Here is a 1,076,862-nt window from a genome sequence, read left to right on the forward strand (position 1 = left end):
GAACGCAAGAAACATACAATTCCCACCAGCTATGAAAACAAGGATATCAGTGGAGGAGGGCAGGCTTTCAGTTCTACACTAGGACAAAATATTATTATAAGGAAATGCTGGAAGACGTCTAAGCATTTTATTAAACAGATAGTCCATGTTTTTTTTTTTACTTTCTGAGAGAACTATAATTAAATGCTATAGTATAACGCTGAAAACTACACTCAACTCCCTTATTTTTTTCTGCCTGTAGAATAGTTGCCTTGGAATTTCAGGACGGGGCAGAAATTGCGTTTCGTCCTGTCAATGTCAGAGGAATTTCAGTTGCGGGTTTTTTCGGGGTCTCGTGTTTTCTCCAAATCGAAAGTCAAAAAAGTTAAATTATTCATGGCAAAAAAGCAATTTGAAAGCGCAATTGCAGCAAAAAGCGCATGGTGGGGGGGAAAGTTTTGTAAACGCAGTCAAATTGCAATTAGCCTTTGCTGGGCGCCGTCTTGACTGTTGTTGCACTTTGATGCATGCGTGATGAGGGCCGGGAGGGCCTGCAGGGGGTCGTGGAGTGCAAGGGGGAAAAGCGGTCGAATTTCTTGGCTTCACGGGCTGACAGCAATTTTCCAGTCGTGAATTATGTGAAATTTCGCTGCCTTTTCGCGTGGCTAATGGATATGATTGCCAGCTAAAGCGCAGCCATCGGGGAGGGATCTGGGGGCGGCTCTGGGGGCTGTCAGCTGGCTTTAATTTAATTTTGCACACGAATTATAAATGAAAATCAGCAGCGAGACAGAAAAGAACACAGAGCCCAGTCAGCAGAAGGCAGAAAAATCGGAGCACCGGGGGAACAAAATTTCAAGTGAACAGCAGAACATGGCCAGCAATGATGGCCACGAGGGGCGGGGCTGCGATGCCAAACAAGCGCAAAGAAATGTAAACAATTCATTGAATTTGCAATTACACGCACATTTGGCACACACCCACACACACTGGTGTGCCAGTGTGCCGGTGTGCGGAGCGAGAGCAAGACGGACGATGCGTGTAATGTGGACGCATTCCCTGCTCATTGTTTGTATTTATATTGGAATGTATCTCGCAGATACGCGTCATATATCCCGTGTGCGAATGGCAGCCACTCCCCCAACCGCCTAGCCGCCCAGCCAGCCGCCCCTCTGCTGGGGAGTGACGCCATTTAATGTTTGCACACATCATGACTCGCCCGATACGCTTTTGTAATCACAAACCAATTGGAAATACGTTTGGCATCCGCACAAAAACAAAAAATGTTTACACGCAGATGTAAATAAATAAATAACTGCGGTTCCCCCACTCGCGGCTCTCCCTCTCGCGGATTAAACCTGTTTAAGCCGCCGCTGGTTGGCTCTGCGGGAGGCAGGTCCTTATCAGGACACAGGCGGCCTTTAAAGCGACAAAATCGAATCTCTTCCTGCCTAAAAAGTGGCTCTGCTGTTTAATTTAAACGAAGGATATGGGCCAAAAATGGAAAAGAGATAAAACAAAAAATGGCTGCCAAGCTGCAGGACTTTGTACCCAAAAGAAAGGGTTAGAAAGGGTTATCGTAGGGGGTGGAGTCCCTGGAAGCAATTAAAGTCTCCCAGTCGCCGACTCCAAATTGCATTAGAAGCGCACCCCACACGATGCTTTCGGTTGATGCAACATCGCCATGATTAATGACCAGACACTCCCTGCTCCTGCCCCTGGAGTCCTCCACCACCCTGCTGTATCAAGTGGCGAACAATTATAAGGCAAGACTGAGCAACAGACGTCAATCAGGCGGAGAACCTGACTCCCAGCACCCGAAGAAATTAAGAAAAGTTATCAAAACTTTGATGTTGAGGCGGATTATACTTCTTTCAAAGGAAGCAATACTCTGCCCACTCCTTCATCCCTTTTTTAATTTGTTTTTTAGCCCATATCACTACCATTTTTTTCAGCAGTGCATGAAATAGTTACTTCACTATTCCACGCACCAAAGGCCAAATTAATAAAATCAAAGCAGAAGCAACAAAATTTAATAAAATCCCACTCGCAGAGGATGAGGTGGGTGGGTGGGTGTCCTGCAAGTGCAGTACACGGCAGGGCAGGGCAGGGATGTTGGGCGGGTGGTCCGGCTAAGAAGATTAATGATTGCAATAAATCCTGTGACAGACAGACACAGAGGCGAGCTTGCAGAAAGGCGCACTAATAGTGCCCACCAGCAAGGACAAAAGGATACTCCGGCTGCCGCTAATAATACGCAAGTTGAGCCAAAGTTGAAGGAATCGTGGCCGGCTTCCAGGAGAGACCAGCCCGGCATGTGAGCACCCAGCACCCAGGGATTCGGATTCGGGTATGGTAGTGGAAATGGGACCATTACGCTGATTAACACACGCGCAGGGGTGGCTGCTGCTACTGCTGCGTCTCCTGTTTCCACTCCTTGCAGCTTCTGGTCCTGATTCTGCTCCCTCTCCAGCTCCTGCTCCTGCTGATAACGTCGCACAACATGCCATAAGCTGCTCGGCTGCCGATTGCCAACTAGCGACTGCTCATTTGACCGCTTCCAATCCCAGTTCCACTCCCAACGCCCCTTGGGGTGCGAAATGCCAAACAGCAACATGACTGCACTGAGAAAAATGTTTAGCTGGACTTATTAATGTTCTCTGAAAAGTTTAAGGCCGCTAAGAAGTAGAAACTATCAGTATTTAACATTACAACTTGACAGAGTTCAGTGAAGCCATCCTACCAGGAGTCTTTCCAATAAATCTGATTCAATTTATGACAAAATCCTGTAGCTTACACTGGAAAAGTCCTTCTTTTCCAGTGTACCAGTAACAACAGCAGGGGCCTGCGGAGAAATTCATCATCTTGCAGGGGCACTGGTGCCATATCCTTAAATCTAATTACGACTTAATCGACGCCACTGGCGACAGTTGCAGCGAAAATGAAGCAGCCCCGAGGATTGGAGAACCAGAACGGACCACCGGGAACCACCACCGCCGAGGATTTAACGACAGCGACTTTTCTACCACCACCACCACCACCGGCTTATGATGCTCAATTGATAAAGTCAAGCCCGGACACAGTCCCATGTGCTGGCACATCCTTCCCCCTGGACCCCCGCCGGCTCCGCCAACTGCCGCGCTTTACATGTGTTAATCACAGGCGGCACTGGCACTGGTGTCCTGCTCTCCTGGCAGTCCTCCTGCGAGTCTTTTGTCTTCTGGCCGGCAGCATCCTGGCATTGTTAGTTTTAATTGTCTAAAAAGCGCGAACAACAATGCACTTGGCAGCCCTGGCAGCCCAGCAGCCCTGCATCCCAGCAGGCGCAAAACAAAAACAGCAATAGCAGTTTCAGTAGCAGTAGCAATAGCAGTAACAACAGCCGCTGAAAGTGAGAACTAGATTGAAGAACAGATACCCTTTAGACGGATATGAAGAAAAGATCGGTCTCCTTGTACACACTTCTCATAGATCAATCAAATATCAAAGTAAGAGTTAGCCAAGTTTATAGTTTTAATTTAAAGACCAACGCAGGGATATCCTTTTAAGACTTTTCAACTGACCAGGAAAGACCCGTAAACCCATAAAGGCCTACACTTATTTAAACAAAAAGAGAACTACAGAGACCATTTGATAATGGTTTTGTTTTGCATATTGTACCCTGTTGTAGGTCTGTTGTTCTATGGAACAGAGCCGCTTTTGTTTTCTAACACCCGCAGCGACAACCACACACACGAGGGCGGCCGGAGGACGAGGGGGCACAGGACACGGGCCCAGGACGAGGGCAAGGGGAAGTGTTTGTATACGTGCGTGCAAATATCATTGCAGAACTCATGTACGTGTGGGCGTAAATGAATAAAATGGCTCGAGCCGCCGAAAAACGATAAATTCAATCGAAAATCGTTACATGTCAATGCATTAATCGGCCATAATCCCATTATGGCGCAAGGATGTGTGTCCTCTCCGTCCCACAAAGCCCGTCCGGGCTCTCCAGCCGCTCTTCCTCTCCTGTGAGCGATGCGTGAAAAATATGGCCACGCATCCTTTTGTTCTCCGTGTTTGTGGGCCTGTGTCGCATTTTATATTCATGTTTTGTTTTTGTCCGTGTTGTCGTCCTTTTTGTTTGCCCGTTTGATGTTTGTTTTGTGCTTTTCCGAAACGGTTTTATCTGCGGCTCAGCGTCGCGCATTTTCCACCTCCTGCCACATCCTTTTCCCAACACTTCCATCTATATGTACGTACGTATGGGCGGCTCTCCCGATATAGCCCCCGCGTTTGACAAATGGCTTCTGGCCTGCCAGTCCGCCAATCTGGGATTCGATTTCTGGATCCGGGATTCGCCCTGCTCCTCCACCTGCAATCCACCGGCCGCGTCTGTCGCTTTTACATTTGATAAAAATTCCATCTATTGCATTATATTTACCTTGCCGGCCTGGCCGGATTGCTCGATTGCCGATATAACCGATTGTGTGGCTGCCGCTGACCAAAGGCCACAAAATGTTGATGCCACAACAATGGCAAATGATAAATCCCGCGGAAACAGGCTCTCTTGGTTGGTCACAACTAGTAGTACTCCTCGGGCATTTAAAGTAAAACAATCTAATAACAATCCCTTAACAAAATAACATTGAACTTCAACAGTAACCATTCTCAACTCTGTGTTTTATTTCTTAACAGAAAACCTGAGTTATAGCTAAAGTTTGGACATTTCCAATAAGAGACACGGGAATTTATTAATACATTTTTGGGAAAATCTGCAGCTTGAACCGCCTCGCCGAGCCCCAGAACCCTCCGTCCGCCCGCCCGCTTCATATGTCATATTTCAGAAATCATAAGCTCGGCGCGACAACAAATAAAAAAGAGAAAAGTAGCATGAAAATTGTTATAATTCCCCGGGAAACCGACAGGCGTGGCATAGGGGTTTTCCTCGGCTAGGTCTTGGAGGGAGTTTCCGAGATGGGGTGGCAGAGCGGATGAGGCACGACGACATTCGAACGCATAAAAATGCCAGGGAGCCGGTGCGATGTTTGTGCCTTAGGGTTTCGCCCGGTATTTTATATCCACTTTATATGCTCGCAGGATGTCCCAATTATTTTGAGGCGCACACTTACACACACACCTCTGCTCCTTCGGCCGCCTTCATGTGCGTGTATCGTATTTCAAGCCAACCATGTGCGAATAGAACTTAATCTGCAACAAAATGTCGCCAAAGGTGGTTGGCCACGTTCTTTTTGCCTCGCAAGATTACTTTCTATATTTTCCAAACGTCTCTCCGCATGTGGCTGTGTATCTGTTCCAGTGTGTGTGTGTGCGCCATAACGTAGGCCACATAATTTTTTTCGCATGCCCAGGGAACGCTCGAAGGATTTGTGACGGGATTTCCTTTTCTATTATTGGCATTAGGCATGTCCTGTGTGTGTTATGCATTTAAATTGCGTATTTTTCTCAGCGATTTGTCTGCTTATCGTCGGCTCACAACCAGCCACGCCCCTGCTTGTCTCCAGCCCCCCAGCCCCACAGTCCCCCACCCTTCTACCTTCTCCACCATTATCCTGGGCAAAAATTCTTAATGTTTATGGGCCGGGCGAACGTTTTTCATTAAATTTCCCTGGCTAGGCCTAGGTCTAAGTAGTTTACGATGTCCTGCGAAATTATGGCACTAAAATGTGTTTTTCATACTCCCGGCAAGGAGTCCTTTTGCGCTTCAGTTTCCCGTTTTTTGCACAGCCATTTTTATGTAATTTTAAAACAAATACTCTCCCCGGTCGACCCCGGAGACCAGAGTCCCTCCTCCATGCTACATTACACACACACACACACACGCAGGCGAAGTGGGGCCGTGGCAGGACGAGAGCGCGGCCGAACCCGCATTATCCTTTTATCCGGCCTCTGCTGACCAGCGCTGTTGGCCGGCCCCGTTATCAGCCGGCGAGGCAGCGCCAGGATACTATTGCGAAAGCAGAAGCAAAATCTGCGGCGACCGCAGCAAATTTTCAACCCTTCTCATTAGAGGATTTCGAAGGATAAAGCGCGCTGCGATGCGCTTTGTTGTTGAGTGATACTTGGCCAAGGATTGCACAGCGAGAAATGGGAGGTTGAATGTTTGAAATCATATTCGAATTATATGCTCTTGCGATGGCCAAAAAATCTGATAAGGATATAGATTCCCAAGTAAAATAAAATAGAGCGAATATTTTTGGAGAAGTGGACTGGCGAGTAGGAGGAGTTCCGAACTAGCCTCTGGTCATTTGGCTAGCATTAGTTTAGGACCTTTCTGTCCCTGCCCCTGCCCCTGCCCATGGCGCTCCCTGCGTAGTCCTGTCGCAAGGGTTACATTTCCGTGTTTGTTTATTCAAACGGAAGCAAAGTCGTTCTGTTACAACGCCGGAGACCGAGCCCTCGGCCCAAACTCTACGCCCCATCTTCCTAGTACACAACTATGTACATCCTCTGCACCCTTTGTTGGGCACATCCTGCCCCATCCCGACTCCTGCTGATGTTGCTCGGCTATTGCTTTGCTGCTGTGCATGCAGGCGATCAAAGCTCAGGGCAATTAATCATTTTGTTTGCCCTTTACACCCATTTATTCAGCCTGAACGCCCCAAAGAGCAGCCTCAGTGCCTTTCCGGGGGTGGGAGGACGCAGAGGGTTGCTCGGGCGCCAATGGGTTATCCTCGCAACGCTCGATAGAGCAGGACCTAGTGGAAGCCTGGCAGTCATCATGGCACTTGCTTCCCGCTACGAGCATCAATCTCCCGGCTAAGCAAGAACACTTTTGGCGCTCGTTGTCGGCCCAAATGGAAAGCAAGGGAACAAGTCCCGAGAACAAGGATACGCACTCAACAAATGCACTGAAAGGTAGCCTTTATAAAGGGAGACCCTTTTCGATAACCAAATATATTTTAGAACTAGTCTTAAATATCTTAATAGTAATAATTTTAGACCCACTTTAATATCAGAAAAAAGCTAAAGCCTGAACATGATAGACTAGTATACAGATCCATCCTTCGAATCCTTTGTTCCCCTGCGGTACAGTATCTCATCTTTGACGCAATTTGAAATCGTTAGCCAGCCGTCTCTCCAGCACCACCCACATCTCTCGCCCTCCTCCATTAGAATCCCAATTTTGACCACACAGTTGACTCTTGTCCTGGGCGTGCTAGGGGCCGGCGGAGTGGGCGTGGACCTGGCCGGGGGCATGGCTTTTTACACTAATGGAGGCGTGGTCCTGGCACGGCATTCGTGATGCTGCTGATGCCGCTGTCGATGCCATAATGAGCTCAATTCCCAAAGAATGTTGTATGCCCCACCCTGACCCGGCCCATCCCGCCTCCCCATAGCTTCAGTTTCAGATTTCAGATTTCTGGCTTTCGGGGCTTGGTGTTTGAGTTCGAGCTTGGCCCTGGCATCAATGGCGTCAATTATTTCATTGTCCTGGTGCCTCTTGGCCCTCGATACTCGTCCTGTTGGCGTGTTGTAGTTCACTCGTAACTGATGACGCTGCTCTTTGCGGCGTTGAAAATTTTGTGCTGATTTGGCATGAAAATGGAGTCATCGCAGAGGCTTTAAATACCCTAACTCTGTTGTAGAAATAAATATACAACTTGTCCAGGTATCTGAAATTTAGATTCTAAAACGTACCTATTAACTATCACACATCTATAAAGCTGAGGTGATCTTATTATCGTAAGAATGTCCCTTTTCCTTCCAATATATCTTATACAAACTAATGTTTCCTTATTGAAGGCATTGAAAATTCGTTGTTGGGCCCATCTTCCCATCACTCCACAGATGTATCAAATAGCATGTGGTTTGCGTAGTATTTACTGTGGAGTTTGACAAATTCGGAAGCAGGACGAGCAAGATCCCTGAGCCATGGACGATAATTGAGCAAATTTAAGAAAATGAACAGCCAGAGGCTGACATCACTCAAATCGAAACCCATCGAGGGTGCTTCCCGAGAGCTTATCTCCAATGATGACATCACTCAACTCGTTTCCAAAACCCAGAAACAGCAGAATCCACTCCGGCTGTCAGTAATTCAGTTAATTTCGAGTCCTCAGTTAATATCGTGTGGGTGCCAGGCACTTCAGTTCACCTGCTTATTCCCATTTCATTTCTTACTCTTACAAGAAGGAGCGAGATTTTATATTCCACTCACCTCATTCAAACGAAAACTGTCACATTTCAGGTTACATTTTTATTTATTACATTTATTATGAGAAATTCTGCATGCGCGCATACTCAAGTGTTGAAATGCAATAAAAGTGAGATGCCAGAGCCCGCATCTCAGCCCCACTGCCACCCACTTTCCCGCCCGACTATGTACGTGCATGAATATTTGCTTTCACCTTTTTCTGTTCTTTTCCCCTTTCCGGGGCTTGCCCCCAGAACTTCCCTCCCCAGATACGCAATTCGCATAATTTTACACACGAAGTAATTTCGCAACACCCCTCGCACACACACTGCCGCTGCCACATAACTCACACACTCGCGCTCCTTTTGAATTTTCACACCAATTTTTCAACTCGACAAACCCGCTCTCAAAAAAGGGAAAAAAGCGCTGAAAATAAGAGAAAGAAAAAAGGACACTCCCGAAGAAGTCGGGGGGCCGAGGGGGGCGGCAGCTATCGTCAGCATTCCATAGGAAACGCACGCTGATGTGCGAGAAAAACACATCCTGCAGATGGAAAGGCTCGCAGGATGGAGATGAAGCGCGGATGGAAATGGAAATGGGCCTGGGTCTGGTCCTGGTACTGAGCCGAGACTGGGTTTGGGACTGGGACTGGGAAAATCCTCAATCGCACGGCCAGTCCGCGCCGGTTGCTGGTTCGTCTGTTAGCCCAATTTGAATGCGCTGGCGCATATATCATTCCGGTTGACAGGACAATTCTCTTATCTTCGCAAAGCCAACACAACAGCCATCCAGCCAGGCCGGCCTGGGATATTTCTGGCCAGAAGCAGACTCAGCCCGAAAACCAGACCAGAGCCCGAATCCTCTGGATCCTGGCTTCTCGCTTCTCCAGCAGAGAAAAAACCAGGGCCTGTCCTCGGGCGGCTTTGTTCGCCATACATGTTCTTAACAAAGTGACATGCCCAAATGAATTTTTAAAAGAAAAGTTTGAACGATTCCCTAATTAGAAATAGGTTATAACTCGTCCTGCTTCAAACGAGGATAAGCACAAAGATCCTCAAGCTTCAAAAGGGGCGTGATTTCAGGGTAATGGAATATCCTTATGGGCATCTTATCCTTGTGCCATTAGTGGAAGAACTTTTGATGAAGTCGCGTCACAACATCCAATCATCGTACGTGTGACCTATTTATCAGCCGGCTGCAGCCCAAAGACAGTCCACATTAACGCCACCAACAGCAACAACATTATCCCGGACCAGGACCTGGTCAATCAGGATCCCTGCACTCTCGATGTGTAACTCCTGTGTGCTGGCGTGTAATTTGTACAAGCTGCTGTTGTCGTCGTTGTCATTAAAAAGCCATTTCGCCCATATATCATCGGCCGTCGGCAGTCCGCCCCCAATCGGCCATCCTGCGTCCTTCGTCCTGCTGCCAGGCATATAAATTACTTTATGATATTGTTTTGAACCTGCGCGACAAATAATATTGTCAGCGAATCGGGGGAGGTCGCAACTCGTGGGGGGTGGGTCAGGGGTCACGATGGCAGCTGGCAGCGTCAAAAATGGCAAGTTTTCGTGGGATTCTGGGATTCGAATCGGATTCGGAATCGGGATTAAGTCGAGCGAGTGAAGCGCTTCAACCGCACTTATGGGCCATTTGAATATCCTGCCTGATCCTGTCTTGGACTACTCCCGTGTCCGGGCAATAAAAACGTCACTGGCAACTGGCGCACAGACATTTTTTCGGGGACTCAGACTCAGTCCGCCCGCACGCTCTGCCCCCCGGAGCCGGAGCCGGAGAGGAAAGCCAGGACATCAGTGTCAATTCAATTTTATTTTCATTGTGTCATAACAATAACATAAAATTAAAATAACATAAAAGGGAAATTGAGGATGCAGACACACATCGAGGGGGAGAGAGGGTCCTGCGAATCAACGCGGCGTAAAATCGTCAGGCAGTTATCCTTGGCTACATTTCATCAGCGACAAACATTTTTGAAAAAATCAAGAAACACGGACGGCCGACGGCCCAAGGAGGAGCAGAAGGAGCGGCGGGCGGACAAAAGTTGTGCATAAAACAGGAAACGGAAACACATCAGCGTAGCGGAAGTCAAAAAGTCGTCACATTCACATAACAATGATGGCAGCCATGGCATCCTTCCCTCGGCAGGACCCATTGTTTTGCCTTTTTTTAGCACACATGTGGGTGGGTGGGTTGCTGAATGGGTAGATGGGTGGCTGGGTGTAAGGATGCCTGCCATGACGTAACAACATTTATGGCGTAAAGTAAGTAACGTAATAATGTCGCCAACAGTTGCCGAAAAAAGGAGCATCAGGACAAAGGGGCATCGCTGGCAGGACACTGAAGCGGGCTGCTACTGGCCGACAATGGCTGCCCTCATTTTTTGTTGTTATCCTTTGGCGGTCAGGATAACTCGCTTCTGTCTGCTGCCGTCGCAACTGTTGTTGTCGTTGGCAGTGCCTTTTTGTCGTTGTCAGGAATTCATTTGGAAAATTAATAAAAATATATACACACCGCTCCCATACCAGACACAGCAGCCGCCAGGATCTGCGGGCTCTTTAAGGGCCCAAGCTTAAAGGGACATACTTCGCTACTGATTCCCCAATAGTTTCATTATTCAGAAGCTCTATTTCTACTCAATTAATTTTTCCGCAAGTGCTATTCATCGCCACTGCATCATTAATGTCAACAAATCCGATAACCTCCCTCCCAAACCATACAATTCAAATTTCTGGCGGCGTTATCTGCTCCTTCCAGGAGGAAATCCACCCAATTGGGGACTCAATTTTTCAATTTCCCATGCAACGCATATTTAGGAATACAATTCGATTAGGCATGCTTTGCTTTTCGAAATAATAAATTAAATTTTTCCACACCCCACGCGAATTTCCAATTGCCATTAACACCATCTAGCCCCAGGATTTTGAATTCGTTTATTTTTCTTTTCTTTTTTTTGTCGCGGAGTTTCCTGGCGGGGTGCAAAAGGTTGCGAAATTGCGACTTGTTGGGGAATTCCTGTGGCAGCGGTCTGGAGGAAAAAAGAAAAGCGGAAAGAACGCGGAGCGAGCGCGGGGTGAAATCAATTTCCTGCAAAACAGAATCCTCAGAGCCGGCGAGGGCTTTTCTTAAAATAACAAAATTACTTTCCACAGAAAGCTAAACCGGGCCGATCCGATCCGATGCGAGAGCAGAATGCCATTGACAACCATTAATCATGGACGCCTGTCAGGGCGGGGTCGCCGGCTCGGGGGGTGGAAACTGGGACGGCGAGTGGGCGGAGGTGGAGGCGGGGGCGGGCGATTGTCCTGCACTGCAATGCTGATACTTTTTTTAAAGTCGGAACATGCTAATGCCTGCCACCAGGGCTCAAGTCATGCTCCTCCGGCCGCCAGGACACGCCCAGCTGCGAAATTGACAAGCCGGCCCGAGTGCGTTGTGTGACATGACACTTGCCAAGGACCAGGACCAGGAGCAGACACAGTAGCAAGTACCAAGGACCTGGCGAGGGCGTGGGCGTGTGCCTGTGCCTGTTCTTGGGCTCAGTCTGGGGCACTCGGGGTAGTCAGGTTGTATGTATGCCGTGCCATCATTAGACGTGGTCCGTTTGCCACGCCCGTGCTGTTGCAAATTGGCAGCTCAGGCAATGGACAGGCCGGCAGGCAGGACATCATGTCATGTCACAAGATGTGCCTGGCGAAGGAGCGGGTGCCACCAGTAGATATTCAACAGAGAGAGAAATAAAGTGGTCTATCAAGGGGGTATATTTGTTGAAGGACTTCTCCCGTAGAAGGATATAGTTTACTGACATTAGGTATACCATAAGTATTATATTTTTAAAGAATTTTAAAGCATTTTTTACGAGTGCGCTCCACATGCCGATGGCAAGTCAAAGTTCAATGCGAAAGCCGAAATTCCAATTGCCAAGATGTGCTGCAACTGGCCGAAACCGGGCCGGAGGTGGAGAAGGCTGGAACATTGTCTAATTGCTCACTTCATGGGCAAGCCGGGGGTCAGGCGGCAGCAGGCGGGGCAGAGTGCGTCCAGGGGGTGGTGCCATGTCATAAAGTGTAAATGCGCCTCCTGCCAGCCCCGCCTCTGAAATTCGAGCATCGAAAATTGCGAAATGCGCGCTGAAACTGTGATTTGTGTGCGCAGCCGATGGCTTGACATGCATTTTCAATTTAAAGGCCAGCACCTCGGCCACGCCCACGCCCTCGTTCCGACTCCGACTCTGACTCCGATTCCAGGACATCTCCTGGCCAATAATGAATTCCATTCGTTTTGTCTGTAGCAGCTCCTGCTGCTCCTTGCTGTTCATTTATGCAATTGCAAATGCATTCACTCCGAGTCCTTGGAAAGGAAACGTAACGAGACGGGAGGGGGAGCTCGACCGCCTCCCTGGGAACGATAAAACTTTATGCACTACCGAACAGGGACGCGGGGAGAGGGGCAGGGGATGGGGGCACAAGGAGCAAGCCATTCTAGGACCGGCATTGACATTTCAAGTGGACCTCCTTCCTCGGAATCGCCATCAGAATAGTTTTAATAATGCACAAGACGATGGCCAAACGAGTGAGTCCGGCAACTAGGGTCTGGCAGCATAAAATCCAGGACATACGAGGAGGACACTCTTCCACTCCGGGAGAACAAGACGGGATGGGGGTAGAGGCCGAAAGGGGACCGATAAGACCGGCGCAAGTATCTGAAAGAAATAAAAGAACTGGAACTGGAGCCAACAACAGCGGCTGCGGAAGAACAAACATGAAAATTCAATGCAACTTTGTCTATTCGATGTCAAAATGAATACTCTTGCATTATTTATGTCGGCACATTTGTTTGTCCAACTACAGCCGATAACGGAGGACAGCGCAGGACGAGGACGAGGATTCAAAGTTGGGGGAATCGGATGGAGAAGTGGGGTTGTGGGGAAGCCAGTACAATAGCTGTGCCTCCATATTTCTTAAAGCTGAATAATAACACAAAGTTTGGATCTAATTTTGGAAATTTTAACAAAATACATATGTGATATATGCGTATCTGATGATTTTGAAGATCATTCAATGAAAATTTCAAACATAGGTGGCGTCTTTTGAAGGTCTCGAACGAAATAGTTGCATACTTTAAGGCATTATTTAAACGCTCGACATTAAATGAAATGTGTTGAGATGCAATCAGTTTTAAATATAAAAAAAAAACAAAAAATTAACACATAATAGTACAGGATCAGAGAACCAAAGCCAGAGACTTTGTTTGCTAAAATCCTTCACACCTCGGCGATGTGACTCGCCCTCTTAAAGCGCCACGCATTAATTTCTCTGTCGAGTGGATTGGAGCAGGACCTCTTCAGATGGCCGGCAAATGCCATCGTTATTTTGGGGACAGCCGTAAAGATACGATGGCTCAAGTGGATGTTGCTGTAGTGAGCTCAAGAGGCCACTCCAGCAGCCAGGACATGTGTACGCGGCTAGAGACACTCAATGGTCTTTATCCGGGATCGGAAACGGTATCTTCACTGGGGAAAGTCTGTGGCAGAATTTGGGACAATATCTTAACATATATAACAATATTTAAACAATAAAGTTTTTAAAAAATAAAGAATATTACTTAAATAATTAAGTTTCAAGAACTTATAACAATACTTTTTAAAAAGAAAAGAATAATAATGTTGCAGTAAGTTTTTTATTGACTTTTGATAAATAATTTACAAGCAGTTTATTTTTTAAGTTTAACAATATCAATCGTCTCGCTCCACAAATTTAAACTTGAATGGAATATTCGGCTGGACAAAGAACTGGGTCTTGAAGGCATTCTCGATGGAGTCGAATCCGATCCGGAAGTTCCTCACGAGCCGGGCAATGGCTATCTCCATCATCATGTCCACGATGCGCTTGCCGGCGCAGGAGCGCGGTCCGAAGCCGAAGGGCAGGTACATGAAGGGCGTGGCTGTTTCGCCCACCAGGTGCGAGTTAGTCTCGTCCCGCAGCCACCGCTCTGGGATGAATTCCCGCACCTGCGGGACGAACTGCTCCATATTGGCCATCTGATAGTTGGCGGCGATGCCCACGTCCGTTCCCGCCACCACTCGGTAGCCACTTAGCACCACGTCGTGGGGCATGCGCCGAAGGGTCCCAGGTCCGATGGGGTACAGCCGGATGCCCTCCTTGATGCAGGCCCTCAGATAGGGTAGGCTCTTCATGTTCTCCATAGTCAGGGGCGAGTCCTTGTCCGGCAGGATGCCCCGGATCTCCTCCAGCAATCGATCCTGCTTGCTGGGGTTCTTGGCCAAACTCAACAGCGTGCCTCCGAGGGAAACTAGGGTCTGCCGGAAAAATAGAGTTCAAAGTTCACAGTGCTGCGCAGAGTCTCAACCCACCGGATCCGCCCCAGCAGAAAGCAGGTCGATGGCAATGATGACGGCGGTCTGGCGATCAAACTTGGCCAGCTTCTCCAGTATACTCGTCTCCAAGCCAAGTGCCGCCTGCCTTCCCGCCTTGGCGTCGTCCTCGACCCTCCTAAGCGCCAGCTCGATGTGGTGGCAACAGAAGTCTGTGATGGTGTCGAGGGCTGCCATTAGTTTCTTGAAACTTGGCACAGGCAGGTACTTCCAAAGGGCCGGCATCATGTCCAGCTGGAAGCCCAGTTCCACCACATCCTTCAAGGCGCATTTCAGGGAGACGATGTCCTGGTTGTCCCTGTTTTCTCGCAGCAAGCCGAGGTGGGCGTTCAGGGCTACTGAGCATATAGATTCAATCACCAAGTTCCGAATGTCCTCGACGAAGTCATCGGGCATCTCCTGGGTGGTCGGGTCTCGGGCAGAACGGATGCTGAAAGGCATTGGAGGACAAGATTACTTTTTCAACCGCTTATGGCCACTCACCGCTCCAGAAATTCGTCACTGACCTGAAGGAGGTTGCTCATATACAGCTTGGCGTTCCGGGGCTGGAGCAGAATTGGATTCACGGCAGTTCTCATTTTTCCCCACTCTGGGCCATTTCTGCGGAGGTCGTTAGTATTATTTTCAAGGCAGAACGCAGTTGGATAAGTAGCCGATTCACCCCGAGGTCAGTCCATCGTGGCCCTCGAACACATCCCGCCTGTGCACTCTTTTGAAGTAGTCCATCACCTGGAAGCTTCTTCGGTAGGGGAACTGACCCTCGTTTCGGAAGATGATCTCGTAGTCCTGGGGGTTCATGGTGAGCACCATGTCCACCCCGGCAATACTGGGCATCCGGAAGATGCTGCCATACTGTCGGTTCAGATCGAGGAACATTTCGTGCACCGGCAGACCCCTATAGCGACCTGATCAGGAGAGTGAGTCTCTTGTGGAGAGTGGAACGCAGAGCTTTGGACCGCCCACTTACCGCCCGGCAGGAAAGCTCGTGCCAGCTGAAATTTGGTGGGACCTGGAATGTCGGCATAGGGTCTGGCCTCCCCGAGACCCACAGAAGCCTGTGGCACCGCTCAGATGTTAGGAGAACAACACACTTCACAAAACAATACCAAAAAACATACCTTTGTGGCCAAACATCTATACAGCTGGCGGATCTTAGGGGGGATCTGCCTACTCGCGTTCATCTGCGGTGACAACATATTGAAGACTGAATAATCTCTCGATTTTGATTAGAGAACTTGTACATTAATTAAGTTTGGGCGAGCTTTTTGAAGCTTTTTATGCGCGTCACTCATTTTTGGTTTGTTGTTGAATGGTTTGCGTTTTTATACCCTTGCAGAGGGTATTATAATTTTGGTCAAAAGTGTGCAACGCAGTGAAGGAGACATCTCCGACCCTATAAAGTATATATATTCTTGATCAGGATCACCTCCTGAGTCGATATGAGCATGTCCGTCTGTCCGTCTGTCCGTCTGTCCGTCTGTCCGTTTCTACGCAAACTAGTCTCTCAGTTTTGAAGCTATCGAGTTGAAACTTTGCACACACCCTTCTTTCCTTTGCAGGCAGTATATAAGTCGGAACGGCCGGGATCGGTCGACTATATCCTATAGCTGCCATATAACTGATTGATCGGAAATGCCATAACTTTGGTGTTTTTTAAGTTAGAGGGTTGGGACTTTCCACACATGTTATATTTGACCAAAATATCTTGTGTACAAAATTTCATAAGGATCGGCCGACTATATCCTATAGCTGTCATACAACGATCGGAATTGGCATAACTTTGGTGTTTTTTAAGTTAGAAAGATGGGACTTGGTACAGATTCTATTTTGGACAAAATAATCTGATTTGCCAAATTTCATAAGGATCGGCCGACTATATACGATCTTCTATATATCTAATAATATAAGATGCGTGGCGCCACCTAGCGGACTGCGACGGAACTGCAAGGGTATATCAACTTCGGCTCCGCCCGAAGTTAGCTTTCCTTTCTTGTTTTTGGTTTGTTTTGGTTTAAGTTCGCGCGATAAATAAGCGAAAGTGATAAAGACCTGAGGGCTTCATTCAGTACTATGTATAGTAGTGTGTTTCAGAGCCCATTCAATTGTTAGAAGTCACACACTCTAGTTCCCAAATACTCCACTTCATATTAATCATACGCCGTGGTGGCCGCTGACAGAATTTAATCGATTTCCCAACCAAGTCCTGATCCGCACTTTAAGCCCGTCACAGCCACGCTCCAAACACACCCGTGCAGAGACACCCAGACAAAGGCAGTATCAGCCAGTGACAGAAAATCTATATAGATGGCCCAGCCTGACGGCTATAATAAAATCGATTTTTTATGTTTTTGGCAACTGACAAGGACGCGGCCGTCTCGCCGGCCAGCGCGGACCCATAAATAAACGCTCCCTCACTCGCACACACACAGACACAACCTCGTCCTCGTGCAGACAGGACAGGAACAGCAGATGATGATGGGCACACAAAAGTTGACCTCGACTTTGAGCTGTCAGAGCCAGGCTACCTAAACTGACCTAAACCAACAAAAATCGACTTTGCAGCCTACACACAAACACCGCCCTTCCGGGGTGGGTGGGGTGTCAGGCGTTAAAATACAAAATATCAGCATGACGCAATGATTTCCGGTCCTCGTCCTGGCGGGGCGGGGGCGGGGGCGTGGATGTGAAACCTGTTGGAGCGGCGAGCTGGGCCAGCAATATAAACAAATTCAATTTGACAGCTGACAGGCGACGGCGGCGCCAAGCAGAGAGAGAGAGAGAGAGTGGCCAGAGAAAGAGAAAGCATCGCGCACACACACACACTCCCAGCAGAGAGAGTAGCAGGAACAGGAACAGTAAGAGTAACAAACAAAGCCGCAAGTAATAAAGTTTTACGATCTGTTTTACGGCAGCGCGGCACGTGCAACTAGGCCCAGGACATTTTGGGTGGGTGTGCGGGAGACGGGAGATGGGGGGGCGGGGCAAATTGCAACATAAATTTAATGAAGCCAAAAGCGAGGCGCAACACAATGCAGACGGGCGTAGTGGGGGCGGGTGCGGGTGCGGAGCCACATGTTGAAGCCACACGGAGGCTGGGCAATAAAAATAAAATAAAAGTAAATTGTTCAAGGCCAGCCATAGTTTACGTTATTATTTTACAAATAGCACTAGACGGTGGGGGGGAGGGAGCAGGGGGAGAGATGGGGAGAGGACAAGTTCTAGATACATTTCAAATTCATAAAATTGAAGCCTCATACTCAGACATTTAAAGAGACTCTGATTCGCAGAAAATAATAAACAAACTCGCCTGGAGACTCCGGCCAGAAAAAAGGAAAACAGGGGATGCTGCTCAAGTCCTGGCCCGCCCCCACACATCCTTTCGGCGCAGTTGCTGTGTCTGCGACACAAAAACGTCAAAAGCACTCACCGAGAGCATTCGGCGCTGTCCTTGCCGCAAATGCCATTGATGGATGATGCGCCTGCCCACTGGCCCACCCACCGAAACCACTCAGTCGGCCGACTCCTCCTCCTCCTGGCCACCCCACCACCCCACCGCCCCACCGAAGCATCGGTTCACCCTCGAGTTCGAGGCCAGAAACAAAAACACTAAAACCTGCAATTTGTATGGAATACATCAGAGGCAGGACGTTGGCCAGAAAGAGACCCGAGTCCTGACTCCTGGCTCCGAGTTCCGAGTTCTGAGTTATATAATGCCATAACCTGCACTCGCTCCTGCTCTCTCGCTCGCTCTTGGGACAGGGCAGCCCTCTCGCTCTGTTATGATTGCCAGACATAAATAAGCGACAAAAAGCACCCTGGATGCGTGGGTGTCCTGCGTCCAAAGTGCACTTCTCGTGTCCTTTTTCGGCGAGTGTTGCGGGCTTTCACCTGCCTTGGAAGCTGGACGGCGAGATGACGAGTGCGATTGCGAGTCCTTTGCGGCATCCTGCATTCCTTTTTTCACCCGCCCGCTGTCATCGCCGCCGACAGCTGGATAAATGTGTATCTATGCGAGCTTCCACCCCGCTACCTGGTCCTGGTCCTGGTCCTGGCTCTCGACTCGACTTCAGCTCATCCCCCAGCTCGAGCTCCACTCTACGTTCTTTTCTGCTGTCTCTGCGCATCTACTCTCTGGAAAAGTAGCAATTCATCATAGAAAATGGCGGAAGCAGCATCCCTTTTGTGGGGCGCACTTTACGGGCTCTACCATCGTGTATGAGTGAGCCCTCGCCTGGCATCAATTAGAACCGGAGAGCGCCGCATGATAATGATTAAAGCGCAGGTGGGATGATGGGGAGTGGTTACTATTTCAATAGCTGTACTTAGCGGGTTTCTCACATACTTGTAAGATATGTAGAGCAGAGCGGTAGAGTCGCTGTCTATCCCTGCGCTAATCCGTAATTGAAAGTTGAGCAATCAAACGCCACTTCGCTGCCACTCACGAAGTGGCAGCATCTCGGACGACCACATGCCCCAACTGGTACATGAAAAACGCATCTCCTTCAAGTCTGATAATGGCCCATCTAGGATGAGCCAGGACCCAAGGACCCAAGTAAACTTAAGAGGCGGCCATTTAGTTAATTTTAAATGCTGATTAGCGCACTTTACAGCGCCCGACACACTCGAGTCATGGGGCACATCCGGGGCATGTGAGGACTAAATTATAATTTTATTATCATTGCCGCCGGCGAGTGTCTTATCAGCAGGGTTTTACGAGCCGGGTCATCTAGTGCGGATGTTATCCCTTCCAAATGAAAATAAACAGGGGCTTAAAATGTTTACGATGCGTTGACGACATCGTCATTGTCATCCCGATGTCCTGTGTGTTTATGTCCTTTTTATGCGCTTTTTATGCGCCATTCTAACCTCGATTTAATTGTTTAGCCGGTGACAGTCATCGCCCCGCAACATATGTACGCTCCGACAGACAGTGGCTGAGTTTTACGACTCCAAGGAGCTGTCAATTTGATGTCCTCAATGCCCCATTGACAAGGACCTGCCGCTCTGCTCCGCTCCTCCTAATAAAAACATGAAGATTACGCTTTATGGCCCTGCCGAACGGAAGTTGTAAAACACTCAAGTGTAATGATGCCAGAGCTTTGCATCCGCTCTATTCTCTGGCTCTGGGTGTGAAAACTAACGCCGGGATTTCCAGGCACAAGGACTCGTTTTACGACCGCCCTGCCCTCTGTTTCCCGCCAGGACTTTGCAATGATAACATCTTCAATGCATCCATCGCACCGCTTATTATTTTTCTATTACATTATAATTTACAGCGCTTGATGAGTGATTTTACGATCGTTAAATGGCCAGAGTACCATGCACAGATTTGTCACTGCGCCTCGGTTAAATAAAGCGCAAAATTTACAGGTTGTCGTCCTGTTGTAATCGTAAAGGCGTCGGCCAAAGGCTCTGCCAGTGAGCTATTCTTCCCTCCGCCTTTTTTACGGCCGACAAACTGCTGTCCTTGATCCCCGGATCCCCTTTGTGGTCGTGCCGTGGAAGGTGTAAAAATGTTCCCGCCATTACTATTATTGTTTTTACTGCTTATCTTACGACCCCTGTCTGGAAAATCCTGAGTCCCGACTCGACTCGACTCGAGTTTGTGTTTTGGCTGTTTGTTCAAGCGCGAAAATGGATTTGTTTTTTACGACTTGATTATTATGACTCTGGCTGCGTTTGATTACAAATATTATCCCAGCAAGCTCCCCGTTTTTGGCTCTTTTTTTCCAACCCGAACACCCGAATGCTCAGTGGGGCTGTAAATGGCTTTGGTTTTTGATTTTGTCGAGCAATTTGTTGCTTATGTTTATTAATGAGCTGTCGTTCGAACCAGGCGAGCATCTAGAATCGCTAGAACGAACTGAGTGCAACAAAAATAGTTGTCTTGCAGCCCCAAATATTTTCTTGATTAAACTCAGACTCTGTACTCTGCAGCATAAAGAAACAATTTCCTTTGGCAGCAAGGAGGAGTGCAATAAAATAAAATTAAATCTGCAATTTTGAGGTTTCTCTATAGCCCATAAAAAGTGTCTGCATCTGCGGCGTGCTGGCCCTCGTCTGGCTCTTCTTCTGGCTTCCTTGAGACTGTCCTGTCCGAGAGCTGCACTCACCTTTGACCCACCTAAGTGCCAGCCATGCAAAAACTTGGCTTGATTAAAAAAGAAACAACTGGGGAGAGTCCTGGCACCCGCAAAGCCATTGTCTCGGTCTGTCACAGCACGTATTATGGAAGATTTCCCTCAAATTATTTTCAATTGTTTTGAAGACTTCTTGAATAGTTGGCTGATACTTGAGGGTCCAGCTTAAAGCCATTTAGTTTCATTTGGTACTATGTGGCGGAGGGAGTTCATCCTACGTAGGAAGCCAAAGTAAAGAAAGGCCAAGCTACGCAGCCCCGCATAATTCGGCGTGAAAATTTCTAATTCAAATTCCTAATTCAAATTTGTTCACGCTGATAAGGCCGAAGGTTGGAAGCGGAGAGTGGGAAGGGAGTTCCTTGGCTTATCGGAAGGGATACAACCAGCAACAAAGGCTTGGGCCTCGGATGAGTGATGGCCTCCGCCTGGAAGCCCGCGAGCTACAGCTCCGGATTGTGGTGTGCTTTCTTGGCTTTTCTTAGCCCACCTAGCAGATAAGATTACCTCGCCCCTGCCATCGCCCGCCCACGAGTCCTGCCACAGGACACCCCGCTGGCAGTGCCAATGAAAAATGAGTTAATTAAAGCCACGTTCTGAATGCCAAGGCGATCAAATTCATTTGGCAAACTTTTCGCCCTCAGATAAAATTGTAAAATGGTAAACATTGAAACGGCATTCCAGGAGGCCCTGTCTCTAGCCGCTTGCCGCTTTCCGCTGCCGTCCAAGACGCTTATTAAATCAAGTTAATAACTTTTAGAGCCGCAATAAAAGTGTCAAAGATTATAGCATAGTTATAAGGGCAGGGTCCCCTGCTCCCAGCCGGGCAGGGAGCTGGGTGAGCTGCCGAAAGCAATTAAATTCGGTTTAATTACGACGCATTTTTGTTTCGGGGCAGGACGCCAGGATACGGCCAGGATGTTTGTTAATTTCAACGCCTCATGCGACTGGGCCTCAGCTCTGATAAAATGGCAGACGAGCGCGCAGAGTCGGAAAATTTTTGTGACCAATGTCGCTGCTGTCCTGCTCGTCCGTGTGTCCTTTCTGTCCTCGACCCCGTCCACACATCCTTTGCTCGTTTTGCATGCGCAGCACTTGCTGGTGGAGATTGGCAGCAGCCAGGCCAGGCCAGGACATACATACATATGTATGTAGGTACACAGCGGAAAACTTCTAGGAGAAAGTACAATTTGTGGCAATTTGGGAAGTATCCTGGCAACAGCGATCTGTATCCCGACTGTGGAACTTGTTTTGACTTTTCCCAGTGTCTCGGAGAGGGGAATGGGTCGGGCATGTTTATCTGCACGCAGACAGATATGCCGCCTGTCGAGGATGAGCGCAAGGATGCAAGAAGCAGTGGCAGCAGCAGGATGGGAAGCAGCACCAGGACCACCAACAAGGCACGAGCAGGAGCAGGAGCAAAAGCTGGAACTGAAGGCGGAGCAGTGTGTGCAAATGTTGTGCGAGCCATTAATCACACGATTTCATGAATACATCAGCCAGTGAGGCGCAGAGTCAGCCAGACGATGTCACCAAGACCGGGACAAGTGCTCACACACACACCCCATTCCAAACACACATAAACGCAGCAAAACGAAACGACTCAAAAATCTTATTTTCAGCTCGTGTTGTGCTCGTTTGTTATTTTTTGCTCCCGTCGATGGCGCAGGCTGGGAGACTATTTGGGGGCAGCTTCGGTCGAAAAGTCGCCGCACACATGCGACCGAGTGCAGAGCAGAAATGCAAAGCATGGCTGGACAAAAGGGTTAAGACGGGTTCGGAGCCTCCAGCTGCATTAATGACATCTGGACGTCGAGGATAACCACCGAAATGGGCAACCAGGAAAAGGACCAAAATCCGAACCGCTCGTGCGGGGCTCGGACTGGGGCTCTGGCTCTGGCTCTGGCTCGGGCTCAGATGGCATGTGCAAGTCGAAGGCACAGTCAGTCACTCAAACTAACTCTGCGGCTGTGGCTGTCAGTGGATCTGTGGACGAGTCTGCTCTGGTCAGGGATGCTGATGAGTTGCCCCGCCCCCTGCCCCTGATGCTGCTCCTGCTCCTGCACTCCTTTGACTTCTATGGCCAATATCCTCCCCGCCTTGTTGTCGTTGCTGAGCCACATTTGGTTGTCAGAAGCAAACCTTTAAGCTCTTGACTTGTCGCCAGAGGATGATTTGGCTCGAAACAGCCCTTTTTCGGTATTTGCAGAGGAGGTGGGATGGGTATCCAGGATACTATTCAGGCTTGTGTGATTCTTTCTGCAAACTAATTAAGCATGCGGGTTCTGGAAACTTCTCATTTGCTTCTTGCTTTCTCCAGAAACTCTAGCCGCCTGTCACCTTCCACGCAGCAAGTTACGCCAATTTGGCAGCCCATTTGCGAAAAATCTCCCTACACACATCCCGGGGCTGATAAACATGCCAGGCAACTTTTAAACACAAAACAGGGGCACACAGGCGGCCACAATCCCTTCGCTTTATTGCCGCACACCCACACGCACCCACACTCGCACACCCACTTCCGCAGGAGACAAAGTTTCTTCGGCGGCTTTAAAATAAAGTTTTTATATTTTTAATTAGATGCACATGAGGTTTTACTTAACAAACTTTTGACATCCTGCTCCGCACACAAACACTCACTCGCACTCGCACTCGCCCAGTTATGGCATCTTTAATGCCCAGGTCGTATTCAACGAGCATTTGCACTTTGCCAGCCCCCTCGTCTCTGTTGCAACTTCCGCACTCGCTGCGCCAAAACTTTTCCCAGCACAAGCAACAAAACTGCGGCGGGGATGCAACAAAGCCGGGCTGCAATTTTTACAGACTTATACATCCTGACACATTCCAGGCCCCGGGAGCTAAGTTGCAATCCAAGTCTTTTTCGCAATTTTACTGTTAACCCTCCGAGGCTTCGATTCAACAAACACAAGATGATTCTATTTTGAAGAGTGCCCTCGTGTTAGAGGGTTAAGCAGTGCAGACCACCTTGATTGGGGATATCAACAAAAGTTTTCCGAAAAACGGCAAAAATTAAAATCAGAATTTCAGCCGAAATGAGTGGAAGCCGGCTTAGAGAGAAAGGTGCCCTGTTAGCGCAAACTGGCAACTTTCGGCTTGCCACCTCGCTGCAGGTAAATGTCAGAATTGATGCCACTCCGAATTCGCAAAACTTTTCGCCTGCTGCAAGTTGCAGTTCCTCATCTGCCGTGCCGTGCCGAGCCGTTCCTTGTTTTAGTTATTTTAGTTGCTAATTTTTGTGTATTTCCCCGAAATGTCCGAGCCAAACAACAGCCAAAGTTTTGCATTGTTTTCGAGCTGAGCCGAGCCCAAATGGTCAGAGCCCTGGCAACGGCCCGGCCAGACCGCCCCACAATTAGCCGGCGAAACAAAATAAAAACGGGCGAGTGCGGAGGAGCCCTCCAGACCAGGCACAGTTGGCAACTTGGCTTTGGGCCGGGCTTAGCCTAATTATAAAAATGAGACGTCAGCGTCACATTTTCGAAAAGGGAAAACGGAAAAGGGTTCGGGGCTGGCAGCGGGAAAAATTTTAAATTGAATCAACTTGAGTGCTCATAAATTTTTCTAGGGCTTGTGGCAAGGACTTCGCATTGTGTCGCTTGCAGGCCTCTATGCGGAAGGGGCCCAGGTGGGACAGGACTCAGAAGCAGACTCTAGCTGAGGCTGACACTGCGGGAAGTTTCGGTTACAGCTCGATTGGAAGGTACAGCAGCACTCGGGCAAAAAAGAGTATCCTTGATCTACCTCTCGAAATACCTCACTTTTGGATTTGATAATTCTAGGCACTTTTTTCGAGTGCACCTGTAGTTGCAAGCTCCTATTCTCGGCACTAGGAGGAGGCAGTTCTTGAGGCAGTATGAAGTTCAATCTTGCTAATTGCCAGTTTCGGCGAAAGATTTTCAAGAAACCCAATTAAGTTGTCTGTCAATCAGCAGCCAGTCTCATTGCTCCTGTCAGCTATTCACACAAATTAATTACACTCTCCGAATTTTTACATACTTGCAGGAGATTTGGCCAGGATCCCAGGATCCCCGGGCAGAGCCGCTGCAGCACTTTAAGGTAATCAGAAAAGGGCAACCAGCTGGGCGGAGCGAAGTGGAGTGGAGCGGAGAAACAAAGCAAACGTTGTCAGCGCTCCCGAATATACAGATACACGCGCACAGCGTGTCGCGGGGTAATTTAAATTTTAATTTTGATCTTAATCTCTTAATGCGAAATAAAATGCCGCACACTGGTGCCCCACGAACCGCATTCCTCAGGCTCCGTGCTCCCGGTACTCCAGTACTCCGGTCTCTTCACGGGCCCTCCCTCTATGTACGTGTATATGTATGCTCGTAAGTACATTCTTATCTAGACAGTCGCAGTTGGCTTCTAATTTACATTTTCCCGGCCGCCCTCGCCCTCGCCCTCGTGCTTGCCAGCTTTTTTGGCTTTTTTGTTTCCCTAAAAATTGTTATTTATGGCATTTCAGTGTGCAAATAACTTCATCAAATTAAAATCTCCGTGGAATGGAGTGGCTTGAAGAACCTAAAAGTAAGAAAAGCTTCCCATACCAGTCTATATTTGGTAAAAAATATCCCTACCTACCCATCGAACTAACAATATCATCCCATCGAGGGTGTCCTGCCGTATCCTGCTGCTATTCAGCTGATCCAGAGTTAAGCCGGAGCACTTACCCGGCTGAAAATTAAACGGCAAACATCATGCATTTTGCATTCGAATGGTCCGGTAACCACAAATAGTATCTCGTTTCCCCATAATTGCGCCGGACGGGAGTCTGGACTGGGCTGGCTATTATACAAATGGTCATATTTAATTCGTTCTGCCGACTATCGAAAAAAGGGAGTCCTCCGCATGTAGATACGCACATATGCGTGCATCTCCACCTGCGAGGGGATGTAAGGACATCGTACTAAATCCCGTGTCTAATCTGAGGCAATAATGCCGCATATAAAAGATAAAGTTCGTAGTGGACAATGTAGGCAAGGTGGCCATAAACTTGTATGATTTGTTTTATGGCCAGCAGGAGGACGTTATTATTGCTAAAAGGCACGCCCTCCGAGCAGGACTCCGGCGCTCCCGGTTCCCAGGTAGCGGGTGTCCTTGGGGTATTGAGGACATTCGAAAAAGAATTCTGCACCGCCGGGCCGGGCCGGGTCGGGTCGGGTCGGGGGAAGTCAATATAGCATAATGTGAGCACGTTTTTAATTGGCGATGCTGACCAGAAACCAATTAGCGCCAGTTCCAGGACCTCAGCCCAGTGACTGACTGGCAGGCTCTAATTACGCTTCAATTGCGCCACTTGCATTTAGATCGCTGAATTATGGAAATTTTTTGCAAGGCGCATTTCTTACGAGGGCCGATAGCCGCACACTGACAGAAACGAATGAAAACCGTGAGATTCCCTTTCCTGGATGGAGTATTCTGTCAAGAAGGAAGGCCAACTAGGCCAGCTATGCGGAATAGCAACAATTATTTTATTGAAATGAACTGTGTATTTTTGGAGAAATTTTAATTTCAAATTGGGAAAGCGCAATTAGGAAACCGTCTGTATCGCACCCAACCTCCCCTGGTCCAACCTTGGAATCCCTGAAATTGAGTCGAGTCCCAGGCCCTGGCCCTAATGTATTTTATTGACGTGGCCGAGGTTATTGCATTGGGCATAAATTAATTTCACGACGCGTAAATTGAGCAGTTTTTGACACCGTCCGCCCCCGACAAGCCAATTATGTGGAGCCGTGCTTCCTGCTATTTGGGTTCTCTCTTTTTGCGGGCTTCGGCGGGCTGTGTCCTGGTGACAATTTTGCTGCTTACCTAAGATTTGGTCGCCGTAATTGTGTCGCCACACTGCAAACCATTAATTCTCGTTAGCGTCCGAAAAGCAGAACACAACATCAGGAACCAAAGGCAATAACATCGGGGATGGTGGGTGGGTGGAAGGTCCTTGGGCGGGATGGGGTGGTCAGCTGCCTGTCAGCTTCTTGGCTTGGTTTTCATATTAATTTAGTTGATTTTTGTGTGAATTAATTAGGCAAAAGGTGAAAATGAAGATGAATGTTTTAATTAGGCGCCGGGCAGGTGGACGCCGAGAGGGTGCGGAATGAAACGACGCGGATTTGAATGTCACACAAACAACCCGGACAGCCACCCACCCAACCCAACCAGCCCCTAGCGGTCATGCAACACTTTAAGGACTTTTTAAAGGCAAAGGACATCAGTAGAAAATCCCCGGCAAAGGCTTAAGCGATGTCTGACAAAACACCTGAGACATTCAATTATATCGCCACGCGCGGCGCCCAGAACTGGCGGGGCTGACTGGAAAATGACGAGGGAGGGGAGAAGGGGCGGCAAAAAAGACGGCAAATAAGCAGGAGCTGGAAAAGCCCCGGCGGAAAAACAGCGCAAAAGTAACCAAGAAGATACAGCAGCAAAGAGTCCTCAGATTCCTGGTTTAAAAATAATTTATAAATTAAATAAAATATAGACAGATATAGGAAAATAAAAAACAATATTGGTTAGGCAGTATCTAATAGATACTGTCATAACTCAGATGAAATAATTATAATAAAGAAAATATAAATTATGAAAATAAAACAAAGAAGACTATAGACCATAAGTTAAATCAAAGATAGTAAAAGAGTTCTTTTTCAGAGTACCCACTAGTCATCACTGAGTTGAAAGGCGAAAACCCGACCAGGACACTTTCAAAAATAAAAACAATAATATTTTCCTGGGTGGTTAGCGAAAATTGTTAACTGCAGTGGCAATGGGAGCCACTTGAGGCGGGGATTTCAGTTTAATAAGCGCCAGACAAGCCCGACCAGCTGGGTCGTCAGCCTTTTCCCAGAAAAGGAAACGGGCCCAAGGGTGAGGAATTGTAGAGACCGCAATAGAATATAGAAGTATTTTTTGTAAATAAAGTAAACCCCCAAGTAGCCAAACACTAAAACACTATTCGCCTCATTTCACTCTCTATAATTCCCCGTAGCTCAACACAGTTAAGCAAAGAAAATCAATAACGATACAAAAATCTATAAAGATAAGAAACAATAGACATTGTGTCTAAAAAAATAACGAAAAAATCAATAAAGTAAATAAAGTTTAAAGTGATAAAGTACATAATTTCAAAAATCATCAAATATAGTGTATATGAATATGATATGAAATAAAATATTTAGAATAATACTGAATTAAAAGAAGTGTATGTAATATAATAAATGAAATAAAATATATTAAATGTATGACTTACCGCTCTTTCCATTCCATTTTAATTTCTTGCATTTATTTTTTTCAAAATATAACTCCAATTTAAAATTCCAACATATTTCCAAATACTTCCAAAATTCCAAATCGAGGGATGCCCTGCGTCTCAGTTTCTTTGAAATGCATTTCCCATTTTCCAATCGTTGCCAAGCGAGGGATTCCCTGCAGCTCAGTTTTCTTTAAAAAGCACTGGGAGTATATCATCATATTATATAACTTTCAAAAGATGCTTCAGCCAAAACGCAAATAATTGTTTCTAATTTTAACACTTTTCTTTCTCTAAAAAATGATTAATTATACTTTTTACTCAGAAATGAAAAATTTAACTCGACGTTATTAGAAAACTAAAATATTTTAACTTCCGAAGCTGTAAGCATATTAATTAATTTAAGTAAATAAAATTTAAATTACTTTTCACTGATTATCACTATTTTATAAAACAAATGACAGATGTATTAAAAAATTAATCTGAAAAAGTCAATATTTGTAAATTAACAAGTCAATAAGTGAAAGAAAATAAAGCCATCTTTTATACTTTATATAAATGTCTGATAAATATAAAAATAAATAGTATTTTTGGCACCCCCTAGCTAATACAATAATCTCCACAAAATGCATTATTTTTGAAATTCTTTTGCTAAAAGCTTGATAATATTGGGAGAAGAGAATACCCAGATTAAAAAACAGACAAATTTCAGGCAATGATAAATCCGAAACTGGAACACGCTCTATGGCCTTTTAATCTGTTGTTAAGTTATGTTTTCCGGCACGGCACGAATTCTAGAGAGTCCCACATAAACACGGCCAATGACTTGTCAATGTCAGGGGCGAAGCTTGGTCCAGGGGGACGGAGAGACATATTAATAGAGGAGCTGGGCAGCAAGTTTATAGCGGGCAGCTTAAAGTCCTAGTCCTGGCAAGGACTGGCAACCCCACATAACTCTGAATTCCCAGAGTGTCCCCCAAAGCTCATTCATACAACATTTAAACCGAAGCCGCACAGGCATGTCAACCTTTGGCAGTCAGCGTAATCGCTTTCAACCACTTCAACGGCCATTTTGGGTTACGTTACGCTATGAATGGCTCTGTGTGTGGTGGGGGGTGTGCTTGTGTGTGTGTGTTTGTACGGGTGTGTGTGTGGGATCCCCAAACACACTCACACACTAACACAGACCCACACAAACATAGACACAGATACACAGCAGACATACCTTTATCGCTTCAAAGCACAGAAGCCGTGCTGAAGAGTGGAAGATTTATGGCGGATGTTGGAATTTAATGAAATTGCAAAACGAAAATGTAACAAACTCGGCTCGGAGAGAAAGGGATGCCGCTCGCACACCCACACACAAGCACAGTGGCACAAAATGGCGGCAAAGGACAAACAACAGCTGCTGCTAGGATACCCCACAAAGTGCCTGCACTAAGGGAAACGCGAGCCATTAAATTAAGGATATTTGAATGGAACTACCATATACAGAATGTTTTGTTTTTCAGCTACAAACAAATATGTAAGAACTTGAATGAGAAGTTTAGACTTTGCTTCTCTCAACTGTAACCTTTTTATTTAAGTGTATGTCCTTCCATTCCCAGTCCCCATTCAAATTCCTGTTTTTTTCTCGAAGCATCAACCCCTTTCGCCGGCTCGACTCTGTTTTTTGTTTAGATTGCTGCTGTGACATTTGCCAGCTCGTTCCTCTAATTTGAATAGCCGTCCGCTTGGGGCTGAGTCAGCTTTAAGTTCCGGCCGTCCCCCGCACCCCGCCACAGGCCTCTAAGTCCCCCAAAGGAACCGCCCACACACATTGTGTGCATTAACACGCACTTGAAAAGTGCAATCTGGCCGCAATTGGAATGAATACCCGGCCGCGAAATGGCGGCGGGTGATAAAACACGTTTTAATATCAGTGGCGGGCGACCTGCACGAAGGACACTGACAATGGACTTTGGCTCGGCCCGGGATCAGGACACGCTCCTGCTGCAGCGGCCTACATGCCGGTGGAGGCTGCTCCCGCAGAATGTTGCACATAACGTTTTACAAACTTTCGGTTAACTGGGCTCCCAGGCACAAGGACATTCACAGACGCAGCACCGGCGCTGTTAAAATTCAATGAATTGAAATTGTAAAGCGCGTCGCGACGCCACAGGATATGGCGCACTCACACAGCTGCACGTATCCTTGGAAATAAACAAATACAGGCGGAGGGAAATCGAAAGGGACACTGAGCCAAAGCCTGGTCAGAGCCGAAGCTTTGTTGGCCAACTGATCGTTGGTGAATAACCAAATAAACGCAACTCTCAGCCATTGAAGAGCTGACTTTAAATGGAAAATGGATGAAAATACTATTTTGGATTTAAATTTTTCAGTGTACGAGTGTGTGGATTTCAAAGCCACCGTCGTCTGTGTCTGGCCGCGAGTCTGCATTTGGAGTTTGCATCTGTATCTGTATCGGGGCCCGGGTCTGTGTTTGTGTCTGCAACACCGGTAATTACCGCCACGTGACAATGAAAATTACCAGCCGACACCGCAGGCAGACTGGCGAGCAGTCCCAGCATCCTTAAAGCCATCTATGGCCGGACGGCGTGAATATTTAAGCGCTAGGCATCAGGGACAGGGCCCACATTGGGTGTCAAAAGCCATTGCTTTGGAAGATCTACGACCTGCGCTTAAATGACTCGACTTGCCCAAGTCGAGGACACTTTATGTAAGTCACAGCACACAGGACCCTGCACAAAGACGAAGGAGCAGCGGGGCAGGAGGGCCAGGCCATGGGCGATGGCAGTGTGTCCGAGCGAGAATTTAGCTGTAATTTGTGGGGCAGGGCTCGAAAAAGAGGGCAGAAGATCGACAAATATTTAGACACAGTGGAGCTTCTAAGCGGACCACTCCATTTGAGAATCTAAGCCTTCTTTTGCAATACAACATACACATTTTTAAAATTAGCAATTTTATTTTTGAAGTAGCTTTAAGGAGGTCCCTTTTCCGAAGCATCACTGTATGCAAAGTATCAAAAGGGAGCTGCAGCTCTTGCGCTCAGAACCAGCTGCCGGCCCATCAGTGCGGCTCGTAAATAAATCAATGAGTAGTTTGCTATTATATCCTGCGCCTTCAAGTCCTGCCAACGGCAACGAGGAGATGTCCGTTTTTTCTGGGGTATAAATTTGTGCGACTTGGCCCGGACTCTCCAGCTCCAGCTCCGGCTCGGACTCAGACTCAGGCTGGTAGCGAAGGTCGGTTCTCGTCACTGCTGACGTATGTTTAGCTTGAGTGGATTTTATTGTGACAGCGTCAGGATTTACTAGAAATTGCAACTGGAACTGGCAGCCAGTAATGAGAAACACAGGACCAAGGATCCCGCTTGGGAGTCTTTGCCGTTCCACTGTCCTATTATTGGGTTTTCGTTTAGTTTATGCACTGTCCGAGAAATATTGAAGACCAAGTACAAAGTCAGTGCTTTAAGACAGATCTCCTGAACTCCAATGCATCTCTGTTGATTAAAATTGTCCTTGTTCGCTCCAAATCAATTACAAAGGAAAAAACTTTAGCTCTAAATCTATTGCAGCACTACGCATACGACAGGGATCCCCGGGGCGCCCGGGAGGGTCCTTGCGGGTGGAGAAATCAATGCTGAAATATGCAAATTTTTATTTCCGCGACAATTTCAATTTAAGGGAAACCAAGACGACGACAGGAGCCGTTTTCTATTAACATTGACTCGCTCGTCTTTGTTTTCCGCTTTCGCCTTTTTGTCTTTCCTGCGTGGGGCGAAGTACTCTCAGCAGAGCCGTTAGCACCGCTTCCTGCTTCCACCCGCGCAGCTACTTGCAGCCGGAATGCGCCCCCAGGGTGGCCGCCAGTGGGCGGGGAGCAGAATCGCTTTCCGAAAAATAGGAATACTCAGCTGTAAGCTGTAAGTAAACTTTTCCGGGTGGAGCCAGAACACGCATTGAGCCATTCACAGGATCATTATGCGTGCGCCCGCGTTATGGGTCTCGAGTGTCGTCGGGATGGGGGTCGAATGGAGCTCGAATTGGTCCTGAAGGTGAGCGCGGTTTTGAGAGTTGCAGGATCAAGCATTGGCTCAAGTGTAGGTGTCGCAATAGAATTGGAATAATTAAATTCTGAGAGCATGCGCTCGTAATCCCCGCTATGAACACTATTCAATTAAAAAGCTTCCACAAACTGTCAACTGGGCCGGAGCGAGGAGCGTGTTCGCAGGCCGAAACGTCGGATTAATTGCTCCAACTAAATATAGAACGCATTTGTGCGATTGAATTATTTATTGTTTATTGACAGTTTCATTGAGATATGTGAGTGTCCTACTTCACTAACTCTCCGCTTAAGCCGCTCAACGAATGCAGAAGCCACAAAACTGCTCTCCCTTACAGGCCCTCCTGCTCCAAGGACCCGACCCCACTCCCCCAATCCCGGCCCGAAAGATTTATAGCAACGGACTAGAAGGAAAACTCTTGGGAGAATAACTTTGGCGCAAAAGTGCCGACAAATACAAGAAATTTCTTAACCATCCAAACGCGGAGAGCACAGGGCTCAGGGCTCAGGGCCAGGCCAATCACAACGATGCGAGCTCCAGGATACGAGTGGGACACGAGCCCCCCAAGTAGCTCCCTCCGGACTGGGGCAACTTCATGAATTTAATTACGAATTTTTTCGCTGTAATTACGAAATTCTTTTGGCCGAAAGTGGAATTTTCATTTCATTTTCATTAAAATATTTCAGCTTGTAACTGTTTACAAAATATGTTCGCTTCAGACTTGAGCATCCCACTATTCCGTCTCCAGACACAAAGTAGTGGGTCCTCGGAAAATGCTCCACAATATTATAAATTATCGTGGTGCCTGGAAAGGCAGTTGATCTCGAAAGGTCCACATTAATGAGCCGCACTCAGTGGCAAAGCAATTATTCAGTTATTGGCCCACAAAGCCGCAAAGTGTCGGCAGAGCTGCAGAGCAGCTACGAAGCAATTGCATCTGTTATCCTTTCCATTGCATTGTCTTCACCTGTGCATTATTAACATGACCACGATAAGCTCATAATGAGGCCGGGCTAATTTTCTTACGGCTGATCCGAGTTTGTCCATCCGCCCTCAAATGTGCGGCCAGACAGGTTTATGTGCGACCATTGCCATTTGCAACCTCGCTTCGTTTGAACAACATTAAACATAAATACAATTAATCACGCTTTATTCCCAGCTTCTCCCTCCCCTACTGGAGGGATTTAAATTTAGACTGCCAGGAAGTCCACGCACGAATCGATAAAGCTAATCCGCGGGTCCAGTTTTGCACGAAAATTAACAAAGAAAATTTGGATCAATGGTTTAAGTGCAGACTGATAGACTCAACAAATCTTTTAAGGTATTCCGCGACCAAGATAGAGACAACCCAGTGGTCCATATGGGCCATACCATGGATTTCCGGAGGAGTCCCATCAGGAAAATGGACAAAAAATGTAAAAAATATTTCGATCTTGGGGTTTTATGCAGATTGATAGGGAATCGCTCCATGAATCTTTTAAGGTATTCCCCGCAAGAATCGGACGGGTATTGGCCAAGATAGAGACAACCCAGTGGTCCATATGGGCCATACCATGGATTTCCGGAGGAGTCCCATCAGGAAAATGGACAAAAAATTAAAAAAATATTTCGATCTTGGGTTTCAATGCAGATTGATAGGGAATCGCTCCATGAATCTTTTAAGGTATTCCCCGCAAGAATCGGACGGGTATTGGCCAAGATAGAGACAACCCAGTGGTCCATATGGGCCAAACCATGGATTTCCGGAGGAGTCCCATCAGGAAAATGGACAAAAAATTAAAAAAATATTTCGATCTTGGGTTTCAATGCAGATTGATAGGGAATCGCTCCATGAATCTTTTAAGGTATTCCCCGCAAGAATCGGACGGGTATTGGCCAAGATAGAGACAACCCAGTGGTCCATATGGGCCATACCATGGATTTCCGGAGGAGTCCCATCAGGAAAATGGACAAAAAATGTAAAAAATATTTCGATCTTGGGGTTTTATGCAGATTGATAGGGAATCGCTCCATGAATCTTTTAAGGTATTCCCCGCAAGAATCGGACGGGTATTGGCCAAGATAGAGACAACCCAGTGGTCCATATGGGCCATACCATGGATTTCCGGAGGAGTCCCATCAGGAAAATGGACAAAAAATGTAAAAAATATTTCGATCTTGGGGTTTTATGCAGATTGATAGGGAATCGCTCCATGAATCTTTTAAGGTATTCCCCGCAAGAATCGGACGGGTATTGGCCAAGATAGAGACAACCCAGTGGTCCATATGGGCCATACCATGGATTTCCGGAGGAGTCCCATCAGGAAAATGGACAAAAAATTAAAAAAATATTTCGATCTTGGGTTTCAATGCAGATTGATAGGGAATCGCTCCATGAATCTTTTAAGGTATTCCCCGCAAGAATCGGACGGGTACTGGCCAAGATAGAGTCAACCCAGTGGTCCATATGGGCCATACCATGGATTTCCGGAGGAGTCCCATCAGGAAAATGGACAAAAAATTAAAAAAATATTTCGATCTTGGGTTTCAATGCAGATTGATAGGGAATCGCTCCATGAATCTTTTAAGGTATTCCCCGCAAGAATCGGACGGGTATTGGCCAAGATAGAGACAACCCAGTGGTCCATATGGGCCATACCATGGATTTCCGGAGGAGTCCCATCAGGAAAATGGACAAAAAATTAAAAAAATATTTCGATCTTGGGTTTCAATGCAGATTGATAGGGAATCGCTCCATGAATCTTTTAAGGTATTCCCCGCAAGAATCGGACGGGTACTGGCCAAGATAGAGTCAACCCAGTGGTCCATATGGGCCATACTATGGATTTCCGGAGGAGTCCCATCAGGAAAATGGACAAAAAATGTAAAAAATATTTCGATCTTGGGTTTCAATGCAGATTGATAGGGAATCGCTCCTTGAATCTTTTAAGGTATTCCCCGCAATAATTGGACAGGTATTGGCCAAGATAGAGGCAACCCAGTGGTCCATAGGGATAAACCATGTGGTCCAATTTTATATAAAAAATTCCTTAAAAATGTATACTAGCGCATGAATGAAATGCACTTGGTTAATTCTTAATTCTAATTAATTTAAATTTTATGTTATTAAATTAAATTCAAATGATCAATTTCCAAAATAAAAATGTTCAGGATTCAAAAAATAAATAGCTTAGAATTAAATAAATAAATGTATAAACAAAGGGAAATGGCATCGTTGCGTCAAATGAAAATGGAAACACCCTGAGTGAACCCTGATGAAAAACATCTTCTTAATCGAGTTTAAAGAACTTTTTTCGGAAATAAATCGATGGAAAATCGTGAAAAAAAAACAAAAAGTGTAGATGAACAGAAGATGAACACATCGTTAAGTCTTATTTAAGTCTGGAAAGGTCTAACCACTAATTTTTACTAAATATTTGTTTCATGTACAGGTATGTATACTGACTGAGATGGTCTGTTAAATTGAAAAAATTTGAAAATTCAGCAAAGCGCGCCCTAATTGAGAGCAGAGTTTCAAACCACTTTCACCTTTCTCCACGAAAAGGCGCGAAAAGCATTGATAACAACACTAGTTTAGCGCCCTGAGACGATACATCGATAAAAATCAGCTGTTGGGTAAACAGCTGACCGGCAGGCAGTTGCATAATTTTGAAATAAACATCCAGCCGGAATCCAGGAGCCATGAAAAGAGGCTGCCGGGCGCTGCTGCGCCAAGTGAGGCAGTGCTCCACTTCGACATCCTTGCAACAAACGCAGCCAGCTCCACCACAGGCTGGCAGGAATGGAGACCGGACTGACAGCAGACCACGTGCCAGCACATTTATGCAAAGGATTCAACAGGGGCCCGGGTTGCAGGATTTCTTTGCTGCCAAACCAGTTTCGAGGTTCAAGCCAGAGGAGGGCGAGCTCGTGGACACCAGTGTTCCCTACTTGAAGCCCATTGACTTCCATGGCCAGGGAAGGAAAGTGCACTTCGAAGTCTTCGGCTGCCAAATGAACACCAACGATACGGAAGTCGTGTGGAGTGTGTTGCGGGAAAACGGCTACGCAAGGTGCCAGGACCCGGAGGACGCTGACATCATCATGCTAGTCACCTGCGCGGTGCGGGATGGGGCTGAGCAGAGGATCTGGAACCGACTGAAGCACCTCAGAGCCATGAAGAGCAAACGGAGTCCCCGGAGGCACCCACTCCAGCTTTCGGTGCTCGGCTGCATGGCGGAGCGGTTGAAGGAGAAGCTGCTGGAGAAGGAGCAGTGCGTCGATGTGATAGCTGGCCCAGACAGCTATAAGGATTTGCCTCGCCTCCTAGCCATTTCCCGACATTACGGCAACTCCGCCATCAATGTGCTGCTCTCGCTGGACGAAACTTACGCTGATGTGATGCCGGTGCGACTGAATTCCGAATCGCCCACCGCATATGTTTCCATCATGCGTGGCTGCGACAACATGTGTACCTACTGCATTGTACCATTCACCCGAGGCCGCGAGCGATCCAGGCCCTTGGAGTCCATACTAACAGAGGTCCGAGCATTGCAGGAGCAAGGCGTGAAGGAGGTAACTCTCCTGGGGCAGAACGTGAACTCCTACAGGGACGGGGGCACCAGCCAGGAAAAAGATCCCAATTCCGTGCCGGTGCCTGGCTTCAAAACTGTTTACAAACCCAAGTCTGGAGGCATAACTTTTTCCCGTTTGCTACGGAGCGTGGCCGAAGCCGTTCCCGAAATGCGCATCCGCTTCACCTCTCCGCATCCGAAGGACTTCTCAGACGACGTCCTAAGAGTTATCAGGGACTATCCGAACGTGTGTAAGCAGCTGCATTTGCCGGCGCAATCGGGCAACACCAAAGTTCTGGAGAGGATGAGGCGCGGCTACAGTCGAGAAGCGTATCTGCACCTGGTCGACCGCATCCGATTGTTCCTGCCAAATGTCGGTCTATCCAGCGACTTCATATGCGGCTTCTGCGGCGAGACGGAGGAGGAGTTCCAGGACACCGTTTCCCTCATCCAGCAAGTCCAGTACAACGTAGCCTACCTCTTCGCTTACAGTATGCGTGAGAAAACCACCGCCCACAGAAGATTCAAAGACGACGTCCCGTTGTTAGTGAAGAACGAAAGACTCAAACGCATGGTGGAGGTGTTCCGAGCCGGTGCCACAGAACTACACAAAAAAATGGAGGGCCATGAGCAACTCATCCTAATAGAGGGCAAGAGCAAGCGCTCTGCCTCCCATTGGTTCGGACGCAACGATGCCAATATTAAGGTCATTGTCCCCGCAGGCAAGCCCCTCGGGTCAGACCAGCCTATCCAGATTGGCGACTTTGTAGTCGCGCACATTGAGGAGTCGAACTCGCAGGTGCTCAAAGGCAAGCCATTGGCAATTACCAGTATCTCGAACTACGCAAACAGCTCGAAATAGACAGACAAAAAATAAAAATCCACTGTACCTTAACAATCTGCATTTTAATCAAATAGTCTCCATACTTTCATGGTTCGCTTTAATGTCTTGACTTGCACCATGAAATTTGGCTATTTGACTCCGGTAGAACTTAAAGATTTCTTGGCTAGCCGATCGGCAAAGGCATTCAATATCGTTAAACTGTTCAATTTTGAAAGCCCCTTTGGTCTGAATCAACAACAAGTTGCCCTCCATGGAATCAAAAGCGAAAGTGAAACTAGCACGCTGGTGGGCAGTTTCACTATGATCCGGGTCCAGGACGTAATCTCCCTGCTCGTCTATAATGCAGTGCACAGCGGCAAAGCTGCACTTGAGGGGCAAGCCTCCAATAAGCATGGCCAGACAGGCCGAATTCACAGCGCAAGCATCCATCTAGGAAAGAAAGGATATTAGAGCTTTACACCAAAATACAACTTCCACTTACGCTTCCACGATCCTCAAGCTCCTGCACCTGTATCGACATCTTGGACCGTGGATACGCTTCCGACAGCACAGTCAAATCCAAAATATCCTTTATGGCCGCCTCGCGGAGGCGTTCCTTTACTTGGGGTAGGCCAGCTTTGGGCCTATAATTGCACTCCAAATAGCTGCCGTCAATGCTCAGGTTCTGCGATTTTACTTCGACGGGGCCCAAAACAGCGGATATAACCACTGAGGCTCCTGAAAGCATAAGTTGCCAAAAGTTACCAACCGTTTTTGTGGCTAAGATTCTATACTTACCCTGGCTGTACATCACAGAACCGTCGCACCGCGACAGAGGATTAAATTCGCAGTGCATTCGACGCAGCTGGTCCTTAGCGACCGCCACTTTGACGGGTAGATTCATGATCGTTGTTAAATTCCAAAAATACAAATACGGCGGAACAACGTGCCGCTCTTGTGCAATCAGTGTTGACAATCTTAAAAACTAATGGTACAGTGCTGGTAAACGTTAAAACTAGACCACCCACAGCTGGTGATGTTGCCAATCAACTCTTGGCGGGTCATTTACAATTTTTGAATATATAGAAAGACACTATATCTTAATGTATGTCATGGGTACATATTATCAGAGCTTAAATTTAAAATTGGTTAATGAAATTGATTAATGAATGATCTACTAATTTTTCTACTAAATACTTTAAACATGCAATCATGCAAAACTACAATTTAGCTACTAAAAATAAGAACAAATTTCTGTAATAATTATCCCATAACACCATTTCCTTACCCAATTTAAAAGCAATTTATTGCCCCCTCGCCAATGGCATTAGACACACTCACCGCACAAACTATGGTACTCCAATAAAAATTGGTCCTACTGGACGTGGGAGGAGACCCAGATCCAACACGTCTATCTTGGAACGCAGATTTCCCCACTAATAGGTAATCGTTGTATAGTTAGCAGTAATCTAAGCTTGGATTATTTTTTTAAATTGCAATTTCGATGTGGTGTAGTTCTCACCTTTTAGAAGCCTGTACAAAAAAAGGAGCATCTTGGTTCGATCGTTACGTTTTTATAAATGGCGTCCCACCGTGGCGTCCATTTTGGACGCAGATTGTCCTCGCGAAATTTCTTTATTTTCACACCTGGCACTGTAGTTTCACTGCAAGTAGCCGTAACCGATGATCAGATTCAGTTACTTTATTTTAATCAGACACGAAATTGCAGATTTCCCTTTATAATTTTATAATTATGAATAAATAGCGTCCCTGCAATAGATGCTTTCTTAGTGGCGTCCCGTCAAAACTAACTCGCCCATTTACGAGTGTTGCAGAGATCCCCCGCGATGGTGGAGATCAATGTGTCCCCACTAAGCGTGGGTAATTTTCAGTCTCCCACTCACCCCACTTGTGACTGTTGCGCTGCTCCTCTGCAAAACAGGTCCTACGAGAGGGGGCGGGGTGTCCAGCGAGGCGTCCACCTTGGAGCGCAGGATGTCACCGCAGAAAAACTGCAGGTGTCAGTAATATATGCATGGATTCTGGATTTATGGAACATAACAAGTCCTGGAAACAAGGAGTCCCCATAATTAAATTATGGTTCTAAAATGGCGTCACTTTAAAACTTACTCGTCATTTATGATTTCTGCGGTGCTCCTCTCAAAATTGTTTTACATCATGGGGTGGGAGGAGGTCCCGTCGTGGCGGCCATTTTGAAACGCCAACTGTCCCGGCGAAGTATACGAAATTCTCCACGTCAGTTTTACTCCAAGTAGCCGTAATCTATGATTCTTTTATTTAATTTTTATGAAGCACGAAATTCCAGATTTTACCTTTTATAATATTGGAAAAATAGCGTCCCTGCAAGAGATCGATGCTTTCTCGATGCCGTCACTTCAAGTCTAACTCGCCCCTTTTGAATGCTGCAGTGCTCCTCTTTGTAGTGGAGATCCGAGTGTGTCCCCGCTAAGTGTGGTCAATTTACGTTCGGATTTCCTACTGACGAATACTGTGGTGCTCCTCTGCCAAACATATCCTAGGGAGAGGGTGAGGTACTCCCAGCAAGGCGTCCATTTTGGAAAGCATCTACTTCCAACTAAAAATGTATAATTATCACACTTTGACAAGGTAGTTTCTCTGCATATAGCAGTAATCTATGCTAAAATTCTGTTTTAATTTTAATTGGTCCAAAAAATGAAAAGTGCACCTGTTATAATCCTGGAAAGGAAGCGTCCATACAAGTTAACGGTGCTTTCTGGACGGCGTCGCTTAAAGACACCCAACAGGAATATTACATACCTGTATATTACATGTAGCTCGCAATGAACTCGGAGTCCAACTGACACAGTCCTTATCCGACCACCTATAATTTGATAGGTAGCTTTAATTTTTTTTATAAAAATTAAATAAATATCGATCCGGAAGAGCCTACCGCCGCTCTCGTTCGATCAGAAGGTTGGAGAGATTAAGTGATATCAGTGTTGGTAAACGTTAAAACCTGTTGAAGCTAGTGGTGATAGAAAATATGGGTTTTTGGCGGGTAACTTTAAATTTTTAATTGTTACAAACTCAAATTAAAACATCTGGATTAGAATCCTATCACACCTTATTCAAAAGATTAGTGATTCTTCAAATTCTCACAATATAATCGATAGAACTTGTTAAAAATGTGGAAAAAATATGCATTAATCGCTAAATGTTGTTTTTAGATATAATGAAGATTTATTTAATGCGTTTTTGAGAAACTTTTTTTCTGAAATGCCTTTTCTATTAATTAAATATTATTTTCAATTAATTACTTAGCTGGTAGACTTAAAAATACTTTTAAGCTCGGGAATCGATTATTTTGCGGTTTGTGTTCTGCGATCAGTTTTTAGCTTTTATAAAGCTTTTTTATTTTCACTCATTTCTAGAACAGGTATTAACCGGTTGCACATGTATGAACCGGGTAGTGGAGTAGACCGTTGTGCGTGCGGGACCCACTAGCGGGACTAGTGGGCGGAAAATGGGACGAGAGCCACTGGAATATTTTAACAGGGGGGCAGCGCGTGTCCAAAGCGTCGGTTTTAAAATAGCTATTATCAGTCGAGGGTCGAGTCAATCAAAACGTTAGCCTGGTATCTAAGCCTCTATCTATCTAGGTGATAAGGTATGGAGCCCTCTTGTGAATGAAATGAGGAAAGCGAGGCGTACTCTTATGAAATGAACAAACAATTCTATTGGTTTCTAAACAAAACACTTTCTTTTTGACCCACTCAGCTATTAATAGAAACGAAACAGATTCCAAATTTGTTTCCCATAAGCAGAGGATTTTGTTTATAGGTACATATGTGCATAATATGCGATCTATATATACAAAAAAATATCTGAGATTAGGACTACCCCACTTTATAATATAACTAGAGCCATTCAATTGCTGATAAAGAACTGATCGCCTGGGGCATTACTCTTATGACGTTCCAATTTTATCAATAATTTCGTGAAACTGATTGAAATAAATGAATAAACTAGAAGCAAAGCCAACTTGGAGCGGAACCGAAGTTTATATACCCTTACATTTAAGTATAATTTTATATTATAAGATATACATCGTTTTGGATATTGAAGAATAAAAAAATGTCTTAACAAAAAATGTTGAAAAACCGAACAACCTTCTATCTTCAAAAACCAAAAACTTGTGTCATTTCCGATCGTTCGCTTATATGGTAGCTATAGGATATAGGCGATCGATGTCGGCCATTCCGGTTATATGCTTATTTTAAAGGCGATACCTTTAAATTACCGAAGGAGACTAGTTTCCATAGAAACAGACTGACTCAGGAGGTGATCCTGATCGAGTCGAAGATGTCCCTGTCGTTCTCTAAAAAGTTGAAATTTCAAATTCAAAGTCATTTTATTAAACCACTTTCAGGTCAGCTGCCCTTCTCCATTCGAGTCCTCTTGGAATCGGCAGTGCGCAACTGCGACAACTTCCACATCCTGGAGAAGGATGTCCAGAGCATCCTGGGCTGGTCTCCAGCCCTCAAACAGGGCTCTACCGATGTCGAGGTCTCCTTCAAGCCAGTTCGAGTGATTTTGCATGTGAGCCACTCCATCAGACGGGGATATCCTAACTTTACTCACGTATTTGGTACGTTTTCAGGACTACACAGGAGTTCCAGCCGTGGTGGACTTGGCAGCCATGCGGGATGCCGTGGTGGAACTGGGGGGCAACCCTGAGAGCATCAACCCCGTGTGTCCTTCCGTCTTCGTGGCGGACCACTCTGTGGCAGTGGACTTCGCCCGGTCTCCGGATGCAATGGCCAAGAACCAAGCCCTGGAGTTTGAGCGCAACAAGGAGCGTTTTACTTTCATAAAGGTAAGCCGCTCATCCTTAAAACAGCCTTTTTCATCCATTTCACCCAATTTATTCCGTTTTAGTGGGGCGCCCAGGCCTTTAATAACCTCATGGTTGTCCCACCTGGTGGGGGAATCATCCACCAAGTGAATCTGGAATACTTGGCGCATGTGGTCTTCGAGGAGGACGCTGCCGACGGTTCCAAGATCCTGTATCCGGACTTCGTCGTCGGCACTGACTCCCACAGCACCATGATCAACGGCATCGGGGTACTGGGATGGGGAGTGGGCGGAATCGAGGCGGAGGCCGTGATGCTGGGACAGTCCATTGCCATGATGTTGCCGGAGGTGATTGGGTTCAAGCTGGTGGGAAAGCTCGGGCCCCTTGTCACCTCCACGGATGTCGTGCTGACCATCACCAAGTTGCTCCGGCAGCTGGGAGTGGTGGGGAAGTTTGTGGAATTCTACGGCCCGGGAGTGGCGGAGCTCAGCATTGCCGACCGAGCCACCATCAGTAACATGTGCCCGGAGTACGGAGCCACTGTGGCGTTCTTCCCCGTCGACGAGAATACCTTGGACTACATGAGGCAGTCAAGTAAGCTTGCACAGTTCTAAATTTCCTTAACAATTCTTACTTTCATGGTAATCCTCTAAAGATCGCTCGGAGAAGAAAATAGATATTATTCGGGAGTATCTTAAGGCCACCCAGCAGCTGCGGAACTATGCAGACGAGTCCCAAGACCCGAAGTACACCCATGTGAGACCAATCATACCACTCAAACTCAAACGTTTAAACGAATACTTTAATTGCAGACCATTTCCTTGGATTTGGCCACTGTTGTGTCCTCCGTATCAGGGCCCAAGCGTCCCCACGACCATGTCCCCGTCTCCGACATGCCGCTAGACTTCAAGTCCGGTCTCTCCAAGGCAGTGAGTAATCACAGTGTGGAAATGGAAACTGTTTTCTAAAGATTCTCTCTTGTAGCTGGGCTTCAAAGGCTTTGGCATTGCCCCGGAGGCACTGAAAGCTACTGGGGAAGTGCCGTGGACGGATGGAAAAACCTATAAGCTGAGCCATGGCTCCGTAGTCCTCGCCGCCATCCCGTCCTGCACCAACACCTCGAATCCCTCGGTTATGCTAGGAGCCGGTCTGTTGGCCAAAAACGCGGTGGAAAAGGGTCTCAACGTTGCGCCTTACATCAAGTCCTCCCTTTCTCCCGGCTCCGGAGTGGTCACCTGCTACCTTAAGGAGTCTGGGGTGCTCCCCTATTTGGAGAAGATCGGCTTCAACATTGTGGGTTATGGTTGCATGAGCTGCATCGGCAACTCTGGACCTTTGGACGAGAGTGTAGTCAACGCCATTGAGAAGAACGGTCTGGTCTGTGCGGGAGTGTTGTCAGGCAACAGGAACTTTGAAGGTCGCATCCATCCCAGCACCCGGGCCAACTACTTGGCCAGCCCTCTCCTGGTTATAGCCTACGCCATCGCCGGAAGAGTGGACATTGACTTTGAGAAGGAACCCCTGGGCGTGGATGCCCAAGGAAAGAAGGTCTTCCTGCAGGACATCTGGCCCACGCGGTCTGAAATTCAGGAGGTAGAGAGCAAGCATGTTATCCCGGCCATGTTCCAGGAGGTCTACAGTGAGTAATCCAAGAAGAATTTAAAGAAAAATGTATTTGATTCACCAACCATGCAGGCAAGCTGGAACTGGGCTCCAAGGACTGGCAGTCGCTGAAGGCGCCTGAAGGCAAGATATTCTCATGGGACGCCGAGTCCACCTACATCAAGCGACCCCCTTATTTCGAGGGCATGACCCGCGATCTGCCAAAGCAGCAGAGCATCAAGCAGGCTCGCTGTTTGGCCTTCCTGGGAGACTTCGTGACCACGGACCACATCTCTCCAGCAGGAACCATTGCCAGAACATCGCCGGCAGCCCGATTCCTCGCAGAGAGGAATATCACCCCGAAGTATTTCAACTCGTACGGATCGAGACGCGGCAATGATGCCGTCATGGCGCGTGGAGCGTTTAGCAACATTCGTTTGGGCAACAAGCTGACGTCGAAGCCAGGTCCTCGGACTCTTCACATACCCAGCCTGGAGGAAATGGACGTCTTCGATGCTGCCCAGAGGTATCGGGAGGAGGGTACACCGCTAATCCTGGTGGTGGGTAAGGACTATGGCAGTGGCAGTTCCAGGGACTGGGCCGCAAAGGGCCCCTATATGCTGGGAGTAAAGGCGGTCATCGCGGAGTCGTACGAGCGCATCCACCGCTCGAACCTGGTGGGCATGGGCATTATTCCCCTGCAATTCCTGCCAGGACAGAGCGCCGAGACGTTGAAACTGAATGGACGCGAATCCTACCACATTACTCTGCCGGAGAGTGGCCTGAAACCGTGCCAGAAGATCCAAGTGAAGGTACAGTTTTACTCCCTTTACTTGGAAAAATCTTAAATACTTCATTTTTTTATTGATTTAGGCTGATGAAACCGAATTTGAAACCATTCTGCGCTTTGATACCGAGGTGGACATCACATACTACAAAAATGGCGGCATTCTGAACTACATGATCCGGAAGATGATCTCTTAGGAGGATTTCCTTTAATTTCTTTTATTATTTCCCTGAATTTTTAAATAATCTGTGACTAATTTAAGAATTCTTAGGCATTTGTGATGTTTATTTAATTGAAGAAATTAAAATTACGCAAACTTGACTTTGTTTTTACATTATACATTTTAAATCTCTCGGGTTTGAGTTACAGCTATTGCTTAATTTTTCCTAAAAGGCTTAAATAATTAATTTTTCCTAAAAGAAATCACAAAATATGAGAATGTATTAAAATAAAATGTTGAATAATCCATTTGATATCATCGAACTTTCAAATGGGGTAGTTTGGATATTCGCAAAATTTCAAAAGAGCGCGCCAAAATGTTATCGGAATACACCGCGAAAGCGACAATCGATTTCCCCAACCGATAAGGCCCCAATCCCCAAACCCACCGTTCGCCCCAATCATTTTGTGGCTTTGCTCGTCCGGAGTAAGTTCAGTAAAGTTGAGGTGAAAGCAGGTCTTGGAAGAAGCAAACATGTCAGGCAAGTGGCTGCTCCGGAGTGGTTAGATGTCCGCTAAACCCTTCTTTACATAACAGGCGCCAATCCCTTTGCCCAGTTCGAGAAGTCGTTCTCGCAGGCCGGCCAGACGTACAAGTACTTTGACCTCGCCTCCATCGACGGAAAGTATGGTGAGTCTGGGGGCAAGATCGAGTGGGGGAGCCTTAATGGGGGCGGGCTGCCGACGTGTCCAGGAACTCAAATTCAAAGTTAGTTAGGACTTAAAGGCAGGTTGTGGCTTCTGAAGCTCCTCACTTTCCACCTGGGGCACCTGTTGAAGTTGGAGTTTGACCCCGAAAAAGAGGGCGCAGCGGCGAACGGCATAACGCCTTAATTTGCAAGTCGATCAGTGTCAATTGGAAGGTGGCTCCCGAGCCGCTTAAGTGGGGCTTATATTTTTAGTGGTGTTCTTTAAAATGTGTATATATATAAGCTCGTCCCACAAGGAAAGCGAAAGCCATTGCCGCTGATTAGCCACCACAATGGGGCTCGTCTGCCGGTGATAACGAATCGTGCTACAGGTTTAATTTCCATTACGTGCCCACTTATCAATAGACGAGGAAAGCGAGCCAAATCTGATGTTTTTTGGGGTCGTGGTTCGAAGCTTCCGAAAATGAATTAAGATTCTTAATTTTAGAGGCCGGTGGAATGTTTTTGGAGGAGCGGCGCGTGTCTGAGGGCACAGGGGTCTCGCAGAGTCCGAGGTGAGGGCTACCCAGAAGCATAATGGTACTAGAACTGCTATCAGCCGGGGATCGAGTGTTGAACAAACAGGGCAGTCATTCTTCTCCGTGATAACAGAAAGTTATCTAAGCCACTACTACAGTAGACCCCACTCATGGCGACAAATTAAAAAGTGAAATATCATTTCTTTTGGCTAAATATGTTAAATAATTATGGGGTATAGACCGTTCTATACCAGTCCGTTCTATACCAGAAGCAATCTTTAGGAACAATTTCAATCTTAAAACGAACTGACTGTCATCCTAAAAACCAATATTAACGCTCTCATATAATTAACACCTTATTTCTTAATTAACATCCCAGACCAGCTTCCCTACTCCATCCGAGTGCTATTGGAATCGGCGGTGCGCAACTGCGACAACTTCCACATCCTGGAGAAGGATGTGCAGAGCATCCTGGGCTGGTCACCCGCCCTCAAGCAGGGATCCAACGATGTGGAGGTCTCCTTCAAGCCAGCCCGAGTGATCCTGCAGGTGACCATCACCATACTAACGCTATTTTTTGGGTCTTATTCCTAAAGTTATTTTTCCCATGTAGGACTTCACTGGAGTCCCTGCCGTTGTGGACTTCGCTGCTATGCGCGATGCCGTGGTGGAGCTGGGCGGAGACCCGGAGAAAATCAACCCCATCTGCCCCGCCGACCTTGTCATAGATCACTCCGTGCAGGTGGACTTCGCCCGAGCTCCTGACGCTCTGTCTAAGAACCAGACTCTTGAGTTTGAGCGCAACAAGGAGCGCTTCACCTTCCTGAAGGTAATCCCATGTCCTTGTTGAACCGAGACATACTTACATTGGATTCATTGTTCTAGTGGGGAGCCAAGGCCTTCAACAACATGCTGATCGTGCCCCCTGGCTCGGGAATCGTCCACCAAGTGAATCTGGAGTACCTGGCCCGCGTAGTCTTCGAAAACGATACCACTGACGGCTCCAAGATCCTGTATCCTGACAGTGTCGTGGGCACGGACTCCCACACCACGATGATCAACGGCCTTGGAGTTTTGGGCTGGGGAGTGGGTGGCATTGAGGCGGAGGCCGTGATGCTGGGACAGTCCATTTCCATGTTGTTGCCCGAGGTGATTGGCTACAAGCTGGTGGGCAAGCTGAGTCCCCTGGTCACATCCACCGACCTGGTGCTGACCATCACCAAGCACCTCCGGCAGCTGGGAGTGGTGGGCAAGTTCGTGGAGTTCTACGGCCCGGGAGTGGCGGAGCTCAGCATTGCCGACAGGGCCACGATCAGCAACATGTGTCCCGAATACGGCGCCACTGTGGGCTACTTCCCCATTGACGAGAACACCTTGGGCTACATGAAGCAGACGAGTGAGTCTATATTCGTACCACCTCAATGAAACGGAATAAAAAGCTATACTTCTTTCAAATTCAGATCGCTCCGAGAAGAAGATCGACATTATTCGCCAATATCTGAAGGCAACCCGGCAGCTGCGAGACTATGCGATTGAGTCCCAGGACCCCCAGTTCACCCAGGTGAGGAACTATTTTCTCCCAGCAGAGCTATAGCTTTGAGTAACACTCTTTGAACCCAACAGAGCATCACCTTGGACCTAGCTACAGTCGTGACATCCGTCTCCGGTCCGAAGCGTCCCCACGATCGTGTTTCTGTCTCCGACATGCCTCAGGACTTCAAGTCCTGCCTTTCCAGTCCAGTGAGTGTCGCCTGAAATATTAGCTGAAATTGAAATACTCAACCAAACTTCGTACAGGTCGGCTTCAAGGGCTTTGCCATTGCTCCGGAGGCTCAGGCTGCCTTTGGAGAGTTCCAGTGGGATGACGGCAAGACCTACAAACTGGGTCACGGATCCGTCGTCATTGCCGCCATTACGTCCTGCACAAACACCTCTAATCCGTCGGTGATGCTGGGAGCTGGTCTTCTGGCCAAGAAGGCGGTGGAGAAGGGCCTCAACATCCTTCCCTACATCAAGACATCTCTCTCGCCTGGTTCCGGAGTGGTCACCTACTACCTGAAGGAGTCGGGTGTGATTCCGTACTTGGAGAAGCTTGGTTTCGACATCGTGGGCTACGGCTGCATGACCTGCATCGGCAACTCGGGACCTTTGGACGAGAATGTGGTCAACACCATCGAGAAGAATGGTCTGGTCTGTGCGGGAGTTCTGTCCGGAAACCGTAACTTCGAGGGCCGCATCCACCCGAATACCCGGGCCAACTACTTGGCCAGTCCCCTGCTGGTAATTGCCTACGCCATCGCCGGAAGAGTGGACATTGACTTTGAGAAGGAGCCCCTCGGCGTGGACGCGCAAGGTAACAAGGTCTTCCTGCAGGACATCTGGCCCACGCGGTCTGAAATTCAGGAGGTGGAGAACAAGCATGTGATCCCCGCCATGTTCCAGGAGGTCTACAGTGAGTACCCTTCCGAAAAATCAGATGCTTCCAAAAAATCGTTTCTGATTTATCCGCAAATCCAGGCAAGATCGAGCAGGGCTCCCAGGATTGGCAGACGTTGCAGGTGCCAGAGGGCAAGATCTTCTCCTGGAGCGCCGACTCTACCTACATCAAGCGCCCCCCGTTCTTTGAAGGCATGACCAGCGATCTGCCCAAGCAGCAGAGCATCCAGAAGGCGCGCTGTCTGCTTTTCCTGGGCGATTCCGTGACTACGGATCATATCTCCCCTGCGGGATCTATTGCCAGGACATCGCCAGCGGCTCGTTTCCTCTCCGAGAGGAACATTACTCCGCGAGACTTCAACTCGTACGGATCTAGGCGTGGAAATGATGCCATCATGTCCCGCGGAACCTTTGCCAACATCCGTTTGGTCAACAAGCTGGTCCCGAAGACAGGCCCCCGGACTCTGCACATCCCCAGCCAGGAGGAGCTAGACATCTTCGATGCGGCCGAAAGGTATCGGGAGGAGGGCACTCCCCTGGTCCTGGTGGTGGGCAAGGACTACGGCAGTGGCAGTTCCAGGGACTGGGCCGCCAAGGGTCCATTCCTGCTCGGCGTTAAAGCGGTCATTGCGGAGTCGTACGAGCGCATCCATCGCTCCAACCTGGTGGGCATGGGCATCATTCCCCTGCAATTCCTGCCAGGACAGAGCGCTGAGACCTTGAACCTGAACGGACGGGAGATCTACAACATAGCCTTGCCGGAGAGCGGCCTGAAGCCGGGCCAGAAGATCCAAGTGGAGGTAACACGCGAGTATTTGGCCATTGGAAGGGATATTATACCTCTTATCTCTTTTCAGGCTGATGGAGCTGTCTTTGAGACCATTCTGCGCTTCGACACTGAGGTGGACATTACTTACTACAAGAACGGCGGCATCCTTAACTACATGATCCGCAAGATGCTGTCTTAGGCTGCAGTCTTAGGAGGTTAATATTTAACATGCCAGTTGCATTTTTACTCTGTAGATCGTAGTGTCCTAAGCCTCTCCTTCCTTGCGGTGGTGCTTCCCTGATCTTGGTCGAACCAATTTTAATTTTGTCTTGGTATTCAAATAAAAACAAATAAATAGATTCTGTTTCCTACAATGGAGAGTTTATAGGAGGAATAGAATGAAGCTCTATCCTTTTATGGTGGTAAGTTCACTCGCACTCGTTCTTGGGAATACTTACCTATGTAAATTTTAGGCACGTTACATATTTAATTTAAATAATCCAATTAGATAATCCAATCGAATGTAAAGTTGAACAAATTTCAGTCTTATGAGATAAACAAAGCCCAGTGATGCTCGCAAAAGTGACACAACTGAACCGTGTGTATCCCACAAATTGAAACCGGAGGACCCTGGGGAAGGAGGATGCAGGAGGCAGGATGCTTTCGACACTTGGCACTCGGATTATGGAAATCTAGGCTGCTTACAAAAGAGCTATCTAAAAGAAACAGCAACTGTGATATGGGAATGACTTCGAGGGTAAAATCACGGCTACTATTTCCTTAGATAACTCGATATAAATCTTGCTTCCTGACCGACCGCGTCGCTTGTAACTCCGGAATCAAACTAAAACCGGAGATCTGGCCATGCAGCTCTTATAAGCAGAAGGTTCGATGTCCACCGCCACTTCGCTGCCAGCGCATCAGGTTTCCTGGCCATCGATCGGTCAGCCCGAACCGATCCGATACGCTCCGAATTGCCATGGCCGAAATCGCTGATCGCTGCAGTTAGCAGTTTCTGGCTTTCTGGCGTGCTCGACATTTTTATGCCGAATTACCAAAATTTCGCAGCAAGCTTTCGACTCATTTCATTTGTTTTTAGTTGGTTATTCTGCACTTTGCACTGCACTCGGCGCACTGAACCCGGTGAGTGGCCAAGATCGGGGTGCAAGGTGCAGTGAAGTCTCCGGTGGCTTCCGCAAACGAATTGACCCACAAAGAGGGCCCTGGGGTCAATGAACACCCAGTCACGTTGCCGACTCTTAAAATGGACTTTAGATTTTAGGCCAATCCTTAAACATAGCTTTGAATGCCTCTAATATAAGTTCTTAAATGGAATAAACTAGACATTGAATATATTCTAAATAAAATTAACTCTTCTTTCAGTTAAGTATTTTATTAAATAACGAAAAATATATTTTACTGGGGGATGCCCTTCTGTCCTATGGATATATGGAATACGGATGTCCTTATAAAGAAACCGTTATTTTAATTCTCTCTTAGTATGCCCGCATTCCATCCCATCAAAATTCCCAAGTCTGGCAGCTTTCTGTCTTACAGTGTTGAAAATCGAAGAAAGGTTGAAATTTCAGTGTTGCAAAGGTATATATAAACCAAGAATATCGATATATTGATATTTTGATACTTTATCAACAACCCTACTTTAACTGCAAAATATTCGGCTTACTTATAAGGAATGCATTTGTTTTAAAGACTTTCTTTAGCCATTGAGGACACCAGAGTCCGATGAGGAGAAGAGCCGCCCCTTGCCAGCGGAGGACTGGGCGCTAGGACGTAGGGCTGCCGCTTTCTAGAGGATCCAAAGATAGAGAAGAAGTTGGGGCAGGAGGAGGAGGACCCCATACCAAACACAGTCTGATACACGAGTGCCAGGATCTGCCATGGAGACTGACTACCAGAACTATGTGGAGTCCCTGTCGGGTGTGTCCTCCGACGAGGACGACATCTCCACAGCGGACAGCTCCGACGAGTCCACGGAGGAGCCAACAACAGTGCCAGTTGCCCTCCCAAGGACACGGAACCTGGTGAAAATGCTCTACGACAGGGAGGTGTGTTTCACAGCATTGGCATTGACATGTTTCCAAACATATCAACTCCTAATTCTTCCTCCAGCGAACTGGCTTCTTTTCAGGGTCCTCCCGTGCCGGCCAAAGGCAGCAGCTTCCATTCGACAGAGTGCCAAATAGGTTAAAGTTGCACCTCAAGGACGTGCTGGCCAGCAGCGTAATGGAGGGGTAAGAACCGGCTACTGCAAGTCTGTGGACAATCTTAATCTGGCAATTCTGTGCGTTTTTCAGGCACATTTTCATGGGACTGACTTCCTGTGGCCAGTACATGCTCAGCCACCGTGTGCTGTGCAATGATAGCTCCTCGCTCAACCACTACTCCTTCAACATGGGCTACAAGTACACGTAAGTCTACTGTTCATAAAATTTAGCCCTCAACATTCTATAAAATAAACTGCTTTTATTATTGGCTACAGATTGTACTTTTGGCTGTTCCATCCCCAAAAGAAGCTGCGCTACTTTTTCTCGCGTCGCCTCTTCGACGACCACGTGGTGGACAACACCAAGACTGTTAGCATGACCCAGTGGAAAAACGCGCAGCACCAGGTCCTCGTCGTCCATGGGGCTGCCACGGAGGAGGGCGAGGACAACTACATCACATATGTCAAAGTTCCTAAGCTAGGTTGTTTAGAGTGCAAGAAACTCAACGATGACGGTCCATGTAAGTACCACAGGGATTGTCCAAAAATGACCAATTCAATGAATATCCCTTTTAGATTCCTTTTATAATGCGCACTGCCTGAATTGCAATCTGACGGTGCACACCAAATACTCTTCGACTGAAACGGACCCGAGTTTCGAGCCAAAGATCAACCTGCTCTGCCCAGAGCGAATCCTGATCATATCCAATGGTTTTATGCACATGTTGCGTATCGACCTGGACGCTCCTACCGCTGTCCCGGGCAATAGCTACTTCCCGGTGGCCATCGCCCAGCCCCAGAATCAGATTCAACCGCAGTCGTTTCTTCTGCCCTCCAGAAATCTGGTGAATAGTGAGGAGGATCGCTCTTCGGTGGCTTTCACTGGCTCTGGGTCTGAAGCCGAGTCGGGCAATGAACAGAGCCTTGTGGCGCGAATCATCGCCGACTTCAGTGACATTGAGACCGAACAGTCGCAACGATCCAACAACAACAACCACGATGTGTCACCCATGGGTCCTCTGTGCTGCTCCCCGAAGACCTATGAGCGATTGATATTCACTCCGCACAGCAGTCCGGCGCTTCCGGACACCAAGCAGGCTTCGACGGGTTCCGGGGATGCTAGTCAGTCGCGAAGGCGCACCCAGCGTATTGTAACCAAGTCGTACCGCAACGGTATTACCACTTTAGATCTTCAGGTGGGATTAACTTACCACTAAAAATATCAAAATATTTATAAGTAACTCGATCTCCATCTAGGCCACACCGAGTTCCAGCTCCATGACGGACAAGTCCAATGCCTACGAGTTCTCGGAGGACAATGAAAAATGTGAGAAAATCTCCACTTTTCGCAAGCGCCGCCTGGCAGAGAAGAAGTACGAGTTCTCGGAGGACAACTCTGAAAACATCATACCCTTTACCAAGGTGCGGTCGGCGGGCCGTGCGTTTAGTGCCACAATTGGTGCAGGATCCACCACCCGCAGTTTTCATCGCTTCTCGCCCACGGCCCATTTCTTTCACAACTCGCCCTGCGCCTCGCCGTCGTCTTCACCACATCCCTCCACGCAGCCGGCTCAGACGCCGCCTCATCTGGGCTTCCGTTCGCCACCATCCGGCTCCATGCTGATGCGATCGCCCAGCCGAAACTCCGCCAACCCGGCACAGATATTGAACCAGAAGTCACCACCGCTGTCACAGGCGACCCAGCAGATGCTGAGCTACAAGCCAGTGGGTCCCTTAGGCGCGTTATCACCCCTGCAGGTGTCCATGGCTAAGCGATTCGAAATCGGCGGCTCCATGTCGCCCAATGCGGGGCTCTCCTTTTTGTCTCCTCGAAGGGAGCAGGAGCCTCGCATCGTGGAGATGCCAGTTCAAGGCGGGGTGATGCCAGAGAAGCCCGTTTGCACCAAGAAAGTGCGGAGACGATATGTGGAGGAGGACGACGCCACATCGGTGATCACGAGCGAGGAAGACGACTGCATATCACCTGGATACCACACCTCGCTGCCCATGGAGGTCCACGGCTCGTGCTACTCCGAAATGCAGATGATCTCGCAAGCCTCTTACCAAAGTCTGCGCTGCTCCAGTGTAGTGATTACCCAGCACTCTTTCGACTTGGAGACCTTCACCTACTACGTGATAAGCCTGCTGTGTCAGAAGCACCAGAAGATCTACAACGTCTTCTACGACTGGGCCTACGAGGTCGTTAACGTCTGTCCCCTAAGTCAGACCGTCGCCTGCCTGCTGATGGCTCAGTTCTCGGCCCGGGATCAGCCATTGTCCAATTGCCTGCACTGCACTGGGCGGATGGACTGCGTGTTCCACAATCGGCAGTATGAGTGCCGGATCTTGTTTACGTGGAACATGGAGGGCGGCCAGTGGCAGGTCCTAGACTACGGGGAGCTGAGGGAGGTCCATGAGTTGTTCAATCCGCTAAAGCGCCTGGGCAAGGCCCGGCTCACGTTCACCCAGCTGGCTAGAAAGATGGGCCAAGAGATGGCGGAAAATCTGAGCCTCTGCCTGCCGGACTATACCTCGAATTTGCGGGTGCTTCACTCCGATATGCGGAAGTCTAAGGCGTACATCAGCGACCTGGACAACATGGTGGAATTCCACCTGAAGCGCACGGCCCAGGATTCGATTTAAAGGCAACTATTTTAGTTGGTGGTCCTGTAATAGTTTCGCAGATGTCAGAGCAGAATCAGATCTATCATTATTAGTTTTAGTAAGGAAACTCGCTGAGGTTGCGTGCGTATCTAGTTCAGTTCTAAACACAAACACGGTGTGCTGTATTTAGTATTTAGTTCAACCCATACCTTAAATAGTGCAACGAAACGCTTTCTCAGAAACGGTTGGAACACATCCTAATTTCGACTGAAGTCATTTAAGTAATCCCCAACTAGTTCTAGGCCTCATCATACTTACAGCGTCGTACATACACCTTTGATATTCGAGACTTCGATTTAACTATTTACCTTTAATATTAGTTAGTTAGCAACTCGGTACTGCGGTAGTTCGGTATCAGTTTAGTTAGAGGAGAAAATTATACAAATAAACTTAATCGGACAAGCTATATTTCAGAAATATTCTCAAACATGAACGTAATGGCAAATACATGAAAAGCAAAATCAATGGAATTAGTTATTCCTTACTCTAGTAGAGTCCTGGCGACTGCTGGAATCCGTGATGGATCTGTCGCGTTCCTTCCTTCGGAGACTGCAAGGAGAATGCATTGGACCTTGTTAGAATTTGGGATTAAATTGTTATGTATTGTAGTTCCCACCAATTGAAGGTCTCGAGGATAGTCTCCCTGTTGCAGATGGTTACCACGAATATGATGAACCCTTCAGCGCAGTTGATTACCTCGTTGAGGTCAACCAGAGCCGGGGCGACTTGATTTATCTGGCAGACGTAGGCAACGAATTCCAGAATCCAATTGCAGCCCATTATGATGAACAGGCGCAGGTACATCCGGTAACTGGAAGCCCATACCTTTAGTTACTAGTGAAGCTAATACTATTCACGGTCGTACCTGGCCTGGTTCCTCGAGCTCCGGTGTGCTTCGTGTCGGGTCAGGATCGACCGGATGCTTCTGTGCTCCTCGTAAATTTTTCGGGTGGTCAGGAAAAAGAAGATTCCGTTCACGGCTACCAAGACGCCCAGGGGAAGGTAAAAATAAATCAAGGCGGAATAGTCCAAAACTGCAACAGGTAGAGGAGCAGCTCTTGGGATTATACTGGAATGACGGTCTATACTGGTGGACCGAAGTCCACAGTCTACAATTCGGTTGGAACATACTATAAATCCAGCAGTCAGGTTCGCCCACTTGTGGGACCAACACATTATCGTCCATATCCTTGGGAATAAGTGTAGTTACGAGGAAAATAACTAAAGTTAGCAGGGTGGCGGTGGTCCAAACAGTGAGGTTGTAGTACCAGAAGCGCAGTTGAGCCTCTGAGGGGGATGAGGGACACCGGTGCAGGCCGAAGGTCCGCCAGATATCGAAACTGATGACCGAGAGCCACAGGAATGTGGACATCGCCATGAAGTAGCCGGCGAAGCCTGCGGAAGGATTCTACTGATTCCGAGAAGGACATGGAATGGAATTGGCCTCACCATTAATTCGACACATGGGGGTCGCTTGGTCGAACACGCCAAAAATGCTGATCACGTTCAGGACATAGGTGGTGGCCAGGCAGCCGAAGTAGAGGAGGCAGCACCTCCCATGGAGGGTGTGGAACTTGGGAAGCCACAGATACACCGCCGACGTGATGGCCAAGAACAAGGCAGAGCCCGACCTAACTGCAAATTGGGTTAAGAATAGAGCTATACGGATCTTAGAGGACTATACGGTGGAAACCTGCAAACCCACCGTAGACCATGGTGAGGGGCTCTTTACTGGCGCAGTTGTAGGCCATCAAGTACACTTGCCCTGTCTCGGAGGCGGTAGGCTGCATGCAGTACTCCATCTTCGAGAGCCATTTGGAGTCGTAGTGGCGTAATAGGGCTCCGTTCTGAAAGTCGATCGTTTAGTTTCTGGCCTTTGGATGGATTTCCAAGCACAACCAACCTCATACAGAGTCCAGGAGTATGAGGGGTCATCAGGGTTTTTCCTCGCATCTAACCTATACGAGACACACGAAAGAGGCGTGTCATGCTGGTTAACCATGTCCTTCACAAAGTCCATAATTTGTACACTTCCATCTTCCATCAGCGTTACATTCACTGAGTAGTCCCAGGGCGACTCATCTTCGGGGTCCTTGTCGATGCACTCCCCTGCCTCCCAAAACTGGGTGTGATGGCAGCAAAGTCGAACACACGTCTTCAGTTGGCAAACACATCCTCGGATGTGCTCCGGCACTGTCCAGCGACTTCCTCGGTGATCGATCTGGTAGTTGTAGGACCCCGTCAGCCTAGCGGGGATGAAGACACCTTCGTGGCTGTAGGACCCATTCGAGAACGGCACACTACCGGAAATATTAACCGTATCGAAAAAGTTACAGTTTGGAATATCCACTGCGCGAATTCCGGTCACAAAAAGGATAAGCAGTTGGAACTTTCTAAAAGAATGTTTTCCTTCCATGTCGACTTGTTCCTCCAAGTGTTCGAAACCTAATTGAGCTGAAAGGGCATGTTCCTATAAAGAAATACACATTCTCCGAACACATAATCTTAAATCAATCCCCTGGAGAACTAAAAAATCTCCAATTTATCGAGCAACTCATGGCTCGTATTTGTTCTTTTATGTTATCAATTAACTATACAGTGCAGAAGTTATTCAGCCATACAATTATTTTTAGAAACTTTAAGGAATTCGATTGAAGCTCTGGATAAATCAGTTTGTCAAGTTTAAAACTTAGCTAGCTTGGGTCATAAGCGGGAAGGCGTGGGTCCCTGATACGGTGTTGTTCTCTAGATCTGGTTGTCCTTGTCTGGTCTGGTCCTTGGCAAATGATCCTTGGCAAAAGTTCTTCTCCGGAAATGGCTGGAAAAAATCAACAAGAAAGATTACAACTGCCATAGTTACGGCTGAGGTCCAAGCGACGAGGTTGAAGGCGAGGAAGTTGAGACCAATCATTCCTCCAGGACTTGACATAATTCTGGAGAAAGTTCTCCAGTACACGAAGCAAGTTACCGAGAGCCACAAGAAGGTAGCCATGGTGGCGAAGTAGCCGAGGTAGCCTGCATTAAATCACTTTCAGACACATAATACCAACAAAAGGCTTTATATTACCAGTCAGAAAGCAATCAAATCCGGGTGCTACGGATAAAATGGAGTGAACATTCAGAAGAAAAGCCACCATGAGGCAGACCAAGTAGAGATTGCAGCACTTGTCGAGCAGGCTGTGTATCTTGGGCAGCCAAAGGTACAGTCCGACGGTTAAACCCAAAAAAATAACTGACGCCAATTTAACTGGAACGTAATTATTAGGCAATTAATAGGGGAGTGGGCAATCGGAATGCAAATACCATAGCTAGTCGCCTGTGACTTCTCGATGGCGCAGTTATAGGGCACTGCATGCTTTCAAATAAAAAAGTTTTGATTCAAATCAAACCAATATTAAACTTTCGCCAAAACCCACCATAACTAGACAGGAATATTAATATTTTGAATAAAAGTTTGCAACGCAGGGCAGAAAATATCTCCGTCCTTGATCAGGAAGTCTATATAAGCAGTATGGTCCTTTTGATTTCGAATTTTCGGAATTCGGATCGGAATACCATTTCTGAATCAAGACTTGGGGTGTATTTTGACTGCAGCAAAGGATCCAAAGACAAAAAAACCTTTACAATTTTAAGATAACAAACTAAATTATGTTTCCGTAGCAGAAGATCTGGAAAGTTGAATAAAAATATTGTCCTGCTTTCGAAAATCGAAGCAAAAGGATTCAGATTCTTTTAAATTCGCCCAACGCAGCAGTGGAACTAGTTCCTAAATTGACTCGATAGCACATGGTTAACTATCGATAGCATTCGACGATCAGCTGGAGAACCGATTTGGCAAATGTTATTTTTCGGTACAAATACCTAATAAATGATTTACCGATCATTAATAAATTTAGTATATCTTCCTATACATCAGCCAATAGATGTCTTAAACCAGGGTTATGCAGTTTTAGAAAATATATTTATTCTACATGAAATCCAGGCTGTGTTACACTATAGTTTTTAAGTCTAAGAATTCTCCGATTCTTTGAATCTGCAATTGGAAAATAAAGACTTAGTTTTGGGTAAACAATCAAATACAAATACCTACTTGCACTTAAGACAGGTAAAGAAAACAGTTTGTCCTTCATCCGCGGATCGAAGCTGCAAAGTGGCGTAAGACATCTTGTCGTGGTTGCACTTGGGGCACTTCCTCTCCACCACTGGACCATCTGCCTCGGAGGATTCCGATTCTCTTTTTGTCCGGTTGAAAACCTTGCTGGGATCGTAGGTGTTAAACTGTATGATGAAGTCGGTTTTCTCCCCGCTATAAACTGTGGCAACCAAAACAAAAACAATAATGAATCTGGGCATCACAGGAAGTAATTTTCAACTTACCATCAGGAAGGAACTCTTTCTTGCAGTTGTAGCACATCACATTTCCTTTAACTTGCAGAGTTGGCAATATTGAGCCGCAAGAAGGGCAGAACCCGGGGCAATTATTAAATGTTTCCATAACAAATATGTGGATATTTTTGAGTGAAGCCAAAAACAGCACGTGTTTAAATAGAGATGGACCTAGTCAGCTGTGGAACCAGTTCCGCACATCGCCGTCTCGCTGTTACGCGCCGATTTTGAAATAGAATTTGAAAACGAAAGCTCTTAAATTACCAGAAAGACCCAAAAAAACTAAAAATTTAAATTTATTTATAAATTGTATTTTATGATTTTGGAGGAAACAATATATTTCTCGTTTTTATTTCAATTGAAAAAAGTAACTGCTCTCACATTTTGCTGTAAATATTTAACTAAATTACTACGTACATTCATAGTTGTAATACACATTAATTTGGTTTTGGTGGTTTTGTTTTCTGTTTCGTTACTGTTTTTTGTAGTTGTGATATATTCAATGACTCGCATGCTGCATGCCTATTCTATACACACACGGGTTTATAATTCTTGTAGAAATCGATAGATTTCGTTTATATAAGCATTTATAAAAAGTTCGATACAATAATCATACATATTTGTATGGAGTTGTGGGATATTCATTTTGAATGGAAAGTATTTTCTGACAGTGCATATTCGCTGTTTTTAGTTTAGGCATCTCAGTATGTCTGCACGAGCAATTTTTTTTGTTTTAATTTAGCATTAATAATATTATGATTTTCAATTTAAGTAAAGCACACCAAGTTCTGTTGCAGTCTCTCTCTTACAAAAATTAAAACAGTTAAAGGCGGTAAAACAGAACGCATCGAACTCGTACTCCTTCTGTTAGCATCGTATAAATAAAAGTATATGGGGCATTTAAGATGCAGCAAGATCACATTCGTCTCTTTTCAGCAGCTAAGCCCAATTCACGGCGACTCCTCCTCCTCCTCCTCCTCTTTTTCTTGCCACACAGTGCTCTCGTTCTCAGTATCACTGAGAATCTCCACCACCTCTTCCAGTGCTTCCTCCTCCTTAGGGAACTTGAAGTATGTGGGCGTCCCGACCTCTTCCGGATCCGCATCTGCATCAGCATCTCCGTCTCCATCGACCTCATTCTCGTTTAGCAGGTTAAGCTCCGGAACAATTGTGTCATCCGTTCCCACCTGGACATTGGTCGTCCCACTAGCAGCTACCGGCGCTGCAGAAACATCAATGAGTGGTAGTGTGGCCACTGGATTAAAGGGTGCGTCCAAGTCCTCCAAGCCACGCGGCGGTTTCAGCTTGGCCAGTTCTTCGCGCAAGTGGCGGTAGTGGCGTCTAAGGACCATCGAGTTGAAGGATATGGTGCGACTGGCCCGTTCTGTGTACTGAGGCTTGCTCAGCTCCTCAATCCAGCCCTCGATCTGCTGGCAGATCTCCTCGCGCTTTAGCCAGAAGTGCTTGTGAATGACCTAAGACATACAAAATGATTAATTAACCATTGATTAAAGGAATCTTAATACAAAATCTTACATCTCTGAAGCAGGGACTGGGGTTGCGGATCTGCTCCAGCATCGCCCAGCGCACGCAGGCCTGGTATATATTGCTATTATACTCCCTGGACGAGTTAGTTCCACTGGGAGTGCCGCGACTGCGCTCAAACCCAGGCTCATTGAAATACGGCTCCGGAACTAGGATGAGCGACTGAATGGAGACGAGAACCTGGAGGAAGCTGGAGGTCTGAGCATTCCACTTTTCCTCTGGCCGGCCATGCCAGGTGTTTAGCACCGAGAGGCATACTTTTCCGTCATTGTAGAGGTTGGGATTGAAGCGCACCGAGTGTCGGCCCGTAGTCTCCAAGTTTATGAGCATGGGTAGGTTGGGGTAGTCCGGCGGAAAGAAGACATCAAACTCAAAACAACCGTTGGCGTACGGCGTGTCCGCCGGTCCGGTGATGAGTACCTAGTGCGGTTGAACAAAAATTTTAGGTAAAATATTAGTTCCTCCTAACGCGCAATCTATAATACCTTCATGATGTCCAATCTGTCAGTATCACAGCGCACAAACACAGAACTGCTAAAGCTCAGCGGCAAACTAGTGGATAAGGTCACCGCCTCCTGGGCCAGTCGCTTCACCCGCGACGGATGATAGCGGTCGCCGGCCAGTCGGACCATCTTCTCAAAGTGGTGCGCCACCACAAAGCGGAAGCTGTTGTTGTCCGACTCCACAATCATGTCGTATGTGTCGAACTGGCGTTTCTTCATAAGCTCAAGGTAGCGCTGCTCGATGGACTTGCTGAGCGGACGCTCCACCTGACCACTGCCGTCCTCATTGGAGTGCAGTTTGTTGACCAACGCATCGGCGTCCGTGGTCCTCTGGACGAGCACGGTTGTCTCGTGAATGTCCGGAATGAGCAGGGCTAGCCCCTCATCGTCGCCGTCGTCGATATTGAAGGTCAACTGATGGGTTTGACCTTTGATATTTGACTTTTTGTTGACTCTGTGAAAGAGTAAAAATATATATTATAAATTGATTGAGGACGTGGCTCACTTGGCCACCGATTACTCACTTCAGCCTCTTGGCGTAGGTATCCACGCAGGTCTTCATGTTGGTGAGCAACTCGGCAATGGGAGGAGTGCTGTCTCCACTGCCGCTGACTGACGGCTGGAGCAACGAGACCAGCATCTTGGACAGGGAGAGAGCTCTGAGCAACTTCAGAATGGCACGGTAGAGCGGAATGTGACGGGTGATGTCGAGCACAGAATCATTGCGCAGGTAGGAGCTCAGGGCGGGTATCAGACAGGACTGCTGCAGAAGGGTTTGGAAGATGGGCGGCAGTTCGCCCGTTACATCGCGTACATCGTGGTACGTCAGAATGTCGCTACCGCACATTTCGCTGGGAATGCAGTCACCCGGATTGATATAGCTGGCCAAAACCAGGAGCAGCACGGTTACGTGCTCCTCCTCGCTCTTCTGACGCAGCAAGGCCTGCTCCACATTCCACGACTGGGTGGTCGATCCCGTTCCAAAGCCTGTTCCCTTGGCCCAGTACATGTGACTCTTGTCATCGGAGGTGGCACTGGGCGTCGCCTCATCCGCAGCTGCACTGGGCTTTCCTCCGTTGCCGTTTCCGTTGCCACTACTTCCGCTACTTCCTCCACTGGGGGAGGGATCAACCGAACTAGAGGTTGGGGCTCCGATTCTGCTGTTGTGCGATTGGTGCGAGAAAATGCCCAGGCAGTTGAGCACCAGGTGCATGGCACCCACCTCGATAACGACGCGTCGAAGCAAAACTCCATCGTCCGTAGAGAGCGGGACACTGTCCAGAAGTTGACGGAAAACCTCAAAGGGCAATGTGGGCAGGGAGGGCGCGAGGGACAAACTGTAAATGTCATCTGTGGATGGGAGAGTGATTAGTAAACAAGTAACTCTCTTGAGTTAAAGCAGTCTTACTTCCTTCACCGTCCCCAGTAACCCCCAGAACTAGGCGAAGCAGGCACTGAGCTCGCAGCTTGTCCCTCAGCAGGACATCCGAGTAGGCGGGCAGGCGCAAAAAGAGACCAAAGGCGGCCAGCGAATGCTGCGGTACCGAGCTGACAGTTGTCTGCTTCGCTGCCGGTTCGCAAATGGTGTCCTCCAAGTCCTCGTAAATCTCATCGTTGGGCTCCAACTTGACCCAGTCCGAGAGCGGGGGGCTCTTCTCCTTTTCGCTGGTCACCGAGGTTGCCTTGCGGCCAGAATGCTCTGGGTAAACGGTGGGCAGATAATGGGCTAGCAGGGAGAGACCACCACTGCTCGAGAACCGTTGCAAGGGAGACGGCAATGGTTCCGTGCAGACGGCTTTGGTTTTCTTGACATCGATGGCTTCATCTGACCCCCGCTGTTGGGGGACCAGGTTGAACGTGATGCAAGGCGTCGACAGGGAGTGTCCAGCGTCTCGTAAGGTGGCCAAAACCTGTGAGATGGTGGCATCTCCAGCTAGCAGTATGTCCGGATACTCGGGTACCACCAGCTGATTCCCATTGGCAGCATTGGCCGTTTGCAAGAGGAACTCTTCCACGTTGAAAATGTCTGTAAAGATTGTCGAGTTTTAGAAACTATACATTTCTAAAGAAGCATCAAATCCTTACTGGGCGCCAGGTTTAGGCTATTAGTCTGCGTCTCCTTGTCCTTGTTGACCGCCGCCTGGTTTTTGGCGTCCTTGATCCGCTTGTCCTTAGCCGCCACAGCGGCTCCCACGGTAAGGAACTCCATGCTTCCCGCCTCCATGCTGTTGAAATTTATGAAGCTGTTCTTGTCGATCTTGCCGTCAGAGGATTTGGCGGCACTTCCGCCGGCAAGTCCACTGCTCGAGGCGGAAGTGGAAGAGCTGGTCTGCTCCCCAGCCCTTTGATCTGTTGGTTGTTGGTAAACTAAGTTACTAAACACTAAAAGGGAGAACCGAGGAAAACGAAATAAAAACAAGTTAATCAAAATGATCAAACATAAAATGTGATAAACAAAAACTAATTCCAACAAATAGAGGCCCAAAACTCGAACAATTAAATCAAGAAATTATCCTAGTAATACATTCCCACGACTCACCGCTAACGCAATTCTGCATAATCTCCTGGCATGTGGTGTTGGTGGTCACTGTGAAGAGCATGTGGTGGGCACTGCTCCTCTTGGCTGGGTGGTTGTTAACCGCCGCTACGGGCAAGCTGGTGCTGGCACCGCTCGTTCCCGAAGCACCGCCCATGATGGCGGAAAGGGTGTCCCGACGCTGGAGCGGCTGCATACTCCTAACGGACACGTTGATGTGTTCATTCTCTAGCAGCAGCTGCAGCACCAACTGCCGGGTGAAGCCAGAGATGGTGGGCCGGACTCCTTGCGGGGAGCGCAGTGGCTTGCAAATGATGGCCCCAATCAGCAAGGCGGTCAAAACCTCCTGGTTGCCGGGGTGGCAGGCGCTCACTCTTGTGAAGAAGTTGATGGTGGCCCGTTCCAGCCTTATGAAGGTCTGTTGCATGGGCAGGGTATTGCTGAAGTGAGCGGCATGGGTATTGCACAGCAGCTGGAGTAGAGGTTTCCAGAACACCGAGCCCTGCATCGTACCCAGCCAGTCCCGCATGGGTCCTTCGGCACAGCATTCCGCGAAAAAGTCTAGGACTTTTGGTACGTTTGTGCTGCTTAGCAGCGGAGCATTATTACTGGCGTTCGCCTCAGCTTTGTCAAAGTCCGTGAGCGAGGAATCCTCTTCACTGGGTGCTGACAAAGTAGCTTGGTCTCTTGTCGCAGCCGCGGCAGCGCTTCCCTGCTCTGACCCTGGCAGCAGATGGGTGCAGTACTCTAATATCGCGTGGGCCAGTAGTTTGGGTAAGCCGGAGTCCAACATCTGATAGACAGCTGCTGGAGACTGGCAGGCCAGAGCCAGGGTCTTGAGGAATGTGGGACGCTGCAGAAGAACTGTGAGGTTTTCACCGCCCGCGCGTCGGAACCAGGCGCTGCCGCTCTGAACTTTGCTGTCGTCTGTTTGTCCCCTCGCCGGCGGCTCAAGCTTCACCCCCAGCTTCACCAAGAGCTGATTGAACAGCTCCGGCTTTATGTAGCACAGGGCACAGAGCAGGGAATCGAAGCTGCTCTTTAGGGGCTCATCGTGCTCCAGGTTCGAGACCCATTCGAAGCACGTCTCGAACAGCGAGGAAGAGATGAGCAGCGGCAGCTCGGGCAACTGCTGCTGGGCGTGAACTCTCCACAGAATCGACGCAATGACCTTCACAAAGCCACTTTGAGGGTTGTTGCAGCGCGCCTGCTTCGAGTAGTTGTCGTGCAGCTGCATCACCCAGTCTATGAGCACACGAAGCTTGTCCACCAAGTGTTCCGCCGATCCGGTTACCACTTCATGAATCAAATCGCACACCGCGTCACTGGAGAGCTTAAATACTGTAAAGAAGGAAGGGAGGAAGAAGGACATGAGCATTTTTTTCTTCCAGTTTATAGGAGTTGGAAACATACCTTGGGGCGTGGTGTGCCATAGGAGCGTCCTTAACAGCTGCAGACTGAGCTCGTGGTTGTAGGCCCCCAGCTTTAGCAGTATAGTCTCGAGATGTTGCTGCGCCAGACTCGGGATCATCGGCATGATGTTCAGAAGCGAGCAGCAGGCCTCTAGGAACCCTGGATAGGAGGCTGGGTAGGCGGCGATCAAGTCGGAGAGCTTACTGTCCGGTTGCAGAGCGGCCACATGGAAGCAGCGCGACAAGATGCGTACCCAGCCGATGCTAGTCTTGGCAAAAGCATCGTCATCGGGCAAGGTGTCCGAGTCTATGGCTGCCAAGGCTCCTGATGGCAGCGGCGTAGAACAGGACGCGAGAGAGTCCATGAAGGGACCCTGTGACCGCAGGCCCTGCAACCGATTGCCAAAGATTGTCTGCCCAAGGACAGCGATCTGCACCAGGCCGACATTTCCACAGTCCTTGGGTCTATAAAAATGAGATTCCTATATTTCCAATCTCTCGGATTCAGTTGCTTCCACTTACTTGTACAACCGCAGGACTATGCTTGTGGCCACCTCCGCCTTCGCTAGCTTCAGCCGAATGCAGGTCAGTCCCGTGGTAGCCATAGGCGCCCCTACTGGGATGGAGCCCACTCCGTAGTCCCTAGACAGCTCCAATGCCACTGCCGAAGGACAGGACGCCAAGCTAGAGGTGTGCGGCACCAGTTGCACCTCCTTCAAGAGGATCGCAGTGGGCAGGGTAATGGTGAGATCCACATGAGTCTCATTGGGGTAGAACATGTAGCTCCAGGCTGGGGATCGCGGCCGCCGGTGCGTGGTGTTGGGATTGGAGATGAGCACCTCGGCGCTCTGGGCAGCGTCGTTCTCGGACACGATGTGAGAGAAGGGCGCAAAGTTGATCAGGCCATCGTACTGGGCTCCACTCCTCGGTGGCTGAGCTGCCGCAGCCACCGTGGTGCCGCCCGGAGTGGTAGACTTCTTGCAGACATTGCTTGCTGCTACGTGAGTGTTCAGTTTGAGGCGTGTGTTCCGCGTCATGTGTTGCATGATCATTGAGATCTGAAAACAGCGGAAGGGATTATTTCTGAGGCACAGAGGAAGTCTCCCAAAGCTCGCTCACCAATCCCGGCTGCATGTTAATGATTGTCTTATTGAGCCGCACCAAGTTGTGGCAGATAATCATGATGCCCCCCAGTTGGGTGAAAGTTTGCACGGCCGCCGTAACTTCCAGAATCTTGGAAACATACCACAGGAAGGGCTCCGACAGAGGCAACCGCGGCAAGGAGGCGTTCCGTTGAATAGTAGCTAAGAGAATATATTTAACACTTCATTCAGTGAGTTCACGCAGATCGACTTACTCTCTTCCAAGTACTGGCAAATAGGCGCCACCACCAGCCGCGGGTTGGAAGCCTTGTCGCTCAGAGTCAGCATCAGACTAAACACACTGTCCGCTATGGTCTGCGGATCGTCCAAGACCACATTGGACTTCAGGGAGAAGAAGCATCCCGATGACATAGTGAAGGTGTTTGTGGAACACTGGGACAGCGTGCCGAAAAGACGCTTCATTGTGGGAAAATGCCGCAGCACTGAAATTAGTAGAAATCTATTAGAGCCTATCCAGATCGGGTCAAAAAAACTGAGAGGACCAACCCCAATCCGCTATGCATGGCACTTTGCTGCGGTGTCCCTCGGTGTTAAGCTGCTCGGCTTTGGTTTCGTCGGTCTGACTTTGGTTGGACAGCTCCTCCTCTTCGGGAATCGTGACCTCCTAAAAAATAAGAGTATCTTCAGTATGTGGTATCATTTTTAGCCAACATGGTGCAGACTTACACTAGGTTGCCGAGGCATTTCCGTCAGCACCATGTGCCCGCACAACTTCATCAGGTTTATGATCAGCGAGTTGTCGCAAATTGTGGCATTCTGCTTGGCAGGGTTCTCCGAGCCCAGTACATTGGCGAACAAGTTGCTGAAGTTGTTGCCGATATTGTTGCTCTCGTTGCCCCGCTGACACTGCAATTTCTCGCCGTTGGATATGTTATTGTAGACCAGGAAGGCTGGAGTAAAGCAAAAAGTGAGCCACGGATATTCAAAGAGGACCCTATGAACACTCACAAACACTTTCGATGATCTTCAAGGCTATGTTGAGGTCGCCCTTGTCGTTCGGCATCAGGAGCACATCGCGCACCAGCTGGTTCTGGGCATCGATGGGCCCTTGCTGGTTGCTGATGGCGCCTCCAGGCTGAACCAACTGCAACACCACGTGCAGCAGTATGTCCTTCAGCCGTCGCTTGCAGGGAAGGCCACTGGTTTCGCTCTTGCTGTGCAGCCAAAGAAGCAGCTCGTGCAAGTGCTTGCAGATGGTTGGGCCAGCCTGAAATTCGAGGTTGAAGTGAAAAAGCGACCCATTTGAAGAAAGGGATGTGGGAACTTACGCAGCGGTTTGTGATTATGGACGAGCTCATGCCGTAGCCCGAGAAAAAGCGCAACAGCATCTTCTCGAAGTTCTCATCGTTTACTATGACTTCGTTGATCCTGGTGCTATCAACGTCCTCCCCAATGGGCTGAGAGTTGCAGGCGAGGAACAAGCACTGGAATCCCAAACACCATGTGCGCAGCTTGATGTCGTTGTGCCAGGCCAGGGCCAGCAGCAGTCCCTGAACTGCGTTGGCGCCAAATGGAATCTTTGGCACATCCGTGTGGGTAATCCCACTGGAATACGGCTTATCCGACAGTTCGCAGTTCAGCGTGAGCCACATCTGCAGTACTTGCTCGAGATGGACCCATGTGTCTTCGTAATGCAGATCCGCCAGAATGGAATCGAATACCGTTTTGAACATCACATACGTGTTGCGGCCGTTGTACTCCGTGCCCGACCACAACTGAGTTAGATATTCGGGCCAGGGTGCAGCCTCCGGTGGCGGGGAAACAAACTCGTTGGTGAGCACCTGCGGCAGCGAGGAGTAGAGATCCAACGAGGTTCGGTTCGTCAGCCGCCTCAGCTGCGTCTCGACGTGTAGCTCCAGACCGGCGTCCAAGCGGGAGTCCAGAGCTATGGAAATGGACTTGCAGAAGAAGTTGAACGTGTTCTTGCAGAGCGCGTTGCTCTCCTTCTTGGTTACTGGCTTGGTGCGCTCTATCATGTCGATGTCGTTGAGCATCTCGTCGAACTCCGTGTCGTCGCATTCGATCAGCGACGGCAGGTAGTTGTACTTGACTGCTAGAAGAGGGATGGGGAAACAATGAAGGCCACGCGAGAGTTGAAGGCAAAGTGTGGAAGGAAATTGGAATTGCAACTAAAAGCTGTTGGAGTAAGCAGTTTCCTACCAGGGTCCACAAATGGATTTGAATCGTTAGGAGTTTTTGGTAAGATAATTTTCATTTGGCAGTCGAAAGGGGGCTTTAGGACATGCGAACAGACCTTGTGACTGAAACCCCATTTCTCAATGGGGTGGGTCGAATTCGTGAATACCCATCAGCAGAAACACCACATTTATGGACCCTGGAAGCACCTGGCCATGGGATTGTGAAACAACCTGCGTATAGATACCATGCCGGGAAAGGTTCTACGGTTAAAAAATATCTATGTTTACCCTCTTGATAAAACTCTCTTGCTGTCGGCATCAGCATCTCAAATTGTGCCTCGGAGCACGAGGAAGCAGTTGCTAAAAGAGTGGAAAGTTCATTTCTTTTGTTCTTGTTCATTTGATTAAATCAAACATCAATAAAAATGGAATTTCGTGCGACAGTGCGTTGTCCCGGAACATTGCGCTCACATTAGTTATTTTGAAAACAATCGGTTACATGCATTTATCTGCCGTGTCCTACTGTGAAAACCTTCCTGAATGCCCCAAATACTTACACGTGTAATCGCTGAACAGATCCCGCGTGTCCTGCACAGCTGCCTCCATGGATCGCTGCCCATCGTTTGTGGGCGTGGCATCGCTATCCCTGAACTGCTTGTCCGCATCCAAGAGATCCTATTAGGAAACGAAATTTTAAAGCATTATCCTTCCAAAGAGCTTGTTTTACTCACCTGAAGGAGACAGGTGATGGCGTGCACTGCCCAAGGTTGCTGCTGGTCGTTCCACACGGACAGGCGAATGAGCTGCTCCAGCTGGGCTGTTGTCACAATCTTGCACAGCTGCACCGACGGCCGACAGGCGGCCACAAGGCGGGCAATGACCTTGCAGGTCAGCAGGAACTGGTCCATGTTGCAGTCGAAGTCCATCTCCAGGAGCAGAGCGAACAGCCCCCGAATCACCACCTTTATGTTGGCCATGCGCAGTGTCTTCAGTCCTTTGTCGAAGTTGCTGTCCCGTTGGCCGGCGTCGCCCACGGGAGAGTCCTGGTGCTTCGGCGAAGCGGTGGTCCCAGAGCCAACTCCCTTCGATCCGCTGCTGGCGCCTGAGCTCCCAGCGGAAACAAACAAGCCGGATGAGCCTATATTGACCTTGCCCCCAGTAGAGGTAGACTTGCTGGCTCCACTTCCCTTCGACTTGGTAGAGAGCTCCATGAAAATACCGGGGTGCTGCAATGATACGGAAGTGTTATTACCATACCCCCATTTTTCTCACGCAGTTCAACCCTACCTCGTTCTGAATCATGTAGATCTTTTTGCCCCAATCCGTGTATGGCTGCACCGAGTACTTGTTTTGCTGGATAATGCGCTTTTTGAAGCACCGAAGTTGCTTGCTGTTCGGAGTATTGTTGGGCCTTGTCTTGGTGAAGTCGCTCTCGCAGCTCATGAAGTCCCAGCGAGCGGCGGCTGCAAAGATTAGTTGACGAAAATGATGTCCTTTGATCGAGAAAAAGGGTCCTAATTGCTTCCCAAACTTACATTTGTCCTTCCGCTCGTTGTCATCCAGACACACCGAGAGGAACAGGAGCAGCCAGGTGATGAGCTGCAGATCGGAGGTAGCTCCCATGGCAGCACCGCGTTCTGCAGCACTGGCCGATGTGCTTGGCTGCTCGGACTGGAACTTGTAGTGCGGTGAAATGGGGGCCAGGAGTTTGACGAGCGTTTTCAGGACGGCATCGATCACAATGGAGCGACAGGCGCCCATGGCAATGCTGCGACGGCCCAGGTAGGTCAGCAGGAAGAAGATACTGCGAATCGGGGTAAAGGAAGGAGTTATTTTCGGTTTAAGTGGATGAGTGATGACTTACCGGTCCTGCGGGAAAGCCTTGCAGTTCTGAGCCGAGAATAGGCTGCAGAAAGTGTCGGCCAGGAAGTCGCCCCACCAAGGCTGGAAGCAGCACATCCTCACTAGAAGCGAGCAGGTGGCCAGCTGCAGCTGGGCGTCGCCGTACACAACCAGCGAGTTGAACAACGCCTTTGCAGTGGCTGCGTTGAATTTCTGGTGCACCGGCAGAATGTTCTTGATGCCCCACTCGATGGAGAAGTGGAGCAGCACCTCGACCAAGCTGAGGCTGAGCACTCGCAGCTTGTCTCGCGAAGCGGCGCGCAGAATCTCCTCGACAGAATCCCCAGGAGTGGGAGGGACTCGCAAGGCACCATTCGGTGAGAGAGCCCGCTCCAAGCGGAATACCACATTCCGGATTACATTGATCTGGTACTGGAGCAGCATGCATTCATCGTAGAGGGTGACCACCTTGCTGTTGTCCAAGCCACTCAGCTCCTCGTCCCGCTGCTTGTTGATGAACGCCTGCAGATGGGCAACGTTGGAGAGCTCGCTATTCCGCATCGGGGCCAGCAGGTCCATGAGCTTGCAGCTGGCCAAGCTGTAGCGACAGTGCACATCCTCATAGAGAGCGTTCAGGGACTTGAGCTGCGACTGAAGGCTCTGGGCCGGCTGCTTGATGTAGCGCATCAGCTGATCCCCATAGCCATCGTGCTCCAGAACAACGGGGTGGCCAAAGAAACGGCCTAGGGGGATCTTGCACTTGGTCGACGACATGCCGATCCTGCCTATGATGGTCAACTTTAGGTAGCGACATATCGGCGGAGGCTGAATGTCACTCAACACCAAGGTCTTGGTTTGGATGTCGTTGACCTGGGCCAGGCGTGTGCAGTCCGTCTCCTCATCGAAGCACCAGATGTCGATGTTCAGGGAGGTGAGCTCATCGCATGCGGGAATAACCAAGTCCGTGAGCAAAATGTGTTGGCCAAAGTCCAGGACCACGAAGCGTCGCGCCCCCGAGTGAATGCGATCGATTACAATCATCTGCTTTGGCGGCGGAGTGATCAGCTTGTGCCACGCAATGGGCGGGCAGGGATTGGCGCTCAAGTGCTCCAAGATCTTCTCACTCTCTGTGGCATCGTCCAGGACACTATCCCCGGATGAGGGGGCTTGTTGAGCCGCCTCTGGCTGCTGCTGGAGCTCTCGCGGAGTTTCGTCCAAAGCACCTACCGGAGCGGTGTCGGAAGCTATCAAATTGCTGCTCGTGGCGCCACTCTTGTTGGGTTCCCAATTGTCCAGCTTCCCGAAGTCATCAAACGAGATTTGCTCGTTGATCTTCTTGATGTAGCTGTCGAACAGAGTGAGGGTGGGCAGGAACTTGGATATCTTCTTGTTCATAATGGCAGCCTTCTCGATTTTGACCTCTTCCTTAAGGGCGTACTCCAGATCCATAAACGAGGAAACAGCTAAGGAGCATAAACTTGACTTGTAAAGTTCGTTCTTTATTCATCGCATACGAGAGTTACTTACATGTCTTGTCCTTGAAGCCGTTGACCAAGCCAAAGGTGTCGCTGTCCACCTTAGACTCCTTTTCCTTCATTTCCTCCACCAAGCACTCGACATCGTTGACCAGATCGTTAAGCTGAGAATTAAAAAGGTGTTACTTGTTATCTTCAAAGTGCAGTCGCAGTGCAATCCTACCAGTTCCTCATCCTTCTCCTTGGCCACGACCAGCTTTGGCAGCATCATTACATCTTCGATTACCACACTGGCGGCGGCACTGCCCGCCACACTGTCTATGTTGTCAATGCGAGTTGCCTCGGAGGTTTGCACGCAAGTGAAGTGGAGCTGGACGACTTCCAACAAGCCGCGCAGTTGATTGCTTATGCTCTTGCCCCGGATGAGATACGGGAAAGTGCGGAAGTCAACTCCGTCTAGAAATTACACGAAAGGAAAGGCTTAAGAAAGGAAAGCGGTGGTGTTTCATTCACCCACCTATGGAGCTCAGCCGCTTGATGTCCAATCCAGTCACAGGCAGGATTGTGGCACTGCTGCGAATAACATTTGTGAGGGCCACTGAAGAGCTGCTTCCGTGACGATTAATGTTCGGGAAATCAAAGTCGAAGATCTCCGGCTCGAAGGGATAGCCGTAGAGTCCGAACCGGGTGCTCAACAGGGCACAGTACGGATCCCAGCGCTTGTCTATCTCGCCTGCGATTTCCTTCAAGAGGCCGATGGCCTGCTCGGAGATGCTGTTGTGGGACTCGGCGGTGGAGGTGGCACATGTGAGCATCATGTACCAGCGCACCACACTGCCGCACTGAGCCCTGGGCAGCTCAGGAAACGTATTGGCAATTGCAGCTTTGAAGCTACTGTCCAACGTGGAATGCAGCTGCAGCTCCGCAGGCAGGTTGGTGGTGCCCCTGGAAGTTAAAAAGCGGGTGGTTAATACACACTTCCTATTTATCAGTAGGGATGACAATGGCTCGTACTCTGTTAGCATGATGAGCAGCTTAACACACTTGTGCGCGGTGCCCCGTTCGCTGTATATGACGCAGTTGCGCAGGAGCTGTTCAATGTGCTTCTCGCAGAGGGAGATGCACTCAAACTGCTGGGCCAGAAGGTCCTGAATGCCGGCCGCAGTCTGCTTGTTGATGTGCTCCTTCAAGCGCTCCGATTTCGGAGAACGGTAGCGATTCAGCCGGATGAAACAAATCCAATTGAGCACATCGAGAGCCAGGTTCTTGGCCAACGGGCTCGAGGCGGGATCACAAGCAATCCGGAAGAGCTGCTCCAGCAGGTTGTTGCTCTCCAGCATGGCGATTCGCTGCATGCGTCCATTGCTGATCCGGCTGTGGGACTTCACGGCCCGCACACTGATGGAAATCTCGTGCAGCCAATCGCAGCCTGCAGGAGACATGGGAGATAAAGTTCATTAGCTGGCAAGTAACTCCAGGGATTAGAATATCAAATGCTAGACGAAGCAACGACGATGTACCTTCCCTACACGATAGCAGTTGCTCCTGCTGGGCGCGTCCTACCGTCGCCGCCACCACTGAGGGAGCAACTGCAGCGGGCTGGCCCGCGGGCTTGGGTTTCATGAGCTTGCTTAAAATCATCGGGGTCTCGACAGCGACAGCGGACTTGGGCTTGTTCATGTGAATGATATTAATAGTGGCGTTTATCATGGCGGGCGCTAATTTGAGGGCCGAGCTCTTGACCACTCTGATCATGTTGGCCAGGTTAAGGGAGGTCTTAGAAGGCCTATTGTGCTGCACCAAGGCCTCTACTTGATGCGAGTGCTTGTGCCGCTGGGGTGAAGCTGCAAAATGTGGCGATTTAGAAACACAAACTTCGTGACTGGCGGCGACGGGTGGGGGACTCTACATTGGATCTCGTGGTTGCCAAGCGAACGACAGTTTAGTTATCTCTAATAGCAAACAAACATCCTATGCATGGAACCGCGCACACCAAATACTACAGACGGCAACACAAATTTCATTGACTTTTGGCCAAAAGAATGGGAACAACCACAATGGAATTATAAACATAGAAAGGAAGACCACGTAGACCGGGAAGACATTTTTTGGGTCTATTAGGATTACTCTCTACCTCCGCTATGCCAGTCCCAGGACCTTACGTACCCCTCGTCTTGTTCTGGCCCTCCTTCGATGGGTCCGATACTGTCTTGATGTGCAGCAAGAAGTTTCGAGTGCGCGTCTTGAAGAGCTTCGGCGAGGTGAGCGTGGCGGTGCCTCCTTGGTCGCAGAGGTCGATGCACGAAGAGAGCTCGATGGGCCCTGCCAGGACTTCTGCGTTGTGGGCCAGCAAGTACTCTTCGCTGAGAACGGGATTGTCATTGGCAACTGCAAAGAAAGCCGATCTCAAATCTGCGGCACTGAACAAATCAGGACTCGAGGACTACTTACTATACGAGAGATCAATGTTGTCGTCTATGACGTTGGGTTTGTAGCTGGCGTGGGGGCCCTTCATGCGGTAGCCAAATCCATTGGTGTTCTGCTTGAGCAGGGTAACTTGAATGGCTGCGGGATTTGAGCACTGCTGGAACACGGTGAACTTCAGGTCGATGTGCCCCAAGGAGACCGGCTGAGCCAGGTTCAGCTCGATGATGTGCTCGTCCCAAGTGGTACTGCGGAGAATTAACCATGAAGGGATATAGCTTTAGGATTAGCAAAGGACTTACGCATCGTTGTGCAATCTCCATGTACGGGTGAAGTCCCGATCGTCGCCTCCATGACGCATGTTCTGCGACTGCTTACGCTGCTTCTGCACCTGCCCGAGATCGTTCCAGCAACTGGGCACCTCGGCAGAATAGACAGTGAGCTTGTCGTCGAACTGGGTGAGGGCGTAGAAGACTTTAAGGTCGTCCAAGGTAAGATCAGTGGCCTTGTACGCCAGCAGATTGGCGTTTCCGGCCATCGAGGCCGACGAGGGAGATGTCTGAACGCCGTTGGGATTGCTTCCAGTGGCCGCCGCCTCATTGGCCACATCTACGCTAATAGAATCACTGGCGGCCAAGGGATTGCCCCTCTGATCTGCCACGCCTCCTCCGTTGCGGGCGCCGTCGGTGACACTCAGGTCCGCGGCGTGAGTCAGTGTGGTGCTGCAGTCGTCCTCCATTTCAAGAAGCTCGTCGCCGGAATCGTTCTCTCCCTCACTCAGCGAGTAGAACAACAGCCCTCCCTGGCGGGAGCAGCAGCACAACCTGTCCAGGTTGCGGCAGTAGACCACCGACTCGAAGTGTTCGCCCTCCTCCTCAATCAGTGTAGTGCCCTGGAAGTCGGCCAATGAGTATATCTCCACGGTGCCGTCCGCGCACACCACACAAATGGAGCCAGTGTCCTTGTGCTCCACGGAGGGGTTAAAGTGCGGCAGGATACACAACTGCTTGGGGCACTTGGCTCGACTGAAGGTCATGGCCAGCGTGTAGTCGTTTGAGATCTGCGTGTCATCATAGTCGAATACCAGGAGCTGCGCCGCCACGTTTCCGTCCGCATTGTTGTAGGTGTCCATGGCTTCGTCGTGCTGCTGCTCTAGATCCTCCATTTCCTCCTCCTCCTCCTTGGCTACTGTGGCCATGATTATTTTGCTGCCCTCCGTTTCCGGGGCCTTGGTGCGCAGCAGTTTCACCAGCAACTGATTGCACTTGGGGGTGGTGGGCAGAATCTCGGCTATCTCAATGATCTCCTGGAACGAGTGGTGGGCCACTCCGTTGGCACTGCTGCTGGAGGCACTGCCATCCATGGCATTCATTCTCTTCACGCTCGTCCAGCTCTCCACCACGCAATCGATCTCCTCGGAAGCCGACATCTTGTCGCTGCTGCTGCTCCCATTGGTGCTTCCGTTAATCATAATGTTATTGTTGTTGGATGAGTTTCCGCCGAGGGAGTTGGCCTCGTTGTTGTTGTTGTTGTTATTATTGTTGTTGTTCTGGTGCGCCATCTCGGCATCCTCCACAAGCTTATCGATCTCGTTGCTCAGTCCCAGATTGCTGACATTGACGGTGTTCGCTCCAACCATTATTCCGCTAAGCGGATCCTCCATGTTGTGGTCCAGGATTTGGGACAAGGTGCACAAATCGAAGTCGTACAGGACGGAGGCGTCGTCCGTGTTCTGGCTAACCCCGTTGTTCTTGTTGTAGGTCATGAGAGCCGAGACGAAGCCATTGCTGTCGAATCCGTCGGTAAACTTCTCATAGGGCGTCATGGCTTTGTTGTCGTCGTCCTTCGACTCCATGTTCACCTGGGTGACAGCCGCATTTGTTTCGTTGGTTGCTGAAAGAAATGAACAAGGTTACGACCACATATCACATATCACTGATTAGTTTCCCCAACTCACCGTTCACCATCGGAGACGAGGACTTCATGAGTTGACCACCCATACTCGACACGCTGCCGCTGTCGTTGCTCGCACTGGCCGAGGTCTCGCTGGTGCTCGATCGGTCCGCCTCTACCACATTGAGCACCACCATTCGCAGGGCTAGTTCGCCGCTGCTCTGGCGCACACTCACCCCGAGCACAATCTTCGAGCCGACGACGCCAGCGCGCAGTGTGGAAGTGGATGTTATGGTCTGGCCATTCACGTTGCCAAACTTTCCACCCGAGCCGGCTGTGGAGCCCGAATGAGAGCCAGGCACGCTTCCGCCCGACGGTCCTCCGTAATTCGCCGACGAGTAAACGTAGTTTACCTTGGTGCGTGCCCTGGCGTTGGGGAGCACACAAATCGCAGTCACCCGGGCCCACTCGAAGCTCTCCTCGAAGACGTCCTTGAGCAGAGTGGGCACATGGATGCTGTGCATCAGCTTCAGATGGCGTTCGATGCTCCACACGCTCAGCTCTCCGGTTTGGGAGCAACTGGTGCACAAGACATTGGCGTAGTCGCTGTTCGAAATGATATCAAATCCGAGACCCGGCGCAGGAAGGGCCGGATTGGTTGCGTAGGTGATGGAGAGTGGAACGTTTTGAGTGTACTCGCCCTTGACAAACGGGCAGAGCGGCGAGTGCCGCTCGTGCTCACTCCACGGCTCGTCGGTCTTCTCCCAGCAGACGAGGCACACGTTGCAGGTGAAGCACATGGCACGGTCCTCCCCCGAGGAGGATGGCTGATGGTAGAAACCAGCTTGGGCCATCTGATCTGGTAGCGCCCACTTGTAGTCCATGTGGGGCCACTTCTCAAAGGTCTGGCGCCGCACCGACTCGGAGTGCATCAGCACGCGCTGGAAGTTGCTGTAGCCGAAGCCGAATTCGGGCACTCGAGAGCCCATCAGCATGTCGGTGAGGCGCTCGTTGATCGCCGAGGCGATGGCCAAAACGGGTATGTGGCGCTCCAGCCGCTTCAGCAGAATAACGACATTGTTGGCCACCAGCTTCAAACTGGAGTAGGGCACCTCCAAGCAGATTGTATTCCACTGTACAGGAGAAACAGGGTTAGTCGGGTGGTCTGAATTGGGGAATTGGGGAAAAGAGAAACAAACCCTCTGTGCTTTTATGCCCTTTTTGGCACTCAACTGCGCCTGGTTGATCTTCTGGGTCAGCTCGTTGCTGATATCGCAGGGACACTCCAGTCCTTCACTTTCCAGCTCGCTGATGCAGTTCTGGAAGATGATCGCCTCGGAGAGTATAATCTCGAGCTTGATGTAGTCGTCGTTCTGGCCAATCGGCGCCTGCAGGATGGTGTCCAGCAAGAGCACGCCGTTGTAGTCGCCGCGCAGGCCTAGGTTGTGGCCATCCCAGAACAGGATCTTGTCCTGGAGGGGCATATAGCGACCCTGTATGTTGTCGCCTTCAAAGGAAGAGTAGGGGAGGAGACCATTAGAAAAACAGAGCGCGCTGTGCCAAATATAAGTAAATGATTCGCAAACAAATATCCCAAAAATAAAAAAAAAAAAGCATTTGGGAAAAAGGTCATAGCCATATCGAACCTGACCTTTCCCAACACAAATTCTCTTGGAGCCCGCTAGTGATTTTTTAAATATTTAACGCTTCGGTGAACATATCTCCGAGCTTTCTCATGAGAGAATTCCGGGATAAACAAGGCAAATTGCTCATTTAAGGACCGGAACATTCCCGAAAAAACATTTCCGTAGAGGGCACCAGACATGTGTTGGGCGTGGGGGCGGAAGGGTCATCGCACAGAACAACTGCGTAATAGAAGCAAAGCAAAACAAAAACAATAACAGACTAGAACCAGTGCTGGCCGCCGCTGTAGCTGATGGCTAATCAGGAAAAACAACAATAGAGGCGTTCGTGGGGCGACGTACGACGTACGACAGGTTGTCAGTAGTCTTTTCAGGTCCCAGGAGGGCTCAGGAGGCTCAGCACTCCAAGATGAGCTCAGTTCGGCCGAGAAGAGCTTTCCTCAAAATTATTGCAAACGCATACACACATGAGCCCTTGAGACGAGCGCCGACTGCGAGGCAATTACATAGAAAAGTGCAATTCTGCCCCACGGGCTGCCCCAAAGGCGAATGATGCATCAGAAGACCTTATTGGAAGGACTTGAGAGATTAAGCCCGCCGTCCTAACCAGCATGAATAAAAATTATACCCAAAGGAGTATCTCACGGATGCAATCCCTTGCGAAATAGGCCCAGCAATTTCAAATCAGATGATGAACACTAGCCCCCAGTATTTTTTTCTCTGTATGGGTTCTAATTTGAGGCTCCCCACTGTATTGACATTCGGGTGCGACAGTATGCGTGTGCTGTGTTCGTGCAAGCGAGCTAATCGGTGTGTGTAGCAGTGTAGCAGTGCCCGTGTAGCAGTGTGCGGTTATTTTCATCCACTTTGCTCACCATTTGCGCCGAGCTGATAAGTTTGCAGAATCACTCCGGAGTTGGCGTCCAGCACCTTGACTGTGTTGCCCTGGCCGAAGAGCAGGAGCACGTTCAGCTGCGGATGGTAGACGACGTTGCGCATCTCGAACGGACGGGAGGGGGTGCCGCCCGATCCGCCTCCAGCGCCACCGCCTACTCCGCCAACGCCGCCTCCTCCGTCATTCCCCTCGCCCACATCTAAGTATCCATCCTGCTTAAGAACTCGCTGCTGCTGCTGGTTATTTTGGATTTGTTGCTGCTGCTGTTGCGGATCCGTGGCCATTCCGGGCGCTCGCGATCCGGCGGGGAGTGGCATGCGGGATGCGGGCGCTCTTCTGGCAGTCTTTGTGTCCTGGTTGTTCCGGATTTCGCTATTTTCAGACTTTTTTCGGAATCGGGACAGAGCTGCGCTTTTCTTTTCTTCCTCTTCTACTTCGCGTTTGCCCCTTCTACTTCTGACAGATGTGGGTAAAAATGTATGAACATTTTTTGTGTATGACGGTCACATTATTTACCTATCTCTCTTCCTCTTCTCTCCTTCGCGAACCGGGTGGGAATGTGCGAACCGGTTACTCTTCGCCCCCTCTACTGATGACAATGTGTCGTGCCGTTGTGCAACACTGGCTTGCCCCGCGCGCTCCTAACGTACCGCAAATTACCTAATTTTGCAAGAGCGGCGCGCAATTCAAACTGGCCGCGCGGTGCGTGGCGTGGGTCTTGGGCGGCAACGCAAACCAGCCAAACAAACACTGAACTAACAAAAAAGAAAAGTTTTTTGGAGGCTATTTTTGTGTATTGTCACTTGTATATATTTTTTGTGCCTGCTTTGGCAGTTCGTGTGTTGAAGTATCTGGGACGGCAATAATAAATGGGTGAACCTCGCAATTTGCAGCTCACATATATCACATATTCAAGGCGCATTAAAAACTTTCGTTCTTAAAAGTCAAATTTATATTAAAAGTTAAGTTTATATCGAAATTTTTCAAATACATATCTTGTATTTTCTTGGTCTTATCTTGGTCTTAGAAATTTCGGAGAAAAGAAGAAACGAAAACACAAACCGTAAAGAAAATTTTCTTTTCAGTCACCTCAGGTTTAAAAACACACAAAAAGTTTTCCAACGGCAGTCGGAACCACAAAAATACCATGCCACGATAGTTCACATCTAGCTTACAGTTCAGTGTTGAAAGTCGAAGGAACCATCGTTAAAGAATCATCGGCATCGATGTTCTGCTCTAATTACAACCACTTCTTCCACCCAAAATAAACAAAAGTCTGTTCAGATGAATATTTTACCCAAAAAACGGCAAGTTAGCAGCTTCGCTTAAAGAACTTTACTCTAAATAGTCTTATATACAGGTGGCATGTGCGCACCAAGGATAACATCGCCCGAGTGCGCCGCGACGAGGCGGCGGCCCAAGTGGAGGAGCAGAAGCGCCAGGAGAAACTAGAGCTAGCGGTACGTGCCTCGAACGTGTTTTATATTTTGTTACTATGATTATTTTCGGATATATACGTTTATAGGAGAGCGAGGCCCGCATAAACTTCCTGCGCCGCCAATCGGGCCTCCCTGAAAAGACTTCCCAAGCACAAAGTGCACCCGTCCACAACGAGGCGGAGTCACAAGCGCCGTTGAACCTGTTCGAGGACTACCAGAACCATGTGAAGACCACCAATAAGGAGCTGGAGAAGGAGAAGAAGGAAGAACAGGAAAAGTACGAGAAGCAGATCGGCTACCTCACATATTTGGGCCAGGACACAAATGAGGCGCTGAAAGTGCGCAGCTGGTACGAAGTAGCACCCAAAAGAGAGGAAGTTGGCGATCCTAACGCTAAGGAACTTCATCTGAAGCAGAAGTTGGCCCAAGATCCTTTAACCCTGATTAATGCCTTGCTGCCGCCGGAGAAAAGGACCAAGGAGGCAACGAAACGGAAAAGAGAAAGGATCCCGACGATCCCACCCGGGGAGTCATCACCAGCCCACTCGTCACGCTCCTCACACTCCAAGTCCAAGAAGCAGAAAAAGGAGAAACAGGAAAGGAAACACAAGAAAAGCAAAACACATAAGAGCCACAAAAGGGAGGCCAAGAAAGAATCACTCCTGGCTGCTGAACACCAGAAGCGCGAAAATCTGGACAGGTTAAGAAGGGAACGCCTGAGACGAGAGATGGCTGAGCGGCTGCGTTCCGAAGCCCTGTTCGCTCCCAAGGAACCCGCTAGTGTAGCGTCCACACCAGCTCCCACGCCCAAAATAGTCCAAAAGTACAATAGTCAGTTTAATCCAGAATTCGCAAAGCAGAATCAGGTTTAGGAAAAAACGGTTCATTGCCAAAGATGTTATTATATGTTTTAGGTGTTATAATCTTGGAAGATTTGTTCATCCAATGTAAACTAACAATAAAGTATGCCATGTAAGAAAAGAAACAAACCGGAAATCTCATCTCTTCAGTACATATTTTTCAACTCGGGAAGAGCTGTAGTGGAAGTATTGACATAATTTCAAATTAATTATTGCCTGGGGGCAAATAGCGAAACGAATAGCCGTTGTTTTTATTCAAATTAGGCGCGTTTTATTAAATCCGGTTTGTTGGAAACTGATAGTGTTGGAAAACGTAAGCAGTGATCTTACTTTTCCGCTTAATTCAATGAAAGGGCCATTAAACTGTAAAATAATAGCTTTAATCCCTCCAAAAATTTAAAATTTAACTACTGAAATGTCCCTCGCCTAAAACAAACATAACTCCAAATAAAATTTTCAAATTTAACGGCCACCTATGAAGCCGCCAAAAAAGCGCAACAGCTAGGCAAGTGTTGCATAACGTGCTCCAACTACACATGGCGTGCCTTCAGTTTGTTCCTTCTAGTTTCGTGGAGAGGTTTAACTTTTAACAGTTAAATTCACACCCATTAAAAATTGTTTTGTTATAGTAATTAGCGGAAGCCAAATGGAGGAGAACACAGAAAGCTCGGAAGGACCTCGAGGTAACTGGGCGGGCCAGGGGCCAGGGAGTGAAAGTGCATTCGAGTTGGACTTCCGAACAGCGAAAGAAAGGCAACGGGATCAGTAGGCCCTGGTTCCGGATATTCGCCATTGTCATCCGTACTTCCCGACTTGTCAAATCCATCGCACCCAACTTTCATTTCAGTTCCGCCGTCGTCCTGACTCGACATCTTTCTAAAACTTTCTAAAAGCATACAAAATTAATAAAATATTTTTGACATGTCTTCCATAGTGACGCGGGCTCGCACGCGCCGTATGTCCTTGCTGGACACGGACAGCCGTCCCGGGACACCCCAGTTGGACACTGCGGGCGATAGGGGTAAGTAAGGAGGCCCCTGAAGAGGAACTATGGATTTATAGCCGACTTTTTCCAGGAACTGCCTCGCCGCGTCCCACTCGCCGAACTCGGTTGAACTCGGCCACTATGGAAATGCGTACTCCGACTCGCTCCACCCGGGCTTCGGTAGCCCGCGGGGAGACCCCAGAGCCCTCTACTCCCTCGTCCGTCAAGAGGACCGCTCGTACTCCGGCCAAGGCCACCCGGTCCGTTATGAAGCAGCTGCCCCTCAAAGAGGAAACAGCGGAGGAGATGGATGTTAAGCAGGAGGAGCCCTCGGAGCGCACAGGCACTCCCGTCGGCGAGAGACGGGTGACTCGCTCCATGTCGCAGACTCCCCCATCTGTCAATCGCTCCAAGAGCAACACGCCTACGTCGCAACCACCTAGCAAGGTATCCTCTGAAGAAACACCTGTGAAGGAGGAGAAGCACATGGTGGAGACTAAGGAGAAGAACTTAAATGCACAGTTCACAAACAAGTTGGCTGTCCGACTGGAGAAGACTCCCTTGAGAAGGACAGCTGCAAACACACCCCTCAAAGACTCCTCCGAGTCTTCCAAGAAGACTGAGTCACCAGCAGTGAAAGTTGAGAGCACTTTGCCTGTGGAAAAAATAAAAGCATTGAACGAATCTTCCCTTTCCTCCAAGAAACTTGCTCCCGATGAGTCCCTGGAAGAAACATATATTCCTGAAACACAAGAACAACCCCAGGAAGTGGATGGGCAGCCTGTGAGCCCGGAGCTGCAGACCTCTGTTGCAGAGAAACCTAAAGAACTGCCAGGATCTCAACTGAATGGGCAACCGACTCCCCCAATTCCCCAATTAAAGGCCAAAACTCCAAGTAAAAATGAACATTCCGAGGAGCTTGTCAAGCAAACTGAAACTTTAAAAAAAGACATTAAAGAAACTCCCCAAGAAGAACATTCCGAGGCACCGTCGGAGAGTACTAATAGCAAAGAAGCCACACCACACAAAAATTTATCATCGGTCGAGTTGTTTTTGGACGCCGAGGACTTGCCAGAGGAGAAGGACGATCTGAAATCTACTCCTAAAGCACAAAATGGGGCTGGTCCGGCTGCGGCAACAGAGTTTGTTTTTGGGGTTTCTCGTGAAAATTTGGATTCACCGGAGCCAATGGACGTGGATGAGCCCTCTGATGATGACGGAGAAGATGTGGTTCAGGTGGTGGCGACTGTCCAAGGCTCTCCAAAGTGGGAGCAGAAGAAATCGGTGGGCTTCAAGGGTGACAACGTGGACTCCCAGGATGAAAAGATACGATTCCCAAAGACTCCGGGTCGTGACAAAGTCCCAATTAACCGGACAAGCGCCTTCAAACCGGAGACCCCCATCCGGACACCCAAGCCTGCCGCCCTCAGCAAGGGCCGAAGCAGCTCAACGCCTATAGCTAAAGACCAAGTGCCCAGCGAAGCGGAGTTCAACCCGGCTCCTCCTGAAATCGATGTTATCAAGCCCTTCAATCAGCTGGCATCTGAAAAGAAAGAAGAACTCGCCACGTCACCTCCCAAGCCCCTGAAGTCTCCCAAAACTGTGAAGCTGTTTAGTGAGGAGGAAGACGAGGAGGAGCACGATTCGGAGAATAAGTGTGAATTCGTGGACAATGAGGCGGAGGAGGCTCCGCAGAACTATGAGTCTGGTGACTCCATGGACAGTTCGGAGCGACGCGAGATCGAGGAGAACGAGATTCCCTCCCACGGCGAGTCTGTGGGCAGTCAGGACACCGAAGAAGAGTCCAACGGGGAGGAGGAGGAAGACGACGACTCCTTTGTGGTCTCCGATAACGATGAGGAGGACTTGGGCGCCCTCTGCTTCTCCAACGATGAGGAAGAAGAGAGTGATGAGGTTGAGAAGAAGCGCACACCAAAGGCCGGAAAGAAGCGCAACCGCATCGTAGTGCCAGACTCCAGTGAAGACTCCATCGAGATGATATCCGAGACGAAGCATGATAAGAGCAACTGCTTGAACTCCAGTCGTCTGAGCGACGCCGCCCAGAAGATGAACAACAGCGGCAAGAACTCCACCACCGAGGCCTCGGAGACCGAGCTGGAAAACTCGAGGAGAATGGTGCTCAATGAGCTGAACAAATCGGAGCGATTGAATAAGACAGTACCACGCTTGGACGTGACGGAAATCGGGGACGATTCCTCCACGGATTCAGAGGAGAAGCCGGTGTCCAAGAAGGCCTCCTTCAAAGGCAGCGCCAGCGTTTACGAAATCATGGACTCCGACGAGTTTGAGGAACCCGAAGCGCATAAAGAGGAGGAGCCTTCCCAAAAGAAACTGGAAATCTCCAAGTCCAACAAAGTCTATGAGGTGGAAGAGTCGGATGAGGGCGATGAACAAGCAGCCGACGGTGATGGGCTCTCCAAGGATGAGCCTTCCAAAAAGGAACTGGAAACCTCAAAGTCCAACAAAGTCTATGAGGTCGAAGAGTCGGATGAGGGCGATAAGCCTGCGGCCGGCGTTGATGGGCTCTCCAAGAAGACGTCTGCCAGATCCTCCGATGAAGAGGCCGCCCTTCTCGACACGCTGGCCTCCAGTGATCTGCGCCACCTGGCCACCATGTTCAACCCGCTCCAGAAGTCCCGTCGCCAGTCCCTTTACACGGCCAGTCCGGAGCTCAATGCCAAGGAGCCCAAACTTAAGCGACGCAGTGATCGAGGCTTGGGCAACGACAGTTTCTGCCCCTCGACGTCCTTCGTGGAGATGGTAGCCGAGCGCCAGCGCCTGAAGCGAAAGCATCTCTCTAAGAGTTTCTCGGGCGCCCCTGAGGACCTGGAGGAGCTGGAACTATGCCACGATCGCAAGCGGTTGAAGAGCTCGCCTCCGGACTCCGCAGAGACCGCAGAGAAAAATACAGAGGATGCTGGAGATTTGGAAAAAGTTACTTCCGAACTAGAGAAAGCATCCACATCTTCCGAGGCGAGCCTCGATGATAACTCAGAGCTTTCGGAAGGGGAGATACCGAGAAGGTCCCTCAACGCATCCAGGAATGTGTCGCTGAAGGAAGATGCTGTTGAAGAGCCTCCCACCGAAGTAATCTCGCAGGAAAAGGAAGAGTCGGAGGAGCCCCTGAAGGAAGACTCGAAGGTATCTGAAGAGCAGCCGTCCACGTCCCGCGAAGCCTTGAAACCAAAGACCAAGCAACCGGAGTCGCTGTTCAAAACCAAGACCGTTGACGAGTATATGGAGTACTGCAAAATTTTCCAGGCCGGCAACGAGGCAGTCATGAACCAGAAGAAACAGGTAAGAGAATACCATTTTTGTTTACATTTTAGCAGAGTCTGTAGTGGGTTCGTGTTTTCCTTTTCAGCGAATTGCTGCCGGCGGCAGAAAGCCCAAGAATGTTAAGCGATCCTCGATGTCGGGCGCCAAGCCTGGAAACGATGCTCCCGAAGCCGTGGAGATGGGGACCGTAGCTAGTGATAATCGGGACACCGAGGAGTTGCCCAAGAACAGCACCAACACGGCCATCATATCGGCCAAAAAGGAAGCAAAGCCGACAACCGGTGCCAAAAAGGACATAAAGCGCTTGCAGGCAACCCGCCAGGCCGTGGGTCATGCCGTGAACCTCTTGACGGGATCGGCGGCCGCCAAAGAGGTAAGGGTTGCATGCTATTAGATGCGGCAGGTGTAATCTTCATGCCTTTCTTCACAGCCACGCTCTCTGGCCAACAAGTTGGGGGCCAAGTCGCAGATGGATGCCAAAAAATGCGGCAAAAAGCAAAAGCAGGCCAAGCTGAACAGCTCCGATGAGGAGAACCACAACCGGAAGGTGACTCGCTTCCGAAACAACGCCGGCTACATCACAGTTTTGAAGGGAACTCCGGTCAAAAACAGCATCGAGCTAATCAGGACCAAGTCTGGCATTATGCGCGTGGAGCCGAGCACTCCGAAGCAGAAGAAACCGAGGAACCTGCTGAGCGGATTCCGCGAGGAGCCTTCCAAGGACAAGAAACCAGGCCAAAAGCAAGCACCGAAACCGGGGGAGGACAGGTGCAACTCCGCGAGGGAGTCGGCGCTACGGTTCAAGGAGAGGGTCCTTGCCCGCAAGTTCTAGAGCCCCTGGATTTAGAAGGCACTTATAGTATTCGTCGGAAGAGTCAGTCAGGCACACACCAATCCTTGCATGGTTAATTTTTTGTTTATAGTTGTCTGTTAAATTTCCATTTTCCCCTTTAGTTCCATGGCATTTATTTGGATATCCAAAATTATCAACAGGGTTGAATTATTTTTGTTTGTATTGCGTTTATTCGAAACATATTTTTTTTTGGAAATTTAGTTTTTTTCTTTGCCATTTTTGCCGTTGACAATTTTGACATTTTCCATTCATACTACTTACTCATCCAACTTAGAAATTATTACGTATATAAATAAAATGTTTGTTAAACCAAAATTGTTTTCATTCCTTGCCATGCAATGGAGCCGGAAACGTTGGAGATCCTGGATAGACACCGCTCCGGGAGTGGCGGGAACATAAAATGCCGCTTGAAAAGGGATTCCCGCCGGAGGAATTCCAGACGTCGGAGGGAGGCGTTTAATAGTGTAAGAAATATAAGGACGAGGTATCCTCGGAATCGTCATCCTCCGAAACCACCTGAGGATACGGAAAATGTGACCAGGCTATCGAGGTCCCTGAAAATAAGAAAAATCTGGTGGCGCCCTCTGGAGTCTAAACGAACGAAGTCATTTTTTAAATATACTTATAGACGTTCGTAAGTTTATCTATCCAGTCAAAAAAAATTGCTAGCGGAGTTTAGGAGGTACTTTGCCGGGATAAATCATACCAGTGGCCTTTAAAGGGGATTAACCATCAAGGGGACACAGCACGAAAGACACAGCACTCCCAGCATCGGAAAGGGCTTGTTTTCAGAGAGCCATTTCCAGACTTTTAGATCTTGTGGTTAAAAAATTCCATCAAAGGAGTGATAAAAAAATAAAGTTTAACGTTATTATACCTTGTGTTTCTTTTGCTTGATGTTAAGTAACGATTTTTAAGGTTTAACATTTTCTCCAATATTTTAAATTCAAATTCAAAATTACGTTTTTTATTTTCCTCTCATATCGATAAAAACATCGATATTTTTTCCAAGGCAGCATTGGCATCAAAAATACCGAAAAAATACCAGGAAAAAATCTTGTTTTCGACGTCCCTGGCAACCCCAGTACGCCAACCCTAAGTTCAATTCACAATTGAATTCAGACGGTCGTGGTTCGGAGCAGAATTGGTCGCGGGTTTTTGATTTCGATTGTTATTGTTGTTCCGTGAATTTTCGCGCTCCGAGAAGAATTTACGCGACACCAGACACTATGTGCCGGTCGTGCCAGGAATAGGCGCCAGGATACAATATACGCCAGGATAGCCCTCCAATTCAGAGTCGACGTGAGAACGGTCTCTTGTTTCGCCACTGAGGCTGTGCAACGGTTTAGCGAAGGAGTGCGAGGCGAAATCGACCAAAACAAAGTTCGGCCCAGACGAAAACAGAAATCAATTCAAAATGTTTGAGCTCGAGGACTTTTCCAGCAACATATACGAGGGAATATCCAGCAAATATGCGGTAAGTTCTGCTGTTTGTTCAATTCGCGAACGGCGGAGGCCGGCGGACGGCGCACGGCGGACGAGAGGAGGCAACAGCTTAATAACATTTTGCACATTTGCCGGCACACATACACGTGCACACCATCGCATGCGCTCACACACACACGCACACAGACTCACTCTTTATCGGCGGATTTCAAATTTTAACGTTCGCTTCGCGTCGACAAAGCAGCTCGGTTCTCTTTTCCTAGTATTTCCATTTCCCCCAAGTCCCCACTGTCCCCAAACTCTCCACTGCTCCCCATACGTGCGGCGAAAACGGGGAACCTCATGCCATCCCGCTCTTCGCCGCGACGGAGCTAACGTACAATTTTGAATCTGAATTCGCCTTCGCCGCGCTGGTGGTGCTGGTGCTGGTGCTGGTGCTGGAGCGTCTGTGTTTACTTTTGATCGTTAAGCTTTGAAATTGCCTTTTCGCTCAATGATTAATGGACGAGCGCCGGCCGGGGGTGGGGCGGAGGGCCTACAACCGGAACAAAGACGATAATGATTCTCCGGCATGTAGAAGGAAGTAGCCTCGCTGGCCGGCCGGGTTTATGGTGGGCGCCGGGTTATAACTTGGCTTTAACAGGCCGGCTCGCTGTTAGTCGGAGCTGTTAGTCCGCTGCAACTTGTCCTAAAGTTGCGGATTTGAAATTAAAATTAGGACTTGTTTTTGTTCGAAGTCTGAGGTTCCAGGAAGCCCTATTTGTTCGGGGAAGAGTTCTTTCTAAGACGTTCTAGTGCCAGTTCTGGCAGTACTAATATTTCGGCCCCGACTGTCTGTGTGTACTCGAGTGTCGATTCTTGGGGCCTCTGCTGCGGCTTTTGCGTTTTAAACTTGTTGAAGGCCAAGCGTTCACCTCGAACCATTGGATCTTTTCGGCCAGGCCGCTATTCAAGCCGGCCCGGCCGTCGCAGCATATTCATGTTTTTTGGCCAGGAGCTGGGCCTCTGGCCATGAGTTGGTGGTGCAGTTCGGTTGGTGGAAGCCTCTGTCTCTGCCCGGAAAGCATGGGCGCCTGATAGCTGCAACATGCGAACTCCGCACACACACACGAGCTCCACTGGGACGTGTGTGTGCCGGCAGGGGAACAAAGAAACCGAAACCGAAACCGAAACTGAAACGAAACAAACGAGCTAGCAAATGAACGTTTATCTCGAAGATGGCAACTGCGAGGCGAAAGCTTCCCCGCACAGCTACAGCTTTCAAAGGGGCATTCGAACGAAAACAAGACCAAAGCCAAAGCCAAAGCCAGCAAAAACCAACAAAGAACCACTCCGAAGTTCAACGGGCTCTCCGTGGGACAGGGCCAGAGCCAGAGCTGGCGTTTTTCGGCCGGATTCCACCCTCACCTACCCCAAAGTGCACACGAGTGGCGGAGGACGGGGTGGCCAGGCGGGGCAGCCACTTGTCTGGCTTTATGGGCGCCCAGCTGTATGCCGCATAGATTTTCTCACGGCCCCATCGCACAGACACACACACCTCTGAGATACTTCCCAGCATGTATGACACACAGCGAGTGACTGCAAAGATACATTGGTTTTCGGGGGAAGGGATTAGGAACTCCCACCAATTAGTCCAGAAATCCCCACTTTCTTAATGAATTTCAGCCTAAATTTAAACATTCAGGTTTCTGGTTTTCTGCTCCTGGAGGTTCTTGAAGAGCAGATGATTATATCCGCCTTGGTGGACCAAATAAGCCAGGGACTTCCCGCTAACCCAGAGATTTAAAAGCGATTTACGAGGATACATCGGCAGGAATATTGGGAGTAGGTACTGGTACAGGGCCAGGGTATTCCAGCTACGACTTTTATTGCACCATAAAGTAATTTACAAACGGGCGCTCATGACCTCAAGGAGCTGAAATGTGTCTACCTGGGCCTGAGCTCTGAGCTCGGAGGGTTCCTCCTCCTTTGTCTTGCATTCCTTCCTCCCGGGTTTCTTCGACTGCTTTTTGTGTGTCATCTTCGGGTGAAAGCAGCGGAGATGTAATGCAAAGAAAGGAGCAGATGTGGCTGCGAAGAATGAATGATTTGCTGGAAAACAATTGCAGCGCCGACGAATCCTGCCGAGAGCCGTAGTTCCCCTGCCCTGCCCTGCCCGGCTGTCCTGCCAACTCCTTGCTTCGTTGCACAACTTAAAAAGGTCAATGGGCGCAGCTGCAGCTGCAACTGGGCCTGGAACTGAAACTGAAACTGAGCAGCGGGGCGGAAAGGGGCCAGGCGGCATGTAGGCCTTGTCGAACTTTTGCCAACATGTCCTGGCAGTGGCTTTAATCCTTGATGGCCGTCCAGCGAGCGCTTGCTGCCAACTTTGCTTGCCTGTTCGATGCATTTTTATTTCGGCACCATTTTTCCACAATTTTTTGTGGCAATTCTCTGAAAAAAAAAATGGGGAAAGGAGGGCGGGTTGATGGCCTTGTTGTCTTGTTATGGATTTTCGTCCTTTCTCTTCTGAGCGCCGCATGAAGAAGTGTCTGATTTTTTAAGGAATTGGAATTCGACAACCCCCCGCCCCCAGACCCAGAGTTTTCCCTCCGATGAAGGAAAAGGTGCGAAATGGGAAACTGCCCGTACCGGAGGTCCCTCAGCGAGCCAATTAGAGCCAGGAAGTGTGCTTTCCGTTGGCAACTGCAATCGTAAACATGCCACGAGTACAGTGAAGAGTGGGACTTGTGCTACTCAAAATTTCAAACCTTTTTGGCTTCAGATTCCCTGCGATTGATGAGCAAAAAATCAATTAAAAAAGGTAAATATTTTGTTATTTCTGAAAACCTGTCGAGCGGCTGGAGTTCCACTGTACGACACTTCACTGTATCGTCAGTACAAGCAACAGTCAGTACTATCAACCCCCGAGTTGCAGCTGCCTTCTTCCTGTGCCGCCGCCCCTTCCACTTCCAATTTCAATTTCAACTGGAAACTCGCAACTGGCAACTCGCAACTGAGGGCACTCGGAAAGGTTATCGCAGCCCAGAGGGCGAGTCCGGGGAGCTGCTTGCCTATGCTAATAGGAGCTGGGGCGAAACTCTGGGCAGGATTGGTGGGCACTATCATATCATATGTCGTCCCAGATCGGCTCTAATGCTCAATTAATGGCGGCGGAGGTGGATGAGCTGGCAAGGGCAGAGGGTTAAAGGGTAAAAGGGTTGTGTTCTACACATTGCCATGAAATCCCTGTGAAATTGAATCAACAATTAGAAGAAGGGGGTAGAAAGTGGATTAGGCAACCTAGGACCAGGAACTAATGTTTTTGTAAAAATGAAAGAGGAACAATATTAATTGTAACTCAGTAGGCAGATCGATTGGAAGAAACTCCCGAGGAGCGCCAGCTGCTCCTCCGAATCCAGGAGATGGCCAGCTGCCTTCGAAGCGCAACAATTGCAGGCCCAGGCTGGCCTGACGTTCAACCGCTTATCGGCCGGCCAGACACCTGCCGTGGATTGTGCCTGGCCAGGAGGCCTCATGTCGGGGATGCACTGGGGAAACTGTTCAGAAACAATGTGCCATCAAATGGGCATCAATTGTGAGGCGGAAACTGATTCAGGAATAGAGGCACTTCCTGTCTCTCGATAGAATAGAAACCCCACCATTGTAATGCATTTAAGATTTAAATGCTGAATGGAGGAAAGTGGCACTGGGGAGGCACTTGAACTCCCGAATGACAAAACACAGAATCCCCACCAGCCTCCACATTCCACTCTTGCTGGGGAAGAGTATGTATTGTATGTACCCCTTTTCCAACTGGCCCAGACACATGGAAGGGTGCCCCCAGTTCCCACTCCGACTCCCACTCCCACATACAATGCGATAAAAGGACTCCCCCCGAGTATGCGCCTGCACCAATTTATGGTATCCTGCTAAATTATGCAACTTATCACTCTCGTGTGGCGGGCTCTGTATCATCCTTTGTGTGTATATGCTCCTGGCCATCGATTTTTCGGCGTCGCCGCATAATAAAAACATGAAAAAGTCCTGTCACCCGCCCTCGCCCCCCATTTTTGGGGTCAGGTCAGTTCAGGCGGTGCTCCGAGTTACGCCGCTTCAAGGACACCTTGACATTGGGACTATCTTGTGTCTCGCTCTGCCATGTATCTAACAGTACGCGCCTTTTATAACAGCTGCCCAAGTCCTGTGGAGCGCAGAGCCCAGGAGCTACTACTAACTACTACTTTTTCTGCCTACTCCGCTTTGCGGCTGAGTGCGGCTGTTGTTGCTTTTGTTTTTGCTGTTTTTGCCCACTGTTGCTGTTTCTGTTGCCGCTTCATCACTTTATTTTCTGTTCTCAGCCGGCGAACTCGCCGCATGTTTTGTCGCCTACTGTACGGGCCGAAACTTCGCTGCGACAGCTCTGTTATGTGCCGCGTTCTATGTTCGCCACCCCTCTTTGGCTCTCTCTCACTCTCCTCTCCCGCTCTCTCAGCTCCATCCCGCTCTCTCTGTAAATGGTACAGATGTTAGTATGTACTCGTACATGGTCTGTACGCGATTCCCCTTTTTCGTTGAGCCTGCCTTATTTTTGAAGTTAACAGAAGTTCTAATCGGGTCGCCCATAAGATACCCTGTAAATAAAATAACTTAAATTTATAAATAAATAAAATATATATATATATTTATTTTTGTCGTTACAAATACTGAAAATATCAAAGTATTTATTTCAAATAAAGCTAGTCTCAGTGGACTCTGGTACTAATGGGTGAATCATCCGTGAATCATGCCAGTTGTTGCTCCCCTTTCCGCCACTGCGCCCCATACTGGCGAGTGGGTCCTCGGACTCATTGCGTAAAACTTTCAGTTTTCCTGATATCCGGTTTGGCGGCTGCTGCTATGTGTGGCTTGGCCTTCTGCCCATTTTTCGGTTTCGTTTAAGCGGTTTGAAGACCAGTTTGGGAGCCTCTAATAGGTCCTTCCAAAATGATACTCTTAGCTGCAGTTAGTATTGAGTTAGGGTTAATAAAAAATTGAATAATACTAATAGTTCTCTGCCGTGAAACTTAAGAATTATGCTTTCGCTTTTAGTTCGCAAAGTAACGACTTGCTGCCACTTTGTTTATCGTCGGCGGTTCTGTTGCTGCAACTTGCAACATGAGTTGTTTTCGTCGGGCTGCAACCAGAAAGTGTCCGTTCCCACATGCCCTGCTTTTCCCTTTTCCTATCCTTGGGCGTCTGCTGTCTGAGTTTCTGACTTTTTTTCCCTTTTTCTGCTGCCTGCCTGCCTTGGCGCGTAAAAACAGGTTTCGACCTCGGTCGGCTCCGTGGTCTCCTGCTCCTGTGGTCCCTCATTTATTATTGTTGTTTTTCTCGGGCCTCGTCTTGTTGTTGTTTGTGTTGTTGCTGTCTCGTATAGAAAATGAAAACCTATACGATCCCCGCACACAAGCACACCACCTCGTATCCCATGGATACATATTTACGTATCTGCCTGCACGGGGATATCAGATTCGGCCCCAGATTCGGATTCAGATTCATATGGGAGCGACTTATGTTACAGATTTAATCACAATCACGTTCATATATGTATTCCTATATAGGGTTCCTATAGCGTATAAGTGTAGAGCAGGGGAATGCCATCCTTCTCCCGGATTTCCTCAGAAAGGTCTGGAAGCGGGAAAATTCTGGGATTCAGGAACATGTTTGTAAAATTTTGTTTATCTTTTGGTTTGTTTTGTTGTTCCGCCTTTCTGTACAGTATTCAGGATGTGAGGCATTCGGGATTACCTTCTCTCCCTCATGTAGAAACTCTTCTAGAAGAAATATCCTTGAGTCACTAAGAAGTTCAACCATATCCTGAAGGATTACTAAACTATGTGTCCTTTTCGATTGCAGGACTGCGCTGGACCCTCGCTGGACTTCTACGTCTCCGACTCGATGCAGGAAATGCTGAACGTGGACATCCGCGCCGAGATCGCCAACGTGGTGGGCACTTCCAGCAGTGACCTCACCTCGTCCCTGGATCACGCCCTGGAGGCCATATCGGCAATCAACAACAACAGCAGCAGCGCCAGCGGCGTCTCCTACAACGCCAACGCAAACTTCCTGACCAGCAGCGCCCTCCACGCCTCCCCCACAGCCAAGTGGATGGGCTCCTCGGCCAGCTTCTGGTCCAACACAGACTACTACGCCGACCTGGGCGCCTGCGTGAACCCCATATCGGTGATGCCCCTGATAACCTCCGCCTGCGGATCGGGGCTGGGATCGCCGAAGCGCAACAAATCCTCCACATCTTTCCAGGGACGGGCCGGGACGGGTGTGCCGTCTTCGCCGTCCGCCGAGCGGGATCAGCCCAAGTCGCACCTGACCTTCTCGCCCGCCCAGATGAAGGTCAGCGCCGGCTCCCTGCGACGCGAACAGGTGATGGCCCACATCCCCAAGCAGATATCCGTCATCACGGGAACGGGCAGCACGGCCCCGGCCACCATGGCCACCAATTCGGTGCTGCAGCGCCGCAACTCGTCGGCCGTGGATGCAGTTCGCAAGGATCTGGCCGGCGAACTGCGCAAGGTCCAGTCTAGTCCAGTGCCCACCAGCGTGGACGCCAAGGCCCCCTCCTCACTGCTCACCTCGGCCAACGGAGGCACCAACACCATCAAGCTGGCACCTGGAATCGGGGGTCTCACCTTCGCCAACAGTGCGGCTTACCAGAAGCTCAAGCAGACCTCCTGCGCGAAGTCGCCCGGAGGTGGCAGCAGCTCGTCTGCGTCTTCGACGGCGAATCTCAAAGAGGCGGCCAAACGCGGGGGACTGCAGCAGATGAGCACCACGACACCAAAGAGCATTGCTTCGGCGGCCAACTCGCCGCACCACCAAATGCAGAGCTACAGCCTGGGATCCCCGTCGTCCCTGTCCTCGACCTCCTCCTCGGCCGCTTCCCCGCTCGGAAACGTGAGCAACCTGGTCAACATTGCGAATAACAACTGCAACGGATCGGGGGGAGGTGGCCTGGTGAAGCCGCTGCAGCAGAAGGTCAAGCTGCCGCCTGTGGGCAGCGCCTTTCCCAAGCCCGCTTACTCCTACTCCTGCCTGATTGCTTTGGCCCTGAAGAACTCCCGGGCCGGGTCGCTGCCGGTCTCGGAGATCTACAGCTTCCTGTGCCAGCACTTCCCCTACTTCGAGAACGCCCCCAGTGGCTGGAAGAACAGTGTGCGCCACAACTTGTCTCTGAACAAGTGCTTCGAGAAGATCGAGAGGCCCGTCACTAACGGCAACCAAAGGAAGGGGTGTCGCTGGGCCATGAATCCCGAGCGCATTTCGAAGATGGACGAGGAGGTGCAGAAGTGGTCGCGCAAGGACCCGGCAGCCATTCGGGTGGCCATGGTCTATCCCCAGCATCTGGAGTCTTTGGAGAGGGGGGAGATGAAGCACGGCTCGGCTGACTCGGACGTGGAAATGGATTCGCAGTCGGAGATCGAGGAGTCGTCCGATTTGGAGGAGCACGAGTTCGAGGACACCCTGGTGGACGCCATGCTGGTGGAGGAGGACGAGGAAGAAGTCGAGGAGGAGGACGATGATGAGGAGCAGATGCTGAACGAGTTCCAATCCGTGGGCGAGTCCAAGGCGAATCAGCTGCCCATAGACCACGAGCTGCTCGTTCAGAGAGGCGGTGACTTCGAGATTGAGGTAAGCTCTTTTTGCACAAAGATCGTAGTGGAGATGGCTAAGTTTCCGTTTTCTGTTTCAGGTGGACGAACTGTACGATGCCATCGACATCGAGGACGACAAGGAGTCGGTCCGGCGCCTGATCGCCAGCACTCAAGCCCCGAACATCATCGAGCTGAATCCCGCTGACCTGAACGCCAACGACGGCTACCAGCTGCCGCCCTCCAAGAGGGCACGCGTGGACATCAACTACGCCATCGGTCCGGCTGGCGAGCTGGAGCAGCAGTACGGCCAGAAGGTGAAGGTGCAACAGGTCACCCAGCCGGCCTCCCTGCAGCTCCAGAGCCAGCAGCAGCACCCGCCCAACTACAACAGGCGCAAGATGCCGCTGGTCAACCGAATCATCTGACGTGGAGCACAGTCCGACCCCACTAAAAACTAAATGCGACACATTACCATTTAATCACTTACAGATAGGTTATATATTATTAAGGAATCCGGCTGCGCTTGAGCGGGCTCCGCATTTCGAATATCAGTTTTTAGTTTCTTAAAGTTTCCGATGTGTTCAGCTGGAATGTTTATTTAGGGCTTTAGGGCCCCATCCATTATTATTTTTAATTTTACACGTAGTTCGGTTCCGATTCCGGTGGCGATTCCGATTTCTCAATTTGAAGTCAAGGGACGTTGAAGAACTAAGCTCTTCACTCTGCGTTGAGAAGCCGGCCCCTTCGAGCTTGGTATTGAAGGAAGGGAAGCATGCTCTCCTACGTATTTCTTATGTTTCTAAATCTCCCGGAATAAACCATTTCCCATAAGCTCACCCGAAAGTTTTGCTCTGATTTGACGCTTGACCACAAAATTCAAAAGGGATCATTGTGACGATGCACGAAGCATGTTGATTATTTTTGTTTGTAGCTTTTGATGATGTGATCTCCTGACAAATGAAATTTTCTTTTAAATTAAACACAACACCTGACCATGAAGCGTAGGCATTAGGCCTACGTTTTTACCATTAATTCCATTCTATTCTAACAAACCCTTTTCGCGCACTGTCCTTAGAAGTAAGAACGTTTTAAAACGGAAACGAACACAATATACTTGCCGGTCCAGTATTCGAGGTAAAATGCGGATTTTTATGACGACTTTGTATGTATTGTACTATAACTATATATAATAAACGTATGTTACGGCCACAACAACTATTGTTGCAAGTTACAGTCAATTAATTATAACTCAATTATAATGTAAGGCGATGATTCCGTATGTAAATAGCTTTTACACGCAACGAATCACCTGTATACTATGTGCTTAGCCCTAAGTGATATACATATTCCAAATCCAAATGAAACGACAGATCCGAAAACCGAAAAGACTTCAATAAATGATAGAGACACAGAAGGTACCGACAGTTGAACAAACCTCAGAATTAAAATAGTACAAAGAGCTAGCTACTGGCTACTGGCGAATGAGAGCAACGCATTTACGAGGACGACGGAGGCCTTGCACACATGGTGTTTTAGATCCGCCTCGGCATCAGCATTTAACAATCTAATTTAAACAGATCACGAATGGATTTTTCCTGTAACTACAGCATAAGTGGCATTTTGGAATTCTATTGATACGGCTAAGAAATACTAATGTAAATGAGTAAGCTAAGGGACAATTTTTGTATAGAATTGTTGAAAATTAAATGGCAAGGAAAAATTGAAACCAAAAAAATTAATAAAATAAACAATTTTAAAGACAAGTTTTGTAGTTCTTACTGATTATAAAAGTTCATACTTTTTCATAGAGTAGTATGGCCATCTGGGATGTCTATATCTCACAGCTATGCATCCTATCCTTGATGATAGATTTTTTGTCAAATTTCCTGTTGTGATCCCTTTCGAAATGTGCGGTACTGCCAATATGGCCCACTGCGATGTCTATATCTCAGCCAATATACATCGGATCCTTGAGTGGAATACCTTTACCGATTTGTACATTGATTTCCCTTCAATCTGCATCAAACCCTGTGATCGAAATATTTTTTAGATTTTTTGTGAAAATCCTGGTGGAACCCCTTCCGAAATGAGTGGTATGGCATATATGGCCCACTGCGATGTCAATATCTCAGCCAATACACATCCGATCCTTGAGCGGCATACCTTCATCGATTTGTACATCGATTCCCCTTCAATCTTCATCAAAACCTGAGGTCGAAATATTTTTTAGATTTTTTGTCAAAATCCTGGTGGGACCCCTTCCGAAATGATTGGTATGGCCTATATGGCCCACTGCGATGTCTATATCTCAGCCAATATACATCGGATCCTTGAGGTGATTACCTCAATTGATTTGTACATCGAGTCTGTATAAATCTGCATCAAAACCTTTAATCGATGCATTTCCAAAATGAGTGGTACGGGCATATAAGCACACTGTTATGTCTATATGTTGAGTCTAAATGTCTATATCAATAATCGGCTGTTTCTGGAGGCTTTAGTCAATGAATTAAATACATTGTGGGTTGAATTATTGAAAATACAGTTTTTCGTAGACAAATCTTTATTTCACATACATAAATAGTTTCGACGTTTTAAAATTTTTATTTTTAACAACCAATGGAACTTAGATGATACTTAAGCGATTTGCGATTTTTGCAGGACTAGCATCCTATAATGGGGAATAGGGGCCCTCATCGACGAATTGTTGTGCCGGACAGAGCATATATGGATGTATATTTAGGTCAGATGTGTTTGTTGAGGGACTAGACAGTTGGCTAATTCTATATAGTCGACTTAAAAACAGCTCCCTGGCTGTTGTGTACTCCCACCCAAAATGGTGTAAAATACTCTGATACGCGCCTCTGTTAAAATAGTTGCTCCTGGTAATAAAATGATTCCTCACTTACAGTTAAAATATACATATACATTCATGCTCCACATATATATTTAATCTATATAGGTATTGGTAAATTGTATTGTTTCAAAATTGAGTGTTGATCTTTGCACATTTAAGGCCTGTTGTTCACTTAGCTTAGTTTGAGTTTGAGCAGCGTGTTCCATCTTATCGTTAGTTGAGCAAGCTGTTTCGGCGTGAGCTGTGTTTTGTGTGTTCCTCTCGCTATATCCTATATGCTATACTCCCCACACCTGACTAAGGTCCTCCGAGTGCGCGAGTGTTTTCCGTGTGCTTCCCATGCGTCTAGGTGCGCCGTGCGCGGTGCGCTTCATGATGTACCATGTCGTTTTTGTTGAAACCAGACAAAACTGATGCCATCCCCGAACCTATTGTTAAATTTTCGTCACCGTAGTGGACAATAGACAGTAGACAGCTGAGTAGGCGTGTAATCGTAAATTACAATTACTAATGCACATGTACTTAAACTAAAACGTATCCTACGAATACAGATCAGGGCAGGCAAGGTGGGCCAAGAGCCGTTTTGGACAGCTGCTGGCTCCCTGCTTGCTGCTTGCTGGACGGCTCTTCACTTCGATACGGGGGCAGTCCAGGCTCGTGGGTTGCCGAAGAACACTCTTGATCAACTTATTACCCACTAAGATATTTAAAAAAGACCCCTAACTTGGATTACAGTCTCGTAGCTGCGTTAAAAAAGCCTCCTTTCTTCAACATAGTTCCACCAAGAGTGTTTCTACCACCTACGAGCTCCGGATCTTGCCTAAAACTAACCACTAAAATTTCGACTGACTACGATGTGAGTGTTGGAAACTTAGGGCTACAAACTAACACACATGGATAGGGTACGAATACGGTTACGATTATACAACACGGTTCGACTACTAAATGCAGATCTGAAGGTCTGAGACTGACTGACTGGTGATTGGTTACTGATTACTGGTAAGAGCACTCCGTTTCAAGGCCTCACGACGCCTCATTCCTGCTTCAGCCGCTTCGCCTCGTTGCCACCACTGCTTGCCGAACTCGGCGTTGTCTGCTGCTCCGTATCGCTGGTGATGTAGGCGAACTGGCACTCGAACTCAAAGTCCATGTCTTTTTTCTGGAAGAATATGCAACGGGTATTGAGATCTGGAGTTCCAAATGGGGCAGGAAGTCCAAGTCCTACCATTCTTTCACATATAACAGCGATTGCCGTCTTGTGCTGGGCCTCGGCTATTTTGTGCTCCACCAGGTAGAACATGTACTCGTCGAAGAGCAGGCGGATCAGGTGAAAGCTGCCGAAGCTGGAGGCGGAGCGCAGCGTCAGGTCCCGGATGATCATGGAGCTATAGAAGCTCCACTTGAGTAGAAACTGGCGGGCAGCTCGGGCATAGCTCGGCTTCCCAGTATACTCCTCCATGGCTGACTCCACCACACACTGCAGCCAGCTGGCCCATTGCTCTAGAGAGCTCTGCTGTTGCAGGGCGGCTTTAAAATCATTCTCCAGCCGCTGGACCACATCAGGAGCACACTGGCTCACCCAAGCGGCTTGCTCCTTTAGCGAGAAAAGAATCGATTAGCTTGACACTGATTTTTACCAAGACCACTCTACCCACCTGGACATTATGGAAATCCACGCGATTCAGATCGTTGAGCATTTGAGAGATTTGAGCTCCGTTCTGGAGGACGGCTCGGGCGGCCTGCGCCAGGTGATTCAGCGAAGTGTAGCGCCTCAGGGTTTGGCAGAAGGCCGAGACGGCACTGGTCTTGATCTGGACCAGTTGCTCCGGCACACCCATCAAGCTCTCGCACAGCCAGATCTCCAAGTTCTTTGCGAAGTTCCGGATGGCCTGGGTCAGGGCATTGGGAATGGAGCGCAGCACGTCCGGAATGATGACGTCGACCGTATTCTGATAGAACTGATAGTCCACCTGAAGAAAACCACACGATACCTTGTATTAGTTATTGTTCCTATAAAGTGTGTACGCTAAATGAAATAATCTGTTTACGATTCGCTTTAAACTAGGTCTCTTGCCGAACCCTTGTTTTGAAATTCAATAGTTTTCGAATTTGGGAACTAAGCTCAACCTCTCCATCCCCCTCTCTTTGCTCTCAGAGTCCGCCTCCACCCACCTCGCGCACAAACTTCTGCACTTCTGCGCAGTGGCAGAGCAGGTAGAGCTTCGACTTGCTCAAGTACTTCTCCTCCTCGCACTCGTCCAGGTTGTTGTTGTCGCTGGCCCGCCAGAAGTCGCGCAGCAGGAACTCCACGGTGTTGAATTCCAGATTGAGAACGGCGTCCAGGAAGGATTCGCAGTGCTCCCGGTACAGCGCTCGGAATGTGTCCACGTCCTCCAGCGTCAGTTCACTGTTGAAGCTGTGGTTGAGTTCAATGGCTGGAAACGAGGGCAGGGCACTGCTCCCATCGCCGATATACTGGGAATGGATGGACAAAATACATAATAAGTCTCTCAATAATTCAAATAGCTTTCCACCTTTCCTAAAACTGCAAGTTTACATTTTTAAACATCCTAAAGTTAAAGCAAATTTATCTTTTAGGAGCTTACCTGAATGCAGGCCTCGTAGGCCTCCGGCTTGATGGTGTGCTTTTTGACGCCACTGTGTCGGTGTCCTGGACCGCCTAGGCCATTGGGGCCCATTTGTCCGGCGGTGCTGCTACTCACGCTAGCCAATGTGCCGCCGGCGGAACTGGAGCCAGATCCGCCGGAGGACGGCCCGTAGCCAGAGCCGAGCATACTCTTGTCGTCCATCGAATGATGATTCAGCAGGGAGCCAGGCTTGATGCGGATGCCATAGTAGTGGTACTTGGAGTTGCCGCGCGTGCCCAGGCGACGTGTGCGCAGGCCGGAGAACACGGAGCGTATTAGCTTCCCGAAGCTGGCCGCATTCACCGGCTCCAACTTCTGTTCGCTGCAGTGCTGCATGTAGTGGTTGTACAGCGTGCTCCTGGGCAGGCTCACCCCGTCGGCCGTCTCGTAGTTGCGTGACAGCCACTTGATCTGCGAGAGAGGGAACAGGATACATGTAGGTCCACTTTCCAATTGGACGGGCAGGGATGCTGTTGCCATGGCGGCGCTGCCGTTGCACTCACCGTTGCTGAGGCAATCTTGTTGCTGCTGCCGAGCGCACTCTGCTCCGAGTCTGCCGGGGAGTTGCCCCCACCTCCGGTGCCCAGGCTGCCGCCGCTGGCCGAGTGTGTGGTCGTGGTAGAGGTGGGCGTCTGGGGCGTGCTCTGCGCCTCCTGGATGTACGCGACCTCCTGCACCCAGTGGCTCCGATTAGTGATTACCGCATCCTCCCACTCCCGACTCCTACTCACCGTCAGGCTGTGCGGCGAGTCGCCGCGTCCTGTGACCTGCCCCTGCGACTGCGCCTGCTGCGACTGTGCCTGGGTCAGCGAATGGGCGGTGCTGTTCAGCAGCAGGCTCTCCTCCACGGGAACTAGGTACGGCAGCGTCGTGGTGGAGTGGGCCCCGTTCGAGGAGCCGCCTCCGCCCCCGGCGGAGGAGCCAGTCCCATACTGCCCCGTGGTCGAGTAGTAGGCCGTCTGGCCGGTGCCCTGGTAATCGCCCACCGGGCAGAACGGATAGGTCCTGGGAGGGGATACAGAAGGGGATGGTGAAGCTGAGGTCTCTGTTTACCCGAGTGCTTACTCACATTTGCGTCTGACTGGAGTTGCTGTGATACAGCTCAGAGTCCACATATTGCACTTGGTAGTTCTGTTCCTGGCCGGAAACTGAAAGATGAAATAAGTTGTTGTAAGTTTCCGTCGGTATGTTGCTCTTAACTGAATCTGAAATATGGCTCTGAATATATATTTCAAAACGTTTTTCAATATATGCACTGACTTCGAAGAGCCTAAAGGTATATACATATGTGTGGAAGTGAACTCTTGAAAATTTAGGGCAACACCATTTGATAAACTGAGCTTCTAGAGATCCAATAGCTCTTAATAATTCGGTTGACAGGGGTCTCGAGTTCTCCACCTACTCACAATCTACTGAGGACTCTTGAGACTCCTTCCGAGAGCTTGGAATGCTAATAAATACAAATATCCAAACACCAGGACACTCTGCCTAAGCTATTGATATGGCTCGAAATGGAAGAGAATATTTACCACCGCAATAGGACAGGTTATTGTGACGTCGGTGGTGATGGTGGTACATTGTGCTGGTGGCCGATCCCCCGGATAGCACCGAGTTAGTGGCTCCCGCAGCGCACGAGGAGGTGGAGCCCGCGGCCGCACTGGCTCCTCCACTACTGATACCGCTCCCGGAGCAGTTGCTGTAAGAGGCGGCACTGGCTGTGGCTACGAAGGTCTGGTGGTGGTGGTGGTGATGATGGTGGTGCAGCTGCAGCTGGAGCTGGGCAGGGGGCGGTGGCGGCGCGGAGGACGGGTTGGAGGGTCCAGAGGATTGCTTGCAGCGGCACTTCTCCAGGAGGTTCGAGTAGGCCACGGCCGCGGCGGTTCCGGGGCTGATCACGGGCACTGGCGGCGGCGACTCCAGTTGTTGCAGCTGCTGGATTTGCTGGAGCTGCTGGATCTGGGGGTGGTGCTGCTGCGACTGTTGCGGATGGTAGTGGTGGCGCGTCTGGCAGTCAAAGCCGTACCGCGAATGCATTGGTGGCACCTGAACCGGGGAAGCTGCTCAACAGGTCTTAGTGTGATGCACTCCGAACAGGGTGAAGTGGAGATTCTGGCGAGAACTGTCACTGTCCCTCAAATAACCGAGCATGTTAGGTGGTAGGATCTGATTGGGGGATAATGTCTGGAGGCTTCCAATTTAATATATTTCACAAAAAAGTGTCCAGAAAGGAGAAACCGAAACTACACCGTCGAAATATTGTAGTCAGGACTTCGGAGGACAAGAAATCATATCCTTCGGATGGTTTTTGCTAAGGACTTGTTGCTGGTCTGGCCGAAACAATTTGAAAATTGGCCAAAATCAAAGGTACTCCAATAGGGTAAATGTGATCCAGGTTCTGCCTCAAGATCTGCGACCATTTTCGAAGGTCCTTCGAAGTGAATTTCCAATCCCTGTAGTTTTGAGATACTCCAATAATAAATCCGGGTCCCAACCGTCGATGGCAATATTCAAATTGGGTTGTCCTGTTTCCCACAATCCTTCTAATCCAGAGGAGATGCGAACCAGCCTCCTTGCTGTTGTTGTGGCAACTGCGTCCAGTAACTGAGTCCTCTTACTTGGAAATCGAAAGTGAAGTCCTCGTTTTCTTTTCCACCTGACCTCTTCTTCCGGCCTGGGTGGTGCTTGGTGGGATGCTGCGGATGGAATCGACCGAATGGATTCTGGATGGCAATGGTAACGGTAACCGTAATGGTAACGGCAACGGTAAACGGTAAACGGTAGTAGTAACGGCAAAGATAGCGGCACCGGTAGTGGTAACGATGGCGGTGGAGCAACCTGTGTGCGTGCGAACGGTAGAATTACAACTGAATCCAAAATCAAATGTTATCCTAGCAATATGCCTCCGAAAATAATGATGATGATGGCGATGATGGCGAAACGACGACGACGGCGGCGCAGCAACGAATTAAATTACAACAACGGTGACTCGGTGGTTGCTGGGTTGGGTTTCAGGTGGCTGGGTTTTGGTGGGTTGGGGGGTGGCTGGATGGCTGGATGACTGGATGGCTGTAAGGCTGTGCTGTGGGTGGTTGCTATTATGATCCGTGTGTGCCCGTAGCGCGTAATCCAACCCAGACCCTTGAACACAGGTATCTTTTTTTCCGTTTGTGTTCTCCGGGCGGTGTGGAGGCCCTGGCTAATTCCGGGCTCAAAGTCGCATTTTCTGGGATCTGCACAAGTGGTGGTGTTGTCGAGCTTGCGAGTCGCCCGAGAAGGATGCCAGGGGGATGCTGGCAATGCCGGGCCGGAGCGGGACGGCAACAGGGCGACGCAGGGTGTCAAGGCGACGCCTCTCAGCCAATCCCGCTCCACTTCCGGTTGCTAGGCAGCCTCTCTCTCTTGCTCTGGCTTCTCTCGCAGCCCGCTCGGCGCTCTGCCTGTCGCTCTCTCGCTCTGGCCCAGCAACCCTGTGGTCCTGCAGGATGCTGGGTGCTGGCTCTGTATCCTGGCCAACCAAATCGCTTGCTGGCAGTCCTTCAAAAATCAGAATGGCAATGTGGGTGTTTCCAGGGGCGGACTTGGGGTGACTTGCCGGGGAGGTGGGGCAGCACTTGGGGCGGGGGAAGCGCCCGCCAGGAATGGCGTGCCATGCATGGAATTTTTCCATATTCATCCTCGTGGTCAGGACCCGCATTTCTCTTAGTTTTTCGGGGCTTTCAGGCACTGCCCCGGTGCCTTTCTGCCGTTCTTGTCGACAGGACATATTTCAGATATTAATTTTGCCCTTTGCCGAGGACCTCCTGGGCGAGTGTGTGTCCTGGAGTCTCTGCGGTCAGCTCTGTGGGATACAACACCCACCGCACAACCCCGCCCCACCCCGCTCAGCGACCCTCGCCCCCAACTTGTCCTCTGACGCTGCTAACTGTAAATATTAACAGGTGCCCCTTGGGCCAAAACGCAGCAATTTGCAAGCGGTAAGTGGTGAGCAGTGGGCGGGCAGGAGGCAAAGTGCAGGTGGAAGAGGTCCTGACATTTGTCCTCTAAAGTTTTAGTCACAGAACTTTTGAGGGTCGCCTAAGTGGACCGCACTTCGCCAAAACATTTTGGCTCTCAATGGCTTTGGCTTTTCAGTTCAGTGCTGTTTGGCAAATGAAATGCTTAAGGAATGCACCAGACTTGACTTGGCAAATTGAAGATGAGGTGTAAAATAATTAAGGGGGGATTTCCCATCAAATAACTTAAGTGCGAACAATTTAATAACTCTAATTTACAGATTACTAACTTTTATAGGGACAAAATTATGAGGTTTTAATATAGCATTTCGATTTTAGAATATATTAAAATGAAAGAAGCCTTAGTCTTCAATGCTAGCCAGTCTAAAGGACCTCAACTACTTCCACCAATAGAAAAAAAACCAATGAAGTGGCGCATCATCTTGATAGAGAAGTCTCTTTAGATGTTCACTCAATATATTGAAAAGTTGAAAAGGTTTATTGCAATATCCACTCCGGCGCAATCTGCGCCACTTGGCTGAATTCTCAGCTTTACTCCACATGCACAGGAGCGAAAGGAGCAAAGCACAAATTGCCAGGATAACGATAGCAGCTGAGTGCGGGATAAGCGGAGCAAGGAGGTGGCACAACTGGCTTATCCTGCATCTGCTAAAATGTCAACAAACAATTAACCTTTGAGGGAAAGCCGGACACTGAGGGCGGGGACGAGCAGGGGTCAGAGTTCAGGCCAGAGGTGAGTCCTTTGTAGAGCTTCATGCCGCGATTTCCGCTGCCAGATAGCCCCGCTTCGCTTTGAGGAATAAATTCTAAGTGCTTATCTAGATTGGCCCGTGGAAATCAAAATAATAAACTTTTGTGCTGGCACAATTAAAAGAGAAGCCCGGCATGTGCGCCAGTTCCCTAACTAACTCAGTCCGGGATCTCCAGGAGCTCCTCCCACCCACTTCCCAATCATCCAACCACTTCAACTGGTACGGATTCCCGGACGCTTTTGTACTTTCTATTTTTAGTTGCTGTCGTTATTAAATGTTAAGCTCGTCGTCTTCTGCCTCGTCGACTCGATGAGCACCCGGCACAAATCCGTATCAATTGAAAAATACAATACAACATATTCGAGGAAGGTGGGATACACACACACACAGTCCTTTTGCTCCTTTCCCTTTCCAATTCCGTCAAATAACACGGCGAGACCCCGATGCTCTTCCGCCAAAGATATGAAAGAGATTCCGCATCAATTGCAATTGGTAATCAGTGCACTGCGAGAAATCAGACAAAGGATATTACAAATTATGGAGATAATTTATGGGCTAGTTATTTCCATTTCTCTCACTGAGCTCGGAGCTCGTAAGCCCCGTATCAGGAACGGAGATATTAGCTGACAGCGGGCGGTTATTAGCGAGTCGTCGACTCATCCACGTGGGCAGCGGCCTCACCCCACCCCTTCCAGCATCAGGATCAGGATCAGGCCCCTTCCCGTGTGAAGCCCTCTCAATTTGTTGTGATTACCCGATGTTGCCATTCGGACAGGACGCAGGATGTTTATCCCCGCTCTGGTTCGGTGGTGGTAATTTGTGCTAATAAAATCAAGTACGTCGGCAAACATGCGCCGACCCTTTTCCGATTCCATCGAGATAGTTGTGCGGGAAGTGTAATCTCGATTAATTCATTGTGCGGCGCTCGAGTGGAATATAATAATCATGTGTCTACCCACCACTTCCGAAGGAAGGACATCACTCCCAGCTGCACTTTGCCTCTTTGTTGCTTTTTGTTTAGCACGTGCCTCGTCGCGCCGTGTCGTGTATCCTGTGGACAGGTATCTTGTATCTATTATCCTCCGCAGGGTGCAGGCCCATCCGTCTGTCTAACCACCCATCCATCCGCCCATCCACTCATTCATCCCGCAACTAGGCCCAGTTCGCTTTCCCAATTAAGTCGCTTTAATTGTGATATCAGCCAAACGTTTAAAACGCGCCGGATTTTAAGCTGGTCCGGGCCCGGATTCTGGTCCTGTTTCCAGTCAGCTCCTGCCTATCCGCCGCCCTCCCTCTGCCCAGGGACATGTTGATCCTGTCATTATGTTTGTTTACAAAGCCGCGACTTTTGCTGTTTGCAGTTTGTTGTTTTCCGCGCTGCCCCTTTCCCCTGGTACCGGTTTCCACTTTGATTTTCCCAACCGCGGCTCCTGCAAACAGGATTCCACGCCGGATTTCCCGCTCGTCGCTTTCACCCGGAATAAATGCGCGGCATACGCTTTTTTGCGGCTCTGCAGTTTTTGCGCTCATTAAAAAAGTAGCATCCGAAAGTCGAGATTGATTTTTATCCATCTGTTTTCGCACATCAGGGTTTTGTTTTCGGAACCGATAGATAAGCACCAGTATCCGATTTACGCCGGATAGCTGATTACGGTTGTTTTTTTTTAGGGATTTTTACCAATTTAAGCGAGGGTATCTGAGTTCTAACTCTTAATATTCAAAGTTTTAAGGATAGAGATTTAAGGATCTATCTTTTCGGAAACTCACCAGTTACTGTGATGAAGGGCGTTCCATCGTCGTCCTCGGTGGCCTGCACCACGGTCACCTGGCCGCTGGCCACCTGCTGGGCCAGGTCCACCCCGTCCTTTAAGGCACTCAGGTCGTCCATGCTGTGGATGGGGATCGAATGGGTCACTGTGGTGCCGTTGGGCTCCGTGGTGGTTATCGTTCCGATGGCGTCGCTGGTGCTGTTCACCACATGTCCGTGGAGGTGGCCCTCGCTGCTGGAATCCCCGGCGTCCATGGGCAGGACCACGCTGATCACCTCCAGCTGCTCGCTGCCGTTGACCGTTCCCGCTCCCGGGTCGTCGTCGTCCCCTAGTTTCTTCTGCAGGAGCTGGCAGTTCTTAACGGGAATAGAAGATGGGCGAGCCATTCATTAGGGAAATCATTGGAGCGATTGAAGCAAACCCCACGAAGCCTCACCTGCGTCATAACATCCTCCAGGGTGGCCGCGACGACGACTCCATCCTCCGTGCAAAACTCAAACTCCTCGGTGGGCGCCGGCGAGTCGGAGGTGTTCGCGGCGGAGGCGCTCTCCACCTCGACAGTCAGCTGCTCCTCCGCAAGGTCCTCGGGCGGAGAGGTGGCATCCACGATGGCGGAGCGCGTCGAGATGATGAATTGGCGCTGCGGGGCCAGGCGTGTGGTCATTGGTTTGTGGTGTGGTCGGGTGCGTGGAGGAGGAAATCCTTTTCAGGTCGTTCTGCACCTTCGGTGCTCTAAATTCGATGACTAGTAAGCTCGCTGTCCCTACTCCTATCCCCTACTACTAAGTTTCTGTCTCTCTTCCAAGAGATAAGGCAATGGCGGTGTTTAGGTTTCCTTCTGGTTCAAGGACTCTACTTCCGGTAGCTGGAAAAAGTAAGGGATCTAATTAAATGGTTCAATTAGCGTATTGGTATTGTGTTGATTGGAATATTTTTTGGGAATTAAAGTACCTGGCTACTTGGGATAGACTTGCCATCCCAGCTAGCCCATATATATATGGAAGGATAATGAACCTTCAATAAAATGCAATATCCTCCTTCTGAGGAATGCTGCAAAGGAAAGTGAAATTTCTCAAAAATTCGCCTAGGCATGTCGGCAATCAAAGAGCAGGTCTTCAATAATAGGGAGGCGTTTGGTCGCCCACTCCACCTGCCACCCCTCCCAGCAAACCACCCACACCCTCCACTGGGTCCTTTGTCGCTCCCAGGTGGTGCGGTGGCGGCGACGGTGGTGGTGGTGGATTTCTGCTGCTTCCGCTAGGGCGTTGCTATGAAATTAAACTTTTCGCAGGTATTTCTTCTTGCTTTGATTTCCTCATTGCTTTGTTCTCCTCGCAGCAGCAGAAACATAAAAATATCTATATATATATATATATGTATATGTATATGGATGTATGAGGAGTTGTATGCGAAGGATGTCTATTGTGTACTACGACGTATTTTTTCGGGCGGCCATTTTGTAATTTCCCCAAGTGCCGCGGCACTTCTGGGCGGGCATCTTGGAGGCACTCCATACGAAAAATACTGAACGGAGGACAGATATTAAAGAAACATAATAAAGGGGCTCGAACTCACTTCTCCAAAATGAATATTTGATGGAAATCTGTTTTTAATTACCAAAACACAACTTATACAAAAGAAAATGTTAGCAGGATGCCTAAATCCTGGCCTGAGGCTGCTACTATTCAAGTTTAATTATCCTTAGTGAGAGATTACAGCTTGGGGGAAGTGTTCGCGAATGCGATTCTCCTCTACTTACATAATCCCCCATCGGGATATTCCATTCCTGGGTTTTCGGCCCACGGCTACTACGCCTCTGCCCATTTAGTTTAAAGTGAATTCAAAGTAAGGCACATTAGTGTCGAGGAAGGACTTTCTTCATTGGCACAACTTTACGATAAACAAAATGTCAGTCTTGTTATCCTTAAGCAGGAATATTAATAAATATAATTGCACTTAAACGGTTGAGTCAATATTAAAATGGAAGTTAGGTGTGAGACAAGGCCATAGTCTCCCAAAATCAGTCGAATAATTCGCTGGCTTGTTTGAGATACACTGCCTCTGACTTTCACACTTGCTGGGCCCTTCTGCACTTGCCACATGCACTTGTTCTCAGGGCAACCGGCTAGAGGTAAATAAGTTATGGAGTCCTGGAGTGCCAGACGGGACCACAGAGGAATCGAACAGGACATTGGCCAGGGGGTGAGGAGCACAGGACCCCTGGGAAAGCGCGGACAGAAGCAACGACCCGGCGTACGTCACTCCTAGTCTGGAGTTGCGCTTCAAGTTTTGTTTATAAACAATAAACGACGCCGAGACAGGGGAGTCGGGGGCGTGGCAAGGTGTGGCGAGGTGGGGGCCGGGAAAGGATGGTAATGCGTTGCCCGGACGGAAGCTCAAAGTGCCTGCGCCGGGACTTTCAGTGCACAAATCAAACCAAACGAATCGAAACGAATCGCCGAGCGAGGGAGCGAGCTCATAAATTTGACGCGTGAAAAGTGCAGTCTCGGAGTAGTCGGCTAGTCGAGGGAAGTTTCCTAGTCACGACACCCACACGCCACCACGGCACTGTTCTTGTTTACTGTTTACACCTGTACAGTATGCACCTGCACAGTGCCCACCCACCCACACACACACCCCCTCTCAACTCTCAACTCTCAAAGGGAAATAAATCACTAAGGACGCGCAACGCCGAAATATCGATCAAATAAATTTTCGGGATATTTTCGCCAGCTCTCTCTTGGCTTTTCATAGCTTTTCACCGACTTTTCACTCTCTCGCTGGGTGAGGATTTTCCATAATGTAGTTACCGTTATGTATGCACTGGGGCTATATCCTGCTGGCTATTCCAACTGCGGTCGGTCTGTTTTGTTCGAGCGTGAACATGCAACTACCAAAGCGGGGAAAACTTTTTAGCCATCCGCGGCCAGGAAACACTGTGCACTGTGAACTGTGAACCGAGAAGGCTGGGAGCAGTTTTGAGCCGGAGCAGCAGCGCGAACCAAAATGAAGTGAGCACTGAGCAGGCTGGCAATGACAATGGCCAACAGGGGGTTGATAGTTTATAGTTTGGTAATAGGCAGTTGGCCAAATGCACTCTGAATGGCTGCAGAGCTGCTTGGGCCTGCAGCCGCTGCAGCCACTTGCCGTTGGAAGGACCTTCTGGCAGGAGGGTGGCTCATTTGAATACCAATCGCATTCGGTGCGTGCTAGAGCCTATGTTCTCAGGACTTTTTTTCTCAGCACTCAGCAGGATACGATTTCTTAAACTGGTTCCTATCCTATGGAGGGTTTAGTATTTACAGCTTTGATGTATTCAATATTAGAATGATTTTGGCCGTTTTCTGCTAACCACATGTAGCCACAAACCATGTTCTCAATTTGGCCTCTACCATAACATTAAATCCGACTGTACCCCTCCGAAAATATATTGTTACAAAGTAAATTATTCAACCTCAAAGGGGTAGCAGTGTGGGTGCTGCACTTTCGGCCAGTTTATGCCATTGACCCCCTTTCAAATGCCAACCCGCCCGTCGGCAGCTGCGTTGGCATAGGGACCGTGGAAAGCGGGGGCTAGGGTGGGCGACCCAAGCTCAGACAGCGTGACGCTTTCTTTTCCTATTTTGAAAACGCACATTCAGCTAATAGCTGCAGCAGGTCCGCCTTTGGCCACAACATGTGTGCGGCACAGGACTCACAACTGGTGCCAGGACACACAAATTACGGCCAAGGTGCAGATGTGAAAAGCGGATGCCTGTTGGTTGATGCATTATGCATTTTTTGATGGTTTATCAGGGAGGTTTATGAATGTTTACTTATGGAGTTGGAAGGCTTACACCTTTATAGGAAAAGTAATCCCTGTAGGGGAACTCGGGGAACTGGGAACCTATTGTAGATTACCTAAACTTTCCCACATCTAACCATCAAATTAAGGCCATTTTTGCTGCTCGATTTCCACCTTTTGGAATGGAAAATTCCGCCTTTCCTGTTCCAGTTGGAACTGATGGCCAAATTGACATTCATTTGCCGGGACAGGACTCATCAAACGAAGATGATGAATGTAATATGGCACTCGCTCACTGGGCGTGCGGCATGTGCCTGTGTGTCCCGCCCCGTCCTCCAACCGCGCCCGTGTCCTAGCCCTTCTCCTTCTCCCTCACCCTTCCCGCTTCCTATTCCCATCCCACGTCTATTTTCGAGACGAAGACGCCGGCAGTGAAGCAGGACACGTTGCGAGGCAGCAAAGCGGAAATGCACGGGAGGATGGCTGTACACTGAACTGCGTATTTTGTAAGTTTTGAAAACAATTCTTCTTGTATTTGTTCTTCAATTTAAAAAGTTTTGATTCGTAAAAACAAAGTCTTAAATTCTAAATAAAAATAAAATATATTCATTTTTAATACTGCCTTATAGCATTTCTGTTTTTAAGCTCGATTTAATTTTCTCAGTGCACCTGGAGTTGTAGATGGACGGTTTACACCTGGCGCTAGGACTCGCTGTAATGTGCAACCGGCCATGGCACACTCCATATGGAATGGTGAGCGGGCCGAGGCGGAGGCGGGGGCAAGGACAACTGGCGGGGGTGCAGGATCAAGGGGATGACTGACAGCCGGGCTTGTTGGTAGATTCGACGGATTGCTTGGACTGCCGCCGCAAGGACTCGACTTAATTGTCTTTAAATGGAAACACAACTCCGAGGCCGGGACCGAGGCCCAAGAGCCTGGGAAAAGGCGCAAATGAAAATGCGGAAAACCCGCTGCCTGACTGGCTCGCTGACTGACTAGCTGGTTGGGTAATTTTCTCATTTTCTCGTTCAATGAAAATTCTGGCTGGCTGGAAATGAGAAAACTTTCGTACGCTTTTGATCTTTTTGACTTTGCTTTTTAAAAGTTTTTTTTTTAGCTGGTAATTGGCTGGCCCAGAGGGGGTGGTGGCAGGCTCTTAAGCTAGATTCTAGAAGCATGTAATCTCGGAATCTAGAACTTACCATTAGAGTGGAGGAGCTCGGCTCCTGGAAATCCCCCGGTTAGCGGCGCATTTTCCGGAGTCGAAAGCAGAGCCTCTTCTTTGGTTTGTTTTCGCTGTTGGGGTCCTTGCGATGGGAGAGGTATTCCTATTTTCCTGATGACAATGGTGGGGTTTTCCAACTGGAGATTACGGCGCAGTAACGGGACCGGAAGGAAGTGTAAGGAAACGTAACGTAACTTGTTGTGTTTGGGCTTTTTTTCGTTGCCTGGCAACCAATCGGTTCGCTGACATTTTCCGGCCCCAAAAAATAGGGACTGCCTTTACCGATGCTCACTCCTCGCGAGCCCCCTCTTGCTCCTGGCTCACAGCTCTCGGTTGGAACACTCCCAGACCGGAATCCTTTTGATTTCCCTGTTAAATATTGCACTTTAAATGGTAAAAACAAAAAAATAATAATTCTTTGCAGCCAGCAGCTGGCCACAGTGTTGTATAGGGCCACTTCTGCTCGAGGCTGGCAACACCAACAGCTGATGACGCTTAGTGCTGGTAAATGCCCGCAGCCTGTTTAGGCCATTTTCATTTACAATGGCGGTAAATTCAAATGGCTTACTCAAGATATTTATTAGTTTTCGCCTATTAAGAACAACTTTCACGTACTTCACGCTCAGTGTCAGTTATGGCTAATAGATTCGCATTGCATTTTTCCGCCTTCGTCGAAAACGTGACCAATTTGTTGCGCATTCCCCGCTAATTAATTTGTTGCGAATTTCATTTTAACACTTTTCCATAATTACAACAATCTATTGACAGGAATAAAGCAATAAAAGTGGCTGGTTGCCCCTTACGTTGCTTGTTTACTATTTTTCTCGTTTTGTCTTGCCTTTGCTCGGTTTAATTACCTGGGCAAGGCACTCGGGTAGCTCAGGTGAGCGAAGTGCACACGTGTTGCACATTAGCGCAGCTAGCAGTCAGCTAGCCATAACCTGGAATTTATTGCACTGCTCTCGGATTGGGTTTTGTTTTGGTTTCCCTTGTGATTCTATTTAAGTTTTGTTTTGCCTTTCTGCGTTGCAGAGTAGCAGGGGGGAAGCTGTTCATGATTTTCCCATACATGTGTCAAGTCCAGTGCCTTTCAAAACCATGCAATTCAAGTCATCAGGCAGCTAGGCCCCCACTCCCCCATACACTATCAGAAAAAGTCATTCACAAAAATTCCTAATAGCACATTCCTTTTCATATTTTCCTATTTTGCGAACAACATGTATTTCCGGCGGACAACTTAATCCTGAGACTACGAATTCTTCAAAAGATAGTGCTGAAGAATTTGGGGGATTCCCTGACAGGATTTCCTCGACAGGTGTCCATCAAAGGAAATGAGTCTCGAAGTGACTCGCATTTCCATACTGGCAGATAATATTTATCTGAATTTGTCTTTTTCAAATGCCAAGATTGATATTCAGCTCTGGGATCGAAAAACCACAAATATTTTTTCAAGTGAGGCGGACTCAAACACGCGTACCCATACAATTGCCTTGTGGTGACCCACACCGGGCGGAGACACCAGATATAGAGGGGGCGGGCCGGAGGTGGGATAAGCAGACAGAGACAGGCGCCCAGCACGTTTGTTACGTGGCTGACAGCCGTTTGCCGGAGGGCGAGAGCCGAGAACTGCGTCAAAGTCAGTTTTCAATGGCATTCTAGCCACCCACGTGCATGTAACCAGCTCGCAAGCACACTCGCCTGCAACAGCCCACATGGGGTAGCTGAAGCATCTATTGCATGCCTGGTGTCTTTGTTCTTCGGGCTTATCAGCCGCGAAACGGCCTCCATGGCGTATGCGTAACGTGCTAAGCCTCTCGCCGTTGCATCACAGAAGACGTGAGAGGACTAACGTGGAAGCCGGGAACGGAAAAAATGACAGGCTCAGCAGACTGGACGGCGAGACATTGGCTTAGTCCAATTTTTAGCACACACGATTTGACAGAAGGCGGGCTGGGGTTGACCTGCCCCTTCCACCCAAGGGCCAGCGTAACCGCCAAGCCACCTACCTGGGGAGGCCCGGGTGTGTATCACATGCAAATTCAATTAATGCAATTCCATTAAAGCCGGCAATTGTGCACATATCTCTGGCGGGGTGGGGCGCATATCATTAGCGCCACTTCCTCCACGGGCCGAAGCCAGGCTTGGCAACAAAGCAAGGGGCCTTATTTCATTTATACCTAGTTTTAGGTGGTAAGGGCTAACTATACAACTTGTTTCCTCCATGAATATTACAATTAAACAGTACCTGGTGCTTTACTGTGGTGACAAGGTCCGCGAAGTTACTGGCGGCGTCACCTTGTCGCTGCGGCTATTTGCATTTTCGTTCGACTGGCTTGCTGGGAGTCCAATAGGAAATTCAAAACCCGCCTCTGCTGGATTTATCAGCCACAGCAGAAACGGCAGTGCTCGCATGCAAAACGTGTAACAATTTGTCGGCTTTACATAAGCAGCGCTGGGCAGAAATAGAACTCGTAACCGAAACCGTAAACAAACGCGAAATCAATTAAAGGCGAATGGAATTCATCGAAAGCTGCTTTGGTAAGTAGAAAAGGGGGCTCCAATCTAAGTGCATACATACAAGTATATGGATTATGACTCTTACTGGGAGGGTGGCTTAATAATAATATGATTACATCTCATGGGAACCCCATTGGGGTTCTGATATTTTGATAGACTTTTACACCGATCTACCCAAAAATATGGACTATCAGTCCATAATAGGACTCCAAAGAACCTCTCTATAAAAAGGTTGTTTTAATAATAACCGGATTACTCGTCTTGTGTGTTCTAATAATATTTTATTACTCTATTATTCACGTAACTTAAGCTTCTGTTTGTGGGAGATTATTTTTATTTGGTAGTCTGACTTTTATTACATTTTATATCTAAATCCAATTGTTGTTCTCGACTTGCCCCATTCAGCGCCCCACCTGGGGACTGGGCACTGGGCACTGGGAACTGGGAGCTAGGGAATTTTCTGATAGAGTATCACTTTCATGCGCGAGTGTACCCATTCGAGACTAATTAATGCAGGCACTGTACGCCGTACATGCATTTATTCCATGACTCGCCGGCAAAATGTCTATATGGGAGTGTGTCTCTATATGCGAGAATAAAGTCGTTTCTTTTTGTTTTTTATTTGTCCAGCTGGGAGCGCACGTGTCGTTGCCCCTGTCACTGTCCCTGTCCCTGGGCTATGGGGCTTTTTATAAACATTTCTCGAGATTTCTAATCTACATAACAACAACCTAACAACCAAAGCAACAACATCGAGATAGAAATATCAGCAGCAGCGCCAACAATCGCAATTTGTGTTCCAATATAGTATATAATGGCTCTCAGACCCGTTCCACTCGAATCTGCTGTTTCGGTTTAATTTCAGATTATTTTCGCTTTTATTTCTATTTTTTATTGAGCTTGTTCACTTCTTATCAGTCGATGGTGTGTGTACTTATTACCAGTATTGTTATTTCTCACTTTATTATTTTTGATTTCACCTCGACTTTGAAATTGAAATTTCGCCAGCCGATAAGCCCATTTCTACTGTTTGCCGTCAATTTTATGTGGCTTGAATTCCTAGTACTATTTTTGTGTTGCTTCTGCTGTGGAAGTCGGCTTTCTTTCCCCCCCCAGGCACTTAAGATAAATAAGGATTATCTGGCGCACGCCCTTTCTCATTTCGATTAGCCCTTTGCCGGTCTGCTGATCCCCACAATGTCACTGCGTCTTCCTAATTGAATTGAAGTGAACTAAAGGTGCCAATTCATAAGCTGGTGTGAGTGCCTGCGTACTGGCAACTGGTTTGTAAAGGCCAGGTTTGTAGAGGCCAGGGCTACTCATCAGAGTTTGGGGCTTAGTTTTAGTTTCTATGAAAAATATGTGAAATGTTTGACCTTTTATGAGCTCCCTATTTTTTGGTATTTCCAAACAATATTACTTTCGTTGTCATCCACTTTATGAACACCTTATTCTAATTGAAAATATTTTCAGGAACTTAGAGTCTGAAACATCACTGATCGAACCCATATCTCTGTCAATTTATGTCACGCCCTTAACTTTTCGATTGCTTCCATTCCCAATCAAAACCTTGCAAAATTAAATCTTACTTAATTTTCTGATTCATAAACTGTGATTCATTATTGGTTGATAAGTTTTTAAATCGATATTGAAATGGTCAAGTTATTGAAATGGACTATATTCCCATATCTTACCATCATATCCCCAAGTGATTCAACAATATCTCTTTGAATAAAACCCAGAACTATCCAAAATTCGGTTTATTTTTAGTGTTTGTTTATGTTTTTCCATTTTACATTCAATCGCCCATATGGACAAAAGTTACTCCCAAATAGCTGGTGGACTCCAGCAGCTACTTTCGTGATTGCATTCCAGCCATGCAGCCCAGCGGGTGGGGCCGGTATTCAGTAAACAGAAGTCCAGAAGCAGCGCCGATAAGCCGGATGGGAGGGTGCAGAGGCTACTGGAGAATGAAAACAACACCGCCAGTAAGTGGGGCCTGTCATGCTGCGTCTTCGTCTTCAGCTCGGCGCTGTTTGCACTGCATTGTTGAAGGTAAACTTTCCCTTGCCACGGCACTGCACCCCGGCGATGATGGCACTGATGTATGTGGTTTCGTGGAAATTCACCGGCCCTCGTAACGCTTCTCGATTAGCAACACGTGACCGTAAAAACGTCGGGGCATGTGAGTAAGTCAATATATTACAACTTCGATAAGAGTACATGAGCAGCACATGAGTAACTCGGAAAGTAGAGCTAGTTTTCGAGCCTCTGTGCCTTTTCACGTGCCCTCAACAGGGCCCACGGGGCGTATGTGTAATATCCGCTCGAATCGGGGCGTATACGTAACGTCGTGCAATGCGATGCCCGATACACGTGCCCGTTGCAATTAAACTGACAGATCGGCAAACGCCGAAACCAAAACAAAAACAGCCCCACCTCTTATGCAAGCCTCCAGTGCCCAATTGGACACGTTTATGTCATTCGTCATCATGGATCACCGATCTCGGATTACGGATTACGGCTGCGGCTTACGGCGTGCGTGACAGTGTGTTAGTGTGACCTTTAGGGCGGCTAAAAATAGCCACAATAGCCATTTAAACACAATCAAAATACTGAAAACCCCAGCACAAAGAAATACAGTGGAAATTCCTCCAAGAGTATGTATTTATTTAGCTGGATGAGCTTTTAATTTATAATATATTTTCGTACAACGGCTCCGAGTCGGATATGGGGATTCTGGGATTGTGCCTTATTAATAGATTATACCAACAATAATTTTACTATTTGTTAGTTAGTTGAGCTTTGGAATGCCGACTGTAAAATCAAAGGCGACTTGAACACAAGCAGCGTTTCGTTAATGCGAAAACATTTCAACAACACGTGACCAACAACAAACTGAATGCCACATCGGGGAATAGCTGACATGCTCGGCTCGCGTGAGAAATTACGTCATGCCACGAATTTTAGAGTTGTTTGTGTTATTTTCGGTTCGCCTCAACGTGTCTCGATTAAAAATGTAAGCTGTGGATAGACGGGCCAACGTAGCGTATGATTATTATTTCGTTTATTAAACTACAGCCCACTGTGGGAAAACTGTGCTTTTTTGAGCATAAACTTTCAAGTTTTACTTATTTTTAGACATGTTTATTTCGGTTTTGCATTTTTTGGAGAAATATCAAGGAAATTACTAAATTTGCTTTTTATTAATTTTGTTCCATTCCTTAATACTAAGATTTAGAGTAGTTGATCTGAAGAATCCAAATATTACTTTTTTAAATTAGCAACTGGTAATTAGCAATTGGTAGCAATTGGTAATTTATGGCAAAAAAACGAACTTTTCCCCATTGTGCAGCCGCCACTGTTGCGCGCTGAGCAACTCTGTGTCTCTGTGTGCGTGCCGATTGTTGTTGCCAAGTGCTGCTTATCAGCCAGGCTCTCTTCTTCTCGCTCTCTCTCGCTTACATTCGGCTCTCAGCCGCCGCCCATTTTGCTTTGGAATTTGTCACGTTCACGTGTTTTATTGTATGCCGCTGACTGTTTTCGTGTTATTGTTGCTGCGGTTCGCCTTGAGCTTCTGCGTCGTTATTTTTCATATTTTTTCTATAATGTTTTCTTTTTTTCAGCAGACTCGGTGGAAACTCAATGTAACGGGAATTGGGCGCTGCGCTCGTTCTCCCGCAGAAGAGTTTGTGTTTTGGGTGCACTTGAGAACATATGGTGCACCTATTCGCAGCCATCGGCTGACTAAAGGCCCATTAATATAATTCGCACGCAACTAATTTATGCCTGCAACAACAGACAATGGGCCAGCCAGTGTGGCTTTTGGTTGTGTAAGTGCCGTGAATTGTACAAGTAGTCTAGTCATCCAGCCCCCAACTATCAGAGGCACAGTGGTGTCAAGAAACAGTAGTCATTAAGTCAGTAAATAAAGAGGCTCACATGGCGGATGCGTAATATAAACACTAATTGCTCATACGCCCTGTATACCGTGTTGAATCTATTTCGCTCTGTTTTCCAACACTGTTTCGTATACTTCTTTCAAAATTTAACAAGCCAACAAACGTTTAAATAGATTAAGCCAATTGCCCCAAACGTCCCCTGTGTAAAATTCGCTGGGGGCTGGGGATTTTGTCCCACTGTGCCAATCACGTTCGCAGCCCACCTATACCACCACACGAGCAGCAGATACAAGAGCGTTGCAAAACCTTTGTAGCTTCAGCAGCCGGGTTGTGGGGCTCGAGTGCTCGAGGCACGTCATCAATCGGCTCTCGCGGGCAGTCGGCTCTTTTGGGGTCTCGTGCGGCGGGCCGAGGCTCCGTTCATTCATTTCGTTTCTGTCTTTTGTGGCGAGCAGGCGTGTTTCGAGCGGACTTCCCTCCACGGTGCAGTGACAGTGATCCAAACAGCTTTTGGCTAAAAAAAGGGGAGAGCAAATATAAAAAACAGCGAAATTAGCTGGTTAGCTGGCCCCTCCAGCCGTTCCAAGTGCTTTAATAGTGAAACACGCATTCGCACACACGCACACCCGCACACACACACGCGGTCGAAAACGTTCGCCTCATACGCTCTCATATGTATCTGTGTGGTGGTGCTGCTGGTAAAATTCCACTGTGAGACGAAAGGAAGTTATTGTTGCTGCCTCTGTGTATTATTAAAACAAATAAATTTCATAAAAGCTGAAAACGTGTAAACAGCCGAATAAAAAAGCAAGCAAACAAAAAATAAAAAATAAAGGCGAACAAGAAGTGCCGCGCCATCACGTTTTTCGACATTATTTGTTTTCTTTCTTTTTCGTGCATTATTTTCGCACTCGCACTCGCTCTCGCTCTCTCCAACAAGTGCACTTTAATTGATGTCCCGAAATAGATTTGTGGCTGCTGCTAGCTATTATATGAAAAAAAACAAGCCAAGGAGAAAATAACTCGTCGTTATCGTCGTTATCGCCGCACCAATACAGACAAACGCGAAAAACACACACACACATACACACCTACAGACACATACAGAGACACGCTGATAAGCGAAAAGAGTAAACAGCCAGAGCTATCAGTATAATTCCACTCGTTCCAACATAAATATAAACACCCTCCGAAATGCCATTCTAAATTTGAAACTAAAGTCCGGGCCGTGCAACAACCAAGTGTGATACCACGAAAAAAACCAAGTACCTACAATTCAGCTGGAAGAGGAGCCACAGCCAGTGCCACAGCCAGTGCCGTATTTCGCCGGAACCAATTCGCCGCGTCGGACAACCAACCAACCTGTTTGCTCAGCCATATCAGCCATAATTCGCCGCGGCGTTTGGTTTGTCTTCCTGAATTTTCTGCCGTGACGTGAGGAGCGAACCACTTCCACCATTCCACCGCTATTGCAACTGCTGCAGCCAGCGACGACGTCGACCCAGTCACAGTTCCCCCAAGTCACGGTCCCCCAAAGCGGATTCCAGGGCGCCACCGGGAGCGGGGAGAGGAGTGGGAGTGGGAGTGGGAGCGGATCGAGGAGCGGGAGCAGGAGCAGGAGCAGGAGCACCATCAAAATGGAGCCCTATTGGAGCGAGGCCAACGGCCATGCCGCACATCCGGTTAAGTATGAGAGGTAGGTATAAAGAAGGCCCAGTCGCAGGCCGAGTGCAGGCCAAAAGCGCCAATGCCAAGAAACAAAATCACAATCGAAGCCAAAACTCAAAACTCACTTTCACCTGTGCGCGTTTAGTTTAAGCACACGGAGAGAAAATATTACGAAATGAGATCATATCATAAAGCGCCCAGAGACTTCAAAGTTGATCCACAGTTGGTAATCTTTGTGATGTCTTCTCTCCGTTAGTTAGTGGTTCTAGTGTAGAAGTAGATACCGTAAGCCTGTTCTGTAACTGTTTTGTGTGCGTGTTGGCCAGGATCGGGTGTGGATCTCTTTTGGATCATGTGTGGGCCGCGTATTTTTAGCCGCCGAGCTAGATAGCCGTCCTGCATTTGCCAAACAAACGCGAGAATCGGGCGCAGAAAACGTGGGCCGTCCGCTGTCCGCTGTCCGCCGTCCACTGTCCGCCACTCGCTATTCTTAGCCGGAATATAGATGCTATAGTTGCTCAGCAGAATTTTTCATCTTTATTTTTTGTGTTTGGCACGCCAGAGCCAGAGCCAGCGCCAGAACCTCAACCAAGACAAAAACGTGATCTTCCTGGGCTCCCCTCCCAGACCCCGCGATGGATTTATTTTTTGAACTTGAATTTTATTTATACCAAAGTGTAAGTGTGGCCAGAGTTTGGATAAATAACGTAAGCCGAGTGCTTACAGGCTTATTCCAGTCTGCTAAATGTCAACGGCCAAAACGTGGCTATAAATATCAGTTAACAGCGGCGGCTGGCTGGAGGGGAGTGCTCCACGACCGTATTTCACGTGTCTGTGTCGCTGCTTCGAGGGGGAGGAGTGGGTGGCTCTCGGTGTCCTTTTGAAGGTCAACAAGTTCTGTGTTGAGCTTCGCCCACCGCCCACCAACCACCGCCTACTGCCATCGCCAATGTTGTTTCCGTTTCTGTGCCTTTTGATTGAGCATTATATTTGGCTATTTCGGTATTCGGTGACCAACACCCGAGCTCCTGGGAGCGTTTTCCTCTATAAATACACAAGGGCTAATCGAATGAACCGCTCATCACGTATGCATCCCCATTTGATTGGCCTTAGCATGGTTTCCATTTCGTTTCGGGTTTTTTCCAGTTGCCAGTTGGTTTTTGGGGCCTCAGCTCGGATTGTTGTGTGTGGGGAAAGTTACAGCGATTGGATGGATATGATTACGCATACGTCACGTGTTCCGCATTAATTATACGTGTAGCCGCGCTAATGAACTAACAATTTAAAAATCGTTTTCGTCTTCTGTCCCGGCCACAACGAATAATCTCTGCACGCGTGATAGGCAAAAAAAAACATAATAAATTATAGAATTCGGGTGCTCCTGCGGTGAATTTCTTATCAAGTGCCACTCGCGGGTAAACACGCGTCTCCGTCTCTCCTGAAGTGTTTATAATTTGCATTACGCGCTGCCATCTTAATCAGCCCGGCCATCCAGAGGCAGCCATCAGCCATCGTAAAGGCGAAAAACAAAATACAAAAGACTGAGAGAAAAACAAATAGAGATAAGCAAACACGCGATAAAGAGCCGAGCGGGCGTGACGCACAAAAAGTATCTAAAACACACATGTGTACCTTCAATCTGTATCCACAAGATACAGATACAGTGCCTGTGTCCAGCGCCAGTGAGATCTCGGGTTTGTTGCACGACGAGACAGTTGCTAAACCCTCCTGGGGGAGCCCGTAAAAACAAAAGACAAACAGCCCACTCCCAGAAATACTATAATACGCAGCTGTCTCTCGTTGTTTTCGATTTCGGGATCTTGTCAACGGCGCATCATCGATATAAGTGATTTCTTTTCTTCGCGAGGACACCCAGGATCTGGATCTGGATCTGGAACTGAATCTGGAGCAGCATGAGAACTCTGAGAAAGTGTGTTTGTTTGCTGGCTACGTCTGTGTTACATGGAGGTCCTCTTCGGGGCTTCCCTGTAGGCTTAGCAAATCACAGATGTTCAGCAAGACAACACGTCAAAGCAAACAGCAGGACAACTACTACATCAAAGTGATTCCAATTCAAACAATGGACAAATAAACTTTCATTTATAGCTAATATACAATGTGAAAGAGGTAAAGTGTGTCTTGTTTATCGTCAAAACAAACGCATGCTACGCGGTATAAATAGCCTCGCGAAAGTTATAAATTATACGGGCGGATATATATCCGTCTCTGCGCGCGACGGTTCTGTTGACGATCCTACCAATAAACACCGTTCTCGATCTCGATCCGATCCGCTTCGTTCCTCCGTCGATCTTATCGCCGCTTTCCATCGTCCGAGTCCACGTCGTCCATTGGCATTTGAGATACGGGCACGTAGACACGTTCACGTTTTCTGAGGTTACTTCTCGGGTCGCCAGAGGCTGAGTCCTACCCCTGCGAGTTCCCAAACCCCTCTTATTAGCTCACGGGCACAAACGTGCCGCAGATCTTGAGAAACTCATACAGTACACACGAATGTTTGCAATTGTCGTGATTAATGCACTGCCTGCTTTTTTCGGCCTGTGACTCATGACACAGTGCATTTGATTGCCGCTAAACGATTTAAATAGATGGATGTGAGTGTCTTTTGACCCAGTTATGGCGAGTGGCGAGTGCGGTCATTATTTCAGTCGAGTTTCATAGCCGTGGGATGCCCGATACGCGTTGGAATTCAGAGCAGACGTGGGGGAATATTTGAGAGGTTCTCAGTTCAGAACAGAACTCCCTTCCTCCTGATTCTGGCGCCACTAGGCGTATGCGTAACCTCTCAAAGACACTGCGATTGGCCTTTCGCATCTGTTTCGGACAACAGTATCTGTATCAGTAATTCAGATACTCTGTATCTGTATCTGTAAATGGATTTGTATCAGCGAATGTGCAACGCGTGTGTGTCTGTTTATAGTCGAATTGTGTGGTTTTTCGCTTGGACAGCACGCCAGAGAGCAATTTGTCGGGGATTGTTGCCCTCGCTATGAGGCCAGCCCCGAGCCCCAATTTCATTCCATGTTCGCCTCCAGCCCAAGCCCACAATCTGTTGCCAAGCAATCCATCCGGCACGTGCACACGTTTGTAGTGGTGCTGGCATAAACATTTCATCGAATCGAGTCGGGTCGGGTCGAATTGCGCCCATGCAGCACATTGAGGGCTGAACTTTCTGGTCTTTGCACTTTGGCCGAAAGCGATTATATCACGTGCCAGTTAGCCGGGGAGAGCTGACTCCGCGGAATGCTGGCCATCACGTGAGCCAGATCACCTGCTCCTCGCCCAGCCTCAGATGCGCCCCACTGCAGTTGCCCCGCCTAATTGGCGCTAATCTAGCCTCGCATGTTCGTGATTTATCTTATCAGCGGAGCGGTTAGCGGTTAGCGCCCAAGGTCATCCCACCAGGCGAGAGCAGCCACACCCACTTCGCTAATTAGACAGCATCTCCGCTAGTCATTCCACTTGTTCTGATTTATTTTCCCCGCTCTCGCTCGCATCGCCCTCGGCGATTTCACGATTCTAGACGGCGGATTTCCATTGCCCAATGTCGATATGGAAATTTTTGTGACACAGATCGGCGGCGGAGGTGGAAACTTGTGGCATTGAATGACTCGTTTGTCCGCAGTGAGCATCTGAATTGTGTAAATCAATACACGGAGAAAAACGGCCCAAACTGGGCCATCGAGCGGGTGGTTTTCCATTGAACCATAGGAAGATTTTGAGGGGCATATTGGGAGATGGAATGTTCTCCTATCTCTCGCAATTGTAAGCAATTGGAACAGTATCTGCTTTTCTTTCTGTGCATTATAAATTTGTCTTTCTGTGGGCATTGTTATGCTCTTAGCATCGTCAAAGTTTCCATGAATCACCGCCGAGTGTGAGTCAACAGGGAGTGACACTCTCCGTTGATTGAGTTTCGATTTTCGGAGAGATACGAGTGCCCAGATCTTACATTATAATTGCCAGACCCACTCACGTCTTTGTGGGGTTGTCTAAGGCAGTCCTTTGTTTCGGAGAGTGGGTGGTGGGTTTTCCCTGTCGCGATTAGATGAACCGCCCAGAACAAGTTGTGTTCGGCTGTATCAATGGGTTGTTTCACTATTATTGGCACTCGAAGTGACCAGAAAGGCCGTCACGTGTTGCCGCAATCTAATCTAAAGGTTTAACCACCTCCGATAAGTACAGGAAATGGCTCGACAAAAAACTGGAATGCTCCAACGCCCAAGAGGGCGTAGAATTATGGAGAGCGTGTGCAAATAAATATTATAAATTACCGCTCAACCACGGCCAGCACATGGGCTAATTATCGCCGATTCATGCGTACACAAACGTGCTTGGGGCGCATTTAGGGAAATGTACTGGGAGCGCTGTCCATGCCTTTGGCAGCCCAGTGGCGACTGATCGGCGGAACTGTCGTCATCGCAGGGTTGGCGGCGCAGACTACCTGTAGATCCGCTATTTGTGTGCCAATTACTTAATAGTGCGACGACAAACAAAAAGCAGAAACGTAAACACAAACGTAAGCCGTCCGAGGGGCGGCATCTTGCCAACATGGTAGTTGGTAGTTGGTCCGATTTTCTCATGAATCAAGCGAGTGATTCTTGCATTCCCCGACTGACGTTATTTATGTGCTCTGTGCACTTTGCTCTGTGAACCGTGGTGTAAACCGAGTACATGCCCTGTTCACGGGAACGCGGAACAGTTTTCCTGCCGATAAGCACCAAAAGCAGTACTATGTTACAACTATGTTTCAATCAGTGGCTCTTCTCTACCTGCCCTGCAGTTTCACTTTTGAAGCGATCTGAATTCCAAGCCAGGCACAAGCTTGTTTGCATTACTCATACGCAGTGTTGGCCGCGGCGATAATTGGCCATGGTTTACAAATCGAATTCAGCAAATTGTGCTAACCGTCGAGATGAAAACAAGTTGCTGACGCCTTCTTGGTCGAGGGGAGGGGTTGATCTGATAAACAAGTTCTAGGCGCCAGGGACTGGTGCTTTCTGGTATCGCTGGCCATATACTAGCGGGTAAACACTCCGCCAGTATATGGTATATGGTTTGTGTGTGCGTGCAGCTTGTTTGTTGTCGCCGCTTATCGCCCGAAAACCATGACACTTATTATTGTTTCTATTTCGCTCTGGTGTTATTTTGGTTTTGGTCTTCTAGCGCTTTCGGCCCGATCCCTGGGCGTCTAAGTGATGCCACTGGCACTGACTGTGCCCCCGCGAACCAGTGGTTTGTTTTGGTTAGAGAAATTGGCATTCAATGGGTCTCGAAGACCGTGTGGGACGATGCCTGCCTCTGTGGCGCTTGGCAACCGATATTTTCAGTTTTCCCCTCAGTTGTTTGCCGTGCTCGTTATTATTTGATTTTAATATATTTTTTTGGCACATGGCTATAAAAACGTGTATTCTAAAATTAGATGCCCTCACGTATGGAGAATGTGGCTGAAAACGTGTGGGGATGTGCTCGTCGAAGCATCTGGCGGTGGTTGATGATAGGCAGAAGGGGACCCTTTCAAGATCCACACCCTACCCTGAAGCCTTAGTTTGTAAACGTGCGTGGGTGTCACTGTGAGAGATCGCCAGCCTGGCCAAGGACGTAGCTTTTAAGGACTGTACTTTAAGGCATTTTCACCCGTTCTTACTACAACAAAAACCACACCAAACCGCTCGTTTGATTTTAGCCAGCGAATCGGCCGACTTTGGGGAGAGCTACTAACCGAGGCGGCGACGTCACTGAATTCTAATCGAATTGGCCCAAACATCATTTAATCCTTTTTGTTTTCTCTCTACCATTTCAGCCATCGTGTCTGAATATACATACTTAATAACACTTACCTATTAATACTAGTCGTTAAGTAGCTTAAGTCACTACGCCTAAGTAAGGTTAAGTTATGATGCGCCTAATAAATGCATTACTAAAACAAACAAAATCTGAAGAACAAATTAGATGCAAAATAAACAAAAAATATACAAATAATATACAAACATTTTTGAACAAGATTTGGACTTATCGTGTTTCTTTATCCTTCCTTCTCACTTCTTTTTGCATATCGAAACGAATTATAGCGAAGCAGCTGTCTCCAGTTTTCCTTATTGCACAGAATCTAGTTTAAATTTTTCAACATCCGCCACGGCATACAGCGAGGACGATGCTGAATATGCCACCGGAAGACGTAATAAAACATCGAGGGTAAATATTAAAATTTTAGAGCGACTCACAAGCCGCGAAATCACATTTCTGAACTCTGAAAATTCGAAAAAATCGAAAGCAGTAAAGGCAGTATTACTGAGACAAGATCAAAGGATCAAAAGAGCTTTAGAGCAGCGCCTGGATTGTCACACAAATCTCTATAACTCACCCGCCACCACCAAAAACCACAACCAAAAATCACCACCCACAAACACGTGCAATACGACCTTGAGGCCGATAGCCGCCGCCATCGACGCAGCCGCCACTTTTGACCCTTTTTTATTGTTAGTAAAAAAATTGAATAAAAAATAAAACCAAAATTAGAAAAAATAAATGAAACTGAAAAAATAATATGGAGCAATCACTTAGGTCAGGGGTCTGCCCACTCTATAACCCTAGATCTGATCAAAGCCATAGCTATCGTGTTTCGTGTCACTAATTACGAGTATGTTTCGACCCCACAGCAAGATCCACTCTCCCACCGCATCATCGAGAAGAGGCGTCGCGACCGCATGAACTCCTGCCTGGCGGACCTCTCCCGCCTCATCCCGCCGCAGTACCAGCGCAAGGGGCGCGGCCGCATCGAGAAGACGGAGATCATCGAGATGGCCATCCGGCACCTGAAGCACCTGCAGAGCGAGTGCCAGCATAAGGAGAGTGACTACCGCAGCGGCTACATGGACTGCATGAAGGAGGCGGCCAAGTTCCTCTACGACATCCACATGCAGGACTTTTGCCACCGCCTGCTCGGCCGGCTCCAGGAGCACATCGACGAGATGTTCAAGAGTGAGTGTGCTGCTTCAAGTGGGCGGATCAGTTTTGGGAAGGGGCACTATAAATATTTTGATTTGTTTCGAGGCAGAACCCGCTGCTGTAGTTGCTACAGTAGCCTTGTTTCTACGTTCATTTTTAAACATAGAGTTTCCGGAGAGTTTTCCTACCATCCTAACTCAGAAATACAATGAATACAATTTTTACAAGAAAGGGAAAGTTCAATCTCCTTAAGTATTTCGATGCCGTGGACGAGGTCTATGTGCAGTGCAAGGCATGCGGCCGAAATCTGAAGAGACAGCGGTCCTACAACCTGAAGAAGCACCTGTCGCAGGTGCACAGGGTCTGTGCCGATTGCGAAGGTCACTCTAGTCCCCCAACCCGATCCGCTCATAGGGAGTTCCCTTGAAAAAGATCTTACTAACTAGCTCCTTTTCCAATCCGCAGCGGACTGCTACAAATCGACGCGCAGCTGCCATATGCCGGACAATGTGAGCGCCTCCAGCGGAAGCCCCCACCAGGCGTACCATCCGCCGCTGTGCCACCTGCGGGACATGCTCGGAGCCGCCTCGGCCTCGGACGTGGAGCACAGTCAGGACCACAATGACGTCAAGGACCTGAGCTTCCGCAACCACCTTAACCAGCTGCAGAGGAGTCAGGCGGCGGCAGCTGTGGCCGCAGCAGCCGTAGTGGGTGCCACGGCTAACGGGGGCTCCCCAGTAGCGAGCGGGGGATTGGACAAATTGCCAATGTCTAACGGAGGCTCTTCCAGTGGAGGACCAGCCGATAATCTGCCGAGCAACTCCACGGCCACCGGGGCTCCTGGGGCCCCCAATGGTAATAGCAACGGAAGTAGTGGCGGCAGCAGCAGTAGCAACGCCGCCAGTTCCACCACCCCAGCAGCTCCCGTTCCCACTCCTAAGGCCACGCCTATGGCCGCCCACCAGCAGCAACCCCACCAGGCTCCGGTAATCACCTCGACGGCACCCCATCACCACCACCTCCACACCCAGGACAGCAGCCACCACGACTTCGAGTCCTCGCGAGAGCCCATTCTACACACAGACACCTCCAACATGCACTCGCCGCCCCCGCGGGACCTACTCCTGCAACAGCACCCCCACCTGGCCCACAGCCACCACACCCAGGACAGCCTGCTGTCGGTGAGGATGCGCAACTACTCGGAGTCCTCGCACGAGGTGGAGCACAACAACAACTACAAGTACAAAAACCACATCAAGGAGCGGTTCGTGCATGAGTTGCACGACGAGGAAACCAGCAGCGAGCACTGTCCGGTGGCGCCACACCTGCAAAGCGACCATTCCCATATGCAGGCTCTGTCGGAGCACTCCAAGGATGGAACGGAACCCGAGATCGCACCCATTATGGCCAAGAAAAGGAAGCTGGCGGAGGCAGCCGCGGCGGCCAACGGGGAGATCCCCCTAGAAGTCCACACCGATTCGAGCAACGCTGCTCCTAGAATTGACAAGCCCTCGCCGTCCTCCTTCAACTTCAGCGACCTCAAGGACATCAAGTCGGAGATACACAACGGAAACTCCAACTCGAGTCCCCTCATGGCCAAGTTGGCTGCCGGAGCCCAGCTGAGCACGCCGAGTAGCACTACGGCGCCCCTGCCCCCGCGACACTCCTTTACGGTGCCCATCTTCGCGCTTCACGGGCAGGGCAACTACTATGTGCCCCTGAACGTTGACTACAATGCCCTGGTGCCCTTCCTAAACGGAATGGATCTGCTGGAGAAGAGCTACACCAGCATGCCAGTGGTGCACCCGATCAACATCAATGTGAACTTCATGGCCAGCACCCCGTCGGCCTCTCTGCTGGCTGCCGCAGCCGCTGCCGCCGCCGTAGCAGCCGGAAAGCAACAGGCGGTGGTGGCCGCTGGAGGAGCTGGTGTCCCACTCTCCACGAGTTCGGCCGCTGCCCAGGCAGCCGCAGCAGCCGCCGCCGCAGTGGCTAAGGCCAAACTAGAGCAGGCCATCAACCAGGGATGGTGAAGTGGAGCGGCGGCGTCACCAGATGGAACAACTCTACCTCAGTACTTCTGTGAATAATCATCAAATGATTAATCTCAAAACAAGAACACTAGAAAAATGATCGTGGAATGTCCTTGTGGAAGCTCAAGGCAGTGTTTTTTAAAATATATTTATGGTGTTCTGCGTCCAAGTTATTATTACATTTTAAAGCTATTTTTGGTGAACATAGATATGATGGTTAGGATCCAATTGGATTTAAAAATAATGAAAAACTAAAGCTATAAGGGTCAGCCGTTGTAATCCAAAACAATGTTTATTTTGTTATTAGGCATTTAATTTTTGATAACTATTGGCACCTTAATTGTGTTAAAAAATGCCGGGGAATCCAAAAGTTCTCGACCAAAATATTTTAAATAATTTAGAAAGCAGAGACAGCCAGGAGCCGCCTCTAAGGCCGAGCGCCTATTAAATGATTTCCAGTCGATAACTATTTTCAACAAAGCATAATTGTCTATTATAAACTAAATAAATATTAAATGAATACAGAAAAATGTGTAATACCATGTAAAAATGAGTAGCAACAAATACAAGATGCCAAGAGTCAGTCCCACGTAAAAAATCTGATGGATTTTAAAAACAAAACTAAATGTGAATTGAATGTATTTTTTAGAGGTTTAACGTTTTTGCAATTTAAATAAGTGTTGTGGTTTCAAATCAGGTAGTCTTTAGCCAAGTGACTCCCATACATATTAACGTGTAAACAAAAATATATAAGTAAAGGTATATATAGTAAACCACTAGTCAGCGAACTTGGACGAAGACGTAAAAACAAAAACGTGAAAACGTGAAGAAGGAAAACAAATCAAAAGGAAATATTTTAAATTCTATGTGTAAATACTATAGTGAGCCAATGCCATCTGTTTAAGTTTGTATTCTAGTGACAAATTATCTTAAGTTGGTTGGTTAACGCATAAAAAACTATTCATAGAAGGAAGAGAGAAAAAACAACAAACCCCTTTCTTCTAAAATAGCACCATGTTTCATTCTCGAAATACGGTCCCCTATTTAGGTATAACTGATTACTATTTTTATTATTATACATTTTTAACTGCCTAACACCTAAGTTGATTGTTTCTTTGTGTTTTTGTTAATCGAGAAATTTAAATTAAACATCTATCACTACTGTTTCCACCTGTTTCTTAATGGGCACTGAAATCCGTGAAGGATTCGTGTCCTAGTAGACTAAGGTTCGTTGTGGCTAAAACTAAAAGTTGGCACAAAGATTAATATTGATGTTCTATTGGCTCTTGTTAATGTATACTATGGTTTACTGTACGGTATTGTTAATATACGACTACGTTACTGTTTAAAATATTTTATAAATGTATACAAATGTAATAAAAACCATTAAAAATGATGAAATGTATGTAAATTTACAGCATTGCGGCGGAATGTCATTTGCACTCTTTTGCTCTTCTGGTTAAATGTTTCCTGGTCTCCCGCCTTCAGTTTCTATTATGAATAATGTTAATAGATTATTCTGTTGAAGATAAGCATTGCTCGACTTGTGTTCTCACGGAATTTCATACCATTTCATTTTCTATATCAAGTTTCCACAGCCACACGGTCAGTTAATAAAAAGGTAATAGTGGGGTCACTTCATTAAAAGCTTTTTTTTGTCTTGTTTTCGCCCATTTTCTACTTTAGGCTAGGATTTTTTTCAATATGTATATCTGGACATAAAATAAATTATCTATTTTCATTTAGCAAAGTAGCCTTAAGGAATCCTGAAGTTGAGCCAATAAAAATTCTGTTCAGATCCCTACACAAAATTGAAGATTCGGGAAAATAACTTTTCTGAATCTACGAAGTATTACCAAAATTATTCTCATTCAAAATGAATTCAAAATTCTCTCAAGCCTTTTTGAAATTGTTGCTTGATTATATTATTCACCACTGCTACCACAGTTTCGATAAACATTGTGGCTGCATTCGAAACATAGTAAAAACTAATTTTGAAATTTTTGGGTCGCGATGGCTATAATTCTTTAAAATTCTTTAACAGAAATCGGATTCTCATTTATGATCCTTTAAACAATCTGGGAACTTTTCTCCATCGACTATATTTTTGTTAGGAATCATCGGATTTTCATCTGGGATACCTTTAAAGAATCTAGGAACTTTTCTCCATCGATCCCCATCAGCACTTTGTCACCACAGTTTCGATAAACGTTGTGGCTGCATTCAAAAAATGAATTTTTAAGGTTTTGTGTCCCTTGCGAGGGCTATATTTTTGTAAGCAGTCATCGGATTCTCATCTGGGATAGCTTAAAAGAATCTTGGAACTTGTCTCCATCGATCCCCATCAGCACTTTGTCACCACAGTTTCGATAATCATTGTGGCTGCATTCAAAAGATGGAAAAAATGAATTTTTAAGTTTTTGCGTCCCTTGAGAGGGCTATATTTTTGTTAGGAGTCGTCGGCTTCGCATCTGGGATAGCTTAAAAGAATCTTGGAACTTTTCTTCATCGATCCCTATCATTTTTTTTTCACCACATCTTCGATAATCATTGTGGCTGCAATCAAAAGATGGAAAAAATGAACTTTTAAGTTTTTGTGTCCCTTGCGAGGCCTATATTTTTGTAAGCAGTCATCGGATTCTCATCTGGGATACCTTGAAAGAATCTAGGAACTGTTCTCCATCGATCCCTATCAACTTTTTGTCACCACAGTTTCGATAATCATTGTGGCTGCATTCAAAAGATGGAAAAAATGAATTTTTAAGGTTTTGTGTCTCTTGCGATGGAATTATTATACCCTTGCAGAGGGTATTATAATTTTGGTCAAAAGTGTGCAACGCAGTGAAGGAGACCTCTCCGACCCTATAAAGTATATATATTCTTGATCAGGATCACCTCCTGAGTCGATATGAGCATGTCCGTCTGTCCGTCTGTCCGTCTGTCCGTCGGTCCGTCTGTCCGTCTGTCTGTTTCTACGCAAACTAGTGTCTCAGTTTTAAAGCTATCGAGTTGAAACTCTGCACACACCCTTCTTTCCTTTGCAGGCAGTATATAAGTCGGAACGGCCGGGATCGGTCGACTATATCCTATAGCTGCCATATAACTGATTGATCGGAAATGCCATAACTTTGGTGTTTTTTAAGTTAGAGGGTTGGGAGTTTCTACACATGTTATATTTGACCAAAATATCTTATGTACAAAATTTCGTAAGGATCGGCCGACTATATCCTATAGCTGTCATAGAACGATCGAAATTGGCATAACTTTGGTGTTTTTTAAGTTAGAAAGATGGGATTTGGTAGAGATTCTATTTTGGGAAAAACAATCTGATTTGTCGAATTTCATAAGGATCAGCCAACTATATCCTATAGCTGCCATATAACTGATTGATCGGAAATGCTATAACTTCGTTGTTTTTCAAGTTAGAAGGATGGGAGTTTCAATGGATTCCTCTTTTGGCAAAATAATTCGATTTGCCAAGTTTCATAAGGATCGGCCAACTATATACGATCCGCTATATATCTAATAATATAAGATGCGTGGCGCCACCTAGCGGACTGCGACTCAACTGCAAGGGTATATAAACTTCGGCTCCGCCCGAAGTTAGCTTTCCTTTCTTGTTGTTATTTAAATCTGAGATACGTTTAACGAATCTGGAAATAAACCGCCAAAGTTGAAACTAGTTCCACTTTTTACTGGTTCACTTTACTGATTCCCGCTTGGTATTTTTCGCGGGATTTTTTTTTTTTTTAATTTGAAGTGGAACTGTGAAATCTAATTTATAAGTTATAACCCCCTGAGCCTTTAACGTTTTTCAGATCCGCCTAAAATGTGTTCGCCTTATTTCAAATCCTGCAATTAAATGGGGTAAAATTTTGGTAAAGAAAAGCCAAGAATGAAATACAGATGCAGCTTTTATTGAGAGAACCCGTAAATTAAATTGATGCTGCTTGTTGTTCTTTATTAAAAGGCATTGGCACTCTCCAAGAGCTTTCCGATTTAGCTGCTGGCGAGTCGAGGGAAATTCGACAGCTGGGTGATATATGTACATCTTGCCATTGCGTCGCGGGACTTTGGTGAGATCGGTTGTCGTGACGTTTGGTATTCCTCGAGAGTTTTATCGTTCGGTTGCCTAAATTGTTTTATGGGGGATATAAACTGGGAGCTGGTCTGATCATGGAGCTCAACAGTGTTACCTTGGAGGAGGGCGTAAGTTTTGGGGCTCCGCACATATCTAATATTTGGGGTTTCATAAATCCGCACGGGTTTATATAAGAGGAGTGTACCGCGGACTAACAAAATGTTTGTCTTTCGGCGTTCTTTCTATTTCCTGAGTATTTCTTTTATCTTCTCTCAACTGCACTTAAAGCTTAATTGTTGTTTATTTGCCAATTACATTTCTTTTCACATTCGACTGATGAATCCGGAAAGATAACACCCCCCAATTAACAGTTCAATCTAAAATATATTGCCATTTATCAAGGCAGTAGTTGCCTGCGACTGCAATTTGTTATATGCATTTATGCGCGCCAAACCTTTCAGTCAACAATGTTGGATATCGGCAACACAATGATTTAGTAACTGTCCAGCTAATCAGATACTAATTTATGGTCTGATTAAAATTGCTGAGAGCCCGGCTTTCGTCGACTGTAGATCTGATACTCACGCTCAATTAATCACGATTGGCGATCCGAGCCGTCACTCAAACTGGGCTTAGGTTAAGCCCTCCTGCCTGGCCATAAAGTTATGCAGATTAATTCAAAATGTAATTGCAAGTCTTATAAATAAAACAATGAATTTTCCGCGCACTACAATTATACAATATAAAGTCGGAATATCTCTATACGCCCGATATCAAAAACATACTCATTAACATAAGTAAATACAAATTTGCATTAATAAAAAAATAATTACACTTCGCAGCCATCGCTGTATTATAATTTACAACCTAGGATAGTTAATTAACCGACTGGAGATTAATTAAGAATTTGGATTTTATAGAACAATATATGTTGCATATATGCAGCATGTCTATTTTGCGGTAACCATTATGCTAATATTACCGCAAAATGCTAATATTTCCTTATGCTACTTATGCTTATGAGTTGAATAAGCAATTTTGTTTCGATTACCAGGGAGATGCTTCAAAAGCTCGTACTCAACCGAAGGAGAAGTCCAATCCCCAACTGCTCTACGCCATTAACGACAATCCGCCATGGTACCTGAGCATCTTTCTGGCCTTTCAGCACTATCTGACCATGATCGGAGCCATTGTCTCCATCCCGTTTATTTTGACGCCGGCGCTGTGCATGTCAGACGAGGATGCCAACCGGGGCATCATTATATCCACCATGATCTTCGTCACCGGGATCGTGACCTACTTTCAGGCCACCTGGGGCGTGCGATTGCCCATTGTCCAGGGCGGTACCATATCGTTTCTGGTTCCGACCCTGGCCATTTTGTCCCTTCCCCAGTGGAAGTGCCCTGACCAGGCTGTGATGGACGCCATGGATGACGTGGAGCGCGAGGAACTGTGGCAGGTGCGCATGCGGGAGCTGTCAGGGGCCATTGCCGTATCCGCCATGGTGCAGGTGATCCTAGGATATACGGGACTGGTGGGCAAGATCCTCAAGTATGTGACCCCGCTGACCATCGTGCCTACAGTTTCGCTGGTGGGTCTCACCTTGTTCGAGCACGCTGCGGACACTGCCTCGAAGCATTGGGGCATTGCTGTCGGGTAAGATCATTTGCTCAGAGAAAAGGTTAAAGAGACTAAATTTGCTTTCCCTATCCACACAGCACCACTGGCATGCTGACGCTTTTCTCGCAGATCATGTCCAATGTTTCGGTCCCGGTTCCGGCTTACCGCAAAGGCCACGGACTGGAGGTACGCCAGTTCCAGCTGTTCCGTCTGTTTCCTGTCCTGCTGACCATCATGATAATGTGGGGACTGTGCGGTATACTTACGGCTACCGACGTCTTTCCTCCGTCTCATCCCTCTCGAACAGATGTGCGCCTTAATGTCCTGACTAGTGCCAAGTGGTTCTACATTCCGTATCCGGGTCAGTTTGGATGGCCGTCGGTCACGCTCTCCGGAGTGCTCGGCATGTTGGCCGGAGTGCTGGCCTGCACCGTGGAGTCCCTGAGCTATTATCCCACAGTCTCTCAGATGTCCGGCGCCCATTCGCCCCCGCTGCATGCGATCAATCGGGGCATTGGCACCGAGGGATTGGGCACAGTCCTGGCTGGTCTGTGGGGAGCAGGCAACGGGACCAATACTTTTGGAGAGAACGTGGGCGCCATTGGTGTGACCAAGGTAAGATGTAAACTTAGCTGCATTACTAATCGCCGACTCATTATTCATTCCTTCAATTGGGAACAGACATTCTGGTGGGTAGTGATATCTACTCGGCAGTTAGCATTGGAATACTAATGGTAATTTTTTACAGATTGGCTCTCGTCGCGTTATACAGTGGGCCGCCCTTATCATGGTCCTGCAGGGCGTGATCGGAAAGTTTGGAGCTATTTTCATCCTAATTCCGGACTCTGTGGTGGGCGGTATATTCTGCGTAATGTTCGGGATGATTATAGCCTTCGGCCTGTCCACCCTGCAATATGTGGACTTGCGATCCGCCAGGAATCTTTACATCCTGGGGCTTTCCATATTTTTTCCCATGGTGCTGTGCCGCTGGATGCAGCAAAATCCGGGAGCCATAGACACTGGTAACAAAACCGTGGACTCCACGTTGTCGGTGCTACTAGGAACGACTATTCTAGTGGGCGGAGTCCTAGGCTGTTTGCTGGACAACCTGATTCCTGGAACTCCGGAGGAACGAGGTCTCATTCAGTGGGCGAAGGAGATGCCGTTGGGCGATGACAACGTCAACGATGGCACCGCCACCGACTTTGACTTCCCCTATGGAATGGAGACTATTCGGCGCTGGAAGTGGACCTACTACGTGCCGTTCATGCCCACCTACAAGCTCCAGAAACAGAGCTAATAATGGGAAACAAAATCAGAAGCAGAATAAATTGTGATTCAATTTGTATTTATTTTCAGAAAACGCTTCACGTTCTTCCCATCTAGTTACATTTGAACCTCGATCTGTGTATCTAGCCAAAAACTTTAACATACTACTTAAGTTCCGTGTTGTGTTTTACATTTTCCGTTCCATTTTAGTACCTTTTAAATTCGCTTATTGTTGTGATACGATTACTATAACTCGTTCCTAACATTCCGCTCACAATTCGCATATTTTCTATTATTTCGCAATAACATCAATAGTCCTAGCAAACGAAACTTCTACCTACTAGCTCTAAACTCGAAAACAATCCGTCATTCAGTTCTTTGTATAATGCAAAAAATTGTTAAAATTATTATTATTAGAAATTTTAACGCATTTTCGGCGCGAGGTCTCCTGAGGAGCACAAAAATAGCTAGAAAATACATATTCATATACTCGTATATACCATAAATCTGTGAAACACATGTCTGTATTCTCTGAAGCTTTTTCTGCCTCCTGCTCCTTCCTACTTTCTTCCTTCCATTACCCTCTTACATACTTAAAGTTAAAAAACCAACGTTTTATGGATATTTTGGCTACATCTATAACCGCCAGAGGAACCAAGGCACAATTATTTGAAAATCGTATGTATGCATTTGTGGCGCATTCTTGTGTGGCGCCATAGCGTGCTCACAGAGTAGCCTTTGGTGGGGCCTCTTTATAAGGAGCTTTACGTCTTCGGTGACACTACGCTACAATCGTTATAATCGCTATAAACGCTACTTATCCGCTATATCGGAGCTACAACAAACCTACAACTAGAGGGGCAGAGTACCTAACTTTGGCTGGTTTCATACAAAAAGTATCCAAAATCGTCTAAATCTAAGAGGTGTGATCCCGGACCAGTCTAGAACTTGTGCTGTTCGGCATGGTGGTGCTGATGTCCGGGCTGGATCTGGCTGGGGGCAGATTTCAGTTGCAGCTGGTGGTGCTTTTTCCGTTTCGTGTAATAGCAGAAGATGCAAAAGCCGTTCTGCGGAGTGGTACATCAAATGTTGGTCGGACTTCGTGTGGCCGAGGAAGTGCGGTAACGGGAACTGGACCTGAGGGTATCAAAAAATTAGCATCTTATGACCAACAAATGCTTTGAACACTCACCGTGAAATGCTTGAAGTGTAGTCCCTGACTGGAGTGCGCGCCTCGCGCCTCTGGTAGGACCTGTCCTCGTCGCTCCTTCTGCTGCTACTGCTCGTAGTTGGCGGTTCCAGCAGCGACATGGTCCGGTGGTCGTATGGTCTAATCGACCGTCTCCCTAGAGTTGCGTAACCGTCCAAGTGGCTGCTCCCTGCGGCACTGCTTCCGCTGGCGGAACCCGATGGCAGAGTGCCGTTCAGGGTGTAGGAGGACCTTCGCTTTGGGTTATAGGTATTGTAGTAGCCACTGGCAATGGCTCCAGCTCCATTGCTGGGACTGGAACTGGAGGAGCTTTTGTAGCGCATCGGCACACTGGAAAGGCTGTAGTCGTGCGGCGTTGTCTCGTAGCGCTTACTGAGGAACGAGGGCGACGTGTTCCGGATGTCATTCAAGCTCTTCCTGGGCTTGCTGGCGGATGAGGAATAGTCCAAGGTGGAGCGGTACACAGGAGGCTTCAGCTCAGTGCCCACTGGGCTCAGTTTCAGCGGCCTAAAGAACTGCTGGGCTATGTCGGGAGAGTGCGCCCTGGCCGGCTCTACGTCTGGGACGTGTCTCGAACGGGTGGAGTGCTGCTCCCGGTAGTAGTCCCTTACCGCCGAGGGACCCACTATGCTGCTCGTCCGCCTCGGTTTCTTTTGCTCGTTGAAGCGACTGTAAAAGCTGCGTCTTTTGATTCTGTCAATCACACTCTCGTTGGGATCAGAGCTCTCGGAGCAGCGCGTCGGAGAGGACAAGGACGCCCTCGAGAGTCTTGACACCGTCGGCGATGGAGTGGCATGCAGCATGTAGTTGTCCTCGGAGCAAATGGACCAGTTGTCGAAATACAGCTCGGGCTCCTCTGTGGGAGACAGAAAGGTCGACGTGGAGGCACAATCGTCCTGGTAGCTGCGCGAGTCCGAGGAGTAGTTGGCAATGTTCTCGAAAGACGGTGTCAGCAGGGGGTTATTACGGTTGATCTCATGGGCGGAGGATGTCCTGTAGCCAGAGGTCTGGGAGCTGCCGTTGTTGTTGGTATTCGTCGAGTTGTTGTTGGTGGCGTTCTCCACCGATTGCTGACTGGAGCTGTTATTGGAGCTGGTGCTTTTCATGGCGCCGGGGTAGGGCGGAAGGTTTGAGTAGATATTCAATCCGCCGTTTCCATTTATTAGAGCCGGATTAGTTTTGCTTCCCCGGTAGCTGCTTCCACTTCCGGTGGTGGTTGTTGTGGTGGTGGGGCCGCTACTCGGAGCAGCACTCGCGCTGGTACTGGCCAGGTCCAGCATTAGACCCTTTCTCTTCTCTTTGTTGCTGGTGGAGGAAGCGTTCGACGCCGAAGCCTGGTTCTGTTTACATTCCGGACAGGCGGTGTCGCAGTTGCAGTTCTCCTCCCCAGACGGAGTAGCCTTCGCCTTCTTCACCACGTTCTGGTAAATGGGTGAGGTGGGTAAGGAAGCGTCCAAGCGCTGCCCCTGCTCCTCGCGCACTTGTCGCTCAATGTTGCTGGTGGAGCGAGTGCTTCGAACACGCCTCTGCTCGTTAGTCTCCCGGTCGAACCGACGCAGCAGCCCTCCCAACATCTTGTTTACCGCTCCTCCTTGTTTTCCCTGATTCTCCACACAAAGATCCTCCACGCTTGCAGCTCGCTTAGGGCTCACTCTGCCACTCGGTTGCGACCTGGGTACGGACCTCTCCCTCAAAGACCTCAGAACACTGTCGAACCGTGAGCGCTTGTCCACGCGTCGGTCATCGGATCCAAGGCTTCCATGATCCAAGGCCCTGTCTTCGGTTCTGTTTACCTTCTCTGGAGAGCTTCGCTGCTCCTCGGGAGATCGTTGCTTCTGACTGCAGGCCAGAGAGGCTGCGGCTCCCATGGATGTTCCCTTTTTCTCCTTGCTCATAGCCGAGTCTCTCAGCTTTTCAAACTTCTGGCCCAACGCGTAGAGCAGACCTTTGCTGGTTTTCTTTTCTGGAGACTTATCCTTCGCCTTGATCACTGGACTGGACTCCTTCGAACTGTCTATGGGTGTGCTGTTTGCCGTGGTGGTGGCTGTCGTCGTCGTGGTTGTTGGAGGTGTGCTTGGCGTCACAGGTGAGGGCGGCACGAGCTTAGACTTCTTAGAGACCTTGATAATCTTTTTAATAGTCGTGGGTCGGGAATCGCTGGATGATGAGCCAGTGTCCTTGATTTCCGAGACGGTATTCATGGTGCCGGTTGGCGTGGCTGAGAGCGACTTTTCCTCCGACGTAGATTTGGAACTAACGGGCGTGGTTTTCGTTGCAGCTGCTTCGGTAATCGTGGGTATGGCTACCCCACTGCGAGTCACCTTGCGCAGCTCCTTGGGGGTGGCCAGCTTGGTGGCTGGATAACTTTTTGGCCTCATCAGACGACTCTCTCGGGGTGCAGTTTCTACCGATGGGTCGTTGGAAACCCCTCCTCCCAAGGGTAGCTTGCTGGGAAGTTTGCTGGAACGGCTTGGATTGGGAATGGGTTCGGGTAAATCGGAAGATTTCAAGCTCAAGCCAAGATCCTTCATGGGGTAGGATTTGGGACGTTTTAGTTTAGTTTCCTTGGAAGCGGATAAATCATCAGGCAGAGTATCAGTACCTTGTTTAGTTTCGTCCGTATTTTTGGTCACTTTCTTGACCTTTCTCACCAAGGTGGTAGTTGTAGAGGTGCCTGATATTTTCACTCCTTCCGGATCATTCGTAAACGTCTCTTTGGGCTTAAGCTTCTTCACTTTTCGCATTGTGGAGGTGTCCTCTGACTTTTCCGTTTCTAGCTCCTTCTGTGATCTAACGGCGGAAAGGAGCTGCAGTTCTTGGAGGATCTTGTCCGCCAGTTGATGTTTGTCTAGATCCGTATCGAAGTCTCTGGCTCGGGAAACGCTTCGTTGGCGGGAACTGGAAGTCTTAGCAGGTTCCTGATTCGATTCAGCGTCCGGAAGGAGCTCCATGCTCTTGTTTCTGGAGTGCCGCATGGACGATCGTGAGGGCCCAGTTTCCAAAGGAGCCTGCACTGCTACCTGCTCCACATTAGGCAGACTATGCTTGCGACGCCTAAGATCGTTCAGGGGCTCTTCCGGTTGACGATCCACTGATTTTTCTCTGATCTCCCTTAGCATGCTCTGAGACTCCCGATCCCGGGGATCGTCGAAGAAGTCCGGTCGCAGAAAGCGGGAGATGCGTCGCTGAGACGAGCGTCCAATCCTCAAGGAGCTGGAGCCCTCTGTTACGGATATTGGGGCAGGAGGGGGAGGCGACATACAACCGCTCGGCGGTCGACCCGCCTGGACACCATTGCTGCTGTAGCGCTTCTCTGCCGCATCCTTGGGTGCGATCGAAGGACTCGCGTTGCTGGACTTGCTCAGGTAGGGCGAGTAATATTTGTACTTGTCGCTGATGTCACTGGTGTAGGTGCTACTGCTGCAGAGCGAAGACTTTCCGTAGTCGTCCCGGCAGACACTGCTGCTGCGACTCTTGACCTTGGCTTCCACCTGACCTTGTGGTGCTATTCCAAGTTGTCCATGCTGGACATTCTGGCCATGCTGACCCTCCGGCCCCGCGCCATGTGCTTGGCCTCGGCTGAGACTCCTCCTGTAAATGGCGCTGCTGGCGGAGGTCGTCTTCGGTGCATCCATCATCGCGGATTTAGGGAACTGTAGCTCCTCCGGTGGAAGCTTCTCTTCCGGCGCGTACCCCCTTCCGCTGCTCTGACTGCGCTTGTACACCTTGGGGGTAGATGCCGAGCAGGGTGCACTGCTGGTCTGCACACTCAGTGTCCGGGAGAGTTTTCTTGCCTGCGTCGGTGGTAACTTGGCTAGAAGCTGCTCCTGAAAGCATTTCGGCAATCCGGGCGTGATGCTGGATAAAGTCTCCAAGTCCTTCTTGCTCAGACGCAGGCGCGACAGGTCCAAGTCGGCTAGGTCCAAGGGCTCCTCGCTGTTCGTGGAGCCGCCTGATCCAGAGATCTTGTCCGAGTGAGCTGGCGCTGAGCTGGGTTTGCTTTTGCCTTGATGGTGACCTGAAGAAGGGATCGAGAAAAGCGGAAACATCTTGAGGAGCTTCTTTAGAATTGAAAGCAAGGTTTAGCACAATGGAAGTAAATAGGACTTACTTGAAAACCGCGTATGCACTCTTCTGGACTTACTTACATGACTGCTGGAAAGAACGCCCCGGAGATTTTGAAATTTCGCTTTCGTTTTGGCAACCAAAAGAATTCTTTTTCGAGGAAAGGCAACAAAAGCGCAAGCTTTTCAAATCGAACACTTAACAAACTTGCAGGACGAAGGATTACAAGCAATCCAACAAAAGTTATCAAATTAAAACACAATTGGGACAAAACACGTGCAGGATACAGGTACGGGTACAACTTTGATTTATGTTTTATTTATCGATTGGTGTATAAAAATAGTTGATTCATGTGGAATGTTTAGTCAGTAGTTTAATATGTTTTTAGTTTTCAGTATTAGGATTCAGTATTTAGTTTTTAAATTAATAGTATTGCTTAATTAATATGCTTGAAGCTTTGCGCTAATGGAATTCTTGACTGAGGCGTATGAGTTCGAGTTGAATGACTTGATACGTTTCTCTTAACAATTAATTTTAAAATCAAAATCACAATAATACAATGTTCTCAATTGCATATGGAAATGTTTCGTTCTTGTTGCTGCCACAGAAAGTGGCAAACACAAATTAAAATTTCTAGACCAGTTGCAGCTGGCAATTAAAAGGTGTTTCAATTAATTTTTCCTCTTCTCTTCTCCGATTAAGAGAAAATAAAAATGTACATTAAATTTTGACAAATTAGAAGGGAATCAAAGAATACCAGCCCAAAACAGAGACACAACTCCGCTGAACCACGCTGCACCACCTCAGTGCTTCTGTGGGCTCTTAGCGGCGGCGGTGCTGCCGCTACAGATTGCAGGCGTGGATGCGGATGCGGATGATAAGGCCGGGACTTTGCTGCTGTCGCTATGGCTGCTCCCGCTGCTGTTGCTTGTTTGGTTGCCGTTTCTGGATCTGTTGTTGGTGGGGCCAGAGGCGGAGGTGGTTTTGGTAGTGGTGGTTATTGTTAGCTGCTTTGGAACGCCGCCTACATTGACGGCCACCGTTTTGGCCGTTTTCGTCGTGGCGATTACGGCCGGATGCGGGCTGCGGGTGGCTGTGGCTGTGGCGGTGGCGATGGTGGTAGTGGTGTTGGTAGAGACGGTGGGTTGTCTGAACGGACTCTGGTTAATGGTTATAGCATGCTTTGTGGGCGTGGTAGTAGTAGTTAAAGTAATTAAACCAACTGTAAACGAAAGTAAGTGGGAAAAGTGTGTGTAAAACGGCCAATAATAATTCAAAATAATATCTAGTATTTTTTCAAAAAACACAAAGAGTTCGAAACTGCACTCGAGGATGATGTGGTGGTGCGACGCACTAGTAACTACGATTTCGAGGATTTTTGTTTGTTTTGGTTGGTTAGGGTTCTACGTAATGATGATGAACGTCCCGTACTCCGTAGATTAGTAGCTAAGAGAATTTTTCACTTCTGTACAATATCGTATTCAAAGTTTTGGACATTTTTTTTTGAGGCTCCACTTGTTTCCAAACATTTTCAAAGAAATTGCTCACAATTTGCTCTGTTCAATATTCGATTCTTCAAAAAAAGCCCAGAACTCAGAAATTTGCTTTGCTGTTTGAACTTTTTAATGGAAACTTAACATAGTTTTAGTGCCAAGTTAGTGGGTTTCTTTTGTTTAGCTTTTTCATTTATTTTTTAAACGGCATGTGAACGGAGTAAGCTACATAGAAAAGCTTCGAGTGTCTTGGGTGGGTGGTGGGTGCGCATGTAGTTGTATCTGCAGGTGTGTGGGTGTGCGTGTGGCTTAGTGGTGTTAACAAATTAATTCTTGTACAACACAGATCGGGTTTTAATTTAGCAGTTGTTTGCTCGGTTTTAATTTTGTTTGTAACTAATTAAAAAACATAAAAAAGTAAAAAAAACTGGGAAACTCAACTTGAACAACTTCATAAAAGTTTTTGTTTGTTTTAAGGGTTAGCTTGTTGTTGCTTGTATGAGGAATATATATTCAGATATATATATATATATATGTTGGTTTAACGATATTTAACGATTTGGTAAAACTAAAACAAATTTAAGGTAGCGGGGCCATTTGCATAAAACTGTACAACAATCAATTTACCAAAACGGAACAGTAGTGGAAACGATTCTTTTGGTTGCGAAAACAAAATCTTGGTGGTCGCCCACAAATAAAATAACAAAATGTTTGTTTGTCTCCTGCCCTGTTTCTGGGACTGTTTCTTTTTATTGTCATCTCACTGCAAAATGTATTAAATTGATTAGGTGTTGGGTTGGTATCATTCGCTTTAGTTTATTTCACTGCTTGATTGTATCGTTTGATTAACATTAAGTACAATTTATTTCCTTGGGGCATCATCTTAGCGATTATCGATATAACATTTGGGTCGGGGTTCTTGTGTGTTTCTGGTTCTGATTCTGTCTGATTCTGGTATGTCATACATAATATGTTAAATATAAATATTCCTTGAGCTATATAACGGCGCCGGTATACAGAACTTTGAATACGATTCGTAACGCTTTTATTGACTTAACAAACTTCTTGAGCTTCTTGAGCTTGGCTTCTTCAGTACTTCGGGTTTATTTTGTATACAACTTTATTTTCACATAATTCATCATCATTGCATGGAGTGCAGAACAAAAATTGGAAAGGCAAATCATAAGGGGTAGAGGGGTAGATATTATGGTAAATAAATAGGCGTAAGTTAGGCGTGGGTGGGAGGTCTCTAGTGCGGGGTAGTGGTTGTTTCGGTTTCAGTTTCAGTTTCAGTTTCGGTTTCGGTTGAGCAATAAATAGGTAAGAGTAAGATCTGGGTGAAGCTTCAGCGGCATTGGGGTTAATAACAAAAGAGTTGTGCTCTAAATATACGTAGATTACAGATATAGATAGACAATTTATATAGTGAATATAGAGAGAGATTCAAAAATTATGCTATTAAGAACTGTGCGCGCACACAAAACACAAAATTCAAAATTAAATATAATAGTTCTCAACGCAAAAGTGTTTTCTCATTGTTTAAATTGTTTAAAGTATTAATTGGCATTTTCACTTGATAATTACAGTAGACACTAAACGATTAATTATTGTGTGTTGCTGTTTTCTGGTATTGGGGATCAAAAATCGGGATCAGACTAAGTAGATCTGTTCATTGTTTTTAGCAGACATCAAAACTACTTCGAAGGTAAAATAGTAGATTTAAGTATACGGATGGTATAGATATATGGTAAAGGCGTATTGCAATTATCATTGTTCTTATTTACGAATAGCATACGATGCAGCTCTTTATGTCTACTTGGTTTTTGTGTGTCTGTAAGCGGCGTCTCCTTCGTTTCAGCTGCCCGCCTCGGATCCAGTCACAGGACCTTCGGATCTAATCCTTCGGCGCGACCTCACACACACTACTGATCTAGGAATTTACTCTTTAATCTGTGATATTCACCTCTTGGCAGGGTGGCCCCGGTGCGGGAGAACATCGACTCCATGTCGCTGCCCAGGTCCCGGGACATGCTGTGCCTCCAGGGAGCGCCCATTCCGCCGCTGTGGTTGCTGCTGCTGTTCAGGCGGCTGTGGGAGAGAGCGGGGAAGAGAGTGGAACTGGTGAGTCTTTGTGTTGTGGGGCACTGCGGGGACAGCCGAGGGACTTGCACATTACACGGTCACAGCACTGCACACTTACAGGCAACAGTGGGCGGGGCCCAGCCACCTCCGCAGGTGCTCCGTAATGTTCAAGGCCCTCAGGCAGCGATCCCTGCACCTGGAAGCAGTCAAGAAAGCGTGGGGGAGAGCTATTCGGGATGGGTTGTGGTCTGATAGTTCTGATGGATTGTGCGAGGCGGCAAGCTTCTTGACGGCCGCAGTGCGTTCTAAACGACAATTAAGGGGATCAAGTCTAGGCCCCAACTGTCGTTTTATGGAACGCACTGCTTGCAGAAGTTCTGGGACTGTTTGGGAGTCCTTTCGGAGCCAGGTACTTACACTTTCTTCTTCTCAACCGTCTCGCTATACGTATAACTAACTTGGGACCTAGGCCCACTGGGCATTCGATTAGTTAAGCGCAGAGTGCATTTTAGATATATTTTTTGGATGGAGTTAGATGGAAGCAGTGGGGCAGCATGTAAGTAAATGGACAACAACAAGTTCGCAGTTAATGTTCGGATGGGAGCGTCAGTGCTGAAGAGGATGCGATAAGCACACGCCAGGGCATCCTCTTCAAGTCACAAGGGCCGAGCCAGGAGCGGCTGCCTCGTAATCAAATCAACTCCGACGGAATTTAATGAAATTATTAACTAGAGTCACGTTTGCATAAGCTGACGAGTGGACTAGCTGGCTGGCAATCAACTCTGGTTGCCACTCCAGACTCCACTCACCACTCGCCACGCCATTCGGAGAGGGACGGGGTAGGGGGCAGTGCCACTCACCTGGCAAAGGGACTGCCCTGGCCCCAGAAGGGACTGTGACTTTGGGCCTGCCGCGAAATGTCTGTCAGTAGGCGACTAGAATGGCTGGGGAATCCGACCGTGAGGTCGCTGTTGACATTCAGGCGATTCGTCAGAGCGCGCACCTGAAAAGTTCCAGAATGGAGCGTAAGTTTCCGCGTCGAATGAGCCATTTACAGGATAGATGGGTGGACTACTTACCCGCTGCAGCAGAGTCGAGAAAAGGTTCTCCGCCGTGAGTATCTCAAATCCATCGTCGTCGTCGTCGTCCTCCTCGTTGGAGCTCTGCGAATCGTTGTCTTGACTAATTTTCTTGACAGGTCTTGAGCTTCTGTGGGCGTAGAAGTGGGTGTGCCGAATGGAAAAAAGGATATTCAAGATGATGAGTATAATCAAATCAAATGGCAGTCCCGCGGGGCAGACGGATAGGTGGAAAATATGCAAACCAGATTCAATTTAGCGATTCAGTAAATACACTCGCAAAAAATATATCATTTAACATTTTTTGGAGAAATTAGATACTATAGCTAAACAAATTTCTTCTAAAAAGTATAGAACTCGCGTAAAGTTTTTTCAACTGCAACGACTTTGTTTCAAGCTGAACACTGATGTGGATAAACGGAAGGACTCGGAAACTGGGATCTGCTCTTACCTGAGTCTGTGCGGGGTGAAGCGGGCCTCGTCCTCGGCTCCTCCGCTGCCGCCTTCCCGGCTCATCGAAGTGGTGCGCATGTTTTGGAATGGCGAGCCCTCGTCGAAGCCGGCCTCGCTTAGCAGTGAGCTGAGCGCAAAATAGTATGAGTCCAGTAAGGTTTTAGGAGGAAGGAAGGACCAACTTACCCAATGCGGCGCGATGGACGCAGGCGGCCAAACGTGGAGCGACTGCTGGTCGTGTGACTCGATTCGGAGGGCTCCACGCTGCGCTCCCGCGGCGTGATGAAGCCACCGCCCTCCACGGCAATCGGGATGATGAACTCCCGCGGACTCTTCTTGATGGGCTGCGAGGTTCCTTGGCTGGTGACGGTGGCCTGCGACATGTTTGTGGCTGTGGTGGTGGCATCCGACTCGGATTCCACCGTCGACTGGCGTGACAGCGAGCCGGAACTGCGAAAAGGTCAGAGGAAAAGCAAGTTTATTATAAGCATTTCCGGAAAAAAATATTTACAAATTCTGTGACGGAGAGGGAACAGAATGTGTATACAACCAAGAAGCTTGTTGTTTTTCTTTGGGTGGGAAGCAGTTCCTTCCTGGCGAGACTCACCGCGTAGTCGTGTTGGAGCCGGTGCGCCCGTAGACGTGCTGAGCGGGCGGACGCTGGATGGTGATAACGTGCTCCTTGGGCTCCAGGCTGGTGGCCCTGGCCTGGACAGTTGTCTTGATGGGGCTGTAGGGTATCGGACCCTCGCGGGGCGGTGCGCTCCGCAGGTCCGCCACCGGGTGCTGCATCTCAGTGCTGAATCGCATGGCCGGCTGTGGGGGCTCCGGGATGGGCGGTTTGATGTCCAGTTGAACCTCCGCCTTGGCGTTGATTTTGCGCCGCGGCAAGGTGGCCGACTTCAGGGTGATAGAAGCAGTGGAGGTCTTGACGGATCCCGGCGGGGTCGGAGGGCCTTCGGCTCCCGGCGAGGCTGCGGATTAGAGCAGAGCAATGACAATGTTAGTCGGTTTTCCTTGGAGAGCCACAAAGTGCAAGAGGAACAAGTAAGCAATTAAAGCGTAAGTAACAATAACACTAAGTAACGCCACGAACGGGGCCAACGGAACGGGGGTTAAGCACTCTCGCGGTTTTGGGGTTAAGAGCGGCAGCAAAGTGATGCTAATACTAATCACTACCAAGTACGGAACTCAGAACAACAACAACGAGCACAAACAACAATAACAACAACAGCAGTAATGTCAACGAGAACAACAAGAAGAACCAGACATCCAAAAAAGCTGTAGGAATTGCTCGGATAGGAGATCGAATAGGGAAAGATTGAAAAGCGGTTGAGGCAAGAAACGTATATGAAGTGGCACGGTTTCCAGAGAATTACGAGAACTACAGCCCGATAGCCGGGAATCAGTGCCACCCACATATGCTCCTTTGTGGCCGGAAGGAATACCAAGCAAGGATATTTCGTCACTGATTAACCGCAGAAGTCGAGCAATCGAGAAACGCAACAGGAAACGGAAACGGAGCGAGAGGATTGCTTTTTGTCGGGTCTGTTGCAGGCACACATAGCACAAAGCACATGTTTGTGGAGGTTGGATTCGGGTGGGGTTTCTCTGTACTTTTCTGAGCCGCCGCCAAGACTTACATTTGAGCCACACAGCCGTAGGGGCGGCGCGTGCAGCACTGGCATTGGTATTGGGTGTGTCTTGAGCTTGATTATGATTGAATGGTCTCGAGCGCGAATTGATATTGTAATTGTAATTGGCATTGTTGCTGTTGCTGCTTCTGTTGCTGGTGCTGCTGTTGCTGGTACCGCTGTTTCTGATGCTGCTGTTGGCGAAGGCGTGGCCGGGGGAGTACTGGGGTGATGGCGGGGGCGTAAATATGAAGCTAGATCTCTGGTTGGGATTGGGGATCTGTTCCTGATCCAGGCACCTCTGCTGGTACTGCTGCTGGAGCATCTTGAAGGGCGAAGTGCCAGCACTCTGCGGGGGCTGGAAAATGCTGGCAGTGCTGTAGGAGTTCTGGGGCTGCCACGTAGCGGGTCTCCGGTTCATACCTCCGCCTCCTGGGTGGTTGGCTCCTCCGCCAAATATCCTCTGTTGAATGGTCTGTTTGGCCGCTTCCAGAGCGTTGGGAGAAATCAGCACGGGAGGAGCCGTCTGTGGCCCCGCGATCGGGGGCGAAGTCGGACTCATGACCGTGCCACCAAGATAACCCATAAAGCTAGTGCCGCTCTGAGCCCGCTTAGGCGCCGCGACAGCACCACCACCCACTGCCCCACCCGCCATGCCACTGCCATTGCCAAAGCCGTTGCCGATGCCAAGTAACCGGGTTGGCCTGCGTATCACTAAAATTAAGATGATGAGTCAATGAATATGATGAGCATGTGTGCGTGGTGGGGTGAACCGATTTCGGGACATGGAAGCGGTCTCTTCAACGCCAGAGATCCTCGAGTTAAAGGTTTCTAGTCCCAGCTAGACCTTGTGGGTTGCACTGTTGGCAGCACAGAGTCCGACACAATCGATCCACCCCACTGGTGAGGTTGAAAGCAAAGGAGGCGACAGACAAAGACACATGAGAGTTCTATGAAATGGCTGGATGAGAGTGTATTATTTGAGGAGGAATTCAAATCCCGTAAATTGGCCAAGCGAGTTTGCAAACTGGAGGGGAGTCGCCTCTGATGGAGTTCGGTGAGTGAGTGTGAGCAGGAGATTATATTCCTAAAGCCAAATATAATCCATGCGGCACTCGGCTTGCAAAACGTTCACATACACATCGACTATGAAAGGAATAAGTATATATATATGCGAAAAGAATCAGAGAAACAAGACGATGGCATCCTGGCCGAGGCAAGAACGCAAGTCGAAAGTGTGCTCTGGAGTAGGTTCTCAGGACCAGATCAGTCTCAGTCCTGGAAGATCCTCCAGGCACATCGCACCCTCGACTTGCAGCTCTACCACGAAAGCCCGGATCTCGGATACTAGTGCTAAGTAATTTATAATAGAAAGGTGCTAGTAGTCAACTTGGAAGCGCTGCGGTGGGTTTAGCTTAGCCTAGGACGGATATAGTCGGTTGGTCTTAGTCTGAAGGTCATGCAGGGACCACTCACCCGGCTGTATGGCGTTTCCGATAATGGCGCGGGCATTCTTCAACTTACGCTCCCGCTCCTCCGTCTTCGGGGGGTGATCGCTGACCCCGATGGTCTCCGTCTGGGCGCAGAGCTGGTCCACCTCCTTGTTGGACTCGTTCTGGGCCTGCAACAGCAGGGCTATGGAGTTCTCCATGGAGCGACGGGCCTCGTCCAGAGAAATCGAGGCAACCGAGTTCTTAGAATCGCTGGCCTCCAGATTTGGCGGCCCAGCCTCGGGAGGTGATGCGGGCGGCGTGGCCAGGGCCTCTGCCTCCTGGGCAGCTGCCGCTGCGGCTGCCACTTGCTCCTGGGCCCTCAGCTCGCCGGGGGTAGGTCCGCTGGTGGTGGGCGGGTTGGTGGCCTTGCGCTCGAACTCCTTCTTGAAGCTGCCCACACTGACGCCCGGTATGCTGAGTTTCTTGGGCTTCTCAGGTGCGGCTGTTGGCGTGACTGCCGCCGGTGGAGGCTGGAACTTCTCCGCCGTTTCCAGGATGCGCGACTTCCTTCGCTCGGCATTGAATTTGTTCAACGTGGACTCGTCCTGTAGGCTGCACTTGCGCACGAAGGCGGGTGGGGCGGCGGCCGGTGCAGGTGCAGTGGCCTTGGAGGCGCTCTCGTTGATGGCATTCACCAGGTCCGCGGTCTTGTGCTTGTTCACGAACTTCTTAATAACCTTGGTGGCGTCCTTCTCCTCCGGGGTCTCAGCCACGGCGTCCAGTTTTCCCCTGGTGGCCTGTCGGGCGACGGCAATGGGAGTGGGGGCGGGTCCAGGCACGGATACGGGTGCAGGCACAGGCGCGGAACTCTCTCCCATCAACTGCTCGCAGAGATCCCCCACCGCCTGCATGTCTTTCTGGCAGAAACTGGGTGCGGGCGTCTTCTCTGATTCCGGAACGGAGCTCTCCGTCTCCATGAGCGTATCTTTGGGTGGGGCTATGGTTGGTGCTGCGATGGTCGGTGGTGCCTCAGTCGGTGGAGCAAGTGACGGAGCTCCTCCCTCGCTGCTGATCACAAAGGAGCTGTTCGCCGGCTTCTCCTTCTTCTTGGCCGTCGTCCCAGCGGCGTTCTCCGTGGACACGGTGGGCTGGAGCTTCCTCTTGGTCTGCACCGGGCTCTGGGCGGGAGTGATGGTCCGGGTGGGCGAGGGCATCAGGGCTGCCTCTCCGCCAGCTGCAAAATCAGATCGAGAGAAGGGGAAAGGGTGGCGGTGTTTAATGAGCTTGGTTAAATGACTTTAGTCCATAAGGGTTTAGTACACTCGCGAGTGATGTCGGGTGAGTGGTTAGGTTTTGTTTGGACGTGGATCCGTAAGTGGTCGGGTTGTGTGACGGTCGGTCGGTGTCGGTGTGGGGTCGGCCAGTTAGTCTCTATTTATATACACAATAGGTTGGATTGATTTGAGTGTCATCTCAGGCTTTAAAATATCTAAGAAGTCCTTCCAGAGAAATGGACTCCGAACAATGTAACCGCCCCTTCAAATCGACCCAACCTATTCGAGAATTAGTATTCTCTTCGCGGGTTGCTGCGAGGGTGATCTTCGATTTAAAAATTGGGGAGAGAAGCTTCAAAGCAAGCCCACGGACATCCACTTACCGGCAACCATGTCGAGGATGCGGCGTTCTGCCTCCGTGTTCGGCGGTCCCATGTCCCGGATAGAGCCCACGGAGTGGGAGCGAGGAACCCGCTCGTTCGCCACCGCCTTGGCTGCTGCGGCGACTCCCTCCGCCGATGGCACAACCAGCTGGTCCGCCGTAATGGCCGCCGGGGTCAGGGACAATAGCACATCCAGTCGCACGGGGGTCTGGTTGGCTAGGTCCTCGGCCAGGTCCAGGCAGGACACGTTGTCGTTCTCGTTCACCCACCAGTGCGAGCAGATCTGCTCGATGGTGGCTCGCTTCCTCGGGCACACAGTCAGCATTTCGCGGATGAGGGTCGAGGCCCTGGAGGGCTTCCGCGGCTCGTAGTAGTCGCCCTGGCTGATCTGCTTCACCAGCCGCTTGAAGTTGGAGCCGTCGAAGGGCATGGAGCCGTACACCAGGGTGTAGAGGAGAACGCCCAACGACCAGCAGTCCACCTCGGGGCCCTGATAGGGTGTCCCCTCCACAATTTCCGGCGAGGCGTAGAGGGGGGAGCCGCAGAACGTGGCCAGAAGCCGCTGGTCGTCGAACACGTTTGAGAGGCCGAAGTCGGCGATCTGGAGGCGGATACGAATAATTTAGTTCTCAACATTCGTCTGGCAATGGGAGACCTCCACTCACCTTGGCATTGCCATTCTCGTCCAGAAGAATGTTCTCCAGCTTCAGATCTCGGTGGCAGATCTTGTGCTTGTGGCAATAGTAGACGGCGGTGGCCACCTGGCGGAAGATGCGACGCGCCTCCTCCTCGCTCAGGACCTTCCGCTCGGACAGGTAGTCGTAGAGCTCGCCGCCAGCGGCAAACTCCATGACGAGCACCATCTTCTCCCGGTTCTCGAAAACTAGAGGACACAATGGAAGCCATTAGCATGATGAACACCAGCTGAGTGTGGTGACACCTACCTTCGTAAATGTGAATGATGTTGGGGTGCTGCACTGAGCTCATGATCTGGACCTCGCGGCGGATGCGAACCAGGTCCGCCTCGGCCTCGATTTTGCACTTCTTGATGGTTTTGATGGCCACCTCCTGGCCGGTCTCCTTATTAATACCTAACTGCACCTTTCCGTAGGTGCCTTGACCTAGTTTCTTAATAATATCAAATCTGCAGAAGAGAAGGCAGCACGTTCAGGGACTAGAGTTGGTGGGAATCGGCGGAAAAGACTCACCTCTGCCGCAGCTTCTTGCGGTGATTGTTCATTTTGACGTCGCCGGAGTTGGCGATGCCGCTCAGGATGTTGTCTATTTGATCCTGGGGAATTCCCGACGGATGCGCCAGGCTGTTCCCGGTGCCGTCGAGGCCCACTGACGCAGCTGCTGCGGCTGCGGCTGCGGCTCCCCCGTTGGGCGCCGCATCGGGCTGGCTTATCACCATGTTTGTGGATGTGGGTGTGGATGTGTCGGGTCTAGTGGCGACTCTGTTGGAGACTGTGTGGTCTGGGGCTGGGTCTGATGTCGTCGGGGCTGCTCCACTAACAGCCGATGCAAATTACTGCAATAAAAAGAGAAAGGAGATGGTTAGCAAACTGTGCCAATACCGGGCAGAGACAGCACTCATCCATCAAACGTTCAATCAAATGGGCAATCAATTAATTATCCACGAGGCGGGGAATCGCTCCCTGGCTTCTGGATTCCGGATTGACGTATCGCACAATCCGACACCAGAAAAGACAGCCCGACAGCCCCATCCGAGGGGGTGGGCGTGGGAAGGTCGCCTCTCAATACCGATCTGAATTGCACTTTGATTGAAAGTTAAGGCCCGCTTCGTGTGGTTACCAGTGGGAGTCATGGAGTGTTCGTACCACGAATTCGTCTTAAATTTTGGTCTTTTGGTGATGTTTTATCAAAATATATACAAATATTGAAAGGACTGCTTCTGACGAAGTGAAAAACGAGGCCAGCAATGACAGGAGAGTTAAAATACGAGAGTACCCATTAGGCACCAACCCGATAGTTTCAAGGACTGCTTTTCAAGGCTTTAAGTGCCCACTAAATGCACCTATTGTCCTTCCTAACCGGGGACTGCAAAGCTATTAGGAAACTAATCTATCAATGAACTCCTGTAAGGAGCTCCTCGCCCAAGCCCCTTGGAGTTTTGTCTCTGACAGTTATGACCGGCAGCAGCCAATAAATGGACCCATCGCAACTAGAGTTCGAGAGTGGGAGAGGGAAGAAGATACAGATACAGATACAGATACAGATAGAGATTCAGAAGCCACTCTAGGGCTTCGGCTTCTCCCTTTCGCTGGCTGGCAGAGTTCCAATTATAAATGTGCACTTGATGGCTAGTAAATTAAAGTGTAACCACAACAGAAGCCAAGGCGACTTTCAAGAGCCATGTGCTGTGCTTGGCACGAGCCACCGCCACCACCATTGCCACCGCCACCGCCACTGCCAGCAACAATAACAATAACAACGCCGCGCTGCAGTTGCAGTGGCATCTTTAAGATGCCATTACGCGAGGCACGCGTGCACACAAATAAATTAATCTTTACACGCAATTATATTCTACACGCCGCGCCGGCTCCCTCCCGGAAAGCCAGAGGAGCGAGGACCAGATCCGAAATCAAAATCAGGGCAACGAACAGTTTTCAAAGTGCGCTGAACTCGGGGTATCGTATCTGCAAGATACAATAACATTGCGAGCCGTCCAGTCTTTGTTATTTTCTCGATTTTCCGATTTTCTTTATTTTTTGGCACTCAGACAGCACACATCACTGCGGCTGGGCGGCTGGGAGGAGCACCACCACCAACTATGCCCGGTACTCCCCTCCCCCAGGGCTGTTGAAATGCCTGCTCTGGCTCTTCCGTCAGTTTGGAATGTCTTGCACCGTTCTCTTGGCGTTTACGTAAGGGAAATGTTTTCTTTTTGGCTTCTGGTTTCGACGGGAACATCCAGTCCAGATAGGCAGGGTAAACATGCAAATGAGAATGTTTTTCTGGGTCAAGTCAAGTGCGACATTTTCGGGCGAGTTATTTTTATGATTATTTGTACTTTTTGAGCTTTAGTAGGGACCTAGGCGAGGCAGCAATGTCATAGCGGAGGACCCAACGGCCCACAATCGGCAGCCATCGGCGGACGATGAAAATCTTGCTCCTGCACTGGCAGCATAATTGAATTCCAACTGACAGCGACAAAGGGACGGCACATCCCATGCGAAAATGACAAATTATTTGTGTTTTCAGGGAATTCCGCACAGACGTCGGCCCCAGTCGGCCACCGACAGTTTATTGATATTCAAATGCGAGTAAATCAATTGCGAGGCAATTGTTTGCGAAATTAAACGAATTTCCTCGTTGATGAAACAACATTTGGCTTATGGCTCGAATTAAATAATTGTATTATTGCAATTGCGCTGGCAGAGCTCGGGGGGCGTCTGTCCAGTTAAGTTATTGGAATCTGACGAATTGAATCAACAGAAACTGAAACTGACGAGTGTCATCGGGGGATTGAGAGCCAAGGAGGCCTCGGGCTGTGTAGCCAATGCCCCATAATTAATCGCAAAACATGCAAAGTCGAGCAAACAAAGAGTCTTTGCAGATATTCGCCCGAGATGGCCTACAAATTACACTAATTTATTGTATTAGAGCAAACATGCCCACCGCCAGAGCTCGGGTCGAGTAATTAAAGCAAAACAAAGCGGCGAAAGAATTTACGCTGTCTGCCGTCCAATAAATAAAAGGGCAGTATGTTTGTGCGAAATGATGTGCCCGGCTGTCTCCTCTGGCAATTAAGGCGCATGTCGGCCCAATTTGAAGTGTCAATAAGTCAGAAGAGCTTCGTGCGGGCCCAGACAGAACAGACACCCCCGAGCCGGCGCTCTGCACTCATCCGCCGAATAAATCGGACAATTTATGGTTTTTCTCGGGCGACCCGAAAGTATTTATGCAATTTATCAAATTGCGAGACGGCTCTGACCGTCGTTGAACAAGACTTCTAGGGGGCTGGAGGTCCCCGAAGGTCTGGGGCGGAGGCCTGCCCCAAGCGGAAACAGCAAACACAAACAGTCTGAGGCAAATAATTAGAATCTGGCGAAAGGAAAGGGAAAATTATGCAAACAGAAGAGCGGCAGAACTGCTTTTCAGGCAGCAGAAACAGCTCGCAAAAAATGTTAAATAAAATAAGCGAGCCGGCGAAAGGAACAAGACATGTCAAGCACTTCCTTTGCTTGCACAAGAGTTGGCCCACACACCCACCCGGAGAGCACTCGCAACGAGCTGCCAGCCATATGCCGAGAAACTTTCTAGCTCCGAGTCCAACCACACTGTGTGTGTGGCGGGGAAACAGGAATTTAACGCTCGGCTTTTTATGCCGGTGTGCGGTGTACGGTGCAGGAAAGCGCCAGCGGGCGAAACTTTTCATTTGCTGGTACCGCTCCCCACTCCCAGGTTGTACCTCGACTGCAGAGCAGTGACGGATCCGGCAGAGCGAGGAGTGTCCCCGAAGGACGAACTAATATTTGCAAATTGAAACCGAATGCGAGAAAAGTTTCGGCTGCAGAAATCATTATTTACGAGAGCTCCAGTCCGGTAGCTGAGCTCCGAAGTGGCCTCTACTATGTTACTACTGGCCTGGTCTAAGTAGCCTCACAGCCTGCTTCTGAAGACAGAATTGTCTATAAATTGTGATGTTTCGCTTGGCAAGGCCTTCCCAGAATATCGCCATTGCCAAAGTCGTTGCCTTTTGCTTGACACTTGAGTTGTGACATTGTTGCCATTGCCGCGACGCTCCCACCGACTGTCTTGTTATTCCCACCAGCCTCCCCCGACTGTCTTGCATTTGACAAACTGCAGAAATAAATGCCTCTAATTGCCAGCTGGGAGGCGCTGCTCAAGATTGTTTACTGCTCGGCTGACAGGCCACCAAGGAGCCCGATAACAGGCCTTCCAACAGGTCGATTGGCCTCTAATGAGCTCACAAATCCGGCGACCTAGGCCATCGTCCCGACAGAGCTTTGTCTTTCGAGCTCCTTAATTTAATGCCCCATTGCAGATAGATCTTCCAATTCTGCCCAAATTGTGTCTCCTTTGCCGGAACTATGATGGATGCCGAATTAATTGCTGCGGACATGCAGCGAATTCCCATTTCGTCTAATTTGTGTATCAGTTTTCTTTCATCCGACGAGATGCGGAAACTTGTAATATTTTTGATATTTTCGTTTTCGGGCTGCATCGCCCAAGAGCTGAAAATTCCTTGAGAGCCCCGAGTCTGATGCTGACGCTGGTGCCGTTGCTGCTGCTGCTGTCCGTATTTAAATTCTCGTATCTCCGCGTAAATGAGAAAACAAAATTAAAAGAAATTTTTAAAAATAACTTTTAGCTAACACGCAAGAGGAATTTTTATTCGAGGCAAAGACCAGAAAAGCAGCAGTGGAAGCAGCGAAAAGTAAAAGCAGCCGAAGAGAGCCAGCCAGCCAACCAGCCAACCAGCCAGCAAAGCGACTAGGAACATACCCCGAAACTAAAAGCATAGATGGGCGATGCTGGGCTGCTGCGATGCTAAGATGTTGGGCTTCTGGGATGGGAATTAGGAAGCAGTTGCCGCACAAAACTACACCGAAATACGTATCTGTCCGCTGCGATTCAGACTTTCTTCGGGATAATGCTCTTATAGATACACACCGAGAGGTATTCGGTGTCTCCGGCTCACTGTTATTGCAATTCTTCCCGACCAGCGCACTCTCTGGCCCTGCTACTGGCAACTTTCGTACCGGCCGCAATAATTTCACATTTCACATTTTACTTTTCCGTCAAATCGGGAAACGCCACATATGTAGTATGATTCGCTTTCTATACGTATATTCTTATACCATGGGCTGTCTCCGCACATATATACTATAGAACTGTATCTATAGGCTCGGGCGGGTGTGTATATACTATATATAGCAGTGTATATACAAATAATTCGCGCACTGCCTTTCGACGCCTTGCTCGCGATGGCTCTATGCGCTCGACTGGCACAGAGCTCAAAAACTTTTCCGATTTCCCTCGATTTTCCCAAAAGAAATCCGCTGAATACCGCCGACGGTAGCCGGTGCTCTTCGGGGCGCCCATTGTTATCCTAAAAATAAATGCACTATTCTCTCCCCGAAAAACAAATCTCTCGATCGCGTTCTCCTTCTCTGCATCTCAATCTCTATCTGTATCTGTATCTGTATCTGTGTCTGTATCTCTCGGATGACTCTCCCGTTCACGTGCGTCGGAGATTCTGGGGGTTTTTGGGAGCGCGGCGCGTGCCACGATGGAGCAGCCGCATTATGTGTGAACCGATCGTTCGGATGCTGGGGTGTCTATAATGGGCGCTGGCATCTATGTCTGTGTATCTGTATCTGTATCTGTATCTGCGTTGCTGCATCTGTGTGTCCTCCACAAACAGCTGCTCGAGGGTGCGGATGGGAGCTCATGCTCTGGCAAATGAGCCATTGATTTATTTAGACACTATTTCCTCATTTCTTCATCTTTTGCCTTCTCTGTATGGAGAGCACATGTGCAAAGGTCACAGAAACAACCGAAACTGCATGAGCTTCTGAGTCAAAGCAAGAGAGGTAGAGGTGTGGATAGGGCTAAGAGAAAGTCTTCTGCTATCTTACACAAGTCTTTTCTAATTCCATATTGAACTAACCCCTCTAAGCAGACCCGCGAAGTGCCACTAGTCCTCCCCCCATGGCCAACTTCACGTTTCTCCAAGGATACCGGCAGGTAATTTTGTTTGCATGTCCCAGACACACTTCGGCCCGAAAGTAACATTCTTTGGCCCTAATACAGAGCCGACATCTGGGGGAATGTGTGGCCCGGCTCGGGCCCATCAAGCTCGGGCAGAAGTTGCTCCGCATTACTCAACGCTCGGCCGGGTGGCCAGCAACATTAATCAACAGAGTCGAAAGCATGTAAACAGTGGGTCGCCCAGACACGGCAACTGGGGAGCAGGAGCTATGTGTGTTCGTGCCCATGCAGATAGTAGTTCCATCCATCCATCCATCCATCCGTCCGTCCGACTGTTCGCAGGGTCCCCCGGCACTGCTGAAGGCACTAGCTTTGTCTCTCTGCTCCTGAAGCTCGGCCTGGAGCTACACTGAGACACAAAGCGAGTCCCCAGATGGAACAGTCCTGAGTTGGAGCGGGATTGGGGCTTCCATTTCTCCCAGTACCCAGTTAGTAGCTTCTGTCAGGACCTCCAAATTATTCGAGAGCTTATCGGAGCTGTGCAAACAGCGGCGGGAGCACTCAAATGCAAATGGATGGCCTCTTCGGACGATAACGTTGTCTGGGCCCTCGATAGTGGTGCCGAAGCACATCTGCATTACGTAACCTTCTGAATGCCTCGGCAAACATTAAATATTGCATTATGCCGAGTTTATCACCTTTTAGGCGAGGGCTGAGCAAATATTGGCCCGCCCGCTCCCAGTTTCCGCTGAGGAAGCGCCGAGAAATGGAGCGCCGGGTAATGTAATTGGAAGGCTGAGGCCGGACTGGGACGGGGACTGGGACTGGGAGGACATGGCTCACCCGGAGGCAGGCCGGGGCACGCCGAAAGTCAAGCCTAATAGCATAAAGTGAGCTTATATAATTTCCGCACGCCACTCCTACCTCCTCGAACGAGATCGAGTTTGGCCTAAGTTTGAAAAAGGCGATGGTGTTCGAGTTTCACCGGTGCTGGCAAATATCTCGTGTGAGCCCCAAAGCCGCCACGCGTGTGTGCGTGTGGCATCAAATGATCGACCTAGTTAGGAGCCACCCACCCCCCCCGGCCGCACTTGGGGCTGGGGGCTGGGACATGCAACGGCAAAGTCACTCAAAACGAAGGAGAAAAGTGCAAAGCGAGAAAAAGGAAAGTGCAAACTTGCATGCCAAAAACGTCGCCAGAGCTGAAAAAAAAAAAACAACGCACGAGCAGCGAAATCAAAGTGTAGGAGGTGCCTTAAAAATAAACGCGACATTGCTGGAATTTTGTTTGTGTGCCAACTCCGACCGGAAATGCCATTTTCGCTGCCTGCTCAACTTTTGTTGGTTCAATAGCGCCGTGGCATGAGGGGGAGGAGACTTTCCCCCATGCATGCCACCTCCACGCTGCGTATACGTAATATCGATGGCAGACGTGATGGCAGGCTCAGTCCTCATAAATCGCCAACTTTCGCTTGGATCGGCGGCGCGTACTTGGGATAGTTTGCCATAAAAGTGCGGGGCGATGATTAAAACTCGGCTTGTGTGAATTTGAAAAGTTTCAGCCGCACCTTCTCGCCTGAAGACTCTTGTGTGAATAGATCCTGGCTCACAGGAGAGTGATTAGGAGCAACGTCTTCCAACTAGTTCCTGATTAATGACTAACTATCATTGCCCTTATTACCATTAGTTTCACGGTTGTCAGTTAACATTTGAATGAAAGCCCGCTAACTGGCTCACATTCCCTGAATGGCTGCGAGTTATTGGCTTAGTTTGGATTGCTCTGCCGAAGGGAGCTCCCCCCAGCTCAGAGGACACCTCTGTGCAGTTCATTGCGCGGGGAGCCTGTCTGCATTCAAGTGGAAAGCTGGGCAGTCGGCCGGGGGCGATGGCAACCAGCATCCTGCAGACTGCAGACTGCAGTTTGAATGCGAGTGGGAGTGGGAGTGGGAGTCGTGTGTGTGTTGGCCATCTCGTGTGCATGAGCCATTTACACGCCTCAGCCTGTGCTGTGCGTAATTGACTTTGCATGGCGCCGGGGAGAGAGCGCTGCTTATGAGCTGTCAGTCATCACTCAGGGCTAATTGCTAAAAAAAAAAAAAAAAAGAAAGAAACAGAGGTAATTAAATTGCCTTTCCGAAGCGGCACAATGGGCGACATTAGGCGCGAACGATGGGGCTTTGGCTATCACGGCGATTGGGCCTCGAGTGGGGCTACTTACTACTTGCCGGCGACAAGTTTTCCGGCCCTCGACGGACAATTATTGCGCGATTTGCACAGTTAATTACATAAGTAAGCCACTCCGCCAAGAGCAACATCCATCTGCAACACAGCCAGCGGCAGCAACATCTTGCTTTTCACTCATTTACTTAATTGAGTTGTCGTGGCTGTTGTCGTTGCTTTTGCTGTTGCCGGTGTTGCTTTTGCTTTTCGGCGCTCCACTTTGTTGCGTTTGCGTTGGGCTTGCTTCTTTTGTGGCCAAGTTCTGCGGACCAGGCCAAAACAACGGCCGACGCGGGCGTGGCCAGGGCGCTCGGCTGTTTTGTTGCTTGTGGCATAATTTACGGTTGTAATTGTCGCACAACGAGGAGGATTGTTTTCGTTCCTGCCTCCCCACCAGGGCAGCCGGGCAGAGACTCCTCCGTGCCTACTTTTGTTCTCGGCCCTGCGCCGTGCCACATGTTGAAAGTCACGCGCTTCACTTGACGCAAATTGCTTGCGGCAAGCACTTAATCAGCAACATTTCGCACTCCTTTCGGCCAAGACAAGAGCGAGCCGGGCCGGTCGAGTCTGCAGGCTGCAGGGACAACACGGCGTATACGTAATGTTCGTTGAAGGGCTCTTTCTGGGTGCAGCCTGCCCTGGCTGTCCTGTCCTGGCCACTTGAATTTGGCACAGATTCGGCAAGTTTGCGGGCTAGACGGCATTTTTAGCGTAATTGCAATCGATAGCAAGGGCCATTAGTGGGTTACCCAGTAATGAGACTGGAGCGGCGATTAAGTTTCAATTTGCTTCGAGGGTGGGATGATTTAATCAACTACCGATTCAGAGTGTTGATTCAGAGTTTGCTGCTGTTTTTATTAACTGCTCTACCAGTGCGCTTTCCAATTACTTTTTAGCACAGAGAAAACACATTAAACCGACACGGATTATGCAATTTCAGGATAAATAAAAGAGATGACTCTGTTTGGCCAAAGCCAGCTGGGTTCGAAGCTCACACACTCTCTATTGGGGTAGTATTTGAAAAGCAGTATAATTTGAGATTTTTCAATGGCTATCCTTGAATTACTCCAAATTAAAAGACCAAAATCGGTATTCAAAATGTTATAAAAATGGATGAGAGGTGAGTGTGAGGGCCCGTCTTAGAAAATAGCTCAGCCTAGAAAGCTCGCTGGGTTCATGCTAAAGATAAGGCCTGTGATAGCGATAATATCAATAAAGATAAGATAACCCAAACTTATTTTGATTTAGTTACAAATCTATGCAGTAGCCTGCCTGACCGGAAATATGTATACCTGAACTAGACTTGGTTGTGATTTATTGAATTTATTATCCTTTAAGGCATGGCTGCTATTCGCCATAAAACACGATCAACGTATATCCAGGGTACAAACTAGACTCTACTAGTCTACCCCAGATACACCCCACCATAGTTATATAGATATATAGATGTTATTACCACTTCCTGCTGCACAGTCGGGGCTTTGGGCTTATCCCGCACTCTCCCCCCGCTCGGCAAATAATTTAAGTCGGTGCAAAAAGCTTTTGATTTAGAGCCAACCGTTGCGCAATGAATGCGCGCAGCCAGTACAAATATCTGGCAATAAAAATGTGTTTATTTCGGCCAGAAGAGCCGAAACGCAAAACATAAATTGCTTCCTAGGCGCGCCCGGGCGCCGCATGTCCGGCGTAAAAGTGCGACAAACATTCGTAAAAAGTTGCTCCCGAAACGAAAATAACTCTATTTTTTCGGCTGCTTGCTGCAAACTTTTATTGAGTCGTGGAGCGGAGTATTGATTTAATTTTAACGATGCACTGCCCGCCTCCAACTCCCTCCAAGGATGCTGCGAACTGGGTCAAGAAAGGGGGCGGGGCGGGGCAGCGCGGAGGCGTGGTTAATTGGAAAAGTTTGTAGGAGCTAGGAATTGATTTTGCACGCACCATTGATGAAATTGCTCATTAACTCTGAGGAGCTGGGAGCCTGGAGCTGGAAATGGCCGAATCCAGCGCCTTTGAGCCAATTAGGTCGTAGGTTCGTAGTTTGCATGTGTCCCAGCGCTGCAGCGATTGTTTTCGAAATTCTTGGCCATGCCCCGCTGCGTTTGTTCATTAATTTCGACATTTAAACGAATGTGCGCAGAAATGACAAACTGTCTGCTGTCTGAGCGCTTATCCCCCGAAAAGCCACCCCACAGCCCACCGCCCACTTTCCTTGGGCCTGTCAGTCGAAGGTCGCTGGCGTTCTTGTTGCTCATTTCACTTCTCACTTGTCGCAGCGCATACTGGCACACTTTTTAATTGTCGCTCTTTTTTTTTTCGAAACTGAATTCGCCCTTCCCAGCCCCCCAGACCCAGACCCAGAGCCGAAAAATAATTTAATTGCTTATTTTTTGCCGGCCTGCGCTTTGCGCTTTAAGCCACTTGGCCCGTTCAATTAAAGTGCAGGCCGAGTGGGCTGTGGGCGGTGGGCTGTGGGCTGGGACATGCCACTGAGACGCATGTAATTAAAATGCATTTTCAACTTTTGTTTTGTTTGCGCTTTTCAGCGTTCAGCGTTCCTGCTCCTCGCCGAGAGCTCTTTTTTCTCAGAAGGACTTCTGGCAGGCGGTTCAGCAACTGTTGTTGCCATTTAGTTTTAATTTTCATTTTTGCATTTACGCCGAGGGGGAGCAGCTTCATAATATTCTGGAACAAGCTCAGGGTTGGCTGGCAAATATTTGTATTATTGTGCCCGAAACAAACTACCCCACTGAACGCCACTGATTATTTTCGTTACTCTTTCATTGATCTGCAGTTCTCCGAAACGAAACGAAATGAAAATTTGCATTTCCCCCAGACAAGTAAACAATAATTAACTCCGCAAGACATCCCGTACACATTTGAGTAAAAACCCGCCGAGCAGAGAAACAGCTCGAACGCTCGCAAATAAATTAGACAGCCAAGTGGCAGAGAAGTCCGCCATCCGAAGCGTTGCAATTTGCAATGCGTGTGGGCGGTCCCCAAGCCCCAAACTAAAGCAGAGCACTGCCAACAAATTGTCGGCCTCTGACTTTTATTCTAACAATTTGCTGATGTTCGTCCAACCACAATTTAATGGCGAAAATAACTGCTGCTTCCGGGCAGGCTCAGAGCTGATACGATATGGCATTTAACACCCGATTTATTGGATCACTAGTGGGGCGATTATCCCTCAGCAGTGAGTACGCATAGGTCTGTGAAGTTGGCACCCCAAATTTCGAATTTCAAGAAAATAATAACTGACCATTATTGACCATCGTTTGACCACTATTGACCACAAATATTTTCGTTTTACCACCTTCCGAAAAAAAATTAGAGCAAAAAAACTTTCCGGGGGCCAACTTCACACTAGCCCCCGGGCATCAGAAAACATCTTTTGACATTAAATTTTAACGCATAGACCAGTTTAAACGATTGACCATCCCATAAAATCGATTGACCAACCCATAAAATCACTTGACCACCAAAAAAAAATTTTTTTTTTTCATTCCTCAAGGTCATGTGTCGGGGGCAAGCAACCAACGTCAGAATATGAAAAAAACATGTCATTTGAAAGCATTTTTGCAGAAATTGGAATTATGATAATTGACCATCTCTCAAAAATGAATGATCAATACATTTGAGAAAAATCTTCGTTTTACCACTTCGCAAAAAGAAGATATAGCCAAAAAAACTTCCCTGGGGCCAACTTCATACTACCCCCATCATATGTAGAAACATGTATAAAAAACGTATTTTTGCGAATTTCGCAATTCTAATGGTTGACCATTTCTAAACATCGTATCAACATTATCCTTAACAAAAATCATCGTTTTACCACTTCCAAAATTATAGTTTTTATTGAATCATTTTTTAAAATCTTGGGTACATCAAAATTTAAACTTTTACGAAATGTGTTTTCTTGGAAAAGTTTACGTTTTTTATACATGTTTCTACATATGATGGGGGTAGTATGAAGTTGGCCCTCGGAAAGTTTTTTGGCTATATCTTCTTTTTGAGAAGTGGTAAAACGAAGATTTTTGTTAAGGATAATGTTGATACGATGTTTAGAAATGGTCAACCATTAGAATTGCGAAATTCGCAAAAATACGTTTTTTATACATGTTTCTACATATGATGGGGGTAGTATGAAGTTGGCCCCAGGGAAGTTTTTTTGGCTATATCTTCTTTTTGCGAAGTGGTAAAACGAAGATTTTTCTCAAATGTATTGATCATTCATTTTTGAGAGATGGTCAATTATCATAATTCCAATTTCTGCAAAAATGCTTTCAAATGACATGTTTTTTTCATATTCTGACGTTGGTTGCTTGCCCCCGACACATGACCTTGAGGAATGAAAAAAAAAAATTTTTTTTTGGTGGTCAAGTGATTTTATGGGTTGGTCAATCGATTTTATGGGATGGTCAATCGTTTAAACTGGTCTATGCGTTAAAATTTAATGTCAAAAGATGTTTTCTGATGCCCGGGGGCTAGTGTGAAGTTGGCCCCCGGAAAGTTTTTTTGCTCTAATTTTTTTTCGGAAGGTGGTAAAACGAAAATATTTGTGGTCAATAGTGGTCAAACGATGGTCAATAATGGTCAGTTATTATTTTCTTGAAATTCGAAATTTGGGGTGCCAACTTCACAGACCTAGTACGCATCTCAGCCGAGCTGCCCCCACAGGACGAGGTGGCCGAGAGGTTAAGGCGTTGGACTGCTAATCCAATGTGCTCTGCACGCGTGGGTTCGAATCCCATCCTCGTCGGGCCTTATTTTGCATTATTATTATTATTTTATTTGAAAAATTGCTGGCGCGAAGCTCCACACGAACAAGTACTTGTACAATCCCATTTCCACTCGTACGAAATAATTATGATTCATTAGCTAGCTGCGCCGAGCAGCTGGGAGCTGTGCATTTCATGGCATGCATTATTATTTTCACACAATCTATATATATGAAACGCTAATTAGTTAATCCGACTGCAAGGCATAATTATTCAGGTATCAGGACCGTTGAAAATTATGCTCCCGATACAGGGCTTTGGTTCAAAGGCCACCGTCCAGTGGAGCTATCTGCGGCTGCCGAACGTGGGCTGGAGCTATTAATGTACTTAGTGCCTTTTGCATAAATTTAATACCGACGCATTATTAATTGACTGGCGCCGGAAAGTGGCAACTGCCAGCATCTGTGGCCGCCGGCCCAGTAAATTATGATTAAAATACCCCACACACTCCCGATGGCATCGCTGATGGCTTGTGGTTGGAGGAGGTTGGTGCCCCGCCGCAGTTGAGGTTTCAGGATGCAAGTTGAAGTTCCTGTAGGACTGAGATGGGAACTGGCTGCATTAGAGAGTAGTGTTTGAACTTGAAATGCATTTTGCTCGCTTCTCTTTGCCGAGAGATTGTTTAAAAAATGTCTTGGCCATCAAGCTGATAAAATCGTGTATTTGCTGTCGTAGTCGTAACTGCAGCTATCATAAAAGAAGTGTTATCTGGAATTCTTTCCACCCATCAGTATGTGAGAGTGGAAATCATGGCATACCAAGCGAATAATGTCACGAAGGAGAGAAGACTCGAAAAAACAATGAGTTTGTGTTTAAAATGTAAATGTGGTTTAAAGTTTGGATTATGGTTTCGAAAATCTCACAAAAAACGGACAAAGCACGCTTCTGTTTGCTGGAGCGGGACTCAATAAGGAGAGTTGCTGGACTTTCTAATTTTCATTTGTTTCTCTGCTTGACAAAAATTTAACAGAGCTCTCAGGGAAAACAAGACCAAGAAGTAAGGACCCACAAACAGCAAGCAATTTTCATATTTTTGGCGCAACGGAGAGCAGGATGCGGCTGGGGGAGGGAGGCCAGCGAGAGGCAGAGAACAAAGGACGAGAAGCCATTCCCGTGGCGGGAAAAAGTGGCAGACTGGTTGGCAGCAAGGAGTTTTGGGTGACAGTCGAGGGCGGGTCGAACTCCCGTCGCCCGACAACATTATTCGACAATTTTCATATACCCTTGTAACCCGGTATCCCCGGGGACAGCAAACTCGCCAACGCCAGTTTGCGACACTCGAGGGCTCTCTGTACTCTACAGACTGGGACTAGGTCGTGTTTCACACACGGAGGTTGGGACATTTCGAAAGCAATAGGAATTGGTGCAGTTTCTGATGCAGAATAAAACAGAGGACTTGCAACTCCTGCGGGGTATTAAAGAGTCCACTGGAGAAGCTCCCTGTTTGTTTTTCCTCCGCTCCTTCAGCTGCCGAACATTCAGAATCCACTCGCGCTATTCTTATTTTTAAATCAAGAAATGGCGCTTCAAAGAAGACAAACAGGGGCATCATCGACGGCAGCTGCGGTCTTTTTGTCGCCCATTGACGTTATAGTCAAGAATCATATGACGTCTCGGGCGTCTGTCCGGGTGGATGGCCAGAAAGTGTTCCCGCGGAGGACGGAAGAGCGCCACAAAGGCCAACAAAGCCGCGGCGGCAGCCAATGTAGGTCAGTCCGAAAATAAATCGAGAAACGAATTCAAATAGAATGGCGTAAACAGGGAGAGCTATGGTGCCTATCTTTTGGTTGGAAAACTAATAAGCCAAGTCCCGACTGCCATTACGGCGTGGAGAGCTACTGTCCACGCTCCTGGCCGAGGACCACTCATTGACGATGTCGTGTTGCTGCCAACGCCCCGGGCTGCCGAGGAAAAATTGCTGCAGCTCGTTCCCAAGTCAAGCTAGGGCCTCGAGCAAGGACGGAAGTGAAAGTTTTATTGCCAGGGCGGTAGCTGGTACTCCTACCACCCCACCAGCCAAAACGGATTAAGAACTGCTGCAGGAGGAGGACCAGCAGCAAACTCGGAGGACTGCAGCTAAGACGACAAATGCGTAAGCCTTCGGAGCCCTTCTTCGAGGCGCAGGGGAGGAGGCTCCATAAACAAGTGTTGATAGCAGACTCCGAGCACGCCCCAGCCGAACCAAATCAACTGCTGAAAAGCAGCTTGCCTAAATGGGATTACACCGAATTCTGTGGTTTTCCTTTCCCGGACTGCCACTCCCCCGCCCTGCCCTGAGAAGCGAATCGAACTCTTTTCAATGGCGCCTTGATGGTTGCATTTGCGGAGCAGCTTCCAAGGCTGATTGCCATTTGTCGCAATGGCAAGATTTAATGCAATCGAGAGTGTCTTTGTGCGTTTCGAGAACTCTGCGATTGGGTCTCTGGGCGTATACGCAATATAACTGCCCGGACAGAGTCGCAACTCTGCCCGTCTCATGCAAACAGAAAATATCTGGGCAGCTCCATTACGACCTAATTAATTTATAAAAGCCACGGCCACGGCGTCCGCAAAACAAACAGGTCATGTAATTAATCAAAGCCCTCTAATAGGAGTGGCGGGGATGTAAAATGCACCAGTGACGATGATGCGGTTGCTGCCCCGAAAATTGAGGCATGGGTATTTCGATCGAAAGTGATTTCTTGACCTTAAATACTTTTAACACAAATGCGAAACGATTATATTTCCATAGATCTTCACAAAAATCCCAAAGCAAAATATTTTCCTGTGGGAAGTCTTCTAAAAAATGGCAATATTGACATACTCCCACAATCTATGGCTATATGTTGGCCAATATACACCCTATTCTTGAGCGGAATTAACGAATAATCTTTACGAATCATCTTAAATAATTCGTTGGTCGCTTTTCCACCACTCTACATCAAAATCTGTAGGTAGAATATTTTTAAGATTTTTTGCCCATTTCCTTATGATAATTCTTCTAAAACGTGGCAATATCGCTACAGGGCCACAAGCGATGGCTATATTTTGGCCAACAAGCATCAGATTCTCAAGCGGAATGCCTTAAACCAATAGTGGAATGATCCTTAACAAATCTTCATCAAAATCTTGGAAGAATACTCTCTTTTTTAGATATTTTTTCCATTTTCCTGGGGGAATTATTTGAAGGGGGAATATTATTTCAAAATCTTAGCCAATAGTAACAAAAAAGAAAGTCTTTGTCTCTTCACAATAAAAAGGGGATTCAATTCTAAACTTTCGTTGTAAGCCCACCTCTCCCCGCACAGTCCAGAAGACCGTGTTTTTGGCCAAAAACATAACCGCCCCCCCGTTTATCGCTAACAACCCACCAGCCACGCCTCCGGGAAAGCCCTCCATTTCCCCCATTTCACTTTCACGCTCACGCAAACTTCCGGCTCAAAAGTGACGGCCGCCAGTCCCGAAAACAAATGCAATTCCGGTGCAGTCGCCCAACAGCCCAACTGGAACAGGCCGAACAACAAACACGCCACCGCCAGCGGACATGGGGGGCTGCGGGCACTTAATCAACGCTAATACGGCCACGCCCTCGGGAGAGGAAGAGGCGCAACGGGAACATTCCAGAAATTGGGTCTGGGTTGAGCCTCGGATGGCGTGCAGGCCCGGACTCGGGAACTGGGGCTGAAAAAATATCCTTGACCTTATTAGCCCACTTTTTCCGTTTGGAGTGCTTGCGGGCCCGGGGTCAGAAGTGTCGTGTACATTAACAGGTGGGCCAGCAGGGCGGGAGGGGGTAGACTGTGTTGAAATGTCATTAACGTTGGCAGCGAGATCTCGCAGGTGAGCTGCCAACAGACGTGTGGCAGCTGCGGCGTGGGATGCCTTCTGCCACACAGAGCGAAAAAGGTGGGCTTTGAAGCTGTTTTCATTTTTTCATTTACATTTTTGTGTAGTTCGCCAAATGCCTCCCTGTTTCTCCCAGTGCAGTGGCTGCTGCGTCGAACGTGTTGATTTAGTGGCATATTTGCCAGAAATGAAGCAGGTGCAGAGGCAGAGGCGGCGGCGGCGGCAGAAGGCGGACTTTGAGGCTGGCGGCACTAAACGTCGCCTAAATGTGCGCCAGTTGCCAGCATAGCCAGCCTTGACCGATATTCGAGCGCTGAGCCCAAACACAAAGCCATTAAACACACACAAACAGGGGGGGGCAGCACCGCCAAACACGGGCTGGTAGCTGGTAGCGATGACGAGAAGTACCAAGAAGACTCACGACAGTGCTCTGGTAGTGGGGCGGGGCAGCTCCTTCCGGCGGTGGAGGAGCGAAATAATCCAAAATTTCCAAGGAAAAGCCGCGGAGTACCCTCCCTCCGAGTGACAAGCCCTTCCTTCCCACAAGTAGATTAAAATGCGAAGCTCTCGAGGTACTCATGTACTTCTGTGCAGAATTGCACAATAAAATTTTCTCATAAAACCAGGCAGGAATATGGCGAGCTGCTGCTGTCTGCTCTTGGCCCAAAAGCTTCCTCCCGACGTCGCATATATGTATGTATATGCACTCTACATACTTGATGCACTCTGCACACAGAGGTATAAAGCGTTTTAACAAATGGCATCAAATTGATTTCGCCACGCTAAGCATTTTAGGATTCAGCGACACAGCTGCCCGCCCTCTGCCGCCCGGAGAACCCCAAGGCAATGCCAAAAGTCTGCAGCTTGATGGTGTGAGTGGTGTGTGTGTGTGTGCTTTGCATATTTGCTCCCCAAATTCGGGGAGAGGGGCGGGGAGTGGCCGGGGCACAGGCGAACTCTACCCCCCTTCCGAATGGGTTGCCCTTTTTGCATTATTTTATTTATCCTTTTCCGTCCTTCGTCCTTTGGCCTCCGCCCAACCAGCCCATTTATGGAGTACATAGGTGCATGACACACATACATAGATACACACACACACACACACACACACACATACATACATACAGCTATTTGCATTTATTTGTGCGTGGCATGCAGGTCGGCAGGACATACAGCACGGGCTTCCTCATCTCTTTTTGATGAGCCCGGCCGGCCAGTGGCTGCCTCCAGCCATATCTTAAACGGTTGCGAGTGAGGTCCTGGTCAAAGGCCACCTAGTTCTGGAGGGCCGCAAGGCCTTGCCACACCATAATGTGGCATGAAACCAACTTCCATTCGTGGACAAAAATCAATCAATTGCTGAGAAGCAAAGCCTGCCAGCAGGGTTTCCCATCCAAGTCAATGCCAAGTCAATAACAATGCTCGGATCCACTTCCACAATGTCCTTTCCTTTAGCGCCGACTGCCATTTTTTATCCCTCAGTTGGCAGAAGCCCACTGGAGGAATCCGCAGCAAATGCCTTTAAAGCGACTTCCTCAGGTCCTTAGTCCAAGCCACAACTTAGTAATGTGCATGGGAATGCGTTCCGAAAGAGGACCTCCCGGGTCCTGCGAAATATTCTTGAAGTCGCCAGCAAATGTGTGGGCCACAGGGAGGGGCGGACACAAGGCTCCTTGAACCCTGTGGCCAGGATAAAGGCAACAGAAGACAAGGGCCAACAAAAGGATGTCGATGGCTGGCTGCACAGTCCTCCCGCACACACTCCGCCGCCAAGCAAACAAACAACTCATCCGACTGGCACCTCCTCCACTCCTCCACTTGACAGAAAGCAGGCAGCAATGCATTAAGCCCCAGTGCCCCACGGGAGCGAATCTTCACATGCTCTGGCGTAATATTACACGAAAGTCGAGAAAGAGTGGAGCAGTACAGGTGAGCTATCAGCTGTGATCAGTGGGATGACCCACATCCCTGTGCCTCCCAAGTGATATCTGGTGAGTAAAGTATCCCTAGAGGGCGCCACCTAGCTCCTCACGTTGGGAGATTTCATTAGGAGCGCAAGTAGGTGGCCTGGGAAGAGCCTGCTGCGGCTGGAGCAGCTACTCGAGTCAAAAGCGAGTCCCGGCGGCACCTCAACGAGCCAACAAAGGCGGCCAGGTGAGAGATCCTCTAGAGAGCGCTGGGGGAGAAGTGGCGGGAGATGGAAGACAGCTCGTTTTGTTTGCTTTCCCTCTTTTGTTTGGGCTGGAGCCGGTGCAGTGCATGCCAAGTGCTTCTTCCACCGCAGTATCTGAGCGAAAATACTTCCGCAAGCAGCACTCCTGCTCGAGTCGGGTCAGCCCAGGGCCTCCCACAGCATTTTCACAAATTCAATTTGCTTAACGGCCCAGACGTGGGAAGAGGGCGGAGGGAGGCTAAGACCGAACTCGCTTTGGCCAAATCAAATTAAAATCAATTAAAATTAACAAGCAAAATATACACAAAGACAAAAATGTAGACACTTTCTCGTATTTTCTTATAGTAATAGAATATATAACTTATAGTATAGTCACCTAAATTTTTGATAATTTATTAATCAAACTAACTTATTTATTTTTTCGAGTGCAGCACCGCAAGAAAGCTTCAGAAACGCCGACGCAAACTGCGACGCGACTGCGGCATGCCGAGCGCATGAATCATGCATTTCTCGCCTCTGCCAGGGCGCTCTCCCCCCACTTCCTCCTTCCCTAGGTGGCGGGCTGCTTCGGCGGTAAAGGTGCGGCAATAAGTAAATTGAACCGCCCTCCGCCCACCGCCCCCTGAAAATTCGTTGATAAGCGCAGACTTTTAGGCAGCCCTCCCCCGCACCGCAGCGACAAACAGAGTTATTGAGCGAGAAGTGACTTGGCAAAAAGAGAGGGGCCGGGAGAGGGAAAGTGGAGAGTCGAGCACCTTGTTTGGGGGGTCCAGGTGGAGTACGCGGCTCACTGCCAATAGGTATGTAGTCCGGAGCCTTATCGGCACGTACGCATGGGTACACTTTCGATGGACGAGTCACCTTAGGAGTCGGTTCTGCAGAAGGTGAATAATGCCGTTGACTTTCCCCGATCGGCCGCTCTCTCAGGTGCGCGGAGAGCCGAGTGGAGCGAGCGCGCTGAGTCACCTGGTGCTTTCGACGGGCCCACTCACCTGGCGCTGCCCACTCGCACGGGCCACTCGCTGATGGGCGAAGGTGTTGATCGGAGCTGCGGGCCGCATGATAGCCGGGCAGTCGGAGAGATAGAGACAGAGACCAAGTGAGAGATTAATTGGGAGCGTGCTGCTGGCAGGCGCCACCTAGCTGCGCCTCTGAAGCGCAACCAGCGCCGCTCACCACGCTCAGTTCGGGCCACCCTGCCACCCACACCCCGCCAGCAGTGGCGGGACAAGTAGAAAACTGTGTTGGAAGCATTTCTAGTTTCTCGCTCGGCGAGGCGGTGCACATCTTGTGTTGTTTTTCGGTTTATTGGCACAAGGTTAGAAGAGCCGAGCGAAGACCAGCACCAGCGGACGGAGGAGCAAGATGAGGCCCAAATGGCAAAGTTTATTATGCCATGGCGTTCCGCTGCCACCACCACATGGACGTGGTGCAGTGGGTGGCCGGAGTGCAATGACACGAACGGAAAACGAATTAAGTCTGCTTCGGGAAAAGTGTAATTCACTTGGTTCCTCATGGACAGTTCTCTTAAACTATACTCCACCTCCACCTTTTTGCAGGGAAACTGCTATGTACCTCCACGCCCTTGCGAGGGAGCTGTCTTTTGGGCAAAAGTGAGCATTGCCGAGGAGGTGACATCTTCCATCTTCAAGAGTAGGTGTATTTCTGATCAGGGTCACCTCCTGAGTGCTTTCCTTTCTTCAAAAGTGTGCAACGCAGTGAAGGATGCATAAGTAGGAATAGCCAGGATCGGCCGCCTTTATCCTATATCCTACAGCTACCATACAACTGATTGATAAGAAATGGCATCATTTTGGTGTTTTTTAAGCTGAGAAGGTTAGGACTTCACACAGATTCAGATTCTCTTTTTGGCCAACTTATCTGAAGTACAATTACTATAGCTCCTATACCTGCTACATAACTGAACTCAATAATCCAAGTTATAATAATACCAAGCTTCATAATGATCGGCCGACTATATCCTATATCTGGAATTCATCAGAAATACTGCATACTGTTAAGTTCGTTCTACTTGTTTTTACTTCAATTTCTCGCAGTGTTCCACCGCCAAACCTCTCCCCGTTTACAGTTACTGACTCCGAGTTGGAGCTCCAGCCGGGAGGGAATCTGGGGCGGAGGAGATGAAGGCACACGAGCACGAAGCCCTGCGAGGGCGAGGGGAACAGTGAGAGCGGGACGCGCTCAGCTGAGCACATGACGCTTTTAAAGCGCGACTTGAGGCGTGGGCGACTTGACGAGCTCCGAGGCTGGGGCTGCTCACGTCATAGTTCTCTCCGGCACCACCACCAGCGCAGCCAGTCTATGGGCAGTGTGTTGGTGTCGTGGCCATACAAATTTTTGTGTGGTCCGGTCTTTGTGTGGGTGGCGCTTACAAGGCTGCTTTCTGGTTGCCGCTGCCGCTGCACATTCACAAAGCCCAGAGGCAGCGCCAGAACGCAGCTGTTGCTTTTGTTTGCCAGCCCAGCAGAGTGTATTTTTTTAAACCGCTGCCTCCAAAGCTTCTCCCCTGTTGCTCCTCACCCACACGCACCGTGGGCGCAACCTTGCGAAGGGCGAACAAAGGCCTCAAGTCGGAGAATCGTGCTTGTAGTTAGGTGGACGGATACCCTTCTTGGGAGGGATGTTGTGGTGAAAATATACGGGATCTGTACTTAGTGGTGGTTCTTCAGAAAGCAGTAATGCAACGACCTCCATCATAGTCAGCTCCGACAGCACTGGCTCCGTCAGGATCACTGGCAGCAGCACTTCCTCCAACAGCTAGCACAAGCTAGAATATATTTCTATAAAATATATATCAGTATCATGGGCAATAGTCCTCCATAAGGGGTTGCCCCTGTACCAGTGGAAGCTGCGACAGAACGGACAATAAACCACTGCGAGCCGCGACTCGGACGTTAAGTAGCTTAGAACTGAAGGAGAACTGTACGGGCAGCGACTGCAGAAGCACTGGCCTGCAAGTCCGACTATATTTCAGCGCCAGCTGCCTCCATGAGGCTAATTGCAAGCAAATGGGCCAAAGCCGGCAACGAGAAAGAATCAAATTAAAATAAAAGCAACAAGGAGCTGCGCTGCTGGAGTTTTTGTGCCTCTTTGACGACGGCTAATTATTGTTGTAGTTCATTAGCGTCAAGAGCGCCGCGGTCAAGTCGTTTTGGCCAAAATATGAAATACAAACAGCGGAACTGCGCGTTTTACGATTCTCCAACTCGAACTACCAACTCTCGAAGAGATTCAGACCAGAGGTGCATTACTTTGGGGGAGAATTCCAAAGCTTTTTGAATAACTTATCACTCCACATTTGCAACACCTATGTAGTTCAACTCCGTGCCACCATGCCTTCATGAAGCGCCGCTCCACCACTACCAACTTATTGGAGCTAACATCTTTTATCACGGATGGGTTCCGGAATGGCTTACAAACAGACGTCATTTGCACTGACTTCAGTAAAGCACTTGACTCTGTTAACCATTCGCTTCTTATAAGTAAACCCAGTCTTTTGGGATTCCCAACTGATCTTATCTGGACTTCGGGCTATCTATCTGAGAGAACCCAACGTGTCTTCTTTAAAGATGTTACCTCGCGTTTAGTCCGCGCAAAATCCGGGGTGCCCCAAGGAAGCCATCTTGGACCCCTACTTTTTCCACTAACAATCTTAAATCGCTTATATTAAGCGCCCTATCTGTGCAACACTCTTCCCCGTGATATTTATCTCCTACTCTTCGCTTAAACTATCCTGCGATTCGAGCCGTACGTTACGCGGCAGCGTCCCTCGGTCGGTTGGACGGGAGGTGGCTGCACGTATAAAGTGGCGCGAATTCGGAGGATATTGGAGAGTAAACTGCTAAATAATCAACGCGGATTGAGGCCGAATCTGCGGGCCAGAAATAAACTTGGCAACGATCGGGAAGATGGCAGAGAGCCGAGTGCGAGTGGGCGGATCTGCTGCAGCTAGCCTCTGGGGAGGAAGGAGGGTTGGGAGTTCATCGCTGGGCTTTGTTTGTTGTTTTTGCGGGAATTTCTCGCCCGCTAATTTATGGCCCGCTCGCTGACTCTCTCTCTCTCTCGGCCATGGCGTGCGTGCGAGCGGGACAGGGCGCGGCAACTGGTTACGCACAGAAATCAAATCGGCGTATGCTGGCAATTAATTACCGCTCCCCCCGCCCCCAGGCACTCATAAACAAAACAAACACAGATGGAACTCTAGAGACTAAGAATGGCCCGACTTTCGCTTTCCTCCGCGATGGGGTCGTCGGGCCCTCGCAGAGCGACGGAGAGAGGAGAAATTATGTAATTCCCGAGTTCGTGCTACTTAAATAATAATAACAGTTAGTGCACAAAAAAAAGTGTAGCAGCAGCACCCACACCCACACCCACTCGACTCGACTCGACTCACCTTCTGTGCTTTCTGTTGTTGCTGTCGTCTCTCCCGCTCTCCGGGCTGGGCTCTGTTATTGGCGCTGCTGCCGAGGGGGCTCATTCATCCCGAATGTTTCCATTTTCCATTGATCCTGCCGTCAGGAGCGCCGCCCCGCACCCGAGCAGGAGCCTGCTGAAGGGGGCACTATCAAATAACTCGCGGGCCGAGCGACACTTTGTTATGATTTCATATTACTCTGCGACGAGCATTAGGAACTGGGGGAAAGCACACTGGCACACACACACTTGCACCCACACCGACGCAGCTGCGACCGGCAAGCGCTGTTGTTGTACGCGTGACGCGATTTTCGAGGAAATCGCCGCGAAGAAAGCCAACTCTGTGGGCGGGGCAGGCGCTTCCACTTCCCGACGCCACTTTCAGGACAGCGATTTTCGAGGAAATCCCAAAATCCAAACGGCGACCAAGCGATTCACGTCCGTCCGCGTCGACGGTTGGTGAGAAAAAACATTTTCCCCAACTGCTTCTTCATCACTCGCGTTGTTTCAAGTGTTTTGGCTCGAATCGAGTCCGGTTGCAGTTGCGCCCGAGCGAGAGGTGACTATGGGATCTGCTATAATCCTCTCGCTCCACACGACATGTTGCGTTGTTGGGATCTGCGCCAGAACGAGAGATCCGACATTCCGTCCCTGTCCCGTCAACCGCAACATGTTGCGTCGAACAAGAGAGCCAGAGAGCGAACCGGTAACGGTAGAGCTTAAGCTACAAAACGATTTCGTGAAGCATACTTTTTACAACACTTATTATAACCGGTGTCGAAATGCATGACTTTCAAATAACTACCGTTGATATTCATCTTCTTTATTTGAAATCGGTGCGAATGGAACTATAATATGGGGGAACGTGAAAGCCTTACAACATAAACTTATTGTTCTTCTCAGAGAGGTGCTTCGAGGAGCGCTTGGCGTCGAGGAAGAGCGAGTGCACGTCCTCGATGTCGTCCTTCGTGATCTGGTTGCGCCCATTGACCTTGCACATCTGGTGGGCGGGAGTCAGCAGCTGGACGGCGTAGCGCAGCGTGGAGCTGGTCCCGATCTCGCTCAGGCGCCCAAAGGCGGTCTCCTCCAGCTGCAGGCCCTCGGTCTGGGCGCGTAGCTTGATGATCTGCTCCATGTCGGCCGTGGAGTACAGCAAAGTGCGGATGATGAGCAGACGGTCGAGCAGATCCAGAGGAATGCCGTGGGGCGATACTATGTCGGTGGTGCCACTGAAAGAGAAAGCATGTTATTCAAATTCCTAACCTGAACTGGAGCAAGTGGGGCACTTACCGAATGACACAGCGTCCGCGATTGGTGGCGAATATAACAATGGGAGCTATGGGCGACTCCAGGGACTTGTGGAGATAGGTGAAGGTCTCCAGGTCCAGCATGTGGATTTCGTCGATGAAGAGAACGCCGGGCACGAGCTCTGCTATGCCCTGGTCAATATACTTGTTCACCACCTTGTTGATCTCCATGCGCAACTTGTCGGTAATCTCGGTCTTTTTGGGCTTCATCAGCTGGCCCATCATGGAGAGCACGTCCTGGCCGCCCTGCGGACGAGCGTTGGCCACGTCCAGATCATGCAGAGTTACGTCCTGGATGACCTCCTTCTTCTTGTGGACGTCTCCCTTCGGCAGGGGCACGTACTCCTCCGTCTCCAGGTCGAACTCGGTGGCAAAGGTGTCACTGCGTCCTTGGCGCTTCACAGCACCGCTGTTTGCTTCTATGTAGATGACGTCGCCCACATCGACCTTCTCCTTTTGTAGAGCATCAAAGATACTGGGGTCCAACTTGAGTTGCTTGGTGCCCTTGGCGGTTTTCAGGCCAATGACCACGTTGCTAATGGTCTTCCCATAGCCGCCCATGGGGTTCTCGGATTCCACGGGGGTCAGCTCGGTCACTTCGCCCTCGTACACCTCCTTCGTCTCGCGAATTCGCAAGCCGATGGAGCGGCGGAAGTTCTCCATGAGGACCTCTGTCTTCTTGATTTCGTTGCTGAAGACCTCCGAGCCGACCATCGGGCAGAAGGGCACTTTGTTGCCCAGCTCCTGCGCGATTGCCAGGGCAATGGCTGTTTTTCCGGTTCCGGGCGGACCGGCGAGAAGCAGAGCCCGCCCTGCCATTTTCTTCGACTTGATCAAATCCACTACGATGCCGGCCGCCTCGCGGGCCGCCTTCTGACCCACCAGTCCTGCGGCGCTCTGAAGGGCAGCTCCATTCTCGTCCAATCCCAGTCCCTTCACGTGGCTGTGGGCTGCGATGCGCTGGGTACGCACGGTGCTCTTGACTTCCTCGATCTTCATGCCTCTGTATGTCCTCCTGACGCGGCTGCTTTTTACTCAATGAAGGGGTGGAGGTCCGGGGTTGAATCGATCAAGCAAACAGTTTTTGTAACCAAGTGACAAAAGTTTGTTTTTTGTTTGCCGGCAAGTTGAAATTGGAACAGAAGCACACTTTGATTCGATAATAGGGATGGTCGGAAATATTACAAAATATCGATAGTTTGGTATTACATTTTTAATTTCAGTATTGTAAAATGCCAAAATGATGAAAAATTCCCTCAGAAAATGTACCAAGAATTTCCTTTTTTGGGTTTTATTAATCATTCGCGGACGGGTCACATTGTTCAAAATAAACAAACCAAACTGGATAAAAACATAAATAAAATACATTTAATATCCAGCCATGAGTTGTAACTACGCGGAGGGCCTTTCTGCGTATGACAACAAGGGGATCCTGGGAGCCCCCGAGACATTCGACTCGGACGAGGAGGTCTCCTCCAAATGCCGGCAACTGGCCGAATGGATAAGACAATCGGGTCATGTGGTTCTGCACACGGGAGCGGGAATCAGTACGTCAGCGGGAATACCCGACTTCAGGGGACCACGAGGCGTTTGGACCCTGGAGGAGAAGGGCGAAAAACCAGAGTTCAACGTTTCCTTCGACGAGGCGAAGCCGACCAAGACCCACATGGCTATTCTCGCCCTGGTGGCAAGTGGCCACGTCCAGTACGTTGTCTCGCAAAACATCGACGGACTGCACCTGAAGTCGGGTCTGGACAGGCGGAATCTTTCCGAGTTGCACGGCAACATCTACATCGAGCAGTGCAAGAAGTGTCGGCGCCAATTTGTTAGGTCCTCGGCGGTGGAAACCGTCGGTCAGAAATCTCTGAAACGGCCCTGCAAGTCTTCCACAGACGCCCAGGGGCGAAGCTGCCGAGCGGGAATCCTGTACGACAACGTATTGGACTGGGAACACGATCTGCCGGAGAAGGACCTCGAAATGGCTGTGATGCACTCTACCGTGGCCGATCTGAACATCGCCCTGGGCACCACCCTGCAAATCGTCCCCAGCGGGGATCTTCCATTGAAAAACCTCAAGCTTGGCGGAAAACTAGTCATTTGTAATCTCCAGCCTACGAAACACAATAAAAAAGCAAATCTCATAGTTTGTGGCTATGTGGACGTGGTCTTGTCGAAGGTCTGCAAATTATTGGGCGTGGAGATTCCCGAGTATTCAGAGTCTTCCGATCCCACCAAACAGCTGAACCCCGCTGAGTGGACTATCGCTGTGAAAAATGTGAATAGCTTCCACAAGGAGTATAGGGCTAAGGTGAAGGACTCTAAAATAGAAGCCAAACACGAACCTAAGGCTAAGAAAACTAAATCCCAGTATTCTAACTAAAAAATACAATCCATTTTTGGATGATTTAGTAACTATTATAGTTAAGTTGTGAAAGTAATCTCATTTTAAAATAGAATTAAATGTTACTAATTTTATAAAAAAACTAAAGCTTGCAACCTTCTTTGAAACAAAAGACTGCAAAACGACTATTGAAAAAAATATAATATGAATGATACAGAGCTGATCGATTTGAAATAATTTATTTTTAAGTTGACTAAAGATTTGATTAGAATTAGATCTAAAGATACAAGATGTAATACAATACTGTTTTTTCAAGACATTTTTATACTTTTTTTTACGTTTTTTATGTGCGAAATTGCATTCTTGCAATGATATATTAAATCTCAAGCCTTGCAGTTGGCATTCTCGAAAGCCTGAGCTAGGGTCTGGTAGTAATCCACCAACTCCGCCATGCTCACGTTGGCCAGCAAGTCGTTGATCTTGGGAATCATGTAGTTCTGGTACAAGAAGTTGGTAAGACCGGGCTGCATCTCCTGGAGAGCCAAGGGCGCATATGTGTTCATCACACGGTTCCAGAAGTTGTTGGTGGAGATGTTCCAGAGTGTGTTCCTGTTGTCCATTCGCACGCCCGCCAGGTAGACCGACTGCTGGAAGTCGATGATGCGGAGGCCGGACGAGTTGGTCTGACTATTGGCGAAGGAGTAGCTTCCCACAAAGCGGAGGTCGATGAGGGCCTCGTTGATCACGGCCTTCTGGCGAATGGGAACCTTGATGCCGCCAATGTTGATGAACCCCTCCACATCGGAGGAGCCAAGGAATTGGATCTTAGGGAAGAGAAGGTCGTAGGCGGCTTCGCCCGTCTTTCCGTAATCGCTGGCACTCAGTACCTGGAAGCCGTCCAGTCCCTCGATGCGCATGTTGGACACATTTCCCACCACAGTGTAGTCGTCGCTGATGTACTCGAACTCGTAGAAGGGTGTCTCTAAGGGGGCCAGCACCGGGATGCCGTTGAAGCCGCAGGGCATGATGCTTCTGAAGGCCTCCAGGAATCGGGTCATGGACGAGGTGAACTGCGCACTGCCCGGTTGCTGGACCACCGGAGTGGCGGAGGTGACTGACAGGCCTACGATGGCCAAAAGGAGGACTTGGGAGATGGAAGCCATTTCAATGCTGGACTGCTTGCCGAACTGAAGGTGAATGGTCAGCTATCGAGGAGAGCTCGCTTTTATAGGGGGCCCTTATCTGCGGCCGCGGTGTGCGACTTAAAGGGATATTGATCGATTGCATATCGATGGAATCGCATGTCCGCGTACATGACTCACCCATGCTCGCGTGGCTCCGGGGGTTTCTTAGCCATCCATCGTTTGCCTAGCACTAGATAAAACTGTACAGTGTTTTAATTACAGTTCCTCCAACTACAGTGCTTATTGATCAGTTTTTATCAGGTGGGTGCATTAGACTTAATTATCACCAGTTAACTGGAAAGATATAAGACCATAACTTCAAGAGTGTCCGCTCCAGAACGATTCAGTTCGCATTTGACATGTAAATAATTGATATACTTGAACATTTTTTTACGGAAATTTTATTAAACAGTAATTATCAGGGGGATTGGGTTTTTCTTAGTACTAGAGTTTCTTATAAGTCAGGTAGAATGGGTGGGCAAGTGCACACCAGGTGCTTGTCGCCGTAGGCATCGTCGATCCTGCCCACGGTGGGCCAGATCTTGGCATCAGGCTTTACAAAAATCTGGGAAAAAACACAAAATGTGAATCTTGGAACAGCTAGGGAGAGGAGAAAAACTTACAGCTGGGAACGCGGCTTGCTCCCGAGAGTAGGGACGATCCCACTTGTCGGATATAACCTGGGCCTGGGTGTGCGGGGCCATCTTGAGGGGATTCACCGCCTTATCCATGCGCCCCGCCTCAATTTCGGCAATCTCCTCACGAATGGAAATCATGGCATCACAGAATCGGTCCAGTTCCTCCTTATCCTCCGATTCGGTCGGCTCGATCATCAATGTTCCTGCCACTGGCCACGACATGGTCGGGGCATGGAATCCGTAGTCCATCAGGCGCTTGGCCACATCAACCGCCTCGATGTTGGCGGTCTTCTTCAGATCTCGGATGTCAAGAATGAATTCGTGGGCCACCAGCTGCGAGTTGGGCGCCTTATAGAGGGTCTTGTAGTGCTGCTCCAGCCGCTTGGACATGTAGTTGGCGTTCAGGATGGCCACCTGGGTTGCTCTTTTCAGGCCTCGACTGCCCATCAGTTTTATGTACGACCAGGAAATGGGCAGGATGGCCGAGCTGCCGAAGGGAGCGGCGGACACGACTCCGAAGCTGTGCTCCTCACTACTCAAAGGACTGATGACAGGGTGTCCCGGCAGGTACGGCGCCAGGTGGGCTTTGACTCCAATGGGACCCATGCCAGGACCGCCACCACCGTGGGGAATGCAGAAGGTCTTATGGAGGTTGAGATGCGAGACATCGCTACCATAGTCTCCGGGGCGACAGAGCCCCACTTGGGCGTTCATGTTCGCACCGTCCAAGTAGACTTGGCCTCCGTGTTTGTGGATCAGGGTACAGATATCCGCCACGGTCTCCTCGAAAACTCCCATGGTGGAGGGATATGTTATCATCAGGCAGGACAGCTCGCGGGAGTGCTCCTCTGCTTTGGCCCTCAAATGGGCCATGTCGATAGATCCGTTGGACAATATCCGAATGGGCTCCACCTTCATGCCCGCCATCTGGGCAGAGGCGGGATTAGTTCCGTGGGCCGAGATCGGAATGAGACAGATGGTTCTGTGCCCCTCGTTGCGGTGCTCATGATAGCTCCTTATGGCCCTCAGGCCAGCGTACTCTCCTTGGGCTCCGGAATTGGGCTGGAAGGAAATCTTATCGTAGCCTGTAATCTCACAAAGATCTCGCTCTAGTTCGTTAAACATCTGATGGAAGCCCTGGGCCTGCTCCACAGGAGCGAAGGGATGGATGTCAGTGAAGTGGCGGAAGGAGCACGGCATCATCTCCGTCGTGGAATTAAGTTTCATGGTGCAGGATCCGAGGGGGATCATAGAGTGCACCAGCGAGATGTCCTTGTTCTCCAGTTTCTTCATATAGCGAACCATGCGGGACTCGCTGTGATAGCTCTGGAAGATGGGATGCTGCAAGAAGGGCGAGGTACGCAGGAACTTGGAGTTCTCAATCGAATTCTTCAAGACATCGCGACGCGCCAGAAGCTGCTCCACACTGGTGTCCGCCTTGAAGACCCACAGAAGATCATCCACATCCGCTACGCTCACCGTTTCGTCCAACGCCACTCCTACCGTACCGTCTTCCAGGTAGCGGAGGTTGATCCGCTTGTGCTCCGAGCGCTCTTTTAGATCCTCAATTTTCAAGTCTCCGGAGAGCCTAATGTTAAGCGTGTCAAAGAAGTTATTGTTAACGACTTCGTGGCCCGCACCCAGAAGTCCAGTCTGCAGCGTCAGGGTGAAGTGGTGGATGCGATTGGCCATGGCTTTGAGGCCCTCCGGCCCGTGGTAGATGGCGTACATGGCCGACATGTTGGCCAGCAGAGCCTGGGCCGTACAGATGTTGCTGGTGGCCTTATCTCGGCGGATGTGCTGCTCGCGGGTTTGCAAAGCCAGGCGGTAGGCGTCGTTGCCGTCCATGTCTCGCGTAACGCCTATCATGCGACCTGGCATCAGCCGGACCAAGCTCTGTTTGCAGGCGAAGAATCCCGCATGAGGTCCGCCGTATCCCAGAGGCACGCCCAGACGCTGGGAGGTGCCTACGGCGATATCGGCTCCAAACTCTGCGGGGGGACGAAGCAAAGTCAGCGAGAGAAGATCAGTGGCCACCACAACGAGTGTCTAAAATGGGAAAAGGTAATTACAGCTCATTCCATTAATCTTTTTAAGATTTTTTAACGTACGCCATTTTTCTTCGCCAGAGCTGCAATGTCCTCGAAATCCTTCACATCTCCGTAGGTATCCGGATACTGGAGCAGAATGCCAGCTAGCTCGCGGCTGGGCAAATCGGCCTGCTCAATGGCACCCACCACAACCTCCAGCTCCAGAGCCTCGGCACGAGTCCTAACCACGGAAAGGGTCTGCGGGTGCACCCGGTTCGAGAGGTACAGCTTCTTCCGCTTGTTGTGCCTGGTGGCCAGGCACATAGCCTCAGCAGCGGCAGTTCCTTCGTCCAGGAGCGACGCATTGGCGACATCTAGGCCGGTGAGGTCGGAGACCAGGGTCTGGTAGTTCAGAAGCGACTCCAGACGGCCTTGCGCTATTTCCGGCTGGTAGGGTGTGTATTGAGTTGTCCATCCGGGATTCTCGAACATGTTCCGGATAATGGTGTGGGGCACATGGCAGTTGTGGTAGCCCATGCCGATGTAGGACCGCCACAGCTGGTTCTTTAGCGAGATGTCGCGGATTCGACGGATCAGCTCGTGCTCGTCTGGGGGCAGAGAAGAAGGGGAAGTTGTTGTCACCCAGACGTACTTGGAGGCGGGCAGCTCAGCGATAAGGCGGGGTCTTGTGAACCCGGGCTTATCGCCCGACTATCAGCGGCCGCGAACACGCCAGGGGGTCCGGTTGCCTCACCACGTCGTTTATTTCGGGATTAGAAAACAGCATCTCTACTTACTCAGGGGTTTGTCCAGGTCGAGATCGCGCTTCAGCTGAATGCTCTGGGGCACGGCCTTCTCGGTGAGCTCAGCCAAGGACTAGACGACAAAAACCCTTTTAGGTGAAATGATGACGTTGTAATCGGGCCTTACCTTATAGCCCAATGTGTCCAGCATAGCCACCACATCCGTCTTACGAGGCCCAATGTGACGACTGGGAAAGTCGGACTTGGTGGGGAACAGTACCTCCTCCACGGGGGTGGTGGCCAGGTAGCGGTGGCCGCACCTCATCAGCAGACTGTGACTGCTTCTTCCCAAGAATCGCTGCATGGCTGAAGAGAGTAGGTTTCCAGGGGACGTCCACACCACGCGGATTTCAATCAGTGACTGATCTCAGGCCCGAGGATTGGGGAGCATCTTCCCACTCGGCTGATAAACAGGCTACTGATCTCGGCTTATCAGCTAGACGCGCTCGCCGATGGAAAATTTAACACTCGGTTTCGGTTTCTTCAATATTTTCGATTTATTTCAAAACTTAAAACCATTCAACAATTTTTAATAAAAATATGTTTGCTATTTGTATGTTTTTTTACCAATTTGTTAGTTTTTTTCGAATGTTAGTTAACAGAAATGCTTTACAAAGGTCTCAACAAGAAAACAAGCAAGGACTTTAGAACACAATCGGGTAACGAAATTCCAAGAGAACAATATTAATATTAAATTTTGTGTATATGTTGTATTAACTGAAGCCGTTATCGTACTTTCTGCCTACTTAACAATAGCATTTTCGGGAGGACCCAGTGGCTCGGCTCTTCTGCCCTTCTTGAATCCGAGTCCGCCACATGCTCCTCATAAAATTTTTCTAATCGTTTTGATTAATTGTCGAGTCCGCTGCCTGGCGTGATAATTGTTTTTATAGGCATTTGCATTCGGGTTTGTCTGCTTATTTGGTAACTTTATCGGGGTTTTTGCATAATTGAAATTCAACAACTGCAATCGGTATATAAGTCAGTATAGTATATATCGTTAAATACATGATTTCGTTTTCTATTCTAGATAATATTGGTGAACTAATTTACGGCTCGTGTCAGTCAGTAACATATGTATCTGGATGCTTCGCGTCCCCGACCAACTCGGCCCAAAAATGCACTGAGAGATATTGGTAATATAGTGTAGTGATCCGTTGCCTAGATCGTGTAATTAATTTATAAATTTGAAGGAGAGTTAAGTGTCTAAGTTAACGCTGAAAAAAGTTGGAATAACATTTCGACCGCTTCGCATCTGGTTACAGTTTCGTTAGCTATCATAGTAGATATATGTATATATTTATATATATATAGATTGTATAAAAATCTTTTCAGATCTGAGTGTATGATCAGAGGCGAGCTGGTGCTGTCAGATGTAGATGAGGTAAGTTGCAAGAAGCCAAATGGTTTGGTGCAAGAGTAGCTTGAAATTAAGGTTTCGATTCGCAAGGATTCATTACATTATAGAGATACTTTACTATATAATATTAGTAGGGCGTCCCCTAAAACTGTTGATAAACGTTGGTAATATTAACTGTGTATATTGCTTAGCAAGAGCTGGTACATTCGCTGGGAAAGAAGATTATCTAACGCCAGAACTCTGCTCAAAAAACTATGTATTTAAGGCCTCTGCTCTTTGAAATGTTCTAGTCTGATTCCTGATTTTAGATGATTTTCATGTCCAGCGTCATCCATTTGAGCTTTAATAGGGTTTGCTTTACTTTAAAAGATCTTTCGAGAGGTTAATGCTATGTTTATGGACAACCTTGGTTAACGACTGATGTGTGTGGTTCCCTATGGCTTTTCCGCGTCTTTGCCGAAGTTTGAGGTGAACACGCTCTTGAACTGATACTGGCCCAGGGGGGAGGCACTTGACCCACCCAAAGCAGTGCTGCTGCCAAGTGGCTCCCTCAGAGTGAAGGACATCATGGGATTGTAGACGCCCGTGGAATGCGTCAGGGAGCTGGATGTGGTCACTGGGGTGCTGGTAATGGGATCACTCAGTCGAGTGGAGAACGAGCTGCTGAAGCAGAAGGGCACATAAGATGAGGTGGGGACGGCGGAGGATGTGGTGGTGCTGAGAAAGGATGTGGCTGGCGAGGAACGAAGGTCCGAGCAACTAGCCCGGGGGGAAGTGGCGGAGCCCGAGATCCCAGATACACCACTCAAGTAGGAGTAGTTGCTGCTCGAGGGCAGCGAAAAAGAGGTGCCCCCATAGCTGCGGGACATGAATGAGGTGGTGCTAAAGGCAGTAGTTGTGGTGGTGCAAGATGGAGCTGAGGTGGTGGTGCTACTGCTAGGAAACTCCACATCTGACCCATAGCTCTTGGCCGGCACCGAGGGCGAAACCACAGGCGAGCGGCTGGGTGGACGGGAGCGCTCAATCTTTTTTTCCGTAAGAAACCGGTCATAGAAGGTGGAGGTCACGGTGGTGTGGCGGATCTCCAGCTTGGCGGGCTGATATACGGGGGTGGTACTGGCGCCTGCACCACCAATGGGTCGGTATGGGTCATATGGCTGGCGGTAGGGCGATACGGGCCGGGGAAAGCTATCTGTCGAGGCTCCTGCTCCTGCTCCCGCTCCTATTCCCGTCCCTGATGTCCCTGCCGGATCTGGATCTGTGTAGTGACGTGGTGTGGCTCTAACTGCGGTGGATCGTGTCTCGTACGGGTGGCTGAGCGGTGTGCGACAGGCCGAGCGTCGGGCGTCCTCCGCGTACTTGGCGCAGGTCTCTTCTAGTTGTCTATCTACTTTGTGGTGGTTAAACCCGGTTAAACTACTCCCTCCACTTAGTTCGCTACGATTATCCTTTAAATAATTTGGCAACAAGTTATCACGTCTTACCCTACTGCTCTCCCGCTCCCTACGCTGCGCCTCCTCCTCATCCTCTTCTTGGCGCCTCCTCCTCGGCGAAACCTCCCTGCTGAGCTCCCTGTGCGATCGATAATGCAGTGGGCTCTGATCCCGTGTCCGCAGCGGACTCTTTCGAGAGTCCTCTTCCGATCCCAGTGAACGGTGCTCGGAGGTGACTCGTATGGAGGGCGCGTAATCTCGGCTCCTGCCTCTGCTCTCGCTTCTGCTTTGGGTCCTCAAGTCCTCTAGAGAACTCTTCTTGCTGGAAAAGTGCAGGGAGTCCGAGAAGAGGGAGTCGATGTAGCGCTGGCACTTCTCCTTCTGGTAGGGTTTTTCCTCGCAGAGCGTGTCGATGGACTTGATAGTGTTCTTGATGGAACTCAAGCGGTCGTTGATATTCTCTCCAGTTCGCAGTGGCACGCCCGTGTGGGTTCCAGTTCGGGTTATGGGAGAGGTTTCCTAAAGAATTTGGTTTTTAGAAGAGCCTTATAATTTCACTGCAAAACTTACCCTCATGAGGCGACTCCCCAGGGCATCCAAACCCTCCGAGCTGTTGGCGTAGCTGCGTATGGCCGACGGCTGATCTGCAAGAGTCTTCTTAAGAATACGTTGAAGGATTTTAGTATTCTCCCTTAAACAGTCCAAAACGACATTGTTGAAGCTAACCATTCGATCGCTGGATGTGCGCTGCTTCCGGGGCGGAGACTCCTCGAATCGGTCCTCATCTTCGTCCTCGTCTCGGAAGCGGATGACCTTCGGGCTGGTGGGGCGGTGATAGTGGGTGGTGATGCCGTCGTCGTAATCGTCTCGGCGCAGGGCTGATTTGGGAGTGGTGGCGCCGTGGCGGCGTGGACTCTGCTCCCGGGACTTGGCGGCCCTGAACTCTTCGAAGGAGAGCGATGGGGAGATCACGTCCTTCAGCTTTTGATTGAATGCTTTATAGTCCTTTTGGGTCTTAAAGTCGAACTTCTGCTCCTGTTCCAGCAGGCGGATGCGTTCTTCGAGCTCTTCAGCAGTGGGTGGTTCCGGCCGGCCGGGCGATCCGACCAGCCGCTCCAGGTTGTGAACAGGTGTCCTGGGCTTCTGATTATCACGCATCTTTTGCCTTTTTATATCCTCGATGGTAGGAGATCTAGATCGGGACTTCGGCCGGGATCTGGAAGGCGATTTCAGCTTTTCGTCCAGAACTCGTATTCTGTGCTCCAGCTCGCCCGTTGTGGGAATCTTGCTCTCGTCTGGACTGGGGGACAGTAGCAACTCAAGTGGATGCACGGCCGGTTTGCGATTGGGATCGTTCATGCGCTTGGCCAGATTCTCTTTCGACTTGGACCGCACCAGATCAAGCACCCTGTACTTGTACTCCAGATCGTCGGAGATGGGCAGATCATTGGGATGGGGCTGGCGTCGAGCTGGGGACGTAAAAGGGCTCTTTGCGGGAGTCTTTGGTTCTGGCGTCCGGATTGGCGAAGAGTGAGGAGTCTTCTTACGCTGCCGAGATGGTGAAGTATAAGGCGACTTTGTGGCCTTGCTCCGCGAGGGAGAGGTGTAGGGCGATTTGCTGACCACCTTCCGGGCTGGACTACGTGAGCGATCTCTGGGATTTCGTGTTTCCTCCGTTTCGGCAGGAGCTTCCTCCGGCACTGAGGGTTCCTCGTCGTCCAAACCCTTTCCTTCACAGAGCTCCAGGTACTTGTTAAGGTCTTTTTCATGGGAAAGAGAGTACTGCAGTTTGATCTTTCGCTCAATCTCATTTAAGCGCTGCTCGACATCGATCTTCTCCACATCTTCAAGCAATTTTATTTGGCGTTCGAGGGATCGGAATCGAGCCTCTAGTTCTTTTGTGGAAGGCAGGTAAACAGTTTTCCTTTTCAGATGATGCTTCACGGGATTCGGTCCCCAATCATAGTCTTCTCCAGTCTCCTTGGGCTCTTCAACTTTGTCGTCCTTAGAGGTTTGGGGCTTTTCCTTCTCTTCGGGCTTACCGCTGGTAAAGTCCTCGATTTCCTTGGTAAGATCGGTGATTGCCTGGGCCTGTTCGGTCTGCTCTGCACTGGGCTTGTTTTCAGCCCTTATCAATCGACCGTCTTCGGATTTAATCAGGTTTCTGTCCTGCAGCTGCTTCTCAAGTGCTTGGAACAGACCTTCCAGTTCCTCCGTGTTGGCTCTGGTGAGTCGGCGTACTCTCGACGCTCGCGGTTCGTTGTCCATGAGAAGTACTACGGTCTTGTTGTTGGCATCGATGGAACCTAAGTCGCAGGAATCGCTGATAGCTTGGCATTCTCTAGCTTTAATTGATTCACATTTTGTTTCCTGCTCTTTGGAGGAGTTTCCTACTTCTGCTTTGGAATTATCTTTTTTATCAGTGGAAGCAGGTGTTCCTTCTTTAGTGCCTTCAGGTTTGTTTTCTTTCGAAGTCTCCTCAGCTTTTAGCTTTTCAGATCTCGAGGGTGAACTTTGAGTATCTTTTGGCGGTTCATTCGCTTTCTTTTTTGCATCCTCGGGGCATGATTTTATATTTTCTGCTGTGACTTTGCTCTCAATGGAGGGTTCTTTGGCAGTTTCAGTTTTCGGAGCTAAAGACTCTTTTTTGACTTCAGATTTTTGAGCGGGTTGTTCAACTGTCGCTTTCGAGTCATCTTTTTTAATAGTTTCTTCTAATTTTTTAACTGGGCTTTCAGTTTTCGCTTTCGGTTCATCTTTTTTGAAAGCTTCTTCTGACTTTTGAGAATTTTTTTCCGAAGTCTCTTTTGATTTTTCTTGAGAAGACTCAGGATTAACAAAAGCTTCTTTTTCGGACTTCGATGGTTCTTTTTCTATAGCGACTTCCTTTTCTCTGACCTGAGCCTTTTCTTCGTTCTTCAAAGTCTTGGTTTCCTTGGCAGCCTCGGGTTCCGGGTTTTTGTCTTTAATAGGTTCGATCACCTTCTCGGTTTCGTCGCTTTTTACGTGTTGGTTGTGGGAATTTTTTTCTATTTTCTTCAGAGAGTCGGTCTCCTCCGGCTTTTCTGGCTTATCATGTGGCGGTCGTTCAGGATCTGGGATCACAGTGCCATTCTTGGCCCGCTCTTCCAAAAGCTGTTGCTCCAGGACCTCCAAGCGTTTCCTCAAATCGTCCGTCGTGGGCTTGGGCTCGCTCTTGGGCTGTTTGGACTCTCCATCCTTGTTCAACAGCATCTTAATGTTTATGCTGATATTAATGGGCTTGTGAGCATCTACCTCCTCCAGGTCTCCAATGTTCTGGGTGTACCTCACCAGCTCCTTGCCGGTGGCATCGATGGTTTCGGTACTCAGCCTGCGAGGGGAACCGCTATCATCGCTCTTGGGCGCAGCTTCTGCCTTCTCCCGCTCCCGCATGGCCTCGAGAAGCTTCAAGCTGTTCTCGCTCAGCTGCTTCTCCAGCGCAAGGACACGCTGCTCTAGCTGGTCCTTGGCCTGGCGGGAGGTGCTCGGCTGGTCGTCGTCGGAGAGCATCCTGACCTTCGATGCAACTTCGGAATCACTTGCACAGCGCTGCTTGTAGAACTTCTTGTACAGCTGCCTCTCCAGGAACTGCAACCGGTTCTCCAGATCGGCCCTGGAGGGCAGGTCGGAGAACCGGCGCACCATGCGCTGCTGCTGACAGGGCAGGTAGTAAGCCGTGTTTGCAGGTGCTTCCGAGGTCTCATCGCCCATGGGCGGGGGTCGTTGCAGAATCTTCCTCTGTTTTTTCTGTGGATTGATCTGGCTGGGGCGGAGGTTCTCCTCGCCGGGAGACTTGCCTCCCATCTTTCTCTGCAGCTCGGCGATCAGTGCTTGCTGGTGGTGGAGAACGGGCTCGGACAATGCGGGAGGAGGTGGTGGAGGCGGAGGTGGCTCTGGAATATGTGCTTCGATCGCAACGTCCTTTGACTTTGAGCCGCCTTGCAAGGCTTCAAATCTACTTTCCAGGTCCTCAGTGGACGGTGGTGCCTTCTTTGACTCCTCGCCAGACTCTGAGATTACCTCCTGCTCAACCCTATCCAGGGCTTCTATCACAGTTTCGCTAGGGGCTCCAAACTGGTTTTTGCTGCTCATACGACGTTTCAGGCTCTCGTAACGCTTCTCTAGATCTTCTGTGGAAGGTGGCTCGGATGCCCTTCGCTTGCCCAAGTCTTGTTTAGGGTTCTCTTCGGTGGTGGCCTGCGACTTGCTCACATCGACGGGGCCTACCTCCTCCTGAGTCTGATCTTTTACCTCATTATTGGTTGGCCCCTTTACCAAAGCAGAATTGACTTCATTAATTTTGTCTTCAAAGGACTTGACGGACTTGGGCTTCTCATCGACAGCCTTTTGAGAGTTGTTTACTTCCTTAGAAAGTTTATGATCCCCATCTGACTTTGTTTGCTCCGGCTCTTTGTTTGTTTCCAGGTGTGTGGAGCTCAATTGTTTCTCCAAAGCATTGAACCGCTTCTCCAGCTCCTCTGTGGATGGCGGAGACTTTCTTGGAGTCTGTATAGGCTCATTTGAAGCTTCAGACTTTTTCGTGGATTCTTCATCGGATTTTTTTAAGAATTGCGATTCTTTAGTGTCCTTTTCATTGTGTCTTTCTTTCTTTGTGGAAACAGTTTTTTGCCTTTCTGGAGTTGAAGAACTTTCCTCAGAGTCTGCCGCATTCGATTTTGTACATTCCTTTTTTTCTGATTGATCAGGACTCGGTTTCCTAGAGGGACTGCCTTTTTGAGGATTATCCGGGGATGGTATCTTAGATTCATTATCGCTAGCATTCCTTTCTTTCGGAGGGAGCTTTTCCTCTTTGGAAGCATTATTGGGAGCTGCTTTCGGATCTTTTTCTTCAGACACCTTTTTAACATGCTTTTCAGTTTTATCCGACTCTTTTGACGCACTGGTGTCCTTAGAACCTACGTTCTCATCAGGTGGCTCTTTCTTCGTCTTGGCCGGACTACTCTTTTGAACACTCATCTTTCGCTCGAGGGCGTTGAATCGATCCTCCAGCTCGGCAGTGGATGGAAGCTTCTTAAGACGAGGCCTTTCCTCTGTATTCTCCTCCGTTTTCTTTTCTTCTCCTTCACTGGATTCGCTTTTGGCTGTAGATTCCTTGCTCTCCGCCTCAAGTTCTTCTGATTTTTGCAATTTGCTGGTCTTTTCGTTATCACTTTGCTCTTTGGAGCCACTGCCTCGGGACGGCTCATCGTCCTTGAGATCGATTGGGGCTTTCGAAGAGGACTCACTAGAGCTTAGTTGTTTGGTTAGGGCATTGAATCGAGTTTCGAGATCTGCGGTAGAGGGAATGCGTTCTGCCTTCTCCTGAAATTCAGCCTCCATATCTGTGGAATCCTTGCTGCGTTGCTTCTCAGCACTCAGCTGTTTCTCCAGGGTATGGAAGCGTTCCTCCAGAGTAGCTGTGGTGGGAATGTACTTGGATTGGGTCCGACTATCCCCGAGGGTCTGCTCCTGGCTGATTCTCCGCTCCAATGCTTGGTAGCGCTCTTCGATTTCAATAGTGGAGGAGCGAGTTAAGGTCCTTCGTCGAGGATCTCGTCTCTTTCGTTGGGCGCTAGTCAAACTACTCACACTGGGGGGCGGAGACTTGTACTCTTCGGTCTTTTCCTCTATCGTCATGCTGAGAAGCTCCTTGTAGTCGTCCTTGTTCTCACCGGGAATGTTGTCGTCTCGAATTTGAGGCACTTTACCGTCATCTGTCATAGGATGTGGCGGCAGAGCTTTGTACTCTAAACTATCCCCACTCTGGCCCTCCACCTTCGCCCTTTGCTCCAAGAACACCGAGCTCGTATCCGTCTCCTCTTCGTTCAGGGAATATGATAGCTCTAGGCGACTGGGACGCTCCACACTATTGACCCTCTCGAAATACTGATTGGTTACTCCACCATCTAGTATGCCTTCTGCTGCTGTTTCCTTTTCTATGGGGGTCAGCGGCAAAGGACTAATGGAGGTCATGCCGGGTACTTCGCTATCTTCGCGGTAGGGTTTCAATGGTTCCAACTTATCGCTGACAGAATCCAACTCCTTGTCGAAGGTGAAGCGACCGCTCTCAGTGGCACTGTCTTCTGCCATGTCTGCCGCATCCTGTCCCATGTCCTTCTCCTTTTCATCACCACTATCCGCACCCATCAACATGAAAGGAATCTCGTGGCTGCTGGGTGCCCAAGATTTGGGTCTTTGGCGTTCCAGACTAGACTCCCTGGACTGCTCTTTTAGAACCTTACGCGCTAGCTTAGCTTTGTGCTTGGGACTCTTTTCAATAGACTTGGGGTCATCATCGTCGCAGAGACTTGTGTCCGTGCTGGATCCACCTCCGGCTGCTCCTCCTCCGATTCTAGCAGGCTCCTGCTCACCATCACTGTCCTCGCTGTATGAAGAGCTGTCGCTCTTTCCAAACCTCGTGCGGAGTTTCTGGGTCTTCACGGAGGTCAAGTCAACGCCCTCGCGCATCATGGCTGCCCGGTCCGCCTTGATCTCCTTCCAGGTAAGACTGTCCCGTCTTCTCCTGCTGGCGTCCGTATCCCTCCAGAGCAGGGTTTCCCCGCGACGCAGTTGTTTCTCTGCCGGCTTAGTGTTATGGAGCACTGCTGGCAGAGAAGGTTTCCGCGCTGGAGGAATCGCGCCCAGGGGGGCACTGACCCGCTTGCCTTTGTTGGTAATAATGGCTGGGCGGCCGAGGAGCAGTTGATTCACTGGTACTGCCGCAGATTGTGCGGAGGTTGGAATCGGCCCTGATCCTTGCCGCGCTGCCGTGGAGCAGGCCGCAGTTAGGATGACGTGAGCCTGCTTCTGGCGTTCCCGCAGTCGGTCGTACTGCTTCTTCAGCAGAGAAATGTCCAAAGCCAGCCGGTCCTTCTGTTCCGCTTGCTGTTTGCTCGCCGTTGTAATTGCGGGCGCCGCGGGACCCACAGATCCTCGCCTGCCCCAGTTCAAGCCCCAAACTGTAGCCACTGCCATGCGCTCCTCGTCCGAATGAGTGTCCTCCTCGTCGTAGTAGAGCCTTTAGGAGAATTCCCAATCAGATTATTGGTGTAAGGTAATTTCCAAAATACTCACTGCAGTCCCTGTTTATGACGCAATGGCGCTATGTTATAGAGATGCTTATCCCTGAGCTTCCGAAGATCCTCGATGGGTCCTAACTTAACCACTCGTTCTATGAGGCCATTGGAATCTACGAGGTGGCCGTTGAGAAGTTCGCTCGAATAGGAGCCCATCTTACCGTAGAACTCATCGGCCGAGCGAACGCTGAGAACACGTCTAGAAAAAGGACAATAAAGCTATTTATTACAGTAAAGACCCCTATATCCTTGAAAACCCCCTTTTTTAGTTTCCACGGTTCAATGTCTTTTTGAATGCCAAAACATGTCGACAGTACTACATAGCAAAACTTGTTTTCCACAGACCCCCATACAAGTTTTCACAACTGCGACACAAATAAACTTCTTTCCCCCATAAGTTGCTAAATTGCATTTGCAAAAAGCGCGAAAAACTCTTGCCAAATTCCTGCAGCCTTGACACGAATTCTCGCCTCGCATTGCGCCATCATGGCGATTGTTGGGGTAACCACCCACACACACCCACCAAAATCCTGTTAGAGAACCAAAAGCAGACTAACTGAAATAATAGGTATATCCGGGATATCTTAAAGATAAAGTATCCTTACTATATGGCCTTTCTCTTTTCTAGAGCTATTCTCCTATTCGTATTACACTTACTCTTCGAGCAAACTCCAGAGGACGAGGGCGGTGCGCAGAAGTACGTCGCTGCCTTCGATAAGCACCAGGTCCCACACGCGCAGGACGCAGGACATGGGCAGGCAGGTACAGAACATGGTGAGAAACCACTGCATGGTGAAAACGTTCGTCAGCGGCGGCTCAAAGGCGTTCTCTACGGGACCCTGCAGCCTTTGCAGGTGCTTGGCCAGGCGGGGCAATCTGGTTTGCATCAGCTCCCGGAACACACCCATATCCGCCTGAAGGCCGCCCATCGACCCGCAGAAGTAGCCCGTGGGCAGAACGCCCTCCACCAGGTAGATCATGACCTTCATGGACTCCTCCTCTTCCTTGTCCATAACTTGGAGAATGAGGGCTCCCAGCATGTTGAAGCCCTGTGGGGGAACACAAGCTCATGGTCTCAAGTACGTAGTCATCAAGGTACCCTATTCTATCTACTCACCTGGCAGTAGCCCACCTCGGGGTTGTAGCGAGCATAGCCGAGAAGGATGCGCTTAAGCTTGGCCTGGTTGATGGAGCCCGCGGGACCGGTGCACAGATTTGACCCCGTGCGATGGAGGTCCTGAAAAAGGAAACAAATGTTAATGTCAGTGTCTCGCTGGGAGTACCCGGTCTTACCTTGACAATTTGGATGCCCAACTCCTCGTCGTCCTCGCGCCACTCCTCGCAAAAGCACTTCTCCCGCTGCTCTGCCCAGTCCACGTTCTTAGACTTGAGGTACTTGTCCGCCAATGAGAGCCACAACTAGAATACAAATTACAAATTATAAAGAAGAAAATAAGCTTCCGCTTTTAAATTTGTGTGTTTAAAATATTGTGTTTGAGTATTTAAGGGTAGTTTGGATAGGGAACGTGAAGTAGTATCGACCACCGCCGTTTTTGCTTCTCACATTTGGCTCCAATGTCAATTTTAAGCTCACCTTGCGTCGAAATTCGGGGGGCGTTCCTCCGGGCAGCCGAGCCACCAGCTTCATAGCATGGAGCCACTGGTTGTAGTCCGAGGCGGCGTCATCGTCGGTGGCTTGGCCTGTGCCTCCGGCAGTGGGGGCAGTGGGGGTGCTCCCGGGTCCTCCGCCATTGCGGGTCAGCATGCTGCTGCTTTTCTGCTTGCTGCCGGGGAAGGAGGTGCTGCTGGCGATGGTGGTGCTGCGGTTGGTGGTGCTGCTGGTGGGCGAGGTTATGCGGGCGCTGCTAATGGCTTTCTGTGGCGGTGGTGAGAGGCTAAAACGCATTTTAGGCTGTGCATCGTCTGCAAAAATGAATGGTAAAAAAGATATAGCATTTGTCTGGGTCTCTGGCTAACAGCACTATTCTCTGTAGGTAAAAAGGATCTCTCCACTCGCGGTTGGCCCGCATCCTCGGCACTTACAATATCCGTGCAGTATGCAAACTTTACAAAAATTTTATAGTTATTCGTACAAACATTAGATTCGATATAGAGTTAGTAGTCGAGCGCGAAAAGAGAAAAGAAGAAAGAATACAAAAGATTTATATATTTAGGTTCGAGTACATATATATTCAGCTAGGTAGACACTAATCAATCGGTGCTCTGATCCGAATGGAGATGGTTCTTGGGGGCGAAGCGAAACGAAATGAAGCATGCGGTTCGAGGATGCAATCTGTGCTTCATCCTTGCGAGAAATCTCAGTGATATCCGAAAGACACACCCGAGCAAGTGTCTTTGTGTTAAATTGACCATGACATTTATTTCGCTTGACATGTGGGATGGAGGATGTGGTGGGTGAGGATGTGTCCTGTCGTGTGTCGTACAACATAGTTAGCTGCTTGCCGGAGATCCATGCGCCATGCTGACATTCTGACACGAGAACAATATCCCCCGGCTCAACTTTATCGCCTCCTTGGCATCAGACATCTCCTCCACACACATGAGATACTCAACACTAAAGGTCAAGTTAATAAAAAACGACTAAGAATAAAATGAGCTTAATACGACCTCGTCATACCCTGCTCCAAGCTCTTAGAATAAATATTTTTATTAGCCCAAACCTACTCACTTTTTCTTTCTAAAGAGTTTATATAGTATAGGCCTAGTATAATATGTTATATCTTCGGGTAGGGTATTTAAATTATGTTCCCGCCTGGGAAAAAAAAAACTCAGGTTGCGTTTGATTTCAGATTTCTTTCCTAAATCAATATTTTTTGCAGGCTGCGCATTTGAATGGCCTCGTGTGGGCGATAGAAGCCCGCTTTTTACGGCTGATAATTTGATTTCCGTTTTATTTTTTACTTCTGTTGCGTGTTTTTGGGCTTATCAGGCCCGAACAACTCGGGCGGGACGTGAGTTTAATTTTAAGGCCAAAATCTGTTTCGCTCTCGCGAGCTTATGTCGGGGAATAAGGCCGGGGATTGGAATGCGTGGAAATAAATTTCCGTTTTGAAGAATTCCTGGGGAAATTGGAGTAATTGTTTGCCTTGAAAGCATGCTTTGTGGATATGGAAGGAAAAGGCACTAAAAATGTTTGCAAAAACAATGGTCTTTCTGGGATTTAAGTACGGTGGAGCTTGCCTTAATTAAAATGTAAGCTTGGCATGCTCTTAACATAACAAAGAATTTTAAGTTAACATTATTTTCTTGAATAAAGTCTTCGTCCTAATAAGCTGAAATAAGCTTAACTGGAAAAATTCTCTTTAGTTACGATAAACTGTTTTTGTCCTGATTGCCTGGCAATTTTGACGTGCCTGCCATCTCTTATTTACATACTTATGCAAATCCACATATATGGGATGCTGTCCCGGGATGTTTACTCCTTCGAAGGAAGGCATTTGTATAATGAAGAGGCAGTTAGAAATTGCCAAAGTTAAAGCTTGGCAAACATCGGCTTGTTTACTTCCTCAGCGAATGGGAGAGCTGTATCCTCGCACAAGGAGCTCGATGATTGTGTGCCGAGCTTTTTTCGTCTCGTCCCCCAACTGAGGAGACCCAGACCCTGGCTAATGAAATAATAATTGCGCCGACTCTTATGTAATGGCCTCTCCAACTCCGCACCAATTAGGCGCCGGACGTAAAGAATGCTTTACGGCCGACGAGGATAGACATTTAGCCACGGGGGCTCATATTTTTTTACTCTGCCCTGGCGCTGGCCAATGCATTTTGCATGAGAGATTTATGTGCGAACAGTGACACTTCTGTATTGTCCGCATGTGAGCGTAATTATTTTAAATTCGCCTGGCCAAGGACGGGGGCTACTGCAGATTCCGTTTTGGTTCCGTCAAGGCTGCTTCTGTTGTAAAAAATCTAGCCAACTGCTTGGGCCTTGACCAGAGAATATGCGAGTATCTATACTGTAGCCAAAGTCACGTGCTTGCTGGGCATGTGTGGCGTTTCTAACGCTGACTTAATGAGCTGCAAAAATATGGCTCCTGTCAGCTACTGTTTTTGGTAAATAAAAAAGTTATGGTAATATATTCTTCGACAGTAGTTATTCCAGTGTGTTTCGAATAAAAACTTCACTAAAAACCAAGTAAAAGTCAGCATAAAGTTTACTTCTCTTCACGCAAGCTGCCAGGCAGTTCAAAAGAGATTTACTTGGACTTTATATAAAGGCCAAGCTCCGTAAAAACGGACAGCCAAAGCCACGTACTTAAACCGTATTTATCCCTCGGGAAGGCATGACCCAAAAATGGGGGACGCCGAGGGTTGTCCCCTCCAATCTTGACTGCAGTTGAAGTCTCCGATGCGCAGGCACGTTAAAACCCATTAGTGTCAATTTGAGCGACTATATCTGCTAATGAATTCTCCGGGTGAGATATATGCCAGCCGTAATGGTTCATTAAACTATTGCGGGCTTAGTCCCCAAGCGGAGCGGCTTAGCGATTGCAGTTTCCAGACAAAAGCACTTCAGCACGCGATTATGCAAAAGAATAGCGGGAAAACGGGGTGAAAGGACGACTGCCGCATAATACATCCTGCTTTTGATGGCTTACATTATGGCCCGCCGGGAGCCTCCGCTGCAGTTTTCTCAATCTTCAGCTTAACTTTGATTGAATTTCGGCATTACCCAAGAGCAATATCACGCATACGCCGGATGGGATGGCCCGAATAAAAGCCAATCAATTTGCATTACATGGACTGGAAGCTGCCTGTCAATTCCAATAAGCCTGGTTCTCAAAACTTAAGTGCACAGTATGTCCCCCAACTTTTTCCTTTTTCCGATAAATTTTTCCGCTGCAGTGAAATAAGTTTGATGAGGGATCTTTGCCAGTGACAGGCGAGTTGGCATTATTTCAAAACTTTTGAGGAAGATGAGTTTTCTTTCCATCAAGATGCTGTTTAAATTCTCTAAACTTTGTGTTTGGGTTTAACCTGTTTACGTTGGTGTTCTCTGAAGTCTGAGCCCGTCTCATAAACACGTCTAACACCTACACAGGATACCTTGTGTCAACCTGCACCGTCATAAACTAATCGTTCAGCGGGTGTAGAATAAACTGCGACGCAGTAATTACAGTTTAATGGCGAAATGTGAGAGGTGCTGGTTCAAAATTGCTGGAGAGAAAAAAATGTATCAAAAATGCCAAAACCAAAGCAGGAAACGCGCAAAACAAAAGCACCGAGGTGTACAAGCAACCCACGTGTGTTTAGAAAAATCACCAGAGCGTAAAATGATGGCTGAAAAGGTGAGAATAACGGGAAATGGTTAGGCAACAACAACAACTAGGCCAACATGCAACAGATGTATGTTCACATTTACAAGTGTGTGTGTATGCTGAAGCGGGTGGGGGTGTGAAAAGTGACAATACAGCTATTATTGAAAGTGTGGCAGTAGATTGGAAAAATGCGAGACTTTTACACGCTGAAAGGGAAATGCGAAGTGAACGCTGCCCGAAGGTAGGGATTAAACGGGTTAAATGGTGTCGAACGCCTCCTCCGGACAGCGAAATAATGGAAATTTATGCAGGATGAAAGCCAAGGCGGAAAAAGCCCTTTCCCCGCGAGAAATGCAAATGTTAATTACAAGAGGCCGCCAAAATCAGAATGGTGCGCGCTTAGCATGAGTAATATGCCACGACTGTGGGGGTGGGGAAGAGGATGTCCTATTAGGGCGGACCTAGTTTTAAATGGTATCTAAAGTTCTAAAATTATATATTAAATTAATGAGCATCTTCTTGCGAATCGTAAGCTCTAACCACATGCACACTTGGCGTATACGTAACGTATTTCTTATTACTCATACGCAGCATTGGTCACTTTTTCTTTTACTTTTAAATGGAAGATTTTATTGGATCCGAAAGAGGTCCGCCCTAATCGCGATGTAAGCGTGCTTAAAGAGTATGGTATGAAATATGCATCAGCGCTTCTTTCCAACTTCTTGCGCATAAATTACCTTTTGGTTGTATTTTGTCGGTATTTTTGTTTTCGTAGTTGGTTAATAAATAATGGCAAACGAAAGAGAAAGGCACACGGAAGAAAGAGAGAGAAGAACAGGTAAGTATTTGTCTTAAAACGAGCAAAATATCGAAACTGGCAAAGCAAACGCTTGTTTGGCTCTGCGAGGCTCTAGAAAACATTGAGAAAGTGGTAATACATCGATCGACAGATACAGATATTATCAGGCCTATGGATAGTATTTAAGTATCTTTATATGAAGAGTTATTGTATGAATTGTATTCACAACGATGCGGAATGAGTGTTTTTGTTTCGGCGGTGCGACATGGCTTGGGGAATAGTTACCCATGTTAAGTTAACGTGCGCCTGACGGTGTGCTATGATTTCTGCCACTGCCTTGTAGTTGTCGTTAGTAGTAGTAGTAGTAGTTGTTATTGTTGTGGGGATTCTCTATTTATGGTTTTACATTTTTGCATTTACGTTGTAGTTGTTGTCGTTGTAGTATTAGATGTTGTTGTTGCTGTAGCTGTAGCCTATGGTATTATTTACACAAGATTTACATAAATACACGGATACACTTACACATATCATGCACATAGAGATATTCATATAGATACTATATAGACTTGGGTAGTTGGGGCATGCTGAAGTTGGTTATATAACTTGGCCGATGAGGACTAGGGCTGCAGACTGGCACAAACAGAAAAACAAACGCCGTGACTCAAACGTCATTGAAAAGTATTTTTTTGCCTTGCAAGAGAATCCAAAGCATTCCACTCGCACACACTCGCAGTATTTTAGGGAAAACCTTGAAAACTAAGCAATTGCAGACCCAGTTTCCAGCGCTTGTTCAGGTGGCTTGGGGAACTCTTGGCCACAGAACGGTGACTTAATTCCACACTTCCAAAAAAAAAGCTTTAAAAATAGATATCTAAGAACTGTTACACAGCTAATATGAGGTTTTCTGCGGCTCTGATCCTTTTATTCTAAAAGAATACATATATTACTATGTTTTCTTCATTAAAACTGTCCCTAAAATATTTTGTTGAGTGTAGCCATGCCATTGTACTACTGGTGGTGCATTCATCGATTCGCCTTTCTGCCTCCCACCAGCCACTGTCTTGACCCACTTTCGGGGCTACGTTTACGGCTAACCGTGCTGGCCAAGTAATTACCAGTGAGCCGGAATTCGTTTTGAAAATTTTATGCCTTTTAAATGTATAAATCCGCACGAGCCAATGCTGCGTCCTGGGCAGGATAGTCGGTCTAATAATAAGACCTAAAGCCCGGGATTGTTTTTGGGCAGAACGGTAAACAAGGCTTTAAGCCACGTGGTATGTAAATGGGGAAGGCAGCTTCAAGAAGGGGAAGCTTTCGCTTTATTGGGTTTTCTATTTATATGGGAAGTGGCAAGAGTTCTCATTCAATGGACTTTGACTTGGTTTGGCCCAGATATACGGATTAACCTTCAACTCTTTGGCTGCCTGCTTTTGTGGGGCATTCTTCTGTGGTGGTCGTAGTACATGTGCATGTACATCGTTATGCAATCCACAGGCAACTATTTTTTGCCAAACAAAGCCAGCCAGTTGGGAGGCCTTTTTGCAGGGCGAGTGCTTGCGAGCGTGACATGAATCATACTCAAACAACAATGGCAGCAAAAAGTGGCACCTCTGCACATCCAAAACACGGCCATAACGATGGGTGGGCGGGCAGTTGCCGTGGGTGGCTTGTGTGTCCTGCTGTAACCCGGAAAACAAAACGACAGCGCCGCGCTCCCGACAGGAAAGCGAATTAAGACGGCAGCCTATTTTCCATTGCCTGCTTTTAGGCGGGTGCAGAGTTTAATTGCATTTATCGATCGTTACAATTGCATTATTCCATCACGTGGATGTCGTTGCTGGAGATTCAATTAAATGGTGGTCTTCCTCGCGACCTCCTCGCTGTTTGCGCGAATTAAATAATAAATAACTAAGTACACTGTTATGGTGGCACGCAACATTTTGCACGCGCTAGCTTTTATGGCTCCTGTTGTGGCTGTGGAATTTCTTCGAGCGATATCAAGGGTAACACTCACACACTGGCAGGACGAGAGATGGAAGAGCCAGAGAGAGCGGGCCACAGAGGGCCAGGAGGGGCACAGAAACATAGATAAGACAGGCAAAAATGCTTTTGGAGGCCAGTCAGCAGCCATCAACGACATCCGCACACTCTTCTTCTTCCTCATAACCTTTCCCCCCACACACTACACTTACACTTACACTTACACTGGCATGCATACACTTACACATAGCTGAGCGTAGAGCGGCGAGTGTGTGTGTGTGTTGGTGAACCGTCAGACAGTCTCAGTGCTGCGCTCTGTGTCGTCATCAACCCAACCTCTTCCTTCACACACTCGCTTTCCCACCTGCCCTCCCACACATACACACCCACACCTACACACACGCACACCCACTGGACAGCAGAGTTCATTCAACAATGCCACGCACACGGACATACACATACATGCACGTTGCGTGACGCTGGCGAGGATTTTTCAGCGTTCTGCGACTTTCTGGCTTCTCCGATCCGCACTTCGCGAGGCACACAGCTGAGAGTTCCGCACTTGACTGAGGGCTTGGACTCAGAGCTGCATAAACCGAGCCCCCAGCTGTCATTGCGGAGTCGGCGCACTGCGTCCTGGCCAACCCCTACCCTCACACACTGACAGCTAATGCACTGCAAAGAATTTCCACAACTTAGGCTTTAAAAGTTAAATTTTTAAAAAAAGAATAGAGTTCTTTTCCCAAAAATATAAATTATTTAACGCGCTACTGAGTACAATCCAGACTTAAAACCAGATAGAACTTACCACTCTCCACAACGAGCACGGCAGTGACAAACTCACACAGGACCTCTTGGTGCCGGAGCAAGCGGTCCCGCCCGATAAGGACCTGCTCCAGCAGGTATCCCAGCATCAGGATCTCCACTTTGAGGATGGCGCAAACGTCGATGAGCTTGAGCACGTCCAGGCGCTCTAGGGTGGAGCGGTTGCCGGTCATGCCGCTAGCCAGGCGGGCGAGCTGACCTTTGGAGTCTTTTGGGGAGCGGCTGCGGAAGACGGGATCCTGGCAGCAGCGACGCATGCGGCGGGCCAGTTGCTCCTGCTGGCCGTAGATGTCGCACAGCAATGCGTCGAGTAGCTTCTTGGTTTCGCTGGGGGAGCTTCGGTCTGAAAATCTAGACACCCACGGGTCTATGTTAATGCTCACCTCATTTTGTTGGCTCGAAGATAAGGCTCAGTGGTCGGTGGTTCACTTTTAATTTAAACGGTTGCATTGGTCCCTGGGCTTGGTTACGGTTCTTCACTTACTTTCTTTTCTTTTTGCTTTTTTTCGTTTTAATTTATTTTGTACAAAATAAAAAAAAACATTTCAAATTAACATAATAATCAAAGCAACTGACATTTTACGGCAAAGTGCCTTTAAAGTTTATTTTTTTTGTGTTCGAACTTTTACATTCTGTTTTTAATGTTATTGTTTTTAAGGATTTAGTTCTGAAATTGTTAAGGAGGATTTATCACTTGTTGACCAGCGTAAAATTTGAAAATCTATTGGAAAAGGATAAAACGGGATAGAAACTTCAATAGAAAGTGCGATCCATGTGCGTGTTCAGGGAGAAATTGCGATACATTCCGAAGCGGACCACTTCGTTGGAGAACTTCTGGGGCAGTGGGTAGAAGCGCTTCGGAATGGTATAGACGTTGGGGGCATAGTAGCCGTACTCAGAGTTGCAGGTGCGGTACATGGTGTTGGCGTCTGTTTCCACGCCATAGCCCTTGAAGCTGTCTGAAGAGAGGATCAAATTAGCAGGATTAGCAGGTAGGACATGACGGCAAGACAGCAACTCACAGGGGCACTTGATGTCCTCGCGTTTGTGAAGATTCTGGTAGAGTTCGGCGGTTCTCACCACCGGCTTGCGCTTCTGAAACTTTGCAAACTCAACCTCCGGGTTGAAGGTCTCGAACTTGTCACAATACTGCTCGCACATTTTCGCAAGAGGCAGAATAATTTAAGGAATTATTTAACGCTACGTGTGTATAGGTCTACAAGCCGATAGATAGTGCCTGTTACCTATTGAACAAACAACCCATTCTGGACAGCTGCCAGTGAGGTTGCTATGTTTGAATTCTGACAGTCGTGGCGGGGGAATCCGGCGCCTGCGCCCGGGGAACCGCTTTGACAGTTCCGTGACAGTTGTGGCCAACACACACACACTCGCAAACCCCCAAACAAGTCACGAACAGTCCTTAGCCAAAAACAAATTTTCTATCCGATGTACAAAATGTGCAATCTGTCCAACCTACTCAACTTCATCATCTGCGTAGCAAGTTTTAGCCAAAACTTCGACGCCTCTTTGGCCGTGAAGAGGGGACCGCACCACCCGAGGGGGGAGACGCGGAGGGTGGACCAACATCTCACCCACGAAGAGCAGTAAGAAGAGGGCGTTAGTATATACAATACAATTTTAAAATCCCACTACCTTCAGTCGCATCGATGACGACCTGCGGGACATGGGCGTGCAGGCGAGTCTGGAGGACATGACCGAGGAGGAGAAGATCTTCTACATGTTTAAGGTAAGTAGCTGACGAAGAAGTATCATCTCGAACTCGAAGCTTAATCTCAAAAACAGGCCCACGACAATGATAACAATAATGCCTTAGATGGCCTGGAGATGATTCAGTCGGCCATGCATCACAACTATGATTACTTCAAGAACAGCGAGAGGGACGAGTATCTGCAGAATGCCACAGATGAGCTGGAGCATTTTATAGGTTCGAACCAAGTAATTCAAAGGAAAGAATAGCACTGACTTTATGGATTTCTGTTTTCAGAGGCAATCGACAAGTTTTTGCTGATTGCCGACGACAATAACGACGGTCTGTTGCACTACCCCGAGTTCGTGAAGGCCATTACTGGAGGCAAGGAGCAGATCAGTGTGGACAGGAACATCCTGCGCTAATCCCACCTAGGATCAGTACCAGGACGTTGATCACCCGACAGTCGCAGTAGACACAATACTAGATTAATAGCGTAAATAAATATTAGCAACTAATCTGATTTCCAGCTGAACCATTTGAGACTGTACACACCACGAGCAGAATAAAACTATCATTAGGCTGCAATTCGTTTGTACTACATCTAATTTAATATACATTTAATAGATACATAAACATTAGTTTTACTTAAGGAGAGCTCCCTTAAAATTACAATGTGACAAATAATACTTCCATAGTATAGAATTCTTGCATACTCTTAGGCAGAACAGAAAAATATTGTACTTTGGATACAAATTTGATATGAATTCTCTAAGAAGTGCAATGAATATATTGTACTTGTCACACTCAATCAAGAAGAGCCGTAATCTAAAACTGCAGAAACTCAAAGCAGCCCATCGCAGGTCTCCGTGGTATTGCAGGCCACTCCCCGGAAGCCATCGTAGGCGGCCTTCTCCATTAGAACAATCAGGTCGTTGTATCGTGGCTTTTCCAGAGGGGTCCTGTAATGGACGATTATATAAGTATTGTGGGGATAAAGTTTCTGCGTAAGCCTTACCCTTCGAACACCTCGATGGCTCCCAAAAGAGCTCGTCCTGCCTTGGCATATTCGTAGGCCGCCGTCGGGCACGCGCAGCTGGCTGCATACAGACACTCATCCCGACCCGCTCCCTGGGCGGCTAGGAACCCTGTTATCATGTAATCATCTCCAGATTTCAGTCCAAGGCCAAAGTCACTGTCACTGCGTCCGGTGGAGCCGCGGCCGTAACCATAGCCGTAGCCACTCCAGTGACCAGCGCCCAGCATGCCGGCGGAGAAGATCAGCACCTTGAGGAGGACTATGATGAGCAGATTGGTCAGGTTGAGACTCAGAACCTATGGAAATATTCAAGAAATCAGGTGAAAAATTATGGAGTACCTGGCGCTACCAACCTGACTGTTTCCAGCTGACCTGTGGATGAGTTCCTTGGCGACCTGTATGATGACGTGCCCGGCAGGACTTCCGAACATATTCTGGGCATTTCGCAGCCAGGAAAATGGCTTCTCCATATAAGTCACCGCTCCTTGGGGATATCCTTCCGTAGAGTTCGTCATAACTTCTATGCCCGCGTTAGCCTCCACGTCGTAGGTCTGCAGCTGGTAGCTGGCTGCCTCCGTGAGGCCTGAGCGGCAAAGGAGGCACGTCCCGAAGAAGATTAGATAATTCCAGCTTAGTTGCGACATGGTTTACGATCCGTGGTGGAGGTGTCGTGACTGAAGACTAGTTCGGTGCTGCGAAAAGTGCCCGTCTTTTATGTGTGTCTCTGAGGGTTCCGCCTTGGCAGGTAGAGATTCGCTTTCCGCGAGCGAGAGTGTTTTTCCTGGTGTCATTAGCCTGAAAATTGGCTGAAACAGACGGCGTTTTTCCGGCCGAAGGATTAGAGCAGGCTAACTTGGCTAATGTCAATGCTAACTCCACTCCGCAGGTAAACGCACGCGAAATTGTGCGTGGAAGAGTGGAAAACAATTGAGTGGCTCTGCTCTTGAATTGTTCGTCAGCTCATTTGTTGTTACTTTTGGTTTCGCTGGAAGAAGTTAAGAGTGCTCCCACATACACACGTGTTTTTTGACGATTTATGACTGGCCAGGGGAAGGGCAGCCCACCCTCTGAATCAATTGCAGACAACATATAAATACATATTTCTTTGCTATACTTTCACAATAATACGAGTATTTATTTCGGTATTTATTTTGTAACAGATTAGAAGTCGTGTGTAAGTTATACGCTTTATGCTTGAGTATTTCGTTTGAATTTCAATTTACGAGTATTTTTTCAGCACTTTGATGCATGATATCGTTATGGGGTGTAAACTGTTCCTTTTCGAGATATATGTGGGTGATGCCTGTATTTATTTGTGTACTCTCCGTTCTAACTTGTCGCTATAAATGTATATGTTTATAAAACTTTGCGTGAATATGTGCCAGTTGGGTTCAAATGATGATGATACGTTGACGAAAAGTACTTGTAGCCAAAGAGATTCCTTACAATTACAATATTTCATATATATATTTGTATATAGGTGATAGGATGACAAAGTGACTAACCGAAACAGTAATGTCTTGAATAAGTAGTTGTAAATTGGTTTTAGGTAAAACACTACTAAAATCGAAGGGAGTTAGTAAGAGTACAAATTAACAATTATCTTTAAAATCCTCATGCCGTTATTGGATAAAATCGAAGAGGAATACAACCCAGTGGAAATGATTTCATTCGAGAATCGTGTCTATTAACGTTTAAAAATTGGCTATTGCTCTAAATAATGCTCTTACATGTGCGTAACAAAACAATCAATTTGCTAAATAATACCTTCAGTTATCATATATGACTTCGTTGTTGGCGCTCGCAACAATTATAAATATTTATTTATGCAATTATCTAAACTTCCCTCTCCAGCATTTCTGTACCGACTAAGCCGCCTTACAGAGACCCCGCAGGATCTTCGAATATGTTTGGTTCGTTATGGTTCTTCCTAGATTAAGATTGCTTGTCATGGTGCCTGGTACTGCCTTCTACTCTCCACGTCCTCGTCCATATATAATATATCTTCCTGCCGCATATCTGCCGCAAACATTAACGCTAATACGTAATAATAATCATAATATTTGTGGTAAACATTCAATTTGTGTGAGTAGCTGTGTCGTGTGTTTGGTATGTAACATTTGCTCATAGTAATTTCGAAATACATTAATATCGCATATATATTAGTGTTAAACGCTTGCTTCTTTTAAACTTTTGCTTATATTGTCTTTTATTTTATAGTTTTAGGATTTCATATGTGTCTCATGTTGGTATATAACAGATTCATTAATAATTCGATTTATTTAAAAGTTCTTCTCATAAAAATGAATACTTTACGTCAACGTTCAATTGGTTTAATATATGCTGCTATATAATATCAATATCTGTCTCAATAATATATTTAATATATATATATATATATATACCTTCGATCAAAATGTTCAAGAGTGGTATTTAAATAGTTCCTCTCTCTAACTCATTCTTCATTTTTTGTCATGCTGCAAAACCAGTCAAGTCATTTCGCACATGGCTCTACACAAATAGGGGCTTTTGCATTATTGTTGTGGCATTGGTGGTTATAATTATATATTAGTAGTGTACAGTACTACAGTGTGTCCTAGATAGCATCTTCTGCTTTCGCTTCTCTCTGTCTGGCAAATGAAGTTGCAAGAATGAGTTTAGTCGATAGATACATAGATAGATGAATACATAGATAGTAACGTAAGGTTGATGCTTCAAATGAGTGAGTCCCATGAAACCAGGAAACTTCAGAGGCAGAAAACAGATAGATTCTCGCGAATGTTCATAGTTTAATGAGATTATGGGTCTGATGATTCTACTTCAAGTCCAGCTCGTCGTCCTCCTCCTTGTTGTGGCTGCTCCAGCGCTTGCTGTTCGATCCCATGCTGCTCACACTTCCGGAGTCGCTGAAATCGCTGAACGCCGCGTTCTGGATGCCGTCATAGATCTTGTAGCTGCCCGATCCGTTTCCGGATCCGCCCACTCCGCTGGAGCTCATGCTCATGCTCTTGGCGGCCCCGAAGCGGTCGCTCTTGTAGTTCGATGGTGGTCCCCCGAAGATCATGTCCGCGTCCGAGAGGGATCCAGCTGCCCGGGTGTACTTGCCGTTTCCGTAGGAGATCGGGGTGGTCTTGGAGTCGCCAAAAATGACATCGAGATCGGATTGCTTGGAGGCTGAAAGAGCGAATGGGTTCGAACTTTAATAAATCTATTCTTTGGTAAATGGTTTAAAGTGCACATCAATTTGGCGTGGGTGCAGGTAGGAGCACTTGTTGTTAGCACTACGTGGGCCAATGGAGCTTTTATGAAAGAGACGGTTGAAAGAGGTCCATGGACTCGAATTTTTGATCGAAGCTCTCTAATACTATCTAATGACTGGGTTCCTCCTTCAACCGTACATGTGTCTATTTTAGTATTGCGACTGGAGTGATGAGGAATGAGCAAAATGAGCGTTACCAAAACCAGGCTTTCCATGAGTGGATGATAATGGCTAATTTTGAGATGCTAGGATCAGGGATCTATTCGATAGGGCTTTTCCGGGGCTCGTATTTTGATAACTCTGCATTTTATTCCGTTTACGCTTACACACACACAGACTAGAAATTAAAGGGTTGCACTTATAAATTACTAACGAATTTTGTTGATCTAAAAGCTGTTGTTACTCTTGTGGTGTGTATGTAGGGTATCATGGGTATCATTCGTTTTCCTTTGGTTTATCGTTGCGTGCCCAGAAGCCAGAACTAAACTCAGGTGGCGGTGCACTCTAGCGAGTGTGTACTGTAGCTGTACTGTACTTGACATGTCTGTTGGGTGGAGTGTGTGCAGGCAAGCGATTTTTTTGTTTTTTTTTTTTTCAAGGAGACTTACAAACACTCGAGCGGCTGACTGGTCGTATACGTAATATTTGGCTTACTCTTTGAGCTTGGCTTGAGTTGGAAAATAAAATCGTTAATGGCTAAGTAACTAATTTGGCTAACACGGCTTTTGACACGGCTGCCTACTTGGCTAGGTTGGTTAGGTTGCTAGGCTAAAATCGATCTCTTACACTCGAATAAGTACGAATTTAATGGGGTGTAGCTGATTAGTACGATATATGAGATTAAATGGCATGAAATATATATATTTGGTAGATGGAGGTGGAGCGCTTAGGTCTTTCGGAGCGTCAGGCTGACGAGGAGGACGCCCACGGCTAGATAATTACCATTGCTCTCGGAGCGGGAGTACGAGGGCCGGGTGTACGACGGCAGGTCGCTGGGGTTGTTGTATCCTGCGCCCTGGGAGGCTATGGAGTTCGAGTCGTACCCGGAGGTGTCTCCGGGCAGGGCTCCGGTCGTGGTCACTGCTGCCGGGGCACTATAGACGCTGGCCGATCGCATTCCGATGGCCGACCGCCAGTCGTTGGTGGTCACCGATGTGGTGATGGTTCCAGTGTTCGGAGCGATCTCTCCCCCTGGTCCTGGTCCGATTCCCGATCCTACACCGCTATTGCTGATATTGGTTATGGCTGTGACCCCGCTGGCTGCCCCGCCACTGGCCTCTGTGATCGTTGTGGCGCCTGTGTTGGTGGTGTCCATCCTGGTGATGGTCTCCACCGAGGTGTTGCTCCCGTAGTTGCCGTAGCTGGTCTTGTCCTTGCTCAGGGAGCTGCTGAAGCTGTTCCTGTAGCCACTGCTATTGGTAGGCGGCGGCGGTGGAGGTCCTGTCGGCGGTGGCGGCGACTTCATCGCATTGCCGTTCCGATTGACTCTCGACGAGATAGACGAGGATGACATCGAGGAGGATGACGAGGTGGTCGTGTTGATGCTGGCCGCACTCTGCGACTTGTGCGGGTCCTTGTCGAATGGGTTGACCCTTTCCTGGGGTTCAAAGTTGGTCACTGGCTGGTAGCCGGCTCTATCCGTATCCGTGTTTTTTAAACCGCTATCCGAAACGCTGCTGCCCGGCTGAGCCTCTCCGGGCACGGCAGGCGGTTCCTCGCTGGGGCGGGTTGGCTGGGTGGATATCACCCCCTCCCCCGCACCTGCGCCCGCACCTGTCTTGCTGGCGAACGAGAACTGCTTGCCGAGGAAGGAGCCACTGAATCCTCCAGACCCCGGTCCGGCGCTTCCGGGCACGCTGCCCGGGCCGCTGCTCGTCTCGCTCGCCGTCCTGCCGCGCTTCTTGTTAGCGATTTCCTACATGTCCCCAAATATGCCCGCGAAGGTCTTCCTCAGGTTCTTCATGGTGTCCTCGGCGTCCTCCACCACCGAGGTCTGACTCTGGGGTGGCCTCTGGCCCACCCGCGAAGCCGAGGAGATGCTCGAGGCCTGCGAGGTCTGCGAATCGCGGCGCACTCCGCCCACGGTGCTGGGGCCCGAGGAGGAGGGCTCCTCCGGCAGTTCCGAGATGCTACTGCGGCTGCTGAGCCGTCCGATGGAGCCCACGGCTGGTGAGGTGCGCTCGGGAATGGGCGGCGGGCCACCCATGGGCGCCGGGCGGGGACCAGCCGGAAGAGGAGGAGTGGGGGCTATGCCCTCGTCAGTGGGGCTCTCCGCACGCGAGGACACCGAAGAGCGGGAGGGCAGCTTGCCTGGTCCTGTCTGGGCCATGCTGGGTCGGCAAACGTTCTGAAAAGTGTATGAGGAGGATACAGTTCCAGAAGACCTAATGGCTCACTCGAGTCCCTGCTCACCTGCATCCGTCCCGAGACCAAGTCAGCGATCTGCCTGCGATCCTCCTCCTGGGTGTCCCCGATGAGAGCGAAGGTGCTGTCACAGGCGCTGATGATGTATTCGCGTCCATCCTTGGCCACCACCACGGACAGGCCGCACACTTCCATGCCGCCAAAGAGCTCCGATATCTGAAAAATTTCCCGGATGGAGGCGATTAGTATTGCGATTGAGTCATGACCCCAAAATGTGTTTTTGATTCAAGCGCACTCCCGAGGCGGCAGAGGGCCGAGGGGGAGTTGGATTCGCAATGAAACATTTCTGTGTGGGCTTCCGCCAGTGGCAGTGCCGGTTTTAATTACACAGTTTGTTTTGATTAAAGCTCAAGCTAACGCTAACGCTAATGCCGATGCTGATATGGAGGCTGATTGGGACTTGCCTAGAAAAGCGCTGACGTGGTCGGAATGGAAGTGCTGACTTGGAAGGAACTGGACTAGTTGCCTTATATAATCATTTCCCGAGCGATTTTTTCCTCTGCACTGTTCAGGGAAACTGCTGCCACCTTATCGAATAAATGAGAAATATTTGCGCCAGTAATTCAATAATTAATTAATGCACATACGTCGCCGCCTCGAACGCGGAGTGACTCAGTCGCGAGCCGAAGGAACCCCGGCTGACGGAATGCCACTACTGATGGAGTTCTCATGTATCGGAAAGGCCTTCCCATCATCTGGCTATTATGAGACGGCTGCCTGAAATTGTTTCCTACGCCAACTGCCGTTTAAGCCAACTTATTGGCGGCCAAATCCGATTGACTGTTTAACTGTACTTGCCGTTTAGTCGGATTTGCATATTCATGAGCTCTAATTAAAGCAAAGCCGACGCTGGAGGGAAACTGAACCGCCTCCGATTGACGTCAGCTATTATGATTTCTGTAGCCAGGCCTATGTCTGGGTCTGAAGCTAAGGCTGAGCCTGGGCCTTTGCCTTTGCCTTGTCGCCCCTGCGGCAGAAATCTAAATTGTGCACCCAAAATGCCGCACGTAATTTAAAGCGATTTTCCTTAGCCATATTGATTGGCCAAATTTGATAAATGTGAACTGAACTGGGGCTAAGCGAGGCAGACCTGATTTCCATGCTCTGTCATAAAGTTTCGGGCTCTGGATTTTGGGGCTCAGAATGAAAAATTCCCTTAGTTTTATGGTAAAGATAAATCTGTAGCTGTATTTAACCAATCTAAAATGCTTCGCAATGAATTAATTTCACTTATAAGCGAGTATACATGGTTTCTTTTTGCACAAAATAGTCGCCAGTCGCCACAGGCGGCTTATTAATTGAAATCGGTTCCCCTTTGATTTAGTGGCCCGGAATCCCGGCTTTAGAACACTTACCTCGTCCACCCAGCTTTTGTACTTCTCGGTTAAGGTGATTTGCTCCAGCATGGCGGAGCCCTGATTGGTCTTCCAATTGCCGGTGATGGATTTGCGCCTGTTGAAAAGCAAAGCGGAGCAGAGGGCAATAAATTAAGCCGCTAAAAAAGCGTAGATAATGGGGATCCCCGTGCGGAAGGTAGAGGGCAGGGGTCGGGAGATCTTTGAACCCGTTGCATTTCGGTTGGCAAACAATGAACCCGCCGCCGAGCCGGAACAATTGCCAATTGAAAGCCAAGCGGCGGCTTTTGTCTGCTGACAGTTGCAGTCGAGGGCTCAAGGTCGGAGACGCCACCACTCCACTCGACCATCCGCATTGTGGCCAATACAGGGCCGTCTGCGGTCTGCGGTGCGGTCACTTACATAAATGCCTTGTAGTTGTTGCCAATCTTCTGGATGTGCACGCTGAACTTGGCGTCGATGTAGGGCTCAATGGTGCAGTAGCAGTGGGAATCGTTCCCGGCGCCGCTCACCAGACCGGCGGCGTCTTGCAGGGCGCTCTGGTTCTCCAGTCGGGCGGTGGCCACTCCGCCGTGGCAGTGTCCAGCCTTCAGAACGCTGGGGAACTTGGTGAACTGGAACTGAAAGGGCACAGTGGATTGTTTACTTTTATTTTCTGTAGATGTCATGGAAAACTTAGTAATGGAATATAGACAAGATGACTTTCCTTTTAAGGAGATATGAACAGGCAACCCAAGGCAATATTCTATAAATTAATATATTGTCGATGGCACTCGAGAAACACTCTTGCTTTTTTATTTACTGCACAAATCACGGGCATTGCTTATTAATCCGTTGGATAAATGCCAAATTCAGTTTCCTTTGCTGTTCTTGGTCGAGTTCCGATTGGGAACCTGACCGTGAAAATGCTGAATGATTTCCCAGAATCACTGAATCACTAGTTAGGCTATACATACATATGTGCCTATTTAAAATTCCTCTCGGTATGCAAATAAGTGAGGATCGGCCCGCTAGCATTTGATTGTTAATAAATAATAATTCTTGGGCATTGCTCATGGAATTATATTTACACATTGTAAATCGATAAGAGATCACCCTTGTTAATCATCCCTCCCGCAGCCCATTAAGGCAGATGATAAATCATAAATAAACACATGGGCTTAATTTGGCTCATGAATAAAAATAAAAATATAAGCTCGTGGAAAGAAAAGCACAACAAACTATGACGCAGCTGAAAGAATTGTCACAATTGCCGCGACGAGTGAGGAGCGTTCGTGAAAGTATTTCTCAATGAATGGATCGGCGATGGATGTGGGTACTACACCATATAGTCTATATGTGCAGATATTGGATCATGAATCGTCGACGTCACACCCCCACATGGCGGGAGTTCTTGGAAGCTGCTACGTTTTCCGCCCGAGTGGCGGTCGTCTGATCGCCCTCCCACCTCCATGGTCCCCCTCACTCTGCGGAAAAATGTATCTTCTCGATGTTTGTTATATCAGCGGACCTAAAATATGCACTGTGACGCATCCGCAACGCCCTCAAGGGGGAGCAGTATCGCGGGGGGCGATTTGCTTGAGTGGCCATATCAGTATACACTGGAGGAAAATTTTCACAAACATGAGCTGGACAAATATTACATTAATATGCACTTATTTTCGGATTTACGGAACAATAAACAGTTTGAGAGTTGACCTGAATACACTAAAATGGGAATATTTGAATATGAAAGGGCCAAGTGCGTCAATAATACACGGTATTTTTGATCAGATGGATCATTTATGATCTTTTCATCCTAATAACTCGAGCGTTAGTAGTTATGCCGAAGGTAGTCAGCTCAGTATAGTCGAGTACCGGGTACAGCTATTTAATCCGACTATTTAAAAAAGACCCCAATCCAAACTTTTCCCCAAGTGCACATCCACGGTGCGGTGGCGTTAGCTGGTCGGTATGCAGATTATGGCAACGTGCTGTAGGTGGAGCATGAACTATGAAGCATGAAGCATGACCAGAGCAGCACCAGCAGCAGTTGCAGCACGTGTGTGCGCCACATGGCCAGAGATAGGAAGTGGAAGTGGATCGCCAGAGCCACTAACAAAATGAATACCCAGTACGTACATATATGAATAGCCGGGTTATTAGTTGATTTGCGGCCTGACAGATGCGCTATTTTCTGTGCGGTTTCGTGTGGCGCTGCATTGCTGCCTGGCTGCGATCCCCTCTGCTGCGGCGCCAACTACCCATGGACGTGGATCCATGTGGCTGGCTATGCTACGCTATATCCCATATTTATTCCGCAGCCCGAGAGCATAAACAAGACCCCTGCACGCAATTAATAAAGCTGCCAAGGTAAAATAATGCAATCTACTCGATAGCAGGCTGCACTGCACCTTCCCCTCGACATTTCACTCAAGATCTGGAGAATTCACTCGAAGACTGGGGGCCCGAGAAGCTCTGGCGATCAGGCCGAACATTTTCTTGAAACATGTTTGAAGTCGAATGCAACATGTTTGAGGCCTCTGAGGAATTTGTATTTCTTGGAAGCTCTAAGCTCTAAGGCGATTCAGTGCAGAACGGCACGCGAAGATACAAAAGCCGCCAGAACGGAGAAACGCGCGGCCCCGGGCTGAAAAGTATATGTGAGATCCAGTGCGAGTGCCTTGCGATTTGCCAGTGAAAACACATTCCTGAAGATTTCCGCATTTCCACTGTTTGCGGAACACCGTTTTTCGGGTTCAAGTGCTGCCAAGGTAAAGCCCTCTGGAACCGACTTCGAATGCAAATCTTGGGGCTTGCATTTGGAACTCGAATGCTTCTGAAAGGCATGCAAAACGCGCGTTTTTCGGGCTATTTAAATCGCGCGACGCTGACACGGCGACACAGTTTTCCATCCACAGCACGCACACAGCTGCATTCCCGTCTATTTATTTGCGTTTATTTATAATTTGTTTTTATTTTTTATCTGTCCTCCGCCTCCGGCCCCACCCGCTCGCCTCTCGGTCCTCGTCTTAATAGTTTTTAATGTCGCCAATTTGTAAACAAACTGCAGCTATTAAAAAATATACACACCCGCCGCTGTGTGTTTGTTGTGCAATGTCGTCCGATCGGCTGTGTACCCCTCCGATCTAATAAAAGTCTGCTGGATGTCAAGGAAAGCTCTGCTTTTCCCATATCACGTATACGTCATGTGTGTTTTGTGTTTTGGCATTGGCCATTTGATGTCTAAAAATATGCTGGGGCCATCAAAATATTCGGGTCCGGCCACAAACAAGCCATAAAGTTTATATGAAGATCTCCTCCCCCGGGGGGAGAACGGGGTGAAAATGCACTTCAAGTGCTTTTCCATTTTCCCCTTGGCGATGCCATTGTCTTTTCTCTCATGACACGGACATGGACACGACACCGACATCGCCTGGCTGTTCGAAATAATTTTTCCTTCATTTGACTTTGGCTTATTGGCTCTGTGGTGTATTGGCAGATCGCAAACGTGCTTCCAGGCACTCGCCATATTTAGCCATTTTGACTTTATATTATTAGCAATCAAAATTCCTCCGGGAACGGACCCGAGAGAAATGCATCTATTTGAGTAACCCATTTTGCATCGTGACAGACAGATAATGAGGAGCTATTGTTGCTCTTTTCAGCCTTATTTTATTGTGTTGCCAGGTTGTGCCTACCCGGCTTCGATCGCCATATGGCACCTCGGAAACCACCTCAACCGCAACAGCCGACTGACTTTTGTCAGCCAGTTGTGTAAAAAAGACAACCCAGTTACCTACTCAGCCTATTTTCAGCAGCTCTGAGAATGTAATGCTCCAGTAAGACTTCGCCAATCAATTCACATTTCGAACAATATTGTCAAGCCACTCGACTTTTCGCTGGCACATCGTTCAATTCGCCTTATTTGTCGCAGCTTCAAAGATATGGGCTCCCAAAAAGTCCGGCAGACTCTTGCCTTATTCGGCTGCCGGTACAGATCCCGAGATTATTTATTCGTTCACACTTGCCTGGCTTTTTGCGGACACACCCACTACCCACAGGCCGCTTTCGGCCCGTTTGGCTTATCCTCCCGAAACACTCATGTTCGCCATTAATAACGTCGCTGGGCAAATATTGCAATTAAATATTATTGTACAATTAAGAAGAAATGCGCGAGGCGCGACAAAGAGCCTTTAGTGTTCCCTCCATTAATAATGCTGCCTCCTCTTCTGAGGTTATTGCGTAAATTTCACAAGTCAGCCGGCAATTTATCGGCGATGATTTTGGCCTTTTGAGTCCCGGGGTCCGTCACACGGCTTGGGTTGTGTCAGGCCGTCTTGTCTCTTCATTAATTTCTCCTAACAAGATCCGCCAAGGTCTCAAGTTCTGAAGGCAGGAATAAATCAGCCTGCTCGTCGAAAAGTCGGCTTTAATATTTAATTGAGCTGTCAGCCGCTTTTGACTTATTGATTTTTATGCTAATGCAGCAATTTGATAATGAAACGTGAGCCCACACTGGAGTCCATTGTGTTCGGGGTCGGGTTTGGACTGCATTCGTTATGAGTCGCAATTATTATTTGCTGCATAAAGGCAAACACACAAATGTTTACTTTGCGGACTTTTATGCCCACAAACACTTGGAAAAACAGGTTGTGGTTTTTGAATTTTGGCAAAAGAAACAGTTTATACTATTGTACCAGTAGACCACATGGTATAGGCCATAGGTTCTGGGGAAAACAATGAATCATATAGACTTATTTCGTATATTTTAAGATTTAGTATTTCTTTGAGTGCCATCCTTGCGCTTTTCTCATTAAAAATTCATATTTTTATGGCCTGCCAATGCAATCTGAGACCACAAACGCCGACCCCCATATAGGAATTTGTTTACCCTCTCGAAACATTAGCCTTTTTAATTGAATCCTGGATGACATTTCTGTTTATTCTCTTGCAAGACTTGTGTCAAAAATCGGAACTGTGTCTGTTTCGCTTTTTGACTTCGCCTTAAAGAGAAACCACCAAGATGACGAATTTGGGCAGAAACTGTTTCGGTATTTTGCAAATTCTGTTTGTTTTTCAGCCGAGGACGAAGACCCCTTCCCCGACTGCACTGAGAAGAGACTTATTTTGGGCGCAATGATGCCATCGTACGTACTGTGCGACTGCCATCGACCGGCTGGCATACTTGTGCATGAATTAATGATGCATAAGAGGCAATAAACATTCCGGGCATAGTTGGGCCCCGGCCGGGTCTGGGTTTCGACACACCTGAGTGGAGCTGTCATCTCTTGGCGACTCAATTAGCAGCGCAAACGCTTCTAGACCCGCGTCTTATCAGCTCAGCTCTCGGATTGCGAAGCATTCTGGGGTGCAAGGTGTCGTCTAGTGCCGTGTAAGTGGCAATAGATGGATCTTATCTGAGACTCTGAGATGCATTTGAAAATCTTTGTCCGGTCAGAGATCAAGCGGCATTAATCAAAATACTCAGCGCCGGCCTCCTTTGTTCCCCTGATTGGGGCTCTGTACGGGTCTGGTCTGTGACTCCCCATAGATCGTGACTTTGATATTTCCCCTTTAATTTTCCCTCATTGTTGCAAGACCTGTGCCGACAAAGTCAGCGGATGCCGCTGGCCAAAGAAAGTTGGCCAGCATCGCTATGAAAATTGGCAAAATGCAGTGCCTGCAAAAAGTACCTTTCCCAGCTGCCAGCCAGGCCAGACAGTTTGTTTGTTTGTTATCGGGGACTCTACTGATAGGTTGTGCAAAAAGTGACATCATCTCGTTGTAACATCGTTCCCAGTTCGAAAATTCCAATGCAAAACTGCGCAGTTTAGGCTCCCAGCGAGCCCCCATCCCGACTGTTTAGAAAGTCAATCAGCAAACTCAAGCAAACAATATCAAAACCGAAGTGCCACAAAGCACAAAATCCAAAGGTAAATGACCGCTAAAGCCCGTAAGAAGGCTGAGAAACAAATCGAAAATTGCTTAGATATATATTTTAAGGAATAGTGGTGGAATTTCAAAGATTATACACCAAAATCGGCGTAATCAGATATGGGATGACCCAGAAATCCTTTCAGATGATATCATAAATCTCTAAGTAGACAATCGCTAGCCCAGCACACTGGAAACTGATCCCCAGACAAGCGATCCGAGCCAATTGGAAATGGCTTTACGGCTCTATCGGAGGCGCAAAATATCAAACCTCGTAAATTGGAGAGTGTGCCGATCCAAGAGCTATAAATACTCTTTTATGGCGCTGCATTCTGCCTATTGTTGAGCTAAAGTGGAGTCGGGCAGCACTTGGAGGGACTTCACATATTACCCCACATTAGGCGATATTAATGGCCCCAATTAAGTGCTCGTAAACCAAAACTACACTCATTGCTTCTAGCGGGCAACTGGCTGCAGCCATTTCCAGATTTGCTACTCTCTTTGGGAAAGCCTGAAAAAACAGTAACCAAAATCGCATTAATTATGCGGCTGAGCCAAACCCCAAGAAGCCCCAGCTCATCCGCTCTCGCCGCTTTTCAACTGCGGGCTTTGTGGCCTTTTTGAAGTCTGACCCTCGAAATCCCTTTCAATTCACCTGGGCAATCTCGGCCTAGTCGGCTTTTTTCGGCTTAGTCTCTTCCCCTTCTGTCTGGTTTTCTGCCTTTCTGCCTAAAGTGTTAATCATAAAATTTGCATCGTTTTAAATTGCTGAAGCTCTCGGCAGCGATTTCCATTTCATGGAGCGGTAGCCGCAGCTCGGGCTCAAAAATTGTGAGCGACGGACATTGTCACTGAAATTGGAATGCAAGGGTATAGCTTAAATGTGTTTATTTGGGGTATTCGGTTTCATTGCATTATTTGCTTACTTGACTATACTTGTGAGCAATGGGATCCCATGTCAGAACTTCTTTGTCAGTCAGTCACTAGCCTACCGGTCACCTATCTCCTATAGTGTATTCCACATTCTATCAGTGGGGCTTGAGACCCGAAACAGCCTTATTTAAGAAACTTAAGTGGCCGAAGGGCTAAGTGGAAATCAATGCTAATTGAACTCGAGTCTCGAGCCGATATTTGACTTAATATCTTTCGAAATGGTTTACTTGTTGATGTGGCTGGTGGTGGCCCGCATAATTGGCTGAAAATTGAAACCGAGCGACTGATCAGGCAGTGAGTGGCCCAGTGTCAAATGTCAACATCGATGACACGATGATGACGACACAAGAGCCGGAGAGGAGGGCCGGCAAGTGTGTCAATTGGCCGAGGCGTGAAGTGACGTCAAATGCGGCACGAACGGCACTCTGCCACTGGGCCGCCGTGTGCCATAATATATAACAAATAATTGACATGTGTTAAGCTTGTCAACAAACACGGGGAGCGTGTTCCCCCGAAAAAGTCGCTCCGGCCGGCTCTAAACTGTGCCTCGATATGCGCCTTGATATATGGCCACGCTAATTGTGCATTCAGCCACGGGTGCATATATCTAAATGGATATACGAATAGGCCCTGACAGGGGACTGTGCACCAGGCACCGGCACCAGACACCAGGCACCAGGCACCGTGCACCGAATCGTGCGAATTTTCATCGCCTCTGAAACGCTTTTCTTGCTCTCGAGTTGATTTATCTGCGAAACGCCGATGAAGTTTTCGATGTGTGTGCCACTTTCTGTTGCTCCTTGGCCGGCTGGCTGCCTCGCTTGTTTGTTTGTTGTTTCTTTAGTTTTTTTGTGCCGGTGCTAGTCGTTGTCGGCCTGTTTGTTAAACAAATCCGAGCCGTTAATTGCCGGGCAAGTGTCACAGCCGTCAGGAAAAGAAAAGCCGTGCAAACATGAAGGGAGCTTTCCTTCAGCGCCGAACAATTCTCCCATGACATTACGACACTAACACTGTGCTCGGGGTGTCTATATTTGTCTTCACTGAGAGAAGAGTCAGCTATTGAGTCTAGTCCAGGCTAATTACCAGCCATTACCAAATTTCTCGCAGTGTGTGCTCCAGTTTATCCCATTAGTCAGCGCGTCTGCTGGTGTGCTCGTCTGGCCGCCACTTGGGCTGCCACTTAATAAATAGTTTGATGCATTACTCCTGCCTGCTAGCTTGCATTCAATCAATAGCCCTGCCCCCTAGCCCGGCCCCCCTTTCCCCATTCACACATGCAGTTTTGCCCCCGCAACCCACGCCTCTGTGTGCGTATGTTTCTGTAGTGGCTTTTCCGCAAAATGCTTTTAATTCAATTTTATTTCGATTTAATTGCCACATTGCTGCCGGGTTGCTGGCGAGCCGGCGGCGCGGGAACTGGGACTTTCAGGGGGAGGATGGACGGATAGATAGCCGTAGACGTACAAGTATATATGGACGCGGTCGCCTATCTGCGCCGATCAGTTCGATGAGCCAGTGCAGTTCGAAGCTGATTGCGCGCCGCGGCCTGGCCGCGCTCCATATTATACAATATTTCTGCGTTGAAATATTCAACGTGTGAGGGGGATATGGCCGCTGTTCTGTAATGGATTTCGATTTGTGCGCGTCTCAAGTTTTTCTATGAATTTCCCCCATAAACAATCTTCAATTGAAACGCTCCGGCAATTGAACTACTTTTCTAGATTTATGCATTCTAAATTGACTGCCGAATCGGAGAACATTTCGATGAAAGCACAGGAAAGTCCTCAATTTGTAACTCAGGAGGGAGCGCGATAATGACGAGCCCGTCTTGGGCGTGTTTGTGACAGCAGGCGGGATTAATTGCCGTCACACAGGGCGTATGTGTAATATATTAAATGCATAATTGAGCAGAGGATTGATGGCTGGATTGACGGAAGGCTGCCGCCTGACGCCTCCTGCACGCCAGCTTTTCGCTGGCCTCCTTTGATAAGCCGCGACGGGAATGACATAAGTGCGGCAGAGATAATTAAACCTTCAGTGACCTTCAGTCCGCCGTGATAGCCCATTATCCGCGTTTTCCCATTAAATCATTGTCGTCGCCGTAAAAAAGTAATCTCACTTTTCCGCGCAACCTCTCTTACTTATACGAACCTCCCTTCTTTCAGTGACTCTGGAAAGCCATTTTATCTGCTTCTGCGGAGAGCACAGCCATGGATGTTAGAAAGCATTTGGGTTTATGGACGCTTGTCCTGGTCGCCATCCTGGCTCTGTACGGGCGCCCGGCGGACGCCTGCTCTTGCATGCCCTCCCACCCACAGACGCACTTCTGCAAGGCTGACTACGGTGAGTAGTATGGGATATGGGGCTCAGACTTCGGGGAATTCAATAAATAAATCGTTGCCATATTCCGCCAACAGTTGTGCAACTGCGAGTCCTGCGAAAATCAAACACCATCGAGCCGGGCAAGACCACATACAAGGTGCACATCAAGAGGACCTACAAGGTTAGCTGGCATATAGTTTAACTACTTTAGAGAATTCTGCTGAAGAATAACGATTATTTAAGGCGACTCCGGAGGCACGGCGAATGCTGCGAGACGGCCGACTGGCCACGCCCCGGGATGACGGCATCTGCGGCATAAGCCTGGACATCGGAAGGGTGTATATAGTGGCGGGACGCATGCCGGCCCTGGGCGTGTGCCACTACTACAAGGAGTACACCAAAATGACCATCACGGAGCGCCACGGCTTCAGCGGTGGCTACGCCAAGAGCTGCAGCTGCGAGGTGGGATCCTTATAAATATCATATAGAAATGCCTACTATTTTACCTTTTTATTACCAGGCCAAGCCCTGCTTCCAAAACAACTGCTTGAACCGCCGCCACTACGCGGACATGTGCCAGTGGTCGCCCTTTGGAAAGTGCGAGACGAACTACAGTGCCTGCATGCCCCACGTCGTCCAGACTGTAAACGGTAGCATCTCCCGCTGCCGCTGGCGGCGCACGCAGCTCTACAGAAAGTGCATGAGCGAGCCGTAATCGGGAGCTCCTGTCCGGGATACTCCCTTGCATCCCTCCCCTTGTTATATGCTATCGTTTCTCTATCTGTATCTAGAGCTTTAATACGTACGTTATGCTTAATGTGTTATTTATTAATTGATGCTTTTTGACGAAAATGTAACCGGCTCGAGTAGCTACTTAATTAGTGTCTAGATCTTAATTCCTAACGTAGAGCTTACCAGATCCCGCGGATTGGGGAAGAAGGTCTGCTCGATCAGCGGGAAGCCGTCACGTCCCAGGCGACGTTGCAGCTGCAACAGGTGCGAGAATACCCAGGGTTTGTCCTTAAAAAAACAACAGAAAAGAGAAAAATATATATAAGAAACGTCTGCAACTCGTAAAGGATCAGAATCTCACCTGGAACTGGTAGATCGAGTGCAGCGAGTTTATGCTGGGCACTCCGCCGTACTTCAGGCCCAGGATTGTGGAGCGGAAGTCGCTGGACCCGTCGCGAGGCGGCTGGCGAATCAACACAAAGTCCGGCCGGAAGGAGCGCGCCACCTGAAAAGCATAATCGTTAAGGACGAGAGGATTCTCTAGATATAAGAATTCTAAACTCTGGCAAAGCATTTTCTTATAGTTTTTTAAACCGAAAAATATACGTTTTCTAAAAAGAGGTTTTAAGTTTTTTGAGTAACACTTTGAATGGGTCTTAAGATTAAATATTTACGTAAAGCTTTTAAAAATCTTTAAAGACCAAGCCATAGAGGAAAAGCTGTAACACTTCGCTGTTGCTCTAAAACTGTAAGCTGCCTCCCATAAGTATGCTATAATTGTTTGTTTTGAGCTCTTAATACATACATACATGGGTACAATGTACATCTTATGCTCTCATTCATTATATCTATTATAACGAGTAGTTTAAGGTTACTTTTTTTTTTTATATTCATGCATTACGCATGACATAACACAATACTCTTATCTGTCATAAAAATTTTAAGTCATTGCCAGACAAAAACAAGTGTGTCACATTTAGCTCTCTGTCGCTCTATTTAAATTTTTTTATTTTCCTTGAGCTACAAGTGTCCTTTATAGCCACTGACACGGGAAACTGCAACAGCAGCTCCGTAAATTGAGCAAACGACTTGAAATAAACAAGTGGAAATAGAGCGCCGTAGTGTCAGAGTGTCCGACTCAGAGCTGCGTACATACTGAATACGGAATACGGGACACGGACAAATGGCAGCTCTTAAGAGTTCCCAGGACATTGGATTGTTCCACGACCCTGGCCAGTCACTCCCAATGCCTTTATTACGCTTTAGAGTGCAGGCTTCAGTATAATAAAAGCTCGGACAGATACTTGGGTCGGAACTACGGCCAATGGCACTAATTAAAGGCAAACACAGAAGCACTTGGAAATACATTTAGAGGAACTGGACTTGGATCTTTGGAATTCAATCCCAAGAAATAAAAGTAGTTGTACGTAGTTGTAAAGGACTCCACTCCTTTCATATAAATATTTAACACACACCAAACTAAATCATTTTTCTGAGTGCATTATATAACTCACCCGAGTTCCGCTGCGATAGGCCGCCATAGTGACAACCGGTCCGGTGTCGGCGCTGGACACCACCGTAATGTCCTGCAGAGGGACCAGTAATTAGCCCGATTATCGTCAATGCAGGATCCTTAAAATAGCCACTACTCACCCTGAACTCGGCCTGCTCCACGCGGATGTCGAAGTCGCCGTGCAGCCGGCGGCCGCGGAAGTACTTGGACCAGTCCGTGTTCTGGTCATCCAGAACGAGCAGCGTAAAGTACTTGTCCTTGTTGAAGGTCGGCGCCCGTTGGGTGGCGCTCTGGACCGCAGCTCCTGTTGTGGAACAGATTAGGGGATACATTGTGGACCACGTCCGAAAAGCAAACACAAGACCCTACACTCAGAATACAAAGTCAGAATACAAAGATTTCAAATATTTAAAACCCGTCCCCGAAAAACTCTGACTGGTGGACTCAAAAGTTAAGAACTTATAATTATTAAGTCAGAAAAGTAGTCCTGAAAGAAAATTCCATTTGCAATTATATTAATTCATGGTGAAGAAATAGAGTCGATTCTGATAATGTTCTCTGAAAGGAATCGATTTTAGTTGGAGCACTACTATCTACTGAAAAAGACCCTGTGTTCATGAAGATCTTATGCGATATGCCTGGATGACTTTGTTTCTCTGAGTGTAGGGCGCGGTATGATTGCAGCCGTACCTAAGATGGAAGCTCCCTGATCCCGGGCGGCGCCTGTCAGGCTCTGCACCCGCTGGAGCAGGCTTTCCCGCGACTTGGCCGGACTGGTAGGCGCACTCACGCCACGCGGCGGCCCGGGGGCGGCGGTGGTTGGCGGAGCCTTTCCGGCGCCAAAGCTCAGTGAGAGCTCCGGAGCGGCGCCGGCTGGCTGGCCCGGTGCCGGAGGAGGCGGCATGTTCGGCGGACCGCCTCCGCTTGCGCCGCCACCGCCACCGACGGCCGGCGGCTTGGTCGGCTGATCCTGGATGGGACGGGCCGCCGGCGGCAGGCTATTAGGATCGACATCGTCGACCTCGGAAGACAAGTCTCCCGAGCTGAATCTGTTAGTGGTTCGGTGGTGTTGTGAGGTTGTCGGTGCAGAGTGATTGAGAGGAAAGTGGGGGGAAAACAGGGGACAGGATACGCCGGAGAAAGAGAGACAGAGAGAGAGAAATAGACGGAGAGCATATGAAATTTCAAATTAGTTTTATTCAACTGAGCCCCCTTTTCCCAGGGGGCACTTCCATTTTTAAGGTCTTTACCTTCTCTTCAGGAAATTAACATTGGAAGTGAAGCTCGATTTGAACGACGAGAAATTCAGGGTGCTGCTTTTTGGTTCCTTTGAGTAAAAAAGAGTACAGAAACACCAATAGAGTTGATATTCTTCTCGAGAGCTTTTTCATAATTATTTAGAGAGTATAGAGTGCTTCAAATTTTGGGCATTCACTGGTTTTTGGTTTCTGGTATTTGATTTTTGATTATTGATGGTGCACATTGACATTGAACAGTAAGGCATACAGTAAAAGCATCGCAAAACTTATAGGTAAATAAACATACGAGTAACCTAATTGAGTTAGTTGGGTCTCAGCAGCAGCCACGGGGGCGTATGCTTAACGTAGTCACTTCGAATGGGAATTTTCACAGTGAAAGATGGTAAAAATCGTAAAAAACACTACACTCCGAGAGGAGGTGTAATGTGCTGAAGTCGGAGGAAAGCTCATTTCAAATTTCATATGTCACTGGTTGAGAGGATTAGTACATTTCACATTTAACGGATTACAGAACTCTTCACTTACTGAACTGCCGGAGTAGAGGTGGAAAATGCAATTTGCTGATAGGAAGATATGGTGAGTGTGTGTTTGAAAGCGGAAGGACGGAAGGAGTCAAGTTACGTGAAAACTGAAATTCCATTAAGAGTTGCAATTAAGGTTGAAAATAGCTCGAACTGAAATCAAATTAAGGCAAGCACACGAGCGAAGCATTAAATGGAATGGCGGTGAAGTCGAGCTGGCTGAGGTAACTGAGGTGGCAACAGGTGCAAGGACGTGGCCCGCCGAGGACAATGGCCAGTTTCGGGGGAATTGCATTCAGCTGGCAACGCAAAGTGGCCATTATAATCCAAGGGGCTTTGTGGCCCAGAAATCAATGGGGGAAGGGGACGGTGAGGACCGGGCCATGTCAACAATGTCAAACACTTGTGGCCGAGATGCAGGACGTTTTGTGTTTATTGTTCGGCCCGCAGGCCTACAGCCACTTGAAACTTTTCGGCTGTGTGTGTACAATGTTGATCTCCGCCTGCGGCGCAATTCGTGCGGTTTTATGCGAAAAAGGTTCTGTGAGCCAGCCAGCTCGGGGAAACAAAAAAGATGAAAATGGAAAACCGAAAGCAATTTGTTGATGGAGGCGCAGCAAGCAGTACGTGTAAGTGGCATTTGGGTTATTTTATGTTTTCTTATTTGGTGAGTGCCAAAGCCAAGCCGAGGTGGAGTAAAGTGAGCTGAGAGTGGTGTCCGAGGGCCTCGGAACAGTCTTACCGGTGGCGGGGCGCAGATTCGCCCACACCCAGCAGTTGCAATGGCGCTAATATTGACAGTGGTCGACAATTAAGTCGAACAGTGGCTCCTCGCTTTCGTTCCCTCTTTTGGGTCCTGGGAGCAGTGTTCTTTGCTAGCCGGATGCTCTGAGAATCTGCAAAGAAATCAATAGACAAGGCATTATAATCCTATCTCATTCAAACTGGCAGAAGTATCCGCCAAAACTTTTAGGAAAAATGAAAAAAGAGCCGTCAAAGCGCCCAACCAACTCAGACAGCCATCAGTTCGAGGATGTCCAGTCGAGTGATTGAACCAACGAATGAAAACTGACTGACTGACGGACAGGAGGCCCTCCCTGGGGACAACTGGCTTTCGCCTTTGTGGCCGTTTTCCTGGTATCCTGCCTGCTTGTCGGCCAAACATTGTTTTTGGTTCATTGCACTGGCAGTGGCCGCTAACTGGGGCGAAGCCCACTCACACAGAAGCAAAGCCCCAAAACATTCGCCACAGGAATTTTGTATGTAAATAACCCGAACTGGCCTCCCCAGGCGCCGGGTAAACAACACCTTTACAAATCGGCAGGCTGTGGTCCTAGCCAAGTGCGGGAAAATTGCGTTAATGGATCCCCCGAGACCCAGGGCATACGAAATTCTGATTCACAAAATCATAACCGAAACATTTACTGGAGGGGACGTAATGGGCAATCTCTAAAAATGCAAATAAAATAGTTTGCATTTTAATCTTGCTTGTTAAAAAATGGCTCTTTAGTGGCTGCCACTTTTGGTCCTTGCTGACGCAATGAGATGCACATACAATTTAAAGTTCATTACAAAGTCAAACCAATAACTTTTTGTGGAAAGAACGCTCTTGTTTTCAGGACCCTCCCGTCCTTAATCCCGGATTCATGACATAAGCTTCAATTATGAGTCTGTGTGAGTGAAGCATATTACGTATACGCAGCGGACGCCTCGCTGTCTGCGGATTACTTTTAGCGAGCAGCTGAGGACATCCGCCGCCCACGAAGCTGCTGGGTCTCCTAAGAGACAGATCTGACATTTGGCATTTTCCACGAGCAGTCGTGGCCCGAAATGTCAAAGTTCGCCGGCGGGGCCGGATAAAACGTGTAACAATTGTAGCACACAGGCCGCCAGGACTCAACAGAGTGCTGGTAATCGATTTCATTATTTATGGCCCCGATTGTTTGTTTTGCCAACCAAAATAGCAATGGTAAGCCTATTTGGTTGCCCAAAACTCAGCCTTATTGAATTACTCCTCAGGTTGAGCCTTGTTTAGTTGGAAAATTAAGACGGTCGGGCCCATCAAATTTCTGGCCTTGCTTACATAATTCATGCAGTCGGCATGGTATTTTGCTCTCGGTTGGCCGGCAAGTGTGTCTAATTTGGCCGAAAACTTTCATACTTTCATACTGGGTTGTCTGGCAGGCTGTGTGAAAAGTTTCTGAATTAATAATCACAGTAACGTGTTGAGGGTCTCGCCTGTCTGGGCATGTCAGAGTTTCGAACTCCCAAATCTGTGCTCGCTCTGTGGCAGGAAAAAGTTTATAGCCAGGCTTAACTTAACCCTGCTCCCCGCTTTTAGCCCCTAAGTTCAGCTCGGTCGCCCACCACAATCCATCAACGTCGGGGGAGAATTAAAGTTCGGGTTCTTTCTGTGGCAGCATAAGCAGTTGCATTTACTGTCAACCGTGCGTTATATAAACTGCAGCAAAATCGCAGGAAACTCTTGGGGGCATCCGAGCGGAGTCGTACCTAACCCATTTTCCAGCGGAAAAACGGAATTTTCTTTCCTGGGACCTGGCTTGTCATAAAACAGGGCTTAATGTCTTTTCGATGGTAATTAAAAATGCCAGCCATCTGAGTCTATCCAGACCTGCGGTGCTGCCGCACGCAAATTGTGACAGCTATTTCCGTCCGGGAGGTCAAAGACTTGGGGGGGCTAGCCTCCTAGAGAAGAGTCCTGAGTGTCTACCCACTGAAAGTTTCAACTGAATACCCTAACTTTTAACGGCTCTATGATTTTAAATTAATTTTTTCCAACCAATTAGCAGTTGCTAAACCACCACTCAGGATTGTTTGCTGTTCGGCACCCCGCTGGCAGTGGGTTTGTGGGTTAGCAGGTTACCACCACCCCCGCCCCTGAGCCACTCCTGTCCCCTCGCAGCGCCCCCTCTATTCCGGCGGGGGGAACGCCTTAATCGCCAGCTAAGTCGCGCTCTTTGTTTTACTTGTAATTCAATAAAGCGATGCGATGCGGTGCCACAGTGCCTCGCTATCCTCGGGGCCTGCGTTTTGTTGTTACGGCGTCGTCTACGCTTATCACGTACCCACACAGACACACTCACACTCACACTCTCACACACAGATACAAACACTCGGACTAGCTGATACAGAAATTTCGTATATATTTTTTCTTAGCCGTGCTTCGATTTTTCGGCAATTGCACTTGTTTGTGTTACCAAAATTGCTAGAAATCCACTGGAATCCGCGCTATCTAGTCGCTGACAAGCGAATGAACGTCGGAACGATGCCTTTGAATGATCAAAAAGTGAACACAAAATGAGTTTAGATAATTTTGAGATTTTGATGGAGAATGGAAAGCTAGAGGACTTTTTCTGGCTGAACTGTCAACGACGGTGATGAAATTTTCACTGAGCGAGTGGCCTTTTCCCGAACACGAGTTTCCCACCAAAAAGGAACGCGAGTCCAAAGGCATGTGAGCGCCAAAAGAGAGCTGGAGAGTAGACTGTTAGCAGGAGATTAGGAGAGAGAGATAAGTACTGAGGTTTTTATAAGCCAAACTACAGGAAGGTCCTTTACTTTTTGAATTAAAATCAAGATTTTCGATTTCTACAGAGATTCTGGTGATAAATTTGTATTAATAAACACGCTTAATTAATAAATATATTAAAATTTACGAATGAACCGTTATTTTTATGGCACTCACCAACACTGGTCTATCTCCAGAGAGAGTTACAACCCCAAATAGTGCGCAGGTGCAAGGTGGGGAACCTGCGGGCGTATCGATTCATTGAGGCCCACTTTACGCTACAAATTCCACCAACCCCCTCGGGAAGTACACAAGAAGAAATAATGTATTCCTTAGGTTTTGATAATTATGACTGGTTATTATCTAATTCTGATTTATCATCCCCCCTATTGATAACAAAAGCCTAAAAAATTTAAGAAATACAAAAGTATTTCTCGCAGTGCACCTGCTGGGCCTTTTATTTTTATCAGTAAGCACAGGTCTAGGGGCCTGGGGAAATGACAAAAATAGAGAGCCGCAGAGCTGTGGAGCACACTCGAGAGCGCCAAAAGTGATGGCTTAAACGTATTTTTCTGGCAATGTGGCAACCCAGCCACGAACAAGCCACAAAGCGCGAACGGCCAAAACAAACGAAGATGTGGCCAAAAAGGGGGCCACAAAAGAGCCAGAGCGCGAGAGCGATGGGGAAAGAAAGAAAACAAAACAGCAAAGCTTGGCTTAGAGCGATTTCCGTCTCTGCGAGATTCAGTTTCAGTTTCCAACCACCTCTCGAGCCGTCAACGTGTCAGCGGATAGTCGAGATACAAGATACAATATCCAAGTCCGAACTCTGTGTGTTGCGCGTTCTGAAAGCTTCAGGCCGTGTTGGTTTTTGTGTTTTGTGCAGGTAGCTGAGTACACGATTAACTAATTAATAAACAACCAGAAACGATAAACAGAAGCCTCGGCCAACAATAAGTAAACAACGAGCTGTTGCATAAAACTCGTTTTCACGTGTTGCAGAGCGACGTGTGATCGAAAAAGAGCTGAAAACTGTTGCCAACTCTCAAAAGTGAACACAATCTGTTGAATTATTAATAAACTCTACTAATATAGCTACTGATTATGGTCCACTTCATGCAAATATCAAATGGTTCTGAAACTTATAAGCTAGTGCCAGGATTTTGCGCGAATTCGCATTCAATATTTAAGCCCGTTTTTGCGCTCAGTCTGGCTGGCTCAGAAGATTAATCTTCCCACTCCTTTTGGCTCTTAGCTCTTTTTCTGTTCTCTTAGATGGAGCAAAAATCTCTTTTTGTACTGCTTAGTTTTCTTATTAACTAGCAAAAATGACTAACTATTTTGGGTTAGAGCTTTAACCCGGTATGGCTACTGGGTTGCACTCGAAATATCTCGGCTATGAGCTAAGCACTTATCTAAGTGCTAATGTAATTGCGCTCTCGGGTCCGATAGGTGTCTGTGTAGGTGTGAGGGCCATTTCCGCCTGGCTGCTACCAAAAAAACTTCTGGCCAGTAGAAATTAGACGCATTAATTGCCCATTCCAAGCATCGATCTCTAAGCATAGGCCATAAATTATTCACAAAAGTGTCGCCTTTCCGTGCAATTATTTGCTTGGCGTTTTAGCTTTTTTCATGGCATTTTCAGCTAATGACGTAAGACAGTTTTTTAGCTTTGTCCGGCCAATACAAAAATATATATTTTTCAAGCAAACTCGTTTCATTCCGAGCCATTCCGAGTCATTGTTTTTGATTTGCGAAACCCTTTTCGGAGTATTTCATCTGGAGTTTCAATAAGGTCGGGGTCGACTTGAAAACGAAAGCCAGACGTGGGGATCCGAGCTTTATCAGATAATGAGAGCATATTAGAAGATCCGAAAATTAGAAAACCGATGCACTGGCCTCACGTCCGGGTACTTAAAGTTTCCTAGAAAGTTATGCCCTCGCACAATCCGGAATCTTAAAAATGCAGCTGAGTAGATGAAACTCAGAAGATAATGAATCCAGCTGGGCCTAGTTTTTGAGTCACCGGAGAACAAACACTAGGATGAGTAATTTAAAGGCAACAAATAAAGGCCAATGAGCCAGCTGCCAGTTGTGACTTGACAACTGCGTGAGCTGCATGAAGTGGGCTATAATCAGAGTCAGAGACAATTGCACAATTGCTCAATTGGCCGATAAACAAAGTGGGTAATTTCAGTTGGCCAAAAGGAATACTCCACCCGGACACAGGCGCACAAGAATAATGGCGAAGGAAACCCCAGTCCTATGGCTCCTGCCACTCCTCGTGCTGGTCGGACAGGTAAGTGAAAGATAATTAGGCCCTCTTGGACATTTCACTTTTCATTTGCATACAATAATGTTCTGAAAACGGGGCCATCAGCCCTTCCACTCTTTCCGCTTTTCCAATTTCCAACTCGGCCTATACCATTTTCACGGCGACTCTGAGAATTTTCCGCGGCAGTTTTCCAGGCCAGACAAATTAATGAACTCGCCAGCATTGGGCCGTGCAGTTGGGCCAGTTTATCAATAGCAATGGCCATGGCCATGCCTACAACTCCAACAACAAAAACTACAACTACAACTACAACTGTAACTATAACTATAACTCAGCGGGCAGGCTTAAGTCCCCTCCCTCCGCCGTTCTACCCCAGATGTACTACTGACCGATATCTTAACTTTTACCCAGCCGAGTGCCCCCCACTTGGCCCTTCTAGTTCTACGATGCCATTGTTCGTCCGCGCCTCAGGAATGCTTTTGGTTTTAGGTTTTAGGTTTTCGGTTTTGGTTTTTGACTTTTGATTTGGCTTGCTTCGATTCGGGCTTCCTATTAAATGGCACAAATCCATCGCGGTGAGAGCGACTTGGCAGCAGGGCTTGGCATCAATTGAAATTGGTTCAAGAGTGGATTGAACCGATCGGGGTTTTCTGGAGTTTTCTTGGTCGCTTGCACTAGAAATAATATTAAAGAAAGTATTGTAGAATGAATACGACTACTACTACTTGCACAGATTCCTTAAAAATCCATCAATTGCCTTTTAAAAGCTTACTCGTTTACTTAAATTTAGTTGAGAGTACACCTTGAATCCGAGCATTGTTTCCCAGCTCGGATGTTAAAGTTTCTGGACTTCTCAGACTTCTAAAGACATCTGAGTCGGGCCGCCCTTGCGACTGCCGCCCACTCCTCTGAAAGCCGAAATACCAAAACTCAAAATTGATAACGGGTATGTTGAACTATTATCCGTCGAAGTCAGCGGCCGTCGGGGAATGACATCATAAAGTGCCCGGCAGGGGCGAGGGCGTGGGCGTCGAATTCGCTCTCTGGGCTTGGCAAACAGAGACTGGCGGCCCACAGGCCCCGGGGACCTCGAGTACGGCGGCATCCGACACCCGGCCAGGTTAGTTGGCTCTTGGTTAAATGCAAAACTCACAAAACCTTGAAGCAAATCGTAAAAGCAACGGCAAACAAAACGCAGTCTCTCGGTTATTTGTCAGAGTGTTGGTGATGGCGATGATGAGGATGGCAGTGATAATGATATAACTTTACCCATAATGATATGAGTGGTGGGAGGAGGGGTGGCTGGGACAGGTAGGAGGATGCCAGACAGAGGTACATGTGTGCGAAAGTGTGCGTGTTAAGTGTGTGTTAAAATTGAAACTTGGCTCGAATCTTACGGTACTCGTCGGCTCTTCATCTCTTACCCGCTTTTCACACTCATTAAACAATGGCCGAACTAAAGCCTTATTCGGCCCAAAAGGTTGTTAACACACAAAGCCCAGAAGACTCTGGCTAAGGATTAGTAGTTCCCGCACACACTATGTCTGTCACACTGACATCGAGATGCCCAAACTTGGCCGACAAATAACTCATTTTAATTGACGCCTAAATATTGACTTGCATATTAGCGTGTTTCGGTGTACTTGTTGTCACTGCCGCGGTTGTTTTTGTTGTTACGGGCCATTAAAATCAGTTTCAATGTCAACGCACACACCGGCACAGACATAAGCTGAAAGCGAACGAAATATGCTAATTCTCGAAGCCATCCAATTCCAAATTAATATATGAATATATGGCGATCCAGCAGAGTATATATATGCGCATACAATGAGCCAGTCTGTCGTCATGGCTCTGGCCTGCCAGCCGCCATATAAGCCAACAACAACCCACCAGCAGCCAGCGACTCGAAAAAGCTGAATAAAACCAAAACAACCAGCAAGAATCTGGTGTTTTTGGCCAGAAATGACGCGTTGAATGCGACCACAGGTAGCTTGTGTTGGCTTGTGGTTTCTGTTTTCCTGGGGATTAAACAAACTTCTCCGTTAAGAGCTGCTACTTTTATGTGTACAGGCCAAGCATACTGGGGAAATATGATACAGTACCTCATAAATTCGATATTGTCTCGCACAAAAAAATCAAACAATCTTAATCGTTATTATTAAAGCCATACAAAGTTTAATTGCTCTCAGACCCTTTTAAATTTCTGTGAGAATAAAACCTCACTTCTTGTTAGGGTATTGATTTTTATAATTTATTTTACCATTTATTTATTCAAGGTATAAAATATCCAAGTCAGCATTCTGTTTTTAAAGTCTTCTCGACCATTTGCAAATGATTGATGACCGAACTCTTTCTGACAGAAAAATCAGAAAACACTTGATTGTGATTGAAATTGTTTTAGAACCGCTCTTGCCTAGAGCAGAGCAACTTGAGCTACCCACTTATGGTGCCCCCATCCGAGGGTATCAGAACTAAACCGCAAAACCATTCTCGACTGCCAAGCACGTGCTTCCCAGGCCTGCCAAAAGCCAATTGAAGTGGTTTTAGACCCCACCGGCCCTCCGGTCTTCAGAATTACTGCTGCGGTGGCAATAAAAAGAACAATATTTGATATGCTGCGTATGAGTATGAGTGTACTCGAAAATATGATTCACAGCTCACTCTCTGACTAACGATAAGTCGGGCGCATGATTCTTAGAACTTCCGATGAGCCAGCCAAGGCAGCGGCAACGGCAATTCGGGAAGAAACAAAAGACTTAGACAACAAACTCGTTGATTGTCTTGGCACTTTATTGAAATTCTTAGGTTCTTGTTTGAGAATACCTATGTGGTTTTTGTTTCTGAGTGCTAACGGTTTGCCGAAGATACAGTTTGGCGTTTTATCAAAACGAGCTACGATTTATTCTTAGTCTGCCACTGATAACCGCAGAATGCCGGGCCCGGGCCATTATGCTCTAATTAACAGAAAATATGACCACTGACTGGCTGCATATTGACCACAGATGCCGGGTGCAATGAAGTGCACTCGATCGGGCTGTCCATAAGCGGGCTGAGAGACTTGAACCGAAGACCGGGGCAATTAGAAGAGCAACCAGTTTGGTCACTGCACGCAACTCAAGCTCCGCACTGGGTTAGTAGTATCGCGTCTGATGGCAGAAGTCTGGCCCCTGGACAGGAAGCCGTTTCCATTCTCGACGGCTTAGATGCTGGCTGAGATGTCGGGTTGCGCGACTGGGCCATTAGATCGAGAGTGCGCAGTTAGAATTCCCAACTACATGGACTACCTGGGCATAACTCCCGGGGAGCGCCAACAAAATGGCATGTTTATGTCAACACCGAAACATTCGCACATGGGGATCTCTGGCATGGGCAGATATGACTCCATTCTATGGCTATGGCTACGACGCGTTTGAAATGGATAAAAATTGTTCCCGTGTTATGTAAAGTTCTGTCCCAATTTATCGTGTTTTCTCTGTAGATTGATGGAATCACTATTATGTCTATTAAGCTGTGAGATCAAACCAATCCGGCTGGCACTGCCTGCGCAATTTAACGCCGCTCCGATCGCTCAGTGCGAATTATTTTATTTTTTGCTTTGTGCTCCGTAGCGTGAAATTCATGAAAATGTATGCAAAAGTGTTTGGCATATTGGGTCATCCTCTGGTCGCCATCCCCCAGCCCAGGCGGAGAAAGTTCTTTCTTTGTCAGACTTTTCTGACTCGGTTAGCACATTTCATTATTTGATTAACTTGCATTGTTCACCTGCAGCCTGCCCTGCTTCTCTGTTTCTGTTTCTACTTTTATTTCTATTTGCTTCTCTGCCCCCAACTCTCTAGCCCCTGTCAGTCAGTAAACAAAAACAATTTAGCAATTGTTTTTACCTTTGTTTTTCTGCTCCAGCTTCGGGCCACGGCGGTAAAAGTAGGTTTTATTCGAAACTAATGGGAAAAACTGTTTCTGTTCCCCAAGTATCGCAGTATCGCTGCACCGACGACTGTCATTGAGGCTCATGGCTTTCGGGTAATTTTCAACTCAGTATGGGGCCTGCTTTCAGATTCTGTCCGAGATGATGCGCATGGAATGTGCACATTTATGAAAATTGCAGACATACTGAGGGCTGCTGGGAACACAACTCGTCTGTGGAATGGCTTTTTCGTGCAGCGTGGTTCTTTTTTTGATAGCAATTAAGGCAAATGGTCAAAGAAAGTGTGACAACTTTTAAATCACGACGGCCAATTGTTTGAATCAACTAAATGATGACTAAGGGCTAAATGTGAAACGAAAGCTTCGGCTTCAAATCCGTGTTAATGCACCCGAATTTACCCAATTCTTAAAATCTTTTCTGTGAAGAAGAGTAGTGGTTAGAACACACAGATGCAATTAAATTTCTCTACTTATCGAAGGCAAGATCGATTTCCATTTCCCTTCAGACTTTTCCAGCAAGGAATTAGCCTTCTCTACCTAATCTGGTCTGTATGCATAATGCCCATCGGAACCTGCCCATTTTTGGCTGCCACAGATGTCTAATTCAATTAGAGAAAACTTTCAAAACACGACCAGCAATTGTAAGCAGATAGTACTTAACATAATTTCCCAGCTGGTCAAAAAACCATTAAAACATGCAGCTACTGGAGAACAGAATTCCTCAGCAAACATAAATAACCCGTGGAGAAGACCGTTTGGAATGTTGTTCAGCAATATTTTGAAGAAGTTACAAAGCGCTTCTATTGATTGCTTTTCAACGGCCGACAACAAAGCCAGACGTAGTATTTACGGGACAGAGGGAAAGAGGTCGCGGGGTCGGACAAGTGCTTATTATTATATTAGTGGTACGACAGCGTTTCATTATGAGCCACACAATTGACCCACCGAGTGGTGGAACGTGCAGACAGAGTCGAGTCAAAAGGTGGGGCCTAAGAAGGCAGCCCAGCTAACAGGTAATAGGTAACTCGGCACTCGGTGGAATAGGGACCGGGCTCTTCCCCAAAGACAAGCCTTGGAATTAGCGCGTCAGAACATCAATGGAAAGCGCTCCGACAATTGAAATTTAATTGAAGCTGCGACGACATTAATTGCCGACTGCTTTTCTTTCTTCCTGCGACTTTGGGTGTTTATCTCTGGGCCCTGGACCGGGGATCTCCTCGGGATGATAAAACCGTTGGAAAACCCTTTCAGCTGTCAGTCGGCGACGCCGTTTGCATTATATAATCAGCCCGGCCAAAGCTTGCAATCGGAACGGGTTTTCGGCGATGTCAGCTTCATTAAGCTTTTGGTCAGGTCCGGCCTGGGCAACGACTGCGAAGCTCTGCCCGAAAAGCCAGCTCGGCACATAAATACTTTTTCGTCCAGTTGGAGATGCTACACTTGCAAAAAAATGGGACTCAAAAAGCTTTGAAAAAAGTAGAAAATACCTCCTTCCATTAGATGTATTGACTGCATCACATATCCCTTTAATCTTTTAATATCTCTGGCTTATAAATTGACTAAAATTATTTGAAAAATTTTGACAAGTGCACTGTAATGCGAGTTAAACGGCAATTTATGCGCTGCCAGTGAAAATACCGTGACAATTTGCAATCAGCCACAGTCCAAGTTGCAGCTCTTGCCCCGGCCAAGTCGGAGTCGGAGTCAGAGCCAGAGCCAGAGTCCGAGGCTTGGCCCGGCTTTATGTTATAATTTACCTCGAGCTGAGCTTTATTGCCGAGCGCCACATAGCGGAAATTCAAATGCACACGAAATATGTTAAGAGCGGCCCCTCTCCCAACTCCCATCTCCCACCGCCCATCGGCTTTTGTTATGCACGAGTTTTGTTTTCGCTTCTAATCCAAACTTGTTGCACATGTTTTCAATGTTTTTGCCAATCTATGTTGGCCAACTATGCGCCCAGCTGCACTAGGCACTCCGGCGATTGTATCGATTGCTTTAAAAACAAAACAGCTGTGGCTCTTACGAAATATTAAATTGGCCCAAACGGGCATAAAGGAAACACACCCCGCTAACCAGCCAGCTAGCCAGGTAAATTGAGTGGAATTAGCCGCACTCATAAATCACAATCACATTTAATTGGCCACAAAAAAAAGGTGATCATGTTTCAGAACTCCATCTCGATGTGGGAGCTGGCCAACTCTAAAAATATCCCACTTCACTCCCACTTAAGTAAATAAAGTAAATATTAGCTGAGATACCATTCGAGGATTGGATGTATATCGGCTGAGATATAGACATCCCAGTGGACCATATTGGCCGTTTTTTATTTACAAATCCATTAAGGTATTCCACTGGGATATATGTAGACATCGCTGTGGTTCATATGGGCTGCCCATTTTCCCTCCTCCTTAAAAAAATTCTTAGCTAAATTTTAAACCGCACTCTTTTAAGATAGGTATTTTTTTTCTTTCTTTTGGGAGAATGTTTACGAAAACGTGCAATTTCGGCACATAAAATTCAAATTCGAGTGCCCATTCTTCTAAAATAGAACTCAATAAAAACCTTTTTTGAAAGACGAGCCATAAAATCTTTCCTACCGAGTTTCCCACGAACACTGCTGCCTCATTTATTTGCTCTAAGCCAAACTTCATTTTTCACTTAGCCTCGTCTGCAGTTTTGTCATTCCTAAACGGATAATTGCCCCGGCGAAACATGGCCGGCTTTCCTGTGTACTAATTGCCCACGTCAGTTGGTTAGTTGGCTCTAAAACGGCTTAAATGCTTAAGCGCGGCGGGCCGAACACTTTTAGTTTATGGCCATATAAATCACCTTCATCCTGGGCTAATGATCCTGGCCGAGTCAGGGCTCCAGCTGTGTTTCGATTTTTATTTCTGTGATACGATCTGCATACAGAAATTTTTGAAAAATCACCCGACATTAGGCCGGGTGTCCTGTGGGGAATATCCATCAGGCTGGAAAATTTTGCAGCTCACTGGCTGTTGGCTTCGTGACTGGCAGCGCAAGTGTCTAATTGTATTTTTGGTGTCTAATTCCCATTTCCATTTTGAGACCACAATCAGAGCGTGTTGCATAATACAAAGGCAATGCTTAACGTGCGATTTTTTGTTTGTTTGTTATTTTAACAAGCCGCCGCACACTCGAAAACGAAACGATAGTGAAACGGGCATGCAAAAACTATTTTAATTGACTGCCAGCACAGCCAGCCAGCAGAAAAAATGCAAAAGCCCTGGCGAAACAATTGGCTTTTTTGCCAGCCAGCGACAAATTGTCATGGGAGTTGCTGCAGCGGCTCGGGGACCCAGGGACTGAGCATCCAGCTCCATCTCATGTGACCCTCATGGCGCATTGAACCCCATGCGGTGGGGGCGGCAGAGTCCGCATTGGCGGAGGTGGTAGCTCCGCTAGGGGATTACGGAGCCTGGCTTATTGAGATGCAATAAATTGCTGATGGCATGCAAAGTGGTTGTTCTAGTTGCCATAGAAAGTGGGACGCTGGCCAACATGTTTTTGGCATTCGGCCTGCCGGAGAACTGGGTCGCCTGGCTGCACTGCATTTCACCTGACTGACGTACAGTAGCATCGGAACTCGGAGTAGAAAATTAATTGCTTCGATGACTGAACGAAATTTCATATATTTTTTTTGACGCGCCGAAGGGCGGACTGTTGCGGCAGCCTTTCGAAAGTAAATATAAATCAAAGGCCAGCCTTTCGCCTTTCCCGGCGTGGCAGGCTCTTTGCAACAAAAAGTCCACCGCCCGAGGTCCGAGAAACGTGAGCTCGGCTGCCGGACCACAGAGGCGGCGTCTGGGCGATTGTCATGACATGACTTACTTAACTCTGTTACTTCTTATCCAGCAGCTGCACTGATATTTTAAATAATAGTTTACTTATAAATGTAATATTTCACTAGCAAGTTCGTGTCTTAAGTCATTTGATTTAATAAATAAAAGTGCAAGCACTTTAACAAAATTAGTCATCCATCATATTAATATTGTATCTAAGAATAGTGATATGTTTGTTTTTAACTTTTCCAAAGTGTATTGGCTCCATTTCATTGCGATTGCCAGTTCCTAGAGGCAGTTCTGTGGGCTCAAAAGCTGGAGCACAAATTCAATTATCACGACGGAGCGACAGCAGCCCAATAGTCGGGCACGCCAATAAATTATCTCCGAGCCAAATGGCTTTGACAGTGCTCGGCTGAAAGCTGTAAGCTGAAACCGAACTGACCCAAAACGTGCAGAACTTTGGCAGCTCGCTGTTCTGGCCCAGAGTTCTTTGAGGTTTTCTAACTCCGGGTCCGCTGGCTTTGCCTTTTTGCAATTAATTGCGACCACGGCTTGCCGGCTCTTTCGGTTAACCATTTTAAATTAATTTGAATTTTCCTCGTTTGCTGTGGCTGCTGTTTTTTTCTGGTGTTTGTCCAATGAGTCGGCATTAACTGGCCGGCCGTGTTAGTTCCCAGGGTCCCGGAATCGGGTCAAAGTTATTAACCGGAGAAGCGGCTAACACTATGCGTATTTTTCGTATTCATTGCAGGTCACCACACAGGAACCGGCGTCCGGGGCGCCCGGAGAATTCGCTCCACATGTGACGGCCACTTGCAAGGCGGGCACGATGAACATCAAGGTGAAACTGAACTCCGGCTATACGGGAGCGGTGCACGTCCGGGACTACCGCACGCCTGGCTGCATGGCCATGGGCGATGGCAGCGACTCGGTGGCTTTCAGCCTCAATCTCTGGGCCAAGCAGGGTGCCAGTGACTACTGCGGCATCCTGGTCAGCAACGTGAGTGGAAGCAATGTAAGCATAACCCCAGAGCTTCTTTAACAATATTAATCACTAAGCATCAAAACGTTTAATGTGGAATTTTTCGACAATTTGTGGGGTTTTGAGATTATTATATTCCGGTCTCATAATAAAACTCAATGTTAGGAGGCGTTTTGGTAATTTTTGAATTAAAGAATCAAGACTAACCACATTTGATTCGATTAAAACATTATTCAAATTATAGAGGCTCTTAGTCCCGGCAGTCAAAAAGTTCGTGTCTTAAGTCTTTCGATTACTCTTCCCTCAAGCGACAAAGACAAATTAATTTTGTCAGCAGCCGAATATAATTTGCAAATTGCTACCAAAATTCAGCACTTCAAACAAAGAAACCAGCCATTGTGAATTGTGAGGCAATAGTGGGCAACTAGAAAACCGGCGACCCGTAAAGCCTTAGCCTTCTCTAGAAGAGACCAGATTATCGGAGTTCGAGGTCTTGTGTGGCTAAAAAGGGCACGCATGCCCATAAATTTGAGCCCGCCTATCGACAAGTATCGCACTTGGCTCGGAATCAGCGACTGAGGCTGCCACGGCAGTCGGGTCTATATAGTAACGATGGCAATAAAAATCAAGTTTAATCCTACGTGCATCCCAGGCGTTGACAGCGATTCCGTGTGGGTCTGACCGTGGACTCAGTCCAGCATTTCCAGACAAAAGCAAATCCCATTAGATGTAGCCGATCCATCCTGTAGAGGTACAGCTGCAAGGAAACGCAAATTATCCGAAGGGCTCACTGTCAGATGCTTATAAGTACGAGCACATACAACATTATTAATTGCAATGTCAAATCGTAGCGACCGCACCCTGTATTCTCAAAGTCAAAAACAAAACTAGGGCCCGCACTCACTTTCCGAGCTTCGGGGCCCACCTTCCTTTGGGTTTCTCTGCGGATTGCGAACAAAAAAGGGGAGGTCCCCCATAAAATTAAATCATTCTTATCGCCACTGCGGCTGGATTTTATTTTTATATGTACTCGAACACGCATATATCCGCTTAGGTAGATCCAAGTACAGTGAAAAATATCTTTAGCAAGGCTTTATTATTTCTAAATTAAATATATATATACTTTTTAATGGACTATAAAGGGGACATTTTCCCACCTTATTTCCTAATGATTTAGCTTTATAGTTTTTTTTTTTGCCGATTGTTAACAACCTTCCCAGTTCTGGCTTTCAATCCTTTACTGTACTTAAATATTTAATGTAGGCAGTTCCCTGGGAGTGCCTTGGCAGCTCGCGCCGGCGTCTGGTGTTTCTGCTTCAGACTGCGGATTTCACATGCCCAGACACAGACACGGCTTTCCACGCTTCGGGTCTGAGCTCGACTTTGACAGCATTCCAAGCCGCTGCTGTGGCTTATTTCGATGCATGTAGTTGCTATTGTTGCTGCGAGTGCGTGGAATTTGTGTCAAAAGAATGTTTTTGTGCGGCGACGCAATCGCTGATTTTATTCCTCTGTGCAAATATTTGTGTGGAGCTTTAATTGCTGGCGAAATGCCTTCGGTCCTCGCTGACCTTGAAAGGCAAACTGCAGAATACCGAACGCCACTTTCGCCCTCTGCCTCCCCCTTAGGGCGATGTATCTGGATCTGTATCTTTGGATCTTCGAATCCGCTCTGGAGCATGAAATTGCCGCTGACAATGGCCAAGACGCCCAGCTATTTTTACATAAAGTTCAAGACTGTTGTGGTGGCTGGATGGCTGCTGCCTGACTGGTGTACTTGAACTTATTTCTTATTATGGCGACCATTATTGTTATTATTTTTGAGTGGGTTGCCATTACATTGCTACACTAGCACTGGTAGTTCTTTGTCTAGCACCCATTATGTACATTTAAATGTTAATTGCAAATGCAATTGCCTCTCGGGCAATTTCAGCACGTTCAGTGCCGTAATCTTAGGAGAGAACTTTTGCCATTTTCTCGACTTCTCTAATAACAGCCTGATAATGAGCTCAACCGCTGTGGCATGCAACTGCGTGACGCATGAGTTGGTCGGCAGATTGTGACATCACTGGTTGCGAGGTATTTATTTGCACTGCGATAAGTTTTTGCTAACCACCCTGACCAAACTCTAATCAAGAATTAACCACAATAAGCCTGTGGAGGCGTCGCTAAAAATATTACAAATATTCATCCGAGCAAACATACAAGTTTAACACCTAATGCTTACCTACACATTCATTTACACTTTTTGTAATGAAAACCAGTTTCGCAGGCAGCTGTGACACAGAAGTGGCAGCGCTTTTTGCACATCTCTTTAGGGAAAGCTGCTCGATTGCATTTGCCATCCAAGCAGGTCAAGGCCAGGCCTACGGCCATAAGGAAAACATTATAAAATATTCTGAGCAACAGTTAGTAAATCGCTGCAGCAATTATTGCTGCTGCGGGCTTGCCCCATTCCTCAGCCAAGCTATCATGGTTTCTGAGATTCTCGGAAAAGAGTTCCATCTGCAGTCACATTCGGCTGCACAACCCAGCAGCTGCAGAGCTCAGTCCGCAGAGGTATTCAAAATTAATTTAAAATAACTACCGAAAACCATGATAGCTGGCTGGCTCCGGAAAAACTCAAGTGCTGGGGGAAAATGCAGAGCCAACCCAAGAGAAAATAAACAACTGGAAAATGCGTCACACTTGGCGGCATTTTGCATTTCCTAGTTGCGCGATTGCATCATGTGACAATTAACATGCCACAAGTGCAAGTTGCAGCCACTTACACTCAGCCAAAGCGCTTCAGATCTGAGTCCTAACCATGGATGGCGCAGATATAGATTTAAGCAAAACAATAGAAGGTATAGTCATTTATTTCATTTTTTTAACTGATGCATATTCATTTTTCCGAGTGCCTTGCTGCCTATGCTCCTATTTTATAGTCGAAGCTTGCTTGGCTTCGCATAAATTGGGACCTAACTCGGTTTTTCCAACCAATCAACATTAACGTCATGGGCATAAACTTTTAATAACCGGCAATTAAATGAACTCTTCCCTCTCCCTCCACCCCACCCTTTCACTACCTTTGATCCCCCGCAGCGGACCGAGGAGCGTTCCATACAGCTGGCCGTGCGTGTGCACAAGACTCTGGAATTGGCGGACGATAAGTTTTATGTGATTACCTGTGGCAAATCGGGCTTCGCGCGGTAAGTTGGCCCAAGATGCTTAGGCTAAGCTGTCTAGACAACTGCACTAAGGACTGGGTCCTGCTCCGTGTGTGCTGTGATTGCTTGGATTTGGTCAAGCTTCCGTCAGTAAAGCGCTCATCAAAGCGCTTGCTCGCAAATCTTCGAAGACCCATACAGCAAATTGTTCCGTGTAGGTGTTGCTCTCAACTGGCCATTACCCATTACCCATTAGGCTTCAAGCATTTGGCATTTGGCCATTGTTCGAATTTCTCCTGGCACTCTGTGCGCGGAACTGGAACTCAAGGCCATTGAGCTCTGGGCCAGAATTCAATACGCTTCTTTCACTTCACTTCTATTCACTTCAGTTCACTTCACTCAATCAAGCATTCCCAAAACTGGCAGAATAATCAATAAAATCCGGAGTGGTTAGTTTGGCAGCAGTTCAATTAACGGTACACAGCCAGCGATAATCATCTTCGAGCCGAATGAGAAACAATTTAATTTACCTTCTCGCCTTGCGGCTCATTTGCATAATGCCAATGACTTTGCTCGCGACTCCAACTTACGCAACTATCTCTCCGATCCAAAACCACATCCCCTCTTACCAACGCTGAGAAATGAAGATGGGATTAAAAAACGGTTTTCCGAAAACGTTGCGCTCTGTTAAGCCCGGAAAAAAGGCAAAGAAATTGTTAACAGCGCCAACATAAAAACATAAAAATCGTGCAAGCCAAGCAACAAATAGTTTCGGATGTTTCTACGGGCCTTTCTGCTCAAGCCACACATATAGTATTTATATCTTCGCTTATCTGGCCCGCAAATGCAACTCATTCTCTGCAGCTCAATGACCGGGAATTGGCGATGCAACTGCAGTTCGGTTGCAGTAGCAGTTGCATAATTGCAGAATTTACAATTGCTTTGCCCAGATTCACCCAATTGGCCAGGCTTTTAATTAGCCCCTGCCACACGGAGCAGTTGCAGCAGTCTACCGTCTACCGTTAGCCGCCGCCCTCGTTCATTTATTTAACCCCAACTTGCCAACAACTATTTCCCTGCAGCGATGACAATGCCCATGTGGTGCTCAAGTTTCTGGAGAACGATCACCGAGTGCGTGAGACGGTCTACGGGCATGAGTACAAGATACGCGCCGAGTTTTCCAAGCCAAATGGTGAGTTATTTGACCCCAGGGGCCTCGTTTGGAAACCACATTTTAACGCTATGCTCTGCTATTACCACTATCAGATACCTACGGCCTGCGTGTGGGCAACTGCTTTGCCTTCGACAAGAAGAACAGGACCCAGAAGCTCACCGATGACAGTGGGTGAGTTGAAATAGTTCTAACCGGGTCAAAAGACTGTGTACTAAGACCCTACACTACCATCTTCCCCCCAGATGCCCCTACGACACGAAGATCATCAGTCGCTTTGTGCCCACAGCCGATGGACGAGCTGCTGAGGCGGTGCTCTCCTCGATGTTCAAGTTCCCCGAGGGTATGCACTTCATTCCACTCCATCCCGAGGCAGATTCAGTCTAACTTTCTTCTGCTCTCCCTTCAGGCTCCGAGGTGCATCTGCAGTGCGATGTGATCCAGTGCTACGGACGGTGTGTGGAGATCGATGACTGCAACGACGTGGCCCTGGCTGGCTTCGGCAAGGGCACCAACGGACCCAGGAAGTTCGGGCCCAACGAGGAGGGCTCCAGCGTGGCCGGAACCACAGTCTTCGTGCTGGATCCCGCCGAGGCCAGATGTGAGTTTGCGCCTGTCCTTCCGGATTATTTATGGTAGTGACTCTTTTATTTTTATTCGGGCAGTGGTTTCGGGGAGCTGCGAAGACGGAATCCGACCCAGCTGGCTGCTCTGGCTGACCATCACCCTGGGCGTGCTCTTCCTGATAATGCTGCTGATGAACATCTTCCTGTGCACGGCCATGAGCTGCAGCTGCGCCAACACAGAGGTAATAAATCCAAATAATAGCACTTTCATCTTCAATAAATCCCGCCAAATTCGAACTCTTGCAGATTATCGAAAAGGAGCCGTCGATCATCGAGGAGTACGATCCTTACCGCAGCTGGCATGGCAGCCAGTACGGATCCCGTTACTCGCTCCACGGCAGGGATGCCCACAAGGGATACACCAGCGGTGGCTCCACGATACACTCAAATAGGTCTGATAGATATTAAGCAGTAGCCACAAAAACAGAGACACCTCCACACTCTACACACACCCCTCTATGCCACACTTCAATATGCATCTGCTCTGCTCTCGTTAATTTTTTCTGGTAGCTGTGGAGCCACACAAACACAATACAAAACAACAACAATACAACAATCAAACAAAAGCATGCCAACAAAGTATCTGTATCTGCGTATCTACGTATCTGTATCTCTGTACCGTATGCTCGTATCTCTCGTTAGCCCGGCTGGACAGCCACAACACACCAGTTCACAACAAAACAGTCCGAAAATCAAAACCTAGAATGAAAACATTTCGTGCCTTAGTAATACTGCAACTGTAATTAACCGAATAGTAATTTGCATTTGTCTACCGGTAATAACTAACTAACTATTCCCTCCTCCCACAAAAAACAAAACAAAAACAGAGAGACTATCGAATGACTAACCGCCAATTTCAAAAGAGTTGAACTAACTAACTGCCTTGAAGATTTCCCTTCTTAATCAATTAAAGGTATTTCAATGTATTAAATTCAAACTTATTCAACGTACTTCCGAAGGTCGATGCCGATCGATAACGATAACGATTATGCAATCGTGCACTCGCGTCCCGGCTCTAGACATTCCACGTTACACGGACAGCGCGCCCATCGGGGACCGCCCAGTAATATTTGAACACAGATCCCAACCGACCCGATCGCGACACTCGAGAAATAGTTTATCTGTAAGATTAGCCTAAGACTAAGACCCCTCTGCGTCTCAAATGTACATAACTAAGCGAAAATTCTGGCCCTTCAGTTTTCCAAATTCTCCAGAGAGATGAAATGATGCCGCTGTAAAATACTACTCTAAACTAAAAGTACTAAAGTTCTCTTTGCCTAATTTTAATGAACAAATCACCTAACATAAGTCATTAGTCGTTTATAAGTGCGAAAGAATGTGTATTAGCGAAATGTTTCAACTACATGTAAAAATAAACAAAAGCAGGCCAACAAAATTAATTTTAAATGAATATGCAACTACATTATAGTCTAAAATGATAAGAATCCTTTGGCAAATGCGTTAAACGTACGAATTGTAATTAATTTAAAATTTTAAAATTTTATTTAATAAAATGACTAAAAATGATTTGACTGCGCATCATCCAATGGGGCGGATACGTGATATTGATGGTTTTCTAATGGGGGTGGGGCGTTAATGGAGATTGTTTATGAGTCTATATGCGATGAGTTTCTGTATTTTTTTAAGTATTATTAAATAAAAAAAAACCAAACTATTATTATGATGAATCTTTACATGAATAGGCTGCATATACTGCAGTATACCATCCATAGACGGCTAAAAGTATGCTATTATTTTTGTAACTTCAGTTACCTGGGCATTGCGTTTTGTAGGTGTTCAGTCAGGCGCACCTGGATAAATACTAAGAAGCCCTGTACTATGTATGTTTGTACTGTTAGTCGAAGGAATAGGAAATATAATTTATAATTTAAGAATTCAAATTATTAATACAAATTTATTAAGTATACGCCCCTTGAAGAACTTGAAAAGAAAACTCCATTTCATCCGGCCCACCCGTTTTGCAAAAATCCTCACCTGGACTCGGCTTATCTTCTGCTCTCTCCGGAAACTAGTTTAGCGGGCTCTCGCGCTCTCAGCCGCTCCGGCTCTCCCACGATTCGCACTCGATTTCAGCACAGCTGTCGTGGAATGATTTTCGCGTAGCAGTTTCAATTTCAAACAGTCGGTCGTCGAGCAAGGAAGCCAAGAGCCAGCTCCTCCGGCGAGAGATGCCATTTTCCTGAATGGCCGCCCCACGCTAGTGTCTGTCTGTGTGTGTTAAGTGTGAGCGCGAAAGAAGTTCGGCGGCAAAGCAAAACACTGGAGCATAGAGGCCAAGTGAAGAAACTACATAAAGAGAGCCGTCGCCGTTCTTGCTTCTGTTTCTGTGAGTGTGTGGGTAGCCCTTCTACCTCCGGGCTACCTGTGAATCCGTTGGCTCTGCTGTTGTGACGCCTTGCGTGCCGTGGGCTGAAACAACAACATGCAAAAATAGTGGTACGTAAGTGACCGTGGCGCGATTTAATAACAGTGAACAACTAAAATCACTGAAACGCCAGCCACTAACAGAGCAGTTTGAAACCGCGTGACTGCGACTTCAAAATCGATTGAAACTTCCGAAATGGCCGAGAGTCAAAACAATGCCCTAGCCCGCAAGTACATATGTACTGTGCAGATATGCTATATGTACTATATGTGTTGCCCCGGTGACTCATCCGGCTCTGCAGTTGCAACCCAGAGGAATGAGAATCAAAACAAATTATGATTTGGTGTCACAAGTACGAATGCGTGAGAGGAAGCATCATTACGAAATGGCGATTTCTTCTCGGTTGGGTTATCATCCCATGATTCGTTCCAACTTCAATATTATAAATATAATTTATAATAAATTTCAAACTAATCTATAGACTGTACTACAATTTGTTACAGAAGTTATCCGACTCTCTCCTCTTCTCAGGCTACAATTCGAGAATCTTCAAGTGCAATGAGTCTCCTCCGAGAATAATTTAAATTTAGCCACGCGCCTTCTGGCCCACTGACAGCTCTCGCACCCAACAAAGTCATTAACCTCGGCCATTTGAATTCGAGTGTTGTGTCGTCAAGATTCATTCGGTGTAAGGAATATCGAATATTATGCTAATGCATAATGGGGAGTAACGACCAAGCAATCGCGCTCCAGATACACAGTGTGCTTGGCCGAATTGTTTGCCTTTATGGGTCAACAGTGTTGTCGCTGAAAGTTTCCATGCTTGTTCCGCAAATACTGGGCCCATAAACGAAATGCATTCAACAAACAAGGGAAGAGGTCAGTTCTTCCGAAGCCAGCTCATTGATATGGTTTTTTAATAAACAGTCGCTGTGACAAAGGCGACAGCCAAGTGATTTATCTTTCAAGTGTCTCTCCGTTATTGGATTCGGAACAGAGGGTTTGGTTCCAGAGCTACCCTTTAAGGACTATAGAGATTCGGATTCGAAAGTGTTCCTTCCATTCTTAGTCTTACTTTCGTTAGTAGCTTTGTTCTACTCCCATTCTTTCTGTCTATCTGATAATTAACTTTTTTATGCCCTCTATATATCCAGTTGAAAGTCTCGCTCTTATCGCACTCTCAGCTTGTTTACCCAACATTTAAAACGCTCATGCGGCTGCTATCCGAGAACAAAAAGGGAGCGATAAGCCAGCAGGCTTTTCTAACAAATTTTCATTGAAATCATGGGAAAATAATCACTGACAGGCCCTGCAACACGATGAGCAACCTTGGCAGACCCCAGACGGACAACTACGTCACTTTATGTACGAATGTGTTTTATGAGCCATTCCAAAGGCAAACCGAACTAAATATATACTCAGATGAACGATCACTTTCGAGCTGAGTATTGAGCATACCTAGCAAGCCCGTAAAGCCAATGAATGATGTCATGATTTCCCAAACGGTGGAACCCGGGATCACATGGGCCAGACTCGACTCGACTCGCTCTTGGTAGTACAATTCCGGCACTCGGAGCCGAGTTCGTGGTGTGATTTTTGATCATTAGCTGAGCGGGTTCGCAGAATTCGTCGCCTCTTCACACACTCAGTGAGCTCATCTTGTCGGCATCAGTACATAATGCGACTCCCTTGGAGGTGGCATTCGATTCTCGAGCTGTGTTTGTTTGGCTAATTGGTATCTAATCGGCTGGAGGCTGACCCCCGGCGACACCGCTCCGAATCGAACGGAGACCGCCCGAGAGCCTCTCACACTTGACTTTGACGTCGCCCACACGCGAAGCGATCCGAGTGTCGCAGATACAGATACATTTGTATCCGAGCATGCACCAGCTGAGCTCTGTATAAATTGCGGCAATTAATGTAATCGGGGGAACTACTGATGCATTTCTGCTAAATGTTAAATGCACTTCAATTGTATCAGCCCGACGGGCTTCCTTCACTTCGCCCGTTGCATGTCTAATTGTTAGAAAATATCGATTTTAGAATTTCAAATGCATTACCACTGTGTACCTTGTTACCTTGTCAACGGTTCCTGGAATCTGCCATGAGCAATTGCATAACCTTTCCGATCTACACTCTTCTTTCCAGCCCAGCCCGAATGAGCCAGATGCGATAAAAATAATCTCATGTACGAAGCAGAGCAGCAAACAATCTAATTTGGAGGAGGAACCGAAAATAAAGGCTAAAAATGACAATTACGTACACAGGTGAAGTGGCCACTTGCCGTGGCTTCGGCTGTTTTCTCAAGCTCCTGCTCAGGTGAGTTCGAGTTAGGCGCTTATGTACTTCACAGATACAGCCGCTAAGTGTGAGCCCCGCGAGAAATGGTTAGCCCCTTGCTAATTATAGAGCGTTGACACACTCCGGGCAATTGGTGCGGACAGCCAGTCCGGAGCCTCAATTGCAGCAAATGCAAATTATAGAACTTTTCCACTTTCCAATGCAATTGCGACTGGTCCTCCCACCCTCTCCGGCCAGCTATCCCTTGTAATCTAGACTCGTGTAGTCATACGTCCGACATCTGTCACGGCTTGTTGTCTGAATTATAATTTAATGAAAGAGTAATGAGCCCCGCGGGGAGCACAGCTCTCCCCCACGCGTTTTCCTGATAATGAACACGGTTATGCCTCGAAACTAATCAGAGGGCTGCCAGTTTGGTGATCCAATAAAACCGCTGTCGATATCGGATAGCCACTAACTAGCTAGCCAGCATTAGCGGGGGAATCTCCCATCATGATTCAGTAGTAGTTCTCCCTAAGGGGCTGGCTCACAACTCAAAAATCATAAACTCTGCTATTGTTTTGGACCTACTAGGTCTAAGATATCGGGCGATCGTTTCTTTATATCACGCATTATTCATCTGATAAGGTTTATAAATACTGTCTGGTCGTCACGCCAAAGCCGGCAAGTATTTCTGCAAGTAACCAAAAATATATACATTACTTTTATGACGTTTCCGTGTCAACAAAAAGTGGCCAAAATTCAGACAGGTTCCGCTGGAAGAAATATGGGGAAGCGTTCACTATCGAGTGCAAAGCGAGTCAAGTGCCGAATCTGGATCGCGGCTTTACGCGGGGTATAATGCCTATAATTATTACTGATAAGGGCCAATCATATGCTGATTAGTTGACGTAGGAGTCTATTTATACGTCTGATGTACGAGTATCTGAAGTATCAGACGAGTTTTATTAATTGGCCTGGTAATTCAAAGTCTCTAATCCCAATTATTTAACTGCAGATGGAGAGGAAGTATCTACAAACTAGTGTGGCTCGACCTCCTGGCCTTCCTGACCATTTACTATGCGATCAACATGGTGTATCGCTTTGCCCTCAACGACGCCCAAAAAACGTAAGCCGATGATAATATTGATCTGGATGTTAAACAAACTACTCCTTTTGCAGAACATTTGAAGCCATTGTGCTGTACTGCGACAGCTACAGTGACCTGATCCCACTGTCCTTCGTCCTCGGCTTCTACGTCTCCATCGTGATGACCCGATGGTGGAACCAGTACACCTCCATTCCCTGGCCAGACCCCATCGCAGTGTTTGTCAGCTCCAATGTTCACGGCCAGGACGAACGAGGCCGCGTGATGCGCCGCACCATCATGCGCTACGTTTGCCTCTGCCTCACCATGGTCCTGGCCAATGTGTCGCCGAGGGTGAAGAAGCGGTTCCCCGGGCTAAACAACCTGGTAGAAGCCGGCCTGCTCAACGACAACGAGCGGGACATCATCGAGACCATGAACAAGGCCTTCCCGAGGCCTTCGAAACACTGGCTGCCCATCGTCTGGGCCGCCAGCATCATCACAAGAGCCAGAAAGGAGGGCCGCATCCGAGACGACTTCGCCGTGAAGACCATCATCGACGAGCTGAACAAGTTCCGCGGACAGTGCGGCCTGCTCATCAGCTACGACACCATCAGCGTGCCCCTGGTGTACACTCAGGTGGTCACCCTAGCTGTGTACTCCTACTTCCTGACGTGCTGCATGGGCAAGCAGTGGACCGACGGCAAGATGGTGGGCAACACCTCCACCTTGAACAAGGTGGATCTGTACTTCCCGGTGTTCACCACATTGCAGTTCTTCTTCTACATGGGATGGCTCAAGGTGGCCGAGTCTCTGATCAATCCCTTTGGCGAGGACGATGACGATTTTGAGGTCGGTATCCCATTATTCCACTAAAGAAATGAAACTAAATAACGTAATCTTGCAGGTAAACTGGATGGTGGACCGGAATCTCCAAGTATCTTATCTGATAGTCGACGAGATGCACCACGACCATCCGGAGCTGCTGAAGGATCAGTACTGGGACGAGGTGTTCCCCAACGAGCTGCCCTACACCATTGCCGCCGAGAAGTTCCGTGAAAATCACCCAGAGCCGTCCACTGCCAAGATCGAGGTGCCTAAGAACGCGGCCATACCCTCGACCATGTCCAGTGTTCGCATCGATGAAATGGTTGGTAATACTAACGGCGGCAACCCCGCCGCTGCTCCGGATGAAAAACCGCCGGGTACGACTCCGGTTCAGGCCTCGGGGCAATCCGAGATGCCGCAAGGCGTGCAGTCCGTAACCTATGATTTCCCAAAGGGCTCGCCAGATGAGGAGGTTAGAATCAGAACGTTGGTCGCATTTCCTAGCGTTACGAAGCATTGGCACCTGACAACTCTCAATTGGTCCTACCAAATCGAACATCATCTCTCGACCCTGTCGAGGCTAATCCAAATCTAATTCGAAATCAAAAGTTTCTAACCTCTTTTTCTCTGACATTTCATTGGTGGAATACCACTTCGCTCATATTGGCATTCTGAATCACAGCGGTGCTTGGTAGTTATAAACCTAATTCTAAAGTGTTAATTAATTATTAAGATACGGGGAACTGGCTTGGTGAAAGATCAGAAAGAAATCAAAACAGCTCACTTAAGAAAACAATTATTGTTTAACTTGTATTTATCCATCCTTTATATTACTTGTATACCTTCTTTCTGAACTTTCCCTGGGCTCTTCTCCTCTGTAACTTTAACCTAAGAACGGTGTTGTGTATCCCTCTGCTTAAGAAACTGCCTACTAACTTTTGATTCTAACTGTCTGTCTACAGCCTATTAAGTCTCTAACTGCACCTTGCACTGCACGATTTTCAAACGCTTTCTGCTGCAATGAAAGAGCACACTCTATAGCGGGTATCCGGTAATCCGAGCACAGCGGAACTAAGAAATCACTTCACTTCCCCTAATTGTAATGCTGTTTGCTAACCCACATCCCTTCCACCAACAGGCGGATGATGCCAGTGGCATACACTTCTCGGCAGGCAATGGAAAAATGCGCCTTGGCTCCTCGCCGTCGCTGGTCAGTGTGTCGGGTACCCTCTCCCGGGTGAACACTGTGGCCTCAGCGCTTAAACGATTCCTGAGTCGCGATGATAGCAGGCCGGGGTCGGCTACGCCAAGTGAAGACCAGAAACCATACCGCTTCCCAGCCAGCGCCAGCTCAGCCAGCCTTACCGGGAACGTAGGATCAGCGACATCGGCAGGAAAACCGCCGGGCAGCTTGAGAATTACCCAGCAAGTCATTGAGGAGGTGGACGAACAGGCCACCATTACGTCCATGAGAGCCAACGAGCCGCGCCCGAATGTGATGAACATTTTTGCTCCGGCGTCAACGTCCGCGGGAACAGCCCCCCTGCAGCCGCCGCCTGCCCACTCCGAACCAGTCGACATACCCCAGAGGCCTCCATCCTACAGTCGAGCCCAATCACAGTACGAGCCCACTCTGTTCCCGCCCGGTGGGGTGGACGCCCTGCTCAGCACCTCCGCTCCCGCTGGAGGAAGTCCCTCTATGCTCTCCACAGCCGCCACGGCGCCCAGTTCCCCTGTGGGAGACAGCTCCAAGTCCCTGTACGATCCCCAGAATGCTGCCAGCCGGGAGACGGGTAAGTCGCAGACTTCACTCCGGTTGGAGTGCCTCCACCCACGCTTCTTAAGAACTCATTTTAACAATTATCTTCATTTTCAACATTTTTCAATTCGGGAACTTTTAAAAGAGAGGCCCGATGCCCCGCAGGTTTTCAGGTGGTACATCACGCCCGGTAAAGTTCAAAGTTCTCATCAATTGGCCCCATTAACATTGTTGAATTCTTTAGCTTGCTCTACTCCGTACTCGTTGCTGTTGCTTTTGTTTGTTAAAGCCTTTGTTCTGTTTTCCAGCAGGTGTTTTACTATTTCCATTTCAAAAACTCTTTTTTAGGGTATTGCTAAAAACCTGTTTTTATTTAAGAGTAGAAAACTCTCTCGTAATCTACTAAACTGAATCTTTTAATTTTCTAAAGTTTCCTTCGTTACTTGTATTTCCATTTCCTTCCATTTGGGATTGTGAAATTTCAACATTAATTGGTTAACAATTTTAAAATACCTGAACATTGTTGCGTTTATTGGTTCTAATTTTAAAATTGGCATGTGTTTTTTATAAGGCGCTGCCCACGTTATTGATTACTAACCCCAGCTTAGCCTACCAAACCTGAATTTTTGTACTTCGTAGAGGTTTCTGGATGACTGAGTAGTTAGCCGTTAACCCCTTGACTCCAAAAATCATATTTATATCCCCAACCCGCCTAGCATTAGACCCTGCACGTTGCGTCCTTCTCATGTATTTACTAAGTTTACTTCAAAAGCTGTTTTCTAATAATAATCTTATAACTTTTCAGTGGAGAATTTGGATCTGAGGGCCTCGCAAGATCCTCTGGTCAATGCGGCCGCTGCCGAACCCGAAGTGGACGAAGGGGATGATTTTGAGAAGCTGAAGGCCGCCCGCGAGAAGGAGAAGCTGATGCGCCAACAAAAAAATCTGGCCAGGACTATAAGCACGGCCCCAGGAGTGGATGCTTCGGCCGTGCCCTTGGTTCCAGTTATCCCAGTGGCTATTCCAGTGCCCCAAGCGAATATGCCGGAAGTGCCCTCCAGTGCCGATCTCCTGGCTGGCGCAGAACTCGTGCCTAGCTCGACGATGAAGTCGGAGGATGCCGTTAATGGCAGTTGAAGTGACGCCTAGTATTTTGTTTCATAATTTAAGTCATAAGTACATTATTTAATTACCTAAGCTGCTAAGCTAAATACCTATACGATATAGTATATGCCGCTGAAAAAGAGGATATCCATATTTACGGACATTTACAAGAATGCTCATAAACTAGACGTTCGATACGAGCTTGAGCTTAAGTGAGCGTGGACACAAATTAACGCAGTTAATAACAAATACTAATGTATAAGTAGAAAGTGATTTATATTTTATAATCATAAGTTTTTTTTGTAAATGGCTAAAATAAATAATGTTATTTAAAAGTCAATAGAAATTGTTCCTTTTTGGGACTTTTTCCTCTTTGAAATGTTAATTGGGGTTCCCCTAATAATATAATCGAATTATCGCATGCGATATTTCCTTTCAAATTAATTATCCCCAAAAGTATGCCACATACCATTCAAAAATACAACAATATATACTTTTAAAAAATCAAAAGTGGACAAATCACATAAATTCTGTCAAAAAATGCACAGAAAGCGTTCTTTTTAAGGTCCAGGTGCACTTTCATTTCAAAAAAGGCGCCATGTTGTGTTCTAGTGGTGAGAGAAGCCATATTATTCCCGACCTATCGATAATTGCCAATAATACTAAGGAAACTAGTTCCATTCAAGTTAATATCTTAAAATATACATATTTTCACATAATAGGATACTTATGCTGTTATTAAATAGAAAAGAAAAGTTATAATAAATATAAATTTGATTTATTTTTATTTTAGCTTGTCTTAAAAAAATACTGCAATCAATAACTGTTGGAGCCCTGGGTACCGACGCTTGCTAGCCCTTGCTATTTAACAAAACAAAACAGATTTAAATGAGTTCAGGAAATGTGCAGCCTACCAGGAACCGAGTCGCCTTCTAGTGATGCTACAAGTTGGCGCCGATGGTGCCGCCTTTGCGCAAAGGATCATCCCAAGAACAGGAACGCTTACTATCCGAAGGACGAAGGAGAGACGTGGACGAATACACTGGCCATGGCCATTGGAAAGTACTTTTGGGTGGATGTATGTAATTATTTCTCACTCTTTGGCTATTTATCTCACAACGGACTAAAACCTTTCAGATTAAACAAGAGGATGAGCTGAGTAATCATCTGTGCATCGAGTGCTTCACCTTGATAGAGCGCCTTATCGAATTCTCGGACAGAGTTCGCCGTGCTCAGACGCTTTTCAACAGGCTGTCAAACCTAAATCCTGAAGCTCCAACGAATTTCGAGGAGCTGCGAACGGATTGCGGTTTGGTCTCCAGCGAGTGGAAGCATATTATGTCCCGGGCGGTGGAGGAATCGGAGCCAGTACAGAGCAGCGAGGGGGCTCGAAAACTAGAGGAGCTTGTTGCCGAGCTAGAGGTGGAGGCTTCGGAGGAGTTAGGAACACTGGATTACATAGAGGACGACGAACAGCCACATAACGATGATGAGGAGGAATTCAAGGAGTCGGATATTATTGATATGGAGGAAAATATGAAGGCAGGGAGTCACGGGGCAATGAAACCCCAAGCGAGTGTTTCAGATGATGAAGAATTTTTAGACGATCTAGGCCAGGAAGACCTAATAATAGAGGAAGATGAGGACGAGGATGAAGATGAAGATGAGGAAGAGCCATTGTATGAACCAACCACATATAAGTGCAACATTTGCAGTAAAACCTACAAGAAACATAAAGTACATTCGTGGAGAAAAAATAAATGTAATGAAACTAATGACCATTTTTTTTTATCAGGCCTACCAGCGCCACATGGAAGAGATCCATCACACGCCACCGACGGAATCACCGCAGCTGGAGTGTGATCAGTGCGGCTTGAGCTTTAGTAGGGCGTCCCAGTTAAATTCTCACTACCGCACGCACCAATCTAGCAAAGAGAAACAGGACAACTGCTGTCCGCACTGCAATAAGAACTTCACTACGGTCGGAACGCTGAAGCGGCACATAGAGGGTGTTCACAAACAGATCAAACCGTATGAATGCGCTCTTTGCGGCAAGGGCTTCAAGTATCTAACCGGACTCAAGGAGCACAAGCTCGTACACACCGACGACTGTCCCTTCGAGTGCCCGGTGTGCCTCCGGCGATTCAAGAACAAGGCCAGACTAAAGGTAGTACAAGCTCTGGTTAATACGAATTCATTTGATAATATATCATTTGTTCCAGATCCATTCCGACATTCATAGCGCCAACATTTACGAGTGCAGTATCTGTGGTATGAAGCTCAAGACCCGCAGAACATTCAACAAACACAAGTTGGTCCATTCCGACGAAAGGCAGTACAAGTGCGATGTCTGCGACGCCTCGTTCAAAAGAAGCAAAACTCTGAAGTCGCATCTCATTTTGCACACTGGCATTCGACCGTACAAGTGCAATTTCTGTGGCAGGGACTTCTCGAATGGGTCCAACTGTCGATCGCACAAGCGACAGACTCATCCCAAGGAGCTGGCCGAAGAAGAGGCGAGGGGAATATCCCGATCCACTCTGCTGCCCCTGATGGACGAACTGACCAAGGCGTAAGTTGCCAAAGCAATCTTCTTTTATTTCTATTAAATAAAAACCCCCATTTTAGGTCCAAGCTCATTAAGACCCCAGCCAAACGCAGCAAAGCAAAGAAAATTGCCAGCAAAAGTCCAGTACTGACCACTCAACCCGCTTCAAAGAACTCTGATGACGTTATCGTCTACGAGCTAGTGCAGGAGTTGGCCTTTTCCTAAGTATTACAATAAGTCTAACAATAAAACACGAATAAAAAACACATTTACATGGGTTACTCGGTATATTCACAATGTTTTAAAATCTTACGAGCTATACTTTATTATGTGAGGGCTATGTTTAGAAAACTTTGTAAATGCTTGATAGGCAGCTGAAAGGGAAAAGAATTTGGTTGAGAATAAGAAAGCACTAGGAAACTAAGCAATTCGGAAAACATTAGTCGTAATAAATAACAAAGATTTTTAACAATTCGCATGGGAGATGCCGGCGCATCCCCTAATATCAAGTATCGTTTGCAATAGGCTTTGGAATGTTCAGATCAGTATTAGAGAACTCAGAACTGTCCTAAGGTGCTGCATTTAAATATGGCCCATAGATTTCGAATAAAATCCGCAGACATACTTAGCAAAGATCACATTTTTGGGATGGACAAATTATAATTAGGAATTACAATTGCTAATTATTAGGTACTCAGGTCGATCTTGTACGAGATTGAAATAGTTCAATAATTTGAGCAGATTATTACAAACTAAAATTGCGCCAATACTTTTTGGATTACGCTCTACCTCTACGCTTACTCGCCCAAAGTCGACCCACACCACGCTGGAGAATATCTGGCTTACACAATCTACACAAACTTAGAAGAATTGAGCTTATATCCTACAGCTAAAATGTACAAATTTCTCTAAAATACACATACAGCATTAAAACCGCCCCGCAGGACCTGAGGGATCAATCTAACTGATTGCCCATCTGAGCCCCAGACAGAAGAGGGCGGCACTGATTATGGCCATAGGACGCTTGAGCTCGCTACCTGCTCCGCAGGCGAGATTGTCGCGCGGGTACTTGTTAAGCGGATCGGGCTCTTCGCCAGGACGACACTGCTTTCCCTCGGCAGCGAACTGCTCCGCACATAGCTCGTGACACGGAGGACACATGATCGCCCCCTTGTGCAGCCATCCGTTTGCAGCAATGCGGATGGAAAGCTTCTGCCCGGGGAAGGAGCATTTGTAGCTGTAGTTCCCCACCAGGATGTGCAGCCTGCCGTCGAAGCAGTCGTACTTGTAGCAGCCACTTCCCCAGTGCTGCCACTCTCGGGTCTGGTGGCAGGAGCGCTCCTCCCACATGGACTCGCTGTGGTCGAAGCACTTGGCACCTTCACCGTAGCTCTCCAATGCGAAGTTCTTCTCGGGCTCTGGAAAGTGGTAGATTAGGAGCTGACATGGCCCGTAGATGTCCGAAAATACTTACTAGGGTTGTTCTCCGTGAAACGACAGTGAGATCCGCGCACTATCACGTTCTTGCTGCGCCAGGTGAATTCCTGGATGTAGGGACAATGGTCGGCCAGGGAAACAGATCCCCCGTAAAAGCCCTCTTCGCCATCCTTCACATGATTGAGGCTGTCGAAGTTCTGGTATCCCTTGGGCAGCTCAAATTCATGTCGAATTAGGTTGCACAAGGCCACCGAGTTACGGTCATCCGTGCACTCGGTTTGCAAAGGATCCTGTTTCACCTTGGAGCAAAAAGGGTGTATGGAACGACCTCTAGCATGATTCATCTGTATCCAGTCCTTGCAGCTTCGCATCGCAAATGCACATCCCAGCCCTTTGCCCCAGGAAAGGGGTGTGGCCATGGAGTAGTTGGCGCGGTACCACCCAGAGTCCTCCATCAGGGCCAGCGTGATTCTCGAAAACACGGGCGACTGGGTGTGCGTGCCTGTCATAGCCTCGTTCTCGAGGATGCGCTTCTCCCAGTGGGTGAGGGCGGTGCCTTCGCCACCTTGGTCCTCTAGCTCAGCGCCCTCGAGCTTATCGCAGCCGAAGTGGTTGCGCACCTCGGCCACCACTCGCGGAGTGACCATCATGTCCACCACCTTGTGGACGTGGCCACCTCGCACGGACCAGTTCTCCCGCACCACCTTGCGAATGGTCTGGTTACTCCACTGATGAATCTGCAGCCTGGTGGAGAATAGTCCCATGAGATTGCTAATTGAAAAAGTTCTTAAATCCACTTACTTCTCGTTCAGGTACGGCTTGCCAGTGTCCGACTTGCGGGGAGTCCGGGGCTTGCCTTCATCGTCCCGGAAGAAGGCGTACAAGCTGACGGAGAAGCCCAGGGCGTGGAGAATCTCGTGCTTAACGGTGGAGATTAGCGTTTGAAGCTCCTGCGGCTTCGTGCTGATGCTGTCCGGGCAGAGATTGGCGTGTCCGGCGATGGGACGGTCCAGCAGGGCCTCCTGCTGACAGTGCGCCGCATAGGCCACCGTCAGCCCCTTGAAGCAGCGCTGGGTCTGGCGGGCCGAGACGTAGAAGACGAAGTCGGCGTTTTCTATGCCATCCCCCGGTTGTGTGCTGCTGTCGACCCGACAGTTCTGACCTGTGGCATTGCAGACTCTGCAGACCTGGCAAAATTCAATTATGAAGTAAGGTAAAGTGGTCAGTAAGGTTCTTTTGAATCAATAGTTTTTGTAACTTGGCATAAAAGAAACATAAACTACTTGTTCTAAAATGTGAACCAGTTTTTCTAAGCCGTGGTTAATTGAAAATCAAAGCGGCAAGAGCAATAGCTTTTGATGGAAACCAGTTTGAATTTTAAGAACTTTTTGTTGGACAACATTTACTTTGGCCAAGGTCACTGGTTTTTACAAGAAACAGTCTTGGCTCGAAGTTCAAGGGGCGCCTAGGCGTCATCATACTCACATCCAAGTGCTCGTTGGGAACCTGGACCTCTCCGCACATGGTCGTTGCCTTGCAGTGGTCGATGCAGTGGGTATGGCCATTCTTCACGTACACCTGGGTGCTGTCGCACTTTCTAAAAAAGCGCAGGCCAAAGAAAATTGCAGTCTTGCATTATTAAATTTTTGCATGGGAACCCACCTATTGAGCCGGATGACTCCCTTTGTCTCCCGGACCATCAGCGCCTGCTCCCAAAACTGCACGGCTTCCGGTAGCACAGTGTCCTGGAGAAAGGATTTAATTAAATTCCCTGGTTCGGTAGCACAATGAGCCAAGTTGTTTACTCACATTTATTAAATTAAATTTCTCCTCCTCCAACCTGAAAGTAATAATGGTTTTGTTTATTAATATTGCAAGTGGGTGTGATTTCGGGGCAATCCTAGCTTCTGCCCTTTGGGAGTCCTTGAGAAGCTTATTGTGATTTTCATGGAAAGCCAATTTCCTACCACCAAGAATGCGGCAGTTACTTTGCTCGGCGATATTAGCTTTCAACTGGTCTGGGAGCTATTGATTTTAAGTTAAGAAACATCGCAAAATTACCATAACTCGGATATCCCATACATTTATGAATATATAGAGCCGAATTCCCCAGTCGAAGCTACTTTTACACGAAGGTCGCAACCCAACCACACTCTCTACCTGGTGGCTGGCCTAGGCATCGCTAAGAGCTAATTGTGTACCTGTTAGCACCTGTTAGAGTCACCTTTCCGCTACTGACTTATTAATCGAAAGCAAAACCCAAATTAGAGTCAAGTGGGGCTGTTGCCACTTTCCTGCCGACCTTGTCCTCCGCCGATCAATCGATCGATCCGATCCGACGCCAACTGCCAGGTGCCGGATGGAGCAATCGATGGGGCTAACCTTAGGAGACACCTCCGAGCCAAGTGGCCCACTGCGTTGATTTGGACAAATTGCGCACACACCGCACCGCACCGCACTCGGCTAACCAATTTTGGACCGGGCCCGAACTGTTACTCAACCCAGCGAGTGTGCCAGTAACGGTAACGGAGCATGGCCGGAGCAAAACGCTAGTGAGTTATTTTCGCTTTTATGTTAACTTGACATTCGGCCAAGTCAGATTGTGAGCTGAGTTGCTGCTTTTTCGTGTTTGTCTGCTTGGCTGGCTGCCATTAAAGAGCAATTAAAGCCAATCTTCTGAGCTGGAGCGGAGCCATGCACTTGAAGAAAATTAGTGTGCATTTATGTATACACTTTTACGGGACTAATTATCCAAACCCATAGTTATCTGTTTTTGAATAGGTTTCGAGAGCTTAATCGGACAAAAGCAAAGTTCAAAAGCAATTTCTCAGTGCACTGCTCCGGGCTGGAACACTCACCTGTAGACGGAGTCATCGTAGACGAGCAGAATCCGCAGCGGCTGCTCGGCCGCCACGCTGCGCCGCCGCACGCTATGCCTGGCTGGATCCCGCGGAGTCGCCTCTCCGGCGGAGTCGTCGTCGAAGTCGTCGGCCAGTTGGATGCGCACGCCATGGACGACCTATAAACGAGATGGAGCCAGAGATGATGAGTCGGAGCGATAGCAGAATCGGTGGCGGAAAGTGAGAGTGGGGGTAGAAAGGGAGCTGGGATCCGGAGTAAGAAATCAGCCAGCGGAGCTAAACGAAAGCGAAATTTGTTGTTAACTTTTAAATGACGACATGTTGGCAGACAAAGGCCGCACAAAGGCAGCCCCGTCGCGGTAATTGGGCTCTGCAAATTGCAGGGAAATTAATTTTAAATTGCCCGCCAAATGTCGAACGATTGGCACATCGAAATGTCAATGATTTGTGGGGCTTGTTTTTGGCCATTTTTCCCTTCTGCCGTTCCGGTCGTTTCTGTTTCAGTTACTGCTGGTGTGCCAATTATTTTGGCCCCATTGTGCAATCTGCGCCAATTATTAGGAATAAATTAGACGTCTTCGCCCGACCCCACATCGGCGGAGTTAATCTGCTGACAGGCGGACAGACAGAGCACTTGACACTCATCAGCATAAATTTGTCGCCGGCAGCTCAACGATGCGCTCGAGTGCGGCCAGAAATAGACTCATCCGATGAGAGTGGACTCGGGGTTAGCCGGTTTTGTATCACTTTGTTTAATGCCCCACAATTTGCAGGCTTGTTACCTCCACCGAAAGCTCCAAAATAAACATTTTCCCAAATTTGAGCCAGCTTATCTGGCAAGGGACCTCCTCAGGACGACTAATGGCGGGCTTGAAGTGTTCTCAAAGAGCACTTGCCTTCCGAGAAGTCTCCTTTGGGGGTTGGGGAGAAAGGGGGCACTTTCATCTTCGAAGACAAAGAGCAGACATCAAAAGCCAGACAGAGCCAGTGAGTGAAAGGCAGTGGCTTCAAAAGCATCAGCATCACCATCGACAATGCCAATTGAAATTATAATAAAGCTAATTTGCACATATGGTGCCGCCTGTTGGCAGACAGCTTAGCCCCCTTAATTGGAGCCGCAGAATGCAGATAGTCCCCTTGTGGGAAAAGATTGGCGAGGAGTTCTCACTGGGGAGTGCGACCCGACGGCTAAATGCCAGAGTCGAGACACCTGCACGAGCCCGGCTCAGTACATTCCCCGTTTAGGCAAAGAACAACAATAGTTGTGGCAATGGCGATCTGACAAAAGAGTTTGGCATTGAACAGAGGCAATGAGCTAAGCAAACAGTGGCGTGGTCCCAGCCAGTGCCGGGGTTCGACACGAATCGGAGATCATATCACACGGCTCCCGTCAAAGTCGTCGAAGCTCTAATGACTTGGGATCAGCGGCTCTTGGAGCCACAATGGAACGTGACATTATCTGTTTGTCATTTTTGGCTTAGTTTTCGAGCATCATTGTTGACAATAATGATTATCTGAAAAGCGAAAAGTTATAAAAAAATAGGAACTCTTAAGAAGACTTAAGAAGTAACACTAAAATGTATATTAACTTTTTCCGCATATCTTTACGATCAATCCTGTCTCTGATAGCCATTAGGCTTCCTGTCACGTGCCTGGATAGTGGCCACCCCACTCCCGATGACAGCCCCCCTCGGACACCGCCCTGCCAGTGCCATCTGCCGCTGAGACAAAGTAAGCCGAGCTTAAGCCGTCAAAGATACATCTCCGAAGCCGGCACTAATCGTGACAACGACCCTCGAAAACACGGAGTATAAGCAACATAATGTACGATCTTCACATTGATCGTGCCCGGAGCTGGGGGCACTATCCCCCGCCCTTCTGCGGTCGAGTGCATCGAAAAGTCGCTTAAGAAACAAACCGCACAATCGACGAATCATCTGCGAAGCGTTTGGCAGGTGAAAGATGATGACGCACAAATATGTACATCTGACAGGCAGTGGCTCAGGGGGGGAGCGATAGCTATAGCGGTGCCAATATCTTGCGGCATTAATGCAACATGCCACTGCAACTGCAACCCAAATGCATTGTGGTGCCAACCGTTAGCAGACGAGTGGCTGAAACCACTGACGGCTGTGCTGTTTTCATAATAGCCCAGCCCCAAAGACACACATTTCGATATGCCAGAGGCGGGGGATTAATTGAATGCTTGAAAAATGTATAATAAATCAGTTGTGCGTATAATTAATTGGCATTCCGTTTGAAGTATTTAATGGTATTAAAGCCAAACTATGAGTGTCAGGAGAGAAGGAATATTTAATTTCCGTATCATGCGAGTTATAACCTTAAGGTCAATGGAAATAGATAGATGTGATAGCACCTACTCCCAGGATTGCATCCGAGCCTCTCCTATTTCTTTCTAATCACGGCCCGGAGGCAGATGGGCTTACCCAATCGCTGATAAGACGTAATCCCCAACCGGCCTGCATACTAACACACATCCAAGATGGCAAACAAATTTCGGTTTCGGTTTTCGGTTTGTGGGCCACTTTCAAGCGCCGCTTTTGGCCATGCGACTCACGTTTACGGCAGAAACGGTAACAATTTGAAAAGGCAGAAGGCGAGGAGCCAACCCGGCCAAGACTGGCAAAGAGAAATGCTCGGATTTGCCACAGTTGCCGCCTGATCGCCTCCCGTATTTGCCTCCTCCCAGCCAAACAAATGGGCGAGGTGCCACAAATAGCCAAACTGCAAGCCACGCACATTCGCTTGTGGCCTGATCCGAGAGGAGGGCAGCTCGGGTTCGGGGGGACTGGATTATGGAGCCCGGCCAGTTGCGCAGGCGCATGCTAATTTGGGCGCGGGAATCGATCATCGACGGCGGTTGGGTAATTATTTACGTCTGTCGACCGGGGCAGTCATAATGTCTGTCAATGTCCCCCCACCCGGGGCTGGCTGACGGCGTTTCTGCGTCTTCATCTCTCACTCACTCTACACTCTCTTCCGCAGAGTTGCGGGCACAGCGAGAAATAAAAGTAACTATTTTACGGGCCGGGCTAACCAAATTGTTAAATCGAACTCCCCACTTCCGACCAACAGAAATCCGCAGACAGTTTAGTTTGACGATTAAAACTGCAACTTCCACTTTCCAAAAATATTTGAATTCAAAACCTTAAAACATTTATTCAAAGGTCATTGCCAACTTTACAAAATCAATAAGCCAACCAGAAATCGGCAAAAAACAAAACAATTGCATTAAATATGCGACGAAATGCGAATAAATATTCAAACTGCTGATAAACCCAGGTCACATTATAAATTCCAAATATATCATTCTTTTGTTTATATGAGATAATATCCAAAGACCTGTTTCCATTTTTAATTTTTGGTAGGAAAGTAGGTTGATTTGGAAATTTGAAAAAAGGGACACGAAACTTGTAGCTAGTTAGATATGCAGGTGAGAAGTCTGAAGGCATTGATATGTGAGATATGGCGGTGGCTATATCTTTGTTAAGATTCATCCCATCCTAGAGCGGAATACCTTAATCGATTTGTACATCGATTCTCTTTTAATCTGCATCAAAACCTGTGATCAAAATATTTTTTTTTAATTTTTTGTCGAATTTCCGAATTTCGAAAGGGGTGTGCGCTACTGCCAATATGGACCACTGCGATGTCTATATCTGAGCCGATATACATCCGATCCTTGAGTGGAATACCTTAATCGTTTTGTATATCGATTCCCTTTCAATCTGCGTCAAAACCTTTATTCAAAATATTTTTTAGATTTTTTGTGAATTTTACTGTTGAGACCCCTTTGAAAATGTGTGGTATGGCCTACATGGTCCACTTCGATGTCTATATCTTTTTCAAATGACATCCTATCGATTAGTTTAATACCTTAATCGATTTGTACATCGATTCCCTTTCAATCTGCGTCAAAACCTGCGATCGAAATATTTTTTCGATTTTTTTTCAAAATTCTTGGTGGGACCACTTCCGAAATTCAAGGTATGGCCTATACGGTCCATGGCGATGTCTATATCTCATCCAATATACATCCCATTCTAAAGCGGAATACCTTAATCGATTTGTATATCGATTCCCTTTCAATCTGCATCAAAACCTGCGATCGAAATATTTGTTCGATTTTTTGTCAAATTTTCTGGTCGGACCCCTTCCAAAATGCGAGATATCTATATGTCTATATCTTTGTCAGTTTACATCCAATTCTCGAGTGGAATACCTGAATCGCTTTGTAGATCGATTCCCTTTCCATCTGCATTAAAACCTTGATCGGAATATTTTTTCCCAGTGCCATATGCCACCCGTTCCCCATGACTGTCACCTGGCGTTCAACGCTCGCTCAAGTTCGGCAGATCAATCGAAGCCGGGCTTTCGTTGGTACGTTTGTTTGGGCTTTCACTTTCGATGGGCAGGCACTCTCCCTCTCGGATCCAGCTCGCTCCGGCCGCACCACTCTCTGCTTTTCAATTTTTCTTCGTGCTGAGGCACTTTGTGAGCCGGGCTTCGCCGATGGCCATTTGCATGCTGCTGGCGGGCTCTTTCGCCCGCTTTTGCCTGTTTCTGACTCATCTGTAGCCGCATGCCGATTATTTTTGCTCAATTCGCCAGTTACCTCACAGTTTGACCGCAAAAATAAAGGTGTCGGCCGGCTGTGGGTTACTCAATTAAAACTGAAAACTGAAACCGTGGAGCAGCTAATCTAGAAACACTCAGCTGCATTACATTTGAAAATCAGCCGCTCGCTGAGTGGCACTATTTGCGCCGCCAATTCAATAAATTAAATTGAATAAAACTCCTGCACTTAAAAGGGACTTATGCAAGGACTCGACCGCCCATCGACCCTGGGGCTCTCTGTGCGCACTCCGGAAGGAGGCTGTGGTGGAGCTGTTGTTTTCCTGGCGGAGACACTTGCCTGAAATTACTTGTTGCCAGTTGCCAGTTGGCGGGTTTTGTTTCAAAACAGTTTTCGTTTAATGGCCCTGAAGCGGCATCAGCGCGAACATTCGTCAGGCCGCACTGCGTTTGCGTTGCGTTTGCGTTTGGCATTCGCTTCATAAACGTGTTTCCCCCGCACGGCGGAGATAAATTCCAGATTTTTAGTGGGGTCTATTTGCGGCGATTACTGCGCCATGGCAACTACTCCTCGGATGCTAATAGTGGCTGCTGCTTTCAAAGTTTTAATTGAATGAAACGGAAAATAAATGCCACTGTTACAGTTGCGAACGAGTTCGTCGCATTTCTCACTTTCCAGTCCTACAGTCGACACTCGCCTGCAATCCCAAAAGCATAACATTTCCCATAACCCTAGAAGGCAAGAAGACCTCTCGGTAACTGACTACTGATTACTTTTGTTCCAGCTTCCAGACCAGGCCAGACCAGTCGAAGAGTCGACTTCGCGAAGCACACCTGTAGCACACCAGCAGTCGGACTGCGTAACTTGAACACGTAATTCGCCAATTAAGCTTGCAATCGAATCAATGAGGCTGCCAGTCAGAAATGTTTTCACCCACCCACTTTTTACAGAAAACCCCCGGCGACTCCCGTTCTATAGGTTCCACCATCAAGAGGGTGCCTTAAAGTTTCGTGAATGGCTTCTGTCGCAACTTTAGCTTCCTCGTGGCAGGTATCTTTCGAGTTGTTTGCCATTGGATTCGACGGGTTGATAAATATTAAATCGTGAAGAACGGATGGGGGCGAGCAGCGCGGAGTCCGGAGTCCGGATAGACGGCTATCCACTCAAAATGCAAATGGGAGCCACGGGTTGTAAAGCAAATTGATAGTGCACATAAATGCATTTGCATTTAAAATCGGTTGGCGCACAACTCTGGGCCAAGTAATACTCTAATAAGCCCAGAACGGAATAACAACAACCGACTTGTTGCCCGAACAACTAAGAACCCATAAGGACAAGTGCCAGGTGTTTTTATAATGAAACGAGCGAAAGCCCCTTTTGTTTTTGGATTAAGTGACGAGGGAAATCCCCTGAAAGTGGAGGCAGAGTTTATCGGCTTATCCGGTACAGTCCGGGACATCACTCCGGGGCCAGCCCAGAACTAACTGCCCGGGCAACGTGACAAACGATTCAATTTGGGACTTTCTGCCCATTGTTGCCCTTGTTGACGCCGCCCCTGGGGCGCCCCTCCTCAATTTATAAAAGCCTAATTAGAATTGAGTGCTTCGCCCGAACTGGACCGGTTCGCAACACGCTGGGGGGATCAGTGGCCCCAGCCCGCATTTATTTATTTAATACGTCTACTTGTCGTCCAATCTGTGTTCATGACAGGATGAATTTCATTCTGGCCGCGCGACTAGGTTTAAAGGGAGTCTGCAGGTTGTTTGCGAGTTTATAGCAGCTCCAGTTAACAGATACAGATAATTCAATTAATTACCCGCCGGGCGACCTCGACAGCATCGTTAGACAGTAGCTGAATTAATTTCCGTCGCTTGAGCTCACTTTGACTCGTCAGGCTTAAAAGGACGGAAAACTTCAGGGATTTCAGGCGCTGAAACTTTTTCTACTTAATATAGACTTCAAAACTCTGCATTGGCCACAAAATCTGTCAGAAACTTAAGAGTCCAGTACACTACCTTAGTTAGTAATTAGTTTTAGCCTCAACTGTGCCTTTTTATGGGAATGCAGAGCAACCAGAGCTGTCCGGGTAGGGTAGTCATGTAAATTCCCCCCCTTGCGCAATTGACGGCGACCTCCGTTTGTGGCGACGACGCGCCAATTAAAAAAGCCGTTGATTGGAAAGCAGAAACATACAAGCTTGAACCTTTAAACAAAAACAACGAGAAATCCCCGGGGGCTGAATTAAAATTATTGCGAATGCAACAAGTTGGCGGACAGCCTCTGACATTAAACCCTAAGCAGGCCGCTCTTGGGCGCTCGCTGCAGGTGGAGGCGGTTGGGTAACCGCCAATGGCCGGGTCGAAATGCACCACCACGGGCACCGCCTGAGCCCCACCACATCGCATGATCTGGATCGCGAATGCGCATACGATTATCTTTCGGAATTAGTCAATAAGTTGTGGTTGCCAATGCTGTTATTGTCTCTATGGCTGTTTCAGAATCCACTTCTGTTTCCACTTCTGTCTCGAGTCTCGCTTCTCGAGTCTGGTTCGGAGCTGTGTGGGAATCGTGGACACTGAAATGGGGCCTCTAATTACGCCATTCCGCGAGGCTCCAATCAATTATGAATTTCCCGCGAAGCCAGGACCAATTAGGAGCTTGCTCTAATGAGCACAAAGGACACAGGACGACGCAATGCCCTTGAAGCAAAAAAAGAGTCAGCAGGAAATTCGAGAACCGAAGGAACGAATGATGGACATTTTCGTAATGATATTTTTCACCGCCACAAGCCCTAATTTTTCCAGGAACTTAAAGAGTCCTGTTTGGAGTTTAACGATTTAATTTTTAATGCTGTTTCAACTATGTGGTTTATTGAATCACACAGAATAGTTGTTAGGGCCAATACATATCGATTTTCGAAGCTGTTTCCTTGTTTTGAATATCTGCGGGGATGAAGGTCTTCTGGAATGGCCTTTTGTTGGACGGTTCTGTGCTGGCAGGTTTTGTTTTCGGTTGCCAGGAAACCACAAAAACACACTTTCGCTTTCGATTCGGTCTAATTGGATTCGGATGCGAAGGATCCACTGGAAAGGGAGCACTCACCTCATGGGCCTTCGGATGCTGGTGTTGACAGTTGTGGGCAGAGGCGGCCGAGATTAGAAGCAGGGAGCACAGGCCAAGGGCCAGGGGCAGGAGCTGGACTTGGAGCACTCTTGGAGGGCCGGGGCGGCGGACGGGGGCTCGGACAACGACCATGTTGCTGGGCGCGTGGGACTGCACAGGAATCCGGAGAGCTAATTATAGCAGCATCTCTGCCGGGCTATAGCAGCTGGGCCGTATTCATGGGAAGTGTATCGTATCATTCGGGCTCGCTTGCCGCTTGCGTTTATGATTGCTGAATGTTTGTTTCCTTTTGTTTGCTTTGTCAATTAAGTTGCGAAACCGGCTCCGAGTCCCTTCCTCGCAAACACAGACCACACACCACTCACACACTGGCACACGGGCTTGCAAAACACACTGCCACACGGCTGTGGACCACTTTGCTGCTTTTCGGCTGTCGGGTGGGTGTGTCCGTCCTCCAATCCTAGCCCACGCCAAAATATAAAAGCACAAAACCGAGCCACCGCTCTGCAGCTCCAGCAGTTTTTGTTGTGGTTTCTGCAGCGGCAACACTCGCCTAAATGTCAAATTCTCATGAACTGCCCGTGCAGCGAGTGCATTCTGCGGGCTTCCAGGCACCTAGCCGTGTTCTCCCACTTCATCACTTCCCAGGGCAGAGGATTTTCATTCAAGAAGTTCAAAAAACACTCCCGGGCGGGGTGGCAAATGGGGGTGGATAACAAGCGTCGGACGAAAACACAAGACACTGACGCTGCTGACGCGCGGTACCAGCTCCCAGCCAACTTCTTCAACGATTTGTTTCAAATTTGCGCTGACTGCCTTTCGCGTTTTCCGGGGAGCAACGAAACGTCCGCGCTCAGCTGTTAAAATTTAAGCTTTGAAAGGGGGGCTGCTCCACAACAAGCGCGATGCCCATTGTACCTTGGGTCAGTGTGACCAAAGCGCGAAACTGCGAAAAATGCATACATACTTAACTTAACAATGTTAACTATCCGCAACTAAAAAATATTTCCTTACTTTGAAATAAGCGTTCAAAAAACCTTTAAACATTATTAATCTTTTATTAACAAAAATTTGTACATATATTTTATTCATACAACGAGTCTACTGAATGTGAAATCAGCTGTGATGTCACCCGCTGTTAACCATTAACATTCTGTTAAACCTAAAACCGCGATATTTGAAAACTTCATTCTGATTATGACTAAAAACAAAACAAATTTTGTCATTTTAAGAACAGCTAAGAACAACATGGATTAAATCAGATTTATTTATAACTTGAGCCTAATTTGTATTGAGAAAGGAATGTGTAGTTCAATCGACGCACCCTGCCAGCGCTCCATCGTATCTGGATACTTTTGGCTTTCGCTCGACCATACCTTTTAGCGACTCTTCCCTGGCCTTATGTGTTTTAGACCGCAGATGCTGCTTGAGATGAGTGTTGCGCTGGAAGGTCTGGTTGCATATGGTGCAGCTGCAACAAAGTCACTTATTTATTGCGCTCAAAACGCTTTACGATTCTACTCACGCAAAATCCCTTATGCCGGAGTGGATGAGGTAGTGCCGCTTGAGTTTGTCCCCCGAGATGAAGGATTTGCCGCACTCGTTGCACTTGTATGGCCGGGTATTGGTGTGAGCTCTAGAATAAAATACAAAACTGTGGATAAAGGATCCCACCTGAAGACACCTACACTGACCTTTCGTGCTTGGTACGGTGGCCAGTGGTGCTGAAAAATCTCTCGCAGTAGCGGCAGGGGTAGGGTTTTAGGCCCTGGTGGACGACGCGGTGGTGCTTTGCTTTCAAGTGTTCGGTGTAGAAGCGTTTGTCGCAGTCCTCGCAGGCGAACGGTTTGTCGCCCGTGTGAGTCATCATGTGGATCTTAAAGTTACTCTTGTACTTGAACTTCCGGCCGCACAGTTCGCAGACATCGTTGCAGTACTGATACTGTCGTCTCCTCTCCGCAATCTCCTCCTTGGTCAGGTTCTTCCATGAAACCACAGGCTTCTTCTCTTTGGGAGCGGGCTTAGGTGGGTATTTTCTTGGTCGACCTCGAGGCCTTTTTGCCAAGACAGGCAGTTGATACTCTGGATGGAGCTCAACTTGCTGCTTTAAAGGATCGTATTCGGCTGTGTCTTCCCCCACTCCGTTTTCCGATTCTTCGCTGGAGACTGCGTCTTGGGTTCCCTCCCCAAGTTGGGGCTCAACGAATGAAGTTTCCATTATGAAATCGTGCAGCGCGTCGTCGGTGCACTCTATCTTGACATCCAGGGACTCCTCGGGACCTGATATGAGGTCCGGTGTAGTGGGACATCGCATGGGCTGTAGATCCCTCTGCGTTTGAAGACAGCGGTCCCTAAAGGCGACCGCCTGCTTCAGTTCTAGGAGGCAGCAGGCGCATATGTGACTGGGCAGTTCCGGCTCATTTGGCAGCTGAAATTGAAAAGTTAGAGAAGTCCGCGGTGGGAAAGTTTGTATTCACCGTTGTGCCCGAAATTAGTTCCAAATTTAGTAACAATTTGGCGCTTTCGGTCCCATACAGATACGTGGTACTTGTGTCGAACACCTCGGTGCCACAGGTTCGGCATTGCAAAGTCATTTTCTTATCTCGGCGAGTTGCAAGCCCTTAAATTAAAAGTTGTGCAAACATAAACAAATATTTTGTTTGATGGACAACGTACAAGTGTTGTAAAACGTTTGAAAGTGCTTGTACAGAAAATACCAGCATATTATACCAGCAATCTAATGTTCAATTGTGTTTAGATCTGAGTAGAATTTGGTTTCCTAAAAGAAAAAAGTGAACTGAAGCTGTTTTCCAGCATTCCTACAGTATTTTCCATTATCCAGAAATATTAAATTTGAAAATGTTATACTGTAAAGTTTACGATAGTTTATATCGTCTAAATTATTAAATAAATGTTTCTGCAGTAAAATTTCTCGCTGTGTAGAGAGTAAAGCAAGTACTCTAGAGGTCTGGCAACGACAAAATTCAAAAAATTTCGAAGTTCAAAAGTTTCTAACGGCAAATTGCTCCACCAGCTAATTAGGTCAGTAAGTCTTTCTCCAGGAAGCGACGCGAACGCACTATAGCGCTCGTCTGTTTGGGATTTTTAGGATTTTCCTAAAGGCAGCGCCGGCAAATAAAAACTAGAATAATAAAATAGATAGAGTTCATTCCGACTATCCGTTTTCCCGTTGTGTACACCAGATCCTGTAACGTCCGTCCACCGCCCGCGACCCTATTTGAGTCCCAGCCCCGCCCTAGTGGGCCATCAGGTGAAAGTGTGAGGAGCAAACTCCTATTAACTGCAACAACCGCGCGGTCCAGATGTCGAAGATGTCACGGAGGTCGCGCTTGCATCTTCATCTGCCTCTGGTGCTCCTGCTGGTGCTGCAGAGCACATGCTTGCTGCCAGCGGAAGCTGCCGCGGAGGGCGGCGGAGGAAAGCCAAGAGGTGAGTGGACGGAAACACCCCATCCTTATGGGGTGTCCCGATCCGCATTTTCCCAATAAAAGTCTGAAAGTTCGTGTTCTTGGTGTTCCCAACGAATAGTGTTTGTTGTCCAATCAATTTATTCAGAATCACAGTGGAAGAAAACCCAAAACAAACCCTTTGTCGCAAAAAAAAAGGGTCGGTTGGACAGTAGGGGGAATCAAGCACAATCAACATAATATGTTCTAATGATTCATTAGATGACTCAAGGTTCTTGTGAAACAAATATATTTTTGAGATTCATTCCATAAATTGAAACACTTTATCAAGAACTGTGTTTCCGACAGTTTCTCTTGGAAATTCAAGTTAGTATTCAAGTTAGTATAGTAGTATATTGTAATTATTCATTCATGGCTGACCGTTCCTGAGAAATATACTTTCCACATTGATTCGACAACTGGATTCTTGGATTTCAAGCCACTGTGCTCGGAGCTTTTGGTTAACTCTCGTCGGATTGCTTCCGTCGCAGGCTTCTGGGAAATGGAAACATAGAGATACACAGACCGCGGCGTCCTCCAGCACCGGAGCTGGGCGTTTAGCTTATCTGAGAGTGCTGCTTTATCAAGCTATATATATATTTCTGAAATACTGGAGCGTCCTGCCGAAAACCGACAAACCCATTTCATTTGTTTATACCTTTTCGACAAAAATAAAATTGTTTGTCTGTGCAATACTTATCCAAAAGTCTGGCAGCATATCTCCATAATATTATTTATGCACTTGCTAATTGGCATTGCCCCTTGTCCAAGATACGTAGGTATCTTGGACAATCAAGAGCATCCCAACATGCTGGCAACATCTCCTCTTATCAAGAGCATCCCAACATGCCGGCAACATGTTAACTGATTACCAGAGCCTCCTGCGCCACCGGAGAGTGCTGTGACCTGGCCACCTGTCGGCCGAAGATGGCGGGCAGTGCCTGCCGAGAGGCGGAGAACGAGTGCGACCTCCCCGAGTACTGCACGGGCGAATCGGAATACTGCCCGGCCGACGTCTTCCGTCGCGACACGGAGCCCTGCGACGGGGGCCAGGCCTACTGCTTCCACGGAAACTGCCGCTCCCACTCCAACCAGTGTCGCATCTTGTGGGGATCCACGGGGGAGAACTCGGAGCACTGCTACGACAAGAACATGTCCGGCGACCGGATGGGCAATTGCGGCTACAACCGCCTCAACAAAACCTACGTGCGCTGTGAAGCGGAGCACGTGAAGTGCGGAATGCTGCACTGCATCCACCTGAACGAGCGTCTCGAGTTTGGAATGGAGTCAGCGGCTGTGCTCTCCCACTCTTACGTCAGTCACGATCGCAAGATTGTGGCCTGTCGCACCGCTGTGGTGGATCTGGGCCTGCAAAGTACAGATCCGGGCCTGACGCCCAACGGAGCCAAGTGCGGCGAGGATAAGATGTGTGTGAACCAGAAATGCCTTCCCGTTTCCACCGTTCGCTCCACGGGCATGGGCAAGGCCTGTCCGGACGACTGCAACGGAAACGGAATATGCAACAGTATGGGACACTGTCACTGCGACGTGGGCTTCGGAGGGGAGTCCTGCGGCAAGGCGGGATCAGGAGGATCTCCGGACAGTGGACCGGCCACTGATCCAAATGGTTCGTACTGACTTACCGAATCCTCGCAATCCTCCTTTCAATTAATGTTACATATTTTCCAGGATCCCCGGGCCTGAAGCGCTTCCTGTGCGTCCTGTTCTTCTTCGTCCTGCCGGTCGTGGGGATCTGCTGGTTGCTCTACCAATGCCACAAGAACGGACTCTTCGCCAGCGGCAAGCTGAAGGACAATATGTATGTATCGACGACCTCCTCCATCAGCAGCAGCGCCTCTCAGGGGAGCAGCAGCCCCGACAGCAGCACTATTACTTCCTCACCCCCCGTAAAACGTCCTGCACCTACTGCACCCCTCATTAACACCCTCCCCCTTCCTGCACCCACGGTATTGGTTACTAACACGGCCCCGGCCACCATCACTAACACCCACACCCTGTCGCGCCACAAGTCGAATCCGGATGCAGTGCATCACGTGCACATACAGCCACCCCAAGTGCCGAAGAGCCAGAGCTACGAGATGCCGCCGCGCAAGCTCTCCACTGTCCCCGCCTCCAGCTCCTATTCCAATTATAAGAACATCGACACTGAACCCCAGATCACAGACAACAGCACACTGAGACGGAAGCTGGACATCACGGCTCCGCGGTTGCATGCCACCACGAATCCGCTGGCGCTCACCGAGGGCGCCCAGTTTATACAGAGCGGCCCCGCGAGGTGCGCCCCCTCCAAAAAATAGCCCCCAGGGCTCACTACCGCTTACACTGCCACAAAATGTTGCAACAATGCATGACTGCGCTTCGCCAAAGTTGAAAGCTTTAGGAAAACTATATACACATATGAGATTTCTTGCACAATTAGTTAATAGAACTTTTAAGAATATGATAATTTTAAATGACTTGGCGCGAGCTTATAGTATCCTTGCAGAGCTATAGGGAAACTATATATACTATACCATACCAGAACTAGATGCAAAAGGAGTCGCCGCCTCTTAAATAATACTTCAACTTTGAATTTAAATCCAAGTGGCATTCCTAAACCTAGTTGTGACCAAATGTTGTGAAATCTGTTCTAAGCAATTAATTAAGCTCTTAACTACTATTTCTTTTCTTAAACTTTCATTTCATTTATTAAACAAGAGGGGATGCATATATCCTTGCAGTTAGGTAGCAGCTTATATTATTATATACATATCGGAATTTGTACAGTGGGCCGATCTCTATGAGAATTACATGCTTACATCGACTTTGGAGATGATCCTGATCCAGACTTTATATACTTTAGAAAATTATAATACCTTCTGCAAGGGTATAACAAATTAATAGGACTATTCATTCGAAGGTCTTAAATATTTTTTATGAAAAGGATCTGCAGGGATATACCTCGACTTCGGTTTACCGAAGTCAGATTATCCTTTCATTTTAACCCGCCACGCCCCCTTACGCCTCTAAACATATACTAACTACACAGCCTGAATTGTGGATTGTTTCTAGTTTTAGTTTATCTGATTTTTTGTGTTTTGAAATAAACCTTTAGTGGTAATTGCTTTGGTGTTGGCTTTGTTTTTACTTGAATGTTTCTTGCTTGACTGTTTCTATAAGCTACTTACCTCCCCAAAAGCTATCTTTTGGTGATCCATCACTGGTATTTGGTTCTTGCACGCTCTTCTTTTGGTATGTTACACGCAAACACTCGAACTTCTTGAATCCTTCCACAAACTCACTTCTAATCCACATGTTTTCATGTCCTTGCAGCCTTAAGTAAAAAGGATGAGAAACCTTCTCTGAAGAAGGAGGAGAAGAAGAGGAGAAGGGAGCGATTGAGGACCTTGGAGATATCGGCTCCCATGCCAGTACCGACTGCCCCACAGACGGAGTGCTCGAACTCCGATTCAGAGACCGTTCCCTGCGAGGAGGATCAATGATCAATCAATGAAATCTCCTACCAAGAAGGTCCTACTTTGGCTCTATGCGTTCTCCACCTGGGCTGCCGCGTCCCAATAGTGTTCAGGTGAATATCTCCAGTGGAACCTCGAGAACACAATCGCTCTCTCCTAGGCCTCCACCAGTGGTGGAGATGGAAAAAAGACGAACCCGATCTCATCCGCCTCGGGCTACCAATGACCAGTTTCCACGGCCCAGCGGTGGGAGCCGTAGATAGAGTCGTAGAGTAGATACTCCCAAGAGTTCCCATTTCATTTTGATGATACTTTAAAAAGTTCTTATTCAGAATATTTGTATACCCTTGCAGAGGGTATTATAATTTTGGTCAAAAGTGTGCAAGCAGTAAAGGAGACATCTCCGACCCTATATATATATTCTTGATCAGGATCACCTTCTGAGTCGATATAAGCATGTCGGTTTCTACGCAAACTAGTCTCTCAGTTTTAAAGCTATCGAGTTGAAACTTTGCACACATCCTTCTTTTCCTTGCACGTAGTATATAAGTCGGAACGGGATCGGTCGACTATATCCTATAGCTGCCATAACATTGGTGTTTTTTAAGTTGGAGGGTTGAAACTTTCCACACATGTTATATTATACCAAAATATCTTATATCTATTATAAATCTTATCTTAAGTTTATATCTAATAAAATGTATCAATCTTTATTTAATTTAAAAAAACAAGTTTAAAGAGATTAGCCACAATGTGGTGGATCCTACGTCGCTGCCTCAGGTGCCTCAGGAAAAGCGATTGCTTGTGGTCGAGGACTTTCCCATACCTTCCTTGGTAAAGGAGTGGCTTCCTTTAATGATTTGCTGGAGTAAGTAACTCCGTTTTTTTAAAGCTGTATGTTATTTATGGCAGTCTCTTTAAAAACGATTAAAAATGGCATATATCTATATCGCCAGTTAAAAAAAGTATTGTTGAACTCGTTTATGTATTATTACGACCCTTCTTGTTTTTTTTTCTCTTTTTTTTTATAAAATATATCTAATTTTTTAACTAATTAAAATCTGTAATAATTGGGTTAATTTTTCTTAATTTAAATTTAATTTAAAAGTCCGGCCATTTTTGTATTTTTGCGGTCTGGCAACGGCCAAATAAAATACCAAAAATATTAAAATACCAAAGTAGAAAAGTACCAAACGGCAAATTGCTTCACCAGCTGTAAGTCACTCTCCAGGCCGCGACGCGAACGCACGGTAGCGCTCGTCTGTTTGGGATTTTCATGATTTTCCTGAAGGCAGCGCCGGAAAATAAAAACGCCCGCCTCCCCCACCAGTGCATCCAGTAAATAGATTTCATTTATTTTGCAAGACTCGTCGTTCGGACGCTACGGAAATCTTTGCCCTGCGCGAGCCTCGTCGAAAGAAGCAGTGTTATTCAGTGTTCGTGGTGTATGTGCTGCTCAATAAATTGGATAAAAGCCCGCAGAAATTAGAGATAAAAGTGTGGTGCTGGAAGAGCTGGAGCGAGGACGCCACGAGATCCAATAGAAAGCTTCTGAGTTGTTGTCGTTGCCCTTTGTTTTGGTCCCCCTGTTTGTTTACGCGTCAAGAGCGAGAGTCTCCGACTTCCCGTTGTGTACAGTGCTGATTCGCGAATGGTGCACCAGAACCTGTAACGTCCGCCCCTCGTCCCCCCGCCCGCGACCTGCTTCGAGTCCCAGCCCCGCCTTCGGGGCCCATCAGGTGGAAGTGCAGCAGGAAGTGTGAGGAGCGGAACGATGTGATGTCCCCACGAATCCCGCTACCGTCAGCCAAAGCAAACATCCCGATCCCCAATATTAACTGCAACAACCGCGCGGCCCGGACGCCGAAGATGTCACGGAGGTCGCGCTCACATCTGCATCTGCATCTGCCTCTGGTGCTCCTGCTGGTGCTGCAGAGCACATGCTTGCTGCCAGCGGAAGCTGCCGCGGAGGGCGGCGGGGGAAAGCCAAGAGGTGAGTCGCCGGAAAATGGGAAAACTCCCAATAAAAGTCTGAAAGTGCATGTGCTTGGTGCTCCCAGTTAGTGGTCCAATCAAGTTAATCAGAAGCACAGTTGAAGAAAATCAGAAATTTGGGTCATCAACTGCGGCAGCTTTATTTTGCCGCAAAAGATAAGAAGCGTCGGTTGGGCAGTAGTGGGAACACTTTCAAAATGTATCTGATAGTGTGTAAAATACAAGATATGTCGCACTGGATGTTGCACTGCTGGCTTTAAAGTTTAAACACCTAATCTTTATTTAAATTCCAACACTCCAAAACCTTAAATCCATCCGTTAGTAGCATTTTTAAGGCCTGAATTTCAGATTCAGCTGATTCTGTCCATTAATTTTTACAGTTTGAAGGAATAGGCTCTGCAAATACGTATTATTTTTCACAGTCGATATGCCAGCAAATTCTAAAACTAAAGCAAGTACCAAGACCATTTGGAAAGACTTTGACTGACTTTAGTTTTGTGTTTGCCGATGTTTGAAGTGAAATTTCACAGTACCACCGAAAACGGGTATAGAGTGACTTGGAGGTAGATGAAAATGAGTGTTTTCGTGCAAGGCTCTAGCGTCCTTCAGCACTGTCTGCTGCCTCCTGCCTGCCGCCTCCTGCATCCGGGGGCCACTTGGCTATCGCCAAAGTAGTCTCGCTTTGTCTGTCCACTTTGTGATGAGTGGCACTCGGCAGTGAGGTGTTTGGCCATTGGCAGGTCGGCCGTTTAGCTTATCTGAGAGTGCTAGAGCTGCTTTATCAAAGCCTCACGTATTTCCGAGATACGGGGGCGCCCTGCGGTCTTAATTTCGTTGCAAATTCACGTAGCGTCTACCCGAAAACCGACAGACCGACAGACCCATTTCACTTCACCCAGTTTGTCCCTTCGCGACAAAAAATCGATTTTCAATGCAGTGACGTGCCCCACTCTCAGTCTCGGATGTGGCAGATTCATCCGAAAGGTAAAAACTTTCTTCTGCCACAACTGCTCTCTGATTGTTGGGCCTCCACGTAGCCATAGCCCTTCTCCCAGTTAGTTTCATTGTCAGCTTGCTGGCCGCGAAAGGTCAGAGCTGAGTGAGCTTCGGGCCTTTCCATTCTGGCCGCCAACTCCGCTTTTGGCAACTGGTTCTCGCTCGCCGCTGCCATTGTTCGATCGTCGCCGCCAACTGCCGCCGATTTGCAGCAGTATCCACTTTTCGCCTTGCCATTTTCTGTCGTTTGCGCAATTGTGTGGCAAAACAGCAACAGCAACTGGCCGCAACTGGTGAGGTAACTTCGCGGCTCATAAGTGAGTAGGAGGTTCGGTAGATAATTGTCAAAAACTGGAAACTGGTGGTCATAAAGTTGGGTAATTGTTCTTCATTGCTGTTTTCGGTGGCCGCCTGTTACTCCTCCAAATTAAACACAACTTTGAGTCAATTTCTGTAAAATTACTTCCGCTGCCAGCAATCTTCTTTAAAACATTCTCATGCCTTGGATAAACTTTCCGAGACACGCCCCCCGTTGCTGGTCTTATCGCGGCCCTTGTTTACTCATGTGGCAAGCTGGAGCTCTACAATTATCATTGTCGCCAGACAGCGGAGGATCATTAATACGCGGCGTAATGGCTATGGCTCAGACGGGCTTGGCCCAGAGCGTGGGAGCCGGCCAGGAGCCATCAGAACCACTCCATCAGAAAGCAGTTCTCCAGGTCCGGTTACAAATGCGACAGCCGAGTGGCTGGCCGATGGTGGATCCAATTGAGATCCAGCTCTGAGAAGCTCTTCCCCGAGAGCTCCAAGTCCGTCTTGATTGAGTCAGGTCAAAAGAATTTAAATGGAACGAGAATCTGCTTCTGTCTTTCGACTCTCCAGTGCTCCGCGGAAGCCGCCTCTGAGCATGCATACATTAGTGGTCCGGCTCCTTCTCCGGCCGTGGATCTGAATTGGAATTGGACGACATTTGCATAAATTGCGTCGCCTCGTAGAACGTGTTTGGGGAGCTTGACAAAGCGGGCTCCAGGAAGCCAGGAAATCTACATATACTTGGCAGACCCTCTCCCTCCAGCAATTAAGAAATAATAGACGAATGAGGCAGAATGTCAATACGTCAAAGTAGCTGGACAGGCCAGACAAAGGCCTGTGACCCGCCTGGAGCTGGATGCATTTCACGCCCACTATTATTCCGTAAAAGAGTGCGGATTAATCTCATAAATGATTAGATTCAGAGGTCATTTGTGCAAAAACGTGCTTTTGAACTGAATTTTTCATAACAACTTAATGTCCATCGCTCTGGACATTCGCCTTGAACTGGGAGTGGGTCATTACTAAATAATTGTTGCAGAAGAGGACACGTGCTGCGTGGCGGCCCTTCTGAGTCACTCTTGACCTGGCCGCGTGCGCGGGATTCCCCCGATTATCAGCCCTGAGCACGGGGTGGTTGCGGGTTGCGTGTGTGCATCAGACATGGTCCGGATTAGGTCGAACTTAAGTCGAGGCGGCTGGTGCAGCAGGCCGGGGGAGGGTGCGCCAAATGAGTTTTGTGATTGCCACTCTGGAGGCCGAAAGTGAAACAAAACTTTTAGTTATTTATGACTCTATCCAGTGGTACTCACTAGTCGGGGTGAGTTCTGTCGCCTGACAACCCCAAGGAGCCAAGGAGCCAGGGAGCAGTCTGGTTACTTAGTCATCCTGTGCTCGCTAGAAGCAATCACAGACACCCCATACAGCATACGGCATAAGGCAGGGAAGAATGCCCCAAGAAAGCACTTGAATAACTTTGTTTACGCCATCCAGCAGCCAGCCAGAGGAAATCACGTTTGTTTGCACCAGCACCAGCAGCAATTTCCTCTAAACAACCAACAGAGCAGTGCCTGTGCCGCGGGAGACGAAAAGCAGGCCAGGGCACAGGAAGAAAAACAAATCCCCACCTATTTAGACAGCGATGGAGGTGCACTTTCATACTTTCCCCAGTGCCTGCCGGAGAGGCATCAATTGTTTTCTTTCTGCTGCCGTTTCTGTTATCGCCTCTGCACTGCCAATGCAACGCCTGATTGGGAATTGGGAATGGAGGGGGCTGGCCAGGGACGAGCACGTCGAAGCTGGCACAAGGTAAGCCCTCTCGATGATTAATCAAAATAAGAGACCCAAAGCAAAGTGCATGGGATGCGGTTCAGAGGACAGGGAAAGGCCGAGAGCAATCAAGTGAATAAATAATCATAAAGACGGAGGACAGCCCAGCTGGCTGGGGGGATCTTAATGGAAGTGAGCACTCTGCCACTGCTTTCCTGTCCCTCTCCCTGGCTTTTGGTTAATTTATGCATAGAACTATTGGGATTTTGTTCTTCGCTGACTAGCACCAGTGGGTAATAGGTAATAGGTAATGGGATGCAGCAGAAGAACCTCACTGTTTTCGCAACGGAAATGCGACAGCACGGTAGACTGAGTCCGGGAGTGAGCTAGACACTCGGAGAAAAACTCTAATCGAAACATGGAATCTATAGAATTAAGGGGTTTACTAATACTACACTACTCTTGCTCTCCTTACAGCCTTCCTGAATGAATGAATTAATTAATCTTTAAAATTATTTAATTAATACATAAGTTACTTGCAGTGTATGCGTTGAAGTACGCAATCGGAAAACGCTTCCTGGTTATGGTCAGTGGGTTTGGCCGAAAGTGGCGACTCAGTTACGGATTGGGGATTGTTTCGTGCCTGGACAGTTGCTAATTCACCTTCATTGCGAGCTCTTCGAGTGCTGCAGTTGCGATTTGAGGCACCTGGCGGGACAGGGGAGTCCCCCACGCACCGAGAACCACTCATGCACTTCGGGCGGGACACTTTCCCCAGCGCCTCCCCTGCCGCCTGGGTGGGTGTGCTCTTGTTTTGAAAACTAAACAGAGATCCGAGGAAGCGGCGACATTTCGGGATCACTGAACCGTGGAGCACATTCTGTTTACGTTCCACTACAAACAGATATGTATCCACTTTTTACCACAAAAGTTTGTAAGTTCTGTTGGCGCAGCTTTGTAGCTTTTATTTGCTCTCACCGGAGCATCCAGTGTTTTTCGGAGCTAATTGTTTACACGACAATGAGTTACAGGCAGAAGCTGACTGGGTGTGAGATTTGTCGGATGTCCAGGAGGTGTCGGACGGAGAGGTGGTGGAACTGAATAAAATGAAGAGTATTTGGGTCGAGAGACTCGCCAGAATGCCCATAAAAAGTTGAGCTAGGTCGGGAGAGCACTATCTGTCGTGTCTGTTTGGCATATGCCTAATGACTAAGGCAAACCCCGAAATAGCCCACCGAGTGCCAGATCTGCGACCAATACCAGCGCCAGGAAAGTGCTTATTGAATTAACATTCCGGCGTTAATTTTTCGAGGGTTTCCTCGTGTCGGTTCCCCCGATCTTGGGCCGGCTGCTGCCTCATTTATTTTGTTTTATTTAATTTCCCTCTCAGGCACAACTCGTCCATTTATCTCGGAGTGATAAGCGCGAGCCACTTACTGCACTGCCCTGAGAGCGGAGCCAACGAACCGCAGAGGAGCCCCATCCCGCCGGGGCGGAGAAGAGTATCTGGAAGCCGAAGAGCTCAGATACGGAGCAGACAAAAGCCCAGAGATTAGAGTCTCGGGGCTGAGTGGACGCCATTGTTCGGGATTATTAATTAATAAATGAGAAAACAAAGGGGGAGGAGGGCAGAGGGCTTCAATGAGATCTCAAGATGCCTAATTCGCAAGTCAAAGAGTTGCAGACTTGGGAGGGTGCTAATCAAGTTGTTGTCTACTATTTTTATACCCTTGCAGAGGGTATTACAATTCTGGTGTGCAACGCCAGATTGGCTTCAAATATTGTATTGAGGATCACCTCCAGAGTCGATATGTCTGTCTGTTTCTACGACAACTAGGCAGTACATAAGTCGGAACAGTTGGGGTGCACTGTGCACCGACTTTATCCTATAGCTACCATATAACTGATTGATCGGAAATGACACAACATTGTTGTTTTTTAAGATAGAAGATTGGAACTTTTTACAGGAACTTTATTCATTTGTTCATAATCCGATCTATCTTAAATCCTATAGCTTCCATATAACTTACCCACAACTAAAGTGACACAACGTTGGTGTTTTTTGAGATAGAAAACTGCGACCTCCCGAAGATAGCTCCCCTTCCTTGCCCCATTGGAGTATAGTTCATAGGAGTATACTATTTTTCAGCCTGCTCTACTGGCCCTACCTCCTACCAGCCTCCTTACGCAAGCCCTTGGCTCGTGTCTCTTTGCCCGGTTATTTCATTAACTAACATAAAGTAATAGCTGTTATGCAAAGCAAAGCGAAAGCAGTACTCTGTGTTGTGTCAGTGTCGCCGGTCGAGGGCCCGACTCTCTATCGGGCGCACTCCGTCTACGGAACTGTGGCAATAAAACTTTATTTTATTAAAGCTCCCTTCGGGGCTGTATATCCGCCGGATGTACTTGTACGTACTCAGCGCTCGGCGGGCTGATAAACCAGAGTTTAACATTGGAGCTTATTCTATAAACTATGGCCGAGGAACTCACGGCATTAGGGTCGATTACTTGTATGAGTTCGGCAAGGGGAACTACTGTAGCTGGCATCTTCTGGGGAAAGTCGGTGATGGGTTCTGGTCTAACGGGCGAGCTAATGGAGGAAGCCACTAAGATGTGTCGAGTTTCAACTGAAAACTCTCCGATATGCCCTTCACTGTAGTGTTAAAAGTTAAGAGCTCTCCGTGACTCATTCGGCTAACCACTTGCCAGTAGCCCGCACCTTGAGCACGCCATCTTGCAGTGCTAGCCCGGCCAGTGGGAGGCCCTCCTCCTCCACCTCGGCTCTGCGAATTATAGAATCTATAAAAGCTTAGCAGAGGCGATTCGGTGCACGTGGCCTGAGTCAGCTGGCAGTGTCTGTTCGGAAGCACATTTATTGAAAAGCCCATGATTCACACGAGCAGCCGACCTGGCCATTGTTTCGATTTTGACGGCATTTAGTGGACTATGGATTCTACTGACATTTTCTCAGCCAATTCGATTAGTCGTGCCGCGCAATTAATGGCGGATTACGTGAAAGGCCAATTACGCGTTGCAATTCCATCAACGCCTCGCGGAGCGAAGCCAGCTCGGCAGCAACTGGAGCATGCCGGTGGGCCCACTTGGAAGACTTCGCCGCCAGAAGCTCCCAATCCCCCTCTGATCCGCTCCAATTTGTAGCAATTGCATCGATTCCGTTACCCTGCACTCGAGGCAAGCCAAAACAAACATTGCTCAGCCCCGACAAGCTGTCTCGGCTTCTGAATCGCTATCTGGGTATCTGGGTAGCTGGATATCTGGAATTGGCGAGTAACCGCTGGTCTGTGTCTCCCCGAGCAGTTCTGCATATTCGCGGCGGCAATCAGGCTGACAAATTGTCAATCTGGGTTGCACAATGTTTGTCCAGTTTGTGGCAGTCTCTGGTTGACAGACGATGGCATTCTGCCCGTTCCATGGCTGCCCCCTCCAAGAAGCTCTTGCTGCGAAGCTATTATAATAACCCAGAGCTGCTACCGTCGTAAATCCGTCTAATTTACTCGCGATGTGGGCCAAACTTCCTGTAAACAAGCCCCATTGCTCGCATACCTCCATCGAGACAATCGCTCTAATTGCAGACAGCCTGGAACCAGCTTCTCAGTTACACGATCGGGTCGCGCTAGAGTATCTGAGAAGTGCGTGCGACTCAGTCAGATGCAAATTGGCGGGCCCAGAGCGCTCTGACAGATACAATTGAGCTGCCCAGCACGAAATCTAATAAACGGCGTCTGAAATTGCTCAATTGGGTCAGCGAGGTGGCGGGAGGGCTGGCTGAGCACCTTCTGCCCCCGGGAGGGATCATAGTCGAAAAGATTCGTCGCTTCTGTACCTTATTCACCGATCGAGTGATCGAGTGGGGTATAGTCATCTAATTAGCATGACAGCGAATCTACCGCTTCGCAGAACTGGCTGGTGAATCACTTTTGGCACGATGCTCGCAGAATCATAACATCGGGCGGAACTGGTCAGTCCGGTCAGAAGCAGAAGTACACAGTTCGCCAGGCGCCAGTCTCAAGTGATCGTGCATGTTCTGGGGCCTCTTGACGGGATTAATTAAGCTGAAATATAAGGTTAACCCAATTAGCTTCAATTACGTCCGCGGAGAGATGCATCATCTCTGTCCGGCCCTCGCACTGATGGTCAGCTGGTCTCTGAAAGGTTTTTGATTCCCCGAACCGGTTGTCCGCTTTCATCAGCCAATACCCGAAGAAAGTGGCATTGATCTCGTGGGTTTCACTTTCGGGCCCCGAAATAGATTCTTTAATGCCTAATGGCGTGCCCCACTTTCAACGCTTGAAGGATTTGCCACAAAAGTCGATGGAACAGCTGTGAGTTGTTGGCCAAACTTTTGTCGTCACTTGATAGCTGCCCTTGGCTGAGTTCCAGTGGGACTTCTAGGGTTTCTTTCGCCAAACTCAACCCTTCAACATGTGGCTAGAAGCACTCACTTGGGAGGACTCGAGAGGAACTCCTACTTCAGCTGCCCCTGTCTCAGAATTTGGAAGAATTTTAATCTTCCACGAGTTCTGGGAAGCCAGCACGCATGCGGGTCCTGCCCTCTTCTGTGCCCGCAATTAATTTCCAGCCAGATTCCCGGCAATCGATTGTGTCACAACAGAGCCCAAGAGCCGATAACGAGTGATAATTTATGCGTCCTTGAGACATCCTACGTCGCAGACCTCCCGTCCCACACGCCACAGCCAAGAGGCACATGCGCCGCACTCTCGGGTCCTGGCTGCGTCCTCGCTGCTAAGCCTTTAATGAGCGGCCTTGGGGCGAGTGGGTGGGACGTCCATGACATGCCCGGCATGACCCATAGTTCTTGTTGCGATTCGCCGTTCTTGGTATTGGCGTTGCAGGAAATTTGCCTGCAAGAGCTTTTGCGAGGTGGCTCTGGAGAGTGTTTCCTTGCGAGGCATTTCCTCTTTTATTTGTTGCATTAAGCACCAGTCTTTAATTCACTGCTCCTGCAGCCAGGACTGTGGTCTGGCCCTTTAATTAAGGCCTTAAAGCCGCCTCCTGCGACCCGTTCGATCAATTAAAGTAACGCATCGCCGTAATTAGCAATTATGTGGCCTTTGTGCGCTTCTCTGGCGGATTCCAGCGAACAGTCCGGAGCAATTAGTTGACTTTCGCATTGCTCGTTTTGAGTTTCGAGTTTGTCGAGCAGACCGAAAACGGCAGCCAATCAATTAAATCCGTTCAGTCACCCCGTTCCTCCGACTGCCTTTTGCGGCAGCCGCCCAACCGGATAAACTCCATTCGACCGGCGATGCCCAAATTCATATTTTTGCCCAAAGAAAACATAAAAGTTGAAAGAGTTGAAAAGCCAGCCACACGATGACAATTAATTGGCTGTTTTCCTGCAAGGCCCGATCGCCACCTCGGCCACCTGGACACAAAAAGAAATTTCACAAATTTCCAGCTCGCCAATCTGGTCGGTTTTTATAGTTTTCGTTTGTTTATTTAGCTCTAATAGGGGCGAGACACAATAGATTCCATATTGAAACGATTTTCGCTGAATTTCTATAGCGGGGAAGCTCAAAGCCAAGTAACCAAGTGCCGCCTCCACCTCTAGGTCCAGTAACTTGTTTCAGCTTTCCGAGCCGAGCCATCCCACCCAGAAGCTCCAGCTCACTTTGCATTTGGACGCGCAGCTGAAGGTCACGCCCATGCTGGGAGAAGACCTTCCGTCCAAGTTTGCTATTTCATTCGCATGTGGGCTCCGCGAAAATAAATAACATCATTAAAATAAATTTGCTTTCATTTCGCGCCTTTCTTTCTGTTCTCCAATGAAGGAGAGCTGCCTGCTCTTCCCATTTGGCCAGCCAGTCTGTATCTGTTCGCAGAGTTAATTGGCGGAATTCTGACCGCAAAACCCCAGCGGTCGACCTTGAAAAGTGGCCTGCTCTGGGGGCGGGAGGGGACTGCATTTGAAACCCAAACTCGCCGCCAAACTCGCCTCGAAAATGTTCAACCGAAACCGTTTTTCCGCCGCGCTATCGATTTCACTCGAAGCTGAACAAGTAATGTGGCAAGTGGGCCTTAATTGCTCCGGCGACAACTGAGCGCAGCTACACTGCAAATAAAAATGTGCAGATCTACCAGAGATACCCCTTCTTTCTCTAAATCTAAACTTGTTTCTCACATCTGTTGTTTTGTGGAAAGGGGACCGGACCCCAAAGCTGGAACATGGAGAGAGTGCGTACTCGATCTTTATGATTTATTTGGGACGCGTGTGCGTTCGATCTTGACGGATCTTGGGAAAGTTTCAGACACTCTTTCAGTCTCAGTCTCAGTCTCTGAATGTAAAATGGAAATGTGAATTTTCCCGGCGCGACCGCAATGAGCGGTTATTAATCACCATAACTGCCCTCTGTCTGCCTCGTTTAATCCTTTCCTCGACGCTAATTTAATAATAATTTCTTCTGTTCCTTTCAGGTAAGCCATCGGACGCAGAACTGCGCTTCCTGTCTGGAGGAGTGGAAGAAGCCGACCCTCTCCGACTGACTAGCGAGTGACTCACCCACGCCAGATGGTAATCGCCCCCTGAGGTTGCCTCTGCCCTCCAGTTAAAGACTGGCATTATTTTAGTCAGGTTTTAGTGACTAAGAACTTCTGCAAAGTCTGTGGGTTGGGGCCAGAAATTCGGGTCGTCTAACGGGTAGAATAAAATAATCGCTCAGTCTTTATCAGAAACACGAGCGCCTGGAAGAGAAATGCAAAATAAAAGTTAAATCTTATCTATAGGGTTTCTACTTACTGAGAGTATCTGAAAGGTTGGTGCTGGCCCCAAAAGCTAGCCCGAATTGAGTAGTCATCAGGGCCATAATCATTGTTGGATTTCCATATGCCGAGCCAAGAAGGTGGCCATTGTTCTGTGCCAGTTGTGGCTGCACTTCTGCCTGTCATTTGGCATTATTGCCTTTTGTTTTGGCCAAACAGCTGTTAGTCATGGTACGGCCTGTTCTCATTATTGTGATTTTTGTCTGCAGACCCCTCCTTCCTAGCCAGAAGAAGCCGCCAGAGAGCCCTACCCCGTTTCTGCCGTTTCTGCGTTTGCATAAATCTTATCTGTGCCGAATAAACCGAGTTTGACAACCGAAAAATCGATAAACAAGTATTGTACTTCTACTCGCTTTATGTGTGTGCCTCTGGAGGAATATGGGCGCATGCGAGGGCCCTCCAGAGCGCTCTGCTGACAAATATTTGCCAAACTTCCTCGTTTTCAGGGCCTTGGTGGAGGAAGTTCGGCCTTGTCCTCAAGTACTGCGAGTTCTTTGACTCCCATTCTGTAGAGCCCAACGATAGGAATACATCTGTATAATTAGCCTCAAGAGTGCGCTCACGAATTCCAAACTTGTTCAACTCCACACATTAGACTCAGTTTATGGGGCGGCAGGAAAGCCATCTTAAATCTCCTTAAAGCGGCTCTTGGATGACAGAATTCTTGCGCCAGAAATGGTCAAGGCCGGCCATGAGCTAATAGCTCAGAGCTCAGAGACGTTGGCAAAATGCTAATGAACTGGAATGTTTGACACATCGCGAAGGCCCAAAATGGACTGACATGCGCTCGCTCTTGGCCAGGCCATAAGCTCTGGGCCAGCTTCAAACAAACTGCTAGTGGAAGCCATAAAGAGATTGAAAAGAAAACCAGTCTGGAAGAGAAGCAGACCTAGCCGATTTCTTTAGCTTGTGATGCACATTTTCCAATTAAATCTGTATCATCAAATGGAATTCCTTATATTCCCTATAAGTCTGTCTTAAAACCAATAACAGAAACTATAATATTTGAGACGAAAGTTGGCACATCTCTGAGACGCTTGGCCAAGGCTAGGGCTGCGGATGTGACCTAGTTTGCACCCCAGCTTAGATTACGATAATTATTTCTGGTAGGAGTCCAGTAGCCGAGCTGGACAAGAAATGTTAGGCTATCGAATGACACTGGAAGCACCAGCCGGACGTACATGCCCACAAAATCAACTGCCGCCCTTTGTCTCAGAGGTTTTGTGTGTTTCCCTGGCAACTTCCTCCCGCCGCTTTTTATGCAAACAGTTCGAGTTCCTCGCAAACAAAGGCCGTTCCTGGGAAGCGAGTGCGTCGCCCCAGGATCAATGACCCCATAAAAGTCCGTTATGGCCGCTGTGTAAGGAGGGAGCACTCTTCGTTCCCAGTTTTTTGCTTCCTTTTTTGGCCCGAACTGCATTGGAAGACATGGCAGGAGGAGAAGCAGAGGCAGACGCTGCCAGCCATGTTCTTTTATGTAGCTCCGGAGGGACTGCTGCCACAACTCCTACAATATTGCAGCCCGAAATGGCCAAAACAATGTTTATGTGCAATTTTCCCTCCTCGCATTGTGCGTAAAGCTGGTGCTAAAAATGGCCAGAGCGATAAAACATTGAAGTTCCGACCGAGATGTATACAGGGAGAAGAAAAGCAAAGAATTTAAAATTGTAGTACCTATCTAGAAGTCTGATTCATCAGAAGCGTGGAAGTATATTTTCACCTTTCATCAATAGCCCTTCAACAGAGAGCTATAGTTCTCAATATAGTTCTGTCACCCGACTTGGCGCCAGAGATATAAATCAATCTGTCCACTATTGTTGATTGCAGGCGGGAAATGTAGTGGACTGGCGGAACAGCGCCCGACTCAATTGAGATTTATTTCAGCAACCAATCAGTCTGTCAGTCAGTCGGTCAGCAACATCATAATGATCTCCGGCTGCTGCCCTGTCCCCTCCATGCCCTCCACGCCGCTCCATGTGGCTATGTGGATTTGCATTCGATGCACTTCCTATATACACCCGTCCAGCTGACGACAGTCGGAATGCGAAAGCGAGATAAGGATTCGAGCGGAGTGTGATGGGATAAATCAAATGTAGGACAAAGAGGTGCAACCAGGAAGTGTCTGAAGTCTATAAAGCATCTGTAAGTGCGTTTTTATAAGGAATTTCTTGCCAAGATCGGTGGACAAAGAGGAGGCCTTTATCAGGTGCCCCAATTAGGGGTAAACATGTTACAAGGCATTAATACCCATTCATGTTTACAAAACATGCTACAAAGAAGACCCATTCCCAAACGATATGGATTCCAGAACCCAATTGAAGGCCAGCAAGCCATAAAGCCTGCCTCTTACGGGAAAGTCCCCTTCTACCTGTTGACCTTTTGAGCTCAGAGCTTTAATTGCCGCCCATTTCTTGCTGGACTTTTACGAGCTAATGACGAGGAGGCAACTGCAGGCGATATCTGCGCAATTAACCAACTACAACAAGTTGTAGTGCGATTGCCTTATCAGCCACAACCGTCAATGGCTGACTCAGGTTGGTTTTTTACGAGCCGGCCTGGCACAGAAACAACACTGCCCAGATAGCAGAGTTGACAATTTTAATGCCGGGGTAAACAGTGGATTTGGGACTGGGAGGAGAAACAACAGAGAGGAGTCACAGACACCGAAATCCTTTTGCAAATAATGAGAACTGCTGGGCAGGTAGGACCCTCAACCTTACCTACAACCTATACCTATACCTACAACTCCTGATGAAAATCGACCGCAGCGGGTGTGAAATTTCACGGATTATCGGTAGGTGTCTACCCAGAATTGATTTGTTGCGCTGCCTGGAACTACACTTGGGGAAATGGCAGTACTTGAGCGCAGTAGGGCTATATTTGTGGCCTCTGCACTTGTCCTTTGGGCATTTCCCCGGATCACCTCGCGCAGGGACACCTGGCGGCGGTGGCATGCCTGGCACGTCAGAGAAAGAAGCATTCCGCCCAGGGGTGGTCCTCACCTTGGCAGACACTTGCTAGGTCTTCCGGGCTGTGAAAAATGTGCGAGCCGAGGCCTGTGGGAGGACCCGGGGTGTTAATTGCACAGGCACTTGACCTTGGCACTGTCGGAAAAGCGGAAAGTAACACAGAACTGCAAGGTCCTTGTCACTGAAGTGTCTTAGATTAGACTTCGGGCTCGTCTCGGGGGTCCGCAGTGGCCGCCCTCCTCCGGCCCCTGTTTCGCACTCGAAATGTAAACGCGGAGCGCTTTGTTGTCGATTCTGCAGATTGCCAGGGTGAGGACCCGGCCGGCAATCACTCGACCATCTGGCCACCCGCCGGGCTATTGTCTAGGGGCCGGCAGGCAGGTGCAGCTGAGAGATTATGAATCCCTAGATCGGAGAGATGCTTTCATGATTTCCACAATGGAAACTATTCGCAATGAGTTGCGATTGTTCGTCCTTTGTCCGAAGGAGGGATATCCCCGAAGCAGGCTTCGGCTGATTTGGCTCAGCGATGTGGGAAATAATTGGCTTAATTTTGATTGACGGGACAGAGGGATGGCTCCATAGAGGAGGTATAGAGACTAAAAACTGTTTAACACAATACATTTTCTTTGAAATTTCGATTTGAATGCAAAAGTCTCAAGACACAGCCTCGTAACCCAGAGCGGAATCGGGTCACGGCTCCTCCATCTGTGCATCCTCCAGCCTGCGTCCCTGTCAGCGGAACAGACACTATTGATTTATATAAATGGCCGCCTCGAGAGCACAATTTATGCACAACGCCAGCCAAATCGTGTAGGCAATTAATTTCCGCCAAGTGAGGGGAACATCAACAGGAAACCCGTAAAAAACCTCAATGGAAGTGCAACAAAAATGGGGCGGACGTATCTGGAATAGAAATGCAGCGGGGCTGGGCCCAGGCCTATTTATAGAGCCGATCAGTCCTTCAGAGTTCTTCTGTGGAGTCTGACTATTTAGATGTCTCGGCATTTTATGGACAGATCAGCGTCCGCTTTATGGCCTTCTAATGAAGGCAGCTTATCCCTTTCCAAACAGGCAGGTGTCCAGTTTTCGAGCAGACCCCACACAGACTGTAGAAACTGAAAGTCACGGGGATGATCTCAAGACCGAAAGACCCACCTCTCGATTGTTTGATTTGATCGGATGCGGGGTCTAGAGTTACCTGGCTGGCTGGCGCCTTGGCTGCTCCTCTTGCATGATTCTTTGTTTTCAAATCCGACAGCGGACGCCCCGCAAAGGATTCCTTCCCAACTTCATTTGTTGAGTGCCAAGCCCCCGCTCTCCAAGTGCTTTTCACGCCCCGGAATGGCGTACGGAACGAAGAGCAACTCCAACAAAGCGGCTTTGTGGCCTGGCAGCCCCATTATCCCACTCCATCCGCCCCACTCCCACAAGAGCTGCAACAGCTCCTTTGTCCTTCACTGTCGTCGTCGTCGCGGAACTCTCGAGTTACAATTGGATTTCTGATTCCGTTTCTCTGCAGTTTGTTGTTTTTGTTTCGGTGGTTCCGTGCCCAGGCCAAAGTTTATTTTAGGACCTGGGGGTTGGGGCTAAGGCGGTGTGAGTGGAGAGCGAGGGTAGCTTATAAATAATTCAAACTATGCCCCAGGAGCAGGTCGACTGCAAGCCACCTGCAAGTCAAAAGTGACCTTTGGCCAAAGAACAGTATCTTGGCCAAAGCAGGCTTCTATTAAAACATTGTATTAAGTGCGATTTAAATAAACTATTGGGAGGACGTTTCACTTGACTTTAAGAATAAGTTGAAGCCCTTATTTCAGCGCACTGGAAATAAATTTAGAGGAAGCCTGGCCTGGAAGCTATCAGGCGGGACGTGAGGAACATGCCCAAGTACCACTAATAAAATAAATTCTGTTCATAAACTGTACAAGGCATATGCAAATGAGGACTTTAAAGAGCTGTATTTTAGAAAACATACTAATCTTCCCGCTGTGGAGCTGCGCCTGCGCAGTTTTCGTTTTCAGACCTGGCCCAGATTGGCGGCAATGTTCGTGTCTGGCTCTCGTGTTGCACAGCTGACTGGGCAGCGAGCTTGCAACTGTTTGTCAGGTGAAAATTGAGGTGAAAGGCGGGCTACTGTTCCCAGCGGAGGCAGCGATCTGGCCGTCCGATTTCGCCCATTTGGCAGATGGCCGATAAAGACGATTTGTATGCCCCAAGTACCTCGGCCATCTGATGTCTTATTTTCGCGCTGCCTCAAACTTTCTATCCCTCCCATTAAGCAGCATTTAAATTGCAGTCTGCAGACCACTTTCCTCTCGTATTCACGCCTCATGCCCAATATCGATGAGTTCTATGCATGCTTTATGGCTCCCATTTCCATAAACATGTCAGAGCAGCTCGTATATAAATAATTCCAGTTTCCAGTTTCCTTTTTGAAACATTTTCGAAAATGCTCTTTTCAATTTGAGGAACCAAAACCCAAAACAATTTAATTAAACTGTGATGAGTGCGTATGTGCTTCGGGGGTTGGTCCCATTTCTCCAGCGATTTCAATTCAAGTTTTTTTTATTATTCAATTACACTCGAGAGTGCTGGAGCCGCAAATGCATTCCAAGCCGGAGGAGGAGGAGGCGGACTTACGTATGCATTTCGAATTTGTATTCAGAATCGATGGCCCGACTCCGACGTCATCGTCTCCTCGCCTTGTTTATCAATTAGCCACACATTCGATTCGATTTTTGTTTTCGGGAATGGGAGTGGGAGGAATCTCCCCGTCCCAGAAGCGGGAGCCACGCCCTTATCTCCTCACTCCCCCACCCTCCCCGGCACTAATCTGTTTATGGCTGCGAGATTTCTATTCTATTAATATTTTTCCCTAAAAGTGTTGGAAGTTTTATGATCCCATCACCCGGGATCGGGATCTGGGCCCAAATTGAGTTTGGCATATCTCGAGGCCCGGCAGTCATAATTCAAAATATTTAAATGCCTCCCAGCCATGATGGAAGAGTGGAGCTGGGGCGACCACTCGAAGAGGTTGGCCATTTCTCATGATCCAAACGGGAGAACCCATTCTTCTGTACACTATGTTCAATTTCAAGTTCACTTAGAAACCCCCAGGCTATCCAGTGGTTTCATTTTATTTTTTATGGCCCGCCAGCAGTTATTAATAAATATTTCGATGCCTTCGCTGATTGTTATACGAGCGAGGTCTCCGCCTACGAGGGGAGCAAGTCTCTATTGGCCCGACTGGGGGTTGACAAATGCAGATACAACGTGTGGGCAGAGTTCTGCTTTTGGCCCAGACTGCCTCTAAGCAAACAAACAAACGCCTGTAATGGCAACAAACACGGCCAGGCGCATCCTTAGCCGCGACATCCTCGGAAACGGCAGGCGGAAACATCAAAGGGCGACGACGTCAGTTCGTCAAGCAAGATACAAATGTATAGCAGCGCCTGGCTGTAATTTGTCCTATTTCAGACGCGAGGAATCCATCAACACCCGCTTATGACCCGGGCGATGACGGACGGGCAGACGGACGGGTGGAAACCCATTCGCCGAACCATATGGTCGCCTCCGGCTCAAGACCCAAGCCGATCCGGAGGTCTTGGCTCAAGCGTGTGATAATTTCCCATTTTCCGAGGGCGGCACTGGAAGAAACTACACACATAGTTAGAGATAGATTTCTGCAGTAAGCGTGTGGAAAACACAAGCCTTTCTCCGAGTGCCTCGCGAGTGATAATTTCCCCATGTCGAGTGCTATCTGGGCGTGGGCGTTTCTGTTGTGTTCTAGTTTTAATGAGTTTCCACTCGACGGAGGTTTCAGGACAACAGTCCTTGAGGCGCCTCCTGGCGCCAGTTGCCCGACAATCTGGTGTCGCTATTGTACTCGTCCTGGATGCAGACAGCCGGCAGGAATGCGTCCGTCTGGCAGCTGCTTATCTGGTGAGAAATCCAACACCTTCTGAAGACTGCCTTTGAAGAAAGTTCCCGCCTGGGCGGAAAAGTTATTGGGGCTTGGCCGATCGTCCCATTAGTCACTGCGGCAATCAATCACTCAACTTACTCCGGGTTAATTGTTTTCCGTAAACAATAAGTCAGAAGTACCCGAGAGCCGCCCTCTCCCTTCTCCAACAGTCAACAGATGGAATAGGAGTGGATATGGGTCGAAGGGAATTTTCATTAGTCTGCCCGTCATTAGCTGTGTTTTATGATGTCTCACCCATTAAGTAGTTTTGGCCGCCCCTCGGCAGTCCTATTCATAGCCCCATCTAATGGCCTCCCTTGGAATTTCATTTCATTTTTGATTTGCGTGCCGCGGCTGGCGAGCCAAAGGCTGCCAAAAACAGACTGTTTACTTATGCTTGTAGAACGAGCCCATCCATCTTTGTTTCCGAATTATACCAAAGATGTCTTTATTGCTCCGCGTGTGCCAAAGTTCAGGTAATCCGTCAGTTGTAATCCCCACAGAACCTATATTCCAACTTAGTGGCAGAAATGGATTGCTGCGGACGGATCATGCCTTTTAAATCAAATACCGAATAAGGCAACATGTTCCATGAATCGCTTTGGGCCACAATCATAGCGGTCCTGCAGCCCCCAGTACCCACTTTCGACCCCCAGGAGTTTTTTCGCCAGAAACCAAGACCAGTGGGCGGGGAATATCCAACAAAAGAAAGGCGAGACTCAAAATAAATATATTTTTATACACAACACGCTCCGCACAAGTGACGGCCTCTTCATGACGCTGCGTTAAACGGCGGGCGTGGTAAAAATAAATACGAAAATCTTGCTTTCTGTATTTTTTCCTGGGGTACTTGCACCACTTTGTGGTGCGGTGGGGCGCTGGGGCATCGTGTAAAACAAAAAGCCCTGACGCGTGTGACATTTGGCGCTGGCGAGTGACTTTTGGAAAAGGGGAGCTCCTCAGCTTTGAAATGCTGTTTCGGAGGATGCCCCGGTCCGGCCGCAGAGGCGGGCGTGTCTTCCACTGGTAAGTGAAGATGCGAATCGCATCTGTATCTGCAAGATGCTCAGCCCGGTCTCAGACATCTGCGTGTTCTGCTGCTGGCAGCTGCCTTAATTAGACGCCTTTCTGGGCAATACTTACCCAAAAGTCTGGCCCCGTATCTCCATAATATTATTTATGCACTTGCTAATTTTAGCACTGCCCCTGCTCCCAGATACGTAGGTTCCTCTTATCAAGAGCATCTCAACATGCCGGCAACATGTTAACTGATTACCAGAGCAAGCCATTCGCCGCGCCTTTATTTCGGGGCTCAAGTTGTCAGCATTTCGGTTGCCTGGCGGCGTGACTCTAAGCCCATTAGATACACCGCATAATAGATACTCCCCTACTACCCCAGAGAGCTTTGTTCACCTTTTGAAATATGGCGTAATGGGGAATCAGTGGCTTGTAATTAACAAAACTTACATCCCCCTAATTAATGCGTCTCCTCCACTCTTCCTTCCAGCTGACTATTTTCCTGCCACTCACGAGTTCTCAACTCACTCTGTGATACGACCCAAGGTGCAACATGGGCGCACTAAGCGCAGCCTGCTATCCACCCTGGATGCCACCGTAAGTACCCGTCTTAGTCTTAGTATCGTTTCAGGTAACTGCCCTTAGTCTCCAGAATTGTGTGATTAGATAAGCTTCCAGATGGCGGCACTAACAAGTGCACTAACTTCCTAGAACAATGATCCTTGAATGTTTTAGAAGTTAAACATTCAAAACATGTCGCGGAAAACTAGTGGAAATTTTCGGTACAATCATTTCAAGCTCGGAGGGCAAAGTGTGGGCACAGCCAAGCCCGTTTTAATTAGTTTCAACAAGCAGCCACCCGAAACATGCGCGCAGGACATGGGGCAGGGCGGAATTCCCAGTTAACACCCAGCGGAAAGGACATTACACGTTTGCACCTCGACACGCCCGCAATTTGCATGTGAAAATGAAATAAGCGGGGATGACCGCGGGCCTGGATGACCCGGAACGGCTTAATCTCGTTAGCTTGCTCCTATCGTAACTCATCTCTCCCTTCCTCTTTCCAGGACGGCCTTCACACGCCGCAAATCAGCCTGAGCTACATACACGGGGGTCAGCGAACCATCATCGACCTGCAGAGGAATGACGGCCTGCTCCCGGAGAAGCATTTCCTGCGCTACCAGAACTCCACCAGAGCCGGCTCTAGAAGCGGCCACGTGGTGCGCAATTTCACCAAGACTGAGGTTGATTTGTGCCACTATCAGGTATGCTTAGGAATCCTGTGCCCTTTTCCTTCAATAATGCATTTTTTGCTCAACCAGGGTCATGTTCGAGGGCAACCCGACTCCATAGTGGCGCTTTCCACCTGCGGGGGCGTCCTGGATGGCATCGTCTTCGATGGACGGGAGACGTACTTCATCCACCCCCACGTGGAGAGCACGGGGCGCCTGCAGGACCACCACTACCTGCTGAGGTAAGTTGGGAGAACATTCTAAAACCATATTCCATATTTCATATTGTCCGGATCTTCTTAAGCCTTTTATGCGTTGTGATACCGATCAAGGTTATCGAGTCTTGTCCCTCTCTGGGAGAGAGGGTCTCCGTCCGTCTCCCACTCTGCTTAAATTTTAGATATACAACCTAGAGTCAGTGAAGGGGCTGCGCAAATGTTTGCCTTTCCGTAGGCCACAAATATTTGCGGGCTTTGTTTTGTCAGGGGTATGTTTGTCCAATGCCCGTACCAGAGTATCCCCACCCGTGACCGAATTCCGCCTATCCATTATATTGCGGGCCGTTGCCGGTCACTTCCGCTACTAATTTCTTTATGGAGCCACGGAAATATCCAATTACCTTCGATTCGTTCTTCCAACAGGCAGGCGGACAGGCTCCCAACGAACGCCACCTGTGGCTACGACAGCCACACGGATAACCTCAGCCACGGCGAGGATGCGGATGACAACACAGTTCGGGGAAATCCTTCACTGCCACCTCTCCACCACCTGGACGGTGGGGAGTTCCAGCACACTCTACTGCGGAGACGCCGCAGCACGGACGGCAGCAGTCAGCTGATCCGGGGACCCTACAACGCCAACAAGTACTCCAGCTACGTGGAGCTGGTGATCGTGGTGGACAACAAGGTGTACAAGCACTTCCAGGAGAGCGCCAAGAAGGTGCACCAGCACTGCAAGAACCTGGCCAACATCATCAACGCGGTGAGTGAGAAAAGATTAATCCGAACCCGAGGCAAGTCCTGATTTTCCTCCTATTTCAGCTCTACGTGCCCCTTAACATCTTCGTGGCCCTGGTGGGCGTGGTGATCTGGAACGAGTCGAACGAAATCGAGTTCTCGAGCGATGGCGACGTGACCCTGCGCAACTTCCTGAACTACCGGAGCACCAAGCTGGTGGTGGAGCACCCCAACGACAACGCCCAGCTCCTGACCAAGGAGACCTTCGCGGGCGGCGTGGTGGGAAAGGCGCTGAAGGGCCCCATCTGCACATACGAGTACTCCGGCGGCGTGAGCATGCAGCACAGTCCCAACACAGCGATGGTGGCCACCACGATGGCCCACGAGATGGGGCATAACTTCGGCATGGAGCACGACTCGCCGGACTGCCACTGCCCGGACGAGAAGTGCGTGATGGCTGCCTCGAGCACCTCGGTGGTTCCCGTGAGCTGGAGCAGCTGCAGCATCGACCAGCTGACCATAGCCTTCTCCCGGGGAATGAACTACTGCCTCAGGAACAAGCCGGAGCGGCTCTTTGAGTCGCCAACGTGCGGAAACGGATTCGTGGAACCGGGGGAGCAGTGCGACTGCGGCTTGCCGGAGCACTGCCAGAATTCCTGCTGCAATGCACACACCTGCATGCTGCACTCGAACGCCTCCTGCGCCACCGGAGAGTGCTGTGACCTGGCCACCTGTCGGCCGAAGATGGCGGGCAGTGCCTGCCGAGAGGCGGAGAACGAGTGCGACCTCCCCGAGTACTGCACGGGCGAATCGGAATACTGCCCGGCCGACGTCTTCCGTCGCGACACGGAGCCCTGCGACGGGGGCCAGGCCTACTGCTTCCACGGAAACTGCCGCTCCCACTCCAACCAGTGTCGCATCTTGTGGGGATCCACGGGGGAGAACTCGGAGCACTGCTACGACAAGAACATGTCCGGCGACCGGATGGGCAATTGCGGCTACAACCGCCTCAACAAAACCTACATGCGCTGTGAAGCTGAGCACGTGAAGTGCGGAATGCTGCACTGCATCCACCTGAACGAGCGTCTCGAGTTTGGAATGGAGTCAGCGGCTGTGCTCTCCCACTCTTACGTCAGTCACGATCGCAAGATTGTGGCCTGTCGCACCGCCGTGGTGGATCTGGGCCTGCAAAGTACAGATCCGGGCCTGACGCCCAACGGAGCCAAGTGCGGCGAGGATAAGATGTGTGTGAACCAGAAATGCCTTCCCGTTTCCACCGTTCGCTCCACGGGCATGGGCAAGGCCTGTCCGGACGACTGCAACGGAAACGGAATATGCAACAGTATGGGACACTGCCACTGCGACGTGGGCTTCGGAGGGGAGTCCTGCGGCAAGGCGGGATCAGGAGGATCTCCGGACAGTGGACCGGCCACTGATCCAAATGGTTCGTACTGACTTACCGAATCCTCGCAATCCTCCTTTCAATTAATGTTACATATTTTCCAGGATCCCCGGGCCTGAAGCGCTTCCTGTGCGTCCTGTTCTTCTTCGTCCTGCCGGTCGTGGGGATCTGCTGGTTGCTCTACCAATGCCACAAGAACGGACTCTTCGCCAGCGGCAAGCTGAAGGACAATATGTATGTATCGACGACCTCCTCCATCAGCAGCAGCGCCTCTCAGGGGAGCAGCAGCCCCGACAGCAGCACTATTACTTCCTCACCCCCCGTAAAACGTCCTGCACCTACTGCACCCCTCATTAACACCCTTCCCCTTCCTGCACCCACGGTATTGGTTACTAACACGGCCCCGGCCACCATCACTAACACCCACACCCTGTCGCGCCACAAGTCAAATCCGGATGCAGTGCATCACGTGCACATACAGCCACCCCAAGTGCCGAAGAGCCAGAGCTACGAGATGCCGCCGCGCAAGCTCTCCACTGTCCCCGCCTCCAGCTCCTATTCCAATTATAAGAACATCGACACTGAACCCCAGATCACAGACAACAGCACACTGAGACGGAAGCTGGACATCACGGCTCCGCGGTTGCATGCCACCACGAATCCGCTGGCGCTCACCGAGGGCGCCCAGTTTATACAGAGCGGCCCCGCGAGGTGCGCCCCCTCCAAAAAATAGCCCCCAGGGCTCACTACCGCTTACACTGCCACAAAATGTTGCAACAATGCATGACTGCGCTTCGCCAAAGTTGAAAGCTTTAGGAAAACTATATACACATATGAGATTTCTTGCACAATTAGTTAATAGAACTTTTAAGAATATGATAATTTTAAATGACTTGGCGCGAGCTTATAGTATCCTTGCAGAGCTATAGGGAAACTATATATACTATACCATACCAGAACTAGATGCAAAAGGAGTCGCCGCCTCTTAAATAATACTTCAACTTTGAATTTAAATCCAAGTGGCATTCCTAAACCTAGTTGTGACCAAATGTTGTGAAATCTGTTCTAAGCAATTAATTAAGCTCTTAACTACTATTTCTTTTCTTAAACTTTCATTTCATTTATTAAACAAGAGGGGATGCATATATCCTTGCAGTTAGGTAGCAGCTTATATTATTATATACATATCGGAATTTGTACAGTGGGCCGATCTCTATGAGAATTACATGCTTACATCGACTTTGGAGATGATCCTGATCCAGACTTTATATACTTTAGAAAATTATAATACCTTCTGCAAGGGTATAACAAATTAATAGGACTATTCATTCGAAGGTCTTAAATATTTTTTATGAAAAGGATCTGCAGGGATATACCTCGACTTCGGTTTACCGAAGTCAGATTATCCTTTCATTTTAACCCGCCACGCCCCCTTACGCCTCTAAACATATACTAACTACACAGCCTGAATTGTGGATTGTTTCTAGTTTTAGTTTATCTGATTTTTTGTGTTTTGAAATAAACCTTTAGTGGTAATTGCTTTGGTGTTGGCTTTGTTTTTACTTGAATGTTTCTTGCTTGACTGTTTCTATAAGCTACTTACCTCCCCAAAAGCTATCTTTTGGTGATCCATCACTGGTATTTGGTTCTTGCACGCTCTTCTTTTGGTATGTTACACGCAAACACTCGAACTTCTAGAATCCTTCCACGAACTCACTTCTAATCCACATTTGTTCATGTCCTTGCAGCCTGAAGTCCTCGGGGGTGAGCAAGCCCGCTACCACCAGAAGCACCCAAAACGGCAGTGGCCCTCCGCCGGGCAACGGACTACTGAAGTCGACGCCGAGTAGCACGGACGACATGGACTCCGCCCTTCTAAAGACACCGGCCGATTCAGCACCGGCAACCGCTGGAATGTTTGGAAAATTCGATGGCTTCACCTTGCGGCCCTTGAACGACGCCACGACGCCTTCAGGAAACTACAGTGGGCCGAACGTGGCCTTTGTGCAGCCCACCGTGCAGCAAGATGCTGGTGCGCCCCAGCGAGCTGCTCCTCCTCCGCCGGCAACCAAGACACCATCCAGTCCCAAACCGGAAACCACTTGGGTGCGGCCGGCACCGGCATTGCCCCCACCCAATCCGGGATCCACAGCAAGGCCAATAATTTCGCCGCCGAAACTGGATTCCAGTACCTTGACCATGGTACCCCTGAAGGGCAGCACTGATGATTTATCCCCTCGCTCGGGTTCTGTTCCACCTCCGCCAGTGCCCCTTCACTCGGACCCCAAGTTGAATATGAAACGAGATGGCACCATTCGCCGGTTGACTTCCTTTTTGAAAAAGGACGAGAAACCGCCTCTGAAGGAGAAGACCTACATTGACAGGGAGCGGTTGAGGACCTTGGAGATATCGGCTCCCATGCCAGTACCTACTGCCCCACAGACGGAGTCCTCGAACTCCGATTCGGAGACCACTCCCCGCGAGGAGGAAACCCAAAACCTGGTGAAACGGGCCCAATCAATGAGATCTCCTACCAAGAAGGTCCCCTTGCAGTCCTTCGGCTCTATGCGCTCTCCACCTGGGCTGCCACGTCCCAAGAGTGGTCAGGTGAATAACTCCAGTGGAACCTCCAGACCGAAATCGCCCCCTCCTAGGCCTCCACCAGTGGTGGTCAAGAAGACGAACTCGATCATATCGGCCTCGGGCTACCAACGACCAGTTTCCACGGCCCAGCGGTCGGTCGAGAACACCTACGACGACTGCGAGTTTGTCGAGCGGGAAGCCCGCGCCTCCAACGACGACATCTACTCGGTTATCGACGAGATTCCGCCAGCGGCCCAAACTCTGAAGAGAAGCGATCTGGTGGCCAACCGGACAAGCAATGGCAGCGACATGGGGCTGCTGAACGAGATCGTCAATGAGCTGGAGAAGATCAACGGAGAGTCAGTATACTCGGGCAAGCCAGTGGCGGTGGGAGCCACTGCTCCTGCAGCAGATACTCCCAAGAGTCCCCAACGACCTGCTCCGCCCAAGCCGGCTAGCAGTGTCCTAGAGGAGAAGGCAGCAGTGGCAGCCAGCACATATCATCGGACTGCGGCTGTAAACGCGCCAGTGGCCCGGGTTAAGCCCACAGTGGCGGACAAGTCTGCGCCGCCTCCCAGCATGTCTAGCTTCAAGCCGCCGGCGGGAACCGGCGGTCAGCCTGTGGCCCCAGTGCCTCTCCACCAGGCCAAACGGAGCAGCGGCGGTAGCATCGCAGGAGGAGGAAACAACACGGCCTCCCGTCCCAAGTCTTTTGTGAAGAGCACAAGCAAAACACTGCCCAATGGAACGGGGGCGACATCTGCGCCCTCGGCCACTATCCAGAAGCCCAAGCCGCTCTCGGCCAAGCCATCGTTTAGCGGCGGAGCAGCTGGAGGTATTCCGGGAAAGCGGCTGAACGGGGCGGCGGCCCCCACTCCGCCCACCGTGAAGACTACAACGGCGCCGAAGTCCAGCATCGCGTCGCTGGCCCAACGATTCGAGCAGAACAAGTAGACTAAGACCGTGCACTGGGCGGGGGCGAGGGCCAGGGCGAGGTGTAGGATGAGACGTGAGACAGGACACAGTTCCTTACAGATTATTTAGGTTTATGTTGAAGATGATTCCGTTGCTTTCGGCTAGTTTGTTTAAGAATACCATGTATGTGAAATATTTTTCAAAACTCGTTTTGATGATACATTGAAAAGTCCCTATTCATGAGGGCAGAATAATTTTTAATTTGAGTGTACATAATCAGAGAAAATGTTTTTTGTTTTTAGGTTTAAATGTATTCTTACGAAATCATAATTTTCAGTTTATATCTAACAAAATGTATATTTATCTTTATTTAAGTTAAAATGGAAGTTAAAAGAGATTGAGATTGTGTCTATGGAAGACCATGACATCACAGATGCAGTTTATTTTTCAAAAACTATGAAGTCAGAGTAGTTATCGCCTCAGCCCCGAGGAGAAGCAAGCTCCCGCCCTCTGTGGATTCGACTTTTAAGCTTTAGTTAAGATACTCTGACTGCGACTAAGCCCGACTCGACTCTGATATTCATTCCTGAACCGATCGACCCACTATTTAGGCATAAGCATGGCTTCACTCATGTGCTAAGTTATGTATCTCAATTAATATGTTAATGTTTAAGCGCCGCTTGTTAAGTTTAGTTTAGCCCTAACCGTGTATGCAGGCTCTTCGCCGACACCTGTATTTATGTAACATGTTTGTATGCAGTAAGAGTATGCTTTTGTAAATAGAAACCAAAGAAGTTCAATTGTCACAACAAAGCGCCGCCTCGAGTAATCAATTAAAAGATGTACAGCTGGGATATTGAAAAGTAAAGAGATGAGGAGAGAAATATGTAAACTTAAAAAATAAGAAACTAACATTTTGTAGTGAAATCAATTTTAACTGTCTCAATGTTGCGAATTACGTTGTATGCTCCTATGTATGTAACGATATCAAACGTGTATAGAACCGAAGTTATGTTATAAAATATATGTTCACCTAAACATTAAATAATAGTGTTTGATTCTATTTTTCTACAGGAAATATATAGATGGCAAAAAGCAAGGCAAATTTAATTTGTTAACTTGGGGGGAGAGCAAAGAAGATATATTTTCTTTTTTGGTACCATAAAACAAAAGAAAACAAGATTTGTTTTTATTGACCTTTTAATTAAAGCGCTAACTGAAAATTTAAATAGAAACAAATCTTATTAAAAAAATTTACAAAGTATCAGCTACTTTCAAGATTCCGGGAATTATGAAAAAAAACTTATTTTTAATTTGAAGGAGAGCAAAAAAGATATATGGTTTGTGGTACAGATTTTCATATTTTATGAAATTTATTGCTTTATTATTTATTGAAAAGTCAAAAAGGAACAATTGATGGTAATCATCTTCAAAAATTTAAAAAGTAACAGCTGTTACACGATTCCCGCGATTTATAAATTATCTGGCAACACTAAAAAGTAAGAAGAAGCATGAGCGCACGAAAGGTAAACAACTTTTAAATTTCTTAAGCATTTTAAACAATTTCCAAATTGGGAACTGCGTAGGCAAAATGGGTAAAATGTGCCTTCAGCGAGATGAACCTCACCTCAAGCCCAGCTTCCTCGGGCGCCACTCCAGCCAAGAGAACTCGACGTACCGGCAGTTTATCCGAACTTTCAAGGACCCAAACCGAGAATTCATCGATCACCCAAAATGTGGTGGATCTCACGTCGTCGGAAAATGATGAGGAGCCCCCACCGGCCATCAGCGAGAATTGGATTGAGGGCTTTGCTCCCAGCTCTAGCGAGGAACTGGCCGTGCATCCCAAGAAGGTCGGCGAGGTTCGCAGTTGGCTGCTGCACTGCGAAGCAGTTAGAAAGAAGTTTCCCGCTCAAATATGCCTGTTGACGGGACCTACAGGCGCGGGGAAAACTGCTACCCTACGGGTCCTGGCTAGGGAAATGGGCTACCAGGTCCAGGAGTGGATTAACCCCGTGGATTGCGAGGTAGTCACGGTGCTGGGCGATCAGCCAAGTGGCAGCGGCTATGTGGGCTCCCACTTTGAGGCTTTCAAGAGTTTCCTGCTGAGAGCTTCGCGTTACAAATCCCTGTTGGTGTCTCAGGAGAAGCGTTTGCTTCTGGTCGAGGACTTCCCCAATATCTTCCTCGGTGAAGGAGAGGCTTCCTTTGAAGAATTGCTGGAGTAAGTAACTCCTTTTTTTGAAAGTTGTATGTTATTTATGACAATCTCTTTGTAAAGCGATTACTCCTCCTATGGGAAGTCACCGCTGATATTTATAGTTGCGGATTCCAAGTCCCGTGGGCTGAACATCAGCTTTCGTTTATTTCCCGAGCAACTAAAGGCCAAGCATCGCATCGAGCACATCACCTTTAATCCTATTGCAACAACCATCATGCAAAAGTCGATGAAGTCTTTCTGCTCCGTGATGCAAAAACCCCATAACAAGACCATCTACAAGGTGCCGGCGCAGACAGTACTAGAGTCTATTGTGGTGGGCGCCCAGGGCGACATCCGAAACGCGTTGATCAACTTGCACCTCAGCTCCCTGTTGGGAGTGCCGAGTATGCCTACCAAAAAGCTCGATGTGAGTGTGGCTGCAACCACCAAGGGTCGCAAAACAAAAGCTCAGAGCACCTTAAAGTCAATTGGACGGGATGAGTCCATCACCCTTATGCACGCCATGGGCAGGGTGATGAACCCCAAGAGTAAGTTCTGGAAGGAATGCATCCTCTATCTCCCCTTATCATAAATGCTTTCAGTTAACGATTCGAAGCGGCTGCAGCATAGTCCAGAGGGTATAACCGAATCCTTTCGCACCGAGCCGCGAAACTTTGTCAATTTTATCCACGCGAACTACCTACCCCATTTTAAGGACATAGGGGATATTGTGGACGCCATTCATGACTTGGGTTTGGCGGATTGCATGCTAAACGAATACCGGGATGATAACCTTTCTGTAATGGGACTTAACCTGGCTATCCGCGGGGCTATGCTGGCCAATAAGGAACCGATCAGTGGCTGGATACCAGTGCGAGGACCCAAGAAGATCCAAGTTAAAGCCGATGCAAGCTTGGAGGAACAGAACCTGCTAGGTGTTAGATACGCGGCCATTTCCAAGAGCCTTTATGCGACTGAATACAGATCTATGGTGAAGCTTATCGCCGAAAAACTGAAAGATTCTGGCCAAACTACTAGGGCATAGATCATTTAATGTTTGTATTTAATATAAGTTAACATTTAATATTAAAATCTGTGAATTTAAAATAAAATACAAGATGTCGCAATCGAAACGTTTTATTTCCTACAAATCGGATTCATTAAAAAAATTCCATTAAAATCGAGGCAACGTCTTTAAACTTTGAAGTATTTTACAGATTGAATGCCAACAAAATACATGGGGGAGGCTCATAATGCTAATGAATGTTTTGGACAAAATGCGGATGATGATGACTTAAAACTAAACAAGGTTGGACATCAGGGACATGGTCCCAGGATGTCAAAACTTCCTCTCGTTTATATACACTGTCGGAGGGCCATTTCCGCCTTATTTTACATCAGCATCGGCCTGCTTTATGCCGTCGCTGGAGTTGTCGTCCTCATCCATTTGGTTGCTGTCCAATAGAGCCTGGCGTTCCTCCTCATTGGCGTGGCCGTTCAGGTGGATAGGGGAACGGGATCTGGAGCGAGAGCGGCTTTTGTCGTGCCGCTCGGCATGCCCGTTGGCTATGTTCAAGCCTGCTACGCCCATTTCGTGTCCATCGCTGCTTGACGAAGAGGAGTTGCTGGACGTGCTTGACGTAGAACTGCTGCTGTCGCTCTCACTGTCCTCGCTCGAGGAGTCCATGGGCGTGGGCTGAAGCAGCTCTTGTGGCTGCTGCGGTGGTTGCTGCCTGGCTTGTAGTTCCCGGGCGGAGCTGGGTGTGGGCGCCACCGCAGATGGTGGGGAGGCGGCGGCCGCAGCCGCTGCTGCCGGTCCGGCTGAAGTCGGGCACGATCGCAGATAATGGGAGCGGATCACTGAAAGAATATTTATGTTACAAATTTGAAAAGTTAACTTTTAAAAAGTCTCACATTGATTCTCCCTGCTCAGCTGGCGTATCTTGTCTTCCAATGCTCGTATCTTAGCTCCAAACTCCTTGGACACGTTCTGGGCCTTGGAGTAGCGGTCCTCAATTGCCAGGCACTCCTGGATCAAGTCCTGCTTGCTCATCGTCTCCAAACGCTCCAGACGGGCCCTCTCGTAGACATTGGAGAACTCCTTGGAGAGGAAGAGGACCTGGTCCTCCGTCTGTGAGCTGAAGCAGTTGTCGTCGGAGTCGTCTTTGGGCAGCTCCGACATATGCTCCTCCATCAAGAAGCGATTGGTGTTGTAGGGCACGAGCAGCGACCTGGAGCGGACCAGCTTGGTCCGACTAGAACTCTGACGGGGATTTCCTTCCACATGGCCGCCTCCCGCACCCTTGGCTGGCATGTCCAGCTTCCACTGCGGATATTGATTCTTGGTCTTCTTGGGTAGCATTTTGGACTTCTTCCCGCGACGATGCTTGCGCTTAGGGATTCCTCCGCCCCCTCCTCCGCTGCCCGCTCCACTTCCTCCTCCTCCGCCGCCACCATCTAGAGGCCTTTGCTGACTGGTGCTATCTGAGAAGGAAGACAATTGATATAATCGCCATAATTTTAAATTCGGACGCCAAAAACCAGCAATAGAAGCAAGAAACCATTCTATAAGCCAATCGCCTTTGGGTTTCCTTTTTTCCTCAAATTATTACCTGTTTTCACCGATTCTGCCATGATACTGTCCCGAAGTTCAGGTGCGTCGCCCTCGGAGTTCACTTTAGTTTTTAGTTGATAGTTCGTACTTTTTCAAATTATCGAGCTTGCGAAAATTCAGATTCTTCTAAACATTCTAAACCGGAATCCAAACAATCTCCGAAACTCAACACACGTCCGCACAGTGGCAATTCTTTTTCCTTTTGTTTTGTGTTTTTTTTTTACTTGTGCCCACTGTATTGATACTGTGGGATTTTTTTTGCAGCCTAGTGTGCCCAGAGGCCGTTCCTACATTTCTCCTGGTTCAAAACGTCCAACCCGGTTCGCGAAAAAGGGAAATAAATGTGGGTGGATCCTTCCAGTTCGCAAGAGAAGAGGAAATTCGATTATTTTAAATATTGGCGCAGAAACACCTAAACTTTTAAACAATATTTGATTAAGTTATCATATTTATAAGAGCTACTTTGTAGAAGTGGTAGGTTAAGTAGAAAATGTAGTTCGAAAATATTTTTGACGAGCCATGAGTTGAACTTGCCAAGTTTTGCCTTTTCCTAGTGGCGCGTAATTCAAATTGACTGAGTATCAATAAGTAACTTTTTCGTTTCGCGGTCCTTTTATTATCCTTATTACAACATTTTTTATTGAAAGTTTTTAAAATCTCATGCAAACAAAAGTCCTTTTTTAGGCCCTTAAATTATCATGTATCCAGTCGATGTAGGAGGCTACCCGGGTGTAGACGTCCGGCCAACCGGTCGTGGGGCAGGGAACGGGTCCAAAGGACACAAGTCCTCCCAACAGGTAGCCATCGTTTTTGAAGAGCATCAGGGGTCCCCCGGCGTTGCCGTGACACTCCTTCGCATTGGCCAACCCGCAGAGCTGGGAGGACTGAATTTTCAAGCTTTGGGCGGAGTACTTCTGCTGGCACTCCTCAATCGAGGAAATGGTAACGGTGCTCTTCTGCATCCGCGGACTGCTCTTCGCCTGCCAACCAGCGAGCTCGGTGAGCAGACCCTCCAGCTCGTCGGCTCGGAGCTGCTTGTTGGGCAGGCAGATCGGCTCCACGAACTCACTGAGCTCCGCGGGAGCAGCCAAGCGGATCAGAGCAATATCGAATAGTTGGCTAAGGTTAGTGGAGTTGTAGTCAGGATGTGGGACCTGCTGCTCCACAGCGATGTCCTGGTATGGCGGTGCGCATTCCGCCTGCTTTGTGTCCTCGTGGTACTGGCAGTCCGGATTGGTGCTTGTGTCCCATTCGCCCAGACGAACCGCTGTGATGTGTAGATCCAGGGCCGCAGCCTGGGAGAGACAGTGGGCAGCCGTCAGGATGTACCGTTCACTGATCAGGACTCCCCCACAGCCGTGGAACTTCTGTTGGTTAGCTGGGATTCAAGAAAGGTCAGATGGGATTTTTTGTAGTACTCTAAGACCCACCCCTTGTGTACTCTATCAAGGCCAGCCAGGGAAACTCCCGGATTGTCGTCGCCGTCTCATTTGATCGTTGCCACCGCACCCTGCCACATTTTTGAGGCAGGAATGGATGAGTCAAAGCGCCCAAGCCTGCGGTGCTGGGGCAACAAACCTGAAAAGAGCAAGAAAATAATACGTCTAATTATCACAATTTTCGGTTATCTTCTATGGGTTTGAACCCCAGCGGAATGTGGAGGCTTTTTCCAGCGGAAGCGGATCCCACCCTGGGGATGCCACAGCGAAATACCTGAACGACTTTGTCCTTTGTTCCACAGTGATTATCCCGCAGAAGGTTTCGATCGCTCTGGGAGGGATTGCCAGAGGTCAGGAGCCGCATGAAGTAGTCACAGTCCCGAATCGAAATGCAGTGACCTGTGACCCTAGTGTTCTGAATTTTGGACACGCAGTTGAGGGGTAACTCAGCTGGAAGATCGGAGATAGGTGGTTGGGAGATTTAGCCGCGTTCGATTTAGTACCGGACTTGTTTGTGATTCCGTACACTCACCACTCGCAAGGCCAACAACAACAACAACGGCTGCGACAAGTAGAATTGGAAAACTTCCCATGCCGGACCGGATCGATCAGATATACAGCTACAGCTTTCAGACGATGTGGGTAGCGAACGGCTGAACGCCCAAATGAGACTAATTTCGAGCAGGGGTCTCAGATTGTGGATTACCGGAGAGTAGAGTCGTGTTTATACTCTGGTGCGAGTGGAGCCGGGTCCAGATAACGTAATCGTAGTTGTGCAATCGGGGCTTTTATACTCTTGCAGAGTGTATAATCACTTTCTTAGTCCCAGATTGATAAAAAGCACCCTGAAACATCCTCCGTTTACTGTTGCTTAGACTATGAAAGACATAATATATGTCCGGAAAAACCTATATGGCATAAAAATCCCAATTCAATTGAAATTGAATTCAATTACTGCAGGGTATATGAACTTCGGTTCCGGACGTCCTTCTAGTTGAAGCTTTCTTTAACCCTCACATTTTCAAGATTTTTTGAATTTTCAAAGAAATTGAATTCAAAATTTGTGTTAAAAAAATGAGGTAACGATTTAACCGCAAACATCTTAAAGAATTCTCCAGCACATTTTAAAGGGTATTTATCACAGAGGGAAATTTACTGTCGATTCCCTGATGATTTCCCGAGGAATGGATTTGGCTGTAATTGAGAAGTACTAACCGTTAAGGAGTATGCTTTATATGCTTTAAAACACAAGTCTTCTAAGTATAATTTGAATAACTATTCAGTTTTTTTAATGTATTTTATGGAGCCTCAGCAAATACAAGTTTTCTTTTCTTGTGAATAAAGTTAAAGTGTACATTTGAAAAAATTTAAAAATATTTTATTTTTTTAAACATCTACGTGTTATCGATGTTTTTGGCTCAAACTTCGTGGAAATCGGCTAAAACAAAAAATACCAGAAAAGGTGCCCGTTGACGAACCGACCAAGAATACCGAATACCTCTCTCTCTCTCACGAACACACACCCATGAACAAGTGTGTGTGTGTTGGTGTATCATCGAGTTGCGTGTCGCCCGATTGCAAAGCGATTTAACAAATTTATTTGAAAAACGCATTTAAAGCAACGCCCCCTTGACAAAAAGACCTGAATGGGCTGCAATAAACATCCACCCAAAGCAATGGAGTGTTCTTGAGTTTCCAAACAACAGTTTACGTGGTACAATTTGCATTTGAAAGTGGACTTTGAGAAGAAAATTTTGCAGCAGAAAATTCCCAGGTCTGTGTATCGAACATGTGCATGTGTGCGTGGTGAGAGAGAGAGGAGGCTTAGAGTTGTCGACGTTTCTGCTGAATTTGGATTAAAAGCGTTCCTTGAGATTAAATTAAGTCAAATTTTAGGCACTTTGAGATCAGAAATCTTATTTAATTGCCTGCTAACAGTAAGCATGTTTTCGGCTTCGAATCGGTGCAGTGTTCATCTCTCTCTTCGAATGACGGCGAGCCGACAACCCTGGCACACGAAGGGTGTCTCAAACAACAAAAAAGCTGCGGCGCCACTTTGACGTGCGACTCCCATCAGACGGTTGGTTTGGCTCTCGCGGCTGTATTCGGTTTTCTGTGTGCCTGTGTGAGTGAGCCCCAACTGTGGGTGTGGGTGTGTGTGTGTACTGCCCGTGACGCATTCTTGTTTTGCATCAAAGCCCCAAAGCAAAAACGAAAACGAAAAAAGCTTGTCAAGCCGAAAACAAAAGCAGCATTGATTCTGCAGAAATTGCTGCTCCGAAGTAAAAGCCGTTAATTCCAAGCCCCCGACGGTGCAAGTGCAACTCTATGCGCAAGTGTAGTGTCTGTGTGTGTGTGTGTTTCTGTTGGTGTGTTTGTGTTTGGAAGGGGGCCCGTGGGGAAGAAAGCGAAGGAGCGCAAAAGCGAACTGAAAAAGGGCGAGGGCGGCGCACCGCCACCGCCTTAAAAAAAAAGTATACGAAGCAGGAAGGAGAGAAATCATGAAAACGCCGGCAACAGCGGTTCTCGAGTCCCCTCCACCCACCCAGATCCGCCCAAAGCCCCACATGCGAAGCAGAACGCAAAAGAAATTCAAAGCGCGCTCCCCACCAAAGTTCATTTACACGGAATTCGTAATTTGTTTTTAGTTTTTTGTTTTTTTTTGGATTTGTTTATTGGCACATCGGTACGTGTGCGTGTCCGTGTGTGTGTGCTGGCGACAGATGTGTGGGAGCTCTATTACCTTGCCACCCCCCGCCGCCCGCTCAAGAGCCGGCCAGCCCCAACTGCCTCTTAATCACCGTGACGATCGCGAGCATGTGTGTTGGTGTTTATGTTGCCAAAAATCTTCCAGTGTGGAAACAAGTCCGTGAGAAACCGAGACAATCGCTGGCCTGGCTTTAACGGAACAGATGTGTGTGTGTGTGTGTTGCGGCACAACAGCTGCCTGAAACCACAACTCGAAAAAAATGTCAAAACTGCAGTTCGAAACAGTGATGGACCTTGGTTTGTTCCGTGGAGTCGTTGCTACCTTCTGCCAATGGGAATGGGGGAACCGGAAACTGATTGTGTATTCCGGCCACTCTCCCGCGGACTGGCCGTCTCAATCATCGAATCAAATCACAACGGATGAACTGTCTATGATTTGGAGGCAAAGTGCAGTCTCCCTCGGCAGGGACCACTGTACCCCGTGGGTCTCTGCTGGGAAGTGGACGACGAGCCCACGTAAATGTGGTGTAAACAGAAGAAACGGCATCAACCGCTCAAAAGTGGCCAAGTGGAGCTGCGGATGGAGTTGGAAGCAGAGTTTCGAGCTCGTTTGGCTCCGTTGGCTGAACCGCATGTCTGGCTCTCTCCTCATCTCCTCCCCATCCCCATCTCCATCTGCATCTCCATAATTTCCATCTGAATCTCCAGCTGCCGCTGTGCCCCTTTTCTTCTGCCTCTGCCCCTCGCCTCGCCGTGTCGTCATTGTGTGGCATTGTTTTTCTCCTTTTCTGCTTTGCAAAATTTAGCCTTCAGTTTCCGGTTATGAAGGAAGCGGCAAACGGGTTTCGCCTGGTCTCTGCCGCCTCTCCCGCCTCCGGGGCTGCAGTGTGCATTTAAATGCACTCCAGTGGTGCGTCAATGCCGCTGCAACTGAAACATAACAAGCTGAAGCCCTCGGAGCATGCGGTTCACTCTTATCAAGTCCCCAGCATACTCCAAATCCCTCCCAAAGATACGGCCGTGATTATGCCAAAAATACCCATGACGATCCCCATATCGAGCTGATAAATTAGAAGCTCCTGGAGGTGCGAAGGCGATGTGTTTATGGCCGTCTTTCGTGTGAAAAAATGAAAACAGGTATTGCAGCGTGGTGGAATCGTTTGATGTCTGGTTTCTAAAATAAATCCAGAATGGATGGCTCATATCGCGGCTAGTCTGAGGAGGAAAACAGCCCGACTGGTGGCTGTTCTCGGCCCAAGCAATTGTTGCCCAAGCAATGGCTCTAGCCCAGTAAGCGGAACGCTGCAAGCGATTTGCTCTCGTAATTAACCTCTCGACCGGCTGTCGGCCTGCCTACCTGAGCGACAGCGATACCTGGCCCACCGGGCGAAGCCAGCAGATCTCCAACCAGCAGACCTTTGCGAGCCAACAACCTTCGTGTGTTGTTCCACGACATGCGTTTGCCTCATTTGTGTTTCTCTGCGAAGTATCTCTACATTTGAGATACTTTGAAGATATAAACTAACAAGATCGGAAGCTATAGCCCCAAGTACTCCATGATTTCTGGATCTAACAAACTTTGACTGCGTTTGTGTTGCAATATAATGCCATTTTACTCTCCATATCGGGTTTTCCTGGCCGCTGCTCGTCCGGTTTAGAGTCTAAACTTAGGCAGCGCTGAAATAACTATCTAGAGATCACTGATCTCGGCTTCTTCCGAACATCCAGCGGCGATTTGTAAGGCTTCCACCAGCTCGTTGACTCGACTTTTTGTTCAGGTTCGATGGCTGTCTTGTGGACTTCTTTTGTCTCGGCTTTTTGCTTCTCTTGTGGCTGGCTCTGTTCGTTTGGTCGCTGGCTGGTCTCGGTTCTTATCATTGGAGCGTGTTTCCAAGTCGGACCCAAAAAACGGGTTAACATTTAAGACCTAAAATGGCCAAAAGCGGCGACTCTTGAGGAGGGGACTTGATTGGATCGGATGGGAGGGGCAGGCGAGGCAGGCGATCGCCGAGAGAACCACAAATACTACGGCCAGCACCAGCACCAGCACCAGCCGACGCTACAACACCAAAAGCAAACAATAACAAATTCCCAGCATCGTCATTATTTGCAATTATCGACAGTTCGCTTTCGTGCGGTTTCCTTCATCTCTCCATGTCTTTTGTTTGTACGCTAAAATCTTGGACTTCGTCTCGTCAGCGGGCTTAGGATCAAAAACCTCTGCTTGTTGGCTTACCGATTTACTCGAACTTCCCGTGTGTGCCGTGTCTTAACCTTAGGACCTTTTAATGTCTGTCCCGGCGAGCAAGAGGAGGAGGAACGAGTGGAAGAGCATAAGATTCATAAACAAAACTGTCACGTACGCTCTGGCACTCAGAAGCTCGGGGAGTTGGTGGAAGTGGTTGGGAGCAGGTGATGTCCAGATGGCTCCTTGTGCCCGAAGGATCTGGCTATCCGAACAGAGTCAAGGCTATTTTTAATATTCATACTTACAATGTGGTCTTCGGGGCTAGGGGCCGCTGGAAATTCATTTCCTTCGTTCTCGGAAAATGTGAGGAAAGCATAAACAAACAAAGGCGCATTCCACTCGCAGCCAAGTTGGATAACTCGTTCCTGGTCTGGCAATCTCGAGTGGGAATCAATGTGCGAAATTAATCATAATCTGGAGGGGGCACGAAGTCGGGGAGCGGAAGCGAGCTTTCTTCGCACCAGAAAAGTGTTTTCCCCGACTTTTCCTTGGCGGGATGTGTGTAGTTCTTGTTTTTCTCCACCCATTCCCCTCCAGTGCTTATCTCCTGGAATTACTTCTCCCTCGCCCCGATAATGGTTTCGGTTTCGATTTGGTTGGAATGCAGATCTGTGGCCCAAGGATCTGTAATTCAAAGAAAGGAACTCTGAAACCCCTAGTCAGAACGCACAACTTGCAACAAAGAACTGAGGCTGAACGAGTCAGAGTGGTACTATTCTCACGGCCGCCACTGTCGCCTGGCGATGGGGTGTCTGGTTTATTATTTTTAATTATTGCGATTTTGCTGCGCTATCAGCATTTGTTATTAGCGCGGTGGGACGGCGGCGCGGAGAGATGAGGAGGAGGCGGAGGAGGAGCGAAGACGGGGAGCAGCAAACGAGCCAAGGAGAAATGGCGGGGAGAGAGCGGGGGGCGGAGGACGGAGCAGAAAGAAAGCAACGAACCAACGAACGATTCACTTGAACTGGTTTCGGCGAGCAGATTTATTTATTTTGATTGTAGTTTGTTTTTATTATCGCATTCGTTTGCACGGCGCTGGGGGGCGCTGGGAGGCGGTGTCTGTGTGGCGGTGGGGCTGAGTGCCTGTGTGTCCAGACGTGGAAGCGAGTGCGCGAATGCAATTTGGCCGAGAGCACGTGACAACGCCCATTTATGACGTCTTCCTTCTGAACTTTAACTTATCGATTTTTTCCCCAAAACGCATTTGGCCATTGCAGATCAAGTAGAGAGAGTCGAGCGCAGAGCACACACACCTAACCAACCACACCAACCAACCAACCAAGCCACAGCAGAGCCCGAAGAGCAGAAACAAGCAACGGCTCCACATTGGACATGTCATGTCAGCAAGTGTACAGACTCCATTCAGCCACCGCAACAGCCACGTTACCTAGGAATCCCGCCAGCAGAAACAGGAGCCTTGCCGCAGCAGCCTCGCCAGCAGCTTCCATCAGTGTCACAGCCAGGGCAGGAACAGCAGCAACGCTGACGCCAGTGGAGAGCATAGCCAGCAAAACGACGTCCGAGGACGCGGATCCCTATGCCTTCACAGAGGCCGTGGCAGTTGCACCTCCCATTTTATTCAATGCACAGGTAGGAGTCCGCAGCGACCACTTTGTATTTGTGATTTTACGATTTGTTTTTGTTCAGAAATCTCGAGCCCGCCTAAGCGACACCACCAGCAACCGGAGTTGCAGCAGCAACAAGAGGCAAATAGCAGCAGGAGCTGCCACAAGCGGCAGGAAGGTGGGCCTGGTGGCCCAACGCAGTTCCGCAGTAGCAGCAGTCCCGCAGGCAGCACCCCCAAAGGCGCAGGCGTCTTTAGCAACCCCAGCCAGCACCAGCACATCAACAACAACGAATTTCCACTATGCCACGCAATCTCAGAGACAACCAGTCCTTCCGCCAGTGCATCTGCAGCTTCAGTTGTCGCAGCAAACGCCGCAGCTGCAGTCGCAGGCGTCCCCGAAACGGGCCAATGTGTGCATAGTCCGCCCGCAGCAGCAGCAGCAAGAGAAGTCCGCCGAGCCTTCGGAGCCCTGCCAGCAGCTGACTGCCCCACCACCGCCGCTGTATTCCCATACACCGTCGCTCTGGCAGACGCCGCTGCTGCTGGATAACAGTCAGAAGCAGCAGCAACCGGTGCAGCTCATCCACCCGCAACAGCAACATCTCCCGCAGCAGCAGCAGCCACAGCCGCAGCAGACTGTTGCGCTGGTCAGCCCGCCCTCATCGCCCGCCTCACTACCCTCGCCAACTCTGCCGCCGGCCAGCGGAGCAGTGACCGCCATGGTGGCTCCGATTTCGGTGTCGCCCAAGGGCAGCGGTCTGCCGCTACCGCCCTCGAAGTTCCATCACACTACGCTGGCGCAGCACCTGCAGAAGGTGGAGTGCCTGAAGAAGAAGAAGTCCCTGCCGTTGGTATGCCAAATAAACAATAACAACAACATTAAGCTCCAGAACAACAACAGCATCGGAGAGTCACTTAACAAGTCGGTCGCCTACAACTACACCCAGCCGCCGCCTCTGACGGTTTTCAAAGCGTCTGCTCCCTCGCAGCCTGCTGTCCCATCACAGAAACATTCCGCCGGCAAGAATCTGGAGGAGAGCGATCTCAGCGACATACCCGTTAATGTTATATTCAGGAAGCCGAAAGTGGCAGGAACAGCAGATGCGGAAATAACTGTGGGGGGAGTCAAGCTGGTTACCCCTTTGACCCCGCCTACTCCGCCGGAGATCAAAACTCCCCCGCCTCTGTTGGCTCAACTGCACCCTCAGATACCGCCGCCAGCTTGTGCTCCCAGCTCACTGCAGAAACCAGCAGTACCCACACCACTCGCACCGGCCATAACCCCCACTTCAGCCAAGAAATCTGAACAAATGTCTTCCAAAGTCGCCAACAGAAAAGGCAACACAAACACCCACAACAACCGCCAAGCCGCCAAGAAAGTTATGCCACCGCCCCAGGAACCGGCGACATCTCTTACAAGCAAGACGGAGGAACCGACAACTCGCCAGCGACGCCCCACATCCGGTTCAAAGCCCGTGTCGGTGGCTCTGATCGAGAACCAGAACTTTCCGACGGACTCGCCCTACTGCCTGCAGCAGTACTGGATGCACTCTTCCGGCCTAAACTACTCCAAAGATGTGTCCGCGGACACGCCGCTCTCGCCCAGCAACAAGCGGGAGGAGAGGATTGCGGTGAAGAAAGGTATTCTGCGGCGGCAGGCTCTGCAGTTGCTCTCCACCCGTTCGCTGCAGGAGCTGCCACTTCGTGCCGCAAAGCAGCGGCTTCAGAGTGTCCAGACTCTGCTGGTTAAATATCAGGATCATGCTGCACAGCAGCAGGGAATGTAAGCATGGATGGTGGTTCAATGGAGAAGTCTTTACTAATTTTAACTCTTATTCTAGTGGCATTGGGAATCGATGTCTAGTGGCCAACTGTAAGCTTCCCACTCTGAGCATGGCAGCGCACTGCGAACGCCACATCGTGAACAACGATACGCAGCAGTTGTTCCAGCCCTGTGTGGCCTGGCGTGTGGATGGAACTGCCTGTCAGGCGCCCGTCTTCGATGTCCTGCACACGCTGGCCTTGTGCAAGGTGCATAGCCACCTGCGGACTGGCCTAGACGCGGCCCGACCAGCTCCGCGACTCAGTGTACCTTCCGCTGGAGTTGGAGTAGCCTGCAGTGCTGCTGGGAATGTCGGCGCTACGCAGCGCAAGCGTAAGGCCAACTCGAGTCCCGTAACGCGTCCTCAGAAACGGGGAAGAAAACCGCTGGCTGAGCAGTTCGTCCCGCAACTCCAATCCCACACGCTCCAGGCCAACACTCTTCCCCTGATTCCATCCTCGGGAATGCAGCGCAAGAGTAGCACCACCTCGCTGGAGTCCATTGCTAGCAATTCGCACTCCTCGCACTCCACAGTGGCATCAGTTCAGAACATGCCGCAGCTTTCCATACCGCCGGCCCTGGTACCGCTCAGCGGCGATTTCCACGCGAAGCAACAGCAGCAGCAACAGGAACAGGAACAGCAGGTGGTGCCCAAGCTGGAGATCTTTGATCCCGTGTTCAAGTTTGTAGACCAAAACCAATTGAGCTCTGGAGTGCCCGTGGACAGTAGCCTCAACTTGCTGGCAAACGCCAACATAAAGGCCGAAGAGATTAGCCAGATTGTGGCTCAACTGGCAGCCGCTGGTGGCGATTTGCACCACCACAACAACAATAATAACAACAACATTAGCAACCAGAACAACAATAGCGTGCATTTCAACAACAACAACATGAACTTCACCAACAGCAACAGTCAGCAGCACCTCAGTTTTCCGTCCTTTAGTACGGCTTTTGGAAGTGCTATGGGCCAGCCGATCATACCGCAAAACGGGCATGCAACTCCATCAGCAGGGCTGGCCAACACGGCGGATATTTTGGGCCAAGAAATGCTTAGTATCTGCGAGAATAGCTCGGCGTACGCCAGCTCAGAGGACACTGGACTGGGAGGGCTGAGCGAGTCCGAGCTGATTGGCGCCAACGATGCTGGTGAGTGGGCTCAATATTTTTCCTTTTAATCATGAAACCCAAACTGACTATCAATCAAATCTATTCCAGATGACATAGCATTGGTAGCGAACGGTGCCCACTTGCTGGAGGAGCACGATCTGGTCAATGTGTTCGACACGCTGCCGGACGATGCTTTCAACGAGTTGTTCGAATCTGGTGTGTATATAACCGCAATTATAATTGTTCTGCTTTTCATTGTACTAATCCATGTGTGCCTCCGCTGCTGTCGCCTTCGCCTTCGCTTGGAATCCATGATGCTGCTGCAGTGCAACAAGCCGAGTGCGAAGCTATGGACCGGGCGCTCGAGATTGCCGACAAGAACCTCAAGTGTCTGCAGCAGACGATTGGTGGCTCGGCAGACAGCGCCTTCCTCAATGATTTCCTCGACGTGGGCGATGATCTGTTAGCGGATGCCGTGATGCATTCGCCGAATACCTCCGGTATCGATGCATCCACGTTGTTCGTGGACAGCAGCAGCGGCGGCGGCAACAGCAGCAGTAACGGCGGCTCCGACATTTCGCGATTGGTGCAGACTTAATTTAGAGGAACACCCGCCAACAAACTAAACTTACTTTTGAGCACTTCTGGGCAGCTTCCGTTTCGGTCCCACACTTCCGTTTGGCAACTTTCTCGGCCCGTTTTCACTTTTCCATTCTGTAGGCTGCCCAAATATGAAAGCATACGTTAGGAAATATATACATTCAAATATATAAATATATATATATATATTTATTCGTTAATGTATAAAATATAAAAAGCTAAAAATAGCACTGACTTCAAAAAAAAAAAAAACAAGAAAAAAATCAGAAATGTCCAAAAAAAGGTTTAGTTCAACTTAAAAACTTAAACACATAAATAGAAATAGCATTATAAATTAAAACGTAAACGTAAATACTTTGTTAGTGAGCCAAGAAAAGATTGTAGCGAGCAGCTTTATTAAATACTTAAAAACAATCAACAAATTGAATTAAAACAGCAGCAAAATAGGAACCGTAGATAGAATCTTGATTTTGAAATACCATCCAAGTAAGCCCCGACTTCTACTGAATCATTTTTGAGAATCCGCCTAATCCTTAAAACGAAACTCCTTTATATTAGGTCGGAAGAAGCAGCGTCTGAGTTACAGTTCTGAGTTTGGTTTATCTTTTGGCTTGCACACAGACACACTGAGACACCTACATCCACACAAACACACCTTCCACACCCCCACCCACACACACATACAATGTACAAGGGTCTAGTTTGAAACCGCGAATCGTATTACTAAATATACAACTATATACTTATATATATATGAAATATATCACATTTAAGTATAAGCTTTAATTTAAACGAACCCACAAACACCCAAAACAAAGAAAAATCAACAAAAAAATCATAATTTTGTAAGCTTTTTATTGGGCCATTGCGCTTTGGCCGGCAACTTTGATTTCAGTTCAGTTTTTTGTTGAGCCTAACAAATTTTAAATGCGAGCTTAGGCTGAGCGAGAATTTTAGAGCTATTGTATTTTATTCCTTGCGTTACGTCTTCTAAATTTTGTAAAAATAACATAAATATAAAATAGATCTTAACGAGATGTAATTTTCTTTAGTCTATATAGAACCGAGATAAGCATATATAGAAACGAGATATATATATACACAACACAAAACATGCAAGAAAACTGTTACGCTTTAAATACGATTATACATATATACCCACTCACTTAGCCCGTTCCCAGATCGCGCCCGAACCAAACAATCCAAACCATTCCATCCCCATTCATACGATCGATCAAAGTCCATTGTAAGTTTTCATTTCTCATCTGTCGCCAAGTATTAAACGGAATGAATTGGTGGTTTAGAACCTTATTTAACGAAACTATGTATTGTAAATGTATCATGTCCTTCGGTTTGTGTTGAAGCCACCCACAACCCACACCCCCATCGCCCATCGCCCATCGCACATCGCACTGGCATCTCTCATTGGGATTTTCATTTGGGAAAATCAAGGGAAGGAAGCGACTCTACACATAATAGCGGAACTCTGTAATATATGATATACTATTAACTCTCCCCTACAGTCTCACTCTCTATCTCTAACGAAAAGAAGCCCTTTCTAGAATATAATGTACTGGATCGAGTTAGTTTTGGTTAGCGATTACCGACTACCGACTACCGACTTGATTACTCCTAAGTTTTCTGGCCTGCGCCCACTCAGATCTACTCGCGAACAAAATTTGTGTTTTGAAACTAAAATGTATTCGACTTTATGCTTTAAACCCTATTTTTATACCACTTTACTTTGTAAGAAACTGCAGAGATGTAACCACTGAGCCCACGTATCCCTCCAGTAGCAGCAGCCTCGTTTCCATTCGATTTTTTTTTTGTTTTCGCGGTATGAGGTACGATTTCATTTTGTAATTTACGTGCATTTTTGTGATCTAATTTGTGTAACTACTTTAAACGAAAAAACAAAAAAAACAACAAAATATTTTAAGAAATGAAAACAAAAAAACAATAAAAACCAAACAAGCAAAGAAAAAGAATTGTATTGATTTTATGGCAACTGAATACTTTACCCTGAAAATATAATGCAATATTTTTAGTAAAAAACAAAAGCATGCAAGCGTTGTCATTCTTGAAATGGGATCTAGGATCTAGGCGGACTGGTTGTTCGAACTTGGCAGGCGCCGACTAGACACTCCGAGCCTCAGAGCGATTTCACAATATCATTTTCCTAGGAATCAGTTCGTTTGCATTGACACACTCCAGACAACTCCCGAAACCAATATACAAAAATATCCGCGGCACTGCCGATCGCCGATCAAGAAACCACAACTCGGAAATCCATCTAGGTGTCGTTCCAGTGCGTTTTAATCGACGTGTGCTCGAAGTTCAAATTCAGAGGTTATCTTGCAATTTGATTTTATTTTTTATTGCTTCATTCACCTACATTTAACACCTCTAATTAACGATTATTGTGATCGGGAGTCGCGTGGTGTCCAGCCGAGATCACCTGGCCTCCAAGGTGAGTGGTGAGTGTGGAGTGGCAGCGGTGAGTTGGAGCACGAGAAACTGAAACTGATTCCGGTTCCGGTACTGCTTTCTATCCGGATCCCTCGCTTCCGATCCCTGAACGTAGTGCCAGTTCTCAGCAGGCGTGTCAGTCTATTGCCTTCGGTCGTGTCATGCTTACAAATGTCTATCAGAGCAGCCGAATCCCCGATTAGTCACTTTTTTTTACGTTTGTAAGCTGCCGCCAGTTTTAAGAGCGGGCCCAGGGGGATCCCAAGCGTGGTGAGTTGTAAGCAGCCCTCAATCCTTATCCACTACCATCACGGTTAACCTCTCCTCCCCAGTTGTGCTGCCTCAGTATATTTTTTATATTATCCTTCCTGAAACACGAACGCCTGCCCACTATTTTCTATCCAAGGATCTGAAGCGTGCCTGGTAAGTTTCTGATTATTATTTACTCTCTTCCGTGTTTTTGGATCTCCACATACGTGGTTTCGATAAAAAGTGGCATCCATTTAGATGGTCAGTTTATTAAAAACAAAACTCTTCTCATACACTACCATATATTTACACTGCGGTTTAGAATATAGACTTAACCTGAGCTTAGACTAATCATTAGGAGGTACAATAAATAGAAGAGACTGTTCGACGCTATAACTCCGTGGTTTCCAGTTTCCTGGCCAGGATCTGAGCGTTATTCGTTAGCTTATCGATTTGGTTATACAGATTGAAGGTGCGGTTCAAGTCGTTGCCGTTGCCAAAGAGCTTGGCCGTTCCTTTTAGGGTTTCCTGCATATCCTGTGTGGCGACCGCCAGGAAGTTGTCGTCCAGAGAATCCTGGCCGCCAATGCTGCAGTTGGTTAAAAGAATTGGTTGGATTCGTTTGGATTCGAATATATTTTAGTTTATTTTACCTGCCGCTCTCCTCCGTTTTAAACCACTCGTTCTCGTAGCCCTTGAGCCATATTGGATTTGATCCTTGGACGCTGTGCTTGTTGGTATTTGGAACGCGGGTGGCTGGCTCTTGGGTGTGGTGCAAGGACAGCGACGAGTGTCCGCCTAAAGAGATTCAGAAGGATTATAAAATGTTTTTCAGTTTTTAGTCTTATTTCTTACGGAATATGTTCACTTTGGCGGCCCTCAGCTGCCTCCGGTAGCCGTTCCGTTGGGAGGCGCATAGAGCCAGAGTGACCACCAGCAGGGTGGCCAGAAACATATTGGTGAAGACCAGCCATACGAACAGTGGGCCGCGCACAGGTCCTGCAGTCAACAGCTGCGCCTCCGCCGGTTGCGTGTCCAGCACGTTGAGGTCCTTGAATAGCCCGTCCAAGCTCTCGATGTGCGAGTCTATCAGCTTCAGCACCTCGGAGACCTCGTAGATGGAGTTGTCCTCGCGCTCGACGAGGTGCATGTACAGGTCCGTCTTGGTCTTGTCCACCGATCCGTCTTTGTTCTCGTGCACCTTGATCTCGTCGATGTTGACAATGGAATCAGTTATGTTGCCCAGTGTGCTGCGACGGAAAGGTTAACTGAAGGTCGGAAAGAATGCCTTTTTTACTTACTCTCTGAAGGTGTCCACTCTGGATCGCAGCTCGTCCGGCTGCAGTCGGAACACGAATCGCACCTTCTGATCCTCTCTGAGCAAATAGATGAATACGTGCGCCACATCCCGCATGCCCAGAGTGTCATTGGCCAGTACCATAAAGTCAAAGTAGCCCTTCATCCCCTTCTGTGGGTCAAAGTTAAGTTGCACTTCTCCTGTCTCGGGATCAAGGAGAAAGGGTGCCTTCTTGACGTTCTCCAGACCCTCCGACAGAGTCTGACGGATGTCTCCCACTTGGTAGTATCCAATCTTGGCGTTCTCCCCTTCATCTGCATCCGTGGCCTCGACGCGCATGAACTTGAGGCCGAAATCCGCGTTCGTGGTGATACCTCCGGTGAAGATTTTCGACCGGAAACGCGGTGGATTATCGTTTATGTCCAAAACTCTTACTTTAACCTTCACAATCGTGCTGTCCTTTTCGGGGTTAGGCTCTTGGGAACGCTCCTCCTGGCTGCCATCGTAGCTCTCGTAGGACACCAGCTCTCCATCACGATCCTCTTCTAGTTGGTACTCACCGCTCTCAGCGGATCTCAGTTGCCGGGAGAGCTTGAAGCGATCGATTCCACTTTCTCGTTGATGCAGGAGGCTGTCCAATCTGCTACTTATCTCTATTCCCATGTGACGGCGTTTCTCCACGGCGGTTAGGGAATCATTCCCACAGTTTTCCGTGGCTCTAACGTAAAGAGTAAAGTTTCCAACCACCTCGCGATCCAACTCGCGGCGGGCACTCAAGACGTGGGTGTCGGGATCTAGGTGGAAGTAACCAGCTTCGTTTCCACTCACTATAAAGTAACACACCTGGCTGGGTGCTTCGTTCGGGTCATCCAGGTCCAGCTGATCCTTGTCTATTGTGTCCGGAAGCTTTATTCTCTCCGCGCCTGGATCCGAGTGCTCCGTAAAGTTCACGGATATCTCGTTGACTATAAACTGCGGTTCGTAGTCGTTCACATTGCGCACGTAGATGCTTAGGTCCAGATCCGAGCTCAAGGAGGTGGGCAGGCCCTGATCATAAGCCTCTATACGGATCTGGAAGGAAAGACTTGTGTTTAGTAGATGATCTTTGGCAGAATCTATTTAAACCTCTTCATACCTCATGAATTTTTTGCTTTTCCCGGTTAAGAGGTTCCCTCAGGAATAACTCGCCTGTGTCAGCATTGACCTGAAAAATCTTATAGCTGCCCAAAGGATCGGGCTTTAGACGATATCTAACCAGGGCATTTTGACCCATGTCTGCATCGCTGGCATAAGCTTGTAGTATCAAGGTCCCGACAGTGGCGTTTTCCGGAATGCGAACTGTGGTGTTGTGCAGAGGCTTCACAAAAACCGGAGCATGGTCGTTGAAGTCCGACACGCATATGTCCAGAGTGCTGTGCACAATGTTGGGTGGCGAACCCAGATCCCGGGTGGTTATGGTGAGACTGTAGTTTCCATACCGGTTCCGGAGGCTTTGGCTGGCGAAGATGTGTGCGTTCCAAGCGTCTACTTGCCGCAGCTCCAAAGTGCCTGAAAGAGGAAGAATTTGACCTTTTCTTTTTCAATTCACCTCAAGATTTCACCTACCACCCTTGTTTCCTTGCGTGATGGAAAAATTCAAACGTCCATTGGGTGTTGAGGGGTCGTCTGCATCCTTGCCGGATATGCTAGCCACTCGCTCATGCAACTCGTGGTACTCCGTAATGAGTACACAGCTGCTGGGCAGACTTACCTCCGGAGGATTATCGTTCTCATCAAGGACGGAGATACTAAAAGAGTGCGGTTCATATAAGAAGTCACATGGATTCTCTTTGGACTAAAATCTACTTACAAAACCTGCTTGAACGCATTGCGGCTCTCGCCAGCTAGAAAACCAAACTGGTAATTATCCCAGGCCTCTATGACGAGGTTGTAGGAATCCTTTGATTCCCTATCAAGACGATCGGCCACAGCCAGCACCCCGGTGTCCGCATCTATCGTGAACTTTCCCTGGGAACTAATCCAATCCATTAGGAATGTGATCTTGCCAAAGTCTCCGGAGTCTGCGTCGGCTGCCTGCAAGGTAGCAATTCTCGTTCCCGGTGGGGCATTCTCGCTAATTGTGTAGTTCTTGGCGCCTCCCACAAAGTACGGGTTGTTGTCGTTCTCATCCAGAACTGTCACATAGACGTCCACTAGAGAGGAGCGCGGGGGTAGACCCGAATCGGTGGCGCGGACACTAAAGTTCAGCCATTGGTGCTGCTCGTGGTCAATCTTACTGGCGACCACGATCTCCCCCGTTTGGGGATCTAAATGCATCAGGGATCGGAAGATGGGATTCCCCTCGAGCGCATAGGTGATCGTGCGATTCTTGTCCACATCGGAGGCCAAAACATTTACGATCATGGCCCCGTTGATGCTGTTTTCGGTGATGGATTGTCGGTAGAACGGCTGCCGGAACTTGGGGTTGTTGTCGTTTTCGTCCAAAACATGGATGGTGAGGAATCCTGCCGACAAGATGATTTCAAAATGAGTAAATATATCTTGTCCCAACACAAAAATCAACTCGTGAGTAAATACCTTCTGTCATCTGCCTGCCCTTTGCGGCTGCCAAATCCTCCACTACTACGGCCAACTTTATGTGCTCTACCCTCTCCCGATCAAGTAGTTTGATCACCTTGAGAGACCCTTCAATGGCATCCACGTCAAAGGCGCTCAGGAAGTCGTACTCGCTATTCTTGACCAGAGCCCCCTCCTCATTGCGAGCTTCGCAGTGCTCTGGGTTCAGTTTATACCGCAGTATGGAGTTTTGATCCGAATCCGTGGCATGCAGGCGGTACACCTGAGTCCCCACCACGGTGTTCTCCAGGACCTTCAGGGCGGGCATTTCTCCCAGCACCGGTGGCTTGTTGTTCACATCCTGTATGCTGATGTTCACGGTGGCGGTGGTCATCAACTGGGAGTTGCCCAAACCGCCGTCCAGAGCGAGCTGTCGGGAAATATTGAATGTAAATAAAAGCTTCTACTCCTTAAGTGTAAAGTACGGGCTGGGCTACTCACCACCGTCAAAGTATAAAGCGTCCTTTTGTTGTCGGTCAAGTCCGGATCAAGATTCGCGCCCTGCGCCACTGAAATTACGCCCGTTTCCGAGTTTATTATAAACTTGTCACTGGCGCCCGTCTGGATACGATATACCACAGCATTGTTGGGTGCCGATCCGTCCCTGTCTACGGCTGTCACCTGGAGCACTGAACTGCTCCCGGGCAGATCCTCTGGCACTGCCTTCGCATAGAAGCTACGCTGGAATATCGGCGGATTGTCGTTCACATCCTGAACGTAAATCAGCACAGGAACCACAGTCGACAGCATGGGTATTCCCGAGTCGCGGGCACGCACTAACAGATCGATCTCCCGGATGCTGGAGGAGATGCCGCCTGCCTGGGAAATGGCTTCTCTTCGAGAGCTGCGCTCGACAAGATCTTCAAAGTCAAAGCGGTGCAGCGGTCGCAACAACCCGCTCTGCGGATCAATGCTGAAATTGGCTCGGTACATGCCCTCCACTATTTCGTAGGTCACCTGGCTGTTCTCCGTGCCGTTGAGATCCGCGTCCCTGGCCTCCAGCTGGAGAGGAGTCTCGAATTCTGGCTGGTTTTCAAGCAGCTTGGTTTCGTACTGCCTTTGCGGGAAAGTGGGCGCATTGTCGTTTACGTCCTGGATGTCAATTATAATCTGGGCCGTGTTCCTGTTTCCTTGGCCAACGTTATCGATGGCTTCCACTGTGAGGTAGTGACGGGAGACGATCTCTCGGTCAAATGCAGATCCGCCCGGCTGTCTGATCGTGATGCTTCCCGTAATGGAGTTCAGTTGGAGTCTACAAATACATTTATTTTGAATTTATTGGGAATAAGAATCATATCCAGTTGTAACTTCAAAATCGTTTACTTACAAGTGCGCTATGCCCCCTCTGAGATTGGTGTACCTTATCCCGGCGGTGCCAAAGTCGCCTGAGTCCACATCCACCGCTTGAACCTGAGCAATCATCGTGCCCTGTTCGCTGTTCTCTAGGACGTTGGCATTGTAGATGCTCTGACTGAATTCGGGAAAGTTGTCATTCTGATCGCGAATAAATATTTGAATATGAGCGGAGCTGTAAGACATGTGTGTATTAGGGGCCAGAGAATCAACACAGGCTAGGGTAACTTAATAACCAACCTCCATCTGCTGGGCTCGTCGATCTCCCTGGCAAATATCGTAAAGTTGACCTCCGTGAACTGCTCAAAGTCCAGCGACTTGGAGTTCTTGACCCTCAGCATAAAGTTCGCCTCGTTCACCGCCAGCTCGGGGACGATTTCGAAGAGATCATTCGGAGGATCGAGGAACAGCCGAAAAGTGCCATTGTTCCCCTCGTCGTGATCGAAGACCACGTTTTGGACGTCCTGGTCCATGAAGTTCAGTGGAGTATTCGTCTGGGCGTTCTCGTTGACTTCGCAACGGTATACTGTCTCCCCGAACGTGGGGATCTCGTCGTTCACATCGCTCACAATGATGGTAACTTCGGTCCGGACCGTCATAGAGGCTACCTGGGAGTTGGTCTTCGAGAGCTCGGTGGCCGTGATCCGCAGGATGTGGGCTCCGTTCACCTGGTCGCTCTGTTCTTCGCGGTCCAGTTCGGTCAGAGTGTGCACTATGCCTGTGTGGGGATTTATGTCGAACAGGTCATTGGCCTCCAGGGCATAGGCTATGGGATTGTTGATTCCCCGATCTCCGTCGATAGCCCTGACTCTGAGAACCCTTGTGCCGACTGGGGCATCCTCTGCTATCCTGGCCACTGCTTGGACTTCCACAAACTCTGGGGGCTGGTCCTCCAGATCCTTTACCTTTACCAGAATAGCAGCCGTTCCCGTGTTCACTGGACCCTGGTTGGCCCGATCGATGGCCAGGATCCTTAGTTGGTAGAGGCTCTTCCTTTCGTAATCGAGCTCCTTTTCGAGCCTCAGGACACCCTTTCCTTGGTTTGTGGCTATGGAGAAGACTTCGTTGTCGCCATCCAGCTCCTGCAGGTAGTACACAACCTGCCCGTAGGCTCCCTCATCCTCGTCCGTGGCCTCCAAGGTGGTGAGCACACCCGGCGGACTTCCCTCCGGAATTTCGATGGCATTTTGGTAGGGAAGGAATGTCGGAACATTGTCGTTGATGTCCTCCACCAGGAGCAAAAAGCTCTGCGTCACATAGTTCTGGTCATTGTAGTGGCTGTCGGTCAGTGTCAGCACTATGGCATACTCGTCCTGCACCTCTCGATCCAGTTCTTTGGCCAGATAGACCTTGGCTTCGTTGCCTCCCGTGTTTTCTATCCGAATTATCTCGCTGTCATGGGAGTTTCGCTTCCCGAAGGTGAGCGGATCGTTTTCAGGATCATAGCCTTTTAAGGTATAGATTAGGGTTCCTTAATTGGGATAAAAAGGAGTATACCGAAATAATACATAAATATTGAAACATGCTTATTTATCTTCTAACTTACCGACTTTCGTTTCAGGACTCTCCTTTAGACGCAGTACAATCTCGGACTGCCCATCGATTGCGAACCGCGGCGGGCGATTGGAGGAGACAAACCCCACAAGTGTGGTGAGTATTACGATTTGGATGACTGGATAAAGGTGGCAGCTTACGACACTAGGGGTCTTTCGGTGGGGGTTCCGTTTTAAGCGGACCTTCTTGTACTCCATATCTGACGGCGGTTCGTTGTGCATTGGGGAGTGTGTGTTGCTTTTGAGTCGAGAGCGACTACCACATGACAGGGTATTCTGGGGCCACGACACCTAGAAAAAGGTAGAGTGTTACGAAAGAAGTGATGACCCATTTTCCCTCATGTGTCGCCGTTTTATGGGCGGTGCTCTGTGACCCCGGGTTTCCCCCAGTTTCGCTTGAGAAGAGCCAGCTCCAAGTTCCGAAATGGAAATTGTACAACTCGTTCTGCTGTTGCCACAGAGAACTCAATTAGGTCGCACGTTAAGAAATCTCAATGGACTCGCAACATATGGTATGTGGTATAACATGCCCGGCCGATCTAGTGTCCGTCTGTCCGTATGTTCTTATGTCCGTATGTTCTGCGTGAAGATCTCTGCGAAAGTTTAATGCGCAAATTAATTAAGCGTCGACTTTTTATTGGCTTTACTTCCATTTAGTTTGCTTTACATTCCACTTTTAGAGCTTGCTCAGCGCCAACCTGGAATCTGGCTGAAGAAATGCTTCGGTTTGTTATTGCTTCTCTTGGCGGTTTAACGACCGGAACGTTTTGCAAACTGCCCGCCAATTATTTCATTGGCTTATTCAGATGTTCCACATTTGTCTCATGGCGAGTTGTCCGGCTAATTGCAGATAAGTTCTCACTCAGCCGGAGTGAAAATCGAAAGTTGCAGGTACTGACATCTGGGAAAACCCAGGCCACGACGTTGCCTCACTTTTGGTGGCAAATCCTATCTTTTCCCAAAGCCGGCGTGCGAAAAGCGCATCTGTATCGCTGCAGTTGTGATGACAGCATCTGTCAGATGCCGAAACACATGCATTATTAATGCCAGACATTGCCATTGTTTGAGGGTTCAGCGCGGTTTGTTTGGTTTTACATTCGGAGCAAATTGGAGAGCTAGCTCATAGGCGTGGGTCATTGATTTCGCAATTAGGCGGCTATTTCTTGATTGCCAGCAGATCGTAAATGGCTCCGCAACAAGGTAATTGATTTGTGTATCTCGCAGATAGCTCATTACCAGCCAGGTTGCATCAACCTCTGGGCTAATCGTCTTCGGATTTATCTCTGCGAGTGGCGGGAAAATCAGCAGACAAGGTCGTTAGAGAGTCGCCTGATCTGATCACGGTTAAGTGATTCAAAAGCCATTGCGATCCGCGCCCGATTTCGCTTTCAACACGCGCCGCATGCAACAGAGTATCTCGTAGGTACATTGTGTATCTTCTGCCTCAGCTTCTGCTTTTCGGCGGCAGCTTCTCTCTGCGATAATTATCCATGCATCCGTGGCCAGCGCATTTGTGTAACGACGCCAATTGGGTTGTTTGGTCAGTTGGTTCGGCTTTCCGAGGGACGTGGATGCTCTGCTGGCCATTTCAGGCAATTTCATGCTGCACTGCCTCGGATAGATGGCATAGAAATGGGACTTGCCGAAATCGGGGTTATCAAAACTATTTTTAATGCATCACAAGTCATACCGCAGCCAGCTAATGTTTTATTTTTGTTCTGTATACTTTCAGAAATTGTTCATGTATATTTCGTAACCCTTTTAAACATAGGGAGACTTTGTGAAAAAAAGTAAGTAGGACTATTTGAATACTTAAATAGTGCGCCACAATGCATGGCCCATTTGCTCTACCTCGATGTCTATACCTTTTCCAATCACACGATCTTTAAGCGGAGTACCTTATTCTATTTGTACACCTATTCTCTTCAAATCTACCTTCGATCGGAATATTTTTTAAATTTTTTGTCAAATTTCCTCTTTTCAAAATGGTCTATATGTGGCCCTCATCCATGACTATATCTCAGCCAATATATATTCGATCTTCGAGTGGAATACCTTAATCGATTTGTACACAATTCCCTGCATTCAATTCTTTCAAAACTTTCTGGGTTAGGAAAACTGTAATTTCAATTCTAAAATAGCTTGATTAGGATATAAAATTGTACCACTTTTAAAGAAATGATCTAAAATGTGGTTAAAGGGTTTTGTCTGCCAAGCTTATAGCTATGACTATATACCTAAGATATCACTCCCTTAATTGGACCATTCAAAATCGCATATGGGCTTAATTAAGCCCATTAGTAGCTAACGCACTTCCACTCCTATGGGCGGCGCTTTCTTGCTGCCAATTTTCCACACGGCGAAAACCCACTGAATTAAGCCAAATTAATAAGTTACGCCGCCAAAGATCGGCAAAGTCAGTCGGGGTCTGCCATTTCCCCGATTTACGTAAGTGGAAAGTGTGGCAGAAGCGGCTGCGCCGAAAGGTCTAACGAAACATTTGGCCAAGCCACCATGACGACGGCGTCTTTCCGCGACTGTGATACATCTCAGCCTATGAGATACACATGTATCATGAATCCGGGCGAACTTGGGTGCTAATGACTCTGGTTCCAGGGTTCACGCTTGGCGAGCTCTGACCTGCTGTCCGACTTGGCCAAAAGTGAAATCCTGCACGAAAAGTCCAGCGGACTGGGAGTCGCCAGGGGGTACCACTCTTGTGGCTTTCTGGGCAACCGCAAAACAAACAGCTCCAAGGTAATCTCGCGCAACGCAAAGCTACAGAAATGAAAATCCCAATAAACAATTTTGATTTGTTTGCTGCTGTTCGTGGCGACAAGTTCCCCGGCTCTTTCTCCGGCTCATGTCAGCCACATAATCGCCGGTTCATGACTTTCCACGCCAGCCAGAGACTTACTTAATTATATTAAAAATGTTAAGCCCGTCGAAAAGTGGCGGGCACATACATACGGTGCATACGGAGAAATGTACATCCATTTTATGAAATTAAAAAATGATACTTTTAGCTAATTCGTTACAATGGTACAGGCATTCGTCCTCTCCCAATTTTAATTGAATTAGTGAGGAAAAACGCTACCCTTTTTTCTTAGTGCACAGATCGCGATGGCAATGCAGATTGAGATTGCCGCGGATCGTGTTGTATTGTGACCAATGTTGCCTCCAGTTTCCGGCCCGCGGGCTGAGCAAACAATCGGGGCCCCTGGCCTGGCGTTTCGAGTACTCCAATTTGAACACTTCCTCCCCCGTATTAGGGCCCTTTTGTCATGCCCATCGATTCCGATATACAGTCAAGTTCAACGCCAGCAGCAGCCAGCGACGACAAACAAAAGACCAGGCCGGAGACCGGGGCTGGGGACCAGACGGGGAGGCAGGGAGTTGGCTTTGGAGTTGGCCGTTGCGGTAGCTTGGTTTTGACTCATAGCCCGGGTTCAAGCGACGCCCGCATCCGTCTCACTTTTCCAGTGGAGCCAAAGAGCCCTGAATCTTGGCTTCAGCAATTTGTCCGTTACACTTCGGCTCCTTTTCTGGCTTGAATTTTGCATTTTTCTATTTGGCTTCAAGTGTTTCTACATATGGAGCAATTAAACAGTTGGCTCTTGGTCTTGGAAGAGCAGAGAAGTCCTTGAAGTGGGCTGTGACCTTCTGGGTGGAACAGCGAAGAGGGGTACTTCGAGTACCCCTCGAAACTGTCGCATATCACTTGCAGCTCAATCATAGAGCTTCGTTTTCACCCTCAAGTCTCCCAAGCGAGGAAACCCCCTAAGAAAGCCCAGTTAGAGCTCACATGCCGGGACAGGAATGTCCTGAAAACCGGTTGCTTACTTACCCCCGATGCAATGCGTTTAGCGGCAATTGCAGTTATCCTTTCGTTTAAGCAGACTGCTTCGAATATCCTTTGGCTTACTTTTGAGTTGATTATTTCGGGTGTCACACTCGAGCGTCTATGAACCACCAGAACTATCAAAGAACTGACAAACTTCGTGGCTGACACATTTTCCAAAGGCTGCGACAACAACGTCACTGGTAATTAGGCATGAGTCAAGAACCCCGCGGAACACATACTGTCATTATATTATAGAATGAACTCCATATGGCGGCGCAGAAGTACAGAATGAAGCCGCGTAAAATAAACGTGTCGCACGCTTCGAAATTGGGCAATGCACGGACCGGAACTCGACTTACAAGTGGAGGGAGGTCGGTAGGAATTCACTTAGCTCTGATGACACTTTTACCCGCCGGAGGAACGTGCCTCCAGAACACGATCAACGCTCGTAGTTCTCACCAAGATACCAAGCCCGATTTGGCTCTTTCGAAATCTAAAACACCGTTAAGCCAGAGTTCCTCAGACCGCAGTCGAACTGTCTTCCCCAAGTGCCGATTGTCGACTGGCAACTGGCAACGGGCCGGTGGAAGCTCTGCGGGAGACTCGAGTTGTCGCCGAAAGCCATGGCAACGCGTGTTGGCCAACAGAGAGCGGCAGTGCAGGCACGCGAGTAATTAGCCGAGCGTAAATTCCACCGGCAAGCGTTCCAAAGGCGGGGGAGCTCTGTTTGTTTACAATTTGCAAGCACATAGCTGATCCGCACACTGGAAGAATGTACTGGAAGGGAGGGAGTACCCGTTTGATAGCCGGTGGTGGCTGGGCTGCCCCGGAAGTAGGGCTTATGCAACTCTGAAGGTTACTCCAATGAACAACGGGGGGGTGTTCGGACGGTATAGATCAACTCTAATATTTACTTGCTATTATCCACGTTTCAGAATTTTGATTTTATCTGCAACTGGCACCCGGAGTATGTCCCTAGGTAGAGTCATGGCGATGAGAAAGGGAAGCACCGGCGACCTGTCGCGCAAGCCCAACGGCGTGGTGGTCAACCTACCGCCCGTGGTCAAGAAGTCTAGCAAGAGTCGCTCTTTCCACTTTCGCTACATGGAACTCTGCCGAGCCAAGAATTTGACGCCAGTTCCGGAGATCCGGAGCAAATCCAATGCAACCACTTTCCTTGAGCTCTGCGGCGACAAGTTGGCAGTCAGCGACTGGCTGCTGCTGACCGAGGCGCTGCACTACGACCTGGTGCTCCAGCAACTGACGGTGCGCCTGCGACGCACCTATCCCCAGAGTGAGTCCACCACAACAGAGCATGTATTCGAGGCTAGGTACTCATTTTTGCTCTTTCCGACAGCTAACATTGACTCCATTGACACCGAGAAACGAGCTCGGCTCTTCCGCCAGCGCCCCGTGATATACACAAGATTTATTTTTAACAGCTTAGTTCAAGCCATTGCGAGCTGCGTTTCCAGCAACAAGAACTTGAGTGTCCTGAAGCTGGAGGGGCTGCCACTGCAGGACGGCTATATCGACACTATAGCCAAGGTAAGTCCAAAGAAGTCGGATATCCTAAGCAACACCTAAGACAATTTCCTTTTCAGTCTTTGGCCGACAACGAGTGTCTGGAGACTGTGAGCTTCCGCAAGTCCAATATCGGCGATCGAGGATGCGAGGTGGTCTGCAACACGGCCAAGTATCTGAACCGCATCGAGACCTTTGATCTTTCCGAGTGCGGTTTGACCTCGAAGGGAGCTGAGCACGTGGCCGATATGATCAAGGTAGAAGGATACTCTTAAAAGTTGTATATTTTATTATAATTTTCATATCCTTCATAGATGCAAAAGATTACACGCTTTACCGAAGGATGGGAAAAGTCCCTGCGCTACCGTAGCGTGGATGTTAACACTATAGCCGGGTTGCGTGTGATCCTGTTGGCCAATAATCCGGAGATGGGAGACGACGGCGTTCGCCTGATTTCCGAAGTCTTAAAGGAGGATGCCTGGATTAAAAGTAAGCAAGCGTTTGAGAGTAATGAAGATTTGTATGGGTTATCTCTTGCAGCTGTTGACATGGAGAACTGCGGCCTCACGGACATCGGAGCCAACCTGATCCTAGACTGCCTGGAGCTGAACACGGCCATTATGGAGTTCAATACGCGCAACAACGAGGGAATCAGCAAGTTTTTGCAGCGCAGCATCCGGGACCATTTCGGAGAGCCCGCCGAGGAGAAGCAGGAGCCGGAATTCGACCTCAGCTTTGCGAATGGGCTGCAGAGCTTACCCAAGAACAAGAAGGTTACGCTGTCCCAATTGCTGAGCCACACCAAGGCCCTCGAGGAGCAGCTATCCTTCGAGCGAACTCTGCGCAAGAAGGCGGAGAAACTGAACGAGAAGCTTCTGCATTCGCTGATGACCTCCTCCGACGCTGGCAATATGTCGCAGGAGAAGAACTCGGATAGCGGATCCCTACAGCAGCAGAGCAACTACGGAGCCAGGAACGAAGAGGTCGTCAAGGAGTGAGTGAATTTGGGGAATCCCTGACGGGAAAACTAACATTTTTGTCCAGTTCCCAGAGCTACCGCCAGACGCACTTCAACAGGCTAGTCAACAGCACCGTCACTAGTCCGGAGAACACGCCTCGCAGTGAAATGGCCACGCTGCGCAAGGAGCAGCAACTGCAACAGATGCAGCAACAGCAATTGCAACTGCAATTGCAGCAGCAGCAACAAATGCAGCAACATCAGTTGCAGCTGCAGCAACAGCAATCCCATCACCTACAGATGCAGACTTCGCCAATGGAGCAGCCACTGAGAACACTGCGGGAAGAAGATGAGGAAACCGAACAACTGGAAGGCAGCCACTCCGAGCTGGACCAGTTGCCCGAAATGCAACAACGCAAGCCGCTGAAGGTGCGCAAGGTGCGCAGTGAGATGAAGTATGTGGAGGCCAATCTAAAGGATCAAGCCAAGAACCGCGAATCCAAGTCGGACCACGAGTTCGCCAACGAGCGTGATGTGAGTTAATGAAGTTCGAATAGCCTTGCAGGCTTTAACCTATTTTTCTCCCAGTTCAAGCTTAATCCTGCTTTGAAGTTCGAAACAGACATTGGTGACAGTGTGAAGGTTAATCCCGGCAAGCGTTACGATGGCGCGGGCAACCCTGATTACCCCGGGTACAACTACGAACAGGACCATCAGCCGGTAAAACGAGATCGGGGCTACGAGAACGGCTACGTGGGTGATGTCTGCCGGAAACCCATGAGCTTAGGTGAGGCTTTGAAGCGTAGCGGCGCAGGAGGGGGATCCGGGGACGGTCATGTGGCCCAGTATGTTAGCAGCCTGGAGCGCAAAGCGAGCAATAGCGGCAATAAATCGGGAAGACAGCGCCACAAAGCCAAGCAAGAGGAGCTCCACGTGGAATCGTATATGGGCAGCTACGACGAGTTTTCTTCCACGGACGAGACCACGGTGGACAACTCAGACTCTGAGGCGGAAAATACAGAGTCCACGTTGCGTGGCAGTGGGCGGGGGGCAAGCAACTATTCCTCCATGCAGGTATTTATGAGGCGCAAGCATTCCGAGTCTATGTCCATGGAGGAAAACTGCGCCGACGAAGACGATGAAGCCCCTGAGGATCAAGGAGACGGAGGCGACGGCGATGGCGGGGGTGGAGGTGATACTGGGGGCGAAAAGCTCCTTTCGCCGCGGGAAGTCTACCTGGCATTGCAGCGCAAGAAGCGGGAGCAGAGCTCGTAGTTTTCTAGTTCCTCAGAAATTGCAACTAAGCAGCCAATTTTCATTCGCAGCAGCAGGAGGAGCAGCAACACCTCTGCCCAACATCAACACCGAAAACTCCAACAGTGCAAACGAACGTTCCATAGGGTCACCCCCACTTGGAGAGCTAAATTTCAAGTTGTACTCTCAGGAAGTACTCGCGGGGAAACTCTTTGCAAGTGCTCTGCTACCTTCTGCGATTTTAAAAGCTGCCCAAAATGTAAAAAAATATATATTGAGCATTGTATTACCATTAAAGATTTCATCATTATTGTGCTCTACTTGGATATTTTATGCTTTATTTATGTATTTCCGTAATTTGAGTTTAAGTGGAATATGTTTTGTTATACTGCTGGATAAATGGTTAATATTGATTTGAAGAGCGACCAATTGGTTATATATGGTTCAAGTGGAGAACCCAGTGAGTCCTCTGCGAACCTCTTAACCTCCGAAACCGTAGAGGGTGCGTCCCTGGCGCTTAAGAGCGTAAACGACGTCCATGGCGGTCACGGTCTTGCGCTTGGCGTGCTCAGTATAGGTGACGGCATCGCGGATCACGTTCTCAAGGAATACCTGGTGGGTTTAAAACTCCAGATTAATAGATTGTCAAGGCCAGGACCGAATTTGCCTAAACTTACCTTGAGTACACCGCGAGTTTCCTCGTAAATCAATCCAGAGATACGCTTTACGCCGCCGCGACGGGCCAAGCGGCGAATGGCGGGCTTGGTGATGCCCTGGATGTTATCACGCAAAACCTTGCGATGGCGCTTGGCACCTCCTTTACCCAGTCCTTTGCCTCCTTTTCCGCGTCCAGTCATTTTTTTTCAGTTTAAGATTTCCCTGCAAAAAATGGAGACGCAATTAGTCAGCCGCCATGTTACCGTTTAGAGAAAAATGGAGTTTCAGCCATAAACTCTTTTTTGAGAGGAGTTCTTGTCGAACATGATGGTTCAGAAGTGTAAACATGGCTAAAAACCGTTTTTCCAACTTTTGAGTGTTTTTTATACTTTTATTTACTGAGTTTTACCAACAAAAAACAAAAACTTACTTGTGAATGAAAGGGATGGAGAAATATCAATACCTACGTTGACCAACACAGAAATTCGAACCAGGCTGCCAGACTTGTGAACTCTGATAGTGTTGCCATCTATCTATCGAATTTCAGTATATACCCACACCTGATTAAATACCCACCTTCAATAAATACCAGAATAAATAAATACTCACCTTAATCAAGTCAACCTCCACAAGACAAGAAAAGAATTTTAAAAGAAATACGCGAAATCCGAATTAGAGGCTCGGAAAATCGGCTAACAAGTCGGCGCGAGTGCGTTATCTTTGCCCATTGTCCAATGTGAATGAATAGCTTCGGGAAACCCAAGGCAATCGCGGAAAAATGTGCATGTGCAGCAAATCCGCCCGCACAAGCACCCACACATATAGTATACACAGTGAGTGAGGCGACATCCCAGATCCCAACCAGAACGGAGTGCCAAATAACAACACGAATTGTGTCCAAAAACTGACTTCGCGTTGCGTTACGTATACGCAGCGAGTGCTGTAAACGAGTTAACCAGGCGCCCCAGTGATAACGCCGACCATGTCCAAATACGAGGTGCTGCTTTATCTAACGTCGCAGCTACTGCTGGGTATGTATTCGTGCGACACATTGGCGCCCAAGTGCACCTAATAGGCTAGGGATCCGCATGTGCATAGTCTCAATTTGGCAGTCAGATCGCTGTGAATGAAACTCCCGCTCAGCGACCTCAGTCAACTCTACTTCGACCTTATCGTCCCAAAAGTACAGGGTATTTCCTAAACGATCATTAAACTCGAAGCCCGCGGATGTGTGTGTACGCAGAGTTTCTTTGAATGGATTTCAGTGCATTAGAAACTTGTAGGGTCGGGTTCGGGACTCGGATTCGGATTCCGATTCGGATTCGGATACGAAATCGGGTTCTGGTTTCCTCCATTCCTCTCCCGCCCCGTCCATCTCGCTCTGTGGCGCTTCTCCCTCTGCCGCTACTGAGTTGTTGTTGTTTCTGCTTATGCTGCCGCTTTTTCCTTTCTCCCCACAAGCGCCACTTTAAACTCATCCCATTCTGGCTGCATAATGTGCCTGCTTATGTATCTACTTTACTATAAGCATGCTCGCTTACGTACACACACTGCCTGCGATCCGATTACCCCACAGGCACAGTGGGGCCAAAGCGTAGTTGTAGGGGATGGACATATGGACAGATGGACACAGGGATGCAGGAGACATCCATGTGCTTCTCAGAGAGTCCTAAGTGAACCGACTCAACTGTGCCATTGCTAATTGTGTTAAACTCTTGGCCGACGTTCCCAAGTGTTAATTAGCATGGAGACTATTTTAATTAGTATAAGTAACTAAACCCATGACGAGAAACCTCATGTAACAACAGGACCCGAAACGACTCAATCGCCGCACTTGCCTCACTGTGCAACAGTGCAACTGTGCATTGGGGCCATGCCCACTCAAAGGCTGGTGTGTGGCCAGTGGAGCTAATTCGAAGCCCAAAAGGGGTGGCTTTCAGTGGCGCGGGTTCCGGCCTGGGGTCTTCTTGCGGGTATGCGATATGTGTACAAAGGATAGCGCCCACAAAGAGCTCCTACCCGATCTCCTCCTTCCCCAAATGGGCCTCGAACGGCCCGGAACGACTTTCCCATCCCTTGGACCCTTCTATCCGATAAGTGCATTAACTTTGATTCGAGACTGAGTTTATGCGGCCAAACTCGCAAACTGTCATCTATTCTGAGTTCCTTATATAATACCCACCAACTCTTCCAGCCTTCATCCTCAATGGCACACAGGGATCTGTCCTGCCCGAGTCCCACCACAATATCATGTGCGAGCATTACGATGAAAAGTGGTGCAACAAGTCAGCAAATGAGACGTCACACTGCGAGACGCGAATCGAACACTGCCAGGAGGAAGGTGGCAAGGTTCCCAGCTGCTATGTCCTGTGGAGCCACAACGAGGAGACGGGTAAGTGAGAAGGCGCCACCAAAGAATAGTTTGCCAGATAATCTGGAATAATTATGATTCTTCCCCGGCAGGCGACATGAGAGTCAAGATGAAGGGATGCTTCACATTCATGCACGAATGCAATCAGACGGAGTGCGTGACCAGCGCGGAGCCGCGAAAGGAAAACATTCACTTTTGCTGCTGCATGGGATCTCGCTGCAACTCCGACCACAAGTACATCAGAACCACTACAGAGGCGACCACACAAGGTTGGTTTAGAAGCGACCGGTGGGGGAATGGTTGTTTCTCCCGTGTTTACCCCAATTTCGTTGCTGTTCCGTTTGCAAAGCGCATCTATTTGTTGTTTATTTTGTCACTCATTTTTATTGCATCTTCAAATTGCAACTCCCTCCCTGCCTTCCAGCGGGAGGCAGCGTTTTTCGTGTTAACGAACTCTCGACGCAAAGTGGCGCCCCGCACCCTAACCATTTCGCATCCATGAGCCCCAGCAGCAACCCTTTTTGCTGGCAGCATGTGTTGCAATTTCTGCTCTCCCGTGCACGTTCACTGGATGAGTTTTTATTTTTGTAGCGGGGCTACCCCTGGTTGCCAGGGTATGCTGATTCGTGTCCATGATACGACATAAATAGCTCTACCATTATATATCCCAATAATGATGAGATTTGAATCTTCGAGTTCCACTCTTCATTTCGATATTTTAAAATTTACTTTATTAACAGAATTGGGTAAAAAAGATGCCTTACCATTTTGAAAACGGCTTGCACGTCGTCTCTCTTCGACGTTTTGTAGGTTGTTTGTGTTTTTCTCTTTTTGGGGTGTTGCTGCCGCCTTTGACTTGGTATCCCTGTAATGCCACAGCGTCTTTTGTGCCCTGCGCTTTGTTGTTTTGTTCTTGGGCCCTAGCTCGCTTTTATCTCGATGCAAAATGGGGGGAAAAAGAGATGCGAAATTGGGGGCGAACTTTCGTTTTTTGGTCTTCGTTTTGCCTCTGCCGTAGCCACCCCTGTGCAGCCGGGTGCAGGGGTTGCAGGTGGCACTCGAGATGTTGTTCACCTGTGGCAGCAGAGGCACCATTTAAAGCTCACTTTAATATTCCACCGCATTCGTTGCAGTGCCAAAGGAAAAGACGCAAGACGGCAGCAACCTGCTGTACATCTATGTGGGCACCTCCATCTTCACGGTGCTCATGGTCATCCTGTGGGCCTCTCTGTTCTTGTATCGCCGGCGAAAGCAGGCCCATTTCAATGAAATACCCACGGTGAGTACCTTTTTTAAATCGAATCCGGCACATTTTCATTAAACACTTTTTTTAGCACGAGGCGGAGATTACGAACTCGTCGCCCTTGCTAAGCAATCGCCCCATCCAGCTGCTGGAGCAGAAGGCCAGTGGGCGCTTCGGCGATGTGTGGCAGGCCAAGCTGCATGGCCAGGATGTGGCCGTTAAAATCTTCCGCATGCAGGAGAAGGAGTCGTGGTGCACAGAGAACGAGATCTACAAGCTGCCGCGCATGCGCCATCCGAATATACTGGAGTTCCTGGGCGTGGAAAAACATATGGACAAGCCGGAATACTGGTTGATCTCAACGTACCAACACAATGGCTCCTTGTGTGACTACCTCAAGTCGCACACCCTCACATGGCCCGAACTGTGTCGCATCGCCGAATCCATGGCGAATGGACTGGCACACCTGCACGAGGAGATTCCAAGCTCGAAAACAGACGGACTAAAGCCCTCCATTGCTCACCGAGACTTCAAGTCGAAGAACGTTCTGCTCAAGGGCGACCTGACTGCTTGCATTGCGGACTTCGGCTTGGCCATGATCTTTCAACCAGGCAAGCCGTGTGGCGACACTCACGGCCAAGTGGGCACCCGTCGTTACATGGCTCCTGAGGTCTTGGAGGGAGCCATAAACTTCAATCGCGACGCCTTTCTGCGCATTGATGTATACGCTTGCGGGTTGGTTTTGTGGGAGATGGTATCGCGCTGCGACGTTGTCGGACCTGTCGGCGAGTTCCAACTGCCGTTCGAGGCGGAGCTGGGGCAAAGACCCACCTTGGACGAGGTGCAGGAGAGTGTGGTGATGAAAAAACTTCGACCGAGCCTGCTCAGCTCGTGGCGTACGCATTCGGTGAGTTCAAAAATGAATCCGCATATATCCCAGAACTTGGTGAATCATCTCAATATTCCGAACAGGGCCTCAACGTGTTCTGCGACACAATGGAGGAGTGCTGGGACCACGACGCGGAAGCGCGCTTGAGCTCGTCCTGTGTAATGGAGCGTTTTTCACAGCTCAACAAATATCCCTCGGCCCAGCTACTGATCAAGAACCACACCAATATCGATGACGCAAAGGAGTCTACAAACTGCTTATAGAAGCGGTACTAAGCCACAGGCTACTTTAGCTGTGGCTCTCGAAACAGCGAAACAGTCGAGGATTCGTTTGTAGTTTAATAGTTTAAGAAATGTCATCAGCATCAATCGCTCATAAAAGTAGTCGGGGGTGAAGCATCGGATGAGCGTAGGAAGATATATAATTTGTAGATACTTTCCGCTTCCTGAATTCGGATACAATCTGCCGTGGTCTTGCGTGATCTTTGAGTAAGGCAGGTATATACAGTATAATTGGCTTAACTGCATCGAGTCGATGGCCAGAGATTTGGAGGCAGCATATTTTTTAATAAAAGAGTAACAGGCAGCTTACGTGGTGCAGCAAAGTAATTTTCATACGAAAAAAGCCATGAATGGAAACACAATATTATTTAAGGCAGCTGGTAGTCTTATCGGTGCAGCTAAGCATTGAGGCAGGTGCATTATACTGTATACCCAAAGCGAAAAAGAACAAAAGCATAGGACGCGGCGCTAAGTGGCATATATGTGTTAGCAACTCGTCCCATATTGACTTCATTGACTGATAACCGTACATAGTTCTATATATATAAAATCAAGAAAAATGACGTACAACTTGATTGCAGCCTCCGGCAGCAGTAGTTTTTTGTGCAGCTGTAAAACTGTTTTTGAAGCCTTTAAAAATATTTTTTGTGCGTTATCGAGATCCTCTCCATCTAGCATAAGAGTAATATTAATTTCTGTCAAATATCTTTACGTTAAATTTTAATTTTACCCCGTAGTCGTAATATTTTTATTTCCAGAACATTTGCATGTGTTTTTTAATGTTGTATTTTAAATAAAAGAAAAAATACTTGAAACTCTATCCTAACAATTTTATTTTTATTTTAATTTGAATTGCCTCCTGTTGTAGTAAGGTTATACTCGTAGTGCCAAGAACCCTGAATGTGTAATTATAACAATGTATTCTAATTCTACTGAAAAGTACAAGCAACACCTGAAGTTTTCAAATGAAAGTTTCTTTTTAATGAGAATCTAACTTAAGCGCATATACACATAATGTATTCACATACCAATATTCACACGTACATGCTGACTAGGCAGGTTTATAAAGTGCACAGGACTCAAAATCAGAATCAGACTCGAATATAGGATATTCCTCCAGCAATGGGGTAGAGCACAGAAAGTATGTTACGAGTAAGTATGTTAATTATTGTTACTCAGCCAGTAAGTCTTACCATGTTACAGCATACATATGTACATACATGTATTCAAGTATTCTCGAAAAGCATCTATGTATCTTTCCAATTGATTTGAAACTGGTTTGCGCAACACTCTCATTAAGATACCTACTAAAATACACACAATACGCAACACGAAACAAAACAAGACAAAGCTTCATTACCTGATTTTCTTTAGCAACATACAACAGAAAATAATTTATGCGACATCAAGAAACGAATTAATAATAATAGATTAAATTTTGTTACGCTGTAATTTCTATTTAATTTAAATTGGTGCTGGAATATCATGAACAAAATGATGAAAAAAATGTAGAATAAGACGACAGTTTAAGGACAGACATATTTGCCGAGCGAAGAAAAATTAAATAGTATATTTAATCAAAGTAGTTTGTTACATATCAGATGGAATATTCTTTAACGAAACTAATAATACGCATTGCCCGTGTGTTGCCGAAACTTTTTATAGAATTATACAAGATACAGGCCAACACAGCATTTTGTATATTTTTTAAGCATTTCATAAATCAATATAAACAAGGAAAACCATAAAAGTGTTTTTAAAAGACATCCCATTTTGGAATATCACCACAAACGTTTTATAAAAACCTATAAGTGAGACAGAATATTATACGAAATGATTGCTAGTCATGTTAAAACATTTTTGAAATAATAAAAACCCCTTGATAATAATGGATTTAAAAATAAAGATTCAAATGTTTCAAAAAACTGAGTTCCAAACTTTTATATCCATCAATAAAAACACTGTTTCTTTTCCAGCTTTCTTTCCATGCTCTTCAGTTTTTTATTACAATTCTCTTTCAGAAACATTCAGTATTAAATATAGACCATTTGGATTATGTTTGTATATATATATATAATTTAACATTAAAATTAGGAATACTTAGCTACGATTACAAATGTGAATTTCAGTATTAAGGGATGTTTCAGGTTGGAAAGTAAACTAAAGTACACACTGTATTGATACAAAATATTCTATTTACATTATCTACGTAGTTTTGTGACTTTGGACCATTTCAACTGTAGTTCTACTCTCGATCGCTCCTGGGTCGCGGTTCCATAACTTATCAGACTTATCCTTCGCATCCTTTTCGTCTCGCAAAAAATCGGTCTCTATCAGATGCAAATATGTAAAGCATTCCGTGTCCTGTGCGCTCTGATGGGTGTCTTACTAAAATATATTCTGATTCTGTTACGCGAGACTACGCTTTGAGTATTACTGCGTTCTAGGCTAAACATGTACATTATATAGTCAGGGGCAGACGAAGAATGCCCGCCACAGTCCTCACACGAACGAAGAAAAGAAAAAAACATCTAAACAACTCTAAAAAAGCAAGGTCCTTCCAAAGTGGGGGCCCTTCTTATCCAGCCCCGTAGAGAGTATATATATAATAATATATAATATTTATAGGTATTGATGTATACAAGTACTTATTGAGTTTTGTACGATATGTTTTTCCTAGGGAGATTCGCGCTCGAAGAGTACATTGCAACCAGAGATACAAGATACAAGATACAAGAAATACAAGTACGAGATACGAAATACGAGAGTATGCTGCTTGGGACGGTTTCTAGGTTCGTTAAGCGATCGACCGCACTAATGTGGGATGTCGACAAGTCGAGCAGGGTTCGGGTTTTCTTTTAAAGAGATACAAGAATATATATAATTTTATTATATATGCGCAGCTGCTAAACTCTGTCTATGCTCTGCGATCTACATATATGGCGTCCGCAGGACTTCCTTAAGAGCGGATGGTTCCTAGTAGGGCTCGTCGGTCCCGCCGGCGGCAACCCCGCACTTGGAGCGAAGGATGGCCGCCAAGCGCTGGGTCAGAGGCTCTGTTGGGGACTCGGAATCACTGCACGAGGCAGAGGGCACTTTGTTGCCTGAAACGAGAGGATTATTTAGGTTACGTGTATTTTCGAGAGCTTTCGAATACCTTACCATTGCTCACGTCCAAATCAGCTGCCTGGTTTTCCTTGAGGCCAAAGTTCAAGCTGGAAGGAACAATGTCATCCTCTTCCTCGAGCAGCAGACTCGAGTACGAGTGCGTGGTGTTGTCGCTGCGACCGCTGCCTCCGCTCGAAGAATTTCTCGAGGAGCCGGAATCATTGTGGGAATTGGGGTGCGAGTGAGACGGAAGGACGGCTAGGGCGATGGGATCCTGCCCAGCGTCGTCGATGGGCAACTCGAAGTCATCGCCGCTGCTGCTGCTCTCCTGCTCGTCCTCGCCATCCATCATATCAACGTTATCAATCTCGTCGTCGCCCCACTCGTTTTCCTCCACAGAGCTCTCGCTGCCGTCGCCATCTGGATCGCAGTTCCCGTCTCCATCTCCGTCGGCGTCCGCCTCCACATCAGAGGTATGCAGATCCAAAGCCAGGTCGGGCGATGAAGATTTATTGTAGTTCTCATCGCTGTCGCTGGATGTGGGCACTGCGGCAAATGGATAAGGATTAATTAACGGGACCTTCCGCTGCTCCCGGGAACACCTCACCTCCACGCAGCTTGTCCAGGATGAGCGGATAGAACTCTTTGGCCGTGGCGTTGTTGGGTTCGTACTGGAGAACTGGGGGGAATGAAAATGTACAGCAAAATGTATAGGGGACCTTTAAGAACACCTTGATTTATATGCCACTCACTTAATTTGCAGTATTTCAAAGCCTTTTTGTAATCCTTTAGCATCACCGCGGACAGGAACTGCAGGAGAAACAAAAAACGCACAATGCAGTAGGTACTTTGTGTTGCGAACGAACCCCATCAAATCCTTTAGAAATTCTCATAATATCTCAACAACAAAGGACGAGTATGTCCTCCCTCTCCACTTGCGCCCACCTCCGATCCACTGGCCCACTTTGTAGGACGAATAAAAAGTTGACTGTGCTCGAAAGTCGGATGCGCTCGAAAGCAATTTATTAGCAATCAATAATCCCCCCCAAAAGCGCTCGGCAGCGCAATCCTCCCTTTGAAAGGACTTTAACTAAATCCGCAATCTCCTTTGGCGTTGCAACTTACATTTGCATAAGTTTTGTGTTTCGCCTTTGTCCTCCCGCCAAGAGTCCTTTATCCGCCTTTGTCGTTTATCCGATGTTTGGGTTAACTTATAAAAGTAATGTCTGTCCCGTTCGGATAATGGGTCCCACCCGGACAAAAGGGTTACCATACTAGCAACAATATTCAAAGTGTTCAAACTCTCTGCCACCATGACGTACTAATGATCCAATGCTGTAATGAAAAGTAGTTTCTTACCTCGGCCAAAAATTCTGTGGGTGCAGATATGCTCTCGTCGGCATCCGTGTACTCCGAAAGGCTCTGACTGAGATCCTCGCTAGAAGCGGAAGTGGGTAGACCGGAAACGGAAGCAGCGGCCGCAGCAGCAGCTTCGTTCATTATGCTTATGTTGTTTGTGGCGGCCATGGCTGCAGTTGCACCGGTGCCAGCACCTGGTCCCGTTCCAGTTATTCCAGCCTCGTTGTCCGTGTGGCCACTTCCATTCGGCTTCGCCGCATAGACTCCATTGCCGTTAGACTTGTCCATGAATAGAAGCTGTCATGAGTTGAAATAATATTAATTCATTTACACTTTTTGGGAGCAACTCGATGCCGAATCACTTACATTTGACATGATCTTGGGGAAAGGTATCGCACAATTTGTGTCTTCAGTTCAACATTTTGGGAGCTTGCTGGACTGAAAAGGAAACTTGAACGAATTAGCATTTCAATGGATCTAAATTGGAAGATTTCTGCAACATTGATTGCATCTACACTCTGCGGCAAGGGCATCGATTGCCATGCATGCCCCTAATTGGATTGCCTAACCAACGTCCTTTGCACAAGGAGTGTGGTTACTTCGTTAAATGTTAAAGGCCAAATGCTAATTTCCCATCCGCTGCAGACATTTTCTTTTCGCCGAACCGAGTGAAGATAAATTTAGATAGGCGAGACCTGGCATGACATGCTTTAAAACAATGTATTTTAAATAATTTCCAAAGGATAGTTTTTACGGACTTTCTAGTCTTGGCCCGTAAGCCTACAAGATAGTTCCTATATCATTCGAGGCCAAATTTTACTAAAATTAATTGAAGAAATCCCTCTTATAATGTTGCAGCCCCTATAATGTAATATGAAAAAGCGAAACTGGGGATGTGGGGATGGGGTAAGTCTCTTTTTGGCCAACTAGTTGAATAGGCCAACTCGACACGCGAACACATTTGCCGGCTTGCGAAAGCCAAGTGCGAGGAGTGAAAATGAGCCGAATTGTTGGCGTAGTTTGGCGGCAGTTTAATTGGCGAGCGACATGCACCACGCCTCGAGGAATGCAATGAATTTTTCGGTTATTTATGCATCATCTGCGGACATCAGGGGGGACTGTGAGAGCGAGTGTGTGGTGTCTGTCTGCTTCTGTTCGATTCAATAATCGAATGCACTGGCAGGAGCCGCAGGGCTCAAGGACTCGGGCCGTCATTAAAGGCGATAAATTTGCTTTACTGCTCCGACAGGCGAATGATTTACTTAACTGCCAGACCACGACTCTGGTTGCAGTGCTCTTCGTTCGCGTCTGCAAAATCAATATGTATATATAGCCATAACTGACATGGCTTGTTTATTCCCCAAATGCTCCTTAATTGTTTTTTATTGCCATCACATTGAATTCTAATTGCCGGCTGCCTGGCTGCCAGGCTGCCAGTCTCTAAAGCTCCCGGTCATCTGTCTTTATCGGCAAACAGCCCGTCAGTCAGTCTGCGACTTTTGTTTACCCATCGGTTTGATCCTTTCTCGTTTCTGGCATTTCCAAATGTCAGACGTGTCTGGCTGGTTGTGTCACGCAACTCCATCGTTTTTATTTGTATCTGTGTGTTTCGCCATTTCTGCTCTGCATTTGTAACTTTGCAAGGTTGCGAAGTACATGTTGCGCGATGGAAAAGCTTTCAAAAACTACTTTAGACAACTCCGGCATGTGGCATGGTTCTCATGGCGATTTTTCTTTCCTTCTTTTAATCCATTTTTAGGCACTAACTTAGTGCAGCTCAATTAACACCAGAGAAGCCTGAATTTTAAAAAAGATTTCAGTTCAAAGTTCGAAACTATCTAGAGCAGTTTAGGATCTGTTTTTTTTTTGTCAGAGTATGAAAGACATTTAACAAACTTTTTTTTTTCTTCTTCTAAAAAGCTTGCTTATATTTTAATATATTTGGTAATTTTTTGAATGACTTGAATAAAATCAAATTCAATCAATTCCCTTTCTCGAGAGTTTCCCAAAGAGACAGCTGCAAAAATTTCCAGGCTTGAAATAGAATCTGACGGATAACTTTTGCTACCATGCAACCGCAAACACTGGCCTGTGGCATACTTGAATCATTTTCATTTGCATAATTAAAATGTCTACAGGCGAATCGAAATTCAATCGCAAACCTGGCCACTCACCTGGCTCCCTTTGCCCTCCCTTGAGCTCCAACCCCCCGGGTGAACTGAATTTAAAGCCAGCGAACCGGAAAGTTATGTATGTGCGCCTCGTATGTGGCCAAACACACTCAGTGGTGTGTCCGCATGCATGTATTGGTCCTGGGGTCAGATGGGGCAGTCCACAGTGCGGTAGAATTGCATAAAAAGTCATTTCTGGTACTGCAACTCGGCCGTCCAGCTAGCAAAACGCGGCGAATAATTTATAACAAACACTTAAATGCGACTGCGATACCGATTCCCCGGGCGGAACATTCGAATGTTTGCCAAATTGCCGGACCGTTGGGGCTTATTTAAGCCAAAACAACATGCAATATGTAGCGGCTTTTGGGTCCTGCCTGTCGCCTGCCAACAAAAGTGCCAAAGAGGCAAAAGCCACCGAACCGAAGGTCCTTGCCATTGGCTAGTACACAGTTCGAGCCGTTAATGAGTTTTCATTTTAATAAATTTAGGAGCCGACAAGAGACGAGCCCAGCCGTAGATGGACATAGGAAAAAATAGTTTTCTTTCAGTAATAATAAAGGTTGTATTACCAAAATGGTATAGTTTCTTGGGGCGACTTCTTATGGCGAAAAAGCGACTAAATTTAAAATAAAATTCAAGCATGTGTGTATGTAGTGCAGCAGCTCAGCCAAAGGACTGTTTGCAAACTGCAATAACCATTCCGGGAGTCATAAGGGTCCAGTCCTTGCAAAGGACGTTGGCCAAATTGCTCGATTATAATGATCGTTCAGAAATGTGGTTATCGTTGGCTGCCTCTTTTGCAATTACGGTGCCTGCTGCTTGAGTGGCTGCCAAACTCGGCCTCGTTTCATCATTCTTTAAAACCCACACACCAACCCTTGGAGTACACCAATCTAAACAAGAAAGGAAAGCTAACTTCGGGCGGAGCCGAAGTTGATATACCCTTGCAGTTCAGTCGCAGTCCGCTAGGTGGCGCCACGCATCTTATATTATTAGATATATAGAAGATCGTATATAGTCGGCCGATCCTTATGAAATTTGGCATATCGAATTATTTTGCCAAAAGAGTAATCTGTACCAAATCCCATCTTTCTAACTTAAAAAACACCAAAGTTATGCCAATTTCGATCGTTCTATGACAGCTATAGGATATAGTCGGCCGATCCTTATGAAATTTTGCACACAAGATATTTTGGTCAAATATAACATGTGTGGAAAGTCCCAACCCTCTAACTTAAAAAACACCAAAGTTATGGCATTTCCGATCAATCAGTTATATGGCAGCTATAGGATATAGTCGGCCGATCCCGGCCGTTCCGACTTATATACTGCCTGCAAAGGAAAGAAGGGTGTGTGCAAAGTTTCAACTCGATAGCTTTAAAACTGAGAGACTAGTTTGCGTAGAAACGGACAGACGGACAGACGGACATGCTCATATCGACTCAGGAGGTGATCCTGATCAAGAATATATATACTTTATAGGGTCGGAGATGTCTCCTTCACTGCGTTGCACACTTTTGACCAAAATTATAATACCCTCTGCAAGGGTATAAAAACTAATAATCCGATTTAAGATCTAAAAATGTGCCCTAAATTATTGTCTTTTTAGGAGCAACTCCTAATATATTCATTTAATGGTACGCTTCTTCTAAGACTCATATTTTTTCTCTACTTGTGTTTGGCAGAACAACTTTTGGAAGTCCAAAACGTGTCGATAGAATCATTAATTTCTCCACCCTCGATTTCCCTTTACAAAGAGGAGAACCAGAGACGGACAGGACGAGCGGCTGTTGTGGTCATTGGCTTCGTTATAATTGCAATCGATACTCGGCTTTTAGGAATAGAGAATATGTATACCCTCTTCCCTGTATCAGGTGCGGTTTAAATAGCCATCGGAGCGGCAAATAAGCAATTATGCTCAGTAGCATTCCTTTCCCAAGCTGTAATACGCGGCGTATAAGCAATATTGGTGGCAATATATGAAAAAGCCCGCACAATGCGGCATGCTGGGGAATTGTGCGCATTGTCAGTGCGTGGCTTTGGTTGGCGAATAATGCAGAGTGCATAGAAAGAAATACATACTATATACACACATATAGGGACAAAGCAAAAAGCACCCTTCATCACGGGCTTTTGTGCCGACTAGATGCTCCAGCTTGTCTTCCAGCATTCATTCATTCTTGGCGCAAAAGTCGTCCAAGTGGTAATTAAAATTATACCCACAAAGCCCCAGGACCAAGCCAAGCTTAAGATGAGAAGACCTTATACAGTGCTGCGTGTACATATATTGCACGAGAAGGGGTTGACACAGAAAGCCGAGTGTAAGCACCACACATGCTAACAAGTTGCGAATAAAAAACACACACCACTTTGACATTTTGAAATATTTATGAGTGCCCGCCGTCTCGGCCCCAAAGATATCCTGGTGACAAGCCAAGAGGAGCCCGAAACAAAACGTTCTGGTTGGCAATTGTCACGCAGTAAGACAGTTCCATATATATAATATACAAATGGTAGAATGATGGAAAGGGCTAAATAAATACATCAGGTTTATAACCTGGTTAGTAATATAATGTTTTTCCAGTTTATGCTGTGCTGGCATTCTTTAAAGATTATGTAAAAATGCTACGCATTACCTACTTTGTTGCTATTTTTTATTCGTTCCCCCAAGATCTGGCACCTGGGAATTCCAGGGGTAAGCCCCATTGCTCCTGAGGAGAGTATACATGTGCAGGTGCCAAGTTGATCATTAAAACTGTGCCGCTGTGCAGAAAGTTTCGAGTACCTGCGAACTCTCGTGGGGCAAGCGTTGCCGCTTTCGAGTAGCAGAAATAAATACGTAAATAATTAAAAATTGTTAAAAGTCCCATCCAGAAGTGCACACAAATCCCACCATTAATTTTACGGACGTTGACAGCCCAGCTTCACCTACCTTCAATAATTTACGAGCGGTGTTTCGGCAGCCTGGTTAATGCATTTCCAGCCTCCTAGGGCAGTCCCAGGGTTAATTAGCAGCGGGTCTCCGCCCCCGGATTTTTCTTAAATTGTGGATATTTCGGAACGCCCGGCGGAAACACTGATTAACAGCAGGCCCTTGTAGTTTTTTCCAGGATTCTACGCAGTTGAGGCTGGCGAATTGTTTCAGGACTTCAGCCTTTTTGCTTCTATTTACGCACACACGAATGCCAACCTTTGGTTATGACCAAGTAATACGATAATCAAAAACTAATATGTGCAATAATATGAAGAAAATGAGGAGAATTCAATTCAACTGTGAATTTAGACAATTTGTTGAGCGTGAAATCGCAACGTTTCTAAATTGGAGCTGTGAAATTTGTTCCGCTTTTCAGCAACGCAGTTTCGCTTAATTAACAGAGTCGACGACTGAACGAATGTCCTTTTTATACACACTTGTTCGCTTTTACCTTGTCCAGGCGAAAGCTCCTTCTCTTGGCAAGTTTTCGCTCTAAAGCTCTTGCACCCTTTTCGCCTAGGATCAAGGTATATGAGTATTAATATCCTATGTTAATTTCTTATAAATTAAATAGTATTTGTTTTATATTTCAATTAATAAGAACAGAGGGAGATATTAATATGCAGGTGATGAGCTTTATGCCCACCACGAAGACAGTAACTTACAGGAAACTAGGACTCATTTGAAAAACTGATTTTGAATTTTGGTTTATGCTCAGAATGGAAACTTTCCTTTCATATTATAGTCAATATCGTTATTTAAAACTCAAAAATGATCCTTTCCCAAGCCATTTTGAGTTTTAATGCACAAAACTTGGACTCTAATGTTACTCCTTTGAAAAAGGGTCTCTTGAGGATCTGATAAACTTAGTAGATTTGGTTCGTAGCTTCAATCTCTTACAATTTTTGAGAATCGGAGAAAATTAAGGTCCTGTTTTAGGGATTTTTGAAAGCTTTTCTCCGGCGAATTGAAAGTTTTTTTGAGCTTTAAGTTGCTGGTAGAGAACTTACAGAATGGTAAAAAGAGAACAAACAAGCGTCCTGAGCGGAGCCGGAAATCCTGTTGGCCAGAAACGATGCGGCCTGCTTGAGGCCATGTTGTCTGCTTGCATTTGTATATGTATCTCCGTGAGGGTTTTCCAGGCTTATGCATTGGGGCAGCAGATGGCAAGTGGCAATGAGCCGACGGAAAATCAGCTGGGAAAAATACTACGCATCGGGAGCGGGCATATTGTTGAAACACATCGTCGTGAATTAATGAATGCCGGCTTAGTGCGAGTCGATGAATATATGTGGGTTTGGGCGGGGAGGTCGATGTGGGTGGAGAGCAAGTGAACGCATGTGTGTCCTCCAGTGCCGGGTGTCAATGGCAGCTAAGCGAGGTATCGCTGTTTCGCTTTTCAATATTTTTGTGGGCAATATTTTGTGGACAATATTAAGTTTATATAATTAAACTTAAATTATAAATACCAACAAAAATAAACTACATTTTAATAAAACTACCAACTCTAACGTTTTAATAATAAAGGTCTATGAGCTCATTTTTTCCCTGGAAAAATAAATAGTTCTCGGAAAACGTGTACAACAAAAAGTTAAGCTTTTGCATGGTTTTCCATTTCAGGTTCGACTTTCGTTTGCAGAGTAGCCTGAAAAGCCGCCCTAGTCAGCAGATTTCCGCTAAATGCAAAGTTGCATTTGTTTCCAAAAAAGTGAAAATTTACGTTGACAGTTTCAATCCTATTTTGCGTGTAGCGGGGATTTCGCAAGCTTTTTTTGGCCCTAGCCCCTTCCATGTCCTCCGGACGTCGACATTTTGCATTTATGGAGGAGTTTCTTTCGTGTTTAACCATGCTACCTTTAATATTAAAGTTTTCTGGTGAGAAGTAACTAAGTCAGTGTGGAAAGCAAATTACTAACTTTTCTGGTCATTCAACCAACAGTGAATATGATAACAAAACAGTGGTATTTTTCCATCTGAGAGGTGATTGAATATCTTGGATATGATTGAAATATTTTTTGAATCATGACACAATAATTCAAAAATGCGCGCGCTGGTTTAGAAATAAGGTCACATTGAATCCAAATATTCTTCTACATTGAAATGGCAATTTCTTTTGTTAAGATATATTTGTATGACATATCTGTTCGATAACGGATATTAACTATATCCGAGCATTATATTATATTAACATATTTTTGCATTTAGGGGGAAAATAGTATTTATTAGTGGATTTAAAGGGCTAACGAAAAGGGAAAAACCATACTTGGCCACACTACGTAACCCAACACACGTAAAAACGTGTGATATTATTATTAATTTTAAAATAAGTATGTCGGCGCTGTACCAGAGGTTTTTGAAGGTACTTGAAAAGTGGCCAGCGGATAAATCAAAAGCCGGCAGGTGAGTAAAGAGAGTGTAAGACACACCTGCGCAGTGGCAATGTTCGTTCCTGGGCGTTCGGATTATCTAACCAGCGGTTTTGTATGCTTCGCTTTGAAACTACATATGTAGGTTTTGACTAAACTTTGAGGCTTGTAATTTGAATTCGGCTCTTGAAAGTCGAAATAGTTCGTTTTTTAAATTACACAGGGTAAAGCTAACTTTAACATGCTGTTTCTTCCCGCAAAGTCAGCTGGTGCCTTACGTTGTTACATGTTCCGTATAGCCAGCTTTCAGATCGTGCAGTAGTTTTCTATTCGTAATAGCATGGCTTCCAAGTTTGTATATCAATTAGAGCCAGAAGAATTTATTTTGGGAAATGGCCCGGAACTGTAAGTGGCTTACTTCCATCGGGACGTATTTTTTATAATATTCCTATTTAGTACTTCGAGTTTGATATTTTTTTACCTGTACAATTCCTTTTCCCTTATAAAAATGGCCACAGAGAAACCTTAGCCCAACTTAGATTTTTATATTTGTTTTTCACTAAACCCCATCGACGTTAATCTTTTGTTGGACGGCTCTTTAGTACTTGGAATCTAATTACCTAGGTGTTTTCCTGGAAATTCATGCCATTCCGCCCCAGCTGCGCTGCTTGGAACGAACATCCGCCACAAAAACAGAACCACATGGCCGATTGCATTAAAACTTTTTCTCTCTAATCCAATCTTAAAGGGATCTCGGCGAGCAGATCCGCAAGCAGGTGACAAAGCTGACCAGTCTTAAAGGAGGCGCGACGGATCAGGGTCTGGATCTTCAGATCGGAGCTCTCGAGAGGCTGTCAAATAACGTCTACCTTCGGAAGTATCCGCGAACCTTCGACTCTACCGCGACAGGCTTAACAGCGGCCCAGTGCAACCAGGTCTTGAGCTCCGAGTTCCTGCAGTATCTGAACGAGGGCTCGAAGAAGTAGTGGCAGAGAAATGATGAAACGACTACTAATCTCGACTAGACTGAGGCGAGTCCAACGACGAAACCACAGTGAGGCGGCTGCAGCAGCGGCACCCCAACCACCCCACGTTCCAGTGCTCTGCGACACTGCCATTGAACATCTTCAACCCCTACCTGGAGGCACCTACATCGACATGACCTTTGGAGCTGGGGGCCACACCAGACGTATTTTTGAGAAGTGTCCTGAGGCGAAGGTCTATGCTTTGGATCGCGACCCAGTAGCCCACCAACTGGCGAGAGAACTGAGCCAGAAGGAAAAGTACAAGGGCAGACTGATCCCTTTGCTGGGAAAGTTCTCGGATATACCGAAGCTATTTGAGGAACATGGTCTCTCCAGGAACTCACTGAATGGCATTTTGTTTGATTTTGGCTGCAGCTCAATGCAGTTCGATGAGGCTGAAAGGGGCTTTTCTATTTCCAAGGACGGCCCGTTGGATATGCGCATGGATGGAGGCCACAGTGGCGGAGTGACTGCTGCCGAAGTGTTGTCTAAAATAGAAGAAACCGATTTGGCGCGAATCCTCAGGATCTATGGCGAGGAAAAGGCCGCCAAGAAAATAGCCCGCGGTTTGATTGACGCCCGTAAAGCCCTCGTACAAATTGAGACCACAAAACAGCTGGCGGACTTAGTGGAGGATATCCTGTCAAGTGGTCCGAGAAGGGATAAGCTGCAGAGGCCCTCTCACTCGGCCACAAAGACTTTCCAAGCCCTTCGCATCTTTGTCAATAATGAGTTAAACGAGATCAACTACGGCATGGTTCTGGCCAACGAAATCCTCCGCCGCGAAGGTCGTCTGGTCACCATTACCTTCCACTCGTTGGAGGATACCATTGTCAAGCGTCACATCAATGGAAACGTCGTGGCTGGTGCCGCCAATCCCTTGCCTCTCAAATATTCCGGACACGACATCATCGACGACCCGGAAATGCTGCAATCCCTTGTACAAACAAACTGGAAGCCGTTGCACCGCCATGTCATCGTCCCAGACGCCGAGGAGGTAGCCCGCAACAGCAGGAGTCGCTCCGCAAAGCTAAGAGCAGCCGTCAAAGTTAACTAAAAGAGCACGTCAATAAAATTCCCTAATCTAGTCCAGATTCTCCACAACATCTCTAGTTTCTCTCTAAACAATTTTTTGGAGTTTTTCTTATCTGTCCAACCAATTGGCACCTTCTGATAAGGACTGGTTTATCTATTTGTCGGAGCTATTTGTGTGCTTCCCGTGCAGAATTGTTTGGCTGCGCGGCTCAGTTTTTGTTTAGTTAGATTAGGAAATTGCTGTTAATTGTCAGGTAGAGCAGTGGTTCGGCACAGTGGGTCTACATTTTAAACTCTGCTATAAATAAATATGAATATCATTATTAATATGAAGAGATTTTTAAATTCTATCTTTCTTAGTCTTTAAAGGGAACTTACGAAAGAAAGCGCGTTTCATCAGATATTTATTTGTATTTATTCTAACTGGAATAGTTTCCTATAATTTATTAACTCTTTATATTCGTCTAAGTGGAATAATTTCTATGATTTATGAACTCGTTGAACTTTTGAGCTTATCAGTTTGGACTGATTTGATATGAAAATTTCACTGCCAATTTTCCACAATCCTAACCATGGTGTGTTTTTACCTGTGGTTGGATTTTCTCTTCTGGAAGAGATGGATCATGTTGTGGCTTTTAGAGCCACGGCTGTCATACGTCAGTCGGTGTTGTTTACGGTTGCCAATCGAAAGATGTGTGTGACCCGCGAGAAATCCGAAACCGATAATCTGGAAGACGGCGCTGATAAGAGAGTGGGATTAAAAAGTGGCCGGGAAGGGACGGAACCGAGCGGTGCACCTAGGGTATAGATAGGTGTTCCCTCGGGCGGTTCGCTCAGTTGCCTTGCGCGATCCGAGCGAGTTGGCGTGGCTATTGAGGCGGAGCAGTTTACGGGTCTTTGAAGCAAAGTTATTTACGGGTTCTATTTTCAGCGGTAAGCGGAGTAAAAAGCCGGCGATCAAGATGAGTGAGGCAAAGATCATATCGGGCACAGCGGTAGCCAAGTGAGTGGGGGAACACCCAGAAGTTATCCTTCAATTAATCTGGACTTCCCATCTCAGATCTATCCGGGAGGAGCTACGCAACGAGGTTGCGGCGATGGCGAAGGGATTCGCACCAGGCTTGAGGATTGTTCAAGTGGGCGGCCGCGAGGACTCCAATGTCTACATTCGGATGAAGATCAAGGCGGCCACCGAGATCGGCATCGATGCCGTCCATGTTCAGCTGCCCCGCTCCATTACGGAACTGGAGCTTCTCGATAAGGTGAGTGTTATTATGCAATGGGTTATAATAGGTACACTTTCAAGCATACCTTATGGGTTAAAGTTGCGGATTGTTTTCGAACTAAAGGTTGTACCATATTCCGTTTATCTTAAGTTTTCCAACTGTGATATGTATCAGTATTACTTCGAGCTGATATATATTTCTTAATGTAGCTTTTAATAAGTGTTCTAACGCAAGAAAGTATCTCTTGTTCATAGATCAACGACCTAAACGACGATCCACGAGTGCATGGAATCATCGTTCAGATGCCCCTGGATAGCGAAGCCTCCATCGACTCGCACCGCATCACGGACGCAGTGTCCCCGGAAAAGGATGTGGACGGCTTGCACACAGTCAACGAAGGACGCCTTGCTATCGGTGATCTCGGCGGATTCCTGCCCTGTACGCCTTGGGGCTGTCTGGAGCTGATTCGACGCACGGGCGTGGAGATAGCTGGGGCCAGGGCCGTGGTCCTCGGTCGCAGCAAGATCGTCGGCACACCAGCGGCGGAGCTCCTTAAGTGGGCTAATGCCACTGTGACGGTATGTCACTCGAAAACCCGCAACCTGGAGGAGATTACACGGAGTGCTGATATCCTGGTGGTTGGCATCGGCGTGGCGGAGATGGTGAAGGGATCGTGGATTAAGCCCGGAGCTGTAGTAATAGATTGTGGCATCAATGTGAAGCTAGGTAAGAGCAAAAGGTAGCCCCCATGAACCCCCAGTTCATCTGATCATCCGAGAGACTCTAATCAGTTTCATTATGGAATTTTCCAGTGCCTGAAAATGTGAATGAAAACATATTTTAAAATTGAAAATTCCATATCTATAGCTGTATTGACTGCTTGACTGCCTGGGATATTCGATCCATAACGAATTACATTTTAAAATCTATCGGCAGCCATGCCACTTGTTTACCAATCGCTCTATTCCTTATCATTTGGGATGACCTCTCGGGAGGCTTGCCAGCCCTCTTCCAGATAAGAAATTATTTTGAGATTCTCAAAAATGGTTTCAATCTTAAAAGTCAGTTTGGGAGCATCTCTTGATCGGAGCGAACCGATCCGAAATCTCTGTCCAATGCCTGATCCCGAGCCATCATCTCAAGCTTGATCCCTTCCAATCCCCTCCAGACTCCACCAAGGCCAGCGGCAGTCGTTTGGTGGGAGACGTCGACTACGAGCAGGCTCGCTTGGTAGCTGGACACATCACACCCGTGCCCGGTGGCGTGGGCCCCATGACGGTGGCCATGCTAATGAAGAACACAGTAACGTCAGCGTCCCGGTCGTTAGAGCGTCTCTCCAGGACACTGTGGTCTCTTCAACCACTGGCCGTAAAGCTCCAGCGCCCAGTGCCCAGCGACATAGAGATTGCCCGGGCACAGAAACCCAAGGACATTGCCGTGCTTGCCAAGGAGATTGGCTTGGAGCCGCGAGAGGTCTCCCTGTATGGAAACAAAAAGGCCAAGATTTCGCTTTCTGTGCTGGATAGACTAAAGGAAAACGAGGTTGGCAACTATGTGGTGGTTGCTGGAATGACGCCCACTCCCTTGGGCGAAGGAAAAACCACCACACTGATGGGCTTGGTGCAGGCCCTCGGAGCCCACAAACGCCGGAACACAATGGCTGCCCTGCGACAGCCTTCTCAGGGTCCGACCTTTGGAATCAAAGGCGGAGCAGCCGGTGGTGGCTACTCCCAGGTAATTCCCATGGAGGAGTTCAACCTGCACTTGACCGGAGACATCCATGCTGTGTCGGCAGCCAACAATCTCCTGGCCGCCCAACTGGACACCCGCATCTTCCACGAGAACACCCAAAAGGACAAGGCCTTATACGATCGATTGGTGCCGAAGGTCAAGGGACAGCGCAAGTTCAGTGCTATCCAGCTCAGACGACTGAAGAAGTTGGGGATCAACAAAACCGATCCAGACTCGCTGACTGAAGAGGAGTACGGAGCATTCGCCCGTCTCGACATTGATCCGAACACCATCATGTGGGAGCGAGTGGTGGACATCAATGACAGGTATTTGAGGAGCGTCACCGTTGGACAGTCGCCCACGGAAAAGGGTATTTCACGAAGCACCAGCTTCTCCATCTCCGTAGCCAGCGAGATCATGGCTGTGCTGGCCTTGTCCCGTTGCTTGGAGGACATGAAACTGCGTCTGGCTGACATGGTGGTGGCTTTCAGCAAATCGGGACAACCAGTAACAGCCGACGATCTCGGTGTTACGGGGGCTTTGGCGGTGCTTCTGAAGGACGCGCTGGAACCGAATCTGATGCAATCCCTTGAAGGCACGCCTGTCCTGGTCCACGCTGGTCCCTTTGCCAACATCGCGCATGGCTGCAACTCGATCATCGCCGACGAGATTGGTCTGAAGTTGGTCGGGAAAGATGGCTTCGTTTGCACGGAAGCCGGATTTGGCTCGGACATCGGCATGGAGAAGTTCTGTAACATCAAGTGCCGCACTTCGGGCCGCAAGCCCAACGCCATGGTTCTGGTCGCTACAGTGAGAGCCATCAAGATGCACGGCGGCGGTGCTCCAGTGACCGCAGGAGCTCCGCTTAACAAGCAGTACACCGAAGAGAACCTGGAACTGGTGGAGAAAGGCCTTCCCAATCTTCTGCAGCACATATCCAACGGAAAGGCCTTTGGCATGCCTGTGGTAGTCTGCATAAACGCCCATGGGGCGGACACTTTGGCAGAGCACGAACTGGTGAAGAAGGCAGCTCTACAGGCGGGCGCCTTTGCAGCAGTAGTATCCACTCACTGGGCAGATGGCGGTGCTGGCGCCCTGGAGCTGGCGGAAGCCGTAATCAAGGCCAGTTCGCTAGAAAACCAGTTCAGACTGCTCTACGAGCTGGAGCTGCCGCTGGTGGAGAAAATGAACAAAATCGCCACGACGATGTACGGTGCTGGGCAAGTGAAGCTGTCGTCGTCGGCCGAGGAAAAGGTCAAACGGCTGACGGAGGCGGTAAGTTGGCCTAAATTTATATTTTGAAGTCCACTAATAATGTTTTTCCATTTTTAAAGGGATTCGGAAACTTGCCCATCTGTATGTCGAAGGTATCGGGATCTTTCACGGGCGACGCCAAAATCAAGGGCGCCCCTCGAGACTTCACCCTCGACATCGAGGATGTGTACGTTTCAGCCGGAGCCGGGTTTGTGGTGGCCATGTGCGGAGAAGTCACCAAAATGCCAGGCCTTCCCACCCGTCCGGCTATTTACGACATTGACCTGAACACCGAAACCGGCCAAATCGAGGGACTTTTCTAGTTCTGGAGAGGATTGGAGGACAAGCAAGGCAATAAGGAGTTCATTCCCAATAAAAATAACTAACTATAACCATAGACTTTTTAAATTTACAAAACAAACATACACCTATACCTAGGCTTAAAAAGAAATATTGGCTACAAAAAGGAAGGATAAATAAAGTCCGGAAAATTATGCTCATGAATAAGTTTTTATGGTTATAAATATGCCTATGTAGAAGATCGTAGAAGATCACATAGAAATATTTGTATATAGCACCCAAAATTTGTTTGGGTGTTTCAATACAATGTATCCTCTGTGAGGCTATCCTTTTTACGTATTTTGGCCATAATGCGGAAGTAACGGGCGATAATCTGATCAACGGATGGACCGGAGCTTGTGCTGGCCAGCTCCTTCTCGCAGCGGGACACCACGTTGGTGAGGAGGCCACCAGAGCGGTAGAACTGAATGGTTATGTCGCGCTTGACCCATTTGAGAATCAGGTGGTGGCTGGCAACCTCAAACTCATTCTTGATCTCGTAAAAGTGCTCCAAGTACTGACTCATCTTCCGGACGTTGGCTGCTCCGATCTTCGGGATCTCTAAGTAAGGATGCCGGATGATGTGGTAGGGATCGTACTTCTCCGAAAAGTTCCACCATCGTACAGCAGGCCAGTCCAGTTGCAAGAGGGTGTTGTAGAGCTCTTTCGGATGCCCCAGAATTCCATGCGCCACGTCAATAAGGCGCAACTGCGACCCGGGCACTAGGTACTCCAGCTCCATCTCGGCGATACGGTTGTTTGTGCCGCGATACATTCTTCGCCCAATCCACAGAATCGGCAAGTCCTCCTCGGTGACCAGTTCCAGCTCCTGAATAAGAGGCGACAGCTGGGCCCGGTAATTCAAGTTTTTTTTATTTTTCCCGTAGAGTAGACTGCGCTCCGCGGCAGTATAGCTGAGGTACTCAGGCCGGATGAACACAAAGTGCTCCGAACGAAAAAGGCGATTCATTTCCATCTCGATTATGAAATAGGCCCGCCGGTGCATGCAAATCCACACCATCTGGATGGCTGAGGCCAGGAACTGCTCGTGGAAAGCCTTGTCGGCAATGGTGGCCGATATATTCGAAACTTCCTTCATGTGGTAGAACTCCGCCATGTCGCCCTCGCCCTTGACGATCTCGCAGTAATTGCGGGCCACCAGCATGCGGTACTGGCTTAGATAGGTCGAGTAGTTTTGCTTCATTTCGTTGGTCTGGGCGCTCTGGATCTGGGCCATCTTTCCAGAGATCTCGTCGCGGCGTATCATCACGTACTCCACCATGCGCAGGAAGTACTCGAAGTAGATAATCAGAGAGTGGACGAGGTTGTACACTTTCTGGGTGTGCATGAACTTGATGAATTTGTACGAAATAAACTCGGACGGCATAGAGTACAGCACCAGGTCACGTATGTCATCGAGGATCACCGTGTCGCCGTCAAAGGTGCTGGTGGCTCGCATATAGTCCTGTCGGAAGATCAACTCCTCCTCCTGGTCCAGCGTACGCAGGAACTTGAACCCGTTGGTCAGGACGAAGCGCTCCCTAGCGTTCTCCAGATCATTGTGCGGCTCAAAGTGGAGGGCGTCCTTTTTTTGGTCCCACGACCACTTGCCACTGTAGTATTTGGGGGCGTAGTTGTCCACATGGACTCGTTTCATTGTTACCGTTGTGGAATCTTTCCACCGTTTCTTTCTAAGTTGATTTGTGTAGAAATTTCATATATATGTTTTGTAGCCCAATTTTATCTGGCCTAGATGAGAAGGTGTGACATTGTAACCCAAGTTGATACGTTTTTAGACTACACCCATTTAGAATATAAAGGGACTGAGTTCTTAAGATCAAAGAGCGGTTTATTCAAGTACATAAGAATCATAAGTTATTAGAAAAAGAAATTTTGTTAGTTTCCCCTATTTAAAGCCTTTGCAAAAAATCAGGTGTCCCAATATTAAATATGGAGGTGGATACCAAGTGGGGATTCTCATAATGAAGGTGAAGCCGCAATTACGCGGTTGTCCAAGGAAGTCGAAAGTAACTCGTTTTCATTTTTTCGTTGGTTTTTTTCTGGCACACTTATCACAAAGTCCCTACTTTATCGATTCAAACTGTGTAGCAATGGTGTATTTTGTCAGGTAAACCCCACAAGCAAGTGGCTTTTTTCGGATTGTCTCCGATCAAATTTGGCTAGCCGGAGAAGGTGGAGTCCAGCATCCACTTTCCCGGGAACTGGCCAACCAGAAAAGATGTTCCGACGCAACATTGCACACCCAGTGATACGACAGTTCATTTTACGCACCGCCGTGCTCAATTATCTGAGCAAGTGTCTGCAGCAGCAGTGGGATGACTGGCGCAAGCTCAGTAATAGAATCCTGATCCCCGTCGAAGTCGGCGAAGTGCAGCAGACGCCGGCCCAGCTAATTGAGGTGCTGCAGTCAAAGGTCGCCGCTTCGCACTGGCTTTTGCAGCGGGAATATGATCAACTGTTCACGTACATGATGGACAAGCGCGAGCTGTGGGACAGTCCGGAGTACTTCAAGGCAAAGACGGCCCTGGGGATGGCCGTGCACAACCTGCGAGTGTGTTTACCCAGCAAATGATTCAGGACGGTTGCCAACCATTTAATATTCAATTTTAAAAACGTATATACATAACAATGCGCAAAAACGATTTCGCTCCTTAACTATTTGTAAAAGGGTATCTCAACACGACCGGACTTGGTATTTACTGCTTCCCAGCAGGTGCAGGCGAAGGTGGATCGGTCCATGTGGTCGGTGTAGAGTTTTCCATCCAGATGATCCATCTCATGCTGAGCGATCCTCGCATTCCATCCTGACAGTTCCAATTCATTCTGGACTCCATTGCCATTTGACCCACTGATTGACACACCTTCAAAGCGCTCCACATCGGCTGAAAAGCCCCTGACACTCATGCAGCCTTCAGGATGCTTGAGCTTGGTGTAATTCGTCACTGTCAGCACGGGATTGATAAAAACCTGTTTTAACGTTAGTATTAGCTTTTGACCAATATCATTTGTTTCCCACCGTAAGCGGCAATTCGGTCATCTGTCGCGCCTGATAAACGGCCTCGGGAAGCTCCTTTCGGATGCTTCCCTTGAACTCCATAGCAATAATCCGCAGGGAGACTCCAATTTGAGGTGCTGCTATTCCAACACAGTCGTACTTCCGGAGAACTCGGACCATCTTTTCAACAATAGCCTCGACCTCGGGGCTTAGTATGTGCTCCTGGGGAACTGGAGCAGCCTTTTGTCGGAGTACTGGATCTCCAATTTGGGTAAAATGACTGTACGGCGGCAGGTTCGTCCGTTCCGGTGCCCACAGCTGTTGGTACCATTTCCGAAAAGATTGAGCGGACGCTGAACTTGTAGCGAAAGTCCGGTGGTGTAACAATATTTGTTTAGCCAAATTTACTTGTTGCTTGTGCAGCATTTCACTCTACTTAACGTGTTAGTAGTATTATTATTTTTACTTTTGGTACCAGCTGACCGGCTAGAGATGACAGCGCCAGTAATCGAAAATTCGATAATTTTTTTAAAATAGAATTTTTACCGCCAAACTAAGTGTGCTTTTATCCAGCACGTTTGTTAATTAACTGGAAGTCTATAAAACTCATCATGTTTTATTAACAATTAACATTATACAATTCATACAAGCAAGTTTATTTAAGTAGGTTAAAATGCCGCAGAACAATATAAAATTGGTTTAGAATGAAAGCTTTAGATATTTTACTTGTGGAACCAAAGAGCCGAGCGACCTTCTGCGGCGTTGATCAGCTCCCAGTTGACGCATTGGAATGTGGACACGTCCATGCGATCGACGTAGATGCACCCGTTGAGGTGATCCGTTTCGTGCTGTGCGATCCGGGCGTTCCATCCCTCCAGCTCCATTTCAGAGGGGGTGCCCAGCTTGCCCACTCCACGGACCCGGACCTTATCGAATCTTCCCACCTCCGCCGAGTATCCGCGCACACTCATGCAGCCTTCGGGATGTTTGTTTATTTGGCCACTGACTATCTCCAGCTCCGGATTAACAAAGACCTGCATGCGCATAATTTATGGAGATAATATAAAAAAGTAGAATAGACAGATGCACTCGCTACACTTAGAATTTTAATTAAATTGTTATTTGTAAACTGTTTTCTTAACGTTAATTTTTTAAGATATAATTTCCAAGTTGTTGAATTAAAAAAAAAATATTGCATTCTAGAATCTAGTATCTAAACAGATTATCTAAATTATTATTTATTTATTTAGATTATTTAGATCTCGATTCAAGATTCCAGATTGACAAAATAAGTTAAGAGATATTACGAATTCCTAATTGCGTTCATGCAAATAAAAATACAATCAGATAACTTACGGCCAAAGGCAGTGTGGACATTTTACGCTCCTCGTAAATCTCCGGTTTGTATTGCTCCCGTTTTCCCTCACGGAACTCCATGACGATAATGCGCAGCGGTATTCCAATTTGAGGCGCTGCCACGCCCACGCAGTCATAGTGACGTAAAACTTTTACCATGCGATCGACAATCTGATCGATTTCCGGCGAATCAATCCGCTCCTCCGGGACCTCCTCGGCTCTTTGCCGGAGGACAGGATCCCCAATTTGAGTGAAGTAGCGATACGGCGGTTCAGACATGACAGATCCTGGGAATGCAAGAAGAGCTCCAAACTGCTCCAGATCTCTTGAATAACTACTCTGAGTAGATTGGGCCCATTGGTAGTTCGGGGCGATAGCCCTATCTTCGGATCAGCTGGCGGATCGTACCACACAGTGATAGCCAAAAATGAACATTCCATAAGGTTGTTGATTCAAAGTGTCGTTTTTCGACTTATTGTAAAAAGTTTTTGTTTTAAATTTTCATATATTTATACATACTATATTTAGAACAGGGATTTGGATAGTTAAACATTAGATTATTACTTTTTATTCACTTAAAATACAAAATTGAAAACGTGTTTATCCAAATGAATCTTTTCAAATGGTGAATTTTTAGAGTTAAAACAATATTTAACTAAAAAGTTGGTCAAGTATCAAAACATTCATACTATGAAGTATACAGTTAAAATTTCAAATCAAACTCAGTTAGTTGCCGAGGAAAGCAACAAAGTTAACAGAGAGAGCTTTTTTATGGGCAACATGTGCCGCCAGTACGCCGTCACTTTTTTACTGGCAACACGTGAGGAGGCACAATTTAATTTGAATAAATTATTTTAGTTCGCAGCACACTTTGTGTACTTTAATGGATCAAATGGCGGAAGAGTTTGGTCTTGCAGGAGCATGGTCTCCTGGTAGGCAATTTAATAGCTAATCTGCCAAGCCACTTTAAAGATTGTGCCAGGATGTTGGACGTTATCTTATCCAGAAATGATTTGTTCTCCCACTCGCTGTATATCTTAGTCAGTGCTTCGCACTCATAATGCCAAAATAGGCAAAATTTATGTGCGTCTGGCGGCAAATTTATGTTAGAAGCTATTCCTCCAAATCAACAATCAACAAAAGATCCTAAAACTTTCCTAAGAAAAAACTGCCTACGGCTTGGAGTCCAAGTCACTCATGCGGCTCGTTGGCGGCCTACAGTGAAGCCTTTGTAGACAAAACCATACAAGTACTCTTTCATGAAACGCTTGTATATTTAATTGCGGGCTTTGTTATTGTTATTCTGGTATTTTATATGTACCTTTTGAATCACATGACCACAAAGGGTAAATATACATTTTCCGTGTTTTTTATTAATTGTCGTTTTCAATTGTTTACTCAGCCAAGAAATCTGTGCCAAGGGAAAATTAAATTACACTTTAAACTTTTACAGTTTAAGTTGTTATGTAATATTTAATATGGATATTAAAATATATAATGCAAAAAATTAAAAATAAGTATTAATTTTTAAATTTTCCCCAACAGTAAAACCATTGGCGCCAAACATCATTTAATGAGAATTTAATAAGATATTTATGCTTCTCAACCAAAGTCAATAAAAGTTAATCTCTTAAAAGAGTGTTGGGGTTAATTGTGCATTTCGCAGAAATAGTTCCGTCAATAGTTTGTTTCTCCGAAGTCCCTTTTGGGGCTTTGGGGGAAATCAAGTATACGCCCTGTTACCACGCTTCTCAAACCAACCAGAGCGAGAGTCAACAGCAACTGGAAAAGCATTCAGTTAGTCTCGAAGATGGAAAATAACGTGATGTTGCTTCAATTAAAAATGCATTTAACTCGTTGAGAAGGACAGTGATGGAAAAATAGAACTCATAGAAAGCTTAACCAAACAATAAAGAAAAGTGTCCTGGCTTCATTGTCTGCTCTGACATGTTGTCAACAAGCGGGAAGCAGTGGCAGAAGTACTCGGGTCCCTCTGGGAACATTATGCTCGAATTGTTTGCACAAAAAATCGTGGATACTCCTCTGCAAGGACACCCAAACCATGTCCTGGAATTATAATCTATGGGTTTAATATTCTTTAGTTTTTATTATCAGTATTTGTCTGTTATTGTTTTTGCTTTCGTTTACTTACAGACCCGACCTGGTTTCTTGGAAATGAAAGAGGACAATCCTTTTGCGCCTGTTTTTTTATGTGTGGAAGTCCTATGCGGAGGAAAATAGAAAAATGTTGGCCATAATTAAGAAAGGCGAAAGGAAAAAGAAAACCCCAGTTTAGAGAGGTCTTTGAAGGAATTCTGTAATTAAAGGGTTGGTAAAGCTGCGCCTGTCAGTGAATTTTCTTTAAAGGAATTTTAAACATCTCCTTAAAGATCATCGAGTATATTCTTTACCGTGTCCTGGCTGCAGATTGGTTGGAAATTGATACTGCAGGCTGTACTTCCTTTATTGCACTTATTGTTTTATACATCTTTTATTAAAAGTTTACGCTCAATATTGAATTATGTTCCACCAAATAGCTTTTATATTTATGAACACGACATTGGTGACTTATTTAATAAGGTAAATATTGAAAATATTAAATGAACATTTTTCTTATTTGTGCATCATGCTATCCGCACTTCAAATTAATTAATATGTGTTATAATTCAATACATTATTCGAAGGGAAGGTTGGTGGCTTGCCAAACGAACTTTAATTGTCAGGAACGACCTTCAAATTGAATTTTTAAATACTCTTTCTTAATACTCTTGAAAGCTCAAAGACTACCACAACAAAACCCATTTTTGATGAGTTTTGCGTAGATTTTGTTACTTAAAATTAGTTTCAATATGTGACTCTTTGGTGAGTTGATTCGTTACATTTTCCATTTGTTGCTAACGGCAGTACTTTTTTTCAATCGCACGCTCCCAGCGCCATGGAAATAAGCATTACAATAGCTTATGTCCTCATGCATGAATAATTCAATTACCACCGAGTCTTGGGTGTTGGCGTAAAAAATAAAGTGCAATTAATGCCCGATACATTATGAACAGCCTGAACAGGTGCGAACAACGGCCTTTAATCATAATGTTCGATGTGTGGCAGGATTTAAAGCGAGATTCATGGGGGCATGCGTTAACACGTATACGCCGTGGGATACAGCGGCGTATCGTAACTGAAAGCCAGGGCAGTGAAGTGGAACCCCGCTCCAAAACCTGGCATTGTCCTCTGCTTCTTGTGCACTTGGCTTCTTCCTTAATGGCTCAGGCGCATTTATGGTAGCATTTTTCGGCGCTGGGATTTCTTCTTTTCTGGCGGGCTTCAGCTCCCAGGCAGCTCCCAGCATTGCCAAAAATTTATTAGCCCGCTGATTTATTTGTTCAATTGCATGTCGCACGGTTGGCAGGGCACGGTTTTGATGTGGGTACGTGCCCTTTAAGGCGTTTTATTTTTAACGCGCCACTCCGAGACTTTTAAATTAAATGTTTATTTTGGTGGCACCGTTACTCAGTTGCCCAACTTTATATTTAACCTCGACTAAAACGTAACCACTGCCTCATAGCCATTGCTTTCAATAATTGAGGCACATGAGTACTCTTCCCAAGGGCTGCGGTCTATAATTACAAGCACCTGTGAGCCTCGCAGCGGCCGTTGAGTCCTTTTTTTGCATATTTTATGAAGGGCTCCTATTATTAGCCTTTCGAGATAATTGAATAGGTTGACACCCCGATTGGGAGGGAGGCCGGATTTTTCACAAGACAAAAGCAGCTCAAGTTGTATAAGTAACAACTGCTGCTGGAGCGTTCATGGCATTAATTGAATAAAGAGCTTACCTTGTTCATTTTTGGTACTCAAATGTGTCAAGTATTGCCGTCGACGTCGGATTAGTTATTTGAAATGTCTGCCATGGCAACGTTTTAATTGGCATTATAATTATCTACATTTTGACCAAAGCACCATTATTTTCTAATGGAAGACATTAAAAATTAATCAAGGTTTTGAGCTAAAGACAAAGAAAACCAAAGTTCAGCATAAAAGTAAATGCTATATATAATGCAGGCCTTCGTTTAATTCTTAGTTAGGAAGGTAACCACTCTGAACTTCCCCAAGGATACCTCGTATATCCTATTCTCCACTTGTGTTGGTTGCTCTTATATTTTCACTGTCCGATTAAATCTCTTTAAACATCTTATTGTTCGCAAGTGGCATGCCCATTGATTGATAGACTTTTTTAGGGCTTTCCATGCCAAAGCTTATTACGTCAGTAATCTGGCGACATAATATTATCAAATACGGCCAAACAGCAGTAACTTCTATGTTTGCGTAAGCAGGACTTTTTGTTCGAAGAGTCGTGTTGTAATCGATGATTGGGGATTATATTGAATCTCCCAAAAGCAGGGTAATCTCTGACACAATCGAGCAATATTCTAAAGCAACATTGTTCCGTTCCTGTGTCCCGTCGGAGGGCAAACTTTATGACTTTTGTGCCGACTCATGTTTATTTAATGCCCGACTTGCTCTTGGCTTGACTTTCGGTGGTGTTTGCCGATCTTTCTGCACGTGTTGGCTTTTCAGCGCCAAAGCCTAATTAAAATTCAGCCTAAATAAAAGCCAGCCGCCCACAAAAAGACCTCGAAAGTTCGCCATCCCGCCTCCAGACGGACACCAGGACACAAGTACATATGTAAACAGAGGCTCAGGTGTGCCGCCATCCTAATAAGTGTGGTGACGGTCCAGCACGTGTCATTGATTAGCACTCCTGGCTCGACTCCCGGTCGCGGTAATTCCCATTAAATATGCATGAGCCCCACTCGGAGGACATTCCCGGCCATTATTTTAGAAATGAGAAAGTGCAAACACTATGAAATACGCCTACTATTTCCATGGCCGGTGTATTATTTCATTTGTTCCAGTGTAAATACATTGACTTGCTAATCAAAAAACAAAAAAAAAACAACAAAAAATGTAATATACATGCATATACCACCCTGCGCCTCAACCGTTGAGGAAAATGAACAGTCAGAGTGATGGGAGGAGGCCGATGGGCCTATGTCCTAGGTCTCCATCAAGACCGACGAGAAAACCCCTGCCAAAAGTCTCCAATTCTGCGTCGCGACATTCAGTCATTCCACTGTCGCCATCACCCTTTCCCCCATTAATGCCTCATGCTGACCGAACATCTGACCCGCGTCCAGACTCGGATCCCCGTCAGGAAAGTTGGCCAGCAGTTGCATCATCAAGTTCATCAATGGAGTCCCCCGAAGAGATGTGTGGAATGACGCCGAAGGCCCGCCACGTTATAATGGTCTATGGGATCCTGTTCATCCTTCTGGGAAGCGCGTTCGCCCAGCTTCTGACCCTTCGCTACCTAGACTTCGACATCGGGAAAGTGGTGAACAAAGCCGTGGCCAGCACCACGTGGATGTTGATGGCGCTGGTCTGCTTCCTGATCCTCGCCTGCGTGAACATGACCAACACGTGCCCGATCAACTACCTACTGGCCCTCGTCATAGTGGAGGCTGTGGTGTTCTTCACGGCCTGCGACCGCTGGAGCAAGATTACCTTTGACTGGGGCGTAGGCATTATTACCGTCGTCGTGGTGATCAACATTGTGCTCCATGTCTTGGGAATATTAATGCCGCTAAAGCTACAGCCCGGAGCTGTGTCCGTATTGACTATAACCATACTGTACAGCATCATTGTGGGCACCATTTTTATTATCGTCTACCTTAATGGCAACATCTACATGCTGCGGTACTTTTCGATGGTGAGTCTGGCATTTGCGTGCCTCATAGTCCAGTTCACGGTCACCGTGGTCTACCAAAGGCGAAAAGATTTTCTAACCCGGAACGACTACGTCCTGCAGGCCACAATCCTGGCCTTTCTATGTGTTTATATGTGTCATGCTTCCATTGTAATGGTTCGCTTCGGTAAGTTTTTGGTGGATCAAGTTTAGGAACTAGGTCCAGACACCATAATGCCACTTAATTATATTTTTGAATAGTACACCATGTAGAGCATTAAATGCAATGTTTTCGTAGTGTTGCTGGTGGGAACAGACACATAATTATGCAACCACTTCTGGCACAAAACAAACTACTTGCGGCCAAGTAAATAATGAGCTCATTCGTCAAGGCTGCTGACTGCCATTTCCTGGTCTTTTTTCTGTTTTAGGGCTCTCCGAAAGGGCCTGAATAGTATTCAACCTATTTTTAGGGAATTAAAAGTAATTCCAGTTGAATGGAATTTATGAAATTAGCATAGGATGAACCCAAAACGAAGTTTACAGTCTTGAGTGTGTTTGGGGCTTTCGCAGGTTCACTGAAGTGCAAAAACGGGGACTACACAAGGAACAATATTTTTACAGAGCCAAAAAGGGATCTAGCAAAGGGACAAACACCGGAAAACGTGGGGGCTCCTAGTCGGGGGAATTATTTATTTACTTTTATTTTGGCCGCGGGTCGCTTTCTGTTTCCCTTTGTCCGACTTGTCGGTGTAATCGGCTAGAAGGCTTAGATAAAACCCGAAACGTCCACAAAGGAGCTTGTCGCCAAGAGCATCTACATTGGAAGGACTACATACCCATATGCAAACATCCAACTGGACATGGAGTCGATAGCCGGAATCCGGATTTTGGACACAAGGACAGCGCACGATAGAAAAAAAGAAATATGGAAGAGCGAATTCTTTAAAGCCAAAACCATAAAGCATATTTTGAAGTCTTAAGTTATTTTGAGTGTCTCGACACCATTTTGTCTTAATTTCTGCACATAAGAATAAATCAGCATCGTTACTGGCTTATTCATAGTCATCAAGTTAGATCGTTCTATTTGACCCTGGTAATTTGGCTGGCAGATAACTCGGCTTGAAGGCAGTCGTTAGCCCCATCCTCAGGACAAGAAGTTGTGTATGAAATGATGTTAATCATTGCCTGCATCACCGTATCCTTTTGACTCTGCCGTTTGTCCTGGGCACATGTGACATCTGCGGAATTTCGTAAAGTTTTTTTTGCAAATGCCACTCCCGACAGGAGTCCCGAGAACAAGGCCATTTGCCTCGGCCCATTATGCAGAGTTTTGTCTTGTTTTTGTGGCAGGACGCAGACAGGCAGACAAATGTATCTTTGAATAACGAGAAGCGAATCAGCCGAGACATCAAATTAATTCGTGAAATTGTTCATTTGTTTGAGGAAAGCTGGGGCGCTCTACGGCAGAGAGGGATTTTGGGGAAATCTGCAGCAATTTGTTTTACAAATGCCGGACTCAATCACTCAGCCTGCGTCCTGTCTATTCTGTTTTCAGAGCTGCTCTCAGTTCTGCCTTCTATTGGTGCCTGTCAACGATGTGAACTTACCGCAAGGATGCCGTGAAATCAACTTTGCAATATAGTCGGCAAACGAAGGATATGAAAAGAACAGGGCAGGATACAGGAGCAACTTGTGTCCCTGGGGATAGCTGCCATAAAAAAGTGAAAGACGTCAATAGTTCCGAGTTGGCTGGAACAGAGAGGAAAGGTACGGAGACTGGCAGACTGGCAGGGGGAACTGAAGTTAGTTGCCAACTATTTGACAAATGTCAGACAAGGATTCCTCGAGACAGGCGCAGAGGCGAGATGAAAGCTGAAATTCACTTTCCCTCTGGGCTTTGCGGCCTGTAGGGAAACTGGTTCAGTTGGCTTACGTGGACTGCATTTCACAACAAACTTTCCCGCTTTGCACACATGTCCTTTGAAGTGACGAGGAAAAACCATTTTTAAACTATTTGTGTGTAGTAGAAGAAACAAATCATTTTAAAGACTAACAGCCCATAGCCTCTGCCCAAAGCGATATGCAATTACTATGAATCAACTATGTTTAAATATTATGCTGAGGTTTAAATAAAAATATTTATATTCCGGAAACCAATATTTCCCACCTCGTAGGATGCGAATTTTATTGCATACCAACATGTTTGACAATTTTATTAGATTTCGAAATTTTCTCCGCAAATCGATATCTGGCCTCCATCGCTGGACTCCTTAGCCTCCCCATCCCGCGGCAAACTTTGTTAATATATCTAAACTTGTTCAATCTAAATTTAGATGGTAACTGAAACATCATTTGCACAGCACAATTAAAACTTTAACGATTATATGTTTGTCTTGGCAAATTGATGGGCGCGCGGAAACTTTTCAAATACCAAATTTCTTGGCCTGTCGTCCTTGTCCCAGGACTCCGTCGCAAAATGGCAAATTCTGGATTCCCAACATCAATAGCAATATTGACTTAAAGTTGGGGACTGTGCCTGCAGGGCGAATTTGGCCTTCAATTTGGGTCCTTTAATTAGCAGAGACTTAAGGGAGAGGACTAAGCCTGATTTTTGAGAAATGAGCTTAATCAGCTGTAGCTAGGGATTCAGCAGTCTGATTGCCACATGGTAGCAGGTGAGATTTGCCAGGGATCGGCGCCAGTCCTCGAAAGTGGGTTTGACAAATTAAAACTCTCCGGCTGTCTCCGAGAGGCTTAGAAGTCACCCTTACCCTTTGTCATTTCATTTGTTTGCCGTGTTTTCTGTTGGAATTTTGTGGGTGGCAGGATAAGAAACAAACTTGGATGAAGCCAGGGGCAAACATTTCATTCTTGGGTTGAGGGTGTCGGACTTAAAATTGCTATAACACTATATCGCTTAGTAACATAAAGAAGGATATACTTGGATGTGGACCGTAATCAGGGCTATAAATACGTTACTATATGGGCATTATCCTTCAGGATCTAACGTCCTATATTAGAAATATTACTGTTATTGTGGATACAAGGCAAGAGATATACAAGATTCGTATAGTCTTAAATAGGGACTTATTTGTTATTTGAAACTTAAACGTAACTGGTTGTGCCTCTCCGAAATGAGAATGATATTTAACGTGAATTTAATCCGCCCATGAAGTCAAATTAGCAAACTTTACTTTCAAGAGTCCTTGTGAATTTCAATGCACATCCACGCACTCCCCGACGTTTACGACCAATTTAGTTTTATCAGTTGCAAAGGGACCCCCAAAAAGTGTGCAACAAGTCCGGCCAACTGGCTTCCTGGCTGTGCCTGTGATGCCCCTGTGACCCCGTTTTGACCGCTCACAACTACTTCAGAGGGGCTTTCGGATTCCACCACTCCCATCTGACCAAATATAACTTAATGACTTGACATCATCTAGCAGAAATTAGTTTGGGCCATGGAGAGCCGCAGTAACTTGCGCAACTGCCGCCGGCCTGCCTCGCCTCGGGCCACGAAGGAAAGGGGCGTTAAATCTTAATTTGACAGCCGGCTGGGCCGGGAAAAACCGAAGTGAAATAAACTTGTCCGTGGAGATTTAATTAAGCACTGACGGACGGAGATTGTGGCCTGCCGTTTGGCGATGAAATGCGGCCTGTGTTTGTGGTTGCTCCCAGCACTCGATCCCAGCATTCCACATCCACATGCCAGATCCCTGATCCCTTTTGCTCATCCTACGCCGACATGCCTTTAAGGAGTTGACCTTTAAGGAGTCGCCAAGGCAATATTTACTTTTATGCTTTTGAAACAACAATTTGGCGTAGCTTAATGAACGACCAGACAAGTGGAATCTAGAGCTGCCAGAGCAGCAGAATCATATTATTTTCAAGCTAAATATTTAATTATTATTTATATAAAATGTTAAATATTTGATGTTCTCTCGCTTCAAATTTAATTAAGATCATATATACCGAATATTTTACTGGTTTATCAGATATACCCAGCTATACCTCATCAATATTTTTACACAATTTAAAGAGCTTTTAATAAAGAGTCAGGTTCCTTAATAAATAAACTAATAACATAAATTGGCAATAAATTTATTGGGGAATAAGTCTTTATGGGAAATGCATTACTGCAACACTATCGCTGAGGCGGAGCGTTTGTCATATGTGACCCTCCTGCAAAGTCATTTGAAGGACTTCGCCTGATAGCAGGATCCCATTTCAGCCACGCTTGCTCCTTGCTCTACAAACACATGCGTAACAATTAACCGTCGCCGTCCAGTTCTCCCCATTGCAACATAATAAGTGAGAAATACACAACTTTGGGGCCCATACATCCAATAGAATATACATATTTTTGCACATTCTCACAAGGGAATGACCACCCACGTAACCCATCCGCCGTGTGTGCAAATATTGGGACTCTTCGGCGGGCGGTCCATTGTGCTTAGACGTGCCACTACCCGTGCCCCGGTGGGTGGCAGGATATTATTTTTGTTTATTTCACTGCGTTGTTGGAACGAGTTGGTGCGCTAACTACCATTAACGGTGTTGGTAATTGCCTCCGTTTATGGCTGTAACAGTCTAGAGGACAGTCGAGTCTTTTATGGGGATTGATTTCTCAATAATTGCTTGAAAGTTTGTATATGGTATCCCTACTGACTACTGAGCTAAGTTTCGTGCATCCGAAGCCTTGGCAACATTGTGATTTAAGCTGGTTGTCGAAGGACTTTCAAAACCTTTGGTAATATCCTTGTCGGGCGTGTGCAACATGAACCAATTGTCAAAAACTACTTAACCATTTTACTCGAAACGGCGTCTGGAACACGAAACACCAATGCTCGGCTGTCTGAGAAAGTGCGATATAAATATTCGTTTTTTAGACTCAACAATGCCTCAAGTCTCAAGCGATTTTATTTTTAGTCAAGGGCAACGGGCAGAGGTACGGGGCTTATTGACTGCACATGAGATATGCTGGAGCATGAAATGAAAATAATTGTGAGCGGAGCAATCACATTTCTGTCAGCCAGGAGGATAAGCTGATTAATTGTAGGCCATTTTTTTAATACCTATAAGATGACAGTTGAGTCCCCGACACATATGACAAATCTCGTAACAACCCTGCTTTAAAAACATGTACGGAATGTATTAATGGACTTTTTGCATGAATTTTTTTCGTGAGACCACGTGACGTATACGCAATGTGCAGCCGTCTGTTTAATGATGCGCTGGCTTAATCCTGGCACTCACAGACACACACACAAGCACACACAGAGGACACACACCCTCACAGAACTCTTATGGAGACAATGGAGAGAGGATATAGCAATGTCAGCAGCTGTCAGACTCGTTTTGAAGTTTTATATTTCATCAAATGCTGCCACATGTCGCATCCGGATGAGGGCTTTTCAACTCTCCGCTTTCACTTTCCCAGGCTTCGTTTTCTCGGCGACTCTCTCTCTGTGATGTAAAGATTATCAAGTTGTCAGGCCCAGGGACATGAACTCTCATTGTCTGACTGCGAGTTAATCAAAAGATTAACCGAGACGTCGGCTGTTGTAAACAACTAGGACCAAAAATTTAATTAAATATTCTCCACCGTCTGCAGCAAAAATAAAAGAAAAAAGGAAAAGTCTTGTGGCAAATGAAAACGATTGCTACCCAGTATAAGGCGCCAAATCTAAATACAAATTTGATCAGGGGCTTTAATGCAGACTTATAGGTAATCGATCTACAAATCTAAGGTATTCCGCTCAAGGGCAAGTGATGGAAGGTTTTAATGTAATTAATGAATTCCAATCAAGGATTGGGTGAAAATTCACAAGGATACAGGCATAGATTTTCGCCATATATCGCATCGCATTCGAATACGTGCTCAAAATTGAAAAGGCCCAAGCTACCAGGATCAGCTTTCGTCCTGCCGGTTCTAACCTGCTCTAAAACGCACACGGTATCAAAGAACCACCCAAAATAAATCACCAAGGGCGATAAAAATAAGGGCAGGGAACAATGTGAAAAAAAAAACGCAACAAGGAGGGAGCAAACATCACGCTCAGTTTTTATCTTTCGGCCTTTGTCGTCTTCACTTCACTTTGCGCGAATTTTGCGCTTGTTAAACATTTTATTCGCTTGGCTGCAACGTCCGCTTGCATTGCCACGCCCACGCCGCATGTCTGCCCTTGGCCAAAAAAATGTAGTACATATAAACTAAAACATTGTCAGAAAACAAGGTATTCCGGTTGGTAGTACTTTGAATTTGTTTTTCTTCCGAAAACTACTCTTGAAAACACCGCCTTTGATTGGGATCGGTCATCCAATTGGATACCTTAAATTACTAAAACTAGTGACACCAGGTCCTAAATACCTGTGGTGTGTTAGCTTTGTAGCTCTACATAACTGCAGGGTTAAAATTGCGTTATTTGGGTCAAAGGAAGGCAACCTTACAAAGTTTTTACCCAAAAATTAAGTAGAGTTTCCCAACACGGCATAATCAAATGCACACAAAACGTGCAAAATTTGGCCATTGCGAAAATTTGATGCTGCATCTGCAGGATTTCTCGTCCGAGTATCTCACGCAGCTCCATCAGGATGCAGGATCCATGTGTGTCCGTGTTGATGACGTGCCAACTCTCGTGTCAGGAAAAACTGTTACCTGCAGCCCGTGTTTGCTCTTTCTTACACTTTTGACCTGGCTAAAACAGTAAGCTGCCACCCAGGGGTGGTGGATTTGGAAATTCGGTTTGTAAATACCAACGAATCTCTGAAACTAGTTTTCTATGCGCCAAGAGATTATTAAATTAGTTTTTCTTTCAAGATAAATACTTCAAGTTGCCACAAATTAGACAGTTTTTCTCAGTGTGGCTTATCCCACATTAAATTCAAATATTTAAGCATAATTGGCTTTAAAGTTCGACTGCCACCTAAACAAATTCAAGTCATTCTTCTCGTGGAGCACGTGTAGCTGATTAGCCTGTCGGGCTGCGGACATGAAAATATTACACAAATCGGGGAGAAACAAACAAACCGAAACAGGGTGACTGTGCCGGCCAAGTTAAGTCGAAGTCGAAGGCCACCTGACCGATGTCCAAACATTTGCACACACACTTGACTTGGGACATCGGCAAAGGTCCTGGCCACCTTTTTTCCACTCAATTGCCTTTTGAGCAGCGGTTTCCCGTCTCATTATTTATTTATATGAGTATGTGGGTGCCGGCCACCGAATGTCAAGTGGGAATTGCGAAAGGCCCGATACGGAGCCTGAAAAATGGCAAGGCTTTTGCACTGATTGCCCACTCGAAGGAGTAAAGTAAGATGTGGTAGAACGCTCTATATAAGCATGCTTTCCATCTATAAATATTGGTATTAAGGGTTACGAAATACATGTACGTCATAGTAGTTATATGGCCCGAGTATCTCTGTAGAAGTAGTTCCTTCATATTTTACTTTGTATTTCATTTGTTATCCAATTAATCTTCGCCCATGGCGTTTGCTCGAAAGTATAACTGACAGAACTCCCGTCTGGGGCCGAAAAGGACGAAGCATCTTCCGCTGCCACAGGATATGCCCATACATCATTTACTGCCAGCGTTTGATTTACGGCCTGCAGATGAAGTATACGCACCGATGTCCGAAAAGCAGGAAGCAAACTGAAAACCGAGTACAATTAAAACGAGTGCTTCCGCAAGGATTTTAAGGCTAGTAATTATTTTATGCCGCAGCGTCCTAAAGGTTATGCAATTTACATAATTCACTTTATTTATTTTGATTCCCCAATTAGCCTCCGGAATCACGGATCAGGCCGACACCTGCTGCGGCCAAGATTCGGGTTTTGATTTGAGTCAAATACCGTTTAAATGCCGAATCGCTGCACAATTACAAACATTTCCCAATCCCAACGATTTTCAAGCTTGGAAAAGCGCGGTGGGGGAAAATCGCGCAGAAGCGGGCAAGGAATTTTCTTTTCTATTTGCGATTCCGACGTGATCTCCAGCCGGAGAGGCGTGACTGAAGGCTGGGAGGTCTGGCTAGGGGACTCTGATTTTGCGGCGAGGGACGTCATCGTCAAGTTACGAGGGATGGGGACATTTAACAAATACAAAATCTCGCTCCCTCCCTTGCTTAACTAACTGTGCAAATGATGGCAACTGTTATGGAATCTAAATTAGGAAGTGTCGCTGCAACATTTTGAGACTTCCCTTTAATTAAACTTCACATGCAGTTTCCTAAGAAAAGTCTAGAGACTGTTTGCTTTGTTTTCAGAGCTGAGAGGGGTGTCCTTGGAATTCAGGGGTGTTGTTTTTTTATTGTTCCTCAACTTATGCAAATCCTCTCAGATGCTCCGAATCCATTTATGCAAATATTAAGCTCAACAGCTTTCAAATAATGCGGTTTTTATGCAAAAGGAAAATAGAATTAACCAGCTAGGGCTAAAGGGGAAAAATAAACTTAAATATAAGAGGTATGGATACAAATTATTTAAACCTTAATCAAACTGTAACTTTCAAGAGTTGCTAAGAGGTGAGCTTTTAAATTATATCCCATTTTTATCCACATCCCGCAACCTGCGTATCAGGTTCTTTTTCAGCCTAAATAGACACATTTATAGCCGTATTCCCACCCAGCTCCCTTCCCTTCCCCGCTTTGTTCTTCTCAATTTCATAAACAAATATATACAATTTAGTCTTCATTAACAAGCTCCCAAAATACGCACATCAAAGAAATCAAAAGAATCCCTAACTCTGTCCTATTTTATTTTTGAGCTTCTTGTTTTCGTTTCGTTCTCGTATTTTACATTTAAATGTTGACTGCGTGACGTCAATAGCAGTTTGTTTTTGGACGATTTCTGATATTATTTGTAATTTTTTTTTCACTCCATGCCTTTGTCTGCGAGAAGACAGCTGGTGGGGTAGTGAAGCCTTGTTATTTTTTTGGACAAAAATACAAACTGTCAGAATATCCTGGTGAAATCCAAAACGAATCTGTGAAGCAATCTCTTTTGTTTGGTATTTTTAGTCGTTCTGGGGACGACTGTTTCCTTTTTGTTTTTGCCGCAATCTGATTATGGAATATCCTAGGAGTATCCTGTGACCGATCCTAGTGTCAGTGTCAACTGCTCGGCTAATTAAAATGCAAACTTTCTGGCCAAGTTGTGCCATGTGAGAAGTGCTCTTGGGGGACAAAGCTGAAGCCTTAATTAACTGTCGATTTGGGGGCTTTATGGTCTGTGACTTTTGCCATGCGGTTTCGACCAACTTTTGTGTCCCTCGCCCATGAAAGTTGGCCAAACTGCCATGAGCCGCCCCCTCTTTGCGAAGTTTGGATGTTCTTCCAGTGGTCATTTATCTTGCCCACTTCTTCGAAACATTTTCTGGCGAAAGAAAAAGGGCTCATTTGGGCTCACTCAGATAGACATTGACCAGTCCATTTGGCCATGTCAATTTATCTGCGTTTTGGCCCATCGATCTGGCCATTACATCTGAAGTGTTATGGGCCGGTCGTCGGCACGTAACAAGGGTATATCGGACTCTAATGGAGCAGAAGCCAGTCGGATAAGCATTGCTTAGTAAATTCAATTAAAGTGACTGCTTCGAGCTGCATCTCAGAAGAGGTCAATTACCATTTTTAAAGAGCCTTTACATTTTAAAAATACTCCCTTTACTTTTGGTATTGTCCGACTCTTGGTACTTAGTCGTTGCCAGGGCCTGCAGTTGGCCTCTATTTTTGGCTAATTAAATTTGCAAAAGCTTCTGTTTGGACAACAGTAACCTTTTAGTTTTTAGAACCTTCATTTCCTGACCCTCCTCTAGTGCTCGAATGACCTCTTGGCCGTTCTTCTAATTAGTCTAGAACAAATTCTTGTTATTTTAAGCTACTCTGGGCAGCTGACCTCAGTTTATATACATATTTAGTAGCCAGGTTCTTACAGCTATGTGGCTATAAGCCTGTATCTGCCCTCTTCAACTCCCTAATGCAACAAGTGGAGGGCTTTTAAGCAAAGGCAAAGGTAAGACAACCCGACTTTTGGTCGTAGCAGCTTCAGGCTATTTAATACTTTCACGCTTCTCTTTTTCAACTATTTTTACCTCAATGAGATGGGTGGGTGAGGGTGGCATTCGCTTTAAGCCGCATTCCCCTTCAGCTAAATGGGAAAGAAAGTGAAAAATGCACAAGAGCAGAGGAGCTCTAATTATTCACGGCGGAGTCCTTAGGAGCTCACTATCTTGGAGAAGAAGGACTGCGAGAATTTGCATTTTAGTCATAATCAATTTCGGGTAAGCACCCAGGGGAAACATTCAAGGGACGTGACAAATTTTTATCGCCTGTCGCCCAGGAGAAATTTTAAAGGATTTGGCCCTCCTTCCACCCAGAGCTTCCTGGGACGTCTTTATTGGCCATCTTACTTTCAAGTGCCGCTCTGCCGCAATTCATATAAAGTGCCGGGTTTGCAATTCCGCATGTCATGTGGGGGAATTATTTCATTTAATTAATGCCTTTTATGAATTTCCGGGAGCTGGCAAAACTTCGGGAAAAACTGAGTGGAAAACAGGCTGAAAACTGCGCCCACATCTAGATGTTTGATGGCAAGGCCGACACATCTCCGATTCCCATTCGGATCCGGATCGTTTGCCCTTTTATGATCCCATCAAAAGGCGCGCAATTAAGCCGCTTATGTTGCAAAAAGAGGCTGCCGGAAAAAAAATAATAAAAACAGGGCTTCTCATATGAATGCCAGTGGGGTGTGCCTGCTCGGAGTCGGTGGCCTGCTAAGCTCGCAATTTGTCAAATTAAGTTTACGACTCAGTCCCGGCACAAAGCATTTCACATTTCAATCACACAAAAACGCAAATTGCGTGTCGAACAAAACGAGGACCAGGCCTGGCCGACACTTCAACTCCTTTCCCTGGTTAGGCTTTGGAGCTGCCTTGTTTTTGTGTCGCAGGGAAAGCATTTAAAACGCTTAATTTATGCCCGTGGTGCTCCAGAAACCTCCTCACTCCTCCAAAGAGCCTCGTAAAATATCATCAGGCTTTTGGAAGGCTGAACAAATTGAATTATGTCGACTTTGCCGACGATTTGACGGTGTATCGTCTGGGTGGGAAGGATTGGATGGAATTTTTTTAAGGGACTATTGCACTGCTCTAAACTGGGAATAATAAAACAAAAAATGTCTCTGCCTGCATGAAAAAATTTAAGTTGAGTCATGAGTACTTCCGTTATATTGCTAACATATCAAATGGGATGCTAAAATATAATTTTGATAATGGCCCTACATTTTTTTCTAGTGCAAAATGTAAAAGAGCTGGTTTGGGATTCACGACTCAATGGTTTCCTTTTCATACTTTTAGAGCTTTCAAGGCTGCTGCTCCTGCCGGCAGGACACATTGTGGGTCCCGTTGAGGTTTGCTTTGTTGAGGTCACAGCATGGTTGGCTGAAAAAAATATCCAGTCTCAAAAGTTGGCAAAGTTACGAACGTTTATTAAAATCAGGCAACACTTTTTCTCCCCGAAAAGGAAAAATTGATTGGGAAAAGCCGTACTGAAGGGCAATTGTCCGTAACCTTGAGGAACATGGATGTCCTGCTTGTGTGCGGAAAGCCCTGTCTATTAAATTTAAGAATCACATCCAGCTGCACGTGAGGCAATCTCAGGTGCTTTGTCAATTATTCTGTTGGCCAGGTTTTAGTTTGTTTTTGGTTTGTCACGTTTGCAGCGTAAATTTGCATACACATGAAAGCGAATCCCGGGCCAGGACACATCTGGTTAGAATATTCGTAATCCTGCCCGCTTCTGCGGCACACACTCACTCCCATTGAGGTCTCACCTAATTGCCTTTTTGGCCAAAATGGCTTAGGCCAAAGTTGTTGATGACGCAGGTGGAGATGGCCGTCTCGATGGGGGCTGGAAAGAGCATCGTTAATGGGAAAGACACCAAGTTTACACGGTGCCAACATAAATATAACCTCCTTGCCACCATCTCTCCCTGTGCCACGCCCCTTAGCCACTTAAATGGGGGCAAAGCATTAACGGTAAAGTTACGCAAAAGTTGCGAAACTCGCTGCCGGAAAACGCTGTAAAACATGTCGGGAAGGGGGGACCGAGTCCCAAGTGAAAATTTGTTGCCCCTGTGGCTGGTTATTCAAATAAAATGTAAAACAGCATGTTCTTCTGGCGAGGACAATTTCTCTATGTGGTGATTTAAGTTGGATTTTCAGATATGTGCCCGCGAAAACCCAGTCCGCCGCATTCATAGCTTAAATATGCAGAGTTGCACGCCACATATCATCCATCAATCGCCCAACAATCCAAACCAGACCAGACCCGAACACTCGAATATGCTCACAGGAATGCTGAATATTGCATTTCGGATTTCGATTTTGTTGAAATTATTTTTCACGTTTTGTAGAGTTTTTCTGTTTGTAGCGATAGACAGACGAAGTGACAGGCAGTCAGTCTGTCTGCCAGAGTCAGCAAAACTCGATAAAATTGTTTGGAGCAAGATGGGATTCGATGGGAAAAATCACATTCGATGAATATGATAATTCTGGACTTAGATTTCGGTTGTGGCGAGAAGTAGCATACGTTGATTTAAATTCTCAGCCACAAAAATAGTGCTAAACAAATTTTTAGAATTGTGTTAAATGCAGGGAAAAGGGATAATTTTCCACTCTTCGAGTGTTTAAAAGGCGTAGTGAAAGTAGGGAAAGTTTCCACCACACTCAGTTGCCGCAACTTGCACGTAAACGGTATATGTGCTCGCTCAATTTAGAAAGTTTTCTGAAAGAAAGTTTTCCACTGTCCCCAAGTTGGCCGCATCGCATTGTGGTGGCTATTAGCCGATATCATAAACAACGCCGGACCACAACAGAGCGACAGAAAAATAACAAACGGACAAATGGAACTTCCGCACTCACTTAAGCCATGTCATTTCAATTATTTTGGCAACTTTATGCTCCGACAAGGGCCATAAACGCGCGTAAGCCGGAAATAAAAATTTCAGTTTCGGGCCAAGTAAATCCACACAAATACCTCATAAAACTGAGATGTGGGGAGATGAAGAAATTCACTAAATAAGTAAACTTAATTCGCCAAATATGTGTATAAATTTGAAACAAGACGCATTAAAAACTTGACGGGTCTCAGTCTGTTCCAGACTCTGGCAATGGCAATTGCTGTTATAAATATTAAATCAACATTATACGCGGCTCATAAATTTGCCAAACGGTAGGGAATAATAAAAAATGCGGAAAACCGAAATAAAATCAACCGCAAGTCCATCTCCCGCACTTCGCGGCAGCAGATTTATTTGGCAGCCAACATGACGTATACGCCCCGTGAACCGTCATTTAAATGGGGTTTCTCTTTTCTTCTGCGGCTGTTTTTTCACTTTAAGAATTGAAAACCGAAAACATTGGGCTGATTTTAATTTGTCAAACAGCCGCAGTGTGACTTTATTTTCATCACCCGTGTTGCATGTGCAATATTAAAAGAATATTCACACAGTGTGTCGCCAGGATGGGTGGGCAGGAGGGGCTGGACACTCAGGCATGCATGTAAATGATAAATATGAATGCCAGTGCCATCTGCAGGAGGGCTCCGGAAGGAGCTGCAATGTGCCGGAGAATGCGCTTAATTAAAACAGTTTAAAGCTCTGTCAATGGGACTCTCACTGAAAAGGATAGGTAACTCCTCGAACGTGTGTGCATTTCTCTGCCCTCGTTTCGTGGCCTTGTGCTGACCTCATGCGGCGGACATTAAACGTGACCTGAGGGGAGCTGGGGTTCCCATGGGATTCTTACGAAACCGTAAGCAGATTTTTTTGAGGCGAAGCTCCTCCATGAGTAACTTTTTTGTTTCTGGAGAGAGCAGTGAAAAAAATATCTCCATTAACCCAACAGCCCAAGTTTCAGGATTTTGTTTTTTACCTGCAATCAAGATAATAAATAAATAATCACACACTAGTAATTAGCAGAATCAATACTTCTTTAATCAACGGGCTAATCAATTGCTCAGCTTATAAATGAATCCGGAACTTGTTTTTCTTTTTAGGCAATTTCCGGCAAAATTTGTATTTGGCTGAAAAGCCGTTTCGGATTAATTATGCGATGCAAAGCCAACCAGATCGTTAGGAATGCAAATAGAACGGGCTGCCACCGAAATCCCCCAGAGCTTCCTCTTAAATATTTAAAACGCTTCCCGAGTCTAATCCTTTCGACAACAATTCATTTGGTTCGACTTCGAAATAAAACAGTCTGGCTGGAAATGGGTATTTAATAGCCTTACAAAATGCTAAACAGATTTGTTCGACTGGAGCGTCTGCTATTCGAGTCGTAAAACAGAAATAATACATTTTAATGCCTTTTAATGAGCCAACGACTTACTGGCGCCTGGAAAAATTCAAGTTTTTGCCCACATATCCTGCGTATCGTGCCCGCTCATAAATATTTATGGATCGCATTTCGAATTAGAAATATTGAAAAGAAACAACATTTGACTGGGCTTATCATACACCATTATTGTTATTGTTATCTTGTTTATTATGAATAAATATTCGCAATCATTTCCATCTGGCTGTTCATTTGCATTTAAAATTTTCCGAAGGCCCATTCCTACTCCCACTCGCGCCCAAGGAAATCTAATATGCCGCACCGCCTTCAATTCCTATGAATTCGTTCCATTCAGATGAACTGTAACAGTAGGCGACTTACATTGTTTAGACATCCTCAGAGGTATCCTGGATCCTGCCCAGGATTGTGTGGGTGTGTGTGAGTGTGAGAGTACGGGTGTTTCAAAGTCGGAGATAATAGACTTAGACACAAAAAAACGACGGGCCCTGCCGACGCTGTCCTTGGAAACTTTTTGCATGGAAAATTAGAAAGCAAACAGAGTTTATTATTTTGATTAAACTTCTCACACAGCACCAGACTCTGCGTGGCCGTGAATGATGATAAGGCAGCATTTTGGGGGCTGTGAATTCGTTTTAAAGTCAACATTTGTGTTGTGTTGCCCTGGAGAACATTATTATTTTTGAATTTTTGCGCAGTATCTGCCTCAAAGCAAGTATTTTATGGACCTTTACATTCAAATATTGGACTCTCTCACTTGAAGAGTGATTCAAATTCATCTTCGCCACAGACCCAGCTCTATACTCCCTTTTATAAGCCAAACAAGAAGATTTAAATGCAATTGCTTCTCTTATGTGGCCGGCAAAGTTTAAATAAAAGTTGTAGCACTCGCTAAGAATGCCACCCGCTGGTGAGCCCCCGAGTTGAATGTCCTTTTTGTAATTCCTAGTTCAACCGGCTGAGTCCCTGAAGTCGCTGTTAGCCACCGCAAACAAGCGGCCACATTTTTCAGGACTCCGCTATGCCCTAAACACTCTGACCCTTGTAGTCCCGCCACCCGCAGCGACTGCAAGCTGGATCATTGTCAGCGACAGGACCCTGAGTCCCCCCAAAGGAATGCAGGGTTTCACTAAAAAAAATAACACTTTGCCAAGAAAAACAGTTTGTATGTTGAGAAATTCGTTTTGCCCTGAAGGGTACCTTAAACCCTTTTAATAATTAACTAACATTTAAGGATTGAAGACACCTTTTTTTGGCAGTGCAGTAGGTGCCATAGAACAGTCGCCATTAATCTTCGGGGGGCACTCCAATACGGGTGGCTCAGGTGCAGGCCTAGCAGACATCATTTCCGACGCATCGAATACAAATGCGATTGTGGAAGTGACAGCGGAACTTTACAGGATACTTCACTGCAGCCATCTCTGCCGCCAGGACGATTTTAGATTGGCCGGCCGCAATTAGGCCAACAACCATTTCCTTTTTCGGCAGTCGACCGAATGTCTATGTGACTCCTCCGGATCGAAGTGTGGAAAAAACTAAGTACAAATTGCTTTTCCCCAGCTGTTGCCGGTAGTGAGTGTCCTGATAGTGCTGGAGGTTGTTGCAGTCGGCGTTGGGAATGCTGTGACGCAAATCCTTTGACGACATTCCCAGCATGGCTCTGGTAGCAGGACAACATACACACAGAGAAATAATAGCAACGCATTGTTATAAAAGTCAGTTGCCTATATTTTTTATGGCTTATAAACAGGATTTAACCAAGGGACTCAGGTCCTAGAGAGGAAAGTAGGAGAATGCTGAATTTTGTTCGTGTGCAGGCACGAAATTTGTGGGGTGCAGTGGGGAAAGGACTTTCATGAAAGTGGTTTCTAGGCGGCTGTGCAAACAGAATGCAGTGTGATGGCAGGACTAGAGTACACGAAGAAATAGTGGATCGCCATCTGGTAGGATGCGGAGGGGACTACGACTGCAAGGGACACACTCACACTGTAAGCATGTGTACTTATAAAACTTACAAAATGAAAAAGCAAAGCCAGCCAACAGATTTTCTATTTGGAAACTTTTCAGAGTCTACCCCAAACAATACGCACACAGTGTACTGGCCCTTACAAGTATGCGCCTTTTATTTATGTGAGTGTGAGTCCTGCGGTGCATCAGGCAGGATTTATATATTCGCCTTATGTTGGCTTTGGCTTAAGGGGGAAATTGCTGCAATAAAATGGACCTGTTCGTAATTCTTCTCAACAATGCAGTCAGTTTATATTATTTACAAACTTATACAATATTTTTGTACTTAATGACATGCTTTAAACTTTTATTAAAATTATCTGCTAAGAAAACTGTCACTTCAAGGATTCTGCGCCTTGAGAGTACCTCATAGGACCTAATAATAATAATAATGGGTATTTCCCTTTCCAGCTACCCCTATATTAACCGGCTGAAGCGGTATTGCGTACCCTTCATGTCACTGTTAGGAGTTATAAACAGTATGTACTAAGTTGAGTCCTTCATTATTGCAAGAAAGTTGCAATAATCTCCGTAAGATAATCCCTAAGCCGAGGAAAACAAGACAATCAATATCCGCACTTGGCACTTCCTTATTATTCGGCGCTACTGCCTGTAGAAAGTCCTGCTTGATTGCCGAGAATCTCATGTTCCCACGTTGTTTGCCAACATCAACTGAGCAGGCAAACAAAGGCGAAAAGCCGGCTAGATGGCTAGCTGGCTGGCTGACTGGAGGCGCTCTTCTTTATGCCAATCCTTTCAGCTCCGTGGCACACATGTCCTGTACGAAATATGCATTCGGTGCCCCTAACGTGCTCTACTCGCATATTGTTGAACAAACAGTAAAACGAAATTCAAAACAGCTGCTGGTGGGAGTCGAGGACGTGTGAAAAAATGTGCAAAGGGAAGATATATGTAAACGTGGCTCACACACGCCCGTAGTCACACAGCCGTACAACCACTTCCGCTGCCAGGAAATGGAAGTCTCCGTGCGTGAGAGCGGGTATACCGGTATTTGTGGGGCTATGGGTGTGAGTGTGACTGTTTGTTTGTGTAACTTACGTGCGTAGTTTATAGAGGGGGGCGGACGGTGAAAGTGCCATGACGTGAGCCCAAATTTCGTTATGGCAGCTCCCCAGCCCTGTCCCGTCCCGCTCCCTGCCTATTCTTTTTTCGGCCCGATATGGTTTATTAAAAATTTCTGTTTAGTCAACCGTGAGGAATGAAGGGGATGCCACAAAAAAGGGCAAAGTTACACGCAAAGTTTTGTGGTAGTCATGCTTGAGATGGGATAGCTGAGATTGCAGGTGCCACGGGGCGTATGCGTAGTATTTGCAAAATATGTCTCGCATCACAGAAACATGGCTAAGCGGTTTACGAGCCCGACCACAAATGGAATTCCAATCCGAAGTCGCCAGAAGCCACAACTAAATTTTCCACACTTTAGAAACCATGCTTCACCCTGCGTATGAGTGATATTTCACATGTGATTTTCTTATTATACCCTTGCAGGGGGTATTATAATTTTGGTCAAAAGTGTGCAACGCAGTGAAGGAGACATCTCCGACCCTATAAAGTATATATATTCTTGATCAGGATCACCTCCTGAGTCGATATGAGCATGTCCGTCTGCCCGTCTGTCCGTCTGTCCGTTTCTACGCAAACTAGTCTCTCAGTTTTGAAGCTATCGAGTTGAAACTTGGCACACACCCTTCTTTCCTTTGCAGGCAGTATATAAGTCGGAACGGCCGGGATCGGTCGACTATATCCTATAGCTGCCATATAACTGATTGATCGGAAATGCCATAACTTTAGTGTTTTTTAAGTTAGAGGGTTGGGACTTTCCACACATGTTATATTTGACCAAAATATCTTGTGTACAAAATTTCATAAGGATCGGCCGACTATATCCTATAGCTGTCATACAACGATCGGAATTGGCATAACTTTGGTGTTTTTTAAGTTAGAAAGATGGGACTTGGTACAGATTCTATTTTGGACAAAATAATCTGATTTGCCAAATTTCATTAGGATCGGCCGACTATATACGATCTTCTATATATCTAATAATATAAGATGCGTGGCGCCACCTAGCGGACTGCGACTGAACTGCAAGGGTATATCAACTTCGGTTCCGCCCGAAGTTAGCTTTCCTTTCTTGTTAGTAATTAACTCATGCCAGCCACGCAGGTTTCAGGTAACATTTTCCTGATTCAGAGCCAGCTTTGAAATCCCCATACATTGTTCGCAGTGGTTAATGACATTTTCCCGCCTGAAAATGATTCGACATCAGCGATAATGGCACTACCCGCCCATTAATCTCCCGACCCACAAATTCCTGGCTGCTGTGGCTCCGCCGACCAATTAGTCTGTCGGCTCTGTTTGATGTGGCATCCACATTCATATATGTTGTTAGGTACATAACATACAGAGTGGCTGTCTTAAGCCTGCTGCTATGGCATTTTTGATTTCTAGTTGAGACCGCAACGGAGAGTATTCCCCGAATAACCCAGTTTTCGGCACTAATTAATATCTTTAAGGTAATGGCATCTGAAGGGCTCTGAATTCCACAGACGAACATCTGTCGATAATAGCACCCATAAACACGAATATATGATTATGTACTAATACTTATTTATACAAGAAACAAACGGGAATCACACGAAGTTATCCTCTATGGATTTCTGAGCCATTTGACATGCATTTCGATTAAGTAAAATATCAATTTCTCAGGGGCGTCCAAGTCTTTAAATGGAATTTTTTCAAGATGTCGGGATGCCGTGGGCTTGCCTAATTGAAGGTCAATTACCTCCTATTAATTTCCGAATATTCCAAATGAGATGGAATAATTGAGCACAGAACAGCTCTTAGTGCAGGCTTTCTTCTAGGATATCTTATTAAATTAGCTGCTCCCGCTCCGCTCCCCGGGCGAATCTTTGATGCCGGATTGTTGGTCCTGTTTTCAAAGCAAAAGCGCTGCTCAAGTTGGAAATTAGTGCCGGACTACAAAGGTCCGATGCCCGCCGTCTATCTGTCTGTCTGACCGTCTATCTGGTAATTACTGGACAATGGGTGCAAGGACAAGAGCGGATGCCACAAAAGGTCATTATGTAATTACGTTCGCCGAGGAGTCGCGTAGAATGGGAATCAGTTGAACTTTCCACTCATTAATTGCCAGCAAAGGCGTTAAAAGATTGTTTTCCTTTGTCCAGCTGGGTCTTAACGCGCAATAAAATGTTTAGAAAGGATTGCGGCTGGCTGCTGGACAGCTTGAAGCCATCGGAGAACGGGGAACTCGGCCTAAACAGCATTGGTGGTTAGTTTGCAAGCTGGCCAATCGCTAGAGCCACGACCATCAATCAAACGTATTCGGGTGATAAATTCCCGTAGCGAGCTCCGTCCTAGCTTTGTTTTCCAAGCAAATTAGGCACGCAAACCGCAGAGCCACGAAGGATATTCCCTGCAGGACGGCTAATTCGCCATTGTGTTGGCCTTGACAATCGCAACACACAGACTCGCAACCGGAAATACCCCGCCAGACGTTTTGTTTGTGAGCACTGACCCTTGCGAATCGACAGGATTCACTGATAAAGCTCAATTGTCATGTTAATCTCGACAGGCCAACAAAAATCCGTACGGAGTCAGCATTTAATTGTCAAGTCAACTGATTACGGTTTCCACAGAAGAGCTAATGTAAATATTTGCGTAAAATTAAAAATCTTCAAATTGCTTTTACCTGGAAACCATTTCTTTCCAAGACCATTATAACTGCCAAGCATCTCGGTTGACGTAGATTCACAGCTAACGTTGTTATTTACAGGGGCAGCCTTGGGCGAGGCTTAAGTGTCAACCAACTTCAGGGGGAAGGGAAGCTAAGCCCTTCGCCGCCCAAGCCGTTTACCCCGTCTACACACACTCTGCACCCACCGCTACACCCTCAAACAAATTATAAGCAAATTATGAGCCATAGCCTGGAAGTGCTGCGCAGTTTCAGCTTTGGTCCAAAACATTGAGTGGATTAAAACCAGAGATGGTCCATACCATGTTTGCATTTACGAGTGACGCACATGGCATTTATTAAACAACGAACCGAAATATGACTATGAATTTTTTCACTCCGCGACTTATTCGAGAGCGTTGATCCCTTCTTCGTCCACAACGACGGCGGCATTGCGTTCGGCCGACTCGTAGGCGTGCATCTTGATGAGCATCATCGTGAAGATTTCCACAGGAAGAGTCGACTGCAGGACCTAGAAAGGCAGGACACGAAAGCAAATAGGCATTAGTCCTGTTGTGCGTTGCAATATAGAAACCCCCAAGAAAAAGGCTTAAAAACAGCTCCGTAAGATCAAAGCAATAGAATCTGGCAACAGACACACTTACAGTGACACCCTTTGACACCACCTTAAGATCGAATGGAAGATGAACCCTGCCGCCCAAAGGACATTTCACCCTAACTTACCTGGAGCAGCTTGCCCGGCTGGCTGCACACGAGAATCGCATTGATCAGGTGGTCTACCCCGCCCTCGATGTCGCCGCTCGTGATGAGGCCCTCGCCCCTCTGAATCTGCGTCATGAAGTACATCTCTATGTCCTTTTCGCTCAGGTGTACGGACGCACCAGGTGGCGCCAGAACATTGTTCTTCTGGCGGCGGCGGCGCTCGTGGAGCTTCTTCTTGAAGTCCGGATCGCTGCGCCGTTTGTGGTCGAAATAGATGCAATAGCCCGCGAACAAGAAGGCCGAAACGGCTGCCAGAAACTTAAAGGTGTCCATGCCCGGTGACTACAATCCGAAAAATATTTTTTGTATTTTTTTGTCGTGATTTAGTGTTTCTGGAAATATCAGAACTCAACACCTGACAACAAATCTCACTATTGGGTGTGTCCAACAATGTGTGTACTTCGAGGGAGATTTGAATGCCGAATGATTGGAATTGTGTCGACTGCTTCGGTTAGGAGTTTTGATGTCCTTTTTTAAATCATATTCTCCGTAGTCCGTAATCCATCGTGGCATCTGTCAATTTCAAAATCCATTTAAGTTATGACGCGAATATGCACATCAGCTTATTCTGCCCAATCACGACTTATTGGCTTAAACTCAATTTGAAACAGTCAATTCAATATCGGTTTAAATTATAATTCCCGCAAATTTAATCACTTAGTAAACGATTTTCCCGCCAATGCCAAACACTATTTGGCCGTGTTTATTTTTGGCCCGCAATTACGGCCACAAACTCCGCAAAACAAATAAATAAAATGCCAATTTTTTTACCCACGTGGGTGGAAGGTCAGAAGAATATTCCGACAGCAAAATGGGAGTGACAGTCGGTTTTCCGAGTATCGCGTTTGGTAATTTTGGTAATGCAAGTGAACCTTCACCTTTAGGCAGACTGAACTACTCGGGACGAATCGCTTTATTATGGCCCTAGTTGCGGGCCAACTTTTACAGCCCATACTCGGCGAATGGCACATATGAAAATTGATTAGCCATTTCATTTGATATGATGCTTGAGCACCGAGGGACCTAATTCGATGCCAGACCACTCACAGTTTGCGGTGACCCCAGAAGCTGAGGCCGTTGTCCGGGGAAACCCGTGTATCTTCCAGATGTGGCAGGCACAATATGTTCTAGACGGTAATAGAATCTTTTCAACTGACTTTCGGTTTGCCTTTTTATTTTTGTTGAATCCTTAAAGGCTTTCTGCGGCTGCCATGACAATGGAGGGGGAAGCGACACAAACATCGACCTATTATGCAAATTGTTATTCCCCGAAAGAAGTGGAGCCTGAGACGGAGGTCTCTCATGAACCCATCAAATCCTATTACCCCAAATAAATGCCTTGTCCATCGATTTCATTGTGAGGCCATTACGACAAGCCATTTGACGCATTAGCGCGACTTTTTGGAGGCCAATAAAAACGTAGCTGGCGTTGTGTTTGGCTTTATGTTTGCTTTTGTTTGGCGGGTTAGGTTGGGGGTTTTTTATTCCTAATGGGAATTCAACAAATGTGTGCCGAAAACTTGTCCGTGATTCCATTAGATAGTTGAGTGCAGCCCAAGGGTGTCGGTTTCGGGGGTCGGTAGTCGGTGCTCGATTCGGTTTGCATTTCAATTACATTTTGTAATCGGTTGCCATTATGCGAGAATCTGAAATGTATTTGCATTGGATTGAAAGGGGATAAAATCCCTTAAAATTGAACCATTGAGGAGAAGGTGCTGGACTCTGGGACTGAAAAGATGATTTAGGGGCGTTTGAAAGGATTCCTCTTTGTGATTTGCATCAAAAGACCTTTCGAGTAATAACTTCAGACGCACAGGACTTAGCTCGTGCATGAATAAATCGGTTTGGAGCTTTGCATAAATAGGGCGAGTGCCAATATAATGCCGACTCTAATGATATTAGCAGCACAATTTTTCGCAGGCAAATTACGATTTATTCAACCAAATAAATCAATTTCAAGGAAAATGTTTGCCAAGCCCTTGAGGTGAGAACCAAGTCCCTGAAGGACCACTTCCAGCCGACAATTAAGGATGCTTAAGCCTTCCCATTGTTTTTACTCATATGGATACATTTATTTAAATAAGTTTCGCTTAATTTGCAATTCACATCGAGTTCGATACATATTTACAAATCTAAGTCAAATACCATCGCCCACCACGAAGACTCAACATTAAATGTCACAAGCATATACGGAGATAACTATATTTATCTGGCATATGTGTATATAGATACTACATATAGACGTATTTACAAACATGGCTTAAACTAGGATGTTTACAACAGTTAAAACTTACAGCTCTTCGATGGTGAAAGTGTCTCTACATTCTTTATACAAATACATACAAATTCAATTTATTGGATAGATTTTTCTTTTTCGTTGATTTTTTTACTGTTGACAACCGGAAATTCGACATTGAGATGCAGTCGGGTGGGTGGACTTCCAGGTGAGGTCTAAAAACTGGGCGGAACTTTTCCGCAGAAATCATTTTGATTAAAAAGCATTTTGTTGTTGAGGCGAAACCTTTTTGAACTTGAAACCTTATAGATTTTCTCGAATATTTCAATATTTTTGTGGCAATGAGCATCCTTTGAAATCGACCCACCCATCCTGCTTGCATCCTCCTCAAAGTGAGCTTATATACAGTAGGCGAAGGACAATGCAACGGCAAATTGCATTTCCCGCTCCAGGATAACAGGTCGCAGAAATCACACTCCCTGCCAGTCCAAGCCCTCGGCCGCCAGGAGAGGACAACATCACAGCTGCTTGGGACTGTTCTCCACTGGATTATTGTCCTCGTCACAGGAGATGTATTTGATTTTCACGCGCTGCCGCTCGCCCACGCTGTTGTTGATCGAGAGGCAGAGGGGCGAGCTGTTCCCGTCCGCGTGCCCGCCCGGCCCCTCCATGATGCACTCCACCGCCTTCCTATGCTGCAGCTCCGTCTGTTGGAGGTGCCGCTCCCGCTCCCTGTCCTTAGACGAATTGGTGTGGGTGATGGGCGGGGCCTGGATTTGGGTCTCCATGGTGCTGCGCTTCCACTGACTCTTGGTCTCGGCTGTGGAATTTTTGGGGGGGTTTTGGGTGAGACAGTGGATATGGCAACTGGATGTTGGTCAAAGTGGTCTTGGGGGAGGAGGTGGGGAGGGTGTACCCACCTCGAGTGTGTCGATGGGAGCTGTTTTTGTTCGTCAGCCGGCTCTTCGGGGAGTCGAATCGGTGGCGGGTGAAGCCCATGCAGCAGCAACATATAATCCGCTGGAAGTACATGCGGAACCTGAAGGGGTACAGTTAGTAGTAAGTTTATGTCAAATCTTAAGCCTTTAAAAGCCGGGCTGACTAGAACACTCACCTCTTGTTCATCCAGTAATAGATTATCGGATTCACCATAGCATTGGACATGGCCAGCCAGTAGAAGCCGAGGTACATGTGCTGCACGTACTTCGTGGATGCCACATGGTTGTTGTGGTAGGCGTAGATGAAGAACAGGTGGTACGGCAGCCAGCAAATAGCGAAGATCGAGACGATGGCGATGAACATGCGCACCACTTTCCGCTTCGACTTCATGGACTCCATCTGGCGGTCGGTATTCTCTCCGATGGAGCGGCTGCCCCACAGGACCCGGCCCATCAACGTGTAGCAGATGAGCATCACAATCATGGGGATTCCGTAGGTCAGCACCAGAATGATCAGGTTGTAGCTGTTATTACGGAGGAAAATATGTTAAGTGAAAAATATTTAAAGTACGTCCTTTTTTGATCCACCAATGAGCCACTTAGTCTATAAAATCTTAACTACTCACGCATAGTCCGCCATCGATGTGGGATATCGTCCATCGGGCCACATCATAAAACAAACTGTCCGCGACTTTCCATTGTAATAGCTGCAAATGGTCCATTGATTTCAATGAGTCAGTTAATTGTGCTTTTCCGGTTAAAATATTCACTTTCATTCAGTCAGTAACTGGCAAATCAAAATTTTAACATTAATTACACCCCAGGTTCTTGGTAAACGCGTAAAAAGCTGTTAAGTTCCGCGCCTCAACGACTTTAAGGACCCAGAAAGTAGCAGCAAGGACGAGCCCTTTACAAGCATGACAAATTTCAGGTTCGGCCCGTCATCCAAATTGAAAACTTAATTTGCCAAATTATGAAATATTTTATGCCCCAGCGTAGTCGAGCACTTAAAAGGGCTGTTTAGGCGATGGGGGGAGCCAAGTCCCGGCAAAATTTTGATGAGAGTGTCGTCCGGCCCTTTGGTTCCTGGCAAATTAATAAGACATCAATGTCTCACTGAGTCAATCGCATCCTCACTGGGTAATTTCCTTTCAAACCCGCCTATTCTGTTCTACAACTGTCTGTCACCTTCGAGGTATCTGCCGAAATATTCATTCAATTTCGTGTGAGCCGCATTTATTTTCCAGGGACATCCACTTGGTACACTTCGTCAATACGCACATCCTTGTCTGAATTTGCCGTCGTGGCCCGGTCGTTCTTTATCACATTTTGATATATGAACTTGCCATCTTTATTATTCCCGAAGTCTGTTGCCCAGGGAGACCTTTTATCCCGACCTGGCTCCGCCTGTAGAGAGTCTAAATAAAAAATGCTTCAATTCTATTAAATAAGACACCCCGCCCCCAGTCGCTCCCCAGGATGCCTGGCTCCTCGCAAATGTTGCAAATTTGCGTAAAATTCAAATGAAGGCGTCGGTGCGCAGAGGCGGGAAGCTGATTTAGATGGATGTGGATGTGGATGTGCTTATATCAACACCGAAAATGGCCGAAAAAACGGAGAACGGTGGAGATAATATAAGAAAAAATATGGAAACATTCCTGGAAGGTAGAAGGAATTTCATTTATTTATTTGTTCGCCTCCTCAAATCGATACTAGAGCAGCGGGATGCACGTACCCCACTGGGATCCTGGCTAACTCTTAAGCTATGGCTTACAAACTTGTTTATGATTTCAGTCTCGTTCAGGTGGAAAAAAAGGAGCCTAGAGTTCCCCTTTACCCTTCCCATTAGCATTTTGAGGAAAACACCCAACATCAGGGAAGGACTCGCGACAAGGGAATTCTTTCAGCCACTATCCACCCTTTGTGAAATACTCGCGGATTCAGATTCGGTTGCAATTGCCCACTTACTGCTTGGTCATGATGCTGGAGTAGAGCAGGCAGGGTGCGGAGAGGACACAGCTGAGTGCCCAGATCAGGACCAGGATGAAGCGCACCTTCCGACGCGACGTGCGCCGCTTCAGCGGATGCACAATGGCGATGTATCTGCGGATTAGATAGGGGGAGGAGACAGCAGGAAGCGGAGTGCCGACGCACAGATTAGATGACACTGAAAAAAACTCGAGGAGGCGGAGACGGAGAGGGAGGGGGTCTTACCTATCGAAGCTGATGGCCACCAATGTAAAGACCGATGTGGAAACCGTGACGTTGGCCACAAAATTATTGATGGTGCAATAAATCGAGCCGAATGGCCAATCCGAATTCACCATGAATATAAAGTTGAAGACGCAGTTCAGCGACGACATCAGCAGGTCGGCAATGCTCAGGTTCAGCAGGAAGTAATTTGTGACCGTTCTCATGCTGCGATGTCCTGTGGAGAAAGGAGAGTGTAGAGAGATGAGGTGAAAAAAATACCGATTTAGAAAATAGGAGAAAGAGAGATGGGTGGAAGCCAGAGACGTGATGGAAAAGACAAAAATTGCCGGATATTAAAGCGCAGTAGGCCCATGCGGCGTATACGTGATTTTCAGTTTCTCTTTACTTTTTTTTGTTGCTACGATTGTTAAACGCTTTAAAGCCCATTGGCCGCCAGGAGCTTACCTGTTACAATCCAAAGAACAATCCCATTGCCGGCAATCGCCACAAACATCATCAGCCCGAAAATGATGGCCCAAATTGTTTTCTGCTCCCATGGCAACTCGTACGGCCGGGTCGGCGATGGAAATAGGCACTCGGTGAGAAAGTCTCTGCGGGAGAATTGATTGTAAAATTTGCGATTTAGTGTTGGATTTGAGCAAAGGCTTCTCAAGGACTTGGAATTAGAGCTGGAAGGTGTCGGTTACACAATAATTTTTAAAGTCCATCGATCTAAAAACTATTAAAGCCTACTTGAAACTTTGTTTAATTGCTTTGCCTTAAGTCGCCTAATTTTAATATTTCCCGACAAGAAAACAAGGCTTAAGTATTTCTTAGAACTCTGAAAGATATTTTGGCAAATTATTTGTTCATGAAAGTTTGTCCTAAGACGACTGAGAAGAAAACGTTTGCCGACATATTTTTGCGTCTAGCAAGAATTTATTCCACGAAAAAACGACTTTAATCCCAAAAAGTTCTCGGACGGGCCCGAGGGGCAACAATATTTGGCAAATTCAATCACAGAATGCCCCAAACTTCCCGATTTGCCAAACCTTTTCGCCTCCATCTTCGCCAGCCATCCAGCAATAACAATAGGAAATCAATGAAGCACAAACTGGGCGAGAAATCCTTAAAGGAACTTGCCACAAAAGAAATGTCCTTATCGAAATGGAAGCAGGACCGAGCAAGGCATCAGCAGCACTCCCAGAAAATTGTGCGGTAATTTCATTGGGTTGACATCCTTTGGACTGGCCGGCGGAAATGAGCAGCATTCTCGCCGGACTGCTGCAACTCTAAAGGATATCGCCTCAGAGTATAGTTCCTGGGAGCCAGGACATGACTGATTAGCATATTACTCTCGTAGCAGATTATGGTAATCAGGAGGAGCCCAGCTACCAGCTACGAGGAGCTAGGAGCTAGGAGCTGATAGCTTGCGTGGATGGAACATGTCGTTAATTAATTTCAGGGGTAGCTTTGTGTTCTTTGGCTTCCTTTTTGGCTGAATGGCAAACCATATTAATTAGGGGAACCTTGTTCAATGAAGATTGCCATTGGGAGCTAGTTATGCCACTCGTTCCGCCCATTCTTCAGCTCCGCCACGCTTTTGTCTGACACCACATGACGTATGAGCAATACCAATGAGCCGTGTCAGAGCCTGCTTCGGCCTCCAGCCCTGTTCAAAATGCAGCAGACACAATTCCGACGAAAATTCAATAAGCGAATTGTTCACATTCATCCGTTTCCATTGACATTTTCAGTTGTCTCTGTTCAGTCACACATCAAATTTCAAACATCAAACTCTCTTATGTATGCTTGAGGCTGGCCATGATTGATGCCTTGATTGATTGGCATTGTTAGAGACCACAAAATATTCGAATAGTCTGCCGCCGTAATTAATATGAAGTTAATTGCGTTTTGAGGGTCCCATCGAGCTGCAGCCTGTCTGGAAAACATTGAATTACCATCCGGATTCGATCAACACTGCGGCATGTGTGCTGTCGAGAGTGGCACATTTTGATTTTTCGTTTTTGTCCCAAGCTCCACTCGATTGGTTTGTTTTGAGTCCTTTTCCCTAACAGGCCACATATTGCTCTGATTGCAGTCCAGTGAACTCGAAGTGGAACTCGGTGGCCAAACAGTGCGATGGTTGATCGAATTGTGTGCTTTTTCATGATACCTAAACTACGGAACGGCAATGAAATTGCGTGAAATTTTATTTGGCAACCACATTTATTACATGGCATACCTTTGTTGTAATTAATGGCATTGGTAACCTAAAACATTGCCCAACAATTATTAGTTTTATGTTTCCAGACTGCGTGACTCGATACACGAGGATATCAATAGCACAAAGTCTGATTGGTGTTTTTCGACTCTGATTTCGCCTTGCAGCAGCCTCATTTATTTGCTTTGGACTATCGATTTCGCATTTAATTAGATATTTAGCCCGGCCCAAACGAGCAAACTCAATTAGCAGATATGGAGCTAACAAAGGCCCATAATCAGCATCAAGTATACGCCCTGTAATAGCCGAAATACAGCACTGTTACGGCAAGGTGGAAAAAAACGTGTGCTAATTGATAGTTATTTTTGTTTGCTACTTGTTTTTATGATAATTGTATTAATTCCATTGACAGTGGAATTTATTATTAGGCGTTGCATTTTAATTAGGCGAGTGCACTGACAACTGCAAATACCATTCTCGATTTGCATATTTGTCGGAAATTTGAAAATTATCCCATTCCTCAGTTTTTGGCACTTGTGTTTAAACTTTTCGCCTATTTTGCGGAGCTTCCAAAACACGCAAACAACTTTGGCCTTCTTTGGCCTTCCCATTATGATAATTGCTGTTGTCTAAGGAACTTTTCATTCATGACACTGGAAGAGCACTGGAAGAAAGTTGGCGGTGCAGATTTATGGCTGCCCGCCATCGCTGGGAGGAAAATTGAAAGCCAGACAAAGCCAGGACTCCCCCTTGGGTCGGGCCTAACATTTTCAGCCTAATTTAAGCAAATTTAACTTTATTAACGTAATTTGTATTTTTTCATTTTTCTTTTCCAGAGGCGGACTTTTTTGCTGGCAGCCTAATTGGGTTTGATGCCGTTTAAAATCCGTGCCATGCTTCAGTTTGTTCCCGGCATTATAATAGCAATAATCACTCATGAACGGAAGTGTTTCGCCGTCAGCAAGGAACTAATTACTTCCGGCCAGCCGCAGTACAGGATGAAAAATAATAATAATAATTCGTGTGTCGGTTCGCCAGAAATTAAACTAATGTCCCTGGGGCGTTTGTCGGCACTTTTTCCCCAAGCGAACTCGGTAAGTTGGCATTTGGCATCGAGACTTCCTGGCAACTTGGCTCAATATGCAAATTTTTTACCATTCGAAAAAAATTCCGCAAATTCCAACGAAATTGTCCATCGAGTTTGGCAGCAGAAGTGGAATTTGGTTTCCCCTTGAAACGACCCCAAAGTGTCAGTTGCTTTGATTCGTGAAAGCGAATTCCATTTTTTCATTTCCGTGGCGAACAATAATCGCAAATATATTCGAAAGTGCATATATCCTTTTTCGTCTTCCGCTCAAATGATTGCCCTTTATGTGGATTTAAAGGCTGACCTTTTGCGGTATACGGTGCGAAATATTAATAATTCGAGGCAATTATCGTAAATCAATGATCAATTATTTTAATTTCAGCGCTGTTTACCAAAATTGAGGCGATTCAATATGGCTGTGTAAGTCCCTAATTGGGATTTACGATTTATTTTCATTACGATTTTAAATGCCCGAATTTCCTCTAGCTTGGCCCCCACCATTTACTCAATGAGTTAGCCAGGACATTAAGAACATTAAAGAAAATTATCGTCAATTATAGTGTACCCTTCGGCAATTTCCGGTTCTGCGGGGGCTCGACCAAATTACCAGTTATTTACTTCCATCCCAGAGTTTATGGCCGCCACTCACTCAAAACCCGCTGGAAAGGTAACTCGCTCACATTAACCTGGCTAATAGTTCACGGCCCTCACTGGGTGGTCCTAACCCAGCCCCGTCCTGCCCCGCCCCGTCACTTTGCACCTGTGGGTTCTGCCACTTCCTTTCGTCCTGCCAACACACTGCAGTGCCTCGCATTCGTATTCGCATCTCGGTTATTATTTCCTCTTGAATATTTTATGCATGACAAGCCAGCGATGCCAGCTAAATTGGCGGTCTTGGGCTGCCGCATTTTCCTGGCAGTCTCTGCCTCCTCTCCTTTCGTATCCTTTTCCAGTCATTGCACAAAGTGAGAGGTCGCAGTCAGGTACTTGGGGTCCTTAAGGTACAGTGATTGTGGCATGGGAACATGCACCCCTTTGATACTCATTAATAAAACGTAAGTGTGAGGAAAATAACCAATAAAAACTATTTTTAAAGCGCAATATTTGCCCAGAATCATATTTGGAACAAGCTAGATCAAATTACATTGCTCTTGGCTTAAATTTATGCCATCACTAAAGGTGCTGCATGCAGCATGCGGCACGCAGGACGAAACTTGCATCGCCGTGTTTATAGTTCAGGCAGTAACTTCTGACTGCCAACGGCAGTTGCCAAAGTTGAAAAACTTATGGGTCACGTAACTTAAAGGTGCTCCACAGCATAAAGTCGCGAAAGGTGCTGTTTTCAGAGGGCGATAAAGCCGATTTGAGTGTGGCTTAATGGGCTTTTAAAAATGCGTTATAATTATTTCAGGTATCTAAAGAAACTGATTCACCATATGAGCTACAAGTGAACACAACTAATCCCCGGCTATTAACCAGCCCTACTATTACAGTCTTACTTAAATGCTCTATAGTTACTGACATAGAATTAATTAGATAACTTTAAGTAACATACACTTTAAGAGCCATTTTTTAAATGCTTTAAATTTTCCGCTTAGAAGACCCATCTTGGCGAGTCTACTCATGTAAGTGGTGTCGCCACCAGTAGATAAGTTCGGGGCCTGACAAATAGCTCCTCTGTCAGAAGCACCCAACGCAACCAGGACACAGGACTCCGGACCCAACACCCATATCCGGAACCATCGACATCACTGTTGACGGGACAAAAACAATGCGACCCTGAGTGGATTTTCGATACGCTCCGCAAATGAGGCCATTTTCAATTTCAGAATTTATGAAGAGAGATGGTCATGGTGCGCTTGTGTCCCCTCGGATCCCCGGTCCTGATGCCTGCAGGATACATATACGCACTTCATGACAGAGAAATCGAGAGTGGCGGTGATGGCGGGCAGGACAATGCGCAAATGAAACTTTCCATGTTGTTTTTCATGGAGTGGCCATTAAATTTTCATGCCCATGTCCGAAATATCTGTTTCACTGGCATTCCCTCCGCCTTCCGAAACATTCCTTCGCCAAATGCCACCCCCCCACTAGGGACTCGTTTAATATTCGGTGAGAAAAAGTTAATTGAAAAATTTGTCATATGCAAATTACTCGACTCACACCCAGGAAGCCCGAATGTCCTGACTACATTGCTCGTTCCAGGGCCATTATTTGTTTGCACAATCCATTCGGCCGGGCTTCGCCAGCAATTTCTGCTGATCCTGGGGCTCAGCCATCGATGAGCAGGCATAAACAAGCTGTTCTAGTCCGTCCTCCTTCGGCTCCTGCGGCCCATCCTTGGCCTCGGCTAATCCAAACAATTTCTTTCGATTTTCATCCGGAATGTTACAGTTGAAGGCGCCTCAAAGGGTTTCTTAGCTTTCTCAACTGCTCACACTATTGGATAAACTTTGGGGCCGTAGAGGCAGTCATTCGGCATGGCCAGATAAATTTCACTTTATGAAAGGATTGCGGCGAATGTAGTGGGCTGTTATGCTTCAGAATTTTATAAACTGGGGATGAGTAATGAAATTTTCAGAGAAACTCCCTCTGAAACTCTATAGCTTTTTAGTAAAACTTTAGCCACAAAGCACTCAACATTAAAGTCTCTAGCTGCAGATGTTATTGGAGACTCCTTTCAGGGCATTTCCGCTTCGGTATGCTAGAAAAGTGGCAGACGCTTCTTGTTTTTATGTGGGCCATCCATTCTGATTGGATTTGAGTCGTGCCATAAAAATACCGAACCCCGATGGACACCAGCAGAGGCAACAACGGCAAAAACAAAAACATCGACGACAACAACTGCAGGACTAACAGCAATAAGGACTAATGTTCGGGGTCCTTTGTTAGGGTGCCACGCCGTTATCATTGGCCAGCATCAAAATCAATAAGCGTATGAAATGCCATAAACATCAAATCGAAAGGTTACGACGACCTCTTCCTTTAAATCTGCTGAAGACATCCCATTGCCTTGTAATAAACTCTGACATTGCGTATACGCCGCGTGGGCTGCTCATTCGCACTGAAGTGTGTGCGAAGTCCGCACGCGTGGCCGAGGGGCAACTAGCAAGTTTTTTCTATCAATAATCCATGCCAAATATCCGAGGCATTTGTCCTGATTGAAGGACAAAGTCACCAGCAAACATAATGAGCTTAAGTTAGGAAAAAGCAAAGGCGCTTCACCTGCTCAGATGCCTGTACATAAGAAATAATCTACACAGAGAATAAATTAGGCAGTTCTATGGTTACTACTTTTACTTTGCAGTTTATTCTTCTTTAATTTATGCGGGGGAATATTAAAATTAAGCAACATTTCAAACATTAGATACTATCATACACAAATATAAAAAAAAAACTTCTAAAAAGTTCCAAGTAAGCCCTCAAATAGAATTAACCCTTCCGATTTCGCTGTGTACCCTTTCACGCCTACCCACTCCCACATCCACTTTCTGCCGGCACTCACAAAGAGCATAAAACCCCGGAGCTTAGGGCCCAAATATAGAACATTGAACAAAATGGTTAGGCATTTTGTTTTTGTCAAAGTATTTCGAGGAACTTGTTTCGGTGTGGGTTGGAAGGGGCTTTGAATTTTCCTGAATTCAATTATTTGCGGCGCTCTTGTTTTGTGTTTCCTCGCTTTTTCCCATTTTTGCCTAGTTTGTCACCTCCACACAGGATAAAACAATTAGTGAGTTGGGGGAGTGAGAGTGAGTGTTACGAAAAGCCCCAACATCCTTGATTGAAAGGGAATAATTACATGGCAGGACAGGTGGAAATGTGTGGGCTGCAGACCAGTATTATCTTGGCTTTATTTCAATCGGGTCAAGGCTGATAAGTTAAATTTAAATGAAGCAGTTTTTTAAACGAATGCGCTGCAATTTTAATTTTCAAATCATAGAATTAAAATCCATGAAAAACCTCATCAAAGGTTAGCAGGAGTTCAAAAGTAATGTTTTAAAAGTTGTCCGCTGAAAAAGGAAATATTTTCGCCCAGAAACCAATACATACAGACTTTACCAATTTCAATAGAAATAGTCCGAGGAATAGAGCGATTTTTCGTGTTTTCCAACCATTTGTCGACTACTGTGCTTCCAAAAAACTTTATAATTGCATCCTTTTGGGGATGGTAATGGCAAGTCCCCATCCATCGAATGCGTAAACAATGCCGTTTGCTCTCTCAAATTTTCCCTTTGAAAACAACTCAATTTCGATTCCGCAGTCCTGGTTCTGGCAAGGATCTTCAAGGATATGGCACCCACGGGCAGCCCATTGAATGCGAAAGTGAAAAACAAATTAAGAGCTTAATTAACCAGGCACAAACAGTTCCAAAATAGATCCATCACTGGCCGGATTAATACGATGCAGAATATTTATTCACTGACTGACGCCTCCCTGTTTCCGCTTCCATTAGTTCCGGTTTGTGCTTCGAAACTTTTGAGTTATTATTTCAATAGTCGCTCGGCGGGCAGCTCGTTAATTTCACTTGGCGGCTGGAAATGGAAATGCCAGTATTTATGGCCCGAAGGGGTTCAAGTTCTTGGTCAGCTGAAAATAATTACAGCGATTAAAGAATATTTACTGCGGCTTAATCAAGGACTTGCCCCGCCGCCCCAAGGACCAATTTATCCCTGCAATTACAAGCGTGGTCTCTCTTTCGGACAGCCACCAAATTATTGGTTAAATGTTTACATTAATGTGGTTGCCGATGAGCTCGGACCACTTCATTGATTGCATTTCAGGAGTCACTTGTAGAGTTGCGGGATATGGACCTCTTGTGGAGCCTAAAATTGTAATTGTAGCTCCTTGTAATACTAATTAGCCGATATGGTAATTGCTCTTAACAGCCGTATTGTCCAAAGCTTACATAATAAATGTTAAAAATTATATTAATTTATTATACTATAACCCATATCAGAACTTTGTAAATATTATTTCAAGCTAATCAGCTCCTGCCTAAGTAAATTTGCGATAATAAAGGATCCTATAAACAAAAGAAAGTCTTAGAACCGGACTAGAAAAGGCACTTTGTTTAATCAGTAACCCGACCCTGAAGGACCTGTAGACTATTACTAAGTTGGCCCCTTGTCGGGATAATCAGTTAGCCCTCATCAGTGAATACCGCGAAAGGCAGTTGGCGCTTCCGCTTAATTTGCATAAGACTTTTGCAAGGGACAAAGGACTCCCGGGAAAAGGGCTGCCCCTGGGCTGGGGATCAACTCACTTGGCCTCGTTGATGCTCTCAAGATTATCCCGATTCTCGATGATGCCCGAGAGGAGGCCGACCACCTCGCTCCGGTTCAGGCTGCTCAGGAGAGTGGTGTTCACAATGCTGTTCAGCTCGAATCGCCGGACGGCCAGTATCGTGCAGTTCACCAGCAACTCGGTGTCCACGGTCTCCGACATTTTCCTAGAAAATCACCCAGGAGTGTTGCGTAATGAACTGCTTTTTACGGATCCCGCTGACGCTGATGTTACTGCAATTGTGGCTCACTTAATGCCACAGCGCCATAGAAACCTTTGCGGTCGACCAGAGCCTGGAGACGTTGCACATGCCTTAATTGCTCCTGCAGAGTCCTGCTTTTCGACCTCTCCTCGTCAAGGATTTCTTTTTATTACTTTCTTTTTAACTGCTGCTAGCCACGCGTATTACTCTCTTAATTTGGGGGCGGGGTGGTGGACGACAAGTGGCATTACCCGCTGCATGTGGCAAGTTGGCGCCATTTAGGGGTTCGGGGAAGTGGCCAACGTTTCTCTGTCACTTCCAATGTTGGAGTAATTTCTAGTTCTAGTTGTAATTATATATTTATTATATAGTTATAGTTATTACATAGTTATAGTTATTATATACATAGTTACTAAAACAGTTTCAGCAGCGAAGAATGTATTTAATACACATAAATATATTTAGTTTGATATTTGTAAATACAGTTCTGCATTTTATTAAATTAAATTTAAATTTTATTAAATTTTTATATTTTTTAGTATATGTATTAAACTTGTATAATTTAGTGACTTGATTAAAATTTCTTCACCCACTTTTTATTACTTTTAATAAACAACTAATTTTTTTTTCAGAGAGCATATCCATTATAATTCAAAGCCAGATTAATGAATTGATAATTAAAATGCCACACGATTTAATCACTTAACGAGCATTTAATTTCGCATTGAAATCACATTCACTATTTCATTCCATTGCTTTGTTTACTTTAGAGATTTTTTGTCGCAGATACCATTTGTAGTAATTTTTGAAAAGAACTACTGGCTATTGTGCTTTTGGCAGGCTTAAAAGAAAACACAGAACCCACACTCTCTCGAGAAGGACACGAGCCCCAAACCGAAGTCCCTGTTCAACAGTGGGCAGGACACTGCGTTTCAAGATCCGACGCACTTTGTAACAAGCGTTTCTGCGCGCGTTCTTAAGCGCTGCGAGTGCCGCCGCCGACTGAGCGCTTTATGTCGAAGGGAATACAATGTCCTGTGCTGCTGGGGCTGCTGCTGGGTCGGTAATGCGATGTTGCAACACGTATACAAAGACGCCTCCTTTCACGCTCGCAATCACTGGCAACGAACGCACAACCTGTTGAGAGAAAGCTGGCAACACAAGTGCCTTAGCAACATGTTGCTCAGCACGCGAATTATGGAAACATTAAGCTTCTTTATTTTGAAACAGCGACCTTAGGCTCTACAAGTTTTTAAATATATTCAAATAATAGGTAGCGTTAATAAACAATTAGCACTTTTCATTAATCAATATCCTTAATAATTAACCAAATTTCTAATTAAAACATAACACAACTAATAAATAATAAAGAATCTCCTAGACAGCTCCTTTGTTTCTTATTTTTAAAAGACTGTGTCCTCCCTAAAAGGTAGGATATCCTTATTTTTTACTTAGTGCGGCAAAGCTGATCCGTCTGAAGCTAGTTTTATTTTTATTTTCACTCCAGTATTGTTTTTCATTCCACATGCACTTGGTATTACTTTCACCTTGGCGTTGCTCCCTCGAATAGGTTCTGCCGGCGTGTTGATATGATGATTGACCTGTAAATGATGGCAGAGGACACAGGACACGGGACACCCACATACCCTCACCCATGCCCAGACCCTCCCACGCATTCGCACACACAAACAATGGCCTCTTCAAGGACTGCTCAAATGAACGATTGTGATTTTGCGTTCGCCTGTGTGTTTCTGTTTGTTTGCTTTCCTGTTTGTTTGTTGCGTTTGTGTTTGCTAATGTCTGGATATGTTTATGTCTGCCTCTCTATTTAGCCGCCCCTCCCCTCTGCACACTTTCATTTCGTGCTCCCCATGATTATGACTAGCCATTCAGGCAGGTCCTTCGCCCGTCCAGCCCATCCAGCCCATCCAGCAACCCCCCAAATGGACACCCTCATGTAACTATAGACCTCATTTCGGTCCAGAGCACGCACCCATGTTTTTTGGCTTTTTTACGATCTTGTTTCGCTTAGTTTATAGCCTACATTTAGCCCCGCCCCAAAATCGCTCGCACATCCGCCCCCATTTCGCCCAAAGCATATTTCTACACATTTTTGGGGGTTTCCGTGTTTATATTCACCGCGATTTATGCATGTTTATTATGATAAATTTATGCGCATTTGTTGTTCCTGTGTTTTTATAGAGCGGAGCTGCCCGGAGCCTGAGGGCCGCCAAAATAGAAAGCTGCGAAGACACAGGACCTGGGCATCCTCCTGAGCAAATAAAGATATGCATTAAGCAGGCTTTTAGGCAAATTTTGTAAAAATGCATAGTCGGGCGGAAAAAGCTCGACTATTTTATTTGCTTTAAACAAATATTTAATATGGTAATGAAATGAACATTAAAAAATCGCTCGAGTCACCTATTTTCTCCCTCAAGGATCTATTTAAAGCGTCTTCTAATATAAAAAAAGACATTTCCCTGAACTGAGCTCTTCCTTGTAGTTCTTCCCTACCAGAGGTACGACATGGTCAGACCACCACATCCGTCCAATAAACTGATCCGCTTGGGTGTGGGAGCCCCGCCAATAAATTGAACCGAAAGTGCAGACCAGACTCCGGGACATGACCAGGACGAGTCCCAATACTCCCAAGACATCCGCCCCCAAGTCAACATGTGTCAATTACCGCTTGACTTTGTTTTGACAGCCGGGGTTAGTTTCTGAGGAAAAGGAGGAAGGGAAAGTGGCTGGAAATAGGATACAGCGGAATCTCCATGTGTGTCAGCATGAAGCACACGCCGTGAGTACGCATCCCTGGGAAAATGCTATTGATTCTGTCGCCAAAAGCAACCAGGACGCCGTCCGACTGGTGTCGGTTAGAAGCTGATTTATGGTTGCAGTGTGGTTTGTGGCAATGCCAGGACCCTTGCCGCGGGGCAAAAGGATGCCCACGGCGAAACTTTTAGTCAGACAAAGAAAAATCACTTTGTCGTCCAGCGAAGCGCGAGAGCTGCGATTCAGTTTTGCATGCAAAAATTAATTGGCGACCGCAAAAACATAATTAACTCCCAGATGAGTAGCTTTTTGCTGGCTTATTGTTTTTGTTTTTTGTTGCCTTGATGTAGAAATTAATCAAATTTGTGTGCTTGTGACTGCGAATAAAGTGTAATTATGTTGAGTTGGCCGCATGAAGCGGTTGGATGGCTGCCTTGATTAATCGAGGGGTCCATGGGGGTCTAGACGAGGGGCTGCTGATCGTCCACCTTCAGGAACAGCGAAAAGAAGAAGGCAGCTGTCGAATAGCAAGGACGCATTAGGGACGCTCTTGAGTGTCCTGGCAGCCACTCACCGGCCATCAAGGAGCAGAGCCAAAGAAAGGGCGCCATACAGCTGATTTGCATGAAGATTGGCAGCACAATGTTTCCGCTCAAAGATCCCAGTCGTCCAAAGGTCATGATCAGCATAAGCACCATTGTCCTGGAAGACGAAAATATAGCTTTTATAGTGTTTTGGGCAATCTGGTAAGTCACCTCATTAGAGTGGGAAAAATCACCACGGACATGCTGATTATTGTCGTGGCACATATTCCCATCAACGTGAGATAAATGGCAGAGACCAGCATTGTCACCAGGGTGTCCGTGCAAAAGTAGAGTCCACCCACCAGGAAGGTGCAGAAGAACAGGAACACTTCTGCCAGGACAAAGCTTAAATAATTTCTTTGCAAAAGTATGTGGATTGGAAGAATGATCTAACTTCTATGTCAAACTATGTCAAATATATCATAATCTTCCATAACCTGCTGTACAGTACTCACTCAGTATGTGGTGCGCCACCAACCGGATGCGCAGCAGTGGAAAGATGAGGATGAATCCAAGCAAGCCAATCCCCGACACCGTTATGTTGTCCAAGTAGCTATCCGGGCTGTGGCGCTGCGAGGTCGATTAATTATTTTAGAGCCTGGAGCAGGAGCAACATGGCTGCCTACCTACTAGATCGCACTCCATCTTCTTCTCCTCCTGGTTGAGAGTCATGGCCAGGTTGTTGTGCTCCACCACGGCGCACATGCTGGTGTCATTGAATCCCTGGGCCTCCATGACGTGCATCGTGGCAAAGATCTGTGGCAGCCACAGGCGCACAGAGTTGACGCTGAAGATGAATTGAATTGAAGGACACAGATAAGAACGGATTAAGATGGCGTGTACCCATACCAGGTAATCTGACAGAAATGCAGACAGTAAACTTGAATGGATATGGACAAGTATGGCTTCCGGAACATCGGTTTGATCTGCCGGGTTCCCTCAAGGAATTTTTCTTTCGTCTTTTGGAAGCGCTCCTTGAGGGAGGACGCTCGACTCTTTTGCTCCAAGACTTCGGATCGATCCGGCACGACATCGGATAGGTGCTTCACCTGCGGGTTGTCGAAACATATGAGGAAGCTATAGGATGAGGTACCTATGTATAAGGTGAGATAAATGATATAAACCTACCGGATAACTGTCTCTGCTCTTGCGTTTGTTGATCTGATAGATCCGCTGCAAGGACTTCAGGGCCTTGTTGTAATTCCCCTGGGCCATCAAGAACTTGGGGCTCTCCGGCAGGAAAATGTGCAGGAATCCGCTTAGCAGACTGGGTATTGCCGAAATGGCCAGGAACACATGCCAGGTTCTAACTGCTGGGCAGAGAAAAGGAACTCAGACATAGGTCATCACCCCTATGACTCACCTACACTCCAGAGAGCCCACCTTAAAGTAGATGGACACCGGCATGAGGAAGTAAGCCAGAAAGGGCAGCATCATCGAGCCCATAGACACGGCCAGGCCGACGAAGAGCATTATGTAAGGACGGTGCTTCTTGCCGTGGAACTCCGCCAGGTAGCTGACCACCACCGCAAAGGGGCCACATATTCTGGGGGCAGCATAGGATTAGATTGGATTATCCCCAGCAGAACTAAGAGACAAACATTAATCCGTCAAAGAACTTGAAGATCATCAGCTGTAAGGTGTCCTGGCTGAGAGCGGCGCACAGGATGAAGATACCGTCTAGCCAACCTCCGGAAATGAGCACAGGCCGGCGTCCGAAGGTGTCGGCCATAAAACCCCACGGCACCGCTGAAAGGATCATGCCCCCATAGGTGACTGCGTTCAGCATTCCCTTCTGGACGAGAGTCAGGTTTAAGTCGCACTCCGCTGAGGGCATCACGTAGGATAGAGCTGAGGCCGAGAAGACCATCGCCGCCAGGCAGGGCACAGCGCTGAACAGGATGAACACGTTGAAGAGCCCGAATCCGCACTCGGCAATAGCCGTCTCGAAGTCGGCCCCCTCCTCGGTCTTACCCCGATCCCCCATGGAGAAAATGGAACACTAAATGGGAATCGGAAAACCGAAAGCCAAAATACGAAACGGGGGACACGAAGTCTTTTTTTGGATTGTCAGAGAAAGGGTAATGAAAATTTTGAAAACTACACAAAAGGCACCTGAATTCGAATGATTGTTTTGAGATGCAAACAAATCTGGAACTTCAAATAAATCTGGAAAACTTCATGACTCTTTAGTAGTTATTACATTATACGATAAATTTAAGAAAATAATAAGTTAAATCGGAATGTTCAAGATGAGAAAACTGCACTCTGCAACTACTATACAAAATCAGAAATAATTAGTGGTTCGAAATTCAAATCTGTCATGGATGACGGCAACAGATTGAAATTAATTGGAAATCGGGCCTCTGGGTCTACTCTGTTCTCGAATCATTGAAGCGTTCAATATAATCGCTGCCATTTAAAGGCTGCCTGGATTAGTCAATTCAGGCAGCACTAATTTCCACTTCAACCTCCTTCCTCATAGCGACTGCAGCTGATGGAAATCTGCTTGATTCTATCCTCTATAAGATCACTCACCTGCCAGTCGAACCAGGTGAAGCCAATGAATCAACCAACCAAACAACCAAGCCACCCACCACCCAGACGGCCCAGCCAGCCAGCCCATCCGCCCACTTGAGCGCTCCGGGTTACAGTTAATTGGTGTTAATGAGATTTGCATGTCGTGACTTCCAACGACTTTTGTCCTTGCCCATCAGGCGGCAGGATAAGACATTCTGTTCATCCCTAAGTGAATCAAGTGGAACACGGCTATGTATGTACAACCATAGAGATATATTTGGTTCGATTGCTTATGTATGTAAGTTTGTATGTTAAGTGTATGCTACATAAATAGTTTTTACAACAGCTATTGTCGTTACTAAGTTCTACAACTCGTCCATTCGTTTACCTCGTTATCACTAATTTGTACAGTTAACGTCGCAAGATCTTCCGGTTAAAGTGAGGTTCCCACCCGAGAATCAGATTAGGAGAAGGTGGCCTTTGCGGGATTGGGCACAAGGATGGAAAGGACACCCGCCACTGAGAAAATAATACGAAACAGATACGGTTAGTTTGAAATAACTGAATTCGTCATCATATCACTTACGTATCAGTACTGAAGAAACCATAATAAATGGAGGCAGGCAGCCAATCTGAATGAAAACCGGAAACAGGAGATTTCCGGAGAGTGCTCCAAAGCGTCCACACATCATGGCAATGGCCACCACAACGGTTCTAAAAAAGGATCAAACAATCAAACATGTATATGGTTTAAAAATAAGATTTATTCCTACCGTAGTTGAGTAGGGAACAGAGCCACAACAGCTCCCAAAAGAGAAGAGACAGCAATGCCGCAAATGGTCAAGAAAGTGGCCGAAATGATGAGGGTCATTAGACTGCTAACTGAGAAGTAGAGCAGGATGCCAAAGGTTCCCGAAAGAAACAGTCCATAGGCTAATAAACAAAATTGTGTTAATTATGTGAACATAAGTACTTCTAATGGAACTTACTCATCATTCGCTTGGGGCCCAAGGCACGAATTATTCCTCCAGCAAAGAAGTATCCCACAAATCCTGTAGCGGATACTATGATATTGTTTATGTACATGTCCATAGAGATGACTTTGGGCTGTAATATTTGGGGGAGAGATGAAGTTAAAACAAATACTAAGTTAAAACAATTTACTAAGTAATTAAAAAACAGATAAGCTTATCCCACAATCGGAAATTTACTATCCCGAAAATACGACTGATTACGTATGTATTTTTCCCATTCCCAGATAATTCAAGATTGCGCGAAGCCACGTCACAATAAGGATGATGAAGCACTAAACTGGCTGGCTGATAACACTTATCTGTAGAGCTGTGCTTCATCCCTCTTCATCCTACTTCAGTATATCTTATCTAGATACCCACCTCGGAGCAGGCATCAGCGTAATTCGAGGCAGTTTCCGCTGTGCGATTCACACTAAACTCCAGGATGGTGCACATGCTGGCGTCCACGTCCTGCCCCGAGTGCAGAGCCTCGAACTCGGCCATCGACGCAAAGAGCTGGGGCAGCCACAGCCGGATGGTGTTCATGCCGAGGAAGATGCCGAACTGCATTATGTAGCAGCACAGAGACAGCGAGAGAAGGGGCTTCCGAACCAGGGGCTTCATCTGCTGCAAACCGGAGCGCAGGCTCTCGGCAAGAGTGCGCGATTGCTTTTTGGTAACTGGCGTTTCCTTTGACTTTTCCTCGATAGTGTAGATGGCCTCGCCCTTTTCAGATTTTCGATTCGGTACCTCCTGAACCAGGGCTTTGAACTGAAATCAATTATATTTTTATTTAGATGCGATATTATTTTAGTTTCACGTTTCCAATTATAATCTTACCGGATAGGTTTCTTTTGGCTTCCTGGTGTTCACATAGTAGATATGCTTGAACGCCGTCAGTGCCTCCTCGTTTCGTCCTTGGGCCATCAAGAAGCGAGGACTCTCCGGCATGGCACAAAAGATAAGGCCACTGACCAAGCTTGGAATGCCCAAAACAAACAGAAAAATTTGCCAGCTGTGGACTGAAACAGGAGAGTAATCATGAACATCCTGTGAGAAGTGGTTTTCAGACGCAACTTACTCTTCAGTCCCAGGACCTCAAAGTCCCATTCACGTGGGAAGATGCCCCAGGCCAAAAGGGGCAGGGACACAGTGGCCGTCGACGTGACCATTCCTATAATCATTAGAACCGACGATCGGTGCTTGGGTCCGTGCATTTCAGTGATGTACGTGAAGAGAACTGCTGCTGGGCCATTTACCCTGAAAGCAACAATCAAATAAGGTGAGCAAGAGGAGTCCCAGTTATACAATTTAGGAAAACTTACACCAAGCCACCGAGGAACTTGAAAACCACCAGCATTATAAAATTCTGGCTCAAGGCTGACCCGAAAACACACACAGCATCTATAAGGTAGCCCCAGTAAAGGATCTTCTTGCGGCCCTTGGTATCTGCGAGGTATCCCCAGATCACGGCCGAAATCGTCATGCCGGCGTAGGCCACTGCATTCAGGACTCCCTTGTCCTCCAGTGTCAGTCGAAGATCGCACTCGGCCACCGGCAGGATGTAGGACATGGAGCTAGACTCGAAGATAGCAGCACTCTGGGCGGGTATGGACACAAACAGCAGGATCAGATTAAAAAGGCCGAAGCCAGCGCCTTCGATGGCCTTGTCAAATGTAGCAGGACTCTCCTCCTCCTTCTTGGTGGACTTGGCATCCGCCTCAGTGGTGCTATCCGAGTTGCCGTCCTCCTCACCCCCATGACTGTCGTTTTCCAGATCTAAAAGTGATAAGGCAGACGGTTTGCTTTTACAACTTTCTAATCTTAAGTAGAACAAACAGTGTGGTTGACTAAAAACGTGTGAGTTTTTATTAAAAACGGACTTCTATGGAAAAACTAAAACAATTCACAGGGTTTCTATATCATAATTAATATTTATAATCAGGAAAACTTTAAAAAATCTTTCCTCAATTTATAAACTTGAACTTTTTCTTCACTTATGCACTTTTAATCCCACTTTTAAATCTTTATGACACTCCTTTATACCTTTGATTTTTTTTGGATCGGTATCTTCAATAGTTGATTTAGACATCCTAACGGATACTGGGAACTGTCACTATATTTCTTAATTGAGCTGCTATTGAAATTGATTGCTCAATTAATGAATTGAGCACAGGCTTCTTATTAAAAAACACAGGCACAAAGAACTCGGTTTATATTCCTATATGTTTTATTTAACCGACGAGTGCTTGCACTTGCAATGCTGCGCGAGAAATGATCTCCAGGGGAAACTGCCACCTGCTTTTATGGGAGATTTGATCTTGGTAGAAACTGAAGATTCACTCACACAGATCTTGCTTATCACTGGATTTACAGTCTAAAAAGTCTAATAAACATATAAACGTTGTTTATCCAGAAAGAATAGGTTGCTGTAAGGGGAGAGGTACAGTGCGTTACGAAACGAAAAGAAGTTACCACAATGACTAATAAAGAATGAATACATGCTAATTTAGACCCTAATACCTTGAATATACATAGTTCAAACATACTTTTTTTATATTGTATTGCATATATTCTTTCATCTTTCTCAAACTGCAAAAACATTTTATAAAAATCATCACCTATTTATAAAAATCTAATCAAGTCCTCTGCATAAAATTTCATCCCAACTGTCCCATCAATATCTTCTTCAAAAATCACGTTTCCTTGCCTTCGCCATATCAATGGTGAAATTTGTAGATGCTCAAACAACTCACCTTTATCTCGGCCACACGACAGAAGGGTGATCTTATCTACTAACTTTACCATTATGACTTAACACATTTGGGTGAGCCGCAATGAATGAATTACTCATAAGAAATGTTAGATTCTCATCATCACACAATACGGGGTTTATTTCTTACACTAAAAAGAAGAAACTATAAATATGAGGGAGCCGTTTTTCAAATCTTTCCACAACCAGATCACTCAATGGCGTCTACCAACTTGCACAGCATGCGATCGTGCTGGTAGCTGGGATCATTTTTGGCCGCAGAATTTGCTTCCAAGGGATCTACTTCCGTCTTGATCTTTGCACCACCATTGTCATCGTCCTCCGGCAGAACAGGCAGGGCGGAGAAGGCGGTGTTGACGATTTCACGGACTTTCTCCAAGTGCTTTTGAAAACGGGTGGCAGTTTCGACACGCTGCCTCTTCTGCATTTCCATCATTACGCGCAGGGTTTCGCGGGCTTGGTGCGGCCGGAACTCGTTTAGCAGGTGATGCATGTTCACAAACAACAGACTCAGATCGTCAATCTTCAAAATAAGAGATAAGTGAGATTATACTATCTAGAAAAAGGAGGGCTTCCTCACCTTCTCCGTGCGTCGCGGACTGTCTGGGTTCAGGATGAGGAAATCGATGAGGTCCAGGAAGTTGACCAGTAGCGAGTGGTTAAGTTTCTTAAGCTCCTTGCGCCTGTCGAAGTGAATGGGTATGAGGCGCTTGATGTTCTGGGACTCTAGGGATCGGATCATCTCGTCGTTGTTGTACTGGATGCCAAACATGCTGTACACTTCGTGCTGTGAGGGCGGCGGAGGAGGCCGTGGCGCCCGATTTCGGCGAATGTTCTCCTCTGTGTAGTTGGCGATGTAGCGTTCTGGCGGCATCGGCAGGCTGGAAACCTGGGTCTCCTGGTTCGACATGGCGGCGGTTTAGATTATCCTTTTTGTAGAAGTTGCAGATGTAAACAATAAAGGTTTTTCGACAAAATGTGCCTCTCTTTAATCCAATCTCCGTGGACTATTTCTGGAACTGACTTTTGGGAATATGAGGGTTATAAAAATGATCCAATATTTTGAGTTTTAAGGTCATAAATTAAATATTGTTTACCTTCTGACAAAAAATATATTCTTAATTCTTACTGGACCAATCAGTATGACCATTTACGGTGCAGAAATGTACCTTTTTGAGTGGCCACTTTATTTAGCCCAGTTGGCAGGCCCATTTAAAATTTAAATTTTAAATGTGTGCCATTTTAGTGTTTCTTTTATTAGTTTTACCTTTTAGAAATTAGGAATGTTTTTCTAATAAAAACTTTTTAAAAACATTTTACAATTGGGGACCCACGAAACTTTGCTTTGGGGGAATATTTTAAGGGCATTCTGGGTAGGATACTCATTTTGATTTTCCTGATTATAACCAGGTTAAAAATCGAATCAAATTTTTGAGAAATAAGAAAAGAAAGAAATATAAGTAAAGTCGGTCGCTATAATTATGCCTTTTAAGTATAATTATTTTGAAAAAGATAAGAGAACCGATTACAACAAACTATCGAAACATCGATATCATGAAACTATGAAAATACCAGATACAGTTTTTTTAGAGGTACATCGAGAGGAGATACATCGAGGGTTTTTTCTAGCTGGCAACAGTGACGCTCTCTCGGAGAGAACAAAACAAAATAAGAATACAAATAAAATAGCATGGGTCAATTGGAACATATCCCCACAAAAATTCGCGCCTTTTTGCAAAATCCTTAAAATCCTTGAGACCAAGTTTTTGGGTAAAGTGTCGGTGAAGCCCCCACTAAAAGAGACAGCGTGCGTCCTCCATTTTTAAATGTGAACGCCTCGTGCTTAGTAAAAACGAATCAGTGTGTGTGTCCGTGTAAGTCTCGTCCGAGTGGAAACCCGTCCCCAGCATGAGCCTTAAACGCAATATACATGGTTTAGGCAGCTTATTTAATAGTTTATTCAATTGAGCCATGGACTGGGCTTCGTCGGATGAACCGGGTAAGTGACGCCACCGCTTGTTTCAGCCACCCGGCGATCTTCCGCTGATTAAGTCAGAGGCTATTTTGATACACACGTATACACATACATACACGATTATCTGTGTGTGTGTTTCCATGTGAGGGGGCTGGGTGGTGGAAACGTAAACAATGAAGAGGGCCAAGATTAATGTGCGATTTGAATTTCAAATATCCCCTGAACCAACAGCCTCCGGCAGTGAAGCCCGAAGAGAGATCTTGGAGATCGCGAAGAACCGCCCGGGAACCCATGTGGCCAAGTGCATCCAGGCCTATGACGAGCAGTCCGACCTAGCTGCTCTAATCCTGCTCCTGGAGGAGCTCTCCAAGAACACCGACTACTCTACGGATCTACGGATATCGCTGGGATATGTAAGTGTGATGCTAAATACAGTCAGGCCACGCTTGGTCAAAAATTGTACGAGCGATTGTGTAACAGGGTGGAATGGTCAAGGCAGGCAGGTAGAAAAAGAAACCCTGCTTAAATTGCTTGGGGTTCTTCATAGTTTCACACTATTTGTATTGACTGTATTCAAGGGGCACAAGTTAATGATGCTTCTTAATTCTTCTTCAGTACATTGATGAGCTGCTGAGGCACTGTCTGAAGAACCGGAATGTTTCGCGCCGTTCGGCCATTGTGGCTGCTGGAAGCGCCCTGCAATACTGCGGAAAGATCTATGGAGACCGCGTGGAGTGCATGTACCAGGTGGTGGAGCACCAAATTGAGGCCCTGCTGTCATCAGAGGCACAGAAGGAACCCTCAGAAAGTAAAGGGTAAGTGGTCAGTGTAGAGTGGAGTAAGTCTGAAGTTCGAGCCCGGAGCCATGTGCTTCAGCCATTGTCGTCATGCTGTCTGTATCGGGCGTTGTCTGTTATCAGGCCGCTTATCGGGGCTTCTCTTACGCCCCCATCTTCCGACTTGCATCCAAAACGAGAGAGGCTGCCTTCGTTTCCTGGTTTATCTGCTTACAGTTACTAAACTAATACTAACAAAAAAAAGAGATTGAATTTATGTTAGCATACCTCTATTTATATTTCTTAAAATTTTGTTAATATGGGTAATTATAATTAGAGTGTCAAGCCTAAAGATATGCCTAAGTCTTTATATTTAAGCTTATCTTGTGCCAATTAATCAACAGTCTTTAATATTTATTAGACCGGAGAACAACGAAACCAAGCCGGAAGAGCCGCGAAAACGGCGCGCCAAGAAGCTGACTAAGAAGGAAGTGGACCCATATCTCCTCACCGTTGAGCCCAAGAAGTTTCGGGTAATGCAGGATGAGAAGCGTTTCTCTGCGACGGGATTCGTTAAGTGCTCTCGAAACCGAACGATCGAATATCTGTATCAAGATCATACGCCGCCGAATCTCTGGCGCCACGCACCCATAGTGGACCCTCACAATCCCTATGAGTTGGACGAGAAGAAGCAGTACAAGATGTTCACTTACCACGTAGAGCACCGGTATAACACCCTTCTGCCGGACATCCCATTTGAGCGGTTAAATCTGATCAAGGAGTATGTCCACACGAACAACGTCAACACTGCGGAGATTCTCAACGAACACAAAACGACAAAAGACTATCTAAATGAGTACATTGCCTTAGAGAATCAAATGCTGGCGTCCCGGTATGGGGCAACAGTCAGAACTAGGAGAAGAATGGACAAAAGCGCAGTTGAAGCGGAAAAAAGAAGCCGAAGAGAAACTACAGACCCAGAGTCCCCTAAAAAGCTACGGCTCGATGACTCTGTCGCAGATGGAACAGAGAGAGATGAAGGAGAAACTTTGAATCAGACAGACCTAATAGATCAATCTTTGGCCACCGGAGAGTTGTTGCAGAACCAAATCTCCGTCGACTCTGGCTTAGGCGATTCCCTGAACAGCAGTCAAGAGGACAGTGCCATAAACTCCACGCAGGACGAAAGCCAAGTGGAGAGTTCTACCTTATGCGAAAGTCAGGTGGAAAATCCAGCACTCAGTAGCACTCTGGCCATCAACGAGTCCAGCATTCTCGACAGCACGCGGATCGATCTGCCGCCGGCAAAAGAAGGTTCTTTCGAGGACCTAATTCAAATCGATTCCGGGATTGACATGGACGAAGTCAACTGCGATACCCACCTTCCGACAGGTAATCCAACGCACCCATACATCCGCCAAGCGCACTATGGATAAGTTTTTTGTTAATCTTTTGTGTTGTAGAACTTGATTATACTCACACTTCTTTTTGTTTTTTTTTATTTTGGTACTTGATCCCGCTCTTGGATCTTTTGGCATTGCAATTGTCACAGCAGGCCAATGTTTTGACGATGAGGGTGTTGTTCTTTCAGATTTCGAAGATCTCCGCCTGCTCTCGCCCAAGGTCGTGCTTCGGGATATTATGCGCGATGTGCCCAACAAGGAAAACATCAGTGTCGTCGTCGGCGAGGAAGTGACGGAAGTCAGCAGCATCAAGGGGCAGGCGGAAGACGTCGATGTAATTGCCGTCAATGCTGAGGAGGCGGTGAATGTTCCTAGGGAAGTATGCTATCCCATTGAACGGAATATTTTGGGAATCCCGCAAAAACATTTGCGAAAAAGGATCCTATTCAAGCTTCCACAGGGCTATGAACTATTTAAGCAAGCGGTGAGTTAACAAGCCAATATCTAGTTTTATTTTCTAAACTTTTCCCTCGCTTTTTATGTTAGCGCCTGCCGAGCAAGAGAGAAGCAGCTCCTAAGCCTCCCACCGCCCCCAGAGTGCTGAACTTACGGATAGAACAGGAAGAAAATACATCCGAAGCATACGAAGAAATTCCCGGCTCCCCTCTCAGCCTTGAGTTTGACTACGATATGAGTAAGAGAAAAAAAGAGTGTTTTCGATGTATTCATCTCCAAATTGCGTGATTTACAGACTTTCTGGGGTTCCGAAGGCACACTTTGGACTCTGGGTTCGACATTGATACCATAAGAGCGTGGTCCGCGACCGTTTCAACGATAGGGGAAGCGCCTATTGACGTTGAAAGTGCTCCTGAAGCCCAGGAAGCTGTACCATTGATCCCAGATGCCGCGGATCAAGCCATAGATGCTGCTGCCGAGCCTTCCGGAATGGAAAACGAAAATAATACTTCGGTCGCCGCAGAAAATAGTATGGAAGATTCAAAGCTGGAATCTACGGCAATGGAAGCTACAAGCGTTGGGATGGACAGCGGTTTAGGAGTGTCCCTTAACTCTGATCTAAGCGCAAGAATGGAGGATAGCGCAGCAGATCTAAATCAGACAAGCAGCTCTCTCAATGACTCGCAACGTGACCAGATAGCAGCTGAAACTACTACCTTGCTAGACGAATCAACCATAATTGACGAAGCACCAGCAACCAAATCGGGTGCGGATAAACCAGTCGACGACCAAGACTTGGTCGATTGTGATGCGTCCCTACGAAGTAATTCACCGACGGAGTCAGAGGATTCTCAGATTGATGTCCCCGTAGTGGGTTCATCGGTAAATGATTATTTTTATATTTTTTTTAAGCATCCAATGTAAACTTTGCGTATTGCAGATTCGAGACTGGCATCAGCGACTAGCTCCAGCTTTGGAAGCTGCCCATGAAAGACAGAATTTTAACATTAAAGACCTGGGAACGGAGATCCTGGAAGTGTGTCAAAAGGGCGGCGGAACAGCCACTTTAAAGGATGTAATGAAGGACAAGGATCCTAGCATCATGTGCCGCTATATGTTGGCTTCTCTCGTACTGGTAGGCAAAAGAGGAAACAATTGAGTTCTAGGGATCTAGTCTTACATATTTATTTTTTCCAGACGAATCACGGAAATGTGGCCTTAAGCTTTGGCGGCTCTAAAAGAAAGTCTGAGCCCTTGGAAATCTCCCAGTTTTGTATGGAGCTGAAGAGCACGAAACGGATGGAAATTCATCCCGAGGATGATGTGGGCAACATCAAACCAGTGCAGCTAAAACCCACCAAACCTGTCAAGGAGTTGCAATCCACCAAACCTGTGAAGGCGAAACGAAAGTCCACAGAAATGGATGGTCCGCAGGTGTTTAGCAAAACGGTGCGATTGATACAGCCCATTCCGAAAGTGTACCAGTCGCCGTCCGAGACTGACTCTGGAATTTCTTCAATGTCTTCCCTAGTAGCCTCCTCGTCCCGTTATACCTAACAGTCTTAGTGTTCTAGCGCGAATCATGTCCGGTCCAATGTGTAATTACCCGCTTCCCTGTAGATTCCATAGCATTTAACATATGATATTGTGTCCCTTGCAGAACCCGCAAACAATTCACTTTTCCCAGATGTATTGCACGATCAAGAGGCTGCGATAGACGAAAGGCCTTTCCTTTTCCGCCACTCTGCAATTTTTCCCAATTATAGATTACTTTTACATTTAAAACGATTTTGTACAAACCTTGTTAGAATTATTTTCAACGGACGTAGAGCTCTTCTTTTTAGACGCTCGCAATTCTACCCAATTATATTTTACTTTTACATTTTTAATAATTTTGTACAAATCTTAGGATTATTTTCAATAACTTGCAATCGTCTTTGTGTATAAGCCTAATCTTAATATAACATTAGAATAGTCTAACAGTATTATTTAAGCTCTTGTTTTTTCTAGAAACACCGAGTGGTTCAATCTGCAGTTCAATTTTTTCCTTATTTTCATTAACTTTTTAAGTCATTTTTTCAAATTTACTTTTTTCATTTCACTTTAATTTTAATTTTTTAAATTACATTTTCAATACTTTTTTTTACACTTCTGAAGATTAACTTTTTTTGTTTTTACTTTTTTGATTTCATTTTTAATTTCGCAGTTTGAAACTGAAAGCAAACAACTTTGGTTTGTATAGTGTTTTGGAATCCACACGAGCTGATAGTACTACCATCAAGTACCTGATCTCTTGTAGTGTACAAAATTAATTATAATCTAAACCAAATCTAATGTGCATATGAAACATCACCTAATTTTACACCGCCCATCCGTGGGTGAAAATAAGAATTAGCATATGTGTATATACTTACCTGAGTGCAAGCGAATGTCTATTTACAACTGTGCAAGAAACAACGTTTTTTTTTCCTAGGCTTAGTATGACAGCATTAAGAAATAAAACAAAACCATTCAAATTACTTAAAAAGCGTTTAATAAAAATTGCGGCGGTGTGGTCAACCTAATGTTAGTCGGAATCACTGCTACCCGACTTGTGCTCCTCCTCCTTTTTCTCCTCAACCTTGTAGTGACGATATTCCTTCTTGAGCTCCCACATGTTCTTGTGGGGGTTTTTCATGTTGTAGTCGCACACGTCCTTCAGGATTTCCTTCAAGTAGCTAATTGGCTGGTTCGTTATCTTGACGAGATCTTTGATGTTGTAATACTGGTGCTTCTCGAACGCATGGAACAGCATGTCCATCACCGCGTTCTTGTCATCTCGGGCCTTCTTGCCCTCAGCCTTCTTTCGTTCCCGATACTCGATCTAAAAAGAGCAACAAGATTAATAAATGTAAAAAGAAATAAAGGGATCCCATTTACGTTGTGTGCGTGATCCTTAACGGGCTTAAAGTTTTGAACGATCTTGTCGATGGGTTGCACCCGGCGCTGAGGCTCAGATGCTTTGCGGATGGACTCGAGCTTGAGCTTCATGTAGCAGTTGTCGGCTATGGGGCGGCACTCCAACTTTTGGACAATACGGCCCTCCATGTATAGCTTCTCGTTGTCCGACAGAGCCGGTGCAGTCGAATTCTCCTTTCCATTGTTGGCAGCCATCTCGGCCTGGGACATGTGCGAAAAAACACCCAATGTCTGCTTGGTGACCTGCGACACGTCGAGTACGTGTTCTGTGGGAATCTTCTCCTCCGGATCTAGGGCCAACACTGCGGGGGTGAGAGAGAGCGATACCTGGGCCTTCTGGCCAGGTGTTTTGCTGATCCTGAGCTTGCCCACGTCCATGTTCGAGGGCGCCTTTTCCCATTTTTGGGCGATGTACTTGGGCACTTTCACCAGCCACACTCCTCGGCCGGCGTTCGAGAGGTCCAGGTCCTTGTCGATGATTTGCACCTTGTCCTTTTCGTCCTTAGACATGTTATATAGGTTTCCAACAATTTAAAATAATGAAACCTCCTCAAGCCGGAGTAATATTTAATATTAGTGAATGGTAAACAAAGTATCGATAGAAAACCACATTGCCACCTGGCGGTCGCGCTGGCACACTCTGGCAGCACTGTTGGATTCGCTGTTTTCTATGAAATTTACACATCCACAAATTGCTAGTCTTCAAGCATCCTACCACATCGCCACTTCCTGAGCCAGGACCCGTGTCATGGCGCCTCCAGCAGCGCGGGCTCGCTACATAGCCAACAAAGCAGACAACCAGGTGCTCACCAAGAAGCCGCCCAAGCGATTGGGCCTCAACGGCAAGAGCGACAAGGAGGCCGGCAATAAGAAAGATAAAGATGCTAAAAAGCGGTAAGTACAGAACATATTTCTCAGATAATCTCTTATTCTGTCACCATTGAAGGAATAGCAAGCAACCGGGGAGCAATATCCAGGAAAAGCCCAACCCGAACCCAATTATGCCAAGTGTGAACACTGCCTTCAAGTCTTTTGTAAGCGTCCGGCTCTGCAGTGCCATTTGGGCCTACATTGCGGACTGTGACGAGACCTTCAACTACTGGGAGCCTCTACACTACATCATCAACGGTCATGGGTTGCAGACGTGGGAGTACAGTCCACAATTCGGCCTGCGATCCTACACTTATCTGCTCCTCCAGGGCGTACCCGGCTACTTTTACCAGAAGATCTTCAATCCGAACCCCATACTAATTTTCTACATGGTGCGATGCATGCTAGGATTCGCTTGTGCCGTGATGGAACGGTACATGTATAAGTAAGCGCCATCAGGACCCATTTTGTGGCTAGAAATTTACAAAACTCACATCTGCATTCGAAACAGATCCATTTGCCGGGAGTTTGGCATACATATCGGTCGGCTGTGGCTAATTTTCCAGCTCTTCAGTGTGGGAATGTTCGTATCTAGCACTGCACTCTTGCCGTCCTCCTTCTCTATGTACTTTGGGTGCGCTGCTCTGGCCGCCTGGTGGCAGACCCACTACGAACTGGCCATTTTCTTGACAGCAATATCCGCCTTGTTAGGGTGGCCGTTTGCTGCCCTGATTGGCGTGCCCCTGGTGCTGGAGTTGGTGATTAGGCGACGGGAGTGGAAGACGTTCGTGCAGTGGACTCTGATATCGGGCGCCGTGGTGGCCCTGCCTATGATCGCCATTGACACGAGCTACTTTGGCAAGCTAACCTTCGCTCCATTCAACATTGTATGGTACAATGTTTTCACTAGCCATGGACCGAATATATTTGGCACCGAACCACTGAGCTACTACATCGTCAATGGTTTTCTCAACTTTAACATAATATGGGTAAGCCGATGACTTTGTTACACTCACAGCTTGATATGAAATATTTGCATTTCAGCTTCTAGCTCTCCAACTGCCCATCATGCTGGTAATGGACTACCTGATTGTGCCGGCGAAGTCAAAGTCTACGCTCAATTTTCCCCACTACATATCGCTAGCTCCGCTTTATCTTTGGCTGTTGGTATTCTTTGTGCAGCCCCATAAGGAGGAGCGGTTCTTGTTCCCTGTCTATCCACTGATCTCTCTTTGTGGCGCCATCACCGTAGATGTGTACCAGCGCATCTTTTTCCGTTTAAAGTCGCTAATGTTCAAAATCAAATCTGGGGTGCATTACCTCGACCAAAGTATGTTCATTGCCATTTTGGTAATGGTGACCAGCACGCTACTCGGCCTATCACGGGTGTTTTCCTTGTACAGGAACTATCATGCGCCCATGGATCTGATGCTGGAGCTTCATCAATTCAAAGCCACTCCGCAGTACAACCCGGATATTATTTACAATGTCTGCATTGGCAAAGATTGGCATCGATATCCAGGCAGCTTTTTCTTTCCGGCGCAGAACTTTCGACTGCGCTTCCTCAAGTCCGAGTTCCGTGGCATGCTTCCGGCGTATTATGTGAATGGAGCCAATGCCACCAAGCTGGTGCATCCATACTTCAACGATCTCAACCAAGAAAACGAGCATATGTATTTTGATTACGATCGCTGTGACTTCCTTGTGGACTTCGATGACGGTAAATACACTGCCTTGGAGCCCAACTACTCGAAGCGGTCGAAGGATTGGGCTGTGATGAAGAGCTTGCCCTTCCTCATACCGGATAAGTCTCATAAGGTGTTCCGAGCCTTTTACGTGCCATTCCTCACTGACAATCACATTCAGTACGGTAACTTCAACCTGCTAAAAAGGAAGCCGAAGCGCAACGGCAGGTGAAGGCTGACCCAGATCGAAGCACTAATCTGATCTGGAGACGTACCATGACCATTTTTCAGTGGACTTTTAGCATTTTTCAGTTTTTCAGCGAAACCAAAGAGTTCTATTCAACGTCTCTACAAATAAGTCATTTGGCTAAAATTATTTGGAACATGTAGTTCCACTCTTTCCACAACAGAAATATTGCCTTTTATATGAATTCTTTATGTACTCCACTAAAGTTTAGAATCCTACCAAGTATTTGTTCTAAGTCAACGTTTCATGTTTTAATTTTCGATTGTTTTTGTGTAAGCCAAAGTTGTGAAGATCGCGCTGAATCGAAGTAGAAGTTAAGCAATCAATATTACAAAGTAATGAGATTCGTAAAAATGTGTCTTTTTCATGGAAGGGCACGTAAACTTTATTTAATCCGGGAAGCAGAAACTTTACAATGGAAATCGCTCGGACCTGGACTCCTACCTTAAAAATCGGGTGCTGGGTCTGTTTACAATCCTATATTTGGTCTACTCAATTTACAATACGTGTGCTTGGGCTTAAAATTAATCCTTAAGTGACTTAGCAGCGATATTTACAACAAGCCTGCCTCTGTGGAGCATTAGAAGTAGACCGTCAAATTGTTCTCCGAGGAGCCCATGGCATCGGTGGCAGCCAGAAGGTTTGAAGCCCCATTGGCCGAACCGCTGTTGGTGGTGGTGGTGATGGTTGTGACTCCGCCACTTGCCACTGGAGCATTGCAGGTGGTCACCACCTTCCTGTTGTTGTTGTCCGTCTGCAGCGAGTCGTGCTCGATCTCGTCCTCCTCCTCGAAGAGCTGCCCGTTGGCGGAGGCACGCGACACGATGCCTGGCAAGAAGACTATTGATAGTGAGTGTTTCGGGTAAGATCGGGGCTCTTTGGGGAACTGCTTAGACTAATATTGACTCCAACTTACTGCGCACTGTGGCCGCATAGCTCTCCCGCTGGCGTTCTCTATCTCGTTCCCTTTCTCGTTCCCGTTCCAGCAAAGCAGCAGAGCCTCCTAGGGCCATGCTACTACTGGCGCCGCTGGCCACATGATGCAGGCCATTGTTCATGGGATTGGCCATGGTTATGTTGCCGCCGTGTTTCATATGGAGGACGGACACGCCACCACTGGTCACGTTGACGCCGTTGTGCCCACCGTTTCCGAGCTGATTGCTCGCCAGCTTCTCGTGGGTCACTAGATTCGCCGAGGAAACGCTGCTGTGGGCCTGGCTGTGGACCCTGTTCCGTCCGAGACCTAGGCCGCTGGAGGCACTTTTTCCCTTCTTCTTGGAGCGTACAATGTAGCAGCTTAGTGCCACAATGATCATCAGGAAGAGGCCCACTATCATGCCAAACATTCCCAGCATATTACTATTCCAGCCAGATCGGGCCAACGTTAGGCCCTCCATTGTCACGCTCACGGGCACGGAGGTGCTTCTGGGCGGCACTCCTGTGTCGGTAGCTATGGCTATCAGGTGTACCGTGGACTCATTGAGGCTCTGAAGCTGTTCCGGACGCATGTAGATGTTCCCGGTGGAGTCGATCTCAAAGAGCCCGGCGTGCTGGCCTCGAAGAGACAGTTCTAGCTTGTCATTGCGATCACCATCGGCTGCCTCCACTTTCCCGACCAAAACGCCATCGAAGGAGTCGACGCGGGACTGCAGTGACTGCTGCAAAGGAATTGGAGTAGTTTAGTGAAACTTTTCCGGATGCTCTTAATAGTCTAAAAATACTTACGCTTTTGGGCACCATGAATTCGTAATGGGTCTCCCGAAAACGTGGCTCCCAGTCGTTCACATCGATCACTTCCAGTGTGAGTTCCGCTGTGCTGTTGGTCATCCCATCGGTGGCTTGCACCTGGAACTCGTGCTTGGTCATCTTTTCGTAGTCCAGCGGCTTAGCCAGTACTAGTTCTCCCAGTGAGCCCACGCTGAAAAACTGAGAGTTGACGGGATCGGGTATGGTGTACTTGAGGTGCTTCCCGGGCTTGTTGGTGGGCAGTGCCAGGATTCTGTTTCCTACCGCCGTGTCCTCGCGAATCCGCATCACAAATCTTTTTTGGACAAAGGCCAAGGTGCTGAGGTCACTGTGGCTGCCAGGTCGGGTCAGCTGAACTGTTGTCAGGGCATAACGGTCGGGATTGTCAATCTGGGTCGCCTTCACCACCAAGGTGGCGCCATTGGCCACATCTGCATAGCCAATAGGCGTCAGCAAACTAATCGCTCCATTGTGCGGATGAATGCGGAAGTACTTCGCGTCCTGGGACTGGACTATAGTGTACTGGATGGGCGCACAAATTCCTTCATCCTGATCCACTGCCTTCAAGGGTTCCGGACGCATGCGCAGCTCGCCTGGCCGACCGTCCGCTGGAAGCTCGGCGCTGTAGGACTCTCTTTGAAATTTGGGGTTCTGGTCATCCGCGTCAGTGATGACTACCCGAAGTAACGTGTCCGAGTGACGGGGCGGAGTGCCCTGATCCTGTGCCCTAAGCTTCACGGTAAAGTTCTGCAACTGCTCGTAATCCAAGGCTTTTTTCAGCACTAATGTGCCCTCGAGGGGATTGAGAAACTGCACAAACTCCGAATAAGGACCAGGCAGAACCTGATATTCCACCGTGGAGAAGGGTCCAGGTTGATCCGCATCCTCGGCACGGGCGCCTTGAAGGATTCTTGTTCCAGGTACTGTCACCTCCGAAAGGGTTAGCGTGTAGGGTGTTCCTATCCACTGGGGAGCATTGTCATTGACATCCGTTACCCTCACATTTACAGGAATGACGAAGCTCTATGAAAAAGGGAAATTTTCATACCACATTCATATCTTATATGTAGCTAGGATTTTCCCTCCTAAAAATGTATAACTTTAACTGTGTACTCTCCAAGACAAACACCTTCTTGCAAGCCACAGCTCCAGGTCACTGACCTATGGAGAGTTCAAAGCCCAAGCCCAGTCGCGAGTGTCCTGCATATATTTGCATGTTTAGCGGACCTCTCGCCCCAGTCCAGCTCCTTCCCGATTCCGGGGCAACCCCCAAGCGCCATTCCTGCGATTTCTAGCCAAAAGCGGAAGCCTTAATGGCTAATTTATGGCCACCATGGCCAAGTTGGAGCTAACCGCAGATGCCGCAAAGGACTGGGAGCTACTTCAAATCCTCTCTACTTTCAGCTGCAGTGGTTGAGTTTTAAGTCCTGCCGCGTTTTGTTGATTCTAAAATTGAAATAGGCGGTGTTCATTGTCTGGCAAAAGTTTTCAATTGTTTATATAGTTCCAGGAACAGACCGCAGGGAATCGTGTTAACCGAAATTTAACAAGCTAAGCTGCCCCCGGGACACGCATCGACTTTTTTATTCTATCGAGGGAGTGGACTTGAAGTGGTGGAGGTAGAACCTTAGCTCAATATAGGTTAATTGGTTGAGCATTGCACGAAACTTTTCTGGAATGGCAGGTGTGGAATGTGGTTGGTCGGTTGCCCCACAGGAAGAACTTGGGGGAAATGCGGTCGATGTGGCGGCTAGCCAGGACGATTAATAGCGACGTTAACCTGATCGACAAGTGCTTAGGATCTGGGGGTGTTACTTTTATTTATGTTTTCGTGATCTCGGAAATAAAAGTTTCATTTCCGTATTGCCTCAAATACTTCTCAACCTTCGTTTTATTAATTTAGTTTTATGAATAAGATTACTTATACATTGGTGTTACTCACTGGATCCGTGGAGTGCCGTCTGATACAAATTACATTGACGTAGATGGACGAAGGACCTCGCACGCCCTCCTTGTCCAGCTCCACCGACAGAGCCAACTCCTTGCCTCCAGCCACAATCTCGACAGGGGCATTCTTCTCTCGAAGCGATAGGTTGATGTCACCCGTATCAGCATTGGGGTCGCCGTTGATGCGCAGTTTCCCGATAATGGATCCCACCGCCAAGTCCTCGGTCGCCAGGAAGCTCTCCGCTGATCCACCGCCTTCCAAATAACACCTTGAATCGAGTATGGCTCCCAAAGTGGCTTTAATGAGAAAATATAATTTAAAACAGCCATTAAAGACAAGCTTTCTAAAGTTAAAAATTCGCTAATTTGTTTGAAGCTTTGCCCAAAAAAGGGGGAACCCTGCATCTTTGGATCGGTCTCTCTTTCGGGCCTACTTTCGGTTCGTCCCGCCAATCGCGAATTAAATGTAAATTGCAGCGACAAGCAGAGGAAGCCACCACAGAAAGTGTTCCAGTGGTGATTGGCCCGGTCCAGTGTTTGTGTTCCAGTGAGCCCAGCTGTCCGAATCGTCAGACATGTTTGCTCGTTCCTCGGATACGCTCTACTAAGCTTCCGTTTTCTTTCATTCACCATGCTGCAATTTTCGCTACAAACCAAACCCCAAACCCAAAGCCAGAGTCCGAAGCCCACCACCGTGGGTCTGAAAGATCCCACATGGACGGGATGCACTCTCCTCTTGGCTTGGTCGCTTTGCAGCTGATTTGCGTTTCCGGACAAGCTCTGATATCTAATTGTGTTAGTGTGCAGTGGGTTAACTCGGGACGGTCATGCAAATCACCATTAATGCCTCCATCCTCCGCATAGAAAGTGGAAATAAGTGCAGCAAATTTTCTTGTTCCAAAAATACATTTTTGAGCCTAAGTCCTCAAGCCTCAGAAGAGTCGGTCAAGTTCTCTGGGGACCTGCTCCATGGGAACATGACATAACAATTTTTTTGGCTCTTCGTTCTCCGACAGGTAATTCCCATTGAAGGTTCCAGTTCTTATGCCCAACCCCTCGACCACCTGGAAACAAGTTCTCGATTATATGTGCTAACAGAATAATTTAAGTTTGTTTTTATTTTTTTGCCGCCAACCGTTCTGGTAAACGGTTTTGCAATGACCCCGCCGAGGGTCGGAGGCAGCCATCTCGGAGTCATCGGCGGAGTTTTCTCCTCGCACCACTCTGTTGAGATATGACGACGAAGAGAAATCTTCTACACGTTTTCAAGATCTCCGTTGTGGGTTAATTGTTGTGACATTGAGCAATCCACACATGGCAATGAAGATCTCAGTCCGTGCACTTTCTTCGGCATTTCGGTCGCTTTTGAAATTAGTCTAATTGCTGGGGATTTATTACCAAATCTCTCAGATCTGTACTGATACCTCACGTACCATGTAGCACAGCTTTCCGCGCAAAATGGAAAGTTTTGATTGCTTTTCGAATCGCAAATACTCCAGTGCGTAGCGCAAACATCATACGTGGTTTATTACCCAATCTGCCCACTCCTAATTAGTGGGATATGCATTTGTGCAATCCCCCTTTATGTAAAAGCAAGCCCCCAACTAATTAGAGTCATCGAACAACAAAGCGGGTTCCACAACCCATCCATAAGGTGCAAATACCTGAAGCGTAAATCCGCGACGCTTCGCACAAACCAAAATTTTAGATTAAAGACTAAGCCCCAAAGCCACCTACCGATTGCATAAGTTCTACTTTTATTTTCGGTTTCAGTTTTATTTGAATTTTTATTTTTGCAAGCCGGGAGACTGGAAGACAAACGAAAGTGAGTGGGGCGGCTGAGCAAATTGCTCAGACATATGAGTGTGGCGGGGAAAAGTTTTTGAACAATCAAAAGTTCAAAAAACAAATTTTCATTCGGTTTGTTTTAGTTGCTTTTGATAAAACAACCGAAAAGGAGGAAAAGAGAGCCGTTCAGCTTGGTGATTTCCACGAAAACGACAAACGCCGCTGTCTGGGCCACTGACTTTGGGATATCTAGGGGTCGTGATAATTTCCGAATCCGATTGGATGGGGCCTGCCAGCAACTTGTGGCTCCGCTGGTTAAACATCGTAAGCATCGGATAACTATTTCGCAATCAATTTCTGTGGCACTCAGGCACAGGTCAAGCCGTGTCAGTACAGTAAGCCCCGTTAGCGAAGAACCTGAACTGTGACACAGCCATTAAAGGCAGTCAGATTCTTTACTGACTGAAGTGGAGTAATAATATCAGGCAACTCGCTCGAGTATGACAATGTAATGAACCGAAATTAATGCACTCAATGGACTCAAAACTGGAGCAACCTCAAGACCACAGTATTCCGAGTCCAGAAAAGGCAAGCCGCCGCTCCACTCCAGGAGGCAACGGATGGGGCTGGTCGGGGGCTTCGGCTCTACAGCCGAAGAAACTCACGTAAAACTTTTATCCGTCATAAATCGTTGGACCAGAACGACGTTGACGTCTCCGTTTGTCTTTCTTGGCGGCCTTTTCTCTCCCGTTTTTCATTTATCAAGCCTGGCTCGGAATTTCACTATTTTTTAGCTGGTAGTTTTACTTTCCGGGGGGTTACCTGCGGTTAATTACTTTGTTTGTTTTCGATTATTGAAGACATGGTTTTGAGAGGCAGTTACTTAAGTTTTCCCTCAAACAGCTCAAATGCGAAAGTCTGAAACAAAAGTCTAAAGCAGAGTTCTTTTAACACTCACCATGATTCCGCCAGCCAAGAGACCAGATTATGTAGCATATCCAATGAAGCTTTGTCCACATTTTAGCTTATACTTTCAGTTTAAATGTATTCAGTTTAGAGCATTATATAACTTTCACAGGTATTAGTTTTTAATTCGTAGTTTTAGCTCAATTCACATCATATTATTGCTGTTGGTTGCACTGGAATGTGTTGCAGAGTTATTGAAATCTAGATCTCACTCTCCTTTGGCCATAAATATCCCTATATCTGCGATGTGCCAAAAAGAACATTCAAATAGAATTTATGTGCAACTTTTCCCTTGTGGGTGGGAAGTTGAAATGGATAATGCTGAAGAGACTGCTGCAGTCTTCTGGGGTCTAGATTATTACAAGATTATTAGAGAGACAAAACGTTGTGGCACAGAAACCAAAGCAACTGGAACATTAGCTGCTCCGTCCAACCTCGCGGTCCCCCAGCCGAAAGTTGTTCTTCATCTTTAGCATATGCCTCGGTGTCTTCTGGTTGTGGGGCAAATGTCGCGCACATGTCACCTGCGGAGCTGGGAGGTGGGCCGCTTGGTCGGTTGCCACATTGCCTTAGTTGCTGGGTTGTCACCGTTGGAATTGGCGGCATTTTATTCCACCAGCAACGCCAAGAATAACACAAACAAGGCAGCAGTTCTAGTTCTGTAGAACCCTTTTCAAAATACCCTTTTTCTTTATGATAAAAAATAATGTATGTATAAGGTTTATAGACGGGCAAGATAACAATTTAATTTGAATCTTTAAGTAAAGAAATATCTTGTGTCTTGTCTAGGGATACTAGTACAAGGAAACTTCCCTCTCAAAGGGTATGCAGAAGGACAACAACCACTAAAGGCGGTTGAAAAGTTCTTGTTGTTGTTTCCTTGGTTCCGGAACACCGGGACTACTAGTGGAAGAATTCGAAGCCCCAGTGGTTGAGGACGCTTCCTTCTGCCCTCCGCCAGGATTTATGGCATGCCACATCAGGCTGGTGGTGGGTGGCAGTGGGGAAAGTGAGGCGTGTTGCAAGGGCGGCAGGTAAGGGGGGACTGACAAACATTTGCATACAAATCAGGCACTGGCCGATGTCCGATGGCGAAAATGAAAACGCTATTTTGACCGGAAGCTCGTGGAAGCGCACAAAAAAGTCATTCACCTGTGTAAAAAATGGTTACATTTTCCAATATTCGCGAGCTGCGAACAAGTTTTTCTTGCGACTTTTTTTAATGGCAGAAACTTATTTATGGTTCAGGAGAAGCTTAATTGAGATCCATGATTGAATTCCGGGAGTAAGAAAAGGCGCCATAAAAAGATACGAAGATTTATGAAGCTTTAATAACCTTTTTTGGAAAGCTCCTGATCCTGACAATCCTATCTTTTCTTCTACACAAGATTTAAAATATAAATATGTTGTGGTTGGGGATCGTTTTCAATTAAGTTGACCGTTAAAACAATACAATTTAATTCCACTTTAGCACGGACTTATGCCTTTTAGCATGACTCACTATCCGCAGTAATTAAAACATACACCGGAGTTGTGTCTATGTCCCGCGAACTCTATTATTTTAGGATTTTTTTTGCTGCAAAATGGTTAAGCCGTTCCAAATAACTATCATTGCCGTTGCACACAAGACGAAGCTGCCCGAGTCCGAATCCGAAGCGTTTTAGCCACCACCTTGTCGCACTGAGCGAACTCCTCGCATCGCGTTCCAAACCCAAACTGATTTTCCATAATGTTGCCAATGTTGCCGTGCCCCCTAACAACCGTCCAAGCAACAACATGGAAAGCAATAACAACAGCAGCAACAGCCTGTAAAGCCGGTGTGCGTCGGACTTGAGCTCCCTATCCACATGCAAGCACACATATGCATACTCGGGTACACCTCAAGAAAAGAATAGTACTTTGGGTAATATGCTATTACAGTACTGAGGCGTCAAAATAATCAAAAATTACTCATACGACCTGTACTCCACATCACCCCGAGGATCAATAGTCTGTAGCTTCTTTAGTATTGAGGCGGAGATACCAAATAACTTTTAAATTCAAGACCACTACTTTATTTTTTCCAGTGCTTTGGGTAAATGGAAGCCTCTCTGGACGCCAGCTTTTACTTGTGTTGAAAATGTTTCCACATCACTCGTCAAGCGTTTCGATTGAAGCTCCTCTCTACTCCGGCTCAGAGCCCTCTACCCCCTCCAACTCCCTTGCCGCTCAGCATAAGACGCATAAAGAAACGGAAAGCGGCGGTGGCAGCACCATGACAACAACAAATACTCGCCACTGCGCACGCGCCCCAGCTCCAATTGATGAGTAGTCCCCACATGAGCTGCGCTCTTCCGCTCTCGCGCTCGCCACTTGTACGCTTGTTATACTCCACTGAGCCGGCTGGCCACCCCTTTCGCTCACTCGGCCGGCCTTCCTTCCTTCTTATGGGGAGACTCTCTCTGTTTACATTGTGCGGTAGTGTCATGGCAACGAAGGCGGCGTCCTAGCCGGTTTACCGAGGGCTCGTTCTCTTCCTGGCCCTATACTCCCGACGCCGCCCTCCACCTGTTTGGCTGTCGTGACTCAGCTCGGGTGACATTGCATTTGCATGTGGCTGCCGTTAATTGCTGTAATTTTTTGAGCTGGACGCCGCCGGCACATAATTGCATTCCCCCATTGTTCCTTTCTTTTCCTGTACAGTTCCGTGCCAGCCTGCTCCTTTTTATCCTTCGGCTTTCAAGTAGTTTTTGGGGCATTGCTTCGATGGTTTTTGCTTTCTTTCCGACACTTTTGACTTACTTTATGGCCAGGTCGATTATGCTTTCTTATCGAGCCTTAAATGGGTCTTTGGAGTAACAGAGTAAGTAAGATTTCTGATGAAATCAGTGGCAATGGTTTATTGAAACATTTCAATCATTTTTAAATCACTATGTAGCTTATGCCATTAAGAAATTAGTCAATTAGCCTCTTTTGACTCTGATTAGTAAATCAAGATCTGATCAAAGAAAAAACACTAAATACTAAACTTAATCACATAATATATTTTTTCCGAAAGGAGCATTCTTTTTACATCACAAGTACTTGGCATCATCGCATATTCACTAATCTTAACCTGAACATCTTGGGACTATGGGTTTGGCTATGAATTAAATTCAAGTAACTTAAAAGTAGGGGAGGTTATACTTAAAACCTTACAGTTCAGTATGTTTGGGCTTGCTAAATAATCGCTCACACAGTTTGACCAGGACTTGTGAGACCTCTAACCGGTACTCATCCTGACTGTTGGCATACCTATTTCGAATCGTCAGGAGGGCATGCCGGAGTCCAGAATTTTGAGACCAGGAGGCGGCACATAGGGACTCTGTGGTTTCCAGGGCTGTAGCGAACTGCTCAACTACCTCCGGGAGCTCCAGGAGGTGCAAAAAGTCCTTGGAGAGGACACTGTCCACCGCAGAGCAGAAGCCCTGTGACTGCAGCCATGGCTCGAACTCCAAGAGTACATATTGTGCAATTGTTGAAGCAGCATCCGGCGCATCTTTGCTCGTCTCCAGCACCGAACGCTTCTCTAGAATAAGGTCACTGATGAGGGTGACCACTTTGGATTTGCTACGCAGCTCCACCTCGGGGCTCTGGAGCACCCTAATCATAGCTTGTGTCCCAGAGGTGGAGAGTACACGTTGCTGGGCCAGGGGGAACTTCCTGAGCAACGCACCAAACGCGTGAAGAGCTGCGGAGATCTCTCCAGAGTTTCCTGAGCTAATAAGAATCTGCGCTATGTGCGAGCCAAAGTTCTTCTCAAACACCTTAATCTGCGCCTTGGGGTTATTGCTCGCAAGAGATCCGAGAACCCGCAGGGCTGACACTCTCAACGCGGTGTTAGTATCATTGACTACAATGGGAAGTAACACGTCATCTAAGCCCGAGTTGTCGATGAACAGCAGCGCATTGTCTATCTGATGTAGAAGATACTCGAGGTTCTCCAGGGACTCCAGTTTGGAGCGCACTTCCGACTCTTGAGGCGTCTTGCTGAAGTTCCGGTACTGATCGATCAGTTGGACAATCAGCTCTCCGTCTGTACGAAAGTTCTTTTGGAACTCTTTGTAGGCCTTCCTCAGCTCTGCATAGCTCTTCTTGTTCTCTTTGACTATTCGCAGGGACTCCTCGATTAAGTCCGGCTTGTAGTCCAATGAAAGAGGTTCGTTTTCATGGTTGTGGTCCTCCGGTTGGCTTTGTAAAGCCGTACCACGTTCATCCTCGTCCAGAAGCTTTGCCTCTTTGAGCCCAGTCTGCATGTTGATTCGTACATGCAAGCCTTTGGGGATGGCCTGACCTGCGGAAAGTTAATTCATCTTAGTACACGTCATCTAAGGAGTGCAAGGCTTTCGCCAATTCCTTACCTTCCTTAATCACCTGCCATTCTTTGGTAGCAACGAATTCTCCAGTTTTATTGTCTGTCTCCGTTGCCACAGCCGTTTTAAGACTGCCCACTACCAGGATTGCTCCAAGGATGACCTGTAAATACCGGCCACGCATGCTTGGCAAATTTGTGTCCAAACGCTGTCTGCTGACCTAATCGCGGCAATGGGACGATTCCACCTCTTACAAAGGCTTCGAAATATCAAATATCTTTGGTCGTAGCCGTCGAAGACCTCAACCTCTCGAAAAAATCAAGGGAAATATCTGGGACTCGTAAACATTTCAGAAAAAATACTGTAGTATTGTAAAGCACACGTAGCTGGAGATGGGCGATATGGCGCAAGAGATGGTTGCGTGAGCGGCACAGAAAGTCACGAAGTAACGGTATTCATTGCTGTGAATATATACTTATCAAATCGTTTAATTTAATGAATAAAATTTAGATGTAAGTAGCATGACATTTACTTGAATGTAAATTTAATATTCATTGATTTTTCGCCCACCCTTTCATAAAAAGCTTTCGCCTGTGAGAATCCTGTCGCTACTTAAGGGGCAATCTAATCACTAAATCTGTCTAGGATCAGACGGGATTTTGCGAGCCAGCGCCACAATTCAATTAAGGAACAGCGGTAGTCGAATTTAGTTTTCGAAAATGTTTGACTGGGTCGGCTGCGTTGTGAAGGCCAATTCCATGGTTAGCTACATCATTGGACTAAGCAATTTTGAATGCGATTGGACGTCTGGATTTGTGATTAAATCTCAAAGACATACCTTCTACGCAATTTCAATAAACATCCTTACTGTTTTTCTGATGGCCTACCTCTTCAGCGGTAAAATTCAACCTAATGTGCTGTTTGGAAATGCAAACAAACTACACAAGTTTGCGATTAGCGTAATGATTGGGTCGAGGACCGCTGCAGGTATTTACACAGACAATATAAATAAATAAAAATGATTTCGTAAACTTTCTTCGTTGTAGCACTTACAACGCTGCTCAACCGATGGCGCCAACGACGCCAAATGATGAACTTGGCCAGGATGGTTCTCCGTGACTTTGTGGCTAGGCCGCAGGTGAAAAGAATGATTCGGTGGGCAGTCCTGACCAAAGCTTTCACGGCCTATATGACTGATTTTTTGATGTTTATTATCATGGTGGAGGCTTCGGAGCGCATTGATTCATTTCAGCTGTTGGGAATGTCCATGCAATTGGTCATGTCACTCATCCTGAATCTTTCCTTGTCACAGCACTATATGCTCATGCTAATTGTATGGGCCAATTATCATTTGATAAATACGGAGTTGAAACAAGTGGTCCGAGAGTGCCAAGGTCTAAGCCACCCATCAGCGGGAAATGCCAATACAAAGGTTAGGAGTAGCTCCTTGGCAAGTCAATTGGACAATATTGGTACACGCCAGGCCAGACTCCAGTCTATTGTCTCAAAATTGGGGAAGATATTCGGCATCGAGGGGTCCATTTTTTACGTCGGATACTATATCGGAACAGTTATCATTGCCTATCTAAGCTATAGTATCATCAAAGATGGACCGGAACATCTTCAAATGACTCTAGGTGCGACCATTCTTACCTTTGCTTGGACGGGATTCTTCTACCTGGATGCTTTGGCGACGCTCTGCGTTATGGTTAATATCCAAGATGATCACCAGCAGATGATGCATTTGCTTCAAAAGCGAGTGTTCAAGCATTGAACACGATAAGAATTCCAAACATAGAATGTAGGAGATCGGACCCATGTGAATAAGTGATTAACAGCATGGTTTGAAAGACGATCTCCTGCAGTCTAACCAAATATTTATGTGGTGCACTTGAAGCACTTAAGAAAGGGTCACATACCATGTCAGCGTGCAGTCCGTTGATAAGTAGTTTTAAATACATTTAAGATTTTCATGTATCTTTCTTGTAAGAGAAGTGTGTGAAATAAAAACAGTTTTAAAACAGAACTCATTGGAGTATCACGAGTATTTACGGGGCTCCTCTTAACAGCGAGCATTGCTTCCTTCTTTTCTAGATATCCAACTAAATGAAGCCGTAAATAATTGTTTACAAGGAATATCTATGTGAATAATTTTCATACATTTTATTGTAGTTTGAGAAACTTCAGCTTCAACTGATTCGAAACCCATTCAAAATCGCTGTGATGAACATTTTTCCCGTCAATCGCAACTCTACATCTGCCATGCTAGGATCTGTAATCATGAACGCGATATACCTTATTCAATACGATATACAAAATTTTTAGATAAATCTAAACCGCGCAGTATTTATTGTATTGTTTATTTTAAAATTCAAATTACTTGGACTTTGACATTAAGTTGAAAAACAAATTGACTAAAAATCGAATCGGAACACAATTAATTCAAAAAATTTCCAAAACATGCCATAAATTTCAGAAATGAAAAAAGACAGATAGAACCTTTCCACAAAATATTAAAAGCGGAATGACAAGTCGGAGAATTTACAAACAGTAAGTTTTCGCCGTTTCATGTTTACGTCAGACGATTCCAAATTTTAAATGCATACCTTTGCACATTAAAATGTAAATTCATCAGTATATTTAAATCAGCCCGTGTTTGCATAAATTAAGAGCATAATTTTCAACATTTCTTTTAGGTAGTCCGATAAGACGAAATCCCGATGTCTACGACAACGTCTAGGAATTAGATCTGCAAACAATAGCCGCAAATATGTGTGGACTCACCTGGCGCCAATTGGATGAGTAAATAAACAGAATGCCGGTTTCGTGTCAATCTAACGTGGTAGTATATAAGTAATCACACACCGAATATGCTAATTGCCGATGACGAATGCCGAAAGCCTTTAAAATTTAACTAGCCTTTTTGCGAATAAGCATCACCTGCGGACAAAAATCCGGTGAATCCATAAAGAACGCCGTTGAAAACCAGTTTCGTGGCGTACGTTCTCCCAGAAGATGGCTAATTGATTTGTGTTTGGACAGATCAATTATGCGGCGACAAAACGGAAATTCCTTAGCTTTTCACCTTGAGAAGCCGAAAAGTGAAAAGGATCTCAAATTTCATTTAAAAATTCGCATTTTGTTGCATCGTTTAACACATCGTACTTTGAAGACGCACGACTTGGAAATCCCCGAAAGTTCTAAGCCCCAAAAGCTGATCTCAAAGCAAACATTATATATATTATAGTCATACTTATATGATATGAGTTATTATTATTTGCACTTCATTATTCAAGAGCGAACAAAACGCGAAAGATCTATAAAAAGTACAAGTAGAAATAGTCGGGTAATAATGCATTGTAAAAAAAAGTATCTTTGAGTAGTGTCGTGGCCGAAAAACTCGTTGCCAGGTCGAGCATTAAAATTTATAGAATCACTTTTGATTTTTTGTACGTCTGCCGTTGTTATTGTTTATTGTTTATTGTTATTGTTACTGGCGAAAACCGGGCACATGCTAATAATATTAATTAATAACATTGTTGTTCAGCCGCGATTCTGGCTAGGGTGGCCTATGATCATAATGATGGTGAGAAGCACAAAGCGACAGAAATAAGAATTAATAAAAATAGCAGCCAATCAGCCAGGCAGACAGGCAAGACAAGTCAGGAATGAATAAACTATTAAGTGTACTGGTTGGGCTGCCGATCCGATTCCAATTCCGAGCTCACTCGATAGCCGATCGGCGGTCTTCAAAATTTATAAATGCTGGCGTCTGTAGTGGTCCCGAGCCAATTTACAGTTTGCCATTGAACTTGGTCGGGTGTTCGCCAAAAACTCGAAGATCGAACGCGTCGCAGATTTCACGGTATCTGTTATTCACGAACTATCTACTGCTATGCTGCTCCTCCGGGTGTGCTTCGTGGTCCTGCTCGCTGGCTTGGCCTGCAGTGCCTCCAATTTCCGTGAGTGTCCCTCATCTCATTAGCCTACGGGATGTAAACCCTATTCGTACGATAATCCTTGCAGCTCCTGAACTGCCTCGCTGCCACAAGGGGGACACCAGCTGCATCATCAATGTCTCCCATATGCTAATCGGCAAGTTCGCCAGGACAGGATACCCGGCGGCAGGATTCCCCCAGGTAGAACCCTTCCTGGTCAAGAGATTCGACATATCCGATGGGCGCACTGGCTCGCTCAATCTCAAGTTGAACTTCAGGGATGTGAACGTGGAGGGTTTGTCGGGAGTGAAATTCGATAGAGCTGTGTAAGTACTACAGTTGAATTTGTAGTTCAAATTCTCATTGCTTCTTTCACTCATTTCACTGCAGGGGCTTTGGACCTGATCCTGCCACAAGCAAGTTTGAGATGTACGGCTCGTTTCCCAAAATTGTTCTTCGGGGCAAGTACATTGCCGATGGCCGCATCCTAATCCTGCCCATTCGCGGTGATGGCGACGCGGAGATCATCCTGCACAACCCCAAATTCTCCGTGAAGTTTAAGCCAGGCACGCAGCAGCGCAACGGTCGCACCTTCCTGAGCGTGGACAAGCTCAAGGTGCTTGTGGAGCCCCAAAAGTAAGTGCCAAGCTGGGGGAGATTTAGAGAAAATATTGAAAAGTGTTTATTCTCGCAGGATGAACATCAAGTTGGCGAACCTCTTCAACGGCGACCAAGCCCTGGGCACCAATCTCAACCAGTTCCTTAACGACAACTGGGTGGATGTCTGGAGCGAGCTGCATCCCTCGATCCATGTGGCCATCGCCGAAATCATGAAGAGTGTGTTGTCGCAGCTCTTCAAGCGCTTCGCCTACGAGGACCTCTTCATGGAGGACTAGTCGCTGTTATGATATGATTTATTAGATTTAAGTGTACGAGTATTTCCCCACCCGCATTCGAGTCCGCGAAGAGCGATGCATTCCGGCCATTGACACATCATTCCTTATTCGCTAAGCATTAGACATGTATGGTAGAATAAACAAACATGATTCGAACAGAGAACCGGTTGGGGCTATTGTTTAATCAGCGTAGGTCGAACATTTCCGCAAAACTATCGCATTTTTAATTCCGAAATCAGCAAGCAGCTCACGTGATTAAACATTTGGATTGGCGATTTGCATGAGAACTGCCTGATAACTCAATTAGGAGGGCTTCGTTTGGCAAAGGCGCAAAATGTAACGCCAATAAAATAGGTTACATGGTAATCATGATGACTTAACACTTCTCATACTAGTTTTATGTACGATTTGAGCTCCGATTAGGGAGTATTATTTAGTTTCTGGTTGTAGGTCGTAGAGTAATACAATTTACGAAAAACAAATTGTACAACATAGTATTCAGATAGTAATAGTACTTTGCTACAATGTTTATCAATCCCTTAATAAATTAGGCTTTGAAGTCGATTATAGTCCCTCATATTAATGGGTTTTTATTGAGAGGTAACTCAGTTGTATGTCGAAGAGCTGTCTGTCATAGTTAGCGACCTTGTTAAGTTCAAGAGTATCGAACGGTAAACCTGCAATCCCAGTTCCGCGAACCGCGATCGGCCACCCAGTCGACCTTGGGCAGTGCATGAAAATCTTCCACGCAAGCCCCCAAGTCAATCAACTGCAAGCCAGACGGGTTGCTTTTGTTCTCCTCGGAGGCTGGGCTGTACGGAAGGAGCAGCGACTTAATTACCAAGTTAAATGGAGTTCTAGGACCTGTTCTAGTAATTCCATGTGCGCCTCTTACTGCCAAATACTGCCAGTCACTGTGATTTTGATTTTTTGTGGCCCACAGTTTCGGCTATATTTGGAACTGGCCCTTGACTTGGGCTGCACACTGGGCTGCAGTTAACCGAAAAGTTAACTTTGTTTGGGTTTTAATTGCACCAGTACGGGCCTGGTTATTATTGATATGACACTTTATCAGTCTTCCAAACCAGTTTTGGATCAATCACAGCGAGCAAATAACATAAATTAAAAGATTTATTCAATACCATGCCTACATGGTTAAGTTACTGTTTTTAGCGGAATATAAATTCTGCTTTTATTGAGGGTTTTTAGATAGAAAATACTATAATTTAAAACATCCATTATTCAATTAACACGACGAGAAAATAACTATTTGAATTAGTGATCAAATAAAGTCAAAACATTTTCTGGAAATCAGCGAAGTTTGTTTTTAGAACTGATAATTCTAAAATTCAATAATTGAGATCTAGAAAAACACTAATTATTTAAAGTTTATAAAAATAGTTTCAAGAAGAAACTGTTTTTGAACATCTACTAAATAAAAAGTTATAAGCTGGCAGTCTGCCTTGTCAGAAATAATTGTGACACTCACATGGATAGAGATCAATTTATTTTACTTTGATTAGATTTGATTGGATTGCACTGTTTCAAATTAATTCCACAACAAGTGCATCCAAAACAGGTTTTTGTTATGAGGGCAGTAGACTTTAGTTAGGCCTCATTTGTGGAGCTCTATAAATTCTGAATCGAATTCATGGGGAGCATAGTCAATAATAGTATTTGAAGTGCAAACATGACCGGAGTTATCCTCGCTATCGTGCTGTGCCTCTCCGTGGCAGTAAAGGCTGAATTTCGTGAGCATATGAACTTAATATAAGTTGGAGAAAAGGATATAGAGACCATTTTGGCCTTCCTTAGCCGACGATCCCAAGCCGTGCAAGTATGGCGATGGCGACTGCATCGTAAAACTGGTAAACACAATGTTCGAGGAGCGTTCCTCAGTGGCTGATCCCAGCTTGAATCTGAAGCAACTAGACCCCTTAAAGGTGGAAACAATGACCATAAGCCAAGGAGAAGACAAAAGTCCAGTGGCCATCAACTTGAAGTTTACGAATAACTTATTGTATGGCATCAAAGGTTTAAGGTTCACCAAGGTTAAGTGAGTAATGCATCGCGATCTGAAAAGAATAAGCTTACCACAATTTATTTAAGGGGCTTTGACAAGGATCTTACCGCAGTGCATGAAATCAAGGGCGTCACCAAAGTGTTCTCCATGGTAGGTCCTTACACGATCAATGGCAAAGTGTTGATCCTGCCCATAAGCGGAACTGGGCAAAGCAACATAACGCTGGGTAAGTCACGGGGCTGATTTGCAATATGAACAGCGGAATGAAATACCCATACACTTGTCTAGCCAACATGAAAGCGATCATCAGATTCTCCGGCAAAGCGGTGGAGAAAAACGGAGACACTTACCTGGATGTCGATGATCTAAAACTTTCCATCAAGCCGGAAACGATACACTTCCACTTTGGAAATCTCTTCAATGGAGACAAGGCCCTGGGGGACAACATGAACGTGTTTTTGAACGAAAATTCGGAAGCCATCTACAAGGAAACAGCTCCTGCCGTTGAAAAAGCATTTGGGAACAAATTCATGGAAATTGTAAAGGACGTATTTTCCGCGCATCCCTATGCCAAGTTGTTTGCCCAGGAGTAGTAATCAAATTGGATTCAAAATCATAGTAAGATTTAAATTACACTTCTATTAATCTGAAGCTTGTGATTGTTACCTATTATCGGCCAGAAACTTGTTGAAAGTTTTCTATGTGATCAACTTTGATGGAGCTCTTAATGGGGTCCAATTATATTAATAGAACCGGAAAAATGGATACAAATTTTAGTCGATAATTGCTACTCTAATTCCCTACAGTGTAGTTAATTTTAATTTAATCAAGATCAGTGACTAACACTTAAAAAATAAACCGTGAAAAAATGTTCCAAACAAAACTGTTGTTCTCAACTTCGACTAAAAACAATGTAGCTTGTAACAAGGACTCTGCATTGGAAGTTTTTGATGAGGAAATATGGCAGGGCCTTTAGCTTAACCCCATTATAACAGAAAAAAATATATACTCAATGCCAAGTTCTCAGCAATTAATTAAACACGTTTGAAATGTGTCAGAGGCGCTTGAAACAGGACTTAACGATCGAATTTTGCTGGAAGGCCGAGTCAATTTGCATATATCGAACTAATTACAGGCAAAACGTGATTAGATGAGATTGAATTGGTTTGAATCAAGTTGAGTTTGGGCGATGTCAATGGCTTCCGAAAGCTGCCTGGAACCTGGCGCAGTGCAAGTTCAAATGGGGGTTCATTAAAGGGAATCGTAAAATATATTCGCCGGCAATAACAGCGCACTTCACCTGCTCGAATGCTTTGCGGGTTGGCTTTATTTTACATTTAACTGACTCAGGGGGGTACGGTCTAAAGTCAAAATCTGTCAACCTAAAGCGCAAAAGCGGTTTGCGTTAAAAAACAACAAAAACATGATACATTTAAGCTCACACTAGCGAATGTTCAATTGACTTAAGTGACTATATAAGAGGTATTATTCGCCGCTAAGGGGATCAGTATTTCGGCGTCGATTATGGAGCTACCACTTGCCCTCGTCCTGCTGTCCGGCTGTGCTCTCGGCTACGCCCATGGACACGCCCTTCAATTACGTGAGTTCCGCCCCTTTTAACACCCAACTGATATAATTCAGTTTCAAATTTCGCGCATTTCAGCATCAGGCGTTCAAAGGTGCGAACTCATGGACGATAGCTGCCTGCTGAAAGGAGTGGAGTTTGTTTTAAAAAACTACGCCAAGAGCGGCGTCAAAGAACTTGGACTGATTCCTCTGGATCCGCTGCACATCAACAAGTTCCAAATCGGCAGGAACCCCCACAGTCCAGTAAACATAGATCTCAGTTTTCGCGATGTTGATCTCCTCGGTCTAGGCGATGCGATTCCCAAAAGAGTGGGGTAAAAACAGGCTCTTTACAGGCCTTGACAGGCGTTATTAAATAATAAATTTAATTATGTGTTCACCGTTTTTTCAGTGGATTCACCCTAAACCTGGGACGCTCTATAGAGCTGGTAATGGAGGTGCCCGAACTAGCTGTAAAAGGACCTTACTCCGTGGACGGCAGGGTACTCATTTTGCCCATTGTTGGCAAAGGCAATGCCAAAATTATACTAAGTAAGTAAATAATGATGATTAGTAATTAAATTTATAATGATTACTGGCTTCCCCTCTTCAGAGAAAAGCAGAATCCATGCAGTGATCAACTTTAAACCCGTTTCCAAGGGAGAGCACCAAACGTTTGCCGAGGTGGTCGACGTCAAGGTAGATGTGAGTCCATCGCATGTCACCTACCACTTGGAGGGCCTCTTCAACGGGCAAAAGGAACTCAGTGATAACATGCATGCTCTGATCAACGAGAACTGGCAGGAGATATTTAACGAACTCAAGCCGGGTATTGGAGAGGCTTTCGGTCTAATCACCAAGGCAGTGCTGAGCAAAGTTTTTGGCAAATACCCGCTTGAGCAGCTCTTCATTGTTTCTAACTAACCCGTAGAGTAAAAATGTTATAGAATTTTTAATTTTGTGAACATTTATTGACTTTAGAAATTCAAATGCAAAGCAGACCTTGACTACAAAGTTCCTTAATAAATATGACATATAATTAAAAAATAAATTCAGGCAGTTTTCACTTATACTACTAAAGTAAAACAAAAAAACACATGAGAAATTGTATCATTATTCCTAATTTGATTTTGGGTTGCAGTAATATTGACTGTAGTAGTTGGCTTTTAAAATAGTCATGGCTTTAAACTGTAATCATTCGTTGATTATGAGATTAAACAAATTAAGTGTAACTTTAATAATTACTTTTTAATTGTAAATGGAAATAAGCTCAGAACCTTTAAAACGTCATTAAATTGCTTTAATTTATCTTAGCTCGGTAGCTACCTTGCTTTAACTTCTAAAGCGAACGGGATGCACGGGGCGATGTGTCTGCCTTGGCGGTGATGAGGGCTCTACCATAACGCCCATCAACCTCCAGTCGAAATCTGCGGCCGCCTCTGCAGCAGCTTGCAGCTGAACAGCTCCGGGTAATGCATTCTTTGGGCGGGCACACATGGCAACGATGTGCGGCGGGAAGTAATCCTCCGGACTGACAAGCAAGGCGGATAGAAACTTGTCATGTTGTTTGGCGCACCGAATCAAGTTTTCCAATTGGTAATGCGTGGCGATAAACTCTTCCTCAGGGCACAGTTTTCCCGGGTTAGACGCTTCCAACTCGGCAGAGGCCTTGAGCAAAGCTCGCTCTTTTAGCTCCTCGTGATATCGCTTCATGTCGTTAGTATAGTGATGCTCCAGATCCATTTCCCAGTTAAAAACGTGCACGCTGATGTGCGATGCTTTAAGCCATTCGCGGAAACCCAACAGTAATGCTTCTAGTCGTTGAAAATTGCCTGCCAACAACATGAAATTATTAATTTTTCAAATTAAGGCAAAATAAATAAAATAAATTCGACTATAAACATACTTTTGGACGCATGCGAATAAAAGCGAAAGTTGCGATGACGTAGTTCGGCCTTCAGGAAAGGATTAAGGGACTGCAAGTAGGAGGAGGACCCTTTAAGCAATTTGTCGCACTCGTCGTACTTTTCAAAGCTGAAAAGCCGATTTGCCTCCAGGGTGCGGCGCAGTCCTCCCAAAAATTTCTCAACCTTGGTACACAAAACCTGCACCTGATAGCGCACATTAACACTCTTGGGCATTTTTGCCTTAATGTGCGTTTGAAGCATATCGTCTGTTGAAAGATTCAAGTCAGCGGCAAGAACATCATACAAGGACCTAAACAGATCCATCAAACGGGAAACAATATTGGGTTCTTTGCTGAAAAATAGGAAAAAATTACGCATGTGTATTTTTATAATTTTTTTCATGTTGAAACATGTTCCTGCATGAATGCGAATACTTAAAACAAGCTACATACAAATATCGTGTAGTACTTACAAATCTCCTTGAAATCCCAGAAAACACATACTATCCGGAGACCTAGTTCCTGGAAGCTTCCTATTCTGCAAATTCCACAGGGTTTCCTTCCGTAGCTGTTGCTGCTTTACGTCCGAAACTAAGACGCCTTCACCATCTGACTTGCGCTTCTTCTGCAAACCTGCTCCCTGTGGCAAATTCTCGAATCCAGTATTCTGCCGCAACCTCTTAGGTTGCATCTGAATGCATCTCAATCCACGGAACTCAAAGCCAGGAGCTTGGTCCAAGTGAAGCGTCCTAAGATTGCGCTGCACTTCCGCAAGCACGCTTTGAGCAGTACTGTCGGCGTCGGGGGTTTTCCCAGGTACAGTCTCAAGACCAGTCGCCGTAGAAAGATTGATTTGCGATGCGTTGCAGTTGGAGTCCATTAGGCAGGCTAGCTGAGCCTGCACCTCCTCAAGATTGCGGTCCAATTCTATTTCCTCTGACTGGGGATTCAACATTTTTCCCCTAAAAAATGTATTTTTTTTTTTTATAAAGCCAAGCGGCGTCAAGCTGTCTGCGATTTTTTGGGCTTTGCGTCGCTAGAGATGGAAAAAGATCGATGATACCGATTACGTAAAAAAAGTCATAAAAAGCTCGTGACAGCTCGTGTTGGCTCGTGACACAAGGGCAAACTAATTAAAATTTAAATTTTATATCTCTTGTAAGTTTTGAACTTTCCAGATGCTACAAACTCAAAGCCCATCACTTGATCTTTATACAATAAACAAATTTTAGAGGTAGTCTGGTATAACCACCCACTTTCCCCATTTACAAGGTCAATGGGCAAAATATTACAAATATATTTAAAAAATGCAATCGGAGATTCTAGTGCAGATTTATTTGGAATCAATCTACAATTCGATTGAGGCATTCCGCTCAAGGATCGGATAAAAATTGGCAGAGATACAGACATCGTTGTGGGCGAAGTAGCCGTTCCCATACATTTCCCCATTTTCAAGGGAGTCTACGGAAGAATTTGACAAAATATGTAAGAAAAAATTCGATCGGAGATTTTAATGCAGATTTATGGGGAATGAATCTAAATTTCGATTCAGGCATTCCGCTCAAGGATAGGATAAAAATTGGCAGAGATACAAACATCGCTGTGGGCCAAGTAGCTGTTCCCATACATTTCCCCATTTAAAAGGAAGTCCATGGTAAAAATTGAAGAAAAATTTATTAATAAATTCGATCGTAGATATTAATGCAGATTTATGGGGAATCAATCTACAATCCGATTGAGGTATTCCGCAAGGATCGGATGAAAATTGGCAGAGATACAGACATCGCTGTGGGCGAAGTAGCCGTTCCCATACATTTCCTCATTTTCAAGGGAGTCTACGGGAGAATTTGACAAAATATGTAAGAAAAAATTCGATCGGAGATTTTAATGCAGATTTATGGGGAATGAATCTAAAATTCGATTCAGGCATTCCGCTCAAGGATAGGATAAAAATTGGCAGAGATACAAACATCGCTGTGGGCCAAGTAGCTGTTCCCATACATTTCCCCATTTAAAAGGAAGTCCATGGTAAAAATTGAAGAAAAATTTATTAATAAATTCGATCGTAGATATTAATGCAGATTTATGGGGAATCAATCTACAATTCGATTTAGGTATTCCGCTCAAGGATCGGATGAAAATTGGCAGAGATACAGACATCGCTGTGGGCGAAGTAGCCGTTCCCATACATTTCCCCATTTTCAAGGGTGTCTACGGAAGAATTTGACAAAATATGTAAGAAAAAATTCGATCGGAGATTTTAATGCAGATTTATGGGGAATGAATCTAAAATTCGATTCAGGCATTCCGCTCAAGGATAGGATAAAAATTGGCAGAGATACAAACATCGCTGTGGGCCAAGTAGCTGTTCCCATACATTTCCCCATTTAAAAGGAAGTCCATGGTAAAAATTGAAGAAAAATTTATTAATAAATTCGATCGTAGATATTAATGCAGATTTATGGGGAATCAATCTACAATCCGATTGAGGTATTCCGCAAGGATCGGATGAAAATTGGCAGAGATACAGACATCGCTGTGGGCGAAGTAGCCGTTCCCATACATTTCCTCATTTTCAAGGGAGTCTACGGGAGAATTTGACAAAATATGTAAGAAAAAATTCGATCGGAGATTTTAATGCAGATTTATGGGGAATGAATCTAAAATTCGATTCAGGCATTCCGCTCAAGGATAGGATAAAAATTGGCAGAGATACAAACATCGCTGTGGGCCAAGTAGCTGTTCCCATACATTTCCCCATTTAAAAGGAAGTCCATGGTAAAAATTGAAGAAAAATTTATTAATAAATTCGATCGTAGATATTAATGCAGATTTATGGGGAATCAATCTACAATTCGATTTAGGTATTCCGCTCAAGGATCGGATGAAAATTGGCAGAGATACAGACATCGCTGTGGGCGAAGTAGCCGTTCCCATACATTTCCTCATTTTCAAGGGAGTCTACGGGAGAATTTGACAAAATATGTAAGAAAAAATTCGATCGGAGATTTTAATGCAGATTTATGGGGAATCAATCTACAATTCGATTGAGGTATTCCGCTCAAGGATCGGCTGAAAATTGACAGCGATACAGACATCGCTGTGGGCCAAGTAGCTGTTCCCATACATTTCCCCATTTTCAAGGAAGTCTACGGGAAAAGTTGACAAAACATCAGCAAATTGAATGCAATTTTGAAATTATTGCAAAAAGTATACGTGGAGAACAGGAAATTCTTTATGATATCTGTGAAGTGCACAAACTTTGAATTTCGCCACCTAAAGCTCCACATTAAACTTTAAGCGGTACTGGATTCAGTCGTTGTGAAATAACTTTCGTATTGGCAATGAATGGAAACAATTTGCCTGCGTTGTATCCAAATTGACTTTTAAAGCCTATGAAACATTCTTTATTGTAGTCACTAAAACTGTAGGTCTAAGCATAATTAGTGAAAAAAATCCCTGAAGTTTTGTTTCGACTCTTGCAATGAGTGAACACAATGAATTTAGTTCGGTGTTCCGAAAACCATGTGAAGAAATAACGTCTCTCATTTAAACAAATACGACAAGGTGTTTTTTTCACGTAGCCGACCACAAGATCGTTAATTCTTTAATTCCAAAGCACACAATGAACCAAAGGACCGCCGCAATAGAATTACAAGCTTCATTCGGATGGGTTCTGTGGTATCTTTACGTTTTAGATTTTATTAAAAAATTAATAATTTGTGGTTCATCGCGAGTCCCATTTTACTGCGGCTTCCTGCGGAACGAGCAGCCTATAATGAGGGAAAGAAAATAGGAAATTAGCTTTTGAAGGATCAGGATTAAAATTATTTATTTACCTTCTGTCAGCTTAGCGCGTCCTCCAGTAGGCTGGCACAGAATGGTGGCGCAACCGGCGCAGACCACAACGCCCTGGGCGTGGCTGAAGACGGTGGTGATCCTGTAGCAGCCGGGGCACTTCACGTCCATGAAGTACGAGTTGGGGTGCTGGACCAGGCGCTTCAGCTTGTGCTTGCGCTTCTCCTCAGCGGGCAGAGGGTGCAGAAGATCTTTTGCTAGCTGTAAATGACGAAAGGATAATTAGAGCACAATAATACAATACGATTTTAAGTATTATTTAAACTTGGTGCAGATTTATGGGGGTGACCACAACATGTTGGGGTTTTTGTTATGGGAATTGTTACAAAATCATTCGATGATGATTGGCATTTTCGTTGGCATCGTGTCAAAGGAACTGCGATCATTCTTTACAGTGCATCAACAAATCCAGGCTGAAAGGCGTCAAGAACAACAACACAAAACCGCCAACGCGAATTGCAGGTTATGGTTGGTAGCTTTGGCGTATTCATATTCGCATTGCACTTGAATTCACTTTATTTACCACCTTTCATTTGTAAAAGCTTATTACTGTTTCACAACAGTTTGAAATCTAAACTGCATGCCATGCGTGGCTCGTGGTATCACTCAGACACACATTGATTTAAGGGTGTATTAACGCATTTTCATTGGAAAATACACATTTCAGACATAGTGGACACTTTGAGAATGTATTCTGAGCAATTTTTTCTCCATTCTCGTCTAGTTTTCTTTGTTTAAATCGAATTTTAACGCAATTTGGGACCCACCGGCATGTTTTTTCTCTCACAGCTAACACGGAAAAGGAAGTGGTATAAATCGCAGCCAACTTCACTTCGGCAAAAACACACTAATTAACACCAGCTTTACTGAATTTTTCAGCACTGAATATTTTTGAAATCGGGTTTATTTTTATTTGGTTAAAAGAATGATTCTTTTATCCTTTTTATTTCATTTCTAAAATTAAATTGATTAGCATATTGAATTTCTAAATGAACCGATGAATTCCAACAGCTACCTTTTCCAAATATTTATTTTCCTCTATATCTTTATAGATATCTTTGGCTTTATTTCCTCTATAGCTTTAATATTTTTATTTTATTAACATATTTATTTGTATTTATAAAAGAAACAAAATTGTATTTGCTCCATGGCTTATTTACATACTATTATTATTAATTTATGTTATATGGTAAACTTGTGGATGGAAGATATGGTCACACTCATATAAACAGTTTTGGCGCCGGGCAATTGTTGCACAAAAAACTATAAGATAAATAAATAGCCATTATGCGGACTGTAACAGAGCCTGAATTTTCGATACAGTTAAATGAGACCATAGAGTGTTATGCCATTTGCACGACAGACTTTGCATATAATCTGATTGCTGTGGCGCTCAAGAATCATATGTGTCTAATTCTCGTGGGACTGCCTGCAAGTGACAACACACTATCCTTAATGAAACATTTGTAACTTTCGCGATTTTTTGCAGGAGGAGAACGGAGAATTCGGATGGAACCATCTTCAGGACCTTGAAATGGGGGACAAGGACCAAAGGCGCGTGACGGCGATAGCGTTTTCGCCAGAAACCTCCATGAACTGCTCGCCGAACAACGTGACCCTTTGTGCCGCCTTGGGTTCCGATTTAATCATAATCCGCACAGACCTGGGACAGTTTAATACGATCCAGCCGTTCCAAGCCCACAGCGACTACATCAACGACGTCTCCTGGGTATGCGAAGGTGAGCTGCTGGCCACCGTATCCGATGACTTCAGCTGCCGGTTCTGGACCCCAGGCGCCACTCCGGAGAACGTCATTACCTTCGGCCTCTCGTCGGCAGGCATGTCGATAAAGAGCCACCCCGAGGATCCTAACAAGGTGCTTGTGGCTGAGAAGAAGGGCATTATACATTTGTATAATGTGCGCAGCAAGCAAACTGTCGTTTCTGTGGAGTCGCCCAAGTTTCCGCTATTGTCGGCCGATTGGGCGAACAGTAACCGACTCTTTATCACGGCCCTAGCCGGTGGGGATATTGTCACCTGGGACTTGAACAGGCCCTTCATTCCAGCCGATGTCAAACAGGTGCACGAAGACGGAGGGAGAGTTGTGCGCTTTGCCCCCGGAAGCTCCGAGATGGTTATAGCAAGCATTGGAAGGCCTGATTTGACTCTCAAAGTGTTTGCAGCCAAGTCTACGGTTCCTTTGATCGAAGCATCCCTGAAGACTTTTGCCGGCTTGGCATGGCATCAGCGATTGCCATATGTCACTGCCGTCTCCGATCGAAAACTACATTTCTGGAAGGTGCCGATGAAGTGAATTTTTATCGAGGTATCTAGAAAAGCTGGTATTCTTTCTGAAATGGATAAAGAGTTCGTTTAAGGACGGAGTAAAATAAGGATCTTTTACACTTTCTATAAACTGTAATTTTTAATATAAACTCGTTCAATGTTTTGTAATTGGGAATATACATTTTTATTTAAAATACATGCATAAGATGACTTCAATAAAATAAAATTTTATTTAATTGAAGTTCAATTTAACACATAACTTGTAAAATTTATTTCAATAATGTTTTTCAATAATATAATTTTATTCTAAGTATTAGGTTAAATTTAAAATGTTTTATTCCGTCTATATATTGACGTGTTTATGGCACATCAATGGATGGTTTAATTTTTTTTTTAATAAAAAAATGTAAAAATTGTTGCACTTAAAAAATGTTTTATCTTGCCCTTTATAAGTCGTGTAAAAAAATCAAAGTCGACACTATTAATTATTAATAAGTCCTAAGAATACTTAATCTTAGTTTATAAATGGTATGGTATGAGAGTTCGACCAAAATTACAGGTATTGTCAGATTTAAATTATATTATTAAAGAATAAATATTAAGTAATAGGTAATATTATATTAAAACTGAATATAAAATACATATATTTAGAATGTAAATCTAGTTTAAAACGAATCTGTTAAAAAAATACTGAAATTTAGGATCTCTTGGACGTGTGTCTACAGCCACACTTAACCATCGCTCCCGGTTTTGCAGATTTTTTTGGTGGTTTGCGTGCATGCGACCCTTGACTTTGAAGAAGAATTTTACTAAATTTACGGTGTGATTTGTTCCAACTTTTGGAAATTCATTCGCCGAGAGCTATTGCCAAGCCGGAGACACAGTTTGAGGTATCTTCGTCGATCGGATGACGCGATATCTGAGGTGAAGAAGAGTGGACCGCAAAGCACATTTTTGCGAGAATTAATAATTTAACTGTCTGCGGAGTCTTCAAGCGCAAAACAATGCTTTCTACGAGGAAGGAAGTGGACGAGCAGGTCCACAAACTCCTGGGCAAGATGCCCCCAGGAAAAGAGGTGAGGAATGCATCGGAATTCGGTGAAATAACCATAATTGCGAAATCGTCGGCGCCGCCATTGAAAGCGCGCGCATGTGTTTGTTTGAGGCGCCCCTTTGTCGTGTGTGTGTGAGAGGCGGCGTCACTGGGCGACGCGGTAATCCAAAAAGAAAAAATGCGCGAATTCTGGCTGCCCAAAACACAGCAAATGTTTATTTTTGAAAATGCACTCAACCGCTGCCTCGGAGACAGTTCTGCATTCGGAAAATGAAAATAGCAAAGTGAGGTTATGTGAGTAGCGGCTTGCAGAGTGCGTCCTTGGCTTCTGTTTACAGTGGATACTGCTTAAGAGGGAAAGCCTTATAATTTAAAACTGACATTGTTGTCGGACAGATTCTGTCCTTGAGTAGTGGAGCAGTGCTCATTAGTGGTTAGATTTGCAAAGGTTCCTTGGTAACTGACATTTAAAATTAAATTTTTATGAAAAGTCAGAAATCAATAGGACCAGACCTGTGATAAGTTATGACTTATCCGAACCCATTTCTAATTGCAGCGCGATTTCAAGGGTCTGGCGGTGGCGCGGCTTTACAACAGGATCAACGAGTACCCGAAGGCCATTGAGTATTTGAACAGCTACCTACGTGCGAAGGACGAGGCGGTGGCCCACAAGCTCATTGCCCACTGTTACAAGAACCTTAAAACCCCCGATCTACAGAAGGCTCTGCAGCACTACCAGAGGTGCATCCAGCTGAGTCCCCGCCAGCCGGACGTGATCAAGGAAGCCTGCCAGTTGCTGCTCGACGAGAAGGGCCTGTTCAACGCAGAGCGAGCCAAGTACTGGCTGGACTTAGCTGCCGGAGAGGATCTTTCCGAGAACGAACTGGTCTTCGCCCTGAAGATGCGAGTGGAGCACAGAGAGAGCAACGGAAAAATTGGAGCCACGATAGAGGACGACAACAACTTAGAGTTGTTGATGCACAAAGAGCTGCAGGCTCGTCCTCACGACGTCAACGTGCGGATCAGGCTCCTGAGGAGCTATGTGGAAAAGAAGAACTTGGATCAGGCCTTCAACTATGCCTACAAAGTGGAGCTGGAGGAGGCCACCGGCTGCACCAGTCAATCCAGCCAGTGGTACGAGGTGATATGGATGCTGCTCGCCAAGATGGAACTGGCCAAGGATGTGAAGAAGAACGTGCGTTTCTGGTACCTGGCCCTGCATTGCCTGGACCGACTGATGCAGCTCAGTCTAGAGACCGGCAACTGTCTAGCCGACAGCAGCAGCCAGCTTTTTCGCTTGGATCAGTATCTGTACAAGTTTAACAATGTGCTGGACAGATCCGGCGACCCTTCGCCGAGGGAACTGCAGCAGACCTGCGTGGATCACTACGCGGGTCAGCTACTTCTGCACGCAGTCGCGCTGATTTTCAAGCGGGAGCTCCTGGGAAACAAAAACAAATGGATGGTTACATTACGAGGAGTGCTGCCTATTCTGTTCCTGGGCTATCAGCTGCGTCCGCCAAAGGATGAGGGACACGAGAACTTGTGGGTCAAGCACTGTGACACCGACCAGAAGAACCTGCTGAGAACTTGGCGCCAGCAGGGCTCTTTCCGCTGTGCTCAGCTGGGTCGCACATTATGGGGCTGCTTGGAACCAGAAACCCAGAAGGAGAACCACAACCCTCAGCAGCCGTCTTACTCTGGGCTCTTCGCCAACACGGAGGACCTTTTCTCGTGTCTGCGCCAGCAGTGTAACGACAAGAACTGGCGCCGTCAGCTCTACCAGCAACTCTTCACCCACGCGGAACACAAGTTGAAGGAGCAATCTTCGCACCTGGTCCGACACCCGCGTCTGCAATCGCCGGTTGCAGAGTGGCCTGACTTGGCCGATATTGAAGGGTACGAGCTTGAAGCCCTGAATTTGCCGCCACATTCTCTAAACATGCATGTCTACCTGGCCTTGGGCTCGGATGCCAACAACTTGGGCGATGCACAACGAGTGGTGTTTTATGAGGGATTCCCCCGAGATGTGAAGCAGAACCTGAGCTACTGCGGCTATGAATCCATTTGCCAGTTGGACGTGGATATCTATCTGTATGCCACGGTGATCCAGACCCAGCGTCGCCTGCAAATCCATCGGGAAACCTACGAGAGCTCCAACCTGGGAAACCGTAGTGCAGGTGCTCGTCCGCTTATGATGCCGTACTCGAATATAGTGGCCCAGCTGGCAGCCCCCGAGCAAAGTCACTGGTGGGATCTTGTGTTGCGGCTGCACCGAAACCAACTAAGCACCGAGGGAAATCGTGCTGAGCAGCGTGCCCAGCTCCAGTTAGGCCTGGAGGCCGTGCGAGGGGTGAATGGGCCGAAGGCCGATGCTATCATAGTTTTCAGGTTAGGAAAGATCCTGCAGTCCCGCGCCGATCGCTCTGCACTGGAGTCGCGCATAGAAACCCTCTATCGGCATGGCTTCACTATGATGCGCCGCCAGCAACAGCAGCAACTGGACCCCTTCACGCGCGTCTTTAAGTATGGATCTCCCGGCTCAACGTTCGCCTGGCAGGAGTTGCAGACCCTGGCAGAGCACGCCGTGTCCTACTTCAGCGGGAAGATGTTCAAAGCCGGCCAGTATGAGCAATTCGTGGACGAAGTGCGCGGCCTGAACCTACCCATGGCCAGCTACCTGCAGGCCGAGGCGTACCGCCAGCTAGAGGACTCTGGGAAGACGCCGCGCGTTTCACGAGCACGGTACTCGGAGCGGCGTCGTGAGTGCCTGCAGCAGACGAACGAACTCCTCCGAAACGATGTGCAGCATCCCCTGAGCTCTGTCATCCAGCGCGAGCTGCGACGGTGCCAGCAGAATCGAAGCTTCCAAGCTGGAGGTGAGGACAGCTTTGGCACACCCGAGTTACACAACAACTCTTCTACTTACGAAGACGCTGAGGATGATTTCTACACGGCGGCCGCAAACCGGTCCCGCCGCCACCTGAACTCCACCACAACTCCAGCGACACCCCAGCAGGTGGTGTTGACCACCGCTCCTCCGAGCCAAGAACTGGAGCAGACTGTCAAGCAGATCAGCAAGTCCCTATGCCTGCTCAAGGATGACGTGAGCGTGGGGCTGGAAGGCATGATGCAGGAGATCAAGAACCTCAATGAGAGATTTAATGGACTGGAGGACCTGCTTAAGAAACTGAAGATTGGCGCCAGAGAAACTCCAACTCGCGATGTTGATCCTGCTGCCGCACTGGGGCTGGACGACTTATTCATCATTGAGGATGCCCTGGCGGAGCAGCAGCAGCAGCAGACCGCAGTTCATCAAGTTGTCCAGCCGGCTTATGGAGGACCTGCACCCGGCTATTATAATGGGATGCCAAATACTCCGTCTGCACAGGAACGCTTTTTGCAGGGCGCCTACGCCAGCCCAATTTATAACCAGAACCAGATGTACAACTACTATGCCGCGCAAGCTCAGGCTCAGGCTCAGGCTCAGTTTATGCGCACTCCACCAGCTCCGGGAGTCGGGATCCCTCCGACCAACATGTTTGGTAAGTTCATTGTTATTAAGTGTTCGGTTTATAGTGGCCTAATCCCCTAATCTCTTCCGTCAAAGGTCCCCGCAACCAAAACTTTGGGTTGCCAAGCATGTTTCCACCACCGCCCGGTGGACAAGGAGCACCGTACATTGATCCGTTGGCTAATTTCAGTCAACCGCCCCCGAGTCTTCTTCCGCCAGCCCCTCAGCCTGCTCCGGGGCCTGTTCCAGTGCCTACTCCGGTCCCTCTTAATTTAGGGGAATCCAAAGGGGCCCCTGGAGGTGGATTTTTCAACACATCGTCGGCAGCTTTTGCCCAACAAACCAAACCATTGACAACTCCTTCGGTTTCTGCACCTGCCCCAGCTGCTCCTGCTGCTCTGGCCTCCTTACCGGCTGCCGCTACTGCCCCTCCAGTTTCTGCAGCTCCTCAAGCCGCTCCAGTCACCGCACCGCCAATTTTCAATCGTGCTCTGAACAACCAACCGGTAGAAAAGGAGCCACCAGCCAATGTGGTTATCACCAGCTCGGATCCACTTCCGAAACCGACTGTCACTAGTGTTCAGCCCCCTCTCAGTGTGACCATTCCCGCCCAGCACATTAAACCGAGTCTGGTGCAGGCCGCGGCGGAGCCCCCGCAAGTGCAACTACCAGCAGCCACGGGACCATTCAACTTCAGCTTCGGAACTAGCGCCACAGAGAGCCCCTTTTCGTTCAAGTCTCAGGTAGCCCAGGCAGCCGCCGAGAAGCAGAAGGAGAAGGAACTGGAGGAAGCGGATCAGAACAAGAGTGCAGCCAGCGATGCCAACAAAAGTGGAGCAGCAGATAACTCTTTGGCGGAGGACTACGATCCTAGGCCTGACTTCCAGCCCATCATCCCGCTGCCTGACGAGGTGGAGGTAAAAACTGGCGAGGAGGACGAGGAAGTCAAGTTCAGCCACCGCGCCAAGCTCTTCCGTCATGTGGACAAGGAGTGGAAGGAGCGGGGCACCGGGCTCATCAAGATCCTTTATAACAGCAGTACTGGCGTGTCGCGCGTCCTAATGAGACGCGAACAAACCCACAAGATTTGTGCCAACCATACGATTACCGGCGACATGACTATAGCCTATTCCAGTCAGGACAAGGGCAATAAGACTTTAATGTGGGCTGCTAACGACTTTGCTGACGAGCAGCTGACCTTGGAAAAGTTCCTGGTGAGATTCAAGGCGCCAGAAACTGCAGAAGAATTCAGAGTGGCGTTTACCAAAGTCGCGGAGCAAAGTGCCAAATCGAAACCAGTGGAGAAGCCCAAAGAGACCTCAGTGGCTCCAGCAGCAGCTTCAGCTTCAGCTTCCTCTTCAGTTATTTTCAACCAGCCGAAGAGCTTCGTGACTAGTACGCCGGCGTCCAATCTCTTTAATAAGCCGCAGGATCAGGTCAAGCCCAAGCAGAGCGAACCGAATTCCGCTCCAGAGGTGGCCAAATCTCTGTTTGGCGGCCTCTCATCTCTTTCCAAGGCGCCCCCAACATCCACCCCGTCAACGACAGCCGCCCCCTCTCCGTTTGCCAATTTCAGTTTCAGTGGGACAACCTCTGGCCTTGGCATAGGAGGGTCGCCCTTCGGCAATCTCTCCTTTGGAAGTGTTTCAGCCGTGGGAACCACTGGCAACTCCACCCTCTTCACAACAGCCCTCGTCAAAGATGACACCCTGCAGCAGCAGCCTCAGCCTCAGCAGCAGCAACTAAATAAATCGTCTGCTTCCGACGCCGAGGATGAATATGTTCCCACGGCTCAGTTTGCGCCTGTTATTCAGCTGCCAGAGCTGGTGGAGGTGGTCACTGGGGAGGAAAACGAGGAAGTCCTCTTCGAGCACCGGGCCAAGCTGCTTCGCTTCGACAAGGAGGCCAACGAGTGGAAAGAACGTGGTCTGGGCAACATGAAGGTGTTGCGGGATCGCAGCGATCCGCACCAGGTGCGCTTGTTGATGCGTCGCGAGCAGGTCCACAAACTGTGCTGCAATCAGCGCCTCTTGCCCGACACCAAGTTCTCGTTCGCTCTGAATCTAAAGGCGGCGGTCACCTGGGCTGGCCAAGACTACTCGGAAGCGGAGTTAACCACCGAGCTGATGTGCGTTCGCTTCAAGACGCCGGAGCTCTGCCAGCAATTCCTTGATGCGATAAAGGAGGCTCAGGACGGAATGGGATCAGCTAAAAAGGAGGAGCCAGCGAAAAAAAGCGAGCCAGAGAAGCCAGTAAAGGGATTCGGCGATGCCTTTAAACCAAAGACTGGGAGCTGGTCATGCGAGTCCTGCTATACCAGCAACGACAAGGACCAGACGAAATGTGTGGCCTGCCAGGAGCCTAAGGATAAGACTGCCCAACCATCTGGTGGCTTGGAACAAAGTGGTGCCTTGAATTTGTCAACTAGCACCACTGGTCAGTTCTCCTTCGGATTTGCTCCTAATGGCGGAAAAGCTAGCTCAGGAGGATTCACATTCGGGTCTAGTACGGCCAGCACCGCCTCGCCATCCGTCGCTGCATCGAAAACTGGCTCAGGAGGATTAACATTCGGGTCTAGTACGGCCAGCACCGCCTCGCCATCCGTCGCTGCATCGAAAACTGGCTCAGGAGGATTAACATTCGGGTCTAGTATGGTCAGCACCGCCTCGCCATCCGTCACTACTCCGAAGAGTACTGGGACACTCGGTTTCGGAGACGCCTTCAAGCCAAAGGCAGGTAGTTGGACCTGCTCTAGCTGTTACTTGAGTAACTCGGCGGAGGCTTCCAAGTGCAGTGCTTGCGAAACTCCGAAAGATGGCACGGAGCCTAAAAAGGAGACGCTGGGCTCTGGAATCAGTCTGCCAGCCACAACCACATTCTCTTTCGGGTTTTCGCCACAGCCTGCCAGCAAGGATCAGTCTTCAGCCCCTGAGCAAACTCCGAAGCCGGCCAGCGGTCTGTTGGGATCAGCAACGTTTAACTTTACGCCGTCAGCTTCGGCTCCTGCTGCTCCTTCTGCCGGTGCAGCACAAGTCGTTGCCCCTGCCGCCTCGATTGGCTCAACCAACTTTAACTTCTCGATGCCCAAACCTGCCCAACTGCAGCCAAAGAGCCCCGCTGCAGCAGTTGGCAACGAAGGCGAGGACAACGAGTACCACGAGGAGGAAGAAAACAACGCCTACTTCGCTCCCGTCATCCCCTTGCCGGATAAGGTGAGTTTTTTTTTTCTAATCAAGATCACTTCACCTACCAATCGATTCCAACAATTCTAGGTTGATGTAAAGACAGGAGAGGAGGACGAGGAAGTGCTGTACTCGCATCGGGCTAAGCTCTACCGCCTTTGGGAAAATAGCGAGTGGAAGGAACGCGGGCTGGGCGACGTGAAGATCCTTCGCCATAATAAAACCAAGAAGCTCCGAGTGGTGATGCGTCGCGAACAGGTGTTCAAGATCTGCTTGAATCACGTGCTCAACGAGTTCACCCCCACGTATAAAATGAAGGATGAGAGGTCGTGGATGTTCGCGGCTCATGATTTCAGCGAGGGCGAGAGTGTTCTCGATAGGTTTACTCTCAGATTCAAAAATGCGGAGATCGCCCAGGAGTTCTACGCTGCCATTACGAATGCGGTGGCTGGCCCTGACGGCGCCCAAGTCGTGAGTGAAGCCGCCGAACAAAAGGAGTGCTCCGGTTGCCGTGGCTGCGACTCGGATACCTTCTTGTTCCCCAAAGCAGTGGGTGTGCTTGAAAATATTTCCGCCGAGGAGGATGCATCTGCCACGCTTCCAATGTATCAACCAGCCTTGAAGCTTCCTCCCCCAGGCTTCGTGGCAAACACGACAAGTCCTCTCTTCAAGGCTAGTTCGCTGGGAACACCAAACCCAGCGCCGTTTACTGGGTTTGGCAACTTGTCTGTGTCGGAAGAAAACAAGCCTCCAAACTCCACCTTTCTCTTTGGAAGCGTTGGTAAGTAACAAGTGTGTTGATATCATCGTGCAAAATAGTTAAATCTTTCTGGCTTAGGTAAACCGGCATCTGCAACTCCACCTTTTGGGGTGAAGCCATCTAGCTTTGGCTCCGGACCAGAAGGTAATGTTTTGGGTTCAATTTTTGGAGGAGGCACCTCGGATAGCCAAAGTTCGACTTCTGATTCTACAAAATCCATTTTCGGCGGAGTGCAGGAGAAGAGTGACACTTCCAAGTCAATATTTGGTGGCGTGCCACAAAAGAGTGGAGATTCCAAGTCCATTTTCGGTAACTTGGACCAGCAAAATTCGTCGGTTGATTCCTCCAAATCCATTTTCGGAGGTGTGCAGCAAAAGAGTGACGAGCCGAAGTTGTTGTTTGGCGGCGTGCAACAAAAGAGTGACGGTTCTCAATCCATTTTTGGCGGCTTGCAACAAAAGCTTGAAGGGTCAAAGTCCACTTTTGGAGCCGGGTCCAGTGTAGGCGGTTCTGGTGGCTTTGTTTTTGGCCCCAGTGGAAAAGCCCCAGGGTCTATTTTTGAACAGAAGACCAACTTGTTCTCAAATGTTGCCAAGCCGACTGATGGCGAGAAGCTGAATGAAGGGGAGAAGAGTAACGAGAGCAAGGAGCAAAAGGATAATGATAAAGAACCGGGAAAGACACCTGCCTTTACTTTTGGAGGAGGAGATATGAAGGACAAAAAGACTCCAGGGTTTGCTGATTTGGCAGCCAAAACTGGAAGCACATTTGCTGATCTCGCAGCAAAGTCTGGAGGCACTTTCGCGGATTTAGCTGCAAAATCAGGAACTACATTCGCCGATATATCTGCGAAGAATCCGGGCGCAGAGGCAGTGGGCTTCAAAAAGGCGGCGGGTGGCGGTTTTTACAACCTGACCCATCAGAACGCGTTTAAAAATTTCCAGTCGCCACACAATGAGTCTGGCAAGGATGCTGGCGATGGCGATGAGGACGGCGACGCCACAAATGACGACAACTACGATCCACACTATGACCCAATCGTGGAGCTGCCGGACGAAATAGTGGTCACCACTGGAGAGGAGAACGAGACGAAGCTGTTCGGCGAGCGGGCGAAGCTGTTCCGCTACGATTCTGAAACGAAGCAGTGGAAGGAGCGTGGTAAGTGCTATGAACATAACTTGAAGAATATATTTTTTATGGTAACCTCTTTACTAGGTTCTGGTGAGATTAAGGTCTTGGAGCATACGGAGCTGAAGAAGTTCCGCTTGCTGATGCGACAGGAGCAGATCCACAAGCTGGTCCTCAACATGAGGATCTCCTACGATATGCGCCTGGACTACATGAACGAACAGAAGAAGAGCTTCTTGTGGGCAGGCTACAACTATGCGGTTGATGCGGAAGGCAAGATGTCCACCGAAGGCGTGTGTGAGAGACTAGCCGTGCGTTTCCAGAAGCTGGAGGTGGCCGACGAGTTCCTCGCAAAGGTAAACTCGTGCATTCAACGGGCTACGGTTTTGGCCCAAGAAGCCGGCGAAATCGTCAACTCTGATGAGCAGAAGGAATAAATTATAGCGGTTAGGGCGTAAGGAAAACTTAGAATATGTGTAGCATGATTATAATCGAGATAAGGTTAAACTTCTACTAAGTATTGGAAATGTTAAATAAAATGCACAGTTTTCATGTCCAATCATGCTAATAGTATGTAGTGTAAAAGAATCGGCGACCTCTGTCAAAATATTTTTATATTACATTGAATTCATTAAGTAAAAACAATATTCATGTATAGTTAAATATGTTCTTATGTTTATATTTAAGTATTATATATAAGCTCGATAAACTTTGAAGTTTTTAAATAAAATAATCATTTCCTAAATATTTATATTATTTAAAAGTATTTTATATTTTTAATTAATTTTCTACAAGTTTTTATTAATCTACGGAAAGGGCATAAAAAGGGCGGCTAATGTTTTTTGCGATTTAGTAGTGCTGTGCAGCGGTTACAATAAAATCACTAAGATCTCTTTCAGCACTCAGTTTTGTTTTCCGTTTTACAATACTTATGCCGACTGAGCGTTTGCCAACACTAATCAGCATTCGATAATGACGTGGTGAACGGAAAAAGAACAATTGTAATTAAATTAATTCGAATTGCCGCATAGAAATCAAACAAGGACTTCCACAGAGAAGTTACACCATATTAGACAAAAGGGGGACAAGCAGGCGCCGAGAACATTTATTTCCTAATACTGCCAAGGGCAAAACTCACATTCTACCAGGAGGAAGAAGAAGAGCAAGACGCAAGCGAAGAAGACTATGAAAAATAATTAGCGGAGGGCTAGTTTGCTGGTTTTTGTTTTGTTAGACCGTTCTAGCTGCCTTGTCCTATATCTCGAAACTTGAAATCAATACACGTGTTCGGTGGGCAGGAAGGCCAGCGAATATAGGAATCGGCGGACAGGCAACGTCAAAACACAAGCATTTGAGAGGTATGACACGTTCTCAATTTGCAGCATAGGCACTTTGGAATTGAATATCTTTTATTGAAATTGAACATCTCTTCTGTGTCTTACAGTGTTTACCTTTTAATGAGGCGCTAGCAAAGCTAGAGATATGATGAACGAGGACAGCAGTTCCGCCAGCGGAGGCGGAGTCAAGAAGTTTTTTCAGCGGCTATCACAGGTGGGAGGAATTATCAGTTCACCAAAGTCCGACCAACTAATCCAATCTGTAACCCTCCTTGCAGACCTACCAATCAACCCTAGATCGCAGTACACCGCACACGAGACTGCGCTGGGTCTTTGCCGGCTTCCTTCTCCTGCTCTTCGTTCTGCGCATCTTCGTGTACCAGGGCTGGTATATTGTGTGCTATGCTCTGGGCATTTACCACCTAAACCTGTTCATCGCTTTTCTTACGCCGAAGATCGACCCAGAATTCGATCCCTATGCGCAGGATGATGAAGACGAAGGTCCCAATCTACCAACGCGCAGCAACGAGGAATTCCGACCCTTCATCCGCCGCCTGCCCGAGTTTAAATTTTGGTTATCGGTGACCAAGAGTACGGCCATCGGGTTGATTTGCACGTTTTTCGACTTCTTCAATGTGCCTGTCTTCTGGCCCATTCTAGTGATGTACTTCATTACGCTGTTCTGCATCACGATGAAGCGCCAAATTAAGCATATGATCAAGTACAAGTACTTGCCTTTTACGCGCAACAAGCCGCGTTATCAGCGGGTAAATGATCCGGCGCCGGGATCGGTTGGATCTGCGGGAGCCGTGCCGAAGTGACAATTAGCCGCACAGACGCCGGAAAAGGAGGGGGAAGCTGCAGCACCGCCTCCTGCCGCAACTAACGATAGCGCAGCGACCAAGGATGTGGGGTCGCCAACAGTGGGTGGAGGAGCTTCGTCGTCCATCAAACCACCGCAAATAATAGCAATCGAGGACTACTAGGGAATGCTGCTACTGAAAACCCCGAAATTGAACCAGAAACAGATCCAAGCGAGTTTTAGCTTGAAATCGCATATTATTTTCGTTTTCGGTTTGTGTAGCATTTTTCTTTTCACTGTTGTGTTGTCGTACGGCGTCTTGTGCAAAATACCTTGTTTACGTATAAAACTTAATGCTTGTTTAACCATATATTATATTTATTTACAATGCCTTACGCCTATTGTGAATCCCAAACGATACTAAAGGTTAGAAGATCAGCTCTAATTTAAACGTCATCCTAAACCTATCATAATTTTACAATTCTCTATCCAAAAAGTTAGGATTATTTACTGTATTGAAAACCAATAATTTTTGATTAGATGCTATAACAGGATATGTCTGAATAAATATACAAAAATGTATATTTTGCATTATAATTATACAAATTTTTGTTAGCGTTAACTATACAAAATGTTAAAAGGCGAAAGAAAACTGAAACTATAGGAAGTGTATACTGGGTGCGTCTTATAAATAAAGGAGACAGAAAAAACCAAACAATCTAAACCCTAATTATTGAAGTTTGACCCATTTGTGTACCATGGACACGTAATTTGGTTTTCTTTTTATCTAATCGCGTTTGAGCTCACTCTAGCCAACGTAGAATTTATTGGAGAACTCTTAGATATGAAACCACTTTTGATAACGGAAACAATCGTCATGTAAGTTTAATCTTTCAACGAATTGGTTAACAAAAGAAACAGTTTTTATTTAAATTAAGCAGTACAAGATGAGGACAAGAATATGGATATAGGGGCATATTGATCCTCCACAACATGGGGACGTAAATTATTAAAATAATGCAATCAATAATAAATGCGCGTTTTTATGCGTGGAATTACTGCGAATAACAACAACGCGTATGCATAATGCGACAATCAACATGTGGATTAAGGTACGCAGCGCTTTAAATACTGCTATTCCGAAGTTGACTTGGTTTTGTCCTCGCGGGCGCATTTCCGGATTATGCTATTAAAGTATTTGTGCAAGCCGTAGCTGAACAGGCGCAGTGGACCAATAGCGATGGAGTGCAGAAGATTCGTGAAAAAGCCATCCCACGGCAACAAACCTCCGCCTAATGTGGTGATTAGCCAGCTCTCGGCTCCTACAGTTGAGGTGAAGTTCCCTTTCTACAATCAAAAGTGATAAGCCATGAACATGGAAAAGGCACAGCAATCACTTACCAATGCGTCCTTGAGAATGGCTCTGGCCATGACTTCAGGCTCAATTAGACCGCCTCCACCAGAAATGATTTTCGTTTCTCGCGGCTTAGATTTTTCCTCCTCTTCGAATCCCGGCGTATTCGTGTCGCAGGGCATGGCTAATGTCACGCTGACTCCGTGTTCCCTTGACTCCATGGCTATCGTCTCAGCCATGGCGCGAAGTGCATACTTTGTGGCTGAATATGGGCCGTAGCCAAAGATGCCAAACATGGCAGCTTGTGAAGCAGTAATCACAATGATTCCCTCTCCCGCCTTTTTCATCTTGGGCAGCACATACCGAGTGCAGTTGTAGGTGCCAAAGAAGTTGACGTTCATTAGCTTGTGCACATCCTGCACGGACACCTCCTCGAATACTCCGCAAATGGCCATGCCGGCGCAGTTTATTAGAGTATAGATGGGTCCGAAACCCTCCTCGATCTCCTCCAGCACTTGGGCTACTCGATCATAGTCGCCTCCGATGTCAAGACTTCGGTATTGGAACTTTTGATCCGGTCTCTGTCGAATCACCTCCATCAGAGCCACTGCTCCACCTTATTAAACATGAAAGGATTAGTGAATGATAAATACATTTGAACCGTTTTTTAGAGTTGGAAGCACCCTTGACGAAAACGTTCTGTTCGCACTTAAGGTACATACCAATAGCCATATACTGATACCATTTTAAAGGTTGGGCTTCCTACTCCAAAAACAAAAATGACTCACTCAACATTTTCTCATCCCGGGCTATCACCGTCACATTGGCACCCTTCATGGCACACTCTACCGCCAAGCAGAGGCCAATTCCCTTCGATCCACCGGTTACCACTACATGGCGTCCAACAATGCTCTTAGGCCGCTTGCCCATCACGAATACGTAGACCAAGTAATGAACCAGTCCGGCAATTGCCACGCATAGAACTATTTCCCAGCTGATTTCCATGGGTAAACTAGGAGAGTGCGATTATTCCAATGGACAGCCTTTAATCTGTTTGGGGTGGTGGGCGGTTACCTGTCCGAACTGATTAGAAAGTGCAGCAGCAGTGTGACCAGTCCGCAAGAGTAAAGTTATACAAAATCGCTGAACATTCTATGGACAGGTTGGCATCTCTTGACTAACACATGTGTCCTAAAGCAGCTCCGAATTTATTGTTTATTTAAATTATTTATAAAAAATGCCACCTAAGAAAGATGCCAAGGGCGGTAAAGATGCGGGAAAAGGAGGCAAAAAGCCCGCCGCGGAAGACAAATGTAAGTTTTGGATGAAAGCCGTCAACGGCAAAGCTTAACAAAGACCTTTGTTGGAGCAGCTGCCGGCAAGGAGAAAAAGGGAGGCAACGCAGTGAAAGTGCGCCACATCCTGTGCGAGAAGCAGGGCAAGATTACCGAAGCAATGGAGAAGCTGAAGGCCGGCCAGAAGTTTCCGGAAGTTGCTGCCGCCTACAGCGAGGACAAGGCTCGACAGGGAGGCGATCTCGGCTGGCAGATTCGTGGGGCTATGGTTGGCCCGTTCCAGGATGCAGCTTTCGCCCTGCCCATCTCTACCGTCAACAACCCCGTGTATACAGACCCTCCGATCAAGACTAAGTTTGGCTACCACATCATAATGGTGGAAGGAAAGAAATAGATCTGATTTTATAAACCAATTTTTATTGCGACATATCGCTCTTTTCGTTTTGTTTATGAGTGGATTCCTAGATATTGTTGGAGTGCTCGGCAATCATTTTTTTCCGGCGTCTTCCTTAAGGCCAACAGTGCGGTTGAAGACTATGCGGTCCTTAGTGGTATCTGGGTCCACGGAGAAAAATCCAATCCTTTCGAACTGGAACTTGTCGTAGACCTTCGCCTGCCGCAGCGATTGATCTGCGAACGCTCTCACTACAGTCATGGACTGGTCGCTGATGTCGCTGAGGAAGCCGCCGGGCACCTCATTAGGGTCCTCAGGATTCTTGTGCTTGAACAGCTGGTCGTAAAGTCGAACTTCCAGTGGAATTGGCTGCGACACCCATTGCACAAATGCTTTGGGTTTTTCCGCCTGTTCGGCGGATTGGCTTGAGCAGATGAGTTCCACGACATCACCGGTTGCAGGATCCGTAACGATTTCGTCTACAGAGATTACCAGACCTGCGTGTCGGAGGCCCACAGATTGCTTAGGGGCCAATCGGCGATAGCCTTTTTCGGGTTCCAATTTAAAATCTCCACGCTCGATATACACCACCTTGTCCAGAGTAATCTTGTGTGAGCCTTGCTGCGGGTTCTGAGGGAAATCAGGCACATCCAACTGCACGGGCGACTTGTGCGGGAAGTTCTTGATGGTGACTTTCAGGGGTTCCAGTACAACTAGACGGCGTGGCGCCGTGATGTTGAGTACATCTCGAACTGCTGCCTCTAGCATAGCTGGGTCTACGGCTATTTGGGCTCCAGTGACTCCCATCTGGGCGCAGAAGTTATTGATAGCCTCCGGGGGGAAGCCCCTTCTCCGCAGAGCAGTCAGAGTAAAGAGCCTGGGATCATCCCAGTCGTGGACAATCTGTTCCGTAATTAACTTTGCTATCTTCCTCTTCGACACCAGAGCGTAGTTCATGTTCAGTCGACCGTATTCCCACTGCACAGGGCAGTAGATACCCAGGGCATTGCAAAGCCAGTAGTAGGAGGATCTCCTTGACTGGAATTCCTTGGTGCACAGTGAATGGGTAATGTCCTCCAGGGAGTCGCACAGACAATGCGTGTAGTCATAGGTGGGATAAATGCACCAGGCGGTACCGGTACGATGATGCGGGATGAACTTGATGCGATAGGCCACCGGATCCACTTTTCCCTCCTCCAGAGTCAGGTTGAGTCGCAAAGTGGCCGCTCCCTCGTCAATCTTACCCCGCTTCATATCTTCGAACAGTTGCAGGGACTCGGCAATGGGACGTTCGCGCCAAGGGCTGGGTGGAGGGTTGAAGCCCTTCAGTTCTTCGGCCTTCTGGTGGCAGACGTACGCCAATCCCTTCTTAATGAGAAGCACAGCCCATTCATACAGCTGCTGGAAGTTGTCTGAAGAGTATGTTATCTTATAGGGCTTGTAGCCCAGCCATTCGACCATCTCCCGAATCGCTACAAAGAATTTTTCCTCCTCCTTCTCCGGATTAGTGTCGTCGTAGCGCAAATAACAGACGCCGTCGTGAGCAGCTGCATAGCCAAAATTGATATTGATCGCCTTGGCGTGCCCAATGTGCAAGATTCCATTGGGTTCCGGGGGAAAGCGAGTATGCACCTGACCGCCAGTTCTCTTAAGGTGCTCCTTGAGCAGTTTCTCCGTGTGCTCGGTGACCACGTAGCCATCAGTTTTGAAGTTCTCCCCGGGCGCATGAAAGTGAACCTTGGTCTTCATTAGTTCCGCAATCGTGGTGGCCCCATCGGAGGTAGCTTCAACCGTTGCAGACGGTTGAGCAGCCTCCGGCTTTGGCTTGGCCTGCGCCTTGGGCTTCTCGTTTTGCTTGGGCGGAGGCTTAAGATCCGCCTCCGTTTTGGGACCCAACAAGTCAAATATCTCCACATCTATAGCTGCCTTGACCGACTTCGCATCTGCCCACTTCAGCTCACTTCTTACGTCCTGCAGAATCTTGAAGGAGTTGAAATGGTACCGCTGTTGCAGCAGAATCTCCTTGTAGCTGGCCTTGATCTTGGACTGCACGGCGCGTTCGATCTCCTCAGAGGTGACGACTACACCCACTCCGCACTCCTTGTCCAGCTCTTGAAGGTCAATGCTTGCCTTTAATTTTTGTCCGCACTTAAGCACGTACTCCAGAGCGGCGTCGACTCGCTGTGTATTGTCCAGCTTGCGCTCCACAATGTAGCGCACCAGAAGAGGCAGGTGCTCCGCTGTCTGCGGTTTCAACTTCGAAGCCAAGTGGTAAATAAGCATGCCGGTCCCATCTCCTAAGGCTGTCCCCGCACCCACTTCCGCCAGCGCCAGCTGAAGATTTTTCGTCACGTTGGCATTCTTAAGGGTCTCCTTGGCCTTCTGCTCGCTCATGCCGAGCTCCTGGAACCGGGCTATCAAATCCTCGCCTGCCATGTCCTCGTTTTTTAGTCAATCCAGATGATGAGCAATCCAGTGGGACTGCATTCGATAAGTTCAGGAATCCCGAATGGTGTTCGGCGAATAAAAGAAACCTATCGATAACACCATTGTTTTGTTTCATCTCTCTTTCTTCCGCACGTGTAAAACGAAAACATTTCCCAAAACGCAGAAACAGCTAAAATATGGGAAAACTCAACGTGACGGTGCTCAGATACCTTTCCAAGGAGGATTTTCGGGTCCTTACAGCCATCGAGATGGGCATGAAAAACCACGAATTGGTGCCAGGCCCGCTCGCAGCTGCCATTGCCAATCTCAAGACAGGTGGAGTCCACAAACTGCTCAAGGAACTGTGCAAGCACAAACTTCTTTCCTACGAGAGGGGCAAAAAATGTAAGTAGCCTAGCCATGAAAAGATCCCAATAAATTAAGTTAAATCTGACGCAGATGATGGCTACCGGCTAACCAACACCGGCTACGATTATCTGGCCCTTAAATCGCTCACCTTGAGGGGATCTGTCAGTTCCTTTGGCAACCAGATTGGCATTGGCAAGGAATCCAACATCTACGTGGTGGCCGATGAGGAAGGCACTCCCATTTGCCTAAAACTTCATCGTCTGGGGCGAACTTGCTTCAGGAATGTGAAGTCCAAGCGTGACTACCATGGTCGTCGGCACAAAGCTTCCTGGCTGTATTTGTCTCGCATCTCGGCCACCCGTGAGTTTGCCTACATGTCCGCATTGTATGACCGCGGATTCCCAGTTCCCAAACCCATCGATTTCAACCGGCATTGCGTACTTATGGAACTCGTTAACGGATGGCCTATGTAAGATTTGTATTATTTGCGCCTAATTACTGATCTTATGTTATAATTCTTCGAAAGGACCCAAGTTCACGAGGTTTTAGACGCTCCACAGGTCTACGATGACCTTATGAATCTAATTGTCCGCCTGGGGAATTCAGGCGTCATTCATGGCGATTTCAATGAGTTCAATTTAATGCTTACGGATGCCGGGAAACCAATCTTGATTGATTTTCCACAAATGATGTCTACCTCGCATGAGAATGCTGAATTGTAGGTGTTGTCGGTATCTTTCGAATATACTCTTTAATTATCTTTTTTTAACCATTAGCTTCTTTGAACGAGATGTCACTTGTGTGCGAGAAATGTTCCGTCGAAAGTTTGGCTACGAAAGCGAAGATTACCCAAAGTTTAGTGACCTGGTGCGCGAAGATGATTTGGATGCTGAAGTCCATTGCACTGGCTACGGTTTTACAAAGGAAATGGAGCAAGATCTACTGCAAGAGTATGGCATGGTCGAACAAAATGAGAACGAAGATGAGGAGGCTGATGAGGCACAGGAACCGCCCGAACTTGTTCCCGCTGCTGCTGATGCAGAAATAGACGAGTGCCGCCGCCAGGTGGAAAACGAAGTTTTCTACAGCGAGAACAAGCGAACACAGAAATCTGATGAAGCGGTGCGTCGCTATATAGAATCGTGCACTCAGTATTTGGGCAATCTTGCAGTGGGTCCCGAGGTTCCCGATCAGACATTACCTCCAAAGACGGAAGATACAGATCAGACATTACCTCAAAAGAGCGAAGGTATAGAAAACAAAGCAATCCCAGAGGCGGGGGAACCACTTGCATCTGATTCCGCTATTTTAGATGAATCCAAATCTATAAGTTCCAACGATCTGGATACCGACGAAGTTCCCGAATTGGTGGACTTGGACCCCAATTCTCGCATGTACCGCCTCAAAATGGTCGAGCAGCTGTTGAATGATGCACGGAGCCAACGTTCCTACTCCACCACAACAAGCACCATTGCTCAATCCGTGATCACCGACCGTATAAGACGCAATATGGACATTAAAGAGAAACGGGAGCAACGCAAGAAGTGCGTGGCGAAGGGAGAAGCCAGTGCTGTGCATCGCCATCGCAAGGACAATAAGGATGTGGTAAAGGAGTATGCCGGTTGGGATTTCTAGAGCAAATTCAACGTAGTGATATGTATCTTTTAAATAAAACAGAAAAATATCTAATACGTCATCTTAAGCATTCAGCTTATTTTTCAAGAAAAAAAATATAAGAACTAAAAAATCCAAATGAAAGGTGGGTCAATCTAATGAAATCCCAGACAAACAATGTCGCCATTATTCTGTCGTCACGTTTTTATTAAAATTCTAGACGTATCTTGAAAGAGATGCTTCTTGTTCATATGTAAATGTTTCGCAGCTCTTTAGTCACTTGTTAGTTATAATAATATTTCTTTTACTTTTTTACAATAACCAGTTGTTGGCTTTTATCTGAAGAAAATATCTTTTAATGGGTTGGCCCCTTGGCTCCGCCAAGATTAATTTTCCTAGGTCATATAAGTAACTGAGATAGATGCCGGGTATTATCTTGAGAATTTTACCCATATAAGGAAATTATTCAATTGCCGTCCATGACGAAGCAACTTGACGCGAGATCATTATTATCACCGCGTACCCCTTCGTAACTCATATATAAGAGCTGCGCCCCTGCCTAACAGATATCACAATCAGAAACCCCTAGTGGATCAAGATCGCCATGCCAGATGAGAGCTCCCACCCGGCGCCGAAATGGCTCACCCGTGAATACGTCCAAGAGAAGCTGCGCGCGTACTTTAAGGACCAGTCGCTCGACCTAGAGAATTTGGAGGTCAAGCCAGCCATTCCCAATGGTGAGAACTATGCCAGTGTGATGACTCGAATCAATGTGGAGTACACCACAAAGGGTTCGAAGGGCAAGCTTTCTACCAACTTCCTGTTGAAGACTACGTTCGCCGACAAGGATCCAGCCGCCCACGTTCTGGTTCACTATGGCATCTACACCCGCGAGATGGATATGTACGAGAAGATTCTGCCTCAGCTGGCGCATATTATTAGGTCGGATCTCAACGATCCGAGAAAGCTTTTCGCCGGCACTGTCAACGTGGATCGCGAGAGAGACTCGATTATCTTTGAGGATCTGTCGCTGGAGAACTACAAGGTAGTCTGCCGTCTCAAAAAGCTGGACCTGGTGCACACTCATCTGGCGTTAGAAAAACTGGCTAGTTTCCATGCGGCGGCTGCTGCTCTTGCAAGTCGACAGCCGGGAATCTTTGAAAAGGACTACGATCGTGGTTTCTTCAATAAATTCGTCCGAGGCTATCAGCCCATAATGAGGAATTTGTTGCAGGCTCTATCCCGGTCCCTGGAATTAGATCGCGATCTGAAGGAGCGTTACCAGGCCAAAATTGATCGCCTTGTGGAGTTTGTAATGGACTACGGGGAACGGTCGACTTCTATAAGCCCAGGGGACTTCGTAACCCTTTGCCACGGTGATCTTTGGACCACTAATTTGATGTTCCAGCACGATGACCAGGGACATCCAACTAACTCCATCTTTATCGACTTTCAGTTTAGTGTGTGGAACTCCCCAGCCATCGATCTTCACTACTTCTTCTCCACCTCGATACATGAAAACCTGCGCCTAGAGAAACAGGCCGAGTTGGTGCAATTCTACTTCTACAAGCTGGTGGAGGCCTTGAAAAAAGTCAAGTACTCCGGTCAAGTTCCCAGTTTATTTGAGTTCCAACAACAATTTAGAGCCAGAGCCTTCTATGGTGAGTAAAGGCCTTTCCACTTGTATGGTATCTCAGGCTTTAATAAGCTTTACTTTTCAGCCGTTTTTTCCTCGCTGATCTTCGAGCCAACTATGGTGTATAATGGCAAGGAGGAGGCGTCCATGGAACAGATTCTGTCCACTTCGGAAAAGGGAATTCGGTTCAAGGATTCGGTTTATCAGGCACCGGAGATTCTGGAGAAAATGAAAGATACGCTTCCCTTCCTTGATCAGTTGGGTTTATTAGATGAAATGTGAAATCTGTTTTCTAACTAGTTAAAATTGATTTGGGATTATATATATGTGAAATTTTATATTAAATTATATATGTTATCATTTAAAAAATTAACGATATCATTTGATTTTACATGTTCGGGGGTAGAGGATTATTTTAATTTAAATTTGTTTTAAAAGACACAAAAAAGTAATAAGAGAGCTTAAAAGAGTTTGGGTAGTTTGGGTCCATATTAAACTTAACTTTCGCAGTACATTAAAATTTTTATCTAGAACTGTTATTTTCTTAATCACCGACATACTGAAAAAGATAATTTTAAGAAGCAGTGAGTCTAAATGATGATTACTAGACTAATTAGTACGAAGAGTAGTTGATTTATAAAAGTCAAGGCAGTCTGGGGCTGTTGACTCGGTACATCAGATATTTGCCTTAGATTTGGTGCAATTTAATGCACTGGCATTAACTAGCAGTATCTAGTTTAATTTATTTTGATTGTAAAAACCCCTTGCAATTTTATAAAAGCTTCCCCCTTCAAGAAAAAAATTCACAAATAATGCATATTGGCACCAGATAGGAGGTGGAAATGGCAGTGGAAGCATCGTCGGAGCCAGTGTGGCTTACAAAAAACTGGCTGGAGCAAAAGCTGCGTCTTTATTTCAAAAATGAGTCCCTCGAACTGGATAAACTGGAGATCAGACCAGCAGTGCCCAAGGGTGAGAACTATGCGAGTGTGATGAACCGCATCAAGGTTGAGTTCTCCACCAAGGATTCGGCGAAAAAGAATACCATTACATTCCTGGCGAAATCCACATTCTCCGACAAAGATCCTGCTTCAGATCTGCTCTCCGACTATGGAATCTACACCAGGGAAATGGATATGTATGAGAAGATCCTGCCCTATCTGGCGGAATTGGTGCAAAAGGAACTTGGCGACTCCAAGAAGTTGTTCGCCGGGACCGTCAGTGTGGATCGGGAAAAGAACTGCATCATCTTTGAGGACCTCTCGCTGGAACAGTACAAGGTGGTCTCTCGCCTGGACAAGTTGGATTTGAAGCACACTCACCTTCTCCTGGATAGGCTGGCCACCTTTCATGCAGCAGCTGCCGTTTTGGCCGAGCGCAGACCAGGGATCTTTGAGAGGAACTACGATCGTGGCTTTTTTAATAAACACACCCGTGGCTATGAAACCACAATGAAAAATCTCCTGCAGGCTCTGTCGCGCTCCCTGGAGCTTAATCCGGACCTGAAGCAGCGTTACCAGGCCAAGATAAATCACCTGATAGATCATGTAATGGATTACGGAGAGAAATCGACATCAGTAAACCCAAATGACTTTGTTACTCTATGTCATGGTGACCTTTGGACTACGAATGTGATGTTCCAGTATGACGAACAAGGGCATCCCAACAACGTCATCCTAATTGACTTTCAATTCAGCGTCTGGAATTCTCCAGCCATTGATCTGCACTACTTGTTCTCCACAGCCATTCAAGAAAATCTTCGCTGGAATCGGCAGCCTGAGTTGGTCCAGTTTTATTACTACAAGCTAAAGGACTACCTCACGATGCTCAACTATTCCGCCCATATCCCGAGTTTGTTTGACTTCCAAAAGCAATTCCAGAATAGGGCGTTTTATGGTTTGTAATATATTATTTTTAAATCTGACAATTATAATTTTTTCTTTATGATTTTAGCCGTATTTTCCTCACTGATTTTCGAGCCCTGCATGCTTTATACTGGCAAGGAAAAGGCTTCCATCGAACAGGGTTTATCTGATTCCGAAAGTGGTCTACGGTTCCGAAACTCTGTATACGAGGCACAGCACATTCAGGATAAGCTGCCTCTCGTCCTGCCGTTTTTGGATCAATTAGGCTTGCTGGATGAAATGTAAAATTTCTTGGAGTGTCCCATTAAACTAATTAAACCGATTAAACAAGTTTGGTCCAAAAGCAAACAAAATTCCTTTGAAAAACCTGACTAGTACTTATTATCGTACATGAGGAATAATATGATTAGCGTACTTGTATTAAATACTTGAAAATAAATAAAATAGAAACCACAGGCCTTTACATTGAAATAATAATTTTCAATTGAAAATATCTGCGTTTTGCTGGGTAGTACTTAGCCCCTGGGGAGTTAAAGAAGTCCCCTTAAGTGAATTGTGTTTAGAAAGTGAAAGGACACCTTATGATGTATCCTTCCTAATAGTAATTTCTGCTACATAGTTGTTTTTTTCCTTTTACCCTATGTCCACCCTTAGAGATTATCTCCACTATTAGTCGGAGGAAACAAGGACTAAAGTTTTAATCCTTTATTTTAAAAATTTTTACATATGAGGTTTGAAAAATATTATGTAAATGGATGTGGCGTTAGAATAATCGAGCTTGAAGTTTAACAAAGATTCCTTACTCTAAAAATACAGGGTTTTATACTATATAAGCCTATTCTTTTTATCGTGCTAATTGCGTATTTACATTGTTGTAAAATTGGTTCAATTGTTTTCGCAGTCTTTGGTAAATATTTGTATTTATTTAGCAAATAAGAAAGCCGACAGTTCTAGGAAATGCCCTTAACACTATCTGAATGGGCCTGTGAGCCGTAGAGGTATGGAAAGGGTATGGGAGGTGTTTCGGGCAAGAGTGGCTTTTATTTGATTCGAAATAATAGCAGCTAGTCTATTTTGAGGTTCGAGTGTGGTAGAGTAAACCAGCAATCTTCCAGCTGCTCTCCCCTATAGAATCCTAGTTGCTGGGCTAGTCAAATACGCAGTATTTAACTCTTGCAGTATTGGACTAGGTCAAGTCATAAAATAGGAAGTGCAACGCAATAAACACGTGGATTCGCGGCTAGACCGGCAAGTAGTTCGAGTGTTGGCGATTGGCAAACAAGCGCCGGAGCCAGACGCGATATATTATACTATATGCTATACTCTACGAACCCTGGGACCTATAAAAACCGAGCCATCAGGGGAACAAGCCACAGAAACTAATCACCATGCCTAAGGAAAGCAGCCACAAAATCCATCCAGCGCCAGCTTGGCTCACCACGGACTGCGTCCAGGATAAGCTGCGCTCCTTCTTCCAGAAAAAGTCTCTTCGTCTGGAGAAACTGAACAGCAGCCCTGCCATTGGCAAGGGAGAGAACTTTGGCAGCGTTCTGACTCGCATCAATGTCGAGTTTGCCACCAAGGAGGACTCGAAGCAGGCCGAGGAGAAGGAGTCCACCACCTTCCTAGTGAAGACGACTTTCGCCAACAAGGATCCGGCCGCAGACGTCTTGAAGCACTATGGTGTCTATACTCGTGAGATGGATATGTACGAGAAGGTGCTGCCCCAGATGACGGATCTTCTCAGGAATGAGCTTAAGGATTCAAGGAAATTCTTCGCTGGTACCATCAACGTGGATAGATCAAGGAACTCTATAATCTTTGAGGATTTGGCGCTGGAGCACTACAAGATGGCTTCTCGAAAAAAGAAACTCGACCTGGAGCACACCCATCTGATGCTGGAAAAGATGGCCAGTTTCCATGCGGCCGGGGCGGTGCTCGCCGAGCGCCAGCCCGGAATCTTCGAGCGGAACTACGACCGAGGATTCTTTAATCAGCATACCAGGGCCTACGGACCCATCATGACCAATTTGATGGAGGCCCTGTCCCGATCTCTTAACGATGACGAGGAGATGCGCGAGAAGTACCAGGCCAAGCTAGATCGGCTGGTGAAGCATCTGATGGACTATGGCGAGCGCACCACCTCCATTAATCCAGGGGACTTTTTGACCCTGGCGCATGGCGACCTATGGATTAACAACTTTATGTTCCAGTACGACGAAATGGGTCATCCCACCAACGCGGTCCTAATCGACTTCCAGTTCAGTGTCTGGAACTCCCCGGCCATTGATCTGCACTACTTCTTCTCCACCTCTGTGCAGGACAACCTCCGATTGGAGAATCAGCCGGAACTGGTACAGTTTTATTACTACAGGCTGGTGGAGGCCTTAAGGAAGCTCAAGTTCGCTGGTCATATTCCCAGCCTGTTTGAGTTCCAGCTACAGTTCCGCACAAAAGGTTTCTATGGTGAGTGACACATATTTTTAATTTTTATGTAGCTACAGATTGACAATTTATTTTAATTATTTCCAGCTGTTTTCTGTTCCTTGATCTTCGAGCCTGTGATGCAGTACGAAGGTGCCGAGGAGCCTTCTCTGGAGCAGTGCCTGTCCAATTCCGAGAGCGGAATCCGCTTTAAGGATTCGGTCTATGAATCAGAGGCTGTAAAAAGAAAACTGCGCATTACCCTTCCCTTCCTAGACCACCTCGGACTGCTCGATGAAATGTGATGTCCATAAGTTTTTATATATTCTAAGTAATTGTATGCAAGTATAAATAAAGTCTGTAGCTCAAGTGAATATATGGGTTGTTTCTTTTAAAACTTTACCATTTAGGGTTCTCAGTGATTTGCTGTTCAACTTGAAATAATCAAAATTGCATTGACAACAGTTGATTTTATTGAACCTTATCCTTTACCGTTTCAATTGATTAGAGCCATAACTGACCATTCAATGAAGACGGTGTTGTTCCCACCTGATAACTAGGTGTATCAGTTAATTGTTCAATTCAACGCCAAGTTGTTAATTTTTAAGCAAACACTACTAAGGTTCCAGCTGATACCAATTACAGGCCCTCACCCATTGTGAAATCAGAATAGAAGGCACAATACTCGTCGGGAAAGATAACACTTCGAAAAGTCGCGAAAATTGGGTAAAGCTGTAAAAAATAGAGCCCTCACACAGGGCCCTCACATATTTTCTGATAAGCACAAAAATAAACAATGAGTTTATATCTTAGAGCTATGTTTATATAGTTGGCATGACAGTTAATTTTTAGAAACACGTGCTAAAAAACCTTTTTTTGACGTTACTTTTCTGAATTTTAACTGAGTGAAAATTTAAAAAACCTCATTTCAAATCAATATATTGTATGTACATTACATAAATTACTAATAATACGCAGTATATAAAAATAAAAGGGATTGAAAACACTTTTTAAACTATTTTTGGTGTCTTTTTTATTTACAATTTCTTTAAAATATTCTAAAACAAGATAACAATTTGCGAGATCCAGCATCTGTCCTGTCAGTCGGTAACTTCCAGCAGGCCGCTTCGATCGAAACGTGGCAACAAGTATTTTAGATTCTCCCGTAGCGACTTGTTGTTGTACAACAGCTTTCGGAACCGTCGGCCCCGTTCATCCTCCTTCATCAGGGCATGGAAATCTGCATCAGTGGTCTCACCATTCGTCAATATAGCGGCGCAGGTCAATGAGGCAGTCACGGCTGTTAGAATAAAGGCGTGAAATGTTAGTTAAACATACTAACAAAGTACAACTAAAGGAACAAAGTTTTGTATATTTAATATTCTACTGCATACTTCCGAACCCGCAAATTAGTCCGTAGAACTTAAACCCTGATCCCAAAGCTATGCACTCACCAAAGAACTTTCCCTTCTCCAGCTGCAACACGAAGTCCCTCAGAGTGGGAGTGTAGCCTCCAAATTTAAGATCCTTGAGAGTCTCCACGAGTACCGTGTGGTAATACTGAATCAGGGCATCCTGCTGCTCGAAACGCACTTCCCTTTGCAGCGACGTATTGAAAAAGTAGTGCAGATCCACCGCCGGAGGGGACCAGCTGCAGAACTGGAAATCGATCAGTTTTAGGTCCAGGGGTTCCTTCTTCTCCCCGTACACTAGCATCATGTTGTTCACCCAGAAGTCACCGTGCACCAGGGTGTTGAACCCCTCCGGCTGGGGATCATAGACTCGGGTCGTATACTCCATTACTTTCTCCCGCAGAGCCCTCAGCTTCCGGGCATAGTTCTCACCTAGCTCTGGAGTTTCTGCAGCAAAATCAGCTGCCACACCGACCAAGTTCTCGAAGAAAGGGGCGAAGCCTTTGGTGTGGCGGTTAAAAATGCCATGATCCAGCTTGGTGAGAAGACCGGGCTGGCGTTCGTTCAGAGCGGCAGACGCTGCGTGCATCTTTGCCAACTTGCGCAGACTGAGCCTGGCGTGCTCCAAGTCGAGTCCTGCCAGGCGATCGGCCAGGACGTGCTTGGTAATAGCCAGGTCTTCGAAGATAATGGCGTCATGCTCGTAGTCCACGTGCAGTGTCTTGGCAAAGACTTGCTCCGGCTGGCGGGTTTCCTCAATAAGGGCACTCAGCTGGGGCAGGATCTTGTCGTACATGAGCATCTCGGTGGTGCTGACTTGGTAGCCGGAGAAAATCTCCGAAGCGAACGGATCGTTCTCGTAGGTGGTTTTCACAATGTAGTACCCCACTTCGGGTGTCTTGGCTCCGGCATTTAAATATAGAACCTTCACACGGGTCATTACACTTGCGTAGTTGTCGCCCTTGGCGGTTGCCGGTTTGATCTCCAGCTCCGTGATCCTCAGTCCAGGGTCCTTTTTCTGGACTCTCAAGATAGGTTCCAGGTAGGCCTCATCGAGCCAAACTGGCGCCGGATGGAAGTCTTTCGTGGAATCTACTTTACCCTGCTCCACCATGATGCGAGATGTGTTCCGGTTCTGTTTCTGGATGAATTTTCCCGGGGTCCGCTCAATTTATACCTCTGGCACCAGCGCAATCTCGGTGACGGTGACAGATCCACATTATGGTAGCCGTAAAGCAGTCCGACTCAGACAACTACGTAGTACCTACGTGGGGCTCCGCCGGAGAGTGGCGGGTATCTAAAGCCGGATAGATAAAGGAATTCAGCTCAGAGTTCTGGCGTTTAAGATAACAGGGGTTCTCGGATTACGTTTAATCAGCAAGATCGGGGACCGGTCCAGTAAATGGTAGGTGTGTCCATATATCAAGAGTGTATCAAGTGATGTAAGCGTGCCCGTCGTAAATCTCCCGCCTCTCGCTGACGTGGCTCTAAATGATCGCTCTCAGCGTCTCGCCTTTAAAAATTAATAAGCTTCTCCACCCACAAATCCATCTGTTCGTTTGCATAATAAACGAGGGACATTAATAGAACTCATTGTAGTTCACTTGTGGGCTTTGACAGCTTCTAGTGCAAAGTGCATTGTTCCATTTCACATGGATTCCTCACTTCGGAAAGTGCCAGAAGATGAAAATCTTCAAGCCCATCAAAGGCGTGACAACAATTGCAATGCCAGATAAAAGTTTATTTAAAATTTGCAAATATTTATCTCCTTCTTTATAAATATAATTAAAATTAGTAACTTCTAAGCATAGCATACATTTGGGCACATAATGGTTTTCAGAGACCTTAATTTCACAGATTCATAATAAGGAAGAAAACCAACTAAACCCGATTTTGCCTACTTTTGGGCCAATTCTCCAATGAAATGAAATTTTCGGTCAAGACATGGTTTTTTTAAAGACAGCCGTGTTTGCTCTCTTCTGTTAAAAAGGTTTTTCATCTGCCTTCTTCTGTTAAAAAAGGCTCCTGCTACGGCTGTTATTTAAGCTAATCTTTTACCTTAAACACCTTGAAGTCGATGTACGCTGTATATTTAAAGTTTATTTCCACAAAGATACCTTGTGCTGACAACAAAACATTTAATTGCATTAGGATCTAACTAACAAAATATGTACAATATGACTGTTAAGGCTACAGAGGATCGCGGGATCGTTCTCAACAGGCCTGGTCAACTTCCAATAAGCCCTTCTGGTCGAAGTACGGTACAAGGGCATGCAGGTTTTGTTGCACGATGGGGTTGTGGTACAAGCGGTTCTTGAATCGAATACCCCTTTCGTCGTCATTCATTAGGGCATTGAAACAGGCATCAGTAGGATCTTGGCTGATCATCACGGGTTGCACCACAACTGCCGAGTGCATGGCTGAAATCGGAAAACAAATATGTTGACAGGTTGGGATTCATGAACATAGGACACAAATACTAACCAAAGAATCGTTTCTGCTCCACTTGAAGCTTGAAACTATGCAGACTGGGAATAGGATTCTCTTGGTAGTCCAGCTTCTCCAGCGTTTCACTGAAGATACTGTGGTAGAACTGGAACAGGTTACTCTGCTGCTCCCGGCGCAAGGGCTCCTTGAGGGAGGTGTTGAAGAAATGGTGCAAATCGATGCAGGGTGATCCCCAGAAGGAGTACTGAAAGTCAATCAGCAGTACGTCCACGGGGCGGCCTGTTTCAGGGTCGTACTTGAACATTACGTTGTTGGTCCATACATCTCCATGGGCCAGGACATTCACCTGACCAGCTTGTGGGGCGAAGCACTCGCGACCGATGTCCATGTAGTGGGGCGCCAGGGCAAACAGTTTCTTGCTGTATTCCGCGAGCTTGGGCACCTGGCTCATCCACCTGGCAGCCGCCAGAAGGCCTCCCACAAAGTATCCTTTGTAAGCGTTTGTATAGCGGTTGAAGAAGCCCCGATCGAATCCTTCTAAACTGCCCTTTTGGCGCTCGTTCAAAACCGCTGAAGCGGCGTGGAACTTGGCCAACTTTCGCAGTATTAGGTGGGTGTGCTCTATGTTAAGTCGACGCACCCGATCCGCCATCACGTAGCCCTCCACCGACAAGTCCTCAAAAATAATTGCCATTCGCTCCCGATCCACATATATGGCAGTGGGAAAAATCCTCTCCGCATCGCCGATCTCGTCCAGAAGGTCCTTGATTTTGGGAAGCACTTCCTGGTAGATGGTCATTTCTCGATTGTAAATGTCGTAGGGAGCCATTAGTTCCTGGGTCAGCTCATCGTCATCGATTTCCGTCTTAACAATGAGGTTTATAAGCTGCTCGGTCTTGTTTCGATTGGAAAGCGCAAAGGTCACTCGGGCCCGGGTCAGCACTCCTCCATAGTTTTCCCCGGGTCCCAGAGCAGGATTTATTTCCAGGTTGGCTATCGCCAGCCCATCATCCTGGAAGTGGCAGCGCAGGGCGTGCTCGATATAAGCGTGGGTGAGCCACTCGGGAGCTGCAGCCATATTCCGAAATTTTACTTGAATTTTTCTAAGCGAATAATACTTTCGCTCTATTTGCACGGTTGCTTTTATACTAATCTTGGTTAAGTAAGCGTTTAAAAAGGCAGTGTGGATGCACTTGGAGAAAATGATGTGAGTGCAACGAATCGTGTGGAATTTTCATGGAAAATAGACGATGCAGAATCGCATGCTTTCAAACTAAGTCTTGATAATGAGGTCGGAAATGAACATTTTTCAAAAAATAATATCGGGTTGTTTTAGTTTTAATCATGTTGCATCATTTTTGATCATATTTTTTCCCGTGTAGATGCAATTGCAGGTATCTTTTGTTCCTATCTAGACCTCGAATGACGCCTTTAACTTTTATATCCGGGCAAACGTTTTGAGAGATAGCACTCTCCAACTATTTGCCCGCGGATTAGCTGAGCTTCATTTGGCAACAGGTCGAAAAAGAGGGTAACGTGTGCCAAGCAGCGAGTAGATATGTACAGAGATTTTGAAGATTTATAAATATTATTTAAATATAAGCGAAGTGAATGGCAAATTAATAGGAAGGAAATACTAGCTTCTGGGAGGTGACTCTAGGAGGCTGCTTAAAATTTGTTGCGACTTATCACGCGGCACCTCATCCACTGCCATAATTTTAATGATTGACAGCGCTCGTCGTAGTCTAACAATTGAGGCTTCTGCTCATTTATCATTGCCCCAATGAAGAGCACTTTATCTCATAGCGTCAGGATTGCATTGTTACCCAGTTACTTTTCCCTGGACTGTTTGCCCAGACTTCCTTAGTAACTCTTTCAATATTTGCCTAGGCTGTAAACCATTGAGACATTTCTTTTTGACAATGTTTGCCTTAAAAGTTGCAGATTTACAATATAAATTATTTGGGGCTTACACTACATTTTGCTAATTTGTAATTAGTAACAACTATAATATTGGATCAGACTAGAGGTGTCCATCTCTGGTGTGGAAATATTTTATTTGTAAAGAGCTTCTAAGCCCTTTTTCTTTACAGGACCTTATCAATTATTTGATTAACACCATTTTAGTAATATTTTTAGGAGTACTATACACACATGCTAGCTTTAAAAATCAGCTGTTTTGTTAATGGGAAACTTTTACTTTTTTGTTTAAGGACCTATAAAATGACAATGAAGTTTAAACCATTGAGAAAATAGTTTAAATACTCATATTTACCTAGACAAAGTAAACTAATTTTATCAGCTAATACCGGCCAATGTTTAGTGGTTAAATACAATAAAAAATACAAGGGAGCAGTTTAATTCTGTATTGCTTTGTAATGAGAAATATCAGTTTTTTCTTATATTTAAGTTATTTTTGATAAGTTCTTAGAAAAAAATTTTAAAATACAGTAGAGAGGTACAATATAGCTTAATAATGTATGGTATTTTTAAAATTTGTTCTTATGTATGTATATTTTCAAAATGTTCAAAATAATTTTCAGACTTTTTGAAGAAAAAAAGTTCTAAATGAATATAATTTAAAAAACAACTCCGAACTTATCACTCAAAAACAGTATATTTTTCGTATATCCCTCAGATTTTTCGCAGCGTTTGACGTTAGCAGCCGTTCTGACATATCACACCCCGTAGGGATGATTTAGCTGTGAACCCATTTAAGAGCCCGTGTGTACTGAATGTATAATTACTCAAAAAAATTGAAAAATAAACACTTGTGCAGCCCTAAACCCACAACAAGTGCTATATAGATTAATGAGGGCTGGTGGCTTTCGACAAACTCAAACAAAACGCAACTTAGGCGGTAGCCTCTAGAGAGGTAAAGATTTCGGGGGGCCTCTTAGAACGAGAGGCCCATAAAGAGGGGGGTAATCTGAGGCTTCTTCCGCCGTATTTGCATTTTCAGCACTCGTTCACAGTTGTAGTATCTGCGATTTTATGGTAATATAAATCACTTTCTCAGATGGGAACTGTTTGGCTTGCCCAGCAGTTCGCATAAAAGCGGCAGCCTCTCGCATTTCGAGCACAATTGCGGTTGAAAAGTCTTCCAGATCAGTTTTCTCACCATGTCGGTTTCAGATCTAATCAGTGCCTTTGATGCTATTCCCAAGATCCAAGCCGTGACTCCCGATGTCCCTGCTTCGGTTATCCTGGATGCCCCCGAGTGGCTCACAGAAGGTTATCTGCAGAATACCTTACGAAAGTACTACAGCGATCAGCGGCTTAGGATCGACTGGGTGAAGGTGAATCCAGCCCTGGGCAAGGGTGAAAACTACGGCGGTGTCCTGACGCGGGTCAAAGCTCAGTTCACCAGGAGCGATGGAACTTCCCAACTGGGCCACTATATCGTAAAATCCACCTTTGAGGGAGACGAATTCGCCCAGAACACTATGGAGCCGTACGACATCTTCAACCGGGAAATGGAAATCTATGAGAAGGTCCTTCCCAAGCAAAAGGCTCTTCTTCTGGAGATCGGTGACACCGAGCAGATCTTCGCCGAAACCATGGCTGTAGATATGCCGAACTCGGCCCTGATATTCGAAGATCTGAATGCTAGGGGTTTCGTGATGCCCGATCGCCTCGCTGGGCTCAACCTTAAACTGGCTCGCATAGTGCTCCGTAAAATGGCAAAAATGCACGCTACTTCGGCGGTCCTCAACCAAAGAGAGAACCATTGCCTGGAGACCTACGATCGGGGCTTCTTCAATCGCTACACAGAAAACTACGCTCCAGCCTTCGTGGGAATGTTTGAGGCTGCCACTCGGCGGGTGGCCCAGTGGCCTGGATTTGAGGCTACTGCTGAAAAGATGAAGTCCCTTGTGCCCATGTACATGGAGCTTGGTAAACGGATCTTTGACATCAGCCCAGGCCATATTAGTGTCCTGGCCCACGGCGATCTCTGGACCAACAACGTCTTGGTCAAATACGACAAGGACTCAGGGGAGCCAGAAGATGTGATTATTATTGATTTCCAGTACGTCGCCTGGGGATCTCCCGCCATCGACCTCTTTTACTTTATGAACTCCTCCTTGGAGTTCGAGCTCCATCGGGATCAGCAGGAGCAGTTGATAGCGTTCTACTTCGGAATATTTTCGGACACCTTGAGGAGGCTGCAGTATCAGGAGACCATTCCCAGCTTGCACCAGTTCCATCAGCAGCTCCACCAAAAAAAGTTCTATGGTTAGTTTCTGGCTTTTATAAGTGTATCTATTTCGAGATTAACATTTAAATGTTTCCTTTTTGCAGCGGCTCACGTTTCTATGTCCGTGTTTGGAATTCATCGAAATGTGGAAACCGAAAACGCAGATTTTAATGCTCTGATGGAGACCAATCAGCGAGCAATTAACTTCAAGAATGCCTGCTACCAGAATCCGATTACTTCAAGGGTCCTGCGGGAGCTCCTTCCTGTATATGAGGCCGAGGGCTTGCTGGACGCCGATCAGTAATTCCTTATCAAAAATATTTATGTAGCACAATTATAGTCAGAAGTATAATAGCCCCTTAGTTAATTCTTATTAGATTAAGTATGTTCATGTATTCACACCTGTATAATCCATTTAAAATTCTCACTTTTCTCTGAATATAGTGATTATAATAATCAGTTTAAAAGAGTTTCCTTATTAATGTCACTAATCCTTATCAAATATATTTCCATCACGAAGTCATAAGCATGAGTTTTATATAATATTGCATCCTTGTATTGCCTATTTGTACATTTCTACAATAAATAAATATGTATATTATACAAATGATCACTGTAAACTGTTTTGTGGACGATAGAAATTAGTGATATAACTTTCATTGGAGTGTGGAGTGGTAAAAATAAAAACAACTTATCGAGTGAGAGGGAAAAACTTTAGTAATGCAATTGACTCTACAAGTGTCTTGATAAAGCTACTACTCAATATTATTGTCAATATTATTATCTAAAGTATGAATTGTGAGTATTTCTAATAATAAAATCGGGGTATTCCAAATGTAGTTGAAATTTTTAAAACAGTTTTCCGCTTTGGAATTAAATTTTATTTGGTTCTTAAAAGATTTCTTTGTTGGATAACAATTACAGTTTTGAGCTAGTCTGTAATTTTATTGATTTAAATTTTTTAAAAATATGTGGTGCAGCTTTGTCCAGACAAAGCACTTCTCAAAGCTCGACGTTTTCGTATAAAATGATTGCAACCCTTGATCAACGTGCTTACTATGAAATCAGCTAGCAATTGGGATACTCGAAGCACGTTAAATATAATTCTTTATCGCCGTAAGAATGTCTGAAAAAGTAGACCAAACGCAATTCAATGAGGACGAGCTGGAGGCTCCGTCCTGGCTGAATGGACAGTTCCTCGGCGGAATCCTGGCGGCGTATGAAAATTGCTCGGAGCTGAAGGTGACAGGTCTGAAAATTACTCCAGCCACAGCCCAGGGAGATCATTACGCTAGCGTGATGTTCCGGGCCACCGCGGAGTACTCCACCTCTAAGGGTAAGTTCTCAAAGCCCCTGATCATCAAGACGATGCCTGAGCAGGAGGGCCACAAAAAGGACATGCTGGCCGAGTCCCACCTTTTTGAGACTGAGATCGGCATGTACTGCCAGGTCCTGCCGGAATTCGAGAGGATCATGGTGGAGGCGGGGGACACTACTAAGCTGTTCGCCCCCTGCCTCTATCACAGCCTGGAACCGCGGCAAGTTATGATTTTTGAGGACTTGGTGTCGCTGGGATATTCCGTCGTTCGAGATCGGCCCGTAAGCCAGGAGGAGCTCAAAGCCGTATTCTCCAAGCTGGCAAAGTGGCATGCAGTGAGCATGAAACTAATAATGGAGGTAGATGACGCAATCCTTGAAGATTGTCCAACAGATAACTTGATTTTTTCACGCAGCAACCTGATTTCCTAAAGGAGTACAAATACGGCCTGTTCGACTTGCCCCACTTCGTGTCGGATCCCATGATTACCTCTGGCATTGATAATTTTATCGACATGTTGGACAAACTTCCTAATTTGAAAAAGTACAGGCTGCACTTTGAGAAGATAAAGGAAAACTATCTCGAGCGTATGCAATGTGAATTGCAGGAATATCACCAGAATAGACGATCTGATGCCTACTACGTTCTTTGTCACGGTGACTTTCATTTGCGGAATATGATGTTCAAGAACGACCAGAAAACGGGCGCTTTGGAAGACGTCATGTTGGTGGACTTTCAGATCAGCAACCTGAGTCCCATTTCGACAGACCTCATTTACTCAATCTACATGCTGATGGAGCCGGAGCAGCGCCGGGAAATGGGCAAGGAATTGATTAATTACTACTTCTCCGTTCTGCTGGCCACTCTTCAGAAAATAGGGTACAAAGGTGAGATGCCCACGCAGGCCAAGCTCTGGGAGCAGATACACCGGAACAAGTACTATGGTGAGTTTGGAAAAGAAAGCTCTAGGCACAATAATAATCTCTTGTACATTTGCAGACTTCTTTTTGATCAGCACCTTTCTCTCCTTAATTTTGGCCGTCAAGTCAAACAGTTTCAAAATGAATGAGCTCATCCAGGATCCCGAAACGCGGAAAAAGGCCTACTTCATGGACACTTATGTCAGGGATGTGGAAAAGCTGCTGCCCAAGTTCGAAAAGCTGGGCTATTTTAAGGGCTTGTGAGTGATGGTCATGGGGCCATGTTGTGAGATATGGATCTGTAATTGTTACTTAAATGAAGTGCTTGATTAAAAGTGTAAAATTAAAAAATCTACCTGATTGATAAGAATGTTAGTCACGTTAACCACAAAAGCTATTGAAGGAATAAACAATATGAATGTATATACAAGTTTTCATAAAGCAGTTATTTGTATTTATTTGTATTCAGCTCTAGATTCTCATTAGAATCCAGTTACATAATTCCTTATATGAATGGCTGATGTAACAGATATTTATTTAAATAATGATTTGAAATTTTTTGGGTAGAAAGCTTAACGCTTTAAAGAAACTAATGAAATACGTTAACGATGAGGATACGTATACTAATTAAAAGCTTAACTAAACTTTGGAAAAGCTCGGAATTTTGTATTTAAAGATCGTTGTGGCAACAGACACCCGCACTAGCAGTTCAGATTTTAACTGAACAGTAACCACCTGAAGGTATAGGAATAAAAAATGTCTGAAAGTCAAGACCTCGATCAGTTCAACGCCGATGAACTACAGCCTCCGAGTTGGCTTAACGCCGAATTTATTGGTGATATTCTACGGCAGTACGAGAAGTCTCCGGAACTTAAAGTGACCGAGTTGAAAATCTCACCTGCGACTGCCCAAGGCGATCACTATGCAAGCATTATGTTCCGGACCCTAGTCGAGTACTCAAGCTCCAAGGGGAAGCACTCGAAACCACTCATTGTGAAGACAATGCCGGAGCAGGAAGGTCACAAAAAGGACATGTTGAGTGATTCTCACATGTTTGCCACTGAAATAGGAATGTACTGCCATGTTCTGCCGGAATTCGAAAGGGTTCTTCGGGAAGCAGGCGATAATGCCAAGCTCAACGCAGTCTGTATCTATCACAGCTTAGAGCCGCGGGAGGTAATGATTTTCGAGGATCTGGTTCCGCAAGGATACTCGGTTATCCGGAATCGTCCTGTGAATGAGGCCGAATTAAAACTAGTCTTTGAGAAGCTGGCAAAATGGCATGCAGTAAGCATAAAGCTTTTAAATGAAGTAGGTTCCAAAATATGACTCTTGTTGGAAAAAGAAATTTTTCTAATTAAATTATTTTATTCAGCGCCCCGACTTCCTAAAGGAGTTTAAGTATGGAGTCTTCGACTTGCCAACCTTCGATAGTGATCCCTTCATAACCACCGGAATGGCAAGCTTTATTGAAATGTTGGACGCGACTCCCGATCTTAAAGAGTATAAGCCACATTTCGAAAAGGTCTTGGATTATTATCTAAAGAAAACTGAAGAGGAATTAAAGGAATACTCTACAAATAGGCAAAGCGATGCTTACTATGTCCTTTGCCATGGCGACTTTCACCTGCGCAATATGATGTTCAAGGACACTGGCACTTTGAAGGATGTCATGCTCGTGGACTTCCAGTTCTGCAATTTGACACCCATTTTTGTTGACCTTACCTACTCTATATACATGCTAATGGAACCCGAACAGCGTGCGTCCTTGGGCCACGATTTGATTAACTATTACTTGACTAATTTGGTAGACACTCTCCAGAAGATCGGTTTCCGAGGTCAGATGCCGACCCAAGACAAGCTTTGGCGGGAGATTCATAGGGGAAAGTACTATCGTAAGTTGGGAAACCCTTTTTCTCGAGGCTTGGCCCTTTATAAATCCTTTATGTTTTCAGATTTCTTCATGATAAGTACTTTACTCCCATTGATGGTGGCCGTTAAATCAAACAGCCTAAAAATGCATGACCTACTCCAAGATGCTGATATTCGAAAGAAGTCATATCAATTGGACCTATATGTGAATGATGTCAGAAGGATTCTAGCAAAATATGAAGAACTGGGGTATTTTAATGATTTATAGAAAGATAAAATTGTATTTTGATCAATAAAATATGTTTATTTTCTGTAATGTAATTTAAATGCAAAAATTAATGGAGTTTGATCTGGATGTTGGGAATAATTTATATCTATTTGTAATAAAAAATAGACACAGATCCTATTGGCTTTGAAAAAGGGGTTCGAAAGAAGTAATTTATAAGTAAGAAAGCAATGACTCGCTCAATAAAAAGCTTTCTCCCATACGAGTTTTAAACTAAAAACACCGTGGTCATTTTGAATTGCAGAAATGGCTGAAACTTAAGATAGTCCTTCTTACTAAAATGCTTATTTTCAGCATGACTGGCTTATTAAATATCTATCTAATCTAAAAGAAAGCTTATAAACAATTTATTTGTAGCTTTATTTGAGAGCTTTGTTGATTCCACAAACAAAAATAATATTATGCAGTCTATATTTCCATTTCCTTTCATTGACAAACTAAGATAAAATGTTCTTATGTGAATTATATCATTATTATTAATATTAATATTACAACACAAGTATCTATTGAGCTGATTGACCGAACTCTTGATAAAATGTATTTCGATGATGGTCGAAAAATTTCATCGTATAAAGCTCAGAAAGACTTTCGGAAAGCTTATTTGTAAAGTGCTTATATTGCCCCTCTCCCAGGCGATTTTACCATAACCAGATCGAAACCAGCAGTAACAACATAAAGATTTCGAATCTCTAAAAATGTCAGAAAACGCAGGTGCGGAGCAGTTTAATGAAGATGAGTTGGTGGCGCCAAGTTGGCTTAACACCGAGTTCATAGAAGGGGTCTTGAGGTCGCATGAAAAAGCCCCGGAACTGAAAGTAACCGATCTAAAAATCACCCCAGCGAGTGCCCAAGGCGATCACTATGCCAGCGTGATGTTCCGGACTACGGCGGAGTATACCACCATGAAGGGAAAGTTCACCAAACCCCTGATTCTGAAGACTATGCCCCATGAGGAGGGTCATAAGAAAGATATGCTGAGTAATTCACATTTGTTTTCGACGGAGATCGGGATGTACTCCAAGGTTCTTCCGGAGTTTGAGAGAATTCTGCGAGAAGCGGGCGATAGTACAAAGTTGTATGTGCCTTGTGTGTATCACAGCATGGAGCCAAGGCAAGTGCTGATATTCGAGGATCTTGTGCCGCAAGGATATGCCGTCATTCGGGATCGTCCGGTGACACCAGAGGAACAAAAAGCCGTATTCACAAAGTTGGCCAAGTGGCATGCTGTTAGCATGAAGGTTATCAATGAGGTAAGCTTTTGTTTGTTATCTGAGTGCCAATACTAAGCAAATAACTATACAATTACAGCAACCGGATTTTCTCAACGACTTCCAATACGGCCTGATCGAGATGCCCACCGTGATGAACGATCCTATGGTGACCACAGGAATGGCAAACTTTGTCGAAATGTTATCTGTAGATCCTGAGCTTACAAAGTACAAGGCTTATTTTAGTAAAATGCAGGACGTATACTTGTCCCGGATGGCTGAAGTGATGCAGGAGTTCCGCAAGAATCGGCAGCCTGATGGTCACTACGTTCTCAGCCATGGAGACTTCCACCTCCGGAATATGATGTTCAGGAGCAATAAGAACTCGGGAGCCTTCGAGGATGTCATGTTTGTGGACTTTCAGATCTCCAATGTGTGCCCGTCATCTGTCGACCTGATATACTCAATATACATGTTGCTGGAGCCGGAGCAGCGTTGCGAACTTGGAAAGGATGTGATAAATTATTATTTCTCCGTTCTGGTGGATACGTTGAAGAAAGTTGGCTATAAGGGGGTGTTTCCTACGCAGGACGGTCTATGGAAAGAAATTCATCGCCATAAATACTACGGTTAGTGCTTAACTTAAGGTTGTTTAGACCTAATTTTACGTTATTTTCTTTTAGACTTTTTCCTGATGTCCACTTTTATGCCTATGATCTTAGCCATCAAGGCAAATGCTTTCAAGATGGCCGACCTTATCCAGAACAACGACATTAGGAAGAAAGTATATTTCCTAGACGGTTACCAGGAAGAACTCAAAAAGCTTTTACCGAAATTCGAGGAGCTGGGTTACTTTAAAACTATTTAAGCAAAAATTTAGTTGTTTTTTAATTAGTTTAAGAACTTTTAAAATACATTGTTTAGAAAAAATATATCTCCTTGTTTTAAATTGAAGTTTCTTTTTTAAGTGTGAACATATTAAGTGCTTTATATTTTACTAGTGTTGGAAAAAAAAAATGTTAAATGTTAAAAGTAAAAAAATCCAAGAAACCCGATAGCTCAAACTCGTTTACTGTACGTTGCAGGAAGGCCCGGTACTTCAGATTCTCTACGTTCTCCCTGCGGAATTGATCACCACTTTTAGTACGAGAGTTCATATCCTCGAGGTTCTCCAATAACCGGCGTCCTCCTGGAAAATCCCTGTCGGGATTCCTGGAGATCGGCGCCTCGTCGAAAAACTCCAGCACTGGGGGATTTTGACGGTGCGGCGCGGCGATGACGGTGCTGCAGGCATGCCAGCTTGGATAGAAAATAGACTACAGAATATTATTGTGGTTTATGAATTCATTTTTGTTTATGAAATCAACGAAGCCCTCAAAAAAAGCTTATAAAAATATTTTTTTGCAGCTTTATTTGAGAGCTTTTTTAATTTCATAAAAAAAAATAATGTTCTGCTGTCTGTGCGGAAGCGCGGAACTAAAAATTATCTAGTTGTAATATTACAGGGCTGATTCTTGACTGAACTTTTGATAAAAACTATTTCAATGATAGTTGAAATAAGTCATTTTATCAAGCTCAGAAACAATTTCGAAAAGCTTATTTTTAAAGTGCTTATATTGCCCCTCTCGAAGGCGGTTTTAACATAGCCAGATCAAAACCAGCAGTAGCAACATATACACATTGAACAACATATACATTTCGAATCTCTAAAAAATGTCAGAAAACGAAGGTGCAGAGCATTTTTATGAAGATGAGTTGGTGGCGCCAAGTTGGCTGAACACCGAGTTCATAGAAGGGGTCTTAAGATCGCATGAAAAAGCCCCGGAACTGGAAGTAACCGATCTTAAAATCACTCCTGGAAGTACCAAAGGCGATCACTACGCCAGCGTGATGTTCCGGACTACGGCGGAGTATACCACCATGAAGGGAAAATTCACCAAGCCTCTCATCCTGAAGACTGTTCCCGACCAGGAGGGACATAAGAAGGACATGCTGAGTAATTCACATTTGTTTGCGACAGAGATCGGGATGTACTCCAAGGTTCTTCCGGAGTTTGAGAAGATTCTCCGAGAAGCGGGTGATAGTACCAAGTTGTTTGTACCATGTGTGTATCACAGCATGGAGCCAAGGCCAGTGCTGATATTCGAGGATCTTGTGCCGCAAGGATATGCCGTCATTCGGGATCGTCCAATGACACCAGAGGAACAAACAGCCATATTCACAAAGTTGGCCAAGTGGCATGCTGTTAGCATGAAGGTTATTAATGAGGTAAGAATTTTTTTATTATCTGAGCGCCAATAGAAAATACCTTTATAATTACAGCAACCAGATTTTCTAAGAGACTTCAAATACAGCCTTTTTGATATGCCCAACTTCATGACCGGTGATTTGGTGATCACAGGAATGGAAAACTTTGTCGAAATGTTATCTGTAGAACCTGAGCTCACAAAGTACACGACATATTTTAGTAAAATCCAGGACACCTACCTGTCCCAGATGCTTGAAGAGGTGAACGAGTTCCGCAATAACTGGCAGCCTGATGGCCACTACGTTCTCTGCCATGGAGACTTCCACCACCGGAATATGATGTTCAGACACAATAAGAACTCGGGGGCTGTCGAGGATGTCATGTTTGTGGACTTCCAGGTCTGCACTGTAAGTCCGTCTTCAGTCGACCTTTTATGCGCCGTATACAGGCTGCTGGAGCCGGAACGACGTTGCGAACTTGGAAAGGATGAGATAAACTTATATTTCTCCGTTCTGGAGGATACGTTGAAGAAAGTTGACTATAAGGGGGAGTTTCTGACGCAGGCTGGTCTATGGCAGGGAATACATCGCCATAAAAACTATGGTTAGTGCCTAACTTAAGGTTGATTCACTAAATTGAATTGGCTAATTTGACTTTATTTTCTTTCAGACTATTTCATGATGTCCACTTTTCTGCCTATGATCTTAGCGGAAAAGTCGAATGCTTTTAAGATGGACGACCTCGTCAAGAGCAACGATTTTCGGAAGAAAGCATTTTTCCTAGACGTTTACCAGAAAGAAATCAAAAAGCTTTTACCGAAATTCGAGGAGCTTGGTTACTTTGACGATATTTAAGTACAAAATATAGTTTTTTAAAATTTAGTTTAAGAATATTGGATATACATTGCTAAGAAAAAATATCTTCCGTTTTTATACCCTTGCAGAGGGTATTATAATTTTGGTCAAAAGTGTGCAACGCAGTGAAGGAGACATCTCCGACCCTATAAAGTATATATATTCTTGATCAGGATCACCTCCTGAGTCGATATGAGCATGTCCGTCTGTCCGTCTGTCCGTCTGTCCGTTTCTACGCAAACTAGTCTCTCAGTTTTAAAGCTATCGAGTTGAAACTTTGCACACACCCTTCTTTCCTTTGCAGGCAGTATATAAGTCGGAACGGCCGGGATCGGTCGACTATATCCTATAGCTGCCATATAACTGATTGATCGGAAATGCCATAACTTTGGTGTTTTTTAAGTTAGAGGGTTGGGACTTTCCACACATGTTATATTTGACCAAAATATCTTGTGTGCAAAATTTCATAAGGATCGGCCGACTATATCCTATAGCTGTCATAGAACGATCGAAATTGGCATAACTTTGGTGTTTTTTAAGTTAGAAAGATGGGATTTGGTACAGATTATTCTTTTGGCAAAATAATTCGATATGCCAAATTTCATAAGGATCGGCCGACTATATACGATCCGCTATATATCTAATAATATAAGATGCGTGGCGCCACCTAGCGGACTGCGACTGAACTGCAAGGGTATATCAACTTCGGCTCCGCCCGAAGTTAGCTTTCCTTTCTTGTTTTAAATTGAACTTTCTTTTATTTTAAGTGTAAAAATTTTTGGTGATTTATATTTAGCTTGTGATGGAAAACACTCATGGAGTCTAGCTTACTCTATTTTGGAAGCCCGAATACTTTTGATCGCTTTAAAAAAAATTTTAAAAGTCTAAAAATCCAAGAAACCCGATAGCTCAAACTCCTTCACTGTTCGTTGCAGGAAGGCCCGGTACTTGGGATTCTCCACGTTTTCCCTGCGGAATTGATCACCACTTTCTGTGCGAGAGTTCAGATCCTCGAGGTTCTCGAAACCGGCGCCCTCGCGGAAAATCAGGGGCGTCAAGCAAGTGGCTCCAATGACACCTGGAACAAGGACTCTTTTAATTGAAAATTTCTGAAGGCTTTCGCGGCTAACTCACCCATTAGACTGGTGTTGATAAGGTCTATGTGTATCTCCTTAAGGCTTGGAATGTGTCCCTGGTAGTTCAGCTTCTCCAAAGTTTCCTGGAGCACGCGTTGATATTCTCGGACAACGAATTTGTAGTGGACTTTCCGTACACATTCATTCATCGAACCGAAGAGGAAATAGTTTAGGTCTATGGCCGGGGATCCCACATAAGCCAATTGGTAGTCCAACTGAAAATATTAATCATTTAAATTTCAGCTCAGGACACTTTCTAATTGGGTATAACTTACCGTAATAACGTCGTCTGGTTCCTTGGTCTCATTGTTGATGTGGAACATCAGGTTGTTGATCCACAAATCTGTCACATTAAACACCCGAAAGCCCGTACTGGTCGACTCAAACATGCTTATGGCATTCTGGAGCACGTTCTCGGCCAGCTTAAACATTTTTTCGGTGATCTCCTCGTAGCCTTTCCAGTGGGCCAATTCCTCGGCCACGCAGCGGATGTTTACGGGGAAGAAGGTGAGGAAGTCGCGACGGTCGGGGTTCCTGGAGATTGGCGCCTCGTCGAAAAACTCCAGCACTTGGGGATTTTGCGCGGCGATGACGGCGCTGCAGGCATGCAGCTTGGCCACCTTGGTGATGGTGGGCAGCACGTAGTCCAGGTTGAGGAGGCGACCACGCTCAAAGTTCTCGAAGCCGGACTGCTGCATATCCTCGAGAATCAGAAAGGGTTCGGGTGTTTCGGTGGTGTAGTAACAGGCAGGCGCAATCTTTGTTGAATCCCCAATCGACTGAAGCAGCTCCTGGACCCTGGGCAGCACCTCCTTGTAGGCCAGGATCTCACGCTTGAAAAGCTTACTCCGCTGAGCTACTGCCCCGGTTTGTCCTTTGGGATGGTCCTTTACAATCACCGAGAACTTGCTCTTGGCCGCCGAGCCCCTCTGCAAATTGAAACTGGCCCGGTGCATTTCGCTGGCGAATCCCACAGCCTGGTCGCCCACTTGGGCTGACTTCACTATCAGCTCCGTCACCGCCAGCTGCTCCTCCTTGAAGTGCTCCTTGAGCACGTCCTGTAGGAAGTCGGCGGTGAGCCACTCCGGCGCCTGGTAGTTCTTCTTGCCAGTTCCCATAGCGAGTTTTGTATTAGATTTTCAAGTCACCTGACTGGAATAAAATGAACCGAAAACAGAACAGCTGAGAGTTGCAACCGGCGGGGCTTTCGAATGGGGAATGTGGGACCGAGCATGTGACGACCCCCATTTGGGAGCAGGTTTGCTCTTATCCAACGGAAAGCTCTCTCTGTTGTCGGCTTTTCAACGGCTTATCAACTGGCCTACCAACAACAAGTATGGGTAACTTGGGGCTAAGCATGTGACGGCCGCCAAGAGGGAGCAGCTTTGCTCTCATCAAACGGAAAGCTCTCTCTGTTGTTGGTTTTCTAAGGCTTATCAACTGGCAATCCAACAACAAATACGGTGTTAAGTAAATGTGTGAAGTGCTGTGGGTGCTGAATGAGAACATCATGGAACCCGTTCATGAGGAACGCATTTCGTGGAAGTACCATTCGGGACCCTGATATTAATATCGTCGTTACAGCTGATACTCTACGATTCAACAGTGAAAATAGTGAATTGTAATGTACGATATATAATTGCATTGTTTTTATTAAAATGGTAAACAAAATCCATTTTCTTACAGCCAAGAACTGAAATAATGGATAAGAATAGAGTAAAAAATTGCTTCTTTGTTCGCTTGTGTGTTTGAACTTCCATTGTTCGTGGAAAATAAGCACATGGCGGCTATCTTGGAAAATATTGGAAAACGTGGGTAAGTGAATTGGAAAGTTTTGATTTTCTACTACTATATACTATATATGTATATATAAATGTAACAGTACAGTAAGAAAGCAGCAAGGAAGTAGTATCTGGCAGTTGTACGATCTGTTCACTGTACTATGAACTGAGATAAATAAAACGTGAGCTGAACTGAAGCACCTGTTACGATAAGCCGCAACCTTGAGGCGGACGACTATTGATTAAATTTGATTTAATAATTAACACCTCGAACTAACTGAACAGATCAATTGAGAGTGTAATTATAATAATTTTGGGTCGATTTTGTTTTGGGCAAGCAAGAGTATTTTCCAGATGCGATTAAAACCGCATTCAACCGAGCCTAAAATAAAACAAACGTCATTTCATTGTCTTGTTTTCTTGCAAAAATATTAAACAGACTTTGTCGCAGCTAAACAAAAGATAAATCTTTCAGATAGTCAAAGCGAGGGCATGACACCTTCGCATGAGATACAGTCGGGAAAAGATACGGCTCTGTTCCGATTTTCGGTTCCGTGGGGTTTTTCGAAACAAATATGAAAATCAGCTCGAACCGTAGAAGGACTAAAAGTCTAGTATGCCCCGCCTGTAGAGAAAGGGCAATATACTGAGAACTGCTCGGACATAGAGGGGGTTCGTGTAGACCTTGGCCCGGAAGCGGTCTCCCTCTTCTCCGGGCTGTGTGAGTTTCACCAGACTGGCCTCGGTATCCACGGGAAGAAGGATGAACACCAGGTGTGTAAAGGTTGTGAAGTAACCTGCGGATTAAATATGCTTGGTATAGTAAATTTACTATTTTCCTTCGGAGATACCTACCCCAAAACCCGTACTTGATCATGCTCATGTGTAGATCCCTCAGCAGTGGCAGTCGCTCGCTAAAGTTGAGAGTCTTTAAGCACCTTACCAGGTGGGTGTGGTATATTCTGATGAAGGAGTCGAAGCATTCGATGCGAATGCTATGCTTTGCGGAGCAAATGATAAGCTCCCAAAGGTCCTGCGCCGGACTGCCCCACTTGCACAGTTGGAAGTCCACGAAACGCAGCTGGTTTATCTCGCCAGATTGGGTATAGCTTAGCATTATGTTGCTGGACCAGAAGTCGCCGTGGTTAAGGACCTTGAACTCCTGGGGATTGTTGTTGAAACAGCGGGCGTAGGACTGCACAAACTGATCAGCTGTGGGCTGTGAACGGAGACACAATGAGTTTATAATTATATACTTTTTAGAGCACTTACTATGCGATTCACGTATTGCTCATGATCGGCCAGACCCCAGCTGGCCATAGCGGCTTTATAGCTCTGAACCCGAGCCTGATAGGACTTGGATTTGTTGTAGTTGGCGGGCAGGTAGATGCGCTGAAAGTCCTCTGGAAAGGGACCGTGCTTCTGGCGCCACACGGCACTGGCTGCATGAAACTCTGCTAATTTCTCCAGGACCCTTTCCATTTGCTCCATATCGAAGCCCTTGAGACGGCTGATATTCTTGTATTTTTTTGTTCGCAAATCCTCTTGCACCAGACAGATGCGTCCTTTAAGATCCTCCGACCACACGCACTTGGGTGCGAACTTCACGGACAGGCCCATTTTCTCGTAGAGCTCCTCCAGCTGGGGTATGATCGTGTCATACATCATCTTCTCCTTGGGGAAAATATTCAGGGTATTCACAAAACCGCCATTGCCATGGACGTCGTTCAGCATGGTCTTAACAATGTAGGATCGTTGCTGCGAGAATCCGTCTAAAATAATCAAGATTGTTAAAATTTGTCGAGGTTTAAAAGGTTTGGCCCTAACCAACTATAGCCAGATATGGCGCAGATTATTACAACTTGGAGATATTCAATTGTCTTGTGTCTAAGACTGTGGCAAAGATTCTTTATGAATTACAATACGAAATGAAAACGAAGTGAAAAATGTTCACTTCATATCTACATAAATACTATGTATATTGGAATGCTCTGGGAACAGACGAATTAATGCCTAACGTGCTGTCCGGTCAACTATTCAATACCTATTCAAATAACCTTTAGAACAGAACAGCCTTTGCTTTCCATCTATTAAATTCTAAAGGTCTTATATACAGAATTCGGAATACTGAGAATTCAAAGGTGCTATCTTAATTGCTATTTAAATAATACGCCCTCCTCACCTTTCAGTTCGATGTCAATGACGACGCGCATTAGCAGGGAGGTGTAGGACTCTCCGGGAGGTGTGGCCGGGATGATCGCGAGGTTCAGGATGCGCCGGAACTCGCGCAGCTCCCGCTTGAGCACTCGCTTAAAGTAGGCGGCATTGACCCAGTCTGGAATGCCAACGGAGTCATTGGAGACGGAGAATTTGTTGCTGTTATCAGGCATTGTGGCTGGCTGTGAGACTTCTGGGATTCCGCCGGAATGAGCTCACCCCGGGCCGCTGTGTGGCGTTGTTCTCCGGCCGAAGTATGCGGCGCAACTGTTTTTTACTGCCCGCCTTCCTTATCGAGTGTGTTTTTCTCGCCCGAGCTTCGCGATTGCCTCTATCGTGTTTTTTATTTTTGGCTAACTGCACGCACAACAAAAAACAAATCGGCGTAGAGGTGGGCGAGGTGGGCGAGTGAGGTGCGCAGTGGGCACTTATCAAAGTCTCGGCAATGCCAATTGCCCGTCTAACTGGTTCGTCAACAGCTCGGACACTGGGCATCGTAAGTGATTCGCAGCCCCTCTCTTGGGTGATAATTGCCAGAGCTTTTCCCTATACCCGACCACATATATAGTTAATATACAAATATAAAAGTATGTGCACGATCGGGGATGGTCAAGCGATGCAGTAGGCGCCGGGCTTATCAGGTGTGTTGTGGTCGGAATACTTGATAGCCCGACGGGCAGGTCCAGGAAAACGAGACATAGACGCTGCTATAACTTTGATTGCTAAAAATAGAATTTCCCTTTTTAATACTTTCATACCTAATATATTTTTTATGAATACTTCGTTATTTGCTGAAATCAAAATGAAATAGGAGTGATCTTGTTTGACCAGTGGCTTCTTATAATATCATTTTTACCAGTTACTTCTTCAGGGATTTGATAGCCTCTTTTGCCCAAGATATATTGCCAAGATATTTGCCCAAAAATATCCCTTATTTTTCAGTATCTCAAATAAACTTTTCATAGTATGTCCAAGGTTCGAAGCTTCTGCAATAGCGCCTCTACTTTCAATTGCAAAAAAGCCCCCGACATACGTTGTAAAAACTCGAAGAAACCGCAATTTATTAAGTTCATTCGTTTAAAGAATGCAGTTGACTTTACTATACTCTGAAATCGTCAAAGTTGAACAGCCCACGGTTGCAGAAAAAGGGATGTAACTCTCTGATGGCCTCCACATAGGCAGGGTTGGTGTACATCCTGGTTCGGAAGTTCTTGCCCACTTCGTCCTGGGACATGAGACTGTGCAGGTTACTTTCTTTGGTACTTGGCAAGAGGCAGGTTGGCAGGTGATTTATCATAGGGAAAAAAGCTACGAGACAGAAAAGCAGGTGTTATGTTTTTATCACAATCCGCTTGGCAGTTCCTACCATAGAAGGTGTTGTTTTTCTTGGTGATGGCGCCATGTAGATCCCTCAGCTTAGGCATCGGTTTCGTGTACTTTAGAATTCCCAGGCACTGAATAAGATACTCCCAGTAAATCCTAACAAAGTTGTCAAATTCTCGGATGCGCAACTCTTTTGAAGCTGATAGGGTTATGAGGAATAAAAGGTCCTGGGCTGGACTGCCCCACTTGCAGAGCTGAAAGTCCAACAGAAGAGCACTCTGTAGGTCTCCATTTAGATCATACTTGTACAAGACATTATTGGCAGAAAAATCTCCATGAGTGAGGACATTGAAGTCTTCCGGATCGACGATAAGAGATTCTTCGCTGATCGCCCCGTACTGCCTAGAAGTGGGCTGAAAGACAGTCTGATTAGATAAAAACCCACTGATAACACGGAAAAACCTACGACTTTTTTAAGATAGCTCTCATCCAAGCCCCAAGACTTCATGCTTGCCTGGAGCTCCGGATATTTGATATTAAATCCTTGCAGACTATGCTCAATGTTATCCTTTTTGACAAACCCATGTTCAAAGTCAGTGGGGTAGGGCCCATGGCGGTCCTGGTAAACCACACTGGCTGCATGGAACTCAGCCAGTTTCTGGAGGGAAAGCCTCATGTGAGTCATGTCTAGTCCCTTGGTTCGGTCCGCACTTAAGTATCCTTGGATGGCGAGGTCCTCGAATATGAAGTACAGGTTTCCCTCTATTTCACCGATTTCCAGACACTTCGGCACTAGTTCCATGGAGTGTCCAGCGTCTCTATAAAGTTTCTCGAAAGCAGGCAGGTAAGTGGAGTACATCTGCTGCTCCTTGTAAAAGTAGCGGAATTCTTCCACCGCCTTGCCACCTTTGTCCGCATCCAGAGTGGTCTTGACCACATAGGATTTCCTCTTTTGTCTGCCATCTGGGGTTCACCACGATGAATAGATTTGTTGTGCTAAAACTATGTCTTTCCTCACCTTTAAACTCCAAATCCAAGAACACTCGTATCATGACAGAGGTAAAGTTGCCGCCTGGAGGCACAGCAGCCACTGGGGTAAACGTAAGAATCCTGCTGGCCTCAGGCTCATCCTTTGCCACCACGAGCTGGAACTTGCTCTCGTTCAACCATTGTGGTATGACGAGGTGTTCGTTGGGGTTCTCAATTGTCTCGGACTGCGACATTATTTAAACTGAACAAGAACTCATACTGTAACTATGAGGAGAATCAGGAAGAACAGCAGGTCTTCGGCCGGATGGCTCCACTTGGATAGCTGGAAGTATATGAGAATTAGCTTTTTTAGACCTCCATCGGGCAAGTAGCTCGCCATGAGGTTGCTGGACCAGAAGTCACCGTGGCTAAGGACGTAGAATTCATCGTTTTTGTAGTCCAAAGTTGCCAGGCACTGGGCCCAATATTGTTCCTCAGTTGGCTGTAATTTTTAATGAATTTTCAAACCCAATATTCATTACGAAAAGATTGAACACTTTGACTTACAAACTTATCGACGTATTTCTGAGCATCTTTCATGCCCCAGGTGAGCATAGCCTTCTTGAAGGCCCTCTCCTTCAAGCGAAACCCATCGATGTGGAACTTCTTGCACGATCGGGTCACGAATCCCTCGTAGAACTCCTCAGGATACCGTCCGTTTTTCTCCTCGAAAACCGCACTGGCTGCATGGTACTCCGCCAACTTGTGGAGCGAAGCCGTCATGTGTTCCATGTCCAGTCCCGTGGTTCGGTCCATGTTTGCGAATCCCTTTACGCGCAGATCCTCGAAGATGAAGTGGATCTCCCCGTTCCGCTCCTCAGTTTTTAGGCATTTCGGCGCCAGTTGAATGTCCCAGCCAGCTTCTTTGTAGAGAGCTTCGAAGGCCGGAATGAAGGTGTCGTACATCTTGGCCTCCTTGGGGAACAGGCCAAAGTCACCAAAGTCCTTGCCGCCGCGATCTTCCGGCAGCATTATCTTCAAGATGTATGTTTTGTTTTTGATACTGCCATCTGTTAGAGCGTTAAAAACGAATTTATCTCTATTATTAATTGATATATTTTTTAGCATTTGTTTAATTGCCCTCAATTGCTTACTCAATCGAAGCTACATATAGATGCATCCATTTTTCAGCACTCACCCTTCATTTCCAATTTAATAAAAATCCGAAGCATAGTGGATGTAAAATTCTCTCCCGGAGGAATTGCCGCCACGGGAGTGAACTTAAGGACCTTGACATGATCCGGCTCGTCCTTGGCCAAGACTTCTATAAAGTACTTTTCATTGATCCAGTCGGGAATGATTAGGTCTTTATTGAGGTTCTCAATTTCGTCAGTCATTTTCTGGCTTTAAACCGAACCTATTCTGGCAAGAGTTGTTTTAGAACTGAAACAGATTTCAGTCGGCGCCGAGCTTTTATAGTTTAATTTTCCATTGAGTATTTCGTTTGGAGAGGCAATACAATTTCTAGCAGTTTTTGAGTGGTTAGAAAAGGTTTCAGATCTTTTTATTTTTGATATTGATAAGGCATTCATTGAACATCGATTAAACCAATGTTTGTTCAAGATAAACCATTGATTATAAATATACTGTCAATTATTTATACCCTTGCTAGTACTATAGTAGTATTTAGTAGAACTGAAGATAGATGCTTGAAACTGGTCCCCAATATATATCCGATCTTATGATATAAACTGCCACCTAACTGAAAGGGTATATCAACTTCGGCTCCGCCGAATCTTTTCTTCAAGAGTCTATTAACTCACAAGATGGCCGGGGCCTCCTTGCCTGTAATATTAAAAAGCTATGGCCTGTTAGGTAATTTCTACTACAATAGTTTATTGTTTACTCAGATGACTAAATCTTATTGAAAATAAAACACGTGCTAACAGTTAAGTATTTTTTCTGATTTTATTTTTGGTGGGTTACGAGTCGTATACGTAATTTTTCATTTAGGCTTTTGGTGCTATGGCTGCTATTGATTGGCTTTTTAACCAGTTTGACAAGAAATTTTATTTGGAGAATTTACAAAAAAACAAGAAAGGAAAGCTAACTTCGGGCGGAGCCGAAGTTGATATACCCTTGCAGTTCAGTCGCAGTCCGCTAGGTGGCGCCACGCATCTTATATTATTAGATATATAGCGGATCGTATATAGTCGGCCGATCCTTATGAAATTTGGCATATCGAATTATTTTGCCAAAAGAATAATCTGTACCAAATCCCATCTTTCTAACTTAAAAAACACCAAAGTTATGCCAATTTCGATCGTTCTATGACAGCTATAGGATATAGTCGGCCGATCCTTATGAAATTTTGCACACAAGATATTTTGGTCAAATATAACATGTGTGGAAAGTCCCAACCCTCTAACTTAAAAAACACCAAAGTTATGGCATTTCCGATCAATCAGTTATATGGCAGCTATAGGATATAGTCGACCGATCCCGGCCGTTCCGACTTATATACTGCCTGCAAAGGAAAGAAGGGTGTGTGCAAAGTTTCAACTCGATAGCTTTAAAACTGAGAGACTAGTTTGCGTAGAAACGGACAGACGGACAGACGGACAGACGGACATGCTCATATCGACTCAGGAGGTGATCCTGATCAAGAATATATATACTTTATAGGGTCGGAGATGTCTCCTTCACTGCGTTGCACACTTTTGACCAAAATTATAATACCCTCTGCAAGGGTATAAAAAACCATTCCACAATAAAGTTTCTCTAAAACTCTTTCAAGACATACGCCAAACAAAAAACACTTCGTTATCCGTTTTACCGACTAACCATAAACTCCAAAGTCTTAAAAGTTGTCTGATTAGATAGCTCAACGCAGAGTGTAATGATAAAACAGGTTACTTAACATATTTAATACATTTATTTGGCAACAGAAGGTTCATATGTATCATTCGTCGTAATCTTCGAAGTTCAAGATCCCCCTGTTGTAGAGGAAGGGATACAGATCCTTCATAACGCTGCCGAAGGCAGGATTCGATAGCAGTCGTTCTCTAAGTCTCTCACCCTCCGGGGTTTCCGCGGACATGTTGTGGATGTTACTGTCCTTGTCGGTGGGGAACAGGATTATCGGCAGGTGATTTAATATGCTGAAGAAAGCTACAAAACATATTTTCGACATAAGCAATAATAATAAAAAGACAATGGATTATTGCAATTACCGTAGAAGGAGGAGTTCTTGTGGTACATGGACCTTTGGATTTCTCGGAGTGCAGGTAAAGGCTTCTTGTATTGCAGGACCTTCAGGCACTCGACGAGGCGCTCCCAGTAGATCCTCACAAAGTTGTCAAACTCCTTAATTCTCAAGTCGTTTCGAGATGACAGAATCAAAAAGAAGAGTAGGTCCTCGGAAGGACTGCCCCACTTGCATATTTGGAAGTCTAGCAAGATGAGTTTATCCAGGCTCCCGTCGGGCAGATAGTTCGTCATGAGATTGCTGGACCAGAAGTCTCCATGGTTGAGAACGTAAAACTCATTTGGCTCATAGCTTAAAGTGGCCAGGCCCTGCGCCCAATACTGCTCTGCGTTTGGCTGGAAATTCTTAAGCTTATTAAACTATTCAGCAAGCATAGTTCCCAAACCTACAAACTTGTCAACATATTTCTCGGCGTCTGGCATTCCCCAGCTGAGCATGGCTTTCTTGTAGGCCTTTTCCTTGATGTTAAAACCGTCTATGTGGAACTTTTTGACCGACCGAGTGACGAAGCCCTCGTAAAACTCCTCCGGATAGCGACCATTTTGTTCCTCGTAAACCGCACTGGCTGCATGATATTCCGCCAGTTTTCGCAATGACGCCGTCATGTGCCTCATGTCGAGCCCCTTTGTGCGGTCTAGGTTCCCAAATCCTCCATCGCGCAAGTCCTCGAAGATAAAGTGAATGTCTCCATTCCGTTCCTCGGTGTGCAGGCATTTTGGCGCCAGTTGAATGTCCCAGCCAGCCTTCTTGTAAAGGGCTTCGAAGGCCGGAAGGTATGTTTCGTACATCTTAGCCTCTTTGGGGAACAGGCCGAACTCGGCGATGTCCTTGCCACCCCGCTCCTCGGGCAGCATCGTTTTAAAAATGTATGTCTTATCCTTGGAACTGCCATCTGAAAAAGAGAAGGTTTCTGCTTATTCTCAGCTTTCTTTTTTGTGCATATCATATTTACTAAGGTATCACTTTGTATCATCCTCAAGTACCTTTTGACTAACTTTTCCTCTTTAGTTTTCTACAGAAAAACGAACTCTTGAGTTCAGGATATCTTACCTTTCATCTCTAATTTAATGTGGATCCTCAGCATGGTCGAGGTGAAATTTTCGCCAGGAGGAATGGCAGCCACTGGCGTGAATTTCAGAACCTTCACATGATCTGGCTCGTCCTTGGCCAGAACGCCTGAAAAGTATTTTTCATTGATCCAGTCCGGGATTATCAGGTGCTTGTTGGGGTTCACTATTTCGTCAGTCATATTAAGAAATTATGAAATTCTCTCTCAATTTAGTGTTTTCCGGCAACAGCTTTTTGAACACTAAGCTGAATTGGCGTTGTTTTTTTGCTTTAATAGTTTTTTTCCTGAGTTTCTACACCTTATCAGCGGTCTGTACTGAACAGAGCGAAACTGGACATATACTTGATACAGGTGTTTGTTTATAATGAAAAAACTATCAGCTAATCTTATCAGGACCTCTTGATAATTGTCTGTGTCTAGGTGTACTCTTCTATGAGTATGCATGATTATTTCCTCCTTATTGGGGTGTGTCCACTTGATCAATTCGTGATTTATTTCAGTGTAGTTAGAATGCAGAGAAACTTGAAACAATATACTTTTTGTACTCATCCTAATCATAATGAGTTTAACACAATTTTTCTTGTCACCATGACTTGTGAATTTGAAGGTTTGCTAAAATCAGTTGGGGCTGATTTAAGATCTAACAAACGTTTTGATTCAATATTTTAACTATCAGCTCTTTTGATAGGGTATTCTTACCAGCGGTTTTCTGAATCACCATTTCCATTAAGGCTTTTCTAACCTTGCCATTATCAATAATTGGCAGTGGGCTCGTCGATTGGTTTCTGTGTGACTCAGTAACGAGTTCAACATAGCGTATATGTTACGGAGAAGAGAATATGTTACGGTGTTTATTTTTCATTACTTGTATAACAAAAACATACTATAATTGATAAGGCACACGCACGTTTTCATAATTTCGCGATTCTCTGCCAACAGTCTATCAAGTTCTTGAATTGTTTAATATTCTATTGTTGATACGTGCGGGCCTTCCTTAAGTTTATACTCGTTTTGTCGGGAGGGCCAGTCATGCTGACAGCTTGTGTTGATCACACAAACGTCATCATGAATGAATGAAATAATATTTTTATACCCTCCCAGCGGGTGCTGTAATGGTGATCGAAAGTTTTCAACCCAGAGAGGAATGTTCTTAATCAGGATCACCTCCTGAATCGATGAAAGCATTTCCCCTTTTTGTCATTAAGATATTTTAAAACTTGTTTCTCTTAGTTATCAGTGAAAATAACGCATACAGATGGCAGTGTCATTATTTCATAGAAAAAAACGCATTTTTCACATTTGATTCATTAATAAATTAAAAGATACATGAAAATGAAGATATTGCTAAGCCAATAAATTATTTTTACTGAAAGTCACTAAAGTTAAAGATTCCCCGATTATAGTAAAAAGGATAGAGATCCTTCATTATCTCCGTAAAACTGGGATTTGTAAACATGCGAAGTCTCAACTTATCGCCCTCCTCGTCGTCCCTCGTCAAGGAGTGAATATTGGAGTCCTTGTCGGCTGGAAACTGGATCGCTGGCAGATGGTTGAATACGGCTATAAAGGCTGCGGGTAGAAAAGGTTATATATTGGTTCAATTCCAATCTTAAGACTTGACTCACGGTAGACCGTGTTGTTCTCTTTGTATAAGGAAGTGTGCAAATCCCGCAACTTGGGCAGAGGCTTCTGGTATTTTAATAAAGTAAGGCACTCCACCAGCCTTTCCCAGTAAACTCTTATGAACTGGTCGAACTCCTTCAGCTTTATGTCTTTGGCCGCGGAGAGGGTGATGAAAAACAGCAAGTCCTGGGCAGGACTACCCCACTTGCATATTTGGAAGTCAAGCATAATGACCTCATCGATTTCGCCATTGGGAAGGTAACTGCTCATCAGATTGCTGGACCAGAAATCTCCGTGGGTCAGGGTGTTGAAGGCTGAAGGATCCACTTCCAGATTACTCTGACACATTTTTGAATATTGTTCGACTGTTGGCTAAGGATGTAAATGAAAATATCACAATTTGTATTTAAGGTCTCAAAACTTTTTACAAGACTTACAAAACTTTTTATGTATTTCTCCGCATCTTCCATGCCCCAGCCAGCCATAGATTTGTGGTAGGTCCTGGCCTTCACAAGGAAACCCTCCTCGTTTTCCTTGACGTTATTTTTTCCAATGAAGCCCTCTTCAAACTCCTCGGGGAAGGCTCCCTTCTGTTCCGCGTACACGGCAGCCACCGCATGGAACTCTGCCAGCTTCTGGAAGAATCTGTCCATGTGCTTTCTATCCAGGCCTTTGATGCGATCGACATTCTTGAACTTATTCACTGCCAGGTCCTCAAACACAAAGTGGATGTCATTATTTCTCTCCTCTGTGTGCAGGCACTTGGGAGCCAACTGAATGTCCTGGCCAGCGGCTCTGTAGAGCTCCTCAAAGGCGGGTAGATACGTTTGGTACATCATTAGCTCCTTCTGAAAGATGCCCGCCTCTCGGATTTCCTTGCCCCCTCGATCCTCCGCTAGCATTGTTTTGAAAACGTAGGTTTTGTGCTTGGAACTGCCATCTGGAGACAAATAAAGAGTGTAAGTTTTTATAATTTTTTATATTTTTTGTTATAATCGCGACACGCGAAGCCAATTAAACTAGAAGCTTTTATAATTAGGGTTTAAGCTCTGGTAATGGAATGCAACCCATACTTCAAGCTTACCTTTCATCTGAAGATCAATGTAAATTCTTAGCATAGTCGAGGTGAAATTCTCGCCGGGCGGAATAGCAGCCACTGGCGTGAAACTCAATATCTTCTCATATTCAGGTTCGTTTTTCTTCAGAATTGGTTGGAAATACTCGGCAGTGATCCAATTTGGTATTTCCAAATGCTCGTTTGGATTAAATATATCTTTTCCAGCCATTGTTACTTTCCGTAGATTTTATCTGGACACCTCTTGAAAGTTTCTCTTACACTGAATTTGAATGAGGTGTCTACCGGCTTTTATAAAAAACTAAGGTTCTTGACGAAATAGTTCTGGTTGAGGAAATTCAGAGACCTGAAGCTTTTATTTTTTTGAAATTTCATTATGTGATTTAACATTTACTCTTAAACCAACAAAAATTTAAGAGAACACAAAGTATGAGCTTTTTAACCCACCAAACAAAATAGGGTCAAAACAAAATATTTATTCTTTATAAATAAGCTTCTCGTTGGGGTTTGCTAAATACCGATAAGGTTCATATTGGGCACCTGCTCCTCTTCAAAATTGGAAGCATTTCACAATTTATTACACTCTTACAAAAAAAGCTCGATCGACAAAGTTTATAAGAACAAAATAGTTGCAAGTAGGAATCAGTTTGTCAACAAAATTGTCAAGTGATATAGCATGTCCGAGGAGGAAACAAGTAGTTTCAATGCCGATGAATTGGCGCCCCCCGATTGGCTTAACGAGCAATTTATTACCCAAGTTCTGAAAAGCTATGAGAAGTCCCCTGAGCTCCAGGTGACTGATCTCAAGTTCACACCCGCCAGCGCCAAAGGAGATCACTATGCCAGCATAATGTTTCGGGCGAGAGTACGGTATGCCAGCCGGAAGGGAGAGTTCTCAAAGTCCCTGATCATCAAAACAATGCCCGTGGAGGAGGGGCTCAAAAAGGATATGTTCGAGGGTTCGCCTCTTTTCTCGACGGAGATTGGAATGTACAGTAAGGTCCTACCCGAAATGGAAAGGATTCTGCGCCAAGTGGGCGACACAACCAAGCTCTTTGCGGAATGCATATACCACAGCTTGGAGCCCAGGCAGGTGATGATATTCGAGGATCTGGTTGAGAAGGGCTACGAGGTGATCCGGAAGCGCTGGCTTACGCAAGAGGAGATTAGCAATGCCTACTCGAAACTGGCCAAGATCCACGCCATCAGCATGAAAATAATCAACGAGGTACGCAAGGAGCATTCATATCATGTTCATGATAAATTACATAGTGTCCTTTTTTAGCGGCCCGATTATCTGAAGGAGTTCAAGAACGGAATTTGCGAAATGCCCGGCATGATGGACAGTCCTATCTTGAACGCCGGCATGTCACCCTTTCTAGAAATGCTCTCCCAGCACGACGACTTGGCAAAGTACAAACCATACTTTGAAAAGATACACTAAGAGTTCAAGGAGCGTTTGTGCGAGACGATGCAGGAGTACCGAAAGAACCCCCAGGCCGAAGCCTACTACGTGCTTTGCCATGGAGACTTTCACTCAAGGAACATGATGTTCAAGCACAATAAGGAGACAGGGTGCTACGAGGATGTCATGCTCCTAGACTACCAAGGTGACAATGTGGTGCCACTACCCGTCGACCTCATGTACTCCATTTATATGTTGATGGGACCTGAACAAAGGGCCGAAGAACTGGAGCACCTACTGAAGTACTACTTCTCCATTTTGCTGGAGACTCTCCGGAAGATAGACTATCGGGGAAAAATGCCAAGTCCTTTGAACTTTTGGTCAGCGATGAAGAGGCACAGATATTATGGTGAGCCTAGTGAATTTTGACTTATAAAGCCTTTATTATAAAGCTGAGAATTTCAGAGTTCCTGTTGGTAAGCACTTTCCTGCCGATTTCGGTGGGTTTACGCAGCAAAGGCTTAGATATAGGAGATCTCCTACATAATGATGAAACTCGTCGGTTGTGTTATGGCCTAGAGGAATATATTCAAGATGCCAGAAACATGCTGCAAAGATTCGAAAGAGCTGGCTACTTTGAGGATCTTTAAAAGATCGTTAGATTTCATAAGAAAAATACAATAGAGAACAATAAAACAAATCTAAACTAAATAGGTTGTATATATCAATCCAGATTAAATGTGTTTTGGTGTATCTTCTGTAGAATATAGAGATTGTTGCTGTAGGAACGAATTTTCTCTTCGAATTTTGCGAAGAGAATCAATGTTTAGTTTCCAAACAAAACAAAAGCTCGTTTATTTATCAATTTTCTAAACTTTGGTTGAGCTTTCTCAACTGTATAGCCTAGTAGGGTAACCGGATTTCTCAGTTCTCTTCGAACCCCAACGCAGAAGCCTATAGAGATATGTCTGTGCCCGATAACGATTACAATGATGACGAATTGGTGCCCCCTGTGTGGCTAGATAAAGTGTTTATCACCGAGGCCCTTAAGGGTTACCAGGCAGAGCCCGAGCTACAGGTAATCGAGGTTATCTTTTCCCCGGCCACAGCCAAGGGCGACCACTACGCCAGTATCATGTTCCGGGCCAAGGTAAGGTACAGCACACCTCGGCAGGGAGAGCAAACCACATCACTGATTATCAAAACTATGCCGGAAGCGGAGGGCCACAAGAAGGATATGATTGAAGGATCCCCCATTTTTGAAACCGAGGTGGGAATGTACGTCAAGGTACTACCGGAGCTAGAAAGAATTCTCCGCCAGGCGGGGGACCACACGAAGCTTTACGTTGAGTGCATTTATCATACCATGGATCCCCACGAAGTGCTGATCTTCAAAGATCTCGTAGATATGGGCTACTTTGTTCCGAGAGACCGAGGAATCACAGAGACTGAGATACGCCGCGCATATTTTAAGCTCGCCAAATTGCATGCGGCAAGTCTTAAAGTCCAGAATGAGGCAAGTCACAAAATATGGAAAATAAAACGCTTTATAAAATTTGAACATTTTTAGAGCCCTCAGATGCTGAAAAGCTTTACCCATGGGTTGTTTGAAATGCCTCACATAATGAAAGAGCCTTTCCTTAAAACAGGAATGGTGTTCTTTGTGGAACTTCTGGGCAGTGAACCGGAACTAAACAAATACAAAAGTTACTTTGAAAGTATTGGGGAAAATTTTCTGGAGAGACTGGTAGTTGAGTGGAAGCAATTCCGTAACAACCCAAATACTGATCCATACACGACGCTGTGTCATGGAGACTTTCACCTTCGCAATATGATGTTCAAGTACGAGAATGAGTCCTTCGAGGATGTTATGCTATTGGACTTTCAGATCAGCAATGTCTTTCCCCTGACAATCGATCTGGTGTACTCCATTTATATGCTTATGGAGCCCGAGTTTAGGTGGAACCACTCGGAGGACCTCATCAACTATTATTACTCGGTTTTCGAGGAAACTTTGGAGAAAATTGGTTATAAGGGGGTAGTGCCAACCCGAGCTGGGCTTTGGCAGCGAATGAAACAGCATAAATACTATGGTGAGCCCTTTTTATATTTGACAAATATTTATTATAACCGTATTGTTCTGCAGAGTTCTTCCTTCTTACCACGTTCCTGCCTTTTATATGGGCCCTGAAAGATAACTCCACAGACTTTGGTGACATTTTGCAGAACGAAGAAAAGCGTAGGATGTGTTCATTTTCGGAAGGCTATATTAAGGATGTTAAAATACTACTAGCGCGAATGGACAATTTGGGTTATTTTAAAGAGACATAAATGAATTTGTCTCCGAATATATATTTGAGAATTTTAAATAATAAATTAAAGCTTTTAATTAAATAATAAATTATTAGTTTTATTGCAGATTTAAAGGAAATTCGTTTACAAATTGTTTAAAGTATTCAGCTTCTATATCGGAATTGCCCATGACATAGACATCGCAGTGGGTCATGAGAAACAATTCTGGAATACCGTCATAAAATAGTATAAGTCAACTTCTGTAAAGAATAGTGGTTCAACTTTGAAGGTCGTATTCTCATCGACTCTGTCCGAATTTATTAAGTAGTTTACGATTCTCACAGTGTACACACTCAAAGAATAGTTGGTAACGGCCCGGAATAGATAATTTTAAAAACAAACAAAGTACCTGATTTGAATCGCTAATTTCCATCTGGCTTGGCGCAGGTCAACTGGAAGAATCATAAACAAATTATTTGCGTGTTCCTAATTATAGAACGACTGGCATTAGCAATTAAAGTCCCATTTATGACATATAGTACCTGTCATACATATATGGTTCAGTGCCGTTTCCTATGGTGTACAATTATCTTTTGGAATGTTTTCGACTGATTAAATACAAACAAATATTTGTGGAGTGTGGAAAACTAATGTGGTTTGTGGTTGACTCTCTCGATCACCTGTTATTTAAGCACTCTTTCATTATAAAACTGCTTTGACAAAACTTTATGGGTCCAGACTTTAAGCCGAGGGAAATCACACATCAATAAAGTCGCATCTCCGGCTTCTCGTTTGTGGGTTAAAAAATCGGAATGGGGTTCCGAACTTGTGGCTCGTGTATATTAACCACTTTTCGCAAGTCATTATGACTACACGCAAACCTTGTCTATGGCCAAAGGTTAGGTAACCAATTTGTAGCCAACTAACATTTAAATCAAGATTTTAATAAATAAAAACGGTTATTTATTGCTCATTCCTACTATATACATTCATGATATCACATTACATTGGCTAAACACTAAAGGGTCTAGGGGCTCAAAATGCCCTTGTTTTCGAAGAATGGGAACAGCTGCTTCATGGCTGCCACAAAGTAGGGATTCACAAAGGTTTTGTAGCGCAAGGCATCCGCTTCGGGTCCAGGGGCCATCATCATTTTCATATTGGCATCCTTGTCGGTGGGCAAGAGAATCGCCACCAACACGCCCATGGAGGTCAAAAGTCCTGTAAACGAAAATAGATACAATTCTCGATTGATTTTTTTCACAACTTAAAACTCCACTCACCCCAGAATCCATATTTTAGCATCAAAATGTGCAAGTCTCTCAGGGTGGGAATGGGCTTCGAATAGTTCAGCGATTTCAGACATTCCGCTAAGCGTTCGTGATAGATATATATGAAGTGATCGAACTCCTTGACCTTGATGTCCAGAGATGCAGATGTGGTGATCAGGTACCAAAGATCCTGGGCGGGCGTGCCCCACTTGCCGATCTGCAGATCCACGAAGAGGGTCCTGTCGATCTCTCCATTTTCCTTGTAGTTGAACATGATGTTGTTGGCCCAGCAGTCGCCATGGTTGAGGACATTGAACTCGTTCTCGTCCACCTGATTGACCTTCAAGGCCCCGTTGAAAAAGTCCGTAGGACTGCCAATAGCGGAAATGTATTTTTCAATGTCGTCCAGGTCCCAGGTCCTCATGGCCTTCAGAAACTGCACTTGGCGCATCTCTCCGAGACTTTCGAAAAGAGGTCGACTCGCCTCCGAGTACATGGACATGCAGTAGAGAGGATCGAATGGTCCATTTATCTCTCTTGCTACCGCGGAGGCGGCATGGAGCTCGGCCAGTTTCTGCAGGACACGCCGCATGTGTGGTAGGTCGAATCCCTTCAGGCGGTCCACGTTCTGGAACTTCTGTCGCCGCAGGTCTTCGAAGACCAGGGTAATGCAGTCGTTATTGGATGCCACGTGGAGACACTTCGGAGCTAGTTCCACATCCAGGCCGGCTTCTTTGTACAGCTTCACGAACTGGGGGATGTGCACCTCGTACATCATCCGCTCCTTGGGAAAGAGGCCCATGCTATCAACGACATCAGCGCCACTGTCGGCTTCCAACATGGTCTTCAGGATGTAGGAGACCTTTTCCTCGCTGCCGTCTGAGGGTAAAAATCGAAAATTATAAAAATGTCCCCTATTGCATTTAAACATCAACGAACCCTTTAGCAAAATATCCACTATAACCCTGATCATAATAGAGGTATAGTTCTCTCCGGGACTTGTGGCGGCAATAGGCGTGAAGTTCACTATCTTATCGAATTGATCCATGTCCTGTTCCAGGATGGGCAGAAAGAAGTCCTCGTTCACCCATTTTGGAATGTGTAGGCCCTCGTTGGGGTTCACTGGTTTATCTTCGCTTTTGTTGTTTGGCGACATTTTCACTGGCACTGTAACTAATATAGAAATTAATTGAGCACATGAGGAAATGATTAGAGGTTCAAGTTCAGAGTAATTACACAACTTCCATGCGCATTTATCTTATTTTTACCCAGAACAGTTTAAATCGAGTGAATTGCAAATCGGAAAACCTTAAAATGTCTACATTGGGTGTGACTATAGAATACAGTTTTTCTCAATGCGTAGATACTATATTCTACAATGGGAAGTTGCCGTGTCATTCTGACAAAAGACTTCCAACATTTGTCTTTTTATCGGAAAGCTTTGTTGATTTCTTCAGTTAGTTTTAATTTGTTTAAGCTCACACATAGTATTTCTATTCACATATTCGCTTTGAATTTTTCATTAAAAAAGTCACACATTCGCATCCATTCAAACCCTATTTCCATTCGAATTCGCTTCAATTGCCATTCATTACTGACCGACTTTGAAAATTTTAGATTTGAATTCCCGTTTGGAGGAAGAGTAGATGGGGTCGCGTCCGACGGTTTCTGACGACAAATAAATACTGAGCTCTCTGCCCATTTGGCGGGCACTTTATATTTACCCTAACAGAGCGTTCCGACTTGATAATAAAAACAGGTTTTGTTTGAACCCACACGACTACCAAATAAAAGTGCGACCAGAAACAATAGATCCGTATAATCGGTGCCTTATCTTTTGGTCGACGCGTTTAAATAGCCGGTCAATAAGACTCCACACACTGCTGCTATCGGAATGTATTCAGTATAAGACATGGTCGTCACGATTTTATCATTTCATGATGACTGTTTTTAAACTAATAATTCTTGCAAATTACTAAAAAAAATATATTTAAATACATAGGAACTTTATACTGCACATTAATGTGAGTCCCAGACTAGTCGAAATCAAGTACGCCCCTCTGATCGAAGAAGGGAAGTAGTTGTTTCATTGCCTTGACATAGAGGGGGTTCGTAAAGGTTTTGTGCCTGAAGGCATCGGATTCGGGTCCAGGAGACAACATCTTGTCCATGTTAGAGTCCTTGTCGGAGGGCATCAGCACGGCCACCATCACCCCGTTGGCAGTGACGTATCCTATAAGAGAAAGGTTAGTTTGTAGGGTATTGTTAGAAATTGGGACTCGGTCAGTTACCCCAGGTGCCACCTTTGATCATCATCACATGCACATCCCTCAGAGTGGGCACAGGTTTGGAATAATTAAGTAGGTTTAGGCACTCCGATAGTCGTTCATGGTAGATTTTAATGAAATGGTCGAACTCCTTGACCTTGATGTCCAGCGAAGCCGAGGACACAATAACGTACCACAGGTCCTGAGCAGGACTGCCCCACTTACAGAGCTGCAAGTCCACAAAGAGGGTGCTGTCGACCTCGCCGTTCTCCTTGTATTTGAACATAATATTGTTGCACCAGGAATCGCCATGGTTGAGAACGTTGAAGGATTTCTCATCGGCTTTATTTAGCCTTAGTGTCTCCTCGATAAATTTTGTGGCTGAAGGAGACTTCTTTATGTATCTCTCAATATCGGGGATGCCCCATTCCAGCATTGCCTTCTGATACTGCGGTTCTCGGAATTCCCTTACTTTTGTCAATAGTTCCCTGTTTTCCTCACTGAACATGTTTTTGCTATATTTGGTATCGTAGGGCCCATTAATTTCGCGGTAAACCGCCGATGCAGCGTGGAGTTCTGCCAGTTTCCGTAGGACGCATCGCATGTGTGGCAAATCGAGTCCCTTCAGCCGGTCAATGTTGCGGAAGTTCTTCCTCTTCAGGTCCTCGAAAACCATTGTAATCCTTTCGGGGGTTTCTTCAATGTGGACACATTTTGGGGCCAATTCTACCTCGATTCCTGCCTCCTTGTAGAGCTTCCCGAACAGCGGGATGTGGTGCTGGTACATCTCCTTTTCCCTGGGGAACATTCCAATTTGTTCGACCATGGCACCACCTTTATTGACGTCGAGTCCGGTCTTCAGTATATAAGATACATCTTCCTTTGAACCATCTTTCGAGAGGTATACAATCACAACTCGGACCATAATGGAGGTATAATTCTCTCCAGGAGCCGTGGCTGCAATCGGCAGAAAGCTAACAATTTTTTCAAAGTTGCCCATATCCTTTTCGAGAATAGGTACAAAGTAGTCCTCGTTTATCCACTTCGGTATAAGCAGAAATTCGTTGGGATTTACGGGCTTAGACGGCATGTTGGTTGTGCTTGAATAGTGGGATCTGGTTGTAGAAAACGCGGAAAGTTGACTGAAGTAATTCCCATGTTAGGCCGGAATAAATATGCCTGAAAGTGGTCGATATTCCACTAATGGTTACAAGCAGAAAGACAAATGTTTAGGTCGTAGCTGCATACCTAATCATTTTATTGAATGAGTACGCCGAACAATGAAGAACGTTGGAGATTAGGGGACATGCGTATTAGGTTTTGTAGATATTATTATCTTTAAAAGTACTGCACTCTCCAAAAAATAGAAGCCTAATTTGTGTACCACTTTATTCAACCACTACATATGATTTTAATAATTAATGGTAATAACCATTAATTAAAATTCAAGATCAACCCTCATGTGTAATATCTCCGATGTCTATGAACGTCAATAGACGCAATGTTGACATGGGTGAATAATAGAAACCAATTGTTGCTCAACAAATTAATTAAAATTCCAAACAGCCATCCGCAGTTGTGTCGAGATACTTGTGTGTATGAATATTCCTCTCTACTAAACTGGGCAGTGTCAATTGAAAACGCTTCATCATCCGACATCGGGAAATATTAGAGGGGCATGTCCAAGTTCGAGGCGTGTGCCAATCGTGAGGATTGGCGTCGCTTTGGTCTGATAATGAAAATAATCAGTTAGAAACTTTGAAAGTTAGAACGAGTATTGCGTTTATTTTTGTTCAGTAATTAATTCCGAATCCATTGAAAGGTAACATTCGGCAAATCTGGCGAAATTGGGAACTATTAGAACGACGACATGGTTGGGTCTTCAAGTGAAACAACAATAAATGATTAGATTAGTTTATTGGCTGGACTGGAGTCTTGGTATTTTAAAACGTTGACCCGCAAGAGTGGTTTGGCAAAAAATAGTAACGCATTAGGATGATTCTTTAAAAAAAGGTGCTATAAAGATACTCGAGTCAAGATATTACTCGTATTTTTATTACATCAGCTTCATGTTGACAACATATTTTGAGGTCTTATATATGTAAAAATATATATATAAATAAAGTATATACTTTATTGTTTAAAATAAGCTCCTGATAGTTGAAATATTTGAAGTCCACTTCTTGGTACCTAATCTAACAGTGACCGCTCCTCCATCCAGGGCAGGATCTCTTTAACCGCCTGTATATACCTTCGATTGGTGTACATGGAGCACTTCATTTTGGAGGCATAGTCATCATTGACCTCGTCTTCGAATTGGTTCATCAGCGAAATGGGCATTACCCGTGACACAACAACGTAGGCTAAACGAGATTGTGTCATTATTTTGTTCAATTACTTCTTGGTTTACCCACCTGCTAGTCCGTTCTTGCTGAGACCATCCTGAATATCCTCGAGCTTTGGTGGGGGACTCTGGTAGTTGAGAAGCTTGAGATTACCTAGCAAGTGGTAGAAATAATATTGGACCATGTTATCGAACTTGGCCAATCTAATGTCCCGCTCGGCGGAGGAGAGAATAGTGTAGTACAGGTCATTGGACTGAAAAGGTTACGAATTTAGAAATATAATTAACATAATGGTTATATTTGTTTAAGTCTCACTGGTGACCCGTATTTGACCATTTGGTAGTCCAGCAGCGCAGTGTCCTCAACATTTCCCACATCGTCGAACCGGAACATGGCATTGTTCACCCAGCAGTCGCCGTGGTTGAGCACATTGAACTGCATGGAGTTGGGAGTGTGCAGCTTCAGTACTTCGTCGACGAGGTCCTGCTCCTTGTCTGCCAGTCGCTTGTGGAACCGCTCGCCTACGCGCAACCTGCGCAGCTGCGTCAGAAAGGCATTCGGATCGGACAGCTCCTGCAGGATGGGTCGGTTGGCCTTCGTGTAGACTCCGTGCGTCAGCAGTCTGCTGAATACGCCGTGTTTCTCCACGTAGACGACTGAAGCGGCATGAAACTGGGCCAGCTTCTTGAGGACCTGCTTCAGGCACTTCAGGTTGAAGCCATCGGACCGCACTGCGTTCTTGTATCCTTCGGCTTTCAGATCCTCCAGCAGCATGTAGTTCACCCCGATAGGGTGGTCCAGCTTAAAGGCCCTGGGGGCAAAGCGTATATTCGCGCCAACGTTTTTGTAAAGCTGTTCAAACTTGGGCAAGACGGTGTGGTACATGTGATGCTCTCGCAGGAACAGCTTTAGCTGGCTCATTATTTTGGCTTGGAAGTTGCTGCCGTGCTGGGCTTTCAAAATAAAGGACACCTTCTTCACTGAGAAGTCCTTTTGCTGGACCTTGACGCGGATAGGCAGGAGGACGGTGCAGTTGCGGAATTGGATGAGGTGGACACTGGGCAAAACGGCCAGGATGCGGTCTCCGCTCTCGAGCATGGACTGGACGGCCTGGTCTACGGAGAGGGAGGTCACCCACTCGGGTGTCCGCGGTACTTTCATGGTCACAACCGACAGATAAAAATCACTAGGACAATTTGTATCACTGAATTTTGGGAGAACAATAAAATAAAAGTGACGAAAATTTCAGAGTGATTGAGATCAGTAGGCAAGGTTCCTATTTTTATGCTCACGACTGTAAATAAATTAACTTGTTTTCTTTAAAAATATGCTAGAACCGACAGTTTGGTGTATATAAGTATGTACCTATTTATGCATTTAATAGCTTTTGAATTATAAATTGTAATTCACTTTTTTTTATACTCCATGAATTAGGCATCCAAGACAAATATTTATTTAACATTTTGTCATCAACAATTTGCGGAATATGGCATTAAAATACCCAATTAGAGTACAAGTCCAACACACTCAATTTGGGGCTTAATTATTTCCAGTCCAGCAAACCGCGATTGTCCAACCATGGCAGCACCTCCGTCATCACCTGAACGTACTTGGGGTTGGTGAACATGGCGGTCTTCATCTTGGACTCGTCGTTCATGTAGCTCTCCAGGTTGGCGTTGTTCGTCTTGTCCAGCATAACGACCGGGAGCACCTTGGAGACGACCATATAAGCTGTGGATGAATTAGAATTGTAATTTGCAGTCATTTATGCCACGAATTTGATCTCACCTGCCAACCCGTTGCGGAACAGGGCGGCGTGCAAATTCTTCAACTTGGGTAGGGGTCGGTGATATTGCAACAGCTTTAGATTCTCCACCAGGTTGTCAAAGTAGTACCGCACCAGGTAATCAAACTTGGCTGTTTTCAGCTCTGGAGCTGCCGAGGACAGGATCAAATAGTACAGATCGTTGGCCTATAACAGAACAATTTTGATTAATTTGGCTGGACGCTATTCCAATACTCCTTTACTCACCGGACTGCCATATTTTCCCACTTGGAAGTCGACAAACAGGACCTCCTTGATGGTGCCAAAGGCATCGTGCTGAAACATGATGTTGTTGGCCCAGCAGTCGCCGTGGTTGAGCACGTTGAACTCCCTGGCATTGTACTGCTGATCCTGCAGAAGGCGATCCACCAAGTAATCGTCACTGTCAGCCTAGATAAATAATTTTGAATCATTTATGGCAAAGTCAGTTGGCCCCTGGATATTTACCAGCTTCTCATAAATCTTGTGAGCATTCTTCCACTTCTTCAACTGAGCTAGAAACGCACCGGACGCATTGAACTCCTGCAGGAGCTGCCGGTTGGCCTCGCTGAAAACACCCACGGTGAACTCATCCCCGAACAGCCCGTTATGCTCCACGTAACAGGCGGAGGCGGCATGGAAGGCCGCCAGCTTCTCCAGCACCTTGTGCATGTGGTCCAGATCAAGGCCGGTTAGACGATTCTCGTTCTTGAAGTTTTTCCTGTGCAGGTCCTCCAGCAGGATGTAGTCCACCCCCAGATCACGATCGACTTTGAAGGCCCGCGGGGCAAATTGAATGGTTTTTCCGACCTCGGCATAGAGCTGCTCAAACTTGGGCAGGATATTGTGGTACATCTGGTCCTCCTTATGAAAGAGTTGCAGTCTGGTCAGGATGGCTCCCAATACTTCATTGTTGTGCTGGGCCTTCAGGACGAAGGAGAGGTTCTTGGTACTGTGGTCTGTGCGATAACTTTTTTGTATTCAAAGACGGGATTAAATGTAATGAGAAACCATACCGAGCAGCTCCACTTCCACTAAAAGTCGCAGGAAAAGTGAGGAGTAGTTCTCGCCTTCACTGCTACCCTTCTGCGGAGTAACCGAAAGGATCTTCTCAAAGTCTCCGATCTGAGCCTGGACTGCCTTTTCCAGGGTTATGTTGGGCAGCCAGACGGGCAGGTTGTCGGCGGGAAGCCCATTGTGTCCTTTAGTGGCGTCAGACATGGTAAACCTGGCAGTAATTAAAAAATTGCGTTGAATCTATAAATAACTCTACCAACAGGTCGTATACATAATGTCAAATATCGCAATCGTCAAACATAGGTGGCGCCTCTAAAGGCGCGCCACTTTATAAATGGAGTTTGCCGGCAATGGCCACCGCGCCTCACCCATATTTCCTCTTAATAACACTCTGACACGAATTGCCGTGCAATAATTGCATCATAGGACCACAATTACTTTGTTTGCACGATCAAGTGTCTGGAGATTAATTCTTCAGAAAAAATTCACCCTACTTTGAAGTACTTTTATAAGGATTCGAATGGCGGCAATACGATTATAAACCAATTAGAAAATTCATGAAATAGAGCTGATAAATTTCGTATTATTTTTTAGATTTTTAGATATGTAAAAACAATGTATAGAGATACAGATTATGGAATTGCGGATGCTAAAGTGACTCACAGACTTTTCTCAAATGACCTTAGATAATGTGCTCTTTGTGTGTACTTATTATTATCTATTTACAAACGGTAATCATCGCCACTAAATAGTTAGTATCATAATACTAATTAATGAGTAGCTTACTTGTAGTAATGATAATTACCAAACTTTCGTTGATTGTGGAAGTTATCAGGGCGATCGGCACTTAATGGGGAGCACCATAAATCAGGTCACATGTCAGTTAATGAAACGCGACTGCCCCTCGATTTGGGATTTTTGTATTACGTGAAGATTAAAATCAGATTTTGATTAGTAACTGATTAAGAAAACTCTTTGATTTAAGAAACCTAATAATCAAAACACTTTTTCCTTGTTTTCCTATAAATTGTGAGTAAGGACCCGAATGATTCCTACCAAAAATTAGAGTCAATAATAAAGTTAACTGCCATTTGCTACCGCCTTTTATAGTGATCCATGGCGCTACCAAGATATCCCGATGTGGTGATTCACCGAACCCTTGTCGAACCTTTTTCCTTAATTGGAAGTGGAGCGGTATCCGGCTGATGGATCGACTGCAGTGGTCCGGACGACTGACGAGCGGGAAATACGGAACCGCCGTTCTGCGAACCGTCGTCTATGCCCCGATTTGGCTAAAAGTGAAGAAAAATGGCCTTATCTCGTGCATTCGATTGAAGTTTATTTTGTAATTCAGTTCGGTTTGCCAAAGCCGGCAAAAATAGAGGCAATTTGCGGTGGAGCGAGCGAGAGCGGAGCAGTGTGCTAGAACAAGAGGTGTATATCAATATAAGTGATATGGAGCGAACGCCGTCTATTGTTTGATTGATAACGAACAACTGTTTCATGTTTCTTGCTTCCACTTCTGATTCCCATTCTTTATCGGTGCACGTATTCCGCTTTGGGCTCGCCATTCGCCCTAATTATAATGTGATTCCTCGTAATTACTGTTTGCTTAGGACATGTGATGGGTGGAGGAGATAGAGATCCCTGGGGTCGGGGAGATCCCAACAAATCATAATTGACTCCCATTGGTAATACCACCAGTAGAAGGCTTTTCAAGTCAAATTTGATAGTTAAACTTAGCAGGTATTGGTAGTTCATTCCAAATATAAGTACGTAAGTAAACAGTACTCGATACTCAGGCAGCTGAAACATTTAATTTTCTTCCTTTTATCTTCATTTGATTATCTCAACCTTGCCAACCATTACACCAAAAATAGGGGGAAAAAAATCTGTAGGCTTGCTTTTATATAAAATATTACTGACTTTTTCCAGTAACTTGTTTTATTATTATTTATTTGACCAGCAGAGCTCCACGGTTGTTCAGCCAGGTTAGGATGGCGCTAACATGTTTCTTGTAACGCGCATTGGAGTACATGGCCATTTTAAGGCCATCGCCATTTTCCGACTCCGTGACAAAGTCCTTGACATTAGCGTCGTCGGTGCGATCCAACAAAACCGGGGGGCAGAGCATCAAGACAGTGTGATAGCCTTGGGGAAGCAAATATCATTATCTGACTTGAGCTTTTCGGAGAGAAAGCTTCCACTTACCCACACATCCGTATTTGAGCAACTGAGAGTGCAGGAACCTCAGGGAGGGCGTCTTCTCCGCTGGGTACTTCAATAGCTCCAGGTTTTCGATCAGCTGATCGTGGTAGAACTTGATAAAGTAATCGAACTTACTCAGCTGAATTTCGAATTTCGTCGAACCAAGCAGAAAATACATCAGATCGTGGGCTACACTTGTCAACTTTGGCAACTGTAGGTCCACCAGGAAGGTCTCTGCAGGCTCAGATGATTCCTCCTCGTAGCGGAACATGATGTTATTGGTCCAGCAATCGCCGTGATTGAGAGCAATGAAGTCCTCCGGATCTGGGGTGTTCATGGAGTACATGAGGTCCACAATCTTGGGCTGGATCTTGTGCTAAAAACAGAGCAAGTGGCAACACATTTAAAATCTCCAATTTAAAACATATAAACCTTACCACGGCTTCACTGTACTCTTCGTAACCCTCATAAAGCGGCAGACACTTCAGAAAGTACTTCCCCAAAGTTTCTGCCACCTGCTCGATAGAGTCCTTCATGCTATCAGCATAGGTGGGCTGCAAGTATTTTTGGGAGTAAGGGCCCTTGACATGCAGCCTAGTGGCCGACGCCGCATGCAACTGGGCCAGTTTCTTGAGCACACACTTGGTATGGGCCGTATTTAGGCCCTCCAGACGATCGACATTCTTGAAGCCAAATGGCTTCAGGTCCTGCAGCAGGACGTAGTCATCGGGGGCAGCGATCTCATAACCTCTTGCGCCAAACTTGACGTCTACGCCGGCTTCCTTGTACATCTTCTCAAGCTCTGGTATCACCTGAAGGAAAACATCCCGCTCCACTACGAACATATTGTTCTTCTTCAAGATCTCTCGGTACATCTCGAAGTCGTGCGGCGTTTTCAACATATAACTCACATTTTCGGTGGAGTGATCTGGCAGAAATAATTGTTTGATCTGATCTGCTTGCTTCTTGAGGCGGTGACTCACCTTTCAGTTCCACTTCAAAGTGTAGGCGGAGCATTATGGTGGAGTAGTTTTCGCCGGGCTGGAGCCCATCGACCGGCTTGAAGCTCCTAATTGCCAGAAACTCATCTCCAAACCGCTCACTTAGCAGTTTCTCGAAGAGATCGGCTTTTAACCAGGACGGCAGTGGAACGGCTCCGGACTCCTCAGACATTTTAAATAAAAAAATACAAAATTGCCGGTCGGTCCCCTTATAAGCAGAAAAATGTTGCTGCAAAAGCTTAGGTATTTTTAAGAGAAAATGCCACTGTTTGGCGTCCAAAGAGAGCGCCCCAGAGCTTTATATAGAAGTATATAGATATTATATGTTTATACATTTGTTCCGACCAAATAAACCTGTGTAGGCACTGTGTATATTAAAACAACACAACCATATTTGACATAGACATACTATTTGTAAAGAATAACAACGCAAAAGTAATAATAGAGAACAATTTTACCATTCTATATATGTATATTCCCATGGAAGATACATAAAATCGTTTTTCTCATACTCTTGCAGAGGGTTACATTTATTTGGCAAAAAGTTTGACAGTTCATGATGACAATTCATTGTAATAAAAAAAAAGGAAACTCTTTATCAGGATCGCCAAGTTATTTGCTGTGTTGAATATCAATTTTTTTTTTTTCTAACAGCTTTCTTGAAGATTCTTCAATGATAAAAATTGAATTTCAAATAAAGTTTTAAGTTTGCATACTGCAATTTTACACAAAACTTATCTGAACACTTCCTATCTAATCAAGAAAGGCATTATTATATTGACTATAGTTTCTAGTCTGTAAAGGGGTTTCAATAAGTAGATTCCAACGCTCCTCTATGCAACAACCAAGGCAAAAGGACAGACATATGTTTGTGAAAGCGAGGATTAAGAAACAAGGATTTCTTAAATGATGAGTCCTTATCGGCCAATAGCTTTTCAAGATCAGCCCCATCAGAGGGGTCGAGCAGAACATATGGCATAATAGTTGAAGCGCAGACATAAGCTGTAAATAAAAACTTAATGGGGTTTCAAGTACAATGTAAACTAAGGCCACTTACCCCAGCCATTATATTTGGCCAGGTCATCTCGAATGCTTCTCAAGGTGGGCAAGGGCTTGGAGTACTTCAGGAGTTTTAGGTGCTTGACCAACTCCGAATGGTAGAACCAAATAAAATAGTCAAACTTCGACGTTTTTATATCCAACTGTGCGGAGGACAACAGGAAGTAGTACAGGTCCTGGGTGATGGTACCCCATTTGGGAAGTTGAAGATCCACAAAGTAGGTCTCAGTTATTCCCTTCGTCTCGTTGTACTGGAACATTATATTGTTGGCCCATCCATCGCCGTGGTTCAGGGCATTGAAGTCATCGGGCTTGACATCATTCATGTCTCGTACAATATCCTGTAACTTCTCGGATATAATACGCTGTGTGGAAGAGTTCATTAGAAAAACATTAACTTTAATTGTTAATCATTGGAACTCACCAAATCCTTAACGTACGGCTCGTATCCTTTTACCAAATGAACGTGTTCCAAAAAGATTTTGACACTGCGACTGCAGAATGCATCTACGATTTCCTCGTTGCTCAGGAAACCCTTAGTATACTTTTCAGGATAAGGTCCTTTGAGCTCGACCCTGACGGCAGAGGCCGCATGCCACTGGGCAAATTTACGAAGGGCACTTTCGGTGTGGGCCTGGTCTAGGCCTTCGAGGCGATTCGCGTTCTGGAAGCCTCGTGGCTTGAGGTCCTCCAGGAGGACGTAGTAATCGCTGGCTGGTATTTCGTAGGCTGTTGCTCCGAACTTGACCTCGACACCTACTTCCCGGTATAGCTGCTCCAGCTCGGGAACAACCTCCAGATACATGCCGCGCTCCACATCAAACATGTCTGTTTTCTCAATTATTTTCCGATACGCCTCCGACGAATGTGGCAGCTTCAGCATAAAGGCCTTGGTTACCTGGGAGTTATCTGAATAAAAATATAATTCAAATACAAGAGCTATGTTCCACCTCGACCTTTGGAAGAAGTATTTACCTTTGGTTACAATATCCAGTTCGACTCTCAGCATGATGGTGGCATAGTTTTCGCCACTGGGTACTCCTGCTCTCGCCCTCAAGGACTTGATCTTTTTGAAATCCTTAACCTCATGTTTGATTAGATCTTTGAAAACTTCCGATGTCAACCACTCCGGAATGTGGACATCCTTTTGATCATCCTTTGTTCCCATTGAGGTACTATCTGGTTGAATTCAGCACTTAAACTGGAAAATGCGCCCGCGAAAAGCATCTCTTAAATACACCAAGGTGTGGGAAATCCAAATTGTGATGAGAATGATAATACTTATCTGACTTAACAGACGGCCAGATTGTTTTGTATTCATTATATGAGAATGGGATTGATGAGACAGCACTTTATCCCAACTTTGATACGCTGCAGTTGCGTGAAAAATTTTAATTCTAAGCATGACTTTGCTAATCATTTCTTTCAACTAACGTTACTCGTATCGTAATAGTTTTATTAGCTTTTATTAGACCCCTGAGGTTGTTGGACGTAACAAGAAAGGGGTTTATAAAATAACAATATAATAAAGTCCTGGAAAAAAAGTATATGGAGTTTAAACAGAGGTGCTGTTTGTAAGAAATGTATTTCATCAGAAACTAAGTATAAATTAAAACATTTAACTGCAACCTATTCATTCAAGAGCTCCCCGGTGCTTCAACCATGGCAGAAGAACTTCCATGTGCTTTCTGTACCGGGGATTGGTGAAGATCGACTTTTTGAAGCTGGCATCCTCTGCCATCACATTGTCCAAACTAGCGTCGTCTGAGGGGTCCAGCAATACAAACCCCAATATGCTTGCAGAACATATAAAGGCTGGAAGATCGGGATAATTGAAGTTTCTTCTTAAAAAATATTTAACCAAGATACGCACCCCAACCACTGTATTTGTTGAGAGCATCGTGAATACTCCTCAAAGTTGGCAATGGGTTAGAATAGTTCAAAAGCGTCAAGTGTTTTACCAACTCGGAGTGATAGAACCAAATGAAATAGTCGAACTTCGAGACCTTGACATCCAAGCTCGTTGAGGATATCAAGAAATAGTACAGGTCCTGGGCCACTGTTCCCCATTTGGGGACTTGAAGGTCAACGAAATATGTGTTTAAGAGCTCATTCTCATCATTGTACTGGAACATTATGTTATTTGACCAACCATCGCCGTGGTTCAGGGCATTGAACTCGTCCGGTTTTGGATCATTCAGGATGTCCATAATTTCGTAAACCTTTTTAGATACCTTTTTCTGTAGGAAAGACATCAAGAAAAGACATTAAATCAAAACATTGACAGCTGATTCCTTACCAAATCATTAATATATGTTTCATGTCCTTCGTAATTATGAACGTATTGTTTCAATGTTTGGACGCTGCGGTTGAGGAAAACATCCGCAAAATGCTTGTTTTTGAAGAATCCCATCGTGTATTTGTCGTCGTAGGGCCCTTTGGTATTTACCCGAACTGCGGAGGCAGCGTGCCACTGGGCAAACTTTCGCAGGACACTCTCAGTGTGGGTCTGATCCAAACCCCTAAGGCGATCTGCGTTTCGGAAGCCTCGGGGCCTGAGGTCCTCTAGCAGGACATAGTAGTCGCTCGCTGGTATCTCATAAGCCTCTGCTCCGAACTTTACCTCTACTCCCACTTTATGATACATTTGCTCCATTTCGGGAACCACTTCTAAATACATTCCGCGCTCTATTTCGAATATGTCCCTTTCTTCTAGGATCTGTCTATACGCCTCCGATTGGTGCGGGGCTTTCAACATGAAAGCTCTAGTCTGCATAGAATTATCTCGACGCAAAAGTTAATAAATTGGTTTTGAAGGCTATAGTGAACTTCACCTTTAGTTTCCACATCTAGTTCCACTCGCAGCATTACAGTGGCATAGTTCTCCCCAGCAGAAAGCGCCGCCCTAGCCCTCAAGGCTTTAGTCTCCTTAAAATCCGGCACCTGCTTTTTGAGTAAATCTTCAAATACGCCCGGTTTTACCCAGTCAGGCACCAGTACATCCCTTTGGGCATCCTCATTACTGTTTTTTTTCGGTGACATCCTGATAAAGTTACGGTACTAAATGCACAACTACTGCAAACTCTTTAAATTTTTTTTCGCTTAAATACCCTCGGAAGAAGCGATTTTTACTGAGTGATAAGCCTTATCAAAAGATAAACAGACACTTGATCGCATAACAATTGTTGTGCCAAATGACGCAGCACTAATGCACTATGTTCGGTATAGCTTTTTAAGCGCATCCAATATGTATAGACTCCCATAAGTAACTAAAATAATGAGCCACTTTTTACTGAGTCTTTAATTAATTTATTTAAAATTTATGACAAGGCACCACGATGATGCAGCCATGGCAGAAGGACTTCCATGTGCTTTTTGTACCTGGGATTGGTGAAGATGGTCTGTTTGAAGGTAGAGTCTTCATTGGCGAGTAATTTATCAAAGTCAGCCTCTTCAGTGGGATCCAGCAAAACATATCCCATAATGCAGGCGCAGCATATAAAGGCTGTAATAGAGTTATGTTTTAAAGTATTTATCCCCAAGGGAGATTTAATTTCGCTTACCCCAGCCACTGTATCTATTCAGAGCATCATGGAGACTTCTTAAACTTGGCAAAGGCTTAGAATAATTCAGCAGTTTTAAATGCTTCACCAATTCCGTGTGATAGAACCAAATGAAATAGTCGAACTTGGACGTCTTGATGTCCAGTTGAGTTGAGGAGAGCAGGAAGTAGTACAAGTCCTGCGCCACGGTTCCGTATTTGGGAATTTGAAGATCCACAAAGTACGTGTTCAGTATCTCATTCTTGTCATTGTACTGAAACATTATGTTATTCGACCAACCATCGCCATGGTTGAGGGCATTAAACTCGTCCGATTTCGGGGTGTTCAGATCATCTACCACCTCAAATAGCTTCTTTGATACACTGGTCTGTGTAGATGATGCAAAGATAAGATTACGAGCTAAATCTCCTTATGGAGACCGCCAAATCTACTCACCAAGTCCTCTATATAGGCCTTATGGCCTTCGTACTTATCGACGTGCTTCAGCAGAGTTTTGGCACTCCCAGTGCACAAAGCATCCACGAGATCCTTAGTTTTAAACAAACCAGCTGTGTATTTGGGTTCAAAGGGTCCTTTGGTTTCCACCCTGACCGCAGAGGCAGCATGCCACTGGGCGAATTTCCGCAGGACATTCTCGGTGTGAGTTTGGTCCAAGCCTTGAAGACGATCTGCGTTTCGGAAGCCCCGTGGCCTGAGGTCTTCCAGCAGGACATAATAATCGCCTGCTGGTAATTCGTAGGCCTTTGCTCCAAACGTGACTTCGACACCTACATCGCGGTACAGTTTTTCCAGCTCGGGGACCACCTCCAGGTACATTCCACGCTCCACATCAAATACATCGGTTTTTTCTATGATTTTGCGATAGGCTTCGGATTGGTGGGGAGTCTTCAGCATAAAGGCTTTAGTTTGCAGGCCTTCGTCTGGAGGGAAATGTCCATACCATAAAAGAGTTGTATTTTCTCTCAGTTAAGGAACCAACCTTTTGTTTCCACATCCAGCTCAACTCGAAGCATTACGGTGGCATAGTTCTCTCCAGCAGAAACTCCGGCCTTTGCCCTTAGAGACTTAGTCTGCTTGAAGTCCTTGACCTCCTTTTTTAACAGATCTTCAAATGCGTTCGGCTTCACCCACTCTGGAATCAGGACATCCCTCCCATCAACCTCTTCGTCCTTTGTTTGTGGCGGCATTTTGTGGGACCCTACGTAGGTGTAGAAAAAGTACTGGAAAAATGTACTACGATACTCACCTCTTAAATAGCTCCACCAGAGACTAATTTAAATTCAGATGATAAAACAGATAAGCTATCACTTACCCGACAGACTACTATCTGTTTGTTTAAGAGTTGGTTGTTTTTGTTCGTTTGTGCAAAAATGACACTGCAAATTATTTAACATTAGATGTTTGGACATTTGATTAGGAATGGATTTCAGTTTTAATTATATTTTCTCACAGAGAAGGTCCATAGGATTAGATAGGCAGTTACAAAATATGCCTGTAAATTAAATACAAATATAATTGATTCCATTAATTATTGGCTCCAATTTCTCATGTTTTGAGTATTAAATAGTCATTTAAATCCACATATTTATATATAACACACATATGTTGAAACATTCTCTAACATTTTTTTATAGGGACTTATTCAAAGATGGCACTTTCTTTATAGTAAGCCACTTAATATAAACCAACCCAAATAAATATAATACTACCTCAGTATTACATTAGAGAGCTTTTTAGAATGTTAGCTGATGAATCAACTCGTCAGTTTGTAAACTCCTCTTTCGCGATATAGATAGTTGATTAGGCGAATTAAAAGCTCTTTGGTAGAAGCTTTCCTCTAGTGCCCCTAATGTGAACTGCTTTTTGTTTTCATAAACATGTTTGGCATAATTATTTAATCATTAAGGAGCGAATACGGCGTTGGTTTGTTGTGATTGCTGCTGTTTGTTCCGCTATCAACATTTTTGATTCTATGATTCACAGCATGGTTCCCTTAAAAAAAAGCCAATCATTGTGATTTTCGCCAAATGATTGAACTCCTTTATCGTTCGACACTTAACGTTTATTAATACCATTCAAAATAATCGCATACAGAAAAAGATAGCCTTATCAATCGGAGGTCCCACTAAATTCTTACTCAATGGGTTGTTTGGTGGCGTAATTAATGGACATTTTCTATTCCAAAGAGCCGCGGTTGAGCAACCAAGGAAGGATCAGCTGTATGTGTTTCCTGTAGCGGGCATTGTTGTACATTTGCATCTGGAAATCGACCCCCTCGGCAGTCTCTCCCAGGAAGTTTTCAAAACTGGCTTTATCGGTGGGATCCAAAAGAACGGCTGCCATAACGCCAGTGGCAACGGAGTAGCCTGTAAAGTTAAAAGCACAAAAGTTATAGTTACTCTCGCCTTGCAAAGAATAGAAAAGATGTTACCGAAAAATCCGTATTTGAACAACGACAGGTGTATGTCACGAAGGGTGGGAATGGGCTTGGAATATTTCAGGAGTTTTAGGTGCTCAACTAGATAATCGTGGTATACTTTGATATAGTAATCGAACTTGCTTAGCTTGTCTTCCAACTTGGTAGACGAAATCAAAAAGTAGAGCAGGTCCTGCGCTACTGTTCCATATTTAGGAATCTGGTAATCCACCAGATAAACCTCTTTAATTTTGCCAAATGCATCGTACTGAAACATAATATTATTGGACCAGGAATCGCCATGGTTAAGCACATTGAACTCCGTTGGGTCCGCTTTAGAAAATTGCATCAATTTTTCTACCAAAAGGGGTTGAATTGCTTTCTAAAATAAAAGTTGAGGAATCTCATATCATGCTCTTCACCTATTTTAGTAGTTTTGAGTACTTACCACCTTCTCTAAATAAACCTCGTTACCCTCGTAGGTGGCACACGAACGCACAAACCTCCCGCCCATGCCCTTCATCATTTCCGCCATCATTGCTCGGTTTTCCTCCTTAAAAAAGCCTGCCAATAGGATTTTGGGATAAAGACCTCGGGTTGCCACGCGCACGGCAGAGGCGGCATGCCACTGGGCCAACTTCTGGAGAACCCTTTCGGTGTGAGCTTGGTCGAGTCCCTCGAGGCGGTTGGCGTTCTTGAAGCCCTTAATACCTAGGTCTTCCAAGGCGACGTAATCGCTCTTTGCATTCTTGAGATCATAGCTTTTGGCTCCAAACACTATGTCCACTCCTGCATCCCTGTAAATGGATTCCATTTCGGGAACCACTTCATCGTACATAGTCCGTTCAATTTCAAAGATGTTTGTGGTCTTCATCATCTCTCTGAAGGCTTCCAGTTGATGGGGGAGCTTGACCATATACGATACTTGTTTCGTTTTGCCGTCTGGGGGGCGGGACAGTCAGAATCACAAAGTTCCACCCGCTAGGTATGCAACTCACCCTTCAGCTCCACTTCAATATGCACCCTCAACATGATCGTGGCGTAGTTCTCACCCGCCGCCGATCCGCTGTCCGCCTTGAAGTTCCGGACTTTGGAGTACCCCTCGATATTTGCCTCCAGCACATCTTGGAACAGGTCCGCTGTGATCCAGTCGGGTATATTATTGGCCGCCATTGTATTGGAATCTAATAAGATAGTTGCAATTTGTATTTATCACGTATACGCCCGGTGGCTCTCGGCAGCGAAATAAACAAGCGAGGAGGATTCCCCCCGTTTTATAGCCGGAGAAGCTTTCGAATCGTGCTAGATTCCGAGGCTTTCTCTCGATCTTCTCACGAGCTTCATTAGTTTCATTCAAACTTTTTCTCTTTATTAAAGCTTTCGAGGAGAATTTTATTTTGACTCGTTTTGTTCATATATGGAATTGCGGGACGCCTCTCTTTTACGCAGCAGTGACCCTTTTAATTGAAGCAGTCTTTTAAAACTCCAACTAGTTTGACCATATATGGCATGGCCTTTCCCTGTGGAAGGGAACCCACATTCACACTTGTGGAAGTACAAGTATCGGACAAATTTCTATTGCCATTTTTTAGTGGATGCAAAATGATCTAATATTTGCCTCCGCCCATTGATACCGATTTGGAGCTCATACAATGACAATTTTTTATTTCAATAAAATTCATTTAAAAAGCTTTAATGCTTATTTAATAGTTTCAGGCAGACAAAATCTTAATTAATATCCAACGCGCCGCGATTGAGCAGCCAAGGCAGGACCACCTCTATGTGCTTCCTATAGCGGGGATTTTGGAACATCTGCAATTGGAAGTCGACCCCATCGGAACCACTTCCTACAAAGTTCTCCAAGCTGGCGTCTTCGGTAGGATCCATGAGAACAGCGGCCATTCCTCCGGAAGCAACAGCAAATCCTGAAAAATAGTCCAACACCTCGTAAGCCAATGAAAGTGCCGAATCTGCAGTGAATCTTACCAGAGACGCCACTCCGGAAGAGCGATTTATGAATATCCCGCAAAGTGGGAAGTGCCTTAGGGTACTGGAGGATCTTCAGGTGCTCCACAAGGTTGTCGTGGTATACTTTGATATAGTAATCGAACTTGTTTAGCTTATCCTCCAGCTTTGTGGATGAGATCAAAAAATTGGTTAGATCCTGGGCAACAGTTCCGTAATTGGGAAACTGAAAGTCGATTAAATAAACCTCCGTGATGTGGCCAAGATCATCGTATTGAAACATAATATTGTTGCACCAAAAGTCCCCATGGTTCAGGACGTTGAATTCCGTTTCCTTAAGATTGGAAAACAAATCAAACACTAAGTCCACCACTTGTGGCTGCAGTGCTTTCTAAAGAGAAAAAATTATAATTTCCATAAATTTGAAACCTTGTATTACTGTTACGTACCACCTTCTCTATGTAGGCCTCTTTACCTTCAAAACTTTCGCAGCATTTAAGAAATTTTGCACCCATGCCTTTGGAAATATCTTTCATTATCGGCCGAGTAGTTGGGTTGAACATTCCCATTGTATGGGCTCGCGGATAGGGACCTTTTGTAGCTACTCTGACAGCTGAAGCTGCATGCCACTGGGCCAACTTCTTAAGGACTCGTTCGGTGTGAATTTGATCGAGTCCCTCCAAGCGGCTGGCATTTTTAAAACCTTTCGGACCTAAATCCTCCAGGACTACATAGTCAGACTTTGCGTTCTTAAGATCGTAGGATTTAGCACCGAATGTTATATCCACACCAACTTCTTTGTACATTGCCTCCATTTCAGGAACTACGTCCTTGTACATAATTCGCTCAGTGTCGAAGATGTTTGAGTTCTTTATCATTTCCTTGTAAATAGCCACCTGATGGGGCAACTTTACCATATAAGACACATCGTCGATTTTGTCGTCTAAAACAACAGAACCAAATGTAAAATCTGTTTTTCTATCTAAGAGATAAGGGCACAACTCACCTTTTAGCTCGACTTCGATTTTAACTCTCAACATAATAGTGGCATAGTTATCGCCTGCTCCCGATCCCAGCTCAGGTTTGAAACTCCTGACCTTCACAAATCCATCCACATTCCTCCTAAGCACATCTTCAAACACTTCTGCGGTTAGCCACTCGGGAACTTTATCAGTCATTATTGATAAATGGGCTGTTTGGGAATATTAACTATTAGGCAACGTGTGAAATTCGCTTGTGAAATACAACTGCGGGTTGTAATGTCGTTGGTCTAAAGCTGAAAGCGGTCTTTATATTTGCCCAAAAAGCTTTTAGAAATTGAAGAACCTCTCTCTATCCAGCTTTGGTTACCTGACCACCCTCTTCAGAATCAAAACATTCGCTCTCCCAGATAAACATACATTTGTGTCCATATATGGAAGGTAAATATTTATATGTTTTGGAACCAACCAAATTGCTATTGATAGGTTAGGTTGATAGGTACTTTACCAATTTCTAAGGACGATTCTGATCCATTTTCACTTCCTTCTGAGGACGGATCTCTAGATCACTATGTGACGATAGCAGACGTTTCTGAATTATATTTGACAGAGTGGATTTGCTAAGAGTGTTATCGAATTTCTCTTATAATATCTCTTAGCCAATTCCATAAAGCTTAGATAATGTCATATTCTATTATTTTTTTATACATTTTTTTAAGAACAAAACGAATACTATAATACTTGATATATAATTGAGCTTAGTTGAAACCTGCTATGGGGCTGCGTTCAGATTCACCTTATGTAACCCCGTTCAATGAGCCACGGCAGTATCTGTTTTATTTGTTGGACGTAAGCCGGTTGGAGAAACATATTCCGCTTGAACGCCGTCGCCTCCTCAGAGTTTCCCATTACGTTGGCTATATTGGAGTCCAGACCCGGCGGGAGCAGCACTATAGGCAGCATTCGTTGAGCGCATATAAATGCTGAAATTAGCCAAGACAATTATAATAGACTTAGAATAGAAAGAGGCGGGGGAGCCTCACCCCAGAGACTGTATCTTTTTAGATGGAGGTGCAGCTGAGCCAGTGAGGGGGCACTTTGGTTATAGCTGAGCATAGCCAGGTGCTCCACGAGCTGCTGATGATAATACTCAATGAAGTGGTCAAACTTTTGCAGTTTTATGGCAAATTTTGGTGAGGTTATCAAGAGGCAAAATAGATCCTGAGCAGGAGTACCTGAAAAGGGAAAGAATTGTAGTAACCCGAGGGCTGGGCGCTCCAAGAAGCTCTACCATATTTTGGCAGTTGAAAGTCCACCAAACAAACATCTTCCACTTCCCCCAAGGCGTTGTACTTGAACATAAAGTTGTTGCACCAAAAATCGCCATGATTCAAAACACTCAGCTCCACCGGATCGTTGCGACCAAACTCTATATTCAAATCCGTCAAAAGAGATGTGTAATTGCTCTGAGAATGAAGATTGTTATAGAATAAAATACGTGTTTATTAAAACTCCCTGAAACTTACTATCAAAACCATTTGCGAGGGATCTAAATCGTACTGTTTCATACATTCCAAAAAGGGGACAGAGAAGTTGATATTGAACTCTTCCAGCATTTTTTGATGTTCGGCCGTAAAGTAGCTTTCACGAATGCCCTTTTCGTACTCCCCCACATCCACCACTCTTTTAGCCGAGGCCGCATGCCACTGGGCCAACTTTTTGAGCACAGCCTCCACCTCAAACTGCTCCAAGCCCTGCGTCCTCTCGGCATTCTTGTAACCCTTCTGTTTGAGATCCTCCAGGAGGATATAGTCACATTTGACAGGCATTTCGGGAAACTTCAAGTGCAAAGGTTTGAATTTCGGCGATATCGATGTACTCTTATACTGACTCTCCAGCTCTGGTATCAGTCGATCGTACATATCCAATTCGGTAATGAACATGTCGTGGAACGCATGATCGTCACTATCTTCCGCGCCGACCAGTGGGATCTTCAGAATATAACTGACTTCTTCAGTGCTGTCATCTAAGTGAAATTTTTAAATTTTTTTCAAGAGATCTAAACAAAAACGTACCCTTCAGCTGCATAGTTATTTGGACCCGGAGCACGATTGTGAGGTAGTTCTCGCCCTGGCCGGTTGCCGACTTGGCGTCAAAGCTAACAATAGCGTTGAAGTTTTCGATGTACTGCATCAACAACCCGTGGAAAAGTTGTTCGTTCACCCACTCCGGAGTTGTCTGGTCCGTCATTGTTTTGAATTTGCGTTTGAATGACAACACAGATACTGAATATATATTTATATATGCAATCCAGAATGAAAAGCTCCGCGTATCTCTCTCTTAAATTACTGACCTCAATGTACATTTCTCAGATACTTAACTAAGAGAGTCGACGTTAGGCATTCCATACAAAAGAGAATTTCTCTGATACATATGATTTGCGATCATTCGCCTATATGCAGAGCCACCTTTTGGACTCCAAATATATATTTTGAGAAAAAAACTTTACTTTAACTTTAATCTTAATCAATCTCTAATGCGCCGCGATTCAGCAGCCAAGGCAGGACCACCTCTATGTGCTTCCTATAGCGGGGATTTTGGAACATCTGCAATTGGAAGTCGACCCCCTCCGAACCACTCTCCATACAGTTATCCAAGCTGGCGTCTTCGGTGGGATCCATCAGAACAGAGGCCATTCCGCCGGCAGCCACAGCAAAGCCTGAAAAATAGTCCAAAACCTAGTTAGTCAGTGAAAATGCCGAATCTGCAGTGAATCTTACCAGCGACGCCACTCCGGAAGAGCGATTTATGAATATCCCGCAAAGTGGGAAGTGCTTTAGGGTACTGGAGGATCTTCAGGTGCGCCACAAGGCTGTCGTGATATACTTTGATGTAGTTATCAAACTTGCTCAGCTTATCCTCCAGCTTGGTGGATGAGATCAAAAAATTGGTTAGATCCTGTGCAACAGTTCCGTAATTGGGAAACTGAAAGTCGATTAAATAAACCTCTATGATCCGGCCAAGACCATCGTATTGAAACATAATATTGTTGCACCAAAAGTCCCCATGGTTCAGGACGTTGAATTACGTTTCCTTAAGATTGGAAAACAAATCAAACACTAGGTCCACCACTTGTGGCTGCAGTGCTTTCTAAAGAGAATGAATTATAATTTCCATCAATTTGGTGTTGAAGCCTATTATTACTGTGACATACCACTTTCTCTATGTAGGGCTTCGGTGTGATGCACTTCAATTAATCTGGTGCGCTGGTCAACATCTATGGAGATGGGTCGGTGTTGCTTTCCCACGGAGGTGTGGAAATTGGCCAGGGCCTCAACACCAAGATGATTCAGTGTGCCGCCAGAGCCTAAGGCATCACTTCAAAGCTTATTCAGATTTCGGAGACGTGTACGGATAAGGTACCCAACACATCGGCCACGGCTGCCAGCGTAGGGTCGGATTTGAACGGCATGGCTATTTTGGACGCCTGCGAGAAGTTAAACAAGCGTCTGGCTCCCGTGAAGGAGGCCCTTCCCGGAGGCACCTGGAAGGAATAGATCAACAAGGCGTACTTCGACAGGGTTAGCCTTTCAGCAACAAGTTTCTACGCCATGCCCGGAATCGGCTACCACCCAGAGACGAATCCTAATGCCCGCACCTACAGCTACTACACGAATGGTGTGGGCATCAGTGTCGTTGAGATCGACTGCCTGACTGGCGACCATTAGGTGCTGAGCACCGACATCGTGATGGATATTGGATCGAGTTTGAATCCAGCAATCGACATTGGCCAGATCGAAGGAGCCTTCATGCAGGGCTACGGTCTGTTCACTCTGGAGGAGCTAATGTATTCCCCACAAGGCATGCTCTATTCGAGGGGTCCTGAAATGTACAAGTTGCCAGGATTCGCCGACATTCCTGACGAGTTTAACGTGAGCCTTTTGACAGGTGCTCCCAATCCACGGGCTGTCTACTCCTCCAAGGTCAGTTAGCTCATCAATATGTTAATCCAATTATAATGAGTGATTTGTTTCTTCCAGGCTGTTGGTGAACCTCCGATCTTCATTGGATCATTTGCGTCCTTCGCCATAAAGGAAGCCATTGCCGCAGCTCGAGAGGATCAGGGCTTGAATGGGGACTATCCTCTGGAAGCTCCCGCTACTTCCGCCAGGATTCGCATGGCTTGTCAAGATAAATTTACAAATTTGGTAAGTATTTTCTCCATTTTAATGATATACCTCCATTATGAAAATATCTATAAATATTTATCATTGCAGTTGAAAATGCCTGAAGATGGGACATGCCGTGGAACCTTGTACCCTAATACCTGTTTTTTTTTTTTTAATATTTTACTTTTTACGTCGTTTTATTGTTAATTCCTTTTTTACATTTAAGGTGTTTCAAAAAATAGGAAATAAAAATAACTGCAATATAACATTGTATCGTTTAAAAATTTTTTAATATTTTGTCGGGCCTGGATCTTGCATTTTTTAGAAGCGGGGCGGTTTTGGATTAAAACTTTAACCAAAATGATTTAATAAAGCTCATATTGATCATAGATGGTAATTCAATAATGAGCCATACAGAAATTCCACCTGATTGATCTTAAAGAAGCGTCAGATCAGTTTTCTAATTTGGTCATAGTAGTTAACTTATATCGATGAATCACAATTAATAAATATGGAAAGGCGCCAAGTGTTATTTAAGTAATAAAATGTAAATGTATAGTTAACATAAATGGCTATTTGAAGGAGAAATATTTACAATTTAAAAGACTTTTATAGTCCCCCCATGATGATGTGAAGATTAAATATATTGGCGTTATGCCATGCCATGAAAAATGATTGATGAAAGTTTTAAAATGATAATAATTAGTAAAGCCTATTGGATATTTTAACTCTACCCCATTAAGCTATACCTAGAATTCGTACTTTACACATACTTTACACAAAAACACATACATTTAAATTATTATTTAATAGACGATAAATAAATTAGTAGATCAGTACGATTGCCTAATTAGTTTTTACTGTAGTACATAGTAAATTAAAATTCTAACATATGGGTTTTAAAACAATTAATGAAAATTCTTCCTACAGTGATGATTCACGCGTTTTGAAGTACCTTAAAAGTTATAACATTAAGCTATCCCGTAGAATTCGAATTCAAATAGAAAACCTAATCGAAAATATATGAGTAACTCGAAACATCCAGCAAAAAGCCAATAAATTAAAAACATTTGAAGGTATTGCACACTCGAATATAAGAAAAAGCGCTGGAGGCTGCAGCACAGGTTATTAGAGGCGAGATCTTGGCGAGCATCTCATTCGGTAAGTGGACGCTCGAGAGCGAAGATCTTGGAAGCAATGTCTCCGTATAGTTTACTTTTCGGAACCTTGTTAATTATTATATCGTTAGATTTTGTGTTGGGCAATTGGGTCTATCCAGCGTACTACCCCTGGAATCCTCCGATGGTTTCCGTTGATAATTATGGAAATTGTCAGGCCTTCGATAGACCTCTAGTTGGTAGATGCGTCCGATACGAGGACTGTGTCAGTGCTATTCAATCTGCCCACCAGGTGACACCTCTACTATGTCCATCAGCGTCGCCCGAGAATATTGTATGCTGCCCCCATGGCGGATACGTAACGCAGCCGCCCAGGCTTTCAATGAGCGAGAACGGTGCGTATGAATATTTTTGGGATCGGAGTCATTTTTAGAGTCGTTTGGATAACTTGTTTTTTTTTTGGCAGCCTGTAAAAATGCCTATCCCAGAGGCCATCAAAAGCGGCGACGACGTCGCCGGGTTACTGACGCTCATAAGACTCAAGTGGAGGTACTTGAGCCAATAATCCAGAAACGTAATCATAGTAATTTGAATGTTGTGGGTGGTAGAATCACCCTTCATAATGAGCATCCGTACATGGTGAGTTTAGGCTTCAAATTAATTTAAAAACTATTTTAAAGAAAAGTTCATATCTGCATTGTAAATTGTTTCTAGCACAATATATCATTCTCTTTTTTCCTGGAACTATTAAGTTTCATTAATAACAACCAAAAATATTTTGAAAGAAAAAAATGCTCGTTATTTCCACAAAATTGAAAGAGAAGCAACTTTTATTATCAATCTATTTCATTACAGTGTGCACTCGGATGGCCATCTCGTAGGCATAAATGGATACGCGGCCAGCACGGTTCTGCTGTTCGAAGATATGTTTTTAACTGTGGTTGCGTATTAATTGCCCCAAAGTTTGCTTTAACGGCCGCCCACTGTGCCAACATTGGCGGGTAAGTGACAAAGAGAGAAATATAACGAACATACTAAAATAAATACTTGAAATGCTAATGCTAATGTGTTTCTCAAAACGAAAAGGGAATCCCCGACAGTTGCGTTGATTGGTGGCGTTGACTTGAACGCTTCCAATGGCCAGCTGATTGAAATCCAGCATATAATCAAGCACCCCAACTTCGATCCGGACGCCCTCTCCAATGACTTGGCAATTGTAAATCTAAGGAGGAGCTCCCACAAGTCAGTGGCATGTTTGTGGAACCATGAATCTGTTCCAGAGAGACCACTGACTGCTCTAGGCTACGGACAAACAAAATTTGGTGGGTTTAATGATATATATACATACATTATTATTACTATTTTTCTAATTACATTTTCATTTTCCTTAGCCGGACCTCATTCCAACGAACTTCTTCAGGTGCTTCTCTATCCCCTGGATAATAGCCGTTGTCCGAATTTCGTACACCAGGGTGATAAGCTAACAAATGGACTAGCACCGGGCCAACTATGTGCTGGCGATTACTCCGGGAACATGGATACTTGTCAGGTAAGAAATGTGAATGCCAGGATTTCATAAATTATTGTATAAATTTTGACTCTTATAGGGAGATTCTGGTGGTCCTTTGTTACTCTACGAGCATATGCGACATCAACACCAGAGGATTCCCTATCTGGTAGGAATTACATCCTTCGGAGGAGCTTGTGCCTCGGGGGAGCCCGGAATTTACGTACGAATAGTGCATTACATTCAATGGATAGAACAACAAGTGTGGGCATAGGCACTTTCATTTATATTTTATTAGCCTAACAATTCAATTATATGTACTACTAAAAATATTAAAACATTTTAAATAAATATATATATATTTTTACGACAAAATCTATGAAGAAGAGTTAATTCTAAATAATCACTATGACTCACTCACTATAATCACTATGATTAAAATAAATTATTCAGATAAATCATTTATTTGTATAACTGCTGATCTGATTAATGCTTTTTGAAGACAATCTTCTCAATCCAGTCCAAGTAGTTGTATATCCTGGTGTACACTCCAGGAGCGTTTGGAGCAGCACAAAACTTGCCAAAGGAAGTGATGCCCACGACAAAGGCCACGCAGTTGTATTCCGGCAATATAGCATGAATGGGTCCACCGGAATCGCCCTGACAGGTGTCCTTGCCGCCTGGCAAGTGGCCGGCGCAGAACTGACCATCGATAATCCCGCGGGGAAGACGTCGCTCCTTGCGATAGATCTGCTTGCAACTTAGCTGGGGTATGATATCCAGGTCCACTTGACGCAATGAGTTTGACTTTGAACCCAAGAACTCGGTGCGACCCCAGCCGGCTGCCACCACAGTGGGAATCTGCAATTCAGGTCCTTGCCACAGACAAGCAGGACGCACTTGCTCTGAGAATTGCACTCGACGAGTAAGTTTTAGAAGAGCAATATCGTGGTAATATGCCGACGAGCGGTACTTGGGGTGCAGGATTATGATGAGAATTTTAATATCCTGCTGGAAAGTACTGGTTTCATTTAGTTGCCTTGTTCCCAGTCTAACCATATCCGGGGGTTTGCTACGAAATCATTCAAACAAGAAGCCCTATAGTTGTGACTCGCTGGAAATCTTGACTTACCTACCCGAGGTGGCGCAGTGAGCGGCCGTCAGGACGTACAGATCACTGACAAGCGTGCCTCCGCAGCCCCACTTAATGTCCACTGGCGGGGCACCCTGAGCACCCTGCGACCAGCCCAAGGCGGCCATATGGGGAAAGAGGTTACTTCGGGTAGGAGTTCCTCCCACAATCAAGGGTACACTAGGAACACATTGCTTTCCGGAAAAGCTTCTCGAGGTGTCTGCCAAATTAAGTCGTCTAGCCGCCACATTGTACTCCTGACATTCTGCAAAGAATCAAGCCTTGTAGGGCATAATATACTTTAGGGAAATGTAACTTTCTTACTGGTGGCACTAATGCGCTGAGCCTGGACATGTTTGTCGGCCAAAGGACAACAGATAACCGGCACATTATTCCTATGAGTACAGATGTCAATATGTGTCCCATGTACCCGGTATTCCCGGATCACATGAAGACACTGGTAGGCTAGGATACAGTAACCACTCCTTCCATCAAAACTGCGGCGACAGAAGGCTCCCTCATTCAATCCCTCGAAGGAAGACGTCGTTTGAACCTGACCTTCGTCATCGAATTTCAAATAGCTTTCCTCCGTTTCAGTCTCCTCTAGTTCATCTGTATTTTTTTCGTCTGCCGCCGAATGCTCTTCATTCCAATTCTCGGGGATGGTATATTTTGTGGTCTGGTAGTTGATTATTTCAAGGGCATCAAGAGCTTTAATAATAAAAAAAATTTATCAGCATACATTTTTGGATTGGGGAGTAAAACTTACCTTCAAGGCGATGGGACAGCAACAGCAGATGCAAACTGGTCAATTGAAGATGTATAATCAGGGACAAAATTACTATCATACTTTTGATATTATTTGCAAAACTCTATTTTGCTTGGGGGAATACATTCCAAGGTTAGTTACTAAAAACGAATTAGAAAGCAAGCCAAATTTTAAAAATTTTTATCAAGTGATTTTAATAGCCTTTATGAATATAGTTTAATGATAGGGACAATATGGCTCACACAGGAGGTACCATGTTTGCTAATATTCATCCGATTCTTAAGAGGAATACCTTAAACGATTTGTAGATCGATTCTTTATAAATTTCCATCAGAATCTAGAAACAAAATATTTTTTAAATTTTTGATCAAATTTACTGGGGCATCCCCTTCAAAATGTGGATACTGTATGGAAAGGACAATATGGCCCACCGCGAGGGCTGTATCTTTGACAATACGTATCCGATCCTTAAGCGGAATACCTTAAACGATTTGTAGATCAATTCCCTAATCATTTCTATCAAAATCTAGGAACAACATATTTTTTAGATTTTTGATCAAGTTTTCTGGGGGATCCCTTGCCAAATGTGGGAAATGCATGGGAATGACAATGTGGCTCCCAGGGAAGACTATAACTTTTCCAATTTTCATCCGATTCTTAAGCTGATTGCCTTGCCTTATTTTTTTATTTAGTTTCCAATAATCTGTTAGATTTTTTGGAAGAAAGTACGACATTTTTTAATTGCCACTATATAAGCTTTAACTCCAACCATTGTTCTCGGTATATATATACATACATATGTCTATCCGTATGACTATAACTGTCCTTAATTTTATATATTTATAGGTAATATTGATTACAGCTCATTTACATCTTTTATTAATTATAAAACTAGTGAAACACCCAGCTAATGAGCTTTCCAGTCTCAATATTTCTACCACCATTGTGACCAAAACAAACCCTTGTCTGTCTGTGTGTATTTTTTGTTTAATGTATTTTTATTAATTAATGCGGGCTCTCAATTATAAATTCGGCTGAATTTCGATAAAATTGTGTGCCTGCGCTGTGTTTCTTTTCGCGTTGAGCAGATTGGATTTTATTGGAAGATCCCAGTCGAGTTAAAACGGTCGAGCGAGTCAGATCAGCGATGGTTAAAGTGAAATGTGTTTGCTTCGCTATTTGTTTACTCATAAACACCATTCCGGTGAAGGGGCAGTACTGGAACAACAACGGTGACCAAGGTCAGTGGTCTGGGTTCCCCTCTGAGGTGCCGCAGCAACAGCCACAGCCGCAGCCAAGCAGGTGGGACTATGGCAACTATAATAGCTTCCAAAACGGCTTCAACAATCAATGGCAGCCGGGTTACTTTAACGCCTACGGATATTATAGGCCCCCTCAACCACCACCACCGCCACCTTGCGGAAGACCACCACCAGGACCTCCGCCGCCGGGTCCGCCGCCTCCGGGCCCACCGCCTGACTGCCCAGGAGGACCCCCACCGCCAGGACCACCACACCACCATCATCAGTGGGCACCACGTCGTCCGCCAATGAATCACCATCGAAATTTTCAGAATATTTTTCTGAACTTGGAACGCAAAGTTGATGAGGATAACTACAACCATACTGCCGAAATGGAGGACTTGCACGACGATTTCAACGGAAGATCACTGGTGGCACCCGGACAATATCCCCACATGGTCAGTAGTTGCGGCAAACACAGAAAAATCACACAAAAAACCGGAATCCGGAGACTCTGGGAAACGCCAAAGTACCTTCGATCACAACAAATAGACGACTACGAACTATGCCAGATTTGCAAATCAGAGACCCACTATCTGATAACAGTTATGGAGACACAAAAATATACTCTCCTTAAAACAAACCTTTTAGCCAAAGAGAGGTTTAATTACACTGAGAAAAGAGTATATTAATCTTATAACTTAATATAAGAAAGTTATAAAAGATCATAAAGATGAGGCAGCAACAAACTTGAAATCTCTACTCTAAAATTTTTTCAATTTATAATTTTAATAATTTAAAGGTTTTAATATATTGTAGTCTACTTAGTTCACTCTCTATTTTTGCAGGCTGCTTTGGGTTTCCGCAATGAGAACCATGAGATCGGCTACAAATGCGGTGGCAGCTTGATCAGCGAGAACTTTGTGCTCACGGCAGCTCACTGCTTGACCACTCACGGGTAAGCTTTCACTTTCACTCAGGAATTCGGAGTGGAATATTGGGATTTGAGTGAAAAAAGGGTTAAATAATTTTCAACCTGTTGGACCGGAAGTAGCTGTTTAGTAAATTAAAAATTTAATTTAATAAGTGAGTTTGTAATATCACTAAACAGATACCTTTCTTCCACTCAGCAAACACCCAGATGTTGTAAAAATTGGCGATATCAAGCTCAAAGAGTGGGAGAACGACGTGGCTCCCCAAAGGCGACGTGTGGCCCAGATATACCTACATCCCCTATACAATTCCACCCTCAACTACCACGATATTGGACTGATCCAGCTTAATCGTCCTGTAGAGTATACCTGGTTTGTGAAGCCAGTGCGCCTATGGCCAAGACACGAGATTCCCTATGGAAAGCTGCACACCATGGGCTATGGCTCCACAGGATTTGCTCAGCCCCAGACGAATATCCTGACTGAACTGGATCTATCCGAGGTGCCATTGGAGCAGTGTAATAGTAGTCTACCCGCCGACGAAAGTGCTCCAAATGGAATACTTTCGAGTCAGATTTGCGCCCATGACTACGAAAAAAATCGTGATACGTGTCAGGTTAGTAATTGTTCTATAAGATATGGTATCCAATCTACCACATTCTCTTCTTACAGGGTGATTCTGGTGGACCCTTACAATTGAACTTGGAGCGTCGTCGGCGGCGTCATCGCAGCAGAAGACATTACAGGTATTACCTAGTGGGCATTACTTCCTATGGAGCCTACTGCCGCAGTGAATTTCCAGGTAAATAAGAGGGGCTTAATATTTTAAATAAATATTTAAATGAAACCTTTGTAGGAGTTTACACGCGGGTGTCATCGTACATCGACTGGATAGCTTCTATTGTGTGGCCCAATTATTATAGCGAGTTTACGAATCAGTAATTAAAAAATACAAAATTATAATTAAACTTTAAAGTATGGCAATAATAAATGCATGAATCAAACCAAATTTGTAGCTTCAAGTTGCTTATAAATGAGTGCTATTTTTGTTGTCTTTAGTAATGGTTGCTAGGCAAAGCCTAAGACATATTTTATTTAATCAATAAAAGTGCTTTTGGTCACAATTTGTATTCAATATTATGGTTGGAAAGAGCAAAAAGAAGCGAAATAGTAAGGATTCTACATCCAGCAATGCAGGAAGTGGTGAGGGAGAGGAAAAGAAGAAGAAAGAGGGCGGTGGCAAGAAGAAAGGGGGCGTGGGAAAATCCATTGGATGTGATATCTTCAATGATGCTGCCATGGAAAACGCCTACTATGTGTGCCATAATGTACAGGTGAGTTTTTAATTTAAAAATTATAAAATTCTATTAATCAACGTCTTTTTAAAGGATGTCTTAAAGTCGAGAGGATTTGCCTGGCCAGATGGACAAAAAAAGAAAAAGAAGGGAAAGCGTTAGAGATCTTTCCTTAAAATAATATGTGATTAGAGGAAAATTAGCAAAAATAATGTTTTTCTTTGAATATTTCTTTTGTTTATTTTAATAATTTGGTGTACTTTAATTGTATTTTCCCAAAAACCATAACAAGTAATCATTAATCGAAAAAAATAGAAAAAAAGCAGCCAGCTCAATATTAAACGTCATCGGCAAACAAACATTTCTAGAGCAAACGTAACAATCTCCAAAACACGAACAACGCAACACATTTCGAAATCAGCGTGTGAAAAAATATATATAAAATCAGAAATCGGACTTGCCGATCAGAATTCGCGAAGGCTGCACCATAAAAATCCGGGCAACGAACGCGCGGCTTCAGTCTGAGAAGAGCGCTGACCGGTGCAGCATCCAAATACGTAGAGATATTAGACGCAAAAGATCAACAACAGCAGCAGAATGGTTAAGGCACCTGCCATCGGCATCGACCTGGGCACCACCTACTCCTGTGTGGGCGTGTGGCAGAACAGCAAGGTGGAGATCATCGCCAACGATCAGGGCAACCGCACCACGCCCTCCTATGTGGCATTCAACGACACGGAGCGCCTTATCGGCGATGCGGCCAAAAACCAGGTAAGCATGAATCAGGTTCAGTCCGATTTTAATGCCCAAATAAGCGGACAGTGCACGGATATGGTCATCATCTGCCACATACTGTGTGTATTTATAAGCGAGTGATTTAATAGGAATGGGATAAATACTATAAATAAATGCAAAAGCAGAGGAAAGTGTGGGTGGGTGGAGCACCTCCCAACAATTGCCCAAATCTGCATATAGTACACATAAATTTAATTAATAACTTGGTGGAACATTGCAGCATATGTATATGTAGATCTTTTAAATAAAAATGATTACCTCTGTCTCCTTAAAGGTCGCCATGAATGCCAAGAACACGGTGTTTGATGCCAAGCGCCTGATCGGTCGCAAGTTCGATGACAAGAAGATCCAGGAGGACCTCAAGCACTGGCCCTTCAAGGTGGTCAACGATGGCGGCAAGCCCAAAATCGAGGTGGAGTTCAAGGGTCAGCGCAAGCGCTTTGCACCCGAGGAGATCAGCTCAATGGTGCTGATCAAGATGCGTGAAATTGCCGAGCTATATCTCGGGGGGAAGGTGAAGGATGCAGTGATAACTGTGCCGGCTTATTTCAACGACAGCCAGCGGCAGGCGACCAAGGATGCCGGCTCCATTGCCGGGTTGAATGTCCTTCGGATTATCAATGAGCCGACGGCGGCTGCTCTGGCCTATGGATTAGACAAAAATCTTAAGGGGGAGCGCAATGTGCTCATCTTTGACTTGGGCGGCGGCACCTTCGATGTCTCCATTCTAACCATTGACGAGGGCTCCCTGTTCGAGGTGAAGTCCACGGCCGGAGACACACATTTGGGTGGCGAGGACTTCGATAACCGGCTAGTCAACCACTTCTCCGATGAATTCAAGCGGAAGCACAAGACGGATCTTAAGGGCAACGCCAGAGCCTTAAGACGTCTCAGGACTGCTTGCGAGAGGGCTAAGAGGACCTTGTCCTCCAGCTCAGAGGCATCCCTTGAAATAGACGCCCTGCACGAGGGCATTGACTTCTACTCGAAAATCTCGCGCGCTCGCTTCGAGGAGCTGAACATGGACCTGTTCCGGTCAACAATGCAGCCGGTGGAGCGTGCTCTCACCGACGCCAAAATGGACAAGAAGGCCATCCACGACGTGGTCCTTGTGGGCGGATCCACTCGCATTCCGAAGATACAGAAGATGCTGCAGGACTTGTTTGGGGGCAAACAACTAAATCTTTCGATTAATCCCGACGAAGCAGTGGCATATGGAGCCGCCGTTCAGGCTGCTATTCTTACGGGCGTGGGTAGCTCCCAGATCCAGGACCTGCTCCTGGTGGATGTGGCTCCCTTGTCGCTGGGCATCGAAACCGCCGGCGGGGTGATGACCAAACTAGTGGAGCGCAACGCCAGGATTCCATGCAAGCAACAGCAGATTTTCACCACCTACAGTGACAACCAGGACGCGGTGACCATTCAGGTTTACGAAGGTGAACGAGCTATGACTAAGGATAACAATTTGCTGGGCACTTTCAATCTCACAGGCATTCCCCCAGCTCCAAGGGGAGTGCCGCAAATAGAGGTTACCTTTGATCTAAACGCTGATGGCATCCTGAATGTAAGCGCCAAGGACAGCAGCACTGGGAGGTCCGAGAAGATCACCATCACCAATGACAAGGGGCGCCTGTCCAAGGCTGAGATCGATCGAATGCTCTCGGACGCGGAGAAGTACAAGGTGGAGGACGATCGTCAGCGGGAGCGGGTTCAGTCCAGGAATACCCTCGAAGGGTACATTTATGGATGCCGTCAGGCAATCGACGAAGCCCCAGCTGGCATCCTCTCCGAGACCGATCGTTCCAAGGTGCGCACCAAGTGCACCGAGGAGACCACCTGGCTGGACAAGAACTCGCTGGCCGAGAAGGAGGAGTACGAGCATCATTTGAAGGACTGCCAACGCGTATGTAGCCCGATAATGTCCAAGATCCATGCTGGTGGCGCTTCCAAGTGTGGTGGCAAGCAGTCGGCTGGCAATGCCGCCGGCCCCACTGTAGAAGAGGTGGACTAGACACCCCAAAAAAAATCAAATTATTCCGCCGCTCGAAAAACTGTATTCTTGAATGTGTAATTTTTGAAAATAAATTAAGCCACTCTAGGCGGCAAATGTCTCTGTTTTGGTTTGGTCTTTTTAAATACCCGAACTTCCAGTGTTATTTCCATGGCCGTGCTGAGTAAATCGTTCCAGGAGTGGCTCAGCGGGCGGAGATGCAATGAGCTCCTCCATCCGCATACCTGTCGGCGGGCAGCCTTCGAGAATCTGTTTCGTTTTGCCTGGTCTAACTCGAAGTATTACTTGCCAGTAGTTCTGCTACACCTGGGGAAGCATAGCCTACGATCTGGAGGTGCAAATAGAGAAATTCTCTTGGATACTTTGTGGTATTACATTCAGTTGGTTTTTGGTGGTGTAATGGATGCGAGTCTTATTTCCATTTCCATGTGTAGTTTGCGGTAGGTAATGTGTCTTTGTAGAGGTAGGAAAGACTTCATCTTAACTTATTCCAATAGCAAATTTCTGGGCAAGTTTCATTTCTATACATTGCTTTTTATTCCCGCAACTTTCGGCGGAGCCTTCTGCGCTTTATTCCCGAAACGAGTGAAGCACCTGCAACACACGGCTATATTTCAGGCAGTAAGTTTATCCAATTTCAGAATACTCCAAACTTACTAAATCTCAAACTTAAATAGCTCATCGAAAGCCTTCTGTTGCATTTAAATCCTCTAAGCAAACTCCTTGCTTCCTCTGTGTCCTTGCAAACTGTGATCTTTATGGTTTGCAGTGCTGTTATCCTGGAGGGCAAGCAAAGGAAGTGGTACAATGGATTTTGGTTTTTAACACCAGATGCTCCTACAGATCCGGATGTTCCTCCTCAGAGGAAATCCTGCTCCCATTCGGAATTGGATTGCGGTCTGTATATCGTCAGGGGCATACGCAATTATCTCATAATAGGACTTGCTCTGGATGTGTTCAGATATTTGGTCAGTAGCTCGAAACTGAACCAATGGAGTCTCAGTCACCTTAACTTTCAGTCCACTGCTTGGTTGGGCTGTTATGTGGGACTATACAGGGTAAAGTTTAAAATGGTTACTTTTAAATGATTACTACATGAATATATTTTATTTTCTAGGCAGTCCACTGTTACCTGCAAAGTATACCCATCGTAAATGAGTCCTTAAAACATCCTTTTGCTGGGTGCCTGGGTGGCCTAAGTTATTTTTTTTATCCCAAGCTCACTATTCTGAGCTATGCCTTGCTGGAAGCAATACGAACTTTATCCTCCAAAAATCACAAAACTGGAGAATCTAAAAAGAATCGGTTTGGATGGAGCGACCTTCTGTTTCCACTATCGCTGGCATATCTCATCCACAACTATGTGATGGAGGAGCAGAGAGTTAGTGCACTGAGCGGAGTGATTATCGACAGCACCACGGCCAACTAGTGAGTCCAAGTCATTTTCCGGCAGTTTAAAATAATTTCCAAACCATTCTCTACCCAATCCAATAGTGCCCGGAACATTAGCAAGCGAATTGCCCGACTGCAGTGAATCCATTAAGGTGTTATGCTCGCTTGTTTAAATATATACTGTTCTAATGCTTTGCACATTAACCTTTCGCTCCCTTGCTTTTGGTTTGTGGGTTTGGGGCCTGGGTACTTACCAGCAGTCTTTCCCGGGAAGTTGTCGCGTAATGGTGTCGCCTAGCAAGCTATTGGAGCCACCGCTGAACCGGATGCCCTGCAGTGTCCTGCACAGTCGTCCGGGTCAGAGCTGCACCCAGGCTTTTCTGTGGAACCTGTACCGCAACCATGTGTCCAGCGGGAAATACTATCTACCCCTACTGCTGGTCTGGTAGAGATTTGGTTTCAGTTGGATTTCATTTCATTTCTTTACGGATTCCGAGTAAAATTTATTAAATGTAATTTCTTTTACAGTTCCCCTTGGCTCTGAAATGGCGACGCCTTACAAATAGAAAGGCCACAATGCCAGTGGTTTGGAACTATCTGCAAGCCACCAGTTTTGCTTCCTTCATCAATGCCACCACATTTTATCTGATGTGTATGGCCCGGCGATACAATAGTCGTTTTATGTTTATTTTCACCCCTTACCTGTCCTGCTGGCTGGCCTCCCAACTTAGCTGGTGGATGCCACCCCAGGTGCTCCTCTACTTTGTGAGTGGTATCACCCATGCCGTAAGTACACATTTTACTCACCTCTACTTTTTATTAACTTGAATATTTGAAGGCCTTGGAAACGCTGATGCGTTACTTTAATGTGCCCTTAGTGCACTCTCGTTTGGACCAAACACTTGTGTTTATGATCTGTTCCCTAATTGCGATTCATTATCAACAAGCAAATAAATACTCTGGTTTCTGGTTCATACGCCCTGTTCCTTTGCACAAAGATTACCAAAAATGGACGATGATACAACGACTAAGAGACAGTCTTAAGGAAATAAGTACTTATATGGGTGTTGGTCTGGTACTAGATCTTGTGAATCCCATTCGAAAAAGGAGCCTCAAAAGTCTACGTCTCAAATCCACAACCTTTTTGGTCGGCTATATTGGGATATTTAAGGTAAATCACTTATGTTTTAATGCCATTTTCATTGTGTTTTTAATATAAATACCTCCCCTTAGTTGCTGCAATCTTTGTTTTTAGGAAGATTTAATTTAAAACATTCCAATGCCTTTGCGGCTTTCCTAAGTGGGTCTGCCTTTGCTTCTTTAAATCGTCTGACATTTATGTGCTTTGCCGTGGTCACTGCCAGCCAGGTTATTTGGCTTCAGGTATGCTCCAAGGACCCCAAACAGGACACCCGACTGGCAACTATTCAAAGGATACCCTGGTCCAAGCTACTGATACCCTGCTGTCTGGCCTATCTGGTGCACATTTTCTTCTTCCATTCTCACCACCTGAACGATCTGGCCAGGGACTTTATTGACTTCACCTGCGATAAGAAGTAGATCCGATAATATAATCACCTAGTTTTGATTAAAAACTTTTTTTGATTTCAGTGGCCAACGACTATTGGATTTAATGAAACTGCCAGATGTAAACATGATAATGACAAAAGTTAATAGCTCGCCAAAAACCTCATTTTGGTATTAATCACAAAAAGGATGAATTTGTTAAAGAAATAAAATAAATCAAATGTATATATTGTCACATTAAACTAAATAAATCGTCAACAAACAAGTCGCTATGTTTAAATATGAATTCGTTAGGCATTCAACGAAATTTCATCATAAACTATGCGCATAAGTTAAATTTAAAACCAAACAAAAGCTTGCTTTTGAAGCTACTGGTGATATCGCAAATTTTGGGAGACATCGCCAGTATGATACAGTATCACTAGGGGATATCCCTTAAATTGAATAAATCAATTGAAACATATGTGAGAACAAAGTCAAAAATTTATTGTAATATCAGTGAAAAAGTGGCAAATTTTCAACAAATCGCTCTTATGCATCATTGGCCAGCCAAATATCAGAGGTGCAGTCACCTCCAGGATAACGCATTTCGTGGGGCAGTCCAGGGCCATAGGGTTCATTGCCAAAGTCTACCAAGAAGTCCTCATTCAGGGCAAAGCCACCATTCACAGTATCCACATCGATCAAGATAATGTGACCGCCCTGAGACACCATTTTGGGATAAAACTGAAAAGAGTCGGGATTTATTTTCTGTTAAAATTTTCCTTTGAATAGTTTCTTTAAAAAACCAACCTGCTTATCCCAGGGGGAGTAGAGAGATGATGAAACATACAATCGTTTTCCGTCCAAGGAGAGCTGCATCATTTGTGGACCGCCCTCCAACCGGCGCCCCTTGACATAACGAGCCGGTGGCCTTTCCTAAAATAATATTTTATTAGAGTATTACTCCTAAATAAATTTTAGAAGACAAACCTTAAGTTCCTTGTCTTCTTTGACAATCACATTCGGCAAATCACTGGCTATGGCGCCGCCCAAAAACAACTGTCCTGTGAGTTTTGGATTCTCAGGATCGGTAATATCGTATTGCCGGACATCTCCATGTCGCCAGCAGTTGACATACAGGAATCTATCGTCCAGGGATATGATAATATCGGATATCATTCCTCCCATAGATTCAACCTCTCCACTGCCAGTGTCCACCAATTTCTCCGGAATGTCAATCACTTTCTTGGCCTCAAACTCATCGGAATTGTCCTTTTTCTTGAAATAAAACACTTTGGCATTCAATGCACAGCCAACAAATCCTTCAGCCCGTTTGGGATTGTGCAGAAAACGGATCTCCAAAGGAGTTATTCCGTCCGAACCCAGATCGATGGTCTGGTAAAGGGTCTGCGTGGACCACTTGTAGAAGTTAAGACGACAGCCGTACTGTGTCATGTCATCAAGGTCCTTCGTCTGCCATCCCCTGAAAAGATTACATATTTTAAAAATATTTTAAGATATATTATATTATTCTTACCGTCGCCATTTATTGGGAGCTCCCCACTCGGATGACACCATAACATCAAAATACGGCTGATACCAGAAGTCATAGCCGCACAAAGCCTTCTTGTCGCCCTTCGTCCAGGTGCCAATACAATTGAAGTCCGAGTCGAAAAGGATAAAGTCACCCTTGGCATATCCTTCGGCATCACCCATAACTGATATCATGATATTGCCATTGGCCAAACAGTGGGTGGTATGAGGACCCGTAACATTGTGGCTTTTCAGCACATCGCCGTCGATAACTTTAACGATTTCTGGCTTGCGAGGATCCTTTACGACATCAAGGATATAGATAAAGTCAGAGTTTAAGGAAGGCAGAATTAAACGGTTTCTTTTGGGAATTTTATCAGCTTTCTCATCGACGAAATAGCAACTGGAACAGGCGTTCCAACCAGAGTGATGCAGCTCATCACCCTTTTGATTCGTAAATGTGCGGTGAACCACCTAAAAAAATTAAAGTTAATTAAAAAATAAAACAAATTTAATCTTTTAATAAACTTAACTAAAATTACATTTAATCTAAGAGTTGATTTATTATGAAAAACATAAACAAGTTGATTGAGTTAGTTCATTAAGCAAAGTATAAGTCTATTTACCTGGCAGTAGGTGGGGCTCTCTGGATCCACATCGACTGTGGACAGATAGTCGCCGTGGGGCTCATCCAGATTGGGCTGAACGGTGACAGTGTAGAGGAGCTTCTCCCGGGGGCCACTCCTCATGGCATCCAGGGGGGTTGCGTAACCAGGTCCGCGGCAACAGGCTGGAGAAAAACACAAATAATTATCAAAATTGCTTGGGATTCAGATCCGGCAGGGAATGTGTTTGTATACTAGGCAAGTAGTTGCGTACTTTTTGTGGACATTGCTTGGCGAAGAATCGAAACCGAATGAGAATCGGATGATACGGAGCAAGACCTTTATACACAAGCTTATAAATGATTGTGTGCGCTCTCTCGAAAACAAACTACAGAAACCGGTCCGCCCAGCTTTCTTATCAAGAATACTGTTTTAGTTTTTATATGGAAAGAAGATAATTAAATATTTTCCACTTTTGTCTCTATTAAATTGCCTGTATACTATCTATAAAATTGGCAAGAAACCAAATTAGAACTTTTTAAAAACAAGTAAATTAATATATTGTATCATTCATTAAATAATTACTGATAAACTTTACTACATCATTTTTATATATAATTAATTCCAAAGGTGATAACCGTGGCAACAAAAAATTAAAAGTAATATTGTTAAAAGCTTTGTTAAACATTTGTTTAAAAATTAAGCGCTTTGTTATATTTCTTTTTAGTCAATTTATAAAAAAAAAAAATATTTTATGTAGAGATTTGTTATGGGCATCACTTTTTGTTTGAATTTACGCGCGCTTACCAAATTTTGGAAAACTGAAACATATGTTTTTGCTATGTTACTGATAGTATGACGCTGTTAAGCACCTGTTATCTAACATATTTTTTCAAGTTCCTTTAGGCGAGATTTTAACAAATAAACATGAGTTTTTTAAAGAATTTTAAGATTGTGACAGTAGCTCCACTGCGCTACTCTTCAACCTCAACACATTCCCACCGCCGACGGGTGGTGATCACCGGCAGTGGAGCTGTGACACCACTAGCCAACAATGCGGCGGACTCCTGGCGTCGCATCCTGGCCGGCGAATCAGCAATCTCCAAGCTAGGCCCAGAATTCAAAGGATTGCCCTGCCAAGTGGCTGCACAAATACCAAAGGACTCCCTTCAGCTGGATAAACACCTGAGCAAGTCGGACATTAAGCTGATGAGTCCAGCCACCCAATTGGCGGTTCTGGCGGCAGAGGAGGCCCTGACCACCGGACGCCTCAATCCCAAGGAGTTGAGCCAGGAGCAAAAGGAGCGCTTCGGCGTCTGTGTGGGCATGGGAATGTTCGATCTTGCCGAAGTCTATGGCACCTGGAACCAGCTGCAAAGAGGTTACAATAGAGTAAGCCCTTTTTTCGTGCCCCGACTCCTGCCCAGCATGGCGTGTGGCCACATCAGCATGCGACATGGTCTCCGAGGACCCAACCACTCAGTCTCCACGGCGTGTGCAACGGGTGCTCATGCCTTGGGCGACGCCATGAGATTCATCCGGAATGGAGATGCTGACGTGATGCTGGCGGGAAGCGGCGAAGCCTGCATAGACCCTCTATCCATCGCCGGGTTCTGCAGACTAAGAGCTCTGAGCACCGCCTTTAACGACAATCCCGGAGTAGCCTCCAGGCCCTTCGACAAGTCCCGAGATGGTTTTGTAATGGGTGAGGGAGCTGCAGTGCTGTTGCTGGAGGAACTGGAGCATGCCCGCGCTCGAGGGGCACCCATTTTAGCGGAACTCTTGGGCTACGGCTTGTCGGGCGATGCCTATCACATAACATCGCCCAGCGAAGATGGGACTGGAGCAACGCTGGCCATGAAGCGGGCCCTCCAAGATGCAGGAATCAAGGCCGAGGAAGTCACCTACGTGAATGCCCATGCCACCTCAACACCCACTGGCGATCGCATCGAATCCCATGCCATTTCCCGGGTTTTCGGTGATCATACTTCAAATGTAAGGGTTTCCTCGACGAAGGGAGCCCATGGCCATCTTCTGGGCTCCTCTGGGAATCTGGAGGCACTGTTTGTAGTCCATGCGTGTGCGGACAACCAGCTACCGCCCTCCATCAACATAGAGCAGCTGGATGTGGACGTCGATGTTGTAACCAAGTCCGTGGAGTGGTCTCAGAATCAGAGTCGTCGCATCGCCCTAAAGAACTCGTTTGGCTTTGGAGGCACTAATGCCTCCTTGTGCATTGCCAGCTATTCGGAATAGAAGGTCCTTCGAAATTTGTTAACTATTTTTACGTCAGCAAAACAAAAAAAAATTCACGTAAATAAAATCCTTAGATGTTGGCATATTTTTAGGAAAAATGTTTAGTTTTAAAACTTTATTTGGAAAACTTTTTTTCGGTTGCTCGGTCTCGCGTCTCGTTATCATCGTCGGTATCTGCTCTGTAAAAATGTTAATGCGTATTGCTATTATCCAATGCGCACTGTATGTACTGTTATATTGTATATCTGTATATAATATATATATATAGGTATATAATTATGTATATAGCTCTGTTTGATTTGCTTCTGTTGCTTGTCTCTCTGTTTTTTTATTTTTTGTTATTGCTGTTTTCGCTGCATGAAGTCGCAAGTACATAAAAAAAACAACTAATATTTTTATACCCTTGCAGAGGGTATTATAATTTTGGTCAAAAGTGTGCAACGCAGTGAAGGAGACATCTCCGACCCTATAAAGTATATATATTCTTGATCAGGATCACCTCCTGAGTTGATATGAGCATGTCCGTCTGTCCGTCTGTCTGTCTGTCGGTTTCTACGCAAACTAGTCTCTCAGTTTTGGAGCTATCGAGTTGAAACTTTGCACACACCCTTCTTTCCTTTGCAGGTAGTATATAAGTCGGAACGGCCGGGATCGGTCGACTATATCCTATAGCTGCCATATAACTGATTGATCGGAAATGCCATAACTTTGGTGTTTTTTAAGTTAGAGGGTTGGGACTTTCCACACATGTTGTATTTGACCAAAATATCTTGTGTACAAAATTTCATGAGGATCGGCCGACTATATCCTATAGCTGTCATAGAACGGTCGGAATTGGCATAACTTTGGTGTTTTTTAAGTTAGAAAGATGGGACTTGGTACAGATTACTCTTTGGGCAAAATAATTCAATATGCCAAATTTCATAAGGATCGGCCGACTATATACGATCTTCTATAAATGTAATAATATAAGATGCGTGGCGCCACCTAGCGGACTGCGACTGAACTGCAAGGGTATATCAACTTCGGCTCCGCCCGAAGTTAGCTTTCCTTTCTTGTTTAAATGTGAGTTAGTAAGTGTGTGGGAAATAAAAACAATTCAATTTTTTTTTTTTTTGAACAATCGCGCGGCTTTAGCAGGGGTCATGTTGATAATTTCGGGGACTGTATTTGACAAAGCCTCATTTTGGTATTAATCACAAAAAGGATGAATTTGTTAAAGAAATAAAATAAATCAAATGTATATATTGTCACATTAAACTAAATAAATCGTCAACAAACAAGTCGCTATGTTTAAATATGAATTCGTTAGGCATTCAACGAAATTTCATCATAAACTATGCGCATAAGTTAAATTTAAAACCAAACAAAAGCTTGCTTTTGAAGCTACTGGTGATATCGCAAATTTTGGGAGACATCGCCAGTATGATACAGTATCACTAGGGGATATCCCTTAAATTGAATAAATCAATTGAAACATATGTGAGAACAAAGTCAAAAATTTATTGTAATATCAGTGAAAAAGTGGCAAATTTTCAACAAATCGCTCTTATGCATCATTGGCCAGCCAAATATCAGAGGTGCAGTCACCTCCAGGATAACGCATTTCGTGGGGCAGTCCAGGGCCATAGGGTTCATTGCCAAAGTCTACCAAGAAGTCCTCATTCAGGGCAAAGCCACCATTCACAGTATCCACATCGATCAAGATAATGTGACCGCCCTGAGACACCATTTTGGGATAAAACTGAAAAGAGTCGGGATTTATTTTCTGTTAAAATTTTCCTTTGAATAGTTTCTTTAAAAAACCAACCTGCTTATCCCAGGGGGAGTAGAGAGATGATGAAACATACAATCGTTTTCCGTCCAAGGAGAGCTGCATCATTTGTGGACCGCCCTCCAACCGGCGCCCCTTGACATAACGAGCCGGTGGCCTTTCCTAAAATAATATTTTATTAGAGTATTACTCCTAAATAAATTTTAGAAGACAAACCTTAAGTTCCTTGTCTTCTTTGACAATCACATTCGGCAAATCACTGGCTATGGCGCCGCCCAAAAACAACTGTCCTGTGAGTTTTGGATTCTCAGGATCGGTAATATCGTATTGCCGGACATCTCCATGTCGCCAGCAGTTGACATACAGGAATCTATCGTCCAGGGATATGATAATATCGGATATCATTCCTCCCATAGATTCAACCTCTCCACTGCCAGTGTCCACCAATTTCTCCGGAATGTCAATCACTTTCTTGGCCTCAAACTCATCGGAATTGTCCTTTTTCTTGAAATAAAACACTTTGGCATTCAATGCACAGCCAACAAATCCTTCAGCCCGTTTGGGATTGTGCAGAAAACGGATCTCCAAAGGAGTTATTCCGTCCGAACCCAGATCGATGGTCTGGTAAAGGGTCTGCGTGGACCACTTGTAGAAGTTAAGACGACAGCCGTACTGTGTCATGTCATCAAGGTCCTTCGTCTGCCATCCCCTGAAAAGATTACATATTTTAAAAATATTTTAAGATATATTATATTATTCTTACCGTCGCCATTTATTGGGAGCTCCCCACTCGGATGACACCATAACATCAAAATACGGCTGATACCAGAAGTCATAGCCGCACAAAGCCTTCTTGTCGCCCTTCGTCCAGGTGCCAATACAATTGAAGTCCGAGTCGAAAAGGATAAAGTCACCCTTGGCATATCCTTCGGCATCACCCATAACTGATATCATGATATTGCCATTGGCCAAACAGTGGGTGGTATGAGGACCCGTAACATTGTGGCTTTTCAGCACATCGCCGTCGATAACTTTAACGATTTCTGGCTTGCGAGGATCCTTTACGACATCAAGGATATAGATAAAGTCAGAGTTTAAGGAAGGCAGAATTAAACGGTTTCTTTTGGGAATTTTATCAGCTTTCTCATCGACGAAATAGCAACTGGAACAGGCGTTCCAACCAGAGTGATGCAGCTCATCACCCTTTTGATTCGTAAATGTGCGGTGAACCACCTAAAAAAATTAAAGTTAATTAAAAAATAAAACAAATTTAATCTTTTAATAAACTTAACTAAAATTACATTTAATCTAAGAGTTGATTTATTATGAAAAACATAAACAAGTTGATTGAGTTAGTTCATTAAGCAAAGTATAAGTCTATTTACCTGGCAGTAGGTGGGGCTCTCTGGATCCACATCGACTGTGGACAGATAGTCGCCGTGGGGCTCATCCAGATTGGGCTGAACGGTGACAGTGTAGAGGAGCTTCTCCCGGGGGCCACTCCTCATGGCATCCAGGGGGGTTGCGTAACCAGGTCCGCGGCAACAGGCTGGAGAAAAACACAAATAATTATCAAAATTGCTTGGGATTCAGATCCGGCAGGGAATGTGTTTGTATACTAGGCAAGTAGTTGCGTACTTTTTGTGGACATTGCTTGGCGAAGAATCGAAACCGAATGAGAATCGGATGATACGGAGCAAGACCTTTATACACAAGCTTATAAATGATTGTGTGCGCTCTCTCGAAAACAAACTACAGAAACCGGTCCGCCCAGCTTTCTTATCAAGAATACTGTTTTAGTTTTTATATGGAAAGAAGATAATTAAATATTTTCCACTTTTGTCTCTATTAAATTGCCTGTATACTATCTATAAAATTGGCAAGAAACCAAATTAGAACTTTTTAAAAACAAGTAAATTAATATATTGTATCATTCATTAAATAATTACTGATAAACTTTACTACATCATTTTTATATATAATTAATTCCAAAGGTGATAACCGTGGCAACAAAAAATTAAAAGTAATATTGTTAAAAGCTTTGTTAAACATTTGTTTAAAAATTAAGCGCTTTGTTATATTTCTTTTTAGTCAATTTATAAAAAAAAAAAATATTTTATGTAGAGATTTGTTATGGGCATCACTTTTTGTTTGAATTTACGCGCGCTTACCAAATTTTGGAAAACTGAAACATATGTTTTTGCTATGTTACTGATAGTATGACGCTGTTAAGCACCTGTTATCTAACATATTTTTTCAAGTTCCTTTAGGCGAGATTTTAACAAATAAACATGAGTTTTTTAAAGAATTTTAAGATTGTGACAGTAGCTCCACTGCGCTACTCTTCAACCTCAACACATTCCCACCGCCGACGGGTGGTGATCACCGGCAGTGGAGCTGTGACACCACTAGCCAACAATGCGGCGGACTCCTGGCGTCGCATCCTGGCCGGCGAATCAGCAATCTCCAAGCTAGGCCCAGAATTCAAAGGATTGCCCTGCCAAGTGGCTGCACAAATACCAAAGGACTCCCTTCAGCTGGATAAACACCTGAGCAAGTCGGACATTAAGCTGATGAGTCCAGCCACCCAATTGGCGGTTCTGGCGGCAGAGGAGGCCCTGACCACCGGACGCCTCAATCCCAAGGAGTTGAGCCAGGAGCAAAAGGAGCGCTTCGGCGTCTGTGTGGGCATGGGAATGTTCGATCTTGCCGAAGTCTATGGCACCTGGAACCAGCTGCAAAGAGGTTACAATAGAGTAAGCCCTTTTTTCGTGCCCCGACTCCTGCCCAGCATGGCGTGTGGCCACATCAGCATGCGACATGGTCTCCGAGGACCCAACCACTCAGTCTCCACGGCGTGTGCAACGGGTGCTCATGCCTTGGGCGACGCCATGAGATTCATCCGGAATGGAGATGCTGACGTGATGCTGGCGGGAAGCGGCGAAGCCTGCATAGACCCTCTATCCATCGCCGGGTTCTGCAGACTAAGAGCTCTGAGCACCGCCTTTAACGACAATCCCGGAGTAGCCTCCAGGCCCTTCGACAAGTCCCGAGATGGTTTTGTAATGGGTGAGGGAGCTGCAGTGCTGTTGCTGGAGGAACTGGAGCATGCCCGCGCTCGAGGGGCACCCATTTTAGCGGAACTCTTGGGCTACGGCTTGTCGGGCGATGCCTATCACATAACATCGCCCAGCGAAGATGGGACTGGAGCAACGCTGGCCATGAAGCGGGCCCTCCAAGATGCAGGAATCAAGGCCGAGGAAGTCACCTACGTGAATGCCCATGCCACCTCAACACCCACTGGCGATCGCATCGAATCCCATGCCATTTCCCGGGTTTTCGGTGATCATACTTCAAATGTAAGGGTTTCCTCGACGAAGGGAGCCCATGGCCATCTTCTGGGCTCCTCTGGGAATCTGGAGGCACTGTTTGTAGTCCATGCGTGTGCGGACAACCAGCTTCCGCCCTCCATCAACATAGAGCAGCTGGATGTGGACGTCGATGTTGTAACCAAGTCCGTGGAGTGGTCTCAGAATCAGAGTCGTCGCATCGCCCTAAAGAACTCGTTTGGCTTTGGAGGCACTAATGCCTCCTTGTGCATTGCCAGCTATTCGGAATAGAAGGTCCTTCGAAATTTGTTAACTATTTTTACGTCAGCAAAACAAAAAAAAATTCACGTAAATAAAATCCTTAGATGTTGGCATATTTTTAGGAAAAATGTTTAGTTTTAAAACTTTATTTGGAAAACTTTTTTTCGGTTGCTCGGTCTCGCGTCTCGTTATCATCGTCGGTATCTGCTCTGTAAAAATGTTAATGCGTATTGCTATTATCCAATGCGCACTGTATGTACTGTTATATTGTATATCTGTATATAATATATATATATAGGTATATAATTATGTATATAGCTCTGTTTGATTTGCTTCTGTTGCTTGTCTCTCTGTTTTTTTATTTTTTGTTATTGCTGTTTTCGCTGCATGAAGTCGCAAGTACATAAAAAAAACAACTAATATTTTTATACCCTTGCAGAGGGTATTATAATTTTGGTCAAAAGTGTGCAACGCAGTGAAGGAGACATCTCCGACCCTATAAAGTATATATATTCTTGATCAGGATCACCTCCTGAGTTGATATGAGCATGTCCGTCTGTCCGTCTGTCTGTCTGTCGGTTTCTACGCAAACTAGTCTCTCAGTTTTGGAGCTATCGAGTTGAAACTTTGCACACACCCTTCTTTCCTTTGCAGGTAGTATATAAGTCGGAACGGCCGGGATCGGTCGACTATATCCTATAGCTGCCATATAACTGATTGATCGGAAATGCCATAACTTTGGTGTTTTTTAAGTTAGAGGGTTGGGACTTTCCACACATGTTGTATTTGACCAAAATATCTTGTGTACAAAATTTCATGAGGATCGGCCGACTATATCCTATAGCTGTCATAGAACGGTCGGAATTGGCATAACTTTGGTGTTTTTTAAGTTAGAAAGATGGGACTTGGTACAGATTACTCTTTGGGCAAAATAATTCAATATGCCAAATTTCATAAGGATCGGCCGACTATATACGATCTTCTATAAATGTAATAATATAAGATGCGTGGCGCCACCTAGCGGACTGCGACTGAACTGCAAGGGTATATCAACTTCGGCTCCGCCCGAAGTTAGCTTTCCTTTCTTGTTTAAATGTGAGTTAGTAAGTGTGTGGGAAATAAAAACAATTCAATTTTTTTTTTTTTTGAACAATCGCGCGGCTTTAGCAGGGGTCATGTTGATAATTTCGGGGACTGTATTTGACAAAGCCTCATTTTGGTATTAATCACAAAAAGGATGAATTTGTTAAAGAAATAAAATAAATCAAATGTATATATTGTCACATTAAACTAAATAAATCGTCAACAAACAAGTCGCTATGTTTAAATATGAATTCGTTAGGCATTCAACGAAATTTCATCATAAACTATGCGCATAAGTTAAATTTAAAACCAAACAAAAGCTTGCTTTTGAAGCTACTGGTGATATCGCAAATTTTGGGAGACATCGCCAGTATGATACAGTATCACTAGGGGATATCCCTTAAATTGAATAAATCAATTGAAACATATGTGAGAACAAAGTCAAAAATTTATTGTAATATCAGTGAAAAAGTGGCAAATTTTCAACAAATCGCTCTTATGCATCATTGGCCAGCCAAATATCAGAGGTGCAGTCACCTCCAGGATAACGCATTTCGTGGGGCAGTCCAGGGCCATAGGGTTCATTGCCAAAGTCTACCAAGAAGTCCTCATTCAGGGCAAAGCCACCATTCACAGTATCCACATCGATCAAGATAATGTGACCGCCCTGAGACACCATTTTGGGATAAAACTGAAAAGAGTCGGGATTTATTTTCTGTTAAAATTTTCCTTTGAATAGTTTCTTTAAAAAACCAACCTGCTTATCCCAGGGGGAGTAGAGAGATGATGAAACATACAATCGTTTTCCGTCCAAGGAGAGCTGCATCATTTGTGGACCGCCCTCCAACCGGCGCCCCTTGACATAACGAGCCGGTGGCCTTTCCTAAAATAATATTTTATTAGAGTATTACTCCTAAATAAATTTTAGAAGACAAACCTTAAGTTCCTTGTCTTCTTTGACAATCACATTCGGCAAATCACTGGCTATGGCGCCGCCCAAAAACAACTGTCCTGTGAGTTTTGGATTCTCAGGATCGGTAATATCGTATTGCCGGACATCTCCATGTCGCCAGCAGTTGACATACAGGAATCTATCGTCCAGGGATATGATAATATCGGATATCATTCCTCCCATAGATTCAACCTCTCCACTGCCAGTGTCCACCAATTTCTCCGGAATGTCAATCACTTTCTTGGCCTCAAACTCATCGGAATTGTCCTTTTTCTTGAAATAAAACACTTTGGCATTCAATGCACAGCCAACAAATCCTTCAGCCCGTTTGGGATTGTGCAGAAAACGGATCTCCAAAGGAGTTATTCCGTCCGAACCCAGATCGATGGTCTGGTAAAGGGTCTGCGTGGACCACTTGTAGAAGTTAAGACGACAGCCGTACTGTGTCATGTCATCAAGGTCCTTCGTCTGCCATCCCCTGAAAAGATTACATATTTTAAAAATATTTTAAGATATATTATATTATTCTTACCATTCATTGGGAGCTCCCCACTCGGATGACACCATAACATCAAAATACGGCTGATACCAGAAGTCATAGCCGCACAAAGCCTTCTTGTCGCCCTTCGTCCAGGTGCCAATACAATTGAAGTCCGAGTCGAAAAGGATAAAGTCACCCTTGGCATATCCTTCGGCATCACCCATAACTGATATCATGATATTGCCATTGGCCAAACAGTGGGTGGTATGAGGACCCGTAACATTGTGGCTTTTCAGCACATCGCCGTCGATAACTTTAACGATTTCTGGCTTGCGAGGATCCTTTACGACATCAAGGATATAGATAAAGTCAGAGTTTAAGGAAGGCAGAATTAAACGGTTTCTTTTGGGAATTTTATCAGCTTTCTCATCGACGAAATAGCAACTGGAACAGGCGTTCCAACCAGAGTGATGCAGCTCATCACCCTTTTGATTCGTAAATGTGCGGTGAACCACCTAAAAAAATTAAAGTTAATTAAAAAATAAAACAAATTTAATCTTTTAATAAACTTAACTAAAATTACATTTAATCTAAGAGTTGATTTATTATGAAAAACATAAACAAGTTGATTGAGTTAGTTCATTAAGCAAAGTATAAGTCTATTTACCTGGCAGTAGGTGGGGCTCTCTGGATCCACATCGACTGTGGACAGATAGTCGCCGTGGGGCTCATCCAGATTGGGCTGAACGGTGACAGTGTAGAGGAGCTTCTCCCGGGGGCCACTCCTCATGGCATCCAGGGGGGTTGCGTAACCAGGTCCGCGGCAACAGGCTGGAGAAAAACACAAATAATTATCAAAATTGCTTGGGATTCAGATCCGGCAGGGAATGTGTTTGTATACTAGGCAAGTAGTTGCGTACTTTTTGTGGACATTGCTTGGCGAAGAATCGAAACCGAATGAGAATCGGATGATACGGAGCAAGACCTTTATACACAAGCTTATAAATGATTGTGTGCGCTCTCTCGAAAACAAACTACAGAAACCGGTCCGCCCAGCTTTCTTATCAAGAATACTGTTTTAGTTTTTATATGGAAAGAAGATAATTAAATATTTTCCACTTTTGTCTCTATTAAATTGCCTGTATACTATCTATAAAATTGGCAAGAAACCAAATTAGAACTTTTTAAAAACAAGTAAATTAATATATTGTATCATTCATTAAATAATTACTGATAAACTTTACTACATCATTTTTATATATAATTAATTCCAAAGGTGATAACCGTGGCAACAAAAAATTAAAAGTAATATTGTTAAAAGCTTTGTTAAACATTTGTTTAAAAATTAAGCGCTTTGTTATATTTCTTTTTAGTCAATTTATAAAAAAAAAAAATATTTTATGTAGAGATTTGTTATGGGCATCACTTTTTGTTTGAATTTACGCGCGCTTACCAAATTTTGGAAAACTGAAACATATGTTTTTGCTATGTTACTGATAGTATGACGCTGTTAAGCACCTGTTATCTAACATATTTTTTCAAGTTCCTTTAGGCGAGATTTTAACAAATAAACATGAGTTTTTTAAAGAATTTTAAGATTGTGACAGTAGCTCCACTGCGCTACTCTTCAACCTCAACACATTCCCACCGCCGACGGGTGGTGATCACCGGCAGTGGAGCTGTGACACCACTAGCCAACAATGCGGCGGACTCCTGGCGTCGCATCCTGGCCGGCGAATCAGCAATCTCCAAGCTAGGCCCAGAATTCAAAGGATTGCCCTGCCAAGTGGCTGCACAAATACCAAAGGACTCCCTTCAGCTGGATAAACACCTGAGCAAGTCGGACATTAAGCTGATGAGTCCAGCCACCCAATTGGCGGTTCTGGCGGCAGAGGAGGCCCTGACCACCGGACGCCTCAATCCCAAGGAGTTGAGCCAGGAGCAAAAGGAGCGCTTCGGCGTCTGTGTGGGCATGGGAATGTTCGATCTTGCCGAAGTCTATGGCACCTGGAACCAGCTGCAAAGAGGTTACAATAGAGTAAGCCCTTTTTTCGTGCCCCGACTCCTGCCCAGCATGGCGTGTGGCCACATCAGCATGCGACATGGTCTCCGAGGACCCAACCACTCAGTCTCCACGGCGTGTGCAACGGGTGCTCATGCCTTGGGCGACGCCATGAGATTCATCCGGAATGGAGATGCTGACGTGATGCTGGCGGGAAGCGGCGAAGCCTGCATAGACCCTCTATCCATCGCCGGGTTCTGCAGACTAAGAGCTCTGAGCACCGCCTTTAACGACAATCCCGGAGTAGCCTCCAGGCCCTTCGACAAGTCCCGAGATGGTTTTGTAATGGGTGAGGGAGCTGCAGTGCTGTTGCTGGAGGAACTGGAGCATGCCCGCGCTCGAGGGGCACCCATTTTAGCGGAACTCTTGGGCTACGGCTTGTCGGGCGATGCCTATCACATAACATCGCCCAGCGAAGATGGGACTGGAGCAACGCTGGCCATGAAGCGGGCCCTCCAAGATGCAGGAATCAAGGCCGAGGAAGTCACCTACGTGAATGCCCATGCCACCTCAACACCCACTGGCGATCGCATCGAATCCCATGCCATTTCCCGGGTTTTCGGTGATCATACTTCAAATGTAAGGGTTTCCTCGACGAAGGGAGCCCATGGCCATCTTCTGGGCTCCTCTGGGAATCTGGAGGCACTGTTTGTAGTCCATGCGTGTGCGGACAACCAGCTACCGCCCTCCATCAACATAGAGCAGCTGGATGTGGACGTCGATGTTGTAACCAAGTCCGTGGAGTGGTCTCAGAATCAGAGTCGTCGCATCGCCCTAAAGAACTCGTTTGGCTTTGGAGGCACTAATGCCTCCTTGTGCATTGCCAGCTATTCGGAATAGAAGGTCCTTCGAAATTTGTTAACTATTTTTACGTCAGCAAAACAAAAAAAAATTCACGTAAATAAAATCCTTAGATGTTGGCATATTTTTAGGAAAAATGTTTAGTTTTAAAACTTTATTTGGAAAACTTTTTTTCGGTTGCTCGGTCTCGCGTCTCGTTATCATCGTCGGTATCTGCTCTGTAAAAATGTTAATGCGTATTGCTATTATCCAATGCGCACTGTATGTACTGTTATATTGTATATCTGTATATAATATATATATATAGGTATATAATTATGTATATAGCTCTGTTTGATTTGCTTCTGTTGCTTGTCTCTCTGTTTTTTTATTTTTTGTTATTGCTGTTTTCGCTGCATGAAGTCGCAAGTACATAAAAAAAACAACTAATATTTTTATACCCTTGCAGAGGGTATTATAATTTTGGTCAAAAGTGTGCAACGCAGTGAAGGAGACATCTCCGACCCTATAAAGTATATATATTCTTGATCAGGATCACCTCCTGAGTTGATATGAGCATGTCCGTCTGTCCGTCTGTCTGTCTGTCGGTTTCTACGCAAACTAGTCTCTCAGTTTTGGAGCTATCGAGTTGAAACTTTGCACACACCCTTCTTTCCTTTGCAGGTAGTATATAAGTCGGAACGGCCGGGATCGGTCGACTATATCCTATAGCTGCCATATAACTGATTGATCGGAAATGCCATAACTTTGGTGTTTTTTAAGTTAGAGGGTTGGGACTTTCCACACATGTTGTATTTGACCAAAATATCTTGTGTACAAAATTTCATGAGGATCGGCCGACTATATCCTATAGCTGTCATAGAACGGTCGGAATTGGCATAACTTTGGTGTTTTTTAAGTTAGAAAGATGGGACTTGGTACAGATTACTCTTTGGGCAAAATAATTCAATATGCCAAATTTCATAAGGATCGGCCGACTATATACGATCTTCTATAAATGTAATAATATAAGATGCGTGGCGCCACCTAGCGGACTGCGACTGAACTGCAAGGGTATATCAACTTCGGCTCCGCCCGAAGTTAGCTTTCCTTTCTTGTTTAAATGTGAGTTAGTAAGTGTGTGGGAAATAAAAACAATTCAATTTTTTTTTTTTTTGAACAATCGCGCGGCTTTAGCAGGGGTCATGTTGATAATTTCGGGGACTGTATTTGACAAAGCCTCATTTTGGTATTAATCACAAAAAGGATGAATTTGTTAAAGAAATAAAATAAATCAAATGTATATATTGTCACATTAAACTAAATAAATCGTCAACAAACAAGTCGCTATGTTTAAATATGAATTCGTTAGGCATTCAACGAAATTTCATCATAAACTATGCGCATAAGTTAAATTTAAAACCAAACAAAAGCTTGCTTTTGAAGCTACTGGTGATATCGCAAATTTTGGGAGACATCGCCAGTATGATACAGTATCACTAGGGGATATCCCTTAAATTGAATAAATCAATTGAAACATATGTGAGAACAAAGTCAAAAATTTATTGTAATATCAGTGAAAAAGTGGCAAATTTTCAACAAATCGCTCTTATGCATCATTGGCCAGCCAAATATCAGAGGTGCAGTCACCTCCAGGATAACGCATTTCGTGGGGCAGTCCAGGGCCATAGGGTTCATTGCCAAAGTCTACCAAGAAGTCCTCATTCAGGGCAAAGCCACCATTCACAGTATCCACATCGATCAAGATAATGTGACCGCCCTGAGACACCATTTTGGGATAAAACTGAAAAGAGTCGGGATTTATTTTCTGTTAAAATTTTCCTTTGAATAGTTTCTTTAAAAAACCAACCTGCTTATCCCAGGGGGAGTAGAGAGATGATGAAACATACAATCGTTTTCCGTCCAAGGAGAGCTGCATCATTTGTGGACCGCCCTCCAACCGGCGCCCCTTGACATAACGAGCCGGTGGCCTTTCCTAAAATAATATTTTATTAGAGTATTACTCCTAAATAAATTTTAGAAGACAAACCTTAAGTTCCTTGTCTTCTTTGACAATCACATTCGGCAAATCACTGGCTATGGCGCCGCCCAAAAACAACTGTCCTGTGAGTTTTGGATTCTCAGGATCGGTAATATCGTATTGCCGGACATCTCCATGTCGCCAGCAGTTGACATACAGGAATCTATCGTCCAGGGATATGATAATATCGGATATCATTCCTCCCATAGATTCAACCTCTCCACTGCCAGTGTCCACCAATTTCTCCGGAATGTCAATCACTTTCTTGGCCTCAAACTCATCGGAATTGTCCTTTTTCTTGAAATAAAACACTTTGGCATTCAATGCACAGCCAACAAATCCTTCAGCCCGTTTGGGATTGTGCAGAAAACGGATCTCCAAAGGAGTTATTCCGTCCGAACCCAGATCGATGGTCTGGTAAAGGGTCTGCGTGGACCACTTGTAGAAGTTAAGACGACAGCCGTACTGTGTCATGTCATCAAGGTCCTTCGTCTGCCATCCCCTGAAAAGATTACATATTTTAAAAATATTTTAAGATATATTATATTATTCTTACCGTCGCCATTTATTGGGAGCTCCCCACTCGGATGACACCATAACATCAAAATACGGCTGATACCAGAAGTCATAGCCGCACAAAGCCTTCTTGTCGCCCTTCGTCCAGGTGCCAATACAATTGAAGTCCGAGTCGAAAAGGATAAAGTCACCCTTGGCATATCCTTCGGCATCACCCATAACTGATATCATGATATTGCCATTGGCCAAACAGTGGGTGGTATGAGGACCCGTAACATTGTGGCTTTTCAGCACATCGCCGTCGATAACTTTAACGATTTCTGGCTTGCGAGGATCCTTTACGACATCAAGGATATAGATAAAGTCAGAGTTTAAGGAAGGCAGAATTAAACGGTTTCTTTTGGGAATTTTATCAGCTTTCTCATCGACGAAATAGCAACTGGAACAGGCGTTCCAACCAGAGTGATGCAGCTCATCACCCTTTTGATTCGTAAATGTGCGGTGAACCACCTAAAAAAATTAAAGTTAATTAAAAAATAAAACAAATTTAATCTTTTAATAAACTTAACTAAAATTACATTTAATCTAAGAGTTGATTTATTATGAAAAACATAAACAAGTTGATTGAGTTAGTTCATTAAGCAAAGTATAAGTCTATTTACCTGGCAGTAGGTGGGGCTCTCTGGATCCACATCGACTGTGGACAGATAGTCGCCGTGGGGCTCATCCAGATTGGGCTGAACGGTGACAGTGTAGAGGAGCTTCTCCCGGGGGCCACTCCTCATGGCATCCAGGGGGGTTGCGTAACCAGGTCCGCGGCAACAGGCTGGAGAAAAACACAAATAATTATCAAAATTGCTTGGGATTCAGATCCGGCAGGGAATGTGTTTGTATACTAGGCAAGTAGTTGCGTACTTTTTGTGGACATTGCTTGGCGAAGAATCGAAACCGAATGAGAATCGGATGATACGGAGCAAGACCTTTATACACAAGCTTATAAATGATTGTGTGCGCTCTCTCGAAAACAAACTACAGAAACCGGTCCGCCCAGCTTTCTTATCAAGAATACTGTTTTAGTTTTTATATGGAAAGAAGATAATTAAATATTTTCCACTTTTGTCTCTATTAAATTGCCTGTATACTATCTATAAAATTGGCAAGAAACCAAATTAGAACTTTTTAAAAACAAGTAAATTAATATATTGTATCATTCATTAAATAATTACTGATAAACTTTACTACATCATTTTTATATATAATTAATTCCAAAGGTGATAACCGTGGCAACAAAAAATTAAAAGTAATATTGTTAAAAGCTTTGTTAAACATTTGTTTAAAAATTAAGCGCTTTGTTATATTTCTTTTTAGTCAATTTATAAAAAAAAAAAATATTTTATGTAGAGATTTGTTATGGGCATCACTTTTTGTTTGAATTTACGCGCGCTTACCAAATTTTGGAAAACTGAAACATATGTTTTTGCTATGTTACTGATAGTATGACGCTGTTAAGCACCTGTTATCTAACATATTTTTTCAAGTTCCTTTAGGCGAGATTTTAACAAATAAACATGAGTTTTTTAAAGAATTTTAAGATTGTGACAGTAGCTCCACTGCGCTACTCTTCAACCTCAACACATTCCCACCGCCGACGGGTGGTGATCACCGGCAGTGGAGCTGTGACACCACTAGCCAACAATGCGGCGGACTCCTGGCGTCGCATCCTGGCCGGCGAATCAGCAATCTCCAAGCTAGGCCCAGAATTCAAAGGATTGCCCTGCCAAGTGGCTGCACAAATACCAAAGGACTCCCTTCAGCTGGATAAACACCTGAGCAAGTCGGACATTAAGCTGATGAGTCCAGCCACCCAATTGGCGGTTCTGGCGGCAGAGGAGGCCCTGACCACCGGACGCCTCAATCCCAAGGAGTTGAGCCAGGAGCAAAAGGAGCGCTTCGGCGTCTGTGTGGGCATGGGAATGTTCGATCTTGCCGAAGTCTATGGCACCTGGAACCAGCTGCAAAGAGGTTACAATAGAGTAAGCCCTTTTTTCGTGCCCCGACTCCTGCCCAGCATGGCGTGTGGCCACATCAGCATGCGACATGGTCTCCGAGGACCCAACCACTCAGTCTCCACGGCGTGTGCAACGGGTGCTCATGCCTTGGGCGACGCCATGAGATTCATCCGGAATGGAGATGCTGACGTGATGCTGGCGGGAAGCGGCGAAGCCTGCATAGACCCTCTATCCATCGCCGGGTTCTGCAGACTAAGAGCTCTGAGCACCGCCTTTAACGACAATCCCGGAGTAGCCTCCAGGCCCTTCGACAAGTCCCGAGATGGTTTTGTAATGGGTGAGGGAGCTGCAGTGCTGTTGCTGGAGGAACTGGAGCATGCCCGCGCTCGAGGGGCACCCATTTTAGCGGAACTCTTGGGCTACGGCTTGTCGGGCGATGCCTATCACATAACATCGCCCAGCGAAGATGGGACTGGAGCAACGCTGGCCATGAAGCGGGCCCTCCAAGATGCAGGAATCAAGGCCGAGGAAGTCACCTACGTGAATGCCCATGCCACCTCAACACCCACTGGCGATCGCATCGAATCCCATGCCATTTCCCGGGTTTTCGGTGATCATACTTCAAATGTAAGGGTTTCCTCGACGAAGGGAGCCCATGGCCATCTTCTGGGCTCCTCTGGGAATCTGGAGGCACTGTTTGTAGTCCATGCGTGTGCGGACAACCAGCTACCGCCCTCCATCAACATAGAGCAGCTGGATGTGGACGTCGATGTTGTAACCAAGTCCGTGGAGTGGTCTCAGAATCAGAGTCGTCGCATCGCCCTAAAGAACTCGTTTGGCTTTGGAGGCACTAATGCCTCCTTGTGCATTGCCAGCTATTCGGAATAGAAGGTCCTTCGAAATTTGTTAACTATTTTTACGTCAGCAAAACAAAAAAAAATTCACGTAAATAAAATCCTTAGATGTTGGCATATTTTTAGGAAAAATGTTTAGTTTTAAAACTTTATTTGGAAAACTTTTTTTCGGTTGCTCGGTCTCGCGTCTCGTTATCATCGTCGGTATCTGCTCTGTAAAAATGTTAATGCGTATTGCTATATTCCAATGCGCACTGTATGTACTGTTATATTGTATATCTGTATATAATATATATATATAGGTATATAATTATGTATATAGCTCTGTTTGATTTGCTTCTGTTGCTTGTCTCTCTGTTTTTTTATTTTTTGTTATTGCTGTTTTCGCTGCATGAAGTCGCAAGTACATAAAAAAAACAACTAATATTTTTATACCCTTGCAGAGGGTATTATAATTTTGGTCAAAAGTGTGGAACGCAGTGAAGGAGACATCTCCGACCCTATAAAGTATATATATTCTTGATCAGGATCACCTCCTGAGTTGATATGAGCATGTCCGTCTGTCCGTCTGTCTGTCTGTCGGTTTCTACGCAAACTAGTCTCTCAGTTTTGGAGCTATCGAGTTGAAACTTTGCACACACCCTTCTTTCCTTTGCAGGTAGTATATAAGTCGGAACGGCCGGGATCGGTCGACTATATCCTATAGCTGCCATATAACTGATTGATCGGAAATGCCATAACTTTGGTGTTTTTTAAGTTAGAGGGTTGGGACTTTCCACACATGTTGTATTTGACCAAAATATCTTGTGTACAAAATTTCATGAGGATCGGCCGACTATATCCTATAGCTGTCATAGAACGGTCGGAATTGGCATAACTTTGGTGTTTTTTAAGTTAGAAAGATGGGACTTGGTACAGATTACTCTTTGGGCAAAATAATTCAATATGCCAAATTTCATAAGGATCGGCCGACTATATACGATCTTCTATAAATGTAATAATATAAGATGCGTGGCGCCACCTAGCGGACTGCGACTGAACTGCAAGGGTATATCAACTTCGGCTCCGCCCGAAGTTAGCTTTCCTTTCTTGTTTAAATGTGAGTTAGTAAGTGTGTGGGAAATAAAAACAATTCAATTTTTTTTTTTTTTGAACAATCGCGCGGCTTTAGCAGGGGTCATGTTGATAATTTCGGGGACTGTATTTGACAAAGCCTCATTTTGGTATTAATCACAAAAAGGATGAATTTGTTAAAGAAATAAAATAAATCAAATGTATATATTGTCACATTAAACTAAATAAATCGTCAACAAACAAGTCGCTATGTTTAAATATGAATTCGTTAGGCATTCAACGAAATTTCATCATAAACTATGCGCATAAGTTAAATTTAAAACCAAACAAAAGCTTGCTTTTGAAGCTACTGGTGATATCGCAAATTTTGGGAGACATCGCCAGTATGATACAGTATCACTAGGGGATATCCCTTAAATTGAATAAATCAATTGAAACATATGTGAGAACAAAGTCAAAAATTTATTGTAATATCAGTGAAAAAGTGGCAAATTTTCAACAAATCGCTCTTATGCATCATTGGCCAGCCAAATATCAGAGGTGCAGTCACCTCCAGGATAACGCATTTCGTGGGGCAGTCCAGGGCCATAGGGTTCATTGCCAAAGTCTACCAAGAAGTCCTCATTCAGGGCAAAGCCACCATTCACAGTATCCACATCGATCAAGATAATGTGACCGCCCTGAGACACCATTTTGGGATAAAACTGAAAAGAGTCGGGATTTATTTTCTGTTAAAATTTTCCTTTGAATAGTTTCTTTAAAAAACCAACCTGCTTATCCCAGGGGGAGTAGAGAGATGATGAAACATACAATCGTTTTCCGTCCAAGGAGAGCTGCATCATTTGTGGACCGCCCTCCAACCGGCGCCCCTTGACATAACGAGCCGGTGGCCTTTCCTAAAATAATATTTTATTAGAGTATTACTCCTAAATAAATTTTAGAAGACAAACCTTAAGTTCCTTGTCTTCTTTGACAATCACATTCGGCAAATCACTGGCTATGGCGCCGCCCAAAAACAACTGTCCTGTGAGTTTTGGATTCTCAGGATCGGTAATATCGTATTGCCGGACATCTCCATGTCGCCAGCAGTTGACATACAGGAATCTATCGTCCAGGGATATGATAATATCGGATATCATTCCTCCCATAGATTCAACCTCTCCACTGCCAGTGTCCACCAATTTCTCCGGAATGTCAATCACTTTCTTGGCCTCAAACTCATCGGAATTGTCCTTTTTCTTGAAATAAAACACTTTGGCATTCAATGCACAGCCAACAAATCCTTCAGCCCGTTTGGGATTGTGCAGAAAACGGATCTCCAAAGGAGTTATTCCGTCCGAACCCAGATCGATGGTCTGGTAAAGGGTCTGCGTGGACCACTTGTAGAAGTTAAGACGACAGCCGTACTGTGTCATGTCATCAAGGTCCTTCGTCTGCCATCCCCTGAAAAGATTACATATTTTAAAAATATTTTAAGATATATTATATTATTCTTACCGTCGCCATTTATTGGGAGCTCCCCACTCGGATGACACCATAACATCAAAATACGGCTGATACCAGAAGTCATAGCCGCACAAAGCCTTCTTGTCGCCCTTCGTCCAGGTGCCAATACAATTGAAGTCCGAGTCGAAAAGGATAAAGTCACCCTTGGCATATCCTTCGGCATCACCCATAACTGATATCATGATATTGCCATTGGCCAAACAGTGGGTGGTATGAGGACCCGTAACATTGTGGCTTTTCAGCACATCGCCGTCGATAACTTTAACGATTTCTGGCTTGCGAGGATCCTTTACGACATCAAGGATATAGATAAAGTCAGAGTTTAAGGAAGGCAGAATTAAACGGTTTCTTTTGGGAATTTTATCAGCTTTCTCATCGACGAAATAGCAACTGGAACAGGCGTTCCAACCAGAGTGATGCAGCTCATCACCCTTTTGATTCGTAAATGTGCGGTGAACCACCTAAAAAAATTAAAGTTAATTAAAAAATAAAACAAATTTAATCTTTTAATAAACTTAACTAAAATTACATTTAATCTAAGAGTTGATTTATTATGAAAAACATAAACAAGTTGATTGAGTTAGTTCATTAAGCAAAGTATAAGTCTATTTACCTGGCAGTAGGTGGGGCTCTCTGGATCCACATCGACTGTGGACAGATAGTCGCCGTGGGGCTCATCCAGATTGGGCTGAACGGTGACAGTGTAGAGGAGCTTCTCCCGGGGGCCACTCCTCATGGCATCCAGGGGGGTTGCGTAACCAGGTCCGCGGCAACAGGCTGGAGAAAAACACAAATAATTATCAAAATTGCTTGGGATTCAGATCCGGCAGGGAATGTGTTTGTATACTAGGCAAGTAGTTGCGTACTTTTTGTGGACATTGCTTGGCGAAGAATCGAAACCGAATGAGAATCGGATGATACGGAGCAAGACCTTTATACACAAGCTTATAAATGATTGTGTGCGCTCTCTCGAAAACAAACTACAGAAACCGGTCCGCCCAGCTTTCTTATCAAGAATACTGTTTTAGTTTTTATATGGAAAGAAGATAATTAAATATTTTCCACTTTTGTCTCTATTAAATTGCCTGTATACTATCTATAAAATTGGCAAGAAACCAAATTAGAACTTTTTAAAAACAAGTAAATTAATATATTGTATCATTCATTAAATAATTACTGATAAACTTTACTACATCATTTTTATATATAATTAATTCCAAAGGTGATAACCGTGGCAACAAAAAATTAAAAGTAATATTGTTAAAAGCTTTGTTAAACATTTGTTTAAAAATTAAGCGCTTTGTTATATTTCTTTTTAGTCAATTTATAAAAAAAAAAAATATTTTATGTAGAGATTTGTTATGGGCATCACTTTTTGTTTGAATTTACGCGCGCTTACCAAATTTTGGAAAACTGAAACATATGTTTTTGCTATGTTACTGATAGTATGACGCTGTTAAGCACCTGTTATCTAACATATTTTTTCAAGTTCCTTTAGGCGAGATTTTAACAAATAAACATGAGTTTTTTAAAGAATTTTAAGATTGTGACAGTAGCTCCACTGCGCTACTCTTCAACCTCAACACATTCCCACCGCCGACGGGTGGTGATCACCGGCAGTGGAGCTGTGACACCACTAGCCAACAATGCGGCGGACTCCTGGCGTCGCATCCTGGCCGGCGAATCAGCAATCTCCAAGCTAGGCCCAGAATTCAAAGGATTGCCCTGCCAAGTGGCTGCACAAATACCAAAGGACTCCCTTCAGCTGGATAAACACCTGAGCAAGTCGGACATTAAGCTGATGAGTCCAGCCACCCAATTGGCGGTTCTGGCGGCAGAGGAGGCCCTGACCACCGGACGCCTCAATCCCAAGGAGTTGAGCCAGGAGCAAAAGGAGCGCTTCGGCGTCTGTGTGGGCATGGGAATGTTCGATCTTGCCGAAGTCTATGGCACCTGGAACCAGCTGCAAAGAGGTTACAATAGAGTAAGCCCTTTTTTCGTGCCCCGACTCCTGCCCAGCATGGCGTGTGGCCACATCAGCATGCGACATGGTCTCCGAGGACCCAACCACTCAGTCTCCACGGCGTGTGCAACGGGTGCTCATGCCTTGGGCGACGCCATGAGATTCATCCGGAATGGAGATGCTGACGTGATGCTGGCGGGAAGCGGCGAAGCCTGCATAGACCCTCTATCCATCGCCGGGTTCTGCAGACTAAGAGCTCTGAGCACCGCCTTTAACGACAATCCCGGAGTAGCCTCCAGGCCCTTCGACAAGTCCCGAGATGGTTTTGTAATGGGTGAGGGAGCTGCAGTGCTGTTGCTGGAGGAACTGGAGCATGCCCGCGCTCGAGGGGCACCCATTTTAGCGGAACTCTTGGGCTACGGCTTGTCGGGCGATGCCTATCACATAACATCGCCCAGCGAAGATGGGACTGGAGCAACGCTGGCCATGAAGCGGGCCCTCCAAGATGCAGGAATCAAGGCCGAGGAAGTCACCTACGTGAATGCCCATGCCACCTCAACACCCACTGGCGATCGCATCGAATCCCATGCCATTTCCCGGGTTTTCGGTGATCATACTTCAAATGTAAGGGTTTCCTCGACGAAGGGAGCCCATGGCCATCTTCTGGGCTCCTCTGGGAATCTGGAGGCACTGTTTGTAGTCCATGCGTGTGCGGACAACCAGCTACCGCCCTCCATCAACATAGAGCAGCTGGATGTGGACGTCGATGTTGTAACCAAGTCCGTGGAGTGGTCTCAGAATCAGAGTCGTCGCATCGCCCTAAAGAACTCGTTTGGCTTTGGAGGCACTAATGCCTCCTTGTGCATTGCCAGCTATTCGGAATAGAAGGTCCTTCGAAATTTGTTAACTATTTTTACGTCAGCAAAACAAAAAAAAATTCACGTAAATAAAATCCTTAGATGTTGGCATATTTTTAGGAAAAATGTTTAGTTTTAAAACTTTATTTGGAAAACTTTTTTTCGGTTGCTCGGTCTCGCGTCTCGTTATCATCGTCGGTATCTGCTCTGTAAAAATGTTAATGCGTATTGCTATATTCCAATGCGCACTGTATGTACTGTTATATTGTATATCTGTATATAATATATATATATAGGTATATAATTATGTATATAGCTCTGTTTGATTTGCTTCTGTTGCTTGTCTCTCTGTTTTTTTATTTTTTGTTATTGCTGTTTTCGCTGCATGAAGTCGCAAGTACATAAAAAAAACAACTAATATTTTTATACCCTTGCAGAGGGTATTATAATTTTGGTCAAAAGTGTGGAACGCAGTGAAGGAGACATCTCCGACCCTATAAAGTATATATATTCTTGATCAGGATCACCTCCTGAGTTGATATGAGCATGTCCGTCTGTCCGTCTGTCTGTCTGTCGGTTTCTACGCAAACTAGTCTCTCAGTTTTGGAGCTATCGAGTTGAAACTTTGCACACACCCTTCTTTCCTTTGCAGGTAGTATATAAGTCGGAACGGCCGGGATCGGTCGACTATATCCTATAGCTGCCATATAACTGATTGATCGGAAATGCCATAACTTTGGTGTTTTTTAAGTTAGAGGGTTGGGACTTTCCACACATGTTGTATTTGACCAAAATATCTTGTGTACAAAATTTCATGAGGATCGGCCGACTATATCCTATAGCTGTCATAGAACGGTCGGAATTGGCATAACTTTGGTGTTTTTTAAGTTAGAAAGATGGGACTTGGTACAGATTACTCTTTGGGCAAAATAATTCAATATGCCAAATTTCATAAGGATCGGCCGACTATATACGATCTTCTATAAATGTAATAATATAAGATGCGTGGCGCCACCTAGCGGACTGCGACTGAACTGCAAGGGTATATCAACTTCGGCTCCGCCCGAAGTTAGCTTTCCTTTCTTGTTTAAATGTGAGTTAGTAAGTGTGTGGGAAATAAAAACAATTCAATTTTTTTTTTTTTTGAACAATCGCGCGGCTTTAGCAGGGGTCATGTTGATAATTTCGGGGACTGTATTTGACAAAGCCTCATTTTGGTATTAATCACAAAAAGGATGAATTTGTTAAAGAAATAAAATAAATCAAATGTATATATTGTCACATTAAACTAAATAAATCGTCAACAAACAAGTCGCTATGTTTAAATATGAATTCGTTAGGCATTCAACGAAATTTCATCATAAACTATGCGCATAAGTTAAATTTAAAACCAAACAAAAGCTTGCTTTTGAAGCTACTGGTGATATCGCAAATTTTGGGAGACATCGCCAGTATGATACAGTATCACTAGGGGATATCCCTTAAATTGAATAAATCAATTGAAACATATGTGAGAACAAAGTCAAAAATTTATTGTAATATCAGTGAAAAAGTGGCAAATTTTCAACAAATCGCTCTTATGCATCATTGGCCAGCCAAATATCAGAGGTGCAGTCACCTCCAGGATAACGCATTTCGTGGGGCAGTCCAGGGCCATAGGGTTCATTGCCAAAGTCTACCAAGAAGTCCTCATTCAGGGCAAAGCCACCATTCACAGTATCCACATCGATCAAGATAATGTGACCGCCCTGAGACACCATTTTGGGATAAAACTGAAAAGAGTCGGGATTTATTTTCTGTTAAAATTTTCCTTTGAATAGTTTCTTTAAAAAACCAACCTGCTTATCCCAGGGGGAGTAGAGAGATGATGAAACATACAATCGTTTTCCGTCCAAGGAGAGCTGCATCATTTGTGGACCGCCCTCCAACCGGCGCCCCTTGACATAACGAGCCGGTGGCCTTTCCTAAAATAATATTTTATTAGAGTATTACTCCTAAATAAATTTTAGAAGACAAACCTTAAGTTCCTTGTCTTCTTTGACAATCACATTCGGCAAATCACTGGCTATGGCGCCGCCCAAAAACAACTGTCCTGTGAGTTTTGGATTCTCAGGATCGGTAATATCGTATTGCCGGACATCTCCATGTCGCCAGCAGTTGACATACAGGAATCTATCGTCCAGGGATATGATAATATCGGATATCATTCCTCCCATAGATTCAACCTCTCCACTGCCAGTGTCCACCAATTTCTCCGGAATGTCAATCACTTTCTTGGCCTCAAACTCATCGGAATTGTCCTTTTTCTTGAAATAAAACACTTTGGCATTCAATGCACAGCCAACAAATCCTTCAGCCCGTTTGGGATTGTGCAGAAAACGGATCTCCAAAGGAGTTATTCCGTCCGAACCCAGATCGATGGTCTGGTAAAGGGTCTGCGTGGACCACTTGTAGAAGTTAAGACGACAGCCGTACTGTGTCATGTCATCAAGGTCCTTCGTCTGCCATCCCCTGAAAAGATTACATATTTTAAAAATATTTTAAGATATATTATATTATTCTTACCGTCGCCATTTATTGGGAGCTCCCCACTCGGATGACACCATAACATCAAAATACGGCTGATACCAGAAGTCATAGCCGCACAAAGCCTTCTTGTCGCCCTTCGTCCAGGTGCCAATACAATTGAAGTCCGAGTCGAAAAGGATAAAGTCACCCTTGGCATATCCTTCGGCATCACCCATAACTGATATCATGATATTGCCATTGGCCAAACAGTGGGTGGTATGAGGACCCGTAACATTGTGGCTTTTCAGCACATCGCCGTCGATAACTTTAACGATTTCTGGCTTGCGAGGATCCTTTACGACATCAAGGATATAGATAAAGTCAGAGTTTAAGGAAGGCAGAATTAAACGGTTTCTTTTGGGAATTTTATCAGCTTTCTCATCGACGAAATAGCAACTGGAACAGGCGTTCCAACCAGAGTGATGCAGCTCATCACCCTTTTGATTCGTAAATGTGCGGTGAACCACCTAAAAAAATTAAAGTTAATTAAAAAATAAAACAAATTTAATCTTTTAATAAACTTAACTAAAATTACATTTAATCTAAGAGTTGATTTATTATGAAAAACATAAACAAGTTGATTGAGTTAGTTCATTAAGCAAAGTATAAGTCTATTTACCTGGCAGTAGGTGGGGCTCTCTGGATCCACATCGACTGTGGACAGATAGTCGCCGTGGGGCTCATCCAGATTGGGCTGAACGGTGACAGTGTAGAGGAGCTTCTCCCGGGGGCCACTCCTCATGGCATCCAGGGGGGTTGCGTAACCAGGTCCGCGGCAACAGGCTGGAGAAAAACACAAATAATTATCAAAATTGCTTGGGATTCAGATCCGGCAGGGAATGTGTTTGTATACTAGGCAAGTAGTTGCGTACTTTTTGTGGACATTGCTTGGCGAAGAATCGAAACCGAATGAGAATCGGATGATACGGAGCAAGACCTTTATACACAAGCTTATAAATGATTGTGTGCGCTCTCTCGAAAACAAACTACAGAAACCGGTCCGCCCAGCTTTCTTATCAAGAATACTGTTTTAGTTTTTATATGGAAAGAAGATAATTAAATATTTTCCACTTTTGTCTCTATTAAATTGCCTGTATACTATCTATAAAATTGGCAAGAAACCAAATTAGAACTTTTTAAAAACAAGTAAATTAATATATTGTATCATTCATTAAATAATTACTGATAAACTTTACTACATCATTTTTATATATAATTAATTCCAAAGGTGATAACCGTGGCAACAAAAAATTAAAAGTAATATTGTTAAAAGCTTTGTTAAACATTTGTTTAAAAATTAAGCGCTTTGTTATATTTCTTTTTAGTCAATTTATAAAAAAAAAAAATATTTTATGTAGAGATTTGTTATGGGCATCACTTTTTGTTTGAATTTACGCGCGCTTACCAAATTTTGGAAAACTGAAACATATGTTTTTGCTATGTTACTGATAGTATGACGCTGTTAAGCACCTGTTATCTAACATATTTTTTCAAGTTCCTTTAGGCGAGATTTTAACAAATAAACATGAGTTTTTTAAAGAATTTTAAGATTGTGACAGTAGCTCCACTGCGCTACTCTTCAACCTCAACACATTCCCACCGCCGACGGGTGGTGATCACCGGCAGTGGAGCTGTGACACCACTAGCCAACAATGCGGCGGACTCCTGGCGTCGCATCCTGGCCGGCGAATCAGCAATCTCCAAGCTAGGCCCAGAATTCAAAGGATTGCCCTGCCAAGTGGCTGCACAAATACCAAAGGACTCCCTTCAGCTGGATAAACACCTGAGCAAGTCGGACATTAAGCTGATGAGTCCAGCCACCCAATTGGCGGTTCTGGCGGCAGAGGAGGCCCTGACCACCGGACGCCTCAATCCCAAGGAGTTGAGCCAGGAGCAAAAGGAGCGCTTCGGCGTCTGTGTGGGCATGGGAATGTTCGATCTTGCCGAAGTCTATGGCACCTGGAACCAGCTGCAAAGAGGTTACAATAGAGTAAGCCCTTTTTTCGTGCCCCGACTCCTGCCCAGCATGGCGTGTGGCCACATCAGCATGCGACATGGTCTCCGAGGACCCAACCACTCAGTCTCCACGGCGTGTGCAACGGGTGCTCATGCCTTGGGCGACGCCATGAGATTCATCCGGAATGGAGATGCTGACGTGATGCTGGCGGGAAGCGGCGAAGCCTGCATAGACCCTCTATCCATCGCCGGGTTCTGCAGACTAAGAGCTCTGAGCACCGCCTTTAACGACAATCCCGGAGTAGCCTCCAGGCCCTTCGACAAGTCCCGAGATGGTTTTGTAATGGGTGAGGGAGCTGCAGTGCTGTTGCTGGAGGAACTGGAGCATGCCCGCGCTCGAGGGGCACCCATTTTAGCGGAACTCTTGGGCTACGGCTTGTCGGGCGATGCCTATCACATAACATCGCCCAGCGAAGATGGGACTGGAGCAACGCTGGCCATGAAGCGGGCCCTCCAAGATGCAGGAATCAAGGCCGAGGAAGTCACCTACGTGAATGCCCATGCCACCTCAACACCCACTGGCGATCGCATCGAATCCCATGCCATTTCCCGGGTTTTCGGTGATCATACTTCAAATGTAAGGGTTTCCTCGACGAAGGGAGCCCATGGCCATCTTCTGGGCTCCTCTGGGAATCTGGAGGCACTGTTTGTAGTCCATGCGTGTGCGGACAACCAGCTACCGCCCTCCATCAACATAGAGCAGCTGGATGTGGACGTCGATGTTGTAACCAAGTCCGTGGAGTGGTCTCAGAATCAGAGTCGTCGCATCGCCCTAAAGAACTCGTTTGGCTTTGGAGGCACTAATGCCTCCTTGTGCATTGCCAGCTATTCGGAATAGAAGGTCCTTCGAAATTTGTTAACTATTTTTACGTCAGCAAAACAAAAAAAAATTCACGTAAATAAAATCCTTAGATGTTGGCATATTTTTAGGAAAAATGTTTAGTTTTAAAACTTTATTTGGAAAACTTTTTTTCGGTTGCTCGGTCTCGCGTCTCGTTATCATCGTCGGTATCTGCTCTGTAAAAATGTTAATGCGTATTGCTATTATCCAATGCGCACTGTATGTACTGTTATATTGTATATCTGTATATAATATATATATATAGGTATATAATTATGTATATAGCTCTGTTTGATTTGCTTCTGTTGCTTGTCTCTCTGTTTTTTTATTTTTTGTTATTGCTGTTTTCGCTGCATGAAGTCGCAAGTACATAAAAAAAACAACTAATATTTTTATACCCTTGCAGAGGGTATTATAATTTTGGTCAAAAGTGTGCAACGCAGTGAAGGAGACATCTCCGACCCTATAAAGTATATATATTCTTGATCAGGATCACCTCCTGAGTTGATATGAGCATGTCCGTCTGTCCGTCTGTCTGTCTGTCGGTTTCTACGCAAACTAGTCTCTCAGTTTTGGAGCTATCGAGTTGAAACTTTGCACACACCCTTCTTTCCTTTGCAGGTAGTATATAAGTCGGAACGGCCGGGATCGGTCGACTATATCCTATAGCTGCCATATAACTGATTGATCGGAAATGCCATAACTTTGGTGTTTTTTAAGTTAGAGGGTTGGGACTTTCCACACATGTTGTATTTGACCAAAATATCTTGTGTACAAAATTTCATGAGGATCGGCCGACTATATCCTATAGCTGTCATAGAACGGTCGGAATTGGCATAACTTTGGTGTTTTTTAAGTTAGAAAGATGGGACTTGGTACAGATTACTCTTTGGGCAAAATAATTCAATATGCCAAATTTCATAAGGATCGGCCGACTATATACGATCTTCTATAAATGTAATAATATAAGATGCGTGGCGCCACCTAGCGGACTGCGACTGAACTGCAAGGGTATATCAACTTCGGCTCCGCCCGAAGTTAGCTTTCCTTTCTTGTTTAAATGTGAGTTAGTAAGTGTGTGGGAAATAAAAACAATTCAATTTTTTTTTTTTTTGAACAATCGCGCGGCTTTAGCAGGGGTCATGTTGATAATTTCGGGGACTGTATTTGACAAAGCCTCATTTTGGTATTAATCACAAAAAGGATGAATTTGTTAAAGAAATAAAATAAATCAAATGTATATATTGTCACATTAAACTAAATAAATCGTCAACAAACAAGTCGCTATGTTTAAATATGAATTCGTTAGGCATTCAACGAAATTTCATCATAAACTATGCGCATAAGTTAAATTTAAAACCAAACAAAAGCTTGCTTTTGAAGCTACTGGTGATATCGCAAATTTTGGGAGACATCGCCAGTATGATACAGTATCACTAGGGGATATCCCTTAAATTGAATAAATCAATTGAAACATATGTGAGAACAAAGTCAAAAATTTATTGTAATATCAGTGAAAAAGTGGCAAATTTTCAACAAATCGCTCTTATGCATCATTGGCCAGCCAAATATCAGAGGTGCAGTCACCTCCAGGATAACGCATTTCGTGGGGCAGTCCAGGGCCATAGGGTTCATTGCCAAAGTCTACCAAGAAGTCCTCATTCAGGGCAAAGCCACCATTCACAGTATCCACATCGATCAAGATAATGTGACCGCCCTGAGACACCATTTTGGGATAAAACTGAAAAGAGTCGGGATTTATTTTCTGTTAAAATTTTCCTTTGAATAGTTTCTTTAAAAAACCAACCTGCTTATCCCAGGGGGAGTAGAGAGATGATGAAACATACAATCGTTTTCCGTCCAAGGAGAGCTGCATCATTTGTGGACCGCCCTCCAACCGGCGCCCCTTGACATAACGAGCCGGTGGCCTTTCCTAAAATAATATTTTATTAGAGTATTACTCCTAAATAAATTTTAGAAGACAAACCTTAAGTTCCTTGTCTTCTTTGACAATCACATTCGGCAAATCACTGGCTATGGCGCCGCCCAAAAACAACTGTCCTGTGAGTTTTGGATTCTCAGGATCGGTAATATCGTATTGCCGGACATCTCCATGTCGCCAGCAGTTGACATACAGGAATCTATCGTCCAGGGATATGATAATATCGGATATCATTCCTCCCATAGATTCAACCTCTCCACTGCCAGTGTCCACCAATTTCTCCGGAATGTCAATCACTTTCTTGGCCTCAAACTCATCGGAATTGTCCTTTTTCTTGAAATAAAACACTTTGGCATTCAATGCACAGCCAACAAATCCTTCAGCCCGTTTGGGATTGTGCAGAAAACGGATCTCCAAAGGAGTTATTCCGTCCGAACCCAGATCGATGGTCTGGTAAAGGGTCTGCGTGGACCACTTGTAGAAGTTAAGACGACAGCCGTACTGTGTCATGTCATCAAGGTCCTTCGTCTGCCATCCCCTGAAAAGATTACATATTTTAAAAATATTTTAAGATATATTATATTATTCTTACCGTCGCCATTTATTGGGAGCTCCCCACTCGGATGACACCATAACATCAAAATACGGCTGATACCAGAAGTCATAGCCGCACAAAGCCTTCTTGTCGCCCTTCGTCCAGGTGCCAATACAATTGAAGTCCGAGTCGAAAAGGATAAAGTCACCCTTGGCATATCCTTCGGCATCACCCATAACTGATATCATGATATTGCCATTGGCCAAACAGTGGGTGGTATGAGGACCCGTAACATTGTGGCTTTTCAGCACATCGCCGTCGATAACTTTAACGATTTCTGGCTTGCGAGGATCCTTTACGACATCAAGGATATAGATAAAGTCAGAGTTTAAGGAAGGCAGAATTAAACGGTTTCTTTTGGGAATTTTATCAGCTTTCTCATCGACGAAATAGCAACTGGAACAGGCGTTCCAACCAGAGTGATGCAGCTCATCACCCTTTTGATTCGTAAATGTGCGGTGAACCACCTAAAAAAATTAAAGTTAATTAAAAAATAAAACAAATTTAATCTTTTAATAAACTTAACTAAAATTACATTTAATCTAAGAGTTGATTTATTATGAAAAACATAAACAAGTTGATTGAGTTAGTTCATTAAGCAAAGTATAAGTCTATTTACCTGGCAGTAGGTGGGGCTCTCTGGATCCACATCGACTGTGGACAGATAGTCGCCGTGGGGCTCATCCAGATTGGGCTGAACGGTGACAGTGTAGAGGAGCTTCTCCCGGGGGCCACTCCTCATGGCATCCAGGGGGGTTGCGTAACCAGGTCCGCGGCAACAGGCTGGAGAAAAACACAAATAATTATCAAAATTGCTTGGGATTCAGATCCGGCAGGGAATGTGTTTGTATACTAGGCAAGTAGTTGCGTACTTTTTGTGGACATTGCTTGGCGAAGAATCGAAACCGAATGAGAATCGGATGATACGGAGCAAGACCTTTATACACAAGCTTATAAATGATTGTGTGCGCTCTCTCGAAAACAAACTACAGAAACCGGTCCGCCCAGCTTTCTTATCAAGAATACTGTTTTAGTTTTTATATGGAAAGAAGATAATTAAATATTTTCCACTTTTGTCTCTATTAAATTGCCTGTATACTATCTATAAAATTGGCAAGAAACCAAATTAGAACTTTTTAAAAACAAGTAAATTAATATATTGTATCATTCATTAAATAATTACTGATAAACTTTACTACATCATTTTTATATATAATTAATTCCAAAGGTGATAACCGTGGCAACAAAAAATTAAAAGTAATATTGTTAAAAGCTTTGTTAAACATTTGTTTAAAAATTAAGCGCTTTGTTATATTTCTTTTTAGTCAATTTATAAAAAAAAAAAATATTTTATGTAGAGATTTGTTATGGGCATCACTTTTTGTTTGAATTTACGCGCGCTTACCAAATTTTGGAAAACTGAAACATATGTTTTTGCTATGTTACTGATAGTATGACGCTGTTAAGCACCTGTTATCTAACATATTTTTTCAAGTTCCTTTAGGCGAGATTTTAACAAATAAACATGAGTTTTTTAAAGAATTTTAAGATTGTGACAGTAGCTCCACTGCGCTACTCTTCAACCTCAACACATTCCCACCGCCGACGGGTGGTGATCACCGGCAGTGGAGCTGTGACACCACTAGCCAACAATGCGGCGGACTCCTGGCGTCGCATCCTGGCCGGCGAATCAGCAATCTCCAAGCTAGGCCCAGAATTCAAAGGATTGCCCTGCCAAGTGGCTGCACAAATACCAAAGGACTCCCTTCAGCTGGATAAACACCTGAGCAAGTCGGACATTAAGCTGATGAGTCCAGCCACCCAATTGGCGGTTCTGGCGGCAGAGGAGGCCCTGACCACCGGACGCCTCAATCCCAAGGAGTTGAGCCAGGAGCAAAAGGAGCGCTTCGGCGTCTGTGTGGGCATGGGAATGTTCGATCTTGCCGAAGTCTATGGCACCTGGAACCAGCTGCAAAGAGGTTACAATAGAGTAAGCCCTTTTTTCGTGCCCCGACTCCTGCCCAGCATGGCGTGTGGCCACATCAGCATGCGACATGGTCTCCGAGGACCCAACCACTCAGTCTCCACGGCGTGTGCAACGGGTGCTCATGCCTTGGGCGACGCCATGAGATTCATCCGGAATGGAGATGCTGACGTGATGCTGGCGGGAAGCGGCGAAGCCTGCATAGACCCTCTATCCATCGCCGGGTTCTGCAGACTAAGAGCTCTGAGCACCGCCTTTAACGACAATCCCGGAGTAGCCTCCAGGCCCTTCGACAAGTCCCGAGATGGTTTTGTAATGGGTGAGGGAGCTGCAGTGCTGTTGCTGGAGGAACTGGAGCATGCCCGCGCTCGAGGGGCACCCATTTTAGCGGAACTCTTGGGCTACGGCTTGTCGGGCGATGCCTATCACATAACATCGCCCAGCGAAGATGGGACTGGAGCAACGCTGGCCATGAAGCGGGCCCTCCAAGATGCAGGAATCAAGGCCGAGGAAGTCACCTACGTGAATGCCCATGCCACCTCAACACCCACTGGCGATCGCATCGAATCCCATGCCATTTCCCGGGTTTTCGGTGATCATACTTCAAATGTAAGGGTTTCCTCGACGAAGGGAGCCCATGGCCATCTTCTGGGCTCCTCTGGGAATCTGGAGGCACTGTTTGTAGTCCATGCGTGTGCGGACAACCAGCTACCGCCCTCCATCAACATAGAGCAGCTGGATGTGGACGTCGATGTTGTAACCAAGTCCGTGGAGTGGTCTCAGAATCAGAGTCGTCGCATCGCCCTAAAGAACTCGTTTGGCTTTGGAGGCACTAATGCCTCCTTGTGCATTGCCAGCTATTCGGAATAGAAGGTCCTTCGAAATTTGTTAACTATTTTTACGTCAGCAAAACAAAAAAAAATTCACGTAAATAAAATCCTTAGATGTTGGCATATTTTTAGGAAAAATGTTTAGTTTTAAAACTTTATTTGGAAAACTTTTTTTCGGTTGCTCGGTCTCGCGTCTCGTTATCATCGTCGGTATCTGCTCTGTAAAAATGTTAATGCGTATTGCTATTATCCAATGCGCACTGTATGTACTGTTATATTGTATATCTGTATATAATATATATATATAGGTATATAATTATGTATATAGCTCTGTTTGATTTGCTTCTGTTGCTTGTCTCTCTGTTTTTTTATTTTTTGTTATTGCTGTTTTCGCTGCATGAAGTCGCAAGTACATAAAAAAAACAACTAATATTTTTATACCCTTGCAGAGGGTATTATAATTTTGGTCAAAAGTGTGCAACGCAGTGAAGGAGACATCTCCGACCCTATAAAGTATATATATTCTTGATCAGGATCACCTCCTGAGTTGATATGAGCATGTCCGTCTGTCCGTCTGTCTGTCTGTCGGTTTCTACGCAAACTAGTCTCTCAGTTTTGGAGCTATCGAGTTGAAACTTTGCACACACCCTTCTTTCCTTTGCAGGTAGTATATAAGTCGGAACGGCCGGGATCGGTCGACTATATCCTATAGCTGCCATATAACTGATTGATCGGAAATGCCATAACTTTGGTGTTTTTTAAGTTAGAGGGTTGGGACTTTCCACACATGTTGTATTTGACCAAAATATCTTGTGTACAAAATTTCATGAGGATCGGCCGACTATATCCTATAGCTGTCATAGAACGGTCGGAATTGGCATAACTTTGGTGTTTTTTAAGTTAGAAAGATGGGACTTGGTACAGATTACTCTTTGGGCAAAATAATTCAATATGCCAAATTTCATAAGGATCGGCCGACTATATACGATCTTCTATAAATGTAATAATATAAGATGCGTGGCGCCACCTAGCGGACTGCGACTGAACTGCAAGGGTATATCAACTTCGGCTCCGCCCGAAGTTAGCTTTCCTTTCTTGTTTAAATGTGAGTTAGTAAGTGTGTGGGAAATAAAAACAATTCAATTTTTTTTTTTTTTGAACAATCGCGCGGCTTTAGCAGGGGTCATGTTGATAATTTCGGGGACTGTATTTGACAAATTTTGTTGCAGCTTTCGATCCATTCTTCTCACTTAACTAACTGTTTTAATTTGAAGTTTTTTATTTTACAAAATTGCTTAATACGTAAAGTTAAAAATATGTTGGCTTATAATCGAATCCTCATCGTAATCATATAATTTTATTGGTTTTCTGTGTATATTGTATGTTCCTCTGCTGGTTCTCCGCCCCTAGACACGCTCTGTTATCTATGAAGTTGACACACCATGTCATGCATACATTTTTAAATGTATCTGCGGCTTAGATTCCTATCAATGTATATGCGTAAATAATATGCTATATGTAGGAGGGAGGGGGGCATTTGTGGTAAGTATGTATGTATGGATGTGTGGATAGCTTACTGAACTTTCAATTGTTTACATAAATTATGAAAATACATTTTATTCGAATTTTAACGCTTTACCCTTTTTACTGTACAATTTTTCCTTATAATTTTGCACGTCACATTTATTAACAAGTTTATTAAATTTTAAAGCATTCAAACAATTCCAATCGGATATATGACTTTCATAATTCATTTTCAAATCTTCAAATCTTGACTGAAAACTATTTAAAAGTTACGGAGGCCTTTCAATTTCATAATTACGTATCTGGTTCTTAGCTAGGTATAGGCTTAGGAATTTGAAAGTGGAACTTTGAAGCGCTATTGGAAAGTACGACAGAAAACATATCTCGAGAACTCTCACATGCACACAAATATATATTAAAAGAACAAAACCAATGCAAATGCTGTGGTGTAGGCTTAAAAAAATGATATATATATTAAAAATGAACGAACATTTGAGTTTCATGCTTTGAGGCCTACACTTCATAAATTAAAAGTGTAGTTTAGTGTGTGTATGTTTTTGCGATCGGTGTGTTGAGATTTTAAATTTAAAAAAATTATATAAAATATTTATAAATATTTTTTGTTTTGTTTTTTGTTTTTTCCACATTCTGTTTACTGTTACTACAGACCTTAACACTTATTATCTTACTATTTGTTTTTTCCTTTTTAAAAAGACATCTATTTAAGCGCTAATAAAGTGGTTTTTTGTGGCTGCTATCGGTTCTTGCTGTCATACAGTGCGGCTGGTAACTACACTGATCCTAAGTTGAATGCCTCGGTCTGTCGGTCGGTCGGTCTGGGTGTGTTTGTTTGTTTTTGCTCCGGGTTATGATGTATAGTATGTACATGGCAAGCCCGTTAAACCAGAGAATGCTTACTAGTTAAGCAGTGCATCCATGGTGTATGGAAATGGAGGATGTTGCTGCTCGAATCTGTTTGCTGAAGACGAATACAACTTGGTTGCTGCTACTGCTGCTAACGCTGATTTTACCGATCTGTCTGCCGGCGACGGTCAGTCCAGTATGACGATTTGTGATTCAATGGGCCTGCTACTAGGCTCGGGGGCAGCAGGCTTGATGGGCAGTGTGCGCCATGGTTTCCGCGCCGCACGACGCAGATCCACGGCAGAGAGTATTTTTCGCGTTTTTCTATCGAAAAGAAAATTAAGACATAAGGTTAATGCTCTCTTTTAAGAAAATACATTCTCTAGTGACATTCTATAATGGATTTGTGCAATGACTCACTTGTGTGTTTCGTTGGCCCTAAAATAAACATCGTCCGGTGCATCCATCCAACTAATGACCTGTTTTCGCCCGTTTCCTCCGCGTGCCATCTGCGCAATCTTTTGTTTGCCATTAAGCTAAAATTCCACAAATTATTAAACTGAAAACGTGAATACAATGAACACTTTACATGATGTCTGGAGAGCGGTTGTCCGGATGCAGCCATCATGGCCGCAAACTGCTCGGGGCTGGGACAATGCGAGGGCATAGGGTCCTTATTCGGTCGCTTGGCAGGCGGTCCGCTGGGAACTATAGTAACTGCAATGGTAGGAAACCCCTCATTACTAAACTTCTAACAAAAAATATCTTAAATACAACCTTCTGTGCCATTTAGTTGCTCTTCGTGCGCTCGCTTCCGTATCGTTGACGTGGCTTGCGTTGGAATAATGGTGAGCTCCTTATCAGCCGGCACTGCCACAACGTCGGGGGACTTGTTGGGCACTCGGTCGTAGACCAAGCTGCCGTCAGCTGCTTTCGGGGGTTTCGGGAATGAGACGACAGTCGGCTGGGGCATTTTCTCCTTCGGTGTCAGCACGAGCCATTCGTGCGGGCCGCTGCCCGGCGCACCCAATCGATTGGCAATCTTTGTGACGCTGCCGCGATCCTTGGGCTTGAGCAGGAGCAGTTTCTTTATTTCCGCCTGTGATTTACCACTAATACGATTCGTAACTGCAAAAGATATTAAATTTAATTAGGTTTGTGGTATAAGAGACTCAAAAATAAACTCACATTCTTGCTTCACCAGCAGCGAGTTAATCGCGTACGCACTCTGCCGCGCCGCCTTCTTCGGCTTGACGATATTGCGGCAGATGACACGTGCCACCCGGGTCATGGGATTGGTGTGCAAGTAAAAGGCCGTGCGCGTCTTCATAATGGGTCGTGGGGATCCAGAGCTGATGGCTATGCCGTGCGCTTGTGCATAGTGGCGGGCTAGGTGGGTCTTCAGCTTAAATTCCTTACCGCAATTGACAATCGAACATCTACAGAAGAAGATGTAAGTTCAATGAATCACAAAATGGATTAAAATAGTATCGTATGTACCTGTGCAACTGACGATTGGTTAGATCACTGATTTTTTCATCGTCATTAAGGTCAACTACAGTGGTCGGCGTTCCTCCAGAACCCGCTCCCGCAGCAGTCGGTGTGGTTGCAGTCGCAGATCCTTTCTTTTTGGAGTCGCCGTCACTGCCATCGCCCTTGGTCGCCGATTTCATACTGCCGTATTTTCGCCAATACTCCCAACAGCTCTGACAGAGACGACACGTACTGTGTCCACTACTGACCGAGTTCCACTGTAAAAAAGTTTACTTATTTAACAAAATATCTCTTTAGTTATTTTTCTCCACTTACCTGTGATGATTTTGTGGCGCCACATGATTCGCAGGGTTTGCCATTGTTGGAGAGATCGGTGCCCCCATTGGTGGTGCCATTGTAGATTCCACTACCTGTCTTTGCGGATGCTCCGTTGCCCTTTCCATTATTGTTGTATTGCGGGATGTAGACCTGCTTGAGCTTCAGTTCCGCCTCCACGGCCTTGACGCGTTTCTGCTGGACATACCGATCGGTGGTCTTCCACATGTAGTAGTACTCGATAATCTGTTTCAGCGTTTTCCAAGGCAGCTTTTTTCAAATTAGACGGAATGTTAGTGGCAGTTCAATAATACTATTTTAAGTTCAAATGGCCCTTACGAAATCTTGTCGAATGTCGTTAAAGTCTTTGCCGTACTTGTCCAGCGCCTCCTCGAAGAGATTTGCTTCCGAAGCACTCCAGTCCTCGATTTCATCGCGACAGAGCACCGGGCCAGTGGAAGGAACTAACGAGGACATGGCCTCCTCAATCGAGTACTCATGCTTGTGAAGAATATTCATTGCATGAAACTGCAAGCAGAGAGAAAAATGAGTCACAATTTGAGAGGGGGCTGTTAGAGATAGTTACTCACCAGTGTGATGTCCCTGCTGGCTGCTGCGGCAGACATGTGGAGCGAAGGTTGCTTCACCGAACTGCTGCAGTCGAGGGCGCGGGCAAAAGTTCCAATGGAGCGTGAGACAACAAGGAACTGATCGATCTTGCGATCGGTCAGACTGTGCTCCGGCGTCCACACCAGCGATTCCAGTTCCTCCAGCTTTCGTTCGTCCGTGGCGGTGTCCTTGAGCTTGGCGGGTATATCACACTGGTAGCGGCTGCCGACCCTGATTTCGCCCTTGTCTGCGAGCAGCGTCTTTTGATTCGGATCGAACACCAGACAATAGAAGAATGTATCCTGAAAAAAATAATGCGAAAATGGGATTAAATTAAATGAATAATTTTCAGGTATTAAGTGATTCCCTTCCACTGGTATAAGGCTACTACCAACTCACGTCTTTATTGAGATAGCTCTGCAGGGACTCCGTTTCGTTGAGCAACGTGACGGAGCACTTGCCTCGGATTTGTGTGGCGGGTATCGACTCGACTTGGCGTGACAGGAAGAGCTCGCGGTGCTTGATCTGATAGCGCTGCTTGCTGGTCAGCGCCTCACCCTTTTCGGCATCGCTTCCGCCACCGCCACCGCCACTGGCAGTAGAACTGTTGTTGTTGGTGGTGCCGCTGTTGGTACTATTGCCGGAATTTCCAGTCGTCCCAGAACCTGCTCCGCCGGAAGATTGCGTCGGGCTGGTGCGCTCCTCATCCAAGGCAGCTGTAAAAAAAAATATGATATGATTAGTTTTTATCAAAAACATGTTTTTAATGATTTATTTAGATAAAAATTCTACAATCTACTTGTATAAAAAAAAGCTATTTGATATCTAAACTGTATAGTATTTAGAAACAAAAAGAACTACGGTAATAAATCAATTACTACTTAAAACAAGAAATGGAAATGAAAATATGAGTACTGGGGTACTGGTAGAATCTATCATCTACTTGAAAAAGAGTGGCATTCCGGATAGAGTTCAGAGACTACGAGACTACGGAGGAGCATTTGAATAACGAGCCGGAGCTGGTACCTATTGATGGGTCGAGGACAGCTTGGGCGGCCTGCTCCTCGCCAACGGGTGTGCGGAGCCAGGTCTTCTTCAGCTTGGTCGCCAGCGGTGAGTCCTCGGCGGTGGCCACTGATCCGTCGGATAAATATTTGCGTTCGATTCGATGAGTTCATTTGATGTTTAATGCATTTGAATAAATATGTTTTATTTACAAAGTATTTTTAAGCACGGCGTAAGTTACAAACTTATAATTAAATAAAAATTAGCTGAAAGTGAGGTGCCTCAGCAGCAGTTTTAAATAAAAACTAGTTTTAAATTCATTCCTGACGTCTGGAATATCTAACAAACAAGGTCTTAGCTCTAGATCTCTGAGTTAAAAGGCTTTAAAAAGTAAAATGACTCAGATTCCCCTTAAATAAAATTAATAAATATTATAAAAAAAAAAATATGTAATCTCTCCTGGAATTTGGTGGCTGAGAAACAGAGCGTGTCCTGGAGAGCAGCTTCCCTCATGATTTTTCTCAAGCTGATTAAAAAATGTACGCTTCACATTTTGTCCCCATTTTGGGGCGTGGGTGCATCGCCAGAGCCGCTGGAAAAGAGGCAAAAGCCGAGGCACAACCGTAGGTGTTTTTTGTGTATTTGTGTTTGTTCGGACGCCGAAGGATGAAGCGGCAGCAGCTGTGGGGCAGGGGTGGATGACTGTTCGGCGACTATAGATAGGACACACACCATCACACACACACAAACGCAAAAGTGGGTGGTGGGTAGTGGGTGGTTGCAGGGGGATTTGTGGGTTTGCCTTTGCCCGGTTTTCGAGGCATTTTGGTTTTTCGAATGCCCTGCTGCCCGCTCGCTCGGAAGTTCAAGGCCTGCTATTGACTTGCCGATTAGCACCTGGGCTTTAGCGGGCTATAAAATATTATTTTTAAAATAAACAAAGCGACAATGGGAATTTTATTTTTACTGTTATTATTATTTTTTTTTTAATTGGCAATTAAAAATTTAAAAGTGTAAAATGATTAAGCAAAGTAAACATTAGTCAGAAGTTCTAGCTAAAAATAATCTTTTTAAACAAAGTCAGATAAAGAGTATCCTTAGTTCGGCTTAGTTTCCAACTCCATTTCGGCGACAGTGGCTGTACAGTCGAAATTTCGGGGTTGGAATATCGGCACACTTGTGCCACAAATTTACACTTTTTGCGCTAATTTTTAATGCCTGATTAGCAAGTGGCCCGCCAAAAGGTGGCACTCGCACTCAAAACTGGCTCTCGGCACAAACAAAGAATATAAATAAATAATATTTAGAATTAAAATGCAAAAAAAAGGACTAGATGACAGCGGGCTGATGTTAAGGCCAAAAGGGGTTGCGTTAATGGGCATTCTGGGCGCATGTCGGGGGGGTGGGCTAAGGGGTAATGGCCAAGGAGTCGGGGGTGTTAGGTCAGAGCCACAGAAAACGCATTTTCGTTAGGTCACGTATCGAATTCGAGTGGGTGGCTGGCTGGCTGGCCAAAGCCAAAAACTCAACCGACTGAAGAGCGTGTTTTTTTTTATATTTATTATTATTATTTTTTTTTTGGAAGGGGTAGGGGGTACTGGGGGGTAAGAGTGGGGGGTACTGTGTGTGTATACACAAATGCAAAGCGCGCCTCTCTGCGTGTGCCACATTGCTGTAGCTCGACTTTGCTCCACACTCCACTACCACTTCCACTGCTACCCCCAGCTCCAAAAAAGTGTTTGCTTGAAAATTTTCGTGCACAGCACAGTAGTACAGCAGTACAGTAGAGCGTAGCTATGTGTGTATGTGTGTGGGCCAGCTTTAGCAGCCAGAGGTAGACAGCAAGTCTACCTACAGCCGAGACCGAACCGAGAGTATCACATTCACATTGACGCCGGCGCCGCCTGGCAGCAACCAAAAACAGCCAGAGCACCAGCAACAAGAACACGGGGTACAGTGCAGCTCCCCACTCATTAAAGGCGCAGTTCTTTAATCAAAATATAATTAATAAAATACAATAGATCAAATGCACGACACTTTGAAGAGTATCTAAAGCCTTCTTGTGATTTAAATATATTTTATTCTTGACCCTATAGTTCAGCTTATGGAAGCTCCACTGCCTATTTATGTGGATGCGACGGATACTGGACGAAATCCGTTTTCTCTCCGCCTTTACAGTTGTTGTCATTGCGGTTCTTGTTGCTCTGGGATGGCTTGACTGCGGCCGGTGGGATAATGGGTGGTTGGGTGGTAGGTGGTAGGTGGCAGGTGGGTGGTTGCTGGGAGATGGGGTTGGGCTTGGGGTGATTTTTTTGTTCACATGCCCTGGCACATTGCACCTTTGGTGTCTCGCAGATCTTTTCGTCGGGTTTTAACTTTTAACTTGTTTGAAGGCCGCAACAACCTAACCTCACTTTCTTGCCAACAATAATAAAAATATATTTACAATAAAAAAAAAACATTAAGCAGGAGTAGGAGCAGGAGCAGGAGGAGGAATGAGGAATGAGGATCGGGAGGGAATACTCACGCTGATGTTTGTCGGCCAACTGGACGAGCGGATTGGGCAGATCGCGACGCCGGTAGAAGCACATGACCTTCGCTTCCACATTGCCGGTTTGGTTCTTATTTAGCTCTTCGATGCGACGTATTAAGTAGGGACTGTTCGGCGTTGTCTCAACGTAGACGTAGTCTGGAAAAAAAGAAATAAGACTTCATGTTTAGCATAAAATACATAAATTAATGTTGCTGGAAAATGTGTTGTTTTCGGAATGGGAAGGCAGAAGAACTGGTGGTGGAGAGAAGAACTCCATTCATTAGTAGGCCTACGTCACAGGTAAACGCACACACACACACACACACACACACACACATAGGAGTTTAAACGTGGCTTAATTACGGATACCAATACTATCTAAGAGCTATGCGCGTTGCTCAATTAAATACAAATGTGGGCATCCATCCGTCCAACTAAAAATAAGCAACAACAGCAAAAGATTTGCAGCGGAACCTGTAGTTGACCAATACACCGAAAAAAATATAGGATATAGGGATCTATTATCAAATAATACATTTAATTACCTAAAAGGAGCCTTTATTATTAATTAAAAATATACAAAAAATTGATGCCTGAAAGGGGATGCGGGGCAAGTAGATGGAGAAAGAGAGAGAGATGAAAAAGAAAGTGGGGACGCAGCGAGAAAGCATGGTTACTGTTGTATGTGAGTGTGTGCGTGGCCATTAAAAATGGCAAGCCAAAAGCGCTGATGGAGACAAAAAATATCCGTATAATTCTGATGAGCATTAAAAACGTATATGAATCTTCGCATTTGAAGCTAAAAGATATACTTTTATTTTTATTTTGATTCTGTTAATTAGCCGTTTACGTTTTAAAGTTCATTTGCATTTTGAACCACACTCACACATACACTGAGAGAGAGACACTCACACACACACAGTCAAGAAAAGCAGGTGAAGAAACCGTTTAATAACGTCATCGCAATGAGAGCAAGCGGGATGGAAGAAAAAAAGTGCGTAAGAAGGGGGTGGAGAAGGGGGGTACTGTTTAAAAAAGAGGTGGGGGGGGGGGGGTAGAGCTGCCCAAAAAGCTCATTAGCATAAGAAAACACAACAGAGCGGTCGGCTCACCCAAAAAAAAAGAGATACACTCCATCCACAAGCACACACAAACACAGCGGTTTGGGCATCCCGATGTGGGAAATGCAAGTGAGCTCGAGCAGGGGGGGTTTGGCCAGTAGGCTTGGGATAAGGGACTATTTTAAAGAACTACTTATAAAATGATTCAGAACCCTAGTGCTGCCAAAAAAAAAACGTCCTGGGTAACGCCAACCACACATACACAGGCTTATCGGAAGGAACATGTCGAAAACACTTGCTGCCGCTGCTACACTTCCAAGCATTTTAATTTACAGAAAAAAAAAATAGGGCTCCTTCGGTACTAAAATTTCCTTAAATGACTCAACTAGGGGTCCATGTGCGTGATAAGGATTTTCGGCAATTAAAATGCACTTTCATTATTTCGTAGGTGAACTTCTCAGACACAACACACTCATACACACACACACACATACAGGGAGACGGCGGCGCCGATAACGAAAGATGATAGAAAAGCGAGTACGGGAAAATTTTTCTCACCTCCGACTCGATACATATTTGTGGCCATTTTCACTATGCTGCCGTTGTGTTTCAGTCCGCACCAAAACTTTCACATGTAAAGCACTCGGCACTCGCTTAGCACTGCTTTTTCAATGTTTCTGTTTCAAATTAGCGCACATTTATTTGCATAAAACGGGAGTTGTTATGATTGCATTTTTCACATAAGACGCGTTTTTTTCGTCGCCATCTTACTCTAAAAAATACACACACACACACAACGCCGAGTAAACAGCTGCACCAGGGCTGTATTTACTCAAACGATAGCTACGTATCGATATATCGATAAGATTTGAAAAGCTTAAATTAAAAAATAAGGTTCAAATTATAAAAAAATTAATTTACAAAGTCAACAGGTCTAAAAATATTTTAGACATAAGCATTCAGCAGTTATTTTTAGGTTTAAAGAAATTCAAATAAATGTATACAGATAAAAAAAATGTTTTTAAAAAATTAATTTGGTATTTTATAAATACCAATAAAAATAAAAACTCAATAGTTTGTTTGGCCCTACATATAATACATTTATCAACTTTATTCAAAATTAAAATATATTTTCCTTTACACCTGACACGATAGTATCGCTTTAAATACCTTCTCTGACTTGCTACGTTTACAATCAAAATTCACTTTTACATTGGTCTTAAGATTTGTACATTCGTAGGTTTTCATAAATTATATTCTAACTGTACTGTTATCATTGTTAAATTAAATTAAAAAGTACATTGTGTGGATTTGTTTTTATTTTTGCGTGAGTGCCAAAGAAATCACGACCCTTAGTCACGACTAGCTGTCAAATCCGTGACGTGGCCTGCCGACCGATTTTCCAATAAGCAGCTACTCAGCTGGGTTTTTCTTACCTTTTACCTAGGATAATCGAGTGCTCGCGAGATGACCACCTACGAGGAGTTCATCCAACAGAACGAGGACCGGGACGGCGTGCGTTTGACGTGGAACGTATGGCCATCGAGTCGCATTGACGCCAGTCGTTTGGTCGTTCCCTTGGCCTGTTTGTATCAGCCGCTGAAGGAACGCCCCGACCTACCGCCCATCCAATATGAGCCCGTTCTCTGCACCAGGAGCAACTGCCGAGCCATTCTGAATCCTTTGTGCCAGGTTGACTACCGTGCCAAGTTGTGGGTGTGCAACTTCTGCTTCCAGCGGAATCCCGTAAGTCAGATTAGGACTCTCATTATTTCACTCCCTAGTGATATAAATGCTACATCGTTATGAAAATCGATTTTACAGTTCCCCCCTCAATATGCCGCCATATCGGAGCAGCACCAGCCTGCGGAGCTAATTCCAGGATTCAGCACCATAGAGTACACCATCACCAGGGCACCCACTATGCCGCCAGTCTTCATTTTCCTGGTGGATACCTGTATGGATGAGGAGGAGCTGGATGCTCTCAAGGACTCTCTGCAGATGTCGCTAAGTCTTCTGCCCCCTAACGCTTTGGTTGGCCTGATTACCTTCGGAAAGATGATCCAAGTGCATGAGTTGGGTGCCGAGGGCTGCTCTAAGAGCTACGTGTTCCGGGGAACTAAGGACTTGACCGCCAAGCAGGTCCAGGATATGCTGGGAATCGGGCGCGGAGCAGCTCCGGGGCCGCAGCAACAGCAGCAGCTGCCCGGTCAGCCGGCTGGAGCGGCGGCCCCTGTGCCGCCCGCTCATCGCTTTCTACAGCCGATCGGCCAGTGTGACACAGCATTGGGCGATCTGCTCAGCGAACTGCAGCGCGATCCCTGGCCAGTGCCGCAGGGCAAGCGCTACCTGCGCTCCACGGGCGCTGCTCTTTCGATAGCAGTTGGTCTGCTGGAGTGCACCTACCCGAACACGGGCGGACGCATTATGACCTTTGTGGGTGGACCTTGCTCCCAGGGCCCCGGCCAGGTGGTCGACGACGAGCTAAAGCACCCGATCCGTTCGCATCACGACATCCACAAGGACAACGTGCGTTTCATGAAGAAGGCCATCAAGCACTACGACGCTCTGGCTCTGAGGGCCGCAACCAATGGCCATAGTGTCGATATATACTCCTGTGCTTTGGATCAAACCGGACTGCTGGAGATGAAGCAACTGTGCAACTCCACCGGAGGCCATATGGTTATGGGCGATTCGTTTAACTCGTCGCTATTTAAGCAGACATTCCAGCGCGTGTTCGCGCGAGACGGTAGGAACGATCTGAAAATGGCATTTAATGCTACGCTGGAAGTGAAGTGCTCGCGCGAGCTAAAGATCTCCGGCGGGATTGGCTCGTGTGTGTCGCTGAATGTGAAGAGCCCGTCGGTGTCGGATGTGGAGATCGGCATGGGCAATACGGTGCAGTGGAAGCTGTGCACTTTGAACCCAAGCTCCACGGTGGCCTACTTCTTTGAGGTGGTCAACCAGCATGCGGCCCCAATACCACAAGGCGGACGCGGTTGCATACAGTTCATAACTCAGTATCAGCATCCAAGCGGCCAAAGGCGAATCCGGGTCACTACTTTAGCAAGAAAGTGAGTGCTTTCGTATTGTAATTGAGTTATCTCTAATGATTTTTCTTTTTGAAACTCAGTTGGGCAGATGCCACGTCGAACATACACCACATCAGCGCCGGATTCGATCAGGAGGCTGCCGCCGTGCTCATGGCCCGCATGGTCGTCTACCGCGCAGAGACAGACGAAGGTCCTGACATTTTGCGCTGGGTGGATCGTCAGCTCATTCGCCTGGTAACTGGATATAAACAATATGTAATTTTCAATTCTAAAATTACTTTCTCTTCACAGTGCCAAAAGTTCGGCGAGTACTCGAAAGACGACCCGAACAGCTTCCGGCTGTCGCAGAACTTTAGCCTTTTCCCGCAGTTCATGTACCATTTGCGCCGCTCGCAGTTCCTGCAGGTCTTCAACAACTCGCCCGACGAGACCACATTCTACCGACACATGCTGATGCGCGAGGACCTCACTCAGTCGCTAATCATGATTCAGCCGATCCTCTACAGCTACTCATTCAACGGCCCACCGGAGCCAGTTCTGCTGGACACGGCTTCGATCCAGGCGGACCGGATCCTGCTCATGGACACGTTCTTCCAGATCCTAATTTATCACGGCGAGACCATCGCCCAGTGGCGCGCTCTGAAATACCAGGACATGCCCGAGTATGAAAACTTTAAGCAACTGCTGCAGGCCCCGGTGGACGATGCCCAAGAGATCCTGCAGACGCGTTTCCCAATGCCACGTTACATCGACACGGAGCATGGAGGCTCGCAGGCGCGCTTCCTGCTCTCCAAGGTTAATCCCTCGCAGACGCACAACAACATGTACGCCTACGGGCAGGTAAGTTCCATGGTTAAAGCCCAAAGCTTGCCACATTTTCTATTGATCTTTGCAGCGCGTTCCTAGGTGACATTGAATCAAATTTTTAATCTCGTTATATGTTCGTTTTGTTTCTCTCATTGTGTTATCCGTATCCGTTGTTATCGACCTGTAACCGTAACCGTTACCGATCCTCTGTCATGCGCAGCCGTCCATTGGTCAGACCACGGTAGTACCTTTTGCTTATACTGGGATGGGTAGATTTAAAAACCGAATTCAAGGATGCTAATGTTATGTTAAAAGCTTTTGGTTTTGGTTATATTCCGGTGCTGGTTCCTCTCGCTCATTTCCTCCAACCTATCCTTGACCTAGTCCCTTCCCGCTCATCATTTTACTAATTACTTTGGATTTCTCCCGACAGGATGGAGGCGCCCCTGTGCTAACGGATGATGTCTCGCTCCAGTTGTTCATGGAGCATCTTAAGAAGTTGGCCGTTTCCACCACCACATGAATTGTTGGAATGCCAAGTGTCCGGTCTGTTTGGTCGAAAATAAAAATAGAAACCATTAAGCTGATCCACCAACTCGGGAATTGGATGCAATTACAGATATACACCCATTTATTCCACATGATCGTCTGAAAAAACAATAAACTATTCAAATTATGTTCAAAACTTGGTTGTCACTCATCTTGGCTTTTATTTGAAAGCAGATAAACAGAAAATGCCATTAAAATTACTGAGCGGAATGAGTTTTCTATTTGGAAAACAAAAAACAATTAAATAACAAAACTTTATGGACTTTTCTCCACAGAAACAATAATTACAACTTATGGCGGTGGTTGCGTGGAAATTCAATAGATTCTAAAACAAAGACACAACTTCTAGTTTTAAAATATTAAATTATAGCATTTAAATCATAAAAGATTATACAAATTAGAGTCTATATTTGAAGGTTTTCAGTTTTTTATTTCAAATTTTTTTAAATATTAAGTTGCAAAATCAATGCGACCTCAAAACAATTTTTAATGTATGAAGCTAGTACATAAATATACATTTCTTGAAGATTAAACATCGACCTTTTCCAAAAGCTCATCCATATAAGACCCTTTTCGCATCGAATGTTTGAAAATCTACAGAGACTTCACCCAAACACCGCCACGCTCCTCGACTGACTTCGCCCTAAACTATTTGGTAAACACTGACTAAAAAGCTCGCTCCTTTGCTAGTTCCTTGGTTTCCAAAAACCAATTTAGTTGAGAAACCTGATGGACATCTTCTGGTCGACATCGGTGCGGTCCAGCGCCTTGCAGAAGTCCTCGAACGAGATCTTGCCCTGGCAACACAAATCCGCCTCCAGAATCGTCCTCTCGGCAATGCTCACCAACTGGTCCTGGCTGATGTTCGCCCCCACCATCATATGCAGAATGGAGAGCAGCTCGTCCCGACTGATCACACCATCATCGTCCAGATCGTACATCTTAAAGGCGAACTTCAGCTTCTCCTCGCGGCTGTTCAGCTTGCTCTGCTTGTTGTCCCTCAGCGGTCGGAAATGGGCCAGGACGTTCATAAACTGCCGGAAGTTGACCCGGTCGTCATTGCTTTCCGCGAAGAAGGAGTGCACTATCCTCTCGCACAACGGGTTGATCGCCAGCTCAGGAATGCGCATAAGGTCCTCCCGGGACAAAGTGCCGCAGTCGTTGCGATCCAGGGAAGTGAAACGGGAGTACAGTCGCTCGATTTGGTTGGGGGTAACTAAAAAAAAAACAGAATATTGTTACTAAATTGAATAAAAAACAAGAAAGGAAAGCTAACTTCGGGCGGAGCCGAAGTTTATATACCCTTGCAGTTCAGTCGCAGTCCGATAGGTGGCGCCACGCATCTATATTATTAGATATACAGCGGATCGTATATAGTCGGCCGATCCTTATGAAATTTGGCATATCGAATTATTTTGACCAAAGAAGCATACATTGAAAATCCCATCCTTCTAACTTGAAAAACAACGAAGTTATGCCATTTCCGATCAATCAGTTATATGGCAGCTATAGGATATAGTCGACCGATCTTTATGAAATTTGACAGATCGTATAAGTTGGACCAAATAAGAATCCATAGAAATTCCCAACCTTCTAACTTGAAAAACAACGAAGTTATGCCATTTCCGATCAATCAGTTATATGGCAGCTATAGGATATAGTCGACCGATCCCGGCCGTTCCGACTTATGTACTACCTGCAAAGGAAAGAAGGGTGTGTGCAAAGTTTCAACTCGATAGCTTTAAAACTGAGAGACTAGTTTGCGTAGAAACAGACAGACAGACGGACAGACAGACAGACGGACAGACAGACAGACAGACAGACGGACAGACGGACATGCTTATATCGACTCAGGAGGTGATCCTGATCAAGAATATATATACTTTATAGGGTCGGAGATGTCTCCTTCACTGCGTTGCACACTTTTGACCAAAATTATAATACCCTCTGCAAGGGTATAATAATACGACTCCCTCTTCACTTCTATCGGAACATAGTTTCTGTCTTAAAGACCGCCCAACACATTCCAAAATTAGTTGTTCTAAAGAACTTCCTGATAAGAGCGGGGCTTATCAATTTAGCTGATACTAGACTGGTCGAACATTGGATACAAGCTCCAAGGCAGTGGCTATTTCAATTGCTACCTTATCGCAGTCGAAATATTGAAATTACACGGTCGCGGACACAAGATAATTGCCAGCCAATATATTTATCGTTGATAGCAGTCGACTTTTGCCCCCACCCGCTCCCTGGCGCGATATACTTGACGTTAATGACGTCATGCGGGAAGTGCAGGTGCATTTGCAATGCAATTGACTTTTGCTGGAAGGTGTCTGTGCATATCCAGTTTATATAATGCAGATGCTGTTCTGAATAAACTGCTATTGTACTTTTTAGGAACACGTATGAAGTTCCTTTTTTATTGGAGATTATGGAAAATTTAAAGCCATTAATCAAAATGATATTAATGGAGAAATTATTTTAGCACTTTGGTGCTATGTTGATGTTTGCTCATGGCCTATTTACTTAAAAAGATGTTTATTTATATCCAAAGTGCGCGTTTGTTTTGAGCGGGTGATACATGTCGGAGGGAGACTCAAGGTTACTACACTCTATTTCGGTACTCACAGCCAGTTTCCTCCTGGATTTGAGCGATTTCCTCGTTACGCAGGAACAGCGAAGATTTATTGCCCATGACGACGTTGTGTTTGTGCGCTAATCAACGGGTTTAAAGTTTAAAATCTTTCAGAATCGCAGACGAGCATCGAGTGGCATTGGTATTCGGTAGGGTTGTTGATATCAGGGGGACCGTTTGCGGTTTTGTAGAAATCTGAACGTTTTGGTATATTTTCAAGATTATACTAAAAATACTGATGGATAGTGATGGACTTTTCCAACTATCGTTTCATAGAAAACCATCTCTATTCGTATTGCAAAAACGTAAACAATTATTTTGATAAGATAATTAAATAAATATAGAGCCATGGATAAGCTAAATTCTACACTAACTGCTGTAAAGAATCTGCGTTCCAATGTGAAACAGTGCTTTGAGCATTTAGCGGATGGAACAGACGGGGAGGGCGTCGAGGAGAGCCGGAATAAGTTCGTGCATGAGTTCCAGGAAAGATTCGGAGCCATTAATTTGCAATTGCGGTGAGTATTTACATTTTACCCCTAAGGAGTGTATTTAAATGTGTTATCCCAAATATCCAGGGAAGTGGAACAGCTAATAAACGGACTGCAAGTACCGCCCACACCTTATTCCCTGGGAAACACGGCTTATCTGGCACAAGAGACATCTCAGGACAGGCAGGCACTGTATCCTCAATTGGTGAACAGCTACAAGTGGATTGATAAGGTGCACGACCACAGTTTCCTGGCCTTCAACAATCTCAACCAGAACACATTGAGGCGATCGTACAATTATTGCTCACAGAAAAGACAACGTTTGCCCTTCTCCTCCTTTAACAATGATCCAGAGTAAGTTCTGAAGACTACCACTAGGACACAACTAATTTCCACATTATCATCAGCCATATAGAAAAATTACTCAGCGAGATCAACACACCGGCGCATACTTCCTATAGGATAATCCGACCCTTCGGTACAAATGTGGTAGCCATCGTGACCATCAGCAACGTTATGAAGGCGGCCATTGTGTTTAAGGGAGTGCTTATCGAGTGGGTGACAGTGAAAGGCTTCGACGAGGCGTTGGATCACGACGATCTGTGGGCGGAGTCTCGCTACGAGGTGTTCAGAAAAGTCCAGGAGCACGCCCACTCCGCCATGTTGCACTTCTTCTCACCCACGCTGCCCGATTTGGCCGTCAAGAGCTATGTAACGTGGCTCAACAGCCACATCAAACTATTCCTGGAACCCTGCAAGAGGTGCGGAAAGTTCGTGGCGCACGGATTGCCTCCCACATGGAGGGACTTACGCACCCTTGAACCTTTTCACGAGGAGTGCAGAAATTGCTAATTGTATTAAACACACTATTTTTAAGTTGTAACTTGTATACTTCATTTATTTCAAAAACAAAAAATTATATGTACTTTGAATGCATGCGGGCGTATTTTTTTAAAAATCGCCACGCTCGACTGAATAACTACAACGGTTTAATGCGTTTAAAGGCCAGCCGGAGCGGGAGCGGTCAGCTTAGAAGCCTGAACTCCGCGCTGCAGGCACATGCGCTCAAAGTTGGCGCGAAGGGTGGCGCGGAGCTGCTCCCGCTGGCGCTGCACCTGATCGCGGTGGCACTTAAAGGCTAGGACCACCTCCTGGGGAATGTAATAGCTCTCGTCCTCTTTGTCGTCGTAGTCATCGAAGTCGTCCTGCAAGAATAAAATGATTAATAAGCAATTATAAAATAATAGAACTTTTTAAATCCTTCCTGGTTGCGCCCAACACTCACCCACATCTGCAACAATGAAAAATTGTGTTCCAACTGCGACTGGTCACCGTAGAGCAGCAACTCGGAATCATAGCTGTCAGAAACAGCATCCGAACCGTGCGGCTGTTCCTCATCGTCGTGGTTGCAGAACCCGTCGGAGCAAGAGACCTCAGATCCCTCGGGCGACGAGACGGCGCTGGAGGTGCGCGAGTTAATGTGCGAGGTTGGATCGCTACCGTATCCAGAGTCGCGTACATCCTGCTCGCACGGGCAGTTGGGCAAGGGGGCCAGGCACGCATCGCAATTGTCACCAGTTTCATTTGCCTTGGCGACGCTCGACGAGATGCAACTGGCCACGTCCAGGTGATCGTGATCGTCGTTCAGGTTTCGTTCCAGAACCAAGTTCTTGTTAACAGGCTTCTTTGTAGCTTTCGACTTCTTTTTCTTCGCTTGCTTCTTCGGTTTCGATTTCGTTGGCTTGGCCGTGGGTGGGGCCTCCTCTATGACAATACCATCGTCGACGTGCTGCTCAGTGCTCAGTTCCACTGAGTCGTGCTCCACCTCTTCCTCCTCCTCATCGTCCTGATTTAGCTTCTCCACCTGAAGCTCCGTTTCCTCATCAGATTCGTTTGCTTCGTCTTCTTCCTCGTTGACATCCTCGCACTGACGGTGCAGAGCATTCTTCTTTTCGTTCTTCTTCTTCTTCTTCTTAAGTTTCTTCTGCTCGCGCTTAAGCTGCTTCGCCCGCTCAGCTCGGCTTATTTCCTGATAGAGTAGCTCCAGGTTGCTAATTCCCTGTTTCTGCTCCACAAACGTATCGAAGCTGCGACAGAGGGCGTGGACGCCAACGGCGGCCAGCACCTGACAGGCGCGCTCCTCCTCTCGCAGGCTCACATAGATGCGTCGCAGCCGTTCGTACATGATCATACCCACACAGGTAAGTACCTCCTCTTGCGCGATCTCCAGTGTCTTGGCATGCCTTTCGCGCAGCTTCGAGTAGCTTCCGTTCACTTCCGGCTCGGCTCTCTTAATTAACGCGTCCAGGAACTCGATTTTGCTAGTGCTTACGTGGATGTGCTGGTCGGGCACGCACTTGCGGATATGTGCGTACAGCTGCGCCGCATATCCCTTTTCCTTTGCCGAGATTTCGCCAATGAGTATTTTATAAGCGCGCTCAATCTTCAAGAAATCAAAATTATAAATAAAAAGTAAATAGAATTATAAACGTGAAGAAGTTGCCTACCTTTGTTCGGCATCCTGAGCAGAACTTGTGCTTCTTGAGGTAGTTCTCTAGCACGTCGTGAAGCTCCTTGGTCTCGATGATGGTTAGCTCGTTGCGGCAGTTACTCTTCATGGCGGACCACACCTCACGCCACGTCTCCGAAAAGGGCTTGGCCCGAAAGGCATCCAGAGAGTGAAGGACACAGCGCGTTTTATTCCGTAGTTTGTTGTCCAGCAGGTTGTTTAGAACTTCGTGATGCCGATAGAGCAGCGTTCCAAGTGCCTGCGGAGTCTTTAGTTTCTCCTCTACGATGCCCAACGTGGCGGTGGGTCGCAGCTCCAGTGGGTCCAGTGTGCGATGCCCCGACTCCGTCAACTGGTGAAAGAGTCGCTCCACTCGTCGCCGACACCCGACACACTGCACACACTGATTCAGGACAGCCATGAAGCTGGGGCAGTCGATCTCAAGCGATTGCCGCCGCTCGGCCTCTGTCAGCAGTTTGAATTTGCGCGAGAACTCCTCCAGATCTCTGCCCCGGATTACAGGGCTGTCGATCACCAGGCCTTTGCTGTTCAGGTCCATAAGCATCTGCAATAGAATACTTGTAAAGTTAGCTATAAAATTCTAAATAAGTATAGTATAGTATTTATTTATTCTTCTCGAATTCGAAAGAGGTTAGAGTAATAGGAGAATGGCTTCAGCATGGACATATGTATTTCTCTTTCTTCAATATAAACACTGAATTTTCAGCTATACAAGTGCTGAGAACTAAATTTTCGTAGGAATATAAAATAAGTTTAGAAACTTGAATTATTTTATTTTTTGGAAAATCAACAGCTGTTCGTGGAAGTCGCCATGGGGGAAACAAGGATTTTAAAAATATGGGCGAAGAGAGATCAGATCCATCGTGATCTCGGAATACGGAGAGAGTGCATCCAAACAGGTTCCTACAAAACAGCCCCCACCCCATCCCACAGGCCAAGATCTTCATCATTGTTGTTGTTGTTGTTGTGCACTTTCCAACAAAACATGGCGGCTGCAGCCAACGAGCGAGACAGCGGGAGCGAAGAGCGAGAGGGGAGTTGTGGGTGGCAGGTGCGGCAGTTGCAGTTTCAGCTGATGCAGAATCATGGATCAAGTTCAATTAATAGCCGCATAATTGCCCAGACGAAAGCTCGCACAAAGGCGTCGCGACAGCAGCCAATTTATTACATATATGCGTGTTATGAAAGTTTTTTGGACCAAGTGCACACACGCACAGAGCGACATTTGTGCGGACGAGTGTGTGTGCTGCTGGTTCTACTGGCAGTCATCTTGGCCTTACATATACACTGTGTGTCGGAAATCGGTGGAAGTCTCCTAAATTCAATGCGATTCTCACCATTAGTTTATCGCCTGCCACGAGCGGCAAATTCCTACGGCCAACGTCCACGGATTCATCATCATCCGTGTTGAAGACTTTTGTAAGTCTCGCCATGATTCTTTCACGACGAATTCAATCCTAATTTCAGGCACTTTACGACACACTTCTTTCCTAAGGTCCGGGGGCTGGGGAAACGGGGAATCAACGGGAACACAGCGCTACACGGTTCAACAAATAATATTGACAAATATATCCTGGCTCGACAGTCGAAAAATCAGCTATAATCAATTTTCTATGTCACAAAACACGTCAAACACGGTCGGTCTAGAGTTGTCAAAACATCAATGATGTTATCGATACTAGTGATGGCACTGACCGGCACTATCGGTGCACTTTTAAGTGATTATTTTTTAAATGTTTATTGAAGGTAATTAAAAATTATTTGTATGTAGTGATTTAACTTGATTATGCTCTTTAAAATGTCTAAATAAACAGGCGCACAATATTTATATAAATAAATGGACTTATCGATAGTAAATGCATCTGCGATGACTCGGCCTCGCTGTATTGCCAGATCGCAGAAAAATGTAAAGTAACGCCGAGTGCGAAAGTCAGGGAATTTTTACCGCGTTGGAAGAGAAAAGTGAAATTTCAGTAGTATTACGCTAACTAGCGGATTAATTTATTATTTAGTGGCTACTTGAACTAGCGGGGCAAGTGGAAGCGTGCAACCATGTCGCATCACTACGTGGTTACAGCGCAAAAGCCGACAGCCGTCGTTGCATGTTTGACCGGTAAGGGAATCGCGGGGAAAATGTGGTGCCCTCCACAAACTTCCTCGACGAATGTTGCAAACGAGCATGTGCTATACTTAAAATATCTAATTTCAGGCAATTTTACCTCGCCCACGGACCTCAATCTGGTCATCGCCCGCAACAACCAGGTGGAAATCGACCTCGTCACCCCGGAGGGACTACGCCCCCTCAAGGAGATAAACATAAATGGCACTATTGCCGTTATGCGCCACTTCCGGCCGCCCGATAGCAACAAGGACCTGCTCTTCATCCTGACGCGCCGGTACAATGTTATGATCCTAGAGGCGCGTATGGTCAATGATGTAATTACTGTTGTAACAAAGGCAAACGGAAACGTGTCCGATTCGGTGGGAATCCCATCTGAAGGAGGTGTCATTGCCGCCATAGACCCAAAGGCTAGAGTAATCGGAATGTGCCTGTACCAGGGCTTGTTCACCATTATACCGATGGACAAGGAGGCCAGCGAGCTAAAGGCCACTAACTTGCGGTAGGTTGTTCCTTTGTTGTGGAGATATCCGTTGGAATCTTATAGATTTGTTTCTGTTTTTGAGGATATTTAGTTAAGTTTATTTATTTTCGCATTATCTTCACCAGCATGGACGAACTGAACGTTTATGATGTGGAGTTTCTTCACGGTTGCCTGAATCCTACAGTCATTGTGATCCACAAGGACAACGACGGCCGGCATGTTAAGTCCCACGAGATCAACTTACGTGAGAAGGAATTCATGAAGATTGCCTGGAAGCAGGACAACGTGGAGACGGAGGCAACCATGCTTATCACAGTTCCTTCACCCATCGGTGGAGTTATTGTCATTGGGAGGGAATCAATTGTTTACCACGACGGTAGCAACTATCACGCCGTTGCCCCACTCACCTTCCGCCAGAGCACCATCAACTGCTATGCTAGGGTAGACAGCAAGGGATTCCGGTATCTTTTGGGAAACATGGACGGCCAGCTGTACATGCTCTTCTTGGGAACATCTGAAACGTCTAAGGGAATTACCGTCAAGGATATAAAGGTGGAACAACTTGGCGAGATCTCTATACCGGAGTGCATTACGTATCTGGATAATGGATTTCTGTACATCGGCGCCCGCCATGGAGATTCGCAGCTGGTGCGTTTGAGTTCAGATGCTATCGATGGCTCCTATGTCATACCGGTGGAAAACTTCACCAACCTGGCACCGATTCTGGACATAGCAGTGGTGGATCTGGATCGCCAGGGCCAAGGCCAGATCATAACATGCTCAGGAAGCTTTAAAGACGGTTCCCTCCGAATTATCCGCATTGGCATTGGAATCCAGGAGCACGCATGCATCGATTTGCCAGGAATTAAAGGCATGTGGTCTTTGAAAGTCGGTATCGATGACAGTCCTTACGAGAACACGCTGGTGTTGGCCTTTGTTGGGCATACCAGAATTCTTACCTTGTCCGGTGAGGAGGTGGAGGAAACGGAAATTCCCGGATTTGCCAGTGATCTGCAAACTTTCCTTTGCGCCAACGTAGAGCACGATCAGGTAAGTCTTGGTTTGAAGAACTAAGTAAAAATATATTTAATAAATCTTACTTTTTAGATAATTCAAGTCACTTCGGATAGTGTGCGTTTGGTGAAGAGTGCCACGAAGGATCTTGTGGCCGAGTGGCGTCCTGAGGGAGATCGATCCATCGGCGTGGTTTCGTGCAACAGCACCCAGATAGTGGTGGCTTCGGCCAGAGATATATTCTACATTGTCATTGAGGATGGGAAGCTGGTGGAAAAGTCGCGCAAGACTCTGGCCTATGAGGTTGCCTGCTTGGACATTACCCCTTTGGATGAGTCGCAAAACAAGTCTGATTTAGTGGCTGTGGGTTTGTGGACAGACATTTCGGCTGTGATTTTGTCGCTCCCCGAACTGGAGACCATTTACACCGAAAAGCTTAGCGGAGGTAGAGGATTTTATTATTTAAGCATCCAAAAAATAGCGAACTAATGTTTCTGATTGCAGAGATCATTCCCCGTTCCATTTTGATGACCACCTTTGAAGGCATCCACTATTTGCTGTGCGCTTTGGGCGATGGCTCCATGTATTACTTCATAATGGACCAGACCACCGGCCAGCTGACGGACAAAAAGAAGGTGACGCTGGGTACACAGCCAACCACGTTGCGCACTTTCCGCTCCTTTGCGACCACAAATGTATTTGCGTGCTCTGATCGTCCCACGGTGATTTACTCCTCGAACCACAAGCTGGTTTTTTCAAATGTCAACTTGAAGGAGGTTAACCACATGTGCTCCCTGAATGCTCAAGCTTATCCGGATAGTTTGGCGCTGGCCACCAAAAATTCTGTCATTTTGGGCACCATTGATGAGATCCAGAAGCTACACATCCGAACGGTTCCGTTGGGCGAGGGACCGCGGAGAATCGCATACCAGGAGGCGTCCCAAACGTTTGCAGTGTCCACACTACGAATCGACGTCCATGGAAGGGGCGGAACGAAGCCATTGCGAAACAGTGCCTCCACGCAGGCGCAAAATATTACCTACAGTTCGAATATCCTACCCAAGCCTGGTACTGGAACTTCAACAGCAACTAATGCTGAAGTGGGTCAGGAAATTGATGTTCACAATTTGTTGGTCATCGATCAGAATACGTTTGAGGTTCTGCACGCTCACCAATTTGTGGCTCCAGAAACAATTTCGTCTCTAATGTCGGCCAAGTTGGGTGATGATCCAAATACTTACTATGTTGTGGCCACGTCGCTGGTGATCCCCGATGAACCAGAGCCGAAGGTGGGAAGGATTATTATTTTTCACTACCACGACAACAAGCTCACCCAGGTTGCTGAAACGAAAGTGGATGGCACCTGCTACGCTTTGGTTGAATTTAATGGCAAAGTACTGGCGGGAATTGGCAGTTTTGTGCGCTTATACGAGTGGACCAACGAGAAGGAGCTGCGCATGGAGTGCAACATCCAGAATATGATCGCTGCTCTATTTTTAAAGGCCAAAGGGGATTTCATTTTGGTGGGAGATCTTATGCGATCCATTACTCTGCTTCAGCACAAGCAGATGGAGGGCATTTTCGTGGAAATCGCCCGAGACTGTGAGCCCAAATGGATGCGGGCCGTAGAGATTCTAGACGATGACACGTTCCTGGGGTCAGAGACGAATGGCAATCTATTCGTTTGCCAAAAGGACAGGTATGTTTATGAAGTGAACATTTTTAGAAAAGATATAATTAATTTTATAAACTCTTAGTGCGGCCACTACTGACGAGGAGCGCCAATTGTTGCCGGAGCTGGCTCGTTTCCATCTGGGAGATACGGTTAACGTTTTCCGGCACGGTTCATTGGTTATGCAGAATGTGGGAGAGCGCACCACCCCGATCAATGGATGCGTACTTTATGGCACCTGCAACGGAGCTATTGGTATCGTGACTCAGATACCTCAGGACTTTTACGACTTTTTGCACGGTCTGGAAGAGCGGCTTAAGAAAATTATTAAGTCAGTGGGCAAGATCGAGCACACATATTATCGTAATTTCCAAATTAACACCAAAGTGGAGCCGAGCGAGGGATTCATAGATGGGGATCTAATTGAGAGCTTCTTAGATTTGGGTCGGGACAAGATGCGTGACGCAGTCCAGGGGTTGGAGGTATGTTTTTTTAATGGTTTATCCCACATGTTTATAATCTAAGTAATCAAATATTTATTTTCAGATAACATTAAACGGGGAACGAAAGAGTGCCGATGTGGAGGACGTCATCAAGATAGTTGAGGACCTAACGCGCATGCATTGAAGTGGTATACCATATGTATATAAGAATATGAAGAGCAACTACTGTCATCAACCGAATTTCTCTACTGTACATGAAACTTCGATACCATGTATCCTGCTTAATCCCCAAAAGGACTGTCTCGAAGTCTGCTTCGTCTCTGCTTTCCTGTCGTATTCGAGATTCTCGGTGTTGTTTTCTCGCGAAAAATATTGACAATGTAGAAAATAAAAGAATAAATTGTTTTAGGTGGAGCGTCAGCGCTCTTAAAAAGTTGCGCTTTAGCCACGATTGTAAAAAAAATTTTAAATATTTTATTAATCGCATTTGTTGGTGGCATTTGTGTTGCAACTTATTGATGTGTGCTTACTTAAATGCCGTTTAATTTTTAGTTTTCAATATGAATTAAATTTATTTAATAAAATTTAATAAATAAATTACAAATATTTTCAACATAAAAATCGGTGTTATATATTAGGGATTACAGGGATTATATCCTAACCAGGATCTATACGGCCTTTATTAAACAATATATTATTTAAATTGGTATAGTTTTTAGTAAATTTTTCATTCAATTTGAGAATAAAGGCCGTACATTTTTGTATTTTAAAAAATGTTGAAGGTCAAAAGCTATATTCATCATAAAATACAACACTGACATTTATAAAATCTATATACCTGGAAACAAAAGGTGTAGTTTTTGAATCACGCCTAACATAAAGATCCTCTGGCTAATACCTTTAGAACCCCACGCACATGCGCAGCACGTTCATCTCGTCCAGATCCGTTCTGGCTCACGTGTGCAAGTCGGAAACGTGAGTGGATGATTAGGTGGGTGGGGGAGGTTGGTCGAATGCAGGAGACGGGGTGGGCCGGCGGCATTGGCGTTTCATTCATAACACACGCACACAGGCTAGCCGATGGGAAGGCGACTGGAATGTTGCATGTTCAGCCACCACCAACAAGGCTTCCAGTCAAGGGGTTCCATGTATCTGTATCTGAGCGCTTGTATCTGTGGCTGTCTGTAGCCGTGTTGGTGTATCTGTATCTTTGTGTGCGTGCGCACTCGTCGCGCCTCCACACCACTTGGCAGGCTGCTGCTGCGACTGCTGCTGCTGTTGTTGCTGGTCTGGTCTGGCTCCGGCTGCTTTTGCCCCCAGTTACTGCAGGCTGGCTGAGCTCGGTCCATTTGAGTAGTCACTCATTCGCTCGCCGCCCGCTCGCTGGTTCAGCTGCGCGTCCACGCCGACTGCCTGCCAAAGTATCCCATCCTGGATATATCGTGCCTGAAAGTGATTAAAAAATAATATTAACAAATAAATACAACCAATAACCAATAACTATTTAAAAAACAACAAAAGCCATTGCTCGAGTGTAGTTATAGTCCATTAAACGGGCTCATTAGAAACAAACCCCATCCGGTAAAACATAAAAATAGCTCGGCCGTAGCACATTTAAATTAATATTTACCGGATTCTATAAGAAAAATGTGCTAGCAATTAACAATCTTCGGTTTAAGCGCGTTATTTTGTTTGTTGGCCCGCCTAACCGGAGCTTTTCTAATTAGGATATATCCAAGGTGCGACAATACCAGCGGCAAAACGGATAGCTGCCAGAGGTGAGTGACACCGAAAGGATCCCAGAATCCCTTTCACAGATGACTCATAACTCTTCAAGGAATCTTTTGGCACAGCAAAAAAAAAAATAGAAAAATTGTGAACAAGTGAAATTCAATGCGAATTGTTGTAGGCGTCGATCGGGGAAAAAAAAACATTTGAAATAAAAAGGGAAATACAAACCGAAGAAAAAACATATGTATGGAAGGGAAACAAAGAGCCCATGGAGCGCGGAATAGTCATAGCCTTCGAGGGCATGTCACACAGTCTGTAACTCGACTCCCACAACCCGTCGATGCCGTCGGCGGAGGTTACTTTTTGCTCTGGCCCCGGACCCAAGAATCAGAAATTATTGTTTAGCAACAATAACAATAAAACGAAATAATATAGCCCCGAAAAAAAAACCGAAACACATAAACCGTAACGCCCCACTGCCAAATGCAAATATTATAAGGGCCCAACGAAAATAACTGAAAGACTTTTTATAATTATGAAAAGGGAAAAGCAGCAAATCGAATTGCACTAAAAAATACTCCCTCTTCAAGTCCCAAGTTCCCGTATCTTGATCCCAATCCCAATCCCAGACGCTGTGGTCATCAGCCTAAGTTTTCTACAGAATCCGTTGAAGTTCCCATAAAAAAAAGTCAACGATGTATTTGTTTCCCCCATGGCCAATTTTGGGATTGGAGGTTCTACAGAGGTTTTTCCATAAGAACTAAAAAATATATTTTTTTTTTAATTTGAAAACCATTTTTAAAAGCATTCTTTAATTTGAATTAAAGCTTTTGAGCGAGAAACATAGTTTTTAGATTGAAAAGGTCTTCTTAAAGATATCTGTATCTATTTTTAAGCTTATTTCAAGAATGGCTTAAAATTTAAAAATTAAACTATATGTATGTCCTTATTTGAGAAACATTTCCTCAGTTTATGGATAATGTGTTCTCATTACGAAACCCTAAAAGTATCCCATGTAGGACAAAAGTCAGGGATCCAACTGCAAACATCCGTCATAAACACTACTGACCAGACTCCAAGCGAGGTCTTCACAATGACCAACAAGAGTTGCCGAGACAGTATGCATTTTAGGTTTAATTTAGAATATGCAAATTGCGCATAACTAATTTGCATTTATGACAAAAATAATAACTAATAATCTGGTAGACAGGGGGCGACAAAGGGTAGAAGCCCGAACGGAAACCGAAACGCAGATGGATATGGAAATGTAGTTGGAGATGGATATGGATATGGAGATGGATCCGGGACCAGGCGACAATGACACACGAGAGATATGCGAGAAATTTACTATAATACTTCCAGGAAGGCAGAAAGAGAGTGCCGACTGAAGGGCGTAAAGCACGGCAAGCAAACAAACGAGAATTCGGTCCGGTTTTGGACATTGAACATTGGTTGCTGGCCAAAAGAAGTGACCATGACGGGTCGCCAGTTTCCCGGTTCCCCGATTCCTCAGCTCCTTAGCTCTCCAGCTCCCAGCTCCAGCCTCCAATCCATTCCAAAGGTGTCGCGCGCCAAGCAAATTAGCGGGTGTGTCCAATTCGAAAACGAGCCTTGGGACTCGGGACCCTCAAACTGTTTTCTCAAACTCATATGAGTATGTTTTTAAAAGCACTTTGGAAAAAGTGAGCATTAAACAATTTTTACAAAATATATTTACATTATTTTAATATATTTTAAGAACAATTAGAACAAAATAATAAGTAACAATTGCTTCAGAATTTATAGAACACATTTTATGAAATTCAAAGTTTTGAAATCAAAAACGTTCTTTCCCTTCGTGATTAAGTGCCTAAAGAAAGAAACTTTAAATTTATTTTAATATAAACATATTTTCAATATTATTAGGCTATAGAATACTAGTTTATTTTCCCCTCAGTGCATCCCTGGAGCCATGTGTGCTGATGCCTGTCTATTCCATGTCCCTTTGTCACGTGAAATCAAATCATGCATTACAATTTCACGCTCAATCGCCAATGTAATTGAGCCGCACAGCCGTCCCTGTTCCGATTCCTTTAAGTGCTTAGGTGTCGCAACTGCCGCCACTATGTCTGCCACAAATCCAATCGGTTGGCTCTATGAATCCGGGATTGGATCGGGGTTTTTCCGGTCGCCCTGCTTCCGTAAATGCGGAGGAGGAGCTCTTAGGAGAGGCGCAGCTCTCAAGCGTAGCCGGCAGCTGGAGCAACAGTTGTACAATTTTCACACCCAAAATTATAAATATATTTGAAATAATTTCCAATTTTTACAACTATTTGTTTATGGCTTAATTTATGCACCAACACGAACTCTTCGCACATACATATATTTCCCCGTTTTAGTGAGAGTTTTAAGAGTGACAGTCTTCGGTTTTTGGGATAGTCCTTGCCGCATGTCCTGTGGCCATTGTTTGGATCACGTCTCTGTGCCGATATCGAATCTGTTCGATCTCAGATGCAACTTTGTTTCCAACTGTGGACGGTGCTGGGTAATAGTTAAGATCCAGGATCCTTTGTCATCGTCCTTCGTCCTGATATTCTGCTATCGGATAACACAGCCCGCATACAAGGTTCGTTTTCGTCCTTCTTGGCGCTTCAAACTTGTAAGTTTTTTTCTTTCGATTGATGGTGTTTGCGGGAAAAGGGTTAGATATTTTTGTGCCCAAAATATGGGAATCTCTGTGTGTCCAATGTGCACAATCATGTGTGCATATTATGATGCGATCATCGAACGTCTTGAGATATTCATCTAGATCTGAGGGCCTGACTGACATGTAAACATGTAATGTTGAGGGTTGATTCGTTTCGGCCCCTAGACTTGCATCCTAGAAATATTTTTTACCCCACATTAAGGTCTTTACTCTTCCTTATGATCAGGTCAAGTTAGGTATTCAATTTCTTTTATAATCTTCAGATTTTTAAAATTTATCCCAACTTCAATTTGGATGAAAGGTAGATTCATCTAATTCTATGTCAAGATCATTGAGATTTCCCAATTTCGCTGACTTTGTTGAGGCGCCAGCTTTTGTGAATCACTTCTGTTAACTATCTTCGGTGGGAGGGACTTGAAATAAAAAAGAATACTTTAAATTTTTGCACGTTGTGCGAAGATAGTGGAATATGTTGCTGCTACTTCTGCTGCTGAAGTGCAACAGCAACAGACGTAGCAACAACAACATTACAGCGTTGCAGCTGAGGGCAAAATTCTGCTGCGCGTGCAAGAAATTGTGAACGTCATTTGCGATTAGCTCATCGACACCACGAAAAAAAAACAAACACAAAACAAATCGCGGCGAGGCAAAGAAAGAAGCCAAAATATTATGAGAGACAAACATTGGGCAGCTGAAAAAGGCATTATCGGCAACACGTGCCACAGAGCCGGCTGACAAGCGCCAAAAGATACTCCCTACTCGTACTATTCGTGATCGATCAATGAATGAAACGCTTAAAGTCCAAAAGTACTACGATACGATGACAACATAAATTGGCAATCACAATTTAGGTGCTGATCAAAGCTTTGTTTACATGTCCGATACCTGAGAGCCAGAGGTCAAATATGAATAATAGTATATCATATTTAAAAAATAATAAAAACAAAGAAAAAGTTTTCTTTTATTTAAGAAAATCTTGAATCATGTTAAGTTTTTCGATTATAATGTTTGTAGATTAGTTTTTATCATATCTTTTAATAATGAACTAGGTAAACATAGGATTGAAGAGGTAGGGGTAGAGGAGGTAATCGTACGTATACGTAATATTTTAATAGAAATTATTATTATTATATTATTATTTAAAAGAATTATTGTTATAGAAATCTTTTAATCTTTTACTTTAAATTTCTTTTATTAGTTTTTTAATAATTACACAAAAGTTTATCAATGAATGAAGACCGTAAAAGGGCACTTTACAAACTGCTGATTAGACTTTTGCTTACATATTATTTATATATTTAGATATATCTGATTCAGGGGTCAACTGTGGGCTTGGATAACTTTTATTTTGGGGCTGCACTGGCGTCGCCCTCCGATTTAATCGAGCTCAGCAAATGTCGCGAAGAAAGTAAAGTCGCTTCTTTGCGATTCGGGTGAAATGCAACACTTTTTGCAAACGCTGCACAAGTCATGGCCGTTGTGATTGTTTGTTTATTTTCACCAACATGTGACATTGTCCGCGGCGAAGGCGACATTGGAACCACAGCTCTGCCTTGCTCTGCTCCATCCAATCGACGGTAGACGAAAATGTTGACGGTGACGGTGACGGCGACGGTGTCGGTGGAGAACCCATTGAATTGTAGTACTGGAGAAAAGCTGCGAAAAGCCGAGCGGAGCAGCGACGTCGGCGCTGGCGGTTGGAGCGTTTTAGTTGCGGTCAGCTTAGTGTTGGATCAAGTCGCACTTGCACCCAGTGACCAAATCGTTGTCCGTCTTTGTTGTTTTTGCCGTTCGCGCGCGTTTTATGTGGCATAATTTACGATCTCGCGGACGTTTTGCAACTTCATCTTGAACTCGAACGACTCCCTCAAGCGATGCAGCCTGCACTTTCAGCAGTCTGCTTATGAGATGGATCCCAAAAGTAATAATTAGCCAGCAGACTAACTTGTATTGCACAGCAAAAAATAACTACGGATTATTCCTTTAAACTACGAATAAAATTATTATATTTAATATGAGTAAGAAACATAATATTTATTAGTGATATAAAGTGATTGTGAATCTGATATTTTTTTTTTAAGAAATAGTGTCCGAATTTTTTGTACTTTACGATCTATCGAATTTAAACATCTTGTTGTATTTAAAACAGGATATTTACGAAGAGTGTTTAGGTTAGGATAGGTTGTGATAGCAGTCGAGTTTTAGAAGAAACCCGGCTTACCCAGAGCGAATTTTGTCCTTAGTGTGTTAGCAGTTCCCCAATGCAGCTCCTAGACCTCTAAAGTCTTAAATAAAATTTTCCTAAATGTTGAGTGTCAAAATGAAAAATATGTTGAGATCCTGTCCAGTTCACTCATATCTTAACCAGAATATTTAACATGAAATATTTCATTTTGATAATTTTGCTAGAGATCTGCTACAAATCTACAAGACACTTTCCTAAAAAACCCCTTTTTGATCCTTTTTTGTCAGTGTGTTGCAGCTGCACTGTATTTGTTTTTACTGTGCCCGAGATTCTTGTTTTTTTGCTTCTGTTGTTTTTCATCTTTTTTTTTTTGGGTGCTTGGTTTTTTTGTTTGCATACGGTAGCCACCAAAAATGATTTGTTTTGTCTGCCCTGGCGACAGGCGACATGAGAGCAGTGCCAGGATGGTGCTTTTGGGGAGGGGGTTGGCCACGTTCTCTGGCTGTTTTTTGTTGCCCCGAACTAAATCGCCTCCGTTTTGTGGCAAAGTGCAGTTGGTGTGGTGCCTGCAAAATATTAAATTACATATTCCGTTGTAATTTGTACGATAGGCGGTGATTTTCTTCCTTTGAAATATTAAATATTTGAATTTAACTTATACCAGCTGAGTTTTTATAACTGAATTTTTACATTAACGATGTGATGTAAATCTTCAATATTTATTTTTATTCTTGAGATAAACAAGGACATCCAAATTAGGTTTTAATTTGTTTGTTACATTTAATTAGTTTGCTTGGGTGCGTATTTATGGAACCATTTATTTGCCGGCCAAAAGAACATTTTAAAAAGGGTAATAAACTTATGTTACATTTTTATGGGCGGCATAAAAACGTTACGCGTTTTAAAGGGGTAAACGAGATCAAATTTTTACGAGTTACTCAAGGCTGAAGAAAAAAATATGGCGCCCGTATAAAATGGGGAAAGCCCCTTTCTCTCTCTCTCGCACGCAGCGTGTAGAAGTTCTAAGCACCAATACAAACGGAAGTGACAAAACTGACATTGAATTTTGACAAGCGGAAGAGCCAAATGTGCGTGTGTAGGTGGTGCGTGTAAAAAAGGGGATGTCAGAAAAAGAAATCAGAAAAAGACTCAACAGCGAACTGAATCGCTTCCCCCCCTAAAAAAAAGGGCTGAAAGAGAAAGCTTTTAAACGTGAATGACAGAAATGTTCGCTAATGGAGCACACACACACACACACACACATACAGAGACACAGAAGCACACTTACACTCAAAGGCATCGAAAAACAAAATGAAACTCAAATAACAATTATTAAGGCGTTGCCAGACAAGCACACAACAATTATGTGCCACTGTGTGTGTGGGCGGAGCGGTGGCGCGATACAAACTCAAACTGAAATACAAACACAAACAAAAACACTTCCAGTTTGTCGTTCCAGGTTCGGTGTGTGTGTGTGCGTGCGTGAGTGTGAGACAGCCAATGAGAAAATGTTGTTGCCTGCACATTTGTGTGTGTATTTGTGTAATGCTCGCAGCTCTTCCGCTCTCGCTCTGGCGCACCGTTGTTGTTTGCCGGATAGGGTGGCTCCCTGCGACAGTGTGTGTGCTTCTGTGTGACTTGGAAAACCAGTTTTTGTTCCCCCATCTCCCAGGGCGGCCCCTTTTCTAGCCATTACACCGAAGAATAGAATAAAAAAGCGGCGGCAGTAGCGCAGCCGTATTGCAATGGTCGGTGAATGAACCGCAAGGCGCACAGTGGATGTATTTCAGATACCTTCTAAGTAATGCAATTTAGTTTTCAACAAATATATAATTATATATGGCTTGTTATTTGGTAGAAAATAAATTATGTTGCCAAATATAAATATGTTTAAAAAAAATGAAGAGCGGTGGGACTTTTATTTGGCTTCTTTTTGTTTTTAACATGAGCGAGGGAGGAATAGAAATGTATATTATACTTAATAATAGCTTATTAATAGATAATAGATATTATCTAAATAGAGCTAGAGTTAAATTCAAAATACAATAAAAATGTTTCCTACAAAAATGAAACCTTCAGGTTTAGCTTTCATACATTTAATATTAAAGGATATGGAATGTAAAAAAAACATAAAAGCCAATTAAATCGAGTTCTACATTTAACATTTAAAATATATATTAGCATAAAACACTATTAAAAAGCTTAAAACACAGAAAAATCCATGATACGCGCAGGTAAAGAATATCACGTATACGTCTAGTAGTACAATACGTAGCCAGACGTTCTTCAGAATCTCATTATTATTATTTCCTTTGTAGTCTTATTTAAAAATATGATACTTTTTTATGTAAGTCTATTGCTGTCACAAATGAATAACATTATATTATATTAAAGGGAAAAAATTTTAGTGGACTAAAATCACATACATCCCAAGACTTGAATGAATAATAAGCGAAGATATTTTATTTACGTATCCTATTCATAAACACGATTTTCTTGATAGTTTCAAAACATTTCCCGAAGACATTTGTCATCCTCTTAAGTGTCAGCGACCTTTGCCACATCTATTTTGGTCCAAAATTCGACAGCAAATGCACCACTGTGCTTCACTGCTAATGTCTCTCAAATGTTACCTGGGAGACTGGGAAAGAGACTGAGACACCATTTTCTTATTTTCCGACCTCTTATTGTTGTTTTTCCCCCGAGTGTGTTTGTTTTCTGTGCGAGTGTGAGTGTGTGTGTATGTGTGGCTGGCTTGTTCCTGTGCTCGTTTTCTGCATTTCTGGTCTGGTCTCGTCTAGGATTTGATGCTTTTTAAATTCTTTTGTCTCGTAAATTTTTTGATGAATGCACACATACATACAAATGGACGATGCACGCAGGGTCTTCGTCTTCGGGGGCTGTTTGCTCTTCTGCTTCTTCTTCTAGCCCCTCTTCAGTGAGTGTTTATCTTGTGTGTGAGTATGGGTGTTAGCATGTCGATGTGTGTGTTTGACTTCTAGTGAGGAAATCCGCTTAATGCTGTAATTTTGTAGAATTGTTCAAACTAACACGTCAGCTTTGATAGTGTAACAATTTCGAGTTTGGTAAATGGGGTAATCTTTCCTTTTAAATAACAAACGATGGGCCTATAGATATATCAGAATCAGTGTTGTGATTAATTTAAAACCATTTTTTAAATTTTTAAATATTTCTCAACTGATATTCTCTCGTGGTAACATTATTCTCATATTCATAGATTATATTTTACTCCCAACTATTAAAAACCAGTTTATTATCTGCTACAAATTCTTTTTAAATCTGGTAATCCCTCGGTGAAAATAAGAAAATCTCATGCTTTTCAGCACCATTTTGGGAAACCAATTGATTGGCCGGATTTAAAGTCTTAGGGATTTTATTTTCTGTGGGCGCTTTTTGGGGGAGAAAACTCCAGGAAATCCATTGTCACGCCATTGATCATCCCCTTAAAATGGTATTTCCACTATATTTAACCAACCCCAGACATAGTCCGGTGTCAGCCTTGATAATGGAGCGAAAAAGAGTCGTAAATTTCAAGGTGAGATTGTGGAGCCAATGAAAAACGAAATTATATATTCATAGCTTATTCTTTGAAAGTGCTGCGTTTATGTATTTTCTAAATAGAGACATTTAATGCGTCTGCCTTTTACCTTGCATTCACATTTGACTTTAAGACTAGTTTCGTAGGCAATTTGACAATTTGTTTTAATTTTAATTTATAGCTCTGGCTTGCATAAAATTAAATTATAACCACAATGGAATGTTAATGCCTTGTCCATAAATAAATATATATTATATATTCTTTTGTATATATTCGAGAGTATATGTATGTCTGTTCGGTGCACCCATAGGTATCTAATGAAACGTGATTTTCTCTAAAACGTGACTTTGTATTGATTTTTCTCCAACCGTACTTTTGTTTCATTTTACACCCAACCGTAAGAGCGAGCCTCAGTGTTCATTGTTGTAGCTGTTATTATATTGTTGTTGCATTTGCTTGCATTTTTATTGCAGCGGAAAAATGGTATCGTCAACTGCTAAATAAGTATGCTGTAGATTGGCTTCCGAACCATTTCGATATGGATTTAAAGCAGTCAATAATAATGAAACAACCAATCCGAGTTCTCTAAAAGTAATCTTTATTTTTACGATAGCAATTTAAATAAAAAAAATAAGTACTAGAACTAGAAAATTTGATACATTTTACATTTTACTTTATTTATTAATAACTAGTTTAAATATTTAATTAAAGTATGTGATTGCCTGTCAGCACATCTCTGGGACACTTGGCTTATTTGCTGGGCTACTATGTTGTAACATGTTTACATTGTTGTTCCAGTCTGCTAGCCCTATTTGCTAGTTTCCAAGTGGATATTTATTCAGTGTCCACCATCAGTGGTTCTCGTCCGAGTTCCATGTCCGGCAGCCCAACATCACTGTTGTCCGACTTACTGTTGTTCCCTGTTGCTTTGGCTGCTGTTTTAGACCAAATTCAAAATCAAATTCAAATTTATGGTGAACATCACGTACCGACAACAGTCCCAACAATAACAACAAAGGGAACGCGGCTCAGTTGCAAGTCCAGTTCCATGTACCTCAGAACATAAGTGATAATGGAGGTGTTTGGGTATTTACGCGTAGGTGAGATCGCACTTTTAGTCCAGAGAGAAAAATATTTTCAATTTTTTTTAGAGGATATATTATTATTTTTTATAACATGATGATTTTTTATTCTTCTTGATAATTAGAATTTGTCTTTCATATTTAATATTAAGTTGAACTTAGAAGAACTGCCATATAAACAATTATAAAGATAATAACCATAAAAAATAATAATTTAAAAGATTATATAATTTGTTGTACCTTTTTCAATTAAAGTTAAAGTTTTAAAATAGTCAGTTCTTCAAGTAGTTCAAAAATTTTAATAAAATCTTAAGAAAATGTTCTAAATTCCATACTTATGGGAAAAAAAAACTACAACATATAGAAGCATATATATAGAATCCATTGAAGTTATTGTAAACTATATGTACAGGGTATCATATTATTATTATCGATTTGACCCTAGAATGTTGTCGGCGTGCAGCATTTTGACTTGTTTGATTTTCCAAAGAGTGTGGAATGGAATGGGAACCAGTTCGGTTTCCATTCTACCGACCCTGCTGGTCTATGGCCTACGTAGCCCATCGGCCATTTGGTTGCAAGTTTGTATTGTTGATCGATTTTACGTGATATTTCCGAGATTTTCCGTATTTATAACTTGGCTGATGCTATTGTTGTTGCTTCGGCTGCCGCTGCTCCTGCTGCTGGTACACATTTTGCTGCTGCCGTATTTGTTGCTGCTAGTGTTGTTATTGTTTTTAGTGTTGTTGGTGTTGATATTTTTTTTTTATTCCATTTGAAAGTTTACTTTCGCATTTTGAACGCCTCATCGCTTTGCGTATTTGCTCTGGCTGTTTGGCCACCCCGCCCCCATAGCGCTCCCCACATATTATAGCACCAACCGAATGCTGTGAACCGGGAGCTCTGGTTATGTTTGTTGGACAAATACAAATAAAATACATGCATAATTATTTTTGAAAATATAGTGTAATGAAAACAATGATTATGATGTGTTGGTTGATTATTATTACGATTATGGGTTTGGCCCGACGGATCGATGGGGATTTATTTGCTTTCACTTTGCAGCTCCCACATGGCTCACTGTTTGCCCGGGGGCTTTTAGGTTTTTACTGTTTTATTTCTGATTTATGAAAAATATGTACAAAATAATTTGCCGGATTAATATAAAATAAATGCAATTGCATTGCGGTGAAATGGAGCTTATGTTTACAAAGGCATAGCTCTAAGTACTTATTCAATGTTTATTTTTGTATTTGCTCTCGATGCATTCAATATAAATTTATTTCATATTTTTAATATAGAGTTCAAATATGGTGCTATTTTTTGCTTCTACAAGTTTCTTTGTAATATTCTACAAGTAATTACAATAAGAAAATATATTTATAAATGCATTTTATGGGTTTTGCATTGATAAATTTTAATAATTTGAGTTCAATTTACATTTTACATATGAGAATATTTACATATTTACATATTTTTATTTGTATTAATTATTCTGTTATTATAAAACAACTTAAATTAATCGGATATTGATTTCCCTACAACTATATACAGATTTCTTATATATAAGGCTTGCTAAAATTAGTTTCTATTTACATACATATGAGAATAATTTTTATTTTTCTGCAAGTCCTGTTGAAAATGTCATATGGTATAAAACATTGCCTACTTATAGGGGCATTTTTGGTTTTTAAGAAAGGTTATGCTTTCAGCTTAGATATATTTACACTTTGTATTCTTATAAATTCTTATTATTATAAAAAAAAAATATAAAAAATAACATCTTTCAGTTTTAAAAATATATAAAGCCTTTGAGATGAAAGCAGATTATATTAGACATTTTTCAAATCCCCAAAAGCCATTTCCATTTAATTCTCAGCTCAAGAACCATAATGCTAATCAATAGGCCGTTCCCTGAATAAATTAAGGCGCCATAAAAGGCTAAAAGCAGCAAAATTAACGACAACTGTGCGCAATTAGCGGATTTGGGCGACCGAAAACAAAGCCAACGCTTTTGTTGGTTCTTGGCTGAGATTTCTGGTGCTGCTACTGGTGTTCCTGCTACTGCTGTTGCTGTTGTTGTTGTTATGACCGTCGTTACTTGTTATTGCAGGCAATTAAAAACGTACGCCCGACACCCCCCAAAACACACACACATACACTCACAGTGAAAACACCCCTTGGATTGCATAAACTTTTGTTTGATAATGTTAAAGTGCCGCGCAAACAAATCAAAAAGCATATTGAAATTGGGTTAATGTTCGGAGGCAGTGAGTCCGGACTCCCGACTCCGGATGCGGATACGGTCCTTAGTCGCTGTTTGCTTTACGGGTTATAATCCGAAAATTAAGCGCGAGCTGAGCATTAAAATTTGCGACCCATTTGAGGGAGGTTGCCGTTGCCGTTGCCCCTTCAGTGTCGCGCCGTCGACTGTTGTTTCAAGATAAAAACTTCATGTGCGTTGGAAAAACACCGGGAAAAGAGCAAAGAGTACTCTGGATGGCCGACTGGGATGGGGATTCGGATTGGGACTGGGAGTAGGAGTAGGAGTGGAAAACGGGTGGAAAATGGCTGAAAATATTTTTTGGCAGTAACAGCGCAACGGAGGTCTTATCGTTGTGGTCCTGGCATATGTTGCGCACATTTAAAACGTATGGCCAGTTTTCCGCAAACAGCTTCTCACCTGATAGGGTCCGAATATGTGTGTGGGAATCTGTGCCGTGTCTCTGTCGGATATTGTACCTGACTGCATCGGAAGTTTCTCACACTTTCTATGCAGGACATGTGTTGTATTTTCCCGTTTAGTTATCAATTGGACGATTGGAAATTCCCTAGCGCAAGCGTGAGAATCCGACAGCGGGTTTTTAGCATATCCATACCTGTGGATCGTGTCCCTGTGGATGGGAAAAGGCAGCTCCGGCACTGGCCGCAGCAGATCTCGCCGCATGAGAGGAGGCTGCAGGACACAGCGCCTCGCCCGCAACACCCACATTAGTATCGGCCCAGCGTCCAGTGTCCTGTTAATTGCTTTATGGACTCTCTAGTTCCCAGTGTTTCCTAAAGCGTGGGAATCTTCTTACCTGTCTCAATGCGATTTCTTTCACTTCCTCCTCACTCCCCGACAATTCTCACCGAATCTCAACTGTCTGTAGTTCAAGTTCAGTGTGAATATTTGTGTTGACTTTATTTTTAAACTTTTACCCATTTGTTTTTAGTTTCATGTTTGCCTGTAAGAAGATTAAGGTCAAGTTGGCCGACGGGATTACGGGAATGGTTGTGGTGCGGATTGGTTTGGGATCCGGTTCATTGGGACGTCAGTCGAAGCATGAGTTTGATTTTTATTCACTTTCCGGGAAGTGAGCAATAAGTTGCTCGTTAAAATGAGTATGCTGGGGGGAATATTTTCAGCCTAGTTCTTTCACAAGTTTTCTAGAAATTTCTTTAATTTAATAATGCAAAAATAATGCTAAATCAAAAATTGGGAATATTTTCCCAAGTCCAATTGAAGTTCCTATTTCCGTTCTCTCTCAGTGGGAATTATGATGCTGATATATCAATGGATCTATTTAAATTTATGGCTTTACGAAACGTTTTAATGTTCGTTGCGAATACTAGGAAATGTACTGAATAATTTTGACCCACTTACTGACCATAAACTATGCTATTAGTACTGCCCAACACCCTGATTTTGACTCCTGTTCTCATTTATATCAATCGCGGCCTGCCATTCGGTTTCTCCCTTACTTTCTCAGTATCCCGCTAGAGATAGAGAAATCGGAAGAGACCTCACTTCAGTCGCGCATGTTGGCACATTTGCGTTGCGGATTAGTACCGAATGCTCTTTAGGATTATGATCGTTGAGCAAATCTGTTGCTCCTGAAAATGCGTAACGGATGCCGGCAATTCACTCAATTGTTGACTTTTGACAAATGTTTCATTTTTTGTAGTTACATTTATGAAAAAATTCCAAAAATTCCTAAGTTCCTAATATGCAAAGTCTATTGGGAATATTTAAATCTATGTGGATGGTTGTTCCCATTTATAATAAAAATTCTATTCAATTATATACTTATTTAAAAAATTAAAATTTTACTTTTCTTTCAAGGAATTTTCTTAATCCATTAAATTTTTAAAGCATTAAGACTACGTGACCTATGTCAATAAACTTGTAATTACGTGCAAATTCTTAGCCCGTTGGCAAAATTTAGGTAAATGACCAAGTACTTTAAAACTCCCCGACAAAAAAAATCGAAGTCGGCATGGAGAATAAAACAGCAGGAGACCCCATGGCTTAGATTTTGCCAGAAATGCGCCAAAATCACGTTCGAAAACTATCAATGGCAAGATTCTGGCTGTGGGTCATCCTGGGATGTGCATATATATAAGTATTCAAGTATGCTTATGTGTGTATCTGTGTGAGTGTGCGTGGGCCATCATTTGTCTATTATGTACTCATACAGACACAGAAATATATACAGATAAAAGGCTAACTCCTGTGGTCGGCAAAAGTCAACCTGTTGAATGCAGGAGTCAGGTCGAGTGAGATGGCAACTGCTATTGTATTTCCGGTTTGCCATTCAGCATCCAGGATCTAACCGAATTAGGAACATTGCAAAAAGTCAATTGCCATCGACAGGTAAAATTGAGTTCAGCCAATAGCCAGTTAGTGTCCTACATCAGGTAGAAAGAATCAGGAAGAAGGATATGTTTTCCGGAGAGGTGCGGAAACTGTTAAAACTGCTTGGCCAGGACGAAAACAGTTCAGTTTCAAACAGGTGATCGTAGGGACAAGTGCTCTGAGGACCTGTTTTAGGACATTTCGAAACAGTTTAAGGATTATTCGCAAAAAAGTTAAATCTTAAAAATGACAAACCATCGCAGAGTTCGCAAGGATTGCTACGAAAGCAGATTGCATGGTTGGTGTTGAGTTTTAAAAGAGGCGTCTTCCTTTTTTGATTTGTAAGCTAAATCCTTATTTCCAATTTTTTGCTTTCCATTTACAGATATAGCCAAAACGTGTGCCATGAAGGAGAAAAGCAAAAATGCGGCACGCACGCGACGTGAAAAGGAAAACACGGAATTCTGCGAATTGGCCAAATTACTGCCACTGCCGGCGGCGATTACTTCGCAACTGGACAAGGCCTCCGTCATCCGGCTGACCACATCCTATTTGAAAATGCGCCAAGTGTTTCCCGATGGTAAGCTTTCTCATTTTCCATAGCCCGTAACCCGTAGCCTGTAAACCTTCCGGAAAACTCACTTGATTGCCGCTCAATTTGTCGCCCGCCTTGGCTTTTCATCTCGTGTGAATTACGCCTTGCGGCTACGGCAAATGATGCGGAATGTTTGACAGCCACGCGACCGCCACGCTCATTATAATCCAACCTCGACATATCCTCGCAGCAGGACACAGTCCCTTTTTTTTTTTTTTCATCGCAACTCCTATCGTGACGCGACTAAAGAATTTTCAAGTTTAAACGGCGATGTTTGTTTAAAGCATATGTTTCCGACGACAACCGTGGGGAAAACCACTCAACAATGGGCAGACAATAAACAACAGGACCAAGTGGAATAGAGTGGGTAGTTGGGTGGTTGACTAGTGACTGGGATGGGGCAGGGTGGAGTTGTTAAAACACAATGGCGGCTGTTGTTTCACTCAAAAAGCAACGAGCAACGAGAGTCTCACTGGAAGTCTCTCCCTTTCCTGATTTTCCCCATGCCCATGCGAGTGTGCGCTGCTGAGATTTTCTGCGTTTCTGCGAAGAGGGTTGTTCGCCGGGGGGAGTGGGAATGGGAGTGGGTGGGCCATTGTTACCGACCGTTTTGTGCTTTTCTTTTCTGGCTTTATTGAAATAATTATTTTAATAATAGGCAACAAACAAGGAGACCCGGCCGGGCCAAGGAAGTGTTCGGTATATGTAGACGACAATACATGGGACAAGTACATGGCAGGCAGGACGAGTGGCAGTGGGAGGTGTGTGTATGTCACAGTGGGCGGGGGTGGGCTGTGGACTGTGAATGGGCCACCTACGGAGCTACGATGACTTTAATTGGGAATAATATTTAGACGTCAGCAGTGGCAAGTAGGGCGTGCTTTGCTTCTGGGTTTATTGGTGGGAATTTTGCGAATTAAGTTACACCGGACAGATGACAAACAATACTGTTTTGGGTATTTTGGCAAACTCATTAGGACTGGGGAAGTTTCTTAAATTCGAATATTATTATTTATGTTCAAATATTGTCTTACAGGACTCGGTGAAGCCTGGGGCTCCTCGCCGGCCATGCAGCGTGGTGCGACCATCAAGGAACTGGGCTCACATCTCCTGCAAACACTGGACGGCTTCATCTTTGTGGTGGCTCCGGATGGAAAAATCATGTACATTTCGGAAACGGCCTCGGTGCATTTGGGTCTCAGCCAGGTGAGTCTCGGCTGTCTCTTGTCCTGATTTATGCGCATAATTTGGCGGTGCCTGGTGACACCTGACGTTGCCTTTTTGAATCCTGACGACCACTTGAATTTGCAAGTCAATTGGGGGCGTTGGGAGACACCCGAGAGTGTTGTGGCTTCTGGTGAAAAAAAAGGCAATTCATTTGCATTTTCTTCACTAATTGGCACTCGTTGCAAGCTTAGCTTAGTTTGAGATTAAAAGTAGAATTTTATGTGAATTGAAGACTTTTATTTTGATGCTTACTTATTTCTTAATTTTAAATCTATTCACATTCCAGGTGGAGCTGACGGGCAACTCGATATTCGAGTATATACACAGCTACGATCAGGATGAGATGAATGCCATTTTGTCGCTGCATCCGCACATGCATCAGCATCCAGTGAGTACAGCATCAGTTTCGAAAACATATCCCCGGCGCATTTGAAAATGTTTGCCTTCCACCTGTCTCTTTCTGTCTTTGTCTCTGTCTCTGCTTCTGTACTGCTCTATCCCATTGTGTCATCACACTCACGCCACAGGCCGCCTTTCTCAACTCCCTACAGCTCGCTCAGACGCACACGCCCATCGGCAGTCCCAATGGCGTCCAGCACCCATCCGCCTATGGCCACGATCGCGGCTCTCACACCATCGAAATCGAGAAGACCTTCTTCCTGCGCATGAAGTGTGTCCTGGCCAAGAGGAATGCCGGTCTCACCACCTCTGGTTTTAAGGTAAGAATTCCTTTTATTTCACTGTTTTTTAGGGATAAAGTTTTAATTACATTTTGATCCATCTTCCAGGTGATACACTGTTCTGGCTATCTCAAGGCTCGCATCTATCCCGACTGCGGCGATGGACAGGGAAGCCTGATCCAGAATCTCGGCCTGGTGGCCGTCGGACACTCGCTGCCTTCATCCGCCATCACAGAAATCAAGCTGCACCAGAACATGTTCATGTTCCGGGCCAAGCTGGATATGAAACTGATCTTCTTCGATGCTCGGTAAGTTGAGATCTTTAGTAGAAAGTATTTTTTAAAAGGGGAAACATTTGGCATAGTATTTTTCTAACTGTATCAAAAAAAAACAAGAAATGTCCTTAAAAGTATCCCTTGCCTGTTTGCTGTATATTCGACACTAGGCAAATATTTAAACGGGCCGCAGAATTCGTTTTTTATGCCACGATAAAAAGTTCCACCAGCCGCCCCATCGGAAAGATAATGTTTTCAAAGAACCAAAAAAAAAAAAAACAAAAGGGAGAGGGAAACGACAAAAAGGAAGAAATGAGGAAAAGAGGAAAAGGAAATGGTTAACACGAAGGGGGCGACATGACAAAAAGAAAAACAAATCATTTCCCTCTTAAGCTTGATTTTTTCCTTTGTCTGTGTGGAAAGGAAGGAAGGACGAAGGACGAACTGGGGCGGGGAGGCTGTGTAAGTGCCTGGCGGGCCAAAAAACCAGCCCACTTTGTCTGACATTATTGTCACTCAATTACCCTCATGATGCCGTCTATATATCCGTCCCCTTCTGGCTATCGTCGAGCCACCCCGAATGGGAAGGACTCCAGGGGCTGCTTTTGTCGCCTGTATTCTTTTTTGTTGTTTCTGCATAATTGAATTGAAGTTGACGGAAAAAGTAAAGCTGGCAAATAAAGCAGCATCACCAGCACCAGGCAGCAGCTCCAGCACAAAAGGCAACACCAATGACCACCATTCAGTGTTTGCACAAGCCGACAAAACTTAACCCCAAACTGATGTCGCCTGTTTATTTGCTTACAGCGTATCGCAGCTAACAGGATACGAGCCGCAGGACCTCATCGAGAAGACACTGTATCAGTACATCCACGCCGCGGATATAATGGCTATGCGCTGTTCCCATCAAATCCGTAAGACAACAAAAGCGTTTACACATTCCAACTTTTCCTAACTTGTTTCTCTTTCCTTCAGTGCTGTACAAAGGACAAGTGACCACCAAATACTACCGCTTCCTGACCAAGGGAGGCGGCTGGGTGTGGGTGCAGTCGTACGCCACCCTAGTCCACAACTCGCGATCCTCGCGAGAAGTTTTCATCGTCAGCGTGAACTATGTGCTGAGCGAACGAGAGGTGAAAGACTTGGTGCTGAACGAGATTCAGACGGGCGTAGTGAAGCGAGAGCCCATTTCGCCAGCGGCCCAAGCGGCACAGGCGGCGGCAGCGGCCCAGGCCGCCCAGGCGGCTCAGGTGGTGCCGCCACCCGCCCAGGTGGTGGTGGTGCAGCCGCAATGCGCCGGTGTGACGGCACCGGGAACGCCGGTGAGCCTGGCTCTCAGTGCGAGTCCCAAACTGGATCCCTACTTCGAGCCGGAGCTGCCACTGCAGCCACCGAACGCCGTAACGCCCGTGCCCACGAATAACAACAACAGTAGTAACAACAACGGCGGTGGAGTGTGGCACCACCACCAGTTGCAGCAGCAACATCAGCAGTCGGCCAGCATGGATCATGACAGCCTGAGTTATACCCAACTGTATCCGCCTCTCAACGACTTGGTGGTGAGCTCCAGCAGCTCCGTGGGCGGAGGCACTGCCTCCAGTGCGGGTGGCGGCTCATCGACGTCCGCCTCGTCCTCCGGAGTGTACTCCACGGAGATGCAATACCCAGATACCACCACGGGAAACCTGTACTATAACAACAATAATCACTATTATTATGAATACGATGCGACAGTGGATGTGGCCACGTCAATGATTCGTCCATTCTCGGCCAACTCCAATAACAGTTGTTCCAGCAGCTCGGAGAGCGAGCGGCAACTGTCCACCGGGAATGCCTCGATTGTGAACGGAACGTCGCCCTCCCAAACAACATACAGCGATTTGAGCCACAACTTCGAACTGAGCTACTTTTCCGACAACAGTTCGCAGCAACAGCAACACCAGCATCAGCAGCAGCAACATCTACTGGAGCAACAGCATCTGCAACAGCAGCAGCAACAAAGATTGCAGACGCAACAGCAGCAACACCAGCAATACCAACAGCAGCAATATGCAATGCCCCACCAGCAACAGCAGCAGCAACAGCGAGTGGTCAGTGATTTTGCTGAGAGTTTCAAGAGCGTAAATGCAGCGGCTGCGGCGGCGGCGGTGGTAGCCACGCCCCATTACACCAGCGTGATCGTGGAGCCGCAGCACTATATTCCCAACGATTTTGTGCATTAGCAGCGACTCTGTTGCTGTTGCATACGCTGTAGTTGTTTCAAAAACAATAAAGCACCTCGAATTCAAGTTGTTGCAATCCTTCTTCGTATTGAGTTCTCAGTTCCAATTGTTATATGTGGCTGAGCCACCAACAAACCGCAAATCGCAAACTTCAAACGGCCCCTTTTCTCATTAATTTATTTCAAAATATTCAAGTTTTCCAAAAAAAATAGCTTGGTTGAAAGTTAAAAAATGAAAAATTCACAGGAGAAAAAAACCAAACCTTGTTAACAAATGCAAAAGCAAATACAAATTCTATGAATAGAAAAACGTTTAGACCTAAGACCTAACTGTAAACTGTTCATACAAACTAACTTAATTTAACTGCACATACTTACACTTAACTAATCGTATACATAAATAAACACATACATACATACGTATATATAGACTCCGCATAATCACGAATACATACGATCTATAAATATATCTATGTATATAATATGCAATAATGTGTAAATAGTGCAGGGTCCGCTCCACTATGCAGATATCGGATATGATCTTCATAAGTCAAGCGAATAATTGTAAATTTAATATTACCTATTATCGCAAATTTTTCTAATTTGAATAAACAAATTATTATGTGGGTGAACAATAATGAAATAAGTTTTCAATTGTTTCAACATGCCGTATTTGGAGGTTATAGATCGATAGTTTTAAATTCTTTATTTAATTCATTAGTTTTAGTTTACAAATAAAATGTTATTGACCAAAAATTACTTATTTATTATTCACTTAATTTTGTTGCATGCATGTGCGAATTGTTTTATATTTTTAAGGGGAAACTGCAGAAGTCATATATTTATATTCGAGATTATGTGTGTCGAATTTTATAACTTTTACGTTTTTCCCATAGCTGCCTCGGGAAAACCATGGATCAATCCCAATAGTATCTTTGCAAATAAAAAACAGAATCCTATGCGGAATACATTCAACGGGATCCCCTTCAAGCTGAGAAAAAAGCAAGGAATGTACAGTGTGGCTCCCAAGAAAGGCTGTATCTTGCTCTGATTCTTAAGCGGAAGACCTTAAACGATTTGTAGATCGATTCTATAATCATTTCTATCGAAATCTAGGAACAAAATATTTTTTAGATTTTTGGTCAAATTTTCTGGGGGATCCCCTGTCAAATGTGGGAAATGCATGGGAAGGACAATATGGCTCCCAGGGAAGGCTGTATCTTCGCCAATATTCATCCGATTCGTACGGGGAATACCTTAAACGACTTGTAGATCGATTCTGTATTTATTTCTATCAAAATCTAAGAACAAAATATTTTTTAGATTTTTGGTCACATTTTCTGGGGGATCCCCTGTCAAATGTGGGAAATGCATGGGAAGGACAATATGGCTCCCAGGGAAGGCTGTATCTTCGCCAATATTCATCCGATTCTTAAGCGGAATACCTTAAACGATTTGTAGATCGATTCTCTATTTATTTTTATCAAAATCTAGGAGCAACATATTTTTTAGATTTTTGGTCACATTTTCTTTGGGAACCCCTGCCAAATATGGGAAATGCATGGGAAGGACAATATGGCTCCCAGGGAAGGCTGTATCTTCGCCAATATTCATCCGATTCGTACAGGGAATACCTTAAACGACTTGTAGATCGATTCTGTATTTATTTCTATCAAAATCTAGGAACAAAATATTTTTTAGATTTTTGGTCAAATTTTCTGGGGGATCCCCTGCCAAATGTGGGAAATGCATGGGAAGGACAATATGTGCCAAATATGGGAAATGCATGGGAAGGACAATATGGCTCCCAGGGAAGGCTGTATCTTCGCCAATATTCATCCGATTCGTACAGGGAATACCTTAAACGACTTGTAGATCGATTCTGTATTCATTTCTATCAAAATCTAGGAACAAAATATTTTTTAGATTTTTGGTCAAATTTTCTGGGGGATCCCCTGTCAAATGTGGGAAATGCATGGGAAGGACAATATGGCTCCCAGGGAATGTTGTATCTTCGCCAATATTCATCCGATTCTTAAGAGGAATATCTTAAACGATTTGTAGATCGATTCTGTATTCATTTCTATCAAAATCTAGGAACAAAATATTTTTTAGATTTTTGGTCAAATTTTCTGGGGGATCCCCTGTCAAATGTGGGAAATGCATGGGAAGGACAATATGGCTCCCAGGGAAGGCTGTATCTTCGCCAATATTCATCCGATTCTTAAGCGGAATACCTTAAACGATTTGTAGATCGATTCTCAATTTATTTTTATCAAAATCTAGGAGCAACATATTTTTTAGATTTTTGGTCACATTTTCTTTGGGAACCCCTGCCAAATATGGGAAATGCATGGGAAGGACAATATGGCTCCCAGGGAAGGCTGTATCTTCGCCAATATTCATCCGATTCGTACAGGGAATACCTTAAACGACTTGTAGATCGATTCTGTATTTATTTCTATCAAAATCTAGGAACAAAATATTTTTTAGATTTTTGGTCAAATTTTCTGGGGGATCCCCTGCCAAATGTGGGAAATGCATGGGAAGGACAATATGGCTCCCAGGGAAGGCTGAATCTTCGGCAAAATTCATCCGATTCGTACGCGGAATACCTTAAACGATGTGTAGATCGATTCTGTATTCATTTCTATCAAAATCTAGGAACAAAATATTTTTTAGATTTTTGGTCAAATTTTCTGGGGGATCCCCTGTCAAATGTGGGAAATGCATGGGAAGGACAATATGGCTCCCAGGGAATGTTGTATCTTCGCCAATATTCATCCGATTCTTAAGAGGAATATCTTAAACGATTTGTAGATCGATTCTGTATTCATTTCTATCAAAATCTAGGAACAAAATATTTTTTAGATTTTTGGTCAAATTTTCTGGGGGATCCCCTGTCAAATGTGGGAAATGCATGGGAAGGACAATATGGCTCCCAGGGAAGGCTGTATCTTCGCCAATATTCATCCGATTCTTAAGCGGAATACCTTAAACGATTTGTAGATCGATTCTCAATTTATTTTTATCAAAATCTAGGAGCAACATATTTTTTAGATTTTTGGTCACATTTTCTTTGGGAACCCCTGCCAAATATGGGAAATGCATGGGAAGGACAATATGGCTCCCAGGGAAGGCTGTATCTTCGCCAATATTCATCCGATTCGTACAGGGAATACCTTAAACGACTTGTAGATCGATTCTGTATTTATTTCTATCAAAATCTAGGAACAAAATATTTTTTAGATTTTTGGTCAAATTTTCTGGGGGATCCCCTGCCAAATGTGGGAAATGCATGGGAAGGACAATATGGCTCCCAGGGAAGGCTGAATCTTCGGCAAAATTCATCCGATTCGTACGCGGAATACCTTAAACGATGTGTAGATCGATTCTGTATTCATTTCTATCAAAATCTAGGAACAAAATATTTTTTAGATTTTTGGTCAAATTTTCTGGGGGATCCCCTGTCAAATGTGGGAAATGCATGAGAAGGACAATATGGCTCTTAGGGAAGGCTGAATCTTCGCCAATATTCATCCGATTCTTAAGCGGAATACCTTAAACGATTTGTAGATCGATTCTGTATTTATTTCTATAAAAATCTAGAACCGAAATATTTTTTCCAATTTTTTTAAAATTTCCTAGCGGATTCCCTTTTAAAATGTGGGAAAAGCTCCCAGGGCTTTTCTGTGGCTCCCAGGGAGGGCTGTGTCTTTGCTAATAATTTTCCGATTCCGAAATTTTTCACAGAGAATTCTGTGAAATTTTAAATAAATATTGGCTTAACTAATTATTTTAAGATTTGAATTTAAATTTTAAGTTTGGTTTTCTGTAAAATTTATCGATAAGTAAGGTTTTGATAAAGTTAATCGCCATCTAGTGCCAACATATTTCAATGCTAGTGGCAATGCCACATATTTAAGCGTATTCGTAAAAATAAGAATAAATACAAAAATTTTATTTTTCTTTCATGTTATTACTTATTGTTATCTTTATTCCATATTTTGTATTATTTATTCCCTGTTCTAGGTTGTGTTACATTGTCTACACTGTTAGTTATCTACAGATGAAGTCAGGCTTCTACGTGGAAACAAGAGCCCTCTAGCGGATTCGAACTATGCCCGGGACACCCTGTAGTATATGCGCGCGAATTCAATTTAATTTTATACAAGAAAATCCAAGAACGAATTCTTTTATTGATTTAAATACAATTATAAGCAAATAAATTTAACAATCAATTTTAATTTACAATACATTTTTTTTTTATAAGTTGTTTTTGTTTTATTTAAATACACAGAAATCAGCATTAGTTGTCTATATAAAATATTATTTCTTTTAGAGTTTTAGAAAACGGAAAATTTTAATTAAAAATATTCTAAATTTTCTGTAGTTTCTCAGCGAAAAAAAAATGTATCCAATGTTTTGAATTCCTCATCTTCCGGATGCGTTATTCAGTTTGGTTTTTTTTCTTTAAATGTTGCTGCTCCTACAACATAAACATGCAACGAGAGTCTAACTGAAGCTATTGAAGCTATAGTTAGTCGGCCGAAGGATGAAGGGTGGGGCTAGTGTTTGTGGGCCTGGGCGCGGCAGCCTATTAATTTATGGCCTGCCATTTGTGAGAGCCGGCCCAAAGTGGGCTTTTTAGAGCCACTCGTTCAGTTTTCGGAAAAAGATAAATCTGACTGCTTTAGATCTGGAAGTTTTGCCAGGGTAGTCGTATAATTTTGAACAGGAACGCAGTGCATGTCTGATCATTTATATTTCAAATACATTCTATTTATAAACGAAAAATGATTCGTTTGTAAATAATCCAAGTGGGCGATGGATGATTAACGAATGCGGGGACCTCATAATGAGAGACGATTCTTTCTTGGTGATTGTGGCCGATAAACATCGTTACAAATGAGGGATGCACTCTTCCAATTCTTAGACTACCTTTAAAAATGGCACGACCCGTGTAGGTTACCTCGCCGGTGTCAGAATATCCTGTTTCGAGGGCGTCCGGCTGATATTTTTCTAACTGGCCGGCCACCCATCTGTGATGACAGTTCTCGCATACCAGTACTTCAATGTCCTCTGTAAGTCAATAAGCAACGCGGCTTTGGGTAGAAAACTTAAACTTATCGATAAGAATACAAATGTTTAATAATCAGGTGTTATTCGGGGAGGTAGTGATTCCACATTTCTAAAAGATGGAGGGAATAATGTTAAAAAGAAAATAATAATATTAATAAAATGAGGTGCTAAAATAATCGTATTATGCGGAAGTGTAATTATTTCTTGATAGGTGTTTGAAATTTAAAAAGAAGGTTTTATAGTTTCTGCACCGACCAAAATTATAATACCCTCTGCAAGCCTTGAATATGCCTCAATATTGTCTGTCGTTTAAAACTAAGACCATCTAGGCTACAAGCGGGATAGCATCTGAGCTCTTGCTTGGAATATGGATAGTGTTTGTGGGCCAGGGTGCGGCAGCCCATTGATTTATTGCCTGCCATTTGTGGGGCCTGTCCAAAGTGGGGTTTTTTTAGAGATGCTCGTTCCGTTTGCTGCAAAAGATAAGCCTGACCCCCTTAGGCCGGGCTAATTGGAGTTTTTCAATTGCCACAAAACACAGAATGGAGTGGGCACTTTGTGCACTTTGTGTATTCCAGTTCAGGCGGTCAGGCAGCCACTTGGCTAATTTATTTCTTGAAGCATTTTGAAAAGTTTACGCCTCGGATGAGCACAGACCGCAAATTATTTAATTGCCATCTGACCGTGCCCCCCAAAAAAAGGGGTGAATGCCTTTGCCGCTCAAGGACCCGGTCTCGATGCAATAATTTAAGTGCAAGCAAACCGCAACTTTCTGGCTAAAACACGCACACTCACATTTGCCCACCCAGGGACACGACTTTTGCCAAAAAAAAACGAGAGAATGGGAGTCGGCCCAAAGGCAAAGAAGTCGTATTAAAAATGAACAAAAGTAAACGCAAAAAATAGACGTGGGAGTTGCATCCTCACAGTTCGTGTTCGTGTTATTGTTGTTCCAGCTCCAATGCCCCAAAACCCAGGACCAGAAAAAAAGAGAAAACTCTATCCTTTTGCGGTTTTTGGCCAAGGAACTAAAATGCACTTTAATAATGAAAGTTGCGCCATTTTAGGGAACATTGAAAACATTTTGGAATGCAAAACCTAATTTTTGGTTTTGGAAAAATGCAAGTACTCCTCCGTCAGGGCAAAGTATTTCAATTTAAAATTCGAAACGAGCTTACGTGCCATCTGGTCGGGATGGTCAGTTCCAGGACCTTGCAGCCAGAAAACGCAACTGAAGTCCCAGTGGGTCGCATTTCAAATTAATGCAAACCCAAAAGCCGGGTGCCACTGGCAACTCAAATTAAATGAAATGCGAGCTGCTCGTTTGAGATGCAAGGCGTCGCATTCTGGAAAAATATTCATTTTTATGCAAGTCGCTGAATGGCATTGAAAGTTTTTGGAGAATCGATAGAAATCTAACAATTCAGAGCAAAAATTTGCATGGAATTTTAATAAGATAACTTTTATTAAATAATTTCATATTGAATCATATTTTACATCTACTTAAGTATAAATTTCTAAAAAATAGATTCATGTTCTGTCCTTACCATAACATAAAATAATAGAAACAATATAATATTTAAAAATCCTTCACTTTAACTGTTAAAAAGCAGATTTATTGTGTTCCAAATTCTATTTAATATTTAGAAAAATCTTTATATTTCCCTTTCTCTTTGTCCTCTTTATAAGACCATTAAAAGCCTGCCATGCTCGCGGCATGTCCTTTTTTTTTTTAAGCAGCTCCACATTTTGCTTGCGCATCTCTAACTAAATAGCAGACAGGACTAGGTCATAGTCATGATATTACCTGCTTACCTGCTTAAGACTCATTGCGGTCGAGCTGGGGAAAATGCTTTGGTGTAAACGCTTTAAATTTTTAATTCTGCAGCTGCTGCAACTGGGTGCTTTTATACGTTTCGTTATAGTGCCAGTATATGTACATGAAACCCATTTTCGGGCAATGTCTCGAAGGTGTCCGCTCAGCATTTCATTGTGGCAGAGGACTGTGCAGTTTTTGCGGCTGCCAAATGGAAATTTCAAGCCTATTACATAAATGTTTAAATGGGTAAATGGGTTGGCATTGTTCGGCCAAAAACTGTCTACTTGGTGGGGTTTCCTCAAGACCCCTACCCCGAACTCCAACCGATCCGTGTCCAATTGGGTGCCTCCAGTTCAGTGAACGCAGCTGTACACACATTTTCCTCCAGGGACTAACTCAACTTGTGCACTGAAAACTGAGAAAATTGTATCTTCAATGCCGACTATTCCTTTTTTGGTTTAATTTCTTAGATTGGTAGTAAAAAATAGGTTTTATAGTTCAAAAAGGAAATCAAAGCTGCATGTAGAACGTTCTCTAGATTTTTAACAATAGCATACTTTTTCTTAGTGTATTAATGTTGGCATTAGGACTGGACGCTGGTCATCTTGAAAGGAAGGAAAAAAAAGCTCAAATGGGGGCAGTTGAAAAGTGCAATTGGCAAACAGAAAAGTTGCAAAGGGAATGAAACCAAAGAAAGTAACAAATAAAAAAAGGAGCAGAAACAAAAAGGAAAAAGCCAGAAAAGAAAAGGCAAAGCCATAGAAAAGACGACTCCGGTAATTTGTTCTGAGCGGCTTTTGTTTTGTGCGCCATTTTCGTTTCGTTTTAGCCAAGTTTGTAGGAAGGCGGTACAAATCGACGTATCCTTGCCTCCTTTCTCGCTTCGCTGACAGCGGACGGACTGCTCTGATTGAGTGTGTTAGTGGGAATATGTTCTGGTCCGTGCTCCAGCTCGAGCTCGAGTCGGTCAACCTTTCCCCGAGCTTTCGCTTTTCAATTGACCTTCTTTGACATTTTTCGCAATGCCCCGAAATTTATCACTTAATAAATTTCCTACTCCATCCTCAACTCTTTCCATCTTTCGGCCATGGAATGGTAATTGGATCTGCAGAAATCGAAACTGGACAAATTGCGGGTTGGTTAAATTATAGCCTGGTCAAAAGTGACTTCGGGGGACACTGATTATTTTCCCAAATCTGTGTGGGTTTACGGAGATTCAAGTTATGGCTCTGTTAATTGAAAGTTTATTCAAGGATTTCGTTTGACTTTTTAGCTGCTTAGAGGTGCTTTTTTATTATTATTAAAAATTATTTAATATTACAGGATTTATATAGATTTAGAAGATGTTTTTTGAGTATCTTTGAATGAAAGAATATTGTATATTATCAATAAAAAATATTTATTTTTAAGGTCATTTCTATAAAACATAAAGTTAATTTCCCTTGAACTGAATTGAGCCTGGTTTATAACGCAACAGATTTATGATGCATAAACCGCTCAACAATTTCAATAAATTTCCCTTGATCTGCATATAAGAAGAGCGTTTTGGGCAGGCCCGGGCATTCTGCTAAATTGTATCAGCAAATGTCATAAATGCGAATCAAAGAGGCAGGGCGCATATCAAAGACGTATTAACGTTTTTACGCACTCGTTTCCCGCTCAAAAGTGACTTAAAAGCCCTGGGAAGACAATCTCCTTGCCGGGTTGATGGCCCAAATCCTTTCGGGGAGACGGAAGCGTACGCTGAAATTTATGTAAAAGACTTGTGCATAAAATTGCGCATCATTGAAGTTGAAATTCTTGAGTCAGATTTGCGAGGCACCAGCTTGGGGCACCAGCGACCTCATCAATACACTTCAGTTGCCATTAAGTGTGGCAAATCTTTTGCTGAGCTACGGCGGGAAGCTCGAGATGCTAAATGTTGCGTATGCGCCATGTGGGCCCGGTGGGTGAGGGTAAGCTAAGCGCGGCTATTAGAACAAATTGAATAATATCGAGCTCTGCTATCCGATATTTTATGCATTTGTTTGTGACTTTGAAGTGCTCGCCACGCGCTCTCAACACTTTTCCGCATTTTCTTATTTTATTTTCCCGGTTTGGTTTTATTTTTGGCTTTGTTGGCTTTTATCAGCACACGCACAGACCTTGGCTCAAGTCGCCTAAATCTCAGCGATATATTTTACATCATTATAGCTTCTCCTCTTCCGCATCCTCTTCCCAGTCCCTGTTCCAGTCGCAGGAAAATTCGTGGCTTGTTGTTGGTCTTGTTTATGTTTTGTAGCTTCGCTCGCGATTTTATGACTTGCCAGGACTCCACCCCATCCTCCCATGAAGTGCGGCAAAAGCTATTGAAACAGATTTTGCTGACTCTCACTTTTTTCCCCCACCCCATATCCTGGAGGCTTTTAGGGGGGAGCACCCCCACTCAATGAAATTCATTTTTCGATATGTTATTCCTTTTGCCAAGACATTGGTTTACCTGAATTGGGGCGACTGGCCCGCCCCCTTATTTTCCCGGGCGACACTTTTAGCAACATTATCTGCACGGCATCGAAGGCTGAAGCTCAAGCACTTTGAGTTATGCGCCTGGCAGACGCTCAAAAAACATAAAAAACAAATAAATGGCAGGGAAAAACGAAATGTACACAGACATATAGGCAGTCCTGGGTGAGGATGGGTGAGAGATACGATTAAAAACAAGAAAGGAAAGCTAACTTCGGGCGGAGCCGAAGTTTATATACCCTTGCAGTTCAGTCGCAGTCCGATAGGTGGCGCCACGCATCTATATTATTAGATATACAGCGGATCGTATATAGTCGGCCGATCCTTATGAAATTTGGCATATCGAATTATTTTGACCAAAGAAGCATACATTGAAAATCCCATCCTTCTAACTTGAAAAACAACGAAGTTATGCCATTTCCGATCAATCAGTTATATGGCAGCTATAGGATATAGTCGACCGATCTTTATGAAATTTGGCAGATCGTATAAGTTGGACCAAATAAGAATCCATAGAAAGTCCCAACCTTCTAACTTGAAAAACAACGAAGTTATGCCATTTCCGATCAATCAGTTATATGGCAGCTATAGGATATAGTCGACCGATCTTTATGAAATTTGGCAGATCGTATAAGTTGGACCAAATAAGAATCCATAGAAAGTCCCAACCTTCTAACTTGAAAAACAACGAAGTTATGCCATTTCCGATCAATCAGTTATATGGCAGCTATAGGATATAGTCGACCGATCCCGGCCGTTCCGACTTATGTACTACCTGCAAAGGAAAGAAGGGTGTGTGCAAAGTTTCAACTCGATAGCTTTAAAACTGAGAGACTAGTTTGCGTAGAAACAGACAGACAGACGGACAGACAGACAGACGGACAGACAGACAGACGGACAGACGGACAGACGGACAGACGGACATGCTTATATCGACTCAGGAGGTGATCCTGATCAAGAATATATATACTTTATAGGGTCGGAGATGTCTCCTTCACTGCGTTGCACACTTTTGACCAAAATTATAATACCCTCTGCAAGGGTATAACAAGGATCCACACACGCATATGTTTCGAGAAAAATAAGGCATTTTATTACTTGAGTTTTTAGTTAAAGATTTAGGGACTACCAGATCCGGGGCGATCTTCTTTTTATTCCTGAAGTTTTTTAACTGCTTTTAAGATAAATTAAATATTTTATTTCCCTTTTTCGACAAAGTAGAATGTGTGTTATTCTTCCTCTATATATTTTTCACATATTTTCTAAAAAAAATAATACTGTTCAGTGGATTGCAAATTCAATTTTCAATGATAATCGGAAAAAAAATTCACGGATAAATTGTGATTATTTTTCCTCTTCATTTGTTGTGGAGAACCTTTTTGGATAGTGAACTCAAATGTGAATTTTGACCCAGTTTATGACGATGTACTCCCCCGGGAGGTGCCTCGCTTCATGTGTAACTCAAAGGATTCTTTGTTGATGTTCTTTTGAGTGAGAAAACAAGTCAAACGAACGAGATGGTTGTACGGCTGCGGTTAACAATCATATCCCTCAATCATGGGATTAATTTGCCTAAGTGCAGTCTGTAACTGCAATGTGGCTTATTTGGGGAGTTCGCACATTCTCGCCCCGGACATTGAAGCTGGATGGCGCACTAAACCGACACCTTGGTCAAAAGCTGGGCTACTTTTATGGGCCATGTTATGGGCTGCTTGTTGGCACATAAACAGCCAGCATTCATCCATCTATCAATTGGTTTCCGTCCGATTTCGGTGTGTGGGTGTGCTTAACACACCATTGAACTGTTACGCAACCAAGAACCAACCCACATACACATATATATACGGACGTAGTACGGTGTACTACCCAAAGATACACAGATACAGATACATATGTCCGGTGGTGGAGCCAGCAGACAAATCCCATTTGATGTTCACTCAGCAAAAAGGCAACGCCAATGAAGCATGCAAAAGGTATTTCAGCTTTTTCGTTGCCGCTGCTGCTGTTTTCTCCGGCCCAGATTGCTGAGATTTTGGCTTTGTAACTCAAAATCGGTCGGTACAACGCTACAAGGAGCGAATGTGCAAACATCATGAAAAACGCTGCCACAACAACCGGGTTGGAAAACTGGGAAGCGGAGAAAAATCCCAAGAAACAAAGGAAAAAGACAGATAAAGACGCTCACAGGCCGCAGCCGCTCACAAGACGAAAAGGAAACTTTTCCATTTCACCCCCCACTCCCCGTTTCGGGGTCGTCCCTCGGTTTTTTCCGCATTTTATTGAACTTTAATTCATTTTTCACTGGCCAGCAAAATGTGCAGAATAAATTGTTTTATTTAAGTTGAACTCAGTGCAAATTTGCCCGCTCTGTAGTATTTTTTTTGCCTTTGGCATCTGAGATGCAAGTCCTTTGAGCGGGAATCTCCCCTTGTTGTCCATTGGGTCATAAAATGGCTTCCGGTTGTACTTCAAGCGAGATTAACTTGTCGTTTACAATTTCCCTTTGATTTGTTTCCAGCTGGAGTGGGACTAAACCTAGACCAGGAGAAAGACGGGTGCTCAACAGTGTATACGCAAGGATATGGACTAGGGTTTCCTTTGCCAGACTTTCGCTTTCATCCCACGACACTTTCGCTGGGGCTGTGCACTCTGTCTGATTGCTCTGTATTTGTCTGGCAAAGCATATTAGTTGTTATCAGGATAATAAGGTGGATAAATTATAAAATATATATTCTATGCATTCCAAAAGTTAAGTTTTTAGCGGGTTTTTAGTTCTTGTAGGTGTAACAATATATGTATAATTGAAATTAAGTCTTTAATGAGCCATTTAAAATACTGAAAGTAAAATTAATATTAATTACTAGCTAATGTAATGCTTTTTTAAGGATATCAAATAAAGCCCAAACAAGTATGCTATACATTTTGGTATAACTTTTGTTACAAATCGTAGGCCATTATTGGGCGGAGTACCACCATTTTTCCGCCATTCAGATTGAAAAATGTCCATGTAATTGCCATATTGTTGTTGCTCCGATTCTGGTCTGGATTCTGGTACAAATTGATTTACAACAATTCATTTTCGCCCAAGGCAACCGCTGTGAGACCCAAAGCAGCTGACCAGAACACCAGAACACTTGTGGGACCCCGTCCTGTCTCAGGTGTGAGTTTTATTTGTTTTGAAATTGTTTTCTCCGCTTTGTTCTGGCAGGGAGCTGGTCCTTTTTTTTGTATTTTTCCTCCCCTTCTTTTCTCGCTAGTTTTCTTTGTTTCGAGTGGAGGACACTTTGGAAGCCGCATCACACGCAGCTCAACTCAATGTTTTCCTTGCGGCCTGGAGGTAATTTCATTTTGTGCCGGCTGTGGTCGTCTCCATAGAAGTGCACTCGGCTTTCGCTTTCATTACGGCTTTCACCTTTGGCCAACAGCTCAACACACCAAGCACCCAAAACCCAAAAACCAAATCTGGCACAGTTCGCGGCTGCTATGCAATTAAGCCACGCAATCAGAATGCAAGATGAAGGCTGTGCAAACAATTGAATTCGGCCGACAGAGGGACGGGGGACGGGATGGGTTTTAGAGTTGGGCTTTGGGGCCGGGATGGGCTTCTGTTGGCTTGGCTTGGCTCGGACAAAACAGGAGCGTTGGCCCAAATCCTGGCAAAATGGCGGCCACAAGCTGCAAAGTCAACATGGCAGCTGACATCTGACAGATGCCGTTATTTCGCTGCACTTTTAGTTGCCTTTCGGCGGCATCTGTGCTCCCGACCAGTTTACGGCCCGGCTTTGTTTGTCTAGCCCATCTCACTATGGTCCAGACGACCCCTTTTGTTGGCATAAATTAATAACTCACGAATGGAACAAGATATTTCGATCTAGTTTTTTTTATTGGGTTAATATAATCCATAGGCAGTAGAAATTTAAAAAAAATGGGTGTGGCACCGCCTCTTTTTATATATATTTTTTTTATTTTATTAAATGTTTTAAAATATGCTTGTATTGGATCAAAAACATAATATTAATATACAGTTTTAATAAAAATCAATGAAATTAAGGGTTCCACATAAAGGAAACAGCTTCAGGGATCTGAAATAGATAACGTTTAAGTTTGTATTATGCTTTTTAAATTTGATTAATTAACAGACCCAAATGTTGTAAAAGCTCTTGATTTTCATTCTCTAGTTCAAAATTTAGTTCGTATTTAAGACTGTCATCGAATTCCTCTTCATATTCGAAGTCTTCACTTGGGCCCCCTTCGCATAAGAGCATATCCAAGACTTCAGGTGGGAGCTTCATTTTTTTTGGGTTATGAATGCGTCTATCCAGGTTGACTGACGAAATGATTGGATCAGATGTATCCATGGCTCGATGGAAAACATCACAAATATTATCGATACGGCTGCATTTACGTGCATGATGCAAGCGATCTGATTTGTAAATTTTATTGCTCACTAAATGATCGGCGTGCTGTGTTGCCATCATTAGTGCTACCAAAACCTCCACACTTAGGTCTATCAACCTTTAAAGAAACCTGTTTTCTTTGAGCCTTTCGAGATTTTTCTAAGTAGTCTAGTACAGGGCGTCCTATTGAATGTTTTCTCCTTCCAACCGGAATACAAGTTTGTGAACAGAGCCAATCGGAATGTCTCCTTTGAAATAGCTTTGCATTCGATCTGCAATTCTTCCATTTTACCGTTAAACGGTAGCATATTTTCTTACTGGCATCCTCAAAAGCTTGCATTTTTTTCTCAAATATTTCGCCACTAGTTTTAGATTTAAAAAAATCAAGAATTGCTTTGTACTTTTGTTCTTGGGTCTTCACAGACTTCCATATTTCAAACAATTCTGCGTTGTTGAATTTTAGGTTATGAGCTAAAAACGCAAATTCCAAAGAAAGTGGTTAAAAGTGGCAATTCTGACTATATACAATCGAAAGATAATTAATTACTCTACGACGTACAAAAGGTTTCAAGGTTGGACTAGGCTGGACTCACTTTCTACAGCTTTTTAAAAACGAGATTTCTACACAATTTTCACAGTTCAGACGATTCACTTTAACATATAACTACGAAGACACCACAACAATATATAACATTTCATTATACACAACACGTAGTACAAACCCCACTGAATCTTATTCATGTCTAAAGATTGGTAAAATTGTTGTATTTTTTGCGCAATGTGATGTTGAAAAAGACTCTTTTTTTTCACTTTTACACTTCAAACTTTTTTCAGTATGACCAGCTGAGTTTAAGTTCCGATTTCGTGAATGTGGCGCCATCTATAAAAATTTTTAGTATGCAGCATTGATAGTCGGTCTTCTCCGAATAAAATGCGATTAAAATGACTTCGATATTTTAACTTTTAAAATTTGAATTTTGGCCAACAAAAGGGGTCGTCTGGACCATAGTGCATCTGAGGACCGACAATGGTCAACCCGGGGGCCCAATTGGAGCCACTAACGAGTGTGTAGCATGTGGCTCAAATGATCGTGGAAGTCAAAGTTGTAAGTCAAAGTATGGGGTGGAATATTATCTTTATATGTTACATTTATTTTAAAAATAAAAACTTAAATATTTAACTATTTGTATGGAAAATAACAACTTTTGAAACAGATCCTTTATTTTCAGTGTTTTTACCTTGGCAATATCATTTAAGCGAAATAATGGCAATTTCATGCTTTCAGAGTCGTTTTGATTTGTTTCTTATTATTAATATTTATTATAGGAAAGCATTTCAATAAGGCAGGTCTATCATAATGCTTAAATGGATAGCTACACTTGGTAATATTATAAATTGTTCTGCTTCCCTTTTAAAAACTCGAAATATATCAGGGACTCTGCTTATCCTGCCAATCATCACTAATATGCAAGAGGCTCTTGATGATTTTGAAGTTCCAGTGGAAATCACCACAAAAACAGAAAGTTTTTCAGTTCGAAGTCCTTTAAACCTGAAAAGGACAATGGGAAGGACTCGTAAAATAGGAAAATATGTATACGAGGGTGGTGCGAATTCCGAAGAAGTTAATATAACACTCAAAGGCACTATGTCGGATCAGTATTGTTGCTTTTGGATAAATCAGAAACATCCAGCCGTTTCAGAGACCTGGAAGCATTTAAAAGAGTATCCTTTTGATTTTCTGTTTAATGGGGTTTTTGTCAAAAATAAGCGTGACAATTCCGAAAGAAAGGAAAACATTCAAACTTATTTTGGCTAATCCAATAAAAATGATATGTAATCTATCATAAGCCTTGTCAAAACATTATTTAAAGTGAAAACTATTTTAAGTGGAAAATTGAAAATCAAATAGTGAAGTGGAATCTCGATTGTGTCCATTTTGGGCTATGCATTTAATTGAGTCTTTGGCTCTTGACGGCTTAGCTGAGGTCCGGAATTATAATTAACTTAGTCGGCTGGGCAAAGTTGGCTAGAAAGTTCGTTCGGTGACCCCGAAAAGGCGCTTTTGGAGCCTAAAAGCCCGACAGCACATAATGGATTTGACACATTATAATCAGGTTTGCATAGTGTCCTTCGTCCTGGCTGTCAGTCCGTCAGTCAGACGTTGCTTCGGTGAGCGAGTGGACAAGGAGGATTCCCTTGGGCGCTTTGACGTGCTCTGCTTATTTGGTCAAGGCAGCAAGTTGTAGAAGTAGTTATTGCCCCATCATCGTCATCGCCATCGCCGGCTGAGAACTTTGATAAATAAGGCTGCCCATGTCTGGGCATTTACTTAGTTAATTAAATTCAACTTCTTCCCAGGAAAGCGATGGCAAGAGAGCAAGTAAAAGCCTTCAGGCCCGCCAGGTACTTCCGTTCCGTTCCGTTTTTCTCTGGGACTGAGAAAAGTTTGCCCAGCATGTTTGTTCATATCATTTGAGAGACTACATAGTAAATGTGGTGGCAGCCACATCCTGGTCGGCAGTCCAGGTGTTTGCTTTTAATTTCGCCTCTTCTTTTGCCTTTAGTTTTAAATGATGATTAGAGCGCTTGCATCCGGACCAGGAATATTATTTGCATGACTCGTTTGTGGCCCCGGCTTACCGAGCAATTTCCTGCTCCAATAACCAATGAAAATGGTGAAGAGATTCAAATTTACCGCACTGGGGAGATGCGCACACAACGGGTCTTTCCATTTGCTTTCTTCAAGGAGCTTGTCTTCCTCTACCCTGAATTCCACTGGATGCAAGCAATTCCCATTTAAATCGATTTTAAATGGAAAACTATGAATATACTTGTGTGTACAAATACGAGTGGTTTATGCTCCAGTAAATTCGCAAGTTATCTTCAAAAATACACAGAGCAAATATAAGATTAATGGACTTTTTATTTAATTGGAAATCGGAGCTTCAAAATAGTTTTTGCATTGTTATGTAATTTTTTTGCTTTAAATATATTCTTTAATAAATGCTTATAAGTTCATCCTATGTTTAAAAGCTAACTTTAATATTAATTTTAAATTTTCGAATTTATTTAAAAAAAAAATGCGCCCCCTATTGGGTTTTTTTACAACTTCGCCAAACTATCGATATAAATATCATTTATCGATCAAGCAGCTGTTTTTGTTTTTCGCGCGTTTTTCTCTCAAAAATCATATTGTGCTGTGTTTTTATTTTGCGATCAAAACAATTGGTTTATTTACTCTGCGTAAAGTGTGTTATTAGATGAAAAATGTCCATATTATTGGCGAATATTGATGCCACGTGCGCTGCACTCGGATACAGCGACGGAAACAAATACCAGGCAGAGCCCGATGCCGCCGATGCTTTAAAGGTGCAAACAAACAACGCTATCAATTAGATTTAATAATAATTATTGGTTTTCCTATAGCACCTTATTTGGATACTGCGAAGGGATCTGGACAACCATGAGTATCGACGCCATTTGGGACGAGCAAAGGTGCTGCAAACGGATTTGGTTTACATGCTACCGGATTACATACACCATGAGGAATTGTCCGATTTGCTCATTCGCCTGCTGGTCATCCTGACCAATCCGACGCTGCTCCTATTCAGAGATGGCCCACCGAGCGACAATCATGGGCGGAAAGTTTTCATGGAACTGATCGACATATTACAGGGGTACAAAGCAGCCTTTGCCAGGGACAAAATCTGGACGTCACTATTCGAGAAGCTCAAACGGGCATTGGAAATAGTGAGTAGCTACGAACAAGTCTCAGCTAATAAATTCCATTTGAGGAAGTCTCAACTGAAAAATTTCGTTATTCCAAACAAAAGAGCGTTCAATGGCTGAACTTGTTAACCCAGGGGAGATGCGGGATGAGGTGGCCGAGATACGCAAGGAAGACTCCAGCGACACCAGTGCCGATGGCCAGCCGATTGCTGAATCCTCATATTTTTCTTGCTTGGTGTGCATGCGCACCGCCCGTTCACCGCGGGTTAGCTTCTGCGGCCACCACTTTTGTTATAGGTGCATTAGGCATTGGATCAAGACTCAGGGATCCAAGGTCAAGTGTCCATATTGTCAGTCCCGGATTGGCGAGAATACTTTGATCGCAATTCGTTACCCAGGCAGCGGCTTGCCGAAACATACTAAGTGCAAGTCCCTCGAAGAGCATCGTATGCGAATCCTCAAGAGCGTCGATTACATCAATGAATTGGCCCAGTTACCGGCGGCCGGAATGTTTGTAAGGGGCTATATTGAGTATCCACCGGAGCCGTTTCCACGTGTTAGGCCCCTTCCCCCCCAGTTGCTCGTCCAGGTGCCTGATTACCCCATTCGCCGCACCTTCAGTGACTACACAGTAGTCCAGCGTACCATAATGGTTATCATCATGGTCGTTTTGTTCACTATGTACCAGACTGAGCTGTTGCCTTTGAAATAGAAAGGTTTTCTTTTTAAAACAATTATTTTTTCAAAATCTCATGCCTTTTTCGACATGGCAGTTGATTTCTAAATTCCAAAGTCTATACATATTTCGTGTTAATTTTGTTATGTTTTTGAGAATATAAATGTTTACAAAAGTCTGCTCAAGCTACAATGTTTCTACTTCCCCTTAAGGATGCTCCGGGAGTTCCTTACAAAAGGTTCTATGCCATTTAGTTGCCTAATTAGTTCGTGGAATACTTAAAATATCTCTCATCCTAAAAAGAAGTATTTAGGTTATGTTATTCCTGCCCACCCTGGTTTTTAGCGTGGTTTCTAAAGCCAAGGCAATTATCGTCGGGGCATTTGCGCAACTATTTCTGTAATCTTTATAATCTATGTATTAATGGCCGAGCGGGTACGCAAAAGTTTTAATGGCTCTTGCAGCTGCCAGAAGTCAAGTTGTTGTGTGGGCAGAGAAAATGCTTTTCACATTTTTCATCCCCACTAAGAGTTTGTTTGGGCCAGTTCCTGGCTTTTATGACTGAGCTCGTCTCCTTTGTGGGGTTCATAACTAATTTGAACTTCATATCTACTCGCTTTTATCTTCCCTATTTGTTCCCCTCGACGTTTTTTATTCTCCTAAACCCTTGAAGTGTATTCTCATCCTTGGTAGTGGCGAAAATCTGAAAGGAATTTAATTTGAACATATCTCACAATTTTCAGTCAAATCTCTAAAAGGTTTCGCCCAAATTGCTTTTAGCCGCAACAGGTCGCTTTAATCAACACCCACGACAAGTGCTGGGCGTCGAGGCTTCACTGTGGCGAAATGACGACGCATACGACGGCACCTTGGAGTCAAACACGTCACTCCTCAGACCCAAATTCCTGCCTCCGTGTCAACGCCAAACTCTCAAAAGCAGCAAAAAAAGCTAAGGCCCAGACCGAATCAAATTAAACCTCCATGGGTGGGTCAGAGCAATGTCGAAACCACAAAGGCCAAAACAAGGTAACAATGATTGCCAATCCATGTGAGTGTGTGGGTGGATAGGCAGGTGGGTGGACCATTTTTTATCTCTGCGTTTTACAATTTTTTCAATTGTTTGTTTTTAAATGATGAAAGTGGTTCCCAAAATAATATAAAAGGAATTATTTTTAGAATTTGTGTTTCTATGTTTATTTTGGATTAGGAACACATATTAAACAAGACTTTAAGGGCACTCCCCATGGGCTTTAAATTAGTAGCGAAGGGAGACCCTCCAGGCTTCCCAAAAAACATTAAAATAAAAATAAAAGCCCTTGATTTTGTGTGCAATTTGCGGATGAGCTACGGCTTGATTGCCATAAAGCTTGTGGGTATATCATAAAATCCTTATTTGTGGATCCAACTATTTGTAGAATAATCAAGCTGGATGTAACTACAGCGAGGAGTTTTGAATAATTATCATAAGTTAAGTCCTGGCAACTGGAAGCCAGTATTTAAACGATGAGAAAGCCGGGCCATCCATTGCGTTTTGAGCTCCACGCTGCCTTATCGTCTAACACAACGAAATAAATTCATTTAAAGCCGATTGAATCGACATTCATAACACTCCGGGGAGCAATTCCAAAGGATTTTCATGGCGCTGGGTTGCCGGCGTTGCCAAAGAGTCGCCCGAGGATTTCTTTACATTTCCATTTTTTAGGGAGCGCTTTTCCTTTTATTTGTGCCGTTTTTCTTGGTTTTCTGTTTTCATTTTCCTTATTTTTTTGGTGTTAGGTTAAATGCAGTCGAATTTCTATATGGTTGCTGTCTATTTGTTTTTGTTGCTGTGTGGCTGTTGTCGTTGATAATGAATGTGTGCGAGGATTTTTCCGCTGTTGCCGCTGGCTATAGAAGCTTTCCTCCCCCACTTGCCTTCAAAATGCATTCAAAAAAAATTATACAACAAATTGTACATACATATTTCGATTATGTGACTATGACAGGCTTAAAAATAAATAGTTATTAAGATGAATAATAAAAATTATTTTTTATAAAATGTAATTAATTAGTGTTTCTTTAAGTGCATCGTTGTTGCGGCCTGACTTTTTATGCTTTACTTCTTTATTTGCGTCGCGCCGACTTACACGCTTTGATGTATGCGCGGCGAGCAGCCAAGTGGACAGACCCGAGGTGGAGAAAGTCCTCCTCCACTTTCTCCGATCTGAGGCCGGAACTTTGAGCTTTCAGTTTTGAATGAGCCGCCTCCTCCTCGGTGTGGGCCCACTTCTGCCGCTGGTGTTGCGTAGGGAAACCAAAAGCGGAAGTCATTATTAACTTTGCCTTTGAGAAGGGCTCGTCAGTGTTGCGGGGTCTGGGACCCCGAGTTGTTGGGCGGGTGGGTCTTGGTGGGTTTTTCGGTGTCTATGTCCGGGTAGAGGAGTCACAGCTGGCTTGTAGGCACAAAAGCCGCATTAGTTGTATTTATTTTTAAGCTCACAGCAGCAACTGTAATGTCCTGCTGCGCCCAAGGACCTCCTGCCACCCGGCCACCCAGCAAACCAGCACCCATACGCTCACACCACCAACCTCCACCCACATTCTCCACCCAACCTTATCGCCCACACCCGACTCAAATTGATTTCAACTTGACTTTGTTGTGGTCCCATCGCTTGTCTTTCCATGAGTCGGGGCTTCCGTTTTACAGTCGAGCTACATAAATTTGCAATTTAATTTAATTTAATTTCATTTGATTATTTTAACTTGACTCGCGGGATTTGGTGCTTAGATTTTTACACTGGGATTTGCTGCAGCATTTTATTACACTGACTCTTAATGGGATTCCTTCTCGTTTTTTTTTTTGGCTTGTGTCCTCAGGCCTTTGCCATTCGTAGCGAGGAGCAGAATTTACTGATTGAACGCATCCTGGTCTTGATGCGGAATGTCCTGCAGGTTCCGGCCAATCCGGAGGCCGAATGTCGGGCGGACAACGATGCCAGTCTACACGATCAGGTTATTTGGGCTCTACATCAAACGGGAATGCTGGACTTGGTCCTGTTTATAATATCCTCGCCGGATGAGGAGCAGTTCCACCTGCACGGACTGGAGATTCTGTGCTTGCTTTACAGGGAACAGGTTGGTTACTTTTTAAAAAACAAAAATGTATTTACACTTAATTCTTTACACCTTCCAGAGTGCTGAATCCCTGGCAGATGCCTCCCTCCAGCGCAGTGTCAGCGAGAAGCAACGTGACCAGCAGGAGCTCATGGCTGCCCGTCGCCGGGAGCGGGCCCGTCGCCAAGCCAAACCCCCACCTGGTCGGCATTCGCGCTTTGGCGGCACCTACGTCATCCGCAACATGAAGTCAGTTTCGGATCGAGATGTTATATGTCACCAGGCCCTGGAGCGGGTATCGTCGATTGACTTTGACCGCGAAAAGCAACAACAGAAGCGCTCGCATCGCCACATCAAGGAGGAGGCGCAGGTGACCCGCCGCAGCGCGTTCACCGTAAGGTGAGCCACAGTCCCAAAGTTTCCTCTAGGCCATATCCATTTGTCTGCAGTCACTTCCTGCACTTTGGGCCCATGTCTATTGTACGGCTGCTCCTTCTGCCTCGGCCATTAGCATCGGAATTGTTATGGCCAACCAACTGGCAGGCCACATCCCGGCCATTGATTTTCGATTTTACGCTGCCTCCACTGGAGGCAAGAGATTGAACCGGAGAGCGAGCGTATAAAATAATATTCAATAATAAATGAAGCCATTTCCTTTAGACCCTTTACCTTCCTTTTGCTCCATCCCGGGCCACCACTCGTCCTGTTTTATAGAATCAGAGAAACGATATTGGCTGTTGGCGGGTTCCCTTTTCGGAGTCCCTCCGAAAGAGTTTCGCCTCCGTTGGCCTGGCTAAACAATATCTTGGCGCCGGGCACCTCGGCTGCCGCACCCCCTAATGGCCACCAGGTGCAGCTATTTTATGCTCCTCTGCTAACCAACAAACTACTTAAAGGATCTCTCCGCCTTTCCCGCCACAGGCACACTTCTATCTTGGCTGAATAGTTACACTAAATGCATTTTCCAGAGTTCCGGAATTCGTTTCGTTATCTGAAAATTATACTGTTGTTTTTGGGTTCTATTCAAAAATGATATTAAAAATCTAAAAAAAGGCTTAAGCGCCAGGATCTCTAGAAAATAAAGATAGACTTCTAATATTTTATTTTAATTTAAAATGTTTAATGTATGTGAGCTTTGAATAACACTCTAACTAATTAAACTTCTATGCTTGCTTTGATTAACATTTTAGGTAAATACTATGCCTTGTCTTGAGAGCATTCCAACTTCGCCGGAAAAGTTTTCAACTTCTCCTCAATTTGTGGTCCTGGGCATAAAAACCCGAGCTGAGATAAAACTGCAGCAGCAACTTGGCGGCGCCATTGGCATCGGCATTTTCTGCATCGCCGTTGCCATCGGCATCGACTTTGGAATCTCTGGTCAGTGAGCCGTGCAATTTTCAAGTAAAATCCTCAAAGGTTTTTTCTATTTTGTGGCTGCTTCTGCTGCTGCTGCAATTTCAATGGTTGCCTGCCAACGGGGCAACCTAGCCGGGCAACATTTTTGCTTGTTAGCCAGGCCTTAGTTGGCCTGGTTTATGGGCAAGATGTTCACCCTGTGGACGCCGGGAGCAAATCTTCTGGCGCCCATAAATTGATAGAGCAGAACAAATGTGCCTGTGATTAGACAACTCCAAATGTCCCATCCATAAGCGATTCGGGTTTTGGCCTTTTGGCCAACAAAGGCGACCGCAAACTAGTGGCCACAAGATCCGAGTCCGGGCACGTAGGCAGCGAAAGTTCATCACTGTCACGTATCCTGACCGGCTAGATCCCCGTGCCCCAGAAGGTGGCATACACAACAATTTGTTAGGCAACCACAAGTGCATGTTGCAATAAGCCGCCAGGAGAGATGCCATTTTTTGCGTCTGCCCCCTTTTTGGCATAAATTAATCCGCGTCGGCATCGATGCGTTTCTGGCTGAGATTGCTCTCCGCTCGGTTGAATTGTGGGTGGGTTTGGGCCTTGGTTAGTTGGTTGGTTGTTTGGTTGGATGGTTGGCTGGTTGGCTGGTTGCTTCTTTTAGCCAGCGTTGCACAAATAAATTGGCCAGGCGAAATTTATTGCATCAGCGCTGCCAAATGCCGTTGCAGCTTCCGCATTTGTTATATAAACTGATAGAGGGCGTTCGCTTTCAATCAATATTATTGTGGTATAACCATTTTTCATGCCATCCCACTTTTCACTCTTCACTCCACAATCCATCCGGCTTTCAGATTTTCCTCCCAATGTTCTCACCCATCCTGTTTGTTGGCTTTTCCAGGTTGTGCCTGCGCGAGTACTGCATCGAGGTCCTGCGCTCCGCTTACAACACGTTGGTGCGGCAGGTGCGTCGTGTCCTGGAACGCAACGCCGGCTCGTCGAGTCACGATGACTCCTATCTCCTGTGGGCCATACGATTTTTCATGGAGTTCAACCGTTTGAGTGGGTTACAATTGCAGTTGGTCAGGTGAGTGCCAGTCGTTTATATCCTCGATAGTGATGCGATATTTCTTTTATTTTATTTTAGAAATTTAAGAGGACTTTCCTATTTATCATTTTTTGTTAAATTTGATTAATGTACAAATATCACTAATATTACTTTTAAGAAGATTAAGACTTAAAGCCTTATATCTTAATTTTAAGGATCTATTTATGTAGAACATATAGACCTTTAATCCTTTCTGACTTTTAATACTAGAACTTCCCATCACTGACACCAAACTACAGTTTCCAATGCCAAGTTGAATGTGATTTTAGCTGGAATTGCCTGACTTGCCCCAGATATGCGATGTGGTTGGGCAAAGTGTTCAATTAATTGCCTATAACCTCCCATGGAGATAGGAGGAGCTCTCACAAGTGATAGAACGATGATGCAGCTGATGGAGGAGCTCGCCTGCTGGTGGCTAATGAAACGCTGACCTCCAGCTACCGAGCAACTCAGCAGTTATGCAAATACGCTCCGCACAAGCTGCCCCCTCGAGCCGTCAGCATCGAGGCTTTTAATCAAATTACTTTGCCACACTCTTCGGATGAAAGAAATTCTAAGAAACTTTTATTTCGGTGGCCACTCTCACTCTGAACATTTTTGCCAACAAAGGCCAAATCAAATGGTGTTGAAATTTAAAAACCAGTTAGCTTTAACGTTTAAAGCAACTGCCAGAAAATAAAACTATTCAGGATACAAATTAAACTTCATTTGGATACTAAAAACTTTAGTTTTTCAAAAGTTTATTGATTCATTCAAGAGATGTGGGAATTTAAAGAATTCCAAACTGCATCGTTCTCCACAAACGGACTCGATAAACTTAAAATTGATTTTCTTGAAATGTTTTCGCCGCCAAATAAGCTGGAAATACTTTACTTTTTATCTGCCGAAAGGGCAATCCATCATCTGAACTGTTGAAGTGAGAAAACCAGGGGCCGCTTAAATGAGGTTTTCCAGTGGTTTCCGTCGAATGGTCTTCTCTTTTGTTTTTTATTTTATTTTTTATCGCAGCAGAGAAAAGTGCGCTGCAAATAAAGTTTCGCACCACGACAATTACCATTGGCAGCAGCACTTTTGCCTTTAACTCCAGTCCGAAAAATGGTCAAGCAGTATGTCAACACGAAATGTGAACCGTTTCCCTGGCATCTCGGGTCCCCTTCCAGCTTTTAGAATTTTTACCACTCTGAACGCCTCTGCGGTCACAACACAATTTGTATGTCATTGCCCGCCCGGTTGTCCTGGTCAGTCCTGGTTGTCCGCCATCGATGCTTCGTCACTGACTTTTTATTGCATGACTTTGGATGGGGGGTGGATGGCAACAAACACATGCACAAATCAAAGTCATGACGCCAATTGTTGACCCAGGGCACTTTGCCACTTAACAACAACAACTGCAGGCCAGTCCTGGGTCACATTGGGCTCCACAACGTACTCCAAGATATTCTTGACCCCAGTCGACGCCAAAGCCATCAAAGCTGCCCTCGCGAATTTTTTCCACTGAACTATACTTTTAAGGGGTGCTTAAAAATTTATATTTAGATATTCTATAAGTTCTTATATTTTTCTATAAAATTATTCGATGAATAATAAATGGGAGTGTGCTTTAAAAAAAATCATTAAAAAATGGGCGAAAATATACAATTTTTTGAAGTGTTGAAATTTTTGCTCCATGGCATTTCTGTTGACTTGTTGTTCTCATTCTTGTCCAGCATGCTGTTAATAAAATTTTGCGTTCTTTATGCTGTCATCCGGCTGACGTTGCTCCTTGCTCCCCTTCGCATTCCCCTTTCGACAGGACCTTCTCCTTTCCTTGCCGGTCGCCTTCGCTGGCTGTGTGGTGGGAAATTTCTTTAAAATTGTTTTGGTTACTTTCAAATTAGTTTCTGAATGACAACAATGAAGCTTTGCAAAAATGTTGTCATTCCGTTGGCGCAAACTTTTGCCTTGCTCCTCTTTCCCTATCCCGGAAGAGGAAGGCCACCCTCGCACTATTCTAAGTTTCTGCCCCGCTTGGCTGCTCTCCTGCAGCTCCTACAGCTCCTACAGCTCCTTGCTCAGCTCCTGTTTTTCATTTTCAGCAATGTCCCTCTGCCTTTTATCATACCTTTTTGTCTCATTCTCCTTCATTCGGCTCTTGTGTACATATATACTATAGAGTCTATATACTTGCCAACCATAAAACTTTCTGTTTATTTCCTCAAATGCAATTTGACGCCATGCCCCGACCGCCGACCGCCCCGAACTTTCTTTATCGTCTGCCATTTTCTACTGATTTTGCACTATATAAAGCATGGCATTGCTGTAATGTATGGGCCTTCCGATGGGCAAACTTTTGCCCCGAACCCAGACCCAGACCAAAAAAGTGAAATCGAGTTTTGTATTTTTGTTTTTTTTTTCGTGCAACTCCACATACAAAGCATTGATAACAAAATCAATTATTGGAGTCTGGGAATAATCAGGTATTCGTAGAAAAACATTTGTCAAAACTTCTCATTTGAGATGAGGTATTTGGAATCCTTTTCCTTCACTTCCCAGTTTATAATCCTCGCCCATTTATTGATTTTATAATTTATTTATTTGGACTCTCATTGCTGCTGCCGCTGATGCCGCACATCTGTAATTAATTTGTTTTTAATGCCCCTTCAAATGCTCTCGACGTTGTTGCAAACTTTAATGGTCGCCGCAGCAGACGTCGTGCTGCTAATTTAGCCAAGTTGCAGGCAAATGCTGCAGCCGCGGCACAACTTCCGGTGGGCAGGGGCAAGTGGGTGGTGACATAGAGGTGTGGCAAGTGTGCGGCTTGTCAACGCCCCACCGGCCCCCATGAAACTTAGGCTGGCTGCCGCTCAATTCTAGCGCTACTTAAAAATTAATTTCGTTAATGAGTTTTTCGCTCTGCCAGTTGCGAGTGGCAGGCGCTGGATGTCGGGAGGCCGGGTGTGCCGGCGGTCGGGAGGAAAAATGCAAGCTACAAGCTGCTTACCTGTTTTGTAGCTTCCTTCTGCCAAGTTTTGGCCAACTTTAATGCACATCATTCTACTATATAAATACGTAAACAGACACATTTGGGCGAACAAGGCACTTTTCAAAACTGGATTCAAATTTCAGTTCAATTCAAATTCAAAGAAGGAAAAATATAACTGCGCTGGATAGTTATTTTATTAAACAGAGTTTATTCAAATTAAATAAGAATCGAAACTTCCACAACCTTAATTCGTAAAGTTTAAAGTATTTTATTTATTTTATACTCCTGAAATAAAGCAAATCTAGGCTGGCTTTTATGCATTATCTTTAATTTTTTTTCACTGAACCCAAAATTAACGTATCCTTTTTGGCTTTTTCATTTCATTCGCAGCGAATCGTTGAGCGTACAATGCTTCCACTGGGTCCTGACGCGCATGCAACATGACATGGACATGATTGTGAGCGACAAGAAACAGGCGCGACTCTGGGCCAAGCGACTGCATGTTGCTCTTTTGGTAAGTCACTCCAGTTGCAGTGGCCGTGTTTGTGCCACTGGCACTGCCATTGCCACTTCTTTTCGCAACCTTTATCCCGATCGTGGCCCGCCTTACGGCCATCTAACTCCCTGCATGAGTGTGTGTGTGATTGAGGAGTGCGCGGCGGGTCTGTTGTTGTTTGCTTTGGCACTATAAGTGCACTTTCGGGGCCGCCGTTCGGTGTTTGCCATTTGCCTTGGATTTTGCTTGATGCCAGAGATCCTTAAAGCTGCCAGGAAGTGCACATCTAGCTTTCATGGAGATTAGGTAACATTGCATAGCACTTCCAGTTCTTCCATAAAAGAAAATGGAAAAAATATGAGTTTAAGGAGTTTAAATGGTTTATGAAGGCATAATGATGCTTTCTCCTAGAATCTCCTTTGAGTAATTAATTTGAATCAATTGATGATGTAAAGCATATCGTTCATGATTAGATTTTGGTAAGACACCATAATTACCATTTAGACAAAGAGTAACTCAAACCGAAGCCCAAGTTGAAACTCCATTCAGCACCCTTGGCACCAAAGCTATTTCGACCGACCACAGGCCATCGAGAATACTAAATATATAATTACAAGGATGTGAGAAGTCCCACTCCTCAGTCATCGCTCATTACAATGCAACTCGCACCATGCCCCGCCTTCGATCGTTTCAATCAACTCTCAAGTGTCTGTGAAGTTAATGCTCACCAATTTTATTATATTTTTTTAATTAAAGACATTCCGGGAATTGCTCCAGAGCCTGCTGGCGCTGCAAAAGCTGAAGGATGACAGCAACGCACGAGCCCTATTCGATATGTTACTGAACAACGTGTGCTATGTCCTGGAGTATCGGGAGACGGTGCTGCATTTGTTAATGAACTACAACGAGGCGCACAGCACAAAGTGAGTATTATGTTTGGTGAGCAGATGAGCAGCTATACCGGCTACGCACACACATTCCGATTGGAAATAACTTGCCCCTCCGTGCCACAAAGCCACACCCTCACGCACACCTATCCTGATCCCATTATCCTATTTGAAACGGAATCCGCACCCAGCTGCATTTCTGATAGCTTTCGGATAAAGGATGGCAGAGACGAGCGGCGACCCCGTGGCATCCGCAAATAAGCAAGCCAAACACACATCCTTTAATGGGATTACCACGAGTGGCTACTGCCCCAGCGAAATATGCAGTGCCAGGACATCCCATCTCGTTAGTCCTTCGGTGATGTTCGCCTCAACAATCAGGCTTTGTTTGTTTTGGTGGAATGCCTTTGTCTTGAGTTCTGGTCTGTTCCTTCGGCTATTTGCCCAGGAGTCTGCCTGGATATCTCCTTTCCTCAGAGATGTCCTTTTAAATCTAGCTAGTTTCACATTCAAAATTTACAATAACAAATTCGTAAATAGTTTTAAAAAGATGAAAATGAAAATGTAAACTCCAATCATTTATTTTTTAGCTTGTAAGGGATGCATCCCGGATCCGGATGTTGCACCAACACTAATTTTCTATACCTATGGGTGGTAAGTTCCCCCAAAAGCAGGAAAAGAACTAGTTGCACACTTGTGGGTCGTGGGGTAGGGGTGGCAAGAGTTTCTAGCTAAGACTTTAATTGATTTTACAAGCTTGTGCTGCATGCGTGCTCTGGCATAAAAATTACGCCACTTACTGGAAGGCAGCATGCTGCTTACAGTACTTTTTATTTTATTTATTTTTTTTTGAAAACCTTGCCACCTCTGATGCATCCTAATTGCCGACTTACCAGTACTTACCCGTCTTCGGAGCTGAATCAAGATTATTTCAGTTGCAGAGTTCCACCGGCCCTGCTGGTACCTGATAAATCGCTGCAGAGCTTTAGATATTGAGTGCTGCTCCAAGTGAATCACTCGCAGGTGTGCAGCTCAAGTGTTTTAAACCCATTACCCTGATTTAGGTTGGAGAGATTGGGTTCATTGACTCGATGCTAAAAACACCTTGCCTGCACTTGCTTATTTCCATCAATTGGATAGGCATCATCCGGCGTCAGAATCCTTCCTGAAATCGTGAAAAGGCAAGCCCAGCCGCACTCTCGCATTTCAAACTGCGTGGCTCTGCGCCATCCATTTAGATAATTGCAGATTTTTTTTAGTGCCGAACATGAAGAGTTAGACTCACTTGAATATTTCTAAATGGCTGAACAAATTCGCCTGTCAAACGTCTGCCCGACAGCGAGTGCTGTGTGCTCTGTGCTGAGTGATACCTGCAATAAATGGGTAAATTTATTTCTATGTCACCGGCTCGGATGACATTTGCAGGAGAATACGATGGGTGAGATGGGTAGATGAAGCTTTTCGAGTAGTTTAACTCAATATTAACACGACTTGCTTTGAAAAATTCAACATGTTTATTATTTTAGAAAGGTGGCTTTTGAATGGTACAACAATTGTATGCCTGAGAGGCTGGGAATTGCATTTAAAATTCTTTTGTTTTATGAATGCGAACGGTGTTGTTCTTGAAACTCTTGTTATGCACTTTTCTAGTTTGAATCTTGACCATTTCTGGCATTAAATAAGTATATATATTTTTTGAAATCGCTTTCTGAGTATGATGTATACTCCACTGTCCCTGATGACACACTGACAGATAAACATTTGGTTGTGAAACTGGCAACTATCAACGCATCACATCAGCCAGTCGGTGGGTCGGGCTCTGGTTGGCAGAATCGAGAGTCTGTTAGGTGGGGCACTAGCAATTTGAAAGCTTTGACTAAATTAATTTAGCGCGCAAACATGAAATTGACAGAGCTTGGCGACCTCCACAGGGTGGTTGGTGGAGGTAGGTGGGTGATGGGTGTGTGGAGCTTGGAATCAGGAAACTCGGCGCGTTTGCCAGATACAGCTCTATAGATACAGATACTCGCGTGTATCTGCAGATGTGCGATTTCGCTGGTGCAGCAACTGTTGCTTAATTGGAGCATGATTAATGTGGAGCAAACTGAACATAGTGGGTTTAAAGAATAATCGATTAAACATTAAGTTGCGCCATCATCAGCGAGTTGAAGAGCTTTCAATTAAGCAGACCAATTGACAATTATGTAAATTCTGTGTTGCCTTTTGAACTGCAATCAGTGGTGGAGTGGCCGACAGATTAAAGATTTTTCGGTGTCAAGATGAATAATTTATGACATTGCCGATGGTTGGGCCACTTAACGTTCCGGATTATTTCATATTCCCACCCATTTTAGGCGGCCAACAGCCTTGCTGTCTGATGGGAGGCCCATCACTCATTGTTGTTGCAGCTGTCATAATTAATAATATTTTCATTATAAACGCCTTATAGACCAACAACAACAATAACCCGCAGGTCGGTCGGTCGGTCAGTCGGTCTGTCAGTTCGTCGCTGTCTGGGCGCAATTACATTTTATCATTTATTCAACATGCGCCCAGACCCGACGCGAAGACAATCTTCCATCGCCAAAGCCCCCCATACCCCCAACAACATTAAACCCCTACCATTGAAGTATTAGAAAACCGCTGACCAACCCCAAGAACACCCAAGTGTTCTAATTAATTCTGTATGCTCAACCTGCTGCTGTCGCTACTTCAACTTCTTCGTCCTTCCATCCTCGCCACGGTGGCTGGTGGCTGTTGGCGTCCATTTAATCAGCGTAAACGCGAATATCAAATCAGTTTCTGCCAGCCAACAGTTGGCCAACAAAAGCTACAACAACAATAAAAGCAACACACAAGAAGTTACAAAACCGCGTGCATACAAATTAATTATAAATAATTTATTAACGATTTATCTTTGTCCTGGTCCCAGGCTCCTTCTGGTCACATATGCTTGAGATTAGGTATATGTGCAGTGAGAAAATTAAGAAGAGCTGTAGTTTCAATTATATATTGTTTATATTTTAAATGCTATTTTATAAATTAAATTGTAAATCTAAAGAATTACATCTTAAGATTATGATTTTTATTGGGATATGAAAATACTTACAATAGGACAATACCTCAAAATCCAGAAAAAATAACATCGTACTTTATTTTGTCACTTGAAGAATAAAAAAAAAATAACCATGTTTTACAAATTAATTTAAAAAACTAAACTTATACTTACCAACAAAAATAGATTATAAAGTAACCTTTAAAAATATGTCAGTTTTAAGTCGGTTAGGAATTTTTCATATACCTTTATTTATTTTTTTTTTTTTTGGAAAGAAAACACATATTTGTTATTTCGGTAAAATTTTTATTTTTATAAAATTTGTGTTATCAAAATTTTTGTGTATAAAAATCCAAAGGCAGAGTTGTCCCTAGTGGCCATATTTTTGGAACACCCACTCACGGTTATCCAGAGGGCAGACCTGGCGTGTCTTCAGCCATCTGGAGATGCAGTGGAAGTGGAAGGCGTGGTTGCAGACTCCCCAGGCGACCGTACACTCCTCAGTAACGGCTGAGGAATGGTCCGCCTGGCATTCTATGCAGAGGTCCATTATGTGATTCCTGCATATGGCACAGTTGTCCACAACAATGTCCCAGGCCCACAAGGCGACGGCGTTCCATTTCTTTACCTCGAACCGCTTCTTCGGGACTCTATTGCTGCTGCGGCCGCTGCTAGAAGGAAGCTTCTCCATCCTGGAGTGTTCGAAGGATCTGCTGGTCGAGGGCTGATCATCCCCTTCGCATTCGAGATCCACGGTCCTGTCCTGAACCTCTACATCCACGTCCACATTATCCATGACGCTCGTGTTGTCTGGAGCTCTGCTTTGGAGGTGTCAAGGTCCTGGAAATAACGAGACCTGATGACCTGTATTATAGAACTGGTTGCAAATTATAAGTTTTTCAATCCCATTTAAGGATGATGAACTTGTATGTATGTATTAGTGATAGTAGTAGGCCTAGTCGGAAAGTTCAAACTCTTACAAGGACTAGTTCTTACTTGGTTATGGATCCTCTAATTTCTTACTGTGCAAAGTTAGGGAGCGGGAGTGGGAGTTACACGATTTGCACCTGCGCATCATTAGGGCGAGTTAGGGTTTGCCTGGCAAATCGATTTGAATTCGCTGCAAAATGGTTTGCGGAATGCAATATGTTGTGCAGGTTTACGCCCAACGTGCCAGCCACCCAACTGATTCGCCGCTGTGGTTTCTTGGCGTTGTGGTCAGGTGCCACCACCAATATCAGCATCTGCAGCAGGGCTGCGGACCATCCGCCATCCACCAAAGCTACCACCAGAGCTACCAGCAGTTTTTACGCTTCGGCTGCTGTTAATGCCGCCACCACAGACATCTTTGCGGTAATGTCGACATATCGCCCAACACACATAGCTGCTCTTGATTCATTTCCCATTTCCAGTTATCAAACGCCAAAACCCCACCACTCCACAGCCCACCCACTCGAATTTCAAATCCACCTGCACCACACTCACATCTCGACTGCGCCTTGCAGCCAACTCCTGCGTCCTTTTATCATCAATTTGCCAACGGGTGTGGCACTGCCACCCAACCCACTCACTTGTCCTCCTGTCAGTTGTGGTCACCGCCGACAGTTCTTGATCAAAACAAATGGCCGAATATCTTCAAATTGGCTGGCGAACGTTAACAAGCATCTATTCATGGGTTATGGGGGCTTTTCAACTGACATATGGTCATAAATATCTAGTTAATTGGATATCCCATTGGAAAGGATTATCTATAAGGAAGTCTGATGAATTGATAATTAATTACGTGGTATCTTTTTTTTAAGCATCTCTTTTAAGCAATGATACTTAAGTGGACTGTTCTTTGTCAATTCAAAATAATGGCATTTTCGTGTCGTTCTAACTTAGGGAAATCCATTAAAAAGCCAACTCTATCAAAAGGCAATATCTACATTGTTTACCAGTGGCATTGTTGGAACAAGCCTTTGCTTTTTGGTTGGATGTTTGAGCGGCAACGCTTTTAAATTATTTGTCTGTTTAATTTGGCTAAATGTCTATGCGCCCACTGAATCGATTCCTATCCGCCAGGGTCCTGAATGCCGGATAACCACTTTCATTACAAATTCATTTCCCCTGGCTGGGTCGCCGGCTCCGAGGATCACCTCAACAGATGCGTACCGTTTGGCGGCCCCTTTGGTGCTCTGCGGCACATTGACCGCATTCGAAAATGTCGACGATGGAATTTTCGCTACTCCTGCCGCGAAACTCATGCGAGAGGCATTAAAATTCGCAATGAATTTGCATAAATTTGAAAGGCGGCACCATCGGCATGTGTCAACCAACGAACGAACCTTTTTCGGTCATTTGACATTTTTCGACGCCAACGCAATGTAACTAGTTTTATGAACCCGGAGAGACCGCCTATTTGAATGCCAAACGGAGGAGAATATATCAAAATTTTGGATTAGTTTTGATAACTGGTGTTGCAGAGCGTTTCCTTGTTTACATTTTTGTTAAAAATTAAACCTATCAACGGTCTACTTTGCATATTCGCCTGATTTTGCATTGTCCTTTGTCGGTGACTCGCGCTATTTTCATTATTTAAACGGCAATCAATCATTTTAACAAATTGACGAACACAGTGACGTTGGCTTTTATTTTTGGGTTGGCTAAAAACAAAGCGGAAGTTAGCCCTGAATAGAGGCAGCTGATTTTGGCAGCTCGGCGGCTGTCTTCCGCCTCGTTTTTCGTATTTCCCTTCTTTTTTTGTGTATGTTTTTTTGTTGGTTTTTTGTTGGCAGGCAGTGCCTTTTGCTCTTTGCCATTTTGGGGTAATTTGCTAATTGGAGGCGTCATCGGCTTCGACAGCGGCCACACAGAGAATGAGAGGCCATATCATCAGTCAGCCCGGATCGAGTTGGGTTGACTAACTAGTCAGTCATGATGGAAGTGACTGTGGGAGTGGGAGTTTGGAGTTAGAACTTTTAATGTACTCGATGATATTCAATAAATATTTGGGTCTGGCAGAGATCTTGTTGAGGCATGGCTTTGATTCATTCAGTTTCATTTTGAGGAAAAACAGATGGAAAAGTTTAAAAACAAAATTTTTTTGATATTTAAAATGTGTCATTGGCAGTAGGGTTCTATTGCCAAATCACATCTGTTAATTACTGCAGGTGCAACTGAACAAAAATATTTTTTATCAAAACATTCTTTTCAACAAAAATTCTTTTGTTATGTCATCCATTTGAATATGACATTTTGTTATTGATAGTTTAAAATTTGAGCCGATCAAAAAATTGAACTGGCATTGATGTTAATTATTGTGGATGTGAGGATGTGTGAAATAACATCAATATTTTCCATAAATTGCATTCGCTGAGAGAAAGAACAACAAACGGGGGAAAAAATTATGCATTTGCCACATTTAATTGAATTTTGAGCATGTGGCATGCATTTTTCATATAGTTACGGGGGAACAACGTTGAACAACAAACTCAATTTTGATGCGTCGCACACAAATAATAAAGAATTTAATTACAATATGTGTATTTTCATTTCGTTAACTAACCTCTATGCTCCTCCCACAGGGTTTTCCTGCGCGATGTGGTTGAAACGGCGAATGTTTTCATTAAAATGATGGAGCGCTTCTGCCAGGACTCTGTGCTGGTGCAGGACAAACGACGCGGCGGGGCCGGGGGCCGCCGGAAGAAGCCGCCCACGGCCAAGTCAAAACCGTCGGCCATACCACAGCCAACCGAGGTAAGTGACGTCAAATTAAAACATTCTTGTATATATACATGTGCTCGGTTTAATATTTTAAAAATAAATTGCCGCATTAAATAACTTTATTTTGCTAGGTTTCTGGTCAGCACCCGCTGTGACGGCCATAAAATATACCCTAAATTGCCAATAAAAATTTAAAACGATTGCAAACAAAAGCGACGAAAAAAAAGAGACATACCAGGTGTGTAAGTTGAAGTTTGCCGGTTTTTTCGATAAAGAAAACACTTAATTCTCAAGGGAATGTGAAAAATTTTTTATTCAAAGTATTGACCATTGGATTCTACACATTTCGCCCATCTTTCAGGCAAATTATGGATACCATTCCAAAAAAACTTTTTTTCTTTTGAGGCAAACCATTCGACGAGCCATTTTTCGACTTCTTCAAAGTTGGCGAAGCGCTGCTCTGCCAGTGAGTGTCCCATCGATGCAAAAAGGAGGTAGTCGTACGGGGCGAGGTCTGGAGAGTACGGCGGGTGCGATAATATTTCCCAATCAAGTTCTTTCAATGTGTCCTTCACCAGTTTAGCGGTATGAGACGGCGCGTTGTCATGTTGTAAGATAACTTTGCCATGTCTTCGGGCCCATTCCGGCCGTTTTTCGATCAACGCATTATTCAAATTGATAATTTGTTGTCGGTAGCGATCCTTATTAACTGTTTCACCAGGTTTTAATAACTCGAAGTACACCACACCACACTGGTCCCACCAAACACAGAGCATTGTCTTACGGCCAAAGCGATTCGGCCTTGCAGTCGATGGGCCGGCCTCACCAGGTGAAAGCCATGATTTTTTCCACTTCGGGTTTTCAAAATAAATCCATTTTTCGTCCCCCGTGACAATTCGATGCAGAAAAGATTTCCTTTCGAATCTTTGAAGCAGTAATTCACAAGTGGTTTTTCGATTTTCCATTTGTCTATCGTTCGGTTGGTGTGGTACGCATTTTCCATACTTGTGGATCTTTCCCATGGCTTTTAAACGTTGGCTAATTGCTCCTCGGGTCACATAGAGTGTTTGGGCCAATTGTTCTTGCGATTGGGTTGGGTCTTCATCCACTAACGCCTGCAATTCCTCGTCTTCGAACTTTTTCGCCGCACCAGGATGTTCATTGTCTGTTCAATCGAAATCTCCACTTTTGAATTGACGAAACCACGTCTCACATGTTCTAATCGCTGGAGCATATTCACCATAAGTATCTACAAGCAACCGATGAGCTTCAACTGCTTTTTTCTTCTGATGAAATAAAAGAAGCAACGAATGCCGCAAATGCGATTTATTTCGAACAAAACTGGACATATTCACTGACATGAACAACTGTGACACTATCACTTTGGATGAATGTAACTTCTGTATTTAGAAAGCTTAATGTCCAAAGAAAAATATGACATTGATGCGAAATTATTCCAATGTATACATATCGCCAGCGACATCTCTGAGTGAAACCGGCAAACTTCAACAAACACACCTGGTATAGAGCTCGGCATAAACAATTGTCGTCTATGCCCTGACCGTTAAAGATTTATGGGCTTGATCGTGAAATTTAATTGACTGAAAATACGGAGGAAAAAAGTCCAGACTCTTGCCCAGCATCGTTTGCCATTTTATTCAATTTTTACGACGGTTGGCTTTTCGTTATTTGTGTATTTTCTACGTCGTGTCCGTATTATTTTCGTAGTGCACAATTGCATGTGACCTAAACACACTCACACTTGCAAAAACTCTGGAGGGGAAGATAAACTTTCCCCTACAGATATGTCAGTATTTTGTTGTTTTTCCGGCAGGCTGACCCTTTTCAAAACAGATTTTGCTTGGTCGTTAAATTTATTTTTAAAAAAAGTTGACTTTACTTTTTCTTTTTCTTTTGCTTTTAAATATTAAAAGAAAAAAAAAACAACTTATGAAAAGCTCCTTATTTAATTGTTTACGAAAGAAAAATCACTCTTGTGTTTGGAAGAAAAATATTTTTTGTTGCGGTCTTTGGTACATTTCCATAGCATACTTTCCAGAGCATTTTCTATTCGCATTGTTGGACTTCCACTGTTTTTTCTACTCCTAGCCGTCTTTTGTTTTTACACACTTTGTCGCGCTGGGACAGGACGCACCGTTGAGCGTGATTTCCGGCCACTGGGCCAGTGGACTCCGGCCCTACAGTTGCAGGATTCCGCTTGCCACAACTGTGTGCACCAGCAACCTGCGAAAAACATTTTACTGGGCATTTTTGCGGGCGACGTTTTGGTACCTTTAGTGTATGGTTTTTATTATTTTTCATTTGAATACACGCGGATTTAAAATGATTTTTATTTTCTGGAGCTACCTCAATTGTGTTAATTTTTGACATATTTATTTGCATTGTGTAGTTGTGGCCAAGCAGCTGTATTGGCATTGTTGTCCGATTTCGCACAGGCATTCCGTGCATCAATTTTTCAACAATTAATTTATAAATATTTGTCAATTCCGCGAAGCGAAAAACATGACAAAAACACACAGCCGCAAATATTTGCATGTTTCTCTTTTATCAACAAGCAAAAGTTAAACGAGCGATAAATTAAATGAATAAAATCGTGTAAAATGTAAAGGAAGAACACAAAAAAATAATTTTAAAAGAAACGACTTCAGATTACTTGTTATTTTTATTATTCATATTCTAAAATACAAACTCCTTTATGCTCAAAAACAATAAAATGTTAAGCCCATTATTCAAAAACTTTTCAAATCATTAAGTACTGAAGCACTATACTTTATCGTTTAATTTAATTGAAAGACCATCCATATGTCATATCCTTGTAGTTAGAAGGACCGGTTCATTGATGTTCAATTCATATTCATTGTAAACAGGTATGATGAGGCAAAAAACGTGAAACAATGGCTTACATTTTTACATTTTTTGTGCAAATGAAAATAATCTGGAATCGGCAGCGGAAAATTCGGGCAGCGAAATGCCCTCTAGTTATATTTTTTACATAAATGCAAATACCAAGGTTCTGTTTCATTAAAAGTGTAAGCTTTATCGCCTTTGAATTAAATTTAGGATAAATTGACATGACAATAATATTGACAGTCGAAAATTAAAATCAATGAGCTTGAAGGCAAATATGTGGTGTTGATTTTTTGAAACTCCACTTATTGCAAATTAAAACCCATTGTGGTTGTTTTATTTAATGTACACTTTTTTAAATTTGTTACTTTTTGGTTGTCTCTTTCAAATGACAAGTAATATTAGGTGTTTGGTTTTAATTACAATTGCGGATAATTAATTTTATAGCTTTCGCGTATTTGCGTTGTGACTAATTTCCCTTTGTGATTATCCATTGCGATTAATAAATAATTTATTGCTGCATAATTGCAGGAAGAACTGTCTAGCAAATGGGCCGAGCTGGCGACGGAAGTATGTGCCCTTGTGGCCGCAGAACTGGAAATACAGGAGGACGAGTTGCCGGTGCCATTTGACGCGGCTTCGGAGAAATCCATCGATGATCAGCGGTAAGTTTGTTAGGAATTCAAACTCCAGCCCAGCAGTTTTCTCTGTAAGACGCTATTAACCTGCATCCAGTTCGATTTTCAATTGTGCAACGTGATTCCATTATGTTTTCTGGTTGTTTTCTACTTCCAGCGAGGATTGCATGATTCGCATAAATAAGCTGCTCCGTTCCGAGAAACTGGACCAGGCCGTCGCCCTGCTACGAGCAGCCAGGTGAGTTGACTTCTGGTTGCCATTGTGGTGGATACTCCTTAACCCCCTGATCTCCTGAACTTTGAACTGGGAACTTCGAAGTGCATTGTTAAGGCAGCAGACGCGCCACCCCTTTGAAAATCCCACTTTTAATAACTTGACATTGACTGGGGTAGAAAAGCAATTCGCATAATAAATTAACTGTGCTCACAGCCAAGGAATCCCATTCGAGGTCCTTTTGTGCGACTTTTCTGGCTTTTACCGTATTTTTTTTCTGCTTGTTTTTTCATATTTTTGTCCTCCCCTGGCTACTCTTAAATTAAATAGTTTTTATTTATTGTTAAGGCAGGGCACGATGCTGCCCAGGCGCTCCGGTAACTACAGATAATGGCAATGGCCCAGGAATGCCACGGCATGTTCCTGCTCTCCTTTTCGGCCAGATAATAAGAAGAGTTGTTGGTCCGGTGCAATTCAGACAATTTTTCGATGCCTGGTTTTTGTCCCTGTCGCTGGCAATTTTTCAGTCAACAAACCACACGAAAATACTGGCCAGGTCGTTCAGGTTGGCCAGGTGAGAAAGTTGCTGCGCCATCGCCCCAGTGGATTCGGGATGTGTCTGCCTTTTAATTTAATTGCCCGCTCAATTATGTAAAGCCCATTGAAGACGCGCTCAAGAAATGTTTATTGTTTGCTCGGGAAAATTGCGTGAAAATAATTTATCCTTTGCGCGTCAACATTTAAATTGGTGGCCAACACCCACCAGGACACCAGAACGCCAGGTCACCCGGCACCAGAGTCAGCAGCATCGTTGGCAGATGTCCCACCATGTCAAAGGCTGGCAATCGAAAGCGTGGCTTAAATATTTCCAAGTCATTTAATTACAACCTCATTAAAATTTTCTACCTGCCTCTCTTCTGGTTCCGGTTCTGCGAAGTTCTCCATTCAAAGGATTCAATCGACGATATCCTGCGAATCTCAAGGCCTGGCTTCTTTTTCATTTAATTTTGAGTTAAAGTGTTGCTTTTGAGATGAACATGCAGTTTCAATTGTCAAACTTTCTTGAAATTTATGTACATTTTAATTGTTAGCTACGAAAATTGTATACAATTTTTGCCTGCCACTTGGCTGGCTGCTGCAGTGGCAGCTTAAAAAGGTCTAGACTCTAGACGCTTTTTCTGCTAATAAATTAAAATGCGATATGCATATAGAGCAGCACTAAAGCCTGCACCCTCTGAAGTTGCCACCCACCGCCCACGACCACGCCCCTTGACACTCACTCTTGTGTCTGGCTATTGTCTGGCAGTTTTTGTGCCCAGTTGCCAAACAGTTTCTGCCCCGAAGGATTTTGTTACACTTACTTTATTTTTTATACTCTATACGAGTGTTTAAGGGACTGCAATTATTTTTGTCCTTTTTTATTTATTTAATGAAAGTCTTTTTCTTCTTTATTATTTAGATAAGATGTTAAGGTATAATGTGTTGAGTTTAAAGCTTTGCGAAAAGACTATTCGTAATAATTAAAATCTGTATTATATGAGGGTATGGAAAGTGTATCTTTGGCATTATTCTGTCTCTACTTTTTTCACCCTTTTTTGGCTGGCATTGAGAACATTTTTGGGTAAACAAAATATTGAAAATAAACCGAATTTTGTGACTGCGACATTTTCATATACACATGTGTCTGGGTCGGGTGGGTGATGGGTCTGCTCGGAATTTTTAAATACTTGCCAAGTCACACTATTAGGGCTTTTTCAGTTAAGTTAAGGAAGCATTCCCGGGTTTTTCCGCTTACCACTTCTACTTTATTCTTCTCTTTCCCGAAGCTGGCTTAATGGGTGCACAGAAATATCAGCTCGGAAAAAAACAAACTTTTAAGTGAAGTAAATGCGCAAAATGTTTATTCAAACTTCACTTTGGCTGCAACTTTCAGCCCCCTTGCCTCGCTCGGCTCTGGCTGCAGCCACGCCCACTTCGCCCGCCTTTTAACTAAGCTTATTTAAGCGTCTGCTGATGCGCTTATTTAGCATAGCAACAGAAAGTCTGAAGCTTGTGCCTTTTCTTTGCCTTTGCACATCCCTTGTTGATTTTGTTGACTGAAAATATTTAGAAATTTCTGCTCTGAAGCCAAATTCAACAAACGTTCATTAGTGCAGCAGTTGAAGCACATAATACATCTTAAATGTATAAAAAAGGAAACCATAATCCTGGTTTTATCATAAATTAAAACAGAAAACTAATCTAAAAACGTAAATATGGCTTGACCTATATTTCTGAACAGATTGTCCTTCATTGGCCAGCATATAGTTTTAAAATTAATCACTGTGATTATAAATATTGTTAGCCTTGGTTTCTATACTTCCTTTTTTTGCTGGCCCGAAATAAATAGTTTATCTGTTCACCAAGCGGCACAACAACATTAAACATAATTTAACTTAAAAGCCAAAAACCGTCACACCCGCCGCTCAGCCTGTCTACCCCATCCGATATTTTTCATAGATTTTCATGGTTTATTATTAACCAATATTCGTTCCTGGCCGGGATACGACCATGGTAAAACCGCTAATTATCGTCAGGCCGCAGCCCTGCCGCTGGGAAACGCTGTTAAAGTTGCACACAAAATATCTCGCAAATGTTGACGCAAACCAAAAATTCGGAACACCGCCCACCACAGTTGGCTGCTCATTGTTGTTTCCTGTTTGCTGGCGGTAACTAACGAGCTCCCTCTACACAAAAAAAATAGAAACGACCCGCAGGATTACAATCCCAGCAGTAGGACAATATTCGAATAATTTTTCGTGGTAATGGTGTCGCGTGGGGGTCTGGGAGTCAATTTATTTGCTAGGCGACAGCGAGAAACATAAGTTGCACTATCGCCTACTGGCACAGCCACAAATGAGCATAAATATTTCGCTTAGAGGGTCTTGCACTTTCTCCTATTTTCTTGTCCTGCCACGGGTCCTGGTTGTTGCGGTGGGCGGTGCCTGCTGGAAACTGATACGGCCAACAAGAGAACACTGTGTTTCGAAACGCTACAGCGCCGCTGTTAATGTTAGAATATTAGTGTAAAAAAGAAAAATTAATTTTAAATGCCATAGTCTCTCTGAATATTACTCATACCTGTATTACAAATGTACTCATCGGATCTAGTAAAGTGTTTTCCAAAAATAAACTGGCGTAATAATAAGCTTTATACATTTTGTTTTAAAAACACCACCAATTCAAAAATATCCTGAAAAAGGAATCAGAAAACTTTGTTGCCGAGTAAAATTAGAACCCAATCGCCCCATTCTCACCCTAGGTTTTTCGAGCTCCATATCTTTCTCGTTATGTTTTTGCTGTGCGCTGCATATTAAGCTGCTTTCAAATATTAAATTAACAACGATACGTTGCGAAAGGCCTGCCTCCATTGCATCCGTTGCTTGCATCATGTGGACGGTGGGGATTACTGTGTGTGTGGCACAGAAAAGGAAAGAAAGGAACTCACAACATGGAAAACGCTGGTCAGGATCAGGCGGCACGGGCTGTGTATCCTCACGCAATTTTAAACGCATCAATTTCAGTTTGTGGATCCCAGAACTAAAAGCCCTGCATGCTTTTCGCTTGCAACATGACGTGGCTAGTCGATCATTATTTTTGCTATTGTTTTTATCCTTTGGTGTTTCTGGCTTTCTATAGACTTTTTGTACAAGTTATGCTTGCTGAATTTGCGTTGCAAATCGAAAAATTTGGTCAGTATCTTTCCCACTATTAGCTTCTGACTATTCGGACTATTTTTCTATTGAAATTTAATGAAAAATGGCATTTACATGCAATTTCATTTTGTTAGGTACATTGAAATGGACTGATAAACTGCTGGCGATGCAGAAAAAATTTACATTTATTTCATGCCATCAAAAATTATTTACTATTGATTGTTGAATAAAACCTAGAGATAACTATTATGACAGTTCGGGCCTTTTTATTATAAATTTTGTATAGATTTTTATGTATTTTGTAAAACCCAAACAAAGTTATTATTTTCCGGGATCTCTGATTACTTTGCAAGAATACAAAGATGTCTTGGTCGATAATTAATTTTCACATCCTAGTCCTGAACACGGACACTCTTCCCTTGACTTCCGTTTACTTCATCTATTTAATTCATCTATTTTCATATTTCTTTTATGTGTGCATCCCGCAGGGAGGTGTGGCCAGAGAACGAGGTGTTCGGTGCAATTTCCGCCGCACCGGAAGACGAGCTGCTGCTATTGCGTGAGATTTTCATGCACAACATTACAACAGGTGAGTCCTGAAGGGGCTGGGAGACGTGAGCTGGGATGCAATGGAAGCTCACTGGAATCCTGGCCAACATTTTAATTATTGTTTATTACTATGCATTATGAAGAAGGTAGATGGCACATGCAGCCTTCGGTTGACCGTTGGTTTAATTAAAAATGAAAATCTGCCACTTGGCTTTTGCGTGTCATTTATCTTGCGCTGTCCTTCGTCCTGTCCTGTTCCTGTTCCAGCAATCCCGGGCAGTTGGGGGCACTTCCGGTGCAGCATTTTGCATCTCAACTTTATAAATTTGCTGGCTGAAATAAGCCAAATTACAGCGCAACTTTCAGTTTGTGTATGCCTGTGTGTGAGTGTCCTTGTTGCATTGTCTAAGTTTTTGCAGGCTCTGTTTGGCTCTTTGCCTTTTTCTGTGCTCCTTCTGGGTTTTGCTGGCTTTCAGGCAGTCCAAGCTCGTCCTTCGGCTCGCCGCCCAAGTTCGCTTAACAAATTATCCAACAGAAATTCTTGCGCTTCATTAAAAGTAAAAAATGAGACAGCAAAGGACGAGCATTCTCATTCCCTTTTACCATTTACCATTCACCATTCACCATTGGCACGGCCCTCACCCCTTGGCCTGGTTGTTTTCTGGTCCGCCAGGACCTGCCAGATCCTTGGCTCGCTCGACTAAATGAAAATATATTAAACGCGTAATTGTTTTATTTTATTTTTTGTTTTCCCATCCTGCCAAGTGCATTGGTTTGTAAAATTCCTGTTGTTTGCCTCCGTTCAATTTGAAAGTCACTGAAGCGTTGACAATTCGTTGTCCATATTTTGTCCTCTTCTTGTACATCCTTCGTAGGATTTCTCATATTTTTGGCATGGCATGGCATGGCTGACATGACTTTTCAATTTGCCTTCAGATCACCGGGAATGCAAACACAGCGCGATTTGTGTTTAGACACGTCTAATGGCTTTTGCATTTTGACATGCCCTCTATGCATATGGTTTATGTCCCATACGAGAGAAGGTATAGGAGCTAGTAGGTATTTCTTATCTTCTCAGTGCAGTATGCGGTTGCAGTGACTTCGGTGCACATTTTGAAAGCTGCGGTGGCAGCGAAAACTTTGTGACAAGCGTTTTAAAACGCATCCAAGGCTGACGTGTTGTTCTTTTTTCGTACCTTTTTTTTAAATATATGTACCTATATACAATACAAGGACGACTGCGACGCCAAAGATGTCGCCGCCAATGGTAAAGTTTTCAACTTCTACTGTGCCGTGCAGTTAATCGAGATTTTTGTGTGCGAAATTTATGATTTCCGCTGTTGACACAAACTTATATCAAGAGTTTTTTGTGTGCCGCATATATCAGGTTCGGTCTTTAAGGAAAGAGTTATGACCGAATTTATGAACCTTTTCCTGCGCCAAAGTTTCTCTCTCCATAAACTTTAAATTTATCAAGTGTCGAAAGTGTATAAATTTTGAATTATTTGAATGTTTTCATATGAAAACTTCAGTCTCAGATTGCTAGTCTAAAGCTGGCAATCCCTTGAACTAAATAGTTTGCAAAACAGGAAGAATTTTCGTTTTTTCGATTAAAACTTTAAATAACTTAATTAAAAGGGTGCCATAATTGCTTTGGAGTTGAAATTAAAAATGATATTTGCTCATTCTTTGAAAAATTTGCATTCCCCCTGAATTGATTCAATAAGCCAGGATATCTATATAATTTTAAAGCTCAATAAATCCCTTTGTGTGGTGAATTTAATTAATTTTCAATTTAAAGCAACATACCCATATTGCCTTGCAGATGAATTGAACGTTGTCTGGACAATGGGCTGTGTGTGGGTATGCATCCTTTTTGGCCGTTTGGACCGCTGTCTGTGCCTTGGAGCGCCTGCACTGAGGGTGTCTCCCTTCGTCCTTCGGTGGACATGAAAGGGTCTCTGTAGTGGCGCTCAAACGCAACAGCGCTTAAAGCATTCGAAACCCTCTTTTATGTCTGCGTCATCGGTTTTTTTTTGTTCCGGATCCAACCCGGACCGAGAGGGTTGAGCTCGTTAAGCTTCTGAACAAAAAGCGTGACCCGTTCTAACAACGACCAGGGGATTTGACGGGCAGCTTAACGCCCTCCGGCCGCCAATAGATTGATGTTCAGTTGACAGTTTGCCAGTTGCAACAATATGCAATTTACCAGGAACAAAAATACAAAAAAACCATATTAATCCATTCCCCCACAAATTCATATAAAATGCTCAGGCTAATGTCGGGCTATAAAAACCGAATCGGTCCCCAAAGTGGCCATTGAATAGGCCGGTCCGTGTCTCTTTAGTTTTTTGAACTCGTACATTTTATTAATTACCGGCAACCGCAAACTTCATGTAGTATGCTCGCTGCCTGTGGTTTGGCTTTAATTAATATTTTTTTTACCCTTTATACCCATTGGGCATTTAGTGTGTATCAGTTTTATAAAAATAAGAGAGAATCTGCATTAAAAAACATATTAAATAAACTCTCAAATATCTTTTCAAACTGATTAGCCCTTAAGTGTTAATAATATTTGGAAACTTGATTTATCAGAAATTATTAAAGTCACAAATCTCTTTTTTGATCCCCCAATTGTGTTACAAAAGCAATTATCATTTGTGTTAAACATAATCAATTTTAAAAAATTAAAAAAATCACACCCATAGGGTAGAATAAAGTTGCATTGAAGTTGAGGGGTTATTATTAAATTATTTCCTATTATATTAATTCGATTTTGGTTAGGGAAACAGCAAGTGCATTGACACTTTGCATAATTTATAACACTTGTCTGCCCTCATTCCTCTTTCCGTAGTCGTGTAAGCTGTGTTTCAATTTCAAATTCTAATGCAAACGTAATGCCAGAGAAACAGGATTGGAAAAAGGAGGTGTAAGAGTGTAGCATGTGAGTCCGTTTGCTTAGTTAAATCTTAATCAAGTTGCCTCGTTGATTTCGATTTGTGGCGCGCATAATAAATGAGAAGGAGTCCTGTCCTTTGTCCGTCCGATTCCGTTTCCGCTGGCATTTTCGAAACCCCCTCGTGGCAGGCCAAATCAACGCCCAGGACTCGTACAAAAATAACACAAAAATCCACTCAAGTGTTAAAACAAGCACAACAACAACAAAAAAAGTGCCGAGCGCTAACGGGGACAGAGAAGTTGAATATATTCATTTGTACGTGTATGTGTATTATTTCAAGTCCTGCCAAGTCTGTGCGCCAAGTCCTTAACTGATTTCCCAGCGCAAACAAGTTGGTCTCTCCAGTTGTTCTCGTTGCCCCGGCACCGGCTCCAGTCCTGTCTCCGTGTCGCGTGTCCTGCCTGCATCCCTACTCTTTGTCGCGCATAAAAATACAAAGTTTATGTTATGAACACAAATAAAAACAAAAGCACACAACAGAGCTCGTCCAAGAACAACATAACCGAAAGTGCGCAAAAAAATACGAGCTGGGAAGAGAATAAAATACAATAAAATGAAATAAAATATCCACAATGGCACACACAGCAAGAACAGAGTCATTTGGACACAACAGAACTGAGTTCTGAACCAAAAAGTTTCTACACTCCAAACAACAATTAGTTAAGATCCCTTAAATCAAAGACTTTTTATTAAATCTTCTTAATAGAATCTGCAATAAAGACTATTACCTTGCAACTGCGGGAAGTAGAAATATAAATTACTTTCATATTTAAATAATTATTTTTTTTTCCAAGTGTTTCACCTCTTGGCAGTATATTTGCAACTTGACGTGTCGGTGTCTGCTGTCCCCGTTTTCCAAATCCAGTGGACCAAAGAGTGCGATAGTAGACGTCAACCACAAAACCCAGACTCACATACCCTCATACTCAGAGTTCCGGATACGGATGTGGATAGTCCGGTGATGACACTTACTCAATTAGGTGCCATGACTTGGCGTTGGCTTGACACTGATTTGCCTTTCAGCTGACCATTTTTATTGGGTAGTTACTTTCAGTTTAATAGCTCTCCATTCGTTCACCTTGATTAGTTTATCTGAATCTTGTGTTTTGCTCTTCATCAGAAAGATTTTCCTTTTCAATTTGCTAAGAAATTCAATAAAACTCTTTTGAGCTTAAACCGTTTAAAGTTGATGGGTTATCAGGTTACTTACTATTTTTATGGCTGAAGGAAAATATAAGGCTTTGAAAAATGTTTAAAAAATATTTTATTTAATTTAAAAGTCAAACATATTTTTTGTTTTTTGCCATAACCTGTTAATTGAAATACTTTCGTGTAAATTAAAAAAAAAAATTTGATAGGGCTTAACGGCGTCAGATTTACTTTACATATTTTTGGATTTTAATGGCCATGTTCGTTCATCTCTTGTTTGTTTGTTTTCCTTATTTCCTCCCTTTTATATATCTGGGTGTTTTTCCAACTATTCATAAATAAAACAACACACACAAACCCCACCTGTGCTCTCACTTTCCTCATGGGAGCTTCGAGCCTTTGGTCTGCCAGCCGCTGTTGCCGGCAATGACATTCAAAATATGTAATGTGAAAAAATAACCCAAAAATTTTAACTTTAAATTGAAAAAAGAGAAAAGTTGGCCGTTGGGCTTACGAACTTAAAAAAACTTGTCGCATTGGTTGTGCGTGTGTGCGTGGAGTGTGGAATTCTACCTCCAGTGAACATAAAACGTTGCATACTTTGGGGACGCTCGCTCACAACTGGGCGACAATAAAAAGCGGTAAGAGTGGCGAAAAAGGAAGTAGTAGGGAGCGGGAATAGAGCGTAAGGTAAAAGTCATAACGAGTGCAAAACCATGAAATGAAATCGTTATCCCATCCCAAAATAAACCACTCCACCTGCCACGGTTCCTTTCGTGCTTTTCTTTTACTCTTTCACAGGCAAATGTGGTTTAAAACCAGGATATGGTGCCTAGATTAGGATACCCTTTTGAAATACATGTATTTTTTGGCTTGTGGTTTAATTATATAACTAAAACCACAAAGAAAACTAAAATTTACAAGCTTTTACCGCTGACCACAATCAGCATACAAAAAGTAAAAAAAAAACTCAAATAAATATATTCAATTTTAATTAAATCAATTTCAATTTACATCCTTTTTTGTCACATGAAAATAATACCGAAACCTATTTTTTTGAAGCTAATAGGATAGAAAACTTCCGTGAAAGCTAAGAGCCTCGTTTGAAAGCGTATAAAAAACTCAGGCTTTATTGCATAATGCCGGCTCGCTTTTTTCACATTTGACATTCGTGGGTACAACTATGTGCGTGTGTGTGTGGATGTGGGTGTGGCATAACATACACACGGCTTGAACGCCCCCCGACGCACTTGGGTGGTTTGGGCGAAGGCAGGGCTGAAATTAAGCAATGTGTCCCTAGAGTGCACTACGTTGCGTATACGTAATGTGGCCGTGCTTTTTGGCTGCGGTGCATTAAAAATGAATGCAATTTAAAGTTGCCACTGCCATCCCCCGATACGACGGTGTATGGCTATCTCCCTGGAGTTTTCCCAGCGCATCAAGAATCCACAGAATTTTTTGCATATTTATATGTACATTTGCACATAAACGCCAAAGGAAAAAACTCAGTATGTAAGTTTGGCTTCCGTTCCTTTTTTATGCTTGACTGACGCTAATGGAGCACCATTTGGCTGCACTGCTCCGAAATCAATTAGATAAAGTTTTTACGCAGCTGCGCTACCAAATACGAAAAAAATAACACACAGAAGCATAAAATGTTGATTCCCCGAAAGTTGAAAATTGACTTAGGACTGGGGTACGCCAAATGAAAACGGATAGTTGAATGATATATTTGCAATTAATTGTATTTTCCTACCCATTTTCCATTTTTTTAACTAGTATTCGGAGTATTTATTTAAAAGCTTTTTAAAAGTCTGGCTTACAACCAGTTGGCGAACAAAACATGTCCTCCGTAACATCCGGACTTTGTGACCTTTTTCGCTTCCTGCGTCCTTTTTTTCCGTGTTTCCTTTGAGAGTGCTTATTTGGGTTAATCAGAGATAATGTCATTCTGGCCTATACTTTGCAGGTAGCCTGGCATCAGTCAAAAGCCAACTGTGCATTGAGTGCTGACAGGCCACTTATAAACGTAAATGGCAATGGGAAAAAAGTGAAATGCCACCAGCCAGTCAACTCGCTTTGCAAATTTCCCAACGACTCTGACATCTTTGCACCCATCAAATTTTCAAGCAAAAAAAAAAAAAAAGAGAGGAAAATTGATTTCAAATGACATTTTCTCATGAAACTGTCGCCGTATCCGTCGCTCTGTTCATCCGTTGGCACAAATTTCGTTATATTTTTATGATTTTACCATTAACCTTTTTATTGGGCACGCATTTCGGTTAACATTCCCGTCCATTCCCATGCTGGAATTTGGTTGTTATTGAATACCGGGCCTGCCCCGCTGCAATATTGAATATTTAATTACTGCCCATACGAATGAATGTCCAAGGGCGCATAACAATTTCTTGACATGTGCGCCCAGTTCCCCCAATGTGGCGACAGTTTCAGCCTCGGTCTGCTCGCCGCTGTTCGCCTTTTGCCTTTTTATTTTTTGTTTTTGCCCTTTTCCCCCGATGCTAACGACACATATTGGAAGAAACAAAAACGCCACAAAAGGACCAGAGAACAATAAGATGAAAAAAAACAAGAAAAACCAATTGACTTTCATTTTGTCGGCCATTTTCACAACATCGTTTGTACATACATACATATGTATATATGGATTATATAGTAAATATATGTATATATGTGAATGCTTCCTGTTGCTGAACGCAATCATCTGATTGCAGTTTCGATGTGAAATAATTGGATTTGAAATAAAAATGTTCCTCGTCTTGTTGGGTCTCGACCATTTAGCTTCCTTCTGGGCATTTCCCTGGGTGGGTGGATGGTGGTAGCTGGTGGGGGCTATTGGCATAATTTGGCCGTGGCTTTATTCCCATTTGTAGCCAACTTAACTGTCGCATGTGTCACTAATTTAACGTTTATTTTTATTGCCCAGTTTGATTGGTTTGATCTTGAGTTTCAATTAGGTTTCGAGTTAATCGCTGGAATCTTAAAGAAATCATTGGTGGGATATAAAAGTGAAATCAATATATTTTATAATATTATTAATAAAATTTATCAAACGCCGTTTTACTTACTTCAGTTTAATATTTTATTTTAAATAAACATAACCTTACCTTAATCCGCTTTAAAAGTGCAAAAATGAACAGTGCATTTACCTTTCAAATTAAAGTTTTCAATTTTATTATTTTCACATTTTGCTCAATATTTGGTTTGCATTAAAATTGTGTTTGTTTTCGAGAAGATTTCATAAAATGTTTACTCTTTTGTCTTTACACTTTAATTGCTATCCATAATTTCTATACCAATAATACATTCCTCTTACCTCTACTTTACTTTAATTTTCAAATATATACCTTAGTTTCCTTCATCAACCCATTTGGCAGAACTAATCCTAACATTAATATGTGTATATCGAACTGCCTCTCTGGCAAATATTTCATTTTGAACAGCTACCACACAAATATTGTTTGTTTGCTTGCTGGCTTGTGCTCAGCGATATTTTTATATGTATTTTTATTTCCTATATTTTCACAATCAGTTTTGGTTTTCTATTTACAAATACACATGGAAAATTATGTTGTACCTATTGTTTAATTTTACTTATGGGATGTCTTTTTTTACTTTCGGGGAATTCAGTTTTTGCTGAAATAGTCGCCCGTTGTTTAATTAAAATACTGAATGTTGCCGGCATTTTGGCTTAACTAAATATTTGCTGCGTTTTTGTAAATAGAAGTATTTGTTTAATAATTATTTGCTCGGCTTTGTGCCACAATGTGTCTCGCTTTTGTCATTTTTGTTCTGTATATATCGGTAAACGTATATGTATTTATATATATAGACTTTAGGCTAACGCTACAAACTGTACGTCAAATATTTGGCAATTAGTTTTTGTTGTTATTGTGGGTTTTTATCGCATTTTACTTTGATTTTCGACAAATTAAATGCAAATATTAACGTTACTCGAATTGCGTTGTCCGGCATCCGCGTCGTTCTATTTTACTTTAGGTATTTTGTTTTTTGTTTTCTTACGTTTTTTGGTTGGTAAATTTTAAATATATACGATTTCTATGGAAATTGAAATTTGAGTTTAAGTAAACATCGCTACAAGTAATTGCTATTAACTATAATTTACAGTTTTTACGATTCAATATACAGAGCAATTAAGTTTAATTATTGTTTGCTATCCATACGGCCGAGTTGCCTATTTCGAGTTCTGTTTTCTATCCTCTCCTACTCCTTCCCAGAGCCGGTAATTCCTAGAGTCCGCCCAATTATGAGCCGTTATTTACGGCCCAAAACAACCGCCAACCGCCAACTGCCAACTGCCAACGGCCAATGGCCAAACAATGGCAACTTATTTTCACATAATTTTCTAAATCGCCCCCATTTACGGTCCCGAAATGTCGTCCAAAATCCATTTAGCAGGCAAATAATTACGTCCTGGCCAGGACCAACTTTATTAACTGCGCTGGGAGACAAAAGTCCAAAGACCAAAGTCCCAGAGTCTGGGTCCTCGTATCCATCCCATCACATACCATCGAGATTGTGCGGAATGCGCTCGGAAAGTGTCAAATATCGAATTAACTCATTTGAGTTGCCTTTCCTTTTCTGGGAAACTTCCTAAATCTTGGCCAGCTGGTCAGTGTCATAAGCAAAAAGTCCTTGGAAACCTTCATTAAATTTGACAATGCTCCAGGACTAAACCGGACCGGACTTTTAGGTCCGGTTTCTTTTGTAGGCGAATTTTGTGCTGTGCTGGCAAACCAAAATAAAAAGTATAAAGGATGCCCATTGCCCTGAAACTCTCAAAAAACGTTTCCCCTTCGTCCTTCGCCGGGCTGTCCCTGCTGCCGACACTTGCCCACTTGGAAGTTCCTTAATTAAGATTTTGTGCGTTTTGGCATCAGACTCCACTCGAGTGGAGAGGAGAGAGGCCATTGAATCCAGGGACTCCCTGCCAGCCCCCAGCATCTAATCCCACCCAATCGGGCCTAGACGGTTGGTCAGCATTACTTTAATTGTTGTTCGGAGCGTTTTGTGGGGCATTTCGCTTTTGTGGCTGAAAATAAATCCTTCTGAATTGCTTAAGCGCACTCCGCATGAACGCCTCTTATACAGGCTTGTATCTATCTGCACTGGGAGAAATGTGTTACGGACTTGAAGCATATGAAACAATATATAATATGAAACAAATCTAGAAAGTTGTGTTCCTAAAGTATTTTTCCAAGTGCACCCTTTCCGAAAGCTAGCTTTCTCTGTTTCCTGTTGCTGTCGCTGCTCGTGTGCACGCGCCCTCGTCTTGTATTCCAATTACAAAGCCACAAAAAGTTGAAAAAGCTGTGCAATGACTGTGGTTCCAACGGGGGTGGTGGTGTTGGTGGTGTCGGTGGTGGTAGTGGCAGTGGCATCTTCAGTTCGGTTTAGTTTCGTTAAGCGGTCGGGGTCGGAAGATTGTTGCACAACTTTTTATCGCGTCTTAATGTAATTGTTGTGTTCTCTGGTCGCTCAAGACGTCGTCCTTTGTCCGATTCCTGCCCCATTTTCACCCCCCTAAAAATAGAGCCAGCCGCGTGTCCTGTAATTTGATTTGCTGCCACATTATTTTGATGCCTTTAGATACTTGTATCTGTGTTGTGTGTGGGTCGGGCCATCCCAAATAGTTTTACAACATTTCACTTTTGGCGTGGCAGATTAGATGTCTGGCCGATTGGTTGGATTTACACCATATGTTGTGTCGGTCAATTTGTAAAACGAGGTTAAGTGCGGGCTTATTCGGGATGAGGGTGGCTGCTTCCCCTCCTTTAAAGTATGCTGTGCAGATGCCGGAGGGTGAGAGTTTTGGGTGGAATTTCACAAAAGCACAGGGGCGAAACTTTAATTAGATTGCAATTTTAACTCGGGGAATCTCAAGCAGCTGACAGAACTGGGTTCAGATGCAGTCAAGCATCGAATTAACAGCAAGTGGACGGCAGGACACCAAAGGATAAAGATATTGAATTTATATTGAGACTGGAGAACCAATCGTAGACACTCATCCGCCTTAGTCAGCATCATCAGCTAGCCAACTTCTTTCTGATTACTGAATTGAGCCTGTCATAAACTAAATTGTTATTTAATACTTGATCGATATTTCATTTTTATATGCATGACTATCGAAACACTTAATCTTGCCAACCGGACAGGCACTTATATAAAGTTAACGGGCACTGCCCGCCAGTAAACTGACCCAAATACGACCACAAGATGGACACTGGCCCTGGCTCCTGGCCTGGCCTGGTTTGCTCGTAAAACTTTGCCGGCGTTGGCTATTTGGCATTTGGCTGCTTGTCTGCCCTTCCCTCTATACACTCGTATATCTAAAAGCCATTTATGACAAATTGTTGCTGCCAACCGAGACGCTAAGAGGCTTGCAACGTGTGGGCGGCGTGGCATCATAAATCAAGCCAGGAGCCAACTCCAAATAATATATGTAATGCTCGGCCTGACTTACTGAAATACATAAGATACGGGAATATATTTCGCCAAGTTCTCAGTTGGATTGCTGTTGAAGTTTTTGAAAAGTTTCATTCGAAAAAAGTTAGTTTGTTGTTTCTTAGCCCATTTCCAATTTTTGATTGTCGTTCTTTGGCTTTTTGAGAAAGGCGTTGATAGTTAATATTATTTTATTTCTGAGAGTGGAAGCTAAATATTTGTATCTTTACCGTAAAATAAAAATAATTGAAAACAATGTAGAAACTATACTTTTTACTTAGTTGGCAGTTGTCGGTATTAGAGCGGGCCCTACTCTATGTTATCCTAATTTTGTTCTCTACTGGAAGGGCGCATATTGTCGCTGACCAAAGACGGTTTGTCACCAGATGCCCAGTTTTCGGGAACTGGGAGCCATCAGCCTGCTGCTCACCGACTTAATAGCTGCAGTGGATGAAGGTCCAGAAGGTACTCCGCCGGTGGTGCCACCCAGATCGGTGGCAGCCATCCGGTCTGCCCGGCAACCGGAGACTCCGCCCCTGCCGCCCAAAAGCTCCATGGGCAGGCTGGAAACGACTCCTGGTGGCGGACTGCTGGGCGCCATCTCAATGTAGTAGCTATCCTCGCGGCTAGGGGAGTGCAGGCTTGTTCGACTGCTACTTCCGGACGAGGAAGAGGATGTGGAGGCGTTGGTGGAGGCATTGCTTCCTGCTAGCGACGCGCTGTAGAATTGGTGGCACCTCTGCTGTTGCTGCAGTTCGCGGGCCTGCAGATTGTGCAACGGCGAGCTGTAGGGCGCCTCTCTTCGAGTGCTGTGATGCCACTTTTGCAGGCGGGCCGGATCCGTCGAATTAGAGTTGACGGATCCCTGATAGTGCAGGAAGCTGTGCACATCATCACTCTCGGTTAACTGATGCCTCTGATGATGCGGACGTAATTGTCCGGACCGGTTGCCCCGCTGCCACGGCAACTCGCAACGATACACGTGAGCCAATCCGGCCAGCAGAACTATTACCAGGATGCAGGCGACCAGCAACATGACCCCAGGATGACTACCGGACATGTTGTGCAGAGTTTCTTGACGCTGATCCATCAGGTGTTCGGGCTTGGACTCGGTTTTCAGTTCTACATAGGCTTTAAGCTGAGCAAACGTACTGAACTCTTCCTGTGATGCCGAATCTCTAGGCGTATTCACACTGCTGTGCTGATGCGGTTGCTGCTCGTGCGGCAGGCTGGATGTTGCCGCAGGACCTGCTGCTGTCGTGGCTAAGGTTTTAACTGCATGCTTGGTGCTGTAGGTCATTTTCTTGATACTCAGCGATGGCTTCTTTTTGTGGCTTTTGCTCGGCGACTTTGTGTCGCCAGTTATAGCTTCCGGCTGCCGCTTATCAGTCGCTAACAGTAGCTTTTCCTTCTTTTGGCTCTTGTCCAGGAAATCCGCTTCCGTCTCGGCATCCGCCACCGTGGCCGTTCCTGGCAGCAACAACTGCTCAGCGTCCACCAAAAGGACATCGCCCTTGTGCATCAGCAACGGTGTGCCAATTAGATGGCGATCCTTTACATGCAGCTGCAATGTTGTATGTTTGTGCGGTGGTGTTGCCGTTGCTGTTGCCTTTTCTGTTGGGTATTTTAATAAAGTCTCCTGTGCCTTTTCGTCTGGCATTTTGTCAGATTTTTTGCCGACCTGAGAAATTTTTTGTGGCACTTTAATTGCAGTTGCTGTTGTTGCTGGCGCTGTTGTTGTTTTTGCCCCATCGCTAATGTTCGTTGGCATTGTAAGTTGTTCGGTTTGGCTGGAATTTATTGCTGTTGTTGGGGTTTCATGTGTTTCTGTTGTTGGTGCTGCTGTTGCTACTGCTGCCAAAATGGGAACCGTTGATGTTGATTTTTCCCCAACCAAATTTAGCTGGCTCTTCGGTTGTGTTCTTGTTGTTGCTGTGGTTTGTTTTGGCTCTTGCCTCTGCAATTGGTCTAACGAAGTTGTTGCTGTTGGCCGCAAAGTTTTTGCGGTTGACTGGACGGTGGCGGTGTTGCCAGCTGATTGGGTTGCTGTTGCTGCTGTTTCAGTAGATGTTTCTGCTGATGTTGTTATGGCTTCAACTTTGTCGTTTTTTGAAGCAATAACTGCTTCAGTGGTTGCTTCTGCACTTTTTGCCTTTGACTTTTTCGCTTTTGGCAGAGCTTTTGGCGTGGAAGTCGCAGTGACACTTGTTAGGGTGCAGCTGGGTGGCTTTGTGTCATTCGCAGACCTTATTTCCTCACACTTTCTGCCACTGCCAGGGAAGTTCTCATAAAAGTCATGGAACTGCAAATACTCAGATTTCAGATCCAGTCCTCCGCTGCGCACAGGACTCGACTGACCCACTTCCATTTGCACCGACCGGCAAGGACTTGCCCATTCGGCGATGCCGAGCAAGTCGCTGCATCGGATGGGATTGTCCTCCAGGAGCAGGTCTCGCAACTGGGGCAGTGTGTGAACTATCGATTGACTCACACTCTCCACTCCCGAGGACTGGAGGTTCAGGGTGAGCAGCTTGGGTAGCGCGAGGGCGGGCAGGAAAATCAAACGATTGCCGGAGAGGTCCAGGGTCTGCAGGTTCACCAGACCCACGAAGGCCTGGGGCGGAAGCTCCATTATTTGGTTGTGCTGCAGGAAGAGATGCTCTAGCGAGGGGGGCAAGCTGCTGGGCACTCGCATCAAGAGGTTGTGATCCAAAAACAAGGACTCCAGGAGCTCCAACCGACCTAGGGCGTCGTCTTCCACGTGGGCAATGCGAGAGTGGGAAAGGTCCAGGTACTGCAACAGAGGATAGCTGTCCATGTCCCCGCAGTTGATGGCCTACAAAAAGAAAGATTATATTATTTATATTATATTTAAATTGAATAAGTTTTTATCTCATTATAAAATTATATAAAAATTACTTCAAATTTCTTGCGCAATAACCGTCTAGCCACTTAACTTTTGCCGGCACTCAAGAACTTATTGTGTGGCGCGAAAGTCTGGGGAAATTTGATTAGTGGCTGACAAAGAGGGAAAGTGGCAGTGCGAGTGTGAGTTGCATGCCCGGCATCGACATTGTTTAAAAATTAACTTAAATCTGCTATTATAATTACTTCAAAGGACTCGACGCGACTTGCCCCTTTCTGTGCAATCCTGCGCGATGCCCTGAAGCCACGTAGCTCGTCTACTGCCAAAGTAAACATAGACGCGACTCGTTAAATGAAACGAGCCAACCCGGCAACCATCGAACCAGACAGCCTGCCGTCGTCTTTGTCCTGCGGGCGGGCTGGGAGGTTTGGGGTACAATTGGTAGAATTGTGGATTTCTACTGCCTACCACTAGGAAAAGGGAACTGAGAGTCGACAGCCGACAACCGGCGGCCCCTAAATGCCATAATTTGCCATGAAAAGGCTGCGTGTTGACTGCCGATAAAGTCAGTGGCACTGGCAGTGGCAGCAGCCGTATCAGCAGTAGTCGGCCTGGTCTGCCGAACAAATTAAAATGGCTTGGCAACAAAGGCGCCCGGGAGCAGTGATGAGCCACTTCAGGAACCAAAGGAAAAAAAACTAGTTGGTTACTACACTTAACGGAAAAACATATAAATGTAAACATAAAACCGGGCATTTTAAAGAAAATGGATTTTTGGAAGTTACAGCTTCGCGGTTTACTTTTTTAGGCATAAAGCAGTTTAATTTTCTTTTTATTCTCTTAAAATATAAAAGTCTCCAAACTAGAAGAACCTTGCTAAATGTTATTTTTTTTTCTAAACTAGAGCTATGTTTTTTTTTGTGTAAATTTAATTTTGGCTCCTGTCTTGCCTGTCTCAGCTGCACGTTGGCTGTTGGCTTAAACGTGATTATGCTTATGCCAATTATCCTTATTTTATTAATGCCCAGGCTCGGCCTGGTGCCTCTACCCCTAGTGCTGGTCCTGGCCAGGCTCCTGCTGATGCTTTTTCCCGCTCCTGTTGCTCCTGTTTATATTGCTGCTCCTCAGTGCCTTTGTCTCTGGCCCTAAACAGCTTACGAGGCGGCGTTTTTGCACCTTTTATGGCTTCCGCCATAATCGAGCGAGCGACAAAGGCGGCTGGAGCAATTTATGCGCCGCATTTGTTTGTCTACACTTGAAGCCGTTTAAGGATAATACCTGGGCGAAAGGAAGCCTGCGGACCTGCGGCGCTTTATGCTCATAATGCAATCGGGATTGTCTATTTTTGTGCCCCTTATAAATCTGTTTGCCAACGTTTTGTGCAAGTGTTGGCAATTCAGCGAGGCGGAGGGCGAAGAGCGTAGAGCCGCGCTAATCTCCTGCTCGTGTTGCTGCTTATGTCAATCAGCCTGCCAGGATATACATATACATGAAAGGGAGAAGAGCTCGCTGCCGCCTTTTTCTGACTTCCAGTGCTGTCCGGCTTTTCACCTCCCCCTGCGATAGCCTTATTGCTTTTCTTTTCTTATTAAGACTTGAACGCGCCCATTCCATTATTTTCCCTTTGTTTTACACTCGCATTTGTTGAAAAGTGAGAAGTGCACTTTGCTATTCCATTGTGTGGCCACATTGTGTCTTAATTACGTTCTTAACTAGACTTGAGTGGCGTGTCCTGTTAGCCGGACTAACGGGCTTAACAATGCCTGCAACTGCCACTCAAGGAAAATACTTTCCTAACGGAGGCCATGTTCTTAAACAGGCTAACGTTCGCAATTGAATTAATTAGGGTGTTTTGTTTTTATTTCTGGGGCTAGCACTACTAAGTTCTCATTGAAATAAATAGTTCACAATATTCGATTAGGACCATATACTCCTTCCATGCATTATTCTTTATTTTTAAAGGGGATGCCTAAAAAAAAAATTGCACAAAAAAATGAAAAAAATATTTTGTTCTCAGATTTTGATGCAGTATTATGGAAAATCGATGCAAAAATCATTTAAGGTATTCCGCTCAAAAATAAGATTGAAATTGGCCAAGATACAGCCATCACATGGGGCCATATAGTCCTTCCTGCATCGCTCTCCACTTTTGAAGGGGATTCCCCAGAAAATTTAACAAAAAATTAAAAAATATTTTGTTCTCAGATTTAAATGCAGAATGGTGGAGAATCGGTCCACAAATCGTTTAAGGTATTCCGCTCAAGAATCGGATGGAAATTGGTCAATATAGTCCATATAGTCCTTTAATGCATTTTCCATGTCTATAACGACACAGGAGTGGATTCCGAGAAAAAATATATAGTATATAATATATAGGGTCTAGGCCCTATATAGTATATAGTATATAATATATAGGGTCTAAAAATATATAGGGTATAGCCAAAATTATAATAACCTCTGTATCAGTATGAAAGCTTTCAGTTATTTTTAAACAGACTATTTTTCGTATATTAATTTTTCGAATATTTGTAAACCCTATGGTAGCTATTTAATATTCATCCCACAGCTTTTCTAGCAAACTCGAACTTGCAAAAAATCAATAGGAATTTTCCGTTTTTATGTAATAGCTCCCAATGCTAAAATTAACAGCACATAAAATTTTCCTGTGATCCTTCTCCACTCCTTCTCTCCCCTGTCTCCTCTTTGGTTTTTCTTTAGAAAGCATCGAAGGCGGAAGTAAAAGAGAGACAAATAAAAATGGCAGGGGCAAAATTTAAAAATAACAAAGTGTAAATCATACGCGTGGTGAGATTGCCTTGCGGTTGCTCTGTTGGCTTGTTTTCTGTGATGGGAGGAGAGGAAAGGGGAGGGGGCATTGGGGGATGAGTGGCAAGTGGGGCCACGACGAGGGGCATGCCACAGAGGGCAAAGGAAAACGCACTCAAGCACGCAGAGTGCGCACAGGCCACATAACAAATGCTAATTAATGGCAAAAGGGAGCGGTGTGCTTTCAGGGAGCATAATGGAGCCTGCCGGTGCAGGACTCAAGCCTGTATGACGCCAAGGACGAAGATGGCAAGTGTCTGTCGGGAATGTGCCGTTAATTGCCGGCAAAAGCGTCGAATTGCGGTTCATTGGCTCAGTAGACGTTCTGACATGGTTCATTTATCGATCACACACCGAAATAGGTTTCGTCCTTTGGTATAATATTTTAATACATTTTTGGTGGCAGTATATCTTTTAAAATAATAACCCTTTTTGGGTTTGATTTAAAATTAAAAATATTTGTATAATATATCTTAAAATATATTTTCTGTGTACTCACCCGCAGCCAGTTGTCAGATAGTTTGAGGGTCCTCACTGATTGGGCAAGTGCTGCTGGCACCTGGCAGAGTCCTGTGCCGCTAGCGTCCAGCTCCTTGAGACTCCAGGAGGCGACAAACTCCTGCATTGCCCCACCTACCTCCGGATTGTAGGCAATCGAAAGGCTGACCAGATCAGGGATTCCCTGCAGAGCTCGTATCGCAGAGCCACTCAGATAATTGTGCGATAAATCCAAATGCTGCAGATTGGGCAGAGCCAGGAAAGTCTCGTAGTCGATCTCCGAAATATTGTTGTGGTTCAAAATTAAAGTCTGCAACTCCAGCAAGTTGTAGAAGGATTCTCTGGATATATTTATGAGCTGATTGTGGGCCAGATTTAGGTTCTTGAGCTGCGGCAGGCGCTCGGAGAAGAAACTAGAAGAAAGCTGCCTGAACTTATTGCAGGATAAGTCGAGTGTCACCAAAGGCAGACTGTTACTGTTGTCCATCAAGCTGAGGGGGATTTCCTTCAGGGAATTGTTGCTCAAATCCAGTTGTTGTAATTGCTTAAAGTTGTCCAAACTCAGGCTGCTCAGCCGATTGCTGCTGAGATCCATGGCTGTGATCACCTGCAAATCGCCCTTCCACTGACCATCACTGCTGTTGAAGGTCCTCAGATCCCGGTGAGTGAGGTTCAGCTTGTTGGCCGGGGCATTTAACTCCAGCTCCCTTTTGTGGCGCTTTTGCTGGTAACGCAGTTCCCCCCGAAAGCTTGCCGGTTCGTTTTCGTCCCTGAGCATTCGGTGGATACTCTGGTAGCTGAGACCCACATCCTGCAGGGATAATTGCTGTTCCTCACGTTCGGCAGCCGCTCGGACTGCGGTGGTGCTGTCAGCTAACACCCCCGTACCCGTTAGCAATGTCCAGGCCAAAAGCAGGGCCAGGCCTAGATCACAGTGTTGGTTATTCACGATTTTCACCATTTTTGCCCCAGTTTTTCCCGTCTACTATTATTTTTCGCTTTTTGGTTTTTCCTTGTGTTCCTTTTTTGTATAAATTGGGAGGTAGGGTTTTCTGCTTCTCGCTCGAGAATGCCTTTTATTTCACTTGGAATTTATGCTCGGTACGTGCGAACGTTTAACGTTCAATTTTGAATATGGCCATTCGCTGCTGTTGCTGTTGGAAGGACTCTGACTCATTCATTTCCTCGTTTCATCCGCTCGTTCATTGACTGTTTTCTGGGACGTCACGTGCGCATCTCGCCTTTTTGGCCAAACATGTGACAAGTGTCAGCGGCGGATGTCGTCCGAGGGCAATGGCTGCGTTTCCGGTCGACCGGCGGCCATTGCTCGAGCTTGTTAAAATTTCATTGCATACCCCACGGGGCCGAGTCGCAGAATTTTTAATTAAATCAACTTGATCATTCTATTTGGGAGCGTAGCTAGCGTTTTGGAATTGTTTTACAATTTTAATTGTGCGCTTTTGTGTTTGGATTTGAATATTTTTTCCCAGCGAGTTCCGCTTTCATTGGCCGGCTAATTGCTGTTGAACAAAACGCAACTCAACTCGAGCAAATGTCAATTAAAAAGCAAGCATTCCTTCCACTCCTGTTGTTGACTGTTTTTTTTTTCCTACTTTTTTGTCTTGTATTTTTATGTTTTGGCCCAACTGTTGTCACATTACAATGGGAGAACCACTCCCCCGTCGCAGTGGCTGTCGTCGCGTGCTTAAAATCTGTAATAAAACGTGAAAAAATTGCTTGTAATTACGCTCTTGTTGGCTGTTGTTTTTCTTGTTGTTGTGTGAATGCAAAATGTGCCAAAGGTAAAACTTGCTTTTAATTCCCTGACAACGCGGTGTCTGTATGTGTGTTTACTCTTTTGTTTTTAGCCTCTCCCTTCTGCTTTTTCCCCTTTTATACCTTTTTAATTTCTACTCTGGCTTTACGACTTCAAAGCGCTTTGGCTGTTGGCTTTAGTGTTATTTTTATGCTGATTGCAGCTAATGAAAATATAATTTCAACACGCTCAGCAACAAGCCACGATTTTTGCGATAGAATTTCGAGAGGATGCACACTTTTGGGCCCCGCTAAGCTCCCGGTAATAAACCCAAAACCCAACCGATGCCGTCATATGTGTGGATGAGGGGGTGCGTGTGCCGGTGCCTGTGCCTGCCATAAATCATTTAACTGGGTCATTTCATTTCCGGTGCAGACAAGCGACAGGAAGGCCACTCCGGCAACCCAACTGTCAACTGACAACCCACAGCATCTGGCCCCAAAACGACGCAAATTTGATTTACTCATTGCCGGCCTAATGATGCACAAATGTGTGTGTGTGTGTTTGTGCTCTTCTCTCTATGTCCTTTTGTGTCCTTTCCCTTTTCTTAAATTTTTTTCATTTATTTTGCAGTCGGACAACTCGATCCTGCGAAATTAATTTGTCAATGTCTACTTAAAGTCGAACATGGCATTTTGATAGCCCACCAGCAAAGGTATAATAACCTGTTTGGGAAGATTGCAGGACATTGATGGATGGTCAGGATAAGTGATTGGAAAGTTTTTAAAAGCCTCCCATTTAATGCGGTGCTTATGCAGACTTTTTTGGGGACTCGTAACACTTTCAAAAGATTTGCAAATTAAAATTCATCTGATTTTTACAGGTTTTCAGTAAAAATGATTCAGTTCTTTCCATATATTTACCATTAAAGAACTGACATATTGATTTTCCGGAATTTAAGGTTAAGCTCTCCTAGTGATTTAATAAAAATATTGCCATGAAAGCTTTGTTTGTCGACGGCTTCCCTGTCATTGCCCACAAAGTATGTTGAACATCCAAGCATACAAATACCGATTGGGGAAAAACCGTCCCTGGCAGGTTTACGTTAAATTTATTGACAAATATCATCAAGGAGCTGGCGTTTCATTTCATCTGCTATTGCCGTTTGCTTACATAACAGTAAAATTTGGGCCATAAGTTTGGCGACATCCCCCCCTAATACCAGCCTCGCTCCACCCCACACCCCGTTCAGTCAGACAGGCAGATGTACGCAAGTCAATTGACATGAAAGTCGATTTCAAAAACCAACAACAAATAGGGGAAATATCAACGGCAGTAGCAGTAGCAGTAGTAGCGGCAGCAATAACAACATGAGCTGTCTGTTTGCTCGCCGAAGATTGACGCATCCCACTGTTCCCGGTGGGGTGGTGTCCTTTTTTGGTTAGTCCTGGGATTGGTGTGGGCTGGAGATCCCCATCCAGGGAGCATGGGTGCGCCCCTCCCTGTGCTTGTCAGTTTATTTTATGCCAGCTTGAAAATAATTTGCAAATTGCTGTGCCATATTTTTCCCGTACTTTCTGGGGCTGTATTTTATGATCATCCATTAGCGAGGGTTGTTTGAAGGAATTTGCTAGTGACTTTATTGCATATTTATATGATCCTATCACCCCTTGTGTTTTTCTTTGTCCTTTTCCTGGTGAATATTTTCGTTAGTTAATCAAATGCCCGGGACAAAGCCAAATAACTTGCAGTGCAGTTCTCCAGTACATTATTCGAGAATGCAGATGCCAGGAGTGTCTACAAAAGCAAAGAAAAACTGGACCAAAAGCCAACAGCTGTAGCCAAAATAAAAAACAAATTCTACTACAGAATGATAAAAAATTAAGGAGGAGCTGCTTAAATAAAAATCCAAGGCGCACTCACAGGGAGAGCTGAAATTGGATTTTGCAACCTCCTTTAACCCCGAAGCCCTCTGTGATTTATTCTATACGTACTTAGATGGCCAAACTCAAAGCTAAACCCGAATGCGAACCCCGAACGGCTTTATCAAGGAATGCAAATGCAGTTGACAGCCAGGACAGCCATATGCCTGCGGAAATACATTCAAAATAAAAAGTATAACTACGAAAATATATAAGGGAAGATGGCAAGATCTTTCAATGAAAGTCATATCTCATTTTTAAAATTCACTATTTTTCGAAATACTTTATATAAAGCTGATATCAAAAAAAATACTCATATATTCTTTCAAAAACATTCTCCAAGTGCAATTTCCCATCTTTTGGCACGCCCCTGCTTTGCACCAATGCATTTCATTGAGTGCTCGACTTGGTGGATCGGTGGTGCCGTTGCTACTTTTTGCTTCAGTGGCTCGCTCAATGGTGCAACAAAACACACACAAAATTGTATCTCTGCCCGTCTCGGTTGGCTGCAGTTCAAGCTCAGCTTTTTTTGCTGGCCCGGTGGCGTATACGTAATGCGCTGCATTTACTTTTCTTGCCTCGACTCCCTCTCCTTCTATCCACCTCTCACTATGTCGCTACTTTATTTGTATGGAAATGTTACTGCTGACTGGTTTGTCTTTGTGCCCGGATTTACTTTGCCCAGCATGGGCATGGCATGTTTATTGTTTAAGTGCTCTTCCTGGAGGTTTTTCATGCATTTTTCTCTATCCTAGCATTTTTTCTTTACCCTTTTATCTCTTTGCGCCTTTTGTTTGCTTTAGTTTTAATAAACTTCCGCTTTACCCTTAGTTTTTATACAGTTCGCCTTGTGTGGGCCAAATGTCTTCTAAAGTCTACACATGAATATGCTCTAGGGGACTTGATTAAATGGTAATATAAAATACGTAAACCCAAAAATAAACTAATTAAATAAAAGCTATTTGAATGCAATTTTTTTAAGGCAAATCTTATTTTTTTTTTTTTTATCAATATTTATGATAATTTTTAGAGTGTATGGTCCCGACCATTCAGCGATTCCGGCATCCTGCAACCCAGCAATCCTGCAAAAAACTCAGCATCTGTGTCAATGTCAGGCACGTGCGGGCACGTGGATATGCATGTGGAACTTAAACTGCGTGGCGCTGTGGCATCTTTAAGCAAAATGTCCAACACTTGGCGAACAATTTGCCACGACACTTGGGCGATTTTCAGCTATCGATTCGCTTTTATTTGCTGTGCATAAAAGTTTTCAAATTAAAGTTTATTCCTGGCTTTCGACTGTCAGACCGAACGAGCCGGCAATTTGGCAGCAACAGCGTCTCAGGCTGACTGACTGAGATATTGGCAGGCAAATTGGTAGTGGAACGAGATTGAGGACGAAAACCAAATAGAAAAATGGTTCAGGTGGATTTTTAGACTCGAGTGTAGGCTTACTTCAAAGTCCAACGAAATTGGTTTGAAAGTTTTAAAGTGGTTGGATTTTTCCTATTAGAAATCAGTTGTTCTGCAAACTAAGGAAGCTAAGGTAGAAACCTTGTGAGTATTAAATTATTATGTAACACTTGCAGCACTCTTGGAATTTCCTTTTGAAATTTTTAGTCCTTTTTAGTCTTGGCAAATATTTAAGGCCTCCATCAACATTTGTCATTCCCATCAGCGGGAGATTTCCATGGGGCACTCATGTCATTGACTTGCACTGACGCCACGTTGTGCTCTATATATTAATGCCCTACGGTAAAAGGGACCAAGCTCTTGGCCCGGCCTAGACCCCACATACTCCCGCCGCCGCCTCCGCCTCCGCCACCCAGGCAACCAAAAACACATAAGTAAAATCTGTAATAAACTTGTTGTTTTTGTGTGTTTGGTTGTGCGGCTTTTATTGTTTTATTTGTGTGCGTTGTGTGTCCTTACAGGCAAGTAAGTTTTTTGTTTTTCTTTATATTTATTCTTTTTGGTAGTTTTCCTTCTGCTTTTATTTGTTAAATTGTGTTGCGAAAAATCGCTGAAGGCTCAGGGGCGCCACAACAGAGCCGGGTCTCTTGTGTATGTTTATTTGGTGGGTTTTCGGTTCCGTTTCTTTCTATTTTTATATTTTTTTCTTCCTTCGTATATTTGGTTTCAAGCGTTCCGGGTGTTTGTGTGCTTGACTTTGTTTGGGGCTCTTGGTAGCCCAATTTCGGTTTTTCTCACAGCATCTTATCTTCCCTGTCCTGGCCTGGCCTAGCGTGGCCTGGTCTGGGACCTTGAATGTGGCCAAGACGGCACACGAAACAATTTTTAATAAAAAATTGAGAGACGAATGCGGATGGTTGGATTTGTCTTCCTTTGTTTGAGCTGGAGTGGGTTGCACTTATTTTTATTATCTTACTCATATTTTTAACCCTTTTGTCGTTGGCTTACTTTGTTAAGGGCCAAAGCTTTTTGTGAAATTGAAAAACTTTTTCAATAAATGTGCATAAATTGCTGCTGGCTCCCATTCTCACACCCACTCCAAAAGCTGTCTTTCCCGTCTCATATTTAGCCAGCCCCTGTGTTAAAATATTAGTTGTGGTTAATGTTGTAACTTTATCGGCCCAAAGCAATATCAGGAGCAACTGCTTCATTGTGGGTCAACAGCCCCGGCAAATTGTGTGTGGCTGACAGCTTGACTGGTCGAATGGACCTGATCCGAGCCATAGGCACTCATATTTCCTTGTCCGGCACATAAAGTGACACAATGATTTTCTAATAATTTGCCAAATTGCCTTTGGTTGACCATTAAATCTGAGATACGTGTCTGTGTGATGGCCAGATTATGTTCGCCGCACAGACAGACGCACACGCCCTCGAATTCCGAAACAGCCAGCTAGACAAAATTCTTCTGTCTTGGACATAACTTGAGACTTTTGGCATCCAGTCCAGTGTGGTGTCATCAAGTTTCTCCTCCATCTCTTCTTATTCTCGTTATTTCGGCCACTTAAAGCCATGGCTCTTAAAGTCCTTTTGACTCAACGTGCTCCACAAAATCGGTAAAATAAATCTGGGAGTAGTGCAAAATCAATAAGTTGTCTGGCTGCTGCGTTTTTCTTTTCGCTCTTTCAAGTGGTTTCGTATTGCAAGTGGAAAAACGAATGAAAAAAGCAGGAAAAACAGAAATATTTTCGGATTGGATGTCGTTGACTTGGCCCAGAGCCATTGTTCTGATGTCTGGTGGAAATTTTCAGAACCGAAATGTATCTGTACTTTGGCGCAAATACGATGAAGTAATCACTAACTGGATTTATTCAATAATAAAAAATATATAATATGAAGTTTTTCTTATAATTTGTCTGTTCTTTAACGATTTGGGTTTCTCCATTCATAGCATCTCGCATTTCCTTAAAAAATGGTCTGATATTTTGATTGAAGTTGCCAATGGTGCAACCATCATCCCATGGTTATGTCGTCAAATTTTGGCATTGGGTGGCTTTTAATTTGCATGGCTGAAGGCTCTTTGTTCCATATTTCGGTTGGCATATTTTATATCCGCAAGCGGTTTTATTTTCAGTGCTCTTTTGTTTGCCTGACTAGTAGATATTCTGAAACTGCTATGACAGCTACTCTGGGAACAGGATCTGGGCTTCAAGTTTGGCAAGTGTTGTGGCAATTAGCGTATGTGTCGGCGCATAAATCTGCCGAAAGGGCAATTTATCAGGCCAGTCACTTGTTAGTAATACGCGTCATTTACATTAACGCACATTACGCTCAATTTTTCGAGTATCAAATTATGGCAATAGCAGACCAAGACCACGACCAAGACCAAGGCAGGCGGCGGCAAACTTTAAATTTTTACGACATCATTTCATGGGCCACAAGGCAGCAAGCAAGCAGGCAAGGAGGCAAGAAAGGCATTGGCCCCAGGACGAACGAACCCTTAACGATTGTTGTTCTCCTTGCTCAACTTCAATGATAATTTGCCAATCCCACCCTTGAAAAGGGAAAAATATTACACGCATAACTGTCGTATTTTTTGGGGCGTCTGTGTGCGAGTCTTTCCTTTCGGTTTTTTGTCTTTGCCGTTGGAAAACAAAAATTAGGCCATTAAGGCATTTACCAAATGCGCCGTGTCCTCAACTGGCCTGGCTTTGGTATGTTCTGGCATTACCAAAGACTGGGTGCCTTCCGCTCCACTCTCCCTTTTCCAGCGGGGGCGTCTTTTTGGTGAAATTGAAATTAATGTCCCGGAAATCACAAGTTGAGCGCGCAACGCGGCCTGCAAAGGGTTCGCTGTTCGAGAGTACTTGAGCCATTTGATATATGCTGGTAATTTTCGTTGTATGCCGATGATTAGACTGGCAATTAGTGAATTAGCATACGAAATATGTTTAATGTGTTTCAAATGAGAGCTCTAAAGAAGACCCAGCTGCCGCAGAGGGCTTTCGGAGTTTTGTGGAAAATTGGGTTTATATTTTAAGTACAACAGCTTACGTTGAGTTTTCATTGAATCATGAAAACACATGCTGCTGAAACAATTCCTTTAAAGTCTTTTATGATATAAAATATAACTCAACAAACGAAATGCCCGAAGCCTTCCACAAAAACCCATAAAAATGATTCCCAAAATTTGACTCCGATGAAGTTTAACCTGAACAATTGAAGTCAAATATTTGAGCTTATTTGGTTAGCTACAAATCGAATCCATGGCCATCAGCTTCCATTGCTTTTGAATTGTGTTGTGAGCATTTTAACATGCCCCAGGCCAGGCTGAATTATTAAGCAATTTTTCATATTTTAATGGCAAAACATTTTGCCGGCAGACGACTACAACGACTACGACCAAGGAAAAAATGAGAGGAAAAAGAACTGGGCAAAGTTTTTAATTTGTTATGCTGCTTGCGTCCCCACGCTCACGCTCACGCCCACTTGCCGTTGCCAACACCAGGACCTTCCTCTTCCTTTTTTTGAATCGCCCACTTGGAGTGCTGCATTTCGTATATTTTATTTTTCAACATTTATTGTGCGCCTTTCTCCGGCTCGGCATTCATTATAAGCCATAACAATTTGACCGTGAGGCATAAAAGTGTCGAAAGTGCAGGCTGTGTGGGGGCGGTGAATCAGAAGGAGTCAAGCGGGTGTGGCTCGGAACTTTTGTTGTCCAACAATAGCAAAGAAACTGTGTATTTTTTATTGTGTTTTGAAAACAAGGAGCGCCAGAGTTATGCGAGGATCGCTCAAAAAAATATGCGGCAACTTATGCGAAAAGTGCGACGAAAGTTGCGACTGAGTTTAAAATTTATTTGATGGTCTGGCATTTAATTCGATTCAAAATATGAACACCACTTATGATGTGGTAATGAGCAGCTCTCTGGCATTTCCTTTTTGACCTGCATAAATAAACGCAAGCCTGCGTAACCCGCTTCGTATCGTCCTTCATGAAATTGCTAACCAAACTTATAAATCCCAGATATCCTGACCCTAATGCCACGTTGAATACGAAATGATGATGCTCGCAGTCGCCTTCTCTGTCTGAGAGAGTCGCGTATCTGCGAGGAGCACTAAAAGCCAAAGCCAAAGTGTGAAAATAAAAACAAACAGCATCGAGGCAGCTGGCAGATAACTGCCACCGCGGCACTGCATCCCTAACATCCGCCCTCCAGGCAACACCAACCAACAAAAACAGAGCCAAACCACACCAAACCAAAACAAAAAAGGCCAGGAAAATCGATGCGAAAGTGTTGGCTGTCTAAAAAAGTTTCCTTCCTACACAAAACTCAGGCGCATACATAGGCGTCTGGTGACTTGTAGGTGGCGCCTCGGGGGTCCTGAGCTGCGATGATGCCAGGTTAACAGTGCGTATACGTAACCCAGCTGAGTGGCTGCTAAATATTTTCAAGGATAACTTTACACATCCCTCTCAAACATGTGCATACAGAATAGGGCGATAGGTATGTGTACGCGACCCAAAACTTTGTCGCCCAATTGTTTTTGCTTTTCCGCCACCTCTCAGGGATTATCATTCGTTAGGGGCGCACTTGAAAAAAGGACACAACAACGAAGTTGCACCAGAAAAAAAATTCTCGAGGATAAGCGATTATCTACAGCTGGAAATGGAGGAAGTATTGTATAAGTAAGCTGGTTAGAGGATTATGTTAATTATAAACAAATCAGAAATTTTAGTAGCTTCTTGGATACTACTTATTAGTTTTAAGTTGAGCATAGTCGAATATTTTGGTACTATATTTAAAGTATATATTTTGTATAAAAATTGAAGACCTTTTTCAATAAATATTTAATATTATAACTTTTTAAAATTTCCTCACTGCAATTTTTCTGTATAAAATATAAATGAAAAGTTTTCCCGAAGCCAAAGTTAACTTCAAAGCCAATACAGGAAGTGCTAGAGGTTCTGGTTAGCCTTGCTATTTCTATACATTTTTCCTTTTTTTATGAATAGTTGAGGCCAGACCTTGAAATCCGATCCGCTGGAGTCGCCCAACTACTTTGCATATTTTCACTATTTCTCTTTCTGGTTTGTCGCCCAGATACGTGACTTGGCATTTTAAGGGTCGCCCAAAGGCATCCTAGATAAGTTACTAATGGAAAAAACTGAAAAAGCGAAAATATATGCATGTCGGGCAATTATTCTTTGGTAAAAGCTCAACGAATCCCCGACGCATTGCAGCTGTGGATGCAACATGAAGCTGCAACATATGCAGGAAACAGGCCTCTGGCTTAAGCCGGATAGCGTTATTTTTATGACATTTCCGATGAATACAAAATGCTTAATTAAATGCCATTGAAGGCAGTGTCGTCGCTGATACCTCCCCGTTCTATACTGCCCCATCTCTTCCGTCCTTGCTCGGGATGTGATGACACGCATAATTTATTCAATTTTCATGTCGCTCCGTGTGTGTGCGTGCGAGTGAGTCTGTCTTCTAGCTGAGTTAAGGTCTTACGCGTATCTAATGCCTAAATTACACATTCAAACACACACCGCACACACTCGCACGCACACAACTGCCGCAGTCATGTGCGACATTTGGTTGGCAGGACACTTTTTTTTTTTTTTTGCCAACGTTTTGTTTCCCACTTGGGCAAATAATGATCCCCAGGCAGGGTGGGCTTTCCATCCTAGAGACTCGCTCCAATCCCGTTGCGTATTTACTGCAAAGATTATTTGCAATGCCCTCGTTCCCGTTCCTATTGTGCGGCAATACCGATGAAGGGGAATAATGGCGGTAAGCAGGCTTTTTCGGAATGGCACCAGGACGCGTGTGTGTCTCAGCATGCGGTCGCTTTGTATACAACAAATCACTTTGTTGGCGCAACACTTTAATGTCAGGGATTAGGCATTAAGGTGAGACTTCCCAGGGTCTAGTCAACAAGAGGAACTTTTTTCTAGTTTCTAGACTATTTAATACCTGGTACTCTGCACCTAACTTTAATGTTTAAAATCAACTAAACTAAATTCCATTTATTTCTATTCATAGAAAAGCTTTCAACTATGCCTATATACCATACAAAATATATATTTGAGTACCACATTTCCATACTTGAAATCATTTTGCTGAAAGCAGACATTTCTGTGTTTGCTCAAGCGCAAGTCAATGTGATGGAACGGTAGTTGGTTTTCGGTAATATCAACCTCGAATGCCACATGCCACACGCTCACACATATTTGAACTAAAAACTTAAGCATAAATGCACACATCTTGCAGCATTATTGGAATACTATGTTGACACACATTTTTGGCCAGCATGTCAAGTGCGGAAGTTGAAAAGCTTTTACTGCGAAACTAAAAACAAAAAATGAAAAAATAAGTTAGCTCCATTTGTGAAGTGATGGCCAAATTGTGGCAGATTCAGGTGAGGATGTGGGGGGGGCCGTCAGAGCAAATACTTGAAAAGACAGGAAAGTTTTCGCACTGCAATTAGGAAAAGTGCAAGTTGATGTTGGTTTTTAAATAAAGCTAATTACTATTCCCGTAGCTTCTTTCACAAAGTTTTAAATAAAATAACGTTGAATGGGTCCAAAAAGCTCTTTGCATACTTTCCATGTAATTATTCTTGATCCCCAACCGGCAAGACGAATGAGCAGTGGACTGTAGAGTTATATGTTCTTGTCAGTTTCGCTGTCTAATTGGTACTAAAGAAAATTTACATTTGTGGAACTTAACGATAGGTGTGTGTGTGCATACATGTTGTGGATTCTAAAGCTAGTAGGTATAGAAAATATAAAGATGACAATATGGGATAACTTATAAACTATGTATCGATAGTCCATTCCTAAACATCCCGGGCCACCCTGAAACACGGTTTCTGAACTGAGTAGTTTCGCAATTTTCGTTATTGGCCGGGTTTTGAGCCGGATGATCCGGACTGCTCGAACCTTATTGTCCTTTCCTTGGAAAGTGTCGATCACCTTCGCTAGATGTCATAATGCTGGTGGTGTGTTGGACTCCTTGACGAGCGCAACGCTGCCGATCGAAATGTTAGGGGTTGGCGTGGTCCACTTAGGACGCTGCTGATGCTTCGCCTCTGCTGACAACTGCGAATGTTGGATTCGTCCACCTACTCTTAGCAGGTTGTCCTTGTCGATGATTGGTGAGATCTTGACCAATTGAGATTGGTTCCCTAGAGCCTTGTTTGCGCGTAGTAACTGGATCTCCTGTTGAAAACCAGCTTGAGCGTGTTGCAGCCACCGAGTCCTTGCTGCCTTGATCTCATCGAATGTTAGAGAATTCGATGTTTGTTTCGAAGATGGGTGCTTCATGCGATGAATGAAGCGCAAAACGTAAGCAAGTGTGTGTATAAGCTTCAGCCAAGATGAGTTGCGATTGAGAAGCTTATACCATGGGTTGTCCGTCGTGACATTCGTCTGCGCAGCTAGGTAGTTACTTTTGACTTCACCATGTATGCGTTTGTCTGAAAGAGAAGTACTGTGGTGAGTATTGTTCAATTTCACCAAGAATTGATCCTTGTCCCTCAGCCATGAAGGACCCTTCCACCATAATTGGAAGTCAATGAGCTCGGATACTCCCAAGCCACGGGATGCGCAATCCGCTGGGTTCGATTTTGAGTCTACATGCCGCCATGCACGCTTCGGGATGGTTTCGAGGATTTCTGAAGTGCGGTTCCCAACAAACGTCTTGAGTTGGGCTGGTAAATACGATAACCATGACAGGACTATCGTCGAATCACTCCATGCGTAGATCGTTACGTCGTTGTTCATTAGTCCAGCTTTTATGGATTGCAGAAGTTGACTCAATAGAAGTGCGCCACATAGTTCCAGGCGCGGCAAAGACTGCTGCTTCAAAGGTGCCACTCTGGTTTTTGCAGCAAGTATGGCGACCGAAATGGTTCCATCGTCGTTAACCACTCGGCTGTATACCACCGCTGAGTACGCCTTGGTGGATGCATCTGAAAATCCGTGCAATTCGATTCTCTGTTTGTCGCTTTTAACTAAGCGCGGTATCTGGAGCTTGTGAAGGTTGTCCAGATCAGCTCGCCATTTGAGCCAGTTGTTTGCTAGTTTGCTCGGTAGTTCGTCGTCCCAATTCAAATTCAACAGCCAGAGTTTTTGAAATAGTATTTTGAATTGAACTACGATTGGTGCTAATAGACCGAGAGGGTCGAATATACGTGAGACATCCGACAACACTTGCCTCTTGGTGCAGCGAGGGTCTTTCGATAGGTTTACATTGTACGCCAATGTGTCCTCTCCAGGGTGCCAATGCAGCCCTAGCACTTTGACTGGTGATTGTGAGGAATCCGTGTTATCCTCCGATTTGATGCGTTTGGTATTCGATACCCATTTCCCGAGCTCTAGGTTAGCACAGGACATCAGTTGGACCAGTTCGTCCCTGTTGCGTAGCAGCTCATCCTCACTATTTGCTCCAGTGAGAACGTCGTCGACATAGAAGTCCTCCAACACGATTTTTGCTGCGTTCGGAAACTCGTGCTTATGGTCAGCAGCTAGTTGCTCTAGCACTCTGACTGCTAGAAATGGTGCGCATGATGTTCCATACGTCACCGTGCATAGTTGGAAGTGCTTGATAGGATCTGAGGGATCCTCTCTCCATACGATTCTTTGATAGTCTCTATGTTTTTCGCTCACCCATATTTGACGGAACATCTTGACTATGTCCGCTGAAAAGACGTATTTGTACATACGGAATCGCAAGCACACAGCAAATAGGTCTCGCTGAATACTCGGTCCGATTGAGAGCGTGTCGTTTAACGCCATGCCTTTGGCGTCTTGATATGATCCGTCGAAAACCACTCGAAGTTTCCGACCCAATACGGGATGATGTGGCAAGTAGAAATTCCTACCCTTGGGAATTTCGGTCGGTGAGATTTCTCGCATATGTCCTAGCTCCTGGTATTCCCTCATGAACTTTACGTAGTCGTTACGTAATTGTTGATTCTGTGCTAAACGTCGTTCAACTGATTTGAACCTCTGCAGCGCTCCTTGAAGTGTATCTGCGAATTGTGTTTCGGATACTTTAAACGGAAGTTCCACTATGTACTTGCCTTGTTCGTCTCGAGTGTGTGTTGCAAGAAAGTGTTTCTCCACCTCCTCGTCTTCAGGTTGAACTTCTGCCTTGCGTTGTATGCTCTCCAGCTCCCAGAACCTTCTGAGATAAGCATCGATGTCTATTGTCGTTGTGAGTGCCGTAGCGCTGCATGCGCGTGATGAAAGCAGTGATGTAATTACCCATCCGAAAATTGATGATATAGCAATGAGCTTTCCTTTGTCGTCGTAGATTTTTCTTCCAGTTATAACACTCCAAACGTGTTCGCTGCCCAAAAGAATGTCAATTGGGGCATTCGTGCTAAATTGCGAATCTGCCAATTGCAGATCGTTGAAAACTCGAAGTACAGACGCGTCGATGGTCTGCCTTTCCAATGATGACGTAATCTTTCCAAGCACGTGAGCCTGGACTACCAGCTGATCTTGCGAAATACGGGATTGGATGCTTATAGTGCTGCATCCCCTTGTAGTGTCTGCTTTGGTTGATGAAATTCCCGTAACCAGTATGCGTGATGGCGTACGAGCCAAACCAAGTGTTTGTATACAGCGTTCAGATATGTACGACAGTTCTGAACCCGTGTCCAATAGGAGTCGGCATGCAACCAAATCTCCCTTTGCGTTGCGAACGTTGACCATGGCCGTCGGCAAGGTGCTCCTGTTCCATCCAGTTGATTGTTGTGAATTTGCAGTGCCTTGTGCACATACCATTGCTGCAGAACCTTCTGCTTGTGCGATGTGACTCGTAGTCACCGTTGAGATGTGTGCGCTAGGATCCTCCTGATCCTCACCAGTTTGAGAGATTGTTCCAATAGCCTGTTGCGTGCGTTGCAGGTGCAACAGTGAGTGATGCTGACCTTTACATTGTCTGCACTTGAACGTAGATTTGCATTTTCTGACCCCATGACCAGGATTCAGACAATTGTAACATAGAGCGTTTTCCTTGGCAAACGAAAACCTCTGTCCTGCTGACATATCCAAGAATTGTTGGCATCCATACAGACGATGCTCTGTAGAATGACATTTGCTGCACTTGTTTCCTTCAAGTACAACCAGCGAATGTGTGACCTTCCTTCCCTTGTCACCGATTGAGGCTGTAGTCTTGCCTCCGATTGTTTCACGCTTGCTGAGCTCTAGTTCCTCGCAACGTGCATCCAAAAATTTGAAGAATTCCTCCAGTGTGGGTGAGTCTGTCTCCACACTGCGCTCGATCCACCTGCGTCGAGTATCTGCATCCAGCTTCTCCAGCGTCAAGTAGATGATCCAACAGTCTCGTCCTGTTTCCTCTATGGCATCCAAACCACGCACTATTTCATTGGCGCCGTCTGACACCTTCCGTAATGTTGCTGTATCCGACCTTGTTGTTGTTGGCAGCTTCATAAACTGCTCCAATAGTGAATTCACGATATGCCGTGGACGATTATATCTTTCATTAAGTCGCTCCCACGCAGTGTTGTAAGCTGAATCCGTAATAGCCAAATGTCGTACCAGATTTGCAGCTTCGTCGATCAGAAGAGATTTCAAATGATGAAATTTGTGCGTATTTGTCAAATTCGCCTTGTTGTGAATTGTGCTCTCATATATGTCTTTGAAAGCTGGCCACTCTGAATAATTGCCAGCGAACCGTTTAATTTGAATTTTAGGCAATTCGCTTTGAGCTGATGCCCCTACCATTTGAGCACTACCTGAATTCGCCGCGTAGGCGTCTCCTCCTTCAGGTCTCGACATGTTTGCAGTGGCTCGATTTGCCGCCAACTGCTCGAAGAGTTGTTGTTGTTGTTGTAGCAAACTTATTATTGCGTCGTTGTTTTGCAGCACGCCGCTGCCGTTTTCACTGTTCCCAATTGATGGACTAGGTCTTGTACCTACCATCGCCGAAAGTAATGCATGCGCCCTTAGATATTTTTCCTCGTAGAATATGTTGTCATGCTCCGGATCCACATAGCCATCTACTTCGTCGAGCATAGCTATTTCATCACCAAATCTATTGAAGTCTTTCCATGTTGTGTTGAGATGCTCCAGCCGCGAAGACACCTCTGCCCGTGTGGCGTTCGAATGTTGCGCGTCCTCAGCCCAAGCCAAGCTCCGTGTGATATTGGCCTTGAGTCTGGCGCGCCCTTTTGTCAATGCTTTTAATTGCTCCATGCCGAGAAACAATTACAAATGAGAACCAATGCACAGAAAACTACAAAACAAATCCGGATGCGAAGGACCAAACAATGATCCCCAACCGGCAAGACGAATGAGCAGTGGACTGTAGAGTAATATGTTCTTGTCAGTTTCGCTGTCTAATTGGTACTAAAGAAAATTTACATTTGTGGAACTTAACGATAGGTGTGTGTGTGCATACATGTTGTGGATTCTAAAGCTAGTAGGTATAGAAAATATAAAGATGACAATATGGGATAACTTATAAACTATGTATCGATAGTCCATTCCTAAACAATTCTTTATCTTCGCGTTGTAAAATGTGTACAAATATTTCATTTGAGTTTATTTTTAAATGGCGGTCTATTTGTGTCTGCTCAGCGTAAAATATTTCCCATGAATAGGCAGCTTTCAATTTTCAATTTATTTTTAAGAAAAATAAGGCAATGCGATCAAAATCAGTGTGTAATATTTTTCGCTTTCGCGCATTTGCAAAAATGTTAAACAATTTGGCCCATGGAGGGTTGATTTCCGCTTCCTGGGGTAGTGGGCTATGGGACGTGCGTCGCCCATCAACTGCAAATTGCGCACGCAAATTGTCTGCCGTCCTCCCATTCCCCAGGACCATGTCTATTTCGCGCCTGTAAATCGTAAATCAGCGCAGATTATTGTTGCTAAACCCCCTGCAACTCACAACCATTTACATTTGTATCTTTTCGGTTTTCTGTTTCCTTCAGCATCGTCTTTGCTGTCTGTGTCTGTGTTTTTCAATTTGGAGCAGCTTAAAGCAGCCGCCAGCTTTATGTGCTCTTGCCTTGCCGTCTTGCAGCTTTATCAAAGGCCGTTCTTCTTCATAAATATGCAAATTGTCTGCCGCCTTTCACGGCGGTAGCCGGTTTTTTCGGTTGCCGTTTTCGTTTACCGCTCCTAAATCGGATTTACTTTCACTGGCTTTAAGTTTCAGCCGCCTGTCGTGTACTGTGATTGTGTGGGTCCCTTTGTAGTCCCCAAAATATTTGATTATTCGCCGCCGCACATGGTCGGCTTGACTGGCATGGGTGTGTCTCCCTTCGCTGGTTGCAGCTAACGACTTTGATTGCCACGAGACGAGGCACGTTATTGCAAGTGCCCGTCTTGGCCACAAACAATACCACTGCAGAGGCATTGTTCTCCCGAAACCATCTCTACTGTGTATCTCTAGAGCTTCCACTTTAGCAATTTCTCACATTACTCATACGCACAGTGGACAGTTGGTTGAGTGGAAAAATAATTTTCGGAAAGTAAAATTTTTATTGAAAATTTAATCAAAACAGGCTTCAGAAGCTCACATCATCAAACATTCATTTAAATTTTGCCAAAAATTTCTTCTTTAAATACATTTACAGAAATTGTCAAACTGGAAAAGTGAATTCACTCTCGACTTACCTTCAGCCGGAGGCTGGAAGTCAAGGTATTTCAGTAACTAATTAAATAAATAATAATTTTGTTGCCAACGGAAGCTATTCCCGTAATTCTAATACCTCTTGACTGGGCTGAGAGACTTGATTTGAATTGACAAGAGGGAGGTTTGATGTGATATCAGGTTACCACAGTGCTGGCTTCTTAGCCGCACAGGAGGCACTTGCGCAACACCCTGGCACACTTAATTGAGTCAACCCCCCCGGCCCCAGGCTTCGAGAGTTACCAGTTCGGTCTCTAGTACTAGGGTTGAAGGGTGCGTGTGTTATCTAACCCAAAACTGGCAGCACTTTTGCTTCCATCTAATTAGATGTTGTGGCTGCATTAATTGCCAAGCGTCTGGACTTTACGGCTTTTCGAGGCGAACATACCTGTATAGGGAAAGTTTTATTGCCTTGGCAGATAAAAGTCGAATTAGCGTTTGCCTGATTTGCCTGTCAAATGCCTTTCAGTTTGAAAATTTTTGGCAATTCGCTGCAGAACTAGTATGTATTGAGGGTGTGTAGTGTTTCCATACATAATTTACACGCAATTATGTTCTATGTATTTCCATCAGAATGTGCGCTATATACTCGTAAATAAATAAATTGCCACAGGAATTTCATAATACTTTTGTGCTGGGGCAAACTGAGAGAAGCTTTGCATAATTCAGGCGTATGAATTTCATGTGCCAACGCACAAACAACGAGGCAAAAATCAATCAAATTAAACTCAACATGAAAATGAAAATGAAATTCATAAAGCTTCGAACTCAATTCACAGCTGGGAGCCGAGGCGAATGCGTCTTGGTTACCCGGCGGACACGGATTGGGGCAGGAAACTTGTGCAAGATTTCCATAGTTCACATTTTCAGCAGAGTTCACATTTTCGCAATTTAATTATCGATGGATAGAATGGCTGAAATGGTTGGCAAACTTTTGAAAGCCTGCCGGCTACTGGGAATTTCTAGTTTCAGCCATGGAGTTAGTTGTTCAGCCTGTTTTTGTTTCCATTTCCAATCGCAAGTTGGTTCAGACCTGCCAACCTCTGACCTCCCGGGAGTCCAGGACCTTTGGCGCTCTCTAACTTCAGGCCCGAATTCATTGAAGCTTGCAGTGCTCCAGACCACAATTATTCAGATGCCATTGTGTTGGTTACGAGTAATATTTGATATTGTGGTTGGAAATTGTTTAATTTGGAAAATCAAATCCAAATCAACCAGACGGCAGTTATTTGACCATGAAGTGTCAGCTGTTAACTGAATTATCAAGCCAATAATTAATTCGGATTCCATTAAAAGCACTCATAGGATTTTCCTAAAAATGTGAAAATGTTTAGTAAATTTTAATTGGCCAACTGGAAATCGATTGGGCAAGTGTTAATTATATCCCTTGGCCATTTGTAATTTCCATTTTGTCATTTATGTTTTTGATTAACTTGCCTAATGAACTCAGAAAATAATTGCCATTTGGTTCATTGGAGACTGGGGAAATGCCTCACAAATTGCACAATAAGTGGAAAAAGTTTTTCAATTTTCGCAGGTTTTGACTACACATCGAGAGTCCGAGAACAAAAAAAATTGTCTCGCAATTAAAGCAACAAATTAAAAACTGTGCAGCCAGATGAGCAGCGCTAAAATGTGAATGAATTAGCTCGATTTGCATGAAAATTTCATAAATATGTAAGCTGGCCAAGGAAGGACGCTATCCGCAATCCCGAGACCGTGCATAAAAAAGCGGGCGAAAAGCAAACAAAATTGCGGAGCCCCCAAGGTACGAGTAATCAAAGCAAAAATTACCTAATTAACCCTCTAAGACTACTTTCCAAAATAATTGAAAAAAACTATGCAAATAATTTTTTTTTAAGTAAATGAATGCTTCTAAGCTCAATTATGTGCTTAAAAATATCGTAGAATCTTCGGTTCACCTGTAAGGTGAGAAGAAAGGTAAGCGGGCCTGAAGGCACGCTTGGGGCTTTGAGGGAAAAAAAACATTTTCAAGTAATGAATTTTTTTTTTATTTTTTCTTATGCTATTCTTCAAAACAGTTTTTATTCGCTGTGCAGCATAAATAAAGACTGCATTCCCTGCATATGCATTGCATTTTTGAAGTTTTACAGGGATTGCAACTGTTTCGATCCAACCAATGTGGGAAATGGTTTAGGTATAATATCAATTAGGTGATAAAAAAATACGTGTTGCGGCATCCCTAATTTTTGCTCTGATATGATAGAGTCCCATTAAGCCGTGCATGAGATCTACGTCGCCCATGTGAGCATTATACTCATGCACAATTTGGGGACAATCAATTGAAATGTGTCGTTTAGCCTTTCTGTCAAAGCGAGAAGCCTTTCCAGTTCCTTCACGAGGGTTTGTTTTTTCGAATGTAACTCCAGAGTACATTGGTTCATCATATGAGGACCCAACGTACTCAGCCGAAAAACTCCTTGCAATTTGTTGATGGCAATATCGTTTGATAGTTTGCAATAGGGGATACGGTTTCCTCGCACCGTGCCAAGGCTATGAATACCTATCGCTCTTAGATAAACCATCAATGGCAAAGATGTATAAAAATTATCAAAGTTAGTTATGCGATTCTTAAATCTTTATACGGTTTTTTTTAAGCGCGATACAATGTTGGGTGAAGCACCAAAATTTGGGTGACCAGGTAAGACCACATTATCACCTGCACCGCTGTAGATCTCAAAGCGGTATGCGTATACGAATGAATTGCACAATACAAATAGTTATACCGAACCCGGTTTGCCATTTTCTATAATATTTTTAATTCTTTTAAGTAAAATCCTTCCATAAACAGACACAAACACATAAATTGCAATGAATTGTGAGGTTATCAGTTGGCAACAAAAGTTGTCTTGAATCCCCAAACGGGCCTCAAGGCACGTATCGCTCTTTCGCTGTCACAACGCATGCTTTTTATATATTTGTAAATCTTCAACTTAATTTTAAAAGTAAATAAAATTACATCTCAAAAAAAAAATTATGAGCTGGATAGGTTTTATACATTTGCTACTATTCGAACAGCAACACACAACATACCGCCGACCAAATTTTACGCGGGAAAAAACATATGCTTTATGTATTCCTAAGCATAAGTGCCGTTAAGAGCTTCAAAGATCTTTAAAGCTGAGATTTATAATTCAATATGCTTTTTATCAACCGCCAAAAATTATTTAATCGATTAAAAAGCTGTTAGTTTATTTTTTAGGGCCAAAAACGTAATACGTGCCTTCAGGCATGCTTACGTCTTAGAGGGTTAACATAATCCGCAGTGGCCAAATGAGGCGGCTCCTGCTCCTGTTTTCGTGAAGCTGTGGCTCCTTGCTTTGTGGGCGTGCCCAGCCGGCAAGGATGTCGTCTGCTTTGGCCGTTGATTAGCGCTGCCTTTTGCTCTGTACTCGCATTCGTGTCCTGCTGCCCCTCAGTGTCTGTCTGTGTGCCTGTCTGTGTAAATCCTCTGTGATAAGTTGTCTAGGACTGGATCCGGTTCACGTTTTCAGCTCGCTCTCTTTGATTAATATTCAGGCGTTTAAATTTCGTTTTGGTGTTTTTTCTCAGCTTCGTTTTCGTTTCTGGGTTTTTGGTTTTTGTTTATGCTTATTTTTATTCGGTCTGTTGATATTTGCTTTAAGGTTTATTTTTTGCTTTACCGAGAACTGATGCACTGTTGCACTGAAAATGGATTTGACACTTTAGCCGTGGCAGTTTTTTACCTGGATGTCAGGCCAGCGGAAATGAGCAGCTTCTTTCGTTCACATTTATGCATAGCATCCACACACACGCACACAAAAGAGGAAAATGCAAAAAATAGGAAAATGGGTGGCGCGAAATACTATATCCTGTGCGTTAGCAAAAACTCTATAGCTCAAAACATGGCAATTTTTTCAGGCGGAGAGCAAAAAATTGAAAATTAAAGGAGCCTATGAATGAACATGGAAATAAATATTTTTGACATGATCTTGACTCTCGAGAAATCCCAAACTAAAGTCCTATATATTTGTATATAAAAATATTTAGTTGCCAAGTCAGTGAATAGCAAAGTTCCTATCCCAATCCCAGATTAGACGCCTTGCTGTCTGCCAGCAAAAAGTTTGACATTTCGCCTTCCGCCACCGGAAGTGGCTCACACAGACACAGCAGCTAAAATGCCACCACACACACAAACACACACACGCAAGCTCTCAAACACGCTAACCACACTTAAGTACAGGCTTTATCAGCTACCTGGTCTTTTGATTTAGTTTTATTCACACTATGTCGCAGAGGCAGTCGGCGAAGATGGTGTTTTTTTTTTTGTTTGTTCACTCGGCACTTGGCACTTGGGATTTAAAGTGTTTTTACGTCACATGGGTCGCGTGTCGTGGCCACGAAGGATATAGTACTAGACTGAGCTGCTGCAGCGGCCAGGTCTTGCTTTTAAACCAGCCTGTGGAGTTCGAAATTCGAAACTGGTGCCAGGCGCCTGCGCGATCACTCTTTTACATTCGACAGGGCGCTCTTTTTCGCACGTGTCCTGCGGCTTTGTGCTCTTCATTCTCCAGGATGTGCTGACTCCTGGCTGCGTTTTGTTATTATTTTGTTTATGTCCCTGCCAGCGGGCTGTCTCTCTTTGGCGTGTGCGTGTTTGTCATCACCTGTTAGCATTTGCGAGTCCTTGAAATCCGGCCGAGCTCAAGTTGCGGCTGTCTAACTTACACAACCTGCTGGCCAACAAAGCCCCCCACCAAGCTCACACCCTCCTCGTCCTTCGACCTGGTCAGCCCGCCCAACCTGCGGGGCAGCTGCTGTTGACATTGTCTTTGCCATTATGTAATAATCACAAAGCCATACACATACGCACTCACGTGCCCATCTCGTGTTAAACTTCAAATTAATTGCTGCCGAAAAATATACTGGCCTGTGGGTTGGACTTCATGGATGGGCGTCTATGTATCTGCCAGGTAGGACATTGTCTGCCAGAACAACCGCAGACCCAATACCAAGCACGTTCCCGTTTAGCATGCTACCGGGATACCCTAAACAAGCAGCGAAGGTCAGTTGAAAAGGGCAAGGGATAGGGGATGGTAGTGGTAGTTGTCCAGGTGCTGGAGACGCATAGAAGTCATTAAGTGCGGCCAGTAAACTGCGATACGCAGACAAAGCTACACAATAGAGGCAATAGAGATACCTGGTACTTAAATGATAACTTTAATAATTTGTTTTAGTTTTTGAATTATTTAATGAAGAACCACAGTTAAAACATCGAGTTAAAGGAACTACAGAGCTCATTGATCGTATAAATTATAACATCAAAGGTTCTGTAATAAAAATATTAACAACTTTATGTTGTCCATCCCGTCTACGGTTTATTAGTCTGTAATTCATCGTTACAAACCGCATTTGTTCGACCTTTACAATTTGTTCTCAACACTGCATCTCTGCAGCTCTGTCTGGGTTGAAGAGTACCGTCGTGTGACTTGCTGGCTTTTCAGTTTGGGGCGTATTCCTGGATCCCCGAAGCTACCGCTTATAACAAGAACATCAACAACGCCGTAACGAGGTTCATGTTTAATGGCCGTGCAGTCGCAGCCTTTGGGGCCGATGTCCGGGCTAGGGTAGGAGCTTTATGCACATACTCCTGTACTCCGGGTGTCGGGCCAACAAATGCAGCGGCAGCAGCTACAAAGGCAGCCCAAAAGACATGCACTAATATCGTGCTGTCCGTGTTGCATTTTCCCCCCGACGGCCTCCCATCTGTGTGCCATGTTTTTGGGGCTTACATCTTGAACCTGACACAGAAAATTGTATTTTAATGACGGAGCAGAGCGTCACTGCCAACGACAGGACAACGAGTGCGACAACGACAGGGACAACGACGGGAACACCCAGAACGACAAGGGCACCGTAGCTAGCCCCCATTCAAGACGTTAATAAAGCGACGCACACCCAGCAATTTCCATGGGGGTTGCATGGAAATAGAAGCAGGAGGGCACAATTCCAAAATGAAGTTGTTACTGCCTGCAGTCCGGCTCGGGCTGGCTGACACATCTTTTTTGGAATGCCTGCAGCAGGTGCAACAGCCACATCACCTCCCAGCGAAATCCAAGTGCCCTCTGGCATGCATGTTGCTTCGCAATCGCACTGCAAGGACTCGAATTCCTGCTAAGTGAAGTGTCCCTTTCAACTGGCTTTGCATTTTATTAGGACGTAACCTGCACTATTGCAACACAAGCTAACTTGTTTATGAAGTGCCGCAGTCATAATTAAAATTAATGGTCATTTGGGTAATTGCGAAGGGAGTTTCCCATTGAGGGTTCTTAAAGTGGAATTTTGATCATGTTCCTTATTAATGCTGCATATTATTAAGTTCCCTTAACCTCAAGTAATTTATTGTTGCTTCTATCCGCTTGACATAAAAAGGACCATGAATACCCATTAAGTATTTTCTCAGAAATTCAATCAGCATTTTATTGGCATTCTGATTACAGCTGATATTTAATAAATATTTTTAATTTCAGTTGAGCCCCAGGAAATGGAGAACGGCCACGAGGACTGTCAGGACGAAGACGAGGAGGATGATGAGTTGGAGAACGAAGAGTTCGGGGACCAGGGTAAGGAAGCACTCATCGCATAAATCTGTGATAAATACGAAAATAATTCGGTGAAAGTTCAACTAATAAATGGCATTCGCCCTTGCCACTTTTTCAGATAATGGACTGACCGAGAAAACGTTCAAATTTGATGATTTCGCTCGCAGGTAAATACTTACCAACGCGCCTAGACCAAGGACCCATAATGTCCTTCGACTAAAGTTTTCGAATCAGGGCCAACCGCTTGGACAGCTTTAGGAACAATAATATTGCGAAGGATCCGGCAGCAGGGGAGGTGCTTACATTTTACTGCTGTTATTTGAAAAGTTATCATGGGGGTTCGGTGGGTGGCCGTTTTAGCGATGTGATGGCCGTGTTGAAAATTGTAATTGTGTTTTTAATTGAAAGGCAGAGGCACATTGAGGCGCACCAGAGAGTCACTGCTTGTGGCTACTAATTAAGGATTAGTGTCAGAAATTACTTGTGCCAAAAGTTTTATGGTCGCGAACTCGAACTCGAACTGAGAACCCACAATCCAGAATACAGGATCCAGGATCCAGATGCCGCGGGCAGCTTAGAAAATACAACAACAATATGAAGCGTACACCCTCCATTCCTCCTGCTCCAACAATTATAACGAAATGACGTCAAGTTGGTTGGTTTCCCAGTTGTATTTTAATTGCGATGCCATTGTTGGTGTTTCGAAATGTTTCGAAAACTTTTGTGTCGGCACCGCCGAGTATAGAACGTTTTGTGGTCGCTGACTTGGCTGGCTGCTTGGATAAACTCTTAAATCATAATTAGTTCAATTTAGCATAATTTAATTGGAGTTTCGCTTTGTAATTTGTTCACTCGATTAGATTGCTGCATCCGAAAATTGTTCGAGCGTGTACAGTAGTTCTGACGGACTGGGCAAGTATACCCACTCGATCCTTGAAGGCGGCGGTGACCATTCTCCATCGGATCGCCTATGGTTGCAAATGTTCCGGGATGCTGTTTCAGGTGAGTGGAATGCAACTGAAAGCACTGCGGGGTACATTTTTTCCCGCTTTACTTTTTTAATTCGATTTGGCGCAAAACCCCACATAAATCAAAGTCAAATGCAAAAACAAATGCCGCAGCTTAGCTGCTCATTCTGCTTTTTTGTATTGTCTGCCTTTTTCTTTTACTGTCGCGCTGCTTTCATTTCATTTTTATGGTAATTTGTACAAATTAAGCGAACCTTTTTCTATTTGTCCAAAGCCACAAACGATATTTACTGCGTCGCGGGTACATACTTGTAGGAATACGTATATATTTTTTTAACCGGGTTTCCTTTATTTTGTGTCCCTCCGCTGTCAGCTGGAATTTGAACTTTTTAAGCCTTTCACGCGCTGTTTTCGGTTGGGTCCTGAACAGGACTCGAATATTCAGATGTCTGTGTTTGAGTTTCTTTCTCGTGCCAACTTCCCTTGGGAAGAGTCTAACGCGATTGTCTCGGAGAATGGCCACTTCAGGCAGTTGTTTGAAATTTAAAGTGTCGCTTACATTCCCTTCAAAATTTAAATTTAAATTTAAAGGATTTTTTAAAACTTTCTTTAAATTTTAATATTTTTATGTCCTTTTAGAAGAGTATTTTATTTCGTACTCTGGCAAATTGCTTTCACTTTATTCTGGATTTCTTTTCAACTGCTTATGCTGCTTTTCACGGCTGGCAATTAAACTTTTCTTTTCCGGCAGAGTTCATAAATCACATTCAGCGCCAGGCTGTTCGGCCTTCGCTTTCTCCACCACCCCTTCGGGTGGCGTCTTTCCTTTTCATTCCTTTCTTTTTTTTCCCGTTTTCATCGGCTTAAAGCGGTGTTTAAAGCTTTCGGTTCCGGGCAAATGAACCCCTGGCAACCACTGCAGAGAATGGCTAATCACTAGAGCAGCCAAAAACGGCATCGCATTTGGGCGACAAAGCCAATGTCTAGTGTCTCCGCTGTCCATCTCGTCATCCAGCTTCCCTGTGTCCAGCCGCTCCAAGGACTCCTATCAGCGCCATCTAAGCCGGCTCACTGTCTGCTCTGCACAAGCGACGATTAAAAGGATGACACTGACGATGACGAGAAAGAGATTGGGAACGGGAACCAAGGCACTGGGGAAAAAAATCATTTTCAAGATTCATTTTTCTGTAGTGGTATTGCGGAAAAATATCCGATAAGGGTGTGTTGTACTTGCCACAACATTATTTATAATTAGAAGATGAAAGTAAAGTCTTGATCCAAACAGGACCTATAAACACTAAACAGTCTGTGCATAAGTCCTTTTTCCTCTCAGTGCCCGACTGCAGCAGTCGTGTCCGTGTGACCATCAAAAGGAGGAGACTGCTGCTTGCGAGCCTGGCCACAAGCAAAACAAAAGTAGCATCATATGCAAAGTCAAAACCACTAATGGGTCTGCGCAATCATAGGATAAATTAAATTCCAAATACGGACGACGACAGTCGACAACGATACAGGGGCTTTTTGTTCTTAGGCGAGAGGGGGTGCTTTGGGGTTAGTCCTCGGATAGGGTTTGGGCCGGACGGGTGGCATTTATAAAGTTTTTGCCAACTGCAAATGATATCTTGCTCAGAGAGCGACAACCGCAGGCGGTAACCGCAGAGGCAGGGGCTGAACGGAGCTGTATCCTTCGGCTCTGGATGAGGAGGATGAGGTGGCTGGCTGCTGTTGTGGCTGTCTTTGCAGAAACTTTTCATTTGAATTTCAAGCACACCAACCAGCCATCTCTTCAACATTATTTCTCTATACCGTCCCTATTCCCCAGGCCAAGCTGTTTCGCATCTTTCAACAAGTCTTCAGCGTGGAACGTGACGCCCATCAGGAGGAGCTACGTCGCCTGGCCATCTTTGTAGTGCGCAAATTTGTCGAGGTGGCCCCGTCTAATCCCAAAATCTATGCAGAGTTATTATTTTACAAAGGCATCAGGGAGGCAAATGAGCTGGAGACGGGCTATTGTGATGCCTACGAAGCGTGAGTATGGGTGGCCTTTGCATTGTCTCGTCTTCTGGGGTTAAAAGGGCCCATCATCACAATGGCCGCATGATTGACTGAGCTCGAGCCAGGGCTTCATCGTCTGTCGTTTAGTTGGCAAATGATAAATGATAGCCAGCGGCCAGACCAGAAACCCCGGCCGAGTCATTGTGTTCAGTAGTCAGTAGTCAAAGGGTCAGATGCGATAGACTGCTGTACAGTTCGGGATATATCTACTAAATTGGTTAACTATTCTTCCAGCGGCACCAAAGGCACTTGGACCGAGGAGCAGGAGTCGGAGTTGCGCTTCCTCTTCGAGGAGAACCAACGCAATCCCGAAACCGACAAGGGTAACTATTCCAAATTCAACAAATCAGAGATGCAAAATGCTTTAAAAATCCTTATTATTTAAACTACTGTACCATTATTCGTCCCTGGAGGATGACTAGCTGAAGTTGGAGCTGCTCGTCCTGAGTGCGAATTAAAACTCGATTCGCACAGTAAATGAATAGAAGCAATCAGTGTTGTGGCACTCGAGCCACTCCAACATCAGCAACCGGGATAGACAGAAAACAACAACCCAATTGTGTCTGCTCTTTCAGATGTGATTGATTGGATTCTCGACAATTTGGCCGACAAGACGCGCACTCGTCGGGGTATTCTGAAGAAGCTAAAGGAAATGGGCCTGCTGTTCAAGGCGCCCACCAAACGGTCAACCAAGTCGGCCCTGGGCGGCAAAAACCTCTGGCAGCCGGAAGAGGATGAGGAGCTAAGGAGCTTATATGATCAGCATCGCACCGAGCCGGGTAAGTGGACCGTCGATTTAGAGGACACAGACAGTTAAGTCAGGCTTATTTTATGGCAAAACGGCATCACATAATTCCAAATTCAAAGCTCAATTGGATGCCTGTTATGTAGAACATAAATCTAGTGGGTCCTTTAAGTATGGGGCTTCATTTTTAATTTGAATCATTAATTAAATCAGATTCAATTAATTATATGCCAATTAAATAAGATTAGATTATATATTTTGTTAATTAATCACAAACTTATGCAGTTTTAATTAAAAATTACTCTTACTTTCAGATTGCCTGGATCGCATAGTTGGAGAGTTCGAGGAGCGGCGCTCTAAGCAGCAGATCATCAAGCGCATGCTGCAGATTCATCTCATAGCCGATAAGTCCGAGATACTGCCCCCCAAATCTAGCAAGGGGCGTGGCAAGGGCAAGGCCAAGAAGCATTCAGAAAATGGCAGTGATTTTGAGGACATGATGGAGGAGCCAATGGAATTCGAGGCCGAGGCAGGCGACAGACCAAAAGCCGTCAGGAAGACCATCAAGAAGAGCAAGAGCAAACCCAAACCGAAGAAGCGGCAGGTGGTGCGGACACCTTTGGACGTGGGCGCGGTGAAAGCCCTACTCGCCCAGGTGGATGCGGAGAAATTCAAGTCGGCCATTGAATGGCTGCAGGAATGCTTGCAGGATGCCAGCGAGGACATGGAAGAGCCAGGCGAGGAGGACGACGGTGTGCCCCTGCTGGCCCTGATGGACGATCAGAGGGATGCCCTCGAGGATGGAGATTTTCAGAAGGTTCTGGTCGCACTTGGTATGCAGCCTCCGATTGCGGGAATGGAAAACTACTGGCGTATACCGACCCATCTAAATGCCACCGACTTGAAGATTCGTTCAAAAATTTTAGCAGGCGAAGACGTGGATGTAGAAGCTGCCGGGGAGAACGTACAAGAAATGGAGGAGGATGAACAGGAAGATGATGAGGAAGACGAGCAGGAGGAGGATGAGGAAGATGAGGATGAGGATGACAAGGAAGAAAGTGAGGAAGAGGACTTCCTGGAGAAGCACAGCCGGCAACGTCAAGAGAACATCGCCGCCGAGCAGCAGCGAAAACTGGACAGCATAATGTTCAGCAAAAGTGATGACGAAACCGAGGAGCGTGCTCCGCCCAAAGCCAAGGCCAAAAACAAAGAGAAGAAGGTCAAGAAGCAGCCCAAAACCAAGACCAAAAAGCCCCAGGACTCGGATGCCAGCAAGGAGGAGCGAGAGAAACCCTACACGACTGATTTATTTGACCAATTGAAAGCAAAGCGAGCCACTAAAATCAAGCTGGGCGATATGGTTCTAAATGAATCAACAAAGGCCGCTCAAGAGGCGGACGATGATGCATTTAACTTCAACTCGGAGGACTATAGAGCTCGTCTCCTGGAACTGGAAGATGAGGAGAATGAAAAAAAGGATGACGACGGAGATGCCGATTCCGATGAGGAGGAACAGAACAAAGAGAACACAACCAACAAGTCCTTGCAGCAGCCACCGCGTGCACGTCGCGTTAATGTAATTGACTCGGATAGCGACAACGATGATAATGATGATGATGATGCCGCTGGTGGCGCCTTGCTTGCTGACAAGACAAACAAACGCCCACGCAGCGATGAGGATGATGCCGGCCAGGATGAGGATGACAGCGACGAGGAGGCCAACTTTCTGGCTCGCAAAAAGCCAGCCAAAGTCGATGAAGAGCCGGCCAAACGGCGACGACTTGCCATCATCGATGACGATGGCGAGGATGATTTTTAATGCACTCGGGTTCATTTTGATCCTGATTTTGTAGCTATCCGGAATAAGGGTCGTTCGAATAAATGTTACTTTTAATTTGCATATCAACTTTTGTTTGTTCTTTTGTCATATATATCAGGACAAAGTCTAGCTCTGAGTCAAAGGAAGGGGCTATGAAGTCCCATGAATGTGAACTTTGAATTTTACTCCACACTTTGTGCAGTTTTTATTATTATAAATGCAGCTTTACACTTTAATTAATTAAAAGGTGACTTGCAACAAATGATACTCATACCAAAATTTGTAAAAAGTTCATTTTACATTTACGAATATGGCTTTTTATTGTAATGAAAAAGAATTATTGCATATGACTTTCAACTCCTACCATTATTTGCGTAAGTATCGGCCTACACTGACAACCTAAGGGCCAGTGCATGGCCCAGTGCAACAAAAGTCAACCAACTCCTTTGTGACTCTAGCCTGAAGGGAAAACAGGGCCTAGACCTCACCCTCCATTACTCGCTAGTCTTTCTATTACCTTCGCCATGTCCCCCCGCTGACTTGATGGCATTTTGTGCCGGTCCATTGTGAGCAACACACACTGCCCCACCTCGAGAGCCCTTTGTGTGCGTCTGCTAATTTGGTGGCTTTTGTTGGTCCGATGCTCCATTTGGAATGAGAATTGGCTACGCTTCGTGCAATGCATTTTGTTAATTTCTGGCCAGGGCGAGAAGGTTCAAGCACCAGTTGGAGTGCAGATTCGAGGGCCCAAATCTGTTACACTCATGAAATAGAAGATATTGATACATTCATTCCAATTTTTTTATTGTACAGCTGAAATACAATAATACTAAAAAGGTGTTAACTTTCCAACTATTTTTCATTTTTTTAACGTATTTTTCTTTAGCGATGTGATATTTTTTTAAGTGCATACCACCGTTCCAAATGTTCTGCATGAACATTGTGCAACTCCGGTTGCAATTCTCACAAATTTTGCATGCAAGCACAGCATCCACATTGTCCGAAGAAATAATCGCACTAAAATGCTTTGCATTGTAGCAACTTCGGAGAGCAGAGGGTAAAATACAAGTTACTGGCCACTAGATCGTTCTTATTGTGTTTTTATTGGATTTCAGGAGACTGGCTGGTCTTCTGGCATGAATTTGTGGTGTCCAAGTTCTGGCTAACAAGTTTCCCACCACCCACTTTTATTTTCTGTCGCATTTATTGAATTTAACGTTGTCACAAAATAGATGCACAGTCGAGGATGCGGTTTGATTGGAAGAAAGCCGCTTTTAAGGCAAATTCAATTCAATCATCAGAAACAACTGTCTGCGCTATTTCCGCATTCGCTTGCAACGCGGCGTATGCGTGATGTCGCATCGATCGCATAAGTGAAATTAAGTGCATACATTTAGGGGCAGGGTGGGGTAAAAAATGTATAATAATAATAATCCAAGTCTGTGCATAAATCAGAGCCCAGACACGGTAGAAGCGTCTGCGCTGGCTTAGGCACTTCATTTATTTTGCAGCAGAATTAAAAGGACCCGACACACGTGTGTGGCACCTGCCAAGCAGGATTCCTCATCCTGCGACATGTCACATTATTAATTTCAAGATGGCGCGCACTCAATTTAAAAGGCAAAAGCTGCGAGCGAGCCGGTGATGAGCAGCTCATAATTTATTTCATTAATTTAATCAACCTCCTTGGCACATGTCAACTGCATGAGTCCTGAAAAGAATGCCACACCTTCCTGCTGGATCCTGTTGGGGGATGTTTAAATAATCAGTATGGAGGTACAGTCGAGGTAGAAACAATAGTAGTGAATGTTTTGGAAAATAAATGATAGCGTATGTTTCTTAATAAAATTTAATGTTTAATGTTTATAATTATTTTGATTTTCTTTTTATTATTTTGTAATTTTAAAAATTTTGTAGCTGACCGTAATTATGTGCCAATGATGTCGCAAAAGCTTCTTAAATAACAATAAGAACAGCACAAGCATTATGTTTAAAATCACTTAATACATCGTAAATTATGATAAAGGGAGTCCTGGGGACTCGAATGCCCTCTCATTCGGCGTGACAGGAATTGAAACAGGAACAGTTCATTAAACTGAGTATGTCGAGGAATGTCTGCACAAGCACAATAAACTGTAACGGCTTTCATTAGGGCAACAAACGGCGAAAAAAAAACAGAAAGAGTTATTGCTCGGGCTTTTCACACGCTCTTTTCCATCATTAGAACAAAGGCCGTGGAGATAGCGATGCCAACAGCCAGCGGATTAACCTAATCTCGAGACTATAAAGGCGACTTTATTGTGACACAAAGAGACACAAAAACACAGAGACCCACCCACACACACACACACACTTGCACATGTGTATCCTGAAGAACTTGCGACTTTTCATCATGAGAATGAGAGTGGCGCTGACAAGGACGTGGCATATGCAGATGATGGCGCTGTTTGATGAGTTGGCTTTGCTCTTCCCGGTACCTATGTCGTATTTCAAACTCAGATTTATTTAGGGGCATATAAAGCTCTTGAGAATTATAAGTACTTATATTCTTTATAATAAAGAGTACTATTTTTGTAGCCTTTGTTAACTCAATCTTCCCTAGGAAGATTGGAAGAAAGAATCCCTAGATTCCCCGTTCAAATAATCAAAAAAATGGGAACACATGGAGTACTTTGGGGAATAATATAATAGCCTAGGATTTGTATGAATTTTAAAAATGCTTAACGCTAGGATGCACTTTAAGAATAAAAGCTAGGGCTTAAACCCTACAACTACCTAAACATTTTCCGACTAAAAATTCCTAATGAGTACTTTGCTGTCGGGTCTTTGCGCTTAACTCATTTTGCTTTCTTAGGGGCGTTCCTGTTTGTGCCCCTGGCACATGTTTTTCTAACAATCACACAATGTTTATACAACTGAAACTTTTTATTCGCCGCTCATCTTGGCTTAAATTGAAGCAGATTTTGGGCAAAGACAAAAAGCGCCTTTGACGTGTGATAAACACACGCTGCCAGTCCAGATTCTTTGGGAACACAGAAGAAAGTCGGGCAGGGAAAGCACTTTGGCAAAAACTTCACCGACTGCCTGTGGAGAGGCTTCTCGGTCTGTTGTCCTTGCTACTAGCCCGATGACAAACCCAGTTCACTGTGCCGCCTTGGCTTTTGGGAAATCATAACAAAAGCAGGCGGCCAAAGATTATTTTCAAAGGCTGATGCTGAAGTTGAAATACACTTGCCGGCGTACTTGGTTGAGTGTTTACTCTGAGGATGAAGTGGCTTTGATTAGCGACACTCGGCTGAAGAGCTATTCTTGCAACATCGAATCTGAAAATGAAATGGAATCTGGTTAGTACTTAGACGGAGTTCCCTTAGCCGATAATTTTCATTCTTTTGCAAAACTACAGCACATTCCAAGTAAACGATTTCAGTTAAGAAATCTAAGTGCTCATGATAGAAACTACTATAACTCCGGCTGAGCTCCTTTCGCAGGACACCTAAGGGCGTGACTTGGAAGTGTCAGTAAATAATTGTAAAAAGCGTATGTCATGCACTCTTTAGCCTGGCCCCTTTTTGGCACAATGACAATCTCGAACGGCCTTTGTTAACCCCTGTGGATCGAAGTAACCCCTGGATTCCCATACCCCTGCCACCTTTGAATGGCTTACGCACTAACTTTGTGGACACTTTTCTTTTACGCCTGACGAGGGTTTTGGGTTGGGCTTTTGGGCTCGGACTCCGGACTCTGGTCTCCGTAAGCCGACTAATTGTTATTGTAGTTTATGGTGGGCCCGTCCGAAAATGGGGCAAAGGATTTTAGTGGTCCTTGGGATCCCGTAAGGGACTTAACGCTTCAAATTCTCGTATGGGGCTTAGGTTGTCGTTGGCTTTAGCCTAGTAGAAAGCTTATAGTTAGCCTAATGGGTGCCAACTTGGCAGCAGTTTTTTGTTCTTTGTTTTGTGGGCGTTACGACCGACACGGCCATCCCATAAACAGCCGAATGATTTAGATTTCACCATGAGTCAGCGGAAGCGCTCGCTGAGCATCTTTTGATTTTGCGCCAAATATTTTACACTTAACGAGTCATAAATAAATGCGTCTATTCGATGTCTGCGCCTTCGTCCTCGACGCCTCTGCCCTTGGCTTGCCAATTAAAACATGAATTATAAGCCTGAACAAATCGCTAAGAAGTCGGCTCCGAGTCCGGGCATAAATTCTCGCTTGCCAAAAAGTTTCCTTTTGTCTGGATTTATTGTAGTCGAAATGCGGTTGGATGGCGAATGTGCCAATTTCTGTTGGGATCCGGGAGAGGAGTCCCGGGATTACCCGATCCGGGGCGATGATAAACTTTTATCCTTGTTCGGCTTCTGAGGGACGTAAAATTAGGGAATGAATGGCAAAGTTTTGCCCTTCGAATAAATATAATTGCTGTGGTCAAAGAATATTTTCAGAGTTTCTTTTCTTATGTAACTTTTGCACTTTCCAAAAATATCCAAATTAACTAACGACATGCATTTCATTATGAAATAAATGACTAAATCCTTAATATACTTAAAGGTTTAACTTCTTTTAAAAATAAATAAAACACTTTTTAAATAATTTTGTTGCCGAAAAATTTTACACATTCATGGAAAGCTTCTGCAAATTGGAAACTTGTTTGGGTAAATACATGGTACAGCCAATCCCTTACTTTCCCAGGAAGCCCTAAAGGCAGTTGCATTCGGGGGGACATGGGTGTGAAATGTGAGGGTCGTCATGCACCGGGTAAATTACCGGTGCATTGTGGAATGCATTTCATGTGCAATAAATACATACAAGCTGAAAGTTGCCACAACACGATGCCGCAGTTGTGGGTGGGGCAGCGGCCGTTGACACGCCCCTTCTCCCGCATCCTTGCGTACACACACCCACCCAGATTATCCCACACCTTTGGTGTATTCGTACCCGGCCAATTTTCCTCATCCTATTTGTTTTTCCTCCTTTTTTTTCTGTTTGTTTGAATTTCGCTTGCAACCAAAACAAGAAAAAGAGAATTATGCAAAATTCAAGCCTCAGTGATTTTTATTTATGAGCGCCAATGGACAGAGTGGGAGACAGAGGCACGAAGTGGGAAATTGTAATGGGGGCTGGGATGGAAAAATCGCCGACTGAGAGTCATCGCATTAACAGATTCCTGGCTATAAACCAAAATTATGGCGGCTAGCCGATATTTTTTTGTATTTTCGCAGACAATGCAACCTTGTTGATTTAATTGAAGCGGAGTGGTATCTTTTTGTTCTGGCCAGGTGGTTCCCGAAAACTAAAACAAATTCCGATTTAATACAATAAATTTACAGCTAAAAATTAAGAGTATAATATTATAATATGAGCTGCTACTAATAAAACATAGCCAAAGATTTGTAAGATTTGTAATTTATAATTTACAAATCCACACATATCAAATATGGCTAATTTTGTGGCTCACAAATAATTAAATAATGGCTAACCATTAAATAGAAATTCATTAAGGGGACATTTTTAAGCAATTTTATATTTTTGGAAGTATTAAGGAACTATTTGACATTTGTGCATTTCGGGACTTGAACCTTTTGTCCTTTTTGCGCAGACAGAGTGGCGTCTCAGGTGTCGGACCTGCCAATTGTCAGTTGGCTTGTAAATGTCGAAAACAATTTCGACTGAAGCATTTTTCAGGCCAGACTCAGAGCCAGTGTATAAATCACATCCCGGGCTCCTTGGCGGGAATACGCTGATAAATTATGTAGCACCTGCCTCGAATGCAAATCGACGGTGGCTAAACATTAAGCACTAAACAAATGTGGAATTTGGCAAAGGCGTTTATTTTTATTCACCTCTGCGGCGACGCGTTGGATAGAAATATGTTTGCCATTTTGTTTGCCATTTTTAATGTGTGTTGTTTGCATTGCTTTTTGGCCTTTTTTTAGAGGCCCTCTGTTCACGGGATTTTGCAGCCGGCTACGTGGCAGTTGCCACTGCTGCGGGCGAGTGCGTGAGTTTACGTTTTATACGGACCCGGACCCCTAACCGGGTACGTGGCCCGCGCCTTGCTTTACGTTTATAATCTGCCGCAACTTTGGTGTGGCACAGTCCCGCGGTACGCTGTGGTAAATTTGCAAAATGCGTGAGCAGACTAACAGGATGCGATTTGCGATAGGCTGCTGCAATCTCCAGTAACTTCTATTTGGCCCCATTTCACATTTAATGTGGAAAAATAAATCCTGACGACTGGCAATATACAACTGCAGGTGTGTTTAATGAAGCCCAGGAATACAAACGATAGACAGGTTCACTGAAACTTCATTTGGTTTTTTTAGCAAAAACTCTTGGCGTGGGAATTGTCAGGTGAAGGGATACAAGGTAGTATCAAGAAATTAATTAAAACCGCAAAAGGACATTGCAAAAAGTGTCTAGCTATCTGACAACTTTTGGCCATTCGACATTGGAAACCTTTTAAAAACTGCACCCTTCCTCTTAGCCATATAGGACTGTTATAGATTTTAGATACACTTTGAAAAACTATTTAGAATCTTATGGATAGACTATAATTGTTGTCATTAAATTAGATTATAATTCAAAATTAAGTTTAATTGAAATAACCTGCCAAACCCTGAGGCAATCCATGATTAAGTTAAGTGCCGCCTCTCTCAAAGAAAATAAAGGAATTTACCGAGATCCCCAGTGAGTTTGTGGAAATATTAATATGAGAATAAAAATCGCCTGCCACAGGGGATTTTATAACAACAGAAAGGTTAAGCTAATCAACTGCTCAACGTTTAACGAGGGTTGCTATCTGGCCAAAAAACTCCTTCTGTTTAGCATGCGAGAAAACTGAGCATCTGGCTGATAACAAGATTAAAAACCTTTCAGCGTCGGAAATTGAATTCAAATTCGACACACAAAAGTATGCACAGAATGAAGGGCTTTTTTGAATATACATACATATACGTATGTGTGTGTTTTTTTCAGCCGTCCAGCCTCTGTCCCGTGTCTTGGCAGCAAAATGACAAATCGAGGCGGGCAGGCGAGCATGTGGAGAAAAGAATGAGTAAATGCCACTTGGAAGTCAAGCAGCGAGCACTAACAGTCAGCCAAAGATAGGGACGTGCCCACCAGTTCCCGCTTCTGTTTCTGATCCTGCTTTAGTTCCTCATCATTCTCCGCATCCTGCGAATTCATGCCAAGCAAGCAACCAGCCAGTTAGGCAGACGAAGCTGGCTGAAAGGCTTATAGTAACTTCGCTTATAACTCATACGCCTAGTGGGCCGGTAGGAGCTGCTCAGTGATGTCAGCATTTTATATCTAAGCTAAAAGCACCAAAACTTAGAAAAATATATGAGAGATAAAATATTATTTTAACATAAGAAATAAAGTATAGTTTTTGAAAAGTTTTCCCTATATTTGGAATATAATTTTTGGAATGTATTATAAGACACCAAACTGACAACACTGCTGTTGTGTTTGACTGAACGTAGTCGAATTTCAAGTTTTAAGTATTATTACATTCCTTTACCCTTTTCAAACGAATTTGTCTGCATTTTTTCTGTGCTACTCAGTCTCCTCTTCACTCCAAAGTCTGGATGAATTTTTTTATTCCGAATCCCCCAACTTATTATTATTGACTTTTGAAACTGGCGCTGCCGTTGGCGGCGGCGTTGTCGTTGGCGTCGCTCTTTGGTTTGACTTTGGCGTTTTCAAGAGCACGTGTCTGGCGGTCTGTGGCGGGGACTCTTCAAGCAGGCCGGAGGCAAAAATGACGGGAACTAGAGGAATACAGGAATACGTATATATGATGAAGCTATTGAACCAACATCATTCACTGCATTGCGCTTTATGAAAGAAGATCCTTTCGCCGGCCCGCCCTCGTCAGAGTCTGCCACTTTATTTAGATTTTTAGTGGCATGAAGCATGTTGTACTCACACACATTCGCCACATTTACTATTCATATTTGAACATTAGATTATTGCATGCCTAAGCACATCCTATGTCCCGATGTCAGGACAGAGGGATGTGTGCACTTTGGCTTAAGTCTGGTGCTTGAAACTTTCACAAATGTTTGCCATTTGTTGTTGCTTTCAATAATGGCAGGAAATATCGAATAAATATTATTTCCAATCTTGGGTGCACATCGCTCTTGTCCTGCAACTCATATCTGAGCACATTCTTAGTCAGCTTAGTCTTTGACATGAGTTCCAAGTGTTTGCTGAACTCGACTTCTGGGATATTTATTTGTGGCATCAAGGTGTCGGTGGCTGCTCCGATTGAGAGTCAAGTGTTTATCACTCCCAAAATAACTTTGTGTTGGCAAATTTTGGCTCTAATCTGGCCACAGTCAAACACAGCAGGAATTATGTGTGTACTTTTGGAGTCAGTTGGTGTTTTGGGTTGATTGGACCATAAAGCACAGCTGCTCATTGAAACCGACTGGGCTTACACTGGGATTCGCCTTCTTTGCTGCACATGTTGCATTATAAATATTATTTTCATACTGCCATGCATAAACAAGCAACTAAGAGTTTAAACCGGCTGGAGTGGGTAATAAAAGTTTAACAAAAAACGAAAGTTTATATGATGTAATTAGAGTTACGTCTGCCATGTTGCTTTTTAGTACCACATTATTTTATTATATTTTCCTTTCAGGAAAATTGTAATTTGGCCAAAAGTTTTTGATAATCTGGGGAGTAGGATGATAATTTTTGTTGCAAAATTGCCGCATCAAGAATTCACAAGTCCAAGAAGTTGTATGAGTAGCATGCAAAAAGGCTAAAAGGGCAGGAGCAAAGGCAAATATAACATCCAAACAACGGCTACAAAAAAGGTTGTAATATTTTTGTCATACGAATGCATAAATATTTCAGCCAAACAAAGGACTAAAGAATACCAAAGAAGGATAACGGCGTGAGTGCGAGTATGTAAGGCCTGTCTGCCACCCAAAGGACATTCTAAAATTTCAACAGTTGCCGGCTCGTCTTAGTTTATGAAAAAACATTTTGTGGCCAAACACACAAATGTAATGGCTTACTGTGCGTGTGGGGGCCATATAATATTTCAAGTACAAGTGTATGAGTCAGCGTTGTATTGTTGTTGATGTGATAAACGCGTCTGGAATTATAATTAAAGCAAATCTATGAATGCCCACCACATGTGTATGTGTTTGTGTGTCTATGTGTGTTTCCAAGACTTTTTCGCATTTTACGTGCCTTCATTAAAAATGAAAACATTCTTTCGTCGGCTCTCCGGCTTCTTGCCTTTCTTTGATACATACCCGTACTCGCTTTCCGGCAAAAGTCGCTAAATTCTAAGTAGACTATAAACGTTTGTACATGTGTAGGTATGTCTGCACGTGTATTTGTGTTGACTTCCTTGTGTGCGACATGTTTTCTTTTCTCTGCCATGGTCGTGTATGCGTATGGAAAAAAATAAGGGTCTGTTTGTATTTTGAATTATTAATTTTTAAATATAACAAAATTTTCAGAAATCTTATCAGATAAAAATCGATTCGTTTTTTAATAAATATTTTTAATTAAATCTTTAAACTCTTCTTATGATAACTTTCCTTAAAGTGTACGTTTTTGGAGTGGGAATACAAAAAGTTGGCATTGCCGTATCCGTTGTAATCTTGGTAATAACCACAAAAATTATTATTGTTGTTGTCGTTGTTGTGCTTTCTTCTGTGACTGTTTTTGTTGCTGTTGTTGTAAGTGCCAATATTGTCATTAGAGTGGCTTGTTACGCAAAAACAGCCACAACAGCAACAGCAGACGAAGCAGCACCAACACCAACGGCAACATCTTGCGGCATTTTTCGCATTTGCGTCTTTTATTTTTGTATTTCGGTGAGTATGCGACACGTTTGCTTGCCCTGCTCCTGTCCCAGCCACCATCCTCAGTTTCAGGACACCCCCTGAACCGAGAACACGCCTCCTTGGGAGCATCATTATTTTCATCTTCCTTTGTTCATTAAACGAACATGAAACGTTAATTTAATAAAGTCAAGCCGGAGAAGCCTGAAGGGGCAAGACGGTGGCTGTGGCGTTTCTAATTGAGCAACAGTTCTCCTTAAGAGTGGGATGTGAAAAACAAAAGCTAAAGTGTCATTAAATAATTTATTTTATTTTATGCTTGAATGTCAATTTTTTCTTTATAGAAAAGTTGGGAAAGGGGAGAGGGAAGGCAATATCTTTGCCAATATTCATCCGATTCTTAAACGGAAAAATATGTCCCCATGTTTTATGAGACTAAGTTTTAAATTCTCTTTGAAAATTACTCATACGACCCGTGGTGATATTTCAAAAATCTTTCTGGTAGATCCCTTTTATAGAACATGGGGCTCCAAAGTGAAGGACCATATCTCTGCGGAATACCTTACACGATTTTTCAATCGATTTTCTATTAATTTTCACCAAAATCTAGGAACAACAAATTTTTTAGATTTTTTCTCACATTTTCTGGGGGATCCCTGCCAAATGTGGAAAATGCATTGGAAGGAAAATATAGCTGCCATTAAAGGCTGTATCATCGCCAATATTTATCCGATTCTTAAGAATACCTTATACAATTTTTAAATCGATTCTCTGTTCATCTCTATCAAAATCGAAGAACAAAATATTTTTTAGATTTTTGGTAACATTTTCTGGCCAAATGTGGGAAATGCATAGGAAGGACAATATGACACACCCAGAGAAAGTTATGCATACTCATCCGATTCTTAATTGGAATACCATAAAAAGCCTTTTTAATTTTTTTTTTTGTGAAAAGTAAAAATTGTTAACAATTGTTATTTATTGTATATGGTTCTATTAGTTTCGTTTATTCTCCGTTAGACCGTAGAAACCTCATTATTTTTTAGAATAAATCATAATTTAACTATCATAATGGAGGCAAAGATTAAACGATAAAACCAATCCACGCATCCGCATAGCACAGGCTGCATCTGAGCGACTAAGTTTCCATTATCGACCGTATCGACCTAAGTTTCCATGCCTCCACAACTGGAGTTTAAACTGCCGTGGAAACTTTCTGGCCGCAAAGCAACAACAATGTTTTTGGGGGGATGCCCATGACCCCGGATTCCCAGGCACTTCCTGCTTCCACTTTTATTAGCATAAATATTTGTCAAATACAACAACGTTGGCCGTAAGCCAACAACAATAACATTCATGGGAAAAGTTTGAAGCGCTTTCATTGGAAATGACTTAACAACGCTATGACAGTGGAAGATTACCTTGAGGTATAATTGCGCATATATTCATCACGAGTGTGTATTCAACCCCCATTTTGTTTCATTAAAGCGCGACCTGTACCCCAAGTTGGATGGCAGCCTTTCACCGAAACTTGTTCCTTCTTTTGTGGGGGTTCTGACTTTTAGGGGGTTAAATTGGAGAAATGTGTTCTAATTAGCCCCACACGCGCCTCAGACCGTCTCATTCCCGTGTTTTTCAACCTGTTTTCGGTGGCGAAACTTCGCCGATGGGAAACTTGTTGGGAAACACGCGTTAGCCCTGTTCAAGAGGAGAGCAAGGGCCTAACGAAACGTATTGTTTTCAGGTCGGAAAATAAAAGGCAGTGGTCTTCCCTTTTGAATCATCTACCCTTGAGCAGGGGCTATTTTTAAAAGAGGGTCTTCAAAAACAGATTTAATTTATGAGTGGTGAATATGCAAGCTAATGTCCTTAACCAGGGATGCTAAGATGTACAAATAAAATAAATAATTATTAAAATGCCGGATTTTCTTTTAAAAAATAAGTTACTTATATAGTGATAAAGGATCTCTGTTATTTTATAAATATTTAGTAAAATATTTAAAAGCCTCCTGGGTGTCCATCCCTGAGCCCACTTGTTGGCCATTTACTACCCGAAAAACTTTAGCCAGCCAGGTAAAAGGCGTTGATGCTGGCTTTCAAAAACATCATCCCCCAAGTGAACCATCCCCCCCTTGAGCCACCATTTGAAAAACCAGCTTAATGCTTGATGTTGGACGCGAGAAAGGCAACAAAATTGAGCTCGAAAATGGTTGTAGTTAAATTTGCGATGGACTATTTGGCTTGTCTATTGATGTGCGCGCATTAAAAAACAATTTTTGTTCACAGCAGCAGCAGTAGAAGCAGCAGCAACATCCGAAGCAGCAGCAGCAACACCAGGACGCCCCAACTCCTTTCCGAAGAGGGCAACAATGAAGCCTTAAGTGGACTTTTATTGACTTTAAGTCAGAACGAATTCGGGGAATTTATCGAATACAGTCCGCCGGGCCTTCATTACCGCGAGTAGTGGAGGGATGTCCAGAGGATAAGGAACGAGGGGTTGGGGCGGGACGCTCGGATTTTTGATGAGAACGAGGGACGTAAACCGAAGTCCCAGCCGGACTGTCATTTGCCTAGCTCATCAATTTCGCATTCGATAAGTGTCGTTGTCGTTGCTGTCAGAGCTTGTTGATACTTTTCCATTTCGACAATTTCGTTTTAAATTTTATATAGACTTCTCTGGGGCAGTAAATGGTCAATGATATCTCTTCTCTTTATAACCAATCATACGATACTTTGTTTACTCACCGAAGCTGGAATATTTTCTGATTAAGCTCAGACCATCAGAAGTCTCAAATATGTGGCTTGAGTTAGCATATGACTGTTATTTCATTAGACTGTTGTCTGAATTGCAAATTCAGTTAAGCCTTAAATGCTCACTTACTCACCTCCTTGATGCAATTTTGTGTGCTTTAATAAAGTTTGATGATCTAAAAATATAAACTACTACTTTAATAAGGCAGTACTGAACTTATTTCCCGTTTATTGGTCGTTGGGATGCTGTGGCAACAGGACTTCTGCCTTGTATGTATGGTTTTGCAAATATGAGATATACTGCAACTGCGTAGCGACTTGTACGGAATTCCTGACAACATTTTAATAATGTTGCGAGAACAGTTGCCGGAGGCAGGATCTGGATGGCGACAGTTGAATGCCATCCTAGTGTTGGCTTTTTGCTGCCTGACGACGTGTTTTCCATGAAGAGGCTGCTTGCCAGGACCTCCGCCTTCTCGGTGCTGACTTTGTAGAAATTGGCAAGTGCATGTATTCGGATTTGCAAGCGGCGATATTAATAATGCTGAGGAAAGGATATTTTCACATTCCCGAGTTGTTTGGCTTAATTCACACAATTTTGCCAGACGCTAGGAGGACTCCTCAGTGGTGGAAAATATTTGCCCGTGAATGTTGGCTTAACTCATGGCCTTTTCAGAAACCAACGAGCCGCATATAAAGAGCTTATTCAAAAGAGTTTTTTTTTTTAAGGGAGCGAACAAAAGACCTCGTTTTCTGTCTGTTTTCATTTTCTAGTTAAAGTTCAAGGTGAATCCGAGTGGGTGAAAATGTCAAGGTTCATGGTGAAAGGCTATTCGTGGAGAGCACATAAAAAGAGTTGGTGTTCTTTGGCAAGTACTGCTTTCTAAGAGAGCTCCGAAATAAAATAGCATTAAATAGTTTTCTACAAAAGCCACGGGAATGCAAATAAATTAGTAATTGCTTTATTTACTTGAAAATAAAGAAAACCTCTTTTTAAAGGGATCGTAAATAGCATGGAACTATTAATGGATGCCCTGGCGCCATCACAAATGCATAATTGACAATAAAAGCCCACGCATGTGTTTGCTTGTGTTTGGAAAGGGCTAATAATTAAAATGGACGCGAAACCGGTTATAAATGCTGGCGTCACGAAACTTTGCCAATGGACGTAATGCGACCCAGGCTTTACAAGTTGCAATGCAGACGTTCGGGTGATTGCCAAAAAGAAAGGACCAGCATCGAACAAGGGAGCGGACAAAGAAAAAGAAAGTTGTGCAAAGTCCATTAAATACATAAACCTGCCACGAAATGTTCATGGAAAGCGCATAAAGAAAGTTTGTAGCCAGGCGGCTATCCAGCCAGCCAGCCAGCTACCCAACCATCCAGTCAGCCAATCGGTGAAAAGTGCTGGGGCTATGGAGCTATTTATGTTCGCCATATGTGACGCACACTTGGCCAAGTCGGAAAGTCCAGCCATGGGCCGTAATAACTTGATTTGCGCCCTTTGTGGCGACGCAGATGCAGTAGAAAAGAGGTGGGGGCACGCCCCTTGCGGAAGCAGGACAATGAAGGCGCAGGGTACTGGGATTGCCCCGTCAGCGTTTGGCTTATTTATGACTTCCTTTGCAACGGAAATGTAAAAAGCATTTTGATTATTATGCGCATTTCTGTCAATGTAGCAGAAATTGGCGCTCGTAAAAAGTAACAACTGCATGGAAACGCCCCCGGAAAATTGGCTTAGGATTCCGAAATGTACATATTACTTTCTGCAATATGTTATTTTAATATCAAGCTTCAGTCGAGAGCAATAAAATTAAACCAAGTTAAGTGTATCTCCTAATATCCCATATTGTATAATGTAGTATTTAAGAAACATTTATAAAAGGCAGGAATAATTTAAGAAGCTGTCAAAATTGATAACGATAAAAATGTCAAGGTCCGCCATTAGAAGACCATTAGAAGACCATTAGAAGACCATTTTAAGGGCATTCAAGTCAACTAGTACAAATCAAATAAGCAACTCAGTTTAGTCGAATTGTCTGGCCATCTTAAAAGTCCAACTGGAAAAAGGAAAAACGGAAGTGGAAATGCTGAGTGGCGAGCGCTGAAAGGACACATGTGTTGCTGCGATGCCGGAGCAATCCTTTTGAGTGATTTTGGCGAATTAATTTCAAACTTTTCGCAAGTCCTTGGGGAGGTTTCGAGCGGTCATAACAGTTTATCCGACTAAGGAAAATCCAAGACAACGAGGGCAATAAAAACTGACTTTTTTTTCGGATGGTCTATTGACTTCTTGGCTAATTGCCGACAGCGTCGTGAATTAACCACCGAGAATGGCTATTATTTATTTTAGCACCACTGAAATATTTATGCAGATGATTCCTTTCCCCTTTGCTGAGGTTTTGCTTGATTCTTTTTTCGGCGCAGGTCCTTCCTGTGGTGGTCGTAAATTTCCATCGCAAAGTAAAGCAATTAAAATTTGCATAAAATTCAAATATATTTGCCGGCTTGTCTAAAAACTAAACATCAACAGGGCACAAAAAAAGAGCACTCCGAACTACGCACACTCGGGCGTGTAAAACATGACAGTCAGAAGGGCTAGCGAGGAGGGCACACAGACATACTGGGTGTGCCTTCTGAATCTGGTACAAAATGAAAAATTACGTATACGACATGTAACACTTGGCGCTTAAACTCTGAAGTGCACTCGTTCATAGAAATGGTAAAGTTGGCTGACGCACTTGGCAAATAATTAGAGAAAAAGCATCCACTACATACATACATGGAATTGAATTTAGTCGTACTCGTAAAGTGAATTCCATAAAATGTGAAGCTCACTGGAAAATCGATGTGAGATTTATTGCTGCCTTAATAACAAGTTGTAAAATTTTATATGGAATCATGTCTGACGAAGTAAAGTCTTACATAAGGAATTTTAATTGAGTTGCTGATTTTTCCATCCGTCATATACGAGTCCCCAGTAAGCTCTTTTGATGTGAGCTTATTTATTCAGATGCCCTGGTGGCTTGCCCGAAAATATCGACATATGCAAATTTAATGAAGACTTGCATTTAGCCAGATATGAACTGTATGTTTTTTATGCCTCGTCCGTATCCCTTCTATGCCAATACTTTTTGGCCCTATTTGTTTAGGTTCTCCATGGCGTTGGCCTTGTCGTCGTTGGTTTTTTGTGTGCGTGTGTTTTGTTTGTGGAGATGGACACTTTTGCGCTTTTATCCCTTTTCACATCATTGGGGACTTAATCTTCTGTGATTTATTCATAGACTCTGTTTTTGCACCATTAGTTTTGCGTATATTTGCATAGCTTTGCAGGAATTGGCTCACGCCCCCGCCTCGGGTATGATGGCGTTTTGTGCTCTTACACTGCAATTAATATTCATAATTACAAAGCTGTTACTGGTGACTGGTACTGGGTGAATGGTGAGACATTGTGCCCTTAAACGCCGTCATCAGTCACACACTTTCGCATATGAGAAGTCATCTGGCAGCGGCGCTCCTTAAATGCAATGCACTTCATATTCATAATGGCAATTTTTTACGCTTGCGATCTTGGGGGAGCATTATGCACAACAATAAATTTATTCAACACATGCCAAGTCGACCGTGGAAGCCAAGGAAAGGACACTCGCATAGTGTTTTACAAAATTGTCAGAGTGTGTGAGGTTGGAGAGTGAGGATGTGGGAAGTGTTGGGTGTCCTGATGATTTATATCGAGGCCTTAAATTACACACGCCGAGAACTTGCTGATATTGCAGTTGTTGATGGCCACAAACGTGTTTGTTTGGCCGGGTGTGCGGGCCATGTAAATAACGGCGAGTATCAGGCCAGGCACTTGATATATATTTAAATGCCTGGCTACAGAACCCATAGCCCGAATGAGGATTTATGCAGCTAAAACACATTCTAGTTATCACTGACAAAGCCCACTGGGCCATAAACATCGACTGCCACGCCCCCTTAACTTAATGGTCGTGCGTGTCGATTTAATGTCAATAAATAGTCGCCATCGGATGTGTATAGTGTCTGCCTCTATTGATAATGCAACTAATTAGCATTTAAGTTAATTATTTGAAATTTCACTGTGCAGCACGTTGGTCATTTTTGTTATTGTTATTCCATCTGCAGAATTGTTTGTAAACGCGTTTTTAAGCTAAAATTACGTTATGAGTGAAAGTGTTGATAAGTTTAAAGTTCAATCCACGGGTTAGTGAACCCTCGGATTTCTTATCCTCATCATCACCGTATCCCTTTTGTGGAATGTCAGGGATAATTTTAATAACTCCAACAAAATCCTGTTAAGAAGAGAATATATTATCTGTGTGTGGAATTTTTCGGACACGAAAACCCCCATTTGATTACTGATAACGGCAAATAAAATGAATAAATAAATGCACATTTTCATCCTTTGTGGTATTTTAATAATGCGCCAAATGAAATGCTCCCATAGCCTGCAAAACACAACCAAAATATATTAAAAAATTCCACAAAATCTACATTTTCATAGAGGGAATTATTTCAACTATTTCATAATTTGTGGTCGAGGTCAGAACGTGCTTGATCCAAATTTGTGGTGGCCTAATCAAATGTCCGTAGTACATTGATCAAAATTAACTTTATTTGCTTAAGAAAATAATTTTATTTAGTAGGAGACCGGAATTTATCAATCAGTACACAGAAAAACACTTTCATAAAAACTAAAACCAAGAACACGGCATTAAAATGACTGACTTTAGCATTATAAAGTTCAATAACTATCAGGAATATCTGCATTCCTTCACCACCGTCCAGGACTTTCGCTACTTGCCAAGTCACAAAACTGTCAAAACACTCACGAAACTAGGATACCGCGAACATAGGAGTTTCTATGAGGAGGACGAGTTCTTGGGTGTTAAAAAACAGGTGGAGCAATTGTTGAATCCCACCGTCTCTTCCATGGTATACTATAGTCAGTATTTCAAAGGAACAGATCCAGCTCTGGTTGCTTTGGTGGAACGGGAACATGTCAATGTTCAGCAGGAGATATCGGTTGGTATGGGAAACTATATCCTTTAGTTTTCATTAAAAAAAATGCTATTTTTTAGACCATTATCTTCTTGGAGATAAGTGGAAGGAGTGGCTTTTCCAAGTCTGGCTATATTGATTACGAGGCCAGTTTACGTAATTACAGGTTCAAAGGGCCGAATGCTGTTGACTGGAAAGCAGTTTTCGAGGAGCGGAAAATGCTCAAGCCCCAGCAAAGTGATATAGTCTTCTACGATTGGCGAACCAGGAAAATCTTTTCAAATGACAATGACAATTATACAGTGGTCTCCCACCCAGAACATGGACTAATGTTTACCCACAAGGGCGATCATAAAAACATTCCGGTTACCAGTAAGAAACATCCATTTAGCAGCAATGTCAGACGCATTATGATCAAGTCACCACTTTATGGTTATATGATATTGTATGACCATCATGTCAGAAAGAAGACTTAAATGATTAAATGATTAAATGAGTCGAATAATATACGCTTAAAAGTTACAGCTCTGTAGTTTAGTTTTTGTGGTTTGACAGAAAGTCTTTGGCCCAACTCTTTTTCTTTGTTAAATAATTTTGCTGATAAAGAGCAAACATCCTATCGACCTCAACTAATAACTGTCCTTCATTCAATATTAATGTCATCTGATAAAAGCTAAAGCTTGCAACACTCGAGCAAGCAAAATTCCACTTAAGTTGTCAACACTCTCCTGCCTAAACAACCATTCTCCGGTCACCAAAAGTACACACAAACACACACCCTTGGACATGCACGCCCGCCCATGCTTCTCACACAGAAACATCCACACCTTAAATACCCAAATCAAAAAAATAAATGGACAAACACTGGACGATCCCAAAAACCTCATACCCCATGCCTCATGTCCGGGGCGAGTCTATCGAAAAATGCTGATGATATGATATTTAGAATATTTTTTTTCTCATCCAGTCGAGTCGGGATGTTTGATGGGGATTGGGGTCTCAAAATTCCTGCAGAGCATGGCAAATATTTATTTAATGCTTTCGTGGTGGACAGCCGATAGTCAGACATGCAAACCCTCCAATCAAGGGGCGGAGGTGGTGACAGTACTTGTTTGCCTTTTGGGGGTTTTGGCTAGTCTGCCACAAGTATTATTTTGGGCTTGGCAACATAGTTGCTTCTTCTATTGCTGCTTAGTTAATTTCTGGTCATCAGCTGCAGGGAGGCTTTTGTTGAGTGCCAGACACACACTTCACACAGTGGAAAATATTGATGTGCATTTTAAATGATTTTACAGGAACTTGTGTCTTGAAATGTCCTTTGAACTTTGATAGAAAAATTTGCTTTAATTTTATTCAATAAAAAAAACAAGAATATATTAATTAATATAAAACTAAAGCCACCCATTCTATTTAATTGCAAACACAAACTTTTTTGTAGGTTTTTTCCCGTGTGCTGACTAAGCTCTGAGCCTTGGATGAGTTCCAAAGTGGCAGCCAAACAACAAAAGTGGGCGTTTTTTCGTAGGGGGCGTGTCCAGTCCATTGTGAAAGTGTATGTCTAGTTTTAAGTGCTTCCAACGTGTATAAATCACACTGTTGAGCATTTTTGTGATTGCAAGGTGCGAGAGGAGCGGTGCAGGTAAAGTCTGCGCATAAAAGTATGCAATAAAATATTTTTGTTGCCGCCAGACGTTTTTAGTGGATTTCGTAGACCACAAAATGGCTTAATAGGATAGGGCCCCCGAAACTGAGAGCAAACCGCTCGGCTTTCATTAGCATTAACAGGCGGTTGGGAGTCCTTTGGTCCTTTTCCTTGTCAACATACCCAGGACCAGGAGCAATATTTATGTGCAGGTTAACACGGCTTCCACACATCTTCCTGCACATGTGTTTTTGGGTTTGGGGTCTGTTTGCTCGCAAACCTGATTACAAAACTCATAAAGTCGCCATGAAATTCAAACAATGCGTTACGTGCATCGAATACAAACGGCCAAACAAAGGACAAAATGAGGAGCTCGCACACACACGCATACGCACACGCACACAATCACGTAGAAAGGACCCGTGCATAAAGAACATTTTGTTTGACCCAAGGAGTTGAAAGCGGTTTCATCATCTGTACGGAGAATGTGTGAAAGCCTCGCCCATCCGCCTGTTTATTACATTTTGATTATTGCAATCTCGTTTCGCAGGTCCTGCGAACATCAAAGGATCTGATTTACAGTTGCGAAAACTTGGCGCTGGAATAAAAAAAAACGTAGAGAAAAAAAACAAACGGAAACTGCTTTTGGTGAAATCAAATAAGCGACTGACGTCCAACTTTTGCAACAACTTTAAAAGCATTTTAACTGCCGACCGGCAAAAAAAATATATATAAATAAAAATATTTATGCGGTGGGGCCGCAAAACGATTTGTCAAATGCGGTTCTTACTTGTGGATTATGAATACTTTGCTTGAATTTAGCTGACAGCAGAAAATTATTACACAATGATTAATATTTATTTGCCCGGGCCACTGAACAGTTCCCAGCGGAATTTCTGTCCAGAATCCGGGATCCAAGTTGGCCACAACAAGTGACAATGTGCTGAATATAAACATTTTCCTTTTGCGGCTCCTTGCTTCCGGCCCTTCCTCCTTTGCCCAGGACCAGGAAGACGCTCAAAAAGGCATTTAATTTAGATTTATGCCCTGCAAGGCTTTGTGACAGGCTGAAAGCAAACACAGGCCGGCGTGTCCTGCGAAAATTATGATATTTGCCATCTTCTGAGGCGCTCACTCGCTGTTTGCCTCCGATAGCTTATCGAACAATAAAGTAGCCTTCAGTGGGCCTCACAGATTGGAGTTCGGACACGAATGGCAGTTGGGGTCATAAGTCGACACAAGGCAAATAAGGATATGCGCAAATAAAATGGCAATAAATCAAAACGATTGACGATCTCATGATGCGGCTGGCCTCAGCGATTAAGGCCCCAATGCTCAGATTTCTCGACTCGAGACCCATATAAATCGACTTGGGGTCGAAAAGTGATTTTGATTGTTATTTGTTTGCTGGCGTCTTAGTTAGCCGGCCGCCTGTCGACCGACCGACTTGACAAGCAATTTATTGCGATATATCTATTCAGAGTATCGAACGCCGAATATCCACGACGTCAATAATTTATGCCCCGTTGCAACGGAATCAGTGCAGCGGAAACGCGAAACAAAAGCGGAGGGCGTGGGAATTTGGCAGAGCTGCCACTGTCAATAAGGAAACTTCATTATAAATTGCCCAGCCGACAGTTGCAGGCACCGGAAGGAACCAGGCGGAGGAGCATAATAATAATGACAGTGAAAAGACAAGAAAAACTCCTCCTTGGCAGCTTGAGCTGGGGGCAGTGGAAGCTTTTACCCACTCCGGAGATTGTTTCAATCTGCTTAAGCGACCAAGTCGATGTCGGAATCGAAACCCCTAACTCTCTGCCCACGGCAATCGTCCGTGCAACCAGATCCAGGGGGCATCGACCGCTTCCCCCTCAGGATGGTCATTGAATGTTAAAAATTGCTGTATAATTGTGCGGAAGTGGGTCGAGGGAGGTCGAACATTGTTGCACTCCATTCCTTGAAAAAATGGATTGAGGAGTGGGAGCCATGAATCACATAAAAAGCAAATGTTGCGTCGTTGGGTTAAAAGCTTTATGCAAATTATTTTTTCCTTCTTATAATATTCTCTTTGCTGTGCTGCAAACTGAATGAAAATTGTATGTAGCCAAGGGGATGCATTGGTTGTCTGATTTATATATAATATAAAGGATGTCGGGAGTCTGGGTGGGACGAAGCTTGCTCAAGTGCCTACAATTACGTGCAATTGTTTGAAAGGAAGGGCCATTCAGATTAGCAATTGAACATGAACACTTAATATCCCCTCCCAGAAAATAAATGTCACAATATTGAGGGGATAACGACATAGGAGGTGAGCATGCCAGTTTAATAATAAAAACTGCTTACTGTAAACATTTTTGAACTAATACTGATGTAACTACTGCTCAAGCTAATATATAAACGGTGTATTCCCAATGCCATAATTATTAGTTTCCCTGCAACGATCAACACTAAGCGGGCAATTGTTCGGCCCTGGGTTAGGGACTTAAATTCAATTATTGTTTATGTACATTGAAAGCTATCCCATCATCATCTGAGACAAGCAGGAGCTGATTGCCTCCAGGGCCGGGGCGCAATTAAACTGCCTTGTCCGCACATTACCGCTCACGTTTTTATGGCCACCGCTTTAAAAATATGAAAGGAAAAGCTAAAAAAAAAAATGCAGGCACGAAATTGAAATGCTCACCAGCAGGCGGTTGTCCCTCTGCGCTGCTTTATTGGCACCCGTAATCGAGGAGCCGGGGCGTTATCCTGCAGATGGCTGCGGTCACCGGACATTAGGCGCTGGCCCTAGAGCAGGACCACCGGTGCGTTGGCCCTCGGCAAGGACAGGCCAGGATCACGGACGTGCGGACTGGGGCATTACGGACCGGCGTGTACATGAGATGGGGTCATTAAATACACATTACCCTGCCGGCGGAGGAAGGCGGTCCGGCGATAAAGGCACAACCTACACAACACAGCACAACAGCAACAGCCGAGCAACAGTCGAATGGCTATTAAAAACCAGCCCCGGCCCGAAGATAGACATGGATACACGGCTACAGTGGCAGACATAACAAATTACGGAATTTCAAGAGGGCAGAGAAGGAATTCAGCCGGCGTGGCTTTTTTATAGCCAAAAATATGGTAATTTTTGAAAGTTTCATATTATTAGAGCATATTTTCAAATTGTTTAAAATGAATAAGAGCTGTAGATCAAATCCACAGATTCTTGAGGTTAGTTTCTTTAACAATATATGTTTAAAGGATAAAAAACAACTGGAAATTTAATTTTGAATTTTAATAAATATAGCTATTCTTTAAATATTTTGTTGTACAAATTTAGCTTCTTTTATTTTCAAAATTATTAGCAACACTGATGGACCATCACAGCCGCTGTTCGATGGTCGGTATTCAGTTTCAATTGTGTTGGCAAACGTGACTCGAAATTGGTTGCCAGCGAATAATTCATAGGGAACACTTTCGCACCGTGTGCCTTGCCATTAGCATCGTACAACCACCCCCCCAGAAACTACCCCCAGCTACTCTCGGACACCCCCAGATACTCCACCAAACTCCATGCCACCGCGTGTAACCCCACGATTGCATTTACAGCAAATTATTTATGGCTGCGACAGACACGAACAGGAAGCCGGTATGCGCTGCCAACTCCACGTCTATCAATATTTTATGAAACCCTGTCTGCAGGACGCTTCGCTCTGCTGGGGAGCCGCAGAAACGGGTTGGAGGCTTTCGAAGAGAAGGACCAAAGTATCTGCTTACATGGCTGCCTGCTGCTGCTGCCTGGCTGTCGATATCCGGCTAGATGAGTATCTAAATTGCCTTTACTGTTGATGAATTAGCGCCGGTTGCCGGCTCGTAGATCCCGGGGATGGAGTCCTAGTGCAAGTGCCTGCTCTAGTGAGATAAGCTTCCTTGACGGGTGGAAATTTCAATTTGTTCTGAATGATTTTGTGCTCATCAAATAGGCCGGCATTCCACGAAGATAGCGCCCACGACCTTGCTTGGCAGGCCAACAAGCTTCGACAAGGGTAACCCGGGGTGGCAATCGATCAAGTGGAAGCCGGAGTGCAACCGATATTGTTTCTATAATTACCTCATTATCGCACGAATGCGTAAGTACACATTTAACGTCTAACATCTAAAGTGTAGACTAATTTTCTCGTGTGGGACATACAGAGGACACTTACAGTCACTTTGCTGATAAAAACATCATTAAAGGTAGGGTCCTTAAAAAGGATTGCAATGCTTAAATTGATGATTATTTCATTTTTATTAAATATAAGAAATATACTTTGGTTTTCTCTTTGGGAATTATATTAAAATCTTACGAAAATATGTTCAACCATATGGGCTCAAAACATACTTTGATATTAACTTCAGTTATTACTTTTTTATTCAAATTCTCAGTAAAAGACTCCATTATGCAGCTCTCCCGTAAGGAAATCATATCGATACTGCTCTGTATAGCCGCGGTTAGTTACACCTGGGCACCTGAGTCATTTCTGACCCTTCTGAACCCTTAGGTACTAAGTATACTGAATGCGGCGGTCTTTGCAAATATAATGCCTCTGCACGTCAGTTATGAGCAGATGTTACATCAGGTTGTTTGTGTGGGAACCGCCTTCTCTTGCCTCCTCCATGCCGCCAGTATATATTTATACCATTCAAATTACTCCAGGACTCGTCAGCACATGCGCTTCGTGGTGGGTGTGGAATTGTCTAAATATTCTCCAATATATCGTTTTTTTTTTTTAGCTGATTACTGTCCTCGTGATTCTGGCGATCGCTAACAGTGTTACTATAAGCTTTTATATGGAATATACCAGTTACAAAAAACTAAAGAAGTCTACTAATGTTTCGACATTGTTTACGACCTTTGATATGGGCTGTAGTCCAGCCTGCCTTGCTCTCACCATTGTAATTATTCTGCTGATGGTCGCGGTTATGGTGCTTGTAATTATGACGATTATCCGAAAGATGCGACGTAACCGAAGAAATGGAAAAACCTGGCTACATATGAAATAGCGTAAAGGAGTTGCTTCCTCATGGGAGTGCTCGAACTCTATGGTTTTTATGCCACGCCAAACATTTCATGTCGTTGCAATGTGGCGCCGCAGTTGCAATAATATAAATATTATACTCATACGACGACGTTTGGCAGGCAGACGGTAGACAGACTCGAATGGCCCGCCTTCTTCTGCTTTCACAGATTTTGTGTGCAGGTGATATAAAAAATATATAAAAGGAGTCTCAGGTGTCTGTACCTTTTTTCAAGACGACGTGTGAAGCACTCTCTGTTGACTTGGGCGTAGATATAATATTTTATTAAGCAATTTTTATAATATTTTGTAACTAAATGAACAGATTTATCATATAGAGTTTCAAAAAAATTTTCAGTAATTCATGAAAATTAATTCAATTAAAATAAAAACAATATTTGTATGTTCCATAGCCTGTGAAAGGGAAATCCTCTTTCTTTGAGTTTTATGAAATTCTATGGATGCCGATGTGGAAGTGTTTGGCCATCATCTCAGCCCAAAAGATCCATTCCCCGAATAGGAATCCAGGCAGGTCTGAGCAGCCGTAAAGCTCATAACGAAGACAAGCAACCTCTTCACATGGGCGTGTGTACTATTGCATTTTGCATAATAAAACGGGCAGACAGTGCAATTTTCAATGACAGACAAACGAAGTTAAACAACAACTTAAAGGCTAGCCGAGAGGAAAAGTTAAAGTTAACTTTTTACGTTAACTTTTCGAGGGAAAGTTGCGTTAGCAACTTGGAATGTTTTCCAGGAAGACAGAAAGAGAAAAGGGTGTAAGCCTAATTACGCTCCAATGGTTGGCCATCAAAAGTGACAGTTGGCCGGGCGGGGGCTCACAATAAAATTTCCAGTTAAGTTATTGCCGCGGCGCGACTCTTTGCTGCCAAAAGCAACGCCGAATCCTCTGTCGAAAGTAATTCGAAATTTAATTGTGCACAATTTAGAATGGCGAAATGTTTGTGTGCGTTTAATTAACTGAAAAATAACATAAAAAGCAAAACGAGAGCCAAGCACAATGACAGCCGCGGCGCCAGAAACTGGCGAGGACACCCGAAATGTTTAATGTTAAATGCCAACTAATTAAATTTCGGGCATTCCAGCGGACTCGTCTGCGACTCAACTTCCGAATTTATTGTTGCATTTAATGGCCAGTCCATGCGGTTCGGGCCATTCGTTTTCCTTTCTCCTTTCTCCTTTTTACATTTTTTATTGCGTATACGCAGTGTATTACGCATGCCACCCCGACGGAGTCGGCCCATGCAAATATCCAAAGCAAAGGCTTCGCATTGTTGGATTGTGTGGAATATAACACCATAGATGCCGAATGATGCAGAACCACAGGCATCGCACATCAAACAATCTCCCCGACCGATTGCAATTCCGATTGTACAATTGTCAGTTTCGCTGCGGTCCGCTCGCCAAATAAAGCCAATAAAAGGACCTTGTCTGCACGCATCTGGATCCACTGGGCTGCGGACCAGTGCGGCGAAAACGTGCGAAAGTGATTCATGTAAACTGATAAAATTTTAATCATATTTCACGTATTAACACGTAATTATTAATGCCTGATAAATGCTGCCACTTGATAAAACGTGAAAAAGTCGCAATTAATATGCATTATTTGCCCATTGTTGTCAATTCACTTTCCAAATAAAAAAGAACAAGGTATGCTAAAAAGAAGACCAAAACAATAAAACACTTAGGCTACCCTAGAAATTTGTTTTTTATGAAATTGTTACGGATTTTCTAATAAATTTTTTTAAATTTTGTACATGTATTTTTAACCAAATTTAAGGTTATAACTAAATACAATTTAAAGGGTATTTTTCATAGCCCACATTGTTAATTTAATTTGGAACAAGTGTGTACTTTTTTCCATCACCATGTTATTTTTTATTTTTATTATTATTGCTATGACAGAGAAGGCGGCCTGTGTGCTGGTTTATTTTGTTTCGCACGCCCTTTATTTTCTTTTAATTATGTACACCGATCACAAATGTGGGTCAATTAAGAAGCATGCATCGGTGGCAGCCGTCGATGGGGCGGATCCGGAATTAAACAGTGCTGCAGACGTGCTGCCAGGACAATGCCGGTATTTGTCAGAATTTAAATGCAACAGCAGCGAACCGCAAGCATTGCACTCATCGTCACGGCGGCAGTAGAGCCCTTCGGTTCAATGTACGCATAAATTATGCCGCCATATGTCTGACATCTGGCAAATGCGAGAATTTCCTCCAAAATTTTGAATTTTTCTCTCTCTTTTCGGGACTGTCAAGTGCCCGCCGTGTGTAGGTCGAAATTTACGAGCTTTGGACGGACGGTTGAAGGAAAAAACGGGCCACTTTCGTCTAATTGCCGCTGGCATTATGCCAAGTGCTGGGCTAAAGCTTAATCCCCTCCACTAAAGCACAGAAATCGGGATTGCTGCATTATGCGATTGCATCATCAATCACTTAACCGCCAAGTGTCAATCACAGGGTTGCAAGTATTTGCTTTAAGATGCATTTACGATTAATGTTTATAAACAGATATTTTTTTTTGGCTCTTTAAATCACAAATATATATCCAAATAGTTGGCATTGCTTTACGAGTAACTGTCTAAAAATCGCCTGTCCTTTTAGGCACTCGTATTTACTAGACTAAAGTTGTAGCATTTAATTTTAAACCTCGAACAAATTGCGAACAAAATGGAAGCGGTAGCTCACCAGGATAATGAAGCACAGCTCCGCGGTGCAGAGCAAGAGGATATGAACGCTGAGGAGGTAGATCAAGACCCAAAAGAAACAGCAGGGACCCAAACCACTGAGGATCGCAATATTTATATCTTTGGTGGTAATTTATCCAGAAAACCTATTTTATTCATAAATTAAACAATTGTATCTGTGAAATAGATAAGCCTGGTCTGATCGAAAATCCAGAACCAAACCCAGACCAAATAGCAGTCCCAATCCCAAATCCAAACCAAGATCTGGCGGAGGAAATTAAAATAGTTGACCCCGATCCAGAAAATGAGGAACTAGTTGCTCAGGTTCCACAAGATTTTCTTGTTAGGCGTCGGGTCCCAAACAGAGTGGACCGGGACGCCGTGGTTTCTTTTGATAGACCGCGTAGAGGACACATGGAAACCCATCCACAGGCACATCGTCGTCCGATAAACCGCTACTTAGCGCCTTATATTTGCAATCTTTGCGTGCAGTATGTTCGCGGTGGAGTCATCACTATTTGTGGCCATCTCTTTTGTTGGACCTGTCTGTGGCCCAACCTGCACAACCGCCTGTTTTCAAAGTGTCCGCGTTGCGGCAGTCGCCTCATCTTGCATGAGGACATCATGCCCTTCCACGGCGAAGGACCGCTTGCCCGCAGCGATGACGGCGAAGTCCTGGCCCAGCCGGAATCAGTTCCACGGCCCACGGGACTATACCTCTGTGATTCACAGTATCCCAACTGGTTTCGACTCAACGAACCCGGCGACTTGGCTAATCGTGGTTGGGGTACTACCCAATATCGGGACCTTTTCACTATTATGGTGCGCCTTCCGATGGATAACCCCAATGTGGGTGTCCAGTTGACGGTCATCAAGTGGTTCCAGTTACTATTGGCTGGCCTTATGTGCATTTTGTGGTGCACGTACTCAGTGACCTAACTGATATTAGATACTTGACTAATTTTTGGTTCCATTTTTAATTTATGTTTCTGCTAACTAGGTCCCCAATCTAAAACGAAAGCCAAATCCAAATCCAGAATCCCAAAGTCAAGTCGCAATAAATTTCTGTGAGTTTAGAGAAGAATTGTTACTGCACCAAGTTTAGTAGTTTTTTATGATTAGTATCAGATTAGTTACTCTACAAGTTTTAGTTTGTTCAAAATCGCCAAAATTCAATAATTTTTAGTTTATTAAATGGTCAAGGCTGGGAATGAGTTTATAATGATATATTGAAAATTAAATGTTATTCCATAAATAAAAATTATTTTTGCGCAATAAAGAACCATAGTATACGTGGGCAAAAGTCCCTAAATATTTTGTAAATGAATAAGGAAAACAGGGCTAGAATAATTTCTGGCTTCCCAGCGATTTTCTTCCAAGCTGTTCTGCAACTTGGCACAAACACGGAAATATTTTATGAACTCTCCGGACAAGTCAAAGTTGTTGCATGCAACAACGGCAAAAGTCCAAAGTCCCGGAACTGGCTGCCCAGCTGAAACAATACATTCCTGAGGGCACTGAGAATACTTTGACTTCAAGGAGCTTTAAGGCGAAAAACTTTGCAGTGCTACGTCTTGATTTTAAAGTCCTCAAGCAGCGCATTATTCGTCCACGGTTGTCCAATATTCGGGGAAATTGAGTTAGTTAAATTGAGTTATTATCCGGCTTTCGTTGACAGCCGGGACCAGCGATTTCACGGTATAATTCAGGGACATTTCCAGCTAGCGGGAAGTGCGTAGGTGTGGGTGTTGGAGGCTCTAGGCAATATTTACCATTAATTAAGCGAGAGCGCAGCAGTCTTGGGCAATCCTTATTGGCGGGGAGACGCTGAGCCAAGCGTCAAAAGTTAATGCGACAAGCATGTGGAGACGCAGTCGCACCGGAAGGATGCATCTGCATCCTGTGATTCAGCTTTATTATTGAAGCTTAAATGGCATTTGTCGGCAGCACGTGTATGCCTGCGAGGAAAATCCTTTCTCTTCCTTTGCGAGGACATGAATATGTCCGCTGCAGCATCACGGAAAATTGATGCGTTTTAAATTGCATTAAATTCCCTGCAACGTAATCCCAGCTACTCGCATACAGACACGTCTCACAAAAGTCGGTATTGACGCTACAGCGTGTGTGAGCAAATTAAATTAATTTTGTTTGTCTTTGTCCTGTTCCCAGGCGTCTGTTATGACGCTCTAGCTCCGAGTTACGTGTATCGATTACCCGCCATCCGAACAACCCATCATCAAGCCAACAGGCAACCATGCTAGCCAGCCAACTTTCGCCTTTTGACTTTAGTTTCTCGTGGCCAGTCGGGCCAATTTGAGCGGCGCCAGTACAAATATTTAGCAGTAATTAATTTAAATCAGCATCGACTGCAGGAAATGCCAGAAAACGCCGGCGGGCCCTGCACCTCTGACTTCTACTCCCGGCGTCTCTGGATGGATCATTAAAATCTTCCGCCCGATGAACAACAAAGCGCAAGTAAATGGCTCGTCACGAGTGCTACTTTGTTCCCTTTCGCATTCGCCGAAATATTACACGGCTTTGGCAGACATTTCAACTTAAATTATGCTGCCATGTAACACATGACGTATACGTAATTACATTCGGCGAGGTAGCATCAGTGTTGTTAGTTTGGCATGTCTAAAGCCAGAAGGCAGTTGAAGGCAGAAAGTAGCCAAGAAACTTGCAACATTTTGAAATAAATCGTTATTTATATGGTGTTTTATTATAATTAGTACATTACTTTACTGTAAAAACTTTATTAATTAAGGAACAATATCAAATAAAATCTTAAATCAAATATTATTTGATACTTTGTTACTTATTATTATTTAATGATAATAATTTTATATTCACTAATGGGTAACTTTACTTAGCTAGTGGGATCATGGCCTTACAATTTTTAAAGTGTATGCCTACTGGCTGCAGTAATTTCCATTTCAATTATAGCATCTAACGCCTGGGCATTTGAAAAGAGCGGTATATACGACAAGCGTCATTTAGGGTCCTTTCCTGTAGCCCGACTCCCAACACTACACCACCTCTCTGACTGGAACGGTAAATGTGGCTTTTATTCATTACATAATTGCTGTTGTGTTTGCACTGCGGCGGCAGGCTGCAGTTGTCCCCCGGGCAGAGGTTAGTGCAACCAGCAGTGATTATGAGTAATTGTCAAGGTTAGTTGGGAATCTCGTTAGCTGAGGTTTGGCCCCTGCATGTGAATGCTGTCACTCTCGAGGGTTGACTCCGCTTTTATTGTAGTGCTAAATTACAATTACACTTACTGCAGTAGAAACCTGGTAGAACTTAGCTTGAACAAGGATGTATTCTAATAAAAATTCTTAAAAAAGGGGATTTCCTTCCGACTCCAAGTTTTGAGTCTTAAATTCATTCTATTCCTGTTAAATAATGACTTGAGAAAGGCTTTAAATAATAAATTGTTAGTTTCTAATTGTGAATGAGCATTGGCATATAATTCACGTTCATTATATGGCTTTTGAAGCTATATATTATTCTATATTGATATATATATTAGTTGAAGCTCTCTATTTCTTAGAGGAAAAGTATGAATTGAAGAGGACACGTTCACTTAGAAAGAAACATCTTTCGAATGGCCATAAATAAATGCCCTCCACAACAACCACTCCAGTGCAGACACAATGGATGAGGGTCTGGTAGTGGAAGGCCAGACAATTTCCCCTCTTCTGGCCGCATTTGTGCAAATAGCATGCACTATGCACGTTTCCGTTTCCGCTTTTCGGGCTTCGCAGGCGTTGCAATTGTCGCTTGTTGCAACGACAGCCTCCGCCACTTTGTCTCTGTATATGTGTATATGCGTCTCGGTGTGGGTGTGTCACAGTCTGGCGCACATGGCGCATACTTTATGCATAACAAATGGCTGCTTAGTATATTGTTTAATTTATCAAGCATGAATTATTTATGTCGATCCAAGCGTCGTCCAATGAAATAAAGTCCAATGCAAAACTTGAACTTTGCTCCTGAATTGGCAAGTACTAACTTTTGCTCATGCACTGAAGGGATGTACTTAACAAACAATACATTTACCCAAGCCGCACACTCAATTTTGCCCATTTATTTTGTCAAGTGTAACCATGGCTGCTTTTAGGCTTGTCGAACAAATCAAATTTATGTTCGTTCCCAGTTGCATTTACCATACAGGTAAATAAACGGCACTTGGGCCATAAAATACTGCATTGTTGCGACCACAAGGACCAACTTATTTCAACTTGTTGAAATGAAATTTTCAATTGAACTGCATGGCCCGGTGCTCTGTGCAGGTGTCAAGAGCTCTAATTTAGATTTATTTCCGTTGATTAATTTGCATTCGAGTATGTTAGTTCTGAATGTGGCAGTTGATAATTGCCGACAAAGCTCAAGCGGCCAAAAGTTTTCTGTGTGTGTTTATGTTGAATATATAACACATACGTCCATTTGGGCTTCCAGATATTTTGACACAATGGCACGTCAAAGCCAGAGACAAAAAATATCACAAAAGAATCACAAGACATTGTGTGCTTCTGCTCTGCTAACGAGTTGAGTTGCCTTGAGTTTGAGATTGGATTCACGCCGAGTTTCAAACGGGGAGCAACATCCAGACGTGCCCTCGTCGGGTTCACTTAAAGCCACATTGTGTTCTGATAACGTGTCTATTCAGACGAGAAATGATACGAGAGGCCAAAAACAGATGCAAAGCCAGCACAATACCCCATACAGGAGCAGCAAACTTGCCTTCCTCGAGTAACAAGTTGGGCATAATGCGGAAGCTCAAAACTGTTGCATATACTCGACGTTCTTGTTGTAGCCCTGATGCCACAGGACCCCCAGTGGTTGCACCACCCACCAGACCCGTCGGATGGCCAAAAAAGACGAGTTGCCCGACGCTTATCACCGCAAAAGTTTACCACTCTAGAGTCTAGCTCTGAAGTCTCCAGCCAGCGACTTTTTGTCGGTGCGGAGCTGTCAACGCTGAAACTTTGCAGCTGGAGCGGAATTCGGGCAACAAATAAAAACTCTTCATAAAATTATAAATAGTTCGAGGACTGTCGTAACCTACCAACTATGGAAGTAACTAAAATTTACCAAGAGCCAATGCTCATTATCTGAAAATGGCTAATTCCAAGATAGAAATCGAAGGATGTTAATGTGCGTTGGATGCGTTGTGACATTTATTAAATCCAAGCTACTAGCTAGGTTTGAAAAAAAGCAAAAACATACATCCATTGGCCAAAAAGCTTACCTGATTTTATTTCATACCTTGTAAAAAGTATTGCTTCTGAAATGGGAATGTACACTTGCATTAATTTTTTACTCTGATAAAGGCCAACGACCGATTATTTCCAGGTTAATTTATATATTTATTGTTGAAGGGATCATAGATTGAATAGTCAGTGATTCGAAAATGGTAAATTTCCCGTGGGGCACTTGGCGAGGGCATTTAACTTTTAATCCATCAAAATGCTTTCAATATCGCCGCCTGCTCCTGAGGAGTACTGTGAAAAAGGGAAAATTGTTTTAGCCGGCGATAGCTGAAATGCAAACAGACAGGAGAAAACTCTTCAATGATAAAAAATGAAAATCCACAGACAGTCTGTCTGTGACATCCTATTGAAGGCCGTACGCTTTTCGACACAACGCATTTTAAGCAAATGAATCCTCATCCCAAGGGAAACTAGAAATAAAAGAGAAGTCGCAACAATTTTATTCTGGCATTGTCTGAACTGCGTAGGGCTGTCTGAGCTGCTTACTCTTTTTATTTTTTCCGGATAAATTGGATTATAATTTGTTTTAATTGGCAAAATCCGAACACAGGCAAAAAACAAACAAGCAGATGAAGGGCTGTCTGTGAACCCAAATGAAAATTAGCCACAAAATTACGCAGTCTGATGCCGCTTTCATTAGACTAATTGTGACTCTTGGGCGGGCGTGCGTACATTCCAGGCGACCCATCTCAGTGATTAGGCCCGGCCTTTGGCTTTACCTTTTGGCCAGAAGTCGGCACGAAGCCATGCGTGACAGTGTTAAATTGTGAGCCAAAAGCCCGTGTGTGTGGCTTTTAATTAGAGCCAAACAATGGCACAATCCCACCTTTCAGCCTTTTCCCCGCATATTAACATATGAACGGCAACTAAAATGTCAGCGGCTAGACTGCAAAGCCGGTGTCTAAAAGCGACCCAAGGATACTGCTACTACCAAAATCCTGGCCACAATTAAGCAACCGAGCCAGGTGAAATGGCGCCACTTTCGTCCCAAAAACCCCACTCCTCTTGGCCCGGTCGGGTAAGACAAACAGCCATGGCAGCCAGTGGGCAAACAACTTGCAAGTTTCCCCAAAAGTTCCTGTTGCTTTTCCATCTAGCGAGTGGATGTGTGCTTTTGTGGGGGCAAAATGCGGAAGTTTGACTCCTGACCTCCGCTCACATTTGTTTTCCCCCCAGAAGTACGTAAATTGTGGTACTCAGTTATTTTTGTTAGCTATTTGTTGGCCAGTTATGAGCGGTTATAATCCATCATTTCAATGGTCATTTGGAGTTCAACGGGGTAAACATCATTTATCTTTTACATTGTTGGGGAAGAATGTATCTGATTTCTGCAAACATTAGGGACTTAGCCAGATTAAAGTTGAAAATGCCTACACATTATTTAATATTACGTATACGCACTGTTATAAGTACTAAGCAACGAGTTGCACTCGTTAGCTGTAAGTACAAGATCACGACTCCCCTGAAATCATAAACATTTAATTAAGAGCAGACTCTGTAATAACATTTCAGCTTATGAGGCTCTTAAGAACATTAATTACCTCCTCCATGTTTCGGGCGGAATACTTCAGAGCACACATCGAAATAGTTACGACCATACAGGATTCCTTAAACATTTCAGAGCTCTAAGTATTTGGAGTGTTTATGTAATCGTATTCGTTACATTTAAAGCCTTATAAATTTGAATAAGTTGTGTGAAAATAATTTTGAAGTCTCCCGCTGTTAATTAAACCACATAAAATTATTTTTCCTCTCAACGGGGGGACTTATGGGGTATTTAAAAACTCTCTGGCTCCCCCTTTATTCATGATATGTGCCAATTGAAAAAGCTTTCTCCCCTGGAGGTGGAATCCGCTGGAATCAATTAAAAATTCAACATTTATGTGTGCATATGCCACTTAAATAACAAATTCGAGAACTCACCCTCGCCTTCATAAATTTATGCACCCCTCGAACTAATTTCTGCCAATTCGTGTACGAGAACATGACTGGGGGAGGTAATATGTTTTTTTCGAGCTTTTCCTATTTTTGCATATTCTGTGGGCGATGCTTGACCCGAATGTGGGCGGAGTGACCTCGTCGTCAGCGACCGTGGCCAATATTTTTGCTCTTTAAATTGCCCTTTTCAGGGAGAGAGTTTTCCCAGCTGGCATTTAAATGCTGCATGCAGCATTCCTCCTCCTGGCGACCTTATATGTTGGATGGGTTTTGAGCCAAGACCTGGGCACCATAAATTCCAAGAGTTGCCATTAAAAATTACAAGTGCTGACAGCGTCACGTTCGAGGCCAGAATATCCTTCTGGGCGTGAGAGGAAAATGCTTTTTATTTATTTTCCTGTGTTTACTTTAACATACGTGAGCGCAAATAAATATTTGCAATTACATATCGTATTTATCAAGGAGTGAAAAAAGTATGTCATCAAAGGAGCCAGCCTAGCTCTCGATTCCGTACTGGAGTATAATTGTTTGCGCAAAACCAAAAAATATACGTACATATGTATGTATGTGTATAAAAACAAACAGATTCTCAGCCAGGACCAGACGTTGGCAAATAAATCTGTGAAAATTCCGCGCCGTCTGCTTCTGCAATTTTTCCCTCAGCCCATCCCTCGTCCAAGGCATTATTTGATTTTGCATACATTTGCATTTTCATTTCAAAACACATTGCAAATTGATTGCTTTTACGGCTCATTTTGCCGACGCACTTCAACGCCGCTCGCTGCTCGTTAAGATATTTATTTCACCTTTCCTGCCGCATAAAGATAGCGCTCCTTCTTCCCGCGATGCGCAAATAGAATGAAGGTAGTATATATATTTGCTGGAGATTGATGGCCTGTTTGTGTTTTCCTTTTGCCAGATAAGCGACATAATGTATCCGAATGCGGCAATTGTAACTTTAAGGTCTGTTCGGTTTATAGTTATAATTTATTATCAGATTACCTGATTCATAAAAACATTATTTGGCATTTTAATATCAAAAAATTTTATAAGCTTCTATAGGAAATCATATTGCCTCCCACTATCTCAACTTGCGGCAATTGAACTACAATTGAACTCTGAGGGCAAAGCACTCAGACTCCCATAATGCCTGCAAACAGAAGCACGCCCCAAGACCTATTGATTGCATATCAAGCTATTTAGATCCATTGTTCGGCTCGTAAAATCAAATCAGGGTATTGTTGGCCTAAGTTGTTCACACCTCCGCTCCTCGGCAGTGCCCAACGGTGTATGCGTGAGTCATAAATTGATTTTCCCGCTGAGCTCGACGCCTTTTGTGTGCTGCTCTGCTCGACTTAATCGCACCTTTTGACGCCTAGTTAATACCCTCCGTGGCATGGAGTCCTGCCCAACTAACCACTCTAACACCACTCCGGGTCGACCACACCGGGGCGTATGAAACTTTATGCCAATGCATTTGGGTGGGCACTCCTTGAAATTTCAGTCATTGGGTTGCGTGCGGGGCGCAATTTGCATTGCTGTAAACACTTTTTCGACATGCCCTCACATTTCTGGGTCTCAACCACCCATCAGGACACTTTGTAGTTCAATTTCAATTGCAAAGCACACGCACAGTGCGTTTCGTGTGAAAAGGTGAGGCAGGCACATCAAATTAGTTTACATGTTCTTTTTGTGCGAAAGCACTGTGAAAAAATTGAGTGTCATGAATTAAGACTTTTCAAAATAATATCTTGTGCATATGTAACTCTTAAACCAATGATAAATTGAATATAAGTTAAGTTAAATATTATAAGTGGAAGCCACTTTTTTTTCCTGTGCAGTTTCTCCCCAAAAAGTATGCACCAATGTTGGGGCAAAAGCGCAAAGGACACTCCCCATGTGCCGGGCTGAAACGCGCTTCCTGGGGTGGCTGCCATACGCACGCAGAGCACACGAAAATGATTTAATGGCCGTAATGTTAGTTGAATGGTTAATTCACTTACGTTTATGGGCACCGAACCCAAAACCCGCCAACCCTGGCACGGAAACACAAAGAGGAACAGGAGTAGAGCCGGAGTCGGACCGGGACCCGGACGCGAACAGGAACGGCAACCCGGCACGGACAACTTTCCCGGGGGACCCATTCCCGGAACATATGTTCGACTGCACTGAGTTACCAGTCGCATGTGTAATTATGGTTTAGATTTTATGCCGGCGTCGCGTCGTCGTCTTTAATGTGTTTATAACGTATGAGTAATGTGGCTCTTTGGGTGCGCTTCATTTAAGGCCCTTGTGTTTTTAATTAGACACGAAAGCCTCGGGATGCTGATGCCTCTTTTGAGGAGTGCCATCAATCTCCTGACAGGGGCATTCCATATCTCAGCCTCTAGCCACGCCCTCGGGTGCTTCATTTATTATTCGACCCAGCCCATGCCTTTGAGGGCACTGCCTCATAGTTTTCCCTTGAACATTTCTTATGCGCGTATGTGTCTCTGACGCGGCAATAAAAACTTTTTCATTAAGTCGAAGAAAGCGAATATTTTCGTTCGGTGGCGGGGGGTCAATCCTCAATGGCAGACCACATCCTGTCAGAGGGACGGCCTCCGGCAGCTGCCCACAAATTCCGGAGCGTAGTTTATGAAAAAAATTTCACGTCAATGTCAGTCAACAAAAGTGACAATTGGCAATGCATACATCACTTCTCCTGTTTCTACTTTTCCTATATGCTTTTTTATACATATGTATTTGAGGTGTTGATGTGACAAACGCTACGTGCATGACAAATCAACTTCCAATTCAGACAGATTACGAGATGTGCAATCTCTTGAGACTTGCGGCCATATAAGCAACCAGAAACCCGTAAAGGGATTTTCGGATAAAATATTTTGTACAAAAAATAGCAAAAGGGAGTTCATTTTAAATGCAAATTCCTTCAAAGGATGCATCCTTTTTTAACAAAATTAAACTTTTTATACTAAATATATTGATTCTTGTATTTATATAACTTTTGAGATATTAATATTAGGGTTCAATATTATTCCACACACTTGTATTACTTTCAATATTAACAACCATTTTTTACCGTAACCATTTGAAACGTATTCTGATAACACATAAAAAATACATAAAACAAATCATACTTTCATGCTGCAAACAAATATTGATTTTTCAGTTTTTTCCTTTTATTTTAGCCTCCTATTTTTGTCCAGAACATTTCCGTTGGCATTCATTGCAATCTGTTTTAAATTTAAATGCATGTTGTTTTCGTTTGGACGCTCGCGCATATGTAGAGAAAATACTTGATAAATAATAACGCCCGCCCGCTGGCATATTGCAAATTCAAAAGGACTTTTATTAGGCCCAATTGACAAGACTGGCCATATTTTGAAACATTTATAGCCTTGCTGAGGGTTTTATAATGTTGGCCAAAAGTTTGAAACGCAGTTAGTGAGATATCACGCACCCTCCAAGTACTTAGGGTAGTGATTCTTGGTTACTATCACCTCCTGAGTCGATATAAGGATGTCCTGTCAATATGTTTGTATATCTATAGCTGCTAAATAACTGAACGATCGCATATGACGAAACTTCTTCAGACCAGACTTTTCCTTACATTTTCTAAATTTTCTGGGGGATCCTCTTCAAAAATGATAATAGCGCCTTAAGGGACAACATGGCACCCAGAGATTGCTATATCTTCGCCAATCTTCCATCCGATTCTTGAGCGGAATACCTTAAATGATTTGTGGATTGATTCTCTATCATTCTGCGTCAAAATCTGAGAACAAAATATTTTTTCATTTTTTATCCAATTTTCTGGGGGATCCCCTTCAAAAATGAAGAGCTATGTATGCAAGAAGCGAAATACTTGAGCGAAATACCTTATACGATTTGTGGATAGATTCTCTATTATTCTGCTTTAAAATCTCAAAAAAATATTTCATTCATTGCAATCCTTTTAAATTGAAGTGCTTGTTGCTTTTATTTGGACGCTTGATAAATAATACAGCCCGCCCGCTGGAATATTGCAAATTCAATAAGACTTTTATTAGGCCCATTTTACATGCCTCGCCATATTTTTATTGAATTTTAAGCAGCTGCTACGCCAAGTGACATCACAGAACTGTGTCAGCTGTACAAAACGACAGGATTGTGTATGAAAGTATGCGAATGGTCCTGGAAAATTGAGAAATAATGCAAATGTTGCCTGCCACGAAGTGTCTTTAGCGTTGAAAGGGAAATGTTAAATTAAAAATATAATCCGCTGGTTTTTTCAACTGCAATAGAGAGTTCTTCTAATTGACAAGCCGAGCATTTTGTGACAGTTTCGAAAATTTAGCATACCGGATGCGGATGCAAACAATTAGCATATGAATGAGGAGTGTGGCGGGGCCAGACGCTTCCGCTCTTGACGCCGCTTCAAATTAATTACGCCAATGCACAGGAACAAGAACAGAGACAACAAATGCGGCACATGTGTCACTTTTTCAATTGAACCCACAGCCGCAAAAGTTTGCTTGCCGCCTGGCTGAGTCGAGGAATCTTGGCCGTTGTACTGGCATTTGCAACATCCGCTGCAGACTTGCGGTACGAGAGCAATACCAAACGCAGTGCACAGGACAAAATTTACGATTCTACAAAAATTATAGATATAATAAGTGAATGGAGAAAATTGCGAAAGTCTTTTTTCGGGATCTGCCAGGGATTTGCGTTAGGAATATTTATTCTTTATTTTGTAAAATAATCCTTTAGGTATTTGTTAACGTTCTTATTTTGTTTTCAGCTGTGCACCAAACAATATCAGCCCCAAGGAAAACTTTAATGTCGGATTTAGCCAAGTGAACTGTAATTATTTACTGTTCAAGAAGCCTGTTGGGTCTCAATAAACTGCCGAGTAGAATCTAGAAGGTCCGGCATTAGACAAACATCAGGCGAGCAAGCAATTAATGCTAAAATAATGTTTTCATGTGGCCAAAAGTCAACAGTTTTTGGCCAAAAAGCGATGCAACTTCGAAGTCAGATAATGAATATGTTGGATAAAAGACGCATTCCTCGGGGCCGAAGCACATAATTCAGGAATTAATTAATCAACTTGAAATGTGGCAGTGCCCGTCTGACCGAGTGTGTGTGTGTAGCTAAGTGGAAAAAGCAATAAGCCAAGAAACCATGGTATTTAGCAATAAAACAAATATGCAATCTATATCGGTGTCGAGTTATGTTGGAAGTGCTGGTGGGTCAGCTTTCAACCGAATCGATTGGACTCGACTCGAATAGAATCGAGTCGGTTGCATTAAACGAATCAGCATGAATGAATGTGTGGAATACTTCTTCGACATATCCCTTTCCCGTTAATGAGTCATTGATGTGCACACAGGATAAAGGGCCGACGGGCACCGAGGGATCCAGACGGGTAGAGTCCTGCCTCCAAAGGGGGAACAATTCCTAGATGAAAGCCCCTGCCACAAGCGCCTCCGCCAATAAATTGCTCCATGGCACGTTGCATGTTTTCATTTTAATTGGTTTTTCTTGTACAAGTCAATGCCTCATCGGGGGGATGAGGTCCTGGCTCGATACCAACTGCAAAATAGCTATATCCAATAGCTATATTAATGTTCTGCACAAGAAAAAATTAATAAGAGCCTTTGAATTTATTGATTGAATTTATATTTCAAAATTTATCATATATTGTCGTGGTGAGACCTGTGACTATCCATTACTATTTCTTATAATTTTAAGATTTATAATTTTTCTAAGCTTAAAAATATTTTGAAAAGTGCAAAATTCAGCTCTGCAGAGCCTTATTCAGATGAATCAATTAATAAATGGATTCTGCAAAGATTCGACTACAACTGCAATTTAAAAGTTGAAAAGGCTTGACGTTGAGCATTTTCCCTCTAATTGAGAAAGAGTATGCCCTGCAAATTTGGGAGTTGCACTCGGTTCTGTCATAAATCCTTAGAAATCAACGCACTGATTAACGAACGACAAATGCGTCGAGTACGTGTTGCGAATGCGGATGCTGGAATCGGATGATGGAATGGAATGCCTGCCACCGGACAGGAACCGTAAATGAGAAATGAGATTTGGCCGGAACGAGGACGAACGGATGCGAACGGGCCGCAAAACTAGCCAAAAAGTCTGTTTCGTTACAATCTGTGTGTGGTTGACCTTTGATTAGCAACAATAAAAGTGCTGATTGCCACCCAAAAATCCAGGGGATTTCGGGTCGAATTATGTAGATTTGATGAACACATTTTAGATTGAAAACGGACACCCGCAACAATATTTTGTGCAATCAGGGCGAGTGAAACTAGAAAATCGAGAAGGGAATAGGACTTGGAATGAGGTGGGTGTGGGGCCAGTCAACCAATCTGGCCAACAAATACGGGTAACCTGTGGGACCGATCCGGCAACAGAAGCTTGTTGTGCAATTTTGATGGGCCATAAAGCTGACTTTGTACAGTTTAGTGGCCGTTGCTAGGCGAGTTGCTCTGCAGTTTCTGGTTTTTATGTTTGATTTAACGGCATTTCGAAGCTGTCGTTGTGTATTTGCCTTTTATTCGGACCCGTTGCCACGGCAAAGATAGTCTATCGGATATCACCTACGCCCACGCTCTCCACCCGCCCTGTAAAGTATGCAGGACATTTTTCAAAGCAAACATTTTCCTTTCGCCTTGGAAAAATAAGATTTATGTTAAATTTGACGCGCCAAGCTCAACAAAAGCAAAACCAAACTTCCAGCGCATTTGGTCTATATTTACCTTTTTTCCTCATTTTGCATTTGCTTTGTGTTTCTGGAAATATGCAAATTCATGTGGGATTTTAACAACACTGCAAGGACCGCCCATAAATTCCGAGTCATGTGGGAATATTTTTCCGGGAAACAAGGTTGGTCAAATACAAAAGTTGATGGCATCTGAGAGCCATAGATTGGCTGGCATTTGTCAAGAGTCAAGGGCATAAAAGTGAAAGGACCTAACATTTATATAAAACAGGAGCTATACTCAGATTTTCCACTTTTTTTTACTAAGTACACTCCACTTGGAGTCATGCTTTTTTGAGTAATGTATTTTTGGAATATTTTAATTTGAAAATGGTTAAATTCTCTGCATTTCTGTCGTGTGGTCTCTTAGCACTCAATGTGCATTAAAAAACAGATGCAGTAAAAAACCCTTGAGTTCCAGGATGTGTTTTCAAAGTGGGCGCAGGATACTGGCAGCTGAATAGGAAAAACGACGATTAACCACCGCAGACGTTCATAAATAAAGAAGTAAACCCATAACACGCTTCGTCTGCGCGAAGTTTACTCTTTTGATTCTATTTCCCCACAACGAATAAGGACATGGATACTGGATAGTGGATATGGAATACGGGATTCGGGACTTTCGGTAATTTTCAGCTTATGGTGGCCTTCGTTTTCCATTTCATGGCCAACTGCGTCGCGGCATGCAAAATTCTACCGACCAACTACGGAATGCATATAACGTATACGAAGGGGAGATGATGCGAAATGGAAATCGTAGGATGGAAAAAAGGATCAGAGCATGAGGGGCCTGGGCCATGGTAACGGAGAGTTGGCCACCAATAATACTCGGAAAGTGCTTTTTCGGTTTGATTTCGCTTTCCCTTACTGCTCCTCGCTTGTTGGCCATTCATGAGTTTTCATTTCATTTTCGCTTATTGCTTACATTTGGCGTTTTGTTGTCGAGTTTCCTATTTCTAATTTTGTATTTCTATGCTGGTGAGTGGGGATTTCTCTTTCAAAACAAAATAGTTTTGGTTACCGCCTGCACTTTCCCCCAATGGAGATAGGAATAGGAAAAAAAAACAAGCAAACGGAGTGGAGCTCCGAGGTGTGAGTGAGAGATCTTTGCATGTAAAATAAAAGCTTTGCTGAAATTGAAAAACTTTTCCAATATGTGCTTTCTCTTGCTTTCATTCCACATTTTATTATTGCATTATATCGTATGTGTGCAGCTTCGGGGATATTTTTATTGTTTCATTTCAGTGTGGCACTATGCATTGGGGGCGTAGCATTTATGATATGCTCCTGCACTCCTAATCCCTTTCAAATTGAAACTCGGCACAGGAGTAACCTCGGCGAAGTCAGGTGGAAATCTCAATTGAAAATAAAGATTCACATTTCACCCAAAATCTCAGCTTTAGAACAATGAAAATTCTGGGAAAATCCCTATAGCCCTTTGGATATACGATAATGTAATCAAACTCTTATTTTTTGCATTTTTAATGGCCACTTTGTGTAAGCCAAGTCGAGTGCTGGCCAAAGTTTTCCGCTAATTATCCCAAAGCACCCCTCTGCTCAGTATTTTATTTTTATTTTTTCTTTTTTTGGCAACAATCAAAAATGACACTTGGCAGCCGAAAGTGGCCACATTGGGGATAAACAAAGGAATGAACGAAAAAAGAGAACCGAATAAAGGGTACGCAAATTAAGGGAAATAAAATTAATGCGTGGAAATTCATAAGCCCCGGACGTTTTTCTGGCCTGGTCCCAGGACCAGGCGAGTTGGCAATTTGAGGCACATTAAGCGACTTAATTACATGCGGCCATTTAATTTTATTTTTCTTGGCCATGGAAATGGCCCTGGAAATGGCTTTTTGCACGCATTTAACTCACAGATTGCACTTCCGCCAGTGACAGCTGCATCAAATTGACGTTGGTTTACGCTGGCCATGCATGGATGTATGTTACAAAAAGCCATATATCATCCCCGACAAGCGTGAAGTCCGAGCTGCAGGGTCAAGTCATTCTGCTGCTCCCGATTTCGATCCGTGCCCTGGTCCCAGATTCAGATTCGGATTCAGGGCATCTTTGTTTGACAGCAGAAACCAAGGACAGCCTCTCGGGGTTGGCATCATATTTAAATGTACGACGGCATATAAATAAAAAGTTGTCCTGCTGAGGACTCTGTCAGTTAATTTCACGCTGCCAAGCTTTGTGAGTGGGCCGGGATGATGAAGTGCGTCGTCTGCCTACACGAAGGAATAATGCATGCACAGGAAAAAAAGGACCGCCACCCTCTCAAATATCAATGAAATATGGGCTGCTCTTGTATTGATTTTCCTGCCCACAAAATGTATAAATTCTGCTCCTTTCATTAGGTATTTCCACAAATAATCTCAAGGAGTTTGCTGGCTATATTTACGCATAAATTTGAATAGAGTAAGACCACCTGAATTGCTGCTCTTATTTATTGGTTTTCCAACAATAACGTTTCAATGACCGAAATAACTTTCAGATTCGAATTTCAGCTTCATCATTTAGGAATTCATCTTCCTGTAATCTCCAGAAGTGAGTAATCATGAGTTCATATAGGATAATTACACATCCATAACCGTTTGAATGCCCCTTGAATTTGTTCTCCGTGTATCAACTCGGAGATGTAAATAAAGCATATTGCGTCCATGGTGAATAAACATAACTGCAAGTTGAACCCTTTTCCGTATGCGTATATATTTTACGAGTGTCATAGGGGCGCCCACCAACAATTGACAGCCATATTTGCCTATCTTAATTCCTTGTCACAAACGAAATTGGCACTTTGAATATTTCTGGATGTGCGCTGGAGTGTTACTTTGGGGACAGCTAACTGCCTGATAAAGGGAACAATTAAAAGCGGAAACAAAGTGCGGCCACATGCAATGAAAATCGTAACTTTTGGGGCGTGGGAGGAGGGCTTATCACCAAAGTACTTTTCGGCAGGAAAAGGGAAACAGTGGGGCGGCTCTTATCGGCGGGGAAACTTTTTGGCCAAGGTCCCAGCTATGCAATCGGACCAACTTGGCGAAATTCGGGCGAGAGACATCCCAACGACCTTGGACCAGGTGCAAGGTTCCCAAAGAAACAAAAAACCCCAACCCAGCTCTGAAATGGATTCGGCCAAAACCTCTTAACACGATACATTTGTGGCTGATTAGTCCATTATTACCACAATTGTTGCTTCGCTCCACTCGGCTCTGCTCTTTTTATTTCCGGCTTTAATTGTGCGTCGGCACTGCTGCATTTAACGCATTAGCCCAAGAGGAAGTTGTGGCGATTCTCCCCCTGGGTTTCCGTAAATTCGAATATAAAATCTCTTTTATTCAGCAGATTGCTCAGACGCAGCGCATGCGCTCTCCAAACCAACACTCTTTTGGCAACAAAAGTCTCTTTGCTTTGGCCACAAAAGCAAAGCTTTAAAGCACAGTTCCTTAACTCCAATTCAAACAGCTTTTGTCAGAAGTCAGCCCAGCAAGAAGACAATATTTTTTCATTAAGAAATCAATATTCTTGTTTTATTGAACACAATACTACAACTAGCTGATCGATGTTGAATGCCGATTGGTTATTTTTTAACAGGATGACAGTTTTTTGGTGGGTGGCAAACATTTGATACAAATATTCGTCTGTGGCATGAGTCGTCCGCCGCCTCTGCCTTTTCTTTTCTTTTATGCGAGTTGGATTTTTGAAGCCAAAATACATTAATTACATAAATATTATTTTTAGAAATGAAACTACTCGATATGGCAATTGTTGTAGGATTTAAATAACATTTTGTTAGGACTCAGGGGCGGCAGAGGGATGATGATTGAACCTGGGGGTTGGCTAATGGCACTACACAGTAGCTATTAATGGCCTAATACATTGAGCGGCGTTTTGGAGATGGTTTAGTTGGATGGCTAACCGCGCCAGGTCAGCAGGCTCCATCCACGGCTGGGCTTCTTGGTGCTGGTGCTGGGCTTAGGCTGTTCCTGCTCCTGCTCCGGCTGATCCTGTTGATTCGACTCCACCTGTGGCCGCTGCTGGTTCTGCTCTATATAGGTGCGTAGAATGGTGTGTTTGTGTACGGACTTCTCAAACTCGGACGCACTGGGGCGGTACGCCTCGAGCTTGTGCTGATACCGCTGCGACGGCTCAGTTGTGTAGGCGTGGCTGCCGCCCCGCGTTGCGCTGCCAAACGAGCTGCCGCCAAATGCCGATGCCGATGGTACCGCTGCCTGTGGGTAGTAGGGGGAGGAAACGGGAGAGGGGACGGGAGCGTGGGCGGGTTTGGGATTACTGTACTGTCGGTTGTTGTAGCTGTTTTGGCTCTTGTTAATGTTGTTAGTCGGCGGTTGGTTATTGTTTGCAGTTTGGCTCTGGCTCTTGTAGCCGTACTCATACGTTTCAATGGTGTTTGCTCCATAGACACTGTTGGCTGCCGGCGAAGCGGAGGATCCTGGAGCGGAGCAGAGTCCTTGGTAGCGGGAAGAGGGCTTCATGCCGTACGTTGAGCAGGAGGGCTTGCCGACCTCGTAGGGATTGTAGCCGACCACGTTGCCTCTGCAATGAGAAAAAATAATCAAATTTAGCAAAAACTCATCAGATTAAATCATAAGCCTTATAAATTCATTTAGTCAAAAGATTATGGTAATCAAACAAACTAAAATAAAGTTATGATTAATTAAATTACTAGTTTATTAGTCAATAACAAAGCCATTAGTTTCTGATTGACGGGTAAACTTGTAAACTAGTTTCTTGATTGACTGCTACTTAGCAAGTGGGATTTAAATCGTAGAGTCTCCTAAGAGAAGCTCAACTCACCCTGGACCATAGTTGCAGACGTAGAGCTTGTTATACTTGCTGCTGTCCTTGTACTCGGCATATCCACAGCCCACCAGGCTGGTCTCGCCCCAAACCAACTGGGAGTAGTGGCCAGTCTTGGGGGACCAGGCATCTCCAAAGGAGTATTTCTGCACCTCGTTGAACCAACTCTGGATGCGCGAGGGGAAGTCCCCATCATCGGCATCCAACGGCGCCGTGCTCCAGATAATGGCCAGATTCTGGCCCATCGTGAAGCGATCTATTAAGGAAAATAGGTTACACTTTAGTAAGTTTTCTAGTTTTGGATTTGTTTGTAGGATATTTGTGGGGATGTGCAGGTGCTGGGCATGCTTGAGTTAGTTTTAGTGTTTTAAAAGCAATTCGTGCAAGCAGAAGATGGAAAAGATGAGGAAACTTATAAACTGAAAGCACTGGAGTGGACATTGGGAGATTTTAACCTTGAACATATTCGCATGTGACAAATTAAACAGAAGAGAAAACAAAATTAGTTTCTGAATGGTGGGTCGTAATGCCAAATGAATCAGTTTGTAATTCAATTTGCATTATCTAAACGGTATTCCCAAGTGACCGATTCGCTTAAAAGGTGCCACAAAAAAGGTTTTGATGCAAGCAGTGAGTCAATTCCGGATTCAAATGTCCATCCCAGTGATTGTTACCATTTCATGCAAACCACAAACCAAGAGTTCCACGCCACATGCATTGCGTGGAACTTGGTTCCAACTCCTCGATTTCGGGTGTGGGGATGGGTAAAAAGGACCAGGATCTGAGGAACAGGACTGCGGAGAGTCGAGTGCGAGGGTGACTTACTTATCGTGCGGTGAGGGTCGTGTCGGAACTGACAGTTGTCGGCCCACTTCTGGGCCCGGGCGGCCAGTTCTTCGTCCCAGACAATCTCGCGCATGTTCTCGGCACCCGGCTGGCCCGGATAGCGTCCGGTGGCCACGATCTGCCGGAGGCGATTGTGCTCCTGCAAGATGATTGATTTCTCCTCCGCCGTGATGCCCGATGCTGAAATGATTAGGTCGAGATTTGCATAAATTAGTAAAGTCGCAGAGAGTAGCTCTGGCAAAAGCCAAAGAATATGCATGAGCCACGCAGCTGATGATGGGGCTTCGGATGGAGAATGTTATCATTTCTATTTTTGTTTGCATTAAAATGCTTGCTTTTTCGGAGGTTTCTCCTTTGACATGGAGAGCCCAACACATCCAGCAACTCTGTCCACCCATGAAGCCGGTTTTTATTGAGTTTGAGTTAATATTTGCCGAAATCAAAATCGCTTTGGCTCCGCTTGCCGAAACTCCAAGTGTGGCTGGAAATTTACATGGGCCACCCGGGTCCCGGGCATTGTTTTACATATTTTAATTATTTGCCCAGCGACAAAATATTCGACACTTACGTGCGCTCCAAATTGCCGACGATTAGCCATTTTATGTAACCAGCAGGTTGGTCGAATCACAAGACATTCGTCTCACTTTCCTCAAAGTGTTTTTGGCGAACTCCTGACCAACCGGTTCCACTAATGTTTGCCCATCATAATAGAACACAGAATGGAACGATGACAAAATAAAACCAAATGAAATGCAAAAACGAAGCGGCGCGTGCTGTTCAAAGGCGTCAATTAAAAGTCCAACAGATTGCTATTAGCTGTCTTTGATTATTTTCTATAGCAGATTTTTATTCCCAAGTCATGGTCCTCTGGCGCCTGACTCATGACGCTTGTTTGAAGTGTGTCAGGCGATCTGAGTACCAAAAAGTGGCCGAAACAGTTTAGGCCGAATTGCCGCGGGGTGTTAATTACGCGGAGCTCGGTTAAAAGAGCACGTGAAGCTCTTGAAAAGGGGCCGAGACGGAAGTGCCTGGGTTCCTGAAGGGGTGGGGCGTGGCCCGTTTCATTTAAATAATTACGCACGCTTAATAATTTTTAATAATTATAATGATAGTCCGGGCGATGGACGCTGATTGCCCAACGAGACGTGATAACATTTAAGCCAGGCTTCCGACACCGAAAAACTCCCAGATCCCAGAAACTACAGACTGCCGGTTTGGGTATCAACTTTTGACCATGGCTTTTGCCGGCCGGTCAAGTGCTGAGACGTGTCGGTCGGAATCAGATTTAAAGTCAGACAACTTGACGCGCCCCGACTACGGGTAAATAAATTGGCAGCTTCGCATCGCTGCCGCGCGCACAAATATGGGTCTGGGTGTCAATAATGCTCGGCCAAACAAAAGTCGAGAGAACCCTAAACACGGCATTTGCCGTAGCTTAGACTTAATACGCAGCCAAGGCTGGGAAAGAGACTGGCACTAAAAATAGCCCATGATCGATCGATCGATCGGTCGGTCGGATCGACCGATAAACCCGATGTCGAAGCAGAAGAGTCAAAATTCAAAACTCCGGCCCAACCGCAGCTGTCAAATTATGCTACATTTGTATCAATGCGAAAACCGGTAGGCGAGAACCCAAAACCAGGCCCAGAGCTGTGTGTTTAAGTCAGCGGGCATCAATCACACCGCAAAGCCTCGCAGAGCTGCCTGTTGCTTTTGTTGTTTCAGCTCATTTTGTATATTTTTATTGATGCTGTGGTTGCAGTACTACGGGCGCTAAGTAAATTTGTGAACTACCTTCGCTGACAAATTGCACATAAAGCTGTCGATCAGTTTTCGCAACGGACCAATGGACGGGGCGGACATTTACATACGCAGACAAAACAAACTGTTGTGGCTGCCAAGAGGCTTCGAGATGTTGAGATAATGTTGACAACGGAACGTCAACAGCTTGCAGTAACTCAGTTTTGCTGGCCCGGAACGAAAGACTCAGGCGACGAACTTCAGACTCGGGCGTTGCGCGCCACGAAAGACTGAAGCAACGAACGCGCTGTGCAAACCAGACCTTTCAGCCAAATGCCGACAATATGTTAACAAGTGCTTAACTGCACCGCATCTTGGCCAGGCGTTGACTTCACCTTGAATACCCCCGGCTGGGGGTCGAGGGGTGTACGATACATGGAGAGAGAGAGAGGACCCCAGCAAGGACTGCCAGACGCTGAAAAATCTCTGGCGCATTTAGCGCGAGTTAATTTTCATAGTTATGCTTTATGTTTCGTTTCATTTTCATTTATCATTCACTGATTATCACCGCCGAGGCACTAGCCTTGCACCTCGTTCCCTGTTTCCCTGCGATGGGGGGTCGATCGGGGGTATCTACATATTTAATTACATTATTAGCACGGCGAGCTTTTGATTGATGCCGCGGCAAATCGTTGAGCTCACCAGCCATGATACCTTTGACATGCGATCTTGTCGAAAGGCAATCTGTGAAATTTCCCATTACTGATATCGGCGATAAATATGGCAGATATCTGCGACGCGAAGACAAAACCGTAAAAGCAATCATCAATCAGCAACGCACACGCGCACTATAAAAATCTGTTTTGTCTTTTATTCGACTCTTTTTTTATGCGAAATTGGGATTTTTTGGGTGTTTAAGCGCCGCGTGTGCAGAACAAAGAACATTAAATCGATTGTTTGTGGTCATTCCGAGCTATTTCTATTCCCCAACCGCACAAGCGTGGCTCGATCAGCACAATGACCCATTAAATTCAAGTGTTTTGTATAATTTTGCAAGCGCATTTGTGACGCCTGATCTGTTAATTTGTTTACAAATTTTAACTGCCGCCTGTCGGCTGGGCTGGGGCAATTAAAATACCAAAATCAGTACAGCAGTTCAGTGAGCTCTTTGGCTTGGTTTCGCCTGATTCTCCCCGCTTAGCTCTCTAATCGGTTTCAAGGGTTCTACAAGGCTCTTGCTCTGATCTCATCCCAACCCAATTGGCTTTGATCTGATCTGAAGTTGAGTGGCCTTTGACTGGCTTAGCCGACAGTTGACAGGTCAGCCACCTAAAATACTTTCAATTCATTTGGACAATTTGATTAAAAATATTATATAAATTATATAAACCCGATATTTTAACCGGTTTGAACCTACCCGGCCGCGTCTTAAGTAATATGCCGCCCGTGTTTGTTGCTTTTCTAAACTATTCATTATGCAATACATACTGTTTAAAACTGGAAAATGAAGAAAGGTGACTCGTGTTCGATTTGTGAGTCTATTTTTGGCCGGACCTGCCAAACTGGCCCATAAAGAAGCATTTACATATTCCCCAATTGGCACAAAGTTCTCGAGCTCACCTCGCAATACCCACTCGAACGCTGATTAAACAAAAAATGTTACTGGCTAATAATATTTGCACTTTTTTGTATCCATTCACAAATAGATGGCTGAAACGTGGGCCATCCACACACAAAAAAACTGAACTAGAAAAATGGCCAAAAACTACATTTGACATGCTGGGCATGCTCGCAAATTCTATTTTCTAGACATCCGAAAACACCTGAGCTGAATATTAATTTATTTACCGACTTGGGTGTGGGAAACTTACCAATTATCTTTCCGTTGCAGGCGAATGCCACTCCGCAGGAGATGATCGTGATGGTGAAAAGTAATAGTGCTCTTGGCTGCATCATTTTGGTTATATAATTTGTAGTTATGGGTTTTTATAATTTTATTAATCGCACTGTTTGGACACTTTATTTATTTTTAAAATATAACCTTTTCTCGAAGGACAGTGTTATATTTGTGTTTCATACACTTTAGCTTTGAATTTTGCTTGAAATGAATTGAATTTTTGTATCACAATTTTGAGGGTGGGCCTTGTTTGCCGCCTTTATCCAGAAACCGAAAAAAAGAGCGCCCCGAAATAAGCCGACGACTCCAACTCCACTCTCGTGTACGTGCAGCTAGACTTGAAGGCGTCGCCTGTTTGATTATCCGCTCGCCGGCGCCAACGCTTTTATACCGCCACCAGCGACGTCGACGCTGGCAGAAGCGGCAGCAGCAGCAGAAGCAGCCGATAACGCTGGAGAAGATTCGCACCTGTTGGCGGCGGACCCGGGAGGAGAGCAAGACAAGAGAGCCGTAGAAATCAGCCGCGCAGTCGCAGTACCAGTAGCAACATGTTGCTGGGTTTCCGGGCTTCTGGGTTGCTGCTGTATTAGCAACATGTTGCTGATGATCGAAATTGAGGAAACTTTTGCGTTCTTTGGCCGGCGTAATTGAAGATTGAACTTTATATTAATCACACTGCTGGTTCGGCAACAATCACTCGCCTTCGCGGTGGGCGTGGCAGTGAACTGGGTTTGCTGGGAAAACAGCAGCCCAAGAAGCAGCAGCCGTTGCCGCAACAGCAGGTGCCCTGAGGGCAGGAATCGAGGCTTCGACTGCCTCATCGGCTTCGATCATTTCGCGTATCATTAAAAACCAATAAAAACACCCAATTAAATGCACAGCCCGGCGCACAAGAACAAATGCCACTTGATCCTTTCACCGGACAACCCATTGCTAGTCAGTGGGACATTCACATCTGGCCCTGTTCGCTTTTCGCTTTCGGCTTTTGGCGCTCAGCTCTCTGCCGGCCGGCCGCTCAGAGCCTTTCGCGTTTCCGCTTTGCACTGGCTTCTTGCCAAAATAATTACGCGTACAAAGCCATTAACAAGTACAAACGGTTGCGCCGGCCCAGCATCGTCAGATTCGCCTTATTCCCGGCGCTGGCACTGAAAGAAAATATTGATCGGTACTCTAAAAATACTTCAGAGCATTAGCCACGAGTGTTTGCCTTGCTACTTAGCCTGACGCATCACAAACACTGATTAACACTTTCAACAACTGTATTCATTCAAGGAATATATGACTAAATAGTTAAGAAACTGATGATATAATACCTTCGCTACAAGGAAATGGCTCCAGTATAAACAATTATAAGTTACAAATAAAATAGTTAGTATAGAAACTATTTATCAAAGGGTTCCATAATTTCTTTTTTAAAACTCATTTTTTGTTTAGTGTGGCCACAACAGCTAACTGGTTCTGGTTATTTCACCTCGTTTTAGGGCCGCGGTTCATGCCGCTGACCATGTTGATGCCACACATGACGCTTTGGGTGAGGGCCCCAATCTGGGTCTCAGATTCAGGCCCAATCCCGGTTGCAGTTTTGGTTGCCAATCCCTGGGACCGGAGACCAGTAACCAAAAAAAAAAAGGAAAAAAGGTTAAAATATCCGACGATCGGATCGGGGTAAGTGATCAGTGATCGGGCAACGGCAGTGACGTCTCTGCTGCTCTGCTGATTTATTTTATTTCGCGAAAACTACATAAATATTAAAAATTATGCTTTACAGAAATATGAAATAAACATATGCCCGATACATGTTCTTTGATGTTCCTCTTTGCTGATGCTCCTCAGGTTGTCGATGTTCCGCTCCCATGTCTTTTGTGTTTATTTTTTTTTTGCTTCTCAGTTGTAGGTAGTTTACATTTCCTACTTGACCATCCACTTGGGTGTGATTTTATTTGAGCTGAAGCAATACATATGCAGTTGAAATTTAAACAAACATTATTGGCCTTCGATTCGGCGGTGTTTGCATTTCAATAAGTCCGATCGGTTGCCTGTATGGGTGAATCCGCCGATCGATCGTTCCGACCTGCGTACAATCATGCGCATGTTGAGCAAAGTAAAAAATTCCCAACACCTCATTTAACTCGATTTAATAGCACTTCTGGCATCATCTGGCCGTTATAGTTGTTGTTGCCGCCGTTGTGTAGTAGTTGTTCCTGCGATTTGCCTTTGTGCGGTTTTATGACTCAATTTAATGCCTTTGTGTGCGAAGCGCGTGTGCTGTCCATTTGGATGGTGGATGGACATGGATGGTTCCCACCCACCATTTTTCCATTTTCCATTCTTTGAGCTTGTCACAAGTCGGAAGCGGTCGAGACTCCACTGTCCACTGACATCACAGCGGATGCATAATCATTTTTAAAAGTCATCGGCTCACATTTTGTGATTCATGCGACCCAGTTAATCGAAATCGATGCAAGGAAAGTGAATTATTGGATATCCCTTAAGCCACGTCATTGAGGAGTTTCAAGAAAGAGTGTGATACTGCTTGTTATGATTTTGATTTTATGGTAGAGTAACTGACGGCTCAATAACATTCTGCCAAAAGAATCCCCACAAGTGGGAGTTAAATAAAATTTAAAAATAAATTTGAGATAAAGTTTATAGCATTCGACGATTCAAAAATAGACAAAGTTTGTATATTTTGACACAAACAAGTTTCTCCGCGGTCCGCATGCCTACTTAATATATATTTTTAAATTTTATACGCTTAGATAAAGAAAGTAATATAAGACGCCGGCACAGGCTGAATAAATTGAATGCTAAATTTGGCTAATGAATATTGAGTATGCCGGCAAGGAATCCCAAAAGCCAAAAACAATTGCCCGCCCAACACTCGATTAGAAAGTTAGAACGCCGCCAATAAGGTCATCGGCAAGATGCAAACACAAGTTTTCCATTTGTTAAAACATAGAATCGGCGGCAAGGCCGCTGATAATTTCTCTAATCAGTCACCTGCCCGCAGTTTGTTTATCTGAGAGCAGCGATTGATTTGCGGAACCACTCGTATCTAAGTTTGCGAATATGAGCGCTTCCAGCCAATTGACATTTGCCAGACGCCTCCAGGTACTCATAACTATATGGCTGGCACTGGCACTGCAACTATCATTGATATTAATTCTATAGAATAGTGATATTGTTGTTGATGCGCCACTTGGCAATGCAGGTGTCAAGTGGATTGGTGCATCCTTGTTGTCGAACTGCGATTGTTTCCGCTGCCATAAATCTTCTTCCAACAAACTGCCAGTCGCCCCCCCTTTTTTTTAAAAAATGATCAACATTTGTTGGAGCAAAATACAAAAATCGGTGAAGAAAAATGAGGGTTCATCAACTGATGTGGACGATAAGTTGTACAACTTTATTGTCGCCAATATGGGGGAGCGGAATCTTAACCCCTTTTTCAAGCTCATCTCCATTTCTCCGCTCACATGAATGACAAAACATTTCCATAACATTTCAATTTCGCACTTGACGGTGCTCGGTCGATGCCAACGACTATTATTAAAATATTATTAATTGCAATTGAAACCTGGCCGCCAGCCAGTCTGGGCGACAGGCGATTTGACAGCCGCATAATTAAAATGTCATACCGATTGCGTTTACAATGAAGTTGCGAACGTCCAGAGCTCCATTAACAAATTGCGGAATCGGAATTGGAATCGAAACCAGAATGATAATGGGAGCCGTTGGGAGCTCCTATATACCTCCAAGTTGTTTGTTCCGAAAAAAGATTGAAAATAAGTCAATAAGCCAAGACCAACACGTGTTTGCATGAATGAACGAGGCAGTCGTAAAACCATAAACAATTTTCATTAGAGAAACGTTTTCATTCTTATGCTAAATCAATTCAAATGCTGATCGATCTGCGGTCTGCGCTTGTGTGACTTTTTGGCTGTTTCTTTATTATTTTTTTGAACTTGTGCCGGCACACAGAAACTGAGGAATATAATGTGGGGGGAGGAGGAGGACGCTGGGGACTGAAACTGAATCTGGGATATATGCGCACACACCTTCATTAATTCGCTTTGGTAGCCAGCGTTTTTCATTAAAAAGCCGTCAGCGTACAATAAATTTTGACCATTTTTTATGATCTTTTTTTCGGTGCGTTGTTGGTGATTTTTTTTCACTTTGCGCCTGCTGAGCTGATTTCGCCCGGCTCTTTATAGGCTTCATTATGGGCCCGATCGCTGTATGTATTTATTTTGCGCAGCCAGGCGACAGAACATAATTTTAACGCTCTTTATCGCGCCGCTCCGCTGCGCATGCGCCATTGGATTCGGTTCGATACTCTGTGCGAATATTGATTTATGCTACGGGACGAATATTTTATTTGCACGAACTCGAAATGGAAATTTTGGACCTGCTCGCCCCTAACTATATCAGCGCATTTGATCTTCCAACGCTCTCTGTCGGGATCTGCTTGTTTGGATCTTGACATTCGTTAAATTCATATAAGAACTACACGACAACTTAATCAAAGCTAAGCACAGATCATAATTTATCAATTTCTGTCAGGCGGAAAAAACAAAACAACCCGGGGAGAATACAATAGTCAAATTAACAAAACTATTATTATTGCCTGACTAACGGTTCCACTTGACCACTGGTGGTCTGTCGTCTCAAACAAGCGCGAAATATTATATTTATATACCCGTCGTGTGTATATGTCTCTCTGATTGGAGACCCGCTCGCCTTGGAGCATCCGATTTATTTTTTTTTGTCTCTCGGCTGCCACTGTACGTTCCATTTAATGGCATCATAATAGAACATACTTAAGCCGAAACATATCTATTATCTGGGCCCCCATCGCCCGCTGGCTCAGAAAAGGTCAAAGCGCGGAAGTTCAGCGATCGCGAACGGGATCGCGATGAATAGATACGAAATCAGATATAATCCAAATGTGAGGGGAGTTCCAAGTCAAGAAGCACTATGAGAACTGGACACAATAGAATGTACAACACTATAAACTATACAAGTTAATAAGAAACCGAAATATATAAAATATAACCAATTTTACGATCAACGAACTACTGTGGATGACTTTACGTCAGAGCAGGGGGAAGTACGGAAGTCTTCAAAGGCTTTATAGGATTATATTAGAATGATGCCGACAAATGAGCCATAAACTATCAATATTCCTAAATACAAAGAACCTGCTTGAAAATCATGAATTATTGTGTATTACAAGCTCTTGGACGTCACCAATGTTTTCAAATACTCCCCCAGCCAGATAAACCCGTTTAGAGTTTTCTGTTAGAGCTAATGAAAATATATCGGAAGCCTCAACGTCATCGGTGTTCTTAAATACCTCTATTGCGTGTAGGGTAAGATGAAAAGCAAAAGCGCTAAATTTCATAATTCTTAATTAGCTCGAAAACTGAACTAGGAGTAGCGAAACGTGAAACTCGTTTCCACCAATCCAAAACGATACGATTGGAAGTGAAGTGATCTCTGATGTGAGATTATGCTGCCGCCCGCCCGGAATGACAAATTATGCATAATCAGCCTGCCAGACGGAGTGGTAGTTTCACAGAGAGATTCACACAATTAACGAGCAGATTTATATATTTTTGTTCCAACGATACCAGGGCGTACAACAACAAAGACAATGTCCTATGCATATGGATGAGGTGCCGGCAATTCGACGGCGCGGGCTGGTGGGTGGTCGTTGTTTTTTGATAATGTCCACGATAGCGTCACCATCCCCCCGCCCCCCGTCGAACAGCGGCACACCGGGAAGCCGCCATGGATATCGTCACATCCTCACAAGGAACCACTGGCATTGCTGGTATCCACTGGCGATGACTTGTCACGGAATCGACTGATTGCATCCAAGAGTACAAGGCCGCTCACCGCGCACAGTCCGGTGATATAGACGCAGAGGGTGGGGTTATTGGTATAATTGTTATTGAAATACTGCCATTTGGTCCCTTGATCCTTACCCTCCCCCTTCGCCTTCTCCTCACCAGAACCGGAAGGATCCTCGGCGGTCCGGACTCGCATGGGCAACCACTTGCCCCTTTGCACCTTTGTCTTGAAGATGAACGGCTTCACGACATTCCGGCCCAATTGTTTGTTGCGCATTGCGGACTGGTACTGGGACCAAACTGTAGACACATGGCGCCCGGTGAATGCTGTATCCGGCGGAACGGCTGAGTGATTTTGCATCCGGAGACGGGAGTCGTACAGCTGCCGCGACTGGTGGCGATGGAGTGTCTGATAAGCCTCACAGATCTTCACAAACACCTCTGAGTCCCGGGTATCTCTGTTGACATCCGGATGGTATTTCTTCGAGAGGTCAATGAAGGCACGCTTGATCTCCTGGTCGCTGGAACCCACTGGCACATTGAGAACGTTATAATAGTTCTCGACACGCTGCGACTTCGGTTTGGTCAGATGGGTAAATCTTGAGCCGTAGGACGCCAGGCAGCGCACCGGATGACCCCGGGCGGTGCCGATCTGGATGGTCTTCAACATTCACGTGAATTTTGTTATACCCAAAGCTTCTAAAATATACAAAATTTTTAAAACTTCTGCACTCGCATGAAAATAATGTGTGTGTCGATTCCTAATTTATCTGACTGCCCAACAGCTGCCAAACAATGTTTTGTGAATGATAAGTGAAGTGTGACAGCTGTGCCAAGGAATTCAAATTGAAGAGGTTAGGCAAGTTTAGCTAGAGGTCCATTATAAATACAATAAAATGAATACAATTGATAAAAAATAAAAATTGCACTGCCTCTTTTAAAATAAATATTCAAAGTGTTGTTGAAAATTTTGGTTTGACATCTGCTCCAGTGTCTGTGTAGTGTTTAAAAATTTAAATTATTATGACAAAGTCTTTTAACATCGAATGAAAGTGCTGATAGTGATAAGAAAATGTAATTCCTATACATCTATCGTTTATAGAGATTAGAACTTCTGCCGTTCAACCTGTCGTATACGTAACGTCATGAAGATATGGCGGTATTGCATTCTTTTACTTGTATTAGTAGTTAGGTTTGATTTTTTTAAAAAACAATAATAATAATACAATTTAGTTTTGGTCTATAGGCTTGTTAAGTTCATGCAAATTTAAAACATAAATTTGATGAAGTTTAGCCTCAGGGCTTGCCATATTTGCTCCATATTTGGCACCAGAGCGACACTTTTTTGTGTCACCAGCCGCTAACCGATAAAAGACCGACCCTGGTCTATATAAGCGGCACCATGGCCAATTCTGTAAAAAGTCACACAATTGTTGCCAAGATTGGTTGGCCATTATCTCTTTGTTTGACCTTCCGGAAGTGCCAACGAACTTGGCAATGAATCTTCCACGCTTGGAGTGACGCGTGTGCTCCGGATTCAGTCAGCCCGTGCAGTTTTTGTCTCGATTTCAGTTTCCTTATGCCACAAAGCCGTGTTTTGGCCAAGAAGTGCGTACTGTGTGGGCGCTGCTTTCGAGGCAATAGGGTCATTTCTCTGGCCGATTAAGACACAAGCAATTCCATTGAACTTGGCTTTTGCCCGCTGCGTCAGCGATGGGTTTTAGATTACGTCGAAGGCAATGCAAAAATATTTGCACTAGACATTACCATAATTGTTTTTGATGGCGAATTATACGCCGTTTGACAATTTCCCCCGAATCACAATATTTGCACAGCGAGTCATTGATTCACCTACGAATTAGTGTGGCCATAAATGGCAGAATATAATTATTTTTACCTGGTATAATACACTCTAAAGGTCAATCAAAAGTTTTGACGAACTTTCAAGCCAAAAATACCATGTTTACTTTTGGAATAATATGAAAGATGTTTTGTATCACAAGCGTATTTCCAAAACCTAATTCTATAAACACTTGGAAAAAACATGAATTTTTAAAATGCATTCAAGTGAAAAATGAATTTTTGAAAGTAATTTTATGTCTAATTTCTTAAAAATAACATTTAGTCTTAGAAAAACTTCTCAATATTTTAAAAATAAAATATTATTCAAGCTCCTTTTTAAAGTTTTGATTTCTAAGTGTATTTTCGTCTTTGTTGGGTAGTTCCATTTTGTGACTTGACATCATTTTAAGACAGCATCTCTTGGCCGGGAATGGAACCCCACCTGCTAATTGGTTTCGGTTGAGCTGAGTACATCCAACACCTTCATGCAGGCCCAGGAACAGTGACCTCGAAGCGCTGAGTTCCGAGGAAATATATCGCAAAAAGCTCTGAACATTTAATTGGAATTGATTATGTCGCTGGGCCGGTTATCGACGAGCATGTCATTAGGGACTTTAAAGTTTAAACGATTTCATGCCGATGGAATCCCCTTCTATTTATACTAGATCAAAGATAGAGAAACCATTGCCCCGGCGTCACTGTGCGGACTGTGGCTGGGAACAGAGTGCCTTCTGGCCACATCCCATATATGTTAATTGACACTAACAATTTGTTTCACCAAGACGGGCCATCAAGCCACGTTCCCGCCGAAATTACCATAGGCAGGCGCAGTGCCAGCAAAAGCTTTGGCCAAATGCAAAACGATAATTGGAAACAGGTTCTATTTCTATTGAAGAATTAGCTGGTTGAGATGGCCAGCGTGCTCCTGCCAGCGCCCCGCAAAAAGCACAAAAGCCGAACCAAAGATTTACGACAAGTGGTGACTGGTTGTCTCCGCCGTGCGCTGGCTCATTTATCTGGCCAAATAAAAGATGCGACTTGGCTCTGCGGCTTGGGTTTATCGGTGGCCTGTCTGGTTTACCAGGGTTTCTTGCCGCACGCTGGGTCAATGGACAGGAACGCTGCCAAAATGTCTGCGGAGATGGTCGAATGGCTATGGCTCATCGATTCGCGTTGCTTGGTTTATAGTGCCACAGCACGGCATTCAGTATACGGTATACAGCGAAATTTAAATTATTCATATGTCAGGTTGAAGGCTGCCCGACCCGCTGCCTTTCGCGTGTAAGCAAAACCCATTTGATCGCCAGATTAACTCCGCTCGGAGATTGTCCGCGGATCAATTAAAACTAAGTAATGGCGTTTGCGAAACCGGCTAGGAACGGAAATACTCAAACTTCACAAATCGCTTCAGTTTGCATCAATCAAGTGGAACAATTTTATTTAAATATCGATTTAGTATTTGTGATTGCTTTTCAAGCAAAAGAATAAGTCATTGAAGTGAGTTTTATAATTGGGGAAGTATCTGTGGATCTAAATATATATATATTTTAAGTCCTCTGTTTTCCGATTTCTTACAAAACTAGTGAGTTTCAAACTGCTTTTCGAAGCCCTTGGATTGATTCCTAAATTCGTCATTCCTTTATCAAGTCCTTCAGCCTTTGGCCGACATAATATTTAGCTTCTTATTGTTATTATTATCTCCGTTGCCGATTCCTTAAACTAACTATCATATCCTTCAATCAGACTTTCTCTTGCTTTCCGAGGAAGTGTTGTACAAGTGCTTGGGAGGGTCTTTTTGCGTCTCCGTTTTAGCCACTAATTATCCAGTTCTTCAGAAAGACAAACGCAGAGGTGGCCTGGTGGGTTATCAGCTTCGCAAATGCTGCAAGAGAAGAAGCACAGAGATATCATAAACTTTATTAGATATGCCTGGCATAAACAGACTTAATGACTATGTACTCAAATACTCAGACAAGTGCCCGCCGCCTGCAATGTTAATTTGCATTTATAAAGCAGTCGGCTCTGGGGGCTAAACCAAAACCCCCAATGCAACAGTTTCTCTTCTATCCCTTGCTTATCAAATTTGGAGTTATTATTTAAACAAAAAATGTATAAAAAATCTTGTTAAAACTAGTAATAAATCCAGTACTGAACTGACTATGGGCAGATCTTTACAAATAGTGCGAAAAAGTTCATTGTCGTCACCAACATCATGATATAAATTTAGTGATGCTTCAGTGAAAAAAATAATAAAAAATAAATATTATATATTGGAAAAGTATAACATGTTAGGGCATAGAATGTTCGCTTTTCCAAAGTACCCGAGTGGCTTTTCTCAATGCTCAATGGTTTAGAGCCGGGTCGTACCCCTGCCTTAAATTTTATTACGGCCAACGAAATGGCGACTGTAAAATCCAGCCCTGAACCCTGGATAAATTGACAAATGGTGGCAAACAATTGAGGGGTGTGACTACGAGGGGAGGCAAGAACTATGGGATGGGGGCATTTATGGGGCACCTTTCGTTTTAATTTGCCGTGATTAATTTGCATAATTCGGCCTGCAATCGGCATGCGGAAGTGGCGATGCGGCGGCAGAACTGTGGATTTATGTGCTTCATAAATTAAGTTTTCTGCACTTCGGCTTAGTCAGCCGTAAATATGCGATTTTATTTGGTGTTTATCATTTCAGATTTTATTGATTCAATGTAAATGCAAAGTGCCTTGTAATTAGCAGCCACTAAGTCGAGGTGATAGATGCTGTTGTCTCGATGGGGCTTCCTGAAGCTCAAGCTGATGATGACTTACTGAAAATGTTGAGAGAGGTGTAAAAATTTGCACAAATGACAAATGATCGATTGCCGGGGCGGGAAATAAAAGCGGCTTGCTGTTTGTTTAGTACATGATACATGAGTTTTATTTGTATTTTACTTGTATCCATCTTGTATCGATATACAATATATTTCGTAGTATAATTTCACTTAAACTTTTGCTTTGTGTATGCTTTTTTTTCATTTAATTCTGGTTTTAATTGTTTTACACATTACACTTTCTCTTGGTAGTTTCTTATTTTCTCTTGAGTTTAAGTAATCGTATTACATTTAGCGTTTTTGTGTTTTTGGTTTTTTCTTTTCCATTTTGTTTGGTTTAGCAGAATTTTTATTCGATTATATGTAGTATAGTATGTATATATATTTTCAGTAAAATGATCCCTACATTTTGTATGCTCATGTCATATTTATTTCAATCTAGATGTATGTCTGTATATATATATATTTATATATAGTTAATACCTTAAAACAGCAAATATATCTTGCATATGTTATCTGCCGTCTGCGCAAGTTGTGCATCTCATCAAATGAATTTTCATCCGCATTGGCATTGCGTCTGCCTCGAATTTAAAGTAAGTTCTGCGACAATAATTATAATTATAACTAAATCGTTAACAACACCTTTTTTATTGACATGCAAACAAACACCTAGAACCGAGAGCCCATCCCGTCATATACAATGAATAGAATTAGCCGCTATGGTTGTCATTATCGGTTTTATTATTTTCCTGAACACTAGAGTTTCGCAATCGAAAACGATATTCAAATTTGGAACAGAAGATGCTGATTTGGAGCTGCCATTGTACTAGCTTTGTTTCTGTTTCTGATTTTTCAATGTGTCTGTCTTTGTATCTGTATCTTATGTTTTTTATTCCACGAATTTATTTATTTTTATGAGTCTCGATTTATTAATTTCCGATCTGCTCTTGACTTTTGCTCTTTTGCCCGAACAAAAGTTATCTTATTTGTTATTTTTAGCTACCTTTTAACTTTATTTGCATTAGTGATGCCGTGTCCGAGTGTTTGTTTGCCATTAAACGCGTTACTATTAAGTAGTTTCGCAGCTAAACATTACACATTGCTCGAGCAGGCCTTTGACTATGTGGGCGAAGGTGTTTGGGGATTCTATTTTGTTTTTGTTGTGGGGAAACTACACCATACATATTTTGCTACAGAAGCTAATCCGTGTGTTCCAGTTGAAAATCCAAGTGTGGTGGTGGTAGTGTGAACCAAAATGGCGGGAATAAACTCAAAATGCTTGGCATGATTAAAAGCTAACAGTTATAATTACAGTTTTGTTTACTTAAATTGTTTGTTACTCTTTTACCTTTGTTTTATTACCACTAACAAGTAAGAACACATATTTAACCACAATTTGTTTTGTTTTCCGTTTTCCGTTCTCTAGTTTGGTTTTTGTTTTTTTTTTCATATGCTTGTATTGTGTTTGCTTGCTGCTTAATTTATACAAATTGCCTACTTAAAAAGTCATAAATCAGAGCCTTACTGCACACCTGCTGCTCTCGAGTGTGTGTCACTTCGTCTGTTATCCATAATATATAATTAAACTAAATAAACAATAGGCCATATATTGATATGTATTTGATTTTTACACATAAAAGACTCTGTATTTTAGTTTACTAATCATCCCGTACGGTTCGTCTCTAACTCCGGATTTTAATGCTAAATTTAAGAATTTATTTGGTTTCAAATGCTTTTCTGTGCCTGGTTTCTTTTCTATTTTTTTGTTTTAGTTTTTCGGTTTTAGTATATCGTAATAAATATTATTATTCCTTCGGATTCAGTGTGTGTGGGTGAGTGTGTGGCTTTATGTGGTTTAATGGGTAGTTTTGGTATTGTATAGTATAGCAATCAACATATTTATTACATTGTACAGAGAGTTTTGTCTACCGCCTAGATTTCGATTTTATTATCAGATGTCGTAGCTGATATAATTTTTAACTTTTCTTAATACACATTGAACAAAAACTTGAACTATGTTTGGTTTTAATATTTCTCATTTAGCTTCTGCTTATTTCTGCGTATTTTTACATAACGCAAACACAATAATCGCTAACCGTCTAAGGATTCTGCTCATACCTACGCTTCCATGTCCTTCTGTGAAGTGTGGCCATGTGTGTGCATGAGTGTGGCGTCGGAGGTGTAAGTGTGACCAACATGCTTTTATTATTATCATAGATTAGAATATGCGTGTTTTTCGTTTATATATAAATTCTTTTACAATTGGCAAACTACTACAGCAAAAGCACACTGAGATGTGTTGGGTAGGTGAGGATGTCGATGTAGGTGCAGGTGTGGTGCGTGTGTGTAATGGTTAGGGGCGCTGTTCTTCTCCTATTTCGTATAAATATGTAGATACTTCAAAAGATGACCTGGAAGAACCGCAACGAAAGCAATAAAAAACTGTACAAATCATACAAATAGCGATTAGTGCACGTTCACCTAAAAATGAGACGGCAAAGTGTCCATGTCCATGTCCATGTATAAAAATTTAGATCTATAAGCATAACACTTGGAATTTGTCTTTCATTCGTTTGCTATTTTGCTTCTAAGGCGAAATATTATATTGTCAATTCTTTGGCTTGAGCCGAAAACCATGCAAAATGACAAAAAAATATTCCTAACTTTTGGGTGAGACGAAACAATGGAAAAATGCACTTTACAATTGTGACAACAAAGTCATAGAATGAATACTTGCATTCAAAAATTTCGTCTATCTTCTACCAGTTTCATTTGTCAAAGGCAGAAGGCGTAGTACACACTAAATTCATGTATCTTCTCCTTAATTTTCATTAAATCTATGCATGCTCGGAGTGGTGCCAAAGTGAATCCTGTCCAGTATGAAGCCACCGCCCTCACCTGACCATGGAGGCCGGCCAAGTGGTCGTGGCACTGGCACAGACAGCACTCGCTTTGGCCCACTCGCCCCTACAGAATGGATTAACTATCAAAGTCTAGTCTTAGAATTGTTTTTTCATTAATCAGTTATTTCTCTTTTTTTTTTAAGTTTTATTTTTTAGTTTTTAGAGGCGAACATGGTGCAATTATAGGGGAGCGGAGTTGACCGCAGGATAAGGGTTAAAGCTAGTTATCTTGGAGTTTGTCCCACACTTATTAGTGTCACACAGTTTTAGACAATGGCATAGTAAAAAATTTGTAATAATACATCATATTTTTAATGTCTTCTTTTTAATGCAAGTTCGATTTTTGTTTTCATTTAGCTTCTTGCAAGGTATAAAAATATAAATGTTCCACATATACTTAAAAAATCGTTTTCTTATAGGCGTTTTTATATCGTGTCCCGTTAATTATTAAATACTTTTTGTCAATTAAATCCCTTTTTCGAAGTTTTTAAAGTAAGTTGTAACTTAGGAGTGTATTGTGGATCTGTTTGCAATATTTCAGCTTCGTTCCCCTTCACTTTAATTGCAGAACTATTCGTTAATTGCGTGCTTTGAAATACTTATCATAACTATTGGGGGAGTTTAAGTAAGTGACTTGCTATCGTTGCTTGCGTTGGTGTTGAGTACGAATACGAGTAGTATCGGATATCAGATATAACAGAATCGAATTGCATTGAACTCCAATCGACATACAGTGTCCTAAGTGCATTCGCATCTGGCTAGAGATTCTCATTAATTTCCTAGTTGCTACAGTTGTGAAGCGAACATCGCTCAATTAGACTTCGACCACAGTTCATACCTAATACAATACAATAAATATTTTATTAATTCGATTTTTTCTTGGGCTTTGGATTTATAGGTTTATAGATTCTTCGATTTTAGTTGTTAGATTTTAAGGTTTTTTCCATCATTTATTGGTTTGGTTTTAAAACGTTTCAAATGTTAGCAAACAGTTAATGTTGTTGTTCTTCCTAAGTCTACTACTTGGTTTTTGGGATCTATGTATTATCAGATAGTGTGTAGTATTATAATAAATGTTGATAAAAATAACTTAATTAATATCAGTGTGGCTTACCTTAGTAAATTTCGAAAAGTTTTCGATTTCCATAGTTAATACATATTGATATGCCTTTAATACGATTACAGATTACGATTACGATTACTGATTACAATTAGGATTACTCATTAGCTCTCATATAGTCTGCGACACACACTGAACTCTAGGGTTTGACAATGATCTCTCATTTTATTACAATTTACTTTTTGAACAATATTTATTTATAGATATAGACATACCAAGTACATATACTTTACTCATTATACAATACATTTTGTGTTTAAATCATTGATCCAATTTTTCTATGTGTATAAAATTTCTAATTACCATTATTCAGTATTCAAATCATTTCATTTTTCTCCCGTCCAGGGTCTCACTAAGCCAATTTGTAAAACGTTTAGTACAAATACAATAATCTGTATATATATATTTGGTTTTTGTATGTATATGTATATATATAATATACTGATATGTTTTGCATTATAAATATCATCGTCGTCTTCGCCCCAAACTAAACTTCTATTCTCGATCGATTCCTTATTACAATCCATCAATTTTCTTGTTTCATTTAATTTATTTCGAAAAAATTTCCTTTGGGTTGTGCTTAATTTGGGGTTACATTTATTCATCTTTATTTTATTTTCCTTATTTTTTTTTTATTTTTGTTGTTTTGCTTTCTTTTTAATAAACCAATGCCAATTTTTTGTACAATACAATTGTTGATTTTTTTCCAAAAATGTCCATCTAGGGTTTCTCATAAGAATCTTGTGTGGTTAAAATTTGTTTGTATTGTTTTTTCCTTGGGAAAGTAAGAAATCGAAATTAAACGGACCCTCAACCTAAGTATGAAACCAATGCAATTTGGCCAAATATCGTTAGGCAATAAGGACTTTTTCCAAACTAAGGTCTAAAATTGTGCCATTAAATGCGCTCAATGATCGCTCAGGAAAGTGGGCGTGGCAAAAACATCTGTCTTCGTCATCTGAGCGAGTTTTCAATTCGTCGTTAAACATCTGTAAACATTGTTTCTGTTTTGGCTGCCCCCAGGAAAGGGCGAGACAAAAGATTTTTCATCTAATTATTTATCAAAAATTCCGCTCATCTGCGTGCCCATATTTTGGCCAATATTCTCCGAACAAAGCAATTTAGCATCGTGCTAGACAAAACAATTGGGTTTGGGCCTGGCCTCTGGCTCGTGGCTTCTGGCTACAGTGGTCACTGGAGTCTTCGGCCCGCCTGTGGCTTGGCAGGCGGCTCCGACTCCTTGGGGTGCGTCGAGCTCTAATTTCAATTTACAAATTTTCAGCAATTGCCATCGACTTGCTCTCTAACCGATCCTACTAAATTCCGTAAACAAATCGCCTTCTGATACTCATACATATTTCTGTGCCTACATTAAAATCTTGTCCTCCATCCTTTTGCTAAATTTTATTATTATAAGTGTTCTAATTTTAAGTGTGTGTGGCTGTGGCATTGATGTTTTTGGTTTTTGTATTTAAATGTGTCCCTTTGTGTGTGGATTCGGGCCAGGTGTGGTTTTCTTTTAGAAAACCCCCTTGGTTCGCAATGCAGCGCAGATGTAGAGCAGGGCGGCGATTCCTAGGATCGGCAGTCTGGGGGATGTGGAAGCACTTCCCGAGTTTCCATCGCAGCCAGTTCCTAGAAAAATGGAAAAATTTATATTAGTATCGCATTGTTGGCAGGCCTTTGATTAATGAATGTTCATGTATGAGTGGGCGGTTCTTCACGGCTTGATCTTGAGTCCTACTTGAAGGGTAATTGAATGGATTTCGGTTCGATTAAAATCTCTACTGAGTTTCTATTGGTTCGGAAAGCCATCACACAAAGCCGTTTCAGAAAAAAAGTTGAGGAAAATCATACTGACACAAAAAGAAAGGCAAGAAAGCATTTGGTTTTGGTGCGAGTTGCGGTGCGTTGGGAACGAAAAGAAACTTGGGGAGAATTTCACGCGCACTTACCTTGACCAACAAAACTCCCACATGGACTGCTTTGCATTGTCATAATTTTAATATTTATGCAAACATTGATTCGGTCAAAAATCGCGTGCTAACTCATTTGAAAGTTGTTTGGCCACAACCAGCCTTCTTCAAATGGCCAGTCCGATGATCGGATCTCATCCCACCAAAACCAGGCTCACAGCACTCCCAAGAAACAAAAATAAATAAATAAAAGCTGATCGGCAGGGATAACTTGCTCAACCGCTTAATTTATTGTACAATACGTATAATCCCCCTTGCAGACGGGAAAAAAAATGTAAGAGAGTACCCAATATTAAGTGCAAGTGTGCAAGTTACTAATAATTACGAATAAAGCAAATCAAGCCACGACAATAAAACAAAATGAAGCGAATATATTTCGAAATCAATCTTCAACAAGCCGGGCCATCAATCGCACATATAATATTCCCAGTTGTTCATATTTCTTGATTCACGATCAGTCGCGTGCATTTCAGTTTGCCAATTTGAATTTAAAAGGCTGACCAAACCATAGATTATACGCTCAGATAATAAAGAAATAAATTGGCACAAGCCGCAACAAAAACTACATACAAATTAAACACACGGCGAACATTTGAAACACGTGTCGCTAAAAGCCAAAAAACGAAACGAACCGCAACCACCATCAAGACAAGACCCCGACCACGACCACAAAAATCACCAAAGAAAGAGAAAAGGCCATACAAATGCAAACGATATTGTACATATTGTGTGTGTTTTTTTCTTAATTTTTGTATATTTTATATTGTATATTGTATCTAGAGGCGGCCTGTTTATATTGTATCTGTATCTCGGGCGTGCACGCGTGCGCCTGAGTTATGACACTACGATCGCTTATTTATCGCGGTTGGTGACATTTTTCGCCTTGCTCCGGCGGTGCCAGTCCGTCTGGTGGATCGGCAACCGCACCACCAGATAAACGAGAAGATAGCAGGACGACCCGCTGGTTTGCTGCTTGGTTGGTTGGTAGGTAGGTTGGTTGGTTGGCTACCAACGACCAGTTCCCGTTCCCATTGTATAAGATTAATACAAACTAGATCGGCGATCGTCGCTTTGCTTTTGGGTGAAATTTTAAATGGCCATTAAGGCAAATGGGAAGCATTGTTGGCAAGCGATGTGGCCATAAAGAATAAACCGCTACATATACAAATGCAAATTAATTAATTTGCCAAAAACCAGAACCGGTCGAAGGTGGATGGTTGTCGCTTTGGTGGTTTGCTGGCTTGGTGGTTTCGGGTTTGTGGTTAGATTTTAATGGTTTCCTTTTTATATATGGCTGGGGGAGAAAACGGGAAGAGATCTTCGGGTGCTAAGTGGCAACTTTTACCAAGGCAGCCAAATCAAAAGTGGAGCTTGTCATATCCAAAAGTCGTCGAATGATCGATTGGGGAGATATTCGAAGTAAGAGGCTGCTGCACCACCCGCTATCCCCCCGGACCCTTCGGGTTCGTTTCCCCCGCCTAATTTGCATACCCGTTCGCTGGATCAATCGATTGGATTTATGTAAAACAAAAATTAGCTCCTAAAATCACCAACAACAACGACAACATTAAGCCACTCCAACATGGCTAATTAGCATAAATTAAGTTTTTATTAATTTGTGAGACAGTAATTTTCTTTTGTGTCTCCGAGTGAGCCACTCATCGCTCTCGATGGTTTCGCTGGTTTCGCTGGCGGTGCTATTGTGGTGGTGCTTTCAGGCCAGACTGGCTGGCGCGGTTCGTTGCGATTGTGATCTTTCACCCAAAATAAAATAAAATAAAAAGAAGCCATAAACTAGTCCACTCGCATTAATGGCCAAAAGACTTTTACAATTTAAGTGCAAAGGCATAAAAACCGTCCGCCCACCGACTCACAATTTAAACTATAATACATATATCGATTTTTTTATGGGGTTCGTCATTGATCATTGTCAGGGCCAGGCATATGCATATTCACATTTCTTTCTCGGTCAGTCGTCCGATCTGTCTCGCAACTCATTTCCCTGATTGATGCGCACATTTTGAAAAGCTGACAGAGCCATAAATAAAAACCGCGGTCGGCGGCGAATGCTGCTTCGCATAAATGAAAAAAATTAAAAAGCATAACTATAAAATCTTTCACCGAATCTGACGAGTCACAGGTTCTCTGACTCATGATTGCTACTTAAAACTAAGAAGAGATAAAGGGTATGATTGTGTCATATAATCTACTCAAATTTCCACCTGTCTTAGGAAGAAATTCTTCTCTTCTTAGGAAGAATTTCTTCTCTTCTTAGGAAGAATTTCTTCTCTTCTTAGGAAGAATTTCTTCTCTCTCATCCATCATTTTAGTTCCATTAATCCCCGATTAACAATTGACACTTGCTCTTTATCCAAAGATTCCCGAAAGAAAGTCTTGGGGTAGGTTAGCCCCTGAATTCCCGTTTTCTGACCCGATTATCACCTGTACATTGATTGAGTGAATAATCCACTTTGGGCTCATATATTTCGCTTGACCAGCCTGAACTCGAACCGCGATAGTGAGGAAACCCATTCCCGCCTCGTCTTGAGGTGTGGTTCGGATGATGCCGACAACCATTAGCGAGCTTAATGCCACTTTTTACGATATATCGCAGCGAATACAAAATTTATGTTAATTGTATTCCAAACTTACATACAAACGAAAACGACACAACACAAAGAACACAGAAAGAAACACAAAACTGAAACGAAAACCTCCACTGATGACTGTACTTTCATTCACTTTTGTTTCGGAGTGTGTCAAGCAATCTATTACATTGTTTTATGTTTTTAGGGTCTTAACTCACCTGCCCAACTCCTGACTTTCGGCAAGTAATCGTTCCAGAAGGAGCAGCGGGCCGCCAAAGGACCTCGAGCTAGTTTCTCGATCTTATCGTCCGTGCTGAAAATGTAATAGACTGGATCCTCCTTCGAGAAGTTGGGCCATTCCTCGCCATCCTGAGCTGGATTGCTGCAGAAATTCATAAAACATATTAGCAATTTTGTTTTGTTATATATAGAGATGTACAGATAGAAGTTACAATATTTGGTAGATATATATTTAATTCCTCTTATTTTTCTAATCTATGTATTTCTTTCATATTTTTTTGGAACCTGCTTTTAAATATCTGAGTCAAAGCTTTTTATGGAAAACTGGTTGTGAACTGAGCTTGAGATACCATAAAACCAGCCATGTTTCCTCTGGTTTCGTGGTGAAAAGCTCTCATCCAGGAAATACTCACCCCGTCTTGGCAAACTCGATGACCGAACTGAGCATACGCTTGCCCAGCTCCCGCTCCACAGGTCGATACTGCAAGGAGTTGTTCAGCGGCTGGCCAAAGAAGTACTCAATCTCATCGCCGTGCAGGACGCCCATCCACTCGCCCCACAACGAAGTGCTTGTGCGCTGAAAGGACCAAAAAGAGGAGGAAAATTCGGTTTAAGCCTGTGTGGGTCCACCATTTCAACAGTCCACCAGCCCGCCATTCGGTTATCCTGTTTGTGCCTCGACACAGTCGTAAACTCAGCCAGAAATTATGCAGATAAACATCTACCCTTTTTATTTATTTATTTGATTTTATTCGCCTGCTCGCCGGCTGGCTCGCGTTCCCTGCAACTTGTAAATATTGTCGCAGCATGCCGCGCACTGGAGCGGCGAAGAAAAAGCGAATGAATAAATAAATAAATGCTTGGTCGACTGCCAGTCAGCATTCGGCCCCAAACTCAGTCGCCCTTGACAGGCTGAGCGGCATTAAATGCTCTCGTGTGGCGCCATTTTCACGTACTATCTTACAGTAGTTTTCGCTGCAACTGCATCTGCATCTGGGGGATGCGGAAACGTGCATGTGAGTTGGCATTGCGTATACGCCCAGTTGTGCGGTCGCCTTTGTCCGCAGTGCCAGTCTTTTCATACAAAATCCACAAAAAGTTTACGCCTGGCAGATTTTAAACGCTCTAAAAAATGTCCTCCCTTTTTTTTATGAAAGTAAAGAAAATTCTTCGAGAAATTTTGTAAGCTTGGCTCCGTTCTTAAAAAGGTTAACTTTTAAACAAGTTTATAGCCAGGAATGTGGAAAACTTGCAGCGTTTAACATTTTTACTGAGACAGATTATGTTTGGCATTTGGTTTGTTTGGCATAAATTTATTTATCTCAATAATATTAAACGTTGCTAATTGACAACCTGGCGTATACGTAATTTGTTGTTCGAATAACACAATATTTCGTTTTAAGGATAGAAATTTACTTTTATGAAGGTTAAAGCCATAAATATGCATAACGTGTTGCCTTTCATTTTTATAAATTGCTAAAATACATAAGACTGAGAACAGGTCGTATACGTAACTTAAAGCTCTATGTGAAGTTAGTTTCACGTATGCCAATTCACACTTTTTCTTTATATTCTGTATACTTCCATAGATTTTTTTCAATTATAAACTAGACGATATGGTCATAGCTGGGTGCCGTATTGTCCTTCAATGCACTATAACTATCTTTAAATTTAACAAAAAATTCAAAAAATATTTCTTTCTTAGATTTTAACGAGAAATATGGAGAATCGATCTATAAATCTTTTAAGGTATTCCGCTCAAGAATCGGAAGGAATTTGGCGAAGATATAGATATCGGTGGATGCCATATTGTCCTTCAATGCACTATAAGCATCTTTGAATCATCCGAATCACCCGAAAAATTTAACAAAAAATCCAAAAAATATTTCTTTCTTGGATTTTGATGCAGAAATATGGAGAATCGATCTACAAATCCTTTAAGGTATTCCAAGAATCGAATGGAAATTGTCCAAGATATGGCTATGCTGGAGGCCATATTGTCCTTTCATGCATTTTTCACAACGTTTGAAGGGGATCCCCCAGGGAAAATGACATAAAATGTAAAAAATATTTTGTTCCTAGATTTCGATGCAGAATGATGGGGAATCGATCTACAAATCGTTTAAGGTATTCCGCTCAAGAATCGGTTGGAAGTTGGTATAAGCATATTGCGTCATATAGCATATAGCAAAGATATAGCATAATGTGTCATATTTATATGAGTAATTTGGTAATAAGCATAAGATTGAGCACAAAAGGTCGTATCCGTCATTGAAAGCTCTATTTAAACCCACGATTATATTATAATATATAATTATATTAAATTTTTTCATTTTGCTACTAATATATAGGCATCGCTGATATTTTTCTTCCACGCATTTGACACCATTGATAAAGAGGATCTCTCCAAAAATTTTACATAGCCTCTGCAAGGGTATAAAAAGGACTCTGGCAAAGGTACGATGGGTCTAGAATTTTAAGTCAAAGAGGAGCTCAGTACCTTTGAAGCTCCCCAAAACTCATCCTATCAGATACAACTGGCAACTCTAGCCAAAATACTAATTAAGCAATCAGCTTTGTAAAATGCAATCTCATGCTAAGCCAAAAACGAAATCCTGCAAGGAGATTCCTAAGGTCCGAAGCAAAGGCCGTAAACTGGAAAGTCCAGGAGGCATCGGTCTGACCACTTAACCGTTCAACTTAAGGTGGCCGCAGTCGGGTTCCTGGCCTGAGCTGCACCTTGACAGGCTGGCAGCCAAGTGCCAAGTCGCATAATGAATAGTGTCCGGGATATGCCAAGGGTAATTCTGGTAATGCGGGCTTCTGTTCCCGCTCCTGCTGCCAAGTGGTTGGAAATTTATGCGACTTGGCCGTTGGCTGTCAGGATACACGTCCCCGTATACGTACATACATATATACATACACGAACGTAAACATAAAATGTACAAACAAACATAAACGTCCTGCAGTCCCTGCGCCTTTTCGTGCAAATAATGAAAAATTGTACGCAGCCATAGCATGGAACTAAACTTTTTTGATTTAAGCGAAAAATTGCAAACAGCAGAGAAACTTAGACTCGGAGGTCATAATGAGAAACGCCACGGTCGAGTCAAGTTGAGTTGAGATCCAGTGGAGTGGAGTGGAGTGCCGTAAAGTACGGAGGAGTGTCGGGGTTGGGATCTGGTGTAGGGAGTAGAGAAAACTTATTTAAGTGCCAGGCACGTTGCACGCTGCAGTAGTCAGCAGAGAATGAAAAAAATAAGGAGCAGAAACAGGAACAGTAGTAGGAGCAGGAGTGGGATGGATGGCTGGCTGGTCAGTCAAGCATGTGGCCACTGGCTGCTAGGGGGCACCGTGCACCTACTCTGGCCAACGGCCGACAAGCAGCCCGGCAGCTAGGCAGCCAAGCAGATAGACAATCTGGCAGGCACTTTAGCAGCTGGCGACCCCATTTGCCATGCTTCGTCGCCCCGTCGTGGCCCCGTTTATGGCCAAAGTGAGTTACGAGTTTTGTTGCTGCAACTTGACGGCTGTAATTAAAACTAATTTCATTTGCTTTCATTTCCATTCCGGGTAAATCGGTAGCTATGAAGTTTCTGGCCAGTTTCTGCCTGTCAACTGCTGCTTTTTGGCTATCTAACTACCGGATTATTCACGAGTGATTTGATACAAACAATGCATCGGCATTGGTTCCCCCACGCACAAACTCGGCATGTTGTGCAATCAATTAGAAAGAGTTTGATTATCAAAATAAACATGCTATAATATTTAGAAGTCTAAATAGTTGCAAGGAACAGAAAATCTGTTGGTATAAAATTTAACTATCTTTCCGTTACACTGCGTATACGTAATATTTCGATCTGCATTCTACGGTGATTTGTTCAACCGAATTACCACTTATCATCAGTCAATATCGACTAAAATTGGAAGCTATTAGCATATATGTATGGCTTCAAGGAATCCAAGTCCCATAGCACACAAAAATCAATACTGTACAGTCCACGCGGCGTATACGCAATGTGAGAGCTGCGTATTTGTTAATCATTAGGCCGATCCAACAGGGTCTGCAACCAGCCGATATCAATCGACGGCAGCAGCAATAGCGGCAGTAGCTGTAGCCAAAGTCGTTTAAACAAATAACTGACTAAAATTATGCCCCACACGTGCAGGGCATGCGGGCCGTGACCTCGTAAATTGAAGTTTCATTAGTCGCCTCCGTTACCCTCTGCTCCTCTGGCTCGTCCAGGTCCGTCAGCTCCTTCAGCTGCTTCGCCCCTGCCTCTGTTGTTTCTTTGGTCGTGATCCAGTAACGATTGCCAGGTCCTGTTCCCATACCCATACTTGTGTTTTGTCTGCCCGCAGCCAACCAACATCCGACAACCAACAACCCGACCGACAACCTCCTGAGCTGCCTGCCAGGCAATGCGTGTAGTTTAATTGGTGCCCAACAAGGGGCGATTCGTGTGTGTTCGTGTGTCTGTGGGAGGGTTCTTCACTGACGTGGGGGTGTGAGTTGCGTGAAACTTTTGGTTACCATAATTATGACGGCCAAGGTTGCCTGCCAGCTCTCCAACAAAAAAGCAGCGAAAATAAAGACAACAGAGTGGGACATCGACAACAGCGACCCTTGCCCTCATAGGTGTGACATTATGAAGTCCAATCAAATGGATTGCTCGCGTTCTGCCTGTCTTCAGCAAATGGCTTGATTAATTGAAAAATGGGACATGCAGGGCATGCAAGACATGTCCCCTAGAGTTGCACTCGACGTATATTTTGTAATCATGAAAATTATATTCCAAATGCCAGATACCCCGATCATTTGATTATTTAATGACAGTCATTTAAAAAGTTACGTGTGGCGACCACATTTGTTAGCCCTTTTCGACTTCATAAAATAAGCATTTAATGAAATTTCAACCAACTAGGAGAAACTTTTTCTGAAACCCCATTTTAATATACATTTCTGAAGCATTATAAGGGCTTCAATTCGATCCACTTTTGTGTTAATTATCCAATGAAAGTGCAGTATCTCAACTTTAGCCTTTACTTGCAAATTTTGAAACGCTCTAGGAACTTTTGCCTTCCCGCATAAAAACCTCAAAATGAAAAAACACTGACACTCCATCAAGTTTTAGCTATTCTTGGCCAAAGCCATCAGCTATGCCCTGCTCTTGACCCCATTCTGGGTAGAAAACTTTCACTTTTTGTTCTGCAGATTAGCCGCTGGCTCTGCCTTCAGACCACCCCCATAGTTTCCGTCATTAAGGACCGGCTTTGCCAACGCCTCGCCATCAGTCAGACATTAATAATTAAGAATTACACAGTTGCGGTGACATTCCCGCAGTCACTGCGGCTTCTGCTGATGATGCACACCTAGAGAGTTCCCAGAGTGCTGCTCTTCAGCCATTAACCTTGTATGCAATTTTAATGACAAACAAATTGCAGTTCTTTTCTGATTTTTTTCCCTCCACCTTACGTCAATTGCGCCCCATTTGACCGCATTTCGATTGGACGCACGCGCTTCAACGCCGTCTTATGTGTCAATGCCTGAGAAATATTTAATGGCCGGCAGGCCGTGCAACCATGAAGCCCGTTCAGTACGCGGCCTGTGGCTTTAGTGAAGCGTCTCCCCACCCCGTGTGTACTCACATGTGTAAAATAGTAGTAGTGCACGGAGGCACCTCGCTCCGCCAATGCCTGGGCGTACTCGTTGGTGGGGCAGGTGAAAAAGTGATCGCCCACGGCGCGTCCAATCTGCTGCTGGTTCTGATAGCCCGGGTTGCCTTCCCAGCTGGTGTACTATAAATCAAAGAAAAAGAATTATTGTACCAATTACTTCTACATGACAGTAGAAATAAAGATTGCAAAAAATTTAAAACATATTTTATCTTTGCTAAAATAATTGAATAACTTATTCTCGCTGTATTTCCCAGTTTTAATTCAATTTAAAAAAATGTAACTATATTAATTTTTTTAAAAGAGGTAATAGCCCTTTTTCCTGGGTGGAAAAACGGGCTGTTTCCCGTCCAATTTGGAAACAAAGTTAGCTGTCAGTTCAGGCAATTTCCGTTCGATTAGATCGGAACCATGGAGTCTCGTGGGCCGACGAGTGCAGCATCATGGCCGGCAGAGCTGTCAAATCCATATCCACTGTTGACGCGCTACGGAACAAAATGAAATTTCCCGGCGACAGGGAACAGTAAATGAATAAAACCACGGAATGCCATTCAATTCAATCAAGTAGCCGTCGCCGCTGACGTTGCATTTAACTTGTTTAGAAAATGCAGCATGCAGTCCGCCTGCTGCTGACATCCTGCTCTGATGTTCTAATTCACTTTGGCGTCATCTGGCATTCGTGGTTGTTTCCCATTCCAGGAGGGGGTGGTGGCGACTCACCTGAAATATGATGGCCTCGCGTTCCGCCTGCGTTGCCTTGCCAAAAATGTTGTTCATTATTTCAAGGTATTTATCCCGCGGCAGGGCTGTGGCGTCGTCCTTATCGAAGTAATCGATGAAATCGTACAGCAAGAAGTAAGTGCCTGAAAAATAGAGAAGAGTTGTTTTCAAAATGGGAATGCTTTTTTTTCAACTCGCGCGAGGTCACGTCAAAACAATGCGATGGACTATGAGAGGTTTTGGCCAATCCGAGAAAACAATTACCACTACAGGCGGGGCTCCAAGATGCCGACTCACAATAGTCGGCCGTGCCAAGGACACCGCGCACAACATTAACCCCACGACCCAGCAGCAACACCAACACCACAAAAGTAACAACGGCAGCCCCCACACAGCAACGCCGACGACACGACAACGGCAACAGCAATCATAAGCGTTGCTGTAGAAGTGGAGAAGTAAGTGAAAGAGTGACAAAATAGAATAAACAAAATGTTTTTGTTTCCAACAACATCAGTCACCTAAAAGTGGAGGTTTGTGGCACATCGACTTGCAGATACCTGCAAAGGATAATTCAAAACTTAAAGATACAAAAGTGAGCAGATTTTAAAGCCAAATGTGGATATATCTGCAATGTTTAATTAAAATCAACAAATTTTTGATCCGATTAGAAGCAATTTTAGGATTAATCTGTATCATAATTTTATTTTAACAAATACCTTTATAAAAAGCATTTACCCTGGCAAAACTGGGTACTAAAACGACCTAAAACAAGCAGGACGAGAGAACAAAGAGGCTCGTCGTTGCCTTTTATTAACTTAATTTTTATGGCACTTGTTGTTGGCCCAGTTGTTGTTCTCGGGCTTTTGTCTTTGTCGCACACTTCAAATACGGGCCACACTAACGAACCATAATTGCTGCCTATGAGCGACGACAGCAGCAACACATCCACAAAACACAACAGCAACAGCACCGACAACGACAACGACAACGGCAACATTTACAGCAGCGGCAACAACAGGACATTGAGGAAAGTGTGTTGGTGCTTGTGCCAGTTGAGGGCACGTGCAACCCATTCCCAATTTATCTTGCTGGCCCACTGTGTTTATGTTTGCTTCGATTCCATTCAGGTCAAAACCTTATGCAAAGCCATGCACGAGGAGCTCTGACTTGAATTGCAAACAATCTTGAAAAGGCTGCCGGAAACTGTCGTTTACTAAAGTCGATGTGTATTTCCCAGATTGAGAGGAGGGCATTTCTACTCTGTTAAAATATGTTTACCTTAAGGCTTTAAAAGGAGCAGGTTTCTGAACCTCTGAATTTTATGGAAAGATATTCTATCTCTACACCTAAAATATAGAGAAGAAATCTCGAAAACATCTCAGCTTTAATATTGAATTATTTTCCACTTCTCTGCTGGTGCTGCGAATCGAGAATATGCTTTTAATTAAATTGCCAAAAACACACGCCCTCTGTGGCCACAAATTTCCTTGATTTTTTGCGGAAAACTCACAACCTCGTTTCATACACACACACATACACTTGTAAGAGAAATGTAAATACTGTTTTAATGAGTGTATAATTGAGTTAGCAACAGCAACAACAACAACAGCCACATCCCATTCAGTCGATTCGGCGGATCGTTGGCCTGGAAGGAAGGAGGGAAAATTCGCGTCTACATAGCCTGGCTATATAAGTTGGACGTCTCGAAACGCGAAGCAATTAACGAGCAAACAAGCTGTCTTACACACATACACAAGCTGGCAGAAATACACACACACAGAGAGAGATTGGGGCATGCAACCTCGAGAGAAACTGCCACCAAAAATGAATTATTTAAGCACCGAAAAGTTGGCGCCTTCCCGCCGCCGAGATTTTATTGCATACTTTTCTGCTGCACTTGCCAACTATTCCGAAGGCAAAGAACATTCTTGATCAAGTTACTTGAAACAGATATTCCCTCTTAGCGTTTTAAGCTTTAAGGCTTTTAAACTTTAATGTTAATTAATATTTTATTCGGATTTTAGGCAAATCAACTAGTACGGTAGTCAACCAAAATATATTTGCATGGTTGGAATTTTAAGTGCACCACCGTTCTCCTAGTTGAACAACAAACTGCAATGGCTTTAACTGGGAAAATATTTCATTTGCGATAAATATTAAGTGCGCATAGAGCGTATACCAACAAAAATATATTTATGTACACATAGATGCCTTTTGTTGGGACGCAGGGAAACCGAATTTGTCAAAAACAAACAGAAAAGGATGCTTTTTATGTGCGCGGCTCATCGTAATGTATTTGAATTTGTATTCGTATTGTTGCAAATGCTAGATGACCTTGAACTCACAAACACACAAGCACCAGCACAAGCACACGCAGACCCACACACACACACACACACACACAGAGACACTCAGCTGAGTAACGGTGCTTCTACCCATGGAAATGGTGGCGGTTGCCTGGCGGGCACGCACGCACACCTTTTGGCTAAGAGAAGAGGGCGACCGGAGAACGGAGAACGGGACAGGGCTAGGGCAGGGACAGGACAGGAACAGGGCAAGGGATAGGGCAAAGAAAGGCGGCGGTGGGGGGGCCAAGGAAGCAGAGAGAACAGAGAAGGCAAAGAGAAAGCGAGCCACCGAGCGAGAGCTGAGAGAAAGCGGAAAGCAGCAGCTGTGAGCAGCGAGTGAAAGTGAGCAGAAAAGCACACGTGTCTGCTGGCTTACGAGTGTATATTACGAGTGCTCCTGGCAAGAAAGCAAAAGCAACAAGAAAATCGAAAGCAAGCCAAAGCCAAAGCACAAAAAGCGCCGAGAATCCTCCTCAATCTGTTATACGAAAAACACAACCACCAGCCAAACACCTCCCACCACAAGACCCCGAAAAAGAATGCCAACAAAAAGAAGGAGGAAAACAGGAGGAGGAAAACACCACCCATCCACCGACATCCTGCGGTGGCGGCTCGCAAAATAATAAGAAAGGAAAACGCAAACGGAAAATTTGTTACAAGTGCGCCACTTACACGGCCTGGCACGGAAAAGCAGCCAACAACCAGAAGCACAAATGCCCACAAAGAGCCATGCACCAAATTAAGAAGAATAGCAGCCCGAGAAAGGATAATATTTTCCGCCAGTTTCGGGCGAATCAACAACAGCATCCCTCGGTCTTTCCGTTTTGCGAAAACTTTCCATCGCACAACAATACAATTTGTCAAAGAAGGGAAAAAGGTTTTCCTCGTAAACAGTCTGCATTTTCAGTTAACTAACTAATTAAGGATATACTATATATTAAAGAAATATACTAAACGGTATAGTAATTACTATTATATAGTAATTTTAATTCCTTTAACTATAAAGAATGATGGGATGGGTTAGAGTTGAAACTTATGGGAAGCAGAATATAATAAACCATGGGCTAGTCTGTAATGGCTTCAACATTTTTTCCCACTGGCCAGGGCTAATAAAAAATAATTATAGCAAAACTTTAACTGAACTTTGAGTGGTAATAGTTTGCATCCCCCCTTTAGTAACAATCCGGCGAACATCACCGCCCCACATCGCTTCCCGGGGCATGCCTTTGCAACTCCCTACAACGACCCCACCCCTTCCACGGACAATGCTGCGGCACGTGTGGCACTCACGCGTCCCGTTCCGCCCATCAAGTTGAGGACTCGCTTTTTGCTTTCACTTTTGCTGGAAACTGGCAACTAGCAACGGGTAGCGGGCCACTGGCAACTGGCAACTGGCAGCCCACCGCCCCCTGCTGTCACCTGAGCAAAATATATTTAAATAATTTATGATGCCGTCCCGCACAGCTGAGCGCTGTATCCGTGGGCCGGCGAGTGTGTGTGTGCGTGGGGTTTACGTATATTTTTTCGTACTTTTCCCTTTTTTTTCTCGGGCTCACCACAATTTGCGTGGGCGAGTCTGGCAAGTTTGGCGGCTTTCTGCATTTTTTTTTGTGCCCTGGAATTCCGGTGCGTTGACACTTGCCGCACTCCGAAATTTAAAGCCAGCATAATTCGTAATTTGTGTGCGAAGTTGACAAAGGACAGGCGACGACGAGAGCCAACAAAGCCAAAGCCAACACAGCACAGGACATTACGCAAAGTGCAGTTTTGTGACAGTAAACTCGGACTAAGCTAAGCACATTGTAACCACAACTTCCACTACTGCCACAGCCAACACTACCGACACCCTCAATTCCCAGCTCAGTGCCATGCAATAAACCATAAAAATTAAGCACTCGAGCCAACAAAAAAAGATCCAAATGCATTACGGGTCCTGGATATGTGCGGAGGAAATTTTCGAAAAGCTGCCCGACTAAGCCGCAGATCCTGAGTATAATCACACAATAACAAAAAAAAAGGTAATCAAAAAAATAAATAATAATGTGTCTCAAATAAACTACTAATCTATTTAAAACACTTTGTTTTATTCAAGAAAGATACATTAGGTTTAAGTAGACACTTTCTCTCAGTGTAGCCGTAAAACGACAAGAATAAAATGCATTTTGTCTGCCAGCCAGGCCACAACAAAAGCATATCTACTAAATATATATAGTTGCAGAAAAGTAATAAAATCTGAAATGGATGGAGAGCTCCGAGATGCAGCTCAAAGTTTTCTAGGACGAGGGTAAAAAGCTTGGCAAACAACATTGGCAATGGATAGTACTTTGTTTTGGATAAAGTTTAACGCTGACGTCAGTCGCAAAGGATGCAACAATAGATGCAAGGACGACCCAGAAAGAAAGGAACGACAGAGCGGCGGATAAAGTGCGAGGCAGCTGCTGTTGATGAAGTCGCCGGCGGGTGGAAATTTCTGCGAATCTTTAACCAAGTGCTACGATAGGCTGCTTGCTACTCACCCTCATCCCTGACATTTCCCATCAGGATGTCGTAGTCCTTGAGGTCCGCCGTTTGCAGCAGCGTCATGGGATCGGCCGGCAGGAAGGCTCCGTCGATTGTAGGCGCCGACGGAAAGCTGAGGATGCCCGAGTACGAATTCCACTGCTGCACCGATATGGTCTTGGCGTCCACCGAACGCATGCAACTCATAACATGAGCGGGATTGGTCTGGAAAGTGTATTTTGTATTATTTATTATTATCCTTAATATAATCATGAAATATAAACCCACCTTAAGCATGGAGACATTGCAATTGCAGTCATTGATAAGGGCCTTGCCGATTTCGACGGCCTTCTCGGATGTCATATGGCTCCAGGGTGCGTTCATGGTGCCAGACTGCATCATACCCCTCTTGACCACGCCCCTGGTCACCGGCGACATGAGCTGGGCATTGACGGAACTGGAACCCGCCGACTCGCCAAACAGAGTCATCCATTCGGGATTACCGCCAAAGGCATGGGCATTGTCCTTCAGCCAGCGGATGGCCAGGGCTTGATCCCAAAGACCCACGTTGCCTGGTGCCTCCTCCGCAAACTCTGCCGGCATCTCCGGGGCCAGATGCAGAAACCCAAAGGCGCCCACACGGTATTGGAAGGAAGCCACTATCACATTGCCAACGGCGGCCATAATATCCGCATTGTAGATGTCCAGGGTGGCGGATCCGGTCATAAAACCGCCTCCATAGATCCAAATCAAAATTGGGAGCCCGTTTGTGGTGTTTTGAGGATTTCCATTGTGGATGAGGTGGTCTGTATCCCCCTGCTTTCCGTTGGAGTGCTGCCAAAAAGAGATGAATGGTAAGCCTTGAAAACTTTCGACTTTAAGTAACGATATCATTTAAATTATTGGGCAAAATAATAACTTCACATATACATGTTACTCAATTTAGTACTCACCTCACCCCCGTTGGCACCGCGCCCATGTCGGAGACGTGCCTTGGCAGGAGCCCAAACATTTATGTAGAGGCAGTCCTCAGATACGTTGGTGTTGGGGTTCCAGATCTCCTCGCCGGAGAAGCCCGGAAAGTACTCATATCTGGGAACGAAGAGACCTGATTAGTTACTGACCTATATGCAAATCAAAGGCTGTTTGCCCCCATCTGGAATTCGGTCATGCCAATTACGAAAAACTAACCGGCTGGGTTATTTATTTTTATTTGCTCTCTTCCGTTTTGCTCGCCTTACTTTCACCCGGCCACATGCCATCCGTACACCCCTTGTGTTATGTTGTGCCTACACATTTGACATAGTTTCCCCGCTTTATAAATGTTGAATCGCCCGAATCGATATCCCTACGCATTCGTACAAAGCTCAGCATTTGGCTGTCAGTCTCTATAGATACCTTGGCGCACATACACCCAACTATATGTATTTTATTTACCTACATTCATATAATAAAATATATAAACAGGTGTATGCAGTATATGTTTAGGTGTGTTTGGCTTCGTGACCATTAAAATTAACTTTCCCGTTTCGCATAAAAGTAATTTATCACAGAGGCAGAGAATGAGGCGATTTCTCCTCGACTTCCTCTTCCTTTGCTGCTGCCTCTGCCACTGCTTCTGCCCCTGCCTCTGTCTCTGCCTCTGCCTCCTGCCTACCACCTGCCATTCACCTTTATCACTATATTTTTCTAATTTCCTCTTGCCACACATTTTGATGACTTTCCTTTTGGGTGTGTGGCCCCGAAAAAACTTTGCTTCTCTCTTGTTCAAGAATCGAAATGAGCCTGATGAAATGCTTTTTCTTTCCCTGAAAGCATGTTACTTTAATGTCCCATCTAAGAGTACTAATAAATGAAGTAATTAAAGGAATTAGGTGGTTCGATATTCGGGATCTCCTCTTCAACTACTGGCTGTATCGGATGCCAATTTACCAGAAAAGGACATTGTTTGCTCCACAAAAATATGGCAAAATAAACTCTGCGATTCCACTGAACAGGACAACATTCTGTGCCAAGTTCTTTATTATTTTGACCGGCTTTTTGCAAGGGTTATGACGTCACGGCGCCATAGTTAGGTCAACACAAAGCTGCCGCTGCAGCCGGGCTGCCGGGCTGCGATTTTTCTTTCTGGGTCAATCACGGAAGTGGGCCATCCATGCCCGGCCCAAACCCTCTGAAAAAGTCATAAAAATCGTCTTTTTCCGGTAAACTGTAAAGCCAACTTAATCCCAACCAAACTTCATCTTTTGAACTTTTTTTCCAACCCACATCTCAAACTCTTTGAAATTTAAGTCAAAATTTAACTGTAAGACTTACCGCTCTTGGACGCAGGTGGCGGAAAGGCGGGTGGCATCGAGTACGCCGTGCCATGGCTCTGCCGGAACCGGCTTCCGGAAGCGTAGGTCCTCGACGGGCGGCTTCGCGTACGGGATGCCCGTGTAGACGTGCACCTCGCGCCCCTGCACCGTCACCGAACGGCCCCGAACCGGGCCGGAGGTCGTCTGCACCACCAGGCGGTCGATGACGCCGCAGACGCCGGACAGGTGCAGGTGCAGCGACAGCACCAACACCAGCGGCAAGTGCAGGTGCAGGGGAATAGGGATGGGGCGGTACAGCTGGCTGTTCTGCCGAACGGATGCCATGACGCGAATGCGCAGGGCTTTGGAGCAGATGGGCGGCGATGTGTGGCGGTAACGGAGACGGTGTCCTACTTAGACCTGACGTCACTGGCTCTGGCACTCTGGCACTGGGTCCTGTCCTTAGTTAGCTGTGTGGTAAGTTCTGCCGACTGAGTGTTTGGATGCGGAACTGGTGCTGTTTTTGGTGAATTCTAAATTCGGTTACGGGATACCGCATCTACGACCTATTATCCGGTCGTGTTTGCCGCTGCTGCCACAGTTGCCACTTGAAGCTGCCGCCTGTGAGTTGTACTGCACATTCTCCCACTGCAGCAGCTTTGGAACTGGGCCCTCTCAGTCCGGAATTGAGGAACTCGCCACTCGTTTCGGGTCGGATTTGGACCAGGACTTTGTGGCTTCAGGTCGCCTCTGTTCCGTTTTCCGTTTGGTTTCCTGGGCAGCTGTTGCACTTTTTGTTTTTGCAGCGCCCGCTCCGGCCACTGGACTTTTGTTTTCCCCTAATCCGTATCCTGTCCCGGCTGAGTGTTTGAACTGCAAATAGAAGGAACAGACATTAAGCTATTTGTCTTGGTTTCCTGTGGCCCCTGAGGCTCGTTTTATACTTTTGTTTCGGTAGCTGCACAGTGAGAAAGTAGGCACAATGGACCATAAACGATTCATTACCATAAAAGTGATACTACTTTCTGATTGATATTATTTATTATTATTTTTATATATTACATGTTTTACTTAAACTTTATATATAAAATTCATTAGAAAGTCTACATAAACAATTATGAAAATCAAATTATTTATATTTTTCTTAGTGTCCTGTGAACATTTCAATGCAAGTTGACTTGCTGGATGCTTGTGTCGTCTGCCCCCGTTAGTGTGCTACAATATTTATGTGTTTGCCTTTGCGATGTGTGTGCCACTTAAGCAGAAATGCAAAGCTGGCTGCTTTCTTGGTCTCGGTTCCATTCAAAAGTTCGTAAGTGCCACCCACCGTTGCACCCAATGCGCCGTCCCTTGGGGTTAACCCACCTGCCGCGGAGCCACTCACCAGCGGTTTTCGAGTGGCCCGTATCGTTTTCAGAGCCACAGCCTTTGCCCGCAACGTCGTTAAATATATTTTCTTATATGGCTTTCATTAGAGTCACTTGACCGCTTTAAGGAAATATCCTTTCAAACCGAAGGAGTGGGGCTAACCGATGCTTGATGCAAAGAAAATTTTCTCTCTTAAAATTTCATTTTGAATCTGAAACATCTTTTATATGCGCCTCAAAATTGAAAATAAAATTAACTTTAAAAACTGTGTCGTTAGAAAGCCTCAGTAATTGGTAAAAACTAGTTGTTTGAATAATTAAAGCTGGAAATAAAATAGAAACAGAATAGTAAAGGATGGAAAACCAAACGGATAAACTGCTAGTGGTCTTATGGCATGCCTCAATAAGTTTCACAGAATGGTTTAGTTTTATTGAAACTGGGGAGGCTGCAGTTTGGCCGGACTCCGGGCGGTAAATGAGTTTCCCAGCCCATGTCCTTGACGATGTCGTGTCCTTTTGCAACCTGCAGCTAGTCCTGGCGTCAAACTGAGCTACGACATGGTCTGGGAATTGGACTAAGAAATGAACCTTGCATGCTGACAACCCATTAGATGGCGCTCGTGTAATAACTCCGCTACCACGCCCCTTGCAGCTCCAGCGCCCGGCTCCTGGCTACCGGCTACCGGCTCCCTCCCCCTCCAAGAAGCCTTTCGAAGGAGTCCTTTTGGCTGCCTTCCTTTTAGCTAAGCAGCTTGTCTGCAAGGGACCGGCAGTTTAAGCCGCTTTCTAGCTGGCGCCGCAGTAATTTAAATGTTATTTCGCCGCACAATTAAAATAGCATTAAGACGCCACCAAAATGCGAGTTGCAAGTTGGCAATTTAATTCCCCTTCCTTTCCTTGTGCACATTTCAGCTAAATTAGCTCGAGTTTCGCCGTGTTCTTTGCATTTTTCCCTGACTAATTCTCTGCCGTGTTTCCCGGGCAACCCTCATAAGTCCTACGGAGGCCCAAACTTTAATTTTCATTTTTCAAAGAATAGTATCAACATTTTCGCCTGTTTTATGGAAGATAAGACGTCCAAGCCTTCGTGAATACAGTCTTAGTATTTTTTTGCAAATGCAGCAGTTTTTCTGTCCATTTTCCAAGTCCCATCTCAGTCTCCCCCTGGAAAATTTTCTCTAAACATGCACATTTTCTGCAGAGGTTGTCTTCATACTTAAGCTATTTTATTTCATATCTGCCAGAAGTCATAATGTTGCCTCTTAGTTTCAGCTGACTCCAGTAATTTTTCTTGCCAACTGTTTTCATAAAAGTTTCAACTTCAAAGTTGGCAAGAGCAGCCACTTAATTCTTGAAAAGTATGTTTGAGTTCATATGGACTGCAACTAAAATGTTTTTTTTACCAAACTGAAATAAGAAATAAGAAAAAACTGAACTTGCGCTAAAGAAACAAAATTGTAAATCAATATAATAAATAATGTTGTTATAACTTATAAGTATTCATGTTTTGAAGAAATTGATACACTTGGGATGCTGAAGTTTATCCAATTCGCTGGATGGTGGCTCTGCTAGCCTAACTTAACCTTGAAGAAATGGACAAATGGTCCTTTAACTTCACAAATAGTATCTAAATTTCAGTTTATTTCCAATAACTTTAGGTATTGTATTCAGAATGAGAACATTTCAAGCGAAACATAAACAAAGTCCTATTTAAAATGCACAGATTTTTCATGGTTGAAACAGTTTTGTTGTGTAAATAGAAGCGCTTCATAGTTTTTCTCGCTTTGCTTTCGCCTCGGTTTATTTTCCTTTTCCATGGAAATCATATGAATGCTGCCATGGATATGATATCCTGGCACGGGACGGGAAGGACCCCGGGTGTGTGGATGTGCGTTAGAAAGAGACGAGGGCAAACGCGAAAATTTTAATGACATTCAAATTAAATTATAATTTCAAAAGTTTCGCCGCGCGAGTCGAAGGGACGTTGCTGATGACGACGATGACAAGGACATGGCCAGGTGGAAGGTGCAACGGGATGGGGGCTGGCCCCTCCCCCCTAGAGCCAGCTTTGTTGGCCAAAGGTCAAAGCGGCCAAAAAGAGGAAAAAGGTTTGGGCACCCCCTGTGACCTCCGCCGCGCTCTCAATCAACTCGCCTCCCCCCTTTCCAACTACCTTTATCACCGCCACCCTTGTTTATTTCGTTTGCGTTTGTTTTCAAAATTTGGCGAATGCTAAAAAACATGGCCAACGACAAAACGAATGGTAAAAGCCAAAGGGTAAACAACACAAAAGCAAACGAAAAAAAACAAAGATGAGAGACACACAAAAATCGGGGTGACGGGGTGAGAAAAGGATGAAGTGGCCGGAGAGCCAGAGGGGTGTAAAGAAAGTAGACGGAAAGTTGACTGTGTTTTGTTTGTGTTTTCATTTTTGTTTACGAGTTTCTGATGTTTGGCATTCATGTTGTTTCTACTATTCTTTTAGCCCTCTTTTTGTGTTTTTGTTTTACCATCAAAAAAATATCTAAGGATCTAAATTTAAGAAACAATATTATCAGAACAAAACAACATTTTTATAGAAAATATTTAACAACGAAACAATAATTTCTATAAATATATCTTCAAATTGAAAACTAAGTCACTTTTCTTTTTCATATTAAATTGTTTTTCCAAGTGTACATTCCAAAATGTGTATGGTTTAATTGACGAGTTGAAGAGGGCAAAGACGGGCAGGCAGGCAGGCTTAATTGATACCAAACGACAAAGTCAAGGTGTGAGAGACAGGTGTCTATAAAAGGCCGTATACCTAAAGGACTATTGGCTCTAATTGTGGCCAAGATGGTGGATGGCACTTGAGATGGAACTTTTGATTATTAGGAGAGCTGAACAATCATTAGTGGAGAGTCCTGGCACGAGAGTGCGTATCGCGATGGGGAAATCCTATTCAATATTTTCCAGGGCATTTCCCTGCATTCTCTTCCGGCCTATAAACTTCCACGCAATCATTAAACCCTCGAAAAAAACATGGCCATATGCTTTAATGAGACACAATCATCATCAAGTTTTGACTGACCATTTGACCTTTTCATTTGCCAGGCGGCAGGACTCCGATCACAGGCCTCTCTCCTTCTCGGCCATTAGGCGAATGTCTGGCGCCAGGCGAACTATAAAATAAAAGCACGGGCGTGGCCGCAAGGGTGTGAGGAGTGCTGAGAAATCAGTTCCCTCGCTTGCAATTCATATGGGTTAATCTTTCCAAAAAAAATATAAAATAATTAAAACAGTTTTCTGGTCATTAAAAGCAAGAATTAAATCGGTCATGAATTTCTGGCCATTTGGCTCTTTAAAGACTTTTTTTGGGGAAAACTAAACGCAGGCCCCACTTAAACGTCAAAATTGCACAGCATGAGGCGCAAAAACCGGGAGCCAGTGGCGCTTGCTTTTTATTGCATGGCGCCGCATGTGGCGGCTGTGGCGATTGGAGTGACCCTTGAGGAGGGAAAAGGAGGGTAGTGGGACATCTAGTAGGAGTCCGGAGGTGGCTGTGTTAGTGGCACTGGCACTAGTGGGAGGGAAGTGCCGCCCGGCTACGTCCGGTGCACGAGTTCGGCTTTAGTGGCTCTCGCCCGTCACCGGGGCTCGTTAACGCTGAGACGCTCAATTTAGCGCGACTTATTCAGGTTGCCGCTCCACTTGCCTCCGCTTGCGCCCGTGTGACTGACCTTGATGATATCACCACAGCCATGTCGTCGTGGCCATCGTCATCCCAGCCCCGGACCTCAGTTGCCGTCCCGTACCATCTCATTTCCATTTTCATTCCCAGACACACAAGCACAGCAAAAAAATTGATTTATCCTTATATGGATCTAATTTTATTCAATATTCCATTATATTATTTAAACTTAATAAAAATTAAAACGTATATGGATATAGGAATCACGAACGGCTCCAAGTCTTTACTCACATAAGCTTCTTGAAAGAGAAGCCCAATCTTTATATAAAAATACAAATAAATATTCTGTGGCAAGTTCTTTTCTCAGTGCCTCCCAGGACATGTGTGAATCTCTCTTAGTCGAGTTCATGGCTCACACGTGCCTGCCTCACCCACACTAACGTACTTTGGGACTTCACACCCGACCCTCCTCGTCCCGGCCGCACCTGCCCTTGGTGTCGATGTCTTGGAATACTCGGGTTACCCGTGGGTGTGCTGCACTTAAAGCCAAAATAAAAATCAATAATCGGGAAAATGACAAGTCAACAGCCAAAAGCAAGCAGCTGAGCTGAACTCAAGCGAAGTCGCCATTTCTGACGGCTCCTGCCTCCAAAAATTCAGGCTAACAAAATCGGACGCTCCTACACTCTCACGCAAGAGAACGTGTAGGTTTCTGGGACAAAAGTTTCATATTAAGTAACCTAAGGGGAGTCTTGGGGAGTCCCTGGAACACGTACTCGGCACACGATCCGAAAACGTGCACCGCAAGTCCCGGCTTGAATTTATGACAGTTTCACTTCTTATTTATGTATTTCTTGGCCAGTATTTGGTTATGAAATATATGAAGTCGTTAACCTACAACGAATGCAAAACCTTTTAAATAAAATCCGCAGATGAACTTCATGCCTGGGCGACAGTAGAAAAGATACTACAACTTCCTATCAACTAGGCAAGTAATAACTACTTAAATTTTGGTACAAAATAGTAATATAACATATTAAATATCGAGTATACGCCTTAGTACCCAACTGGTTGTTTTCATTTTGGTCTGGCTGATTATGAAAAGCCAACGTTCCTTTCAACTGGGGATGCTGTAAAATGTCAAATGTGAGTGCCGCTTTCATACAAAATGACGCAAGAAATAAAAGCGGTTCGCCTTTGGGGCAGCAGTGCCAAAGGGCAACCATTTACCATCCATCTACCACACAACACAAAGCCAGTATGCCGGCCATTTTGACGTCATGGTCGTAAGGACGGCATGTAACATTCATATATGTATGCTTCCAGACCGGGTCCTAGCCTTTGCCGACCAGAAAATCTCCGCAACAATGCTGGGAAAATAGCAACGTTCACGTCTGCTCGTGTCCTGGCCCCAAGCTGGTTAATTACTGGAAGGAACATCATCAACAGCAGCATCCGGTGCTTTCTAAACACATTACGCATACGACATGTGGACAGGTGAACATGCTACTTTGACTCCAAACAAGCTATTCAGGCTGCATAATGCAATATGCATCAGTGCACCATTATGAACAAAAACAGAAACAACCCAGTCAACAATCAGTATTGATGTTGTTGAGGCCGATGCCGATGCATGTGATGATAATAGACGATAGTCGAGGGTCTACCAGCCCCTAGCTGCCTTTGAACCAGCCTCTGCCGCTGCCTCTGCCGATAATTAGATTCATGAGTGCGTAAGAATTTTAATTGGACTGCTCATTACAATAATCAGAGCGCAGGGCGGAGGGTGCAGGGCGCCGGGCGCAGGATGATGGCTACAATCTAGGATGATGGGGCGGCTGTGAGAAATGGAACCGAGACCTGGCGACCGGCCAGCCATATCATGGCGGAGTGTTCGCTCGTGTGCACTTGCCTGAGTTATTCAATTTATGGCATCAACCAAATTGCAGCCACAATAACAACAACTAAAGCAACATCAACAATTACAGCAATCACTGCGGACAAGAGCAGTAACAATAGCGGAAAATTAAGTGGAAAACGCGTTGGAAATTAAATTGAATTTTAATTGGCATACGCATCAATAATTTTTAATTTGTTACAATAATTACAAAGTTATTTATTATTTATGTTGACTCGGCGCATGTCAATTAGTCTGGCTTATGCAATTAAGGTTGATTAAAAAAATATATATTTTGCACCACATTCGAATGCACTTACATGCACTTAAGTTGAACAAATGGAGTAAATATATTGGTTTTGCAGATTTAATCGCAATTCGAGTAAAATCATTAATTATAATTAAAATTTGATTACGGTTTCGCGTTTCAATCCATCTTATTATCTTAATGGGTGATTAAAAATAGCTCGAAAGGAAGTACTCGACGAAGAGTAAATAGGCAATAAATAATAACGACTGCAATACATTTAGGAAAAGAAATACTAACAAGAACACAAGTAGGACAAGTACTTTTCAAATCGCAAACGTGATTCAACTTTAATCTGTGCATGTTTAGCAAAGCCAAAGCTGGCAGGGGCGACAATAATAAAAACAAGAACCTGAACGAACGATTTGCCAGGCAAGCCTGGCGAATACAATCACACTAATATCGCGTATACGCCGCGTATACGTATTCCCCAAGACTCAGCAGAACTTCGCATCTGTTTGCCTTTGAGTGGCACATGCGCCACACTTGGCACTTGCTTTTATTTTACCCTGGGTTACTTTTAATGCCCAACCGTACAGCCCAAAGGCACCAGAGCACCAGGCCCCACACAGAGACGCACGTCAAGCGGCTTATTCCCAGGACACGTCACGGGCGCACACCGTATGTGTGCCGGAGTGAGTCTGTGTGTCGGAGTGTGCTCATAAGTGATTATCTGCATGTAAAAATGGCGCAGAAAGTGGAAGCTTATATTCGTATATACTGATGCGCATTTCAGTCCACAGATCACAATAAGGGGTTTAAGAGCTTCTTTAAAAGATTCTTTTTTGATTTTTTCGCTGAAAAAACCGTTTTAAGAAATCTCTTAGACAAGATATTTGTTCTTTAAACTTTATACGAATAAAGTGAATAAATTGTTTCATAAATATCACTTATTTTCTATTAGCCTACTACTAGCCTTTCTACTAGAAGGATACTAGGGTCGTGTACTTGCGCATTCTGTTGCAACTGATTCTCCATGGCGGATCCAATAAAACCTAATGAGACTGCAGCAGACAACAAATCGCGTTATTATCGCCGGGCAATGGCCAAGAGGGAACAACACATCGCAGAGCACACAGCGGCTAGTCAGACCGCAGGAAAACTAATAAAAGTAGCCAAAGCACAGACAAATAAAAACAATCGCATAAAACTAATGTTAAACAATTCCCTTTGCCCGGATTGCGTCTGTTTCCCGTCGCTTTCCGTTTGTGTTGCGTGTTTGTCCTGGGCTTCGTTTTGCTTCACATTGTCCTGGCTTCATCCAACCAGGAGCTGGGGCTGTTGTCGCCCGTCGCCCATCGTCATGGACGGCCCCTTAAGACAATGATGGCTGGCCCAAAGCCCCCGAGGGTATGCAATAAAATTGCGTTTTAATGCTGCTCCAACGGACGAGCAATGACCCATTTACAAAGCTCCTGAAGTGCTTGCTTGTCCGTTAACAAAAGAATTTTCTGCATTCTTTGCCAAGGAACGCTACACAGAATGCGTATATATGATAAATGATTTGATTCACTCGCATAAAAAATCATCTATTAGGTATAAAAACAGCTCGGTCAAAGGATCTCAAGAAAGAAAGTGGATAGATTCATTTTTAATGTACAAAAGCTAAAAAACATTTTTTTTTTAATATTTGTATGAAACTCTCTTGTGTCATTTTTCTTCTCTAAAAACTTTGTCTTCGTAAAAAGAACCTTTAGATACATTTTCTCGGTTCCTGCTTGTGCTAGTCATTCAATATTCATATTAGCCAAGGGTATAAAACTGTCCCCTTTGTTTCAATTTTATTGCTGGCTTTTTATGCTCGGCTGTTGGCTTGTCCTTCGCGTTGTTTTATGGCATTTTATTTGCATATTTTCGCGTTCCGTGATGGCTGCCTGATACAAGTATCCATGTCCGTGTGTACATGAGTTTTATGTGCTTGTCGATTCGCCGGCAAGTACAAACATCCAAAATGGAGCTGGGGGAGCAGCAATGATCGGCGAACGAGCTCCCAACTCCTCGGTGGCCCAGTGTGGAGAAAATGTTTCTCGCCGTTTGGCTTTCAAAGTTTCCCGAATTATTTCACGGAGCGGAAAATATTTTTTCCCAATTCCCACATCCCACAATGCCACGCCAAAAACCCCCAAACACAGACGGAAAAGTGTAAAACAATTCTCAAGTGTTTCATGCTTTAAGCTTTGCGCCTTTGGGTTATTTTCTTTGTGTACGGGAGTGTTGTTTGCCGAGTGTGTTTGGTTTGGTTTTCTTTTTTGTGTGCTGGTCCAATGTACAAAGTGGACCCGTACTCGGTGCCGGAGTTCCCACGCCGGATGATTGCCTTTGTGAGGTAATCACTTTTTTGCAGCTGATTCAATTAACTCGATCTAGGCTCCAGGAGTTTCTGTGTGTCACTTTTGCCGGACACTGTCCCTCGTGGCAGAAGAGATTGCAAGCCCAACTGCAACTCACTTGATTGGATGCATTGTGCGTGGAATTGATGGATTTGAATGCATGCGAGCTGAGCTGGATTGTGGATAAGCCACTGATAAGCGGAAGTCCGCAGCAGAAGCATTCAATTAAATTTAATTCCTCACGCCCAAAGGCAAATAAATTGCAAATTGGATTAATTGCATTTAAGTGTGTTTTTGTGTTGGTAGGCAAATATTTTTCCTGCTTTTGGAAAAGTGTAATGCTTTCCCGGAATTAATAACATAATATTTGCACATATTGTGAAAAATTAAACATTGTGCAATGATAAATAATTGTTATTTACCATTTATATTTGAACTGTCATATGAGGAACAATGCAATTTATTTTGAATTGATTTTTCATTAACCAGAAATTGTAAGCCATCTCGTAGACTCTGTTCGGATGATTTCCGGATTAAATATTAACGACCATACGCCGGGAAACTAAATTAACATTTCACTCTCTTAAAAAAGCTCTAAAAGTCAACAGTATATCATGATATTAAAATATTATAGAAAATAATGGAAAAGTAAAATTTATGGCCTATGAAACAAAAATTTAAAAATATAAAATTGAAATTTTTATTGTAGGTTTTATGGGAAAGAGAAAAGCTGCAAAAATAATGCCTTTTTTTAAAGGGGAAAAGAGTGAAACACATTTTTTATTAAACGTACTATGCAAGTGCACGAAAGCAACATAAATCTCAATCAAAAATGCAGTTCACAGATACATAAAAATCCCCTATCAGACCCCCATCAAAGCCCAGCAAACTAGTTGAACTGATTATCCCATAGATACCTCCCACAAAAATGTATCTGGGTATCGTTGGTAGTAACATGTAAATAGTCCCCAACAAAATATAGAAAAAAGAATCTGAACAGAGCAAAAGTGCACATAAAGCGACCTAAACTAAGCCCGGCACGCAATCGCATGAATCTGAGCAACTAATCAGCGTTTTTATCTAATAAGCCGCAGCCACGATGACGACGCGACGATCATGAGATGATGATGATGATGCTGCATGATAACCATGCGGCATATGGTACATAGTACCTGTATGTACATAGTATAGTATGGTACATGGTGTCTGTATGGTGTACGACATAGTGTGTATGGGCTAAGTGTGATAAATCGACAGTTGAATTAAACGACATGTGGGCAACAGGGCGCACAGACAGTGTGCGACAGGGAATCTAGCAAAATATTTACACCCACTCTACCGCGAATTAAGCCCACTCACGCACTCGGGTGCACAATAATCGGGAGAAATGAAGAAAGTAGTGGGTCTACATGGTGAGAAAAATATATACGAATTTTTTCAAATTGTACTTTCATACAAGATCCTATAGTTCACTCGGCATCTTGCCTATCAGATTGTACTATGCTAGTACGATAAAAGTTTATAATGTTAAGATATGAAATAAGTTATTTCAAATTACATATTATTCAGGGATTATTCGACTTTACTTTGGATTAAAAAAAATAAATAATATTTTGAATCCTCTTGAAAAAATGTAGCCCACAAATCGTCGATTATATTTCTCCGTGCGGCTATAGAGCGAAGGAATAAAGTAAAAGTGTCTTTTCATCAGAATTTTAAATGTGCTTGCCCTCGATGTGAGTTGCCAAAAAGATGGTGTGTATAAGTGTGTGTGAGAGTGGGTACAGGTGTGCGCGTGAGCCGACCGAGCGGAAGTTATGGAGCCTACGTGCCCCACAAAAAAAACCAACAGGCTTTTCGCTTTCGTTGGGCGGCCAAATGTGGGGCAAGCGAACGGTTATTGAGGCAGCGTCACTCGATAAACCACCAATACCAGTGACCAGGACCTCGTATGTAAACAGACAAATTATGAATTTGTAAGACTCCGTTCCAATCCCGGGTATCCTGTTTTTTCTCTCCCTGACTGTTTTTCCATTTTTTTTTTGCGTTTTGTGTCTCTGCCTCTCTCGATTCTGTTACGGATCACGGAGCTCATCAAAAATCGTTAAATGCGAAAATCGAACAAGGAATTCGGGAACGAAAACAATAAGGAGGAGGTGGGGTGTTTTATATGGAGGGGTCGGAAGTATCGAAACTCACCTTTTTTTTTTTTATTTGTGCGTTGGGCTGTGAATGCTGCCCCGGGTCGCTCACTACATGACACTGTTTATGTTTTTTATTTACTTAAAAATCTCCCAATTTCTCGTTTAATCTTTGAACTGAAAATATATCGGGTATTGGTTATATTCTGTATTCCTTTCACTTCACTTTTTTCACACACAAATCTGGCTAGCGAACATCCTTTGCTGCTTGTGTGTTATGCCATATGCATGCATGGGTGTGTGCGTGGCGTAGTGTCGAAAGTGTTAGTGTGTTTTTGGGAGCTTGGATTTGAGAAATGATTTGTCTTCGAAACTACTTCTCTTTAGATTTTATGTTTTTTAAGTTCTTGTATTTTTGCCAGCTGTTTTAATTGAGGAATCCTCTTGATTTCAGTTTCTTCTTATCCGCACTATACTGAAGACCACTGGATTAGACCGCTCGATCCGCTTTGATCAAACCACGACGATGTCTCTAGCTAAACTGAAGCCCCAAGCCACCTGGGCCGGAGCTTCTCCTGAATAGGGGGGTTTCCGCCGCCCATACCCCGCAGGCTCCCAAAAACACCGAATTTGTTGTTGCCGTTGTTGTGACCCTAGTCGCCCTGTGTCAGTTCGTTTCAGTCCTCTCACAAACACTCATCCGAATGCCATCGCAATGCGTACTTTGAACTGTTCGAAAGACACACATACACATAGGCTTTCTCTCTGACGGCTTTCACACATAACGGGAGTATGCGGCGCTGTTGACCATTTTCCGTTACTTGGCTCTCTGGCAGCTTTTGGTATTACTGTTATACAGCCGCAACGCAACTCTCTCTCTCTATATATTTTGTACGGCTTTCCACTCTCCGTATTTTTGGCAAAAAGCTTTCGGAGAGAGCACTTGCCGATTTTGTTGTTGGTTAGGCCCAAAATTTCATTATCTCAAGTGGCCGCTTTGTTTGTTTATTTGAAAATTGATGAGTGCGTTTAGCTCTCAGCTGAGTAAATGTTTTTATTTACAGACTTATTTAACATTTTCTAACTAACAGAGTTTCTGCTTCTAAGATACTCATATGTTTTTGTTTGTTGGCAAACCCCCGAAAATCGATCGCACACGTTTTAGGCGTGAATTTCAAACAGACACACACACACACACACCAAAACACAGCTTGTTCTTGGTCTTACACACACACACAAAACATAGAGGCATAAAGGCTGCCGCAGCTGTTTTGAGCCATGAAGTAGGCTACACTTCTTCACAGGAAGCCTTTACGCTCAGCTAAAGAGAACTAATGAAATCTTCCGATTTACAATTTTACTTTTTTTCAAATTAATCTTTACTATACCGCCAATGAAAGTGTATAAGTTCGCAGATAAGATGGGAACCAACGTGTCCGACGACTCTCAACAGAATGCGGAGAACTGAGAAATAAATGCCGAGTAGCTGCAGCAGCCAAGCACAACAACAGCTGCAAAAGCCGCGTCGGCGTCCGGGATGAAAAATTTTCTAGCCACACTCGCACATACACTCGCACTCGGCTTAAGCCTCCATATTATAGTAGAAAATTTGATATGAAAACATTGAGCATAAGCCGCAGAAAGCTTTTAGCCCTCAGCTGTGTGCCCAAGTTGTTGCTAGTAACGCAGTGTTTTGGTATAACAGTTTCAACCGTTTTTTAGTTAAGAAACCTTAGTCTTCGTATTCGTATTGACATATCCCTATTTATTGAGGGGAGCCCCAGATGATACTCAAATGAGTTTGCCTTAAAAACTGATTTTATTCCATACAGATATTTTATAAGAAACGTTCATAAAAATCATAAATCTAAGAACTAAGACTACTTATCAGCAATATAAACCTTTCTGAACACAGACCCGCTATCTGAGTGGTGACACTTATCAGCAAGACTTAATCACTATTTGAATTCAAAAACTACACTAAACACTTTTTAGAATAAATAGATTAAGTGGTTTTCCATCGAAATCAAAAATAACAGCCCATTCAAAAATATGTTCAAAAAGTACACATAATGGATAGGTACATATATTGAAAAAGTTCTTTTTTTTTATAGATTTCAAATGTAAGCAGTTTTCGTATACTTTTATAGTTACCACCGAACATGAAAGTTTAAAAAATTTGTTTAGATGCTTGTTTTTTTTTCAAACAATCGACTTGTTTATAAATCCGACCATCCATTCCAACCAAATATTCGATAATGGGATCACAATCACTATTTATTCAATATTCTTCGATACCACAACACAATGGTTTTACATCGTTTTTCCATATGTTTTCCGACAATACAAATGGAATCTAATTCTTATTTTTGGTTAAATGGTTTGTTCTCTTTCAAATCTATTTTAAGAATCAGAGTCTATACGATATGCAGAATACAGAATTTAATAAAATACTAGATGTATTATCTGAAGAATGTCTGGGAATGAAAATGCGACTACTTTAACATTAATTTTGTATACAAATTTTCGAAATACGTCTACATACTACAGCACGTAGCTAAGGCTATGTTATTGGAGATGAATATCGAATTCTTAAAACGAATATCTTAAAAAGTATGTAAATTATTTTGTTTTTAATTTGTAGACATTTTTAAATCTCACTATAAGTAGTATTAAAACTCCTAGATCCGCTCTCGCCGGATGAGCTTGAGCGAAAGCTTCCAACGGAAGCTCCACTCGAAACAGTGGAGCGAGGTGGGGCGCATGGTAAACTGCAACTTGTTGCGCCGGTTTGTGGGGTTCTCAATCTGTTTTGGAACCTCGTACGCAGTACATCGACTTTCGCTGCCGATCTTGTGGTTGGTTTGTTATTGTTTGCTTTACCAATTTATCACCTTGTGTTTTGGTGGCTGTTAAGCTGTTTTCAATCGTACGTGGGCGCGCGCCAAAGTATTTATAAAGAGTCTCTACGCATAGTTCGGCAAAAAACCATTATCGCAAAGTGCAGATGTTTTATATTTGTTGGGGCTAATTAAAAATTTGCGAATTTCTCCGAGAACCATGTTAATTGTGCCAACCGGTTCGCTAGTGATTCGCAATTACTTGTATGACCCGCTGGTAGCGAGAGATGACTTAAGAAGACACACCCCGAGTACATACTAGATAGTAATGCGATTTGCATAATGACGACATTTGTTTTGCGATCTTTAATCAGTGTCAAACATGGAATTCTGAACGAAATAGCAGCGGTCGAGGTCTCGGCCTCAGAGTCCCCCCCAGTGACTGTCCCGCTGCCTTTTTTTGGGCACAATCAGTTTTGACGTCAGTGCCTCTAAACTCAGTTTGAAGCCCCAACCAATATGGTTGTTCGCATTTTTGTCACGAACTTAAAAGTGAAATCTAAATGTAGAAGAAAGCCATGCAAGTGCAGTTTTTGGGGAGTGGAAAACCTGAATATTTAAATAATATTTCTATGACAACGCATTCATTAAGGTTTTTTTTGTATGCATATCATACAATACATACTTGAGTATAAATAGATTGTTCGTAAAATTTTTTCATAAATTTTTTATTACTCAATTAAAATCTGACGAAGGTAATGCGAAGAATTCCTGAATTTAATAATTCTCGCCCTAAAAAAACAAATAATTATAGGACCTCTATATTTTTACTTAATTGAACTCATATGTAACCAACATGTATTACCCCATAAGTCATCTATAATCGGACACGGTAATAACGATGACCTATTTTATACGATTTGTGTTTGAAAGAAATTGCATGATAAGAATTTTTTCCAGAATTTTAAGCAGAGACTTAACATTTTAATAGGATTCGCTTTATTTGGACGTGCGGCTGATAAGCTTTTATGATTTTGTTCCCACCCACTAAAAAGATTCCTTTCATTATCTTATCGCCAGCTTGAATCATTCTGAACAAACAACACCACACATCACGATGCCCAATCCACTGTGGTTCATCTTCTGGCTGCTGGTCTTCTGGTTCATCTCGTTCTTCGTGGCCTTCTTCTGTGCGTTCTTCTACATCTGGGTCTATGCCTTCGCTTCCTGCATTCCAGCCCTCACAGTAAGTTATTTTCTGAGAAAGGCGGTGGTGTATGGGCTTGCTTATCGAGTCATGTAGATTTCTAACCAATTAGTCATTACGGGGACTTTAACTTATCAGAGCCACACAACTGGGGCTTATGAACAGAGCCGATATCTAGCGTGGGGTTTCTGCCGACCCACACCCTTTCCCGAAAAAACTAACTAAACTGATTCGTTACTATTTCCAGGGCATAGCGGACATTTTGCTGCAAGGCGTGCAGTTTCCGTTCTACTGCGGAAAGGCTATGCTGGAGGGCAGACAGGCGTTCTAAATGTGGAAAATCCCCTGCCAATCTCAACCTTAAGTGCCTTACTGATATAGCTCTTGTTTTCGATCATTTTTATTTTACAATAAAGCTTACTTAACTAATATTTATAAAACACACACTATCTGATCATTTGTAATATCGTGTATACGAGACGTTAACTGATCGTCAGTGAGGAAAATGACATCATGAAACAATGTTTAGCTTCAGGAACTCGAGATACGGTATCTTATTGATATCTCAATAAGGAAAAGTGCAAAAGTCGGAGACAAGCCATGAAAAATTGAAATTTTATAGTAATTTACAACATTCTTCAAAGTCTACGTATTTATGGTTTATAAGTTAGGCATAGAGTAGAGCTCATTCATAAATTTAAAGCCTGAAAAACGAAAAATAAAATTAACTGTTCCAAAATTCATTTATTTCTTCGCCTTCACTCTCTAAACTTTTTACATAATTTTGTAAATTAATACACTTTTTGGCTTTATTTTTTTAATCACAAGATTGGAAAAATATTTTAATCAAGAGATCTTACACATATTGAGGTAAGAAAGTTGTTTTCCTTTCGAAAAGATAATAAGAAAACCAAATTAATAAACTACAACAACTAATAAATAACTTTATTAAAGAAAATCAAGTAACAAATCAGAAAAAATGAAAGCCCTAGAAAATCTAATTTGTCAATTTGAGCGTGGCTTGACGTTCATTTTGTGGTGGAGGCCACTGTGGCATTCTGTTGACCGCTGCCCGGAGCTTCTGGTGGTGACCCGGTAGAGGTTCCTGCGAGATCGTGGCTGGGTTGTCCGGCGGCCTGAGAAGTCGACTCCTGTTCGCCCATGGCTCTCAACTCTAGCTCGCCAATAAGCTGCATCACGCGAATTTTACCCTCGGTGGCCAGTTTTGGAGGCAGGCTCTTGACAGTGGCGCAAATGCTGTCAAAGAAAAGTTCCACGGAATCTCGTGGTGGGCGCTCCAGAGAGGACTGAGAAGAAATTGACGACGGTTGGTAGCAGTGCAGCTGGCGAGGGGCATAAGCGGGTGCGGCCCGAGGGGAGGAAGTGTAACAGCTGCCAGCTATGGGCGTGATGGTAGCTTTTGAACTGATCTCTTGCGGCAGTCCAGGATTGGGCGGCGTAGTGGGAGCAGCCATGTTACCTAATGGTCCCGTCACCTTTTTAATGGTAATGCGGCAGGGTGGCGGTTGGGGAGTGGAGTTGGAAGTGGAAGTGGGAAACGAAGATCCTGATATTGTTCCGGCTCCTGCCGGCAATTCATTAATGGTTACCTGAAGAGGCAGGTAATCCAGCATGCCAGATTGCTGTGAATCTGTTTCAGATATGCGCCGCTGCTGTTTGGAGACTGGCTCTGCCTCGAAATCATTTTGGGACTCCAGACCCCCCTCCGGTTCGCCCTCGTCCTCGTCACCCTCATCACACTCTCCATCCGAGTCGGCTTCCTGGTCGCCCTCGTCCTCCTCGTCATCCGGATGATTGGCTCTCGAACCATAGGCAAGCTGGCACTCCTCCTCGTCGTTGTACTCCCACTTCATAACGCCATTTCCATCAGTTCCAGGCTCTTGTTTGGGAGCCAGGGATTTTCGCTGTGAATTTTCCGTGTGTTTGATGCTGCCCTCGTGTTTTCCAAGATCGGATCGCTTGCAGCTTAGCCGGCATTCACACACAGCACAGAAGACAAAGTGGGGATCAGTTTCGTCAGGCAGCAGCCACGGATATATCGCCTGGTACTCTGGTTTCGTTTTGGGCCGCGGATATTTGAGCAAAGCGCACGGTCGACGTGGCCGGTATTCCGATCGAAGGGCATCACTTTGTAAAATTAACGTGAACAGTAGGTTGCAAGAGGTCTGAGTGGCATGAATACTTACAGTTTTTCCTGAGTTAACTGAAGATTTGCCATTTGGACAACCTTTTTGCAGAATATAAACAAATTGTTGTTCAGTATGACCGTTCTGTGGAGTGCAGAAAATACTTTGGACACTGACCAGTTCCCTGTTTATTTATGTAGAAAATTTTCAAGGTTTACTCAAACTTAAATATTGAATTAAAAAAAAAAAACTGTAATATTTGATAGTTAATTGCATACAGAAATATGTCATTAATTCAGAATCCAATGCCTATATAGATTTACTTTGAAACTGTTTCCATGAAAAGTTTTTCATTCGTTTTCTAGCACTGGTTTCGCGGCAATTTTCAGGACTGGTTTGATTTTGTGTTGCCGAACATTGTTTTCGACCAGCACCGCTCTCCGCATATTTCATTGTCCTGTAATTTTTCAAGATTCTTGCAATTTGAAACGAATGCTGTGACTTCGACACTCCTGTGACACCGCTCCAGAATCCGTCTGGCCTAATTGAGCTACTCGAAATGGAAGTGGAGACCGGCCAAGTGGAAAATTTTAACGAAGCGTCGGATGCCGGCGACAAAATGGCGTCTGCAAATGTTAGCGAAAATGCCAATATTGAGACTGCTGCGGCGTCGTCGGATCACGAGCTGAAAATCATGGATGTAGAGGGTTCTGTTATAGCAGAGGAGTTGCCAGAGGAAAGGGTGCCGATGGTGATTTTAGTGGATGACGATGACGACGATCCGGCGGACGAAGATAGACTGTCGCACGGCGAGCACGAATTGGCTGACACAGACATGGACGACGATCATGCACCGATGGTGGCGGAGCTCCAGTCTGCTCTCAACAATCCGGACGAGAAGCCATTAGATGACAACCACCCAGATGAACGCGAACCGGAGGCGGACAACGTTTCCACCAAGACCGAACCCAGCAGCGACGCAGAAAGCAATCACTCGTACGCCGATCCGATGGGATTGCTGGAACGCCTCGACACCCAAGACGCCGAAAGCCAGGACGACGACGAGGACTTCAGCATGGACGACAGCAGCAACGAGAAGACATTGTTCCCTCGCAAGAAGATGCCCCGCGCCAAGCGCTGGCTCCTCTGGATGAAGCGCTGGCCTTGGATTCTGCACGAAGACTCTGACGCCACCTACGCTTTCTGCCTTTACTGCAACATGAACATCAACGTTAACAACCGCGCCAAGCACATCCAGCAGCACAACATGTCGCTGTACCACCAGGAGCGGGAATGCAACTACGTGGCTTTCAAGAAGAGTGAGGAGCAGACGCGAGGAACGTGAGTAGAAATAGGGCTAGTCCTCACCATTGATGTTGGTCTGTTGGAGGCATTTGTTTACTAGATCGTAGATAGTAACCATAGATCGTAGATAGGTTTTAAATGATATAAGGGACTCATCTCCATTATTAGTTTCTCCAACAGACCTCGGCCAGATTGAAACATTTCTAAAGATAACTACCCTCTATAATTTATTCACAGAACCAGTGACATCGAAGTGAAGCACGAGTTCGGAACGAACAGCTACGTGGCTGCAATGAAGCAGAAGCGTGCGAGTGAGATCGAAGCCTTCAACAACTTCAACTGGCTGCGCTGGCTCCGCTGGCATCCCTGGCTGGAGAGGGCACAGCCAACGGGCACCGTGGGGATGTGCCGTGTGTGCAACGTGCGTATGAACGTGGAGTTTGTTTACCTGCGAAAACGCCATGAGGCGTCCAAGGGCCATTTGGAAGCGGTGCGGCTGTACGACTCGGATAAGCCCAACCGAAAGCGAAAACGAAGCAAGAGCGTCGCTGAAGCGGGCGAGCTGGCATCGGAACAGCAACCTATCGGCGAACAGGAGGGGGAGGAGGAAGACACAGCTGTAGTGATGATGAATGGCGATATGTATGTCAACGATGATCCTGGTCGGTGGTGTGAACTCATTCCGGACACCAGTCCGCAACAGTGCCGATGCACCCTCTGCAACTGCCGCATGGTCATCACCAGCTTCCTGCGCCACTGCAAAGCCAAGATCCACTGTCAGAACTCTATGGAGCTGTTACAAAAGCGGTAATTATATTCCTAATTCCTGTAGTCTGATTTTAAACGACTCTAATTAATACTTTCATCGCCTTCCAAAGGCCCTTGCAACGCGGCATCTGGTCGGTGTACGCCGACGTGCATCCCTGGATGGTGGCCGATCCAGAAGACCCCAGTATCGCCTACTGCAGTATTTGCCAAAAGCGTTTCATGTACGGCAACTCGGAAATCAAGCGAAAGAATCACGAGAACTCGGAGAAGCACACATCTGCGGTAGCCGCCCAGCAATCCCAAGAAATTCCCATCAATGATGCAGATGATGAAGCTAATCCTGCGGAGAATCCGCTTGGCGAGGGGGAACTCGGAGTGCCCGCCCTTCTCGGAGCTCCCTCGGACAGTGATGGCAGCGAGGAGGACTACAACAACGTTACCGACGACAACTGGTCCGAGACACAAAGAGCCAAGAAGACGTAAGTTCGGTCTGATGGTTTTCTTTTGAGATACTTTACAATTTCATTAAAAATATATAACTATTTAATATTAATTTTGCAGGAACTCCGCAAGAAGTGTCGGAGAACAACGTAAAGCGAAAATCCGTGCCGGAATTCGTTTCTACCCGTGGCTCTGCTACTCCAAGGATAGAAAGGTGCAGCTGTGCAAGTTCTGCCGCGTGCGTTTTCATAACGATGCCGCCAAGGCGCGCCACGAGTTCAGCGCTCGACATCAGAAGCTAGTGAAGCAGTATAAAGCCCGACAAGCGCTGTTGCCTCCGGCTGAGAAGGAAGGTCACCAAGATGAGGAGGAGGAACTAAGCAACACGGACTCCGGGACCGTGGACACCGAAAAATTGATGAAGCAGGTTCGACCCTCCTCGGCAAAGGCCTTCGCGAAGCCCATCCCGGCCACAATCAAGGGCAAGGTGATGGTCTGGAAGGCTCGCTTTCCGTGGCTCTCCTACAAGAAGAGCGAGGAGCGGCGCAACTACGGCTGGTGTAAGCTCTGTGAAGTTTCGGTTTTCATACCGACCTCGAAGTTCGCTTCGAAACACCAGCGCTCCACTCGACACATTCGCTTGCGCATTGAGCGCAAGAAGGCCGGAGCAGTCTCTCCAGAGACAACGTCTGCAAAGAACTCTGATAACATCTCCGCTGCAGTGGCCACAGCAGCTGCGCTGACAACTGGAGAAGCGAAACACAAAGCAGCCATGGCAGAGCTGCAGGCCAAGTACAATTGGCTCGAGCCGGATGCCAACGACGAGAACCACTGCCACTGCCGAATCTGTGAAACTCGTCTGCCCATCAAGCTCTTCTACTTGCGGCAGCACGATTCCTCCCGCAAGCACTCTGAAAACCTCGAGAGGCAAAAGGCGGCCGCCGTTCCCCCTCCCCCGGCGGCATCTCACTCCACTTCAGAGGCTACGGCCGAGGCCGAGGTGCAGGAGTCCGGCCTGGAAGTCGACAAAGAGAGCGACGCCGATCTGAGTCTGAGGTATGGGCTTATCTGTAGCAGATTGAATCAACTTCTAATCGAAATCTTTTTATAGATCTGATGGTAGTACGGCAGAGCCCCCCTCAAAACGTTCCCGTCGATCGATGGAAGTACGCCGCATTCTGCGCGCCCTGCGAGACTCCATGGGCAGGCGGCAGGATGAGCGGAGCCAGCTAGACATGGCCAAGGACATGATCTGCTCATCCTTTGACATTGTTTCGCGCCTGCGAACTCTCGAGCGAGAGACTGTCGCGCCGACGCCTGGCCAACCCAACGATGTCTCCCTGAAAGCTCCAGAACCCCGACATGTAGTGGATCTGTTCTTCGATAGCATTGCCCCTACCATGAAGGCACTGCCAGCCGATCTGGCGGCTGAGGGAAAGGCCAAGATAATGCAGTTGGTGTGCGGGCTGGAGGTGAAAGCCATGCAAAGAACTTCTGCTGCTGTGCCTGGCAGCAGTTCTGGATCCGGGTCGACAGCTGATTCCTTGCCAACAGCCAAATCTCCACCTAATGCTGCTAATCCGGAAGTCCCTTCCAGTGTAATCACCATACCGGACGATGACCAAAAAATCCAAAACAACAATGAGCAGCAGGGAAGCCCGTCTAAAAGGAAAAGCACGGGAACCTTTACTCCAGTAACCCTGAATGGCAACCACAACGATGTGGCCGAGAACTTGCGGCGCATGCTGAACAATACCCAAATAAAGGTGACGAATCGCCAGGACCCGGAAGCCGTTCGTTGTGTGCCGCTGGACAAGCTCACCTCGCTGGGACGGATTAACGGCGGTCGACATAGCATCGGCAGTGCATTGGAGGCGTCTTCCAACCAGCCAACAGACTTGAGCAACGGAAATGCAGTGGGCTCGTTGCGGCAAATACGCGTAAACAACAATAACAACTCGAAGATAATAAGTTTACCAAAACCTATACAGCAGCCACAGTTGCAGCAGCAACACCATCAGATGCAGCCGCAAATGCAGCAGCAACAGCTCCAGCAACACATTCAATCATCTTCAGCCATGATACGTAACAACTTGACCAGCAACGGGGCACAACTGCCTCAATACCGGCCGATGATTAACCACAATCGCCGACCATAGAATATAAGTAATATACGCATATTGTTAATCCCCTATCCATAGCCATAAATTTCGTCATTGTCATATATTTAATTTCACTTATTCAGACTCGGATTCGGATTTTTTGTGTGTTGTAGAAGATAAATGCTGGACAAGCATGATTGATTTAAAAGTCAGTGACCAAAAGAAAACTTATATTTTTTATGATCCCTTCTAGATTCCTAAAAATATGCACACGATCTTTAGTTTCTAGTTCTATCACCAAAATGAATCTGTTCGTATGGAGGAATATGCATGTTTTCTTTCTTTTTTTTTTGCCGAGCCCATAGGGGTTTTGTTTGAGAAACATTCCCGCCCAGTAAAAACTAATTTAAAATTGTTATAAGCACTTGAAAAATTGGATCAACTTATTTAGTTTACTGACTTTTGCGAAGTCCAAATATAATTACACTGTATGTCTTCAATTATTTTGATTCACCACTTGGTGGTTCTTTTTTCTGTTTCTAAGTCTAAATTCAGTTTCAGTCGATTAGAGAGGATTCAGAAATCAGCTCAGTGCGTTCGGGTGGCGCTGTTGGGGTTCCGCGGCCGGAAGACCGTTTACGGTCGAAGCGGAGTCAGAGCCCGGCTTCTCGTCGCTTGTGATCGTGGATAGCTCGATTTCCCGCAGTTCTCCCAGAAGCCGTCGCATGGAACTGTGCATGAAGGCATTTTCGGGCATCTCGTAGCCACCAGTGGCGGTAGTAGGTGGTGCAGCTTTCGTCGTGGGAGAAGCAGTAGGCGAAGCCTTTTTTGGCCGGCTGGAGTTGTTCATTTGCTTCTGCTCGTTGGCCTCTAGCGCCTGATCAATGGGAGCGGATCTGGCATGGAGTGGGAACATAAACTTGACATCTAGGAAGCTGCACAGCTCCTCAATATTGTCGAGCGTTCGGCCAAGCTCCTCGTTGGCGTTGGCCTGCTTGGCCACGTGGTGGCGTACTGACCCCAAGTAAGTCTGCAACTTGCTCCGTGCTATTTTTATCACCGTTTGGGCGTTCTTCAGCTCCAGCCGGAGAAGCTCAGGGCTCTAAAAAAGAGGAAGAATTAAGCAAATGGGAATATTAAAATCCAGATGAGCTACCAACATTTTCGAGGTACCCGTCCATGGCCACCCGATGAGAGTCCTGCAGCTTGGCCAGCGCAGAAGAATCCGCCGCATTCCGCTCCTGCATATATGTAATCTGCCGATCGATCTGACTCCCGGTAGTTGCCACGGATGATGTTTCCGAAAGGGTGCGGGGTCGTGCAGCAGGCGCTATAGCTTCTTTTCCCGTCGAGTGGTTTGCGAAGGATACGCAGGTGAAGGCGTTGGCCGGATAATCGAATTCCTTGGGGTTCAGCATAAAAAGAGCGTGGCGCAGCACCAAATGGACGTCCACATTGCCCGGATAGCGCATAAGATATGTGAGAGAAGTGGTGTAGTCGCTAAGCAGAACTGCAATCATGAAAATTCACAAATTTTTCAAATCTTAAAAGTACTTTTGGGGAATACCCACGCTTATCACGGATGTGCACCAGCATAGCCACCAGAATGTAGTTGGGCAGATCGAAGCGGTCGCTATCGGCAAAGATTGCATCCCAAAGCAAGAGCAGGTCCAGCAGCATGAACTCCCGCCCGAAAAGAAGGCGTAACCAGCGACTACAAACGAATAGGATTAGTTTGAAATATAAGAGGCATATGGTGGGGGTTTCTATGCCTTGAAAGTACCCTCAACCGTACTTTTCTGGCTGTATCCGTGCATTTTTTATTTGTTTATGAGGAAAATTACTCACATGCCGAATATGTGAAGCGGAATTTCCATCTTCTGGAGATAGTGGTGCAAATGCTGGTCCTGCTTGGCCAGTATCTTGTCGCGTATAAAGTTCAGCTGGCTGATAACCTCCGCCTCTGTTTGCGGCTCGTTCTCCCCGGGGGACTGAAATCAAAATTGAATGATAAGCGATAGGACAGATGGAAAATCTGGTATAGGCTGGGACACACCTCATTGCGTTGTTCGATGTGACCGCCGGGCGTCGAGACGAGATTTGAGACGCGATAATAAGACTCCACAGATGCCATCAAGCGGGAAAACAAAGAGCTTTGGGAAATAAGAAATGTTATGCCGGGATTTTATTATTGACACTTTGCATGGGCCTTACTAGGTATCCGCCTCGAGGTAGGCTGGATCCAGGACGTCCAGTAGCGTGGGATTTATGTCCGTCTTGGCCAGCTCACTGAAATGCAACAGGGACTGGTGATCGCTGTACACCACAAAGATGATTGGTGCCAGGATCTCGTGCATACCCTGGCGATAGCACATGTATGGGTGCTCCCGGGCGTAATAGAACAAGATGTTGACCATCGCGTTCTGCACCAGGGGCTTGCGAAAAAAATCCACGCCCGGAAACGTGCGAACCACGTCCTGCCGGATGACGGCGAAGAGCTCTTGGTCGCTGAAGTACTGATTCCACACGCTCTGTGTCTCCTGAGACAAGGGATCGTCGTTGCAGTCCAAAGCTATTTGATGGGGATTCCGCACGTAGTCTGCCCGGAACTTGTCGTAGCGCACTCGTTGCTGAAGGCGCTGACTAATCCAACTTCGGTGCTCCGAAGTGAGAACTCTGAGGAGCAATGCCCAGTGGATGCTCCGGAACTTTGACATCTTAAGGTCACCGGCGAAAGCAGCTCGGCGCAGGGTCTCCGGCTCGCCATCAAGGGTGCTTAGCAGTTGGGTCCACTCTTGTCGGTAACGTTCCACGGAGTTCATTGCTCCGGCTTCGGGAATGCCCCGCGCGTCGCTTAAATTCACACTTTCCTTGGGCACCGATCCGTTCAGCGTTATGGCTTCAATTCCTCGCACAGTCATAGCTCGTTGCTGACAGTCCCTTAAATGCGGACTGGGATGGACAACCTCTCTGTCGCCATGACAATGAGCTGATTCGAGGATGCGGAGTGGCGGGAGAGAGGAGGCACCAAAATAAAACACAAACAATGAGAAATGTTGATTAAATTCGGCTGATAACAACAGTGTGGCCGAGCTGGGTAAAGAAAATTATGCAAGTAGGAGTTGCTTTGGCAACGATATACCTTAATTTCTCAGTCTGGCAACTCCCTCAGTGGCTTTTAATTTTGTAACGGTTTTGAATTTTATTTAACCCTAGACGGTCATGCTTATTTTTCCTACGTTAAGGTTATGCTTCGTCGAATCGACGACGCCAATTTTAAAATAAGTATAATTGATAAAAAACAAACAATATTGTAAAAAATTTTTTTACTGCGTTTTATTCATAACGTTATCAGTTCAAAATAAGAAATAACAATTCATTTTTACATTAATAATACACTTAAAAACTAAAAAATAATAAACAACCTTTTTTTCATGTTTTTTTTTTGGGCCTTGTTTCTTTGGCCAAATTAGATAACAAAAATCACAAGTAGTTTCTTTACTTCAGTCGAATCTTAATATTAAGGCTTAAAACTAAACAAAAATGTGAATCAAGATGTTGCAAATTATTTTTTTACACAAGAGGCACACAGATCAAATTTGTGTTCTCCACAAAGGCTTTTTTGGCATTTCGAACAAATGGTTTTGGTCATACGACGTTTTGCGGAAGGACAAAAAGCGCAGATCTTTCTTTTTGCATTTAAATTAGATTGGTTTTCATTATTGTTTTCATTTTTATCAATTAAGCCGCTTGAGATATTTTCCCGAGCTAAATTGGGCAATGTAACTCGGCTTAGCCTATTCATTAACTGTTTTTGAATGAGGCTTGAGTGTAGGCTTTTCATATAATTTCTACGGCTTAGTGGTTTACTACCCGACTCTAACATGTTATGGGAATAAATAACAAAACTGTTAGTAAAAGCCATATTTAACATTCCAAAAAAGGTGGCCATTGGCCAGCGGTTGGTTTTTCGAGCGCAGCTCATGACGCTACACATTTGGTCAAAGGTGTCTACACCCCCCTTAGTGGAATTGTAGAACCAGTTTTAGAAAAAGTAATAATACTGGACTTATTAAACAACACATTTAATGGTGTGTTTTCGTCATCTGAAGAGTCTTCTGAAGAACTTGGTTCCTCAACTAATTCGCCCAAAATTGGATGATCTTCACCAGAATCTTCAATATCCACATCGGATTCGTCCTCTTCAAGAAGGTTTGCAATCGCAATCTCGTCTAAACCATTGCCTCTATTCATTTTCTAGGCCAATTTTCTGCAGAAAAATATATGCAATATTACCAAAAAGTCACACTAAAGACATGCTTCGTCGTTTCGACGACGCTAATTCTCAGAAATGATACTTACATGCGACCGACGGATTTGTACGTTTGCACACAGCTGCGTCTAAGCATCGACAACAGCTGTACGAAAAACGAGGAAAAAGAATCAAAAAAATACTGGAATAATCGAACAAATGTGACCATGCGTCGTCGAATCGACGAAGCATGACCGTCTAGGGTTAAAATTAAATAATTTATTTTGAATTTTTCTGCCAGTAAAAATTAGTGCTATTAACAATAAAATATCAAAAGCAGGAAAATATATATTGTGTATAAAAAGCGTTGTTTTAAAAAATTTTTGATGTTAAAACAAAAAAAAAATAAATGTTTAGAAATCTTAATACAATAAATTGTTTAGGTTTCCTAATTTTTTAAATTATTGTTGTTTTATTACCTTTTTAAACTTAGCACCTTATATTTTATTCCGATTTTTTATATAAATAAATGTAAATCGAAAATTTCCCCAAAACGATGGTCAAAAATCTTTTTCTGTTAAATTAAATAATATTATTAAATAAATACTGTTTACGTTGGGCCGTCGATGCGATCAGTCGTGTGTCTCTTCCAAATCAAACTTCTAAGCGAGGCAAACTCAAGTGGCAAATATTCTAACTTACATACAGTTCTATAATTAGATTTGTTATCAGTTAGTGCACCAGCAGTGACAATCTTCTTGCTTACACTAGAAGCTTAAAACGAACAATGCGCGATCCACCAGACATATGGAAGGAAAAACCTTCTCCAACTAGCAAATTCCTAATCATATCAAGAACCGATGATTCAACCTTTAAAGGAGTCTCACCTTTCAACATAAAAAAAGTTATAGATATAACATGCGGAGGCGTAGTCGTCAGTTGTAGGAAACTACGCGACGGAAACCTTCTCCTACAAACGAAAGACAATAGACAAGCCGAAAAACTACTAAAACTAACAACCATATTGGACATACCCGTAGCAGTTTCAGAACACAGAACCCTGAACTACTCAAAGGGTATAATATACTCAAATGATCTGCGAGGAATTGATGAAGAAGAGATCCTTGAAAACCTAAAAAGCCAAAAAGTGTCAGCCGTAAGAAAAATTATGAAGACCTTCACAGTAGAGCCGACAGAAACTGGACTTATAACTCTAACATTTGACAAGCTAGACCTCCCCGATCACATTTACATAGGATATGAAAGGGTCCAAGTTCGGCCTTATATACCATCCATTCATACATCCATACATACCATTTCAAATCCTACAACCAGCAACATCCTGAGAATCCTAAATTTTCTTAAAAAAACAAAGACAATCAATCTTATCTAATAATTAAGCGTCCAACAACACAATAGAAATAAGAAAACTAATTTTCGAATTATATAGAATTGTGCAAAAACTTGAATTTCACATAGACTAATACAGACATTAGGATTAAGTAAATAACAAAAAATGTAACTACGAAAAACAAAAAATAAAACAAATGAGCCAGCCGAAAGCCTTAGTAGCTATGGCTGCAACGCCCCCCCCTGTAGCTTTAGTTTTAACTTTAAGCTAACAGAATGTAAATAAATAAATAAATTAAATAAATAAAAACAATTTTCAAATCTACCTTTAATAGTTCTGGTAAATCATTATTTTGCCTCAAATCATTAATGAATCTGAAGCAAAAGTTATTAAAAATGAGCAGTGAAAAATGAGCGAAAAAGTGATATACCATTTGAAATGGAATCGAATTAAGTTTATGGCAAATTACCGAATCGTAAAAGTTTGCTGCTTGTCATCATTTAGAGAAGAAAAATATTTAATAATTCATAATCAGGCTACAAGACAGTTCTTCATGTTCAGGTTTCCTCCCTTAATAACAAGTTCTTTGCGGATATGTATTCATATGCGACTCTGTTTTGATAGATGATCAATTTTGGTTATGCTCGAAGCTCCGTTTTTAATGAGAAGAAATCGAATAAACATTATTTATTTAAGACTGGCATTTATTTGCGCGTTCTGCTTCACGTAGGTTCCAAAGTAACCAACATTGTTTATCACTAACACACATTCGCACCCTCGCCAATTGAGGTCAATGCTTGTCGCTATAATATGCAACAATTAATTCAAGATAATGCCAAATCGTCGTCGGCGAACCAGGAAATAGAAGACAATAACGAAATGCGAAGACGGTCGCATCCATTGGATACACCGCATCGTATTCGATCGGATTGTGTTGGGTCGGGTTGAAACTTCTGAGCGAAGCTATGCTAAATATTGCCAATAAACACAACTAATGGCCACTAAAGTTTTCTAATTTTAATTGTGTGCCATGACATGACGGTCAATGCCGTTTTTTGATCTAGTCTTAAGTAATTTTTCTAATCTTTTGGGGCTTGAACTTGAACGCTCAGCGTCTTTGACCCATTGACTTTGACCGATTGCCGAAAAATCTTCGGTGGGTGGTTGGGTGCTTCAATGTCGCGGAGTTTGGCTAAATCGATGGGGCATGTCCAGGTTAATAATTGTGCTCGGTTCAAGTACTTCTCGTAACAGTTTAATGTATGGAAATACATTAATCATCTGTATGGAAATGAATTGTCACTCGTATGCCAGGAACCCATTTTCCTTAAAGTACTTGTATTCGTGAATCGGATTGCATTACTTTGTTGTATTTTTATACCCTTGCAGAGGGTATTATAATTTTGGTCAAAAGTGTGCAACGCAGTGAAGGAGACATCTCCGACCCTATAAAGTATATATATTCTTGATCAGGATCACCTCCTGAGTCGATATGAGCATGTCCGTCTGTCCGTCTGTCCGTCTGTCCGTCTGTCCGTCTGTCCGTTTCTACGCAAACTAGTCTCTCAGTTTTAAAGCTATCGAGTTGAAACTTTGCACACACCCTTCTTTCCTTTGCAGGCAGTATATAAGTCGGAACGGCCGGGATCGGTCGACTATATCCTATAGCTGCCATATAACTGATTGATCGGAAATGCCATAACTTTGGTGTTTTTTAAGTTAGAGGGTTGGGACTTTCCACACATGTTATATTTGACCAAAATATCTTGTGTGCAAAATTTCATAAGGATCGGCCGACTATATCCTATAGCTGTCATAGAACGATCGAAATTGGCATAACTTTGGTGTTTTTTAAGTTAGAAAGATGGGATTTGGTACAGATTACTCTTTTGGCAAAATAATTCGAAATGCCAAATTTCATAAGGATCGGCCAACTATATACGATCCGCTACATATCTAATAATATAAGATGCGTGGCGCCACCTAGCGGACTGCGACTGAACTGCAAGGGTATATAAACTTCGGCTCCGCTCGAAGTTAGCTTTCCTTTCTTGTTATTGTATGTGGTGGATGCATAAAAATGTCAGAATGTAAAGTCACCAAATTCGAATACTAATTCATATTACACAGATGCATACATACATATGTATGTGTGGTACGTTTGGCTAAATCGATGGGGCATGTCCAGGTTAATAATTGTGCTCGGTTCAAGTACTTCTCGTAACAGTTTAATGTATGGAAATACATTAATCATCTGTATGGAAATGAATTGTCACTCGTATGCCAGGAACCCATTTTCCTTAAAGTACTTGTATTCGTGAATCGGATTGCATTACTTTGTTGTATTTTTATTGTATGTGGTGGATGCATAAAAATGTCAGAATGTAAAGTCCACCAAATTCGAATACTAATTCATATTACACAGATGCATACATTACATATGTATGTGTGGTACGCAGTATGCGTCACATTGGCTTCGATTTATAATTTCTCGGTCAAAGTCAATGTCAATGCAAATGGCAAAAACCAGCAAGCGGCAACTCGCAGCATCGCATTCGCATTAATAGCAATAATCAGTCAATGGGGCTACCTGGCTAGGACCCCCGCCACTCCGCCCTTTGGCTCTACATCCCCCACCTCGTGCAACGGTCCAAATCCGAACGAGTTTTGGCCGCTTATCAATAGCGATATAGCCGTTGCCTTTGGCCCGAGAACTCGTTTGCTTGGCGGCTGACTTTGGGCCCTGTTACAATTTGCTTTTGCCTGCTTTGCATTTTGTATTTCCTGATGTTTAATCAGCCAACTGAAGACGAAGTCGAGACAGCAATCGATTTCAGGGGTTCACTTTTCATGGTTTCTCTTTCTGAAGAGTCTTTTCGACTTTTCACAATTCACCCAAAATTTCCCACCACATTTTCATAAATTATACTTTAATTAATTGATAAATGATATTAATGATATTAATGATCTCCGAAATGATATTACCATTTCTTAAACAGTACTTATAATTATTTTTTAGACATAAATTAACAGTGTATTATATTATATTTTATATACTTATTTGTTGAAAAATTTGGTAAAATTTATATTTCTTAGGGGATTTCCTGAGTGGTAAGTATTATTCATTTAAATTTAATTTAGTTATTCCAAAAAATAATTGCATTTCCATTTCGACTTAAGTGGCCTTTAAATATTAAGCATAAGACATGTGTGCTTCGTAATCAGAGTTAAAAATTGAGTATACGTCGTGGTGACACAAAAGTTAGCGTATTCAAAAATCCACAATTTAAATTTTATCATTCACATTATAACTCCAAAACTCGGTTTATCTGTAGTGAAGACTAACACGAGGCTAGCTTCAAAATTTGTCTGTGTGTATTTTCGCGCAGCATTGGCCTTTTTGTTTGGCTTTGTTTCCATTTACATATTTTTATTGCTGGGCAGCTCTATCGCCGCAGAGGTCCGATCGGCAACTTGTTTACTGTTACATCTATGCGGAAGTATTGAAACCGGAAGTCTGTGTCCACCGGCTGTGTAATGTGTAATGAGGCGGGGGAATTTAAAGACGATTAAACCAAATATTGGAGGAGCCAAACCTTGACCAAAGGTCACGGGGTTAAATGTAAATAGGAACCGGGAAAAGAACAAAATATATAATTCTCGGATTATATTTATTTATATGCCATGAGCTCAGACCTGGCTTTGGTTCACTTTGCCCAAAACTTGTTCTGCCAGCAAGAATTTTTCAATAATTTGATTTGCTATGAATAAATCGATTATTTTGATATATTCCGGAACCATAGCGGATGGGATAGGTCTTCTCCCAGCATAATATTCTTTTTTGAGTCTCCAAAAGATCTTGATTAGTTTGTGATGCATATTTTTAGACTCAAACTTGACTCATATCTCTGATTAGATGGGTGGTAAAAATGCGGCCCCCTGGTTTATGGGGCTGCCCGACCTGTTTTGGTTTAAAAAAGTTTGGAAAAAGGGCCAGGAATGGATTGTCTGTCAAGTTGGTAACCAGTGCTCACCAGTGAAATCCGAAGCCATTCAAATATGCATGCATATTTATGCAAATTCACTTACACACTACCAAGAGTCAAGAATAGAAACCCCGAAATATATAAATCTGCGGCCAGGCGAAGGCATTTTAAAACCCCAATCAGGTTTGTGATCTCCCCCAGAATTCTAAGCAGGCTCTCGGCCTTACCGATGCTAGTCATGATCAAGTTGTTAATGAAAAGACTCGAGCACTTGGTGACGAGTTCTTAGGCCAACTGGCCAGCTAAGCCAACTTCCCCAGACCAGTGGCCGAGAGTCTGTGGGCTGGGGTGTACGGATATGCTTTTGCTACCGGGTGCCGCAGTGCCAAAATAGAAAACCCAACCAACAAAAAATAAAGCCCGAAAATTTTTCGGGTGTGGGCGAGTAAAAAAAGTTTCAGACACGTGAGCATTTTGCTAATTTCTGCGGTCTTCATTTCGTTTTATGACTTATCAATGTTTAGCATTACTTATTCTTATACTTTTTGTGAATTAAAGAATACCCCTCCCCCAGATATCGACTGGGCAATGCCCTGCGTAGTGCTCAAAAATGCTAGACTTATATTACTGATCTTGAGGTTTTCTTTTCGACAGGGACTTTGAAGTTTTCAGGTTGTAAAGAAGCCTTAATGGGCCATAAACCTGGTTTTTATTTGCACACAGCAGCGGTTTTTTCTTTGGAGTGTTTCACTCAATGTCAACCCACCCAAAACAAGTTAATTTCATTTTCTTTAATGGGTCATTTAATATTTAATAATTTACCTGAAGGGCAAGCTCAACTGACTAGCAAAAAACAAATAAAACTAAAGGTAATATATACTCATAAATGGAAATTGCTATTTGTAGATTGTTAGATAAAAATAAATTATCTTTTAAGATGTAAGATGCTTAAGAAAGTATATGTTATAAGTTTCTTTTTTAGTTATATATAATTTTGAAACTTAAATTCTTAAAGAAATAAAGTGATAAACGTGCTGTCCACGGGAATTAATATGAATGGGGCCGTAAGGCCAAAAGAATTCTCTAAAAATAAGGGTACAGGTTTATTATCTTGCGTTAAACCCTAATGGATTCGAGTTGTACCCCGACAAGCACCTCCAAGTCGTAAAAGCAATGTTTGATAAATTGGCTGGTCGGATGGCTAGAGAATCGCAAAAAGATTCGACGCGTGTGCCGGGAGAACTCTATTCCAAAATAAACAAAAAGACTAACCGAATTTATATATTATGCAGATTCTTGACTGCTCGCGTTGTGACAAGTGACAATGGGATCGAATCTGGGATCGGGGAATGAGGAACGGACTGTGGCAAAGTCCATGGGAAACCTTTTAGGTTGTTCTCCTTATCCGAACCCATTTTGGTGCCTAAATCTGTATGGGAGGGTATGGTGTTCAGTGTACACGTACCTGGGGATATGTAATGAGGCTTTTGTTTGATTTTGTTATTATTTTTCATGGCACATTTGAGGCGTTTGTTGACGTGACATTGTGCTCTTCCTGCGGCACAATTGGCATTTGCATAAATATTTGGTTAAAGCGATCACCTGGCGGCATCTGGATTCGATTTTTCACGCACTTTGCTCTTGAATCGCTATGGCTGACTCTGCGTCATTTCGACACTGTTTTCGCAACGTTCGTTGTCGTCGTCGAATGCCGTGCATTTCAATTAGCTGCAATTAGTTCGGGCATCGCATCAGTTCAGCTCAGACCCGACAGTTGCCTCATGAGTGAAATTTAATTTGAAACTTAAAGTGAAGTTGCGTTGTCTACGCCCCGAAAGGTTAGGGCCAGGTTAACATGAGCCATCAGGCGTTAAAACGTGCCTGCAGCACTCTTAGCTCAATTGTGCAATTGTCTCGAGAACTCAAGAACTCGCCATGAACACGACCTTGGGATCTGAGCCTCACGACACACAATTCCCTGTCCAATTTCAAGATGCTACTGGCGTTTTGCAAGTCACATTTGTATGAGTTTTAACCACAAACCCCGCGATGACTTCGTCTCACACGTTTGCAATTGCACAACGAAAAAAACACAAATAATATTTGCAATTTAAAATAATTATCCCAATTTCATTTGACTTCATGACCGAGGCTTAGAATCGCTAACAACGATGGCTATTTTGAGAAAATATCTAAAAATTTATAGATACTTGAAAATGAATCTTTAATAAAATTTCCAAGTGTAGGCACTTATTAAGGAAGGCATTCGATGGCATTCAGCTGCATTTCGGCTCTTGACTTTGCATTTTTGCTTAAATGCAGTGCACAGTGGCAGATAGGCTTAAAACCCCAAGTTTATTATTAATTAATCAAAATATTAAATGGGGAATCTTGTTGAACACAAAATATCCACAATGTGTCCCTAGCTTATGCTAATTACTTTTGCAACTAGTTTTGATTAATTAATTCATAGTTTAAGGGGTATTTCTCAGGTAGAAAAACTTTCCACCATTGATCTATTTACAGTTATTGTCTAAGCCATTAACTTATTCAGCTTTATAATATTGATAATTTTCCAACTACTTTTAAAGAGACTCGCATTAGAAACTACTTTTGCATTTAGAATATGAGTAATTTTTCACCTGAACCCATGTTAGAACTGAAACCCAATATTTTAGTTATTAAAAAGTTTGTTTGTGCTTACATAAAAAAGTTTTACATTAAACTGTGACTTTTTTAACAGGAAACTATTATGATTTTAAGCGTTAATTTTAAGGGAGTCTAAAAACTTCAGTCTAAATTTGTATTTTCTATTAATTTGTATTGTATGTAACTATTTTAACATTCAACTTAGTTTAAATGACTTCCGATGGGTGTGGTGTTCACAATTATTATTTTATTATTCGATTCAGTTAGTGACACACAAGTATGGTGTTTTAATGGATATTTAGTTGGCACGTGTCGAAAATAAACCGACGCATTATGTTGTTTGAAATCGAAAGCAATAAAATCGAGTCATGTTTGCCTAGATCGACTTTTATTTTTTGTTTACGCGATTAAAGCCCACTTGGGCTGGGAATCACTTGGCAGACTGAAAACAGAACTGGGAAAACGTGATGCCAAACCGGTTGGGGCCATAGCACTGGTACCACATATGTAACCCACTAAGGAACCACTGTGCAATACTTTGGCGGTGCACTGCCGATGACTGATGCCCCATTGTGACCTTCGGGGAAGTTGCCACAAGATGGTAGACCTTCGGGCAGGGGTTTTTGACACCACATTTGCCTGGCAGATGGCAAACAATTTTAGTGGCCGCCACTAAACAAAATTAGACACAACTCATTTGAACTTAGCGTCTCTTTGTTGGTGCGAAGACCCGACAGTACTTGGCCCGGCCAAGCTGCGATGCGGTAATGGCTGTTTGCCCAGTTAGCTCTAAACAAAAATTCCAAAAGAACCGAAAGAGCCGAGGCGGCCAAGCCAATAATTGGCTCATCTTTATCGCATATGTCACTTTGCTAGCCAAATATTTGGGCGGACTAAACAGCAATTAAATGTCGGCCACGCGGCAGGGAAATGTCTGGCGAACAAAACTAATTAGAATCTGTGACCAGTTAGTTCGTCAAAAACTAAACTGAATATGCATGGAGTTGATAAGGAGGCAAGGTTGTGGTGGCAAACTGGTTAACTTTTTGGCATATGACATACATCGGGTTATATATGGCCCAGATCCGGAGTGAATTAAGAACGTTATATAATGGCGATTCGGAAACATGTTTCCAAAGCACTTCATTAGTAGACAGTGCAAGGCCCCCAACGAAAAAAAACCATCACATAGCTACAAAGATGAGAAAATGAAGACGTGCCTGGCTTACTTGACCGATAGTTTGATCTGCTTGACCTGCCAAGTTGGCCAAAATGTTGTAGATCCACTTTGCAAACTATTTGGAGAGAGAGCGTACGTGAGCGGGGCCAATCGGGGGATTACCCCGTGTGTATTTTTTTTCATTTTTGTATTTTTCTCGGAAAGTGCAAGTGAATGTGCTCTATCCCATATGCTCTATCCCAATCCCAGCCAGAACGTCTGGGTTATAAACAAAGCCTGTCTTTGACAGCCACGCGCCGAATATTATCACACCCATACAGGCACAGGGAAGAAGTATCGCATAAACGACCCCGGCCCCTTGGATTCACAACCGATCCGATCTGATCCGAATCGATCTGAGACGATCAAAGAATCGGTAGCAGCCGCAGCCGGCTTGGCGGAGAGGCAGACGATTATTAAATTTTTGGCGTTGGTAAACAAATGAGGCACTACTACGGACTGCTCTCTCGTATAAGCCCAGCTCAAAGCGACTCAACTCAACCCGACCCGACTCGACTCACGATCACTATCGGATCCGCTCGACTTGGCTCTAACGACTGATCGTCGCCGTGTCACCGTGCGAATTCTTTGAACTAGGCGCTTAAAAAGCACTGCCAGTCGCTCAGATCCCTCATACGCCGTGCATTCATCGCGCCTCGTGGACGTGCCGTGTGTAGTGGCCAAAACCCCCAAAAGAATTCACAAACTAAAAACCCCAAATACCATACGCAAACCCTCGCGAATCCTTATAAAGGACAAAGATACGATCGAAACGAACTCAAGTGGCGAAAAGTGAAGCAGTGTGTTGTGAACGAAAGCGAATCTGCGGATTTTAAGTGCACTTCTTGGATTTCCTTCAATTTTTTTCCAAACTCAATCCTTAAAGGTGAGTGTGATAGAATAACAATTCAAAATGTTGTGCCCTAAATCCATTGGACATGCTTGCAATAAGAATGCCATTATTGAGGCCCCATCTCTTCAGTCAAATTTCGAAACCATAACCAAGAAATTGAAATTTTCAAGGTATAAGTTTAGAAGACGAACGGTATGGCTTGCGGAAGTCGATAAGCAGGAAACAATCTCGAAACTATCGTAAAAGTTTCACATTCGATCAGTCGAATTTCTACACGATGGAAAACACTTCAATGTGATTCATCTATTCATAGAGCAGTAAAATTTGTTTATGAAAAGAATTCAATAAAGGTGCTGCTGACGCAAGACCAAATTAGATGCTAGTTACCCCTCACGTAGCCCTCATAATAATAAAATTATGCTAGCCTTAAACAGCCTGAATGGATTGAATTCGAGAAGTTTGATTCCATGAATTGAATAGAACCGAACTGAGTAGGATCTCTTTGGTCTTGTCGGCAATTGCTAATTGCGAATGCTAGAAAAGTAAGCGATAATGAGTATGGATGCCACGCATAATGCTCCAGCCATAAGAATATTAAGCCGGGATAATCGAACAACTGCAGAACAACGGCGTGGGCTTGGAGAATAGTGACCAGACCAGAGTCACGTTCCCAGTTTTTTCTGTTTAATTCTGGGCTCCAGACCCAGTGGATAGTCTGAAAATTTTCGTATGCGCCAGGCGTCGCCAGTGGCGTGCACAAATCCAATCTATCAATGGAGCTACCGTGGCGGCATCAATCACAGTCCAGCATTAGATTTGAGTCAGGTCCCATAATCGAACAGTATTGGACGCTTTCGCAGTTTATTTTTTACAATTGCCTCGGCTGTCTGGCAATCCAACCGATTTGTGACGTGGTTATTCGAGAGTCTCTTGAGATCGATCTCAGAACCCCAAGCTCAAAAACCGAAAACCCAAATAGAAACAATAAACGAAAATCTTAAGCCATGCCAAAACCCCCCAAAACCCGTTGCCAACCTTGACTCGACGGTGGAGAACCCGAAACAAAAGCAGTTCTATACATAAATTTGGCGCGGTTACTTAACTATGCTAATAATCCGGTAAAGGATGATTGAGCTTCGGATTCATCAGAGTCTCGAGCTGGGCTCAAGATTTCAATGTTGGCTGAATGGTCCCTAGAAAACCAGTTTGATTCTGGCAGCGCGTGGCACCTGCATGCCATTATATCCGAAGCCTTATACACAATACTTTCCATTGTGATTAGCCATTCCTCAATTGCCCTTTTCCAATTATCCATTTCTTTACAAATTGACCATGGCATAAGGCCAACGAAGTGGCTAAATACCTGAATTAAACAGCCCCGCAGACCACAGACTTTGGCGAATAAATTTCAAAACACACGACTTGACATTGAAACTAGGCAAGTTAATGGCTTGAAATCTATGAGCGAAGCCAGCAATAATACTCCACCAATAAGAATAGATTTGTTTGAACCAGTACGAGATACATGCAACATCTCTGAGGTCAACCGGTTGTCGGTTCTCGAGAGGTGAAGCTCAGCCAATATGGCCAACATTGGTCGATGCACCCGCTTCTACATATTTTCCATTAAATTAATTACATATGTGATTCACTTTTACCAAAGGGGGGCGATGCGTTGCACTGAACTCTGCCACCGAAGTGAATTAATGCTGTTCCACTTCATTGTAATAAAATTCAAATGCACACCACCTATGAGTCTACCTCAATAGCTAATGACCTACGGCACCCCGATTGTGCAGGCAAAGTTCTGTATTCCAATGATTCCCTAGCATTGTAGAACCTTCCACCATTTTCCAACATAAACATTTTTGTTTTTTCGGTTTTTGAGGCTGGGGTTCTTGACCAACCTTTTCTGGTTTTCAATGACCAAGAAACGTTTGTAAAGAATGGATATGCAAATACTGTATTCAACGTGTACAACATAAAAACAAATTATTGATGGTTTTCTGCGGGGATTTTGTTGTTAATTTTTATTTTTTCATTCGTTCGTTTTTATATGGAATTCGGAATTCTCTTTTCGCGCTTCCGGCTTGCTATCTTTGTATCAGTTTCGAGTATCATTGAATCTGGCCAACTGGCGAAGGTCGACTCTGTTCGGCTCTCGGATCTCTTGGCAGTACTGCCAGTGGCAACTGGCACTCACCTCCACCTCAATTTGGTCCATAATTAGTCGTGCAGCTGGATGGGATGCCATTTAAGCGAAGCTCTGGGCTAGAGAATAGCCTGCCTCGCATGCCAATGAGCTGGAGGAGCACCTATCCAGCGTCCGGCAGGTTGATTTGTATTGCAAATAATAGGGGGACAAAGGCGGCTCACACGACAGGCCATTAATCAGGAAGAAAGGCTGCACTTGAAAAAAAAAAACAATATTTTTATTCAATTTATTTATTGCTTTTTCTTTGGTATTTCTAGATGACACCCAACATAATAGGAAGCACTTTCATATTAGCCGAGACGACCATTGCCGATGGCAACAACAACAAGATGGCCGCCAAACCTTCCGCTACCGCCACTGCTGCCCCTTCTGCCGCCTCCTCGACCACGCCCACCCAAAAGGCCTCGAAGAAACTGGAAACGGTGGCCGAATCCAAGCAGCCTGCTGCCAAGCCCTACAAAATGGAGATCGTCTGGCTCAACGTGGGTCTCTTCATCATCCTTCACTCGATGGCCTTGTATGGACTGTACCTGATCTTCGCCGAGAATGCATATCTGGAGCTCTTGCCTGGTGAGTCTTGGCCAGAATCCAATCCTTTCCATTTACTAATTTCGATTTCGACTTTGCAGTTTACGTCACCATGTTCATTGGCGGTTTGGGCATCACGGCTGGAGTCCATCGTCTGTGGTCGCATAAGGCCTACAAAGCAAAGCTGCCTCTCCGCATCTTCCTCATGCTGTGCCAGTCGCTGGCCTTCCAGAACAGCATCTGGGAGTGGACCCGTGATCACCGTGTCCACCACAAGTTCACCGACACACACGCCGATCCCCACAACTCCCGTCGCGGTTTCTTTTTCGCCCACATGGGATGGCTGATGTGCAAGAAGCACCCCGACGTGACCTCCAAGGGCAAGCAGATTTCCATGGAGGACATTGAGCAGGATCCCGTTGTTATGTTCCAGAAGAAGTAAGTAAACAAAATAATCAAATTTTATTGGAACTAAACTAACCGTATATTTTATTACCAACCCAGATACTACTTTGTTGTGATGCCTATCTGCTGCTTCGTTCTGCCCATGATCTTCCCCTACTATGTGATGGGTAGCTCCCTCCGCGTGTGCTTCTTCACCTGCTCCATGCTCCGGTTCTGCCTGTCGTTGCACTTCACCTGGCTGGTGAACAGCGCCGCCCACTTCTATGGCATGAAGCCCTACGACGTGAACGTCAGTGCGATGAACAACAAGCTGGTGTCCACTTTGACCATCGGCGAGGGATGGCACAACTACCACCACGTCTTCCCCTGGGACTACAAGGCAGCTGAGCTTGGAACCTACAGCTTCAACTGGTCAACTGCCTTCATTGATCTGATGGCCAAGATCGGTGAGTTATTTCCTGCCGCTTGGTAGATCTTCCATAGCTAATAATCTTATTTCAATTCTTTAGGACAAGCCTACGACCTGAAGTTTGTGTCCCAGGAGATGGTCTACAAGCGAGTGCTCCGCACTGGCGATGGCTCTCATGTCGCCGCCTTGCTGGATGCCAATAACAACAACGCCATGCCCACCAGCGAACTGGTGGCTCATTTGGATCACGACCTGGAGGAGCACGCCATCTGGGGCTGGGACGACAAGGATATCAGCGAGGAGGACCGCAAGGGTGCCAATGTGGTAAACAAGGAGTCCGAGTGCAAACAGGACTAGAAGGTGGGGTAAATCGAAGAGCGCCACATCGGGTCTGCAGTATTTAATAATTATATTAATTGCCTATTCTCCATACTGCCTGCGCATTAGAGGTGACTGTTTTACAAGGAAACTAAAATGAAATGTTAAATCCAAAATTAGTAATGGGGGAGTCCGAACGTGAGACCTGATGTCGGCTAGAAACATCTATATATCAATGGCTTCAATTCCAAATACAACCAAGAAAACTGAAAACTATTCGAGATTAGTTAAAGCAACATGTTCGCATCAACAGCAACAGAGAGTTAAAAACTAAAAAATCGGCACTTAAAAACTTTCCAGCCACCCCTGTCTGGCACTTCTCGTTAAGGGATGATCAATGCATCTGCTACCTTCTCCCTATCTCTATCTCTATATATATATATATAATGATAAATGTATATTTACGCAAGAGGTTCTAGAATTAAGCGTACCTGCTAAGATTTACTTTAAGCATCGACTTTTATGTGTGTGTACATTGTGTTAGTAATGTAGGTCCAAAATTGTACATTCGAATCCAATCCAACTATTGTTGAAAACTATACAAAAAAATTATAAAAACCTAAAAAACAAAATATGTTTTATATATTTATTTTACTGGGAATTTTGAGGAGCACAAATAACTTTAAATATACAGCTTTAGAAATTTACACTTTTGTAAACCAGCTTCAGAAGCCAGAAACAGTAGGTCATTGGTTACTATAAGTAATGTTCTTCCCACAAACTAAGCAATTTGCATATTCAAACGGAATATTCTATAAAAGTTTTATAAAAGTTACTTTGTTTTTCAGCTTGTGATTAAATGTAGCAGTTTCTTTCCACAACAAACTTTCCGCTATGGGGAAATAACTAACTGCTCATATTAATTCCACAAATCGAATTTAAATACATATAATACGTTATTGTAGTTCAAACAAGTTTATAAGATTCAAATGGAGATTATTAAAATTCATATCTTATTCAAAACAAGAGGGGAAGTTGATAAATCCTTGCCGGTATGTGATAGCTTTGGAAGGTATTTGACCGATTCTTAAGGGAATTTTTTAATCCAAATCTCGTTTAGATGTCCCAGAAAAAATTGACATAAAATCTAAAAAATATTTTGTTCCTAGATTTAGATGCAGAATGGAGGGGAATCGATCTACAAACCGTTTAAGGTATTCCGCTCAAGAATCGATTGGAAATTGGCCAAAATATAGCAATCGCTGGGGGCCATATTGCCCTTCGATGCATTTTTCACAATGTTGAAGGGGATTCCCCAGGAAAATTGACATAAAATCTAAAAAATATTTTGTTCCTAGATTTTGATGCAGAATGGTGGGGAATCGATCTACAAACCGTTTAAGGTATTCCGCTCAAGAATCGATTGGAAATTGGTGAAGATATAGCAATCGCTGGGGGCCATATTGTCCTTCAATGCATTTTTCAAAATGTTGAAGGGATCCCCTTGAAAAATTGACATAAAATCTAAAAAATATTTTGTTGCTTGATTTTGATGCAAAATTATGATGAATCGATCTACAAATAGTTTAAGGTATTCCTCTCAAGAATCGGATGAAAATTGGTAACGATATAGCCATGCTGTTTTAACAATGTTTATAAAGTAAGAACTAATTATTGGAAAATAGAAACCACAATGCAAGGACAGCCTTTATTGGAAAAAGGGCAGGAAAGGATTTATGTCAAAAGGTGAGCTAACTGTAGCTGATGTGCTGCTCCTCGTGGGTGTTGAACTGGGTGCGGGCGGCATACAGGAGGGCGGCCATGAAGGCACCGTTATTCATCACCAGCGACAGGATTGTGGCCATTTTGAGCGCGGGCAGGATGAAGGGCAGGAGGCTGCCCAGCAGCACCACCGGAAAAATCAACATGGGCACGGCCACCTGCATCATTGTTACCTTATACGAGTTCTTCTTCTTCCGCTTTCCCAGATGCCCACCGCCCCCACCATCTCCTCCCGGCACGCCCCCAACGCCACCCAAAATGCCCTGCTGCTTGGAGTCGCCCTCCGCCTCTGGTTCGTAGTTCTCGACGCTGCTGCTGGTGGCACCACCACCTCCGATTGAGGGCAGATTCAAAAGGTTAAGCTCCGATTCCTCAGTGTCACGGCGGCGGGCTCTGCCCATCCTGGATTTGGGAGCTAAAAGGTAAAGTGTGTTTAATATTATTTGATCTGATTCTATTAAATCAAATGAGTAGCATCTATCAATGAAAATAATCAATGACCATTCTATTTATTGAGATGATCAAACCACAGAGTGCTACTCGCCAAACTTGAGGCAGTTTTATTAAAAGAGACATTAATTATGTATTGGAGAATTTGTGAAAGTTAATAAATAGCTAAGGACAGAAATAATTAATTCAATTGTTCTATATAATTTATAGATAAAAAAAGAAGCTAATGCCAGATTTAACATCAGAATAAATTTCGACAAAAATAGCAAAGGCTGAAGTAATTTAAAAATTGATTTAAATTTCTACTTTAAGGTTTCAGAAAAATATATTATATTATACTAATGAACTATATTATATTCCTATTATAATATATATTGTATATTATAATAGGAAAATATAAATAATAAGCTTAGTAGCTTCCGGAAAACTCACTTTTTTTTATCGAAAACTTCAACTTGTTGTCCTTGCTGGGCACTATCTTGACGAGCATCCCTTGAAGGAAGTGCAGCTTGAGGTCGCGATGCTTGAAGAATCGCTGGAAATTGACCACCAGCCTCTGATTGAGATCCTTCTCGGACATGTGCTGGTACTTTTGGCTGACCAGGCTGCCCATCTGGGTCTCCTCGCCGAAGAACTGGTCTACGAAATCGCGGGTCAGGTTGCCGGTGTTGGGCATTTGGCGGCGCTCCTCCATCTTCTGGAGCACGTACAACTTGGTGCAGTGCAGCATGGGGAACTCGCGGAGACATTCGTAGATCCGCATTGGAATCGACGCCCTAAAGTATGACACACTGTTCGCCGATTGTGCGCGGCCTGCCATCAGGGGGTTCGTGTCTTCGGTGGCTTGACTGTGGAGTAAGTGGGATTTGAGGAAGAGACACAGACACAGTGCAAGCAGGATGTGCCAGGATAAGGATCTTCTCGAGGTGGGATGCATTTTATTTATTGATTTTCTGCAATCGACTGGATACACAACACAACTGCACCGCAGCAGTGACAGTGGAAAACTGAATGCACCACTTGACTCCGAACTGCCACCATGCTGCCATCCTAATCCGACCGACTGTCTCTCCCATCCAACGGCGATGGAGAATTCTTGGTCACTACTTTCCTCCGGCCAACTGGTTTCTGGTCGCCAACGCTTGGTTGGCTCTTCGATTTAGTTTAGCGGGTCAACTAGCTCCAACTTGGCCCACTTGCCTGACTTATGGCCGATTCATTCGATTGTTTACAGCCGAATTTCTGTGCTCCGCAGCCAGTCTGTCACCGATGCCAGGGTAATCTCTACCAGAATCAGTTCTATTCCACTTGTAGAATTTATGCAGCAAATCTGGTGCACCTGGCTCATATTTCATCCATCTTAACTGTGTCAGCCATGCGTGGCTAGTAAGAGTTATTTCCTCATTCCTTACGGAGGTTTATCAAGATGTTGGCTGACCATTAGAAATTTTAACACCTAATAACCGAAAAGATTAATTAAAAGAGCAGGTGGCATTTTAGACTAATCTGTTAAGCTTTATATAGTCATTAATTTTCATTGTATCATATTTTAGTAGTATTTGTCTTGACTCATAGATCTTTCTGTTTACTGTACACTCTTACTGTCTTAAGAGAATAGTAAGATTTTAAATATTATTTTCCCATATCATATAAAAACATGTTCCGCTACTAAAGCTATTTCTAATTTAAAATTTCCTATTATAAAGTTGTGAATAATTTCTTAAAGTGCATTAATTAAAGGCTATTAAAACACGACTGCATTATTTAGTAGCCACAGAGCAAAATTGCGAAAACTATAGCAAAGTGGAACAATTGAAGCCGGATTCGAGATGATTGATCGTCTAGATGGCTAGAAAAGTGATTCGTTTTGAATTAAGTGACGATGGATCAAGTGAGAGTTAATTAATTAGTCTCCTACCATAATGAGGCATAATAAGCTGGAGAAATCCACACATAGTTGGTGGGGGATATTGATGTTTCGACTAACAGTGACCCATTTCGATTATTTTGGAACTGGGAGTATCAATTGACTTTCTATACGTGATCCACTACGGAAGAGTAGTTAAAAGAACCGTAAATCACACAAACCCTGAACAGAATTTATAATGAGAATAAAATTTCACTTTCCATGAGGGCTGCAGAAAAAGATACGCAATAATTTCAGGGCGCTTTCAGCTGAACATTTGGATTGGTGATTGATTCATTGAACTCAGGAATTTCAGTTTTTCAATAAATTTTCAGAGAATATTGTATTATTTACTTTCTCATTTTATTATATCTTTGAGCTGACTAATTTCCATGATGACAAGGACATCAAGAAAATTCTCTGCTTCTTTTTTTTGCCATAATTATCGTGTAATAAATAAATAATTTAAATAAATAATTTAAACTAGACTTAAATTATTATTTGGTTGCATGCTCGCTGAGGCTGAGGTAACTCTGAATCCTGGCCTGCTACCAGCTCGCTCGGATTGGACTCCTGGTCCGGTCGGGAGATATCCTTTCTACCACTCCTTTTCCAGCCAGACGGGCTGCTGGGTGTGAGAGTGGGAGTAAACCACGGGCACTGGGGCTGCCACGGGGGCTGCGGCATAAGCGGCAGCTGCCTGGACGGGAAGGGCACGGGAAAGCATCTGACCGATGGCCAGAATCAGTAGGATTACGCCAACACCCAGACCCTTGATGGAAACCACTGTCAAGGCCGCCAGGAGGGTGGTGATCACGCCCACGACAAAAGCGCCGGGCACCAAGGCAAAGCTGATGCGACGCAGGAAGTGGTGGCCAAAGGTACGGCTCTCTGAAAAAAAGTTTGGGTATTAAAGTCAATAGAAAACGCACTTTAAGCCAGTAGTTTAATTTAAATTAAGAACAGGAATATTTAAAATTGTTTATTCAAGGATAAGAAACACTTTTCAATGAGTTTTGGATATAAAATTTAATTTTAAATTCCTTTCCACTAACCAGCCACATCCGAATCCGCATCCGAGCTGTTGGCGGCCTGCTGCTGGGCCATTGCCAAATCACAGGCCACAAAAAGGCACACAAAAGCTAAAACAATTTTCTGGTTGGCGGCCATTTCGATAATAAATTAATCCTTCGTTCTGGGATATCTATGGGTAATCCGTTTGTCACTGCACCGCACTGCTCGACTTCGACACCGACTGACTTTTGAATAGAGGGCTCGCATTGACATTGGCTTTTATCGACGAGGGTCTTGGCCAGTTGGATGGGCAGCTACTTGAAATTCGGGGGCCGGACATCGCACTCTCCGGCAAAGCATCGTGGCACGAACGTGCGCCAAAACAAGCAAATCGTGCCGCAGCCATATGGATTACACTGTCGCTTCTTCTGATGGATTCCGAATCTTACGGGGTATACTGAAAGAAAAGGAATTCTTTAAAGCCACAAGGCCCATTGTGGCTCTATACCAACCATAATTTTTTTTTTAATGGTTTTTTTGCCAGTGAGCTTCTTTGAATATGCATATTGTCTGTCATTATTTTCACTGCTGTCTAGGGCCCTTTTTTGGGCTCCAACGCATTTGGCGGTGTGCTGCATAGGAACTTGGACAGGGAACATGGGCATTCTTTCACGACGCGTGTCTATATTGAGGGCAGGCACCCAAGTGGACAGCTCAACCCACCAAACCCATCGCATCGATCGATTCGCTTTCATTTTTCGTCGACGGCCGATGATAATGATTTATCAGCTAATTAACAATCAGGTACTGAATTTCAATTAATAATCAGTGCTTTTACTTAAAAATGGCAACAGTGTTTGAGTAACGGTATTTCATTGATGAAAATATGGCCCATAGGCCTGGCCCAGAGCTTTGCAATTCACTTTCAATGACGGAAATCGAAAGAAATGCATCCACAGAGTGAGAAATAAAATGCATGAAATAACAGGAGCTTAAAGAAATTAAAGTAAATACTTTCTTTGGTAATTAGATTTGGTAAGGTAGCTACTGTTATAATAAAATTTGGTAGATGCTCAATCATTTATTCTACGGACTTTGGCTGACTTGCCAACCATTATTCAGAATGGATTAGCCCACAGTTTATGGCTAAGAGATAAGATTATCTTGCTACCCATAACGTATGTATTTTGTGATATTGGTTATCGGACTATGGAGGAAATAAAACACGGCTACCAGTCTCGGACGTTAAAGTTATTGGGGAAATAAAAGAGTAGTTGCCACAATCGATATATGGAGCATATATGGCCTTAAAGCAAGCTGAAGATTTGTTTGTTAATTGCGTGAAAGTAAATTAGGAGACCAAATGAGTGAAGCGGATTTTTAAGGCGGCTATCGAATAGAATTTACTTTCTACTCTGGATTTTCTGTCTAAACACCCGCCCGCCGAAGATAAAACATGTCACTCCAACATCGATCCGCTCCGGTGTGCGCCAATTTTGTCAACAACTTTCTCATGCGATCGCCGTCAGCGCTAATTGGAGGCGTCTCGGTTGCAAGTCTGAGTCCATGGGGTAAAGAATGGAGTCAGAAACCGTTAGCAGGCTACTTAGAGTGCCTGCGTTATTTATGGCTAATTCACGGATCGGCCCAAGGGGGTATCGAGAGGTCCAGGGGCAATTAAAGCTAAAAGAAATCAATAAGCGAGATCACTGAGAAATTGCAGGCCTACTCCAGATAGTTTTTTTTCTTTTCTTGTATTTTTGCAGGCCAGCAAGAGAGACATCCAATTTAATTGAAGAGGATCCAGCACAAGAATCGTGTTCTAGCTGCAACTGTTGCAACTTGCAACAGGTTGCGGCTGCTGTTGCTTTTGCTGTTGCTGTTGCTGCTACAACGGCAACTTCTCGACTCGACTGTGCTCAATTCCAATGTCTCAGAATGCAGCTTGCTTTGGCTTTTCTTACCGCTTTTCCAATGCTTTTCTGCTGCTTTTCAGCTGCTTTCTTCGGAGTTGATAAAACGCTTGACTGGCAGCAATCGTGCCACATTTTGCGGCTGACCATTGCGGCGCTAACACGCAGATTCAGTAACAGATTCACAGTCAGATCTACTTAATCCAGAGAAGTTGGCCTGGAGATGACCAGCAGCCAGGTGCGATTCCTTTTGCTGAGTGTGCTCTGCACCTCGCTGGCATTTGGCCAGGATAGCACCAGTACAACCCAAAGCCAGGAGGCAACCTCAGAGGCAACTGAGGCAACGGAGGCCCGTGGTTTGGCCAGCAGCTACGAGCCGGAGGAGAAGCAGGCGGTGCGCAAGAACTCCCACATCTTCATGGGCATTTACAAAAACTACAAGAGCACCTATATGGGCAACAAAACCACCAGCGACTACAAAAAGCGGCTCCGGGATCGCGTAAGTGCACCTCAAATGACCGGAAATGCGGCCCAGGACACGGTGGCCTCCGAGCAGATGGACCCCAGGGACACCCTGGCCATGGAGATTCGCCAGGATGCAAATGCAGAGGCCTTGCTGGAGGCCCAGACCGAAGCACCCAGCTACGATGATGGCGAGGGCACTTCCTCCAGTTCAAAAAAGCGGCGCAAACGCAAGCGCAAGGATCGCAACAAGCGGCGGGAGGAGGTTGTGGAAGCCGAATCGGAAACAGACCAGCCAGAGCCTGCTCCGGAGGATGATAGCATACAGCGCTATCATGTGGGTCCAGGACTAAACGTAAGTCTGGACATGAGCAACGATATTGTGCATGTGAAGCTGGATGGGGAAAACCTCAAGGATATCATAGGAGCGCGTTGGCTTACACTGGATAATAGTGAAGAAGGTGAGTTCTGAATCAAAATTAAATATTCACTATCGTTAGATTTATTTTATATTCTTTTTAATTCAGGTCGCGGCAAAAAGTATGACATGATCACCAAGGTCCTGCCGCTTTTCATACTTCCCTTCCTCATCCAGTCAGCCATTGTTCCATTTCTGGTTACCAAGTTGAAGCTGCTCCTGGTCAAGTCCATTCTCGTGGGCAAGCTGGCCATCTTCCTGCTGATCATCTCGGCCATCAAGAACGGCAACAAAATGGTCCAGAGCTACGAAGTACCCTCCTACTGGGCAGGAGAACCAAGTCGGAGGTCGGAGCTGGCTGCGGCGGCCTCCTCCGCGGCAGCCGCCTACAATGGCTACCGAGTGGAGGGCAAGCCCACCACTTGGATAAGCTAGGTGGAATCCATCCCCTTCCATTCGTATAAGTTTCGGTTTAGGCAAGTAGGTCCGGAGAAATAAATAAACACAGAAATCGGGTTGATTGAATGAGTTATCATTGGAAACAGAGGGAAGAAATAAACGAAAAGACTTTTGGGAAATGGTGAAAAATATATTAATTATTGAATGTATACAAAGTAATGTAACATTTTTTATAAGTCATAAAAAAACCTGCAGAATCAGAGTCTCTTCTCGACCCAATAAAGTAAAGTGGCTCGTGCCAGCCTTTGTAAACCAACTGAATAGACGCAAAGAAAAGTGATTAGACAATTATATATTATATAAAATATTACGTTTTTATTAAAAGTGATTGTTGTGGCAATAAATAAAGGGTGTGAACAATAAATTAACTTAATCCTAAGTAGAATTTCTACGTGGGACTCGACCAGCGCCCCAGTCCTGCTCTTAATTGAAGACTTGAGATACTTTTAGTAACAGGAGTATTGTCTATCATGCTGAACGCAGACGTCACACTGGAGACGGAAGCCCCAGACCAGTTTGCAATTGCATCTCCGCTCGGTTTTGACGACCTGGGAGCGGACTCGGTAGCCGCAGACTCGGCACAATTGTTGGCAGGAGAGGCGCTCCTCGAGAGATCCACTGCCGCCCTTAGAGCACTGACGTCCACGGGTGCCCTTCCATCGGCCGGAGGCTTCCGGTTCACAGTAATTGGGCGAATCCTGCATGAAAACGAGCGAGTCGAGGGGGATGTTCTCCCACATGATCTTCAGATTGCTGTTGGTGGCGTCCAGTTGGATGGCATCGTCGTACATTTGAAGTAGTTCTTGGGCCACGAGCTCGAAGGGTTTCAGTACGGCCACGCACTCCTCCTCCAGGCATTCGCCTGCCACTGGTCCTGGTTGCTTGCAGCGGCACTCCTGCTCCAGCGACTGTTTGAGAAGAGCGCCCACCACCATTTGATTGTGGCCGGCAGCTCCTGATCCTGGTCCAACGCGCTTCTCGTAGAGTTCCAGTGCCTTCTCGGGCTCATGGGCACAGGGCACGCCCAGGGCATTTCCAGTGCACCCGCATCCGGCGATGACGCCATTGGCACAATCCTTTGTCAAAGCATGGATCGTGGCTGCCATAGAGATGGCCGCAACGTATACATCCTCTCGATCGGGAGTGTGGTCCACGGGAATGGTCTGTCGCTTGATAAAATCCGTGACTGGGCAGTTCCAGCGCTGCCACTGAAAGCTCTGCTGGCAACTGGACAAAGCCAGCTGAAGGCCTTTGCCGGTGATGGTTTCCCAGGAGAGTGGAGCCTGGAACTGGGTGTATTGGTAGTAGTTCAGAGGCTCCAAAACAGCAGCCAGTCCACAGCTGATTGTGCCCAAGAATAAACTGAATGTGAAGAGCATTTTGTAGGCTGATGTGTGATGTCTCTGATGTCGCTAGCTCGACTGAATGATATGCATGGAGCACGTATCCTTTTTAAAGGCACGGGATGGATGCCCTGGTCCGTGGGAATTTCGGGCCTGGTCAAAAAACCGGAAATTTACCATTTTCCACTTGGAAATTTTGCGCGTCCAGGGCAGGGGGTATACCTATAGGTATTGGAAAACAGGAACTCCCCGACGGCGGACGAACAAAAACCCACTGGCAGCCCGCAATGCAATTGCGGAGCAGCCCAGTTTCCTGTGCTTACCTGCTCGGATCCTTTTGGTCCTGGCTTGAAGTATGCCCCTTGTCGTAAGCAACTTTCCCACGCTTAGGCAGGTAGCCGCCAAACGGCGCCCGTCGTGCTCATGAATGAATCCCAGCCAATTCCATTCAGACTTCCGGATTTCCCCGGACTCCCACTGCATAACATTAATGCCCGGATGGCTGGGACGGACTCGGGTTTGTTTGGGTTTTGGACTGGCCAAGCCAATTATATAACAAAACATATGACAAATAATCTGGGAAATTAATTGCGCTTTGTGGTGAGTCGGCGGAAAGAGTAACCTCTCGGCATGGCGTTGCTATTGTTGGTATTTTTGTAGATTTGCCAAAAGTTAATGCCTCGGATTAGACCAAATGACGTTCAACATCATTATGCAGATATTGATATGGGAAATTTGTCTTAATGTTCGCAAAAAGTTATAATTATTTATACATTTTTCAGTATCATGTTATTACCTATACTTGATGATCCATAAGAGTCTGAGCCTAAAACCACAAATCAAATAAACAAACAGATTGTATTTGTCAGATATAGATAGTCTACGAAAAGAAAAAGTAGACTATATAATCGTAGTCGACTTGACCATGAAAGTAATGACTTGATAATGATAGATGTCATAGCACTTGAAAGATAATTCGATTAGGTAAAGGTAAAAACAAACATTCTTTTCAATAAATACCATCAGTTGCAATAAATTTGCATTTATGATATTTCCCTTGGTAAAGTCATTATAATCGCTTTAAATGCCAGGCTTCGCGAAAACGTGTGCGGAAATTTCGTTATTTGGGTTTTAACACAATGAAAATACCGATTCTCTAATTAGGTCGAAAGTCTCTCGTATGCACGGCATCGGAAAAGGGTTTTTTAGGACCTTAGCGCCGGGTAAATCAGAAACCGAAAGGGATGGCCTGAGTGCGGGAGAGAGATGGATGCAGGCAGGTAGCTGGAAAATTGCTCAATTGGTTAGATATATCTGACAGATACAAGATTCCCGTATCACACATGGGCACTTCTGGAACTGGGAGTTCCTTTGGCTGGCTCAGCGGCCAGCATGGAATTCCGACTGGAAGAGGAAAAACGCGCCAGATCTTTGGCATTTCTAACTTTAATCAAAGCGCCATGACAGGGTCCATAAATTTGGGTGATTGTCATAGGTACACATATGTATGTGTGTGCATAGATGGCCGGTTAATACCATGGAAGCGGCTCATCGACTCGTCGCGATTAGATTAGCAATCTGCAAGCACGCAACCAATTAAGATATACGGGCCCACTTGAGCCAACATTACCTGTCGCTCTGTCACCTGGAATTGTGCTTAGTTTCGCTTCGAACGCGTCCCGGGTTGGATTAGAGCTAGTTGATAGTCTCTAGCAATGATTATTACCGCCAAACTGGTCGCCATCGGCCTGAGCCTGGCGCTCACCGCCTTCACGGTATCCACCATCGTCCTGGCCGTTCAGAAGGCGAACCTTAAGAGCGACTTGAAGGATGCCCAGGAGAAATTGGATCTGCTGGAATCGGGGTTTACCACGAGCACCGCTGGGCCCACGACCTCTAGTACTTCGAGTAGCTCGGGTACCGAGGAGCCTGGCAGCACAGCTTCTCCAGGAACTACTGCCTCCCCTGGTTCGACTGTATCCCCTGATACGACTGCCTCTCCTGGAACTACACCAGCTCCTGATGAAAAGATTGATTATCGCCTGCCGAGCACTTTGAAACCGAACCACTATGATCTCTATCTGTTCCCCAATATCGAGACGGGCGAATTTAGTGGCCAGGAGACAATTAAAATTACGGTTTTAGAAGCAACCGATAAGATAACGCTGCATTCTCTGAACTTGAAAATTTCGAGTTATTCTCTGCAGAATACGGGAAGTAATACTCTGGCGATTCAGGAAGTGTCCTTTGACTCTGTCAGGGAATTTCTTGTCTTCCAACTGAGCGAAGAACTTCCAGCGGGCAGGGAGGTAGAGCTACATATCGGCTTCGAGGGATCGATGGCCAATAAAATTGTGGGCCTTTACAGTTCCTCTTATCTTAAGGAAGACGAGACTCGCAAGGTGATAGCCACCTCAAAGTTCGAGCCCACCTATGCACGCCAGGCTTTTCCCTGCTTCGATGAGCCGGCTCTGAAGGCGGAGTTTACCATCACCCTGGTGCATCCTTCCGGCGGTGGCTATCATGCCCTGTCCAACATGAATGTGGAGTCCAATGTGACCCAGGGAGCCTTCTACGAGGTCGGCTTCGCCAAGAGTGTGCCCATGAGCACCTACCTGGCTTGCTTCATTGTCTCGGACTTCAGTTTTAGGGAGGTGGAGATCGACACCAAGGGCATTGGAGATACCTTCACGATGGGCGTCTATGCCACTCCGGAGCAGATCAACAAAGTGGACTTCGCCACCGATGTGGGCAAGGGCGTGATCGAGTACTACATCGACTACTTCCAAATTGCGTATCCCTTGCCGAAACTGGATATGGCAGCCATTCCGGATTTCGTTTCCGGCGCCATGGAGCACTGGGGCTTGGTAACCTATCGTGAAACCTCGCTCTTGTACGATGCGGAAACCAGTTCAGCGGCCAACAAACAGCGCATTGCCAGCGTAATTGCCCACGAATTTGCTCACATGTGGTTTGGTAACTTGGGTAAGTTATTTAATACAAAGAGGATTGTAATATTTTAAAAGAATGGAGTCTCAAAATTAAGTTTTCATTTATATTCTTTTCAGTCACCATGAACTGGTGGAATGATCTTTGGCTTAATGAGGGATTCGCTAGTTTTATTGAATATCTTGGCGTGGACGCAGTCTTTCCTGAATGGAAAATGGCAAGTGGATGGCACATAAATAAAACAAGGACACCCTTAAACATTTCTTTATTTAAAAAAACAGCGGGATCAGTTCATCGTGAGTACTCTGCACAGCGTACTCACCTTAGATGGTACTCTCGGCTCTCATCCCATCATCCAGACTGTGGAGAACCCCGACCAGATCACCGAAATCTTTGACACTATCACCTATTCGAAGGGCTCATCGCTGGTTCGAATGTTGGAGGACTTCCTGGGTCAAACCACCTTCCGCCAGGCTGTCACAAACTACTTGAATGAATACAAATACGCAACCGCCGAGACCGGTAACTTCTTTGCGGAAATCGACAAATTGGATCTGGACTATAATGTCACTGATATTATGCTTACATGGACGGTGCAGGTAATTTTATTGATGCCCCACAAAAATTGGGCGAATATTTAAAGTGTTTTTTTTTTTGCAGATGGGTCTGCCAGTTGTCACGATTGAAAAGGTCTCCGACACTGAATACAAATTGACGCAGAACCGCTTCTTGTCCAACCCGAACGACTACGACGAGGAGCACGAACCCTCGGAATTCAAGTGAGTGAGCAGAACTTATTGCCAAAATCAGCCATATCTGATCGCAATTTTTCGCACATACATTACAGCTACCGGTGGTCGATCCCCATCACCTACACCACCAGTGGCGATCCGACGGTGCAGCGTGTCTGGTTTTACCACGACCAGAGCGAAAGTAAGTGGTGTGATCTGTATGCGGATCCGCAGATCCCCCAGACTTCTAATCTCTGAATCTCTTCTCTGATTTCTTTTCTGGTCTCAGTCACCATAACTCTTCAGGAGTCCGTTGAGTGGATCAAGTTTAACTGCGATCAGGTTGGATATTACCGAGTTAATTACGAGACTGCCCAGTGGAACACTTTGGCTAATCAGCTGGTAACCCAGCCGAGTGCCTTGAGTTCTGGAGATCGTGCTTCCTTGCTCAATGATGCTTTTGCTCTGGCTGATTCCACTCAGCTGCCCTATGAGACGGCTTTTGAGTTGACCAAGTACCTGGCAAAGGAGACGGACTACGTTCCCTGGAGCGTGGCTGCTACGCGGCTGACATCTCTTAAGAGGACTCTCTACTACACCAGTAGCTATGCCAAGTACAAGAAATACGCCACAGCTCTAATCGAGCCCATTTACACGACTCTCACCTGGACAGTGGGCGAGGATCATTTGGATAAGTGAGTGTTGGATTTTTAGTAATGGGTAATATAATAACCACTATTAATTTCAGCCGCCTTCGCGTCACAGCTTTGAGTGCAGCCTGTTCTTTGGGCCTGGAAGCTTGCATTAAGGAAGCTGGAGAGCAGTTCACGACTTGGTTGGCCAAACCGGACGATCGTCCTAAGGCCGATGTGCGTGAGACTGTCTACTATTACGGAATGCTCTCCGTGGGCGATCAGGAAACCTGGGATACGGTCTGGGATCTGTTCGTCAACGAGGCCGATGCCAGCGAAAAGTCCAAGATAATGTACGGCCTTTCCGCCGTGAACTCTCCCTGGATTCTCCAGCAGTATATTGACCTCGCCTGGAACGAGGACTACGTGCGGGGTCAGGACTACTTTACCTGCCTTACCTATATCTCTGCCAATCCCGTGGGTGAGTCCCTCGTCTGGGACTACGTGAGGGAGAACTGGCCGCGGTTGGTGGATCGTTTCGGACTGAACGAGCGCTACCTGGGCAACCTGATCCCCTCGATCACGGCTCGCTTCAGCACCCAAACCAAGCTGGAGGAGATGGAGCAGTTCTTTGCCAAATACCCGGAAGCCGGAGCGGGAACTGCCGCCCGCGTTCGGGCTCTGGAGACGGTCAAGAACAATATCGTGTGGCTGGCCGAGAACCTCGAGGGCGTCGATGCCTGGCTGGACAAGCAGCAACTGTAGACCGATACGCGGAATAACCTCATTTAATTTGTAGTCACATAATTGCCATTATAAAGCGAAAAATATGCCGAACAACTTGAAATAAAGATAAGCTAGTTGTGGGGAAAACGAAAATTACTGCCCTATAAATAAGCAATTATCCCTTGTTAGTTGGCCTCCAATCCGATAACAAGTTGCAGTTTTCAATATACCCGCTATTGTTTGTGACTAATGGTTGACGAACCGAACTAATTAGAGCTTAATAAATGCCTAAATTTTACAAGCAATGGAAATTTCCTAGTTTATGTTGCAATTTGTGAAGTACCTTTCAAAATTAAGAAAATCTATTGGTCATGTTCAGATTTGATAAAAATTGTATGGGCGTAGCACAGTTGCAGGATAAAAGATGATAAAAATCAAACGAAATCTTATCGAGAGAAATCAGTATTTATGTCTAAGGCTCTTAATTATAGTCATCAGTTTCTATTTGAGGAATTTCTTATGTCATTTTGAGTACCCACTCTAGTTTAAAGTTGATAAATTAGGATTTAAAAGTCTTGGTGGTCATGGAATCGTCCAGGGCGAATGTTCTCATGCTATGGTTTATTAGAGATTAGTCACCAGCTAATGCACTGATGTAAGAGTTTGTATCATTTTATTCTGGTTTTGCGAGAGCCATGTGTAGGTAGTACTCCTCTTTTTTGATTTTTTCCCATTCCATTTATCAATAAAACGCTCAATGGGATTTGGCCTATCGCCCTGCTGACCGTAATCGCGGCTATTTGGCCAATTATTATCGCAATCGCGTTGGCGAACATAAACCGATTCGATTCGAGTGTCCGCACAATCAACTCGAATCGTATGAACCATAGAGCTATTGGGCAACGCGGTGGTACTGAGAGCTGGGTCGCTAGTTCACAGACTTTTTCCAGTTAGTTAGTCGCTCGCGATAGGTGCGATTGCAAAGATGGCTTTTCTAACTAGCTATTGGCTACAAGTGGTGCTCTCATGGGCGGTGGTGGCCTTTGCCACTGCCACCGTGGTGGTGGCGGTACAGAATGCCAAATTGGAGCAGGATCTGCGCGATGTCCAGGATAAGATTGATATTTTCGAGAATCTAAATCGTGACGGACAGAGTCGAGTTAAGCGCGAAGATAGCGTGAGTAATAAATCAAATGTGGAATAAATCATAATGCCAATCATAATGATATGCCATAATCTCACATCCTGCAGATTGATTACCGTCTGCCCACGTCTGCTGTGCCCACTCACTACGACGTTTACTGGCATCCGGATCTGGAAACAGGAAACTTTACCGGTCAGGAGAAGATTAGCATCACGGTGGTGGAGGCCACCAGCCAAATCGTTCTCCATGCCCATCTGCTGGAAATCACAAGTGTCTTTACCTATACCAACAACCTGCAAGTCGAGAGCTACGAGTTAGATGAGGAACGCCAGTTCCTGATCGTAAACCTGTCGACGGAGCTAGCAGAGAATGCCACCTTCACTCTGGGCATTTTGTTCAATGGCCAGATGAAGGACAAGCTTGTGGGTCTATATAGCAGCACCTACCAAAATGAAGCCGGAAATCAAAGGTAATTTACATTTGTAATAAAATGTTAAGCCTAAAAGTATGCAGCTTTGGGTTCTCATTTCGTTTTATCCCATTACTCAATATATTTTTCTTAATTTTACTTTAACAGGACTATTTCCACTACGAAATTCGAACCCACATATGCCCGCCAGGCCTTCCCCTGCTTCGATGAGCCGGCTCTGAAGGCCACATTCGTCATCACGGTGGCCCATCCCACTGGCTCCTACCACGCTGTTTCCAACATGCGACAGGCATCGGTAAGTCTTCTTATTTTCATATTTTTGATTATTCTCCATAAAAATATATAAATGAATCTATACAGGATCCCACAAATCAGGGAGAGTACTCGGAGACCCTGTTTGAGACCAGTGTGGCGATGAGCACCTACCTGGTGTGCATCATTGTATCCGACTTCTCCTCCAAGTCCACCACTGTCAATGCTAATGGCATTGGCAACGACTTCTCCATGGAGGCCTTCGCCACTTCCCACCAGATCGACAAGGTGGATTTCGCCCTGGATTTTGGAGCTGCTGTGACAGAGTATTACATCCAGTACTACAATGTGCCGTATCCATTGCCGAAATTGGACATGGCTGCCATCCCTGATTTCTCCTCTAATGCCATGGAACACTGGGGCTTGGTTACCTACAGGGAGACGGCTCTGCTCTATGACTCGAGTTCTAGCTCCACTGCCAACAAGCAGTCCATTGCAGCAGTTTTGGCCCACGAGATCGCCCATCAGTGGTTTGGAAACTTGGTCACCATGGAGTGGTGGAATGATATTTGGCTAAATGAAGGCTTTGCCCGTTTCATGCAATATAAGGGGGTCCATGCCGTGCATTCCGATTGGGGAATGGTAAGGAAATTGTATTTATCCTTCAGCATAGCAATCTCATAATGTTTTCCTTGTAGTTGGAGCAATTCCAGATTCTCGCACTGCATCCAGTAATGGTGTACGATGCCAAGCTCTCCTCTCATCCCATTGTCCAGCAGGTGGATACGCCCGATGAGATCACCGCCATTTTCGACACTATTAGCTATGAAAAGGGAGGCTCTGTGATCAGAATGCTGGAGCACCTAGTCGGTTCGGACAAGTTCGAGGAGGCGGTTACCAACTATTTGACAAAATATCAGTTTGCCAACACCGTAACTGATGACTTCCTCTCCGAAGTGGCTGCCGTGGTCACCGATTTTGATGTTAAGTTACTTATGCGAACGTGGACCGAACAAATGGGCTATCCGGTACTGAATGTCTCGAGGACAGAAACTGGCTTCCTGGTCACACAGCAGCGTTTCCTCTCTAACCCTGCTAGTTATGCGGAGGCCCCCAACGACAGCGAATTCCAATACAAATGGAGTGTACCGATCACCTATAAGTTGGGTTCCTCATCTGAAACCGAAGATGGCTCCGGAATCTTTTATTACAATGAAGATTCATACTCCATTCCTGCCGATAGCAATCAATGGATCAAGCTCAACTATCATCAATATGGCATGTATATTGTAAACTACGAGGAGATCCTCTGGAATCTACTTATCCAGCAGCTCACCTCAAGCCTAAGTAATTTTGAAGTCGCCGATCGGGCCCATCTCCTCAACGATGCCTTTGCTTTGGCGGATGCCAATCAACTCTCCTACAGGATTCCGCTAGAAATGACCGGATACTTGGGCTCCGAACGCGAGTTTGTGCCATGGTATGTGGCCGCCAATAAGCTGACCTCTCTGCATCGCAGTCTTATGTACAGCGAGGGATATGTTACCTTCTTAGCCTATGCCAGGAGTATCCTCAATGGGGTATACAACGAAGTCGGCTGGACTGTTGATGCCGACAACCACTTGAGAAAGTAAGAGATGATTTATTTTAATGTTTGATTTTGGGATAATTTTTGGGGAAGATAAATTTAGCTTGTCTGCTTTCCATGTCCCAAGAGAAGAATATCTTTAAATATCTGTTTTAACCTATCTTTTCTTTCCTAACAGTCGCCTGAGGGTTTCGGTCCTGTCAGCTGCCTGTGCCCTGGGTCTTCCCGATTGTTTGCAGCAAGCTGCCCAGCGCTTCAACTCTTTCCTGGAGAATCCCACAACCAATCGGCCCTCGCCCGATCTTCGGCAACTTGTCTACTTCTATGGTATTCAGCAATCCACGAGCCAATCAACCTGGGAGCAAGTCTTTACTCTCTTTACCGAGGAAAGCGATGCCAGTGAAAAGTCGAAACTGATGGAGGGGTTGGCGGCTGCTCAGGACCCGCAATGGCTCTTTGAATACCTCAAGAGAGCTGAAAATGAGTCTATTGTTCGCTCCCAGGATTATTTCACTTGCGTTCAGGCAATAGCAGCCAATCCTGTGGGTGAACCTGTGGTTTGGGAATACTACCGGGAGCAGTGGCCTCAGCTCACCGCAAGATTTGGCCTTAACAACCGCAGCTTTGGTCGACTAATTGCCCAAATCACGAAGAATTTTGCCAGCACCATTAAGTTGGAGGAGGTGCAGCACTTCTTTGAGAAATACCCGGACTCCGGCGCGGGAGCTAATTCCCGTTTGGAGGCCGTGGAGACGATCAAGTACAACATTGAGTGGCTGTCCAGTAACCGCGATGACATCAACAACTGGCTAAATGGAACGGGCTAGCTCTTGACCAAGAAAAACCAATTGTAAAAATATATTGTACATCAAATAAAAACACGACAATTAACTGTTAACTAGAATTGCATAAGTAACAACGAAATTTCCGTTCAAGTTCAATAAAATGAAATTCCAAAATCAAACCATAAATAAAACCATGAAATTTTCAATTTATCCGACATTGTGGCGATTTCTATGGCTCCCCGAAATTACTTCAGATAGGTGTATTACGACTATATGGTCTGAATCATGATCGTGCGTAATTTTCTCGAGACTGTCCGATCATAAAAACCGATATATGGCCTTGCCGTAAACGTAGTGCCGTAAAAGACCACAGGCCTTATGACCAGAATAAAAACCATATTTATCTGGACATGAAGTTATTATATAGCCTAGATATCGGCCGCCAATCTGGTCAGGTTTATCAAGTCAAAATTATGGGGTCAGATTCTTAGCATGCATTCAGTTTCCAATTCGGCTTCCAGCCCACAGGAAGTAGTAGAGAGTTCTCCGTTAAGAATATTGAAAGGAGTAAGGATCTCCTGAAAAATGGTTGCCTGTGAGTAGGGCTCTCCTCCAGAGAAAGGAAAAATGTTATTTCGATTTAATCGCAGGGCTGACGGTCAAGGCAGTGGCCATCTTTTTGGGCCTGGCCACAACGGCCTTTTGTGTGTCAACCATTGTGCTGGCGGTTCAGAATGCGGATCTGGAGAATGACCTGCAGGATGCACTCGATAAGATAGATGCCCTGACGGCAGACACCACTTCCACTTCCACCACAATGACAACTGCTAGTCCTGGAACACCCGATCCTGGAGTGACTAGCCCAACCACTCCAGGAGATGGTGGGGGAACCACACCGGATGGAGGAAGTAGCAGCACATCTAGCAGTGGCACCACACCTGACGGCGGAACTACATCTGGTGGAGGAAGTACATCTGATGGAGAAAGTAGCAGCTCCACCACAACCAGTGTAGCTCCCATTTACCCAGAGCTGCCAACAGGACTTCCTGATCCCGATGCGGTAAGCTGACGAAAGAATATGCACCCCAAAAGTGACTCATTCATCAGAAACATTAACCTTATTGCTACATTAAAGTGCCCTTTAGTGAAAATAATAAGGAAAAGTTCACCATTTATAGTTTAATGAAGTTGAATTCAAAAACCCCCAACGGAAAAATTTCCGCATTGGTCTTCAAAGATCGTAAAGTCGGCATGTCCACCAATTCGAATTTTATCAAATTCCCCGTCATAGTGGTCAGTTCAAGTGCTTATCGCCTGTTTTATTTTATCATAGTATACCTTTTTGGTCCGTCTAGAGTCTAGACTCTAGAGTTTAGCTAATTTTATGGTTTGGTTAAGGCAGTCTAATAGAAACCTAGGAGCAGTGCAGTATTGCAATTATGGGTCACCGCGTGAAAAGGATTAATGGTATTTATTGGAAAGGATATTCATATCTTGCCAGATTTGATCCTCTGTATATTTTCTTTAGATCTGATAACAGCAGAGCGAGTTGCTATATTTTTCGGTCTACTGTCCACCTGCTTGATCGTGGCTCTTGTGATAGTTATAGTTCACAGGGATAATTTGTGGTCAGAACTGGAGGAGGCCAAACGCAAGTTGGACGTTCTCGAGGATTATATACAAAAAAAATTCCTAGCTGGCACTGCCTCAGGATTTGTTTAAAAACTATGGAATGTTTATATTTTCTTTTTAAAATAAAAAAGTAGTTGGGAAGTTTTTGAAAGCTTGCTAATAATCCCTCATACACCCCATTTCACAATATCCAATAGTGATTCTATTCCCCATTAAGCTGTTGCAGCAAAGTCCATTTTGTTTACGATCCTAAACCCCCAATTGATTTATTATTATCGCATTGTTTATTGACTTTATGGAGCCCCTGAACATATTGCCAAACGTATGGATATTGAGTTATCTTTATAACCTCGCAGATCGAATGGCGCCTTCCCACGGAGCTCAGGCCCATCAAGTACAAGCTGTACTATCAGCCAGATTTGCAGACTGGAGCCTGCGAGGGAACCGTCTCCATCCAGTTCCAGCTGAACAACGTCACCAATCTGATTGTCCTGCACGCCAAGGACCTCAATGTGCATAGCATCAGTATCCTGAACATGATGGCCCGCATGAGGATTGCCATCGAAGAGTACTATCTGGACGAGACCCGTGAACTGCTCATGATCAAGCTGCGTGAAGTTCTGAGTCTTAACAAGGCCTACACCCTGTCGGCCAGTTTCGATTGCGACCTGAGCAGTCTGACGGGAAGCTACATTAGCAGCTATGCCGGCGGCGATGGCATTTCAAAGTAAGTCGATTTTATGTCAAACTTTTTTGTGGGGTTCCTATGCACAAAAACTATGCACAAATTTATGACACAACAACCGAACCATTGTCAAATTATGAGCAAACATTCTTTTTAGATTTATTTCTTGAGAATATCCCTCAATGCCCGGCTTGAGAGCTATTCGAACTTTATTTTTATTTTTTCAGAAGCCGGTCTCAGCTGTTGAGCGAGCTTTTCCAGCAAAAAGCTACGCGATCGCCGTCGCTTTGAGCTCGGTTTCAGTTGAAACTTTTTAGACCTAAATGCCCGGCTTGGGAGTTTGTTGCTTCGTGAAGCTTCGCTTGCCGTATGTGTGAAGACCCGAACGGCTGGGCATTCAAAAATTCAAAGCTAAGCGGGACGGTCGCAGATCGGTAGAGCGCTTTGAATCCGATCTCAAACTCGTCTCCAGTTTCCGCCTTCGCTCTTCAGGCTGATTTCTTCCCGCCTCCGATTCGAATCAAGTATAATCACTGCCCGGCAATTGCCGTTATCAAATTAGCCGAGGGAATATATTTAATTCTTTCGGGGCCTGGCAAAGTGTCAATTAACGCCGCTGGTTCCTAAGAAAACGCGACACAAAAAGCTGTGACTACAACTGTAAATCAAGTGAAAGACTGTGCAAAAATGTGACAAAAATAATAGATAATAAGTAGCCCCAATCCATCGGATACCGTTGAGTCTGCTCCCAAAAGCTCCAAATGCGAACGATCTATTTTTGATACATATTTTATTCAACTGTCATTGCCATTGAGTCCGTTAGGCCAGCTGGTTTTTGTGGTTGTTGCTGTTCTAATTGGACGCATTGATGCGAATACTAATTTTAATATTTGCTGAAATGTGATCACCGGATTCTATGCCAACTTTGACTTTCAACAACCGGAGGAGGCCGAGATAAACAGCGGGCCATCGTGTTGGCCAACAGAACTCCACACTGCTAAGTCAAACAGGTTGCACCGCTCCCCCTTTTGGTTTTTTTCTCCTCGACAAACAGGCTTGGAGCCAAATGCATGCATAGTTCACTTGCCGCGCAAGTTCTTGGCCTTAAATCGGCCACTGTCGCTGCATTGAGAAAAAATGGGTGTAAAGTATTTAATAACTTCCATTGATTGTTACCTATCACATAAAAGTTATCTGGTTTACCTGTCTATTGGGCTTTTCTTCACAGACTTTGAATTCTTTAAGTAAGATTAAGAGATTTTATCAATCGATTATTCATACTTTGAATTCTTCTCACATTGAAGAATTTGATTTCAGAATACTCAGATATCAGAGTATTTTTTCTTTGTGTAACTCGACTGGCTGGCTGCTGTCCAAGAAATGCGTCGTGTTTACAACTGTGGCCAATGCTGCGGCTACTCAATGCCGCTGAGAAATTACTTTCTTCCAAAAGCCGAAGCGAAATGGGTCGACATCATTGACTGGCAAACAACTTGTTGTCGTAGTATTTCTCCGCACCTCTCGTTTGGTTTCTGGTTTTGTGTTTTGTTCTTGAAAGTTCAGTTGGTGGTCAAACCTTTTTTCATTTTCATTGACACTGATTTCTTTTTTGTTCTTCTTGGGGCGCTATAGAAATTTCTCCGAAGAGTGTGGGAAAGAACCTTCTAAGGGGAAAGAAATTGGTTTGGATTTTTGTGTTAATTTGATAAAATTAATGGGTGTTTGCGGAACAAACAAACATTTCACACCTTTTGAAGAGTGTTAATTAAATACTTTCTCGCTGTTATTATATTTTTTTTTTTTTCAAGTTTCTTTACAAGTTTATTGACAGCTAACACTTTTCCTTTAATTTTCCTTCCATAATTTATATAAAATAAAATTTGCTAATTTTGCAATTCTTCGTAACTTTTGTTTTCTGATGTTATGCAACTCCTTGATTGATTGTAAATTTATTTCGCATACCGTTAACCCCAAACATGCAAATTGTGGCAATCATTTCTTTGTCCACCTATTTCAACGTTTAGTTATTGTTTTATTTAATTTTTTCCTTTTGGGAATATCGTAAATTGCAGGCACGTTTATTCGACCTTTGTCAAGTGTCATCCCACAGCGGATATTATGGGTTGAATATTTGTTACTCCCAGTATTTTATTTATTTTTATTTTTTTGGGTGTTTCTGGGGCGCACTTGTCACGTAAATGGCGAGCGATTTGCATTTTTTGCTGCCATTACTCCAGCGCCTTGGAGTATTGTGAAAGTTATGACCTTAAAAAATAAAGGCTGAAGAACGTGTTTCAAATAAACGCTTTCCATTTCTAATATTTTAAATGCGAAATATGGAAAATATCAACAAACTGCTATATAGAATGTGGTCTTGTTATATGATCATGAAGTACTGAACGTTTTCGAGTGCATTCAACTCAATTTTCATAGAAGTGAAATTCATGCCACTCATTAGCGAGGCATGAGAACAGTTATGTTGTGACATGTGCCCCCACGATCTTCGCTTCATCAACTTCAGAATGCGAAGACATCCACGTAGATGCAATGGGGCGTGTCCGATTGCCTTGTGGAAGTCGGAGATACATACAAATATCGTATATATAGGTACTCTAGAGACAAACTTCCATTGTCTGCAGATCTTCTGGCTGAACCGCTCATAAGGTAGTGTCATGCAATTTTGTTTACTGCCGATGTGCGGTGGCTTTTGTGCGATGAGCGCGCCTTAATTGAGTCAGCATTACATCATCATCATCATGAACATTGTGGGGAAGGGTCTGGGAGGGATTTCAGAGACAATTGCCTGACGGCTGATGAAAATTTGCATATTCTGCAGCCTCAAATTCCTCATTTCGCACAGCTTGCAATGAATAGTGCCCGGGCGTCTATGATGCTCAATTCAATTATAATTCATCCACATGTATATTCTTCTCTTTTAATGTATGCCTGCCAGCTTCAATGTCCTGAAAGTTTTCAAAAGCCCTGCCTCTTGGCTGGTCGTCCAATTCAATTCATTTCCATTGCTAATAATGGCATCTGCACTGTCTTCCCATCACACAGACTCCTCAGATTTGTGCGGCCTATCCGGCAAATTGACAGGCAAAAAGCCAACAACCTTTGCCATCCATCCATCAATTGTACACGGAAAAAACAGATACGTTGTCAATACAAACAGACACCCTTATTGAATTTCAAGTAATATGGTATTTATCGCCATGGTTCGATGGGTTAAAAATCAATTATTTGGCAAATTCCGCCTTCATGCTTATAATCGGATGTGCAACCAATATCGATTCATTTCAAGTTATCAGATATCATATTTTTACGTGTACAGACACCAACGCCTCTATAGAAAGTGGCCTGTGGTCGTCGTATCATTGCAACAAGCCCGGGGATTTGTAGCGCAACTCTTGCGGTTAGCCAGCCCAGCTTCAACGGCAACTGAACTAAAAAATGGCATCGAGTATTTGTAGTAACAATTTCGAGAAATGACCAACTTCATTACGTGACCGGGTGGCGGGGAGGTGGGGCATAAATTACAGCCATCTGATTGATCCGCAGCGAGACAAAATTGAGGCAATCTCCACCTCGAGTTGGAGTGAAATGTGACGGAAGCTGGGAAGCCACCTGCTCCTCCTCCTCGAGCCCGTGGTCCGCCCCATTTCCACCTGGCCCCGCTGCCATAAAAGCCAAGTAAACAAACTCGGGATTGTTTATAAGTAGCTCGGAGATTATAAAAACTGATGATGGCAGCGGCTACAAATGTAATTTGGTACGCGGCACTTTATGATGCTCTCGAATTACCAGCCGGCCGATGACACAATAGATCGGAAGAAGTTGTATCATTTGGGGCAACTTGACAACGAATTAAATTTCCCATTAAATACTGATTTAAAGTGAAGTGAATTAAATTGAATAATTAAGACTATGAAAAACATAATTGAAGTTTATTAAATCAATCATTTTATTTCCATAAAAAGTTTTTATTTAAAACTATCAGATCAGATGAAAAAGATAAAGCTACCTAGAGCCTAATGGTATAAAAAACAAGTCATTCAACACCAGTCCCAGTGTAAATAAGTAAAAATAATAATAAGAAGGAACGGGAAAAGACATCGGCATGTATGCAGCAAAAAACGTTCGCCCGCGCAGCAGTCTCTCCACAGACGATAACCACCGGATCAAGGACACCAACCGGCCCCACAAGGCCCCCAGCAATACGATCCTCACCCTCGCAGCCTTCTGCGTCTTCCTGCTTGTGCTGTGCGGCTTCCTGCTGGGCGCCCTTGTCTATGTGGGCAAGAATATAGCCGATGACCAAAAGAGACAGCAACAGCAGCAAGCCAACAGCTCCCAGTTGGGCCTGAATGCCACAATTCGAACAGTTTACGTGGACCGGGATCAGCTTCTGTCCACAAAACCCATTCTAAGCGTCCTTTCAGGTTAGTTCAAGGAACACGCATGGGTTCTCAAGGATTTAAGTTAGTAGAGATAAACGAAGCAAATAAGCTTTTTATCAGTAATCATAACTTTATTTTTTGTTGTCAGATTTTAACGAAAATTGTAATCCAAAAATGTTTACAAAATCAAAATTTCAAAAGTCTTTTTTAAATGTGGCGCGCTTTTTTTATGGTACATATTTATTATAGTAAAACGTACCATAAATGTTGCCCATAATAAGGCTACCAGACTGAATAAATATATTGGGAGCTATAAACTTCGATTTTAAAATGGTTATTTTCTTATTTCACATTATACATTTTTTTTGTTTTTAATTTTTGTAATATTTTTTCAATGAAATATATTTCATGGTTTTTCATTTTAATACTATATATATTACTAATAAAATATTAGAAAAGTTGACATCACTTTAAATGACTTTAGAAAAAAAAAGTAATTTAAAATAGTCTAGGGTAAATTGAACTTAATTTTTTCAATATTTTAACAAGTTTTGAATATGTTAGCTGTTACATGGAGTTGCCAGATCGTGAGCAGCATATTTGGCAAAAAATATTTACAAAAATCAGCTGATTTTAGTTCACAGCTGACTCGAGTCCGCAAATATTAACAACTAATTAAATCGCACCTTAAAACCAGATAACCGCGTTCACACCACCCAAGTGCCAGCCATTGGAAAAATACGTCAAATGGCCACCTTAGCCCCCGCCGTTAAAGCTGCGAGCAAGGTGCTCCAGAATCTGGGATTCCGCCTACCCAAGCAACTGAAGCCCAGCAAGTACCGGTTGCACCTGCGTCCGGATCTGGAAAAGAAGATCTACGCCGGAAACATTAGCATCAGTCTACAGGTGCTGGAACCAATATCATTTATCCCTGTGCATACTGACCGACTGAATGTCAGCACTGTGGAAGTGCAGCAACTAGATGATTCTGGTGCTCCTTTAAAGAGCATTACTCCCGTCCTAACCTTTGAACATCCGGAGTTCGAGTACTGGGTCACGGAGTTCGAAAAACCTCTAGACGTTGGAAACTACTCACTGAGCTTGAACTTCACAGGTTCACTGACTGAGAGGATCACGGGAATGTATCAGAGCGCATATCTGGATAAACTGAAGAACCGCACCAGGTAGTAGCCAGGCTACTTTTGAAAATATAATTAACTAACAGAATTTGGAAATTACTAACTGACCGGGTTATTTTTAACTTCCTAAACTCCCTCACTAATAACAATGCTAATACCTCTCGCAATTCACAGTCTTTAAATAAATATTTTTAACATTTTTCAGATCTATTGTGAGCACCAAGTTCGAACCCACCTATGCCCGAACCGCCTTCCCCTGCTTCGATGAGCCCGCTCTCAAGGCCCAGTTCACCATTACGGTGGCCCGTCCTACCGGAGACGACTACCATGTGTTGTCCAACATGCCCGTGGACAGTGAACAGGTGAATGGCGATCTCACCGAGGTGACCTTCCAGGAGACAGTGCCCATGAGCACCTACTTGGCCGCCTTTGTGGTTTCTGACTTTGCTCATATAAATACCACGGTAGATGGAACAAGCATCGAGTTGAGGGTTTTTGCACCGCCTGCTCAAATAGAGAAGGCCCAGTACGCCCTGGAGGTTGGAGCTAGTGTGACTGCCTACTACATTGACTATTTCAATACCTCGTACCCACTGCCCAAACTGGATCTGGTGGCCATACCCGATTTCGTTTCCGGCGCCATGGAGAACTGGGGTCTGGTAACGTTCCGAGAGACTGCTCTGCTTTACGACGAAACCAGTAGTTCCAGTGTGAACAAGCAGCGTGTGGCCATCGTGGTGGCTCATGAGTTGGCCCACCAGTGGTTTGGTAACCTGGTGACCATGAACTGGTGGAGCGACCTTTGGCTAAATGAGGGTTTCGCCTCCTTTGTGGAATACAAGGGCGTGAAGCAAATGCATCCTGATTGGGACATGGACAATCAGTTTGTTATTGAGGAACTGCATCCGGTGATGGTAATCGACTCTACTCTGGCTTCTCATGCAATCGTCAAGGCGATTGAGAGCCCGGCTGAGATTACTGAGTACTTCGACACGATCACCTACTCAAAGGGAGCTGCTTTGGTGCGAATGCTGGAGAATCTTGTAACCGAGGAGAAGTTGAAGAATGCCACCACCCGCTACTTGAGGCGCCACATTTATAGCACTGCCACCACGGAGGATTACCTCACTGCCATTGAGGAAGAAGAGGGGCTCGACTTCGATGTCAAGTGCGTTGCGGAATACAAAGCTTTTTATTTTAATTGTTAATGAACTCTTTTTTCAACAGATTGATCATGCAAACCTGGACGGAGCAGATGGGTCTGCCAGTCGTGGTTGTGGAGAAAACTGGCTTTACTTACAAACTTACCCAAAAGCGCTTCCTAGCTAACGAGGATGATTATGCTGCCGAAGCGGAGCCTTCCTCTTTCAAGTGAGTTTAATTTACTACCCTATTTTGTGATATTATTCAAAATGTTTTTTTGTCTGTAGCTACCGGTGGTCTATTCCCATCACCTATCAGAGCAGCTTGAACAGCGAAGTGCAGTCCACGCTTTTCAACTACAACGATAACGAAGTCAGCGTTACTCTGCCCGGAGAGGTTAACTGGATCAAGTTTAACAAAGACCAGGTTGGCTACTACCTGGTGAATTACCCCACCGACACGTGGGCAGCTCTACTGAGTGCACTGAAAACCACACAAGAGTCCTTTAGCACCGCTGATCGTGCTAATCTGCTTCACGATGCGAATGCCCTGGCTGCTGCCGGACAACTGTCTTACTCCACAGCTCTGGACCTGAGTACATATCTGGAGACTGAGCAGAATTACGTGCCATGGAGTGTGGGCACCACTTCCCTGGAAAATCTTAGGAACCGTCTTTACTACACGGATCTCTACAATAATTATACCACCTATGCCCGCAAGCTTCTAACTCCCATCGTAGAGAAGCTCACATTTACTGTGGGAACTGATCACCTGGAAAAGTAAGATTTCCAACACTTCCAACTCAAATTTTTATTTGGTAACTTACCGAAATTTTGTTCTTTCACTTAGTCGCCTGCGCATTAAGGTCTTGAGCTCTGCCTGCAGTCTCGGTCATGGAAGCTCTCTGGAACAGGCCACTACCCTCTTCAACCAGTGGCTGGCCAACCCAGAGACGCGGCCAAGCCCAGACGTCCGCGATGTCGTCTACTATTACGGTATGCAGCAGGTGAATACGGAGGCAGTCTGGGACCAGTTGTGGAAACTGTACTTGGATGAAACTGATGCACAGGAGAAACTGAAGCTGATGCACGCACTGTGCGCCACACAGGTGCCTTGGTTACTGCGACGATACATTAACTGGGCTTGGGACGAAAGCAATGTGCGCCGTCAGGACTACTTTACCCTGTTGGGCTACATCTCCCAAAATCCGGTGGGCCAGAGTCTGGTGTGGGACTACGTTCGCGAGAACTGGGAACAACTGGTGGAGCGTTACGGAATCAACGAACGCACTTTGGGACGCCTTATCCCTACGATTACCGCTCGCTTCTCTACGCAGACAAAGCTGGAGGAGATGGAGCAGTTCTTCGCCAAATATCCTGAGGCTGGAGCCGGAACAGCGGCCCGTCAACAGGCTTTGGAAACAGTCAAGGCTAACATCAAGTGGCTGGCGCTAAACAAGGAGTCGGTGGGCACTTGGCTGGCCAACTTCGTTCAGCAGTCGACCGTAACTAACCGCATCCAATGAGTGGATCACGCTCATCCTAGCGCCCTGTAAAATAGCAGCAATGTAAAAACTACCAATGGTTATAACAATATAGTCTTAGCTACCTAATGCACTAACTGCATTTGAAATGTGAACGAAGAATTGTGAATGCGTACGATATTTTTGAAGAAAATAATAGACAAAAAAAATGAATCCCCGATTGTTTCACTTAATTCCATTTTCGAAATTTAAAACTTCATTAATTCAATGCAACAAAAAAAAATTATTTTATTAATATACTGATAGCTCAAAAATAGGTCCAATCGAGAACAGGTTCATTATTTCCATGGAGTCGAGCCCCTCAAGTGGAACTCGAAGAGGCTGTGGTGGCCCATGGGCAGAGAGGGGATCGCAGCATGCAGGCGATCAGGAAGAAGGTGGCCTCCGTAGCTGGAGCGCTGCACAGCATGAGCAGGGCAACCACCAAAAGGGCCATCAGGAAAGTGGAGGACTGCATGATCGCTGAATGCTTTCTGCTTTACTCTGCTTAAACCAGAACTACCAATCCCTTTGCAGTGTCTGCTTTTTATATAGGACCCTGCCTTTTCTTTAAGGTGCCATAAGCGTCAGTGAACAAATATTATGTACCTCTAGTACGTCAATAATTGGTAAATATAAATAATAAATTGCTTAATCAACATGAATTGACTTAAATCAATAATTAGAAAATAAGCGTAACTAAAACCTAAACCTAATTTTTAAATCGATGTAAGCTTGTATTGAATATTTATCATACGCCCTGTACTCTATAAATATATAGCCTTGTCCCATTGGGTACAATTACTAAATGCGTATGAAAACGACTTAACATACAAAAAGGAAATTGTATACCAACTAAATACCTCCAACTTAATAGAAAAACACGCTTCATAATAGTCCCAAGATAGATACTTGTTCTACAAACATTTAATGAACCAATAAACCAACAAAAGCAAGCTGCACATGACATTTAGTAAGTATAAGTACATAACTAGCTAAAATGTGCTTACTTCCGAGAAGATTACGATCATAGAATGTTCGCTTGGCACAAAATAAAAAAAATTAAAAAAACGGTAGCTCTTAGGAAAAACTCTTTTAGGTTATTTTTACAAGTTGGTGTTTACATATTCATATATTATGTAGCCATTTCATTAACTCAAATATACGAACATACAGAAAAAATATGTTCACGAGTATTAAGGATACCAGGACGAACAGGTATTCTTTTAAATGTAACTCTTAACTTCAAGTGTTTATCCGTGTTTTAGCATTACATAGGGATTGGACACCTTTTTCTTCGTTCAATCTAAGTGACTATATTCAAAAGTTCGAGGAGAGCTCACTTCTAGTGCCTTCTGGACTCTGTGAAAAACACTCATTAGTGACCATTTTTGTTACATCACCAGTAAATGGATTCCGTCAACGCCAAAGAATAAGGAAATCCTGGGGAAACACATCGAATTTTAACTACCCAGCCTTTTTCAAAATGCATGGGCATCTCAAGGGATTCTATTATCCTCCTTCGAAAAATCGAATGGTTTTGTATGGCAAGTATCTGAGCGCAAAAGAAGAGACCCTACGGGCTTCTGTCAGGGTGGTATTTATAGTTGGACGCCATCAGCGAACTACACTTAATAATCGTGCAACAATAAGAAAGCTTCGGAAAGAGTCCGATATCTATAATGATGTTATCCAGGAGGACTTTGTTGATACCTTTAACAATCTTACTCTTAAATCAGTTATGGCGCTTAAGCATTTTAACAAGAAGTGTTTCGATACCTCAGCGTACTTCCTGAAAGCGGATGATGATAGCTTCGTTAATGTTCCTAATTTAATACACATACTTCTCGGAGGAACTTTGCCCGCATATAAACCTCACCACAAGATGCAGATTCGACTGACAGCTACTAGCGGCGTTTTTCTTGGCCATGAGCTTTCTGACATTAAACCAATCCGTCAGATGTGCAACAAGTTCCATGTGCCACAGTACATTTATCCAGAGGCAGTGTTTCCGAGATATCTGTCCGGTAGTGGATACCTTATGTCCAGGGATGTGGCTCGGCAGTTGTATGAAGCTGCCTGGCATACGGAAATAATTCCCCTAGAAGATGTCTTTATCACAGGACTATGTTCTTTGAATGCAAAACTAAATCCCGTTCACAGCCCATTATTTTCATTACGAAAAGTTCAAGATCTGTGTGATTTTAGGGAAAACATTGTTCAGCATTTTTTTAAAGACCCCAATAAAAAAAGGGAATGGCACAATATGACCAATAATCAAATAAAATGTAAATAGTTCATTATTTAAATATTGAAGTTAATAATGGGCATTTTAGTGGGTATTTTATTGTTTATAATGAGCAACAATGTACACATGCAAACTAAAAGGTTATCATACTTAATAAATAGTTGTTTAATGTTTTGTTTCATTCAATTTAGTTTTTAATACTTGAGCACTTTCACATAAATCCAGAATTCTTTATTTCAGATATCAATATACAGTCAGTATACGGGTGGATCGCTTAACCGCACAGTTCGTTTTATTATTTGTCAATCTATGAAATACATCTTTCATTCCGGCGATCCCAACATCGTGTTGAACAACGCCCCCTTTTATAAAGCAGGCTTTATGTATGGTCTTCAAATCAAATAGTGGACTGTGTACCGGTTTCACTTGAGCAGCTATAGAACAAAACCCCGTAATGAAGAGATCTTCAAAGTGAATTAATCTCGTACTCCAGGCAGCCTTATATAATCGCTGCACCACATCCATCGACATAAGATATCCGGAACCTGACAGATATGATGGGTACATGGTATCCGTGTAAATATAGTTGGGCAAATAAAATTTGCTGCAGCTGTATCGAATTGGTTTGTTACCAAAGAATGCGTATCCCATCAAGACTCCTTTGGTTGCCGTAAGCCTAGTTTGACCTTTTCTATGCGACTGGTAGGCAGGAATAGTGCCACCGAGCAGGAAGTGTATTATGTTTGGAACGTTAACGAAACAGTCATCATCCGTTTTAAGGAAGTATGCTGAATTATTGAAGCACTTATTGTTGACATGCTTCAATGCAAAAACTGACTTCAGAGTAAGGTTGTTGTAGGTGTCGACGAAATCCTCCTGAAGGATGTCATTATACTGACCAGCCTCTTGCTGAAGTTTGCTCAAGGTGGAGTCTGAGCTGGGTGAATTGCTTCGCCCAACTATAAATACAATTTGTACCGAAGCATACAGGCTATAATTTTCCCTCCTTAAGTGCTCCGCATAGAGAAGCAAACGACTTTGTAAGAAAGGTTTATATAATCCTTTAAGGTGACCATGCATTTTGATAAACTCTGGGTAGTTAAAACGGGTCGAATTGCCCCAGGTTTCTCGTATTACTTTGCGCGTCTTGAATCCATCTAAACGCGATGTCACAAAAACAGTCAGTAATGATTTTTGTTTACATAGACCAGAAGGCATAATTAATGCTGTTTCCTCAAACTCTTGAATGTAATTTGTCAGATTGTAGGAATCATTCGGCTTCCAATATTTGTGTTCAACTGAAAAAATAAATATAATAAATAAAAATGTAATTTAAAAAATTAAAAGTTTAAAAATTCTTACCTGTTCCCTCGGATCCTGTTATTAGTTTCAAATCAACTTGTTCCATAATTTGGTGTACTCGAAACATCAAATATAACGAAAACAAAATCGGACCGTACAAAAAGGCTTGGAGCAATAGCCGCTGAGTAGGGTTTCGGGTCAAAAACCAAATAATAAGGAACTTTGCTTTGCGAAGGCGGATCATCTCAATACGTTCCCACTACATTCACAAGAGTGCGACGTTCATCTGAAACGAGAACATTCAACCGACCCTATCAGCTCTAAGTATTTAACATCTAATATTTGTATATTAATAAAACAATGTATGTTAGTAGCTCGCAGTCTGGATAAATATAAATTAGAAAACGATCAAACATGTCCGATCAAAGTATCATTGGAACAGGTAGAAGATACATGTGACGATTTACTTGATTTGAATATATTAAATATATAAACGATTTGACGATGTACATTAATGACGATGACATATAAATATCCAAAGTTGCTGTCTTTTAAAATACCCTTTTCAAGGGTATAGTGTATAAAAAACCTTAACATAATTATACATATGTATCTGGCTAGTCAGTTGCGCAAACAACAGTCAATGCGCAATGTACATATTGGTATAGTATATATTGAAAGTAGTTTTCCTAAGCATCTTCATTGCTTACGAATGCAGTTTAGCTTGAATTCTGGTAATTGCTTGGTGGAATATGTGGAAATATTATCGATATCGATCCCAATCAATTCGATTTAAATTTTGGATTTTACCCATTTTTTTCTTTATATATTTGATTTATTCAGATTATGAATATTATTACCAAGTTACAAGGCAGGGTAAGAAATTTGAATGCATATTGAAGAGATAAATTATTTTTTTTTTTGTTTCCCAAGCACCACATCCTCATTGGCCTGCTGACTCGCTTCAATTAACAAAATTTATATCATCGTCGGGTAACACCGCTTTAATTATGCCCCAAAGGTTTTGCGAAGAAAAGTTATTTCTTCTAATTTTCGTCGCATCAAGCTATACGTAGGACCTGGGCCAACTCAACCATTTTCAATTATCCTGAATTTTCCAAGATGCATGGTCATTTGAAAGAATTATTTTTGCCATATTCAAGACAACGCGTAGAGCATTATGCTGGCTACCTAAGTGTAGAAAATGATAGCCTAAAGGCTTTTGTGAAAGTTGTGTTTATAGTTGGACGTAGTAAGTTTAATAGGCGTAAAGATCTCAAGAATAATAGGAAACTAATTAAAGAGGCTGCTCAGCATAACGACATCATCCAGGAGGATTTTATAGACACATACCATAACCTTACTTTGAAAACAATGATGGCAGTAAAACACATTACCAATATGTGCTCTGAAACCGCATACGTTTTCAAAACAGACGATGACGCATTCGTCAATGTTCCAAATTTACTACATATACTGCTTGGTGGCACTGTGCCGGCTTACGAGAATCAACAACGACTGAACGCGACCCTTGGAGTATTGATGGGACTTTTAACTACCAAAGATGTTCCAAACGGAAATTTAAACTCTAAGTTCTACATGCCTTATTACATGTACCCCAACAACACATTGATTCCGCATGTGTTTGGCGGAGGTTATCTTATGTCTATAGATGTGGTGAAAAGGCTATATAGTGCCGCTTGGAAAACAAAAATAAATTTTCTAGAGGACTTTTACCTTACAGGACTCTGTGCTCAGAAAGCTAACGTAAGGATACTAAACAATTTGCTATTCTCGAAGGTATTTTCATCGCACTTGTGTGATTACAAGGATACGATTATTAGAACAGACTTGTCAGTTTCCAACATTTATAAAGTTTGGGACTTCGTGACTAACTTTAATATGAAATGCCCTCCTGGAAACTTATCTAGAATTAAATTCAAATTAATAAGAGAGGACAACTGTAGTCGAGTTTCCCGACAATATGATACCCGGTACTCATCTTATCCACCCAAACTTTAATTTACCTTTCTGGTAAATTAATAAACTATATATAATAAATATAATAAATAATATATATAATAAACTATAGAATTTTAAATTCTATAGATTCTATAGATTCTAGAGATTTCTATATATTTTTTTTGGGGCGGGAAGGTCGTTTCAAATTTTTGACATCAACTTAATCGGCGTGGGTGCTATCGAAGACTATGTCATAAATCTGATAGCTCTATCTCATATAGTCTCTGAGATCTGAATAGATTGGACATACTCTACGAGTACCGACTATAAAAACGCAGATAAAAAAAATTAAGTAAAAAATACACTCTTGATTATTGTAATTATTATTATATTAATTTTATAAATTAAAATAAATTAAAGCAACGATTTGTTTCTGAATTTTGTATTCATTTTAATATTACTTAAATTTTAATTTATATCTAAGCTTTAAAAGAAGTCTGAAAGCTTATTTCTGGCACACTTTGTTGTCAAATAAAGTTGTGTTCAAATAAATTTGTTTAATTTAGTTCTGTAATTGTTTAGTTTTCTAAACAATATTATTGCAATGAAAATAACGAGAACTAGAAAACGAAACACATGGCATTCACTTACCTAGAAGTCATCTTTGCAGCTCGTTCTCTAATCATGAATAACCGTCTTGGTCGGCGTAAAATTTTATTTATTTTTGTAACAATTTTGTTGTTTTTCGTCCATGAATATTTTCGTGATTTGAAGGAGGCGAAGGAGCTATCAGAGACACGCCAGCTCGAGGATATTTTGCTTTCGAATCAGATGCCAGCTCCCGGCCGGAGCATATTTTTTATCGAAACCTTGTTCCAGCCTTCCGCGAACCATAAGTCCAGGTCCCTAGAGCTAAGTCCCCGCCAGGCATGCGCCATCGAATCGGCAGCTTTGCATAATCGCAATTCCGAGGTGTTTGTTTTGTTTGTTGGCTCAACGGCGAGGATACCTGGCGATGCACATCCACTGATAGAAATCATCTCTAGCTACGTTAATGTGCATTTCCGAAGTCTTGATATCTGGAGCTACGCTGCCGGAACGCCGCTTGAATCGTGGCTCAAAAAGGGCGATTTGTTTACCTCGAAGTGAGTATAAATATTATTTTCAAAGACTTCTACTTATTCTATGAATATCGACCCAAGATATTTATTTTCTCATCTTTCGGATTTCTTACGTTTTCTGACCCTCTACCGCTTCGGCGGCGTATACCTCGATATGGATGTAGTTGTGCTTCAAACACTGGATCGCTTGCCACCAAACTGCGTCGGGGCAGAGGACTCAGGTTCCATAAACTCAGCCGTAATAAAAATAGCCGCCACTTCTACCGGTCGTAAGATTGCCAAACTATTTTTATATGACTTAAGGGACAATTTCAATGGAAGCCTTTGGGGTAACAACGGGCCGGGTGTGGTAACCCGCGTGTCCCAGAAATTGTGCAAAACTCATGAAATTCCAAGGATCTACCTAAGATATTCGCGCTGTTCTGGAATTAGGGTATTTAGTCCTAGTGCATTTTATGCTGTTCATTGGTCAAAATGGCAGGACTTCTTTGACTCTGATAAACTGGAAAAAACAATGGTTGCCATGGAGCATTCGTATGTTGCACATGTGTGGAATCATATGTCCAAGAACTGGATTCTGACGGCTACCTCAAAAAACGCATACCGAAAGATCACGGAAAAGAACTGCCCCCGAATCTACAAAGCCTTGGGCGGTGTTTTATAAATGAAAACAATTAAATCTGTCATTTTCCTCGATTAAGTATTAAAGAACATATTATTTTATATTAATATTAAAATAAATATTATTTTAATAATACTTAATACGCGGACAATAAACTTTTTAAGAAATCAACTTAATTTAAGTAAGGCAATAAGTTAAAATATCAAAAAAATATTAAACTATTCTTCATTTAACACATTAGTTTACAAAGCTGTGTTGCACTTTGTCAACACAGCTGGACTTCGAAACAAATTCATAATTACTATATCATTATGCTGTATTAGTTATCTAGACAAGAGGAAAAGGTTAGCAAAAACATCGTGTGGCTTTACTAAAAAATGGTTTAAAAGGGGTTCAAATAGCGTATTATCAAATGACGGGCTCAATGGCCGACTCTCTAATGATTCTTGAAAAGCTTATCTTTAGACAGAATCCGAATTCATCATAATCCCGAGCAATTAAGATGTCTATCTGGCACACAAGCTCGCAATTTGGCTTAAAGTCTAGACGGCATTCGCAAAGCTCCGTACTTGTCCAATTTTCGCTTAAAACTAACACTACGAATGGGTGTGCATGGCAGTGTATGAATGTTGCGATGACTAATTAGCATGCCATAGAAGAGGGTCTCGGCACATTTAGTTTCATTTTGGCAAACGCAATTAGTTAAGTGAGCAGAGAAACCAGAAATTAATGGCTCTTAATTCATAAACTGCAGCATATGTTGGCAAGATGTGGCACCCATGACAAAATGCCACCACAAAAAGTTTGCACAATTCGTCCTAATGCTTTGGAATTTAAGTTCATTTTTGGATGCACCCAGTTGAGCAGAAGTTTAAACCTAATTCATAATTTCTTCTATCCCTTAAGTTGGATAATACGTTTTTGGCAAACAGTTTATGGTAGCTTATGCTAGAGGATTTACCCTTTGGCAACAAATAATTGGCTAAACTTGAAAATGTTAGCATGAGTTTTGTGGTTTGGAAAGCTTATCATTTAAGTAGTTCGTTTTTCAGGCTTTAAATTTTAACAGCTTTTCAGAAATTGGCAGGCTAAAATAATAATGTATAAATAAGCTATTGAAGACATGTTTCCTGCAATATAAATAGAAAGACAAACTTATCCGCATTCCACTTATGCTATTTACACAATATTGTTAACTCCTTAATGCCTGATACAAGATGCTAATCCGAAACGCACGCCCAAATGCTCCACTTTTTATAGGCGGCGACCGAAACGACTTTTGCGTCTGGGTCGGGACCTTTACCCATCAATGGGCGGCCATCATTTATGCGACATAAAAGTCAGAGGCTGTCAAAAAGTTTCGATGAACTTCATCATTTTTACGCACACAAGAACAACAATGAGCAGCCCAGACCCACATAGATAACCCTTACTGGGCAAACCACACAATAAATTTGAGTGTGTACCATTTTGTGCGAATTTACTATCACTTGTCTCGATGGATAGCGTAGACTAAAAGCAATTGAAGCATTCAATTTACTGGCCCGGCTAAAAAGGCTTTCTGCTCTTATTTTAAATTCACTAATACGTCTTTGTTCATATCACGTATACGCACACGCCGGCATGGCACACTGGGACCGTCATAACGCATAAATATGAAATAAATAAGCAATTCTGTGGAAAGGCGACGCCAGCAAAATAAAGCCAACTCGATCCGAGTGAGTGTGCAATAAACTCTCAATTTCATTTATATGTATGAGCCATGTTTGCAATTCAAATGGACGATGTGCGCCGTTTTCACTAAATCGACTGTAGCCTCGCCCACTCGCACACTTTCGAGGTGGGCGTGCTGGAACAATTAAGCCGTAAAATATAGTAGCACACTTTTCGCGGCCAACGGTTTAGGCCCGCCCTTGCGAATCGATGGGAAAATTGAATGGGATTTATAGGCTGCAAATTTTTGCCGGAGTCTCAACCACTTAACCCGCACTGATTGCTTTGCATAACACTTTATTAATTAAGTGCCAGCCATGCCAGGCACATACATCGCAATTAGGAGAGTGTGCTACCAGCTATATCTTAAATAAGTTGAAACAAGTGAAAATACTGCAAAAAATCCAGCTCTAGAGTGAACTTTAATATATTATTTTATGCTTCTTGACCAAAATAACGTAAAGGTTATGTATATTTCTCTAATCATAGGCAATTTTAGTGTTTTCATATTTATAATTTTAATTTTTTTTAAGAAAGATAGAAATTAAAAAGTGAAAAAGAAGTCTGGCCAACATGAGCAGTGGTTGTAATTTGCCTACACTACGTATACGTAATTACGTATACTTATACGCACCTTAAACATTTTAACTTTCGTTTTAACTACTGTTTTTTTTTGTTATTTATTTTAACTTGTTTATTAAACTATGATGTATTCTGAAAACCCATTAGTCAACGTTTTTTTTTGACGTTTTTGGATAACAATTAAAAAAAAACCATAACAGACCCACTCTAATCCAACATATCCGGCATGCCAAACATGTCGGACAGTGCGTTTGGCACTTCATTGTCAGCCATCCACAACCAACTCAACTACCTACCTATCCTTACAATCCTTGAAATCATTCCCATCCGCCCATTTTCACACCAGCCGCCTGCGAGGTTCGATCCACTTGGCACGTACGGATTGAAGCTTCCATTTGGGACTTCTGCTGAAGTCAAGCCGGCTGCTGCAACTTCAGATGTTTGACTTTGACTGTATTTGCACAATACAAATCCTTACACCTTCTCCCAGACTCCGCTATTGTATCTTGTTTCTTATCATTGTGGGCGTGAAAATGGCGTTGTTTTAGGCGTTTTGCACGTAGTCTTGTGAAGATGTAACAAATTATACTTGGGAAAGCGAGTTTAATAAAAACAGACTTCAAGGAAGAAGCAATGGCTGGTAAACTGCAATTCAATCGCTTTTTCCCAGGCGATTTCCCATCACAGAAGTTCATTTATAAGTAAACAATTTGTATCTGTAAATAAAATAAATTATTAATTAAGTATTTTTCTTCAGAAAATTTTCGATAAATAATAAAAGCTGGTATTTTCGGAAATAATTGTAGTAATAAAATGAATTAGCTTGTTCTTTTCATTGTTTTTTTCGGTTCTCCTTTCTTATAACAAGGTCCAGACAAAAATAAAAAATATTGAATTAAAAACGAGAAAAAATTAAAAAAATTATTCAAAACTAGTTTTTGATAAAAATCTCGAAATTGATTAAATGTATGCAGTTAGTCGTTCCAAGTTGAACACGAAACTCTTTAGTAAAGTTAATATATCTCACCACAGAACACGACCCATCAAATGGCACTGGTTATCAATTATTCATAAACAAATTTATATTCAGGAACATTTTTTAAAGGCGTGTGACCATCAATGCCGTCGGAAAGTCACAAAGTTTTAATTTGAGCAACGTAAAACTTGATGACAGTGCCCATAATTATGATACATAACCCATAAAATATAAGCTTAAGCACTATTTCTCTCATCCATTCTTGGAAGCGTATTTTTAGTTTGAAGATTACAAAAATAAATAAACGAGTGCTGAATTCCAGTCAAAAAGTTGCTTAAAAATGACCGAAAAAACCACTTCACCATTCTGGTTCTATCCGCTATTAATGGCTTGCAAAATAATAACTGGTTTTAAGAAGTCTAAATTTGATTGAAATTAATTTCCTAATTAGTATGCAAATAAAATATGCAACAAATGCAGTCAGTTGGGAGAGTAACATTTACACTTCACTGCAATAATATAGACTAATTGGCAAAGTTTTAAATGGAAAGAAAATTGTTAATTGAAAGGAAAAGCTTGAATGGAAAATCAATCCTTAACTTATGCCCGTGACGTAGGCCATAAATGCAGGCGGAATCCGTTTTAATGCTTGGCGCTACCAAAACAAGGCCGCAAATTTATGACGGGTTATTAAAAAATAAGGAATAGCACAAAGATATTATTGAATCGAATGGCGACATAACAATCCTAATTAATTGTAAACAAGCCATGAAAAACAGCTCAGTTCGCAGTACACACTCGTCACTTACTGCTCATTTATATGGCGCATTCAAGGGGCGTTGGACAAGACACTGTGGGTGTTGAGTGCGCGGTAGGCGGATTCGCGAGGGTGCTGGGCGGTGTATGGTTGCTGGTTGGGTGGTGCTTCTCATTGTGCTCCCTTACATTGCACCCAGTGTCGAGAAAGAGTGACGACTACGTCGACGGTTTCCATTTGTACGATATACAATAATATTTTGATTGAATTTCCCCCTCAGTCGGGACTATAAACGGAATGGGTGGTGTGTTGGCAGAACAACAAAGTGGCATTTGATTTATGCCGACACGGAAAACAAGTTGTTAAGTCAAGTCAATCCTGGAAGCGTTTATTTGCCTTAGGAGGAATGCTATCAACACGGTCAAAATATTTTATGATGGATTATCTGATTGGATCATTTTTAAAAAAATATAAAGCATCTAAAAACACTAGAGGATTTCAAATTCCCCACTTGAGAAAATGTCATAAAATAATCCAAAACGGACAAAAACATAATTGACTTCTGTTGTTGTATGCATTTCTATTTATAATCAGGTTTCCGATTTTTTTCCAAGGAATTGAAGCGACAGAGACGCGGCTGGCGCTGCTAGAGTCAAATACCTCATTCGTCAATAAAATTATGATTCATTGTGTGCCGACATTGTGGCCAATGTCTTGGCAGAAAGTATCGCGTCTCATTTTTGGCCCAGATCAAAGTATAGCCATCGGGAATATTGTAAACATCTTAATTTGCATATAAATACGCATGAAAGATTTCTCTGTAAAAAAAGATTTATGTGCCCGCGACGAAATTTTGTGTGTGTGCGCAGATTTATTTATTGCCTGGCAAGAGGTCGGGGAAGCCACACAGATTTGTCAGTTCATTTAAAAATGAAGCGATTGTAAATGTTAATGAATCTGGTGTGAATGAAGCGCCCACCGCAATTGTCAGACGGCTGGGACAGGCGTGACCAAAAGATGTCATATTGTGGGCAGTCGAAAGCTAGGGATCTACGATTTATGATGCACTTTATTTATGCACTTGCTTAAAAACACGGTGTTTTTTATTTAAATAATAAAAGTTATATACTCAGAGAGACTAACCAGAAAATCCAAGTTTTTTAAAGATACAAATTTTTTCTTGTGCAATATTAAAAGTTTAGATGGCATTCACGCAGACCCTGTCGTTGCTCATTTCTAATTAAAATTCACCCAGCGCAGCAGGAACAGCCGCACAATTTGCTGGGATATAAATTCAAATAAGCGTTCGAACAGCACCCCGTTCGGACCCATCGAAACTTTGCCAATAAACGCAGCTTATCGGGCCGGGCTAAGACAAATGCCTGGCGCATGGCATAAACAAACTATAGGTGCTAGCCATTCACAGGATTGCAATGAAAACGCGTTAACGGATATTGCTTACGCTTACGCTCCAAAATCGGCAAATTCAAACAAAACCCAAATGGTTTTGCCACTATTTACCCTGAGGAAAATTAAGTATCCGCAGCGTGTGCACACGAAAAGTTTCACAATAATTGCACTGAACTATGTTAAATTAAAATTGTATACCGTTGTACCTTTAGTACGCTCTATAAATATACGTTACATATCTTAAAATAATTTCCATTAAAACTATTGTGAAATGCACGAAGAACAAGAGGTCCCAGCGATTTCCATATCATGGCTCATTTCAATACGATTTTTGAGCGGAATACCTTAAACGATTTGTAGATCGATTCCCCATTATTCTGCATCAAAATCTGAAAACGAAATATTTTTCAAATTTTATGTCAATTTTCCTGGGAGATCCACTTCAAACGTTGTATAAAATGCATGGAAAGACAATATGGCCACCAGCGATTGCCATATCTTGGCCAATTTCAATCCGATTCTTGAACGAAATACCTTAAACGATTTGTAGATTGATTCTTCATCCTTCTGCATCAAAATCTAGGGACAAAATATTCTTTAGATTTTATGTAAATTTTTCCGGAGATCCCCTTCAAACGTTGTGAAAATGGAAAGACAATATGGCCCCCAGCGATTGCCATGTCTTGGCCAAGTTCGATCCGATTCTTGAGCGAAACCTCTTAAAAATGATCCTCTTTGTAAAATTTTTTGAGGATTGCCCTCTGATTTTACACTTTTTTCACGTTTTTGAGTTTTAAAGCTATCGATTAAGTCCTTGTACACAATATTCTTTGCACTTCCATAAGGAAAAGTTGCATCATGGAAAAACTATCAAATGCAACTGGGGTCAACTTTTGCTCCATTAAAGCGACCGGCATTTGCCATTTGTTAGAGGATTTTTGTTATTTTTTGGCGTGGCATTTTTGTGTATTTATGAGCCTGTTTGGTAAGCGAAAAACAAATGGCCATAAATCAAGTGTCATATTCCGGCCACAGACAATGTTCCGAGCTCCAATGTAAATGTTAGACAGACTAACATAAAGTGGTCGAAAATGGAAGATATGGAGCAGGACGAACGAACCGATACAATCACAGAAACGATTTAATTAAAACACTTGAACTGCATTTTAAAGTCGCATGAACGGGAAGGGCAGTTGGCTTAAAGTTCACTCACATCACGTATACGCCATGCATGCCTATTCTGAAGAAGACTGGAGGCGGCGGCGCGTGTGGGATTTTAATTACAGACAGTCGCGCCATTAAAGGCTTTTTATGGCACTTCTTTACCAACAATTTTACTGCCAGCGACAAGGCAGAATAAATTTTATGCACTTTCCCACGACAACGCCAACAACAAGGATCTGGCAGACACGAGTAGTTGAATCAGGACAGCACTAACAGCCATAATCTGCATACAACCAATGCCAGCGATGGTCAAGTGATTTGTGAAAATAGTCTCTTAAATGCCTCGACTTTGGTTCAACTTCAAAATATCTTCAATTGGATATTTGTCGATTTTTGGTCTATGAAATTTCTATGTTTCATAGAAAAGCAAAATTGTTTTGTGATTGAAATAATTTGTCTTATTTGTTTTTTGGCATTCACAAACAGACTCTTGGAAAAAATTCCTAAATAATATAAATAGAACGGACAGCACCAATAGTTAAATGGGAATTAGACAAGCTTTTAGATAAAATAGAATTGGATGAGTGAACATACAGAAATTCCTGAGTAAAATGTTTGTTTTCACTTAAATGCTTCATTGATACACATTGATTGCTTAATATTCATTATGAATTACAGTTGAATTTATTCACATTTTTAATTTTCTGATAACAGCGTCTCCTTTAGACACTCTCTCAACTCTAGTAAACATTCGCCATGCACAAAAGTCTTTCCATGCTCCATTTACGCATTTTTTACGCTGTAATTTCAAACAATAATGTAAATAGTTCTCGATTTGCATAGACCATTAAGTTCCGCACACGGTAACCAAAGAGGAGGAAGGCGCCATGGCAATTGTGGCAGATGTCCTCTTGCTGGGTCCTTTAAGCGCCACTTTAGTTTTAACGAGCACTTAATGTCTCTTTAATTACAAAAGTCCCCCGCCGTTGGGTTGATTGAATGTTTGCCATCGAAATTGAGATTAATGGGAAAGGCAAGGAGAAGGTCCGGAAAGGACACTCCATTCATATCAAATAAAGTAGGCAGGCCTTGGCTTATTTTCTGCTCCTACGTCCATATTTTCCTATAGGTTTAAGGGTTAATTCGGTCCATTGGCCCATTTTTCGTCTATTCAAGAGCTCATTATTCGATAAAATGTAGGCCTTTGAAAGCAATTAATATTATTTTCAATTTATTTTACTGCACCCCAACAGGTTTAATAGCCTTAAAGAAAATGGTCTAAGAAAAAAAATTTCCCAATTTCTCTTTTAAACATTTTTGAATCATACTTGTGTTCTTTTTAATTTGCAATTACATTCTGTGTTTTGTTAAAAGGCTTTTGTAAATCCAAAACAGAAACACAAAGCATTTATAAAAGCTAAAACAACTAATTCCAGAGAATATAATTTCAAAGAGTTTAATTTAAGTTGCTTTTATTTTGATTACAAACGACTCGCTTTGAGCCCCTTATTTTTAGACGAGGGAAATAAGTTTGCTTGGCCCAGGGCCAACTATGCAAGCACTGAACAAAATGTAAATAATTTTGTTTTATGTTGAAGTATGTTTTATATTAATTTGGTAGATTGATTTCCATGAGAGCTTAATCTATAATAATGTTTCTTTTGGATATAAAACCCTCTCCAGGCCTATTTTAGCCCGTCAGTACTTTAATGTTAGCAGAATAGTTTTTTTTTCCAAGTGCACACATTTGTGAACAAGTGCGGCAGACAAGGGGCAATCTTTATGGCACACAGGGGCATAGACAAAGGCCAAACGAGATGGCGATGGCTTGCACTGGTAACCGACTCCTGTAGGATGGCCAATTGGAACGCCTGCAGCTGTTACAGTTCCAGAAGTTGGCCGTCTTCTCGATTCGGCCCGTTGTTCATTATCTCGTCTCAATTGCGACTCGTACAATGCATTAGTTTAATAGTTGGAGAGCTGTCCGCCCAGACAAGTCAATTGTATGACCTTGGCTCGTGTCTGGTAAATGGCGCTTTAATATTTCATCTAACAGATATTTGGCTTTAAATCGGAACATCAATTTACGACACACATCGAATCGACTATATAACGATAAATCGTTGCCATGGCACAGCATTGTCAGATTATGAATGAACAGCCTGGGCCACTGCAAAATATTGTCATTTATTGTGCGAATGATGGCGATAACTCAGCGGATGGCGAATCGAATTTTATGCAGTCCCTGGGCTTCCGTATGGAATGTTGTCATCGTTTTTTGCGTATCGGTTTTGGGCCATTGGAGTGATTCTGATTGACTTTCGAGCGGCCTCCTAATCGATTACTCAATGTCATCACTTTCAGTCATAAACCATTTGGCACAACGTCCTGTTTACGTCAGGACTTGGGCGTTAGACCATGGCCAGGATAATGTCAATAACAAGAGTTTGTCGAGATGCAAAGCATAAGCACATTCGACATTAAATCAGGACATAAAATCAGCCCGTAACGGAATAACACAAACATTGACACATTGTTAGTTGTTTCCGCATCCGCCATTTCATTGGGTTTTCAGCCAGCCAGCTAGTATGCATCGAAATGTTTCCCTCGTGTCGTATCATAAACACATAAATAAATAGAAACTTGGTGTCCAAGGTTAGAATCCGGACATCGTCGGATTTAGTTTCAATAGGAGCCAATCATGTGCGCGTGCCGCGTAGTAAACAATAAAAAGAAACATAAAATCTAATTGATATACTCGTATGTTATCATCGAGATGCGAATTTCCTGTCGTTCTGAGTGTATATATTCCGTATATATTTTTATGATTTTTCGCAGTGGGTGATGCTGATGAAAACATGTATTCAATATGAATGAAATTTGTTTTTAATCCCATACACAGGCAGTGGAAATTATAGTCGTATTAAAAAAAAAAACCAAGAAAAGAGGCTTATCAAAAACGCGTGGAACATAAAATCTAGAATTTATTATAATTTCACCAATTTATAGCACAAAGAGGTTGCCTAATAAGCTTTCCTTAAATAGTCTGAATCATAAAACATATCTTTTCCCAAAAAAATTTAAGACCATGTTACCAACCAAATTTTATAAAATTTTCTTAAGTTTTGATTTAAACAGCACTTTATTATTCAACTTATTTCTTGGTTTTTAATAAAACTAATTACATTTTGGTAATGTGAATGAACTAGTTTATTGAGACTCGATTACGAGTTATTGAGCTAAACTCTAAATTAAAGCAAGGACAAAGAATTGACCTGGAGCTGGAATATTTGTCTAAAAAAAAAACACAAACAAGCTCGAGAGGCGCTTGCTGCTCGTATCACAGTTGAGTGTGTGTAGCTGGCATTGGAATGGACTCCGGGCCTCTTCAAAAGGCGGCCCTTTCGTCGGAGGAGTCGTTGCCACACCCCGTCGCGGGAGCCTCGGAGACCCCCGCGACCGTCGCGCCCCTCGCCTGCGGTTTGTGGCTGCCTTTGCGTCTGGCACGCCAATTGAATTTGGCCCTGAGACCCTTGAGAGTATTCGAGCTCTTGAGCGTTTTCGCTTTCGCCTTTCGCACTTTCCCACTTGACTCGTCCCCACCCACCGATCCAGCCCCCGATCCGCCTGCGGCCACGCCCCCCATAGGACGGGTGATGCGTGTCAGCTTGAGGCGGGACCGCGAAAGACCCGAGTCGTCGTTTTGGCAACTCAGCTCGTCAATAGAGCACATGGTGGGATGCTGTTGATGGTGCATCTGCTCCTCGGCATATGGCAGATCCGCCTCGAGCAGCGAATGGGCATCGCCCACAGACGAGAGCTGTGAAATCTGCGACTGCAGGATGCGTCGGGGATTGTCGAACAGATCCTGGCGGCTGCGATTTTGACCCTGCAACTGGGAGCTGTCCAGAGATACTCGGTTCAGTCTCTGGGACTGACTTCCAGCTCCATTACCATTCAGCATTGTGGTGGTTGTGGTGGAAGTCATGGTGGTGCGCACGCTATCCTGGAAAGAGAAATTAAGAGGTCTAATGGTCAGGAAAAATTAAAGTGAACATTTTATTCTTAATTTGTTGCATATATTGAATAAATAAGTTAAAGGGTTCTGTATTTAAGAACTAGTAAATTGGATTTTAAGACAAGTTTTTTGAAAACAATAGAGCAACTCTATAATTTAGTTTTATTTCCAACACAATCTCTCTATAAAACAATCCATACAATGATTCATATTAAGCAATAAACGATTGCTAATTTTATTCAAATGATTTGTTAAAAATAATCAAAAAGATTTTTAATTTTTGGTAAACAAAGCTAAATATATCTTTAACCTCAGACCTTTGTATTGCTTTAATATTCTTAATATTAAACAAAAACTTATTGGAAAATATAAACAAAATATGAAGTGACTTGGCAGTCTCCAGAATATTTTCTCTGTTTACTCACGGTCGTGTGAAGGCGCAAGGAACCCGTCTGGTTTCGCCGCAGGGCGCTGTAGGTGTGAGGCAGGCCACGTCCCTGATTTTTGCCCCCCAAGCCAAATTGACGGGCAAGGGTTACCTGAGGAAAAAACAATTTACTCAGTACTTACATAAACAAATTGTTAAATATTTGATTCACTCAATTTCTTTCTGTGTGCTGGAGAAACCACACTTTTTAATTAGCTGAAGTATAACGAAAATATTAAATTCTTACGGTAATCTCACCTTGAAAGCCTCGCGGAACTTGTGGCTCATAATGTTGTAGAGCAGTGGATTAATGCACGTGGAAAGGAAGTAGAGTACTCCGGAGGTGTAGTTGAGGATGCTGAAGACATCGTTGAACCACTGCGATTCGATGCCCGAGGTGGAGCCGTAGACCGCCATCAGGCGCTGGGCGTGGAAGGGCGCCCAGCAGATAAAGAATGCCACCGCAACCGCAACTAAAAAATATAAAATAAAATAAGAATAAGAAGAAAAATGCAATAAAGATGATGCAACCATAAATTATCTTTAACCAGGAAGCTATGCCTCACCCAGCATCCGGATGACTCGTGTTTGGGCGCTGATACCTCGGCTCACATCGTAACATCGCCGGGGAATCGCCTGGAGCAGCCTGCTTCGCTTCAATTTCACACCGATGAGCACGTAGAGCACACATATGGCTGTCATGGGTCCGCCGAAGAAAAGAAAGCCTGACACAGCAAACACATGCGCGAAAAAGTCGTTTTTCATCTGCAGAATATATTTTACACAATATAAGTAACCAGGCGCAGTAATATGAGAAGGACTTTGGCGGAAGCACAAAACCATAAATTTGATCACTCTAAATTGAGTCAAGCACCATGGAGGATTTCCATGGATAGCTCTATAAAAGTCAACAATTTTCAGCAATTGAGTGAATCAAAGAGAGTTTAAAAATAATTAGATCCTTTTTTCAAACTACATCTAGATTACAATTAATTTTCTGACAACCTAAGCTAAATAACAAAAATTCCGAAAGTATTACATTGTTCATAGAAGCCGTAATTATAGTTTAGTAATAAAATGTCATACAATTTTCATTAACCCACAATTTTAATTAAAAGAAAGAATTTTAAGAGCTTTATATATAGAATTTTCAGTATCTTAAAGTACTCAAAGACTCATCATAGTATCACACTTACGAGCCTTAATTGCCCAACTCAATTACTTAATTATGTCGGATACCCGATAATTGGGAGAGAGATTAAAGACCACCCATCAATCATACCGTGCACGAGGATCCTACGCCCTGGACCACCACTGAGAACTGAATCGCCTGGGGAAGGGCCAGTAATAGAGCGGCTATCCAGATGGCAAATATGAACTTTACGGCCCGTGAAAGCTTCGACATCGTGTGCTGCCTGCATCGAAACGAAAACCAATTAGTCCTGGCCAGGGAAAATGGAAATTGTGCTGTGTGGGACGGACATGAACACCATGGAGATGGACATCCACTTGATGGGACTCCACTCACCTGAAAGGATGACAAATGGCAATATATCGCTCCACGGTGAAAGCGGTAATTGTTAGGACAGTAGCGTTGGCCGCAGTCTCCGAAAGTACACTCTCCAATATGCAGACTCCATCACTGAAGGGATAATTGTCCGGATGCCAGAGGTTGTACAAGTCTTGTGGCATGCCTAAAATGGGATGAAATAATTAATGATAAAACCATCCTTTTCATCACAATAATTAGTGTTGTCATAAATAATTTATTTTCAATAATTCTGTTTTACACTCCCCCTTAACTTTAATAAATTTTTTGATGTGATATTGTAACATTACTCATACGCCACGTTGGCCGGAACAAAAATATTACCCGTAAATATAATCTTTAAAGGCTACAGCCCCTTTTAGTTATTATTTCCTATTGTTGCTAATTATTTTATTTGCTTATTTTTACAAAAACAAAGTAAAAACCAGATATTGCCTTAACATTACGCATAAGCCCCGTTACTTAAAAAAAATTAGGCATCTTCTCACCTGAGCACAACAGGATCATGTCAGATATGGCCAGGTTAAAAAGATAAAAGTTGGTAGCCGTGTGCATAAAGTTGTTTCTAGAGATCACAATACAGGTGATGAGATTGCCCAAAACACCTGCCACAAAGATAAGGGCATAGCCCACACTGAGAGCAGCCAGCAAGGACATCGGTGCCATCGGTGACATCGTGGGAAGCAGCTCCTCCGGTTCCAGGCCCTGCAGCAGGCTGGTAAGGTTGTCGGCCGAGATGTTTAGCACTTGGGTCAGATTTAAAAAGAATTTTTCATTTTGAAACAGTTGTAGATCTGTTGCCAAGTGGCCGGAACTGTTACTAGGCAGCATCTTGACTGCCATGGGGGATAGTCTCTCTGTATCTGAATCTGTTTGTTTTGTATGTTAGTGTGTTTTCTTATTAAATTCGAATTTTTTCAACTTTCGACTCCTGTTTGTGTCTTTTAAATCGATTTTCTCCTCCTTGATGGTAATGTATTCATAATGCTCCCGAAGCTGGGCTCATCAGTTTCGACTTAGGCCAGGAACGCTCCACTCACAACCTGTTGTTATGAGTTCAGGAAAAGCTTGTGTTTAGAGTATGTGTGTTTGTTTGGGGGATGGACAGCTGTTTAGGGTGAACCTCTGGACTCGTGAAAGTGAGCCATTTATTATTGAAAGTGAAAAATCATAAAAAAGAAAGTGTTTCGTGGCGGTTTTGAAGAAAAAATAACTTTAATTGGTGCTAATCTTTTATTTTATATATCTCGGATTGGATTGATGAATAAATTTCTTAAATGCCAAAATCAGTACATAGATATTTAATTGGAAGTCCACCCTAGACTGTCAAATCCTTAAAGACTCGGCGTTTTCTACATTATTTACCTGGCATCCTGAGAAACTGACAGGCGGCAGTCAGGCGTGTCCTAGGCGAAGACCAGGCCGAGGGCAAGTGGATGCTGAAAATTAATTTGAATTGCTAAGTGGCATTTAGGCAAAATATTTGTGTACACGAGATGAATTTAAGGAAGTTGCTTTTGGGCTCAACCTGGCACACTCCCCGGCTTGCTGCCGGCTGTTTGCCAAACGAATTAAATGCCACCCAAACTCAAGGTCGCCCCAGCCCGTGGAAAGAACTCCTAATGGACACCGGGTGACTTAATAATATTAACATAGTTTTATTCCATTCATGATGAGTGTTTTCGGCTGCTGCTATTTGAATTTGGATGTGGTTTTGTTTTACTGCTGACCGCTGTTGACCGTTTTCGGACGTTTTCATTATCATTATCATAAAAAAGTTTCTACAATATATGCACGGCTAAAGAATGCTGTCGAATTTGGTTTTATTATTTTGTATATTCAATCAAACTGGTTTTCATTTTTTCATTTTTCTGTTTTCGTCTCGGTGTCCGATGTCCGATGTCGGTTGTCTCGCCGCCGTATCGATCGAAACTGTGTAGCATCCCACCAATATTATGCACCGCCCATGCCCATAAAGTCTGACTTCGAATAGCATTTTGTTTATATTTTTTTGTTGCTTTCGATCTCCCATTTTTTATATCGTTTTTTGGGTAGCCATTTTGCATACGGCATTTAATATTATAGATTTTGCACTGTATTTGGTCTAATGGGCCCGCGGCTCGCGGCTCGGAACTCGAGGCTCGAGGCACGGGTCAATGTTTGCTGTCAGTCTCGAGGCAATCTGGAGATTCTTCTGGCCCGATAATTCTTTATTTATTCTTAACTTGTTCACAACTGTTTCGGTGCTCCTGTTTGGGGTTTTTCATTTCAACCTAATGACAATTAATTATCTTTTTAGCTCTCGGCCGGACCGGCTATCGTTTGTGCATTTAAAACACGTTTAATTTAAATTTATCAAACGATGCCTGCCACATTCTTTTGAATGCATTTATTTTTTATTGCTTTGAACTGTTTTGATTTTGTCACTTTGTTGTGCTGGCCCTCGTACGTTGCACTTTGCTCTCGCCCCCTCCCCTTGGGGATAATATTATAGTATGTCATTTTGTGTCTCTGTTGATTTTATTTTAATATCTTTAAGCAGCCTTTACCATGTGCCAAACGTTGATTAATGACTGACGAACCGTCGGAGTTTATTTAGCACAAGCTTTTAATTAATTTCTTTGATAATTATGCGAAACGACACCGATCCGATCTTATAGAACATTTCTTGGAATCGAAAATAATGAGTGAGGCGCTCGCGTGTTTTGGGTTTTCTTTCGAGATATTTTTGAAATCGAGTGCGTCGCCAGCGGCTACAGCATTTGGCCGCAGCATCCGAATGACTAAGTTTTGGCCAAAAAATCGGGGCGAATAAAGCCCGTTCGGGCCATGGCAATAACAGCGACGCAACAGCGATGCCGGCGTCGAAGCCAGCGACAACGTCGACAGAACACAACTACCGGTTGCTTTTCGGGCCTCTCTGCGACGGCGCTCTCATATCACAAGGGTTTGGGTGTCGGTTTCATTTTCATTTTAAGTTCGAGGGTCTCAGGGCAAGGATAATAAAAATGCAAATAATATCGGAGGGCCATGCACTTTATCTTATTTAGTGGCATATTAATTTGGCCGGGCGGCAAATTGTTTGATTATTATGTTAACACAGGCAAAGGACAATGCAAATGGCGACCTTCGTGTCCACTTAATCCAATGCGCCCACAGTCCGATTAAGTGAAGGCTATTAACAGGCGGTTGACTATAAGGGCTAATATTTACTTACAGGAATTTTTTTTAAGGTCTTTTCTTTGGTTAGTTTAATGGCATACACATAGGCTTTGAACATTTTTATTCAAAATGGAAATCAATTGGTTTTTCTTGTTTACGAGTATAAATTGAGAAAAGTTTTTTATTGGATAAAATATTGTCATGTACTTGCCAAGAGTGTCATTAATCCTTTGACAACGGTATTTAAATTTCTGAAAATGAATTTGTGAAATTACTTTGTACACCATCGAGCTGCGGCCATCAAACCGACTAAATTGGACATGACTCCGTGGTTTTATGATCAGTCAAAGGGAGATTTTATTAGTCCCCCGGGGACTTAGTTTTATGACCATGTGCGGGCAAATCTATCAGAGCTTTGCGGCTCATAAAAGCACTGTTTTCCTAGCTCCCTGCGGCTAGTGCGATATTGAGGCCCAGCAACTGTAGCCATATCTATTTTTACACGATACGATGTGCACAAAAAGGACAAACAAATCAGAACCATTGCATGCATTCAATTTCTCAATTTTTATGCAAATAATACATAACAATTTTTTCGCACTTAATCAAAACAAGGTCCTAAATAAACAGCAAAAAAGAAGACGTTTATGTGTTGGGATGGGGTGGCTTTCCTTTGTCAGGACGCCCTTCTCCCAGTCCATGTTAATCTCTCTTTGGAAAGAATCTCATGTACCCTCAAAGGCAAAGCAAATACGAAGCACGTGCTGCAGAGTCTTTCCCAGTCAAAACTTTGGCTGCCAATTGTTGATGAAAGCCGAGAAAAAAGGGCAATGGGAAACGGCAATGATAGGGGGCGATGTTAGGGCAACCTGGAGTATGAGGAAAAGAATTTCGTTTGCTTTGCGCTTTATGAACACTGAGCATGACATCAGATTCGGGGGCGCCTTTTGAGTCGAACTCTTGTTTGGCATTTTGAAGTTCCTCCGTCGCCCAGGACTCTGTCATCAGTCGACGTCGGCATCTTCGTCAGCAGTTTACTTGAATTTTGTGCAAGTTTCCAATTCATTTAGTTTTATTGCACGTGGCAGGGGCATGCCGAAAGTCATTTGCAGTTCGACCAACCCGTTTGAAACTCACCGCTTTCCCTAACTTTCATATAAGCCCGGAAAATATGTTATTTCACTTGGAGAACTCAAAAAATTAAGCACGAAACTTGTCTGCCATCACGAGATAGTGCCCACATTTTTTTTAAGAGTCTTTCAGACTTTTTATCGCAAATTACATTGGAGCAGTCATTTAGATTTGGACTTTACATTTCGATAGTTTAAAAGATTAATGCAAAATAAGCTTCTTATAAAATGTTAAAATATTCACAAAATAATTATAATTTTCGGTTGCAAAATAAAAGTTAATTTTAAATCAAAGCTAGTTCTAATTTCCGAACTGGCAAACTTCAGTAAGAGTATTAAAAAATATCACCACTTTACTCCTTTATGGGTGACCTCAAATTTATTGAACTCTTGCACGCTTTCCAAAAGTCGTTGACAAATTTCTATGCCCGGGCCCGGGCTAATTGTAACCTTTGATTGCTATTGAAGCACAAGCTCCACATGCACCGCAAAGCCTTTCAAATAATTGAATTCCCGCCAGTAACGGCCAAAATATAAAAAAAAGTCCCACAGGCAAGAGGTGTGCGTGCCTGTGCTTGGCTTCATTTGGTTAAAAGCCCGGCAATTGCCCTCTTTGGCACGCCGTCGTCGGTAAAGATGCCCAATTTCGAATATGACGGCGGAGTGCCTTCCATAAACTTCGGCCAACGGGTTGTATGAGTAATGCGAGTTAAAACTGAGCCGAGTAGAGTGCGTGGGCCAGAAAGTATCAAATAGTTTTTTGTAGCTAACTATGCAAAGTGACAGTTTAGTCCTAGGTTCTAGGTTCAACGCTCTCTCTTACGCCGGCCAAAGGCCAAGGACACATGCATTTAGTTTAATTGCACTTAATTAGCCGCAGCTCAAATGACATGACGCACTCGAAAGTGCTTAAAACCGCATTTGCAGTGCCCTCGTTTGGCATCAGAGCTAATCAGGAGCTATCTGGTGTCGTTGCAGTCGTAAATCAAGACGATATCCCCAGAACTCCGACCGACCAACTGCTGTGCCCACAAATTTGTGGTCGACCTTTTTCGATTAGGACTCTGGCATCTTTTGTCTCCCAGTTGGTGGTCCGCATGTGTATTATTAGTCGGAGAGCATTATGCTAATCAGTACCATCCACATCCACTCGCACATTGAGTCGTTCCTGCTTTCAGACAATCACAGTGGAATTAGTCGAACACGTTGCGTATACGCAACGAGTAAAGGTCAGTGAATGAAGCTCAGATATTGATTGCCTTGGTGGTTTCATTATGTACGTACTCTCAGTGTTGAAGGGGAAACTCATGAATAATCCAGGGAATCAACTTACACCCAGATTGTGGCCAGTGATTATTGCCAGCAACATTAATTTAACGCGCACTTAATCGCATTTACGATAGATCAAAGTGTGTGGGAATCGGAAATCAGTATTTGATGCCCAGATTGATACACCAAAAATAAAATAATGTATTAAATGAAGTATTTAATCTTTAATATTTAATATAATCTATAAGCATTGTAGTTTCTCGATTAAGGCTTTTGATTTACACCATTTGTGAAGCTTAATTTACGCTGTGGTTACATTTGGTTTGAAGGTTTTTGAAAAATCTTTTCTCCGACACTTCCTTAATAGCCAAAGGCTCTTAAGCAAACCGCTAAATCCGGATTGTGGTCACGCTCCAGCTACTCCGCATATTTACCGCGACCAGACAACCACGTCAAATTCGGCTCAAAACGCAGAAACCGAATCTGTCGAGGCCGAGAATACCAAGTTCTTCAAATTAAATTCTTTACTCGAGGCGGGAAAGGAGGCAGAAAGAGGGGAAATGAAAACAAATCCACAAATCTGCGGACAAGGGCCGACATTAATATGCGGTTGGGAATGCCGAGAAAAGGGGAATGCCACAGGAGCCGCCTGCCTATGGTTCATGTCTAGCAAAACAAACACATTTATTATCCTACTTTATGATGGCAAAACGACTTTGATTCCTCATTTACTGTGATTGTTTTATGGTCGTGTTAAAGACGCGCCAAGGGGGTGGCCACTGGTCATAAATATTAAAAGTAAGTGCGAGCGCTTTTAGGCCATTTGCAATTTCAATTAGCCGGGCCAATTGAATTGAATCGACTGCCATTTACGGCCACGCTCTATAACCAGCTGCCTGCGACATTACTCATCCGCCAAGTAAGACATAACTTACTAGTGCTCGGAGTGGGGCAGGCGAAACCAGGAGACAAAGTCAAGGTGAAGTGCATGAATTTATGAATGAAATTAAGACCAAATGCTTGCCACACACAATTACAAATACATTGACAAACAAAGACAGAGCGAATTGGCCAAGAAGTGCTGTTGGTTAACAGGCGGCTAACAGCAGGCAGCCAAACGATGCCACGATTGCCGCAAGGCAACTCAGTCTGTCAACGACTTCGCTCAAATCCGGACGTGCGCGATCCGAAATCCTTGGTCAAAACCTGGGTTTTCAAAAATCCGTCAAAGTGCTAAAATGTTAAAAAAAATTCTTAGGCTTAAAAAGAAAATGTAATTTAATGAAAATGCAAAATGAGGGTGCACAAAATGTACATAAATGCCATTAAAAATGTTCTTCCAAAACCCAATTGATTGACATCCGAAAAAAAATCTAAACTAATTTTCCGTTGAGTGATTCCGTTTTAACGATAACAAAAGGGTTCCAGGACCCCAAGCTTAACTCCTCCCTGGGCTTCGTATAAAAGGTGACACACACACCTTTCCGAAACGGATACGGACACGGATACGAGTACAACAAAGGCACAATAGCTGACAAAAAAGAAACAAAACAGCTACGCTGCTATTGTTATTTAATCTAACCTTGGTAAGAATCAACAGTCAAGTCAAAAATGTAAGAACTGCGTAGATTAAAGTTTACTCAGGACTCGTTTCAATTCCCAGAATCTGGAGAAACTCCGAAACGATTTTCTAAATTGGCAACTTGTGCTGCCGCAACCACATGGTTTAATTAAAAAATGTTAAAGCTCGTGGCATTGTCAGCCCGTGCACCTGACCATCTGCAACTGGGCTGCGGTGGGAAGTTGTTCGGTCGAAGAAGGACTCTCACCCAAATTCAATTGCTAACCCTATTACGGTCAGTGTTACGATTGGTTTTCAGCCAATTTGTTGGAATAATTGCAATGGACAACGTACACTTGGACTCTCGTCCAATCATATCTAAATCAACTTTCACACCTGAGCGGGCAATTCAATTAATTTCTTTAATTAGCTTACGTCAATACAATAACATCCGGAGTCTGTGCCCACTCGGAATGCGTAGCATACTTTCGAGTGTTTTTATAAACGCCTTCTGCACCGGAAGAACCCCCAGCGAACAGGAAACATAATTAATTAGACACATCAAACAGAAATCTGGCTTCAAGCCAATATTCCAACTTGGCAGTAAGCGTGAGACGCTGTTTCCCAACTTCAACTTTGACTTTTCTAACCCCAGAACTAAGCCCTCGTCATTAGTGGTAAACGTGTTGGCCACATAATGCGTGAAATATTATCCGTAAGTCACAGACATCTTTAAAGTTTGGCAAGCGACTGTGCTGAGGATCCCTTAAGGGATGACTTCCTTACAGAAAACAAGAGGATTCTTTCTTTCTCCATACAAGAATAAACTTTTCCACTCATGCAATCAGGCACCGTTTCACTCATCATGGCTAAGTCCGAGAGAAAATAGAAAAACTTTTCCTGTCCCAACTATATTTGTATTGATTGCCAGCAATCTGTATTGCCACAACTCCAGATGTTTACTATTAATAGAGCCAAGTGACAAGTGTTCCACGGAGAGAAAAATATAGTTCTTGAAAGACACAAAAAGTTGTTCGTTGAAATCTTTAATGTTTTTAATCTTTAAACCTAAATGGGTTTAAAGAAGATGAGACCCTCCACCTTAGAATACTTAAATTTGCATGTCCTGAATAAAATATAAATGTACAACTTTTCCAAGTGTTTGATTGATAATCTCTTGTTTATAAATTGTTCTCGATGCAGCTTAAGATGTTTACTAATAATAGAGACAAGTGGCACTTGACGAGTGGCAGTAGTCGAGTGTCTGTTTCAAGTTCGGAAATAAAACGCATTTTCTTCGGTTGATTTCTGGCCACCTGACGCCATTATGTCAGAAAGGCTGGGGTTTCAATTTAAATATATCCTTGAGTCTAATGACTTTTAATGTTGTTTGCTTCACAGGCGAGTGCGCAATTTTTGGGCCTGTCGTCGAAGGCTGCTTATCGGCCATGTGCCACCATCGCAGCCGCAAAGGATACGCCAGACAGTATTAATAACGCATTGATAGGAGTAGGCGTCTGATTTGGTTTTTTTCTCTTGCTTTTGTTTTGGTTAGAGGTTTGGCGAGGGTCTCGAGTTTCGGATCGAGTCCGCAATTAATCGACAACAGCAGCCGACAGCTAGCATGTTGCAGGGCGTCGCCATCACCATCGCCAACGACAGCAACGATGATGGCCTCAATCAATCATTCATGGCTCATGTGTCGCCCAGTCCCAATCAGAGTACCAATCCCATTGCCAACATACCGCTACCGGCGAATCCTAGCGAGAGCCCCGAGCTGTTGCTCCTGAAGAATGACAAATTCCTAACACATGTCGCCCATCTGCTAAACATAACGACCGAGAATCTTTCAAATCTTCTGGGCTCCGGCAACGGGACAAATGCGAGCACAATGGCATCGGATTCTCCAGGCGATGAGTCCCTGACCCTGCGCACCGCCTTCACCATTTGCTACGCCCTTATTTTCGTGGCTGGCGTTCTGGGGAACCTGATCACCTGCATTGTTATCTCGCGAAACAACTTTATGCACACGGCCACCAACTTCTATCTATTCAACCTGGCGGTTTCCGATCTGATACTGTTACTTTCCGGTAAGCGCGCTTCTTATTGGGCCAACGGGTCGTATGAGTAATGCGATTCAAATATCTCACAGGCATTCCACAGGAGCTGTACAACCTTTGGTTTCCCGACATGTATCCCTTTACCGATGCCATGTGCATTATGGGCAGTGTGCTCTCGGAAATGGCTGCCAATGCCACGGTTCTCACAATCACAGCCTTCACTGTGGAGAGATACATCGCCATATGCCATCCTTTCAGGTGAGTGTGAAAATATTCACGGGAAAACATAATTATCTAATAAAATTCGTTTTAGTCATATTCATTGTTTTATTATCTCTTTGTGTAATTGTCGGCCAGCAAAGTTAATTAACAAAGTGGCGTATGTTTAAATTAGGCCTACCACAAAAAGATAAAACAAAAACCTGACAAAAGACTGTCACAAACGATAGTCAATATAGTATATGGAATAATAATTCATAATTTAACATACAGGCTGGGGAATGATAACAAAAGCCAACCTGGCAACTAAAATATTCTATGAAGTTTGGATTGTGGGGCCAAATCGATATTCGTGATTACATGGTCCTAATTAATAGCCAAAAGTTGCCTTCACTAAATATAATTAATCTTTCCCGCAGGCCCTGATTTCTGACATATTCCGCATTCTTTCTTTGAAATTCTAAAAATATAAATGCTTCCTTAAAAAATAACATTTGATTTGCATTTTAAGCTTCGGGGTATTGCGTTTCACCCAACCTCATATTACGCTTCATTGCGGCTTAAATTCGTGGAAAACAAACAAGTAGCATTTCTTAAAAAAAACCCTTTTTTTACCATGTATTTCCACAAAATAAACAAATTAGATTATTTTGGGAGATTCCTTAAAAGAAACCAGACATGGAAGTGCTAAAGGACTTGAAGGAGACATTCCTCACTTAATTTTAAAGTTAAGAAGAAAGTTACTTTGATAATTTCCTTGGGTTTGGGTTTCAGCATAATTGTTGGTATAAATGCAAACTTTTTGTCTATTTTATATGGCTTTTGCGAAAACCCAAAAGTTTTCTGTGGCATTCGTGCAATATTGTAGCCTATTATTAACATCTCCTTTTTTTGGTAATAATGTTCAAAACTTTATAAATCCATTTTACCAAAACGTCAGGTGTGAGATTAAAGTAAACGCCAAAGAATAGCAAATATTTTTCCCCAGAAGTGCCAATGTTTGGTTTTGCTTTTAAGCTCATCCATATAATATAAACACTTATATTAAAAGCGTTTTACATGCCTTTTCACTTTGAAACAGGGAAGACTGCATGTGGGTTTATTGAAATGTAAATTGTTAATATGTTATATTTTTTTTTCCAAAACGGCCCACCTCGGCCGTGGGCCACCCACACTCAACATCAACATTTACATTAAATTTACTGCAATATTTATCATTTAATATACCCTAATCTTTACGTCATTTATAGGCAGCACACCATGTCAAAATTGTCGCGCGCCATTAAATTTATATTTGCCATTTGGCTGGCAGCTTTCCTTCTGGCCTTGCCGCAGGCTATGCAATTTTCGGTGGTCTTTCAGAATGGCGGATACTCATGCACGGTAGGTGTTAAAAGAAATGAAAAAAAAAAAAACATTGAAAAACGTAAAACCAACAAAACTCAAAAACCAACTGACGCAATGCCGCATACTTTATATCCTTTGTATCCCTCAGATGGAAAACGACTTTTATGCCCATGTGTTTGCCGTCTCCGGATTTATATTCTTCGGCGGACCCATGACGGCAATTTGCGTACTCTATGTCCTGATAGGTGTGAAGCTAAAAAGAAGCCGTCTGCTGCAGTCGTTACCGAGGAGAGCCTTCGACGCCAACCGGGGACTGAATGCCCAGGGCCGAGTCATCAGAATGTTGGGTAGGTGAGTTGCTTTGTGTGGGCGGCTTGATTGATTAAAGACAGGAGTACTGCCCCGCCTCATTCCTGCCCCCGGCAGAAGTATCAAAACTTTTTCGCCGAAAGTCTTAAATTGAAAATTACTTTCAACATATTTGCGTTGGCGACATCAAACAGGAGATTCGTCATCTCCCACCCAAGGCACTCCGCCCCTTAATTCCGCGGAGCACTTTCACTTCTCCTTACGTCATGTGGGCTGAATGTGCTCCCGGGTGTGTTTTTTCTGCGGTGTCGTTAATTTACGCAAGCATCAGTGTATCTGGAGGGCTTTTAAATGGCCATCTAGCAAATGTGTCAGAGGTGAAGCCAGCTGGCACCTGGATGTAATCAAGAATTAGTCTTAGCAGAAACTCTGACATTTACCTTGAAAATGGTGTAATTGAAAATATAAACAGAAGGCAGTTTTAAGCTGAAATACAAGCAATCTCGGAAACTTTTTCCTCCAAAGTTCAGTCTGGTTAGTTGCTTTTGGCAAAATTCCGCAGAATATTCTGTGAAACAAGCTCTTCAAAAGGTCAATTTATAACATTTAATTTAGGCAAAGGCTTCGTTAGGAAACGGTCTATTCTCCCTTTTTATATGAACCTTTGTTATAAAAGTTTTTATTAATATTATTAGAAGAATAAAACTAATTACATTAAGTTTTTGTCGCAATAAATAAATATAATATACAAGACCATTAAAGAGCCCAACTTAAAGGCTCAGGGCAGTAAGGGCAGTATTTTTCCCTTATAGCCTCACTACCAAAAAACACTTGTGGCCAAACGATTGGATTACCCGGGATACAGGACATATACATACTAGATATAGTGGCTGCCTTTATTGCTTTATTTTTTACGGACTTTTCCCACTCTGGACCCAAGTATTTAATAGGCTCTTTATCCTTACCCGTATTTGCAGTAGCTGTAGCCGTCGCCTTTTTCCTGTGTTGGGCTCCTTTCCATGCTCAGCGCCTGATGGCCGTGTACGGACTTTCTCTGATTAATATAGGCATCAGCCGGGACGCCTTCAACGATTACTTCCGGATACTTGATTACACATCCGGCGTGCTCTACTTCCTCTCCACCTGCATCAATCCGCTGCTCTACAACATCATGAGCCACAAGTTTCGCGAGGCTTTTAAGGTAAGCCAGGGATTTTACTTTTTAATCATAGTGTTTTAGCATGAGCTTAAAATAACCTGAAAACTTTTACCATTATTGTTAGATAAATTAATTATTTAAAGTTTATTTTAAATTAAGAAAAGTGATGGATAGTAGTTTAGTAGTGAAAAATAGTCACAAAGTGTCTGAATCCTCAATGGGTTTCTTTTTTTCTCTGCAGATCACTTTGACCCGTCAATTTGGCTTGGCCAGAAACCACCACCACCAGCAGAGTCAGCACCACCAGCACAACTACAGTGCTCTGCTCCGCCAAAATGGGTCGATGCGTCTACAACCGGCCAATTGCAGTGTTAACAACAATGCCCTCGAGCCCTATGGCTCCTATCGAGTGGTGCAATTCCGCTGCCGGGACACCAGCCACCAGCTGTCGATGCAGGACAGCATTCGCACCACCACCACCACCACCACGATTAACAGCAGCAGCTTGGGGCAGCCGGGCAACGGAGTGGGTGTTGTTGGAGGCGTGGGCGGCGGTAGGCGGAACCGGAAACAGGATTTCTATGGCCCAGTTCCGGGAAGTGCAGTGCCCCACCGGATGCTCCAAGCCCAGGTATCGCAGCTGTCATCTCTGGGGGACGCCAACACACTATTAGAATCCGAGGCTGTGGACAGACACTACTCCGCTGGACGGGCCAAGAGAGCTCTGTTGGCCACCAAGAGTGGGGCTCTATTGGTCACTCCCCCTCCAAACGTGGAATCGCCGGAACTCAGTCAACCGGCAACCCGCCTCAAATTGTCCCGAGTGATAAGTCGCAGGGACGAGGCCAGCAGTCATAGTCTGCCGGACCCGGAGACCTTGTCCGGATCCGGAGGAGCGGGTGTGAGTCGCAGCTGCCGCAAGTTTCCATGGCGAAAGCGAAGGCAGAAGACGGAGGATCCAGCCAGTGATGGACTGGGCTTCGGGTCACCCAAATCCCAGTGATGGCCACTGGCCAATATCTAGAGTTATGCATAGTTAGGTCCCGTTTAGTTAGCGCAATAAACTTTCTGATCTGTAAATAATCCGGAGAAACTTTGAAACTTTTGCTGAGGCGATTTGCATGCAAATTTCGACTGGACAATAGGCCATAAAAAAATGGAACGAATGTCCAGCCCAGACGATTTATGCGAGGCATAAAGCCAGGCTAATGAGGCAACAAAGTGTCGTGTCGGAAACCACGCCCCGATTGCCTCCTTTTTTTGCTTCGCACTCATAAATTAAGTGTTAAGTGTTGATCTACCAGTAAATAATGTGAATAAATAAAAAGTGTTGCCAACTTTACAGCAAAAACCTCTTAGTATTCTGTTATTTCTGAAGTACACAATGCATGCCAGCAGCATATTCGCATCTGCATTCCAAGAAGTGTATGGTAGATGGAAAAAAAGGAACGGATATGGAGAAAAACGGGGGTCAAGGGAAGAAAAGCATCTCGGTTTTTTCAGACAAAGAATTTCATGCGACATTGTAGTTTCCGATTGGCAAGCTCTACTGCTACACTACAAAAACGAACAATAGAATCGACTATTGAGTTTAATTTCAGTCTTTGTTTTCTTCTTTTTAAAAACCCACAGCTGCATCTTTAATTTCCTTTTTCAACTTTTAGACTTTTCTAAGCCAATCGAAAGTCTCTTAAAACAACATTTCCATGATTTTTTAAGTGCAAGTCTATTCTTAGCATTTGCACTACATTTGCACCTGCCGACTGAAAGTCATTTCAGCTTACCTGGCCGGACGTCCATTAGTCAAGGAGGCTTTCCGAGATGGAAAGTCCGGATTGAAACGAATGGCCAAAGAGTTGCTAGATGGGGCTTATCCTGCGGCGAATTGGCACATGGAGTGAACTCAGGTCCGGATTGGTAGCACAAAATAAATCAACTCAAAACTGGCAAAAAGTTGAGGAATTATAGCTGCCTGGCCTGTCTCACTTTGTGGTCTAGCAGAATTATTAATGGCTATTTGAAAGCCAGCAAAACAAATTCATGTGAAACTCTAAAGTGGAGCGTTGAAAAATTTACCAAAAACGGCAGCTTCTTCACCTGACTAATGAGGCTAAAATTGCCATATGGAAGTTTGGCAGTGAGCCTTTCCCCAGCTCATATATCAAATGCATACCCATTGAATGTATTTACCCATTGAACAGTGCTTAGCCCAGGGTCATGTAATTCCATACGCCCTGTTGGCCGGAGGCACAAAGGACCGCCTTCTCATTCATCATCGGGGCGGGAGAGTCTTTTGTGCGAGGAGCTCTTGGCCAAGGATACTGGGGAAGAGCGGACTCTCCATCAATAAATCGTGTGGCCTGCCGCCTAGTCAATCATAATCTGACACAATAAAGATATTAATCAGAGCCATAAATTTACTTACGGTCTAGACAACCAGTTTAACGGCCAACAGCTCGCACACAAAGCTCCCTGACGAAGATGAAGATGAAGGCGAAGAGTTCTCCGGATTCTTTTCTCTTCCCGGGGTTGAACTTAAATGCATGACAAGTCCTCCGGAGAAGGTCTCGCATATTGTCCCGGTCATTACGCGCAGACATTTTAGATTACTCTTCCAGTTTATGAGCGTAAAACTTTCACTTTTCAAAGTAGTCGATTCATTCTCTGTTTTTGTCCAGACCGAGTGGCTCAACGACTAGCTGGAACTTTCGGAATGCAAGAGTCCTTTCGACATCCATATCCATGTCCAGATTTTAAAGCCGTAGTGCTGCCCACACGCATGCTGCTTGGTCAGTCCTTGAGAGTCCTTGTCTGCACCTAACGAGCCATCAAGCAGGACAAAAGCTCATCCCACTCTCTTTGAACTCAGCACCAGGTTCAGCAAGGATCAAAAACGTACACTGCTAGAAAGTGCCTGAGAATTTGTCTAATAAGTGTTTAAATCTCAACATGGCATAGTTCTTCTTCTTTACTTTTAGATTTTATTTCAAATTTAAGATTTTTTAATTCGAAAATCTGACAAAAATGTTCTGTGTACTTTGGTAAAATTCTCCTCTTAAATTAAAATACCACTATAAATTGCAAAAAAAAACTATAAACAAATTAGTGTGTGCAAAATCACTTCAGTTTAGGTTCAATTAAAAATTGATTCAAAAAATGTGGTCGAGTTGCTCAACAATTCAAGTATCCTTGTGTGGGCCTTCAATTAAAGTTGTGTAAACACGGTCCAAAGGACCGTCATGGACGGCTTATGTGTTTATTTATCGTTCGTGCCCCCTCACCCTCAGGCTCCTCAATTCTTGACTGGATGTTTCGATGAACCCAATTGATTTTTTTGTTGCCATTGACAGGGAGTCAGGTCAACTCTTGCCTTGCTCGAGAAATGCCAAATAAATATTATTTTGTGTCGGATTTTTGTCCGATTTTTACTTTATATGCTGCATGGTCACCCGGTCGAGGCTAGAAATTTAATTAAATTCGAATCGGTGGCCCACAAGTGAAAAATGTGGTTGAGAACTTGTTATCTTTGATGTGCAGAGGACGCAACCCAAAGTGGCAAGCATAAAGCTAAACTGTTGCTGTAATATCTAAAGCATCTGTCCTCGGCCACAGAACAATTCAGCAAATTAAAATAACAAGTGGTAGTGGGGACCCAGGGCAGTTTAAAATCCAACAGCTGGCACTGGCATTTCAACATTTTTGGGGCCAGCACTTTTTGACAGCGAATTAGAGAAGCCCCGACCTCCGGTCACAGTTCAACAAACTAAAAGTGTTTGCTTTATGGCCTCGATGTACTCAATGTACTTGAAGCGGAGCCAGCCCACCCTTTATTCTCCTTTATTTATTTTTTTCTGCGACGAAAACTAAACAAAAGTCGGAATCCCCCAAAAGCAGACAACTCAAGATTAGCTGCGCCACAAGTCGAGAGCCAAAAATAACTCGAAATATTTCGGCCAATTGCAGTGGCCAAAACAATAAACCGTGTTAGCCTTGGCCATGGACATGGCGCATTGAGCTTGAACCCATCTCGGGCAGAATCTCAGTCTCCGGTTTGGCTTTTGAGATCCCAAAGCCTGCCATCTTTTACACTGAAGAAAAACTTCTATATAAATGTAATAAATGTAAATGTAAATCCATATTTTTGGATAAATAGAGAGTCATTTAAAAATTATTTAATATTTATTGCTAAATATGATAAACTTTCCATTTGCTTTTATAAGAAACAATATTGTTTCCCTATTTTTCGAGTGCACTCTTCCACGATATCCTCGGGTAATTGTTCTTAAAGCGGTTCCCAGAATTAGTAAAATTACTTGAAATTCACCCTAGTATCAGAATTTAATAGCTGAATCCCGGGATGTGTATGTCCCGGCATCTTGTTTGCACACCAAAACGTGTCTACGATAATTTGTTTGGGATTTAGCGCCACCAGTCCTCTGGTCCTTACTCAATAGAGCCACTTCCTCCGGTTTGACGTCAGTGGAGCTGAAACTACCATAGAGTTGAGTTGGTCAATTGAAATTAAGCCAATTTACATAGATCCATGCTATTAATTGAGGCCACTCGTGCAAGGCAACACCACTCTCCGTTCGAACAGAAACAGTTTGCAACAGTTTCCAAGTGCTTCTCTCCGGTTCGGAGTAAAGTTTATTAATTAGCATTGGCTTGGGGTCCTGACAATGTGTCCTTGGAAAATATTTTGCAATTGACAACCGAAGACGAGGAGCAACTTGGATTTCCTTCTAGCTTGCTTTCCATTGTCTCACCACTGACACTTTTGGACGTTAACGATGTCATTTTCAAATATAATATATTTGGTTTTTCTTAGCATTTCCATTTGTTTAAGCTCTTAATGCGCAGTTAGTAAATTAATTAGTTTATTAATTTTATTATTTCAATTATTGCACCTGCCAATTTGGGGCTAGTCATTGGATAACATAAGTTATTAAAATGCAGGCATTCGCAAATTAAACAAATTTGTATTCATGAAAACTACATTTTTATGGGCCAATAAATTCTATCAATTAGTTGTTTTAATATAATAATCGAAAAAATGTATTATCAATGACAGCTACACAATTAAATCGTAACCACTTAGCCTCCTAACAGGTAATTTTTCACATTAATAGTTCCAGGAAAAAAGAAGTATTGATAAAGAGCTCTTTAACACTGTTTTTTCACAGAAAATCAATTCAAAATTAAAGGATACCCACGAATTTTTTATGAGGGTATTGTTTCATGTGAATATCAATTAAGTTCTCAAAAAACCACTGTGTATTTTCTTTTCACTTTTAATTAACACTGGAGCCAATCGAAAATTCCCTGATTCCAAGAATAAAGTCATTTTAATTTCGCAGAAAATTATTTGTTGACTCACATCCAAAAGTCGCACCAGTAAACAATAATTCTTATTAAATGGCATTTCCACTTCAGAGAAAGTAACTGACTTTTGTATGTATAATTTCTGACAGAACCTTAAGTCACAAATATTTAAGGATATTTTTAAAATTAAAACTTTAAGCCACAAAAAAAAACACAACATGTGTTCCAAGAGGACATAACATGTAGGTGGGGAAAAGTTTTTTAATGTCCGCTGGCAACATTCTATCATACTTTTTGGACGATGAAACTTTTCCATTATTTAATAATTGATTTAAAATTGCAAAATGGTTAACTTTATAACGGAATTTCATGTAGAACTTCATAAAAATTTGAAATTGTAACTTACAATGTATCCAAGTGTTGAATGATTTTGAAAGTGACTTTTAGGTCCCTTTCGAAATTTCCTTTTGGATTCCTATGATTCGTTCAAGTCACGTCGAATCCGAGTATGAATAAATTACATTACTTTTTCCATATAGAAGCATTAACCAATAATGTTTCCATTTCAGCTACAACGCGGTTAGCTGATAACCAAGGCAAATGCTTAAAATTCAACCATCTGCGGACGAAATGAATTCAATTACGTGATATCTGGCGAATACGAATGCGAATTAAATGGCAAACAATCGTCGACAAGAAGTGAAGCCATTCCAACTATTCGGAAGCGGCTAAAATCGGACGGTCGTTAGAAAAGACCGTGTCTGCAATTCGGGCGACATGTTGCCAACATCCGTTCCCGAACAAATCACACAAAGGAATCTCAAGCCAGCTGTTGGCATGCCACCCTTGACGTTGGGCGGCACATGGCCGGAGCTGGAGATTCTAGGAGATTTCTGGGGATCCGTGAGGGTTTCCCATCGAGGAGAAGTCGCTTGGGGAGTGGGAGAGGGTGCAACGTCTGGCATGTAGCTTACGGTCTACTGAAGCAACACGCGTACACATGGCAGCGGCAATCGTTACTTTGGCCATACATTTCGATGGCCCCCAGCTGGGTAACGGTGTTACCCATGTTTGCAGCTTTAACCGACATTAAATTGGCGATTCTTGGCGGCTCGACATGTGGCCTGCTCCACATTTGCATTTGGTTTACTGTCTCTCAGACAGATCTAATTGAAATGGTGCACTGACAAATTAATTCCATTGATTTTAGCAATTTGACTCCATTAAAGTCATTGGTTACGTTGAAATAATTAAATGAGTTAACTGGTGCTGGGTGTTTGGGTATTGAAAATTAAATTAAAGCAGTTAGCAAAAAATAATGTTAAATCTATTTGGACAAGCCCTCCCTGGCCTTTATCCCATTCCCTTGATTCAGGTCCAGGTTAAATATACGCCCTCAAATCATTTCAAAAACATTTCCAGACGTAGAAGCGCTGCTCATTTATTATGTTGATGAGAAAATCAACAGTCAAATGCAATGCAGCAGAAACCAAGGAGACAAAGCAGCAAGGCAGCAAACATGGCTTACAAATGAGCAGCAAAGTCTTATCAAATTTGTCACGAACTTTTTGGACACAAATCTGGCTGGCTAGCTGGCTGGCAGACGAAAACCATAATATTTGAAGTGATTTTCACTGCTGACACAGCAGTAGCCAAATATGCAAACTAGCTGAGCTGCGCCAAGAAGCTAAGGTTCCCATACATCAAGTGACCTTTCGCCAGGACACGCCTTGTCCAGTCCAGAGTCCCGGGCCTGACTTTTGCTTTGTGTGCTTAGTGTGAGTCCCAGTCTCTGTGTTCGGGAGACCAGGACAAGCCACAAATCAAGTGCAAGAAGCACAAAAACGGCGGCAGACGAACGAACATCGGTCAAGGCCCATAAATAGCACGCCCACATTTAAAACACTCGATGCATAAATCAATGTTAAATAAACAAGGAGGCGGAGCCATTTTCAGTGCTGTCAGGTGTGCAGGAAACAAAAAATGTTGTTTCTAGGAAGGTGAGTCACTAAACGAAATAAAGTCACAATTAATAACAGTTGAATCATGAACCAATTAAATCAAATATATTATTCACGAATAAATCAATCAAAATATTTTAAAAAAATTAATTTTTATTATTGCTATTAAAAAAAACCGCCAAAGAAGCAACTCAGATGGGTAAGTAAAAAAAACTGTATGCGCCTTGAAACAGGCTTCACTTTTTGTTTCGCTTACCATTATGTAATATTTACCAAAGTCAGCCTGGAAAATAAATGGAAAATGCCTAAAGGAAATATGCGGGAGAGATCGCAAGTATGAATTTTCCACAAGCAACTGAACCGAACCGAAATGAAATGAAAACAACAATAAGTCAACAGTAAATCAATTGGAGGAGCATTTTAACGCAATTCTCGTCTGATTTATGCGCAAAAGAAATGAATGTCTGTCCGGACCAGCCGGTACATTTAATTCAAACAGAGCCGTGAATACTCAGAGCATATAATGGCCAATTGATAACTGCTTTTAAAGCCAAATTCCCAGAAGCGAACAAACATTCGAAGGATGTACGTCATCAGACGAATCGATATAACAATCGGCCTGTCTCTCCATTTCCGCACAATGGTAAATAGCCATCTGTCATGGAAAACGTGTTTCTTCTTAAAGATTGGCAAATAATAATTAAGATGGCTGGATCTTGAACCGGGAAAACCCTTTTCGAGTATTTTACACATATTTTTAAGTAAAATTTTTGACTCTGAACCCCAACAAATGCTCCTGCAAGTGTTTCCTAAAGGCTCCCTTGCACATTAAATGAGCTGTTGCTGCAGGTGGCAGGAAAGAAAGCCACTAACTTAATTGCGAGTTTCTGTGGCGACCCAAGGGGAAGAGAGCTTCGCCGCAGCTTGGGTTGCTCCATCTTAAGGATACAACTTTGCGCAATTTAGCGGCAACTGAGGTGGTAAGCAGTTGCTCTGTTCTTAACCAATTTAGTCAAAGAATTTAATAAAATGGTGTGAAATTCATTAACTGCTTGAGCTTGGAATAATAAAAATAAAATATCTACTAAATAAAAGATTTCGCATAAGAAATGGTATTTTTCTTAAGGGCTTTAATTAATTTCCGTAGCGTCAGAGCCAGATCCTGGATTGCAACAGTCGTTGCGGGGAACCCTAGCCGCCATCAGACAGAGCGCGTACTGCCATGGCAAACAATGCATCATTTGTCCCCGCACAATGCATAAATTAAGGAGCGTAACGAGACAGCTCCATGCTTCGCGCCCTCACTTCACCACTCATTTACACTTGCCGTCTGGAAGCGGCAGCCGCAAACTCAGACCCAGACGTCTTCGTCCTGATGAATGCAGCAAGTTGGCTCCTCTCGCATCACGACTGCTCTAGAATGCACACAGCACATGGCACTACACAACTAAATAAGAGGTGAAAGTTGTTTTGGATTTAAAATATGAAAGTATATACGAATCTAAATTTTTGTGTTTTATTCAGTAGTAATTTCACGTAGTCGGACACAAAATCAAAATTTTTAATTTTTTAGAAAAGCCCAAAATCGAGGAAAACATAAAATTCGTAGCCTATCTAAATTCCAAATTGCTATTGCACTATTACCCCTTCATTCATATTACACTGAAGTGATGGTATATCCTTGACATTGTCTGAATTTCACTTAATTTATTGGTCCCAAAGGCAACTTCCTAATGAGTGTCAAACTGCATTTACAATTCCCATTAGCCGTCATTAACAGCATCACCTGTACTTCAAGCATGCTCTAGAATCTTACAAACTTAACGGACAATTTAGTGAAACTAAAATTTTAACATCTATGAAATTGGTAAGTCACATAACTTAAACATCACTCAAGTGCTTAAGCCATTATTTCGTTTGCCTTGTAACGAGCATCAATGCACTTCAAGGAAGGCTATAATATTTCAGAAGCAATTATAAATTTTCCAAGATAATTTAACCGCCAATACCCTAAGCCAGGCGTTCATCGCCTGTTGTGGTAGGTCATAATTTTAGCCACTTACCCAGTAACCACACCCAGTACCCATCCTTTTAAAATATCAGTGGGTGGACCAGGCCAGGCGTAGATGCCAAAAATCTATGCCAACGCCATTTGTCTTATCTCTATCTAAGCAACTCCTATAGCTCCGACTTTGGCAGCCACTCAATTTGCATAATTCTGTGTTAATTGAAAAAGTTTCGTTGGCCGGCGAATTTATTGCCCAGAAAGAATATTCGAGGCCGGGGGCGGCAAAATGCTTAAAATAAGACCTGCGACTGATGTGATTAATAATGTAATTGAAACGCCAGGGGGGGAATTTCGGTGTCAAAATATAGAAGATGGGCGATGGGCTATTTGCGCTAAAAACATGGCCAAAATGGCAGCCTAGGAGACGTGCGAGCATTCGTCCAACACGCGCCGAGCATCCAAGCCATCAAAGTTAGGGTTCTGACTTTGGTTACGTTTCCAGGCACTGAAAGAAATGTACATAAAACATTATTAGAATTTGATTCTTTACCTAGCCTACCTTTTAGGTAGTATTTAGAAACTGTTACATAAATTTCTAAATACCAGGAGGAATTTTTGGGGAAAAAGGTAAAACAATATCCTTATTTTTTCCGAGTATAGTTTCGAAAAACCTTTCTTGGATTCATACTTTTCAGTGAACTTAGATTCTGAATGTGTTTGTGGGTCTATCTGACTGTGGTCTGAGTGGGTGGGCACGTGTTGGGCGCTGGAAAGGGCCGTGGGGTTTAGGCCATGTCGCAGTGTGGTTTTATATTTCATGACACAAGCAGCAAGAACAACAGAGGCAGTGGCAAATTGCTTACACTTACACTTTTCGGGCCGCACATTTTATTTAATTTGATGATTTCATTAAACAAATTGCCCTGGAACAACTTTTCGTCTCTTATTCGTCTTCTTAATTTTAACTCGAGTGGCTAAATGTGTATGTGAGGGCGTGCAAGTGTGTGGGTTATAACCATTTCAGCCAGAGTTGACGTAATAAGAGCTAATAAAAAGAAAATTAATAATAGTAGTAGTACTAATATGGGTCTAAAATAAAAGAGTAAAAAGAAACTGACACCTTCCTTATAGTGTTAGAAGCCAACCATATTCTTTAATTTTGTTCTCAAACTTTTTAAAACTAAACTCCATTTAGCTTTAATTCAGCTAAGGAATCAACACTGTCCTTGGACTCTGTGACCCAAAAAGAAGGAAACAATTAAAATTAGTCTGGGAATGGGAACCCTGTACGAGTAAGAGACAAAACTGATTGCAGTTGACGCCTAGTGACCCGTCTTCATCAATCCCGTGCCTTTTCGCGCATACTTGAATAGAGTCCTTTCCTTTAATTTCAACAACCACCGGCCTTCTGCCATTTTGGCTTGGCAAGTAATCTGCTTTAATGCCTTCCATTATCGTTCGCTGCTGTTCTCCCCTTCTTCCTCCCCCTATTCGCATCTGTTTGCTTGGCTACTCGTCTGTATGTGTGTGTGTGTATGTTAGCTTTGGTATTTTGTTGTTCCGTTTCCGTTTTGCCAACACATGAAAATTACAACACGCGACTTGACAGAACAGTGTGTACAGTAAATTTTTCGGCCACCTGTGTGAGTGTCGCTGTGCGTTTCTGTTTGTGTTTGTCTATGTGGGAGTATATGTGCCCGGGGGCGTAACATTTTGCGGTTTTGACTGTGGCTGGTGTTGCCCTACACTTGGACAAAATATTTCAAACAAAATCAATTATGAGACAAAAAAATGAGGGAAGGGAGGCTCCTTAATCGCTTGGGGCGTATTTTTCATCTTCCAAACTTTCTATGTTCTTTTCGCTTTCTGCGTGACGAAAGAAAACTCTTATTTTGAGATACAGATACGAGGCTTAATGGTTATAGGTTTTAGAAATATAACACTTGCTGACTTGTTTTTTTAAAATAACATCCTCCAACAAATCCAAACCATAAATTGTTTGATTATTTTCGGCCAAACTTTTCTTTGGTGTATAGGATCTATCTAGCTTTTGCTGCCGTGTCTCTTTATCTTTGCTGTCGACGGCCATTATGCAAGTGTGCTTTGTGAGAAATTTACTGCAACGCCGAAAGTTTTCAACGAAATTACGGCCATAAAGTAGCAGTCAGCAGAAGGTGGCCACCACAACAAGACGCTGTAATTAAAGGTATCCCACCGAGCCTTAGTTCAGCGAAATTCATGCCAAAAAGAAAATCTTTTCAGTTATCAGGCGGACCTCACCGCTACATAAAATATTATATAAGTGACTATTTTGCGAACTGCTTAAGAATTCCAGACAGGAAAGGTCAGCGGACACGGGCAGTAAGATAAGGCCCAGCATTTGTCAAACACACAAACATCAAATTCAGATACTACGTGACACTGAACCCAAAGTGCTGTTGGAATTTTTACATTCTCGGAATGCTGCTATGAACTTCGGCTAATCTGGTTTTAAATTGTATGCGAATTCCGTTGAATATTTCTCTTGTTCGGTACTGAATAATATCCATTGCACCAGCACACATTAGCAGGCTTTTCTTGCCACGTGTTGCTGTCATAGATATATTGTTCCTTTTTGTGAGGGGAAAGCAATGTTGGAAACTTAATTTTATTGAAGTTGTTTTCCCGGAACTACAATCGACAGTCGACAGTCGGATGTGTAAATATTCCAAAAACATGGCATAAATATTTTTGCTTTGGATGTACATTTTGGATTAAACTAAACATGTTGTAGAAATTCAGGTCCAACTTCAGGGCTATTTAATAATTATTTTTAAATCTCTAAATTTTATTAAAAAAAAAAAGACATTGAGCAGAACACAACCCATGGCCGATTGCCAATCCGTAAAATGCCACTTGACTGGCTGGCTAGTCTGCTGGTCAGAAGATCCATGGTCACGGACAATGGTCGAGGGCATCTTTATGACAGCCGGGCAAGCCATAAAAAGTGTTTCAGCAAATAAAGCAAACGACGGACATCGAAGGGGAGGAATGAGATTTTTATACAATTTGCTGGTAACGAGCCATCAATATTGTATCTTTCTATGTTATCCTTGGACACTTTTATGGTACGGAAACTGTCTGTCCGTGTCTGCCTGCGCATATCGAAATTGGTAATTGCTGGGCTCGTTTCATAGCCATGTCCTTGCTGCCTGATTGTCACACCATTCGGATTGGGTTTTCAATTTTCACGCGTTGCGTAGGTGCGAGAGCACTTAACCTGGCTTAAAGGTCCCGCCTTCGCAGCAAAACCAGCCAACCGCACAATCATGACACAGCCCACAGACGATAGCATGGCTCGAATAACCCAAAACCGAAATAGAAAAAAAGAGCGTCAAACGACAATATTTGTGTGGCTAAAAGACCTCAACGGGCGCGATAGGTGCCAAATGTTGCGTATACGCAACGTAATCAATTTGAATGTTTGTGGTTCGGCAGCCACTTTTTCGGTGGCTGCGGTGGAATGCGATTACTGCACCTATAAATTATGCGGCCTAATGAAAGCGCCAGGAATTGCGGTAACATTTCACCAAGTTATTTAATCTAAATACCCCCTGGGAATCGCATTTTTTTTTTACTTTTTGTATTCCAATGGCGGTGCATTGGCTCATTCCGCTGGGGCATTTGAATGAAAATTATTAAATTCGTTAGCGCTCATTTTGCGAAAATGTATCTTTAATTGCTTTGCCGGAAGCGCAATGGCGGCAAAAGCGAAAGAAAACCAAATAAGACCGAAACGGAAAACGCCATGAAAAAGTTTTGACCGGAGACCGGATCGCTCACAAAGGACACGAAACAGTTGACTATTCCGTTTTTCTGTCGCACGACTCAAATGTTCATATTGAATTAGTAAAATTGCATGCATTTTCGAAGTGTTTTTCTCCATGTCTTCTATGCTCTGTCGAACGGAATTAAATTCAACCGAAATGTGCAGGCCAAAATGTGCAAAAATTTCATATCTGCACAAGTTTAAGCATTTTACCCAAAAGTTGAAAAGCACAATTTCTACCCAACAATCACATTAAAATTCCACTCTTTAAATCCACCAAGTGGCGCAATGACTCTGTATATTTGTTTTATACGGAACTTTGATATTTTATTTATATCCTCTTTTCATATCTGTTGTCTTTGGCAACTCTTTTAAACAAGTTTCCATAATCCTCCTAGATACGAGCGTTGGTTGCGTTGACAAAAGCAGCTAAAAGCACGCTTTTTTCTTTAAAGCAAGGGTGTGTTTGGTTTTAACGAAAATATTACACATACGCCACGTGAACCGGCAGCTTCGTGGCGTGTGTGTATTATATACTTGTGTATAGTGTTTATACCGAGATAATTCTGTGTTCGATACAATGGCGATGAAAATCGAAAGATATGGCACCATATCAGCCGCCAAAGCCAAGGCACGAGCGAAAAACCTTAAAAATTGATGCCCTTTTGAAGTTGAGAAGGGTGAAAGCAAAATTTTCGATTTTAACGTCTGGAGGTCTGAAGGAAAGGGGGCTTTACCCAAAGATGACGTAGATGTCTGTGTTCGTTTCGCTGGTCATTGTACTCGAATCGCTGGCTGGCCAATTTTCAGCCTGGACCGCTCAAATGCGACATTATTATCACTGATGAAAGGACACAAGCCCGGCGAGCCGAATTTATGTTTATGACGCTCCTATGTGAATAAATTATGGGTTGAACACAACATTTTTTTGCGTTCAATGCTCAGCCACAAAAAATGGATACAACATACTCATCTCAACGTAAATGTGAGTGTGCGTGTGTTGGTATCCTTTGCAGACCAGTGAAAGTAGATAAAATTGTATTTCCCAAACACTCATTTCCGGCGGTGCCGGAAAGTATGCAACAAAAATCGTACGTACGGAATATGGTATACGGCACTGTCATTAACAGGAGAAAAGTTCGTAAAAGGGGCGTGTCCTAAGTACTCTTGATGTAACATACTTTCGTACTTCAAGCGAGAATAGGGACCTTTTACCCCATCATTACCCCGACGTCCTCCATCCGCGACTTCTTCCTGTCGCGTCGAAGGACAAACCGGCAATTGAATTTCCCGGTTGTCCTTCCCTTTATCCAACACAGTTGAAAATAAGTTTGAAATTTCATTTTTATAAATTAATGAAAAAAATATATATATTCTATCTCCACTTTAAGCAAGATTAAAGTAATTGATCTTCACAAACTAATTTTAAAAATTAGGCCGAACTAAAAGTTTAAAGTACTATTAAAAAGTCTACTCATTCATTAAATTTATTATGTTTAAGTTAGTTTACATAATTTATTAGTAATAAAAATAAAATAGTAATAATAGTAATAATAAATTATTACTATATAATTACTAAAACACTCTCGCAGTGTAAATATTTCTCAGCTTCCGCTTGGACAATCTTGAATCCTTGAATCTTTAAAGCACATCCTGGCGATTGGCTCCGATACACAGGCATTCCGCAACGCGATAACTTTCAATAAGTGACATTTAGCGCTCGGGTGCACAAAAAGCATTTGCGTAATTAATTAAGTCATCTGCTGGGTTTGTTTAGGGGCAATATCATGGTGTTCGTGTGCTGCCACCGTCTAATGCAATTCCCGATTTACGCCTGGCTTAGTCTCCCCGACAGTTTGCGAGGCGAATGCCAAATGAGTAAAAACAAATTTGTGGCCCCCACATTCTGCCACAAGTGTTGAAAATATACCGCAAAGATACGAGCTGAATATAAGCATTTAAATGGAATTGACATTAATCAAGCCCAGGACATTAACTCATCGTCTTATACCCCATAAAATATCAAATTTCCTGCGGGCAGTTTCCATCGCAGCCCGTCATAAGAAAATTTCTTGTAATTAACAAACTGAAAAGCAATTTTACTGAACCTGGTGGTCCCAATCCATTTCAACAAAAAGATAGATAAATAAATCTTCTAGGAAGCGAACCCCAAAGCCAAAAAGAGGCTGTGCAAGCCAAGCACATTTTTGGCAACGAACCCGACGAAGTTAATCAACTTTTTTTTGTTTGTTGCGTGGTTTGGAAAAATTCAATTGCCGGCCTTTATTGTTGGCGACGTCATTTGGCGTTTATATGGGCCTACGAGTTATCCAGTTGCGAGCAAAGTTTTCTGGCTCTGACTTGGGTGGCCGCCTTTGAGTCATTTATACTGGCTCCTTATTGATCGTGACCAGACATAAATTCATCATTATTTCGCCCTTGACCATGACGTCAACAGATGCGACCATCCGAAGGATAAACGAGGGAGCAATTTAATTGAACAGAAACATTACCAAAGCCATAGAATGACTAAACTTTCCCTGCTAAAAAATATAGAAACATTTTCTTACCTCTCGTATCGTCTTTTCTGCGTTATAAGTAAGCTGTAAAAGTTTTCAGAATATACAAAAAAAATGGCTTTATTAAAATTCATACAATAATTCATGCTTTGACCTCTCCTAGACCTTGACCCCGATTTCGCCAGGTGTAAAGACCTTGACGTTACGATCATTGACCTTGTAGAGAACCTCCTTGCGTGTCTCTTCGCAAGCAAACTTCCCCTCCTCCAGGACACGCTCGATCAGCAGCTTGCCATCCACCTCGCGGAACACTCCGCTCTTGAGCCGCAGCACCTGAATTCGCACCTGACCGAGTTTCGCCACATTGTTGTCCGTCAGCTGGTAGATGTCGCTGTTGCTGAGCTTGGTGATGACTGTTAGGTTGTCCCGTTCCTTGGAAAGCGCGGCCAAATCCTGACAGAATTGTTGCACCTGCAGCTTAGTGGCACCCAGGTTGAAGAGGATGGACAGGTTGTCGATCAGCACCGTATAGCTGTTCCGGCTGGCGTAGTTGGTCTCGACCTGCGATCGAATGTCCTCCATCAGTTGCTCAGTTAAATTCTGACCATCCGGGTGACGCAGCCACTTAGAGGCAAGTCCCTGCCCGGCCATGTCGCTTAGAACATCAATAACCCCCAGGGTTTTGCCCTGGAAGATGTTCGTGTTGTACCCCAGTCGCATCCCAGCATTGAAGTAGTGCTGGTAATGGTGCTGCAGGCAGACGAGCAGCGTTCCGGCATTGGAGATGCGAAGCCTCTGGCCCAGGATACAGCTGATCAGGAAGCTCCCGTCCACATTGGACTCCTCGCTGATGTGCACAAATCCGGGTAATTTTTGCTCATTGAGTCCGCAGGCTAATAGCACTGAGGTTGCCATTATTTGGACTAAACGCTCGGATCTGGAAAAACATGGTGGAATGGTGGGTCCATTAGTCAATTTGTAAATGTCATCTGCGTTGTTCAATTAATAAATTGCGCAGTTCGTGGCCTTTTTTTGCGAGACGGGTCACGTGGCAAGTCATCCCGAAGAGGTTAAAAACACTCGTCTCGAACCGGGGCCAACAACTTGTAATTTATTGGCCAAAAAGTGGTTAGGGGAAATAAATAGGGAATTTTCATTTTGTCACTCCATCATTGCCATCAGCGGCACACGTGTCCACAAGTGAAGGACTTATTTACAAAATTAGCATAAAAAATATTATTATGCTTAGCATAAAAATTTAGCATAAAAAAATATTCGAAATATAAGGACTATTATTTTAGTAAAACAAAAAAATAAAAATTTAAAAGAGGCAAATTTTATAGGGGCAAACAATAAAACTAAATCCTTCTAACCCATAGAAAATATACAATATGCATTTATTATTCTATTTATATTTATGATAAATAACTAAAATTAAAAAAAAAGTTATCAAATGGCCCATGAGGGGATCGAACCCGCGACCTTCGCGTTATTAGCACGACGCTCTAACCAGCTGAGCTAATGGGCCGTTGTAAGAGGCGCCAGGAAACGCTTACTTGAAGCAAAAAGCTCCTACTCTACCCCACATTATCACAAGCTTTTCAAAAAAGCTTACTTTTCAGTATTTTTGGCGCACCTACCTTGATGGTTCTATTGCAGCCCCTACGGCCTGTTCTATTCTTATTTAATCAAAACTTAACACTCGACCCAAAGTTGCTAAAATAGCTGGAAGACACTAAGTGTTAATGGAGGGGCATGAACTGAAAACGTGCCCGCAATATTTAAATTGGTTTTAAGCATGCTGATAATAATAATTGCTGAATATATTTGCCATTCATTCTCGGGATGTATTGCTCTTATCTTCGTCTAATCTTTCATATCACGACAATATATTTTGAATGCTTAGAATCCGATTGCGAGCTTGAATGCGATAAATATTTGCAACAAAAGTAAACAAAAAGCATTCTAAATAAACCTTGACTCCAAAATGCATTAGAAACTACACATGTTAGAAATCGAAGTGGAAAATATTATTAATTAGGTGTAAAATTGGTTGGAGATTAATGTGGTATGGCAATATGTTCAATGAGGGCCTTGAAATTATTTTTGGATGGCACATGTCCGAATAGTCTTGCAATTACATAAATATTTGAATGGAAAACTTTGTTCATTTCCTCATGACGCATGTCAACTTTCAACCAACGAAAAATTTCAAAGTGAATGGGTAGCAGACATTCGAAATGATTTCAATTACACCGTAATCCCATGTATTATGTGTTCTTATGTGAACCCGTCATATCACATACGCCCCGAAGCTCGGAGAGCCGCCGCTTGGTCAATAAAAAGCTCTCACCAGTTTTATTTTGTTTGATAACTCGCCTCTCCCCCCGTTTCACTCACTCCTTGGTAGTGTCACCCTGCTGACCGCCGTCCACCGACTAACTAAGCCGATCCAGTGCAGAATCGGATCCCCCGATCCCAGCCATTCCCTCTGGAGACGGACAGGAGGGGTTCCAGAACACTTCCGACACGGTCGCCTTGACCGCGCGATAAATGAGCGCCAGAGTCAAATCCCGAGCGCATGTACCCACTCAAAAAAAAATTTTTTTAACAAAAATATTTCGGAATTTTAAAGTTTTATCTTACAGTGTATTGGTCGCGAAAATATAAACATATCGGACAATTAATTTCGTAGCATTCCAAAACTAAACAAAAATAAACAAAGATCCCGAATAAACAATTTTATAAAAATGTTTTCTATATTAATCATCTTTGTATAGAAGTCAAAAATTAAGTCTGCTCTTAATTTTATAAATATTATCTATTTGCTGGAGGTTTTTTTGAGTGCAGAGTGCGACTGTTGCCGGCTGTTTTGGTCTGTGTGGGATCCGGCGCGCTGTCGGCGGCCGATCAGTCCGCTTTCGGTGCTCAAGCGTTTCGTTTCGTTTGCCTTTAGCCTCCAGTAGAAACCGGGAGGAGCCCCCTGACCAATCCCCCAGCTCCCCAAAGCTAAAGCCAGACCAGTTTGTTATGCGATGACGTGCTAGCCGCTCTTGGTCTCTCCCACCGCAATATACCCACTTTCCGGCTCTCTTTGTGCCAAAAAGAAATCATAAGCTAATAAAATAGTTTTCTACGCGGAAAACAGACAACTAACTAGAGGGAAAACCGGGACACCAATTTCTCGTTCAAGGTAAATAAACCATCAGCTGTGGCTGCTTTTCCTCTCACCGACTTAACCTTTTTCAATTGCATTTGCTGCAAATTAGCACTAAAAGTGCAGCGTCAGTTTATTTTCAATTCACAAGGCAAACATGCGGCTTCAAAACTAGCAAGCTCGTAATAGTACAGATAGTGTGTCAGACACCGAATCATTGAATTATCACGCGATCTGGCGTTCCAAAAAGGTTTCCAGGTCACAAAACTGAAAAATCTTCCCAAAAATCAGCTGTTCTTGAAGACCTAACAACACCAGAAACCTCACCTATTTGGGGGCTCGTTTTGCTATAAAGATTATAAATTAAAGCAACATTTATTGTGCCCGCGGATCATGTGATATTTGTTATTAATTCGACTTTGACCAGTGCCAGATAAAATTGAGTGAAAAAAACCAGAATAAAGCAAAATAAGACAAAAAGTTTGGCGGAAATTCTTCTGCCGGTCTGCATATCACTGTGGACGGAAGTCCACGAGGTGACGACCTGCATGCCTAGGCGTGCGCGAGGAAACTCTATATATAGCCGAAGAATTAAAAATTTTCTGTAGGCAACCGATCTAAATGAATGATATACCAATCGAAAGGTATTGTTTCAATTAGATAATTTTTGTCGAAACATATTCCAAAAGTTATTTGGTTTGGGAGAAATTAGGGTGAAAGTAAAAAAATTTTTTATCACTAAAGTGGGGCTGGTGGACACATTTTAGTCCCCAGATAGAATATTTTTATATATTCGCATTCTAGAGCTAAATACGCGTCGATTGGTACCTCAATCGACCCGATCCAACATTTCATTCAGAAGTTATTCGAAAAATTCAATTTTTTCTTCTTCTTCAAAATGAAGCCAGTTTGCGTCGGTTTGTCGGTTTGTCTGTTTGCACTATTTTTATCTTAAAAATCCTGAAAAAAATTGGAAAATGTTTGTTACTATCATATGAGCAACTATTGTTCTACAACTTTTTGAAATACCTTAAGCTTACGTCAAAAAATTAAAAAAACTTTGTTAATGAAAAAATGCATAACTTTATAATTAAGAGAGATATTAAAAAGAGCTTTACACCGTTGAAAGGGGTTTTTAAATATCTATTTCACTTTTTTTGGGACCAAACGTCTATATAGTACACAAAAAAAAATACACTGAAAATAAACTTTTTTTTTAAGAAAAAAAATTATTTTTCAAAATTTAGTCGACTGACCCTTTTTTTTTTTTGCACGTGTAGATAGCTTTTGAGATGACGCAACTTTTGACATATCGCTCATATCTGGCAAAATCCGTTAACTCAAGATATAGTCCTGTAAGTGCAGCTACCCATTTTGTGCAGCCTCCTGTGAAGCTTGCATTTACTTATACATGTGTGTGTATTTGATTGGCAACTTTGCTTTTTGGAGTCTGCATATATTTGGTCTATACCCTAAAAAATATGGAGTATATCTTTTCAGATTTTAGATAATTTATTTAAAAATAAAATCCAAATAAAAAAGGGCTTAAAAGAGTAAAACGTAAACATTGACTCAAGTTGGACTCGAACCCAGGCCCTCCGTGTTAGGAACCACGACGCTCTCCACTCAGCTATCCTCGAACTTTGTTGCTTAATGGCAACTTTTGATGTAATTCTACTTTGTGTTTCAGTGTCTCATGTCTTAATGAGAAGACTCAGAAGATTGGTACTTCAACCGACCCGGTCCGACATTTCTTTCAGAAGTTATTCAAGAAATTCGATTTTTACAGTTTTTTTAAAATTAAGCCAGTGGGTTTGTTTGTCTATATTTTTTTCTTTGCAATACTGAATAAAATTGGAGATTTTTGTTAATGTCATATGACTCATATGATATGAGCAATTATTGTTCTACAACTTTTTGAAAAAGCTGTAAAAATCTAATTTCTTGAATAACTTCTGAAAGAAATGTCGGACGGGTCGGTTGAGGTACCAATCTTGAGGTCCCAAAGAAAAACAAGAAAAGAAAGCTAACTTCGGGCTAAGCCGAAGTTGATATATCCTTGCAGTTGTGCCATTTCCGATCGTTCAGTTATATGGCGGCTATTGGATATAGTTGGCCGATCCCTATGAAATTTGGCCAATAAGATTATTTTGCCCAAAATCTGTACCAAGTCCCATCTTTCTAACTTAAAAAACACCAAAGTTATGCCAATTCCGATCGTTCTATGATAGCTATAGGATATAGTCGGCCCATCCTTATGAAAGTTTGTACATAAGATATTTTCAAATATTTCAAAAATAAAATCCAAATAAAAAAGGGCTTAAAAAGTAAAACGTAAACATTGACTCAACTAGGATTAGAACTCAGGCCCTCCCGTATTAGAAACTCTCCACTCGGCTAATCTCGAACTTTTTTGCTTGATGGGAAATTTTGATGTAATTCTGCTGTATGTTTCAGTGTCTCATGTCTTAATGAGAAGAATGCAAAATTTTATGAGTACAACGCTTGCATATGCCCCTACTGCAAATGCATATGCCCCTACTGAGCATATAATTCATATAAATAAATGCAGCCACCACCGTTTTGGGCCAAATCATGGATTAAAAGCTAAAAAAAAACCAGGCAAACCAACTCCGCCAATACTTTTCTAATATTTATTATTTTATATCGCACACCCAAAATAAATTGTTACGTTCAACAATTGGTTTAACTAGAAAAACTGGAAAAACGTAATTTCCATTTTTTTTTAATTTTTTATCTTTGCGCATTTTTTTTTAGATATAATACATGTTTATTATATGATTGATCGGATATGCCATAAATTTTTTTTTTGTTATAAGTTAGAAGGAAGGAACTTAGTACAGATTGCATTTTGGGCAATCTTATCCGATTTGCAAAATTTTATTAGGATAATTGGCTTAACTTTGTTGTTTTTGAAGCTAGAATGATGGGACTTTTTATGGTTTCCGTTTTGGGCAATCTAATCCTATGTTCATAAGAATCGGCCAACTGTATCCTATACCTGCCATATAACTGAACGATCGGAAATGGCACAACCTTTCTATTTTTAAAGATGCTTGGGGTGTTTCCAATATTTTTATTAGAAATTTTGTTGATGGTGAAATTCTCATAAGGATCGGACAACTATATAGGATCCGATATATATAATAATATATCTATATATATCTATATATATATCTATATATATATATCTATATCTATATATATCTATATATATATTTATAAATTATAAATATATATAGTTAAGCTTCTGCTTAACTGCAAGGGTATTTCAACTTCGGCTCCGCTTGAAGTTAGCTTTCCTTTTTTGTTTTTTTTTTTATAATTTATTATATAGTGGAACTCTCATAAGGATAGGCCTCTCATCTGTTAATTTGTTAAAAAAAATTGGTTTCCCACAACTACGAAAAAATGTGGGATCTTAAATACATTTTTGGGCAAATTTTTAATTAAAATTTTTAAACTAATTTTTAAATTCCAAAACCTTTGTAAATTAAAAATACGTATAACTTCAGAGCCACTGAAGCTATCGAAAAATTCTTTACGTCTTTGGAAAGGTTTTTAAATTTTCCACCTTCTTGAATTTCAAAATCTATAGAGTTAAAAAAAAAAGAGTTTTGATGTTTATCCTTACAATTAAAGTATTGCTAACTGTGTGAATCGCCTGTCCAGAGGTTACTTCCATATATATATATTCTATATATTATGCGTTCTGTTTTAAATAAATGAAGATCAATATATACAAAAAAACAACTGATATCATATAAAAAAACCTCTTGACGAGGTAAAGTACCGGTGACGAACCTGCATGCGAAACCCAAAATATCTGATATCAATTTTAGTGACGATAATATGCTATATAGGTGTACAAAATTGCATATAAAAAATATTCTTGTTCGGCACGTGCAAGAAAAACAAAAAACAAATCAGTCACGTGCCGAAGAAGAATATTTTTTATATGCAATTTTGTACACCTATATAGCATATTATCGTCACTAAAATTGATATCAGATATTTTGGGTTTCGCATGCAGGTTCGTCACCGGTACTTTACCTCGTCAAGAGGTTTTTTTATATGATAAATTATAGAGCAATCGAAGCACGTGGCTCGTTCTCAAACAAAAATAGTAATTGAATAAATAAATAAAAGCCCGGGCAGGAAAATAAATAAGTAAATAAACTCTAGCAATAATGTTGTGCACCGGTGTTATGGATCGATGATAAACATGTTATCTATCTATAAACACGACCCGGCAAACCAAGTCCAATCGAAGGCTGATAAGGGCCAGAACATACATCGAACTCTATACAATCGTAACAATCTTACTCTCCGGCCCGGGGGTCATAAATGACAGTTTCGAAATGAATAATTGCCTCTAGCGCTTAAAACTAATAAAATTTGAAATAACAGTTTGTGAAGACTCGTAAATTAGTGATTTTTAAACAAAAAAATAGACACAATTTCATAAAAAAAATATTTACTCTAATAGTCTATACAGTCTATAAGTCTTTATTCCTTTCAGCCTATTAGATACAGGTTTTTTTTCAAACAATAAATTATATAAAAACGAAAATAATAATTTATTCCATCTGCCATTATTTATTATAGAATGAAATCATTTTTTGACTATGTGACATAGTCGAAAAATGTTTAAAAATATTGAAATCTTTGATAAATAACTTCTTTTGAATTTGTTTCCTTCCTTATTAAATTTGACACTAATATATATGATTTTAATATTTTTTAATTATTTTTAAACATAATGAGGCCTTTATAAAACAACGTCAGCTTCAAACTTAAAAACTTTGAAAGAAGATCTGTAGCGACCCAAACGACTTTAACTTTTCGCTGTTGCCGCTTTTAAGAAAGAGTATGCAACAGATAGCTACACTTTTTTCACTTTCTTTCTAGGCAATTATAGAACTTTTCTGATGGCCGCAATTGCCACATGCAAATTATTCTTCAATAAAAAAGTCATGATAAATGAACATTGACAAAAATTGAAACAAAAACTATAAACAGAAGCTTCACAAAAAAATTTGTAATTTGCAAAAAGCGACGCTGGCCGGCAGTCTGACTTTCGACTTGTAGTTTTCACAGGTTCCTTATGGTAACAAATGCACCGTGTATGTACTTACCAGTATATAAGGCGTGTTGAAGTCTTTTAAATTCAGTTAACTGATGATTGATGAAGTTTTCAATTTAGTTTACGAAACAAATATACAAATTTGACATCCCAAACATGTTGTAGGTGTGGGTATGACCGTATACGCATCAGCTGTTTAGATGGCCGTTCAAAGCGTGCTGTTAAGCGCAACGGAAAACAATGTTATCTGTCTGTTAGCTTTCAATAAGGATTTGAAAAAACTGGAGGAATTTAAAAGTTAAAATAAAAGCTTACTAAAATAATAACCTTTAGAAAAATAGAATATTATAAAACATGAATATAAATTACCTTAAAAAAATGTAAAAATTACAATCAGACCCCTTTTCCAGACATTCTCGCCTACACCTGAGTTAGTAATTATAGAAAGCTTTCAAGCTAAACTTTTGCGCAAGTGCTCAGCTGATATTGGTAGGTCCTTAAATTCCCCATCAGTTCCTGAATAGTTCTGATACCACTATGACGTAACACTAGAACCCACTGAGAATGCCGCCCATTTAAAGGAATTGAATTGCAAACCACCTTTCATTTTTGGTAACCGGAATTAAAGAAACCAATATAAGCTTTGTTATTTTTCACTTTATTCAGATCAAAGAATAGCTCAGAACTCAGGCAATAAAATGAGCCAAAAGGACAGAAAATCACGCTGGTATTTCGGCGGCTTGGCCAGCGTGGGTGCCGCTATTGTCACTCACCCTCTCGACCTCATCAAGGTTACAATGCAGACGCAACAAGGCAAGCTGTCCGTTGTCCAACTGGTTCCGAGTATTATCCGGGAACAAGGAGTTGTGGCCTTATACAGCGGCATCTCCGCCTCGATGCTACGACAGATGACCTACTCCACGACGCGATTTGGTGCTTATGAGGTCGGCAAAAGCTATATCAACACTGATACCTTTACCGGCAAGGTGCTTTTGGCCGGTTTCTCTGGTTTTGCTGGCGGTATTATTGGCACACCGGCGGACATGGTCAACGTTCGGATGCAGAACGATGTTAAGTTGCCCCGCGATCAACGGCGCAAGTATGTTTTCTATTTAAAAAATTTTAAGTAATTTTTATGCTAACTAATTCTTTCATTTTTTTCAGTTACAAACACGCCTTTGATGGTCTCATAAAGGTATATCGCCAAGAAGGATTTGCAAAACTTTTCTCCGGAGCTACAACGGCGACAACGCGTGGAATACTCATGACCATCGGGCAGATTGCGTTCTACGACGAAACCAAGAAGCACCTACTGGCCACCGCCTACTTCCAGGATAACTTGGTGACGCACTTTACCGCCTCACTAGTGGCGGGAGCAATAGCCACCACTCTTACCCAGCCCTTGGATGTCCTGAAGACGCGGTCGATGAACGCGAAGCCTGGAGAATATAAGGGATTGTGGGACATTGTTAAGCATGTGGGACAATTAGGACCTCTTGGTTTCTTCAAGGGCTACGTGCCAGCCTTTGTGCGATTGGGTCCTCACACCATCCTGACCTTCGTGTTCCTGGAGCAGCTCCGCATGAACTTTGGCTATACATCTAGTAGCTAACCGAGATTCCCATCGATCCCATCCTAGGAAATAATTCGTCATGGCTGGCTGGCAGATTCCCTTGAGCAATGCTAACATTCCAGCTGCAATAGGGCCACGGACCGTAATCATAAGTTTAAACCGGATTGATTGTTAACGAAAATGCTTTTATTGTTGCTTACTATGGTTGATAGAGAGATCCTTTTACGCCAATAACGAATTCATATTTTCCGCAAATGTGTACTTTATTGGTATTCCGATATCACAAAAGGTCTAAAAAATAATAATAATATTTAAGAACTATATCCTTTTCATGCATTCAGAAGCGCAAAGCTATTACACTCAAGATTATATTAAAGTTTTTATAGTTTTAACAGTCGTAGGGTATTGGCTGCATTTAAAATTAAGCCTTGTTAATGCGGGCATAATGGTTTTAGTTGAGCCCGATTGTTTTTCGTCGTCATTGCCGTGCTGTTAGCAATTAACTTAATTCGTTACTAATTGGTGGGCATCTGCTTGTTGTTGCTTTATGTGTAAAGACTGCCATGCAATAAATAAATAAAACAAATCTAGATAAAGTGAATTTCGATATCACCTAAATTTGCATCTGGGAACACCCCGAAAGTGCTTTCTTCCGGTACAAGCACCACTTAGTGGGTCATCCAAAATCCTTATAAAGTCACGCTACAGGTGTGGAGCATCAGTCGCAGAATCATCGAGATGGGTGCTATATTTTCTCCAACTCACCAGCTGCTAGTACTGAGCCTGGTCCTCCTTGTAATTAATCCTGCCAAAATCGGAGCCTCGAAAAAGCTGACTATTCGAAAATTAGAGAAGTTTAACGAGGATTCTGATGAAGTGCACAGCCATCTGCGGATCGCCGAGGATGAGGAGAATTTGTTGAAGGTCAGCGGCAAACTGAACACACATGTGGATATAGACAACCACTGGAAGGTAAAACAACATGGGATAAGTTCATTGCCAAAAAGCCAATAACCGTCTCTATAGATCTCTGTAAAAGTTATGAAAGCCGCTTCTCCGGACGACGACTTCCACGAGGTTCTGAAACTTCAAAAATTGGGCGTTTGCGATGCAATGAAGACGTACTACAAGGACTTCTTCTACGAGAAGCTTAAGAAGTATTCGAATGCTCCAAGGCCTGAAAAATGTCCTTTGCCAGCGGATGATTATCATCTAGACGATTATCCTCTGGACGTCAAAATCATAAAAAAATTATTATCGCCGGGCTACTACCAAATTGTATGCAAACTCCGGAAGGGGGATGACGTAAAACTGGAATACCGCGCCGAGATAGAAATGGAATAATGTCCTCCCAACCCTATTATATGTTAATCATAATTTGAATTCTAAAATAATATAATTTTTGAAGCACTGGATATTCTTATTTAAAATCTATGGGATTAACAAAATAGTTCCATATTCTGAAAGAACGCTTCCATTTTATGTTATCGTTTGTTCTAGTGTTACTATTTTCCAATTTGTACTAAATAAGTACACTTTTTGAAAGATCTCAGCTACAAATCAAAATGTATCGTAAGTTAAATACGTGTAATTAAAAGTCATATTCGTGGTTTGAGGTAAACACTACTTCAAATGGATTGGTTTTTCAAAATAAATTTAGATGGGGGAAGAAAGCAGAAGGCAGCCGCATGCCTATTTTGGTGGTCTGGCGGGCATGGGAGCTGTTATGTTCACCCATCCTTTTGACCTTGTCAAGGTCGCACTGCAGACCCAGCAAGGCGGTTTATCGATCCCAACGCTGGTCGGAAGGATCGTCCGGGAACAGGGCTATTTGGCACTATACAATGGAATATCTGCCTCGTTGCTGCGCCAAATAACAAATACAATGCCGCGATTCGCAGTCTACGAGTTTGGAAGGCATTTATTCAGCAATTCTGTATTGGGCAGCTTGAGCCAATCCTCTTTAGCTGGCATTGCATCCGGAATTTGTGGAACTCCGGCGGACTTGGTCAACGTGCGGATGCAGAACGACGTGAAACTGCCTAAGGAAAAACGGCGCAAGTAGAGTATTAAAAAGCCAGAAAATTTTGAAGATTTAGGGTTAAAATCTAAGATCTTTCAGCTTTAGCTGGCTTGGTTAACTTATATCTTAACTTCTACATAAACCTTTAAAGCTACAAACATGCAATTGATGGATTTGCCCAAATTATCAAAAAGGAAGGAGTTATAACCCTCTTTTCCGGTTGGACACTGGTAGCGGCTCGAGGAACTTTAATGACTATTGGACAGAATTGCTGCTACGACCTGGCTAAGGCGTATATGCTAACAAAACCCTACTTCAAGGACAACGTGGTGACGCATTTTACCGCCTCCATGGTGGCGGCAACAGTTGCAACCGTGCTTACCCAACCACTGGATGTTATCAAGACGCGGAGGATGAACGCGGAGCCGGGAGAATACAAGAACATGTTCGACATCGTCAAGCATACGGCCCAGCTTGGTCCACTTGGTTTCTACAAGGGCGTCGTTCCAGCATTCCTGCGGTTAGGACCTCACACTATTCTAATGTTTATATTTTTTGAGCAGTTGCGTCTCCACTTTGGCTACTTACCCGAAAACCAGAAGGAAGTTAAACACTCAATAGCTTGGGAGGAAATTAATTACAGTCACCTAAAATTTATAGTCGCCAATCTCATTTAATTTTACTGTCTCACAGTATAGATTACTTAGCTGTCTCGAATGGCTTGCAAAGATTTCAGAGACATCTAAAGTAATCTTAATTATTCGACGTTAATTCAGAAAAATTTTGACACCAGTCTGATCGATGGAATCCATCGAGACAGTTAAGTAAATTACACTGTGCTACAAAAATGACGAAATTTTTTATTTATTTATTTATTTATTTACATTCTGTTAGCTTAAAGTTAAAACTAAAGCTACAGGGGGGGCGTTGCAGCCATAGCTACTAAGGCTTTCGGCTGGCTCATTTATTTTATTTTTTGTTTTTCGTAGTTACATTTTTTGTTATTTACTTAATCCTAATGTCTGTATTAGTCTATGTGAAATTCAAGTTTTTGCACAATTCTATATAATTCGAAAATTAGTTTTCTTATTTCTATTGTGTTGTTGGACGCTTAATTATTAGATAAGATTGATTGTCTTTGTTTTTTTAAGAAAATTTAGGATTCTCAGGATGTTGCTGGTTGTAGGATTTGAAATGGCAGAATGGAGGTTACCATTTGGGAAGGGGTTTCGGGCAGGATTAAATGCTACGCATTCATTAAGTATGTGGTTCAAAGTATTTGCAACTTGGTTGCAAAACTGGCAGGTGTTAGATGTCGATTGCAGCATTCTATACTGATGGGTGAGTCTTGTATGCCCTAGACGTAATCTAATGAATTTAGTTTGATCTCGTCTTGATAGACTGGTGATTTCCTTGTTTTTGGAGTAATCATTGATGTTAGTATAATTTATGTTAATAGTTTGGTACCAGCTTGATGTGTTTTGTAATAGGTTTAGTGAATTGTTAGATAGCTTCGATTTTATGTATTTGTTTATATCGGTCTGGTTGAGATTTTTTGTCGTGACCAAAGGTGCTGTAGTTGCGTATTTTGCGGCGTTATCAGCAAGTTCATTTCCTATGATTCCCACGTGGCTTGGAATCCACAAGATTTTTATTTTTGGATAGAGCTTTGTAATTGATTCTCTAATTAATGTGGGGTAATGTGAGTTGTTGTCAATGTTTTTTATTGAATTTAAGGCAGACAGTGAGTCGGAGCAGATGCAGATTTTTCCTTTTATTGTGCGGCTTATCTCGATGGCTTCTAATATAGCGATTATTTCTGCAGTAAAGACTGAGGAGTAGGTCGGAAGTATGGCCATTTTAAGGACAGTGGTTTCGGTGGTTATGGCGTATGCAGGTATATGGTTGTAAAGGGATCCGTCAGTATAAATAAATGTGAAGTTGTTCATTTTTGATTTTATGTCTGAAAATTCTTTTATGAATACTGACAAATTTGTTTGGTCTTTTCTGTATTTGCTTAAGGCTATGTCTATTGATTCAGGACTTAGATTCCATGGCGGATTTGACTTTGGCGTGGGTTTTATTGGGTTGACCGGGAGGCCAAGGTTGCTACAGGAGATGATACTCTTTTGTATGGCTGAGTTTCTGTATTTTGTTATTTTGTTTTTTAGGATTTTGTCAAGGATTGGTTTCAGCGGAGTGTCTGTTGATTGAATTATAGTTTTTGATAATTTGGCTTGAAGGTGCTGTATTCTAGTTTCAAGAGGGGTAATATTGGATTCGACGTAGATATTATAAATAGGTGTTGAGCGGAAGGCTCCTAACGCGGTTCGAAGGGCGTTGTTGAGTATAGATTTGATCGGTTTTATTTGTGTTTTTGGTGCTAGTCCGTATAGCGGCAGGCCGAAATCTATTTTTGATAAGGATAAGCTTTTCACGATTTGGACTAGGGTTGTTGGTTGACAATTGTACTTATCGTTTGCTAGGAATTTTATTATATTTGACGATTTAGTTAGAGATTTAGTTAAATTATTGATGTGTGGTTTCCAACTATATTTTGAGTCGAAGGATACTCCTAATATTTTTAGTTCTTTTACTGATTCAATAACATGGGTTTGTGTGGATACTTGGCAAGTGCAGCATTGTTTTCTGCAAATATGCATATGTTTGCATTTTGTGATAGACAATGAAGCTCCTGATGTATTACACCAGTTATTAATGTCTTCAAAGAGGCGGTTCAAGTCGATTTGCAAGTTCTTTTCTTTTTTGAGATCTATTATTATGTTATAGTCATCAGCATATGCAATGAAGTTTACATTTTTATGCCTGCAAATGGTATCTGATAAGCTATTGAATGCTATAAGGAATAATATAACCGACAATGGGGAACCCTGGGGTATCCCGTTGTGGAGTGGCTGGATTAGCGATTGACTGTGGTTTACTCTGACTCTGATTTTACGGCTTGTCATGAATTGTGTTACATATTTTGTTAACTTGGGTCCGCAACCCCATTGGTTCAGTTGGCTTTTTATGGTGTGAAGTCCTACCTTCTCGAAAGCTTTTTCGAAGTCAAGTGCTATGACCGAGGCGTGTTTTTTTTCTGAAAGGGTCCTGCTGATGATAGCGTCTACATATAGTAGACAGTCTGTCACAGACTTCCCTCTTTTAAATCCAACTTGACGGCTGTTGAGAAGTTTGTTAGAGGTAACAAACCACCACAGTCGTTTGGAAATTATTTTATCAAGCGTTTTTGCAATGCATGGGTTAAGGGAGATTGGTCTGTATGATTCTATTGTCGTTTTGTCTTTGCCTGCTTTGTGAATTGGGACTACGGTGCTAATTTTAAAAGCCTGAGGGATAAAAGAACTTAAGATTGAGTTGAAAAAGTTTATTAATCTTTTTTTAACTGGTTTTCCGATGTGCTTTATCATTATATAGTTTATTTTATCGTTTCCTGGGGTGTTCCCCTTTAGACTGTTCAAAGCAGCATTAAATTCAAGGTCCGTAATGTCTTGTTCCATAAAGTCGGCTGTTTTGTTGGGTAGATAGTTGGTGTCTGATCTGTGTGTGTTATTTTTGGCGTCTCTAAATGACTGGGAGAAGTTTTGGTCCTCTGAATTAGATGACCAGTGTTTGGAAAAGGCTGTAGCTATGTCTTTTGAATTTGTGACCGTTGAGTTTTTATTGCTATTTTGGATACAATGAATGTGTGTTGATTTGTGAATTCCGCAGAATTGCCTGATGTTATTCCAGACTAATTCCGCTTTGGATTGGCTTGAAATGGTGGAGGTCAGTGCGTGCAAACTTTCTTTCTTACTGAGGCGAATTTCTCTTCTGAACTGGGCGTTGGCTTTTTTATACTGTATTAGGTTTTCTTGATTCATTTCCCTATTAAACAATCTCCATGCTCGGTTTTTTTTAGTTTTCAAGATATTTAATTTTTTGTTCCACCATGGGACATTGTATTGAGTTTTTGGAGGATGGGATTGGGGGATGCTATTGTAAGCGCTATTTAGTATTATTTTGTTTATGTTGCTGTGTTCTTTGTTTGTGTTTGTTGAAACAGGGATCTGGCTATGGAGACAATTTGTAAGATTTTCAAATTTTTCCCAATTTGCTTTTTTGGTTAGAAATTTGCTTGTGTAATTAAATATCTTATTTTCTTTGTTAAATACATTGATTGTTATAGGGAAATGGTCGCTACCCTGGGGTGAGTCCATTATTTTAAACTCACAGTGAATTTTAAGGCTTGGAGAGCATAAGGCAAGATCGATGTGGGTGTAAGAGTTGTGGGTGGAGAAATGGGTAGGCTGGCCATTGTTTAGAATTATATAATTGTTTTTTAAAATGTATTCACCGAGAATCCTACCCCTGCGATTGCTCTTGGGGGAGCCCCACAGAGTATTCCAACCGTTAAAATCACCAGTGATCAGCGAAGGTGTTGATGACTGTGGAATAGTGTTTTCTAAATCTGAAGTGGTGAATTTTTGAGAAGGTGGAATATAAGTGGATAGGATGTTAACTTTTCGCTTGGAGTAGATTTCTAAAGCTATGGCATCAAAAATTTGTCCTACCGGAATTGGTTTATGTTGGACATCTTTGTGGATCAATAAGGCGACTCCACCTTTTGCTATAATTGACGTTGTGTTGTACATTTTGAAATTGACAGGGATGGGGAATTGTTGGGAGAGGGTTATGTGTGTTTCCTGAAGGGAGATAACTTTGGGATTGTGTAGTTTGATTAGGATTAGCAGTTCATTATAATTGTTTGTGTAGCCATTAATGTTCCATTGTAATATCTTAAGTGTCATATTTACGTCTAGATTTATTTATATTTAATCTGTAGTCTTTAGTATTTAGTTAATTCTGCAATATTTTAAGCTTTGACCTTGTTATAATTGTGCTGTTTGTTTTTTCTTTATTGATAAGATTTCTTTTAGTTCTGTTGCTTATATTTTTAGGGAGAATATTTACTTTACTGTTTGTACTATCCTTTCTGTTATTTTCAATACTCGAGTCCGTTAGCATTGATTCATCTTCCTTGTCGTCGTATCCTATAATGGGTCTGCCAGTGTCTTCTGATGATGGTGGGTGGTGAGAGGTTGATGCTGTTGTCGGGGGCGTGTTCTGTGTCAATCTTTGTTGTTGGGAGGTGTTGTGCTGCATTGAGCTTGCAACCGATGCGTATAGAGACCCATCATGATGGTGTCTCTTCCTGTAGATTGACCAGGCCGTTCTGTTGTCCACTTTTTGGAGGGTTTTGATGGCTTGCACTTCCTTATGGGAAAGAAATACTGGGCAATTTCTGTCTCTGGGATGGTGTTTATTGTCCGGCATCTTTTTTTCAGTGCAGTTGATGCAGCAAGGTCCACGTTCGCATTTTTCTCCAATTGTCATGTCGATATGGGAAGGTTGGCTGCACATAAAGCAGGTCTCTGTGTTCTTACAGAATTTTTGGAGGTGACCTAGCCGTAGGCAGTTGTTGCAACGGATTGGGGATGGTATATAAGGCCGAACTTGGACCCTTTCATATCCTATGTAAATGTGATCGGGGAGGTCTAGCTTGTCAAATGTTAGAGTTATAAGTCCAGTTTCTGTCGGCTCTACTGTGAAGGTCTTCATAATTTTTCTTACGGCTGACACTTTTTGGCTTTTTAGGTTTTCAAGGATCTCTTCTTCATCAATTCCTCGCAGATCATTTGAGTATATTATACCCTTTGAGTAGTTCAGGGTTCTGTGTTCTGAAACTGCTACGGGTATGTCCAATATGGTTGTTAGTTTTAGGAGTTTTTCGGCTTGTCTATTGTCTTTCGTTTGTAGGAGAAGGTTTCCGTCACGTAGTTTCCTACAACTGACGACTACGCCTCCGCATGTTATATCTATAACTTTTTTTATGTTGAAAGGTGAGACTCCTTTAAAGGTTGAATCATCGGTTCTTGATATGATGAGGAATTTGCTAGTTGGAGAAGGTTTTTCCTTCCATATGTCTGGTGGATCGCGCATTGTTCGTTTTAAGCTTCTAGTGTAAGCAAGAAGATTGTCACTGCTGGTGCACTAACTGATAACAAATCTAATTATAGAACTGTATGTAAGTTAGAATATTTGCCACTTGAGTTTGCCTCGCTTAGAAGTTTGATTTGGAAGAGACACACGACTGATCGCATCGACGGCCCAACGTAAACTGGAAATTTTTTATTATTTTATTCTATTGTATATATTCTATATAATATATTGGAATAGATTCAAATAAGTTGGAGAAAGGATAGTTCTGCACTGCTCAGTTTTTTATTTATTGCTGAATCAAATAAATCTATTCGTAGGACTGCATCTGCTTCAAGACTTCGTCGTAGACATACTTCCTGGCCTCAGTGCCCCAGATAAAGTCCAAATGAGCCCATTTCTCGAATGGCACTAGGTAGTCCAAAGCCATGTTGGGGAGCTCGTCCCGCAGCTTGCGCACATCACTCACATCGCACATCCAGTCGTTGGCTCCATAGTACAACATAACAGGGGCCTTGGCATTCTTTAGCTTGTAATCCGGTGGGAAGTAGCTGCCGTATTCGTAGGGATTACGCAGGGCAGTGTAGTCGAATTTACGGAACTTCTTGGAGTTATATTCCTGGCAGAAGTGCAGATTCTGGTTGACCGAAGCTCCAGCCGGGGAAGTGGCCTTGATGTGTTCCAGAAGATCCTATAAAACACAAATTGTTAAAGTCCCTTGAAAAGATTATGAAAACAAAGAAACTCACATAGTCAAGTTGCTCGGTATCGTAGCCTCCAATCAAGAAGATTTCATTAGCACACATATCCGCAAACGGAGAATCCGCCTGGCACTGGGCGATGCCCAGATCCTGCTTAAATTGGCTGCTGGGCATGAACTCCATGGAACCGGCCAGTTCTACAATGGCATTGGGTTGACCCAAGATTGGGGCAAAGGCACGGGTCAGGGGACTCTTCATATTGCCCATATAGGCCGCAGGACCCAGGAGATGGGCAGACTTTATCTTGTCATTGTACGCGGGCTTCTCCGAAACCATCACCAAGTAGACAGTGGTGCCCTGGGAGTGACCCACATACTGCACCTGGGTCTGACCAGTCTGTGCCAAAACATAATCAATCATGGCCGGAACATCGTAGATGCCGATTTCGTTCCAGCTGAAGTTCCAGAAAATCTGCCAGAAGGTGGGCCAGTACTTGTGGGCCTTGGAGTAGGTGTTTCCTCTGGCGTTGCCCATCCACACATCGTATCCAGCATCGGCCAACATGTAAGCCAGTGATCGCTCCGGACCCATGAGCACCCAATCGGAAGATGAGCTCAGCATACCGTGCATCAGGAAAGCGACGGGACGGTTGGCGCTATTACCGGTTTTCGGGGAGTAGGGGATGCGGTGCATAGTCAGGATGTAGTTGTCATCGGTGGTCACCGTATGGCGCTCCATTGGGTAGCCATCATTCTCAATGCGTTCACCCTGAAAAATTCGAGTTTATAATAAACAGAAACTAAAACTATTTATAGTTTTCTGATTCAATTGACTTACGCAATCCGAGATGGGGCGGCTGCCAGCCAAAACCAGGCCTAAACCGACCAGAAAAATAGATGCTTTTAATGTTACTCCTCTCATAGTTCAACTATGGTCAGAAAACGTTTGTCTCCCACCTTTTATAGCGTCCCGAGTCCATTATCAATCCTCTGATAGTCACACGCAATCAGATTTATTGGTGAGCGCGGTCACAGCCCCCCCAGAAATCTTGAAGGTTTACGTATATACAAAAATTATAGATACACCTGGCTCTAATCAGCTTCTGGCTCTGATTTTGATTAAAATCGCAAGACCCTAATTTACAATCAAGGAATCCCAAGACCCCCAGTCTATCTGCTGATTCTATTATCGTTTTTCAATTATTTTGATACCTTCTAGTTTAAATTAAAAATCATATCGGCACTTTTGAAAGAAAGTTTAAAAATATTTTATATATCTGTTGGTTTATTTTTCTAAATTTCTATCCAAAAATATATTTGTTTGTTTTTTAATTATAGCCTGTTATAAAGGGAATCCCCCTAGTAGAAGGTTGAAGCGGACACATCCACTGGATCTTATGCTGGAGGCGGATACGGAGTGGAGGATACGGAGGCGGATAAGCTGCTTTCATTAATAGACTGGAACTAACTTTAGTAAATGTGGCATTTAAGTCACTACTGTGAAGGAACAGACACACTATATACAACAAAACTTTCGTAAAATGTGGCATTTAACCCACTTCTGCGAAGGAACAGACACTCCAATTTTATGTATAACACAAGAGATATATTATATCTCACACCTTCCTTATTGCCAGGCATCCACCCAACATTTAATTATTGTCCTTTTCGCGGACAGATTATAAATAAAAGTACTACTGAATTACAAAAAAAATTATAATACCCTCTGCAAGGGTATAATAAATAAAAATAAAGGGTATCCCCACACTTAATCCTTATTATTTCTCATATCATGATTACCCATATTTTTTCACCTGCAAATTTTGGCCAAAAGATAAAGCCTATTAATAGAAAAGGCGATTTCGAATGAAAACAATGGCAAAAAAAAAAATGGCTGACCTCAACAGCCATCAACATGTTGCTATGGCTTCTAGCAACACGCAACATAGAGTCAACAGCACCACCTACAAATTAAGTCGTAAATTTTCACTCATTAGTGGCACAGATCCTGTATAAACTGGGGCCACAAAATCCGGACGAGGATTATTGATTTATGGTGGCCACATATGATTGGTCTGTGGAATGGTCAAATACACGTATTCCCTAAGCTCGCTGCCCTGACAACGCGACCAAAACATTGCCAAGGTCCTGGCTGTAACGCTTTAAGGATGTGTTAGGACACCATTAGTCGCTGGTGACAGTTGAACCCGTAAAAGAGACAAGTTGTGCAGCAAATCATAGAGAAAATTTAAGAAAATGAAGCACCAACAAGTTGTGGTCGACTACTGGACCATGTTAAAGACATCTGGTCTGTGCCTATTACTAGCCCTCTGCGGATTTGTACTTCTTAAGTAAGTAAATGGCTTAAATAAAGTTTACAGTTGGCAAATTGATTCATTTTATTAATTAATAAATAACTAATGTTAAGCTGAGCCAAACCGTAAAAAAATATCCTGTTCAAAATGAATCTTTTCTTACGAAACTTTTCATGTTTTTCAGAATGGTGCAGACCATTTTCTGGCTGCCAGGACATCTTAAAAAGAACCAGCTGCGTCTCGAAGAACTGGCCAAACACTATGCCAAGGACATCAGCGCAGAAGAACGGGCCGAAATAGAAAAGCTCTTCAACGCCAACGAGCCACTGACAGATGAGCGTCTTAACCAATTTCTAAACAAGCCAGAGGAAGTCGAGCCCAAAAAAGACCAGTGATTAATTAAAAAATCAGAGATTTTTGTCATATTTATATGTATATTGAGTGTATAATCGATAATTCTTGATACAGGTTCTAGTTCTTATATGCATATTGTATGTAACTCGCAAAACAATCAATCAGTTAACCAATCCATCAATAATGCATGCAATGCTCAATTATTTGGGGGAGAAAATATAGTTTAATAACTATTCACGACTGCCGCTCGTCTTTGGAGCGCTTTTAACCATATTTGCTACTGATATAGACGGACTCAGAGCCCATTCCTGCTTCAATCGGTCGCCGCGGACGTTCATCGATTTCGCCAGCGACCTCTCAACCTCAACCTCAACCTCCCATTGTATCTAACTAACAAACTCATATCAAATATAAGCAAGTGTGCCAATTCGTATGAATATCTTGGACATACGCATATAGATAATCTATTTTAATTTTAAAAGCTCAAAGGGGCGCAAGTCTCTCTCTTCAGTTTTATTTTCATTTGATTTGGTTCGGTTACTTTGGTTTGACTTTTATGAATACGTTTTGATTTTTCTTATCGTACCGTAAGTGTAAAAGGATTTTATCTTTATCGTTCTCTGCCTCTGACTGACCAAAAATATCACGAGAGTATTTTGCTATATTACACGTAGGCTAATCCGTTTAACCAAGTGGAAGGTGCCAATCGATCTAGTGAACTTAGGCCAAGTATAATTAATATTTATATGATTAAAGTTCCGAGAGAGCGCCTCCCCAGAGTAGCGCCGATCAGTGGATATATGCCATTAGCTGATGCGGATTATGCGTGTTAACGTATTATATAGGGCTTTGCAATAATCTGACAACTCTCGATATAACTCTATTGGCTTGGGGTATGCATTGGAAGCCTGTAAAACGGGTTGGCCAAATTAACCCGCGCCGCCGGCAGAAGCTCCGGGTGTTCGGTCAAGGTGTCCGATAATGCGCTAAGCAGAACTCCTGAACAAACAAAATAATTAAATAAATTTTAATGTTTTTTAATTAATTTACTTACTCAAAACTTTCTTTTGCAAGTCTAGGGGTATGACACCCATGTTGCCCTCACGCTCCAGAAATTCTGTTAGCTTCTGCAACTCCATTTGAGCCTCATCAGAGCCGTGCGATAAGGACTGAGCAAACATTACCTAGAAAGAATTTATTTAATTTAAAACCAATAATAAATATATTAACCAGAAATACGTACTTTTGCTAGCTTGTACAGAATCTCCTCCAAGGAATACTCATTGTACAAGTACTCTACAATCTTAGCTCGTCCCTCATCATAATCATTCAGGTCCTGTTGAGCCTCATTGTCCAGCACTTTGATCTTGTTCCAGAAACTGAAGCTGTCAAAGTTCTTCACCGGTAGTGCTCCGACTCCGGCAATAATTCTGGATTCGGGGTCCAAGGCGTGTACTTCTGGGAATGGTTTTTCCGTGGTGGTGCTCGTGGTCGTCGTGGTTGTAGTGGATGTGGTTGGAGGAATGGTGCTGGGCGGACTGTGCCGCTTTAGCTGATTCTGGCGAACCTCTTCCGGAAAGATGCGATTGGCGTAAGATCGTTGCAGGAATTCAATGCCAAGACGAATATCTTGTAGGAATTTCAGAGCGTTTTCACGGGTAATCTATGGATAAAAAAAAATCGATATAAAAATATGACTCATATTCTCAGAATATCGATGAAATAAAACCGGTTTAATTTCATAAAACGCAAAGATACAATAATCATTTAAGAGAACTAGTAAACTTCTCTCTCTCAAACTAAGGAAAGTCAAACAATTGATGACAAAGAGAAACTAACAAATGATTAAATGGAAATTGCACAAATATATTGCTATATTTCAAACCCTACTACGGCAGCTTTTGTTTAATTCCGAACCCCCCGATAAGATAAACAAATGAAAACAAACAATCTAATCGTGAAATAATTTGCCGGCACAGGCGGTTTCGCATATAAAAAGGTCAGTACGGGCAACTACAAAATCAGTTCGTGTTTAACAACCAAAGAGATCAGATCTCCTTATCCTAATCATAAAACTTGAAAAAAATAAAAACTTCTATACAAGATGTGTCATAAAAATAAGGAGGAGCAGAAGTTCCAATGCGGAATGCACACGGAAACTACAGATGAAAATAATCGAAAGTTTGGAAAGTGCCCCTGGAGCCAAAAAAAGATGATGCAGGAGCAAGAGACCCCAAAGTTTGAAAAGTTTCCATTTGGACACCACGGTCATCATCACCACCATCACCGTGGCCACCACCACCACTGTTTTCCTCCGCCACCGCCACCAACCCACTGTCACCGCTCTCACTACTTTTCCCACTTCTGTGGACCACCACCACAGCGCCATCATTGTGGAACTCCAATTATAATGACTCCTCGCTTTAGTCATTATTATTATGAGGCAATGAAAGATTAAATAAATTATGAAATAAGTAATTTAATCATGAAACTCAATATTGAAATTAGGCCACGAAATTTCGATTAATAAAATTTGCTAACTGAAAAATATATAAACCATACAATAAAAAACATATTTTCCACAAAGATAAAGGAGAAAATAGTCTCAATATTTTTATATTTAATAACTTACCACCTTGCCTTGAACCAATTCCTCGACTGCCTTTACCACGGCCGTTTCATCACCAGTCCAGAAAATATACTGAGCCATGTCGAAGGATGAATACTGACCATTTGGACTTTTCAGCAAACTCTGAACGGGGTAAAAAAAATTAAAAGAAATTATATCATTATAATCTTATCTAATTTGCAACTATTTTGGGTAATAAGAATGATTTTAAGTATTGAGCCAATTAGTTTATGTCTTTAAATCTTTCAATTTTCTCCAAATTTTTAACCCGTTAAGCCAATCTTTTATCAATTTTGGTTAAGATTTATTCCAGTTTTGCCAATTTTGAATTTTGAATGTATCTTATTGTAGCTGATTTTTGCGTGAATACCTTGGCATTCATCTTTGACGAACTGGATCTTCGCTCCGTGGTGCGAGCCACAACATCGAAGACAATATCTCCGATGGTCTCTTTGTTGGCATTGGGATGGCTTGGCTTGGGCTTAGGCGGATTGAGAGCAGTCAGTTCGGTTTCAGCCACTTCTCCAGCTGGATCCTCGGGATCTGCCGGTTCTCCAGCCACGTCCACTTCAGCCTTTGGCTCGGATTCTTCCTCTTCTTCTGCTTCTGCTTCTGCCTCTGGCTCCTTTTCCGCTTCTGGCTGAGGTTCCGGTGGTGGAGCTGGCGTCGTTGTGGTTGTAGTGGATGTTGTGGTGGTGCTCGTAGTTGTGGTTGTTGGCAGAACCTCAGGATTTTGACCGAAAGCTAGACGAGCAGCTCCGTAAAATGCCTGTTGATTTTTGGGTGGTTTCGTGGATATACACTTGGATTTTGCAAAAGATACATTTGGAGTTTACCAGGCGTACAAGCGCTCTACGGACAGCGGATTTACGGGGTTATGGGGTACAGGGGACCTACCTTGGAGTGTGCCGTTGGCTCCACCACGGTCTTAATATGGGTTTTTGGCTCCTCCAGCTGGGATCGTTCGCCCTCCTCCTTTGACGTAGCCGTTGTGGTTGTGGCTGAAGTGCTAGTGGTGGTGGTAGTCGAAATCAGAGGCGTAGCCACCTCCAGCTGTCGCTCCAGCTCGGTCATAATGCTTGAATTGGGGTTCTGGCCAGACTCTGGAGCGGCGGCCACCTCCTCGACGCTTTCCTTTGTGGTGGTGGTGGTGCGGGCGGTGCTGCCATCTTGCTGACGTTTGGCCAAGACTGTGCCCGGTTCGTTTCGCAACTGGTCAAGCTCACTCACATCGTCCTCGATCTGGGGGAACACGCTATCTCCACCGTTACGTTTGGAGGGATCTGTACAAGAAAAAAAATGATTAGAAGCTTCATAAGGATTTATTAAATAATGTAATATCCACCAAGCCTATTGTATAAGGGATGATTACATTTTGATGGGAATCCTTTTTGGCACACAACTAACTACATATGTATATACTAAAAAACACTTAAAGTGCTCATAAATATTATTTTATTTCAACTGCCTTGGACAAACGCAAAGTTAGATTTAAAAATACCCCAAAAGAATGGAAAGATACCCGATTACAAAATCAATCAATCTCTTTCCAAAACATACAAGAAAATTTGCATATTAAAAACGCAAAAGGAGGAGCAAAAGCCGAAAGCCGAAGGCAGAAGAGGAAGTGGTACTCACTGTAGATGTAGGGCAACAGAGCCGGATAGGCGTGGGCCATGCAGATACTGGCCAAAAGGAGGACGGCCACCAGATTGTTTGCCGCCATGCCGTGTAATCCCAGGATCTGAAAGTGACACACGATGTAATTCATTTGATTAGTAGCCAAGATTCGATTACACTCACACACTGGCTCGACAAAGAAAATGTAAAATGAAAGGAACCTAAAAAGGAAGCGCAAAACCAAACACAAACAAGGGGCCTGAGAACCACATACATACATATGTAAATCACGCTAAAAATAACGCAAGAAATCGATAAGGCAACAACAAAGCGGCCAAAGTAAGGCATTCAAAATAAAAAAGAATATAAATGGCCAAGCAACACAACAAATGCGAATTGAAAACCTGCTCTCTATATTGCAAACACCCCCCCACACACACACACACTCTCAAGTGTGAATTGAGTAAATTGGCCGCATAAGCGAATTATCGATGCATTGGGAAAACACTTAAGCACGTTTGGGATTCCTCGGTATTGAAGGGCCACCGGAGACTTGCTCAAGTATTCTGCAGGATGGCATGGACAAATCTTCACACACACACCAGCACTATGACATTTACAAAAAAACAAGAATTATTTTGATCCTTTAAATGCCCAAAAAAGTATGCTACATATTTTTTAAACTGTACTTTTCGTGTTAATTCAACAATTGACAAAACTTTTGTGAATGAAGAGCAGCTCTGGGAGTTTTTACCTCTCTAAGTTACAGCTGTGAGTTAATGCGAAATTCTAAACGCGTCCTGTCCGTTTGAGTATTCAGAACCAAGTACCGTCAGAAAACGGATGCCTTACATTCGGAAACTTTCTCACTCGCCAAGAAAGCTTTAAAAAGCTTTTTAACCCATTGGTCCCAACTTGTCCATAATAATTCTGTTGAAACAGGTCAGGCAAGAAATAAAAATTATAAATAAGCTCGTAATCAATTAACATACTTAAATTTTAAAATATAATTACATTGGGATAATATTTTCAGTAAATTTGTCGAAAAGATAGATGTCTTGATTAGATGATTGCAATTCAAAGAATATTTTTGTAGCAATTGAATATAGAATCTAAGAAAACATTAACTTATATCTTTAGTCTTAAGTTTGATCTAAAATAAAAATATATACAAATTTAACCCCAAACCAAAATACTTTTAAAAATAGACCCGGCTTCAAACTCTTTGAAGTCTTGTCCTGATATTTTCCTATGTCTCTATTATGGCCCTTGATCCTTCAATCGACTTAATCTTTGTTAGACAACTCATAGTCAAACAAACCTTTTCTTAACAAAATGTACAGATTTTATTGGAAAAAAACTCTTATAACAGCGACTAACTGCATCCTGGGAAAGGTTCGACGCGGTTTTTGCGAAGGACGAACTGAATCTTGCGATTCATATCCTCGTTGTAAATCGCCTTACATTTCTCAAAGTTTATCCTGCGGCGAACCTGAAATACTTCAAACAATGAGTTAAAGTTTATGGAAATATTTTTAAACCCCACCTGGTAGGGCTTCTCGTAGAAGCGAGTGCGACGGAACTGGTCCAGAAGTTCCTCCTTTCCCAAGACGCGGTTCAGAAGTCGGCAGGCCTCCTCCACGTTATTATTTTGCACGAGAACAGTGCGGGCCAGGAATTGCGCGTGCCTCATGTCAGTTTTTTTATTTATAAATGCTAAAAGAGTGTTAATTAAATAACCAAGTTGCCGCAGAATAGTGTTACCGACTTGAAGAGCTGAATATATGGCGGAATTTGCCCATATTTGTACCGTAAAAACGACAAATTTCGCGATAGTTGCGACAGATGGTCGCACTTTTAGGGGACCGCGAATGGTCACTCTTTTTTCCCGTGCCCAGCCGCACACGTTTTCCAAGTTTTTTTCTTCAATTCGGAGCGTGGTGTAGTAAGCTGTTAAAAAGTATTCAAAGTAAATTAAAATTTTTGTATAAAGTGTAACTTCAAGGAACCTAGCTAGAAAAGTCCATTTAGTCCTATAAACACACGACACCAATTCTAGACGCAGAAAAAGGTAAAAAATAGATTTTGCACATTTCGCCTTGTCGCTACGAAAAAAAAAATTCCCGTGTCTGTGTGTGTATGAGTGTACACACTTCCTTTTCCCCCATTTTTTTCATCTCATCTCGTTAAGTAATCGCCGATAATTGTTAATTCTATGCCAGACACAATTTTCCTACGAATTGACGTTTGTAAAATCGATGGAATCGCTTGGATTTGCTCTTTGCCTTTGTTCTGGCGAATTCTGACGCAGCGTCTTGCGCGGCACATGTTGGTACCCATACATGCACAATATATACACTTTATGTGCGAATATGCTTCGTGTGCGCCCAACTTTCTTCGATATAAATATAATTGGCAAGGCGTTTTTCCTTTGATGCAAATCAATAGACAGTTCTTGAATTCAATTTTTTTCCAAGTGTCTGCTGGCTGCCCTTTCTCCCCTGGCCTCTCTCTGTCTGTCTCGTTCTCCTTTCTGCCGTTTTTCATTATCGCTCTCTCTGCTTTGTGGTCGCCGTTCGTTACCAGGGCTACGTGAATCTGACGAAATTTTCTAGAAACTATGGGTTTCTGTGTGTATGCGAAAGAGATGGCCAGGTAGCAGTGGCGGCGGTGGCGGAGTGTGTCGTCGCGGGGGACGAGGAGTGTCAGCTGCTCGATGTATTGAAATAGGCGGAAAAAAGTTCTAGAAATTCTGTTGAAAACGTCGCACTTATTTTCGCACACGCTCGACGGTGGGCTGACCTTGAAACCAGGGCTCGGGCCCGGAAGCAAAGTCCCGCCTACGGCCGCCCCCACGGACGCACTGAGCGAAAAAGTCCAGCAATAATGCAAATTCAATGACTTGTCATCAAGAGTCAGCAGAAACCAAGAAGAATTATTTCACTTCATAATATATTTGAATTTATTTGTATTTTAAAGATTAGTTGAATAAAAAATAAAAATTAATCACCAATTAAGGGCTTTGTTATTTCTGATCAGCAAATAGTAGGAGAACATGACAGGGGCTCTTGAATATTAAAAAATAAATCAGACATATATTAAACAGATTGCTACAACAACGTCTATTTTTCAGTTAAACAGCGGAAAATATGGTGAAGGAAACTGGCTATTACGATCTTCTGGGCGTGAAGCCCAATGCCACGCCCGACGAGCTGAAGAAGGCCTACCGGAAGCTGGCCCTCAAATACCATCCCGACAAAAACCCCAACGAGGGCGAAAAGTTCAAAGCCATCTCGCAGGCCTACGAAGTACTGTCCGATGCGGACAAGCGCCAGGTGTACGACGAGGGCGGCGAGGCGGCGATCAAGAAGGGTGGAGCCGACTCCGGAGACTTCAGGAATCCGATGGACTTCTTTGAGAAGTTCTTCGGCGCCGGTTTCGGAGGTGGCGGCGGCGGTCGACGACGAGAGCGACGCGGTAAGGACGTGGTGCATCAGATGTCCGTGCAGCTGGAAGAGCTCTACAACGGGGCGACCCGCAAGCTGCAGCTGCAGAAGAACGTTATTTGCGACAAGTGCGAGGGTAGGGGAGGCAAGAAGGGCAGCATTGAGAAGTGTATGCAGTGCCGTGGTAATGGTGTGGAGACCCGTGTCCAGCAGATCGCTCCCGGCATCATGCAACACATCGAGCAGGTGTGCCGCAAGTGTTCCGGATCGGGCGAGACCATTCAGGAGAAGGACCGCTGCAAGAACTGCAACGGCAGGAAAACGGTGAGGGAGCGAAAGGTACTGGAAGTCCACATCGAGAAGGGTATGCGGGACGGACAGAAGATTGTGTTTACGGGCGAGGGTGATCACGAGCCGGAATCTCAGCCTGGCGATATTATTATTCTGCTGGACGAAAAGGAGCACGCGACGTACGCGCATGCCGGGCAGGATCTGATGATGAAGATGCCGTTGCAGCTGGTGGAAGCCTTGTGCGGCTTCCAGCGGATTATCAAGACCCTGGATGACCGCGATCTGATCGTGCAAACAAATCCCGGCGAGGTTATTCGGCACGAGATGACAAAGTGCATCAACGAGGAGGGCATGCCCATTTTCAAGAACCCCATGGAGAAGGGCACACTGATCATTCAGTTCGAGGTCATCTTCCCCGAGACGATCAATCCGGCAGTGGTGCCCGCCCTCAAACAGTGCCTGCCCCCGGCGCCGGAGGTTGACATTCCAATCGATGCAGAGCCCACTGTTTTGGTGAGTACCAGGTTCAAGTGTAATAGTTGCATAAACACATTGATTACCTAATTCGTTGTTATTGGCGTGACGAGTCGGTGTATACTATAAGCCATATAAGGCTACTCGTCAGGCCAATGAAAGGTCTGGCTTTGTTTACAGTTTCCCGTAAATCAGACTTACTAATATTTGAATTTCTCTCCATTCCCATAGGAGGACTTTGATCCCAAGCAACGGCGTCAGCAGCACCAGCGCATGGCCTACGATGAGGACGATGGCGGCTATCAGGATGGCCCCCGTGTCCAGCAGTGCACATCGAGCTAAGCGCCTAGCCGAGTGCTGGATTCCACTCTTCCCCCAAGGTCCTATCCAAAATGCAGTAATAATATGCAACCCAGCTCCCGGAAAACGTAAACTGCGCTTGCAATGGCCGAAGAACTCTTAAGAAATCGTAAAGCACCCCCCAAAAAACAACCCACATAACACAACCACTTAGGAAACCCAACCAATCGAGATCTAAAGTTATTTCATGCAAGCTACGATATTTAGGTATAAATCAATGGAAACTTATCAGATATATGCACTATGTCTATAACGAGTGGTTGTTCGAAAACCAATGAGAACATTTTTCATTTCGTTTATGTTGCGTTTGATTGTCAAATTGTCAAATCGAAGAATCGAAAGTCGAAAACTGAAACTAAACTGAAACCGCAAATCAGCCGCCACTAGAACCGTATCTAAAGTCCGCGCCAGCGAACGCGTCTAGGATCAAGTTTAAGTTATTTAATTCCAGCATAAATAAAAGCGTTAGTTTAAACGGATATAAAAATAAATAATTAATACACTATTTGAAATTGAAATGTCTTTTCTTCTCTCTCTTGAGTTTCCTTTTTTTGGTGATTATTTTCGTATCAGTTGTCCAGTCATCGGAACTCTGATTCACCATCGCCTAATTCCAGCTGGAGATATCAGCTCTATATAAATATAAAACGGGGGTATATAGTTTAAATTTTTATCAGGGATTAGATAAAAAAGTAGGAAAATGGAATTGGTTTTAATCACTCAATTGAGGACTTCAAAAGAATCATTTCTTAATTAAAAAACTTCATGATTAAAATATTTTGTAAATTTATTTACAAAAATTCAAGGACGCAGCTTCAAATGTAATTGCAACTATTCTCTTAAACTAATGCGCAAAGTTTCGAAGTGCCGCCACAACCCCCGTCCCATAAATAAGCTTCTCCTCCACCCGCTGCCATGCATCCTCCTGCACTTTGGAGACACTGCGTAGCGCCTTCACCAGTTCCGGAGAGTCAGTGAGCCCCAGGCCGTGCGATCTCAGGAAGACACTCAAGTAGGACTGGGCCAGCTCGAAGTTGTGGTTGCTCCCGAACATGAACTCGATCATCTTGATGAACTGCAGCATGGCGAGCAGAGTGCCGCCAGCGTCGGGGTGCATCGACTTAATTTCAAAGTCTACCATCGAAGGACCCAGCTGAGTTATGTGTTGGACAGCCGGAGCGTAGTCTCCGCTGCTAGCTGTTTGCTCGAGCAGTTTTCCGAAGGCAGTCAAGTTATTTAAAGTGGTGGCCTGGCGGAAGTGAGAACCATCCTCCGCTTTGTGACCATTTTCCACGTCGAAGCGCAGCTCCAGACCGGAAACGGTGGGCAGGAAGAATGGCGCCTGCTTGGGAGCCTTGGGAGGGGCTTTCGGCTTGTTGCGCTGCTTAATGAGTTCCAAGTCGAGGAGGTTTTGCCAACGAGAGGCAGCCAATCCGGACAGCGTAATAAGCTCCTCCGACAGCTGGCTTGGTGTCTCGTATTTGGCATCTACTAGTTCCCCTTCGTCAGCATCTTCGTCGATCTCCAGCTCTTGCAGGCAATCTTCCAGCTCCAAGGCATCGCACACCTTGGTGGGCAGTCCCACGTATGGGGCAGGCTCGTTAGGATCGATGGAGCGCAAGGATACCTGATTGAAGAGAGTTTTGTTGGCCCACAGATAGACTCCCAGCAGATTCACGTGAGCTGTGGCCAGAAAATCACCGTTTGGGGACATGGTGAGTGACACGCAGGGACGCTCCACCCGGAACTGATCCACCATGTAGGCCGAGGGTATGTCCCACACCTTGATCGTGGAGTCCATGGCGGCTGTGATCAGCCAGCGACTGTCCGGACTGAAGGTCATGTCGTTCAGCTTGGCCGTGTGACCCGAGAACTTGCGCACTATCACCCGTGTGTGCATGTCCACGACGAACACTTTGAAAGTCTCCAGACCGATGGCCAGCATGGAGCTCTCGCGATGTTGCCGCATCAGGGCAATGCCGTCTGCCAACCGGAGAACGGCTAGGGGCTTGTCAACTGAAATGAATTTAATTTAAAGGACATTAGTATGTCACAGTTGGAGTGAGAGCCGGAGAACTCACCCTTTCCTTTAAAAGGCCAGAACTTGAGCAGGCCCTCGGAGCAACCGGAAATGACGCACTGGTTTAGATTGTCAGTTGCCAGGCCACGGACTGCCATCTTGTGGCCCGGAGAACCATAGCTGGCCCGATGAATGCCCGACTGGATGTTGAAGCGCTCAATGTCGCCACTGCTGTAGCCAATGATCGCGAAGTTGCCGCAGTGCGTCAAAACGATGCATGTGGTCTCGTTGAGGAAGTTTGTGCGATTTTTGTTTTGGAATTGCTGCGGCACTAAGCGATGTTGGCCCATGCGGTTCTTGTCGAATGTCCATGTGGTGGTCTGGATAATGCCAGTATGAATGGCGGCGATGTTGTCCCACTCCTTCTCCCGGGTGGTGTCCGAGGTGAACTCCACAATGGGCGGCATAATGTTCTTGTCGTACTGGAAGCGATCTACAAGAAAAAGAAGGAATTAAGCTGAGGACATGGGGCAACTATGGTCTCTACTCACTCTTGGTTTTTGTGGCCTTGGGATTATAGCTGGCGCGGCCCATGCTTTTGTTCAATGACTCGGATAGGGTGGAAAACACTCTCAGAGTGCTGTCTTCGCCAGAGGAAAGTATCGATACCCCCGAGTTTCCATGGTAACGGATGCACAGGGGCGGTTTCGTGTGTCCCTCTCGGATCCTCAGCTGCCTGGCTCCACCGTCTGGCATATCGAACACGAATAGCTTCATCGAGTTGTCCGGCGAGGTGGTGAAAACAACCGGCTCGCTCGGCAGGCAAATAGCGGTGGTAACCTGGTCCTCGTGGGCATGCAGCTGTCCGGCTAGCTTTCTCTCCTCCAGGTTCCAAAAGGCCATGTACCCATTGCTGCAGGCAGACACCAAAATAGGGGGTCCGTCTGTTCTAAACGCCAGACTGGTGACCTGACCCCAGTCCTGCTTAAAACCCATCAACACCTCGTCAAACTTTAGGTTGATGAGTTGAATGGATCCATCGCCATATCCCACTGCCACCACATCTAAAGCTGGAGCAGTTTCAATGCAGGTTATCCTGCTCTCGTGGTGGTTCAAGGTACAGACCACGGTGTTCTTTTTGATGTTCAGAATTTTTAGCTGTCCTTGCTGGGAGCCCAGCACTATCTTGTTGATGTAGGTGGGCGGATGGGCAACAGCCGTGATCTTGAACTCCTCAATCCGAAATGGTACTTCCAAATAGACATCCTCGGTGGGAATGCTCCACACTCTCAAGACATTGTCTCTGTCTATGGATATGAGGCTAGATCCAAAGGGGAGAAGTAGGTGGACATCCTTCTGATGGCCTCGGTAGACATGTCGAATGTGCTTGCCCGCCCGCCACGCATAGATGCACTTGTTGCTGGCCGTGTAAGTATGCAGGCGATCGGTAGCTAGTGCCGTGATCTCATCCGGATGCAGACCGCTCACATGCAACAGTCGTAAGTGGCTGGCGGTGTACACTTGGAAGGAGCGTCCGATGCAGGTGATCAGCAGCGTGTCCCGGCGGCGCTGGACGTACCGCGTTACTGCTGGAACCTGGTTGCTCACATAGCCCAGCGCTCGATTTCGTCGGAAGATGCGACTGCTCTCCTTAAATGCTCCGCGAGACTCGACCTCCTTTTCTTCTGCCTGCAGGTGAGTCATTTTTCCTGTGTTTTAGTCCGCTTTTTCTAAATTTTAATATTTATTCACGGTTTAAACATGTTAAATGTTTACGAAGCACGTGGGGCATTAGAGATGGGTAGATATGCGATGGTGGGTAGCTGGGTATTTAATACTTTAGGTGCATATGGTCACACTAAATTTAGTTTGAAAATTCATAAAAATATTAAAATATTTTGTTAGTAGGTTTTGATGCAGACACACAATCGATCTAGACATCATTTAAGGTATTCCGCTCAAGAATCGGATGGAATTTGGAAATGAAAAAGCCATAACTTGGGGTCATATAGCCCATCCTGCTTCGCTCTTCATTTTTGAAGGGGATCCCCCAGAGAAAGTAACAAAAAAAATGAAACACCATTTTGTTTCTATTTTGATGTAGAATGATGAGAAATCAATCCACAAATCGTTTAAGGTATTCCGCTCAAGAACCGGATAAAAATTGGCCAAGATATGGCAATCGCTGGGGGCCACATTGTCCTTCCATGCATTTTTTACAATGTTGAAGGAAAATTGACATAAAATCTAAAAAAAATTACTTTCCTAGATTTTGATGCAGAATAATGAAAAATCAATCCACAAATCGTTTAAGGTATTCCGCTCAAGAATCGGATAAAAATTGGCTAAGATATGGCAATCGCTGTGGGCCATATTGTCCTTCCATGTATTTTTTACAATGTTGAGGGGGATCCCCAGGAAAATTGATATAAAATCTAAAAAAAATTACTTTCCTAGATTTTGATGCAGAATAATGAAAAATCAATCCACAAATCGTTTAAGGTATTCCGCTCAAGAATCGGATAAAAATTGGCTAAGATATGGCAATCGCTGTGGGCCATATTGTCCTTCCATGTATTTTTTACAATGTTGAGGGGGATCCCCAGGAAAATTGATATAAAATCTAAAAAAAATTACTTTCCTAGATTTTGATGCAGAATAATGAAAAATCGATCCACAAATCGTTTAAGGTATTCCGCTCAAGAATCGGATAAAAATTGGCTAAGATATGGCAATCGCTGTGGGCCATATTGTCCTTCCATGCATTTTTTACAATGTTGAGGGGGATCCCCAGGAAAATTGACATAAAATCTAAAAAAAATTTCTTTCCTAGATTTTGATGCAGAATTATGAAAAATCGATCCAAAAATCGTTTAAGGTTTTCCGCTCAACAATCGGATTATAATTGGCCAAGATATGACAATCGCTGGGGGCCATATTGTCCTTTCATGCATTTTTTACAATGTTGAATGGGAGCCCCCAGGAAAATTTATATAAAATCTAAAAAAAAAATGTTTTCCTTGAATTTGATGGAGTATGATAGGGAATCGGTCTACAAATCGTTAAGGTATGCCTCTTAAGAATCGGATGTCTATTGGCAAAGATATAGCCTTCCCTGTAGTCCATATGGCCCTTCCATAGATATTAATGTTTTTATAGTTACTATTCTAATGTTTTTTAATAAAGAATCACTCAAACGTCAAATTTATTATGCTTTTTTTAGCAGATTAATTGTTTTATTTTACCGCGCGTCTCTTTATAAATATAAAATTTGATTAACATGTTTGTTTTTTGCTAAAATATACAACACACTTATAACATTTAACATACATATTTCACACAGTTTTTCGATGCCACACGCATCGATTTATAATCTTGGAGTAAGTAGTAAGTTCTTGTTTAAATTAAAATTAAAACTACATATAGTCTTTCGCTTTCCTCGTTAACAACATAAATAAAATGTAGTGTAAAATCATTAAAACACACTCTCATTGCCATTTTCTTCGATTTATTTTCCATCGTGTGCTTATTATTTCCATAATGTTATTATAATTATTTTTTTTGCACTGAAATCCTTACCAGCCCCTAAAAATTTCAGTTTTTTTTAGTTTAGCAGGAAAATGGTTTGCTTTTTGGTAGACATTTATGAAAAATTTTATACAAGTTGCGAAAGTTAACATTCGTTAGTCCATGTAGGTATTTCTGCTGATTTTATTGTGGCTCTTGATCTTAAGGTATGTGGAGGTGTTTTCTGTTGCTGTGTGTTTCTGTGAAGGTAGAGAAGTGTATGATGTTCCGGAGTTAGTTTAAAGCGTTCATTTCGCCGGAGTTCGACAGAGGGTAGTCCAGTTCACCCAATCGGGGGGATGGTCGGCGGGGTCGATTAAACTGAAATACAGACGAAGGAGTTAAAATGTGACTATCCGTAAATCCCACACGGCATCTCTTACCCAAGATCTCATAATTTTGTAGAGCACCTGGCGGGCGGGATAGTCATTAAATTCGGCCTCGGGTGGTACAGAAAGAGCCTGTTCATTTGGCGCCATCATGGGCATTAGACCATTTGGTCGCAAATAGTCCTGCTCCTGACCGCTGTTGGCTATTTCGCCCACGCCTGTTCCGGATCCAGAGCTCAGAGAGCGCTTGCCATGTCCACCGTAACACACATGGCCAAAGGCCTGGCAACCCTCTGCAGAAGGATTGAAAAGTGAATTAATTAAACAGAGATGACTAGAGGTGAGACTTAACGGCTAAATCAGTGTCCAATATTTATCAATAAGTCCAGTTTTTAATTTTATTTATTACTTAGATACATTAATAAAATACTATATCTAAACTTTAAAAGTTTCCCAACTGAATTTAAACTTTTTTGGAATAATTGGTAATTTATTGGAAGGTTTTTGGAATAAATGGTACTTAAGAATATATTCTCCTCGTAAAAGAATAAAATTTTTGACCGATATGCTAGATAGGCTCTTCTAGAACGGAAAAAAAGTATTTCATTGCCAATGTCCTAGTAATCGATTTTGGGCAGCACCGCACCACTCTCCACTCCACACCCTAGCCTTTGCATTTCCCAACGCACCACCCTAAATGTGTCCCCCTCAGCATTAGTTCCTACTGAATATGGTCCTGTGACTTGGAATTACTGCCGAAATCTTTAATCGCTAGTCAAAGCTCAAGAGAGACATCCGGCGATAACATTTGACCCCATGACGGTTCAGTTTCGTTTTGTTTGTGTGCCTTGTCTGGCGGTGTGTGAACAAACTTTTGACATTCTGCTATTTTTGAATTTCCGCCCACACGGGCGAACATAAATTTTACTGTTGCACACTTGGGAGTTGTCCTTGACATCCCCAAACCTTGGAAAAATGTAAAATGAAGCTAGAAGGATAAGGCAATTTCTTATGCTCTGCAAAATTATGGTGTTTTGTAACAAGGCCGTTTGAAAAAGCTTATCTGTTTATACGGTTTCCATTTGCAGAGTATCTGTGTTTCATATTTATCCCATTTTTCGTGTACCCGCTTGGGGAGCCGTAAATAAGTTAACTGGTCCTACTCTTAAATGCTCTTTCAAAGGCAATCAAATCGAAAAGTTTTAGTAATTGATCCTGATGGGGTATCTGATAGATATCCAATTAAGCTCACGCATATCCCACTGGCCTATACCTTGAATTGCTTGGTCTTCTCGTCGTGATTTGACATTGAAATTCATATTTCTTTATTCTAGTACATAACTTGCTCGCATGGCTTGCAAGTAGCAAGGATACGGAAATTGCAGCCCAGTACGACCCTTTGTTGATGCCACTTAAAATTTCCGCAGCTGGGAAAACAAAGATGTCAGGATGCTACTACCATGCTTGTCAGAATGGCAACCACCTTTGTTTGTCTTGCATTTAATGCAACAATTGATGCCGTCCCCAAGGCAAACGATGCCGGCGCACGACACCCATTTATGGCTTTGTTTTTCGCGTATAAATTTAATGAATATTTCATGACAACTTCACGTGAACATATGCATCTGGAGCGCTTTAAAGGTATTGATGTGTGCCAATTGCACACGGAAAAAATGTTAATTTAAATAAAATTATATAAGCTTATAAAATCAACGAGAATATAAATGAATTGATTTAATAAACGTGGTGCATAAACATTGTTAGGTATTCGTTTTACGTTTTTTATTTCCGTTTTTAGACGGGCATACTTAGATGTTTTAAATTTTTATGTTTTTAGTATTTATATTTACGCCTATTATCAAAATTTAATGTAACAATTATACATATATAAAGTACTCACTTTTCGCTTGGCTCTGTTGGGCGGCCAGGACCACGGTGCAGATGACAACCAGCAGCAAAGAAATTGTGGATTTCATGTTACCTGGAATAGAGTAAAAAAGGGAATCAGCGCCTGGGATAAAAGCACGAGCACCTGTTGAGGTCTGGACCTGACAATGCTATTTGCCCCAGGGCGCTGCCGCGCTAATTAGGAAATCAGAGCACAGCGCAACGAGTGAGTTGAAATCGAATCTGGGTTTCATATGCGTTTAGGTAGCTAATCCTGGGCCGAAAACTTTGAACTATGATTTATGTAACGCCCACGCAAACACAAAGACAATTAGCCGAACGTGTGTGTGGCATAAGGGTAAAGTTCCAGAAATGTTTCTTCACTACGTGCTTTGAATTTTGCATTTCTTGGGTTCTTCATAAGCTTGCCGACATTTTGCGCCGGAATATTCAAAGGTATAAGATAAGTCATTTAATTTGCCGGAGTCTGCATGAATTTCCCACTTAGTAAATGTGAGGCCAGAACCCAAATTAAACCGATTAAAATTTGGTTACAGCTGATGCCGAACGGCCCATCAATCATACGCCGTGTGTGCGTAATTGGATCCATGTTTATTACACGGTGCGACAGTGAAAAAACACTTGTGAAACGAGATAGTGTAGGTTGTTAATCTGGTCGAAGAGAACTCAAAAATATTTTTTTTATATTTTTGGAACCCTCCAATTTTTTTTTATTTAAAAAAAAACCGTTTTTCGGGACTTTTTTGCGCTTAAAAATTCCTGAACGCGTTTTTTTCAACCGATTTCAAAATTTTCGGTGTTTTTCAATAGTTAAATGTTGTAGCTTTTGAAAAAAAAATATATCTTCGATTTTGTTGAACAAAAAGGACAAAATTTTTACACCTGAAACTAAAGTTTTCGACTTTTATTCGTGTTTTTCGGATTTTGATGCCAGTTTTTCGGTAAAACTTACTAAAATTCTGTCATGTTTGCCACATATCAATGTTGTCTTATTCATTCTGAATAAAACGAGACAAATTTCATCAAAAAATAATGAAAATTGGTGAAGTTATAACGCTTTTCCCAAAAAAAGTCAATTCAACCTTGCGTGCGCTCCGGAGTACCTGTGTGTATAAGTCAGGAATATGCTCTTCTTCTTATAGTGCTCCCAGGGTTTTATTGACTTTTTTTGGGAAAAGCGTTATAACTTCAACAATTTGTATTATTTTTTAATGAAATTTGTCTCGTTCTATTCAGTATTATTGAGCCAATATTAATATGTGGCATAAATGACAAACTTTTTGTCAGAAGAAAGCAATATACTCTTATTTTTATACACATTGTACCTCCGAAGCGCCCGCTAGGTTGAGTTGACTTTTTTTGGGAAAAGCGTTATAACTTCACCAATTTTCATTATTTTTTAATGAAATTTGTCTCGTTTTATTCAGAATGAATGAGACAACATTGATATGTGGCAAACATGACAGAATTTTAGTAAGTTTTACCGAAAAACTGGCATCAAAATCCGAAAAACACGAATAAAAGTCGAAAACTTTAGTTTCAGGTGTAAAAATTTTGTCCTTTTTGTTCAACAAAATCGAAGATATATTTTTTTTTCAAAAGCTACAACATTTAACTATTGAAAAACACCGAAAATTTTGAAATCGGTTGAAAAAAACGCGTTCAGGAATTTTTAAGCGCAAAAAAGTCCCGAAAAACGGTTTTTTTTAAATAAAAAAAAATTGGAGGGTTCCAAAAATATAAAAAAAATATTTTTGAGTTCTCTTCGACCAGATTAACAACCTACACTATCTCGTTTCCCAAGTGTATTTCGTTTTTTTTTTTTTGTCGCACAGTGTTATTAGCCACTGAACCGGGTCGCGTGTCGCACTCAACTGCAGTTCCACTGGGAAGCTGCTTCAGAAACTCACCTTAATCCGGCTGATTAGCTGATTCGATCTCGGATTTTGTGCTATATGTAGGGCAGTTTTTTTTTCTACAGGATTATCAACACTATATTCGATTTGAATTAATTTTCTAATTAAAAGCTCGTAAGATGGGTACTATATAATCACAGATATGGTGGGGCGGATGTTTTTTGCCAGTTCCACTTGGTATGGCAGCAATTCCACCAGCCGAAATCCCGTGCTTCCAAACGCGATTTCACATTTTCAAGCTCCCGCCAGCGACTGAGACCGATCTTTGGGTGCGCAGTGTCTATATGCCACATTTGAATGGAATCTCGGCCTGGGCCTGTGCCCCCCTTGCTGATAAGCGGCGATCTCTTCCGTAATCTCCACGCAATCCGTGTCACGCGTACTCACTCCCACAGCTTTTCCACCTCTCGCTTTCCCATTTCCATTTTTTCCATCGAGCCTTCCTACGCGAGCTTCAGCCGATCCGCGGACTATTTTCAGTCGCTGGTCGAGCTAAATTTATGACCAGCCGATAAGTGCAAATTAATATGTAGAGCGCTGCCAGTGACAGCGCCAGCGCCAGTGCAGTAAAAAAATCAACCCAATAAAAACAGGCACCCACGCCTGCAAAAACAATAACAGCAGCCTCATTTCATGAGCAAAACAATTTATACATAATAATTATTGTTTACCAAGGCGCAGGGCAGTGGCAACACTCGACCCTAGGGCTTATCAATTTTCCCAGCTATTTAGCTGTTAAAATAAAGCCTTAATGAGCTGTTGCTGCCACAACTCTTTGCTGACATTGTCACTAATAAGCCATAGTCCATGGAGATTGCGAGGGGTATAAATCGAATTTCGAAAAATTTCCACAGGTGCTGGGATTCTCGTTAAATTAAATGAATGCACTGAAAAAATGAGGCGGTCCAGGACATGAAAACCTAATATATTTACTATAAACCCGATCTGACAATAGTTAATTTCTTTCTAATGATGCTCATAAGCAAGTTTAAAGGGCATTTAAGTTGAAAATATATATTTTTTATTCGATTTTTTTTAGTGAATCCCCAATACAAAGTTCACGGACAGCCTGCTGATCGGTTTCCGTGTGAAATTTTCTAATCTCCAGCTGATTATTTGATGAAAGACAAAGCAAACAGCTGCTAACCAGGTCATCCCATGGAAGCGTGCCTTTGGCACAAATCGTTTCAAATCGAATCAGATTATTAAAGGAGCGATAAAGCCATTCGGGGCAATAGTCTGAACAACAGATTAACTTGAGTAAGTCGCCTGGAAAGGGAACTCAATCCAATTCAAATTAAAACTGACTTCAAGGAAGGTCAAGACTTTGAGCTGTTTTTCGTGGCCAACGAGCCCGCAGACAAGTTGAAAGTTAAAAGTCTACTCTAACATGAAGTTTACTAGCAGACGTCGTTGACTATGAGATGAGCTTTGTAAACGATAGAACGAGTCTCATACTTTTTCTTTTAACCTGTAAAACACATTACTTGCATAAGTCAATTAAATCTTGATTGAAGCCTTTCCAGCAAGACAATAAGGCCTAATTGTATCCTTTGGGAGCCATTGCAACTTTGCAAAAAGAGCATCCATCTCATGTCAGAACGAAAAGGCTTCACAAAAAGGAAATTGACTTTAAATTTCTCACAAGTTAATTTTCCTCAACAGCAACAAGTTTCGTCAGTGAGTTTTCCTGCTCCAAGGATAATGCATGATTTATACAGCTGTAGCATTTTAACATCCTCGTCAGCAAGATGAGCAGCGTTTGCTAGTTTTAGCCTAGGAGGCGATGGGTATCGCCTCTGGCTTTTTAGTGGGAGTTATTAAAAATATATCAAAGCGGATAAGGAAGTCAACATAGGCCACCCACTGAAGGCTGCACCCTCCATAATTATGGCCTGCAATCTACTTTGATTCAATTAGATTAGACAAATAAACAAAGGCAGCTGGAGCACAGCAAAATCCCTGAGGGCATCAGCAAATTAATTGACCAAGAACAAGGCCTAAAAATTAATGCAAACAAATGTAGAGTAAAATGGGAAGTCTTTTAAATTTTAGAGGAGGAATATTTTATTAAATATGAATATGAAACCTTAACGTCTTTTTTTAAAGATGTCAGTAAAATTAAAAAAAAGGAAATAAGATTTTGCCAACAAAAACTGGAACACATTTCTTTTGAAACTCTTTGAAAATATAAAATATGCGCCTTTTTAGGCTTTTATTCTTTTTCGAAAATCTACTTTGCAAAGAGATACAAAATTTGTCCAACTACTTACCCATATTCACAAAACGAACACTAAACCGTTTAGACCAATGCTTTTTTAATGAATATGACTGTTTAATCTGCACTTAATGAGCTTGTGTCAACACCTACTTTCACTTCACTGGTAAATTGCTGGGCAAAACAATTGTCTTGTCTTTCGTCCGGGTCGTCCTGGTCCTCGTCCTTGCCGGGTGGTTAACTTTTGTAGCCGCTGTTGCTGCTTTTTGACTGCAAGCCAGAGTTCTTTTGCTGTCGCCAGAAGAGAATCGGCCGGCTTTATAGCTGCAGCACCACAGCTCGAGTGTGTGGGTGGGTTGGGGGTCGAGTGGGTTACTTGATGGCAATGCGAGAGTGTGTGTGTGGGCTGAAGGCTGCCAACCAATCAGGAGCCGCTAAAAAACCCGAGTGCCACCCGAAGCTGTTGCCCAGAAGTATGCAACGATATTTTCAGGCTTTTGAAATTCATTTTCTGCGTGGGCACAGAAATGCCAGTTATGGACCGGAAAAGGGCAGGAGAGGTGGTAAATTCGCATTTGGGGAACGTCAAATTAGTAGCGCGCTCAGATTTATTTGCTTCACTCCTCCGGCGAATTGACGGATGTGAATGAATTTCCATCACAGGCCAGTCACAAGTGGCTGCTGACGTAGTTGCCATAAACGCCTTGGACCCAGGGCCCTCTGCCCCTAACCAATAGCCGCACCCATTGCCCAAAGCTGTATGTTACCCGAAAAGCTCAATGAATTGATTATGAATTATGAAATCCAATGTTTCATTTTTATACGAAGTTTGTAAATTGATGGGTTGATTAATTAGAAAATTAAATTAGTAATAATTTTATCATTAAATCAAGTTCAGCAAGAAGAGAAAAAAAAGAGAATAAAACTAAAAAGAAAACCTCTTCCGCCGTTAGAGGTTAGGTACTATATATAGTTTGATTATAGAAAAATAAAAATAAGAAAATAGGGAGAATTGTTCTCTGGCCACCATAAACAAATGAACTGAAACAGTCCATGACAAGGATAACGCTTAAAAGTAATGATACATTCTATGTAAAAATACGAGTTTATACATAATTTTAATTTACAAAACTCAAAATATATACAAGGTAATAAAAGGTAAAAGGTTAAAAAGGTAATAAGAAAATCAGAAGAATAAATGGATAAGGAAGACTAACAGGATCAAGATTATCCAAATTTTTATTATGATGTAATTAATTATATAAGTTTGATTATAGATAATAATAAATTAATAAAAAAAAGAAAATAAGGAGAATTGTTCTCTGGCCACCATAAAAAATTGAACTGTAACAGCCCATGCCAAGTTAAATAAAAAAAATGATTAATGCTTAAAAGGGAGAAAAATCAGAAAATCAGAAAAATAAATGGATGAGGACGACAAAAAGGATCAAGACATCCAAGTTTTTATGAAGAATGAAAAACAATAAAATAAAAGTCTAAAAATAAATAGTTAAAATTTTGATTATATATATTTATAAATAAAAACAATGAAATAAGGAGAAATGTTTTCTTGCCACCATAAACAAATGAACTGAAACAGCCCATGACAAGTTAAAATTTAAAAAAAAGTTTTGTGCCAGCTCCATTCAGAATGAAATAAATTAAAATAAAAAATAAAAAAGAGAAAATAAAATAGACCGATGTGTCTAGGACTGAGTCCTATAACTAAGTGAAATGTTAAATTGCAAACTCGAAGGTCCCTAAAAAAAAAATCATGGCTTGCTTTGTTAAATAATGTATTACGGCAAAATATACGTTTCTACTAGAAACTGTCTAGATATCGATAACAATTGCTTTTTCCGCATTTCTTTCCTATTATTGTGATTTTGGTTACCAATTGATCATTTCAAAATCTGGTTTTCATATCAACAAGGCGAGCCAATTGATTCGCTTATGACTTGTTCACAACAGTTGCCACCTCCACCTACTAGTCCATGTCCATCTGGTGTAATCAGTTCGGATGAATGCGATTGCTTCGCCAGCCTGTTGCTACTGCGAATCAAGCGGGCTCCTCCCACTGCCCCCAAAGCCCTTCTCCTCTGCCACGCCCCTGTGGCACCCCCGCAACTTATCGCCTCGCACCAAAAACAAATTAGCCGATAAGCAGCTGACGGTGCTCAAAAGCACGGCGATCAAAATATTTGACAACAAACACAGGGGCTAAGCTGCCAGAAGTGATGAGTGTGCCCACCGATGCTCATCTATGCAATTGCTAATCAGTTGTATTAGCTAAGGCCTCATCTGGCCTGGCCAACTTTTTGAATCGGTCATTCAGTATTCTGCCCCCCAAAAAAACTGATTATTATTCTTAAGTTTCTATTTGTTTATTTTATATTTAAAATAAGACCAGCTCTCGCAACATAATTAGATCTGTAATACACTTTTAAGGGCTGGTTGGATGGACAAATTGTGTTTTAATTGGCCTAAAAGCAAACCAACAAAAAGTTCAAGAGTAAAAAAAGGGAATAAACTTTTAAGGTTCCCGAATGCACAGCGAACTGGGCTGAGATGGAGGAGTTTGTGGGAGATAGCAGGTATGGTTGACAGTTGACAGCTTAGAAGAGGTAGCGGAGAGCCCAAAGACCCATCAGGGAGCTAAGGATGGCGCTTACGCTGGCCAGGCCAAAGGAGGTAGAGGCTCCATTGTGGGCAGTGCAGATCCTTGGCTGGGGAGCAGACACATACTGGCAGATGGTACCGATGAAGTTCACCTGGGCGCGTTCGTTCACCTTCTTTTCAAATTGCTAAAATAGAAGAATAGGGAAAAATTATACGTAAATGTTGGTATTATTATGTGATCACAACTATTAAGACCCCTAACTTACCTCGTTAAACAAGATAGTGGGGACACTGGTCAGGGGTTCCTTGAGACGTTGGGTGGCTTCACCGGCCTTACGGAGCAACTGACTACCCTCAGTGCTGTTGGCACAGGTCTTGATGTTTTCCCAGTTGTTGACATTGTTCTCAGCGGCGCACCGTTGACCTGGGTACACATTGTCTGGGAAGTTCTTTCCGGCCTTCATCAGGCAGTTGACAAAGTCCAATGTCAGGGACTCGCGCGTGAATTCAATCTGATATGAGTTAGCCTGGATGTGTTCAATGGCACAGGCATGTACTTTGTTTCCGTAGCACTCATTGGGGCCGTGATGGCAGGTGAAGGTAACCTCAGAGCCTTGCGTAGAGAACTGCAAAGCAAAAGGTTCGCAAATGAGCCATGCAAATGAGCTATTGTCCTTGGTAAAAATCAGGCAGAGAGGATACTCACGTGAGATTTTCCGAAAGGAACAAAGGTGAGTTCCACCACATCGCGCAGCTCTCCCTTCATGGCAGGATACAACTGCTCCGTAATAAACTTTGCACTGTCAGGGCACAGAGATTCATAGTAGACTGCAACAGGAACCTACAGCATAAAATACATAAAATTATTTTTCATGAGCTATATTGAAGGGTTAGCTTAAAATATTCCCCTGGCAGGTGTATAAATAAAGTTTATGGTTATATTAAAATGGTTTATAGTATTTATTATTTCAATAGTGGTATCATAAATAATCTTATTCCAACTTCATATATTTATAAAACATAATATTGTCATGTACAAATACTGCCCTCGTTTCATCCCTGAGCTGTGTAGCATTTTAAATTTTGAATTATTCAAGAGTGCAGTTTCAGTTTGGGGCATGCAAATCATGTATGGCTGAATGAACCGGATCCAAATATTGTTACTCCTTGTTTATCAATTCAGCCCAACTGCCACATGCCAGCCAACTGGCCAGCCAAAATATTATGGAACTTGAACCGGCACACGGTTCAAGAGTGTGAGACAGACAAAATAATTAAATTTTTATACTCACTCAATTAAAAAAAGGGAAGAAATTAAACTGAAATAGAATATTTGGTCACAATCTTGAAAATAAGACAATAAAACTCTATCAGAGTCTAACTATTTATTGGCATTAAAGAGCCTAATTATATTTGTTCTATACATATATTTGTTTGATTCCGTATTTTTCCATGAGATCTAATGGATACTCCCCATTTAAAATGCGAATACTATTTATAATGGTAAAAAAATAATTAAGAATTATAAATTCTTTAAAATTTAATCATAAACTCTTTTTTAAGTGATTTCAAGCAACGAAATATGCGAATCAAGAGTCTATGCTTTCCTTAAATGCTGATGTCAACATAATTTTGTTCAGCAATTATTGATTATTTTTTGGTGATCCCACCCAATTTTCTTAGATTACAATTTGTTGTATGATTTTCTGTTTAGATTTCAATGAATACCACTGAACAAATTAAACTCAATTACTGAAAATAACTTCTATTCATAAATTCAAACAATAACGATTATAGACTATACTAAACAAGTGGAGAGGCAATCAACAGAAATAGTATATTTAGTTGTGACCGTGACTGATGCGCAATTCGTTCGTCGAAAAGAAAATATTCATAAATGAGTTTGAAAAGGAGTTATATTATATACCCAAAAGTAAATTGTTTAGTTAAAGTTATATAAAGCCGCTGACACATCGTAGAAAGATCCCAGCGTTCTTAACAAAGCAAAATTAATTAAAGAGATATTTGCACCGAAAGAAAATACATAATTCAATTTCAGTACTAGTATGAGGGAGCTTTTTATAATATAAAATGGGGAGCTACTGTTTCTATTAGTTTAAGAGAATTCTATAAGAATGTAATAAAAAACTAGGTGTGTTACTTTAAACGAATATGGATGAATATTTCTCTGAGTGTTTAATGGAGTTGCAGTTGGGGGTACCGGCACACCGGTTCTGTCTGTGAGAAATTGAAACTGGTCTGGGAACCGGTTTTGGGTATCCAAATGAAAATAACAACAGAGCAACAGTTCGCTCTCCGCGGCTTATTTATAATGTCAATTATGCTCTATGCTTTTCCACAGTGGCATTTTCCAGTGGTTCGTTCAACTCATTTAATGCCACTTGTTGCTGCCACAAAAAGGGTGCAGCTTTTCTATGGGTTTTTTTTTAGCGTTTAATCACGTCTTCACCTACATAGTATATGCCATTTTTCGGCCCTGACATGCTTGGCTGTTGGGTAATATTCCGCTTGCCGACTAATTTTGATTTTTTCTTGCTTGTGTTAGTCTTAGTTTTCACCTGAGCCGGAAACTCACCTTGGCAGCACTATAAGCTGAGGCAATCAGGCAGCTCATCAGGAGAAAAACAGCGGCGATTTTGTGACTCATTTTCGGGCTTCTTGTTCTTCTGGGCTTTATAGTTTTATTTTCCTTTATTTTGAATGTACACGTCAGCACTGCTGCTTGCTGGTTGTGTACGGTTTGGGGTCTAAGCGCGAACTGTTGTTTCTCGACGAGAGCTTCACGCTATAGCCCAGACCCCAACGGATTTCCAGACTGGAAGTGTCGTCAGCAGCGGCTGCGATGGCAGCAGAGCAGAAGCCTGGCCTGCATGCATTATGCATTGGGCCAGTCTTCACTGTATCGTATGTATATCAGAAATATTCCAGTGATCGCAGACCTACCACCTTTCCAGCTTGATTTAAGCCCTACCTAGTTAGCCCAACGTTTACTCAAATCGAACAAATAAAATATTTTTTAACTTTAGTAGTAATTTTAGTTATTTTTAACTTTGTTTTTTTTAAATAGTAACCAGAAACTAACCTTATAAAATGGATATTGAATTGATTGGCCAGAATATACTTTTGGTTTGTTTTCACAATAGAAACAATAATTCTGTAGCTGGAAGTGTGTAACTGAAAGAGATTGTTGTTACCAAACTTTTGTTACCTTTGGGAAATCAACCCTAACATGGTGCCATTCCCACCAACAGTGGTAAAGACTACATTTGCATAACTTGTTCTTTTCTTTTATAAAAATTGGAATTACAGATTAACATGAACAGGATGTGGGAAGTACATTTCCCGGAGCTTTAATCACGAAACCGAAATCCCTTGGCTGTCAAATCCTTTCGGGCCTCCAAAATCTGTGCTTGAAGTTCCTTGGCTGCTTCAGGACAGTCGTTAAATGTAAAGGTTCTGTACAAGACGGTCCAAACGGAGAAGATCTAGATAGGATTGATGCAGACATATTACTCATGGAACCTTATCAGTTCTTCATAACATTTACCCCAAAGAGCACCAGCAAAAGAAGCGGCAGCAGTTGAATGTGAAGCAAGTATTTGTTGGTGAATTGAGTTTGCACAGTTCCCAAAACAATGGACAAGTAGGGCACCGCAAAGAGCGTAGCATAGAACAGCCAGCGTTGCAAATTTGTCATATTTAAGTATTTTAAAAGTCAATAAAATTAAAAACAAAATAAATATTCTACACGTAAACAAGAGAGAATGCCAAGAGGTGGAACTTTAAGAACGATATTTCAATAATATCGCTAAATATAGTGTGACCAAAAAAAAATACCAATTTTCTTTTTATGGGGCGGTAAATTTGAAATACACTTTTATTTCTAATACTTAAGTATTATAAAATTCTCAGTTCCTTCTTCTATTTTTTTAAATTTTGAATTACATACTTGCTAAAAAAAATGGGAAGATCTAATATTGTAAAGAATTCCATAATGGTACAAATAAATGTGTTAAGAAAAAATGTAAGATGTAATGATCAATAGATTCAAAAAAAGTTTTCATTTTAATGTAATTTATTTTAGCTTAAATCAATTTTTTATTTTGTGTATTAAAAATCAATAGCCCGGCCACGCTGCGAGTACGTTATCAAGAGTCGAGTGTCATGGCAAGTAGCTTTGCATAGTGAGCAATTCAAATATATAATTATCATAGTAGTTTAAAACTTATTAAATTAAAAACTAAGCTGACGTAGTATTTCTGGCGCCAACGGTACAGGGTGTATTGGCAAGCAGGTCAGCCGTACGGCAGCCAATTATCTGAAACTTGACCTCTTTCTCTGGCAAGGCAGCGCCGACAAAAAGTCTTGGTTCGCTGCTCAAGGCCCAGAGCTCCTCCTCTCCTTTGGAATTTCTGTTGATCTTCAAGCCCGTGACGAACTTGATCTTCTGCGGATTGAAGGCCACCACTTGAATGTCATCCGCCGTATATTTTGACTTTCCATCCCAGCTAATCAAGGCGCCCAAGCTGATGAGGCTGCAAAAGAGGTTGCCCGACTGGTCCATCACCTCTGATTCGCATTGGATTCCGCGGGTGCCCAGGATACGAAAATCTCCTGTGACATCAGTGACATTCGGTGAATGCCAAAAAGTTTCGTTATTGATCAGTGAAAGAGGTACTTTCACTTCGTTAAAGGCGTTTAGTGTGTGAAAGTATAGAAAACGATCTGAAAGTGACAAAAAAAAGTTGAATTGAAGCTAAAATTATATGTTTAAAAAAATCCACATTTAATAAGGCCATTAAAATATAAACAATTACCTTCCATCTCACTAGGGCTTAAACTGACGGTGAATATTCCTGCCTGAGAGCTGCCAGAGCGCACCAACTCCGGCACCGTAGATGGTTTCATGAATTCGTGTTCTATGCGCCAGGATCTACCAGTCAGGGAATCGAAAACAATGAGTCCATATCCCCAGGCGTCGGCAATATAGGCTTTACCCCCCAAACATCTATTGGGTGTTCCACTATCCGGTAGATCCACCACCAAAGCAGTGAAGATGGAAACACTGGGATTGTAGGAATTGGGCGGCAAAGAGTGACGTTGCACTAACTCATCCTTGACTAGATCGAAGGTTAGTATTTGCGGCGGACACAACTGTAATGAGTTAACTTGACCAGAATCCACCACCCACAGGCGCCAGCATTCATCGATCTTGATGGGAAATGTGTGATTTTAAAGTTTTATATAATATTATAGCAATATAAGAATGTGAAACTCACATAAGTCCTAATTGCGGACGTAATTCCAGAGCAGTTATTTGGCGGCACATGCCATTCCTCGCTTGGATAGGGCTCAAGTCTTGGATTTTCAACCACCTCATTGTCATCCGCAATCACAGTGGCCAGTGTGAAGGGTGTGGTCATGCTCAGTCTTGGGATCGTCAGGAAAGTGCGGTGCCTGCCCTCATCCCCATACTCAATATCCACGTCTACGGGCAGGAAGCGATTTCCTTTAGCCTGATCATCTCCTAAACTGAGATTCGACCATCTGTAGAGGGTGTGCAGGTCCTTGAGAACCAAAGGCTGTCCTTGCAGGACACCAAATACACTAGCCAGGATCACAAATGTTGCTCTAACCAAGAACTTACACAGTTCCATACTGTTCAAACGATTTCCTAAGACTGAGATGCACAGGTAGGCGCGATGAAGGTGTTAGCCTTTCGTTTAATGTACACTTTAAAATATAAGATAATCATTTTGCTTAAACATTTCATGAATATTCTATTGAAATAAAAAAAAAACACACTTAATGCCTGATCTAAAGGATAAGCAATTAAAAGTACATATTTGAAAATTCTTTATTTCTTTATATTCAGTACATATCATTTCTGGAAGTGTAATTGACCATCGACAGACCAGATAAAAGGTCGTGTACCTGTGGCGACCAAGCAAACACTTCGAATGCTCCTAAGATTTATGGATGGACATCTTTTATGGCGGCTTAAAGAGTGTTTACACAGCCTCACAGTCACTTAAAAATTGGGATGAGGGTATCGGATTTGGTATTTCGGATCTCGGATCTAAAAGCATCCCCGCCCCTGCAACAGGTCATCCACATCGCAACGCAAGACCCGATAATTGATCTCGGTGTAGTCAATGGTTCCGGCAAATATCTTCTGCAGGCGATTGGAGAACAGCCAGAGTTCCTCCCGCCCATCGGAGGGTCGACTGACGATCTTCAAACCGCTCACAAACTGCAGAGTCTCAGGATTCAGGGCCAGCAGTTTAACATTTTGGCCATTGTAGGGTGTGCGTATGTCCCAGGCAAAGATGCCAATCGGATTCAAAAAGCCGCAGAAGAGATATCCTTGCCGGCTGATAGCATGCGAAGCACATTGAACACCCCTCCGGCCCAAAGTAACAAATTCTGAAAGCGAGGAGCCAAGACCCTTCTGCCAATTCGTGGCGTTGTTGAGCACATCCAGGGGAATGGCTAGCTCCAGTTCGTTGGACAAGGCGTGAAATATCAGATGTCGTCGCAGCCCCAAGCCGAAAGGAGTTACTGCCAAGGCGAGAGGGCCATCGAGAAGTTCGAAACTTTCTCCGGCCACAGTATGGGTTCCAAATTTGGCATCAGGGTAGGTGAATTTATTTTCTACACGCCATGACTGCTGACCCAGCACATCGTAGACCACAATGGCTTTGCTGGTGGGATCGGCTAGATATGCGAACACATCCTTGCACTGGCCCTGCGGCGGAGGGTCCCTGATATCGGCCAGGATATTCACAAATCTACTAACTCCCGCTTTGAAAGAGGCAGACGGCAATCGGTAGCGATGAATCAATTGATCTGTGGCCAAGTCAATGACCACCACTTGGGGTGCACAGTGTTGCACAAACTCAATTTCTCCACTGTCCAGGATCCACATTTGTCCACAGGCATCGATGTGCACCCGGTAAACAGAGGTTAGACCATCGCAGTTTCTCCCATGGCTACTGTGCCACTGGTAGCTAGGATAAGCCTGAACCTCGGTGCCATTTGATCCTTGAATACTGGTGACATAAGCCAGAGAATAAGGTACTCCTTGTCCAAATCTAGGGGTGGTAATAAAGTATCGTGCTGGGCCTCCATTTTCTGAAAAAAAAACATTCATTAAATTGCGCTTTAAAACTGGAAACTGAATACTTACGTGGATAGTACACACCAATATCAATAGGTATGGGGCTATCTGGGTTATATCGACCATTCCTCAGGACTTCCTGGCGTTCCTGTTCACTTGGAAAGCCATACTGTATGTTTTTCCATTCAAAGACTCGAACAAGTTCTTTGTCCTGCGTTGGAAATTTAAAAGGCGGTAACTGTGGCTTCGGACGGTTAATATTATACTGATACTGAGACAACGAAAAACTCGGGGATAGCACCAATAAAATAAGCGGAAGAATTAACCTGAAAGAAGCCAAAAGTTGTTAAACGCCTTTATGCAATACAGCGTTGAACTTGCATTTTTCTGATTATATCGGTGGCTCTGTGATGCTTCCTCGAGGGCTCTTGCCATTAAACTAAGCTACCAATGGCCAAAAAACCGTACAAATTGTGAAACAATAAAATCCCCCAATTTAAAATGGCATATCACACTCGCTTTTAACTGGTTTTTAAAATGTATTCTGTATCGATGTTTGTTTGTTTTTTCTTAATCTTTTCTGTAGAGTCTCATCTTTAAAAATACTCTTCATGAGAGTGATGTAACTTTCAAAATTAAATTTGTTTTATATATTTGTATTTGTCTATTAAATATGTAAATTTTCTATAACTTTTTGCGTTTATTTTATGATTTTTTGTTATTTTATGGGAAGTGTATACCAAAATTCGACCAAAAAATAAAATCGTTTGGGAGTAGACCACATACATAAGTAATCAAAACTGAAAAAAAACGAAAGCGTTTATCTGAAACATTGACATTGAAAATACCACTGACAAAAGGTTAAATTATGTCACTGGTGTTATCAGTAATCCGAATAAACAAATGTTTATATTTTAATTTCCTTTTCAGCAGTTCAAAGATATTCAAAAGCTGAATGATTCATTACGGATTTGATAATTCATCATTTGCCAAGTTAAATTATGATTGTTTTATTCTATTTTAAAATTTGTTTTGTGGTTAAATCATTGGTTTTATTAGTAATTGATATAGATATTTTGCGAACCTTTTTATTATGCAAATTATGCCTACGCCAACAAGAACTAAGATTGGAAACTATAAAATGAAGAATTCAAATTATTTAATGAATTTAAAACTAGTTTAACTGTCATTTCACACCTCATTAATGTCGGAGCTGAGTTCAACGGTAATAACTTGTCTGTAATTTGACTTAATTCGTTTGATTAATTAAAAATTGTTTGGCAATTAGGAAATTCTGCTTGTACAGTTTTATTGTGGCTTCATAATATTAAAATAAAGCTTTACAGATATTGCTTTAGATGCCGCAAGGTCATAAAAGTTTAATGCGTTCGAATGCGGTTTTATATAAAATAATATATTTATCTCTCCCTCATTTCCAGGTTGATGATATTAAATACAGTGGTGGATATACATACATATCTTGTCTTTCTGATAAAAATGTGCCATAAACTGATATATTTTTTTTCGCTTATTCACATATGTAACTGCTGATATTAGAAAGTGCTTGATATGATTGTGTTTAAATTGAATTCCACTTGTTCGAATGCATGCAAAAATTGCAATCTTGTCAATTCACTGTCCGGTACAGGAGACACTATCTAAATCCAGCGGCGCCTGCCACCAACCGGTTTAACATCAAAATTATTAATGGTACTTAAACGTAAATAGCATGAACACCAAAACTGGTAAATTTATTTGACTTTTGCCAAATAATATTCTTTAAAAAATTTCGTATAACCTTACTCCAAATATTCAAAAATTGACGACTGGGTGTTAATGGGTACCACCTCCTCAAACTTTTATCAGTTCATCTTTGACGAATCAAAAAAATATTGCCATTTCCGTAAGATTATTAGCATCCGAACGTTCAACAATCTCTAATACCCTGTTCCAGATACGAACACCTAATATGTCCAAACTAATCTGTCACAGGTGCAAGACTCGTTTACAGATTATAGTTAATGTCTAAGTTAATCAATGGGCCGTGACACCGACTCTCAATGCATGCAAATGTGGAAATAATCTACTTTAAATAGTCATCATGTCTATAAACGCTTAATTAATTGTCATGAAAGTCATAAATAGTTGGTAAATGTATTGATTTTGTTTGACACGCTTTGTTTATTTCTTGGGGAAAGGAAAAATGTGGGTGATAAATGGATTTTTGGTTAAAAGTGAAATTTTTAATTTTTAATGTATTGACTAATTTTAATCAGAACCTTTTTTATTAAAGTAATTTTCATATTCTATATTTTAAACTAGACGCAAAGTGAAAAAAAACATAAAATAAACTATATTGAATCCCAACTGTATAGGAATAAATATCTGCTTAGTTGAAGTCACTTCAAAATGTATCTATCGCCAAAAAAACCATTCTGAATCATCCTTACTGATAATAAATTTAAAATAAATTAAAAATAAAATATAAAGAATTTAGAAACTAGTAATAAGGGAAATATCATCTTTTTTAGTCACTATGACTGTCATTATAGTCATTATGATTAGAAGTAAAAAAATTAATTTAGTCACAAAAGAATAAGATACTTGTAATATGTACTTGTATAATTCCTTTTGGAGGTTTCATTTTTTGTCATAACTATACTGATTTTTAGTTAGCTTTCAGCAGTCTTTCTGAGAAGAGCTTAATCCAAAATGATTAAAAACTGCTTAATCCTGTTTATGTTGCTGCTGGCAATAGCGCATGCAGTACCATATGCCCAGGACATTCTTGAGGAAGAATGGATGGCGTTTAAGCTGGAATATAACAAGGTATACCAAGACGAGACAGAGGAGCAACTCCGCTTTAAAATCTTCAATTACAATAAGCTGCTTATAGCCCGGCACAATCTTAAATGGGCAGCTGGGAAAGTGAGCTTCAATTTAGCTGTGAATAAGTTTGCCGATCTATTGGACCATGAATTCCAAGATCTGATGCTTGGGAAAATGAGTCCTAGTGGTAGCAAGTAAGTAGTGTCTAGTCATTTGTTGTATGTGCGGTTAATTTTTCTTAGGTATTAAGTGCAACAATCATATATGTATTTCTAGCTTTGGAAGCTCTACTTTTCTCCCGCCGGTGAACTTGACTCTACCGGATGCTGTAGATTGGCGGAAATATGGATTTGTTACACCTGTAAAGGACCAGGGTAGTTGTGGCAGTTGTTGGGCTTTTTCCACAACAGGGTCACTTGAGGGTCAACATTTTCGCAAAACGGGGCAATTAATATCCCTTTCCGAACAAAATCTGATAGACTGTTCACCTGGTAATAACGGTTGCAAGAACGGAGCTGTTGAATATGCCTTCAGGTATATACAATCTAATAAAGGCATTGACACTGAGATATCGTACCCTTACGAGGCTGCTCAAAACCAATGCCGATTCAGAAGAGATACGATTGGTGCGACTAGCACTGGGTTTGTGAAATTGAACCCGGGCGACGAGATGGAACTAGCCCAAGCAGTGGCTACAGTCGGACCCATCTCCGTACTAATAAACTCTTCGCTCGATTCATTCAAATTTTACCATGATGGAGTTTACAATGACCCCTCTTGCAATCCAAATAAGTTAACTCACGCCGTCTTAGTCGTTGGCTACGGCACTGATGACAGAGGTGGTGATTTCTGGCTGGTAAAGAACTCATGGAGCACCCACTGGGGAGAACAAGGATACGTTAAAATAAAGCGAAATGCAAACAACCTGTGCGGTATTGCGAGCAACGCTCTGTATCCTTTGGTCTAATCTAAAACTGTGTTTTCTGTGTATAAAATTTAATACGTTCATAAAAACTCACAAATGCGTACAGGAGACATAAAGATACTTTGAAAATAATTCATAAAAATATTTTTTATTTTAATATTTAAAGCAAGAATTTACAAATTTTCAAGATTATATTAAATAGAAAGATTCACTGGAATAGTGTTTGATAATAATTATAATGGATAATAAAAATTGAAAAAGTAATAAATAAAGGTTCAAAGGAATTCCCAGGATTCGAAGTCAAAAAAATAATACTCAGGATGTACTCGGTTTCATTAAATTAATTTAATCAATATACATTTTAAAAGATTTATTTACATCGGCTGCTCTTCTCATGACGCATAGGCAGCGTGAACACTCATGTTACTAATAGTTTACTCATCCGGATAATTTTTTTACGTTCCGCGCTGGTAGTAGTAACCACTGTGCCGGGTGGTGTAGGCTGTAGGTGGCACCGATGACACGCGCGTAGTGCCCGCCGGGGCAGTGGTGCCCACTAGAGTGTCCAGATAGGAGCGTTGGTAATTATCCCGGGTGGCCTTGCTGGGCGGAAAAGCTTCTCCCTGGTTAAGAGCAGTAAACGGATTGCGGGCTGCATAATTTACGATGCCACCGACTTCAAATTTGAAAGGTGTTTTTGTGGTGAAGGGCGTGGTTAATCCCGGACTGGTAAAGTAGGCTTGCAGAGCATTTGTAGAAGCTTGGGAATGGGTGTTGTAGAGTCCATAGTTCAGGATACTGTTGTGGGTGGGAGCGGGAGGCAGAGCGAGACGATGACCCAATAGGGAGCTGCCAGAGGGCAACTCCAATCTGACGATGCGGTTGTTGAACTCACTGGGATTTAGGTTCTTAAGGAAGAACCGATGGAACTTTGAGGAGATGGCATAGATAACGCCTGGCTCCGATCTGGTGGTGGTTATATCCGCTACAAACTGCAGCTGATCGCGATCGTAGGCCAAAACGGATTGCTGATTTGTAGTAGGGTTCCACGAGGCAATGGCCGTTTCACTCAGAGGTGCAAAGATCAGGCTACTGTCGAAGGGGTTAACCGAGAGTCCAATGCCTTGGGAGCTCTTCTTGCCGACCAGTTTCACATCCAGCATTTTATTATCAGGCAGGGGACCCGCACGCAAAACATTCTTGTGAACCGAGAAAACTCTGAAGCATATAAAAGTTAAATTAAATCAATAAACCACTAAACAATTTTTACTCACCTATCTGTAGCCAGGGGCTGGAAGTAAACCACGCCTGTGCGCTCATCAAAGGTCAAACCCACCACTCCATCCATCAAAACGAATTGATACTCATGGATCTCCGACTGAGCAAAATCCGGATCGGGATACATGGCCGGATGCGATACCCTCCATGTAACGTCCTTACCACTGTCGTATACTATTATTCCCGGCTCCACGGTGTCCGTAATGTAAACGAAGACATCATCGCAGCTCTTGGCTGTCGTCTCATCGATCACCATGTTGGTGAAGAGGGATTCGCCGCGCAGGACTTCTGGCGGGAAATCAATTCGCCTAACCACTCGATCCGTGGCTAAGTCTACCACTAGGATTTTGGGAGGACAGGTGATCTCGTAGTCTTCCAGGGAACGGGAAATTCCAGCATCTAGGAGCCAAAGCCGATTGCATGAGTCCAGACGCAGCCGATAAACCGATGTCAGGATGAGATCGCTACAGTTAAAGTCACTACGTCCGGTATTCGAGAAGGACCAATCGGGGAAAGCATTTAGGGTGGGCGAGTCCCCGAACTGATCCTTGGAAACCCAGCTTACGGTGGAGGACACTCCCGAGAACAGCTTGGGGGTAGCCACAAAAATGCGATCCTCCGTAACGGCCAGTCCTGTGATTAACACATTCTGGCCATTGTAGAAATTAGGATCACTGACCGGAGCCTGAGGCTCAAAGTTGTAGCGCAGGAGCTTCCACTGCTTGGCCACTTGTAAGCCAGGAGCCAGAGCCTGGATAACAGATGGCCAAAGGATTAAGCAAATAACTCCGGCAAGGATGCGAAGCATGGCAAGACTTGTCTGTAAAAAGTAGAAACCACAAAAACTGTAATTAGTAGGTGTTGTATCGCACTCGGATCAGAATTGAAACTGATGCCTCTCAGCTTTGGCAGGGGTTTATGTATCAATTCTATATCCGGACTTTTTCCGGACAATTAATGGTGAAGGAAACAAGACTTAAAGATATTCCCAGATTATAGAAACATTGATTTTCATAAAATAACCAGTGAGAATTGTAAAAAAGTTAGACACTGAAAAAAACACCTCTTGTTTGATATTTTATTGAGTATAAATATTGATAAAGGGCTGTTAAAATAAAGAATAGTTTGTTAAAATTGAGTTTAAAAAAACAAACATAAATAAATTTAATCCGAACACTTGTATTCAAAATTAAAATATTTTGTATACGTTGTTGGGCTTTATTTTATTTTTGAAACAACGTGTAACCGCAAGCCTTAAATAAATAATCAATCAGAAAAGTTCCAAAGTCCCTGGATCGTGATATTGCATGAATTACCTCCAAACGATTAACAAGTCGTTTTAATCATTTGCAGATGATGAATTTTTAATTGGTGATTTATAATCTGCATACAATACCCTAACCTATTTTATAGATTTCCCAGACAGTTCTATGAATCTTAGGGCATGAAGGTGCCCTTTCTAAATAGCCTCAATTTCAGATGCAGATACTGATAGAGGTTGGGATACAGATCTGTAGATGCCAACGCCGATATAGATTGCATGCAAATGCGCCAGCTCCGGAGTAGATGCCGGCATGCGGATTGCAGATTTGCAGACTACAGACTGGGCTTGGCGATTGTATGCAAATAAGTTTGCCATGCAGTCGGGTCAGTTCGCCGATTGAAGTATCCGTATCCATCAGATACTTGCGCTTGCAGTTGTATCTGCGTGAGTGACAAGAGTGTGTGCTTTAATTTCTCACGTTAGTAGTATCTCACTCACATTCACTATCTCAATGAACAGATGCAAGAGGTGCACTGTTGAAAAATTGTGTAAGATACATGGATACATCGAGGAACTGACATCTGTTTCATTACAAACACCATGGAATAATAATCCCAAACGCCTTTAAAGCAGAATTTTTCCATGGTGTACTGACCAGATACATGGGGTTTTTAATTGCAAAATAAGCTTGGCAATCGCCGAGATACAAGGAACTGACAGTTTGATTGGCTTTCCACCAGTTAGAGCAAAGCCCCTTGCTCGGCATTCGGATATTTGGCCAATTTGACGTGGGCTCTTAAATTACATATTATTTACTGTCGCGGCCAACTCCCATACTCGTTTGCATCTGGCAAATTGCAATAAACATGGCAAACATGTTGTGTGAAACTTTCATTGGCGCGTGCCACGATAAGCAGTTAAAGATAATTGAATTTTTGTAATTTTCAAGCAACCAACTGGCATTTGATGAATTACATAAAGGAAAATAGCTGAAAGTCAAGGCTGATTCCGGCGCCACACGCATCACAGAGATTTATTTCTGCGTACTCGCGCTCTTTACATAACACTTGTGCAACGCCGAGCGGAAACATGAGCAGTTTCCCAAGCCCAGAGAAAAGAAATGAAAACGCAGCGATAAATATAAGAAAAGGCTTTTTGTTTTTATTCGCCTTGTTTCCATTATTTTGTGACAAGTATTGGGCCCAAGCGGAACAGGCCATTTTAAGTTGTGAGTCAAAAGTTAAAAGCCACAGACCGCAAAGATGCTTTTTATACATGTGATTATTAACATTTTTTTATTCGGGTAATGTTCGCATTTCTGTTGATAGTCATTCATGTTGATGAGCCATGGCAGGCCAATGAAATTTCGCTTAATTTTCGTTTAATTTGTCTATTAAATCTGAACACGAAACGGTTTGAAAGCAAAGCCTGAAAACAACTTGACTGCACGATAGAAACCCCTTAGGAAAATTATTAAATACAGGTATTCCAATGAAATATCTGACAGTATAACCTTTCAACAATGGTTGGCTTATTTATTTTTATTATAACAGGAATTTCAAACATAAATCTTTTGAAAAGACAATTCGGACCACAAAAGAAATATCTGTTCGCCTATTTATTAATAGAGCCCTATGAGACAATGTGTTGCAATCGAGTGTGTTGTTCCCTTTTGGTCGCCGGAGGCCAATTAAGAAATGTGACTTCAACATAGTTGCACCAACTAGTGCTAGTTAGTACATGCTACATGTGATCGTGTGTTGCCTTATCTGAATCTCATATGAACCTTGTAGAGCTCTCAGTGTTCTCACACGTTTGGACTTGCGACCAAAAATACTTAATTACCAACGAATATATTTCTTTGATCTTTGACTTGCGACCAAAAATACTTAATTACCAACGAATATATTTCTTTGATCTTATTTGAATCGGTTATTTTTGGTGTTCTCATAAAAATAAAATGGACAACTTTAAAACTGCAACGGAAGACACGTTTTGACGAAGGCTGATTAACACCTGTCAGTAAATTTTTTATTTTTGCAATCGGCGGAAGAGGTTGCTGTCTTGGCTTCCTTAATGCCAACATGTGTATCGATCTGTGGTCATAAATCCCGTCTAAGCCAGCAGTCGAGACGGCTGCACTTTTGGCGGCGATCGATTTTAATTGGTTGCAAAATCGAGAAAAATGCGTCTACCAAAAAAAAACAAACAAAACTTAATTAACACAGTTCCGTTCTCCGACAGCGGCTTCTTTTTTTGGGCACGCACACACAAACACACACACGCGATTGGCGCATTTGGCTAATAATTCGGAATGTGCAACTTTATACCCTTGGCTATGGCTATTCATTTGCCAATTAGCTTACATGGCAGACTGGAATTGAATTTTGTTTTTTAAAGAATGGACTTTGAGAGAGAGTAGCATTGGCAACGCCTATAGGCCGACACCAAAAACGAAACCGAAATCGAAACTGAAGCTGAAATCGAAAATCAAAACGAAATGTAGCGTAGCAGTTCGTTAACTAAATGCATGGCAATTTGCACTTTAACCGTTAGAAACCGCACTTTGCGACGTGCTGCTGTTCGCGTTCGTTGCCTAAGTCTTTTGTTTTGTGGCCAGGCCAATTTGCTGTGCATCTGACATTAGCTTACTTTTGAGGCACTTGAGTTGGTTGTGGTTTCTGCTGCTGCTGCTGTTGCTGCTATTGCTTTTGCGGTGTGTATAACTTTTGATAATGTCTTACTTTCTAACCGATAGCGCGACACGTCCGCGCTCTTCTGTTGCCGTTTTACGACTGCGCTCCGTTTGCCAGGCGCACTGAACTTTATAAGAGTGTGTCTTGGAGGCCTCCTGATCGCTTTTCCTCCATATCTCTTATATTCCAGGTGGATATTCGGAGCAACCCGCTTTGCATGGCGTGGCAGACATCGCTCATACGCTCTGTTGGACGCGGCGAAAATTATTAGCTTGCAGCTTGTTTTCCGCACATTTGCATTAAAGTGTGTAGGTTATGATTTTTGTCCGCTCGTCGGCCGATTGTTGTAATTCAGTTGTTATTCACAGCGGCAAGTTCATTATCACTATCAGCCAAACAAGGCAAGTAAACAAGTAATTTGCGAATTTTGTTGCCTTTATAGCTGCGACCGTTTTTGTCAATGGAGAGAGTCCATTGTACTGCTCAGGAATTTAAGGTATATGTGGAGTTATAAATTAAGTGTTCTCCGCTGGCTTTTAAATTATCCTAACCAGTTCTAAAGGCCTGTTCAGTTTAATTGAAGATTTGTATAAAAATATGTTATGAATACGAGGGGTATTTAAATTTTCAGAGCCCCCTCAATGGATAAATAATTACCCTGTCAACGACAAGATTTATTTTCCCCCTACTGTTGAATATATATTAATTTATTAATAATTTTTTATTAATATTTAGACTTTCAGTTAGCCAGTATTTGCAGGACAGGTGGAAAATATTTAAATGGAGACTGGTCTACCTACGATTGGAGTTGACCAACTGGGCCGAACTGGAATCGGGTTTCGTAATACGTTTTGCATCTGGCCAATATTGGAGAGAGCGCACAAGCCGGCTCTAGCTTGGTCCCAATTGAAAATGGAAAGTACTGCGCGAAAAATGTTCTCTGCAATGAATTTCGTCCGCCATGTAGCTAACCCAAAAACGTGAAAAGCCTGAGATAAAAGGGGTTATGCAAAAATGGTGAAACTGGTTTGCGGGCAGAATTAGCCAAGTTTGCATTAACTGCCTCGGCCTGATATTTGTTTGCATTGTGACACATTGAATTTGTTTACTTGCTTAAAATAACCACACAGTTTTTAATTTTAATATACGCGTAGTATTGAATATTTTGGGTGGGCAATGCCCACTGGGCATTAGCATCCGATGATTACCCCGATGATGAATTAACAAATGTAAATTCACTGGCACCGGCCAAGCCCCATTCGACATTCACTTTGTTTTTCAGGTGCCTTTTCTAACTCACTCCTTTTATTTAAAATTGTGGTATTTTGTTGTTTCGCTTTTCGGAGAATACTTATAGCAGAGCTAATACCAAGTTACGATCTAAATAGCCACTTATGTAGTACCGGTTCTAAACGCCAGTTCAAGGCTGCGGCCAATGTCAGCCGTGTTAGCCAGTGATATAACCAGGTAATCCAATTCCGATTACGAAATGCGAGCCGGGCGGAAACGTAGGTGGCTTGTGCCTAGCCTGGGGCAATTCGCGGCTATCAAAACTATCACAACTATCACAGTTTCCTTTCACAACAACGCCCTGGACCGATGCTCAGTAGCCGTTTGGCTCGGCCGTTTCGAAAGTAACCAATCCGCGGGGAAACAAAATCTGTGGCAGCCACTCGCTCCATATGACTCGGAGACGATGAACACTTGAAGATTAATAGCCGCAACGTCTTGCGTTGGCTTAAGCCCGCTAACACTGAAAAAATCCGCTTATGGAAATCAGCTTGCCAATCTCGTTTTATTTTTTAGAACTTTGCCATATGCAGTATTAATTAAATATTTTAATCGCCAATGACTTATGCAGAAATAGTAATGTAAAAAAAAAACAGTTCATAATTAAAAAGATTTTAAAATTACTTTTTAATTACAATTTTTATATCTTCTTGTAATTTTTGAACTTATCTCCTTTTCTCCCAGTACCTCATTGCACTAATCATACATGTACCTCCTCACATTGTGTCCATTACGAAATTTACTTTAAATATGCCTCGAATTGAGGCTTTCTGGCCGTCCGAGACCAATGGCATTCTCCAAATGCCTTGTCATCGTCAACGTGCAATTGCTTCATTTGCGCATTCTGCGCGCACAAATGTGAGTTTAATTGAATCAATCCGAAAAGTCTGAGGTAGATTTGCCACTTGTTGACAGTTTCATTACCGGCTCCGTCAACGCGACGACAAGGTCTTGATGAATTTGGTAAACAATTCGAGGCATTTGGCTTGGGCCTGTGACCCTTGGTGCTAAACATTCTAAGTGCCGCCGAATTTCAATAGACTAATATCGCGATATCAGCGTTGGGATTTAAGCGCTTTTAATGGCTCTCTTAAAGTGCTCGGCTTTTGGTTCTCCATAAATGCAGACCATTAAACCAATTAGGCCAATGTGGCTGAAGGCTCCACCTCCGCAAAAGGTGTGCCAATAGCCGGTTTCCCACAGCCAGGCAGACAGATACAAATAAATACATACAGCCACAATTGTTTTGTTTCGTGTGGCGCATACTTTCATTTTCCGGCGACTGTGAGTACCTCAAGATTATCAATATCCTCCAATAATATCGAAGTATCATACTTACCGAACCAAATCATTGTGGCTGGAGTTATTATTCGACGATTTGCTCAATAAATCAATCCTTGGAGTACATATGGCCACCAGTTACTCAGATTCCATATACAATATGCACTGCAAATAAGTATTAGGTTACATATTTTTAAAATTTTCTATTACTCAGTTCATTTGCTCTGGAGTTTTTCAAGTGTAAGTATGAGTGTTTTTATTATTTTGACGAAGGTCAGCACCATGCCAAAAGTACTGCAACTGACTCCAAGTCTGACGCCTGTGGCCAATGCAAAGTATAGCCGGCTGAACTGAACCGATTTGCTATTGAGTATGGACAGAGAGGGGTGGACATGCATGTCGGCTTTGTTTTCAAACGTCAAGCCAATAAATTGCCTGAAATGCATGCTGGTGGCATAACGAAATTCGAATACCTTTTTCAAATGAGTCACATTTGAAATGTATCTAAGCGATTGGCAAAAGTATAATTTGGATATTAATGACTGGATTGCATATTCAAAGATTCCTTTTAAACAGATCATAAAACTAATGTTGACTAATAACTCTTAGTTCAGAAATCTTTCTTATCAATCATACCCGAAAATAAAATACTTTTATTATTAAAGAGTATACTTTTTTTTAAATAAATACGTTTTTTCATTAGCACACCATTTTTAAAAAGCAAAAGAAAAAAATGTGACAGCTTCTATTGTGCCAAAGAAAAAATATGTTTTAAAAAATTACCATACCCACGAGTCAACTGTTTTTTCTTTTATTTTGGTTGATACATATACATTTCTCATAATTCAAATTAAATTATATAAAAGAACAGATAAGAGAACGCAGACATAACAAAAACATTCACCAATTAATGTGACTCGTCTGGTTAATGTATTTCGAATATCTTAAATACTTAACATATTTTTTAGCTCATGAACACAGAATTCTAACTTGCTGAACTTTTACCAACAGCCATGAAGATCGAGTTAAACTTGAATAAATTGTTCCATTGCAAAATTACTCAATTGATTTTTAACTTGCATATATAGTTTTGGCAACAATGTTATCTTTAATGTGTCTTGAATAATAAGTGGGAAGAATTTAATCACTTTAACTAGCTGTTGATTGTTTTTAATGATCGATAATGATTTTTTATAGATCGAAAAAAATAGTGCGTTTTTGAAATATGGAGCCAGTCGATGAAGAAATAAAAATTGTTGTTGCAATTAGCTGGACTAAAAATCTGCAATCCGGCACCATTAACTGCAGTAGTTGCATACTTTTATTTTTCGAGCACACGCGTAGTTTTCAATTCGCCGATTTTTTCTTTCACATTCAGTGCGATGTTATTTATGGCCCGAAAATGTCAAGCCTTGTTTCCCGCTGGTAGCGTGGCTTAAACTTTAATGTCAAATGGGTAGACCTCAACCCGGTCATGGGAATGAATTTGGTCAGTTTGGACAGTGTTGCATGAAGTCTCTAAAATTTATAAATCTACAGGAAATATTATTATATTTACTAGTCATTAGATAGATGATTTCATTTAAAACTGTCTAGAAATTAAAAGGAAATCCTTCATCCATATTCAAATTAATATATCTCATTAGATTTTCAGCTATAATAGCCAGGTATAGCATTAAAAACTCTACTATGGCAGTTCTAATAACCAATAGACTTGGAAACATTCAGAGTAGCTTACTAGCTTGGGGTAGATGGCAGATAAGATTTGTCGCAATTCAATCGGCGCTTCAGCGCTTATGTCGGGCCCACAAAACTAGGCCTAAACAAACACGCCAGGCGGAATTGGTAAAAAAAATAGAAATATATTTCATGCCCCATAGACTCAGTTGAGGGATTGAAAAATTAACATAATTGCAGTATAATGACGGAGTCGGTCCCTTGGGGCTAAGAGTGCGTTTCCCGCCCAATGGGGCGTGGTCGGTGGGCGTGGCCCAGTCAGTCGTTTGCGGCATGTCCACACCTAAGCAACGTCTTTTGGGGCGCTCCGTTTGGGCGGCAGCCTTGTTTTTGTTAAGTGGATTGCAACCAGTTCCCGGAGCATTTGGATTCGGGATTAATTTGATGAAGGTTCCGGTCGAAAACAAAGGACTGGAAGCTTGCATTCTCGGCCTACTTCGAAAGTACTTTGAATCTGGCGATGGTCTATCGGGTTCAGTGCTTTGTTTCAATCGAAACTATCAGCTACCATATCTGCAAGATCAAATTTTAAAGGGCATGAACTCGTATCAGGGTTATCCTTGGAGTCTTTTAATAACCAATTTCAGAGACAGTTTCTCATCCTCGGAGTTGCAGATGCAAGAAAAGCCGCAGTGCTATTTTTTGATTGTGGAAAGTCTGGATGATGAAGACCTGGATGAGGTATTCGAGCATTGGAAGAACATGTTGAACTGGAATCCACTGGCTCAATTCGTGGTCTACCTGGCCACCTTGGAGGAAACGGATGAGGAAATGACGGATCTAATGGTTGAGGTGCTTCTTACTTTTATGAACAAGAAGATCTTTAATGTGAATATCATAGGCCAGAGCGAGGAGAATGAATTCTTTTATGGGAAGTCAGTATTTCCGTACCATCCGGATAACAATTGTGGTAACCGTGTAATTTCTGTAGAGCTACTGGATGCTTGTGATTATATTGGTGCTGAAAAAAATGAGGAGAAGGAGGAAGATGAGGACGACGAAGGCGATGGTGATGGTGATGAGCAGGATGAGGATGGAAGTCAGGACAATATGGATGAAAATGCTTCAAAAGATTCTGGAAACGATCAACCAGATATGCCTCTAGATGGTAATGAAAGTGGGGAAAAAGATTACAATGAAAATGAAGTTGGTGAAACACTAGCAAGTGAAGAAAACCATACTATACATAATGAAACTAAAGCAACTACTGAAGAAAATTTTGAAAATACAAGTCAAGATTCTATGCCTGATTATGAACAAGATCAGAAAACTAATGATTATGAAAATATGGAACCTAATCAGAAAGATGATGAATATACTCAAAGCAAACATGAAAACGAAGAAAGTTCCATTGAAAATATATCACATGAACAAGATATTTATGAGGACAATTATCATAACTCAGAAATAATTATTATCCCCAAACACCATATGCTGGACAATAAACTATTTGCAAAATACTCAGGTACATCCGATAGTTATGAGGATATTTCAGCAACAGCAAGTGCTCAAAATGAGACTTCAACCTTAGAAAAACCTTTACAAGAAACCGATATTTCCAGCGAGGATTTTGAAAACCACTCCGATGAAAACGGTGATGAAGTCAACGCAAATCTTACAGAGCCAGAAGTAATCATAGAAGAGTTTTATCGAGCCAAGTTTGAGGACAAATTCCCACGTGATCTTAGTGGATGTCCTTTGACAGCTGCCTTTCGTCCCTGGGAGCCATATATATTTCGCACCGAAGTTGAAGAAGCCACAGACGAATATTATTATGGTTTGGGAACAGAAGATGAATACAATGAAACCTCCAGTTATGAGGACTCCGATGACGACAGCTATGGGGACCGGGAGGCAGATTATGACGATCCCGCCGTGGAAACAGACACAGAAAGTACTCCAAAAATTAAGCTCAATGGCATTGAGTATGAAATGGTGCAGACCATAGCCGAACGTCTACACGTAAACATAGAAATGCAAAAGGAAAACACCAACTTGTATCACCTTTTTCAGCGGTTAATTGATGGGTAAGCATTGCTTTAAATAATTAACTTTTAATCCGAACCAATTCTATTATATAATTTCTTCAGAGAAATCGAAATGATCGTGGGAGGAATCGACGAGGATCCCAGCATCAGCCAGTTTGTATCAAGCTCAGTGTCCTATCACCAAGATGACCTCACTTGGTGCGTGGCAAAAGCAAAACGCCGATACGGATTTTTTAATTTTGTGGAGACCTTCAATGCTGATGCTGGATTTTTAATCGGACTCTTTGTAATCGTATGCTCTATTGTGGTTTTACTAGCGCAGCGAATATCCCAATTTCGTTTACGAAATATTAATGGATATTTTTCGATTTGTTTGCGAATTATGGGGATTCTTCTGAACCAGGCCATTGCTTTACAGGATTTCCCTCTGACTCTAAGACAGCTTTTTGCCATCTCTTTTCTGATGGGTTTTTTCTTTAGCAATACATATCAGAGTTTTCTTATAAGCAGCTTGACCAATCCACGCAGCTCTTATCAGATTCGGACCCTCGAGGAGATTCATAGCCATGGCATGGTTATTATGGGCACTTCCGAAAACGTTCGGCATTTCAATAAGGAAGGGGAGGTAAACTTTTTCGCAAATAATTTTTTTTCTCTTAACCTGTTGACCCACATCTTTAGGTTTTCAAGCACATTCGGGAGAGATTCCAGATGTGCTATAACATAGTGGAATGCTTGAATGATGCTGCTCACAATGAACATATAGCGGTGGCCGTTTCCCGACAGCATTCTTTTTACAATCCAAGAATCCAAAGAGACCAGCTTTATTGCTTCGATCGGAGAGAATCCTTGTACGTCTATCAGGTGACCATGTTGCTGCCTAAAAAGTATCATCTGTTGCATCAGATCAACCCTATAATTCAACACATTATCGAATCGGGCCATATGCAAAAGTGGGCTAGAGATTTGGACATGCGGCGCAAGATTCACGAGGAGATTATTCGAGTCAGGGAGGACCCTTTCAAAGCGCTGACCTTCGATCAGTTCCGAGGAGCTTTTGCATTTTCTTCTGGGCTATTATTAATGGCCAGCTGTGTCTTTTTCGTAGAATGGCTTTATGAAAAGTGCTTCAATAGAGCTAAAAAGAGAAAGTTGCTCAAAAAGTTGACCAGAAAACCTAAAAAAAGAATATGATCATAGTACGGCTTCTATTCAAAATATAACACAGCTTTCATTAAAGATTCGATTAAATGTTGAATAAGAATTTCATGGTTTAAACTAAAAAATATATTCGAAAGTAAAAATCTACAATCGAAGTGGCAATCGTTCTTTATATATATTAAATACATCCTATATCTAAGTGATAAACATTCATCTATTTGTAGACAAATCTTTCATTATTCTGCATCAAAGTCTGGAAACAAAATATTTTTTGGATTTTTCATCAAATTTTCTGAGGGATCCCCTTCAAAGATGGGGAGAGTGCATGGAAGTCCAATATGGCCCCCAGCGATTGCTATATCTTGGCCAATTTCAATCCGATCTTTAAGTGGAATACCTTAAACCATTTCTAGATTAAATCTCTATTATTCTGCATCAAAATCTGGAAACAAAATGGTTGAAAGATTTTTTCTCTAATTTTCCGGGTTAACTGCAAGGGTATATCAACGTCCACGTAAAATATTGATTCTTCACCATTCCTTGAATGTGGATCCAAATGGATGCATTGAATTAAAAGCATTAAATATAAATTAAAATTCGAAGATGCATAGATTTGGACCCAACAGATACTTAAATATATGCTTATATATTAATATTTTCTTGGCACATTATTCGATTTAAAAATACAGAATTGCAATACAGCGTGGAATGCACGTCTGCTCCGCAGCCTCCCGTACTCATATCCGCACCCTTACCGCCCGAACCGGGACCCGGATCCGTACCCCAACCCGGACCCGGTTGTCAGAAAAGTGAACAAGCGCGCACGCCGCCAACGTCAAGCTGTCGTCGGCATTCGCCTCAGTCGCCTGGTGCATCCTTAAAAGGTGGTGGCCCAATGTGCCGACCAGGCCTGTTTGTTAGCTAGCTTTCTGTGCGGTTTTTCAATTTTCTGGCCTGCTGCTGCTGCTGCCCCAACCAAATCCCAAATATATATGGCTTTCATAAATTTTTATAAATAATATTCTTGGGCAGCACATTTGTTGCAGTATCATCAAATTGGCAGATTTTTTTTTGTTGGCCAACACAATTCAATCAGCTGCTAGCCAGCTAATGTGGGCCGAATAGAATGTTGTTGAAAATACACGGGCGATAACGTATAGATATATACTATATATATGAATGTATGCAAAGATTGTATTTTTATATTGTTGCTGGCCAACTTAGCGCTGCGGTTGACTTAATGAATGATACGTTAATGATGCCCAACAAGGCGTTGTGGATAGTTGGCCGTCTACTTACAGTTTGATGATAGAGAGGAAATGAGATGAATGAATGTCTACAAAAATACTATAATGGCATTTATTTTATGCCATGATTATTTCAATTAAATATTTTAATTTGTTTTTATTCCTAAATATTATAGAACGTATTTAATTGAATTAAAATGATTTTCCCACAAAGTATCAATTAGCCTTATTGAGAAATGTCTTTTCCTTACCTGAGATAACTGGCCAATCGCATATTTATCTAAAATTAAATATATGAAATTTGTGCTTCTAATTAAAAATAGAATTCCATACTCTAGATACGTTTCAACGCGTAAGCGTCAAAGAATCTCTTGCAAAAACGTGAGAGCGCACGTTTATTTTTGCTTTTTCCTTCGATTTCCATCTCACAAACAAATTTTTCCAACCCACCCACTCGCACAAACACTTCTGAAAAGTGAGAGAGCTGTGTAAACAACAAACGCATGTTATCCATTTTTTTGTTATTATTTTTAAAAATTCCCTAAACACCATATAAGTCAATTAAAATTTGATCATTAACTGAATGAATTTTAATGATCTCGTTTATGATTAATGAGAATGTGGTGAAAAAAAAAACTAAAACATAGCACACGAAATATTAATGGGCAAATAAGTTGAAGCAGTTTTAATTGATTTTGGTCTTTGCGGTTTGGGCCACAAGCTGGCGAATCTATAAATGCAATGCGCGCTCTATTAACAATTTTCGACTTGTGTTTTTATGGGTTCCGAGTCCCTAACTAGCCAGCACCCCCAACCACCCACCCACCCAGAAAACCAGCCCACACCCAGCAAATTATGGCCGAGAGAATGCGGCGATATTTAATTTTGGTTTTGTTTTGAAATTCTTATTTCTAATTGCGAGTGCGTTCTCATCATCGCTGAGAGATTTCCATCGCAACCATGTATGGATTGGACCAACGTGCAAATGTTGATTAAAAATTAGACAAAACAAAAAACGAACACGGCACTCATACTCAGATACAGATACAGCAACATCCGCAGCTGCAGATACAGATACAAATAAAGATACATATGGAGAGCGAATGGTACGCCTACGATGAGGATGCTCTGATCCGGAGGATCTGCGTCTGTCTGAGTTTCTTCGTGTCTGTGGGTGAGCAATGGCACTGTTGTTTACCCTCGCGTCCTCTTCCCAGACGCTACACTGTGAAAAATGTTTATGCGATCGATTCAAATAAGTTAAACTATCCAAGCAATATGTATATATGTAGACTATATGTATATCGTACTTTATATTTCATTAATTGAGCAATAGTTTTCACATTCAAATGTATTTTCGTAAATATATGTATTGACAGTTTATATAATATATATAAAAGTTTATTGAGACTAAAATTGTTGATGAATTTTATTCCTAAGTGTATCATCTCGAAAATTATGCACTGAACAGAGCAGAAGTCCAAAAACAAAAATCCAATGAAAACAAATTATTTTTAAAAGAAATTCAGATTTTCCCCCCCATCGGCGCAATGTGCATCCATCCATGTGCTGCAATACACATGTGTTTCTGAGAGATTCCTCGCGTGTGAGATGATGTTGAGGCTGTGTGTGTGCGGAAAATATCTAAACCGACTGAGGGTCGTCAAAATGGTATAAATATTAGCGCATCTCGGTCCAGCGACCACTCGCAGTTCTACAGCGAAAGTGTTGATTTGGATTTCTAGTTTTTCTTCTTTTAAACGGTTAGTATCCAACAATTCCAAGTGGCTCCTGCAAAGAAAGGAAGAACTTCCCAAAGTGTACAGTGTCACAGTTTTTCAAAAACTATCTTTTTAAAAGTACTAGTTCAAATACTTCTGGCTAGTTAGGCCTGAAGAGAGTACACAACAAAAAACCATACAAAAATTCATTAAAATTTCAAAATTGAAAAAAAAGGATTTACAAAATTTCAAATATAAACCTTCGAAATAAAAACATTTTTAAATATCCAAATTAGGATTTCGAAAAAAGACCGTTCCTTTTGGCTGAAAGGATATTAAACTGCGACAAGTGTTAGATTTTTTCAAAAGCTACTTTTTCGAATAAAGTCAAATAAATTGTGTAGATGTGACACGAATACACGGCACCCTAGTAGAAACATAAAGTAGACATAAAACATAAGACTAAGTCCTTGCTTCTTTCTGTTGTTGTTGTTTGCAGTAAAAACAGCCAGTAGCCAAGATGTGTGACGACGAGGTTGCCGCATTGGTCGTGGACAATGGATCCGGTATGTGCAAGGCTGGTTTCGCCGGCGATGACGCGCCCCGCGCCGTCTTCCCCTCGATCGTGGGCCGTCCCCGTCACCAGGGTGTCATGGTCGGCATGGGACAGAAGGACTCCTATGTGGGCGATGAGGCCCAGAGCAAGCGTGGTATCCTCACCCTGAAGTACCCCATTGAGCACGGTATCATCACCAACTGGGATGATATGGAGAAGATCTGGCACCACACTTTCTACAACGAGCTGCGCGTCGCCCCCGAGGAGCACCCCGTCCTCCTGACTGAGGCTCCCCTCAACCCCAAGGCCAATCGTGAGAAGATGACCCAGATCATGTTTGAAACCTTCAACGCCCCCGCCATGTATGTGGCCATCCAGGCCGTGCTCTCCCTTTACGCCTCCGGTCGTACCACCGGTATTGTTCTGGACTCCGGTGATGGTGTCTCCCACACTGTCCCCATCTATGAAGGTTATGCCCTGCCCCACGCCATCCTGCGTCTGGATCTGGCTGGCCGCGATCTGACCGATTACCTGATGAAGATCCTCACCGAGCGCGGTTACTCGTTCACCACCACTGCTGAGCGTGAAATCGTTCGCGACATCAAGGAGAAACTGTGCTATGTTGCCCTGGACTTCGAGCAGGAGATGGCCACCGCTGCTGCTTCCACCTCCCTGGAGAAGTCGTACGAGCTTCCCGACGGTCAGGTGATCACCATCGGCAATGAGCGTTTCCGTTGCCCCGAGTCCCTGTTCCAGCCTTCCTTCTTGGGAATGGAATCCTGCGGTATTCATGAGACCGTGTACAACTCGATCATGAAGTGCGATGTGGATATCCGTAAGGATCTGTACGCTAACATCGTGATGTCGGGTGGCACCACCATGTACCCCGGTATTGCCGATCGTATGCAGAAGGAGATCACCGCCTTGGCGCCATCGACCATCAAGATCAAGATCATTGCCCCACCAGAGCGTAAATACTCCGTCTGGATCGGTGGCTCCATCCTGGCCTCGCTGTCCACCTTCCAGCAGATGTGGATCTCCAAGCAGGAATACGACGAGTCCGGTCCCGGCATCGTCCACCGCAAGTGCTTCTAAGCGATTTGAACACTGCACCACACTGAAAACCACAACACACCACACAACAACAACAACAGGAAAAAATCAAACAACCAAATACACCAAAACCAAAACAAGAACAAGAACTAGAGCCTAGTGCTAAAGATGACTAATTTTAAGTAAAAACCTCTTGCTGCCCTGCCATCCGTGAAAAACTAAAGGATCCGCGATTCAATGTAACAGCATGTATTATACTTATATAAATATTTATTGGAAGTGTCGCGCAATGGCGATGATGTAGGAGTTGAGGAGACACAAGAATGCAAAATTTTAAAGTTAAAACAAAATAAAATTATTGAATAGCATCCTCTTTAAATTAAATCTAAATTATATACAAAAAAAAACATAATTTTAATTTTTTGGGTAGTAGGCAGAAGGCTCACAGGAAATTATGAAATTCTCCACGCCCACTGCAAATGTGGCGAATCTGGAGCGGATCAGGGGTGATGTGCATAGCTATAGGTACAGCGATCTCCATATAGACGCCATCAAGACCATTTTTGCCCATGGTCGTAGCAGGAGCTGCCCCCTCGTCGGGTGGCTAAAAATAAAGCCCGAAGATAAAACAACAACACGCCAAATCCATATGCCAGAGGGCATTAACAAATGTGTTTCTAAACTACAGTGGATCTTCGATAAATACAAAGATGGAAGCCTAAAAAGTATAGTTTACAAACAAAAATATTAAATAATCTCGGAGTACGATAAGGTTTTCATTTTATGAATTCCAAAAGTAAGCTTTTCTTTTAAAAATAATGTAATATATGTATTGAAATATGTTTTTCGATTTAACATTTTTGAAAGTGTCATCTTTTTTTATCTCACGAGTGTGTCTTATCTGATCAAGTTCCCGCGAGAAAGTTTCACTGTAAATATGTTTATAAAGAGTGAGATCGGGTCTTTTTTGGAATCAACATTCGATGCTGGTTGAGGCGACCGCCGGCTGTCTTTTTAATTGCAGTGCCACGACCTCGGGGGCTGCGAAAATATCTTGGAATTTCAAGTACATGTGTGGGGCTGGGCTGGTAGCGATCTTCGTACTTGAAGATCGTGTCGGCAAACGTGAAGAAGTCGAAAGGCAGACGACAGCAGCAGGCAAATGGGCCTCCTTGGGATTCCAGGAATGGGCTGCCTAATTCGAAAATAGACCAAAGAACTCCTTGCTATTCAGTATACATGGTGCATAAATGCACTTTTTATTGAATATTTTATAAATTTAAATGCTTCAACATCGCCTATGATTGCTTAGAAACAAATTTGTTGAGTGGATTGCTTGCACTTAACATTTCGTTGGTGAGTGGTAAGTCAGGTTTTCTATTTACTTGTTTCTAGGACCCCCTGCGGGCAATACAATTACAAAAATACTCGCACAATTACATTCAATTCAATTTTGTTTGTATACACTTTCAGTCAATTCGGTTCTTGCAGTTAAAAAAAATTTCGTTGTTCTCAGTGGTCTGTTAGTTGTTAGTTGGAATACTGCACATAAAACTGTCTCACATCTCCTAGCTATAATATAGGCCTAGTATATTAAGCAGAACGCCCATCATCACGTTGGTTTTCAATTTTTCTTTTTGTTAAAAATCCAGTCTATACACTTACATTAATGGAATGAATACTTTATTAAGTACATGGTTTAGCACATTTCGTTTCCTCGATATCATTGAAGTGTATATGATATATGTACGACTTGTACGAGATATAAATATATATATATATATAGATAGATCATTAAGGCACATTTATGGACAGTTTGCTTTTGATTGGACCTGCTCTTACATCGTCGATTTTTCGTTGCTGACGCACGGAATGCTTAAAACTTGTCTAAGTTGTCTAAGGTAAAATACGAATACGTTACATCTGTCTAGATTTCCATAGCTAGTGAATATAAATACGAACATTTAGCTTATAAACGAAGAAGGGATTGATACAGTTAAACAATAATTACAACTGGGTTGTAATAACGGATTTGCGAATGATGGTCGGCTCGCGTCCCTTGGGGGCCGAAACCACCTCCGATGATACCAGCCAGGGCGATACCATTTCGTTGCTGTTGCTGTTTCCATTGCTGTTCGACGGAAACGTAGTGCGACTGTTGTCCGGGTAATTGCTCGGGTTTTTCTGTGGCAAAGATCAGAGCGAGTATTAAAACGAGAGGTCAGGTAGGGCCAATAGACTGGAGGTGGTGGTTAGTGCGGTGTGCAGATTGAAATGAAAACGAAAAGACAGGCTAACTACGGCGTGCCGAAGTTCACCTACCTTTGCAGCTTGGTTAGAGCTTATAAAAGAATTCGCATTTTTGAATTACAACTATAATTTTCTGTCATAAAACTATAGAAAAATAACGCAAAAGGTTAACTATAACAGACAAGTAGAATAGAAAACTATATTTTGGAGTTCGTCAAGAAGAAAACTAACTCATCTGCAAAGGTTTTAAATAGAATTAGTAATAGCTGTAGGCCAGTTTAGAGACAGACAGTGAAAGCGTAAACGTAAGCTCGTGCTGGTGCTCAAACCTTTTCACTTGGCGGCGCATCGACTTCACTGTGATTCTGGTTCTGATTCGGATTCTGATTCAGGCTCTGATTCTGTTTCCGTAGCTGTTCGTTCGTTTTCTGCGTCTCCAGGCGCTCCTGTTCACTGAGCGTGGAGAAGAGCAAAGTGCCGGCACTGGGCGTCGAACTGCCCGCCGGCTTTGGAGCAGAGTCATTGGTATTGCCACTGGTGGTGCTGGTGCTGCTGTTGGCATTGGCATTGTTGTTTATGATGTTGTTAATGAATATTTCATTAATGAGTATTTCGGCTGCCGATGCGTTGCTTAGAGTGGGAACCAGGCTTTCCGTGGCTGCGGTGCTAACACTGGCCGTGGGGCTGCTGGGCGTGCTTATGGTGGTTACACTGGTGGACACGCCTCCCGTATTATTCAAATTCACGGGCAGCGACGAGGGAGGTGTGAGTGGTGCATTAAATCCGGACACAAAGGTGGCATTGCTAAAGGATGAATTGGGATTGCCATTCGTGGTGCTTGATGTGCTGGAACTACTGCTGGCGGCGGTGCTGCTGCTGCCCGTCGATGGCTTCTGTTCCGGTATGCTGAGCGTCAGCTTATCGCCTCCCTATTTCGTGTTTTTGTTTTAAGCAAGCACATAGCATACACACAACACAAACGCAACAACACGGATAAACATTAAGTGCGGACAACAAATGAAAATAAAACGTACAAACAGAAGGCATGAAACGAGTGCAATGCTGTGGATCAAACTGGTTCGCCGGTTGGCTACTTACCACAGATATGTAGGTGGCGTTCAGGGAATCCGGTCCGTCGCTGCCGCTGTTCATGTTGCTATTGCTTGAGTGCACCGTGCTGGGGTGGGCGGCGGGCACGAACATCTGATTGGTGAGCTTAGCGTTGCCTCCGGCGCCTAGCTCCTCTTCGACGCGAGCTGAAGGATTAAATAATTTACTTTGTGTCGGGCATTTTCGCATTTTAAGCCCGCTTACCCTTTAGGATATTGCACTTGATGTTGCCGGGCGGCAGGGCCGTGGTGCTCACGTTGGCCAGTTTCACTTGGTTGTTGGGCTTCTCGTTGGCGTTCGAGAGGCGCTTCAGTGTTTCCGTGTTGTGGTCCATGTCGAAGGTCTTGTTGATGGTCACTCTGCAGAAACATTACGCACTCTGGTCAAAGAATTCTATTATCTGGACGCTGATTACACTACCTGATACTGTTAGCATCATTAATGGCTTCATTGGCTAGCACTGATGGGGATGGATCTTTGACAATGGACTTAAGCAATGAGTCTAGCTCTCTATCTTTATCCGACAAGCCGCTCTTAACACTGCACAATGGTTTAGACAACACACACAGAAAGAGAGACGGGTGAGAAACACACAGAAACAGGTGAATTAGTCAATCGGGAGTTGAAGCCACAAGTATTAGATAAATGGATCGGTTAGCGTACGGATAACCTACCTGAGCTGGCCGGAGCTAATGGAAGCCTTGCCGAAGCTACCGTGATGCGAGGCAGTGGCATTTCGGAATGGATTGGTCTCGTCAAAGTTCTTGGTGGAGTTCGGGGAATAAGGTGGGGTGTATTCCGAGTCCAGTCTACGAATCGACAAGCAATATTCGTTTATAATTTTATAAGCTAAGACGGATTTAAAAGCTTTCTTACCTAACAGTCAAGCCTGCTGCCTTTCCTATGGATCCAATCTTGCTGTACGCCGGGTCCTCGTTGCTGAAGTTGGATTTTAGGGAGTTGCGGCCCAGCGATGCACAAGTGGCAGCTGCTGCTTGGGAGGAGGAACTGATCGAACCGCTGCAGGCAGCATCCGGTTCTATGATGGCCGAGTTTTGGATTACGGTGAGCACTGACGGTGAAGGGGTTACGGTTATAAACTGATCGGTGGATATAAGCGAATCGAAGGCATCGTTGTTGTTTTCGTTGCTCGGCAGTGGCGATGATATTTTAGAACTTGCCACAGGAGGCACTATTGCGGCTGCCTGTGAGGAAGCAGCAGCTGCCGCCGCAGCAGCGGCAGCTCTGGCATTAACTGAAGCCACAGCGGAGGCAGCCGATTCCTGGGAGGCCTTTTGGCGTTCCCGCAACAGGTGCGACTGCCTGCTGGCAAAACGCTGAGACGGCCGCCGCTCAAACTGAACCGTTCTCCTGGCCCGACTTTGCTGCGTGGTCTGGAACTCAGTGCGTCCCGAATAGCGGAAGCGGGAGCCCATGCGGAAGAAGTTCTGGCGAGCAGAAGGACCCTTCACTGGCGCCCTAAGCCGGAAGAATGTGTGGTGTTCCACGGCGCACTTCCACAAGTGCTTGCAGGCCTTCTCGTTGTAAAGGCGGAAGACGAAGGTGTGCTCTTGCTCCCGGCCCTCGTCATCGTCTTCGATCACGATAAGAGTAAGCTTCTTTTTCTTAAAGTCCAACTTGCTGATCTTCGGCCAGAAGAACAGTCCTATCTTCTGATCCCGCTCAAAGACCAGTATACCAGTGGGTGTCAGACCCAGGTGGTATTCGCAGCCGTCTTTTCCCAGCACCGTGTGCATGTCCACGCCGTACATATCCAGCCACTTGGCCTTGTTTAGGAATGCAGTCTCTGCCTGAGCTGGAGTTAGTCCGCGGCACGTCTTATACTCCTCCAGAATGGATATTTCCAGATCCTCCGTTTGCTCGGGAACAAAGCGGAACTCCGAGACGGTGGCCGCCGAGTGCACTTGATCGTCATAGTCGCCCAGCTCAGCTGTGGGTGATAATATGTCACATATATTGAAAAGGTGATCGAAAAGTATCACTTACATTGCAGTGCCAGGGCGCAGAGCTCAGTGGACTTGTCATCTGGGCAATCCAGCCTTCCTTCCAGCAGATCCTGCTTCAGTTGCAGGAAGAACAGGTAGCGAGTGAGCTCTTCCCGGAGGGTATTCGGCTCCGAAGAGTAGAACTTCACCTTCAAACGGAACGTATAGGGAGGTCCGACTGTGGGGAATATTATTGATTAGCACCTGCACTTCTACGTTTATTGCCATTCCCAAAAATATACTCACTTTTAACCTGCTTCTTAATCGGCTTAGTGGGATCCAGCCAGTGCTTTACATGATTGGCATCCGTGAACTGTAGCCCGAAGTAGTCCTTTTCAATTATGTCCAGGGCGTAGAATACTTGCTCGTACAGGAAGCTGCCCAATGCCTTTTTCTGAAAACGCAAACTCGTGAAAATTAATACTCTCAGCTTGGGGGGCAAGTGCAAATCAAAGCGGCCCTGAACTAATCACGTTCGCCTAGCCGGTTAAATTATGTGCTGATCAGTAGCAATTTGCTTACTTTATCACACGAGGTGAGGCAATACATGGAATGGAGTGTCTCCACCAGGGTGGTTCAGTGGAGTTAGATAAAATCACATGAGAGTCAGAAATATTTTTATGGCTTTAGTAGCAACTAGTTACTTGCTAGATGCAAACACTGTTCAAAAATAGCCAAAATGTATAAGAAACTCTGTTGAAACTCTCAATCTACAGTTGGTGAGCCACCCTAATGAAATTATCTGTATCTCTATTTTGTCTGGTGACTTCAGATTCACCCGTCGTCTGCCCATTAACCCGATTCTGTTTGCGTTCAAACAATCACAATTTATGGCTACCAGGGCGAACGGCAAGAGACAGAGATACCAGCAAGGCGAGGGTCGGAATTGGGCAATGTAATTCAATATTGGGGCAGTGCTTACCGATAATTCGATGGAAAGGTCAGTGTTGTCCAGCAGAATGACGCGGCAGTCGATCTTGTTCTTGTTGACCACAATGCGCTGCGGCTTAATCTGTGACCCGCTGGCCAAGGCTCCCGCACCGCCGACGCCACCGCCCATCGGGGCACCCCCGCCGCCGCCGCCCCCTCTCACATTATCCGCGTAATTGTTGCGCACCTTGCGACGGCTTAAAAAACGCAGCATTTTCGCTGGCTACTTTGTATTTTTTACTTCCACCTTTTTTGTTGTATGATGATGGAATGGGTGGTTGTGGTGTGTGGTGTATCTATTGTTGTTGCCAAGGCAGCGCGCGCTGCACCGATATTTCACCTGTGTGCTGGTGGTGCTGGGCTGGGAAAATAAAAAAGAGCACCGCAGACATCCAGCACACACACACAGTCGCACCTGTACTGCAACTTGTTCTGGCTAACACGCACACTGAGCCGCAACCACTAACACACACACGCACGCACACTGAAAAAGACGAACACCAGCAAAAGACGCCCCCGTTTGGTGGCCTCGGTGGCTTTTATTTTAAATTTTTTTCTTCTTTTCAGTTTGCAGGAACCGGGATTGGAAGTTGAATTAAAGTTGCTGCCAAAACTGGGTGCAGCCGCTGCAGTTTTCCCCCCCAAAATATCACAAATCCCAGCTAGTTTTGCACACAAATAAAAGTAGGGGAAAAAACTGGCCACCAAAACACGTTCGCGTTCCCGTTCCGCGAGTCGTTTTCTTCTGGAATAATTTCGGTCACGTTCTCGTCGCACGCTTTTCTGTCTTTTTGATACTTCATTCAATCCGATATTGTTTATTTACTGATATTTAACTACTTTAAAAGTATTTAAGCGCACTTGTTGGTTTTAATTAATTTTAGAATGTTGAGTTGTTGATGTTGTTGAGCGTCCGGAAAATACCAAGAAAATACTGGTTGTCTTCTCGAGGAGAAATCAGCTGACAAACCTGTCAGCAGTCACCCTGTGCTATCCAAAGTCGCCCTGTGTATATTTCCGATTTATTGTAGTATTCTTAAATAAAATCTATTAAAATCCAATATTTGGATTGAATAACTAAGTTTATTTTTATGATTTATTGGTTTTTAAAGATGAAATATTAGGCGCGCTCCTTTCAGTGTCCAAAACGTAAACTATAAAATAGTTTTAGTATTTGGGTCCTGTTTTTGCTAGGTTGTTGTCTCGGCTTATCGCAATATCGTTATTTATATAATCGTAAACTTCAATTTAATTTTTAAATTATTGTTAATTTTTCCTTCAGTAATAGTTTTTTATTTACCATAATTAATTATTTGTAATGTATTTGCACTTGTATTTTATATTGATAAATGTTGTTGTATATTTAAAAAATTAATGTCTAATGTATTAATTTTTTAGTTTATTTTATATGCTATGTATTTAGATATTTTAAGCTTTTTAAACGTTACGTTATTAAAATATGTTCTTATTTATAAACTTATTAGCCTTTTGTCACAAACCGTATTTGAAAAACTTCTATATTTTCTATATTAAATGTGTGATATTATAAATATAATTAAGTTATTTTGCTTTTAGTCTTTTATATCTCTAATTAAGTTCGTGTTCTAAGTTCACTATTTTCTGTGATTAAATATTTCAATTACTTAAAAATAAAGAATAATATATCCTTGTTGTGTCACAATCTTACAAAAGCATCGTCCAATCCCTAAAAAAGATTTTCATTTCATTTGGACTTATGACCAGGATTTAAATCATAAAAAGTTCACATTTTTGGCAGACAGAAGGCGAGCACAACAAACTTGTTGGCATTTGTGGTCGCGGATTGCTTTATGTTTAGTACAAGGAACTAAACTAGAAAGAAGTGCACAATAACTGTAAAATAGGAAACACAAGTGGGTTCCGTAGTTGCAGCCGGCATTTGCAAAATCCTTTTTATGGGCAATTTATTCCTTTATTTGTTAGTGGATTTAAGGCCGTAACGTAACAGTGTCCACTCCCTTTCTCCACCCTCCTGTCCAGGAGAAAGCGCCGCCATTGGTAGTCGTATTTCGAGTTTAAAGGTAAATGGGAGATTTATCGCCGACGATTTCCTGTGTGTAGTAGGCCCTGGATACCGCAGGGGTGAGTGGGTGGCGATTTTGGGGGGCTTTAACATCTTGGCTGCGGGCTGTGTTTATATCGGGGTTTTAGTGGGCCCTCGAGAGGTTCTGTTCGGTTTTTGGGAGCCGAGGGCTTTACAACATTTGCGAAAAGTTGAAGCCATTGAGCACCAATTGCATGATTCATTTTCGCTTATTGGCCATTAATTTTGCTCTCCCAGGTTCGGATTGAACCCGATATGCATTTACATTTTTATCGAAAGCATTCGAGATCTGGGGGCTGTAATTACCCAAATGGCCGTTATAACGAGGCGCATGATTAATTACTGGCTAATATTGAAACCCGATCTGTGGCCAGCATCGGTAGAATTGACCAGTGGCATCACATTGGGGCCTAAAAGGGGCGTAAGAGGCTGTGCGGGGCACAGGGTGGTGCAGGGGCTGCTATCCCCATCCATAATAATAACTAGACAGGCGACGATGCAGGTCTTTGGCCAATGTCTTAGGTGCCAGCTGCGGCAACTTGAGCAGCCTGTTCCGTAATTATGACAGGCGGCCATAGACCTCAGATTCCGGTCCAATCCCCTGTCCTATATTCTCAAGATCCAGGTCCCGTCTCGATTTTCCCTGCCCCAGGGGTGTGGCAACAATTAACAAATGGTTTTCGTTGCTATTGCCATTGACCAAAATAGATATGTTTGCAAGGGGTTACGGCCACACGTATACATGCGAATACATCAGTCTGGGCGACGCACGTACACTGAAAATAAAACACGGGCATTAAAAACTTGTTAAATTTATTGTTTTTTAATTTATATCATTACATGTTAGCTGACGGAAAACTTAATTTTTCTCAAAAGTAATAACAGGGTTTAAGGGATAAACTAGTTAAAAACCAAACTCTTTTAGACACTTTAATTACTTCTTCCTTATTATAGAATATATTATTACCATCAAAAAGAATATAGAATATTAATTTTTTTAGATCTTTTTACAAAAATATTAAAATCAAAGACTTTTAATACTTTCCAATCGTATATAATAAAGTAACTCCATCTAGTGGAGTGTGTCGATTTAAGTGTGGAAATAAACCATAAAATCTTAAGAAATATGTATTATTAATTGCATGTACACCCTTTTAATGTAGTTCCGGGCTAAATTATTTTTCCCCGTGCCAGTTCTGGCATTTGTATTGTCTTAACGATAATGGCAAGTCGTGGGTATGTAATACGAGGTGGGCAAATATTTGTGTCTGTTTGAATGAGCGTGTGGTGCATGTGGTGTGGCGTGGCTCATAGCTCAGAGTGCAGAAACAGAGGCTGAAGCAAAAGCAAAAGCTACGGCGAAGCCAAAGGTAAACTATTATATTTATATGGACGTCTGCGGATGCTGCTGCTACGCTCCAACTGTCTGCGCACTTATCTGCAGTTGAGTGGAAAATAAATTCCTTTTAATTAAAACCACAGCACAGCTCGTGATTTAAATGGCTCACGGCTCAGCATCTGAATCCGAATCCGAATACGAATCTGAATCAGAAGCGCTGTGCAAATTTATTGGTGACCATCCATAAATCAACGACACTGTTCGAACAGCCAAAAGGTGAATTCATTTTAATTAAATAGAAAAATGTTTGGTTGTTTACTCACCTGATGGGCCCGCTAACAAACCCTTGCCGGGTAAAAAATATTGCATCGGCCCAGCCCGGCAACAACAAAACAAATAAAAAACAAAACACAACACAACAAAACGAGCGGCCAGCCATTGAATTTGGGGGACGGTCCTGGGGGACGGGTATATTCATAGTAAGGAATTCGAAGTTTTTCAGTAATTGGCTACTTAAGTTGCTTCGATTGGGGCCGAGGAGCAGGACAAGGACATCCAGGGAGCTGGCACGCGGGATGAGTGCAATAAAAAACATCCTCGTGTTGTAAAATTTTATGTGTGATTGTGTGTCGCTTTACGATATCCTGGCATTCAGCCTCCGCCGACTCCGACTCCGTCTCCAATTCCGACTTCTCCACTTACAGGTCCAGCTCCTGCCGATATCCCGCCCACTTTTTCGACTCCATGACCAGGGCTCGTTACCGTCCGGAGACAGATACGGCGGATACGACACAGACCAGCAAATGGGGGCCAAAAGGGGCGTGGCAGCTGCTACTGGCTGGAGCGTGGGTGGCCGACATTTGTTGTCTCAGCGAATTCTCCGGGCAAACGATGCGATTGCCGTTACCTGCTCACCTACGCCCTGGGGGAATATTTCACGGCTATTTGGCAAGTCAACAGCTTGTTTTATTTTGGCATGTAATTTTCGATGAGTATTTTTATGACAGAAAGGCGACAAAAGCCAAAATCAATTGGAAATCAATGTTGCACTAGTTTGCACCTCACTTAGAGCTCCCTTGTGGCTGCAAAAATAAGGGAAAGTAAAAGCAAGAGGGTTTTATTTTTGCTATTAACTAATTGAATTACAGAAACTACATTATGATGGATCCACAGGCTAATATTGATTTTTTTAAATCTTTTAAAGGCTTTCAAAAAAAAATGTTTCTTGAAAAAAAATATAAAAGCCAAATTAAAATCAATTTTGCCATATTTTACTCACAATCACCAATCCCTTAAAAAAAGGGAAAGTAATTAGGCTTACAGTACGCCTCAGGCAAATGAAAAATTCGCTGCTTCTTTGGGGTGATATTTTAAATTACGCACACTTTATTTTATTTTATATTCAATTTAAAAAGTGTCAACTTTCTTCCTCATTTTGTGCGCATTTTTGTGGGGCTTGTGCGTCGACCTTCTGTCCATATAAAAACCCCATATGAAACGTATAAAAAAAGTTATTTATGCCCCGCGGTCGGTCGCTTTTGTTGCAGTGCGTTTGTGGAGCGTCCTCCGTGGAAATCGCTCCCCATTTCCCCCCTATTTTCCCAACGAAATTCCGCACCTCCCCACGGCGGTGACAAAACGCTGGAGGCCTTTTCCCGCAACTCTTTCGCCTTTGCCGGCCAGGTCGAAAAGTTTCGCAGCATTGCAACAATTAAAAGTGGCACAAGGGTCATTCAAACAATTGCCCATTGTTGTTTTTCGGGCTAGCTGGACAGGGGTCTGGAGGTGGGGGATTTAATTTATGCCACTAATTACTTTAAGAGCTTTGTGGCGCTGCAATCCTGCAGATTGCGCTGCCTTGTATAAGATTTTCCACGCCATTATGTTCTCCAAGGGTTTCAGCTTCCAAAAATCGGGGATGGACGAGTGGGTGGCCATTGGAATTGACACGAGCGTAGACTCCATCTCTTCTGGTATTCAAATAATATGCAAATTAGAATTATATTCAAACCGTTTTTTTCTATGCCACTAGGTAAACGAAACTAAGCCAAAACTTTTACAACATCTTTCGTTTTGCTTCACTGTCTGCGGCTTTGCTACTTCAAATGACTTTTGCCAACTTCCAGGCAAGCCCCGGAAAAAAGGTACGAAACTTCAAAAGGTTTTTCAAGCTATTTACACTCAAGACATGCTGGCCATCTGGCCAGAGAGTATCTCATACTTACTTGTGCTTTTTGGCCCAGCAAAAAGCCATCTAAGCGCCCCCGGCGGCAATAAAGCTGAAAAACTATAACCAAAGGAAGCAACTTTAAATTGTAGTTTATTTTATTGACGTGTTCTTATGGACCTGACAGAGACCTTGACATGTGATTTGCTATAATTACTTTGGGATTGGTACAAAAGAGGGTTGCACTTCAGGGAGCACTTAAAAAAATATAATCACTCTCTAAAAAAATAGAAAAGTGGTTCCTTTAATGTTTATCCTTTAAGGTTTTAAAACAAAGGAGTTGAAAATCATTGCATTAAATATGTGAGATTTATTTGGAGTTTTATATCTAAAACCTACAAATCAAACACACAAATAAGAAGTATTTTCATTCCCCTCTTTTCTTATATTTTTCAAGTTGGCAATAAAATATAGGCAGTTTTTATAAGGATATAAAATATGAACTTTTATTTGGTGGCCCGCTGCGAAGTGGATAATTTTATGTATGGTTGCAAATGTATTTTTTATTGCCCTTTTTCGGTTAGTGAATATGCTTCCCGGCCAAATAAATCACACCTACAGCACACACGCAACTAGCAAGGATAAAGCTCATCATCGATGTGCAATATTTTGCTTATCATGCACTTTTTGTCTAGGCAACACACAAACCCACTTACAGGGATCTAACGAGGACCATTCTGGGAAGTGGATGTGCTCGAGGAAAAAGTGGAACCATTGAGCATCACAATTTGCTGATTGCTGGAGTTTAGGCGATAGGAAATGAAAACCGAAACCGAAACTCATTTAAATCAATATTTTGTTGGGCACGTTTGCCACACCAGCAGTTGGCCCGAAAGATGATGTGTGGATGGAAGGAGAGGCTGGGGGATAGAGTGTTATTGGGGAATGCCCGGACTCAGCACAATTGTCGAACTTGGCTTAGGCGTTGTCTTTCTAGCCACATGGCCACCGCAAAACCCCAGCCAGATGACGCCTGCATGCAAATGTCCCGAAACATTGTTCCTGCCGTCCCCACACCACCCCCAAACACACACACGCAATTATATTTTCCTTAGGTCGGCATTAGTTCTCCACCGAACAGTCCAGTTTGAAGACCAAAATTTGGAATCTGGATTCGGACTCCTGGCCTGCTGCTAAGAGTCATTTCCGTTTCCTTTATGGACGACAGGCGACTGTTTTTCATATGCTTGATGTGTGCGGTTTTGCGGTGATTGTTGCGAGACATCTATTTGATCGAAATGGGATTGTCGAGAGTGGACCGGATTGAAGATTGCCTGACAGCGGGAAGATTGAAGATGCGACCGGCTCTTCTCCTTACCCCATTCGGGCCAACTGCCAACAGTTTGTCCTTGACTTCAGTACAGTCAGTCAATTATTTGGACCAAATATTTGCCACTGGCTTGACATATTCCCCCACTTTACGGGTAGTGCCGAGCGATAAGCACTCGAGAGCTTCAAACTCTTGGCTTTCGGTTATAGTGTTTCAGCCAAAGTCAATAGTCAAAAGTATGAAACTTCATAAATTTTCGGAAGTGGCGGGCAGGGTGGGTGGCAAATGGGAAAGTGTTTGGATTGCGATGGAAACTTATGATTTCGGGGGATGATTGGATGGATTTTTAAATGTCTGCTGGAGCATTTCAAGCTTTAAACAATCAAGGGCTTATTTTGATGGGTTACTGGGTCATATCCTTCATTTATTGTTGGTACTACTATCGTTTACTAAAGCCAATGAGAAATGAAAGGAAAAATGAAAAATTTAGGATACTGTCAGATAAATGTTTGCTATTTCTGACAAATTGCAAATTTCAACATCAAACTTTTCAAATTACGTAGAGAACCTTTTTTAATTTTCGTTTATGTAGTTCCTATGGCAACCAATTAAAAATTACGATTTAGCAAACATTACAACTACCAACATAATTTTGTATTCTGGTCAGAGTTTTCTATTCAGAAATTTAAATGCCATTACGTCTCTTGCTTCCGCCAAAGACTAGTAGTCTCCTTTTGTGAAGCATTCATTACATCCTTGGCAGGACTTCGCAGCGTTGGGTGAATGCGCCCCATCAGTGGAATTTTTCCAGGCTGCGTTTTTTCCATCTCCTTTGAAGACGAGTCCGCCCATCGATGATATCTTGTGCATTCAACTTGGTTACTAAGCACTTATCTCATCTCCGTTACTGTGCATAGAATTTTGACAGACAATTAGCAGCTGAGCGTTGGCATCGTTGCCAACTGTATCTTTGAGATACTTTGAGAGCCCCCCAACCCTGTCCCTTGCCTTTCCCCTTCCATCTGGCCGGTGTGTGGGTCTGGTGCACAGTTTTATGGGTGTTTTTCTTTTTATTGTGCTACGCATTTTCTATGACATTTTTGACGCTTACGATTTAAACATTGTCTTAATTGCTGCTTTATGATGTGTGCTCTCAAATGACACGCAGCATTTGCCAACGTTTCCCGTGATTATGATTTAGTTGAGCAAACTGGATGGGCTTCCAGGGAGTTTGGGTACCAGGGAGTGCCAGGAGTGCGGCGCCATAAAGATTAAATAGCAGTGTAGTAACAAAGATTGTTGCTTTTGCACCCGTCAGTCTGCCATAAAACCGTCTCCCACTCAGTCGAGTTCACATATCAAGTGTGAAGTTCTTTAAATATTTGCCGGCTGGCATAAAATATTTACAATGTGTAGCATGTGTAGCAATTGTCATGCCAAACTGCTGTAAACGGGATATAACTTTTTGTTATAGATTCTTCTTCCAATGGAGAATACTTTCAAATGGGACACGTCAATTGTGTTTATGTCTTTGTAATGGGATACAGCATTAACACAATATAGGCTTGCTTATAAAAGTGAAATTTTTGATTAACGATAGCTTAATATTTGATATTATTTCAATATATAGGATGTGTCAATAAGGGACATCAGAATTTGTTAAAAATATATTTCTTTTCGAAAATTTACCGTAAATGTACTGTACAAATTTGCCCATTCATATCTCAAGAATCAGCCAAAATCCTATTTTATCTGAATGAATCAGATTTGATTTAATTTCGTTGCAAATACGATAAGATTGATTGGCTTTTGCGAATGCAAAAATTCAATCTACAAGTCCCGGGTCCCTCTCTCAAAGGACACACTGTGAGTCGTCACAGACATAAAGTATCTCGATATTACGCAAATGAACGACTCGGTCAGGGTCAGGGGACTGGGGAATGGAAACTGTGGATGAGGGGAATCTTGGGTCCGGGCTGTGGAGCCTGGGATTGGCTGGCTTCAGTTCCAGTCAATTACCCGCAGCGCATGCATCTAAATCAAAGGCCACGAAGGCAATCTCCCGGGCTTAGCAGTCCGGACTCCGGAGTTTGGATTGCAGACCCATTCCTCACCTGCTGCGGTGCGGCTCGAGCCGTATCTCTGGCAAATTTATAGAAACAATTTATATTTACGTACCTACCCGTATAGAGATATAAATTTGTGCATTTGTATTCGCATGAAAAAGTCGTATATTTAAAATTTGCATTTCAACATAAAATTATTTGGGAAAGATTTTAATGACAAATTATGGCCGCGTAAATTATGGTGACTGCCTGCCCCGCCATCCTTGCCCCTTGCCCCATCCCACGGCATCCTGCCTCCTCCTATTTATATTTATATCGTAAAGGCGGACGCCATCCGACCACCCACACCTACCCACGTCGCCTTTGCGTTCGCCGAAATGGCAATAAAAATATTTCGCTACAGATCTTATTCAGCTTTATTCGCCATTTTTATTTGTTTTCGTGTTGGAGTTATGTATGCACATCTGTATTAGTGTACGTTCCCCCCAGAGTTCAGGCTTTGTTATATTTGTTTTCTTTTTTATACGGTTTCCAGCGTCGCCGGTGAAAACCTCTTTTATACGCGAGGCGTCTGGCTGGGCGGTTGTGTGTGTGTGTGTGTGTGTGTAGGTTTTGTATCTTTGTATCTTTACGCTTGCCTGGCACTTATCCCGGGTCCTGGCGCTGATGCTGCCGGCAGTGGTCCTACCGGATGCCTTCGTGTTTCCTGAATCCTGTAGGAAGCCCGGCCGTGTTCACCTTGCGATTTGTTTTTAAAAGCCGCTCAGCTGTGGCTCAAACAACTTTCTGTTGGTTGCCTTTGTTAAAACAATAAAATTATTATTATTGCTCCACATGTTGGAATTCGAGGACTTAAAATGTTGTTTCGCTCTAAGGCTTCCCACCAGTCTGTCCCTTTCCGGAGTGTCCCTTCTCCCTCCTCCCCCCTTCATTCTCCCTTTTCCAATCCTCCTTCGTGTTATCCTTCAGCTCCTTATGCTCTTATAATCATCGTCCATCATTCCTTTGGCATCTTGGCCGGAACGAGTCCCGCGTCTTGGGAATTTGTCATGCAATTTAATTTTTTGTTGTTGTTGGCCCCCTTTTTGTGCCATTCAGCAACAATTTTATGTCATTTGTTGATTGTGTAAATTTCGCGTTTAGCCGGCCAGCCCTTCCCAATCCCAATACCGTATTCGAAAGGTGCTAAAGGATTTTATGTTCGGCCTAACCGTGGCTTATTTGCGTTTTTAGTAGCCCCGCCAGCTACTTATGGTCGCGATGTCCTCTCCCGACCTGGCTACATAAAAAATGATTTACTATATGGCGGGTCTCCCTTTATGACAAGCCGTAAATTGCATTTTATGTCGCATGGTGGCGGGCTTTTTGTCTTTTTGTCCTCCCGCCCCCTGCTTCCTGCCACCTGCCTCCTGACTTCGCCTTACGCCCTTACATTATTTTCTCCTACATTCCCTCACCTTTTTGGCATTCGCACTTTTATTCGTTTGTATATTTGTTAATTAAGATTGAGAACGATGTGCGGCAACTGCACACAGAAATGGCCAATTATGCAGCGTGTTTGCATCTGCATTTGCATTTGAATTTGCAATTTCAGCAGCAGTGGCAGCAATGGCAGCAGCAGTGCAGCAACTATGCCAACTGCAACTAGCCAAGTCAGACTAATCCGCGACCTTTCTTAGCCTCGAGTTGTGCAATGCTGGCAGCTTGCTTATTTTAATTAGACACTGGCCCAGGCACAGGGCGTAAAAGGTAAGTGCAGGGGCGAGGGCGCGACATATTTTCGAAGGGGTTTTCCAATTAAGTAAGCTGGAAGCATCTTGATTACTTCAAAACGATGGATAAATTAAGGAAATTCTATTTAACAAATAATAAGAGGTATTTAAGCATAATTGGGACTTGATGAAACTAAATCAGTAAGCGGATAGGATTATGGTTAGTTTTTACTAAATATCTTACAAAATGTGACAAAGATAATATTACTAAATCATAATTTCTTATTCAGAAAGCATACTAATAATCATACTTATTAAGCCCCCGTGGTTTCGCCCCTGGCTAAGCGAAAATATGCTGCCTTCCGTTGCGGAAATAGCATCTCCTCGAAAGGTCCTCCAGCACCCATACGCCCCGTGTCCCCTCTCCAATGGCACCACCCACTTGCAACATGCACTTGGATGCAGGTACGGGTAAGCATTTGCATTTGCTTGGGTATATGTATCTGTAGCTGAAAATGTAAATGTATCTGTTTCTGTTTTGCAGTCGTATCTGAATCTAAAAAGTGGGCTTCTTCGAGGATGCGGTGGCGTGTGTTGTTTGCCGTCGCCTTCTTAAGGAAAAATGGCAACGAAAAAAGGCTTTCTGCCAAGGATCCAAGCAAAGCAGCCAACCAGCCAAGAGATTACGAAACGTGTCACAAGTGCAGTCTGCACCTTTTTGAAGTTATGTTTAGAATGGCAGCGGACCCCTGTGCCGCCTAATGAGTGGAATTAGAATTCAACATATGGCAAAAAAGTCACGTTTTGTGAAATTAATGATTTGGGGCGACGGCGTCATCCTCATTGCCTCTGACAGGCACTTGACGCGAGGTTGGATGCCCACTCGCAATTGGTCCAAGTGACCTGCGACAAAAAATTTGATATGAATTAAGGATATATCTTTTAAATGGTATTTTTAGCGGATATCTTAGGGTTATTTTTTTTTTTATTATAATTTTTCTTTCGGTGAATCTTGGGTTCTTCCGGTATTAAAAAACTAAACGAACCAACCAATCAGAAAACCATTCTTAGAAGGTATATATTTGGCGTATATTTCCAAATTATTTTTTAGGTAACAACTTATTATTAAAAGTAAAAAAACCAATAAGAACCAGATAAAAGTGGATATCACCCTGCAGCTAAGAGAAAGTTTGCATTAGAATAGCTATCGCTATTTTCACAATGTTGAAGGGGAACCCCCAGAAAAAATGACATAAAATCTAAAAAATATTTTGTTCCTAGATTTTGATGCATAATAATGGGGAATAGATCTACAATTCGTTAAAGGTATTCCGCTAAAGAATTGGATGGAAATTGGTCAAGATATAGCGATCGCTCTGAGCCATATTGTCCTTCCATGCACTTCACAACATTTGAAGGGGATCCTCCAGGAAAAATGGCATGAAACATAAAAAATATTTTGTTTCTAGGTTTTTATGCAGAATGATGGGGAATTGATCTACAAATCGTTTAAGGTATTCCGCTCAAGAATTGGATGGAAATTGGCCAAGATATGGCGATCGCTGCTGTATCCTATGTATATATATAAATGATAGTATATAATCGACCGATCCACTCTGCAATGGAAAGAAGGATGTGTGCAAACGAAACAGGATGTATGAAAATTTGGTTTGGGATGCCTCATTTACTGTGTGGTACACTTTTAACCAAAAATTATAATACTCTTTGCAAGAGTATGGGCACTATTGTTGCAAAATTTATTAAATAAACGTGACAGCCATTAAGAAGCGTTGAAATCAAAATTAAAATTAGATCACATTAGGGCCTAATTTGGCTTTAAAAAGATCAAGCTCAACCGGAAACTGGGCGAATGTCAAAACTTGTCCCTAAATCTACATAATAATGAAACCCATAAATTTATAATCTGCCTACTCCAATCTGCATCATAGGTCTCTAATGATGAAGTGCGATCATAAATTTTAATTCCGTAAGCAAAGCTGTAAACCTGATTGGATGTAATCTCAATTAAAAAATATAAATACGATTTGATGTGATAATAAATTCCACAGCCAAGGCTGTGTCATGGTTTTTTCTTCATGTCTTGATCTGTCTAGAATTAAGGAACACATAAATTAATTATTGGTTGGGTATATTAAGCCAACTAGTTACTTTATTTGGCTATAGATTTAATTTACAAGTTTCCACGCTAATCTAACCGTGCGCGATCAGAGAAATAAATCCATTTTCGTGTCACATGCCGAAATCAATTTCTAATAAATAGTGTGTTTCTTCTGATTAAAACTATTCGAAATCTACCTAATAGATACACATGCTCATGTGAGCGATTGAGCCGCACGCATACTGGCCAACACGCACTCAGATACTCGGGTAAACGCACACAGCCACGCCGCATAAAGAAATATGAGTATGCAAATAAGCTTAAAGCGCACAATCGCAATCAAAAACGACAAGAACAATAACTAACGTAGCGGTAAAGTGTTTAGACACGCAATGTCAATAAAGTATCTTATCTGCGGAACGTATAAAGATACATTGAGAGGGCGATGGTTTCGGATACGGATACGGATACGATACTGGCTCTCATTCTCTTTTTGAATCTCAATAAGGCACGACATCACTGTCCCACTGTTTTTTGTTATTAATTTTTTCCTTTTTTTTTTTTTGTAAGATAGGAACCGGGGAAACCGGTGAAAAGGGGATTGGGAATAGTGGGGGTGTGGAGTTAGAGCGTTGCCCATTGAATAATGCGTGCCTACGAATTCTGATTATATATCGCACGGGTCGAGGGCAGAACAAAACCAAAACAATGTCAAAGGGTTCGGTTTCTGTTGCGGGCAGTCGGCTTTAACTCAAAGCCTGCAAGCTACACTGTTGAATTGTTTCCTAAATTAAAATTTTCTGTTGAGTTTATTTTGTCAAAGAAAAGTTAAATCTGAAAAAAATTTATTTTATTTAATATGGAATACATTTTGAAACTGCCATTAAATTTATTTGATATATACATATGCCTAAGGTTGATATTTGTTCAGGTCATTTAATGAAACTTCTTTGAAATTTTATATTATATACAAATATTTTTCAGTGCTTTCGCAGTATCTATGTGAACATAGGTCCGTTTGTGCCGGTGGCAGTGATCTTTGCATGTTTGAAAAACATTTTAGCATGCAGGGCGTGGCAAGTGCGTAGCGGCCAGACTGATGGATACCCAGAGATGGAAAGGAGCGGTAGATGGTCGGACCAACAGCGGGTCGAAAATTGCAAATTGAAATGTTACAGTTAAGCACGTATTAGGCACGTATTTATGTATCGCAGGGCTCAGTTTTCATGTGTGTATTATGTACGATTAGGTAAATGTGTGTGTGTGATTTGCAGCGATAAATCGATGCGATTTGATGGGATGTATAGATATCGCCGACATCGGGGATTTAAGAGCCCTCCACTCCGGACCAAAACGGAATCATTCCCCATAAACCGTTAATGAGCCGCAGCACGAAAACAGCGGATGTTCGGATATTCGAGTTACCCGAAATTAAGATACCCTCGAAAGATACAAATTACTATGAAGTTAACCTTGCAACTACAGGTAATGACTTTAACCTGTCTTAAGTTCAAGCGATTCTATAAAGCATTCAGGCTTCAGACGTGTGATTTCCATGCTAATTGATGGCAGGTTTATGAATTGCCTGTTCTCCTACAAAAAAAACGGAATAAAAGAAATAAAAACCAAATAAAGACTGAGTGAGGTGAATCGGAGTTGTGTAAGCGAACGTTCTCCATTGATATGCTAATTTTAATGGCCAAATAATCGCATGTATCTGGCTTGTAACAGCCTAATAAATTGATTAAATTCTTTGGCATTTATTAGGAAGTTGTCATTAAGTCATCAGTGCGACGGCGATGCTGCGACTAATTCGGCCGCTGCCATTAATTGCTGCCTTTTTGCTACAAAGAGCTCGCATACAAGCCGAGAAACAAAGCCAACATTTGGCAGACTCGTATGTAAATTAGCCAGAAACACAGGCACTCCTCCAGCGATTGGTATTTATAATAAATGTTGGAGCCGAGAAAAACACATGTAAGGCATGTGAAAATGGGATTTTAAACGTTTAAGCCGAAACGGCTCCCGCCACTGACTACTACTCCCCAGTTTTGCATAGAAACCCCCTGAGGTGGGATGATGCGATGCTGCGATGCTGTGATGATGAGACCCATGACGGATGCTTGGCAAATGCAAATGTGAATGGAATGGAATGGTAGGGATAGTGAAATGGGAATTGGAATGGTCTCCGCACAATACACAATGGACTCGACTTCTACAGAAATCGCTTCAAAGTATCTCCTGCAGTTGTTCCTTTTCTCAAGAGCACGCGATCGCACCGTTTCGTGTTTCCATTAGCCGACACAGATGTATCTCTCGCGGTACGGTGTGGTGCGGTTTGTTTACGCGGCGCAGATACATCTTGCTATTTTTACATTGCATCCCGCATTACTTCTTTCAATTCTAAACATTCCGTGTATTTCTTCTTAATTTGCTCGTTGCTCTTCTTTTTATTGAGCACCTCGGCAGTCAGAGAATATTTATTGACGATATGACCACACCTATTTTATGGTCTATCTTCCAGTTTTTGGTCGGTCGATTGGTGCCAAATATAGCCACAAATCCCTGGTGTTAAGTCCAAAATAAAAACCAAGTCGGTGGGAAGTGGAGAATGCGACTGCGGCCAAGGCAGCCGATTGGTATTTGTGCACTGAGGAAATTGGTTTTAAATTTATGTTCTACTAAAGATATAAATTATAAGTAAATTACTATAAAATTGACTCATCTATGCTTGGTTAGTTTTAGCCATTAGTCTCTCTAATATAATTTGATTCTGGAAATAGCACGATTTAATATATAATGTTTAACTATTTAATCATTTATAAAATCCCCAAAGAATTTTCCTTCACTTTACAAAGATAAGATAAATATAATTTTAAGTCTCCCAATCCATTAAAATCTGAGATATATTTTTTCTCTCAGTTGAATGGAAGAAAAATGGGAAGTGGGTGGCTCTGAAAGTGGGAGTGGGTCTTGGGATTTGGTTTGGTATTGGTGTAAGGTCCCGAGTGCACCGCCGTCTCACTTGAGAATTCTAACACCTCATGGATGTCAGACGGAGTTTTTGGGGAGCTTGTTTAGATGGCTATGCGATGCGGCGCATTCCCGTTCACGTGCCGGGCTTTTGATCTGTTTAGCATTCCGTGGCACATCGGAAAGTCGTAACTATTGACAAGATCTGGAGCACCGGCCGGTGGCGAGAAATTGTTCGAACACCGAAAATCCGAATGCAGTCAAATGAATTTCGGGCCGCACTCGTGTATTTGTTTGCATTAATTTGTATATGTTACTTTAACGATTTAATGCGCAGCATGGCACCGACCCGACGCAGATTCCGGGGAATACGGGGAGGGCGAGATGGCTGATGGCGCGGTGGTGGCGATGCGGGGCATCCAATACAGTTCGATCCCCCATTCCCAGGTGATTGCACTCGGTGGCTTGGAGACTTTGAGGGGGAGGGATTGGGGTGCCCCGTCGGCTTGCCTGGGCGCAAATTGCCCGTGTGCTGCTTTGCAACTTCCTTTCCATATCAAAGTGTGTGGATATTGCGCATCAATCACTTGATAAAGAACAACAATGGCGCACTCGTATGATGAATAACATCTGCCCGAATCTGAATTAAGGCGCAATGTTTTGCCGCAAAAATATCCATATATGTTTATACATATATCCGCATACGTCTGGTCTTGTTTCTTGTGTGTTTTGTCGGGGTTTATGGAAATCCACTTGAAAAGCTGGGCCGACTTATGGACTTCTTCCGTCAAAGAATAAACACATTGATTGATAAGTGAATAATTCAGTCAGGCAAATATTGTTCTGTTTAATTATTTTCGATCTCTGCGTCCTATAGGTGTTATATTATATTAGCAATTATTTACTGCCAAGACCACTTCCGACGACCATGATTTTCCAAATAGTAAAAATGTTTGGTTGCGCTATGAATTACCAAACGTTTTAAATTTTTAATATTTATAAATAATTTGTACATATATAATTAAATAAAAAAGTTATTAAAGAACTACTCACTTAATTCAGGACTTAAATTTCCAGCTTATTTCAAATTCATCGATATAGACACTTTGTATTTCAAGAACAGTACAAAAAGTTTGGCTTTATGTTTGCCCAAGTTCTTGCGCAATCCAAAGCCGGCCCAAGGAATATTGGCCAAAACAATTATTCATCCGTTAAGTAGGGAGTTTCTGGCGACTGATAGAACATGGTGTAATCGTGTCTAGCTCTAATTACTTTTACAGCGACAACTTTTATCGCTCGTCGCAGCGAATATCTCCGGTTTGCAGGCCAATCTTCACGCATAAATAAGTACAAGGAGGGCGGGGCGGATGGGTATGGGAAAATTTGTCAATCCATGTTTGGCAGTGCGTAGTTTATCCAGCTTTAAAGGCCCAAAAGGTTCGGGTCAGTTGGGATACGAAGACACTGTACGATATTCGGCTCTGTTAAAGTCGCCCCAATATCGTATGCCAAGTTTCAAGTTTCGTGCGCTGTGTGCTGGTCGTGCTCTTCTCTTCGGCTGTGTTTTCGAAAACCGAATTTCGATTCGAACTGAAATCAAAGCAGCGTCGCGAGAAGTCGTATCTACTGGATACCTCGCCGAGCACGATACGCGTATTCAGTAGATACGCGAAGCTATAACGGTACACATGTTGCTGTCGGAAAACGCGAGCGGCCCAAGTGGAAATGTAGCCCAATCCGTTCGCTTCAGGGTATCCGTTTAAAGAGCTCCCTCGCACACACACTCGCACACCCGCACACCCGCACACACACACACACAGCCACGCACAAGTGTCCTCGGCTCTCACCACCACAGTCGCAAGTGCGTCCGCCGCTCGAGTATCTGTGTGAGTAGAAGAGGTGTTTGCCATTGTACTCAGATACAGGATTTAGTGCCGAAGTGCTTAATAAAACCATCATAAAAACCGTCGAAAGTGATAAATGCAAATCATTATAAATAAAAATAACCAATTGCTAAAGTGTGCTCCTCTAACTGGGCCAATAACTACAATTAACATCCTAGTAGTCGAGTGGTAATGCATCAAAAGAAGTTCTATTTGCCGGTTTGCCTCGCAGAGCTACACAAATATTTGTCATAATTAAATTAAAAAGCCCAAAGCAACAAAAACTTAATCACCATATAAACCAAACAAACAAAAGCTAAATGTGATGTTCAAGTCTCAAGACTAAAGAGCTAAATTCATGGAATTCCCCTCTCAAATGCAATATAATAACTTTCTCAGAATCCTTGAGGATTATCAAAATATTTATATATGCAATATATATATTTAAAACAAGAAACCTAATGAAAATCCTGAACGACTAAAGTAGCAACAAACGTTGCCGCGGCTGACTTTGAAAACAGCTCCACTTCACTCCAGTTGCCACCACTTCAGTGGCTCCACTTCACTCGAAGGAAGGGCTCCGGCTCCACGGCTCGCTGCTCGGTTTGCGGTGCCGTGCCTCGAGTTCGTCGATAATTGGAATTTACGACTGTGGCATAAAAGAAAAAAAGTAAAAAAAAAAAATAAAGCGAAAAACCAGCTAGTAGAATACGGGCTACAAGGATATAGCCCAACCACGGGCTCGTCTCTGTTGTTTGGTGACTCGTGCTCGAATACCTCGTTCCCCAGCCACCATTCCACTAACCCATCCCCCAAAATCCCTATTCCGCTCCCTTAAACAGTCCTTCGATAGTCGGGTGCCGTGTAAATATTTTTTTGTCATCGCTGCTCCGTGTGCGGTTCAATTGGCCCTGTCAGTGGCAGGCGCGCTGATTTGTTATGGTAATAGTTGTCAAAACGAGAGGAGATTCGAGAGATCCTCCTCGGCGGCACTTGATTACACTTACATGGCCACAATGGCAGACGAACACATATACTTACGTATGTTGTAGTGTATCCTTGTGTAGTGTAAGCTTAACGAAATCAAAACTAAATTGTAGTGGGAGGTGCCAGTGTAAATGTCGCTCAATTAGCAGTACAATCGGTTCTTGTGCTCGTTAAGAGGCTCCAATTACTATCTTTCGGTTTCATCACAGATTCAACTCAGACGGCGTGTCTGTGGCTCATTAGAAGAAATACTGGTTCGCAATAAAATCAAATTCGATAGAAGCAAAAACATAACAAAGCCAAACCAAATCCAAACTCAAATCCAATTCAAACAAAGCAAACTAAACTAAAACAGTTTCGCCTATGGTGTAGGGGCTATGGGCAGGAAAGGCAATAAAAACAACATGGAATATTGAATGAAATCGGCTAGCATATATGCACATACATTAGCAGGTGAGTTATCTGGCTGCTTATTTCCCTTAAAATTTATGCTCATGCATATCTGCATAATCGCAAATTAAGGTACATAATTAATAAGCCAGGAGGCAGCTTCGGCGCTGTCACTTGGCGTTGATGTAGCACTTTGGGGAGCTATCAACTGCCTTTGCCTGATTTTGCTTCGGCTTTGGCTTTAGCTTCTGGCCATCTTTAAACACACAAATCGACATGGCTATATGCTTGTTGGTATGTGTATTTTGAGGACTGTGTGTGTGTACGTGCCACTGCCTTCCGAAAAGTATCGATGTCTGTAATCTTAATTAGCAACACCACAGCAACCGGCAACAGAGACAACCATCGACCAGTAACCCGGGCTTAAAAATATCTTTTAGCATTTCAGGCATGGGTATCCGTACCGCCTTGCCGCCTTTTCCTGTGTTGTTTTCTTTGCACTTAAAAAAAGCCTAAAAGGAGTTTTTTTTAACTGAAACAACAGTGTTTCCTTAATTATATGTTACCGGTAAATGAATATGCTAAAAAGTAATGATGTACGAACTTGCACACGAAAATAAATACATAATAATCATATAGGTAGAAAAATTTGTTTAAATCAGAACCAAATGATATGATTTAAAAATACAAAAATATTCTATCATAACTTTTTCAAAAGGTCAAGTTAAATAAAATGGGGATTCCCAACTCATAGAATTAACAATGATTGGGGCTTAATAATTAGAAATAGTAAAAAGTAATTGTATTCATTAAAAAGTAAATTATTTATTCATTATTGAATAGGATGCTAAATTAATGTGTTTCTAAGAAACAATTTCCTTAACCTTAAACGATTTTTTTCTGTGCTTATGCTTTTTCTGGGTGTTTCTCACAAAAAATCACATTACATTGAAAGCCGAAACCGGTTTCGGTTGATTTCTTGTCATATTTCGTGTAGAAGCTAAAGGTGTTTTGTACAAATGGCCAGCAAACTAAACAAACCAAAGTCGCCGGGTAACTGGCAACAACCGGCTGCCCATCAAAGAGTTATTTATACTTAATAATGCAAACGATGAGTCCGTGAGGAGACCGTGGCCGCTTCATCTCCTTGCCCCATAAAAACAAAATGTCCAAACGACATCCCTAGTTGTATGTAGTTTGTTGGGGTATGCAAATATCTTTGATCTGCTTTCAGGCTGAAAAATTCGCACCTCCATGTGCGAACAAAGCGCCCATGGGGCCTACGAGTTGGGTGCATAAGAAATCAAGTTTACGACTTCTGGGGATGGGTTGGTTTTTGTCTGAATGGAGAGAGAAAGGAGAGGGGATTGATTTTAGCGGCGGTTGGCATTTTAATTGCTTCCATTAGAAACCGCTTAGCAACTTTAAGTGGCACCCGGCGGTAGGAAATTGAAATTACAGGTGTAAAATGAATTCCCTGTTTATGCATTCGCGGTCCAAAGCCCAGATGGCCTTTTAAAATTTTACTGTCACACCTTTAATCAAATAATCGGAAAATCGATTTGTTTACAGTAGAGCCGCATTTTGTAATGCATTGTCCATGATGGAAATATTATTTCATTATTTGTAAAGTAAAAACGAGATAAATAATTAATAAATCAACGCATCCATTGTTTATTCTTTGGCGGAATAAAAACAGATAAAAGCTAATGAATTTTAAATAGTGGAGAATTCAAGTTCATTCCGCTAACCGGTTCTCATTGGCCAGTTCGGTTTGTCAGCATTCAAAATATTTAGTTGGAAATGACCAAAAGTGGCTAACACAAAGGGGCTAAGAGCAAAGCGTCGCAAATAGCCCTAAAAATACCCTTGGATATCCATCGAATAAAAGGTAGTTTGGTGATTGAAAAGATACATGAAATTAAATGAGCAGTTGATTGATCTTTTATCATTTTTGTAATTTGAGTGTGGTTTCACTTTTGTTGTAATTTGTAGTATATTTTTGTGGTTGAACCAATGAGAAAATTTATGTTTTGTTGATAACTTTGTCCATGGATATATTTGAGAAAATGCGTTATCTAAGCCAATATACCCTTGATAAGAGTATTTGTGAAAACCTATCCCTTTGACCACTGTTTTGGTTGTTTTTTCTGTATCTTGAGTTCGGGCCAAGTGTTTGGCTATCACATTCATAGGCAAATTGTGGACGGCATATTTATGAGGAGCTTTTTCGAAGAGCGGGAAATGGAATATCGTAATAATTAATTAAGTTATAACATTAAATGGCCATAAAGGGGCATTAGGCCCATAACTTTGAGTGGACATATGAGCATGAGCGATGCCACTTGACTGGAATCTCAACTGGAATCTCGGATATTCGTTACCACTAGACCCATAACTCTTTCCACCCCTTTGTTATCGACTATGGAGATCTGACCCGTAGATGGGGAGGATTTGGCCATTTGCCTGGCCTTTGGCTCTGACACATTCCGGCCATCATCATCATCATCTTTTACGACTCCAACTGACTGACAGGCGAATCCGTGGTCATACTTTCTTGGCCAAAAATCTGGAAAGCTCACTTTACTTTTCTCGCCTCATGCGAACGATGTTGTCAGTTTTGATTTTTGGTTTTTGGCAATGTCAGCCATGTGCCAAACAAATGACTTCACATTTTTAAAGATATTACGTTGACACACTCAGCCACAAATTAAGTTCCTACTCGACCGCAGATGCGTCATGAATTCCAACCTAGTCATGAGCTCAGAATCAAATCGGCTTGTGGTGGTATGATTAACATTTCGAGAAGCTGCTTTCTGTAGGTGCCACAAAACTATTATATTAGTTACACTTCATCGAATAGTTAAGAATCGCAAAACTGTGTGGGAAGTGCTGAATCCAGAACGCATTGTTCTTTAAAATACTTTTGATTTATTAGCCAAATGAATGGAATTGACAGCGGTTATTAATTGTGGGTGAGCGAACAATGGACACGTTTAACAAAACAAAGAAAATCATATTTAAATTTATGCCCTTGAGTCTGGCCAAGTGAAGTCGGCCAATCGTTTTGGTTTGAGACCTTATCTTCGAGTCTTTTCTTTAAATATGGTAAATGCTTTCCAAATACCTTCCAGCATTTCCCATAAACTATTTTCATTTCTAATTGACTTTATTAATCAAAGCATCGCCAACACACAAATTATGTATAATGTTGTGGCATATTCTGTTAATGTAATCTATGTTTTTGGTTTATTAGTGCCAACAGGAATTTACAAACTATTCTTTCAAAAGAGACCAAGGATTCGTTTATTAGGGCCAGCAGGAATTTACAAACTATTCTTTTAAAAAGCCAACTGTCACATACATATGTATACATATAAATAATAGTATTTGATATGTATGTATATTTCAGGATATACATTATATTTCAGCTGGACACATGGCTGACATTGTTTCCCAAGTTTCTCAAGTTTTAAATATCTTCACAATTTTATTGTACAATCTTTTTTTTATTTTTTAACAGTTTGTTTCTAAAGAAACATGTCATAGCTTTGGGTTGGGTAAGCATTAATAAATAAAAACTCTTAATAAGACTGGTTCATTAAGTGGTTAAACGTAAATTTTAACCTTTGGCATAAAGAGATGAAAAAAAGAAGGTTGCTAGATTACTGCAGCTCATTAGGATTTTAAACCCAAATTGATGCAATTATTGTTAGTGCCTTGACGTACCATTTCGTGTTGCGACTGATTTATTAAATTACTGATTTTTGCAGCCAAAGGACAGCCATTACTCCGTTATCGCCCGCTAACTCCATATGATGGACTTCAATTCGACAAGCACTCGATGGCTATGAGAAAAGTCAAAGGAAAAGTCTTTCAAAGCGAGAATTTCTAGAAACGAGAAAGCAAAAATCATGCATCAGGAGGAAACCTTTCAGATTGTCCGAAACCGGGTGGATGAAAGGGATAAGTCGCGGGGCTGGAAACAGCAAATCCGAAAAAAATCGAAGAGTCCTCAACCTTTGCCCTGCTCTAATTCATGGGGACAGGTCCTCCTGCCATTACTTATGCTGTCGGGGATAAGCCTAGTGCTTGGCTCGTACCTCGAGCCCGACGAACTCATCCAGGAGCTGGACCGTCCAGTGCCTCTGACCTCCGTGCAAGGTGTACTGGGACGCCAGGCGATGCTTCCGTGCGATATATCGCCTCTGGAGCGGGACGACGCCGTCTATATGGTACTCTGGTTCCGCGAAGGAGACGGTGAACCCATCTACAAGTAAGTATTCAGTTAGAGAGGCCCATAAATATTTTTTAACATAAGAACCTCTGATGTCTTACATATTATACTCTAACAATATTATACTCGTTTCAGTTTTGACGTGAGAGGTCGACAATTTGGTCAGGCGCGTCTGTGGTCCTCGCCCTTGGCCTTTGGCACTCGCGCCCACTTCACAAGCACCACCCACCCTGCCCAGCTAAGGATCGACACCGTACGCATCGAGGACGAGGGTGTCTATCGGTGTCGTGTAGATTTTCGCAACTCGCCCACCAGAAATCTGAAGATTAATCTCACCGTCATTGTTCCGCCGGACAGACCGATCATCTACGGTCAGAATAGGCATGAGAAGGCCGGAAATGTGGAGTCCTTCAACGAAGGCAACGACATAGTTCTGTCCTGCGAGGTTTCCGGAGGTAAAAACTGCAAATCATTTAAATATTTTTTGATAAAGTATTGAAGATAAAGAGTGAATAAATTCGTTCAATGAACCTTTAGCATAAAACTAAACACGTTTCGTATCTCAAATATTCCACAGTCGATGAATAAAATTAAAGGCACATAGATTATAATCTTTACATTAAAGATTATGCTTGATTTTTATAAGAATTTTAAATCATTTCCAATTCAAAGACTTCTATCTGTAAAATTATTATTTAAATAAATAAATAGTTTGTATTTTCTAATGAAGGAGTAAACAAATGCTTGTTACCATTGTTTTAGACCAATTTTATCAATTTAACCCTTAGTGTGGTGTTTTATGGTTTTTATTTATTATTATTTATTTCGCCGCAAAAAGGTCGACCCCGGCCCAACGTCACTTGGTACTTGGACAACACGGCCATTGACGAGTCCTTCGAGCAGCGCCCAGACGGTAAGACCATCAACCACCTGTCCTATCCCAATGTGGGCCGGCAGCACCTGAACTCCCGGCTGGTGTGCGTGGCCAGTAACACGAACCTGATGCCGCCAAACAACAAGGTCGTCATACTGGATGTGAACCGTGAGTGTTGGCAAGAGGGAGATCCCATCGAGAAGGGCTCTTGCTCATCCAGTATCCTTTCAGTGAAACCCATGGCCGTGCACATACTCACCAAGGATCGGTTTGTTTCCGCGGATCGCACCTACGACGTGGAGTGCAAGAGCTCAGGGTCGAAACCACCGGCCTTAATCACCTGGTGGAAGGGCACCAAGCAGCTGAAGAAGCTAACCAAGAACGTAAGTTTGGAGTTCACGGTTCTCGGCGTGGCCCAGGTTCATAATGAATGCGCAAAGTCCCGAACTCATTAATTAAACACAAATTAATATTGTGTACTGTGTGCGTCGCTTATAATTGCCACAAATTTCCTTTTCATTTTCGCTTGAATATCGGAGCTTGGCCTTGGTTTTCCTTCAACCGCCTTTTCTCTCCATTACTGTTACTTTCGGTCCGCTTCCGTTTCATTATTCATTTCCTAATGGACTCTGTTTGCGTTTCTTTTTTAGTTTAATGAACCCGATAATCAATCTCTAAGTATACTGACGTTTACGCCCGGACGCGAGGACGATGGCAAATATTTAACATGTCGGGCAGAAAATCAATTCATCGACGGCAGCTCCATCGAGGACAAATGGCGACTCATTGTCCATTGTAAGGATATTCAACGCGAAAGCGAGCGGGTGAAGCCTAATTGCGAATAAAAAAATCTCTCTTTTTTTTGTGCCTTTTCCGTTCTATGTGCATACAGACCCACCCACGACCATGCTGAAGATTGGCTCCTCTTTGAATCCGGATGACATCAAGGAGGGCGACGACGCATACTTCGAGTGCATTGTGCAGGCAAACCCGAAGCCCTATAAGATGTCCTGGTTCCATAACGTAAGCAAGTCCTTAAAGAATGTGTCCTCGAATGTCTTTCAAGTCTGTGATTATCTGCACTTGAAGAAATCTTTTTTTCAATATAATAGTTTTGCTTAAACTTCTAAAATGTTCAGTAAATATATATAAACTTTTGTAGGAAATACTCTTATAGAAGATATATTTAGCATTTATATAATATATGTATTTTTTTTTATTTCTAGGGCAAGGAGTTGCAGCATAACATCTCAGCGGGTGTCATCCTGTCGGATCAGTCCCTGGTGCTCCAGAGCGTTTCACGAGCTTCGGCCGGTGACTACACCTGCCTAGCTGTCAACTCGGAGGGCAAAGGCCCAAGTAATCCGGTCACATTGCGCATACGCTGTAAGTAAATCGCAGCCAAATCCCAAATCGTCCCCTTCCACTTTCACCTCCGAAGCCCCGCCCCAAGTCCTCATACTCAAAGTCACCAAAGTTGGCTTTGAACTAACGTCTATGTAATTTCCAATTTAATCCTTGAGTTTGAATGGCTCTTAATGTATTTAGAGTACGGGGCTCAGTGTTATATGCTGGCCCTCAGCCAAGAACAAAAGGCAGAGTAGGTGTGTCGGACCCGAATCCCAAGCCCGGAGCCTAGTCCGCTTCCCCAACCCATGGCCCCTTGGCTCACGTTAATGACCAAGATTATGGCGCAATGAATGCATTGCCTTGGCACTTGCCCTGCCTCCCGGAATCAGACTTGGCCTGCGAGACTCCTGGCACTGCACGATATTCCAAATGACCAGGAGAGCCTGGGTCGAAGTCGCTATCATCCCCATGGTCTCAGGCCTCCCATCGCCAATCCCTAAATGTGGCAGCCAAATTCGGAATACTGTATTAATTCAGATCCGTTTAAGGGTCTATGCTGTGGAAATTTATTTTAAAAATTAAAGTGAAGTTCTGCAAACATAAATGAAAACTATTGCAACCGTTCATCAATGACTATAAATATCTATTAAATAGTTGTATTTTTAAACACCATCTATTAAGTAAACTCTTTTTAAAAAAATTGGTTTTTATTGTCAGTGTACACATACACAGTCTTTTGCCATTGATTATGGCAGCTTAGTAGGGCGTTGAATATTTCAGTACGACTTCTAATTACTCACTTGACTCCAATAGATGCCCCAATTTGTGCCACGGACCACGAGGAGCTATTGGGCGCCCTCAAGCATGAGACCCTACCCCTAAAATGCGAGGTGGATGCCTCACCGCCGGCGGACTCCTTTCACTGGACCTTCAACTCGTCCGGCGAACAGACCGAGTTACCCGCCCGCCTGCATTCTAGTGAGGTAAGATTTCCTCAATGTGGGCCACTTTGGAGCCTAAGTTTTGCTAACCGAATCTCTATTCATTTCCGATTAAGACTGGCATGTCTCGACTGAACTACACGCCCAGTACAGACCTTGACTACGGAACGATATCCTGCTGGGGCAAGAACTCCATTGGAACGCAGAAGAGTCCTTGTGTATTTCAGATTGTGGCAGCGGGTAAGTAGTACCTTTTGTCAGGCTTATCCAGGATTAACGTAACCCTATCTGCAGGACGTCCGTTCCCCCTGCAAAACTGCTCGGTGACCAATCAGTCGGTCGACTCGTTGCAAGTTGACTGCCTGGAGGGATTCGACGGTGGTCTGCCCCAGGGATTCATGCTGGAGCTGGTGGAGCTGAATACTTTGCGGCTGGCCAGGAACATCACGGTTTCGGTAAGCGAGACAGTTAATAAGCAAAGGGATCAGAAAAAGAAATTAAGTTCAGGCCTAATTACCAAACGACCCAGTATGCAAGTTTATCGGACGGTTTCTGTAATCGATAAGGGATTAAAAGGGATGTTGGCTTTCAGGAAAAGAAAGGGTTTGGTTAAAGAAATTATTCACTGAATATACAAAACTGAAACAGATATGAAAGATTTAAAAAAAATACCACAAGCCAGAGAGTCAATTAATTAATTTAAACGCCTTTTAAATTGTTTTTTTTTAGCACACTCCTGTGACTTTTGTGATAGACAACCTGGATCAGGCGGCCACCTACCGGATGGTGATTTTTGCAGTCAATGCCAAAGGTCGTTCGGAGCCCACAATCATCGACGACATCAACTTTAAGGGCGTGGCCAAGTTCACAGGTGAGAAAATAAGGAAGCAAGAACCCAAAAGAGCCGAAAGAGAACCGCTCCTAATTAGGAATTATGTAACAATAATTTAATTGGGGATACACAGGTGCCTCGACCGGACTCTCGATGCCCCTTTCCCCGTTCCTGGCGGGTTTGACCCTTTTCTGTGGCCTCCTTCTCGCCATCTTCTGCATCATGGTGGCGGCCTTCTACCGGAGGCTCTCCAATCGGTACGGACTAATGGCTAATGGCTGCGGCTTCGTCCTAATGGCCTCCCATTTAAATTGCAGGCGCAGCGACAGCAACCTAAAGGTAGCCAAGCACACGCAGCTCACGATTCCGGCGGACTGTCAGCTGGACCCGCTGCACCCCGGAACCCAGACGGACGGATCCGGCAACCACCAGCCGCACCACAGCCTGCTGCCCATCAATTGTGATGCTCGCAGCGCGGTTGACTGTTCTACGCTGGGGGATGTGGGCATGGGCGGGGCTGGCGGAGGAGGAGGCGGTGGCCTAGATGGTGGACTGAAGGGCTCATCCATCGGCCTGGTGCCCATGTCCGGCGACACACTGCGCTCCACAGCCAGGACACGGCACAGTCCCTTGGCCGATGGCCAGGCGGAGATAGATGATACCGATCCCGATGTTATACCAAATCAGTATGGTAAGCGTGGAAATATTTGTAAAGTGATTAAAGCTTTTTCCTAGAGTGTGTTTATTTTATTAAAAATTAAGGAAGAATAGTATGAATTAAATTTAAAGTATAAAAGCATTTTACAATTATAAATTATTTTTCGACAGTATAGTGTTCAAATTTCATGTGACGATTCACTTGAAATTTATTTTCTGTTTTTAAGTAGACCGACAACCAAAGTTCTTGCATATTTTAAAACTTTCTTCAAAGCTGAGAATCATTTTCATCTAGTTTTTCACATCTATTCAAATGCTGAAATAAAATCACAACAAATCAAAGAATTTAAGTTTTTTTTTCACATAAAATATGCAAAGAAAGACTGTTTTTTATTAAATACTTTAAGTCTTTAGCTTTAACTTAAGTATCTTAAGCATAGACTATTTAAATTGTTTGTTATTTTTTTTATGATAAACTGTACTTACTCCTAATTTTTCGTAGAAAAACGTCCGTTGAAGAGTCTGGTGTCCCCTCCGGGCTTCGCCAGCCCCTCGAACCGTCTGATGCAGCGAGACTACCTCCGGGAAACGGAGCTTACCAAAGGCAGTAGCGACGTAGGCTTGGGAGCAGCGGAGGGGCTGTCCAGCATCGGACTGATGAGCAGTTCCGGGAACGAGGTGCTCCACTACACCTTCCGGCCCAGCAAACAGATCGTGAGTATTGAGGCTTTATAGCTTTTTGGGTGGCAGTTTTGAACCGGCTCATGCGATTCCATGGTGCTCATCTCGGGGCTTTCTTCTCCATTTTCTTCTTCCCTGAAAAACACAACTCACACACACGTAAATACAACGATGCAGAGCTATGCCACGCTGAACAAGAAGGGCATTACCACGTGCAGTCCACCGCTGGGTTCGTTGAACTACAACGTTAGCACCTCGACGCCCTCCTCCTCGTACCACCTGACGCCCCAGCCGATGGAGGTGAGCCTGCTCAGTCCGAATAATCCGTCGGTGACGTCATCGCTGAGCGAGTACCGATTCCGTACCGGACCGGAGATCGTCACCACCTCGAACCGCATACAGGAAAGTTGTATATAAAGCTCTCGAATCGCATCGCATCGTATCGCACACGTAACATACATACTTACTTCTGAGTGTACAAACCAAATGATATATAGATATATATATAAATGTATACATGAGTATCGTACTATCGTACCGCATCGTATCGAATAATATCCTAGAAGCTAGACGTATTTATTCGCATGGTTTGAGGAAAGACTTCTCCTAGCTCGTAAGCATCTTGTGTACTTAATGCAATGCCAAAAGTGTAACTGCAATACACTAGTTCTGTAAATAATCGTTGTCATCTGTTGTTGTAATTAAGATCCCAAAAATCGTGATGATGGAAGCGAATGAAACTACTTTAAAAGAACATTTCTTCTTTTCATCCCACTTCCACACTATCCATATCCTATTTCCCTCATATTCTCTATTCATACCTAATGCATATCCCGATAAAAACCAACAAAAAAAAAAAAACAAAAAAATACAAAAAAAAAAGATAAATGGGTTCCGAAGACAAACGCTGTCAACTTAACATATCGCCGACATCCTAACGCTCGCTAAGCTAACCCGTTGGTCATTGTTGTGAGCCAAATCTGATCGATCTGATCCAGCCGAATGCAACTAATTTACGCCATAATTAGAATACCAATAAACGTATAAACATATGTATCCATTTAATCTGAACAGGACCTGCACTCTTCCAGAGTTCCCGGCAGAGTTCTGCGGGAGTCGCATTTGTGAGAATATCATGTCCATATCCTCTATGAAAGTATTACCTATTGATTTTCGTTTTCGATTAACTCGAGTGTTTAAGTATAGCTACCGCATATGTGTATTTAACTAGACCTAAGTAGTTTAAGCATCGGTCTAAGCAAAGTGTACATACAACATATTATTATTTGGTAGTTGGGACTCGACCCGGCCAGACCCGATAACTGTACATAGTTCATAATTTATTGTGAGGACGAATTGACCGTTCGTATCAATGTATGTTGTGTTGCCCCTCTAGAAGTAAATTAAGCATTTATAGAACAATTGCTAGGCCGCAACATATGTACAATTCTTCGGAGCGATCCGAAGGGAGTGTGTCCCTTCCAGAAACCCCGAACTGGAAGCCCCAATGGGCGATTAGCGGCAAGTTCTTCCCTGGAATGGGCACCATTTCTGCTTGAGGATAGTATAAATACATCTGGATGAATATATGTATGTATCTTAGAGAATTGCTGCCTAAAAGCATAACCTTAAAATACGAATAAGAAACGCAAAGATTAGTATAATTTGTCAAGCCTAGTTTTTGTAACTATTAGGAGAAATATTTAATACAATTAAATTATATCTAAATGGTATCAAATCACTGTTTTTTGTATTCCTTGTATTTTGCTGGACAACTCGCCGCTTTAATAAGCACTTGGGCAGCAGGAGGTATTGCGGACACGAACCTAACTCCTGCGGCACTAGTACTTAGGAAAGCGACTTCGCAGGAAGTAATGTAAGTATAAAATCAATATTTACCAATGGTTGGGGCTAAGTACTCTGCACTGATACCTCAATTCAAGGCCTAAATGTTTGGCACTAGGGTGTATCATGTTTTTGAACCTTGATCCAGGGTCCTTGATCTCTGATCCCTTCAGGGTACATGCTCTGCAATGATAAACCAATTAGAGTGAATGTGTTTTCTTCTTCATGGATCGCTCATAATTGACAGCTCCATCCGTTGTGCGGGTCGATAAGAGCCAAGGTTAATGTATTCTGAACTATGCACTTCATCGTTTAGGTTTTGAGTTATTAATATCCACATGAGATACTTAACCTTATGTATGGCAGCTGTCTCTTTAAAATATTCCATTTCTCGTCCTCTCCCTCGCCCGAAAATATAAATATACTCCTCCCCTCGCTGTCTCACAGATTCTCCTCCTTGTTTTCATGTAGAGATGTGTATCATTGCAAGTCATATACGGCTAGTAACCTCTTGCACATAATACATAAGTTTATTAAATTTAAATTGGCTTAATTGACCCTCATTCGTTTTCCGTTGCCCGTTGCCCGATGCCCGGTATGCCCGTATTCGCCGACAGCGTTCAAAATTGCTCCGTGACAGACGACAACATCGCTGCTTCTGCTGCTGCTGCCTGTTGGATGTTGCTGTTGTGTTGTTGCTGTTGGATGTTGCTGTTGTGTTGAGCTGCTGCTGCTGCTTTCATTGCTGGAGCATTCAAAGTCAATTGAATTTAAACGAATAAAGCTACACACAATACGACTGTGTGTCTTATTGTTGCCGCATCGCTCGATTATGACTGGTGCTGCTGTTGCTGCCGGGGCAGAAGCGTCAAGTGCTTGTCAAAAAGCAGAAAATGCGACAGCGTTTATAACCGCTCGCATTCAACAATTTGTCAGCCCAAGATGCACAAACAGAGTACAATAAACAGCTCACTGAATGCATTCATCAGCTAAATTAGAATATACATAGATTAATCAGAGTACAATAAAACTTAGTTAATTGAGTCCAGTTTAGCAAGCGGCAATTGCTCTATTGCTCAAATCTGTTGCATTTCCTGATTTTCATAAAATGTGTCTATTGTGCCTATCACGAGCCTTAATTAGGTTTCACTTTTGCGGATTAAAATAGATCCAACAATTAATGAGGAACCAACAAAATGTTATAAAAGAAAACCTTTTTTTTTTGGGGGATGGGGTGAGCAAAAAAAAGCTTAGAGAGCTTGAAACATTGCATTGTTTTTATTGCGAAAATTTAAAATATCTGAAGATAGTGGAAAATCTATATGGCATACATACCAAGTAATAATTCATAAGTGCTGGAGAGCCCCAAGAAGAGGGTCGGAGACAGTCTTTGAGAGAGAGACTCACACGCGGGGGAGAATCGCCTTTGACGAGGCATCTTCTGTAGATTCTGTAGTATTGCTGTTGCCGATCGACGACGAGACCGTTGATTGCGATTATCGCGTCTTGGAAGGGTCTTAACCCCGCTCAGAGAAGCTTAATCATATACGTATGTATATACATAGAATCATACTTATATAAAATTTCTATCTGATTATTAAAATTTATAAATACTTTGCAGGAACAGAAATTTATGAAGCACCGCTTAAAAAACTATTTTTTGAGATTATTCTTCTTAGATTTTTAGTTTTATATTTATTTCACAGGCTGAGGATCCGAGAACGCGGAGAACATTTCTGCTCGAGGGCGATTCCACAACTGATTTGAGCTGTGATCGCGCGGACAGTTGTTGGATTTTTGAAAATAACCATCAAATCATTACGGAGCTCGGCTCTCTGGGTGTGTGCGTGAGTGCTTCTGTGTGTCTGGGAGTGAGTGTGCGATCGCCCTTATGTGTGTGCGATGAGTGTGAGTGGGGGGGTACAGCAATTCCGCAACAACAAGAGCGATTTCTCCGCCTACTTTTCACTTTCCACCCCGCACTGCAGTTGATTACTAACTAAGCCGGTCATCTCAACTGTCCCGCATCTCCTCGAATTGAAGCCGAAACTGAAATTAAAATTAAAATTGAAATAGAAGCACTCGCAGCACTCGCCCTCTGAATAGCAGCCTCCTATTCAAGTGAGATTATTTTATCACACTGCTTGTTTTCAATCTTAAATCACCATCGCCGACGGCTTTTCACACAAAACAGATTGTCCAGATCGAGAATCAGATCCAGGCACATAATAGATTAGACCGGTCCCCTGTTCCCTACTTAGTCCAACTCCCTCCAGCCACCCCACCGGCCCCTAGCAAGAAAACGGTGGCCAGGGGATTATGCCCATATGCTGGGGAAGATTGAATTTTTGTCCACTTCTGAATCTGGCATTATGCACTTTTGGCGCTTAAGAAGATGATGAATGAATACATTTATGTGGGTGCCTGGGAGGTGGAAAATAAATTACTTGGATTCTCACACTCATCTGCTGGGTGGATGACACCCGTGGTTTATTTAATCTGCAAAGCGTCTTAACATTAAACGCATATTTTAGTAGATTCCTGAGAACTTTACACTTGAATATTTATTTGGGTATTTATATTAAATGATATTTAAGAAGCTATTAAGTATCTAACCTTAGAGTATTCTTTTGGTGTGGTCTTCCCCTCATTCTTTTTGAAGCGTTAAGAAATCAATTTTTGACCCCATCGGATCAAATGTTACCAATTAATTCCAATTACATATAGAAACGTTTCAGTTACATGTTATCGTGTCAATAAAGATCGTTTTTCTAATTCTTAAATATGTTATATAAATTGAATTTACAAATAGCAGAATATCTCATGCCATTTACAGGGTAATTGGTATTTATGTGCATTTTCTGGGGGGCTTTCAGAGATATTTTTAAAGTTTTCCCCTGATTAAATGCCCAGCACTGTGATGCTGCCCTAAAAACGAAATATCTTGACTGAATGATGAGGCTTAACATGTGATTGCAGAAAGTAGATACAAGTTCTCATGAGCCAGGCACACAGATTCGTTTGTGAGCGCTCACTTATTGTTAGTTGAGCGAAGAATTTCAATTAATTCAATTGAAGTGGATCGCCAAGTAGGTAGTGGGCACTGTCAACGATAATTTCCATCGTCCAACTCTAGTGTGAAATTCAGATTCTTTCGTAGAACCCGTATTCCTTATATATTCTTGTTATATGTGTGCAGTTTCCTTATTACGGCGGGCATACATCATCTAATAGGCCGGGAATTGTATGGGCTTGTGAGTGTGTTTTCTGGTTCGTGGAGCACGTAACACCGAATAGGCGATTGTTAAAAATTCGAGACCAGGACAAGTCAACTTAAATAGCTCTTACGGCTACCGTTGGGATCTACGAGTACAAAAAATGAACCCTTTCCTCCTGGCCGGAGTTTTCTGGCCACAAAACCAATAAAAAAAGGACGAGGGCGTAGCGTAACTCTTTGCCTTTGACGGGAAATGGGGAAAATGAGTACCCACTCAATAGGTACATCGATTTTCGCACACATTGTTGTCTGAATGAAGCGGGGGGGCTTGGGGGAGGAAATGGAGACGCATGAAAAGATTAAGGTGAAATCCACAAATTTGGCGCAAATGAATTTTCTTTTTATGTTTTTTACACATCTTAAATTTTTTATTATTATGCCATCCTTTGTTGTACGTTTTCGATCCTCATTCTATTACAGTTTGCCTCGGTTTCGCTTCGCCAGCTTCTCCAGCTTCCCCCCTTTTCGCCATTTCCCCTTGCCCCTTTTCCGCTTTCTCCCTCGCACTGCGAATTGGAGAAATTTGCGTGCGTGTTTTGAATGAAAATTTGTTGCATATTTGCCTGCCTGCTAGCCTGGCCCGACTGCCTGGTTGCCTTTTTGGGTTTTTTGTGTGTTTTCTTGGGCAAATGGAAAAAAATAGACGTGGTAAGTCGAAAGTGGAAATAGTAGGAGAGCAGGCGCCATCTGTACCTCCAGGATGCAGGATACTAAAGCCCCTCTTCTGTCTGCCTCTGTCTGCTGTTGTACAATATATAAACATTTACACACAGCGCCACACCGCATACCGCACACCCCTACTACCAACCCACCCCAAACATACTATATATACGCATATCGTAAAAAAGTAGCAAATTCCCCTGTTGCGTATGAATTTTTGGCTTCTTCACTGAAGTAGAAAGCATTTTCGCTCTGGGTAAATGTGATTTATATTGATTGTAATCGTGGGAATGGCGAAGGGAGTCCTGCTCCAGTCTGCTCTACCCATCCTAACTACAATATCAGTGAGCATCCGACAAACAGCGATTCAGTTTGCAGAAATGAGAAAAAATATATATCCTCTCAATTTGTACACACAATCTATTCTACAGCTATAGTTATGCCCTGTTGTCGCGAGCTTGCCTTTCTTCCTTGTCTCCGTACACTTGCAAAATTATGATATATTTATGGGGGAGACAAATAATTTATTTTGCGTACAATAGATGTAATATTTATATCTTGCTTCATAGGATAAAAAAGGAGCTTTAATAAGCTGTCAATACACATTTTTAATCTTATTCTATAACTTTAAAAACTGGAAGGATAACAATAGAAATAGGGAAGAGTCTTATTAACATTTTCTTGACTATTTTTTGCAGTACATATTTTGCGATTCTGATGCGGATGCAGGCACACTCGATGGAAGCCCAATGACTCCCGTCAACCGCCGAGAATCAGCCGCCAGCAGCCTTGGATGCAGTGCCACTTACAATTGACATCGAGGCAACGACGGCGGCTGCAACGGTGCCGGCGGTAATGTGTGCGGGTAGGCCAATACCCCACCCCCTGCACACGTCGCACACCCCAACCCTTATCCTGGAACCCCGTACTGCCATTAGCATTAGCACGTTTTGTGTGCACATTAGATGTGCCCTCATCTGGTCATAGGTATACCGTATGCCCATAGAACGTCCATGTCTGAGTGGCATTTGGCTCAGGGCGCTGCCACGAAATTTGACTTTGTGTGACGTATCGCTGCCTCATTCAGGACACCACGGCAGCCACCCGGCCCCAACCTACCCCTACCCGGTCCCACCCTACAATGTTGGGTCGTGTCAAGGACTCAAAGTCCTTTTTAATTTTAATTAGGTTGTAACACGTTGCTACGTGCTATAATTCGAATGAAAACTGAACCACGAGAAAGGGAAAGCTGGGCGGCGCATTGACATGCCGTCTGCCTAATTGTCTGCAACCCACGAATGGAGTGGCATCCATCGAACGCCCCTTTCTACGCCCACTATGAACTAGCTAACCGACGCCCACGCATAAATCAATCTTCAAGAACGACGGTTCCCAGAAAACACATCCACATTCGCATTCAAAGCAATTTGTCAATTTTTCGATGCTCGCTTTTTTCGACTGTCCCGTGATTAACATAAACCGCAATTTTCATTGCCGACAAGGCGAGACGAAAACGGGCTGGAAACTTTCTTAATAATGTGGCCCGGACACACACAGACATCCTTGTACATGTTCTTTGGGCCTCCATATGTACCTGCCTGTTAGGGGTTGGCTGGCAACCCGCCCCGACTGTTGCTGTTGCAAAATTTATTGCCAGCAAAATAAATACGCAAAAGATGACATATGATTTGACCCGAAAGATAAAACTGTCTGAAAACAAATATTTCCGCTTAGAGGATGAGCGAGGACGGCAAGGACGGTGGGGAGTGGCCCCTTACCTCCATTTTTGGGGGAAACGATTGGAGGAGCAACGGTCATGTTTATTTAAGGTTCTGGTTTGCTCCTTCATTATTAAGGACATCATTCAACTAGTTGAGTGTGCCCTTTGGCCTTCTTCTACCCCCTCGCTTCAGCTGCCTTTTTTGGCCATCGCCGGGCTGTCTGTCAGACCATTCTTTTTGGTCGTAATTTGTACACGCATATGTATGTGGAAATGCGACTCCATTCCACTCCTTTGGTTTCCACATCCACTCCATTTCCACAGCCCCTCCTCCGCCACCTTCCCACCGACTCTTGCGGTGGCAGTAGCAGCAGCGAGCTGAGCTACTTATGCAAATAAACATAAGGGAACTCCCACACACCAACACACGCACATATGCCAAGGATATATCCTTGTGGGCGTTTCTTGGGTAGCACTGAGTCGGAGGCCCAGAATTTTGACTTGTTATGAGTGGTTTGCCGAGCTCTCTTGAGGCGCCCGGAAATACGATATTGTTAATTAATTTACGCCTTTATTGGAGGCCTGCCACTGGCCTTTAGTCAGCACTTTCTAGCACCCATATCAAACCGAAATCCTGTCATGGGTCAGTGTAAGGAAAAAGTATATCAAAAGCTCGTTAACGAACTGCTCCAGACGCATTGGATCAGATTTGAATCGCTGAATATATGGAGGCGGGGCTGGAAACATGACTGAAACATAATTATTACCCTATGGCATGGATACAAAAGCACCTGGTAATTATATTAGCAACCGGATCACTAAATTCAGTTGCCAGACCTCACTTGTTGAGTGCCAAGAATTTGTTGGTAATTGGAAACGTGGCCTTGATAGCATAGGTAAGAATTTTCAAAAAAAAAGTGAAGCCATATGGAACTTACATGATTAAGGGCTTGGAAAGCAAGTGAGTTTGTAAGGAACTAAGGCAAACGTGATTTTTCTTCATCTGCTTATCGATTTCAAAGCTTGCATTTTGTAGGAATTCTTTCATTATTATTGAATAGTTTTTAGCCAAATTTAAATAATAAAACACCAACCTCAAGTTGCCTGAAGTATAACTATTATTTTCCTAAATGAGAAAAGCTGATTCTACAAGAATAAAATACATATTAAAATAAAAGTATATTCTTATGATTGTTTAATTAAATTTAAAAAATACTAAATAGATATATAACTTTTTTAATTGCTTCAAATTGTTTTATTTTATGAAAAACATTTTACTTAACTAAGGCTTGTAAAATATTCGTACGCTTATGTAGATAACAAAGACCTTCAGATGGCGCCACTCCCTGGCGCCATCTAGTGTTGAAAACCAGATTATCTGGTAATATTTTTAAAAAAAGCCGGGCTTAGGAAGGGCTGTGAAGAAATAAATTATGTTATAACATTTTTGTTGAATTTTAAATAAAGGTCGCTAATTTTTTACCACTTAGTCTTAATAGACTCGTCGTTGTAACACGTTAGTAACCCAAGCTGGCTAATGGAACTAAACAATCAATATTATGGCCAACCCAGTCTGGTTTTTCCGCTAGAAGCTGTTTGGATGCATTTTGAAACATGTAGGATAGCTTGAATAAATTCTGGCTCAATTACTCAATGGTTAAAGAAGAATTATGGCCTAACAGGCCTCTTATTAAACTATCAGTATGCTGAATTAATTGAAGCCGCCTGGGTGAACAAAGTGTGAATGATGGCAGGCCAAATCACGGACAATTATTTTGTTACATCCTTGAGTGGCTGCTAACAAGATTGGCAACGTGCAGTGCATTTTTCCCCTTTCATAATATTTAATATCATATTTCTCATGCCTGGCCAACTCCAAGTGCAATATATTTTGCAATTTTCCGCACAACACCTCGGGTTACCATCGGACATACTTATGGACGGCCAATACATATTCATTGGCCAATCGATTTGTGCGCCAATATTTCTCGCCAATTTGCGGCTCCAGCGCCAGGGTCTCTAGGTCCAGCCAGTTTTATTCCAAAAGACCAGGAACGGCCAGGCGGAGAAGATTGAAAGGCGGTGGGGTTGGGGGGATGGATTCAGGTTCCTGTTTCGATGTTTCTGCATGGGCACATTTTTCAGCTAGTTCTTCTAATCAATTGCCCCAACTCGACGTCGATTACTGCCAGCGGTTGCTGTTGCCGGCTATGCATAGCTAGGCTTCTATGGTCCTGTCCCCTGTCTTCTCCCCCGGGGCGCATTCCCTTAGGCTCGCACTTGTGGACTCTGAGGTATGTCCTGCATATCCGTTGTCTTTGTGTGCGTTAACCACTTACTGCATTTGTTGCCAATGCCAGAAGCAGCACTCGAAAAACTGCAATTTCTAGTTAGGTCATAACTAAAGCAACTAATCAACTTTTCATTCAAGAAATTAAGGGAAAGGTAATGCTCTGTATTATTATTTGTTAATTAGTTAATGAGTAATAACAAACCCCATATTATTTTATTATCCCTCCAGAATATGTTTAGAATATTTTTTTTATGATTTTTTAAGTGTCGACACAAGCGCCTCATCTCGTCCAGTATCCTGCGTCCAGCGGGCGACCGTCCGGCATCGACCGTTTTCCCAGCGGGCGAGTTTCCAGCGCGTGTCAGCGGCAGCCGTAAATGTTGTCCAGTTGGGCAGACTGCCTCATGGCATTCTGACCGAGACTGAGTCTGGGCCGGGGCATATGTATATATGGGGGATATATCTGTGGGCGGGTCGGAGGGCGTTGGCTGCCGAGTCCATGACAGAGTGCCTCGACTGGCCGACTGCCCGCTGCGTTTTGATTTCGAGTTATTGCAGCAGGCGACGCAGCGACAACAGCAGCAACAGCCATTCCAGCAGCATCAGCAACAGCAACAACAACACGTTGCATTTATGGCTTGTAATCTGAATCTCAGTTGGTCAAAAAACGGCGAAAAAATTAAATTTGCACACAGAACAAGTTTAAGTGGCAGATCGCAGGGCGGGATGGTGGAGTTTTTGCTACTTGCCCCTTTGGGCTATTTTGCAGAACTTGTTTGGGCCCCGCCAACAACAACAATAACAAAACTAAAAAATATATATAAAAGGTAGACCATAAAAACAACAACAAGCTGCAACAAAAACTGTTGCACATTTCCTAAAAAGGAAGGGTGGGGGGTAAAAAGAAAAGCTGGAAAACTGAAAACGAGCAAAACAGCAAATTGCAGAACAGAAAACAGCAGAAGAAAAATAGCAAACAAATTTACTGCCAATTTGCTGCTCATTTCGTTTAGAAGGTGACACGGCCATGGCCCCATGCGTGGTGGTGGAACGGCGGTGGTGGGCGACGAGATCCAATGAGGGCGTGGCAGTGGAGTATGCTTGGTGGTCGTGGTCTAGTGTGCACTTTGCGCGTATGTGTTTCGCATTTTTACACTTAATTGCTCCGCTTTGCTCCAAATTGAACTGCCCAGGCGCCGGGTGTGGATGGGGTAGTAGGGGCGTGCTAGGGGTGGGCGGAGGCGTGGCAGGACAAGCCAAAGCCCGGCCCAAGCGCAAAAAGCACAACTGCAACTGCAACAACTTTTTGGCAGGCAGTAGCAACTCGCATCCACATATACCAAAAAAAGTATATGGGGAAACTCATGCATTAGAGCCAGGGCTTATAAATTTTTGGAGCACACACATACACATGAACACATACCCGCACAAGAGCACACTCGAACACTTATGGCACACCCACCACCCATACACTCACACTGCGGCACGCGAGTTCGATAGTCGAGTTTTTAGGGAGTTTTCGGTTAGTTTCCGATAACGTTTAAAATGCCAATAAACCCGGCCCGAAACCTTTGAACAAACAGCACTACCAGCAAACAAACAAAACTATTTTTGCCGCGATAATCGCCGTCAATTGCAATGCAGCAACTGCCCCTTACTTTCACCATGTGCCTCGGTTTCTCTCACTCCTAGTGCCACCCATCCCCGACCTCACCAATCAGCAGTTGCAGCAGTGGCACAGTGGCAAGTTGCCTCGAATTGCGCAATTTGCGGCAAGTTGTGTAAAACATAATTTTTGTGCAATTTATTGCGTGTTTGGATGGGTGGGCACAGATTGTAGGCCAGAGGGTGGCTCTGAGGCAACGTGCCGCAGTGGGCGGGGCACACTCATCACTCATCATCTGGCCATCCACACATTGAGGAGCCAAAGGCACAAAGGCCGGGCCCATCATATCATTCAAATTTATGCGCTAAAACTTCCGTTCATTTGGGGCCTGAATCAAGTCGAAGGACTTTCACACAAAGTCAACGAAAACAGTGAATAAAAGTTATGACTTTTAAATGAAAAAAAAATACTTAAATTTAATTTAAGACTCTTTAAGTCCTTGTTGCAGTAAGGAAAGAGGAATAAGTTATTCCTTCAATTAAATATTGACCAAAAACTTAAACCCAAGACCTTAAAACTTAAGTTGCATAATTAAGTTTTTCTGCAGTGCATGCCAAGACGAATGTAGCCAGAGAGGTAAGAAATGGCTGGGTTATTCATTTAAATTATAAATGCATTCGGAATGTTTAATTTTTGAATGGTGTGTGGCCGGGAATGGAGCAGCAGCAAGAGCAGGATCTGCACTCCTTTTGCTACTTACAAAGGCAGCACATTCGATTCGCATTAATCTTCATTTGTTTTAGAATAGACTGGCTCTGCTGGTTGCTCCAGCTCCTGCTCCGGCTCCGGCTCCAGCACCGGCTCCTGTTCCTTTTCCATTTTCTTCTGGCTGCAAAAAGGACAAATACAAATCTAGAGCAGAAATGTCTGCGGAATCGATGGACGACGACATGGTCGAAGGACGGGAATGGGGCGAGCTGGGAAAACGCAACGAACAGAAAGCCATAGGTCATAAATTAGATTTTCCATTAAGCATATAAAAGCACCTTTTGGTTATCCTCAAATGCGTTCGTCCTCCCCCAGATCCTTGTCCCCTTCACCCTATTCTTCGAGTCGCCCAAGCCACCTCTCACCGCCCTTCCTGTCCGACAAAAGGCGAAATCCAACTTTGCAGCAGAATCGAAGAAAAGCATTGAATAAACGAGTGAGCTGGCATGCGACAAGCGGCAGCAGGCAGCCTAAGATTGTCCGCAGGAGGTGCTCTACCTTCGCCCCCGGAGACCCTCCACTAGCTCCTTTTCCTCCTCCGCCGGAGTCGGTCCCACAGCCACAGTCCCGTAGTGGAAGGTGATGTCTCAGCTGGCGCAGCACTTAGGGAAAAGGTATGACAAAGGGTTTAAATAATTTGATTTTTAAACTTCCTTTTTTCACTTTTATAAAAAAATATTACATTTTTATGTTCCGAATAATTTTACATATTTATTTCAGCTTTTAAAACTGATTTTTTGATTAATTAATTCGGGTTGAAACATGCTTAAAGTCAGTTTAATTCATTTTTACACATTTGATAAACAACATATTTTTTATGTATGTTTAAATAAAGAAGCCATAGAGATAAACCTTGACAAACGTAAATACAAAAAACTTTAAAAATTTTTCTGAAACAAGTGGGACTGTGTTATTTAATTTAAAAAAAAAGACATGGTCTCACTTTGAACCTCGTCGCAGCTATTCACAGCAATCCGATGATTGATCCACCTATTTTTATTCGTAATACATCACCATTAATAAATTGGAGGGAGCATGAAAAATATAAATAAAATTGTTCTCCGTGCAATGGCTGCGTTGGCGGCAACAGCAGCCATATTGAATGGATTTGCACAAACGTGCAGAAAAACTTTTGCTGACACAAAGGATGCAAAAAGGTGAAAGACGCAGCGCAGCAGCTTTGCCCCAAACCTCGCCCGTTCCTTTTCCTACTTGCCCCAAGGGAAACTTGGACAAAGTAAATTTAATGCAATATTTTTACATACCTTTAGGTACTATTATATACATATATAGTCTTGAAGTTAAGAAGAAAAAAATAAAAGGAATAAAGAAATGGGATGAATTTTTCGCACTTTCGTGGCGGAGAATTATTGATGCGAATTAGTTTAATCAGTGCTACGAGTTGGCGCTCCATTGAAATCCCGTTACCGTAATGGGCCTTTTTGGCAGGCCATAAAAAGTCATATAAACATTTCAATTAACGAGACGCCCACGTTCAATGTTCAATGTCCAATGTCCAAGTTCGTGTTCACATCCTACACTGTACATTCTATATCGAATGTCCTGGCGTACACAACCTACCTGACAAGCATCGACGAATGAGCCGTGGCTTTGATAAATTGACGGCAATACCAGAATGGTACCATGCCGGCAGTTAACCATGAGCCACCCCACGAGCAGAAAATCGGAATCGGAGCTAGCCGGTGGTCGTTTCAATTCATGCCATTGCCTGGCTAATTTAGTGAGGAAATGGACAGCGAACGGGGCAGGGGCGCCAGTACCAGCGCCAGGACATCAGATCAGGAGTGAGCTCGGTGCGGCGACGACACAAAAGTGTCGTATTCAAGGTCATAAAACGTGCGTCATGACCGGTAATCAAAGCATGAAATTAATTTCCAATTGATTTTGGCCCCATTCGCCGGGCCAATCGCTGCAGGAAGTTGACCAGCGGAAGTGCGAAACGATAAACAGCAACGACCGGGGCGAAAGGACGTCGAGACTGAACGACAGGACGACAGGGTACGAAAGGAAACGAAGGCATCGAAGAAGGCGACAACGACTGTCACACGAGATATCCTTCAGAAACTGAAGGAGCAGCAGCTGGTGCACCCTTAGAACGGGGGTATATACAGTGGGTTTCTTGGGCGCTTTGGGGGCATTAAACGATCAGGCATTTAATGACACCCGGTCAACCATTGATTTGCCAAATACGACTCGTACATGCTCGACTCCGAAAGCCAGTCTCTTTCCACAGGACTATCTCGTCCCACTATTCTTGCTCGGGGCTGGAGGAGAGGCTCGATTCACTGGTGATGACTTGGACTCCGTTTGAGTCAACACAGCCGCAGGGATTGTCAATACCGAAAAATCGGTCAGGCATGGGACATAGTTCACCCAGCGAGGGGTGTCCTTTGAGTTCTTTCAATCGCAAAAAAAATGGAGAAACACGCTCCAGCTGTGACTAGATATGAGAAATTTAAATTTTTTTTATTTTTTTTTTATTAACTCCAATAACTTCCATATCTTTTTAATCACAAAGAACCAGAACAATAAGCTCCAGCTGTAAGCATATAGACAAGCCTTCGAATAGCACAATTTTTCAAAAGGATTTCGATTTTAATAGATTTTAAATTTCTGGTTTTTTTATTACTGATATTTATTTAAGAATATAATCTACCCTCGTTTGGCCATAAAACTCCCTACCGAATAGCTCAGAGGCCGGCATTGTTGGGAGGCGCCAGGACCATCAATATGACCAGAATCCAAGGTGGGGGACGAAGGCGATGGTTGGATGACCAAATGGCCAGATGGCCAGACTCAGCTTCTCCCTACCTCCCCTTCTATGAACTAACATTCCTCTGATGCCTCGCCTCCATTGCCCACCACGGGCTCCAGGCCTAGACCACAAAGCACAAACAACTGAAGCGGGGCATTTAATGTCGCTCGGGCTGTCATCGCCAAAATCGAATAACCAAAAACAAAAAAAGCAAAAAGAAAGTGCGGAAAAAAGGCCAAGTAGTTGTGGAAATGGTACGACGAATGGCAGGCAAAACCATGGCAGGAAAGCCAAGGCCTGACGAAAAAATATGCACAGCATCCTTGACGTTTGTTCGCTCGTTGACGCCCAAGCTGCTGCCGCCGCCTGGACAGTTGATGTTGCCGCTGTTCGGGCCCCTTCGTCACCCCCCTTTCCTCTTACTCGTTTGGCCATAGCTGCCACAACCATCAGCGGTTCAGTCCCCAGAGCTGTCGCTGTCGCTGTGGTTCAGGCTTAGGCTGTTGCTTGTATCCAAAGAAGGGGTCACTCGAAAAATATTCAAACCAAAATATATGCTGACATTTCCGGTGACGGTTTACTCTTTTTACTAGCTTATCAGTTTTTCTGAAGCTTTCAAAATCAGGTAATACTATTTTTCTACATTTTCAATTGCTAGTAAGTGTTTTAAAATATTTTAAAAATATATTATATTAGTTTTTCCGCAGTGTAAATTCTGCCCCATAGTGGTGGCTGGCAGAGATGTGTTCATGTCTAATGTCGAAATGGTTAGTTTCACTTTTTGCGTCAGAAATCGTAAAATTGGATATAAAATTTTACGAGCGTGTGGCTGGGCCTCGTCTCAGATCTTGGGGCTCGTCCCTCTTGGACTCTTGAGTGTTCGGTTAGCTCTCTCGTCCTGCGTGGGCATTCAGCCTGGACCTACACACCAACACACACACGTACAGGCTCGTCAGAGAATTTGTCCTGGCAATGGTCGCCTGTTTTTGGTCACGGCACAAATTTTGACGCTTGACTAGCAATGGCAGCTAAAAATGGAGCCAAAATTGTAGCTGAAGCTGTAGCAGTATCTTTAGCCTGTAGATGTATCTGTATCTGTGGCTGATGCTGAAGTGGCAGCCGAAGACGAAAAGCGACGACAGCGGCACTTTGTTTGTGGTAATAAATCATTTATGCAAGTTGCTGTGGCCGTTTGCGTTGAAACACAAATTTAACTGAAATTTGTTTAGCAATTTGGCTAGTTAAAAATTTAAGAGCCACTTGGTCGACTCCCCATCTTGGTCCATAGTGCCTGTTGGCCTGTTTGTCTTTTGTTCGAACTTTGAAATGTTGCATTTAATGCCGTAACGCCATAATATGCAATAATCTTGGCCCCGGAACCAGCACCAGCACCGGCCCCAGCGCACACACTGAGCTGAGCACTCGTCTGGAAAGGAAGCCCGGCGGGATTGCAGGAGCGTGCTCCGGCAGGATACATATGTCTATATGTATATTCATGAGCAATATATTTTATAAGCATCATTGTGCATATTGGATAAAAAATAAGCTCCAAATACAAAAATATTCCCTTACTAGGAGCAGGCAGGAGGCAAGTAAAAGCAATCAGACGCCTAGCCAGCCAGTTTTCATCCTTTTTGCCACTGTCCCTGAACCCATTCCTCTTTCGATATCCTTCTATCAGAACTTTACCATTGTGGGAAATGCTCGGCAGAGCCTCAAACATCCTTTTTCCAGCTGTGAGCACCCACTACCAATACAATACCCCCGGAAGACAGGGGAAGGATGTGCCGAGTTTGGAATGTGTTTGTAAGTCTATTGTAACAGCAATATAAGTGCAAGGATGTAGGGGTGTCTAAGAGCTCCAGAAGCTGAAGTAAAAGCAGAAGCAGGAGCGGCACCACCAGCACCAGCAGCAACAAAATATTTACAAAATTGTAATGGAATATCAACAGATCATAAAATCATGCACATTTTATTTGTCGTAGTCGTAAAATGTAAAAAAAATACAAACTTACACAGACACTCTCGCAAACACATACATATATCGTCCCACACTGCAAAATCCTGCCTGGGAATGGATAAAGTATATTGAAAATAAAATGAAAATATTTTATGTGCATTACAATGGCAGCGTGTGGCAATATCTTGAGTACAAGTACAAGTACGAGCAGGACGGATAGAAAATTGTGGCATTTATTAAATGGCTTTGGCTTTAGCGATGCCTTTTCTTCCTTTTTTTTATATATTTTTTTTGTGCTCCCTTTACTTGGCTTTTTTGATGCGACTCGGCTTATTTCATTTTACTACCGCCCAAGGCCTGATGCTTAGCTGCATTAGTCGAAAGATGCCGGATACTGCCACTCAGCCTTCTTATATGCCTTCCCCTTCCATGGCAATTACTTGATTGGGGGCGGAATGTGCAACCGTAGTCCGGCCTTAAATTAAATTAAAGAAAGTGCAGTGCACTGCAGAATGGAGCAGAGACCGAAGCAAATTCAAATTCTAATTCAAATACAAAATTCAAACCGCAGCCACAACAGCAGCAATAACGGTCAGGGGCCGAATGACTTTGGCAAGTGTCGCCTTACGAAACTTTTTAGCTAATTTCCGATTTTAACGAAGAGTTTTTAAGCTTTGAGGGCGGAGAGTTGGCTGGCTGGCTGGCTGACTGGATGGCCAAAATGCCTGGACAGCATCAAAATCACTTGGGTGCTCGCAGTTAACGAGAAAATGTCTGGCAAACACTTAAACTTTTACGATGAGATGCAGTCACGCGGTCGACAGTGGTATAGATGAAAAATATAGAAAAAAAAATTATTAAAAATCATTTTAAGTCTATCACTTCTTAGCATTTAATTTTCTATTAAACATCTTTAGTTTTTATATGAGAAATTATGATTTGATCAACAAATAAAAGCAATTAAAATTAAAGACTATTGCCTATCGAAAGTTTGGCTTAAAGATTGAGATCGATTAGGGTAAAATTAATTATTTTTAGGACCAGTTTTTATCGCGCATAAGCCTAAACCGTAAAGCCTATGCAAGATGTTCAAACAGATATCTAATAGGAACATTTATAGACCAGATCTACAAAAACGAGCCATTCTTTATCAACGAAAATCTACTGTGAAAATCCAATAAAAATCTGTTTAATAGTTTAGATGCTCATCTCAGAAAGCCATAAACAATTTAATAACCATGGTGGGACTAGTGCCTAAATACCTTTAGTATCTTTACATTTTTATTGTGGGCTTCAAAGAGTGCATGATAGAAAAATCTGATTTTATCCATTTGAATGATTGATGTTGATTGATGGCCTTACGAACTGGTTTGCAGGTGCATTTATGTGGTAAAGCGGCATAAATGTGACTGTGATATTAGAAAACTAATCCATCGAATGACAGTTGATTGCGAACCCACAGGGGCGTCATGAGGGAAATCAATTAAGTGGGAATACGTGTAGCAGCCGGTAATACAGAAAGGGATCTGTATAAATTGGGTTTCCTTAATTAAAAAGGTAGCATGTGCGAAATATGTATAATTATGGTGCGATGCCAAAGCACTTGCCTCCAGCTCGTTGAATAAATTATTCATAAAAACGGCATGCAATTTAACCCGGATTGAATTCCACAGTGCGTCAATCTATTTCGTTGGCCTGTCACCTTGTCGAAACTAATACCACTCTCGGCTTATTCCCTAATTTAATCGCTTTCGAAAATAAAACAGTTGGCCGAGAGCGGCGTCAACGTCAGTTAACTGCTCAAAAGCATTCGATGGCAAATCCCAAACGAAAACTATTAAGTGAATGCTAATTATTGGCAGTACCTGAGCTTGCACTATCCGGTGTCCGAAATAAAGTATACAGCTATTTTTAGGCCATTGTTTGAGCTGACAATTCCACTTAAGTGTCCGTTTAATGGGCGGCCACGCCAAAGGCAAATAAAACCTGGACTTGGACCTCCACCTCCAGAACCTGGACAAGTGCAGAAACGGAACCTACGTAATTGAACACGGCTGGCACTAAAAATAACCTGGCACAGGTTAACACACAGAGCCAAGCACTGAACTAACCAAGTAACCAAGCGGACAGTTGGCCAAAAACATCAAGCAGAACCCTAGCTAAAGAAGCGATAAAAAGGAGATAAAACGCCCTCGCCCCCCAAATGCTTGAAATGAGAGATAGCCGGTCCATCCGGACTCTGGGCTCCAGACTGATACTGTAGTTATGGCCACAACGCAACTGAAGTAAATAGTGTTGTTTTATGGTTTATTTAAAAGTCAGCCGCCGGTTGGCCAGCCCAGCAAAGCGATAAACAAGCAAGTCACTCCCGGCACGACTCAACTCGACTCGACTCTACCCGGAATGAAATGAAATGACTCCGCTCTGTTTGACAATTGAACACTCCTGGTCGGTTGACCTGCAATTTCTGGGCAAGGCAGGCCAGAGTCCAGAATCCGACCAAACCTGCCGAACACTTGTCAGACCATTTCCTCCACACCCTTGGCCTCCGACTTCCAATGCCTCGACCGCAGCCCAAAAAGCCAAAAATTCATTTGCCCGAAATTACAAATTACGGCACTTGCAGTCACTGCCACTATCAAAAGACCATTGCTCAGACACCGACACTTAGAAAAACGTTGATTATAACGTGGTTTTAAGTTGCAATATATCAACAGATGCAATATATGTGCTTATTATTAAGAACCCAAATACATGCCTAATTAATGGAAAAATAATTATAATCACCCACTATGCCGCCACCTGTTTTTTTAATCAGTGTACTAGAAATAGTGCTAGTCAGGGAGTAGAACGCACTGAAAACGGTAGTTGGAAGGCAACTATTAACTCAACAAGCATAAAATGAAGCAGTACACCCACCCAGTAGTGGAGGAGTCTACCTGGCATCAGTCCGGGATCAGGGCCGATTGTGGTGGTTGGGTGGGTGCCAGCTGGTGGCAAAGGTCGCAGCTTCAGGACGGCTTCAGCGGCGATTCACCCAACAAATAAGCCGACAGGAGAAGCAGATATCGTTGACAGGTGGCAGGACCAGTGACAGACCTCAGGATATCTGGGCAAAGTGGAGCCAATGCCAGGGTTATTACATTTGCATGCAGACCATTCCAACATACTTTGGCCCATATTTCAAAACTGCCGACACTCTCCAGCACGAGCCAGAAGCATTAGGGAGCCAGGAAAAAAGAGGAAACCTGAGAGAAATAAAAAGTGGAGACGGAAAGCGAACAAGTCAAAAGGAGGCGCAATTATGACAAAAGTATGCCTGGCATAAATTTCCTAACAACCTCGTTTCGCACTTGCTAGTGTTGGTGTTGATGTTGATGCTGATGGCCTTGCAGAACCACCCAGCCACCAGCCACTAGCACCCAGCAAGCAGAACCCACCACCCACTACTCTTGTTTGTGGTGCGTCGAGGATGTTGTTATGACATTTGTTTGCTGCTAAATAAAGCGAGGCATTAAAGTTAATGACGCCCGGGCAGGTTGCTTAAAGTGCCAACCACCCGCGGCCAACCGAGAGCACCACCCACCGCGGCAGCCCACATATATATGTAAGTGTATATACACTTAACCCACAACCGACAGGCAATGGTTGGGGCTGGGGCAGGCACCAAACTGACACACACTCAGTGGGTGTGTGTGAGTGGTAGGAGGGCCGTGGCGGCGCCCATAGCCAAGACGGGCGGAAATTAGAAATTAAGTCCCGCGCTGTTTGAATATAAATTTAATTAATGTAACACAAATGCTTAAAAGCAGTAGTTTGTTTGCCCTAGACCGCCGACACGACAACGCCACCACCGAGAGTAGCTAGGACCAACAGCAACAATAGCAAAAACAGGACTCGACACTGGGCCAAAAGCAGTCAACTCTGACAGGCAACAGCACGCGCCTTCCGCCTTCCGTTTTCCGCTTTTCGCTCGGTTTTGTGAACTTTGGACGCTGTTTAATAGTTTTCAAACGCTTGTCTAACTGACGCCTTCCGTCACTAATATGTAACCGCAGGCCGAGGGCCGTCCCAACGGTTGCCCTCTTGAAAAAATTAAGCCAATTATTAATGACCGAAATATACATAAGGGCCTCAACGGATGTTTAACATTAAGTGGGTGACACCATGCAATAAATTAAACTATTTAAAAAGTTAGAAGGATCAAATGAACTTTCACAAAGATACAAGACTTAAGCAGGAATACACCAATAATTAAAGGCAATAATTTCCAATGTTAAACTGCTAAATGCAATATTTGAAGATTGTATCAATTACCTATTAATTAATGAAGAAAATCTAGATACATTTAACACAACTTTGCAGATATAATATCGATATCAGAGATATGCATTAAATGCAAGTGAATTGTAAATTGTAATTTTGTAGAGACTTCTGGCAAATGTAAACGATTCTCTTGTCATGCCACCTGAGAAGTTAATATAGCAACCCCCTTGGCCAGGATATTCCGAAGTTCTCTGAAGCTTGCGTCATGTGTGAGCTACCCACCTCCTGCTGATGCAGTTCATTAATTATTTGGCCGAAAGACCAGCGGGTTGTTCTTGCTAGTCGCATTTACCACTTCCTTTTATTTTATTTTTATTTTTGCTTTGGCCAGCGAAAACTCGCTTAATTAGTTTCACTTGAAGTTTATTATTAGCGCAAACTTTGACATCGATAACAACGTAAAGTCATTAGCATTGACGGCTATAGTTAGTCACAGTCAGGGTCAGTTTTGGTGGCTCTTCCCGATGAAATTACGGGAGTGGGTTTCAATGAGGGAGAGTTGCTGCTACGACACGACAATGCTTTCAACGCCACTTGATGTTTCTTTGCCCAACTTTGCATACAAGCCAAATTACGTTACAGTTCTCCACTCGGCATTCTACAGATTTTGCATTTAGCAGATACCATTTACCATTACCTTACAACTGGCCGCCGCTGGCCGGACGGCGTTTCATTAGATTCCAAGTTTGAAATAGAAATAGGAATCGGAATCGGATTCGGACAAAGTGTCGCCCCCGCAGCGGTGTCATTAAATCATGCTAAATGTCAGTGACTGTTGCTGTCACTCCAAATCGCGTTTTGCCAATTGCCTTCGGCGTTGCATGCACGAACACCCACTGTACATAGCCATTGCCCCTGCCTCTGTCCCAGCCCCAGCCCCAGCGCCTCTTCCAGCCACTGCAGGAGACACCGGCCCCTGTGTCCCTCAGTACCATTGCGGTTTCAAATGCAAATAGCAGCTGCGCAACAGCATTTCCATGGAATTAGTTAACGTTTACCATCGAGATGCTGCTGTAGTTCTGCCACCAGCAGCAAAAACAACACAGCTACTCTACAAACTACACTGCCAGCAATTAAATTTTAAAGAATAATGTTATAGGGTTTAAAAACTGTGTTTAAATAGCCTTAGATTTAAGCCTATGTTTAATTTTAAAATAAATTGAAAAGCAGGTTGCGGCTACCCTACTCTGTTAGCAAACAACTATTAATTTACATTTGTTAGGTCTAGAAAGGGGTGCACATAATAAGCACGTATGCTGTAGCAGGTCCAATATCGCTCTATTACCCATTCTTTTTCATTTATTTTCCAAGTGCATGCTACATGTTGCCACTATAAGCCAGTCAACAAATTGACAGTGTTGAATTAATTTGAAAATACATGCAATACAAGCTCCTCCATGACCAACTGGATCTACGTACTGTTTGGGCCAGGAACGCCATAGGCATGGGTAACTGGCAGGCGGAGTGGCAGGCACTGATGGCAGCTAGATGCTTTCTGCTGATTTTAATAAATTCATCTGTCAAATTAGATTAGTTTTATGGTTTACAATGTACACATTCTCGCGCACATGTACGACATTCCGCCGAAAATACAAACAGCCGTATTGTTGTCCTTTTTGGATGTTGGTCTGTGGCTTTCGGTTTACGCTTTTAGAATTTCGACCGTGTGCCTGCAATGGGTACAGGTCCTGACTGGAAGGGAGTTTTCGAAAAGGTGTTTGAGTTCAATAAAAACTGTTTTAATAAATGACTAATGGATGTCGGGGCTAATGCTCGATTTGGCTAACAAGCTGCAAATGCGGCTGATAAAGTTCCGCCGGACAATGGTGGCGCATTAGAGACGGTCATTTCCAATTCCCCGGAGTCCTGTTCCCCGGGCAAGGTGTCGTTGTACTGAAATTGCATTTCAGCAGAGCCATTAATGAGCTATAATAATTCAATAAACTGAAGGCAATATAAATTAACCTGTTGCAGTGATATGTTGTTGACCCTTCCCCCTCTTCGCGTCGGCCACCCTCTCTCGGCTTGTCTGCCCAAAATCCACAAATTTCATTTTGACATGCATTGCAGACCACCTACACATGTACGCGCACACACCCACAACAACGCAGACACCAAAACACACACAAACAATTGGGCTGGGTAAATATCCTCGACCAGATAGCCATGGGTATTTATACACAGTCATACGGCCCATTAGCCACAGATTTTGTAAATTATGTCAATAATTCAATACAGATATGGGAGCAATGTTGACATTTGTCAACCCAACCATCCAACCACCCACCACCAACCCAACGCCTTCCCTCTCCCCCCATTGGTTTCGTCCTTCTCCAGGACGTCCCTGAAATTAACTCACCACCCACCGCCTTAACGACACAAGCAGCAGTAGTCGTGTCAAATTTGTGTGCCGCTCATTGTTAATCGCCCGGCCATAAGCTCGAAAACAATTAACTTAATCAAATGCAATTGAGCAATGTCATTTATGATTGTTCCGCCACTTGGCCTCTCCGGAAAGCTATCCCTTTCTATGTTCTGGATATATCCAAGTTAAAGGTATATTGGTATTCCAACTATCTTGGCAGCAAAATAAACGACTAGAAAGGCAGAGCTTTTTAAGCGTTGTATTTTACAAGATTCTTGAGTTCTAAAACTTAAAAATTACTGCGCGTACCTCATTAATTGATTCTGGAGATGAATAAGCTTTTGGCTCATAACTTATGTAGATCCTGTAAATATTTCGGCTCAAGCAGATCATACACACTTCGGTTTGTGGCTTAGATATTCACCATCTCGTTTATTTATGCCGGCTCGATGGAACTACAATATGAATGTGGCTCGGGGTTTCTTGCTGCTCTTGTTATTAATAGGATTGTCAATCGCAAACTGTGCCTCTGTCTCTGCCTCTGTCTTTGGCTCAGTTTAGGAATCGACTCCACCTCGTGCGGGGCTCCTTTGCCTTCATCATCATCATCAACAACATTGTCAGCATTGTTGTCGTTGGCAGAGTCGGCGGGCGATTCCCAGCTCGTGTTTGGTCCTTGCCTTTGCTAGGCCTTGGGTTTCGCTTTGGCGTTGTGGCTGAAAATTATTATAGCGGTTATTATTCACAGTCAATTACATTGCCACACAAATTCTGAGGCAGTGACACATACACAGACACAGACAAAGGCTGAGGAGCTGGCAAAGCAACCACAAGAATCGCGTGGACATTGCGGCCCGCCGGTACGATACCGAGTGACGTTTTGACAGCCACTACTATCCATCCGTGTATTGTACATAATGACAATTATAATGGCATCCACAATTATGGATGCCAGTCGATTAATAACGCCAACTTGACTCCGCGATTCCTGCCATTCCGAACTGCGTCAAAGAGCAGGCAAGGCTGCGCGTTTCCCCAATTTATGGCCCCTCTTTTCCTGCGGCGCGAAGAAAATTCTTTTGAGTGTATTAAAATTGACGCAGCTGCTTAAGTTAGCAGGGGAATAGAGGCTCAATCTTCTGTCAATTTCACCTTACTTAATTTCGCATTTCGAGTGACGCAAATGGGAAGGAATTAGATCCATGGGCTTGACACGTTTGGGAATTATTGCTGAGCTTCCGCAAATTCTCAGACAATCAATGAAAATGTGAATATTCACAGTCGTAAACTAATTGTAAATGATAAACATATCTAATTAAAGGGAATATTTTAGTGAGTTACAAAGATAAAGGTATAGGTGACAGTTTGATCTACATTTCAAATATAAATTCATGGTTTGATACAAAACACTTCAACTTATTCTAGACAAGTTTGTATCAAATATCTTTGAATCAATGAGCTTATTGTTAAGTATAAGTATTGTTAAGTATCAAGTTTTCAAAAATTCTAATTAATTGCCATTAAAGTTGCATTGTAGTCGCCAGCCATTATTTCCGGACCCAATTCAACCCACAATTATTTTATAAAGCTTTAAAATTCAATTGATGTCTAAGTGAAGTGAAGTGCTTAAAGCCTGATTGTAAATTTTATTTCGTCATGCTATTTAGTACTTTTGGCCAACTTGCGATATGGTTGCCATCGCAATGGACAGCTCAGAGCTATCGACGCAATTTCAATGGCAATTATTTTAAATAGATATTTCGAGAGATTACATCTCCATCATCAGTCTGGGGCCCCGAACTTTTGCCCCATTGTGGCTGATTATTTATTTCGCTAGAAAATTTCTTGAGCGACAGCCGGGCTTAAGTTGTAGCTCAGGACTTTGAGTTGGCATTGCTGATGGTGTTTTTGTTGATGCTTTTTGGCTGCTGCTGCTACTGCTACTGCTGTTGAGCGCCAAATCGTTAGCGCATTTTAATTAAACTCTAAATTAGTCATTTTCATTGCCTTTTGGCACAAAGTAAAAGTGCCCTGCCGCCCGTTCCCCGATATCCCTTCAGATTCGAGTCCTCGCCATTCGTTTGAAATAGTGAAGATGGCGCATTGCGTGCTCCCTGGGTTTGTGTGTGTGCTTGTATATTTGCTATCCTTTTGGTATTTGTATGTTTATTGCTGCGCTTTTTGCTGGTTGTGCCAGTGCCTCTGCTTCTGCATTTTCATTTATTTCAGACGACAGATTCCATGGCTGGCTCTTGAGTCTTGCAACTAAATTAAGGTTAAGATTGCAAATAAAATGTATTACTCCAATCTCCGCTACCCGCCATCCTTGCCATTCGCCTGTTCCGATCCGTACGCCTCATTTGAAATGCATAAACAACTTACAAAGCAAAAAGTTCAACGACTGTCACCATTTATCTCTTTTAGCTTGTCTCTGTCTAATGACACGCCCACTACCGCACGCAACGGAATGGCCCTGGAAGGGGAATTTGTAGCTAGAGGGGGAGAGCGGATGGGGACTTGGATTCATGGCCAGACAGCAGCCATGCCAGAGACCGCAATTTAAGCCTAAATGCTGCGTGTTTAAATAACAGCAACCCGACGGCTGTGGACATGCAATGGAGCTCCGTCAAATTCAAGACAAACCAAAAGCAGATTTGCCGCCAGCAGAGTGGCAAGCCTAGATGGCTAGCTTCCTTCCCTGACCCCTTCGAGCCCCTACACCTCCTTCACTGTCAGTGTCTCTGGCAGATGCTGTCAGCACGCCTCTGGCGGTGGGACGGGCCATTGTGGCGTATGCGCAATATGTGCATCTGCACCAGAAACTTGCAACTGCAGGCCACTAAATTTTAGTACAGTTAAATAAATTCCCTGAAATTAGTAATATTTATGTTACATTATTGCACTGACGGCAGCTACAAATAAGAGGCAGTGTGGTTAAGTAACCGCTCTTTATCTCTTTTAATAACAAGTCTAACGACAACGGCAAACCAGCAGCAACTAGAACTATGCGCTGCGGCGTCGCAGCCTTTTGTTGTCCACAACGATGATGCCCCTCCTGGTTTTTCTCTGCTGGCTTGTAGTTCTTGTTATTGCTGGAACTCCTCTGAATGACATAATGGTGGAAGACCACAATTTCAAAAGTATACTTAACAAATATTACGAAATACTACGGTGAAAAGTGCACGCAACAAAAGAATAACAAGCCAGCCCAAAAGAATCGCAGGCAGAGAGGCGGTTCTAAGGAGGGGATCCCGGAGATGAGATGCAGACCCGCAACCGCAGCAGCCAAAGCAGCAGCAACAGCAGCATAGGCAGTAGGCACCTCCCAGGTGAGCCAGACAAAAAGAGGAAAACAATGCCAACGACACGCAGTGGACAAGAGGCCACAATAGAATTCTAAGGGCAGAAGGTCAGAGATGCAAGCGTGAGCAGATCACGATAAGATTTATAAACATTATTAAAAAATAAAAAAAAAAATATAGGATCAATAAAATTATTAATTTATAATTTAAAAACTAACACATATTTACTTTGTTCATTATATTGTATCTTATAAGCTTTTGGTCAGCTTGGAATTTTTCTCTTTTAAGTTTTTAGTTCAGAGTGACCTTATATACATATATGTAAGTTACTTTTAAAGTAAAGTACTACATAGTTAGTTTTTAGAAGAAAGGAGGTTTGTATTTCCTTTGTATGAAAAATACCAAAATTATTAATATCTAATGGTAACTCCTCCATCGATCACGAGTGCCAATTCCTATTCCGAAGCCATCTCCACGCCAAGACGGGACAATGGAGTAACTGTTGCTGTTGCTGCATTAAATAATAATCATAATAAGTAATGTGGAGAGACAACGTTCTCGGCTGTAACAAAGACTGGATCGGGATTGCGGGGAGAGTGGAGAGTGGACGGCACTCGGACCAGCTAAACGTCATGCAAAGTGCGGTAAAAGGACACTACAGGATGCTAGCGCTGATGTTACACTTCCTGGTTGCTGGCAGCCAGTCAGACTTTCAGGCAGGTCCTGCCAGTCCTGTTCATTTGCCAGCCTTGCTGCCATTGTAGCTGCGAAAATACCTTATAGTTGCATGTAGCTGTTGTCGCAGTTGTGTGTATAGTGTCCCCACTCATCAGCGCTGTTGTTCTCAGCCCTTTGCCTGCCATCCCTCCCTCCCAACATCCTGGCCTCATCCTTTGGCCTGTCAACGTGGCGCGGCCCCTTGTTAAATCCTTTAGCTAGGCCCTGCATTGTTGCTCACTTTTGCCTGCCAGCCGAGCCATTGTTCATATAGACAAGTTGGCCTGCCCCGGCGTGGCCTACACTGTCTCCTGTCTTCTAATGACTAAGCCCGGGACACTGAACACAAAAATAAAACTTGATAGCTAAACAATATAACTAAGTGTCGATCATATCAATATGTCTCAAATAAACGTAACATTTCCTGAGTAAAAAAGTTTAAATTTAAAGTGATGTGAAAGTCTATTACACAGCTTTCCAGTAGATCAAGAATTTTTAATAGAAGAAGATTTAAATTATCAAAACTTTAAATAAAAGTTTAAAGAATACTCCTTATAAGTCTTTTACAAAAGTCCTATAAGTCCTAAGTCCTAATAAATCCTTGAAAAGTAAATTTTTTCTCTACATAATGATTTCCAAGTGCATTTTTACTATGTTTTATTAAATTCATTTCTTAAAATCTCAAAATGGTCTTAATTCACATTCCTTCTTCGTATTTTGTGCTGTGCAGGATACTCTACGTTGGAATACTGTGTGCGGTTTGTGCGGCAGGTAGCTCAGTTAGGTAGCTTTTCTACTGCCTTGGCACACATTTCGTATTCGCCTTTGCCATATTAAGCTCAAATGATTTAATGAGCGTGTTTTACCCAAAATGTAGTAATTGTCACGTATTACGTGCTCAGCCTGAAGATTTTGCTTTGAGAGAGCTGACAAATAGCTAAATCTTGGGACTACCGCCTTTAGGACCGGTTGCCTATTTGCCTGGTTTTTCAGCTTTCAGCTCAAGCCTGCTCGAAATATGTATATTTGCATATGTAATTTAATAGTAATACTCGTTAAAAATATATATATATGTATATATGTAAATATTTGAGTGTAAACAACAGGGCAAAGTAAGTGGGCTAAGCCGAGCTAGTTGTGAGCATACTAGAGGAGCATACAGCTCCTATCATGACCGTTGTTGTTGACTTCCTTCTTATATATGGTATGTATGGTGCGTTTAGATTCAGGTTCCCCAGATCTCTCTGGCAGAAAAATCCAAATTAGAACTTTGGGAACAGCAGCCGCCGCACGTGGCAAACAAAAATTTTGTGGCTCCGGTTGCTTCCTGCTGCTATTACGGCTCCTCTTGTTGCTTTTGTTATTCTTGTTGTTGTGGTGAAACTCTTGACGAACAAATTTTCATGTTGAGTGCATAAAAAACTCTAAAAAATTCATATAAAACCAAAGAACGCACTTTACACGCTCTTTCAAAAACACACACACACATAAACAAACTGACAGGGAGAAAGGGACACCATCACCCACACAGTGACAATAGCGTAGTCGCATAACACACATAGATACAAATAACCACAAAGGGAGAAGCTATGACGTCCACGTCTGAGTGACATGTAATAAAAACGAAACAATATTGTATGATAAAGTATACGCCCAGTGGGCAAACGATATTCGCACACCCACATGCACATGCAAGCGGGACATGTGTATATGAAAACTGAATTAAACGAACTACGAATGAGAAATAATAAGAGCAGCAGAGGCAGCTTCAGATGAGGCACCCGAACAAGAGCAAGAGCAAGAAAAGCTATAGCAATGGCAATAGCCAGCTCAAGACAAAAGATAATGGCAACAACAAAAAGGGACAGGCAAGGGTCAGAAAAGCAGAACGAGCAGCAGCAGAAGCAGCAATATGAATTCGCAGCGTAAACAGGAAGCACACAATGGAGTCAACTCTCAACTGTCGACGAGGTCACCAGCCAACAACCGACTTTCAACGACCAAACAAGGGGAACAACAACGACAACATAAATGACAAAAAAAAAACAACAACGACAATTGCAGGTCTTACGGTCGGTCACTTAACAGTTCTGCTTCACTTTTGAGTTGCGTTGGTGCTTTTGTTGTTGCCGGTGGCTTTCGTTACGCCTGGCCCTGGCAAGCAGCATACTTTATTTGATGGTCATAACTTTTTCATTAGAACAAAAATATATATTCGAGCACAATATGTCCCGCAGCGCCGTAAACTATAAGTATATAAATAAGTACGCTTCCACGAGTGCCACGAGCAGTTCATATAGTCCTCCCTGTATGTGTGCCTGCACAGCGAGAAAAAGTCTCAGTTCTAGAATATAGGTTTACAACAAATAAATAACTTTTTTTCTTTAAATGAAATCTACTTTGTGAACAAAAGTAAGTGACAATGAGAATGTCACATTTTCATTAAATGCAACTGCATATTAGAAAGTGCTATTGTATCAAGCTACAAAATATTTTATAAAAAAAATCGTATATAAGAGTTATTATTTTTTAGTGCATATGTGTGTGTATGAGTGAGTTTCCAGAGTATGAGACCGCCTGGCATTGTGTGGACTGTGGGTTACTGGTCGGGAACAACAGGAGCAGTAGCCTGAGTTGTCATACTTTTTGGATGACCATAAAAGTCGCTGTGAAGTAGCACGCTTTACGTCGCTGTTCCTTCAGAGCTGCTGCTGCTGCTATTCCTGCTTCTGTTGCGATGTCTGACCTACGGCTCTTGGCGATGAAAGTTTAAGTTTAACTCCAAGTCGTCCACTGGGGAGCTAGCATGGGCGCCAAAAGTCTTGAGAGCAAACGAGTTTAAAGATAAACAAAGATGCACAAGCGGCCAGTTGAGCTTCTCCAACTCCCTTTAGTTATATTTTTTTCAACTGGCTGCCCTGAGCGGATGTGCCTAAGAAAAAACTTAAAGTAAGCGAAGGCAGTAACCAGGGAAAAATTAAGTTATTAATTCATTAGAAAAACACATTCAAAGCAATTGTAATCCATGTCCCTAATTTCTATTCAAGAATTGGATTTTAACTCGAGTATACATAGGAAATTCCAATAGAAGTTGATGTAATTGCCTTTTGTCACAAAGCTGCGGCGACTTTATCCGTCCAGCCGATTCTTAATTATTCAAATGCGAACCGATTGCCGATCCCCAGCCTTCTCGCTTGCCACCTCTGGCTTCATCTTCCGGCGCTTGACTTTACGTCGATGGAGCATGCAATTTTCAGATTAAATAGCAACTATGGGGAAATGTCTTGTGCTAACACTGCACTGGCATGCAACATCGCTACCCGATTTCAGCTCCCCAGGTGCAACATAGAACATTTCGTTGCATGGGTAAGTTTTTTGCATTCGAGTATCAAAATCAACAAGCTGCACTGTTGTTAGCGGTGCGTCCTGAATTCTAGTGCTACTACCAGGTTTTCTGGTCCTGTGTCTCTGCTCTCGGCTTGTATTTGCTTGTTGATGCTGTAAAGCCAAGGAAACTTTTGTCCTCAGTTGCCCAAATACGATTGTGTACACAATGTGGATAGCGGGCGGTAGGGTTCTGGTATAAGTGGGTTGATGGGTGCAAACACGAGTGTACAAACACTCGTGGCGAAAGATTGTCCTGGGAAATACAGACATCTTCTCTGTTTCTGTCTCAGTCTCCATCGCCGCCACCGCCGCCGCAGCAGTCGCAGTCGCAGTAGGAGTCAGAGTCTCCGTCTCAGTCGCATATAGTTGAATGCCCCAGAGGGAGCTTACAAAACTATTATGCTCTCGCGCAGCAGTGCCAAACCGGAACAACAGCAGCAACAACCACAGGACTCGCATCGGCTCAACCAGAATGAGGACAATAACAACAACAATGACAACCACAACAACTGCACTAATAACAGCAAAAACAACAATACCGCCAAGCAACATGGCCATAACGGCAGCAGTAGCAGCAGCAGCAAAAGAAAAACAAAAACCGAAGCAGAAACAGCAGCTCAGCAGTGAAAACAGGACCTGGCGTATCAGCTTACAAATGCAATGAGAAACTGCAAATGCAAAATACCAGCGCGAATGCAGTCAGGAGCATTGCGAAGGATAAGCACTGAAAGAAAAAATAAAATCAATTCTTTATACTAAAAATAATTCAGAAGCTTTAGCCGTAAAGTCCGATTTTATCATAGCTTAGTTAAAATAATAAAATGTATTTTATGGTGCAGTATTTTATATCGGTGTGGAAACTAAAAAAAAATGGGGGGATGGTGATTCTTTTTTAGGGGATGGCAGGCTTCAACTGTCCGCTTAAGCAGAAAAGAATATCCAACACACTCACACACCGCTGCTAACACAATGCATACACGTGTACATACATATATGTATGTATATATAAAACGACAAAAAGTCAGAGCACTACAAAAATCAAGCCCTAAGTATACCCTTAAGATATTTTTTCAGCTTGTACTTTTTTAATTTGGTTGTTTTGTTTGTCATTCCCGTTTGTTTGTTGCTGTTTTGGGTCCTGTTGCTTTGTAGTTGACAAATACATTCATATGCGAGTATGACTAGCAAGGATTTTCTGAAATGGACATGAAAATGAGAAATACGTTCAACGAACCAGCAAAGCGGCTAAGCACAGAACAACACACACGCGTAACTGAAAACGTTAGAATGAGGTATGGGTGCAAGTGGTAGGATGTGTGCCGTAAGGACATTTCCAGAATAGCCAGAATGACAGGGCCCCACCCATATCTTGGCTCTTCATTCCGCCTCACTAACAAGAAAGTATATACGAGTATCTGCTATAGCTGCAGTTACGCATTCAAATGTCATCAACATCAGCAACAGCGCCATCAGTGCTCAGCTGCAGCATAGAATTTCTGGTAGTGACAGGTGGTGGCACATCCTATTGTTTCTACCCCCAGACCATTCTTCCATAATCCAGCCATATAGGCGGAAGCATTGCCATCAAGCCTGATTAATGCACATTTGACACACAACGTTGCGTATACGTAATGATAAGCATTATGCATCGACAAAGAATGTACATGATGATTTTCCATCGGATCTTTAGGTCAATTACTTTCCCATAATTATTTGTTCATGTTTGAATACAGAAGGATAAAAAATTGTTTAAACGTGGAGTAATTGTACTGAAACTGTATCATTTATTTGTATTGCGCAAATAAGTATGCTAAATTTCTTTTATTTTGCATTTTCGACTAAAATGCTGGAACGTAATCTATCCCCAAAAAGCAGCTCATATGAAGAGTTTTCCCAGAGAGTAAGTTCAGTCATCGTTTCAGCTTGTCCATTACTTTATTTTTTTTTTTGTGGTTTTTTGAGGGTCGGTAAGTTAAGTAGAAAATATTACGTATACGCAGCGTTGTTATGCTTTCTGCCAAGACAACAGAGATGGTGGCAGGAGAGGTGGGGGCGAAAATCACAATGTGCATTGTTATAAGCTATATGCGCCACACAAAAATCGTATATCCGAACAAGGGTTTGTGCATGTGCGTGTCGTTATTAGAGTCAAAACTGTATGACACACAAGTTGAAGCCAAATGCACGCATAAACCGAGAAACAACGACAATGAAGGGTAGGTAAGGAGGGGGTGGTAGATACTGGAAAAGACAAGACAAGGCCATGGACATCCAGTAGATACAAAAATCTCATATCTAATGGATGTGCTCGCTCATGTGCGGTGATGTGTGCGTGTGTGCCTCTGCAGGCATCACGTAATCATTGCACAACTAAAAGGCAGCCATTATTATTTGAATGAGAATGCGAATGCGAGTATGGCAGTGTGGCAGTGTGTTGGGAGCGTAACAGAAAATTACAAGCAAAAGATGTTGGCATTTACGATAAAAGCCCTGGTAATGTTCTCCTTACGAGGCAAAAACACACACAGAGTAAGCTCCTAAGCCGGTCCGTTTCGGTTCAGCTTGTTAGCCGAGGTTCCCTGCTACAGGTTACAATTTGGATCCTGTTCCATTTTTCAATACAGAGCCACGAACACGTACGCACAACCCCCTGCTCCTCTGTTCACCCCTGCCACCCACACCCCCGATCCCCAGACACTCCATGTGTAATTGCTCTTTGTCTGCATTTGTCTGCAATTAATTTCGTTAATGAATGCATAATCGCATTTTTGTGCACGCCTCGAAGCCATTTGGGCCCGCGGCCGCCTGAAATTATTGCAAAAGAATTCAAATGAAAATAAATTTACGTAAAGGAAAAACTCATTAAAACGAGACCAGACGTAAGAAAAAAAATACAAATAAAAAAGAGAGCCAAGGCTCAACAGCAGTGTGTACAGGATATCCTTGCATGTGTACACACACAAATATGTGCATTATTTTATTCCGTTCAGTTGTTTGTTCGCATCACTCCCCCTGCTAACCAATTTGATTATTACTTTTTTTGTTTCACAGGAATACGAATAATGAATTTAATGAACCATTAAGATGCTCGTCCAGTGATAAATTTCAATGCGCCGCATAAATTAAATGGACCCTGGCCCCGGCCGACCGACCCACTTACTCTCTCAGATTAACTTTGATTGCAGCTCTGGCTTTTAAGCTTCAGTTTGCAGCGTTCAGCCTTCATCTTACCAGTTACCCGATTTCCCAAGGCTCCGATCCAATATTTGTTGTTTACTTCAAGCTCGTAATATATATCAACCGCATACCTCTGAGGGCAACCGACAGACACGTGTGTTGAATTTTTTAATTTTGATAATTGCACCACAAATAAGCAGAGCCATTGCAGCTTTTCCTCCGACTTTCTCCCACGAGTTTCCCAACTTTCAAATGCGACTTAAGTCTGCATTTTGCTGCTCTTGCTCCTGCTTCTGTTTTTCCTCCTGCAGCTTCAGCTTTGGCAGCGGCAGCAGCAATAAGTTGAGCAAATTTTTTTTGACAAATTGCTGCAACAATATATTTTACTTTTTCCCCTTGGTTTTTGCTCTGGCTTTGGGCGTAACAAAAGTGTTTTACATGCCAACAGATTCATGGTATTTACACGCACGCAGCATTAATGTCGCAGCCACTCCTCTCTATCGCACCCCTCGCCATATCTCTTTTCATACGATATACGTACGTACGTGTATGTGAGCCTCACGTTGTCTGTTTGTCTGGGTCTGTGGTAAAACTTTTCTTACATGCAAATACAAGAGCCAGAGAGTTGGCCAAGAGGGCAAGGGTGAGGGTGAGGGAGAGGGGGAGGCTGGCACAAGGCGGTCCTGTATTTGCTTACCCCCTACATGAGAAACCCCCACACTCTCGACCACCCTCTGCTCCTTTTTTATCCGCACAAGCTCAGTACATTTTGCATTGCATACTTTTCAGGTTGCGTGCGTGAAAAAAAAGGAGAGACGAACTTTTAAGCTGCTTTAATGCGTTTGGTGCGTACGGTACAATAGGGGTACGGTCTGTGGGGGGTGAGGTTAAAAGGGGTAGGAGGATTGTGGTTGTGAGAGCTGGTGTGAGCCACCTTAGCCAAGTTCAAGCCGTTGGAAGTGCTTTTAAAGTCGCAATTTAAATAAACAAAGAATAAGTAACTGATCGAATAAAGGATTCCCATCAATATGTGTGGTATATGGACATAAAAAGAATACATTTCAACAACAGGATTCTTGCATTACAGTCTTATGAGAATTCATTTTGGTTTAATTTAACCTTATCTTAATTAATATATTTCTTCCCAAAGAATATATAAAAACAATTGATTACATATTCTCCAATGCCTGAGCCTTATATACCCCAAGTGAGTTTGTGGGAATTAAAATGAATAAATAAATAAGAATAAAAGCAAAAGTTTCAACTCAACTTTAATTACATTCTGTACCCCCAGTATGTAATGTGTGAGTGGGAGTATGAGGGTGTGTGGCTTGGTATTTTCAAGTCAATGCTTATTTAGACGCTTTCATTGTTACTGGCCTGGCAATAAAGCGCGAGTACGTGAAGCAGGCAACCGACAAACAAATAAGCACCGAAAAAATGTGCGCTCACCCCATACCCCTAATATCCCACCCACACATATACATATAGTTGCTGACTCCTGCTTTTTCTCCAACTCCTTCGGGCTACCACCTTCGTAATGACTTCATTCAAATGCCAAGCAACTTGAAATGCCAAATGAAATAACTTCTGCCAGGCCAGAAGCATGCAGCTGAAACTGAAGCAAAAGCAGCGGTAACAACAAGCTGAGTTATGAGTTGGCATATGACTTTCATTTTGAAAACCAGCACACACAAGGACACACACATACAGTGCTCTCACAGACAACACACACACACACACAGAGCGGAAACGGATGAGTTGGAAACGCTGTTGCCATTTGCGAACAGAGCCAAAGTCAAAGTCTGAGCGGAACAGCGTTCACACATAAAGTGTGAGCCGGCTGCTGAGTCCATATACTTGTCCAGGATCCCCGCCATGCTCCAACCCCAGCCCCGTGTCCGGACCTCTCCTGCCATTCGCCATTCTGTGCCGCAAATGTTTGCATTTTTGCACATTTCTCCTGTCTCATTATGCTAAATACATTTGCATTGTTTGCCCGTTGTTTTTCTAGCTCTTTTGATGCATATGTGTTGCTTTTGCCCCGAAACCCTCCATTGCCGCAAGTTCCCACTCTTCGGTCTCCTATATGCGTGCCACTGCCCCCTGCCTTGACTTTATAGTTGTTTGCTTCCGCTTTTGGTTATTACGCATTCATGTCTTGCCAAGTGCGCTTCACAACTTTGTGCGAGTGTGTTTGCGAGCTGGCTAAAAAGTCAAAAGCAGCAAATACCAGATTTTCAGCATCTCCCATATGTACATACATATGTATATAAACACACAGTTGCTATTGCAGCTCAGTTCAGTTCAGTTCAGTTTAGCATATGAAGTGCCGACTCAACAATCGAAAATTTGCGCAATAGCCTCGCTAAGTGGGAGCCGCACTGTAGCAGACTTTCTGGCCAAGTTTATGCAGTGCCATTGCCGGTGGCTTAATGAGGCGCAACGGCTGCTGCTGGCTTTAACCCATTAAGCTCTCACACACACAAAATGTCAAAGTCTTTGACAAAATTGTTTTGATTTTATCGCTCAAGTGTTTAACCAGTATGAATTAATCTAAAAAGTCATCTATTTGAAAAATTTTGTTGAAAAGAAACTATAAAATAAAGTCTTTGGTACTCCTTGCCATTCATTAAAATCAAAGTCCTTATCGTAAATTAAACCAAAGTATATACAATCCTATTAGGAGTAAAATATGAAGAACCCTCTTCGTTTCTGGTTTTTGCTTAACATTATTAGCTGTTGGAAAAAGAGGGCCATAACAACTTAGTGGGTTAAAGCGCCGAAGGACACTGGGCAACCGCATAACGCAGGCAAATTAAAAGCATCCCAACCACAGCTTCATCCTACTGGCTTTCTCGTTATCTTCTATGACTTTGTAAAAGGCTAATTTATGCATTACAGTTATAAGGGCAAGTCAGAAATTTTAAAGTCACACACACACTATAACACGTGGCCACCATTTTGCAGACAATGCTGAACAGCTGCACACAACGATGACACCGCAGGACGACGAAGGATATAGCACGGGAATGGGGCGAGAGGTGAGGCGCAGAGATCGGTGGTATTAGCCAGAACAATCTACATAACAATAAGCGACGATTAAAAGCTTTACGGCTTCAGCACAGCCCACTTCACATGCCCTCCGCACATTATCTATTAAAAATTTATAGCCAGACAACAGAAACGCCGCCGAAATGTCGCCGCCTGCCTGCAGCCAAAATCCGTTGCCGAAGCCGAAGCCAAACAAAAGCCAACAAGTATGCACAAATTTAAAATGCTGTCGCCCAAAAAAAAAAAATAAATAAAATAAAGAAAATAAAAGCAAACGAGAAGCGTCCCCAGCAGTGGCAGGAAAAACAAGGACACAACGAAAAACCGAACGCAAGAAATTTTCAAATAAAATTCACAAGCATGAAAGCGCCATTACACACAGGCCACGAATTTTGGAGCGAGCCCACAAAAGCCACAGAAAGCAGCAAAACCAAACCAGGACATCCAGGACAGAGCAGGGCGAGCAGGAGAAAAAAAATGCTCAAAATAACGAAAACAAAACAGCTTCTAATAATTTTTAATGAAATTCCAAATAAACACGTAAAAGCCAATGAATGTCATTTCAAAAAGGTAAAAGCTTACGGGCGGTATCCTGGATTCTCGATCCCGGCCGAAGGAGCAACAAGGTGTGCAAGCGAGGATGTGGCTGTGGATGTGGATGCTTTGCCGTTTGAATAACAGCAACGTAAACCAATTGCCGTCGGGCAGCTCAGGGCAAATGGAGTGGCATTCCCCAGCATTTTCGAATTTCGTGGGGATTTCCGGGATGTTGAAGCGGCAGAAGGGCAGTTGGGGCAATGAAGTGGGTGTGGCGGGCAGACAAAAAGCGAAACAAGCGCCACAACAACGGCCAACAAAATTTATTAGTCCGCACAATTTGACTACTTTTAGGCGCAACAACCGCAGGACAGCGCGCACACACAGGCTGCAGGAAGCAGGACACAGGGCTCAGGAGGCAGGAGCTACGTGGCACAGGCTACGGGCTACAGGCTCTCACCATCTCGCCAGTATGAAAATATGTTTAGTCCTGGCCGAAAAAACCCAAAAACAAAGGGGGACCAATAATGGCCGCAGCAGCAACATCAGCAACAGCAACAGCAGCAGCAACAACAGCTCCGGCATACAAATACACAAATTTATGGCGCAAACTGGAGAAATATTGTCAAGGCAGGAGGGACAACGGGGCAGGACAGTTGCGGCAAGACAAACAAGTGGACTTCAAGGCGCGTTAAAGCAAGTTGAAATTTATTAATTTTGTGATAAGGTAAACAACTGGCAGCATTCAAGCTAAAACATCCACTGGCGGCGGGAAAAACAAAATTCTAATTTAAGTTTCTCTACAGTTGCCACAACTCCCATTAAACTTTACAGTCGATGAAAAAAATATTTTTAAATTTATTTACATTTATAACCATGGATCTCTCTATTTGATTAACCTTTAATGACTTCCCAATTTAGAAGTCATATTATTTTCAAAAACAGTTTTTATTAAAAACTTTATACGGGCAACATTTTTTTATAAAACCTTTGCTAATGTATCTAATACATATGTATGTGATTTAATTATTGCTTTCACGCGTTTTTATTCAGCTTTTGATTTATTTGCGTAACAAAGTTAATAAATAAATATAAATTCTGTATTTGCATTGTATGCAATAATCTCACAATTATTACAAATAATTATATTCTCTACCTCCCTACTTGTAATATTATACATATTTGAAATGTTATATTAAAAATTCCTTTGCCAAGTATTTGTTTACTTATGAAACTCAAAAAATACCAAGCTGTATTTACTTTTTTGCGCATTTTCGACCAGCAAACCGACTCTCGATACCCATCAGTGGGAAGTGGTGCGTACAAATTTATTGACTTGTCCCGAGTTGGGGAGACTTAATGCCAAAGTTTCTCCGCAGCCTGCATGCGTTTTTGCGTCACTTTTAAATGTGTTTGGGGCTCGGCGGTTTCGTTTCGGTGGCTTCGCGGTGGCAAAAGTTTTTCATATTTAATTTGAGGGCCGCCACCCGCCGAGTTTTCCCACCGCCCCCATCCGGGCACAGTGGGAAAAGCACACTCTGCGGCCCAGACGCACTTTTTGAAAGGTGTTTGACCGGCAATAAGTCAATTTTGTGTACATTTTATTCACGCGCGGCGAGGTAAGGAAAATGCCTCATTGGTGGGAGGTGTGCGGGTGGCGAGGGGTTGGCGGTAAGCGGTGAACGGTGGAGTTGACCTCTCCTGGGAGTTGGCCACCAAAAATTCAATGATTAATGTGCGTTGGTGGAGCTGTTGAAGTGGGCGTGCTGTGAATGGGTTGGACCCTGGCGGACCCTGGTGGTGGTGGTGCGAAGCAGGAGAACAAGGTGGGGCAGGCTCCAGTTCCCGCTCCCACTCCCATCGCTTCACCTACTCCCACTAACAGTCACAGTCATACTCCCAAAAGCGAAAGCAAAAGCAAATGCCAAAGCCTGGCAACGTCGCTCAGTGACCTCAGCGAATTTCGAAAAGTTTATTAATTTATTGGATTCATGAAGTCATTCGGCATTATGCGTGGGGAATCGCATTTCCAGCCAACCATTTGGGGTTGGGTTATGGCCCTATATTGTGGGTCCGCACGGCTATTTACTTTGCCAAAGAATTAAATTTTGTTGCTTTTGTGTACGACTCTCGGCGCAGTCGGTCATGAACGATTGGGCAATTCGATTTTAAAGGATTATAATCCCCGAGTTTCCATTTACTGCAGAACATAATATGTCATGGCCCACATCCGGAGCTCAAATCCAAATGCAATGGAATCCTTTAATGACAGATTAAGCCTAACTGCATTGAAATGGGCTCTTTTAAAAGAGCATTTAATTTTCTAGTGGTCTCTGTGTGTCTAAAGTTGAGCCGATTAGTTAGGAAACAATTTAATATTGTTTATGGAATTTCAGGGTGTGTGCAAATAATGCCGTACCTGATAGATGAAAAAGTCCTTATGGCTTAATCCCTTTGACCTATATGAATAATAAATCTTTGTTAATTTTATAATTGAATCCTTCATGTCAGGAGAGACAGTTTCTAGTTCGTCAATGAATTTGAAATATTCCTATACGTATTCATTATTTTCCAGCGAGCCGACCAATTGCGTGTGCAACGAGAATTGAAACGTGCTGGTGGCACGGCCATTACACGACAATTATTTAATTAATTAAAACTAGCCGAAAGCGTACGTAAACAAGCCAACAAAACAAAACACAGATAAAATATAATTAACTAATCAAAACACAAAAAGGCAACGCACAATGCACCCATTCACTTGCCCCCTCACTTGCACCTGACACTGCCACATGCAACCTGTAAGGGACATTTAATACTAAATAAATAAAAGATAGTGTGGGTGGGTAGGTGAGCAGGTACTAATCAATGCACACACGAACTCACCCAAAGTGAGTTAAATTTCTACTTCGGCATGCACATCACATGTGCGGCGGCCGGCCAATCGGCTTAAACACACTTGCCAATACACGAGATAAACAAGCAAATACAAAAAAAATCACAGAAAATCAACATCAACAGGAAAAAATGGAAATTTACGTAGCATTTTAATAGGGAAAGTTTTCCCTTTAATGTTTATTGGGCTTGTTTGTTGTTGCTGTCGGTTTGCTTTTTTCTCCAACCCCTTTCAAATTTTTCTGCTTTTTGCATTTTTTGGTTTTATTTTTGCCGCATTTCATTAAATAAAACTTTTCCTGTACCAGGAACAGGAGCCAGAGCTACAGGAGCTGTAGGAGCAGCAGGAGCAGTACCAGAAACTGGAGACGAGCTAGTTGTAGAATTTAATAGCTGCAGCACCCCAGTTAGTTACAACCTGTGCCACGACCCCTAAAGCGAGTGGAAATGGGCGAATGGATGGGTGGTGCATGGCGAGTGGGTGGTGCACGGTTAGTGGGTGGTTGTCGCCTGCATAAAACAGAGCAGCTATGCCGGCAACAAAAACAAAAAAAAAAACTGAATAAAATGCCATCAAAAGTGCCAACCTTGAGCACTTGGTTATTAAAATGCATTCAACCAAAATCTAAAAACTACAAAACTAAAAAACGACTACGATGCTGCTGCTTTTTCTGCTAAAAACTAAACAACTTTCCCAGGCAGTTTCAGAAGGGGATTTGCACGGCGAGCACGAGGGTTGGGGGTAGTGGCTGTGGAAGTGAGGCGCAGAGATTGAGATGGAGGAGTGACTGTAGCTATTTGGCCATTGTTGGCAGCCGCCTGGGGCGTATAGCGCCCACAATTTTGTCGTTACACTTTCTAGGTGCCTTCTTTTTGCCAACTTTTTTTTCTCCTATTTTTAACCAGCGGGCGCCTTGCGAAAAATAATTAATTTGCATAATCCTTTGTAGCACTTTGCTTCATTCATGCCCGGCACGTTGGCTGGCTCTCTGGCTCGCTGGCTCGGTGGCTCTCCGGCTGGCTATACGGCTGGCTGCAGCGACTCTGGCCGAGCTCTGCGAAATTCTGCAATGCAAATTACCTTAAGTGCGGGCCACACAACACATCACCCGCAAAAAGAAAGCAGCGCACCACCCCATCACACATTTTCAGCCAACGAGGACAGCTCAAAAAAGGTATGGCTGGGAAAAGCAGCCGAGAAAAGCTATGAGGAGAAGCCAAATAGAGTGGCCAAGGAGTCGGTGGGGGGCTAGAAGAGATGGGTATGTTGAGGGAAGGCCGAAAGGCGACTGCATCGTACATGGCACTAAACAACCTCAAATCCTCATAGATCTTAAGTTATGTACACATAGGTGGTGGTGCGTTTAGCTTGCGAAGGCTGCAGCTGTCTTCTGTCCTCTGCCTCAGCGTCTCTCGTGTCGCGAGACAAGCTGGGAAATGTGTGTAAAAAGCACCTGCTGCAAGTTATTTAACCAGGCCCTGGAACCAGTCTGGTAGCTGTAGCAGCAGCAGCTTCTTCTTTCATCCAAGATGCGGGTGGCAACAGCCGACAGTCGAGGCTCCAACGACCAGGGAGCTGAAAGATTCGGATGCCTGCCTGGATGCCAGGCTGCCTGGCTGCCTGCACTTCATCACACAAGTCGCCAACAAGTGCCTACAAGCACGCCAAATAAGCTGGACCTGAAAACAGCACTAAAAATCACACAAAAAAAAATACTAATGAACTATGAAATAGCACTGTATGTTCTTACAAGAATTCAGGGTTTCTCGGTAGTAAGACTATGTATAAAATAAATAATTAGGGAGTTGAGAGCTTTGAGATTTATATATTTGAATTACAACTTATTAATGAAATGGCATAGTATCTTCGTTGAAATTTCTGTTGAGTGTGTTTGAATTCGAGTCTTGGCTTCTGGCCCTTGAGGGCAACTCCCAAACACTTGGCTGAAACATTTGGTTAACACGGTATTCTTCGCCGCCTCCGATGATCCACACTATACACGCTTCGGTCGCGACTCTTTGTTGCAACTTACTGGTTGCCGCCTTTAACTTGCAACTTCAGCTTCGGGCACATCAATTTGGCTCAGTCATCGCCGTAGCTGGATCTCAAGATGAGCGAATGCCTGGCAAATTAGTGCAGCGTCAAGCGGCGGTTGGAAATTTGTCCGCTGTCAGTTTTGCAGCCTGAGCTGGCTTGGCCCTGATTTATGCCCCACTTTGCCGAGTGGAAGAGTGGCAGAGTGCGGCACGTAGCAGACCAAAAAACAAGCCAAGACAGTGTCTCCGGGATGGATGGCTGGATGGACACAGTCAGCCTCTCTCTAAGCAATTGTTCCCGCAGTTTCGGCCAGTGTCCACTGGCTACTTTGGCCAGGTTACATAACTCACTCGCCCGCTGACGACCTGAGGGCATTACCGGATTCTCAGCGGTCGACTTGCTCAATTTGCCATATATAACACGAGCGTCTTGCTCTTCATTTCGTGATGTTTTTTGTTGCTGTTACTGTTGCTTTTCCTCCTGCCTGTGTTCTTAACTATTTTTCAAAGAAAAACAAAAAAAAGAAGAGTTGGGAAAAGGTTAAAGTGGAGGGGCTCTCCTTAAGTAATGAAGCAGGCGCTTGCAGTTTTGCGGGCGCTGCTTCATTTAGTATGCCAGGTTACCCAGCTCCCCTGGTCCCTCTGTCTCGCCCCATGCTGCTGTCTCTTTTGGCCTGGCTTGGTTCGTAGACCTGGCCAGTATAAAATTTATGCTATAATACCGTTTGTCCTTGCTGAGGCGTTCTTTCCCCTTTCTTCCCATTTACCCCGACACACACCTTCCTCCCAGACCGGGGCCAGTAAAGTAAGTATTTTTGGGTATTTGCATAAATTTTCTTAAGTGCATCAGGCAGTAAATTGCAATCGATGTTGTTGTTGTTGCTTCTGCTACTCCTTTGCCCTCTTGCTGCACGCTTTCCATACTATTTTTTCCCCCATTTTTGTGTTTTTCTGTTTTTCTCTACTGGCTGCAAATTATATAGCACACTTTCCACACCTGGACAGGCCGACGTCGACATCGCTGGCCACGGCTACAACTCAACACCGGCCCGTCGGCCCCGCCCTCAGTCCGATCCTTGGTCTATAGCTTCAGCTACTTCCGGACTAACTCTTTCTCTCCCAGGCACTCACTAGCACACTAACACTAACACTCACTCACCTGGACGTCTACCGTCGACACTAACACAGT

At 44.2% G+C, this 1,076,862-nt stretch overlaps 180 protein-coding genes, 7 long non-coding RNA genes, 2 other non-coding genes and 1 pseudogene across 318 annotated transcripts; 93 read left to right on the forward strand and 97 right to left on the reverse strand.

The window, feature by feature from the left end:
• Nucleotides 1–13,794: 13,794 nt before the first annotated feature.
• Nucleotides 13,795–15,740, reverse strand: LOC6500252 (probable cytochrome P450 12e1, mitochondrial). 2 transcript variants are annotated; one of them, XM_001952900.4, is made up of 6 exons: nt 15,647–15,740; nt 15,496–15,583; nt 15,190–15,433; nt 15,012–15,128; nt 14,508–14,958; nt 13,795–14,453 (listed from the first exon to the last, which is right to left on the reverse strand). In XM_001952900.4, the coding sequence occupies exons 1-6, from the start codon at nt 15,722–15,724 to the stop codon at nt 13,869–13,871; spliced, it is 1,563 nt and encodes a 520-aa protein (XP_001952935.1). In that variant the 5' UTR covers nt 15,725–15,740; the 3' UTR covers nt 13,795–13,868. The 2 variants fall into 2 exon arrangements, with proteins under 2 accessions (XP_001952935.1, XP_014766455.1); XM_014910969.3 differs by lacking the exons at nt 15,190–15,433; nt 15,496–15,583; nt 15,647–15,740 and having other exon boundaries at nt 15,035–15,128.
• A 19,865-nt stretch (nt 15,741–35,605) lies between these two features.
• Nucleotides 35,606–37,446, forward strand: LOC6500305 (CDK5RAP1-like protein). The gene has a single exon (XM_001952901.4). The coding sequence runs from the start codon at nt 35,680–35,682 to the stop codon at nt 37,411–37,413; it is 1,734 nt and encodes a 577-aa protein (XP_001952936.1). The 5' UTR covers nt 35,606–35,679; the 3' UTR covers nt 37,414–37,446.
• On the reverse strand, nt 37,439–38,359 carry LOC6500251 (exosome complex component RRP46). The gene is made up of 3 exons (XM_001952902.4): nt 38,173–38,359; nt 37,877–38,112; nt 37,439–37,824 (listed from the first exon to the last, which is right to left on the reverse strand). Exons 1-3 carry the CDS (start codon nt 38,276–38,278, stop codon nt 37,462–37,464), a joined length of 705 nt encoding a protein of 234 aa, XP_001952937.1. The 5' UTR covers nt 38,279–38,359; the 3' UTR covers nt 37,439–37,461.
• Nucleotides 38,360–38,365: 6 nt separating this feature from the next.
• LOC123257114 lies at nt 38,366–40,361 on the reverse strand. Its single transcript, XR_006507066.1, has 6 exons — nt 40,174–40,361; nt 39,708–39,970; nt 39,505–39,657; nt 38,897–39,441; nt 38,716–38,843; nt 38,366–38,506 (listed from the first exon to the last, which is right to left on the reverse strand). It is a non-coding gene; the product is annotated as an uncharacterized LOC123257114 (long non-coding RNA).
• Nucleotides 40,362–41,718: 1,357 nt separating this feature from the next.
• Nucleotides 41,719–44,826, forward strand: LOC6500306 (cytoplasmic aconitate hydratase). Its single transcript, XM_032449456.2, has 8 exons — nt 41,719–41,955; nt 42,017–42,232; nt 42,295–42,805; nt 42,867–42,967; nt 43,024–43,140; nt 43,196–43,850; nt 43,907–44,625; nt 44,687–44,826. The coding sequence occupies exons 1-8, from the start codon at nt 41,719–41,721 to the stop codon at nt 44,795–44,797; spliced, it is 2,667 nt and encodes an 888-aa protein (XP_032305347.1). The 3' UTR covers nt 44,798–44,826.
• A 344-nt stretch (nt 44,827–45,170) lies between these two features.
• LOC6500307 (cytoplasmic aconitate hydratase) lies at nt 45,171–49,551 on the forward strand. 2 transcript variants are annotated; one of them, XM_001952904.4, is made up of 10 exons: nt 45,172–45,301; nt 45,358–45,450; nt 46,367–46,536; nt 46,601–46,816; nt 46,873–47,383; nt 47,448–47,548; nt 47,611–47,727; nt 47,785–48,439; nt 48,505–49,223; nt 49,281–49,551. In XM_001952904.4, exons 1-10 carry the CDS (start codon nt 45,295–45,297, stop codon nt 49,389–49,391), a joined length of 2,700 nt encoding a protein of 899 aa, XP_001952939.2. In that variant the 5' UTR covers nt 45,172–45,294; the 3' UTR covers nt 49,392–49,551. The 2 variants fall into 2 exon arrangements, with proteins under 2 accessions (XP_032307773.1, XP_001952939.2); XM_032451882.2 differs by having other exon boundaries at nt 45,171–45,301; nt 48,505–49,551.
• A 1,261-nt stretch (nt 49,552–50,812) lies between these two features.
• On the forward strand, nt 50,813–54,545 carry LOC6500308. The gene is made up of 6 exons (XM_001952905.4): nt 50,813–51,258; nt 51,323–51,444; nt 51,508–51,621; nt 51,693–51,937; nt 51,993–52,612; nt 52,674–54,545. The coding sequence occupies exons 1-6, from the start codon at nt 51,091–51,093 to the stop codon at nt 54,057–54,059; spliced, it is 2,655 nt and encodes an 884-aa protein (XP_001952940.1). The 5' UTR covers nt 50,813–51,090; the 3' UTR covers nt 54,060–54,545.
• Nucleotides 54,539–56,606, reverse strand: LOC6500250 (probable G-protein coupled receptor Mth-like 11). Its single transcript, XM_001952906.3, has 7 exons — nt 55,984–56,606; nt 55,786–55,927; nt 55,530–55,715; nt 55,212–55,475; nt 54,946–55,114; nt 54,697–54,891; nt 54,539–54,629 (listed from the first exon to the last, which is right to left on the reverse strand). Exons 1-7 carry the CDS (start codon nt 56,494–56,496, stop codon nt 54,551–54,553), a joined length of 1,548 nt encoding a protein of 515 aa, XP_001952941.2. The 5' UTR covers nt 56,497–56,606; the 3' UTR covers nt 54,539–54,550.
• Nucleotides 56,598–57,355, reverse strand: LOC116656374 (probable G-protein coupled receptor Mth-like 11). Its single transcript, XM_032455871.2, has 2 exons — nt 57,148–57,355; nt 56,598–57,095 (listed from the first exon to the last, which is right to left on the reverse strand). The coding sequence occupies exons 1-2, from the start codon at nt 57,215–57,217 to the stop codon at nt 56,770–56,772; spliced, it is 396 nt and encodes a 131-aa protein (XP_032311762.1). The 5' UTR covers nt 57,218–57,355; the 3' UTR covers nt 56,598–56,769.
• Nucleotides 57,356–58,022: 667 nt separating this feature from the next.
• LOC6500249 (DNA-directed RNA polymerase I subunit RPA12) lies at nt 58,023–58,658 on the reverse strand. Its single transcript, XM_001952907.4, has 3 exons — nt 58,458–58,658; nt 58,171–58,393; nt 58,023–58,113 (listed from the first exon to the last, which is right to left on the reverse strand). Exons 1-3 carry the CDS (start codon nt 58,573–58,575, stop codon nt 58,089–58,091), a joined length of 366 nt encoding a protein of 121 aa, XP_001952942.1. The 5' UTR covers nt 58,576–58,658; the 3' UTR covers nt 58,023–58,088.
• A 120-nt stretch (nt 58,659–58,778) lies between these two features.
• Nucleotides 58,779–78,746, reverse strand: LOC6500248 (baculoviral IAP repeat-containing protein 6). Of its 8 annotated transcripts, XM_014910967.3 has the most exons (33): nt 78,452–78,746; nt 77,916–78,391; nt 76,597–76,904; nt 75,462–76,530; nt 73,807–75,397; nt 73,532–73,752; nt 73,247–73,468; nt 72,601–72,924; nt 72,095–72,509; nt 71,598–72,025; nt 71,304–71,536; nt 71,133–71,244; nt 69,628–71,068; nt 69,299–69,567; nt 69,051–69,226; nt 68,495–68,989; nt 68,321–68,438; nt 68,052–68,123; nt 66,894–67,678; nt 66,574–66,832; nt 66,292–66,515; nt 66,112–66,229; nt 65,820–66,047; nt 65,582–65,766; nt 64,985–65,520; nt 64,464–64,927; nt 63,054–64,391; nt 62,600–62,896; nt 61,923–62,540; nt 61,039–61,864; nt 60,497–60,968; nt 60,003–60,431; nt 58,779–59,941 (listed from the first exon to the last, which is right to left on the reverse strand). In XM_014910967.3, the coding sequence occupies exons 2-33, from the start codon at nt 78,250–78,252 to the stop codon at nt 59,417–59,419; spliced, it is 15,135 nt and encodes a 5,044-aa protein (XP_014766453.1). In that variant the 5' UTR covers nt 78,253–78,391; nt 78,452–78,746; the 3' UTR covers nt 58,779–59,416. The 8 variants fall into 8 exon arrangements, with proteins under 8 accessions (XP_014766453.1, XP_032312164.1, XP_032312169.1 ...); XM_032456273.2 differs by lacking the exon at nt 78,452–78,746 and having other exon boundaries at nt 66,894–67,675; nt 77,916–78,428; XM_032456278.2 differs by lacking the exon at nt 78,452–78,746 and having other exon boundaries at nt 62,600–62,863; nt 77,916–78,428.
• A 195-nt stretch (nt 78,747–78,941) lies between these two features.
• On the forward strand, nt 78,942–80,370 carry LOC6500309 (leukocyte receptor cluster member 1 homolog). The gene is made up of 3 exons (XM_001952909.4): nt 78,942–79,242; nt 79,296–79,395; nt 79,461–80,370. The coding sequence occupies exons 1-3, from the start codon at nt 79,220–79,222 to the stop codon at nt 80,244–80,246; spliced, it is 909 nt and encodes a 302-aa protein (XP_001952944.1). The 5' UTR covers nt 78,942–79,219; the 3' UTR covers nt 80,247–80,370.
• Nucleotides 80,371–80,748: 378 nt separating this feature from the next.
• On the forward strand, nt 80,749–85,687 carry LOC6500311 (protein slender lobes). Its single transcript, XM_014911008.3, has 5 exons — nt 80,749–80,917; nt 81,169–81,255; nt 81,311–84,537; nt 84,605–84,892; nt 84,950–85,687. The coding sequence occupies exons 1-5, from the start codon at nt 80,881–80,883 to the stop codon at nt 85,349–85,351; spliced, it is 4,041 nt and encodes a 1,346-aa protein (XP_014766494.1). The 5' UTR covers nt 80,749–80,880; the 3' UTR covers nt 85,352–85,687.
• A 761-nt stretch (nt 85,688–86,448) lies between these two features.
• Nucleotides 86,449–95,285, forward strand: LOC6500312. 2 transcript variants are annotated; one of them, XM_001952912.3, is made up of 3 exons: nt 86,449–86,849; nt 92,696–94,486; nt 94,548–95,285. In XM_001952912.3, exons 1-3 carry the CDS (start codon nt 86,790–86,792, stop codon nt 94,872–94,874), a joined length of 2,178 nt encoding a protein of 725 aa, XP_001952947.1. In that variant the 5' UTR covers nt 86,449–86,789; the 3' UTR covers nt 94,875–95,285. The 2 variants fall into 2 exon arrangements, with proteins under 2 accessions (XP_001952947.1, XP_032309413.1); XM_032453522.1 differs by lacking the exon at nt 86,449–86,849 and adding an exon at nt 91,769–91,801.
• A 1,709-nt stretch (nt 95,286–96,994) lies between these two features.
• Nucleotides 96,995–111,985, reverse strand: LOC6500247 (DNA-binding protein RFX2). Of its 4 annotated transcripts, XM_001952913.4 has the most exons (11): nt 111,476–111,984; nt 106,925–107,353; nt 106,487–106,844; nt 101,024–101,102; nt 100,686–100,959; nt 100,458–100,625; nt 99,913–100,365; nt 99,479–99,781; nt 98,962–99,276; nt 98,532–98,900; nt 96,995–98,465 (listed from the first exon to the last, which is right to left on the reverse strand). In XM_001952913.4, exons 2-11 carry the CDS (start codon nt 107,150–107,152, stop codon nt 98,340–98,342), a joined length of 2,673 nt encoding a protein of 890 aa, XP_001952948.2. In that variant the 5' UTR covers nt 107,153–107,353; nt 111,476–111,984; the 3' UTR covers nt 96,995–98,339. The 4 variants fall into 4 exon arrangements, with proteins under 4 accessions (XP_001952948.2, XP_014766448.1, XP_014766446.1 ...); XM_014910962.3 differs by having other exon boundaries at nt 100,458–100,959; nt 106,487–106,835; nt 111,476–111,985; XM_014910960.3 differs by having other exon boundaries at nt 100,458–100,959.
• Nucleotides 111,986–118,322: 6,337 nt separating this feature from the next.
• On the forward strand, nt 118,323–128,772 carry LOC6500313 (transcription factor cwo). 3 transcript variants are annotated; one of them, XM_001952914.4, is made up of 4 exons: nt 118,323–119,613; nt 125,675–125,798; nt 126,263–126,584; nt 127,017–128,772. In XM_001952914.4, the coding sequence occupies exons 1-4, from the start codon at nt 119,555–119,557 to the stop codon at nt 128,582–128,584; spliced, it is 2,073 nt and encodes a 690-aa protein (XP_001952949.1). In that variant the 5' UTR covers nt 118,323–119,554; the 3' UTR covers nt 128,585–128,772. The 3 variants fall into 3 exon arrangements, with proteins under 3 accessions (XP_001952949.1, XP_044570075.1, XP_014766496.1); XM_044714140.1 differs by lacking the exon at nt 125,675–125,798 and having other exon boundaries at nt 119,502–119,613; XM_014911010.3 differs by lacking the exons at nt 118,323–119,613; nt 125,675–125,798; nt 126,263–126,584 and adding an exon at nt 126,634–126,931.
• A 3,787-nt stretch (nt 128,773–132,559) lies between these two features.
• On the forward strand, nt 132,560–136,073 carry LOC6500314 (solute carrier family 23 member 2). The gene is made up of 4 exons (XM_001952915.4): nt 132,560–132,793; nt 133,720–134,321; nt 134,384–134,900; nt 135,034–136,073. Exons 1-4 carry the CDS (start codon nt 132,761–132,763, stop codon nt 135,583–135,585), a joined length of 1,704 nt encoding a protein of 567 aa, XP_001952950.1. The 5' UTR covers nt 132,560–132,760; the 3' UTR covers nt 135,586–136,073.
• Nucleotides 135,571–175,275, reverse strand: LOC6500245 (serine/threonine-protein kinase par-1). Of its 13 annotated transcripts, XM_044718351.1 has the most exons (16): nt 174,773–175,275; nt 151,869–152,191; nt 151,605–151,804; nt 151,326–151,543; nt 150,661–151,261; nt 149,047–150,237; nt 147,580–148,284; nt 146,544–146,910; nt 146,123–146,386; nt 145,935–146,063; nt 145,484–145,613; nt 145,265–145,407; nt 144,822–144,878; nt 144,286–144,410; nt 136,747–140,782; nt 136,552–136,691 (listed from the first exon to the last, which is right to left on the reverse strand). In XM_044718351.1, the coding sequence occupies exons 2-16, from the start codon at nt 152,072–152,074 to the stop codon at nt 136,637–136,639; spliced, it is 8,427 nt and encodes a 2,808-aa protein (XP_044574286.1). In that variant the 5' UTR covers nt 152,075–152,191; nt 174,773–175,275; the 3' UTR covers nt 136,552–136,636. The 13 variants fall into 13 exon arrangements, with proteins under 13 accessions (XP_014766438.1, XP_014766441.1, XP_032312318.1 ...); XM_014910952.3 differs by lacking the exon at nt 144,822–144,878 and having other exon boundaries at nt 135,571–136,691; nt 174,773–175,274; XM_014910955.3 differs by lacking the exons at nt 144,822–144,878; nt 174,773–175,275 and adding an exon at nt 156,510–156,689 and having other exon boundaries at nt 135,571–136,691.
• Nucleotides 164,260–164,341, forward strand: Trnas-gcu. Its single transcript has one exon. It is a non-coding gene; the product is annotated as a tRNA-Ser (tRNA).
• Nucleotides 175,276–175,594: 319 nt separating the features above from the next.
• On the reverse strand, nt 175,595–177,281 carry LOC6500244 (ruvB-like helicase 1). The gene is made up of 2 exons (XM_001952918.4): nt 176,083–177,281; nt 175,595–176,021 (listed from the first exon to the last, which is right to left on the reverse strand). The coding sequence occupies exons 1-2, from the start codon at nt 177,096–177,098 to the stop codon at nt 175,667–175,669; spliced, it is 1,371 nt and encodes a 456-aa protein (XP_001952953.1). The 5' UTR covers nt 177,099–177,281; the 3' UTR covers nt 175,595–175,666.
• Nucleotides 177,282–177,367: 86 nt separating this feature from the next.
• Nucleotides 177,368–178,759, forward strand: LOC6500315 (NAD-dependent protein deacetylase Sirt6). Its single transcript, XM_001952919.4, has one exon. The coding sequence runs from the start codon at nt 177,481–177,483 to the stop codon at nt 178,477–178,479; it is 999 nt and encodes a 332-aa protein (XP_001952954.1). The 5' UTR covers nt 177,368–177,480; the 3' UTR covers nt 178,480–178,759.
• Nucleotides 178,760–178,823: 64 nt separating this feature from the next.
• Nucleotides 178,824–179,603, reverse strand: LOC6500243. The gene has a single exon (XM_001952920.1). The coding sequence runs from the start codon at nt 179,601–179,603 to the stop codon at nt 178,824–178,826; it is 780 nt and encodes a 259-aa protein (XP_001952955.1).
• A 398-nt stretch (nt 179,604–180,001) lies between these two features.
• Nucleotides 180,002–183,480, reverse strand: LOC6500242 (glycine dehydrogenase (decarboxylating), mitochondrial). Its single transcript, XM_001952921.4, has 5 exons — nt 183,223–183,480; nt 183,090–183,168; nt 182,374–182,900; nt 180,248–182,311; nt 180,002–180,189 (listed from the first exon to the last, which is right to left on the reverse strand). Exons 1-5 carry the CDS (start codon nt 183,397–183,399, stop codon nt 180,079–180,081), a joined length of 2,958 nt encoding a protein of 985 aa, XP_001952956.1. The 5' UTR covers nt 183,400–183,480; the 3' UTR covers nt 180,002–180,078.
• Nucleotides 183,481–183,573: 93 nt separating this feature from the next.
• LOC6500241 (serine/arginine repetitive matrix protein 2) lies at nt 183,574–202,384 on the reverse strand. 10 transcript variants are annotated; one of them, XM_014910948.3, is made up of 11 exons: nt 202,252–202,384; nt 201,852–202,195; nt 194,580–194,908; nt 194,279–194,404; nt 194,103–194,222; nt 193,643–194,034; nt 192,984–193,184; nt 186,615–192,927; nt 186,459–186,542; nt 185,940–186,407; nt 183,574–184,059 (listed from the first exon to the last, which is right to left on the reverse strand). In XM_014910948.3, the coding sequence occupies exons 1-11, from the start codon at nt 202,254–202,256 to the stop codon at nt 183,919–183,921; spliced, it is 8,523 nt and encodes a 2,840-aa protein (XP_014766434.1). In that variant the 5' UTR covers nt 202,257–202,384; the 3' UTR covers nt 183,574–183,918. The 10 variants fall into 10 exon arrangements, with proteins under 10 accessions (XP_014766434.1, XP_014766432.1, XP_032306445.1 ...); XM_014910946.3 differs by having other exon boundaries at nt 186,459–192,927; XM_032450554.2 differs by lacking the exon at nt 183,574–184,059 and having other exon boundaries at nt 184,393–186,407.
• Nucleotides 202,385–202,440: 56 nt separating this feature from the next.
• LOC6500240 (UPF0691 protein C9orf116 homolog) lies at nt 202,441–203,142 on the reverse strand. The gene is made up of 2 exons (XM_014910943.2): nt 202,891–203,142; nt 202,441–202,827 (listed from the first exon to the last, which is right to left on the reverse strand). The coding sequence occupies exons 1-2, from the start codon at nt 203,027–203,029 to the stop codon at nt 202,622–202,624; spliced, it is 345 nt and encodes a 114-aa protein (XP_014766429.1). The 5' UTR covers nt 203,030–203,142; the 3' UTR covers nt 202,441–202,621.
• A 12-nt stretch (nt 203,143–203,154) lies between these two features.
• Nucleotides 203,155–204,206, forward strand: LOC6500316 (multiple coagulation factor deficiency protein 2 homolog). The gene is made up of 4 exons (XM_001952924.4): nt 203,155–203,472; nt 203,528–203,615; nt 203,672–203,813; nt 203,874–204,206. Exons 1-4 carry the CDS (start codon nt 203,315–203,317, stop codon nt 203,999–204,001), a joined length of 516 nt encoding a protein of 171 aa, XP_001952959.2. The 5' UTR covers nt 203,155–203,314; the 3' UTR covers nt 204,002–204,206.
• On the reverse strand, nt 204,165–205,321 carry LOC6500239. Its single transcript, XM_001952925.3, has 3 exons — nt 204,969–205,321; nt 204,595–204,911; nt 204,165–204,538 (listed from the first exon to the last, which is right to left on the reverse strand). The coding sequence occupies exons 1-3, from the start codon at nt 205,257–205,259 to the stop codon at nt 204,421–204,423; spliced, it is 726 nt and encodes a 241-aa protein (XP_001952960.1). The 5' UTR covers nt 205,260–205,321; the 3' UTR covers nt 204,165–204,420.
• A 405-nt stretch (nt 205,322–205,726) lies between these two features.
• LOC6500238 (synapsin) lies at nt 205,727–224,396 on the reverse strand. Its single transcript, XM_001952926.3, is given in 11 exon segments — nt 205,727–207,789; nt 208,817–210,221; nt 210,287–210,454; nt 211,654–211,750; nt 212,056–212,273; nt 221,740–221,844; nt 221,918–222,061; nt 223,071–223,142; nt 223,210–223,373; nt 223,760–224,118; nt 224,320–224,396. Coding segments are annotated over 10 exon segments (2,946 nt in total). The 5' UTR covers nt 223,974–224,118; nt 224,320–224,396; the 3' UTR covers nt 205,727–207,430.
• Nucleotides 214,188–222,177, forward strand: LOC6500317 (tissue inhibitor of metalloproteinase). 2 transcript variants are annotated; one of them, XM_001952927.4, is made up of 5 exons: nt 214,188–214,406; nt 220,668–220,845; nt 220,920–221,005; nt 221,068–221,286; nt 221,345–222,177. In XM_001952927.4, exons 2-5 carry the CDS (start codon nt 220,713–220,715, stop codon nt 221,537–221,539), a joined length of 633 nt encoding a protein of 210 aa, XP_001952962.1. In that variant the 5' UTR covers nt 214,188–214,406; nt 220,668–220,712; the 3' UTR covers nt 221,540–222,177. The 2 variants fall into 2 exon arrangements, with proteins under 2 accessions (XP_001952962.1, XP_044572404.1); XM_044716469.1 differs by lacking the exon at nt 214,188–214,406 and adding an exon at nt 220,134–220,611.
• Nucleotides 224,397–225,590: 1,194 nt separating the features above from the next.
• LOC116654747 lies at nt 225,591–228,338 on the reverse strand. The gene is made up of 2 exons (XR_004309957.2): nt 228,068–228,338; nt 225,591–225,745 (listed from the first exon to the last, which is right to left on the reverse strand). It is a non-coding gene; the product is annotated as an uncharacterized LOC116654747 (long non-coding RNA).
• A 774-nt stretch (nt 228,339–229,112) lies between these two features.
• Nucleotides 229,113–245,841, forward strand: LOC6500318. Of its 3 annotated transcripts, none has more exons than XM_044714299.1 (11): nt 229,113–229,264; nt 230,576–230,677; nt 239,138–239,401; nt 242,453–242,559; nt 243,600–243,709; nt 243,784–243,862; nt 243,934–244,031; nt 244,098–244,289; nt 244,354–244,496; nt 244,561–244,706; nt 245,274–245,841. In XM_044714299.1, the coding sequence occupies exons 2-11, from the start codon at nt 230,621–230,623 to the stop codon at nt 245,386–245,388; spliced, it is 1,311 nt and encodes a 436-aa protein (XP_044570234.1). In that variant the 5' UTR covers nt 229,113–229,264; nt 230,576–230,620; the 3' UTR covers nt 245,389–245,841. The 3 variants fall into 3 exon arrangements, with proteins under 3 accessions (XP_044570234.1, XP_044570235.1, XP_014766498.1); XM_044714300.1 differs by having other exon boundaries at nt 239,138–239,386; XM_014911012.3 differs by having other exon boundaries at nt 229,114–229,264; nt 244,561–245,841.
• Nucleotides 245,842–246,417: 576 nt separating this feature from the next.
• Nucleotides 246,418–254,098, forward strand: LOC6500319 (bestrophin-2). Of its 6 annotated transcripts, none has more exons than XM_014911015.3 (8): nt 246,418–246,661; nt 248,849–249,019; nt 249,999–250,109; nt 250,163–250,919; nt 250,975–251,367; nt 252,034–252,688; nt 252,800–252,844; nt 253,460–254,098. In XM_014911015.3, exons 2-8 carry the CDS (start codon nt 248,949–248,951, stop codon nt 253,789–253,791), a joined length of 2,364 nt encoding a protein of 787 aa, XP_014766501.1. In that variant the 5' UTR covers nt 246,418–246,661; nt 248,849–248,948; the 3' UTR covers nt 253,792–254,098. The 6 variants fall into 6 exon arrangements, with proteins under 6 accessions (XP_014766501.1, XP_014766499.1, XP_014766502.1 ...); XM_014911013.3 differs by having other exon boundaries at nt 246,419–246,771; XM_014911016.3 differs by having other exon boundaries at nt 246,419–246,771; nt 250,975–251,217.
• Nucleotides 254,099–254,429: 331 nt separating this feature from the next.
• Nucleotides 254,430–256,594, forward strand: LOC6500320 (zinc finger protein weckle). The gene is made up of 5 exons (XM_044714057.1): nt 254,430–254,836; nt 254,896–255,495; nt 255,554–255,925; nt 255,981–256,330; nt 256,387–256,594. The coding sequence occupies exons 1-5, from the start codon at nt 254,660–254,662 to the stop codon at nt 256,529–256,531; spliced, it is 1,644 nt and encodes a 547-aa protein (XP_044569992.1). The 5' UTR covers nt 254,430–254,659; the 3' UTR covers nt 256,532–256,594.
• Nucleotides 256,571–269,285, reverse strand: LOC6500237 (leishmanolysin-like peptidase). 2 transcript variants are annotated; one of them, XM_001952931.4, is made up of 8 exons: nt 268,304–269,285; nt 260,602–260,762; nt 259,553–259,583; nt 259,406–259,488; nt 259,229–259,340; nt 258,545–258,930; nt 257,781–258,487; nt 256,571–257,724 (listed from the first exon to the last, which is right to left on the reverse strand). In XM_001952931.4, the coding sequence occupies exons 1-8, from the start codon at nt 268,454–268,456 to the stop codon at nt 257,267–257,269; spliced, it is 2,091 nt and encodes a 696-aa protein (XP_001952966.1). In that variant the 5' UTR covers nt 268,457–269,285; the 3' UTR covers nt 256,571–257,266. The 2 variants fall into 2 exon arrangements, with proteins under 2 accessions (XP_001952966.1, XP_044569991.1); XM_044714056.1 differs by lacking the exon at nt 268,304–269,285 and adding an exon at nt 266,139–266,204.
• Nucleotides 269,286–269,549: 264 nt separating this feature from the next.
• Nucleotides 269,550–271,088, reverse strand: LOC6500236 (transcription factor Ouib). The gene is made up of 4 exons (XM_001952932.4): nt 270,802–271,088; nt 270,019–270,752; nt 269,850–269,960; nt 269,550–269,795 (listed from the first exon to the last, which is right to left on the reverse strand). Exons 1-4 carry the CDS (start codon nt 270,916–270,918, stop codon nt 269,636–269,638), a joined length of 1,122 nt encoding a protein of 373 aa, XP_001952967.2. The 5' UTR covers nt 270,919–271,088; the 3' UTR covers nt 269,550–269,635.
• A 544-nt stretch (nt 271,089–271,632) lies between these two features.
• Nucleotides 271,633–303,221, forward strand: LOC6500322 (disintegrin and metalloproteinase domain-containing protein 12). Of its 2 annotated transcripts, none has more exons than XM_032453146.1 (8): nt 271,633–271,774; nt 295,579–295,685; nt 296,156–296,353; nt 296,411–296,562; nt 296,962–297,301; nt 297,361–298,720; nt 298,783–298,912; nt 300,427–303,221. In XM_032453146.1, the coding sequence occupies exons 1-8, from the start codon at nt 271,648–271,650 to the stop codon at nt 302,213–302,215; spliced, it is 4,203 nt and encodes a 1,400-aa protein (XP_032309037.1). In that variant the 5' UTR covers nt 271,633–271,647; the 3' UTR covers nt 302,216–303,221. The 2 variants fall into 2 exon arrangements, with proteins under 2 accessions (XP_032309037.1, XP_014766503.1); XM_014911017.3 differs by lacking the exon at nt 271,633–271,774 and adding an exon at nt 276,452–277,260.
• Nucleotides 303,222–303,631: 410 nt separating this feature from the next.
• On the forward strand, nt 303,632–305,560 carry LOC6500323 (cell cycle checkpoint protein RAD17). The gene is made up of 4 exons (XM_001952935.4): nt 303,632–303,702; nt 303,763–304,400; nt 304,458–304,924; nt 304,979–305,560. The coding sequence occupies exons 1-4, from the start codon at nt 303,688–303,690 to the stop codon at nt 305,419–305,421; spliced, it is 1,563 nt and encodes a 520-aa protein (XP_001952970.1). The 5' UTR covers nt 303,632–303,687; the 3' UTR covers nt 305,422–305,560.
• LOC6500235 (protein HEXIM1) lies at nt 305,498–307,298 on the reverse strand. The gene is made up of 3 exons (XM_001952936.4): nt 306,989–307,298; nt 306,291–306,860; nt 305,498–306,236 (listed from the first exon to the last, which is right to left on the reverse strand). The coding sequence occupies exons 1-3, from the start codon at nt 307,008–307,010 to the stop codon at nt 305,764–305,766; spliced, it is 1,065 nt and encodes a 354-aa protein (XP_001952971.1). The 5' UTR covers nt 307,011–307,298; the 3' UTR covers nt 305,498–305,763.
• A 281-nt stretch (nt 307,299–307,579) lies between these two features.
• Nucleotides 307,580–309,113, reverse strand: LOC6500234 (serine protease easter). Its single transcript, XM_001952937.4, has 4 exons — nt 308,962–309,113; nt 308,704–308,879; nt 308,421–308,568; nt 307,580–308,368 (listed from the first exon to the last, which is right to left on the reverse strand). Exons 1-4 carry the CDS (start codon nt 309,020–309,022, stop codon nt 307,671–307,673), a joined length of 1,083 nt encoding a protein of 360 aa, XP_001952972.1. The 5' UTR covers nt 309,023–309,113; the 3' UTR covers nt 307,580–307,670.
• Nucleotides 309,114–309,925: 812 nt separating this feature from the next.
• On the forward strand, nt 309,926–320,467 carry LOC6500324. Of its 3 annotated transcripts, none has more exons than XM_014911018.3 (6): nt 309,926–310,203; nt 314,604–314,976; nt 315,034–316,736; nt 316,795–317,921; nt 317,991–318,098; nt 318,209–320,467. In XM_014911018.3, the coding sequence occupies exons 2-6, from the start codon at nt 314,719–314,721 to the stop codon at nt 318,478–318,480; spliced, it is 3,468 nt and encodes a 1,155-aa protein (XP_014766504.1). In that variant the 5' UTR covers nt 309,926–310,203; nt 314,604–314,718; the 3' UTR covers nt 318,481–320,467. The 3 variants fall into 3 exon arrangements, with proteins under 3 accessions (XP_014766504.1, XP_032312177.1, XP_001952973.1); XM_032456286.2 differs by lacking the exon at nt 309,926–310,203 and adding an exon at nt 310,266–310,554; XM_001952938.4 differs by lacking the exon at nt 309,926–310,203 and adding an exon at nt 310,266–310,509.
• Nucleotides 320,468–321,449: 982 nt separating this feature from the next.
• Nucleotides 321,450–332,488, reverse strand: LOC6500232 (cadherin-23). Its single transcript, XM_032449438.2, has 13 exons — nt 331,867–332,488; nt 328,013–328,310; nt 326,707–327,937; nt 326,441–326,641; nt 325,555–326,365; nt 325,075–325,483; nt 324,347–325,001; nt 324,103–324,284; nt 323,633–324,045; nt 322,502–323,568; nt 322,056–322,450; nt 321,854–321,998; nt 321,450–321,789 (listed from the first exon to the last, which is right to left on the reverse strand). The coding sequence occupies exons 2-13, from the start codon at nt 328,239–328,241 to the stop codon at nt 321,591–321,593; spliced, it is 5,937 nt and encodes a 1,978-aa protein (XP_032305329.1). The 5' UTR covers nt 328,242–328,310; nt 331,867–332,488; the 3' UTR covers nt 321,450–321,590.
• Nucleotides 328,028–335,919, forward strand: LOC6500325 (protein Cep78 homolog). Of its 2 annotated transcripts, XM_014911019.2 has the most exons (9): nt 328,033–328,116; nt 329,752–329,809; nt 332,799–333,157; nt 333,221–333,411; nt 333,468–333,644; nt 333,702–333,876; nt 333,928–334,381; nt 334,432–334,879; nt 334,934–335,919. In XM_014911019.2, the coding sequence occupies exons 3-9, from the start codon at nt 332,833–332,835 to the stop codon at nt 335,618–335,620; spliced, it is 2,457 nt and encodes an 818-aa protein (XP_014766505.1). In that variant the 5' UTR covers nt 328,033–328,116; nt 329,752–329,809; nt 332,799–332,832; the 3' UTR covers nt 335,621–335,919. The 2 variants fall into 2 exon arrangements, with proteins under 2 accessions (XP_001952976.1, XP_014766505.1); XM_001952941.4 differs by lacking the exon at nt 329,752–329,809 and having other exon boundaries at nt 328,028–328,116.
• On the reverse strand, nt 335,916–336,821 carry LOC6500231 (histone H4). 6 transcript variants are annotated; one of them, XM_001952942.4, is made up of 3 exons: nt 336,687–336,821; nt 336,277–336,478; nt 335,916–336,211 (listed from the first exon to the last, which is right to left on the reverse strand). In XM_001952942.4, exons 2-3 carry the CDS (start codon nt 336,454–336,456, stop codon nt 336,080–336,082), a joined length of 312 nt encoding a protein of 103 aa, XP_001952977.1. In that variant the 5' UTR covers nt 336,457–336,478; nt 336,687–336,821; the 3' UTR covers nt 335,916–336,079. The 6 variants fall into 6 exon arrangements, with proteins under 6 accessions (XP_001952977.1, XP_044574267.1, XP_044574269.1 ...); XM_044718332.1 differs by having other exon boundaries at nt 336,724–336,774; XM_044718334.1 differs by having other exon boundaries at nt 336,720–336,774.
• On the forward strand, nt 336,816–341,860 carry LOC6500326 (activin receptor type-2B). The gene is made up of 6 exons (XM_001952943.4): nt 336,816–337,287; nt 338,451–338,648; nt 338,720–338,896; nt 339,761–339,906; nt 339,962–340,777; nt 340,843–341,860. The coding sequence occupies exons 1-6, from the start codon at nt 337,239–337,241 to the stop codon at nt 341,020–341,022; spliced, it is 1,566 nt and encodes a 521-aa protein (XP_001952978.1). The 5' UTR covers nt 336,816–337,238; the 3' UTR covers nt 341,023–341,860.
• On the reverse strand, nt 341,628–351,083 carry LOC6500230 (dentin sialophosphoprotein). Of its 3 annotated transcripts, none has more exons than XM_044718325.1 (7): nt 350,614–351,083; nt 345,874–345,940; nt 345,508–345,804; nt 344,901–344,958; nt 344,756–344,827; nt 344,203–344,694; nt 341,628–344,144 (listed from the first exon to the last, which is right to left on the reverse strand). In XM_044718325.1, exons 2-7 carry the CDS (start codon nt 345,880–345,882, stop codon nt 344,017–344,019), a joined length of 1,056 nt encoding a protein of 351 aa, XP_044574260.1. In that variant the 5' UTR covers nt 345,883–345,940; nt 350,614–351,083; the 3' UTR covers nt 341,628–344,016. The 3 variants fall into 3 exon arrangements, with proteins under 3 accessions (XP_044574260.1, XP_014766427.1, XP_032305328.1); XM_014910941.3 differs by having other exon boundaries at nt 345,874–345,945; XM_032449437.2 differs by lacking the exon at nt 345,874–345,940.
• A 1,797-nt stretch (nt 351,084–352,880) lies between these two features.
• On the forward strand, nt 352,881–355,150 carry LOC6500328 (ubiquinol-cytochrome-c reductase complex assembly factor 2). Its single transcript, XM_032449436.2, has 2 exons — nt 352,881–353,055; nt 353,770–355,150. The coding sequence occupies exons 1-2, from the start codon at nt 352,985–352,987 to the stop codon at nt 354,005–354,007; spliced, it is 309 nt and encodes a 102-aa protein (XP_032305327.2). The 5' UTR covers nt 352,881–352,984; the 3' UTR covers nt 354,008–355,150.
• LOC123256967 (probable methyltransferase-like protein 15 homolog) lies at nt 354,018–355,418 on the forward strand. The gene has a single exon (XM_044718318.1). It carries the CDS (start codon nt 354,018–354,020, stop codon nt 355,101–355,103), a length of 1,086 nt encoding a protein of 361 aa, XP_044574253.1. The 3' UTR covers nt 355,104–355,418.
• Nucleotides 355,419–355,908: 490 nt separating this feature from the next.
• Nucleotides 355,909–359,796, forward strand: LOC6500329 (C-1-tetrahydrofolate synthase, cytoplasmic). The gene is made up of 5 exons (XM_001952947.4): nt 355,909–356,084; nt 356,142–356,343; nt 356,562–357,033; nt 357,476–359,313; nt 359,373–359,796. Exons 1-5 carry the CDS (start codon nt 356,044–356,046, stop codon nt 359,613–359,615), a joined length of 2,796 nt encoding a protein of 931 aa, XP_001952982.1. The 5' UTR covers nt 355,909–356,043; the 3' UTR covers nt 359,616–359,796.
• Nucleotides 359,784–361,422, reverse strand: LOC6500229. Its single transcript, XM_001952948.3, has one exon. It carries the CDS (start codon nt 361,286–361,288, stop codon nt 359,891–359,893), a length of 1,398 nt encoding a protein of 465 aa, XP_001952983.1. The 5' UTR covers nt 361,289–361,422; the 3' UTR covers nt 359,784–359,890.
• A 334-nt stretch (nt 361,423–361,756) lies between these two features.
• LOC6500331 lies at nt 361,757–362,294 on the forward strand. Its single transcript, XM_001952949.4, has one exon. The coding sequence runs from the start codon at nt 361,871–361,873 to the stop codon at nt 362,222–362,224; it is 354 nt and encodes a 117-aa protein (XP_001952984.1). The 5' UTR covers nt 361,757–361,870; the 3' UTR covers nt 362,225–362,294.
• Nucleotides 362,224–363,145, reverse strand: LOC6500228 (peptide deformylase, mitochondrial). The gene is made up of 2 exons (XM_001952950.4): nt 362,669–363,145; nt 362,224–362,619 (listed from the first exon to the last, which is right to left on the reverse strand). The coding sequence occupies exons 1-2, from the start codon at nt 363,071–363,073 to the stop codon at nt 362,308–362,310; spliced, it is 717 nt and encodes a 238-aa protein (XP_001952985.1). The 5' UTR covers nt 363,074–363,145; the 3' UTR covers nt 362,224–362,307.
• Nucleotides 363,146–363,243: 98 nt separating this feature from the next.
• LOC6500227 (peptide deformylase, mitochondrial) lies at nt 363,244–364,348 on the reverse strand. Its single transcript, XM_001952951.4, has 2 exons — nt 364,004–364,348; nt 363,244–363,681 (listed from the first exon to the last, which is right to left on the reverse strand). The coding sequence occupies exons 1-2, from the start codon at nt 364,280–364,282 to the stop codon at nt 363,370–363,372; spliced, it is 591 nt and encodes a 196-aa protein (XP_001952986.1). The 5' UTR covers nt 364,283–364,348; the 3' UTR covers nt 363,244–363,369.
• Nucleotides 364,349–368,897: 4,549 nt separating this feature from the next.
• LOC6500332 lies at nt 368,898–370,028 on the forward strand. Its single transcript, XM_001952952.4, has one exon. The coding sequence runs from the start codon at nt 369,015–369,017 to the stop codon at nt 369,957–369,959; it is 945 nt and encodes a 314-aa protein (XP_001952987.2). The 5' UTR covers nt 368,898–369,014; the 3' UTR covers nt 369,960–370,028.
• A 20,115-nt stretch (nt 370,029–390,143) lies between these two features.
• On the reverse strand, nt 390,144–390,872 carry LOC6500226 (mitochondrial import receptor subunit TOM20 homolog B). The gene is made up of 2 exons (XM_001952953.4): nt 390,561–390,872; nt 390,144–390,348 (listed from the first exon to the last, which is right to left on the reverse strand). Exons 1-2 carry the CDS (start codon nt 390,870–390,872, stop codon nt 390,223–390,225), a joined length of 438 nt encoding a protein of 145 aa, XP_001952988.1. The 3' UTR covers nt 390,144–390,222.
• A 1,575-nt stretch (nt 390,873–392,447) lies between these two features.
• LOC6500225 (tachykinin-like peptides receptor 86C) lies at nt 392,448–405,142 on the reverse strand. The gene is made up of 8 exons (XM_001952954.4): nt 404,541–405,142; nt 396,432–396,577; nt 395,988–396,201; nt 395,742–395,876; nt 394,400–394,480; nt 393,950–394,297; nt 393,756–393,874; nt 392,448–393,655 (listed from the first exon to the last, which is right to left on the reverse strand). The coding sequence occupies exons 1-8, from the start codon at nt 404,720–404,722 to the stop codon at nt 393,354–393,356; spliced, it is 1,527 nt and encodes a 508-aa protein (XP_001952989.1). The 5' UTR covers nt 404,723–405,142; the 3' UTR covers nt 392,448–393,353.
• An 84-nt stretch (nt 405,143–405,226) lies between these two features.
• LOC6500224 (synaptic vesicle glycoprotein 2B) lies at nt 405,227–410,255 on the reverse strand. 6 transcript variants are annotated; one of them, XM_001952955.4, is made up of 9 exons: nt 409,723–410,253; nt 409,489–409,667; nt 409,250–409,431; nt 408,971–409,170; nt 408,752–408,908; nt 408,577–408,691; nt 408,293–408,452; nt 408,112–408,239; nt 405,227–408,054 (listed from the first exon to the last, which is right to left on the reverse strand). In XM_001952955.4, the coding sequence occupies exons 1-9, from the start codon at nt 410,106–410,108 to the stop codon at nt 407,999–408,001; spliced, it is 1,563 nt and encodes a 520-aa protein (XP_001952990.1). In that variant the 5' UTR covers nt 410,109–410,253; the 3' UTR covers nt 405,227–407,998. The 6 variants fall into 6 exon arrangements, 5 of the variants coding, with proteins under 5 accessions (XP_001952990.1, XP_044574247.1, XP_032305325.1 ...); XM_044718312.1 differs by lacking the exon at nt 409,723–410,253 and having other exon boundaries at nt 409,505–409,629; XM_032449434.2 differs by lacking the exons at nt 405,227–408,054; nt 408,293–408,452 and having other exon boundaries at nt 409,723–410,254.
• A 640-nt stretch (nt 410,256–410,895) lies between these two features.
• On the reverse strand, nt 410,896–414,533 carry LOC6500223 (synaptic vesicle glycoprotein 2C). Of its 2 annotated transcripts, none has more exons than XM_032449433.2 (9): nt 414,411–414,533; nt 412,980–413,433; nt 412,736–412,914; nt 412,495–412,676; nt 412,036–412,425; nt 411,631–411,748; nt 411,415–411,574; nt 411,228–411,355; nt 410,896–411,160 (listed from the first exon to the last, which is right to left on the reverse strand). In XM_032449433.2, the coding sequence occupies exons 1-9, from the start codon at nt 414,460–414,462 to the stop codon at nt 411,105–411,107; spliced, it is 1,719 nt and encodes a 572-aa protein (XP_032305324.1). In that variant the 5' UTR covers nt 414,463–414,533; the 3' UTR covers nt 410,896–411,104. The 2 variants fall into 2 exon arrangements, with proteins under 2 accessions (XP_032305324.1, XP_001952991.1); XM_001952956.4 differs by lacking the exon at nt 414,411–414,533 and adding an exon at nt 413,701–413,939.
• On the reverse strand, nt 414,517–415,634 carry LOC6500222 (mediator of RNA polymerase II transcription subunit 7). Of its 2 annotated transcripts, none has more exons than XM_014910936.3 (3): nt 415,525–415,634; nt 415,008–415,450; nt 414,517–414,950 (listed from the first exon to the last, which is right to left on the reverse strand). In XM_014910936.3, exons 2-3 carry the CDS (start codon nt 415,335–415,337, stop codon nt 414,618–414,620), a joined length of 663 nt encoding a protein of 220 aa, XP_014766422.1. In that variant the 5' UTR covers nt 415,338–415,450; nt 415,525–415,634; the 3' UTR covers nt 414,517–414,617. The 2 variants fall into 2 exon arrangements, with proteins under 2 accessions (XP_014766422.1, XP_014766423.1); XM_014910937.3 differs by having other exon boundaries at nt 415,008–415,446; nt 415,525–415,627.
• Nucleotides 415,635–416,004: 370 nt separating this feature from the next.
• On the forward strand, nt 416,005–420,825 carry LOC6500333. 4 transcript variants are annotated; one of them, XM_014911020.3, is made up of 10 exons: nt 416,005–416,426; nt 416,634–416,815; nt 417,018–417,217; nt 417,600–418,570; nt 418,731–419,065; nt 419,128–419,275; nt 419,333–419,919; nt 419,978–420,172; nt 420,235–420,635; nt 420,698–420,825. In XM_014911020.3, exons 1-9 carry the CDS (start codon nt 416,399–416,401, stop codon nt 420,592–420,594), a joined length of 3,006 nt encoding a protein of 1,001 aa, XP_014766506.1. In that variant the 5' UTR covers nt 416,005–416,398; the 3' UTR covers nt 420,595–420,635; nt 420,698–420,825. The 4 variants fall into 4 exon arrangements, with proteins under 4 accessions (XP_014766506.1, XP_014766507.1, XP_032305318.1 ...); XM_014911021.3 differs by having other exon boundaries at nt 420,235–420,825; XM_032449427.2 differs by having other exon boundaries at nt 418,734–419,065; nt 420,235–420,825.
• Nucleotides 420,826–421,547: 722 nt separating this feature from the next.
• Nucleotides 421,548–422,614, reverse strand: LOC6500221 (general transcription factor IIF subunit 2). The gene is made up of 2 exons (XM_001952959.4): nt 421,957–422,614; nt 421,548–421,900 (listed from the first exon to the last, which is right to left on the reverse strand). Exons 1-2 carry the CDS (start codon nt 422,503–422,505, stop codon nt 421,604–421,606), a joined length of 846 nt encoding a protein of 281 aa, XP_001952994.1. The 5' UTR covers nt 422,506–422,614; the 3' UTR covers nt 421,548–421,603.
• A 68-nt stretch (nt 422,615–422,682) lies between these two features.
• Nucleotides 422,683–425,151, forward strand: LOC6500334 (alpha-1,2-mannosyltransferase ALG9). Of its 2 annotated transcripts, none has more exons than XM_014911022.3 (4): nt 422,683–422,889; nt 422,942–423,310; nt 423,377–423,854; nt 423,910–425,151. In XM_014911022.3, the coding sequence occupies exons 1-4, from the start codon at nt 422,744–422,746 to the stop codon at nt 424,780–424,782; spliced, it is 1,866 nt and encodes a 621-aa protein (XP_014766508.1). In that variant the 5' UTR covers nt 422,683–422,743; the 3' UTR covers nt 424,783–425,151. The 2 variants fall into 2 exon arrangements, with proteins under 2 accessions (XP_014766508.1, XP_001952995.1); XM_001952960.4 differs by having other exon boundaries at nt 422,948–423,310.
• A 110-nt stretch (nt 425,152–425,261) lies between these two features.
• Nucleotides 425,262–433,012, reverse strand: LOC6500220 (protocadherin gamma-B4). 9 transcript variants are annotated; one of them, XM_044718293.1, is made up of 6 exons: nt 432,581–433,012; nt 431,237–431,484; nt 428,486–428,787; nt 426,523–427,566; nt 425,714–426,452; nt 425,262–425,637 (listed from the first exon to the last, which is right to left on the reverse strand). In XM_044718293.1, the coding sequence occupies exons 2-6, from the start codon at nt 431,295–431,297 to the stop codon at nt 425,378–425,380; spliced, it is 2,406 nt and encodes an 801-aa protein (XP_044574228.1). In that variant the 5' UTR covers nt 431,298–431,484; nt 432,581–433,012; the 3' UTR covers nt 425,262–425,377. The 9 variants fall into 9 exon arrangements, with proteins under 9 accessions (XP_044574228.1, XP_044574223.1, XP_044574221.1 ...); XM_044718288.1 differs by having other exon boundaries at nt 425,714–426,455; nt 431,237–431,417; nt 432,746–433,010; XM_044718286.1 differs by having other exon boundaries at nt 425,714–426,455; nt 432,746–433,010.
• Nucleotides 433,013–434,091: 1,079 nt separating this feature from the next.
• On the reverse strand, nt 434,092–435,978 carry LOC6500219 (nucleotide exchange factor Sil1). Its single transcript, XM_001952962.4, has 2 exons — nt 435,624–435,978; nt 434,092–435,556 (listed from the first exon to the last, which is right to left on the reverse strand). The coding sequence occupies exons 1-2, from the start codon at nt 435,757–435,759 to the stop codon at nt 434,418–434,420; spliced, it is 1,275 nt and encodes a 424-aa protein (XP_001952997.1). The 5' UTR covers nt 435,760–435,978; the 3' UTR covers nt 434,092–434,417.
• A 3,360-nt stretch (nt 435,979–439,338) lies between these two features.
• LOC6500336 (protein takeout) lies at nt 439,339–440,572 on the forward strand. Its single transcript, XM_001952964.4, has 4 exons — nt 439,339–439,537; nt 439,602–439,839; nt 439,904–440,149; nt 440,208–440,572. The coding sequence occupies exons 1-4, from the start codon at nt 439,471–439,473 to the stop codon at nt 440,407–440,409; spliced, it is 753 nt and encodes a 250-aa protein (XP_001952999.1). The 5' UTR covers nt 439,339–439,470; the 3' UTR covers nt 440,410–440,572.
• A 1,480-nt stretch (nt 440,573–442,052) lies between these two features.
• Nucleotides 442,053–443,310, forward strand: LOC123257274 (protein takeout). Its single transcript, XM_044715749.1, has 4 exons — nt 442,053–442,160; nt 442,225–442,465; nt 442,519–442,658; nt 442,721–443,310. The coding sequence occupies exons 1-4, from the start codon at nt 442,100–442,102 to the stop codon at nt 443,023–443,025; spliced, it is 747 nt and encodes a 248-aa protein (XP_044571684.1). The 5' UTR covers nt 442,053–442,099; the 3' UTR covers nt 443,026–443,310.
• A 505-nt stretch (nt 443,311–443,815) lies between these two features.
• LOC6500338 (protein takeout) lies at nt 443,816–445,049 on the forward strand. Its single transcript, XM_032449477.2, has 4 exons — nt 443,816–444,032; nt 444,096–444,333; nt 444,411–444,550; nt 444,612–445,049. Exons 1-4 carry the CDS (start codon nt 443,957–443,959, stop codon nt 444,920–444,922), a joined length of 765 nt encoding a protein of 254 aa, XP_032305368.2. The 5' UTR covers nt 443,816–443,956; the 3' UTR covers nt 444,923–445,049.
• A 60-nt stretch (nt 445,050–445,109) lies between these two features.
• Nucleotides 445,110–449,270, reverse strand: LOC6500218 (protein bag-of-marbles). The gene is made up of 3 exons (XM_001952967.4): nt 446,378–449,270; nt 445,905–446,257; nt 445,110–445,830 (listed from the first exon to the last, which is right to left on the reverse strand). The coding sequence occupies exons 1-3, from the start codon at nt 446,857–446,859 to the stop codon at nt 445,331–445,333; spliced, it is 1,335 nt and encodes a 444-aa protein (XP_001953002.1). The 5' UTR covers nt 446,860–449,270; the 3' UTR covers nt 445,110–445,330.
• Nucleotides 449,271–449,578: 308 nt separating this feature from the next.
• LOC6500217 (40S ribosomal protein S27) lies at nt 449,579–450,681 on the reverse strand. The gene is made up of 3 exons (XM_001952968.4): nt 450,530–450,681; nt 449,744–449,963; nt 449,579–449,677 (listed from the first exon to the last, which is right to left on the reverse strand). The coding sequence occupies exons 1-3, from the start codon at nt 450,533–450,535 to the stop codon at nt 449,649–449,651; spliced, it is 255 nt and encodes an 84-aa protein (XP_001953003.1). The 5' UTR covers nt 450,536–450,681; the 3' UTR covers nt 449,579–449,648.
• A 275-nt stretch (nt 450,682–450,956) lies between these two features.
• LOC6500339 (nucleoporin Nup37) lies at nt 450,957–453,126 on the forward strand. The gene is made up of 2 exons (XM_001952969.4): nt 450,957–451,193; nt 451,252–453,126. Exons 1-2 carry the CDS (start codon nt 451,050–451,052, stop codon nt 452,074–452,076), a joined length of 969 nt encoding a protein of 322 aa, XP_001953004.1. The 5' UTR covers nt 450,957–451,049; the 3' UTR covers nt 452,077–453,126.
• Nucleotides 452,991–462,442, forward strand: LOC6500340 (E3 SUMO-protein ligase RanBP2). The gene is made up of 6 exons (XM_001952970.4): nt 452,991–453,124; nt 453,659–456,647; nt 456,713–459,828; nt 459,889–460,579; nt 460,637–461,716; nt 461,774–462,442. The coding sequence occupies exons 1-6, from the start codon at nt 453,053–453,055 to the stop codon at nt 462,121–462,123; spliced, it is 8,298 nt and encodes a 2,765-aa protein (XP_001953005.2). The 5' UTR covers nt 452,991–453,052; the 3' UTR covers nt 462,124–462,442.
• A 154-nt stretch (nt 462,443–462,596) lies between these two features.
• LOC6500341 (protein RER1) lies at nt 462,597–464,195 on the forward strand. Its single transcript, XM_001952971.4, is given in 3 exon segments — nt 462,597–463,044; nt 463,131–463,237; nt 463,302–464,195. Coding segments are annotated over 2 exon segments (777 nt in total). The 5' UTR covers nt 462,597–463,044; nt 463,131–463,168; the 3' UTR covers nt 464,010–464,195.
• Nucleotides 464,196–464,705: 510 nt separating this feature from the next.
• On the reverse strand, nt 464,706–466,329 carry LOC6500216 (3-ketodihydrosphingosine reductase). Its single transcript, XM_001952972.4, has 4 exons — nt 466,254–466,329; nt 465,968–466,191; nt 465,227–465,795; nt 464,706–465,172 (listed from the first exon to the last, which is right to left on the reverse strand). Exons 2-4 carry the CDS (start codon nt 466,182–466,184, stop codon nt 464,960–464,962), a joined length of 999 nt encoding a protein of 332 aa, XP_001953007.1. The 5' UTR covers nt 466,185–466,191; nt 466,254–466,329; the 3' UTR covers nt 464,706–464,959.
• A 20-nt stretch (nt 466,330–466,349) lies between these two features.
• Nucleotides 466,350–466,887, forward strand: LOC6500342 (peptidyl-prolyl cis-trans isomerase NIMA-interacting 4). Its single transcript, XM_001952973.4, has 2 exons — nt 466,350–466,492; nt 466,552–466,887. Exons 1-2 carry the CDS (start codon nt 466,417–466,419, stop codon nt 466,866–466,868), a joined length of 393 nt encoding a protein of 130 aa, XP_001953008.1. The 5' UTR covers nt 466,350–466,416; the 3' UTR covers nt 466,869–466,887.
• On the reverse strand, nt 466,872–469,366 carry LOC6500215 (probable glutamine--tRNA ligase). The gene has a single exon (XM_001952974.4). The coding sequence runs from the start codon at nt 469,302–469,304 to the stop codon at nt 466,962–466,964; it is 2,343 nt and encodes a 780-aa protein (XP_001953009.1). The 5' UTR covers nt 469,305–469,366; the 3' UTR covers nt 466,872–466,961.
• Nucleotides 469,367–469,413: 47 nt separating this feature from the next.
• Nucleotides 469,414–471,366, forward strand: LOC6500343 (serine/threonine-protein kinase rio2). Its single transcript, XM_001952975.4, has 4 exons — nt 469,414–469,700; nt 469,755–470,133; nt 470,191–470,382; nt 470,441–471,366. The coding sequence occupies exons 1-4, from the start codon at nt 469,493–469,495 to the stop codon at nt 471,297–471,299; spliced, it is 1,638 nt and encodes a 545-aa protein (XP_001953010.2). The 5' UTR covers nt 469,414–469,492; the 3' UTR covers nt 471,300–471,366.
• A 463-nt stretch (nt 471,367–471,829) lies between these two features.
• LOC6500344 lies at nt 471,830–473,363 on the forward strand. The gene is made up of 2 exons (XM_001952976.4): nt 471,830–472,939; nt 473,000–473,363. Exons 1-2 carry the CDS (start codon nt 471,883–471,885, stop codon nt 473,194–473,196), a joined length of 1,254 nt encoding a protein of 417 aa, XP_001953011.1. The 5' UTR covers nt 471,830–471,882; the 3' UTR covers nt 473,197–473,363.
• A 368-nt stretch (nt 473,364–473,731) lies between these two features.
• Nucleotides 473,732–475,256, forward strand: LOC6500345. Its single transcript, XM_001952977.4, has 2 exons — nt 473,732–474,810; nt 474,868–475,256. Exons 1-2 carry the CDS (start codon nt 473,757–473,759, stop codon nt 475,062–475,064), a joined length of 1,251 nt encoding a protein of 416 aa, XP_001953012.1. The 5' UTR covers nt 473,732–473,756; the 3' UTR covers nt 475,065–475,256.
• An 895-nt stretch (nt 475,257–476,151) lies between these two features.
• On the forward strand, nt 476,152–477,577 carry LOC6500346. Its single transcript, XM_001952978.4, has 2 exons — nt 476,152–477,245; nt 477,312–477,577. The coding sequence occupies exons 1-2, from the start codon at nt 476,168–476,170 to the stop codon at nt 477,506–477,508; spliced, it is 1,275 nt and encodes a 424-aa protein (XP_001953013.1). The 5' UTR covers nt 476,152–476,167; the 3' UTR covers nt 477,509–477,577.
• Nucleotides 477,578–478,219: 642 nt separating this feature from the next.
• Nucleotides 478,220–480,088, reverse strand: LOC6500214. Its single transcript, XM_001952979.4, has 2 exons — nt 478,658–480,088; nt 478,220–478,503 (listed from the first exon to the last, which is right to left on the reverse strand). Exons 1-2 carry the CDS (start codon nt 479,727–479,729, stop codon nt 478,304–478,306), a joined length of 1,272 nt encoding a protein of 423 aa, XP_001953014.1. The 5' UTR covers nt 479,730–480,088; the 3' UTR covers nt 478,220–478,303.
• A 607-nt stretch (nt 480,089–480,695) lies between these two features.
• LOC6500213 lies at nt 480,696–482,192 on the reverse strand. The gene is made up of 2 exons (XM_001952980.4): nt 481,100–482,192; nt 480,696–481,035 (listed from the first exon to the last, which is right to left on the reverse strand). The coding sequence occupies exons 1-2, from the start codon at nt 482,139–482,141 to the stop codon at nt 480,830–480,832; spliced, it is 1,248 nt and encodes a 415-aa protein (XP_001953015.1). The 5' UTR covers nt 482,142–482,192; the 3' UTR covers nt 480,696–480,829.
• A 1,938-nt stretch (nt 482,193–484,130) lies between these two features.
• Nucleotides 484,131–485,720, forward strand: LOC6500347. The gene is made up of 2 exons (XM_001952981.4): nt 484,131–485,299; nt 485,366–485,720. The coding sequence occupies exons 1-2, from the start codon at nt 484,186–484,188 to the stop codon at nt 485,563–485,565; spliced, it is 1,314 nt and encodes a 437-aa protein (XP_001953016.1). The 5' UTR covers nt 484,131–484,185; the 3' UTR covers nt 485,566–485,720.
• A 412-nt stretch (nt 485,721–486,132) lies between these two features.
• LOC6500348 lies at nt 486,133–487,940 on the forward strand. The gene is made up of 3 exons (XM_001952982.4): nt 486,133–486,938; nt 486,995–487,523; nt 487,579–487,940. The coding sequence occupies exons 1-3, from the start codon at nt 486,384–486,386 to the stop codon at nt 487,761–487,763; spliced, it is 1,269 nt and encodes a 422-aa protein (XP_001953017.1). The 5' UTR covers nt 486,133–486,383; the 3' UTR covers nt 487,764–487,940.
• A 252-nt stretch (nt 487,941–488,192) lies between these two features.
• LOC6500349 lies at nt 488,193–489,701 on the forward strand. The gene is made up of 3 exons (XM_001952983.4): nt 488,193–488,810; nt 488,875–489,394; nt 489,455–489,701. Exons 1-3 carry the CDS (start codon nt 488,256–488,258, stop codon nt 489,637–489,639), a joined length of 1,260 nt encoding a protein of 419 aa, XP_001953018.1. The 5' UTR covers nt 488,193–488,255; the 3' UTR covers nt 489,640–489,701.
• A 570-nt stretch (nt 489,702–490,271) lies between these two features.
• Nucleotides 490,272–491,920, forward strand: LOC6500350. Its single transcript, XM_001952984.4, has 3 exons — nt 490,272–490,907; nt 490,966–491,494; nt 491,549–491,920. Exons 1-3 carry the CDS (start codon nt 490,353–490,355, stop codon nt 491,731–491,733), a joined length of 1,269 nt encoding a protein of 422 aa, XP_001953019.1. The 5' UTR covers nt 490,272–490,352; the 3' UTR covers nt 491,734–491,920.
• Nucleotides 491,921–492,476: 556 nt separating this feature from the next.
• LOC6500351 lies at nt 492,477–494,158 on the forward strand. The gene is made up of 3 exons (XM_001952985.4): nt 492,477–493,133; nt 493,188–493,716; nt 493,783–494,158. Exons 1-3 carry the CDS (start codon nt 492,579–492,581, stop codon nt 493,965–493,967), a joined length of 1,269 nt encoding a protein of 422 aa, XP_001953020.1. The 5' UTR covers nt 492,477–492,578; the 3' UTR covers nt 493,968–494,158.
• Nucleotides 494,159–494,703: 545 nt separating this feature from the next.
• Nucleotides 494,704–496,252, reverse strand: LOC6500212. The gene is made up of 3 exons (XM_001952986.4): nt 495,379–496,252; nt 495,102–495,318; nt 494,704–495,045 (listed from the first exon to the last, which is right to left on the reverse strand). Exons 1-3 carry the CDS (start codon nt 496,219–496,221, stop codon nt 494,852–494,854), a joined length of 1,254 nt encoding a protein of 417 aa, XP_001953021.3. The 5' UTR covers nt 496,222–496,252; the 3' UTR covers nt 494,704–494,851.
• A 121-nt stretch (nt 496,253–496,373) lies between these two features.
• On the forward strand, nt 496,374–497,117 carry LOC116654785. Of its 2 annotated transcripts, XR_006506930.1 has the most exons (3): nt 496,374–496,729; nt 496,790–496,918; nt 496,986–497,117. It is a non-coding gene; the product is annotated as an uncharacterized LOC116654785 (long non-coding RNA). The 2 variants fall into 2 exon arrangements; XR_004310002.2 differs by having other exon boundaries at nt 496,790–497,117.
• Nucleotides 497,118–497,286: 169 nt separating this feature from the next.
• On the reverse strand, nt 497,287–499,614 carry LOC6500211. The gene is made up of 4 exons (XM_001952987.4): nt 499,067–499,614; nt 498,157–498,656; nt 497,740–498,103; nt 497,287–497,681 (listed from the first exon to the last, which is right to left on the reverse strand). Exons 1-4 carry the CDS (start codon nt 499,272–499,274, stop codon nt 497,488–497,490), a joined length of 1,266 nt encoding a protein of 421 aa, XP_001953022.2. The 5' UTR covers nt 499,275–499,614; the 3' UTR covers nt 497,287–497,487.
• A 517-nt stretch (nt 499,615–500,131) lies between these two features.
• LOC6500210 lies at nt 500,132–501,647 on the reverse strand. Its single transcript, XM_001952988.4, has 4 exons — nt 501,443–501,647; nt 500,891–501,387; nt 500,468–500,837; nt 500,132–500,409 (listed from the first exon to the last, which is right to left on the reverse strand). The coding sequence occupies exons 1-4, from the start codon at nt 501,645–501,647 to the stop codon at nt 500,201–500,203; spliced, it is 1,281 nt and encodes a 426-aa protein (XP_001953023.1). The 3' UTR covers nt 500,132–500,200.
• A 20-nt stretch (nt 501,648–501,667) lies between these two features.
• LOC6500209 lies at nt 501,668–502,853 on the reverse strand. The gene is made up of 3 exons (XM_001952989.4): nt 502,592–502,853; nt 501,961–502,463; nt 501,668–501,895 (listed from the first exon to the last, which is right to left on the reverse strand). Exons 1-3 carry the CDS (start codon nt 502,788–502,790, stop codon nt 501,668–501,670), a joined length of 930 nt encoding a protein of 309 aa, XP_001953024.1. The 5' UTR covers nt 502,791–502,853.
• Nucleotides 502,854–504,309: 1,456 nt separating this feature from the next.
• LOC6500208 lies at nt 504,310–505,995 on the reverse strand. The gene is made up of 4 exons (XM_001952990.4): nt 505,712–505,995; nt 505,051–505,553; nt 504,627–504,996; nt 504,310–504,564 (listed from the first exon to the last, which is right to left on the reverse strand). Exons 1-4 carry the CDS (start codon nt 505,908–505,910, stop codon nt 504,356–504,358), a joined length of 1,281 nt encoding a protein of 426 aa, XP_001953025.1. The 5' UTR covers nt 505,911–505,995; the 3' UTR covers nt 504,310–504,355.
• Nucleotides 505,996–506,973: 978 nt separating this feature from the next.
• On the reverse strand, nt 506,974–508,745 carry LOC6500207. Its single transcript, XM_001952991.4, has 4 exons — nt 508,438–508,745; nt 507,791–508,293; nt 507,356–507,725; nt 506,974–507,299 (listed from the first exon to the last, which is right to left on the reverse strand). The coding sequence occupies exons 1-4, from the start codon at nt 508,637–508,639 to the stop codon at nt 507,094–507,096; spliced, it is 1,281 nt and encodes a 426-aa protein (XP_001953026.1). The 5' UTR covers nt 508,640–508,745; the 3' UTR covers nt 506,974–507,093.
• Nucleotides 508,746–508,766: 21 nt separating this feature from the next.
• On the forward strand, nt 508,767–510,564 carry LOC26513865 (annotated as a pseudogene).
• Nucleotides 510,565–510,751: 187 nt separating this feature from the next.
• On the forward strand, nt 510,752–512,228 carry LOC6500352. The gene is made up of 3 exons (XM_001952992.4): nt 510,752–511,349; nt 511,404–511,926; nt 511,980–512,228. The coding sequence occupies exons 1-3, from the start codon at nt 510,798–510,800 to the stop codon at nt 512,162–512,164; spliced, it is 1,260 nt and encodes a 419-aa protein (XP_001953027.2). The 5' UTR covers nt 510,752–510,797; the 3' UTR covers nt 512,165–512,228.
• Nucleotides 512,229–513,065: 837 nt separating this feature from the next.
• LOC6500206 lies at nt 513,066–515,095 on the reverse strand. 2 transcript variants are annotated; one of them, XM_014910933.2, is made up of 4 exons: nt 514,996–515,095; nt 514,336–514,569; nt 513,409–514,275; nt 513,066–513,346 (listed from the first exon to the last, which is right to left on the reverse strand). In XM_014910933.2, exons 2-4 carry the CDS (start codon nt 514,550–514,552, stop codon nt 513,153–513,155), a joined length of 1,278 nt encoding a protein of 425 aa, XP_014766419.2. In that variant the 5' UTR covers nt 514,553–514,569; nt 514,996–515,095; the 3' UTR covers nt 513,066–513,152. The 2 variants fall into 2 exon arrangements, with proteins under 2 accessions (XP_014766419.2, XP_001953028.3); XM_001952993.3 differs by having other exon boundaries at nt 514,336–514,563; nt 514,996–515,093.
• Nucleotides 515,096–515,097: 2 nt separating this feature from the next.
• On the reverse strand, nt 515,098–517,013 carry LOC6500205. The gene is made up of 2 exons (XM_001952994.4): nt 515,688–517,013; nt 515,098–515,629 (listed from the first exon to the last, which is right to left on the reverse strand). Exons 1-2 carry the CDS (start codon nt 516,751–516,753, stop codon nt 515,433–515,435), a joined length of 1,263 nt encoding a protein of 420 aa, XP_001953029.1. The 5' UTR covers nt 516,754–517,013; the 3' UTR covers nt 515,098–515,432.
• A 683-nt stretch (nt 517,014–517,696) lies between these two features.
• Nucleotides 517,697–519,258, reverse strand: LOC6500204. The gene is made up of 3 exons (XM_001952995.4): nt 518,324–519,258; nt 518,078–518,261; nt 517,697–518,026 (listed from the first exon to the last, which is right to left on the reverse strand). Exons 1-3 carry the CDS (start codon nt 519,167–519,169, stop codon nt 517,854–517,856), a joined length of 1,203 nt encoding a protein of 400 aa, XP_001953030.1. The 5' UTR covers nt 519,170–519,258; the 3' UTR covers nt 517,697–517,853.
• A 155-nt stretch (nt 519,259–519,413) lies between these two features.
• On the reverse strand, nt 519,414–522,121 carry LOC6500203. 2 transcript variants are annotated; one of them, XM_001952996.4, is made up of 6 exons: nt 521,998–522,121; nt 520,829–521,040; nt 520,281–520,771; nt 520,041–520,223; nt 519,797–519,980; nt 519,414–519,739 (listed from the first exon to the last, which is right to left on the reverse strand). In XM_001952996.4, the coding sequence occupies exons 2-6, from the start codon at nt 521,031–521,033 to the stop codon at nt 519,552–519,554; spliced, it is 1,251 nt and encodes a 416-aa protein (XP_001953031.1). In that variant the 5' UTR covers nt 521,034–521,040; nt 521,998–522,121; the 3' UTR covers nt 519,414–519,551. The 2 variants fall into 2 exon arrangements, with proteins under 2 accessions (XP_001953031.1, XP_032305729.1); XM_032449838.2 differs by lacking the exon at nt 521,998–522,121 and adding an exon at nt 521,635–521,792.
• A 612-nt stretch (nt 522,122–522,733) lies between these two features.
• Nucleotides 522,734–526,312, reverse strand: LOC6500202. Its single transcript, XM_001952997.4, has 8 exons — nt 526,073–526,312; nt 525,522–526,006; nt 525,096–525,462; nt 524,851–525,040; nt 524,021–524,334; nt 523,475–523,965; nt 523,041–523,413; nt 522,734–522,980 (listed from the first exon to the last, which is right to left on the reverse strand). Exons 1-8 carry the CDS (start codon nt 526,263–526,265, stop codon nt 522,784–522,786), a joined length of 2,610 nt encoding a protein of 869 aa, XP_001953032.2. The 5' UTR covers nt 526,266–526,312; the 3' UTR covers nt 522,734–522,783.
• A 351-nt stretch (nt 526,313–526,663) lies between these two features.
• LOC6500199 lies at nt 526,664–528,270 on the reverse strand. 2 transcript variants are annotated; one of them, XM_001952999.4, is made up of 4 exons: nt 527,932–528,270; nt 527,397–527,881; nt 526,971–527,337; nt 526,664–526,912 (listed from the first exon to the last, which is right to left on the reverse strand). In XM_001952999.4, the coding sequence occupies exons 1-4, from the start codon at nt 528,137–528,139 to the stop codon at nt 526,731–526,733; spliced, it is 1,242 nt and encodes a 413-aa protein (XP_001953034.1). In that variant the 5' UTR covers nt 528,140–528,270; the 3' UTR covers nt 526,664–526,730. The 2 variants fall into 2 exon arrangements, with proteins under 2 accessions (XP_001953034.1, XP_014766418.1); XM_014910932.3 differs by having other exon boundaries at nt 527,397–527,867; nt 527,932–528,091.
• Nucleotides 528,271–528,380: 110 nt separating this feature from the next.
• On the reverse strand, nt 528,381–529,903 carry LOC6500198. The gene is made up of 4 exons (XM_001953000.3): nt 529,640–529,903; nt 529,096–529,580; nt 528,661–529,027; nt 528,381–528,602 (listed from the first exon to the last, which is right to left on the reverse strand). The coding sequence occupies exons 1-4, from the start codon at nt 529,845–529,847 to the stop codon at nt 528,418–528,420; spliced, it is 1,245 nt and encodes a 414-aa protein (XP_001953035.1). The 5' UTR covers nt 529,848–529,903; the 3' UTR covers nt 528,381–528,417.
• Nucleotides 529,904–530,671: 768 nt separating this feature from the next.
• LOC6500197 lies at nt 530,672–532,321 on the reverse strand. Its single transcript, XM_001953001.4, has 4 exons — nt 532,075–532,321; nt 531,525–532,018; nt 531,092–531,458; nt 530,672–531,026 (listed from the first exon to the last, which is right to left on the reverse strand). Exons 1-4 carry the CDS (start codon nt 532,247–532,249, stop codon nt 530,836–530,838), a joined length of 1,227 nt encoding a protein of 408 aa, XP_001953036.1. The 5' UTR covers nt 532,250–532,321; the 3' UTR covers nt 530,672–530,835.
• A 406-nt stretch (nt 532,322–532,727) lies between these two features.
• Nucleotides 532,728–534,369, reverse strand: LOC26515569. Its single transcript, XM_014911953.3, has 4 exons — nt 534,048–534,369; nt 533,491–533,984; nt 533,063–533,432; nt 532,728–533,001 (listed from the first exon to the last, which is right to left on the reverse strand). The coding sequence occupies exons 1-4, from the start codon at nt 534,217–534,219 to the stop codon at nt 532,805–532,807; spliced, it is 1,233 nt and encodes a 410-aa protein (XP_014767439.1). The 5' UTR covers nt 534,220–534,369; the 3' UTR covers nt 532,728–532,804.
• A 336-nt stretch (nt 534,370–534,705) lies between these two features.
• LOC6500196 lies at nt 534,706–536,296 on the reverse strand. Its single transcript, XM_014910931.2, has 5 exons — nt 536,097–536,296; nt 535,548–536,047; nt 535,313–535,487; nt 535,065–535,256; nt 534,706–535,004 (listed from the first exon to the last, which is right to left on the reverse strand). Exons 1-5 carry the CDS (start codon nt 536,269–536,271, stop codon nt 534,814–534,816), a joined length of 1,233 nt encoding a protein of 410 aa, XP_014766417.1. The 5' UTR covers nt 536,272–536,296; the 3' UTR covers nt 534,706–534,813.
• LOC26515156 (xanthine dehydrogenase) lies at nt 536,293–538,456 on the forward strand. Its single transcript, XM_032449509.2, has 3 exons — nt 536,293–538,004; nt 538,062–538,229; nt 538,299–538,456. Exons 1-3 carry the CDS (start codon nt 537,771–537,773, stop codon nt 538,395–538,397), a joined length of 501 nt encoding a protein of 166 aa, XP_032305400.1. The 5' UTR covers nt 536,293–537,770; the 3' UTR covers nt 538,398–538,456.
• Nucleotides 538,457–539,168: 712 nt separating this feature from the next.
• LOC6500353 (serine protease snake) lies at nt 539,169–541,190 on the forward strand. 2 transcript variants are annotated; one of them, XM_044714286.1, is made up of 7 exons: nt 539,169–539,351; nt 539,440–539,703; nt 539,775–539,947; nt 540,164–540,309; nt 540,395–540,630; nt 540,700–540,857; nt 540,916–541,190. In XM_044714286.1, the coding sequence occupies exons 2-7, from the start codon at nt 539,493–539,495 to the stop codon at nt 541,087–541,089; spliced, it is 1,098 nt and encodes a 365-aa protein (XP_044570221.1). In that variant the 5' UTR covers nt 539,169–539,351; nt 539,440–539,492; the 3' UTR covers nt 541,090–541,190. The 2 variants fall into 2 exon arrangements, with proteins under 2 accessions (XP_044570221.1, XP_001953039.4); XM_001953004.4 differs by lacking the exon at nt 539,169–539,351 and having other exon boundaries at nt 539,361–539,703.
• Nucleotides 541,191–541,250: 60 nt separating this feature from the next.
• On the reverse strand, nt 541,251–547,302 carry LOC6500194 (serine protease snake). The gene is given in 6 exon segments (XM_044714280.1): nt 541,251–541,853; nt 541,856–541,887; nt 541,952–542,212; nt 542,272–542,658; nt 542,717–542,856; nt 547,238–547,302. Coding segments are annotated over 5 exon segments (1,311 nt in total). The 5' UTR covers nt 542,796–542,856; nt 547,238–547,302; the 3' UTR covers nt 541,251–541,301.
• LOC123257024 (serine protease snake) lies at nt 543,715–546,011 on the forward strand. Of its 2 annotated transcripts, XM_044714282.1 has the most exons (6): nt 543,715–544,018; nt 544,106–544,415; nt 544,806–544,915; nt 545,088–545,505; nt 545,562–545,691; nt 545,746–545,969. In XM_044714282.1, the coding sequence occupies exons 1-6, from the start codon at nt 543,864–543,866 to the stop codon at nt 545,829–545,831; spliced, it is 1,209 nt and encodes a 402-aa protein (XP_044570217.1). In that variant the 5' UTR covers nt 543,715–543,863; the 3' UTR covers nt 545,832–545,969. The 2 variants fall into 2 exon arrangements, with proteins under 2 accessions (XP_044570217.1, XP_044570216.1); XM_044714281.1 differs by having other exon boundaries at nt 543,715–544,415; nt 545,746–546,011.
• Nucleotides 546,001–546,384, forward strand: LOC116654585 (small lysine-rich protein 1). The gene is made up of 2 exons (XM_032449964.2): nt 546,001–546,223; nt 546,278–546,384. The coding sequence occupies exons 1-2, from the start codon at nt 546,029–546,031 to the stop codon at nt 546,344–546,346; spliced, it is 264 nt and encodes an 87-aa protein (XP_032305855.1). The 5' UTR covers nt 546,001–546,028; the 3' UTR covers nt 546,347–546,384.
• On the forward strand, nt 546,536–549,090 carry LOC6500356 (heat shock 70 kDa protein cognate 2). Its single transcript, XM_001953008.4, has 2 exons — nt 546,536–546,955; nt 547,254–549,090. Exons 1-2 carry the CDS (start codon nt 546,782–546,784, stop codon nt 548,988–548,990), a joined length of 1,911 nt encoding a protein of 636 aa, XP_001953043.1. The 5' UTR covers nt 546,536–546,781; the 3' UTR covers nt 548,991–549,090.
• Nucleotides 549,091–549,140: 50 nt separating this feature from the next.
• LOC26515521 lies at nt 549,141–552,174 on the forward strand. Of its 5 annotated transcripts, none has more exons than XM_044714283.1 (6): nt 549,141–549,430; nt 549,488–549,611; nt 549,668–550,048; nt 550,108–550,418; nt 550,485–550,534; nt 550,911–550,960. In XM_044714283.1, the coding sequence occupies exons 1-5, from the start codon at nt 549,141–549,143 to the stop codon at nt 550,522–550,524; spliced, it is 1,146 nt and encodes a 381-aa protein (XP_044570218.1). In that variant the 3' UTR covers nt 550,525–550,534; nt 550,911–550,960. The 5 variants fall into 5 exon arrangements, with proteins under 5 accessions (XP_044570218.1, XP_014767435.2, XP_044570219.1 ...); XM_044714284.1 differs by lacking the exons at nt 549,141–549,430; nt 549,488–549,611; nt 549,668–550,048 and adding exons at nt 551,221–551,553; nt 551,616–551,938; nt 551,994–552,174 and having other exon boundaries at nt 550,277–550,418; nt 550,911–551,168; XM_014911949.3 differs by lacking the exon at nt 550,911–550,960 and having other exon boundaries at nt 550,485–550,586.
• Nucleotides 552,175–552,372: 198 nt separating this feature from the next.
• On the reverse strand, nt 552,373–554,443 carry LOC6500193 (methanethiol oxidase). Its single transcript, XM_032449963.2, has 6 exons — nt 554,304–554,443; nt 554,051–554,214; nt 553,429–553,898; nt 552,882–553,374; nt 552,702–552,827; nt 552,373–552,635 (listed from the first exon to the last, which is right to left on the reverse strand). Exons 1-6 carry the CDS (start codon nt 554,314–554,316, stop codon nt 552,441–552,443), a joined length of 1,461 nt encoding a protein of 486 aa, XP_032305854.1. The 5' UTR covers nt 554,317–554,443; the 3' UTR covers nt 552,373–552,440.
• Nucleotides 554,444–554,880: 437 nt separating this feature from the next.
• LOC6500358 (3-oxoacyl-[acyl-carrier-protein] synthase, mitochondrial) lies at nt 554,881–556,383 on the forward strand. Its single transcript, XM_001953011.4, has one exon. The coding sequence runs from the start codon at nt 554,957–554,959 to the stop codon at nt 556,283–556,285; it is 1,329 nt and encodes a 442-aa protein (XP_001953046.1). The 5' UTR covers nt 554,881–554,956; the 3' UTR covers nt 556,286–556,383.
• A 1,383-nt stretch (nt 556,384–557,766) lies between these two features.
• Nucleotides 557,767–559,837, reverse strand: LOC6500192 (methanethiol oxidase-like). The gene is made up of 6 exons (XM_001953012.4): nt 559,698–559,837; nt 559,445–559,608; nt 558,823–559,292; nt 558,276–558,768; nt 558,096–558,221; nt 557,767–558,029 (listed from the first exon to the last, which is right to left on the reverse strand). Exons 1-6 carry the CDS (start codon nt 559,708–559,710, stop codon nt 557,835–557,837), a joined length of 1,461 nt encoding a protein of 486 aa, XP_001953047.1. The 5' UTR covers nt 559,711–559,837; the 3' UTR covers nt 557,767–557,834.
• A 436-nt stretch (nt 559,838–560,273) lies between these two features.
• Nucleotides 560,274–561,777, forward strand: LOC123257023 (3-oxoacyl-[acyl-carrier-protein] synthase, mitochondrial-like). The gene has a single exon (XM_044714279.1). It carries the CDS (start codon nt 560,351–560,353, stop codon nt 561,677–561,679), a length of 1,329 nt encoding a protein of 442 aa, XP_044570214.1. The 5' UTR covers nt 560,274–560,350; the 3' UTR covers nt 561,680–561,777.
• Nucleotides 561,778–563,160: 1,383 nt separating this feature from the next.
• Nucleotides 563,161–565,225, reverse strand: LOC6500191 (methanethiol oxidase-like). Its single transcript, XM_032452803.2, has 6 exons — nt 565,086–565,225; nt 564,833–564,996; nt 564,217–564,680; nt 563,670–564,162; nt 563,490–563,615; nt 563,161–563,423 (listed from the first exon to the last, which is right to left on the reverse strand). The coding sequence occupies exons 1-6, from the start codon at nt 565,096–565,098 to the stop codon at nt 563,229–563,231; spliced, it is 1,455 nt and encodes a 484-aa protein (XP_032308694.1). The 5' UTR covers nt 565,099–565,225; the 3' UTR covers nt 563,161–563,228.
• Nucleotides 565,226–565,662: 437 nt separating this feature from the next.
• On the forward strand, nt 565,663–567,165 carry LOC116655261 (3-oxoacyl-[acyl-carrier-protein] synthase, mitochondrial-like). The gene has a single exon (XM_032452808.2). The coding sequence runs from the start codon at nt 565,739–565,741 to the stop codon at nt 567,065–567,067; it is 1,329 nt and encodes a 442-aa protein (XP_032308699.1). The 5' UTR covers nt 565,663–565,738; the 3' UTR covers nt 567,068–567,165.
• Nucleotides 567,166–568,548: 1,383 nt separating this feature from the next.
• On the reverse strand, nt 568,549–570,619 carry LOC123257022 (methanethiol oxidase-like). The gene is made up of 6 exons (XM_044714278.1): nt 570,480–570,619; nt 570,227–570,390; nt 569,605–570,074; nt 569,058–569,550; nt 568,878–569,003; nt 568,549–568,811 (listed from the first exon to the last, which is right to left on the reverse strand). The coding sequence occupies exons 1-6, from the start codon at nt 570,490–570,492 to the stop codon at nt 568,617–568,619; spliced, it is 1,461 nt and encodes a 486-aa protein (XP_044570213.1). The 5' UTR covers nt 570,493–570,619; the 3' UTR covers nt 568,549–568,616.
• A 437-nt stretch (nt 570,620–571,056) lies between these two features.
• LOC116655304 (3-oxoacyl-[acyl-carrier-protein] synthase, mitochondrial-like) lies at nt 571,057–572,559 on the forward strand. The gene has a single exon (XM_032452950.2). The coding sequence runs from the start codon at nt 571,133–571,135 to the stop codon at nt 572,459–572,461; it is 1,329 nt and encodes a 442-aa protein (XP_032308841.1). The 5' UTR covers nt 571,057–571,132; the 3' UTR covers nt 572,462–572,559.
• Nucleotides 572,560–573,942: 1,383 nt separating this feature from the next.
• Nucleotides 573,943–576,013, reverse strand: LOC116655264 (methanethiol oxidase-like). Its single transcript, XM_032452833.2, has 6 exons — nt 575,874–576,013; nt 575,621–575,784; nt 574,999–575,468; nt 574,452–574,944; nt 574,272–574,397; nt 573,943–574,205 (listed from the first exon to the last, which is right to left on the reverse strand). Exons 1-6 carry the CDS (start codon nt 575,884–575,886, stop codon nt 574,011–574,013), a joined length of 1,461 nt encoding a protein of 486 aa, XP_032308724.1. The 5' UTR covers nt 575,887–576,013; the 3' UTR covers nt 573,943–574,010.
• A 437-nt stretch (nt 576,014–576,450) lies between these two features.
• LOC116655265 (3-oxoacyl-[acyl-carrier-protein] synthase, mitochondrial) lies at nt 576,451–577,953 on the forward strand. Its single transcript, XM_032452837.2, has one exon. It carries the CDS (start codon nt 576,527–576,529, stop codon nt 577,853–577,855), a length of 1,329 nt encoding a protein of 442 aa, XP_032308728.1. The 5' UTR covers nt 576,451–576,526; the 3' UTR covers nt 577,856–577,953.
• Nucleotides 577,954–579,336: 1,383 nt separating this feature from the next.
• LOC116655263 (methanethiol oxidase) lies at nt 579,337–581,407 on the reverse strand. Its single transcript, XM_032452826.2, has 6 exons — nt 581,268–581,407; nt 581,015–581,178; nt 580,393–580,862; nt 579,846–580,338; nt 579,666–579,791; nt 579,337–579,599 (listed from the first exon to the last, which is right to left on the reverse strand). Exons 1-6 carry the CDS (start codon nt 581,278–581,280, stop codon nt 579,405–579,407), a joined length of 1,461 nt encoding a protein of 486 aa, XP_032308717.1. The 5' UTR covers nt 581,281–581,407; the 3' UTR covers nt 579,337–579,404.
• Nucleotides 581,408–581,844: 437 nt separating this feature from the next.
• Nucleotides 581,845–583,347, forward strand: LOC6500359 (3-oxoacyl-[acyl-carrier-protein] synthase, mitochondrial-like). The gene has a single exon (XM_001953013.4). The coding sequence runs from the start codon at nt 581,921–581,923 to the stop codon at nt 583,247–583,249; it is 1,329 nt and encodes a 442-aa protein (XP_001953048.1). The 5' UTR covers nt 581,845–581,920; the 3' UTR covers nt 583,250–583,347.
• A 1,383-nt stretch (nt 583,348–584,730) lies between these two features.
• On the reverse strand, nt 584,731–586,801 carry LOC116654516 (methanethiol oxidase). Its single transcript, XM_032449666.2, has 6 exons — nt 586,662–586,801; nt 586,409–586,572; nt 585,787–586,256; nt 585,240–585,732; nt 585,060–585,185; nt 584,731–584,993 (listed from the first exon to the last, which is right to left on the reverse strand). Exons 1-6 carry the CDS (start codon nt 586,672–586,674, stop codon nt 584,799–584,801), a joined length of 1,461 nt encoding a protein of 486 aa, XP_032305557.1. The 5' UTR covers nt 586,675–586,801; the 3' UTR covers nt 584,731–584,798.
• Nucleotides 586,802–587,238: 437 nt separating this feature from the next.
• Nucleotides 587,239–588,741, forward strand: LOC6500360 (3-oxoacyl-[acyl-carrier-protein] synthase, mitochondrial). The gene has a single exon (XM_001953015.4). The coding sequence runs from the start codon at nt 587,315–587,317 to the stop codon at nt 588,641–588,643; it is 1,329 nt and encodes a 442-aa protein (XP_001953050.1). The 5' UTR covers nt 587,239–587,314; the 3' UTR covers nt 588,644–588,741.
• Nucleotides 588,742–588,981: 240 nt separating this feature from the next.
• LOC6500190 (metastasis-associated protein MTA3) lies at nt 588,982–598,822 on the reverse strand. Of its 2 annotated transcripts, XM_001953016.4 has the most exons (13): nt 598,567–598,822; nt 596,942–597,103; nt 594,436–594,543; nt 593,809–594,125; nt 593,391–593,711; nt 593,140–593,328; nt 592,801–593,070; nt 592,492–592,742; nt 592,180–592,430; nt 591,769–592,119; nt 591,581–591,708; nt 591,412–591,527; nt 588,982–591,315 (listed from the first exon to the last, which is right to left on the reverse strand). In XM_001953016.4, exons 1-13 carry the CDS (start codon nt 598,592–598,594, stop codon nt 591,180–591,182), a joined length of 2,628 nt encoding a protein of 875 aa, XP_001953051.3. In that variant the 5' UTR covers nt 598,595–598,822; the 3' UTR covers nt 588,982–591,179. The 2 variants fall into 2 exon arrangements, with proteins under 2 accessions (XP_001953051.3, XP_032305541.1); XM_032449650.2 differs by lacking the exon at nt 594,436–594,543.
• A 318-nt stretch (nt 598,823–599,140) lies between these two features.
• On the forward strand, nt 599,141–602,553 carry LOC6500361 (protein transport protein Sec23A). 4 transcript variants are annotated; one of them, XM_014911025.3, is made up of 7 exons: nt 599,141–599,244; nt 599,456–599,754; nt 599,833–601,082; nt 601,142–601,295; nt 601,353–601,901; nt 602,089–602,109; nt 602,302–602,553. In XM_014911025.3, the coding sequence occupies exons 2-7, from the start codon at nt 599,476–599,478 to the stop codon at nt 602,389–602,391; spliced, it is 2,343 nt and encodes a 780-aa protein (XP_014766511.1). In that variant the 5' UTR covers nt 599,141–599,244; nt 599,456–599,475; the 3' UTR covers nt 602,392–602,553. The 4 variants fall into 4 exon arrangements, with proteins under 4 accessions (XP_014766511.1, XP_014766513.1, XP_044574204.1 ...); XM_014911027.3 differs by having other exon boundaries at nt 599,166–599,335; XM_044718269.1 differs by lacking the exon at nt 602,089–602,109 and having other exon boundaries at nt 599,167–599,335.
• A 5-nt stretch (nt 602,554–602,558) lies between these two features.
• Nucleotides 602,559–605,260, reverse strand: LOC6500188 (calcineurin B homologous protein 1). The gene is made up of 2 exons (XM_001953018.4): nt 605,046–605,260; nt 602,559–603,633 (listed from the first exon to the last, which is right to left on the reverse strand). Exons 1-2 carry the CDS (start codon nt 605,110–605,112, stop codon nt 603,131–603,133), a joined length of 570 nt encoding a protein of 189 aa, XP_001953053.1. The 5' UTR covers nt 605,113–605,260; the 3' UTR covers nt 602,559–603,130.
• Nucleotides 605,261–605,292: 32 nt separating this feature from the next.
• LOC6500362 (mediator of RNA polymerase II transcription subunit 27) lies at nt 605,293–606,479 on the forward strand. Its single transcript, XM_001953019.4, has 3 exons — nt 605,293–605,570; nt 605,631–605,897; nt 605,951–606,479. The coding sequence occupies exons 1-3, from the start codon at nt 605,401–605,403 to the stop codon at nt 606,393–606,395; spliced, it is 882 nt and encodes a 293-aa protein (XP_001953054.1). The 5' UTR covers nt 605,293–605,400; the 3' UTR covers nt 606,396–606,479.
• LOC6500187 (gametogenetin-binding protein 2-like) lies at nt 606,413–609,747 on the reverse strand. The gene is made up of 4 exons (XM_001953020.4): nt 609,411–609,747; nt 608,051–608,617; nt 606,829–607,986; nt 606,413–606,748 (listed from the first exon to the last, which is right to left on the reverse strand). The coding sequence occupies exons 1-4, from the start codon at nt 609,504–609,506 to the stop codon at nt 606,542–606,544; spliced, it is 2,028 nt and encodes a 675-aa protein (XP_001953055.1). The 5' UTR covers nt 609,507–609,747; the 3' UTR covers nt 606,413–606,541.
• A 193-nt stretch (nt 609,748–609,940) lies between these two features.
• Nucleotides 609,941–614,426, forward strand: LOC6500363 (DNA damage-binding protein 1). The gene is made up of 7 exons (XM_001953021.4): nt 609,941–610,186; nt 610,283–610,694; nt 610,802–611,726; nt 611,784–612,135; nt 612,195–613,389; nt 613,448–613,844; nt 613,909–614,426. The coding sequence occupies exons 1-7, from the start codon at nt 610,126–610,128 to the stop codon at nt 613,987–613,989; spliced, it is 3,423 nt and encodes a 1,140-aa protein (XP_001953056.1). The 5' UTR covers nt 609,941–610,125; the 3' UTR covers nt 613,990–614,426.
• A 752-nt stretch (nt 614,427–615,178) lies between these two features.
• On the forward strand, nt 615,179–634,941 carry LOC6500365 (protein single-minded). Of its 5 annotated transcripts, none has more exons than XM_044718273.1 (8): nt 615,179–615,583; nt 630,052–630,246; nt 631,298–631,467; nt 631,775–631,876; nt 632,016–632,207; nt 632,277–632,476; nt 633,251–633,357; nt 633,419–634,941. In XM_044718273.1, the coding sequence occupies exons 2-8, from the start codon at nt 630,072–630,074 to the stop codon at nt 634,663–634,665; spliced, it is 2,193 nt and encodes a 730-aa protein (XP_044574208.1). In that variant the 5' UTR covers nt 615,179–615,583; nt 630,052–630,071; the 3' UTR covers nt 634,666–634,941. The 5 variants fall into 5 exon arrangements, with proteins under 5 accessions (XP_044574208.1, XP_044574206.1, XP_044574207.1 ...); XM_044718271.1 differs by lacking the exon at nt 615,179–615,583 and adding an exon at nt 619,928–620,143; XM_044718272.1 differs by lacking the exon at nt 615,179–615,583 and adding an exon at nt 619,929–620,143 and having other exon boundaries at nt 632,040–632,207.
• A 13,124-nt stretch (nt 634,942–648,065) lies between these two features.
• LOC116654574 lies at nt 648,066–649,469 on the reverse strand. Its single transcript, XM_032449863.2, has 3 exons — nt 648,708–649,469; nt 648,209–648,472; nt 648,066–648,149 (listed from the first exon to the last, which is right to left on the reverse strand). The coding sequence occupies exons 1-3, from the start codon at nt 648,802–648,804 to the stop codon at nt 648,142–648,144; spliced, it is 369 nt and encodes a 122-aa protein (XP_032305754.1). The 5' UTR covers nt 648,805–649,469; the 3' UTR covers nt 648,066–648,141.
• A 314-nt stretch (nt 649,470–649,783) lies between these two features.
• Nucleotides 649,784–651,372, forward strand: LOC26513777. Its single transcript, XM_014911726.2, has 2 exons — nt 649,784–649,846; nt 649,898–651,372. The coding sequence occupies exons 1-2, from the start codon at nt 649,822–649,824 to the stop codon at nt 650,278–650,280; spliced, it is 408 nt and encodes a 135-aa protein (XP_014767212.1). The 5' UTR covers nt 649,784–649,821; the 3' UTR covers nt 650,281–651,372.
• Nucleotides 651,373–651,608: 236 nt separating this feature from the next.
• On the forward strand, nt 651,609–724,308 carry LOC6500366 (protein timeless homolog). Its single transcript, XM_001953024.4, has 18 exons — nt 651,609–651,833; nt 651,891–652,214; nt 655,726–655,983; nt 656,042–656,361; nt 658,223–658,408; nt 661,782–661,905; nt 662,644–662,810; nt 669,396–669,567; nt 672,934–673,067; nt 673,198–673,278; nt 677,438–677,538; nt 718,569–718,661; nt 718,759–718,807; nt 719,501–719,642; nt 721,431–721,636; nt 721,898–721,986; nt 722,239–722,442; nt 722,723–724,308. Exons 1-18 carry the CDS (start codon nt 651,732–651,734, stop codon nt 724,225–724,227), a joined length of 4,257 nt encoding a protein of 1,418 aa, XP_001953059.3. The 5' UTR covers nt 651,609–651,731; the 3' UTR covers nt 724,228–724,308.
• Nucleotides 652,148–653,054, forward strand: LOC26515377 (E3 ubiquitin-protein ligase RMA1). Its single transcript, XM_014911935.3, has 2 exons — nt 652,148–652,214; nt 652,298–653,054. Exon 2 carries the CDS (start codon nt 652,306–652,308, stop codon nt 652,903–652,905), a length of 600 nt encoding a protein of 199 aa, XP_014767421.1. The 5' UTR covers nt 652,148–652,214; nt 652,298–652,305; the 3' UTR covers nt 652,906–653,054.
• On the reverse strand, nt 666,119–666,751 carry LOC6500186 (RING-box protein 1A). Its single transcript, XM_001953025.4, has one exon. It carries the CDS (start codon nt 666,623–666,625, stop codon nt 666,200–666,202), a length of 426 nt encoding a protein of 141 aa, XP_001953060.2. The 5' UTR covers nt 666,626–666,751; the 3' UTR covers nt 666,119–666,199.
• On the forward strand, nt 666,745–667,838 carry LOC26514883. Its single transcript, XM_014911870.3, has 2 exons — nt 666,745–667,182; nt 667,242–667,838. The coding sequence occupies exons 1-2, from the start codon at nt 666,745–666,747 to the stop codon at nt 667,485–667,487; spliced, it is 684 nt and encodes a 227-aa protein (XP_014767356.2). The 3' UTR covers nt 667,488–667,838.
• LOC6502647 lies at nt 684,617–716,497 on the reverse strand. Of its 2 annotated transcripts, XM_001953026.4 has the most exons (4): nt 716,296–716,497; nt 715,317–715,743; nt 694,281–695,991; nt 684,617–690,925 (listed from the first exon to the last, which is right to left on the reverse strand). In XM_001953026.4, the coding sequence occupies exons 3-4, from the start codon at nt 695,238–695,240 to the stop codon at nt 688,469–688,471; spliced, it is 3,417 nt and encodes a 1,138-aa protein (XP_001953061.3). In that variant the 5' UTR covers nt 695,241–695,991; nt 715,317–715,743; nt 716,296–716,497; the 3' UTR covers nt 684,617–688,468. The 2 variants fall into 2 exon arrangements, with proteins under 2 accessions (XP_001953061.3, XP_032305781.1); XM_032449890.2 differs by lacking the exon at nt 715,317–715,743.
• Nucleotides 724,309–741,434: 17,126 nt separating the features above from the next.
• On the forward strand, nt 741,435–742,337 carry LOC6500367 (cilia- and flagella-associated protein 299). Of its 2 annotated transcripts, none has more exons than XM_014911029.2 (2): nt 741,435–741,843; nt 741,896–742,337. In XM_014911029.2, the coding sequence occupies exons 1-2, from the start codon at nt 741,534–741,536 to the stop codon at nt 741,952–741,954; spliced, it is 369 nt and encodes a 122-aa protein (XP_014766515.2). In that variant the 5' UTR covers nt 741,435–741,533; the 3' UTR covers nt 741,955–742,337. The 2 variants fall into 2 exon arrangements, with proteins under 2 accessions (XP_014766515.2, XP_001953063.1); XM_001953028.4 differs by having other exon boundaries at nt 741,444–741,839.
• Nucleotides 742,338–747,797: 5,460 nt separating this feature from the next.
• Nucleotides 747,798–748,921, forward strand: LOC6500368. 2 transcript variants are annotated; one of them, XM_032449755.2, is made up of 3 exons: nt 747,798–747,932; nt 747,984–748,160; nt 748,216–748,921. In XM_032449755.2, exons 1-3 carry the CDS (start codon nt 747,807–747,809, stop codon nt 748,483–748,485), a joined length of 573 nt encoding a protein of 190 aa, XP_032305646.1. In that variant the 5' UTR covers nt 747,798–747,806; the 3' UTR covers nt 748,486–748,921. The 2 variants fall into 2 exon arrangements, with proteins under 2 accessions (XP_032305646.1, XP_001953064.3); XM_001953029.4 differs by having other exon boundaries at nt 747,804–747,932; nt 747,984–748,163.
• A 2,161-nt stretch (nt 748,922–751,082) lies between these two features.
• LOC6500369 lies at nt 751,083–752,304 on the forward strand. Its single transcript, XM_001953030.4, has 2 exons — nt 751,083–751,337; nt 751,397–752,304. The coding sequence occupies exons 1-2, from the start codon at nt 751,193–751,195 to the stop codon at nt 752,146–752,148; spliced, it is 897 nt and encodes a 298-aa protein (XP_001953065.2). The 5' UTR covers nt 751,083–751,192; the 3' UTR covers nt 752,149–752,304.
• A 16,385-nt stretch (nt 752,305–768,689) lies between these two features.
• On the reverse strand, nt 768,690–774,880 carry LOC6500185 (venom allergen 5). Its single transcript, XM_001953031.4, has 4 exons — nt 774,468–774,880; nt 770,836–771,036; nt 770,008–770,266; nt 768,690–769,746 (listed from the first exon to the last, which is right to left on the reverse strand). The coding sequence occupies exons 1-4, from the start codon at nt 774,550–774,552 to the stop codon at nt 769,104–769,106; spliced, it is 1,188 nt and encodes a 395-aa protein (XP_001953066.2). The 5' UTR covers nt 774,553–774,880; the 3' UTR covers nt 768,690–769,103.
• Nucleotides 774,881–780,085: 5,205 nt separating this feature from the next.
• On the reverse strand, nt 780,086–781,335 carry LOC6500184 (chaperone protein dnaJ 1, mitochondrial). Its single transcript, XM_001953032.3, has one exon. It carries the CDS (start codon nt 781,013–781,015, stop codon nt 780,302–780,304), a length of 714 nt encoding a protein of 237 aa, XP_001953067.1. The 5' UTR covers nt 781,016–781,335; the 3' UTR covers nt 780,086–780,301.
• Nucleotides 781,336–783,605: 2,270 nt separating this feature from the next.
• On the reverse strand, nt 783,606–820,552 carry LOC6500183 (acetylcholinesterase). Of its 4 annotated transcripts, none has more exons than XM_014910930.3 (11): nt 820,465–820,552; nt 819,135–819,253; nt 807,381–808,234; nt 806,018–806,156; nt 805,353–805,898; nt 805,082–805,289; nt 800,218–800,360; nt 799,471–799,620; nt 794,235–794,398; nt 793,800–793,963; nt 785,980–790,652 (listed from the first exon to the last, which is right to left on the reverse strand). In XM_014910930.3, the coding sequence occupies exons 3-11, from the start codon at nt 807,704–807,706 to the stop codon at nt 790,537–790,539; spliced, it is 1,956 nt and encodes a 651-aa protein (XP_014766416.1). In that variant the 5' UTR covers nt 807,707–808,234; nt 819,135–819,253; nt 820,465–820,552; the 3' UTR covers nt 785,980–790,536. The 4 variants fall into 4 exon arrangements, with proteins under 4 accessions (XP_032305919.1, XP_014766416.1, XP_032305918.1 ...); XM_032450027.2 differs by lacking the exon at nt 820,465–820,552 and adding an exon at nt 819,548–819,626; XM_032450028.2 differs by lacking the exons at nt 785,980–790,652; nt 820,465–820,552 and adding an exon at nt 783,606–784,069 and having other exon boundaries at nt 819,135–819,650.
• Nucleotides 820,553–821,835: 1,283 nt separating this feature from the next.
• Nucleotides 821,836–823,567, forward strand: LOC6500370. Of its 2 annotated transcripts, none has more exons than XM_014911030.3 (3): nt 821,836–821,934; nt 822,997–823,162; nt 823,371–823,567. In XM_014911030.3, exons 1-3 carry the CDS (start codon nt 821,840–821,842, stop codon nt 823,452–823,454), a joined length of 345 nt encoding a protein of 114 aa, XP_014766516.2. In that variant the 5' UTR covers nt 821,836–821,839; the 3' UTR covers nt 823,455–823,567. The 2 variants fall into 2 exon arrangements, with proteins under 2 accessions (XP_014766516.2, XP_044574196.1); XM_044718261.1 differs by having other exon boundaries at nt 821,895–821,938.
• Nucleotides 823,568–824,042: 475 nt separating this feature from the next.
• Nucleotides 824,043–825,452, reverse strand: LOC6500182 (protein suppressor of variegation 3-7). Its single transcript, XM_001953035.4, has 2 exons — nt 825,331–825,452; nt 824,043–825,271 (listed from the first exon to the last, which is right to left on the reverse strand). The coding sequence occupies exons 1-2, from the start codon at nt 825,360–825,362 to the stop codon at nt 824,152–824,154; spliced, it is 1,152 nt and encodes a 383-aa protein (XP_001953070.1). The 5' UTR covers nt 825,363–825,452; the 3' UTR covers nt 824,043–824,151.
• A 182-nt stretch (nt 825,453–825,634) lies between these two features.
• Nucleotides 825,635–830,386, forward strand: LOC6500371 (protein suppressor of variegation 3-7). Its single transcript, XM_001953036.4, has 5 exons — nt 825,635–826,611; nt 826,813–827,382; nt 827,454–827,822; nt 827,905–828,840; nt 828,896–830,386. Exons 1-5 carry the CDS (start codon nt 825,830–825,832, stop codon nt 829,941–829,943), a joined length of 3,705 nt encoding a protein of 1,234 aa, XP_001953071.1. The 5' UTR covers nt 825,635–825,829; the 3' UTR covers nt 829,944–830,386.
• On the reverse strand, nt 830,299–832,991 carry LOC6500181 (TBC1 domain family member 5). The gene is made up of 6 exons (XM_001953037.4): nt 832,101–832,991; nt 831,943–832,039; nt 831,735–831,877; nt 831,458–831,600; nt 831,047–831,396; nt 830,299–830,988 (listed from the first exon to the last, which is right to left on the reverse strand). The coding sequence occupies exons 1-6, from the start codon at nt 832,805–832,807 to the stop codon at nt 830,470–830,472; spliced, it is 1,959 nt and encodes a 652-aa protein (XP_001953072.1). The 5' UTR covers nt 832,808–832,991; the 3' UTR covers nt 830,299–830,469.
• A 6,330-nt stretch (nt 832,992–839,321) lies between these two features.
• On the reverse strand, nt 839,322–839,788 carry LOC116655742. Its single transcript, XR_004310791.1, has 2 exons — nt 839,524–839,788; nt 839,322–839,450 (listed from the first exon to the last, which is right to left on the reverse strand). It is a non-coding gene; the product is annotated as an uncharacterized LOC116655742 (long non-coding RNA).
• Nucleotides 839,789–843,944: 4,156 nt separating this feature from the next.
• LOC6500372 (acyl-CoA Delta-9 desaturase) lies at nt 843,945–848,703 on the forward strand. Of its 2 annotated transcripts, XM_001953038.3 has the most exons (6): nt 843,945–844,229; nt 846,669–846,981; nt 847,041–847,377; nt 847,444–847,790; nt 847,854–848,113; nt 848,201–848,703. In XM_001953038.3, exons 2-5 carry the CDS (start codon nt 846,669–846,671, stop codon nt 848,108–848,110), a joined length of 1,254 nt encoding a protein of 417 aa, XP_001953073.1. In that variant the 5' UTR covers nt 843,945–844,229; the 3' UTR covers nt 848,111–848,113; nt 848,201–848,703. The 2 variants fall into 2 exon arrangements, with proteins under 2 accessions (XP_001953073.1, XP_014766517.1); XM_014911031.3 differs by having other exon boundaries at nt 847,854–848,703.
• Nucleotides 848,704–849,745: 1,042 nt separating this feature from the next.
• Nucleotides 849,746–851,333, reverse strand: LOC6500180. The gene is made up of 2 exons (XM_001953039.4): nt 850,736–851,333; nt 849,746–850,268 (listed from the first exon to the last, which is right to left on the reverse strand). Exons 1-2 carry the CDS (start codon nt 851,238–851,240, stop codon nt 849,823–849,825), a joined length of 951 nt encoding a protein of 316 aa, XP_001953074.1. The 5' UTR covers nt 851,241–851,333; the 3' UTR covers nt 849,746–849,822.
• Nucleotides 851,334–852,550: 1,217 nt separating this feature from the next.
• On the reverse strand, nt 852,551–853,510 carry LOC6500179 (protein apnoia). Its single transcript, XM_001953040.3, has 2 exons — nt 853,265–853,510; nt 852,551–853,100 (listed from the first exon to the last, which is right to left on the reverse strand). Exons 1-2 carry the CDS (start codon nt 853,377–853,379, stop codon nt 852,808–852,810), a joined length of 408 nt encoding a protein of 135 aa, XP_001953075.1. The 5' UTR covers nt 853,380–853,510; the 3' UTR covers nt 852,551–852,807.
• A 1,745-nt stretch (nt 853,511–855,255) lies between these two features.
• LOC6500373 lies at nt 855,256–856,830 on the forward strand. Its single transcript, XM_001953041.3, has 2 exons — nt 855,256–856,059; nt 856,126–856,830. Exons 1-2 carry the CDS (start codon nt 855,360–855,362, stop codon nt 856,449–856,451), a joined length of 1,026 nt encoding a protein of 341 aa, XP_001953076.1. The 5' UTR covers nt 855,256–855,359; the 3' UTR covers nt 856,452–856,830.
• LOC6500178 (wnt inhibitor of Dorsal protein) lies at nt 856,776–858,848 on the reverse strand. Of its 2 annotated transcripts, XM_001953042.4 has the most exons (3): nt 858,615–858,848; nt 858,142–858,557; nt 856,776–857,971 (listed from the first exon to the last, which is right to left on the reverse strand). In XM_001953042.4, the coding sequence occupies exon 3, from the start codon at nt 857,852–857,854 to the stop codon at nt 856,922–856,924; it is 933 nt and encodes a 310-aa protein (XP_001953077.1). In that variant the 5' UTR covers nt 857,855–857,971; nt 858,142–858,557; nt 858,615–858,848; the 3' UTR covers nt 856,776–856,921. The 2 variants fall into 2 exon arrangements, with proteins under 2 accessions (XP_001953077.1, XP_014766415.1); XM_014910929.3 differs by having other exon boundaries at nt 856,776–858,557.
• Nucleotides 858,849–859,468: 620 nt separating this feature from the next.
• On the forward strand, nt 859,469–863,009 carry LOC6500374 (glutamyl aminopeptidase). The gene is made up of 7 exons (XM_032451057.2): nt 859,469–860,803; nt 860,887–860,984; nt 861,049–861,366; nt 861,428–861,546; nt 861,615–861,700; nt 861,788–862,193; nt 862,247–863,009. The coding sequence occupies exons 1-7, from the start codon at nt 859,534–859,536 to the stop codon at nt 862,893–862,895; spliced, it is 2,946 nt and encodes a 981-aa protein (XP_032306948.1). The 5' UTR covers nt 859,469–859,533; the 3' UTR covers nt 862,896–863,009.
• A 740-nt stretch (nt 863,010–863,749) lies between these two features.
• Nucleotides 863,750–867,246, forward strand: LOC116654477 (glutamyl aminopeptidase). The gene is made up of 6 exons (XM_032451060.2): nt 863,750–864,033; nt 864,108–864,469; nt 864,578–864,725; nt 864,791–865,324; nt 865,381–866,312; nt 866,449–867,246. Exons 1-6 carry the CDS (start codon nt 863,842–863,844, stop codon nt 867,095–867,097), a joined length of 2,817 nt encoding a protein of 938 aa, XP_032306951.1. The 5' UTR covers nt 863,750–863,841; the 3' UTR covers nt 867,098–867,246.
• A 287-nt stretch (nt 867,247–867,533) lies between these two features.
• Nucleotides 867,534–877,750, forward strand: LOC6500377 (glutamyl aminopeptidase). Of its 3 annotated transcripts, none has more exons than XM_014911033.3 (7): nt 867,534–867,650; nt 867,706–868,115; nt 869,044–869,414; nt 875,117–876,079; nt 876,139–876,282; nt 876,342–876,833; nt 876,904–877,750. In XM_014911033.3, the coding sequence occupies exons 1-7, from the start codon at nt 867,641–867,643 to the stop codon at nt 877,577–877,579; spliced, it is 3,066 nt and encodes a 1,021-aa protein (XP_014766519.1). In that variant the 5' UTR covers nt 867,534–867,640; the 3' UTR covers nt 877,580–877,750. The 3 variants fall into 3 exon arrangements, with proteins under 3 accessions (XP_014766519.1, XP_001953081.1, XP_032306687.1); XM_001953046.4 differs by lacking the exons at nt 867,534–867,650; nt 867,706–868,115; nt 869,044–869,414 and adding exons at nt 869,738–869,896; nt 873,353–873,814; nt 874,470–874,956; XM_032450796.2 differs by lacking the exons at nt 867,534–867,650; nt 867,706–868,115; nt 869,044–869,414 and adding an exon at nt 874,399–874,956.
• On the forward strand, nt 868,202–868,876 carry LOC26515303. The gene is made up of 2 exons (XM_014911925.3): nt 868,202–868,522; nt 868,584–868,876. Exons 1-2 carry the CDS (start codon nt 868,495–868,497, stop codon nt 868,775–868,777), a joined length of 222 nt encoding a protein of 73 aa, XP_014767411.1. The 5' UTR covers nt 868,202–868,494; the 3' UTR covers nt 868,778–868,876.
• Nucleotides 877,751–877,800: 50 nt separating the features above from the next.
• Nucleotides 877,801–878,135, reverse strand: LOC6500177. Its single transcript, XM_001953047.4, has one exon. It carries the CDS (start codon nt 878,052–878,054, stop codon nt 877,899–877,901), a length of 156 nt encoding a protein of 51 aa, XP_001953082.1. The 5' UTR covers nt 878,055–878,135; the 3' UTR covers nt 877,801–877,898.
• Nucleotides 878,136–878,578: 443 nt separating this feature from the next.
• Nucleotides 878,579–880,005, forward strand: LOC6502652 (beta-1,3-galactosyltransferase 1). The gene is made up of 2 exons (XM_001953048.4): nt 878,579–878,794; nt 878,845–880,005. The coding sequence occupies exons 1-2, from the start codon at nt 878,611–878,613 to the stop codon at nt 879,870–879,872; spliced, it is 1,212 nt and encodes a 403-aa protein (XP_001953083.2). The 5' UTR covers nt 878,579–878,610; the 3' UTR covers nt 879,873–880,005.
• A 28-nt stretch (nt 880,006–880,033) lies between these two features.
• LOC6500176 (beta-1,3-galactosyltransferase 1) lies at nt 880,034–881,420 on the reverse strand. Its single transcript, XM_001953049.4, has 2 exons — nt 881,187–881,420; nt 880,034–881,122 (listed from the first exon to the last, which is right to left on the reverse strand). The coding sequence occupies exons 1-2, from the start codon at nt 881,368–881,370 to the stop codon at nt 880,068–880,070; spliced, it is 1,239 nt and encodes a 412-aa protein (XP_001953084.2). The 5' UTR covers nt 881,371–881,420; the 3' UTR covers nt 880,034–880,067.
• Nucleotides 881,421–883,735: 2,315 nt separating this feature from the next.
• Nucleotides 883,736–885,180, forward strand: LOC6502653 (lactosylceramide 4-alpha-galactosyltransferase). The gene is made up of 2 exons (XM_001953050.4): nt 883,736–884,233; nt 884,291–885,180. The coding sequence occupies exons 1-2, from the start codon at nt 883,773–883,775 to the stop codon at nt 884,871–884,873; spliced, it is 1,044 nt and encodes a 347-aa protein (XP_001953085.1). The 5' UTR covers nt 883,736–883,772; the 3' UTR covers nt 884,874–885,180.
• A 9,351-nt stretch (nt 885,181–894,531) lies between these two features.
• On the reverse strand, nt 894,532–912,541 carry LOC26514073 (pyrokinin-1 receptor). Of its 10 annotated transcripts, none has more exons than XM_032456181.2 (10): nt 912,081–912,541; nt 911,834–912,025; nt 898,793–898,866; nt 897,916–898,470; nt 897,407–897,572; nt 897,161–897,293; nt 896,445–896,643; nt 896,137–896,351; nt 895,877–895,990; nt 894,533–895,439 (listed from the first exon to the last, which is right to left on the reverse strand). In XM_032456181.2, the coding sequence occupies exons 4-10, from the start codon at nt 898,268–898,270 to the stop codon at nt 894,822–894,824; spliced, it is 1,800 nt and encodes a 599-aa protein (XP_032312072.1). In that variant the 5' UTR covers nt 898,271–898,470; nt 898,793–898,866; nt 911,834–912,025; nt 912,081–912,541; the 3' UTR covers nt 894,533–894,821. The 10 variants fall into 10 exon arrangements, with proteins under 10 accessions (XP_032312069.1, XP_032312072.1, XP_032312070.1 ...); XM_032456179.2 differs by having other exon boundaries at nt 911,834–912,010; nt 912,069–912,541; XM_032456178.2 differs by lacking the exons at nt 911,834–912,025; nt 912,081–912,541 and adding an exon at nt 909,450–909,566 and having other exon boundaries at nt 894,532–895,439; nt 897,916–898,173.
• Nucleotides 904,007–911,825, forward strand: LOC6500378 (pyrokinin-1 receptor). 3 transcript variants are annotated; one of them, XM_001953052.4, is made up of 7 exons: nt 904,007–904,574; nt 905,951–906,639; nt 906,702–906,867; nt 908,079–908,211; nt 908,324–908,522; nt 909,462–909,685; nt 909,885–911,825. In XM_001953052.4, exons 2-7 carry the CDS (start codon nt 906,174–906,176, stop codon nt 910,644–910,646), a joined length of 1,950 nt encoding a protein of 649 aa, XP_001953087.1. In that variant the 5' UTR covers nt 904,007–904,574; nt 905,951–906,173; the 3' UTR covers nt 910,647–911,825. The 3 variants fall into 3 exon arrangements, with proteins under 3 accessions (XP_001953087.1, XP_032312067.1, XP_032312068.1); XM_032456176.2 differs by lacking the exon at nt 909,885–911,825 and having other exon boundaries at nt 904,039–904,574; nt 908,324–908,526; nt 909,462–909,592; XM_032456177.2 differs by lacking the exons at nt 904,007–904,574; nt 905,951–906,639; nt 906,702–906,867; nt 908,079–908,211 and having other exon boundaries at nt 908,350–908,526.
• Nucleotides 912,542–912,827: 286 nt separating the features above from the next.
• LOC123257188 lies at nt 912,828–915,393 on the reverse strand. Its single transcript, XR_006507181.1, has 3 exons — nt 915,257–915,393; nt 914,179–914,564; nt 912,828–914,128 (listed from the first exon to the last, which is right to left on the reverse strand). It is a non-coding gene; the product is annotated as an uncharacterized LOC123257188 (long non-coding RNA).
• A 9,961-nt stretch (nt 915,394–925,354) lies between these two features.
• Nucleotides 925,355–933,728, reverse strand: LOC6500174. 3 transcript variants are annotated; one of them, XM_014910925.3, is made up of 2 exons: nt 933,578–933,728; nt 925,355–926,198 (listed from the first exon to the last, which is right to left on the reverse strand). In XM_014910925.3, the coding sequence occupies exon 2, from the start codon at nt 926,174–926,176 to the stop codon at nt 925,421–925,423; it is 756 nt and encodes a 251-aa protein (XP_014766411.1). In that variant the 5' UTR covers nt 926,177–926,198; nt 933,578–933,728; the 3' UTR covers nt 925,355–925,420. The 3 variants fall into 3 exon arrangements, with proteins under 3 accessions (XP_014766411.1, XP_001953088.1, XP_044570184.1); XM_001953053.4 differs by lacking the exon at nt 933,578–933,728 and adding an exon at nt 927,615–927,691; XM_044714249.1 differs by lacking the exon at nt 933,578–933,728 and adding an exon at nt 927,662–927,682.
• Trnai-aau lies at nt 926,716–926,789 on the reverse strand. Its single transcript has one exon. It is a non-coding gene; the product is annotated as a tRNA-Ile (tRNA).
• Nucleotides 928,161–935,699, forward strand: LOC6500379 (mitochondrial dicarboxylate carrier). Of its 2 annotated transcripts, XM_032456252.2 has the most exons (4): nt 928,161–928,454; nt 933,936–934,137; nt 934,192–934,624; nt 934,690–935,699. In XM_032456252.2, the coding sequence occupies exons 3-4, from the start codon at nt 934,224–934,226 to the stop codon at nt 935,135–935,137; spliced, it is 849 nt and encodes a 282-aa protein (XP_032312143.1). In that variant the 5' UTR covers nt 928,161–928,454; nt 933,936–934,137; nt 934,192–934,223; the 3' UTR covers nt 935,138–935,699. The 2 variants fall into 2 exon arrangements, with proteins under 2 accessions (XP_032312143.1, XP_032312137.1); XM_032456246.2 differs by lacking the exon at nt 933,936–934,137 and having other exon boundaries at nt 928,162–928,454.
• A 103-nt stretch (nt 935,700–935,802) lies between these two features.
• Nucleotides 935,803–936,513, forward strand: LOC6500380. The gene is made up of 2 exons (XM_001953055.4): nt 935,803–936,070; nt 936,125–936,513. Exons 1-2 carry the CDS (start codon nt 935,837–935,839, stop codon nt 936,440–936,442), a joined length of 552 nt encoding a protein of 183 aa, XP_001953090.1. The 5' UTR covers nt 935,803–935,836; the 3' UTR covers nt 936,443–936,513.
• Nucleotides 936,514–936,594: 81 nt separating this feature from the next.
• On the forward strand, nt 936,595–938,221 carry LOC6500381 (mitochondrial dicarboxylate carrier). The gene is made up of 2 exons (XM_001953056.4): nt 936,595–937,159; nt 937,273–938,221. The coding sequence occupies exons 1-2, from the start codon at nt 936,759–936,761 to the stop codon at nt 937,796–937,798; spliced, it is 927 nt and encodes a 308-aa protein (XP_001953091.1). The 5' UTR covers nt 936,595–936,758; the 3' UTR covers nt 937,799–938,221.
• Nucleotides 938,222–943,368: 5,147 nt separating this feature from the next.
• LOC6500173 (lipase 3) lies at nt 943,369–944,760 on the reverse strand. The gene is made up of 3 exons (XM_001953057.4): nt 944,660–944,760; nt 943,871–944,590; nt 943,369–943,812 (listed from the first exon to the last, which is right to left on the reverse strand). The coding sequence occupies exons 1-3, from the start codon at nt 944,741–944,743 to the stop codon at nt 943,432–943,434; spliced, it is 1,185 nt and encodes a 394-aa protein (XP_001953092.3). The 5' UTR covers nt 944,744–944,760; the 3' UTR covers nt 943,369–943,431.
• Nucleotides 944,761–945,960: 1,200 nt separating this feature from the next.
• LOC6500382 lies at nt 945,961–946,674 on the forward strand. The gene is made up of 2 exons (XM_001953058.4): nt 945,961–946,172; nt 946,321–946,674. The coding sequence occupies exons 1-2, from the start codon at nt 946,078–946,080 to the stop codon at nt 946,529–946,531; spliced, it is 306 nt and encodes a 101-aa protein (XP_001953093.1). The 5' UTR covers nt 945,961–946,077; the 3' UTR covers nt 946,532–946,674.
• A 393-nt stretch (nt 946,675–947,067) lies between these two features.
• Nucleotides 947,068–951,589, reverse strand: LOC6500172 (mucin-5AC). Of its 2 annotated transcripts, none has more exons than XM_001953059.3 (8): nt 951,494–951,589; nt 950,758–950,863; nt 950,017–950,402; nt 949,490–949,888; nt 949,123–949,242; nt 947,734–948,153; nt 947,545–947,674; nt 947,068–947,489 (listed from the first exon to the last, which is right to left on the reverse strand). In XM_001953059.3, the coding sequence occupies exons 2-8, from the start codon at nt 950,843–950,845 to the stop codon at nt 947,371–947,373; spliced, it is 1,662 nt and encodes a 553-aa protein (XP_001953094.1). In that variant the 5' UTR covers nt 950,846–950,863; nt 951,494–951,589; the 3' UTR covers nt 947,068–947,370. The 2 variants fall into 2 exon arrangements, with proteins under 2 accessions (XP_001953094.1, XP_014766410.1); XM_014910924.2 differs by having other exon boundaries at nt 949,490–949,921.
• A 472-nt stretch (nt 951,590–952,061) lies between these two features.
• LOC6500171 (28S ribosomal protein S21, mitochondrial) lies at nt 952,062–952,624 on the reverse strand. Its single transcript, XM_044718257.1, has 3 exons — nt 952,508–952,624; nt 952,286–952,455; nt 952,062–952,231 (listed from the first exon to the last, which is right to left on the reverse strand). The coding sequence occupies exons 1-3, from the start codon at nt 952,539–952,541 to the stop codon at nt 952,115–952,117; spliced, it is 321 nt and encodes a 106-aa protein (XP_044574192.1). The 5' UTR covers nt 952,542–952,624; the 3' UTR covers nt 952,062–952,114.
• LOC6500383 (dnaJ homolog subfamily A member 4) lies at nt 952,595–955,828 on the forward strand. Of its 2 annotated transcripts, none has more exons than XM_044718256.1 (3): nt 952,595–952,708; nt 953,873–954,989; nt 955,182–955,828. In XM_044718256.1, exons 2-3 carry the CDS (start codon nt 953,889–953,891, stop codon nt 955,290–955,292), a joined length of 1,212 nt encoding a protein of 403 aa, XP_044574191.1. In that variant the 5' UTR covers nt 952,595–952,708; nt 953,873–953,888; the 3' UTR covers nt 955,293–955,828. The 2 variants fall into 2 exon arrangements, with proteins under 2 accessions (XP_044574191.1, XP_001953096.1); XM_001953061.4 differs by having other exon boundaries at nt 952,675–952,810.
• A 251-nt stretch (nt 955,829–956,079) lies between these two features.
• On the reverse strand, nt 956,080–959,151 carry LOC6500170 (WD repeat-containing protein 36). Its single transcript, XM_001953062.4, has 3 exons — nt 957,882–959,151; nt 957,392–957,823; nt 956,080–957,326 (listed from the first exon to the last, which is right to left on the reverse strand). Exons 1-3 carry the CDS (start codon nt 959,032–959,034, stop codon nt 956,155–956,157), a joined length of 2,757 nt encoding a protein of 918 aa, XP_001953097.1. The 5' UTR covers nt 959,035–959,151; the 3' UTR covers nt 956,080–956,154.
• Nucleotides 959,152–960,529: 1,378 nt separating this feature from the next.
• Nucleotides 960,530–967,559, reverse strand: LOC6500168 (neuropeptide CCHamide-2). 4 transcript variants are annotated; one of them, XM_014910923.3, is made up of 4 exons: nt 967,422–967,559; nt 963,127–963,207; nt 961,281–961,519; nt 960,530–961,218 (listed from the first exon to the last, which is right to left on the reverse strand). In XM_014910923.3, the coding sequence occupies exons 2-4, from the start codon at nt 963,200–963,202 to the stop codon at nt 961,132–961,134; spliced, it is 402 nt and encodes a 133-aa protein (XP_014766409.1). In that variant the 5' UTR covers nt 963,203–963,207; nt 967,422–967,559; the 3' UTR covers nt 960,530–961,131. The 4 variants fall into 4 exon arrangements, with proteins under 4 accessions (XP_014766409.1, XP_044574193.1, XP_014766408.1 ...); XM_044718258.1 differs by having other exon boundaries at nt 967,324–967,550; XM_014910922.3 differs by lacking the exon at nt 967,422–967,559 and adding an exon at nt 965,045–965,321.
• A 2,077-nt stretch (nt 967,560–969,636) lies between these two features.
• LOC6500167 (GILT-like protein 1) lies at nt 969,637–972,744 on the reverse strand. The gene is made up of 4 exons (XM_001953064.4): nt 972,484–972,744; nt 970,594–970,728; nt 970,154–970,513; nt 969,637–970,072 (listed from the first exon to the last, which is right to left on the reverse strand). The coding sequence occupies exons 1-4, from the start codon at nt 972,553–972,555 to the stop codon at nt 969,884–969,886; spliced, it is 756 nt and encodes a 251-aa protein (XP_001953099.1). The 5' UTR covers nt 972,556–972,744; the 3' UTR covers nt 969,637–969,883.
• LOC123258384 lies at nt 972,676–973,360 on the forward strand. The gene is made up of 3 exons (XR_006508043.1): nt 972,676–972,812; nt 972,976–973,161; nt 973,218–973,360. It is a non-coding gene; the product is annotated as an uncharacterized LOC123258384 (long non-coding RNA).
• Nucleotides 973,174–973,605, reverse strand: LOC6500166 (dolichol-phosphate mannosyltransferase subunit 3). Its single transcript, XM_001953065.4, has 2 exons — nt 973,456–973,605; nt 973,174–973,393 (listed from the first exon to the last, which is right to left on the reverse strand). Exons 1-2 carry the CDS (start codon nt 973,603–973,605, stop codon nt 973,259–973,261), a joined length of 285 nt encoding a protein of 94 aa, XP_001953100.1. The 3' UTR covers nt 973,174–973,258.
• Nucleotides 973,606–973,886: 281 nt separating this feature from the next.
• LOC6500165 (protein yellow) lies at nt 973,887–975,617 on the reverse strand. The gene is made up of 3 exons (XM_001953066.3): nt 975,188–975,617; nt 974,726–975,119; nt 973,887–974,633 (listed from the first exon to the last, which is right to left on the reverse strand). Exons 1-3 carry the CDS (start codon nt 975,563–975,565, stop codon nt 974,149–974,151), a joined length of 1,257 nt encoding a protein of 418 aa, XP_001953101.1. The 5' UTR covers nt 975,566–975,617; the 3' UTR covers nt 973,887–974,148.
• A 124-nt stretch (nt 975,618–975,741) lies between these two features.
• LOC6502645 (protein yellow) lies at nt 975,742–977,560 on the reverse strand. The gene is made up of 3 exons (XM_032456315.2): nt 977,410–977,560; nt 977,098–977,354; nt 975,742–977,042 (listed from the first exon to the last, which is right to left on the reverse strand). Coding segments are annotated over exons 1-3 (1,314 nt in total). The 5' UTR covers nt 977,412–977,560; the 3' UTR covers nt 975,742–975,987.
• A 2,157-nt stretch (nt 977,561–979,717) lies between these two features.
• On the forward strand, nt 979,718–980,909 carry LOC6500384 (cathepsin L). Its single transcript, XM_001953068.3, has 2 exons — nt 979,718–980,051; nt 980,134–980,909. Exons 1-2 carry the CDS (start codon nt 979,741–979,743, stop codon nt 980,822–980,824), a joined length of 1,002 nt encoding a protein of 333 aa, XP_001953103.1. The 5' UTR covers nt 979,718–979,740; the 3' UTR covers nt 980,825–980,909.
• A 196-nt stretch (nt 980,910–981,105) lies between these two features.
• On the reverse strand, nt 981,106–986,414 carry LOC6500164 (major royal jelly protein 1). The gene is made up of 3 exons (XM_001953069.4): nt 985,977–986,414; nt 982,057–982,880; nt 981,106–982,000 (listed from the first exon to the last, which is right to left on the reverse strand). The coding sequence occupies exons 2-3, from the start codon at nt 982,866–982,868 to the stop codon at nt 981,238–981,240; spliced, it is 1,575 nt and encodes a 524-aa protein (XP_001953104.1). The 5' UTR covers nt 982,869–982,880; nt 985,977–986,414; the 3' UTR covers nt 981,106–981,237.
• A 4,706-nt stretch (nt 986,415–991,120) lies between these two features.
• On the forward strand, nt 991,121–993,624 carry LOC6500385. Its single transcript, XM_032449847.2, has 4 exons — nt 991,121–991,203; nt 991,260–992,355; nt 992,419–992,941; nt 992,998–993,624. The coding sequence occupies exons 1-4, from the start codon at nt 991,185–991,187 to the stop codon at nt 993,508–993,510; spliced, it is 2,151 nt and encodes a 716-aa protein (XP_032305738.1). The 5' UTR covers nt 991,121–991,184; the 3' UTR covers nt 993,511–993,624.
• Nucleotides 993,625–996,338: 2,714 nt separating this feature from the next.
• LOC6500386 (actin-87E) lies at nt 996,339–998,422 on the forward strand. The gene is made up of 2 exons (XM_001953071.4): nt 996,339–996,487; nt 996,945–998,422. Exon 2 carries the CDS (start codon nt 996,966–996,968, stop codon nt 998,094–998,096), a length of 1,131 nt encoding a protein of 376 aa, XP_001953106.1. The 5' UTR covers nt 996,339–996,487; nt 996,945–996,965; the 3' UTR covers nt 998,097–998,422.
• An 861-nt stretch (nt 998,423–999,283) lies between these two features.
• Nucleotides 999,284–1,005,303, reverse strand: LOC6500163 (band 4.1-like protein 5). 4 transcript variants are annotated; one of them, XM_001953072.4, is made up of 10 exons: nt 1,004,343–1,005,303; nt 1,003,667–1,003,814; nt 1,003,422–1,003,598; nt 1,002,291–1,003,365; nt 1,002,089–1,002,223; nt 1,001,835–1,001,954; nt 1,001,619–1,001,773; nt 1,001,403–1,001,560; nt 1,000,634–1,001,233; nt 999,284–1,000,238 (listed from the first exon to the last, which is right to left on the reverse strand). In XM_001953072.4, exons 1-10 carry the CDS (start codon nt 1,004,562–1,004,564, stop codon nt 1,000,062–1,000,064), a joined length of 2,967 nt encoding a protein of 988 aa, XP_001953107.1. In that variant the 5' UTR covers nt 1,004,565–1,005,303; the 3' UTR covers nt 999,284–1,000,061. The 4 variants fall into 4 exon arrangements, with proteins under 4 accessions (XP_001953107.1, XP_014766404.1, XP_014766406.1 ...); XM_014910918.3 differs by lacking the exon at nt 1,001,835–1,001,954; XM_014910920.3 differs by lacking the exon at nt 1,000,634–1,001,233 and having other exon boundaries at nt 1,004,343–1,005,302.
• A 16,462-nt stretch (nt 1,005,304–1,021,765) lies between these two features.
• On the forward strand, nt 1,021,766–1,034,703 carry LOC6500387 (hemicentin-1). 4 transcript variants are annotated; one of them, XM_044714363.1, is made up of 17 exons: nt 1,021,766–1,022,964; nt 1,023,219–1,023,462; nt 1,027,173–1,027,675; nt 1,027,772–1,028,091; nt 1,028,475–1,028,678; nt 1,028,742–1,028,893; nt 1,029,161–1,029,305; nt 1,029,403–1,029,533; nt 1,029,737–1,029,896; nt 1,030,674–1,030,843; nt 1,030,918–1,031,041; nt 1,031,096–1,031,256; nt 1,031,531–1,031,672; nt 1,031,767–1,031,890; nt 1,031,951–1,032,324; nt 1,032,793–1,033,004; nt 1,033,149–1,034,703. In XM_044714363.1, exons 3-17 carry the CDS (start codon nt 1,027,314–1,027,316, stop codon nt 1,033,386–1,033,388), a joined length of 3,021 nt encoding a protein of 1,006 aa, XP_044570298.1. In that variant the 5' UTR covers nt 1,021,766–1,022,964; nt 1,023,219–1,023,462; nt 1,027,173–1,027,313; the 3' UTR covers nt 1,033,389–1,034,703. The 4 variants fall into 4 exon arrangements, with proteins under 4 accessions (XP_044570298.1, XP_001953108.1, XP_014766525.1 ...); XM_001953073.4 differs by having other exon boundaries at nt 1,021,766–1,022,211; XM_014911039.3 differs by having other exon boundaries at nt 1,021,766–1,022,025.
• Nucleotides 1,034,704–1,048,073: 13,370 nt separating this feature from the next.
• Nucleotides 1,048,074–1,050,016, forward strand: LOC26513729. Its single transcript, XR_006507488.1, has 2 exons — nt 1,048,074–1,048,541; nt 1,048,613–1,050,016. It is a non-coding gene; the product is annotated as an uncharacterized LOC26513729 (long non-coding RNA).
• Nucleotides 1,050,017–1,076,862: the final 26,846 nt, after the last annotated feature.

The sequence above is a fragment of the Drosophila ananassae genome, chromosome 2L, assembly GCF_017639315.1.
Source record: "Drosophila ananassae strain 14024-0371.13 chromosome 2L, ASM1763931v2, whole genome shotgun sequence".
Lineage (NCBI taxonomy): Eukaryota > Metazoa > Arthropoda > Insecta > Diptera > Drosophilidae > Drosophila > Drosophila ananassae.

Bases quoted from the DNA above. Each gene is read 5' to 3' on its own strand.
- LOC116654574 (XM_032449863.2), bottom strand. From the start codon at position 648,804: ATGCAAGCTTTTGAGGATGCCAGTAAGAAAATATGCTACCGTTTAACG. The intron at 648,473-648,707 runs ATTCCGATTGGC...TGCATCATGCAC, and splicing joins AAAGCTATTTCAAAGGAGAC to GTAAATGCAGCCGTATCGAT.
- LOC6500308 (XM_001952905.4), top strand. From the start codon at position 51,091: ATGGAGACTGACTACCAGAACTATGTGGAGTCCCTGTCGGGTGTGTCC. The intron at 51,259-51,322 runs GTGTGTTTCACA...TTCTTCCTCCAG, and splicing joins AAATGCTCTACGACAGGGAG to CGAACTGGCTTCTTTTCAGG. The intron at 51,445-51,507 runs GTAAGAACCGGC...TGCGTTTTTCAG, and splicing joins GCCAGCAGCGTAATGGAGGG to GCACATTTTCATGGGACTGA.
- LOC6502647 (XM_032449890.2), bottom strand. From the start codon at position 695,240: ATGGTGAAAATCGTGAATAACCAACACTGTGATCTAGGCCTGGCCCTG. The intron at 690,926-694,280 runs GTGAGTACACAG...TTCTTTTTGTAG, and splicing joins TATCTGACAACTGGCTGCGG to GCCATCAACTGCGGGGACAT.
- LOC6500167 (XM_001953064.4), bottom strand. From the start codon at position 972,555: ATGAGTCACAAAATCGCCGCTGTTTTTCTCCTGATGAGCTGCCTGATT. The intron at 970,514-970,593 runs GTGAGTATCCTC...TTTGCTTTGCAG, and splicing joins TTCCTTTCGGAAAATCTCAC to TTCTCTACGCAAGGCTCTGA. The intron at 970,073-970,153 runs GTAAGTTAGGGG...CTTCTATTTTAG, and splicing joins CCACTATCTTGTTTAACGAG to CAATTTGAAAAGAAGGTGAA.
- LOC6500359 (XM_001953013.4), top strand. From the start codon at position 581,921: ATGAGTTTTTTAAAGAATTTTAAGATTGTGACAGTAGCTCCACTGCGC.
- LOC6500349 (XM_001952983.4), top strand. From the start codon at position 488,256: ATGTCTGAAAGTCAAGACCTCGATCAGTTCAACGCCGATGAACTACAG. The intron at 488,811-488,874 runs GTAGGTTCCAAA...TATTTTATTCAG, and splicing joins GCATAAAGCTTTTAAATGAA to CGCCCCGACTTCCTAAAGGA. The intron at 489,395-489,454 runs GTAAGTTGGGAA...TTATGTTTTCAG, and splicing joins TCATAGGGGAAAGTACTATC to ATTTCTTCATGATAAGTACT.
- LOC6500217 (XM_001952968.4), bottom strand. The intron at 449,678-449,743 runs GTAAATAAATAA...CCCTCATTATAG, and splicing joins ACGCGCTAAGCTGACAGAAG to GCTGCTCGTTCCGCAGGAAG.
- LOC6500309 (XM_001952909.4), top strand. From the start codon at position 79,220: ATGAATATTTTACCCAAAAAACG. The intron at 79,243-79,295 runs GCAAGTTAGCAG...TCTTATATACAG, and splicing joins AATATTTTACCCAAAAAACG to GTGGCATGTGCGCACCAAGG. The intron at 79,396-79,460 runs GTACGTGCCTCG...ATACGTTTATAG, and splicing joins AGGAGAAACTAGAGCTAGCG to GAGAGCGAGGCCCGCATAAA.
- LOC6500239 (XM_001952925.3), bottom strand. From the start codon at position 205,259: ATGTCGCAACTAAGCTGGAATTATCTAATCTTCTTCGGGACGTGCCTC. The intron at 204,912-204,968 runs GTTGGTAGCGCC...ATATTTCCATAG, and splicing joins GGTCAGCTGGAAACAGTCAG to GTTCTGAGTCTCAACCTGAC. The intron at 204,539-204,594 runs GTAAGGCTTACG...CGTCCATTACAG, and splicing joins GCCATCGAGGTGTTCGAAGG to GACCCCTCTGGAAAAGCCAC.
- LOC116654585 (XM_032449964.2), top strand. From the start codon at position 546,029: ATGGTTGGAAAGAGCAAAAAGAAGCGAAATAGTAAGGATTCTACATCC. The intron at 546,224-546,277 runs GTGAGTTTTTAA...GTCTTTTTAAAG, and splicing joins ATGTGTGCCATAATGTACAG to GATGTCTTAAAGTCGAGAGG.
- LOC6500346 (XM_001952978.4), top strand. From the start codon at position 476,168: ATGCCTAAGGAAAGCAGCCACAAAATCCATCCAGCGCCAGCTTGGCTC. The intron at 477,246-477,311 runs GTGAGTGACACA...AATTATTTCCAG, and splicing joins CCGCACAAAAGGTTTCTATG to CTGTTTTCTGTTCCTTGATC.
- LOC6502652 (XM_001953048.4), top strand. From the start codon at position 878,611: ATGTTCGCTTGGCACAAAATAAAAAAAATTAAAAAAACGGTAGCTCTT. The intron at 878,795-878,844 runs GTATTCTTTTAA...TCCGTGTTTTAG, and splicing joins AAGGATACCAGGACGAACAG to CATTACATAGGGATTGGACA.
- LOC6500172 (XM_014910924.2), bottom strand. From the start codon at position 950,845: ATGGCGGCAAACAATCTGGTGGCCGTCCTCCTTTTGGCCAGTATCTGC. The intron at 950,403-950,757 runs GTGAGTACCACT...TTTCTTGTACAG, and splicing joins TCTGTTGCCCTACATCTACA to ATCCCTCCAAACGTAACGGT. The intron at 949,922-950,016 runs GTAGGTCCCCTG...GCAAAATCCAAG, and splicing joins AGCCAACGGCACACTCCAAG to TGTATATCCACGAAACCACC.
- LOC6500384 (XM_001953068.3), top strand. From the start codon at position 979,741: ATGATTAAAAACTGCTTAATCCTGTTTATGTTGCTGCTGGCAATAGCG. The intron at 980,052-980,133 runs GTAAGTAGTGTC...ATGTATTTCTAG, and splicing joins ATGAGTCCTAGTGGTAGCAA to CTTTGGAAGCTCTACTTTTC.
- LOC6500348 (XM_001952982.4), top strand. From the start codon at position 486,384: ATGTCTGAAAAAGTAGACCAAACGCAATTCAATGAGGACGAGCTGGAG. The intron at 486,939-486,994 runs GTAGATGACGCA...TTTTTCACGCAG, and splicing joins GCATGAAACTAATAATGGAG to CAACCTGATTTCCTAAAGGA. The intron at 487,524-487,578 runs GTGAGTTTGGAA...GTACATTTGCAG, and splicing joins ACACCGGAACAAGTACTATG to ACTTCTTTTTGATCAGCACC.
- LOC6500228 (XM_001952950.4), bottom strand. From the start codon at position 363,073: ATGCTGCACAAGCAACAAGTAAATTTGGCTAAACAAATATTGTTACAC. The intron at 362,620-362,668 runs GTGGGAAACAAA...ACGTTAAAACAG, and splicing joins TGACCGAATTGCCGCTTACG to GTTTTTATCAATCCCGTGCT.
- LOC6500353 (XM_001953004.4), top strand. From the start codon at position 539,388: ATGTCTCCGTATAGTTTACTTTTCGGAACCTTGTTAATTATTATATCG. The intron at 539,948-540,163 runs GTGAGTTTAGGC...ATTTCATTACAG, and splicing joins ATAATGAGCATCCGTACATG to TGTGCACTCGGATGGCCATC. The intron at 540,631-540,699 runs GTGGGTTTAATG...CATTTTCCTTAG, and splicing joins CTACGGACAAACAAAATTTG to CCGGACCTCATTCCAACGAA.
- LOC6500347 (XM_001952981.4), top strand. From the start codon at position 484,186: ATGTCGGTTTCAGATCTAATCAGTGCCTTTGATGCTATTCCCAAGATC. The intron at 485,300-485,365 runs GTTAGTTTCTGG...TCCTTTTTGCAG, and splicing joins CCACCAAAAAAAGTTCTATG to CGGCTCACGTTTCTATGTCC.
- LOC6500232 (XM_032449438.2), bottom strand. From the start codon at position 328,241: ATGCACAACGAACCGCCGTCAGATATGGAGTACAAGAAGGTCCGCTTA. The intron at 326,366-326,440 runs GTAAGTAAACGA...ATGTATTTGTAG, and splicing joins AGAGGGGGCATAGCGCACTT to ACTCCAACTGAACTCCATTA. The intron at 321,790-321,853 runs GTAAAATAAACT...AACCAACTGCAG, and splicing joins AAAACGGAGGAGAGCGGCAG to CATTGGCGGCCAGGATTCTC.
- LOC6500344 (XM_001952976.4), top strand. From the start codon at position 471,883: ATGCCAGATGAGAGCTCCCACCCGGCGCCGAAATGGCTCACCCGTGAA. The intron at 472,940-472,999 runs GTGAGTAAAGGC...TTTACTTTTCAG, and splicing joins TAGAGCCAGAGCCTTCTATG to CCGTTTTTTCCTCGCTGATC.
- LOC26515521 (XM_001953009.4), top strand. From the start codon at position 550,667: ATGGTGTCGCCTAGCAAGCTATTGGAGCCACCGCTGAACCGGATGCCC. The intron at 550,823-550,910 runs GTCTGGTAGAGA...TTTCTTTTACAG, and splicing joins ACTATCTACCCCTACTGCTG to TTCCCCTTGGCTCTGAAATG. The intron at 551,169-551,220 runs GTAAGTACACAT...GAATATTTGAAG, and splicing joins TGAGTGGTATCACCCATGCC to GCCTTGGAAACGCTGATGCG.
- LOC116656374 (XM_032455871.2), bottom strand. From the start codon at position 57,217: ATGGTGGCTTTTCTTCTGAATGTTCACTCCATTTTATCCGTAGCACCC. The intron at 57,096-57,147 runs GTAATATAAAGC...GATTTAATGCAG, and splicing joins ATTTGATTGCTTTCTGACTG to GCTACCTCGGCTACTTCGCC.
- LOC6502645 (XM_032456315.2), bottom strand. The intron at 977,043-977,097 runs GTAAGTATTCAG...TTTTTTTTTCAG, and splicing joins TATTGGTGTGTACTATCCAC to AAAATGGAGGCCCAGCACGA.
- LOC6500176 (XM_001953049.4), bottom strand. From the start codon at position 881,370: ATGATCCGCCTTCGCAAAGCAAAGTTCCTTATTATTTGGTTTTTGACC. The intron at 881,123-881,186 runs GTAAGAATTTTT...TTATTTTTTCAG, and splicing joins AACAGGATCCGAGGGAACAG to TTGAACACAAATATTGGAAG.
- LOC6500207 (XM_001952991.4), bottom strand. From the start codon at position 508,639: ATGGCTGGAAAAGATATATTTAATCCAAACGAGCATTTGGAAATACCA. The intron at 507,726-507,790 runs GTAAGTCTTGTA...TTACATCCTTAG, and splicing joins AGAAATACATAAAAAGTTTT to CCAACAGTCGAACAATATTC. The intron at 507,300-507,355 runs GTGAGTCAAGTC...TTCTACCCGCAG, and splicing joins AGAGAACAACACGGTCTACC to CCTTTATAGCCGTATTCAAC.
- LOC26513777 (XM_014911726.2), top strand. From the start codon at position 649,822: ATGCTTAAATGGATAGCTACACTTG. The intron at 649,847-649,897 runs GTAATATTATAA...GAAATATATCAG, and splicing joins TAAATGGATAGCTACACTTG to GGACTCTGCTTATCCTGCCA.
- LOC6500243 (XM_001952920.1), bottom strand. From the start codon at position 179,603: ATGGCTTCCATCTCCCAAGTCCTCCTTTTGGCCATCGTAGGCCTGTCA.
- LOC6500214 (XM_001952979.4), bottom strand. From the start codon at position 479,729: ATGGTGGAGCAGGGTAAAGTAGATTCCACGAAAGACTTCCATCCGGCG. The intron at 478,504-478,657 runs GTGAGTGCATAG...TTATTCTAACAG, and splicing joins GGAGAAGGGAAAGTTCTTTG to CCGTGACTGCCTCATTGACC.
- LOC6500198 (XM_001953000.3), bottom strand. From the start codon at position 529,847: ATGCCGCCACAAACAAAGGACGAAGAGGTTGATGGGAGGGATGTCCTG. The intron at 529,028-529,095 runs GTGAGTAGATTT...TCATCTACACAG, and splicing joins AGGCCTATATAGAGGACTTG to ACCAGTGTATCAAAGAAGCT. The intron at 528,603-528,660 runs GTAAGCGAAATT...ACTCTATTACAG, and splicing joins GAATAGATACAGTGGCTGGG to CCTTTATATGCTGCGCCTGC.
- LOC6500373 (XM_001953041.3), top strand. From the start codon at position 855,360: ATGACCAGCAGCCAGGTGCGATTCCTTTTGCTGAGTGTGCTCTGCACC. The intron at 856,060-856,125 runs GTGAGTTCTGAA...TTTTTAATTCAG, and splicing joins ACTGGATAATAGTGAAGAAG to GTCGCGGCAAAAAGTATGAC.
- LOC6500237 (XM_001952931.4), bottom strand. From the start codon at position 268,456: ATGGTCGTTGTCCGAGCCCCCGTCCGCCGCCCCGGCCCTCCAAGAGTG. The intron at 259,584-260,601 runs GTGAGTGTTCCA...TATTACTTTCAG, and splicing joins TACGATGACTCCGTCTACAG to GTTGGAGGAGGAGAAATTTA. The intron at 258,488-258,544 runs GTAAGTGGATTT...ATTCTCCACCAG, and splicing joins AAGCCGTACCTGAACGAGAA to GCTGCAGATTCATCAGTGGA.
- LOC6500206 (XM_014910933.2), bottom strand. From the start codon at position 514,552: ATGTCGCCAAACAACAAAAGCGAAGATAAACCAGTGAACCCCAACGAG. The intron at 514,276-514,335 runs GTTCGTTGATGT...TTTTACCCTCAG, and splicing joins AGTGGATATTTTGCTAAAGG to ACGGCAGCGAGGAAAAGGTC. The intron at 513,347-513,408 runs GTGAGTGGAGTT...TTTCGTTTACAG, and splicing joins GCTAAAATATGGATTCTGGG to GACTTTTGACCTCCATGGGC.
- LOC6500367 (XM_001953028.4), top strand. From the start codon at position 741,534: ATGACTGACTTTAGCATTATAAAGTTCAATAACTATCAGGAATATCTG. The intron at 741,840-741,895 runs GTTGGTATGGGA...GCTATTTTTTAG, and splicing joins ATGTTCAGCAGGAGATATCG to ACCATTATCTTCTTGGAGAT.
- LOC6500186 (XM_001953025.4), bottom strand. From the start codon at position 666,625: ATGGATAATGTGGACGTGGATGTAGAGGTTCAGGACAGGACCGTGGAT.
- LOC6500350 (XM_001952984.4), top strand. From the start codon at position 490,353: ATGTCAGAAAACGCAGGTGCGGAGCAGTTTAATGAAGATGAGTTGGTG. The intron at 490,908-490,965 runs GTAAGCTTTTGT...ATACAATTACAG, and splicing joins GCATGAAGGTTATCAATGAG to CAACCGGATTTTCTCAACGA. The intron at 491,495-491,548 runs GTTAGTGCTTAA...ATTTTCTTTTAG, and splicing joins TCATCGCCATAAATACTACG to ACTTTTTCCTGATGTCCACT.
- LOC6500252 (XM_001952900.4), bottom strand. From the start codon at position 15,724: ATGTTGTCACCGCAGATGAACGCGAGTAGGCAGATCCCCCCTAAGATC. The intron at 15,129-15,189 runs GTGAATCGGCTA...CGACCTCCGCAG, and splicing joins CACGATGGACTGACCTCGGG to AAATGGCCCAGAGTGGGGAA. The intron at 14,959-15,011 runs GTGAGTGGCCAT...AATGCCTTTCAG, and splicing joins AGTGACGAATTTCTGGAGCG to CATCCGTTCTGCCCGAGACC.
- LOC6500215 (XM_001952974.4), bottom strand. From the start codon at position 469,304: ATGGCAGGCGAGGATTTGATAGCCCGGTTCCAGGAGCTCGGCATGAGC.
- LOC6500338 (XM_032449477.2), top strand. From the start codon at position 443,957: ATGGAGCTACCACTTGCCCTCGTCCTGCTGTCCGGCTGTGCTCTCGGC. The intron at 444,033-444,095 runs GTGAGTTCCGCC...CGCGCATTTCAG, and splicing joins TGGACACGCCCTTCAATTAC to CATCAGGCGTTCAAAGGTGC. The intron at 444,334-444,410 runs GTAAAAACAGGC...CCGTTTTTTCAG, and splicing joins GCGATTCCCAAAAGAGTGGG to TGGATTCACCCTAAACCTGG.
- LOC6500366 (XM_001953024.4), top strand. From the start codon at position 651,732: ATGTCCATATTATTGGCGAATATTGATGCCACGTGCGCTGCACTCGGA. The intron at 658,409-661,781 runs GTGAGTGCCAGT...TTTCATTCGCAG, and splicing joins TTACAATTGCAGTTGGTCAG to CGAATCGTTGAGCGTACAAT. The intron at 661,906-662,643 runs GTAAGTCACTCC...TTTTAATTAAAG, and splicing joins GACTGCATGTTGCTCTTTTG to ACATTCCGGGAATTGCTCCA.
- LOC6500199 (XM_001952999.4), bottom strand. From the start codon at position 528,139: ATGTCACCGAAAAAAAACAGTAATGAGGATGCCCAAAGGGATGTACTG. The intron at 527,882-527,931 runs GTGAAGTTCACT...TTTTGCGTCGAG, and splicing joins ACTAGATGTGGAAACTAAAG to ATAATTCTATGCAGACTAGA. The intron at 526,913-526,970 runs GTGCGTATCTTG...CCGATCTTCCAG, and splicing joins CAACAAATACAGTGGTTGGG to CCTTTATATGTTCTGCAAGC.
- LOC6500361 (XM_014911025.3), top strand. From the start codon at position 599,476: ATGACCACCTACGAGGAGTTCATCCAACAGAACGAGGACCGGGACGGC. The intron at 599,755-599,832 runs GTAAGTCAGATT...TCGATTTTACAG, and splicing joins TCTGCTTCCAGCGGAATCCC to TTCCCCCCTCAATATGCCGC. The intron at 602,110-602,301 runs GTAGTACCTTTT...TTCTCCCGACAG, and splicing joins CGTCCATTGGTCAGACCACG to GATGGAGGCGCCCCTGTGCT.
- LOC6500334 (XM_014911022.3), top strand. From the start codon at position 422,744: ATGGCGCCTCCAGCAGCGCGGGCTCGCTACATAGCCAACAAAGCAGAC. The intron at 422,890-422,941 runs GTAAGTACAGAA...TCACCATTGAAG, and splicing joins GATAAAGATGCTAAAAAGCG to GAATAGCAAGCAACCGGGGA. The intron at 423,311-423,376 runs GTAAGCGCCATC...CATTCGAAACAG, and splicing joins ATGGAACGGTACATGTATAA to ATCCATTTGCCGGGAGTTTG.
- LOC6500358 (XM_001953011.4), top strand. From the start codon at position 554,957: ATGAGTTTTTTAAAGAATTTTAAGATTGTGACAGTAGCTCCACTGCGC.
- LOC6500182 (XM_001953035.4), bottom strand. From the start codon at position 825,362: ATGGCAAATCTTCAGTTAACTCAGGAAAAACT. The intron at 825,272-825,330 runs GTAAGTATTCAT...AATTTTACAAAG, and splicing joins CAGTTAACTCAGGAAAAACT to TGATGCCCTTCGATCGGAAT.
- LOC6500205 (XM_001952994.4), bottom strand. From the start codon at position 516,753: ATGCCGTCTAAGCCCGTAAATCCCAACGAATTTCTGCTTATACCGAAG. The intron at 515,630-515,687 runs GTAACTGACCGA...TTTCTCTTATAG, and splicing joins GATCAAAGGTGGCACCTGGG to GATACGTCACTGCCAACGGG.
- LOC6500322 (XM_014911017.3), top strand. From the start codon at position 277,047: ATGTCCCCACGAATCCCGCTACCGTCAGCCAAAGCAAACATCCCGATC. The intron at 277,261-295,578 runs GTGAGTCGCCGG...TCTTCCTTCCAG, and splicing joins CGGCGGGGGAAAGCCAAGAG to CTGACTATTTTCCTGCCACT. The intron at 298,721-298,782 runs GTTCGTACTGAC...CATATTTTCCAG, and splicing joins ACCGGCCACTGATCCAAATG to GATCCCCGGGCCTGAAGCGC.
- LOC6500184 (XM_001953032.3), bottom strand. From the start codon at position 781,015: ATGTTGAAGACCATCCAGATCGGCACCGCCCGGGGTCATCCGGTGCGC.
- LOC6500324 (XM_014911018.3), top strand. From the start codon at position 314,719: ATGTCATGTCAGCAAGTGTACAGACTCCATTCAGCCACCGCAACAGCC. The intron at 316,737-316,794 runs GTAAGCATGGAT...CTCTTATTCTAG, and splicing joins GCTGCACAGCAGCAGGGAAT to TGGCATTGGGAATCGATGTC. The intron at 317,922-317,990 runs GTGAGTGGGCTC...AATCTATTCCAG, and splicing joins GATTGGCGCCAACGATGCTG to ATGACATAGCATTGGTAGCG.
- LOC6500377 (XM_001953046.4), top strand. From the start codon at position 873,493: ATGTATGCAGCAAAAAACGTTCGCCCGCGCAGCAGTCTCTCCACAGAC. The intron at 874,957-875,116 runs GTAGTAGCCAGG...AACATTTTTCAG, and splicing joins AAACTGAAGAACCGCACCAG to ATCTATTGTGAGCACCAAGT. The intron at 876,283-876,341 runs GTGAGTTTAATT...TTTTGTCTGTAG, and splicing joins GCGGAGCCTTCCTCTTTCAA to CTACCGGTGGTCTATTCCCA.
- LOC6500313 (XM_001952914.4), top strand. From the start codon at position 119,555: ATGGAGCCCTATTGGAGCGAGGCCAACGGCCATGCCGCACATCCGGTT. The intron at 125,799-126,262 runs GTAAATATTAAA...TCGACCCCACAG, and splicing joins GACGTAATAAAACATCGAGG to CAAGATCCACTCTCCCACCG. The intron at 126,585-127,016 runs GTGAGTGTGCTG...TCCAATCCGCAG, and splicing joins CATCGACGAGATGTTCAAGA to CGGACTGCTACAAATCGACG.
- LOC6500374 (XM_032451057.2), top strand. From the start codon at position 859,534: ATGATTATTACCGCCAAACTGGTCGCCATCGGCCTGAGCCTGGCGCTC. The intron at 861,367-861,427 runs GTAATTTTATTG...TTTTTTTTGCAG, and splicing joins TGCTTACATGGACGGTGCAG to ATGGGTCTGCCAGTTGTCAC. The intron at 861,701-861,787 runs GTAAGTGGTGTG...TTCTGGTCTCAG, and splicing joins TTACCACGACCAGAGCGAAA to TCACCATAACTCTTCAGGAG.
- LOC6500196 (XM_014910931.2), bottom strand. From the start codon at position 536,271: ATGACGGACCAGACAACTCCGGAGTGGGTGAACGAACAACTTTTCCAC. The intron at 535,488-535,547 runs GTAAGTTTCAGG...CTTCATTCTCAG, and splicing joins CCTCGCAAATGGTTTTGATA to AGCAATTACACATCTCTTTT. The intron at 535,005-535,064 runs GTGAGGCTCCCC...GGCTAATTTCAG, and splicing joins AAAAAGATACAGTCTCTGGG to CATTTATATGCGCTCAACGA.
- LOC26515303 (XM_014911925.3), top strand. From the start codon at position 868,495: ATGGGTCACCGCGTGAAAAGGATTAATG. The intron at 868,523-868,583 runs GTATTTATTGGA...TATTTTCTTTAG, and splicing joins CCGCGTGAAAAGGATTAATG to ATCTGATAACAGCAGAGCGA.
- LOC6500183 (XM_014910930.3), bottom strand. From the start codon at position 807,706: ATGGCATCCGTTCGGCAGAACAGCCAGCTGTACCGCCCCATCCCTATT. The intron at 794,399-799,470 runs GTGAGTACACAC...TGGTCCTTTCAG, and splicing joins ACTACTACTATTTTACACAT to CGCACAAGCACTTCGTTGTG. The intron at 793,964-794,234 runs GTGAGTATTTCC...GAATTTCTGCAG, and splicing joins ATCGAGTTTGCCAAGACGGG to CAATCCAGCTCAGGATGGCG.
- LOC6500190 (XM_001953016.4), bottom strand. From the start codon at position 598,594: ATGGCCACAAATATGTATCGAGTCGGAG. The intron at 594,544-596,941 runs GTGAGTATTCCC...CCGACGGATCAG, and splicing joins GTTGGCCGACAAACATCAGC to TGGCCACCGCCGAGGACTCA. The intron at 591,316-591,411 runs GTGAGTCATTGC...TCTTTTCGATAG, and splicing joins AGGGCCAACGAAACACACAA to AAAAACGCGAAAAATACTCT.
- LOC6500385 (XM_032449847.2), top strand. The intron at 992,356-992,418 runs GTAAGCATTGCT...TAATTTCTTCAG, and splicing joins TTTCAGCGGTTAATTGATGG to AGAAATCGAAATGATCGTGG. The intron at 992,942-992,997 runs GTAAACTTTTTC...CCACATCTTTAG, and splicing joins ATTTCAATAAGGAAGGGGAG to GTTTTCAAGCACATTCGGGA.
- LOC6500320 (XM_044714057.1), top strand. From the start codon at position 254,660: ATGTGCAGCCTACCAGGAACCGAGTCGCCTTCTAGTGATGCTACAAGT. The intron at 255,496-255,553 runs GTACATTCGTGG...TTTTTTTATCAG, and splicing joins AAACCTACAAGAAACATAAA to GCCTACCAGCGCCACATGGA. The intron at 256,331-256,386 runs GTAAGTTGCCAA...CCCCCATTTTAG, and splicing joins ATGGACGAACTGACCAAGGC to GTCCAAGCTCATTAAGACCC.
- LOC6500307 (XM_032451882.2), top strand. The intron at 46,537-46,600 runs GTGACCATCACC...TTTCCCATGTAG, and splicing joins CAGCCCGAGTGATCCTGCAG to GACTTCACTGGAGTCCCTGC. The intron at 47,384-47,447 runs GTGAGTCTATAT...TTTCAAATTCAG, and splicing joins GGGCTACATGAAGCAGACGA to ATCGCTCCGAGAAGAAGATC.
- LOC6500317 (XM_001952927.4), top strand. From the start codon at position 220,713: ATGGATGTTAGAAAGCATTTGGGTTTATGGACGCTTGTCCTGGTCGCC. The intron at 221,006-221,067 runs GTTAGCTGGCAT...CGATTATTTAAG, and splicing joins ACATCAAGAGGACCTACAAG to GCGACTCCGGAGGCACGGCG. The intron at 221,287-221,344 runs GTGGGATCCTTA...TTTTATTACCAG, and splicing joins CCAAGAGCTGCAGCTGCGAG to GCCAAGCCCTGCTTCCAAAA.
- LOC6500179 (XM_001953040.3), bottom strand. From the start codon at position 853,379: ATGGCCGCCAACCAGAAAATTGTTTTAGCTTTTGTGTGCCTTTTTGTG. The intron at 853,101-853,264 runs GTTAGTGGAAAG...ACTTTTTTTCAG, and splicing joins TGCGGATTCGGATGTGGCTG to AGAGCCGTACCTTTGGCCAC.
- LOC6500342 (XM_001952973.4), top strand. From the start codon at position 466,417: ATGCCACCTAAGAAAGATGCCAAGGGCGGTAAAGATGCGGGAAAAGGA. The intron at 466,493-466,551 runs GTAAGTTTTGGA...TTGTTGGAGCAG, and splicing joins GCCCGCCGCGGAAGACAAAT to CTGCCGGCAAGGAGAAAAAG.
- LOC123256967 (XM_044718318.1), top strand. From the start codon at position 354,018: ATGATGAAACGACTACTAATCTCGACTAGACTGAGGCGAGTCCAACGA.
- LOC116655265 (XM_032452837.2), top strand. From the start codon at position 576,527: ATGAGTTTTTTAAAGAATTTTAAGATTGTGACAGTAGCTCCACTGCGC.
- LOC6500387 (XM_032453813.2), top strand. From the start codon at position 1,027,314: ATGCATCAGGAGGAAACCTTTCAGATTGTCCGAAACCGGGTGGATGAA. The intron at 1,029,306-1,029,402 runs GTAAGGATATTC...ATGTGCATACAG, and splicing joins ATGGCGACTCATTGTCCATT to ACCCACCCACGACCATGCTG. The intron at 1,033,005-1,033,148 runs GTGAGTATTGAG...ACAACGATGCAG, and splicing joins TCCGGCCCAGCAAACAGATC to AGCTATGCCACGCTGAACAA.
- LOC6500325 (XM_001952941.4), top strand. From the start codon at position 332,833: ATGTCCCTAGGTAGAGTCATGGCGATGAGAAAGGGAAGCACCGGCGAC. The intron at 333,158-333,220 runs GTGAGTCCACCA...TCTTTCCGACAG, and splicing joins GCGACGCACCTATCCCCAGA to CTAACATTGACTCCATTGAC. The intron at 334,382-334,431 runs GTGAGTGAATTT...ATTTTTGTCCAG, and splicing joins AACGAAGAGGTCGTCAAGGA to TTCCCAGAGCTACCGCCAGA.
- LOC6500230 (XM_044718325.1), bottom strand. The intron at 344,959-345,507 runs GTAAGAAACTAC...TTTCTCCTGCAG, and splicing joins CCACAGAATTTTTGGCCGAG to TTCCTGTCCGCGGTGATGCT. The intron at 344,145-344,202 runs GTAAGGTATTCG...CTCTCGTTTCAG, and splicing joins TGATTTGGACGTGAGCAATG to GCAACAAAGTGCCCTCTGCC.
- LOC6500188 (XM_001953018.4), bottom strand. From the start codon at position 605,112: ATGGGCAATAAATCTTCGCTGTTCCTGCGTAACGAGGAAATCGCTCAA. The intron at 603,634-605,045 runs GTGAGTACCGAA...TTTTTTTTTTAG, and splicing joins AATCCAGGAGGAAACTGGCT to TTACCCCCAACCAAATCGAG.
- LOC6500204 (XM_001952995.4), bottom strand. From the start codon at position 519,169: ATGAAAGTACCGCGGACACCCGAGTGGGTGACCTCCCTCTCCGTAGAC. The intron at 518,262-518,323 runs GTGAGACTTAAA...TAACCTTTTCAG, and splicing joins TGGTCAAATACGGGTCACCA to TCCAATGACCTGTACTACAC. The intron at 518,027-518,077 runs GTGGGTAAACCA...AATCTCGTTTAG, and splicing joins CAGCAAGAACGGACTAGCAG to CCTACGTTGTTGTGTCACGG.
- LOC26515377 (XM_014911935.3), top strand. From the start codon at position 652,306: ATGGCTGAACTTGTTAACCCAGGGGAGATGCGGGATGAGGTGGCCGAG.
- LOC6500236 (XM_001952932.4), bottom strand. From the start codon at position 270,918: ATGACTTTGCAATGCCGAACCTGTGGCACCGAGGTGTTCGACACAAGT. The intron at 270,753-270,801 runs GTGAATACAAAC...TTTCAATTTCAG, and splicing joins AACTAATTTCGGGCACAACG to CTGCCAAATGAGCCGGAACT. The intron at 269,961-270,018 runs GTCAGTGTAGGT...ATTTTATTCTAG, and splicing joins CACCGTACCAAGCACGAAAG to AGCTCACACCAATACCCGGC.
- LOC116655264 (XM_032452833.2), bottom strand. The intron at 575,469-575,620 runs GTAAATAGACTT...TAATTTTTTTAG, and splicing joins AGAGCCCCACCTACTGCCAG to GTGGTTCACCGCACATTTAC. The intron at 574,398-574,451 runs GTTTGTCTTCTA...ATATTATTTTAG, and splicing joins AAGAAGACAAGGAACTTAAG to GAAAGGCCACCGGCTCGTTA.
- LOC6500208 (XM_001952990.4), bottom strand. From the start codon at position 505,910: ATGACTGACGAAATAGTGAACCCCAACAAGCACCTGATAATCCCGGAC. The intron at 505,554-505,711 runs GTAAGATATCCT...TCTCTTTTTCAG, and splicing joins CATTAAATTAGAGATGAAAG to ATGGCAGTTCCAAGGATAAG. The intron at 504,565-504,626 runs GTAATTGCAATA...TATGTTTTGTAG, and splicing joins CAAGAACTCCTCCTTCTACG to CTTTCTTCAGCATATTAAAT.
- LOC6500340 (XM_001952970.4), top strand. From the start codon at position 453,053: ATGCTTTCTACGAGGAAGGAAGTGGACGAGCAGGTCCACAAACTCCTG. The intron at 456,648-456,712 runs GTAAGTTCATTG...CTTCCGTCAAAG, and splicing joins CCCTCCGACCAACATGTTTG to GTCCCCGCAACCAAAACTTT. The intron at 459,829-459,888 runs GTGAGTTTTTTT...CAACAATTCTAG, and splicing joins TCATCCCCTTGCCGGATAAG to GTTGATGTAAAGACAGGAGA.
- LOC6500380 (XM_001953055.4), top strand. From the start codon at position 935,837: ATGGGTGCTATATTTTCTCCAACTCACCAGCTGCTAGTACTGAGCCTG. The intron at 936,071-936,124 runs GTAAAACAACAT...CCGTCTCTATAG, and splicing joins ATATAGACAACCACTGGAAG to ATCTCTGTAAAAGTTATGAA.
- LOC6500229 (XM_001952948.3), bottom strand. From the start codon at position 361,288: ATGAAACGAGTCCATGTGGACAACTACGCCCCCAAATACTACAGTGGC.
- LOC6500187 (XM_001953020.4), bottom strand. From the start codon at position 609,506: ATGGCGAGACTTACAAAAGTCTTCAACACGGATGATGATGAATCCGTG. The intron at 607,987-608,050 runs GTAGGCAACTTC...GATTTCTTGAAG, and splicing joins GCTCAGGATGCCGAACAAAG to ATTGAGCGCGCTTATAAAAT. The intron at 606,749-606,828 runs GTGAGTGTTGGG...TTATTCTTGCAG, and splicing joins TTTCATTGTTGCAGATGTGG to GACGACTTCGATGACTACGA.
- LOC6500369 (XM_001953030.4), top strand. From the start codon at position 751,193: ATGGAAGCGGTAGCTCACCAGGATAATGAAGCACAGCTCCGCGGTGCA. The intron at 751,338-751,396 runs GTAATTTATCCA...TCTGTGAAATAG, and splicing joins CAATATTTATATCTTTGGTG to ATAAGCCTGGTCTGATCGAA.
- LOC6500306 (XM_032449456.2), top strand. From the start codon at position 41,719: ATGTCCCTGTCGTTCTCTAAAAAGTTGAAATTTCAAATTCAAAGTCAT. The intron at 43,141-43,195 runs GTGAGTAATCAC...TCTCTCTTGTAG, and splicing joins AGTCCGGTCTCTCCAAGGCA to CTGGGCTTCAAAGGCTTTGG. The intron at 43,851-43,906 runs GTGAGTAATCCA...CCAACCATGCAG, and splicing joins CATGTTCCAGGAGGTCTACA to GCAAGCTGGAACTGGGCTCC.
- LOC6500383 (XM_044718256.1), top strand. From the start codon at position 953,889: ATGGTGAAGGAAACTGGCTATTACGATCTTCTGGGCGTGAAGCCCAAT. The intron at 954,990-955,181 runs GTGAGTACCAGG...CCATTCCCATAG, and splicing joins ATGCAGAGCCCACTGTTTTG to GAGGACTTTGATCCCAAGCA.
- LOC123257274 (XM_044715749.1), top strand. From the start codon at position 442,100: ATGACCGGAGTTATCCTCGCTATCGTGCTGTGCCTCTCCGTGGCAGTA. The intron at 442,161-442,224 runs GTGAGCATATGA...GGCCTTCCTTAG, and splicing joins GGCAGTAAAGGCTGAATTTC to CCGACGATCCCAAGCCGTGC. The intron at 442,466-442,518 runs GTGAGTAATGCA...AATTTATTTAAG, and splicing joins TTAAGGTTCACCAAGGTTAA to GGGCTTTGACAAGGATCTTA.
- LOC6500318 (XM_044714299.1), top strand. From the start codon at position 230,621: ATGGCGAAGGAAACCCCAGTCCTATGGCTCCTGCCACTCCTCGTGCTG. The intron at 239,402-242,452 runs GTAAGCATAACC...GATCCCCCGCAG, and splicing joins GCAACGTGAGTGGAAGCAAT to CGGACCGAGGAGCGTTCCAT. The intron at 244,707-245,273 runs GTCTGATAGATA...GTACTTCCGAAG, and splicing joins TCCACGATACACTCAAATAG to GTCGATGCCGATCGATAACG.
- LOC6500378 (XM_001953052.4), top strand. From the start codon at position 906,174: ATGTTGCAGGGCGTCGCCATCACCATCGCCAACGACAGCAACGATGAT. The intron at 908,212-908,323 runs GTAGGTGTTAAA...TGTATCCCTCAG, and splicing joins ATGGCGGATACTCATGCACG to ATGGAAAACGACTTTTATGC. The intron at 909,686-909,884 runs GTAAGCCAGGGA...TTTTCTCTGCAG, and splicing joins AGTTTCGCGAGGCTTTTAAG to ATCACTTTGACCCGTCAATT.
- LOC6500356 (XM_001953008.4), top strand. From the start codon at position 546,782: ATGGTTAAGGCACCTGCCATCGGCATCGACCTGGGCACCACCTACTCC. The intron at 546,956-547,253 runs GTAAGCATGAAT...GTCTCCTTAAAG, and splicing joins GCGATGCGGCCAAAAACCAG to GTCGCCATGAATGCCAAGAA.
- LOC6500178 (XM_001953042.4), bottom strand. From the start codon at position 857,854: ATGCTCTTCACATTCAGTTTATTCTTGGGCACAATCAGCTGTGGACTG.
- LOC6500332 (XM_001952952.4), top strand. From the start codon at position 369,015: ATGAACAGTCAGAGTGATGGGAGGAGGCCGATGGGCCTATGTCCTAGG.
- LOC6500314 (XM_001952915.4), top strand. From the start codon at position 132,761: ATGGAGCTCAACAGTGTTACCTTGGAGGAGGGC. The intron at 134,322-134,383 runs GTAAGATCATTT...CTATCCACACAG, and splicing joins CATTGGGGCATTGCTGTCGG to CACCACTGGCATGCTGACGC. The intron at 134,901-135,033 runs GTAAGATGTAAA...AATTTTTTACAG, and splicing joins GCGCCATTGGTGTGACCAAG to ATTGGCTCTCGTCGCGTTAT.
- LOC6500202 (XM_001952997.4), bottom strand. From the start codon at position 526,265: ATGGGAACAAAGGATGATCAAAAGGATGTCCACATTCCGGAGTGGTTG. The intron at 525,041-525,095 runs GTAAGTGGCCTT...TTTTATTTACAG, and splicing joins GGCCAAATATAATGGCTGGG to CTTATGTCTGCGCTTCAACT. The intron at 522,981-523,040 runs GTAAGTGGAAGC...TGCTTCCCCAAG, and splicing joins GCTCAAATACGGATGTGTGG to GCTATCACACTGTCTTGATG.
- LOC6500193 (XM_032449963.2), bottom strand. The intron at 553,899-554,050 runs GTAAATAGACTT...TAATTTTTTTAG, and splicing joins AGAGCCCCACCTACTGCCAG to GTGGTTCACCGCACATTTAC. The intron at 553,375-553,428 runs GTAAGAATAATA...TAATCTTTTCAG, and splicing joins GCTCCCAATAAATGGCGACG to GGGATGGCAGACGAAGGACC.
- LOC6500360 (XM_001953015.4), top strand. From the start codon at position 587,315: ATGAGTTTTTTAAAGAATTTTAAGATTGTGACAGTAGCTCCACTGCGC.
- LOC6500171 (XM_044718257.1), bottom strand. From the start codon at position 952,541: ATGGGCAAATTCCGCCATATATTCAGCTCTTCAA. The intron at 952,456-952,507 runs GTCGGTAACACT...ACACTCTTTTAG, and splicing joins CCATATATTCAGCTCTTCAA to CATTTATAAATAAAAAAACT. The intron at 952,232-952,285 runs GTGGGGTTTAAA...GAAGTATTTCAG, and splicing joins TCTACGAGAAGCCCTACCAG to GTTCGCCGCAGGATAAACTT.
- LOC6500225 (XM_001952954.4), bottom strand. From the start codon at position 404,722: ATGTCGGAGACCGTGGACACCGAGTTGCTGGTGAACTGCACGATACTG. The intron at 393,875-393,949 runs GTGAGTGTTCTA...GTACCCCTTCAG, and splicing joins TATTACTGGATGAACAAGAG to GTTCCGCATGTACTTCCAGC. The intron at 393,656-393,755 runs GTGGGTACACCC...AAAATTCCACAG, and splicing joins CTCCCATCGACACACTCGAG to CCGAGACCAAGAGTCAGTGG.
- LOC6500221 (XM_001952959.4), bottom strand. From the start codon at position 422,505: ATGTCTAAGGACGAAAAGGACAAGGTGCAAATCATCGACAAGGACCTG. The intron at 421,901-421,956 runs GTAAATGGGATC...TGCTCTTTTTAG, and splicing joins TTAAGGATCACGCACACAAC to ATCGAGTATCGGGAACGAAA.
- LOC6500323 (XM_001952935.4), top strand. The intron at 304,401-304,457 runs GTAAGTAACTCC...CTCTTTGTAAAG, and splicing joins TCCTTTGAAGAATTGCTGGA to CGATTACTCCTCCTATGGGA. The intron at 304,925-304,978 runs GTAAGTTCTGGA...AAATGCTTTCAG, and splicing joins CAGGGTGATGAACCCCAAGA to TTAACGATTCGAAGCGGCTG.
- LOC6500174 (XM_014910925.3), bottom strand. From the start codon at position 926,176: ATGGCAACCTCAGTGCTATTAGCCTGCGGACTCAATGAGCAAAAATTA.
- LOC6500165 (XM_001953066.3), bottom strand. From the start codon at position 975,565: ATGGAACTGTGTAAGTTCTTGGTTAGAGCAACATTTGTGATCCTGGCT. The intron at 975,120-975,187 runs GTGAGTTTCACA...TTTCCCATCAAG, and splicing joins CGTCCGCAATTAGGACTTAT to ATCGATGAATGCTGGCGCCT. The intron at 974,634-974,725 runs GTAATTGTTTAT...TGTCACTTTCAG, and splicing joins AAGCCCTAGTGAGATGGAAG to ATCGTTTTCTATACTTTCAC.
- LOC6500363 (XM_001953021.4), top strand. From the start codon at position 610,126: ATGTCGCATCACTACGTGGTTACAGCGCAAAAGCCGACAGCCGTCGTT. The intron at 610,187-610,282 runs GTAAGGGAATCG...ATCTAATTTCAG, and splicing joins CGTCGTTGCATGTTTGACCG to GCAATTTTACCTCGCCCACG. The intron at 611,727-611,783 runs GTAAGTCTTGGT...CTTACTTTTTAG, and splicing joins CCAACGTAGAGCACGATCAG to ATAATTCAAGTCACTTCGGA.
- LOC123257023 (XM_044714279.1), top strand. From the start codon at position 560,351: ATGAGTTTTTTAAAGAATTTTAAGATTGTGACAGTAGCTCCACTGCGC.
- LOC6500326 (XM_001952943.4), top strand. From the start codon at position 337,239: ATGTCCAAATACGAGGTGCTGCTTTATCTAACGTCGCAGCTACTGCTG. The intron at 339,907-339,961 runs GTGAGTACCTTT...CACTTTTTTTAG, and splicing joins ATTTCAATGAAATACCCACG to CACGAGGCGGAGATTACGAA. The intron at 340,778-340,842 runs GTGAGTTCAAAA...TATTCCGAACAG, and splicing joins GCTCGTGGCGTACGCATTCG to GGCCTCAACGTGTTCTGCGA.
- LOC6500249 (XM_001952907.4), bottom strand. From the start codon at position 58,575: ATGGAAACATTTAATAATTGCCCCGGGTTCTGCCCTTCTTGCGGCTCA. The intron at 58,394-58,457 runs GTAAGTTGAAAA...TGGTTGCCACAG, and splicing joins GAAAGAGTTCCTTCCTGATG to TTTATAGCGGGGAGAAAACC. The intron at 58,114-58,170 runs GTAGGTATTTGT...TTCCAATTGCAG, and splicing joins TTTACCTGTCTTAAGTGCAA to ATTCAAAGAATCGGAGAATT.
- LOC6500226 (XM_001952953.4), bottom strand. From the start codon at position 390,872: ATGGACACCTTTAAGTTTCTGGCAGCCGTTTCGGCCTTCTTGTTCGCG. The intron at 390,349-390,560 runs GTAAGTTAGGGT...CTGCCTTTCTAG, and splicing joins AGCCGGGCAAGCTGCTCCAG to GTCCTGCAGTCGACTCTTCC.
- LOC26515569 (XM_014911953.3), bottom strand. From the start codon at position 534,219: ATGACTGATAAAGTTCCCGAGTGGCTAACCGCAGAAGTGTTTGAAGAT. The intron at 533,985-534,047 runs GTGAGTTGTGCC...CTGTTGTTTTAG, and splicing joins AATCGAAGTCGAGCTAAAAG to ACGACAAAATCGACGATGTG. The intron at 533,002-533,062 runs GTAAGATTCACT...ACTATTTTTCAG, and splicing joins CTTCCGGAGTGGCGTCTCTG to GATTTGCTGTTGCTTCCGGA.
- LOC116655304 (XM_032452950.2), top strand. From the start codon at position 571,133: ATGAGTTTTTTAAAGAATTTTAAGATTGTGACAGTAGCTCCACTGCGC.
- LOC6500244 (XM_001952918.4), bottom strand. From the start codon at position 177,098: ATGAAGATCGAGGAAGTCAAGAGCACCGTGCGTACCCAGCGCATCGCA. The intron at 176,022-176,082 runs GTAAGTGCCCCA...TTTCTCTTTCAG, and splicing joins CGCGGACGCTGTGTCATTCG to TGGCACCACCGACATAGTAT.
- LOC6500210 (XM_001952988.4), bottom strand. From the start codon at position 501,647: ATGTCGCAGTCCGAGACAATTGAGAACCCCAACGAACACCTCGTCATA. The intron at 500,838-500,890 runs GTAGGTTTTTCC...ACTGTCTTTCAG, and splicing joins AGAGCTATCTTAAAAAAGTC to CCCACTTCTAGGCAGTACGG. The intron at 500,410-500,467 runs GTAGGAACTGCC...TCTGTCTCGTAG, and splicing joins GAAAAACAACACCTTCTATG to CTTTTTTCCCTATGATAAAT.
- LOC6500368 (XM_001953029.4), top strand. From the start codon at position 747,807: ATGGGCTCAAAACATACTTTGATATTAACTTCAGTTATTACTTTTTTA. The intron at 747,933-747,983 runs GTTAGTTACACC...CTGAACCCTTAG, and splicing joins TACTGCTCTGTATAGCCGCG to GTACTAAGTATACTGAATGC. The intron at 748,164-748,215 runs GTGGGTGTGGAA...TTTTTTTTTTAG, and splicing joins GTCAGCACATGCGCTTCGTG to CTGATTACTGTCCTCGTGAT.
- LOC6500227 (XM_001952951.4), bottom strand. From the start codon at position 364,282: ATGTCTGAACCGCCGTATCGCTACTTCACTCAAATTGGGGATCCTGTC. The intron at 363,682-364,003 runs GTAAGTTATCTG...ATGCGCATGCAG, and splicing joins TGTCCACACTGCCTTTGGCC to GTCTTTGTTAATCCGGAGCT.
- LOC116654516 (XM_032449666.2), bottom strand. The intron at 586,257-586,408 runs GTAAATAGACTT...TAATTTTTTTAG, and splicing joins AGAGCCCCACCTACTGCCAG to GTGGTTCACCGCACATTTAC. The intron at 585,186-585,239 runs GTTTGTCTTCTA...ATATTATTTTAG, and splicing joins AAGAAGACAAGGAACTTAAG to GAAAGGCCACCGGCTCGTTA.
- LOC6500316 (XM_001952924.4), top strand. From the start codon at position 203,315: ATGTACAAAATGTGCAATCTGTCCAACCTACTCAACTTCATCATCTGC. The intron at 203,616-203,671 runs GTAAGTAGCTGA...TCTCAAAAACAG, and splicing joins AGATCTTCTACATGTTTAAG to GCCCACGACAATGATAACAA. The intron at 203,814-203,873 runs GTTCGAACCAAG...TTCTGTTTTCAG, and splicing joins TGAGCTGGAGCATTTTATAG to AGGCAATCGACAAGTTTTTG.
- LOC123257022 (XM_044714278.1), bottom strand. The intron at 569,551-569,604 runs GTAAGAATAATA...TAATCTTTTCAG, and splicing joins GCTCCCAATAAATGGCGACG to GGGATGGCAGACGAAGGACC. The intron at 569,004-569,057 runs GTTTGTCTTCTA...ATATTATTTTAG, and splicing joins AAGAAGACAAGGAACTTAAG to GAAAGGCCACCGGCTCGTTA.
- LOC6500231 (XM_001952942.4), bottom strand. From the start codon at position 336,456: ATGACTGGACGCGGAAAAGGAGGCAAAGGACTGGGTAAAGGAGGTGCC. The intron at 336,212-336,276 runs GTAAGTTTAGGC...TAAACCCACCAG, and splicing joins AAACTCGCGGTGTACTCAAG to GTATTCCTTGAGAACGTGAT.
- LOC116654477 (XM_032451060.2), top strand. From the start codon at position 863,842: ATGGCTTTTCTAACTAGCTATTGGCTACAAGTGGTGCTCTCATGGGCG. The intron at 864,034-864,107 runs GTGAGTAATAAA...CACATCCTGCAG, and splicing joins GAGTTAAGCGCGAAGATAGC to ATTGATTACCGTCTGCCCAC. The intron at 864,726-864,790 runs GTAAGTCTTCTT...GAATCTATACAG, and splicing joins CCAACATGCGACAGGCATCG to GATCCCACAAATCAGGGAGA.
- LOC6500168 (XM_044718258.1), bottom strand. The intron at 961,520-963,126 runs GTGAGTACTTTA...ATCCTTCTGCAG, and splicing joins CCAACAGAGCCAAGCGAAAA to AGGGTTGCCAGGCCTTTGGC. The intron at 961,219-961,280 runs GTAAGAGATGCC...TCTGTATTTCAG, and splicing joins ACAAAATTATGAGATCTTGG to TTTAATCGACCCCGCCGACC.
- LOC6500166 (XM_001953065.4), bottom strand. From the start codon at position 973,605: ATGACAAATTTGCAACGCTGGCTGTTCTATGCTACGCTCTTTGCGGTG. The intron at 973,394-973,455 runs GTAAATGTTATG...AATCCTATCTAG, and splicing joins TTTTGCTGGTGCTCTTTGGG to ATCTTCTCCGTTTGGACCGT.
- LOC6500311 (XM_014911008.3), top strand. From the start codon at position 80,881: ATGGAGGAGAACACAGAAAGCTCGGAAGGACCTCGAG. The intron at 84,538-84,604 runs GTAAGAGAATAC...TTTCCTTTTCAG, and splicing joins TCATGAACCAGAAGAAACAG to CGAATTGCTGCCGGCGGCAG. The intron at 84,893-84,949 runs GTAAGGGTTGCA...CTTTCTTCACAG, and splicing joins GATCGGCGGCCGCCAAAGAG to CCACGCTCTCTGGCCAACAA.
- LOC26515156 (XM_032449509.2), top strand. From the start codon at position 537,771: ATGGATATTGGATCGAGTTTGAATCCAGCAATCGACATTGGCCAGATC. The intron at 538,005-538,061 runs GTCAGTTAGCTC...TGTTTCTTCCAG, and splicing joins GGGCTGTCTACTCCTCCAAG to GCTGTTGGTGAACCTCCGAT. The intron at 538,230-538,298 runs GTAAGTATTTTC...TTATCATTGCAG, and splicing joins AAGATAAATTTACAAATTTG to TTGAAAATGCCTGAAGATGG.
- LOC6500211 (XM_001952987.4), bottom strand. From the start codon at position 499,274: ATGCCTGATAACAGCAACAAATTCTCCGTCTCCAATGACTCCGTTGGC. The intron at 498,657-499,066 runs GTGAGGAGGGCG...TGATTATTTTAG, and splicing joins CATTGACATCGAACTGAAAG to ACGGATTCTCGCAGCAACGA. The intron at 498,104-498,156 runs GTAAGTGCTCTA...CTCCGTTCACAG, and splicing joins AGCAATACGTGAATCGCATA to CCCACAGCTGATCAGTTTGT.
- LOC26514073 (XM_032456178.2), bottom strand. From the start codon at position 909,505: ATGGAAAGGAGCCCAACACAGGAAAAAGGCGACGGCTACAGCTACTGC. The intron at 897,294-897,406 runs GTGAGTGGAGTC...GTTTCGATGCAG, and splicing joins GCCATTTGTCATCCTTTCAG to GCAGCACACGATGTCGAAGC. The intron at 895,440-895,876 runs GTGAGTAAACAG...TTCTCTTTCCAG, and splicing joins CCTTGCGCCTTCACACGACC to GATAGCGTGCGCACCACCAT.
- LOC6500216 (XM_001952972.4), bottom strand. From the start codon at position 466,184: ATGGAAATCAGCTGGGAAATAGTTCTATGCGTGGCAATTGCCGGACTG. The intron at 465,796-465,967 runs GTGAGTCATTTT...ATGTTTAATAAG, and splicing joins CCGGGATGAGAAAATGTTGA to GTGGAGCAGTGGCTCTGATG. The intron at 465,173-465,226 runs GTAAGTGATTGC...TTTTGATTGTAG, and splicing joins CCATTCTCAAGGACGCATTG to AAAGGGAACTTCACCTCAAC.
- LOC123257024 (XM_044714281.1), top strand. From the start codon at position 543,864: ATGGTTAAAGTGAAATGTGTTTGCTTCGCTATTTGTTTACTCATAAAC. The intron at 544,416-544,805 runs GTCAGTAGTTGC...CTATTTTTGCAG, and splicing joins CCGGACAATATCCCCACATG to GCTGCTTTGGGTTTCCGCAA. The intron at 545,506-545,561 runs GTTAGTAATTGT...CTCTTCTTACAG, and splicing joins AAAATCGTGATACGTGTCAG to GGTGATTCTGGTGGACCCTT.
- LOC6500247 (XM_014910960.3), bottom strand. From the start codon at position 107,152: ATGACCACACGCCTGGCCCCGCAGCGCCAATTCATCATCTCGACGCGC. The intron at 106,845-106,924 runs GTGAGGCTTCGT...ATTCCCGTTAAG, and splicing joins TGGAGGATGTTATGACGCAG to AACTGCCAGCTCCTGCAGAA. The intron at 98,466-98,531 runs GTAGGACTTGGA...ATATTCTTCCAG, and splicing joins CTGTTATATGTGAAAGAATG to AAAAAAGACATGGACTTTGA.
- LOC6500218 (XM_001952967.4), bottom strand. From the start codon at position 446,859: ATGTTGAATCCCCAGTCAGAGGAAATAGAATTGGACCGCAATCTTGAG. The intron at 446,258-446,377 runs GTAAGTACTACA...CCTATTTTTCAG, and splicing joins CTGGGATTTCAAGGAGATTT to CAAAGAACCCAATATTGTTT. The intron at 445,831-445,904 runs GTATGTTTATAG...TGTTGTTGGCAG, and splicing joins TTATTCGCATGCGTCCAAAA to GCAATTTTCAACGACTAGAA.
- LOC6500370 (XM_014911030.3), top strand. From the start codon at position 821,840: ATGGTAAACTGCAACTTGTTGCGCCGGTTTGTGGGGTTCTCAATCTGT. The intron at 821,935-822,996 runs GTTGGTTTGTTA...TCTTATCGCCAG, and splicing joins CTTTCGCTGCCGATCTTGTG to CTTGAATCATTCTGAACAAA. The intron at 823,163-823,370 runs GTAAGTTATTTT...TACTATTTCCAG, and splicing joins CCTGCATTCCAGCCCTCACA to GGCATAGCGGACATTTTGCT.
- LOC6500209 (XM_001952989.4), bottom strand. From the start codon at position 502,790: ATGACTGACGAAATTGAGAACCTCAATAAAGACCTAATCATTCCCGAC. The intron at 502,464-502,591 runs GTGAGTGCTGAA...ACGCTCTAACAG, and splicing joins TATTAAATTGGAAATGAAGG to ATGGCAGTATCAAAAACAAA. The intron at 501,896-501,960 runs GTAAGTCAAAGT...TAAAAATTACAG, and splicing joins AGAAATACGTCGATAAGTTT to CCAACTGAGGAACAATATTG.
- LOC6500241 (XM_032450487.2), bottom strand. The intron at 194,405-194,579 runs GTGAGCTTAAAA...TTTGTATTCTAG, and splicing joins CCCCCGAATTTCGACGCAAG to TTGTGGCTCTCATTGGCGGA. The intron at 194,035-194,102 runs GTGAGTAGATAG...GTTCCCCCACAG, and splicing joins CCGAGGTGGGCTACTGCCAG to GGCTTCAACATGCTGGGAGC.
- LOC6500250 (XM_001952906.3), bottom strand. From the start codon at position 56,496: ATGGAAGGAAAACATTCTTTTAGAAAGTTCCAACTGCTTATCCTTTTT. The intron at 55,928-55,983 runs GTTGGTTGTGCT...ATCGACTTTCAG, and splicing joins ACTCCTGGACTCTGTATGAG to AACGGAGCCCTATTACGCCA. The intron at 55,115-55,211 runs GTATGTTCCAAC...TACCTGTTGCAG, and splicing joins ACCTGACTGCTGGATTTATA to TTTTGGACTATTCCGCCTTG.
- LOC6500177 (XM_001953047.4), bottom strand. From the start codon at position 878,054: ATGCAGTCCTCCACTTTCCTGATGGCCCTTTTGGTGGTTGCCCTGCTC.
- LOC6500203 (XM_001952996.4), bottom strand. From the start codon at position 521,033: ATGTCTGACGCCACTAAAGGACACAATGGGCTTCCCGCCGACAACCTG. The intron at 520,224-520,280 runs GTAAATATCCAG...TTATTTATCTAG, and splicing joins ACAAGATTTATGAGAAGCTG to GCTGACAGTGACGATTACTT. The intron at 519,740-519,796 runs GTGAGATCAAAT...ATTCATCCACAG, and splicing joins GTTCCGCAACGGGTTGGCAG to CTTATATGGTCGTCTCCAAG.
- LOC6500386 (XM_001953071.4), top strand. From the start codon at position 996,966: ATGTGTGACGACGAGGTTGCCGCATTGGTCGTGGACAATGGATCCGGT.
- LOC6500381 (XM_001953056.4), top strand. From the start codon at position 936,759: ATGGGGGAAGAAAGCAGAAGGCAGCCGCATGCCTATTTTGGTGGTCTG. The intron at 937,160-937,272 runs GTAGAGTATTAA...AAACCTTTAAAG, and splicing joins CCTAAGGAAAAACGGCGCAA to CTACAAACATGCAATTGATG.
- LOC6500328 (XM_032449436.2), top strand. From the start codon at position 352,985: ATGTCGGCGCTGTACCAGAGGTTTTTGAAGGTACTTGAAAAGTGGCCA. The intron at 353,056-353,769 runs GTGAGTAAAGAG...CCAATCTTAAAG, and splicing joins GATAAATCAAAAGCCGGCAG to GGATCTCGGCGAGCAGATCC.
- LOC6500343 (XM_001952975.4), top strand. From the start codon at position 469,493: ATGGGAAAACTCAACGTGACGGTGCTCAGATACCTTTCCAAGGAGGAT. The intron at 469,701-469,754 runs GTAAGTAGCCTA...AATCTGACGCAG, and splicing joins CTACGAGAGGGGCAAAAAAT to ATGATGGCTACCGGCTAACC. The intron at 470,134-470,190 runs GTAAGATTTGTA...ATTCTTCGAAAG, and splicing joins CTCGTTAACGGATGGCCTAT to GACCCAAGTTCACGAGGTTT.
- LOC6500312 (XM_001952912.3), top strand. From the start codon at position 86,790: ATGTTTGAGCTCGAGGACTTTTCCAGCAACATATACGAGGGAATATCC. The intron at 86,850-92,695 runs GTAAGTTCTGCT...TTTCGATTGCAG, and splicing joins GAATATCCAGCAAATATGCG to GACTGCGCTGGACCCTCGCT. The intron at 94,487-94,547 runs GTAAGCTCTTTT...TTTCTGTTTCAG, and splicing joins GCGGTGACTTCGAGATTGAG to GTGGACGAACTGTACGATGC.
- LOC6500345 (XM_001952977.4), top strand. From the start codon at position 473,757: ATGGCAGTGGAAGCATCGTCGGAGCCAGTGTGGCTTACAAAAAACTGG. The intron at 474,811-474,867 runs GTTTGTAATATA...TTATGATTTTAG, and splicing joins CCAGAATAGGGCGTTTTATG to CCGTATTTTCCTCACTGATT.
- LOC6500365 (XM_032449520.2), top strand. From the start codon at position 629,913: ATGACAAACCATCGCAGAGTTCGCAAGGATTGCTACGAAAGCAGATTG. The intron at 632,208-632,276 runs GTAAGAATTCCT...TCCATCTTCCAG, and splicing joins TCACCACCTCTGGTTTTAAG to GTGATACACTGTTCTGGCTA. The intron at 632,477-633,250 runs GTAAGTTGAGAT...ATTTGCTTACAG, and splicing joins CTGATCTTCTTCGATGCTCG to CGTATCGCAGCTAACAGGAT.
- LOC6500248 (XM_014910967.3), bottom strand. From the start codon at position 78,252: ATGCCACTCCCCGCCGGATCGCGAGCGCCCGGAATGGCCACGGATCCG. The intron at 71,245-71,303 runs GTAGGATTGCAC...TTTAATTCTCAG, and splicing joins AGGAGAAGGATGAGGAACTG to CTTAACGATCTGGTCAACGA. The intron at 66,048-66,111 runs GTTGGTCCTCTC...TACTAATTTCAG, and splicing joins GCCATGCATAGCGGATTGGG to TGCTGCGGCATTTTCCCACA.
- LOC6500180 (XM_001953039.4), bottom strand. From the start codon at position 851,240: ATGCATCCCACCTCGAGAAGATCCTTATCCTGGCACATCCTGCTTGCA. The intron at 850,269-850,735 runs GTGAGTTTTCCG...TTTACCTTTTAG, and splicing joins GAAGTTTTCGATAAAAAAAA to CTCCCAAATCCAGGATGGGC.
- LOC6500213 (XM_001952980.4), bottom strand. From the start codon at position 482,141: ATGGCTGCAGCTCCCGAGTGGCTCACCCACGCTTATATCGAGCACGCC. The intron at 481,036-481,099 runs GTTAGTATTTGT...TTCCGATTTCAG, and splicing joins GGAGCAGAAACGATTCTTTG to CCATGCACTCGGCAGTTGTG.
- LOC6500191 (XM_032452803.2), bottom strand. The intron at 564,163-564,216 runs GTAAGAATAATA...TAATCTTTTCAG, and splicing joins TGGGGAGCTCCCAATGAATG to GGGATGGCAGACGAAGGACC. The intron at 563,616-563,669 runs GTTTGTCTTCTA...ATATTATTTTAG, and splicing joins AAGAAGACAAGGAACTTAAG to GAAAGGCCACCGGCTCGTTA.
- LOC6500371 (XM_001953036.4), top strand. From the start codon at position 825,830: ATGGAAGTGGAGACCGGCCAAGTGGAAAATTTTAACGAAGCGTCGGAT. The intron at 827,383-827,453 runs GTAATTATATTC...CGCCTTCCAAAG, and splicing joins ATGGAGCTGTTACAAAAGCG to GCCCTTGCAACGCGGCATCT. The intron at 827,823-827,904 runs GTAAGTTCGGTC...TTAATTTTGCAG, and splicing joins ACACAAAGAGCCAAGAAGAC to GAACTCCGCAAGAAGTGTCG.
- LOC6500315 (XM_001952919.4), top strand. From the start codon at position 177,481: ATGAGTTGTAACTACGCGGAGGGCCTTTCTGCGTATGACAACAAGGGG.
- LOC6500251 (XM_001952902.4), bottom strand. From the start codon at position 38,278: ATGAATCTACCCGTCAAAGTGGCGGTCGCTAAGGACCAGCTGCGTCGA. The intron at 38,113-38,172 runs GTAAGTATAGAA...TTATGCTTTCAG, and splicing joins TTCTGTGATGTACAGCCAGG to GAGCCTCAGTGGTTATATCC. The intron at 37,825-37,876 runs GTAAGTGGAAGT...TTTCTTTCCTAG, and splicing joins AGCTTGAGGATCGTGGAAGC to ATGGATGCTTGCGCTGTGAA.
- LOC6500212 (XM_001952986.4), bottom strand. From the start codon at position 496,221: ATGGGAACTGGCAAGAAGAACTACCAGGCGCCGGAGTGGCTCACCGCC. The intron at 495,319-495,378 runs GTAAGTTATACC...TAATATTTTCAG, and splicing joins AACCAGACGACGTTATTACG to TTGGACTACCAATTGGCTTA. The intron at 495,046-495,101 runs GTGAGTTAGCCG...TCCTTGTTCCAG, and splicing joins TATCAACACCAGTCTAATGG to GTGTCATTGGAGCCACTTGC.
- LOC6500329 (XM_001952947.4), top strand. From the start codon at position 356,044: ATGAGTGAGGCAAAGATCATATCGGGCACAGCGGTAGCCAA. The intron at 356,344-356,561 runs GTGAGTGTTATT...TCTTGTTCATAG, and splicing joins AACTGGAGCTTCTCGATAAG to ATCAACGACCTAAACGACGA. The intron at 357,034-357,475 runs GTAAGAGCAAAA...AATCCCCTCCAG, and splicing joins TGGCATCAATGTGAAGCTAG to ACTCCACCAAGGCCAGCGGC.
- LOC6500362 (XM_001953019.4), top strand. From the start codon at position 605,401: ATGGATAAGCTAAATTCTACACTAACTGCTGTAAAGAATCTGCGTTCC. The intron at 605,571-605,630 runs GTGAGTATTTAC...CCAAATATCCAG, and splicing joins GCCATTAATTTGCAATTGCG to GGAAGTGGAACAGCTAATAA. The intron at 605,898-605,950 runs GTAAGTTCTGAA...CATTATCATCAG, and splicing joins TCCTTTAACAATGATCCAGA to CCATATAGAAAAATTACTCA.
- LOC6500234 (XM_001952937.4), bottom strand. From the start codon at position 309,022: ATGGGAAGTTTTCCAATTCTACTTGTCGCAGCCGTTGTTGTTGTTGTT. The intron at 308,880-308,961 runs GTGAGTGTACGG...CCGATCTTCCAG, and splicing joins TGTTGTTGGCCTTGCGAGTG to CTGAGTTACCCCTCAACTGC. The intron at 308,369-308,420 runs GTGGGTCTTAGA...CTTGAATCCCAG, and splicing joins CTTGATAGAGTACACAAGGG to CTAACCAACAGAAGTTCCAC.
- LOC6500379 (XM_032456252.2), top strand. From the start codon at position 934,224: ATGAGCCAAAAGGACAGAAAATCACGCTGGTATTTCGGCGGCTTGGCC. The intron at 934,625-934,689 runs GTATGTTTTCTA...CATTTTTTTCAG, and splicing joins CCCCGCGATCAACGGCGCAA to TTACAAACACGCCTTTGATG.
- LOC6500197 (XM_001953001.4), bottom strand. From the start codon at position 532,249: ATGGCGGCCAATAATATACCCGACTGGATCACAGCGGACCTGTTCCAA. The intron at 532,019-532,074 runs GTGAGTTGCATA...CCCGCCCCCCAG, and splicing joins TATTGAAGTGGAGCTGAAGG to ACGGCAAAACGAAACAAGTA. The intron at 531,459-531,524 runs GTAAGTACTCAA...CTTTTATTTTAG, and splicing joins AGGTTTATTTAGAGAAGGTG to AAAGCAATTCAACCCCTTTT.
- LOC6500245 (XM_044718351.1), bottom strand. From the start codon at position 152,074: ATGGTGATAAGCCAGCCCGATGCGGCGCCCAACGGGGGAGCCGCAGCC. The intron at 148,285-149,046 runs GTGAGTGGTCCC...TCTTAATTTTAG, and splicing joins CGGAAACGCCATACAGCCGG to TGATACGCAGGCCAACCCGG. The intron at 136,692-136,746 runs GTGAGTGTTCAA...TGATACCCTCAG, and splicing joins TACACTTCAAGCATTTCACG to GTCCAGTTCCCGTTACCGCA.
- LOC6500336 (XM_001952964.4), top strand. From the start codon at position 439,471: ATGCTGCTCCTCCGGGTGTGCTTCGTGGTCCTGCTCGCTGGCTTGGCC. The intron at 439,538-439,601 runs GTGAGTGTCCCT...TAATCCTTGCAG, and splicing joins CTGCAGTGCCTCCAATTTCC to CTCCTGAACTGCCTCGCTGC. The intron at 439,840-439,903 runs GTAAGTACTACA...ATTTCACTGCAG, and splicing joins GTGAAATTCGATAGAGCTGT to GGGCTTTGGACCTGATCCTG.
- LOC6500352 (XM_001952992.4), top strand. From the start codon at position 510,798: ATGTCTGTGCCCGATAACGATTACAATGATGACGAATTGGTGCCCCCT. The intron at 511,350-511,403 runs GCAAGTCACAAA...GAACATTTTTAG, and splicing joins GTCTTAAAGTCCAGAATGAG to AGCCCTCAGATGCTGAAAAG. The intron at 511,927-511,979 runs GTGAGCCCTTTT...ATTGTTCTGCAG, and splicing joins GAAACAGCATAAATACTATG to AGTTCTTCCTTCTTACCACG.
- LOC116655263 (XM_032452826.2), bottom strand. The intron at 580,339-580,392 runs GTAAGAATAATA...TAATCTTTTCAG, and splicing joins GCTCCCAATAAATGGCGACG to GGGATGGCAGACGAAGGACC. The intron at 579,792-579,845 runs GTTTGTCTTCTA...ATATTATTTTAG, and splicing joins AAGAAGACAAGGAACTTAAG to GAAAGGCCACCGGCTCGTTA.
- LOC6500222 (XM_014910936.3), bottom strand. From the start codon at position 415,337: ATGTCGAACCAGGAGACCCAGGTTTCCAGCCTGCCGATGCCGCCAGAA. The intron at 414,951-415,007 runs GTGAGGAAGCCC...CTTATTTTGAAG, and splicing joins GTCCGCGACGCACGGAGAAG to ATTGACGATCTGAGTCTGTT.
- LOC116655261 (XM_032452808.2), top strand. From the start codon at position 565,739: ATGAGTTTTTTAAAGAATTTTAAGATTGTGACAGTAGCTCCACTGCGC.
- LOC6502653 (XM_001953050.4), top strand. From the start codon at position 883,773: ATGAATAACCGTCTTGGTCGGCGTAAAATTTTATTTATTTTTGTAACA. The intron at 884,234-884,290 runs GTGAGTATAAAT...TATCGACCCAAG, and splicing joins GGCGATTTGTTTACCTCGAA to ATATTTATTTTCTCATCTTT.
- LOC6500240 (XM_014910943.2), bottom strand. From the start codon at position 203,029: ATGTGCGAGCAGTATTGTGACAAGTTCGAGACCTTCAACCCGGAGGTT. The intron at 202,828-202,890 runs GTGAGTTGCTGT...TCCTCTCTTCAG, and splicing joins CGAGGACATCAAGTGCCCCT to ACAGCTTCAAGGGCTATGGC.
- LOC6500170 (XM_001953062.4), bottom strand. From the start codon at position 959,034: ATGACTCACCTGCAGGCAGAAGAAAAGGAGGTCGAGTCTCGCGGAGCA. The intron at 957,824-957,881 runs GTGAGTAGAGAC...TTTTTCTTGTAG, and splicing joins CAAGGCCACAAAAACCAAGA to ATCGCTTCCAGTACGACAAG. The intron at 957,327-957,391 runs GTGAGTTCTCCG...AATTCATTTCAG, and splicing joins CTGGCCTTTTAAAGGAAAGG to TTGACAAGCCCCTAGCCGTT.
- LOC6500220 (XM_044718288.1), bottom strand. From the start codon at position 431,297: ATGTGGACAAAGCTTCATTGGATATGCTACATAATCTGGTCTCTTGGC. The intron at 427,567-428,485 runs GTGAGTAACACC...CCTTTTTCATAG, and splicing joins GACGGCACTCCACGGATCCA to AGCTTCGTCATTCCTGTAAA. The intron at 426,456-426,522 runs GTAAGTATTTTT...ATTCCTTTGCAG, and splicing joins AATTCATGGTGCCCAAAAGC to CAGTCACTGCAGTCCCGCGT.
- LOC6500173 (XM_001953057.4), bottom strand. From the start codon at position 944,743: ATGAGAGGAGTAACATTAAAAGCATCTATTTTTCTGGTCGGTTTAGGC. The intron at 944,591-944,659 runs GTAAGTCAATTG...CGAATTTTTCAG, and splicing joins GCCGCCCCATCTCGGATTGC to GGTGAACGCATTGAGAATGA. The intron at 943,813-943,870 runs GTGAGTTTCTTT...TGTGTTTTATAG, and splicing joins ATACCGAGCAACTTGACTAT to GATCTTCTGGAACACATCAA.
- LOC6500223 (XM_032449433.2), bottom strand. From the start codon at position 414,462: ATGGTAAAGTTAGTAGATAAGATCACCCTTCTGTCGTGTGGCCGAGAT. The intron at 411,356-411,414 runs GTAGGAATAAAT...ATCCTTTTTTAG, and splicing joins CTGTTCCCTACTCAACTACG to AACCGTTGTGGTGGCCATTG. The intron at 411,161-411,227 runs GTAAGTGATATG...TTATTTTCTCAG, and splicing joins GGTTTCTTCAGTACTGATAC to TGGCGGGTGTCCTTTCCATC.
- LOC6500185 (XM_001953031.4), bottom strand. From the start codon at position 774,552: ATGATGCAGCCAAGAGCACTATTACTTTTCACCATCACGATCATCTCC. The intron at 771,037-774,467 runs GTAAGTTTCCCA...TAATCATTTCAG, and splicing joins CTGCAACGGAAAGATAATTG to CATCGGGCATCACGGCGGAG. The intron at 770,267-770,835 runs GTAAGTCACCCT...TTTCCTTAATAG, and splicing joins CGACCCTCACCGCACGATAA to ATCGCTTCACGATGGGCCAG.
- LOC6500242 (XM_001952921.4), bottom strand. From the start codon at position 183,399: ATGCAGCGATTCTTGGGAAGAAGCAGTCACAGTCTGCTGATGAGGTGC. The intron at 183,169-183,222 runs GTAAGGCCCGAT...TTTGTCGTCTAG, and splicing joins TGGACACATTGGGCTATAAG to TCCTTGGCTGAGCTCACCGA. The intron at 180,190-180,247 runs GTAAGTTTTTCT...GTTTTTTCCCAG, and splicing joins AGCAAGCCGCGTTCCCAGCT to ATTTTTGTAAAGCCTGATGC.
- LOC6500163 (XM_001953072.4), bottom strand. From the start codon at position 1,004,564: ATGCTGCGTTTTTTAAGCCGTCGCAAGGTGCGCAACAATTACGCGGAT. The intron at 1,001,774-1,001,834 runs GTAGTGTAATCA...ATGTTTCTGCAG, and splicing joins AATGATGCTAACAGTATCAG to AGTGACCATCAACAAGACCT. The intron at 1,001,561-1,001,618 runs GTAAGCGGGCTT...TTAATCCTTCAG, and splicing joins CAAGTGCAATATCCTAAAGG to CTCGCGTCGAAGAGGAGCTA.
- LOC6500372 (XM_014911031.3), top strand. From the start codon at position 846,669: ATGACACCCAACATAATAGGAAGCACTTTCATATTAGCCGAGACGACC. The intron at 846,982-847,040 runs GTGAGTCTTGGC...TCGACTTTGCAG, and splicing joins ATATCTGGAGCTCTTGCCTG to TTTACGTCACCATGTTCATT. The intron at 847,791-847,853 runs GTGAGTTATTTC...TCAATTCTTTAG, and splicing joins TGATCTGATGGCCAAGATCG to GACAAGCCTACGACCTGAAG.
- LOC6500181 (XM_001953037.4), bottom strand. From the start codon at position 832,807: ATGACTGTGCGAGGAATTGAAGCCATAACGCTGAACGGATCGGTGCCC. The intron at 832,040-832,100 runs GTAAGGCCCATG...TATTTCCCAAAG, and splicing joins TACCTCGAGGCGGATACCTA to CTCTTTGTTTTCCCGCTTGA. The intron at 831,601-831,734 runs GTGAGTAATTTT...ATTCGTTTGTAG, and splicing joins CCGCTTCACATATTCGGCAT to TCGCTGGTTACGCCTTCTTT.
- LOC6500164 (XM_001953069.4), bottom strand. From the start codon at position 982,868: ATGCTTCGCATCCTTGCCGGAGTTATTTGCTTAATCCTTTGGCCATCT. The intron at 982,001-982,056 runs GTGAGTAAAAAT...TATATGCTTCAG, and splicing joins CAGCCCCTGGCTACAGATAG to AGTTTTCTCGGTTCACAAGA.
- LOC6500382 (XM_001953058.4), top strand. From the start codon at position 946,078: ATGAAGCACCAACAAGTTGTGGTCGACTACTGGACCATGTTAAAGACA. The intron at 946,173-946,320 runs GTAAGTAAATGG...CATGTTTTTCAG, and splicing joins TGCGGATTTGTACTTCTTAA to AATGGTGCAGACCATTTTCT.
- LOC6500192 (XM_001953012.4), bottom strand. The intron at 559,293-559,444 runs GTAAATAGACTT...TAATTTTTTTAG, and splicing joins AGAGCCCCACCTACTGCCAG to GTGGTTCACCGCACATTTAC. The intron at 558,222-558,275 runs GTTTGTCTTCTA...ATATTATTTTAG, and splicing joins AAGAAGACAAGGAACTTAAG to GAAAGGCCACCGGCTCGTTA.
- LOC6500331 (XM_001952949.4), top strand. From the start codon at position 361,871: ATGTTCCGACGCAACATTGCACACCCAGTGATACGACAGTTCATTTTA.
- LOC6500235 (XM_001952936.4), bottom strand. From the start codon at position 307,010: ATGGCAGAATCGGTGAAAACAG. The intron at 306,861-306,988 runs GTAATAATTTGA...CTTCCTTCTCAG, and splicing joins GGCAGAATCGGTGAAAACAG to ATAGCACCAGTCAGCAAAGG. The intron at 306,237-306,290 runs GTGAGACTTTTT...ATATTCTTTCAG, and splicing joins GCTGAGCAGGGAGAATCAAT to TGATCCGCTCCCATTATCTG.
- LOC6500305 (XM_001952901.4), top strand. From the start codon at position 35,680: ATGAAAAGAGGCTGCCGGGCGCTGCTGCGCCAAGTGAGGCAGTGCTCC.
- LOC26514883 (XM_014911870.3), top strand. From the start codon at position 666,745: ATGATGAACTTGTATGTATGTATTAGTGATAGTAGTAGGCCTAGTCGG. The intron at 667,183-667,241 runs GTAATGTCGACA...TCCCATTTCCAG, and splicing joins CCACCACAGACATCTTTGCG to TTATCAAACGCCAAAACCCC.
- LOC6500351 (XM_001952985.4), top strand. From the start codon at position 492,579: ATGTCAGAAAACGAAGGTGCAGAGCATTTTTATGAAGATGAGTTGGTG. The intron at 493,134-493,187 runs GTAAGAATTTTT...TTATAATTACAG, and splicing joins GCATGAAGGTTATTAATGAG to CAACCAGATTTTCTAAGAGA. The intron at 493,717-493,782 runs GTTAGTGCCTAA...ATTTTCTTTCAG, and splicing joins ACATCGCCATAAAAACTATG to ACTATTTCATGATGTCCACT.
- LOC6500339 (XM_001952969.4), top strand. From the start codon at position 451,050: ATGCGGACTGTAACAGAGCCTGAATTTTCGATACAGTTAAATGAGACC. The intron at 451,194-451,251 runs GCAAGTGACAAC...GATTTTTTGCAG, and splicing joins TAATTCTCGTGGGACTGCCT to GAGGAGAACGGAGAATTCGG.
- LOC6500319 (XM_014911015.3), top strand. From the start codon at position 248,949: ATGACAATTACGTACACAGGTGAAGTGGCCACTTGCCGTGGCTTCGGC. The intron at 252,689-252,799 runs GTAAGTCGCAGA...AACTTTTAAAAG, and splicing joins TGCTGCCAGCCGGGAGACGG to AGAGGCCCGATGCCCCGCAG. The intron at 252,845-253,459 runs GTAAAGTTCAAA...ATAACTTTTCAG, and splicing joins CAGGTGGTACATCACGCCCG to TGGAGAATTTGGATCTGAGG.
- LOC6500333 (XM_014911021.3), top strand. From the start codon at position 416,399: ATGGACTGGGCTTCGTCGGATGAACCGG. The intron at 416,816-417,017 runs GTAAGTGTGATG...ATTCTTCTTCAG, and splicing joins TACGGATATCGCTGGGATAT to TACATTGATGAGCTGCTGAG. The intron at 419,066-419,127 runs GTGAGTTAACAA...TTTTTATGTTAG, and splicing joins ATGAACTATTTAAGCAAGCG to CGCCTGCCGAGCAAGAGAGA.
- LOC6500219 (XM_001952962.4), bottom strand. From the start codon at position 435,759: ATGCGTGGCCGGTATTTACAGGTCATCCTTGGAGCAATCCTGGTAGTG. The intron at 435,557-435,623 runs GTAAGGAATTGG...AACTTTCCGCAG, and splicing joins ATGGCAGGTGATTAAGGAAG to GTCAGGCCATCCCCAAAGGC.
- LOC6500224 (XM_001952955.4), bottom strand. From the start codon at position 410,108: ATGGGGGATCGGGGTAAGACCGAGGAGGGGGCCGACTTCGAGACGGCT. The intron at 408,453-408,576 runs GTGAGTACTGTA...TTGTCCTGGCAG, and splicing joins GGTGGCGCACCACATACTGA to AAGTGTTCCTGTTCTTCTGC. The intron at 408,055-408,111 runs GTGAGTGGCTGC...GCTATTCGACAG, and splicing joins GCTCTGCTCCTTGATGGCCG to CTGCCTTCTTCTTTTCGCTG.